The 950,048-nt window shown below is 43.8% G+C and overlaps 5 protein-coding genes across 17 annotated transcripts; 3 read left to right on the top strand and 2 right to left on the bottom strand.

Moving 5' to 3' along the window:
- Window positions 1-231,595: 231,595 nt before the first annotated feature.
- On the bottom strand, window positions 231,596-802,248 carry ARHGAP6 (Rho GTPase activating protein 6). Of its 5 annotated transcripts, XM_090063808.1 has the most exons (14): window positions 802,171-802,248; window positions 801,451-801,922; window positions 350,139-350,298; window positions 297,187-297,258; window positions 282,809-283,065; window positions 276,793-276,988; window positions 269,452-269,507; window positions 265,375-265,525; window positions 263,670-263,818; window positions 258,950-259,129; window positions 245,190-245,287; window positions 237,781-238,043; window positions 237,191-237,271; window positions 231,596-233,662 (listed from the first exon to the last, which is right to left on the bottom strand). In XM_090063808.1, exons 2-14 carry the CDS (start codon window positions 801,883-801,885, stop codon window positions 232,938-232,940), a joined length of 2,823 nt encoding a protein of 940 aa, XP_089919934.1. In that variant the 5' UTR covers window positions 801,886-801,922; window positions 802,171-802,248; the 3' UTR covers window positions 231,596-232,937. The 5 variants fall into 5 exon arrangements, with proteins under 5 accessions (XP_089919934.1, XP_089919944.1, XP_089919963.1 ...); XM_090063818.1 differs by lacking the exons at window positions 801,451-801,922; window positions 802,171-802,248 and adding an exon at window positions 528,059-528,257; XM_090063837.1 differs by lacking the exons at window positions 801,451-801,922; window positions 802,171-802,248 and adding an exon at window positions 397,848-397,902.
- AMELX (amelogenin X-linked) lies at window positions 388,088-398,166 on the top strand. Of its 3 annotated transcripts, XM_090063863.1 has the most exons (7): window positions 391,117-391,150; window positions 392,325-392,358; window positions 392,716-392,788; window positions 393,461-393,508; window positions 395,021-395,065; window positions 395,719-396,165; window positions 397,995-398,166. In XM_090063863.1, exons 3-7 carry the CDS (start codon window positions 392,735-392,737, stop codon window positions 397,998-398,000), a joined length of 600 nt encoding a protein of 199 aa, XP_089919989.1. In that variant the 5' UTR covers window positions 391,117-391,150; window positions 392,325-392,358; window positions 392,716-392,734; the 3' UTR covers window positions 398,001-398,166. The 3 variants fall into 3 exon arrangements, with proteins under 3 accessions (XP_089919998.1, XP_089919982.1, XP_089919989.1); XM_090063872.1 differs by lacking the exons at window positions 391,117-391,150; window positions 392,325-392,358 and adding an exon at window positions 388,088-388,188; XM_090063856.1 differs by lacking the exon at window positions 392,325-392,358 and having other exon boundaries at window positions 391,081-391,150.
- A 16,239-nt stretch (window positions 802,249-818,487) lies between the features above and the next one.
- LOC149874552 (uncharacterized) lies at window positions 818,488-824,381 on the top strand. Of its 3 annotated transcripts, XR_016444326.1 has the most exons (3): window positions 818,488-819,679; window positions 820,301-820,343; window positions 823,300-824,377. XR_016444326.1 is itself a non-coding variant. In XM_090063780.1 (2 exons), exon 1 carries the CDS (start codon window positions 818,529-818,531, stop codon window positions 819,645-819,647), a length of 1,119 nt encoding a protein of 372 aa, XP_089919906.1. In that variant the 5' UTR covers window positions 818,488-818,528; the 3' UTR covers window positions 819,648-819,679; window positions 820,301-824,381. The 3 variants fall into 3 exon arrangements, 2 of the variants coding, with proteins under 2 accessions (XP_089919906.1, XP_089919921.1); XM_090063780.1 differs by having other exon boundaries at window positions 820,301-824,381; XM_090063795.1 differs by lacking the exon at window positions 820,301-820,343.
- A 64,290-nt stretch (window positions 824,382-888,671) lies between these two features.
- MSL3 (MSL complex subunit 3) lies at window positions 888,672-931,442 on the top strand. 2 transcript variants are annotated; one of them, XM_090063732.1, is made up of 14 exons: window positions 888,672-888,826; window positions 891,135-891,217; window positions 892,647-892,742; window positions 893,148-893,248; window positions 896,138-896,229; window positions 897,256-897,378; window positions 897,839-897,999; window positions 900,589-900,747; window positions 901,592-901,854; window positions 903,496-903,605; window positions 908,807-908,906; window positions 909,982-910,066; window positions 922,885-929,196; window positions 929,718-931,442. In XM_090063732.1, exons 1-13 carry the CDS (start codon window positions 888,728-888,730, stop codon window positions 922,982-922,984), a joined length of 1,572 nt encoding a protein of 523 aa, XP_089919858.1. In that variant the 5' UTR covers window positions 888,672-888,727; the 3' UTR covers window positions 922,985-929,196; window positions 929,718-931,442. The 2 variants fall into 2 exon arrangements, with proteins under 2 accessions (XP_089919858.1, XP_089919867.1); XM_090063741.1 differs by lacking the exon at window positions 892,647-892,742.
- LOC149874550 (uncharacterized) lies at window positions 923,587-945,055 on the bottom strand. 4 transcript variants are annotated; one of them, XM_090063755.1, is made up of 5 exons: window positions 944,641-945,053; window positions 938,709-942,130; window positions 937,220-937,497; window positions 936,803-936,961; window positions 923,587-923,719 (listed from the first exon to the last, which is right to left on the bottom strand). In XM_090063755.1, the coding sequence occupies exons 2-4, from the start codon at window positions 938,712-938,714 to the stop codon at window positions 936,868-936,870; spliced, it is 378 nt and encodes a 125-aa protein (XP_089919881.1). In that variant the 5' UTR covers window positions 938,715-942,130; window positions 944,641-945,053; the 3' UTR covers window positions 923,587-923,719; window positions 936,803-936,867. The 4 variants fall into 4 exon arrangements, 1 of the variants encoding a protein (XP_089919881.1); XR_016444323.1 differs by having other exon boundaries at window positions 937,080-942,130; window positions 944,641-945,055; XR_016444320.1 differs by having other exon boundaries at window positions 936,803-937,497; window positions 938,411-942,130; window positions 944,641-945,051.
- Window positions 945,056-950,048: the final 4,993 nt, after the last annotated feature.

Below are 950,048 nucleotides of genomic sequence, written 5' to 3'. Positions count from 1 at the left end.
AGTCAGCCTCCGGAGTGTGATCCAGAGCCACAGCCAGCATCCCTGTGCTTCAAAATAGTGGAAGAGGCACTTTATCTAAAGCTCATTTGACAAGCTTTAGATAAAGTGCCCCTGCTGCCATTTTGAAGCATGGGGATGCCGATATGTGAGACGCTCCAGGCACTTTAATTAGAGCAGCTCTTGTAGCAACTGTCATTAAAGCAGCACCTGCCTCACACACACATCCCTGGAGCACATGTAAAAACAACTTATATGTGGGAGTATTGTCCTTAAGAGCAGAAAAGTGGTAATTCATGTATTTTTGTCACTGGTGATGCCTTATGCAAAAATACTTCACACAGCTTTGGGCACCTCATTATAAAAGTAGAGAGAAAAGAGAAAGGAAAGAAAAGCAACCACAGTGAGAAAGATGAAAGACATGAAACATGAGAAACAAGGTGAAAAGGAGACAAACAAGATAGGATATATAAATGCTCTATATACATACTGTTTGAAAGGAAACAAGATGGAAGAGGAGGAAGACTTGTACAAGGCTGCCAAAGGACACAGTAAAAGAACTGATGGCCTTCACCTAAAATGGAGCGAGTTTAGATTAGATGCCAGGAAAAGCCTCCTAATGAGAGCTCTTAGTCAATGGAAGCACCTGCCAAGTGAAGCCACAGAGACATCATCAGAGGAAATGCTTAAAGAAAGATTAGATAATATACTCAGAACACCGTAGCAGACAAACGCTTAATACATACAGAGGGTGCTGAAGTTGATAACTTCTTCTAGCCCTAACTGCTGAGTCTTTACTTTGGTCTTATCTAATATTTAAAAAAACCTTTTGTGAAAAAAACAGAGAGAAATCCATCATATGTCACAAAAATTCTAAAATATGAGTTCTTCTGGAATAGAAGCCAATGGTGAAAACTTACTCATTTGGGGACTCTTTAGTTGCGCAAATAGTTTCATTGAAATCAATTTATTCTAACCTGTTTCCATAAAAAGCTCTCAGAATAATCCAGAAAATTCTTTCCAAAAACTGTCAGTCAGAAAATTCTTATGGTATTTGCTAGATCCTGGCTTGAGTTGTACAAGTAGGACATTAAAGCTTTTAGGCTAAGTACAGATAGTCAAAAATCCCAAAGCTGCATCAATTCAATCTTTGCAGATTAGTCTAAATTGTGTAGATTGAACTGATAAGCAAGTGAACAGACATTCACTGTTGAGTCCAGAAATGCAGCCACATGCCTGCAGTGGCTTAGGCCAGAAGTTGGGGGGCACCAAAGCACTCCTTCCTACTCAGCTGGAGCAGACAGCTTGGACCAAGGCTAGCCCAGCCACACTTCAAGGCAGGATTTGCAGGGCAGTGCAAAGCATTGTGGGATGCTGGAGGGCTATGAGTTAACTTGAATCTGAAGGAGATCTGAGACAGAAGTTCAATGAACCAGTTTAACCTAAATCAGTTAAATCTGATACTACATCCATCCAGGTTTATCTTAAACCTGTTTTAGCTGTTTTGAAAGCAGTTTATGTGCATTGATCTTGTGTTCTGTTGCAGATTTGAATCAGTTTCTGATCACTTATGCCAATGTATGTGTGTTTTCTGTCCCTAGCCTTAGAGATATCTCAAAGGGAAAACTGACTCCCCAGCTCTCCCTCTGTCCACACAAAGATCCATGTTTCCCTAAGTTTTTTCATGATTGAGAATTGTGGTAGGAGGATGAAGGACCCTTGTAAGATTCTTATGGCTTGGGAGTAGAGGTTCCACTTGTGGCCTTTGTGGAGAAGGTCTTCCAGTAAACCCCCTTGGGCTCAATAAAGATGTAGCATCCTATTTTTGTCCATTTGTCTTCTGCAGGGCTAGGGACAGAAATTACACATAAACTGGTTTAAGTAATAAGAAACTGGTTTAAACATGTAACAGAACAGAAGTTCCGTGCACATAAACTAGTTTCAAAATTACCAAAATTGGTTTAAGATAAACCTGCTTGGATGTAGTATCAGGCTTAACTGGGCTGGGGAGCCTCCTGGGGGGCGGGGGGAGGCTCCCCTAAGGTTGACCAGTATCAGGATGGGGCTTCTGAACCCCCTGTGGTGGGACAGCAGGGTTTGGGGACATTTGGCTGGGCTAGCAATGGCCAGCAGGCCTGGGAGATGTGTTGTCTGCCTACTGACCTGGGTCAGTGCAGACCTTACCCCCCACCCCCCACTTTTCTCAACTGAAAACTAAATGTCAGTTCAGTTGGTTATCAGTTCAACCTACACAGCTTAGAGGAAGCTGCCTAGTTTCAACTGATTCAGCCTCAGGCTTTTTGACTGTCTGAGAAGCGTGCCACTAGAGAACGAAGAGGACTGACTTCTGGACTAAGTACACTTTCCTTGAGGGTCTGAGAAGATCTACTGGAAGGAAACTTAACTGTCCCATTATGTGCTTCTCCCTCCCTACAATGAATGACTTTGCTCTCCTTATCACCCACCTTTCACATCTTCATTCATTCCTCCAGCAAAGGCTCTGTGCATCATAGCAGAAGCACAAAAATAGGAATCCTCGTAGGAAGGGAGACAAACTTCCTATGTCTTATTAATGTCTACTAAGTATTTAGCAAATACAAACATCATCTTGTTGAAGGTAAGCTGAAGGTCACGTATTAATTGAACACTCAAATATTTGTGTTTTCAGTTTGAAGTGCGTAGTTACACTATTCAACCTAGCTTAGCTCTACCCTCATGGGAGTGACCTGGGATAATGGCACCCAGAGCATATGTATAGAATCAAAGCACCATACTGACAGTGCAGTAGTACAACAAGATGGTCACCTTGCAGGTGCTATGCTCTGAGATGAATGTAACATTGGCGTCTTACTTCAGTGCTGGGTACAAAACAATTTGCTTGCCTGCTTGAGAGTCTTTATTGGTGTCACACTAAGACAGCTACTTTTAATTTCTTCTGGGCTAGATCATTCTGTTTTAGGATTATTGCTAGGGGGTATAATTTGTTTCACTTTTTAAAAAAATCTAATGACTGTCTAATGCAAAATATCAGAAGGCGTGACCAAAATCTAGGATTTCCTTCTCCCACCAGAGTGTCCTAGCTGTGGCTACACAATTAGGCCCCCTTCTTGCTTCATTTCTTTCTGGCATTATGGGTCTTGCAGTCCAGGTTTCACCATAGCCAAGCTTCAACAAGAGGAGTGGAAGGTGCTTCTCCAACTGTAAGTTAGTGGTTAGGGAACTCACCTGGGAAGTAGGAGACAAATTGAGAACCACTCAGTCTGGAGGTTTCCCACCTCTTTGGTAAGTGCTTCAACCACTAAGCTAGGAGATGGGCATCAATTCTTCCTCTGCCAGCTCTGTTTCTGAGTGAAAGTGACTGTGAATGCTGCTTTTTATACCGAACTCAGTCCTCTGAATGTTGATTATGTGTGGTCTGAGCATTTCTAATAAAGCAGCCTGCTCCAAGAACCTAGGCAAGTTTATACACCCCTCCACTTTGTAACTAAATCACAATACAGCTGAGGCAGGAGTTAAGTATCTACCTGCTCAGAATGAGATATTACTGCACATGTGTAGAAGCTTAAGTTTAGGTACCAAAACAAAGGTACCAAAGAAGGTACCAAGGATGGGATGTTAGTGAACTTAGGCACATAAATATAATTCTATTGCACCCTGTTCAAGTCTCTGAAATTTCATTAATGAATTTACTTCTGCACTATGCTTTCATCTGATCCTTAAGTCTGGGTCACAAAATGTAGTGAGCAGGAGGAGGAGCAGGACAACTCACCCACCCTTTGTATTAATTTTTTTTCAGTGCAGTACGTCTCAAATTAATTTAAAGTACTAAATGGTTTGGTGGGTGTTAGAGTAGGGACATTACAGTTTATAGATTTATCTCAGGAGAAAAACTGATTTCCCAGCTCTCCTTTTCCCTGCACACAAGGCCTCTGCTTCCTAAGGCTTCCCAAGGCTGCAGTAGGGGTATTCCATGTCACTTTTCGCAACTTAGTTGCCTAAATTCCATTAATTGGATACTTAGATTAACAATCTAGATTTTATCTAAATCAAATTATTTGAAAGACTCTTGTACTTGTAATCTCAGGTCAAGGTACCTCCAAACTTCCTGCTGTCTTCTTCAATACTACTTAATATTAACTAATATTGATCTTTGGGAAGCATTATTCAAGCAGCGACATTTGCTCAATTCTCATGTTCCACCTCCTCCCCATTGCTTAAACTCCTCTCATCACTATCTTTTCCAATGAAATTAAGAGCTTAATTGAAGGGGAAATGTGGACAGAATTGCTCAGCCTCTTACAGAAATTGCTGCAACACTTACTTTTATAAATGTGGATGTACTACCAACTGCCTTTGAGACTAGAAGGTGGTTGTAGTTTCTTCTGAAGCAGGAGTGTTTAGTTTTAAAACAGTCTTAAAATTACACAGTGTGCAGAAGAAAAAAAAACAGTTTTGTTAGTTTTAGGGCTTTTTTTTAGGGGACACTTAAAGGCGAGGCTGTTTTTTATTGCCTGTAAAGCACCAGGGTAGTTTAAAATTATTAGAAGCCTATGTGAGAGGGTCCAGGATGTAAAAGAGGCTTTTATTTCCTCAGAAACAGCCCTATTCCTCTTACCTTCTTATAGTAGCATATAAGCTATCTGTGTGCTTTGGCACCAAATAAACATTTTTTTTCATTGCAAAGAGCAGAAAAGTTTCTGTTCTGGAATATATACTGCAAAAAAAAGCATGAACGTTGACTTACCACTTTTAAACAGTTAATTTTAGTTTGCATAAAACAATTACTCTGACCGTCAGCAGAAGCTAAATATATTGTGGGCAGCAGACCAAAAAATGAAAAGGAGCCGGATGTGCCCTTGCTAAATGCAAAGTGAAATGCATGTAAATGAGGCCATCTCTGTTAAAGGCCTGTCTCCTCCCATTTAGAAGGTAGGTGCTTGAAGGTGACTTTTTTTTAATTAGATAGAGTTGAAGTTAAGTGCTCAATACCTAAGAGTGCAAGGGCAGAATGCTGTGACCTCGTCAACTGTCACAAGCTAAGGAGGAGAAAGATTTCGATTTCCAGAGGTCAGAAAATACTTATGAAAGATGCAGTTCTGCTAGTTGAGTAGCTACCACTCATCTCTCCAAGGGCACGGTGATCCCATGCTCCAAAATAATATTTCAGGGCACTAGGATACTGGAAAGCATGGGCAGATCCAGTGGGGAAGCACTGATGCACTTGCACCTTCTTTTGATTCCTGCTCTACCTAACATTTAAAACCAACTGCCTGGCAGTGGCAGCAGCATTTCTAGCCAGGCAGTACTAAGTTCAAGTAAGTTCATGGCTACCTGATAATCTATCTAAGTTCTTCATCCTTACCTGTTAATGACACTCTCTCCTTTTTAATGGTCCTAATTAAAAAAAATCTAGATCTGCCCATGCTAGAGAGGGCATTGTTTTGGAGAATACATGAAACCAAGAGCTTAAACAATTGTGATTATTAATTATTTCATGAAGGTAAGAGTACTGTCCTTGTTCCCTAACTAAATTCCAGTTCAGATCATTACATTCTCTGTACCTCCATTACTTTTACAGTTTCAGCTGTACATACTATTAGTTACTTCTTTATCTGGACTTTCTGAGCTGCTGTACAGTATTAAACATGTGTTATATTGATCTTAAGACACAGAGAGGTTTTTGCTCAGAAGAAATAAGTCAGTGGTACTTAAGATTCCTCAGTTACATGGCACAGTTGCAAAATGTATCCTACATCACAGTAATACAACAAACCAGACACTCCAGCTCACCTTCTGGAGGTCCTCTTTCATAGTGAAGGGTGAACTTGGACTCTGAAGCAGTATCTCATTTTGAACCCATATACTTTTAACTGACTGGCTTTCTTCTATATGTACTGGCCTCTGGTGGCTTTACTACTCCATACAGGAACAGCACAGACCATCTGCAGATGCTTCCTCAGCCTGACGAAGGGTATTTGTACCCAAAAGCTTGCAAAGAAGGATTGTTCTAACCACTGAAGTTGGTCTAATAAAAAGGTATTGGATTTACCCAAAGATCCACATCTGCCTAGTTCTTACTGCGCATTTGATTTAAGGTCAAAGAATGGGATAAAAGCAGTCAAGAGGAGATACAGATTTTGTCCAAATTATTTGACTCTATAAAAATGGAGAGGGCGGGAGTGGCAATACAAGTAGAAGACCCCAGAAACCTCTGAAAACATGCTGTGGCAATTACTGTATCTGATTAACAGATGTTTCCAAAGCTGGAGAGGAATATTTCATGATGAGCAAAGCACTTGGTAAGTTACAGCCAGTCAAAGTTTAAGCTATTTACAGCAGTAGAGTGATAATGGGGTGTTGAGCAGAGCACCAGCTCAGCATGCTGATTTAGAGGGAGTGCCAAAACTGAGTGACCCTGGTAGGTTGCACATCAGTGGCAATGGCAGTAGAAAGTGCACAGTCTCATCCCACCTCCTGACCAGGGCACCAAGAATATTAGTTATACCTATGTGTTGGACTGCTTTCTTTTTTTTTGTTGTGGAGTGGAGGAGGAAAAGAGGAGGAGGGGAAAAAGGTTATAAATAACAGAAGTTAAAGCTGTCATTCTTCTCAAGCTTTTCAGAGTCCAAGTCACACACACACATCCCATAGCATAGTCTGATAATTGACTGAATTAAAAGAAGGAAGGGACTGTGTTTTATGTATGTGTTAAAGCACAAGGAAAGAAAAATTGTTGGAGGAACTGAAGTAGACTATTTAATAGATTTTTGTCTGAAAGATATTCAGCATATTTCAGATACATTTTTAAATACTTTATAATATCTACAATGTTCTAAGTAAAAACAAAAATATTTGTTTTATTAAAAAATAACATCTCTCTCTCTCTCTCTCTCTGAAAGTTCACTGGGAACTTTTAATACCAATTTATCAGGGTTGTAGATACACTAATCCTGAGGTTTAACTTCATATAATGCCTTCTGGAAGGTCCTAGGAAGGAAGAATACTTGACTAGTAGTTCAAGAAGAAGTAAGCTGAAGTAAAGCATAATAGCTACATATAATACTGCCTCTTTCCCTACACCCAATTCCGTTATAGCTATTCAGACACACCTATCATGCTTTACCTCAGAGGTCACTGTCTTCAACTGATGTTTGGAGCAAACCCTATACAAATGTACAATTTAAAATTCTATAAAGTGCTTTAATTCTTTTAAAAAGCCACACTTTTAAGTCACCCTGCCCCCCCCCCCCACTTTTTGTCCCTCTAAAGTCATGGCTACCCAGCTTACATTATATATAATACCCCAGTATATACCACATTGGGGCATCATTATCACTAAGGAAGCCTACAAGATAATGTAGGTGCTGATGTTCTATTTTCTGGTTTGGCCACTAAGGACACTGGAGGAATTTGGGGGTTTGTTTTTTTATTGGTTTGTGGTATTGACTATGTAACCCTAGGCATCCTTCTTGAGGCACATGTCAACTTGAGGTTTCTTATTATTTCCAGCAAATGAGAAGATAATTGAAACCCTTTCTGTAATACAACTACATTTTCTGTCACAAGGAGAGATTGACAGATCTAGTAACAAAAAGGAATTTAACAATGAGAAAGAATGTGTTACTGAGTTTGCCATATTATTCCCTTGACATTTTAAACAAGTATGATGCTTCTAGATAGACCTCAATATGAAGTCTAAATGCTAAGGGTGGATACAGACATTCAGAGAGGTTAGATCATGTTAAAAATGGCCACCCAAACTAATTTAGTATGCCCCAGTGTGGACCTTACACTGAGATCCATAGTTAGGTCCATCGGGGTGGGCAAAATATGGCCCACCAGCCCACCAAGCACTTTCATCTGGCTCACGGGGCCCCTAACAAATTGTGCCCCACCCAGTCCTTCCACCTACGAAGGTGGGAGTGAGTCACCAACACGTACGCCCTCCCACAACATATCCTATTGCCTCACTCCCATCCTCATGGGCTGAAGGGCCCCACCTGGCCAATGTGCAGCTTCTGGGTGGGGCTGCTGCTCCCGCTGCTGCAGCAGCACCCAGGGACTCACTCTACTTCCCTTGTCTCCTGCTGGCTCCAGACAGTGGGTAGGAAAGCAGCAGGGTGGGGCTGCAGCTAGGAGGGAGCCCAAAGCATGGGGCTGGGAGCAGTGCGGAACCCATGGGGTGGCAACATGGAGCTGAAGTGGGCAGCATGTGGGTGTGAGTGAGCTTGGGGGATGTGGAAACCCCCCCATACTCCCCCTATGGTGCAGCAGCAGGCAAGGCACTCAGGGTGCAAGTGCCCAGTGGGGCATGGCTCTGGCCAGCACTGCACATTGGGACAAGGGGTGCAGCCTACCCTGGGCTGTTTCTATTTCCAGTGCTTCCTGCTACTCACGTGCAGCCCCTGCACTCACTGGACACAGGGAGGGAAGCCCCACATGCTGGAGACAGGTGCCTTCCCTGCCGGAGCTGTGCAGAAATGGAGAAAAGCCCCACAGGCTAGAGATGCCTGCCTTCCCCACCCCACAGGGCAAGGCACCTAGGGCTTCCCTCCCCTGCAGTGTAGCCCCAGCAGGGAAGGCACCTGGCTCCAGCACATGGGGCTTCCCTCCCTGCTGTGCGGCACTGGCCGGAGCCACAACCCACCAGGCACCTGCACACTGAGTGCCCTGCCTGCTGCTGTGCCACCCTCCCTTATACCCACCGCCAGCCCCCACAATCCCCCATATATACACAACCCACCCCCATATACACACACTGCCCATACACTCCCCCAGATATACACACATACCACACAATACATAAAACTAAGAATTTATTTTTGAGTTAGTATGCAATTACCTGCAAACCTACACCTACACCTGCAATGCACTACACAAACACAAATCATAACAAAGATATTTTGTAATAAAAATTAAAATATGTTGTAGTATTTACTACCCAGTATTGGCTACCCAGCTTACATTATATACAATACCCCAGTATATACCACACTGGTACATAATTATCACTAAGGAAGCCTGCAAGATAATGTAGGCACTGATGTTCTATTTTCTGGTTTAGGTGTTTGACTTTTAGTGCATGATTTAGTTTTTTTCTGGTTCTAATATGGCACCCCCCCACAAAAGTGTATTGGGGGGGGTGCGGATGTCAGGGGTTATGGGTGGGACTTCCAGTGCCAACATGGTGGCAAGGGGGTGGAGCAAACGTCAAGGGACAGGGCTACCAATGCGGTTCTCGATAGCTCATCAAAGTGGACCTCCAATGAAAATAATTGTCCACCCTTGATCTAAGTGTACATTGTACAAAAATTCTAAAAAGGATAGGTTGATCTAAAAATGGCCGACCAAATCTAAGATAACCCTACCTCCATAATGGTCTAACTTAGATTGAGTTGGCCATTTTTAGACCAATCTAACTTTCCCAAACTATTGTACAGTTTCCAGCACAGCCCCATGGCTGGGGAAGCCCAGTTGCTGGTCCTAGCCCAAAGGCTGGGCTTTTCTTACCTGCCCCCCTGGCACTGGGCTATTTTTAGCTCCCTGGACCTTCATCCCAGTCCCAAGCAGACAACCCCTGCCCATAGACCAGCCAGTCTCCCCAGCCCACAAAACCATCTATCCCACAACCTGCTCCCAATGCCAGTTTTATCAGTGTTTGCTGATGCTGGGAGCCAAGGAGACAAGTCCTGGTGGGGAGAAGGGAGGGAAGGATGGGAGGGTGGGTTCTTAGGGAGGCTAAAAATAGCCCCAGGTCCTGTGGGGATGTGCTTAGTGGTAATGAGCTGTAACATTTAGACAATTGGCTTATTCCAAGAGGTAGCAACATTTTTATACAGCACTATAGGAGAACCACAGTCTCCTGTCAGTACAGCCATTGCATGCTGTATAATTTGTTCTTCACATGGAAGACTCCATAAAATTTAAAGTGCACTATCCATATCTCTATGATGCAGCTGAATTTTATGGCAAGTATTACCCAAAACACATGACTAAATGATCATTTAATGCAGTTCTTGAGTTATTACAATGATCTAAAGGTTTGAAAAATGTCTTTACATAAACAAAACCAGCAATGAATTCTATATAATGACATGATTGTAGGCGTCAGACAAGGAACAACAAAAAGTATTTAATCATAAACATGGCCTGCCAGCACTATAACATTCACCTACAAAATGTTATGCATTTTTTGCTAAATATTGGATTATAAACCCTTCTCTATGCTGCAGATTAAAAGACCACAATAAGAATGTTCATAATGAACAGGCCACCTGAAAATGTTTTCACAAACATGATACTTTAAGGGGGGGTTTTCTGTTCACTTTCACTTTCAGCTCCTTACCAATGTTTTGTATGACTTACATGAATCACAACAGAATGTGCTCAATATGCAGGAGCAAGTAGAAAAGCATATAACATTTCATACTTTTATAAATCTAACCTCTGCTGATATCAACTGGAGTTTCATTTATAAAATATTCTATAATGTGTCTATTCCAAAATAAACGGCTATCACCCCTACAACTTAATTAGCCAAAAACACTGAGGTACTGAACATATGGCTAACTTACTCCTTTCTTTAGCTAACAAAAGTTAGTCAGTTCTAGATAATTAGTTTCAATCTCTGGGGAACAGATAGCTCCTATAGTTCAAGTCTATGCATGCTCTTTAGTTCATTAAGTATAGAAAAAAAACAACATTTGCAGCCAGTTCAGGCACAAAATTGCAGTTTGCTACCTGTTGCCCATAGTGAGTGTCACTTAGAGGTCTTTAAAATTGTTAGTGAGATTGCTTCTTAACAACCCAACAGCAAAAGGCAAAAAAAAAAAAAATTACTTTGCAGGTTGCACATCCGCTATTGTAATTTGCACCTCAGTGAAAAAGGGTCTCTGGGGAGGTAATGAGAAAGGTTAGTGAACCAATGTATTACACTCGTTTTTCCCACTTTAATCAACCCACTTTCTTCATTAATTCTCTCAAAGTCCTTCTCCTCTCTTATACTCCTTATTCCACACAGCTCAACCATTTGCACCACAGAGGCTGGATGTAACTGCTCGCCAGTTCATTCCACCAGTTCAAAGCTGCAAGCAGCAAAAGAAAAAGATCTTTCTCTACTGCTCAGCTGTGTTTACTTTTTACTGCCTGAAGCACCACTAATGTCCTTCAGATCTGTTTATTTTCCATCCGCTGTCTGCCCAGCAGCACTAATGCAGTCTAGAAAGCTTTGCTCCTGCCAGTCACAGCTGGAGCCATGCTCAGCGTCTACTGGAATATGTCAACACCGTTGCAGGTGGGCAGGCAGCAGAAAATAAACAAGCATGAAAACCTAGGGTTAGAACACAGGTAGAAGTGGCACTGAGAGACCTAGGAAGAGAAGTCAGTCTCATAGGCTAGGGACAGAAATTACACATAAACCAGTTTAAGTGACTGGAAACTGGTTTCAATCAGAAGACGACAGAGGTTCAGTGCACATAAAATGCTTTCAAAATGGTAAAACCCAGTTTTTGGATGCAACTGATTTAGGTTAAACCAGTCTGTCAGACTTTGGACCCAGATCTCCTCCCATCTCAAGTTACCTCGCAGTCCCCCAGCATCCCAGAATGCTTTGCAGCCCCCAGGAACATAGCTCTTACTTTTCTGCTCCAGCCCTGTGCCTATATGGCACCATCCCAGTGCTGTCGCTGCTCCCCAGCCTGCATCCTGCCTGCACCTGTCCACCCTGGTTTACCCTACTGCAGGGAGCGAACAGAAACCTTCCCCTCCTCCTCTCACTCATCTTCCTCCTGCCCTGTGCAGATGGGCAGCTTGGCTCTGTTGCCACCACAGGTGGGAAGAGAGGAGGTTTCCCCAGGCCAGATATCTTCTTAAAAAGCCAGGCATCAAGGAAAGGGAGAGCCCCACACCACAGGGGACTTCTTCCAGCCCAGCCAGGGGTCCCTCAGCCTGGAGCTGCCTCACCCTGAAGCCCCACGCTGAAGTGGGGAGGCATTCAGCCTCCCTGTGGCAACAGCTGAACCAAGCCACCCAGAGGAGGGGGAGGGGAGCTATTCCCCTCAGCTCCTCAGGTCAGGGCATCCCTGGGCTGGGGGACCCCAAGCCAGGGAAAGCCCCAAGGCATGGGGCTCCTCCCGCCCACCCTGGATAGGAAGATGCCTGATTCAGGAGCCAGCACTAGGATGAGGTATCCTTCTCCCATCTCCTACTCAAAGGGATAGCAGGGGGTTGGGGGAGGTTTCCCCAGGCCAGATACCTTCTTAAAAAGCCAGGCATCAAGGAAGGGGAGAGCCCCATGGGATAGCAGGGGGTTGGGGGCATATGCTGGACAACCAATCAGGGATGTCCCCACGTGGTTGGGGTAGGCTCAGCAATGGCCAGCAGGCAAGGTAGCATGCTCAGGCACCCTCTGTCTTCTGGTCTAGACCAGTGCAGGTCTTTGCCTGCCTTTTCCAAGTGAAAACTGAACATGAGTTTAACAGGCAGACTAGTTCCAACCCTGCTACGAAGGTACTTTCAGCACTTACTCTCCAGGAGTCTGGGGGATGAAGTGCAGGGTGATGATGTCATCAGGCTGCATTGCTCAATTTGAAAACTCCCACACCTGGAGGAAAAAAATGAGAACCAGAAATGAATGAAGGGAGGAAACAGCTAAAAAATCTGCCAGCAACAAAGTTAGTTTCCCAGAAGGGGCCATAGAACAAAAAAGTGGCCAAACATGGTTACTAAAATCTGCACAGAGGCACAGAACATTACTAAAATATAGAGAGAGTGAGACGCCGCACAGATATGAGTAGAGAAGACTTACTGATGAGAACTGGGTGAGTTCTCTTCTTAAAGCAAAAGGTAGTGATTGATTTGAATATAAAAATGCTAGAAGCTGTGAAAAATCTATAGAAAATTTGACTTTAGAGGGACTATGTCATAGCCAGAATACTTATCAAAGTCACTTTAAATACAATCTACTTTGGTTCTAAGTGAGCCTTTTTTTGTAGTGGGAGTACTGCTGTAATAATCCCAGAGGTAAGTCACTGACCTCAGTTTATATGCTAGTAAGCTTTCTTTTGTTTAAAATTGTCTATATTCTCCCATCAAGGCGTGGCAAAACCAAAAGCAGGGCCAACTACATATTTTCCAGGCAAGCCAAAAAGGTTTGCGAAGCTCCCAAAATACTTGTCACAAAGAGATGCTTTGGCTGGGAACCTGACAGTGGACCCAAGTTAAGAACATCTGACGGTGTAAAAATCATGGATCAGATCTAAGAGTGTTAGGCTTCCTACGATGATGACTGAAGGCATTTGAAAGAACAGCTATAACAGCTGGATGGGACCCATTTGGGTGGGCTAGTCAGCTAGGTCCTTTATTTATAGGGCCAACACAAGCAGCCTATAGGGCATTATCTAGAGGAGAAGCAAGAGACTATGAAAAAGTAAAGAATGCAATATTATATCAGTTAGAAGTATCACCAGAATGTTATAGACAGTGCTTTTGGCCAAAGAACAAAACAGAAGACTTTAGATCACAGCTGTGAGTCCAAATGTTAAAAGATCTACTTTAAAGGTGGATTCAACTGGAGGATAAGTCAGTGACTAAAGTTCTTGATATATTTGCATTAGAACAGTTTTTTTACAGACTTAAGTGGAGATACCCAGAGATGTGTTAGAAAGCATGAGCCAAAATCCGTGGAAGAAGACCCACTTTTAGCAGAGGCATTATGGCAGCAGAACAAGAAACAGAGCTCAACAAGGTGAGAAAAGGGGGAAGTTCTACTTCAGCTGGTCAGAGTGATTTCAGGAATTGGAGGCAAAAAGTAGAAATGGCTAAGATGCCAAGCCGAGAGAGTAAGAATCGAGAACCAAGAGAAATAATCTGCTATAGATATGGAAGTTGTGGCCCTATTGCAAGATTTTGTCCTGCAAAGGTAATGGGGGATCAGGCAGGGGATATCCCTCATGAAGAAAAAATGGATTGTGGTTTTGGCAGACATAAAGAACCATGGAAAAGTACAAAACCTATAGTAGATGTTAAAATTGGGGGTCTCATAATGGGGGATTATACTGATTGCACACAAACAACAGAAAAAGCACATTTGATTGCTCCCCAGGAGGGGGGAATGGAAACACCAGTGAGTATAGTTTGCATATATGGGGCTTCATATACCTATGAAAGATGCCAGTGAAGATGGACAGTCATGGGTTGTACTGATGACCTTGCAGTCGACCTGGCAGAGAGTTTACCATGCCTGATGCTGCTATGAGTCTGTTGGCCTTACCTCCAAGGGGTGGTGGATCCTTCTGATTCTCAGAAAATTAACAGTATGCTAGGGCATGGCTAAAGATGCGTTAGATCAGTGGTTCTCAATCTGTGGTACATGTACCACCAATAGTACACATACAACCTGTCAGTGGTATGCGTTAACAGATTTATTATAATTACTTTATATGACAGAACTTTGCTGGTGGTACTTAAGGTTGAACTGAAAAATTTGCTGGTGGTACTTAAGGTTGTATCATTTTAAATTGGTGGTGCACAGTCTGTGAGAACTTGAAAACTGCTGCTTTAGATCTCTGCAGGATGGATTTACTGCCAGGTTTCTGCCTTCCTGATGTTCCTCGTAGAGCAGTTGATACTTTCCCATAAAGGAAAAGTGAACATGGAGCACAAGAATTTAGATAGCAGAATAACTAAATTTCTACTATATTGTTCTATATAATTCTGTTCCCTCTGTACCTTTTTTCATATCTCAAACTTTTAGACTTGCACTGAGTCTAAAGAATCCCTGTTCTCATGAAGAAGGTCCATCTTTTGGTTCACTGAGATCTTCTCCCATTCAGAGACCGCAGGATGTAGTGCTGTAGTCTTCTTCTGGACATGTGGTTCCCATTGACCTCAACAGAAGCTGCATTCATCCTTCCAGAAGCAGAATTAAGCCTTTAAGATATAACAATGAATCTGTTTTCAAACCACTCAAACCACCAGCATAAGAAACAACTGTATAGATCACTGTTCCTATCCTATCAACTTCCTTGATATTCATCACTAGAAACTGGTAGTGGTGATGCAGAACTAATCCTTTAATTCACATGAATCCCAGATCTTTCTATATGCACAATATAAATAACTTATGGCTAACCATGTTCTCACCTTGAACTATTTTTAAATGTACATTTTAATTAGGTTGGTGTTTTCACTTCGAATAAGTTGGTCTTTTCACTTTACAAATATCTGGAAATATCTGACACTTTCATATTGTGTGCTACACAGGATTGCACTTGGACTGCATTGCCTTGAGGAATCAAGCCATCAGTTTTCTATTTTCAGTCTTTATGACTAGGAATTTGCCAGATGTGACAAGGGGCACCAAAAGTATAGAATTAGCTTAAAAGAAAAACAGATGATGTACTTCTTTATTCTGCTCAATTTACTAACACCTTATTCTGGAACATTTCTTTTGCAGCAGATGACAAATGACGAGACCAGTGGATGATGAGATGCAAAGTTTTATACTCTCACCTGTAATGTTCTGTTGGAAGAAAGTATTAGAAGCACAGTCTATGCTTTAGGAATTGTTCCTGAAACGTCTAAAGGAACATTATGAGATCATTAAGTTCCCCTGGTTACCTTCCGCACTAAAAATTACATATTGCTCTAGTCTCAGTACATTTCCCTGGGAAGACTAGGGAAAATTCAAGGTTTTGATTCTTATCTTTGAAGCCTTCTGTTGGATTGGTCTAATTTACCTAAGGGACCATCTCAGCCTTCATGATCTTGCCAGATGCATTCCACTGAAACAATGGATATGTCAACTCCATGAATAGAAGTTGTGCATACTGAAAACAGAACAATTGTTGTGAGTGTTCATAAATCTGGAACTCCTTCCCAGAGTTTATCAGAATGAATATAGATCCCAGTAACTTCAAAGCACAACACATTTCCATCCTGTGATATCATTAAATCTTATTCTGTAAGATCTTTTAGATTTTTTCTGCTCTTTGTAAATTTGATTTTGGTCATTTTAAAGTGGGACTATAAAGGAGGACAACCACTTCTATGCAAACAACATTAAGGCCAGGTACAGACATTATAAATTTTAGCCTATGAAGAGAAATTACACATAAACTGTTATAAGTGATCAGAAACTGGTTAAAATCTGTAACAACAGAAGTTTAGTGTATGTACACCACTTTCAAAATACCCAAAACTGGTTTAAGATAAACCTGGATGGATGTAGTATCAGACTTAACTGATTTAGGTTAAATTGGTTTATTGAAATTCTGTTGTCCCAAATCCCCTCCAGATTCAAATTAATTCACAGTCCCCCAGCATCCCATGATGCTTTGCACCAGCTCTGCAAACCACTCCCCCTCTCCCCCTCACAGGGTGGATCAGATAGCTGTGGCCCAAGCTATCTGTTCTGGCCACACAGGGAGGTATGCTCTTGTACCCCCCCGGATTCTGCCCTGGGCCACTGCAAGCAGGTTGGCTGCATTTTTGGAATCAAAAGTGAATGCCTATAAACTTGTTCAATCCATGTAGGTTTGATCCATGTAGTTAGACTAACTTGTGAAGATTGAATCCATTAAGCAACAGGCTTTCTGACTGTCTGTACTTAGCCTTACTGGCATAAGTGATTGGACACTGGTCTATACCCATAACAGAACAGAATGTTGGCACCCAGACTGGTTTAAAAATGGCAGAACCTGGTCTAAGATTTGCTCCCCACACCAAAGGGTGACTGTGTACTCCATTTGCTACCAATCTAACCTACGCTGCTTACAGAAAACCACACAACAGATCAATTCTGCCTCAGGCTTTTTGAATGTATGTACCTAGCCCAAATGTTGTTACAGTAACTGACAAACCCTAAAGTTTTTAATCTATCCAACACTACCTATGTTGGCTACAAAAGACCAACTCACAGGATCATCATAAACCTGTTTATTAGACAGATGCTGAAGTCAAGTGAAGTCATAAACCTTGGAGCTGATCCCCTCAAGCACACACACACACACAGCAGCTAGCTATGACACTATGCACTGGTGTCAAGATATACCTATCCCCAAGCGCTGGAGTCTGCCATCAATGGCCAGTCGAGGCTTCTTTCAGTGAGATGTTGGCTCCAAAGGGGGGGGGGAGTCGCTGGCTGGTCCCTCTGGCTGGGCAGGCAGAGTGCTGGTCACGTCAAACGGGGCGCCAGTAGGGGTCTTTCTTCACTGCCTTTTGGCCCTCTCTGGCAGACTTTGGTGACTCCCCAGTTTTCTGGCTTACCCAATCTAAGTGTCGTTGACCTCATGGGATGTCCCCCTTGGTGGTTGCTGGATGGCAGCTGTCAGTCCCAGGGGTCACGTCCACAGGTACATGCAGTTTCAGGAGTCCATTGATGAAGTTTGATTAATTCACTGCCATGATAAATAGGGCTCTGGGAGCAGTTGATGGAGGGCGGTATTCAGTCCCAAGAGTCAGTCTTCAGCATTGATTAGTTCAAACCAGGGCTTCTGTACCTTTAACAGTGAAGTTTCAGGGAGTTCCTGGCTCTGTATTGATCCTTTCCTCTCATTAGTCTGTGGTTTTGTAGGTGTTAATTGCCACTCATTAATTTGTTATCCTGGCTAGCTACTGTGTTACACAATCAATTAAGATTCATTCAGGCACCCGCTTAATACAGAGAAGCCAGTTTGATTCCTGCCCTTGCTAACATTGTTACATGGTACAACTTACTTTTAAACTTAAAGAACATTTGTTACAAAGTTAAAAAGCATAGAATATAAAACATAAAAGGGTGAAATGACATGGTACATATAACAAATAGACCAAATACAATGGGGGGCATACTAATGCAGAAAACTATTTTTTACCCATAAAAGCATCTGCAAACTATATTTTTATTACAAGTACACCTTATATAAAAACAATAATAATATAATAAAAGAAGAAAATAGAAGAAGGAAGAAAAGATAGAAAAGAGAAAGCATCCCCCAACGGGGGAAAATACTGCAAAAGGGGCTTTTGCCATATGGAGGGGCTTCCCATTGGAGTGGGGGCAGGCAAAAAAAAGGTTTCTTGTTACATCCATAGCTCACAGTGTTCCTACCAAATAAAGAAATTAAACTGAAACAAAGGAAAGAAAGAAAGGGCCAGAAAAAGAAAAAGGATCTAACAACAATGGAGAATGGAATATTAACATTTAACTTGAAGTTTCTCAGTTTTTCTACCACCTCAGTTTCTGTAGATTTTATTTCATGTACTGAATTTCACATAGCTACATGTATGTTTGGCATTTGAGGTCAACTGATTTAAAGAGAAAGAGGTTGGTAAATACTGCCTAAAGAATGGTCCAGGTTTCTACTATTATTTTCACAATGGGTTTCATACATAAGAAATAAACTAGTTTGCTTTATTTAAAAAAATAGAAACTTGAATACCATCCTGTCATTGGGTTCAGCCAGCTGGATCATGACCAGGGATCCTGGGTTTCTCTGGTGAAAAAAATCCCCAGTTTTCAGATTTAAAAAAGAGTAACCTAAAATCCACATTTTTCCATGATTAAAATGAAGCACCACTATTATATGTGTATATAAGTGTGTGTGTGTGTGTGTGTATTTGCGGAGTTGCATTTTAATCACAGAAAAATGTAGATTACTTTTGTCAAATCTGAAAATTGGGGATTTTTTAATTTAATCAGAGAAAACCAGGAACCTTGATCATGAGCTGGTGCGAGCTAATGCAGTTTCAATGGCTTCAAGGGAACTATGGTGATATACACTAGCTGAAGACCTAATGCTCCCAATGTAAATTTTGATAGTCTTTTGACTTTTAGTTTTTATCAAAGATTTATCAAATGTACAGTTAATCTTCTACAGAGGTGAAGTACCTTTGCATTCATCTGCACAAAACATAGGCCAGACTGCTTAGAGGCACTGCTCTGCTTTCTTACTCAAGAGAGGCTGAATATCTCTATAGTCAAGCTTTTCCTCATTGACGGAACTAGAACTTCTGACAGGACTATCTTGTTTCTCTGCTGTCTCACTGACAATATAATCAAGATCTAACGTAGTCACTTATGTTATTCAGCCCAAAGCTGTGCTTATGACTTACAAGCCAAAATCATTTCTTAATTTACTACAGAGGCTTCTGATGGAATAGAGACAAGCTTGAATGCCATTCTCCTTACTATCTAAATATAAATTAAACTTCTTGCAGTCCATCCACTAACAAAATTGATTTCAACACTACCCATTCTTATACAAGAAACTGGGAAAGACAACAAACTCTTTCATATCCAGCCAGTTTGCCCAGGAAATCTAACCCATTCCCTTATCCAGAACTGCCAGTTAGTAAGACCCTGTGTTGCCTAGTGAAAGCATGCAGGGAATCCAGATCTTACACCTAAATCAGACCCTAGTAACTTTTCCTGAGGGACAAAATTGTTCCCAAAGTGCCCCAAGAGTGAACATGTATGACTGAGGAATCTCAACTGTTCATGAAAATTCAGGAATATTGACAGCTTCCTCAGGTAGCCCATTACATCCATATCCTCAATCTGTAGCCAAGGCAGGAAATAAGCACAAACAATAGTTTTAACTTTCACCTCCCATAGCACAGCTGGTCATCAATGCAGGGGAAGAAGAAAAAGAAAAAGCATAAGAGCTGAAAACATGTTAATCATCAAATCACTGTGGGGATAAAGCCAAAGAAAAAGAGGAGGAGGGTAATGTCAGACATTGTACTTGGGAACCATCATTTTAACATTTTTCATATTTTAGAAAACATGAGAAGCTTTAGAGTGATTCGAAAGAATTTGCACTCTGCTGTAGGAAGTGGTATCTTAAAATTTCATCTCATCCCTGGAAGACTAATTGTCCATATCTGTATTAAAAGATCACAGGTACCACCAATCAAGATCTGGGTGCCACTGCACTAATCACTGTGAAAATACATAACAACTGCATGCATTTCAAGGTGGGTATGGCACCCATGAACAGAGCAGATCTAAAATGTATAGATCTAAATTACCATGCCAATAATTTAGGCATTTGCCTCCACAGACAGAATCCAAACAGAAAAGGGATATACGACAGCTCTCAATGGCTTGGAGACAGCAAACCAGGATTCACAGTAGTCAGAGATCCATGCAGGGTTGTACAAGTCAGTCAGTAGGAAATGTAGAAGAGATGGGGTTCCTTGGGATCCTGCCCATTTCTCTGATTTGAGCAGCACTTAGGCAGTTTCCTGAAACCCCAAATTAGGTGTTTCTGTTAGTTTGGGATTCACAAACATAATGGGTTTAGATATTTATGTAACCCTTCTGGCAATACATAGGTGGGGTTTAAGTCAGGGGGAGGGGGGGAGGGAAGGATCATGAGCCCCACCCAGATACCTTGGGAAAATAAACTTTACTGTAAATACTGAGTGACCCTTGCAAAGCCAGCAGACCAAGGCACTTAAGGGAGCCCACCCCTGCCCCAGCCCTGGCACAATCTGTGGGCAAGGCAAAGAGCCCCTAAGGGCACACTTGCCTGTCTGTACACTAATGCCAGGAGCCTGGGTAACAGGCAGGAGGAGCTTGTCCTCCTGCTCAGTGCAAAGAATTATGACGTCATTGGGATAGCGGAGACCTGGTAGGACTCCACCCATGACTGGACCACGGGTATAGAGGGCTATACCCTGTACAGGAGGTATCGTGTAGACAAAAGGGGCGGGGGTGTAGCTCTCTATGTGAAGGAAAGCTACATGTCCCTGCAAGCTGATGTTGGCGACTGGCATGGACAGCTAGAGACCCCCTGGGTAAAAATTTGTGGGAAAAATGGCACAGGGGACACAACGGTGGGAGTCTACTACAGACCTCCCACTCAAAGTCCTGAGCTTGACCAGAAGTTCGCCCGGGAACTGACTGAGGCCGCTTACTCCAGGACCTTGGTTGTCATGGGTGATTTCAATTACCCGGACATCTCGTGGGAAGATCACTCAGCAAAATCCGAGCGGTCGCAAAGCTTTCTCTCGTGCATGGATGACCTCTACCTGACTCAAGAAGTCTATGGGCCAATGAGGCAAAGCGCTGCCCGACCTGGCACTGGCTACGGGGGACGACCTAAATCGGTGACCTAGTGATTGATGGGAAGCTGGGTGACAGCGACCACAAGCTGATCACCTTCACCATCTGCCGTAAAGCTGGCAAGTCAGTCAGCAACACAGAAGTCCTTGACTTCAGAAAAGCCGACTTTGACAAGCTCAAGAGGCTTGTTGGTCAGGCCCTCAGGGACCATGACCCCAGGGAGATGGGAGTTCAAGAAGAGTGGTTGCTTCTCAAGGAAGCGATCCTCAGTGCACAAGCTAAATCTGTTCCAACACGGAGGAAAGGCAGCAAGAAGGCACAGCAGCCCTCCTGGCTCTCCAGGGACCTAGCGGACCTCCTGCGGCTAAAGAGGAAAGCCTACAAAGGATGGAGGATGGGATTCACCTCCAAGGAGAATTATTCTGCACTGGTCCGGTCCTGCAGGGAGCAAACCAGGAAAGCCAAGGCTGCAACTGAACTCCAACTAGCTTCAAGCATCAAGGACAACACAAAGTCCTTTTTCAGGTATGTGGGGAGCCAGAGGAAAAGCAAAGGCAATGTTGGACCCCTGCTAAACCAGATGGGGCAACTGACAACTGATGCCCAGGAAAAAGCCAACCTATTAAATAGGTACTTTGCGTCAGTCTTTCATCAGTCACACGGGATGCCCATGCCTGCTATGGGACAGGGAGATCCGGGTGCTGGGGATCCCCTCCCCTCCATAAATGCTGACCTCGTGAAGGAACACCTTGAGAAGCTGGATACCTTCAAGTCAGCCGGCCCTGACAATCTGCACCCCAGGGTACTCAAGGACCTGGCGAGCATCATAGCCCAGCCCCTGGCATGGATCTTTGAAAACTCCTGGCGCTCTGGTGTAGTGCCCGAAGACTGGAAGAAGGCCAATGTGGTGCCGATCTTCAAGAAAGGGAGGAGAGTGGATCCGGCTAACTACAGGCCCATTAGCCTGACTTCTATCCTGGGGAAGATCTTAGAAAAGTTTATTAAGGAGGCCATCCTTGTTGCACTGGCCCAGGCTAACATTCTAAGGGATAGCCAGCAGGGGTTTGTTGCGGGTAGGTCTTGTTTGACCAATCTCATTTCCTTCTATGACCAGGTGACCTATCACCTGGACAAGGGAGAAGAGATTGATGTCATATATCTTGACTTCAAAAAAGCCTTTGATCTGGTATCCCATAATCACCTCATGGCCAAACTGGCCAGTTGTGGCCTTGGCTCCACTATGATCCACTGGCTGGGAAACTGGCTCCGTGGTCAGACCCAGAGGGTTGTAATCGATGGCAGTCACTCATCGTGGTGCCCTGTGACCAGTGGGGTCCCTCAAGGCTCTGTCCTTGGACCCATCCTGTTCAACATCTTCATTAATGATGTGGACACTGGAGTCAGGAGTGGACTGGCCAAGTTCGCTGATGACACCAAACTTTGGGGCAAAGCATCCACGCCAGAAGATAGGCGGGTGATCCAGGCTGACCTGGACAAGCTCAGCAAATGGGTAGATGAGAACCTGATGGTGTTTAACACCGAAAAATGCAAGGTTCTCCACCTTGGGAGGAAAAACCTGCAGCTTCCTTATAGGCTCGGCAGTGCTATGTTGGTTAGCACTACAGAAGAAAGAGACTTGGGGGTCATCATTGACCACAAGATGAACATGAGCCTGCAATGTGATGCTGCGGCTAGTAAAGCGACCAAAACGCTGCCTTGCATCCATAGATGCTTCTTGAGCAAATCCCGGGACATCATTCTCCCCTTGTACTCGGCCTTGGTGAGGCCACAGCTGGAGTACTGCGTCCAGTTTTGGGCTCCACAATTCAAAAAGGATGTGGAGAAGCTTGAGAGAGTCCAGAGGAGAGCCACGCGCATAATCAGAGGTCAGGAAAACAGATCTTACGATGACAGGCTGAGAGCCATGGGACTCTTTAGCCTGGAAAAGCGTAGGCTCAGGGGTGATCTGATGGCCACCTATAAGTTTTTCAAGAGTGACCACCAGGATCTGGGGGAACGTTTGTTCACCAGAGCACCCCAAGGGATGACGAGGTCGAACGGTCACAAACTCCTGCAAGACCGTTTCAGGCTGGACATAAGGAAGAATTTCTTTACTGTCCGAGCCCCTAAGGTCTGGAACAGTCTGCCAGCAGAGGTGGTTCAAGCACCTACATTGAACATCTTCAAGAGTAAATTGGATGCTTATCTTGCTGGGATCCTATGACCCCAGCTGACTTCCTGCCCTTTGGGCAGGGGGCTGGACTCGATGATCTCCCGAGGTCCCTTCCAGCCCCAATGTCTATGAAATTTATGAAATCTATGAAATCTAAAAGAACAACAACTTCTCCACTTCCGTAAGTAATTAATTCTAAACAGAAAATAAATGTTTATTAAAGGGAAACAAGAACAACAAAACCTTATCAAACAATACAACTGTCAAGCACCCCAACTAATAAGCACTTCAAATAACAAACACCCTATACTATTAAATACCCCAACAATTAAAATACCCTTGTTCTCTCAATTTCAGACTCTATCTGAAGCACCTCTTCCCCAAGGAGCTGCTACCTTGCCCAGTCCAGGAGGGAGTGGGTCTCCCTCAGGATTGCTGGTGGAGATTGAATCACTCGCTAGTGTACCTGGGACACCATTGCTTCACTACCAAAGGTTGGCGCAGATATGTGCCGCCTGCTACCACTCCTTTAAGGGTCATGCTACCTGCCATCACTCAGAGTCTCCATTGCTGCTTGGGGAGTGCAGCTTAACGGTCTCACTGCCTGCAATGCATGAAATTTTGCCACCACTAGTAGAATAACCTTAACTCTTCAGGTGCTGAAGTAGCTTAGGTAGCTCTACGCTTTTAGATGCTGAACAACTTGCTAGCTGCTCAGGGATCTCAGCTCTTGATCTTGCTAGTAGGACAGCTTCAGAGGTATTTTACTAGATACAGTTTTAAAAGTCTTAGCAAGAATGCCTTCAGAGGATGGCTCTGGCCTGGAGTCTCCCTTGGCTCTCCAGGTTTTCTCTCAACATAAAAAAACATGCAGGCCACCCCACTGCAAGCATCACCCCAGGTCACAGCAAGCATCAACTTCCCTGTGACGTCCAGACAACTGCATCCCTCAGCCTGTGTGCTGTAACAAGGTCCCACACCAGGGGTGGCCATGATGCCCCTGGAGCCCCCTTAGCTCTTATCAATTTTGCTTTCTTTTGGGTAATTTCCTCTTCCACTTTTCTGCCATACTTTGATGTGATTTTGTCTTTAGAAAAGGGAGGCTGCCCCTGGGCTTCCCAAGCCTCATCTCGTACTCCTGAATGCAGGTACCTCCACTCTCTGCATTAAGGGCTTACTACATGGGAACCATCCTCCCCACTACTTACGCCCAGGTCTCACAGATACCACACATATTAATCAAATCATAACTGCCTCTATGGGCTACAGGCTATGGGCTCTTGGCTCTGTTTGTCCTTACACCAGCCCCTCTCTGGGTTATAGGTATTCTGGACCCCAGCCATGGCCTTCCTGGCCTTCTCCTTAGATCCTGGCCCTGTTCCTAGGCCAGTTTCATGGTTTAAATAGTAGGTAGGGTCAGAAGGGACCTGAGCAGATCATCAAGTCCGACCCCCTGCCATGGGCATGAAACAATGCTGGGGTCAAACGACTCTGGCTAGGTGATTATCTAGCCTCCTTCTGAAGACCCCCAGGGTAGGAGTGAGCACCACTTCCCTTGGAAGTTGGTTCTAGATCCTAGCCACTGTGAAGTAGTGCCTTCTAATGTCTAGTCTAAGCCTACACTTGGTCAATTTATAGCCGTTATTTCTTGTTACTCCTGGTAGTGCTCGGGTGAACAGGGACTCTCCCATAGCCTGCTGGTCCCCCTTGGCCAGCTTGTAGACAGCCACCAGATCCCCTCTCAGCCTTCTCTTGTGCAGGCTGAAGAGCTTCAGCTCCCATAGCCTCTGCTCATAGGGCCTGACTTGCTGCCACCTGATCATTTCATAGATTTCATAGACATTAGGACTGGAAGGGACCTTGGAAGATCATTGAGTCCAGCTCCCCCACCGAAAGAATGGGAAGTCAGCTGGGATCATAGGATCACAGCAAGATAAGCATCCTACAATTTACTCTTGAAGGTGTTCAATGTAGGTGCTTGAACCACCTCCGATGACAGGCTGTTCCAGAGCTGGGGGCTTGGACAGTCAAGAAATTCTTCCTTATGTCCAGCCTGAAATGGTCTTGCAGTAGTTTAGAACTGTTTGATCTCATCATCCCTTGGGGCGCTCTAGTGAACAAACATTCCCCCAGCTACTGGTGGTCACCCCTGAACCCCATGGCTCTCAGCCTGTCATCGTAAAGTCTGTTTTCCTGACCTCTGATCATGCGCATGGCTCTTCTCTGGATGCTCTCAAGCTTCTCCACATCCTTTTTGAATTGTGGAGCCCAAAACTGGACGCAGTACTCCAGCTGTGACCTCACCAAGGCCAAGTACAAGGGGAGAATGATGTCACGGGATTTGCTTGAGAAGCATCTGTGGATGCAAGCCAGCGTTTTGCTCACTTTACTAGCCGCAGCATCGCATTGCAGGCTCATGTTCATCTTGTGGTCAATGATGACCCCCAAGTCTCTTTTTTCCGTAGTGCTAGCCAGCGTAGCACTGCTAAGCCTATAAGGATGCTACAGGTTTTCCCTCCCAAGGTGGAGAACCTTGCATTTTTCAGCATTAAATGCAATCAGGTTCTTGTCCGCCCATTTGCTGAGCCTGTCCAGGTCAGCCTGGATCACCCTCCTGTCTTCTGGTGTGGATGCTTTGCCCCAAAGTTTGGTGTCATCAGTGAACTAGGCCAGTCCGCTTCTGACTCCAATGTCCACATCATTAATGAAGATGTTGAACAATACGGGTCCAAGAACAGAGCCCTGGGGGACGCCACTAGTCACAGGGCACCATGATGATTGACTTCCATCAATTACAACCCTCTGGGTCTGACCACGGAGCCAATTTCCCAGCCAGCAGATCGTGGTGGACCCAAAACCACAATTGACCAGTTTTGCAAGAGGTAAATCATGGGATACGAGATCGAAGGCTTTTTTGAAGTCAAGATATATGACATCAATCTCTTCTCCCTTGTCCAGGTGATAGGTCATCTGGTCATAAAAGGAAATGAGATTGGTCAAGCAAGACCTACCCACAACAAACCCATGCTGGCTATCCCTCAGGATGTTGGTGTCAGCCAGTCCATTAAGAATGGCCACTTTAATAAACTTTTCTAACACCTTCCCCCAGGATAGAAGTCAGGCTGATGGGCCAGATCCACTATCCTCCCTTTCTTGAAGATCAGCATCACATTCGCCTTCTTCCAGTCTTCGGGCACTACACCAGAGTGCCAGGAGTTCTCAAAGATCCGTGCCAGAGGCTGGGCTATGATGATACCCCAGCTCCTTGAGTACCCTGGGGTAGATTGTCAGGGCCAGCTGACTTGAAGGTATCCAGCCTCTCAAGGTGTTCTTTCATGAGGTCAGCATTGATGGAGGGCAGGGGATCTCCCTCACCTGGACCTCCCTGTCCCGTGGTGGGCATGGGACTGATGAAAGACCGATGCAAAGTACCCATTTAATAGATTGGCTTTTCCCTGGGTGTCAGTTGTCAGTTGTCCCATCTGGTTCAGCAGGGGTCCAATGTTGCCCTTGCTTTTTCTCTGGCTCCCCACATATCTAAAAAAGGACTTTTTATTGTCCTTGATAATTGAAGCTAGTTAGAGTTCAGTGGCAGCCTTCGCTTTTCTCCTTTGCTCCCTGCAGGACCAGACCAGTGCAGAATATTCCTCCTTGGAGGTGAATCCCATCCTCCATCTTTTGTAGGCCTTTATTTTTAGCCTCAGGAGGTCTGCTAGATCCCTGGAGAACTGGGGGGCTGCTCTGCCCTCTTGTTGCCTTTCCTTTGAGATGGATTAGAATTAGCTTCTGCATTGAGGATTGCTCCCCTGAGGAGCAATCACTCTTCCTGGACTCCCCTCCCCCTGGGGTTGTGGTCCCTTAGGGCCTCACTGACAAGCCTCCTAAGCTTGTCAAAGTTGGCTTTCCTGAAGTCAAGGACTTCCATGTTGCTGACTGACTTGCCAGCTTTATGGCGGATGTGAAAGTGATCAGCTCATGGTTGCTGTCACCCAGCTTCCCATCAATCACTAGGTCACCAGTAACAGTAACAGGTCAAGCAGCACCAGTATTGCCAGTAGCCAGTAACAGGTCAAGCAGCGCTTTACCTCTCGTTGGCCCATAGACTTCGAGTCAGGTAGAGGTCATCCACGCACGAGAGAAAGCTTTGCGACCACTCGAATTTTGCTGAGTGATCCTCCTATGAGATGTCCATGTAATTGAAGTCACCCATGACAACGATGATCCTGGAGCATGTGGCCTCAGCCAGTTCCCAGGTGAACTCCTGGTCAAGCTGTTGACTTTGGGTGGGATGTCTGTAGTAGAGTCCCACCATTGTATCCCCTGTGCCGTGTTCCCCACGGATTTTAACCCAGAGGGTGTCCAGTCATCCACCCTGGTCACCAACATCAGCTTGCAGGGACGCATAACTTTCCTTAACATAGAGAGCTACACCCCCACCCCTTTTATCTACACAATCCCTCCTGTACAGGGTATAGCCATTTATACCCATGATCCAGTCATGGGTGGAGTCCCACCAGGTCTTCACTATCCCTATGACATCATAATTATTTGCATTAAGCAGGAGGACGAGCATTCCCTTGGGGGCTCTTGCCTTGCCCACAGATTTTACCTGGGCTGGGGCAGGGGTGGGCTCCCTTAAGTGTCTTGGCCTGCTGGCTTTTCAATGATTGCTCAGTGGGCCAGTAGTGGTGGTAGTCCCCCCATCCCGCAGTGGCCTTAGTTTAAAGCCCAGTGGAACAGGTCAGCCAGTCTGGCTGAGAAGAGCCTCCTCCCCAGGGGAGAGAGGTGGAGGCCATCTCTTCCCAGCAGCTCACTGCCTCTCTCACCAAAGAGCGGGCTGTGGTCATGAAAGCCACAGCCTTCCCAATGACACCAGTGCCACAGTCTTTGTTCACTACCTCCTCAGCCCATACCCCAAGACTGGGAGGATTGAAGAGAACACCACCTGTGCCCCAGACCCTTTAGCCCTGCTCCCAAATCCCTGTAGTGCCTCATGACACAGCTAGGAGCACTCCAAGACATGTCATTGGTGCCCACATGAATAAGGAGCATGGGATGGTGGTCTGTGGGCTGAAGGAGCTTAGGGATCCTTTCCACAATGTCTCAGATGCGGGGCCCCAGGAAGCAAGAGACTTCCTGGGCTAAGGGGTCGGGGCAGCAGATTACCCCCTCAGTCCCCCTCAGGATAGAGTCTCCCACAACAAAAACTTTATGTTTTGCCTTGAGGAGAGTGGGGGCGGTAGCTGCAGTTGACCCTGTGTTGCCTGCAGGAGCTGGCAACTCAGCAGGCTCTGCTGGAGCAGCAAGATGTGCGTACCTGTTGCTAAGCTCCGTCGGGGCAGGGGCCTTGGTGCAGCAGGCCTTAGGGCCTTTGACCACCTTGGTCCATGCCTCTGACTGGGCAGAGCGGGGGTCCCAGAGTCCTCCCTTGTCCTGGAGAGAGACCATGGTCTACCCTCCGGGTCCCGGGGGAGAAGGCCCTGGCAATAGGAGTCTAATTCCTGCTCACAGTCCCTGATAGCACGCAGTCTTTGGACTGTGACCTGGAGCTCCTCCAGCTGGTGCGCCAGAGACCCCAGTAGGGAGCAGACCCCACAAGAGGAGATGGCCATGCTCCCGGAACCCATGCGAGTGGCCCTCCTCTGGACCCTCTCAATGCTGTCCACATCCCTCCTGAACTGTGGCACCCAGAACTGGATGCAGTACTCCAACTGTGGCCTGACCAGTGTCGCATAGATAGGAAGGATCACAAAAAACTTGGATGCAGGTGTCGTGGTGACCTTGTCATAGAAGGCCACCAGGTTGGTCTGACAGGACCTGCCTCGAATGAACCCATGTTGGTTGCTCCTAAGCATGATCTCCTCTGCTGGTCCCTCACAGATGTGCTTCTGGACAATTTTCTCAAAGAGCTTCCTGAGGACCGAGGTGAGACTGATGGGCCTGTAGTTTCCTGGGTCCTCCTTCCTCCATGGCTCCTAACTGCCCCCTGTAATACCTTCAGGCTGCTTCTTAGGTAGCCTGCCTTTTATTAAAGTAGCAGAAGCACCAATCTTTCTGCTATGGTGTCTTCCAACTGCAAAAATATAAGAGGGAGGCCTAGTGACACGATCTGGCCACTGACAAAGATTTCCACCCATCCCAGCTCCTTACATTTAGGATACAAATGAAAAAATAGATACAAAACAGGCCTTTTGAACCATTCACAAGAAGCTGTTCTCCAGGTAACCTGAAGAAGAATGAATGGCATTGGATAGTGTGTCCAAGTCTATTCCAGCCATGCCATTGGTGTAATAAAAGATATAGCCTGTAAAAGTCCTGGTCTTTCACATATTTCTTCAAACTATCATGGCTGCTACATCATCACTTTACCTCTACTAGTCAGTGATTTTGTGCATCCAGATCATTGGTAAGTACATTGAACTTCACTAAGCCCAAAAATGATCCTTCAAAATTTCTTATTCCTTGCTAATTCTTCATTTGGTGATAATTCCTCCAATTACAACTTTTTGAGGTCTGTTAGTGACCTTTCAGCACTGTAGTACTTGTTTGATTTAACAGATGGTTTATTACCATTGCATAGTGCTACTTTTCCTGTCTCAGAATGTTATGCAGTACTGAATGAAATACCTTATGGAAGACAAAGGATATTTTGTCTACACAGTTAGCTTTATCAGTGAATCTTGCTACAAATACAATAAAATCAAGTTTGTTTGACAAAAACTATTTTCCATAAAACCATGTTGAGTGGCACTGTTTTTTTTCCATCTTTTAATTCCCTATTCATTGATCACCATATCAAGCTTTTCCATTATTTTTCTCTGCAATTTATGGCAATATATGTAACCTACATTCTTCCTAGTAATCCCACCTGCCATTTTTGGATGTGGCATGACACTAGCAGTCTTCCAATCTTCTGGAATTTCTTGCTGTTGGGCCCAAGATGACATCTTTAGTTTCATCCAGTTTCATGCAGTTTGGCTTTTATGAATTCTTCAAGACAGCTGTTCCTAAACATCTGCAGTCATATCATGGATTCATCAGTCAACTATATCATTCAAAAAGGAAACTGTTCTGACTTGATTAACATCAGCAGATTCCAATATAATGTGAATGACATTCAAAACTCAAGGCACAGAAAATGCTTCCTCACTTATAATGAGATTTGACAACTTTCACTATTCACCATTTCATGAAGTACGATGCTCAGAGGTTTCTCCTTTTTACAGGATTACTGTTAATAAAGCAGCCCCGCAATTTTGTAACTCAATACTTTTTTGCTCTAAAAATTTTAATAGATTTATTTTGTAGGAATGGATAGTTGATCTCCAGATGGTTCATTGCTCCTTTTTATCACCTATTCCATGGTCGAGCATCCTTAGTTACTTTCTGAAATATCATGGGACAAGAAAAGAATTCTGGACCAGAAAGAAAAGTGTTTAGGACAACCTTTCTGCCTGGTCCCTTGGAAAAGAGCATGCAGTGGAATCCAATTAACTCCCCCTTGAAGCAGCTACCAACAGGTCCCAAAAGGGCAGGGAGACAGAATAAAAAAAAACAGAACCAAAAACACTCAGTGCCCGATTACAGAAAAATGGCAACATCTGGAACCAAAATGCTCCATTTCTTTGTATCATGAAAAATGCCCAATCCCACAACGGGGACATTTTGAAGTCCCCACGTTGTAATGAGGACAAGATGGAGCACTACTGTCCCTGTTTCTTACTCCTTACCTGAAGTCTTAGTCCTATTCAAACTTTTGTCATTTGGACAACTAACTGTGTTTGTCAGCCAGAGAATAAGATGCCAGTTAGAATATATGGGGAGAACTAACTGACCTTTCAGTCAATTTACATAACTAATAAAATACTGCTGGAAAAGATACATGAACAAGTGCAATTATTCTACATATTTTTAAGAGTATAACAGGGTCCTTCACAGGGGTGGCCAGGGTCCATGGTCCATTTTTACTACCTAGCTTCAAAGTCTATCAGATGTATTTAGGCTGCCTCAGAAAGACAAATTTAAAAAAAAAAAATATATTGGAAGGTATTGTAAACCTAGAAAAGAAGTTTGACATTTAAGAAAGTTTCACTAACGATTTTTCACGAAGTTGAAATTTTAGCAACAGGCACACATACAAATCTGATCATAGCTTTTTGAATTAACTGTAACCTATTCAGTGTCTGGTATTTTCAATTAACTGAAGCTTATTCACATCTGGCAAGCTAGCAAACAGAGAGCGAAACAGACAGAAAGTTACAACAGGTTAGCAGAAGCCTGCAATGAATACCCATTTGGACAGTCTGGGAGAGCATCAGTGTCACTCTGGGAATGTTCCTGGCATAGTAAAAGAAAAAAACATCAAAGACATTACAGATTTAAACCAGCTCCAAGAGTGCAATCTGTAGTGACAGAAAATGGAAAAAAAAATATCCTCCAAGGGATGTGAAGGATGAGGCTATTCCAAGATGATACCAGATTCTGCCTACAAAGCTTGCATCTTGTCAAAATTCCATTTAAATCAAATATTGTATAATTTTGGCTCAAGTGCAGAAGCAAGTCATCAGCCCAGCCCAGAAACTGCAGGAACCAAATCAACTTTGGAAGGAACAGTTTAGTTAGGGCATCTTGTCATTTACATGGCACATCTTATATTTTAAAAGAATACTTTAACCTAGATACCAGCATTTAAAAATAACAAAAGCTACTCAGGGTCTGAAAATAGAACCCTGCAGAGCTGGAAGACAAAAATACCCTAGAATAACCATCACTGTGCTTGTTTGAGACTGTTCTAAACATGCCAAAATACTACTGTTGTCAAGTCAGTAGTCTGCCTTCAAAGCTGACATTGCCTCAGCATGATTGATGGAGTCAGAAGCTGCCAGTAAACACAAGGAATAGCACTTTGATCCCATTGGCGATAGAAAAGTATTGTAGCCCAAGAAGTTACTCTGTGTGTAACTTGTATAAAGCACAACTGAAATTTTGCAAAAGTCTATGTCGCTGAGGCTTGACTGGGGAAGTAACTGAGATTTTGAAATAAATTCCATGTCGAGGATGGGTTATTCTAAACTAGGTAAAAAGCTTTTTAACCAGCTACAGATTTCAGAGTTAAACAGCCTGCCCTATGAGCAAATGCAAAAATCTTATGTTAAAACATTTAAAATTGAAGGCTCAGAAAATACCCATATGACAACATTCCTGAAAATTCTTGTGATAGCAGCTGTCTCACAAGTCTCATCTATAGGTTTCCATACGTTTTAGCAGTATTTTCTACCTGGGAGAAATTTTACAATCTTTGAATTCGCCTTCGCTGGGCAAAGTGTCAAGCCAATGTGGGGTCAGTGTGGGGTCAGTGAAGGATTGATTCAGTCCCCTGAAGCAGATTATGGACTACTCTAATTTACCGCTAAAACCTGGGAAGTTTTGTCTTTTGTTGGGGGGAGAGCGGTATTTTGTGTTAGTGTACCCTGTCTCCGAAAGGTCACTGCAAAGGACTGAGAGATTAGTGTGCCTTTCTGGGCCATTTTGAGGATTCCAGGTCCAGAGTACAGGAGAAGGGAATGCGATACTTCTGTAGGAAGTAGACTGTAGGAAGATGGTGATAGATGAGCAAACATTCGGTTATTAGCAGCCTACAGATTGCAATGACAGTTGCTTCACTTCCTGCGCTTATGCAGAACTGTCCAGTGGCAGCAATTTTTACTTGCATTCTAAAGAAGGAATTTGACATCTATTTGGCATGTCCACATGTGCATTTACAGCACTGGAATAAACACCATTTGAATGTACAACCAGGAGCAATTAACTCCAGAGCAATAAGTTCTGCAGTTTATTCAAGCGCAGCATGTGGAGCCTGGGGCAGAGCAGCCCCTGCTGGCAGGGAGCCTTGGGGGTCTACCTGGCTTAGTGTTCCGTAAAGGGGTTGGCTGGGGCATGAGGGTGCTTCAGTACAGGGCTAGCCAGCAGACAGTCCCCACGCTGAAGCACCCTCATGCCTCAGCCAGCTGGGCAGCATCTACACATGTGCTGCTGTGGTGTTTTTCACTCCATAGTAGGATAGTACCTGTATTTACAAGTACTGTCCTGCTTACTCCAAAATACCTTACGCCAGCCTTATAGGGGTCCACATGTAGAGGCCAAGATGTTTACTGTGAAGCTAATTAGCCTGCTACACAGTAAACAGCTTGTGTAGATGCACCTGCTGAATACAAATTGTTCACAAAATACTTATTTGTAGGCTCACTGTGATGGATCTCTAAGGGGTTATGCCATGCAATATACTGGAAAAATCTTCCTCCATCTAGTAGTGCAACTTGGATTGCTTTGATCTTGTCTTGAAATTTTAACATGCTCTTGCACTGACTTGCAATGAAACAGTTACTCTTAATGCCTGATTTGATGCCATACCATAGCAATTCAGGGCAGTGTTTAATAAAGGACTTAGCATCTATGATTAGGCAGTTCAGCAGTTTATTGTGGGTGTCTTACTCTTGGAGTAGAATCTAAAATCCAGAGTTATGTGCCTGAACTCACTAAATAATGCATGGGAGAGTTAGGTAATTCAGAAGGGTGAACCAAAAATATTCACAGGCTGAACAGGGTAGCCATTTAGAACTCCCACTCTTTCTCCAAAGCTTAGGAGCCTGACTCAGGACTGCAGGAAGAGGCACCACATCTTCCAGAGCAAATACCTAGAACTGTTCTTTCAGACAGCAGGACTCAGTCCTTTTCAAAATACAGCTTCTGGAAGAAGTGGTAGAGACAACTATGTTTTAGAAATAGCCTAGAGTTTTGGACAATAGCCCAATAAGTGGAACACAATGGGCACCTATACATGTGCGTTGAGGTTGCTCTGACACTCTGTAATTACAGCACATCGGAGCAGACTTGATTAATTGGGTCTGCTGGAGCATGGTAATTACTGTGCTCCAGCAGACGCCAGTGTCATGTGCATCAGTGTCCCTGTGCTGAAAAATAGCAGTGATGGTACTTTAACTAAAGCTCATTCAACAAGCTTTAGTTAAAGCGTCCCTGCTACTATTCTTCAATGCAGGGATGCTGACACACATGACGCTCCAGGCATTTTAATTACATCTCCCACAAAGAAGTGCTCTAGCCACTAAACTATTTTTTGTGTCATGTTCACCCATTTTAAATTAGACAGGCCATGATTAAAAAACCAGCAATAGAATTGGCAAGAGGGACCAGAACCCAGGGCTTTCCATTCTAGGAGAGTGTTCCAACTACTAAGCTACAGATACAGGCTCCCTTCTGTTTGTTCTCCTTCTAGCATGAGGACTATTCTCTTCTTGGATGCACCATGATCCAGGCTAAAACAAAAGGGGTTGATAGAACAAAGTCTATCTACAGATTGGGGGTTGGGATGTGGAAGATGTGGATTTCAATCCCCCTAAGCTAAGGAGGCCCTAGAACCTAGGTGTCTCTCCTCCTGGGTATGTGCTCAAACTACTGGGTGACTAAGAAAAATGGTACATATTGCCACCACAACTACACAGTATCCTCAGTACTTGAACTACTCATTATGACTTGCTAGGGAACAAAGCAGCCTAATGAACAATGTGTATCAGTTGCCTAAGCTCCTCAAGTGTGGGAGTGCAGCCCTGTGCTTAGTATTCCTATTAGCTATCTCTAAGTATACTGAAACATCCTTTGGAAGCTTTTATAGCTCTGTATAGAGCACCTAAGTATGTCCCAAGTCTCTCAGGGATCAAGGAATCTAATCTGGTCAAATTGGTAAGCATCTAACTCAGAACGTTTGTTCACCAGAGCGCCCCAAGGGATGACAAGGTCTAACAGTCAAACTCCTCCAAGACCGTTTCAGGCTGGACATAAGGAAAAACTTCTTTACTGTCTGAGCCCCCAAGGTTTGTAATAGACTGCCGCCGGAGGTGGTTCAAGCATCTACTTTGAACTCCTTCAAGAGAAACCTGGATGTTTTTCTTGTTGGGATCCTATGACACCAGCTGACTTCCTGCCCTTGGGGCAAGGGGCTGAACTCGATGATTTTCTATGAAACATATTTAATATATGAGAAAATTTGAATCAGCAACAAACTGCTGCTGAAAGCCCTCTTTTCATTTCCAACACAGAAATTTTTTGGGCTGTGCTATTGTAGTATGCAATCTTTTATAAAATATTCTGCATAGACTCAAAATTGCAATTTATCATTACCTTTTATCATCTGTGTTATCATCAGAACCATAATTACATTAATGAAAACTTCATACTTCTTATTAAAATTATATCATTAAGGAGTTGAGCGTTATTATAATAAATGTTTTTCATTTGCCTACAGCATGCTGTGAAGATACAAAATATTTTATTATAAATATAATTTTTTTTTTAGGTAGATGAAGAAAATAAACTACAGACCATTACACAGCTAGGGGGATGCTGACACAATGAATTGCAAGTGACCTTACAATATCATTGATATAAAATTGTGATCTACATTTCTTCCTACTGCCAGAGAATTTAAAAGAAATCAAGGAGGGAGGGGCATTCAAATGTAATCCATAAACCAATGAGTCATTACACTTTTCCCAGTATTATCAGTCTATACCTGTCATAGAACAGATGTCTGGTGCATGCAGGCTGGTTTAAAAATGGTAGAATCCAATCTAAGATGTGCTCCTCTCCCTCTCCAGGCAACATACCTAAGGGTGAATGTGTGTTCTGTTTGAAACTGTTTTAAACTATGCCACTTACAGCAAAACACATAACTTAGATCAATTCTGCTTCAAGCTTTTTGAATGTCTACATCTAACGCAAATTAGAAAGAAAATCTGAGGTCATAAAGGAACAAACTCAGAAGTGATATGTAAAATGGTGTAAATAAAAACTTACATTCTTTTACATTTGGCAATGGTTTTCAACCTTTTTTCTTTTGTGGAGTCCTTAAAAAAATTTGAAAGGAGGTGTGGATCCCTTTGGAAATTTTGAATTACTTTTGGACCCCTTTGAATTGTAGGTATGTGTAGGTATTCACGTATATTTGAATGATGAGTCATCTTTCTCAGGCCCCTTAGACATTGTCTGCAGACCCCTGGGGGTCCGCGAACCACTGGTTGAAAACCACTGATCTAAGGAAATCTCAGTTGGCAGAACTTAAGTGCAGAACTGTAACAATGTGTAAGCAGATACATGTTGAAGCAGCACCCATGCTATTTTAACATTCTTATTCTGTCTTCACCTGCTTAGATTCCTACATGCATCAGCAGAGTTGGTGTAATTAAATGTAAAGCTATGACACTGAGTGCAGTCTAGTTTAGTGATACCCTAGCTAGCTTTAAACTACCTATGTAAGGTAACTACACCAGTCTGACTATAGAAGCACAGAGCTCACCTTGGGCTAATTTACCTTGTCTAGGACTAGAACATCCTTATACACTGAAAAAATCTGCACCAAAACCCTTGTTTACATAAGCAGGCTTGAGAAAAATTAGTTTAACCTGAATTGATATAATTTACACACTGAGGGACAGGAAAAAAGCATATCTTATACCAGTTTAGATTGTTTCTAGAGTTAGTCCCTTCTGCACAAGCAATAGGGGAAAAATCTTTCACAAAGTAAAGGGACTGGGGTATAACAACACATCATCTCATGTGTACACTTAGGCCTCTTCTACATGTTACATGTATTATGCAATTACCCGGTTAATTGTGCAATTAATTTAGACCAGCTGCACATGCAAATTAACTATCATACCTTAAAAGGTCCAACCAGCTATAAAGTTGTAGCTCGAAAATGTGTAATAATGTTATAGCTGTTTTCTATCCAGATTTAATGTGCACATGTAGCTTATTCCCCAGCAGCCTGAAGCCCCAGCAGCTGATCAGGCTCCCAGTTGCAGGAATACACTATGCTCTGTCATAGCTGGGAGTCTTGCAGCTGATAAGACTCCCCGCTATGGCATAGCCCCACGGGCTTCTGTGTCTGGGAGCCCCATCAGCTGATTGGAGCTCCAAGCTGGGTCGGGGGTGCACCCCCAAGCCTGAGAGCTTTCAGCTAATGCTGGCTTCCAGTTTCAGGGGCACCATGCACCCCCATGGCTGAGACACTGCAACTAATGCAGACTCCCAGCCATGGAGGTTCTCCATGCATAGTGTGCCTCTGCCACTGGGAGCTGTCAGCTGAGGGACCTCACAGCCACAGGAGTTTTCTTCTTCTCAGTGCAGGGGGAGCAATAAGGCATGATGGGATCTGATTCACAGTACCACAGTCATGCCTCCTGCCATGCACGCATGTTATGGCAGGAGGTGCGACTATGTGGATTGAGCATCAGATACCATTGTGCCTTTACCTTCATGTGCAGAAGGGTCCCTAGTGGTTGATGAAAACCAGCCCATTATTAGATGAAAAGTAATACTTCTCTTTCACCAGACTACTGTGGGTTGGTTTTAATTTACCACAGGCTAAGTCTGTGTGTATGGACACTTATCACAGAGCAATTGATGCACTATAAAATACAGTACCAATTTACCTCACGGTAACTGTCTCATTTACATGGTAACTGTATTGTGTTCACAGCCCCCGAATTTTGCTCCATAATAAGCACACTGCCAGCTCCCTCAAGATGGCAATCTAAACTAGGTGTTATTACAATTCTAGGCCATTAGGTGATGGCAGAGCTGGTTAGAACTGAGAAAACGACTACCTTGTTTTGCAACTGGCTAGGGGAGGAGGCATTAGACTACCAGTGCATCTTATACCGATGCATAGTTACTCCTCACTGATTGAGGTATAACTTGGAGTGAAAAAAACTTGATGTAAAGCTGTGTACCACTTATTTAATCCACTTTTACTACAAGTCAGTTCACTGTGTAGTGTGTTCATACCTATGGACTCCATTGGATTCATAAGACCAAACTTAGAGTTCACATGATAACTACATCCATTTATGCTAACCTAGATTCTAGGGGTGCACCCAAAAAGATTCTTGTGCCCGATAAAAACGGCCAATTATTAAACAGCCATTTTGGCTATCGGATTTGTATCAGCTGATATGCAGCTCGACAGCGTGGACAGTAGCATCCGGTCAGTAAGTCTGTGGGGAGGAAGGGGCATGGTGGGGTCAGATCAAACCCCCCATAGTGAGGGACAGAATGAGGATGGGGCAGGGGCAGGTGCTCTTCCCAAAAGAGGGGGATGGGCCAGGGCTGTGCTCAGGGTGGGTGACAGCAGCACTGGGGAAGGGCTACAGCAAATTTTGGGGTGGTCATAGCCCACCCTGTAGCCCCCACTCTCAGGGCCACTGTCATCCTTACCACCTCTGCCCACCCCAAGCTTAGTCCTGGCCCAGCCTCCCCACTGGGAAGAGGCCAGCACAGCCCCTGGCTCTGAACCCACAGCAGGCAGCCCACCCTTACCCCAAGCTGAAATCTGGAGGGCACATGCCCCCATGCCTCCCCCAGGGGTACACACAGCAGTTGAGAGCCTCCCCCCTCTTCACCCTGCCATGCCCCCAGACAAATGACCCACAGTTCTGTCCTCTACCCCGACTCACCCCAGCTAGGCTGTGCCTGCCCCAGCCCTATTCGCCCTCTCACTGTCGTGGCCTCAATCTGCCCCCCGCCAAGCCCCTTTCCCCCCATGCCCCTTCCCCCCCCACAAACTTAATGGCCAGACACTGGTCTCCACACTTCTGGACTGCATTCTTGGCTGCATGCATGCTGTGACTGCATGTATGCACATGGCATTTACTGGTGACATTATCAGCTACACTGGCCAAAAAAAGCTGATTGCCGATAATGTCAATTTTCCTTTTATCGGTACTGATCCAATATGGATTGATATATCAGTGCACCTCTACTAGATTCTTCTAGTGCTATTTCTGCCACATTACTAACTTGCTCCTCCTCCTGGCTTTATCATGGATGAGCTATCCTAGTAGGGAGAATGGAAATAGGTCAAAGGGTGTTCAAATGAAATGGAACCCAAGTTACTGTAAAAAGACCTCACTTGCACAGCCTTTCTGACTTTATTTTATTGATTCCAGAGTCAGCATTTTGGTGATCCTGCCTTCTGACATTTACACATAATATTTTGAATGATGGCAACAGCTGGTCCACTTCTAAAACACTGCCCTTTATTTACTGAGGAATTTGGATTTCTGGTAATTGCAGTTCTCAGTGATTTCAACTGTATGTAAGAAAAGGCATATTATTTGAAGTTTCAAATAAAAGCCACTATGTCCTAAGGAAGACTCAAAATAGTGTATTCTTATCTTTATAGTCCTCTTTACAAATTTATCAGTAGTTTGTCTTTTTGTTAAAATGGAATGTGTTTCAGTTTTGACAGAAACACTGTATTGTATAGGTTTGTTTGGGCCAACATACACAAATTATACATAAGCCACTGCTGTGTTTTTCCTCAAAAAAAGAAAACAAACTTTAAAATCTTTTGTTAACTGGATAAATTGCGAATGTCTGTAATGTGAGCCAGCAGTGCTAACAGTGAATTATTCTGGCAAAGAAGTAAGGCAAATACTCACTGAACAAATAGTGGTCTCATAAAAATGACTTCACTCACTCAAAGTAACCACCTCACTTATATTTTAATATTGCCCATCACATCACACACATTAGAGGAAACAATACAAAACCAATATAGAAATTGTTCAAGGCATTTAAAATAGGATACAGCTCCTCAGAAACTAACCTAGAGCAGACTTCAGGGAGATACAAAGTTGCTAGTGACACCTGACAGAACTGAAATTACTAGCATCCCTCCAATTTCTGCTGGTTCTCCATTCACATCACAAAACTCAGCAAAATAACAAAGAACCTGTGCAACCTCCAAGCAAAAACAAGCTAAGCACTGAAAAATTACAGAGACTAAAATATTGGTACATATGGCAAATACACATAAAACTGTAACTTAGAAGGGGATTTAAGGACAGATTTACTTAGAACTTTGAAAATGAACTGAAATGGTAACTCTTTTTGTTCATAAACTTATAATGGAAACCACTGTGGCAAGGACGGCCCCTAGGGGTGCCGTGACCTCCCCTAGTGCCCTTGCCTACCATGCCAAGTCTGGGTCTTTAACACATCCTCCATCTCGCCTGCCACGTCTTTGATCTTATTAGTTCAGTTAAGGAGGCTACCTTCCTGCCCTTCTTGGCATGGGGCCGGTCTTACTGTACTGGGACTTTGGTTCTAGTCCCTTTGCTGGTCCTCTCCCGGGGCCTACTCAATACACGCGCCCCCCTCCTGGGGCGGCTCTCTCACTGTGCCCCTTCTCGCCCAGCCTGGACTTCCCAACGGACTTATTCCCCCCTCGGGGCTTCGTCTCTCACCGGCAGTGCCCCACTTGAGCCTACCTTCCTTATGTTCTGCGCCCACTCATGTGCTGGCCTGCGCCCCGTGCTCCCCGCAGTCTCTATGCCTGCACTCAAGCCTGTGGTCGCCTCTCAAGCTCCGCTGCCCGCACTCGGGCCTTCTATGCCCCCACTGGGCCCTTGGTTGCGCCTCTTGCACTCCCCACCCGCACTCGGGCCTTCTATGCCCCCACTGGGGCCCTTGGCCGCGCCTCTTGCACTCCCCGCCCACACTCGGGCCTTCTATGCCCAACTCAGGCCTACACCCCAATGGGGCTCTTCCCAATTGGGGCTTCCAATTGGGGCCTGTCCCGGTAATGCCCACGCTGGGCTGGGGGCGGGATTCCCCCACTGCTTAGACCCACCTTCCTGGGCCCATGCCCTACTGGGCTTCCGCCTCTACTCGACTCTTCCCGAAGTCGCCCCAATGGGCTGGCGTCGGGACAACCCCACAACGCGGCACCCTCTGTGGTGCCAGAAACTCCCCCACCTTACTGGGGAGCTCCTGCTGAGGCCTCCTCCACCCCTACAGCCTTGCCTGGTCCTCCGGTCTAATAATCACAACTCTGCAAAACTATGCTGGCTCTCTCACCTACCTCTGTCAGGGTTCTCTCCACCCCTGCATCATTGCAGCCAGTCAGAGTGGTCAGGCTGCAACCACTGACTCGGGCTGCTCAGCTCGCCCACAGAGCTCCTCCTCCTCCGCCTCCTCCTCCTCCTCCTCCTCCTCCTGCTGCTGCTGCTGCTGCTGCTGCCAGAGGGGAACTGTGTCTGGCCTCAGCCTTCCCTGCTTATGAAGGCCAAGCCTCGCCCCCTGGCGGTCAGCTGATCTAATCAGCTCCCAACTAGCACCTGCTGCCTTAATAACTGGCAGCTAAGCCATTCCCTATCTTCAGTAGCAGGCAACTCAATAGCCCTGCTACACCACCAACCTCACTTATAATGCCTAACCACCAACCTCACCAAACTTTCTCTGCTCCCATCCCTCCTGTACCTGCAGTAACTACTTTAATTTGGTTTCTCTGTCTCTGCAGAATCTGTCAGGAGTGGGCAAAATATGACCCATGGGCCATATCTGGCCAACCAATTGATCCTATCTGACCGGCCAGCCACCACTGGGAGCCTGAGGAGGAAGGGCAGCACTCTACATCACTCCACTGTGCTGCTGCCGGACCTGGGCCAGGTGGCACAACTCAACTCCACCATGTCTATCTCCCCCTGCTCAGCTTCCTGTTGGCATGGGCTACGCAGTCCTAGGACCACGGCCATGGGCCATGCAGGATGGGGCATGGTGCAGCACACTCAGTAGCTGTCCCACCCACCCACCTGCAGCACAGCAGCGCAGGGAGCAGCCCTCTCTCCTCAGGCTCTCCGTAAGATAAGCAAGGTGAAGTAGATAAGTAGCTGAAGCAGGTAGTTTCAGATTTATACCCCACCACCTCCCTGCCAACTACCACACAAGGAGGAGGACAAAAACAAATGGTTTTGACTTTGCCATTTAGGAGTTCCATGATTTGTCTTTTCAGAAAGTCTGTCAGTTGAATAGACCACTGCCAAAAAAAGGGCACCTGCACCTCCCGCTGCCCCAGAGCTACTTCTATGGAAGGATAACTGTGAATACAGAACAGACCTCACTTACAAATGTCCACCGAAGGGATCATATAAGCCAAACATTGCAGCTGTGTTTTAAAATAAGGCTTCTTAAGCTCTGATCTATGAATAAGGTGTTTTTATAATGTGCTGCAAACTGAGGCATCATATACAAAGTCACATCTGAAGAACCCTCCCTAAAAATGCCTTTTCTTCCTCTCCATGAACAAAGTCCTCTGCTAGAAAACTGGGGGAAATTTGCCAGTACTGGGCAAGCACTTTGTCAAGTTCAACACAGCAGGGACACAAAGCTGGAACATTATCACCAGGGATCCTGGTTTTCTCTGATTTAAAAAAATCCCCAATTTTCCAGTTTAAAAAGTAACCCAAAATTTACATTTTACTGTGATCAAAATGAATGCCATTATATATATACATCTATGTATTAGAGGTGTTTCATTTTAATCACAGAAAGATGTGGATTTTGGGGGGGGGGTTTTAACCTGAAAATTGGGGATTTTTTTTAACACAGAAAATCTGGATCCCTGATCATCACCTCTCTCATTTGCATCCCTTACCTTTGGAAACAGCTGCATGAAGCACTCTCAGGATTGTGATTAAGCCCTGGAAATGCCCAACTGAGAAAGCTTACTTGACATTTCATAGGGTGAATATTCCTGCTACTGCAAATGAAACCAGATATTCACCAAGATGCTGATATGCTCCTCTGGCCAGCTGGACATGGTATAGAAGAGCAGTAGAAGTGATTTAGCAGACAAGGGCAGTCTGAAGCCAGTAGGACCTGCACTGGCAGTCTGAAGTAGACTGCAAGGAAAACACAGAGGCAGACACCAAAACCCACTAGTTTCTAAGGAGTGAAAGGAAAGAAGTAGAGGTATGCAGAAGGGCTAAGATAGGCAGGATCAGGGAATTGTGGGATTGACAAAGGAGGACTGTAACTCTCAGTGGTAGCAGAACCACACAATGCAGTGGCTGAGGTGGATATATACCAGGAAGCAGACCAGAATCTGAAGGCTATGGGATGTAGCTAACCTGGGAAATGAGTATGAATCTTATCACTTTGTGGATGACAGGATGATACACAAGACCTAACATGCAGATAACTGCATACCCCCAAAATTACTACAGATATGACTTGAACTGTAATAAAAAAGACAGAGGACTGAACATGGATTCAAGAGGCTTGTTTTCAGTGCCTGACTCTGCCACAAAGTTTCTTGGTGACTTAGGAGGTGACCAGAGTAAAATTTGACTCAATTTAAGCCAATGGTAAATTTCTCAAGTGGCTTCCAGGGTGCCGGGATTTTATACTTGTCTCTTTGAAAAATCAGTCCCTCAGGACACTAGATTTTCAAAAGTACCGGATTCAAAAATGTTTTGGTGCCTGACTTAGGCACCGAATTTCAATGGTAATTTACCTACCAGCTACCTTTCTGAATCTGGGAGTGAGTCTGAGATTCCCAAGTTACCTACCACGTTTGACCTTACTTTCTCTGTGCTTCAGGTTACCACATTTAAAAGTGAGATAATAATTATGTTTTATCTATTTGCCTGGAACAGGAACTGCAGCTTATTATGTGTCTGTACAGTGCCTTAAACAATGGGATCCAGATTTCTGTAAGAATTTTAGGCAGTACTGTAACACTTAACATTGCCATAGTCAATTATATGGGAAAAGCACCAGACTGTTCATAGACAGCATGATGTAGATGCAAAACAGTAGATCTCCACAAGTCAGTATTTCACTCCTTTGTTGTGAATGACTATAGGCTTTCAAGTTACACAAGCATCCCATTTTGTCTTGTGACATCATATTAGGTCCAGTTAAATGCTGAAAGTGTCTATAGATCTATGGCATGGAAATTTAGACTATGGTAAATATTTCTTTGATATAGTAAAGCAATCAGAAAAAAAGAAAGAGGGAAAAGTAATAATTTACTGATGTAAGAGCAAGTGCTAAAATGTAAGTTATCAGTAACTTTTTATAAAGCTGGTATCTAATGTATCTCTGTTTGCAATATCAAGGTATATTTGTTGGACTGACTTTCTGAAATTTTTTTCCTTGAAATATCAAGAGCACGCTATTGCAGAAGTGACAGTTGTAACTGAAAAATGCACATTAGAGGCTTAATTTCAGTTAATATCATGACCAAAAAAAATGCCAGCTCTTTGAAATTCAGTAAAACTGAAGTGTCTCCTCTAATACAAGACCAAATAATTGTGTGCACAACTTACCTATTCATTGTTGTTTGATCTAAAACAGTATACCTTTTGCCTTTCTCTTTTCTACTTGCTTCTTTTACTTTTGGAATATACCAGTCTACAAATACACTTATTAGCTGGAAGAAGGTGCTTGAAAGTAGAGTATTAGTATTTGAATGCAAATTATATTGCATTTCTATTATACTACTCCTAATATTTAATAATTGTAGCTCTTCTATAAATTAAAAAAAATTATAATTTTCATAGAACATCTTGAACTTGCTGGTGGCCTTAAGGTGACTAATATGCCACAAATACTTAACTCAAAATGACTGAGTATTCAAATACCGCAACCACTCACAATCAACACATGGTGTAATCTGAGTATCCAAAATGTTATTCTTATGACTTGCTTACCCATACAAAGGTAAGGTAAGACAACCGACAAAGTTAGCAACGGAAAAAAAAGTTATTCATATTCTGTGTGGGCCCCAACAAATCACTTCCAATTCAGGATTATCATGTTCAGAGATCAGTACGCCTAGGAAAGCATCATTGTACCACTGTAGTTTTGAGAGTAGTACATTATAGTTCAGAATTATGTAAGAGAATACTGGCATGGGATGGATTCGGAAGTTTTCCAAGAATAAAATAAAGTGATCAAGTCGTTAGAACTGAAGTTTCATTATATCCATTACCCTTCATGAATACACTTGTTCAGAAGTTATTCAATCTATTTTTAGCCTCGACCTTTGAAGAGGCATCAATGAACTGGGCCTTGACTATATTACAGGTTACCTTTTTTTTCCATATTCCATCTGTGATCAGAGGAAACCTTCCAAAATGACCATGAAAGATCAAAGCATCCCATCTAAAACTTCTATTCAGTCATCTTTTCTGTGGTAATTATAATTATACAAAAATGTATGCATTACTGATTTGTAAGGGAAAAGAAACCTGTAAGCGGACAGATTTTCACAAGCCACGTCCGTGTCTTTATCCATGTCCTTTGATCCCCTAGAAACTGAGGTTTCTAGGAGATCAAAGGTAATGGATAAGCAGCTTTGTTAGATGTTGTTGGCTATGGAGCTCTCTACAATCAATTAATAAGGGTCTGATCCATATTGAAAAGCCTGCGAAGCAAGGGAAAGACTCCCGCTTTCTTAACTGGTCTTAGAATCAGGCCATGGGAAAAGCTCGTGTCACCTTCTAGACTACGACACAAGGGAACCTCAAAATAAAAAAAAAAACTGGAAAGTAGATAGAGAGACTGTTTTGGAATTGACTTTTTTTTATATGATACATAGTTAAAATCGTAGGCTCCTATATAAAACTACTTTGTGGAGACTGAGTTACACTACTTTGTCATCAATTAGAATACTAAAGTGCCTACCAGTATCACCTCTAGGGAGATTGCACAGTAAAATGGCAACAATGCAAATGTTTTTAAAAGCTTATTATAAATGTCTTATTTAGAATTGGGGAAGTAAAATATGTCTTTAAGCATGTCACCAGTAAGTAGTTTATCAAAAATGTGTTGTTTACCAGTTTAGGCAAACATTGGCCAGGGTGGCGGGTGGTGAATGCTAGTTCATCTGACTGTAGGAGAGCACTTTCCTCTGATGCTGCATAAATATAAGCAGAACTTCTCAGTCAGTAATATTCTTTTTTTAAAAGAACCATGTGCACTTTTCTTTGCTGGTGTAATTTGGTGAAGATCTGTTGAAGCCAATGAAATCATGTGAATTTTGGCCCAAAGAACTTTAGTCCTTTATGCCTTATGATAAGCAGGGATCCTGGTTTTCTCTGATAAAAAGCGCCTATTTTTAGATTTAAAAAGTATCCCAAATCCACATTTTTCCATGATCAAAATGAAATGCTACTATGATAACATTATAGATATAGATATAGATATATAATGTTGCCTGTCTACAACATTTACAGTTGCATTACCAAAAATACATCACTTAATTATGTCACTGTAAAACAATTCAAAATTATCGGAGGGCTGAAAGCATCCTCAGAAAACAGATTGCCATTAGAGTATACTAATTCAGAAAAATTAGAACACTATTTATTTTGGAGGGGGACAGATTTACTCTTCCACATTAGAATTCCATTTACTGTGTGCAATACATTCTGATAGCTACAACTAATTAGCAGTTTGAGGTAAACAGAGAAAGAGAAGCATAAAAGGAGCATTAATTAACTTTAGTTGCATGACTGGGGGAGGAAAGGCTTACCTAATTTAATGCTTCATTCATATTTTCCATCAAGCTCTGCCTTAAGAGACTGATTTATAAATGCATTTTAAAATAACAACTTACAAATAGAATTCTTCCAGTTGATTTTAAAATATCAATTCAGATACCAGACCAAGTTCTTAGAGCTGCTTACCCCAGGTATCTATAATTTCTCATATTTTTTCCATCGCTTTTCTCACTTCATAAACATAAATAAAGGCTGCATACAAACAGATGGAGAAATTAGGGGAGATCAAGTGAAAAACAGCCAACCAATCCAAGGTATGCTGGGATGGAAGGGGCTGGGGGGGTTGTTGGGAGGAGATTGGGGGGGCAAGCAGGCTCTGGGGGGACCTGAAGGTCTTCAGGGGGTCAATTGGGGAGGTAGGGTTGTGGGGGGGCAGGTAGAGTCTGTGGGAGGGATTGAGAAATTGGGGGTACAGGTAATATCCACAAGGGGTGGAGCTGCTGGTATCTGGGAAAGTTTGGCAGGATCAGGGGGCTCATGGGGTCCATTGGGGTGCTTGGGAGAACAGAGGTAATATTTTTAGCCTCCAAACCCCAACAAACAACTCCCACCAGCACACCTAGGCTCTCATCACTCCTGCCCCTCCCCCCTCCGACTTGCTTCCTTGGCTCCTGGCATCAGTGACTGCTGATAAAACTGGCACCAGTAGCAGCTTGCGGGATGAGGGGTTTGGCAGACTGGGGGTGATGATGGTTGGTCCATGGGGAAGTGTCTATCTGGGGGTGGAGAAAGAGAGGGCTAAAAATAACCCAGTTCCAGGAAAGGGGTAGAAAAGTATGCTGGGAAGTATACAGAAGTTTGGTTAGATTGGTCTTGCTAGACCCAAGCTAAATTAGACTACCTAGGAGGTAGGCTTAACTTAGATTGGGTCGGGCATTTTTAGACTAATCTAACTGTCCTAAACGTCTGTGCATTTTTGCACTCTGATCCACCTAATGTGAGGTCCATACCTGGGTGAAATAAGTTAGATCAGGCAGCCATTTTTAACATGATCTAACCTCCCGCTAACCTCCCAGAATGTCTGTAGAGCCTAAGAGATGGACCCAAACAGCAACCAAAGGGCAGAAGTACATGTCCCGGGACACAAAGATACTTACCGGCAACTACTGAGCCAGAGAATGAAGGACGGCAGGTGAAACCCACGCGGCTTGTCAGCCGCTTGTTTATTCAGCTGCGGCCAGCTGGTGACGCAAGCATGGAGTGCCGGCTGGCACAAATAAAAATGGCGGCACACGCTGCGGGAGGAGGGGAAAAGGAGGAGACGCTGCTCCCAACGTCCTCGCCCCTCGGACAGGCAGGAGCAACTGGGCACGAGGGAAGAAACACCCCGGAAGGGGGTGAGAAGAGACAGGAATGCTGCTGAAGCAACATTGCTGGCGCAACTGGTAGGAAGACCCGGGATCACCCCTGTGTTACCACAGAGGATATCCCAGACGAAGGCAGCCAATGGAGGAGAGACTACGGGGAAGCCCAGAGAGAGGTGCCTCCGGAGGATACACCGCCGCTGGACTGTGAGGTGCCGGGGAATGGGCAAAGATTGAATGCCTATGCACGAAACAGACAGGGCTACAGTATGGTGTGTGTGGGGGGGCAACTAAAGGGGCAGTACACCCAGTTTGTGTTGTGCCTTTTTTTGTGTGTTTCGTGTTAAGTTTGTCTTTCCCCCGAGTTCTAGGGGAGACCAGAGGGCATTAGACCTGTAGTAGGCATAGTCTCGGTTACAAGGAGGGAAGCTGGCACTCCAGTTGAGTAATAATTCAAGGGCAAGACAACTGACAGCTTGGCAATACCGTAAGGAGGCATGAGGCCAGGGGGTAGGGGTGGCGGAGCCCCGAGAGTGATCGCTGGGGGAACCCTGGGCCATGGGCATGCACGACAACCAACCCCAAACACTGGTAACATCAAGTCGTGGCAGGTGGGAACGGGGTCAAGGAGTCGGGCAGAGAACATCCGCTCGGTCGAAGGCGGGAACTTCAGCAAGGTACAACACCAATCACCCAGGGAAGAGCGGCCCGAAAACAGCTAGTCGCATCCCAACAGTGACACTAGAAAAGGACTCAGATGACAAAAATGGGTCTGAGGTAAAATTTAGACACTCAAATTTGAGCATGCAATCCTGAAAACCTTCACTTAATTTCATACGTGACTATGTTTTCACAAGAAAGCATGAATGAATGGTGCCTCCCAAGATGGGGGGTACCATGGCAGCATGAAGCAACCACTGCAACCACTGGCGCTGGTGTTGGTGGCAGCAAGCAGTGAGCAGTGACCACCCACAGCCACCACCAGTGGTGTCAGTTGTGGGGGTGGTGAGCAGGGACTGGCGACCAGCAAGTGAGGACCACCTGCAGACACCACCAGCTGCATTAGTGGCAAGGGCAGGGGGAGCAGGTGCCCACAGAAGCCAGTGGCGGCTTTGGCAACAGCTAATCTCAGTGGGGGCACATGCCCGCCTGTATCCCCCCTACGCATTGCCTATGCAAGCAAGGATCTCTAGATGCCTAAAATTTTCCTTTTGGACCTGCCTAGAAGTGCTTCCAACCTGAATTCCTTAGCATGGATTCCTTCAACAAATATTTAATTTTACTAACAAAAACAATGAAAAGAAAGATTAGGGCTAAATTCTGCACTCAAACCATTGTAATAAATTTCTAGATTATTGCTTAAACTCTTTTTACAGTCTGCCAGATTACAGGAATGCTAGCTAACTAAAAGTAAACTGCCTTTGCTACTGATTGATCTCTGGCCTGTCTACCCAGTAGGAACTTAACAGGCATTTGTGCACATATTCTGAGAGAAATTACCTATTCCCTTTCTGGACTGGGACTAAGTGTTAACCAAGAATATATGACATGCATCAAGAGGCGAGCAACATTTGATTAGTACTTTATTTAGAGAAATCAGGATCTTTAGACTGACTTGTCTCTGTGTCTATGTCTGTGGTTGTAATGCCCCATGGGAGAGGAATTACAAAATGGTATCTCTCAAATTAGATGGCATGATGTTACTCTCTGAATGGATGATATAATATGATGTGTCATTTTCGAAACATGGCTTAGCTCCTTGGGAGAATTTTTATTTTCTTTTCAAGAACTAAAAGGAAAAATATAAACTTCCCCTACACTAACATTGAATACTTCAAAAACTTTAATTGGGTACCTGTAATTGTTTTTTGGATAGAAGAGAATGCAGCAAGCTGCTCTTATACATTGCTGCTTCATTGGTTTAATTGAAGTAAACTCCACTTAGTACATTTTAATTCAAAATCTAACCCTCTCAAAATATCTGAATGTACTAGAGCCAAATGGAAAACTAACCTGATGTTATTCTGGGAAAAAGGAATGTTTTATGTTATAAAATGGTTTTTAAATACTTCAATTTAAAACCTTAGACACCTGCAAAGATGGAAAAGCACAAATGCTTTCTACATGAGTAGCAGGGAAAAAAATGATGTCAATACTCTTACATTAATATAGCACCTTTTTTGTTGGATGTCTTCCATCATGCTTTATTAAATATAGTGTAATACATCTCAAGTGATGCTATAGGGCTTAGAGAAGCTGGTTACTTAATGGAGGTAGAGGAAGAGTAGACCTGAACTCCTCCATTTACTTGAAGATACATTAGAGCAGAGGTGTCAAACATATACCCTGCAGGCTGGATTCAGCCCCACAGTGCCCCATTTTCAGGCCCCCAATACTGCCTCTAGCTCTGAGCAGACCCACATGGAGCACAGCTCATGCCAGACCAGCCCCATGGGCAGGGCATAGGATGCATGCCACGTACAGTGCAGTCCAGCAAGGTATTCCATGTTACACAGTGTTTGTACAGTCCAGCAAACCAGGTGCCATGCTACACAGTGCTCACCCCAGTAGGACTTTACCACATAGGCCCTGGACTGAAGCACAGGTCCCCAACTGGCTGGAGCAGGAGCCGTGTGTAATGCAGTTCTCAGAGCAAGTGGGATCTTGGGAGCCATTAATTAAAATGGCCGCAGTGTCTCGTGTAGTCAGTGGTCCACATTTCAAAATGGTGGTGGGGTGCTTTAACTAAAACTCATTCTACAAACTTTAAAGTGCCCCCGCCACCATTTTGAAATATGGGGACACTGAATACAAAAGATTTTGCACCACGCTGAAGTGTTCTAATCAGAAAGCTCCAGCAGCTTCAATTAAGTGAGTCTCATTGATCAATGAAATCTTCTCTAATGTGTTCTGATCAGAACACATTGCAGCATGTGTAAAAAAGTGCCCACTGTAGCTGATCTGGGATCCCCACTACATGCCTCCAGCCAGACTGCACCATACACAGTGCCTGTTCCAGTCACTCCAGGATTTGCTCTGCATGCAGTGCAGGTCCTAGACAGGCTAAAGCAACTGCTGGATCCAGGGGCATTTGTACATGACACAGGGGTTTAATTCTCCCTAAACTGAAGTGGTGTTTTTTTAAAAACACCACTTCAATTTAATGCAAAGTAAACCCCCATGTCATGTATACCCTTATCAGAGCCTGATCTTTATCTGCCTCTCCAGCAGCGGGGAGGGGAGAGCAAGCTGCTGGTGGGCAGAATGGTCCCTGAGCTGCAGGGTGGGTGGCTGATGCTTCCCTCTACAGTAGCAGTGCCCCCCTCGCCAGGCGGTACCCACCCACAGGCACCCAGCTCAGGCAGTCCTGGGGCACTTCAGATATGGAGGGAAGCACCAGGCCCCCACACAGCTCAGGCAACCAGGCAAGCTCTGGGTGGGGAGGGAAGAACAGGTTCACCGCTTTTTTTTTTCCTTCAGTGGAACCTGCCTTCCCGGGCTACTGCTGAGCCACCTGCACAATCTGCCTGTACAGCCCCTGAGCAGCACAGAGCCCAGTGCTTCCCTCCATGGCTGTAGGGTAGGAAACTAAGTCAGAGGTGTTTTATAGGGCTGTGCAAGGCTTCAGACTGTGCTTCAAATCCAGAGAAGCTCTGGATGCTTTGGTGTCCAAAGCAGCATGTCCAAATTGAAGTGCTGGCTTCATTAGGCTTTCCAAAGTGGTTCAGAGCTTCCAAAGCTTTGGAGCTGCTTCAGAGATCCAGCCATAGGGTATAATGGGAAAAAATGAAATATCTATAACTTGGTTTTTTTTGTCTGATTTGGATGAAAATTGCAGAGGTGGTAGCTGCTATGGAGAGCATGAAGCCTGCTAAGTTTCAAGAAAATCAGTGCAAGGGTGCAGGGAGAACTGCATCGCAAATTCTTGAAAGCAAAACTCATGTCATGTCTACATGTTACAACACAGGGGAATGAAAACTGTAGGGATGGTAGCCCCAGGTTAGGCCATAAAGCCTGCCAAGTTTCAAGAAGATCAGTGCAGCAGTTTGGGGGGAACTGCACCTCAAGCTGCTGACAGGCAAAACTCGTGACTTGAGTGACAGCGTGTGCTTTAAGGTGCAGCAGGGTGAAAGCTGCAAGGTTGGTAGCTCCTGCTGAGGCCATGAAGCCTGCCAGCTGTCAAGGAGATAGGTGCAGGGGGGTTCTGGGGCCCTGCACCTCGGGCTGCTGACAGGCAAAACTTGTGACATGGGTGCTTGTGCAACTGACTGTGTCTGTCTTGGGGGTGGGGAGAAAGGAGAAGTTGTACAGGTCTGGCTGCTGAGCTACTGTGTTACCAGTTACCAATCAATTATGATTCACTCGGGGACCAGTGCAATGCACAGTTGCTAGCTGATGTAACCAGTTAATTAGCAACAATTAACAAACTATAGACAGCCTAAGGAGAGGAAATAATCAATACAGACAATCAACTGCCCCAAAACAGGCAGTCAGTTGCACAAGCACCCATGTCACGAGTTTTGCCTGTCAGCAGCTAGAGGTGCAGGGCCCCAAAACCCAGAACCCCTGCACCTATCTCCTTGACTGCTGGCAGGCTTCATGGCCACAGCAGGGGCTACCATCCCTGCAGCTTTCACCCTGTTGTGCTTCAACACACAGTGTCACCCATGTCACGAGTTTTGCTTATCCACAGTTTGAGGTGCAGTTTCCCCCAAATCCCTGAATCTATCTTCTTGAAACTTGTCACACTTTGTGGCCTCATCAGAGGCAACTACCCTTGCAGTTTTCACCCCACTGTGCTGTAACACATAGACGTGACATGAGTTTTGCTTTCAAGAATTTGGGGTACAGTTTCCCCCAAACTCCTGCACCAATCTTCTTGAAACTTGGCAGGCTTCATGCTCTCAGCAGAGGCTTCCAATCCTGCAATTTTCATCCAAATCAGACAAAAAACAACACTGATTACCCATTATACCCTATGGCCAAATTTCCAAGGCTGCTCCGAAGCTTCAAAGCTGCTTTGGCTGGATCAAAGCAGCAACCCAGTCCGGAGCTCCAGATCAGATCCCTGGCATCTGAAGCAGCTGGATCTGAAGCTGGATCAAATAGCTGCCTACTCACACAGGCCTAGCGTTTTACTTTGCAGAGCTCCAAAGCCATTTGCTGCATCCCAAAGTCATTTAAGGTACATTACACCACCAAATGTGCAACAGCAGCTGGAATTAATGCACAATACGCCAACAAATGTGCAAACAGCAATGCCATTAAAGTGGTGCAAAAGGCATTCAATCCACTTAAACCCACTAAAAAGCGTTATCTACAAATAGTCCAGGATGCGGGGGGGCCACAGAGCTGGCTGAGTTTGATACCCCTGCAGTAGAGTGATCTTTTTAAAGATATCCCCACAAGGTTGTATAAGTTTCAATACATATTATTATATTTGCCAGTAATCTCATTGTCAAAACTTCTTACTTCTAGGAGCATATGAGTCAGTCCCTACCCCAGCCCTTCAAATGGTTCTAGGAACATGTCTAGAGACATTGTCATTATGATAATGCTCATCTTTCTTTTTGATGCAATTTTTTTTCCTCAAAAGGTAAATAATGCCTAAAATTTCTTGAATTGCCCCCAATTTTTGTTGAGATTACCTAAAGTACCTCTCTTCTTCCCATTTGCCTTCAGACCCAACTGTGCATCCTGGTGCAAGACACCTTCACCTAGTTATGCTATAATCACTTCGTCCCCAGCAAGACCCTTTGTCTCTCCTTCCAAGATCTCCCTCATTCTTTTAGACAATCCTGACAGCTATTACTCCTGCCAGCTCTTTGTATTTCTTCTATCTCTCTTCTTAGTTCCAAATCTGTAGTAAGATCTATTTTTGCCCCAGGCCTGCTGCTTATGATCCAGTGTTCCTCCCATTGTTCTCCATACTAGTTATTTATCTTCTGCCCTTTCATCTTACAGTTAGCTCCTTCTGTCAACAGACAGATTTGTCTGCACCTTTTCTTCCACATCATTGGGATGTTTATACAATGTATGGGGAGACTGAGATGTTCAGAAAGGGATTAACAGTCAGTAAACCCTATAGTCCTATATTTAGTAGGGTTAGGAAACACTAAAGATAAGGGTGCATCTCCAGCCCCAGCTTTTTCGAGGGTTTAAGTGCCTATTACTTACACATAGACTCCATGTCTGCCCTGTCCTCACATGCTTTAGCTATATTTCATACCACACTTGCTTACACTGCCCAAAAACAGCCCTCCAAAACAAAGGATTTTTTTTTTCTTTTCTGGAATAGTAGGATGCAGGAAGAAGCAAGCAGACATTGTGCCAAAAGGCTGACAAGATGGCTGCCATTCCTCTCTGGTGCAGCAAGCAGCAAGGACACAGTCCAGTATTAATCCTTGTCCAGCCACTGAAGAGCCAGAGCTGTCTGAGGGTGAGTAAGCTGTTGCATGCAGTCTGTAGTATCTTGATGAGGCTTTATGATTTGCAGGAACATACATAAAGAACTATTTACAGTAAATAAATATGTCTTACAAATAGCAGCCCTTACAAAGTAGAGGAAAAGGATTTCACACAGACTGTCTCCTGGGATGCCACATTTCCTGGCTGCTTTTTAATTTACTCTATGTCACACAGACGTAGAGGTATGCGAGGAAATATGGTATTTCTAGTGAGCTCCTCCACAACTGTTAATATGTATGGAAGATATATCTTCAGGTACCACAACTATATGAATCAGAGGGACAGAAAACCTCCAATATAAAGGTGTAAAAGGGAGCACTTCTACTCGCTCTCCACATATACCATCTGGACAATTGCAAGCAGGTTCTTTTTGAAGCATATACAGAAATCCAACAACTAGTCTCCTCTAGGGCTTTATTAGGTCTGTGAAGATGGTAATGAGAGCAGTAGGATGTACCAAGAAGTTCTGACAAATGCATCCATATCTCCCATGATACTAATACATAATCGTGTCCAATTGGCAGAACACACAGGGCCAACATTGGTGCAACACTATTGGATGCTGTTGTCTTTGATTTAGTATTTTACACCAGGGATTATTTGGCACACTATAATAAATACCAATCTGTGCCATGATATCCCTAATCTCTGTTAACAGATGTCTGCCTTTGGACCATATGCTAGGTATAATCACTTTTCAGTCGCTGTTTCAACTACATGGTGAGTAACTTGGCAACTATTTCCACTTCTTTGAAGAGCATCTGGCACAGGCAAAATAAGGTACACTGATCTTTTATAACAAAGTATGTTTTTAAATAAATTATGGATATCAAAAGTCTCTGCATTTAGAACATACTGACTCTACTTTTAAAAGTATTTGCATATTTATTTAGCTACCCTCATCTATTTTATAAGAATTTCATAACACATAGAAAGGTGTGATTTAGCTTATCTCTACAATAGACAAAAGAGCTTTTTTATATAATGTCAAGGTTTTTCTCAAAAGACCTGCATTTAGTTTCCAGAAATGCAAGTCTACCCCATCTCCAGCCAGATACATCAGGCTGAAGGTCATATCCTACAGCAGAATATTCTGCATTCACAAATTTAAGTCTCCATGTCATCACGAGTTGTTAAGAGTAATGCATAAGATTTACTTGTCTCAGACTAAGGTTGCAATTATGTTCCAGTCTCACAACCATTTGAAGGGGAAAGCAGTACAAGGTCATTGGGTGAAAATTTAAAAATGAGAATGGATGAAGTACAAAGTCAATGCCATTAAACTTGCTACACACAATGAACTTTTATCTTAGGATATTTTGCTATTTTAAGTTAAAGCAATTATAATTAGTCTCTGGAGCCTTTTTCCCATTGTTCAAATACATTTTCCTCAGAATGTAGAACTGAATTTCCTTCAAATTTCCAGGAAGGTACTCAGGGAGGGGTGAAAGTAAACTGAATTCAATTTTACTTGTGTTACACTTTTTTGTTTTCCCACTATTAGATATTATTGCATTGTACCTTTCATAGTACAAGGTCTGATCCTATACCCATTTCAATAAATGACAAAAATAATGATATTCATTTTAAAACCCCAGTAAAGTCTCCCTTCAAAGTGTTTTCCTCACTTGAGAATATCAGCATACTACACTAGCAGAGTATTCTTAACATACACTCAGCTAAACTAGCAGAACTGTGCTTTATATAAATAAAGCACTCTACCCCAAGAGCAAACGTATGTACACACTATATAGTTAAGGCTCCTTTTGCAGCGATGCCTTGGCCAGAGGCTGTTACTCTTACCAACAATATTTTCATGACACATTGAGTTGAGTCCCTAATACCAGCCGCATTCAGTTAGGAATAACATACCACCAATGCCCTGAAATGTTGCTTCTTGCAGACATAACTGCACTGTAAAAACAGTTTTGCAACATAACAGTGTCTACACATAGTTGCTAGCACAGCTATGTCAGGTAGGGGTCACATCTCTTCACAGTCCTGTCTTGCATAGTTATATCACCATAACTTAGGGTGATCATCCATCCCTGCTTGGGCCGGACAGTCCCAGAATGGGAACATCAAGCCCTGGTCCTGGGCTGCATGAATCTGGGACAGCATTTGTCCCAGACTCACTGTATAATGCAGGGATCCAGGTTTGGAAAGTGGCAGGTTTCCCCTTTCAGGATGCTTAGGACTGCCAGGAACAGGACACAGGGGCAGGCAGGGGGCACACAGCAGGTGCTGGGCTCCCAGGCAAAAGGTAGCAGCCAGGATGGGGAGTCCCAAGCCTGCAGTGGCAAGCCTGCATCCATCCGCCATTATGCTCAGCTCTGCTCCAGCCCTGCCCCTAGTGGAAGTGTGGGAGAGTGGAGATGTGGACGCATGTTATGCCTACTGAGACATTCAGAATGGGATTAACAACAGTCAGGATGACCCTACAGTCCTGTGCTTAATAGGGTTAGGAAATACTTCCTTTCCATTTTGAAAAGGTGGTCACCCTACCATAACTCTGTAGTTTAGACCTTGTCTATGATTAAGAATTGAATTTACCCATCTGGGTCACATACAGATGATATACATCCAGAGTAATTTCAGACTCTAGTAGTGTAAGCTAAATACACTCGAAATTCTACAGACTTCAGTGCAACATACGCTGAAATAAGAACAGAATCTGAACTATGCTTTAGATTTCTGAAACTATTTATATTTGAGAAATTTACAAGCTCTGGTCCTGTCTACTCAGCATGAGTAAAAGTGGCAGACCATGGCCTAAATTGCTTAACAAAGTACAGTTACCCAGGTTTTAATCAACTGGTAGTCTCAATATAATTGAAATAAAATGAAGATTTCTGAAATGCCCCATTACTGTGTTAGATTCTAATGAGTGTGGCAGAGTGGAGGAGGAGCAGAATCTAATGGTGGAGAGTGTAGTTGAGAAAGTGTCCCATGACTTTGTTTCCTCAGCAATTTACAAAGCAAATGAAAGTAATCTGAACCTTCAAACTTCACAATATCGACTTTATTAGACTTTAGTTTCTTGTTACTCTTTTCTCATTAGGAAGCTCTTTTAAACACTAAAGCCTCTATAGCTCCTTCACTACCCTGAAATCCCTCTCTCTACACTCTTAGGTATATATTAGATTTTAAGCTTGCTACATGAATTAGTTCCTTGTGATACTATCCCGCAGCGGGTATTTTACCGATCTAATAAAACCACAATGAAATTACTGTATACAACTTAATATTGAAGCCCAATTATTGATTTTTAGGGCTTCATTTCCAACCAAGAAGTGGCAATGTGTTTGAAATCCCTGCAACCAGATCTCTCTCTGGCAGAGAACCAGCCAGTCATAGGGATATACCATACTGTTAAAACATCACATTTTCCTTCACTGCTAACAGAGCCAGGAAATGATGTGTATATAGTGGTACATATAATATAGATGTCACTCAATCAGCCTCCACCTCTCTAATTATTTTTATTGAACTATTGCTTTTCAAACACAGAGATGCCAGGGTTGAAAGCAGGATAATGGCATCACAATGTTGATATCTATGTTGCTTTCTACCATGACCAAAAGGCTATTTAACATTCTGGTTTCATGCTGGAGCCATAGTGACATTTCTCTGGATTGCAAAAAATCATTTGATTTTAGTTGTCAGATGTAACTGATATCACAATCTGGCCGGGCCTGTCTGTGCTCTTATATTAATTCCTGCAAAAATCTTGGAAGGTTTGATGGTTATCCTTGTAGTTTGGGTTCTTTGCTCATCAGGGAGTTCTTGTAATTTCAGTGTACCTAAATAAATATGTAAGGGGTGAAGCATGCCTTTCCAGTAACTTCTATAAATTTGGACCAATTTCAGAAAGTAGTACAGTCAAATATTTGATTTATGGGATTATTTTGTCATATATTAGTCAATGAATTTTTTATAAACATATACAGTATAAACCATACAGATAGAAAAAAATAGAAAAAATAGCAAAGAAAAAAATCAATATGTAATCCTAAGAACTTGTTGGCTTCCACCATTTTCAAATGGAAAGTGAAAGGCCTGAGGAAGGGTACTCTAATACCCAAAAGTTTGCCTTTGTCTACACCAGTTATTCTCAATCAGGGTGCTGCAGCACCCTGGGGTGCCTTGAAATCCTTTTAAGGATGCTGTGGGGTGCCATGAAATACTAGGTGTGAAAACTGATTTCTAATTCACAAAATAAATCCAGAGATTTCGAGTAGCAATCCATGGTGTCAAAAAAATTTTGAATTCTTTGCAACAAAAGACTTGCTCTTTTATTTTGCGTAGTCAAGATATAAGTGAAAGGTAAAAGCTGGGCTTTTTCAAGGGGTGCCTTGAGTCTAACAAGCTTGAGAACCACTGCTGTATACCAACCATATGGCGGTCCAATAAAAAAATATAACCCACAAAGAATTTGTGCCTCTCTTGGACCATCATGGTGACAGCATCACCTCAACAATATTATTTTCAAATGGCATTTCAGGAATAGCTTATGCACCATAAGAAATTGAACAGTTGCTTTCCCTTTTCCTTCAACCTTATGAAAACAACCTGGATACAAAAAGAAATGATGCAGGAGAGCAGTAGTAGGAAATTAAATAGAAAGAATAAAGTAAAGGTAAGAAAACAATGGATGAGTGTAGAACCCTTTCTTGGGGAACTAAGGGCCCTAACTTAATTTTCTTAACTTAGTTTTCTCCTTCACTTGAGCTATCTTATTTCCAAGAAATCTTCCCATATGACTTGACACTCTTCCAAATTCTTTTTCAATTATTATAAATTATTAATGCTTCTAAAAAGGCTACTTCATTCCTATGGGAAAAATGTTTTTACTGGTCCTCTATGCAGAGGACTTTTCCATGTATATAGCAGAAATGTCTTTTTATCATCTTTTTGTATAATACAACCATAATCCTAGATCAGCATACAACAATACAGAACTATGGAAATAAAATACACCGGGGAGGAACCTTGTTCCAATAGCTGAGATATTCAAAAGTAAATTCTAGTTTTTAAAAAATCACCACTATATGAAGAACTCTCTCATGCTAAAGAAAGAAGATAAAGCAGATATAACATATTATGTATCTAAGCCTTAAGAAACCATTGTTAAAGACTCACCTGGTAAATAAAGTTAGACTAAACTACCACTATTCTTGTGTTTGCATGTCACTACACTGGAGTTTCAATCTACATCAATGTTTTTGTCTAATCACTTCATAGGAGGACGTGCCATAATGAAGTTCCAAGAATATTTCCTGGAATAAGGATGGCAACTAAAGGACATTTAAGTGGGAAAAAATGGGTTAATTATTATCTATCAACATATACAACTTGCCATATACTAAAACATTCCATTTTAAATTCAGATACTCTATTTACACATTATGGATGCAAGAGCAGCTAAAATTTAATACAAGAATAATCCTGCAAAACTTTGGAAGAGAACTCCTGTGCAGGACCGGTCATGAGTGATCTTAAAAGCTTTCTTTTTCATGATTTCTGAAGATAGTTTTACAAATTATTTAATCTCCATCATTCTAAAAAAGAGAGGAAAGATAAAAAAAAAAAGACTTTATCCCAATCATGATACAAACTGTAAATTATTCTGAGACTGAAAAACAGACATGTTTTACTAGGATTAAGATTAATAAATCTTTTACAACATAAGGCTCTATTTATTGTTTAGGGTTTCAGCATTATTTATAAGGATTTATTGTGAACCTAAGAAGAACAGCCCCATTACAATGATACCTACAGTGTGCTTACGATAGAAAAAGACAGACCACCCGCCTTTCTTTAATAGTAAATCTAACCCCTGCATTTTTAAATATCCAAACAGCCAGAGTGAATTAACAGTATTCTGACTACAAATTGCCTCTCAAAATTAGGCTAAATAGACCCTGAATGCAATATGTAGTTCCAAGTTGAGCCAGCAAGTATGTGACCTGTCAGTTCTGATGAACCTAGACTGCAGAAAGATGACAGCATATAGTCTCTCATATAACTAAGAAAATTACAGATTCTAGCATGAAAGATTACACATTGTTAAGTGGTGTCAACTCACATTGGCAGTCTTCACCTGTCAGATATGTAATTACACAAGGATTATTGCTACAAAAGCACAAGATCTGAATGATGTGATCTTACTGCCAACTCAGCCAGCCATTCATCTGAAAACATTTAGCATAAATGTGTGGGTTGGATTAAAAATAAATTATATTTTAGCTCATTTTACTTTCCATTTTACTCTCTGTCAGAGCAGTACCACTGTCATTCTTATATACAGAGCACTGGTGATACACTTGAGCTAAAAACATCATCAGGTGAATGGTATGGATGGGAGAACAGACTAAGTGGCTCTGCTGCACTGTACCTAAACCTGTGCTATTGCAAGAAGTGAGACAGTTCCCACTTCACATTTCCTTGGTTTTCTCAGTGTAAATCAGAATTTTAATGCTATTTTTAAATGTGCTGTTTACATTCATTAATATGACTACCTTACCCTAGAAGATGGAATAAATTATCTCATCAGCACTCAGTAACACTACCATGGGATGAAAAGGAAAAAAAAAATACTGGAAGAATTGGAGATGAGGGAACTGAACACATTACCCATAAGGCAGTGATTCAAATCTGGTCAAGACCACTAAATCATGGGAAAAAATTGCTGTCTATAAAGCAACAAGCCTATTTATTGTTCTATATAATAAGAGACCTATGGAGGAGATAGCAGCTGACCATTAGAAAAGTGATTGAGACTATATCCAGTTGCTCTTTATTTCTCTGTAAAACTAAAAGAATATTGTGATACATTCAAATAATTTGTAATAAGTGACTTATATTATGGACAGTATTTTTTAGGTGACCAATAAGGTTATTTTTAGACAGGGAAAAAAGAAAAATATTTAAAGTAAAAAGCCACTTCCCCTATCTTTCCTGGCATTCTCAAAAGAGAGGAAAAAAAGGAGAGTAGATCAAGAAGTTTCAGTGTTTCAGATTGACAGTATACATTTTATCAAAAGTTTTAAATAAAATAGATTGACCTTTTGGTGAAAACTTTCCATTTATTTTTCTACTTGTAGTCCTAACCTTTGTTAATCCTGACTCAGATCGGATGAGTGAAAATAGAAAGTAAAAATGTGTTCTGTGTCCAGCCATACAGGTCTACTAAATCAACATAAGTCTTAACATGTAAGACCAATGGGAAGATGAAAATGTTAAATACTAATGCAACGCATTTCACTTTCTCTTTCATGAACACAATCCTCTTTATGTTAAAGAATGTCCACATAGTATATTCCCCTGTTCATTCAGTAGCTAGTGTGCTTTATGGTGTATGCACTAGGGCTGTGCAAAATTTTGGCAGGAGTTTCATTTTGGAGGTGTTTTGGGCCATTTCAGTGCATTTAGCAAAATTTTGGAGTTTCGGAGCTGGACTTGCAAGGAAACGACTGTACACTGCTGCCCTGCCACGCGACTCAACTCTGTAGAGAGCAGGAATCCACACCAGGGGTCTCCTCACCGCTGCTGCCTGCCCCCCGCTGCCCTGGCAATGCAGCGCTGCATGGGGCGGGCACCAGTGGCTGGTCCCTGCCACATGACCTGGCTCCACATGGAGCAGAGATCTGGGGCAGTACAGGGTGGGCAGCAGTGGTGAGGAGATCCCCAGCATGGATCTCTGCTCCCTGCAGAGCCAGGTCATGCAGCAGGGCAGTACTGGCCCCTCCCATGACCTGGCTCTACAGGAAACAGAGATCTAGGGCAGCACAGAGTGAACAGTAGCAGCGAGGAGACCTCTGGTGCAGATCTCATGGCAGGGACCAGAAGTCTTGATCACCACTCTGCGCTGCTTCCCTGCACCGCAACCCAACGTGACAGGGCCAGAGATCTGCCCGGGGTCTCCTTACCTGCACGGAGGTCAGATGCCCTCTCCCTCCTCCAGAGAAGCCACCCATGGCCCCGTCCTACTCCCTGCTGGGGCCCCAAGCTCCAGCCAGCTGGGCAGTAGGGTTGTGCAAACCTTGCAGCCCATTCAAAATAGATTTGGAGGAGATTCAGCAGAGCAAAATCTCCAAAATAGGTTCAGCCAAAACAAAACAGGACAGTGATCTGAAACATCAATACGAATCACTATCCTTTGAAATGGCCAAATCCAAAACCAAATCGAAACAACCTTTTCGCACAGCCCTAGTACGCACCATAAAGATACGTTAGGATCCAGCAACCTATAGGCCCATCAGCCTGACCTCCATCCTGGGGAAGGTCTTAGAAAAGTTTATTAAAAGGCCATCCTTAATGGACTGGACAACGCCAACATCATGAGGGATAGCCAGCATTGGTTTGTTGCGAGTAGGCCTTGCTTGACCAATCTCATTTCCTTTTATGACTTATCACCTGGACAACGGAGAAGAGATTGATGTCATATATCTTGATTTCAAAAAAGCCTTCGATCAGGTATCCCATGATCACCTCATGATCACTTGGTGAAAGTGGCTGGGAAATTGGCTCAGTGGTCAGACCCAGAGGGTAATAATTGACAAAAGTCAATCGTCATGGTGCCCTGTGACTAGTGGTGTCCCCCAAGGCTCTGTCCTTGGACCCATATTGTTCAACATCTTCATTAATGATGTGGACATTGAAGTCAGAAGCGGACTGGCCAAGTTCACCGATAACATCAAACTATGGGGCAAAGCATCCACCCTGAAGACAGGAGGGCAATCCAGGCTGACCTGGACAGGTTCAGCAAATGGGCAGATGAGAACCTGGTGGTGTTTAACACCCAAAAAATGCAAGGTTCTCCACCTTGGGAGGAAAAACCTGCAGCATCCTTATAGGCTTAGCAGTGGTACGCTGGCTAGCACTACGGAAGAAAGAGACTTGGGAGTAATAATTGACCACAAGATGAACTTGAGCCTTTAATGCAATGCTGCGGCTAGTAAAGTGACCAAGACATTGGCTTGCATCCATAGATGCTTCTCAAGCAAATCCTGGGGCACATTGCTCTCCCCTTGTACTCGGCCCTGGTGAGGCCGCAGCTGGAGTCCAGTTTTGGGCCCCACAATTCAAAAAGGATGTGGAGAAGCTTGAGGGAGTCCAGAGAAGAGCCACGTGCATGACCAGAGGTCAGGAAAAGAGACCTTATGACGACAGGCTGAGACCTATGGGGCTCTTTAGCCTGGAAAAGGGCAGGCTCAGGGGTGACCTGATGGCCACTTATAAGTTTATCAGGAGTGATCGCCAGTGTCTGGGGGAATGTTTTTTCACCAGAGCGCACCTTCAAGAGAAAATTGGATGCTTATCTTGCTGGGATCCTATGACCCCAGATGACTTCCTGCCCTTCTGGCGGGGGGCTGGACTTGATGATCTTCCGAGATCCCTTCCAACCCTAATGTCTATGAAATCCATGAAATCTAGGAACACTGGGATATTTCATGTGGCATTTGCTAGCCACTTGAAAGTAAGAACGGAAAGAGAAGTAACCCATTTCCCCCCTGTTGTTTTAGGCTTTTTCCAATACGTTAAATGTAATTCTAATGTGTTTCATTTAACATCAGTGACACCATCTGAAACAAAGTCTTTTACATTCTTCTGACTAGAAATCAGCTATTTGCTTTGGTTTTTCTAAGTGTAAAAACAGTCAGAAAAGTTATCGTCGACATATTGCTGGTCCTGTGTCTCTTAGCCTTTGCTGTTTACACCACTGGCAAAACAATTGAAATTAGTTGATATTGCACAAAAGCATACTAAAGCCAAGAACTAAATTAGGTACCAGGGTCATTGGGCTAGGAGCAGAACAAGCAAAGGAGAGCTTTACTCTGTACACCAATGGCTACAGAACACACCTGAGAAAAGCACCCCAAAAGGCCCATACCCAGCTGTCCCACATCCAGGGTGTTTGCACTAAGCACTGGGCAAAACAGGGGCACCACAACTGCCAGGCATTCATCTACAGAAGCAGAACCAGATATTTTTGATGTCAAGTAAAAAAAGCACCTCATGTGCAGCCTAAGTCTTATTCCTCTGAGCATGAGGGGATGGGAATGCAGATAGGCACCTTTACTTAAGCATTTCCTCTTAGCTATTTCTAAGTTTTCTGAGTTGACCTTTGGAGAAATCTACCTCTATGGCCAGCCCCGAGTGCCAAACTCTTTAGAGACATGAAAGACTTTGATTGTACAGAGATCCTACACCTAATAAAGCGAATCACCCTTTTGGAGAAGGACACTGTGGTGAAGTCTGAGGCTCTGGTGGGGCTATCCAGGAGCACCCAGGGGGGAGGATGGAGTAGAGCTCCAACTAATTTCCCACATCTTTGGTGTTTTAAGAAGAAATAAGAGGGTTTGGTGTTGTTATTATGGGTTTCTATCCCCTCCCATGTTGGGAATTATTCACAGGGTGATGTATCGATGGCTTGGGGCTCCACCTCCTCAACACCCTGTTCACACACCATCCATGATGTCACCAGAAAGCCATTTGTCACCCAGTCAAAGCCACTGGGTTCCCTCAAAAGTGTTCGTGCCAGAACTGCACAGATAATCTCCTTCCATATCTCCCATGAAGTGACAATAGCTTGTACTCCTAGACTCCCAAGCTCCAAGAACCAGAGTGGATTCATTGGGACAGAAAAAATGACAAAAATAATAATACACTCTGAGGTAGAAGCATGTGATCCCTAGCCTCTTGGACCCTTCTCCATATAAGTCTCTTTAAGGGTCCAAAAATACCCCAGTCCCCAGATCCTGCTCTGGGTCTAGATGCTCCAATTTTCCTGGTCTTCTGGTGAGCTTCAATCAATATCCAAAAGTAAATAAACAAAAGAAAAAAGAGAATGAGCCTTAAAGCCCAAAGTTGAGACTCTCCTGAAATGCTCCCCAATAAAGGGAAAGTGAAGGTGAAACTGCACTTGCCGCCATTTCAGCTAGACTGAATTCTCCAGGCACCTGCTCCCAACGAGCGAAGTGAATAAACAGGTAAGAGATAGGGGCCAGGGTAACGCTGGGACTAGGGGGTCAGTACACACATCCACAGGAGGCCTCAAATGCCTCTACACAAACACTTGTAGTATGGGTAACAAGCAGGAGGAACTCACCCTCCTGCTGGCTGACACCAGCCCGGACATAGCGGGGATTACGGAAACATGGTGGGATGCAACGCATGATTGGGCAGTGAATGTCAAGGGCTATAGGCTGTACAGGAGGGACAGGATAGGAAAGAGAGGTGGGGGCGTGGCACTCTATATTAAGGAGGAATACACATCCTCGTCAATTAGCAAGGAGTCAGGGGAGGGGCACTCTGAAGTGCTTTCGGTTAGAGTACAAGGCAGTCGAAGGGAAAGAGACTTAATGGTGGGAGTCTACTACAGACCTCCCAACCAGGGAGAAGAGCTTGACCAGGAATTCTTGGGTCAGCTCACAGAGGTAGTGAAGGCTAAGGATGTGGTAGTCATGGGGGACCTGAATTTCCCGGACATCTGATAGGAAGAACAGTCAGCCAGGTCTGAACGCTCACGTAGGTTCCTAGCCAGAGTGCAGGACCTCCATCTAACCCAGGAGGTGCACAGCCCCACCAGGGCAGACGCCTTGTTGGACCTAGTGCTGGCCACAGGTGATGACCTGGTGAGGGAGCTGCAGGTGCTCGACCACCTGGGCGACAGCGATCATCGCCTGCTGGAATTCACCATCCAGCGCAAGGTGGCAAAGGCATGCAGTAAGGTAGCGGCCCTAGATTTTAGGAGGGCAGACTTCAACAAGCTAAGGAGGATAGTTGTAGAAGTGCTGAGGTCCCAGAGGGGAGGCAAGTGTCCAAGGAGAGTGGTTGCTCCTTAAGGAGACGATCCTCCAAGCCCAAAGGAAGGTAATTCCAACAAGGATCAAAGGGAGCAGGAGAGCACACAAGCCTCCGTGGCTCACCAAAAGCATCCGGGAATGTCTCCTTGCTAAAAAGGAGGCTTACAGCCAATGGAAAGAAGGGGTCATCACCAGGGAGGACTATTCTGTAGTTACTCGGGGATGTAGGGGAGTAGTTAGGAAGGCCAAAGCAGAGATGGAACTGGGACTAGCTTCCCAGATTAAGGACAATAAGAAGTGTTTTTTTAAATACATAGGGGATAAAAAGAAGGTCCTGGGTAATGTGGGGCCCTTGCAGGATGCGTTGGGAAACTCGGTCGTCACACCAGATGGCAAAGCTAACAAGTTTAACGATTTCTTTGCCTCCGTCTTCCTAAGTAGGGACCAGAACAGCCACCTCCCTGCTGGGCCCCCCTTGGGCCCCGGGGAAGGCACACCTGGGCCACGGGTTAGCGAGGATTTAGTTAGGGAGCTTCTGGAGGGGTTGGACGTATTCAAGTCAGCCGGTCCGGATGATCTTCACCCTAGAGTTCTAAAGGAACTGGCCGAGGTCATTGCAAGTCCCCTGGCACGGCTTTACGAGCACTCGTGGTGCTCTGGTGAGGTACCGGAGGACTGGAAGAGGGCCAATGTGGTTCCCATATTCAAAAAAGGGAGGGAGGAGGACCCGGGAAACTATAGGCTGGTTAGTCTTACCTCGATCCTAGGCAAGCTGTTCGAGAAAATTATGCTGGCACACATCCATGAGGGGCCAGCAGGGGACTGCATGCTTAGGGGCAACCAACATGGGTTCATCAGTGGCAGGTCCTGTCAGACCAACCTGGTGGCCTTTTACGATCAGATCACCAAATCATTAGATGCAGGGGTAGCAGTGGATATAATCTTCCTGGACTTCCGGAAGGCTTTCGACACTGTCTCTCACCCCGTTCTCATTAAGAAACTGCGGGGGCTGTGGTGTAGACACCCACACAGTCAAATGGGTCGCTAACTGGCTGGTGGGCTGCACCCAGAGGGTGGTAGTGGATGGGTCCTTCTCAACCTGGAAGGACGTGGGCAGTGGGGTTCCGCAGGGCTCGGTCCTCGGGCCCGCACTGTTCAACATCTTCATCAGTGATCTGGATGAGGGGGTAAAAAGCACCCTGTTCAACTTTGCTGATGACACTAAGATGTGGGGGGACGTGGGCACGCTGGAAGGATGCAACAGGCTACAATCAGACCTAGACAGGTTACAGGGGTGGTCGGATGAGAACAGGATGGGTTTCAACACAGACAAGTGCAAGGTGATGCACCTCGGGAGGAACAACCGGCACCATACCTACAGGTTGGGGAACTCCCCTCTTGTCAGCACGGAGGTGGAAAGGGATCTGGGGGTCATCATTGACTCCAAGATGAACATGGGCTGGCAGTGTGGGGAGGCAGTTAGGAAGGTCAACTGCACCTTGTCATGCATCCACAGATGCATCTCAAGCTGGTCCAAAGAGGTGATCCTCCCCCTCTATGCGGCACTGGTCAGGCCACAGCTGGAGTATTGCGTCCAGTTCTGGGCGCCGCACTTCAAGAGGGCGACAGCATGGAGAGGGTCCAGAGGAGGGCCACTCGTATGATCAGGGGACAACAGGGCAGGCCCTATGAGGAGAGGCTACAGGACCTGAACCTGTTCAGCCTCCACAAGAGAAGGCTGAGGGGGGATCTTGTGGCCTGTTATAAACCAGTCAGGGGGGATCAGCAGGCACTGGGGAGTCACTGTTCCCCCGAGCACCGCCAGGAGTGACCAGGAATAACGGTCACAAGCTGGCTGAGGGTAGGTTTAGGTTAGATATCAGGAGGCGCTACTTCACGGTCAGGGCGGCTAGGGTCTCGAACCAGCTTCCAAGAGAAGTGGTGCAGACTCCTACCCTGGGGGTGTTTAAGAGGAGGTTAGATGCACATCTTGCTGGGGTCGTTTGACCCCAGTACTCTTTCCTGCCATGGCAGGGGGTCGGACTAGATGATCTGCTCAGGTCCCTTCCTACCCTAGAAACTATGAAACTATGAAACTGTCCCTGGGATCCTTCTACCCAGGGTGAAAGCCCTTACCCAGGTCTGTCAACTTCCTGGGCCCAGAGGGGCTAATCACCCTTAGTACCTCTATGTTTCCCTCCTTGGGGCTCCTCGAGAGACTGCCTGAGTTCTGAGCTTTGTCTCCTGGCTCTCTCTCTTCCCCTCCAAGCAGAGCCACAGTGCCTTTTATGCTCCCAGCTCATCGTGGCTCCCCAACATCACCTAACATGTGTCCCCAGAGCTGGAAGGAGCAGGAACTTATAAATTGGTGTGGTGGCACTGTACACCGCTCCTCCATCTGCCACAGCACTCCTGCAGGTGAGTTTATTAGAAAACTGACCCCAGGCAGTCTCCACTCAGGTGGTCTACAGCTGCCAGTCATGGCCTTAATGAGGTGCTCCGGTGACTTGTGCCCAACTGCCCAGGACTCGCCATCACAGCCACCTAAGTTTTAAGCATTCTGTTGCTAAATGTAAGCACCTATGGAATGAATTTGAATCAAGTCTTGCCATCCTTATAAGTGTATCCTTATAAGCGTAGCTCAGTAAAAATCGACTTATAGAACTGTATATACATTTCTGAAACAGCTGGATTCAGAAATCCTACATGACATTCATAGAACAGAGCTGAGAAAAAAAATCTCCTTTGGTCTCTGTAATCTGAGAACATTACATATAGAATCACAGGAAATAAAAACTGAAATTGGGGGATTAATTTTTAACAACACATAATTTTTGTTTTCTGCTTGTTCAGGCAGAGGATCTGATCTCTGTAGGTGAAGGCCAACAGATAACATGTGGATATATTATCCAAACATCATCCCTGCCTGATGGCAGATGATAATGTTAATTTTTAAAGAAAGTCAGAGCATTAAACTGGTTTCTTTTAGCCCTGATCCAAAGCCCACTAAAAACAATGGGTGTCTTTTCATTCACTTCAGTGAGCCATGGGCCAGGACTCTATCTCACTTTTTAGTGCAGAGAGTTAGAAATACTCAAGCTGCTGTATCCTAAGCATATGGTACTTAGGACTGAAACAAACTTTGAAGCCTGTGCTGGATTACAATATCTTTGTTCATCCATCATTTTGTGCAGGTAGGTAATTTGAGTTTTTACTGTGTGAACACTGAATATTAGAGGAACCTATTTTGAAATAGTTTGATTTTTTTACCAAATTTACATTACATAGGACTTATATATTGAAGTCCCTATTTCAGTTCCCAAGGTTTTGAAAATTTACAAAAAAAAGTTAAAAACAAACCTACAAGATATGAGAACAGTTTGGGTTGGTTTGTTCCAGAATATTTAGCATTTGTCCTCCAGTTATAGCAATCCCAATGCCATTTGATTGCTTTAATTATCCTGACTCTCATGGATAATACCCAAAACCAGCTAGTACGTTTAGGTTAAAGTTACGTCTTACATTTAGACCATGCTAAATCTGTGGAATATTAAGTGGTATTAAAGTTAGAACATGCTGTAAGCAGTCACATGTTAAGGGTTAATACCATTTCTTACCTGCACAACTCTAATTTCCCACTACAGCAGGGATGTGGCTAGCAGCCTGGATTTGTGGACTGTATTCTTGCTCTGGGTGAAGTGGGGAGGGAAGGAAAGAAACAGAGAAAAGTGCATTGTGGGATGCTGGAGGACTGAAAATTGCTTGTTTTCTCTGTGGAGCAGACAAAAGTTGCCCTAACAAAAGGTAGGTAGCATGGCCCAGAGTTAACTCTCTTCTGAAGTAGCATAATTTTGAGACATTCAGAGGGCACATAGCACAAGTTAGTGGGCTTTAATGATGCTTACATTTTAAAGACACTTCTGTTTTAAGTTCCTGTAGTATTAAGTCAGTGGTTTTCAACCTTTCAGATGCTAGGCACCCTCTTTTAACTTAAGGCACCCTTCCATAGGTTTTGTGAATTCAGCCTCACGCCATTTCAGAAGCAATTTTATTATATTGCTTACCTCCTTGCAGGGGTCTAGGCTAGGGAACGGAGGTAGGGCAGTGGCCAAGCAGAGAAGAGCACTCTTCACACCTGCTTATCTTCTGACATACCACAGCACCCTTCAAAAGATCTCACACAGCTCCCCGGGGTGCTCCAAACCCCAGCTAATAATCACTGGTCCAAGTGTAATGTGCAACTTCACCCTTAGTTTGATTTTTAAAAGACCATGTGTTGCATGTGCCCACGCTCATGCTCTCCCTCAGGCTGCATTAAAAAGAATAATTAAGGGAACCATCCACAAAGGCTGGAATACAAGGGATTGCTCAACTGCTGTGCTTTGATTCAGCAACAGAATTCTTTCCTTAAAAAAAAATCCTTCTGGCAGTTACAAATAATTGACAGTAATTAAATGCTAGTGCTTTGGCAAATAACCTGTTAGGGCCTGACAGCAGCTTCTATTAAGAAAGAATAAAACATTCTGATGGAGAGAAGGAAGAATAGACAAAGAAGACCACGTTAAATATTTACTGCTTGCCTATATACCAGAAAAAGAGATGGCAGGGGCTTTGCAGATGGGCTGGCTCTCTAAAATGATTTGCTGAGCTTTCATAAAGCCTCTGTCTGCAGGCTTCAACGGTTTTCTTTATGGAAGCTGTTGAGGGGGAGGGGGAACTACTTGAGTTATTCTATCCTGGCTTGTGTAAACAACATGTTTAAAAAAATGACTATGATTACAAGTCATCATTTAGGCAGCACTGCAAGTCTGCACACCACTTTCAAAGTAAGAGGCTCCCCCTGCACCAGAGAGCTTACCACAAAAGCCAGAAAAATAGCCCAGATCAAAGCCAGATCTAACTATCTCCAAAAGATATAAAGCAGTAACAAATGATCCTGAACCATGGTTGCACTAAGCCTATGGTCCAGTCAGTGAATTCACATAGTCCAGTTCTTCTAAACTCTTTAAACAATGGCCTGAGAACCCTTTTATTCTTACTTTATTTCAGTCTAGATTCAGTTTTCCTACAGGATTCCAGGTTCCATGTCATCCTCAAGATTCTTTCTTCTGCAACCTTAGCTTCTGTTTTGTATATTTTTATGCTAAAGAAAGGTGCTTGCTTAGAGCAGGGGCACTAACACAAATACTCCTTATTTTCAAATGCATGTTATTATACTATAACCAAAAATAACCCCTAAAAACAAATCAACACCCTTCAAACACCAAGCTGCTTCTGGAATTACATGTCCTGTAACATCTATACTGGGGTATAAGTTAATGAAAGCTTGTCTTATCCAAAAGAAACTCCAGTTGCTGACAAGGATTGGTTTCTATTTCCTCCTCAGAGGGGTCAACTGACAGACAAGAAACTAGATCCATTTACTGGAACCTGGGAGCCTAAGTCAGGTCTAACTGTTTTGATATTTGAAGAAAGAACGTACGTCAGTAAAACAAGAATAAAACACTAGAGGCAATTTAGGACACTGATTTTCTGAAAGAGTTAAGCAATTTGTTACACATCTCTCAGACAGGAAATTTAAGTCTCTCTTTTAGAGTTAAATTACAGCAAACTAATTTATGTGAAAGAAAAAGTAGAGTAAACAACATAGTCAAAAGAACTGGGGGAAAGACTATGAATTCTGGATTAAAACTAACTTCAGCTTGCCCAGGGAAAGAGGTGGCCAAAATGCAGCTTCTTGTTTTCAGGTTTTTTTTAATTTGATTTTGGTTTCAATGTATTTGAAAAAAAAAAAGTCAAAATGTACTGAAAATCAGAAATTCTAATCAAATTGCTTTAGTAGTGAAATACAGTGAAATACAGTTTCAAATCAAATCTGTTTCTCAAAGCTGCAACATTCTTGGCAGTGGTGATGCATAGGGGATGCACAGGAGTGCATGTGCACCCCCTGAGAGTGATTGTGCACCCCCTGACTGGCCGCTTGCCACTTAGCTGATGGGCAGGGGGGGCAGGCGAGAGTGCTGGTGCTCCCCTGCAAGCGCCAGCCAATCGCTGCAGCCATTCATGAAAGCAGCTACAGCAATCAGCGGGACTGGTCAAAGGGGGGCATGAGCCCCCCCTGACTAAGGCAACACCAGCTGCCCATGATTGTTGGAAGGTGCTTAAAAGTTTCATGGAGTACCTGTGGGATTTCCCTTGTCTCTGATCTTGACCGTTCTACTGCTCCTCTGTGAAATTCACAAGCATCCACCATGTAGATAGGGTTGTTGGTTGTAGCTGTGTTGGTCTAAGGACATAGGCAGACAAGGTTCTTTCTGTAGATGTGATATCTTTTATTAGGCCAACTAAATAGTTGGAAAAAATGCTTCAATAATTTTCCCAACTACTTAATTGGTCTAATAAAAGATATCACAACTACCCAAAGAACCTTGTCTACCACGTAGATAGACTTTGAGTGTCAATCCCAGGATGTCCATGTTCTAAGTCCCATCTACATAGTAGGGGCCCTGGAAGTTCTGAGGGCCCTAACTCCAGCCAGCATTCTAATGGCTTTCAGTGTCCAAGGCAGAGATCCCAGAACCTCTGCAATGGCTATCTGCCATGAATTAAGAATCCTATCAGGTCAGCATCAACACCCCTCAGACCTACAGACCCTGTATTCCCACCAGGCAAACTGCCTCATGGACCCTGTAACAGACTCTGTAGTTCCCACTGCTCCATAACGCAGACCTGGAGCTTTCAGGGTCTGCAGCTCCAGGACAAAGACAGAGAAAGGGACAAAGGGCTTTTAGAATCAGTTCACTGGCAGACCTGGCAACTGGTTTTCAGATCAGCTAGATTTCCTTTGCCATTTTGTAAAGATAGAAAGATAAAAACAAACAAACAAAGCACCCAGACAGATCACTCCCATTATTATAAAAAGCCTTGTTTTCACAGGGAATGGGATATCTCCTGTAGCTACTGCTGCACTTTTACTAATTGATAGTAAATGATGCTAAACTTGGCTGTTACTTGTCTAGCCTTACCAGAGAGTCCTGAGCAGTATTCTGTTAGCTATCCCCTCTCCTAAAAATTGTACTTACGTAAAATAATGTTTCATAGCAAAGATAAGCTGGGTAGCTGTTTGTGGCCCCATAAGTTAAGACTGTTCTTGTGCTCATCTGATTATTTCACTGTTTTCTCCTTGCTGCACTTCGGCTACCAACATACATTGCACATAAACAGGTTTAAGTGATCAGAAACTGGTTTAAACCAGTAACAGAACAGACATTCAGTGCACATAAAGCAGTTTCAAAATGGCTGAAACCAGTTTGAGATGAACCTGGTTGAATGTAGTAGCAGACGTAACTGATTTCAGTCAAGCCAGTTTATGCAATGCCTATTGGTGGCAGAACACCTCCTTTGGTGCCTGCCACTTTAAGGGCTGAGAGCCGGCAGCCAGCAGGTGCTTGATGAGGGAGATGATTTTAGGGCCCAGTTCTGAGGGCTGGGGCAGCAGTTTGTTGTCAGCTGCCGAGAGAGTAATGTCATTGGCTGAGCTACTGCTCCTGAAACATCTCGAAGGTAAGGGAATGAGCTATAGAGATGGCAGGGGGCTCATGGTCCTGGGCATAACCTGAAATTGCACCCTGCCAGGTAAAGAGGGTCTGGCAGGACTGTCTGTGACAGGATAGCCCCCAAGAAATACCAGATGAGTTATAGACCCCTGGTGAAAGGTGGGTAGGGGTGCCTTAAGTCTGGCCCCCACCATCTGGTGGGTGATTGTGAAAGCAGTGGGCCAGGCACGCTAACAAAGAGGCACCTGAGACCAGCAGCGGTATAAGACCCCTGGGCCCCAGGGGGTAGTACTGGTGTGGAAGCCCACACAGAGTAGAGTGCAAAGAGGCACTCAAAGGACTGTGTGTGTGTAGGGTACAGAGTAAGCTTGCTAATGGCAGCTTGAAGGGCCGCACTGGAGGTGTACTGAGTAGGGCTGCAAAAGCAGCTTGAAGGGAAGTACATGAACCAGCCCCATGAGTGAGATGAGGATCAAGATGCCATCAAGGTGAGGAGCTAGGGGCAGAGTCAACCTAATGTTTGGCACAAGGCCATGTAGAGTAGGGGAGCTTGAGCAAACCAAACATGCTGCATATGCCATGCCAGAGTGATAGTAATGAAACCTGATGGCCAAGAGAGGTCACTTAAGGGAGCAGGGCAGTAGAGTGTCCCAGTGATGGGTGGAGTGCAAGAGGTCCTAGATCCCTTCCTGGATTAACTTAAACCTTAATACTCTAGCATCCCAGATGCTTTGCAGGTCTGGGCAGGGCTCTCTGCTCCACAGCAAGGGTGGCCCTGCCCCTCTGCTTCCTAGCTGGGGCTCTGGCAGAGACTGCAGGTATGGTGGCATCTGTCTGGCTTCCTCCTACCCCCTTCCCCCCACTCCCTGCTCAAGCAAGGATTCCTCCCCCTCCCCCTCCCCCTCCACCTCCCCCCACCCCCGACAAAGCACAGACTGTAACCAGCATGTGGTATGCTAGCTAATGCTGAGAGGTGTCTATGTAAGGCAAATAGGACAGCGTCCACTTAGGGCTTTTTTGGAGCTAATCAATAGGTAGCTGGTAATGTCCTTCCATTCCTTCCTTGGAAAAAGTTGTTTAAAAAGAGCTTGAACTAATGAGGAGGCTGATAAATTCCCTATTATCAGCTGTCTCTATAACTCCCTGCTGTGTAACTAAATGCTGTGTAACTCCCTGCTAGATGCCTTGCTGATCAGAAGCAATGAAGGGAGGTGGGGGGAACACTCCTCCCTAATCAGTGTCCTGCTGGGGCCTGGCCACACCCCCCACCTCAGCTCAGCCTTGTACAAGGGAAGGGAGGGTTGCTCCAGTGTTCCCCCCACCCACCCCGGCTTCTAGCCTGCACCAATTCAGGCAATTACCTGCATTTCTTCAGTCCAAAGGGGGTTGTCTGTAAGGTTACAAACTGGTTCAACCTCAGCAGGAAGCTTAACCTGCAAAGATTGAATAAATTCAGGCTCGGACTTTTTGAATGTCTGTCCCTAGCCTTCATAACATATTAAAACAATCAAATACAGCTTTTCTCTAGAACAGGGGCTCCTAATTCTCCTGATTGAAGCCACTGGCAAAATTCCTGTTAACATAACTAGTAGCAAATTTTGGTCCACAACTTTTATTTTTAAGTAAGCAATCATCTTCATTTAAGAAAGTTTTCAAACGATTTATGAAAGATGTAAACTGTCATTAAGTTTATATTTTTCCATAACCTCTGCAAGAATCCTACTTTCAGTGATAGGCATTTCATATCAGTTATAGCCATCAATTTAACTGAAAAGGAGTGTCCTAGAAGTGGTTGGACACTTAGATGTAAGATTCTGTTATGAATTTATTTAAAATCATTGTGAAAATGTGACTAAATTACAGAAAGTATTTTGTGGAAGATTTTTTGTTGTTGTTGCTCATTTTTTACCCCAATATTCATGCAAGGTTTGTTAGCATCACTTTACTGAAAAATAGTATCCTTTTTAGAGAGAAAATTTAGCTGCATATAAATGACAATATAAATCATTTTTATAGAAAATCTGACACTGAATTCCATTTTAGGGAATATTATTTGCTTTACCTCCTACTGAATACAGACATGGCAATAAGTTTTACCATAAGAACTTAGTCTTTTACTCTGGATTTCAACACTTTATTGGCTAAGCCTGGTACAACCAGAATAACGTGTGTAAGAAACTGTTCCTATTTCAAAATTCCTGCATTTATGTACAACAGCTTATTTAAACATTTCTTTGGTCTGCTACCATAAGTGTTCTTCTTAATTAATTAGTTAGCTAAGGGGGGGGAGCTGTAGCATGTCAGTGCTGGCTATATGTAATTAACATGCCAATTAACACAGCACTTCTAATTTCATATCTATTATCACTTTTAGGTGTTAATTACCGTTTGGCTCATTTCAGTTTCAGTAGTCATGTTCAGCTTCAAGTAGAAAAGTCACTGTTTGATAACATTCCTGACAACACAGAAAACAATTACTAAGCTGTACACTTTCAACCAATTACACCATTAATTGAGGTAATGATTTCTCAAAATAACTCCTGGGGTTTTTTGTTTTTGTTTCTTTTAAACCAAGTAATGTGTAATAAACACTCACACTGAGGACTGTGACCAACGCTGATACATAAACCATCACCATCTTAACTGAACACTTTAAACACACAGTATAAGTAACATATTCTTCCCCTCCACCCACCCCCTGAATTGATTAGCTCCAGCCCTCCCTACTCCTCATCAATTCTCCCTTTCTTTTCCTTCTGGCTAGTCAGTCCTCTTGCATTACCCTGCTGAAAGGATTTAACCATCAGAACAAATAACACTGAGGAGAAGCTGACATGATGATTGCTAATCATCACTCAATTCAGTCTGTGTCTGCTTATATTTTATATCCTTTTCCCCAGTTTGCCTGGTTAGATTTCAAGCTCCTCAGGGTTATTTTGTATCTGTATAGTGCCCAACATTGTGGGGCTATCTTCCCAGTTGTACTTTCATTGTAAATCTGTTAAGTATTTTAATGCAAAAAGCAAAAGTTAGCAAATATGTCTATTCACAGCAACTGTAGAAAACATATATTTTAAAGAGTAGAGTATGTGCATACTTACTAGCCATACTGTTTTGATAGAGAAAATAATTGCACCCTATTTCTAGCACATATTTACCCTGTTTCAACAAAAGTGACATTAGTTTATGAAACTTGAAGTACAGAAACCCAGGGTGAAAGATTATAGAAAAGACTGTCCTACTTTAATAGTCATTTTAACTTTGTAATTAACTTCTTATTGAAAGAAGTCAGGAAATGAACATCATAAATATAACAAATGTCAGCCACAGGCTATAATCAAGAGTTACGGAATCATAGCAAGCACAGACATACATAAGATTATTTTAAACCTATATATGTATTCTTGACAGGATTGTTGTTATTGGCTTTGTTGTCATCACTGTTATATTGTTTATTTGAAGAGGGAACTGGGGGTTGGTTGCTGTTATAAATGCACAGAACCAACTTCTCTATCCAGCTTTGTTCTTCAACTATTCTCTTCAGTGTGTCATTCTGCCAGCAAGCTGTTTAAACAATTAATAAAAGTAACTCAACCATTTAGCAATTAATTAAAGTGTTTAACCTGCATACAGGACCTCCACCTAACCAGGAGGTACATAATCCCACCAAAGGAAATGCCTTGCTGGACTTGGTCCCTACTACAGGCAATGATCTGGTGAGGGATCTGTGGGTGCTCAACTACCTAGGCGTCAGTGACCATCATCTGCTGGAATTTACTATCCAGCACAGGGTGGTAAAAGCAAGCAGTAAGGCAAAAGTCCTTGACTTCAGGAGGGCCGACTTCAATGAGCAAAGAAGATTAGTAAGAGAGACACTGGGGACTCAGAGCTTCAATGAGTTGGGAGTCCAGGACAGGTGGTTGTTCCTTAAGAAGACAATCCTCCAAACTCAGAGGGAGTCAGCCCCAATGCAAACCAAATGGGACAAGAGTGCTAAAAAGCCCCCTTGGCTCAGTAAAGGCATTCAGGAGGGCCTGAGGGCAAAAAAGGTGTCATACACTCAGTGGAAGCAAGGGGCAATCACACCTCCATTGCTCGTGATTGCAGGGAGGCAGTTAGGAAGGCCAAAGCAGAGATGGAACTAGGGCTGGTGACTAGAATTAAGGATCACAAAAAGTCCTTTTTCAAATACATAGGGAGTAAGAAGAAGGCACCAGGTAATGTGGGGCCCCTGCAGGACAGGCTTGGCAATCTGGTGATTACGGCAAAGGAAAAAGCCGATCTCTTCAACAAGTTCTTTGCCTCCATATTTCTGAGCAGAGACTGGGACTACTCCCTGCCTAGGGTCAGGGATGATCTAGTTAGGGAACTCTTGGAGGGGCTGGACGTGTACACATCAGCAGGTCCGGATGCTTTTCATCCGAGGGTACTGAGGGAATTGGCGGAGGTCATAGCAGGGCCCCTGGCACGGCTGTACGAGCACTCATGGTGCTCTGCCCAGGTCCCAGAGAACTGCAAAAGGGCCAATGTGGTCCCCATTTACAAGACGGGGAGAAAGGAGGACCCGGGTAACTATAGGCCAGTTAGTCTCACCTCGGTCCTTGGGAAGACCTTTGAGAAAATTATTAAGGAACATATCTGCTGGGGCCCAGCATGGGAGGTAATGCTCAGGGCAACCAACATGGGCTCACTGTGGGCAGATCCTGCCTGACTAACCTTGTTTCCTTTTATGACAAGGTCACAGAGTCCTTGAATATGGGTGTTGGGGTGGATATCATCCACCTGGACTTCAAGAAGGCCTTTGACACTGTTTCTCACCCCATTCTCATAAAACAAGCTAGACAACTGCAGCATTGATGCCTACACAGTCAGATAGGTGGTAAATTGGCTCAATGGGCACACCCAGAGAATGGTGGTGGACGAGTTGTTTTCGACCTGGAGGGATGTGGGCAGTGGAGTTCTCCAGGGCTCAGTCCTCAGGCCTGTGCTATTCAACATCGTTATCAGTGACTTGGAGGTGGGCATGGAAAGCTTGCTTTACAAATTCCCTGATGACACAAAGATATGGGGAGAAGTGGGCACACTGGAGTGGAGGGACAGAATCCAACTAGATCTAGACAGGTTACAGAGGTGGGCAGATGAGAATAGGATGGAATTCAACACAGACAAGTGCAAGGTGCTGCATCTAGGGAGAAGGAACCTGCAACATACCTATAGGCTGGGGAACACCCTTCTCAACAACACAATGACTGAAAGGGATCTTGGAATCATTGTTGACTCCAGGACGGACATGAGCCACCAATGTGACGAAGCAGTCAGTAAGGCTAACTGCACCTTGTCATACATCTACAGATGAACCACAAGCAGCTCCAAGCGGGTGATCCTTCCCCTCTATGCAGCACTGGTCAGGCTGCAGTTGGAATACTGCCTTCAGTTCTGGGCACCGCACTTCAAGAGGGATGTGGCTAACCTTGAGAGGGTCTAGAGGAGAGGCACTCACATGGTCAGGGGCACCAGGCCAGGCCATAAGACGATAGACTAAAGGGCCTGAATCTATTCAGCCTCCACAAGAGAAGACTGAGAGGGAATCTGGTGGCCATCTATAAACTCACCAGGAGGGACCAGTGGAAAATAAGAAAGACTCTGTTCCCCTGGGCACCACCTGGGATAACAAGGAATAATGGCCACAAATTGATTGAGAGCAGGTTCAGGCTTGATATCAGGAGGCATTACTTTATGGAGAGGGCTGCCAGGCTCTGGAATGGACTCCCAAGGGAGGTGGTGCTCTCCCCTACCTTAGGATCTTCAAGAGGAGGTTGGATAGATATCTGTCTGGGATATTATGATCCCAGCACTCATTCCTGCCCAGAGCAGGGGGTCAGACTTGATGAACTGTTTAGGTCCCTTCTGACCCTAGAAACTATGGAACTATAATCCTTTTTTATGTACGCATTTATTTTTCATTTACTATTTTATCCAGCTGAGAAAAGGAGTTTCCCCATCAGATAAGCTCACAACTAGATTTGTCAAGACAGTAAGAGGGACCAAACGTGATAAACTTTAAAAGGGACCTGATATTTAAATGGCAGGCAATCTGCTCTTTGTAAAAATCTGTTACCTGTAAAGCTGTGTCATATGGGCACTCATTTTGTGGCAACTCAAATCTTATCCCTCATTTGAGAACTCAGACTAAATAAAAGTCAACATTTCCAAACATACCAATACACTTATGTTTTTCCTGCCTTTTTCATTTTCACCTGAATAAGTTTGTCCCAGTGGCGATGCATAGCAGGTGTACGTGCACCCCCTGAGAGCACTGGTGCACCCCCTCACGGACAGCGCTCCCCACTTAGTCAATGGCAGGGAGGCAGGCAGGAGCACTGGTGCCCGCCCTGTGTTCACCAGCCAGGGAGTGGGGCCGCAAGGAGAAGCTCCACTGGTACTTCCAGGAGCACTGCTGGTACTTCTTGGTGACCCACTCACACTTCCCAGTCAGCGTGATCGGCCATGGGGGAACCCCCCGGTTGCCGAATGGCCATATGCCCCCCCCCCAACTCAGGAGGCACCAGTCAATTGCCCGTGGTCTGTCCAGTAGCAAAACTTGCAAATGACAGCTACCTTGTTTTATACATGAGTGGAGGAAAAAACATCTTTTAATACTGCTTCAGAGACTGATAACTTCATCAGTCACTAGAGGTCAAATTCACCTAGTAGACAACCAAAGTGCAGCTTATGACAAACTGAGTTACCTGACTAAGCATGTGAGGCTTTCTGGTCACATGGGTGCAAAGGAAAATTATAGGTAGAGGGAGACACACTCCTAGGGCAGAAACCACCTGGTAGACAAATAGGAACACCCTCTGGAGGCATATCACAAGGAAAATATAAACAGTTTTGCTTCTGTGAAGAAAAAAGTATTGATTTCCCAAGACTAGTGTCCTTGACTATTGTCATTGTCTGGGTGAAACATCCTATCAGTGCTTCTTTTACTCTCTTGAAGCCTAGCAGATATACTCCTCCCCCTTCTTCCACCCACCCTATATTGGCTATGTTTATTCTAATGACCATTTTATAAATATCTTTACCAAACAGGTGATTTCAATCTACAGAATATTTATTACCTAAATAGAAAACATTGTCATTTTAGAATAATATCAAAACATCTATTTTTCCACCACTTCTTATTCCAATTACAGTACAAGAGATACAAATGTAGCTAAAATTATACCTATAAGAAACCACCATTTCTTTGACAAGTGGTCTATTTCTTCATTTAAAAAGTACTCATGTTGACATCTCTAACAGAGTCAGCAGTTGTTAATTAATGGCCATCTGCTTATTGTTATGATGTTTATGCTTAAAAGTGACAGCTTCTGTATTAATAATTTCTTTATTCTCTCCTTCTTTTATTTCATCTAGATTTGCAGAAATCATGGTCCTGCATTCCTTATAATGTATAATGTATAATGATATACATCATTATAAAATTGAGAATAATTCCTCTATTATAGCCTATTCAGGTACATCAGTGTAAGACTGACATAAAAAATGGTTAATCAAGACTTAAGTTTTTTTTACCCTTTCTGCTTACAGTGCATTATGGATCCTTAAAACATTTTACTCATTTTGAAATACATTTTACTCATTTTGAAGTACAAAATGATGCAAATGAATAATTCAACAAATCTTCTGTGATATCTGAAAACTGAAAGAAGTCATCAGAAGCATAACTAAAACAAACATGTTCTTATGACTTCTAAGATTATATTACTGACATAAAAAGATCTAAAATTCTTCCACAAAGTCCCACATAAATATCAGCAGAGCAAGAGGTTACACATTTTCTTATAAGGGTCATAAGAAAGAACAGAGTTTTTCAGCTAAGGTCATGGCTCATTTTCTTTCCCAAGGATGAGAAAAAAACAAATTTGAAAATTAACTATATTAAAATATTCCATCTATTTAATTGCTTACACTGAAATTTTGGCATCAACTGATATTTCCAGGTATAGCTAAAAGTTTTGCATGAAGTGAGCAAGAAAAGCAGCAGTTTACTAAGGTTCACTCAATGTCTATTCCCAGTGCAACATACAAAAATTATATTTTTATATAACTATACCTAGATGGCTTTTACTTGCCCCATGAGGAATGAGTTACCAAGTAGAGCATCTAGTCATCCCACGAGTACTATAACCAGGGACACACAGTTCAGTCTTAGTTCTATGCTCCATAATTAAGCAACCGTGATGAACATGCACACACAAGACTGAAACACAGAATCCCTTTATGCTTTCACATATTTGCAAACATTAAATGTTTATTTTTAAGCTCACTGTTGTATAGAGGGCCCTTTCTTTCCCTTCTATCACATGAAATAGCAAAGAGATATGGTCACTTTAGAATGCAGCAAGCTTTAAGATATGTATAGCATGGAAAATAAGTTATATGCCAAGCTTTGAGTTTGCCGTAGGAAGTGTTACGGGAGGCGAGGGAAGGAAGCAGGAGGCAGAGAGAGGGAAGGGAAGGAGAGGGAACAGGCCAAAACTATTGTCTTTTTCACCGGTGTGATACTGAGGCAAATCTATTGCCATTTGTGGAATATCTCTAGACTTCTAATGTAAATGAAAGTAGGACTTGGCCCTCTGTGGCTTTGAGATTTTCATTTGCATTGCATTTTTAGGGCATTTTCCTATTTCCGGAAAATTTTGTTCTTTGTTCCAATTGCATCATACCTAGCTCAATCCCATATTTTGATCTAGAGCTGTGTTTCCAGTCCTACACAGATGGGGGATTTTGAGCCAGGGTCTGAGCAAGAAAGAACAAAGTGAAAAAGACAGAACAGCCAACAACAACTTGGATCTACATTAAAGTTCACATTCTGTAATCATTCAAATCTGAGAGTTCAATTCATATCTATCTTTAGCTTTAAGATAGTTGTTTTATTTTTTTTAGTCTTTCGTCCTTTCTTTTTCCTTATCATTGGATTTTGTTATCATGTTAGTTACAAAAAAGAATGTCAAACTTACAATAGATGGAAAGATTGCATGCATCAAGAATGTATAACCATCTGTTGCCTAGTGACAACATTAACGAACACATCAACTGAAACAGAACATCGGTTTACTTCTCATGTAAGAATTAAAAGTGGAGTAGGAATGTTAACAAAAACAGTACACATTTAAGCCTTCCATTTCCCAAGAGAGATCTTACTTTTCAAAGGTTTCAGAATTAAAAGTAGAGAGGTAAGGTTATTCATTTCAAACGTACATTGTGCACCTCAAAGTCAGATTCCAGTCTCAGTTGTAGAGCCAGTGCAAAAAAAAAACAAAACTTATTTTCCTGAAAAATGTTGATGATGTAAAATTGTTTCCTTTTTCAGAACATTAAAAACAAACAGTCTCCCATTTCCTAATTTATTAAAAGTTTTGGGGGTTTTTTGTTCTTTTGCAGTTACCTAAAACTATAATGAAGTCTTCTGTTCTCCAGACTAAAGAACTCTAGCTCTTTCAGCCTGTCCTCAGAAGTCATGCTTCCCAGACACTTAATGATTTTGGTCACTCTCTGCTGAACTCTTTCCAATCTGTCCATATTCTTCATGAAGTGTAGGCCCACTCCGGATGAGGCTTTAACAATACCGAATCAAGTAGGAAAATTACTTGCCTTGATTTGCAATAACACTCCTGTTAATACAGCTCAGCATGGATAGATGTAGAATTTTGAGAAGGGTGCAGATTGAGGAGGTGCATTATCACATACAAAACAACACATTTTTTCTGAAGCTAAAAATAAACTAGAGGTTTTACTAATATGCTAGGAGCCTAGGGCTGTATTATTCAGTTTAAGTTTGAAGCAAAAAAACCCAACTTCTTCATTAGAATAAGTTCAAAACAATCTGCAGGACTGCTTCCTTACCAGGAGCAGCTAACAGGCAGAATTGCAGAATAAACAAATAGCTTGATAGGTGGAGCTTCAAGACTATTCACAAGAAGAGAGGGTCACTAACAGCTATTGAATGAAGAGTTTAGAAAAGATCAGGTAGATTATAATTAGGGCCTGTTTTAAATTGCTTATTTGTATCGTGGCATAACTGCAGCGGGGCCTGCCATTTTCAGATCTAGATCATGGTGCCCGCCCTCCCTGCAACCAGGCCATGATACTAGCAATTGGAGATGGGAGGAAAAGGTCAGACTCAGCTAGCAGTGCACCCAGTTCCTAGCAGATCCCAGCCCAGCTGAACTCACTCAGTAGTGCAGCAGCAGCTTAGCAGCACCCACAGCCAAAAAAGGGTTGCAAGATGGGGTGGGGTGGGGGGTGTGGAACACAGCCCCAACCCATCCAAATTCACCTGGCATTACAGCCGCAGCAGTGGCTCAGCAGCACTGCAGCCCACAGTCAAATTCATAATGTTGGGCAAGTTCAGCCATACTGGTACCCACTGCATACAAGCAGTGCTACCTATGCTTCAGCCCCTGCTACCCACCTCATAACCCTTTGTTATCTGCATGCTGCAGGTGCTGCTGAGCTGTTGCAATGCTGGGAGAGTTTGGCCAACCTGGGGCCACCCACTGGCAACCAATGTGGTGAGGACAGGTTGGAGGGCAGGTAGTATCACCCACACCCGGGTGGACCCAGCCTGGCCAAACGCACCTGGCACAGCACAGGAGTGCCCACAGTTTGCAGCCAGTAAAGGGTTGTGAGGCAGAAATGGGGGCTGAAGCATGGGCAGCATCGCTTGCATGTGGGAGGCCGCTGCCCCTCAGCCTCACCTGCCACTACCCCGACCCCTGTCCCCAACCCCACTCCACATGCAAGAGCCTCTGGGCCAGTGCAGAGTACTTCTCTCCCTCTGCCTGCCTGGCCTTGTCCAGCAATGCATCACTACTGCTGCTGCGGGCTGGGGCAGACACGGGTGGGGACTGGGCACTGCACACTGGTGCAGGCACCCACACAGCTCCACCTTTTTACAAGGAAATGCCGCATGGGTATGGCCACTTGCTGAGGACTCCCGGAAATTTCCAGGGCTAGAAGTGAATGCCTGTTCACACTTTTAGGTATTCCTTTAGATTTGTACATATTAGTAGCCCCACAGTGTTCATGTAAAGAATCTGTGCAGGATCAAGGCCTAAGTCCTTCCTAGGGTTTTCCCATTTAGATGCTCTTCTTGGATCACAAACTATGAACAGATATGGTGTTTGTTCTGGGATAAACTATTTTATCCTGAAACAAAATGCAATCCTTCAAACATCCATGTCAGTTGTCTCAGGATAAATCCCCCAAAAGTTAATAGGATAAGAAATACTAGCAGTTTTTCCTGGGATGTTGCAAAGTGTACCTGAACAATTAACCCAAGACTGCATCATTGAATCAATGGCAGTAAAGCAGCGGTGCATTAGGTGCTTGCCAAACCCTTAATTACAAGGGTGATTTGTATATTCTCTAATCCTAGGGTATTTTAGTTCTGGGACAAACACAAGCACAACTTGTCCAGGGGCAGGTGCAACATCTGTTCATAGCCATACAGCTATTTAAAGAGATATACAAAAATGTTGGTTTTCCAGTTTCTTTCTAAAACAAAACCTATTAATGAGGGTTAGCTATCAGTTGTCTTCAAATAATATAATCGCATGATAAATTATATTCACACTGAGAGACTTATAAAAAGATAAACTAAAATTAGCAACATCTGAACAAAAATTAACCTGGGCAGAAGAGGAATATTTGCCTTACCTAACTACACATTTCTGAAGACTAACAATTTGCCTTCGCTTTAACCACGCTATTCTTAACATTTGTGTTTGGGCATAATTCAGAGCATTGCTAAAGGAGTTTAATTTTTTTTACAATACTAGAACAATAAAATTAAAAGGAAGATTTAAGGTGGGATGTCTATGAACAACTGATCATTTCACTGCCTGGCAACAAAGGGTCAATCTTTGGGCATAGATTATGGCACAAAATCCTCTAATCTGGAGAGAGTCTATGTACTGTGAGTAAATGATCTGTTCATCATGTTGCGGTGATGTTGATCTTGATCTGTAAATAGTTACTTTTACATTTTCAGGGAGTATTCCATGTCAACTTCTAACTCAAATAACTTATATTTTTGGTTTTAAATAAAATACCAGATATTGCTTCAACCAATTTATTTCTAAACTAAAAGCAACAATGGCATTTGGGTTAGAAGAATCAGCTCAGTGGCATCCAATTCCTAATGCCATTATATTGATAAATACTATCATCTAGGTTATTCATAGTTTAGTAGATGTAAGTTGTACTGAAAACCTTGCAAGAGCTTTTATTTTATAACCCTGAATAATAATTTGCAGAATATTCTATGAAATTGAAGCTGTCAAGTGGTATGCCATGGATTTTGAAATTACCTGAGGTGAAATATTCTTGTTTATCTATACATACTATTCAAGAAGAATTCACATAAGCTTTCAGTGGAAATATTATTATTTAAAGGAAACGTGAACTTCAGTGTTGATTGTAACTAAAATGAGTTTGGAATTTAAAAGGTAGTCATGAAACATCATTTATATCAGGACTCACCATCATGGTAAAACAGGCAAAAGTGAAACTCAAGAGTATCAATAGCACCTCTAATTTTTAACACACTCATTTACTGTGTTTGAGTTTGAAAGTAGAATTTGCTTTTTATGCATTTTGTTCCTTTTTCATTTTTGTTTATTATAACATTTGGTGGCATAGGATTTTGATTTAAACATTTTTCTGAGAGGATTTTTTTAATGTGTCATACAAAACATTAAAAGATGAACCTTCCTTGGCATAAAATCATACCCCTTAAAGCTTCAGTTCATACAGTTGGAACTATAACGGTAACAGTATTTAGTAATGGAGCTAGATGTATTTACCTACATATTACAGTTTCTGAAGCATGACTATCTTACTCAACTTGTGTCAATTGCAAGGACTTTAATAAAGAACAAGAGAGACTTACTGTTAACTCATTTTAATCTAAGGCATTTCTAATTTTGAAAAGGGACTTTTCTTGCATTCTTTAGCTGGGATTTGTGAAAGCAAACATGAATAACATCAGACCACAATTACTGCAGGTTGGGAACAGAGCTGAAAGAAGCCAAAAGCAATAAAAGAGGAAGCACTACAGATCAAATTTCTGAAAAGAATGATTTTTCTAACCACAGAAAACTAACATTAAAAACAATTGTTCCAAGCTTTTAACATTCCTATGTTTTTACCTGGAGCAGAGTTTAACAGTAACAGAATAATTAGTCAGACAAATTACTCGCATCTACCTAATTAGTATTATTCTAAAATGACAACTGACAGCAAGATGCATTTTTCATTAAAATATTTACTATTAAGTGTGGTCTGTTTGATTCAGTAAACTGTTTTGAATGGGACAGTGCTAAAACTGTTTTAAATCTGAAAAATAAGTTCTACCGTCCCTGACCCAGCCATGAAGAAATAAAAAGCCAACATGGTCTTTGCTCTACTTCACTTGAGCTGTCTATTAGATCTGGGAACTAGATTAATAAAGAAGAGAAGTCTCACTGGTAAAGGTTAGAAAGCAGATAAGTTTATACCACTGCTGTCTGTCTGAACCCATTGGTAAGAGGGAGTGAGCCAGCCCTGAACATCTGGTTTGGCTGAAGCCCAAGAACCTGTAGTTAAGTTCTTGGACAACCTTCTGTAGCAAGGGACTGGCCAGTAGAGCTGTGCTAAGCTTTGGTCCCCGATTTGATTCGGAAGAGATTCGGCCCGATTCGGTGGCCGAATCTCCAAATCCGAATTGAATCAGAGGACCCTTTAATCTCTCTAAATCAAATCAGAACCCTCCAAATCAATTTGGAGATTTGGATATAGAGACAGCTTTAGATCTTTTTTCTACATACCTCTGGGTAGCAGGGTCTCATGAATGCTGCGATGCTGGGGTACCTGGAGTGGTCCACAGAAGCATGGGGGGCTCCCCAGTGCAATCAGCAGCAGACGTGGAAGTGGACCAGAACCACTTCCAGTCCACTTTTGGGTCCAACAAGGAGCACACTAGGGGGGCACTCGTGCCTTCCTGGCTCAGTGACTGGTGCCTCCTGGGTCTGGGGGGGACACCCAGGGTCCCCCTGTGGCTGATCGCCAGAAGTACTTCCAGGCCATTTCCAGGTTCATCACCAATCACGTGAAGGGCCCCCCCTCACACTCCTGTGGGATGTTCCATTCACCCCAGCATCACAGCAATCATGAGCCGTACTTGCTATCTCAAGGTACGTACAAAAAAATTTAAATCTGTGTCTATGTCTGAATCAGCATCGGATCTTCAGATCTGGATTTGGCTGAATTGAATTAGGGACAGTGATCCAAATTAATGAATCAAATTACTGTCTCTGATTCAGGCCAAATCCAAATCAAATACAGCCTGCTACATACACCCCTACTGGCCAGTGAGGAACATCTGTTCTTTTGGGTCTGCTGAATTTGGGGTTCTGCAGCACCCTGAACTGCTGCAAGATCCTGTTAAGCATCATGCCATCTGGCCCCTGTGAGGAGGTAAGAGCTCTCCTTCTTTGTCTAGCAATCTCCACCTGCCCCAGCTACCCCAGTGGCACCTGTAGCTGTTTCTCTAAGGTCTGCCACTACTGCTATCCTCTGTCCCCAACATCTCTGTGCCAGTTGCTTCCACATTCCCAGCAGCATACTGTGTTGTGGTTGGGTGGACATAGGGCTAGAGCTGCACTTTGAAGGCTAGCTTCCCAGGGCCAATGAAAAGAGCCACAGGGGTAAGACCCTGCAGGAGCAGCCTCAGCCTCCCTTACCCTTTCAGATGCCAACAAGTGAGGGCCAGGAAGGGACAAACACTGGAGAGACCAGGTCATGGCAGGTTTAGGTCCCTCCTCCACTGCCCTTACCTTGTCCCAACTAAGTCAGCGGTTCTCAGCCTTTCTGACCTGAAGGCACCCCTCCACATTCGTTCTGAATTTAGACTCTAGCTCAGTGATTCTGAAAAATTCAGAAAATTCTTATAAACCCAAGAGAATCCCCCAGTCTGGGTCCTGTGACTGCAAAGCTAGCACTGGGAAATAAGCATCTCCCAGCCTGGGACCTGTGACTGTAGGACCGAAGCTGGGAGATAAGAATCTACCAATCCCCACTCCCCGATTGTAATCACAAACCCCAGTCTGGGTGTTCCCTGCTGCTGGGGCAGCGGGACATTGGCAGAGCCTGCCCCAGCAGCATGCAGCTCCTGGGGGCAGGGAGCCATCTCCCACCCCTGCCGCCCAGCTGACTGGGAGCATATTTGCTCCCAGTCAGCTGTCTACATGTACAGTAAGTAACAGGGAGTAAATCTGCTACTTTTATCTACAGGTAGCAAATTTACTCACAATTTGAGCAAATTACTGTGCAGTAAGCATCTGCATGTGTAGATGGTGATGCCACCATGCAGTAATTTGTTCTAATATTGAGTAAAGCATCTTGTGTAGATGCTCCCTCTGTGTAGGAACTACCAACCTAGGTCCTAATTTCCTCACAAATTAGGATGCAACACAGGCTGCTCCTCCAGAGACAGTTGCCCTCACCAAACATGTCCAAGCACTTGGTATTAGGGCACGATGGTAGATTATGTGGCACACAAGCATGTAAAGTTGGAGCAATCAGTTGTGATGAAGTGGACCGCCCATGAGATACAGGATACTGGACTAGATGGACCTGTGGTTTGACTGTTTGACTCAGTATGGCACCACTTATGTTCTTACTTTTTGCCCTCCCATGTATGATATTACAGGGGTTAAATTTATGCCTACTATAAAACTTCCCCCAGCCTCTTCCCAGGCATGAATATGACAAAACATGTTCATTTAGGTCCTGATTCTGACTCCACTGAGGTTGCATGCAAAAGGTCCCACTGATCTTAAATGATTTCACCTTGTAGTATATTAATCCATCTGCAATAAAGATTGGCACAACCTGTCTTAAATTATATCTGTATAATCCCACTATTGGCATCCAACACTATTTCACAAAAAGAAGCAAGACTGCTGGTTTCAAAATCTAGTTCAAACACCTATGCCAATCCTTCATTTAGTAATTCTTGGAAAGAAATGATACCTCCTCATTATCAAAATGGAAGGTTAGTGCTTTTTGTCTGCCCATCCTAGAGAGGCATAAACATGGTGGAAATTCTTTGTATGAGAGAGTATCAGTTCTTCAGAGCTTGAAGGCTAGCAGGCAGCAAAGCTGTTAATCCAATATCAAAAATATCATAGCCTTAGTTTAAGACCTTCAGAGAATATAGCACTACATGAATGCAGAGTTCCACCTTCAGGAAGGAGTTTGCAAGATTAAAGTTATACAGGTAGCTTTTAAAAGCTTTAAATAGAGAAAGTTCAGAAATTAATTGATAACTATATGTGATATAATATATTAATAAGCAATGAGAAACATTTTGAGACAGGAATGCCAGAGTTAGGCACACTTGGTAATGAAACCAAGTAAGCGTCCTAGATTTCATTTAGAGCTGTCAGTGGCTCTGAATATCTGAAGTTTTAGTCATCATCTACCAGCATTAACTTATAAATTGACTTGAATGCCTGAATTTGGGTACCTACTTTTGAAACTGTTTACAAATATGTAAGGGACCAGTACCTGAAGACTTCTGAATAATACAAAAACAAATGTATCGTATAATCAATATAGCAATCAGTGCTCTGTGTCGCAGTAGCAGACTTAAAGTAAGTACTGATGCAATATAAGTAAGAGACTGGTCTCCTTAAATGACTACTGGGAGACTAATAGTAGAGAGCATTATTTCTCCTAAAATTCCTGACAAAATTGAATCACTGTACTATTGGCTTTTTATCATGAGAGTCAACTTCTTGGAGAATTAAGAGCTCCATACATAAAAGAAAACACATTCTTTTCAAACAATTCACTAGTGTATGAGGTCAGCATCATTCCAAGTGCTCTACTTTATTAACTTTTTATTCACATGATGGCAAGTACATCTCCAAATGCAACTTGAGTTGCACTGACTTAATTTTGCCCCCTTGCTAATGTATCAAGTGGAGGAACCTCTTAATCAGTGAAATGTAATATTAAAGAAAAATAGAACTTCTCATAACAACCATAGTCATACAAGACAACTTTACAAGGCACAATTTTGAATCCCCAGGATTTCCGGATTCAAAACCACAGTAGTTTCTTATTTCAGATCATAATACTGTTTCATTATGTTGGAATATTTAGCATGTTGTTGCACTTCACTGTCTCAGAGTTATAGCAAGAACAGACTTATTGCAATTAATGAAAGGGAAGAACCATAGTTCTTAGAAGGTAAACAGTGATATCCCTATTTAAAATAAGGTGTTTAGTATACATGTTAAATGCTCAAATGGAAGTGGCAAGCCTGAAAATGTATCATTATTTCATTTCGTTTTTAATCTGCCTTTAATCATACCACTTCTCACTGCAATCCTATTAATTCTGAAGTTACAGGGAGATCATCAACTTGGAAACCACACGTCCATCTGAAACTTTGCTCTAATTAGAGTTTTAACAAGAGACTTCTTAAAAAATTTGAGGGGGGTGTTTCCCCCCCTCACAGTTTCTTTGCTTGTCACTTTTGATAGTACCCTGGGTCTAATCTATTTCACTCCTCATCCATACACCATAACTGAAGTCAGCCAAAGCACAGGGTTTCTGATTCACAAGATTTTTTTTATTTGGTTTTGGCCTGATTCAGACCATAACCAAATTTTTTGAAATTTCAAGTGAAGTGAAGACTCCCCAGGCACTGCAGCTGCTCCATGCAACTGATGTGCTTGACATTTCCACTGCTAATATCAGCAGCAAAGAAGTATGTTGGTTTCACCGAACAGCTGCAGGGGACTTCCAGAGTCCCCAGACTTGCCAGGCATGTCTGGCCAGAGGCCAGGGACCCCACAGCTTCCTGCATTCCCAGTCCTGGAAAAGATCCAAAAGGAACTGAGGAATCCTTTGGAACCCAGCCTTAGATTTGGCAAAAGTTCATTAAATCTAAGGTATCTGGGATAAAATTTTTCAGACTCAATAAAATCAACACTTTAATTAAATAAAAGGTTATGTTGGAAAATTTGTTGTCCTCATGCTAGGATTCACTCATGACTAGTAAGTCCTAGTCAATTTTCCTGGCCAAAGAAAAATTAAGACTGAAAGAGGAAAGCATAAAAACCTCAATCTACCCTGCAAATGGTCATCTGTCCCCTCTTCCACCCTACTCCAGGCTAGGAATAGAAGTTACACATCAACCAGTTTAAGTGATCAGAAACTGGTTTAAATCTGTAGCAGAACATAAGAACAGAACCTCACCAGTGGCTGGGGTTGCAGGGCTGAGCCGAGCCAGCTGAGGGTAGAGGCAGAGGGGCCAGCTTGGGGCCAGGGCCAGGCCCTTCCCAGAGAGCTGCAGCTCAGGCTGGGGCCACAGGAGCTGCACAGCTCCTTGCACCCAAGCCTAGCAGGGCTGTCGTGCCCTTCCCAACGTGGCTGCATGACACCCTGCTCCGGCAGCAGCACAGGAAGGGGCTGGTTGGGAAGTGGGCTTCCTGGGCCAGCTCGAAGGCACTGGCAGGCCTCAAGCCCACCAGCTGCTGCAATGCCCCCTGTCCTGTGCAGCACTCGGGGCTGCAGATGCACAACCAGCTGTGAGCTGGCCAGGGCCAGAGGGGCTGTTCTGCCCACTTGCCTCCAGCTGCCACTGCCATGGCTGTGCCACACCGCTCTGGGTGCTGGGGGCAGGAAGCTTCAGCCCCCTGGCTTCTGGGCAGTGCATAGAGCTCCAGCTCCTGGAAGCCTTGGAAGGCAGAAGGCGTCCAGGGACTACAGCCAGAGCTCCACATGCTGGGCAGAAGCCACCAGACGCAGTAGGGCTGTTTTACTCTCCTCAACTCCAGCTGTGGCTCCTGCTCCTGTCACACAGCACAGCACTGCTTGAGGCAGGGTGGGCTTTCTTCATCCTGGCCATTTAAGCCCAGCTCAGTTTGAAGCGGCCAGGCTGGTGGAAGTTCCCTCCACCCCAAGCAGTGCTGCACGGTGCGACAGAAACAGAAACTGCAGCTGGAGGTGAAGGCCTGGCAGCTTCAGCCCAGGGCATGGAGCCCTGGCTGCAGCGCCCAGATGCCTTCCACCCAGATACCTTCTGCTGTCCAAAGCTTCCAGATGCTGGAACAGATGCTTGATGTGCTTGGCAGAAGCTGCAGGGCTACAGCTTCCCTCCCTGCTCCCCGCCCCACCCCACCCCCACCCTGGACCAACACAGCAGGGTCAAGACAGTGGCAGCTGGAGGCAAAGAGGGGCAGAATAGCCCTCCCAGCTCTGGACAGCCCACAGCTGGTTGTGCACCTGCAGCCCCAAGTACTGCACAGGACAGAGGGCACAGTGGTGGCTGCTGGGCTTGGGACCCACCAGCACTTCCAAGCTGGCCTGGGACACCTGCTCCCCAGGCAACTCCACCCATGCTGCTGGGCTGGGCTGGGCTGGGAAAGGCCACAGCAGGCTGGGAAGGGCTCTTCGCCCACAGACTGGTGCCATGGGCTGGCCCCCTGGGGTCCTTCCCAGCTGGCTGGGGCTGCACAACAGCCCTGCCTGGCTTGGACAGGGGGACCCAGGAGCAATCTAGTTGCATAGCCCCATGGCCCCAGCTCAGGTTGCCCCTCTGCCTCCACCCTCAGGAGCTCCCACAGGCTCAGCCCGACAGACCTCACTGCAACTGCAGCCCCAGGCCTAGGTGGATGCGGGCTGGCTCTGGCCAGGCCCCCTGCCACCTGAGCAAGACCAGGAAAGAAAGCTAGACAGACCCCAACTGGGGTCCTGTGTGCACCTGGAGACAGGGGAACTTAATCCCTACCCCTTGCCTCACTTTGCCTGAGGCACTCCGCAGCTGGTATCTGGCCTCAGGGACAAGCCTGGCAAGAGCTGCTTTTCCCCTACCTCTCCAGGCACAGCCTGGCTGGAGTCCCTACAGGCCACGGTGGAAGTCTGAACCCCTCCACACTCATACTTAGCCCCTGCAGGGTGGCCTGGCTATGCCCCCAGGTCAGCTTCCCTCCAGCCTTGCAGTTTCTGCAAAGGGAAGGAAGGGCTGCTCTAGGGCCCCCCAGCTTCTAGCATGAGCGATTGCAGGCATTAAATGTGAATGTCTGTGTACTTGCAAATCATTTCAATCTTTGCAGGTTAAACTAATCTGAAAAGATTGAATCAATTCACGCTCCCAGACACCTTTATTGAAAGAGGACTCTGTCTTTCACTTGATTTTACTTTTAAGTTAGTCACATTGACGTAAACAAGATCAAACCAATTTAGTGTCTGAACTGAGGTCTAGGAAACCCTCTCAGGCTGAAGGATATTATTCTTTCGATTTGGTTGGTAGCAGATTGTTGCAACCTGAATCAGCACTAAATACTGTTTGATCTATGCTTCCTCAGAGGAGATGCAGTTTCAAATACTTCTGATTATCTTCACTACCTGCCCAGCATTGCATTTTCTATGCATTCAAACACTTGCTTCTATCACCCTACAACTAGTCCTCTTTAGCACTGGAAAGAGGAATACATACCTTATTTATATATACACAAACTTGCCAAATATATATTTAAGTCAAGTTTTTGAGATGACATAATACTTTTTGATCAAGCATATACATGTAAGAACATTTGTAACAGGTTCTAAGAAGCTTGACTATATCATTTCCTTACTCTTATTTTTATTAAACACATTTCCTGTAATCCAGTCATAGAACCCACTGAAAGCGTTTATTTCTGAACTGGGAGCTTCAGTAATCTCATCATAATGTGCACAGCTCTGACTTGAATATTTGTAGTGGTTACTCCACTTTCCCTTCAATAGAGGAATGGAACATATTGTTTTAGCAGGCCTCACAAAAATAGTTGATGGTTAAAAACACAGCAATACAGCAATGGGTATTTTATCGTTTTAATAACAGTTATTAAAAATAACAGTGAAATGATTTTTTCCACCAAATTATTGCTGTTTTTTTGGTGTAACTGTTTTTAAAATTCCTTCATTATTCTAAAATTTAAATTTCTCAGTTCTTTAACTTCTATAAGTCCATATTTTATCTAACTTTGGAAACCTCAATAAATTACCTGTCAAAGATTTGTCTAGCAAAGGGTTAGATGGAAAGAGATAATGGTGAACATGCTTTGTGTTAAGAAATACATTGCCTGGACAGGGCCCTCCAAAATTGTCAGTTTCAAAGTTTCAGAAATTTACCACATTAGTAAAACATTTTGAAAAGTGCTAATGATCTGTTTTTGTGTCTCCCTGTGGATTTTGTTAGTTAAGATGTTTTCCAAATCTAATTAGCAATTTATAGTCTGATGCTTCATGAATTTTAAACCAGAAACTGTTTACAAAATCCCAGCTGTTATAGTTTAGCACTGCAGGCCAAGGCAACAATAATTTTCAGTTATCATCTTGTTTGGTAATCTTTGGTCTCATCTACATGAGACACTGACTGCACAGTTGTTACTGCGCAATTATTTAGTACTTGCATACCCACGCACTAAATGACTCCGCAGTAACTGGCATTACTATGCAGTAGCATCTTTGCATGGCGCATGGTGACATGGACAGCTTGGTAGCTCATTACTATTGTGCAGTAGCGTTGCATCATGGTTCATGCCCCATTACTACTTATTACTACTGTGCAGTAAGTGCCTTGTGTAGACGCAGCCAGTCCAAACTAAAACTGAAAGGTCTGCTTACCTCAGCTATGTAGGTCTGCTGGGTAGAAGCTGTAGAATCTCCATCCCTGGAGATTTTCAGAAGCAGGTTGGAAAGAGTGATCCTGTCTTGAGCAGGGAGCTGGCCTCTGACCTTGTGAGGCCCCTTCTAGCCCTTGTGTCCTATGATCCTACTTCAGTGTCTCCATTCTGAATGTTCACCAATGCATACCATGAGCCAATGAACAAACAAAACATTTCCCAAAGGCTCTTGCCAGAGCCTCTTAAAAGCCCATCACAACTATTAACAATCAACATCAACACAGTACAGTATTCTGAGTACATATTGATACTTCACTAAGTTATTTGTGATTTTGTATAGCTCTGTAGGTTTCCCCTTGGACATCAGCACTACCAACAGATGATATTAAATGCATTTGCTTTCATTCTGGGTCTTAGCCACATTGAGACCTTCTGGGATGAAATGGCTGATTTGATGTCCCTAGGTTCCAGAAGGGAAGAAAATATAACAGATCTATTAAGGTGGCAGCCACATACAACTGACTGCAGACCAACCCCTTGTGACACTGTTGTAGCTGTTGTTACCGAGCAGACATAAGCACAGCATTTTCCCCAAATGGTAGCAGCTCTCAAGACCCCAAACAATATCAATTTTTTGTTTTGCCTTATATACCAGCAAATGCCCAGTGACTGCATTCTTGTTTTCAGTTGAATATAATGTTATTCAATGACATCCCCTGCTTCAGAGATACTCCTCTGTAATTCTAAGTGCTATATCTGGAACAGTCTGACTCCACAACTCTTTTTAGTGGGCACTTTATTATTCTGACACTGTTTTCTACCCCCTTATTCTACTAGGTGTAGCAGTAAGTGGTGGCTACAAGTCACTGCAAAGTGCTTAATCTCATACCCAGTACCCACTCTGTCAGACATTTCTATGCCAACTAGACCACATATGGCAAAATAAATCTGATACATGTTAGCACCTGTTTAAAGTCTGTTATTCCAATCTATGTAATATTAAACCTTGTGTTTGCCAGGCCTCTTTTTGGCAACAGTAGTAAGCAGTTTTATAGTCAGTTTCAGTGAACAAAGGCCTACCATAAAAAAAACAACATGAACTTTTAACACCCAGAGACTAAGATCAGAAGCATCTCCTCTATTTGGTTTCTCCCAAGCATGTTTCTTCTGTTACAAGGAATTTACATTTTTGTTTGTCTAGTTATAGCCCAGCAGCTCTGGCTCTTTCCAAAGCTGTTCAAAGCCTCTGGTCATGCTTCTCCACTGTGTTAGTCTAGATCAGAATGTCTCATATGTAGATGTTAGTATCCCTGATACCAGCAAAAAATGTATTTTCCTGTTAAACTGTTTCAAGCCAAACACTTCCCAGAGGGCACTCAAAGGAAGCAGTGTTGCCCGAAGGGGGTATTGAATGTGCAAATGTGTTCTTTGTTTTTTAAGGACTCCTGCCAGAACCCTGCTGATGCATCAAGCATAGGAAAATATTTGCCCTGAGCCATCCCTCCAAAAATTCCTCCTCTTTTAGATAGTGAAAAGTATTTGCTTTCACATTTAATTCAGTTTTGCCTATATGTATGAAAAGGATCCCTCTCTTTTTTTTGTATAACTACCCCCTAATACACCCACTTTGTTGGCATGTGTGGTCAACTGCACCCTTTGTCTTTGCTCTAAGACATAAAGAACTTTCCTAGGAGCAGGAATTATGCATCAGTTAACATTTCCCAAGTCTATTCAGTAACAAGAGCTTCCCTATCATCTGGAAAAGGCATCTTAAAATGCTTTCTTGGTTGCTTAGGTTCTTGTTCTTCCAAAGAGTGCACCCCATCTTGATGCGAGTAATGGCTTAACAAGATTTTAATACCAAATGCAGGTGGTTAAACTTTCTTCCATAACTATTACAGATTGTATCTTCTCCAGTGTATTAGTTATTGACCTAGGATATAACCTTAATAGCAGCCTTCAACTACCAGAATGGTGGCTTCAAAAAGGATGGAGCTAGACTGTTCTTAGTAGTGGCAGAACAAGGAACATAGGTCTCAAGATGCAGCAAGGGAAGTTTAGGTTAAATAGGCGATAAAAACTTTCTTACTAGGGGGGTACTAAAGCACTGGAATAAATTACACAGAGAGGTTGTGAAATCTCCATCCTAGGAGGTTTTTAAGTCCAGCCAGACAAATCTTTGCCTGGGATGATGTAGTTGGGATGGTCCTGCCTTGGCAGGGAGTTGAATGGGATGGCCTTCTGAGGTCCTTTCCAACCATAATTTTCTATGGCTTAATGACTCTATGATATTTAGTCTATATACTGCTTCCAGAGATGATACTTTCTCTGTCAAGGCCTTGAGTTTCCCCTTCACCTATTTACTTTCTATTGCTCATACCTTTTCTGTCCCTGCTAATATTACTATCTCTGGCGCCACATGGGTAAGCAAGCTAAATTTAAAAAGCATAAATGTTCCATTTCCAATAAATCTCTCCAGGCTCAGAAGAATTTCATGAGAGAAAATGGTGCATTGTCACCCTTTTTGTCTGAGCTGTTCAAACTTTTCTTCTTACTGCATGTATTTCCAAATGCAAGGAATCTTGCAATCTTGTCTTTTCTTTGCTACTTCATGCACAGCCTCACCTGGTATTATTTGTAAACTCTAATATCAAACTCTACATGTCTTTCCTCCCTCGGTTCCCTAACAGTATGTGGGATTCTCTAATATTCAGTGTCAGAGCACCTCCTACCTTTCTTATGATTTAATCTGTATGGGGAGACTTTGCTTGATAGATTCTAATGGCTTCGTCAAAGATTAACTTCCTGGTCTTCTAGTCTTCCAGTAACTCTGAGTGTTTTGATTGCATAGATTTCATAGATTTCATAGGCATTTGGGCTGGAAGGGGCCTTGGAAGATCACCAAGTCCAACCCCCAACCCGAAGGGCAGGCAGTCAGCTGGGGTCATAGGATCCCAGCAAGATAAGCATTCAATTTGCTCTTGAAGGTGTTCAATGTAGCTGCTTGAACCACCTCTGATGGCAGGCTGTTTCAGACCTTGGGGGCTCAGACAGTAAAGAAATTCTTCCTTATGTCCAGCCTGAAATGGTCTTACAGTAATTTATAACCATTTGACCTCCTCATCCCCTGGGGCGCTCTGGTGAACAAATGTTCCCCAAGATATTGGTGGTCACCCCTGATAAACTTATAGGTGGCCATCAGATCACCCCTGAGCCTGTGCTTTTCCAGGCTAAAGAGCCCCATGGTTTTCATAGTAAGGCCTGTTTTCCTGACCTCTGATCATGCGCGTGGCTCTTCTCTGGACTCCCTCAAGCTTCTCCACATCCTTTTTGAATAGTGGAGCCCAAAACTGGACGCAGTACTCCAGCTGCAGCCTCACCAAGGCCGAGTACAAGGGGAGAATGACATCCCAGGATTTACCTGAGAAGCATCTATGGATGCAAACCAGTGTTTTGCTCACTTTACTAGTCACAGCATCACAATACAGGCTCATATTCATCTTGTGGTCAATGATGACCCCCAAGTCTCTTTCTTCCGTAGTGCTAGCCAGCGTACCACTGCTAAGCCTATAAGGATGCTGCAGGTTTTTCCTCCCAAGGTGGAGAACCTTGCATTTTTCAGTGTTAAACACCATCAGTTTTTCATCCGCCCATTTGCTGAGCCTGTCCAGGTCAGCCTGGCTCGCCCGCCTGTCTTCGGGTGCGGTTGCTTTGCACCAAAGTTTGGTGTCATCAGTGAACTTGGCCAGTCTGCTTCTGACTCCAATGTCCACATCATTAATGAAGATGTTGAACAATATGGGTCCAAAGACAGAGCCTTGGGGGACCCCACTAGTCACAGGGCACCATGACAATTGACTTCCATCAATTACTACCCTCTGGGTCCAACCCTGGAGCCAGTTTCCCAGCCAGCAGATCGCGGTGGACCCAAGGCCTCAATTGGACAGTTTTGCCAAGAGGTGATCATGGGATACCAGATCAAAGGCTTTTTTGAAGTCAAGATATATGACATCAATCTCTTCTCCCTTATTCAGGTGATAGGTCACCTGGTCATAAAAGGAAATGAGATTGGTCAAGCAGACCTACCCACAACAAACCTATGCTGGTTATCCCTCAGGATGTTGGCATCTGCCAGTTCATTAAGGATGGCCTCTTTAGTAAACTTTTCTAAGATATTCCCCAGGATAGAAGTCAGGCTGATGATGCTCACCAGTTCCATGAGTACCCTGGGGTGCAGATTGTCAGGGCAGCTGACTTGAAGGTATATAGCCTCTCAAGGTGTTCCTTTATGAAGTCAGCATTGATGGAGGGCAGAGGATCTCCCTCACCATGACCTGCCTGTCCTGTAGCGGGCATGGGCATCCCATGGGACCGATGAAAGACTGACGCAAAGTACCCATTTAATAGGTAGGCTTTTTCCTGCGTGTCGGTTGTCAGTTGTCCCATCTGGTTCAACAGGGGTCCAATGCTGAGGTCTGCTAGATCCCTGGAGAGCCAGGGGGGCTGCTCTGCCCTCTTGCTGCCTTTCCTCCAAGATGGAATAGACTTAGTCTGTGCATTGAGGATCACTCCCCTGAGGAGCAACTGCTCTTCCTGGACTCCCCTCCCCCTGGGGTCGTGGTCCTTTAGGGCCTCACTGACAAGCCTCCTGAGCTTGTCAAAGTCAGCTTTTCTGAAGTCAAAGACTTCATTGATGCTGACTGACTTGCCAGCTTTATGGAGGATGGTGAAGGTGATCAACTCATGGTCGGTGTCACCCAGCTTCCCATCAATAGCTAGGTCGCCAATTAGGTCATCCCCAGTAGCCAGTATCAGGTTGAGCAGCTCTCATTGGCCTATAGACTTCTTGAGTCAGGTAGAGGTCATTCATGCACAATAGGAAGCTTTGCGACTGCTCAGATTTTGCTGAGTGATCCTCCCATGAAATGTCTGGGTAATTGAAGACATTTGGTAATGACAACCATGGTCCTGGAGCATGCGGCCTCAGCCAGTTCCTGGGCAAACTCCTGGTCAAGATCTTGACTTTGGGTGGGAGGTCTGTAGTAGACTCCCACCATTGTGTCCCCTGTGCCATGTTCCCCATGGATTTTAATCCAGAGGGTCTCCAGTCCTCCACCATGGTCACCAACATCAGCTTGCAGGGACATGTAGCTTTCCTTAACATAGAGAGCTACACTCCCACCCCTTTTATCTACTCAATCCCTCCTGTACAGGGTATAGCCATCTATACCCATGGTCCAGTCATGGGTGGAGTCCCACCAGGTCTCTGCTATCCCTATGACATCATAATTATTTGCATTAAGCAGGAGGATGAGTTCCTCCTCCTTATTCCCCAAGCTCCTGGCATTTGTATACAGGCAGGCAAGTGTGCCCTTGGGGGCTCTTGCCTTGCCCACAGATTTTACCTGAGCTGGGGCAGGGGTGGGTTCCCTTAAGTGCCTTGGCCTGCTGGCTTTGCAATGGTTGCTCCCCCCCGTTCTCTGGCAGGCTTAATTTAAAGCCCGGTGGAACAGGTCAGCCAGTTTGGCTGAGAAGAGCCTCCTCCCCAAGGGAGAGAGGTGGAGGCCATCTCTTCCCAGCAGCTCACTGTCTCATTTGAATCATGGAAAAATATGGATGTTGGGTTACTTTTTTAACCGAAAAATTTGGGGGGGAAGGAGTTATTGTTGTTCCTGGGGGGAAGGGGAGGTTAATCAGAGAAAAACAGGATCCCTGGTAATCTAAGACTGAAGACTCAAACTCATTAGTTGTACCTTTTTTGTATTTCATCCATTGTTTTCAAGCTGTATATGGAGTGCTGCTCTATTCAGATGGCAGTAACACAATTTCATAGTTAGCTTGTGCCTAAGTCAACTGAAAACTGTTAGATATCAAATGCTTAGCTGCAGTACCAGTTACTGTCAGAAATGGCACTCATGCCACTTTTCTGCTGCCACCCATCACTTGAATACAGTAGGAAAGGCTTTTTGAAACCTACTTGAAGATACAGAGGGCATGTGTACACGTGCGCATTTACCATTCAGTAGCCAAAATTACTGTGCAGTACAGGCATGAGTCTACACGTGCACCCATACTGTGCAGTAAATGTGGTGACTTATGCTGACTTGAGCATAAATGTTATACCTGCATCATGTAGGTATTAAATTTACACCCAATTAGTTACTGCATAGTAATGCACATGTCTTCCAGTACTCTGAGTGCCTTACTGCACAATAACACTGTGTGTGTGGACTGTTTTGGGATTAAATTCAATCCCAGGTCAGCCCACACACAGCATTAATGTGCTTTAATGCCTTCATGTGTAAACACCGGCCTATTCCCGGTTACTGCACAGTAACTTACTGCTCAGTAAATTTAAACTGACATGAATGCACATACAGACATGCCCAGAGTAAAGTGCTGTTCTGCAGGTCCAGACAGTTTCAGTTTAAGTGAGCTTTTAACCACTCCATTCTTCCATTTGTCATACTTTCGTAGTCCATTTTACGCTGGGTACTCTCTGTAGTGCAGAAATCGCTCAGGTACAAGGAGTCCACAAGGATTCAGTTCCATTCAGCATTTAATTGATTTGCATGACAATCAATCCAAGTGATTCATTTCAGAACCACTGAAAGGTATACTTCCCACTGCTACTATGAAGATATCAATCAGCAGCTATACACTTAAGGGAATGATAAAAGGTAAAAGAAATTCAAACCTGTCTTTCAGATTAGGAGCTCACCTATTAGTACTAGGATTACCAAAACCTTGCATGATATTTTACAAAAAAACCCCCCAAAAAACCTGCAAATATCTTTCTGGTTTTAAATCCACTATTCAGTAAGTATATGAACTATTATTTTTTACCCTAGCTAAAACCCTGGGACAGTTTGTGCTAAATCCTATTGCATCTTTATGTACTTGGTTTCCTCCTCCTGGCCCTATATATCTCTCTTTTGTGTTAGGACTGTGTTATATCTTACACTATAATCCACACAAATATTGATTGCTGTTAGTGCTAGTTTGAGTTTGAAGCTGTCATGCTTCAGTCCAACAGGGTGTCTGAAAGGTAAGAAACCTCCCCGCTCTCTCATTCCAGACTTCCCTCCTACCCCAGCAGGGCTTCCCCCTGCCCCTCTATTCCCCGCTTGCCTCCTTCCTTCTCCCACCCCCAGAGCATTACTTACTTGCAGCTGCCACCACTGTCTGTACCAGGGCAGCAGACAAGGAACGGTTAACCTGCCTGCTTGGCTGCTGCTCATCTGGTATGAAAAGGCAGAAACATGAAGACAAAAGAATACCACAAACATGACAATCAAAGGAGAAGCTGGAAGCCAGTGTAATGCCATCATTTTCAGACAAGCTAAAGATGTAAGAATTAAAGGGAATTAGCAAGCAGATAACTCTAATCAGCATTCCTGTAACAGCAACCCAGTAAGAACTGTTTTTCTTTGGTTCCTCCAAGATCGGAAATTAAGACATCACATAAAAACCTACTCATTATAGTAGTTTGAGAAAAGACTTTAAATGATCTTCACTGTCATTTTATGCCTTGCCAAGAATAAGATCAAAAGGAAAATGAATTATGTGGCTGTGTGACAACAAGAATTGACTATGTCCCTCACCCCAGTAAGAGAGAAAAATATTTTTGTCAGGAATATAAAGCTTCTATATCCTTAATTTTAGTGACACTGTTTACAGTATCAAAGTGAAAAGTAACTTCCTTGACTCTGGAAGTACAGAAAGAAAAAAACCCATGAATGTATCAAATATTCTATGACAAAACATAACATCAAGGACTCTGGCACTCTGGTATACTAGGTTAATGTGCCTCTCACCAGTTTGCCATCAGTCATCAGTTTTAAATGAAAACTACTTGTTTATTTTTATCAGATTTTATCAGGCTATCCAAAATAAACTGTAAATTACTAATAGCTCCTCAACGGTTTTTCATTATGTTCTTCCAAAATCCCCATCATCTTCCTTTCCTTTTTTTTTTTTTATCAATCTTAGGTAAAATATAGAGTTACTCTAATTCATGAAATAGTGTGTTTCTTTTACCCAGGACCACTCTGACAACTCATCACAGCATTCTATATACTAGGTCTTTTTTCTCCTCCAGTCCTCTTATTCACACTTGCCTGCTCTTATTCACCATTCGTCCTCTATTTTAAACAAAAAGGAACAAAATCCTGACTTCCATCCCCAGCATGAGCATCACCATGAGGACATTAATAACAAGGAGACACTAAACACAACCAAACTGTCAATCTATGTCTTTTAAGAGTGCTTCTGCATATTACCTTTATTAATTTTACGTGCAGTAGATATCATTGCTGTAGAGTACCTTAATGAGCTACAACTGTTTTCATTCCATTTATTTTTCTCAATACTATTGATGACTGGGCAGTGAATCTGTCAAAAATAAGAGAGAAACTGGTGGAATTCCCAAACACTACAAATTATTTCCTCTTATTTAAATGTGGATTTATGCAAAGGAATCCACCAAAAATGGTGTGTCACTTACATTTCAAAGGATCATGGCTAGAAGAGTTAGGAGTCTATCTGATGTAACTCAACAGTTATTCATTTTTTGTAAGACCATATGAATTTATGAACTCATTCCCCACGCCATTTCATGCCATTTATCCTTCCCTCCAAAGTAGTTTTCCAGCCAAGGAGAAGCCTGTGCTATCTACTGCAGTTAGAATGCCAAGGTAGCACATGCCTGATGCATACTCAGTAGATAAGAAACGAACAAATTTTCTCTTTACATTAAGATAAAGAGCACGAGAGCCCTAGTTTCCAGCTACTAGCACACTTTGAGATCCACAATGTAGACTATGTTTTTTTCAAATCAAATGTGACTCATACTACACTTAATTTGGTTATTTTCCCCTTTTGTTCTCCATTTTTATGCTATTTTTCATTATATCTGTTTCTCTTCTAACTCTTCACTCCTAAATTTATGGAAATGCTGATATTTTGTCTACAGTTCAAAATATTTATTTTCATGTTTGTAGAAGGGCACCAAGATGTGCCTGCTACTTCAAAGGCTAGAAGCAGCTTGGCCTGGCCGCTCAGAAGCCTAGGCAGAACTCCATAGCTGCGAGTTCTCTAAGCAATAGCCTAATAGGGTAATTGGCCTACACCTGCAGGCAGTCAGTTGACCAGGAGGAGGCATGGCACTGGGGGACCTATAATCCGAGAGCTAACAGGAACTCTCTCTCTAGCAACTGCCAAGGAAAGGATCCTCTGCCCAACTGAGCTGCCTGAAATTAGGTGCTGCCTATTTTGCTGCCTACAAGAACAGTAAGGGTCCAGGGGCCTAAGGTACCCAGGGCTAAGAGATGCATTGTCCTAATGGTGGAAGAGACAGAACACAGTCTCCATTAGTGTTGTTAGGTTGTAGCCCAGGGGCTTGTATTTGTGTTATTGTTTAATCCAGGGGACTGGGCTGAAGCTATAAGGGGAGGCTTGGAGGCTTCATTAGTGCTCAGAGAAAGGGCACAGGAACTGGGCAGAGCCCAGTGACAGGCACAGAGCCATGCATCAGGGAGAGATGCCAGAGACGGAGGTGCAGAATCAGGGAGGAAGGCGCAGAGCCAGGCACCAGAGAAAGGTGCAGAGTCAAGTGTCAGGGGACTATTTGATGCCCTCAAGTTTCGCGGTGATGACCGCCAGTCACTGTGGGCCGCCTGCGGATGGCGGCCAGCGGTGGACGTGGACCCCGCACCCCCAATGGGGTGTGGGGATGGCTCCGATGTTAAAAACTCCCAGTGGGGTGGGTCCCACTGGGAAGAGGCACAAAAAGTCAGGCACCAGAGAACTTGGTGCCAGAAAGGTGTGAGACACAGGAGCCAGAGGGCTCTGTGCCAAGAGGGTGCATAGATTTGATAACAACAGTGTGATATCTGCAAGGCATAGGATGCAATAAGGGAAGGTCGGAGTTGTGTGTAAGCCCCTAGACAATGGGGCGTTAAATGCACAGTTTCCTGCATTATTATAACTAGTATCTTACCAGCAAGCCATGGCAGGTGAGACTGGGCAAACTGCTCTAGACAGGTGGGCAGGCCAGTACCTGTCACAGTGTTCATAAAAATGAATTTTCCCATATCAAAAACTATCCCAATCCTTACTGATTATAACCTAATAAACACTTCAGCAGGGCCGAACTCAATGTCAAAGAGTATTACAAACAATAATTAATCCCAACAAAAACTAGTATTATCCTTATTTTAAAACTAGGAAAACTCTGGAGGTGAAGGAGGGGTGGGAGAAAACCCCCAAACCCAAAAAACAAAAAAAAAATTGTTCAGGGTCTTAGAATCATTAGTAGATCTAATAAGAGGGTTCCTGAGCTTCAATTCCCAGTTCATACAACAGGCAAACCCTCCAGGCAAGTTAATGTTTTTCTGCTATTTAAAAAATAGACGCTGCCACTTAATAGAATCCCACTTAACAAAATCAACTGCTTAGCATCAAAAATCTGCAATTGCAGTCTGTGTATGAGCTTTTTCCTTCCAGATACTCAAATCAAGCCCACACACATGCATGTTTGCTGCACAGCGTGGTTCCTATGCAACAGCTGGCAAGTACTGAGCATACATCATCGTGACACTGCATTAAGTTTTTACTTTGCTTTCTTTATTTGCTGCTGCTTGTTTGAATCACCATTTACTAGAATTAAGAGTCTTTTGCCCAATCTGATTCTAATAACCATCCGAGACTACACAGATACTAATGTGATGTAATGTATGCAAATATAGATCAATTTTTCAGAGCTTGTGTCATTAGGGCCGTGCCTGTCCACTCTTCTTTTAATCTAAGACAGTTTTACTCAACCAAGAAGTCATCCTCCCACATTACTCGGCCTTGGTGAGGCCACAGCTGGAGTACTGCATCCAATTTTGGACTCCACACTTCAGACAGGATGTCAAGAAGCTTGGGAGAGTCCAGGCGAGAGCCACATGCATGACTAAAGGTCAAGAGAACACGCCTTATGAAGAAAGTCTGAGAGGCATGGGGCTCTTCAGCCTGGAGAAGCAAGAGCTCAGGAGTGACTTGGTAGCAGCCTGTAAGTATATAAGGGATGTGCATCCGAAATTGGGAGAACGTCTGTTCACCAGGGCACCCCGAGGGAAGACAAGGTCTAACAGTCACAAACTGCCGGAAGACTGTTTTAGACTGGACATAAGGAAAAACTTCTTTACCATCCAAGTCTCCAGAGTCTGGAATAGACTCCCCACAAGAAGTAGTGCAAGCACCTACCTTTAAGAAATGCTTGGATGCCTGTCTTGCTGAGGTGATCTGACCCCAGCTGACTTCCTGCTCCTTGAGCAGGGGGCTGGACCCAATGATCTCACAAGGACCCTTCCAGCCCTGATGTCTATGAAATCTATGAACCTATGAGCCACAGGCAATATCCTGGCCTGCACAGCCATGTCATCTGGCCCATGAAACCCCAAATGGGTCCAGAAATTTGGCAGTATTGTAGTGGCAGCATTAATTTCCCCCAGAGCTGCAACAATTAACACTGTCATTGCTCCCCCACCACCTGTTTTCAGACCCATGGGAAACCCTGCAGTCTGGATGAGATGACCCACATACTGGATCATATTGGCAACTGGGATCAGGCCTGCATACAGGGTTGTGCCACAGCCCAACCTAGCATGTAGGGTCAAGCTGTCATATTGGATCACACCCATGAACCAACACTGTGCTGGATCACATCCACAGACCAGCCCTGTGACACTCACCCAGCCCACAGAGCAAGACAGGTTGAGCACCACTGATCTAAGATATCAACCAGCAGTGTGCTCTAGTTGCCAGGGCATTAAATGGGGTTTTTGAAGTTGCATATTCAACCACTCTCCTGTTAAGTGACTTCAGGATTCAGTCACTTATTTTGTGCTGTGTTTCTTTCCTCTCCCTTGTACTCCTTGACAGATGAAGACTGGAAACCAAACAAAATAATTCATTGAAAAGGAAAAAATGAATAATTTTATAAAGTTACCACTCCTCCCAAGCATTATCACTTCACTTCCAATATGATGAGTCTGGTCCGTATAATAGCTGAATTTTACTTCCAAGCTGACAAGGCCCCTCTGGCTACTGCTTTCAAGATGGGCAAGGGTTACATGCACCTATTTTTCGCTGCCCAAATTTTCTTTCCTTTGACTTCATCGTGCCTGAGGCTGAAAATACATACTTCAGTAAGAGCTTGCTTTCCGGGTGTTTTCTCCCAGCTCTGTTAATTAACTGAATACTCTCTTTGAAGCACAAACCATCAGACAAATAAAATGAAAACACTGGGCTAAATAGTTGCAGTTTTGTAACACTGCTTATTACTTTCTGCATGATCTCATTTAGTGGCAAGGATTACTATGTACTTAAAGGTAATCTGTTTAGACACTTGTTCTACCAGATCAGGGTACATCAAGGTTGTACCAACATAACTATTTTGATTCCAACGTTCAAGACCGTATGGTTCTCTTTGCCTGTAGTCAACAAGTTTACTTGCAATAGTATTATTTGCACAACATACAGATACTAATTGGCCATGTCTACATGTGTGTTTTCCTGTGGAGTAGACTAATTGGCTGTGAAGTAAAGTGTCACTGTCTACACGTGCTACACTATTGGGCAGCCGTCAGCTAATTAACACTGCTGGAGTGTTATAACTGTGATTAAATGCATGTGTAGATGCTGACTTCAGGCATAAATTTCACCCAGTCAGCCCAGCCAGCATGGGCCCATACTCCTACCTTTCGTCTAGCCACACAGCTCCATACTTTCAGCACCTTTGTGCCCCAGCCAGGCCCTCTCTACCACCTGGAGCCCAGGGCAGAGCACACCAGGAGCAGCCCTGGCATAAACTATTCCACCCCAGTTCAAATTGGTGCTGTCCCAGGCGCAATACACTGTGCCCAGGAGTAGTTGCTCCAGCTCAGACTGCTCTGGAGTTTACTGCTTTGAATTAATTCCATGTGTAGATATGCCCACAGAAAGGAAAAGACAACATCTAGTCCTTTAAAGCACTCCGGGCCTCAAGAGACATTAAGAACTTTGCAGAATAATTACCAAACTTTGTGTCTTCTGTAGACAATTCAGTTCAATGTAATAAACACTCTATCCTGAGGAAAATTCAGGAATTTGACAGAGGAAACTGTCCGACTGCCTTTTATTTTGATGGCAGTTTTCTAACATCTCACATAAGGAAGAGATCTAAAAGTATCCCTAACAACTATCTGCCCCTCCTGCACCTTCCCCAGTAGTGTAATCTCACACATCAGGGTTCAAAAATAATATAGAAGAAATATTGTCCTATACATGTTTGACACACAATGCTTCCTGATTTCAAGGTGCATTTTATCCACACAGATTATGCACGGCCTCCCATGTTGCTCACTAGACAGTGTCTCTGCTTCATGAAATCATGGAACACATGTATCAGGCACAAGATGCCTCGGCTTAGCCTATGCCCTTGATCAAAGGAGAAAGCTGGAAGCAGAGAAAGTTTGCCTTACTGCTACTCTTATGAGAGGAGTCACTTCCACACAAGTCCCAAGACCTTAGAGTTTAATTTTGAGTGGGAAAGAGACAAGAATATAGCATACACAGAGCATAATATTCTGAAAGATAATGAGCAACCTCAAAAGAGAGACATCATACTCTGATCAGAAAACTTCCTCTCTCCTACCATGGAAGAAATACTGCTGAAACTTCCTTAGCCTGACAAAGGATTTTTGAACCCGAAAGCTTGCTTAAAAATTGTTCTCCAACTATTTTAGTTGGTCTGATAAAAGATTTCAGTTTCACCCAAAGAACCTTGTCTGCCTATGGAAGGAATACAATACCCACTGTGTTATTTCCTATCTAAATTTTTTTCCAGAAAAAGATAGCTTTTCTTTGTTTTCTAGGATGGCTAAATTATCCATTGTACGACTTTTCCAAAGCTAGTTCAGCTGTGCAATAAAACATGTTCCACTGAATCTTTTTACTGGGGGGTAAAAAACAAACCAGAAACCGTCAAACAACCTCCTTCAATCATCTCATAAAACAGGGTCGAAGAGCAACAGCCTTAAAAAATCCAACCCAAGTCTAGCAAACATTCTTCACATTTGCAGAATTCCAGACACAATTAGAAGACCAGTAATGACAGAGTAAAAAACTGGCCATGTGCAGCATAAATAGCAATTACCAAAACCATTGCCAAGTGTAAAGCCCACAAATACACCATTTCCTTAAGTGACACAGTAATGATAAGTGAAGCTATGCCAGCTAAAGAAAGCAATGGGAGGCAAACAAGTTCTTTCATGAACTGTGTTATCTCCATTAGAATGTTAAGAGGCAGGAGAGATTCCACAAGCTTGAAGTCATCTGCAAGCAAGGGGGAAGCTAGTCATCATTGGGAATGACACCTTCATTATCATCAATTTGCCACTGAAGTTTGCAGTTGGAACAACCATGCCACTTTAAAAAGCAAAATAAAATCTACCTAATGGAGGAATGGAAAAACAGACTCAGAGAGTGTAAAGATCAATAGTACTTTCTATCTGAAAACACTTTGCGTGGGCACATACATAATATTCAGTGAGATAAGCTAAGTACTGAATTTAAAGTGCATCAGTCTCCCACAACCAGCCTAGTGCACACACATTTATGGCACACACAGATTGAGAATAAACATTTTAAAATTCTGATTTTGGGAGATCTTATAAATGTAAAGAGGATTCATGTTGAGGGAAGAATTGCTACTTAAATTTTCATCATTTAAAAATATCAATTTTATGTAAAATCCCTTCTGCAATGGATTACAACTGTTGTATGTGTACTGTAAAAATGGGGCCAGCTATATAATAACAAGTTTCTTCCTTTCACATTGAGTCCTGAAAGCTCCATTTGAATCCTGTTGGCTTTACTCTACCATTGCATTCAGAGTTAATAATTTTGGCAACAAATTAAGTCTTTATATGTTACATCCAGATTTGCCTATGATTTCTCTAATTTACTCATCAAAATATTTTAGGGGGGTTTTTGTCTGGTAGATTATTAATCATAACCTATTTGCTACAAGGACTCAGGGCATGGACACATAGCATGTTTAAACCAGTTGCAAAGGGTGGCTATAACAGTGTAATCAAGAAGGGGACAAATTAAGTGAATCCCGTTACCAGTGTATGATGTGAATCCCTATACTCAAATCCATACAGGGGAAAGACAGAGATAAACCTACACCGGTATAAGTTACACTGGTGCAGATATCAACTGATTCTATTTCGGGGTAGCCCCTTTACTCAATGCAAACAGTTATTACCTGCTCCTCTGACATCTAGTGGTGAAGCATGGTAATAGTCTGTAGGATGATGAGCTATTCTTGAACAAGCTGCATGTCTGTTCAGTCTCAATCCGAGTATAAAATTACATGTGTGTATAAAACTGCTGTAAATCATACCATAGTAAATGTGTCATCTGTTCAGGTCCTTAGTGGGCAAAATTTTAGCCCTGCCTAGATTACTTGGTAAACTGGAACTATTCAAATATATTTTAAAACAGCCAAAAGCAAAGGTATTTAGAAATAAGGAATACAAGTTATCTTGAAATCAATGACCCTGTAAGGAAGCCAAGGGTTCTGGTAACTATAATCCTTCACTATATGACATGATAAATATTAGAATACAGCATGCAGTTCTGACCTTATCATCTCATAAAGGTAACTGAAAAATTGGAGGGGGTATGAAAAATAGCCATAAATGTTATTTGATGAGTAAACAAAATGTATTTTAGTGACAGACTCAAACATTTTCAAAAACACAGCTAAGAGGCATTTTCTATACTTTATGCTAAACAAATAGCCAGGTACTAATGAGAAGTTTAATGTAGTGGAGAAAGTCACACTGGTTGGAAGATGAAGTCAGTTTAAATCAAATTAGAAGTTATTAGCAAGTTTTTAACTGGATGTTGATTAAATACTTGGAAGAAACTGCTAAAGTATTGAGGAACTTACTGATCTTTAATTGAGATTGAAAGATCTGCTTTCACTAAACAAAATGTATTGAGCTCAATACAGGGTAAGTAGGTGAAATGTAATGAACTATTATATACAGAAGGACAGATTGATCCGTGTCCCTTCTCACTTTAAACTCTGTGAATTTAAGGCATTTTGACTGGGCACCTAGGTCATAGGTTATCAGTAGTATTTCCAGATTGGAAAGGTAAAGACTCCCTGGTTACTTCCCACCCACAGTTTTTCAAGGTTGTTTGAATTTTAACTCATACATCAAGATGTACCACACAACATCTTCAAAAACACTTTTTTTAGTCCAGGCCAAAGGTAACTTGCTAGTTCACTGCAAATCTAATTTAACAAGCTTAACAAAAAGTAAAGACATAAATAAATCAAGTATGAACCCTGTGACTCAGTATCTAATTTTCAAAACATACGTAAGTTGGTGACATGAAAATCAATTTCCTCTGGAATGTATTTCTTCTCAGTGAGGGCTCTTTCAATGCCAATTTTCAACTTTCCAACTTCTTTGGTTTTGGCTGTGGTGCTATTTAAAAAAAGGTGCAAGAATGTCTTTAGAAAGGATGGAAAGCATTCCTTCATGAATTCTCTGAAGTTACTAAATCATTTTTTTACAACATTTAAAAAATATATAAAATATTGGAGAAGATGTAAATCCTAAAAGTCTTAGTCTAAAAAGTGATTGTTTCAAAAAGATTTTAGTGACACAAGGAAGTCTTTATAAGAGAAATTTACAATACAAGTCTCAAACTGTTCAAAATAAAGCATTCAATATATGACAATTATGTTTTTAAGCACATTTCTGAAAAAGACCTGTCCCAGATATAGTACATAGGGTGAACGTTTCAATCCCAATCCAACCCCTTTTTTTCTAAGTCAATAGACCAAAGTAATGTAAAAATCCCTGAACTGGCAAAGAAATGATTCCTCCTTCCAGCCCCCACAACACAGAGGAGGCAGTTGGAAGCTGCCTTCTGAGGATCCCAACCTTGGGAGAATATTAGGGAATATTAGGCCTGGGGACTAACACACAGCACTGTGGAGATTTGTAGTGTAGTATAACAGCCCATAAACCAGACAAGCTAACTTGTTCCAAAGGCAATCTATGGCACGTTCAGATGGGAAAGGTAAATAGTGATTAACATGTACTAACATGGTGACTAACATATACATGGTGATTTACATGATGACCTTCACGTGCCTATACACATGCTCCAACACATTCTAATTAGAACACATTGGAACAGACTGGATTCATCTCATTAGAATGCTCCAGTGTGCCTCACCATCACGTGTATTGTGTCCCACATTTCAAAATAGCCATGGGGTGCTTTAACTAAAACTCATCACATGAGCTTTAAAGTACCCCGTGGCCATTTTGAAATGCAGGATGTTTAATACATGTGACACTGTGGTATTTTAATCAGAGTAGCTGTCTGGGAGCACATGTATAGAAAGAGACTATCACTGGCTGGAAGTTCTTTTCTATGCCTTAATAGAGGTACAACACAGGATTTCATCCAGCATGTAAAAGGGTACGATTGATTTGCTTTTAGTAAAAGGCAAAAATTGAATGAGAGTGTAGCAGGACACTAGGATGCCTGCTACTAGCATCAGGAATAAGGGCTGATGAAGCTCCCTGAGAGCACAGGTGTTGGTTGCCAGAGCAACTGGGCTGGTCATATGACCAGAAAGGGGCAGGGCTAGGCCTTTATAAACAGCCCAGGCCAGAGTCTAGAGACAGTCCCCTTCTGGCAGCTGCAGGAGCAGGAGCTCTGTGGGAGAGCTGAGCAGGCTGAGTGGATGGTTGCTGCCTGACTGACCACGCTGACCAGCTGCAATGATGCAGGGGTAGAGAGAACCCTAAGAGGAACATGGTGAAGAGCCTAGCGAGTGCAAGCTTTGTGTTATAAGCTGGTAGGCTTCTGGTTTGTCTTGCAGCCGCTTGGCTCATCGTTTTGTTACTGTTTAATACCGGAGGACTGGGTGAGGCTGTAGGGGTGTGAGGAGGCCTCACGGGGCCTCCCCAGTAGCTTGGGGGTTCCCAGTGCCCAGCAGCGCAGTGAAAAGTGCCACAGTGGGCACAGCATTTTAGAGTGCCGGAGAGGTGTCTGGTGAGTGTGGGGTTGGGACCCCAGCCTGTGAGGGCGGTTGCCCGGTAGGGCGTATGACCTGGAGGTAGGGTCAGAGGGCCAGGCACAGCTACGAGCCACCTGAGCCCCAGGTGCAAGAAGCGTGAGCAGCGCGAGAGGCACGGCACGAGCGTGAGGGGGCGCGATATAGGCCCAGAGGGGCGAGGGGGCGCGATATAGGCCCGTGAGGATGATATTTTGTCCAGTGTGGGCAAACGACCCAGGGGTCAAGGGGCCAGGCATGGCTGCGGGCCACCTGAGCCCCAAGCGCAAGAGGCACGGCAGAGGTCCCAGAGGGCGCAGTGAGCGCGAGAGGTGTGGCAGAGGCCCCAGAGAGGGTGAGAAGCACAGGCAGTGCGGTATAGGCCCCAGAGAGGGTGGGAAGCGCCAGAGAGTGGGCGCCAGGGTGTGACAAGCCCAGGGGTGCCAGGTGGGTGACAGGCCCAGGGGTTCCAGAGAGGGGTGATGAAGGGCAGGACTTAATAACATCTGGGAACAGCTGCGAGGCTTGGGGCATGCTAAAGGGGAGGTTTGGAGGCACGCATAGCCCTTAAGGCTGGGGTGCACAGAGTCACCCCATAAGGGATGGGGAATAGTGCCAGCATATTACTGTGGACAAGGGAATCGTAGGCAGCCTCCCTTACAGAACCATAACAGCAAAGACGTGGCGGGCGCGACAAGAGGGTGCTAGGTCGCCCATGTGACACAGTAAGGGGCACAAGGGGGATCACGGCTGCCCCTAGGCCCCGCCCCATGACGGTGCATTGGCTGGGAAACTGGCCGTGCGCAGGTTAGGAACCCATGTTTCCCAGGGGAGAAAAGATCAAACCCAGAGTTGGGCTGAGACCGGGACATGGCAGTAAAGGGGGTTTACCACAGACCCCGAGGCAGAACCAGGTATGGATGCCTATTACGTGGATTGCCGGGATAAGACTGAGGCCATGAGTCAAAGTATTGAAGTGGGTATAGACAGAGACCAGGAAGAGCCCCTAGAAGGACAGGGGCCAGAAAGTCTTGCATGGAGACTAAGAATGAGCAAACTGGAAGAGACAGTAGCTCGCCTTGAACAGGAGTCGGGATTGATTTAAGGCCCTGAAGGAAAGAGCCGAGATGAGAGCTGCTACCCTCGAATGACAGGTAGTGTCAGGGAAAAAGGATGGGGCGGTGAAGGAAATAAGACGCCTCCTTGCTGCTGAGGCAGAGAAAACGAGAGAGTTAGAACGAGCGATGGCTCTTGAAGTAAAAAGTAGCCAATGTAGGGAGGACAGGCTGTGCCACATGCAGGCGGAGTTGCAGAATTGGAGGGATCAAGCTCTTGAGGCCGGCAGAACCCCGACAGGAGAACAGCTACAGGCACAACAGAAATTGGAGGTAGCAAAAAGTGTAATAGAGGCCCTCCAGAAGGAAACCTGCAGCCAGGTAAACAAACTAGAGGAGCTACGGGTGGACAGAGAGAAGTGGCAGGAGGCCGAGCAAGAGGTCAGACAGCTTTGGGAAGAGTGGAACCAAACCCGGGCTCAAATAGAGAGAGAAAATAAGATAGCAGTGGAGGAAATGGAGAAGGTGAAGGCTTTCATGAGTGCTCACGAGGCGCTGCGTGAGTGGCATCAGGACTTGGAGGCAGAAAAAGAGCAACTCAGGAAGCAAGTTCAGTCACTGGAGACTCTCCTGAAGGATGGCCAGGACAGAGAGGCAGCCTTAGCCGCAGAGAAAGAACAGATACAGATTGAACCGTGGATCTTGGAGGAAAAGATAACGGGACTACAGGAGGAATTAGAGAGGTGGCAACTGAGAGGTAGTCAGGCAGACAACTTAGCACAAGAGTTGCGGGATAAGCTGCGGGAAAGCGAGGCACAAGTCACAGAGATGGACAAGCTGATTTTACAAAAGGTGAAACAGGTTGAGAGCTTCCAAGTGAACTGTGAACTATTAGAAAACCAACGGTTGGCCTTAGAGGGAGATTTAAAAGTCACAGAAGCACAAAAGATAGAGATAGATGCCCGGCTACAGAAAGCGGAGGCAGACTGAGAGAAGCTGGTGCATCAAGTGCAATTACTTGAGACCCTCTTAGCTGATAACCGAGCTAAGGGAACAGAGACTAGGGCTGAGAATAAGCAATTACGCCTTGAAGTGCAAGACAGACAGAGAGAGGTCCAGGGGTTGATGGTGGAAATGGGCACGCTGCGAGAAGTACATGGCCAGGTGGTTGCAAAGATCCGAGACCTGGAGAGGTTCAAAGGGCCAGGAGATGAGGTGACAAAGTGGGTAGAAATAAGGCGGGCACCTCAAGCCATAGCCACCGCAGATATGATGCGGGGAAGTTTGGAAGAACTGGGAGATCTACCAGTGGAGTATGTGGAGGCTGCCCAGGTAGCACACCGAGGGCAGTACCAGGAATTAGAGGTATTGGAAGAAGCTCTGATGGGAGTAGAGAGTCTCCTAGAACTGACCCGAACCAGGATGCTGCCTCCGTCAGAGCCAGCAAAGTTCCCCGGAGATCAGAGTTCAGAAGACCCGCAAGAAACCCATGGGTTACATGACCAGTGGCAGAGGATAAAGGAAAGAGCAGAACAGCTGATGGGACAAGTCCCACCCATTGAGACCCACCAGGAAGACGGATGGACTGCAAAAATAGCTCTAAGAGCGGCCAAGGAGCAGCCAGAGGAGTTTCCCAAGGCCAAGGGTCCAGAAAGTCCTAAAGAGGAAGCTGGGCCAGGGCAATCAGGGAAAAGCACCAGGGAGGGGAGTGCCCCAGGGGAGAAGCTGGGGTTATTACAGGCAGAGACCCTGTTAGATCTCCTGCAACAGTGGAACCAAGAATGGAACCAGTGGCGGGAGAGCCACATGAATGAGATGAGCCAGCTATGGCAACAACTAAAGGAATGGGCTAGCGTACAGGTGAAGAGACAAAGCATAGGGCTCACCCAGGGACCACAAAAGGAAGTAGGCTTGGGAGAGGACAAGGTGACGAAACAGGAGGAACCAGTTCCCCTGGAAAGTAAAGCCTGCGATGAGATTAGCCTGAAGGGGTGCGAGCGGCCCTATGCCGAGAGTACTCGGAGCCCAAGGCAGAACAGACAGACGGGAAGTCAGTTGAGCCCAGCAAATTAGCTGGTACCCAGAGACAAGAGATAAGAAGAAAGATACGACCAACTGGAAGGGGATCCCGGCCGGAGAAAAGATCTGGGGTCTACGTAAACAACATCCCTAGACAGGTCACCTGGTGGATGCTGAAAAGTATCGTTCAGGAGAAAGTTGGGGGAGTAGCTTATGTTAAGATCTTCAAAGGGTCGGTAGGAAGAACCACGGTCCAAGGGAGAATTGAGTTTTGGAGGGAGGAATATGCCCAGAAAGCGTTGAGAAGGCAATGGGAGATATGGGGAAGGCTCCAAGTTCTCCAAGGAGCGAGAGAGAAACAAGGGAGCATGCAGTTTGCCCAGAGAAAAGAATCCAAAGGCGTGTGAGAAGAAAGTGGATGGCCCTGAGGAAGGAGAGAGAGAGAGAAGACCTCCCCAAGGGGTAGGCCGGGTCTCAACCAGCCAGGAAGATAATGTACCAAGGTCAGCTAGTGTGGGGGGACTGCCGGGCCAAATCCCGGAAAATCCCACATGGTGCGCCTTGGGTAAAAGCCGGGCAGGAGGCGCCTTAAAACCTCCACCACCATAGGTTGAGACGATCGGAGGACGAGAACCCCGGCCTGAGAAAGCTGTGACAGAAGACATCACGAGCCTGAATGGAGACTCGGCTCGGTGAGTAACAAACTTAAGGTGGGGGGGGAATGTGTCGCAGGGCACTCCCGCGCCCCACTCCTAGGGAGGCTCAACCCCGGGAGGGGGAGAGGTGTAACAGGACACTAGGGTGCCTGCTACTGGCATCAGGAATAAGAGCTGATGAAGCTCCCTGAGAGCACAGGTGTTGGTTGCCAGAGCAACCAGTGAGTCATATGACCAGAAAGGGGCAGGGCTAGGCCTTTATAAACAGCCCAGGCCAGAGCCTAGAGACAGTCCCCTTCTGGCAGCTGCAGGAGCAGGAGCTCTGTGGGAGAGCTGAGCAGGCCGAGTGGATGGTTGCTGCCTGACCATGCTGACCGGCTGCAATGATGCAGGGGTAGAGAGAACCCTAAGAGGAACATGGTGAAGAGCCTAGCGAGTGCAAGCTTTGTGTTATAAGCTGGTAGACTTCTGGCTTGTCTTGCAGCCGCTTGGCTCATCGTTTTGTTACTGTTTAATACCGGAGGACCGGGTGAGGCTGTAGGGGCGTGAGGAGGCCTCACGGGGCCTCCCCAGTAGCTTGGGGGTTCCCGGTGCCCAGTGGCACAGTGAGAAGTGCCACAGTGGGCACAGCATTTTAGAGTGCCGGAGAGGCGTCCGGTGAGTGTGGGATTGGGACCCCAGCCCACGAGGGCAGTTGCCTGGTAGGGCGTACGACCCGGAGGTAGGGTCAGGGGGCCAGGCACAGCTACGAGCCACCTGAGCCCTGGGCGCGAGAAGCGCGAGAGGCGTGATATAGGCCCAGAGGGGCGAGGAAGCGCGAGAGGCGCGATATAGGCCCGTGAGGGCGATATTTTGTCCAGTGTGGGCGAACAACCCAGGAAAGGGGCTAAGGGGCCAGACACAGCTGCGGACCACCTGAGCCCCAAGCGCGAGAGGCGCGGCAGAGGGCGCAGCGAGCGCGAGAGGCCCCAGAGAGGGTGGGAAGCGCCAGAGAGTGGGCGCCAGGGTGTGATGCGCCCAGGGGTGCCAGGTGGGTGACAGGCCCAGGGGTGCCAGAGAGGGGCACCAGGGCGTGGTGAGCCCAGGGGCGCCAGAGAGGGGCGATGAAGGGTGAAGATTTAATAACATCCGGGAACAGCTGCGAGGCTTGGGGCGTGCTAAAGGGGAGGTTTGGAGGCACGCATAGCCCTTAAGGTTAGGGTGACTCTGTGCACCCCAGAAGGGACAGGGAATAGTGCCAGCATATTACTGTGGACAAGGGAATCGTAGGCAGCCTCCCTTACAGAACCATAACAGCAAAGACGTGGCGGGCGAGACGAGAGGGTGCTAGGTTGCCCATGTGACACAGTAAGGGGGATCATGGCCGCCCCTGCGCCCAGCCCCGTGACAGAGAAAAAGAAGAAGGAAGAAAAGAAACACAGGAGGAAGGCAAATAAGAGGGAAAACAAAGGATGGGTAGATTTCACAAGGAACTTGGTATTTTTCACTGTCCTTTACTGACCTACAAATTCTTGGTCCTGGATGTACATGAAAACATATAGCAATATTAAAAGACTTCAGATAGAAGAACTGCAATGGTCTTTTCAGATTTGGAAATGTCAGGCTTCTGTTTCTAGAACTGACCTGAAAACATGGCTCCCAGTTTCCCATTGTAGCCTCTGTTAGTTACAAATCACATTTTATTAGCAATCCATTTTTTTTAAAAGGTAACAGAAGAAGCCAGCTCTGAGAGGCCTGCATCAACCATGTTCATTGCCTGGGGTAAACTTGGTTCATCCAATTATAAGTTCTGTTTAGTAAACAAATCAATAAATCCATTTTGACAATGTCATTCAGCTAAAGTAGAGGCCACAGATATTTCTCTCTGATTAAGAGTCAGCCTTAGAGGAGCTATAGAAATTTTATACAGTCTTGTGAAGAGAGGGAGAGAGAGATTGAAATGGTTAAGAAGGTCATTGAGAAGGTCATTCCATACAAACAGCAGAGTTTGATTAGGGATGATTACAACTTCTTCCTTGTTCCAGATGAGAATATAAACCGCTTCCCAGCTGTGCTGTGTTCATGGATTTGTTTGTGCCTGCCTCCTTACAAAATGGCTGTTAGATTCTCAGTCTCATGTGTGTCACAAGGAAAAATTCTATCTATTGCAGGTTCATCCCTGTGACAAAGTAAGAAGGGAAATCTGGCCCTTGTCTAAAGGCCTTCAGTACAGATAGCTGCAATTCACAATGTACAGAGATGGCAGTCATGAAGCTATATTAAATATACATGTTAATATTATATGGGTTACAAAAACTGCGAATGTTTTATTAATCTAGAAAGAACTCCCAAATATTTCTATTCCAAGAGATTCAGGTAACATTTGCTTGTGAAGTTCCTCTTTTTACAGCATGGAAAAGTTTTATTGAGCTATGGAAGTGCCTGTTCTTTGTCCCATGACCTTATGTTCAGGTATCTATAATATATAAACATTTAAAGATGAGTATTATCTTGTTCTCAGAGCAATATGAGACCAAAAATAACAGGAATATTCTAGCCCTCCAGGCCCATACCTCTCTTGGAGCAGAACAGTACTCCCTGTATTGGGAGCCCCTGTAAGTTACTAGAACAGTTGTAGTGAGGGGTTAAGGTGGATCCAGAGAGGTTGTGGTGATGTGTTCATATCCTCCTTTGGCTGTGAAGCAGGTGAGTTGTCAACACAGAGTCTGGCCAGAGCTCCTGCTTTCACATAGCTCCAGAGCCAAGGTTGAGAGCTCTGCCACTTCCACTTGTCCCCTCCTGAATTCAGCGAGGAGGAAGAAGGATGGGAATGGAGAACAGCAACATTCACCTGAAAGCAGGTGCTCTAGTTAGACCCACCTGGTCAGCTGGTGAGCTCAGAGCCCACTGCTCACATGGTGCTGTGGCAGGAGCCCATGCTGCCTAAGCAGCAGGCTCAGAGATCACTGCACATGCACAACATGGCCAAAGTGAAGGGTGCGCATGCAGAACTGTTCTAGACTCACCACCACCACAGCCAGATCAGTACATAGTTCCAGGACCTCTTCCATCTTCTGGAAGAGTTGTGTGGGAGAAGATAGGATTAACATCGCTGCACCACGCCCCACTGACCCAACGTGAATCTCAACCAGCGTATTCAACCCAGGCAAAATAGCTTTCTCCATCTGTTGCTAATGAAGTTCCTGTTATTCCAGTAGTAGAAACATGACATTGCAATGAAAGTTTAGGAGCCAAATGTTGTGTTAAATTGCTACATGATTTTTCATACACATTTATGATAAATATTGTGCATGATAATACTGTGATAATACATGTATTATATACATAATATCATATAATATTATTGGGTAATATGTAATTGTGTATGATAAATATGGTGCTAAACTGCTATTGGTGTATGATAGATTCTGGAATGCACAGTTTTTAAATTCCTTTGTTTTTATCTTCTTATTTCATTTTTTAAATTTTTTTTTTTTATTTTTTTGTAATTTGGAATGTCCTATGATTTAAAAAAAAGTTATTTAGGTTGCAAAGTGAAAAGCTTGAGAGTTATGAAATGCCACAGTCAAGATTGCCTGATCATGTAATTGTTCAAATTCCATCAAATGTGGATCCTAACACTTCCATTTCTCTTTCCCTCTATTTTTAGCACCATAAAAATGTACCTCCAGCTGCATTGGTGAGAAGCAAATGGTGTCAAGCAGGGGCTACCTAGGAAAGATGCACCCGTCATAATTGGAAGCATCTCAGGAGGTGCACTGTGTTCCATTTCCAATCTACCATGAAAAAAACACTATGGAAAATGAATTGGTGTCAATTTACCAGGTGTTTTCAAGCAATTCTAATCAGGCAAAGAAATTAAACTGCTACATTTAATATTATGGATATTTTGTAGATGTGTAACTCACCTAAACATATAGGCTAGGGACAGAAATTACACATAAACCGGTATAAGTGATTGGAAACTAATCTAAACCTGTAACAGAATAGAAGTTCAGTGCACATAGACCAGTTTCAAAATGGTGGAATCCAGTTTAAGACAGACCTGGATGGATGTAATATCAGATCAAATAGCCCCATCCCTGGACTGTCACAGACCTGAGGCAGCAAAGCTGCTGCTCTCCAACCAGGCCACCAGTGGCGTGGGGGGTGGGCGAGGGAGAGAACAGACCCCTGCTGTAGCCCCAACCCCAGAACTGAGGTCTGTATTGCAGGTAGGGAAGCCCCTGAGGAGGGGTCCCCGCGACAGCCCAACTCTGCCAGACAGCAAACGCCCCACCCCTGCTTCCTCTTCAGACCTCCACCATCTGCTGAGAGGTGGGGGCCTGGCTAGGGTCAGGGCTGGGGCTGAGCTGTTCACTGCCCAGCAGAACTGGGTTTCAGGGGGGAAACCCCCACCCACTGTGAAGACCCAAGCTGAGGCAAACCAGGGCAGGGGGGTCTATTTCCTGCGCTCCCTGTACATGTCCCCAAGTGACTGGGAGACAGGGGCCTGGTGAAGGTGCAGCACTGGGGTATTCACTGTGCAGTGGAGCTTGGAGACATGCAGGACAACCCCCTGCCTTCTGGCCTTGGCTAGTGCAGGCATCTGCTTGCCTTGGCCAACAGAAGAATGAATGTGAGCTCTGTTCATTCATAGTTCAATCTACACAGCCTTAGAGATCAATTTTAATGCACTGATTGGATCGATTCTGCCTCAGACTTTTTGACTATCTGTACTTAGCCATACAGTCTGATTTTCATTTATACTGAAACCACTTTACATTATTTTGGAAGCAAAAAAGAGCCCTACATTCATCATAAATTATGTTTACATTCATTTTACAGTCCTTTTACTTTGCCAGAGTAGCATAAATCTGTGTAAATATAAGACAGTGAGAATCTGGTCAACAGTTTTTTGGGGGAACACTCCTTTAAGGCATCTCAAGAACAGTTTACTTTTGCCAATAAAAGGAAAGGAAAAAATTTTTAGTCTCCTTAAAGCAATATTTACATTCTGTGTAGAGTAAGTCTGTAGAGAATGGATTAGGTGCAATTCATTAAAAATGTCAGTGCATATTTAATTGTGATTGTGATTAATCAGCTTGTGATGAATACAAAGTATTCAGTTTTCTGTTCCTGATCCAACCTCTAGGCTTCCAATGCATGTTCATGCCAAATCCTAACTAAGGAGATTTTAGACAAAATAGAGCAAATGCTCTCTAGGCCCAGCACCGCTGCAATTTTTGTCCACTATTAACCAAAGAAATACAAGGACAATTAGTATTCAACAAGCAAGAAGGTGAGTCCAGTGAAAATAAATTAAATTCTTGGTCCTGCTTCCACTTCAGTCAAAACCAAAACTGTCAGGGCTTCATTTTCTGGCTCTTCTGTAAAAGTAAAGAGTTGGGAACTAGTTTAGCTGATTTTCTGAGGATTCCACATACATATGGGTAATCTCTTGGTGGTACAGAGATAAAACTTCCACCCTTCACATCTGGTAAAGGGAATGTTCAAGAAAATGGGTATTTTTTCTGAGTGAACATAAAATGGAAGCATACTTTGTATACATCCCACCCAAACAAAATACAAAATACATCTTACCATAGGTCTATACTCAGTCAGTATCAACTGTTATGCATTAATTCAAATAAAGGAAAAAGAAAACTATGCATTGCACCAAATAAATGTCATGACCCAATTTGGAAATCTTCACAGGAGGAAAGGTGATATTCACATGACAAATGACTCTTCGAGTTATGCAGCTTTTCACAGAATTTTTTTTTTTTGCTACATGCATTAGGTACGTCTTTCCCACTATTATAAATAATTCAACATATGAGCTACCCATACTGATTAGGAAATTGTAAGCACATTTTTTTCCCTTTCCTTTTGAACTGGAGTATCTTTGTCATAATTAGCTTAGTATTGGATATAAAGTTGCAGCTCTTTGGTAAACTAAAACTGCTCCTGCAGCCCTCCTTGTATAAACAAGTACTAAATGACTGTACAGTAATCAGAGTTACTGCACAGAACTGTCACTGAATGGCTTTTTCATGATGCTGACTGCATAGCAACCCAAGACTACTGTCTAGTGGGATCACGTCATGCTTTCTGCCACATGACGTTACTGTGCAGAAGTCAGGAGCTACTGGACAGTCAGAATCCTGTGTAGATGCAGCCTCTAACTAATGAATTAGCACCTCTGAACTAGTAAATTAGATCCCAATTGGCAAACATTTCAGATGCTCCTTCTGCACACTTTTTATGGCCAGGACCTTTTCTTGACCATGTATTTGTACAGTACCCAGTACAATGCAGGCCTATCCTGACCTATAATCTCCCAGTATTGGTAGAAAACAAATTTATATGCATTACATGTTTAAAAGAAAAGTACTTGGACAGAAAATGACTATGTAGGCTAGGAATTCAATATAAGCCCACAAATTTATCATTTTCTTTTCTAAGAAACACAAACCCACTTAAATTACTAACCACTATTCTCTTTTCCCCAAAAGAGTTTCAAACTTGAGCATCTGGACTAATTTCAAACCCTTCCCGGAGATGAGCAAGCATAGTCTGTACTAACTATAACCATTAATTTTAGTAAAGAGTGTTTATTACCATAAATTGTTTAAATGTTACTGCCCTAGCTGGCAGTGTGAGGTTGAAAACCTTAAAAGTAAGTCAGAATCCTTCTGGAAAACATTAAAGTTTTTTCCTTGCTGTATTGCAAGTGATACATTACATCACCCAGGGTAAATCTACATGAAAAATTAAGGTGAAGCAATAAACTCTGGGGCTGTTTAAGCCAGAGTAAACTGCTCCTGGGCACAGTATCTACATGTGCACCTAGAACAGCAGCAAATTGAACCAAAGAGAAATAGGCCCAGGCTGGCAGGAGGTATGGTGGGGGGGTCAGCTTTGGGGTCCAGGTGGCAGCATCAGGCAATGCAGGGGCTGGCTGGGGCAAAAGGTACAAAACCTGCAGAGCTGTGTGACTAGGCAGCAGCCAGGAGTCTGGCCCCTGCCCAGTCACCATCTACACGTGTGTTTCAAAGCAGTCAATTAGCAGTTACTGTCTCTGACAGTATTATCTTACAATGGAATTAATTAGTTTACTGCACCTTAAACTGTTGGTGTAGATGGTGACACTTTATTGACCACTTCTACATGAGACATTGAATGAATAGTTGTTACTATGCAGTCATTTAGTGACTGAACGGTGATTGAACAGCTTTTTCATGACACTGACTGCGCAGTAGCCCAAGACTACTGCACAGTAGTGTTGTATCATGCTTTCTGCCATGCAACACTACTGCATACTAGTCACGTGCTACTGTGCAGTCACTGTCTCGTGGACACAAGGCCACTGAGGAGCTAATTAGTCAATTCCGCAGTAAAGCACATGTAGATGCATCCCCAGATAGAAAGAACAGAAGGACAGTGAATGATGTTCTAAAGCAGTGGTTTTCAACCTTTTCCATTTGCAGACCCCTAACAACCTTCAAATGGAGGTGTAGACCCCTTTGCAAATTTTGAATGGGGGTTTGGACCCCTTTGAATTGTAAGTATGGGTATTCACATACTTTTGATGATCATAGTCATCTTTCAGACCCCTTAGACATAGTCTGAGGACCCCCAGGAGTCCACAGACCATAGGTTGAAAACCACTCCTCTAAAGCATAGGCTGAGGAATCTTTCAAAGATAAATATTGTGAACATCAATTTAAGAAGTTTAGTCTTAATTTCTTATTTCATTGTGAGTTTCTCTTTGGAACCAAATTCCAAGTAGAGAATAAATTTTATTCAGTTTGCACTTCAGTTTGTGGGAACCAGCAAGGTGAGGGAAACCACTTGTCCACAGAAAGCCAGTGCAAAACTAATGGTAAATATTCACTTAAAATCTAACAGAACCCAGGAGACTCCAAGACCTTGGCTACAATCTCTAGGTGAGGACAGAGTTCAGTATATACTTCAAACATTACCCCATGAATCAATGTGCATGTTTCATGCCTCTCTAAATGACTCACATTTCAAGCCTGCTCACTGAGTTTATATGGATTTTTGTTCTTATCTTTCTTAACTATCCCTTTTCCTTTTTCCCAATCAAGCTCTCTGCTCTGCCATTCATAACAACCATTCCTTATCCTTTTTCATTCTAATCTTTAAAGCCTGTATGCATGCTCAAAGATGGGGGAGGGCATTTTAATTAGAATGGTTCCCAGGCAGCTGCTCTAATTAAAATGCCTCATTTGATGAGGTTTAGATAAAACACACTGCAGCCATTTAAAAATGCATGGGGGCTTAATACATGGGATGCTGCAGCATTTTAATTAGAATGCAGAGCAGACTCAATTGATCTAATTAGGTTCTACATTTTAAATAGAACCTGAAGAAGTGCAAATATAGGTAGGACCTGGTTTAAATCATGATTTCACATTTTTCATGAAAATCACAGAATTAAGTGATTTTCACCAAAAAAATGTGATTTGCAATGCAATGCCATGATAAGGCCACTTGCTGGGGAACTGGCATTTCATTGCAACAAGATGGCTGCTGCAGGCAGGAAAGCATTACCCAGCCAGCAGCAAAAGCCTAGCAGCCCAGGGAAATGGGGAAGGAGTTGCAAAATGGACAGGGGGAGGAGAGAGCTTGGAGATGAGTAGGAGAGGGGATGTTTGCCCCTCCAGGCAGGAAAACTGGGGCATAGGGGGTTGGGGGCACCTGGGAGCTGCCTTGGCAGATGACCCCGGCACTGGGAAGGGGAGGGTCTGTTTGCTCCTTCAGGAGGCAAAACTGGGGCAGCAGGGGTTGGGGCGGGAGGAGAGAACACATGTGCAGAAGAGTGAACAGCCCCTCCCCTCCCCAGCCCCAGGGTGAGTGAGGGGGTGGGCAGAAGCTTTTCAGCAGCAATCATAGGCTTTGGGAGCAGGGCCTCTGCTGGTGCAATTAAACTTAGCCCTAAGCCTGCCCCAGCAGCCAATCAGGGGACATGGGGGGAGGGGAGGGTGCCAAAATCTAGTCACGAAAATGACAGCCCCCGCCATGATCAGGCCATGATATTAGTGATCTGGGCCCACGATTTAAACCTACCTTATATATAGGCACCCCAACTCTTTTCTTTATCACTTTTCCATTTCTCTGCCATATTCTAAGGGTCCCTGATAGACTCCCTTCTACTATCTTTTGGTCCTCTTCTTTTCTCCAAATGCCCCTTTCCCCTGCCTCTAAATGCTCAGCTCAGTAGCAACTCCTGAATCTTTCCTAAGCTGTAAATCCTTCAAAGAGCCAAAAATCTACAAAATCTACAAAACAATAGAAAAGAATAACAATATAACAAAATAAAGGATAAGAAACACACACACAAGAAAATTCCAATTAACTACTTCCATCACTCCTCAATGTATACTCTATATTGCAACACAAAATTATTCATTCTTAAGAATCTCATAACATTAGTATAGTGTACCATCCTAGGAATTTTTTTTCCAACTAAACACATTCTCTAATCTAGTGGAAAAGCATCAGAGGGACAACTATTCACATGGTTTGATTTACTAAGCAGTTCGCCATGGTCTGTTGATTAAGAGACGTAGTGGGGTCAATGGGTTTTGTAGTACTGGATCAAGCCATCTTTTTAGGCTGTTCATAGAGTTAGTGAAAGACAAACATTCCTGTTCCTTCTGAAGCAATCCAAAAGGAAGCCTCTCACACAGTCTATACAGCTTTCAAACCCTGAGGTAAGATTGTGAGATGTCACTTCATTCTCAAACTGACCATTCCTCCTCAGCAGACAGACAACACCATCACCTCGCTTTTCCCACACTCAAACAAGTTGCACACTTGCATTAAGTAAAGTTGGCTGTAAAAATCAAAATGAATATAAGAGAGAACAGATTCTCATGAGAAAAACTGTATACACAAATCCATAATATCATCTGCCCTTCTACTGTCTACATGTTAGATTCATAGATTCATAGATGCTAGGATCAGAAGGGACCTCAAAGGATCATTGAGTCCGACCCCCTGCCAGTGACAGGAAAAAGTGCTGGGATCATGTGACCCCAGACAGGTGCTTGTCCATTCTCCTCTTGAAGACCCCCAAGGTAGGGAATAGCACCACCTCCCTTGGAAGCCTGTTCCAGATTCTGGCAACCCTAACCTTGCAGAAGTTATTTCTGATATCCAACCCAAATCTACTGTCCACCAGCTTGTGGCTGTTGTTTCTGGTTATTCCAAGGGGTGCTCTGGTAAACGGAGCATCTCCTATTCCCTGCTGGCCCTCCCTCCCCCCCGCCATGAATTTATATACTGCCACAAGATCCTCCCTCAGCCTCCTCTTATAGAGGCAGAAAAGGTCCAGGTCCCTCAGCCTTTCCTCATAATGTCTTCCCTGCAAGCATACAAGTGGCCCTCCTCTGGACCCGCTCAAGGATGTCCACATCCTTTTTGAATTGTGGTGCCCAGAATTGGATGCAGTACTCTAGCTGTGGCCTGACCAGTGCCGCATAGAGGGGAAGCATCACCTCCGTGGACCTGTTCATGATAGCACCTCCTAATTCATGACAAAGTGTGGTTAGCTCTGGTGGCCTTCTATGATCAGGTCACCAAATCATTAGATGCAGGGACAGCAGTGGACATAGTCTTCCTGGACTTTCAGAAGGCCTTCAACACTATCTCTCACCCTGTTCTCATTAAGAAACTGGGGGACTGTGGTGTCAACACCTACACAGTCAATTGGGTTGCCCACTGGCTGGAGGGCCGCACCCAGAGAGTGGTGGTAGATGGGTCATTTTCAACCTGGAAGGAAGTGGGCAGTGGGGTCCCCCAGGGCTCGGTCCTTGGGCCCGCACTGTTCAACATCTTCATCAGTGACTCGGACGAGGGGGTAAAAAGCACCTTGTTTAGATTTGCTGATGACACTAAGAGGTGGGGCGACGTGGGCACACTAGAAGGGAGAAATAGGCTATAATCAGACCTACACAGCTTACAAGGGTGGGCTGATGAGAAGAGGATAGGATTCAACACCGACAAGTGCAAAGTGATGCACCTGGGGAGGAACAACTGGCACCATACCTACAGGCTGGGGAACTCCCTTCTTGTCAGTACAGAGGCAGAAAAGGATCTTGGAGTCATAGTTTCATAGTTTCTAGAGACGGAAACGACCTGAGTAGATCATCTAGTCTGACCCCCTGCCATGGCAGGAAAGAGTACTGGGGTCAAACGACCCCAGCAAGGTGTTCATCTAACCTCCTCTTAAAAACACCCAGGGTAGGAGCCAGCACTTCTCTTGGAAGTTGGTTCCAGATCCTAGCCGCCCTGACCGTGAAGTAGCGCCTTCTGATATCTAGCCATTATTCCTGGTCACTCCTGGCAGTACTTGGGGGAACAGGGACTCCCCCAATGCCTGCTGATCCCCCCTAACTAGTTTATAACAGGCCATTAGATCCCCCCTCAGCCTTCTCTTTTGGAGGCTGAACAGGTTCCGGTCCCATAGCCTCTCCTCATAGGGCCTGCCCTGCTGCCCCCTGATCATGTGAGTGGCCCTCCTTTGGACCCTCTCCATGCTGTCCACATCCCTCTTGAAGTGTGGTGCCCAGAACTGGACGCAGTACTCCAACTGCAGCCTGACCAGTGCCGCATAGAGGGGGAGGATCACCTCTTTGGACCTGCTCGAGATGCATCTGTGGATGCATAACAAGGTACTGTTGGCCTTCCTGACTGCCTTCCCTCACTGCCGGCCCATGTTCATCTTGGAGTCAGTGATAACTCCAAGATCCTTTTCCGCCTCTGTGCTGACAAGAGGGGAGTTCCCTAACCTGTAGGTATGGTGCCGGTTGTTTCTGCCCAGGTGTATCACCTTGCACTTGTCTGTGTTGAATCCCATCCTATTCTCATCCACCCACCCTTGTAACCTGTCTAACTTGTAGCCTGTTGCTTCCTTCTAGTGTGCCCACATCCCCCCACATCTTAGTGTCATCAGCAAAGCTGAACAGGGTGCTTTTTAAACCCTCGTCCAAGTCACTGATGAAGATGTTGAACAGTGCGGGCCCGAAGACCGAGCCCTGAGGAACCCACGTCCTTCCAGGTCGAGAAGGACCCATCCACTACCACCCTCTGGGTGCGGCCCTCCAGCCAGTTGGCGACCCATTTGACTGTGTGGGTGTCGACACCACAGTCCCCCAGTTTCTTAATGAGAACGGGGTGAGAGACAGTGTCAAAAGCCTTCCAAAAGTCCAGGAAGACTATGTCCACTGCCACCCCCGCATCTAATGTTCTGGTGATCTGATCGTAAAAGGCCACCAGGTTGGTCTGACAGGACCTGCCACTGAGGAACCCGTGTTGGTTGCCCCTAAGCATGCAGTCCCCTGCTGGACCCTCATGGATGTGTGCCAGAATAATTTTCTCAAACAGCTTGCCTAGGATCGAGGTAAGACTAACTGTCCTATAGTTTCCCAGGTCCTCCTTCTTCCCTTTTTTGAAGATTGGAACCACATTGGCCCTCTTCCAGTCCTCCGTCACCACACCAGAGCACCACGAGTGCTCGTAAAGCCATGCCAGGTGTCCTGCAATGACCTCGGCCAATTCCTTTAGAACTCTAGGGTGGAGATCATCTGGGCCGGCTGACTTGAATACGTTCAGTCCCTCCAAAAGCTCCCTAACTAGTTCTTCACTAACCCTTGGCCCAGGTGTGCCTCCCCTGGGGTCCGAGGGGGACCCAGCAAGGAGGTGGCTGTTCTGGTCCCTACTTAGGAAGACGGAGGCAAAGAAATCATTAAACATGTTAGCTTTGTCATCTGGTGTGACAACCAAATTTCCCAACGCATCCTGCAGGGGCCCCACATTACCTGGGACCTTCTTTTTACCCCCTATGTATTTAAAGAAGGACTTCTTATTGTCCTTAATCTGGGAAGCTAGTCCTAATTCCATCTCTGCCTTGGCCTTCCTGACTGTGCCCCTACATCCCCGAGCAACTGCAGTATAGTCATCTCTGGTGATGACCCCTTCTTTCCATTGGGTGTGCGCCTCCCTTTTAGCAAGGAGACATTCCCGGATACTTTTGGTGAGCCATGGAGGCTTGTGTGCCCTCCTGCTCCCTTTGCTCCTCATTGGGATTACCTTCCTTTGGGCTTGGAGCATCATCTCCTTAAGGAGCGACCACTCTCCTTGGACACCTGGCTCCCCTCCCCTCTGGGACCTCAGCACTTCCCCAACTAGCTCGTTGAAGTTTGCCCTCCTGAAATCTAGGGCTGCTGCCTTACTGCAGGCCTTTGCCACCTTGTGCTGGATAATGAATTCCAGCAGGCAATGATCACTGTCACCCAGGTGGTTGAGCACCCGCAGCCCCCTCACCAGGTCATCACCCGTGGCCAGCACTAGGTCCAACAAGGCGTTTCCCCTGGTGGGGCTGTGCATCTCCTGGGTTAGATGGAGGTCCTGCACTCTGTCTAAGAACTTACGTGAGCAGTCAGACCTGGCTGACTGCTCTTCCCAGCAGATGTCCGGGAAGTTCAGGTCCCCCAAGACTACCACATCCTTAGACTTCACTACCTCTGTGAGCTCCTCTCCCTGGTTGGGAGGTCTGTGGTAGACCCCCACCATTAAGTCTCTTTCCCCTTGACTGCCTTGTACTCTAACCCAAAGCACTTCAGAGTGCCCCTCCTCTGACTCCTTGCTAATTGACGAGGATGTGTATTCCTCCTTAATATAGAGTGCCACGCCCCCACCTCTCTTTCCTATCCTGTCCCTCCTGTACAGCCTATAGCCCTTGACATTCACCGCCCAATCATGCGTTGAGTCCCACCACTTTTCAGTGATCCCCACTATGTCTGGGCTCATGTCACTAGCAGGAGGGTGACTTCCTCCTGCTTGTTTCCCATACTACGAGCATTTGTGTAGAGGCAGTTGAGGCCTCCTGTGGATGTGTGTACTGACCCCCCCTAGTCCCAGCATTGCCCTGGCCCCTATCGCTTATCTGTTTATTCGTTTTGCTCATTGGGCTGGGCTGGGCTGGGCTGTAGTTGTGGGTGTTGTTTGGTCTGGCAGTCTGATGTTCCCTCCGCCTTCATCTTCCCCTTCCCCTGACAAACCTAGTTTAAAGCCCGCCGGAGGAGGTCCGCCAACCTAGAAGAGAACACACGCTTACCTTTAGGGGAAAGGTGGAGCCCATCCCATCCAAGCATGTCTCTTGTTGTGATGTGCCCATCATGGCTGAGGAAGCCAAAGCCCGCCTCGTAGCACCATTCCTGTAGCCGCCAGTTGGTCTCCGCGATGCACATTTCATGCCGTCTGCCACGTCCACTCACTGGCAGGATAGAAGAGAAAACCACCTGTGCGCCCATCTCCTTCAGCACGCACCCCAGAGCGTGGTAGTCCTCCATCAGGTGATCAGGGCTTCTCCTGGCCGCATCATTAGTGCCCACATGGACTAAGACAATGGGGTAATAATCGGTGGGCTGGATTATGGTTTGGAGCATCCCTTTCACGTCCTGAATCCCCGCTCCACGTAGGCAGTAGACTTTGCATGCTGAGGGGTCCTGGTGACAGATGGGGCCCTCCATACCTCTCAAGATAGCGTCACCAGTGACGATCACATGACACTTTCTCCTCCTGGCCTGCTTGTCTCCTTCAGCCTTCACGGGACGTGGTGAAAGTGGAGTTGCCTCCTCCCCAGTTTCGTCCTCTCCTTCCTCCTCCTGGAGGGCTGCCAGGGCCTCAAACCTGTTCTCCAGCTGGACTGGAGGAACTGGTGCTGCCATATTACAAGCAGCCCTGGCATAGGCGGTGACAGTCTGCCACTTAGCAGTGGAGGGCTCTTCTTGAGGTGCATCCTCCGTGGTCGTACAACCCTGCAGGGAAAGAAAATATCTGTCAATTTTTTCCTTTGCCTCTTGGATTCCCCTCAGCCTGCTAACCTCCTCCTGGAGCTCCCTCACCTGCACCTCCAGGGGCCTAAGGTGGGTGCCTGTAGGACAAATGTGGGGGTCCCCAGTCTCTGCTCCCCCCAGGCCTTGCTCGGCAGCTCCTGCAGGCCAGGGGGTTGGGGGACGCCAGCCCACCTGTGGGCTCCGTCTGAGTGGAGGCCTCAGACAAGCTCTGGGAAGGCTGCGCCCCCCGGGCAGGGGCCTTGGCAGCACTCCGTGTCGACACCATCGTAGGAGTTGCTGCCTGTTTCTAGCTGAGTGTGGTGCCTCTGCCCTGCGGTAGCAGGAGTCTGCCTCTGGGTCCTTCCTGCTCGCCCGCCAGCGTGAACACCAATGCAAATGCCAGCGCGCTCTGTTCGTGCGGCTCGGGAGCGTGGCTCCCTACCGGCTCAGCTAAGAGGGATCCGAGGGGCTTCCCCTCTGGATCTGGCTCAGCTGTGTCGGTCCCTCTGCCCCACTTACCTTAGGGGAATCAGCTGCTGCTGCCCCCGCTGCTGCTATGTTCGCCTCTGCTGCTCTCGCCTCCGCTCCGGGTCCAGTAAGGGGGTAAACCTGTGTGTAAAGACACACATGTGCCTGTGTCCCTCCTCTCCGCACTGCTCCTGGCTCCTGAGTGCCGGGGAGCTATGTCAAACCGCGGCTTTTAAAGCCTGCGGTTTGAATTTCCCGCCACTGCTTTATCCACCAATCAGGCACCCCAATCTCACCGGAAGTGCCTGCCGGCGATCCCACCCCCTGCACTCCCCCGCTGGGGGGATCCGGCGCCTCAGGAGCCCACTCCCCGAGGGTTAACCCTGGGGTTGCTCCCTGACTTGGGGGGACAGTCCCCCCTAGCCCTAGCCTGTTTGCATGCTCTGTTCGCGTGGCTCGGGAGCACGGCTCCCTACTGGCTCAGCTAAGAGGGATCCGGGGAGCTTCCCCTCCGGATCCAGCTCAGCTGCGTCATCTCTCTGCCCCACTTACCTTAGGGGGATCAGCTGCTGCTGCCCCCACTGCTGCTACGTTCCCCTCTGCTGCCGCTGCTGCTCTCGCCTCTGCTCCGGGTCCAGTAAGGGGTCACATGTGTGTGTAAGACACACATGTGCCTGTGTCCCTCCTCTCCCCACTGCTCCTGGCTCCCGAGTCATCACTGACTCCAAGATGAACATGGGCCGGCAGTGTGGGGAGGCAGTCAGGAAGGCCAACCGTACCTTGTCATGCATCCACAGATGCATCTCAAGCAGGTCCAAAGAGGTGATCCTCCGCCTCTATGTGGCACTGGTCAGGCCGCAGTTGGAGTACTGCGTCCAGTTCTGGACACTGCACTTCAAGAGGGATGTGGACAACATGGAGAGGGTCCAGAGGAGGGCCACTCGCATGATCGGGGGCAGGAGAGCAGGTCCTACGAGGAGAGGCTACAGGACCTGAACCTGTTCAGCCTCCACAAAAGAAGGCTAAAGTGGGATCTAGTGGCCTGTAACAGACTAGTTAGGGGCGATCAGCAGGCACTGGGGAAGTCCCTGTTTCCCTGAGCACTGCCAGGAGTGACCAGGCATAACGGTCACAAGCTGGCAGAGGCTAGGTTTAGGCTAGTTATCAGGAGGCGCTACTTCACGGTCAGGGCAGCTAGGATCTGGAACCAACTTCCAAGAGAAGTAGTGCAGGCTCCTACCCTGGGTGTTTTTAAGAGGAGGTTAGATGAATACCTTGCTGGGGTCTTTTGACCCCAGTATTCTTTCCTGCCATGGCAGGGGGTTGGACTAGATGATCTGCTCAGGTCCCTTCCGACCCTAGAACTATGAAACTATGAATTACATTGTCACATTGATGACTCATGTTCATCTTGGAGCTGACAATGACTCTGAGATCTCTTTCCACTGCTGTGTTGCTGAGAAGGTCATCCCCCAGCCTATAGGTTTGCTGGTGATAACCTCTCCCTAGGTGCAGCACCTTGCACTTGTCCTTGTTGAACTGTATCCTATTTTTCTCTGCCCACTTCTCTAACCTGTCCAGGTCTGTCTGGATTTGGTTTCTTCCCATCAGTGTGTTTGCTTTGCTCCATAGTTTGGTGTCATCTGTGAATTTGGACAGAGTGCTTTTCACACCCTCACCCAGGTCGCTGATGAAGATGTTGAACAGCACTGGCCAAAGGACTGAACCTTGGGGGAACCCCACTGCCCACATCTTTTGAGGTTGATACTGACCCATCCATCACCACTCTCTGGGTACAACCCTTAGGCCAATTTGCCACCCACATGACTATGTAGTCATCTGTGGCACAGCTGTTCAATTTGTTTATAAGAATCAGATGGGATACTGTGTTGAAGGCCTTCTTAAAGTCCAAGTACATGACATCTACCTTGACTCCTGCATCTAAGCTCTTAGTGACCTGGACATAGAAAGAAACAAGGTTAGTCAGGCAAGATCAACCCACTATGAACCCATGCCGGTTGCCCTTCAGCATAATGTTACCCACTCAACTCCTACAAACATGATCCTTGATAATTTTTTCAAGAATTTTCATAGATTTCATAGACATTAGGGCTGGAAGGGACCTCGGAAGATCATCAAGTCCAGCCCCCTGCCCCAGGGGCAGGAAGTCAGCTGGGGTCAAAGGATCCCAGCAAGATAAAAATCAAATATCTCTTAAAGGAGTCCAGAGTAGGTGCTTGCACAACCTCTGGTGGCAGTCTGTTCCAGGCCTTGGGGGCTCAGACAGTAAAGAAGTACTTCCTTATATCCAGCCTGAAATGGTCTTGGAGGGGTTTGTGACCATTTGACCTTGTTATCCCTTGGGATGCTCTTGTGAACAGGCATTCCCCCAGATCCTAAAGTACACCCCTTATATACTTATATGCAGCCACCAAGTCCCCCCTGAGCCTCCGCTTTTCCAGGCTCAAGAATCCCATAGCTCTCAGCCTCTCTTCATAAGGCCTGCTTTCCTGCCCTCTGATCGTGTGCATGGCTCTTCTCTGGACTCTCTCAAGCTTTTCCACCTCCTTTTTAAATTGTGGAGCCCAGAACTGGATGTAGTACTCCAGCTGCAGCCTCACCAAGGCTGAGTACAATGGGAGAATGACATCCTGGGATTTGCTTGAGAAGCATCTATGGAAGCAAGCCAGAGTTTTGCTCACTTTACCAGCTGCAATATCACATTGGTGGCTCATATTCATCTTGCGGTCAATCATGACCCCCCAAGTCCCTTTTGGCTGTGGTGCTAGCAAGCTTAGCACTGCTGAGCCTATAAGCAAGCTGCATATTTTTTTTCCTAAGGTGGAGTACCTTGCATTTTTTGATGTTGAACACCATCATGTTTTCATCCACCCATTTTATCAGCCTGTCAATGTCAGCCTGGATCACCATCTTCTCCCCGGGTGTGGATGCTTTACCCCAAAGTTTGGTGTCATTGGTGATCTTGGCCAGTCCACTTCTGATACCAATGTCTACATCATTAATGAAGATGTTAAAGAGTATAGGCCCAAGGACAGAACCTTGGGGGACCCCACTGGTCACAGTGCACCACAATGATTGACTTCCGTCAACTACCACTCTCTGGGTCTGACCTCAGAGCCAATTTCACAGCCATTGGACATGCGGCGAAATGCCAGGCTAGTGGCTCCGGCACCGCTTAGGGGAGCTGCAGGCTTTGCGGAGTTGTGCGAGCGCGCGGCTTGTGGGGCGGAATTGAGGTAGCTTTTAGCTGCCCTCGAGGTTCGCCGAGTTGGCACAAGTAGACGACTTAGAGTAAGTAGTTAGTGTCTCTTAATCTATAGGGTGTCCGTTGGTTCACGAGGTTCCAGAGCCAGCCCTTGCGTTCCAACAGTGAAGCTAGTCCAAAGCTAGGTGCGGCTGCCGACTCCTTAAGTCCCAGAACTGGTCAATGGCTCATTGAGATGGAATGTTAGTAATAAAAGTTATTACAGAGTAGATATAGAGTAAAATAAAAAGATTGATTCACTCACCTGGCCTCACCCTCTAACAAATAAGAGGGGAGGCCGGTTGGAACGAAGTTGCAGTAAATACAAGTATAGCGAGCGTAGGTATGCTGTCTAAGCTATGATGAGAGGCAGTCGAGAAGTGGAGTCTCCGATGTTTCTTCAGTTACAGTATGCTGGATACTAAAGGGCTCTGTTGGTTCACAGGGTTCCAGAGCCAGCAGCTGCCGACTCCGTAGTCCCAGAACTGGTCAACAGCTCATGAATGGGATATTCTATAGGGTGTCCGTTGGTTCACGAGGTTCCAGAGCCAGCCCTTGCGTTCCAACAGTGGAGCTAGTCCAAAGCTAGGTGTGGCTGCCGGCTCCTTAAGTCCCAGAACTAGTCAACGGCTCATGAATGGGAAATACAAAGCAATACTGTAACACGGTGAATCGTTGTCAGTTGTCGGATTTCTGAGACCTTTGTTTTCGCTGGGATACACCCAGGCGGGGAGGCTGAGAACCGGTCCGCAGGGTAATCAGGCCCACAGAGTTTTCCAGTTGTCGTCTCTGCTGCTTCTTGCTTTTTTGCCTCTTTTATAGATGTTTGTTGGACTGCCTCTATGACACTAACTATCATATATAGAGATAGGATAATTTTCTTTTACATAATTATTGCTAGACAGACTTTCTACATAAGTTTCATTTTTGCAGAAATGACACTTCTAGATAAGAAATGAAATTTACAGAATGCACATGTGTAGCTTAATGCCAGTGGAGAAAAGTACAAAGCGTTCACTTTGATTAACAGTCGACTTCAAGGTTACATAAATGTGAGAGTGCCGCGCGGCAGTTATACAGAAAAGGAAAAATAATATAAAGTCTTTGCTAAAAACTATAAGATAGTTACAGGACAGAGGGCAGAGGTGAGACTAACTGGCCTATAGTTACCCAGATCCTCCTTCCTCCTCTTCTTGAAAATAGGGACATTGGCCCTTTTCCAGTCCTCTGGGACTTCACCTGAGCACCATGAGTGCTCAAACAGACATTCCAGTGGCTCTGCTATGACACTGGCTAATTCTTTCAGTACCCTTGGATGGAGCTCATCCAGTCCCACTGATCTAAACACATCCAGTCCTTCCAAGGGTCTCTTAACTAGGTTAGCGCTAACAGATGGTCAGCTGGTGTTTGTCAAGATCAGAGTTCAGGAATATGGAGGTAAAGAACTAATTGAAGAGTTCTGCTATGTCCCTCCTATCTGTCACCTACTCCCTTTGTCCATCCTGTAGGGGTCCTATGCTGCCCTGCACCTTCTTTTTGTCCCCTATATACCTGAACAAGGACTTTTTGTTGCCTTAATTTTTGTTGCTAGCCCAAGTTATAATGCTGCTTTGGACTTCCTAACTGATTTCCTGCAAGTGTGAGCAAAGGAGGTATATTCCCCCTTGGTAGCTATCCCCTGCTTCCACAGCCTGTATGTCCCTTGTTTTGCCCTTAGGCTTTCCTGAATTTTCCTGTTTAGCCAGGAGGGTTTCTTGCCCCTTGGCCCCCTTTTCTATGTAATGGCCTCCTTCTGTGCCCAAAGGATCGCTTCCTTGAGGAATGACCACTCTTCCTGGATCCCCATTTTATCAATGCCCTTGAGCTTTAATACCCCACTAACTAATTTCCTAAACACACTGAAGTCAGCCTTTCTGAAGTCTAACACTTCAGCCCTACTGGTTATTTTTCCCACCCTTCGCTGGATAGTGAATTCAATCAATTGGTGGTCACTATCCCCTAGGTTGCCTTGTACCTGTAGATCCCCTGCCAGGTCATCCCCGATAGCCAGTACCAAGTCCAGCAAGGCATTTCCTCTAGTGAGACAGTATACCTCCTGCATCAGGTGGAGGTCTTCTATATGGGTTAAGAACTTACATAAGTGATTACTTCTAGCTGAGTGATCCTCCCAGCAGATGTCAGGGTAGGTTAGGTCACCCATGAAAAACCATATCTCTTGACCATATGGCCTCTGAGAGTTGCCCAGAGAATTCCAGGTCAAGCTCATCCTCCTGTTGTGCTAGTCTATAGTAGACCCCCACTACCAAGTCCCTTTCCCCTCTTGTATCCTAACCCACAGTACCTCAGTTTGGTCCTCCTTTGATCCCATCTTGATTATAGAAGATATATATTGCTCCTTAACATAGAGAGCAACACCCCCCTACACACACCTTTTTACCCCACTCTATCCCACCTGTGCAACCTATAACCTTCAATGCCTACCACCCAGTCATGAGTAGGGTCCCACCAGGTTTCAGTTAGTCCAACCAAGTTGAAGTTTTTGCCTGCAAGCAGGAGTGCAAGTTCCTCCTGCTTGTTCCCCATGCTCCAAGCATTACGGTAGAAACATTTAAGCCCCACAGTGGGAGCCCTTGGTAACCCCCTGTCCTGATGTCTATCAGGCCCCTTAGTGTCTACCTGGGCTGATCCATCGAGTGGCTCATGGTTCTCTGAACCTAAATTCTCATTTTCCACTGCATCCTCATCCCTTGAAGAACCTAGTTTAAATCACTTTGGAGGAGATCAGCCAACCTGTAAGAACTCTTACCTTTAGAAGAAAGATGAAGACCATCTCATCCCAGGATGCCTCTCTCATGGAAGTGCAGATCGTGGTTGTAGAAGCTAATGGCACCAACTCTGGAGCTGCAGGTTGACTTCTCTAATGCAGGTGTCTTGGTGTTGATGGTGACCGCTGACTGTTAGGATCAATGAGAAGACCACCTGTGCCTGCAACTTCCTAAGCCCGGCCTTCAGAGCCTTATAGTCACTCATGATGTAGTCCAGACTACTCCTGGCTGCATCATTTGTGCCCACAAGGATGAGGACCATGGGATAGTAATCAGAGGACCAGATGAGGTCAGAAATCCTCACAGTGATGTCTCGGATCCTGGCACCGGGCAGGCAGCAAACCTCCTGCGCTGTGGGATCCAGTTGACAGATAGGCCCCTTCATGCATCTCAGGAGGAAGTTGCCCACCATGATGACCCAGCATCTCCTCTTCTGGCTGCCCGGTTGTTACTCAGCCTGCATGGTTGTTGGGGATGTCTTCCCCTGCGACTTCCTCTGCTGTATCATTCTTTAGTGCTGCCAGGGTTTGTATCTGTTCCCTAGTTGTGTTGGGGAAGCAGTCACAGCCACCCACTGTCTGGCTCTGGACATGACCATCTTCCATTCAGCTGCCTTGGGACCTTCTCGTGGTGTCTCTGTACTAGGTGTTTGGTCCTGGAAAGAATGAAAGTGCCCGTCAATTTCATCCTCTATAGCCTCTACAGTCTTGATTACTTCTGAATACTTTATGGACAGTATCACTCACTCAATCCACTTCAAAATATAAAGGCTCTTTGCTATCTGTGTTCATAGGCAGCACATGGGGGAGCACAGGGGTGCACTTGCTGCCCCCCCAAGAACACTGGTGCCCCCCCGACAGCACCAGCTGGTAGGGGGGAACAGAGAACGTCAGTGCCCCCCTGAAATGGGCTCTGCCAGCAGGATATCAGTGCCAGCTGTGGAAGTCCTGGCACTTCTGCAGCCGCCATGCAGCTGGCATGCCAGCTGGCCACTGGGGGGACTCCTCCCCTGGTCACCGGCTGGCCACTGAGGGACTACCGCCTCCCCCACAGACATCTGTGTTTATGCAAAGTATAGCAATCTGTCTGTACTTTTTATTGATTCTACTTGATAATATTAGGAAATTGTCCCTCTGAAAATCTCTGATTAACTGAATGCCTCAATCTGTGGTTTGGCCAGATTGGGTCACATCCCTGCAAGGCAAGGGATAATGGTCAATCATTCCTTTTCCTGGGAAGCAACGGAGGTAGCAGCAGCATTGGACCATGGCAAGACAAAACCTTTCAGAGTCTGTTTAGCCATGTTTGTCTGCAGATGGCAGATTCTTGAGGGAGGGGAAACTACCAATAATACAGGTAATCAAGTATGGTTCAAAAAAGGTCTCAGAGAGAGGTCAGTAAAGAAAACACATATGGACATTTGGGTGATCCAAAAGAAAAGTGAGATAGATTGGTAACTCATTAGCAGTTGGTTGAGAACTCAGAGGCCTGGACTCAAAGGCAAAGGAGACTCCTTCCAATTCTATGATCCTAGAATCAAGGAGCATAGCAATTAGGAGACTTGCTGTTGCTTGTAAATTTCTTGTGCTTTAACCTTTAAAAATGTAAAGATTATCTGGGCAATGCCTATCCTAATGTGTCTTACTTATTTATACCTGCCAGAAGCTTCTTGAAAAGTTAAACTATAAACAGGAAGGCTCAGACCTTTCCTAGATTTTGTTTTATATATCTGAAAGAGATGTACATTTAATTCTAATGACAAGAGGACTGAAGAAAAAATATGTTTGGATTAATTTTTGCCTAATTTGTTGCATTGTTATACATTCTGTATGATATAACAAATTAATGTACATTCCAATAAAGTTGTATTTGTTTTACTTCTATCACCATCATCATAATTGGCAACCATCAGTCTCAGGAGACTATGGATTTTGCACCTGTGATAAGTAACTGGGTACCATCACAGCTTCTTGAGTGGCTAAGGAGTCTGATGTGCAACAGGCAGACCCTCCAGCAAATTGCACATACAAACTCAGTTGAGCTTGCACTGGCATGCTGAGTACCATTTTTTCTTGCCTGCCTCTGATGCCTCTTCTCCAGCTCATCATTAATTCTCTCCATCTTAAATCAACATCGGCCCTGTTTCACAGCAGCTTTCCACTCACAGTGGTCCAAAACAATTGACTCCCAGCATTGGCCATCAGTGTGTAGCTCATGAAGTTTTTTCTTGAAGACATCAACAAAATGGAGTTTGGGCTATCCAAGTTGACATTTGCCAGTGGCCAGCTCACCATAGAGTATGTCCTTGGGGATTCAGCCATCATTCATACGGTTCACATGTCCTAACCAATGGAGGTGTCTCTGTCTCAGGAGCATGAACATACTAAGCATCATGGGCCACTCCAGAACAGCGAAGTTGGAGATTTTGTCACGCCATGTTATGCCCAGGATATGACAGACACCAAAGATGGAAACTGTTCAGTTTTCTTTCTTTCTTGGCATAAGAAGTCCATGTTTTGCTGCCAAACAAGAGCAATAAGTACACAAGTGCTGTAGATGGACATCTTGTCAACAGAGCGAGTGCTCTGTTTTTCCAAACTCTTTTTACTTCCTTGTTAAACTGAATAATATAGCCCTCAGTCACCAGCATATTAGTAAAGCTTCTAGTTTCTTTTTACCTAGAGAAAAAATGTGTGTTGTTTTTGGGGTGAGGAGGGGTTATGATGATGCACCACTCCACCTGTACCCCCCCTTTTCAAAATCCTAGATCTGCCCATGCACTACTGCAATGTGATAGTCTGTTTTTTTACAAAAGAAAACCCAGAGGGCACTGTTTACCACAAGGTGTTTAGAATACATCAGCCTAGTGCTTTATTCATGGCACTTCTCTTCTGTTGAAAACTTGAGCTAATATTACAACTTCAAAATCATTAATGAGTTGGGTCCTGCCTCTTTCAGGAATGATCATTCCCTTCATAAAGATGATCTTCCATAGTAGCTGTAATCATATGAGATGCTATTGCTTAAGAAGCATAACATGTAGCTTTCAAATGCAAAGGACTGAGCTACCTTGCCTGTGTTTACAGACATCTTTTCATTGGCCTGCTAGTTATCCTATATTAAGGAAGAACCAGCACCATACCTACAGACTGGGGAACTCCCTTCTCATCAGTGCAGAGGCAGAAAAGGATCTTGGAGTCATCATTGATGCCAAATGAACATGGGCCAGCAGTGTGGGGAGGCAGTCAGGAAGGCCAACCACACCTTGTCATGCATCCACAGATGCATCTCCAGCAGGCCCAAGGAGGTGATCCTCCCCCTCTATGTGGCACTGGTCAGGCTGCAGCTGGAGTACTGCATCCAGTTCTGGGCGCCACACTTCAAGAGGGATGTGGACATGGAGAGGGTCCAGAGGAGGGCCACTCACATGATCAGGGGGCAGCAGAGCAGGCCCTATGAGGAGAGGCTACAGGACCTGAACCTGTTCAGCCTCCAAAAGGGAAGGCTGAGGGGGGATCTAGTGGACTGTTACAAACTAGTCAGGGGGACCAGCAGGCATTGGGGGAGTCCCTGTTTCCCCGAGCACTGCCAGGAGTGACTAGAAATAACGGTCACAGGCTGGCAGAGGGTAAATTCAGACTAGGCGCTACGTCACGGTCAGGGCGGCTAGGATCTGGAACCGACTTCCAAGAGAAGTGGTGCTGGCTCCTACCCTGGGGGTCTTTAAGACAAGGTTAGACAATCACCTTGCTGGGGTCATCTGACCCCAGTACTCTTTCCTGCCATGGCAGGGGATCAGACTTGATAATCTGCTCAGGTCCCTGCCGACCCTACTAACTATGAAACTATGAAACTTCCACATGAATTGAAGAACCAGTCTCTGTACAATAACTTCTCCAATGTCAACTCTGAAGATAATAGAGGAATTCATTACATGGAGGAAGAAAAAAAAAATCAACCACCAGACTGTTAACTGAACAACTTCAAACTGATAGAAATAAGATAGGTTAGAACTATAGCTTAATGTAAGTGAAGCACAAAGTATTTACTCTCCTTCCTCAGGTTTGTTCAGCATGCATCGTTGTACAACATTAGACCAATAGGAGTAGTGGTCCAAAGCATACCCATGGTCCAAATATTTAACAGTTAATACTTATAGCTTATACAGTATTTTATTTCTTTAAAAAATGTGATGTTCTTAGGTGCAAAATAGATGAAGAAGCAACCTAACTACAGCCTTCAGAAAATCAATGGCAGAGTCAATGTTAGGATTCAGGAGTTCCAACTCCTAATTTTGTATTCATTAGTCCAATGTAATATTTCATCATTACAAAGTTAAGCTAATTAGGGAAGGTTATAGCAACATTAACTGAGAATTTCCTTGCTATGGTTAGTTGGTCTCAGACACAATATCATTTATAGTATAGTTTGTTTTGCTTACAGCAACTCAACTTACATAGACATTTGTTTTGCCATCATCTTGCATCATAAAAGAATTCTCAAAAGACTTCCATTGACAGCTTTATGATGATGTTACATGTCCCAAGCAAGGAAAACAGGGAATTCAAATTTTACAAGAAAGCTTATGGGGAAAAATCTCTTCTAATGACTTCTGCAACTTAAATATCTCAACTTTTTTTCCCCTTCAGATTACCAAAACCAACAATTTAACATAAAGTCATTATGCTAGAGGCTTAGCTATTTTAACTGTTTGGTCTTTTTCCCCTAGTCCCAACTTTTCTTAATTGTGAGAATTTTTTTAATAGTGCATAAGTAATGTGGAACACTGTAAAACAGGTTCTCAACCTTTTTAGACTCAGGGCACCACTCCTTAGACTCAAGGATGCCTCAGAAAATGCTACCTCTTAGCTTTCACTTGTTTTATTGAGTATAGAAACATAATACAGCAATTCACCTGTTTCAGAGAACTCAGAAAGACCACAGCAGTTGAGAATGTTTTTTACACTATGAAATCCTAATTGAAATCTCTGGGTTTATCTTCTGAATCATGTGCAGGTGTTTGCACATTTAATAGTTCTGTGTGGTGCCCCACAGTGCCCTTAAAAAGAAAGCACCTTGGTTGAGAATCACTGTTGTAGAAGATTATTAAAGGTTTCCCATTTTTATGCATGTTGAAATTTAGTTTCAAGTATTTTCAGTCAGAAATTAAAAGAGTAAATACTACAAAAGAGCCCCACTTTTAGTGTACCATACTCTTGTAAGGCAATGGCTTAAGCTAGTTAATTCACAGGAAATAAAAAAGCCTATCTAAACTGGGATTCAAATTAAAAGAAAGCTGTAGTTCACACACACACTCTGCTAAAAACTCCGAGGTAAAATTGAACATTTGAAAGTACAGAAGGGCACAATTCAGACATTCAAACACCTTAACTCTGCCCTCATAACCATGTTAGCTTATAGTTCTTCTTTGTCCCATTATTACCAAAGGTCCCACTATGGATATCAGTTTGCAGGATAAGGAACATTGTTGGATGTATTATTTGTGGCTCTAGGACTTTTTCCTAGATTTCTTGAACTTCTTAGACATATGACTGTAGACATATTTGCCAAAAAAGAGTAAGGCTCTAGGCAAGCATTTGAAAAGTAAGTAATATTTAAGAAGGAAAATAAACATCCTTGTGTGCTTCATTTCCCAAATTCTCATGAAAAAGAAATTGTTATATACCTTTTCAAGCCTTCTCAATGTATAATTTAGTTACCCCCAGAAAAGGTTCAAGTGTGAAATAAGACTAAGAATCTAAATATATATTCAGTGTGAATGATTGGATTACATCTGACATTTTTATGGAAGATTTTTTCCTGGAGGCTCCATTTATTTATATCTTGTACAGTTTCTAGGCCCTGTACATTACTATTAAACTCACAATTTTGAAACAGATTAACTTTGTTCCATAGTATAAGAATATCCATGTACAGATTTGCACCACAATATATAAAAATGTGAATTAATTCAACTTAGTTGTTTCTTTGCAGGCTAGCTCTTATCATAGACAGCTGAGGTAACCAGATGGCGATTTGGAAAATATAGAAGTTTGGGGTATTCTGACACTTATAAAAGAGCATAGCACTCTTTTCCTATAATAGTAACTATGGAACTATCTCATCCATTAGTGCACATTAGTACAAATAGCATGTGGCAAGAGTTATTGCATACATTAAACAGTAAATGGATAAATAACAGAAACAATCCTAAGAGCAGGGAGACTGAAACTCAGGAGACTCCCTGCCAGCTGAGTGCCCTAGACACAAGATTATAATCAGGCTGTCTCTTGCTTCCTCACGCTCAAGCTTCATGAATCTTGGCATTGTCTGCTGTGGGGTGACCCAGCTCCAAGAGGAACAATAGTGGGTCTCCTCACTATTCTGTATCCTGGTGGTTAGGGAACCCTCTTTTAAGGTGAGAGCAGTGGGTTGAGTCTGCTAAGGGTGAAGGAAACCAGGTGTCCCACTTTCTTCATGGTAAGGTACTATGCGAGGTAGGCACCACTCTGCCATGAAGTCCTGCTCAAGCAGTTGCACTTTAAAACGAATAAACCTTTCTCAGCTCTTTAAAGGTGCAGATAGGTGTGACAATTTTCACCTGATCTAGCCCCTGAAGGTGGTCTACAGCCATGACCAAACAGAAATGCATGGCTGCAGTGCTTTAAAAGGTCCCAATCCCACAAAAATCTGCTTCAGTCCTCCCAGCCTTGGCAGTGTTTTCAGAATGGGAGTGGGAAAGGAAGTGAAGGGAGTTTGGTCTTGGGGGGTTTCAGTCAGCACTAGAAGGCAGGGTGGATGGATTGGAAACCCCCACGTTGGGTGGGGGAATCCAATCCACCCACCCCACCCTCCAGTGCTAGCTGGGGACCCCCCAGAATGATCTCCCTGTGCTCCCTTTATCTCCTCCCATTCTGAATACAGCACTGGGGCTGGGGAGGAGGGATATTGCTAAGGGAGACCAGCTGCAGGCTCACAGCCAGCAATTGGATTCTCCAAGCTCCAGGATCCAACCCTAAAAAGTGCCATGAGTTACAATTGTGAGCTGCTCTTCTGTCTGCACCATTACAGAGGCAGCTGTCCCCAGGGCTGGGCTTCCAAATCCCTAGTGAAGGAAGTGCCTCCCCTTTATCCCTTATTCAGATAACAGAGCTCTAAGGGAGCAGGAGTGATAGAAAAATAGGACTGAAAGAGGTCTTAAGAAAACTTATTGTCCACATAAGGCAGAATAATCCCCTTTAAATAGGGCTCAAAGCCCAGGCAGACCCTGTTGCTTAGTGTTTCCTCTTGGCTACCCGTAGGCAGCTTCTCACTCAACTTCTTTACAACATCCTTCCAAAGTTCCTAACCCTCCCAAGAGCAGCCACATGGGGGGTCTAGGTACCCTACTTTGGTTTTGGACTCCACCCTTGTGCCAGGTACCTGAATATAGGTTTTGCAGTGTCTAATTTGCAGGCACTTAAGTCCTTAGTGGACTCTGATCCTAAAAGCATTTGGAATGTAATAAAGGAAATTAAGCAAAGAACACTGGAGCCAGCTGATTACTGTAACCTTTGACTAGTTTTTATAACAGCTTGTTCTGGAGTATTCTCAAGCATAAACTGATATATAATGATTGTGACCGCCAGGCTTCGAATAACCGCTCTCAGGCGGCCTTTGTTCTACTGGTGGATGTCAAGCACCTCCCGGGTCCGTGTCATGGCCAAAGTAGTTCTCTCCTTCCCGTGTCACCAACCCTGTTCTCATCTGCCACGACTTGGTGTTCCTCAGTAGGTGGGGTTGGTTGACGAAATACTCGGTGGCCCGGGGTTTGCCCAGCGGTCGCTCATGGGGCTCCGCCACCCCTACACCCCAGCCTCATGCCTCCTTCAGTGTGCCATCCAGCCGATATCCACAGCCTCTACTCATGGGGTCACCCTCTCTGCTGTTGCATCTTGAAGCCAGCAACTTAAGGCCCCGCTTGCCCGTGTGGGCCTACCACATAACCCTTCACACCTCTGTCCCTTCCTTCAAGGGTGCATACAACCATGAGGAGGGGAGCCCTGTCGAGGTAGTTTTAGCACAGACCTAACCCAGATGAAATCCTGCTTCTCAGCAGAGCTAATTAGTCTAGACAAAGCACTGTGCTAATAGCATGATACCACTGCCCAAACCTGAGATAACCTGAACTGAGGTAGCTCAGTACACAGGAGCGCATTATGCAGGGGAGATGTGCCTTCAATAAGCACGACTAATATAAATAAGTCTTTTCAGAAATGATCGAGTTCAATATAGTAAATACTTCAAAGGACCATGAATGAACCAGAAGAAAAAAACAAAACAAAACACACAACCCCACAAAAAAAAGATCTAAAAAGGAAAAACATCCATTCATATAGTTAAACAAAAGGATATAATTTTCATGCTTTCTTTAAATGCTACCACCAAAATATTAGGATGTAAAAGTATTTCTGTTATTAAAAATTCCTGGCAGAATTTTTTTAATGATTAGGCATTTTAATAATAATCAAGCCATTCAATTCATAGCATCATGGGAAGATAGATAATTTTTATTTAAAAATACATCTCAGGCTGTTCTTAACAAAAAGGTACTGTTTACACATAAGGTTACAAGCATTAGGGATAGATGGAGAGTTGAAAACAGACCGAGTGGTTGGTTTCTCCAGAAAAGACACAGAGAGGAAAACATACAACGATGTATTCATCTTAATCTCCATTTAAAAAGATAACCACAGTATTTAGCATGAGTAGGTCTACAAAAACAATAAAAGGAATAGTTTTCAAGAATCAACTTCTATCTTGCTTTGTCTCAGGTAGGTAGCAACAATGGAACTTATTCCTCTAGCCCAACCACAGTTAGCTGCTCAACTCACTGAACAAAAAATTCAAATTTACAGTCTAAGTGAGTAAAAAGAAAATATTTTTTTTTATTTGGATTTGAAAGCAGAGAAGTTGAAATGATTTTAAAAAGCAGGAGATCAGCTTGAAGTGACAGAACAGCAGGAAAGACAGGAGAAGGTGGTTTTGAAACCATTTAAAATAAAAATAAGCAAGTATGTAATTCAAGAAGAAAGTATTTTAATAACATGTTTTGTTGGGATAACTGTATAGTTGGGAGAGATGTTAAACAAACTTGCAGGCACAAAGTGCTCTTCTTAAGGTCACCAGAAGAAGAGTGTTTCATGCCCCAAAAGCCTGCCTAGTATCTCTCCCAACTATACAGTAAGAAGAGAATCACATCAGAAGTCCTTGCCTCTTGCATATTTTCTTGACTGTTGTAGCTATAGCAATAACCTACTAGGCAATCCAAAGCATTTCCTTCAGTTCTGATGGGGGCAAAGACCATTCGGACATACACAATTAATTTGTCATCAGAACCCCTCAAGTAGATTTCTGATGTTATTATCAGGGATCCTGGTTTTCTCCGATAGAAAGATACCCAATTTGGGGGTTAAAATAAGTAACCCAAAAGCTACATTTTTCCATGATCATAATGAAGCATCACTATACACACACACACACACACGCACACACGTGTCCTGGCATGAACCTGATCTATACATATAAAATTATTTTTCACATTATCACCTAAAAGAAAATCAAACACAATAGTTTTTTAATATTAATAAAAAAATTAAATTCAAAGCAAAACAAGGTCATCCTGTTTTTAATCTAATGGCATCTGGAAGTGAAGGAGTTATAACATAACAGACGGAAGGTTTCCCTGAACTAAAATATATCACCATTTCTCAAGCTAGTGAGAATTTCAGAATAAGGTCCATCTAGAAAAGGTATCTTTTAATGTGTCAACCCACTAAAACAAGGCCTAATCAAATGCTTACTGAAGACAGTGGGTTTCTACAGCACGAATGGAGCACTGTGCTTTGACACAGGCAACTAGAGCTCTGTTCCCAACGCTGCCACTGGCCTGCTGGGTGACCTTATTTCCTCTCTCTGTTCCTCAGGTTCCCCACCAGTATAATGAAGATAAGCATACCAACTTGCATTGTAAAACACTTTAAAAACTAATGTTGAAAGTTCTACATAAAACTTAGAAGCAAGAAGTAAACCAAGCCAATAGTAATTTAATGTCATTTACCATACCTCTCAGACACTCCCAACTCTCTGTTATAGAGAGAAGACAAAATCAGAGTTTGAGTTTTCTTGGGAGGGAAAGTATGTTGCATAAGTACTTCCTTAGACCCAACTACTGTTTCCTGAGAGAGGAAACACCATTCATCAACTCTGAAATAAACTGACATCTCGTCAGCAGGGGAGGCAAGAGGAAGGCACATACTAAGGCAGAAAGTGGCCCCTGTACATATATGAACTGTTTTCTTTTGCATGCCTAATCTGTGAGGTGACTAAAGGTTTGGCCACTAATGTTGTAATATGCACATGGGACACATTAACCTAAATATTACAAAATTAAAATGTAAGAGTTATTGGAAACCAGAGCTGAGCAAAAAATCAGAATTTCCATCTCCTGGGAAATTCTGATTATTTCAACATTTGTTTTCATCCCTGTATCAAGATGAAAAGCTGAAATATCAAAATTTTTCCTTGAATGAAAAGTTTCTGAGACATTTTAACATTAAATGGCATCTGTATGAGATGCTACAAGGCACCATGGGAGTTGTTGTGATACCTGGCACCTAGAATTGTGTGAACAGGATATTTTATTGTGGTGATGGAATCAAAAAACAAAAACAAATTGATTTAGGTCCATTGAAATGTTTATATGACGCAAAGCAAAACATTGATTTTGGGGAGAGATTGCTTAACTCTCTTTTTACTCCCCTCCTGGGCTGGGGGGATGTTTGTTTCAGTCAGAATGATTCCTTGGCTCAGTTACTACTCACATGAAGTTGCTACAATCTAGAAAGGATGGGAATCCCAATATTCTCACAAGTGAAGTCTTCAGAAGTCTTCAGCTGCCAGGCTCCGGAATGGGCTCCCAGGTGAGGTGGTACTCTCTCCTACCTTGGGGATCTTCAAGAGGAGATTGGACAGATATTTGGCTGGGGTGACATGATCCCAGCACCGAATCCTGCCTGGGGCAGGGGGTCAGACCTGATGACCTGTTTCAGTCCCTTCCAACCCTAAGTACTATGGTACCATGAAATTTTTTTTTCCAGATACCTTAATTTAACCCTGCATGGATGAAAAAATACCCTTTTTTATCTCTTATTGTAGCTATGAACATCATCCTACAGTATTAGGACTGCAAAGAAATTGAATAGATGACTCACAAGAAGTTTGTGTATTATAGTGTTGATCAGGTGAAGAGTTGACATTCTGCAGATAAAAGGTAATGCAACTGCAAGCTACCACTATTACCATTAAGCAGCTGCATCAAACCCAGCAGCCTACTATTATATGCATTGATGCAGATGAATGCTCTACATCTCAGGCAAGTGGTCTGGCATCTCTTTGCAGATAACCTGGTAAGAACAGAGAGGAGAAAAAATCCTTCCAGTTCATTGTTGCATAGGCATCCAGAAATAGCCCCAGGAAATCATAGATCTACTCCTTGTTGTGAGGGCGCGGCGGCTAGGGGCGGCCGTGAGCTCCCTAGCGCCGCCTACCGTCACGTTAGGGTGACGTAGCACCCTCAGAATCTCGCCCGCCACAACTTTGATGGTTAAATATATAATGTGGAGGCTGCCAGTTTCCCTAATGGACGGTCTTGTTGTTCGTCCCTATCCCCGACTGGGGATTCGACATGCGTCCTGCCTTAAGGGCAATGAGTGCCTCCAAGCCTCCCCCTCAGCACGCCCCAAGCCTCGCAGCTGTTCTGGGGGACGCTTGTATGGTCCCTCGCCCCTCGGGTGCCCTTGTTCTCACTCTCGGGCACCGGGGCTCTTCGCCCACCTGGCGCCTCCTTGGGTCGGGCCCCAATCCCTAGCCCGTTCCCCGCGTCCTGGGCCTGTCACACTGGCGCCCAGCTACTTGCTGGCGCCTCCTGGGTCGGCTCGCCAGCGCCGCTCACTACCGGCGCCCCCTGGGCCGGGTTCTAGCCGGCGCCTGGCTAATCGCCGGCTCTGCCTTAAGTCTGGAGCGCTCCCGCCGCCCTAACCTCGGCGCCCTTGGGCCAGCACGCTCCCGCCGCCCTAGCCTCGGCGCCCTCGGGCCGGGTTCTAGCCTGAGCTCTATCGCCGCCCTAGTCTCGGCGCCCTCGGGCCGGCTCACTCTCGCCGCCCTAGTCTCGGCGCCCTCGGGCCAGGTTCTAGCCTGAGCTCTATCACCATCTTAGTCTCGGCGCCCTCGGGCCGGCTCTATCACCGTCCTAGTCTCGGCGCCCTCGGGCCGGCTCTATCACCGTCCTAGTCTCGGCGCCCTTGGGTGGCTAGCTCGGCTGCTCTCACCGCCCTAGCCTTAGCTCTATCGCCGCCCTAGTCTCGGCGCCCTTGGGCCGGCGCTATCGCCGCCCTAGTCTCGGCGCCCTTGGGCCGGCGCTATCGCCGCCCTAGTCTCGGCGCCCTTGGGCCGGCGCTATCGCCGCCCTAGTCTCGGCGCCCTTGGGCCGGCGCTATCGCCGCCCTAGTCTCGGCGCCCTTGGGCCGGCGCTATCGCCGCCCTAGTCTCGGCGCCCTTGGGCCGGCGCTATCGCCGCCCTAGTCTCGGCGCCCTTGGGCCGGCGCTATCGCCGCCCTAGTCTCGGCGCCCTTGGGCCGGCGCTATCGCCGCCCTAGTCTCGGCGCCCTTGGGCCGGCGCTATCGCCGCCCTAGTCTCGGCGCCCTTGGGTGGCTAGCTAGGCCTGGCTATTCGGCCCCTCTCTGGGGCCTCGCCCCTCTGGGGCCCAATACCGCGCACCTTGCGCCTCGCCCCCTCTGGGGCCTCGCCCCCTCTGGGGCCCAATACCGCGCTCATGGGCTGGGGCCTGCACCCCGCACACTGCGCCACCCTGGCGCAATATGATGCCCAGCAGCACCGACACTAGTGCTCCTGGCTCTATGCCCCAACTGGGCACTGGGAACCCCCAAGCTGTTGGGGAGTTGCCCTGAGGCCTCCTTGCTCCCCTACAGCCTCACCCGGTCCTCCGGTGTAAACTGTAACTCAAACTCCAGCCCTCTGGCTACAACATAAATACAGAGGCTCCACACGCCTAACAATAACTCCAAGCCCTGCCAGGGCTCTCAGTCCTACCTGCAGTCAGGGTGATCTTGTTCCCTGCATCATCGCAGCCTGTTAGTGGGGTAAGGCTGCAACCCCCAACTCAGACCACTCAGCTCGAGCCGCAGAGCTCCTGCTCCTGCGGCAACCAGAAGGGAACTGTGTCTCAGGCTCTGGCCTAAGCTGGTTATAAAGGCCTGGCCCTGCCCCCTTCCTGCCATGTGACCACCTGGTTGCCCCTGGCAACCAGGCACCTGGGCTGCCTGGGTGATTGGCAGCTCTGCCAATCACCCTCTCAATCACGGAGCACCTCTGTGACTCCGTGACACTTGTCAATGGGGTGTCACCAGAATTGATAATATGGGCTTTATGGATTAAAGAAAGTAAATATGCAAACACAAAGCAGGGTAGAAAATCCTTGAAAAGTTACTGGAAAACAAATCCAATGTGCAATGGAGGAGAAGTGTGATTACAACTGTAGTGGTTCTCTGCAACGCAGTTGAAATCCAACAAGAGGATAACCCAAAATTCTTTTTTAAGACTGTATCAAACTAGAAGTTTGTCAGGTAGTCAAAAATTATTCACTGAACTTTTGGTGCTAGTTTAATACTGGGGTCAGCAACTTAACATCTGCCATTTGATATGGCCCAAGGACATGAGGCATTGGCAGTATTCAGCAGTGGTGGGCATTGGCTGTGAGCACTCTCCCTGTGCTGACATGGAGAAAAGCAGCAGTGGGGGCTGGGTTCCAGCACCTGCTACCTACCTGCCTCCAACCCCAGCTGGGTCACTCTGGAACTTTGTGATTTCTTTGCTAGGAAATAATTGCTCTATTATTTTTTCTGCAGTCAAAAATGTCTGAAAGCTAAGAACTGGCATTTTCTGTGGGGTGCCTTAAGCCTAACAAGGCATGCCTTGAGTTTAAAAAGGGGTGCCTCAAGTCTAAAAATGTTAAGAATCACTATAGAGCATGATATACAAATGGTAGATGGAAAGACAACTGCCTATTCTTAAAATACCAACATTTTTTATCTTGCACATAAACAAGACATAACCTTTTATAGTCTTAACTGAAAGTATCGTTAAACTGGAAGAAATTATTTATTACTTATCTGTCTCAGAAGGGATGAGCTGACAGGCTAGGATTTCACATGTAAATCTGGATTTTTCAACATTTTAGGCTTATGTTATTTCGTCAGATCCTAGAGCAGCTTTGAGGAGGTCAGGCGGTTTCTTCATTTCATATTTAAAATACAAAGCCTAAATTCTATGGTCCTTGGCTGAAAAATATTCTTGGTGTCTCCACAGATGTTTTAATCAATTAAAAACCATAGGATTTGGGTCAAAGAAACATTTAATACTTGTTCTAACAGTGTAGTTATAGGATTAATCTATTTGATGCCTGAACCTCTTCTGCTTCAGCACTTACTTTTAAAACAGGAACTTTTCCTGCTAACTTACAACTCAATGAACATTATTAAAGAGATGCTGTCAGGTTAATGTTTATATTATTATATTAAGATTAATTTCCTTGATTATTTTATGAATAAAACCTTAATTAATTCAATCTCAACTATATTAATAATTTAATTTTACCTTTTTGTGTATATTTGACTCACTTTTGAAAATGAAAAGCTTATCCTGTTTCAGAATCCTGTTCTCAGATGCTAACTAGTGAACTATATATAATACATATGATAACTTCAAATTAGAGTCTCTTTTTCCTACACTTAATCTGTTGACTACTTTTTTTCTTGAATTTTAAAGTTTTTTGCTGTGAGTTGAGTGAGCACCATTTTACTAATCAGATTGAAATGACAAAAATCCTGACCAATCTGATGAATGAGTATTTCTCCATTTCCAGACAAACTTTGAGTGGACCCTTATCCACCTGAAATTCTACCAAGCCAGCAGGACTCCACCCATACTATTCTGCAAGATATGGGGGTCTAATTGTGCGCATAGTGGTGCATCTACACATTCATTAATGCACTGTAATTACAGTGCATTAAACACAGTACCTTTAATGACAGGTACTAAATGCACCATAATTGGTGTTATTGCACATTAGCACAAATGAACAGTCTTTTGTGGTGTTGATGCACAGTAGACTAAATCTACCTTTTGCCTAATGTGCAGGTTTTGCCTGCTACACTAATGTGCAGTAGAATTAGTCTACTGCGCTCAAAGCATCTCATATATACACGCCTTGTATATGTCCATCCTCATACAAGCAGAATAACTTTGCCTGGTAAACACCGAGTGCTGATGAGAAAAAGAAAGTCAGGCATTTAGCACTTGAAGAGCCACTTTTTTTAGGTAGGGCTCACCTCAACTGCAATTTTTACCAGAATAAAAAAACACATCTGAAATGTATCACTAGGTCAAATACATTGGCTATCCCTCAATATGAGAATGATGTCTGCCTGGGGCATTGAGGGATTACTAGTGACTTTTAAGGTGACTGAGGAAGAGAAGTCTAAAATTACCTCATTTACAGAAAAAAAAATTGGTATTTAAAATTTTTCACTCCTACCATTTAGTCTGCTGTTCATTGTTCACGTGGAAAAAAAAAAGAACCAAGGAAAAAAGAATAACCACAAACAAGGGTAACTGTTGAATGTTTGGGCTTTGAGTCTTAGAGCAAGGAAATGTGTTTAGGTTTTAACTCCTAATAAGCCTAGGTATATTTGGGTCATTTTGGTTAGCACAGACAAGAGCAGTAGATGCAAGAGATTTATCCCATAGATTGCAACATTCCTAACATTAAGTGGTCTACTTTTAACTTCTCTCATAACATTACAACTATTGGGTTAATTCAGTTTAGGTGACAAAATATATACCAAAAAGAGACTGAGAGTACTGTACTAGATGATGGGACATAGCATAGCAGTGCTTATGATGCTATAGCAAGTAGAGAGAGCCTGCAATTACATATGCAGCTCAGAAACTCAAAATCCATTTAACATGTACCTAAATGGCACATTTTGATTAGGAAGAATATCAAATAAACGGAGAAGAAATTAAGATCCATGCTAGAATAGGATTAGCCATATATAGCCAAGTTAAACAAGTCAGCCTGCTTTCACCTAAAGTTCTGAGTTTCAGCCCCCCAGGGCCCAAATGAGGAAGAAGGCAGCTGAGACTTGGTCTTGTTTGTGTTGGCGATTTAAAATGACTATCACTTTTCAGATTTTTATATTAGTATAGCATTCACATCTTCACATAGCTAATCTTATTTCTTCTTTGACATTTTCGCACATATTTAAAATATTTTTTGATCAGATCTCTCCCATTTCCCTCCTCCTTCAGTGTCCACCTATATCACGCTGAGAGAACATTTTATTCATCACCATATCTTGATGGGAAAAACAAGCATATATAGCTTATCTGTAAAGAGGTCAGATCAGAGGTCTAGGCCCAGTCAGTCACAAGTAGGGAATCAGGGCAGTTCATGCCCTGATACTGCAGGAGAACAGGCACTACCTGCAGTGAGTCTGGATCTGGGCCCTAGGCCCAGCTGGTCCTAATAGGGCAGAGCAGGAAAAGTCCAGCCCATGAGCCAGATCAGGTCCGCAGTGGACTCCATTTCCTAGAAGCCCCTGGCTGCATTGCTGTGGCCGGTTTCCATGGACACCCCAGCAGTGACAGCACTGTGACAACATGGGCACACGGTTTCCATGGAGACTGTCCCCAGCAGTGCTGTCAGGGTGCATGGCTGGGTAGGGAGCTGCTCTGGGGCTGGGATCTCGTGGTGGTGACAGTGTGGTCCAGAACAGGGGCAGAGCCACGATCTACTGCCCACACACCCCTGCCCGGGGCTTGCAGGCAACAGAACGCAGTTCTGTTCCAGCTCCAGACCACGCTGTCATCACCTCGAGGTCTCAGCCCCAGCCCTGGAGCAGCTCCCCACCCAGCTGTGTGCTCTGCCAGCACTGCTGGGGTCGGTCTCCCTGGGGGCTGGACAATGGAAGGGGTGGTGTGGATGCGGGCAGGAGTCTTACCTTCCACAACGACTCAAAGTCCCTGGCTCATGTTGCTGTGATACATGTCTATGAAATCTATCTGCCTGCCATGGCTGTTGTTGCTACAGCAGCTGCTCACTTTCCCCTAACCTGGCTGCTGCTGCAGCAGGGTAGGATCACTGTTCTTGCTGTCCTTCTGGTGTCTTCTCTAAGTCCGCACTCAAGTTTGGTGCGCTGCTCTCTAACTCCTTGCTACTCAGCTGCCCCATTGTTCAAAGTCAATCTTGTTGGATAGTAGCAATGCATCCCACTTTCATTAAGGGGATTTTTTTTTGCCATTGGACTTGACAGGAGCCAGACCAGACTCTATTTAATAAAAAGAATCCATACATGACAGTTTCTCTGATCAGAAAAAAAGCTAAGATAAATCTTATGGTTATGTTGATGGTTTCTGCATCCATGTCCACATCCCAGATTCTTGTCTGATAGGTAAAACATTTTTTTCTTTTCTCTAACATCTCTCATTCTTTCTTTTGTAACCGGCTTGTCGAGACATGTTGAACAAGTTATGCTTATCTACTGACTTAACTATTATCCAGTCTATTAGGCAAATTCTGAACATGCCAAAAATTCAAACAAATTTAGATATTGCTCCTTCTTTAACATTTCTCAGAAGACTTAAATTACACTTATAATCACTCACATACCATGGTTTGATTTTTGAATACTTTTCCTTTTAGTGTACAGTCCAAAGTTTATTTCTTCCTTTAAGAAAATTTAATCTAATCTATCATTTTTATGTGAAGTGGCTTGGAGTACGAATTAAGCATTGCACATATTTTATATCATCCTGGAAATAACCAGTTGGGGAAATGTCTTTAGAGAGAAAAAAAGAGGAAAAAAACCCTGAAGACAATCATTTCAAAAACCTTGTATGTTACATTCATAATGGTTGGCATAATCTAGGTCACTAGTAAAATATTTAAGTCTGTTCAGTTAGCTTGTAATATAGGAAAAACGTAGAAGTCCCATTAATCAGATAATCTGGTAACTTGCATTGCATGTGTGGCTCTTGCATCAAACTGCCTGGAGTGATTTTTAGGTTTAAGATTTAATGTCATGCTTTGTTTTGTCTTCCAGAATTTAGAATAGGTCCTTGTCTGTACTTACCCCACCTCCTCACAAAACCTTCTGGTGACAGACAACAGCCATCACTGGCCAACCACTAGAGTACATGTATAACCAGGTGCTTCTGGAAGCTCCATTCATGCTAGCATAGCATGAAGTGCACCCTGGCATGTCACAAGTTTCTGAAATAACCACAAGCTGCTAAGGGTCTTCCTGCAGCTGGTAGAAGTCACCATATTGTCTGCACCAGTCCTCTGCAGTCTGCTGGGTAGCAAAGGAAGTTTTACTGCATGCAACAGAGGTGGGGTAACCCTGCCCACAGCAAGTTCTGCAGAGGAACCTTGAAGTGTACTTCAGGCCTGAGAGAACATTTGGTTTTACACAGTGATTCATATATTTATCTCAAAGCTCTTGTAAAAATGAGTTTAATACTTCCAAGACAGTAATTCTGTAAGGGAAACAAGCAAAGAATTATTACAGAGTACTTAATGGATAGCCTTGGATATTGAATGATCTTGCAGGCAAAATGTTGACTAACCCTAGTCTTCTTTAAAGACATGGAAATTCCACTTAGAAAACCTGGGACAACCACTGTTTTATTTATTTTTTTCTGTCCATATTTTTAAATATCCACTCTCTTTATATTATGACCATTGTCAAGCTTGAATGAGAGTACTGACATTGGCATTCATCCATTTCAGACTTCCCCCTGCGGTGCTTAGCATTGCCCTGCTCTATGTAATTGTCCCACTGAAAGTGAAGTAAACACTTTTGGTAGAAACTGTAGCTTCTACCTGCATGCAAGTTTAAAGTAGCCACACACAAGAAAGTGAGTTTAGCTTTATAAGCACAAATTTTCCCTGGAAATGGTAACATAGGGCATGTGTAGACAAAACAGGGGCCCTAACTTGAAGCAGTGGGTTTGTTAAAACACTGCTTCAATTTAAGGTGAAGTAAACCTCCATGTCATGCACACACCCATACACTTACCTGCCTCTGGTGGCGGGCAGGAGAGGGTGAGCTGCCAGCGGGCAGAGTGGTCCTTGGGCTGCAGGGGGGAATGGTGCTTCTCTATGGCTGTGGTGCCCCCTCCTCCCCCCAGGCAGCACCTACCCACAGGCACCCAGCTTGGGTGGTCCTGAGGAGCACCTCAACTGCAGAGGGAAGCACCAGGCCCCTGCGCAGCTCAGGCAGGCTCCAGGGAAAAGAAAAGAAAAGATTGACACTTTTTTTTTTCTTGGGCAGAGCCTGCCTTCCCAGGCTGCTGCCAGGATGCCTGCATGGACTTCCTGCAGAGCCTTTGAGCTGCACAGAGCCTGGTGCTTCACTCTGTGGCTGTAGGGCCACGAAGTGTCATTTAAGTTGCACTACACCGACAAATTTGCTACAGTGGCTGGAATTACTGATCAATATGCCACTGATGCATGCAAACACCAACACCATTTAAAGCGGTGCAAAAGCATTTAACCTGCTTTAAAGTGTCATACACACATGCCCCTCGTTTCGTCTACACACAGCCACAGGGTAGCCACGAAGTGAAGAGAAACTACTTGTTTCCAACTTTCCCTGTGTAGTTAATTGGCACCCCATTTATCTTGTGAGAAAAGCTCCATTCTGATAGCTTCGCAAAGCTACTAATTCTTCCTTTCCTCCTAAATATCTCAGTCTCTCCAGAAAGCCAATTCCTCCTAACGCTCTCTGCTGAAAAGACATAGGTGAGAATTCTATTTCACTTCGGGGATTATCGAAGTGCAGCTTGTGCTCAACCCTTGACTTAACCGTCCGTAGATTAGGAGTGATTCTATGATGTCTTCTAGGTGTGTAAGTGCCCCCAGAGATACACAGATGTCTCTTAGTTTCTATAATGCAGGCACTTACTCACCCAGAAGGGATAATAGAGTTACTTCTACAGTACAGTCCGGAAACCCAAGGGGTGGTTGCAAACTGCACTCTGGTCTTCTACTAAATAAAGTAGAAATCTGCCTCCAGGGTGAACCTTGCATCTGAAAAGTCTTCCTTCTCTCTCCAGTGTGTATGCTCATTACTCAGCTATCATGTGGGGTTGGTTTATTCTTTTAACCTATCTCTCTATTTTTTTCCTCACCTCTGTAAGGAGAGATTGCAAGAGATAATGGTTTAGTGAAAACTTTATTATTGAAACCCTGAGTTCTGGAAAAGGAATCAAAACTCATGGAAGAGGTGATATCTTTTATTAAACCAGCTAGATATTTGCAAACAAATGACTGTATTTATCTGCAAGCTTTTGGGCATGTTCACCCTTCATCTGGAAATTTGTTCTGGAAATACATCCATCCATAAGATTTCAGTCTCTTGCAATATTGTTCCAGCTACTGAGCAGCAACTTAATACAGTGTCCCTAACAATAAGAGTTGCTGTGAGGTATAGGGCAAGAGCTTATTTTCAGCTAACAGACCATCCCAAACTCTTGTAAAACTGTTAAGTTGTAAATCATTTTATTACATGCTGTTATAAAAAGTGGCAATATACAATTAGCAATACAATTATAGAATTATTGTGCTCCATAAATTATAGAGCCTGCCCTCCAACATACATAGCTGCAGGGCTCCAACACAGCCAGGAGTTTCTCACTTATAAAGGAACAGATGTCTCAGGAGAGATTAGAAAGTGTTTTTTTTTCCAGACACAAGGCCTTGGGGCTTTTCTGTTTCAGCCAAACCTGTTTTATCTTTAAAGACATCCTCTTCTTCAGAATGTACAAGTAGAGATATGCTTGAGAGATGGGTAAATACAGTGAAATTCAGGTTATAGCTGCAAAGTTCAGTGAGTCTGAACTTGGCTTGCAGTCTGGCTGGAGAATGCTTGTGCTGACATAAGACCAGAGGAGCCTGAGCACTGGCAAGAGCCAATAATATATAATGTGATTGGCTGTATGCATTACGTGCATTTGTTTTCATCATGACCCACGACCAGAACCCCCAGAATGCATTCTTCTTGCTCATCCACCACTACTTGCTCAGTACTCTGACGGACACCGAAACAAAGTAATTTGCCCAGCCTCAGTCACAGCTGAAAACAAAGTCCCATTTACAGATGTGGTTGTCCCATTAGATCACACCTACTCCTGTAAAGGTGAACAATTAACCAGTTTATGCAAAAGGACTTTGTGTCAAAGTCAGGACAAGAGTCTGTTTTGTATTTACAGGACTTCTCCTAGTAAAATGTACATATGCCTCATTCATGGAATGAGATTCTGATTTTAGATAAATAAACACAGCATTGGACCAGTTGAGATGTACTCTGTCAAAAAGAACAGCCACTTCTGAACTTCTGACAGGCACTTACTCACAAAGACAGATACTTTTAGAAAGTATTCACACAACCAGCCTACAGATTTCCAGAGAAGGCAAATGTGGGGGGAGATATACATGTCACCAAGGCAATTCTCACTCTTATTCTTATTCTTCTATAGAAATCTGTTTTCTAAGAAAGGTATAGGGTTTGTCTAAGTTAATTCACAAGTAATCTGACATTCAGCTCCAGTCCTTCCCGTGACTGTAACAGCACAGCAAAATATTTAACAAACAGGATCCTGTCTTCCTCCTTTCATAAGGGGACATAAGGGAAAAAATAGAAATCCTTTCTTTTTTCTTGTACACAGTTAGGCAGCTGCTGATATTCGTTCTTTAGTAATGAAAGACTGGGAGTCACTGAGTTTGTTTTGCATTCTCCGACAGCAGTAACACAAAGGCAGGCAACAGCTGCTACATCCCTAGCAAATGCAAATGGTCTCTTTTTCTGCCTCCACTTTTCAAACAAAGGTTGATGAAAATACCAAAAACAGGGAGCTAAAGAAAATAAGTAATATAACAATAATTTTTCACTGGATTTTAGGAGGAAACAGAAAGACCTTCCATGCCGTTATGGGCTAGGGATTTGCCTCTATCAGAAGGTTTCTCTGTCTCACAGTCTGGGTTCAGTTTACCAGACTGTGAGATAACTTTATACTATAATTAGTTTGATAGCTATGCAGTTATTTTAATGAGTAAAAAAGCAACTGTTGCTTAAGCAAAGTTGCTTAGAGCTTGACTAGCATGTCAGCCCATAAATAAGAGTTCTATTGCATTGACTCAATAACTACAGGTCTGTACAACGTGCTGATTATCATAATTATTTCAATAATTGTACATTAACCCTTTTTGAAACTAGTAAAATGATTTTTAATTAGAGAGTTAACTAGAGTTTAGATTTTCACAGTAGATTTAAAAAATCTGCACTTGTACTGTAGCTACCAGGTAGTGTTACTATTAAAGACAGTGCTCTATTGTTCATTTGCTTGACTACTCAGGTGAAAATTGCAGCCTTGCAGAAATGTGCATAGCCTTTCATAAAAAAATAAATGAAGAGTAGATCTGGGGATAAGGAAAGTAATAGAACTTCTCACATCCCCTTTTTCCAGTGCAATGATTTTTTTTTTCCTTTGGAAATCCACTAAGGAAGAAGACTTGTTTAAATCAAATTTCTTAGTCTTTTTATTTTCTTGACATGTTAGTCAAGAAAATAAAATTCTGTATTCCCCTTGCCCTGACAAGGATCCTTGATATGGGCTTGACCCTTCCACATGAACATTTGAATCTGACCATTATACACCCTAGCCCTGTGCAGTTCATGGTCTTTGCTATTCCCCACCATGCAAATCTGTATGTGGCATCTCAGCTAGGAAGGGAAATAAATCTTAGATTTCTGATTACACTCAGAATGACAGATCTGACACATTCAGCACTACTTCTCTTCTAAGCACATTCATTTAAAGAAGAAAAAACTTCACAGAACCTAACAGCATACTCCAAACACTTGTACAGAGACTTTCTATTCAGACCTTATCAATATTGCCAGCATTGAAAATAGAAGACAGAAAGTGTTACTAGCACTCTAGCACTTTGTGGTGTTGAGTTGTTATTTCCATTAGTAGCAACTGATCAAAGCACCAACCAAAGTTTCCCAATGAGCAAATCTAGATGCATAGCACAATTATCAGTGATCCATTAAAACAGATTTCAGTCTCCACCATATAGGCTTTTACAAATCTGCCAAATTTAAGATCAGTCAGACCTTAGTGTAAGGGTCTTGTTACACATTAAGCCTCTGCCAGCTCCAGGCTGAGTGGGGAAGTGTCCCCATGAAGCCATGCTGCCAGCCTGTTCCCAGCCCCAGCTCCATGATTGCAGAGTGGGGACTGGAAACAAGCTCCCAGGCCCTGCTCCGCAATCGTGATTGGGGAGTGTGGGGGCTGGAAGCCCTCTGCTGCCAGAGCAGGGGCACATTGTCCACACCCTGGCACACAGGGTGGGGTCTAGGGAGCTTGTTCCCTGCTCAGCTCATTGAGCATGGAGCTGGTGGGGGGGAACAAGTTCCCCATCATGTTCCCCTGGCCCTGTTCATGCTCATGGAGCTGGGCAGGGAAGGACTCAGGCTTAGAGAGAAGGATCTCCCAGCCCCCACTCCCCAATCATGATCTGGGAACAGGATACTTGGAGCTCCCTGCTGCCAAGGCAGGGGGACATTGTCCCTGCCTGGGGTCCTGTGGCAGAGCCCACCCCAGCAGCAGGCAACTCCCAGGGGAAGGGAGCTAGCTCCTGCGCCTTGGTGGACAGCTGACTGGGAACAGATTTTCCTCCCAGTCAGGCGTCTACATAAGCACTGTGTTACCATTACTAATCCCGAGGAAATTTACTATTTGCATTTGCAGGTTTACTTGGGATTAGGGAGGTCTACTGAAAAGTAACCATATGCCTGTGTAGATGCACCTGCTTACTTTGCAGTAAACTGCTAATCCAAATTTAACTGGCTCATGTAGATGCTCCCATTAATACCAGAAACTATTTTTAAGTCCACTTTAGGCAGCTTAGCTTACATCACTCCAGTGCAAGTTTATCCCTGATCAGTGTTACCCAGCTTGAATTCCACTAATGTATGTCCATTCCTCACAGATGAGCCAGCCAAGTTGCAGTCCTCCAGCATCCTGTTCTGTGTGGGCATACTTTCTACTCCCTGAACTCTACTGCCCAGTGGGAAGGTCTGGCACCAAACCAACTCCCCCTCCTGCCCCTGGGGGTGTGACCTTCCAACCCCCAAGGTTGCAGCTCTGTGCAAACAACCTGCCGAGCATATGCCAGCTAGCTAGGTCACAAGGCAGGGACAGGCCAGGAGTGGGGTCTAGCATGGATGGAGGGGGAACAAGGGAGAGGGTACTGGATCCTCATAAACTGGGGCTTCCTTCCCAGAGCAGTGGCAATAGCTCCCCCACAAAAGCACACTGCTTCCAGTTCCCAGCCACCCTGGGAAGCATGACCATCACCCACCACATCTCAGTCCCAAACACATTTTGTTAAAACATAAGGCCTTCTTTAATTTGCTTCCTTTTAATTTCTTTTTAATTTTTGTTTACTACTTTTTATTTTATCATTCAGTGGCTGACTTTCAGCACCCTTCCCCCACCTCCTTTCCTTTCCCTCTCCCATTGCATTACCCAAGCTCATTCCATTAACTCTCCACCTCCCAGCTTCAAATTCCCACCACCCGCAGCCCACTTTTCAGGGATTGAAGCCTGTCCTGGCTCACCAGCCCTGTAGCTGCAACTCGCAGCTGTAGCTCCTAGTCAGCCCCCCTGTTTGCCATCCCTCTAGGGGAAGTCAAAGCTGTGCAGGTAGGGGAGTGTCAGAGAAGGTTTTTAGCTTTCAGGTGTAACTGTTTTAAACTCTAGCTAGCATTAATGCTGATCAATATTTAAGCAGCTCAAAGCAATATGTGGAACAAGGCCCTTATACAGCTTCTAAAATAAAACAGTATGTGTATATAGGGCAAACCTACTGTAAAAAACAAAAGAAAACAGGGAACTATATGAAGTTGTTGTCATTCTGTACCACTTGCACCCACATTATGCCAGAATTTTGAAAGCAAGCTGTTTGCCACTGTGTGCATTGTCTTCCAAGAGCATGGCCTGCAGCATCAGAGCTAACAATGTAACAGTGCAGTCTTCTTTGATATTTATTAATGCCAGATATAAACAAAAAAACAGAATACTCTTGTTTTAACACTTTGTCAAGTTGATTTTGGAGTTAAACCTGATTCAAAGTGCTGAGAACAGGATGCTTTGTACAAGCTACTGGATGCAGAATCCCTTATATCAAGAATACGCAAACTTTTCTGGTTACAGGCTGGAATGACCTACCTCTGATCAGAGGCACATGAGCAGCAACACAGGAAGAGTGCCTGATGCTGTTGCTGCCAGCACTTTTCCCCACTGCAGCCTGTGGAGGGCTTCCCAACCACCCAACACCACTGAAGCCCCATGTCTGCAGGCCAGATCCAAAGGCTTCACAGGTTGGATCCAGCCTGTGATCCACAGGATGACTTACGCAATTTTTAGGACAAGTCAATTTTCCAGTTCAAATTTACCGGGGAACAGGAAACTGAAAGCTAGTCATCAACAAATTTAAGTAATTATGGAGAGAGGCCATGAAGAAGAATGATGAAAGTCCATTTCTCAGCATGGCAAAATGTTAAAACACTGGCATTCCTAATATTTCTTAGAGCTGGTGTCAAATAAAGGATGTTTAAATCATTTGGCCTTATACAGTCAGTGCAGTTATATATAATAAAGAGTTCTATATAATAAAGTGCAGAGCAAATATATAATAAAGCACTTATCACTAGGGATCCTAGAAATCCATTTGCCACAGAAAAACGCAGAATTTGTGTTATTGCAGAGAATCTTTATAATTGCGAGAAAAATAAACTAAAAACTTATTGGAAATAAAAGACTGGCTCTCCAGTGGGAGCCAGCAATTCTCACGGTCACTGTGACAGCCTCCTGGATGGGGGCGGGGGGCAGGAGGTGCAGGGAGATAGTGGCTGGGAAGAAGACCCTGGAACACATGGAAGCAGCCAAGATGATGACCACCCCATCCTCCCTCTGCCACTAATTGGCTGAGAGGGCTGCCCCTCTCCACCAATCAGCAGCAAGGGGCAGGGCAACCCTCTCAGCCAATCAGTGGGGTAATCAGTATGGGGGGGGGCTCACCACAGAAAAATGCAGATTTTTATGGGTTTTTATTGGAAAATGTCGGGGGAGTACCATGAAAAACTAGGACCTCTGCTTATCAAGCATTTATCATGGAAGCCTCATGTTTTGCTGTGAAAATAAGCCTGTAATGCAGGAAAATATGGTAAGTATGTGGTTGTTTGTTCTAAGCTAACCCTTCTGTCTCTCTCAAGGCTAATATTTAAAAGCAATTAGGACACACACAAAATAAATTAAATCAATTCTGTGAAAAACCACATGTGCAACTCTGCTTGAGTTTCTCCAGTGCAATGAAGTCACCAAACTAAAAATTTCAACTATTTTCTTTAAGAGTGGCTGGAGTGTAGATTCACATTTACAGCACTGTTTAGTAAATGAATTCCAGTGGGAAAATAAACTAAAGCTTCCCGTTCTGAAGATAAAATAAATCAGTCAAATTTGCTTTGATGTTGGTGGGAAATTATTGTCCTCTTTGAAAAATGGAGACGTAATAGACTGTAATACATTTGGAATTCTTATAATGGTCTGAACGCAAAGGGAGAATTTTACATGATAAAAAGGTACAAAGGGAAAAGTAGCATGCATGTGAACATGCAGAAAGGGGAACACGTTAGAATGTAAAACGGAAACAGTTAATGTTAAAACTAACTACCAGCTGGATTTCATGGACAGTATGTAAAAGCACACTGGAAAGACTATGTGTTTGATGTTAATTAAAAAATTCAGCTCTTCAATAGAAACACAGATCAAAAATTAATGTTTTGGTTGAGGCTGAAGTAGCATATTAAGAACATCAAAGACAGGAAGTTCATGAAAAATGTTGCATAGTAAAGTTGTCAAATATTCTCTAATATCAAACAGTTGAGGATAATGCCCAAGCATAACAGGGCCAGAGTCTGACACTGTGTGTTGCACACATTGCTAAACTTACTCCACAAGGGAACACTTGTGGTGCTATAATTAAAAACTGACTCTTTATTACTGAAGCTACTTGTAAGCATGGACATCTTTGGTTGACCTCAGTCCTATAGTAAATCAGAAGCTAAACATCAAACAGTTTACAGTGAATGAATCATCATAATGCAATATGGTTATATTGTTCATAAAATACTGAAAGTTATATAAGGTTAACAGATTCAGTCAACACAGTCAACCAAGAAGGCTGATCAATGAGACCCACCAGATGAAAATGTGTTGCAGCAAGACCACAGTATCTATTGATGACAACACAGTAACTCATATGATTAAGACTGAGCACATGCCTAAGTGCTTTCCTGAGTCATGGCCAAGTGCTCAGCGCCTGTTAAAACAGAACCCTGAATTAGTTTTACTCAGTTTTCTTTATCTATAGCCATTTCTGCAGTCCTCAGATAGTTGATGTATCCAAACATCTTACTTCTAATGTATTTATTATGACATTCATCTTTCCTTTCCTGTTGGAGGGGGATGGAGGAAAGTGCCCTTTTAAGAAACAGACCCACAAAGACATAAAGTGACTTGCTTAGTATCACACAATACAGAGAGCTGTACACAGATCTCTCAAGCCCCAGCTTAGCACTGGACTCTCCTGCCTTTACTTAATGGATCCCAAAAAACAGCTGCTTCTTTACCCCACTAAACCCTCTTAATTATGGTGCTCATTCCTTTTCAGTGCACATGAGAAAACAGAGGAACTCTCTCCCCCAGTCCACTTCAGACACACACATATAAAAGGGGGATGCCGCATGTTAACTATACCTTGTTCTCTTTCGTTATAGGCAATGGCATCCATCAGATGTCTCAGCACTTGAGAAAGATAGGTTCCTGGAAGAAAGTCAACTGGCTTAAATTCAGTCTGGATAAGAATGAAGTGATGCTGATGTAAGGAATGAAGCATTTCAAGAGTTTGGCACCAGTTTGGAATTAGTCATCTGATGTCTTTAAAACAAAGTACATTTTAGTGGTCTTTATGGATGGCTAGATTTTTTCCCTAAACATCCAAGCGTGTTCAAAAGGGCCTTGCCACCTCTATTAAGAAATAATATAGGTGCAGGCTTTTATCATTTCTGAGCTAGTCTACGTGAGGTACTCTAGTTAACGAATTATTCTGAAGTCTACTCAAAAGCTAATCCAACATGTAAGACATGATTAGCAAATTACGTAGATGAGTGGTGCTCAACCTTTTTCCCCACCAAGTCAGATGGATGGTACCTGATCCATCCACACACTGGATCCAACTAGTGGTCCCTATCTGGAACCTAGGCACTGTATGCACCAGCTGGCCTCATGGAGGAGGGTGGGAGCATGGGGCGGGTAATCCCCAATGTGGCCCTGCAGGGGAAAAAAGCTTGACCCAGTCCTATGGGGGAAGGGGATGAAGCACAGCCCCAACCTGAGGAGGAAGGAGATGTGGTCTGGCTCTGATCCAGAAGTGTGGGAGGTGGTGTGGCCTGGCCCTATGGGAGAATGGGGTGTGGCTAAGGTCTGACCAGCCATGTAGAGCTTGGGATTACAGAATTTGGCAGGTGGGGAGAGTGACTGTGTCACAGTGTGGGTGGTCCCAGGGACTGGAGATCCCATGGGAAGGGTCTGGGTGGTATCAGAGGGACTCAAAACATTGAAATAAATACCTGGTAAGGGCTGGAATTGAAAAATACTTACTTGATGCAGGTGCAAGAATGACAGTTGTAGAGCAGCAAGCAGTGCCACCATGTGGTTTTTAAATACTTGCTCACTGAAGCTGGGGAGGTGTGGAGGCATGACATGAACTGGCTACAAGAGTCCACACAGAGCAGCACGGCAAGAGAGCACAGAGCAACACTCCTGCTGCAAACTCCAATTTGGCACAACCAGCAAAGCACCAGGCCAGTTTCACAGTAGGGATAAACAAGGGGAGAGGGGGATGGTATCTCAACCTTCCCAGTGCCAGGGCCACCTGGAAAAAGAAGGCTCTGGGACTCAGCACATGGACATAAACAGAAGGATACATGAGTGAAGCAGAAGCATTGCCACCTCTCTTTTCTTGGTTTTTTTTGGCCTTTATTTCTGCTCCACTATCACATTTATTTTTCCTTTGATTGAGCTGGCCAGGAAAGGCCTGGGACTGGACCAACACCTAGGGGCAGGAGAGCCACTCCCCTGAATTGGGATGAACTAGTGAAAAACATTTTCATTCGTACTATCTCTGGGACAATCCAATTAATTATATATGTTATGTAACTGGACTACCTCAAAGGTATGAGGAATCTTTGTTGAAAGGTGAGTGTAGTCCTTGATTCAGATTAATCTGGTCACAAAGCCCACAAAGGGATGTCCCTTTGTATCAAGACACCTGTTAAAGGGGGGAAAAACATCTAACCTGGCTAATTATGGATAACTCAAAACATCAAGAACCATTCAGCTGGCAAGCCATGGTTGGTGTATGGATAGGGTGTGGGGAAAGAGGAGCCCCAAGAAGCACCTATGCTGAGCATGCCCTAGGGTGGTCCATAACATATGAGGAACCTCCAAAATATTCCCTTAAAATAAAGACATGGCAGGTGAGTGAAACAAGACCTCCCAAGGGAAAAATGCTCACTGTACCAGCATGTCAGCACAAGCAGGGATCAAACCTGCTTAGCATGGTCTCAAGCTACACAGTACTTACTGGTCTGGCACAGACAGGTACAGACTGTATTAATGGCCACTGCTCCCCGGCCACCAAATTTCTGGACCCATGGGGAGCCCCATGGGCCAGTTAAAAAGGCTCTGTATGCTATGTTTGGCCCACAGGCCAGAGATTGACCACCCTTGATATAGATTGATGACATTATCAATCATGAGGTGATACAATCTGCATGATTTTCTAGCCAGTTACAGTACTGCTTCATGGCCCTAGCGTTAATCTTTGAAACCCAATCAGTGCAGGCATTGCAAGTGACTGGGAACCAGAGGCAAAGTATGCTTGGTTGTTTGCTTGAAGCTGCATGATATCAAACATAAGGATAAGACTGCCTTCTGCTGACTTCAGATTAACACAGCTAACTGTGTGGGGAGTGAGGGAAGCGTGTGTGTGTGTGTGTGTGTGTGTGTGTGTGTGTGTACACGCACTTCACAAAAAAAGGAATTTATGTGGGACCCAGTCCTATGAGGAACCTTCCATCTTTCACTTTCCATGCCTTCAATAACATTTGTGAGAACACAGCACTTCCACAGTGTCTAGCTGTTCCTTGTGACAAATGCATTAAGAATGCAGACATATTTCAGCTCTGACCTTTTTCATCATTTAGCTGCATATTACAACATTCAAATAATATAGTTGTTTGTCCCGTTTTTAGGATGTATTTGTGAATATATGTAGCTATTTTGTTATAGGTCCTGATGCTAGTTCAAAGTTTGAATTTCACTACTCACTTACATTGTTCTTTTAGGCTAAGTATAGACAGTCAAAAAGCCCAGGGCTGAATTGATTCTATCATTGCAGGTTAGTCTCAGCTGCATAGATTGAACTGATAAGGAAATGAACAGACATTCACTTTTGATTCCGGAAATGCAACCACGTGCCTGCAGTAACCCAGGCCAGAAGCCGGGGGACACTAGAGCTGGAACAGACAGCTTGGGCCAAGGCTAGCCCAACCACCCTGACAGGGGCATTTGCAGGGGAGGTGCAAAGCAGCATAGGGTGCTGAAAGACTGTGAGTTAACTTGAATCTGGAGGGGATGTGGGACAGAAGTTCTAATTTAACCTAAATCAGTTAAGTCTGATATTACATCCATCCAGGTTTATCTTAAACCAGTTTTGGCCATTTTGAAAGTAGTTTATGTCCACTGAACTTCTGTTGTGTTACAGACTTGAACCGGTTTCTGATCAGCAGGGATCCTGGTTTTCTCTGATAAAAAATTTTAAAATCCCCAATTTTCAGATGTAAAAAATTAACCCCAAATCCACATATTTCCATGATTAAAATGAAATACCCCATATATAGATCACTCACTGTCATCCCAGTAGCAGTGTAGTGTTACAATTCTTGAGCCACCCTGTATATATTCCATTTTTTCATGGAAAAATGTGGATTCAGAGATAATTTTTTTAATCTGAAAATTGGGAATTTTTTTTTTCAATCAGAGAAAACCAGGATCCCTGATGATCACATATAATTTCTATTCCTATCCATCTAGAGGCTTAACCCCAAACAAATTTTGTACAATTTTTGTTTTACAACAGTAAAGCAACTTGAAAATGTATTTTTAGTTTTGTAAAACTAAAGATTTTACTTTAACAGTCATTTCAAGTTACTAATATTATGAAGTTATAATATTAATTGATATTAATATAATTGATATTAATATCAATATGGCTTGATCAATTTTTTTAAAATTTAAAAACAGTGAATGTTGCTTCAAAAAGTGTTTCGAAACAAGCAACAATAACAACAAATACCTAAACGTTTCATTCTGACTCTCAAAACAAAATTTACAAAAAAAAAATTCTAGGTGTCATTTTCAACAAAATTGAGAACTGAAATAAATGTATAAATGCTTTGAGTTAAAAAAAAAATTCTGACCATCTGAGCTACAGAGCAGCTTCAGGACAGGGAGGTCTAAAAAACTAACTATTCCTGGGCTGTGGAACAGCCGGTGAAATCTCCACAGCCTTAGTATTGCCACATTCATCTCAATACATTCATTTAATGCAAGGTGAGAACCTCATAGTAAGTATAGGATATCTCACACTCATCTCACACAAGTATAAATTGTATACACACTCGTTGTCAGAAATAGAGACATATAGAAAGAGCTGTGATCAGCTGCGTCCTGTCATTCAGTTCAGTTATCAACATGTGGGAAGTGAGTGTTATTTGTTGATGGAAAGAAAGTGTTGAAATGGTAAAGAATCATCACTGTTGAGCAAAATGGCCCTGGACATTCTTGCTATATCTGGATGAAGTGTGCATATTTTCTTTCTTTTTTTTCTTTTTTCTTTTTTTGTTGAGACACCCTGTATTAGTTCCCTATCTCATCTACCCTCTTCCCTGCAGAACTGCTGAAAGTATTTCTGCCAAGGCACTCTATAGAGAATATGGATTTGTTCTGCATTAAATATTCAATAACACCATGAATCATAAGAGTAACTTGGCCCTTTGTATAAGCAGGGTGAAGAAAGACACATTACAAGTTTGGGCCCAATCTTTTAGTCATCAGTGAAATAGAATTGCCACTGAAATATAAGTGTATATGAATTCCAGGTATGCTATTAGTAGCATAACTGTGGTGGGGAGATGGGTAGTAGCCCCAGGCAGCAGCTCTGCAGTGAAGTGGAAGCAGGCATCAGAGAAACAGCAGCTGCCATTGCAACCGTACTCCCGCTCCAGCAGGACAGTGGTGGTCAGAATTCACCACTCCCTCCATGTGTCACAGCTGCCTCAAGTGCCCAGCTGCTCTGTTCCACCTCTGCGCAATATATTGGGTTTCAAAAATAGTACATCAGATCAGATCAAGGGAGATATGGTGCATTCCATTTTGGTAAGTAGCAAGATATATCATATCCAGTCATACAAAATCGCTTTGGATCAGGTGAACATGACTTGATTCAGTTTAAATTAAAAATTGAAAAAAAAAAAATCAAAGGTAAGTTTATGTATGTTCTTGATTTTGACGAATGTAAATTTCAGAGAAATGAATGGAGTCCCTTACTGGGCTGAAGAGGAGGACAAAAATATGGAGGAGACAAGGGATTTCTTGTTACAATTGCAAAAAAGACCATCTGGGACTTGAAGCCTATGCCAGTGCTTCCCAAGCTTTTCCTTATGACCCCATTTCCTCAGAATGGCCCCTCACTCCTAACCTCTAGCCCCTCACCCCACCAGGTGTCCTTCACTCCCAACCCACAGCCCCCTGGCCCTGCCAGTGCCTCTCCCTCCCAACCTGCAGCCCCCCACTCCCTCCAGGTGCCCCAGAGCCAGGGCCCACAGCCCCCTGCCCCGCAGCAGCACCCACACCCTGGTTGCCACCTGCAGGAGATGGGAACTGCTGCAGTCAGAGTGGAGTGTGGAGCCCAGATCCTGTCCCCAGCCTCCATCTGTCCCTTCCCCTGTGGGCAGCATGACCGGAGCAGAGCCTATGGGTGGGCAGGATGCAGGCCGCCTGCTGCAGACTTGGGGCTCCCTGCCCTGCTGCCCCTCCCCCCCCCGGGGCTTCACAGCTCAACTGGCAGGACGTGGTGTGGAAGGGAGTGTCACGCACAGGGGAGGGGACAGAGGCTGAGAAGGTGGCTCCTGCCTGGAGCTGGTCCAGCCCTGTTGCAGCCCTGCATTGTGGATGAAGAAATCACACAACCTCAACCACGGATGTTGTGACCCCATTTTGGGTTGTGACCCACTGTTTGGGAACCACTGGGCTATGCTCAGGTGAAAAACTGAGAGGGAAAGGATCCAGACTTGAGTGGATGAATAACTAATTCAAAAGGAGATGTGGCATAAAGGGAAAGACTGCAAAGAATTAAAACAGCTCAGCAAAGAAAACTGCCTTAGAGGTGAAAAAGCGTAGGGACAAAGCAAGGTTTGCCAAAAGTCAAGTTATGAGTTAGACCTTGCAAAGGAGATGTAGACAAATAGCAAAAGGTTGAACAGCCATAGAGATATAAAGAGAACAAGAAAAGAGTAGTTGAGCAATGTTGATAGGGCTGAGATTACTCATAATCTAGATAGGGCCAAAAACTAAAAGAGAATACTCTACCTCAATTTTCAAAATGGATGATGATGTTTAACACAGGGACAAAGACAGGATGCCAAGTGGGAATGAATGGATGGAAATGGAAATATCGATATTCAAGATTAAATTAAAAAAATGGCTGGAAAGGTCTAGTGAGGGGTGATTTTGCCACAACCAGCAGATTGGATTAGGACAAAGTGGGAAAGAAGCAATCAAGGCAGCTACAGGTCCGTTAATCTGACCTTAATAGCATGCACAACTCTGAGAAAATGTTAAAGGAAAGAACTAATGAGAGAGGGAGGTGAGTAGAAAATGGGATAACATGTAATGGATTTAACAAAGATACAGTTAGAATGACTTTTCTCTGATAAAATAAATAATTTTCTAGACAGAAGAAACCCAGTCAATCCAATCTATCTGGTTTTCAGTAAAGCATTTGATACACCTGTACTTGATACATTATACTAGAAAAAATGGGAATATATTAATTGTAATGTGGAACTGGCTAAAGTGGAGACAGTTGGTTGTGGTGAACGTATTGAGCTGAGATAATGTTAATAGCAGAGGCTTTTTGAGAACAGTGTCGGAACAATCTTAATTCTTTTGTTAATGTCCATGACACTAGTGGTGGGAATATATTAATGAAATTTGCTGGTGATCTTCAGAAATAAGGAGGGTCAGAATAGCAAAAAGGAAGAACTGGAGGATGCTGGGGAAACAAGTAATAGAAATGGGTTGAACTTCAATAGTATGAAGTGCAAAAAGAAACTCATCAGTTAAAAATAACTGGAGAGGACAAAAATTTGGGTTTATTGGTTGAACATAGGATGACCAAAAGCCTTCAATCTGATATGGTCACTAGGGCCGCATCCAGATGAGCAGGGGTGTGTGTTTACAGCTGCACAGATAGTAGAACCACAAATTTGTGCCGCTACTTTGTGCCTCAGTGCACGCCACTGCATGTGCACTTTGTTGAGGGACAATTGTCCCTTTTTGGTCAAACAGCCTGTGCCCAGCTCCTCCCAGCTCCTAGCTGGACTCCATGGGATGTAGAGAGGACTGGCAGGGAACAAGGTGCCTCAGTGTGGGAGTAGCTGGAATCCAGCCCCTGTGCTGAGGCACTCTGCACCCCAGCCATCTGAGGACCAGCACATAGAGATGAGGGAGCAGCTAGCCCAGGTCTGCCTGCTCCCCGTCTCAAGGCACACTACAAAACAGATAGCCATAAAGCTGCTGACTGGGATGCAGTGTGCCTCAGTGCGGGCTCCACATCGCACGTGGGCTCCAGAACTCTACGTGTGTCTGGGTGCCTGCTACTTTTGTGTGCTTTGCCATTTTTTTTAATTGGGGCTTTTTGTTGCTCCCAGGAAATGTGGGTGGCAAATTCCGCCACCATGCTTCAAATTAGCAGTGCAATGCACAGTTTAACATGCAAGGCATGCGATTTGTGGTGCCACAAACTACACGTGTGGACGCAGCCTAGAACAGCAAATAAGTTTCTAAGATATACTGGGAGAAACCTTTCCAGTGCATCGAATTAAGAGGTATAACTAGACCATAAAACGCACTAGCGAAACCTCTGGAAACCTGTCTGATTTGGAATTCTGATACATGAGTGGGGGTTAGGGCCAGGATCACAGGGTGGTGAGAGCACAGGGCCAGTGCCAGGGCCTGGGACAGAGTCATGATACATTCCCCACATCCCCTGCCCGTGGAACCAGTGCCCATTGCTGGGATAAACAGGTGCAGGGGCAGATGGCCAGGGCTGGATAAGATCAATAGCACCCCTCCATCCGCCTCACCAAGACAGGTCAGCACCACCCCCACCCCCACCCATAACAGCTCACCAAAACATCTTAAGTGGCCCTCTAGCCCAAATAATTGCCCATTCCTGGGCTACTAGGATGTTCAGAAAAATGGAAGTGGGGGTGGGCAAAAGTTAAACTTGGCCTATTTAACCTAGTAAAACAAAAGCTGAACAAAGATGCAATTGCTCTCTAATTACATCAGGAGTAGAGACAGGTAGTTTTTTAGCCTTGCTATTCTGAAGTCAGGCAGAAGGTTGCACCAGTGTTGCACCTTGCAGCATTTTTACACTTTCAAGCATCACAGCCCAAGCACCCGGCACTGCGACTCTTGCAGTTGTATAAGCAGTGAAATGCACATCAGCGCTGAGAAAATTATGGCGGTGCACTTTTGAACTAAAACAAATCAGGGATGCTTTAGCTCAAAAGTGCACCACCACCATTTTCTGCATGCTGACACACATTTCACCACTTATAGAATTGTATGTTAAACAGTGCAGTTCGCCTCAGCTCACATGCAGAGCAGACTCAATTCATAGTTTCAGTTTCATAGCAGGTAGCGTCAGAAGGAACCTGAGCAGATCATCAAGTCCGACCCCCTGCCATGGGCAGGAAAGGATGCTGGGGTCAACTGACCCTGGCAGGGTGATTTTCTAGCTTTCTTTTGAAGACCCCCACGGTAGGAGCCAGCACCACTTCTCTTGGAAGTTGGTTCCAGACCCTAGCCACCCTGACAGTGAAGTAGCGCCTCCTGATGTCTAGCCTAAATCTACCCTCTGCCAGCTTGTGACTGTTATTTCTAGTCACTCCTGGTAGCACTCGGGGGAACGGGGACTCTCCCAATGCCTGCTGGTCCCCTCTGACTAGTTTATAACAGGCCACTAGATCCCCCCTCAGCCTTCTCTTGTGGAGGCTGAACAGGTTCAGGTCCCGTAGCCTCTCTTCGTAGGGCCTGCCCGGCTGCCTCCTGATCATGCGAGTGGCCCTCCTCTGGACCCTCTCCATGTTGTCCACATCCCTCCTGAAGTGCTGCGCCCAGAACTGGAGGCAGTACTCCAGCTGTGGCCTGACCAGTGCTGCATAGAGGGGAGGATCACCTCCTTGGACCTGCTCATGATGCATGGCACGTGGTTAGCCTGTCCTGACTGCGTCCCCTCATTAGCAACCCATGTTTATCTTGGAGTCAATAGTGACACCAAGATCCTTTTCTGCCTCTGCACTGACAAGAAGGGAATTCCCCAGCCTGTAGGTATGCTGCTGGTTCTTCCTCAGATTAATTGAGTCTGCTCTGAAGTGGCAGATCTCCAGGACATCACAGGACAAAAAAGTATGTGTATAAATGCCCCAAGGCTTACTCGTTCAAAATTTCCTAGTTTTAAAACTGAGTTTATGAAAGGGATAAGCCTGCCCCCTAGTAGCAAGTGACTGGGCCGCTGACCCAGGAATCCCTACATCTGATTTTAACAAATAATAACACTAAAGTTTACTTTTAAGCCATTTTATTTGCCTTTCCAAAATATTATTAGTAATGAACAGCACAGTTGCATAACAGCATTAAGACTGTGGAGGAGAGCTCAGAGGAAGTCTTTGGTTTGGGTAAAGTTGTATGGCATTTTTAACCTCTCTAAATTCAAACTGAAAGAAGGATAAGAGAGACCAATTAAGAATGGGTTATTTTAATTTTTCTTTGGCACAGGATGAAGTCTTTGTATATATACTCCAAGGATTACATATATAGTTTGTTTTCTTTCAGCTATATTTTATGATGTGAAGGCAAATTTAAGCAGGCATTTGCGAGTATAGCAGCTCTGGGTTAATATAAGCAAAGCACGTTTGGGAAGGTGACAATTTGAGAATGTAAAATAAAATCCACAAGTCCATCTAATATATTGAGTACCTTCTGGGCCTAACCCTGAAAGGATATGTATTCTTATGACACCCAGCGCTCTTTCCTGCCTAGGGAGGGGGTCGGACTCGGTGATCTGTTGAGGTCCCTTCCGAGCCTAGTATCTATGAACCTATGAACCTTGTAGAAAGTCTGCAGGAAGGTTTCTCAGGATCAGGCTGAGATGATTACATTTCTTGGGCTCTGACAACTTGTGTGTGGTTGTCTCCTCAGGGCAGTGTGCTTTGAGTTATTCCTTACATTCTGTTTGCTTAGCAAGAAATTCCAATTGACTTAATTCTTTAAAAGAAGAAAAAAACACAAAAAACCCACAAGGAGATTTTTCTCAGTTCCTTATAAAACCTGACCTGAGACTTCTTTTGCTAAATTAATAAATAAATAAATATGAACTGTCTTGGATTATAGTTTCTTTTATTAGAGTGTAAGCAATTTGAAAAGTGTCTTTGAACAGAACTGCAAGAAACTGTTTTTGCCAAGATTCATTAACTAGCACCTTCGTTAGCAGTCTCAGCACTGGGGGACTGGGACTCAAATAAGAGTCCTGCTATAACACTGAAGGTGTGTTTATTTCCTTCAGGCTCAAGAATTGTAACAGTGCACTGCTGCTGGGATTTCATAGATTTCATAGACATTAGATGACAGTGAACAATCTACACTGAATATTCCTCATAGTTTAACATGCAGGTGCACATCTCTGAAGCACAAGTCAATGGGAACATATTACCCCAGTGCTCTCCTTCCTTTACCTAGCAAAGAGTAAGTCCCAGTCAGAGTCCCTGATTATAATTTTTCAGGTCCTTGATGGAGTGAGCTCTGTCCATCTCAGTAGCTTATCTCGCCAAGATCATGCACTGTCAAGATAGCCACCTACTCCAATGGATAAAGTTAAAAACATCAAGAATGTGGCTTCTAGATGCAGATGACTCAGCTTTGTTATCAGCTTCTACCAAGGATCAAATAAAACATTTTGACTCATCATGCTCAAAGCAATGCACCAAACTCACCTTAGCAGCTGCCTTTTCTCAACAGCAAATTGGGCTTGTGGGGGCAGGGAGAGGGTGAGAAAAAAAAGTTATAACTCAATGATATTTACAAGGAGAAGTTATTGTGCTCACCTTCTTGGAGTTTAATTAGCATCTAGATACCATGGTGCTATGTGTACATTACAAATACCTTTGTAACACAGAATTAAACTTAATGAGTAAAGAGTAGATGGGACTGCTGTTGCTGTTCTGCATTCTACAAGCATTCAGTTAACTTCTTGAAAAGTCTAAGTAAATCTATCTATCTATCTATATATATCTATATCTATATATATATCTATATAGATATGTAATTATATATATCTCCACAGCTTATTAGATATTATCAATCGACAGAGATACCTGTCTCAAAGCAGGTTTACAAGTACAAAGACAATACAGGTTCTGATCCAAAAATACACATATGTACTTTATTAAATTCAATGAGATTACTCTCATGCTTTGTTGGATTGGATACTTCATGGTTCTGCTCATTGCACAACAGAACTGAGAGAAGTTACTGGAAATTTCTTTCAGGGGGGACTCCAATATTTCATTATTACTTTTCATTACAAAATGGGGATTGCAGGTGGGGGCGGAGAGAAATATCATCATATCCAAATTGTTTATGGAACAAAGGAGTTCCAAAATGCTGGCATTTATAATCAGAAGTGAAACATTTTGATGTTCCTTTAAATTGAAATATCTATTTTGGCTTGTAAAACTGGCCAGAAATAATGTTTTAAGTCAGTGCAACATTAAAACTGTACTTTCCTCTGCTGGCACATTGCTATCTAGGAGTTGTAGTGTAGATGCTGTACGTTACATTACATCATTCTGCAACTAGATGCTTCCCATCAGGCACCTCACTGCTTGATCAGAGGGGAGTCTGTTACAGGAGAGATGTACCAGTTATTGCTGTGTACTCGCACCATGCTTACAACATATTTCTAATCCATCGTGGAACTATTGGGCCAGATTTATCTTTGGTGTGACTACATAGAAACCCAGAAAGAGGCATTTCTCATTGGATGCCTCTAAGCCATAAAATGGATCACACTACCAAAATTCGAACATCCTTCACTGAGAATTTGGGATAAAAAAGAAACACAGGCTTGGATTAGGAAAACAGATAGGCAGCACTGCAAGGAGGAGCAGTCAGCCAGGTCTGACCACTCACTTAGGTTCCTAGCCAGAATGCAGGACCTCCATCTAACCCAGGAGGTGCACAGCCCCACTGACGCCTTGTTGGACCTGGTGCTGGCCACGGGTGATGACCTGGTGAGGGGGCTGCGGGTGCTCGACCACCTGGATGACAGCAATCATCGCCTGCTGGAATTCACCATCCAGCGCAAGGCAGCAAAGGCCTGCAGCAAGGCAGCAGCCCTAGATTTCAGGAGGGCGGACTTCAATCAGCTAAGGTGAATAGTTGGGGAAGCACTGAGGTCCCGGGGGGGGGAGCCAGGTGTCCAAGAAGAGTAGTCACTCCTTAAGGAGACGATCCTCCAAGCCCAAAGGGAAGTAATCCCAACATGGATTAAAGGGGGCAAGAGGGCGCAAAAGCCCCATGGCTCATCAAAAGCATCTGGGAATGTCTCCTAGCTAAAAGGGAGGCGCACACCCAATGGAAGGGAGGGGCCATCACCAGGGAGGACTATACTGCGGTTGCTCGGGGATGCAGGGGGGCAGTCAGGAAGGCCAAGGCGGAGACGGAACTGGGACTAGCTTTCCTGATCAAGGACAACAAGACGTCCTTTTTTAAATACATAGGGGGCAAAAAGAAGGTTCCGGGTAACAAGAGGCCCCTGCAAGACACACTAGGAAATTTGGTCATCACACCAGATGACAAAGCTAGCCTATTTAACGACTTCTTTGCCTCCATTTTCCTAAGCAGGGACCGGAACAGCCCCCCCACTGGGCACCCTCAGGCCCCGGGGAAGCACACTTAGGCCAAGGGTTAGTGAGGAACTAGTTAGGGAACTTCTGGAGGGACTGTGTCATTGGGCGGGGCCGAGAAGCGGCCGTGATCTCTCCCGGCACCCCTACAGTGCCAAGTCAGGTCTCAAACGCACTCTCTTTCTCGCCCACCACGACTTGTTGAAAAATACAAAAGGGAGGCTGCCTTCACTGGACCCCTTGACCCTGGGGTCCTTGCCCCTCTGGTTCTTCCCCCTTCACCTGGACACTGGTGCCCTCAGCCCTATGGGCATCGCGTGGCTCCTTCTACCCCAATACCACGCCCCAAGCCTTGCAGGTGTTCTGGACGTTCTCTTGTCTACACTCTCTACTTGGTGGTCCCTTCTGGTGTTTCGCTCATGTGCTTGCCCCACCCCGGGTGTCCAGCCATGTACACACCCTCTCTGAGACCCTCACCAGGCTCGCCCCTTTCGGGCCTCCTCCCTAGGCTCGCCCCTCCCAGGCTACCAGTCGCGCGCCCGCCCTTCTCCAGGGCCTTCTCTCTGTACGCGCCCTTCTCCGGGGCCTTCTCTCTGTACGCGCCCTTCTCCGGGGCCTTCTCTCTGTATACATAATGCACATGCCCTCTCCCGGGGCCTCTCCGTGTATCTGTCAATGCACACTCCCTCTCCGGGGTGTCCCACTTGTATACGCGCCTTCTCCGGGCTCCTAATCGCGCGCCCGCCCTTCTCCGGGCTCCTAATCGCGCGCCCGCCCTTCTCCGGGCTCCTAATCGAACGCCCGCCCTTCTTCGGGGGCTTCTTGATAGGCCCACCCCTTCCTTCTGGCGTTTGCCCAATATGCTCGCCCGCACTGGGGCCTATGCTTCGCACTTCCCGCGCTCCCCTGCCCTCTCTGGGGCCTATGCCTCGCGCTTCTCACGCTCGCCCTCCCTGGGACCTATGTTCGTGCTTCTCGCGCTCACTGTGCCTTTCGCGCTCTCACCCCTATTGGGGCCTATGCCTCGCGCTCCCCATGCCTTTTCACACTCTCGCCCTCACTGGGGCCTATGCCTCGCGCTCCCCATGCCTTTTCGCACTCTTGCCCTCACTGGGGCCTCACTTGTGTCTTTCGTGCTCTAGCCCTCTCTGGGGCCTACGCCTCGCGCTTCTCGCACTCCCTGCGCCTTTTCATGCTCTCGCCCCCACTGGGGCCTATGCCTCGCGCTTGGGGCTCAGGTGGCTTCTGGCCATGCCTGGCCCCCTGACCCTTCTTCTGGGTCTTTCGCCCCACTGGGCTTTACCAAATACCGCCCTCACAGGGCTGGGGTCACAACACCCCAAACGCAGCACCACTCCAGCACAAAACTGCCACGCCTTGCCTCTGGCACCTGAATGCGGTGCCCTCTCAGGGCAACTGGGAAACCCCCACACTATTGGGGATCTCCCCTGAGGCCTCCTCCAACCCCTACAGCCTCACCCAGTCCTCCGGTGTAACATCATACCCAAAACAGAAAACTCAAAGCCAGGCCAACTGGCCATAACCCAAAATCAGCCTACCGGCTATAACATTCCATGCCACCCTGGCTCTCCTTTGAGCCTCCTTGTCAGAGGCCTTTCCATCCCATATGTCAAGCAGACGCTCAAGCACTCAGGCAGCCCTCCCTTGCTCTGTTCTGCAGCAGAGCTCCTGCTTCTCAGCCTGTCAGAAGGGAACTGCCTCCTGGCCTCAGCCTGACTGCTTATAAAGACCAGGCCCTGCCCCCTTTCAGTCAGCTGACCCAATCCGTTGCCTCAGCAACCCCCAGCTGTGCTGCCCTGTTGTCTGGCAGCTAAGCCTGAATCTCTAATGCCAGTAACAGGCACCCTAGTGCCCTGCTACAGACTGGATGTATTCAAATCAGCTGGTCCAGACAATCTCCACCCCAGAGTACTGAGGGAATTAGCTGAGGTCATTGCGGGACCCCTGACATGGCTTTACGAGCACTTGTGGTGCTCTGGTGTGGTGCCAGATGACTGGAAGGGGGCCAATGTGATTCCTATCTTCAAAAAGGGGAGGAAGGAGGACCCGGGAAACTATAGGCTTACCTCAATCCTGGATAAGCTTTTTGAGAGAATTATTCTGGCACATGTCCATGAGGGGCCAGCAGGTGAGATTATGCTTAGGGGCAACCAACACAGGTTCATTAGAGGCAGGTCCTGTCAGACCAACCTGGTGGCCTTCTAGGACCAGGTCACCAAATCCTTAGATCAGGGGTAGCATTGGACATAGTCTTTCTGGACTTTCAGAAGGCCTTCAACACTGTCTCTCACCCCATTCTCATTAAAAAGCTGGGGGACTGTGGTTTTGACACCCACGCAGTCAAATGGGTCGCCAACTGACTGGAGGGCCGCACACCGAGAGTGGTGGTGGATGGGTCATTTTTGACTTGGAGGGATGTGGGCAGTGGGGTCCCCCAGGGCTCAGTCCTTGGGTCCGCACTGTTCAACATCTTAATCAATGACTTGGATGAGGGGGTAAAAAGCACCCTGTTCAAATTTGCTGATGACACTAAGATGTCAGGGGAAGTGGGCACGCTAGAAGGAAGGAATAGGCTACAATCAGACCTAGACAGGTTACAGGGTGGGCGGATGAGAATAGGATGGGATTCAACACTGACAAGTGCAAGGTGATGCACCTGGGGAGGAAGAACCAGCACCATACCTACAGGCTGGGGAACTCCCTTCTCGTCAGTACAGAGGCGGAAAAGGATCTTGGAGTCGTCATTAATGCGAAGATGAACATGGGTGGCAGTATGGGGATGCAGTCAGGAAGGCCAACCACACCTTGTCATGCATCTACAGATGCATCTCAAGCAGATCCAAGGAGGTGATCCTCCCCCTCTATGGTCAGGCCACAACTGGAGTACTGTGTCCAGTTCTGGGCACCATACTTCAGGACGGATTTGGACAGCATGGAGAGGGTCCAGAGGAGGGCCACTCACATGATCAGGGAGCAGCAGGGCAGGCCCTATGAAGAGAGGCTATGGGACCTGAACCTATTCAGCCTCCACAAGAGAAGGCTGAGGGGGGATCTAGTGGCTGTTTACAAACTAGTCAGGGGGGACCAGCAGGCACTGGGGGAGTCCCTGTTCCCCCAAGAACTACCATGAGTGACTAGGAATAATGGTCACAAGCTGGCAGAGGGTAGATTTAGGCTAGATATCAGGAGGCGCTACTTCACGGTCAGGGCGGCTAGGATCTGGAACCAACTTCCAAGAGAAGTGGTGCTTGCTCCTACCCTGGGGATCTTTAAGAGGAGGCTAGATGAACACCCAGCTGGGGTCATTTGACCCCAGTACTCTTTCCTGCCATGGCAAGGGGTCAGACTTGATAATCTGCTCAGATCCCTTCCAACCCTACTAACTATGAAACTATGAAATATTCTTCAGTCATTTATGGTTTCATATTCATCAGATACAAACACATAGTAGAAGGAGACAGTCCTATACTCTTTGTTTGACAAGTCAACCAATGACAGAGGAATCAGGGGTACAAAGAAGAACTTGACCAAAGAAATAATGAGCTAAAAGAGTACTTGGGTCTTCACAATCTCAGTCTGCTACCTTATGCAATGGGTCTGGACAGCTGTCCTGCATTCATCTTGTAATATAACCTGTGTGGAAGACAGTGGAGTGAGTAAAATTTAAAACCAGAAATAGTGAGGTACAAGCAATAATGAAAATGGAGATAAACAAATATATTATCTACACTATAGACTGAAGTTCTGCAAGCAGATAGCAGCTGTGCTATCTGCTTTGGGAAAACTGGTAGCACCCTGGCAAGACACAGCTGATGAAGGGACCACAACAGCTGCAGCAGGCATGAGCTTTTTTACACAGACCTTCTTTCAACTGCAAGATAACAACAGTTGAAGAGATAGTGATATCAGGTGGGCAGAAAGGTGTCCTGCTACTGTCATGCATAAAGTAATTGCTTACGCATAGGCCATAATGAAAACAGAATGCAAATGTAAGTTAATTGCCAAGTAAAAGCCATGATGCTCATATGAAATTTTAAGAAGTGTAGAGGGATATTGACTGACTCTGAAGTCAGTCTATTACAACTTGAGGTTATCTTACTAGTTTAGGTTTCTTTACTTGAAGTTATCTTACCAGTATAAGTTTCTTTACACTGAAAACACCTTAGTAATTAATTTGGGAAGAAAAAAAGCTATGTTGTGAAAAACAAACACAGATTTGACAGAGGCTAGTCACAAATATTCAGTTTATCTTGGAAGAGTTGCTGCTGTGCCATGACAAATCACAAGACTATAAATAGGGACTACCAAATTCAAGGCAGCTCCCCACTGATTTAGCAGGCAGAATGCAGGGTCTGACACCATTTCTGCAAGCTGAGCAAAGCACTACCCCCTCCCTGCCCACATACCTCTGATTGGCCAAGGGGCCCCAAAAGTCCCGCCCCTCCCTGCAGCTTGCCACATAGCCGGAAACCACATCTTAATTACACAGATTAAGCCAGGGAAGCCATTCATCCTTGTGTTATTAAGCATGGATTAATGGCTTCTCCGGGTGTAATCAGGGTAATTAAGATGCCATTTCAGGGCATCCTCAAGCATCACAGTGCAAAAAATATATATATAAATAAACTTGCCAGAAAGCAGACAAAAGACCTGCCCTGCAGTCTTACAGCACATGGGGGGGAGACAGAAAGGGGAGGGGGCAGGGAGAAGGGATGTGGGGGGCAAGGCTATTTCTACAGGGGGACAGGGTTATGCAAAAAATGGAATGAGGAGGGAAGGAGGCTGAGTGACTCCCAAAAAGAGACCAGGGGGGCAGGGGGCAGAGATGGGACATGGGCAGGGTTTTGCAAACGGTGGAATGAGAGGCAGGGAAAGGAGTGGGAGGGTGGGATTGGAGGTGGGGTTATGCAAAATGACAGGGAATGGAATGGAGGCAGGGAGGCGGGGGGGCTGTCTTCACCCCTTCCCTCTGCCCAGACTCCTCCCACCTCCATTCCAGAAATGAGCCTAGCTCAGGGTCTGAGCCTCCAAATTGCTCCCTCTCCTCACCCCTCCTTCCCTCTCCCTGCCTCTCCCTCCCACCATGCTTCAGGACACAGGGGCTTCCCATTTCCTGCTTGCAGCTTTACTTTTTGGTTTTTTCCACCTGCTCTGTGATTTTGTGCTTTTTTTTTTTTGCAGGGCCCACACTTTTTCAGAGACCACGAGAAGCACAAAATCATGAATTTGGTAGGTCTATCTCTATAGATACTGATGAATTTTCCCCCAGATCAAAAGTGGCTGCTCAATGAGAAAAATAACTTGGGAACAACACAAGTGAAATGGCTCTGGGAGAATATCTGTCAGGAGAGCAAATGTCTATACAGGTATCCATCAAAGAAGCCAAAACGCAGTCCTCTGAAATTCCAGCAAGCTTTGCTCCCTGCTCCACCATCCTCCCCAGGTCCAGGGAGACACTGTCAGTCTCAGCCAAGCAGGGAACAGAACATTCCTCCCAAGTGCTTTGGGATGGAAAAGCCCAGCACCAAAAGCCCCAGCTTTTTCAGCCACAGCCAACCACACCTTGCTATCATCCAGAGTGGAACTGGCTGACCCATCTCCCCACACCTGGACTTCAGCCTGCCCTACCCAGACTGCAACACTTGGTGCTGAGATGCACAGCTCCCTGCCCATCCACAGCTGAACTAGAATGTGGCATGGAGAATTTAGGGTTGGAGGACCTTGGGCATGGGGCAGGCACAGACCCTGCTACGTTAGGTCTTCAAAGAGAATCTGGAGTGAGGAGAAACTTATGGCCCAGCTCTAAATGGGTTAAGACGTGCGCGTCATAGGCTGACACAGCTGGAGCCAGGTCCCAAAGGACCTAGGGAGTTCTGGTCTTCTTGAAAAGGGAAGCAGCCTGATTTACAAGTCCTCTGGAAGGGGGAAAGCAAGAGGGAACAGGTACCTCATGTTTTGTGTGGAAGCGCGAACAAGAAATGAAGGACAGAGAAGGAAGACTCCAGTTACAGAGATGAAGGTGAGAAGCTGACTACAAGACTGCTGTCCTGTGGACTTGTCCCAGCCTTATGGAGAAGAAATCTCACCTGAGACAGACTGAGGGCAATCCCAGCTCACCCTGAATGGGTGCCAGACCTCAAACTGATTTACAGAGACAGGATGAGGGAGATGAAAAACTGATATGAATTAATGACAAGCATGGACTGTATTATGCAACTTTTTGGAATTAATTAGAGGCTGATTGGGGAAGACAATGGTTTAATTATAAAGATCTCTAAAATTATGAAGAACCCGAACTGGCCCAGAGTTGTATTTTATGAGTTAGTGATTGTGACAGGGGGCCATCCTGGGCCCAGTCACAGTACCAGCCCACCCACCTGTCTAAGGCAGTCCACCCTGATTTGCCCACCATGCTTTGATATACTAATACCTGATATAAAATACAGGAGGCTGCCCATTTAATGCCATTATGCCTAGGGTATTATACACGGCTCCAACCTTCTTTTTACCATGTCGCATGCCTCACAGATAGCATCCAAAGATCACTTCCACTATTACTCCCTTGGCTCCATTGCTGGACTGCACTCAGCCTCTGGCCTAAACTTGGCCTCAGGCGTCTGAAGACTTACCTCGGCCAGATGCCCTCTCACTGGGGTCTCTACTCATACATGCACTCTAGGCTTCCTGTCTTTCATTTGGCTCCTAGCCCTACCCCTCTCTGGGGCCACTACTTTGTCCCCACATTGGGGTTGCAGGGCCTTACACCCCTTAGGCCTCAGGCATCTGTCAGAAAACCTGGACCTCACTCAGGCCTCCCACTAGGCCTCACTTTCTTTTAGGCCTTGGGTCTCAGGCCCTCTTAGTGCCTGCATTGTCACCCAAGCCTTACTCTCAGGCTTTGGGCCTCATCCTCTCCTGGCTTCTATGTTATTCACAAAGTCTGCTACTTTTCTGTCAGGGTGTGCTCTGTTAGCCTTTCCCCTCCACAGGTCACCCACAAGGCAGCAGGGCTGAGGCTTTCCAGGGCCCCATACTCAAAATTCACTAGGAAGGCACTGGCATGGCATTACCTGAGGACTTCCGTGTGACCTGCAGCCCCACCACACCATCCTCCCCAGTGGGATGTAGTTTTAGGTCATTCCCCAGGACTAGTGCAGTCCTACCTGCCTTGGTCTTTCTTCACTCCTATGGGCTCCTGGGTGTTATCTCTGGGCTTCCCACTCGGCATTCTACTGCAGCCTCCATTTCCTAAACTCTACTCCTCCTCTGGGCCATCTTTCTCTGACTCCTTTTCAAATGCCTCCCATCCAGAGGCTGTATTTCAGCCTGCTTTATAACAGCCTGCATGCTGATTAAACTCCCATCCTCTTTTACCGGTGATGTCCTCCCCATCAAAGGGACCATCAGCCTCTCTTAGGCTTTGGCCCCACCTCCAGGCCAGTCAAGGTGCCAGATAACTTTCCACAGCCCTGGTCTGCCCCTCACTGTGGGCATGCTTGCCCTTCAGCCACTCAGGCCCTGGTCCCAACCTGGACCAGTCAAGAACCCTGAGTTAATCAACAGCAGTTTACCTTCCTACTCAGATGGGATCCCTGCTGAGCCCTACCATAAACAGTCATCTCTTACTGGGCTTGCTTAGAGCCCCAGAAATCTTATATGAGGAGCCCCTGGCCTTACCCCTGCCAGTTGTAATCAGGGGCTTGCCTAGCCCCTGCATAGGCCCACAACTCTAGCCCTCTAAGCCCCTTCCTCAGGCTGGCCTGGCTCTCCTTAGGCCCAGCCATATCCTTAGGGCTTGAGACACCACTGGGCCCCTAGGAAAGTCCTCCTTCTCCATGGTTCCTACCCTGAACCTCCAGAGTGATCATGGGAGCAGAGGAGCTCTGGCTGAGTAATGTTACTTGGCAGCATCCCTGCAGCAGCTGCCCACTCTACTGCTCAGGGCCTGCTCTTATGCTGAGGCTCTGCAACCCAGCTCCAATCAGGCAGCAAGCTGGCTGTCATGTGACCACCTCATTGGCTCTGCAGCCACCTGCAGGATGCCTCACAGTCTTCCCTTAAAGTGGCAAGCACCCACAGGTGCACTGTCACATTGATCCTAGGAAGGACTCAAGTGGGACAACCAGATCAGGTGATAATTTATTGAAGTTAATTTAATCCAGAGTCTAACTGATTTAGGTCTAACTGTTTGCCTGTCTAAGGTAAGGATCTGAAAGGACAAACAAAGAAGGCAACCCGGGCAAAACCTCTGAGTTAAAGCCTATTATCTAAATAAATAAAAGTGAATCAATTGGGTGAGTGATGGAACAGGGTATAGGGAAGGAGAAGCCCTGTAAATATACTTTAAGGATTTCCATTGTTCCAACCCACTGACAAGATATCTGCCTCCCCCTGTTTCTTTCAATGACATCTCAGTGTGGCAGGTGAAATAAAATAGTGGAGAGATGACAAAAAGGGCAACCAACAGTTAAGCAGGTGGCCACTATTACAAGTACCTACACATATCTGAGCTTAAATTTCAAATACTTGCAGAAAGAACCACTTGTTTACATATATATACATAAATACGGAAACCAAAAATCCTAACATATGGTAGCAGACTGTACAATACATTCACCAGCAGATCAGCTGTCTGTATAGATTGCCTCCTAGACTGACACAGAAGCTGACTAGTTTTACAATTTTACTGCTGGTGAGCAGCTATAGCCTGTGTAGGCTGCTATTTTCATTTCTAATCACTGAAAAGCAATTTTGTCTGCAATCTTTGCTATTGATACTACTGTACATTCTCAAAGAGGAAGTCAAGAGGAAGAAGGAGAACCAGTTGCTCCATTCACAGGCAAATTTCCAGACTTCAAAGAGCTTCAAGAGCTTCTCCAGTATGCCTCACAGTGAGCCAATGGTGAATCACACCCTAAGATTAAACCTTCACAGGAGTAAACTGCATCAGCCAACTATCCTTCCAGAAGAACAAAATTAGTGGTGGAGCTAATTACAAAGGGCTTGATCCTGCATTCCTTGCACACACAACATTTCTGTCTGATATCATAGGGATTTTAAGATGGGGGTGCAAAGAATGCAAAAATGGCTCTCAAATGTAACCGATTACTTTCCAATAATGAAATCTTGAAGTAAAATCCAAAACAAGCACCGAAAGCCAGACACTGGTTTGGCATAAATTCCTGTCCTGCAGCACTTCCCTACATAGAAATTATTGTATTATCCTCAAAGATTTGTTTTTAATTCTCCATAATATAGCTGTGTATATTCAAGAAAACAGGATAAATAGGACATGCTACTTCCCAATATTTTGGAAACACTGATCAAGATTAATGCACCTTAACTAAGAGTGCAAGCCCTGGCTAGTTACAATGCAATGGTTCAATATGAAGTAAATATGAAATATTTCTGGGACAACTCAATGCCAGCTGTTGAAAAGGGGGTGTTCACTGTAGGTTATATATATTTATAATGCATTGCACAGAAAATTGGTTTTGGCCATGGCAAGCTCTTCACAAGTATGGTTCATTAACGGCACAGTCGACATACATTTTGGGAAAGTGACAAAGCCCGTCTTAGGAAAATGTCTTTGGCAAACAATATGTATGAATGAGATAAGATAAGGAACTTAGTTATGGATATGGGAATGATTTACAGTTCATTAACAACACAATCTGATCTGAAAACACCTGTTTTCTGTCTCTTCTAGGAATCATTTAAATTACAGCTTGCAATGCAAAATGAGAAGTAGCACAATGATTAATCTTTGAGTTATGGAATAGCTACTATACATATAACAGATGTGTGGTGTGACAAGGGCCACATTAGTTCTATGTTTATGTTAAGAAAGAGGAGGGGTTCAACTTTTTATATTGGGGAGTTGTGGGAAAGATCTCAAAAAACCTACAAGAAGGTGGGGAATTATAAAGATTTGTAAGTGTTATAAATATTTGTAAGTGCCAAGTAAAGTATACTGGTGAAGTATAGTATGAATGAAAAGGAAAGGGAGGAGGGCAGCATCTTATGTAAAGGTTACTGGATTCATTTAACTGGTATGGCTATTGATACAAACATCTCCCTTAGCCAACCCCAGCAGTGAGCCCAAAATTGCAAATTCATTAGCTGTAGAGATGACAAGATTTCAATACAGAAACCATGAGGGAAATTAAATTGGTGATTCTATTCATATAATTAAAAACAAATGGGGGAGAGAGTCAATGTACTGCTATATAATATATAAACTACATTTTAGATTAAAATCTTCAGACCTTGGTGGTACAAAAGCAAGCTGTTTATGATCTCCTATGACTCCAAGTGTTCAGGTTCAAAAGAGGACTTTGGCAAAAGTTCTGCCCTGGTTCTGCCCTGGACATCTCAGGAGGCCAAGAGAAGGGTCAACAGTGCGGCAATCAGTGTTGCATGAGTGAACTTCTGCAAGGAGTTTATGGAAGTTCCCTTGCTGCAGGTCCTGCTGAAACGAGTCTCTGCTCTTCAGCTAGGAATTCTTGGCTAGGAAGACAAGGGGTGCAAATTACAGCATCTTGGTTCTAATGAGTGTCTATACCAAACAAAGGATCCAGTGTTGCCATCTGATAGGAAAATCATATCTAAATGTAGGTAACCTAATTTCCTGAAAGACTGAAGTTCTTGCCTTCCAATCAAATTCATTTTTCAGTGGTTTCACACTAAAGCAGTGGTGTCTTTTTCCTCCCTGTACAGACTGAAGGTTTACTATATTTTAAAATAATTCAAAACCAGTACCAAAGCGTGGTTTCTCAGCCCTGGTCTGCTTCCTTTGATCTATTCAGGTAATACAAAAATGACTGGAAATCACTAAGTGTTCATTAATAGGAATTTTCATGTGCTTGGGGAGTAATCAGCAACTGTGCTGCCAAAATAACAAGATCCAATTTCCCCCCAACACAATCAGGGTTACAGGGGATTTCTTAAAAAGTAAGGAAGTAGACGTAGTAAATGGACACTGCACCCAACTGCTCCCAGATGGGGTACCATTTAGCAAGAATCCTAGTTAATCCCGCTCTGGGGTTTGTGTAGTCTGCCACAGCATGAAAAAAACAAAACAAGGAGGCATAACTGGTTGCCATTTCTTAGCTTTTCCTTCTTTTCTCCAACTGATAGGTTGCCCCAGTGAATTTCTTTGCTAGATTCTTCCCTTCTGCTCAGGCAAATATCAATAAAGCTCCATTCCTTCACTCCAAAACCTGACAATAAAGCCGGCAAGGAGTAGTTCTCCCATTTTGTCACACGCATGCAGTGGAAGGGGGAATCAAGGGAAAGAGCAGTCTACAATTAAACCCACATATGGAGTCTACACATGTGGAGCTATTAGGCCAGAGTAAAATAACGAACTCTGCCATAGGTTAGTACTGCCAGATACAGGTACTATCCTACCGTGGCATTATTTACAACACTGCAGCGCACATGTAGATGCTGACTGGGGCTGGCTGGCGCGTGAGGGTGGGGCTGCCTTCTGGCTGACCCGCTTTGCCCCCCTGCCAGCTGTGCTGCCAAAGCTCAGTGTGCTGTGGCCCCAGGATTAGCATGGGAGCAATATGCTCCAGCACGAACTGTGCTGGAATTTATTGTATTGCATTAATATTCACATATAGATGAAGCCAAGTAGTAGTAGGCTAGAAGCCCACTGGCACACACATACTCCTACACTGCTGGCCATCCTATGTGTTCCTTACAGGGTATGGAAATTGTTAATTAACACTGACCTTTTTTTTTTTTTTTTTAACTGTTGATGGTGTCTGGTATTGGGTGACAGAAGAACTCACTAAGAAAAATCCATGAATGTTTTTCAGTGTCATTCATCACTGGGACAGCTGCAACTTTGGAGGGCTTTCTGCTCAGAACCCTTAGAACAAGGGTAGGCAAAATGCAGCCCACATGCCGGATGCAGCCCACCAGGCCATCCTATCTGGCCTGTGGGGTCCCTAAAAATTTAGAAAATTAATATTTATCTTCCCCTGGCTGCCTGTCATGCAGCCCTTGATGGCTTGCCAAAACTCAGTAAGTGTCCCTCCACCCAAATAATTGCCTGTCCCTGCCCTAGAACAGCTGAAAGAACCTTATTGGCTTAGTGGCTCCAAATATTAGTAAGGCTGCCTATAGATCATCCCAATTTGAGACTGTAATATTCACTGACTTAAAATTAACAGGATCAGGTCCTTCTTATTTGATGGGCTGGCTTCTAATCTCACACCCCTGTCAATTAAGAAAAATGGCATTCATTTTAGGGGAGTTTGTTGTGTAAATCTCCCAAGTATCTCAATACTGAGCAGTACTTGGCACATCCAGTGTTAATGAAAAACTGAGAGGCATTGTTCATGTAGGATTTCCAGTAGTCCCTGTCTGCCAGATCTCTCCACCCCTCTAAAATATCAATTTCAACCAGAATCTGGAAGCCTTGTGTATATGTAAACAACCACAAGTTGTATGCAGTGGTGAGCTGTTTCAGAATCAGAACAGAAAGTATTATCCAGTTTCTCCTACCCTGCCCCTTTAAAACAAGATTTTCACTGGAAAAGTCTGCATAGCTAACTTTCACATAGGAAGCAAATCCTACCTTCCTTTTCCAAAGTTAAAATAAATAGCAAAACCTGGTAAAGAATTCCAACCAAGGAGGCAGGGGGAGAGACATGTTGTAGTAATAGTAATCTTGCTTGATCATTTTAGTAAAAGCAATCAACCTTATCATAGACAGCATAACAAGGGGTGAGAGAAGGGAGCATCAGACTGAGGCATCCACTCAGTGGCAGCTCCCTGGGGAGTCGGTGGTGCTACAGCACCAGCAACCAGGGTGGGTCAGACTGCTCCATGCCAGTAGCAGCGAAGGACTTAGAGTAAAACTGGGGCAAGTAAAACTAACTCCCTTCTCTCTCCCCACCACCTCTCCCAGCCACCAGTATTAGGCATCTCTCCACCTCCAGCAGAGTTTGGCTTAGGACACAAGACTTGATAGTTACACTTCTGCTTATCATTGACCCTTTCACCTGAGGTTTACAATAGGTGACCAAAGTAAAATCCATTAGAAACGACAACAAGCTAAAGATGGAATCCTGTGGGTAATTATTGGAAAAAGAAGCCCAAGCCAGCTTATTTGTATAAGCCACAGAAATCTGAATCAGCTGTGCTTCTGCTGTACACATAGGGACACTGAGAGAACACCCAAGCAAGAGGAACAATAGATATAAGTTCAGGATCTACCACCAGCCTTGTCTACACTTGCCTAGTATATTCATTTCAGGACCAATTAATAAAAAGAATTACAATAAAATGACAGTATATTGTCAAAGGGCAACAAAAAGTCTTCACAGAACTGAAGGCTGGGAACTTTCTGCTCAATTCCAATGCTTCAGAGAAGTCTGCAGCAGTTAGAGAACCTCCTCTCACTAAACAGTAAGAAAGGGAAGGATGAAGTACGGCTCTAACCCAAAATATTCTGGGTCAACCAGTAAATCATCTTCTGACCACTTTACCACATAGGGAACTGGATTCTAGTGATGCAGAAGGTCCCTTCCAGTCCTACTTCTGTATGTTCCTCTGTAATGATAGTATAACAAATAGTGCCATCAAAGAAATGTATGGTTTCTTACCCCTTCTGAACTGATCCCAAACGAATAATGAAGGGAGGGAAGGGGGTTAAAAGAAGCAAAATAAAGGATATTTAAATGAAGTTCAAAATAAAATGTTAATGCAAATACATAGCTATCACTGCTATGGACCTGCCAGCTTCTGCAAGACACAATCAGAAGCCTGCAGACATTTGAAACCTCAATATCCCAGTGGACCAAAAAATAGCATGTTTGTAGTCAAGTTGAGCATTGTGGGTGAAAATTCAATTTCTAGAATGCCAGTGTTCACGTTAAAGCCAAAGGCCAAGATTTAAAAAATAAATAGTCTTAAACTTAGCTTCCAAAACCTCTGTGTAACTGCTTGATGAATACACATCAGGACATTCTCACTTCACTGAGAACTGCTTGGCTCCTCAGTAGTCTAGCAGAGGCGTAAATACATGCATTTCAGTGCCCAGCTTTAAGGTTTTACAAATCATGATCTGAGTTCACCAGAGAGGCACAATCAAATAGACTTTCATAAGAATAAAACTCAATGGTCACACACACACAATCTTTTATCCAAAAAAAAAATTTTAACAGATACAGTCTGCTCCATCTGGAAAAGCTCCACTTCAGGCCACTGTTAATGAAAAAAAAGTCACTTTTTCATCTCTTTAAAAAAGTAAATCTTGGTCAGTCAGTTGACCACCATTAATAAATGGTGGTTATGTAACTATTATGTTTTATGTAGCTCTTCATAGATTTATTCAAAGATGGAAAAACCAAATGTCTTCTAGTATATTAAAAAGCCAATTTTAATTCTGATCATTACATTAAAAAAATACGACCGCTACACTTACAGAAAACACTAACACCACCGTTTACTCAATTTTGTTCAGAAAATAAGAGTAGATTTTTATTAAAAGTGAATTCAAAGGACTAATGTTTGCAGACCATGTAATATGCTGAGCCCATTTTTCTTTATCGTTCAGGACTTGGACTTCCCCATGCTTCAAGGTATGTTTTCAAATTAATCTTTTGGGATTAATTGTATTATTAATATAAACGTGAGTTAAAGCATTGAATATACTAATTGCAAAACACAATACAGAGCAATAATGCCTAAGTATATATAAAAAAAGAAGCATTACAAAATATATTTCAAAAAAAGGTACTGTGTAGCCAAATTTAAAATAAATTTAAGTAATTTTGGCATTGGCTAAGACTCAGAAGCAAGCAATGATTTTTCCACAAGTGTGGTTTAATGAAAATAGTGAGGAATACAATATATTGACAAGCTCACTAGCAGTTATCTGACAGCAGCAGCTGCAGTCAAAGTATTTCCCCAAATTTTACTCCTAAGAGAATGCTACTATACACATTTAATAAAAATAAATAAATAAATAAATAAATCCCCCGGGCTTAAATTCTGCAATATTTATTTTGCCAAATCCACTTTAACACTACAGAAAACCCTTTCCAAGCAAGCCTATATTTCTCAATAGCATTGTTGGCAGGAGCATTGTCCTGACTGAGCACTGTTTTCGCCTTGAGATGATTTATACAATGCAGGAAAGTGACTATAAGAACAGCCCTCCCTTAGCTGACAATGTCTCTATACTAATTATGTGGTTACTTTTATCAGCACGTTTCATCACTTAGCTGAAAACAAAAGACCTCAAGCTTATTGCACAGGAACAACATTCACATGTGCTGTGCATTAAAATAGCAACCACTTTTTGCTTGGGATAAAAGACTTTGCACTTCAATGTTTTTTATGCTAAAACTTAGAGGCATTTTCTATCCTTAACCAACTGCCTGTACTAGCTAAGTAAAGCCCTCTGATTTTCATGCTGTCCTGATAAGCAGAATTCAGAATTAAAAAATTAAGGTTTTTTGCTGCAGCTGGAGAGCAGCAATTTCTGGTTGTTTCTTGGACTGACAGGAATGAAGAACACCAATTAAATCTAAACCACCTACAGGCACAATTCTCTAGAGACACTGAGGGCTTTATTCTGTCTTTTGCAGTTTATATGCAGGTGTGTCATCCTTTTCCTCAAGGACTTTTCTATACTGTAACATGACTAATCAAGTATCTATTTTCTCCTTGGCATTCTTCCCAGTTACAATTCGAAAGGAGAGGATATGCTCATGAGAAGACGTCAAAAGGTTCAGAGGAACTTTTGGTTTAGATCTCTGAGAAGTTGGAATGATATACTAAATCTGTATCCATATCTAGGATAAAGCCAGTCTGCTTACATGGACTGAAATTTGTCCAGAAATAGACACTCACTAGAGGTTGCCAGCACTTTTAATTTCAGAGGCTCATGATAGTGAAAATGGGGAAAAGGAATTTTTTCCTTCCCAACTCATAAGTTTCAGTTTTGATGAATGAATCAGACTGTGTTTACTTTAATTGAATCCCCTTCTCATGCACCTACCACAGAGACTCAGGTATTGCAAAACATTTTTTTACCATTCATAGGCAGCATAAATTTTCACCCCCATGTGCAACATCAGAGTCTATGTTCTCCAGGACGACATGACCTGTGTTTTAAAGGGTTAACATAATACTGACTGCCCTTCCAAGTTTAAAAAGTTGTAAATGGATAGGATTTAAAATATGAAACATGCGGTGTGGCAGCTAAAAGCAGATAGCCCAAACATACAGTTGTATGCTCACAGCAAGGGGAAACCCAATGTATCTTACTCTAAACAAGATAATTCTGCAGTGAAACTCTTTTGTGATAAGCCAGATTACCTTTAGAGCTGTGTAAATAGCTTTGATTCATGGGCAACTCAAAAAAAAATGTTTGGAGTCAAATTAGGTATTTCAGTTCTCTTGGAGCTTTCTTATTTTTTTAAAGCATAAAATCAAGGATTTGACTTTTACACCCAAAATCAAGAAAAGTTTGAAGACATCTGTGGCACTGTTTTCTGAGGTGCTCTAGATGCACTGTCCCCATTATTTCTATAAGCATGGGAACTCAGGGCCTTGTTACATGTGATTGGGTTATGTGGGGTGTTGGTCATGCTTCTTGGGGCAGCTGGGAGGTGAGAGTGGTGAGGGAAGGTTCTTTTGGGGAAGCTACTGCCCTGCCCTGGGAAGGAAGCCCCCGCTCATTGGGACCCAATCCAGCCCCCTATATTGTTCTCCCTTGCTTCCTGGCCCCCATACCCTGTGACCTAGCTAGCTGGCATGTGCTCTGCAAGCTGTTTGCATGGGGCTACACACATGGGGATGGGTATGTCACACCCCAGAGGAAAGAGTTGGGAGTTAGTTTCATGCTAGAACTGCCCACTGGGCAGTAGAGTTCAGGGGGTGGAAAATTTGTCAGCACAGAACAAGAGGGAAGGGGAGGGGCAGGGACACTGCAATCTAGGAGGCTGGAGGACTGCAACTTGGGCAGCTCATCTCTAAAGAATGACTACACATGGAACACGAGCTGGGTAATGTGGCTCAGAGGTAAATTTGTCCTGGAGAGGCATAACTTTAAGTAACCTAAAGTGTGGTTAAAACTAGCTTCAGGTGTTAATGTGTGGACAATTCAGAGGTTAAGAGCTCCAGGAGACACCCAAAATTAATGTGCAGCAAGGCCCTCAGTTACACATAGCCTCTGTGGAGCATGGACCATCTTTTCTTATGTGTTTCTAAGATGCAGATAAGGGCCTTGCTATGACCTAAGCACTATGGTCAAATAATCAATAGCTATCACAAAGAGCACAGAAAGGGAAATAGTTGATGTGTGGCTTGTGTTGCACCATTCTAGTTAATTTTATAATGCAGAAACTGAAGGGGTTATAAGAGAACTGACTCTTCCTCAACAGCCTGAGAGAATAATGCTTTGCAGAATTTTGTTCAGGTGCAGGTTGCAGGCTGGCAATGCTACTGTCATCAATTTTAACTTAAGTCCTGCTTCTGCCCACGTTGCAGGAAAGAGGATTGTGCATAAGTGAGGGGTGTTGGATTAGTGCATGGCGCTTGTGTAATGAGGGAAACATACAGAATAGAGGAACTTGTCAGCCAAAGACCAGGGACTGTATTCCCTACATATCCCTGCCTCTTCCACAAGTCTGCTAACACCTCCAGAAGAAAACTGAAATTCTTTAAAATGAAAAGGACACTTCCCTGAAGAGCTATACTTCTTCTAATCTTGTGGTTTTTACGTTTAGCTTTTACTGCATGATATCACTTTCATCATAGGAACAACAAGGCATGAAGTTCAAGTCCATTTCTGCAGTTTAGTGAGGATAGAGGGGAATATTATGAAAGACAAAATGCAGAGGATAATTAATATTCTAATGATATATGAGTATTAAAGGAAGTGACTTGCTTAATAACTTTTATTACAATTTTTAGATTGCCAAGTTATATCCTCAGTTATACAAAGTACAACTGTATTCATATCCCATCTGTAAAGAAGGGCAAATTTTGTCTCATTGTAAGGATGTATACAAATGGATTCTATTACATGAAGAAGTCTTCCTTCCCTCTCTCTTCTCTCCCCACCAACAAAAAAAACCCCAAAGCAAAAACAAAACTTCACTGAGGTCCAGAAATGCTTGGCTAAATCTGGCAGTTTAGGATTCTGACACTTCAGGTTTCTAACCAGGCCCAGCCCATTTACCCTCTGAGTAAGTATACACAACTGTAACATTTCAATTTGATTCAAAGAATGAGAAAGCTCTAACTCTTGTCCTTTATATGACATGAGGAAAGATTGGGAATTTTAAAAGGCCATCAGGCCATCAGGACATGTAGTAAAATGGCAGTACAAATATCGTTTCCACACACCGTAGGGAAAAAATAGAAGTTATTTAATTAAGCGTTTTATGGCCTCCTCTTGGGTTGCTTTTTCCCCATCAACTCTATTCTGTCAGAACAAAAGTTACTGTCTCAGACTACTTTTACCTCATGATTTCACCAGTTGTGCTTCTTTGCTTTCTTTGGTGTTAAAGTTTCATGCAAGAATACTTTCTGGGAGGAAAAGAAGATTTGGCAGAGGTAGGTAAAATGATCTAGAAAGAGAAATAAAATCACTATCAAATTCAAATTTGAGGAACATCCAAGTATCGAGTCTATCACAGAAGAAAGCCAAGTAACTTTGGCTTTCTTGGTCCCCAAGTGTGTATATAGAAATACAAAACCATGCAGGGTCACAAAGCAGAAGCCATAGTATGTTTGCTTAATAAATGAAATATAGATACTATATGAAAATTAAATAGTCAGCTCTGTTATTACAGTAGATCCAACGCAATGTAAAATCCATAGAATAAATAATCTATGTAATCCTCTGGATAAAGTAATTCAGCAGAATAACTTGTATCTGCTCCAAGAATGTGCCTATGCCTCTAGGCATTACTAGGCCCTCATCTTTAATTTGAATGACAAACAGGACCTATGGCCTATAGCCTCCTTTTATAAGTTTATGCACTTGCTTTCCTCAGTTCTTTGAGTACCTGAATCCTCAAGACTGTCTTCTAAAGACAAAGTCATGTATGCATTCACCACTCCTATTTCTCATGAACAATTTTCCTGCAGGAATATATTCAGAATTCTCTCAATTATCTTTGTTCGGAGCATTAAGTTGTCCTTGTTACTGCAGACACAATAGGAGTCATAGGCTCGCCGGGTGATTTTGTAGTACTATTTGCTCCCTATAGATTCATAGATGCTAGGGTCGGAAGGGACCTCAATAGATCATCGAGTCCGACCCCCTGCATAAGCAGGAAAGAGTGCTGGGCCTACATTACCCCAGCTAGACACACATCCAACCTTCTCTTGAATACCCCCAGGGTAGGGGAGAGCACCACCTCCCTTGGGAGCCTGTTCCAGACCTTGGCCACTCGAACTGTGAAGAAGTTCCTCCTAATATCCAATCTAAATCTGCTCTCCTCTAGCTTGTGGCCATTATTTCTTGTAACCCCCGGGGGCGCCTTGGTGAATAAATACTCACCAATTCCCTTCTGTGCCCCCCTGACGAACTTATAGGCAGCCACCAGGTCGCCTCTCAACCTTCTCTTGCGGAGGCTGAAAAGGTCCAGTTTCTCTAATCTCTCCTCGTAGGGCTTGGCCTGCAGGCCCTTAACCATACGAGTGGCCCTTCTCTGGACCCTCTCCAGGTTATCCGCATCCTTCTTGAAGTGCGGCGCCCAGAATTGCACGCAGTACTCCAGCTGCGGTCTGACCAGCGCCCGATAGAGGGGAAGTATCACCTCCTTGGACCTATTTGTCATGCATCTGCTGATGCACGATAAAGTGCCATTGGCTTTTCTGATGGTTTCGTCACACTGCCGACTCATGTTCATCTTGGAGTCCACTAGGACTCCAAGATCCCTTTCCACTTCCGTGCCACCCAGCAGGTCATTTCCTAGGCTGTAGGTGTGCTGGACATTTTTCCTCCCTAGATGCAGCACTTTGCATTTCTCCTTGTTGAACTGCATTCTGTTGTTTTCTGCCCACTTGTCTAACCTGTCCAGGTCTGCTTGCAGCTGTTCCCTGCCCTCCGGCGTGTCCACTTCGCCCCATAGCTTAGTGTCATCTGCAAACTTGGACAGAGTACATTTCACCCCCTCGTCCAAGTCGCTGATGAAGACATTAAAGAGTATCGGACCAAGCACCGAGCCCTGCGGGACCCCACTGCCCACACTCTTCCAGGTTGAAACCGACCCATCCACCACAACTCTCTGGGTTCGACCCTCCAGCCAATTCTCCACCCACCGGACTGTGCAGTAATCCAAGTCACAGCCCCTTAACTTGTTCACCAGTATGGGGTGGGATACCGTATCAAAGGCCTTCCTGAAGTCCAAGTATACGACATCCACCCCTCCTCCTGCGTCGAGGCGTTTTGTGACCTGGTCATAAAAAGAGACTAGATTGGTCAGGCACGATCTACCTGCCACGAACCCGTGCTGGTTTCCCCTCAGCATAATTTGTCCTGCCGGGCTCTCACAAATGTGAGCCTTGATGATTTTCTCAAAGATTTTGCCAAGGATGGAGGTGAGACTGACTGGCCTATAGTTACCCGGGTCCTCCTTCCTCCCCTTCTTGAAAATGGGAACCACATTGGCCCTTTTCCAGTCCTCCGGGACTTGACCCGTGCGCCACGAGCATTCAAATATTCCCGCCAGTGGCTCTGCAATGATGTCGGCCAGTGCCTTCAGTACCCTCGGATGGAGCTCATCCGGGCCTGCCGACTTAAAGGCATCCAGTTCCTCCAAGTGACCCTGCACCACCTCAGGGTCCACGCATGGAAGTCTGGTGCCTTGCTGCTGCCTCCCTACACTCCCAGTGAGAGACTTGTCATGCCTCTCACTTAGGAACACTGAGGCGAAGAACTCGTTGAGGAGTTCAGCCTTGTCCCCTCTGTCCGTCACCAATTGTTTCTGCCCATTTAGCAGGGGTCCTATTCCTCCCTGTGCCTTCCTTTTACTCCCTATATATCTAAAAAACAATTTCTTATTGTCTTTTACTTGGGTTGCCATCCTCAGCTCCATGGTAGCTTTGGCCTGTCTAACTGCCTCCCTACAAGCACGAGCAGAAGAGGTATATTCCTCTTTGGTGATCTCTCCCTGTTTCCACTTTTTATGTGCTCCCCTTTTGGCCCTTAGTCTGCCCTGGATTTCTCTGGTCAGCCAGGGAAGCCTCCTGGCCCCTTTCCCTCTTTTACCTCGCACGGGGATCGTCTCGCTTTGTGCGAGAAGGATAGCTTCCTTAAGGCACAGCCACCCTTCTTGGGCTCCCATCATTTCAAAACTACTACTCTGCAGTGCATCCTTCACTAATCGCCTGAGTTCGCTGAAATCAGCTTTCCTAAAGTCCAGCACGTTCACCCTACTGGTTACCTTACCCACTCGACGCCTTATGTTGAATTGTACTTTTAGGTGATCACTGTCCCCCAGATGGCTACCGATCTGTAGGTCCCCTACTATGTCATCCCCCGTTGCCAATACCAGATCCAGTAAGGCATTCCCCCTAGTGGGACCATGTACCTCCTGCGTCAGGTGGAGGTCCTGTACACAGGTTAGAAACCTGCGTGAGCGGTGGGACTTTGCTGTCTGTGTCTCCCAGCAGATGTCCGGGTAGTTTAGGTCCCCCATGTATCCATTGGTAATACAATTGAGCCTGTCTAATAGAAGCCTGAAAGGTTCTATATAAAATAAATATGTAACACGCACTCCCAACTCAGTCGTATTGTTTGAATTACATATTTTCAAATTACTTGAAAAATGCCTTCTAATTGTACAATCCTGAGAAGTGCCAGCACTACCAGCTCCCAGTAACATCAGAGGAAGGTGTTCAGTTGGATCATATTCCTAGCAAAATCAGTGGAAGTTTTACAACTGGTTTCAATGAGAACAGGAGCTGGTTCATAGGAAGTTCAGGGGGAAAAAAATGATTTGGTCTTATCTTTGATTGTAAGCAGCACTTCTGTATGTAACCAGTTCACTCTTCAGCAAGCATCTGAGCAGCTCATATGGAAAGATACCAAAAACATGCCAACCTATGGGCTAGCCATCAGCCCAGTCCTAGTGAAAAACAACAAACCTCACCAAAAAAATCCCATGGGTTCAATTCTTTCCTGGATAGACCAGCTGCAAGTATATAGACTTCAGTGGCTGCGTCTACACGAGATGCTGACTGCACAGTAGCCCACGACTACTGCACAGTAGAGTCACGTGGCAGGAAGTGTGATGTGACACTATTGCACACCAGTCACAAGCTACTGAGCAGTCAGCATCATGAAACAGCCATTCCTTGGCATGACTGCATAGTAACAATGGAGCAGTTAGCATCCCGTATAGACAGAGCCAGTAAGTATGCACCAAATGTACCCCAGTGCAGAAATTAGCCTCAAACACACATTTGATAGAGACCTATCAATCATTTTCATTCAAATTTATGGAGTAGTAGTAGTGGTGGTGGTGGTGGTGGTGGTGGTGCATGTGTATAACAAGAAAAGCGTCAGCACTTCAAGAAAAGTAGGACTGTCCTCTTTTTGAAGAGATGGCTCAAAGTGTTAATTTCATTTTCTCATAGTATGCCTTCATTGCCACTGAAAGTGTGACTGCACAGATACCCAAGCAAGACTAAGACTACCTAGCTTGAGTGCTGATAACCGCATCAACACAGAGCTCTGTTTAGACTGCAGAATTGTTCTCAGAATTGAAGTAAACTCTCGGGCAACTCATTTGTGTTGAGCTCCACAGCTGCAGCTATATTGTTAGGACTATACCAGCTAGCTAGTTTAAAGCTTGGTAAAGCGTGTCAGTCAAAGGTGCCACTGCAGCTTGTGTAGATGAGCTGGGAGCTGTTTTACCTTGTTATTGCTCTGGGCTGCTTTGTATTTCTCCCCAGCTCTTTGCTTCCAGAGCGAGGGCTGGCCTTGAATCCGTTAAGAAAAATGTACTCTTAAAGTAGCACTGATTTAGTCGGTGAGCTTTGAGAGCCTCCTGGTGGCCATATGGGGACATTGACAATTTAGTACCTCCACTGCACTGCTTATAGGTGTAGGATGCTCTTAGGTGGGAGTTCCTGTAGAGTTTTCTCTCTCATCTTTGCACCCTCTCTCAATCATTTCATTTGTACCCTTGCCCAGAGGCCAGCCACAAACTTGCTCCCCGGGAAACTGAGTTTGCAGAGCCATTTAGGAGGGCGTGGGAATCCTCAGGTCTCCAGTGAACTGGACTTCAGGGTGCTGAACACACTGGAATATGAGGCCACTTGAACAAAAGGGCTTAGTATCTCTATCAATACTAGAAACTGCAAGATGTGTGGAGTGATGCAAAAGGATGGGATCATGACATGATGACGGCAGCAAATCCAGAGTATGCAGAGCACACACAACACTCTCAGAAAGTGGTTGTAGGGGTAGTACTGTCCTGCACTTCCATGGATAATAAATCTCTCTTTCTTTTCCCCTCTCCCCACTTCCAGGAGTTTGTTTTAAAACCAAAATGTAGCTATACATAGACTAAGGAGGATACAGAAACCATCCCTTCTAAGAAATTTCTTGCTTCTTGATTTTAAGCAATTTCTATATCGTGGACTCCAAACCCAAAATCTTGACTGCAGTGAGCAATGAAGAAGTCTTAACATTTGTAAGTCTATAAAAATATTTATAAATTAAAAATGCTTTTCGAGTTTGCTGAATAAATGTGGAGTCACTAGAGCTTTTCCAATATTTTAATAGAAGAAAACCTGGCAATCTTCCAATGAGCGGGAAGGTTGTATTATTTCTGTATTTAACTTTTTGCAAAACAAACATGCAAAATATGTTCATCCTCCCCCCCCCCCACTTTTTTTTTTTTAACAATTCAGCCTTCACTTCAGGAGAATTTTAAATCTAAACAACACTAAGGAAAATAACTAAGGATGCAAAAAGCCAGACAGAACAAAATGCTTTCTCTAATGGTCTAAGACTAAAAACTGCACTTCCTTTCTTTCCACTTGTTCTATCAATTATGTATTAGACTTATTTATTCAGAGTGTGTAAGTGAACTGTAAGACAAGAGAAATGCTGTCTAGAGTATACATAATCAATTGGTTATGGTTCAAGTGCTTTATAGGTCAGATCCAGAACTGGGATCAGTCTCACTAGGCAAACCAAATAAATGTGTTGAGGGGGAAAAGTCCTTCCCAGGGCCAACAGCTGCTGAGGAAGCTGTTCTGAAAAGGGTGATTCAGCTCCATAATTATGTACATCAGACTCTGCCTTGAGTGGAGAACTCTACCTGTGCAAAGGGGTACCTTTGCTTTAGTAGCATTCTCCACCCTTTTTCATTAGTGCCAGAGCTTTGCAATCAATTGACAGAGGCATAAAACAACGAAGAATGATGCTATGTGCATACCTCCCTCTCACACTAACACACACACACACACACACACACACACACACACACACACACTCTTGGGGTATACACATACTTAACAGTTGAACCATTCCAAAATGTCACTGATTGGGAACCAGTTCACAACGATGTGCAGTGCTGTGGCTCTGACACCAGGGAATAGGAGTGAACACTCATCCCAGCATGCCTCACAGAGGACGGGTTGAGGGGTTGTGTTGCACCCACACTTTGGGAGTTGGAGGGGGACTGTAGCTAGGGGTGTTTTTACTTGTCAGCCTTCCTTCTCTCCTAAACATGAGTTCAATAACGTTCATTAATTTCCAAGTGACTGAACGGGGTATGCTTGCCTAACATGGGGGTGGGGGGGTGATGGTTCCCAGGGGCTGGGGCACAATGAGGGGCTGGAGTCAAGTATATGTCCATAGCTGGTTGTCAGATAGCTTTTCCTGGGCAAGCAGTGCATTGACAACAAGTGACAAACAAAAAGGTAAAAAGGGCAGCAGTAGACTTTGGGCTGCATATCAATATGGGGAGGAGTGAAGGGAATGAGGAACGAAAATACCAGAAGATGTTTTAGCATCCTCCTTGTTTAGATTTAGTCTGCACAGGCATCTATATGCCTCTCAAATTCTTGCTTAATGATGTTAACAGGTGCTTCTAAGTGCTTAAGTGCCTTTTAATGTCCCTATTCTTGGGGTTGTCTGAAAGCACTACAAAGTAAAACATGCCTTTCTTGGGTGAACTTTCACTCTGGGGTGAATCCCACTAAGTCCATTCCAATGTTTAAATACTCCCTCATATATACTCCAAGCTGTATCATATTTGGGAGCTCTTCCCTGGAAATAATAGCACTACTTTCACAATATATAACAAAATAGGAATCAAAAATACTTAATTGTATTGTGAGCTCCTGAGGGAAAAAAAATCCTGTTCCTTTCAAGGCAGAGATTTGCTTTGAAGTAGCTGAAATGCATTCATTGGCATCCATGCATTTTCAAGTATAGCTAAGAGTCTTTTAATAAAACCTCCCCCACCTATACAATGATTCCCAAACCCTCAAGATCCTAGGTTCTAGTTTTCAAACAGCAGCATATCTTTGAAGACAGACTTGTTCAGTAAAAGGACCGAACACACGTAAACATTGTATTGTGTACCTTCAGTAGGTCTCATGGTGAACCTTGCCATGCAACTCTACTAGCAAATGGTAAAAGGAATACATTTTTAAGTGTTACTAATATATAGGGATAGGTTATAGAAACACTCTGAGGGAAGGCTCAATATTTTTGAAAATGCATCTTTGAAAATAAAGTCTTTATTGTGTCTCAAGTGGCCTTAGTTCATCAGACCAGAGGGAGTTCATGAAGCATTTACATTTGTCTTTTGAGAACTAACTTTTATAAATAAATTTGGCCAAACTTGAGATAATAAAACAAGTGCTATGACCCATGAAACCCATGAATGTACACCAAATGACTCATTTATGTAGTGTGTTGGTTGGCATATGCAATGCTATCCAATGAACTAAAAGAAACTTGTGTTCCTTTAGCAAGCAGTCATAACTCCCTGCATTCTTGACTTCTAACAAGTGATGCAAAAACAAAAGAATCCAAAGCCAGAATATTCAACCCTCATTAGAGCAATCTAACTTCTCTTTCCTGAGGAGACCTAGGCAATATTATCAGGGTATATTGAAAGAAACTTGCCTTGCCATTGCTTATGCTACAGGCTAATTGCATCTGACAATGGATTTCACTATTCAGTAACACTGGAAATGATTGATTTTTCAGTTCAGTAGTCAAACCATATAAATCGATCAGATCAATCAAAATGGAAATGAAGATATCAGTTTCTTCTCTCAATCTCTTCTGCTGACACTTGAACTTTGAATAAAATATCTGAATGTCCACCAGAAAGATAGGAACCTGGTGTCCTACCTCCTAAAGCATGAGCCCTTGCCACCAAACAGTGGAATCTTTCTCCTTCACTTAGTGGGCAAATAGTGAATATTTCTGAATATTTAGTGAAAATAGTGAAGTATTTTATATAAGGTGGAAGAGCATCAGAAAGAGAAACTGAAATATTCTCCTGAATACACATTATTTTCCTGGTGGTTATTGTACTTTTGGAAGAGGTAGGATGATCTAAGTTAAAACCCTACCTTGAGTCAGGCATAGAACAGTTTTGAACCTGAGTCTTGTATATCTTGGTTCAGTACCCTGGCTACAGGGTAAAGGGTACACCTTTCTACTCTGAAAAATACCAGTTTAGATCAATGTATTGAGTGAATTCTGATAAACAGTTTTGAGAGGGCCAAAGTTGCATTTTTTGGTCAGTAATAGTAAAAAAGGAAAAAAAAAAGAGTCCTCCTTGTACAGTTGACAATACCTGCCTTTTGGTACCTTAGAGCATAGCTTTAAAATCACATTCACTTCCTGAGTTAGCTGAGCTTTCAGACAAATAAATAAAAGATGCTTCATTCCAAATAAAGAATAAAAACTCATAGTTAATACCTTTAACAAGTACTTTTGGTACATTTCCAGAAACATACCTGCAGCTGTTGTCATAGGTCTAGCACTGTTATATAACTTTGCCGGTACAGCTAGCACACAGCTTTTGAGAGCAAACGAGGTGACACAGACTAATGCTCTGTGCTGTGCAGTGTTTCTCAATATAGGGTCTTGCGGAAACAGATGGATGAGGGCATGGTGAGGCAAAAGAGAGAAATTAGTGTGGGAAAGACAACATTGTAGAGGTAGTTAAGTTATGGAACAACATACCTAGAGAGGTAGGTATGGTGCTGGTTCTTCCTCCCCAGGTGCATCACCTTGCACTTGTCAGTGTTGAAACCCATCCTGTTCTCATCCGCCCACCCCTGTAACCTGTCTAGGTCTGATTGCAGCCTATTCCTCCCTTCCAGTGTGCCCACTTCTCCCCACATCTTAGTGTCGTCTGTGAATTTGAACAGGGTGCTTTTTACCCCCTCATCCAAGTCGCTGATGAAGATGTTGAACAGTGCGAGCCCAAAGACCGAGCCCTGCAGGACCCCACTGCCCACATCCCTCCAGGTCAAAAATGACCCATCCACCACCACACTCTGGGTGCGGCCCTCCAGCCAGTTAGTGACCCATTTGACTGTGTAGGTGTCAATGCCATGGTCCCCTAGTTTTTTAATGAGAATGGGGTGAGAGACAATGTTGAAGGCCTTCCGAAAGTCCAGAAATATTATGTCCACTGCTACCCCTGCATCTAAGGATTTTGTGATGTGGTCATAGAAGCCCACTAGGTTGATCGGACAGGACCTGCCTCAAATGAACCCATGTTGGTTGCCCCTAAGCGTAATCTCTCCTGCTGGGCCCTCGTGGACATGCACCAGGATAATTCTCTCAAAAAGTTTACCCAGGATTGAGGTAAGACTAACTGGCCTATAGTTTCCTGGGTCCTTCTTCCTCCCTTTTTTTAAAATGGGAACCACATTGGCCCTTTTCTAGTCGTCTGGCACCACACCAGAGCACCACGAGTTCTCGTAAAGCCATACCAGGGGTCCCACAATGACCTCTGCTAATTCCCTCAGCACTCTGGGGTGGAGATCGTCCAAACCAGCTGATTTGAATACATCCAGTCCCTCCAGAAGTTCCCTGACTAGGTCTTCACTGACCCTAGGTCTAGATGCACCTCCCTTGGTGCCTACGGGGGTCCCATGGGGGGCGGTGAACCGGCCCCTGCTCAGAAAAATGGAGGCAAAGAAATTGTTAAATAAGTTAGCTTTGTCATCTGGTGCGACAACCAGATTTCCTAGCGTGCCTTGCAGAGGCCCCACATTACCTGGTACCTTCTTTTTACCCCCTATGTATTTAAAAACGGACTTCTTGTTGTCCTTGATCTGGGTAGCTAGTCCCAGTTCCATCTCTACCTTGGCCTTCCTGACCACCCCCCTACAGCCATGAGCAACCAAGGTATAGTCCTCCCTGGTAATGGCCTTGAACTAGATGGCCTCCTGAATCCCTTCCAGCCTTATTTTTCCAGGAGTGATTGATTTCTCCTGTCACATATACTACATCCATGTTACCATGGCCACTCCCAAAGCAGAAAGAAGGCCACTCACCTTCCAGTTCTGTTACTTCGTGGAAGAAAAATATATACCCTGTAGCTGAAGCCTCAAGTGAAAGCCTTACAGTCCAAGTGTCTTGTCCCTTCTTATTACACTCTTCTGTGCAGTGACTGGAGACCTTGACTCAGAGGCAAGAATAGGCATGAAAGACTGGAGGAAAAAAATACAGCAGAAGGGAGCAATATCTATAGATCTATAGATAGATATAGATCTATAGACATAGATGGATATAGATATAGATATATAGATATAGAAGAGGGAAAACAAGCACAGGTTCAGAAGCAGAGTGGGAAGACAGAAGGAAAATGGACCAGATGATAAGATACAGCACAGGTGGGGGTTGATCTGCCAGTCTATTCCAAGAAGGAATTATTCAAAACAAAAAATGGTTGGAAACCATTCCTCTAGTTTTCTAAAAGAGCTAGTTTTAATACTCAATAGTGTGTGCAAGTATAGGTGTGAGAAAACCCCTCTCAACTTCTTGTGGAGCTTTTCCATTGCTGTGAATTTATGGGCCTTCTAAATGTCTATCTCAGTAATGGCACTTTAGTAATGTTGTACCCTGTATATAGAGCAGTAGATCTGAGGCTGCTCAAGAACCAGAAGGGCCCATGTCAGAATGATAAATTCTGTATTTAGCCAGAACCACAAGAGATTAATGGTTTAGCTTGAACATATGGAGCAAACTGAAAACAGAGTATACAATATAAGCAGCTTTGAATTGCCAGTGATGATAAACATAAGAAATATGGCTGTTGTCTCTGCTGCAGGATCAGCTGGAGGCTTGATGCAGAGATGCATCAGACCATGATAATGCAAACAAGAGGAAGGGACAAGTCGGCAGTCTCTTAGACAAAGGGACAAGCCTGGGGAGGGAAAAAAAAAGCAACCTTTGCTTAAGGATAGGGATAACTAAATCTGTATCTAGGAGGGGTCACCTCCTAGGTCTGACCTCTTTTGTGGTGGAAAAAACCTCAAAAAAACACCACTGAAAAGCTAGCTTCAGAGAGGTACCTACTCATGAAAGATACTGTTGGACTAGATAGCTAGGATAAGAAGGGTCTGAAGGAGAGGAGGAGGAATCTGGAATCAAAATGCTTGGGGAGTGACAAAATGATTCAGTTTAGGATTCAGGAATATACTCCTTAGATTTTAGGAGTTCAATTAGGTTCTGTTGCAGGGCTTTGGGAAGTACCAGAGACAAAGAGATTCTGCTACTTGCATCTGAATGTAGATAATGGGAATCCTCTGAGAAAGAGGATGTCATGAGGATTCTCCAGATCATTTGGACCTGCATTTGGACCTGCCCAATAAACCTCTACTCCTAATAATCAATCATGTAAAATGTTTGAAGAGATGGGCGGATACACAAAACTTCCCATAGTCTGACAGATGAGCCACAAGGGAAAACGTAGACTCTTCTGTGGATAAATCCCTCACCTGGGTCAAAACAAACATCCTGCAATTTGGGAGTGGCATACTTCTATTAGGGCTGCATAAAGCTTCAGTCGCTGATTCGATTTGGCGGTAATTCGGCCTAATTCGGCAGCTGAATCTCCAAATCCAAACCGAATCAGGAGACCCTTTAATCTCTCTGAATCAAATTGGAACCCTCTGAATTGATTCAGAGAGATTTGGAGAGATTCAACAATTCAGACATAGGCACCGTTTTATATGTTTTTTCTACATACCTCAAGGTACCAGGCGGCTTATGAATGCTGAGATGCTGGGGTGGATGGTGCATCCCATGGGAGCCCAGGGGGGTCCCCAGTGCACTCGGCAGCAGACCCAGAAGTGGACCAGAAGCACTTCCAGTCCACTTCTGGGTCCACCGTGGAGCGCACAAGGACTCCCCCCACCATGCTTCTGTGGGACCCCCCTGCACTCCTGTGGGACACGCTATCTGCCCCACCTTCTCAGTGTTCACAAACCATCCTTGGTACTTCGAGGTATGTAGAAAAAACATTTAAAGCTGTGTCTAGGGACAATCACTGATTCTCCAAATCAGCATTGAATCTGCAGATTTGGATTCGGCCAAATCAAATCAGGACAGTGATCCGAATTAACGAATTAAATCACTGTCCCCCAGTTCAGGCTGAATCCAAATCGAATATGGCCTGCTTTGCATACCCCTAATTTCTACCTCCAATAGAAAACAAGGTATGTTAGATAGTTGCATACCTTCACAGAAGAAGAGGCCTTCACAGCAGGGATTAATTAAAGGGGCAAGACAATCACCTGCCCACATTTGCATGTTTTCTGTAACCTGGATAGCAGCCATAAACTCTTCAACAACCATAAATCCAACCGGGTAGAAGATGCTGCCTTGGATTGGATGGCAAATCTTCCATTCAAGTTCTATCCCCCAATTCTGTATACCTACTATGGTTATTCTTTCACTAGTACTTTTAAAAAAGAAATAACCAATGTTAGAAGTGGCATATTCAGAGATCCTGTCTTGGACAGAGGCATAAATCTGGCTCTGTTTGGGAAAAAGGAGTTATCCAGGGATCCTGCTGTATCCGCCACAGATGCCAATATTGTATAGACTATTTTTCTCCCTGGAATGAAGAGATCGTTCTGCACTTTTACCAATGGAAAAAAAAATCAGGTTTCAGGGGCAGGTAACTGGGAGGTCCCCTGATCATCCTTTAAAAGGACACCATCTACATCCCACTTTTCTTTCAACCCCAGAAGTAATAACTAAGTCTGACTGTGTGCATGTTGGTCTTCCTCTTATGCATATCAACTATATCTGAGCAGTTTATATTCACAGTGAATTGAGGCTTCCATATATGCACAATCTCACTAAAACAGCAACCTGCAGGTAGGTAGAAATATCTTTTAATCTGTGCCTGCCAAGATAGTTAACTTCACAGTATGACTGAAGCAGCATGCTCCAGTTAACTGCTTGGCAAGGCTTCACGTGTCTCTGGAGATTCATGTGGATCTGTTTAGCCCTCAGCTTTCTCATGGGATTTGCATTTGACTAATCATCCTTTCTTAAAAGTGCTTGGATTTGCAGTGCTCAACAGCAATCTCTTTTCCTTCCTTTATTCCTGCTGAAATCTACCTGTGATTAATATTAACATGTCCTGCTAGATTCTCTTTAAGTGGTATCATCAAACAGTGCTTGAAATCCTTTATAATCTTCCCTACTTTTGATGTGGTTTTTCTGGCTGATATAAAAACTGTGTTGAATTACTGGGTGATTGAAAGCTATGGCGTATCGTCCTCTTTAAAAATCATACAGCCCCTTGACAGGATAATGGGCTGTTTTAGAATATTCATCTTAATATGTTCGACAATATGAAACAGACACTTTGAAATATCATCCTTGTGTGAGACAGAATGCTATGGGATCATTCCTGAGAGGAAGCAACTGAAGTGTTCTGTGGTACTGTGCTTTCTCATTAAAGGCACAGATAGCCACATCCCACTGTAATTTACACTGGTTTTGGATGCCAGCTACACTGGGATCAGGAATGGACAGGCAGATGGCTAGCTTAGGTGCTGGCATTCACTAAGACAGAGGCAGCAACCATCTTCAAGTTGCGAGCCAGAACAACCTGACCCAAATCCAGCCTGGGTCGGGTAGCTCTGGTGGTGTGTCAGTGGCAGGGCAGGAAAGGGGGGCTTTCCCTGCCCCTGCTGAAGCTGGGAGCTGTGCTCATGCCATAGCTACTTTTCCCAGCCCACCTACTCCCCAGCTGTGGTGCACGTGCAAAGTCCAACCAGAGGGGAACTGCACTGGGGAGCTGAAAGCTGTGCCCATGCCACTGCTGCTGCTACTTCTCTCTGCCCCTTCTCCCCCACAGCTAGGGACAGCCATTACACATAACCAGTTTAAGTGATCAGAAACTGGTTTAAACCTGTAACAGAACAGATGTGCACAGTGCACATAAACCAGTTTGAAAATGACTGAAACCTGTTTGAGATAAATTTGGTTGAGTGTAGTATCAGACTTAACTGATTTGGGTCAAACCAATTTATGCAATGTCTGTCCCAGACCCCTTCCTGGTTTAAGTTAAACCAGAGTCCCGCAGCATCCTAGCATGCACTCTGGGCTGGGCTGGGCTCTCTGCTCCACAGCAGAGCTGGCCCCTCCTCTCTGTTCTCTGGCTGCAGCTCTGACAAAAAACGCAGGTACAGCAGGGTCTTCCTGGTTTCCTCCTGCTCCCGCACCTCCACCTCCCCCTCACCACTCCCTGCTCAGGCAGGGATTCCCCACTCCCTTCTGTCTTACATAGACACTTTTCAGCATTAGCTTGCATACCACATGCTGGCTACATCTGGGCTGTGGGAGACAGGACAAAGGCAGACAGGATAATGTCAGCTTAGGGCTTTTTGGAGCTAATCAACAATGTAGCTGGTAATGTCCCTCCATTCCTTCCTTGGAAGAGGTTGTTTAAGAACTTGAACTAATGAGACAACCTTTTGTTTTCTTAATAGGCTGATAAACACTGCATTATCAACTCCCTACTGGGCTGGGGGGACCCCTCCCTAATCAGTGTCCTGCCCCTCCTCAGCTCAGCACTATGGAAGAGGAGGGAGGGCAGCTTCTAGCCTAAGCCACTGCAGGCATGTGCATTTCTTCAGTGTACAGGGGATGTCTGTGTGATTACAAACCAGTTTAGCCTAGCCAGGTTAAACTAACCTGCAAAGATTGAATCAATTCAGGCTCAAGATTTTTGAATATCTGTCCCTAGCCGTTCAGTGCAAGTGTAGAGCTGCAAGTGTAGAGCTGCACGAGGGTCGGGGAGCTGGAACCTGATTACACACTGCTGCTGCTTTTCTCTGCTCCTCCTTTGCAGCCCAGCCCCTGCTGCCTGAAATTGCACCTGGGGTGCAGGGGAGGAGGGGCCCAGTGCTGGTGGGGGAGGCTGGGTGGACCCTGCCAGGCTGGGGGTAGGGGGGCACATGCCTGCCTCTTATCCCTGCTCCCCAACCCCCTCCCCCACTATGGCCAAACACAGACACACATAGGTGCACACATACAAGCATGCACGCACAGATGGATGCCCACTTTACTCACTCTCTGCACTTGGACACACAGACACAAACACACTCTCCCTGCCATGAACACAGACATACACACGTGCACATGCATGCATGCACACACACGCATGCACACAGATGCACAAACACATGCAGATGCATACAGATATGCACACACAGAAACAAACGCATACAGATGCACAGACATGCACACAGACATGGACTCAGATGCACACAGATGCACAGATGTGTGCACACAAACACAGATGCACACACAGACGTGCACACACATTGACATGCTCAGACACACAGATGCACATGCAGTCATGCACACACACAGAAGCATGCATGCAGAGACATGAACATGCACACAGAGATGCATGCATAGATGTGCACACACAGAGATGCATGCACATAGATGCACACACACACACAGGTATGCACACACACACACACACAGGTGTGCACAGAGATGCACAAACAGACACATAGATACATGCACACACACAGATACATGCATACACATACACATGCACGCACACACACACACACATACACACACACACACACACACACAGCTACACTTTCCCCTTACAAGACTCCCCCCCACACTCTTGATCACTCTGAGGTAGCCCCCACCCCACCCCCATGAGCCATCTCTGGCTCCGTTTTGCTTCCTCCCAGCCCCTGTTACACTGACCAGCAGGCGCAGCTGACTGCCTGTGTCCAAGCGGCTGTGCACTTGCACCGGGCCAGGCTCAGTCAGGCTGGGAGAGCCTCACCGCACCTCTGTGGGTGGGTGGCGGTGCTAGGAGGGGTGGTTATGAAAGGCTAAGGTGAATTTGGGGTGGGCTACAGCCCCCTCAAGGCACCATCGCCCACCTGGAGAGGCACAGTGCGGTGCTCCCAGCCCATTTCCCATCCCCCAGGTGTGGCGTTGTGCAGCACTCTCAAGTAGCCCAGTCCCAGCCTGCCTCCCCAGCCCCACTGGGGGAGAGGCCATGCTCCCAGATGCAGGGAAGCAAATGCAAAAGCCACAGTTTTAAACTTGGAGCCATTTTTGTCTTCCTGCTGGGAGATAAAAATGCATCAAGTTTAAAACCACGGCTTTTGCTTTCTCGTCTATTAATCCGCCTATGCACATGGTGTTCCACGGCTGCCAGGGCACCAGCACCAGCAGTGAGGTGCAGAGGCCCAGCCCACAGTAGCATCCTGCCTCTGTGACATCCCACACAGAGATCCAGGAGGTATGTGTCCCCCATGCCTGCCCTGGGGATGCACACAGCAGCAGGAACCTTCCACTACCCCTGGACAAGTTGCCTGGGCTCCAACCCTCCCACAACTGGCCCCAGGGCCCCATTCCCCCAGGCCTCTGCCCCCGCCCCACTCCCTCCTCCCTCACCGTGGGGGCCTTTATCTGCACCCACATGCCCCTTTCCTACCCCGTGCCCCTTCCCCCTACGCACTTACCTGCTGGGCAGTGTGTGTGTGTGTGTGTGTGTGTGCACACACGCGCATGCCTGTGTCTCTGTGTGCGTGTCTGTCTGTCTCTGCATTTCTTCATATGTGTCTATGTGTGTATAAGTATCTTTTAAGTTTAAGTTTTACTCAGCCCCCCAAATAATTTCTCCCTCTGCCTATGAGTAAACATCTGTTGTAGACACACCCCTCATGTAGCAGTTAGAATAAATTCTTCTCTTTTGAAACCTCCCCCAAATGGTTTCAAATATACATGTGTCTGTACCCATAATTATGCCAAACTGCAGTCAGCCTAACACAATAGAGAAGATATCTCACAACAGAGATTCATGGGGTAGCTAACTACAAGCTTGATTGTTAAATGAGCTTATGCCATTGTACCAGGCTACACCACAGGACTCTGATTTGCTAGGACATAAAAGAGCAAATCTCATTTATCAAAGTAAAATACAGCAGGAATTCTTGGGCAAGTGCTAAAAGGGTCTCTTGTTGCCATTTCTGCAAGGAAGAAGTAAGGAGGGACTCCTGCAGTTCCCTGATGGCAGTGGTTCTCAACGTCATTAGATTCAAGACACCCCTCATTAGACTCAAAACATCAGCTCTTAGTTTTCACTTGTTTTTTGAGTACAGAAAAATAATAAAGCATTTTTTCCTTTGAAAAGAACTCAGAAAGACCACAGCAGGTTATAATGTTTTTAACATTATGAAAAGGGAAGAGCATCTTCACAGATAGGCTTGCTAACCTGGTGAGGAGGGCTTTAAATTAGGTCTGCCAGGAGATGGAGAGAAAAGCCTTGAGGTAAGTGGGAAAGTGTATGAGCTTAAGGAAGCATTAGCAGGAGGGGACAACAAGGGAGGCCTCCTCACTCTTCCTGAGAAAATAGACCAATCAGATAGTTACTTTAAGCATCTGTACAAGAATGCACAGAGCCTGGGGAACAAGCAGGAAGAATTGAAAGTCCTCGCAGAGTCACAGAGCTATGACTTGACTGGAATAACAGAGATTTGGTGGGATAGCTCACATGATTGGAGCACTGTCATGAATGGGTACAAACTGTTCAGGAAGGACAGGCAGGGGAGAAGAGGAGCAGGAGTCACACTTTACATAAAAGAGCTCAGAGCTCCAGTATGAACCTGGAGATAGGCCTGTTGAAAGCCTCTGGGTTAGGGTCAGAGAGGACAGCATCAAGGGTGAAGCTTTCTTCAAACAGCTAGCAGAAGTTTCCTGATCATAGGCCCTGGTTCTCATGGGGGACTTCAATCACCCTGACATCTACCAGGAGGGAAATATAGTAGTGTACAGGGATTCCCGAAAGAGTGCTGGGGACAACTTTCTGGTGCTCGTGTTGGAGAGGCCAACTCAGAGGCAGGGTCTTCTTGACCACCTGCTCACAAATAAGGAAGAACTGGTGGGGAATGGAGTACTGGATGGCAATTTGGGGAGCAGCAACCATGAGATGATTGTGTTCAGAATCCTGAGGAAAGGAAGGATGGAGAGCAGAAGAGTAAGGACCGTGGACTTCAGAAAAGCAGACTTTGATTCACTCAGGGAACTGGTGGGCAGGATCCCCCGGGAGGCCAGCCTGAGAGGGGAAGGATTCCAGGAGAGCTAAGAAACTCTAAAGGCTTTAAACCTTCTTTAAAGGTACTTTAAAGAAACCTTACTGAGAGCACAGGAACAAACCTGTTCACACTGTTCAGGAAGACATTATGGCAGAAGACCAGCTTGGCTTAGCAGAGAACTCTTCATTGAGCTAAAACACAAGAAGGAAGCTTACAGGAAGTGGAAACTTGGACTAACCACTATGGTGAAGTGCTATATATCATGGTAGATCACATTTACTGCTCTTATTGTTCATGTATGCAGGGATGAAATCAGGAGGATTAAAGTGCAACTGCAGTGAACAAGAGACATGAAGGGTAACAAGGGTTTCTACAAGTATGTCAGCAACAAGAGGAAGATCAGGGAAAGTGTGGGTCCCTTATGGAATGTGGGGGGCAACCTAGTGACAGGTGATGTGGAAAAGGCTGAAGTACTAAATGCCTTTTTCACCTCAGACTTCACAGGCACGGTCAGGTCCCAGACTACTACACCAGGCAGCACAGTTTGGGGAGGAGGTGAGCAGCCAACAGTGGTGAAAAAACAGGTTGGAGACTATTTAGAAAAACTGGATGTGTACAAGTCTATGGGGCCTGATGCGATGCACCCAAGGGCACTGAAGGAGTTGGTTGATGTGATTGCAGAGCCACTGACCATTATCTTTGAAAAATTGTGATGATTTTTCTACAGGAGAGGTCCTGGATGATTGGAAAAGGGCATATATAGTGGCCTATCTTTAAGAAAGAAAAGAGGGAGAATCCAGAGAACTACAGACTGGTCAGCCTCACCTCAGTCCCTGGAAAAACTGTGGAGCAGATCCTCAAGGAATCTATTTCTAAGCACTTGGAGGAGAAAAAAAAGGTGATTAAGTATAGCCAGCATGGATTCACCAAGGCCAAGTCATGCCTGACCAACCTGATTGCCTTTTATGATGGGATGACTGGCTCTGTAGTTGTGGAAAGAGCAGTCAACCTGATATACCTTGACTTTAGCAAGGCTTTTGAAAAGAGACTCCCACAACCTGGTTTTGCTCAATATCTTTATCAATGACCTGGAAGATGGGATGGAGTACATCCTAAGAAAGTCTGCAGATGACACCAAACTGGGGGGAATTGTAGATATGATGGAGGGTAGGGCTAAGATTCAGAGAGACCTAGATAAATTAAAGATTGGACCAAAAGAAATCTCATGAAGTTCAATAAGGATAAGTGCACTTAGGATAGAACAATCCTATGCACCAAGACAGGTTGAGGACTGATTGGCTAAGCAAAAGGACATGGGAGTTACAGTGGACAACAAGCTAAATATGAGCCAACAGTGGACATTTATACACGTGCTCTGGGGTGGGGAGGTGCTTTAGAGGCACTAATGAAAGCACCCAGAGCTTCACATGTATCAGTGTCCCCATGTTGAAAAATGGCAGTGGGGGTGCTTTAACTAACAATCATTGATTAGTTAAAGCACCCCTACCACCATTTTTCAGTGCAGGGATGCTGATATACGTGACACTGTAGTGTACTGGAGTGCAAGTAATTACCATGCTCCAGCAGACTCAGTTAATTGAGTCTGCTCCAACACATTGTAATTACAGTGCATCAGAGCAGCTTCAATGCACATGTATAGGCGCCCAGTGTAACCTTGTTGACAAGAAGACTGATGGCATACTGGGCTGTATTATTAGGAGCATTGCCAGCAGATTGAGGGAAGTGATTCTTCCCCTCCATTTGGCACTGGTGATGCCGCATTTGGAGTACTGTAATGGAGCATCCAGTTTTGGTGAACAGAGTTTAAAGAAGAGAAGACTGAGGAGGGTTTTAATAGCAGCCTTCAACTACCTGAAGGGTGATTCCAAAGACGATGGAGTTAGACTGTTCTCAGTGGTGGGAGATGATAGAAAAAGGAGCAATGGTCTCAAGTTGCAGCAAGGGAAGTTTAGGTTAGATATTAAGATAAACTTTTTCGCTAGGAGGGTGATGAAGCACTGGAACAGGTTATCCAGAGAGGTTGTGGAATCTCCATCCTTGGAGGTTTTTAAGGCCATGCTAGAAAAAGCTTTGGCTGGGACGATCTAGTTGGGGATGGTCCTGCTTTGAGCAGGGGGTTGGATTAGATGACCTCCTGAAGTCCCTTCTAATCCTAGTTTCCTATGATTCTATTATTCCTATTTGACATCTCTGGGTTTACCCTGTAAATCATGTTTGCACACCTAACCATGCTAACATTACATGGCATCCTGCAGCACCCCTGAAAGGATGTCAAGGCAGCTCAGGTTGCCATTGCACCCTGGTTGAGAGTCATAGCCATAAGGAAAAAGGAATCTTCAGCTGACCTTTTGAATGGGGGAAAAAGAAAACCTGTGTTATTTCCCTGCCTCCCTGGGAAGGGAATGATACCTTTTGCTATCACCACTCCAACCCAGGGGAAAGACCATGGTGTGGGGACAGGTCCACAGGAGCTCCCATTTCATGGATGACATAGAGGTTTTTTTTCTTGTCTCAAGCTGCTCTAGAGTGCTACATAAAGAGTGAAGCCTATGAGTGCAGTACATATATTGCCCAAGCACAGTCACAGTTTCCTTCAACAATAAAAAGTACTCATTGAAGTCCAGCCAAGGGAAGGAAGGGAACTAGGCTGAGGTGGCAGTTGTCTTTCCTCCCACACAAAGATTCCTCAAATAGTTTTTTGAAATAGGATATTTGGTATCTGATTGGTGCTGGGAACCCATTAAAGTCTTAGAAACAACATCCAAAACCCAGCAAAATAGACAAATTGTCTTTGCTAACTTTTTCTCGTGACTATTTATAAGTTTATCCTGTTGGTAAATCACATCTGGATCCTATCTCAGCAAACAAAGCTATGAATGGCCACTTGGTAGAGCTGTAGGTCTCAACCTTTTGGGATTTGAGAGACACTTCCATAACTTTTGTGAAGTAGCATGGGAGTTGAAAAAAACCTAATTTATGTATTACAGTGCTTACATCCTTGCTGAGGATCCAGGCAGTGGAGATCATCTAGTCCGACCCCCTGCCATGGCAGGAAAGAGTACTGGGGTCAAACGACCCCAGCAAGGCGTTACGTTTGTCCCAGGGCCCTCATAAATAAATGACTCCAACCAGAAGTGTAGGAAGAAGTGCTGCCACACAGCAGGCTCACAGTATATCATAAACACAAAGTAAAACTTCACATGCATCGGCTTCAGCAGATTCATCAAAAAAATAACATTCACACATGCAGACTCAGCACTTTCATGTCTATCACAGTTATGTACCATTGGTCAAAGCCCATAAACTTGGATTAGCTATTCCTTTGTAATAACTGGAATCCCTTTTCTGCAATCAGATAAGTTAATGCTTATGAATATTCAGGTTCTGCTGAAAGAACACTTTCTCCACCTCTGGTAAAATAAAATGAAGGAGTCAGTTTTATATGGGCCTGACCTGCCTAACAGTGGTTTTAAGTGGTGCTGTTATGTTGTTAGTATAAACTTCTGAAAAGACATGAATGATGGTCAAATGATGATTTGGTATGCCACATGCTTTAAAAATGTAACTGTCATGGCAACAGGCAGGACAATACTTTTAAAGAACTGTGTCACAGCTGGTTACCCCCTGCCCCTCAAAATCAAATCTAGTTTCACCCTTGCACTTCTGCCTCCATGAGGCCATTATGTTCAGTGGACAAGAAGGAATGCTAAGCAACTAGATACCTAGGAACAGCTTCATCGAGGGACTTTTCATCTGGTAATCTCTTTGTGAGAGAGTGTCCTGGAGTGCTCATATTTTAAATAGAGCTCACAAGCTCTGGCATGCTACAAATATTTGCCTTTTAGCTTGTGACCTGTGTCCCAGTTTGCCAAATGCAAGGATATGATCCTAATTTGAAAGTTGACATTCTTTTTAAAAAAAGTTCATATGGATATATTTAAGCAAGCCACATAAAGTAGATTGGGGAGGGAGGGCAGACTTGGCAGTATCTTGGTTTTAGCCAGAAAGGACTAGCCACAGCATTTTTTGTTTGTTCAGGGTAAGAACCCAGGCTTTCAGCACAGTTCTTGTTGAGCCAATTAGGATGTATTCACATTAACTTAATTGTGCCATGAGCAGAAACTAAGATTTGCTTCAGTTGACATGATCATGCTTTTTTATTCAACTGCCAGATGAACAATACCTCATGCTGGATGACTGGAAACAAGAGTAAGAAGTTCCAGATATATCCTGTTAAGATATGGCCACAATTGGCAATTTTACAGTATAATCTCATTTCTGCTCCAAATTTATTTTTCCCTATGCCTCTGTTTTGGAGTAAGATCATATGTCCAGGGCTTAAACCTCTTGTGTAGAAGCAGTAAACTACCTTCTTTGTTTCCCAGGACACTGAATGGGGTTGGGATCCATGCAGAGGAGTGGGAAACTCTCAGGGCTAAACTCATCTAGAGGCTCTACACAGAAGAGACTCTCTCCATTCGAGAAGGGTGTGGGGGGTGATGGCTTGAAAATAGGAGGAGAAACTATGGCGTTCTGGCTCTAGCACAGCCAGGATATCAGGGGAGGAAGGAAGCATGGGGAAGACACATCCTGGGGGAATGTAGCCCCTGCATGGAAGATCTTCGACGCCTTTTGAGCCCTGGGTCTGTAGCCCTGGGTTTGTAGTCAAATAAAGCAACAGCTATTAAATCAACTCTTCAGGACACACCTACCTCTTGTACATGGATGACTCCCATTGTATCTGAAAATCTCAGTTTCTCAATATTCTTATCCTCACAAGATCCCACAGGGTAGTGAAGTACTATTGTCCCCGTGACATGCAAGGGGAGCTGAGACGAAGTAACTAGCCCAGCCTGAAAGTCTCTGGTACAACAGGAACTTTAAAGTCTGTTGCGGGAGAACTAGTCTAGTATCATAGTCACAGAACCATCCAGAAACTCCTTTCATAAAGTGTGGGTGGGTTTTAGGGGGGGGTTTGGTAAATACCCATTTCAGCCATCTGACCTTTCCCACTTCATCAGGTGGTAACTGGCTTTGGTCACTGTGCCATTCTTGTAGTGGATAAAGATGGGCTTTTGGTTTCCATCTCTTAAGTAAATGTGGGGAAATAATTCAACTTGTCTCTTCCCAGCCTTATTTTCCTTGAGTAAAAAGAGGTAGTTAGCAATGTTAGTATGAAGTCAGGCAGAAGGCAGCTGATGAAGTAGGCTGCCACCTATGAAAAATTGTCTGTGAACCAGTTAGTCTCTGAGATCTTCTTTTTGCATTACTTTTCCTTATTCTTGTTCTTCCTCTGCCACCTGTGTCCCGCAACTTGCTCCACCCCATCTCACTGTTGAAGAGGTGTGACACTTGCATCATATACTTGCCTTAGCCGACTGCATAAAATAAGAGGCAAAAAACTACACCAAGCTATTAGGAACACTGCATGAGAGAACTGCCAGGCTTGGAAGTATATTTGGAGTTGACTATAACTGTGTAAGGTGAGGAACAGAAGAAAAAACCTTTAGTTAAAAATAATATGGCTGGCAACTCTTAGGTGCCACTGAGCCAGATTTTGTGCTCACACAGGTGAGACTCTACAGCAGTGATTTTCAACCAGGGTGCCCGGGCACACTGAGGCACTGCCAGGTCCTTTGAGATGCCCTGATAAGGAGATAAGTTAGGCAGATAAATGCAGGATTTGTCTTGCCCTTGCCTAAACTATCCCCAAGCCTTACTGCCCATCCCTTCTGCAAGGAAGTAAGCACTTTATATATAAATTGGTTCTTGAAACTGGGTGCTATTCAATACACACAAGTTATAGAGGAGTGTCTCAAGTCCAGAACAGTTGAAAACCAATAATTTACAGCAACTGTTCATATCAGAGAAGCATCAGTGGAGTTACCTGGATTTATAACGGTATAGACTTTTGGCTAAAATTTTAAAACAAAAGGGTCCACAGAAACTGATTAATGTTGTATTTTAATGTTGCTTTTTCCTTTTAAAATACAGACTGTGACTAATCTCTTCATTAACCCTTTTTCTAGAAACTCCTTCTATAGCTAAACACAGAATTTGCTTCAGTGCATGGTTTTTTTATACCCCCATCCCAACACTTTCACTTTAATGCACTGTATTTAAAATGAAACTGTTATTCACTTATTAGTATGTACGCAGAAGCTTCTACTAACACATACAAAGGCCTCAAGTTCCAGCAGCCATGCCACTACCATCTTCAGAAGAATAGGTTGATGCATTTAGCTGAGTAACTGTTTGAGCCGCCCTGTTCTCTCAGTCTCACACATACAAGAATTCCCTGCTGATTTTCAGTACTTGTCTGTCTTTAGCTGTCAGTTATTTATAAAGTAATAGGCCAGGTTTGAACTTAGCTGCCCATTTAGTTATGACCTGTCAACTGAAGAGAGAAGCAAAAAGTTTACTTTATTTAAACAAGACTTGTCTTGAGGTAATGGGTCTGCTTTGACTTTTTCATTTAAGTTGTCAAATCAGTATAATGCTCTTGACTTCTTAGTGCTCCGGGCCCTCTGGGGAAGCTTTCTTGTTTTGCTTTTGACAGTGTATTTAGTGGTCATGGAAGGATCCAGATAGATGGTCTAAGTGCCTAACGCCTCCTGTTCTCCCTGCTAAGAATATACACAGAACAGATGGCAACATTGCAAGCGTTCTTATGCTGCCCCATGCACCAAGGTAATGTGTTCAAATGACATGATGACATAGGCCCACATAAACACCCAGATGGACCCTGGCTCGGAGGTTTGTAAGTAACGTTTAGTAGTACGATCTACAATGCTCTAATTATTTATCTCAAAGTTTTGGAAACCTGTCATTAATCGAGCAAAAACCATAAATTGCCAGTTGTAATATCAAACGTTTGGGCAGGCCATCTATTACTTGCACTGATTTCAAATTCAATTCAAGCCAAGTAGCAATCATACCATATTTTTTTCTAAAGGACTATATTAAAGACAACATGAATACCATCTTTTTAACATTGTCCCTAATCCAGGGGTTGTGAACTGGGGGTATGTGTACCCAGAGGGGTACTTGGGAATGCTTTAGGGGGTACATGCAGGTGGGGACAGAGTGCTGCTACCCTCCACCCTGTGCCGCTGCCACCTCCCAGGAGCAAGGCCAGAGGGTTAAGGGGTGAGGGCAGCGGTGCCTCACTGTGGGCTGCACAGGCACTACCTGGCTGGCCAGATGCAGAGGGAGGGAGGAAGCTTGGACCCCTCACCACCGCCATCCACCACCCTGCGCTGCCACCGCACATCTGGCCATGTGCCACCCCCTTCTCTCTGCTGTGCTCCACATCTGGCCGCATGGCATCCTCCACCCCCTCTCTGTGTCCTGCCACTGGAGGTACATGTATTAAAAAAGGTTGAAAACCCCTGCCTTAATTAGAACGAGGACAATAACTATTTTGATGTCCTTACTGTTAACTTGTCAGTAATAGGAGAGAATGGGTATTACCATACTTCAGACACTTTCCTCCAACTCCCTTTTAAAATCTGTCCTTCTGTCTCAGAATGAGTGCTTCAAAGTGTAAGCACCCCCTGCTTCTGAATGCTTTTTGAAAAGGCTTTAACTTCCTTTGCATCTCAATTTTAGCCATTGCTAACATGGGAGTACCATTTTCCTATCTTACAAGGATGCTTTGAGGTTGACTCAATATTTGCAAAGCTGTTTGGATGAAGTGTTTTAAATGGGAATGATCTTGCTGTCCTGACATAGCTTCAATCTAGCTTTAAAACTCTACATTTGCCTTTAAGTTCACGTTCATAGTTGATCAAAACAAGAATGTTCCAGCTTCACAGATAAATTGAATGAGACTCTCAATCCAACATGGTCAGATCCAATTTAATCACTTGAATTCATTAAATACCATTACTTTTTCAAATGAGGTTTTCCCTAACATCATGATGGATACAGCCAAAGACTTTTTAGCCATTGGTTTTTTGTTGTCCTAGTTCTTGAGAAAAGTTTCAGAGCAAACTATTTTGTTAAATACATTGAAGTAAACTTGGTTGCTTTTGCACACGAACCTGCATAATGTTAATTTACCATGAACTACTCACAGGAGTAACGACAGGCACTTACAAAAGTATTTTTCATCCACAGAAAGCCCTAGTGGGATTAGACAGTTATTTCATCTCTCTCTGCTGGTTTTCACCTTTCTGCTCTGGCCATATCCTGTTAAACAGCAGATAACATTGGAGCCAAGTTCCTTTTCATCTCTTTGGAAAGACTGCAAAAAAAAGCCTCCTTACAACCTTAGTTTGAGCTTTTACATAGGGCCAATTTTATTGGTCTCAGGAAAGTGGGCCAACAGCTACATTATGCAGATAGGACTTCTGGCAAAAGTGTATCTGGCTGCCTAAATGGTGCTTTGACTGGCTATTGCTACAAAAATAGCCCCCGGGTGTAAGGCAGACTTGACTCATCCTCTCACCCTTTCAGATGGTCAGGGAGAGATTAGGAGAAAAGCCAAATGACTCTTCCACATTCAGTACCCAATTTCCCCAAAGAGATCATATGATTTGGTCTTCAAGTGAGCAGAATGTTTTTGCTTCAGTAACCCCACTTGGCAGATCATAACATACATTTATTAGTTTCTGCATGAGAAATTGCTTTCCAGTCCTTCAGTCCAAATCTTTTCTTTTTTTTTTTTAATATTTTGATGAAACCTTGATGGTTCAGCTCTGCTAGTCTGAAAATACTAACTTGAGCTGATCCTTTTGATGAACTAAGAGCTTTTTCAGTTAAAATTAGAACTTCATGTTAGTATCTTTATTATTTTTGGAAAAAGAAAGAATTAGAATGTATAAGCAAACACTTCTTGGGCATTGTTTTTAATAAATGACCTTCCTGCTCTTCAGTTTTGAAGCCTAGTGCCTAAACAGCTCTATAATAAATATCCTTTAGATAACAAGTCATTTCTGTTTGGTAGGGAATGGGATGGATTCGGTTTCCAGGTCTATTACTAACTCATTGTGTAAACTTTTACTGAATTGAACTTAAGTGGTCAGTAAGTTCAGTTGATTGTGAGTCAGTTTACCCTTCTGTAAAATGAGCTTATAGCTTCCCTCAATGAAATTGTTTTGATGGCTATTTAGTTTGTTTGTAACTTTGGTTGCAATGTTTGAATACAATATTTTGGATACAACGTTTTATGGAAGAATAGATAACTTCCCAGTACAAATTAGGAAAATCAGGAGGTACTTTGTTGCTTGCTAAAACAATACATTTTCCATTCTTTTGGATTAACAACCAATATGCTAGACCACATTCCAGGAAACGAGGTCACCAGAGAGTTCCTTTAGCTGAACAGCATGGAGGTCCTCCCGGCAGTTTCACAATTTCATTTCTACAAAACAGTGCTCATATAGGCCTGGCTCACAAATACAATATTTTTAGCCATTTTACATAATTAAAAAATAAGAAACATGGCATCATGAGACACAGAAGTAGTCATGCCAAATATTTATGTCAGAATTGAGGTTTGATGACAAAACTCTGGGGAACTGTGAATCCGGTTTATCTTTTTGCTTAGCATATTTGGTTCTGTCTAGGGATATAAAAGATAACTGATTTGCGGAGTACTGACCAAGTCAAAGGGAAAAAAAAGGTCTATTTGGAGATGACTGGAAAAGGACATTTTCCAGGAATTTTAGCAAATAAACTTTTGTTTTCTCTCCTCATGTATTTTAATAAAAACCAAAACCTACATTCATGGGGGAAATATGTACCTTTTATAAACTAGAGGAGGAGGATTAAGAAGTAGTAATAGTGATGGTGGTACTGTATCCTCCCTGTGCCTACAGCCAAATGATTAGGGCACTCACTCCTGTGTTACTTTGGGTAAACTATGTGAAGAGTCATTGGAAAAGGGGCTAGAATTGGTGGGCCATCTTGCAAGAGAGTACCCTAACTACTAAGCTATTTAAGCCCTTTGGTTACATCTACCCAATGGAAGGCCTATGCCATGCAGAGATGCTCCAGGCTAGCTCTGGAACTGGAAGCAGCATAATTGAGTTAGCTGTTAAGCCAGAAGAAGGCCAGTATTAATACATCTGTATAGCTTTGCAACTAGGTCAGGGAATTTCTTCACAGTACTCTCTTGTGCTATAGAGATATAAATATTTACCGTGTGAGAGAGGTTAGATATTTTACAGAAAGTTGAACAGCTTTCACAAGCGAGTTTGAGGACCTCCCTCTCTCAGAATAGCTTTGAAGTCCAATGGTTAGGGCACTTGTGGTCTGAAGCAAAGGAAGAATATCAACACTTCCACATCTACTTGTTCCCAAAGGGAATAGTTTACTCACTGGGCAAAAGGGGATACCCATCACTGCTACTTCCTCTTCCATTTTGTAAGTGGCAGGTAAATCCCACCTCCATCCCCAAGTACACACACATTTCATTTTTTAATGTAGCCATTCTGTTTGCCTTATTCTATTTGTGAAGAAGTAAGAGGTACAGACCAAAGATCACACTTTTTATAGAGGATCCCTTTCTTTCTGGTATCACTTCAGATTAGATGACCTCTCATTCATTGTACCATTGTCTGAGCAATAAAACATTTTCCTTCCAAGAAAGTTTTGCACTCCAAGAGTTTTGTATTTCTCCCTGGTGCTAGCAAGAGGCTCATGGGTATGATATTTAATGTGATCAGAAATTGTTTAAAGTTATTCTTTAGTTCAGAAAAGAACACAAGGAAGAACAACTAGACTTACACATACCAGTACATTTTGTGGGGGGACAAAAAACATCAAACTTCAAACCCCCATGATATATAGAATCGTGATCTATAGAATTATGGAATAAGATGATTTGGAAAGAAAGAAATAGAAAATTTCTGCCTCAGTCTCTGCAAACTCAAGACCCTGAAACTACATAGTTTGACAGTGCCTAGGGTACCTAGTGACATAATTTTCAGGCTTCCTCAGCAGCTATGCCTTCTACTAATTTGCATGAAAGTTACATGCCTAATTCTGATCTTTCAGGTTGAGGAATATGCTTTCCCCCCACCAGTGTCAAAAGTAAGGAGAAATGTCTCCATGAGACACTCCTGTTCAGTTCACAGAACTTTCAATTAAAAAGTACATAGGGTTGGAGATCTAGAGACTGGACAGGGCAAGACTCCATCCAAAGTTATAAGTTACCTGTGCTCCCCTCCAGAACCAGCAGATACGGATCTATGGAAATCCGCAAAGGAACTGGTGTGTCTCCAGGCAACATTAGCACATGCAAGAAAGAAACCATTAACAAAATCTTAAATGAATTAACAAAAATAGGTGCCAGATAGGGATGCTTTAATTTAATGAAAGAAACTAAGGAAGGGTCTGCACAGTACACTGGGTACCTGTCTGACTGTCTATCAAGACAGATTAAAGACATAAAGCAGATGCTGCTTCCTACTTCACTTATTTCAGGCTGAAATAACAGGAACATATTTGCTTCATCACTAAATCTTGGTGACAAACCCAAGAAACTCCCATCCCCTAGAGTTGTCTATCACTTTCTGTCACATAAAACACTTATGTTCTAAGACTATTGAGGTAAGTTTGTGGTATCATCTTATCTTTCCATCATTTGAAGGGACTCATGCTTCAGTTTTCCTTTAGGTCAGGTAGATTAATTTCACAGCTGAACTGAAAATATCCAAACTTTTCAGGTTTAATACAAGTCCACAATCTTCACCCAGACTCTTTCTTTGGGTTTGGCCCTTCCTGAGGGTCTGACAATCTTCTCTTTCCAAAGTCGCAACCCCCACTTCTAACTGCTAGTCCCTTCAAAGAAAAAGGCACTTTCCATCTTCTCTCCTCTACAAGTTGCAACACTGAACTGAAACAATGAAACTGCCTGAGGACCTCCATACAGTTTGGCTAAAGAGACTCTTTGGTGACTGCTTAGTGGAATTTGATTTAGCATTTTGGTTGTTAATCCAAAAGAATGGAAAATGTATTCTTTTAACAAGAAATGATACATCTCCTGACTTCCAATTACAAAGCAGGTAAAATGCCTGACTGCTACCTCCCACTGATAGTGTCCTCTACTACCCCGGCAGATAATTCCCATCACAAACATTGCCTTTTCAGAGCACCTTAGTTTATTCTAAGCTTTTAGTTTCTTTTGAGCCCTTCAGCTGATACATTTTAAAAAACCCCCAAGAGTTCATTTGCTAGCCCTTTCTACAAAAATCTTCCCCTTAAGCTACTGAAAACAACTGAGATTATTTTATATCCCTGCACATTTCCCAAAATGCATTTCTGCACTGCCTACATTTTCAAAGCGTCCCTGAGAACTAAAAAAATGAAAGGACCTAGCTATGGCTGCACCTACACATGCAATTAATGTGATGTGAGCTACAGAGCGCTTTGAGCTGGAGTACGCTGCTCCCAGGGGCAGCATCTACATGTGTGCCTGGGACAGCAGCATTTTTAGCTGGGTGGAGCAGGCCTGGGCTGGCAGCAGGCTCAGGGGGTCAGCCCCAGGCTCTGGGTGGTGGTGTGGGAGTTGGCTGGGGCACAAGAGAATGTGCTGAGTTGTGTGGCTAGGCAGCAGACAGGGGTCTGGCCCCTGCTGCCTGGACACAATTTATGCCTGCGGTCAGCATTTACACATGCATTTCAGTGCACTAAATGAGCCTCCTGTAAAATACCATCTGATGGCACCAATAGAACCATCTCCAACAGTACTATTTTATGGTGGGGTTAATTAGCATATGGCACCCTAAAATCAGTACGTATGTAGACTGTGATGCTTTACTGCGGAGCTAATTAGTCAACTCTGCAGTAAAGTGCAAGTATAGATGCACCCTGTGCTATTTAAGATCAGTTGTAGTGGCTGTGGGAGCAGGATAGCACTGGATCCTAGGTTTGCCTTTAAGGAGCCTGAATTACCTCTTATGGCTCTTAACCAGCCTCTAATTTCACTCTGTCCTACCTAGCTATGGTTAATTTACAAAAAAATGTAATCTCGGCAAAAGTAAAATTTTAAGTCATCGACATTTATTCAACATCTATTTTCTGCTATACAATTTTCTATTGAAATGCATGAATCCAAGGATATAATCCAGATCTGGTTTTTGTTGCTCTCAATTTGCACTGATTCCATATTTATAGAATATATGTGTATATACACACAAACACGCATTTGGAAAATATATTTCATGTGCTTGAGTAACTGCTAAACATCTTTCACTGGAAAAATGTTTAAATATACTCATTTCTGGCTCATTCTGTATTCAGAAACAGATTCAAACTGAATATGTAAAAGACAAACACCTTCCACATGGGACTCTATACTATTATTGGGCCTGGGCTAAGAACTTATATATTGCTGACATCAGTTAGACCAGTTTAACTTTGGGGTGGCCTTGAATTTTTGTTTTTGCTGCTTGAAGCCATTTCTCTACTGGGGTCATGTTCCCATGTTTCATATTATTTTTATATTTCATTTACTTTGCTAATATTTTTAATAATAAGACCATGAGTACTCTACCCCAGCCACCTTTAGTTAGTGCAGGACTCTACTTATAACATCACCCTTCCTGCAACTGTAATGCAGTATGACAGACCATGACTTATTTTTGAAGACCTAGCTACCAGGGGCATTTATACACATACCTTTTGTCCTGCAACATGCTGGAGATCTTCCACATATGAGCTGATGTGAAATGCACTGCACTGTGTGCAGTTGTATAAGTGATGAAACGCACGTCAGTGAGTGAAAAATGGTGGCGGTGCGCTTTTGAACTAAAACACCTTCTATGTGTTATACTACATGTGAGGCACTGACATATGTAAAAATGTCCCAGAAGATCAACATATATGTATATGGTTGGGTATAAATATGTAGCATTCATTGAAAGAGCTAGATAGTTTGGGAGCACTGTAAACTGAAATACTTTAAGCATGATCACTGGACAAATCTATGGACACCCTCAGGTACTATGCACTCCTTTTAAGGTTGCTGTGGGGTGCTGCACATTGCTAACACTGGTAGTTATGCAAATACCTTCAACTTGATTCATAAACCCAGATGGTGCATCCTCATGAGCAAAAATGTGTGTTCCCCGGGAACAACTACCAGTGGCACAAATATGTGCTGCTGCTAGTTGCCCCTGCATGCACGCTTTAGCACATGGCAAATTACCCTGGGTTGGGCAGGGGAGGCTGCGGCCGGCACCTGGGCTGGTCCCAGCAGCCTTACCTCGTGTCCTGGGGCCTTCTGGAGCTCCAGCGGTGGAAATCCAGGTGCGTGGAGCCTGGCCGGCAGCCAGAGTGTGGTTCTGGCTAGCCACACTTTGGTTCTGGGAGACGTGTGTTATCGCCATGTATGTTGCCCTTTTTTCTGGTGTGGGTTTTTGTGATACTGGGGTGTTCTGGTGTAAAAAAATTTAGTGCTGCAAATTAGCAGTGTGGCCAACGCCTGCACATGTGGTGCATGTGATTTGCTGCACCGCAAACTGCACACATGCACTCATGGGGACACCCCCAGAGATTTCAAACGAATTTGTAGGGTCAAAAACACCTTGCCCTGTTATGGTTTTTCTGAGTTCTTTGCAACAAAAGAATTGCTCTATCATTTTTCTGCAGTCAAAAAACGAATGAAAGCTAAGAGCTGGCATAGTCTCAGGGACACTTTGACTCTAACAAGGGATCTAAAAAAGTCAAGAACCACTGTTCCAGTGGGAATTCCCAGTAACTTTATAGGGAATATATCCCTGAATAAATGTGAATGTGATTTGGACTAACACTGCAGCAAATGCTCTAAGCTAATTGTTTGTCCCATTCCTGACCAGAAGGGATAACTCTCATGAGTGAGTTCATGGCTAAACTTCAGGGGGGCTTATCTGGATGTTATTCCAGACTATCAAACCATTTCAAAAGAGCACCAAAACATCTATTGCTAATGACCAGGGCTGGTTTTAAACTACTAACTCAAAAAGTAATATTACATACATGCTGTGTGCTTAACCTTCTGTCTCATTCCAGTTCTGTGTCAAACAAATACTCAGTGCCTGCTGTAACTTAATAATGTAGACCTTAACAGAAGCAAGAAATATGGTTAATTATTGCACTTTCAACAGCAAAGACCTGGCTTTGACTTGCCCCTTAGTTTGATAGATAGGAAAAGACCTCTTCTTTTCCTTGACTGGGAACGTTTCACCGCTGATGTGGAGGCCAAGATTTATTAATCTCTACTTTGAAATAATAGACCATCATTGTCAAACTCGGATGTCTGAAATTGGTAACTTAAAACCATATTAAGATCTGATCAACATTACAGAAGTTACATTGATTTCACAACTAACAAGTTATAACAAGGTCACTTTCGAACAGGTCAGCCTCTAGTATACATGCCTTTGAACTGTATTCAACTTTGCATAAATTTGTTGAGTTAAGCAGGAGTGGAGTCTGATTTAGTAGCCTAAGTCTCACTAAATTTCCATGAGACTTTGGTATAAACAACTAAAACACTTTTGGAAGTGTGAGCTGGATTTCTGAGTCTTTTGGGCACTTTTGAAAGTTTTACCCCCTGAAAATAATAAATCATTTGAGTTGACACGTCATTTGTTATAACCTTGTGACAAAAGAGGAAGACATATCCCCATGCTTTTTCTTAGCTTTTTATTCCATCATTATGGCACAAGATAGAATTTAAAGACAACACCACTGAATAAGTCTTTAACTTCATTAAAATTAAGCCTAGCATGTTTTATAAAAATCTTTGTATATGAAACACTTTCCCTTATCAAGTGAAACAAAACTCTTAAAATACTGAGTACATTGCCACCTGCTGGTCATAAACATTTTTGCAGTTTAAAAAACCAGAACTTGCGTAACATGAACATTTAACAATGTAATGTAAAGTTACTGAAGAAATAGTTCCCCAAATTTTGGCGAAATATTTATACAAATAGCTGTGAACTTCTCCAAATGTCATACTCAATTCTAGAATACTGCACGTTACTCTCCTTTTTAATGTGTGTGTAAATACTTGCATGTTCAATTTCTTTATTTTTAATACTGAAAACTTGTTATTTAATAGGAAAAGCCATATTCTTTCTGAGTTTTTACATGCTTTTTTTATTTGGATTTCCAGTTTATTGTTTTAAAACAATACATAACATCATACATTTATAAATATATATATTATATGCTGTATATATAAAATCATAGTTATTCTAGAATGGGATGGCAGAGCTCTGCACTAAGACTTTTCATTTGGTTTAGGCACGGCCTTTCTCTTGGCTGATTAACTGAATTGTTTTCAAACAGAGTCTAAAAAAATATTATGTTATAATACTGTATCAAATTTTAATTTTGTTTGCAAAATTATATTTATAAGAAAAATATCTGGTTACTATTTTCCCCTTATCTCACTACTACCCTTATAAAATATATGGCTTTTCATATGTTTCATTCTATTTTAGTGTTTTTCACAGGCAGTGAAAAGAAGGACATTTTACCCCCATTAACATGTTTATAAGCACAGAAACCAGCTTGTGCACTTTTTATAGAATTCCAATGCGTAACTTAAGTGCAGTGATTAAAAAAAAGCAGTCACGATCTGATTGTCATCTGTATATGAACATATACCATATGATTATCATACATAACCTATTACAGAATATACAATCATCGAAACTGCAGATATATAAATATGTTTTAGCAACACCAAAGCAATAGTTTTATCTTACACACAGCTTATGCATACAGAGATATTAGACTAAAATTTTCATCTTCTTCTTCTCTTTTAAAGCTTGCTACAAAACTGAAACATATTGCATTTGTAAATATACTCCTTGACAGTGCTATTAAAGAATTAAAGTGAACAAAGTTAAAAAATAATGAAATGTACTTAGTATAACACCCTCAGGTCTTCCAATGTCACTGTTCTTTTCCTATTTTAGAGAGGTTTATTCATCGTTGGCAGTTCTGTATATGAGTCTGATCATACAAGAGTTTCAGGGAGGGCATCTGGATTATCAGCTGATAAAAGCTCCCAAATTTGCCATCGCTCTCTTTGCCAATCATTCCACTCTGGCTCGGGCACATTTTTACTTTTCTGATTATTGGCTGTAGTGGAAAAGATGTTACCTATTTTGTTTTGTGTGGTCTGTCTCCCCTGACTGGATGTGGACTGGTCCACTGATTTGGCTGTTGGTCCTCCTGCTGCAGTGGTTTCTGAACATTTCTCTTTCTGAAGGCTCCACAAGGAGTGTGGTACTGATGAGCCAGTTGGTTGCTGAAACAATGCAGAACTTGTTTTTGCAGGACCAGGATAAGGAGGTGGTGGCCTGTCTTTTCTACTTATATTGCTGTGCCTCAGGTATGCAGGTTTAGTTACACTTTGCAAACAACCCAGATTTGAGTCACGCTCTGGACAGTCCACTGTGTTCCTTAAAGTCAGAGGCCGCTCACACCTTGAATTAGACTCATCTGAACTCCTCCTACTGCCTTCAATTTGTGAAGTACTGCAAACACGAGACACGGGAGGATGAAACTTACATTCAGGGATGGCAGCAGTAGTCTGACTCCTTCGTATTATTTGCTTTCCATTGTCCAATTCAGTGGAGTTACTTTGCCACTGAGGATAATTTGCTGATAGGTTCCCTTGAGAAAGAGAGCACTGTCCTGGCCGTAATGAGCTGCTTTCATAAATGTTTCCATATGAACCTGAGGACCAGAGTAAGAGAGGAAATATCAGCATGCCACGCAATTTGCATGACATATTATAGGTTATCTCTAACCTAATTCATCATAGTGGAGAAGACAGTGTTGGATTTGTATTGTTTGAACTTCACACTCTACGTACACTTGTGCTTTTAGTACTCAGAACTTACATATTGTCTTCAAGAATTAACTATCCTTTACAGCTATCTTTACGAAATTCCTATGAAATAGGTGCAGATGAGAAAAAGAGTCTGAGACAGAGTAGTTAAATGTTTACCAAAATTACACGAAGTATCAGTTGTGGAACTAGGATTCAAATTCAGGACTCCCAGCCCTCTGAGGGCTGGACTTAAGCAACAAGCACTGCATATGTTCCTCACTAGAGAATATTTTTTATTATGTTACTCTGCACCATATTTTTAAATGCTGTCATATGTCTATAATTGTTGTGTCTGTTTGCATCTAATATTTAGTAAAAGCAGTACCGTTAAAAATGGGAAGCAGATTAAATGCTTAGAAATGTAAAAGGCAAGAGTTTTTGTGGGTGATATCCTTTATTGGACCAACTCCATGGTTGGAATGGATTTAGACAAGCTTTTGGATATCATAGTACCCTTCCACAGGTCCCTGGCACAGCATAGCTAAATAGCAGGTCGAACAAAGACTTGTGTAAAACTCCATATTTAACAAAAACAAGATGAAAGAGAAATTATCAGGTAGCCGACAAACAAGAGAGATGCAGTAAAAACCTGATAAGCAGGGTGCAGGATCATTCAGGAGGGCCTATGTAAAATGTTGAGATTAGTGAGTATTGGGTAGATGATAATGGACCACAAATTCAGTCTCTATGTTAAGCCCCCAGTTCTTAAGTGTTCAGTAAGCTAATTAATTTTGTTCCCAGTTTCCCCTTTTGAAGAAGTTTTGTAAATTTCCCTTGAGCACAAGAACTGTCAGACAGGAAGTGATTGTTCTATGAAAAATGTTCTTTTACCTGCTGTCCTTTATCTTTTTTTAGTGATCACTCATTCTGGTGCATAATTGTTGTCTGGTTTCATCTACAGAGGCTGTTTATAGACATTACATTTTTTCTGGGTTTAATCTGGACTACAGCTGTCACTATATACATGTGGACGTTTGTAGTCTGAATTAAAATTGGCTCCAGTATAAACAAATCCTCACTGAATAAGGATTAACGTTAACACAGACTAGAGCAGTCCAAATTAGGCAATGTATACTGTATTAATTAATATGTATATGCGGCACTGCTTTTAGGAAAAATAGTCCTTAGGAACTTGGCAGATAAGCATTGCAAATATCAGTCCCCACAAGGAAAACTCAGTTGGGTTTCTGCAACACAACAGGGGTTATCAGGCACAAAGTTACATCTTTACAAAGTCAACTGCGCCAACCACACCTCACTGAGCATGAAGCAATTAATACACAGTAACCTAGTAACATTACACAGTAGCATGCCAGCCAAAAACTGTGCTAATTTGCAACTGTGCAGTTACTGCACATTTAGTTAGTACTTCATTATAGAAGTACTAAACTAAAAGAGCAGTAACTACTGCACATTAATTAATGTGTAGATGCAGCCACTGTGACAAAGTATCTGGACTATGCCCCCAGCACCAAGCAGCTCTGCCCCCCTCGCATGGGCTATTGGTCTGTGAAGAAAGGGGCAAACCCCCTTGGTCTCCCTCCCCCCCAAAATGCTGTTGGCTGAGATGGTCATCAACACTCAGGTCAATTGCACCCATTACTGCTTCTAGAACATCACTTTAGATAGCTGTCAGTAGGTTGGCAACAATGTAGCAGTGCTAAAAAAGCCTTATTATCACCTCCTAATTTCTTCCAACCTCAAGTACTAAGTGCATAAGCCCACACACAGGCACTGTAAATTGGTCTCTTAAGGTGCTGTCAAGTGTATATGAGCGTCTATTAATTTGAACTGAAATTTGATTTGAACTGTGTGATGCAAATTAGTTAACACAGTTTAGAAAATGGTGAGCACTACAAATGGCCAGAGGATAAGGACATTTTGAGTCTACAAATGCTCAAAACATCAGAGGATTTGTAGACTCAGATGATGAGTCTACGGATGGCCAGAGGATGAGGACAGTTGGTGCACTGGATGAGGCAAACTACATTCTGGGATAGGTGTGTATGATTAGGGACCTACCTAAATCAGGGTGAGAAGAAAGGTTTTTTACAGCCCACTCACAGCATGCAGAGCCACTTTCACAGGCATTTTGTGGCATTTCTACTGATTGGTCAAGAGGCCCCAGAGGCCCCCTTACCGTGGATTGGCAGATAGCGGTACCCTTCATGTGGCCCTACCCCATACCAATGACTAGCAGAGAGGCTCTGGCAGGAAAGGGGGGATGAGGCGGTGGCTGGGATCAGGGCTGTTCCCCATCATGCTGCTCTGCTAGCCAGTGCCTCCCCCACTCCTGCCCCAGCAGGCTGCAAGGCTGGCAGCAGTGGCCATGGGGACCACTGACTCCCAGCATTTCATTTTCAATAGATTTTTATTTTTCAGTAGATTTCCGTGAAAATTGTGAGAGCATGATTTAAGTAGGTTCCTAGATTCTAATGACAATATTGTGGGGAGTCTTGATTGTTGTGACTGCAGAGTTGAGTTGACAGGTTTTGCATTTATTGCTGAGGCAAGCCTGGGTCCCCTTATGTTCCTGTTGATCAGCAGGGAGTTTTCTTCTAATGATGAGTTGGGCAAGGTTGGGGGGCTGTCTGAAGGCCGGAGGTTGGGAATATTTCTCCCAAGATCTGATTCTATTTGAGTACTGGCTGTAATTCTTTGATAATCCATTCTGAGTGTGGGATGATAGGTGGCAACCAAGGGTGTGCAGTCAGTGGGTGTTTTCTCTTGTATTATAGTAGGTTGCTGCAGGGTATTTAGGTAGCTCTTTCAAGGATACAGATTATTTCTCTGCTGGACTGTCCTTTTTGGGTAAAGGCAGTTTTCAGTTTGCTGGGATGGGTATCATGAATATTTTCCTCAGAGCACTTACAAACTGAGCTTTTTACTGCATCTCTCTAGACTGTTGTCTACCTGGTAATTTCTCTTCTGTCCTGTTTTTATTTACATACAGAGTTTTACACAAGCCTTTGTTCCATCTATTTAGCTCTGCTGTATCTGCTTCTCTCCAGAGATCTGTTAAAGGGTGCTATGATACCCAAAAACTCATCTAAACTCATCCCAATCATGAAGTAGGTCCAATAAAGGATATCCCCCGCAACAATTCTTGCTTCTCACATATTTCCTGGAGCATCATGACTACATCATCATTTCAACACTACCAAAATATGTAAAGTACTTCTAGAACGAAGAGTCCCCATTTTAAATTTAATAAATGAAGGCACTTAATCTTATAAACATTTACACATGTTTAACTTTATACAACATGAGTATCCCTCCCATCTTCAAAGGAGTGGTTCACAGTGCATAAAAATAAAATTAGTAAGCAGTTGCCAAATCAGGGCCTAAAAACTCTTGAAGAAACATCAAACCTGTCATTCCTGGATCTTTGGGACTGCTTTTCAGTGTCGAATGCCAGGTGCCCCAGATATTAAAATGATCCTCTGGAAGATCTACAGGAGGAAGACATGAAATGATCTTTTGAAAAGATGAATTGGAAAAAAATCAGTAAAAATATTCTCTATAAACAGAAGGAAAAAAGGCTTGGCATATAAATATCAGTGGATTTTCCCTGCACAAGACATAGAGCTATATCCTGTTCTTAAAGACTTACAGGCTCAAATTCTGTAGTGAATGCCATAGGGATTAGATCCCCAGAATCCACTGTAGGTAGCGCCTTCCTTAAGTATATTGTCCCATTGCGCTCAACAGGAAAACAATATGCATGAGTGAAAATAAGCTTTGGTCACAAAGCCTAGGGAGTCTTCTTGCCTTCAGAATAATACATACATTTTTGTATCCATATCTAATAATGGTTCCAAACCACTGGTAACAAACAGGGAAGCATACAGTAGAGAGATTTATTGGATGCATAGATTTGAAAAAGGAAATGGTTTTGCTGCAGAACACAAATTCGTATTGCATATTAAAAAAAGATGAACACGTGCAAGTCTTACTTTACCTTTTCCAGCTTGTGATCCTGAAGAATTCTCTCTCAATTTAGACTGCAAATGACCAACCAATGTGTACTGTTCAGGTACCTTATGGAGCTTATCTGAACTGAGGGTAATGTCTTCTTGCATTGCCAACAAAGACCGTTCAGATAGTACCGGTGAGTTGTTGTCATATGGAGAAACATCTCCGCTTGAGGCTTTGTTAGAGTCTGTGGAAGAATGCCTCCCTCCTATGGAGAATGGACCTTCTGATGGCAGCATTTCCGGGCTTCTGATAGAATTTGATAAACAAACATTTGTTAATGAACAATGTTCAGAGTCCATAGGTAAAGCTGCACTTTGACAACACAAAAATGTATGATCATAGCTGCTAAAATGGAAACATTTTGCAAGCAATAGAGAGGATACTTCTACTAAAGTATGGAACTAAAACCTTTGCCACAAAATGGCCACAAGAGGTCATCAAAAATCAATGAATGTTGCAATAAAAAAATTATGCACGTGTACACACAACTACATAGCTCACCAGAGGAAAAGAATCATAGTGAATTGATTCCTTATGTTACCTTGACCATTGTGCTAGAAGTGAAATTAAGGGTGAATTTGAGAGTAGGGTAGGGTACATCCCATAGTACTGAACTTGAGGGTGGGACCAAGTACACTTGTTTGATATGGTTGTTGTATTAACAGGAGTATCACTTGCAAATCAAAGAAGGTGATTTTTCCACTCTATTCAGCAATGGCGAGGCCTCACCTCTCCAATTTACGCCCCATAATTCAAAAAGGATATGACAGTTTAGAAAGATTCCAGTGAGAGCAACATAAATTATTAGGGTCCTGGAAGGTATGATTTATAAGGAAGGGCTGAATGAACTAGAGTTATTTAGCCTGGAGAGAGGAGACTGAGGAGCGATTTGGAATCAGTCTTCAAGTACCTGAAGAATAATTAGAGAGGATGGAGATGTGTAGTCTGACTTTGTAGTCAGAGGAGACAGGACTAGGTGCAATGGTCTCAAACTGTATTAGAATAAATTTAGGCTAAACTTTAGGAAGAACTTTCTGACTATGAGGGTAGTCAAGCAGTGAAACAGACTAACTAGAGAAATTGTGGAATCTCCATCCTTGGAAGTTTTCCAGAGCAGGTTAGACAGACACTTGTCTGGGGTGGGTCAGTCAGGGATACTCCTGCCCTGAGCAGGGGGCTGGATCAGATGACCGTGTGAGGTCCCTTCCAGCCCTACTTTCCTATAATCTTATGATACTGAGATAATGTAAGAGTTATGTTGCAACCATGATGGTCCACAAATTATGTGAGAGGCAAGGATTTCTTAGGGTGATTTTTCAGTCCAGTAAAAAAATGTCACCCTAAGAAATCCCTGCCACTCCTATGATATTAAGCAATATGTAAGTAGTTCACTCTTACACTCTAAAGTAACACGTAATTAGAGAAACAAAGAATTATATCAAGTTTATCTCACACCATTCTGTTCTGAAGAAATTCAAAGAAAAATATCCTACACAGGACAACTGGCTTTACATATAGGACAACTTCAGTTAACTCTTCTGATAGCATACAGAAGCTGTAAGAGTCTTCAAATTAAAATGCCGGATTTTCATTTAATTTTAGAAAATAGTGAAAAGCAAAGCACAGACTCAGGCAGACAGTCACCAAAAATCATATGCCAGTGGCACCCCAATGTTTTGAAGGTTTTCAATGTTATGGTTTAAATTTTCCTTGTAGTAGCACCTGTGAGCCCTGGTCAGTACACAACACCCCCTGATCTAGGTGCTGTGCAAATGAAAATCCTTACCTCAACGTGAATTTTGAAAGTAAGAGATTTTGAATATGATTAAGAAAATCTGGGTTTGCATCGACAGAGTGGAGACCAACTTATGCCTCACAGAAAGCTGAGACATCCTGTGAACATTCTTTCCTACATCTGCATTTTTTATTTTTCTTCTCTTATTTTTATGATCAGCTATATACCTCTTTGCCTGTACATTGTTGCTTCTTGTTCCTCACCCAAAATCAACATTTTTTTTTTTGCTCTGATGCACCATATTTACCTCCATTATAATTAAGTGGCACAAAGCTTAATCCTGGGAAGTACTGAGGGAGCTGAAAATGGTCAACATCCAGAATCAAATCCAAAGACAGCATTATGGCTTCAACTGAATGTTGGTAGTACCGAGTACATTATTTACTATCAAACAAGAATTCTCTCTCCAAACTCATGACAAACAACTGAAAAAAGAAACTAAAGAATATATATTGCATGTTTTTGGAGTGACAAGACAGACACAGCACTCAAGTTTCCACATTAACACCAAAATAAGTCTTTTCCAGATTTGGGGTTTCTCTCAGAATAAACCCACAAAAATGTGGTCTGCAAAAGTTTAGCAACACTTTCAGGCTGGTTTCTTTCCACATAGCTTTACAAGTTCTGACCTCCAAAACAGAGAATATACATACTAAGAAGGCATTTTCCTTCATGTTCCCTGCCTCTCTTTATAAAAGCATTTATAGTGTTTGGAACCGAAGTACATTTACCTATACCAAATTAGCTCCCGGCTATAAGTGCCTCCTTATCCTGCAAGTTGATTATGAACCACAATTGGGAATTAACTGATAAAACCTGAGGTCTGCTTTTTGGCTAGGCAGAATTATCCTTGATCAGGGATGGCCAACCTGAGGCATGGACAGCCTTGGTGTATGGCACATCAGGGAGGGAAAAGGCAGCAAAACAGCAGACAAAGCAGGAAGCAGAAAGCAAAGCAGCAAATTGAGTCAGTACCACAGGAAAGGAAGCAGAAAGCAGAACAGCTGGTAAGGCAGAGAACACATGGCTAGGAACAGAAAGCAGGGAACAGATCAGGCAGGGATGGGGATCATGGTGGCACTTGGGGAGGATGTGGGAATAATTCGCGGCTTGCCTGCCATAAAGTTTGCCCCACACTGTTCTAGGTCATCCATTCAGGTAGCAGGGTCATGGAATCACCAAAAGACCTACAAAACCAGCCACAACATTGTAACTTAGATAGTTTTCAGTGTGTAAATAAAGATAAAGATTCCAGGTGTTTTCCCTTTTCTTTCTTGTAAGTGAATTAAGAAGAGAAATAACTGAGTTCAGAACAATGTTTGAAAAGTGCAGGAGAGTGTTTTATGTAAATAGATGACCAGAGGCTCAGGGCCTCCAAACAAATCTGCCCGTGGCATTAAACATATAAGGAGTCCCATTAAAGACAACAGGAAGACTGGCATGTCTATGTGTCTGAAAGATCAGGGCCCAGTTTTTTTGCGATGGGAGAAACAGGAAGTTATAGAACCAGTTAGCTATGGCAAGGTAACACAAAGAACGGGGAGAGAGGGTGGTGAGAGCAAATGAAGAAATGTAGGAACATAACTTGTTGTATACAACATTCATGTTATGTCTTACCTTAAATGATCTTTGTTATAGTCTATCTCGTCTCAATACTGAGTCCCTGATAAAGGCTCACTTAAATGGAAATTATCAAGTTTGGAAAGGTCCAAATTTTCACTTTTAAAAATCCCCTTTAAGGTTATCCATTAGCAATCCCATGCAATTCATTACATGTGATATTATTTTCAAAACTACTACTTAAAGGTGTTTTTTTCAAAATAAATTACAATAATTCCAGCCTAATGTATATATACAGAGGAACATGACAGAATAGCTTTGGAATAGAAACTATTTTCAGCTTCCAGTAGTTTATTAAAAACAGTGTAAAATATGATTTATAAAATGCCTTGTCCTATATACATTTAATTGTTATAAACAAAAACTGAACTGCTGCATATTGTTAAAAAATGCACTTCTGATTATAGTTTGTTTTGAATGTGGTTTCATTAATAAATGGATATTTACTACAATTGAATATATACCTTTATCCTGGTAGTTATGGCAATTCCAGGTCTAGAATAGGAAGTACCATCAAATTGTGTTGAATTTAATTACCGCCTGTGGTTAAGTAGCAATTTTTTAATGGTACTCGTATTAATTTCTATCCAACATGGCAATCCCTTACACTTTATAATGCCTAAAATTACACTAACGAGAAAACCACGTGGTCCTGTAGCACAAGTAATTAAAAGATGACATGCTTTTACAGCTGACTTTTCCAACAGATTTTTTCTTGTATACTTTTTTCAGTTTTGTAAATAAAACATGGAAAACATCTGCCCTTCTTTGAAATAGTCAGCTTATTAAGACAACTACAGATTATTAAACAGTGGGTGGGGCATTGAGGAAAGCCTGTAAAAATAGTCTGTAGAGGCTATTAATTATGCTAAGAAAAGGGTCCAAAAATGAACTGTAACTAACTAACAATGAAATAAAACACAAAGTAGTAGCTCTGCTTAGGAATGTTAAATTATAAACATCAGCTCTAGAAACTATTACAAAGCTCAAAGGAGTTTCTCTCCCTCTATCAGAATCTTAAGGCTTATGATATTATTATCTCCAATAAGAGGCAGCTTATAAAGAGTGCAGTGATACTGCAGCATGGAGTAATAACTTCCAAATACATCAGGTCAATACATGTTTTGTCACTGTTCAAACTGCAAGGACATGGTTGCTTGTAACAGCAAAGGGTGAGGTCTTGATGGTTCTAAAGGCTCCTTTCAGCCTTATATCTCTAAAACTGGTGATTTGAAAGCTTCCTGTTGGTTAGGAATTGTATGGCTTAATATGGAGTCTTGCACATCTGTATCACAGATAAATGTTGACTAAAAACATTCATCACTTTAAGAATATTTCAAAAACCTTAACTCTAACAAGATTACTTAAACATGGTAAACAGCAAATGGTTTTTTAATGAGCAGTTTTTATTTGGTGGCAATTCAGAGTTGGTTCACTTTACACTGGAGAACCTATTCATTCCAACACCATCAACCAGAGTCCAGAAATATTGAGAAAGTTATCTAGGAAGCAGATCTGGTAATCAGTGAAGTCTTAAAGGTAAGAAGTGATTCATAATACCCTGCCCCAAAATCCTTCCCCCACTGATCATCCAAGATTCTCAACTCTTAAGACAGAGAAGGAGGCACTCTGTTTTGTCTTCCTTTGAAGAAGAAAAGAAAAAAAACTGTTATGTCATTGACTGAAATAGAAGCCAAGAGAGCATCTGCAGTGGCATCAAAACCATAGATAGGAAGGCAAATGCATTGCCTGCATCAGCTGTAGTAGCCTCAGAACAGTTAGCAAGAGAATAAAGTATTGAAGTTGTTCTCATACATTAATATCAAACCAAGTAGTTGCTTTGCTGATTAAGCTTATCTTTCATTACTGAAGAATATGTCAAGTATTCCATCTCCTGCGTCCAAATTTGAAATCCATGATAAAATATCTGATCAGCAAAGTCCCCTTGGGAATAGAGATATATTTTGGAGGCTCATTTTGATGAAACTGATGTAAATATTTCTTTTCTTCACTGCTGCCTTCCACTCTTCTCAGGAAAAATAACCAAGATATACATAGCCAAAAATGACCTAAAGGCTATGAATTGAGATTATGCGTTGAACGGACCCATCTCTTAAGAGCATCACAACCTTGACACTTAACAATATTCTTTCTAATCTTCTAACCAATTCCTCACATTGAGTTTCCATACAATGCTTGCAGCAACATTAAGAACAAATAAAATCAACTGGTAGCAGAGCAGAAGAAAATGATAGATAGTAAGTTTTTCTTTTTTAGTAAAATTTCAATTTACCATTATCAGAACAAATAGGTACTTGGGTAACTGTGGGATCCTAGTGCCACTAGAAACCTTTTCCTGCAAAAAAACCCTCTTGTTACTTGCATCCAGCTTTGCAAAAAAAATTCCACTTTCTCCTGTAGGCGTGCATGTTAGCTGTAAGGTAAGGAAGCTCAAGGGAAGATAAACATTAAACTTGGAGTGTATTCTAAGCAAGTTTTATGAATAAACAACCTTGACATGCACAACATTCTCTGACATAAGTCTATGATAAACCAGTACAAGTATCTACATGTGAGACACAATAATACATCTCTATACAACATAGATGGTAATGTTTACCCTAAAGCCTTTCATTAACCTGAGCTTGAAATTAAATGTGATCATTCCAAACTCAGGCCAATAAAAACCTTCATAAGCACATTGTATCATCACACAGTCTGTTTATGTCCTACTTCTTTACAATTTTGGAAATTATTTTAGAGAAAGGGTTTTAAAAAAATATTAATGATACTACTTCCTGGCATGGCTCTGACTGTGAAGCCATGTACACTTATTATCTAAAGCAGTGGTCTCCAACTTTTTTGATCACACACCCCTATCAGTAAAAAATTTTTCAGCATGCACCTCCAATATAAATATAAATATAGATATAAGTTCTAATATTTTCTTCCTGCGCCCCAATGGATTGTCTTGCATACCCCCTGGGGTGCGCGCACCCCACTTTGGAGACCACTGATCTAAATTGCAATTGTACTGGTCTGGGAGGGAAAGAATAGTCATAGCTAATGCATTTTTTGAAATTTATTATTAGTTATGTTCTGGAAGCAACCACAATTAGAAGCTAAGCACTTTCCTCACATGGACAGATACAAATCCAGCCTGTCTGAAAGACCTAGAAACTGTAAACATAATGTAGAATAGCTTTACTACATGTACCAGTGACGTGATTTTAATGTCTGATACCCTGGGGCCTACTTGGACGCAAGGGAAGTACTATGTGTCCTGTGAGAAAGTTGGCAATCTCACTATTTCAGATAAATAAAGTTATAACATTAAGGCACATGGGTGTAGGCATACACCATGTATAGTGTTTGAGTAATTTGTTAACAACATTTGCTGTGGTGACTGGTGGGGTTTATTTTTTCACTTCATCTCTCTTTTTTAGCACATGGCTAGATTATGTCCAGCTACTTACAATACACCCACTGTTATGATTAAATTGTTTACAATGTCATGCCTCCTTTGAAAGCCTATGGGTATACACTATGGGAAAGGGACAACAGAGTGGCCAGACTACTAGCCATAATTCTATTAAGGCACTCCAGGCTATGTTTCAAAGATATTCAAATATATATATGCGCTTTGTGCTCCTGAAGGCACAAGACCACAACAAAGGCAAAACATGGACCAGTGGTTCACTAGAATACATCCTGCTAAGTTATAGTGCATTGAATATAGTTATATACATGTTCTCTGAAGCAGCCCACAATCCTTTCCTAGAAACAGTAAACAAGATTTGTCTTTAGAAAATTATGTAGAAGAGACATAATTTCTTTGGCAGAGTCAGTGTAACAGGGAGCACTGTTTACTCCTTGAAAGAAAACACCTAAGGATTTGTGGAAAACTAGAACCTTTTGAACACCTCCAAAAGAAATTCTCAGGAGAAACAGAGATGTTGAAAAAAGGGATTACTCACGATGACTGGGAAGCTTTCCTTCTTAACAAATAGTCCACAACATCTGGGTCAGTCTCTAACAGACTAATTAGCACTTCATTCTGAAGGTCAGGAGGAACCTGCAATGAAAACAGTACTGAAGAAGTTAATCACAGAATTTATCTTCATATTAATTTTACTATTATGCTTATTCCAGAAGACTAGACTTATGCACATAAATTGAAATATATGTATAATTATATAGGCCATGTACATTTATTATAATATAGTATATTATAACATGATATAGTAAAAAACACTTAAACTGAAGTAAAAAAATGTGTACACAACAATATACAAAGGAGTATATACTCTGTGTGGCAATGCTGTGAAAACTATTAAGTGTTAAGTATCCCCTCGGTGTCTAATAGGGCTGTGCAAAATTTCGATAGAGGTTTCCTTTTGAAGTTGTTTCAACACATTTCGAGCTCGAAACAGAGAAATTGAAATGAAATGAAAAGCTTTGAAATGGCTTCAAAACTAAATGAGGGCATTCAAAATGTTTCAAAAGTTTCTAAATATTTTGAGATTTGAAGCCGAGCTTGCTCGCAGCTAAACAGAAACTAGGGAGAAGGAGGGGGAAGATGGGAGAAGGACTGCTCTGATATTGACATCTGTAGCTGGTCAGTGACTATGATCCTTCCCTGAGGTCCCTTTCAATCCCAGTGCTCTGGGGGAGGGATGGAAAAACAACATAAAAAGCATTGTACGAACTGGGCTTTTTCTGTGCCTTGGGGTCAGATTACTGAGCTGTGTTTCTGTCCACCAGCTCAGCAGCATCAGAAAGGCTATCACTTCCTAGTTGCTAGTCTGTTCCTAGTAAGCGGGATCCAAAACCTTTTCTTTTCCTAATACCCTTCATTATTATAATACCCTTCATTATAATAATTCCTTTCCATTTATTCATCCCCCAAAATCCTCATTTTGTTGTTTTTGTTAGTCTATTTTGATTCTTTTCCCCCAGGAAAGAAATCTGTGCTTTCTCTCACAGGGGTTCAATAACCTACAGGGTTTGGTGGGGTCCATTATGCTACCATGCCTACTGTTTTCTAGGGCTGTGCAAAGCTTTGGTAGCCAATTCAATTCAGAGGAAATTCAGCCTGATTCAGCAGCCAAATCTCTGAATCCAAATCAAATCGGGAGACCTATTAAAAGGTCTGATTAGAACCTGAAGCCTCCAAATTGATTCGGAAAAGCTTTGGAGAGATTTGGATCAACCGGGGAAAGGTGACTGCTCCAGGTGGGAGGAACCACAAGAAAAGCCCCCAGGGCTGCTCTGGCTGGCCCTATCCCACCCCTGGTCCCAGATTAGTCCTGGCATTTTAAAAAAAAAAAATCTCTGCACTCACCAGCTGCAGCAGTGGCTGGCAGAGCCCCCCCTGCACAGACCCCACGCCTCGATGGCCCCCCTACCTGGCCCCTACCGCTGGTGACCCCCCCAGCTGGTCCCAGGAGTCCAGGATTGCCTCTCCCCCTGACCTACCTGGCACCTGCACGGCAGCTTCCCCACAATGCAGGTGCAGTGCAGTTTGGCAGGGCACTGTGTGCTGTCTGGGACCTGAAGTGGCTCCACCTGTCAGCCAGAGCCCAGCATCACTCAGGCCCAGCCGCCACAGCTCCCAGGCAGTGTGCAGCACCCTGCTGAGCTGTGTTGCATCCATGCAATGTGACAGCTGCCGCGCAGGTACCAAGTGGGGGTGGGAGGCAATCCCCACTGCCTCCCATTGCCCTGAGCAGTGCAAGGGCCTCTGCCATGAGCGCCCAGATCACTGCTGCCAGCACCAGTAAGTGTGGAGCTTTTTTAAAATTATTTTTTATTCCTGGACTGCTGGGTCATCAGGAGCTGGGCTGGGGGGTGGAAATCAGGGCATAGGATCTGCATGGGGGCTCTGCCAGCCCCCATGGCCCCTGCTACAACCGGTGAATGTGGGGTTTTTTTTTATTTATTTATTTTTAAGTGTCAGGACTAGGCTGGGGCTGGTGTCAGGCCAGGCAGCCATAGGGGCTTCTTCTGCAGCTGCCTTCATCTGGGGTGAGGTAGGCACAGCCAGAGGAGTCACAAAAGAACTTGCAGCCACCCAACCATGCCTGCCTCTCCCCGCCTGATCTGAATCTCCGAATCAGCGCTAAATCTCTGATTCTGATTTGGCCGAATTGAATGGGGACAGGGATTCGAATCACTGAATCGAATCACTGTCCTCTGAATTGGCCAAATCCAAATATGAAACAAATACTTCCCTATTCGCACAGACCTACTGTTTTCACCCCCCCAACCTGTGCCTTCACACTTACAACTGACACCAGTTTTGCTCTGAACAGTTTCCCATAAAATGTGCACCTATCTCCTTGAAACTTTACAAACTCTGTGGCCTCAGCAGGGGCTACCATCCCTGCTGTTTTCATTCGAATCAGGAAAGAAATGACAAAGTTATCGGCATTTTTGTGATTCCACATTATAGCCTATGGGCAAAATGATGAAACAGCGAAACAGTTTCAACAAAATGAAATGGAACAGTGCTTTGAAACAGCTAAATGAAACACTGTCCCTTCAAAATGGCAAAATAGAAGTCGAAACAAAATGGTGCTGTTTCACACAGCCCTGGTATCTAATATATAGCTTTCTACAACACTTGAGAAGTCCTAATGAAATCCTCAAAACAGAAAAACTAGTGGAGCTTATGAAATCCCCATCTGGATTTCTGGTTTTAAAGAACCAGAAAAACTAAATGTAAAATACCCCACAGATGGGACATTTTTCCTATTTATTTCCCAATCTCTCTCATACAAAATCACAAGGTGTTTGTCATACTTCCAAACCTATCCACATATTTCATATCCAGGGGAGCTGTTGAGTACTCAGTACTTGAAAATTAATCTATTTCTTGGAGCCGAAATAAGGATTTGATGCTAACATTATCCAAGGGCTTAAGGGCGAGTTAGATGGCCTATACCAAGAGTGAGTTAAGCTGCCAGTACCTCAGGCCTAAGCACCACTGGAAGTCCTTATGACTCTGGGGCAAGCAGGATGTCAGTCGTGACTAAGCCTTGAGAATTGGCTGCCAAATTCTTTTTTTCCTCCCTTGACTATCCCAGCTTATAAACTTAATTTTAAGAATCCATATTCTTTTGTTAAAAAGAAACTTTCAGATGGTATCTTGGCTCTGCAATTAGAAGAAGCAATTGCAGCATATGTAAGCATTTTGGAGCTGGTTTTAACAAACAGCAATGAAGATAAGGCAGGATGGACTCTATCCCCTGAGCATGCTCAAAAGGGCTGTACTGCAACAAGCCAGCAGCACAACTGCCCAGGTATGTGTAGGATTGGGTAAGTCTCAAAATAAAGTTGCAGAAGAATGAGGAGGAGCAGGATCTTTTCCCACCTTTCAGCCTAATGGTCTACTGGCCCAGGGCCTTTGCCCAGGCAATGGGAGCACCAGATTCTAGGCACCATGCACCCAGATGGGACTTGAATCCATGTCTCCTGCATCCTACCAAAGTGCTCTAACCACCAGGCCATATATCAGGCATCAGACCTTTCCTCATCCTTCCTCCTGAAACTGGTTCACAGGACACGCAAGAGAGGGAGATACATGGGATCTGGAAAAGGAGAAGCCAGAGGGCATGTGGATCAGTGAAACGGATGCTTATTCGGGTGGGAGGTGATCCTGGGCTGCAGCTCTGCTTTCTGCTCCCAAAGGGGATAATGTTTCCCAGAGCATTTTGTCCAATAGATCATAAATTCAAGGTATGGTGGATCAGCATTAAGAGGAGGGCTGGAAAATGCTTTGGGCAATGACAAAGCCTTTACTACACGATTCATAAACAGCAGCAGGTTTGGGCATTTACATCTACTTTTAGGATTCTGTTACCCTGTGTGGCCCAGTGTGTTGTACTTGCCACAGAGGAGAAAAGAAACCTGATCTGTATGTAAGTGCCAAAAACTGCAATTATCCAACTGTGTGCCTATTACTTAGGTGCACCGAGTCTTTGGCAAAGCCCATGCCAAAGTGACTTAACTGCTTGTGTTACCTGTGCAAGTTTAATTAAAGTTGGTTTGGGTAAACTGGCACATGCTGCAACCGCTTCCCACCTACTAGTACAGCACAGACATATCCTTTGTTATATCATTACGTGGTTCTGCTCAAGCAGGCACCATTATTAGAAGAAAGGGCTTGTTTTGGAAGGGCTTGTTTCTTCTCGATACAATACATGGGGCAACAACATATGATTGTTTACAACGGGATTCTAGTCTCTCTTTTCTCTTTTTCAACTTTGTCAGGGCTGCTAAGACAGACAGGGACAGAATGGGAGTTGTACTGTCTCCAGTGTATGGATGACACCATTTTATCAGACCTAGACAGCACAAGAGTAGTGCCTGGTGTGCAGCCAAAACAGACCATGGAACATATAATGATGGATCCACAAATGTGAAGGAGGTATTAGTGATATACTCTGTTGCTCCTGATGCAATTATCTACATCAGCCACATGAAAAAAGAAGTATGCAGCTAAAATTGGGGCTTGAATGAGGGGTAGCTGGTTAAAAACCTATCTGAAGGACACTAGTTGTTCAGGTGTGATGAGACTCCAATGCTAAAAACTGGAACAGCAATTTTGAATTATCTTTATTGATTAAATTTCCATTCCAGTTGTAACTCTGATTTACAAATTGCTGATCATGTTGGACATTCAGTTAGCAGCAACATATTGCTTTTTTTACCTCTTAAGGCTCTAGAAGAAATTGTGCCATCTTTTGAATTTAGATCTCTCCACCTTACTTTAATGCACTCCATAAGGTACTAAACTTTAACTTCGCTTGTGTGAGGGAGTGGGGCCTAGGAGCGGCCGTGAACTGCCTAGCGCCCCCCTACCGTCACTTCAGGTGGACTCAGCACCCTCGGTTTCTCACCCGCCACGTCTTTGATGGTAATAAGTTTATATGGGAGGCTGCCTTTATCCCCTGGTGAACGGTACGTGTGTTCCTACCCCTGCTCCACATGGGGTGCCTCTGTGCACCCCTGCCTTAAGGGCTATGCATGCCTCCTACCTCCCCTTAAGCACGTCCCAAGCCTCGCAGCTGTTCTCTGGACATTGTTTGGTCCCTTGCACTCTGGTGCCCTCTCTGGTGCCCCTGGGCCTATCACGCCCTGGTGCCCCTCTCTGGCACCCCTGGGCTTACCACACACTTGGCGCCCCGAGGCTGTCCTGCCCCGGTGCCCCTCTCTAGAACTTCTGTCGTTACCAGCGCCCCTGAGCCTGGCACATAGCCACCGCCCTGTTACCGGCGCCCCTGGGCCTGTTGCTACCACTCAGCCCGCTGCCCCGCTCTGGGGCCTATGCTGTGCTTTTTGCGGCCACTGCCCCCTTCTGGGCCTATGCCGCACTCTTCGCACCCGCTGCCCGCTTCCGGGGCCTAAGCGCGCCTCACGCGCCCTGCTGCCCGTCTCTGGGGCCTATGCCACGCTCCGCGCACCTGTTGCCCTCTCTAGGGCCTGTGCCGCGCCTCTCGCGCCTGCTGCCCCCTTCCGGGGCCTAAGCCGCACCTCACGCGCCCTGCTGCCCCTCTCTGGGGCCTATACCGCAGTCCACGCACCTGTTGCCCTCCCTAGGGCCTGTGACGCGCCTCTCGCGCCCGCTGCTCCCTTCCGGGCCTTTGCCGCGCTTCCCGTGCTGGGGCTACAACCCCCACTCGCCGAGCGCCTCTCCAACACTCGTCTGCTGTGCTGACTGCGTCACACAGTCCGTGCCCCACTTCTGGGCACCAGGAACCCCCAAGCCACTGGGGCGCTCCTGTGAGGCCTCCTCACGCCCCTACAGCTTCACCCGGTCCTTCGGTATAACCATAAATAAACCATACAGTCAGCCAGCCGGCTACAACATAACAAAGGCCTACTGGCTTATAATCCAAGCTCCCCACAGTGCTGACTCTCAGTCATACCGCTGTCTGGACTCTCTCTCTCCCTCCCCTCGCATCATTGCAGCCAGCCAAACTACCATCATTGACCCTGCTGCTCAGCTCTCCCACAGAGCTGCAGCTCCTGCGGCTGCCAAAGGGGAACTGTTGCTAGGCCCCGGCCTGAGCTGTTTTAAAGGGCCCGGCCCTGCCCCCTTCCGGTCACCTGACCGGCTGGTTGCCATAGCAACCCGCAGCTGCACTGCCCTGCTGATTGCCATCTCTCCTTCCACTTAGCTAAGGCACAGGACACCTCAGTGCTCCTGTGACACCTTGGTAACTTCAGCTGGTACAGTATGGCAGTTTGTCTGTGGCAGGGGTAAGATCAGCCCTCACATTACATAAGACTGTATACAAATAACTAGTGTATTTTCAGGTACATTTTACATGTTGCACTGCAAAATTCCTCTCTCTCCATGCAACAATACCATAGATGAAAATATCTGAGGAACTTGAACTATAGCCCCAGGTTTATTTATGATGAATGGAGCTGGAAGTAGGACAATCTTGAGTCATCAAGTGGGCAATCTGCTTCTGTTCTCAATTTGTCAGAGTCTAAATCTACTGACCTTCAGGTCATATTGCATGCTCCGTTTGTTCTCCTTAGCATTTAATGGGAAATAGGAATAGGATTACTAATAGATTGCTCAAGGTGATGGGTTAGGTATGGCAGCTTTTTGGAGATCCAGGTTAAAGAATGGGCACATTTATTTAAAATAAATAAATAAATAGAAAATAAATAAAGGTATGCATCAATTAATTGATTCAAATAGATCCAAATTCTCTGTGAAAAATGTGCGTGTTCACCCACAATTTCCTCTGTTGCCTGCATTTTTAGATTTCATATTTTGGCTTCTAATCTGGAAAAGGCTTTTTACTGTTAGGCAATTTTTATATGGATCCTTAAATAATCAAATCTTCTTTCTACAGAATATTCTTGCATAATCATAGCACTATAAACCTGCTTTTGTGACTTCTCCATTTACATGGTTTTTCTATAAAGTAGAAATAGCTCCAAACAAAAATCTGAGGGTAAAGCAGATCTTGCTTCTTTCTGTATGGACTCAGTTTACTATCAGGCTGCTAAACAGAGATATAACCAGTGAAGACAGCTTCAGCAAAAATAAGCTACTAATGAAAATATAAAGCAACCACACAAATCTTTCAGCAGACTTAGAAAAATTTACACATGAAAGTTTTGATTTACAAATATATTGTAGAATATGGAACTAGATGAATGGCTTTGATTTTGAGGATTTGAGTTGATAAACTTATAACTCTCAAGACTGGATCTTCTCCATGTGCAATACTGAGATCCAGATTTAATTAACCGTCTTGCATGCCTGTGGATGATTTGCACACATTACATACATATATAAGCATACACATAATCTTGTTAAACACCCAGATACTGCAGTTAGACACAAGCAGTATCAAAAGGTAGGTCACAGAGTTGCATCAGACTTGGCAGCCCTGATTGGGTAGGCAGGTGGCAGTTTGAGGATATTGGGGAGAAGGATAAGGACAGATGGGAAGCTTTGTTGTTGAGACTGTTTGGAACATTGGAGACTGCCTAGGGACAGGAAACTGAACTAGAGGTTCCCCAAGTGTCTGGTGGTGGTGTGGCAGGGAAATTATGAATGAGTATGGCTAGGGACAGACATTACACATAAACCAGTTTAAGTGATCAGAAAGTGGTTTAAACCTGTAACAGATCAGAAGTTCAATGCACATAAATCAGTTTCAAAATGGGTGAAATCGGTTTGAGGTAAACCTGGTTGAATGTAGTATCAGACTGAACTGATTTGGGTCAAACTGGTTTATGCAGTTTCTGTTCCAGACCCCTTATTGCTTTAAGATAACCCAGACTCCCCCAGCATCCTGGGATGCTCTCTGGCTGGGTGGGGCTCTCTGCTACACAGCAGAGCTGGCCCCTCCCCTCTGCTCTCTGGCTAGAGCTCCAGCAGAGACTGCAGACATCTTCCTGGCTTCCCCCTTCTCCCTCCCTCCCCTCACCACTCCCTGCTCAAGCAGGGATTCCCCGCTCCCCTCTGCCTTACACAGACACCTCTCATCATTAGTTAGCATACCACGTGCTGGCTACAGTTCGTTCTGTGGGAGACGGGACAAAGGCAGACAGGACAGTGTTCACTTAGGGCTTTTTGGAGCTAATCAACAGGTAGCTGGTAATGTCCCTCCATTCCTGCCTTGGAAAATGTTGTTTAAGAGCTTGAACTAATGAGAGATGCTGTTGTTTTGTTTGATGAGCTGATAAATGATAATATCTCCCTGTGTAACTCCCTACTGTTTAAGTCAATGCTCTCCTATCCCTCCCTAATCAAAGCCTCCTAACTGCAGGGCTCAGCCATGCCCCCCCCCAGCACTATGGAAGGGAAGGGAGGGCTGCTTTAATGCCCCCCAACTTCTAGCCTGAGCCACTGCAGGCATGTGCTGGCATTTCTTCAGTCCAAAGGGGGTGTCTGTGAGATTACAAACTGGTTTAGCCTAGCCAGGTTAAACTAACCTACAAAGATTTAATCAATTCAGGCTCAGGCTTTTTGAATGTCTGTCCCTAGCCTATGAGTGCTCTCATCTTTTGCTGCCTTTTAGCTGCTTGTTCCTGACTAATATCAAAGTAGGAGGGAGACTGTGCCTGGATGTTTGTACAGTGAGGCACAGCACTCCCTAACAGTGAAAATTGGGAAGTTAGAAGCAAATGCCTAGTCTTTCTCTGCAGCTGAGATAGATGTGAAAATTCAGCTATGATGTAGGAATGCATGACTGAGTCACCAAATACATATCACTTGGCAACCCTAACTCCTGCACCCACACAGAGCTCCAATAAAATCAGTAGAGCAACATGTGGATGTACGTCCATCTCCATGGATCCAGTTGCAGGAATAGTGCCTTAGTTGAGAGCCAGGCAAACAATACTCTTTTATGAGTCCCTAGACTATATTTTTGTGCATCTGCAAGGAAGTGAGAGGAGTTTGAAGACCAAAATAAATTAACAATTCGAGTCTGACAGGTCAGTAGAATAAAATAAGAATGCATTTACTGCATCACAGTAAATCTGCAGGCCTGCAGACTGCTGGAGTTCATCTTAAATGCTGGAACCCATTTTAGAAATCCAAACAGTCCATAGTAATCTGGGTTCTTTCTAATACAACCTTTGTGACCTACTAGTAACTCAAAACTTTTCTGAAGTTTGTGGTCTGGGCCAAGTATCACATTCTGTTCTACTAGTTTTTAGTTCACAAATCTTGATCCAGTTTCAATGCTGAAGCCAGTCACAGCTTCAGAAAAATGCAGTTCATTACTGCCAGGGTGTAGGTTATATGCTGTGACTGTATGCTCCAGTCCAGATGTTTCTCTGCTTGAAAGTAGTACAAATGTCAAACAATAAGTATAAACAGCAGTCCTGGCTTCCCCTCTCCTTTGGGTTTGGAAAACAATTTACTGCTGCCTGATCGTGAATCATCAGAGCTTCATTACAAATACATTGGCAGGTTTTTTTCCACCATTCTACCAGCTAACAAAGGATGCAGAGTGATAATTACCCAGAGAGTAAAAAAGCATTCCATTGCTTCCAAACAAGATAACAACAAATTGAAAATAGATCATTGTGGAGGTTTTATAAAACAATACTTATAAGCAGGTTGATAAAGATATACATAAAAACAAGTATGGACATTAGACAAAACTTGATGGTGGAAAAGAGGCAGAAGAAAACACACCTGTGTGTTGAACCTTGCACTAACTAGTATGTGCTGTACATTTCTAAAAGTTAAAAAAAATAAATGCAGAAAAGGATCATAGGAAAATGGGGCTAGAAGGGACCTCACAAGGTCTCATCTAGTCCAACCCCCTGCTCAAGGCAGGAGCATCCCTGATTTAAGCCATCCAATGCAGGTGTCTGCCCAACCTTCTCTTGAAAACTTCCAAGGATGGAGATCCTACCTGTTCTCTAGGTTACCTGTTCTAATGCTTGTCCATCTTCACAGTCAGAAAATGTCTCCTAATCTCCAGCCTAAATTTTCCCTGCTGCAGTTTGAGGCCATTACTTCTTATCCTGCCCCTTTCAGGCATGGAGAAAAGCTCATCTCCATCCTCTGTATAATCACCTTTCAGGTATTTTAAGACTGTCATCAAATCCCCTCTGTGTTTTCTCTTCTCCAGACCAAAACATATTTCTTTTAGTCTTTCCTCATAATATGCCTCGCAGATCTCAAATAATTTCTGTTGCTCTGCACTAGACCCTTCCCAAACTGTCCATATCCTTCTTGGGAATGTGGGACCCAAAACTGGTCACAGTACTCCAGGTGAGCCCTTACCAGTCCTCAATAGAGTAGAAGAATCACTTCCTTTGATTTGCAAATGACACTTCTCTTAATACAGCCTACTATACTACTGGCTAATTTTGCAACAAGAACACATTGTTGGCTTATATGTACCTTTTGGTTTACTGTAACACCCAAGTCCTTCTCTGAAGTACTGCAGCCTAACCAGCCATTCCCCTCTTTGGTCGTAAGAAGACTATTTGAGTCAGTTTAACCTTTCTTTGCACACAGCTAGCCATTTATTCTCAATTTTGGGTCCACAGATTTTAATAAGACTCCAAAACCAAAAAGCCATACAAAAAACAAAAAACAAAAGAAAACTATTTCTAATTTTTCCAGCACCAAGTATAACCTTTGGAAAATAATGGAAGCCCTGAAGAGATAAAAGAATAAAACTGTCACAATTAAAAGACTCTATATGCAGGCTAATCAATCCTGAAACCCCACCCTTTCCACACCTAAAATTCTGAATGTGTGTAATGTGCTGAAATGTGGTTGTTCTATAAAATGTTTTTACAGAGAAATAAAAATAATAATAATATGTCAACATTTGTTTTAATTTAAACTTGCTGTAACAAATTCATTGTTGCCAGCCTTGCTACAGCATGGAGAGATCTTAGACGACTTCTATTCTGTCAGATTTTTTTTTCCTGTAGAAGGAAAAATAGCTGAGAAATTTTCCCAAACTGTAAAAAACAAATTGCTGAATGCTTTACTGAAATGAAAAGAAAAAAATATGCAAAGGATGTAATGAAAGCAAATACCATGTGAAATAAAGGACACAAAAACCACAGAACAGCTCATCTTGTGGTTGGACCCACAATCAGAGTTTATTGTCACTTTCACATGCTCTTCTCTGTAGCTCAGTCCTTCACTGTAATATCATGGGAGCTTCCCACCTTTTTCTTGGGCTACAATACTTAGCTCAAACCTATGTTACATTACAGGACTATGTCTTGGGACACTATATTATAGACTCTGCTACTGTAGCTGTGCTGCCATAGATATGTTAACAGAGTCCCAAGTAAAGATGCAGTGTACAGCAGCAGCCCGTTTTCCTGCCAAACTTAGCTATACCTCCCTCAACATCACAAGCTAAGCCAGAAAAAGCTATCTTCTGCCAACACTGCTTTCTCTTCACCAGGGTTTTTCTCTCATAGCTACACCAGCTAGTGGGTGTGATCTTTTCACCCCTTCTGGCCAACATACTTATTTATGCCAGCCGGGCTTGTACCATATGCAGGCAGTCCTCGACTTACAACGCTTCCAGTTACAACATTTCACACTTGCAATGTTTATAAATTGACACCCTGTTTCAACTTTATGACGTCAGTTTCGACTTTACAATGCTTGATCCAATGAGATGCCATGCCAGCAAACAAGTTCGCTGCGTTGCCCATCTCCCTGGAGAACATCTGTCCAAACTTCCTTGGACACTTTCTTTAAGAAAGCAGACATGACTCCAGAAAAACCTGCAGCCAAGACTCCCGAGAAGACTCCAGCCAAGAGCCTTTCAAAAAGTCCTGCAAAGTCACCTCAAAGAAGTCCTTCCAAATCAATATGATTGCTATTTACAATAAAAGTACATTAATATAGCTATATTACTCATCTATAATTGTCCGGATACAAAATTCTGGGGTATTGTTGGTGAAAACAAGGTATCAGGCCTTTGTTTAGGAACAAATCCCCCATTTATAACGTTGTTTCTTATAAGAAAACGGATTCTGAGTTACAACATTTTGACTTAAGATGCGGTTTTCAGAAATCAGTTGTGTCGTAAGTCCAAGGACTGCCTGCACCACACAACAGACTCTTTTGCCAGGTGACCTTTTACACTGCAGCACTGAAGGAGTTTTCCAGAGCTTGTATCTTCTGCTTTGGGAACTAACTGCCTCTAGTACAGCATACTGTGGTCCTTGGTTGCTCATGGTGTTTTCTGTTACACACACACACACACACACACACAATTTTTACCTTTCTAAGACAAAGTTTTCTTCAAAACATTTTTTTGTGAATCTGGTTACCTTAAGATAGTGGAATGACTGTTCAGACCAACACTATCCTCTGCTAGTCCAGAACACAGGCTCCTTTCAGCCAAGATCACAAATCAAGTAAACACACTGACACTTTTGTAGACAACTGAAGACAAGGATGAGACCACACAATTCATTGTCCCAGACACCACAGGAAGACTAGACACCAAGAATGTGGTTTATCTAGGGCACAACTGTATTAAGTAACACTTCTGGGAACTATTTGTCAATAACTTGTTTAGCACAAGTCAACCTTCCTTTGGAAGGGGAAAGGTAGTTGGGATCCAGTAAGCTTATGCTGCATCCCTTTTAGCCAATTAACAAGGCACAAAACCCCTTCCTTCTGTCGTTTCCACAAGCCCACAAGGAAGTGGGATGTAGGGAAATCTTTGAAGGGACTAAAAGTTTCTCCTTCCTTTCTTGCCCTAAATCCTAACCTTGTCTCTTCCTGATCCCCTGGCCACTTCTACACAAGACGCTGACTGTGCAGTTGTTACTGCGAAGTCATTTAGAGTTACTGTGAAGTAGCGTCACCGAACAGCTTTTAGGTGATGCTGAATGCACAGTAGTTCATTACTACTGTGCAGTAAGCTTTGTGCCACATGATGCTACTGTGCTGTAGCAATGAGCTACTGCACAGTCAATGTCTCATGTAGACAACCCCTGCCAACTCGGAGACAGCAAGCCTTTGTACTACTTTGGTGTTTTTTTAAAATCATAATTATGCAGTGTTTGCATTTGGGATTAATAAAAGGTTTTCTACAAATAAGTGTTTCTTACTGTCTCTCTCTCATATGCATATGCACACACATAGATGGAGGGAGAAAATATTATGTGGAGGAGGGGCAAGTGCATGTACCAGCATGATAACTACAACTCCCATCATGCTCTACATCGTGCAAGGCATGCGCAGTTAGCCTCTTCCTTTTCAGTCAGGTGGAGGTGAGGTGTGTGGGGCACTGGCCTGGCTGCACCATGACAGCAGTGCCATGGTGCTTCTGCTGTTGCTGGCTGCCACAAAATTAGTTTGTGAGTGGCTAAGCCCCTCCATGCCCCAGCTTTCTGCTGCCTATGTGCTCACGCATGCACGCACACGTGTACACACACAGCAACAGAGTAAACATTTCAGAGAACCAGTTCAGCTTCTCAGGACTTATGTGTCTTTACATGCAAGAAATGTTTATGTACTGGTTGTTAATATTTAACCCTCATACAAAGCATTTCCCTTCATGCAAAAATGTGTCCTGTTTACCAAATGTAGTAAGCCAATCCTAATAATCTCTTCACATAACAATGTTCACATAATTTATTTAAACGTAGCTCAACGCAGCTCCCTGAGAGCACCAACTAGGAGTTCTGGACATAAAAGTGTTAAAGCTAAAATGGGTTAGGACAACATGAAGAAACTTTCACCTACCATGAAGAGAGTCTCATAATTTTCAATCATTTTTTGTACTACAGCTATGATGGCAGTACTCTCTTCAGCTCGAGCTGAACTCTGAACTGAGAATTCTTTGTCTGTAGACTTCTGTTTGTGTAACAGGTTGGGTCCAAATATGGTGGCTAGGTTAAGTGATGTCATTTTATTCCCAGTAACCTAGAAGAAACAGAGCACAAATCAGGAGCACCAAAGGCTGGGTACACAAGGAGACTTGGGAACGAAGTGGTGTCAGGGAATATCCTCATCCCTTCAGAGCCCAGTAATTAGATCACTGCTGGGTTGTAGGAAACCCAAATTCCCTCTCTAAGCAAGTCACAGCATCAGCAAAAGATAAAACCAATGTACCATTTTCAATAAGTATGTATGTTTTCTGGTGGACAGAGTAAATAAAAACCCAAATATCCCTCTATATACAAGACGCCTGAACCAAGCTGTGAGTGGTTTTTACTAATCATCTTCCTTTTGCTTTTTTGAACTGGGCCAATTATTCTACCTCTACAGCTCTGTGCTCACAGAAGCAACAATAATCTTATTCTTGATAATCTATTAGCTTTGAAATAGGAAGGTTGATAGAAATGTCTCTATTAAATGGGGCTTACAGATTTTCCAGCAAATATTATTCTTTCTTTTAGAGATGCACCAATATATCAGTCCCATATTGGATCAGCACCAATATAAGGAAAATTGACAGTATTGACAATCCGCTTTTTTTGCTTGATATGGCCTATAATGTTACTGATAAATGTCCCGTGCATGCGCACAGCTGGAGCATAGCACATAGGAGTCCAGGAACACAGCCTGACAGCGTGCAGAACAGCCTGGTCTGGCTGATAAGTCTGTTGTGGAGGAAGAGACATGTGGGGGACAGATTGAAGCCCACACTGGTGAGGGAGGGAGTGGGGCGGGGGCAGGTGCTGCACAGCTGGGGTGGGGCATGGGACAGAGCCACAAGTGGCTTATCTGGAGGGGGATGGGGGACAGCTCCCGCTGCTGTACTTACCCTGGGAGGGCATGGGGAGGATGTGGCCCCAGATCGGTACTTGGGGTGAGGGTGGGATGTTGCTGCAGGCTGAGGCTGGTGCTGGGCTCTTCCAGGGCAAGAAGGAGTTGAACTGGGTTGCACTCACTGCAAGCAGTGCCAGCTCTGAGAGGGGCTGCAGCCACCACCCTGTAGCCCCCTTCCTAGTACTGCCCAGCCCAGGCCCCCTGCCAGGAAGAGCTCAGTGCTGCCCATAGCCTCAGACCACAGCAGCAGCCCACCCTCGCGTCATGCACAGATCCAGGGGCACATGCCCCCCATGCTTACCCAGGGTGCGTGTAGTGGTGAGAGCTGCCCCACTTCCCCGTGCCCCACAGATAAGCTGCTTGCAGCTCCATCCTGTGCTCTGCCCCAGCCCCAGCCCCACTCCCTCCCTCACCACAAAGGCCCCGATCTGCTCCCCCAATACCCCTTTCCTCCCCCCCCTTACCCCATCCCCCACAACAGACTTACCAGCTGGATGCTGCTCTCCAAGCTGCCAAGATGCATATCAGCAATTGGATCAATATCAGACGATATGACTCGTTAAAAATCAGTCATTGATATTGGCCAAAAAAAATCTCAGTCTTTACTTTTTTAATATTTAAGGAAATAAGGTTGCATTCAATTGTCCTTCCTTCACATGCTTCCATTTGGCTGCTATTCTAAGGATGCAACAAAAGCTGCTAGCATTTTTAACTAAACAAGGCTGCAGAAGAATTACAGCTGTTGACCAAGTGTCTTTTTTGAGGTAAAAAAGGAATGACAAGTACACACATTTTTAGGTTTTTTAAACTGCATGCAAAAAATTCATTAAAACAAAGAGATGATGATGACATTGGCTTTCCAGGAGGCTTTTGGTATTCATTCACACTGTATTTGGGGATTGTACGATAGAACATTTATTTTATTTACTATTCATAGCAGGCTAATTCATAAAAATCTCATTAAAGCAAGCATTGTTATAAGGTCTTGTACGGTTCAGGCTTACACAAAAATAAGCAGTCTGTATGTGAATAGCTTTACTAAACTTAACAGAATGAGTCACTTGTATCTGTGTACCTTTCTGCAGGATTAGGATGAATAATTAAGTGAATATGAGCATAATTATGTATCATCCATAAGAGAAATCCCATTTTATTCCTGATGATTACAATGCTGCTTATATAAATTTTCCTTTCTATCATACCTACAGCTGAGCTGATGTACTGGTAAGAAGCACTTAGCTGTCTTTAATACAGTTGCCACACCAGAGCAATTCATAAGCAGTCTCAGACTCTGACCCTGAGTAACAGAGAACCTATGAGTTCTCTGTTACCTTGGGAAGAAAAATAGTGGCAAATGGAGCCCAGATGGAGAGAAAGAGGTGGCTATCTGTAAACAGAGAGAGGAAGCCAGAGCCCAGGAAGGGAAAAATGCCTATTTCTGTGCTAATACAATAGGAGAGGAACTTAGGGAACCAGCAAGAAATCTAGGTCCATACTAGCTCTGCTGCTATAAGCCATCCTTGAGGCCAGTAAGCCAAGCCCATTAGGAAACACCAGCAGACTGCCTGGAGGGGGCCACCTGACTGGAAGGGGGCAGGGCTCTGCTGGCATATAAGACAGGGCTAGAGCCAGAGTGGCCAACTGGTCCCCGAAGACTGGAGAGGAAGGAGCTCTGCAATAAGGTATGTGTTGAAGTCTGCTGGATAGAGAACCTACTATACCTGAGATATGCCAGTAAGAAGCTGACTGCTGGCAGGAGGATGAGACCTTGTAAGGAGAGGGGCTGCAGATAACCAGTGGTCTTAGAGGATTAAGTTACAGTCAGAAAGCTGATGTGTTGGTTTGGATTTTACAGGAGGTTCACAGATAGAACTGTGAGGGGTGGTTTTTCAGGTACCAACAAGCCCAGGAATAGGGCTGAGGCCTGGGAGTACAGAAGACAGGCCTGGAACAAAGCCAGAGCCTGGGGAAATCTCATTAAAGCAACCATTTGCTCTAACGGAAAGGGTGGAGACCAGGCCAAGGAGCCCAAAGGCTGGCTAGGCTTGGGAGCAAGGCTGGAGCTTGAGCAAGGGCAGAATTTTCGGCCAGAAGCCAGGCCCAACACAGTGGGCCTGGAATAAAAGGCCCTGTAAGAGTAAAAGGGAGGAGGCCAATAAAGCCAAGACCCCTACAAGGGAGACTGATGATTCAGTGACATCTGCAAGGCATAGGCATGGTGTAAGGGGAGGTTAAAGCAGGGGTGGGCAATTATTTTGGACAGAGGGCCACTTACTGAGTTTTGGCAAGCTATCAAGGGCCACATGACAGGAAGCACAGGGCAGATAAATATTAATGTTCTAAATTTTTTTAGGGGCCCTGAGGGCCGGATAGAATGGCTTGGTGGACCGCATCCGGCCTGTGGGCCACATTTTGCCCACCCTGGGTTAGAGTCATATAATTAGCCCTTAAGGCTACCGGTACCCTAGGGGCACAGACAAGCCAAGAAGGTTTACTTAGCTTAAGGGCAGGACTGAGACCAGGGAAGGACCTGCTGCAGCTGGAATTGACTAGAGCTCACTTTAAAATCCACAGGCAACCTCCTTTCCTTAATATCTTAATAAGAATAAGGTGTGGCAGGTGAAGAATCAAGGGAGGATATCTTAGAGATTGAGGCAGGCAAGAGACATACAACCAACAGGGCCTTGGGGGCCTGCTTCTGTTACACCCTGCAATGAAACCCACATGAGCAGACTCCTGAACCAACAGAGATCTCTCTGCAGCATCAAGATTTTAGTGGCATAGCTATACAATATTCATGGCACAATAAAAATGAATACAAGGCAACTCTTATAATGCCTTTCATAACTGTATGTATATTTTCCTAATAGCTGGTAAATGAAGGTGTATATAGCAGCACTTAGGTCAGGTTTGTAAAATTCCTTAAGTGACTAAGGTGCACAAGGCCCACTGTCTCAATAAGGTTTGTGCTGCTAAACCAGATGTGCTTCAGAAAATTCCATCCTTGGACAGAACATCCAAACAGCTGATTGCATCAAGAACTATTTTGGTTTCTCAGACTGGCTATCACTAGAAATAATGATAACTGGACTTTTCACCCCATTACCTCAAAGAGCTTTACTAATGTAAGTGTGATTATCCATAATACAGGAAAGCAGAGGCAAAGACAGGTCAATGACTTGGGCAAGGTCAAACAGCAGGGCAGTGATGGAGATGGGTTCCTTAATTCCCTGCCTTTTTCTACTCACAACACTTCTTCCATCTAAAATAAGTGGATGAAACTAAGGGTAAAATTAGGCTGGATAGCATTCTATATTTTTTAACAATAAAGCCTATTAGACTGTGGCTCCCCCAGAGGAAGTGGTGGCTGCCTTGCTGACTGAGTCATGTAAAATCTCAAATGCTTTTGGGAGTATACTGTAGTAAACAACTGGATAGCAAGAGAGTGGGTAATGCTGTCTTTCCCATCTGTATTGTCTACAATACTACGGTCTCTGTTTCTCTTTTCATTAAGAGAAGAGCATCTTTGCAAGAAGAGTTTACTTTGATGAAGTAAGCTCTTGCTCATAAAAGTGTATGCATCTCTGATTCAGTTAGTCTTTAAGGTGAATCGCTAACCTGCCTTCTTTAAAGATGTTTCCATAGATCAGAGAATAAATGGATTCAAAGAAAGTGAATGATCTTAACTTACCTCCTGGCCATCTTTGTCTGTGCTGTCATCTGCATGGCTAGCCACAGTAGAGAGGAACTGTAGGAGTCTGTGTAGGGTGTCGCAGTTACAGGGAGGTAGAAGATAAATGAGAAGCTGTAAGGTGCTCAGTTGTTCATCTGGCTCTAATACTAAGACAAGAAAAAATAAAGTTGTAAGGAAATAATTCAAACTAATATAATAAATGCAGAAAAAACACACTGCTCCTGCTGAAAATAATACAAACACAGAATTGTTTGAAGGAGCTAAATGACCATTTTCATCATAACATTTTCAATGCAGGCACAGAAAACTTTAAGTGCATAACAACAGGTGCATAAGATATGTTTCTGGCATTCTGCTCATAGGATTTGATGATTCTGTCCTACCTGACAACAGAACAACATCAGATTCACACACTGCCAAAATAATTTGAAACAAAGGTAAGACTCAGCCTTTCATTCCTTATATATTTGTTAATATATATTTCTATTTATATATTTGTTGATATATTTGTGCATCTGTTGTTTCAAAGTATTCAATTCAGATTTATGTTTTAATCATGAAATTCCTCCTTTTTCTATTTTATTTCTTATGGAAACTGCAAAGCAGCAATGAATAGTGCACAGATTCTGTAGTGTCCATACTCATTTCAAACACCTTCAATAAAATGTTAGTCAAAAGCAGGAAGATGCACTCAAGCGAGGACACAGACACTGAAATCTGGACAGAGTTCAAACCCAGTTCTCTGCTTAAAGGACGCAAATTTAAATGTTTCCAAATCAATGAGATGCATATAGTTTATCCTGATACTTACACAATAGATTGTTGCAAAAAACAGCAATAAAGGGTGTCCTGCATGACTGTGGTACAGGTACATTTGAGTCATGTAAAAACTCAAATGCACAACACTTTTGGGAATATACTATAGTAAACAAGTGGACAGGTACACTGCTATTAGTGGCAAACCTACGTATCAGGCAGGCCACCCTAAACAAGAGCTCAGAACACCTTCATACCATGGCCAGAAATGAATTACTGCCCTTGTGAGATTCAGGATGTTATAATATTACTGTGTAGCAAAAATGTTTTATTTTTATGGAATACAAAGAAACATTTTCTTGATAGGATTTTTCCCCCTCAGAGGCTGGGCAAGGCTATGAAGAGGCTTGGAATGATAGAGAAAGAACAGGATAGGACAGAACAGACAGGATTAGTGGGCAAAGTACAGTTAAGATAGTAACAACTCTGAAAAATGTGCCCTTATAATATGGCTCTGTTATTTACATAATAGTTCTATAAGCCCTGAGTAGCAGATCTACTGTGCTGGACTCTTTCACTTATGCATATCCCTTTCAAAATGAATGGTTTCACATGAGCAGAGAGAATCCAGTTATAGAACTGGTGCTTACTATATCCCATGGATACCACCCCATAAATATGATGTGTAAGTGCACATATATAGAAAGAAAGTGGGGATTTCTGCATTCACTGGATAACCTGTACATTGCTCAGAGTCTCTCTTGTTTTTTGCGGTGTGCCTATCCAGTACCCAAACCAAAAAACAAGTGATAAAATACAGAAATATTTGAAATGAACTGAGGAAACATGATTTATGACTCAGAAAATGAAATACCATTAGTGGCCTTCTAGAATGCTGAGCTTTTGAAAAGCAGAAAAAGGAAGAAAAAGATGTTGTAAAGCTCACAAAGAGTGTTGATGAAAGGTGTGTAGAGTTCTCTGGTGAGAAGTGGATCTGGCATGTCTCGTAGAAATTCCTTTAACAAAGCAGCAACATCATGGATGCTGTGCTCTTCATCAAGTACAACATCTATGCCACGGTCAAATTCCTCACGTAACTGGAAAAGATCAAGAGAAAAAGGAACAGGTTTTTAGACATGGATTTTAGATGTGTCAAATGTCAGATTCTCAGCAGACTAGTTGCTGGGAAAGCCAAAGGAAAAATGTACATCTAACTGCTGCTCATTAGCAAGTCTCAGATATATTACTTTGAATCCCAGTGAACATGCCAAGTGTTTGGGAAACATACCTGTAAGCTACAGTGGCTTCCAGCAGGGGTTTAAGAGAAAACAGGGTGGTTTGTTTGTATGTTTGCACCTGCTCTAGAGCTTGCTCCCCTGCTCAGCAATCATAAAACAAAACAAAACAATACAAACATTAAAAACAAAACAAAAACACCCCCCCCACATTGCCACTGGGATAACCATTTTTTATTTGTAATGAAATACATCTGACATAGAGAAACAGATAGCTCAATAACTGCAGATAATCCATTTCCCATACCAAAAAGGCTTGTGAACAGTTTTCAAGCATGACAAAAACTGAATTTCAGGTTCTTACAAGTCATGGTACAGAAAATTTTTTAATTGAATATAGATTTTTCCTCCTAGTGGGTTCATGATGAAAGCATTTATTATGTAACACAAAGAGACCAAGGCTAACAGTTCTACGTTGCTTAATAAAATAAAACAAGTAATTTAATTCAATAAATATTACAAATAAAATACAAAATGAATACAAGATTCTAATATAATAAAGGGCTTAGTTTGTTGGTCTGTAATGCTTTTGATCAACTGCCTGTGCCGCCAAAAGGAAGGGTGGCAATTGACTGCATACACCCAAGTTTAAGCCGCTGCCTGGGAAGCTTGTGGTGGTGGCAAACACGCCCTGGCTACCCAAGCAGCAGGGCTTCCCTACTGTGCCTGAGGATGAAGTGGGGTGGGGTTACTGTGGTGGTGCCCTCCACTGCCCATCCCCGCAGCCCCACAGAAGAGCCAGCAGGGAGGGGAAGGTGGTGGGCAGGGAGGTAGGTAGAAGAGTGGGGTGGGGGGAGGTGAAGGCGGGGGTCACAGTGGCGGCTGTTGTCAGGGTGGGACGGCGGGGAGGAGAGAGGGAGGGAGGGGGGGAGCAAGAAGGGGGCCCTCAAAAACAGCCAGTATGGAGAGGGAGGCAGCAGGGAGGCAGGGAGGCTGTGTGGGCCCAGGCAGCTGTGGGGTGGGGGGAGGCAAAGGGGGGCATGGTGGTGGCTGTTGTCGGGGCCAAGTTTCAGGGACGGAGGGAAGCAGGGAGGGGAAGGGAGGTGGCGGCGGAGGCAGGTGAGGGGAGGGAACCCCCGCACCACAGGCTGGAGAAGTAGGCAGCAGTGGCAGAGGGAGTCTTTACATGGTCAGCCCTGAAAGGTGAGCAGGGGGCATGTAAACACCTCCTGAAATTGATCATTCTTGATGAGCAATGAGCTAGCACAAACACCAAACTGCTTTGTGTTGCTAAGTTTGTTGAAAAATTAGGAAAGGAAACACTAGTGCATGTAAATAACATTCAAATTGGGAATCAGCTTCTTGGCTAGGCAATGGCAGTGCAACCTCTGCCTCATGTCAGAGAAATTACGTTATTGTACGTTTGCAGTTGCTTTTGTTTAAATGGTGTTTTGGAGTTGAAACCCTATAAAGTTAACACATTTTTATACTTTTTTCTTAGTTGAAATTTCCAACTCAGAGGAATATTGAATTACTCCTGCCTGAATACAAATAGGAGAGTCATATTACCCATTGAAAGTCATTTCATGACCTTGTGTTGTGTAGGAATACTATTCCACTCCTTCATTATTTCTTTTCTGTCTCATCATTCTCACTGCATTCTCTACCATGGTACCTTCCTGTTAACTGTACTTTCCTACCTCCAAACTACTGAGGTTATAAAATTATTTTTTGTCATGAATCTGGCACAATGTGTATGTGAGTCTGCTGGAAGGGAGGCTGAGATTTTTTAAGCTGTGGCAGCTCCCACTTCTATTTCACTAACTGAATCTCCACAGTGCAGTATCTTGCTTCTCAGGCTAGGGACAGAAATTACCCATAAAGCGGTCTAAGTTATCAGATACTGGTTTAAACCTGTAACAGAACATAAGTTCAATGCAGATAAACCAGTTCAAAATGGGCAAAACTGGTTTAAGATAAACCTGGTTGAATGTAGCATTAGACTTAATTGATCTGAGTCAAACCAGTTTATGGAACTTCTGCCCCAGACCCCTCCCTGGTTCAAGTTAAACCAGAGTCTCCCAACATCCCAGCATACTTTTCAGCCCTGGGTTGGGCTGTCCTGTCTGCTCCAGGCAGAAGGGCTGGCCCTGTCCCTCTGTTCTCTAGCTGGAGCAGGACCAGGGGCATGGCTAGACACTGGCCTGACATGCCCCCTAAGGCTAAAAGGGCAGGGAAGGGGTTTATTCCCCCCTCCTTCCCTCTTCCCCCAGGGACTGTAACCAGGGTCTGCTTGGCCAGGCAGAGCAACTCCTTCCTGAGTAACCCCTTGCTTGCCACTACACTGGCAGCTCATACCACTGGGCCACAGAGCTGCACTGGCTGGGAAGGGCCCTGCCCCTGAGGCCCAGCCTGGGCTGGCCCCTTACCAGCTGGATGTGGCTCCATGATAACTCTGCCTGGCCTCGGTGCAGAAAGCTGGGAGTAATCCTGCTACACAGCTCCTGAAGCCCCAGCCTGAGCTGCACCCCCTGGTGGAAAGGACCCAGCTCCTATGGCCCGGCCTGGGCCAGCCCCTTTGCATTTGGCCTCAGCAGTGCCCATGGGCTGGTTCAGCACAGCCCCAACCCTGCAGCCCCAGCTTCAGTCCCAGGTGGATGGTGGGGCCATGCTAGCTGGCTCTGGCCAGACTCTCCACTGCATGAGCAGGGGGAAAAGCCAGGCAGACCACAGCTGAGATCCCTGTGTCCGAGAAGGGAGAAAGGGACATTTTAATCCCCTCTGACTGAAGCATTGCCCAAGCCGATGTTTGGCCACCACTCCCCTCCCTTGCTTGGGGACTAGCCAGACAAGGGCTGCTTCCCCCTATTCCCCCCCCTGCCTTCAGGCACAGGGGTCCCTGCAGGCCAGGGTATGGGTTTAAACCCCTCTCCAATTATCCTTAGCAGCCTGCTGGGGGGACTGGCCATGTCTCCCAGATCAGCTTCCCTCCAGCTTTGTTGCTGCTGTGGAAGGTAAAGGGAGGGCTCGCTCTAGCACCTCCTGGCTTTTAGCCTAAGCCACTACAAGCACTTGCTTGCATTTCTGGTATCAAAAGTGAATGTCTATTCACTTGCAAATTGGTTCAATCTGCATAGGTTAGACTAACCTGCAAAGATTGAATCAATTTAAGCTTGGGCTTTTTGAATGTCTGTCCCTATGTTTGGATGAGACTAGAGACTTGGATGAGAGTGAACCAACAGAAGTTATATAGGGGTAACAGAGAGGTGATGCAGGCAGTCTAAAATTTCGAGTTACATTGAGATCTTCAACTCCTTCTGGAATCTTAAATGAGTTGGCAGGATAAAACACTACTCCATTCCTGATATGTGTTTTAGCTAACTTTTATTTTAATTCTAGAACTTGTCTTTGTACCTCAAACTCTGAGATTTTTCCACAAGTCAAAAATGACTCAGTTACTGAGTGGAAGCCAAGATACAGATTTTATCAAAGTATGAGACCAGAATAAGCTGGCAAGGTTGGGCAGAGTGAGGAAGTAATATTTTTTGCCCATTATTTAATTTGGAAAAAATCAGTTTCAGTTCAAGATTTAGGTTAAGTTCTTGCAATCTCCAAGCTCTTTTGTACTTTCTTAAGTAGAAGGAGGACTGTAAACAGCCTACCAAGAGCCACCGGTACATAATGTCCAAAAAGACCTACTTTTTATGTGGGAAAAAATCATGTCACTAAAAGTTCTTAGGCATGATTATACTGTAAGCCAGAAAGGTAATAATCAAATGTTTACTCACCTGTCTTACTCTCTTTTTTGAACTTCCCACTCTGAATATTCCCACTGTCTGGAGACCTGCAAACAAGAGCACATCAGAAGACTGTTTCATTGTTTAATACGCTGCTAAAAATTGCATTGAAACAAAGGAACCTGGGCGTTGTGTATACCTACAGCTACAGAGAATAAAAGTAGTTGTCTCCCTAACCATGTATTTACCAAGCACAGAAAATCTAATACTTTGGAGCACAAAATCACCCAAACTAGTTTTCTAGCAAAATGACTTGATCTACAGTCACTGGCATTTCTTGTAACATCCTTCCCCCTGATGTTACTGCTTCACCATCAGGGAAGCAGGATTGTACTTTGAGGAGTACATAAATAAAAGCACAAAATCAGGGGACCTCTCTGAGAGCCAGGACTGCCATAATGCAGACACCTGGGCTAAGGACAGAAGTTACACACAAACCGGTTTAAGTGATCAGAAAATGGTTTAAACATGTAAGAGATGAGAAGTTCAGAGCACATAAACCATTTTCAAAATTGCTGCAACTGGTTTAAAATAAACCTGGTTGAATGTAGTATCTGACTTAACTGATTTGGGTCAAACTCGTTTACAAAATTTTTGTACCAGACCCCTTCCTGCTTCAAATTAAATCACCATCCCCCAGCATCCCAGCATTTTGCAGTCCTGGGCTGGGCTGGCTGCTCCAAAGAGCAGGGCTGGCCTCACCCCTTTTCTCCCTAGCTGGAGCAGTGAGGGTTGGCTCATTGGCTGGCTCTCTGCTAGTAAATGCTGACTACAGCAAACATGTCTTTCAAATTCAGCAGGTGGAAAATCATCTGAACATAACTATCTTACAAAAATGCAACATACAACTATTTTTATTTTAAAGGATTTCTATAATAGATACAAACCAAACTGTTTGTTGAAGGTTGCTTCTAAAAAGATTGTATTACTGCCTTATAAAGGAATAAATATGCTCAGGATGACTTAAAACATGTTTCACGACATTACGAAGAGGCATGTGAAGATGTTAGAGTAATTAGAGAGCCCTGGTTCTCCAGACCTACTTGAGCCAATTAGAGGCCTATATGAGGGGGAGAATAAAGAGTAAACAGCGCTGGAGGAGAGGCAGATTACAACATGTACGAAAGCTGCATGTGTGTGTTTCACTCACACCATATTATGTTAAAATTAGGCCTGTGGAAGAAAAGAGAAAGAGGAGCCCCTAAACTGCCAAAGCACAGACAGGTTCAGGGGCTAGGGACCGACATTATACATAAACCAGTTTAAGAGATCAGAAACTGGTTTAAACCTGTAACAGAACAGATGTTCAGTGCACATAAACCAGTTTGAAAATGGCTGTAACTAGTTTAAGATAAACCTGGCTGAATGTAAGACTTAACTGATTTGGGTCAAAACAGTTGATGCAATGTCTGTCCCAGACCCTTCCTGGTTTAAGTTAAATCAGAGTCCCCCAGCATCCTGGCATGCTTTCTGGGCTGGGTGGGGCTCTCTGCTCCAGAGAGCTGGGCTGGCCTCTCCCCTTTGCTCCCTAGCTGCAGCTCTGGCAGAGACTGCATGTACAAGTGGGGTCTGCCTGGCTTCCTTCTGCTCCCCCTAGCCCCTCACCACTCCCTGCTCAAGCAGGGATTTCCCCCTCCCCTCTGCCTTACATAGACACCTCTCAGCATTAGCTCACATACCACATGCTGGCTATGGTCAGTGCTGTGGGAGATGGGACAAAGGCAGACAGGACTGTGTCAGCTTAGTGATTTTTGGAGCAAATCAACAGATAGCTAGTAATGTCCCTTCATTCCTTCTTTGGAAACAGTTACTTAAAGAAGAACTTGAACTAATGAGAGATCCTTTTGTTTTGCTGATGGCATGATAAATGCTCCCTGTGTAACTCCCTGTTGCGTAACTCAATGCTGTGTAAATCCCCGCTGATTCCCTTACTGACCAGCGAGTAGGGGAACCCCTTCCTAACCAAAGCATCTGGGGCCTGGCTATACCCCACATCAGCTCAGCACTATGGAAGGGAAGGGAGGGCTGCTCTAGCACCCCCCCACCCCCCGGCTTCTAGCCTGAGCCACTACAGGCATGTACCTGCATTTCTGGAATAAAAAGGGAATGTCTAGCTACCTCCAAAGCTGTTCAAGCTTTGCAGGTTAGACTAACCTGAAAAGACTGAATCAATTCAGGCTCAGGCTTTTTGAATGTCTCTCCCTAGGGAGAGATTATCGGTACTGCAGCAGGGAGGAAACAGGCTGCTTGGGAGCTTGGGCAGCTATGGAGGACATAACACAGATAGCGGTCTTAGAGAAATCTGACTCTGAGAATGCAGTCAGCTGACCTTGATGCATCAGAAGGCCTGAGCACTTCCCGATAGTTTCAGGCTTATTAGAAAAAAAACGCAGGAATACCAGATAAAATGTCCCAGAGCAGTGGCTGCACATGGAGCAGCGATGTGGGGTGGTGAATAGCAATGGCAGCCGCTGCATGCAAGCTTCCTCCTCCACATCCAGGAGGCAGCAGCAGTTGGTCCCAGAGTGGCGGGGGCAAGTGCTAGATTTTTGATATCCAGATTTGTGAGGTTATACTGTACAGAATGTAGGAAATGCCACAAGAAATGACATTTTGTAAGAGAGTGAAGATCATCCAAGCTACTGGAAATAATTCAGGGGGTGAGGAAAGGGAGAGTGGTATCATATGACAATGAGTCTATGCTACTAGGAAATACCAATAAAAGAATCAACAGTTTGGTACAGTAATATAGATCTCTATGGTCAAATCATTACATTTAAAATGGACACCAGAGCTGCAGTTACTGCCATCCCTTCAAAAGATTAAGATCAGTCCTGAGATGGATATCTGCAAAGGTCAGATAAAATTCTCAGAAGGGTAAGTAATGCTTCATTAGAAGTGTGTGGTCAGTTCAAGGGGCAAGTGGAAAAAAAGAGGAAAAAATGTCACAACCTCTTTATATGATACAAGTATTAACAATTTCCTTATTGGTACTGACAGCAATGAAAAGGACTGGACTCAGTTGATAGCAAAACACAAACCATACAAAAGATGTATTCCTCACAAGAGATACATTCTTCACAAGGTTGGGAAAGCTGTCAAGGGAATATAAGATTAAATTGGTGCCATTGCCAACTCCATTTGTTCTAACAGCTCCTCAGTGCATCCACATTCCTTTGCAACAGAAAGTCAAGGAAGAAGGAAAGAGGATGGAAGCAATGGGGGTTATTTCCCAAATAGATGAATCCACAGACTGGTTTGCAAGAACAGCTGCAGTACAGAAACCCAATGGAAAAATTCTAACTTGTATGGTCTTTACTCAACAAAAATGTATGCAGAAAAAGACACAAGCTTTCCGCAGTAGAACAGATACTGGCTCAGTTGTCAGAGGCTAAAATATTTTTAAAATTAGATGCTACATTTGGGTTTTGGTAGATCCCCCTTGGTAAAGAATCAAGCCTATTAATTACATTCATTTACCCACTTGGGAGATATTGTTTCAAGTGGCTTCCTTATGGCATATTGTCAGCACAAGAGCATTTCCAAAAATGAAAGTCTCAGATTGTGACTGGGCTTCTTGGCATCCTTTGCCATGCAGATATGTTGGTAGATGGTGAAAATAAACAGGAACATGATGAAGATCTGCATGCAGTTTTGGAACATTTTTAATAATCTGGCCTCACTTTAAATGAAAAAATGTGAATTTGGGAAGAAATAAATTATTTTGGACATATCATTAGCAAAATTGGAATTCAACCAGCCCCAGACAAAATAGTAAATTAGTTTATGGTGGTTACAGCAGATGCATCTGCAAAAGATTTCTTGAGCAGTACTCCTTCAAACACAGCCAGTAGGATACCAGAGTTCCTATTTATACCAAGACACCAAGCAACACTATACTATGCTCAAGTGGAAAAAGAAGCTTTGGCAGTCACTTGGGTCTGTGAATGTCTCTGCTCTTACTTTCTTGGCCTGAATTTTAAAATAGAAACAGATCACAAACCCATAGTATTATTACTGGGATCCAAAACCTTGGATGACCTTCCACTCAGACTTAAAAGATTTCAGCTATGACTAATGCGATTTTCTCTCACTATTGAACATACATCAGGGAAACTGCTCATAGCAGCAGACACTCTGTTTAGAGGACCAGTTAGGCAGCCACCAGCAGCAGAAGAAATAACTTTGTGAAAAGAGTATATATATATATATATATATATATATACACACACACACACACACACACACACACACACACACACACAGATTATATAATATAGTTCTGACACCATTGCCAGCATTTCCTATTAGACTTGAGCAAATAAGAAGCAAGCAACAAGAGGATGATGCCTGCCAGAAACTAGTTCATTTCTGTCAAAATGGATGAGGCCACAGGATGCGACTTCCAAAAGACCTACAACCATACAGGCAGGACAAAAATGACCTCCTCATATTGATGATCTGCTCCTTAAAGGAAGACACATTGTGATCCCTCTGATATTCAGGAATAAATACTTTGGAAGATCCATAAAGAATAAAGGGTAAAAACAAATGCCTGGTAAGAGCACAACAATCTAGAACAGGGCAGGCAATTATTTTGGGCGGAGAGCTGCTTATCCAGTTTTGGCAAGCTGTTGAGGGTTGCATGGGTAGCCCTGCCCCGTGAACAGGTGCTCTACCCCCAGTCACCATGTTGGGACCAATGTTCTAATGTCTTGGGACCAATGTCGCAGGGCCAGCACTGGTGGGGACCAGAGCAGGGTGCAGGCTGGCAGGGGTCTCTGAAGCTGGGCTGGGCTGCACCAGCAGGGAGAGGGGGGAGCTGGTCTGGCTCCATAGAGCCCTGCTGGCCGGGACCCTGTATTCCTGTTGCCCTGCTGGTGCTAGCCCTGAGACACTGGTTTGGGCCCTGTGCTCAGGTGCCCACTCAATCCCAGTGCCCCCCAGCCCTGCAGTACAGGCGGGGGGCAGCACACAGCCCCGATCTGCTGCTCACCAACAGGAAAGGAGCTGGTGTGGAGCGCGGGGAAAAGCGGCCCCTCCCCCGTCCTGTGGCTGGCACTCCCTGCTGCAGTCATTCGCAACCTGCACGGGGTTCCCGTGAGCAGGCACAGGCAGCCCCATGCAGGCTGAGAGTGGCTGCAGCACGAGGCGCTGGCCACAGGGTGGGCGAGGGGCTGCTTCCCCCCGCCCCCGTCATTCAACACCAGCTTTTAACCCACAACCGCTGCCAGCCTTGGCCCCATGCTGGCTCTGGGCTCATCCGTCAGGGCAGCGCCATGACAGCAGCAGCTGCGGCCCCCCTGCTTGCCACGCTGGCCAGCATTTGCTGCTGCTGCCCACCCGAAGCTCCCATGGTGGCAGCCTCACTGCCGCGTACTGCAGCATGAGCTCTGGGCAAGCAGCAGCAAACGCTGCCCAATGCAGCAAGCAGGAGGGCCACAACTGCTGCCATGGCAGTGCAGCCCCAACGGGCAAGTCCAGAGCTGGCACAGGCCTCAGGCTGGCAGCAGCTGTGGGTTACAAGCTGGTGCTCTGAGTGCAAGGGAAAAGCGGCTCCTCCCCTGCCCTGTGGCCGGCACCCCATGCTGCAGCTGCTCACAGCCTACATGGGGCTGCCTGTGCCTGCTCAGGACAATCCCATGCAGGCCGCGAGTTGCTGCAGCAGGAAGCATGGGTCATGGGGTGAGGGAGGGGCTGCTTTTCCCTGCGCTCCACTCCAGTTCATTCTCTGCCCTCCCCACCTTATCTTAGCTTCCAGCACGGGGCAGCCACATGGTCCCAGGCTGTGGGGCTTTGTGGCTGGGAGGGCAGGGCCAGGTTGGCCCTGTTGTTGCAGGAGCCCGCCAACAATTCCCCTGGCTCCTGTCATTTTTGACAGGAACCAAGGACAGATAAATTTTAATTTTCAAATTTTTTTTAGGGGCCCCATGAGCCAGATAGAATGGCCTCACAGGCCAGATAAGGCCCACAGGCCGTATTTTGGCCACCCCGATCTAGAAGGTAGCCTGAGCTGAGTAAGCAAATTCAGATTTTAGTAAAAGGTTGTGAAACATGCAACAATGACAAAAAAACCTGTCTCTGGATCCATGACTTTCTACAAATATACCAGACAGACTTTGGCAGCAGTTAGCAATGGATTTATTTTTCTGGAAAGGGGATACATACGTTATTGTAGTTGATTATTTTTTCCAGGCACACTGACTTGGCTTTACTTCCACAGACTGAATCGGGAAAGGTCATCCAAAATCTGAAATGTATATCTGCAAGGCAGTGTTCCTGATGTCCTAATATTGGACAGTGGACCTCAGTTTACCTCTGAGTTACTCCTACAGTTTGCAGGGAACTCTGATTTCAGCATTGCACTAGCAGTTCTCACTAGTCTCAGAGCAACAGAGAACAGAAGAGTACAGATTCTGAAACAGCTTCTACATAAATCCAGAGATCCATAACTTTTATTCCTGACAAACTGATCTATACCGATGGCATCAGGACTCTCCAAATGAACTGCTTATAGGACAACAACTTAGGATGCTATTTTCTATGGCACCAATACAACTTAACCTTAGATGGGCCAACCTACAGGAATTTAGGAAATGAGATACCGAACTAAAATTTCAACCAAAAACCTTCAATATTAGGAATAGAGTAAAACTACTACCAGAGCTGCTACTAGGGAATGAAAGTTTTTGGCTCAAAAGATCCCAGGTGTTTCGAAAAGTCCAAAATATGCCAAACACTCCTAGATTTTACCTACTGGAGACTAAAGAAGGCCTTCTCTGGAGGAGAATATATTTTACCTTAACATAAAGAGGATCAATCATTGAAAGGGACAGAGTCAGAGCATGAAAATGAACCTCTTCAAGGAAGTCTACAGGATAGCTCAGTTAGAGATGGGAGCTTTAAAGGTTTGGAAGACTGAGCAGACCTCCGCAGAGAACTGACCTTTAAATATCCATTTATGGTTTTAGGCGTATATGTTAGTTTGTTCGTATAGCAGTGTAAAATAGTTTTAAGTGTTAGTTTGTTGCTAACCTTTATATTGGGTTGTAACCTTATCTTGCTTCTTATAAAGAAAGAGAGATGGGAATGAATCACAGCCCTGCTCTTTGATATCTATTAGACAGGACTAGAGAGGGCTGTATGAAGGGGGCAGAATAAAGAATGGACAGTCCTTAAGAGGAGGATTATTACAATGCACACAGGACATTTGCCTACATCTCTGATTCACATCACAAAGATATATATGTTCCTGTATGGGCACTATTTGTTTATATACATGCATGCTAACCCAAAAATACCCACTAAAAAAAATAAAAGATATAAACTCACCATTTTTTTCCAAATGCTGGCAACAGCTGTCGACAAGGCGAGGAACCTGTCTGTAAATGGGATTTAGACTTAGTTTCTTATCGCGGGCCTTTTCTTTCTTGCTCTGAGCCTCCGCTGGTAAAGAAAGCTGTAGAGCTTCTAGCAGTCTGGATTGATTGTCATCAAGATCTGTAATAGAGTCCACAGACATTGCGCCCTGTAAAGTACACACACACACACACACACACATACACACACACACACACACGTACAATCAGTATGGATGGAAAAAACTAAGTAGCTCCCTCCCAAGAGACCATATCTAATGAAGTCCTTTGACCACTGAAAACTACATATGAAATAATAAAATCTATACAAAGTGCACCTGATCATCCACATTATTTTTTTTCAATGAAGTCACTCTATAAGGCTAAGTACAGACAGTCAAAAAGCCGAAAGCTGAATCGATTTAATCTTTGCAGGTTAGTCTAAGCCAGGGGTTTTCAACCTTTTTTGGTCAGTGTACCCCTGGCAGCCAATTAAGAAGCAAGGAGTTCCCCCAGTGGCCAGTCAACATGTAGGGAGGAGGGGGTAGCAGGGTTCCCTGGCGGCCAATCAACAATGATGGGGGAGGGGGCGGAGTTCCCCCACACTCGTGTGGAGGCAAAGCCAGAAGTGCCAGCAGCACATGCCGGCGAAAGCATGTGGCACTGGTGAAAACAAAAGTGCCGGTGGTGCATGACACGCAGTGGCACAAGTGGCATAAAGTACTGGTGGACCCGCCTTCTGCTTCTCCATGCCGCTCCTGTGTACCCACTGGGCCCTTCCCAAATACCTCCGGTTGACAACCCCTGGTCTAAGTTGTGTAGACTGAATGGATAAGAAAGCAAGTATACATTCACTTTGGATTGCATAAATACAGCCACATGCCTGAGTAGCCCAGACCAGAAGCAGGTGGCGCTACAGCACACCTCCCTGCTTAGCTGGAGCAGACAGCTTGAGCTAAAGCTAGCCTGCCCACCCTGGAAGGGTGGGTTTGCAAGGGAGGTGGGAGGGAAGCATCCTGTAAGTTAAACTTGAATCTAGAGGAGCTCTTGGACAGAAGTTGAATAAACTGATTTAATTTAAATCAGTTAAGTCTGATACAGCATCCATCCAAGTTTATCTTATACCAGTTTTGGCCATTTTGAAAGTGGTCTATGTACTCTGAACTTCTGTTGTGTTATGGATTTCTGATCACCAGGGATCCTGGTTTTCCCTAAAACCTGCAAATTCTCTGATTAAAACTCAAAAATCTGCAATTAAAATGAAAGGCCACTACATATAGAGGCATCAGTTGAACATAATGTTTTATTGATATAGTTACAGTTTTAAAGCAATTTGGAAGCCTACCAGTGCCTCAATAACTAAGATAAAATAAATTCTAAATACCTATATATTTTGGCATTTGATTTTGGGTTTTTCATTATGTAAAGTCAGACTTCATGCTGATACCACTCTGTATACCTCAGAGAATTATGTGCAGAAAAATTCAAAATTATGCTAAATAATTTTTTTTAACAAGTTAAACTAAATATAATAGTATTTGAACATTCTTTAGAAATATATGCAGGTACTTTGTGCCTAGGGACAGACATTACACCTAAACCTGTTTAAATGATCAGAAACCATCATAACACTTTAACAGAACAGCATAATGGATGCCATTGTTTAATCAGCAAAGTGCAAGAAGGTAATTCGGATCACTGCTGCTTTGCTTAGAATTGGTCTGCAATTTTTCAATTAAACTGTTTTTGTTGGAAAATCATGACGTGTCAAAATTGAAACTTCCTGCAGGAAATTATCATTTTGAATGAAAATGTTGAGAGAGTTTTCTCATTTCCAAGATGGAATTTATTATCCACATGACAGAGAGGCAGACTGACTGATGTGGAATTACCATAGAATTGCGAGTAACCTGATCTAGTAGGTGGGAGACACAAATTGATTTTGGCAAGGGACAGACATTACACACAAACTGGTTTAAGTGATCAGAAACTGGTTTAAACCCGTAACAGAACAGATGTTCAGTGCACATAAACCAGTTTCAAAATGGCTGAAACCGGTTTGAGATAAACCTGGTTGTAGTATCAGACTTAACTGATTTTGGTCAAACCAGTTTATGCAATGTCTGTCCCAGACCTCTCCCTGGATTAAAATAAATCAGACACTCCGAGCATCCCGACATACTCTATGGGCTGGGTGGGGCTCTCTGTTCCACTGCAGGGCTGCCCTCCCCCCTCTGCTCCCTGGCTGGAGCTTCAGCAGAGACTGCAGGCATCTATTTGGCTTCTCCCTGCTAAGCAAGAATTATTTCCCCCTCCCTTCTGCCTTACATCTCTCAGCATTAGCTAGCAGGCCACATGCTGCCTACAGGCAATGCTGTGGGAGACAACAAAGGCGGACAGGCTCTTTTGAGCTAATCAATGCTTTTGAGCTTAATGTCCTTCCTTGGAAAAGCTGTTTAAGAAGAGGTTGAATTAATGGAGAGAGGCTTTGTTTTCTTAATGGGTTGATACACACTGAGTTAGCCATAGTAAACATTCCCTGCTGGGCTGCTCGGGGGGGGGGGGCGGGGACGGACATCAGAGCATCCTGCTGGGCCAGCCATGCCCCCCTCAGCTCAGCCCTGTGGAAGGGAGAGAGGGCTGCTTTAGAATCCCTTAGCTTCCAGCCTGAGCCACTTCAGGCATTTGACTGATTTTTTTTCAGTCTAGAGGGGATGTTTGTGCAGTTACAAACCAGTTAAACCTAGCCAGGTTAGACTAACCTGCACAGATTGAATCAATTCACACTCAGGTTCTTTAAATGTCTGTCCCTAGCTGGTTGAGGATGGGTGTGAGGTATATATATGTGGGGCGGGATTTGTAAGGGGGGGTGAGGGATTTATGGGGGTTGTGAAATGGTGTGAGGTTTGTGAGTGGGTGTCGGGGTGTGGGTATGGGAGTATGTGGGGTTTGTGAGAGGGTGTGGGGTGTGTGGTGCACAGCCCCCGCTGCCAGCAGCAGCAGACAGTGGGCCATTACCTCAATGGAGGAAAGGTGAGCCTGAACCAAGCCCTGGCTGACTGAGACTCTCAAGCCCTATCCCTTCCCCCTCTCCCTCCCACTTGGGATAGGGCTTAGGGTTTGCTGCCCTTTTTGCAATAAGCTGTTGCAGGATGGAACTCTGCCAGCCTGCAGAGAACTTTTTACAAAAGTGATAAATCTACATGTTTCTTTGCTAAAATGAAAAATCCACTTGTTTCTCTGTTCAAAGGGAAATCTGCGTTTTTTCCTGTTTTTCCATGGGAAACAGAAAACCCAGATTCCTGCTGATAACTTATATCAGTTTATGTGTTATTTCTGTCCCTGGTTCAGGTCTACTAATAGATGCAACAGTGTAATGGAGTGGACAGTCACGTCTGGCTTGCAGTTACCCTGTATTTTGTGTAATTGTTTTTAGCACAGCAAAATGGAGACAGATCACTACTTTATGTTTTACAACCAACTAGCAAGCTTTTTGGGTAGTATAGACCAATAATATATTTTCTAGATATAACATACATATTCAATGTGAGCCCAATTCATTATTTCTTTTGCACCTTGTACAATTACACTAGAGAACATGATTATACAGTTCACACCAATGATTCTCAACCACGATCCCATGGCACTCTGGGGTGCCTTGGAATCCTTTTAAGGGTGTTGTTGTGTGCCACACAATCTTATAAAAATGCCATTCAGATTTGGCATACCAGGTACAAGTGGTCTGATGACAAAGCAGTTAACATATCCTCTGGTAGACCCAGAGATGTGAATAACAGCACTCTTAGGTCTGTAAACATAATTCACAAAATAAGCCCAGAGATTTGAAGCAGGAATCCAGAGTGTTAAAACATTCTGACCTGTTGTGACCTTTTTGAGGTTTTTGCAGAAACAGAATTATTCTATTTTTTTTTTACAACAAAAAGTAAGTGAAATCAAAGAGCAGGCACTTTTCAAGGGCACTTTTCAAGGGGTGCCTTGAGTCTACTGAGGAGTGCTTTTGAAATTTATTATGGGTTGCCTTGAGTCTAGAAAGGCTGAGAACTACTACTCTATGTACACACATATAACTGCATAATTTAGGGGTTTTGAGTAAAGGAAAACAGATCCTTTGATTCATGGATCACTTTGTATTGACAAATATTTAGGATAGAGGTGCCCTAAAACACTGAAAATGTTAACAGATTATTTGAAATACACATCTTGGGGCTTGAGAAGATCACAAACTTCTATGCAAATGAAAACAAAATAGCCAATCTGTAAATGAAATATATGAGTAATATATTTTCTAAAAATTTATACCCAAGAAATGAAAACTAACAATTAAAAAAAATAGCAAATATCTTTTTAAACCTATTACATGCCAAATATACAGTCCATTTTAATTTTCATTACGGGTGCACCAATAGAGATTTTGGGGGCCGATACCAATAGCCTATTTTTAAGGAGGAACATCAGACGATACCAATCTGAGTTCCAATACAGCTGCATGCAGCTGGTAAGTCTTTTGTGGTGGATGGGGAGTGGGGAGGTAAGGGGCATGGGGGGGCAAATCAAGGCCCCTGTGGTGAGGGAGGGAGTGGGGCTGGGGTAGATCCTGCCAGCTGGGATGGGGTGGGGTGGGGCAGGGGATGGAGCTCCAGCTTGCCTGGGGGATGCAGGGCAGAGGACGTAGCTCCCGACACTGTACGCACCCTGGGAGGGAATGGGGGAGGGGTGTGCCCCCAGATCTGTGCAAGGGGAGGCTGCAGCTGGGACCGGAACTGCTCCAGGCTCTTCCTGGTGCATGGGAACTGTGCTCTTGGCTGCAGGGCCACACTTGGGACTGCACTCCCGACGCACGGGGCAATGCTCAGCGCAGTGATGGCATTGGAAGGCTGGCTACAATACTATCCTGTTGTGGAGTAAATTAGTTTACTCCAACCTAACAGGGGCACAAATATAGAGGATGAGACATTTACTTTGCAGCTAATTTGTCAACTGTGCAGTAAACATCTTATGCAGGTGTGCCCACTCCTATAGATTTAAAATGAAAAAAAGAGAAAAAAAAGATTCCTAATATTTATATTTTCCACTGTATTGCAAAGCTGAATCAGTTCAGATCATGGCATAAAAATACAAAGTACAAGAAACACAACTTAGCAAATAGCAGGTGTATCATTTATCTGTGTTTTATATGCAGTAGCACTATTGTACTCCAGCTTAAGTACAAAGGACTAGATCAATGGAGACTGGTTTACGTCCTAAAGCCCACATTATCTGTTACCATGTGGTTTGGGGAGATATGAGCAATGAGGGTATACAACCAAACCTGTGGGGGTAGGCCCTTCCTCCTCCCGATTCCCCACTCCATTACATGGATGATGTCCTCATATCTCATTCATAAAGCTGCACACATTCTGTTGCCAAAGTAGCCTTTACACATTAAGGGGTAGTCATAGTTTACCACAGGTTTTGCTTTCATTATTCCTGATATTCTGGATTCCCTCTCATTAATGCAAGGATTTATTTCAGGGGTGGGGTAAGAATAATGCTATAAAGATTTTTATCAATACTTAGCAGGTAGGCTAATAATCAGCCTCATTCCCATTCTTTTATTAAAATCAATATATGAAGAATTTCTGAATGTCAGTCAATATTTTTCCTTAATAGAAAGAAATACATGAGGACTGAATCTGAGGAACTTAATAGATCAGCCAAGATTAAGCAGGGATTGATTGGGGTGTGGGAGAGGGTGAAGGCTTCTACAGATTGTCTGCATTCTTTTGGGACTTGTAACAAACTTGCAGTGTCTATCATGTTTTATCCCATCAGGAACTGGGAAAAAAGTAACTGTAACAATTATAGCTTCCAGTACAAACCAGGGATGACTTCATCTTAATATGATTGAAAAAGTGCTATTATTCATCAAATTAATTATTTTGTGCTGAGTAAGCTGCCAGCATACATTAAACTGTCATGAATAAATTTACCCTCCTCCTTGCACGTGGTGCTGGCTCTGGAGTGTTAGGGGATGTAGATTCATTTGGTGTTTCTGAGGTCGAGCTAAGAGATGAGTTACTGCTTGAAAGTTCTTTGTTCTGCCGTTTAGTTCCAAATGGTAAAAGAGAGGCCACAAAATCTGACACATCCTTTTGCTCTTCTCTCTGAGAATCCTGCTTCAGTTTATAGGCCCGGTCATTAGCAATCACCTGGGACAACGGCATTCCAAAAGCCTGAGGAACAAATTCTGCAACAAGAAAAAGAGTATTTACTGTTAATTTCTTTGCAACGATCTAATAAAAATATCATCAGCCTCCTAATTCTTTAAATATATAATATAGTCTAAAATGTATATAGCAGGTTTACTTGGCAATCAGAAAGTGGGATAGGCAGTTAATCCTTCTGCTCCATCTCACCTGTTGGCAGTGGTGTATTATGAGCAACATTGCAAATGATGAGGTCCTAATGTGTTCAAGGCTATTATTAGTGACCAAGTGCTCTGAGTAGCAGGTGCGATCAGCTAAGCTGAGGATGAACAAGTACTGAGTAATAAGGTAACAATCTTTAATGAGGTGCAAACAGCTGAAAACAGGCTCCTTCTGCATGAACTGGCAAGTTTACTTAAAATCAACATAAACAGCTTTTAGTATTGAAATCAATAGGATTTTGCAAATGTTTAGCATTGTTTTCATTACAAATCTCTGCCACCTTACCCACAGGCATACCAAGAGGGTACCAGAATTTCACAATACTAACTCTCTAGCCTAGATAATAATATACTGACCAGAAAGTGCAGGATGACTGAACAGGGCAGGCATTGTACTAGGAGTCATGGTACTTGGGTTCAAATACCAGCTGTACTCTGTACTTAACTTTGGGAAAGTCATTTAAGCTCAAATCAAAGATATCTGGGTGCCTAATTTCCATTGTAATGACATGGTTGTTAACTATCCATGCATAGCTTTGCATGAATATCTGAGCCCTTGTCTGCATCTAAAAAAATGCTTCAACTATACCAGTAGAAGTAAAAAATAGTAAGTGGGTGTAGTTATAATTGTATGAAGGTTGTTCTTGTCATTAACTTAGCCAGGCTAGAGGCAGACATTCAAAAATCCTGAGCCTGAATTGATTCAATCTTTGCAGGTTAGTCTAACCTTGCTAGGATGAACAGGTTTGTAACCCTACAGATATCCCCCCTGGACTGAAAAAATGCAGGCACATTCCTGCAGTGGCTCTGGCTAGAAGCCAGGGGGCACTACAGCAGCCCTCCTTTCCCTTCCACAATAATGAACTGAGTAGGAGGGGTGTGGCCAGGCTCTGGCAGGATGCTCTGATTAAGGAGGAGTTCCCCCCTTGCTGCTCCTGACAGACAACCAGGGAGTTACACAGCATTTACTTACACAGCAGGGAGTTAGTGTTTATCAGCCCATCAAGAAAACAAAAGCCACTCTCATTACTTCTTTTAGCTCCAAAGAGCCCTAAGCAGATGCTGTCCTGCCTGCCTTACACAGACACCTCTCAACATTAGCTAGCATACCATCTGCTGGAACAGACATTGCATAAACCGGTTTCACCCAAGTCACTTAAGTCTCACACTACATTCAACCAGGTTTATCTTAAACCAGTGGCTCAGCCAGTGGCTCAGCAGTGGCTCAGCCATTTTCAAACTGGTTTATCTTCACTGAACATCTGTTCTGTTACAGGTTTAAACCAGCTTCTGATTACTTAAACCAGTTTATGTTTGTCCCTAGCCTAAGGTTACTTTTACACATGAAAGAGAATAAACTATACTAATGTCAGGCATATTTATAACATACAGACATAATAGATGTTTATTAGGGAAACCACACCAATCTAATTTTATCCAATCTAGTTACACTAGTAAAAAAACTCCATGTCTACTAGGTCTTAGGTTCATTTGCAAGTATTATACCTTAAGACATTTTTCCTACAGTGATCAGCACAGAAATTGGTGCCATTTAACATTTCATTTAAATTTAAGTAATCCACATTTTCAGCACAAACCTGCAGTTAAGGCTAAGTGAAGACATTCATGGAGGTTAGAGGGATGTCAAACCATGTTCAAAATGGCCACCCAATCTAAGGTATGTTGGGATTCGGGGTGGAGGCCAGAGGAGAGTGGTTGGGGAAACAGGAGGGGCCAAACAGGCTTGAGGGGGGTTCAGAGGTCTGTGTGGGCAATGGGGGAGCAAGCAGGATCTGCAGAAGCAATTGGGAAGATGGGGTAGCAGGGTCTGCAGAAGGTTGCTGGGGTCTGGGAGGGTCTGGCAGGATCAGGAAAATGTGTGGGGTCCACAGGGGGTTGGGGGGGACGGACCAGGAACTATTTTTGCCCCTCAGCAGCACCCCAGGCCATCTTACACAGACATCCCTCCTACCCCACTCCCACTGACACTTACTTTCTTGGCTCCAGTCACAGCAAACATTGATAAATCTGACAGCACCTGGAGCAGCTTGTGAGATGGGGGTTGGGAGGGAGGGGAGTTAGCTGGTCTGTAGGGGTGGGGTGGGGTTAGAGACAGAGAGGCTAAAAATAGCCCAGTGCCAGGGAAACTGGTAGGGAAAGCAAACACTGATAAATCTGGTGGCACATGAAGGAACTTGTAGAATGAGTGCTTGTAGGGAAAGTGCAGCCCTGAGTCTGGAGCAAATGGCTGAGCTTTCCTAGCCCAGGGGCTGCACAGGTAACTGTATGGAAGTTTCATGCACTGATCCAACCTAGATCGAGTAAGTCTGATACTATATTGTTCTTAGTCTATGTTAAACTGGGTTCTGCCATTTTAGATTGGTCTGTGTGCACATATCTTCAATACAATTAGGGGTTTAGATTTATTTTTGAACAGGGAAACTGGGTCTGTAAACGTAAGGGCCACAGCTGGGCTAACTAAGTTAAATCAGGAACCCCCTTAACATCCCCAAATACCTGCACTTAGCCAAAAGGCCCATTAGAAGTACTGAATCAGGGTTCCTGCCCAAATTCCATAACATAGCATTGTTTTGTTAAAACAGCATGATGTGTATTAAGTCACCAAGAGCATTATCGCAGTGGAATAGAATGGCACTCCAAAAATTCACTGAATTTGTAACTGCTTCTATCAGGCATAAGACATGTATCTCCCTAGATGTCCCTCCTTGTGATGGGAGACTTCCTTTTATACTCTTTATCCAGAGTATAAAGCTGATTTCCAGACAAAGCATCCTTGCAGACCCATTCCAAGTTCCTAACCTAGGACAGTCACTGATTTCCATCTGTGCCAACAAGGCTAGGGACAAACATTCAAAAAGCCTGAGCCTGAATTGATTCAATCTTTGCAGGTTAGTCTAACTTGGCTAGGCTAAATCAGTTTGTAACCCAGACAGACATCCCAGAAATGCAGGAACATTATGCAGTGGCCCAGGCTAGAAGCGGGGGGGCAATCCTCCCTTTGCTTCCATAGAGCAGAACTGAGGGGGGCATGGTCAGGCCCTGGCAGGATGCTCTGATTATCCAGGGCTGCCTGGCAGAGAACGTTTATCACCCCTAACTCAGTGTTTATCAACTCATTAAGAAAACAAAGTCTCTCTCCATTAACTAATGGAGCTCTTCTTAAACAGCTCTTCCAAGGAAGGACATTAAGCTACCTGTTGATTAGCTCCAAAAAGCCCCTCTGTCCTCTCCCACAGAACAGAGCATAGCCAGTATGTGATCTGCTAGCTAATGGTGAAGTGTCTGTGTAAGGCAGAGGGGAGGGGAGAATAATCCCTGCTTAGCAGGGAGAAGCCAGGCAGACACTCTGTGCCTGCAAGTCTGTGCAAAGCTCCAGCCAGGAAGCAGAGGGGATAGGCCAGCCCTGCTGTGGAGCAGAGAGCCCCACCCAGCCCAGAAAGCCGGGATGCTGGGGGTGTCTGGTTTATCTTAAGTCACCAAGAGCTCTGGGACAGACACTGCATAAACCAGTTTGACCAAAATCAGTTAAGTCTGATACTACATTCAACCAGGTTTATCTTAAACCGGTTTCAGCCATTTTGAAACTGCTTTATATGCACTGAACATCTGTTCTGTTACGGGTTTAAACCAGTTTCTGATCACTTAAACCGGTTTATGTGTAATGTCTGTCCCTTGCCAAAATCAATTTGTGTCTCCCACCTGCTAGATATATGCATTTATCACCAGGTTACTCACAATTCTATGGTAATTCTACATCATTCAGTCTGCCTCTCTCTGTCATGTGGATAATAAATTCCATCTTGGAAATGAGAAAACTCTTTCAACAATATTTTCATTCAAATTGATAATTTCCTGCAGGAAGTTTCAATTTTGACACGTCATGATTTTCCAACAAAAACAGTTTTATTGAAAAATTGCAGACCAATTCTAAGCAAAGCAACAGTGATCCGAATTACCTTCGTGCACTTTGCTGATTAAACAATAGCATCCATTATGCTGAAATGCAGACTAGGACAGTCATCCACTCCTATACTGTTCCACACTAGAGAAGTACAACATGATCTATCACAATGACTAGCTTTGATGTCTTGTTGGAAGCTCTGGATGTAATATGTGGGTGCCATCCTAGGGTACAGCAAACTAAATGGGAGCTAGATACTAAAGTAGCTGCCAATTCCACTATGTGAAATACAGCACAATCTATAAACTCTCCATTACATGTGTTTCCCAGAGTCCCCAGCATATGTTTTCACATGCAAATCAACTTGTTGATTCTGACCTATGAAGTTCTGTGGTTAAAACTGCTGAAACACTTGCACTAATCAGATTAAAATGTCAAGAATTAGGTGGAGAAAGCTGGTAACAGAATGCACTGAAAGAGGGGTCTTCAATTTAGGAATGCCCCTTCCTAGCTGATTAGCAATTTAGAAAAAATAGAGTTAGTTACTCTAACTAAATTTGAGTGTCCCAAGGCTGAACAGCAGGGTGCAGGAAGAATCTCTGGCTCCACTGAAGTAAATGGCAAAATTCCAACCAGCTTTAATAGTGTGAAGATTTCACCTATACTGTTCTCAGTGAGAAAACTGCAACTAGAACTCACTTCCCCAGCTACTTTTAGTTCATTGACCTTCACTGCATGAAGTAAGGCTTTTCTATTTAGTCAGAATTTTTCTGTGGGAAGGGTTTTGAATGAGGGTTTTTGTTTCCTTTAAATTAGGAGTTGCTTAAGTTCTCTAGTTGATGTTAGTACAAAACACAACACAATGTGATTTCTTAAAATATTTAATATGCCCAGAGAGCAGAATGGACATATTTTATAAATTAAACAAAATGAAGCACAATGTGGTGCTGAAAAGGCTTTGGAAAAATAGAATTCTGAGAAATTGCAATGAAAATAAAAAACTTATTAAAAATTAAGGTCTCAGTCCTTGGACCCGTGCTGTTCAATGTCTTCATCAGTGACTTGGATGAGAGTATGGAAAGCACTCTGTCCAAATTTGCAGATGATACCAAATTATGGGGTAAAGTTAATACACTAAAGGGTAGGGAATGAATTCAGGTGGATCTGGACAGGTTGGAAAAGTGGGCGGAACAGAATAGAATGCAATTCAACAAGGACATGTACAAGATGTTGCACCTCAGGGGAAGGAATCATCAGTATGCTTACAAGCTGGGGAAGGATCTTCTCAGCAGCACAGCAGTGGAAAGGGATCTCAGAGTCGCTGCTGACACCAAGATGAACATGTGTCGTCAGTGTGACGAAGCGATCAGTAAAGCCAACCACGCTTTATTATGCATTAGCAAGTGCACGACAAACAGGTCCAGGGAGGTGATACTTCCCCTCTATACCGCATTGTTCAGACTGCAGTTGGAGTACTGTGTCCAGTTTTGGGCACCGCACTTCAAGAGGGATGTCGACAACCTTGAGAAGGTTCAGAGGAGGGCCACTCGTATGGTTAGGGGCCTGCAGGCAAAGCCATATGAGGAGAGATTGAGGACCCTGGATCTCTTCCGCCTCCGCAAGAGAAGGCTGAGAGGTGATCTTCTGGGCGCCTACAAATTCATTGGAGGAGGGGCAGGGGCAGCAAGGAATAGGAGGTATTCTGTTTACCAAGTCACCCCTTGGAGTAACTAGGAACAATGACCACAAGCTGATGGAGAGCAGATTTAGGTTGGACATCAGGAAAAACATCTTTATAATAAGGGTTGGCATACTGCCAACATTACAGTGAACTACTGAAGAACTATAAGTAAAAGCAGTAAGAAATACTTCTAAATTTACAGAGAATGGGTGGAAAGTAAATATAGGAGGAGAAGAAAAAAAATGTTTCTAGAATTACTGGCAGCAATCAAAGAAAAACCAAATATTTATTCAGACAGGTGTGTTTTCTCTAAAAATAACCAAGTGTCCTTAGTGAAGAACTCTATCAACTGCAGTAAAACTGCAGCTTAATAGGCCTCACAAACCTGAATTTAATTCACAGAAACTCAGCAAAATGCATGCTGAAGAAATCAACTTTTAAAAGTTTTATGGTGCACCTCTAGTGTTTTTGGAAGCAATGAAGCATTAAAATAAAACAAAAAGATCATAGCACATTCCACTGACTTAACCTATTATTCTCCAATATATCAGCCCTCACGTTTCTTCTGAATTTTATTATCTGGTTGTAGTTAGTGTTAAAGGAAAATATCTCACTACATTTTTTTAAGAGCAGGCTGTAGGAGAGGGAGTAAGGAATCAGCTTTGAGATCAAAAATTCCAGGAGAAATCCAATCCAGGAGTCATTGCTCCCTGGAATGTCAGGGTGCCTAATCAAAAAAAGGACACTTAAATTAGCATTCATACTGCTGTCAGGAGACAGATGAAAGGTAAAGGCTTTGCTTCTACTAACATTAAAATCAGCAGTGATTATATTAAGGGTGAGCAAAATACACCCCGCGGGCTGCATCCAACCCACAAAGGCTACGGACAGAAATTATACATAAACCAGTATATGTGATCAGAAACTGGTTCGAATCTGTTAACACAACACAAGTTCAGTGCAGATAAATTGCTTTCAAAATGGCCAAAACTTAAGATATATATGGATGGATGTAGTATCAAACTTAACTGATTTAGTTTAAATCTGTTTATTGAACTTCTGTCCCAAATTCCCTCCAGACCGAAGTTAGTTCACAGTCTCCCAGCATCCCATGATGCTTTGCCCCTCCCCTGCAAACACTCCCCACACATAAGGTGAGTGGACTAGCTTTGGCCCAAGCTCTAGCACCTCCCTGGCTTCTGGCCTGGGCCACTGCAAGCATGTGTCTGCATTTACATAATCAAAAGTGAATACCTGTTCACTTGCTTATCAGTTCAATCTACACAGCTTAGACAAACCTGTGAAGACTGAACTGATTCAGCCTTAGGCTTTTTGACTGTTTGTACCTAGCCCAATTGATTGTTATCTGGCCTGCAAGTGGCAGGCCCTGGGCAAGCTCCGCTCAAACTCCTGCCCCTGCTGGTGAGCAGTGCAGGTGGCAGCTCTGGCCTCCGCTGGCACTATGGGAGATACTGGGCAGAAGCAGCCCTCTTGCCTGCCTGGTACCATGCAGTGGCCTAGGAGATGAAGTCCAGCCTACCAAGGCCCTGCAGTGCTGGTCTCCATTTCTCAGCTACCTTGGGGATACTGGGCAGAAGCAGCCCCACTCAACCAGCACTGTGCTGCGCTGCAATCCATGCTCAGTTACCGGCTTCTGTTGGTGGGCAGCACCCAGGGCTTGCTGGGTTGGATTACATGGCCCAGGCACCATTGGAAACACTGGACAGAAGCAGCCTTGCCCACCTGGCATTGCATGGCAGGGCCTTGGTAGGCCATGGGCGGGCCCTGGCAGCTCTGGCTCCAGCTACCACAGTGCTGGCTGGGTAAGCAAAGCTGCTGGGACATACTGAGAATCTCTTCTTCAAACCAATGGTGAAATGTTGTTGTTTCCCCCAAATAAGGCACTATCCTTGTCCCCTTGTTTAGAAAAAGCTTAGAGACATGCAGACGATAAAATGGACAGCTTAAGTGGCCATAAATAAGAAAGGGGTAGGAAGGAGAAGGACAATGATAACAGTAATAGCTGAAAATACTGACTGCAATATTTGGGTTGGGTGCTGCTCTCATGTTTAGTATTTTTACATCCAGCAAGATTTGTTGCATCCTGCTGTGATGAGTCACTCAAAGCAGGGAAAACAACTGAAAAAGGTACTTAAACCTTTTTCCCCCCCTTTTAATTAAATGCTGACAAATAGAGCTGTCAAAATGGCAAAACAAAGATGTTGACCTAATTAAAGAGCATTTAATTTAATTGTATTGTCTGTGATGACCTTAGATAATTAAGGGAATTATGCAGCTACTGAAACATTCACTTAGCCCTCAGTAATAAAATTATATAAACATCAGCTGTTAGGATGGTAGAAAGACCACAGAACTGGAGTTAGTCCTGAAATGCATGTGATTAAATTTCTTTCATAAAAAATGGATTACTGTACCCCTCAAAGGCACAGCATTTGTTGGGTATGAAGTAGGGGGCATCATATTAAGCAGGGATCAGAGAAACGGATACATTATTTCTCACCCCCAGTCTGTTCCTGGTAGTGTGACTCACCTGCTCCAAGGCCAGTACAGAGGGAGAATTGGGAGGTGAGGCCAAGACTCCATGCCCTTTGTGCTCCTTTTCAGGCACTGGGTCCATCCCAAGTGTTGTTCTTGGGCGCCCTAAACTGCAGTCTGCAGTTACAGAGCTTAAGACCAAGGAATGCTCATTGCACCCCTACACCAGACAGCCACAGTCTGGCCCACAAAAGCTACACACCCTGCTCTACCTACCTGTGTTATTTTCATTTCTCTATCTGCTGTCTCCTTCCCAGCCCCAAAACTAGTACAATTAGAGCCAGCCAGTTGCAGTCACTACTTGCAGGCAGAAAAACTGGGAAACAGTAATCATGAATAAGAGAGTGCTCAAGGCCTGTTTGTGTGAATATACCTATGCCTACAGTGCCAAGTATTTGTTTTGAACTGGTTGCCCAGTAATGGAAGACATTTTCATTATAAAATAAACAGTAGACATGCTTGCTAAGAAAACATCATGCAAGTGATCAGGGCAACACTTAGCTGACTATGAAGCATAAAAGAAAGGAGCTTTGCCTTGCACTTACACAACACATAAATCATTGTTTGGTGCTGTAGGTGTGGCTGAGCCCTGAATTAAGAGTCACATGCTGCAATCACAGAAAGAGAGAACAATACTGAAAGGGTCCCTGTGGCCAATATGCTCCCTATGCAGTGGAAGGGAAAGCAAATCTGCAAACACAGCTATGATGCTGAACCTGTTGAGAAGGAACCTGGTTAAGCAGGATGCTGTCCTCATTGCCCTGAGAATCCACTTTACCTATTAGGCTAAATATTTACATAGCTGAGTGACCAAACAGAAAACACAGGCTGTATATTCACCCCCAAGAACTGTACCTTGTGCCCCAAGAGAGCAGTCCAGGCAGAGTAAATAGCAGTATAGCTACCATCCTTGTCCTGCTGAAAAGGCTGGGAGGGTGCTATAGAATGGTACAGAGGTAGAATTCCATACTACTGCAGCCGCGGACCTAGATTTCATTGGTTTATGGCCATTTCTCCATTTTATGGACCATGTCCCTAACTTAGGTGATACCTCCATCAACCTAGCAGACTTCAAGGAAAAAGAGAAAATAAGGACTATGGCTCACTGGCCTTGTAGAATTTTGCCCACAGGTTTATGCCACTGTACAATATTTTGTACGGGGCTAGGGACAGATATTACACATAAACTGGTTTAAGTGATCAGAAACTGGTTTGAACCTGTAACAGAATGTAAGTTCAGTACACATAAACCAGTTTCAAAATGGCTGAAACCAGGTAGAAATAAACCTAGTTTAATGCTGTATCAGACTTAACTGATTTAGCTAAACCTGGTTTATGCAATGTCTGTCCCAGACCCCTTCCTGGTTCAAGTTTAACCAGAGTCCCCCAGCATGCTCTCTGGGCTGGGCTCTCTGCTCCAGTGGCCTGAGCAGGGTCAGAGACATGGCAAGACACCAGCTGGCATGGCCCGGTTAAGGCAAAGTGGGCAGAGAGGGGGTTAATTCTTCCCTCCTTCCCCTCCCCGCCACTACATCCAGGGTCTGCAAGTCTGCTGGGAAGCAGTGGAGGTGGAGGTGGTGGCCAGGGCTGGCAAAACCAGTCCCTGGGGGCAGAAGGGACAGAGGGAAGAATTAACACCTGCCCCCTTCACCTTAATGGGGCCCTGTCAGGACAGTGTCTGGCCACATCCTGCCACTGGAGCAGCACGAGTATTGGGAACGGCAGGGTTAAACTAACATGGAAGGATTGACTCAGTTCAGGCTTAGGCTTTTTTAATATCTGTCCCTAGCCCAAGAGGGAAGGGTACAGGCTACTTCCATTATACTTACAGACAGCAAATTTAAAAAGGAGGAAAAAAGAAAAAGAAAGAGAGACAAGTTTGGAATAATCTGAAGGGAAAAAATATAGACTGAAAGTCCATGGAATCAGCTGGGTGACTATTAAAACAATACAAAAGAAAACAAAAAAATGTGGTTAAGATATGCATATCATAAAAAAGAAAAAGAAAATTAGGAAGCAGATAAAATACACAAGAATGAATAAGCACAATAACTTCTTGTAGCAACAGTTCAACACTACATAGCAAGATGCATTAGAAAGATATAATTAAAAATTATAAACTATATATTAATTAATTAAATATATAATTAAAAATCTAAGAAACACTAACAGAAATGACTATGAAGGCAACCAGATAATAGCCAAGTAATATGGTATGTACATTTATAAGGCATTTTACCCAAGAAGAAGAGGCATTAGAACACTCCTGAAAGTAAAACTGTAAGGAGTCACATTTTTTGGATAGTGAAAGAGACTCAGGTATTTATAATATTATCAAAATACGTAATTTATTTTTATATCTGGTACTATATTGAAAAATTAGTCATTAGCAGTTATAAGAAGTACATGATATTTGTTTAGAGTCTCAAAAAACACCAACTTTAAATAAATGCTTTTATAAGACAATATCAAAGTGGTACTAGCCACATGAGGTTAAAGACACCTATCATTTAAAAACTAGTTATAAATCTGAAGACAGATAAGTGGACAGCAGTTCCTTGCGTAAGGAACTGTTTTGTTACTATCTGGGAAATAGGATGGAAAGCAAAAAGGATTTCTCACAAAACTTCATTACTTTATTTGCTCAAGAATACAGAAGGTAGTGAGGAAAAACCCTACAATACTGTGCAGTGTAATGGGTGATTCAGTTCAGCAGATACACTCTTATTTACACTGACATAAACATCATAAAGTGTGCTTTGTCTTCTTGAAAACATAACTATATTAAACAAACACCTTAGTGATCAGATAACGTATTGTGTGGATCTGGTCAGTATTACATTAACATGTTTTTACTGACAAACACAAGCTTTTATTGATTTTTTCCATTTCTGTCATAGCAAAGATATACTGCGACTTGAGAGTGACCTGCAGTCTGTTCCTGCATATGAATCAGCAAAACTGTTTGATCAATTTCCAATTGCAGATAGTTTGCTCAAAGAGACAAGGGTGCTTGCTTAGTCCAATGTGATGGTTAATAAAGTGCCAAACTGTCTGTGTTTTCACACAGTCTAAGACTTCTGGTTTGCCATTTATTCCCTAGCCTTAGTGTGGTGACAATGTATGACCAATTTTGATGCAGCTGCCTGCATGTGGCTACTGCATTTCGTACATATGCAGGTTCCTTCTAAATAGTGCTGAACAGTTCAATAAATAAAAGAGATACAAGTCTATGGAAAATTTATAAGACAAATTAAACTAAAATGTGTTAATAAATACTAAAATGCAGAGTGAATAAGTAACCAACTGCATCACACTACAACCCAGTCACTTTTATTTTAAAGCTGATACTTGATTTTAAGAAATATCTGGCAATCAAAAATATAGGTAAAGCAATAAGACCCAAGGGATGAACATTTGATGCAAAGTGTATTTAGTAGGTAGTATGTATAATATAATTATGCTATTGAATAACCTTAATCAATGGGGAAAACAACAAATAAATCTAAAAAGTCAACATGCCAAGAGTCAAATTATTTTTCCTGAAAGTTATCAACAATCTTAATATAAGAAAGCTTTATTAAATGTTTTTTACATTTATTTTTCAAGCCAAGAACATAATATTCAGTTAATAAGACAAAAATATTATAATGAACAGGTATTTTTTCTAGAAATCTTCAAACAGGAATAGAAGTACAAAATACAATTTGGCCATATTTATATATCAAGTGATTTAGGAATCTAGGTACTGTTCTGGTTGATCCTTTACATATTAGCTTAAAAGTTGCTGTATCATGAATGTTTTTAGTCAATGGGTATTACCTTCACTGACAAGACTTTTGTAACATTCTGCTTAGACCAGGGGACAAGTGTCATGCATTCAATTTGAATTTGAATGTTTTGAGATGGAAACAACTTGGGAGACTGTGTAGGCAGAATCAGTTTTACCTTACAGCCGCATCCACATAAGCATGAATGTTTGGTTCCCTGGGGACAATTAGCAGCACCACACCTTGCCACCAAATGCCCCCAGGGAACACCTGTACCACACACCCTGGGGTGCAGGCAGGTTACTCCGCGTGGGCTAGGGGAGGCTGGGATCATCACTGGACTGGCCCCAACAGCTTTACCTGAGGTCCTAGGGGCCTCCTGAGGCTGCAGTAGCAGCGATCCTGCCGCTCAGTGTGGCTCTGGCCAGCCAAGCTCTGATTCTGAGTGGCACATACTGCCCCTGTATGCACTACTCTGGTTTTTTTTTGCATGGGGTTTTTTGATTCCTGGATATCCAGGGGTCAAACCACTCCCCCCCTGCACTGCTCCCTTCCGGTGCAGAGAATACCTAAATGTGCGGCACCACATACCACACAGCCTTGCTCATCTGGATGCATGGGCAACTGGTGCCTCGAGACAGTGACAATGCGGGGGGGTGAGGGGCGGTCCTCTGCTCCAGCGGTCCTGCTTCCTGGCCCGCGCTCACAGTGGGGGCATTGGTGCTCCTGCCTGCCCCCCTGCCTGTTGCCTGAACAGGGAACACAGCCTGACAGGGAGTGCACCAGTGCATCCCTGTGCACTACCTACACATCGCTGCTGTCTGGACACAGCCTACCTGTCTGTTGGGAGAGGGTTTGGAGGCAAATGTAGAACAAAAGGACAGAAGCAATGAAGCTCATGAGACAAACTAAGCGGGGAGCTCCAGACACACAGAGGAAGAGCCAGGCAGAAGAACAGAAAAGACAAGCAGTATGCTTTGGCATGATATGGATATGGGAGCAACCATGGCTGAAATGGCAAATTGGGTAGAAAAACTCCATGGTTCAGAAGTAAACCATAAGCTGCACAGGAGGATTCTGGACCACCCCAGAGAACCTCAACTCAGACCAAAGAATACTCCAGAATTATGAGAAAACAGGGGCATAGAAATGAATACAGTGTTCATTATTTTTGTCCATATCTACCTATTCTTTGTGTTGCTAATAAAAACCAATAATATTAGAATCTTGATCCACATTCATTTGTGTCCAAATGCTTGTATACACTTGTATGCTGTATACTTTCACTATTGTGTGCAGATTACCTCTAGATTAAATTATACCAGAAAATCCACTTACCTGAAATTCTGAGGATGGGAGGGGAGAATTTAAACCATGAGGAAACCAGAGGGATTAGCAGAGTCTAGTGGTTCTCAACCTTGTTTGTCCCAGGCAACCTCTCTTTAGACTCAAGCCCCATCCCCTGGAAAATGTCAGAACTTTGTTTTCACTCATTTTTGACTCCAGAAAAACAGAATAATTCTTCTGTTCCAAAGAGTTTTGGATTTATCTTATAAATCAAGGTTGTGTGCCTAAGTGGCAACCTTGATTTCAAGGCATCCCAGGGTTAAGAATCACTGGTCTAGGGAGACTGAACATGTATTCAAAAAGTATGTCTAGAAACCTCAAGCTGAGGGCGGTGCCTGGAATTAATCAAGAGTCTGTCCAAGCAGGGAGTTCACTTGAATCTATTTGAAACTGAATGTTCAGTAGTAGTGTTATTTTGACACATATTAAACAATTATTTCTGATTTTTTTTTAATGCTTACTTGGGTAACAAGAGTTGATGTTACAAATCATGGCAGCAATGAAAAGCTACTTTATAAAATATATTTTTTTTCCCTTGAGGAACAAATATCTGGATAATATACACTTAGGTAACACAGTCCAACCATTGAAGATATACATAGCAATTTCCTAAACAAAATATACAGCTTTTAGGTAAAGATATACTGATTTTATTGTTGTTGTACCTCTGTCTCTGATTCTGTCCTTCCCTAATGAGTCCAGTTTCTTTCTTAATGATTTCTTCCTCTTTTGTCCATCTGTAGGAGAAAGGATAAGAAATACATAAGAAGGAAGAATAAAGAAGTGTTGCATATGCACATACAGAGGCTCAGATTGTCTATGTTACCTGAGTGAGCACATAGAGAAAGGGAAACGTACAGGTTTTTTTTTCCTTTCGTGTGTCTCGTAAGTGCCAGAGGCAGTCACAGGGAAGCACAGAGATTGTTTCTTTTGTGTGCCACAAACATGGAAAGGTGCAAAAAAGGGGGCAATAGTATGCATACCCACACACGCCAGATTGCATATAGTGGAAGCTGATGAATTTATGCATCAGTACTAGATTCTGCTGGAAGAATGGTAGGAAGCAGGTTCTCCAATTCTAAACAGTACTTATGCCTCATCATCATCAGCCATATTACAGTTACACTGACACAGAGTTGCTATCTTGTGGGATGAGTCAACAAATCCCAAGTATGAATTCTCCAGAGCAGTAGGTTCACTTGGTTGGCAAATGACCCAGCTTCAAAACCTGATTCCTCAGATAATAAGCTTGCAATCTGAGCATGGCATGTCCTGATTAGTCAGACAGAGAAGAATTTTAGAACAATTGTTTCAATATAGCATATTTTCCCAAGGGTTTTTAACATGTTAGGCACTGAAGATTTTGTGCAAGGTAGGCAGGTTTATTCTTGAAACAACTATGTCAAAAGGTTGGCTACCACTATTTCCTGCAGCATCATTTTTTATAATGAAAAGTCAAAGAAAATGACATTTTTATTAGGTGTAAACACAATACTGAAGGTTATGTACCTGCTTTAACATGTCATCTTAAACATCCTAATCCCAGAGAAATATAATAGACCTACACTGAATGTATGCACTACCTGAACTAGTGATTAATGGCTGTTTACTCTGACCTTGCTCTGTTTGTAATACTATTATATACTGCAAAAGGAAACTTTGAATACCTCCAATTAATCTGTATGGTGGGAAAGACAACAAGTAATTTGCCTCAACATGTTTTCTTACATCAAGTCAAAGGCACAAACAATGTTTTATGCTTAGGAGCTTATTATATGGGATTCAAAGGGACCTTCTTGGTCCTTGACATCAGTTCCCAAAGACATCTTTTTCCCCATTCAAACATTTACCAAGCTTTATCTTGAAACTGGTTAGTGGTTTTGCCCTCTCTGTACCTATTGGAAGACAGTTTCAGAATGTTGTAACTCTGACTGTTAGAAACTTTTCAATTTCCGGCCTAAATATGTCTACAGCCACTTTATACAGATGTGCGCTTGTGCCAACATTGTCTTTTACCTCAAATAACTTGTTTTCCTTCCCTGATATATTTTTATACTGAAGTCATATCCCCTCTCTCAATCCTTACTTTGCCAGCATGAACTAGTCAAATGCTTCAGCTCTCCTTTCATTGTATGGGCCCTCATTTGCCCCGATCCTAACAGCCCTTTTCTCAACCTGTTCCAGTTTGAGGTTATTTTTCTTGACCAAACACCAACTGTACACAGCATTACAGACATTGTCCTACAACAGCTTTGTACTTGCTCCTTTGCCTGTTTCACAGATGCATCAGAGTCGTCCTGTGATTAATATACCCAGGTCTTTCTCCTTCTCTGTCACTTCAAATACGTGGGCTGCAAGCTTACAGATGAAATTCTTCTTTGTCTAACAGCATGCTTTGCACTCTATACTTACAGGCAAGGGACAGACATTACACATAAACCGGTTTAAGTGATCAGAAACTGGTTTAAACCTGTAACAAAACAGATGTTCAGTGCATATAAACCAGTTTGAAAATGGCTAAAACCAGTTTGAGATAAACCTGGTTGAATGTAGACTTAACTGATTTGGGTCAAACTGGTTTATGCAATGGTTAAGTTAAACCAGACTCCCCCAGCATCCTCTCTGGGCTGAGCTCTGTGATCCACAGCAGAGCTGGCCCCTCCCCTCTACTCCCTGGCTGCAGCTCCCACAGGTGTTTGCTTGGCTTCCCCCTGTTACCCCATCCCCTCTGCCTTACACAGGCACCTCTCAGCATTAGCTAGCATACCACATGCTGGCTATGGTCCCTGCTGTGGAAGACTGGTTCCTTCCTTGGAAAAGCTGTTTAAGAAGAGCTTGAACTAATGGAGAAAGGCTATGTTTTCTGATGGGTGATAAACACTGAATTAGAGGATAAACACTGTGTTATCAACTCAGTAGACTGTACAGGAGGAGGTGGGGGGAACCCCTCCCTAATCAGAGCATCCTGCCAAGGCCTGGCGACACACCCCTCAGCTCAGCATCAGAAGGGAAGGGAGGACTGCTCTAGTGCCTCCCCCCCGCTTCTAACCTGAGCCACTGCAGGCATGTGGCTGCATTTCTGGGATGTCTATGCAGTTACAAACCAGTTTAGCCTAGCTAAATTAGACTAATTTGGAAAGACTGAATCAATTCAGGCTCAGGTTTTTTGAATGTCTGTCCCTAGCCACAAAGTTTTTCAGCAGGTGCATTACAGTCTAATTAACAGTATTACTCATTCTTCAAAGCAGTGGTTCTTAAACTTTTTTGTACCAGGACCCATTTGTAAACATCAATGGCCGGTCTTGACCCAGTGCCCCTCACTCTCCACCTGCTGCCTCCACCCCCACCTCCAGACCCCATCTCCCCAGTATGTGGGGCATAGAGTGGGTGTTTGGGGTGGGGAAGTGTATGTGGGGTGCGGGGGGGGGGAACCCAGGCAGCCTCTTGCAGGTTGGAACTCTGACAGCCTGCAAAGGGGAAAGCCATGGTTTCCCATGTTTTTTACCTTTAAGGGAGAATCCATTTTTAAACTTTGATCCATTTTTAAAGTTTGTTCATAACCCTTTCATAATATTCTTGTGACCAGCTTTTGGGTCACAACCTAAAAACAGGTTGAAACGCTGCTTTAAAGGGTACCCACAATACCACTGGCTAGATAAAGCTGTTTCTGTACACTTTTTGATATAAAATGGTAATACTGTCTCTGTATATGTTATGTTACAGAACATACATCTTCAAATTCAGCTGTTAAATGCACTACCGGAAATCCATTTATAATTAAAAAGGCCTGCACCTGCATTTCTCTCTTCTTTTTGAAAAGATGAGATTTGTCTTTCAATCAGGGCATTTTAATGATTTGAATTCCAGTTCTACAGTAGACTTTTGATAAATGACTAATCCATCTTGGCTGCTTACAGACATGAAAAGAAACCTCAGTGCTTTACTTTCAGCTCAGTACTGCTCAGACCAGCTGGGCTGCCTCCCACCCCCGGCGCGATGTAACGTGGGGTCTCGGGAAGCAGCCCAGCTCGGCCGTCTTCCGCTCCCAGTGTGATGTAGCAGGGGGCATTGGGAAGCAGTCCAAATGGGCTGCCTCCCATCCCCTGCCAGATCTTGCACTGAGGTTGGGAAGTTAACCCAGCTGGACTAACTTCTCATCCCCAGCCTATGGTCAAAACATTTCAACTTTTTAAACGTTTCGACCAACCTCAGTTTTTTTTGAGGCTATTAAGACGGCCTTTGTTTTGTTCCAATTTTACTGTTTCAACCTCAAAATTGGTTGAAACAGTGTCAGAATGAAACAGTTGGTGAAATTTTGCACAGCCCTACTAAATACAAGGAGAATGGATCCAACCACAAATTAAGACAATTTGTCTAGAACAAGTGAATAAATATAGATATAGCCCTTTGATTTTGATACAAAGAATAGGCTGATTACCCTTAGTTGCAAATTTTAAACTCAGGAAACCTTTTCTCAGAAAATTACTTGCATGAATAGACCCTTTGATTTCAGTTTTAGAATAACTAATCAGTAAGGGCACCTATACATGTGCATCAAGGCTGCTCCAGTGCGCTGTAATTACACTTGATTAACTGAGTCTTCTGGAGCATGGTAATTACTGCATCACATGCATCTGTGTCCCTGCACTGAAAAATGGCGGCAGGAGCACTTTAACTAAAGGTCGTTCAACAAGCTTTAGTTAAAGAGCCCCCACCGCCATTTTTCAGTGTGGGGTGCTCTGGACACTTTAATTAAAGCAGCTTTCAGAGCCCCCCTAACTGAAATGCTCCCCCCCCCGACACACACACACTCCTGGAGCACATGTGTGAATGGCTTATAGGATGGGATGAACATGAATGTTTTCTATATTGACAACCAGGTGATGAAGAGCAGCACTCTGGAAATGGGTATTATAACTTGAATTAGAAATTGAACCATCATCCCTTGAATCAAATGATTACCTGCAATACAGAGGGTTTGACACAGTGTCCTAGGAAGTCCTTTATGTCTGGAGATCCTGCTTGCTAACTATGTGTGTATATCCAGTTGATTCTCCCTCCCCTTCCACATAATTCTTGTGGATTGGAACATCTGTCTTATTGCTCACACTCAGAAGCCAGGAGTTAGCTCCAGGGAGAGACTATGTAGATTGGGAATGTTACACACTTTGATTTTTTATCTTACCAGGTTTCTGTCAGCAGAGAACTGGGGTACGTAAAACTCCACTTTCCTTCTCCCTGCTCTCTGGTAGTCAGCATAATCCCCCCGCTCCCTCTGCCCAATGATCTAAAGAAGCTCATTATGCCTCTGTCTTCTCCAAACTTATCTATTTAAGCTCACTATTCCTCTATCTTCTCTAAACTGAGCTACTTAAAAGCAAATTGCTCATTGAGAATGATAGGGAGACAGGTAGGAACAGAGCGCTGCAACCTGCCACCCTGAGCCACTGCCACTTGCCAAGAGTGGGGGAGGTGAAAAGCTTGCCCTGCTATCAGCACCCCCCACTGCTGCCACATCCAAGGGGTGGCCTGCCCCCCCCGGCCCTGCTCCTTGGAAGTGGTGGTGGCGCGGGGTGCTGGCAGTGCATTGCTGGCTTCGCCTCCTTGCTCCATCCCCACCATCATGGCAGCGCTTCGCTGTGCCAGTCCATCCCCACTATACCCCTCTGCCAGGGACAGAGCACCACTGTGACAGCAGAGACAAAGCTAGCCACTGCCTCTAAGGAGCAGGGCTGGGGGGTCGAGGCCAGAGCAGGGGGGCTGAGGTCAGCACTGTGCTGCCAGCACCTTGCACCACCACTGCCTCCAAGGAGCAGGGCCGGGGGGGGGAGGGTGCCAACACCACTGGCCTCGCTCCCTCCCTACTTCATCCTCTCCATCATGGTTGTGCTCCGCCATTCCAGTCTGTCCCTCCTGTACCCCTCTGCCTCCAAGGAGCATGGCGGGGGGGGGGGCCGAGGCCAGCTCCACTGGCCTTGCCCCCCCACTCTGGCCCTTCAGTCCCAGCTGTCATGGTCATGTCTGTCTGTCTGTGCAGAGCACTCTAATTGGTTGTTTCAGTAAGCATTATGATTGGCTGCCGAGACAACCAATCAGAGTGCTCATAAAGCATTATGGACAGACAGACAAACTAAGGCTTTTATTCTATTAGAATAGGTTGCTTTTTTTGGTTTTACTCTAGTTCAGAGTAAAAGCTTTTCAGAATAAGGATTCTCTTTGCATTACGTGTGTATATCCAGGCTGCCTGAAGGGAGCGCATTCGGATACAATACAGATCAGAGAAACTTGAACAATCACATATTCAAGCTCGTTAACTAGTGCTAAATGCCCTCTAGGCATCTTAAAGTTATGTCACTTGAGGTGAGGATTATTTTTGACCTGTGCCAGGCAGCTTGATTCAGCATAACTTCTAAATGTTCCAAGGAGATAAAACCACTAATATGTGGTCCTCCAGGATCCCAGGAGGCACCACCCCCGGTTGATTAGCTGTCTTCCTGGAGTCTGATACCCCTGCAATGACAGGCTGGACAGAAAAGCAGTGACTACTGAGTGAAGGGAGGAAGCAGGGTGGAGAGCTGTCAGGCTGCAGGGAGGCCCACTAGGGGCACATAGGCAAAGCAGAGGAAAGTAAAGGGGATGAGAAGGAGGGAAGCTGCTGAGGTGCAGGAAGGTCCAGCAAGACACACACCCACACAGCCCCAGCACACACACATACACACACACGCTCCATCCCCAGACTTGCTTTTGACTCCTGTTGCAGCTGAGCAGCACAGATAGGGTATGGAGATGGCTGTGACAGAGGGTGGTGGGGAGAGAGGGGCATATCTGACTGCTTGGGTCTGCACAGAGGTAGGTGCACATGAGGGACAGGGTGGGGTGGGGAGAGGGAGGGAGTATATTTATGCATGCACCCTCTGCTTGAATAATTCTAACCAGGAAAAGCATGGAGTACAGATGCCTCCTCAGCCTGATGAAGGGTACTTGTACCCAAAAGCTTGCAAAGAAGAATTTTCCCACTATTTGAGTTGTTCTAATAAAATATATCAGATTTATACAAAGAACCTTGTCAGGCTAACTTGTGGTGTGCCTGCCAACAAGGCTGCCCCCAACTGTTTTAAAATACTGAGAAATAACCATATTCAGTTAAATAGATTTTTGGCTCTTTTGAGAGTCAGGTACCTGAATACACTGATATCTAGGAGTTCTCAAAGTAACCATCAAATAGTCCTACCCACATGAACCTCCCTTCCCTGTGTATCTGAGGCAAAGGCCATTGCAATCAATAGGGGCCTTTCCACTGAATTCATTAACACAGGTTATGCCTCGAGGAGTCTAACAAAGGGTGCCTGGAGTCTGATAAGGTTAAGTACAGCTCAGCTAGAATTTAAGTTGTCATTGACCTGGTCCTGAACCTTGCAAAGTGTGAATTTCAGTCTAAGTTAGGGAGAGGTCATGCAAAGTAAATAGTATATGATTATGTTATTCCATATGTAATTATGATTATGTAATGCACTTAAACGACAGTGTAAAGTTCAGTGTTGCACTCAGTGCCCATTGAGTTTGGCAAGCTCTCTTCTGGAGTGCTGTCTCATTCCATGCTGGGTATTCACAGGTCATTATTTCATGCAAATCTACAGTGTACAAGAAAACTCCACACCCCATGCATTTATGTAGTACAGAGAAACCAGAGACTGGACATCTCATCCCTGGGCTATTTGCTCTCCACTTTCTGTGCCTCCTCTGTACCCACATGAAACCTGTATTCTTTGTTACTTTTTTAAAAGCATGGATGGAAATGGCTCCTGAGCCACCCTTATCTTAAGCCTGGTGCTTAGAACACTCTTTTGGAAGGAAGAAGATGTGGGTTTGAAACCTTTCTTCAGGCTGATTCATGCTTAAAATTCAGGTCTCTCAGAGATCTAAGCTGAGCCCAGAAGGGGAATTCAGCCTGTGAATCCTATTCTTATAGAGGAGAGCCTATGTCTGGGAAAGAAGAAGAATTTCAGAAATCCCCTTTCCCCCTCTCCAAATGAATCCTATTAGCTGGAGTGCAGGCTGTTGTGAATCACATTCCGAAGCACCTAACTCTCCCCATGCACTATGTAAGGGATATATATTATAGGAAAGCAGGGCTGGAAGGGACTTCACAAAGTTGCCCAGTCCAGTCTCCTGCTCAAAGTTGGATCATCCCTGACTATTCCATCTCAATGAAGTGTCTGTCTAACCCAGTGGTTATAAACCTTTTTGGATGGTGGGCCACATGGGCAGTCCCTGTGAGGGCAGGATCCAGCTGGTGGACCCAATCCAGTACCCACAGGGGGGTTGGGGGCCACCCAACCCTGATTCAGCTCAATGGGGGAAAGGGGCTTGGACTGGCCGGGGGGGGCGGGGGGAGGGGAGTCCCACCCATCCCAGAAAGCATGCGGGGATGTCTGGTTTATCTTAAACCAGCAAGGGGTCTGGGACAGACATTGCATAAATTGGTTTGAGCCAAATCAGTTAAATCTGACACTACATTCAACCAGGTTTATCTCAAACTAGTTTCAGCCATTTTCAAACTGGTTTATGTGCATTGAACATCTGTCCTGTTACAGTTTCTGATCACTTAAACAGGTTTATGTATAATGTCTGTCCCTAGCCTGAGAGGGTTACTGAGTAAAGAAATAAACTCATTTATTTGGCATGCTCCTTTATCTACAAATTGTGTTTCTTATCCATTTAGGGAAGAAAATTTTGGCCAGTTATACAATTGAAAGTTATTTTCACAAGGCCTAAAGGGGTTATCTGGAAGGTAAATACTATCCTGCAGCTCATCTATCAAACAAGAATGAGATGATAATTTTGATAATGAGTGGAGTGTGATGTTATATTTCTCTAATGTAGCTTTATGGATTGTAATTTTCATTTACTGAAATATTACTAAACAAGTAAAATCATGTGTAAAGAATTTGAGTATGTTTACTTAAAATTTGTGTCTGAAAAATAATTACAAATGACAAGTTTCTTGTCTCCCATGAATTTTCATGAGATTTTCTCATTACAAACTTTTGTACTAGCCTTAACTCCTCAACCAGGGATTCAAAAGTCAAGCTGCATTCTTTCTGGTTTGTAGATCATCACCAGTAATAAGGACTCTGCAATCAGAAAGGAGTTACCAATTCTATTGACAATGCATGGTGGTATAAATTCTTCCTCATTCTTTTAAAGCTGTCCTTTTTAGTCATAACCCCTTCTTCTGGTCACAAAATAAAGCAGATTTTGCTTCTCAATACACATATGGATCAGATCCATTAAGAAAGATGCTGTTGTTTTAACTTAGTCATTTTTCTGACCATAACTACACTTTTAATAAAACTTGCATGATATTTTTTTTTAGATTAACGTGCTGTTGAAATGTATTGTCTCCATATAGTAACTTTTAAAACTCTGCCAGCTGCAACACAGAAGGAAGGTAAACATTTTTTTTCCTTAGTGGGACACAGGCCAAAAACTTTTTGCCCCACAGGACATAAAATCATCGTAAATATTGAAGCACTTTGCCACAGTTGTCTCTCTTCTCTCTCTGTCATTCAACCCCAATTTTCTCTCTCTGCCATTCAACCCCTACACCATGGTTTATTACAGACTCAGACCCCTCAAAACTACTGAAATTTGCATTTTGCATACTCTTTTGGCTGAAGGTCTGTTATTTTTACTTTATTCTAAGTATTATTTTTTATTTTATGCCCCATACCTCTCTGCCTACTAGCCTATGGTTTAACAAGCAAACAGAATATGGTAATAACACCCCAGACTGTTACATGATAAAACACCTGTTAAATAGATACCAAAAGGCACTAAATACACATGCTTTTTTTTTTTTTTTAACATGTTCTTTTGGTATTTTTAAAAGTCATGAAAAGTATTTCAAGTGCAATGCTGACCATTACTGAAAGCCTGCTTTAGGATTATAAGAGATTCACCCTTGGACTTTTAGGCGAGAGACAGAAGTTGCATATAAACTGGTTTAAGAGATCAGAACCTGAGTTAAACCTGTAACAGAACATAAATGCAGTGCACATAAACCAGTTATAAAATGGCTGAAACTGGTTTAAGATAAACCTAGTTTAATGTAAGCTTAACTGATTTGGGTCAAACTGATTTATGAAACTTCTGTCCCAGACCCCTTCCTAGTTCAAGTTAAACCACAGGTCCCCAGCATCCCAGTATCTTTTGCAGCCCTGGACTTGGCTATGTTGTCTGTTCCAGCAGAGATGGGTTGTGGGAGAGGCAAGGACTGTCCCTGCCCCAGGCAAACCCTGGCTGGGGTCTGGGGCCAGGGAAGAGGGTTAAACCCCCCTTCCCACAGTTAAACCCTGCTTCCCCCAAATACACTTACTGAAAGTTAATCCAGAGGCACCTGGAAGCAGGAAGAGGAAGTGAACACAGCCCATGCTGGCTACCTGCCAGAGAGCCCTACTTTAGCACCCCCTACCTTCTGTCCTGAGCCACTGTAGGCATGTGACTGCACCAGCATCAAAAGTACATGTGTGCCCAGCTGTTTCTCAATTTAATCTCTGAAGCTTAGACTAACCTGCAAAGACTGAATCGATTCAGCCTCAGGCTTTTTGACCATTTTTACTTAGTCCTGATGCTTTTCATCAATTACTAAGAACCAAATGTAATAAAAGATTTAATACAGGTGTTGCAGCACCGATTCCTTTGGCCTCTGGTCCCTGTAATGGAACAGCAAATTTAGAATTAGGTGCCTAAATTCCTTATGTGGTGCATGGAGAAAATTAGGTGCTTCAAAAGGGTGATCAAAAAGCATCCTACTGGATGGAGAACTGCCTAGAGCTACCCAATAAGAAGCATTTAGTATAGGGCTATAGCATAATAGGAAAATAGGGCAAGAGGAGATCTCACAAAATCATTTAATACAGCCTCTATCTGAAATTCCACTTGGAGCTTTAGCACCTGAGTCAAACTAAATTTGAGGCACTTCCATTCCTTGGAGCCTTGAGTTGTTTTCTGAGGGTACCAGCTTTCTCTCAAAAAATTAGAAGAGTGCATGCTATGGTGGTGATAGTGTCCACCTTTAACATAGTAGCCAAAGGGATGCAACATTCACCCAGGAAGTGAAAGAACCACGTTTAAAAGCCTCTTCAGTCTGAGGGAATTCAAATGGGGGTGATATCCTGCCCCTCCTAGGACAGTGTTCTAAAAACTGTGCCATAGAGTACTGTGGGGTGGCGGACCCCCCCACCTCTCCAGATGAAGCTTGGCCAGTGGGCAGCAATGAATACAAGATGCATGGAAACAGAAGGAGAGGGGGCAAGATGCACATGACAGGGCTCATCTACATGAGACATTTACTGTGGAGTAGATAATATAGCTCCACGGTAAATGTCTTGCATCTACACGTGTGGCCCTATTATGCTGCAGAAACTAATTAACTCTGCAGCAAGGTAGTAACAAGTATTTGTAAAACTTGTAAATACAAGTACCCTGCTGTAGTGGCTAACCCACCCACCCTGTGAGGCAGTGGTTTGTAGGGGAGGTGTAAGCATCGTAGGATGCGGGGGGACTGTGAGTTAACTTGAATTTGGAGGGGATCTGAGACAGAAGTTCAATAAACCAATTTAACCTAAATCAGTTAAGTCTGATACTACATCTATCCAGGTTTATTTAAAGTGGTGTTGGCCATTTTAAAAGCAGTTTATGTGTACTGAATTTCTGTTGTGTTACAGATCTGAACCAGTTTCCAATCACTTATACTGGTTCATGTGTAATTTTGGTCCCTAGCCTCTGCTCCTTTCAGATTCAACACTTACTGTTTAGTTCATTACAAAAACACATAGCCTGTATAATGTGGCCTATGTAATGATGTTATCACAACTTTAACTCCTTCATACCTCAAAGGTTTTTGGTTGTTGCTTTTGGTTTTTTGTATTTTAATTGTTCATCCTGTATATGAATGCAGTTATTTGAACAAAGTTTCTGAATCCCCTTGGAAGCACAGGGCTGACAAGTAGTTAATCACTGTTGCAATCTTCACCTACAGCTGGTCACTCATTTTAAAGTAAAAAAGTCACCTTTTAGACTACTATTAATCAAATCAAAGAATGAAATCTGTAATGTCAAGCTACATTAGAACCTATCTGATTAGGTTAAAATAAAGGTCGCCCACACCTACAGTCCCCCCCCCAGCAATCGCCCCACACCTACCCACACACCAACCCACATCCCTCCAAACACACCCATCCACCTTCCCCCACATCCTTTCCCACTCCCTTCCTGCAAACACCACATCCCCCTGTCACACACCCATCATGTGCGAATGTGCGAAGAAAATCAAAAGTACACATCAACACAAATAGATAGCTAGAATTTACTTTATCATGATGAGAGAGACACTGGTAGGCTTCCACATTGCTTTAACATTGTATATATAAATATAAATAAATCATTGCCCAGCTGAGTGCTGTCTCTCTCTCTCTGGGGGGTGTGTGTGTGTGTGTGTGTGTGGTCTTCTGTTTTAATTGTGGAAAAGCATGGATTTGGGGGTATTTTAAAAAATGGATTTGGGATACTGCTGCAGCAGTCCAGCTAGCACAAGGGGCATTGTCCCCAGGTCCCAAATGGATACAGTGTCCCCAGCTCCCAATTGGAAGCTCCTGAGAGCGAGCAGCCCTGAGCTGCTTGTAGGGCAGCTTTTTGTACGGATGGGGCCAGGACAGAGCAGCTCTTTATACTGCTGGGGACACCACAGGTGCTGGCCCTGGGCTCTAGTTTCCCCTGACCACAGATTCGGGAGGAGCCAGGCATGGTTATTTTGCCCCAAGGGGCACAAGTTGCTCCACAACAAAGTGCATGTCCAAGCACGTGCGCTGAGGCAAAAAGCCCCGGCTCAAATTTGCACTGCTTCTATTTGAGATGCTGCAAGTGCACGTGTTTGCATGTTTGGACACACCCAAGATGCGCAGACAGAAGTACAGCTCCCTGCTGCAACAGAGAACAATTTGCAGGAAGTGTTTTGAGTTATAACAAGCCCTCAGACCAAACAGAAGTTCACTATTGGTTCCAGGGGGTAGGGAAGTCTAGCTGTTGGCTGGGAGACTACAGCTGGTTTCCCCTAGCAACAGCCCCTCCTCTGGGGGGGGGGGTGGAGATTTTTTCAATGTTTTCAGAATGGGAGTGGGGAAAGGGAGCAGAGGGAGCTCATTCTAGGAGTTTCCCAGTTGGCGTTGGATGGTGGAGTGGGTGAACTGGAGTCCACACCACCCTCCAGCAGAGGCTGAAAACCCCCAAGACCAAACTCCCTCTGCCCCCTTTCCCCACTCCCATTGTGAAAACAGCGACAGGCAACGCAGACAGAAGTTACAGAAGATGCTTTGTTTTGAAACATCTTCATCTGACTCCGCATGAAATGAGGGTTCAAATTTTCACCCAACCAGCCCTGTTTGAAGCAGGGGCGTGGCTTGTGTTTGGTCATGGCTTTCTGTGGCCAGATTGGGCAAAAATTGTCACTTCTCTCTGTGCCCAAGAAGGTGTGATTTGCAGATTCACTCCAGGCTCATGTTGGAGGTTGTTCCTGGTTGATATAGTTAAAAAGGCTGGACATTGGCTGCAGAGTCAGAAAGTCAGATGTGATATTAGTCACAGTTTCTTTGCAGTGCTGCTACTTCAATATACTCTGCCCTTAGACTCCACTAACTTGATGGGATATCCAGGCTCATGGAAGCCTTTGACATGATCGCAGAGACCACCAGGCTACTCACAATCTCCTCCCCCCATAATTCCGCTATATCGAAGAGGGAAAATTAAGACAAAAAACACTTCTCACTGCTACCTCAGTGCACTGTTCCCCAGTTGTCTACGAAAATACAATCAGCAATTGTAACGCATGAGCTTGAGACAAATTTCTAATGAGGATATACAGTGTGCCCAGCTGATCTTTGTTAATGCTGCTACTTCCCAAAGCAATGGAGCTACTAGCAAATTCTAAGTATCTAACTCTTTTTTTCCCCACCTCCCCAGCTTTTTCTTTAGTGTTGATACATTACATAAAATGTTGAGAGGAAAGCCAAACATCTCCAGATTTTAGGCCCACTTCCAGACAGAGCCCAAAACAAGGTTAGAATATCCGTGTCAGGTAATTTCATCCAGTGGTTAGCTGATATGATCTAGTACAGTAGCTCCAGAACAGTGGCTAACAAGGTGTTTTTGATGGTTCAAAAGCAAACTGGTCACATGGTATTGTGGTACATGGTACACTGTATTTACAGATAAAAAACCCAGGCTGATATAAAACATGTTAAATACTTTCCCTCTACTTCAGTGGTTCTCAAATGTTTTTAGACTCAAGGGCAGCCCTCATTAGACTTCAAGCACCTCTTATTAGGCTGCAAGATACTCCTTAGAAAATGCCAGCTCCTAGCTTTCACTCTTGTCTTGCCTACTAATAGAGCAATTTGTCTGTTCCAAAAAACTTAGGAAGACTGCAAGAGGGCAGAATATTTTTTACATTACTAATTCCTACTTGAAATCTCTGGGCACATCCACATTTGCAGGCACGTACGCTTGCAGCAGCTCAAGTAGCAGTGGCACAAATTTGTGCCAGAGATTTGTACCTCGCACATGTGCCTGAACATGCCCATTGGTGTGGGGCAAATTGTGCACTTGGCAAACTGACCCTGGAGAGCTTCTCCCAGAACTTTAGCCAAGATCCTGGACTTCAACCCGGACCTTCAGCACCTATGCTGGCCCCAGCAGTATAAAAAGCTGTCCTGGAGAGTAGCTACTTGCCTTCAGAAGCTTCTGAGGCCTAGCCAGTTGGTATCTGGGGACACTAGTCCCTTATGCCAGTTAGACTGTTGCATCAGCCCTAAACTAGAGTGGCCCCTGAACCCTCTACCCACTGCAGCAGTTTGGCAGTGGGGGCTGCTGCATGGCTGTGACCTGCTGCCACCTGTGATACCATCCACCCATGTGTCCTCATGGCTGCATGTCAGCCAGACCCAGATGGGGACTACATGGCTACCTGAGCTAGGATATGAGCACTGCAACAAAGTAGACTGCACCTTTGGGCCAGCTGCCAGTGGACTGTGGCTGCACAGTTGACCTTTTTGCGGCACTGTCTTCCAGTGCCCCCGCTCGGCCATCTGGGCAGCTATTGCCTGGATGTGCTCATTGTGGCGGCCTGCTTTGAATTGTCAAAGCATTTCCTCCTGGCCAGGAGCTCAGCCACCTTGTCTACCCTCCAGCTGGGACCCTGGTACTGGCCCTGGGCAGGCTGCTCTGAGTCCCACCACTGACCTTACCAGCAGGGTGTTCTCTGTTTAAAAACTGAAAATTCCCTGACAAAAAAATGCTCAAATCCTCTCATTAAAATACCCCAAACGTATGTTCCTCCATGATTACAATGAAATACCACTATAGAGAGAGAGAGATCAGTTGGGCAATGTTTTAATGATATATTTATAATTTCAAAGCAATTTGGATGTCTACCAGTATCTCTATTAGCATAATAAAATGAATTCTAAATATCTATACACTTTGGCATTTGCTTTTTGTTTTTTCTATCATGGAAAAATCAAGAGCTTCTCCTCCCCCATTCACTCACTAGGACATTGAGACAGCTGCAGCTGGACCTGCAGCTGCTTTGTAGCGGTAAGCAGCACTGATATGGTGGTGCTCTGCCCCTGCCCCTCACTCCCAACCCACAGCCCCACCAATGCCTCTCACTTCTGACCTGCAGCCCCTGCCTGCCCCCCATTCACTCCCTTCCAGTAGCAGCTTCCTCCTCGCGCCAGCTACAGCTGTCCCAACCACTGCTTTGCGACTCTAAGCAGTGCCAGCCTTTGCTGTTCTGCTCCCTGCGCCTGTACCCAGGCCCCAGCTATCCCCATGCTGTTCCTGGGAAGCCCTTGACTGGGGCTCAGGTACTAGGCTGGGCAAGACCCTTCTCTTTCAGGTCAGCCTTCCCCTGCACAGGCTGCTCTGGGGTCAGAAGAGTTCCAAGCCTGGCTCTGGCAGCCATTCCTATCCAGAGCACTCCCAACCCCTACCCCACCCGGCTACATCTCTCTCTCACATCCCTGCTGCCACCCCTGGCCCATCACATACAGCCACAGACCCCACTTCCACCTTAAGCTCCCCCCCACCTATCACCCACCCCTGCTGCCACCTCCACCCCAACCTGCCAAGTGGTCATCACTCCCCCCAAGTGGTTCCCAGTGCCAGGAACTCCCCCAGGTCAGGGCCACATGTCCCAGCACTGACGTGGGCATGGGGCAGGTCTGTAAAATGCAGCAGCTGCCCCTGCAACCGCAGCTGCAGCCAGCAAGTCCTGTCCTGTCTAGTATCTGGGCATGCAGGCTGTGAGATCTGTGGGGTTTGTGAGGAGCGTGTGAGGTTTGTAGGTGGTGGGTGGTAGGTGAGTAGGTGTGGGTGGATTCTGGGTGGGGGTTCACAAGGGGGTTGTGGGTGGATATCTGGCATTTGTGGGAGAGTGTGGGTATGGGGTTTGTGGGGAGGGGGGCCCTGCCATATTCCTGGCACTCGCCATGGCACACAGCCCCTGCCACCAGTGGCAGCAGCCAACAGCAGGCCCTCAGAGCACTCATGGCCCACTGAAAGCAGAGTCCCCCAGCAGCACATGGCACTGCCTGAGCCCCAGTGGCTACACATGGTGCACAGACCCAGCTTCGTTCACTGGCATGCACCTTTGGGCAGGACCATGCTGACTCCTACTTCCACATGGAGCTCCTGGCACTGCATATGAAAGCTATGCACCATCAGGTCAGGCCGGCTCCTGTTTTCATGTGGTGGGGGACCCCCAGGTACAGGCAGGAGCTGGCTCAGCCCAATGTGGCACAGCTCCTGAGTGCAGTACTGGGAGCCCCAAATGGAGGCAGGAGCCAGCCTGGTCCTCTTTGAAGGCACACGCCAGCAGGCCAGACTGGTGCCGTGTGCCATATATAACCCCTGGGACTTAGGCAGTGCTATGCGCTGCTAGGGGCCTCTCCCTGCAGTGGACCATGAGCGCCCTAAGGACCTGCTTTTGGCTGCCACCACCAGTGGCAGAAATTGTGCGCCATGGGAGCTCACCCCTCCCACATATTCCCCTCCCCCCACACAGTCCCCATACCTGCCCACACACACCTGCTGCACACATCACTGGGCCCTGACTTACTTTCCCACCCTGTAGCCGCCCTGACTTACTTTTCCACCCATCTCAAAGGCTGGAACTCTGCAAATGGGGAAACCCATGGTTTCCCCTTGAAAAGGGAAAATTCATGTTTTTCCACAGGAAAACCCACATCCCTGATAACCGGGATTGCCTGTGGTCCCTGCCACAGCCTGTAGGTCTCCTGACTCTGCTGCTGGGCTGGAGCTGAGAACCAGGTGCCTCCACCTTTGGAACATGGGCACAGCTGGCCCTTGTGCACGGCTACAAGGCAGCCTGCCTGTTCCTGCTGCTGTGCCTGGGCCCAGGGCAGACCCTGGGTGCCAGGCAGACTCTGAAGCAACTCAGAACAGACTCTGCATCCCAGCCAGCTCTGAGCCATGGTTGCCAGCCATGCCCCACTTCTATTTCCTCCTGGAGCAGCAGAGGCACGTGGCAGGCATACAGACCGTCTGGCCAGGAGCTAGAGCATTTCATTGGAGGACCCATCAACCAGTTGCTTCTGGGCATGCTCCAGGAGTGCGCCCCTTGCTGCTTTTTTCCAGTGTGTTTTCTTTTGATACCGGGATTCCCCAGTATCTAACATAGAATCTGTGCTGGAACATTTTTTAGTTTCTAATGTGCCTTCTGTGATGCCTGAAACTGCTTTAAGACCCTGCAAAAGGCACGTGCTAGCTTGTGTGAATGTGGCCTCTAGGTTTATCTTGTGAATCATGTCTAGATGTTTGTATACCTAACAGTGTTAATACTGCACAACAGAACCATGGTGGGCAGCACCCTGCAACACCCTGGTTGAAAAGCACTACTGTACTGTATACCTACTTGGAAAGTGTAGTTGCTACAGGGATGTTACACCATTATGAGCTGGGGATAGAGGCTCACGAGATCATGAATCGGTGGACAGTTGGCCCATGAGACAATCTTTCTATTAAAATAAAACCTATGTTATTTATAATATTGAGACACTGTAAAAATACTTAGAAATGACCTTCTTCTCTTATAGCCCTGTGAAGTCACTGTAGATTTGATAACCTAATTTCCTCCAAGTGAGAATATTATAATCAATGATCAAGGTTTACTCATGTTTTTTGATAAATACATCATTGATTTGCTTATTTTAACTTGTTTGTGATTTTAGGCTTTTATATTGCAACATACCTAACATTGTAATGTCAGAGTCTACAATGACATGTTACAGAAATAGATTCAAGAGTTCTGTGTTCTCAGAAATCTTCAGATATCACTAAAGATTTCACCAAAGCAGAAGCTATGATTAAAAGCTATATCAAACTTTTAATTATTATACCCTGCTTTCACATAATAACATTTTAAAAAATATTCCTTATGCCTTTAACATCTTGTCCCTGCCTAGAATGATTTTGTCTAGATTAAAAGGAAACATTTCAGCAATTTTGAGTTATTACTATGGAAGATATATCACTTCAGAATGTATATTTTATTTATGTTTACCAATTAATATAAAACAGCTGCAAGTATCATACAGGCACTGAGGAATAAGAATTTTACTAAGTTTATAGCAGAAATGAAATTCAAAACACAAAAATTGTTATTTAAAAAAGAACAAAATGCAAAAACAAAAATCTTTTCCAAACAAACTTAGAAGGGATCCAGGGTGACTGTCAACTCCACTTTCACTCTTTTCCAATCTTACTGCTTCTGGGAGGACACACAAATTCAGCCGAAGTGGGAAAATTAGTCAACAGTAGCAATGAGGCCTAGCTTTTGCCCAACAGTACATTTATTTGGGAACACTTATTTGCTGTAATTTCAATATCCTGACTTTCTAAGTCTGGGCTTCCCAGTCACCTGACTTTGAAGGAAGGGGTGAAATTTACCCTCAACTCTACAAAGTGCTTGGCCAGGTGGCTATCATCTGTCCCCTGGGACAGATGATAGAGCATCTCAAAGTTCCTCAGTATGAGAGGAACCTAGGATCTGGGTCTTCTGCTTCTTGGACGCTTGCCTTAGACTTGCTAAAGCCAGGTAAAGCCTCCTCCTCCATTAGGTGCCCTGGTGCAGGGTTCCCAAATGAGTAACTACTCACTTAGTGAGTTTGAGCAGTCTGAATGAAAGCATGCTACCCAGGTCAGAAGTGTTCCTACCGATGTATTGCGAGAATGCTCTATGTAGAAAGGTGTTAACTGTCCCTAGATGGAACAGAATTGGCATACAGAGTAGGATGGCTCTTGGGAGTGCTCAGGCTGTCTCCTTCCCATTCCTAAAATTGAAATCTTAGGTACTTTGGTGCAACAGTATTGGACACAATTGGGTTCTGTGGGCTCAATATAGGTGTCTAATTTTTTCCCCCAAGCATCCACACCGTTGATTACATCTGTTGAGATGGGCAGGCCAAGTCACCAGGATGTCAGATGAGCAACTGCCAAAGAAAACCTACAGGGATCTAAAGGAGGAAAGCACCCTCAGGGAGGACAAAAGAAGTCATCCTTGAAATGTTTCAACATTGACCCAAAGTCTTGGGCAGATCTCATTGGGCTTATAATCTCTTGGGCTTATAATCATTCCACCTGTTGAAGCCTCATCCATACTGGAGCTACAGTCCACAAGCAGAGGATAACTGCTAACACAGAGCAAAAGTATAGAGCAAATCTCACAACAGCAGCATGTCCACTGTTGATCAAGCAATCCTAAGTGGCATCGCTTGCTCAGTGGGCCACAGAGAGTTCAAAGCACAAATTGGCCTGATCACCCACTCGCATGCTCACAGAAACCAAACCAACCAGTAATGTCATAATTATCTTCATATTCAAAGGATGAACAACAACAACAACAACAACAACAACAACAGATGTCCAACTGTGCAATGGGAAACACAGGTCCTTTGGAAGTACAAAAAGGATTAGGCTTTTTGAGGGATGCAGCTGTACTCGAGGTAAGCAGCAGGCTAAGTTGGGGTGTTTTAGTCTCAGAAAGATTTTGGTATACAAAGCACATTGACTACTGACTCACTGCACAATGTTTGGACCCTTCCTAGTTGGTCCAGTGCTGCTGGTACAGCAGTATATAAAGAGAATAATATAAATATCTCATTGAAACCGCCCCACACACTTATTCCGCAACTGCTAGAGAAACTGCAAATTAAGGGTTAAATGTGCCTCCCTACTTTTGTGAATTTACAACAGCAAAAAGGAGCTAAACCCATTGTAGGGGAAAAAAATAAAGAACCAGAACATTGGTTCCAATATACCAAACAATCTCTACACAGACACAGGGACAGATTCTCCAGGGAGGTCAACTGATAAAGTGAAAAACTTTCAGGAAGCATAAGCCAGAACATGATCTACAGATGTGAAACTATGTAATGTCTGGTTCCAGTTAGTATACTGGTCTTAGTGTGATGTTGTAGGTATGCTAATTACCTCAGCTGCACAAAAAAGGTACCCAAGTCAGAAACTTGCAATCAATTTTTCAAATTTGTGACACAAGTCCCATGTTGAAAGATTAGGAGATACAGGAACAGATCTTAGAAATTTGGGACTGTCCAGAAAGTTTGGGACAGCAAACCACTTGGGCTAGATACAGACATTACACATAAACCTGTATAAGTCATCAGAAACCACCCTAAATCTATAACAGAACAGAAGTTCAATACACATAGCCTGGTTTAAAAATGGTGGAACACAGTCTAAGATAGACCTGGATGGATGCAGAATCAGATTTAACCATTTTAAGTTAGTCCATTGAAGTCTATCGAACTTCTGCATGAGAACCCCTCCCAACACAAGTCAGATTGGAGTCCCCTGGCATCCCAGGTGCCTTTGCAGCTCCCCTTCTAACCCCGCCTCACAGGGCAGGTGGGCTAGCCTTGGCCAGCACTTGTCTGCTCCGGTCAAGCTGTAACAGAGCTGAGGCAGCAAAGCCCCTACTCCCTAACCCTGCATCCTGCCTGCACCTGTCAGTTGGGCTGTGTGACGGTTGGGCAGGGGGGAGTGGAGGCCCCTACTCCCACCCCATCCCCCAGCCAGCACAGCTGGGGTGTGGGCTGTGTAGTGGGGCTTATCCCCTTCCTCAGTGCCTGGCCCACCTGGCCAGTGTGGTTTCTCTTCTTGGTCCTAATCCCTTCCAGCTATCAGTAGCGGTTGGATAAAAAGGGGGAAAGTAGAGGCTCCCCGCCATGTAGACCTGCCCTGGCTCCAACCCAGCTAGAACAGCTGTGGAAGGTGCACAGTGGGGGCCTCCACTCCCTGCCCCACCACCACTGACAACCAGTTGCTGGCAGGGAGGGTGGAGCTGGGAAGAGATACTGTGCTGGCTCCTCCCCTCCCTGTACCCAGCAGCGGTATAAATTACAGGCCTCAGCCAGCGAAGGCATCTCTGTGCCCTTGCACAAAGGGTGAATGTGTATTCTGTTCAATCCTGATCCAATCTACGCAGCTCAGAAAAACCTGAAAAGACTGAACTGATTCTGTCTCAGGCTCTTTGAATGTCTGTACCTAGCTTTTATCAACAGTTCTAGGCCAGTTTACAGCAGATGAGACTTTAGCACCTGATGTTTAAGGTGGATTTTGTATTACTGTTGGAAAAACTGACTACTGTTGGAAGAACAACAGTCAAGAAATGCGTAGGCTCAGAGGGGACTTGGTGGCAGCCTATAAGTACATCAGGGGTATGCATCAGGACCTGGGAAAACCTCTGTTCATCAGGGCTCCCCTAGGGAAGACCAGGTCCAACAGTCACAAATTACTGGAAGACCATTTTAGACTTGATATAAGGAAAAACTTCTTTACTGTCCAAGTCTCCAGAGTCTACTCTAAGCACCTACTCTGGACACATTCAAGTTGTTTTTGGATGCTTGTCCTGCTGGAGTCATCTGACCCCAGCTGACTTCCTGCCCCTTGGGCAGGGGGCTGGACTTGATGATCTTGCGAGGTCCTTTCTAGCCGTAATGTTTATGAAATCTATTAAATAACTTCCATATGCATTTTTCTTCTTCTAACTGTTCATGGAATGCATTTTCCTCAAATTATTTTTATAGATAAAAACTAAGGTGTCTTAGATATAGTTTAAATCAAGGAAAACTATCTTTTTGGATCTGGAAGCAATACTGAAACCAGTGGGAGTAACGGTATGAACATACAATGTAAATGTAAAATAGTTACAATGTAAATTTGTTACAATATAATGTAAAATAGTTGATGAAACTAGAATATGATCCTATTCGGAGACTATGCATTGCATCAGTGACTTACGTGTATTAGGAATTTTCAGAAACTCAATTCTTGTCTCAAAGAGCACACAACACATTAGGAGCTACGCTATTACCACTGATTTTATTTGGAAGGCATTCAAGACACCATGGTGATGGTCAACAGTTATCAACAAAATCTCTGAGATGTGTAGAACCCCAGCCCAGACTTTCAGTGCTCTGATAATCAGTATGAAGAAAGGTCCGAGCTGCATTTAGTCCTATGTCAGGAAAGATTACAGTAAAAGAAAATTTCTCATAACCAGAAACTGGAGTGCTGCAGGTTGATTTAAAAGAAATAAAAATTACAGCTCTTAAAATGCCTTCAGTCAGTTCTAAACAAACATTTGTAACTGTCTGCTGACATAGATTACTGGGAAAAAAAAATTTCTCCAAATCCTGACTTGACTAGAAACTACATTTTTTTTATACAAAATGAATGACAACAATCTTTAAAGTGAATCATGACTTTATCAGAAGAAGAGAATCAAGCATTCAGATCAGTTCAGGAAATCTGATCGTTCTCTCCATGTTTTTCCAGGTTTGTGTTTTTCAGTCTGAGGATGATGTATAAAGTTCACCTGCTCCTTTGACAGTCCCACAGCAGAGGGCAGCTGGAGAGTGGAAACACCACTAACTTCCTAGCACATGCATAGTCTGGTGCTCTACAAATGAACAGGACAGCCTCAAAATTCTAGGTTTAGGGTACAGTCTGGGCCATCTCTACAGAATTCCTCTAACCCTAAAATGGCTCCATGACTCCCCTGTCCCTTGGTACCAGGAGGAGAACTCTGTTATTAAGGATAGCAAAAACATCTATTATTGTTCTTGGAAGCACTTTAAATAGGGAGGTCTATAAAATACGTGTATTAACATACCTACCTGTTCCCTATCTTACCAAATGTATCCCGCTTCTACCAAAAATACAAATTCTTTCAGAACAGAAGTAGAATTGGAATCCCAAAAAATTCATGAGGGCAAAAAGCTGTAGTTACATGTCACTGGGTGTACTATTAAGACAGGTAAAGGGAAACAGGATTTAGCTCCTAGTGGTTCTTTGTAGTTGACAACATTCACAGAGTTCCTTGAAAAACACAACTGGTGTGTGTGTTGGAGGGATGCGTTTTTTCAATAAATGGCTGTCTAATGTAAAATGTGTAACAGTCCAGGGAGTGAAACCTTGGTTTTGGTCCTCCCAAGGGAGGGCCCTCCTCACTCTGCTCCCTCTTGCTTGCTTTCCTTCAGGGCCCATGAATCTTGTCCTCTTGACCACACAATATCCCTCTTCCAAAAAAGAGGTAAAAAGAACTCCCCAACCAGACTAGCCTGCAGTCACGTGGTTAGGCCATTTCCCTGGGAAGTGGTTTTGGGGCCCGGCTGGCATAGAAGAGTCTCCCTAAGTGAGCACTCTCACCTCTAGGCTGCTATGCGGTAGATACCACCAGGTTTGTCCAAAAATGAAATTGGAGTTCTTCACTTTACACAAAAATCAATGCTCCTTCAGTGTGAGATAGGCAACCTGGTTCAAGGAGGTGCCTAAAACAAAAAAGGCACTATTCCTTGGAGGGGTGGGAGTTTAGACATATCCCAGGGCTTAGTATTTCCTACTGGCTAATTGTAGGCACATCTCTGCTTAACACTTAGAGACTATAAATCACCCTTGGGAGGTACTTAGACATCCTCATTCACCAGAAAGGGATCCTATGTGCCTATCCCCATCAGCCTGGATTATACTACTGAGGCAAAGCATCAGGTGTTACAAGCCCTAAATGAAAGTTCCTACAAGAATCAGTTTAGATCTAGCCCACTATTGTTGACTGCCTAAATCCCAAAAGGCAGGGAATGAGATATCATGGCTATCTCCATTCCCACAAAAGCATACTTGCTTGCTTGCTTTTTCCAAACAACATATTTGGAGTCTTTTAATATGTTTTTTCTGAACCTCTAGGATTAATTCAAGGCTTGCATTGAACCCTGCTTTACTCTGCAATCATGAAGACTAGAAATATTTTTTTAAATGAAAGTTGAGATTTTAAAGTAGAACTCACATTTAAATAGAATACTAAATACATTTCTATGTTATATCTATTTTAAATATCATATTTATTCATATATAAGATGATTCCGGATATAAGACGCCAATTATTAGGTTCTGGAAACTGTCCATATGGAACATTTATAATTTTGTTATAATTTTCCAGGTGTAGAATCTAATTATTGGAGTGCTGTCTTAAATTCTTTCCTCTTTCTCTCCTACAGCAAGGAATATAATAGCTGTGCGGATCAGATAGCCCTCTTGCCCACTACCCTCTGCACCCTTCCACCCCTGCCCCTTACTGACAGATGCTGCTCCCTGTCAGACACTGTCCTCTCCTTTAGCACAATGTGGAAGTAAGCTGCATGTGACAGTAAGGGAAGAGAAAGGAACAGAGGTGAACAGATTGAATTTTACTAGTAGATATTAAGAATCATGAATCAAAAAGACAACAAAAACTACACAAGGGAACAGGATATTGCTGCATATGACTCAGGCCCCAACCCTGACTGCTGCAAATTTCAGCATAGGTACGCCATAAACACACTTTTGAGCACCATTTTATATATGTATACACACACACACATACCTAAATATATATGCATAATACATATATACACACACACACAAACTGTGCATGATATTAGTACAGAGCCAAAAGGTTTATGACTTATCATACAGTTCATTGGGCTGGGATCAGCAGTCAACAGCATTTTAACCCAAGGTGACCCCACAGCCAAGCACTGCTCAGTATGTGCATGTACTCCAGGTACTGCCCACAAAGGATCCATGAGCCTCCCCCCACCGCTCCCCTCCTTGCAACAATGTATATGCCAATAAGGTCAAGTGTTGACTTGTCTGTCTCCACCCCACAGGGAAAGGGGCCACACTAATCCCTTGCAACAGGCTGAGAGAGGGGGTGACAGAGCCTCTGAGTTACACACAATTTTGGTGATTCTTGCTAGACTTTTAAGGGTTGAGAAGAAACAGGAACCATTGGAAATGAGAAAGACAAGCACTACTCAGCTGTGGGAGTGAAGAGGAGGTCAAATGTATTTGATGTAGTGGTTCAGCGTGACTTAAAAAGAGTTGATGCTGAGGGGGACTGAGCACAATGGGCACTAGATGTTAGGTAGATGTGCTGTGCTAGTATATTCTTGTGCTAGATTATAATCAGCAACTTGGCCTTTTGATTAAGATCAAGCACTTTTGGCACTAAGGGGAGGGTGTCAGGGCTGGCTCCGGTCCTCTTGGTGCTGGTCTGGTATTATAGTATTTCCAAGCCGTGTGCCAGTTTTGTGTGGAGGGAACACCCACCCATTTCTTTTCAAGTTCCAAAAATAAATAAATAAATAAATAAAAGGGGTACCATCATCATTTCTGGCACCAAGGGAGGGTGATGAGAGTTTGCTTTGGCCTCTCCTAGTGCTTGTCTGGTATTGTAGTAGCTCCAGGCTCGGTGCTCGTTCTCTCCTGAGTGGAAACTGTCCATTTTTTTAAGGGTCAGTCAAAAAAGAAACCCAACGTTCCCATAATGGTATTTTCCCAATATGGGCCATGTGTTTTATTGGCTTGCTCAGCATGGGCTGCATTCAATTATTTTCAAAATTGGTTTCCATGACTAAACACATGGTACTTTTAGGAGCAATTTAATGATAGCCAATGCATTTAATAGAGGGATGAGGTTACCAATATGCAAATATAAGACAAGAGGCTTATTTTCCCATGCTGACTGGGGAAAGAAGCCTTGTCTTCCAGTTGAGTAAATGCAGTACAACTTTAAGTAAAATCATACTGGATAGGATTTCTCTTGTATCTTATTTATGAAATAATTTGAGGGCAGTGGGATTCCCTGAAGTTATTAAAGCACACAAGGGATCAGGGATCCAAACCTGCATAACCACTAGCCTACTCTATAAAATCCAACATCTCAATTACCCCTGCCTCAGAAGAGAGGTTCCTAATACAATTACAAGCACTTGGGTTTTATGGAATAATCAATACAACCCTTGTATGGAAACCTGCATCATCATCTTTCCACATCTTTATTTGGAATTGCAGCATTATTACACCTACTAAAAGGTAGAAACATATCTGCTTAATGAGCTGTTCAAAAGCAAAGTATTCTCCCTCTCTCTCACCATGACAGGAAAATTACCAGCCTGAGAAAAGCCATTCTTTGAAAGCTTGCAGTCCCACTCACAGAACATATTCTGTGTACCATCATCCACATGAATGTTGCCATGAACCTGTCAAAAAGGCCTCTCTACCCATTTTGTGTTTGTACAGTGTTGGGTCTTAGGAGGGCTTGGTCTAAGGCTGAAACTCAGAGGTGTTTACAAAAATATAAATAAAAAAGACAAATGCTGCTTTCTTGGCAATATATCTGGAGACCTTGCTGTTAAAAATGGAATGAAAAAAAAAAGAAATGGAAAGAAAGATCTTTCATGTTAAAGTTTTAAGTCTCTTTCTAATCTCTGACGACATGAACTTTACAATGCTAAAAAATATGTGCACAAAGTTCAAAAGTGCTAAGTGGGACAGGGAGACCTGGGAAGTATATCCAATAAACTTAGAATCATAGAAACATTTAGTTCAACAGCCTGCTCAAAGCAGGACCATCCCTAACTAGATGATTCCAGCCAGGGCTTTGTCAAGCTGGGCCTTAAAAACCTCCAAGGCTGGAGATTCCATCACTTCTCTAAGTAACCTGTTCCAATGCTTTATCACCTTTTTAGTGAGAAAGTTTTTCCTAATATCCACCTTACACCACCTTTGCTGCAACTTGAGACTATTGTCCTTGTTCTGTTATCTGTCACCACCGAGAACAGTATAGCTCTATCCTCTTTGGAACCACCCTTGAGGTAGTTAGAGGCTGCATCAAATCCCCCAGTTTTCTCTTCTCCAAACTAAATAAATCCAGTTTCCTCAGCCTCTCCTCAGAAGTTGTGCACCCAGCCCCCTCACTATTTTCTTTGCCCTCTGCTGGACTCTCTCTAACTTGTCCACACGCTTTCTGTAGTGGGGGGCCCAAAATGGACACACTACTCCAGATGCGGCCTTACCAGTGCTGCATAGAAGGGAATAATCACTTGCCCTATTTGCTGGCAATGGTCCTGCTAATGCAACCCAGTATGCTGTTAGGCTTCTTAGAAGCTGTTAGGCTTCTTAGCAACAGGGACATACCACTGACTCTCACGGGCCCCGAGAGAGACACGCCTGGGCCAAGGGTTAGCGAGGAGTTAGTTAGGGTACTTCTGGAGAAGCTGGACGTGTTCAAGTCCGCTGGTCCGGACGATCTTCACCCTAGGGTTCTACAGGAACTGGCTGAGGTCATTGCGGGACCCCTGGCACGGCTCTATGAGCACTCGTGGTGCTCTGGCGAGGTGCCGGAGGACTGGAAGAGGGCCAATGTGGTCCCTATCTTCAAAAAGGGAAAAAAAGAGGACCCGGGAAATTACAGGCCAGTTAGTCTGACCTCAATCCCGGGTAAGCTCTTTGAAAAAATTATCCTGGCACACATCCAGGAGGGCCTTGCGGGGGAATGCATGCTCAGGGGCAACCAACATGGGTTTATCAGTGGCAGGTCTTGTCAGACCAACCTGGTGGCCTTTTACGATCAGGTCACCAAATCATTAGACGCAGGGGTTGCTGTGGATGTAGTCTTTTTGGACTTCCGGAAGGCTTTCGACACTGTCTCTCACCCTGTCCTCATCAAAAAGCTGAGAGACTGTGGTGTCGATGCCCACACGGTCAAATGGGTCGCCAACTGGTTGGAGGGCCGCACCCAGAGGGTGGTAGTGGATGGGTTCTTCTCGACCTGGAAGGATGTGGGCAGTGGGGTTCCGCAGGGCTCGGTCCTCGGGCCTGCACTGTTCAACATCTTCATCAGTGACTTGGATGAGGGGGTAGAAAGCACCCTGTTCAAGTTTGCTGATGACACTAAGATGTGGGGGGATGTGGGTGCACTAGAAGGGTGCAATAGGCTACAAGCTGACCTTGACAGGTTGCAACGGTGGGCGGATGAGAATAGGATGGGGTTTAACACTGATAAGTGCAAGGTGTTGCACATGGGGAGGAAGAACCGGCACCACACTTACAGGTTGGGGAACTCTCCTCTTGCCAGCACGGAGACGGAAAAGGATCTTGGAGTCGTCATTGACTCCACGATGAACATGGGCCGGCAGTGTGGGGAGGCAGTCAAGAAGGCCAATCGTACCCTATCATGCATCCACAGATGCATCTCGAGCAGGTCCAGGGAGGTGATCCTCCCCCTCTATGCGGCACTGGTCAGGCCGCAGCTGGAGTACTGCGTCCAGTTCTGGGCGCCACACTTCAAGAGGGACGTGGACAATATGGAAAGAGTTCAGAGGAGGGCCACTCGTATGATCAGGGGTCAGCAGGGCAGGCCTTATGAGGAGAGGCTACGGGACCTGAACCTGTTTAGCCTCCACAAGAGAAGGCTAAGGGGGGACCTTGTGGCCTGCTACAAACTGGTCAGGGGGGATCAGCAGGTATTGGGGGAGTCCCTGTTCCCCCGTGCGCTGCCAGGAGTGACCAGGAATAACGGTCACAAACTGGCGGAGGGTAAGTTTAGATTAGATATTAGGAGGCGCTACTTCACAGTCAGGGTGGCTAGGGCCTGGAACCAGCTTCCAGGGGAAGTGGTGCAGGCTCCTAGCCTGGGGATTTTTAAAAGGAAGTTAGATGAGCACCTTGCCGGGGTCATCTGACCCCGGTGCTCTTTCCTGCTAAGGCAGGGGGTCGGACTAGATGATCTACCTAGGTCCCTTCCGACTCTAGCTACTATGAAACTATGAAACTATATTCAGCTTATTGTCCATGGTGACCCCCAGGTTACATTGCTTGCTTTGGTAGATGGTACTGCTCCCCAGCTTTCAATTAGAACTGCCTAATGATATGGGTCAGGCTTAGAATGCTAGCCTGATGAAGATAAATCCGGTTTCTTCCCTACTTTTGGCCAGAAAATGGAACTTTCTTCTTAAGGAAAATTTTGCATTTTTTTTATTTTTTACTCTTAAATTAAGACAAAAAGTAAAAAATATTTAAAAAGAAATCATGACAATGATTTCCCTAAAATGATTTGTCTTTTTGAGAGAAATCCAAATGGAATTTTTGGGCATATTTGCCCAGCAGGCTCTTGTCAACTTCATACTAACAACAGTCTGTAAGGTAGAGAACGCAGGAGCCAAACATTTTGCCTCTCTCCCTGCCCAGGAGCCTGAGCAGCAGTCTCCACTGCCTCTAAGTCTGAACACAGCACCCTGACTGTCTAACTCTCTGCCTTATTTTCTCCCTGCAGGCAGATATTAATCAGAGCCTGCAAGAAAGGCTCCTCTGGAATGCTTTCCAGGGCCATCATTTTTATTGTTGCAATACAAAAAAAATGTTCTTTGAGAAACACTTTTTTTTTTCCTATAGGACACATCAGAATAGATTGGAGGTGCTCAATCCCCAGCCTGTGGGCCAGATCTGACCCACAGAGCTATATCATCTGGCCCACAGAGCTGTCCAAGGGTCTGGAAATTTGGTGGCAGGGGAGCAGTGACAGAGGGTCGATCTGACACACGGCCAGATCCCGGCATGCAGCATTGCACCCATGGACAAATTCTGTGCCAACTGTGCACTATTCATCCAGTCCACAGAGCTAGAAAGTTGGAAACCACTAGAATAGTTCATTTTCCACCTGAAAATCATTGGGACAGAACTTGCAAGTCTGACAGCTAGTCAGGTAGATCTGGGACTTATAATTAAACAAATAAATAAAGACTACATGGAGAATCAGACTTGGCTTTGCTTGTCTCAATGGGCGCATCTACACATGATGATTTAAGGCACATTAGCCATTTTTAAGGCACATCAAGGACACGGGTCTTCATGTGTGCACCCTTAATGTGCCTTAAAAATGGCAATTTTAGGCTATTCACACCTTGATTTGATAGCTGCAAAAGCATATATCAAATTTAGGCATGAAGAGCTAAAACGCCTTAACATATGTGTAGACACACTAAGGCACATTAACGCTGTATATGTCAACTGACTTGGGACTAACTTTAGTTCCAAATCGGTCCACATACCACGTTAACATGCCTTCGTGCATGCACATGTAGATGCGTGCCTAAATTGCCTTAATGCACATTAGCCAAATGTGCGTTAAGTTTAGGCACGTGTAAAAGTACATGTAGATACATCCTATGTGTAGCTTCTATGTCTACCTGTGCTGGAATAAAACCTTACACACCAGACAAGGGCCTACAGAATCACAGCACAGCTGACTGGATACAAGACAAACAGGGCAGACTAGCATTGCAGAAAAGGTGGTTACAGGCTTCAGTGATTACAATGCATGGGACATGCTAGTACAAATGCTGTTAACTTCTTTTACTCAACAAATACCTAAGTACAGTTTACTTAGATGCTTTCCATTTTTATAATATTCTAAAAAAAAATAACACAGTGAATGATTAAATACAATAACCAACTTGGAGCATGTGCAAAAATGCAAACACAGATAAGAATCATAGTAACTCTCCGTGTTTGGGAAAATAGGTAATGAAATACAATGCAGAGTAATGTAAACAAAAAACAGATCCAAAAATCCACTCCCTGCCAAAACAAAGAAGAAGCAGAGAACATATAATTCTGGATTCCCATTTTTATTCAGAGCTTAACAGAAATATGCAGGACAAAAAATGGAGCAAATCACGATAAACCTCTGGAAACTAAACTACCTTTTGGTCCATTTTATGCTTCAATCTCCAAATATTACATTTTATACTTACACAGTAGCTTTGATCAAAAAAACCCTAACCTACTCAAGAGTCCAATCAAGTAGGAGTACTTTCAGGCAGCAGTGAGGGGCCAGGGGACTGCTACCTGTAGTCACACCCATGTCCTTCTTCACCAATTGTCATGTCCGTGTCCACACTGCAGCACACCCCAAGATCCAGCTCTGTCTCACTGCCAGCCATGTTAAGTACAGACAGTTAAAAAGCTGGAAGCTGAATCAATTCAGTCTTCACATGTTAGTCTAAGCTGCATATATTGAACTGACAAGTAAGTGAACAGATATTCACTTTTGATTCCAGAAATTCAGCCACATGCCTGCAGTGGCCCAGGTGTTAGAGCATACCTCCCTGCTCAACTAAAGCAGACAGCTTGGGTCAAGGCTAGCCCACCCACTATTTGGAGTGACGAGAGGTGGCAGGGAGGATGGCTGCGCATGGGAGGTTTTGCAGGTGAGGTGAAAAGCATCCTGGTACATTGGAGGAACTGAATTAACTTGAATCTGGAAGGGACAGAAGTTCAATAAATGGATTTAACCTAAATCAGTTAATTTTGATACTACATCCATCCAGATTGATCTTAAACCAGTTTCAAAGCAGTTTATGTGCATTGAACTTCTGTTGGGTTACAGATTTGAATCAGTTTCCAATCACTTATACTGGTTTATGTGTAACTTCTGTCCCTCACCCCTGAGTTCTATGCTGCTGTACACCCCTAGCTCCAAGCTGCCCAAATGTGGCTCCATGAAACCACTAGCTCCAGATCTGCACTGCTTTCCAAACACTGCCCCACAGATCCAGCCTGAGAGGAGCCCATGCAAACCAGATCTAGCCCAGAGTACAGGGTGAATTTGACACTCCTACCCTATAGGATTCTATAGCCCTTATTTCCTGTAAGCAGATGTCAAACATCACACAGCTTGTAAAATTAGTTACCAAACATCTGCAATTTCAGGTTTTTTAATTTACGTGTTACTTGGACAGGTGCAGCTGCATGTAAAAGCAAGATATGTCATACCCTTCTTTCCAAAAATTCTGGTGCATTTACTTAGGTAATGCCAGCTTTTGATATTTATACTAGCCATGGTTATTTTTCACAATGATTGAACAGATGACTAAAGTTTGGTCAACACTACTTATTCAAAATTAAAGATACCATCATACCCACATATAGTGTGAAGAGAAATTTGCTCTAACGCTTGAAGCTATTATAGAGGACACTGATTACTGCTAAAATAAACACTTATATTGATATACGTGCTGGTCATATACCAGGTCGATACTGCAAGTCACAATAAGAGAAACAGTGTTTCCTTTTTAAGTCATGCATTTTCAGCTTGCCGAGACTGACAGATAAAAGTTTACTGTCGGTTTTCAAAACTTAAGAAAAATCTGTATGCCACCTTTCTCATATTAGTCTGTTATCTTCCCCACACATACTTAAGGCAGGCTAAAAGGAACCCTAAAATTAATTCTAATGGAATTAATTAGAATTAGTAGTACTACTAATTAGAATTAAGTACTACTACTAATTCTAATGGAAATAGATCTGATTAAAGAAAGGTACACAGTTGCAGTCAAAAACCATTTTCAAGAACTTGAAGATGAAGGAAATATGTCAAACTGGGAAATATTCAAAGAAGCACTAGTTGAAACAGCCAAGAATGTTATTCCATTAGAAAGAAGGCAAAAGAAACAGAAATGGATGGCTGAAGAAATCCTTGAACTTATGGAAGAAAGATGAAAACCTAAAGTATAGAAGAGTATAAGAAACTGGACAAAGAATTTGATCAATGTGAAATGAAGAAAGGGAAAAATGGCTTAATGAAAAATGTACAGAGATAGAAAAACAAAAGAACAAAGGTGTTACACTGATGTATAGGAATATCAAAGATATCACAGGCAAAGAAGGATGTACTGCTAGGGAATGTATAAAAGCCAAGAATGGTGATGTAATTATGGAACAAGAACAAGTATTGAAAAAATGGACAGAATATACTGAAGAGTTATCCCATGGCAGTTGAGAAGAAAAGGCATCTTATTGAGAAGAAAATGGACGGTTTGAAAATTCTTAAGTCAGAGGTATAAGCAGTTATCAACCAAATGAAAACCAAAAAAGCTATAGGACCAGATGAGATTGCAGCAGAACAAATAACATGTTTGGAAGAGTTTGGTATAGAAAAGTTAACAACCATTATTAATGAGATTTGTGAAAGTGGAGAAATACCTGAGGACCTCAATAAATTGATCTTTACTGAACTCCACAAAAGACCTAGAGCCATTTAATAAGAACTCCTTTGGGCCATCAGTTTAATGAGCCATGCAACAAAGATCCTATTAAAGGTGCTGATGATGAGAGCTAGAAGTTGAATAAGACTCAAGATTCCAAAAGTTCAATGTGGTTTTGTTGAAGATTGAGGTATAAGACATGCTATCTTCATGGTACAAAATGCTTTTGGAAAGGGCCATAGAAATGAGAAAAGAGCTTTTTTGCATTTTATTGATTATACCAAAGCTTTTGATAGAGTCAAGCATGAGGAGTTAATGAAAATGCTGGAAGAACTGGATATTGGTAAAGTCTTGATAATTTTAACAAACCTCTATTGGGACCAAACTGCAGCAGTGAATATAGAAAATGAACTATGTGATTTTATCCGAATTAAGAGAGGTGTGAGGCAAGGCTGTGTTTTTTTCACTTGATTTGTTCAACTTGTACAGTGAGAAAATACTCAGGGACGTTGAGGATTTACCAGGGCTGATCACTGGTGGACATGTTATACTAATGATACAATCTTAATAGCTGAATCAGAAAAGAAGCTGCAAGGAATTTTAGATAAAAGTGTTAGTGAAAGTGAGAAGAAGGGTCTATGTATCAACTTCAGAAAAACAGAATGCATGGTAATTACAAAGAAGATCATTCCTGTATGTGGCATCGAAGTGGAAAAGGAACAGATAAGGCAGGTCAGTAAATAACTACTTGAGATGTTGGTTAACATCAGATTGTAAATGTGATCAAGAAATAAAAGGAGAAAAGGGATGGCAAAAGACACATTCTAAAAATGAAAAAGATATTACAAAAGATATAACAAATAGTAGCATTTCTATGGGGACGAAGTTAAGAGCTTTGGATTGCTATGTTATATCAGTCCTCATGTATGCCTCAGAATGCTGGACAATACTGCCAAGTATAGGAAAGAGAATTGAAGCAACTGAGATGTGGTTCTTAAGGTGCATCTTGAAGGTATGTTGGATAAGGCACACTTCAAATAAAGATACTTTGTTAAGAGAAGGCTGCAGGAGGAAGCTGTTGATTAACATAAAAAAGATGTTGGAGTTGGAGTTTCTTGTACACATTATGAGGAAAGAGAAAATTGAAAGAATGGTTATAACTGGAAAGACTGAAGGAAGGAGATATCATGGAAGACAGAGGATGACTTATGTCAAGAGTCTATCTAAATGGATGTATGTATCAACACTGAAAATTCTGTATGCCTGAAACAGAAGAGATCTGAGGAAGACCATGGTCACCAACATCCTGTTTGGATATGGTATCTAAGAGACAAAAAGAGAGTATGGTACTACCACTGTAACATAAATGTCCTTTGGAATGCAATGCATGTTGAAACACAAACACTACACAGATAAAACATTAAAGTTGTGGCACATGCCACAAAAAGCAAGAAAATTCATTGCTGAGGCTGACAATCTGGACTTAACCTAACCTGTTGTATTTGCTGACCTGACACAATCCAAATACTAAGCAACCTATACGACTTATCTTTAAATGGGAATGTATCAATCTAATATTTAAGAGAAAGGACTATAACTTTAATATCTCATTCTGAAACCCAAAAGCGTGAGGACGCTCTAATCCAAAATACTTGCTGTTATTGTATTTCCCCTGTATAACAAAACAACACAAAACAAAACAAAAAACTTCACAGCATTACACAATATTGCACCAACGGCATAGATGAAAATGGGTTTAATTAGTAATAATGCACTTCTGAAAGTTTTTTCCTACTATTATAGCCTCCGCTTGGGTTAATCAAGTATTTTGACATTTTAGAAAGTGCACAAAAATGTTCTTAGGTGGCTATCCTGTGTCCCAAAGTTTTTTGGCAAGAACAAATTTTAGAAACTTGTTTCTAAAATGTATATAAAAACATATATGGAAAATATTCACAAGACTCTATGAACATATGCAGGCAATGTAATACATTGTTAGCTGATCAAAATCTTGTTCTGTTCAAGATCAATAAACATTTCCAAGTTTTGACCAGAAAAATGTCAGGTCTCGGTGGCTGATGGGTTTATTCCAGGGGTAGGAAACACGCAGTACAGGAGCCAGAGCATGAATGCAAAGGCATTTTGCTTGGCATGTGCACCTCAGAGGGTGGTGCTGGACGGGTCATATTCAACCTGGGGGGAAGTGGCAGTGGAGTCCCCCAGGACTTGGTCCTTGGGCCCGCGCTGTTCAATTTCTTTATCAGCGATTTGGACGATGGGGTGAAAAGCAACCTGTTTAAATTCGTTGATGATACCAAAATTTGGGGTAAGGTAAGCACGCTAGTAGGGAGCGAAAGACTACAGCAAGACCTGGATAGGTTACAGGGGTGGGCTAGCAAAAACAAGATGTGTTTCAATACTGACAAGTGCAGGGTGCTGCACTTGGGCAGTAGTAACCAGCAACACACTTACTTATAAGATGGGAAACTCCCTTCTTGAGAGCACAGAGGCAGAAAGGGATCTTGGAGTCATTACTGACTCCAAGATGAACATGGGCCGACAATGCGAGGTCGCGGTCGGCAGGGCTAACTGCATCTTGTCGTACATCCACAGGTACGTCTCAAGTAGGGCCAAGGAGGTGATCCTCCCCCTCTGTGCGACACAGGTCAGGCCACAGCTGGAATACTGTTTCCAGTTCTGTGCACCCCACTTCAGGAGGGATGTGGACAACATTGAGAGGGTCCAGAGGAGGGCCACCCACATGATCCGGAGACAACAGGGCAGACCCTACAATGAGAGACTGCGGGACCTGAACCTGTTCAGCCTTCACAAGAGAAGGCTGAGGGGGAACCTGGTGACCATCTATAAACTCACTAGGGGGGACCAGAAGGGTTTGGGAGAGACCTTGTTTCTCCTAGCGCCCCCTGGCATAACAAGGAATAACGGCCATAAGTTGTTGGAGAGTAGGTTTAGATTAGACATCCATAAGAACTACTTCACAGTCAGGACGGCTAGGATCTGGAACCAACTTCCACAGGAAGTGGTGCTGGCTCCTACCCTGGGGATCTTTAAGAAGAGGCTTGATGCCTACCTGGCTGGAGTCATCTGAGCCCAGTTTTTCTCTTGCTCAGGCGGGGGGTTGGACTTGAAGATCTACAAGGTCCCTTCCGACCCTACTTCTATGATTCTTGGGTTGGATGGCAGGGCAGGGGCAGGGGCTGGGGCTGCACTGCCACAACAAAGATTGGGCTCCTCACAGCTCCCCTGCCATCTTCCCCTGGCACACCAACATCTTACAAATTGATACTGAAGGTGTTTTTGACACTTTGCCTACAAATGTTGCTGACCCCTGATCTATTCAGTTCCCTCAGGCTCCTTTCTAGAACTGCTTTTTCCAACTTGAACTCAGGATCCCTAATCATTTTCTAGTTGGTTATGTTCAGAGGCCTTTAAATTGGTTCCATTTATTCTCTGACCTGTGAGAGTTATGAGATTTGTGTTATATTTCTAAAGAGGGAAGCTTTGGGATGTCAGGAAGCCCAAGTTTCCTGCTCTGCTACAGGGTGTTGCTCTGTTAATCATGCTAGAATTGAAAGGGTCATAAGCCCCGGTACTTAGCTGCTATGGGAACAGGGAGGTTCAGGTTAGGGCACATTTTAGTTCTAGGATCAATAAGGCACTTTTAGCTGCAGAAGCATTTCTTGGATTGCAGGATCTTCAGTCCTCTACCAATAGAGATACAGACACTTCAGTAGCGGAAGTCCTGGATGATCAGATACTGAGGCTTACCTTAACCGCCCAGGGACAAAAGTTTCTTATATAAAATGTACATGTTGAACAAGATGTTACTAAACTATGCTTACTTGGTGTTCACAAACTATATCTAAGGAGCTGTATTCCTGAACTGCATAGCACTCCCATGACCAGCCACCAAACTGACTCCTTGGCTAAGTGCAGACATTCAGAGAGGCTAGGGAGAGGTTAGACAGGGCTAAAATTGCCCCCCAGTCTAAGGTATGTGAGATGGGTGGGATTGCAGGGAATGGAGGGGCAAGCAGGATCCACAGGAATGATCCGGGGGATGGGAGTGCAGGCGGAGTCTGCAGGGGAATGGGGGGGGGGGGCCGCGGGAGGTGGGGCAGGGGACAGGCAAGATCCATGGGAGGGGTGGAGAGGGAATGCAGGATCTGTGAGAGTGGTCAGTGAAGCTGGCAGGGTCCGCATGAGGTTGGTGAGGTCTGGGAGGTTTTGGTGGGATGGAGCGGATTGGTGGAGTCTGCAGAGGGGGAGGACCAAGGGATGTTTTTAGCCTCCCAATGTACCCCAGTGAACCTACCTCCCATCCCTCCCACCCATTTCCTCAGCTCCTCACAGGAGCAAATGCTAATAAAACCAGTGGCACTGAGAGCAGCCTGCAGGATGGGGGATTTGGGGTTGGCTGATCCATGGCGGGGTAAGGGCAAGGGGCCAGTGGGCTAAAAATAGCTTGGTGCCAGGGGGACAGGTAGGAAAAGTGTGGCCCCAGGGCTGGGGCAAGCTTCTGGGCTTTAGAAATATAACCCTCTTTAGAAATATAACCCAGGTAACTCTACCAAAGTACCATTAGAGGTCTAACCTAGATCAATTAAGTTTTAGAGTACATCGATCCAGGTCTTTCTTAGACCAGGTTCAGCCATTTTTAGACAAATCTATGTGCAGGAACTTCTGTACTGTTATGGTTTTATACTCATTTCTGATCACTGAGACTGAGTCTACTCTTAAGGTCTGCACCTGTGTGAACTATGTTAGATTGAATAGCCATTTTTAAGTCTATCTAACCTTCCCCTAACCTCCCCAAATGTCTTCACTTAGCCATTGTCTTTCCTAAAACTCTGTTTTGCAGTGATAAAGACACTTAGGAAAATTAGTCCATTGTTATATTCAAACCACTGCCTCTCACACTGATTAGTGCTGTTTCATTGTATCTCTGTCCTCCTACAGCCAGTTAGAAGGCAGGGTAGATATGCACCTTTATAGACCAGCTAAATAAGATACATGAGAGAGAAAAATCTCATTGAGAGAGAGCAATCTCTTGACCAAACTCATTTCCTTTTATGACCAGGTGACTTATCACCTGGACAAGAGGCAAGAGATTGACGTTGTATATCTTGACTTCAAAAAAGCCTTTGATCTGGTATCCCACGATCACTTGATCACCTCTTGGCTAAACTGGCTAACTGCAGCTTCAGCCTCACCACGATCCGCTGGCTGGGGAATTGGCTCTGTGGTCAGACCCAGAGGGTGTTGGTTGACGGGAGCCAATCATCTCGGTGCGCTGTGACCAGTGGGGTCCCACAAGACTCTGTTCTAGGGCCTATACTATTTAACATCTTCAGCAATGATGTGGACATTGGTGTTAGAAGCGGACTGGCCAAGTTTGCCGATGACACCTGGGGTAAAGCATCCACACCTGAGGACAGGAGGGTGATCCAGGCAGATCTTGACAGGCTCATGATATGGGCAAACGAGAACCTGATGGTGTTCAACACCAAAAAATATAAGGTTCTCCACCATGGGTGGAAAAACCTGCACTATGCTTATAGGCTTGGGAGTGCTACGCTGGTTAGCACTAGAGATGAAAGGGACTTGGGGGTCATGGTTGACCACAAGATGGACGCGAGCCTTCAGTGTGATGTTGCGGCTAGTAAAGCGAGCAAAACGCTGGCTTGCATCCATAGATGCTTCTCAAGCAGATCCCGGGACGTCGTTCTCCCACTGTACTCGGCCTTGGTGAGGCTGCAGCTGGAGTACTGCATCCAGTTTTGGGCTCCACAATTCAAAAAAGATGTGAAGAAGCTTGAGAGGGTGCAGAGGAGAGCCACACGCATGATCAGAGGCCAGGAACACAGACCTTATGATGAGAAGCTGAGAGCTATGGGGCTCTTCAGCCTGGAAAAGTGCAGGCTCGGGGGTGATCTGGTGGCCAGCTATAAGTTTATCAGGGGTGCTCATCAGGATCTGGGGGAACATCTGTTCACCTGAGCACCCCAAGGGTTGACAAGACTGAACAGCCACAAAGTCCGCCGCAACTAGTTCAGGCTGGACATAAGAAAGAACTTCTTCACTGTCCGAGTCCCCAAGGTTTGGAATAGACTGCCTCTGGAGGCGGTTCAAGCACCCACACTGAACGCCTTCAAGACACATTTGGATGCTTATCTTGCTGGGATCTTATGATCCCTGCTGACTCCCTGCCCCTGAGGCAGGGGACTGGACTCGATGATCCTCCGGGGTCCCTTCCAGCCCAAATGTCTATGAAATCTATGTAAGAGAGAGAGAGACAGACGGATTACATGCTTTCCTGAACCCAAGTTCACTTCAATTGTCAATGTTTTGGGACAGGAATCGTATCTTGGCAATTTGTTCATATTGCACATAATACAATGGGATCTTGAACCACGACTGTGTCTCTGACATACTACTGCAATTCACAGAATAGTTAATCATCAGATCAAAATCATTGGCCTTAGACCCAGATAACTGTCTTTAAACTCACTTTCAGTGCATAAGAATAAATAAGCTAACTGATTTATATGTTAATATAAACCCTCAGTTTTCCAGGACATTCAGCTATGTAACTATGAAAGTATAGTGTTACTTCATGTTCACCTGCAGATTTAAAACAACATCTAGCCTCTAAACATATATAAAAGAATGAACCTCATCTTTCATTTGAAGCCCTAATGTAATAATCATAGGCTGCCTCCATTTGTCAAAACAGATCATACATACACCCAATAGTAGCTACTCCTCACTTAATGTTGTACTTACAGTTCTTGAAAAATGCGACTTTAAGCGAAATGATGTCAAGTAAATCCAATTACACCACAATAGTTACCTAATAGCAGGGCACGGCCAAACAATGTTATAACCAAACATTGTGTGACTTTAAACAAGTATGTTCTCTAATAGATAAGTGACGTAATAACAAAATAACATTAACCGGGACGAAGTTAAGTGAGGAATAGTTGTACAAAGAGGCATGAGTTTCTGTGTACCTTGTATACCTAGTGCCTAGTGTAGGTTTTTATTTCTCCTCTTAGTACCAAAACTGAGTTCTAAGCTTGTTAAACATGCCAAGAACAAGCATGGGCGACAACAGTGCTAGTGCCTCTACACTTCCTTACTAACAGTTCAGCCTTTTCAAGAAAGCACCTTCTTTAACCAGTAAAAGTTTGTTTTGCATGTCCACATTTTGGGTGGCCTTTCTGCTATCAATGTTGCATAATCAACAATTAATAACTCCAACTCACATTGTGATTATTATTGTAATACATCCCCTCTCCACCATCTTAATATCATTGCCATTAAACATTTATAGACCACTCCTGCTTTCAGACAGCTAACAATATGAAAGTTTATGAAGTCCTAAACTTTTAAATTAAAAGAAACAAAATATATTAACTTCGACATAAAACGTTTTAACAAATATAAATTAACGTGCCATCACTCTGCACATGCACATGTTCCCTGCGCTGCTACCTTACAGCATGGAGCAGGGAGAGAAGGGTTGACCCCAGGAGATCCTAGGGTCCAATAAAGCCCATGCCAAAAAGTAAGTGGGGTGGCACATGTGGCAGCAGCACCTGCCCAAAACTGGAACCTGCCTGGCTGGAGTGTAGCTCCAGCTGCCAACCAGGATCTCAGCTGTAGGAGTGCCACCGCTGTAGTTCCCAGAGGACCCCAGGTAAGGCTGCTGGGGTCAGCACAGTTGCTGGCCCCAGCCTCCCCAGCCCCACCCAGGGTAACCTGCCATGCACCAGAGCATACACACCACAAGCATTCCTCAGGAACAAGCAGTGTGCTGCTGTTACTTGTCCCCAGGGAAACAAATATCCACGCTCATTTGCATGCGGCCAATGGATCCCACCAGTTCTGAATGTGATCTTAACTGGTCCTTACACACATTTCTCCATCTTGTCAGGGAGGGCAGAGTATCCTTCCTCAGATTTTTTTCTGCCAATTTACTCTACAGATCTCATCTCCCTGGCACAATAGAAATTGTGCAATACGTATTTGGGCAACCAAGAAAGGGGCATGGCCAGGTGATCAGCCCAGCTCCTGACTTCCAGATCAAGTTGGGGGAGTAAAGCCCCCACTACGGGCTTCCCCCCACCACCTGGCTCTGCACCTGGGCTGTGACTGGTGCAGAGTGGGGAAGCCTACAATGGGGCTTTACTCCCTCCACCCAACTGGAAGCCAGGTACCCAGCTATGATTCTTCCTCAGCTGCAGGCCCACTAAGAAAGGAGCAAGGAGGGGGGAAAACACACTCCCCTGCACCAAGCTCTGGACCCCCAGCTGAGCTGTGCCCGGTGCAGGTGGGAGGGGAGGATTTTACCCCTCTCTCACTCCCTCCTCAGAAGGCCTGCTGTCTCAGAAAGGGACATGGACAGGCTCCTGGCTTCCAGCTTGGGGGTGAGGGTGTAAACCTCCCCCCCACTGTGGGTCCAGTGGGGGTTAGAGGGGGTGTTTTTCACCCCCATTGCCTCCTCTTCCAGTCCACTGGCCAAGAAGGGGATGTGGCTAGGAGATTTACCTGGCTGCTGGCAGGGTGGGAGTTGGGGGGTGGGGAGGGAGAAATGTCCCGCTGGGGGCTTCCTCCTTCCCCCTTCTCCATGCACCAGGGAGACCTCAGCTGGTGGATCAATGTTGGGGTTTCCAGTATGTGGCTAGGGAACTTGCCCAACTCCCTGCTCTGGGTACAGGGGAGAGAGGGAGAAATGTTCTGCTGGGGACTTCCCCCCCTCCCCTCCCCTATGCTAGGGAGACTCCAGCTGGGCGTCAGGTGCCAGTGGCGGGTTCCCCCCAGTGCCCACTCCTCAGCCAGCTGTAGGCTAAGGAGAGAAAGTGGCTGGGGGAACTGCTGGGCTCTGGCCTCTCTGCAGTGATTGGCAGGTTGGGAGGCCTGATCTAGTGGCCCCCTGCTACTGGTATCAGCCACTGCAGGGGTCTGGCTGCCTTTCTGGTTTGAAATGTGAACATCAGACTTGCTTATCAGTTCAATCAAGTTAGTTTAGAGAAACCTGTTATCAGCCTTGGGTTTTCTGACTGTCAGTACCAAGCCACTGTGTTTACCAAGCAGCTCCTACTTTTGCAGTCTGTTGGGGAAGTGGGAGACAGATTTCCTAGAGATGGAATCAAAGAATTAAAGAGTCCTATAAGTTCATAACTTCTTAAATAAAAAAAATCTAAGAGTCAACAACTTTCCTGTATTTATAAAACCTTCCTCTTTACAATGTTGGAAGGAACACAGTAGGTGATCATGGAAAGTACTCTGTGCATTTTATTTTGTTGCAAATACAGAGTTTCTTTTGCATCCCAAGATGCCTATTTCATTTTGAAGGAAGGAATTTTGAAACTAACTGCAGTCAGCTGGATTGTTATCACAGTAATAACACAAAGTGTTTACTTCACTACTAGGTTTGCCTGTGTGATTATGGCATGTGGCACAATACCAGTGAGAAATATAACTGACAAAATTTTGGGCAGCCAAGAGATGTATTCATACATTCTGTTCACACAATTCTGTGAAAACATCAACTACTTTTTATATCACAACATTGTTTGTAGACTATATACTGAACAGTGCTCATCTATGATGTCAGATGTTTAGGGAAGAAAAAAATGGTACACAGGAGAGTGTATGAGCATAAAATATTTTTGATAGAGGGTGATTTGAGTATGGCCATTTTTTCACAAAGTGCCTGGTCCAGTGTCGCTGAAGTTATGGACCCCCAGTGACTGCATCGGCACTGGATCAGGCCCAGAGCTCCCATTTTACTCTTTCTCATTGAGGCAGATTTGTGCTCATCTCTAATGGTTATACAAATACATGGGGAGAGGGTACAAGGAGTCTTTCCTGATTGGAAGAAGGATCAAACTGTACTTGCTCTTGGGTTTCCCTGAGCTCAAAGGTGATGCAAGGACAACAACGGTAGGCAGAACCAGTTTTGCAAAGGGGGAAACTCATGATCCTCAATAATAGGAAAGTGCAAAAGACAGGGCAAGGTGGTACCTTATAGCCTGCCTAATTCAGAGAGGCATAAGCTTTGGTAAGCAAGACCTTGAATGGATCTGCAGGGAGCAGGGCTTTTAAAAAGAAACCAGTAATTTAATTACTGTACAAAGGATAGGGAAGGAGGGAGGAAAGGAAAGTTCTGCAGGTCCACCTGTAGCATCTGACAGTGTTGTTGCTTACAAATGTTTATGCCTCTCTAAATGAGTTAGTCCTTTCCTCCCCCCTTCCCTATCCTTTTCATTTAAATTATTCTTTTTATTTAGAACCCCTGCTCCCTACAGGTCTATTCATAGCATGTGATGCAGTAAGCTGTTGTTTATAAAAGTTGATCCCTCTGAATTAGACGGTCTATAAGGTAATACCCTGCCCTGCCTTCTGCCTGACTTCAAGCTAACACAGCTAACCACACTTCTCTGCTAAAGGAAAGAGCAAAGTTGGGATAAAGAGCCACAGCTTTATCTTAGTAAGCGACGGTATCAGAGCTGGTTGGGCCCAGAGGCCAGCTGGCATTACACCATCTTAACGGTGGCATGGTAACTGTTCTTTCTGGTTAGGTGCACGTGTTCCAAAAGCCTGAGGTGGAATTGAGCTAACCTATGTGGTTTTCTGTAAGCAGCGTAGGATAGATTGGAAGGGAACAGAACAGACCTTCAACGGTTGGTGGGGATGGTTTGCAGGTTACCTGCACTGGCCGAGACCAGCAGGTTGGGGATGCTCCCGTACACCTCCCACTGTGCCCCATGGGCTCCTCGGCTGCTGGAGAATGCTGAGGGGAGCCGGGTGGCTGGGCCATGCCTGACTGGCTCCTGGGTAGGAGCAAGCCCTTCCCCAACCCCTGTTACAGTGGACCGTCTCCCATGCCTGGCCCTAGGCTTCCAGGAGAGCTGCAGAGTGGGTCACCCAGGCATGCCAACAGCCTGGCCAACACTTGGCACAAGTAAGGATCAGGCCCCTCAGAGCTCCGATGAACAGCAGGTGGCAGCAGCAGGTGCCCAGTACGATTGTAGGAATTGCAATTGCAGGAATCCCCTGCTATTCTCCAGGGCTCTGAGGGGCCCGATCCTTTCTTCTGTGGAGTGTCCTCCTGCCCTCCCCCCACTTAGGGACATTGTATAAAAACAGAAAAATACTGAGCTACAGATGCTCCCTTCCCTGCCCCAAGCTTGTGGTTGACAGTTGGCAGCAGGCAGGGGGTGGGGCTGGGAATAGAAGTCTTGCTGACTCAGCTTGGTGAGAGCTCAGGGGTGGCGCAGCTGAGCATAGCTAAGTTATAGCACATCTCCCTGCAAAGAGGGATTGGGGGGACCTGCAAAGGAGCCTGGGATGCTGGCAGACAGCAACCTAACGTGATTCGACAGGGGATCTGGTACAGGAGTTCAATGCACCAGACTAACTTAATTCATGTAAGTCTGAGTGCACATTGATCCAGGACTACTGGTTCCACCATGTCTAGTCCAGTTTGTGCCCCAAACTTCTGTACAGTTACAGGTTTGGTTCAATTTCCAATCACTTAATCCAGATTATGTGTAATGTCTGTACCTAGCCACAGAGTTCAAGCAGCAGCTGCATTTGCTTCAGGTGCAGTGCAACCAGGAGTTAGTTCTCAGTAGGACTTTCTCGAACAGACCTTAAAGGCACAATGGAGCCCCCTCAGTCTCACAGAATGTAAATACGGGCATTGTTCCTTCCCTTAAAAACTGTGTGTTTTAAAGCAGAGCCAGGAGATAATTAAATAGAAATTCCAGGCCAGTTCATTTGATCAAACAGATTTAAACCCAGTTACAATCCAACTTGGTCCTTATCCTAGAAAAAGAGACATTTACTATTAGCTTTTGTTTACAGGCCTTGGGCCAGGTTGCAATTCACATTCCAATGCTCACGAGCCAAATCTGAATGAATTCTTTTTGTGATTTTCATGTTTCAGTAAAGTTCAGATCTATCACATTCTCATTTTTTAATACTGGGACTACATACAGTTCCCTCCCCCACCCATTTCTTTTGGAAGCACCTCCTTAATTCTCCAGGACTTTTCATAAAATGTTTCAGGACATTAATTAAATTATTCCCCAAATGCCTAAGATTGCCTACCATATGCTATTTGTACATATTATTCAGTTTTTCCAGTGATCCTCTTAGCTGGGCTTATTTTTTCAGCAGCTGTATTTATACAGCTTCATTACTTCCTAATTATCCATACATTTTTCCTTTATTTATCTTTTTGAAGACCAATTACAAAAATAATTCAAAGCTCAGCCATCTGTGCTCACACATCACATTGTACGAAACTAGGTTTTTTTGCTTTTTTTTTTTTTAGAATTAGTACTCTTTCCTTTCTTTTCTAATTTTTAAATTAACAGAAAGAAAGAAAGTCTATTATCATCATGTGCTATTTCTAATGCTCTACAGAGGGAGCTCTATTGTGCCAAAAGCTGTACCAGGCACATAAGCTGCCATAGTATTTGCTCCTAACATAGCATACTCCTGTATGTTGACTGCCTTGATATATGTTTAAAAAATGATTTTTATATTTTCCTTATATCATCTGAGTATTAATTCATTAGCTCACTCTCTTAATGGCTTGATGCTCTCTTCTCTCTTTTCTCCAAGCTTTAATCATCTCCGTGTGTTCTTTTTAATTTCCATGAGAACGATTTTGTTCTTTTTTTGTTAAAAAAAAAAAAATAAAAGCTTCCCATCTTTGACCAAAGGTTTGCTGGCTGCTTCTTGGTTTGTGTATTTTCCTTTGCAATGGATTGTAGATTGTTATACACAAATGAAGGTGACTAATAGGCTGCTCAAGATTTCTTTCACATTCATGCACTCTAAAATGTTGGGATGGGGGGAGAGTTTGGATATTTTGGGGGTTCGTTTTTTTTTAAAGCTTATCTCCCCCTTCCTCATTGTTTTCTTACTTCCTCGTCCTATAAAGTCTCCTCAACTATAATCAGGCCAAAAGCGTCCTCCATTCTTCTCACCCAAAGGTGGATCCATGAAGCACCAACTCAGGGTAAACACATGAGCATATGTTTAAAATGCAGTTCTCTTTATCCAAGCAGTGATGCGCACACTTAATTTTTGGTAGATGCTTAGGTATGTTGCTGAACAAGCTAATGCAGCTTTTGCCTGGTGGGCACAACAGGCATCATTTGGCCATGGGAAAGGGGACAGGGGGCAGGCTGGTCCCAGTGCAGCCCCAGAGAATAAAGAAGTTTGACCTGGCCCCATTGAGAGGGAAGGAGTGTGGGCCCAGCCCTGTGGGGGAGGCAGATGAGGCATGGTCAGGTCCCAAATCAACGCTTCAGGGAGGGAAGGGGGTGGGGAGGAAGGGGACATGCCCAGATCCCAACCCAGCTCCGCAGGGAAGGAATTGAGTGTGGCCTGGCCCAGAAGCAAAAGGGGCTGGTGAAAGGGTGGCAGCCCATCCTGACCTCGCCTTAACAGGGTGTGTGAGGCTTGGGATTTGGCAGGGGGGAGTGTGTGGTTGTATTAATAGCCTTCGCTTCCCGCTGCTGCCAAACTTCCTAACCCATGGGAAGCTCCATGGGTTAGATGCAATGACTCTGCAGGCTGTATTTGCTTCACAGGCCAGAGGTTGAGCATCCCTGATTCATAGTCAAGGGAGGACCAAGGTGAACCCTGTCCTTTCCTGAAACAGGCATCATCCAAGCATAATCTATAAGCAGACAGGGAAGGTCAGGAAAGGCAAACCTGGACTTGAACAACATTTTATATATTCTTTCTTTTGAAATATTATGCTAAAGGGAAAGAGGTAGACACTATTAATACACTTCACCCTCAGGCTCTCTCATCACTGCACAAATCTCTCTCATCACTGCACTGCACAAATAGGTATAAAGTTTTTATACAGAGGTAGCACATTTGAGATGGATATCATGATGTAAATGCCTAGTGGAGATAAAGTAGACTAAGTTTTCCTCAACTACACTGAGGTAAAAATGACCAATCCTTGTCTTAACTGTGATTTTACAACAACACAGGTCCTTTCAGTTAACTACCGTAATGCAAAAGCACACCTATTTCTGCAAGGAAGACACAGCCTATTTTCTCAACAGTTACCTTTTGGCAGTTACCAAGCTGTTAAGCATATCTCAGATTTCTTATTGTATGTTCTCCCACAATTAAGGAAGAATCATGAAATGTAGGGCTAGAAGAGATCTGAAGAAGTTACCTAATCCAACCCTGCCCTTTGATAACCTTTTGTAATGAATCAAGACTATTTGAGATTGTACAAGAGTGACAGAGCAGGGCTGTGTCCCTCCCTCAGCCCTGACTGTGCTCCATGGCACAGCAGGGAACTCAGAAACTGCTGGTTGCTGGGTTAGGAAGAAAACCTGGCTCAGAGAAGACTCCATGTAAATGAACCCCCTGAGTGTGTGACAAGGCAACAGTGGGCAGAGAGGCCAGCAGATTGGACACCCAGTGTCCAGAAGGAGAATTAAAGGCAGCTGTCACTGACCAGAAGTAGGGAAGTGAGAGGGAACAGAGGCTCCCAACTGCAATGCTCTTGGACATGGTGAGAGGGGTGAATGGCCCCAACATTTTCTGTTATTGCATATTTCTTTTAAACTGGTGGATGTGGAGGGAGCATAGCTGTGGTGGACCTCCAATCCAGAAGTGCTCTGTTTAAACATACAGGGCAACCAAACTGGTAAGTCTGGCCAGCCCTTAAAGGGACAGGATTTGGACTGTGACTACTGAAAGTGATAAATCCTACCTTTATGAGGATTGTGTCCTAACAATGAACTGCCTCCTGTTATGTGAATTAAACTTGCAACAAGACGTGGCAGGAAAGAAGGACAAGAGGCGGTGGCATCTCTAGGACAATCCAGGTCACGTTATCACCCAGGCCTGGGCACCTACCCCTGACATGTCCACAGAGATTTAAAAAAATCTTTGATTCTAAAAAAATGATCTTTGATTTTCCCAATATATCCAGGTAGACTTGAAAAAGAATTAAACTAAAACTATTTTGAATCATTCAGAATATCAAAAGCTTAATTAATAAACTGCGCAAAGAGTAAATCCATCAGAAGTAGATAAATTACACAATCATCTCATTTTTAATGATAGGATCTCACCTGAATACCCTGTCCTAGGGGGAATATACATTTCTACATTTAAATCTGGCAGATGGGAAATATGAGGTAAAAGACATGGTGACTGCAGACAGAAAGAAAAAGAACCCAGTATGAATCAAAATTATAGTAGAGACACATATCCTTATGCCATAGTTTAATCTTTAACCAAGATCCCTGGCCAAGTCTTAGCATGTTTTATAATTACATATGGATTCATTTGCATTTTGTCTGTTTTCTTCTTTGTTTCCTATGCCAAATAAATCTTACTATATTTAAGGTAACAAGAGCTGACTTCTTTCATTGGGAGATATTTATTGCAGTCATACTGCACTGGATTGCATTATCACATTGATATACTCAAATCAAGGTGACAAAAAGAATTAGCTATGCTTTTGAAGTGCTTACTTCACTTGAGGGGGCCTAAAGTTTATGAAGTATGTTATTGGTGATCAAGTGTTAATACTGTTGTAACTGGTCATAAAAGTCATGTGGCACTAAGCTGGGAACCTCTTGTGAGCACTGCAAGGCTTCTGATACCAAGGACAGTCCAGAACCCCTCCTCCCATGAGCAACAGGCCTGACTTTCATACCCTGTCTACAACACATATTTGTGTTTTTCCAGACTCCAAAAGATCTGTCCAGGTCTCTAGTCTTTTCACAGGGCTGTTTCTTCTTGAAACACTTCAAAACCAAATTCAATTTTTAATTATAAACATATAGCATCCTTCAATATAATTTCAAGTTGAGGAGCAACATGTTTTGATACAATATAACTCTGTGTGTGTGTAAGACAGAGAGAATATATATATATGTGTGTGTGAATATATATATCCATACACACACATGCACACACACAAACACACACTCACTGATTGCTATGCAGACCTGACAAGAATTGCATTATATTAATATTTTGTTCAGTTTGATCTGATTTTATTTGTTTTATACAGGTTTCCCTTCACTTTATGTGAGTTCTGTATGTGTGAACTGACTCTTATGTGATGACCCTTTTTATATCAAAAATTCATTATATACAAGGTAAATTCACTTTTATGCGGTCAGTGTTGTGGAAGCCCACAGATAGCTGTTTTGTGCGGTGCATTGTGGGGAGTGACGCGCACCAAAATATAGTCTCCTGTGTGGATCTGTGCTCCTCGCTCATTGTCTGTGACACGTATTTCTGTAGTTGCCATCCCCATTATGATTTCTAAGAGTTCCGCTACCTTATCTCCTACCCCTTTCTCTGGTCCATCAATGAATCCTTCACCAGTCTCTCTTCACACCAACTAAACATTCACCACCACCCTGTGCTTGTGTGTACCATCTGCTGTTGGCAAATACCAAAATTGTCTCTTAAAAGTGGTAGAAATGGGTGTGGGGGGTCAGTACAGTCGACGTCTTCGAATGTATCCTTACTTGTAACATTGTAAAGTGGGTTCCCTTGGCATGAATTCAAGTTATGCGCCATTTTCCAGGAACGCATGTACAGGATAAAGCGAGGGAAAACTGTATCTCACTCTCTCCAAAAGTCTCAGAGTGGCTTACAATAAACAAACAAACCACAATCTAGAGGATTCCCCATACAATACAACATTGCAAAACCCAAGAACTCCAATTTCCCCAACCACCGCCCCCTGCTCAAACCACGAAGCAAGCTTTCCTGCCAATCCCAACCACAATTACAAACATTGAGAAGTCTAATATGACAAAACTGAAGAATGTTTTGTGATATGAGAATAATTTGTTTTTTATCTAAATCATAACACAGATGTACAAATGAAAAGTACATGAAATAGCCAAGAATTGGGAAACTGGTGAGTAGTGCATGAAGTGATGCAGCAGTCCTGGACTTTGTTACTGAAAAGTAAATTTTATGTTATGATGCTTACCTATGGTTGATGTTATTTTTACATACAATTTTGTATGTTTAGAATCATCCTATTCAATCCATAAAGGCATTACTTAAACTCTGTTTCACCTATACACACATAAGTTAAAAGTTGTTCCCATGTGGATTTATTTATTTATTGATGTGATTTATGTGTCACCATCTAAACAATGGTTCAGGGCAGCTCACAGTAAGAGAAATAGAACAACTTAAAAGGGCAATTAAAATAAATGAAATAAAGCAGAGAGCCATTGAACAACACCTTGGTCTGGCTTTGGTTATTAAATGCTTGCCCAAATAGAAAGGTGGTGAGGTGTAAGGTTCACGTTCTCCTGTGCCTGGCATTAATAAACTGGCAGGGTATACTTCTGACCAGTAAATCTTACACAGGCAGGAATTAAGTTTGTAGTGGTTGAAGTGCAGAAGCACTGGCTGCTCCAGCTGGTAGCACTCCAGTTCCTCTTGTAAGATGTCTATACTTTCACAGCTCACCTTGCTAGTAATAACAAACATTACACAGGACTGCCGTGAAAAAATGAAATTTGCAAAGCTGAAAAATCTCAAAATATCTGAATATTAATATGTACACCAAAGGCTTGGGTGAGATTTCCTTTTATAATCTGTATTGATCTACTTGTGCAGGGATGGCCAACCAGCAGCATGGGAATACCACAACTGGCACTGGCAGCTTCTGCATAGGGTACATAGCACATCAGGGAGGGAGCAGAGTGACAGATATGGCAGAAAGCAAATTAGCAGACTGGGCATGGAGCATAGGGAAGGAAATAGAAAGCAGAGCTGTTGATCAGTCAGGAAAGAGGGCTGGGAGCAGAAAGCAGAGCAGCAGATTGGGCATGGGAAGGGGGCAGACAGGAGTGGCACTTGGGAAGGGTGCAGGGCTACATTGTGGCATGCTTGCACAAAAGATTGGCCCTCAGTATACAAGTAGCATTTCAAACAATCAAAACATATTACAGAGGTGCTGTTGACAGTATTTCTGGCTTAACATTATTTTCATATCTCCTGCATGTATTTCTGAGGGGATAGTGGACCTGTGCTGGTGATTAATGAAGCCTATAGTAGGTGGAAAACTTACTCTGCCGTTGCTGGTATTTCTGGCATTATCAACTTTGGCAGGGATTTCAGGCACATTCAAGAAGATTTAAGAATACTGTATGCAAGAAGGTGCCTCACACTTTTTGTTCTCTTATAGTTTCAGTATTGTTATCCATTGCAGATATTCTGAACTTCAAAAGCTATGAGCCATTCAAAATCTAGCCCTGTGGCATCTCTAGCTAGGTCATGCTGCCGTAAAATCTAGACCACTGGAGACCAACTTCTTTGGCAAGCATGCCATACATCAGCCCTGCATTCTCCGCAAGATCCAGGCCAATCCCCTTCCCTGACATATCTGCTGCTCTGCTTTCTGCTGTCAGCCTTGTGCTCCCTGCTGATCTACTGCTCTGCATTCTGCTTCCTGCCCTATCAGCAGCTGTGCTGTCTCCTCCCCAATATTTCATGTGCCACACACAGACACCTCCCATGCCACATGTGGCACGCATGCTGCAGGTTGACCACCCCGAACTACACAATATCCTGACCTGAAATAATGCTAGAGTTGTGAATTTCTTTTACTTCCTAAATAAGTGCACAGTAGTGTGGAGAGAAAACAGAAAAAATGGATTTGAAGATCACCAAAGTATAGGTCATTATTTATCTTAAATGGAGCAATCCAAACTCACCAAAAGCAGTAGAGCTCTGTCCATTGTCTTCATTATGGTTTGGATCAGAGGTGAGCAAAATACAGCCTGTGGGCCAGACCCAGCCAGCCAGCCAAGGGATTCTATCCGTCCTGTGGTAGGTCCCTTGGCCCCACCTAGCCTGGGCACAGCGCAGACCATGGTGTGTGTGGCCACTACCCCCATCCTTGGGGCACGCTGCAGGGCAGGGGTGGCATGGTGACCAAATTCTGTTTCCTGACAGCCCCCACAGTGGCAGCTCCTCTTGGCTACTGCCATTAGCATCTCCAATGCTGCTGACCCAGCCCTGCTGACCAGTTTGCTCTGCATCCACTCCATCTATCACAGGCCCTGGATGGAGCAAGCGGAGGCCAAGGTTGGGATTGTGGGGTGGTGACAGCATGGAGCCAGGGCCCAGGGCAGAGTTGTGGTCTGTTCCCTGCACATCCCTACTGTGCAGACAGCAGATCATGGCTCTGTTCTAGGCCCTGCACCACACTGTGATCCTGGACCTGACCCCTGCCCAAGTGTCCTGCTCTTGGATGCCACTCCCCACAGTCCCATCACATCCAACCCACTGAGCACGCTCTGCCCAATCCGGTCTCCATGGAGAACCCGCCTGCCCACTCCATACGGTGCCCCCATTGGTGGGTGCAGGGCAGATGGACCTGGGTACTGAGTCAGCACTACCCACCCCACCTCTGGCCTGCAACAGCTCAACACAATTCCTAAAATGGCCCTCCAGCCAAAATAAGTGCCCACCCCTGGTACGGGTCTTGTCCATAGTGACCAAGATAATTTTTAACAGTATTATATTGCATCCAAATTCTGAGAGCTAATCTTTTACTTTGGGAGAAAAACCCTAGGATAAGTCTACACAGGACAAAATAGCACCCTGCAGAGATTCCTCGAGCTAACTTGAGTATCCTCATGCCAACATACACAGCTGGCATAAGCTGTCTCTGCAGGGTGCTGCCTTGCACTAGAAAGACATATTGTAATTGGCCAAGATTTTCAAAAAGATTTCAGTGTTTCAAGTTCCTCTTTTTTTAAGGGTTCAAATTTAGAGGACTTTTAAGGTCTTGTTTTTTAAACAGTACTTAATATTCACTGCCTGCAAAGGAGTCTTAAAGGTACCTCACATTGGATATACTTACAAACAGAAGCACCTAAAAACCACAATTCACTTTTGAAATTCTTCATAGTTTACGACAATGCTATTATTGAATAGAAGCATAATACACAATTCATGCTGAGCAGTGACCAACTCACTATCTTCTACGTGCACTACCAAGTTATGCTGTTTGTGGTTTACCAAGCAGAGTTTTAACTTGCAAAGTTCTAAACAGAAATAGTTGATAGAGCCCTTACCTTTGGGAATAGTAATCTGACAACCTAGGTCACAGTCCTGCTGCAACTGATAAAAAGCCACTTCCTGTAGTCGAGCCCGCTCCAGCTCTGAAAGGCTTTGAACGGGAACTGACTTCAGCCGAACACTGCGCCCTGACATGCTTTTCCAAGTGAAGTCACCCTGCAGGAAATCAAGTGGAAAAATATGAAGCATCATATGGTTTGCACAGTTTAATAAACACACCCGTCTCTTTTATCAGCAAGAAAAACATCATGGGGCCTTTTAAAAAAAAAAGTGTTCTTGGACAGCTCTGACCTTTCAAATATCTTTGTTTTCATAAAATCAATATTCCTTAGAGAAGCCCAGACATGCAAAAATATCACTTCCATCTGCACATATTTAACCTACTATTGTTGCAACAATGTTGGGACTTCAAGCAAGCAAAGGAAGAAATAAAACAGCACTCAGTTTTTCCTGGTCTGGTGATTTGACAGCACCTTTATGTATTGTTAATTAAATGTACTGCAAATTTACCGGTCTTCTGTATAGTGTGAAGTATATTTTCCACGGTGTGCCAAACCTATTCCATTGGTCCATGCACAGAGCACACCACCATAGCACCACATCTTCCTACAAATACCCCCCTTTCTTCATGGATGCATCACACTTTGATTCATGCTGACTGAATGACGAATTACTACACATGCTCCAAACAGTCCTGATCAGCTGTGTGTTAAGATAAATATAACCATACAGCATGAAAAAACACATAATCTATAAATACCAAATGAGTCCACGGGTCAAAACCAAAAGCTCTAGCTGTGTGTCTCCCACATGTGATAACATATTTAAAATATTATTCCCTTGGCAAATATTTCATTAAGATGAGGTACATATATTTAAAGTAATCAGTAATTGTGACATACATATCTGCTAGGTTAACCATCAACTTTAAACTAAAAATTCAGCAAATGAAATACACAGACAAAGCAACTCATACTCCAGCACAACATGCTGAGGAATAGTTTTGACATTATTAAGGTTCAGTCACGTTACAAGAGTAATTCTTGTATTTGTGTTAAAACCCATTTGAACACAAATATAAGAACTCCCATCCCATATGTGTGTCTATCTGATAGATATACTGTACATATATTTTTGAGTGTAATGGAGGCCCTAACCCATTACTGACAGGGGAAGGAAAACCAGGGCCTGATGGCCACCTCAGCCCCTTGAACAGACTTAATGGCAAAAAGGGACCTTAAATAAGATGGCTACCTGCTCCAGGTAGTGACTGGCAGGCCTGGGGGGGGGGGGGAGGGGGGGAATAGATGGTCAGATGACCCAGGGAGAGGCTCAAAACCCCAGGGCCTGGCCCAGAAAGGGCAGTCTGGCCTTATGAGCCACAGGAGGCAGAGCACCAGGGAGAAGCCAGTCCAGACTGTGGCAGAAAAGACTTTCTACCACAGAAGGGCAGAACAGACACTGTGAGCAACACAAGAAGAGGGCCTTGAACCTTTTCCATTGGTTCTATTGCCAGGTAAAATTAACCCCGACAGGGGAACTTGTGTTTTGTGAGCGTTATGCTTTGGAAGCAGATGCTCATGCTTTTGATTTACATTTGGATTGGAGGACTGGGGTGGCTGTAAGGGTCACATTGGAGGCCACTAAGTTGCATCAGGGGCACCCAGCTCAGCACACTCTGGGGGCCTGGAACCCTGGAGTGCTGAGTACAGACAGGTGTCCAAATACATTTAGAGGGAAGACTGTGGCATGTCAAAAGACTGGATATTTTACAGTAAAAACTGGGGAGTGTAATTCCTGCATCCACAAGGGGTGTGCTTAGGTGCCAAATGACCCAGAGCCCACAAAGGGCCAGAGCTGGAGCTCAAGAACCTAGGATCCTGGTGCAGTGAACCCCAGGCAGTGGGAACCAGCTAGATTAAAAGTGAGCTAAGGCCAGGAAGGGCCCAGGTTCAGACAAAGACGAACCCCAAAACCTGCATCCACTTCCTGGGGCAGACTCCTTATGAAACTAGAACATCAAGTTGTGACAGGTGAGATAACCATAAAGGGGCAGGACCCTGAGAGTCTCAAACTAAGGCTGAGGAGTTTGGAGCCGAGTGGCGAGCCACGCCAGGAACTTTGTTGCACCAGCACTGAATATTCAAGCTACAGTGAGACAATGATATATGCAAAGTATTATATAAACATATAATACTTTGCATATATCATTGTCTCACTGTAGCTTGAATATTCAGTGCTGGTTTTTACTTTGTGTTATAGGTATATTGACTGTGCATAAAGTATGGTTATCAAAAGGTACTTCTTCACAACAATCTTTTAAAATGAAAACGATTATGAAACCAGGATAAAGGGTTATCTATCAGCTCCTTATACAAAATATACAAGCATATCTAGTACAAAAATAAATTACACTGCACATATTTAATATATTCCACACATACACAACAAGATTTGCAGCCTATTTCTTTCCCTTCCCCCTTCTCCTCTCTTCTCCCTCTGTTGATACTTTATGAACAGTTTATTGTCACATAGCTGGGTTGTGCAATTTCAAACTGAAGGTTTGCTATGCCACACAAGCCAAACCCATTGAACTTAAACTCAGGCTAACCAAACGAGGTAGGTGCTGCAGAGCCCACAGTCACAACACCAGCAGAAGAATGTTTACATTTTTAAAGAGCTGTTATCATTTACAGTCAAAAATGATCAAGAGCAGACAACAAATAAGAAAACAAGTAATGTCTATCTAACCTTTTTCCCCAAAAGAAAAAACATTTGAAATAAAGATGTATGCAACCAAATCCTTATAGGCATATCATGTCCATATGTTCCACACTTACAATTATGTAGTTATAGAAATAAAAATGCCCTCAAACACTACAATAGGTACCTTGACATGTACCATTCTATTTATTTTTATATCTTTGTCTCTTGTAAGAGTAATACTACTAAACACCATAATACCTAAACCAGAGGTTCTCAAAATTTTTAAGGTCAAGACATCTCTCCTTAGACTCAAGGCACCACTTGGAACATACCAGCTTCCAGCATTCGCTAGTTTTTTTTCTACAGAAATATAATACAGGAATTTGCAACCAACTCAGAAAGGCTCCAGGAGATCAGAGCGTTTTAACACTGGGTTTATTTTGGGGATTATGTCTGCACAACTAACAGTGTAAACATTGCAATGGTACCGTATGGTATCCTTGAAAGATTCTCAAAGCACTTCAGGCAACTGTGGTGTCCTTGTTGAGAATCACTCATCTAAATTTTTATGAATACTTTTTTGAATATAGCATTACTATCTCTGTATGATATTTATACACTACTTATAACTTTGGTGTCTAATTTTAAAGCAGGAACTGAAGAAAGTATGATAATTTAGACACTTAGGCTAGAGACAGACATTTAAAAAGCCCAAGGTTGGAATCGATTTAAGTTACATGGTCTTCTGTAAGCAGAGTAGTTTAGATCATTTTTAAGTCTAGATCACTGTTTTTAAGAGTCTGTGTGCACCAAACTTCTGTTCTGTTATGGGTATAGACTGGTTTTGTGTGCTGAACTTTTGTTCTCTTATGGGTATAGACCAGTTTCCAATCACTTATGTGGGTAAAAGTGTAATGTCTGTACCTGGCCTTAGATTATGCTCTTAAGGACAGTCTTTTTTCTGTTTCAGTATATCACTTAGCAGACACATGATTCTTATTCCTTATTCTGTGAAGAGTGCTGCATTCATCTTTAATGGACAGCAATGGACAAGGCTCATTTTGGCATGCGCAATGGCAACTCGATACAACACACTGTCCCCAGTTTTTCTGTTAGGACACGGATTTAGAACAGACTTACATAAGAGATTTCTCAGAACTTCAGTGCTGCTTATTGCTGTAGGAGAATTTTATCAAAAGTCTGCATGCTTTCAAACTACAGGTCTAATAATGCTTTGTCAGCAAAACAAGAGCTAACATTGGTAAGGATGAATGCAATGTGTCTGGAAAAGCTACTCTCAGGGAGATAAAATAACACAAGATAATAAAAATTTGGAATCATCCAATCTATTTTCGGCTCATCAAAGAAAACGTTAATCTTTCACACATTGTAGTTGATACATTCTCTTCTATGTCAATTTAACATGGATTTTATGAGGTTAACAGAACACATGACTGTAGTTAACTAAAGTATTTTGGAATATGCTTTGTTAGGCCCCATGGAATCTCCTAATCTACTATAAAAGAGAGATCCAAGAAATATTTGCTTGAAACTGTCTGTTTTATTTGGCAAATAGCTATCAAAATATTTTCTACAGGCCAAACCAACATATACACTTTACACAATTCCTAAGCACAATTCCTTTTGCATAATGAAAAGTAAGTTAGAGGTCTCAAACTTCTACTATAATATATGCTGTAAATTTCTATTTCATTTATATCTATTATTTGTTCCAAGACTTCAATATTTATCTAATAGGTTTCGCATAATCAGCCAAAGGAGACATAACAGCTTCATCTCTCTGGGACCCTTCTTTGGCTTACTGTGTATTGTATACCTTAGTGCTTATGAAAGTCTAAATTTATAAGGTCTTCAGAATGAGGCCAAAATTTAATCATGAGATAAAAGCAATTATTGTGAATGTTCCCTAAAGGTCAGTATTTTTTGCAATCAATACCTACCATAAGACATTATTACATTTTGGACTTCTGTGTCAGTATTGATTTATCTTACTTTCTCAGTATGAGTAAAGATTTCACTAAAACACTGTATATAAAGAATGAATAATAACCGTGTTGTGACTTGCTGGCAGCTGGCACAGTGGAGTCCTAGTCAATGACCTAAGGCCCTAATCCAGTGGTTCTCAATCTTTTTAGATTCAAGGCACCCCTTAGAAATGTCTGCTCTTAGTTTCCACTTATTTTTTAACTACAGGAAAACAGAATAATTCTTCTGTTGCAAAGAACTCAGAAATGCTACATGTCAGAAGGGTTTTAATGCTATGGATTCCTATTTGAAATCACCGAGTTTATCTCATGAATTGTATACAGGTGTTTGCATACCTAACCATGCTAATCTCATGTGGCATCCCATAGCATGCTTAAAAAGATTTCACGGCCCTCTCGTCAAAAATAATTTCCCTAGGCACCTATGGTTGTGGGAGCACTGGAGACAGAACAGGTAGAAGTCAGAACCTAGAAAATGTAATTGTTCACACAGAACTGAAGGGAAGGGAGGTTTTATGGTTAAGGCATATCATGGGGTTCATGATTTGGATTCAGCTGCTGTCTTAGCCACAGAGTTCCTCGTGGACTTTGTGGAAGTTACTTAATCAAGCCATGTCTCTATTCCCCAGTTGTATAATGGGATAATAATATTTCCTTTACCCCAGCCTTTGTCTGTCTGGACTACATAAACTTCAAATTCTGCAGGCTAAGGGCTCTAACAATGTACATGCATAGTGTATCTTATCTAAGACCTATGCTAGTATAACACATAACATATTCTACTGTAACACAAAAACATAAAGTACAGACCTGTACTGGAATCATAATACAAATGAATGAATAGTAATAAGAAGTATAGACCATGTTCTTCTCACACTGCCCATGAGAAACATCACATTTAACCCTCTACTAATTCTTCTATGAAGGAGAAAACTCTACCTTGGTGGTCATACAAGGGCAAGTCTGCTGTGCAAGGAGGGAACTAGATTCTGGGCATTGAGGGACAGCACACCGTACTTGGCACAGCTTTGGGAGAAGACTCTCCTGTGTCACAGAGCACTGGGTATAGGCTGGCCAGAATAATTTGCTCTTCTCAGTTCAAAATTTATGCAAGGTCACCGATTGGAAATGTAACCTAGGTGAAGATCAAGGGTAGACTGACTGTATGTCCCACTTTAGCCAGGACACTCCAGGATTCCATAACTTGGTCCCAGCTGGTTGGTCAAAAGTCCTGAGCAGGAGTCTGGCAGGGAGGCAGAGCAGCATGGCATGCCAGTCAGGTGGCTGGGCAGGCACCACTGCTCTTGTGCAGGAGCAAGGACATGCCACATACAGGTGGGGTGGCACCTGCTCCAGTCCACCTGCCTTGCTCCTACACAGGAGCAGCGGTACTTGCTCAGCCACCTGCTCATGCTACTCTGCCTCCCCACTGGATTAGCCCACACTTTTGACCAACAGCCAGGACTGGCCTACAGAATCCTAGAGCGTCCTGGCCAAACTGGGATGAATAGTCAACCTACTCCAGGGAGGACTCCTGAAGAGTATTTTTCTGAGTATCTAAACTACTCACTTTTGAAAATGTATTCATGCACATGTACTGCCACACACATACATCACTGCTTCACTCGTTAGATTGCAGCATTGCATGAAGTGAACTCAGAACTTACCAAATTCCAAGAAAGCTATAGTCTTTCTCCCTACAAAGTATTCCACCCAAAAAAGGTGAAGTGGTGGAAAAAACAAGTACAACACAGAACACATCTTGTTAATTAAATTGTATAATTTAAAAATTAAGGAAAAACCATACTAAAACCTTGTCCTCGTAATTCCTGTCAATTAATCACCTCTCTCACTCAGGAGTCCTCTCAGCTTCTATTATATTTTTCTCATTGCTCTCCTGCTAACGTCCTTTTTCCTCCACAAAAATGAGCAGTTTACTTATCACATAAATAACTGAAATACCAGAGCAGATGACTTAGTCATTAAGGGGAAGATTTGTGCCTTTGAAAATCTTCCCACCCTTTCCAAGCTCCTTGTAAATATCATTCAAATTCTGAGCATAATCTCACAGTAAGAAAACCATTGCTGGTTTTTTAAAAATATGTTTTTGGCTAATTTCTATTATGGCCTATGTTTCCAAAAGAATGCAAGTGAAAATAAGTTGGATTTAGGAAATAAAGTTACTGTAAAAAATTTCCCCCTGAATTTTTAAACCTAAACAAAATCAGTATAGACAATCAAACAGCCCACATTCTCACTGTTAAATTCTTCGAAAAATCCAGAATTAGGACTAAAATTTAGTGATGTGCTATGCTACAATGACAAACTGTGCTTTTTACCAAAGATGGTGGTGGTTGGAGACTCCCTTCTGCAGGGGATGGAGGCATCCATCTGCTAGCCTGACCTGTTGTCCCAGGAAATCTCCTGCTTGCTTGGAGCTGAGATGTCATGGAGGGATTACCAAGACTCATCCGGCCCCCTGGTAGATGACTACCTCACAGGCAAGTCTACTTGCTGCCCTATGGCAACGTAGCAGTGCGCTAGGCCACTGCAGGGCATGCTACAATGACGTAGCAATCACATGGGTTTATATTTCCAAAAGGAAGTACTAAAGCATGGCACTGTAGCATCGTTGTCATACGGCAGCATGTAGACATGTCCCATGCTTCTCAGCCATGTGGACACCAATGATGCTGTCAAGGATGACCCTGAGCAGATCAAAAGTTACTACAGAGCTCTGGGTGCAATGGTGAAGGGAAGAGAGGCTCAGGTGGTGTTCTCGATCTTTCTGGTCAAGGGGAAGGGCCTGGGCAAGAGCAGACACATCCTACAGATCAATGCATGGCTGTGCAGGTTGTGCTGCCAGCAGGGCTTTGGCTTCTTTGCCTACAGGAAGTTTTTTCCAAGAAAAATGATTGCTGGGGAGGCATGCGATCCATCTGACAAAGAGAGGGAAGAGCATCTTCACAGACAGACTTGCTAACCTAGTGAGAGGGCTTTAAGCTTGGTTCGCCAGGATATGAAGACAAAAGCCCTAAGGTAAGTGGGGAAGCAGGTGACCTGGAGGAAGCACAAGCAGGAGTGGACAACAGGGGAGACCTTCTCATTCCTCCTGAAAAAGTAAAGCAATTGGCTAGTTACTTCAGGTATCTGTACACGAATGCACGGAGCCTAGGAAACAAGCAGGAGGATCTGGAAGTCCTCAAACAGTTCTAGAACTATGTTATGATTAGAATAACAGACTTGGTGGGACAGCTTGCATGACTGGAGCACTGTCATGGATGAGTAAAAATTGTTCAGGAAGGACAGGCAGGGGAGAAGAGGAGGAGGAATTCCATTTCAGGTAAAAGAACTGTATGATTGTTCAGCTCTAGTATGAAACTGGAGTCTCTGGGTCAGGGTCACAGGAGAGAGCAACAAGGGTGGTAATGTGGTGGGTGTGTGCTGTAGTAGACCACCAGGAGGATGAGGTGGTTGAGGCTTTCTTCAAACAGCTACCAGAAGTTTCCTGATCACAGGCCCTGGATCTCATGGGGGACGTCAATCAGCCCTGTCATCTGCTGGGAGGGCAATACAGCAGTGCACAAGCAATCCAGGAAGTTTTGAAGAGTGCTGGGGACAACTTCCAGGTACCAGTGTTGGAAAGGCCATGACTAAGTCTTGACTTGCTTCTCACAAATAGGGAAGAATTGCTGGGGAATGTAATAATGGATGGCAGCTTGGGCAGCAGTGACCACAAGGTGATTGAGTTCAGGATCCTGATGAAAGGAAAGAAGGAGAGCAGCAGAATAAGGACCCTGGACTTCAGAAAAGCAGAATCAGGGAACTGGTAGGAAGATGGGGCTAGACTGTTCTAGTTTCTCAGTGGTGGTGGATAACAGAACAAGGACCAATCAAAACAAGTTGCAGCAAGGGAAGTTTGGGTCAGATATGAGGAAAAACCCTGTCTCAAGGAAGGTAGTAAAGCACTAGTGAAATCTCCATCCTTGCAGATTTTTAAGATTCAGCTAGACAAAGCCTTAGGATAACCCTATACTTGGGAATGGTCCTGTTTTAGCAGAGGGTGGAACTAGGTGACGTCCTAAGGTGCTTTCCAACCTTAGTAGTCTATTACTTACAATGCAATATTACTATTACACTTTTACACATGCTCCATATGTTCTGATTGGAATGTGTCAGAGCAGATTCAATTCACCTTGATTCAGAACACTCCAGCACAATGCAGCATCTCATGCACTCAGCATTCCTGCATTTCAAAATGGTGGCAGGGGCACTTTAACGAAAGCTTATCACACGAGCTTTCGTTAAAGTGCCCCCACCACCACTTTGAAATACAGGATGCTGAATCCATGAGATGCTGCCTGTGCTTTGATCAGAGCAGCTCCTATGGAAAACATGACACATAACAGATATAGTATTACATAGTTTTAACTTTCTTTGCTTAATTTCTTCTGTAAGTTTCAGGAAACTAAGTATACAATTGCCACTTTGTAAAACTTTCATTTACATTGGTAATTTATTTCAACTTTAAAATTATTTCCAGACTTCTTAACCATAGGCACTTTAGATTCTGTCAGTTCATATTCCCATAACACACTTTTCCTGTCTGTACCTCTAATCTCTCCCTTCCTTGCTTTCCAGTTGTTGCAATTTGTATTCAGCAATAAAACGACCTAAAGGAAAGCCACTAGTTCCTGTAAAGATTTAGTCCTACAGGACAAAAAGAATTAACAGAATGATAAGCATAATAAAAGAGGGGAATTAAGAAAAAAACTGAAAAATAAATAGCACTAAATGACCATTATGGTTGTAAATGACTAAGGGGAAAAACCCTTTGTTCCACTGAGTACCTAAAACTGTCCTAGATGATTTTGGGGGGATTTGTAACTACCCAATATGAGGTAGTTACTTGCAGGTAATAATGTAGAGCAGCTTGTTTATGGCCCCTGGCACACATCACATTTAAGTCATGATAAACCAGTCAGAGGTTATACATTTAAGTCATGATAAATCACATCTTAAATTGTTAATTGTTATACATTGTTTAAATATGTAATAACTTTGTGGCTGGTTCCTTTCATGCCATTAACAGAATGTGTGGCCAGGCTAGGACTCCCCGGTACATTCCCCGATATGGGGTGGAAGCCCCATTAGCTGATGCAATTCTCAGTCACAGGAACTTGCTACTTGCTGGTGCAGGGGGAGTCATAAACTCACCCTGCACCAATAATAAGGTGTGATTGGATCTGATGCTGGATGCCACAATCACACGTCCTGCCACAAAAGTGTGGAATGGCAGGAAACGTGTTTGTTGGGATTCCACATCAGGAGCCATCACTCCTTCATCTACGTGTCTGCCAGGGGCCTAGGTCACACTCTTCTAGCTCCCCCTACAAAACAGTGTCAAACATCAAATGTTCCCTGCCAACAGGGTATCCTCTAGGTATACTTATAAATTGATGCAACCTATTGAGGGTATGAACAAACATATATCTGATGCCATTTCAAAAGGCTAGCTGCTGATTGGGAGCAGGCAACAATTGTTAAATTCTAACAGTCATGTGTACATAAGCCAGGATATAAACGTAGCATGACTACTCCAGTTTAACCCTGAATAAAGCAGCATTGCAGTGTTAAAGGTGGAGCTCTTTTGCTACATTGGTGTTGTTCCCGGCTTTGACACATGTAACTGTTAGAACATAACAGCTGCTCTTCGCTCCCACTTCCCCTTTTGAAATAGCTCCAAATGTATGTTTGTTCAAACTCTTGGGAGTACTGAAGACATTCTGGCTTTTGCTGGGAGCCCCACTGATGTCTGACAGCACGGGGGATTAAGGAATGATAGCAAGTAAAAGATAAAAAATCAGAAATGAATACTCAGAATAAACTTTAATAACAAGATATATATATAGGAGCACTTGGCTGTATATGTCTCAGAAACATCCATAATAAAGTCTGAACACCAAGCCAATTACACAACAGGAAATGCTGATTTTACTAATCATTTCAACCCACTGAGCAAAATCCTGGCCCCAATGCCATGAATGCCAAAATTCACAGGGTGTTCTCAATGTGGCCATCATTCCATTGACAACATATAATATAATGACAAAAATGTCCATGCAATGCATGTTCCCTAAAAGTCAGGATCTTTGCAAACAATACCTATTGTATGATTTTAATACATTTTGGACCTCTGTGCCAAAACTGATTATTATCACCCTCTGAATATGAAGAAATATTTTACTAAAGTACTGTATTTATACAGTGAATAATAAACTATGCATTAAATCAAGGAAATCTGTTAGTATTGGCAAGAGACTGGACTGTATAAAGAATTCTCTTAGTTGTTAGTTGTGTTTAAATAGTAATTAACTTTTAAGTGGCAATTCTTAGGCAGACATATACTCATTTACTCTCAGCTATCTGTCTTTCTTGCAAACAACCCTGTGATTGCCAAGTGGAATTGGATGAATACAGGATACACGTTGCTAAGTTCTGTATAACAAGGCAAGACAAGTAGGATACTGGAATGCTGACAAGATCCACAAGGGAGACTGAATTCACACCCACACCAGAGAAATATCACTTAGGAAAATTACATGAATTAGCCCCTAACAAATAATAATAACAAAAAAAAATGGTTAGTGACTACCAGTTATCAGGGGAAAAAAAGCTCTACTAACATTACTATGAAATAAAGAGTGGCTATGGGATGGAGAATGTTCTTATAGGGCACTATTAGTAGAGTAGAGAAAGGGAGGGGGAAAAGATCTTACAGTGTTCCTATCTTACTTCTTCACATGATTTCAAGATTAAAACATTTTCAACACAAGGGCAATTATGGGTTGAATCCCTCATGGAGAAGTCTTTTTAACAAGCCTTTGGATTTCCAAACAGAAGTGGTTGTTTGTGTAAAATAAGCACAATATGAATAATTTAGATCAAGGGTGGCCACCCTGAAGCAAGCATGTCACAAGTGGATTGGGTAACCTCTGTATGTACCACATAGTAGATCAAGAAGGTGGCAAGCAGTACAGTGGCAGATAGGGCAAGAAGCTTAAAGCAGGGCAGCAGATTGGGATGGGAAAGGGGATCATACTACTCAGGGAGGGCACAGTGCTTAATTTGTGGCACTCCTGCCAAAAAAGGTTAGCCCATGCTAATTTAAATCATTAAGACCTCTCAAGACTCCCTTGGAGCGTCCAAATATTTGTGTTCACAGAATCCAATATTTGTGACATGTAATATTGATTTATAATGAAACATCAAGATACCAAACTAAATTCACCAACACCAACTCAGCCAGTTAAATCCATTAACACAGAAGGGAGAATTCATGCCCCTGGAGGGCCTTGCCCTGCTAATCCTTATTCTCTGAGCCTCTCTCAGAATGATGTCATTAATGCTTTCAGGTATGTCCAAGCACATACATAATCTGAGGACAATTCTGGTAGGCCTGAAATGGAAATTAATTAAAACTGAAAACTGCAAGAGAAAATAAATCCAATGAAAAAAGTTAGTAGGAGAATGTATTAGTTTTCTCATTTTAAGAGTGGCTGTTAGGAATGGAAATGCTGTACCATCCATTAGGTTCACATCTACTGTCTGATGCAGGGCCAGGGTAGGGCAAGAACAGGGCCACACAGATGCCATACTGCCGCTGCTTGCCACCTGCCTGCTCCACATCTGGCTGCTTGTCATTCCCCGCCAGCTCCACAGTGTCCAGCTGCTTGCCACCCCCTCCCGCCCCCATCCTTGGCATCCGGCTGCTCACCACCCACTCCCTGCCCCGCTCGGCATCCGGCTGCTCACTAACCCTCCTCCCCACACTCGGCATCCAGCCGCTCACCACTCCACCTCACCCAGGGGTATACTTATTAAAAGGGGGCCGCTGGGAGTACACTTATTAAAATAGGTTGAAAACCCCTGCCCTAACCATTAATCAGAACCAGTCTCCTTCTTGTTTGTTTTCTTCCTGGCTTCCTGATTCTTGCACTCTTGGCTTCCAGCAGAGGATCCAGTGAGGGTGCACTGTTGTGCTTGCACCCTCCTTTGATTTCTGCTCCACCCAATTTTGACATAAATGTTTTGTTGAAAATATTTGAGCACCTTTATAATCAGGGATCCTGTTTCCCAATTTTCAGGTTAAAAAAGTAACCCCAAATCCACATTATTTCTGTGATTAAAATTCAGTGCCACTAATACATATCTATATATACAGTATTGTTTCACTTTGATCATGGAAAAATGTGGATTTGGGATTACTTTTTTTAACCCAAAAATTGGGGGGGGGAGAGGGGAGGGGAGTTGTCAAAAAAAAAACCAGGATCCCTGTTTATAATATCCCATTATTATGGGATATCTATTCCTTCCAGACTGGATTTTCAGAACATACAATGAATGTGACTAACCTCACAGACAATTTAGAAACTTCTGCTTGAACACTGCTAGCAGAAGTTGGTCTGTACTGCTTCTTGTAGAATGAATATTGTATCAATGTACTCGACAGGCTACACTAGATTTGAGCTGGTTTCTAAGCGCCGCGGAATACCTTCAACTCTGCAAAGCTCTTATATTTTGCTTTCCTTGCTGCAAGGTCTGTCTATTGTGTCAGGTTTCATCTGTGCTGAGAGAAGGATGGGTTTTGCATGTGACCTTTTAAAAAAACAATAAGGAAAGTTTTCTTTTGATTCCATTAGATTCTGCTTTCTGAGTCACTTGCATTCCAACTGTTTCAGTACCGATGAACAGTACACCTAGAGGTGGTGATAGGGACATTTCATGCATTTGAAAAATAAATACTTAACTCTAGCTGATTATGAATTTTGAGGTCACTTACTGCATAACTGCTCCTCCCATTCATCTTCATTTCACAGTTCTAGCACCCATTCTAAGTTTACAGTCTCGCACATTACACATACATACCCTTATACCTCACGTGTTGATTTAAAATGTCCAGGACCCTTGGATAACTCAAAACTATGACACTGAGCCAGCTGCAGCCTTTTGGCAATGACCCAGTATTTCCCATATGTTCTACTTAGCATATTCCAGTTCCCACCCACCATAGCACCTTTCTTGATGACTAGGTTGTCCTGCAGAGAGCAATCTTGCAGGGAAGCTAAACTGGAAAAGCATAATAGCGGGCACATCTACATGTGTATTAACGTGCCATAATTATGTTATATTATTACAGGTACTAAACTTAATGTGTGGTAATTGGCACTACTGTGCACTAGCGCCGGCACATATCTTTTAAGTGGCACTATTGTGCAGTAAACTAATTCTCCTGTACATTAGCACAGCTTTCACCATGACACATAATGCACAGTAGAATTAATCTACTGCACTTTTAGCATCTCATGTAGACGCGCCCAGTGATCCTTAGTGCAACTTTACTGAATAGAGAATAAAAAGTGATGTGCCCTACTTCTGGCTTGTCAGTTTATTTACGTACTAAATCACCACTGTTTCCTTTTGGGAAATTTTCTTTTGAGTTGATTTAGCCTGTGCTTTTGGACCATGCAACTCTTAAAAAAGGCTACCAGTTAGGTAGAACATACATCTCAGTTTGGCCGGGACAGTCCTAGATTTGGAGGCCAATTCTGGCCATGCAAGTGAAAATTAAAATGAACATCTGGGGTGTGGGGTGGGTAGGCATGTGCTGTGAAACAGGAAGCCCTAGCAGACAGCAAAACTGCCCTAAGATCATTTAGCTTGATTAGTGGAATGACAATTAAAAAAAGAAGATGATTGTTGCCACAGGCTATAATTAAGAGTTATAGAATCATAAAAAGTACAGACATATATAAGATTATTTTAAATCTATGGTGCAGTGCAGTACAGAACAAGGGGTCATTAACTGGCCCCGTAGCTGCCCAAATAGTAATTACCATAGCTGCACTGGGCCACCCTGTCCCCGCCTCTGCCTGTAGCAGCATCACTGACTAAAATATTGTATTCAAACAATTCTACATCCTTATGCAACGGTGTCCAATGTCAGAACAGGGCTTCCTAGATCTGTTTCTTTGCCCTGGAAGCATCAGCACAAGATGGTGCCTAACTCTTCTGAAAAAAGACATGATACCAGATAAATGAGTCGGTATATGAAAAACTGCTCTGACACTAAATCAACACAGTGCTACTGGATGCTGTCTCCGTTCTCTATTAAGTAAGAAGGCCTGTTAAAAACGCTTGTTAAACAGCACAATTAAAATGTGAAGATCAAAATTGGTCATTAAAATAAAAAATAACATATCAGCATGAAATAAATGAGAGGGACCTTCTGTAAGCTACCTCCCTAGAATTAAATACCCCAAGTCCAATTTGCACACCTGCCAGCTGATCTGCAATTTCATTCTTTGTTTTAAACAGTACATTTATTTTGGACAGGAAGAGGGAAAAATAGCCCATAAAGTTCCCACTGTTATGAAAAACAGAAACAATTGCTAGAGTTACAAGCTCCTCATGGACTAAGCCAGCACATGAACAGTTCTTACTCTGTGCTACAGCTCAATGCAGCTAACTGGAACATAGAGGCATTTTAGGTAGATCTATAAAACACAACTCTTACAGAAAGTTTGCTTTTTTAGTTTTTGGGGTTTTTTTTCCCAAAACTGAATGTCTGCAGTTATACATGTCATACAATCTGTTTTCAAGCAGACTTATCAATGGCATGCTTTGGCTCACAGCTACTGAAGACTGGGGCCACAGACCTTTCACACACTTAAAGAAAATGATAAACATATCACAGACTTCAAAGCAACCTACCATCTAATTAAGTTGATTTTTTAAATGTCTTAATTGTGCAGTTTAGTTTAATTATGTAATACCACTGCTCATTACATAGGTTTTGCTCAGCTCCATCTAGTTAAGCAAACATGCAAGATCATGAAACCAGTCTCAAAATAAAGAGTCTTTGAGAGCTTTCAATTTGTTGAATTCAGAGCCTGCTAAGTGGCAGTTACGGACTAAAGGCCAATTTTTTTCTTACTGAGCAAAAAGTATTTTGTTTTTCTGAAATTCAGCTAAAACAAGTACAAATTAAAACACAGTAAATTATCAGATTCAGCTCAAACACTCCATTACTGGTATCTCTCCCACACAATGTATACACATATTTGGTTTGCTTACCCATTAACTAAATTCTGTTGCGTCTCCAGTGTCCCTTGTATTTTGATCAAAACAGACTTGGAATAAGAACATAAAGTCCAACTTAGAATGTTTATAAAAATTTAAAAAAAGAAGCGCTAAAGTCATAATAATGTAATTTTCCTGAAATTATATATCAAAGGTCTGAGAAATAGATCAGCTGGAACAGATATATCTCCCACGATACCTTTTTTTTGCCAGAGACTTCTACTGTCATGAATCTAGAGGAAAAAAAAAAGATCTTTTCATTTCATTGCTTCGAAGTGAGCTCAGAGAGTTCAGTATTGCTGAAAGCTTTGTAATAAAGTGAGTGTACGGGTATGTGTGGGGGGGGCGGGAGAACGGAGGAGGGAGTGAGAATGAGGGAGAGATGCAAACAAACTGTAACTGGATTCCTTGCTTTTTATTTCAATGGGACTGTTTTGAAGAAACACAAGGATTGGTTAAAAAGGGGCATGTCTCCAGAAAAAAAATCCATCTTCTATATGGCTGTACAAACTCATAGCTGGACAGTAACTGTGTAAACTTTCCTTATTAGGAATAGCCAAAGGAATGTTGAAAGCATCTGGTAATATCCCTTAGAGCATGGTAAGACACTGTTGACGTTCTTCCTGACCTTCCATGTCGTTAGCTTTTTTTAAAATTATTTTTAAGCTTCCCTGCAAAACCTAAATATTTAATACTTTTTGCAAAAAAAAAAAAAAAAAAAAGGCTGATAAAGCCTCCATTACTCACAATCTATGAGTGCAATGCTGTCACCTACAACACGGGAGTGGGAAGATTAATATGTCTTATTAAAAACAAACTCTGAGTCACAAATTACATTGATCGTGGTTCTATTCCACATGGGAACTTAACATATCACCACTCTAAATGGCATCCTTGTTTCTCAACTGATACAATGTTGTACTTCATCAGATTGCTCCCACAACACACAGAAAGGGAAGATTCCAGTTCACAAGGGAAGGAGGAGACTATGGACTATGTAATAACATGCCCCTTTGGTTTGGCATTGTGTGCACTTCTACCCATGGCTAGGCCAAATAGTGGTTGATGAGTCTGATATAGCCTTTGCTGACAAAGCTAGTAAAGGCTTTATGGATAAGTTTCAGAGGTTCCACGTGTGATCCCTCCTGCTAACACCCAGTTCATTAGTACTGCTTGTTGGTATATATATGTATCTACTGTTCATTGGTATTGAAATAAAGGTTGTTCCTATGCTTCCTAATCAAGTTCAGTACCCCACTCAAACAAAGTGTGTGTGCTACCTGACCCTGCTCTAATCTGCCACACAAAGAAGGTGCCTATGCCTCGTGGCATGTTTGCCAAAAGTTGGCCACCTCTGTGCTAGAGGATGCACCACAGTTACTAAAGCAATAGAGAACATGCACATATGTGAATACCTAGATTTGCCTTCTGTAGGGAAAGTCTAGCACACAACATTATAGATTCAAAACACATTATTATTATTATTACTATTATTATTATTAATAAACAAACTAGTGCTGGCCATATCTTCTTTTTTAAGTTTGTTGGAAAATAATACTGGATGGTCACTACACACATCCTGAGTCTTGACAGAAGAGTAGTTTCAGCTTTTTACTATGCCTTCTGAAGCATGAATTCCAGTTCTGCTTGGACATGTACCAAAGGCTGCCCCAAGACAACCCAGATGTCAACAGGTACCTGATCATTTGGCTGTGGTGTCAAGGGTGCCCAAACTGTGCTGACTACTTCACGCTCTCCTATGCTGTTGGCCACAGAAACTACACTAGCCCTATGGGTTGTTAGCTCAGAAGGACCCCTGAATGTTGATTCTGCTAGGAGAGAGAGAAAAATGAGCACAGAGAACCCTCATGGAAAACTTCTGAAGTGGTTCACTGGTACAAAAACACATGAGCACTTTTGCATGCACATTTCCAAACTGAGCCTTTTAAGTCAACCCTGCTGAAGGAAAGGGCAAGGGGTTAGGCTAGTCCTTTCCACAAAGTGCTGAAAAAAGGAGAATCTTAGTCTTGATGCCTAAACCCAAGACACAAACATAAACAATCTTAATGGCAGACTGAAAACCTATTTTTATATAAAACAAGCTTTCTGATTTTTTCCTCTGGTTCCCCCTTCTACAATTTGGTTCTGTTGTTATGCCTGCCAAGTGCTTTCTGATCTTTTTTAACATTTCTATTAGCAAAGTAACTCTACTTCATATTTTTCATACTCTTCATATTCTAATTAAAATACATGTTCATCAGCAGAAAGACCTACATGAACCTCTTCAAGTTTTTCTTTTCATTCTGGATTTAGTACACAAAAAAGATTAGTAAAAAGAAGAAATCATCAGCATGGCTTTTAATAGATTGTGTGAGTCTCTTGCTAAAAATAGGCATATATAGGGAACTGACAAGCTTTTGTTACAATGGCCTTGTAAAATCAACAGTGATTTGGAATAAGAATAAGTCTGTCTGTGTCCTGCAGTACACACAATACAATGCCACAACAAGGTTTCAAAACTTTTGTCCATGCCTAATTACATCAGGAGCTTATAATAATTCAGAACAACTCAAAATTGCTATTAATAAATAGACTAAAATCTAATGGTTTTGGAGAGTATTAAGTACATATTTCTTATCAGAATCATAACCTTTATTAGTCTAGAGGACATTAACTTACAGCATACCACTGAGATGTATAAGTGAATGTCTTATAATGGTATAAAATATTTTATGTACAGTAAACCCAGTAATAAAGTCTGCATTTTAAAGTATGTTATTTGTAGTATATACTACAAATTATAAAGTATAAACTACTACCACTTTAGTTACACCATGTCTTTAGTGAGCTGTGAATACACTGACTTAGCCCCTTTTATGGAAGTTGCAGGCACACGATTCCATGCATATGGCTTGCATTCCGTGGTCGTTTGCCCAAGTAATTTATAACATGCCTAAGTGTAATTAATATTATAACATACATAGCCATTTTGGTTTATAAATGTAGTTTCTGCAAAAACAAAATATCTGGCTGAATTTTCTGCCAGTGTATATTGGCATACCCTTATTAACTTCAGTTGGTCTATAACACTTCATCCTAGCTAATGACCTGACCATTTTTTCCAGAACCAGAGAATCACAAGATTGAAATTAATATAAAATAAAGCTCCAAAAGCCTTTACTGAAATTCAGCAACAGCATCCCATTCTACAAAAACAACAGAACAATAAACCTCAGATACCAGAACTGATTTCTAAGTCTAGGGACAGAAGTTGCACATAAATCGGTTTAAGTGATTAGAAGCTGGTTTAAACCTGTAACAGAACAGGTTAAATCAGAGTCCCCCACAATATCAGCATGCTTTCCAGCCCTGGACTGGGCAGTACTGTCTGCTCCAGAGAGCAGGGCTGGCCCCACCCCTCTGCTCTCTAGCTGGAGCACTGAGGGCTGACTGACAAGATAGTGGGGAGGACAAGCCCACCTGGAGATGCAGCCCAATCTACAGGAGTGCAGTAGCTACTCTCCCCCCTTCCCCTGGCAAACCACGGCTGGGGTCTGGAGCCTGGGAGGGGCGTTAAACACCCACTTAAACTTAACAGCTGGCTGTGACTGTGAACTACAAATCCCAGGGGCACATGGAAGCAGGAAGAAGAAGTGATAAGCAACCCTGCAGAGTCCTACTGCTGTGGCTCTGGACTGCAAATTCCAGAAACCTTGGAAAGCAGCAGGAAAAGGAAGTGAACACATAACCAGAGAGGCATGCTCTAGCACCCCCAGCTTCTACCCTGAGTCACTTCAGGCTTGTGGCGGCATTTCCTGAATCAGAGGTCTGTTCACTTCTGTTTCAATTTAATCTGTGCAGCTTAGACTAACCTGCAAAAACTGCATCAATTCAGCCTTAGGCTTTTTGACTGTCTGTATCTAGCCTAAAGGTTAAAGCCCAGCTGTATCAGCTTATGTGGTAGTTTGATGGCCCTATAACCAGAGAACTCTGAAAATTCTGGTTTGTGGAGGTACAAGCATTTCTCAAAGGCAATTACAATCTTGTCAGTTCTCACAATATTACACAATTGTGTTCTCACAGCTTTCATAAAAATGAGAACTGAACATACACAAATGGGTCAGAAGCCAGAAAGCACATCTCGATCTTCTGGCCTGCTGGTACTTAGCTATTTCCCTTGCTGGAGGGTCTTGCTTTTCTGGTCAGGGTCAAATTGACTATCTAATTTGGTATCAAGCAGGAAATTTTCTCCCAGGTCAGACACAGGAGGACTGGGAAGTAACAGAGGTAAGGGGTTGCTTTGTTCTACAGTGGTGGGCATTGTCTTAGTCCTATTATTGTTTCAACAAATTAACCAATAACTTATCTGACAGTGGGAGGGGAATTGGCAGCATTCTTATTGCCCCTGCTTGTTATTTGTGGTACTTTACTAAGTGTTCTGAATTTTGTTTTCATAAAGTAATTTGTGGCTGTAGTGTGTGTGTGATAGGCTGGAGATGCTAGATTATAGGAATCTGTATAACTGATTGCCTTTGAATGGATGGCACTGGATTTGATGATCTAGGAGATCCCTTCCAGTCCTATGTTCCTAAAACACCTTAATATATATATATATTTTTTAAAAAATTAGCAAATTTTGATTTTTGAAGTCTGAAGAAATACTATAGCTGTGGACTGTTTACTCAACTGTCCAAACAGGCCTCTTCCCAGCAATTAGAGGGTGTGATTCCCAGTAAAGGAGAGAAATACTCACTTGGGAGATTGATTCACAAGCATATAATTGAGAAATAAGAGGCTGGAAAAATAAGGGATTTTCCCAGAGACATGAATCCATGAGCAGGATCCCATCTGAGCCAACAAAACTTCCCCTACATTGACTGACAAGGAGGTAGTTGTAGAGTCCTTCAGCTGTTCTCACTTTTGAATCTTTAATAATTTCAATATATACACAAGACAGTTTAACAAGAAGAAATCTATCCCAACAAATTAAAAAGAATTCAGGGTTGTCCGCTTATAGATAAACTGACACGCTAACTATTCAGACCGCTCATATAACAGTTATTAACTGATTATGGATATTCAGAGACAAGTGCTAAACAACAGTTATGGACAGAAACTGAGGAAAGAATAGAGAATGAGGCAGATATTGAATGCTTCCTTTTATCCTTATCTTTCAGTATGTGATCCCAAACTTTAGTTACTTTAGACCATTCAAGTTCTGCATATTTAAAAAAAATATAGGTGTGCTTGAGAAAGTAATGTCAATTTTGAAATAAACCATTTTGTATGCAATGTTTATTTACTGGACTACATCATTTATTTACATAGCTGTAAACAATGGGTGGTTTGACCATGACCTGTGTTCCCCACTGTTGTGTAGTTTCCCATTCAATGCACACAATGCCTAGTTGAGTAAATGGCTTTATTTTGAAATTGCTATTACTTTCCGAAATACCTTGGAAATAATGGCTCTCATTCCCATAATACAAGAGTGCTTCAATACTAAATAAGAAAGATACTTAGATCTTATACATGATAAAGTTATTGAGTTTAACTTTGTAAAGTTCTGCTGAGGAAGTTTTATTCTTTCCAATTTCCAGATGATGATTTGAAGCAGAGAGTGTTTAGTAGCAATATTTACAAAAGCATCTGCTAAGTCTGAGTTCCTTGATATCTGGTTGATCTATTTGAGATGCCCAGAGCCTGCTTTTTTCACAGCTCCTGAGCACCTGCTGTTTCTGTAGAAGCTCTGAATTTTTCATTGTGAACAATAAAAACATGAAGAACATATGAACAGTGGCCATCTCCAAAAATTTTAGTTTAACTAAAATTGCTCAACTTCTCTGAGCAACTTGGTAGGAAAAACAGAGACAAACCCACTTCTCCAGAGTTCCAGTCCAGTCCTTTCACTACAATACAGTCCTTTCTAATTTCTCCCTCTAAAGCAAATGATGCAGGGATCCTACTGGAATCTAGACAGGGTGGATTATACCTTAATCATATTCACAACATAAACCTGTCTTGTTCAGAGTCCATTCTCCATACTACATGAGGAAGAGTCTCTTCTAATATTCAGAAGACAAGGGAACTGTTATTTTTCCATAAGCATTTGATTTGTTTTCAGTACTGAAAATGTCAACTGCAAATGAACCCACCCTTGCTTAGCAAAGTGCTTGCTGTAATTCCCTTAAGTCCAATTGCCATTTATAGCAGTTGGACTGGGTGGAGTCATGGACTCTGTCCCTGGGAAGAATTAGATAGCACACTGCAGTCTTCAGCTAATGCAGATTACTTTCCCCTAGGAACTGGATACACACTTTGATATTATGAAATACATGAGCCACCATTTGATGATCTCCACACTTACAATGATTTTAGTACTTTTTCTCAAGCCTGTTGCTAGTTTGGTGCTAACCTCTGTGACAAGCGTGTGCTACACCATTGGAATGCAGCCTTAAAACTGCTTCCTGAGGATCTCCACTACAAGAAAGAATAGGCTTACTCCCATTGAAGCGACCAACAATCTTGCCATTTACTTTAATTAGAGTTGGTTCAGGTTCTTAATCAGCAACAGCATCTTATGAAGTGTTAGATATAGCAACAAAAAATACTCATGAATATTCAGCTTTTGTTTACTATATAGACAATTACTATCATCTGTCAAATCCTTTTCTGTCTTTCATTATCCTCCCCCACAAAACTGTTCTTGAAGCAGAGCTTCTATAACTCAAAAGAGGAAAAGAACAAGAGGCACCCTGCAATTCACTCAAGACTACGCTACTGCCAAACTATTTTCTTTGGGAGGACCTCAGATACTAGGAAGAAGGTCGGCACTAACAACACCTAGTGAGATAACCTTCCTAGCTTGCAGCAAATATGATCAAGATTGTCCCACCACCAAACATTCCACAAATTAATATAACTATTTCCAGTATGAAGATAATAGCTAAGAATAACCTCCACATTGTATACACCCAAGAGCAAAAGCAACATTTTAAAAGAAATTATGTTCTTGAAGTCTTATTTACAAAAATAAGTTCTGTTTTTCCTACTAAAGAATACATTTTGTAGAATTTTATCATTTTTTGTTTGAGAGCAAGAGGAAGAATTATAATATTATTTTCTTTTAAAGGACTAAAATAACACTATTTCCAGATTTCCACAGATGTTTAGTGGAAAACTGCCAAGAATCCTGAAGCACTTTCTTTTTGGAAATTCATTTTACTCTTTCCTTCCCAAATAGGGTCTTTTGAAAATGTGCAGAAAGGAAGAATTTGCTTTTGAGAGTAATGCAACTTCTTCCAAACCACTAATTAAAACATTTATTTTCCAAGTGGACGAAGTGTACAAGTGAATCTATAATAAGATATTTCAAGCTAGTAAAAAGTTTTAATCAAGTAAGGAACTGTTAGGTTTTTTATTTTATTTTCCACTGGGATCAGAATCCAGTAGGTTCAGGTTATTCAGTAACAGATTGGAAAAATCCAGTCTTATATTACACAAATTGATTCTAAGAAGCAGAAAAGAAAACCCTTCTCCATAGCTATGAAAGAGATGAGACAAAGGGTACATCACCTGGTTTAGGTACCTTGCTTTAAACTGCCTAAACCTAACCTAGGAGCAACCCCTGCAGGCATGTGCTGCTGCTGGGAGCAGCATGGGTAGCCCAAGGTAAATCATTTGGGATTTGGTGGGGGATAGAGAAGGGAGCTGACAGATCTACAGGTACTGAGGCAGAGAGGAAGTTTGGTGGGGTCAAGAGAAGGTCAGAAGGAACAGTGCAAGGTGCACAGTCAGGGGAGACAGTTAGGGGGCTAAAGATAACCCAGTCCAGGTAGGTCAGGGGCAGGCAGTTATTTCAGGTGGAGGCCCACTTACCCAGTTTTGGCAGGCTGTCAAGGGCCGCATGGGTAGCCCCACCCCCTTGAGAGGTGCCCCACCCCCTGACAGGTGCCCTGCCCCCTGGTCACTATCTTGGGACCAATGTTTTGGGACTAGTGTCCCAGGGCCACCACTGGTGGGGCCCAAAGCAGGGCGCAGGCTGGCAGGGGTCCGTGAAGCTGGGCTGGGCTGCGCCAGCAGGGAGATGGGGGAGCTGACCTGGCTCCACAGAGCCCCTGCTGGCTGGGACCATGCACTCCTGCCACCCTCCTCTGGGCCCCGCTGGCACTGACCCCAGGGCACTGGTGCGTGCCCCGTGCTCCCACTGGCTCCCTACCCACTAACACCCAGTGTCCTCCAGACCCATGGTACAGGCGGGGGGGCAGCTCACAGCCCCAAGCCCCTGCTTGCTGGCAGGGAAAAAGCTGGTGCTGAGTGCAGGGAAAAGCGGCTCCTCACCCACCCCATGGCCGGCGCTCCCTGCTGCAGGTGCTTGCAGCCCACGTGGGGCTGTCTGAGGCAGACACATGCAGTCCCAGGCAGGCTGCAAGCATGGGGCAACAGCCATAGGGTGGGGAAGGGGCTGCTTCCCCCCCCGCCCTGCACCTGCAGTTCCAGCATGGGGCAGCCACATGCTCCAAGGCTAGAAGCCCCAGCAGGGACTTCCAGCTGGGGGGGGAGCTGCTGTTGTGGGAGCCCACCGGGCTTCCCCTGGGTCCTACTGCCTTTGGTTCCTGTCATTTTTTACAGGAACCAAGGGCAGAGAAATATTAATGTTCTAAATTTTTTAGGGGCCCCGTGGGCTGGATAGAATGGCCTCACAGGCCAGATCTGGCCTACAGTCTGTATTTTGCCCACCCCTGAGGTAGGTGGATTAAAATAGCAAAGCCCAAGGGCTGGGGTGAGTGGATGGGCTCTCCCAGCCCCAAAGCTGTGTTGTGAACATGTATAGACATTCACAAGGTCCCGTTAATTCTTAGTATATTGGGTTAACCTTTTCTTAGCTTAAGCTGGTTCACTTCCTGAGTGAAGTGGGCAATTTTGGGGTGATTTAAGCCCTGTGTTTTAAGCCTTGGTTAGGTCAATATAAACGTAATGTTTTCAAGCACTCAAAGATGCCATCTACCTACAAACATGCATATCCAAGTGTGAATAACTGCAGATGCACAACATCTAATTTACACGAGAGTTTTTTGCTGCTTTTTCTCCCCTCCAGAGCTAAGTCTAGTCATTAAGGCTAAGTACACAGTCAAAAAGCCTGAAGCTGAATTGATTCAGTCTTTGCAGGTTACTTTAAGTTGTAAAGATTGAACCAATAACCAAATAAACAGATATTCATTTTGGTTCAGGAATCGCAGACACATGCCATCAGTGGCTCAAGAAAGAAGCTGGAGGGGGAGGGCGGTGCTAGAGCAGAGCTCTATGGCACTTAGCCAGCATGGGCTGTGTATTCACTTCTTCCTGCTGCCCCTGAGGTCTCTGGGATTTGCAGTCCAGAATCACAACAGCAGGACTCTACGGGGTGCTCCTCTTCCTGCTTCCAGGTGCCTCTGGGATTTGTAGTCCACAGTTGCAGCCAGCACTATGTAAGCAAGGAAGAGCAAGGGAAGTTTAACCCCCCTCCCTTGCCCCAGCCCCCAACAGGGGTTTGCCTGTGGGGAGGGGGACACCGATTCGGCCAGAGAACCAGCCCTCACTGCTTCAGCTAGGGAGTTTAGGGGTGGGGCTAGCCCTGCTCTCTGGGGCAGACAGCACAGCCTAGCCCAGGGCTGCAAAATGCTGGCATGCTGGGGGACTCTGATTTAATTTGAACCAGGAAGGGGTCTGGGACAGAAGTTTGATAAACTGGTTTAACCTAAAAACCTTCTTCCAGGATCTCTGAAAATAAGCACAATTATTTGTCCAGGTAGTATGGGTGACTGGCAAAGAAGCAATTCAGTCTCTGCAAAATAAATACTTGGAAAAAACTTGAAATTTCTCAGGCAAAAAAAAAAAATCCTTTTCCTAAGAAAGGGAAAGGGAGAAAGAAACTGACCTAGTAAATTTTTCTGAGAAAGAAAAAAGAAAATGGGTAGGCACCATATTGACAGGATGTAATACAGCTTGAAACCCATATTACAATATTATACCCAGTAAGCTTGAAGCGCCCTGAATTAATTTAAGAAAAAAAGAATTTAATTTATCAGGAATTAGCTATCTTGAACAATAAATTTCTACTACACTGTCGCTGCCCCTTTAAGAAAGCAGCATTCCAAGCAAACAAACAGCTGGCTGAAGTGGAAAAGGCTGTATTTCAGGCCAGAACTTTTAGCTCAGGGGAATGTCTTTTTCTTAAAGGAACAAGATCAAGCAAAACGGGGGGCATCTGAATCCCAAGGCTTCTGGGCATGGGGCTTGCACACAGGATACCTGCCGGGATTTGGGGAGTATCCAAAGCCCTAGACCAATGGATCTTGGAGGGAGGATACCTGCCCGGTAGTAGAGATGTGCAGATTTTACAACTGAGTTCTGCTCAGTCAAATTTTAGAGCTTGACTACTGGGCTTTGCCCAGTTGAATTTGGAACTGATTTGGCCTTGAGAAAGATAGAAACAAACAAACAAAAAAACAGTTTCCCATGGACATCGTCTTACTTCAAGAAATTATCAGCCAAACTACTTCTGTAACCCACGCACGTTTATAGCTATATATACTCTTTACTTACAAAAATGTTGTGAGAGACAAGTTGTAAAACACTGCTTCGTGCATACCCTGAATTGATTACCTCATCTGCACTTGCTTGAGTTAGTTAAACTATACTCCAAGTTCAGATAATTTCCTCCTCTTTTTATGATGAGTGTGGGAGAGCCACAGGGGACCAAGAAAAGATTCCAGGAATGGCCGCGCAGCAAACCCCCATTCACCCGATCCTGGACCTAGCATGTTGCACTGTGCCCAAGGTGTGGTGTTTTAAAAGCAGCCTCTCCCTCTGGATTGGAGGAGATTAAACTGAGAAACAACTGGACAGACATTTACTTTTGATTCAGGCAATTCAGCCACATGCCTGCAGTGGCTCAGGCCAGAAGCCAGTGGATGCTAGAGCACAGCTCTCTGGCATGTAGCCAGCATGGGCTGTGTGTTTGCTTCCTCTTCCTGCTGCTCCTGAGATCTCTGGGATTTCTCATCCACAATCACAGCAGCAGAATTCTGCAGGGTTGCTCATCACTTCCTCTTCCTGCTTCCAGGTGCCTCTGGGATTTGTAGTCCACAGTTGCAGCCAGGAGTACATTTCAGTAAGTTTAGCAGGGCAGGGCAGCTCTGTACTCATGGGAAGGGGGGCGTTAACTGGGGGAAATGGAGTTTAAGCCCCATCCCTGGCCCCAGATGCCAGCCGGGGTTTGCCTAGGGGTGAGCAGTCCCTGCCTCCACGCACACCCCCAACCCTTTGCTGCTGAATTAAACAGCACAGCACAACCGGAGGCTGCAAAGCATGCTGGGATGCCCGGTATTCTGATTTAACTTGAACCAGGAAAGGGTCTGGGACAGAAGTTTCATAAACCAGTTCAACCCAAATCAGTTTATCTTAAACCACTTTCAGCCACTTTGAAACTCGTTTATGTGCACTGTACTTCTGTTCTGTTACAGGTTTAAATCAGTTTCTAATCACTTAAACCCAGGGGTTGTCAACTGGGGGTATGTGTACCCCCAGGGGTACTTGAGAAGGGGCTAGGGGGTACACATGGGTGGGCGGGGATGGAACACCACCATGCACCATCCTGCGCTACCATGCAGGCACCACCCACCCAGCTGGCTGCAGGGGAAGCTTGCACGTGACAGCTGCCATTGCTCCTCATTCAACCATGCGCCACCCTACCCACCCCATGTCCAACTATGCACCTCTCCACCCCCCACCCTCCCCATGTCTGGCCGCCAGGGGTACACTGATTCAAAAAGGTTGAAACCCCTGACTTAAACTGGTTTATGTCTAACTTCTGTCGCTAGCCAAAGTGGCATAGTTTAGATTGGTAGAAAACAAAATAATCATTTATTCTTTGGTGGGTGGGGGAAGAGGAGGGGGCAAATTTTAGACAGGGGGGGGGGGGTTCAGCCGTTTTTAACCAATATGTGTGTACAAAATTCTGTTCTGTTACAGGTATAGACTGGTTTTGTGTGACAAACATTCGTTTGGTTTCAGGTATAGACCAGATTCCAATTACTTATACAGGCAAATATGTAATGTCTGTACCTGGCCTTAGCCTTGTCATATTTGCAGTTGCAGTTTATACTCACTAGTGGTCTACAATAATTCTGCTGAAAGAACCACATTTCATAGATTTCATAGACATTAGGGCTGGAAGGGACCTCGGGAGATCATTGAGTCCAGCCCCCTGCCCAAAGGGCAGGAAGTCAGCTGGGGTCATAGGATCCCAGCAACATAAGCATCCAATTTACTCTTGAAGGTGTTCAATGTAGGTGCTTGAACCACCTCCGCTGGCAGACTGTTCCAGACCTTGGGGGCTCGGACAGTAAAGAAATTCTTCCTTATGTCCAGCCTGAAACGGTCTTGCAGGAGTTTGTGACCGTTCGACCTCGTCATCCCTTGGGGCACTCTGGTGAACAGACGTTCCCCCAGATCCTGGTGGTCACCCCTGATAAACTTGTAGGTGGCCATCAGATCACCCCTGAGCCTGCGCTTTTCCAGGCTAAAGAGTCCCATGGCTCTCAGCCTGTCATCGTAAGATCTGTTTTCCTGACCTCTGATCATGCGCGTGGCTCTTCTCTGGACTCTCTCAAGCTTCTCCACATCCTTTTTGAATTGTGGAGCCCAAAACTGGATGCAGTACTCCAGCTGCGGCCTTACCAAGGCCGAGTACAAGGGGAGAATGATGTCCCGGGATTTGCTCGAGAAGCATCTATGGATGCACGCCAGCATTTTGGTCGCTTTACTAGCCACAGCATCGCATTGCAGGCTCATGTTCATCTTGTGGTCAATGATGACCCCCAAGTCTTTTTCTTCTGTAGTGCTAACCAACGTAGCATTGCCGAGCCTATATGGGTGCTGCAGGTTTTTCCTCCCAAAGTGGAGAACCTTGCATTTTTCGGTGTTAAACACCATGAGGTTCTTGTCTGCCCATTTGCTGAGCTTGTCCAGGTCAGCCTGGATCACCCGCCTATCTTCTGGCGTGGATGCTTTGCCCCAAAGTTTGGTGTCATCGGCGAACTTGGCCAGTCCACTCCTGACTCCAATGTCCACATCGTTAATGAAGATGTTGAACAGTATGGGTCCCAGGACAGAGCCTTGAGGGACCCCACTGGTCACAGGGCACCATGATGAGTGACTGCCATCAATCACAACCCTCTGGGTCCGACCACGAAGCCAATTTCCCAGCCAGCGGATCGTGGTGGAGCCAAGGCCACAACTGGGCAGTTTGGCCAAGAGGTGATCATGGGATACCAGATCAAAAGCTTTTTTGAAGTCAAGATATATGACGTCAATCTCTTCTCCCTTGTCCAGGTGATAGGTCACCTGGTCATAGAAGGAAATAAGATTGGTCAAACAAGACCTACCCGCAACAAACCCATGCTGGCTGTCCCTTAGAATGTTAGCCTGGGCCAGTCCCTCAAGGATGGCCTCCTTAATAAACTTTTCTAAGATCTTCCCCAGGATAGAAGTCAGGCTAATGGGCCTGTAGTTAGCCGGATCCACTCTCCTCCCTTTCTTGAAGATCGGCACCACATTGGCCTTCTTCCAGTCTTCGGGCACTACACCAGAGCGCCAGGAGTTTTCAAAGATCCATGCCAGGGGCTGGGCTATGACGCTCGCCAGCTCCTTGAGTATCCTGGGGTGCAGGTTGTCAGGGCCAGCTGACTTGAAGGTATCCAGCTTCTCAAGGTGTTCCTTCACGAGGTCAGCATTTATGGAGGGGAGGGGATTCCCCTCACCCAGATTTCCCTGTCCCATAGCAGGCATGGGCATCCCGTGTGACTGATGAAAGACTGACACAAAGTACCTATTTAATAGGTTGGCTTTTTCCTGGGCGTCAGTTGCCCCATCTGGTTTAGCAGGGGTCCAACATTGCCCTTGCTTTTCCTCCGGCTCCCCACATATCTGAAAAAGGACTTTTTGTTGTCCTTGATGCCTGAAGCTAGTTGGAGTTCAGTTGCAGCCTTGGCTTTCCTGGTTTGCTCCCTGCAGGACCGGATCAGTGCGGAGTAATCCTCCTTGGAGGTGAATCCCGTCCTCCATCCTTTGTAGGCTTTCCTTTTTAGCCACAGGAGGTCCGCTAGGTTTCTGGAGAGCCAGGGGGGCTGCTGTGCCTTCTTGTTGCCTTTCCTCCGTGTTGGAATAGATTTAGCTTGTGCACTGAGGATCGCTTCCTTGAGAAGCAACCACTCTTCTTGAACTCCCATCTCCCTGGGGTCACGGTCCCTGAGGGCCTGACCGACTAGCCTCTTGAGCTTGTCAAAGTCGGCTTTTCTGAAGTCAAGGACTTCTGTGTTGCTGACTGACTTGCCAGCTTTACGGCGGATGGTGAAGGTGATCAGCTCGTGGTTGCTGTCACCCAACTTCCCATCAATCACTGGGTCGCCGATTAGGTCGTCCCCCATAGCCAGTACCAGGTCGAGCAGCGCTTTGCCTCTCGTTGGCCCATAGACTTCTTGAGTCAGGTAGAGGTCATCCACGCATGAGAGAAAGCTTTGCGCCCGCTCAGATTTAGCTGAGTGATCTTCCCACGAGATGTCCGGGTAATTGAAGTCACCCATGACAACCAACGTCCTGGAGCAAGCGGCCTCAGTCAGTTCCCGGGCAAACTCCTGGTCAAGCTCGGGACTTTGAGTGGGAGATCTGTAGTAGACTCCCACCGTTGTGTTCCCTGTGCCAAATTCCCCACAAATTTTTACCCAGAGGGTCTCTAGCTGTCCATGCCGGTCGCCAACATCAGCTTGCAGGGACATGTAGCTTTCCTCCACATAGAGAGCTACACCCCCGCCCCTTTTGTCAACATGATCCTTTCTGTATAGGGTATAGCCCTCTATACCCGTGGTCCAGTCATGGGTGGAGTCCCACCAGGTCTCCGTTATCCCAATGACATCATATTTCTTTGCACTGAGCAGGAGGACGAGCTCGTCCTGCTTGTTGCCCAGGCTCCTGGCATTAGTGTACAGGCAGGCAAGTGTGCCCTTGGGGGCTCTTGCCTTGCCCACAGATTGTGCCAGGGCTGGGGCAGGGGTGGGCTCCCTTAAGTGCCCCCTTAAGTGCCTTGGTCCGCTGGCTTTGCAAGGGCCATTCAGCAGGCCAGCAGGGGCAGTAGTCCCCCCATCCCCCAGCGGGCTTAGTTTAAAGCCCAGTGGAGCAGGTCAGCCAGCCTGGCTGAGAAGAGCCTCCTCCCCAGGGGAGAGAGGTGGAGGCCATCTCTTCCCAGCAGCTTGCTGCCTCTCTCTCCAAAGAGCGGGCTGTGGTCATGGAAGCCAAAGCCTTCCCGATAACACCAGCGTCGCAGTCTTTGGTTCACCGCATGGATCCTCCTCTCCCTCCTCAGCCCATAGCCCGAGACTGGGAGGATCGACGAAAACACCACCTGAGCTCCCAGACCCCTAAGCCCCGCTCCCAACTCCCTGTAGCGCCTCATGACCTGGCTGGGGGTGCTCCGAGCCGTGTCATTGGTGCCCACATGAATCAGGAGCATGGGGTAGTGGTCTGTGGGCCGGAGGAGCTGCGGGATCCTCTCCGCAATGTCTTGGATGCGGGCCCCCGGGAAGCAGCAGACTTCCCAGGCTCAGGGGTCGGGGCGGCAGATTGCCCCCTCAGTGCCCCGCAGGATGGAGTCTCCCACAACAAACACCTTACGCTTTGTCTTGGGGAGAGCGGGGCCAGTAGCTGCGGTCGAGCCTGGGTTGCCTGTGGGAGCTGGCAACTGCGTGGGCTCTGCTGGGGCTGCAAGAGGTGCGAGCCTGTTGCTAAGCTCCGGCGGGGCAGGGGCCTTGGTGCAGCAGGCCTTGGGGCCCTTGACCACCTTGGTCCATGCCCCTGACTGGGCAGAGCTGGAGGTCCCAGAGTCCTCCTTAGTCACGGAGGGAGACGGAGCTCTCCCCTCCAGCTCCCGGGGGAGAAGGGCCTGGCAGTAGGAGTCTATCTCCTGCTCACAGTCCCTGATGGCACGCAGTCTCTGGACTGTGGCCTGGAGCTCCTCCAGCTGGCGCGCCAGAGACCCCAATAGAGAGCAGACCCCGCAAGGGGAGGTGGCCATGCTCCGAGGCCCCAGAGCCTGAAAAAGGGACAGGCAGCCCCCACAACCAAGAGCAAGAGGCTCCGTCTGCGTGGAGCCCGGAACCATGGGCTCCGGCTGGGTGGCCGTCTCTGAGGTGCCCAGTGGAGGGGCTGCAGAGCCCAAGGGGACCCTCGGGGTGCGGCGCGTGCCCATCCGTGTCATGCCTCTGGTAGGCTGGCTATGGCTGGGGCTGGCTAAGGCTGGGGGGGGTCGCAGGCAGGGTCTCGTGCCCTCCTGCGCCCTCCCCTGCGCGAACTCTGTGCTAACTCGGGCGCCTGTTTACGCAGCCTGTTCGCGGGGCTCCCTGGGGGGCTGGGCCAAGTAGGGGCCTGGGCGGGGGCTTGACCCGGCCCGGCATCAGGCAGCAGCCTCCTCCCAGCAAGCGAGGAGTTAACCCCTTTCCACCACGAGCCCGCTTACTTCTGGCTGTGCTGGGGGTCAGCAGGGGGCTCTGCGGCTGCTGAGGGGGTGTCTGGGGGGCTTCAGGGGAGTGGGGGCGCAGCGGGCTTCACCCGGGCATCTCTCACCACTCCAGAGGGTGGGTATACATAACTTCTAGGAGGAAAGGCTTATTTTCTGTTCGCTTTTGAACATGCTCCATGTGTTCTCCATTTTCCCCTCAGTCCCTTATTCAAGAAACTCAGAAATCAAACAAGAGACAATTATTAAATGAACACTGTCAGCCTGAAATTTCATTACCCTTTTTGGTACTTACCAGCCTTCAGTCCTCTACCAATTTTTGAGGCTCTACTACATTTTCCTATGGCTTAAATTATTGTTCTTATCTCTGCTGCTGAATATAAACTTCACGCAAAGCAAAATCGAAAATGACTGACAATTCCAAGAAAGTAGTAAAACAGCCTATTTCCAAAAACCTACCATAAATATACAACCACCCACTAGGAAAAATAGATTAAAAAACCCTTCAACTCCCCCTCCCCAACAGTACTGTTTGATTTAGGACTTTTTTGCATCTAAAGTAGACACAGGATTTCAGAGTGCTATGATTTGTACAACAGTATCCCTACCCTGTAAGTGTTGTACGTTTATTAGTGACCCTTGAACCCTAACATGACAGTCTGTTCTTTCTAAGCTCTTCAAGGAAATTCTACAGGATAGCATAGAAGTATTGCCTCTCCATACCCCAAGCTAGTAATAACTGACTTTTCTGCATTCCAAACACAAAATGTGCAGAAAATCAGGGCAGCATGCTGATCAGCATACCTACCACTGCTTAATTTTACATCACTTTAGTATAGAAAGAATTCAGTTAGGCTTAAAGTAAATATTGACTGAATAACAAAATGTTTTAAAAAGAAATAATTTGGAAGATCAGATAACAGTCCATGAGAGCACATGAATCATGAGGATGTTACTGAGTTTCAATTTGAGCATTTTTTCCATATTTAGATCTATGCTTGAATTTACATCAAAACAATATACAGTTTTGTTTTGTAATTCTTATCCCATTTGATATTACCTACACTTGTCTGAATTCAACTAAGTTCTGTTAAAGAAATAAAGCTATTCTGGATTTGTACCTGCATAACTGAAGTCAGAATTTGTTTCTTCCAGTTGGTTTTGTGGAAAAATCTGTCAGAGTTGGGCTCCCTGGGTAGGACCCAGTATAGATGATGAACTCCATAACGTAGGTACCAACCAAGTGTACAGTATTTGTCTTAAATCTCTGGACAAGGATTAAAAAAGCTGCAGTGCTAACAAACACTACAGATTTTTAAACTGCAGAAGACAAGCACTACTTGTTGACTATATCGTTCTTGGTTTTTATATCACGTTTAATCAGCACCATGCCTGAACTTTGGATTTCTATTTTCCAATTACTAAGCTTTGTTTTCCTACTAAAATGCTACCTAACTCTAGTGTTAACACTACTGCCAACATTAAGCATTTATAAATCATGAGATTGGATTAAAAAGATGAAATATTTAGAAATAAGAATAAAACATGGGTTCTCCTCATTTGCCTTTTGGTTTCTCAGGCTTTTGTGACTGCTCAGTGCATGTTTTCAAGCTTTTCTCCACAACCATGAGACCTACATTTTGCCCCTTCCTCCCCTTTTTTAAAGTGAAAGTTGATATTTTCATTTAATCACCTGTCTCCAGGTACCAGCACCTTTAGAGAAAACCCCTTTTCTAAAATCATAAGATTCAGAATAAAGTCACAAGACCTTGCAAGCCTATGTTAACATAAACACTGACATATCCAGCACTCCAAATATTGCTTGTTTGCTACCTTAAAGATTTCTGTCATTCTCTGTTCTTGTATCCCTTCTAAATACAAACCTTTCATATATTATGGCATATATTATTAATGTGTAACACAGAAATAAAGTCACTGTGTAATAGTTCATGCAAACAGCATATTTGCCTAATTACAGGAACATTCACTGTATGGGTTTGGTTTAGTTTAACAGAGAGCTGTTAGGAAAATTATGAAGTCAAGGATAGCAGCTCAAAATAAGTCCAACCATCAGTAAGTATTTAATAGTTTTTCTAGAATAACAGCAAAGGTACTGCCTCAAGGAAGGCTGAGACTACCAAAACTGTTCTGGCAAACAGGCTCAGAGTTCAAACACTGACAAGGAACTCTTCCTGGAATAAACGACAGAATAGAGTTATATTTTATAGACAAAAGAAGTAGTAATAAGTTATTTCTAATAAATAATTAGTAATAAAATACAGCTCTGCCCTGCCTTCTGCCTGACTACAGACTAACATAACTAAATTCTCTCTGCTCATGGAATAAAGAGGATACATACTCTCTCCCAAAAAAAGACATAGTCACTAGAAAAACAGACTGACACACACACCTATGACAGATGATACACAACTCTAGAAAGCATCTGAGAAATTTATGCCTACCTATATCACTATCAAAGGATGGTATGGCATGGTTAGGGAGACATAAGTGTAGACTGTTGTTGTTTTAATATAATTTTTAATGTAAATGCTTTGTTTTCAGGTTAAAATAACCATGGTGTTAGTTTTAAAAAGGTTGTGTAGTCACTACATTCATTACTGGTCACAGACTCCCAAAGGGAAAAACTACAGATCTCTCAACTGAATCTGACCACCAAGGGAACTATGATCCAGGGCCTGGTCCAGGACTTGAGAACTGTATGATTCAACCTAGGGAAATGTAAAGATACAAGGCCTGAGATCACCCAGAGGTCAGAGGAGGAAAGAAAGGTGCAGACAGCCCTGCCACCATGACAGCATGTATCATAATATGGGTATGTATATTCACAAAGGTTAGCATTGAGTTAAAAATAGCTAATCTAAGGTAAATCAGGATGAAGGGGGGTATTGTGGGGGGGAGTTGAGGAGATCGGGGGCAAGCAGTGTCTGCAGGGGGGATCAGGGGATTGGTGACACAGGCATGGTCTATGACAGGGACTGGGGGTAGGCGAGGTCTGTGAGGGGTATTGGGGAGACTGGAGGAGGTAGGCAGAATCTGCATGGAGGTTGCTGGGGTCCAAGAGGTTTGGAGGGATCAGGGGGTCTCATGGGTTCTGTGGAGAAGCTTGGAGGCCTCTTCCCCAGCTCCTGAGACCAGGAGCTATTTTTAGCCCCATTACCCCACCAACCCTCAGACAAACAATACCCCCCCCCGCCACCCCCAAAAACAACCTCCCACCCTGACTTACTTCCCCAGCTCCTGGCACTGGTGAACTCCAATAAAAATGGCATTGGTTGCAGTTTGCAGAATGGGCAGTTTGGCGGGCTTGGGTGGAGAGGAGCTGGCTAGTTTGTGGGGTGGGAGGAGGGAGGTTGTCCATCTGGGGATAGGGAGAGGGGCCGGCGGGGCAGGGTGTTAAAAATAGCCTGGTACCAGGAGGGTCAGTAGGAAATGCACAGTCCCAGGACTGTGCCAGCAACTGGGCTTTCCCAGCCCTGGGGCTGCATGAGGAACTATACAGAAGTTCAGGACAGTTAGCTTTATCTAAAAATGACTGATCCAATCTAAGTTAACCCTACCTCTGCGGTAGTTTAAATAAGATCAGGTTGGCCATATTTAGACTGATCGAACTGTCCTGAACTCCTCTACAGGTTGCACTTAGATAGAGCTAACTAGGAATCTCAGTGTAAGGTCTGCACCTGAGTGAACTAAGTTGGATCTGGTGGCCATTGTTAACACAATTTAACTTCCCCCTAATGTCCCGAATGACTGCACACTAAAAGTGACAGGCAGTTCACAATCTGTACAAATAACGGCTAGCCTGAAGCAGAGCTACTTCACAGAGCAAAAAGGAGTTACAATGATCTCCTTGGTTTTCCCTCTGTCCCCTAGGTAGGTGGAGAAAAAAGTAATCTGCAACCAATCCATGCCAGCTGCAAACTGTTTCTTTTTCTGAATCACCCTTTCCACCCATCATAATGTATAAAACAGAAATCCTCTAAAGAATGCTTCCCTCAAAAGAATAAAAGGGGGAGGGGGGAAAGGCTTGCCCAACATATTTAAATCAGAGCTACATGAAAGGACAATTATCTAATTGTTACATAAACTACAGAACCAACTTATTTGCTTTAACAAATGACACAACACTGCATAAGATTTACACTGTATCCACTGCACAGCAAGAAGGAATTAGCCAGTATCAGTAACTAGCTCCTGTTCATTGTCAGAATGCATTTGTCAATATGGTTTGTAACTTACACATCTAAATTGTACAACTAGGGGCATCCCTAGATACGCTTAGGTTAAGCTTCCCCACACTGGCTCTAGTGGCCCTTAAAACCAACAATTACATTTCTGTTTTTAGTCCCCTTTAGTTGGTCGAACTGACAGCAAGTCCTATCAATATCTGTGAACCTTTGTATAAAGACTCAATTACACTTTGTATCATCTAGACATATTAGCACAACTACCTATCTAGCACCATCCGAGGAAGGGATCTCCTGATACTACTACAGGCTATCTTTGTTAAGAAAAGAAGATCTATTTAATAGAATTATTGAGCTTTATATAAATGTGTCTGGGTACATCTCCCTCTCCTACTTATTAATCCCCACTTAGGTCAATGTGCATACAGTTAGGTATGGGCTTCTATGTTTTACTTGATAAAAGCCAGAATCTCTGAAACTCTCTCAGAACAAACCTTTTAGTATAACCATCCTATTTATGATGAAATCTACCTCTCCTAGAGAAGACCAGCACTTTTTTTCTTGTTGAAAATGTTTTCAACCCTTTAATTATGCAGTTTAATCTTGGTTCACACTAACCTGACAACCAGTTTCCCAATCTCCTTCCCCACATGCTTCTTTCCTGTGAAAATCTCGACACATTCATCCATATGCAGTTGATGGTATTCCAACTGACTACTGCCTCCCAGTTTCAAAGAGGAGATTCTGTTACTTCCAAAACCCTCTTTGCACTACAGTGGAACAACAGATTAGGTTCAAGAAAGAACAGGAATCAGTTCTGACAATTCATTGGTTTGTCATAATACTTTCAAGAGATTTGGAAAAAAAGGAACAGAGTATAGGCAGGCCAATGCAACCCTTCACTTCTCCCATTTATAACATTTTTTGCTTGGGAGAGTGAAAAAAATGTTTTTCCTTGTATTCCAGATGCTTTCCCTACTCCCAGAGGAACAGATCCTGCTGGGAAAAAAAGACACTAACGTTTCCTCCTACCACTTACTGAGTCAGAAGTGGAGCTAATCTGAATATCCCATGGGGAGCAGCTGCTACTGCTGGATACCCTCATATCCCCTCACATAAGGAGCAAATGGGGATCAGCTTCTCTCCAGATAAAACAAACACTGACTGTCTCTCGGGACAAAGCCTTTTTTTTATCCTGAGATTCTACAGATGTCTAACTTGAAGTATCTGTGCAGTATACAAAATAACACTTTTTCCTGGGACAATCACAGCTAATTCAAGTTAACTGCCATTCACTCCAGGGACAAGCTATCTGTGTGAAGGGCTATGCCATTTCTGGGTTTTGACTTGGATAAATCAGAACTGACTCTAGTGCAACGTTTTGCTTTTACCCTTAACATCTGAAGTCTCAGAAATGAAAGAGAATAAGCAGCTTGTGGTATGTAAGGATTTTCTTTTAAGTTTAGGAATGTTGGCAGTTTCTTCTTGTTGCTGATTTTGTCGTCAACTAATGCAGATGAGCATTTTTCGCTCCATGTTTTTACCACAGCTAATTACCATCTAACCAAACTACCATCCATCTGCATCTTGTCTCACTTGTATATTGGAGAAAATTGCCTTCAACATCTAATTATGGAATACTTGCAAAACGTTGAAATTACAAGCTACATAAAACCACTAGGTTGGTTTACATTGCTATTGCATTTTCCACTAGTAATGTTAAAAACTATCCGTCACTACAATCCTCTACTCCCACCCCTTCTAGCATGAACTGCTAGATTTCAAGAATCTCTATATGGTCTGTGTGAATAAAAACGTTCATATTGCACTTCCATATGGTGAAAACTACTACAGTATATCAGACAGATGCATTTTTCTTTTGGCTTCCACATTTTTTTCCTTCAGCAAAATTTGGCTTTGGTCAAGTAGTTGGGTGTCTTAATAGTTCAGCCAAGTATCTCCAGCATGCTGCAACTGTAGAGATTACTTGATTCAAATGAGAGAAAATGAAAATCATTTTGGCTATGGAATACTGCAGTGGGTCTTTGGCTGTGGTCCTGCTCCTGAACATGTCCTTCAGGGGAATCTATAATAGTGCAATATATATAATATATGCTTAGCAAAACTTCTTATGACTTTTAGAAACAGAGTGCCTAGACAGGTGGCTAGGCACTCTGGTGTTATTTTTTTGGATTATAAAAATTTTTTTAAATGATACGTTTTAATCAACATACTTGTTATACATGCTTCTAATCCTACTAACATAGAAGTTTGTAGCTAAAACTCTGCCAATTTCATTTAGGGTAAGAAAATAATCTAATCAAATAATCCATTGTGTCAGCTACATTACATTATCCCTTATGAATATTATTCCCATGGAGTTAACAGGGCTATGGGAGAAAAAGCTGGATGCTGTTCTTCCAAATATGACAGAAAACCATCAGCTAAATTCTAATTACCAGGAGGTCCTGGTTTCCCCTGAGAAAAAATTGCAAATTCTCTGACAAAAAATTGAGACTTCTCTGATAAAATACCCTAAATCCATGATTAAAATGAAAGCCCTCCCAACCCCTGCTCGTGCCCCTTACTCCCCACCCCCCCAGCTATGCTCATGCCCTTACCCCCACCCACAGCTCCTGCTGCCCCGAGCCCTACTGGAGGGGGCCCCCAACTGCCAAGGGATCCCTGCATGGCCCTGCTCTGCCCTGCAGCACTGTCTTGCACCCACCTAGCTGCGGAGGCCCTGGTGGAGGGTAGGAGCCTGTGCCCGCAGCAGGCAGCCTGCTCCACCTCCACCCCATACACAGATCTGGGGGGGCATAGGTCCCCCCTGCCCCCTGGGAGTGCACATAGTGGCAGGGAGCTGGCCCCACCCTCCCATCCCTGCAGTCCCATCCTGCTCCCCACTGGGGCCCTGCGGCCGCACACTACAGCTCTGGGCCCCAAGTCAGTCCCAGCCCTGCCCAGCTCCCTCCCAACGTCACTATGGGGGCCTCAATCCTCTCCCCCACCCCCCACACCCACCACTTAACTGTGGGAGCTGCTTTCCAGGCTGCCTGGCAGCCATGCATATGCATATGCCTGACTGCCCTCCTCCTGCTCCCTCCCAGCCCCTTGCACGCTGGGACTCTGCCAGCCTCCAGGGGGCTCATTGCAATACTGCAAAATCCATGAGTTTCTCTGCTAAAATAAGAACTCTGTGATTTCCTCAGGTAAAGGGGAAAATCCACATTTTACTTTGCTTTTTCCATGGGAAACGGAAAACCCAGATCCCTGCTAACTAGAGAGTATTTCTGGTGAAAGAAAACAAGCTGCTTTTTTAAAGAAAATTACCTTTTAAAAAGTGAATGAAAAAGACGCATTAAGAAGGTTTATGTGTTAGCTTGATTTTGACAGCATTTTCTATAAACACTAATATATTTTCATAGCTCTCAACAACAGAAAAAAAAATCCAAGAGCCAAGGAAATGGGAAAAAATTAGTAATAGTATTAAATCTATAACAAAGGGTTAAAATGATCTAGCAGCAATATAACAACTTACCTGAGGACACTTAGCTAAACTAGAAATAAAGCTAGAATTAGAGAATTATACCAACACATTACAGAGATGTGGTCCATGCAGCCCCAAAATGTAGCAAGCCTGTGCCTTTCAGTGATGTTCATCCAGTTTCCTATCTAACAAGAGGAAAGTGGACAAAAATGCTGACACAGTAGACATTAATTTGAACTATACTGATTTTCCACAGGGTCCGATGATGAGGGCCAGTAGTCATACCTCACATTCTGAATGAGCTGTGTCTGCCAGACCTCTGGGTCCACATTTTGTCACTTGAATTATATAATCCCCACTGAAGTGTCATGGAGAAACTTATGCAAAGACCAGAGACAAGAAGTAGATGTGGTGGACTACTCTGTCCAAGTGCAATTTCACCCTAAATTAGGAAAATATAATGTTTACTTCTGCTCTCAACTACCTCCTACTAGAGTTCCTGGCATGGCAAAATTTGGCTCAATATCTTCTAATTTAATAAGAAAATTAGAAACAGTTACTGATTACTCCAGCAGAACACAACACTGCTCTTTTTCAAAGGTATTCCAGACCAACCAGTACATACATGCTGTTAATTTGCTTAAACAGCACGCATCACGCATATTCATGTTTTGCTGGAAAGCATATTATTTTGCAAAATGAAAGACTGAATGTCCTAATCACAATATTTGGTTCAACAATGTATTCTGATGGCTGAAACTTCATGACTAGAGAGATTTTTCTTCTGAGTGCTGATTGGCTGTTGAAGATAGGAGAATAGTTTAAATAGTGCAGAGTATGAGGCATTCAAAGGTATCAAGACTAACAGACCTTGCACCCTACAGAGAATTTATCTGGAGTACTTCTACAGGTAAACCTGTTTTATTTACAGAATATTATTCTATAGTATATTTAAAACTGAATTGTGCTTCTAGACCAGTTCAAATATGTTATTCCTTACCTCATATTTCTTCTGCAATCATACTGTTAACATGTAGCCAAAGATATTAATGAAAACATCTCTATATATTCCCCCATGTTTCTTCTATGATTACTGTTAAAAATTGGTCAAAGAAATGTTTCTTAAAGTATCAGTGTAATAGCTTTGTAACATTCCTGGCATCATGCCACTGTATGTTTCTTGTGACTTGAGAATTCACTTTTAAGAAAGAAAAAATATTAGAAAGGTTTAAGGTAAGTACTTTAGAACTGAAGTACTTAAGAATTGAATATTCTTTTACTACTGTTTCAAAACAAAATTTGAACCTTAGTTTGTACAGTTTAAGTTAGTACAAGTAAATATTGGTTTTCCAAGTCTAAGCTTTATAATTCTTCCATCACTGTGGGATGGACATTTAGCATGGCATTTTGCACAAGAACAAAAGGCCAGATTTTTAAAGGTACTGTAATCAGTGATCGGTATGTGCCTAAACATTTTTAAAAGCTGACCCAAAGAAGCCACAGTCAGCAGAAAACTTGGGTAAGTAGAAGGATCTTGCTATCCTTTATTGATATGGCCAAATTCAGCCTTCAGTGTATGTCCTTTACAACTGCATTTCAGACTTGTTAAACCCCTAAACTGGAATAGAAACATTTTTAGTGAAAACCCATTTCTTCACTCAAATACAACATGTTCTTACTTTGAAAACCTTAATATTGCCTGTTGAGGGAAATACACTGAACATGTGGTACTGTATTCTGAAGCCAGATGTGTGCTTTGTGCTTCACCTGGTGCAACATGTAACACTCATAATAGAAAAAAGGCTTTAAGATAAATACACAGTGACAGTAGCACATTAAAAATAATTTGGCCAAAAATAAAAACATAAAAATGCAATCAAGTACATGCTAAAGATGAGGTATTCTAGTGAGGAAATGGATATATAGACAGCTCTTCAAGAAAGTATTTACACTGTTTTCTTCTCAACAACTTAGCCTCACAAGAAGAAGAGATCCTGCATAGATTTCAAATATGTTTCAGATCTTTCCAGTTGCTGAATTCTGTTACTTTTTTTTCTAAAACAAATAAATAAAACTGACCGTAGCCACATTCTTTGAGACTCTACTAAATCTTCTTTGGTAAGTCCATCTATGTTATTTTAAATGACATAACTATAGTTGCTGTGCTTTTAAGCAGCATGAACAAGGATTCAAAGTTACAAAGAACTCCCTTCAAAGATTAGGGAAGTATTGAAGGAGACAGGCAAAGTTTGAAGAACTGTGTTCAATCTCAAAATTAATTCCAGAATCCAAAGGCCTTTTATCACTGATATGTTCTTTCCATCCCATACTGAAAAATGAATGAGTTAACTTTCTTAATAGACTTGTCCTTGACATCTAAAGATAGTTTATTATAAAGCAGATCCAGATGCTGTCATATTAACAACGTTCTCTTCTAGTATTAACCAAGACAATATTTTTTCCCTTTTTTTTCAGGTACCATATCTCAAGAAAGATGGAGGGCTGGATGCTGATCACTTGCCTACTAGGTGCAACATTTGCTATACCAGTGAGTATATATAATAGTTATATTGTAATTCAGTGAGCTATTCCATTAGCTTTGACAATAAATACTCTCTTGAATTTGCATGCGAGTGCAAGATTAACGCAACTGTAATAACATATGTACAGGACTTATACAAATATAATTATAAACTTCCCAAAACAAATGATTATTTACTGAAACTTAGTTAAACACTTTGATAAGTATTAATGCTATTAATATGATTTTCAAAATGAAAAGCCACTAGGAGATATATATATATATATATATATATATAAAAATTACCAGTTTACCAGGGCTCTCAGCCCAAGGATATGGATTTCTTCCCCAACCTCTCAAAACCCTAAACCCTAAAAGTTTGGAAGCTTGATGTAAAAATAAGCCATTTGAGCTTGATTTTAGATAGAAGGCAACTTCAGAAAAGTACAAAATTAGGCACATGCTTAAGTAGTTTAATTGATTTCCATAGGTCTATTTATGTGCCTGAGGGCTTTGTTGAACTGTAGACATAATGATTTGGCACTAGCTCTGAAGCAAATCTATCACTGGCCATAGGCATTTAATAATTTCAAGGATTTGGTTTCTAGGTTGTTACTAATATAAATTAGATCACAAGAATGTATTAATAAATTACATAAAGTAAATCAAACACACATACTGCAATTTTGTTTTTAACAGCTGCCTCCCCATCCACATCATCCTGGTTATGTCAACTTCAGTTATGAGGTAAAACATTTTTACCTTTCCCATTGTATGCATTCACCTTCCAAAACATAGGGTGAGGACTGATACAATACTACAGTTATACTGGCATAAAACTACAGTAATGCAATGTTGCATATAGCCCACTAGGTCTCTAGACTGGATTTGCTACAAAATGTGCTTTTCATTAACTGAACTAAATTAAATCTAAGCAAGTATACAAATACTAGTAGTAATGTCACCCAGGAAGGACATCCAAAGAACAAAAGTTCATGTAGTAGTGATATTTCTTGTTTTGCTATCTATATTCAATAAAAACATGTTTTCCTAATAGTAATTGACACTCATGCATTGTATTCAGGGAGTTCAACACTCTTTAAACAGTTAGTATTCTTTATATAAAGGAAGAAAAAGAAAACTAAATTACTCTCTTAGCAGTACAGAGTATTATTTTGTTCTCGTGTGTACAGCAGCATCAACACTTTTGAAAAGGGGTATCTTATTCAAGAGAGAATTAGAGAAAATGTAGTAGGAAAAAGAAAATCACTATTATTGGAAACTGTGATCTCCGGGTTTTTCTTTTTCTTAAAAGCATAAAAATATTTGCAATTCCTTTGAGAGCAGCTGGCTTTAGGTTTCAACTTTGCAGGTTGCAGCACAAAAATAGGCTGTGGATGCAGACTCAAAAATAGAGTTGGCTAAAATGCAGGATTTCCAGCTTGAGAAATTTCTGGGGGGGTTTTGTTGTTGTTTGGCTTATGACTGAATCAAACCCAAGTGCTGTGGCAACCCTGCCTTTGATCCACTAAAAATTGTTAAACTTGTTGTGCTTGGTTGAAACATTTCACATTAGACAAACCAGCATATTTGATGAAACTCTGCTTAACCCAAACATTTCTAACTGTCAGTATTTATAAGTAGTGTTTGGAATACATAGGGGTGGGTGCATCTACATGAGATGTTTACTGTGGAGCTGATTAATTAGGTCCACAGTAAACATCTGTGCATCTACATGTACAGGGATATTAAGCTGGAGTAAACTAATAAACTCCAGAGCAGTACACATGTAGACCGTGACATGGCTGTCAGGGGCATGAGGGTGTTTCAGCATTGGGGCTGCCTGCCCCCTAGCCCCACACTGGAGCACCCTCATGCCCCAGTCATCCCCTCCACTGCACATTGAGCTGGATCAGAGCAGCCCCAAGCTGGCAGGTTGACCCCCTGGACTTCCTGCCAGCAAGGGCTGCTCCAACCCAATTCAACATGCTGTGGTCTTGGGCACATGTTCAAATGGCACACCAAAGAGCAATAAACTCTGGCACTTACTGAGCTCGAGTTTATTGCTCTGTATTAATTGCACATGTAGATTTGCCCATAGTGTATTTAAATCTGTATCTACAAAATGACTTCATCCTTAGTAATGGGACAAATGACAACACTACACTTATTAGACAACTTAATTTTACTCTCTCTGGCTAGAAGAGGGGTTTATATCACCTAAAATACTGATGTATTGTTCTTTTTTTTCCCCTTAAGGTGTTAACACCTTTGAAATGGTACCAGAGCCTGATGAGACAACCGGTAAACATATCTTAACTATAATTTATTTTTTCTACAATTTACCAGCTGCAAAAACCCTATCACTGACAGATTTTGACAAACATAGTAGCTACCTATACATACTTATATATATGCACATTACTAATAGAGTCAGCCAAAATTTAGAGAGCTTGCAAATGAAACACACTGGAACTAGTTGTGCCCTGTACCTTTGTGGGTATCAAAGTCAGAAGGAAGCTAAGCATATGGAAGTTTCTGTGCATGTGGAATAGAAAACTTTACATAGTTAGCACTGCTTCAGGCTCTGGGCACGATGTGGCTATGAAGCAGAAGTAAGCCACTACCTTTGCATTAGTTAGCACAGATCACAGGAGGCAGACAGCAGCAGATGGCAAACTCGCTCCTCTTAACACACCCAAAAGGAAGGAATATAAGCTTTTAGTTTGAATGTTTTAAGTGTGTCATTCTTTTCTGCAAAGGCTGGAGAGATGTAGATGATGCATTAGCAAAAATACATTCTTTGCTACAGAGACTTTAATTTATGCATGGACAGAGCCTTGCACAATGGCTTCTGCACCCAACTGGTCTCCTGGTGCCACAACATGTAAATATTAGATAATAACTGAGAATGCTGAGAATGTCATAGAACTGACTAACTGTTTTTCTCTCTGTAGTATTCATCCTATGGGTATGAACCAATGGGAGGATGGCTACACCAGCCAATGTTACCAATAGCCCAACAGCATCCACCCATCCAGACTCTCACACCTCACCACCAGATCCCCTTCCTGTCACCCCAGCACCCACTGATGCAAATGCCAGGTCCACAACAAATGATGCCTATACCACAGCAACAACCAAGCCTGCAAATGCCAGTCCAAGAACCAGTCCAACCACAGCCAGGTGAACATCCAAGCCCACCAGTGCAGCCCCAACAACCTGGGCATCCAAATCCACCGATGCAGCCTCAGCTACCTGGGAGTCCACACCCACCAATGCAGCCCCAGCAACCTGGGATTCCAAACCCACCAATGTACCCAATGCAGCCATTGCCACCACTGCTGCCGGACATGCCACTAGAACCATGGCGGCCAATGGACAAGACCAAGCAAGAGGAAATAGTAAGAAGGCATATTTTAAACCATTAAAATCAGAATGAGTGTGTGTGCGTCTGTCTGCGTAGGCATACATGCACAAGTAAGTCTTTATGTGTATGTAGAACTAGCTATGCAACGCATACACAAAAGCATGCTAATGTGATATTTCAAAAACTGACAAAGGTGAACATCTGAATATTACAGAAAATAAAAGACTGTTTGGAAGGGAGTGGGAAGTAGAGAGAGAGAGAGAGAGGGAAATACTTGTTGCTGTGCACATCCCTACAGTCACATCATATTTTGGTACCATATAGGAGGAGGTGACCTCTGTGATAAACAGGGTAAGGTAAGAAGTAGGTTTGCCTGGTGATGTAGTGTCTATTGGCATTGATTTAGATCGAGGTGGGGAGGGTTCTAACGAAGACAAAAGTGAATGATGCAGATATCTCAAATAAAAGCTGACAATGCCTTTCTGCAAAATAGATGATGGGGGGGGTTAGCTGTCATTTGTTACAGATAATGTAGCTTAGGAATGTTTCACACAAATTTAATTGGTTTTGAGTGACATTTGTTGTATTCTCCCACTACAGGTACTGAGTTGCTGAGACAGGTCCCTAAGTTGCTTTAAGTATAAATATGTACAGCTCAGAAAGAGAGAGAAATAATTAAAACTATAATAGGTCTTTATCTATAAAAAATGGCCTAAAATAACATTTCTAGATATAAAAATTATCATGGCATTCAAGTCTGTTTCAATTTGAAAAGAAAGCAGCAAGGACAAAAAAAAAATTCCTAGTAGCTGTCCAGTAAGTTTGTCAGAATGAGAACTCAGGACAGGAATGGAAATAGTAATGTAAACTTAAACTATAGCTGCCATTGCTAACTAAAAGTATAATATTAATCTAAAAAGAGTCAGTCATGACATGACGATTGATGCTGTGATGCTATTTAGCATTCTCTTCTCCCCTTGTTGCCTGTGAAAATTTTACATCCGTAGCTTCTGTTAAAAGAATTGTAAGAAGAAACCATCTAGCAATGGACATAAGACTTGACTCCTAAAAATTCAAACCCTGGCTAAACAAAATGTTGGTAAAATCTGCACTGATTTGTAAGCAACTCAAATGTGAGACAAAGGCCTCACGTATTCACAGTTGTACCTGTTAATGAAAATTGTTTTTAAAAAGGTTATCAAGTTAGACCAATACAAATCATGTGTGTTCACAAGATGGTTTGTACTGGTTTACCATGTTTCCAGTGTTTAAAGAAATTCTAAACTAAACTAGGGTAGCTTCTGTGCATAAGGATAGATTATATCCATAGAGCCATAAAATATGCCAAACCAGATACAGTCTATCCTGCCAATGTCTGGGGACGTTAAATGGTGTTTCAGGGGGAACACAGTGTTTCAGGGAAAGACAAAGAAATCCCATAGTATAGCTAACAAATTGTGCAATGCTATACAAGGGTAAGGATATAATCTCCAAGACCTTGTATCATGCATGAAAATGTAAACAAAATGACAGCATAGCCTTTGTTACAGATATAGTTCATAACATTATCTTAGCATATTTTAAAAAATCATTCAATACAGTGAAGTTTCCTTACTACTTCAGAAGCACAACTGAAAGACAGCACAGTCACACAAGTTTAGTTCACATATTTAGGTGATTAACAAATTTGCAAGCTTTTGCTATTTTTATACATACCATTTATTCTTTTATACCAAGAAATAAAAGGAGTTCAAAGTCATATCTTATCACTGGTTTAACAGGCGAAGTACAAAGTCTACCACCATGGTTTGAGAGTTCTGTATGAGGCTGGTTTTAATTTAGTTCTTTTCCCTTTTCTTTCAGGATTAAAGAAACCAGGAAATCAGAAAAAAGCGAAAGTATTCTAGGCATTCTCACTTTCTTTCAAGAATCCATCATTCCACTGGAGTCAGTGGTATATCCTTCCATTAACTCTTCTTATTAGTGAACGCTATAGCTAAAGAAAAACAAAAACAACCAGCAAATAAAAATGTTTTAAAAAAATTAAACCTTATTATGTCTCTTTGTGTTGAAGCTAGACCATAAGAGTCGTGGCTCATAAGATACACTTTTATGTTAATGGTAATATAAATATCAGGTATGTCTCTTGGTCCCTTACTTATAAAAAATGGAGTGCAGACTAGAACCCCATACAGGACTGTGTCTCTAATCCTGCCCCTCACAGAAACCCTTCCCACTCCTGCCTACCCCTAAAAAATGTTCTTTTATTTTTTCCTGTTCTTGCCCACAACATCTTAAATCCAAGTACCTCCCACACAGGGACAAGACTTTTGGAATAAGCAAACAATGTTTCTTCCCACAAGCTATTTTTTCTCACCCAATCCCGCCTGCAACACCATGTCCTAGCACTGTCAGTGGGTCATGGCAGCAACCCACTCTTACTGCAAGGCTCTTGTGCAGTCTAAACAACACCTAGAAAAATTATGTTTCTAATTTGAAAAGAAGGTGCAGCCCTTCAGCTTACATAAAATGACCCTGGAACTTACATTCCTAAATAAGCAGGGATGCATATCATAGACACTGTGAACAGCCTTCGGAGGAATTTGAACTATACTGAGTAACTTTATCCAGAGAGAGATTGACTCACATTGCTAGAAGATAAACTGAACTTCTGTTTTTTAAAAAAAGACAGCATGAAGGCTGAAACTAGAAACCAAATCTTTGGGAACTGCTTTATAGTTCTGTTTTTGCAAATGATCTGAACACTGAAAGCCAGATCACAGTCAAGAATAAAATGCATTTCTGAATGGGTTTTTTTCCTGGTATAATCAAACTGTAAGGAAGAAAATGATTTGCTTAAAAATACTGGTTTCACTCACTTTTCTGTTAAGTATTAAAGTATGATGTACTCCATGATTTTTGAGAAATCAATTTATCTTTACATATCTTTTGATAACTTTACACATCTTTACATATCTTTTGATGATTTTAGCAAAGTCTTTTAGCATTTGATTCATTTCTTGAAGGTCCAACCCTTGGAGGCTTGCAATTTAAGCAAACATCTTAGTTTTTATTAAAAAATAAAGGGGCTTTAGTCTTAAAGGTTGTGGACAGAAGATCAAAAATCCCACTGAACTCTTAACAGCAGGAGTTACAAATAAACCAGTTTCAAAATGGCTGAAACTGATTTAACATAGACCTGGCTGAATGTCGTATCAGACTTGACTAATTTAGGTAAACTGGTTTATGAAACTTCTGTCCCAGACTCCTTCCTAGTTCAGGTTAAATCACAGTCCCCCAGCATCCTTTCCACCCACGGACTGGGTTGTGCTGTCTGCTCCAGAAAGCAGGGGTGCCCCACCCCTCTGCTCCCTAGCTGGAGCAATGAGGGTTCACTCACCGGCCTCACTGGCTGAATCAATGGCCGCCTCCACCAGGCAAACCTCTGCTGGGTTCTGGGGTTAGCGAGGGGAATTAAATTTCCCTTCCCCTGAGTATGGAGCTGCCTTGCCCTGTTTACCTAGTGCTGGCTGTGACTGTGGACTATGAATCCCAGAGGCACCTAGAAGCAGGAAGAAGAAATGGTAAGTGACCCTGCAGAGTCCTGCTGCTGTGATTCTGGACTGCAAATCCCAGAGACCTCAGGGGCAGCAGGAAGAGGAAGCAAACATACAGCCCAGGCTGCCTCTGTGCCAGAGAGCCTAGCACTCCCCGTCCCCGGCTTCTGACTTGAGCAACTGCAGGCATGTGGCTGCATTTCCTGAATCAAAAGTGAATGTCTGTTCGTTTGCTTATTGGTTCAATCTTTGCTGCTTAAACTAACCTGCAAAGACTGAATCAATGCAGCCTCAGGCTTTCTGACTTTCTGACTGTGTGTACTTAGCCTTAAGGCTTAGAAAACAGAAGATAAATAAGATCATCAAATTATCATATTCATCCTCATTATTTTGGGATCCAACTTGTGATTTTCAAATGTTTCTTGTCTGCAGTAATATATTATGACCCTTTAAATATAAGCCACAGGGAACATTCTGTATAGGGGATTCTAAGTTCTCTGCTAGTCAACACAAGAATGGACACCCATCTTTCTTACTTCTTTTCTCTAAACATGGATAGGAGGTGACAGGGAGAGAGTTTTCACTTTGCTATTAACTTCTTAGCAGTGTCACATTTGTATGCATTGCATGATACATTTTACAGATGTGTTAGCCTCTGTTAGACCCTTCCCCTAAAAGCAGGAAATAAAATGAAAGTATAACTCCAACATTTAAAGCCCATACAGGCTACTTTCAAACCAGCTTACCCTCTATCTATGGGAAAACAGCTTTCTCTCTATCTGTGGTAAAAATATATCTGAGATCTAGCAATAAGAGGCAGTGCAGCTAGCAAAGAAAGTATGTTCTCTGTCTAAAACTATTACACTTTAGTTCTAGCCCCAGCTCTGTCACCAATTTCCTTCCAGTTTAAGGAAATTCTTTTAACCTCTCTATGCCTTAGTTTCTTTCTTTGTTAAATGGGAATAATACCATTTGCCTACATGAGGTTTATTGAAAATTAATAGATTAAAATAACTAAATCTTGCACAAGTCTTATGTAATGTTACAAAGGGTTATGTTGAATTTAGTTAGGGTCCAGCCAATAAAAACTGACATCAACAGAAAGGCTCCAATGGGAACAAAATCACTATGGGAGCCCACTCAGCCAAAGCAGATGAGCACCACCCTGAGCAGATAAGCATCACCCCGAGAGGGAGGGTTAGTGGGGTTCTGCAAAGCAGCCTGGGATGCCAAGGGACTGCAACCTAACTCAAGTCACAAGAAGACTTTGTACAGAAGTTCTGTACAGCTTCTGTATGACAGAACTTCTTTATGCCCTAAACTGCTTAAGTGTGATACTACATCCATCAAGGTCTTAGATCAGGTTCCACAATTTTTAAAGTGGTCTATTTGGGCTGAACTTCTGTTTGGTTATGGGTGTAGACTGATTTCTGCTCACTTACACTGATTTGTGTGTAATGTCTGTACCTAGCAAAGGTGAACATTTTCAAAGGCATATAGAGTTGTTAAATGCCTAACTCCCACCAATTTACATAGCATCTGATTACCATTTATGCCTTTGAAAATCTCTCCTCATACACACTTCAATAGTGACAGAAAGGAGAACAATGAGATTGCCTCCAACTCTGTTTATGATGATATTCACCTCCATAAAAATTACATCATGTAAAGTTCGTACTGTTGTTTTAATTGACTGCTTCTGGAATCTGCAGTCATGCACTCATTAACTTCTTCCTCCTCCTTCCCATCACTCTAGATTCCCAAATCCCAACAGGCACAAAATTATGTTTCTAGCTCTTTCACACATACCAAAAAAACGCCAACCCAATCTATGCTTAAACAATTACATGAGCTTCACATTTATTTCAGACTAGAACTCACACCTCAATTTTAAACTCCTACATGAATTTGCTGGACACCTTAGCCTACAAAATGTTCATGGATACGTGTATCCTACATGCAGACCACATATTGGCATGTCATGGCCCAGCTGAGGAGGCAGCAGCTAATACACTTTTTCAGCAGCTAGGCAGACCAGCTGCATTCTGCTTCACTCCTTCCTCCTGACAAAGAAAGCCACTGCTGACTAGTACAGAAAAGAGTTAGGCTATAAATACACTGCCCTTTGGGAGAGGGAGACTTCCTGAAACCAAAAGCAAGATGAGCAGTGTCCAAGAGGAGCCTATTTCCTGTTGCTACAGAAGATGACTAAAGAGATAGAGACCATGAAAAAGAGGAGATAAAAAGATCTGGGATGAGAAGCAATGACAGTAGGACTGAGGAAGAAGACAAAAATGGGATCTGGGGGAGGCCCTATTGGATTGCAGAGGGGTTCAATACTAAAACTTTGGGACCTGAGAGTAACAGAAGTGGGCGCGGGGGCGCGGTTGAACGGGGTCATAGAAGAACGGCACATCTGATTTTGAAGGTAGAGAGAAACTCTCTGAAGGAGGGAAAGAAAGAAAGCATGAAATGCTGGGTGAAAATATGGGGAAGTGAAGAGAATGTAGCAGTGCAATTAAAAAAAGGGAAGGAAAGATCGTAAAAGGGAGAATTCAAACAAATGCAGGTGAGACATACTGAAATTAATTTTGGGCAGCAAAGCACTGAGGGGTTCCCCTGAGAACACTGTCTTCCTTCCTGCTCCTTTAGTTCACCTGGAATCACCCTTCATCTCACAATGCCAGCTGGAACTCAAGAGCATAAAGGCCTGCACTAATAAATGAGGAATGGGATGGAAGCGTGCCCTCCTGCTCGCCCAATACCAGTGACTACCAGTCTAGTCTTGTAGATTCCTTGACTTTCTGAGCCTACTGAATCCTTTGTGTCACAAGAGAAGCAAAGCTGCTTGCAGACAGAACAAACCAATTGTTTCCTTTTACTCACAGCAAAATTTTAATGCTCCACATGCCAAAACACTCAAACCAAAACTTTACTTTGGAAGCAAAACTACTCCACCTAACATGCTAATGCAAGTGCCAAATGCAGTTAATTTATACAGTTATATTTGTTGTCAGCAAATCATATACAGGGGTGGGCAAAATACAGGCAAGATCCAGCCCATGCCGGACTCCATTTCCTGGCAACCCCGGTGGTAACAGCTCCTTCTGGCTGCTGCTGCCTAACCCAGCCCTGCTGTCCAGGCACCCCAGCCCATTCATCCCACAAGCAACACCGGGGCAGGACCTGCACAAACAGGGTGCACGTTTGGGCAGCTGGGATGGGGCCGTGGGCAGCAGTGTCTGGGAGCAAGACAGACAGGTGGGATCAGGGAGACCCTGGGATCTTGGGGCAATGATAGGGAGAGGCCAGGCAGAGCCACGACTCACTGCCCACATGCCTGTGACGGGAGCAAGTTCTGCAGACAGGGCATGCAGGGAGCAGATCACAGCTCTACCCCAACCCTAGCCCTGGCCCTGGATGCAGCTCCTTGCACAGCTCCCAGCTCCATGGAGACCCCAGGATCACAGGGCTGTGACAACATAAAGCCAGGACCAGGGCAGAGCCCCAGTTCTGTGGGCAGAGGCATGTGGGGAGTGCATTACAGGTCTGCCCCAGCCCCTCCCTGTCACTGGAGTCTCCACGGAGACCGGCCAGGAGCCATGCAGGGACCTGCATCCAGGCCCAGGGCTGGAGTCAGGGCAGAGCCACAATCCACTCCCCACATGCCCCTGCCTGTGGAACCCATGCCCATGCGGATCACAGCTCTGCCCCAGGCCCTGGACCCAGACTGCCACCACCCCAAGATCCTGGGGTCTCCTTGACCCCACCCATCCCACTCCTGGATGCCACTCCTCGCCAGGCCATGGCCCCGTCCGAGCTAGGCAGCCACACACTCTGTCTGCGTGGGTCCTGCCCCCAGCAGTGGGAGCAGCACAGCAAGGCCAGGGTGCAAGGGCAGTGGGGCTGGGTCCAGCAGTGGCAGCCAGGAGCCACCGCCGCCAGAGATGCCAGGAAGTGGAGTCTGGTCACGGGCCAGATCCAGCATTTTGCCGACCCCTGTCATTACACAATACAAATACTCTCAGATCTGAAGTATTAATAAGAATTGTAGCTTACTTCTAGTCAAAATTATGCAGATCAATGAAATTTCCAATAAATTAAGTTCTCCAACCCCCCTTCAGAGGGGGGTTACTGATAGCCCTATTTCATAGAGAGGGAAACCCACACAGAGGCCAAGTTCCTTACTTTAGGGCACTGGGAAATCACAGCACAATAAGGAACAGAATCCAAGCTTCTCAACTCTCTCCTACTCAAACAGCCACAACTCTCCACTGTCACAAAATTACAGTTCTACCCTTATTACCATGATTTCTTTATATGGCATTTATGACAATGGTGACCAAAACTGGAGGCAAAATTTTAGGGAGCAGAGCTGTTAAAAAGGAAGACTTCTGTCATTAAAATTTGCCAACAAAGGGAACAAAATAAGTCCTGATTCTTCCAGTATACATCAGAAAACTAGTTGGTTGTATCTACAACTATTTACCAAATGTGCCCTCTTCAAAGATGCACTTTACATAGCCAATATCTCACAGTCCTTATGATGCATACACTCATTCTGTATAGACATACCATAAAGATGTACAGATTTTCACCAAACAAAGTTTTCAGGAAGCTGTATACTACCAATCAGCAATAAGAAGACTTGAAAACAGCAGCCTAAAAGAAAAAACAGCTCAAATATTGGTTAAGCGATGAAAATACATCAAAGGAATGCTGATATAGCACTACTGTTTTCATAATTTAAAAGGCATTATTTTTACCATTCAAGAATGCCTGGTCCCTAAGTCATGTCATCTGTTTGGTTGAGGGGAGGGGAGTAACAGTTGAATCAAAGTGAAACACAGCCTGTCAGTGGAACACACCGCTTCAAAAGAACTTAGGGAACTGTTTTGAGATATGCATCAAATTATAAACCCAGTCAACAGGAAGATACTTCTCTTGGAAACATTCTGGGTAAAGAACAAACAACTGCATTTCAAAGAAACTCAGGGAACAAGCACAAGTTAGAAATGAGTGACCTCTGTGCACAACTGAATTATTTTACAACAGTTCTAAACTACAGTCTGCTGCAACTATCCCGGAAGTTCAGTCAAGAGTAATAGGAGTGCATTTCCCTCTCAAATGTGCCCACTGTTTTGAGACCTGTGAGCAATAGATCTTTCCTTCAGAGGCCAAGTTCCTTCAATTACAAACTTTATGCAACCAGTGTGGTTTAAATAAGCTGTAATAGACTTGTGAATCACTCTCACAGGTTCCTGGGGATTAAAATTGATCCAACTATTTCAGCGCTGTCTGTCTTTGATACATATTCATAGAATCATAGAAAGTTAGGTTTGGAAGGGATCTCAGGAGGTCATCTAGTCCAACCTCCTGCTCAAAGTAGGACCATCCCCAATTAGATCATCCCAATCAAAGCTTCCTCTAGCCAGGTTTTGAAAACCTCCAAGGATGAAGCTTCCACCACCTCCCTGGGTAACCTGTTCCAGTGTTTTACTACCCTCTTAGTGAGAAAATTCTTCCTAATAGCTAATCTAAACTTCCCTTGCTGCAACTTGAGTCCATTGTTCCTTGTTTATTCAGTTCTTATAATATATTAAATTACCATAATATTCAGTTACTATAATATCTGAAAGCCTTCACAACATCCCTGCAAGCCAGGTGATACTGCCAGACAAAGGCCCAGATCTACAAACTGAGTTAGGCTTGGTGACATTGAGTACGTTACACCTATTTTTCACATGCACAGCTCCAAGCATGGAATTCATAAGCCTAAATCAGTCACCATAACAGCCTGCACTGAAGGAGCCTGCATTACCCCCCCAATGTGAAAGGTCACAAAACAAGGAGCTTTCTAAAATCCCATTTCTTGCCCAGGCCTACAGTCTTAAGTAAAGCTGTGATGTGAAACTGGAATTCACAGCCCCAAACCCTTCCTGGACTTCAGTGCTTAAGTCATCCCTTAAGATACAGACATCCAACTTGTATTTTCTTTTTAAAGCAGCTGTATATTGAAGAGACTATGGTGCCTGCCTTTGATGTAATAATATAATGGTTAGAACACTGCCTCAGGAAGTAGAAAAACTATTCTATGCCCTCTTTTTGCCATTTCCCAAAGAGAGAGCAGTGATCACAAAGTTATATAGGCTAGGCTGAGGTAGGGGCATTCTCCAGCCCTCCTCCTGAAGTTGTTTCACTGTGCAGCAAGGAAGCAAAATGGCCAGGAAGACAACAAACTCAGTAGCCAGTAATAAGAAGACTCCCCTTGGGAAGGTTTCTGCGTTCTGGACTCATTTTAGCTTCATATGCTAAACTGCACATATTCAGGCTAGGGACAGAAGTTACACATAAACTGATTTAAGTAATCAGAAACTGATTTGAACCTGTAACAGAACAGAAGTTCAATGCACATCAAGTAGTTTCAAAATGGCTAAAGCTAGTTTAAGGTAAACTTGGTTGAATGTAGTATCAGACGTAACTGATTTGGGTCAAACCGGTTTATAAAACTTCTGTCCCAGACGCATTCCTAATTCAAGATAATCAGAGTCCCCCAGCCATCATAGAGGACAGTCCAGTTGTCCTCTGTCATCTATTGATATGAAACCGGACGCCTTTTCTGTTGAAGAGAAAAATAGAGGACATAAAGGTGTCAGGTTTCGTATCAATAGAGGACAGAGTAGCAGAAAAACGGAACATCCTCTATGATGGCCATGCTGCCAGCATCCCATCCCATCCCAGCTGTGCTGTCTGCTCCAGCAGAGAAGAGTTGGGGGAGCAGGATGCGAGTGGGGGAAGGAGGGCAGGATAGAGAGGCAGGGACTGCCTCCCGCCCCCAGGCAAACTCTGGCTGGGGTCTGGGTCCAGAGAAAGGGATTGGTGAGATCGGCCAAAGGGGATCCCCCCACGCACCCCGGTTGCTAACTGCCTGCTGGACACACCCAGGAGGCACCAGCTGCCCATGAACTGAATCGATTCAGCCTCAGGCTTTTTGACTGTCTGTACTTAGCCACGGAGTGATAGGAAGCCATCACAGATCAGTGCACTACTATAACATGTAATTAACACAACAATCTCAATAACAGGGCAGCTGTATTTGGCCTCTCTGCTTCTGCTGTGTTTTCACTTCTGCTTTTCAATGGCTTTTTATAGTATCCCTATGCAGAACAGTGAGCAGTGGACTTATCTCCAGGTGACAAGAAAAAAAAACTTCAGTGAGATATGTAAGAGGAAGAAAGTGACAGTCTTCTTCCTCTTACATGGGAAAAAAGTGCATTCATCATTTACTTGCTTGTCCATAAGTCTTGTGCATATAAGACAGCCCTTCCCTCCCATTCCCAGTCTGCCAATGCGCATAGCAAGCAAGAAATGTATTTCATCCAAGTTGTCAGAATAAACACTACCCATTTTTTCAGGTGCTTTCCAGAACAGACAGATAATATTGACTATTGTATTATCTGTATTATCTGACACAGCTACAATCCATTCACCACCTCTCTTGTTCTATCTCAGCCCAGACTATAATAAATGTTTTTAATAATAAATTAAAGAAGTGGCACAATAAATAAGTGCCAAAGAAGTGTTTTTTTACATGACAGCAGTGATCTCACTGTCAGATCTTAGTGAAGATAAAAAGCACCTGCCATTTTTCATAGAAACACAGAGAAGTAGGGCTTGAAGGGACTTCCACTGGTCATCTAGTCCAACCCCCTCAAGGAAACACTGGGTGCATCTACACTTGCTCTTTACTATGGAGTGAACGAATTAGCTCCATATTAAAGCGTCACCATCTACATGTATGCCAGTATTAGGACGCAGTAAATTAACTAATTCCGCCATAAGACAGTACTGTCAAGGACAGCATTATCTCACAGCAGAGTACTTAACTTCGCCAAAATGCACATATAGACTGATCACAGGGGCTGCCTGGGGCATCAAGATGCTTTAGCTGCCTGCTGCCCAGTACCACAGTTTAGCACCCTTGTGCCCCTGCCAGCCCCTTCGCCACCTGAACCCCCAGGCTCCCAGCCAGCCCAGGGCTGCTCTGCTCTGGCTTAAAGTGCCGTACTCCCAGGCATACATGTAGATGCTGTGCCCAGCAGCAACTGTCTTCAGTGCAAATTGCGCTGGAGTTTATTTCATTGCCTTAACAGAACAAATAGATGCACTCACTATTTCCCAGAAATATTATCTTTCCCGACATAGCCCAAAGTTGTTCATATTTTATTCATGGATAACAAAAAAATAAGCAGCCCCCCACCCCGGCGCAAAATTAAAGCTGTATAAATGATTTTCTGTTATATTTCAATATGATAAATAATGCTATCCACATTGTTCCTCCATTGGTATGTGAGTAGAAAATAATCTGAAAAATCTCTAACAGGAACAAATAAGGGACTGGGATGAGATGGTACAAGAAAATGCTACTATCTGTGACACTGAAATTCAGAAGAGGAAGCATCACTTAAATTACCATTATTCATATTTTTGCGCTTACATCAGTGCATAATCAATGCTCTGCCATGCAAAAAATTTAAGTATCTGAGACAGACCACATTAAAAGCACACATCACACTCTTTGTGGGCCTTTTCTTCAATTCCATAAACCAGGGGTTTTCAGCTGGGGGTACACATACCTTGGGGGTACTTTGGAAGGCCCCACGGGGTACATGGCAATGGCACAGAGAAGCCAGTGGCACTTCCAAGTTTGCTGCTGTTGATTCTGCAATTAACCAGCTAATTGCACAATACATGTAACTCAAGATACTTAAAGCAGGGTCAGCAGCTTCCTCCCACAAGCCACTTTGTCCCACAGTGTCATTTGAAGAAAAAAACTTGGAACAACCTAGTTAACTTAATTCACTTAATTTCCCTCACAAGGTATAAAGAAGGGCTATAAACTAGTTTTCACCTTAAACACCTTGCAAGCTACCTCAGACTCTGAGGTGATACTGGACGTTAAATTAGCAATCAATGGATTTGAAAAGCTCTGCCAGAAATTAATAGTTTTAAGAAGTTTCTTTGAATATGGCTGTATTAACACAGAAAGAGACAGTAAGGGCAGGCTCCACATATAGGAACAAATTATGGCCATGTGATGCTTTTCCGTTGATAACTCATAACAGAAAATCTGCATTTTTCCACATTGATAGCCATACTAGTTAGACTTCTTTATTAATACATTTTGAAAGTGTAATGATTAATCTCTATTCTTTTCATGGTTTGTTTTCATTGTAAATAGACTATTCAGTCAAGAGGGTATAAATATAGATCCTCCAAAGCAAAACTCCTTTTTAAAAAATAGGCACTGTGTTTTTAGATAATGAGAACGAAGGAAATTCCTTCACCCTGACTTTATGTGTATTTAATCTAGAGAACTGTCATGCTCTCCATTTGCTCCCATGAGAGAAAGCCAGCTGCCTAGTTTATTACTACACAGGGAAAAGAAAAAAAGGCAAGGAAGGACTGAAAGGATTCTCAGATCAATAAATGTCAACTAGCACTGCACTATAAGGCAGTAACAATAATAATTAAATCCACAACTAAAAAGGCATGCTATCTACAGCTGTGCATGTAATTCTCAGTATTTCTACCAGTCTAAGGGGGCAAACTGACCACTATTTTTTAATATTGCAAATACACATAGATTTAATTTTTCACAGTCTTATAAATTACATGATTAGATCTGTATGCCTTCCAGCTACATATATACTCACAGTATATGCCATTCCTACACTGCATCCCCTTGTTGGGATACCAATAAAAGCACAGACCTCAGGTGTTTATCTCTAAGGGTGCACCAACGAAGATTTTTAGGGCTGATATCAATGGTCATATTAACAAGGCATATTGGCTGATACCAACCCAATTACTGATATGCAGACTGATATGGAGAGCAGCATCCACTTGGTAAGTCTGTTGGGGGAAAGGGGCAGGGGGAGGGAAGAGGCATGGTGGGGGCAGATCGAGGCCCCACGATGAGGGAGGAGGGGGACTGCAGCAGGCGGGGTGCAGGATGCAGGACGGAGCCGCAAGTGGCTCATTTGGGGGCATGGAGGAGGGAGCAGCTCCTGCCGCTGCATGCACCACCAGGGAAGGCATGGAGAGGTATGTACTCCCCAGATCTGTGCATGGGGCAGGCTGCAGAGCAAGGCTGGAGTCAGAACCAGGAGCAAGGCTGGAGTACCTGCTATGTCCCCTTCTCAGCCTCTGAACCAGCTGAGGGCAGGGCAGGGGCAGAAGCCTAGAGCAGGGCTTGGCGCCCCAGAACTGGAAGCCTCACCCCCCTCTCAGCTGGCCCAGGGTCTGAGAAGGGGATGTAGCAGGGGGCTCTAGTGCTGCTCCCAGCTCTAGGGGGCAAAGCCAAACCCCAGTGCAGGCTTCTCCTCTCCCTACTTCCCACCTTCCCCACCTCCCCTCAGCCAGCCCTGAGGCTGAGAAAGGGGTGTGACTCCCAGCTCTAAGCACGGAGCCAAGCCCTGGTGCAGGGCTCTCCCCAACTCCCAGACAGCCTGGAATCTCAGGGGGGCTGTCAGCTCTGTGGGCAGAGGCTCCCAGCTATGAGGGGGGGTGGAAGGAGTGTTGGTCCACCCTCTCCCTTCAGCACGTCTAGAGGTCAAGAATGGGGCATGACTAGGGGACTCCAGCCCTGCTCCCAGCTCTGGAAGGGGATGAAGCCAAGCCCTGCTGTGGGCCTTCCCTCTGTCCAGCCTAGAGGCTGAGGAGTGGGAGTGACTCCTGGCTTCCAACTCTAGAGGCAGAGCCAGACCCTGCTGAGGTCTTCCCTTCCCCTGCTGTAGTCAACCAGCCCCAGGTTGAGGAGTAGCTTCCTGCTCTGGGGGCAGAGCCAAGCCCAAGTGCAGACTTCCCTCCACTACTGTCTAGGAGATTCCAGCCCTCGCTCCCAGCCTGGCAGGGGGAGGCGGGCAGAGTAAAGCCTGCAGTTTCAGCTTCCCCTCCCCCCATCCCAGACAGTTCCCAGCTGGGAATCTGGTGCCAGGCAGGATGGGTGGGTTCCCCCCTCCTAACCCTTTGCTGAGCCAGCAGGGAGGCTGAGGAGATGGTGTGTCTTAGGGAATCAGCAGGCCCTGGCTCCCTGCAGTAGCCAGCAGGCTGGGAGGCGTGCTCTAGTGCCTCCCCCCACCAGCTATTAGTATTGGCCACTACAAGGTCTAGCTGCCTTTCCTGCCTGAAAAGTGAATATTAGTTCACTTGCTTATTGGTTCCATCTATGCAGTTTAACAAAACCTGCAAAGACTGAATTGATTCAACCTTGGGCTTTTTGACTGTCTGTACTTAGGCCTAGGGCTCAAAGAGTAAAACATCCTATTCTGGCCACAGTTAACTACTCCCCTCAGCTGATGACCCAGACATTTTTGTGTTAACTCCTGTATACTGGGGTCTTCTTAAACTGTGCAAATGTTTAATCTTTCTTGCTTGGCCCTTTAACAACCCTTTTACAGACTCTTTTGATTGTAATCCTCTGTGCTGAGACAGGCAGCAACAGGAAACTGAACCAGGAAAACTCAGTCACACACATAAAGGATAACATAAATATTTTCCCAGTTCAGCACACTGACCATGTTAACTTTGATTAAAACCAATGGGATTTCATTTCAGTAACAACTCAGCACTCTGCAGGATCTAGCTCGAGAAACCTGGTTCCCAACTGCTTTATATCATGTAGAAAATAGATATAAAATGCCATCATTCATGAAATTTGCACATAGGTAAAAGACTATATATATGCCAGACACTGAAAAAAGGCCTATTTTATCACAATTAGCAAGCTAGGCCTCAGTACGTTTTAATGACTACTAAAAATTGCTTATGAAAAAAATGTTCTTTCAAAATGTTCCCTTCCAAATACTTATGCACCTGGTCATATACATAAATCAAGTACTAACCATAAAAACAGTGGGATTTTTACTGCAAAATACAGAGACAGGAAAGTATAAGCCATCACCAACTGTCATGAAGGACATTTTACTCTGCTGTAGCAATGTCAAAAATAGAAGGCTGCTTAATTGTAATCAAATATTAGCATAATTTAGATAACTAGGGACTGAATTACATTTTATAAAATCTGTAATTCCATCTGTATTAAAATTGTAGAACCCGTATTTACTACAACTTTGAACATAGTTTCCAAAAACAATATTTAACGATTCAACCTCAATTATTACCAATGTCAGTGTTTCCATCTGATGTGTATGATGATGAGCTACAAGTTAACTTCCCTTTATTTTCAAACTGTAGCAAGACTTCTTGACATGACCTTCAAGTCAGAAACCTCAGTGCTTCCTGGAAGCAAAGCAAACCAGATATGGGTGAGGGAACAGGACACTATACTGAGAGTAAAAAACATTCAACTCTTTTTGCTAACCTCAATTGTTTGACTATCCAGACCTATTATAAATGTATAGTTTTATTCCTATAACTTCCTTAACTGTTGCTGCCCTTAAATACTCATTTGGATCTTTATATGCTTGATTTTAACAAATGTTGAGTAATCTCTCATGATTCTATAGTGCATGGATTCAATGACATTTTATTACAAGTGCTGTGCAGTAAAGCACAGGTGGTTATCTGAAGACCACCCTATCTCTTTGAAAAGGATGAAAACAATCACAATCACTAAGTTATCTTTTTCATAATAGGGCTCCTGGATGCACTAACAGTATTACAGAAGTAGAGGCGTCCCTTGACACAAGAATCCAGAGATGAATAAAGTGTTTGGCAGAAAATATCAACAGCATATATCAGAGGTTGCCAACTTTTTTGGGCAGAGTGCCATAAACACCCGCAACCTTGACTTGTACGATGTTAGCATGCCAGGGGCAAATGGTGGGGAAGCCGCAAGGGACCCAATACTTGTGGCAGCACAACCCTGGGCCCCGGCCCTCAGGTACAAGTGCCAAGCAAAATGCCTTCTCCTGCCACACACTGACACACTGGCATGCATGCTGGGGGTTGTCTCCCCCTAGTCTATATTCAGCTATTACCTGGGCATCGCATCCATTCAACAAATATTAGCGTAGTTCAAACAGCCTATGTAAGTCAGCCCTTAACTATGTTAGAAAGAGGTTCAATTTCCTAATATTTTCATAGTCTAGATATTTTAAATTACTTTCCAAGAAACTAAGTTATTTATCTTTCACCTATAAATCCACCTACCAAATCAGTCTATCAGGGCAAAACAAAATCTTATTTAGCATGATTTACTAATACAGCAGACTGTACAGCAGAAAAAACTATTAATTGAGTATATTCAGCAAATACATTTGCAGATAGTATTTAGTAGTAGTAGTAGTAAAATATTGCAAGATAATATTGGTTTTTTTGAATACTACCTGTAAAATTAATCAGATGCTATATTCAAGGCTATTTGAACAGCTCTAGTTCTGCCCCTCTGGGTTTTATTATCTGCTTTTCCCATTCTCGTTTGACTCCAATTTTCCTTTCTCTCTCTCCTGTGTACCAGTTTCAGAACTGTATTAATTCCTGGGTTTTTCTTTCTTTTCACTCTCACTCCCCACCCCTCCCCCAACTCATCCTTTCCTTTCTATTTTCCCCATACTGGATTCCCCACATTTTTTTCTTTCCTTTTTTTCTCCCACTCTCACAAAATGCTTCTATGCTGTACTTTCCTTTTCTTCACATCATAATCTTTCCCTCTCCTTCTTATCTAAAAACCTATATCCTTCTACACAGACACCCAGGCATGTGTGTGCACGCGCTTAGACACACAAAATGCTAAGACATATTAACAAACAAATAAGGGCCACATGGATAAAACATACTAGTCAAAGACAGATATTTTAGATTAAGCACCACTTGCTCTTAGGGGAACAAGAAAGGGGCAAACTCTGCCCCTTCCCAAGCAAATTGAAAAGAGAAAGGTAGTGACATTCTTAGCAGGATACAACTGTGGGTTAGCCTTTAGCTAACAAGTACCTAAAAATTCTTCAGTGCCTCCCAACTCTTCTGGCTAATGAAGCCTCTTTCTCTCAAGTTCTACTACACCTCTCTTAGACTCCCACCGCTTTCCCTTATTATGCATTATAATCCTGTTCCCACTTAAATTAGTGGTTGCTGTGACTGACTTAAATGGAAGCAAGATGGGCAACATCATAAATCAAAACTAAGATGTGTACAATCATTAGCAAAAGGGAATTTCATACTTTTCTCTTGATACTTAAGGTCTAGAACCTAATCTCCATTATATCAATCTAAATGTAGATTAATGAGTTATTTCAGAATATACCAATGTATATAACTTAGTCATTTATAGCTTTTATATTTATTACTTCATTTTTAATCACTCCGTATTTCCTTTAATTTTCTTCTACTGATACAGTTACCATTACAAGGACTATTTTTCATTGAGCTGTATCCACACGCAAAGTGTTACAGCATTTCAGCTGTCCATTAGGTGCTCAGAAGCGTAAGCCCCACTGAAATTAGAGGGGTAAAAAATTGTAAATTCATTCCCCCCATTAGAAAAATCTATAACAAATACATGTTCCTTAAATTCTACATAAAAGTTACCGTTTAGCAACAGTTACAATTAAGGAAGTAGAGACCAGTGTTTTGGGATAAGAAAATTAGGAGTTGTGATTAGTCATACTGAAATTGAGATGAAGGCTAGATGTTCAAAACAAGATCTCAGTGAAGAATGCTGAAATTTAAAGTTGGACAAAACTTCTGAAGAAAATAACCACTTATCTAGGGCAAATATAAAGTACTATGTGTTGTCAGCATGAACAAGATACTTAAGTTTGTTTTTGTAGATGATGAAAGAACCAATAAGAGAACAAAGGACAAAGACATGCCAAAAAAAAGTTGGAGGAGGGATGAAGAGTGTACAAAGAAGAGAAAGGGAGTCACAGAAGCCAAGGAAGAACAAGGTATCAAGAAGCTGAACCTAGTCAATTTTGCTGAATGCAGCTGACCTGTTGATGGGTTAAGATGAGGATGAGTTATTGCTTCTGTGGTCATCAGATTTTGGTGAGAGTCGTTACAATGCAGTGCACGAGACAAAAGCCAGATTGGAACAGGTCTAAACTGGACTGGAGGAGAGAGATTAAATGGAGAAGGGACATGGGGGCAGTACTTGAAGTCAGAAATTCAGACAAAGATTCTTTTGTTTTCTAAAATGAGAAAAGCTAAAACATGTTTGTGTTGTCAAGAGAAAGCACTAGAAGGGAATGAGTTATGGGCAAGAGTAAGAGTGGAAAGAGAGGGCACGAGAGATGCTGAGTAGGATAGGGTGACTGGTGCAAATGGAAAACTCACAGAAAGAGAACAAATGAGAAATTCCTGTAACTGAAAAAGGGATGAACAAGGAGAGAGCTGGAAAAGGATATTAGGAAAGATCATAATGCACACTGTCATTTTGTATTTTGGAATAAGAAACTGTAGTTATTAACACAGGAATATCTAAAATAGAGAATGAGTATTCAGTGATAAAGGAGTTTTTATTTACTAATGTAGTTTTAGTTGTCTCTCTTCATCTGATAGTTGAGAAAGGTTTTCATTATATCCATGAAAATTATACAGGTTTCCCTCGCTTTATGCGGGTTCTGTATGTGCAAATTCACTCTTACGCCATGACCCATTTTATACCAAAAGTCCATTATATGTGAAGTAAATTCACTCTTATGGGTTCCGTGTGGTGGAAGCTCACAGTCAGCTGCTTTGTGCAGTGCCTTGTGGGAGTGACACGCACCAAAATATAGTCTCTTGTATGGATGCATGCTCCTTGCTCGTTATATGTGACACGTGTTTCTGTAGTTGCCATCCCCATTATGCTAGTGCCCTGTGCTTGTGTGTACTGTCTGGTGTTGGTGAGTACCAAAATTGTCTTGTAAAAGTGGTAGAAATGGGCCTGAGGGTCAGTACAGTTGAGGTCTTGGAATGTATCCCTATTTGTTGCACTGTAAAGTTACACTGAATTTATGCAAATTTGAGTTATGTGTCTTTTTCCAAGAATGCATGTACAATATAAAGTGAGGGAGACCAGTATTAAACTAACAAAATTACTTCTCCTTACTGAACATCAATGAAATGGGACCTAGTGATCTACAGGGTTTAAAAATGCATAAAATCAATAAGAAATGTTCCTTACTTTCTCATCCATGCAAAAAATGTGTATGCTTCATGCACTGTTTCTCAGAAATGCAGGTTGGTAGAGTTATTCTGGTCACATACCAACATCCCTTACTTGGAAAGTTGGATCAGATTTCAGTAACAATTTTTAGCAAGTGCATAATGAAAAACCATCCAGCATAATATGGATAATAATAATGTCAAAGTAACTTTTTAAAAATGAAAATAAGACATGTCTCAAACCTACGTAACTGGGAACTGTGTCTTTGAAATGTTAGAAATAATAGCAAGATTTCTGTGACTTTAATTTCATTTCTGGAAGGCAAAATTTGGTATTGTTTGTATGATAAAAATATATATCAATATGAATTACAAAAATATTTACATGACATGAGATTAAGATTTTCAAATTCTTAATGTTTATATTCTGCTTTAAAGGGTCACTTTAATTATTAATATTTTCTTTTTGCTATTTTTGTTAATACTGCTTTTATATTTAGCAACCTTGTGGTATAAAAAGTGTTTTGTTTGGGAATTTTTACATATTATTCCATATATAGATTAGCCCCTGCTTTTGAAGGCTTAAGAGTGGGATTGTTGAAATTACTCTTTATTGGCATAATTCTAATCCCACTGAACTCAACTGTTAAAAAGCCATTGATTTCAACGGGAGTGGAGATAGCTTCGAAGTATAGAAATTTCACCTTCAACTTTAAATAGGTAATTATATGAGGGAGATAAGAACCATTTATTTATCTATGTACTTGCACTTAAAATGAATAGCTTGTAAATGAACAGGATCTGAATCTTTAGTACCAGGGCTTGTCTTTGAACCATTATGGCAGTTTTTACTGAACAGCATTAGATGCTGTTTACATGTGTATTAATGCACTGTGGCGCATTAAGTTTAGTACCTGTAATAACACTGGTGCATGTCTTTTATGTGATGCCAATGTGCAGTAGACTAATTCTACAGTACATTAGCATGGCTTTCACCGTGATGTGCTAATGCGCAGTAGAATTAGTCTACTGTGCTTTTAGTAGCTCATGTAGATGCACCCACTCACCCAAAGTCCAAGCCTTTAAGAATTTCTGGGTCTGCCCTGCCAGGCAATCTGGTTCTGACACAAAATAAAGGTGTGCTTGGAATGGCATACACAGCTCTAATCTCACCTCAAGCCCTTGCAAGCAATTATTCCTGATTTTGCCATATAATTTACTATAAATTAGATGTGAAAAATAGCTCTCAAAACATGCATGTAACAATCACAACATGAACAGGCAGAAGGGCAGAAAAATAGAATTCTTAGATAAAACTAAAAAAGTTTAACCTAGTGTCGTACAAATCTAATGAAATCTACTCAGGCAGAAAGTGGAATACATTTCTTCCTTGTAAAGAATGCTTTTAAGAGATGCTTGAATCCTTGATTTCCAGAATGTAAATAGTTTTTTCTTTGCTATATCCATAAAAATCATACACCCTCACAAAAGTGGCTGAGTTGGACAAAAAAAAATCCATTTCTAAGTCAAGATCATAAATCATATATTGTACTAAGAAATACTGGAAAATTGGCTAACAGGAAAGGTACGTAGGTTACACATGCTTCATACAATTATTTATCCTAGCATTCCATAAAAAATGAGTTGTCTTAGCAACTGTCACATATTCTATGTTGCCTGTCTCAAAGATACAGAACTTTCTCTAAAAAGGCACATAAAACTCAACAGTTGAATCATGTTAACTTCGGTGCTTTTACAATGTTTAAAATAAAAGTTGTGTTATAAATGGCAAATCCTTCTCAGAGCTATAACTTCAGAAATATACATGTATATGGAGAGAAATGATTATCTGAAATCCTAGCAACAAGCTAGGTCATAATTACAGTTCCTGGAAATCTGCACATACCTGTATTTTTATTAGCCTAACTAAAATTATATTTCCTGACAATTCTGAATAACAACTATTAATTTCTTCTTGTTCTCCCTTTTAATGACCTTTTTTTTCTGTTATTTTAACGGTATTATATCGCATGCATTCTATTATATTCAGGTTCTTATATCATGCTTATCACTGTAGCATGAGTGCCTTCCAGTAGCCCATTAAGCACTGTGACTATGCATTAGTTACATGTGGTTTATTCTCCCATCTTTTCCCCAGGGAGAGACATGAGCAATGAACCACAATTTGTTAATGTACTATGTCTATACCCATGTTGCTATACATTTGTATTAAGCAAAGCAAGGTCAAAGAAATGTGCATGTATTTATTTAGTTCCTGTAGGAACTTATTACACAGGCTTGAACCAGCCATCGAGAATACTCTGTCAAAAATACAGAACACAACATGCTCTGTTTGAGCACATACTCACAGATCCTCATATCAGAATTAAAACATCCTCCTTACTAAGTGGCCCTCCAATGTCACAGAAAGCCTGAGATTTTTGGGGAACGTCTTGCATATATCAAGCATCCTCAAGGGCAGGAAAATCCATGTTCAAAAACTGGTTATACCCTGACTTCCTCTCTTTAGTCTCTTCCTAAAAGCACAGTTCCATCTCTAATGTCTGTACGATCCCAAATATTTTAGCAACTAGTGCAGGGATAGGCAACGTTTTTTGGCTGGAGTGCCGAGAAACACCGTAATGGCTACCTCAGAAGGTGCTGGAGTGCCGGCATGGCAGAAAAACAAAATAAGGGCAAGGGGTACATGGCAGGATGCCCTGCTTGTGCTCCTTGGCCCCCACCCAAAGGCCCTGGCCGCCAACCTTGCTGTCTCTTGCCCCCCACTGAAAGCCTCTGCCCCCCAGCCCTACTGCCCCTTGCCCCCACCCAAAGCCCCTGCCCACCAGCCCAGGCTCTGTGGCTGCCAGCAGCTACTCCGGCTCCGGGTAGCTGCTGGAGCCTGAGCTGCTCTGAGCAGGGCTTGCAACATCCCAGCTGCCTGCTGGGAGCACCCCCGGGATCCCAGCTGGCAGCAGCTCTCCAGAGCCAGGGTGGCTGCAGCTGGGAGCCTCCAAACAGCTGTGTCTGGCTCCAGCATCAGCTCCACACCAGCACGTGCACCTGTGCATTGGAGCGTGAGGTGAGGGAGGAACCCGAGGCTCATCACTTCCATGCCATGAGCTGGGGAGAGACTAGGGCTGCACTGTCTCAGGCCCCATCCCCCCACTGCCTGCTCTGATGTGTGCCTGCTCATGCCCGTGCAGAGCTGGTGCTGGAGCCCGGCGCATCTGTTTGGAGCCTCCCAGCTGCAGCCGCCCTGGCTCTAGGGAGCTGCTGCCAGCCGGGATCCCAGGCTGTTCCCAGCAGGCAGCTGGGACGCTGCAAGCCCTTCCGGGAGCAGCCCGGGCTCTGTCGCTGACAGCAGCTACCCAGAGCCGGGCTGGCCACCGCATGCCAAGCAAAATGGCCTTGCGTGCTACACTTGGCATGCACACCAGGGGTTACTGACCCCTGAACTACTAGTTTGTAAAAAACAAAACTGTCCTCTTCTTAGGCCAGAAGGGTATATTATCTTGTTCATATACTGCCTAGAACAGAAAAAGGCAAAAGCAAAATAATATTGCTTGGATCACTTTTTAAAATCTGCCCAATTATAGGGCTTGGGAACTGACTAAGACCTCCACAGTATCTATATTTTTAAAACAATATAGAAAGATTGAACAACGTTAGTAACCCTATAAAATGTGTTCAATCGTTTGAGATGAAAAGTGTTCTATAAATGTAATGTCCTTATTATTCTTTGGATTTTCTTGACATTTCCAAAGTAGCAGATCAATAAGTCCAAATGAATCCCGCATTGGGTACAACGTTGACAGAGAAGTGTGTCATCTGAACAGACTGAGATCTGGATACTGACACTTCAAAATAACACTTCACAAGATGAACATCTTGGACAGCCCCTGTGTGAATGCAGTGTCTAACAAACAGCACAGTACTTAATCAAGAGCTGCAATCTTTACAAATGCCCAAACCAGGCAGACAGAATCTGTGTACTGAGATTATAGATTAGGAAGTTGAGATCTGATGCCATAAGAAAAAAAGAAAGATCAGTGAGAAACACCTTTTCTTTCTACTTTGCAATTTAATTCCAATAGTACTTAAATCCTTGCAATGCATTGCCTTGTCTCTCTGCTACAGCAAAATGAACACAGGAAATATTTGTACAAAATCATCAAGATGTATTTTCTTTGGCTGCTCTTGCCCACAAATGTTCAGGCAATCAGGTTTTGTTGGCTTGAATGATTGTGGAAAATAAATTTCAAAATCATATCCACAAGTATTTGCTGGAACTAAATTTTAAATCTGCATATATTTATACTAGAAACACTTATACCTGAGTCCAACAGCATAACAGAAACAGTATAGTTATACTTTGTACTTAACCAGTCACATTTAACCATCAAAATTCAAGCAATGAGCATTAGGAGCTCACTAAGAAATGCCCACAAAATGAAATCATTTGGCAAATACATTTAAAGGAATCTAGCTCTGCCCATGAATATTTCACAAGCCTAAATATGGTCTGTATTGTACATTTGTGACTTATTTGCTTAGCCCTAGGTAGTAGAGTGTCAATCCTTTGCTATGATTCCCTGACCAGGCTGTTTGCCCCCAACAAGCCCTAAGACAGGGGTTAGCAACCCCTGGCATGTGTGCCGAGTGTGGCACATGAGGTCATTTTGCACGCCGCAGCCAGCCCTGGCTCCAGGAAGCTGCTCCCAGCGACGGAGCCCGGGCTCCTCCCAGCAGGTCTTGCAGCATCCCAGCTGCCTGCTGGGAGCAGCCTGGGATCCCAGCTAGCAGCAGCTACCCAGAGCTAGGGTGGCTGCAGCCAGGAGGCTTCAAACAGCTGTGCCAAGCTCCAGCACCAGCTCTGCATGGGTGCGAGCAGGCACACCTTGGAGAATCGCAGCCCCGATTTCTCCCCCACTCCCAGCATGGAGGTGATGAGGCCAGCACAGCTGTTTGGAGCCTCCCAGCTGCAGCCACCTCGGCTCTGGGGAGCAGCTAGGATCCCGGGCTGCTCCCAGCAGGCAGCTGCAAGCCCTGCTCGGAGCAGCTCGGGCTCCAGCAGCTACCCAGAGTTGGGGTAGCTGCTGGCAGCCACAGAGCCCAGGATGTGGGGCAGGGGCTTTGGGTGGGGGGCAAGGGGCAGCAGGGCTGGGGGCCAGGGGCTTTGGGTGGGGGGCAAGGGGCAGCAGGTCTGGGGGGCAGAGGCTTTGGGTGGGGGGCAAGGGGCAGTAGGGCTGGGGGCGAAGGGCTTTGGGTGGGGGGCAAGGGGCACAAGCAGGGCATCCTGCCATGTACCATTTGCCTTCATTTTGTTTTTCTGCCATGCCTGCACTCCAGCACCTTCTGAGGTAGGCATTATGGTGTTCTTTGGCACTCCAGTCAAAAGGTGTTGCCTACCTCGCCTTAAGACTATACTTTTTTTACACTTTAATGGTGAATCTAATAAGGGTGCACTGATAAAAATTTTTGGCCAATACCAATGGCCAATTATTAACCAGCCATATCGGCTGATATCGATCCAATAGCTGATATTCAGCCCGTAAGTCTAGCCAATAAGTCTGTAGTGGGGAAGGGGCGTGCTGAGGGCAGATCAAGGCCCCCATAGTGAGGGAGGAAGTGGGGCTGGGACAAGGGCAAGGGCAGGCACTATGATGGAGCAAGGTGGGGTGCAGGACAGAGCTAAGGGTGGCTTGTCTGGGAGGTACAAGGAGGAAGGGAGCGGAGCAGCTCCCTGCCACTGCATGCACTCCTGAGTATGGGGGGCATGTGCCCCCAAGACTTATGTGTGGGGTGATGGCAGGCTTGGGGCCAGGGGCTGCACTGGCCTCTTCCTGGTGGGGCTGCTGGGCCAGGGCAGGTGGCGACAAGGCAGGTGGCAGTGGTGCTGGGAGGAGGGGCTATGGCAAATTTTGGGGTGGCTGTAGCCCACCACATAGCGCACCTTCTCAGTGCCTCCACAGCCGGCCCACTGCCACCCACCCCACCACTGCCCACCCCGAGTGCAGCACAAGCCTAGCCCCCACTGGGAAGAAGCCAGTGCAGCCCCTGGCCCTGAGACCGCAATGGGCAGCCTGCCCTCACCCCGTACACAAATCTAGGGGGCACATACCCCCCCATGGAGGTGCATGCAGCACCAGAGAGCCGCTCTCCTCCGCAACCTCCAAATGAGCCACCCATGGCTCTGTCCCACCCCTCGCCTTGCCTCAGGTGGGCAGTACCTTCATTATCAAAGAAGTTCTGGAATCTCCATCCTTGGACGTTGTCAGGAGCAGGTTAGACATGTGGTTCTCAACCTTTTGGACTCAAGGCACTCCTCCATAACTTCTATGAACTGAGTGGCACCCAGTTTAAAAAACTGATATATTATGGTGTTTATAACTCTTTGCAGAGGGGCTGGGCAGTGGTGGTGGCGGATCGTGGTGCCCCAGCACCCTCGTTGAAAATCACTGGGTTAAGCAGACACTTGGCTGAGCTGTTTTAGTCAGGGATGCTCCTGCCTCTTGCAGAGCCCTGCATTAGATAACCTTATGAGACTTCCAGTGCTATTTTCCTATGATCCTTCCCCTTCCACCCTCTATTCGTCTGATCTTTTGGCAAGCGTTTCAGGGGGCTGTGACTCCACCTGCAACAATATGCTAGTCCTTAAATACATGCACTCACATACGAGGTTCAGTCCTTTAATTTTGGCCTTTCAGTTCAGGAAGTATGTAGGTGGAGTCATTTGGCAATAATCTGCCTGTGCCTGCTACAGATAAACCCTTTACCTTTAAACCTAAGATTAGGGAAGGCTGTGTTTCCAAGAGCTGTGGAAAGAGAAAGAGCTCTATGTTCCCGAGTGCTTAGTATAATTTTGAGACATTTGTATGTTTGTTCATTAAGCCCTTGTAAGACATTAAGGGGTGGAATCTGAGTATGCTGGATGAGGAAAATATTTGGCCCAATCTCATATATGAACCTCTTTAATAGCTTACATTCCTTCTGTGTTTGAAAAGTGTTAGGTGTATCTGGGACATTACTATATTCTAAACAATAATGCTTTTGCAGGTATTTTGAGCCATTTTCAGACATTTTTAGATTTGCTATACCTACACTATCTTCGGTTGTTGGAGACCCTATAAAGTCACAACATGAAGTGCAACCTTTTAAGTATTATTCATAACATAGAATCACAGCAATAAACAGCAGTATTAAAAACCTAAAAAGGGTGCAGACAAGAAGAAAAAGTTTGAGGGTCACCATGCTAAAGAATTTTTGATGTCGTTGTAGCATTTGAGCTTTTAACGTTATCTGATTATAAAAAGGGCTGCTGGTAAATCAGGGACGTTCTGTTATTCATAACTTGAAGATCGAAATGACAGAATGTACAACCATTCCTTCTATAAACAGAGCAGTAGCTTTTAAAAGAGTATTTAAGTACAGCTATCAAGAGAAAGTAAGATCAGAGACAGCCACTAGGACCAATCACTGATCAAGTGATTCTGAAGATTCTAATGAAATATCCCTTGCTGGTTGATGGTTCATGAATCATGAAGCATCACCCAGCAAAACGTAAGGGATATTTCATTAGAATCTACAAAAATGAATCACGATACAGAGTGAGTTGTATTACAGCATTATTTTTCAAACCAGGGCACCCACATTCTTGGATATATGATGAACTTCTTGAGGTACATCAGAGAAAAGAATATAAAAACAGAGAGAAAAAGAAAATATGAAGGAAGGGGGAGGAAAAAGAAAAAAATGGAAGCTATACCTACACTATCTTTGGTTGTTGGAGACCCTATAAAGTCACAACATGAAGTGCAACCTTTTAAGTATTATTCATAACATAGAATCACAGCAATAAACAGCAGTATTAAAAACCTAAAAAGGGTGCAGACAAGAAGAAAAAGTTTGAGGATCACCATGCTAAAGAATTTTTGATGTCGTTGTAGCATTTGAGCTTTTAACCTTATCTGATTATAAAAAGGGCTGCTGGTAAATCAGGGATGTTCTGTTATTCATAACTTGAAGATCGAAATGACAGAATGTACAACCATGTGATTAATTTTTAAATATCACACAATAAGTAGTATCCTGACATTAAAGACTCCAATTTATCACATCTGATGTCATTGCCTAAACCTAGAGAAAAATAAAGAAATACAGTGGAAGTTTTATTCACATACATATGTGATTACATTTTAAAGGCAGAAATAATAAGGAAAGGGCTAATCTGGTTTTGGGCATAAGTTTAAAAAACTGCTTCTTATGATAGTTTTTTGAAACACAGGAAAAACAAAATATTTCTATTTATGTAAAGGTGTATTGCTGTAGTTTCCATGCTACAGTCTGCAGGGCATTTTCCTTTAGTGTGCCTCCATAAAATTAGGATGTCATATTGTAAGTCAATCTGTTTCTTATAAAACAACAACAACCCAGAATATTAAAAGATGTTTTGAATTCTGTTTTAATTACAAAACTATGGCATGAAAAGTGTCTAAGGAAAGAAGCAGTTAAAAAGCATCCTCTTACCCGTTCCCAAGCAAGCTAGAGTTGATCAGTAGCAATCCAGAAGAGAAAAGGAGGGGTGGAGTTAGGGAGAAGAGAGAAAGAGAAGTTGATACCCGTTTCCTTAGACAGGAAGCATGAGACCATTTGGCCTGACACAAAGAGAAAATGTTCAACTGTCTGAGCCTGAAAGATGGGCTATTTCTGGTTAGATATCAGGGCCTAGCAAGTTCCTGCTCAGAAAGATTAAAAAAAGCATTATGAGTCATATGTTGTAGCACAAGCCTGCAGGTTATTCTCTCTGGATAGTCTTTTAAAATTGTTCCTGCAATAATTATATTACAGTACTAAAGAAGTGATAAAGGTAAGGTATGGAGCAAGGAAATGTAAGAAAGGCCAACTATGATAGGTCCCTTTCTATGACCATCTGCACTTCCATTTAAAAAGCAATAAAACATACTGCTTTTTTTCTGCTACATGTGTCAGGTGTAGATGTTTTTTTAAGCCTTCCTCAGAGGCACAGTACATTGGCTGCAGCTAAGGCTGCAGCTAACGCTGATTATGACTGGGTTTTGCCAATGTTCCTGCTGGGACTTAAAACTAGAGGTTCATGGATAGAGGGTCTTGCCCCTCCACTCAGAGTCAGACCAACTGCTATATTTGAGGTCAGGAAGGAATTTTACCCCCTGATCAGACTGGTACAGACTGTGGGAATTTTTTCCTTCCACTGTAGCAGGGGGCCTGGCACTCTACCTGGCATTTCTACCTGGGATTAACAACCATTTACAGAAGCAGGATGCAGGCTACTGTGGTCCCCCTGCTTTACTTGAGCCAGGTTAGGACACTATTTTGTGTTGCGTTAGGGTTAATGTTAGTTTTACTAAGAAGTTAGAACCACGTCATCTAGTTTAACACCCTGCCTGAGGTAGGATCATCCCTATCCAAACTGTCCTATACAAAGTTAGAAGCAAATTTCTGCTGCAGTATCTGGTATGAAGGCATTGCAGCACTAAGAATGCAAAACTGAAATTAACTTCACAAAAAAAGTGACTTAGAGTTTTAGACAGTGATGTTTTATGGCAGAGCTAATTAATCAACTCCACAATGACACTTTACTTCAGATTCATGCAAATTACTGTGAAGCAAGCACCACTGTCTACACATGCAGATGCTTACTCTAATTATGAGTAAATCTGCTACCTGTAAATACAAGTAGCAAATTTACTCTTGATTACATACTGTGCAGTAGTGCACGTGTAGACCCTGACCAGGAGCAAATGTGTTCCGGATCAGCTAAGCTGCTCCTTGCCCCCAGGAGCTGCCTGCTGCTGGGGCAAGCTTCACCACTGCAGCCCGAGCAAGGACCATGTCCTCCTGCCCCCGCAGTAGGGAACTTCCAGCCCCCACTCAGTGATTACATGGCCAGGGCTAGGAGATCCTTATCTCCCAACCCAACCTCCGCAGTCACAGGGCCCAGACGGGGAGTCCTTATTTCTCAGCCCCAGGATCAGAGCTCAGGCTGGGAGATAAGACTCTCCCAATGACTGCAACCACAAAGCGGGGACTGGGAACTCTCTGCTGCCCATAGAGACATTCTCCCCGCCCAGGCTCTGGTGGCAGAGCCTGTCCCAGCAGCAGGCAACTCCCCGGGCAGGGAACAATACCCCAGCCCCTGCTGGGAGACAGCTGTCTCTTGGCCCCGTGCTCCCTGCCACCACATGGGCTAGCACTCAGGGAGAGCCTAGAGCTCCCCTTGGCTGCTGCACGGGGCCAGTGAAGGGCCAGTGGGGGTGAGAGTAGATTGCCACATATAGACACCTGCCCGGAAGTATTTGCATGTGTAGACATGCCCAGTAAAGTGCATGTGTAGATGCACCCACAAAGAACAGGCACAGTGAAGTCCTTCAAAGTTAAGCATGTGCATGAGTCTGTTCAGGACTGTAACCTATGTCTGCATAGTGCCAGGCTTTTATCTGGTTACTCCCTAGATATTACTGCAATAAAATGAATATGTAATATAATATATGAAATCTAAAATGAATTTACACCAGTTTATCTGAGAATAGGATTCGGCCTACACATTAATTACTGTTGAGGCAGCACAAGAAATGTTGCCCTTTACATATGAAGGAAGAAAATAAGAGGGAAAAAGGTACCACAGCTGTGCTCTCATCTATTCAATATCAAGTTGTGACGTTGCTATGGAATCTCACTTATGAATACATAGCAGCATAACACATTCTGTGATCTGCCTTGATAAGATTTGTTTCACAGTTCAGAGAGGAAATGACCACTGTATGCCTTTCCCAAACGCTAATCTAATGGCTATAATTGCTTTGTTAAACAGTATGCGACAGACTTAAAAACTTACAACTTACAAAGTTTCTTGTAATTAAAAAAATAATATTACATTTTGATAGGGAATGTAATGCAAATTAAGTTCAAAGAAAACCTCCAAATATTATACAAGATGTATTTATGTTGTGGTAACATCAATACACAAGTGCATGTACTGTGGAGGCTAGTAGCACGCTCCAAAGCAATGAATGCTTGTGAGAAACAAGATCTCTGACTAACCTAGGGGAGCAGGCTCCAGTCTCACCGGATCCCCACAGTGGGGGTGCACAGGGGGCGGGATCATCGACAGGCACTTCCGGTGACACCGGAGTGCCTGATTGGTGGGTAAAGCAGCGGCGGGTAATTCAAACCGCCTCCTTTATAAACGGCGGTTTGACGTAGCTTCCGGCACTTGGAGGCCAGGAGCAGTGGGGAGAGGAGGGACACAGGCGCACGTGTGCCCTTCCCACACGTGTGCCTCCTTTCTGGACCCGGAGCGGAGGAGAGCGGAGGAGAGTGCAGCAGCAGCAGCGGCGAGCGGAGCAGCTGAGGGGGCAGCAGCAGCTGATCCCCCTAAGGTAAGTGGGGCTGAGGGACTGAGGGGCCGGCGCAGCTAAGCCGAATCCGGAGGGGAAGCCCCCCGGGTCCCTCTTAGCCGAGCTGGTAGGGAGCCGCGCTCCCGAGCCGCGCGAACAGAGCGCGCAAACAGGCGCGGTCTGTAAGATCGCACCGGCGTTTGCAGCGGCGTTCGCGCCGGCGGGTGAGCAGGCGGGGCCCAGAGGCTGACCCCTGCTCTGCTAGTAAGGGCAGTAACTCCTGCGATGGTGTCAACACGGAGTTCTGCCAGGGCCCCTGCCCGGGGGGCGCAGCCTTCCCGGGGCTTGTCCGAGGCCTCCACCCAGATGGAGCCCTCGGGGGGGCTGCCGTCCTCCAACCCCCTGGCCTGCGGGAACTGCCCGGCAAGGTCTGGGGGGGCAGGGACTGGGGACTCCTGCACCTGTCCTGTAGGTATCCGCCTTAGGACCCTGGAGGAACGGCTGCGGGGCTCCTGGAGGAGGTTAGCAGGCTGAGGGGAATCCGTGAGGCAGAGGAGGAAATTGATAGGTATTTTCTTTCTCTGCAGGGTGGTACGACCGAGGAGAGGGCAGCCCGGGATGAGCCCTCCACTGCTGAGTGGCAGACGGTCTCCCGTGCCAGGGCTATTAACCATGTTGCGGCACCAGTTCCTCCTGTCCATCTAGAGAACAGGTACGAGGCCCTGGCAGCCCTGGAGGAGGAGGGAGCAGTGGAAGATACCAGGGAGGAGACTCTGCGCACACAATGTCCTGTGCGGGCGGCGGGAGTCAAGAGGCCTAAGAGGAGGAAGCGTCGCGTCATCGTGATTGGTGACTCCATCCTGAGAGGTATGGAGGGCCCCATCTGTCGCCAGGATCCCTCAGCACGTGAGGTCTACTGCCTGCCCGGAGCGAAGATTCAGGATGTGAAGGGGATGCTCCAGTCCATCATCCAGCCCACCGATTATTACCCCATGGTCCTTGTCCATGTGGGTACTAACGATGCGGCCAGGAGAGCCCCTGATCGCCTGATGGAGGACTACCATGCTCTGGGAGGCGTGCTGAGGGAGATGGGTGCACAGGCGGTCTTCTCTTCCATCCTGCCAGTGAGCGGTCGAGGCAGACGCCACGAGATGTGCATAGCGGAGACCAACTGGAGGCTACAGGAATGGTGCTTCGAGGCGGGCTTTGGCTTCCTCAGCCATGACCGGCACATCGTGATGAGAGACATGCTGGGATGGGATGGGCTCCACCTTTCCCCTAAAGGTAAGCGTGTGTTCTCTTCCAGGTTGGTGAACCTCCTTCGGCGGGCTTTAAACTAGGCTCGTCGGGGGAGGGGGAAGATGAGGGCGGAGGAGACGATGAACTACCAGGCCCAGCAACAGCCAGCGAGCCCAGACCAATGGTCAAAAGGGAGAAACAGGTAAGTGATGGGGGACGGGGCATTGCTGAGACTAGGGGGTCAGTGGGCACAACCGTTGGAGGCCTCAAATGCCTCTACATGAATGCTCGAAGTATGGGGAAGAAGCAGGAGGAACTCGCCCTCCTCCTAGCTGTCACCAGCCCTGACATAGTGGGGATCACAGAAACGTGGTGGGACTCATCGCATGACTGGGCGGTGAGTGTCAAGGGCTATAGGCTATACAGGAGGGACAGGATAGGAAGGAAAGGTGGAGGAGTAGCACTCTACATCAAGGAGGAATATACTTCCTCGTCAATTAGCAAGGGGGTAGAGGGGGGGCACTCTGAGGTGCTCTGGGTTAGAGTAAAAGGCAGTCCAGGGGAGAGAGACTTAACGGTGGGAGTCTACTATAGACCTCCCAACCAGGGAGAAGAGCTCGACCAGGAATTCTTAGGTCAGCTCACAGAGGCAGTGAGGGCTAAGGATGTGGTCATCATGGGGGACCTGAACTTCCCAGACATCTGCTGGGAAGAGCAGTCAGCCAAGTCTGATCGCTCACGTCGGTTCTTAGCCAGAGTGCAGGACCTCCATCTAACCCAGGAGGTGCACAGCCCCACCAGGGGAGACGCCTTGTTGGACCTGGTGCTGGCCACGGGTGACGACCTGGTGAGGGGGCTGCGGGTGATGGGCCACCTGGGAGACAGTGATCATCGCTTGCTGGAATTCACCATCCAGCGTAAGGTGGCAAAGGGCTGCAGCAAGGCAACAGCCCTAGACTTTAGGAGGGCTGACTTCAACAAGCTAAGGAGGATCGTTGGGGAAGCGCTGAGGACCCAGAGGGGAAGGGAGCCAGATGTCCAAGGTGAGTGGTTGCTCCTTAAGGAGACGATCCTCCATGCCCAAAGGGAGGTAATCCCAACAAGGGTCAAAGGGAGCAGGAGGGCACATAAACCCCCATGGCTCACTAGGAGCATCCGGGAATGTCTCCTTGCTAAAAGGGAGGCATACACCCAATGGAGGGATGGGGTCATCACCAAGAAGGACTATGTTACAGTCGCCCGAGGATGTAGGGGGGCAGTCAGGAAGGCCAAGGCAGAGATGGAGATAGGACTAGCTTCCCGGATTAAGGACAATAAGAAGTCCTTCTTCAAATACATAGGGGGTAAAAAGAGGGTCCCGGGTAATGTGGGGCCCCTGCAGGACACGATGGGCAACTTAGTCGTCATGCCAGATGACAAAGCTAACATATTTAACGATTTCTTTGCCTCTGTCTTCCTAAGTAGGGACCAGTTCAGCCACCTCCCTGCTGGGCCCCCCTCGGGCCCCGGGAGAGACATGCCTGGGCCAGGGGTTAGCGAGGAGTTAGTTAGGGTACTTCTGGAGAGGCTGGACGTGTTCAAGTCCGCTGGTCCGGACGATCTTCACCCTAGGGTTCTACAGGAACTGGCCGAGGTCATTGCGGGACCCCTGGCGCGGCTCTATGAGCACTCGTGGTGCTCTGGTGAGGTGCCGGAGGACTGGAAGAGGGCCAGTGTGGTCCCTATCTTCAAAAAGGGAAAAAAAGAGGATCCGGGAAATTACAGGCCAGTTAGTCTTACCTCAATCCCGGGTAAGCTCTTTGAAAAAATTATCCTGGCACACATCCAGGAGGGCCTTGCGGGGGAATGCATGCTCAGGGGCAACCAACATGGGTTCATCAGTGGCAGGTCTTGTCAGACCAACCTGGTGGCCTTTTACGATCAGGTCACCAAATCATTAGATGCAGGGGTTGCTGTGGATGTAGTCTTTCTGGACTTCCGGAAGGCTTTCGACACTGTCTCTCACCCTGTCCTCATCAAAAAGCTGGGAGACTGTGGTGTCGATGCCCACACGGTCAAATGGGTCGCTAACTGGTTGGAGGGCCGCACCCAGAGGGTGGTAGTGGATGGGTTCTTCTCGACCTGGAAGGACATGGGCAGTGGGGTTCCGCAGGGCTCGGTCCTCGGGCCCGCACTGTTCAACATCTTCATCAGTGACTTGGATGAGGGGGTAGAAAGCACCCTGTTCAAGTTTGCTGATGACACTAAGATGTGGGGGGATGTGGGTGCACTAGAAGGGTGCAATAGGCTACAAGCTGACCTTGACAGGTTGCAACGGTGGGCGGATGAGAATAGGATGGGGTTTAACACTGATAAGTGCAAGGTGTTGCACATGGGGAGGAAGAACCGGCACCACACTTACAGGTTGGGGAACTCCCCTCTTGCCAGCACGGAGACGGAAAAGGATCTTGGAGTCGTCATTGACTCCACGATGAACATGGGCCGGCAGTGTGGGGAGGCAGTCAAGAAGGCCAACCGTACCCTGTCATGCATCCACAGATGCATCTCGAGCAGGTCCAGGGAGGTGATCCTCCCCCTCTATGCGGCACTGGTCAGGCCGCAGCTGGAGTACTGCGTCCAGTTCTGGGCGCCACACTTCAAGAGGGACGTGGACGATATGGAAAGAGTCCAGAGGAGGGCCACTCGTATGATCAGGGGTCAGCAGGGCAGGCCTTATGAGGAGAGGCTACGGGACCTGAACCTGTTTAGCCTCCACAAGAGAAGGTTAAGGGGGGACCTTGTGGCCTGCTACAAACTGGTCAGGGGGGATCAGCAGGTATTGGGGGAGTCCCTGTTCCCCCGTGTGCTGCCAGGAGTGACCAGGAATAACGGTCACAAGCTGGCGGAGGGTAGGTTTAGATTAGATATTAGGAGGCGCTACTTCACAGTCAGGGCGGCTAGGGCCTGGAACCGGCTTGCAGGGGAAGTGGTGCAGGCTCCTAGCCTGGGGATTTTTAAAAGGAAGTTAGATGAGCACCTTGCCGGGGTCATCTGACCCCGGTGCTCTTTCCTGCCAAGACAGGGGGTCGGACTAGATGATCTACCTAGGTCCCTTCCGACTCTAGCTACTATGAAACTATGAAACTATATAACTTAAAAACTGTATGAAAAATTACATTTTAATAGATTTCCTGGAAGTTCTGTTATTACACAGGTGTAGCTCACAACTGAACATGCCCCCTTAAAAAAAAGTGCCTTTGTAAATAGTTGTTTGACAGACACAGCATTTACATAAAAAATAAGTGTGACTGCTTAAGTATTAATGGCCTTCAGCTTTTGTTCCCTGCTCTTTTCTGCCATCTCAGTCACTTCTAGTATTGCTGCTCTTACATTAATCATGGCTGTTAATTATTTGTATTATTTTCATGGACTAGGTCACCATTAAGCCAAGTACAGAATCAACAAAAAAAAAATAAAGCATGGCACCTTCTATTCCACCCAGGAGAGCGCACAAACACCAGCAGACTTTCCAGATGCCTGAAGAAGGGTGTTTGTGCCCAAAAGCATGCAAAGAACAATTTTTCCAACTATTTAGTTGGTTGAATAAAAGATATCACATTTACCCAAAGAATCTTGACTGCCTGTCCCGAAAAGCATACAAGTAAAAAAAAAAGGAGAAGAGAAAAAAGAAGAGAAAAGAAAGACATGGATACAAATATACATAGGAGGCAAGAGAAGGAAACAATAATACTGTTCACCAGATGGATGGCGGCATTTTTTTAAGAACAAATATGTTTGACTGTTCACAGGCTAATTTATCCCCTTCTTCCCCTGCTTTGACCACCTGAGTTCCATACTTACAGCACTTCTGTTTTGGTTAGGCAACAAACTCATTTCAAAGAGGCTACTGAATAGCCAGAGGACAGCAGCTTTAGTCACTACCATCCCACATCAAGTTGAATTGATGGCCCATTAAAAGGCTCCCAAGACTGTCATTGTAAATCTGTCCCAATGCTTATTGTTAGAGAATTTTTCCTAACAGCCACCTAAATCTTTCCTTACTTCAATTTAAATCCATTACTTGTTGTCCTATGTCTGGCAAACACAGAGAATATTCTATCTCCTTCTTTAAAACCATTCTTCAAATATTTAAAAACAGTAATCTAATCTCTGCTCTGTCTTCTTTTCTCCAGAGTAAGTAATCCTAGTTCTTCCAACAATTTCTCATAAACCACATTTCCTATACTGTTAAACATTTCTGCTGCTCATCTTTCTGCAAGAGCAGTACCCAAAACTTGTCACAACACTTGAGGTACAGCCTCACCAGGGCTGAAGGCTAAATACGTCTTTAATATTTCGCAGGAGTGGAAAGAGGGAGCAGCAACAACAGTAGTTCAATGCAAAGTATGTGAGGAGAAAGCTGAAGATTGTATTATAGGCAGTGAGAGGCAGACAGTGTCAAGTAAAATTGGGAACTAAACCCAATTTTATCAAAACACAAGCCAGATGATGGTAGGTGCACTGTAGCTGCTGCAGAGATCCAGCCAGAAAGACAGGACCAAGAGGGACAACTTTCCACCTCCAGCTCCCTCTGTGCAAAAATAAAGTTTATTTACTACCTATGGGGTATGGGGGTGTTCTACCATCTGTACTTTTCCCAGAGCCTGACGGAGGGCCTTTGAGCATGAAAGCTGGCAGAAAAGGATTTTTTATTTGTGATTTCTTAGTTGGTCTAATAAAAGGTATCATTTTAATCTAATCAAAAGGTATCTAGAACCAAGAGTTCTAGAATGTTGTATAGCCAGAAAGACATGCACTCTACACCTTTTGATCTATCAAGCAGCTCTCAAAGCTATCACTGATGTGGAGAGTCTTGCCTTAAAGGTCTGTAAAACAACAGAGCAAACAAGCTAAAACATATTAAATTAGAGCTTATCATCTTTATTAGCAAATTAAAACTTTAAAGGGCTGAGGTATACCTTTCACTTTTTTATGACCACGTTTTATAAACTTGTTTAAACATTCAATTTTGAGGAAAAATAGACTTGACTTAATAAAAAATGCCATATGAAGAACAATTTCTTGATTGGGCCTTCAAGTATTAATTATGCCAAATTCCATTCAGTTTAAAAAATGTTAGCTATTCAATTATAAAGCAGACATTGATAAATATGGACAGATGCATAAATGAATTCAGTTACACTTTATGCACTGGGACCACTGATTAGAACAAAAAATAGAGAAGAGATACTTTTAGGAAGATTGTCTAGACAGCCCAAAAATAGCCTGAGCAAGTAACAGGTGCAGGGAAAGTGGCAGAAGTGGGAACAATGGTATGCAGGGGGATCAGACTATTGTTTTGATTATATTTCTCCCCTACCCTCACTCTACTGGACTTCACCCTACAGACTCATTTAGACAGTCCTCATGAAATCACAGCTCACCCCAGCCTCTAGGTCCCCAACTGGATTTAAATACATTGAACTTCCATGACTAGGTTTCAACCAATTTGAAATCCTGGAAATAAGGAACACGTGCAATAAAATGTGGAGAAACATATTAGAGCTAAGACGGCATCATCAGGACTTAAACTCATCTTTCCCTGAAGTTCACCTATGTCTACATTTATGGAGGGAAAAAACCTCCAGAAAAAAAACCTAAGTTAATTTCTATGGTCAGTATTTGAGCAAACAAAAACACAACCTAGAGCTCTGTATCATGGAAAAGGGAATTAAAGAATTTGTACTCCATTCTCCCCGTGCTTAAAAATGGCAGCAGGGGAACTTTAACTAAAGCTTGTTGAATGTGCTTTAGTTAAAGCACCCCCACCACCATTTAGTTAAAGCACCCCCACCACCATTTTTACAGTGTGGTAATTCCCACACTATAACAGACTCAATTCATCGAGTCTGCTCCGATGTGCTGTAATTACATTGCAGCAGATCAGCCTCATTGCTCACGTATAGGAGCCCAAGGACATTCAGACAGACATGGTTTGACAACCATCATTTGTGTTTACATAATCTTAAAATAGATGGACTAAGAAAAATGCACAGTGCTGTTCTAAAGGTGCTGGATAGTGCTTTTCTATGGTATCTTTTGGTAGATATGGGTTTTATGGCATTGTTTGTTTTTGTGTTTATTGTCACTGTTCTCAGCGAGGGACATACTAATTCATATTTCAGTGGTTGTTCTTTTCCACAGCCAAATGTATAGATTCATGCAGATGCTATTCTCCTACTCAGAAAGGGTCACCTTCCTTTTAGAATGGAAGACCAGTTAGAGCCCCAGAAGCTGTGATGACTGACTATATGGAAGGTTTCTATAGTTTCCATTCTGCTAATGGGCCTGCAGAACCTGCACAGTGGGTAAAACCAGACAGGGTGAAGGCAAGGCCAGTCTAGCCATAGACACCATCATCATAGCTCTTATTAAAGCTCAGGAACTGGATAAGTAAGATCCTTTTTAAAATAAAGAACTTTAACTCTGCAGTTTTCAAAACAAAATACATTTTTCTGCTCTTTCCACTCCTTCAATCTAATCTTCCTTTTTTCCCCACAGGGGGAAAAAAAGAGGAAGAGAAACTAAATAAACATGCAAAAAACAAAAACAAAAAAGTCAAGTTTCATTTAGAAAAACAATTATTTAAATTAAAACGTTTAATGAAAATACTAGGGGTGTGCGAAGCGGGCAGCATTTGATTCAGTTTCGATTTGCTGATTCGGATCATTGTCCCAATTTGATTCTGCCAAATCTGAATCTGAAGATTCAATTCTGATTTGGAGAATCATCGATTCAGCCACAGACACAGCTTTATATGTTTTTTCTACAAACCCCAAGGTACCAGGAACAGCTCATGACCACTGAGATGGTGAGGCGGATGGAGCGTTCCATGAGAGTGTTGTGGGGGGGAGAGGGGAGGGAAGGGGCCAGTACTTCTGGTCCACTTCCAGCTCTGCCGCTGAGCATGCAGGGGACCCTCCCACATTCCCATGGGACACTCCATCCACCCTACTATCTCAGTCATGCCTGTTACCTCACAAGCCATGCCTGGTACCTGGAGGTATGTAGAAAAAACATATAAAGCTGTCGAATCTCTCCGAATCTCCTGATTCAATTCGGATTTGTGGATTTGGCCATCGAACTGGGCCAAATGTCCTCCAAATCTAATCAGCAATCAAATCTTCTCACACCCCTAGAAAATATCAATTTTCCAAGGAAACAAACCACCAAAGACCATAAGCAAACGTTGTATTTCAATTACCATATTTACTTGTATCCCACATGTACCTTTTCTCCCTCCATATCAAAATCGGAGTGTGTTAAACAAAGCCCTGAATTTTCTTTGTTGAAACAGAAGCAAGGTGGACTAGAGCAAACAGATGCAGTGTCTCATAGCTGCCAAGACGGGTGCCATTTGTCCCTGAGGCTGAAAACAGTGGAGGCAGAGTCCAATGTTAACCCTCTTACAGTTGCTGGCAAGGCAGCAACTTTTAGCTGAACACCCACTGAGGGTGAGTGAGCTGATGCAGGCAGTTTGTAGTATCTGAAGTATGGAAACAATATTTTATTATTTACAGAGACTTATGTAAAAAACTATTTACAGTAAAGAAATAACAGTCTTGCAACTCCCCTTGCAAAGGTCTCCGGCCTAGCCTTGTTGCTGTTCTGCCACACTAGGAAGTTTCTACTCCCTCATGCAGACTGTCCCTAGGATACCAGACTTTCTAGACAGCCTATGAGGACTTATTCTTTGCTACACAGTAGGCATGACTCTGGAAAAATCTTTTCCTCTCTAGTCTGCCCTTCCTCTATTCTATACTCTGCCTTATCAAGGAGCATTTGGTATGCAACAAAATATGGTATTAATCTTAAAGCTCTCTCTTCTAATTCAGCCCAATGTCAATAAGCAGGCTATTGGAAAATTAAGACTATGTACTCTCAGTAGGTGAACCACCACTTATTTTTATAACAATGTACTGAGTTCAGGTACTAAAGATGGACACACAAAAGCATGTATTTATCAAGAGTTCTTTACAGTTCATAAACTGGTTAAGACTGATCCCTCTTAACCTTAACCTACTTCAGCCATTCACAGAGCCTTGTCAACGGTTGCCTCCTTTCCCACTTCACCTTTCATTCCATTTCCCACCCCCCAAATTCATTCTCAAGTGTCTTGTGCATTTGGCAAATAGTATATGGAGAACAAAAACAAAAAGGCACAATACAGAAGAGTAAAAGAACTCTTGTTTGGCAGCAGTTCTTTAACTGATCCAAGCTCTGGTTCTTTCTAGAGCAGCACCCATCTCCTTAAGCCTCCTCCTCTTGGCCCCACATCTTTTTCTCTCTCTTTCTCTTGCTCATTCTCTCTCTTGCGTGTTCTCTGTCCTGGAGAAATCATGAGCTTTGCACATGGCAAGCCCTTTCTCATAGCTGCTTGCTAGACAGACCCCTGCCTCCACTGCTGCCTTTGTCTCCAGCTTTGGAGAAACAGGTGATGAGAGTGGCAGGCCTATTACCCTGCTATCTCTCCTTCTGTCCAACAAGAACAGTGGTGCGATCTGCTTCAGGATCCTGCCTGGGAAGACACTGTACACATGGACGGTCAAAGTATGTCATGCCTGTGTCTTTGCTGCCTGACCTGGAGGTCGCAACTAGTGGCAGAAACACCAGAGTGATCTCGCTCTTCCTGGTACACCCTGGACAAGAGAAATGGCAACCTCCAGTGGTGGCCACTGCATGGGTTCCTGGCCACAAGCACCTTTTCTACCACATGACAGTATATGCAGCCAGCTCCTTCTACGAGAAGGTAAGAGACAATCTTCTTCACCTTCCTTGGCTGCCCAAAGCACCATCTTTGGTTCACAAGACTCAGACTTCTGCAACCCTGTGGACATGTCCACACATGCTTTTACATGTGTCTAAACTTAATGGGCATTTGCCTAATGCACATTACGGTGATTTACGTGCGCATCTACATGGGCTCACATTAAAGCATATTAACACTGTGTGCAAACCAACTTGGAACTAAAGTTAGTCCCAAGTCAGTCAGCACACAGCTTTAATACATCTTAGCATATCTCCATGTGCGTTAAGGGGCTTTAGGAGTGAATAGCCTAAAATTGCCATTTTTAAGGTTCATTAAGAGTGTGCATGTGTACACCCATGCCCTTAAAGTGCCTTAAAAATGGCTAATGCACCTTAAATCAGCACATGTAGATGCACTCAATGTATATTTTTTCTGTCCCATACCAAGTGGCTGAGCGAGTGATATGTTTGGCTAGTTTCCTGCTAAGTCAGGCCAAGATGGCAACCCTCAAAAGCAGGGGCTAGTTCCAATGATCCCCTCCAATTCTTCAGCTTCCTGGTCGCAAAGCGCATCACATTTATGTTTGGACACTTCACCTTACAACAAAACGTAGACCAGTTTGTGTTACACTAAGCCATCAAGGTGGAAGATAAGAAAGCTAGTTCTAAATGCACCACCCCAGGAAGGGCTTTGTGTAGGAGAAGTTTCAATCTTTGATAATGAGAGTTTTTGTTTTGACAGGAGTTTCATGCTCAGCCCCTAGAAGGACCATGAATCTTTTCAATTTCTCTTTTTGTTTGTAATCTTTTTGTGAGCAGGTGAATGTTCCTAACTGGGTCTTCCTCTGGACTCTCCTGCCACAACTTAGGTGGGAAGAAAAGAAGACGGTATCAGTGATCTTACTGGGTCAGGAAACACTCTTGCCACTCAGATGTTAACTTTCAACAGGGTGGTTTTATTTCTCAGCTAATAAATAATTACTTTATTAGCGGTGAGAATCCAAGTTACTGATAAGGTAACTCAATGCCCAAATCTTTACAAATACATTATAGCAATTGTCACCTTTATGGCTAATTGCCTTGTTAACCAGATGCATTCTATGAGTTGGTTTCTTTAACAGAGGTATCAGTGGCTCTGCCACCTCTCTTGTTGCCTCTTTTAGTGCTGTAGCTGGTCTAAAGGGATTGTGGGCTTATGGAATATCCTCCAGCCCACACAACTTCTAAGAGGGACCCTCCTGACCCAGGACTCTGTTGCCGAGTTGTACCACAAAGCCCCGGTTTTTCCCGCACTCACTGGAGACGCTGCAATTCATCAATATGTAGCTTGCTTCAATTTGAACAGTCACGTCGCTCTGAACACCAAGGCCTCAGTGTCCCCCTAGCTCAGAGGCAGTCTTCCCATCTTCCTTGTCTTCTGAGACAGTCTTCCCCTTGTATCTCTTCTTGTGCTCAAAGGCAAACTGTGTATCTCCTGTTGCCACTTTTATGTTGATCATGGCGCGCTAATCACCCTGTTGCCCCCAGCGTGTGATTCCCTTCGCCTGGCGGGGTACATGGTCAGGTCACTCTCACCTGAAACTGCCTTAGTAACAAGGCTCCTGCCTGAGCCCCTGTTACACTTTTTACAATAAAATTTTTAAAAGTCAAAAACTCTCTCTCTCTTGCTCGTGTCTGCACAAGAAAGCAGTTTCAAAAGAAGGGTTAAGATGTAACGAATACTGCTTAGCCTGTGGTGGTTACAGCACTGCACTGGAAGCCAAAGAGATACAGGTTATGGGTTTTTGTGGCTTAGACACACCCATCAGGCATATATAGCCAATGCATAGCCTAATGAACATTTTTAATGTAGCTTAATGTCCACGCTGCACCCAAATAGTGTGTAAGAACTGTAAATGTCCTTTACACCACTGGTAACCTACCATCTAGGCATGAAAAGGATAACAGAATTTGTGCCCCGTTTCTCTGCTAATTCCTATATTCTGCTGCTAAAATTGACAAAAGTTGGTAATAACTGTCCAAGAGAGAAGGTAAAAAAATCAATCCATCTTCCTCTTTTTATTATACCTCTTAGAGGAAGGAAAAAATAAAGCACTATCACTATAAATATGCTTGTTTTATAGATGGAAATCAGTATTTTATTCCTTGTTGTTAAATTCAAATAAAGAAACAAAAAGAAGTAATGGAAAATTATTTTAGTAGGAAAAGTGCTCTGGAATAATAAACTAAGATCTTTTTAAAATTACAAATGAACCTTTATGAAGTAAAGCCCAAGTTTTGATCTAATTCATGTAATAGTCCCTCTTAATGCAAGATTTGCATTGGCAAAAAGAAAGTATCATAATGGGCTTTCAGGTTCAAGTTGGCTTAATATCATATCCATCTGGTTGGCTAGGAAGTAGAAATAAATAACTTGCCAATTATTCTTCCAAGTTGGCAACAAGCTACACTCTGAACTTTAGTTTTCAATTACAAATCATTTGAATTTTAAATACAAACCTAGTCTTGCTATAAAATGTTAAATCAGGGAAATAATTTACACCTGTTGAGCACATAAAACAAATCCTCAACATTTCCACAAACAGGTTTACAGAACTTTAAAATAATAAATTATTTCCATAACTAAAACAAGGTAATAAAATAGTTCAACATTGCAGGGACTTCAACCTTCTAATCTAAAGAAAACCTTTTCAAATCAATACAGTAGACTATCAAGCTATTCTACAAGCTTTATATTTTCTTGAAAGGCTGACGTAGCCACATAGGCCACAGAGAAACACAACTATACTTCTTAAATATTCTGGTACCATTTTATAAAACAAAATATTTTTATGTTTATGGGAGGAGAGATTTTTTTTACTTGATTTTCCTTATGATCCAATTTAATCGTTAATTTTGCCAGGTTTGTAATATAAGGACTTGAATTACAACTACTGTTTCCACTGTTAATTACTGGAAAGGTTGGTTTTGGCATTTGTATACACTTGACCACAACTGATATTCCTTTTTGCTTCATAGAATCAAAATGACACTATTTGGTCTCTGCTTAAAAACAAGAGGATAAACTGCCATCATAAATTAAATCATTTTATTCTCAAATGTTCTACTATTAATATACCACCAGTGACATAAAGGCTGATCCTACAGCCTTACGCAAGTAGTCCCATTAACTTCAACAAAGGCCATTAATGCATGATCAGAATTTATGGCCATACATGCCAGAATTTATGACAGGGCTGTAAAATTATTTAAAGAGAATCTAGCAAGTAGATAAATATTTCTTCAGCATCACACACAAAATCAGTAGCCTGGCAATTCAAACAGTTAACCCCTAAGACCAGATAGTGGAATCCAAGTCCCCCCATTCCCAGAAGAATATACTAAACACTAGGGCTAAGGACAGAAATTACACATAAACCAGTATAAGTAACTGGAAACCAGTTCAAATCTGTAATACAATAGAAGTTCAGTACACATAAACTACCTTCAAAATGACTGGAACCAGTTTAAGATAAACCTGGATGGAAGTAGTATCAAACTTAACTGACTTAAGTTAAATCAGTTTATTGAACTTCTTTCCCAGATCCCCTCCAAATTCAAGTTAATTCACAGTCCCCCAACATCCCAGAATGCTTTACACCTCCCCCACAACCCAGCCCCCCAAGGTGGACAAGCTAGCATTGGCCCAAGCTGTCTTCTTCAGCTGAGCAAGGAGGCATGCTCTAGCACCTCCCAGCTTCTGGCCTGGGCTACTGGAGGCATGTGGTTGCATTTCTGGAATCAAAAGCGAATGTCTGTTCACTTGCTTATCAGTTCAACCTATGCAGCTTAGCCTAACCTGCAAAGATTGAATCAATTCAGCCTAGGGCTTTTTGACTGTTTGTACCTAGTCTAGGTGACAGAGGCTGACCTCGCTCTTGCTTATGCTCCTACCAACACCATGATTCTCACACTTCTGGTTTCTCACTGGGCTACCTTCAGCAGGAAGAGTGGAAGGTGCCCTCCACACAGCATAATACATAAACTATGGGTCAGGGCAGTCTCATAGGAAATGGGACACAAAGATTTGAATTCAGTCAAGCCAAGAAGGGCTTATGACCCAGGTCTCCCACTTCCTGGGCTCATACTACTAGGCTGATCAAGAAAAGGACAGCTGTTGTAGCAGCAGCTGCTGTTAAAACAACTTCCCTCAGAAGTGGAACTAGATGTTGTGAGCAGAGGCACCTGACATGTAGGCCGCCTCAGTGTCAGAACCTGGTCTGCTTGCTGCCAGAAAAGACTCAGTTGACCCATATAGTCTGGATGGCTGCCTGAGTGCCCTCAGCTGGCTCCAGTAGGGTGTTATGCTTGGTTGCTGCTTATAAGCATTAGCTCTTGCAGTGCTCTGTGGTTTTGCATTAATACATGTATGGTCCCCAATATCTTCAGAACAGGCAAGAAATTGGGAGTGGACAGAGTATTGACTCATCCCTCATATTCTATGTGTTTATGCATTAAGGCATAACTGAAGTGCCAGGTTTATGGTCAACAGAGGTATATATCCATATATCTGGGGGCACTGAGGAATTCCACATATAGAGAAAAGAATTTTAAAGAAAGTGAAAGAGACAAGGTATGTCAGGAGATCAGAAAAATATAAAAATACTTAAGACAAAGACTATGTTATGTGAATCTTGAACCATCTTGCTTTAAAAAAAATAATTGGAAAGTATCTTCTCCCTTAGGAGTCCTCTAACTATAGAAACCACTAGTTCAGTGTTTCCCAGCTGTTTCCACCCCAATGCATGCATACATTAATAAAATTTTTCTACAACACACCTGTTAAGGCATTCCCCATCCTCATACCTATTGTAGCTCATTGGCACAGCAAAATTCCATGGCACACCCATTCATATCTGACAGCACACTTTTGTGCCGCATCGCACTAGTTGGAAAACACTGCACTTGTTTGCGGTGTGCTTCCAAGCACTGGAGGCAGAAATGACTGGAGATGAAAAGCAACTGTTGTTATGAGATCTGAATGTTGCAGTTCTAATGTCTTGTCTGCCAGCTGGAATTATGTTAAAGAATCAAAAGAACCCTGGGTTGAGTAGGGTTTTTACTCTGTTTTTTTGTTGGGGGGCAGTTCCGTTGAATATAAATGTATATATATGGTATTGCAATGATGTTACTTGAACATCTGTGTCTTGAAAAGTGAGCAATACCTTTTAGGATTTATTTACTCCATAGGCAATATCTACCATGTATCCTCCTCACTTCTTACACTGATAAAACCCTCAATTCAGAGACCAAGGAAGTCGATGAATACTTCTAGTAAAATGTATGGCGTTCAGGAATTCTCTAAAGTGAGGTATATGCACAAGTTTCTGCTGTATTTTTACCTACAGCTTTCATTACTGATTGTAGATTATTTTATTAGAGGCATAAATGCAAATTGTAAAAACACTTTTCAACACATTAGAGAGAGACAAAATGCAATAAAGGACAAAGACAGAGTGCTTAAAAGTTTTAAAGCATCTTCACTTCCACACCAGGTTTACCTCTTACACTTTCTACTTGTTATTAATAGCAGGAAACTAGGGTCGGTACAGAGTGTTTCCCTATTTCCTTCAGTGGTATTCAAGAATTCGACTTTGAGTTACAGTTATGTATGGTTGTATTTGAGGAAAACTCTCTAACCCTTGAGGGCAAAAAGAGAACCTCATGATATATGATAAAACTGAGGCTAAGTCTGTAAAATAGCAAGTGGGAAACTTGTTCTCAGGATACTTGGGGTTTCTTACTCCTCCGGCCTTTGCACACTTTCTCCTCAGATACTTTGCTAAAGTATTCATTCCATTAGAAAAAATGTTCCTTGTAGATTTTCAAATCATCATGTCCACCACCAAACTGTATAGCAGAAATGAATAGATATGGCATATGGTAGGATTCATGAAATGAGTTCAAATACAAGCTCTACTCAGACAAATTTTATTCGGCTGTATTTTAATATCACTCATCTTTTTGCTGTGAGTTTCCAACTTGTTTGTCTTATAGGACTTTAAGGAATGGTGAAAAGCTGATATTCAAGTGAACCAAGTTTCATTCCTTCTTCTCTCACAGACCCTCAGTATCACTCTGGAAAACTCTCTCGGGCTAGGAACAGATGTTGCATTTGTTCTGAGACAAATTGTGCCTGTGTTTGTCCCGGAACAGAAAAGTCCTGGGTTGGCGGGTACACATATCACCCTTCCAATCTGGGTTTAGTAAACAGCTGAATTCACTGCTGCTCTTCTGGCATTGACTCAATAATTAAATTCTGGGACAGATAGTTAGACACAGTTAGCAATGTCCCAGGATAAACTGTCAGTCTTATCCCATGAACCTCTTCAGGGTTTGCCCCAGGAAAACAAATATGAGCATCTGAATGATTGCACTTTGTCCTAGGATAAAATAGGTTCTCCCATGACAAATATGATGTCTGTTTCTATCCTTATTCACTCTGCCTTTCAGTCTACCAATCAGTAGAACAGTGATAATAATGTTGAATTAACCCACAATGGTTTGAAAGGACAATAAACAAAGATTTAAGATGAACGTATTCTATCTATCTTAAATAAAACTCTACTCTAAGGCCTCAAAAATCTGCATACTACTATTATTTAATAAAGCATTTAGTATATTTTGAGGGCCATGTTGCATGTAACACGATGTGAACGTTCAAGCAGTAAAATGTGTTAAGTGTGCTTGTAACACAGCAAAGTTACACATTTCTGCAAGGTATCTGCAGGTCATATTAAGTAATGTGTGTTCAACCATCATGAGACTGCTCCACTGATATTATATGAACAATTTGTGGTTCTCCAGCATCCCAGGATCTCAGGCTGCTCCCAGGCACCCACTTCGCCCCCCACCCCTCCACCTCGCCACTCCCACTCCACGGCATGGTTTACCCACCTGCCAGAACTCTACTGCCCAAGGGGTTGATGCTAGTTGTCATAGGGTTTTGGAGGACCACTTTCCTCCAATCCATCAAAATCTGTTACTACTATTTGAATTCTGTGAAATTGCCAGTTGAATTCAGTTCCCAAATATGTGGGCATTGTGTGCTAAGCCCAGGAAAAAACCTGATGTTAGTGAAGCATCCCTGGTGGTCCACAAGTACCTGGAGTATAGCTGAAAAGAACCCCTTACAGTTTATGTAATTTGAGGCTGGGTGAGGGGGCACACAATGGGTTGATGAGTCCCACTGATGATCCCCACACTGATTGGGAAGCCTGTGTGTTCAAATCTGGTGCTGATCTTCTGCAGATTTCTGAGAATGAACCAAAGCCTAAGCTGCTCGAGTATGCTGTTACATACCTCACGCATAGCCACTGTCATTGCCCCACACCACACTGGTTGGCGATGGAACAGAGGCTGTTGGTGTGCACTAACTTCCACATCAGTATGCCCACACATGTCTCAATGGTCCGAGCTTGCTGGTAGTGCCCAGTAGTGGCAAAGTTGGGCACAATACCAGAGCTACAGTGCCCTGGTTTGCATGGCATTATGTTGTGCCTCCTGCAAGTGGGCTAGTATGATGCTCATCACAGCATCATAGCCCTCAGAGTAGTGTCTCACTCACGCTGCTAAAGCATGGATCGCCTATGGATTATAGTAGCCAGGGAAAGGACTGACTTGGTTCCATCACTTACCATCTCCAGAAAGCTGCAGAAGATCTGATCCCAGCTAGGAGAGTTGCTCATGGAGGGACTGGAGATCCCATGCCTGGTCAAGGAAGAATTAGAATTTGCATCCCCAGCAAGATGGTGACCCAATCACCACTTTTCTATGCACTCAGCTGTTTTCAGAACTATGTGAAAGGGTGCCCCAGCAAAGAATGCTGGGATGTCTGCTCACCGGCTGTTAGTGGTGAAGTACAAGCTGTGAATGTTAGAGACTGTAGTGAATACTACCACGTGACTGCTTGGACTGTTTTAACTTTAATACCTCATAATGTTCCATAGATTTAATATGTACTAAATGTCCTGTGCATCAAGGCCCTCAATAAAACAAGACTGTATTTACTGAGTGTGACATATGCAGGGATTCTGGTTTTCTCAGATAAAAAAAATAATCCCCAATTTTCAGATTAAGAAAAAGTAACCCCAAATCCACATTTTTTCATGATGAAGCACCACTAATATATATAGTATATCTATTACTATATATATATTAGTGTGTGTGTATATCTACAGATAGATATATATAGTAAATAGTATATATAGTGTGTGTGTGTGTGTGTGTGTGTGTGTAAATATATATGTAAATAGTGTCACTCCTTTCCCAGCTCAAAACCCCCTGAATTATAACTTCAGAGGACATAGGCAGGAATTACACCAGTGTTGAAATTAGCTCACCACAGTCTACAGAGGAATGCTTTTTAATCAGAATCAGAATTTGCTGATTCTGTACTGCTCCAAAAATCTGTGGCACACCACAGATACACACACACACACACACACACAGTTCCGTGTGTGTGTGTGTGTGTACATATACATACACATGCACATATATCCACGGCTTTATATATTATATAAAATACACAAACAGAATCTCCCTTTCTGCCTTTTTTCACATCATTATGTTTATATAGATGATATGAAAACATAGTGTTTTAACATCATATATATATATATATATATATATAAAAATATATATAAACAAAATATATAAATATAGTAATGTGAAAAACACAGAAAGGGAGATTCCCTCTGCATATTTAAAGCTTTGAAAAGTTATCCATAGAAACAAAGGAATCCCTACACAAGTTCAAGCTATTTTAAAACAAACGGGGATTTAAGCTCTTTTTATGACTACTTTGTTTCTAGTGTACCTATCACTGGTTTCTGGGTGTTGCATTTATATAAATTAAATATAATGAGATTTTTCTAATTTCTGTTAGAATTTATACAAAATTAAACAGTAAACAAGCAAACAGTGTGGTAGGTAATTTAGGATTGCTTTTTCAATGCTCTTTGGGAATCTAGGGTTTTTTTGGAAGAGTTCTGAGATAATAGCCTTGCTGATGTTGATTTGTAAGATGTCATTCTGAATATTTGGTCACTCTCTCTGTCACTGGTGATCCTTGCTCATCAGGAGAAGCTGAAATATTACTGAAGGCTTTTGAAAGTCTGTATGCTCCATGCTAGCAACTTGTCCACCTTTCTTTCCTGACTCTGTATCATTGAACTCATGAGCAATCTCTGCTTTTTAGCCACTGATCCTGCCAACAGTAGACTCTTACACCTTTATAAACTCCCACTGAAATTAAGAGGATAAATAAGGATGTGCACTGGCACATCTGCTTGCAGAAGAGGCAACTTAATGGCTAGGGACAGAAGTTATACATAAACCAGTTTAAGTGATTAGAACTGGTTTAAATCTGTAACAGAACATAAATTCAGTGCACATAAACCAGTTTGAAAATGGCTGAAATTAGTTTAAGATAAACCTGGTTTAATGTAGATTTCATAGACATAGACATTTGAGCTAGAAGGGACCCCGGAGGGTCATCAAGTCTAGCCCACTGCCCCAGGGGCAGGAAGTCAGCAGTGATCATAGGATCCCAGCAAGGTAAGCATCCAAATGTGTTTTGAAGGCGTTCACAGTGGGTGCACCGCCTCGGGTGGCAGTCTATTCCAAATCTTGGGGGCTCGGACAGTGAAGAAGCTCTGTCTTACGTCCAGCCTGAACCGGTCACAGTGGAGTTTGTGACCTTTCGATTTGTCATCCCTTGGGGGGCTCTGGTGAACAGTCGTTCCTGGTGAACAGTCGTTCCCCCAGATCCTGATGAGCACCCTGATAAGCTTATGGGTGGCCACCAGATCTCCCCTGAGCCTGCGCTTTTCTAGGCTGAAGATCCCCATTGCTCTCAGCCTGTCATCATAAAGTCTGTTTTCCTGACCTCTGATCATGCGCGTGGCTCTCCTCTGCACCCTCTCAAGCTTCTCCACATCCTTTTTGAATTGCAGAGCCCAAAACTGGATGCAGTACTCCAGCTGCAGCCTCACCAAGGCCGAGTACAGTGGGAGAATGACGTCCTGGGATCTGCTTGAGAAGCATCTATGGATGCAAGCCAATGTTTTCCTTGCTTTACTAGCCGCAGCATCACACTGAAAGCTCATGTTTATCTTGTGGTCAACCATGACCCCCAAGTCCCTTTCATCCATAGTGCTAACCAGTGTAGCACTACCAAGCCTATAGGCACAGTGCAGGTTTTTCCTCCCAAGGTGGAGAACCTGTAGTATCAGACTTAACTGATTTAGGTCAAACCATTTTATAAAACTTCTGTCCCAGGCCCCTTCCTGGTTCAAGTTAACTTACAGTTCCCCAGCATCCCAGCATGCTTTCCAACCCTGGGCTGGGCTGTGCTGTCTGCTCCAGAGAGCAGAGCTGGTCCTGCCCCTCTACTCTTTAGCCAAAGCAGTAAGGGCTGGCTGACAAGAGGGTAAGGATGGGGGTGGGGGTGGGAACCCTAGCTAGGGACACAGCCAAAGCTGCCTCTACCAGACTTTTCCCTGATGGAGTGGAGGAGGTGGGGACATGGGACAACAGGGTCAGGCAGGGGTGAAGGAGGAAGATTAAAACCCCTGCAACCCCTCTCCCACTGGAACAGGACCCCAGCTGAGGTCTGCTGTCTTTTCCCCACTGCTGGCTGCTTGTGCAGTGGGGAGGCATGGCCAGCCAACAGCCTGGGCAGCACCTCAGATGTTGGGAGCAGGGAAGAGAAGAGGATTAAACCTCCTTGCCTCTCCTCTCTCACTGGCACAGGACCCCAGCCAGAGTCTGCTGGCTTTTCCCCCACTTATAAGCAATATTATTACCTAGGGCTTTAATCCGCCTGCCTCCCCTCCACCTGAGCCTGAGGCACTGCCCCCAGCCACTTGAGCAGCCAGCAGGGAAAAAAAGCCAGCAGAGCCTGGCTGGGGACCCGTGCTGGTGAGAGAGGGAAGACAGGGGGCTTTAATCCCCCTCCCTCCCCTCCGCCTGAGCCTGGGCTGCTAGCTGGCCATGGCTTCTGCCACTCAGGGACAAACCTGGCAAGGGCTGCTTCCCCCTTCCCTCCTCCCCCTCCAGGCACACCCCAACTGGGGTCCCTGCAGGCCAGGGTGGGGGTTTAAACCCCTCCCCGATCATACTTAGCGCCCTGCTGTGGTTTGGCCATGCCCTCCCCAGCTCAGTTTCCCTCCAGCCTTGCGGCTGCTGTGGAAGGGAAGGGAGGGCTTGTTCTAGCACCCCCTGGCTTATAGCCTGAGCTACTGCAAGCATGTGGCTGCATTTTCAGAATCAAAAGTGAATGTCTATTCAATTGCAAATCAGTTCAATCCACACAAGTTACACTAACCTGCAAAGATTTAATCAGTTCAGGCTTGGGCTTTTTAAATGTCTGTACTTAGCCAATAAGTTATCTGTTGAGCTAAAATTTATGTTCAATTAATCTCTGCTGTACAGACTTCTAATTTGTCTTCTTTGAAATGTGTCTTCCAGAGGTGTAATTGCTTATTTCAGCCAGATGAACTCTTCGGGTTTTGCTTGCTTCCTAGAATGAACAGAGGCTGACAAATCTTCCCTAGGGAATTCCTGAATGTTTCCCATAACGTGGCACAATATAATTTCTCTTTGATACTCTGATACCATCCATATGTACACAAGTAGAGGCATTTGTGACTTAGTTTGTATTTAATGACAGCTGTGCAATTTGACTTGCATGTCTTCTGTCCATGATATGTGGATTCTTATAAAAAAACCAAATTAATAAAACCAAAAAAGTACTTTATGCACAAGCTATAGATTTCTGCAGTTGTGAAAAGGACTAAAAAGCATAAAAAACAAATACTTGGATTAAGGAAAAAGTTACATTTTCTGACAAAAATAGTTCTCCAGTTCTCCTAGTATACAAATCGCTACATTAGCAGGAAGCTTATTAGAAAAACATTCACCTTTTATCTACTCCGGGCTTCAGAGGAAATTTGCTTTTTCAGCCACTCCGAGAGAATACAGTTGTGTGTCTGAGAGGGAAAGTGGAAAGTCTGAAAAGGAGGAGTACTAAGCCTCTGGCATGTTTTATAGCCGTATATAGACCCATCTTAAATTACAGAACCACCTTCAAATCTTATTTTTGTGTATGTCATCCAGAACAGGATATCAGCATTTTGTATTTCTGAGGTGACTATTTTTTTTATTGAAATCACACTTCATTTCAGGATTTTCCCCCCCAAATTCCATCCCATTCCCTCCTCCAAGCATGGCTGAACACAAATTGAGTTCCCTCTTAAGGAGTGATACTACCAACTGCCTCACATTACTCTATCCAAAACTGGAAGAACAACTTCTAAAGCAAAAGACAGTTACGTATCCATGCCAATTCAATTCACGAATTTCTGGGCCAATTTTGATCACAGAATCAGAAAAAGTATGGTTAAAAGGGTACTTAAGAAGTCATATAGTCCAATCTCCTGCTCAAGCAAGGATGAAACCGATGCCATGAAAGTCTCTGGCTAACCCAGGGGGCTGCAACATACAGCGTACCTAGAGCCACAGGCTCTGGTCCCTGGAGCAGGAAAGCATTGCCTCTGTCTGCACCTAGGCAGCGAGAAGCTGCAGTGGGAAGAAGCAGTTTGAAGCTATGTCTGCATTTTTGTGGCTTCTTCCTGAGCCCTACTCCCCAGGTGCAGTGAGGGGGCAGCTTGAGGCTGGTAGGAAACTGAGCCAGGGCTTGGCATCTTCTAGCTGTACCTGTGAAGCAGGGTGGGGGGAGGGATGGAGGAGGGAGAAGTGCCTTCAAGCTGCCTGGCCCTCGTGCAGTTCCCCACTGGCTGGAAGTGCACCCACTCTACAGCCAGGGATCAGGAGGCCGATGAGAAGCAGTGGCAGTAGCATGGGTGCTCTGCCCAGCTCCAGCATAGCTCCCCTACAGCTAGAAACTGCAGTCATGTTCCAGCCAGGAAGTGGGAAGCTGGGTGAAGTGGCAAGAGTGCTGGTGCAGTTTCCAGCTGCCTGGCCCTGGCATAGGCAAAGACCCTCACTGCTGCCACACCACCAATGCCACCTGCCTCATGCCAGATTGGAACAGGGTTGTTGGCCAGTCCCTGGTCTAACCTATTCCTAAAACTATGTGAACAAGCCTTTTGGATATGGCAGAATATAAACCTACTTAAACAAACGAGGCATATTGTTTGTTGTGTCCTTCTTTCCTTGTGTCCTCTGCCTTTGCTCCTGATGTAAACAGTGTTTAACCTTGTCAGAAAACAACATGCAAACTACAAGGCATTTTGCACAACAAAGCAAGAAAGTCCAACATTAGAACAGGTAAAGCAGGGAAACAAGGGTCAGTGCTGCACAGGTTGTTAAAATATGCTTGATAGATCAAAGGAAGAGGATCACATCTGTCTCTTCCAAACAAGGCAAAAACCCCACAGTCCATGCTAATCTGACCATAAGGTTAAATTCCTTCCTGATCCCAAATGTGGTAATTGGTCTGACCGCAAGTGGAGAGACAGGACCTTCTAACCAGAGATCTCTGAGTTTTAGTCCCAATAGGAGCATTAGCACAACCTAGCAAAAATACCTAGCCTTGGCTACAGCCTATACACAGTACTTCTGAGGAAAGCGAGACCAAAAACAAACTCTGACACCTGTATTAATAGTTAAGGGAAAAAATCCTTCCTGGACCAAGCAGCGACCAGCAAAATCAGGGAAAAAAATCATTCTCCACTCTTCTCTGCAATGTGAGGTCAGCAAGCATGACTCCACACAACACACCTCCTAACTGGACAGCCAACATTCCTCTTTTTGAAAGTCTATCCCTGACATAAACAAATCACAGTGCCTCTATTCTTCTTTTGTAATGAAGCTGGTTATGGAGCTCTGCTTCATTCTCCTAATGCTGAGCACAGTCCTCTCCAATATTCATCTGCTTTGGGCTACAGAGGTCTTCTGATCTCCAAGTGATCTGGGTAGATTTCTTACTGTTGCTCTTTACAGGACCCTCCACACATAGCTACTTCTAGATCACCCCTGACTAATGATTATACCAACTTCTTTTTGAAAACCTTCTTGATGTAGCTCTTGGTCCAAAGGGCACTGGACAAAGAGACAATCTATTAATTTTTCATATCGCCAAATAGACATCAGAGCCAGATACAGAAATTATGCTTTTATCAGTGTAAGTGATCAGAAACCAATCTATACCTGTAACAGAAATTTGGCACACAAATCCAGTCTATATCCATAACAGAACAAAAGTTTGGCACTCACAGACTAGTTTTAAAATGGTGGAACCTGGTCTAAGATTTACCCCTCCTTACCTGCCCTGCCCCCAAAGGGTGAATGTGCATTCTTTTTGCTACTAATCTAAATTATATCACTTACAGAAAACTGTGACACTTAGACTGGTTCCACCTTGGGCTTTGTGAATGTCTGTAGCTAGCACAGAGTTTACCTACGCTGGCTATCCCTGCAGTCATGAAAAGGATTATGCAATGTTTATTATATGGTAGTCTACGATAGAAGGGGATGAACTCGGTGACACAGGGAATCCCATCCACTCCTATGTTTCTAAAACAGCTCCAGTCAAACTAGAAAAATGGTATAGGGGGTGACTACATGGTGCATTTCAGCATAAGGCACAAAAGTCCTTCAGGCCCTAAAAGTCTGCATCACTTAGTAAGAGAACTCAAGTTTCTACATTACTTGGGTACTTTTGTAAATTTTGCACAGAAGCTATAGGATCCATGCTGGGCCTGTAATAAGTGATTATCAAAGCTACCCATTATGGCCACTATGCACAAAGACATATAAAAAACAAGAGCTTGTGTATATACAAAAAAAAAAAAAAAAAAAAGACTCGAGAGGGCCACTTAGGTAACCAAGTCTTGTTCCTGCAGTTTCAGGTACCACATAATAAATGTTAAATCTAGAAGGGCCCAAAAATCTCAAAAAGTACAAAGGGCAACAAGAAAAGAGCAGGAGACACTAAAAGGGCCAGAAATTATTTGGGTTAATTGGTCCAGGCCAGACGTCTAATCCTGCAAAGAACTGAACACTAAAGTATAATAGTGACCATTGAGAATGGTCAGTTTCCATCAGGACTGGGAACCAAGAACGTACTGAAGTTGAAAAAAACGTTCGTTTTCTCTCTCTCAATCTTAGCTCTCCAGACTGCCTGACTGGGCAGATTCTGCAAGAGCTTCAGAGACCCCTGCATGTGTCACTGGTATTGGGGAAGAAGCAGAACACCTCAGTGTATTACTCAAGTAGAATACCTCAGTGTATTAAATTCCTAATAATGTTCACAACAGATACACCAAACATATAGGGGCTGAGAAACTGGGTTCCAGCCCAATTCCAGTTAAGCTAACTAGAAGTAAAAAGATGGTCAGCACAGCCACATGCATCATTATAATGACAAGACGTGCTACTATGCGCAATGGAACTCTTAAATGTAAGCTTCCCATTTCGAGGACTGAACTTTTCTGGAGAAGTGAGTCAGAACTGTTGGTAAGAACAAACAACTGAAACAACTGTTTAAATGCAGGCTGTCTTATTCTACACCCTCACAAATGTCACCTTACACATTTTTGTATTTAGAATGCACTACTATGCCCACAACCGGCCTTGTGCGTGAGATAAATTAATAAATATTCTTGTTCCTTTTCCAAACAGATGTCAATCACATTTCTTAGTAAACAATTTACATTGTTATTTACAATAGATGGAGTAACCAAGCATTTGCTTTTTACCACAGATGATGATGCATACACTCTACTTTCTACTAAAGGGTACAAGCTCCAAGTATCAAAACGTGAAGAAAACTGTTTATACTAGAATTGGAAGCTTTATATCTAAATGTCATCGTCTTAATGACAGCATGGGAATTACAAGATTTTTCTTTTTGAAAGCTAAAGTCAGGTGACAGTTCAACAACTCATGTTTGACACAACAAAACCCAACGCATCCTGTTTTTCTAAAGGAGATTTTTCTTATCCAATCTACGTATTCTATACTTTTCAATATTCTTCATTTAAGTGCACATAAAACTTTCTAATTCTGAAATCTGTCTGATTACATTCTTAAGCTTATTTGACATTAACTATCCAGCTCTCACCAGGATACAATACACAAATGTAATAAATGGGAAGCAATTCTCTATTAGTAGTAAAATTACTTTAAAATTGTAAGCAGTAACCTTGGTGTCTTTGAGATGATTCTTATGTCCTAAATCAGACTACAAATATACAACATCTCTGGAAATTCTGATTAAAGCCAAGGGTGTGACTCTAGATTTAGACAGGCACAACAAAAATCAGAATCTGGGCCCAAAGCAGAATGAACTAGTTTTGGGCACATACAGGTTTCTGGGGCATTCACTTATGCCAATCATTTTTGGTAAAACGAGTTGGGATACTTTCAGTCAGAAACACATTATATAATATACAATTCCATTTAAATTACCTTTTGTAAAGAGATGCTCAGCCTTCAGGGGCTGAAACCCAGGTGCAAGGAATCAGTAGACAATAATCTGCCTGGCTGGGAGCCAGCTGAAGCTGAAGACTAGTAAACAAGGATGGAGCCACAGAGAGAAACAGACTGAGAGGTGGCTATGGTGCTGAAGAAGCACAGAGTTTGTGCTGCTTCTCAAGATCCAAAGAATGTCAGCATGTTTTGGTTTTGTTTGCTGTGGGGACAAAGTTGTCCCATGCAAAATAAACTATCTGGAGACTGTAGACAGAGCTGACTGGCCTTGATAAGAAAGCTGGGTAACCAACAGAAAGTCTTTGGAGATTATTATAATTGACAAGGAAGCTTTTGTCTTAGGCGTTTATCTGAGCTTGTCATTTACTATCAGAAAATACCCAAACTAACACTATTGTTGCAATAAACCATGAAAATATAAGAAGCAAGCCCCTTTTTGATTTGTTGTTAAATTAAATGTGAAATATCCAACCACATTTTAGGTAGATATTTAAATACCAAAATTAGGGACAGTAGATGTTGACATTAGTTGTGCTTTTTCTATTCTTCCCTTGAGAGTGAACATGTTAATATAACCCCAAACTTCAGTCTGAAAAGAGAAACTAAAACAAATAACAAAAGGGCATGCAGCCCTTGTAAGGTCTTATGTGTTGTAGCTGTTGCATTTCCATTAAAAACTTAATGACAAACTGCAGTGATTAGAAAAGTGATTAAAATGGTGCTCTATCACTGCTTGGACTAGCACATAATTTCTGTAAACATAGCTTTTCTTTGTATAAATAATATTCTATTTATAGAATTCATTTAGAACTACTTGCAAGTTGCAGCTCATCCTCAATAAGTTATAAGCTGTTGACTATCCACTGTCTGGGAGGGGGGAAGGAAGCGAAAGAAGAAAAGCCCTGTTCAACAATAGAAACTAGAAGTGCCCCAAGCTGGCTAGCCTCCTGGAGCCCTTACGCTACCCAACCCATTGGGTCTAGGTCTTTCCTTCATTCTCTCCTTGTTGTATGTAAGGACAATCTTGCCCTAAGGGTACGTGATATAGGCCACCTTTGCTTTAGGAAGGATAGAGTGGGTCTCCATCTCTGAGTAGGCTATAATTTGGTGGCTTGGGCAGTACCCTAACACGTAAGATACAGGAGGAAACTGAATCTTACCTCTCAAGTGAGGGTAATCGCATGCTGGGTGTTACCTGCACTGCTGCATCATTGCTTAAGAGGAGTGATAGCACCAACATCACTAGCACCTGCTTGTTGAAAGAAACAAGTAACTTCTGCTCTCTCCTGAAAGAAAAGGCACAATGCCTAACTTCAGAGGTCACAAGAGAAGCAGCCTCAGAACTCTAAATCTCAAACAGAGGTGCCTTTCCATAGCCCGGAATTCAGCGCCTAGGCTCCAGAGAAGAGCAGGATTTAAGATCACTCTTGTCACCCATATTTCTCAATGGTTAACTTACAGTCTCTCTCCAGCTGATAGGCTAGCTTCTATGAAATCCATTCTGAGGTATCTAACTGGTACTAACATCTAACTGTGATGTTCTGCATAAAATCTTTTGTAAATCTAGCCTCAACGGATTAATTTAGCACCATAAAGACATCAGTATCAGAGCCAAGGAGATGTCATTAGCTTGCAGCTACCAGTGCTTTCCTCAGAATACACTGTTTCTACTTCTCTCTACTCCTGTATAATTTCTTTCTACTTCTCTCTGTTCCTGCATAGTTGTGAGGGTGAGGATATCTATATAACACTTTGACCATTTCACATGGTGTTTAAGCTGCAAGTGATCAGACATACCATCCAATTTAAAACAGTTTAAACCTTCTGAAATACTGTTTGAAAAGCATACACAAATAATCACGTATCATTTTGAACTGGTTCAGCGTTGAGTGGACAGCAAGCTTTCCAAAAGTAGTGTCTGGTTTGTCCTCCAGCAATCCTACACTGCACACTTTTCAATTCTCTTCCAACCTCCACACCTGGCTGCTCTGATACCACTCACTTTCAAGTGGGTGGGGAGGGTGCTTTTGCTTCTGCTGCAAGGAACAATTAACAATTAATGGGCCAATTTACATTGACAGCATAGAACTGACCACCAGACTTGAGTCCAGCATTGGTTCAGTTTTCCCTCATCTAGGAACTGATGGATGTTTAGCATTAAAGCTGCACCCTCCCACCATTCTCACAGTGCATGTGGAGCATGTGAATTCAGAAAAATTAAGTGGCCTTCTGCCTTTTCAAAGGTGCAGCTTGAGACTCGGACCTTGGGCAGCCACAGGAACTCCCAGACCCTTGGAAATGAAGAAGTAGGGATCCAGGTAGCCCCCCCTTCTGCCTTTGTCTAGCCAATCAAGGTGTTCCTCCTCAACTGGGGAAATCCTGGAGAATCTCTGAAATACAAAACTCTAGAACTCTTGGTTCACAGATGATACTTTTTATTAGCCCAACTAAGAAACTGCAAAAAAAGGTTATCTTTTTCTGCAAGCTTTCAAGCACACACACACGTCAGGGGAAATTAAATATTGTAAAAAGTCCCCACAGGTAGAAAATAAACTGTAGCCGATTTTTAGATTTAAACTTCATTCCTGAACAACCAAATTTCTATACCTCCCTGCCTGTCTGCCATCGAACACCACCAGGAAAGGAATCCTGTCTTAATTTGCACATCAAAGAGCAACTCACAAAGACATTCTCATGGACCCAGATGAAGAGATTTCCACCTCCAGCTTCCTCTGTGCAAAAATGAAGTTTATTTTCTACCTATGGGAACTTCTTACCATTTTTAAATTTTCCCTGCACCTGAGGAAGGGTGTGTACACCCAAAAAAAAGATAGCTTTTCTGCAATTTCTTAATTGGGCTAATAAAAGGTATCATCTCTGAACCAAGAGTTCTAGAATTTTGCATTTATTTTTGTCTCAGACTAACACAGCTACCAAATACATCCCTGGACAAAGTCTGGGCACTCACTACTGCAAGGCATAAGGGGTTGAGTATTCTCCCACCCCTGGTGGTGTATTAGGCATTGCAGTGCCTAAAAGGTGATAGTTGCATTTCAGGGGTGCTCTACCTTTTGGAGTGGCAGGCCAGATGAGTGGTGCAGGGCCTTTCTGCAGGCTGGCTGAGACTCCATGTGCCAGAATCAGGCCCCACGCTGACTTTGCTCAGTCTGCTACCTTCCTGGAGCTCTGTCCTGCCTGCTCCACCTCAGCTGCTTCCTTTGTTCCCTGCGTTGCAGAATTCGGCCCCACGCTGCATCAAGCCAGCCTGTGCGTGCCCAGACTGAGTCCTAGGCCACACCCGTGTGCTGATGTAGCGTGTTGTGTGGTCCATGGGGCTCTCCGCAGGTTTGGAAATTTGGTGGCAGGGGTCCAGCAATTACTGCCACAGCTCCCCCATTGCCAGTTTTTTCAGACCCATGGGAACCCCTGAGAGCCAGATGGCATGACTCCGATGACTGGATCCAGCCTGTAGGCCAGGGTTGGAGCACCCCTGGTTGTATCTGGAACCCTTGGGAGTGTACCTACAGACACTTATGAACTGCAACCACTTTGAACCAAGTCCCAAGCAGGGAAGTTCTTGGAATGCTCCAACTGTCCACACCCTGAATGTCTTTTTCAAGGTTCAAGATACCAATCCTATTTTGTTCAGAATGCTACAACAATTTTTAAGATTTGGAAGAGGGGAAAAAATATAAGGCTTTGTTCAGATTTTTCAAGCCAATTTTGAATGTAGACGTATGTTTGTGTCTACATCAGTGATGGGCAAAATGGCAGATCCATTCCGGCCGGTGGCCAGATTCCACTTCCCAGCAGCCCCTGCCCACATTGCTGCAGCCAGTTTCCATGGAGACCCCAGCAGTGGCAGGGTCATGACAGTGTGGGACCAGGGTTTCCATGGAGACCAACCCATGCAGTCCTGGCAGGGAGCACAGCTGGGCAGGGAGCTGCTCTGGGGCTGGGGCCTTACAGTGATAACAGCATGGTCCAGAGTGAGGTCTGCAATTTCCTTGGGTGTTTCTAAATAATTTCTAACTGTGTGGGGGGCTGGAAGAGGGCAGTGCCAGTTCTGTGTGGACCAAATCCAGTGGAAGGGGGTGGCTGCTGAGCCTAATCCCAGCAGTTGAAAAAGGGAGGGGGTCACATCAAGGTCTAATCCCAATGCACGGGGATAGAAGGGGGTGGCACCAGTGCTCTGGGACACAATCCCAGCAGGTAGGTCAGAGAGGGGGCAGTGCCCACCGCAGAGCCTGATGCTGGTGCATGGGGCTTCATCCAGCCTGAGAGGCCAAAAGGTTAAGCATCACTAGCCTAGAGTATGCATTTACAAGGCCACATACCTACCCAGCCAGAGTGCAACCCATTGCACACGGAATAGGATTGCACACTGTATAAGTACCAAAAATGGCAATTCAACAACTGGATAACTGACATTTGGATATGTAAAATGAAACACGAATCTGGCCTTAGTCTCCATTGTGTCTTAGCATCATCGGGACACTTAATTGAACTCCTATTCTCATTGCACAGTAAATAGCAAAACTCCTACAACATTCACGACAAATATGCCTCCCCGTGGGTGACAATACTATTGTGGAAATGAACTCTATTCATTCTAATGCATTGCTAATTTTTGTGATTGCAGGTAATTGCACTTTGAGCAGTAAATGTTATCAGTGAAAATACAGTCAATAGGCATGCACTGATTACCCAGACATGGTACTGTACATGCAGTACTATTACACTTGATACTTCACAGATGTATCTGCACACACTCTTATCCAAAATATTATTCCTTTTGGTATATATTTTCTTCTCCCTTCTAGGAGTCTCGAATTAATTCCTATTATCCACTGAAGAAACAATTAGAGATTCCCCGGTTGGCATAAGGCCACCATATTCAGCTATATGCTACTTTCCATAGAAGTGCACCCATACATTGGTCCAATACCGGATCAGTACCGATATGAAGAAAATTATCTATACTGGATATCGGCCCTATGGGGCCAATAATTTGGCCAATAAATACCCTTACTGTGCGCAGCTGCAGTGCAGCAAGAAGCAGAGTCAGCAGCATGGAGAGCTGCCTCCAGCTTGTGAGTTGGAAAGCAGGGGAGGCAAGGGGCCTGGGGGCAAGATCAAGGCCCCAGGCAGTGAGGGAGGGGGCAGGGGCAGGGGCAGGCACTGCCCAGCCAGGGTCAGGATGGGGGGATTCGGGAGGGAGCCATGGCTGGTGGAGTGGGGGCAGCTCCCACTGCTACTTGCACCCCAGGAGGATGAGGGGGGAAGGAGGGTGTGCCCCTGGATCTGCGTGGCGCAGCACGGGTTGCAGCTGCGGGGTGGAGCTGGCACTGTGCAGGTCTTTTCTTGCCAGGGACTGGGCTCAGAGCTGGCTCCAGAGGCGCTGGAAGAAGGCTGCAACCACACCAAATTTCACGATAGCTCCACTCCCTGCCCCACTCTGCCACCCGGCAGCCCCTGCTCCCACTCCCTCCACCTCACAGCTGCATCCTGTACTGTGTTGCGCAGATCCAGGACCACACACCTGCCCCCTTCCCCCCGACCCTCTCAGGGTGCAAGCAGCAGCAGAAGCTGCCCCCACACCATGAGCTGCACCTCCATTCCACACCATGCCACCACCCCCACCCCGGCCTGCAGTGCCTGCCTCTGCCCTGTCCCTCACTGCAGGGGCACCGATCTGCCCCCCCACCACGCCCTTCCCTTCCACCACACTGGACTTACCATCTGATGGCAGCTGTATCAGATATCGGATTGGTATCAGTCAATATACCTCCTTAAATATTGGCTATCAGTATCGGCCCCCAAAATATCTATCAGTTCACACCTAATCTTCCATATTCCCTCTCTCCTGGAGGCATGCCTTGGATGTATTAATTGCAGGAGAAAAGCTAGCATGTACTAGTTGGTGGAGATTTAGAGCAGCCCTGAAGCTGTTGTACCTTTCACTAACCCCTCTGTGAGTTTGGGCCGGAGAACTATAAGAAGTTTTTTGATTTTTGCTGCCATTTTGAGTCCTGTGCAAACATAGTTTGACTAGTATCGCTAAGCTACAGAGAAGAAAACTGCTCCAGATTGTTTGCTTTGACCCCCATGTTCATAGTATGGGGAACAAGCAGGAGGAACTTGCCCTCCTGCTAGCTAACACAAACCCAGACATAGTGGGACTCACTGAAACTTGGTGGGATCCAGTGCATGACTGGGTGGTAAACGGCAAGGGCTATAGGCTGTACAGGAGGGATAGAACAGGGAGGAAAGGTGGGGGTGTGGTGCTCTACATCAAAGAGCAATACACATCCTCAGCAAACAGCACTGGGTCTGAGGTAGACCAGACTGAGGTGATCTGGGTCAGAATACAAGGGGGTCGGGGGGAAAGGGACCTAATGATGGGGGTCTACTCCAGGCCAACTAACCAGGGAGAAGAGCTGGACCAGGAATTCTCAGGTCAGCTCGCAGAGGCAGTTAAGTCAAGGGACGTGGTCATCATGGGTGACCTAAACTACCCGGACATCTGCTGGGAAGAGCAGTCAGCCAGGTCTGACCATTCACATTCCTAGCCGAGTTACAGGACCTCCACCTAACCAGGAGGTGCACAGTCCCACAAGCGGAAATGCTTTGTTGGACCTGATCCTGGTCACAGGCAACGACCTGTGGGACTGCAGATACTCAACCACCTGGGAGACAGCGACCATCACCTACTGGAATTTACCATCCAGCACAGGTTGTCAAAGGCCTGCAGCAAGGCAGCACTCCTGAACTTCAGGAGGGCATTTCAATGAGGTAAGAAGACTAGTCAGGAAGGCACTGAGGTCCTGGAGGGGAGGGGAATTGGGATTCCAAGAGTGGTCATTCCTTAAGGAGACAATCCTCCAAGCCCAAAGGGTGACAATCCCCACGCGGACCAAAGGGGCGGGAGTGCTCAGAAGTCCCCATGGCTCACCAAAAGCATCCACAAATGCCTTAAAGTCAAAAGGGAGGTGTATGCCCAATGGAAGGGAGGGGCCATCACCAAGGAGGAATATACCACCTTGGCTCGAGATTGTAGCGGGGCTATTAGGAGGCAGGTGTGGAACTAGGACGAGTGACCCAGATCAAAGATAACAAAGATAACAAGTCCTTTTTTAAATACACAGGGGGTAAAAAGAAGGTACCAAGTAATGTGGGGCCTCTGCAGGACATGCTTAGTAATCTGGTGGCAGCACCAGACGACAAAGCTAATCTTTTTAACAGATTCTTTGCATCCATTTTTCTGAGCAGGGACAGAGACATCCCCCCCCGCTGGGATTCCAGACGGACCCAAGGGAGGTGCAGCCAGGCCCAGGGTCAGTGAGAACCTAGTGAGGGAACTTCTGGAGGGACGAGATGTGTTCAAATCAGCAGGTCCTGACAATCTGCACCCCAGAGTGCTTAGGAAATTGGCAGAGGTCATTGCAGGACCCCTCTATGTGACATTGGCCAGGCCACAGTTGGAGTACTGTGTCCAGTTCTGGGTGCCGCACTTCAGGAGGGATGTGGATAGCATCAAGAGGGTCCAGAGGAGGGCCACTCGCATGATCAGGGGGCAGCAGGGCAGGACCTATGAGGAGAGGCTATGGGACCTGAACCTGTTCAGCATTCACAAGAGACGGCTGAGAGGGGACCTGGTGGCCACCTACAAACTGGCCAAAGGGGACCAGCAGGCAATGGGCGGGTCCCTGTTCCCCCGAGCACTACCAGGGGTAACAAGGAACAACAGCCATAAGTTGACTGAGAGTAGGTTCAGCCTAGATAACAGGAGGCACTTCTTCACTGTCAGAGTGGCTAGGGGCTGGAACCAACTTCCAAGAGAAGTGGTGGTCATCCATACCTTGGGGGTCTTCAAATGGAGGCTAGACAGCCACCTAGCTGGGGTTATTTGACCCCAGCATCTTTTCCTGCCCATGGCAGGGGGTTGGACAAAATGATCTACTTAGATTCATAGATTCATAGATGCTAGGGTCGGAAGGGACCTCAATAGATCATCGAGTCCGACCCCCTGCATAAGCAGGAAAGAGTGCTGGGCCTACATTACCCCAGCTAGATACACATCCAACCTTCTCTTGAATACCCCCAGGGTAGGGGAGAGCACCACCTCCCTTGGGAGCCCGTTCCAGACCTTGGCCACTCGAACTGTGAAGAAGTTCCTCCTAATATCTAATCTAAATCTGCTCTCCTCCAGCTTGTGGCCATTATTTCTTGTAACCCCCGGGGGCGCCTTGGTGAATAAATACTCACCAATTCCCTTCTGTGCCCCCCTGACGAACTTATAGGCAGCCACCAGGTCGCCTCTCAACCTTCTCTTGCGGAGGCTGAAAAGGTCCAGTTTCTCTAATCTCTCCTCATAGGGCTTGGCCTGCAGGCCCTTAACCATATGAGTGGCCCTTCTCTGGACCCTCTCCAGGTTATCCGCATCTTTCTTGAAGTGCGGCGCCCAGAATTGCATGCAGTACTCCAGCTGCGGTCTGACCAGCGCCCGATAGAGGGGAAGTATCACCTCCTTGGACTTATTTGTCATGCATCTGCTGATGCACGATAAAGTGCCATTGGCTTTTCTGATGGTTTCATCACACTGCCGACTCATGTTCATCTTGGAGTCTACTAGGACTCCAAGATCCCTTTCCACTTCCGTGCCACCCAGCAGGTCATTTCCTAGGCTGTAGGTGTGCTGGACATTTTTCCTCCCTAGATGCAGCACTTTGCATTTCTCCTTGTTGAAGTGCATTCTGTTGTTTTCTGCCCACTTGTCTAACCTGTCCAGGTCTGCTTGCAGCTGTTCCCTGCCCTCCGGCGTGTCCACTTCGCCCCATAGCTTAGTGTCATCTGCAAACTTGGACAGAGTACATTTCACCCCCTCGTCCAAGTCGCTGATGAAGACATTAAAGAGTATCGGTCCAAGCACCGAGCCCTGCGGGACCCCACTGCCCACACTCTTCCAGGTCGAAACCGACCCATCCACCACAACTCTCTGGGTGCGACCCTCCAGCCAATTCTCCACCCACCGGACTGTGCAGTCATCCAAGTCACAGCCCCTTAACTTGTTCACCAGTATGGGGTGGGATACCGTGTCAAAGGCCTTCCTGAAGTCCAAGTATACGACATCCACCCCTCCTCCTGCGTCGAGGCGTTTTGTGACCTGGTCATAAAAAGAGACTAGATTGGTCAGGCACGATCTACCTGCCACGAACCCGTGCTGGTTTCCCCTCAGCATAATTTCTCCTGCCAGGCTCTCACAAATGTGAGCCTTGATGATTTTCTCAAAGATTTTGCCAAGGATGGAGGTGAGACTGACTGGCCTATAGTTACCCGGGTCCTCCTTCCTCCCCTTCTTGAAAATGGGAACCACATTGGCCCTTTTCCAGTCCTCCGGGACTTGACCCGTGCGCCACGAGCGTTCAAATATTCCCGCCAGTGGCTCTGCAATGATGTCGGCCAGTGCCTTCAGTACCCTCGGATGGAGCTCATCCGGGCCTGCCGACTTAAAGGCATCCAGTTCCTCCAAGTGACCCTGCACCACCTCAGGGTCCACGCATGGAAGTCTGGTGCCTTGCTGCTGCCTCCCTACACTCCCAGTGAGAGACTTGTCATGCCTCTCGCTTAGGAACACTGAGGCGAAGAACTCGTTGAGGAGTTCAGCCTTGTCCCCTCTGTCCGTCACCAATTGTTTCTGCCCATTTAGCAGGGGTCCTATTCCTCCCTGGGCCTTCCTTTCACTCCCTATATATCTAAAAAACAATTTCTTATTGTCTTTTACTTGGGTTGCCATCCTCAGCTCCATGGTAGCTTTGGCCTGTCTAACTGCCTCCCTACAAGCACGAGCAGAAGAGGTATATTCCCTTCTGACCTGACCAACTATGAAATTATGAAACTATGAACTATATACTGTAGGTTAAATCTTAAGGAATCATAAAGAAAGTTGCTTCTACCTACAACTTTTATTTGTTACTCACATTTGACCAGATTCCAAAACTCTTACATTCAAATGCAGTGAGGTATTTCTTGAATAGAGTACTCCATGTGATAAATGGTATCAGAATCTGTCCCACTGAGAATTCAAGAAAGATACAGTTTAGAAATTCCTATACAGTAACTTGTGGGGGGTGGGGGCACCTTTCTTTTCCCCTTTCTGTCTGTCTCCAATTCTGGCAGGTACAAGCAAATTCTCAATGGCTCTTTTGAATGGTTTGAATGCTTTATTAGAAAGAGATGCCAGTTTATCTTTTTTAATGAGTTAATCCATCACTAAAACTAAAAATTATTTTAGTACTGATATTACACAGTAAGGATAATTGACACTATCTTGAACTATAACTGTGAACTTAGTGTATGGTTCTTTATATTGCAGTAGTGCCCAAAATATACTTACACAGCAAACAACAAGCATAATAAAAGCCCATCCTTCCTGTTTTCCTACCTCCAAAAAGATCTAACAGATGGACAGAGATATGAATATCAATGCAAGTGAATATGTGAGTGCCACAACACACACACGCGCGTGCGTGCACACACACACACTAACCTAGTTCTGACCTTTAGTAAGAGACACTGAAGAGAAATTTCACACAATAAAATCAGAACTTGCATTTACACTTAAAGTAATTAAGTAACTGATGTTTTATTTGAAATTAGAGGAAAGTTCAAAGGCAAACCAATTTCCATTTTTGTAGAAGAAAAGAACAAGGTGACAGATTTTATCTCGTCTATTAATCTTAACATTCCTTATGAGTGACTCAGAACTACAGGAGGAAAAAAAAAACATTCCCAGTATCTGATCAGAGAGACATCTTATTTCCTACACAGAATGTCTGAGAACAGCACAAGCTTCTCAGTTTTACTATTCTCACTCCTGCTGAATACATCTCTAGACCTCCCGCTGTTAAGAGTTTCAAACAGCTATGAAAAAAACAGGTTTTCACTTTGCCAGGAAAATTAAGCTAACCCTCACACAATTTATGTAAGAAAAAGAATACATAGGTAATTGCTTAATGACTCATAGTTTATCATGAGAATTCTGAGAAAAAAGCCTTCCAGAGAGCAGAAAAGTAACAGAGAAACTAGTATTTATATATCAATACGTATACAGGCACTAAAAATGCAGAAATATTTCACTTGAGGACAGGACTTGAAGAAAATCCATTCAACCACACAAAATAAGCAATATTTTTATGACTAGAGAAACAGAAAATGTCAGAGACCTCCCTGTAGCAATTAAGCATTTATACCAAAAATTGTGAATATGAAGTATTTCAAAAAATGAATCTTGCAGGGTGTCGTGTGTGTGTATATATATATATATGTATGTATGTATGTATATATGTATATGTGTGTGTGTGTGTGTGTGTGTGTGTGTGTATATATATATATATGGTTTGGTTTTTTTTTTAATAAATACCACAATCTAAAGAGGTAGGTTGGCAATACCCTTTCCCCCCCGAATAGTTCAATGGTCAGGGCACTTCTCCAGGATGTAGGAGACTCCTGCATAATAGGATATTTATTCCCACAACACATCTCTCCTAGAAGAGTGGCCTAATCATCTAGCTATAGGCTAAACTGGAATAGAGGCTAAGCTGGAACAGACTATCAATCTGAAGTTGATCTAAAGTGACTATGGCACTCGATTAAGAGACAAAAGAGCTGAGTTTGGCTTTTTGGACCCAGGGCAGTTTTTGTATTTATTCAATGACCTTTTTAATATAAAAGTTATAAGCAGTCCAGGAATTAAGGATCAAAGCTCAGCTCTCTCACTGACTACTAGACTACAGAATTATGCTCCTTCTGGCTCACACTCTGTAGCCAAAGGATTCTTGACTTTTAGTTTGCACAGAAGCACAGCCTTAACAGTAAGGGAAGGGGAATGTCTTCACCCAGAAAAGCCTAGCACCAGATGGTCATACACATAGGTTTTCAACTCCCTGAGCTGAGGTAAACATTAAACTCAAGTTTCCCACAACTTGGGCAAGTGGTGTAACCACTGATCTGTTATTAGATATAGGGTGAAAGGACATTTATAGATGTGCTCCGGGAGGCAGGAGGGGAGGAGTGCTTTAATTAGCACAGCTCCGAGAGCTGAACTAATTAAAAGCACGTGGAACTTCATGTGTATCAGTGACCACATCCTGAAAAATGGTGGTGGGGAGCTTCGAACTAAAGCTCATCAAACGAGCTTTAGTTTAAAGCACATCTCTGCCATGTTTCAGCGCAGGGACACTGATACATGTGATGCTGCAGTCTGCTGGAGCACAGTAATTACCGTGCTCCATCAGACTTTATTAATCAAGTCTGCTCTGACACACTGTAATTACAGTGTCAGAGCAGCCTCCCTGTATGTGTATAGAAGCCACATCGTTTTAAATAAAAGTGGATGTAACTGCTGTATTCTAAATGGAGCTCAACCCTATAGATGTATATTAGGTGTGATCAGAATGGATCTTATGGGATCAGCTCCTCAGGAGACTCGGGCAGAAAATTCCTACTTTGAGGTTCATAACTGACCTCAACTGCAAGACAGGCAATGAACTGCTCAGTTTTACCAAGACTGAGTCAGTTCTGGGCATACATAGAAGAACTTCATTGTTAAATACTTGGATGTCAACAGACTTAGGTCCCTAAGGGACTGGGTGAGGATTTGTGAATCACACAATAAACTAAGGCACCTAAATTCTAACTCGGTCCTTTTGTGAATTTTGACTTTAGCCCCTTTGGGCGTGTCCACACATGCAAGCATGTGCATTTGCAGCACCTCAAATAGAAGCAGTGTAAATCTGAGCAGGGGATTTTTGCTTCAGTGCACATACCCGGACATGCACTTTGGTGTGGGCCAAATTGTGCCACTTGGGGCAAAATACCCCTGCCTGGATCCTTCTGGTTATGCAGCCAGGGGGAGCTAGAGCCTAGAGCCAGCACCTGTGCTGGCCCCATCAGTACAAAAAGCTGCCCTGGCAAGTAGCTCAGGGCTACTTGCTCTCAGAAGCTTTTGGGGCCCATCCAATTGGTACTGGAGATACCACCCTTTGTGCCAGCTGGACTGCTGAACCATCCTGAGAGTTCCCGGCACACTTTACCCACTGCAGCAGTCTGGCAGTGGGGGCTGCTGCCTGGCTGTGACCTGCTGCACACCTGCCAGACCCAGATGGGGACTGCACAGCCAGTAGAGGCATCTGCCCCTCTGGGCCAGCTGCCAGTGGGCTGCGGCTGCAGAGTTGGCCTTTGTGTGGCAATACTGCCATGTGTGTCCCCTGCCCAACCATCAATGCAAATATAACCAGAAGATGATCCCAGTGTGCTGGCCTGCTTTGAACTGTCAAAGCATGTGTCCTCCTGGCCCCACCTGGCCAAGAAGTTAGCCAAATCCAGCTGGCTCCAAGGTGCCAGCTCTGAGCAGGCTTCTCTGCCTAGGTCCCGCCACTTGCCCCCCAGCAGGGATTCTGGTGTTCCCCATTAGAAAACTGAAAAATCCATGATAAAAAAAATCCCAAAGTCACTCTGTAAAATACCCCAAAACCTATGTTCCCCCACAATTAAAACAGAAGATCACCACAGAGAGAGAGAGAAAAAGAGACAGTGATTAGCTGGGCAATATTTTATTGATATATCTACAGTGTTAAATCAATTTGGAAGCCTACCAATGTCTCTATCGTCATAATAAAATGACTTGCTTTGAGGAAAGAGCCATTTACAAGCACTCGCAGTGCTCTGGTGCGGTGCCAGAGGACTGGAAGAGGGCCAATGTGGTTCCCATCTTCAAAAAGGGAGGAAGCAGGACACAGGAAACTAAAGGCCAGTTAGTCTTACCTCGATCCTGGGTAAGTTTTCTGAGAGAATTATTCTGGCACATGTCCACGAGGGACCAGCAGGGAAGATTATGCTTAGGGGCAACCAACACAGGTTCATTAGAGGCAGGTCCTGTCAAACCAACTTGGTCGCCTTCTACGACCAGGTCACCAAACCCTTAGATGCAGGGATGGCAGTGGGCATAGCCTTTCTGGACTTTCGGAAGGCCTTCGACACTGTCTCTCACCCCATTCGCATTAAAAAACTGGGGGACTGTGGTGTCGACACCCACACAGTCAAATAAGTCACCAGCTGGCTTGAGGGCCGCACCCCGAGAGTGGTGGTGGATGAGTCATTTTCAACCTGGAGGGACGTGGGCAGTGGGGTCCCCCAGGGCTCAGTCCTCGGCTCCACACTGTTCAACATCTTCATCAGTGACTTGGACAAGGGGGTAAAAAGCACGCTGTTCAAATTTGCTGATGACACTAAGATCTGGGGGGATGTGGGCACACTAGAAGGAAGGAATAGGCTACAATCAGACCTGGACAGGTTACAGGGGTGGGCAGATGAGAATAGAATGGGATTCAACACTGACAAGTGCATGGTAAATGCACCTGGGGATGAAGAACCAGCAGCATACCTACAGGCTGGGGAACTCCCTTCTCGTCAGTGCAGAGGCAGAAAAGGATCTTGGAGTCATCATTGATGCCAAGATGAACATGGGCTGGCAGTGTGGGGATGTAGTCAGAAAGGCCAACCGCACCTTGTCATGCAACCACAGATGCATCTCCAGCAGGTCCAAGGAGGTGATACTCCCCTCTATGCAGCACTGGTCAGGCCGCAGCTAGAGTACCGGGCCCAGTTCTGGGAGCCGCACTTCAAGAAGGATGTGGACAACATGGAGAGGGTGCAGAGGAGGGCCACTCACATGATCATGGGGCAGCAGGGCAGGCCCTATGAGGAGAGGCTCTGGGACCTGAACCTGTTCAGCCTCCACAAGAGAAGGCTGAGGGGGATCTAGTGGCCTGTTACAAACTAGTCATAGGGGACCAACAGGCACTGAGGGAGTCCCTGTTCTCCCGAGCACTACCAGGAGTGACTAGAAATAATCGTCACAAGCTGGCAGACAGTAAATTCAGGTTAGACATCAGAGGTGCTACTTCACGGTCAGGACGGCTAGGATCTGGGACCAACTTCCAAGCAAAGTGGTGCTGGCTCCTACCCTTGTCTTTAAGACAAGGTTAGGCAATCACCTTGCTGGGGTCATCTGACCCCCGTACTCTTTCCTGCCATGGCAGGGGGTCGGACTTGATGATCTTCTCAGGTCCCTTCCAACCCTACTAACTATGAAACTATTTCCCCACTTCTCCTGGCTCCTGGTATACTGGAGGAGCTGGAGGACAATTAGAGGAGCGAATACTCTGGCTGGCAGCCAGAGCGTCTCCCCTGTGGAGGACCTACCTAGCCTCTGTATCAGCTGACGCATGCTCTCAGAGCACGCACCGTGCTACTTTTTTTTGCAGCAGTTTTTTTCACACTGGGATCTCCAGTATCAAATCTGCCGCACAGCAAGTGGTTGAATGTGCACTACATGCAGTTTGCAATGCCTCAGGCAGCTTTGAGGAACTGCAAACCACACGTGAGCTCATCTGGATATACCCTAAAAGTTCAACTAATGCAATACTGGTCTTCCTGCAGTTAATTGCCCTGGTAGTATTAAAAATAAACTGAAAACTGAGGGTCTTCAGACCTCTGTGGGTAGCTGGAAAATGACACACACACAGAAAAAAAAATCACATGTATTTCATTCTGCTTCTTACATAAGTTTTGAGCAGCAGTAGTGTAGGAAATGAAACTATGCAATACAGTTATGTGCTCTGTCCTAAGAGGCTGGATCAGAGTTGAGATGAAAGAGAACCTTCCCCATATCATTGCAGCTAACTGTCAAGGAGACTGCAGAGTTAAAAACAGGATAGACTCTGTGCCTAAATACAGAACAAGTTCCCAGTCTTGACTCTGTTACTGACTTCCTGTATGATCTTTGGACAGGTCATTAAATCTGTATATACCCTTATTACTGTCTTACAAATTGAGAATTGCATTTCCCTTTTGTTCCTAGTAGAAGTATAAATTCACAAATATTTGTGGTACAGTTGGGTATTATAATGATGGAAAATCAACTAAGCAAATATGAAGGGAACAGCCTGTTTACACAGCATGCTTCCTTTAGAAAACACCCAAAAACTGGACAAGAATGGCATGATATGTGTCCCTCCCAACAGCAGTGATGAGAATAAACCACTCTGTGGTGACTGAGCGAGGCTCCCTGGGTGTACAGATGGGGAACACAGAACCAATATTTGGACTAAGTTCCATAAGGTCTCCATTACTACATTTGTTTTTGCCATATAAAGAATATTGTTAAGTACTAAAATGAACTGATTTCTTACAGTAGGTCTACATGAAAACCAGACATCCCAGGAGCCCCATTTTGCTAGGCACTTCAAAACCTAAGAGAGGAAAACTGGGCCCCTTTAAAGTCAATGACAAAACCTGCCTCGACTCAGCAGAGCCAGTGTTTCAGCCACAGTTTTTTAGACTGTCTGTCCAAGAGTATACAATCTAGCTAAAGGCAGGATAGAATGGGCAAGAGCAGCACACAATGGAAATCTTACTGGGGAAGAGGAAAAAGGGCAATAAACATACATTGCTACATAAACTTTACATAAAATTTGTAGGTATGTATTTAAGTCAATGAGAGAATGGTTGTTATTAATCGCTTTACTTTTTAATGTGGGTTTTCATAAGTGACTTGTGAAATTTAATGTAGTTTTGAAAGGAAATGTGGAAGAACAGCATTGAAAAATAATTTGGGGATTACATCCCATACAAAAAAGCAGCCTAATAGATGGCCAACAGACAGTCACAGAAGCAAAGAAATAGTGATCACACTGTTGAAGAAGCAGAGGGAAAAGTTCAAAGAGGGAAAACATAGGTAGAGAAGGGTTAAATAATGCATAGCACTCAAGGTAAAAGCATTCTTGTAATCTTCAAAAGACTGCAATTTGATCCATCTTAAATTCCTCTACAATACAGTTAATAAGGTAATTTGTTCCATTTTATTTCTTATTCATCTGAAATGAAGGTCTGCAATTCAGAACGATTTCCTCTATCTGTATACAGATGGTAGACATTTACAATTCAGATCTGAATTTCCCTGAAGTGTTTTTGCACCTCATTGCACTCTGTGCTTGAACAAAATTTGCCTGTTTGATCTTAAGATTTGTCTATAATCGGTTTTTTCAATCATGCAATGGCATTCACACCACTCACCATGCTGAAATTACTAGAGAAGGCTGAACATTATCAACTTATAATTCATCTCATTTGCCACTAAAAGTATTAAGATCAAAACATTTTAAGGTTCAGAGACCTGGTTCCTTCTAGCATCGTAATTATTTTTTTATTTTCTGCCTATGTCTAAACACTGTGATACTTCAGATTGCAACAAAATAGAAATGTTGTGCTGGGATACAATCTTATTTTTATTATTTTTTATTTTTATTGTTTTTCCTTATGTCTTTGCTCAGCAGATCATGCTAATAGCTGTGCTTCTCAGTTCTGTTAAAAATTTACTGTAAAAGTAGAGGCTCAACAAATTGCAGACACCACAAAATATAAGGTATTTTGCTAGTCCAAAAAAGGGGAGAGGAGAATGCATAGCTCTTCTATGTCTGTTTCTCACACTACAGCTAATGACCTAAGACAAAAGGATGACATTTGAGTTACTATGTTTTTAATTTATCATCAATCTGTCACTCTGGTACACCAAGCCTTTCATCTTATGCTGTTGTTGTGGAGTTTGGCACAGGAAAAAGATGAAGTATGCCTGAGCTGAGGCCTACAAAAAGATTTCAAAGAAAACAAGAAAGCTGCCTTAAAAACAAATTGTGTCTCTGAAGTGTATAGACATTTAAATGAAAAAAATGCAGGTTACCAGCTGGGTGTTCATATTAATAATAGGCCTTTCAACAGGTTAAAAAGAAGGGAGAGGAGAAACAAAAACATGAGAAAGCACACGCAAGCTGATAAGCATTACATTACAATATGTGTGAGCTAATTAAGTTACATATTTTTCAAGGCAATTATCAGAAAGACTAAGAATGCCGGTTACACGTACATACTGTACATGTATTGACTGAGTATGCATTTGTAAAAGAATGCAATAGAAAAGTTACTCTCTGGCAGTATGGAACAAACAAACTTTTGCCTTGTGTTCTTCTAAAACAGCTATGAGACAGTAGGACAGAACCCTCAAGGCTTCACTCGCTCACTTCCTCTCAGTAATTCCAGAGGAAGGGAGAAGGTACCCCCACTCATTTTATGGTTAGTTCCATGTCCACAACCAAGCAAAAGCACTTGCTACTGGAATAACATAAGCCATTACATAAAAAGGAAAAGGTTCCAAATTTCACCCCAAGGGAAATTTTGACTTTTACCTCTTATACATTTAATGGAGAAACAGTTATTATTAAGATATTTATCCAAGATGTGTAAACTCTCATTATTTTGTCCTTGTCCCAGGGGTACAACCACAGGGCTAGAGACCCCTCCACCCCACAGGGGACTCTGAGATGTGGGGTACACAACCCAGAACCCCCGAAAACAAAAGCCTCTTACCTTCTGCAGGAAGCTAGATGCAGGATGATCAAAGAGTGAAACCTGCACAGTTTGTTAGCCATGCTTATATACAGTTGGTGACAGCAGGTGATGTCAGGGGCGATCACCAGCCAGCGAAGATAAAAGGAATGCTGGGAGAGAAATGGGGAGAGCAGGAAAGGCAGCGCACGCTGCAGAGATCCCCCCCCGCATCGATGGCAGGCTGCCACAGCGCGAGGGGGTGGATTCTGCTTAGGGAAAGGCATCCCAAGTGGCAGCAATTAAAATTCAACTCCACGCCGATCACGAGCAACACCGGCATCTAGGGAAAGATATCACTCCTGAAGGAGCTACAGGAGTCCCGGAGACAACAGAGACTCCCTACTCTGAGTCCCCACAGGTACAAAGCCAAGGAGAAAGGCTAACCCAGGGAAGAACAGAAGACCCCCACAGCGAGGGAAGAGAGAGAGAGGAGCAACGCTGGGGGACACCACCTGGCTCAGGTTATAGGGCTGAGAGAAGAAAAGGGAGGCTCAGCCTGATCTATCCTTCTCTTTTAGCCCTCCTTTTTCTTTAAGTCTTTTTTTTCTCTTTAGTTTTCACTCATCAATATATATAGCCTCTTGGGTTGCTCTTTATGGCTTGTCTTCTTTGTTGGTTATTCAGCGGTTAGATCCATCTCAAGGGGATCTGACTGACACCCCAACACTGGGGTGCTCACAAGGCTCAGCAAGTAGCCGGTAAAAACAGGACAGATGGACAAGAGAGGCGAATCCAGCAGGCTTATAGCCTGCCATCAGGAACGAAGGTAACAACCAGTCCTGGAGAAGGCGTGAAGACTGAAGATCATCTGAGTCAGAGGGACAGCCGTAATAAGATCAAGTGGCCCCCCAAAGGTTGGCATAACAAAGGGGTGTAGGGGAGGTGGAGACCCATGAATACCCACTGGGAGGTGTGACTGACCCTGAGGGACCTTCAACAGAAGACCCCTCCACTGAAGATACATTCAAAGTCATGGCAGGTGAGGGTGATTGAGGTCCTTCTCCCTGGTCACACAAACCCTCAGTGCACCCACCACCAGGCACTTGCGCTAAGGCAGTTCATGACCAGGTATTCGAAGCAAGGCAGTCACAGTCCTTTTCACTGTCAAACTCAGGGGTGCTCATCTCCTGGCCTGTAAGCCACATCCAACCCACACATCAGGAAGTTTGGCAGCAGAGGAGTGATGGCAATTAATGCCACTATCAAATCACCAAGGCTACATGGCTGGCTACATGATCTGGGCCACTGTGGGATCAGGCACCTGTTGCTCCCATCCCCATTCACCAGACTGGGCACACACTCTGGATCCAGCCCACAAATGGACCTGGCCCTGCCAATCTGGCCCACGGGTTGAAAAGATTGTGCCACTGGTGATCGGCTCATGCACTGGCACTTAATCCATCCTACTGTACCTGGGTGTACATGGATTTGTACTCCCCTCTACAATTGAGGGAATCATTGGCAGGGCAGTCTGCTGTAGAGGAGCCTAGTGGCCGCCTCTATCCCCTATAGAGTTAGGCCCAGTCAATCAATTACTTAACTATATTCAAATTTATTATTACAACAAAGCTATTAAAGGGTAAGGACACAGATTTTATATATATACCCGGACACACACACACACACACACACACACATATGTACAAATTTACAAAAAAATAAACCCTATACCATATCTATCTATCTATACACACACACACATGCACACACACACACAATTATTATTAAAAATACAAATGAACAATAGAATAACCCACAACAAAGGATATCGATTGGGCAACCTTATAGCTATTAATATACAAACTATTACTTCAACTTATTCACATAAACTATACGGCACAGTCTACAAATATAACAAGCAATCCTTAGACTACTTGGGTGCCCTCCAGGGCAGGGCCCCCACTCCCAAGGTATCACCACAAGAAAGGAAGTAGGGGAAAGAAAAGGAGAGGGAGACCCCAAAGACTCCTAAGCCCCACCTATCACCCAAGAGCAGCCCACGTGGTGCTCCTCCACAATCCTGGGGGTCCCTCCCCTGTGGGGACCCTCTTGCTAGGGTTACTTACTACTCCGTAGTCCCGGAGGGTTGCCTCCTGTTCTCCCGGTCAAGCTCTGTTCCCCACCAGGTTTTCCTGCCACCTGACTCTGCTGCTGCCAGCCCGGCTTAGGGACACATGCACCACTGTGTGTAGTGGACGCTTCGCCTTGTGCTACAGGTTGGAGGCCCAGGCAGCCTTGTGCAGCACTGGGGCTCGGTCTGCTCCTGGACCCTTTGTACAGCGGCGTCTGCGCTGAGCTGCTGCTCCATGCTAGCAGCTGTAGACCCGAGCCACCTCAAGCAGCTCCCAGGGTCTCTCACCCTCACTGCACAGAGCTTCCGGCCTTGTGTGGAGGTTGAGGACCTGAGCTACCCAAGTGGCTCCAAAGATCTGGCTCCGTGCACCAGTCTGCACACCGTGTTTCTGGCCACACACCAAAGGTTGCACACCTGAGCCACCTCATGCAGCTCCTAGGGTCTGGATGCTGTGCAGCACACTGAGAGCCTAACCGCTGGAGCAAACCACAGCTCTCCACCAATCAAAGCCTTCAGGGGCTCTTCTGGGCTACTGCTTCACCCTGCTGAGCAACTCTCCTTAGCCCTCCTAAGCCCGACTCTTCTCTCTTCTCTGTCCCCGATGCATCTCCCTCATGCTGGGCACACAGCTCCTTTTATATGCTCCACGGCTCCGCCCCTGAAGTCTTCTGGATCTGAGAGTGTTGCAGTCTACAAACAGATCTAGGGGAGCTCTTCTCCTCCCCTGAGGAAAAGGGCATGATTTCATTTCTCTTGCTGCCTCCTGATTGGTGGATGGGCTCCACCAATCAAAACAGCAGACTCTCAAGCCTGGGATTCAACCCAAGCTCTGAAAGATAAGCCTGCTACACTACCAAGGGCTTAAGATGTTTCCAAACCTCTGAGCAACTTTCATACATGCTACAAAGATATGCACGCAGAAAGAGAATCTACCTCAAAAACATTTACTTCTGTTCCATTACTCACAAATGACACTATACACACTGGAGAGCTTACAGTTTTGCAAGTCAGACTGTCCATAAACCCTAGGCCATTAACAATGAACTATGCATTATCATTATAAAGTTTGGAGTCCCTGATTTTCTGACAGTCTGTAAAAACTACACCAGTGATTTTGACAATTTTAGACTGAAAGCACCTCGTGGAAAACATCAGACCTTTATTTTCACTCATTTTTTTACTACAAAATTAAGCAATTTTTCTGTTGCGAAGAACTCACAAAGATTACAACAGGTCTGGATTTGTTTTAACACCATGCATTCCTATTTGAAATCTCTGAATTTATCTTGTGAATCACATTTGCGCACCTAACAGTGCTAACATTGCATTGCATCCTGCATCACCCTTCCAAGGATCTTGCGAAACCTTGGTTGAGAATCACTGATAACACTTTTGGCTTTGGGAAAGCTACTTGAACTTAAAGTTTCCCTAATGTGTTATACAGAAAGGCTGTTAAAAATAAATCATGGAAGTTTTAAACACTGATTATAGTATTTCCTGACAGCTTAAATCATTTTCATGGTAAAATAAAAGCAACTTAGGTTTATTGGCACTGAAAATGAAAGCGATGTATCCACAAAAAGTCTGAGTGGGCAAGAAAGGAAACTTCAGTCTCCTTACATGTTGTCTTGAGTTTACCACAGCACATTATGCTTTGATCTGAAACAGTCAAACTTTTTTATAAATTGTTTTATTTCACTTGAATTTAAGTTAACAGCTGTCATAATGCTGTTACTTTTGTTAATTCAAAAACAGATTTTCTAACTTGTTTTGAGTGAATTGTAGCATTGAGAACAGAGTAGAGATATACTTAATGGAGTAGAGTTATAGACACTTTGGGAGGATAGGATTCAGAATGACCTTGATAAACTGGAGAACTGGTGCAAAAAAAAAAAAAAAAAAAAAAATCAATCAAACGAAATTCAATAAGAACAAATGTAAAGTCCTGTACTGGGGACTGAACAATTGCATATGCAGATACAGACTGGGGGTGGTGGAAGGTGATTGGCCAGGCTTCAGTACTACAGAAAAAGACCTGCGGATTACAGTGGATCACACACACCGAATGTGAGTGAAAAGTGTGCTCTTCTTGCAGAAAAGCCAACAGCATACTGGGTTGATCAAGACAGATGTCACCTTCAAGTCATGGAAAGTGATTCATCTTCTCTACTCAGCACTGATGAGGCCTTATCTGGATTTTTATGTCCAGGTTAGAAGATGGACAAATTGGAAAAGTCCAGTGGAGAGCCCATGATTAAATATGATTTGCACAGAATGGTTGGAAGAGCTGGGATTATTTAATTTGGAGAAGAGAAAACTGAGGGGAGATTTGATAACAGAACAGTTTTCAAATACTGGAGGAAGGGTGATTATAAGGAGGATAGAAATAAGACTCTTCTCTGTGAACAAGGGAAATTGAGGTGGGGACTTTATCATTACAAAGGTGGCTAACTATGGGAGCAGATTATCTAGAGAAGTTGTGGAATCTTTATCCTTGGAATTATTTAAGAGCAGGTTAGGTAAGAATGCTAAGGTTTTGGCAGGGAAGATCCACGTCCTGGAATGGTTTTGGCAGGGACGATCCAACCTTGAGCAGGTGAGTCTAGATGATCTCTTGAGGGGCCTTCTAGCCCTTGACTTTTTCCTTAATCCCAGGTACTTACCCAAGTGACTCCTGCATGCCTTTTGCCCCACACCTTTTCCCCTACAATTCCTTTCAGACTTTAACTTTTACCTTCTGTAGATTTTTGGATGCTTCAAGGGTCTAATACTTCAAGGATGTTTACAAACTGTAGCCTCTGTATATATAAATTAAAAATTGTTGGTCTTTAAGATACATGCATTAACCTCTCAACTGAATGCATTGTCACTTTACCCACATCCTTCTGAGAACTATTCACACTAAAGATTTGTGGCCTCCACTGTAATTTACACTACGAACACTAAATAAAGTAGACACAAGTGGTCCTTACTAGGGCTGTGCGAAGCTTCAGGTGCTGATTTGATTCAGAGGAGACTTGGTCCGATTTGGCGGCCAAATCTCCAAATCTAGATTGAATGAGGAGACCAATAAAAAGGTCCAAATCAATTTGAAGCTCTCCAAATCAATTTGGAAAAGATTTGGAGACCTTTGGTGATTCAGGCAGTCCCTGCTCACCACCACAGGGAGCTGGATCTGGACTCCGGGTTGGTAAGTAGGGGGCAGGGGGCTGGAGGAGCAGAAAGGGGACCATGGGGGGACACCCACCAGGCCCCACCCCCTGCCTGCTCCCCTAGCCCCCCCGAGTGCCCCTGACCCCCACCCACTCACCAGCCCCATCAATGGCTGCCTTGCCTGGCCCCAGCTCTTTGTAGCCAAACTGAGAAACAATTGCAGCAAAAATGCATGCCTGCTTGCATTATACTCTTAAATGGGGTACTGCTAAAATCTGAAAAGTTTTGGAGAGGTATCTTGAGCCTAAAAAGGTTGAAAACAACTGCTGTCTATCTCTCTCACAAACTGAGCAATTTACTGTAAGGCTGCTTTGCACTGCCAGTAAACCTCCTCCCTTAGCATAACATGAAAACCTTGGGATTTTTTTTGGCTCATCTTACAGAACCTTTCTTTACCTCTGTATTATTATTGCTTTGTATGAAAAAGGCTACATAATAGCCTTGACTCGAAATAAATGTAGCAGCATTAAAAACTGACCCACCTAAAGGAAAAGGAAGGGCTGCCCTGCAGAAGGACAGAGTGCAAAGAGACAGAGTTTGTCCCAGTAGGGACACGGTTTGCCCTGAGGGCAAGTGAAGCTATTTTGGAGGCAGCCCTCTTGAAAGTGGGAGGGGTGATGTAACCCCAGCAGGGTTTGAATGAGGGATGTTAGCAAAAGCCTGGGATGTTAGCAAAAGTCCTGGCCTGGGACTGGCTGAGAGGCTTGGTTAAAAGAGGGGAGCAGTTTTCCCTGGGAGAACAAAGGAAAGGGAATGGGAGACAGGCTGGAGACCAGGAAAGGGATCTCCCCACGACTGTCCCCCCGAGAGCCCCTGGCAGAGCCCTGCAGAAGTAGCAGCAGAGGTGTTCTAAAGTGTGTCTGTTCTCCCTCCTTTCTCCTGGGAGCCCTGCCAGGGCAGGACAAGAGAGGAGCTGCCTCTGAGGAGACTCCAATCCTGGGAAGACCCTCCTGCAAGCCCCTGTGTGGCTGGGTGAGCACAGGAGGGGAGGGAGATGCAGGGCCAATGGGAAACTGCTGGAGACTGCCCTGGTTTTTCCCCTGTAAATAAGAAGGCCCCAGGGAGGGGCAGGCTCAGGTGCGGGAGCCCTGCGCTAGAGGGGGACTGCTCCAGCCACCAGGAGAGGAGCCACCACCTGCTGCACAGAAACCCCTGGAGCTCATGCGAGGGACGACAGCACCAGCCACCACCCACGGATCTTGTGCAGGGGCACAGACAGTCCTCCTCTCTGAGACGCCCAGCCAGGAGCAGTGCACACAGGGTGCTCAGTACACACTGTATGAGTTATAGGCTGTGTAAATAAATTCTTGATGGTTTATTAGTTGGAATATCAATGTATTTATGTATTGGTTCCTTATTTATCTTGGGTAATTTGTATACCTTCCCCTAGTGTAATGTGTATCCAAGAAGCATTAACCCGTAAACCACCATCACTAGGACATGTGGTGTAACATGTAACCAATGCAATAGAACAAATGTTACCTTGTAAATAATTAAATCCTATAAATAGTTTTATAATGGTGTGCAAAGTTGTTTGATTGTAAGGGAAGAGCCTCTGCTTGGGGACCCTGCAGCAGCTACCCAGGGAGCAGGGCGTGGCCACTGGCTATCAGGTACCCCAGGATCCTACTATTCAGGTGAAGGTGGGGGTAGTGTCACACCCAGGGTTACATAAATAATACAATAACAAAATGTATGTGTACTTTTTAGGAACTAAAAGTCATAACAACTTCTCCTCTTCTAAGGTATTCCTTTAAATTGCTGTCTACTTTTTGAAAACATATTTCAGGTGGAACAATACATTACTTCAAAAGCTCTAAACACCTGAACAAGGGAGCTGAATGGCCCTAAAAGAACATTTAACAGCAAAAGGTTATTTATTATACAGCAGACCTTTCAATAGCCTCTGTCTGCCTCTATGCAGGAGATAATTACCTCTTTTGCAACTAGATGTGAACAGTGCAAGAGAGGTTACCAAAGGAACAAATGTTCAATTCTGCAAGGGTACTGAGCAGCTAAAAACTCCAAGTACCCTGATTGCTTAACATCCAGCATGATCTCTAAAAGCCTTTTTCTTTTTTACTTCAGTACCAATATTTTTAATGTAATACTGTCTATTTGCTTATGTAATTTCTCAGAAGTGAGAACAAGGTTTGGCCTTTGAATGCAACTTTTACCTTTCCAGTCCTCATAAATTTCAAAAGATCTTTTTGACCACATGCTTAGAGCTTGATTTACAGGAACCAGTGGGACTGTACACTAAGTATCAGAAATAGTTGACAAGAGTTAAATGACGTCTTTGTACAGCAAAGCTCAAAATTATATGGAGCAACTACACTATTACTCCACCTAAAAGCAAGACTGCACCATCCTGAAACCAGAGCCCACCACAACTGGTAATCCCTTTTATTTTAAAAGATAAATGAGAAGATTCCAAGGTAGTGGCTCATGTAAATATTTTGAATTTCACGTTTAACGGGAATGTAACTAGGTGGCTGAGTGTATTATCATTGTATAAAAGTTCTCTGAAAACACGTAAGATTTAACAACAGACACTTTCTGTTTCCTTGCCCATGATGGCTCCACTGCCAGGGAGCCAAGTTTCTGTAAGAGTTCATTTATTCTAAAGTTAATCAGAGTTACAAGTACATAGCGCTCCTTAAAATCAGGCAGCCTACTTGGCTTTTACAATTCATTAACACTTCTGAAAATGTTGGTCAACCTGAAGTTGGAGACTGATCTCATCTTTTCTCAGCCAACAGTATCAAAGGTGTGTATGCTTCTTTTAAGCACAAATAACATATTTTTACAAACCTCTCTTTCCCGTCTCTGTCCTCAGCTCATACTTCCTATTTGCCTTCACTTTCCATAATCTCTCATTTTCTTGGATAATGAACTCCCCTTTTTCTCTTGCACTCCATATGTCCAGAAATGCTTCTGTATCCACCATGCCAGGGGTGAATACAGGATTTGGCAAAGGTGGGTTTGACAATCCACACTACACAGGTTGCTGCACTCCCAACTCCCAGCCTCTTCCTCTCCTCCACCCACTGGTGGAGCCTATGGGAACTTCTTGAAGTCTCCAAAGTAGGTCCCCAAAGACACTCCCCAATTCCTCCTCTGGATGCTGACAGAAGTAACTGTTTTGTCATGTAACTGGCCCCCTGAAAGCACCATACAGCTATGTCCTGACAGAAGTGCCTGATCACATGACAAATTAACCTTCATATAATGAGGGTTCATATGAAAGCGCTCCAAAGTGGAGTACCTTGCCTTCATTAACTTCTGTCAATCCCTGTGCATGTGCAGGTACCCAGTGCTGTCTGCAGGATGGGATGGCGAGGGAGCTGCAGACTGGGGTTTGCCCAGACTGTGCTAGAGGGGGAGCAGGTGGATTGGAGGCCCCCCTCCCCTTCCTCCAACCCCCAGGCACTTTCTGTGAAGCACTATGAGTTACAACAGGAAGCTGTACATCTCTCAGCACCCTCTGTATCAGGTTGGACAAAATATGGCCCGTGGGCCGAATGCGGCCTGCCACGCTATTCCGTCCAGCCTGCAGGGCCCCTAAAAAATTTAGAAAATTAATATTTATCTGCCCCTGGCTGCGGCCCTCGATGGCTTGCCAAAACTCAGGAAGTGGCCCTCCGCTTGAAATAATTGCCCACTCCTGCTCTGTATTCAGAAGCACATCCCCTCCCCTTCCCTTCCCTGCTCTCATCTGCTGCTGATAATGCTACGCTTTCCTCACTATCCCAGGTAGAGAAGTTTCAGAGTCACCCTTGCCTGCTTTAGCCAGGCTGCCCAAGGGTTGGACTCAGTTGGAATAACAATGCCAGTGGTGATGGGCAGGGGTGGGATCTCCCACCCTTCCCAATCCCCCAGCAGGTGTGTTGGGAGGGGCAACCCCCACCTGTAGCTGCAGTCGTTGTCCCAGCTTAAGATAGCCTCTGTGCACCCTGGCTAGACAAGCAGAAGTGGCTCTGAAGTTTCCCCGGCCTCCATGACAGTGGGAAAGCAGTACCAGCAGGGGGAGGGAGGTAAGGGGCTTCTGAGCAAAGACAAGAAGTGAGGGGGTGAATTCTCACCTGCTTTGGGGACTTGTCCCCAGAGATTCCCGTGGGGTGGTCCAGTCTGAAAGAAGATGCAGTGACATCACTGCACCCCCTCTGGATCCTCCCATTCTTCTACCGATGCTAAAATCTTCATTCAAGTATCATCTCATTCCTCCTTGATTAATGCAACAGCCTCCACAAGTCCGAACTTTCCAGATTGCAGCACAAACAGCGTTCTATGAAAAACTCATTTACAGGACGGGAAGAGATCAAGGGCTTACAGGACATGTATCATCAGGACATGTTTGTAAGAGAAGATTATGCAACAGGATTTTCAATTTGCTGGGAAAGAAGCATATCTTGTCTGCGCACATCTCTATCAAGCCCAGGCCAGATAACAAACCAGCCTGTGGGACAGAGCTTCTATTGGTTTGGAAGGTTGTCAGAAAGATGTAAATGTTACAGTCAGAACTAACTCTGTCAACACGGACCGGGGGGATGAAAGAATATGACCTCTGAATCTGAGTGTTGGGATTAGCTGAGCTTCTTAACATTTTGTACAAATTAATTGTTTTGATTGTGATTCACTGTAGTGCTGACCTTTAATAAAATTTCATTTTTTGCCTATAAACTCATTGTATCATTATTTCAGTGTCTCTTTGGGATGTGCATGCACTTCCTGTTTGAGCTTATGCGCCACTGTAGCATGTAGCTATGAAGCACACTCTTAATGAGAGATCTGAAAGTAGAAAACAGTGACATCCTCCAGCTAGAAGATTTCTGAGGATTAATCAAAACATCCTTCCTTTTGTTTTAATAATCATAATGAAGTGGATTTGTTAAATTAAAGGTGCACCCACTTCCAAACCACTTTACATTTCAAGGCCATTATGAAATGGCCTTCATGCCAATAACAATAACAAACAATAACAATCAGCTCCCAATGTTAGAAAGAACAGAAACTTCTAAAAAGAGAAAGAAATGGGGTTGGTAGGTTAGATGTTTACACTAGTGTAACTATACTATTGAAGATGTTCTTTCTCAGACTGTAGAATATGGCCACTTATCCTGGGGAACAGCATGGTGAAGATCTTGAAATCTATGAAGTATTTATTTATTAATTTATTTGCCACCCTCCTCCAAAAGTGGCTTGTAATGGTTTACAATACAAATCAGATAAATTATCAAGACAGATAAACAATAAAATGAACTCCCTAGACAACATCCCAAAACTTAGCAGCACATGCTGAATAACTGCTAGAATAAAAAGTTCTTACAATTTTTTTGGAAGATGTCCAGGTTCCAGATCTGACGGAGCACAAGGAGGACAGAGTTCTAAAGCTGAGGATGATCCCCACCCCCCCCTGCCAAATTTGCTTGGCACAAAGATGGTAGTTGCAGAAGTTTGCTCCTTGCTGACCTTAGGGATCATAACAGAACATGAGGGAGAGGGCAGTGCCTGAGGTATGTAGGACCCAGAACATTTATAGCCTATTAATTCCAAGTAAGTACTTTGCATTGTCCCCAAAAAGCTATTGGGAGTACTTTGAAATATTGGAGAGTAGTGTGCCCCTGGCAACCCACGCTGGTCACAAAGCATGAGATCACATTCTGTAAAAGCTGTATGTAAAGAACATGGTAACAGTTTAGCATTGAGGTTATGAAAGAGGGGATAGCGGTGGCTAGATCCAAATCTGAAAAAAGGATCACAGCCTTCCCACCAGATGGAGTTGGTAAAAGGCATTCTTAGCCACTGTCACAATCTGAAAATACAGGTGCAGCTAAGAATCCTGAAGCACCAAATGCAGCAAACCTGAGTGACAAGGGGAGGACAAACCCCATCACTGAAAGGTACATCTTTCCTTGCCAAACCCACAAGGTCTGCCAGTCACCATCACCTCTGTCTTGTCTGGATTCATCTTCAAATTGGTTCACCTCATCCATTTCTCAGCTGTAGTCAGAAACAGGGTAAGGACCAAGACTGCAAGGCCTTGGTCAGATGAAAAGAGAGGTAGAACCTATCAGCATACCAATGACATTGATGATGACAATGCAACATAAATCCCCAGATATACATAGGGAGATCCCCAGCTTTATGTATGGAGAGCAACTGGGTGAAGCTTTTTGTCCTTATGCACATATCAGGACCTCCTGAATGATTAATTAGATGGGTGACATTCATGCTGGGGAAAGGGTATATATTGGGCTGTAGAAATGAGCTCACTGCAAACTCAACCCTCATGCCTTCTTGAGTCCTGTGATGCTTAGAGGGAAATACTATTTTTATATTTATTTAATAGATTTACAACCTGCCTTATCTAAAAGGACTGGCACAAGGAAGAGCCGTACAGCTAGGAAGGTTGTAGTGAGGCCCCAATGTAGCCTGTGTATCAGGAACACAGGGAGAAAAAAGATAAAAAACAGATGTCAATAGGCCTATGCACTCATGGTTCTCTGGGTGCCAGCAGCCTATGCCACAGAAGCAATCCTGACTTATGTGGTGAGACAAAAAGGAGATCATTTCTGAGATGAGACCCTTAAACAGATTTCCTCCACCAAAATCTCCTCCCTTCATTCATTCTACAGGGGAGGATCATCCAGCCATATGTGTAACTGCTGACTCTTGCACACAGTCAGAGAGGAATGCTGGCGAGTGCCAGAAACTTAGGTCAGCAACTGTGAGGAATATCTTTAAGTTACCCAACCTAAAGGGACATAACCCAACTTAGAATGTTAAAGTCCTCTCAATCATTAATTATCCACACATAGCTTAAATAACCCTGACAAATTCCCTACACTTGTGTATCATCCAAGCTTATAACCACTCAATCAGTCTAAAACTAGATGACAGAGCAATTCAATACAAACAGGCCGCAGCTTCCAGCTCCTAACAGATGTTTACAAGCAGGTAAAAGAAAATACTCTCTTCTCTTTCTATTGAGGAAGGTGGCCTTCCATTTATTCTTTTTTCTTTCAAAATGTGCATAGTTGGTCCAGTTGATATAATGATAAAATTTGGACGGGTTCATTCTCACTTAACAAATACTCTGCAATTCCTTTATCTGAATAGCTAGACATGATCAACAGCAATATAAACTTGTGCCCAGAAATGCCTTGTGTTTAAAGGAACTTCTCTATAACACTGCCATGTTCATGTTTTTGAAACAGCTCTGTTTCTCAAGGAGAGTTTGTTGCTTTTTAATGGGTGTGTCTACACGCTGCCCTATGGTGACGTAGCAACACACTACATCATCTACAGTACGCTATAGTGACATAACGAGCACGCAGGTCTACACATGTTCGCCAACTACATCGCCGTAGCAGCGCACGCCCCAGTTAAAGTGCACCGTTACAGTGACGTAGCAGCAAAATTTGAGTGCCACACTCACAGAATAGTAACTGCTTGTACTGTGCCGCGCTTCCAAAAGGAAATACTAAAGCATGGCGCTGTAGCAACAGCGCCATATGGTGATATGGAGATACACCCAATTAATAGTAACATATTAATGGGAGTTTATCTTGTCTATTCTTCATCTAATCAATGCTACTCAGAAGTCATATCTCTATCAGTTGATATAGCATTACAATACTGGCAAGATCTTATTCTTACATAATTATCCTGAATTTTCACTAGTGAAGTTTGGCCAAATATACTCCTATACAGCATTTTTTAGTGCTGCATCACCACCCTGAGCCTAAAATTGGTTAATTTTTTTAATGCTTCACTTCCTAATAAGACAAAAATACTAGTTGTCATCAAATAATATATCACTATTGTATACAAGAATCCTTTAATTGCTTTGACTTCCAACACTATGGTGATATTAACTATTTTCACTACTGTCACAAGGGATTTTTTGGTGTAAACAGAAAGAAAAATTTTCTAGACTTTAAAATTGGTCTCTTGACATCATCTGTCACTTCAAACAGGTTAACAGTTTTAGATTTAAAATATATTTTCATATTATGGTCTATAACAAAGAATTACAATAAATACAATAAAACAAGATTTTTTGTCTCTGAAAGGACTAAAAATTTTTTTTTTAAAAGTTAGGATAAGATTTCACTGTATCTTCCATCTTAGGAAGGCAGAATCATCATTTGACAGAAACAGAATATGCAACATTCTGCCTTTCTAAAAGCATTTGGCTATAAGGCTTCAAAGAAAATGTCAGTGAGAAACACTAATTTGTTTGCTTTTCTTAGGGACATCACTCCATTTTGATAAAGATTTCATAAGCTTTTGTCTTTTTAATATGTCCGCATGTGATTTGTTATCCCTAAAACATGCTCATGAGTTTTTATGATTTTATCAATTTATAAACATTAAGATTCTTAAAGGAAGCGTTTTACAAAAACTTTGGTACCCCAATTATAGTATTTTGTCATAAGATTTAACAGTACAGCATCACACTGAAGTTTAGCCCACTTCAAACAACTAGTTAGCAGTACTGCTATTCAAATAACTAGTTACCTACTATTGAATATCCTTAGTTTTATTATTACAATCAAACTTTTCTGTTTTAATTTTTTTTTTCTCCTGTGATTGTGATTAAGAAACCACATAAATAAGAAAGGAAACTCACCATCTATAAAGGATTGTAGTGAAACTGACTGTAGTCAAGGGGCTGTCAAAAATCCAAGGACCTTGCTACCCAGTGTACTTTTGAGCCACACAAGTGCTAGCCTGGAGTTTGGAAGAGTCAAACCTTACTCTAGAGGTTCCCTTCTCTGACTTTCCTCTACCTGCACAGCTGTGACTTTCCACTAGAGGCCTAGTGAGCAGGGAGGTCCAGACCTACTTCTCTATGATTCTTGATGCTTCTAAGTCTGCAGCACACTTCTTACAGCTCCTGCTAGCCAATGAGCTCCAGCCCCACGGTGCCAGCAGCACCCTGCTCCATGCAGGGGCATGGGGGGGGGGGGGCTGCTGCCTGGAAAGCTGCTGCTCCAGGGTGGGACAACTGTGGGTGAATCTGGGCTGCCTTCACAGGGCAGGACTAAGTAGGTGGAAAGTTTCAAGACTGTCTTGCTTCCAGCAGCTAGCATGAATATGAACCCCCTTCTCCCTCCCTTTCTCTCTCTCCCCCAAACATACAAAACACATATACTACATCTCTAGGGACGAAAAAAGAAAGGGCAAGGGGGCTTTTCCTCTCCTTACCAACTCACAGTTTGGGGAATACACAGAGCTTTCCTGAGCCAGGTTCACAACATAATTAATCCACAGTCCTGCCTGCTTTGGCCAGACACCTCAGCCTCCCGGCCGGGCTGCACATTCTTTGTGTTTACTGAGAGAAGGGAAACTTGAGCAAAAATACCCCACTGCTCTGTCCCTGATCAGAACAGGTAGCACTCGGTAGAATGAGGCAGGGCTCAAAAATGGTTGGGAGAGGGCAGATCAGCAGTCTTGGGGTGAGTGTACGTGTGGCCTGGATGAGCTCTCATTAAAACCTCTGGGCTGCCTGGCTCAGACTCTGGCTAAAAGAATGCTGGGTTAGCACTGAGGGAAGGGAGGGAGGAAAGAAGGGCTGTGGAGTACACTGGGTAGATAGGAACTTTTATGGGAGCCAGGGATGACGGCAGCCATGGGAAGTCTGGTCGGCAAAATGCAAGGTGCTGCAGCCACCTTTCAGCTGGGGCTGAGAGCAATCTGCAGGGATGAAGACGGAGGTTGGAGAACAAAGAGGGAGACAGAAGGATCAGCTCTGCCATACAGTGCCTGTGTGGCAGCAGGCTGATCCAGGGGGAGAAGGTGCAGGGAATGGTGTCCATACAAAATGCAAGAGCCACTGGATCCTGGGATACTGGAGGACTTCATGTTGGACAGCACATCTGTGGGCAGTGGCTACCCATTAATGGAACAGGAGGAGCTGGGTTGAATGAATCAGAGATAATCCTACTCTGGAGTGGTTTTAATTTTGAGCTGCATAACAAGTGTTTTAAGCCACTTAAAGGTGTTAATGTGTAGATAATCTAGGGGTTAAGGCTCCAAAAGCCATGTACAAGTAACGTTTAACAAGACCCAAAGAAAACAAATTGTAAAGCTCAAGAAGAAAATACCCCCTAGTGTCTTTCACTTATACATCTTCTTAAACACCATCTGGAAGATAAGTACGGAAACATTTTCATACTGAGGTGTGGTTTTTAAAATGAGACAGTACCCCAGTTGAGAATGTGACCACAGCTTAATGGAAGATAGTAAAGGAAAAAAAAAACCTCATTTGACATCCTTCACCCCACAATCAGGCAAAAAAGAAGCTATCATTTAGTAATATACTAATATACCATTAGCAACACTTCCTTCTAAAAACACATCAGTTCTTTAAGCTATTTTCTCAACTATATACTGGCTGCTAGAGCTTTAAAAGGGGACCAAGGGTTTTAAAAGTAAATGGTACACATTAGTCTCTTTGTGATAAATACACAAGAAATGTTAAGAAAACAATTTTTGTAACAGGTCAAAATGACAGCTCACTTTTTCATTACGTGCCTTTAAAACACATGTGCACACATGCGCTAATAAAATAAATATGTTGATCATATTTAACTAACATATCTCATCTGAATGGGGATCATAAAAAAAGGACTACCAAAGTAAAAACTCTCCTTCAAAGGACAAGAAAAAAAAATGGAAAAGAAAAAAGAGAACCTAACAACGTTTGTCTCAAAACTATTACCCAATGCTTTCTTAATAGAGTTTAATGCATTAAATAAATCTAACAGTTTTAAGCCACTCGTATGATCAGGGGTCAGCAGGGCAAGCCTTATGAGGAGAGGCTACGGGACCTGAACCTGTTTAGCCTCCACAAGAGAAGGTTAAGGGGGGACCTTGTGGCCTGCTACAAACTGGTCAGGGGGGATCAGCAGGTATTGGGGGAGTCCCTGTTCCCCCATGCGCTGCCAGGAGTGACCAGGAATAACGGTCACAAGCTGGCGGAGGGTAGGTTTAGATTAGATATTAGGAGGCGCTACTTCACAGTCAGGGCGGCTAGGGCCTGGAACCGGCTTCCAGGGGAAGTGGTGCAGGCTCCTAGCCTGGGGATTTTTAAAAGGAAGTTAGATGAGCACCTTGCCGGGGTCATCTGACCCCGGTGCTCTTTCCTGCCAAGGCAGGGGGTCGGACTAGATGATCTTCCTAGGTCCCTTCCGACTCTAGCTACTATGAAACTATGAAAGGAGCTGCTCCACCATGTCAAGAGTATTTTATTCTAAAAATTAGTCTGACTCAGAAAATTTGGACTGAGCTTTGAATCTGAAGCACCCTAACATTTATGGATATAAGGGGATCCAATGACTGGTTCAGACATGTTATGCTAAACCAGGTTTGGAAATAATGAAAACCCTGCAGTCATGAAGTTATAAAATTAAGCAAGATCATATGGTTACACAGCTCATGGACCTGGGGACTCCAGGAATTTGGACTTGTAATGCTTCCCTGAAAGTCTTCCAAAAGGAAGTGGGATTTTCCTTCTAGTTTCTCCATATAACTAGTATATGGTTTCATCACCAAATCCACTCACCTTGGGAATCTATTCAGATGCGGGCCATCTGTCTGTCTAACAATGTCCCAATCAAGTTTCTCTTGACTTCTTATCAGTACAAGCTCTGCTACTAGTGGTTTCCCACAGACTCATGTCTCCAAACTATTTTTCCCCTAAATAGGAATTCCAAACAGGAAGGAAAGTGGCTAAGGATGACCCAAACATAGGGAAGATACCCAGATTTAAAGTACAGTAGCAGACTATACCACGTCTACAAAGAGGACCTTCTGAAAGAAAGAAGGAAAGAAATGAACAGTCCCATGCAAGTCTTCCCTCCTTCACCCTTCCAGGGCAGGATGCACTGAATCTTAATTTCTACCTACAGATGGGAAGAGGAGAATATTGCCTTTTCAAGTCTGGCTAACATTTTGCTGGGACTAGATTCGGACTGCGATGTGGCATGTTTGTACTTGCCAGTAACAAAACAAAAGTGTGGCATTCTGTAAAACACATAAAACTTATTCTGCCCTTCAACACTTCTGAACAACTACAGATGAAGTCAGGGCCTTGTTACATCATGAGCAGTAAGCTGCACAAATGCTGATTGGCTTAGTGCTAGCTTGAAGTCTGAAGCAGTCACACCTTAAGGCTAAAAACCTTCTCTGAATGTCTCCCGCCTGCATACATCCCACTTGTGTAGCTCTGACTTGCCACTAGAGGCCTGGTGAGTCAGGACAGGCTCCAACTCTGTTCTAGGGGTAGGGGTATGAGAGATGTGTTAGGGAGGGGGCCAGAAGGGAGGCAGAAGCATATAACTGTCAATGTCACCTGCCTCCACTGAAGCCCAGCACAGGCGTGGGCAGCACGCTGGTGGCTTGCCGCAATGAGCCAGCACCTTCCACCTCTCCTCCTTCCACCCCTGTCCCCGCCCTGCCACTGACACCAAGGCTCCTAAATGCTCCCACCAGCCATGGCATGATGTTGTGAGAGGAAACCAGTGGGGTGCAGTGTAACGCTCCTGGGCCAGGCAGAGATGGAGCTGTCAGCACTTTGCAAGGTCAGGCAGCAGAGCCAGCACCAGAGTCCTTCCACTCCTCCATGCAGCACCCTCCACATCGTCAGCATTGCCTCACGAGGTCTCCCTTTTTCTCTTGTGCTGAGCCACACTCTGTCTGCTCTGCAGTAGCATCTTGGCACACTGACTCTAGATTTCCATGCCTCAGCCCCTGCCCCCCATCCCATGGGCCCCAACCTGCCTCAAGCTGTTGCCTCAAGCTGTCACCATCTTCAGATGCACATAGAAACACCACATGGGGAAGGGGCCACTGCATCCTGGGATACTGACAGATTTCTATTTGAGAAGATAACATAGCGCATAAGAGAGCAAAAGCCAAAGTTCTTGAATGTATACAAAAGCTAAGATGATTTCATTGCTATGAAATAGCTCTGACTACAGGTGCATTCTGAGAAATGACTGGCACTATACAATACTACACTTCTCAGTTCTCCATTATCATATGGTATAAGCTGCAATCCAAATAGCCTTAATCATTACATTCAAGCAATACAAGGAAGCCATTTCCTGACTGTTTGTACCACAATCTTTTAGATCTTTCTTTAAGGGATTATGTCTTTTGTAATGGAAATATGCAATATATACTCCTCGGCTACTAAAACCCATTATAAGGCAAAGAAGCTTAGAAAAAAAATCGCTTCAGTCTTTTTGTATGCTTTTCATAGTGTTTTGACTTTCTTCTCTCCTTTTGAGTCTCTTTGCTATTCTGGTCCCCCCCTGCATTATTTCATTTATTTGTTTACTTAATCATTTATAAAGTACATAAAGCCTCATCAATTAGCTGATTGCTTATATATCCTTAAAAGTGTTGTATACCTTTTTGTGTCTCTGAGGATTATGTCAAAGTTGCAAGAAGCCAACAATCCTTCCTCACCTGATATTTTTAAATAAAAATTATAAAATGTTCCGCTTGCTATTCCTCATGAAATTCAGATTTTATGATATTGCCCAATTCTTATTAAGGCACTTCGAACTATTCTGTAATTTTTACTTGAAAGAAGCAAAAGTAAGGAGAACTTGCTGGCTCTTTACAAGCTTGACATATTCAGTGTGCGCGCACACGCGCACACGCACACACACACACACAAATTTAAACAAGTCCTTTTAAGGCTGCATAGCTTCTATCTTAAAAAAAAATCCTCACATACTTGCTGAACTGGGCTGCTAGTATTTTCCAATGCTCCTCTCCATCCTTCCATAAGAAGCAGGCTGTGCCTAGCACCCCTCCCCATCACCCCACAAGAACAGAAATGCACATGTCATTCCTGAATCAGAGTGGAAGGAACGGTTCTCTGGTTGAGTGACATTTCTTCCACTCAATAAAAACCCTCTGAGGAAAAAAGAAACCAGAAAAAGAAAAAGAAAGCTTTAAAACAAGGAGGGGAAAAAAATAGAGGAGATAGAACACTGATTAACTCCAACATTAAACATCAGCTGTTTTCAGCCCATTTTCCTTTTTTGTACCACTGAACCATAACGTAAAGTTGTTAGCGACCAAATAAATTTTGGCTAGGGACAGAAGTTACACATAACCAGTTTAAGTGATCAGAAACTGGTTTAAACCTGTAACAGAACAGAAGTTCCATGCACATAAGCAGCTTTCAAAATGGCCAAAACTGTTTTAAGATAAACCTGGTTGAATATAGTATAAGACTTAACTGATTTAGGTCAAACTAAGTAGAACTTCTGTCCCAGACTCCTACCTGGTTTAAGATGAATCACAGTCCCCCAGCATCCCAGCATGCTTTGCAGCCCTGGGCTTGGCTGGGCTGTCTGCTCCAGAGGAGCAGGGCTGGCCCCACCCATCTGTTCCCTAGCTAGAGCACTATCACTGCTCTGGCTGACTGAGAAGGGGGAGGAGGTGAGAAATCCTGCTCCAGAGTACCCCCCTCGCTGCACTTGTGGCAGGAGTGAGGGGCGTGGGTAGACACTGGCAGCCTGAGGGGAAGGGGGAAGATTTAATCCCCCTTCCGTCCTGAACCCCAGCCAGGGTCTGCCTGGCTTTTCCTACTACTTGCCACTTGAGCAGTGAGAGTGGGGGCATGGCTAGACCCAAACTCTGGGCCTGAGGCAAAATGGGGCAGGGAAGGGGAATCACAGAGAAGTGAGGCTGGCAGGGACCTCCAGAGGTCCTCTAGCTAGTGTCTAGTACAGCCCCTGCCTGAGCTCTGGCCAGACCTAAGGTTTGCTTGCAGTGCCCACAAACAAGAACACTTGCAAGGGGGAGGGTCTGTACAGCCAGGGGAGAAAAAAAGCCACCAAGGACTTTCTCCAGCCGGTTTTCCTCCCCTGCCCCACAGCGGGGCCTAGCACTGTGCCTCTCCAGCCCTGAAACATCACCAAGGAAACCAGAGATGAGGGAGAGCCCTGACCACCACAGCAGCCCTGTGACTGCCCAGCTTGGCCCCAGTACAGGGAGCAAACCAGGCACACAGTTCCTGTGGCCCCAGTCCAAGCTGCAGCTGGCTGGGAAGGGCTCTGTGCCCCCATGGCCCAAGCTACTTGGGCCCCTCCACACCCACCCTCAACAGTGCCCACAGGCTGGCCCGGATCAGCCCCGCAGCCCCAGCCCTGGCCTTCGGTGAGGCAGATGGATGGCAGAGCTGGGTTGGGCCGGGCCAGGCCTCAGGAGTAGGGGTCTTCCCAACAGGCTGCGGCTCAGGGTAGGGCCACAGGAGCTGTGCGCCCTGTCTTTTCCTAGCTCCCCATGCGCAGGCTGGACCCAGCTGGGAAGGGCTCCCCTGCAGCCCAGCCTGCCCAGCCCCACCATCCACCTGCCTCACTGAGGGCCAGGGCTGGGGCTGCAGGGCCGAGCTGGGCTGGCCTGTGGGTGCTACTGAAAGTGGGCACAGAAGGGCTGGGCTGGGCTGGGCCGCAGGGGCAAGGCCCTTCTCAGCTGTCTGTGGCTTGAGCTGGAACCAGGGGAGCTGTGTGCCTGGTTTGCTCCCAGCTCCCTGTGCCCAGGCCAGGCTGTCATGGAACCACTGTGGCAGGCAGCTACTCACCCCTTCCTCCCCCGCCACAGTGTGGTGGTGGGGGGATTTGTGCAGCGCTGTCTGAGGGCTCAGGGTTTGAGGGGCACAGTGCTGCACCCCGCTGTAGGGTGGGGCAGGACCGGGTGCAGGAAGCCCTTGGTGGCTTTTTTCCCAGCAGTAGAGGCCCCCTTCACCCTTGGCAGGTGGTGTTGGTTGTGGGCGCTGTGAGCAAACTTTGTACAGGAGGGTCTGGCCAGGGTACTCAGGCAGGGACTAGACTAGACACTAGAGGACATCTGGATGTCCCTACCAGCCCGACCTCTTTGTGATTCCCCCTTTCTCCCTCACTTTGCTTCAGGCCCAGGGCTCTAGCCATGCTTCTGCTCTCATTGCTTGACCCTTCAATGCTGTCTGGTCACACTCCCTCCTCCCTCCCCCACCACCAGGAAAAGCCTGGCAAGGGCTGCTTCCCCCCTCCCCCTTCCAGGCACACCACAGCTGTGATCCCTGCAGGCCAGGGTGGGGTTTACAGGTTTAAACCAGTTTCTGATCACTTAAACTGGTTTATATGCAACTCCTCAGTCATATTCAGGCCTGCCCTGACCTGGCTACAGCACCCCATTCCCTCCCTCAGCTCAGCTTCCCTCCAGCCTTCCCGCCACTGAGGAAAAGGAAGGACTCATTCTAGCACCCCCTGGCTTCTAGCCTTGGGCACTGCAGTTATGTGGCTGCATTTCTGGAATCAAAAGTGAGTATCTATTCACTTGCAAATTGGTTGAATCTACTCGGGTTAGACTAACCTGCAAAGACTGAATCCATTCAGGCCTTTTGAATGCCTGTACTTACCCACAGGGCACATCTACACAAGACACAGACTTCACAGTAGCCAAATAATACTGTGCAGTAGCATGTCATAGCACCCACAGTGCTAATACACTACTGGCCTGTATTATCAGGCTACTAAGCAGCAGCGTCATTTAAAAGACGTTTGCAAATGCTACTGCACAGTGGTTACTGCACATTTATTCAGTATTTGCTTATACATGTACTAAATAAACCCACAGTAACCACTGTGCAGTAGTGTCTCATGTAGATGCACCCACAGATAATCAAAGTTCTATATTGCCACAACATGTACTCTAGTGTCGCACAAGTGTACTCTAAAGCCTAGGACCCGGAGTGTCATAACATGATTCTGTTTTGTGAAGCTTGATCTGTCCTTAGTGTTACCACACAGAAGCAGAAATGGATATAGAGGTGATATACTTTATGAATTATCCCCATTTTCCCTAACTACAGCACATTTTTGTTTGCACACACACGCATATATATGCATATGTGCATTTGTGCACAGCTCTATTTTTACAGGAGTTTTATAAATTCAGAGGGTACAGTGCTAAGGAGCTTTACATAAAGACATAGTCAGGATACTTTTGATTCAACAGAAAATAACAACTTGCAAAGAGCAAAGCTTCTTAAAGGGGACAAGCCACTTTGAAGACAAGTTTCTCAGGTCCAAAATGAAATTCCTGATCAAAATCAGTTCAAGAGAAACTGGCCAACATAGAAATAAAGGTAAGGAGGGTCCTCATCTAAGGGATGTGAGAAACAGGTTCAAGTTCCTGATGTGCCGAATTCAAAACAGGAATTTGAACGTGTGTCACACACAAGTACACTGATCACCAGACTACTGGATATCCTGGAATGGGTCATTCTGTTAGAGCATCCCAACTTCGTATGGCACTGGGACTTGACTGTGGGACAAGTATTATTTTACTTTTGTGTGCTTCAAGTGGCATTTAAGTAGCTTCATAACTGCAATTTTTGGCACTTACACACACACTGCAATTCCATGTGCAGATTCCTGCTAGAAGTAAAATGACAAAGGAGGATAAGGAGAGGCTCTCCCATCTTTCAGTCCAATAGCCTTGTGGTTAGGATATTTGCCTAGAGAATGGGAGACCTCCCACCCACTTATCAAAAATGCTCAAACTACCAGGCAGTGGGCTAAACATTGCCCAGAACACTTTCCATCTCTCCTTTGGAAACTAAAACCTTCGTTTTAATATTCATGGAATAAAATCAATGAACAGTATCAGGAATGTTACTGTCTCACTGGAGCTAGAACTGGGGCCAGAACCCAGGGCCCACTCCCTTTCAGGGCATCTCATGGAGCTCCATCCCTCCACCTTGTTCTTCTTCTTCTGACTTTATAGTTCTTCCCCACTCACCTGCTCAGTGGGCCAAACTCAAGGGAAAGGCTCTGTGTACTGTGAGGCTCCTGGCCTGGTGGTTAGAGCACTTTGCTGAGATGGAGATTTGAAACTCCTCTGGATGAGTACACAATTCTTCAGCTCCTTAAGCAAATGCCATAGTCATCAGGCTATTGGACTGAAAGGCAGGAGCATGAATGATGTGTACTGGCAGCGGCAGGAACACGATGGCGGTAAGCAGGAAGCTCCTGCCGGCAGCAGGGGTGGTGAGCACCGACCGGGTCTGGCAGTGTAGGTGGCGGGCGCCTTTTTGTAGGGGGTGCATCACTACGTTCAGGGGGTACACGTACACCCACTATGTGTTGCCAATGGGCAGGAAGGCACTTCTTAGACTAAAGTTTTAGCATGAACTTGGCACTACATGCATGCATGTGTGATTTTATTCCATCTGGATGCTTATACAGTCATTGTATAACCTACTGAGCACGCATAGAAGGGAAGCAGAGTATGAGTGTAGGTATGTGGAATCTAAGCCACGAATAAGTCCACAAATGCTCTTACACAGTACATAAAATTCCACTAAAACAAGTAAAAGTGAACTAGCTCTGATTCTTCATCATCCGAGGTGACTATTATTCCCATTTTAAAGAATGGGAAACTGAATGGATATATGGAATTTTTTTATATATATATTGTTGCTTTTGGATGCCTCCAGCTCTGTTGTCTAACTTTCGGTACTTTGGGCCCAATGTGTTTAGCACTCACAGTTAAGGAGAAATTCAGGTGTTCTGTACCATTACATATACCATAGGTAATTTTGCACACAAAAATTCAAAATTATGCACTGAATCCTGGGAGCTGGACATGGAGCCTTTGAACAAGACCAAGCTGGCTCTGTGCCAGCATGTCAGGCTTGTAGCACTGCAGGTGGGTGCTGTGCACCATTGGGCGCAGCATCGGGACAGCTCCATGCCTCCATGCGGGGCTTCCAGCACTCCAGTGGGAAGCCACATGTGGAGGTATGGAGCCCATCCGGCCCAATGGCACACAGGCCAAGAGCCATAGGAGCTACACACCACCAGGGGGCTCTGCCTGCCATAGCCATGAGCACCCCAAAGGCCTGCCACCTGCTGCCACCAGAGGGCTGTGCACCACGAGGGGGACATGTGGCAGGGGGTCCAACACCCACCCACAAACCCAACACCCACCCACACACACCCCCAAGTCTACCCACAAACCCCATACCTACTACCCCCTCCTACAGGCAGGAGCTCCCCTCCCCATTCACCAGCTGTACAGTCAAGCACCACTGCACTTGATGCCTCCACATGTGGCTTGCAGCTGGAGTGATGGGAGCCCCCCCCGGAGGCCACCCACGTTAAATTATGCAAAATTATGCAACTCTGCATGATTATACCTATTATGTGCATAATTGTGTAATTCCCTAGGTGTAACTAAAATTCATAATGTAACTAGGGGGCAAAGGGAGCTTCTGGGTAACAAAATCCAATCCTCTGGTATCACAGACAACCAGCTCATACAATTTCTTTCATAAACTGATTTGGCCCAATTTAAAAACCAGTTGGAAGTATGCATAAGCGTGTGTGCATGTGTACGCATGTGTGTGTGTCCCATCCTTCCACCCCTTCCGCCTCATTCCTAGTTTTCTGGCTGGAAGGAGGTTCCAGAACTTCACTGTTGTGATGCATAGAAATCTTCTTCCAAATGTATTCATGGGCAGTTAATAATCATTTGTTCCTGTTCCAACACTGTTCTTTAGCTTAAACAGCTCTTCTCCCTCCCCAAGATATTTATAGGCAGCACTCATATCCCCTTCTCAGCATTTGCTATACTAAACAAGCAAGCTCTTTTAGTCTCCTCTCATGCAACAGATTTGCCAGCCTCTTGACCCTATTTCTCTATAAAAGAATTCCTCCTGCTTCAATGGGATGACCATAACCATATGCAGAGCACACGTGACCTCATCTTGAATCTTACACAATAGCATAAATACCTGCCTATTTCTACTGGAAATACTGACTGTTATATTCTAGGATCTTGTGCGTCTCTTGCACAGCCATAGCACATAGGTAGCTCACAGTTATCTTGGAATTAACTCATGTACTAAAATTCTTTCTCTTGTTCAGAGTGCTGATAAACTCATGGTTCATAGCAGAAATCCTTATCTCAAATTGCATAATCTGGAATAAAAAGTGTCAGATGAAATTCAAAAGTACAAAGTCATCCAAATCTTCCCATGGGATATTTTGATTCTCTTCTGCATTGACAATGTCCTCTCAAATTTTGTGCTGCCTGCATGCAGATTGGCACTAAATGTAGGAGTACAGAACTGAGGTCATAAAGGAAAATATTAAAAAGAAAAAAAATCCCTAAAGAACTCCACCAGTAACCATCCTCCAGCTCAAGATTTCCCTTTTTCAGCATAGTCTACTGTATCCTTACCCTTCATCCAGTTTCTTAGCCAGCTTACAGTTCTCCTACTAATCTCTTCTTAACTAATAGTTTCCATGTGGGAATTTTCTCATTGCTTAACTAAATGCTTAACCAAAAATTTCCCATATACAAACACATTTTCCTTGTCTAGAAAATTAAAGTTACCCCCGTGTATATGGATTTCCTAGCCTACTGGCTTTGGCAAACAGCTGTGCTCCCTTATGAGCACTTCAGCCTGTCTTCGTAAGCAGCATAGTCTTTGATTTGTTTGTTATATAAAGACTAAGCCAACAAAACCAAAACCCTTCTACCCTATCCCAAGCACCTGAAGACAGGCCCTCCGGCTGTCTGCCAACACAGCAGCCTGTCCTCCTCCTGTAACAGGCAACTGCAGTCACTGCTTTCTTCCTCCTCTCAAACAATCCCTCCACAATTTTTTCTCTCAGCCTGCTCCTTTGTGGTTTTAAATTCCCAGTGGGACACTCCTCATTACCAGAAGGTCCAAAGCTGAATGCCCTAACAGGGCTGGTTGCCCCTTCTTAAGGGGACAGACCATCCTATCAAAAAAGAGATGACATTAATGTCACAGACAGTATGTTTGGTAAACCCATGTTGCATTTTGTTTAATTTTCCATTTACCTCTCCATTTCTAATTACTTTCTTCAAAAACTGTTTTAAAAATTTGCATATTATTGAGGACATAATTGTAGGCCTGCAGTTTCTTGGCTTATGCTTTTTTCCTGTTTCTTAGGTATAGATCCTACACTTGCTATACTCCCGTTATACCACCCTGAACTGATAGATTAATTAAAAACTCTTGCTGTTAAACCTGTCATTTTATGGGACAGTTCCTTTGTTACTCTAAACTGGAAATTATTCTGTAGCCCCATTTAAGTTCATTAAGCTCTTTGAGTCATGTTCCCAGAGCAGTAGTGGTAATTTCCATATACTCATTCTCATTAGCTGTCTTGTCTTGGCTCCTATGGTCAAATCATCAACGTGACCCCCCTCCTTACAGGAAACTTAAGTATTCATTTAGGGTTTTTTATGTACTTGGATTATCATTAATCTTTACCCCTTTTGAACACAACATTAATTGCGGAGTTGCCAAATTAGTTCTGCAGTAAAGTCTGTGTCTACATGTGCCCTATTAGGCTGCAGTAAACTAATAAATGCCACTGCAGGTTAGTACTTGTAAAAACAAGACTATCCTGTGGTAATGTTTAGTATACCACAGTACATGTATAGACACTGTTGGGGCTAGCCAGGGCATGAAGGTACTTCAGTGTGGGGGCTTCCTGCCAGCTAGCTCCATGCTCTAACACCCTTGTGCCCCAGCCAGCCTCTCCACAGCACACTGACCCAAGTCAGACAGCCCCAGGCTTAACATGCTGCAGTCCCGGGCACACGTGCAGATGCATCACCCAGGAGCAATAAACTCCAGCATGAACTGCACCAGAGTTTACTGCTGCATATTAACAGCACATATAGATGTGGCCAGTATACAGTGGTACTGCTGTTTTGTTTTTAACCATGGTTGAAGTATCTTTTGTTATTTGTTTTAAATTGCCTCTATAATACCTAACTTACTTTGATTTTTGGCATTTCCCACTTTCCCCTACACTTCCTGACCTCTTAAGTCCAGCTTTTCTTTCCTAATCAATCCCTTTTTTCCGTTATTGACAGGTTCTCCACTTATTCCTAATACTCTATATTTACCCTTTTGATTTTAAATTATTGACTCTTTTTATTTTATCTTTCCATTTTAAATTAAACTGAATCTATTCATGATTAAGGTTATTTTCAACAACCAGCTCTCCTATAGAGTCTTCTCTACTTACCAGAAGTAAGTATAAAAAGGCATCACCTGTTCTTTGTTCAGAAGCTATTCCATAAATAAATATGCTGCCTGTCTGTTGAATACTGAATAGCAATTTCACTGGATACTTAGTCTCCCATAACCACACAATTTCTTGAAGTATTTCTTCAGTGATGTCCAGTCCGGTGGGTTTACAGCAGTCCCCTAGCACTTTCCTAATAGAAATGTGGCATCTCAGCTGGGGAACTTAACACAGAACCATGCAAACCTGCCTAAAAAATATTTGTTTTAAGTTGCACAGTCAGACAGGAAAAGTACGGTAACTTAAGAAACAGTATTCAAGTCTTGGCTCCCAGTGCTATACCTTAAATTAAAATGCCTTCCTCCTACCATTTATATTCTTGAAGAATTACCTATACATCAAAAATATGTTAATGCCTGGCAAAAAAATTCCACAACAGCGAGCAATTTATAACATATCTTATATAGCAGCAAGTAATAATCTTACAGGAAACGTTAAATTCAAACATCACAATCTTTATTACGTTTGTGGAGACTACTTTTGTACAATATGTCTGCTTTTGTAGCCATGTGAATGTCACAAGAAAATGAACTAATGATCAGTTAATATAATTTAACAGAAGGTGATTAGATATCTTAATGAGATATTTACAAATAGACAATTTGTTTGGAGACTTTTATCTTTCTGTGAACAAAACCAGCATTTAAGAAGCTTGCTTTATTTTTGTAGTCTAACAAAATTAGCTTCAAGAAATTTTTGTAGTCAAATATATTAACACTATGCAGTGAGTCACTATTTCAAAGTAGTTCATGCTGCACGCATAATACTGCATCCAGAAATCATATTGGCACTGATTTCCATTGCAGATTGCTAAGTGGTACTAAAGCTTTAAACCCCAGGGGATGAGGGGGTTGGAGGGAGTTAGAACACTTAGACTCTAAGCAATGAGACATACATTGGTCTATTCCTTTTTCCTGATTTAGATTCATGAAATGCATAAAACTGTTTTTCATGAAGTGTCACACTTGACATTTTATATGCATGTTAGGCTTCCCACAGCAACTGTAGCATATCCTTTTTGCATAAACACAGCACTATTTAATTAGTGTACAGTATTAATACCAGATCTATATGTTAGAGAGCCACTGACAATTTGTATTCTAAAATCATGTTTCTACATTAATCCAGTTTCTCACAGAACTCTCTTCAAATATCATATAGTGACTTATTTTTAAATCCTTTTTTAAATAAATAGTTTTTTCTGCTCTGCTGTTTAGAAAGCTCAATAGAAGAAAGACTCAAAGCAAACAAATGGAAAAGATAGAGCTTGGCTCATTTCTTTCAACTGTAGTTAATACTTTTAATTATTGTTGGCATAAAAGGTTCAAAAAGAAGCGTGACTTGCCTGTTGACAGAGTTCTCTGAAGGCTTGCTGGGGAATTCTGAAAGGTTTGACTTTGCTGGGAAAATCTGAATTTGACATTATTTAGACATATACATGGATACTTTATTTCATTTGTGGCATTATGGTGGTTTTGGAAAGGTGGCCTAGACAATCTTGTCCTCATGGGCACAAGATTCCAAAGACTTTGTGGACTGTTGGTTTAATTTATTATCATTGTTTAATATTTTTATTACAATATTCCCCAGTAACCCCTTCCAGAATTACTGTACTATATACAAGGGTTATAACAAATGTATGCAGATTAGGGTGAATCTTTGGAAGCAGTGGTATATTTAGGAAGGGGCATCAAGGTGGCGGCGGGCAAATGAACCAACAGCTTCTGTTATAGCTATATGATTATGATTGCAGTGGAAGTGGCAACTGGAAGTCAACAATGGCCCTGTGTGCAGCTGCCCAGCAGCATTTTTACACTGCTCTCTGGAAGCTGTGGCATTTGTCAACGGGGGAATAATTTTAACCTCTCTCTACCAGGAAAGGCTGACAGACTCTTGAATATTCACTCATTTGTTTGTTTCCACTGCCAGCCCAACTGTATACTGCACTTGGAAAAACTGGGCCTCCCCACTTAAACCCTTCTCTCTCACATACTTTGTCTTCCTACTCTCCCTTCCATGTTGCTCATATATCCTCCTAACCCTTTCCCCTGAAGGCCCGTCTTCATTTTCCATAATGGTCTCATACCCCTTTCTGAGATAGGGACCTGTGCTGTTTAGCCTATGCATCACTGAGCCATCTCTCTGGGTTTCCTCCAGAATATTTTATCATGGATTCATTTTTTGTGCATTTTGTTTATATATAAAGAACAACAGCATGTGAAGCTCCACCCTGACACACTTCTAGCATTGTAACCAGAACACCATCACATTTCAAAGTGAAATTCTTGACATGGGCAAAAAGTTGCCTGATTAAAGGCCATCCTGATTCCAATTCCCAAGCATGCACTGGCAAAGATGCATAAAGGACTATACTCCAGAAAGTCCCAAGTTCTTAAAGCTAGTTATTTACACACCAGGAAAGCAAAGGGATTATTTTATTTCCATCTCCACCCTTCAAAATCTCAAATATCAAAAGCATTATTCAGTAAGAAAAAAAATCTTTCAAGGTGTTTTCAGCCAAGATGGGCAAATATTCTACAAAGCTTATTAAGATAATTATGGTTACCTGCATTGAAGAAAGATGAAGTCAAATTCAAACAAGTGCAGAGAAGGGCTACTAGGATGAACAGGAACAAAGAACCTATCACATAGGACAAGACTAAAAGAGCATGGCTTGTTTAGCCTAGGAAAGCCTAAGGATAAAAGGGGACATCATTTTGTTCTACAAATATAATGGGGTGGGAGGGATTGGGGGGTCAGAGATAAATACTAGGGAGAGAAGGCAACGATCTAAGTTAAAAGGATAATGCTAGCACAAAAACAACATTCTTATAAACCAGCCATGAATGATAATGTGCAGCCTAATTTAAACTGTATCTGTGTATCAGAACACTGAGGTTTTGAAACGTTCTTCCCAAAAAGGAACTGGAGAGAACTGCCACTTAACTGGTTTTCAGCTGGACTTAGATCACTTTATGAAAGGGACTGCAGCTGCTTGTAATAGGGTGGATTGGAGTAGATAGTTTCTGTATGAGTTTGAGTGTATTAAGAGTCTAAAGTTATTTATTAAATCATACAAAGTAATCAAAAATAAAAGACAGAAAAGTTATCTCAGTGTATTACATTTTATAGGAATTTACTTTAAAGGCATGCAAATATCATGAAATGAATTCAGACCTCATTTATAACCTTTAATTTATTAGGGTTGCCCTTGGCCCAATAATGGTAAAGAACTCAAGTACAGGTGTGTGCAACAGAAGTGACGATTGACTATGTGACGAAAATACTTCAAAATAATAAAATTGATAATTCTACTGTTGACACAAATCAAGCATCATTAATAGTCTTACTATAAATGAAGAGTTGCTTTATTCCTTTCAGTACATCTTAGCATAAATATTTTCTCGGAAGTGATAAAATTGTCAATTCTCAGCAGCTTAACTATTGTGGCTGTTATCATGACTACCCATTTCAGATGACCTGTCTGCAGTTAGATACACTAAGGAATGAGATAGTTTTAAAGACAGAAGGATTTCAGGGGGTGAAAGGGAGAAATTGCAAAAAGTAGAGCTGAGTTACAAATACCGAGTCTCACTTAGAAAGTATTACACTTAGAAATCATGGCTGAGCATTGTATTGACAAATCTATTTTTAAGGACCTGAAAAACTTCTTATATTGTATCAAAAGAAAATAAAATTAATTGAAAATAAATAATAGGGTATTTTTTCTTCTCACTCTCCACAGTTCTTTAGAAGTAGAATGTAGAAGCAAACTGGATTATACAGTTTGGTCTCAGCAAGACAACTTAAATACTTCTAGAGAAAGAGCTTTCTGTTACATTCTCAAGAGACCAGTCAGCAGGATCTCTCTTTCAGATGTGGTGCTGTGCAATTGCCATTGCTTAAAGACCAACCATAATGTGGTGGTTGGGTAATCTTGTGGATAACCTCAGGAGAAATACTTCCAAGAAACTAGAAATAAAGTAGTAGTGCACATAAACACAGAATCAACTTATACACAAATATGTAATCTAGAACAGACTAATATGCATGCACATACAAAAACATGCATGATTGCAAACTTTCTCTTCCCTGAATGAACTATTCTTCTTGGCATGACTCCTCACTTGCAAGAAAGGAAAGCTACTCAGCATACTGGAATGATATCCATTCAGTTAATTATCATTTCTGTGAGGGCTTTCCATTATTCAATGTAAGCCAATTAAAAAATAAATCAGGCCCAATATGGTTTTAAGAAGCACGGAGTATACTCAACCCCAAATGAACCACTGTTCATGGTACTCATGAACATCAAATGTACAGTGTACAGTAAATGAATATCAGTTGCTCAGAGCTACTGACTAATATTCAAAAGATCCAAAAGAGAATGGTCAGATTTTCAGTGCTCATTTTATTATATCACTTTTGCATTCATTCAAGGAACCATTCTAAAATATGATCATCTACTCTCCCATCTAAAATATCTGACAGCAGAAAAACTGTTGTTAATTAATGCTGACTGCCAACTGGGGATGGAAGCTAAGGAAGCCCTATCTACAATGGTAGTAAAACTATGTATGTGCAACTCATCTAAATATTCTGTGCCATCTACCTTCATTTAAAACCCAAGAAAGCACTACGGAAGACAGTCATTACAAGTCATGTTAATATGGCAGTAATAACTCCAGTGTCCAATCTTTCTATTATTATTTATATGTAAATATGGCAATGCCTAGGTGCTCCAGTTATTTGCCAGCTCCCTATTGCACAAACAAAGAACAAAGCCGGTGTCTTCCCCAAAGACTTTATAATCCAAGTACATGTGGATATAAACAGGTAACGGAGTATGAGGAGACACCACTGTTCCTGTTCCTTTCTTTTTCCAAATAATGGTATTGCACAGAAAACAGTGCAAGAGTGTAGTTCTTAAGGAAGCAGAGTGTAAACAGAATGAGTTTGTCTGACCAATGTGGCATCACAAAACTGTTTTAAACACTTGTATCTTTAAAATGAGTCAAAGAAGCAGTTATACATATGCTTTAAGTTAAACATGTACACACTTGCCAATCTGAATATGGATGCCTTCTTGAATAAAGAAGTTAAAATAGTTATTAATGGAATGTTCTGATCAGTCCATTTCAGCTGTTTTAACAAGATCCAGTTTTACTGGTGTTTTAAAAAGGGATCCACTAATACCATTTTGAGTGGGAAGCAGGGAGAAGGGGGAGGGGGAGGAGCAAGGAACACAGACCTTAGGACACACTGGGCGTACTCCACCTGCAACGAATGCAAAGCAATTAACTCCAGTGCTTATTGCACTAGAGTTCATTGCTCCCAGGGGACACCATTCAAATAGTGCACCCAAGAGCACAGCACGTTGAGCTGGGCTGGAGCAGCCCCTGCTGGCAAAGGGCTCCTGGGGGTCAGCCTGCCAGCCCAGGGCTGCTCAGACTCAGCTCAGCATGCTGCAGAGCAGCTAGCTGGGGCATGAGGTGCTTTAGCATAGAGCTAGCCAGCAGGCAGCCCTTGCACTGAAGCACACTCACACCCCAGCCAGCTGAGTCAGTAACTACACATGCAGTGCTGCATAGTTAAAAACTAGTACACCCTGCTGCAGAGTAATTAGTTTCCTGCCACCTAATAGGGGCACATGAGCATGTTAGAAATATTATTAAAAATGTATAATGAATAGAGTGTTGTTAGAACTGCACAGTTTGTATCTCGTACCTGATAAGCAGAAACACCACCAAGGACATCTCGCTAATTTACTATCTTTTTCCTATAATAAATCACACATACCTTCAAACTCCCTCTTCTTTCTCATGTAGATTACAGAGACTGTTATTTAATTGGCTGTGTCCTTGAGAAGTGAGAGGGGTTTGAACTTTTGGTAACCTGGAGAGCTTTCTAAGCATGCGTAATTAGCTAATGCATATATGCCTATCCGCCCCGCATACTTAAGTAGTTAATTATAATGCACATGTGACGGATGACGTGATGTCATTTCATGTATGTTTGTATGAACCGGAAATGAGTTGTAAGAGTTCCTGCTTCTGCACACGTGCCCAGGAGGGAAGGGATAAAAGCCAGCTAAGAGTTTTCCTTGGGGGCAGAGTGGTCTTTTGTCTTCACTCTGACCCTATTTGCAAATATATCCTTTGTGTTGCTAACAATGTGTGCCTGAGGAATTATTATTCGTGAGCCTCCAAAGAGACGAACTGCGATTTTCATATCAAGCAGATGCTCATACATCTACTGTAGAGCTAATTAGGCAGCTCCCCAGTAAACTTCTCATGTAGATGCACCCAATGATTCCTATCATTAACTCTATTTAAAGTTCAGTGGGTTTATCACAGGTTTAATAGGACCTCTACTTTTTTAACTCTTGCTATTTCATGATTAATGACCTGGGTACAAATTTTATCACCATGTTAGCAGAAATCAGAACAATATTATTGATAGCTGACAAGATGTTTCATTCTAGAGAACAGCAAGGTTAATGACTACTGAAACTGCAAAACTGATTATGCGTATAATGGAAATATTCATGTAACTTATTTTAAAAATTCTCACTTGCATTTTGTTAAAATATTCCAAAGTGTGCCACACTCTTTACAGAACAAGATACAACTCCTGTCCCTAATAGCTTACCTTTCAGATTTAAGAACAATGGATATAATATGCACCATGAAGTGGAGAGGTTACACACAAAACTGTATTAATTAAAACCCATGGCTGTCCATTAACACATACCAACAGTGGGCTTTTTGGTTTTATTTAATTTCAAAATTGCTCAAGACTGCAAGATCTGTTTTAGAACAAACAAGTTGCTGGTCTTAAGTTTTCTATCACAATCATGGGTAAATTATTAGGAGAGGAAAGAAATAATTTTTAAAGTACAATTTTCAAAAAGCATAATGTAACATATTTCAAGTTACTGTTCACATACAGACTTGCTATAGCTCAAGCACAGAAAGACACTACTCTGCTCTAAATGCTCTCATTGATTTTAATTAGTTTCCAAGATAAACTGTTCACTTGAGACCCATGTCTAGAATAAAGATTCAAGCTCCTTTTAATAGCAATAAACACTCACTGTATTTTTAGGTGTCAAAATGTCAAAAGTAATGGCTAAACTGTGTTTGACAAATTCTAAATTGATCCTTCAATTGCAATATCAGTGTTTATTATCCTATAGAACACGGTACACTATGGGGAAAAATAAAATAGTAAAAAAAAAAATTCTAGTTTCAGTCTTCATTTTCAGAAACGAGGAGCAAATATCACATTCTGAGGATCTACCTCAGCCTTTCCCAAAGTGTGTATTGGAATGCAGGAGAGAATGTACACAGGTTAATCTGTCTTAATTTAGCCCTGGAGAGGATGTTTGCTGCTTTAATTTTTAGGAAGTAGAATTCATTACATCTTCATTAATGATGTGGACATTGGAGTCCGAAGCGGACTGGCCAAGTTTGCCGATGACACCAAGCTTTGGGGCAAACCATCCACACCAAAAGACAGGCAGGCGAGCCAGGCTGACCTGGACAGGCTCAGCAAATGGGCGGACAAGAACCTGATGGTGTTTAACATTGAAAAATGCAAGGTTCTCCACCTTGGAAGGCAAAATCTGCAGCACTCTTATAGTCTCAGCAGTATTATGCTGGCTAGCACTACGGAAGAAAGAGACTTGGGGGTCATCATTGACCACAAGATGAACATGAGCCTGCAATGCCATGCTGCAGCTAGTAAAGCGACCAAAACGCTGGCTTGCATCCATAGATGCTTCTCAAGCTAATCCCAGGATGTCATTCTCCCGTTGTACTCGACCTTGGTGAGGCCGCAGCTGGAGTACTGCGTCCAGTTTTGGGCTCCACAATTCAAAAAGGATGTGGAGAAGCTTGAGAGAGTCCAGAGAAGAGCCACACGCATGATCAGAGGTCAGGAAAACAGATCTTACGACAACAGGCTGGGAGCCATGAGGCTCTTTAGCCTGGAAAAGCACCGGCTCAGGGGTGATCCAATGGCCACCTATAAGTTTCTCAGGGGTGACCACCAGGATCTGGGGGAACGTCAGTTCACCAGAGCGCCCCAAGGGATGACGAGGTCGAACAGTTATAAACTACTGCAAGACCGTTTCAGGCTGGACATAAGGAAGAATTTCTTTACTGTCCAGGCCCCCAAGGTCTACCAGCCTGCCATCGGAGGTGGTTCAAGCACCTACATTGAACACCTTCAAGAGAAAACTGGATGCTTATCTTGCTGGGATCCTATGACCCCAACTGACTTCCTGCCCTTTGGGCGGGGGGCCTGGACTCGATGATCTTCTGAGGTCCCTTCCAGCCCTGATGTCTATGAAATCTATGAAATTCAGTTTTAAGAGCTTAAGAAACAAGAAAATCACCAAATATATAAAAGAAAGAAAGGAGGGGAAAAAACATATACAATGCACACTTTGGAATTTGCCTATATAGTAAGGCCACTATCACTGAAGTCAATGCAAGTTTTAAAAACATACCAACATAAGAAGTGTCATACTGGGTCAGGCCAATCATCCATCTAGTCCAATATCTTGTCTCCAAGAGCAGAGTGCAGGGACAGTATTGAACTGGATAAGTATAGTGATTTATCCCATATTTGATATCCTTCCTGGTATCCACCATTATTAGTTCAGAGATGTCAAAAGAAATATCTACATTTCATTCAATAACCATTAGTAGAGGGGCAGGCATAATATGGCCCATAAGCTGGATCTGGTCCGCCAGGCCATTCTATCCAGCCTGCAAGGCCACTAAAAAGTTTAGAAAATTAATTGTTATCTTCCCATAACTGCTTATCAAAGATGACAAGGCGCCAGTGGCAGCAGGACCCAAGAGGAGCCAGTGGCAGGAGCCAGCCAGGCCCAGACCTGCCTCATCCCTAACCCCCAACCAAAAGCTTTTGCTTAGAGGCTTTTGGCCTGGTGACCATGGAGCTACTCCCCTGCCCTCCCCTCATCCGAGAGGGAAACTCAGATAAGAACAGGCAGAGGGAGAGTGAGAGGCAGGCTCGCCAAAGCAGCAGGAGTCAGCTGAGCCCAGCAGTCCCCTCCAGTTCCCAGTTGGTTCCTGCTGTGCTGTATGATCCTGTTCAAACAGTCAGGAACTACAGGGGCCTAACTGGGCCAGACTGGCTCCTGTGGCCCCAGCCATGCAGCCAGGAACCTCATGACATGCTGTGGAGCAGTGGTTGGGCTGGGGGGAGCAGTGGTGGCAGGCAGGGAAGGAAGGGAAGTATCAAGGGAAGGGCAGTGGCAGCAGGTGCAGGAGAAAGTGGCAGTGAGCAGGCAGGTGAGAGTGCAGGGACCCAGGGCCAGGGCTGGCAGCAGCAGAAGCCAACTGAGAACTGCAGGGGGCTGGAGGTGGTCCTGGTCAAGCAGCTGGGAACTGTGTACTGCCAAGAAGTGCACAACCAAGCCGTCTGGCTCATTGCCACACCATGCAGTGCAACAAGGAACAGCCCCGGCCTGGCACAGCAGTGTGTAGTTCCTAGCTGTAGCATCTGGATCCTCACAGTGTGGAACAGAACTAGGTCCTTGAGTTCCTGCGCCATAACACTGGCATGGGATGGGCCAGGCTGGTTCTGTATGGGTCTTGACGTTGCAGCCAGAACCCGCACAGTGCAGCACAGAGCCGGCCAGCACCTCCCAACACCACATGGTTCCTGGCGGTGGCACAGAGCTGATCCAGCCCAGCCCGGCCCCTCCAGGCACCACGCAGTTCCTAGCTGCAATGCCAGGACCCGTGTGGTGTGCCATGGAGCCAACAGGCCTGCCCTGTGGCATATAGTTTCCAGCTGTCCCATGTGGTGTGCCATAGAGCCAACAGGCCAGCCCTGTGGCATGCAGTTTCCAGCTGTAACACTGGGACCTACACAGAGCCAGCCTGGTCTGATAATGCACTAGTGGGGAGTCCCATGCCGTCAGGCTGCACCAGCTCCATGCCAGGTTCCTGGCACTCTAGCTGGGAGCCCCACATGGAAGCACATAGCCAAAGTCCTGTGAACTCCATGTTGCAGATGGGAAACACGTAGTGCCTTCCCCCATGCCCCACAGACACACACACACCCCCACACCCACCCACAAACCCCATACCCACCCACACATATACACCCACAGCAACCCAAAAGAAACACATATCCACTTACCCATACTCCCCCTACACTCTTCCACATGCCCCCACACCCAACAATGTACAAGAGTAAGACTTCATTTTGAGCAATCACCTCTATATATACACAATAAAACATACAACATTTGACATACAAATCAGGTCAAACATATGACATACAAGTCAGGTCAAAATATTTTTTGAAATAAAATTAAAACAGGTTATTGTAGATGTGAGATTTTTAGTATACAATTTATTTTTTCTGGTTCCAAGATGGTAACCCCTCCATCTCAAAAGAAGTACTTCCGGGGCAATGGGAGGGACTTCCGGTGGCAAAGGTCAAGGCTTAAGAGAGGGACTTCCAGTCCCAAGATGGCAACCAGGGGCCAGGGCACCTTTTGAGGGGCAAGGCCACCCTTGCAGGCCTCAACAGCTCACCAAAACTTGTTAAGCAGCCCTCTGGCTGAAATAATTACCCGCCCCTGCAGTAGTAGACCTATCAACTGTGAATGTATCTAGTCCCTTTCCAAACCTGGTTATGCTACCTGCCTCTATCACCTCCTGCAGAAATTAACTCCACAAGTTAAATTATATGTTGCATAAAACCTATTTTCTTTTGTTAGTTTTAAACTTGTCACCTACTGATTTCAGTAGGTATTCCCTAGTTCTAGTTTTCTGGGACTTTGCAAACATGTTTCCCATTCAACTTATACGTCCATACATTTCATAATGGAGGTCTATCATATCCTGCTTCAGCCTTCTCCTTTCCAGAATGAAAAGTCCTACCCTTTTTAATCTCTCCGGGTATGGCGTTTAATCTCTCCGGGTATGGCGTTGTTCTTCTCTGTACTTTTTCTAATTCTACTACATCCTTTTCGAGATGTGGGGACCAGAACTGCACACAGTATTCAAGAGGGTGGTGCACCACGGATTTGCACAACATGTTCTCTGTTTTGTTTTCATTTCCCTTTTTTAATGATATTATTAGCTTTTTTGGTCACTGCTACACACTGAACTTTTCATTTTTAGAGATGTACAGTGACTCCAAGGTCTCTTTCTTGAGTCACAATGACTAGTTTTTCCTCCATGTGCATTACCTTGCACTTATCAACATTCAAGTTCATATGTCATTTTTTCCCACTCATTTAGCTTGGTGAGATCTTTCTTCTTTCCTCCCCAGCAGCTTGCTATTTCACTGCCCAGAATAATTCAGTGTCATTATTAGTATTCAGCTTACCAGTTTGTTCTAAAACTTCCTCTTTCACTGTGGTCCAACTATTCAAACCCATCTAATAGAAAGGATTTATCTGGCAAGGGAATTTCCCCAGTGTCATATGCAGTAAACACGGATGAAAGAAATTCCTTTAGCTTCTCTGCTATGGCCTTATCATCCCTGAGTACACCTTCTACACCTTGGTTATCTAATGAAGCCACCAATTCTCTAGCTGGCTATTATAATGTTTTTATTATTAAATTTAGCTTCTTCTGATATGTGCTCCTCAAATTCTTTTTTGGCCTGCTTTATTTCACTTTTACATGCAACTGGCCAGTTTGTGGGCGTTCCTGTTTTGCTCATTTGGACATGCCTTCCATTTTTTGAAGGATACCTTTTTGCCTTAAGTGCCTAAACTTTGCTATAAAACCATGCATGGTGTTTTATTCATCAACTTGGCACCCTTTTTGATTTGTAGTATACATTTTTCCTGAGCTTCTAGTATGGTATTTTTAGACAGCTTCTGAGCTGCCTGCAGGTTTCTTATGGTTTTTGACTGCTCCTTTAAATTTCTCATGTTAACTTCCTCATTTTTATGTAATTTCCCATCCTTAAGCTGTATGTTAGCATGATGGATGTTTTTAGTTTACTCCCTCCCATTCAAACGTTGAATGTCATTATGCTATGGTCACAATTAGAGTGGCTTACCACTAGATACCTCTTACAACATGTCTTGTGTGCTATCCAGGATTAGGTCTAGAATTGCTTCTCCTCTTGTGCATTCCAGGAGTTGTTTTAAAAAGCCAAATGATCACATCCAGAAATTTTATTTCCACATCCTGGCCTGAATAGGACTGCGTCCACATTGTATATTTCCCCAGGGACAAGAAGTAGTGGCACATCTTGCACCACTACTACTTGTTCCTGGGGAATGCCTGTGCCATGCGCCCTCTGGCACATGACAGGTTACCCTGGGCGGGGTAGGGGAAGCTGGGACTGTGCCAGTGGTGGCCCAGGAGCCTTACCTGGGGTCCTGGGGCCTCCCGGTGCTGCAGCAGTGGTAATCCTGATGCTCAGAGCCTGGCCAGCAGCCAGAACATGGCTCCAGCAAGCCAAGCTCGGGTTTGGGGCAGCACGTGCTATCCATACTTGCACCACCCCACCTGGTTTGTTTTGCACATGTTTTTTTGACCCCGGGTTCTCCAAGGGTCCCCATCCCCCCCTCGCTACCTTGCAGTGTGGAAAACACCCAAATGTGTGTGCTATGTAGCACTGCAGACATATCTGCAGTGCCACATACCACACGGCTGAGCTGGTCTGGGTGCAGCCAAGGTGTTTACCCAGTCTAAGTGAAGATAGGTATAGTCTCTCATTATTATTGCTTGCCCTGTTTCAGCACCTCCCCTAACCTCCCTAAGCAAATGCTAAAGAAGCATAATCATCTTCACCTTCCTGATCATGTGGTCAGTAGAAAAGTTCTAATACTATATGCTTTTTATTCAAGTACAGACTTTCTGCCCACAGAGATTCTATGTTAGTTTTCCTTTCACGTAAGATTTTACGCTGTTACCACTTATACTATCTTTAACATATAGTCACACTTCTCCATCTGCACTCTTCCATTGCCTTTAGTATTAGCCAAGGTACATCAAGAGTGAACACTTCTAAAAAGCTTGTGAATATTACCTGTAATGTTCTACTCCAAAAACACAACATTAATCACTATGAAATAAAAGCTCTATATGGGACTGGTCTAATGTTGGACAGAGAAGAACAGTGTCATTCAACAAATCTACTTTAGAGACTCAAACACACAAAGCCAAGTGCTGAAAGTAATCTGTAGATACCTCACCATCTCCCTGGCAAGAAGGAAGCACTCCATCATTCTATTCTTTAGGTGAAAGGCAAAAAATGTCATTAATATTATTTCTAAAGCTTTATCCAACACTGTGATTACTACTGGGCGCATCTACACAAGACATTTACTGCAGAGTAGACCAATTAACACTACAATTTCACATCTACATGTGTGGCCCTATTAGGCCACAGTAAACTAATAAATTCTGCAGCAGGGTAGTATTTGTAAATAAAAGTACTATTCTGCTACAGAATTTTACTCCACAGCAGCACACGTGTAGACACTGATGCAGCTGGCTAGGGCATGAGGGTGCTTCAGTGTGAGTGACACCTGCCAGCTATCCCCGCACTGGAACACCTTCATACTCCAGCCAGCCCCTCTGCAGCATGCTGAGCTGGATCAATGTGCTGCACTCCGGGCGCATGTTCATGTTTTCCCCAGACCAAATAAGTCAACTCCAACCATTTAAAAATCAGTCTCAAGAGAGTTTCTCCTAAGGGAATGAAAGCTTGTACACTTCCCTATGGATGAACTCCACCTGGAACCAAGAGTGGAGCCATGGGAAAAACTCCTGTGCATTACGGAGACTGGTATCACCCATCTGGAGAAGGCATGGGAGGCACCTGCTTCCACCCCTCACATAGACTGGGAAGTGGGGAGAGGTAGCCACCTGCTGCTCCTTGCCATTCCTCACACACCAGGGTCCCCAGCGTGAGAAGCAGGCAGAAGGCTTGCAGTGCTGTTTAGTTCACTTAGCTCCTGGGGGCTCTGCTGCATGGTTCCCTTGCCTTCCCAGACTGGTCCGGGACATGAGGGAAGCAACAGATATTTCTCCATGCCTCTTCCCAAAACCAAGCAGTCACCAATTTGGGAAAGAAGCAGGAGAGCTTTGCTGGCTTCTTTTGGCTTCCCCTTCACACTCCATTTGTCACCCTCTAGCTGGGCTGTGGCAGTGTGATTTCAAAGCCCAAGAACCTGGAATCTGGTTTGGAAAGGTTGTCCCAGAGCTCAGTTCCCCGCCCCTGTGCCTTGAATACTATCTCTGCTGCACAGCTCGGTGGCAGAGGCAGGGACTGTGAAGCCCTGGAGGCCAGGAACTAGGGCCAAGAACACTCTTCCTGCCCCAATCCCAGACCTACAGGCTTTACACAGCATTCTCCCTACTCACCTAATTAGCACAAGGACAATATCAAAACTGGGAAACAGAGCCAGCAAAGCTCTTCCAGCCCTGGTTCACAACCATTAGGGCTTTAAATGCCACATGTGATGCCCAGCATGGCAAAACATAGCAATTTAACAGCCAGGAAACAGGACCTGGGTTCAGAAAGGCTGTGCCCAGCCCCACTTTCCATACTTCTGGCTTTTAATCACTAAAAGTCACCAGACAATTTAAAACCCAGAGGGGCTGCCTATTGACAGCCTGCCCCCTTTCTAGGCAGAGGAGAGGACCAGATGTCATGTAATGCACTCCTTGAAGGGAGGGGATGACCCACGGAACAGCCCTCTCATACTCTCTGGATGGAGAGCTCATCTGTATAGCTCTCCAGCCAACAGGCTGAAACACATGTATGCTCCAGCTTCCAAGCTAGTTTTCTACCAGTAAGAATCTGGGAGAAAAACAGCGCAAAATACTGGTAGAATCCCAGACTGTGTCAAAATCCACAGTTACATGGCTGTGTGTGCGCCATTTAGGCAAATAAAGCAAAATAGGATTTAGCCTGTAGTATCTCTACCACAGGCAGTTTTTCTTCACAACCATGTACCAAACTGCTAGGTGGCATGACAGCATTTGACAAAATAATATAGCCTTAGGGAAAAGTGCTGCACTGTTCTTTCTTTCTCTTACCTCTTTACTTCTCCTCCATCTGTGCTGATAACAAATTCTGCTCTATTGCAGCACTTCCTATGACCACTGATGCAAATGTGTGTGTCACTTGGCATTACTTCATATATACTGTGTAATAAGCCCTTATCAAACATATACACAGACTGAAGCTAGGCTAAGAGTGGAAAATAAAGTTCAATTTTGTCAGAATTGACACTTTTGCATTTAATGAAAAGCAGCTTCCCTGCTGTCACAGTCTCATGATTTATGTCAATTCAATATATTTCAGGGGGAGAGAAAAGGAAATTACAAAAATATTTATTTATGAATTTATGCTGGTACCTCAACAGTTGTGAAGCCATAAAGTCAGTCACTAAAAAAGACAAGCTAAGCCTTTTAACCTAAAATTTTGGATCTGCCAACCACCTGAAAGAAATATTAGCTACTATTCAACTGTATATTAGACCAAAGTGTGCCAAAAAGATAATTTTGATGTGTGACACTCACACAAGTTCTTTTATGTGATTTGTCTTTAAGGAGCAGGATGGAGACTGCCTATGGGAAGTGACATAACATAAGCCTCAGAGGTTTTCATCTTATACATGGACACGCACACCCCAATTACCATTACAGTATATGGACAGAGGACTCAAGGATAGTGGGTTCCAAACTAGGTAGAGCTTTGTACATCCCATTCAGCTTCCTAAATTCAAAATGAAATCACAAGTAACCTTTGCAAAGCACAAGTGTTAAATGCCACTAGCACAGGGGTTTTCAACCTTTTAAAATAACTGTACCCCAGTGAATGGACATGGAATGGGGCAGGGAGATGGCGCATGGCCAGACGTGGAGCAGCGGCAGCACAGGGTGGTGGTGGCAGCCACTGCATGTGAGCTTCCCCCCTACTCCTGCCTCCCCACCCCACTGCATCTGGCCAGCCAGGCAGCGCTTATGCGACCTGCAAAGGGGTGCCACTGCCCTCACCTCCCCCCCGCCCCCCCCCCAGTCCTGCTCCTGGGAAGTGGTGGTACAGAGTGGTAAATGATGGCACTCCATCCCCACCCGCCCACATGTACCCCCTAGGGCCTTCCCAAGTACCCCCGGGGGTACACATACCCCCGGCTGACAACCCCTGCACTAGTAGAAACTTCCAAACGTTTTTCATATGGGTATCCCCGGTTGCCTGGCAGATGTTACACTTAAGATGTGATTAACTAGTTAATCATCACTCCAGTAGTAATACATCTATATGTTCAAACATTTAGAGCCATGATATAAGAGGGAATAAGCCACAAAATTGTTATACATATTTTGTGTAACTTTGTGGCTAGTTCCCATCACACCTTAAACTGACCATGCAGCCACTCCCAGCCTCAGAACTGCACCAGAGCCTTTCAAGACAATTATCAGTGGTCAACTGATAGCTGGTCAGTTGATTGGTGCACCCAGCCTCAAGAGGACACAAAAGCTTTGAAAGGCTCCAGTTTACCAGTCACAGGGCAGCAGGGAGCTGAGGAGGGGAAGCAGGGAGAAGTCATGGAGCATCACTCAGCAGCATGGAGCAAATGCTCATGCAATGCAGTACAGTGGCAGTGAGGTGGATGGATGCCCAGGTGGCATCATGCAGTGTGGACCCAGGGCCCACAGCCTGCATGGTAGACCCTGCCTGCTTAGAAGTGACTATTTAATTAGGTTATTTTAAACTTCATTTTAGCAGGAAAGTTTCTAAAGCTCAACATATATAACCTATAAAAGCATCCACCAAATGGGTATTTAATTTTGGAAGGGAAATATTAATAGCAGCATGAAATCATGTGGGACAGAAGCATTTTTACCACCAAGAAAACAAAGAAACATGTAAGGTCCCCAATATAGATTTAAGACAAATTTCACCCAAAGGGTCACTGGAATGTGAGACATTTTGCCAAGGGAAACAGAGGGAGCTGTGAACATAGCAGAATATTCATTTGAAAACCTACAACTTAATAGGTGAGGAATGGACTACGCAGACCTGTAGTTTTCTCCCCGCATAACTCTCATGTTTCTCGGTAATTAGGAATATGCACACGTAGGCTATTTTGGGATCCAGTTCAATCTATTTCCCTGACATATAAGCATATCTCCAAACTCTTAATCAAGTTTAATATCCATGTATCAAGTTTTCATTTTCATTTTCATTTAACCTGTGTTTGATTTATTTAGCCAGCATTTGAATAACAAACTGCTATGCATAAATTTAAGAACAGTAATGGACTGAAAGAAAAAAAAATAGAAGAGCGGTCTGTCCAGGTAAAATAGATGATTTCAGTCTCCACTCAATATATACAATAATACATACCAGAACGAACTTGAGTGCTCTTCAAGACACCTGCAAGTTTCAGCAGAAGTTAAAAAAGGGAGAAAAATTAAGCCAAAATTACAATAGTTGTGTGCCAGCATTTCAGTACCTAAATCCATAGTTAGATATTTACTCAGGTTTCTTGAAGTGACAAACAACGACACCAACAATAACTGAAATCAATAATGAAAACTATCTGTATTAGTAGAAGTAGATCAATTTAAACAAGCCTGACAAATACCATAATCTTCCTTAATTATAAGTAAGGCATTTATTTAGGTATAAGACTCTGAAAAAGGTCAAAATTTAGACACTTAAAAGCTCGTTGCCAGAATTCATATTTAGGTACCAACCTAAGCAGTTTGCTTTTTCAATGCTGAAGTAAAAAGAGAGAATTATGTTTTCCTTGAGTATCAGACCTACAACCTATAAAGTTAATATATTTTAAAACAATAACACAACATATAAAGGAATTTAACAATAAACACTCCATCTTGGTGATGAAATATCAGACAGCATGAATTCCTGGTATCGCTTCGAAGACAAGAATCACACAACTGTTGCAGAAAAGCTTGGAAGCACCATTCTATTCCACCAAGCTTAGTTACCATGGGCAGTGCTGAAGGCACTGAAAATAGAAGTAACACACACACATATACATATACCTGCACACACACACACTTTTGAGCGAGTTTGAGTCAGGATAAGGCCCAAACTTCAAGGGAGTTTTAAGAGTTGACACACCCTTAATACTGGTGAACACAAACCACATGGATGTGTCAGCCAGGGGTTTGCTATGTAAAGGTTTTTAGATTTCCTTTGTAAGGAATACAATACAAACACACCTTCTATATTCCTTAGACAAATGAAGTACTTTCATTTCCATTCTTGTGTCCTTAAATAGCATTAGTAAACCATGAAGAACATGAAATCTGAACTCCAAATGTACTTTGTCCAAGCCACTGAAAGTTCAGCTGTACTACTGCTACAGAAACAAGTTTCATAGATTTCATAGATTTTATAGACATTAGGGCTGGAAGGGACCTCGGGAGATCATCGAGTCCAGCCCCCTGCCCAAAGGGCAGGAAGTCAGCTGGGGTCATAGGATCCCAGCAAGATAAGCATCCAATTTACTCCTGAAGGTGTTCAATGTAGGTGCTTGAACCACCTCCGCTGGCAGACTGTTCCAGACCTTGGGGGCTCGGACAGTAAAGAAATTCTTCCTTATGTCCAGCCTGAAACGGTCTTGCAGGAGTTTGTGACCATTCGACCTCGTCATCCCTTGAGGCGCTCTGGTGAACAGACGTTCCCCCAGATCCTGGTGGTCACCCCTGATAAACTTATAGGTGGCCATCAGATCACCCCTGAGCCTACGCTTTTCCAGGCTAAAGAGTCCCATGGCTCTCAGCCTGTCATCGTAAGATCTGTTTTCCTGACCTCTGATCATGCACGTGGCTCTCCTCTGGACTTTCTCAAGCTTCTCCACATCCTTTTTGAATTGTGGAGCCCAAAACTGGATGCAGTACTCCAGCTGCGGCCTCACCAAGGCCGAGTACAAGGGGAGAATGACGTCCTGGGATTTGCTCGAGAATTCCATTAGAACAGTTATGCAGGAGAAGAGATTTTTATTTCCATGGACTATACTAACCAATAAATAATAGTCCAATATACTTTTAGAAAAGCTGAAAAATAAAAAACAAAGGCACGCAAACAGTGAAGTTTAAGTGTTCAAGAGACAGCTATGCATTTCATACAAAATGGACTTGTTCCTCAAGGGGATTCCAGCAGACCTATTTTGGTTTAGATTTTATATAAATACGTTTTTTCAAGCACTGTGACCAGCAGAAATACATTGTTATGTTTTAAAACATTCCAGTAGGAGCAGCTTTTATAAGCAAATATTCTCCTGCAGCATCTGTGTCCCTGGTCATCATCTGAAAGTACAGTTCCATTTACCCAGCTGCAAAAACTGCAAAAATAAACAGCTATAACTTGAGCATGGCATCTGCAACCATCACAAATTACTGCAACTTTCAGAGCAGGGCGGAAACACAGAAACTTCTGGAATCTGTAGCTAGGATTACTAGGCACAGGCCCTGTTGAGCCATAAGCAGACCGACAGCACTGTCTTGATGTCCAGAGAAAGAAACTGAAAGGCAGAGCACCAGACTCATCAACTCAGCAAGGCTGGCATGTAACTATTATTTTTAGACATAGCTGTATTATATCATCTTAGTACAGGGGTGTCAAACTCATCCCCGGCCTAGGGTCAAATGTAGACTGCAGGGGCTCCTCCAACGCTGGATCCATGAGGCTACCAGAAGCTGCAGGGGCCATATTCAGGCAGCAGTGCAGGTGGCAGCACAGACCTCTAGCTTAGTGGCAGCACTAACTCAGGGCTGTATTGCAGCATGAAACCAGATTTAGATGGAGAAGCAGGCCTTGGAGCACACAGCTGTGCAGAGGAAAGGGGCAGCTGCTGATGAACATATCCACTAGGGACCAGGAACCCCAAATTCTGCAGCAGGCTATGCCCCCCCAGCTTCCAGTAGCCTGCCAGACTACCAGCGGACCACAGGGAATAGTTCTGCACGCTGTACGTTTCATGCCTGTGCCCTGGTATATGGACCTCTCCCAAGCATTAATAAATGAATCTGTACAACTACTGAGGCACAGAAAGGTGAAGCATTACACTCAAAGGGGAATACATAGCACAGTCTTGAACAGAAGCCAGACATCCCAGTTCCCAGTCCTAGGCTTTATCTACCAAAAGGCCAACCTTCCTCCAATAGCTGTGCAAGCTATTAACTGTGCAAGACCTGCAGGTTGCACACACATTACAGACATTCAAAAAATCCAAGGCAGAATCGATCTAAGTTATGTTGCTTTCTGTAAGCAGCATAGTTTAGATTGGTAGCAAACAGAACAAGCATTCACCCTTGTGGTGGGAGGAAGGAATCTTAGACCAAGTTCTGCCATTTTAAAACTAATCTACGTGTACTGAACGTCTGTTCTGTTATGGGCATAGACCAGTTTCCAATCACTAATACAAGTAAAAGAGTAATGTCTGTACCTTGCCTTGTACAGCTGTGTGCTGCAAAGCTCGTTCATATAGCAACTATAAGAGGTACTAAAGTGAGCTGGTTAAATCTCTTATTATTGTAGTGTAATGACCAGAGACTTGTATAGTAACATCAAAGTTAAATGTGCCTATGCCTATTTCATTTGTATATCCTCAAGATTAGGTATAAGAAGTTTTATTAAGCAGCACTTCTTAATAAAGTAGTTTACACTACTCCTTGATAGCAAGAATTATAAATCCTACCTCAGCAATTAATTATCCAATATATTCACAGGAGAAAGAAACCAAAGATTTAAAACACGCTAATACGCATTAAAGCGCACATGTACAGTAGATGCTCCTGTAGGTTGACCTTATTAAAACTGTCAAAAATGTCACAGGACAAATACGAAGAATTACACAGAAGTAAACTGACACAGGATCTGTAACATGTATATTCCCAGACCCATGAAAAGCCCTAGGCCCTGTATGATACATCAGATGCCTGATCCCAGCAGGCATGGCAAAAGTGGTATGGGAGTGCTTGGGAGGTAGGAGTGGGCAATGCCAGATGCCCAAGACCCAATCTGGCCCACAGACCAGCTCTGTGCCATTCATCTAGCATGCATGGTCAACAGGCCAAGCACCACAGCTATACACGATTACTGAGAAATACAGCATCCATATACTTGTGCATATGAAGTACCATACTGAACTGCACTTTCATTATCAAAAACTGTCTAAAAGAGATTTCAACACAAACATTTTCATTTCCTTTCAGTAACAGAAAAGATTCCACCTCCTTTCCCTCTGGTTCCTCAGTCATTACAACTTTCTATGTTTGATGAAAGCAGTTAAGACTCTTCAAGAATCCATCCCACTCTTAGTTGGCCCTAGTGTTCACTGCTGAGTGACATAGAGGGCTAATTTCCTCAACGTGTGCGTGTTCTTTAAAGCTTAACAATAAAACAATATAACTACTTCCCAAATGCTTACAATTTGGTAATATGAATCACTGCTGTCATTAGAAATTTTGTTCAAGTGAAGAATGAAGGACAAGGCTTAATAATTACATTTCATAATTTATTCATTTTTTGAGAAGAAATACCACCACTAAAAACCACACACTTGAAGTTGCTGAAGCCCACTGAATAAAGTATAAAACAGTCAGGCCTGGAAAAGTAGATATTATTAACCACTTCACTACTGCTGTTGTGCCAGTTAATTTGCTTGTCCACTGGAGCTGGAAATATTTCTCATGCGCCTTTCGTCAAGTTGTTGTGAATGTGAAAAACAGCTGGTTTTTTTGTGGGGGTTTTTTACTTTCAAACAATTAAAAAGGAAAAAAAACCCAAATCTTTCTAAAAAAAGTGGAAAGAAAAGTTCAAAATGATCATTCTATTAAGATAAATTGATCTTTGGACTTATGATAATTATTGAAATGATAGTCTTACAGGTTACCGATGTCTCCCAGTTATTGCAATCTGCAAGTGGCTGCAGCCTCAAAGATGTCAGATACTGCACTTCCAAACCAGAGGGACAAGTATCACTTTTTCAAAGTCAGTTTAAGGGCCTTGTCATACCTTACACTGTAAGCCAAACAAATGTTAATCGTCTTATTGTTGTTTGGTTTAGTGGAGCAGTCTCATGTGAGACTTAAAAAACCTTCTGCTTCTCCCTGACCTGCTGCACAGCTGTGACTTGCCACTAGACACTTTGTGAGCAGGGGCAGAACTAGAAGCTAGAGAAGACACAAGCTGACTGTTTCTGTGGGAAGCCAAGTTGGGAAGCTTTCGGGACTGGCGGCTTGTCTATATTAGAAGCGCACTACTGAAAGCAGTTCTGCTAGCAGAGACCCACAGAGCACATCCCCTAGCAGTATGACTTCTGGCAGCTCCACTACAGCACTTGTGCAGGCAAAGTGCACAGTGCACCCTGAGAGACTGTGGCAGAAAGTGTTGGCACATCTATATGGTCTTTCTGGTGGCTTCCTTGTGGCAGCATGGCAGTCACCTTGCTCCTTGAGGGAGTAGAGTGAGCTTGTGAAAGGGGTGGCTGGGAGGAGCAGAGCCAGTCTGAGTGGCAGCAGGAGGCCACTCAGCTTGGAGGACTTCCGCTTGGGTGGAAAAGCTGTGGAGAGTGGCCACAAGGTAATCAAACAGAAGAAAAATTAGGTGAGTTAGAGATTAATCCTACCCTGGAGTGGCATAATGTTAAGCCAAATAACAAGTGCTTTAAACCAATTAAAAGGTTAACATGCAGCCATTCCAGGGAGTAAGAGCTCCAGAAGCCACCTAAAGTTACCATGTAGCAAGACCCTAAGAATTAAATTCACAAAAAGAATTTAAGTGCTTGGTTTCCCTAACCCACAGGTATCTGCTATCATAGTATGAATTAGCTTCCTTTTATTTCTAATCTCATAGTTAATTGTTACTTGAAAAAATAACAGACTAAAAAACTATCTTCTAGGATGCATTTTCTCTGTGTTTTGGAAAGTACTGTCACTTTCAGTTTCCTCCATATACTACTTCCTCAGTTTCCCTGGATCCTTCCATACAGTGATGAGACAAAAAAATTAAACCAATAAATAAACAAATAAATAACAGAAAGACTGTAAGTTTCACATCAGCAAGGAACCACAGATTGGCCCCCCAAAAAAGGTCAATGTCTCTGACCACTGTTAAAAGGAAAAACTCTTTTCTCAAAAATTAAGTGAAGTCATATTGCCTGAATTAGGGTTGATGCAAAGTAAATATCAGGGATGGTAGGTGGAACAGATCTATATCCAGGCTAGAGACGCGAAAGGTTAAACAGTAAGTATATTTATACCATTAATGCATTACAGTTAATGTTTAGTACCAGACAGTCATGTGGGGAAGAGAAGTGCCACGTGCCCCAGGAAGGTTAGTCATAACGTGCATCTCTGCCTCTCTGTTCCTGCAGTGCACCGCTGACTTGGGAGGGAGGAAGGCAGTAAGGAGGAGGGGAGTGGGGACTAGTTGTAGCATGGGGCTCTGCCTCCACCTCCCTCTCCCTGCAGCACACGGATGACTTAGGGGCGAGGACACAGCAGACCTTCCCACATGCACACAGGACAGTTTGGAGAGCACACATGCACACACACATGTAAGTGCTAGGTATGTGTCATCGGTTAACCACTGAACAGATATCATTAGTGAAGTTTAAACATGTAATTATTTAAATGATACTTACATCCCTGATCCAGGCCTTCTTTCCTCCCCCCTTCTCCCCCCCCCAGGAAAACCAGAATGGCCTCTCTCGCTCAGTAAATGGCCAGAGACCATAAGCGAGCCAAGAAGCTCCTTGTTTCTGTGGCTTCTGTGGTTCACACACCTTTGAACCTCAAATCTGCAGGGACATGTATGCTTTGTTGCTTAACACAGCTACCATGAAGGCTTGCCATTTTTTGTTTTATCCTCTTTTCCCTTTTGGTTGTTAAAGAAGAGGAATTTTCTGGTGAAGTCAGCTCCTCTCTCCACATTCTACACTTCTGGCAGATGTTTCAGGTCAAGGCTGACTTCAAAACCTCTCTCTCAGCCAATTAACCACTTCCTGCCCTGGCAAACTAAAAAGTACAGCTATGACACCATACCACAGACTTAAAAAAAGCAAAGAAAAAGGGGAGGGAAAGGGAAGGTGTGCCTAACACTATTTTTATATTGTTTCTTAACTGATTAGATTGCAAGTTGATAATGGCCCTTTCAAAATACAAAGGTAAAATGTTATAAAACTACTAATGAGCATTTAAATTAAAAAATATGAAGTTGTGGAATTTGTAAAAAGATACCATCAAGACTTAAAAAGTACACATAAATTCAGGAATGAAGAAGCTCTCTCATATCACAGACCCAAAAAGTGATCATCCCTCTTTCTTTTGACATAGTAAAACTGCCCTCAGACACCACAATACAAGAAAGATGCTAATGAATTAGAAGGAATTCAGCACATCAAGGGACATTTAATAGGGTACAGAGACTGGTTTAGGCAGAAAGGAATTATAGTGTACTGCTTGGCTAGGTGACAGGTTGTTGGGATGATACATGATAATGGTGTACAAGTATTCACATTATTACAAAGACACTACAAAGGGAAAGAGGTTATTTGGGATTGTTCAAATGACAAAACTAGGGGGAATACCAAGAAAAACTTAAAAAAGAAGAGTTGGACAGAGTGTCAGAAGAAAACTCCATCCTGATAAGAAATTTTCAATATTTTTAATTAGCTATGTTTAGAATCAGTTTCAAAATCAAAAGACATTCCAACTGGCTGAAAAGAATAAACTGTTAGCTTCTTGACATGATTTTAGTGACTCTATCACTTAATTCAAAGTGGGGCTGTGAAATGAAACATTTGGCAGTCCCACTTTCATTGAAGTCAATGGCAAAATGCACACTGACTTCGATGGGTGCGACTGATGGCCCAGTCATCTCAGAAGGTAGTCCAACTTGTCTTCCAAAGTTAGTTTCAGGTAAAAAGTCACTAAACCTCACTCTTTATGGATACTAGCAATGCTATGTTTCAAAATTTGCCATAAACACTTAAAAAAAAGTAATATTCTATATGTTAGTTCATTCCTTCCCCACACCCCTGCCCCAAAGGATCAGTTAATTCACCAGCCCTAATCAAAACCCCAAATAACATTGTTTACTTACTGTAATAATCTATTACTTGTGGTTAAAAACTGTAACAACATTTTTGTTACATAGACATCACAATCATCAAAAAAACTTATTTTAATTAAAGCCACATAATTATTGAAAACTATAAATATTAATAAATAAATTGCTTTCAAGTAATAAGTCACATTCAAGGCTTAGGCTCCAATCCAACAAAATATATGCTTTAACTTAAGCACGCACTTGAACTTTAAGCCAGCGAGTAGACTATTTCAAAGGAAATGATCACAGACTCAGAGTGACACGGACACACTTTTTTGCCTCAGGACCTAAATCTTGCATTAACTAGTATTTATCTATATTTTTATATTGATAATGCAGTTCAATTACATTTTAGGATTTTAAACAAGAAGCATTGCAAAGGTTTTGTTAACGCTCATCTAATATGCAAAGAAGCAAGTTTCAAGATCAGCAACAACTGCAGAACTGAACTTCGTACTAAGAGAGAATTAGCTTGAATTTGATATATTATCTGTTGCTGGCTGTCCACACAAAGGTGAATGGGTAGTCAGATAAGAGAAAAAATAATGTGGTTGAAGCTGGTAGTTTGATGGTAGACTAAATGTACATCATAAATAAATCATAAATCACAGGAAGTGATAAAAGTTTACAGAGCAAGTGTGACAACTTTTATGAGTCTATCATATGCCCAAATTCCAGTGGAGCAATTGCCCTACTAAAAGAACAGCCTCCTATTCATTCACTCACAGTTGCAAACAATGCAGTGAATTTATTAGCACTAGGCACATATACTATAAAGGGCTGGCTGCTTCTACATGCATATTTTAGATAATCAATACCAGCCTTTTAAGTCTTCTTTATTACAGTAGCCCAGTGTACTAACATCTGTGGTTGAGTGGGTATGAAAAGATCTTCAACACCTCAACCAGAGTATAAAGGTATGAAACAGCAAAAAGTTGCAAATACTCAAGATTTTAAAATGTGATGTTTCCAGGAAGTACAGCAAAGAAATAATAGTATGACAAGTGCTGAAATAAAGTGGAGGAAGAACACTGACACTTCAAGGTAGTGCCACAATGCACCTTATGACCAAACACCAGATTGAAAGATAAAAATAAACATCCTTTGTAGTCCTTGCAATTGAATTCCAGCACTGATATATGCTGTAGGTTTAATTCTGATCCACCACAACCATGCAATTTTATTAGTTTCAGTGGAACTTTTCCTGATTTAACATCAGCATACATGAGACACATCAAGCCTACTGGGTTTTTAATCATTCTAACATCATACGACTTTGGGAGTGGAGAGGGTTACTTTTTCTTTTGCCCAAGACAGACAAAATGCTCCTAATAAGGCTAGTAAAAAGAAAGTGGTTTCTCAGCAGCTGAGTTCTTGTGATCTAAATAATACAATGTGGTTTTATCACATAAAGTGCCTGAGAAGCTGCAAAGAAATCAGTTATTGAAAATATCTCCGGCACTGGTGATTCTGCTTGTTGTCCATTCAACCTGTTGAGAAATCTGTCTCTCTTCAATTTATTGGGGAATCTCCCTCTCTCTCATCCTCATCCCCATCCCTTTTTTAATGTATTTTTATGCAAGGACATCCGTGTTATAGGGATTGCCTTACAAAAAGAAGTTAACCTGTTAAAGTTTGTGCACCCTGTAATACACCTCAGTTTATGCCACAGAAAGCAGTCAGCTTTCTTAAGCTAAAATTTAATATTCAAATCTTTAATCTTTAAATTCCCTTTTATTCATATCAGGAATCGTCCCATACCACTCCTTCCCCCAAGGAAAAAATGTGTTGTCCATCATGCAGCCTACTGCCCAAAGAAAATATTTTCAGCACTCTAGTCTAGGCAGGTGCTTATTTGGCACCTCGCATCATGGTTCCTAGTAAGGTGCAGTTCTCAGAACCAAATCCCAAGGTGATGTTTTCTGCTGGTTTCATTTCTAGAACCAAGGATCTCTTGGTTGGTCTGCTAAAAAGAGATGCCCCATGTAGCTGGGATACAGTTAGACGAGCTTCCAAAGCAAGACATTCTTCCTCAGGTCTCAGTCAAAAAGATCCCCTTGAGAAATCCTTCCTTCATGGATCATTTATGGACCCTCCTGGCTACATCACTCTCATGCTGCCTTGCTAGAGGTGACATTATTTTTTTTTGAAGGAAAATATTGTGTGCCTTGTTCAAATTAGCCAGATCAGTTCCGAATCCTCTGAATTATTTAAAAACCTTAAGTGGCCCTACTACCGGCAAGGATCCTCCACCCCACGCTTTTTAGTCTGGGGCTTCAGATACTTCCAAATCCTTTGGCAGGTGTCCTACGTGCATGCCCAAGCCTGGAGACTTGGGGTTTGGATGCCCCCAAGTTTTGCTTGAGGTAACGTTGGCAACAGCTCTAAGCTCTGCCTTTCCCTGTGCTTTATTCTTGGCAGGAAATACAAGTGCTGACAAACTCCAGTCCTATCATATATAGGCCTGGTTGGGGGATGGGGAATGGGGGTGGGACTAGACAGAGATGAAGCCTGGGGGGATACCAGGAGATCCTGGCCCCAGACTGCTACCAAATGGACCTTTTTCTTTTGCAGCCCATTCCCCTGACAAGGGATTGAAGCCTTCCCAGCCTCCCAGGCAAGTGACCTTCATTCTTCCCCCCTCCCCCCCCCCCAGTGGTTCCTGGACCCTAAGCCTCTTTCTGGGCTTCCAGCCTGCTGGGCCAAGGGGTCAGAGTGGGATGAAGGCAGAAGAGGGGCTGCAGGCTGGCTTGCTGGGATGGTTCAGGCATTGCCCTGCTGCTTGCCTCCCCATCCCAACCTACTGGTGAACCCGGCCCCTGCACTGCCCTACCTGGGGGGGCATCCTGCCTGCAGACACAGACGCACAAATGCACAAGGACCCAGTGACACACACAGACAGGGACAGACACACACACACAAACCCACAAGGACATAGTGGCACACACACAGGGGCACACACCCATACACAAACACACAGGGACACAGGGACACGCACAAATATACAGGGACACACGCATACACAAACACACAGTGACATACACGCACAAATATACAGGCGCACAGTGACACATACACAAACACACAGGGACACAGCAACACACACCCACACACGCAGGGAGACACACACACAGGGACACACAGATGCAGAGGCACGCACAGAGAGGGGTACACACACGCACAGAGGCACAGATACACAAGCACACAGAGGCAGACGCGCGCACACCCTCAGAGGGGCACACACAGGCGCGCAGACCCCGCGGGGCAGCGCCCCCCCCCCCGCCCGCGCACTCACCGCGTAGCCCAGCGCCGGCTTGTGGCGCAGCCCCGGGTCGCCCATGGTCGGGCCACGCCGCGCGCCCCTCACGGCTGCAGCGGGGCCGCCGGCCGCACCATCCCCGCCCGCGGCTTTGCAGCGCCTCGGCCCCGCAGCGGGACGTCCCCGGGGCAGGGCAGGGCAGGGCAGTGCTGCGCCGCCACCCCGAGGCAGCGGAGCGGGGCGGGGCGGGGCGGGGCGGGGCCGAGGGGTGGGAGCGCCGCCCGCCTGGCCCCGGCACTGCCCCGCGCACCCTGCGCTGCCCGGGGGGGTTGCCCCTCGGGCCCCTCCACCGCCGCCTGCTTCCCGGAGGAGGCGATCCCAGGGAGATACACACACACCCCTCTTCCCAGAGGAAAAGATCCCAGGGGGAGACACGCACACACCGTTGCCGCAATTTCAGTACACGTAAGCACACACATGTGAAGCTACACCTACATAAGGAGATGTGTACGCACACACGCGCGCGCGCGCGCACACACACACACACACACACACACACACACACACACACACACACTTCCCAAAGGAAGACATGGTCTTCCCCTTCCCAGATGAAGAGATAGATCCTAAGAAGACACACACCTCTTCCCAAAGGAAGAGATCGTAGGGACATGATGACACACACACACACACACACACACACACACACACCCTTCCCAGAGGAAGAGATCCCAGGGAAAGCGACACACACACACTGCTCCACATTCTGTACATATGTGCATACACATGTGAAGCTACACCTACATAAGGAGGTGCATACACATACACACACGCACACACACACTTCCCAGACAAAGGAATTCCAAGGAGAGACAATCACACACTCCTTGCCCCACTTTCATTACACACACACGCATATACACACAGACGACAAACACGCACCCTCTCCTTGCCCTGCTTTCAATGCATGTGGAGCAACCACCCAGTTCGCCCCCAGGACATTCAAGTCTTATTGCAAAGTTGAAAGAAAGTACAGCAGACTGTAACAGGGCCACAAGTGCTGAAGTAAAGTGAAGCCCCCTCATTGCCATTCCCCTGGGGTATGTAAATGACAGGCCCGCATTTGATGCCAGTCACAACCTGAGACAGTCAGCCCTAGATTAAACCAGGCCTCTTGTTTTTCAGCCAGAGAGACTGAACTGCTTTAGGGAGGCGTGAGCTCTCTACTCCAGATAGTCTCTACAGCACCGGTTCTCTGTGTTTTTCACACTGGAGGCACCCCTGCAGAGACTGGAGGCAGCCCTCAGAAAAATGCCAGCTCTTCCTTTTAGCACTTAAGAGTTGGGGGAGAGAGGGAGGGCATGATGAGGGTGTACAAAATACTAAATGGCAAAGAGAAAGTCAGTCGGGGTTTATTACTTACTGTCTTTCACAAGACATCAAATGAAACTAGTAGGTAGTAAATTTAAAACTAACACAAGGAAGTTCCTTTTCACACAGCGTGTAATTAAAGTGTAGAACTCATAGCCTCAAGATGTTGTGGAAACTAGGCATGTCTACATGTACGCTTTAATGAGCATTAGCCTATTTTAATGTGCATTAAAGTGTTGCAAAAAAGCCCACTCTTGCTAACATGTGTTAAAATAGGCTAATGCGCCTTTTTCTAGTACCTCACCATCCATGAAGGTAGTAAATTTAATGCGCATTAGGAAAAGAGCATGAATGAACATGTAGATGGGCCCACTGAAAATTTAATCTGATTTAAAACAGGACTGGACATATTGTTGGAAGAAAGGGGCATGAGTAACTATTGAGCATGGGAGTTAGGGATACAGCCTCTGAATTAGAACTTATTTCCCAGACTTTAAATGCTAGAGGTTGCAAGTGAGGGAGGACCTGTGGAAAAAGACCCTGGTCAGACCCTGTTCACTGTCCCTTTCAGCATCCCCCCTCTGCCACTGTGACACAGTATAGTGGGAAAGATGGAGCTCCAGTCTGACCCAGGAAATAGCAATTCTTATGTTCTTATGCTGCAGCCATGATGGTCCAGAAATGATGAAAGATTTCTTAGGGTGATCTCTTTCACAGACTTCAGCTGAAAGAATACTTCCACAACCACGACACCATCTCCTCTAACAACCCCTCCTGCCACAACTGAACGCCCCCCCCCAACAACAATAAAACATGGAACCGGATACTTCCCAGTGAACGTTACCAGACACTGGACTATTACATTCACTGTTTCAGGAGGAAAGTCAACAGTGAAATTCTCAACAAAATCCAGGACCACAATCACATCTTTCCCTCAGAGAGAAAAGCCATACAATGAAATAATAAGTTGGTGCAATGAACATCTGAGCCCCACAATGAAGTAGTAATTCAGTCCAATGCAAAATACCCTACGAAACCCCTGCCTCTCGCAGCTGTTAGTTATCACTCTTTCACTCTTTTTTTACTATAAAAAATAATAGGGTAGTTTTTTTCCGCCTGCTGTAGAAAGACCACAGCTAGGCATTATTATTTGAAAATTGGGTTTATCTGATGAATCATGTTTTGCAAACCTAACAGTGTTAAAGCTATATGTCACTCCACTGCAGCCTTGAAAGGATCTCAAGGCACCCTAGGGTGTGGTGGCACCCTGCTTGAGAATCCCTGCTCTAAGGCTAAATACAGACAGCTGGCTAGATTGGATTTGAGCATTTTATCTAGCAGAATCATACTGTACAGAGGGATAGGTTGATTGTCCCACATTAAGTACCTGTGAATTATCCAAAGTAACACTTTGCCTCCAAACAATGGTGGGTAGTTCCAGTTGTTATTTAATCCCCCTGTACAAATAACTGTACCCTCTGTGTTTTGATACAAGTCATCTCCTAGAGCAAACAGCATTACATTAAACTGCTCCTCTGCTTTTGGCGTAAAGTGCCACCCCCTGCCCTACTTTCAGCTTCTCATTCTGCATGCGGCTGTCCACACAAGTGTTTTAATTTAGTTCAATTTACCTGGTCCAGTTTTAATTCAGACCATTGGTTAATGAAGAGTAACCACACAAAAAATCGCCACATAAGAAAAAATCACCACATACCTGCCTAGAAGAACATTCTGTCATTTACTGTTCTGTGAAATATGAAACATAACCAGAAGGAAATACGACTACATCCTGCTTGCCACCAAATAACTTTGAGGTAAAACTGACTATTCCAACTTTTCTCTGAGCCTAACCTACATAAAATGAACTGTTCCAAGCAGGCGATTGTACCACACCTTTAACTTTCCTATGAAACATGAACTTCCATTTCTACCTAGGAGAACTTTTACAATCTTTTCTCCTGTACATGAAGAAGGGTGCTTGTGCCCGAAAGCTTGCAATTAAAAACATTTTTTTGCAAAAATCTACTTGGTCTAATAACAGATATCACCCCTACCACAAGTTCTGCATCCTAAGTTTCCCAAGTATCTCCTTGCAGACAGCCATATAGGACTTTAGAGGATGGTGATAAAGAGTTAATAATCACAGTTATTTTTTTCCTCTCGTAATCATGAAATGGAAAATGACTAATCAAATACTCAGTGTTGCCAATTCTCATGTTTTGTATAAGTCTTGCAATATTTAGTGTTTTACATAAATCTCTGTACTCTAAAATTAAGTGGCTTGGGAATATCTCAGCTCTCCTTAAAAAAAAAAAGTTTCTAATTATCATGGTGTCTGAGAACAAGCCAAAATGAGACCAAAGTGCATCCTAAATGCTCAAAACAATCTCTTCTTAAATCTGTTTTTTTTTTTTAAATCTCATGATTATGGGGTCTGACTCAGAGTTTGCAACCCAGGATACTCATTCTTTCACTCTGTATTCACAGTTCTTTCAGATTTATAACATGTATTGGGTGAACAGTCTGTACATTCACCCAATGTGAAAGAAATTGTGAAGGTATCTATTTAATTAATGACTTCTGATTTATCGTGTCATTTGACCTCTGATATCATTAGCAGCGGTCTTACGACATGAAAGTGGATGAGGCATTGGATTTGAAGTGACAGGTATGACACTGAAAAGGCACAGGAATTTTTTACCCAAATATTTCTGTTCAGTTTTGATAGCATGCTAGACGTTTACAAACAGGAAGAGAAAGCAGGATCCTTTCAGAGAGAATTTATTTTTCCTCTTCGTTTCTCTGTGAATATTGATGTTTTATTTGTGCCTGAAAAAAAAGGACAGCAAGCTAAGGCCGGAAAGACAACTCTCCCACAGTGGTATCTGTGACATAACATGCCATTTTGCCATGGGATTATGTGGAATAAATGGAATTGACAGTAAATCAGGGCAGATTATTACAGCACTCTACTATGCATAAACCTGACAGAACTTGTGAATGGAATAATCTTGTAAAGTATGATTTTTTTTAATAGAAAGTCATTTTGTAAAATAACTCAAAATAGGGCTACAAAAACTAAGTCTATTCTGTTAGTGCTTTTTCTGTGCTCTAGAGCAGTGGTCTCCAAACCTTTTTGATCACACACCCCTATCAGTAAAAAATTTTTGAGACGCACCCCCAATATATGTATATTTATAGAAATAGAAATAGAAGTTCTAATATTTTCTTCCCACACCCCAATGGATCGTCTTGCGCACCCCACTTTGGAGACCACTGCTTTAGAGGTTATGTTCAATATTCATTTTAGATCATTCCCCTTAAAAATTATCATATTTAAAATGACCTTAAGGAAAGGCTACATGCTGTGATTATGAAGATGGTTATCAACACCTTTTTTGACAGACAGTAACACTTCCATATTTGCCCAAAAAGGAACTGTTCACTCTTTGCTTAAATGATATTCATTGCCCTTTTGGGGAAGTGAGGTATATATAGGGGATATCTGGATGAGACTGAGAGCAGTTAAAGGGAGGGGGAAATGTCTCTCAACATTTCTAATCACCAGGACCTCCAGTCAGTCTGAAAAAACAGTTGAGTAGGGTGGTTCTTCTAAAAAATATTTCCTTCTCAGAAAAGATGAAGGAAATACTTCTGAAGTTCTGTTACTTAGTTGTTCATTTGTTTATTATAAACAACTGATTTCCTCTGGGGACAAACCACATAATGGCATTGTCCCTGACCTTCAGTTGGTTCCCCTTTTATTTTACTGGCAGAAAATAAAATATTTTGCAGCCAGAAGCCAGTAAAAATCAGAATATCAGAACTTGGAGAGCCTTCTAACATGGCTGTCCTCAGACATTACAAGTAAAAATGGGAGCATGAGGTAGTAACTTATTACACTGGTCAGATGAAAAAGGAAATGAGATACCTTATAAGTAAGAGTAAGCAAACTGAGGATGACGGTTTCAGGAGTCCTTCCAAAACAAAAAGAGTCAAAAAGCTAGAAGCTGTACAAGAGAACAAGACTAATGAAGGGAAATGAAGGACCCTGGACAAAGGAAGCCTGGAGAAGAGTAAGGAAACAGGACAGGAGTGAGGGTATATAGAAGAGGGAGAAAGAGAGGTGTCCCACTAAAGGTAATAGAGGCACTTATGAAAGAGTAGTGCCTTGAAGGAAAAAAAAACAGCAGGCTCTTAACATATAAGTCTGAAGGGGAAACAGATATGAGTTTGCTAGCATATCTTTCTTCTCTCTCATTTTTAAGTCCCCATGATGCAAAAGAAATAGTATATTTCATAAAAAAAAGCACTTGGAGTATGTTTAAAGGGGTTTTGTAAGAAAAATAAAAATCTTTTGTTACAATTCAGAAGTTTGGAGAACTAAAATTATCAGAAATTCTCAGTTCTTGAGGTCCTTGTGTAACTAATATTTTTTTAAAAGATAGTTTCATAGTTAGTAGGGTCGGAAGGGACCTGAGCAGATCATCAAGTCCAACGCCCTGCCAGGGGCAGGAAAGAGTACTGGGGTCAAATGACACCAGCAAGATGATTGTCTAGCCTTGTCTTAAAGACCCCCAAGGTAGGAGCCAGCACCACTTCCCTTGGAAGTTGGTTCCAGATCCTAGCTGCCCTGACAGTGAAGTAGTGTCTTCTAATGTCTAATCTGAATTTACCCTCTTCCAGCTTGTGACCGTTATTTCTAGTCACAAATAGTGCTTGGGGGAACAGGGACTTCCCTGGTGCCTGCTGGTCCCCTCTGACTAGTTTGTAACAGGCCACTGGATCCCCCCTCAGCCTTCTCTTGTGGAGGCTGAGCAGGTTCAGGTCCCTTAACCTCTCCTCGTAGGGCCTGCCTTGCTGCTCCTTTATCATGCAAGGGGGCAGCAGAGCCAGAAAGTGGCTCTCCTGTAGACCTCTCCATGTTTTCCACATCCCTCCTGAAGTGCGGTGCCCAGAACTGGACACAGTACTCCAGCTGCAGCCTGACCAGTGCTGCGTAGAGGGGGGGGATCACCTCCTTGGACCTGCTCGAGATGCATCTGTGGATACATGATATGGTACGGTTGGCCTTCCTGACTGCCTCCCCACACTGCTGGCCCATGTTCATCTTGGCATCAATGATGACTCCAAGACCCTTTTCTGCCTCTGTACTGACGAGAAGGGAGTTCCCCAGCCTGTAGGTATGGTTCTGGTTCTTCCTCCCCAGGTGCATCATCTTGCACTTGTCAGTGTTGAATCCCATCCTATTCTTGTCCACCCCTCCTCCCCCCGTAACCTGTCTAGGTCCGATTGTAGCCTATTCCTTCCTTCTAGTGTGCCCACTTCCCCCAACATCTTAGTGTCATCAGCAAATTTGAACAGGGTGCTTTTTACCCCCTTGTTCAAGTCACTGATGAAGATGTTGAACAGTGCAGAGCCAAGGACTGAGCCCTGTGGGACCCCACTGCCCACGTCCCTCCAGGTCGAAAATGACCCATCCACCACCACTCTCAGGGTGCGGCCCTCCAGCCAGTTGGCGACTCATCTGACTGTGTAGGTGTCAACACTACAGTCCCCCAGTTTTTTAATGAGAACGGGGTAAGAGACGGTGCCAAAGGCCTTCCTAAAGTCCAGAAAGACTATGTCCACTGCTACCCCTACATCTAAGGATTTGGTGACCTGGTCGTAGAAGGCCACTAGGTTGGTCTGACACGACCTGCCTCTAATGAACCCATGTTGGTTGCCCCTAAGCATAATCTCCCCTGCTGGCCCCTCAAGGGCATGCGCCAGGATAATTCTCTTAAAAAAGCTTACCCAGGATCGAGGTAAGAGTAACTAGACTATAGTTTCCTGGGTCCTCCTTCCTCCCTTTTTTTGAAGATGGGAACCACATTGGCCCTCTTCCAGTCCTCCAGCACCACATGAGAGCACCATGAGTGCTTGTAAAACCATGCCAGGGGTCCCGCAATGACCTCAGCACTCTAGGGTGGAGATCATCCGGACCAGCTGATTTGAATACATCCAGTCCCTCCAGAAGTTCCCTGACTAGATCCTCACTGACCCTTGGCCTAGGTGTGCCTCCCCTGGGGCCTGAGGGGGGCCCAGAAGGGGGGTGGCTGATCCGGTCCCTGCTCAAGAAAATGGAGGCAAAGAAGTCATTAAATAGGTTAGCTGTGTCGTCTAGTGCGACGACCACATTTCCTAATGTGTCTTTCAGGGGCCCCACATTACCCAGTACCTTCTTTTTACTCCCTATGTATTTAAAAAAGGACTTCTTGTTGTCCTTGATCTTGGTAGCTAGTCCCAGTTCCACCTCCACCTTGGCCTTCCTGACCGCCCCTTACAACCATAAGCAACTGCTGTATAGCCCTCCCTGGTGATGGCCCCTCCCTTCAATTGGGTGTGCACCTCCCTTTTAGCTAGAAGACATTCTCAGATGCTTTTGGTGAGCCATGGGGCTTTTGCGTCCTCCTGCTCCCTTTGATCCGTGTTGGGATTACCTCCCTTTGGGCTTGGAGGATCGTCTCCTTAAGGAACGACCACTCTTCTTGGACACCTGGCTCCCCTCCCCTCCGGGACCTCAGTGCCTCCCCGACTATTCTCCATAGCTCATTGAAGTCTGCCCTTCTGAAATCTAGGGCCGCTGCCTTGCTGCAGGCCTTTGCCACCTTGCGCTGGATGGTGAATTTCAGCAGACAATGATCGCTGTCGCCCAGGTGGTCGAGCACCCACAGCCCCCTCACCAGATACATGTTTCATGACTACTGCTGCTTACATCAGAAAGTTTTACATCACAGGCCATGGCTTAATCCAATTTTCTGGCAGCAAAATCATTTTTGTGGTTGGCAAAATCCATTTACCTGCTAAGAAGGAATGATAAAAGTTTTGTAGCAGCAGCAGTTGGATTTTTGCTGGTCTTTCCCTTCCTGTTTGTACAGTTCTTCTTTTCTGATTCTTCACTGTTTCTTCCAGGTCTCCTTTTACACTTACTTACTATCTTACATAGGATATTCACTGGCAGCCTGCAGCCTTGTTAGCTGATGTGGCAAATTCTCCTTATGACTTCATATGGAGAAGGAATGGTAGAGTCTTACAGATGCACTTCAAAATAGCCCAATAAACAAGAAAAAACGTAGAACTAAACTCATTGTAACTGGAAAATGTGAAATAATTATTTTTAAATCATTTCCATGGTATGTGACATTCTGTGTCTTTATATCTGTTCATACTTCCTTGATTCCATTACAGTTGTTTCCCTGGGTCAATCTGCAGCATACACTTTATAACCATAAAATATATGAGCACATCATTACAACCTTCACTTCTTTCTACCCTTCACTGTAGTTGACTCTAGTGTTGACAACAGCAGTGAAGACTGAACAAGAGTTGTGTGATTGCGGCTTGGGAAATCAGTGAGTAATTCAAGTAACTAATTGAGTTTTGAGTGCTGATAATTAGCAATACAAGATTTTTTTTTTACTGTTTCTCTGTGTTGTCCCAGTACTAACGCACTTAACCAGAAGCTTACCAATCAGACATTTGCAGCCAGCAAGCAGTTGTGAAATTGTGGAGACGTGACTGAACACTTCTGAGATAATCAAGCTCACCTTCCTCCATTGCCCCACTGTGTAAGGTACATGACTACTCCAGGTCATGACTCAGGCGGTATTATTGTACCACAGCAAACAGTGTAATTTTAAACATGTCTTTTCTTTCTAATGCAGGACGGATTAAGGTTTAATATTTAGTGAACTAATTGAGAGTCAGGAGACCTGGGTTCCACCGCTAGATCTCACTGAAATGGATGACTAACCTCAATATCTTCATTCTCTTTCTATATAAGAGACAAGCTCACCTATAAAAAGCCCTTTGCTGTCCTCCAGTGACAGACACAGGGCAAGTTTAAATGTTAGAAGTCATTTTTACTCTGTATGATCCTTTCACTCTAATACTTGTGGCTTCAAAGAACTCCATCTGGGAAGGTGGGAAGGAGCACTTTCTGAAGCTCCTGGATAGTGCCCAAGAGCAATACTGGCAGCACATTTCCTCCTCGGGAAACTGCCATGTTTTCATTCTAGCCAGTCATTCATACAGTCAGTTACAATACATATTTATTCCCCAAAAGAGAGAGAGAGAAAAACCACAATGGCCATGCAACTCAGAAATAAAGCTGCAAAGATACAAGTTAGTTAACTAACTTCAGAGATCAATGTTTATGAGTAACATACTGCAGAAAAACAATCTCTTTCAACATGCTGTTAATACCTATATCTCTTAATACCAGGGCTCTCCAACTGCTAAGTAGCCAGTGGCCACACTTAGGGCTAGGAACAGAAATTACACATAAACTAGTATAAGTTATAGAAAACAGGTTCAAATCTGTAACATAAAAGAAGTTCAGTCCACATAAACTGCTTTCAAATGGCCAAAACTGGTTTCAAATAAACCTGGATGGATGTAGTATCAGACTTAACTGATTCAGGTTAAATTGGTTTATTGAACTTCTGTTCCAGATCCCATCCAGATTCAAGTTAAATCCAAAGTTCACTTGCTTATCGGTTCAATCTATGCAGCTTAGACGAACCTGCGAAGATTTAATCAGTTCAGCCTTGGGCTTTCTGGCTGTCTCTACATAGCTGAGTAGGGACTGCACACCTTACTGGCTTCACCGACTCTGTCCATGCATCCCCCCACCACTGCTGCACTCTGCTACATGAGTGTCCCTTTCCCACCACTACATCGTGCTGTATGGGCGTATCCCCTGCCTCCACTGCACTGTGTCCTGGCCCATACTCACAGCACCCAGCTGTGGACTCCACCAGCACTGTGTACTGTTCTGCCCTGTCCCACGCTGCCCCCCACAGTGAGAGCAAGAAATAGAAGGAGTGGAATCCCAGAGACCTCTGCTACTGCTGCAGTCAGAGCAAGGAGGCAGTGGTGGCTAGGTGGGAGCCCAGTGGTCACATTAACCCCTCAGGGGATGCAATCAGACAGCAGTCTACCAGCACAATGATCCTATTTTATGTAATCACATCCTATGGAAATGCATTGGTGGGTCCTTCTAGTTCTCAGGAGACATGTACTATATTAACCAGCACTAAGAACAATTAGAATATGTAATGCAGGGTTATCTTATCCCTGGAGGTGCTTGAAGTAACTCATCTCATCCCTGGAGACCAAACTAGAGGTATATTTAATTAATAAAATACAAATTAAAGATTTGATCACAATACTTTTCCAAGAGAAGTATAAAGCTGCTTGTAATTTGATGTGGTGGACACATCTCCAGAGGCACAACCTATTTCAGCACTGCACAGGTTCTGCTGTCCAGTACAAGGAACAGACAGGACTGTCCTCTCCAGGCAAATAAAAAGGAAGAAATCTCCAATGCTTCCTCAAGCTTGAGTCTGTTACCATGCTGGGCGTGGAGCACCTGGTAATTTTTGCACGTCTACATGAGGGCCAAATACAGATAGACTAGGAAGATAATAAACTGCCTGTAAGAACACAGAGAACAGCCAGCATATAAAGATGCAAGAGGTGAATTCCTGGCCTACTGAACTTAAAGGGACCATAGGCATCAATATTTGATGCAAAAATATAGGGTGAAATAACTATCTCCCCATATTTTCCATACAATAGGACTGTTACCCACTGCCATGCAAATGTATCTTCCATGTGATGATAAAAATTGCCATTGGCAGGTTGACAAAAGAAATGTCATTTGACAGACTCATATTTCAATAAAAAGTTAAGTTACCCCACGTTGCCAGCTGTTTGTAAAATGTTCCCTGCCCCAGAATTGGTGGGATGTCACTATGAAATCTTTAAATTAAAACTGCTGAATCAGGGCTGTCCAACTGCTAAGCAGTTGAGAGCCACATCACCCACAAGCAGCATTCCCTCTAAGCTGGATGCATGCATGGCCACACACAATAAAAAATCATGCCATGCAATAACTTTTTAATGCCACGCGCACACATTGGCATACCAACAGGGGGCAGGACAGTAGGGGGGAATGGCCCCCAGACACCTGCAGGGAATGCCCAGTGCCATAGCAAGAGGGCATTGGTGCTCCCACCGCTGCCGGCTTTGCGTTCAGCCACTCACCACCCGCCTCAAACCAGCCTGTTGCAGGAGGGTCATTCACACTGCAATACCCACGCACTCCCAGCCAGGTTTGCTCATGGATTACTAAATCTTAGAGGGAACATTGTCTGCAGGCTGCACCAAGGAGAACCCACCAGGCTGCACACCCCACAGATACCACCCCACACCACCACCGCTGAACTGCATGTCTGTGACCCTTCCCCGCTACACTGCACACCTGCAACTTCCCCTCTACCACTGCACTATGTGCCTGAGACTCTCCCCACATCTCGCTGCACCCCTACCCCCAGCTCCCTGAACTGGTATGCTGTCCTGCCCCCTGGAGCAGGGGCAGGAAGAGGGAGCTTGAAAAGGAACGGGGAGCCTGGAGACTCTGGTTGCTGTTGCAGCAGAAGCAGTGGATGAGCAGTAGCCCAGATAAGCAATTTAATCCCTCATGGGCCATTAGTGGCCCATGGGCAGCCAGTTGGGCAGTCCTGTGCTAAAACTACCTCCCAAGGCAATGAAGCATAAGCATGTAGTCTCTACTTTAAATTCTCACCATAACTTAGATTGTATCCTATATGCCGTTACCATTCATTCAATTATTAAGAACCAAAAAGAAACGCTAAAAGTAAGCAAGGATGATGAGCATGCATTGTGTATTTGGTTCTTTTGTTTCTGGAATATTTAAGGAAATGATTTTCAGAAATATAATGGCCTTTAGCAGTAGTATAGTCCATTCACAAAATCTCAAGTTCATGTTTTAATTCTAAGTCAATCAATATCTTTTCAGTGAAGATTTGTAAAATACTTCCTTTTCTCTTAAACAGCTGATAAAATTTGACAGTAAAAATTTGCATATGCACGCAGACACAATCTACATTGTCAACTGGACTCATAACTCATGAATAGGCCCCAATGCAAATATTGCACCCAAATTTGTTATCTTTGTACAGTATGCAAAAATCTAATTGAAGTGAATGGGACTTCCCATGGAGTTAAGTACTGTACAGGAGGAATAAGGCTGGCAGATTCACATCTCTCCTCATTTTCTTTTTGGATTTTTCTCCTATGCTTCCCTCAACTTAGTTGTTCCTAAAAATTCAGCATTTGAGTGAGCTGGAAAAATAAGCAAACAAAAAAACAGAATAAAACTGCACACTGTATATGTCAGCAAAATGGTTGCTGATGCTAAGTGGTAATATTTAGGGGGTTTTTTAAAACAGCCTATGGGATTTGGAAACACAATCCACTATTTTCAGCAATATTTCATTTGTAGAAATGAGACTCCTCTGTTAACGAGTTAATTCTTTCCTCTAGATCCGCGGTCAGCGACTGTTGCCAGGACAGGTTGCCTGTTGCACCCAGTCCCAGGTGCAGGCCACATAGCTCTTCTCTCTGGAGGAGTAGTCAAGTCCCTCTGCTTACCCTCTCCACTGGTCAGCAAACTCTTTCCAGCAAGGGTAAGTGCAGACCTGGCAGAGCAGCAGGTTCGGGGGGGTTAAGAGAGGATGAGTAATACAGTACAACTCTGTGCCACCAATCCCCTATGCTAGATGGGACCTTTGTGAGCTGGACTTGACCTCTTTTACAGGCCATATTCAACCCATGGAATTTAGATTGTCAACCACTGCTATAGGCCCCTAGAAAACAACAGCTTCACTGTATATTTATATCCCTGATTGCCTCCTCTCACCTTTAGCTTAGTCTAATGAAGTATAGATGTGGATACAGGCCTTCATTCTGATAAACATATTACCTACATTTTTTTTTTTGGAGAACTGAGAAGGGAAGCATGATTTTCTGATTGTTCAAGACATTGCAAATAGATAACAAAAAATAATAAAATAAAAACTTCAGCTTGCTAGAAATGTATGACCCTCTCTGAACATGTGGAATGACTATCTGATTAATAATATCTTGGGACACTGAAAGTACTGATATTTAGGGAAGCAGCTAGACTCATGTGGAGACTTGTATAGTACTTGGTTTTTTTTAGTCTTTTTATTTAGTATGTTTATTCAAGATTAATTATAAATATAATACCATCCACAAAATAAAAGCAGTACTTGCCTGTAGAAAGTTCTATACAAAAATAATTGTTGACATAGTCTTGCAATTCATAAAATATTTTATAAAGTAATAATAAGTGCTTCAAGTAATAAACAAAAGAATGCCTCTTGTGACCAACAATAATCTTATTCCTTTTGCAAACTACCCACTAAAATGATGTTATTGTTTAATAAGTTATATGCTGCATGTGCAATGGCTGTAAATATCACATTACTGAGATGGTGAGAAAGTTTGGAATCATGTAAAACAACTGAAATGTACTCCTCATAGTCTAGAAATTAACTGCAAATTAGATTCAGAATATCACTCCTGGTGTTAAACAGAACCAACTGAAAATCAGGCTTGCCAGTCCACCGGATATTTTATTATTTTCAAAATTTGGTTTTGCTCTGAATGAGACCTAAACCAATTTTTTGGCAGAATCTCCTGTGAACTCAAAATTAGTTTTGAATCTTTAAAATTTCTTTTTAGAAACAAGACATGTCTTTTTTCTGACAATGACAAGAAGTCTCCCAGGATATATGGCTCCCAGTCAACCTTGCCATACAGACCACCCCAGAGCCAAGCATTCTGTGTACTCACCTCAACACTTTCAGGCTCCGTGTCCTGGCTTTGGCGATATGGAAGCCCCGAGGGCCTGGCCAAAACTGCAGGTCCTAAATTCCCATCAGGCAGACCACTCCGCTCCATGACCACAGAACATGGAAGTTGTGGGTCTCTGACTCCAGCCAGACCCACTGAGTAGATTGCTCCAGAGCTGAGGACTCAGAGCTTCCAGGGTTTCTGACCCCTGGACACTCCTACTGGGGAACTTCCCTAGAACTGCAATCACAGCTTCTAGAATCCCCAAAGGGGGAGCAGTCCACCAGGAAGGCAAGTCTGTTTTGGCTTTCGTAAACATTCACTGAACTCAAAAAGATTCCGAACAAAACATTTTGGTTCAGAAAATTGGTATTTTCAAGTGAACACATCCTACCAGGAGTATTATTAATGACTTCTAAAAATTCCATTCTTCCTTTAGTTGCAAAGATTTAACCATACATTGTGTGGGTCCAGTTACTGAGCATTTGGTTGTTTTATTTCCTTGTAGCATTACTTCTTTTTCTGCGATGACAAAACATCATGGCATCCTCAGACCACACAACTCCCGTTGCTCTCAGTTTGACTTCCTCTGAAGATCTACGTTCAGTTTCTGAAGTCCATTATATACTGAGAACTCTTTGTGCATGCCTCTCAGACTGGAACTCTTGCTTAATGTGAAGCTTATTTGCCTTTTCTCCTGTATTATACTATGCCCGTATAGTAAACTAACACACACAGGAGGCTTCAGGATAAATTCTTGCGCATGGTACAAGGCTAATAAAGAAGGATCATTACTTTAGTGATTCCCCAAGTAAAAGAAACTCCAGATAAAAGGAACCTGCTAGCTCAAATGCTGAAATTTAGGAACAACTAAATGGAGGGGAGAATAGAAGAACCCAGAATTTGGCTAATAATGAAAGGTCCTTACTTCAGTGATTCTCCAGGTAAAAAGAACAGCCATAGACACAGGGATCGAACAAGTTGCCCAGGTCAGACAAGTTCGTCAAGTCTGAAATAAACAAAGGATCACCTACTGTGTAGTTTGATGGGGGGAGGTCACCTGACAAAAGGGACTGGAAAGCAGAAGGCCAGCGAATGGTGGGGTCGGAAGAGAAAAGGCTTCATGGATAAGTGCAAAGATATTCTGAGATAGCCGTGAGCAAAACCTGAGCTCGCTCAGCACATGCTAACTATGGAATGGAAAGCAAGCACAGAGCTGTGCCCAAGCTAATGAGCCCACCACAGAGATAATTAGCCTGTGCTTTGTGCTGTGCTAATAAAGCTATGCTGCTTTTGGTCCTGCCTTATGCCGCCTTCCCTTCACTGCCATATGTGGAAAGGAGGGAACATGGACATGATAGAAGTTAAGATAAAAGGTACAGTGCTATACCACTGTTTTAGTTATATATATTTCATTTGCTACCTAAAGCAAAGAATGATTGTGTTACAAATCTTTGCAAAGTCTGTGCATTGTAATTTCAATAACCCCATTTCCCTAGAGACGAAAACTGTACTTAGAGTGCCTGCAAGGAAAGTGCACTTGGGAAAAGTGTGTGTTTAAGCAACCGTGACATCAGAAGAAACAACAGAGTTCCTGAGGACCACACAGGCCATGAAAGGGTAAAAGACAGAAACCCTGTGCCTAGAAAAAGTGCCAAACAAGGACGTAAACAGAGTAACCTGGCTCCAGTTCCCCCACACATTGCACAGCTCGGATTCACCCTGAGCGCTCCACACTATGCCATGCTGGCCTGGCCCCTGGGGCAAGGGCAGGAAACAGCAGCTGCAGTAGGTAGTGGGAGCCCCATGAATCCAGCTGTCATTGCAATGATCATGGAACAACAGCTGGGCAGGGGCCCAGGGGCTGCAACGTAACCTCTCAGGCCATGTCCACATGTGCAGGCACATGCACCTGCAGCAGCTCAAATAGAAGCAGTGCAAATTTGAGCCAGGACTTTTTGCCTCAGCATATGTGCTCAGACTTGGACTTTGTCGTGGAGCAAATTATGCCACTTGGGGCAAAATAACCCTGCCTGGCACCTCCCAGATCTGCAGCCAGGGGGAGCTAGAGCCCGGGGCCAGCACCTGTGCTGTTTCCAGCAGTATAAAAAGCTGCCCTGTCCTGGCCCCATCCATACAAAAAGCTGCCCTGGCAAGCAGCTCAGGGCTACTAGCTCTAAGGAGCTTCTGAGGTCCAGCCAATTTGGTACCTGGGGACACTACCCCTTGTCCCATCTGGACTGCTGCAGCAGCATCATAAATCCATTTTTAAAAGTACCCCAAAATCCATGTTTTTCCACAATCCCCTGGAGGGCCATAGCCCCTATCCCCCACAGGGCCACAGGCAACCTGGAAGGCCCCAGCCCCACCCCACCCAAGGCCTATAAGTTACCTTTAGAAGCAGCAGTGGGAATGGGGCGCTCTGAGCCATGGCAGCAGGACCTGGCACAGCAGGTCTTGCTGGCCCTGGGGCCTCTGCCGCCCAGCCAGGCCGAATCATGGTGGCAGGACCCAGCACGGCACATGGGAACCACATGCCAGGCTCAGCTGGGTCCTGGGGCCTGTCTGCTGCCTGGCTGGGCTGGGCCCCTAGCAGCAGGACCCAGCACAGCATGTGGGGACCTTGTGCCAGGCCCAGCCAAGTCCTGCCACCCTCGAGTCCCCTCTGCCACCCAGCCAGGTAGGTGTGAGCTAATTGCTGGGGGGACTGTGGGTGTGGAGGACCTTGTGGGGGGGCTACTCAAAAGGGGTGGGTCCCCTGGCCCCCTGTGGGATATCCAGGGATCTAATTTTCTCGTTGTGCTGCAAACTTACAGTGCAGGGAACGTTTTTTCATTCCCGCGCGTGCCTCTTGCCCTGCCTCAAAGGGATTTGAGGTGGGCAAGAGGCACGTGCGCAGTCGTCTGGACGCACCCTCACAGGCCACATGCAGCCCACGGACCACCAGCAAAACAGCCTTGATCCATGTTATTGAACTATTCGGCCCAACTTATTTCAGTAGCCCCCCCCCCCCCCCCCCCCCGAATTTTGTGAGATGATACTCATGAGGGAGAACTATTTACACAAGGTAGGGTTGGAGAACTAACTCCCATATTGTTAATAAATAATCACAGGCTCAAATTTCCCCACATTGCTATCAACATCAATGGAACTGCCTTATGTGTAAGTGATGGCAGACAGTGTTGTTGACATGACTGTTTCAATGTTATATAGTTTAGGTTACTAACAATAACTGTTTCTGTTTCTAAATGTCATGTCATGCTTGTCAAGCAGGAAAGCATGATATCAAGGAAGTGGGTCACATATGGAAAGAAATCTATTGTTTTAACCTCTGGGGCCTCTGTAAGACCACAGTAGTCAGGAGGGTGTTGGGTTTGGGTCAAGACATACTAACGCATGAAAGGATTTCACAGTAGATGAGTTACGGCATAAAATGATATTCATATTCAATTATAGAAATGTTCCTATTTGTAACCTTCAAGAACATGTGCAAATCCAATCTAAAATGCCATGAACTTCTAAACATTTTCATTTGTCACAACTGCATTATGTTTCCCTACGTATTTCAACAGCAAAAACTAAAAAATTGCCTAACTTACTTGTCCAGCTACTACAACGAAATACAGTATTCCAGAAATCTTATTTAATAAACTAATACTATTTTATTAAAAACATTCAGTGTACACACACACATATCACTTATATTTGTAGCCCTTTCACTGTCCTCTACAGCAGTGCTTCTCAAACTATCTGATGTGTTCCAGTGGGCCAGGGACCGGTGCCCAGTTCAGCCAGTGGCAGCAACTGCGTGTAACAGCACTACACAAATGTGCAACTGGCTGCTGCTTTCTCTTTCCTCACCTCGCACGATGTGACGTCTCCTGGAGTGTTGGAACGTACGAATTGTGGCGCTATAACATATCAATGTTATGCTTCTGAAAATATATTTCTTTCTTGGCAACTCACCGCGGACCAGTGACTGGTGGCCGGTTTGTGGACCACCACTTTGAGAAGCGCTGCTCTACAACAGTCACTATGCCAATGCATGAAAGCTGCATCACACCTGACCAATGTTCCAGGAAGATGGCCACTTTACGCCCACAGATTTCACCCAGATCCAGAGAAGATGTGTTCAGCTGAGATATTATTTTATGTGAGTGCTAAGCACTGCTTTCCACTCCATTGCAGTGAAAGGATATATCATCAAGTGTTTAGGATTCTAGTTCTCACCGCTACCTGGAAACTAGAGCCTTGAGTGGAAGCATTGTTGAAAAGGTGATTAAAAAAGGAATGCAAATGTGAAATTATGATTCATTTGAGAAGGCTTGGTTTTTTTGTTAACAGTATAACTATGTTGGTTGAAGGCCTAGGAGTCTTGTGAGGGGGGAAGAGAGAGGGAAGAGGTTTCCCTTGTGTTAGGACTTGTTTACACTTGGAAAATATTTTTATATTAAGGTAGAATATAAATTTAAAGTTCAACAACTATTCCTAAATAATTCCACTGTATTCTGGGATGAGTGCCTGCCTCTTATTTGCCTTAAACTCCTTCCAAGTAGCTGAAGCAAAGGTGTAATGCTTTAACCATATTGGTATAATTAAAGCAATAACTTTTGTGATTAGATTGGACCTAAGAAATCAAAGATTCACCCAGAGTTACCCCAGTTTAACAATGATTTTATTCCACTGATTTGTGCAAAGATTCACAGGCATAAAGCTGAAGTACTGCATTAGTGAAATAAAACCATGCAGTCTTTTTTTCTTTTTCTTCCTTCTCCTTTGATTGAAAAGTTCAAGGGGAAAGTCTTGGAAATGGTCCTGTATATAATTTGTGTTCATAAGCAATGCCAGAATACAGAGAACATATTGCCAAGTTGACTCTCGAGAGCTGTGCTGTTTATATTGAAGCTTATATTCTCTAGCTGTAGCATTTCAAGACAGCTGCTTCATGCAACAGCTGTAAGTTTTAAGGCACTTGCAAACTATCCACCCATTCACCTTCATTTAGACCAAGAAGCCACAAATGCAGAGAACATCACAAAGTGTTAAGAAAAAGTAGTTATTTCATCTCAATACAAAGAATTTAAGCTGTTTACACTTTTGTGGTCTCAGATGTTTAGCGTCCCTGTCTAGAAGGTCTGCCTCCATCCTTGGTATCTTTTGTGGTGACAGAGTTAATGAAAATCCAAGAGCATTCCAAGGATAGCAATACAGAATGAGAGTAACCTCTACATTATTTTTTTAAGATCTCAAATTGCCAATAAGGCAAAATAAAGTAATGTACTCTTGTCGACATGCAGCATGGTCTATAACAGGTTCATCTGTCCATCTGTTAGTAAAACATACAGAAAGCAGATATTTGATCAACATTAAACAAAATACAGCTCCGGACCAATTGTCGTGAATGTTTTCTTTTTATTTATGTCAATCAAGAAACTATTTTGAGACCACAGATGAAAAACTTAAGTAAAAGGAATACAGTATATCTAAAATAAAATATCCAGAACTAGAATTTTCACAGCACTCACTCTTATGTGATTGGTCTTCAAATAGCATTTCACTACTGGTAGAATTAAACAAACAGCATGTTAAAACGCTAAATGCTGAAAAAATACCAGTATTCTCCATCTCCTGCTTATTGTATTTGTTCATAATATTATCTGTTCCTTTTACAGGCAAAGATGGCAAGATTACCAAACCTGATACAGATTAGACAGTTTGTTACATATTTTCAGACAGCTTTCAAATTGAATGCTGAAGATCCAGACTGCTCAGTTGGAGTTTATGGAACCAGACTTGTCATGTGAGCTATTTCTATAAGCCTGAGGTAAATAGTCAGAGGATTCATTTAGTTTGAGAAAGTTTTTTTTTTTGTTTTCTAAAAAAATATTAATCATAAGCACAAAAAAAAGCCATTTAGCACATTTCATATTTATTAGTTTTCATCTATTTAGGGAAGCATTTCCTTTTAACTGGTCTGCACTACCCCTATTCCCAACTCCATTTAACTCTCTCCCTTTTGAATCTCTCCTTAAAACCTACCACCACTTCAGACATATCCTCCTCTCTTCTTCCTGTCATCTACATTCCTCAAATGGACCATCTCCTGTACTGCTGTCTTATATTTGGTCTTGTGAATGTTGGCATGGAATACCTGTCACAAAATAAAGGAGGGAGGGGCTTCACAATATGTCAACTGCACCACATTAACTCCCTTTGTGTATGCTCTTACGCCAATGTAACTAAAAACTAACACATAGTAGTTAACTCTCCAAGAAATTTAATAAAAGCTAATTAGTTTTTATTTAACCCCAGGCAAGATTGTGCACACAGGACCATGCTACTCTTCTTTATATCATGGTAATGTCTTCATGTGGGCCAAGCCACTAAGCCTCATACGCGCTGAATACTCATACTGCTATAACAGTATTGGTTAGGACACTGGTATATTTAACTAGAATACTTCTGCCTGTGGAAACACAAGTGTGGTCGCAGTTATTTGCTGGAAAGGTGATATATCTGTAAAGAGAAATACATCATACTTGCTCGAACAGTTACAGCAGTCTGAAGTGTCTTTATACTCATATAACCATATCCAGAGTTGCACTACTTTCTCATATAGATAATCCTTTAAAGTTCCTTGGGACAAAGAACCTCTCTTATCTAAAGCCTCAATATCCCATGAATCCTTTAGCAGGACTTCACAGAAAGATCAACCCAGAAAAAGCAGATTGCAACATTGGAACCTATGTTTAAAAACCACCACAACAAATCTCTAGTAAATCACAGCAAATATATATTTACATGTAAATATGTATTATTAATAGCACCATATATTACTATAACAGCTTTGGTTTGCATAGCACCTTTCATACCAATAGTGCCAAAAAACCCTTTGGGCACATCCAGATGAGCGTGCACTCACGCCTGCCCCGCCTCAAACTCGTTTGAGGCAAGGCAAGAGGCACATGAGGGAATGAAAAAATGTTCCCTGTGCTGCAAGTTTGCAGTGCGGGGAGAAAATTAGACCCCTGGATAGCCAAGAGTCTAAAAAAAACGCTCCACAGAAAAGCAAAGCAAGTCATGGTCCCAGACCGCACCAGGAAGTCAGTCCTCCAAAAGAGACGCTCTGGTATCAGCCAGAGAGTCTCTTTCATTCTTCTGCTGCCTCTAGCACCTGGCACTGTCCCAGGTAAGTGGGAGAAGGAGGTTCACAGGTGTGGGTGGGTGAGTGGTGGCAGGGGGATGAGGGGGAGGGGGGCTGGGGAGTGTCAGGGAAGATATCCCTGGGGCTGCAGGTGGTATGTACCCAGCTCAGCCTCATGCAGCTCGCTAGTTCGGCTTTGCACCAGAGCAGGTCGCAGGGCTACGGGAGGCATGCACAGGACCTGTGCCTCCCAGAGCCGTGTGACCCGCTCCGGTGCAAAGCCAGACTAGCAAGCCACATGGGGCTGGCCCAGGTCCCGCCACACATCACCCCCCCACAGGCACAGCAGGGCAGAGGCAGGACCTGGCGCAGTGTATAGGGACTGCACACCACGCCCAGCCAGGTTCTGCAGGCCCTGGGGCCCCTCTGCCGCCTGGCTGGGCTGGGCCCTTGGTGGCAGCACCCTGCATGGCACGTGGGGACCGCATTTCGGGCCCAGGTCCTGCCACCCTTGGGAACCCCTGCTGCCTGGCCAGGCCATTCCAATGGCAGCAGGACTCAGCACAGTGTGGAGGGACCACACACTGCAGGTCCTGCCAGCCCTGGGGCTGCTCCAGTCGGGAGGCAGAGAGGCCCCAGGACCCGGCTGGGCCTGGCACACGGTCCCCGCATTCTGCTCTGGGTCCTGTCACCATGGCCCGGCCCTGCCAGGTGGCAGAGAGGCGCCAGGGCCAGCAGGACCCGGCTGGGCCAAGTGCACAGTCCCGCATGCCACTCTGGGTCTTGCTGCCATGGCTCAGAGCACCCCACTCCCACTGCTGCTGCTAAACCTAAGTTATGGGTCCTGAGCGGGGAGCTGGGACCCTGGTTGGGGGGGCTGTGGCCCTTCAGGGTGCCTGGGACCCTGGGTGGGGAGACTGGTGTCCTCTGGGGGACACGGGCTGCGGCCCTCCGGTGGGGGGGAGCTGGGACCCTGTGTGGGGGGGCATTCCATGTGCTGTGTGGGGGGCAAGGGACGTGCCCCTCCCAGCCTCCCCACACCTTCCCACAAGGTCCCCCACACTCACAGTCCCTGTAGCAATCGTCCCACACCTACCCACACACCAACCCATATCACTTTACACACACCCACCCGTCTTCCCCCACACCCCTTCCAGCAAACGTCACATCCCCCCATCACAGACCCATCATGTGTGAAGAAAACCAAAAGTACACATCAACACATATAGATTTAGAATGTATTTTATCATGATGAGAGAGACACTGGTAGGCTTCCACATTGCTTTAACATTGTAAATATACCAATAAATCATTGCCCAACTGATCTATGTCTCTCTCTAGATGTGTGTGTGTGTATGCATGTGTGTGTAAAGTGGTCTTTTGTTTTAATTGTGGAAAAACATGGATTTGGGGGTATTTTTAAAAATGGATTTGAGATGCTGCTGCAGCAGTTCAGCTGGCACAAGGGGTAGTGTCCCCAGGTACTACGTGGCTGGGCCCCAGAAGCTCCTGAGAGCAAGTGGCCCTGAGCTGCTTGCCAGGGCAGCTTTTTGTATGGATGGGGCCAGGACAGGGCAGCTTTTTATACTGCTGGGGACAGCACAGGTGCTGGCCCCGGGCTCTAGCTCCCCCTGGCTGCAGATCCGGGAGGTGCCAGGCAGGGTTATTTTGCCCCAAGTGGCACAATCTGCTCCACAACAAAGTGTATGTCCAAGCATGTGCACCAAGGCAAAAAGCCCTGGCTCAAATTTGCACCGCTTCTATTTGAGGTGCTGCAAACGCACATGCTTGTATGTGTGGATGCACGCTTTGGAGTATGACATGATAATGAAATCAAAACAGCATAAGTTAAACACAAATAGGAGAAAGAAAACTATATGGTGGAGAGATGCAGATGAGCTGATACATATGGCAGAAGAAATGGGTAAGAAAACATCTTATGCCAATGACATCCAGAATATGGAAAAAATCTGTGGAAGGGGAGAAAAAAGCAAACAAGCCAAGAGAAGAGAAGCAATTGCAACAGTATAAGATCTATGAGACTGGCTGTTAACAATCTCATAGAAGTTTCTGAATAAATTAAAGAATTTTGAATTATATCCTGAACTGAAGATGGACCTGGAGTAGCATTTAGAAAGCGAGTTCATCAGGCTGTTGCTCTTACCAGTGAGAGAAGACCAACAAAATCATTTTGCTCATTTTTGCTCTCTGGTGTCTGAAAGACAGGATATAACAACACTATAGAGAAAGCAGTTTCAGGTATAGAAAGGGTGAAGGCACATTTGAGAAATATCTGTTTAGCCTGCAGAGTCCACAGGTGCCAGTTTGTAATACTCCTTTTTTCTTCAAATTAAGAGTATTGTCTGTTAGATGTATAATCAAAACCCACACCTCTGTATTAAATTAAAACATATTAGGTATGCCCTTCAATCAGTCTCTGCAACAGACCTCTGTTAGATAAAGTTGCATAACCCAAATTTAAAAGCAGGGTCAAACTCTGTATCTACCAATTGTCATGTACTATCAAAACGTTTCTTTACCCAATGTCAGATCAAACACATTCTTTCTTTTTCTGTCCTTTACCTGTAAGTTAGGGATAGACAAAATAATTAAATAAGAGACTTGGGTTCAAGTTGTCAAACTCTTGGATATGCAATTCAAGTTCATTAGTCTGGTTTGTCCACAGAATTGTATCAGTATAAGGTGTGAATTTATACACCTTGGACACATGCATATGCATTTACTCTGGCCTAGATTTACTGTGTAATAAAATACTTCACAGTAAGTGTTTTTGGGTAGGTGTCTACACATGCAGAGATTAGGGACAAGATCTGCTCCTAGCTCCCTGCAGCCCTGCAATGTGCCCCTGCCACCACCTGCAGGCTTCCTCTGGGTGCTAGCCCAGGAGCTGGTACAGAGCACCAGGCCAGAAGACAGTAGGCCTGTGCGAAGTGGCTAGTATTCACTTTGGATTTGGATTCAGGCAATTTGGTGGAAAGTGATTTGATTCGGTGATTCAAATCACTGTCCCGAATCAATTCAGCCAAATCCGATTCAGCCAAATTGATTTAGCCAAATTAGGCAGGCCCATCCCCTGCCCCCTTTCCCAGCCCAGCAATGGCTGCCCTGCCCGCCACAGCTCACGGCACTTGGGGAAAAAAAGGTCCAGCAGTACCTCCGGGTACTGTCAGGTAGGGGGTGATCCTTGCTGCCCCCACTGCCCCACACTGTGTGGGGAGCTCTGCACCTCATTTTCTAGTCAACTTCCCAACAAACATAACTTTTCTGTTTCATTCTGTACCTTTGAGTTACCTAGTTACATGATTTTTAAATATTATTTTTTAATTTCATATGCAATTTTCTCATGAGAAGAGGGAGAAAGAACTATGCATAACATACACAGACATTAGTCCTATTGCTTAATACAGTACTGAGAGGCACTTGTATACTAAGGTGACTGAATTTGGTAGAAGTATCTAAACAAAGCAGAAATTGAAAAGCCATGTATGTTGATTGCACTCTATTAACTAATTAATATTTTACAAAGTGTCTTAGGAATAGTACTTAGGCACTCTCTTTGATTATTAAACATAACATACTGTACACAAAGGCAATAGTTAACCACCTTAATCCTGGTTTAATCAAAAGATGTTGTTGGAGAAGTCCTGTAAGTACACACAAAAACAGTACTAGCCCCAGGATCCTTGACACACACAGTGCACATATGTAAGTGCCTTTCAGAGTATAAGCCTAAGTCTGTATTATTAGAATTTCTTCTACTCCGGTCCTCTGTGGGATATTTGGCCAAAATGACAAATCTTACACTGGGACCCAAACTTGAGATATTTGGACTTCTCCTATGGAAAAATGTTCCCAACCCTGGGGCTAAGGACCAACACCACTGGCTGCCTCAAAGCAGTATCTGAACTCTTTGAAATGTGGCATGCTGGGAGATTAGGTATGGTAGTAGGTCCTGAAAGAAAATGCAATCTCTGATATTTCAAAGCATATGCCATTCCTTTCTTTCTACTGTAAATCAGTACCAGATCCTTAAATAAGAAAAAATTCAATCTGTATTAGCAGGTGCATCCACATGTGCATTTAAATGCACAGCCGACTAATTTGCTGCAGTCTAAAGCAGGGGCAGGCAATTATTTTGGGCAGAGGACTGCTTACCCAGTTTTGGCAGGCTGTCGAGGGCCGCATGGGTAGCCCCGCCCCTTGACAGGTACCCCGCCCCCTGGTCACCATCTTGGAATCAATGTCCCAATGTCTTTGGTCCCAAGACATTGGGACACTGGTCTCATGTCCCAGGGCCAGCACCGGTGGGGCCCAAAGCAGATCACAGGCTGGCAGGGGCTCTATGGAGCCGGGCCAGCTTCCCCCTCTCCCTGCTGGTGAAGTCCAGCCTGGCTCCATAGACCCTTGCCAGCTGGGACCCCACACTCCTGCCACTCTGCTCTGGGCCCAGCTGGCACTGGCCCTGGGACAATGGTGCGGGTCCTGTGCTCCCGCTGACTCCCCACCCACTCATTCCCAGTGCCCCCCAGCCCCGCGGTACAGGTGTGGGGACAGTGCACAGCCCCAACTCCCTGCTCGCCGGCAGGGGAGAAGCTGATGCTGAGTGCAGGGAAAAGCGGGCCCTCGCATGCCCCATGGCCAGCGCTCCCTGCTGCAGTTGCCCGTGTGGGGTTTCCTGAACAGGCACAGGCAGCCCCACATGGGCTGCAAGCGACTACAACATGGGACGCCGTCCACTGGGTGAATGAGGGGCCGCTTTTCCCCATCCTCAGCACCAGCTTGTAACCTGCCCCTGCTGCCAGCTTGGGCCCCGCGCCGGCTCGGGGCTTACCCATTGAGGCTGAGTGTGGCAGCAGCAGCTGCAGTCCCCTCCCCGCTTGCCAAGCTGGGCAGTGTTTGCTGCTGCTGCTTGCCCAGAGCTTGCGCACTGGGCAGCCCACAGACAGCGGTGGCAAACAATGCCTGGCACGGCAAGCGGGGGGGCTGCTGCTGCTGTCACCACGTGCAGCCCCAATGAGCAAGCCCAGAGCTGCACAGGGCCCAGGCTGGCAGGAAGGGCAGGTGACAGAGCGCAGGGGGGTGGGGGGAAAGCAGCCCCTCCCCATCCCATGCCCAGCACCCTGTGCTGCAGCTGCTTGCAGCCTGCCTGGGGCTGCCTGTGCCTGCTCAGGACAACCCTGCTTGGGCTGCGAGTGGCTGCAACACAGGGCACCGGGCATGGGGTGGGAAGGGCCACTTTCCTCCACACTGGGAAGGAGCCCAGGGAAAAGCTGAGTGTGGGGGTGGGGGGAGCGGCCCCTCCCCTGCCCCAGGTGCAGGCTCCCTGCTGCAGCTGCTCACAGCCTGTGTGGGGCTGTCCGTAGCAGGAACAGGCAGCCCCATGCAGGCTACAAGCGGCTCCAGCACAGGGTGCCAGGCACGGGGCAGGGGAGGGGCCGCTTACCCCCCGCCCCGCGCTCAGCTTTTGCCCCTGCCACTTTTCCCCGGGCTCCTTCCCTACCCAGGGTCCTCCTCCCCGCTTCCCCCTTACCTGAGGTTCCATCATTGGGCAGCCATGTGGTCCCAGGTCAGAAGCCCCAGCAGGCAGGCCCTGCTGTTGTGGGTCCTACTGCCCTTGGTTCCCGTCATTTTTGACAGAAACCAAGGGCAGAGAAATATTAATTTTCTAAATTTTTTAGGGGCCCCACAGGCCGGATAGAATGGCCTCATGGGCCTAATTCGGCCTGTGGGCCATATTTTGCCCACCCCTGGTTTAAAGCATCATAGTCTACCTGTGCAACACTATTAGACTGCAGCAAGCTAATTTTTGCTTCTGTAAGATAGTACTGTCCCCTTACAGTGACAAAAATAATTGTGCCTGAACAGACATATAAACACACAGCGTGCCCGGTCAGTCCAGAGAGCAGGTTTCCTCATGCTGGAGTACTTTTGTACCCAAGCCAGCTCCTCCACTGCCCTCTGCCGCCACCCAGAACCAGGGGCTGACCCTGCTAGCCCAGGGCTGCTCCACCCTGGCTCAAATTGCTGTGGTCCTGGGCACAGCATTTGCACGTATGCCTTGGACTGCAGCAGTTTGAGCATCTACACATGCCACTAAGGTGCCATTATAAATTCTGGCAGAAACTCCACATGAGTTTATCACATCCCCTTAATGACACATGTAGATGCACCCAAAGAGATCTTTAATGTCTCTTCATTTACTTGGGTTCAAAGCCTAATATTTCAGTGCTGACATAACATCCCAGGACAAAGGACTCAAGAGCTGCAAAATGACACTACAGTTGTACAGTATCAGATACTATAGCAAGTGCCAACAACAATGTGAAATGAGATGAGCACATAATATAATTTCACAGGAACTTAGCAGTGGTACTCCTTGAGGGCTGTAGCAGCACACAGTCCTATGCTCCTCTGCATTTAAGAGGACCCTAACTAAAACAAATACAGGCAGGAATCTATAGGTCAGGATCTCTGTGAACCACACAAACAAACAACTGGAGACAATGATGATGTTGTCTCACTGCTTAGATTACAACTGGACCATAACACTGAAGTGGAAGTATTACTCAGCCTACTTTCTGGTTTTTTGTTTGTTTACTTTTTTTAACAAAGGTTTGAAGAGTTTTAAAGAGCTTTTATAATTTTCTGGAAGGGAATGGGGGGCAGGAACACTGTTTCAGTGACTAATCTTTCCAAGTTTAAAATGTTGGACCACAATTTTGTAACAAGAAAAAGGTGGGGGAGGGGTGCAATCCTCTATTTGGAATTTGATAGTTTTGTTATGCCCCAAGTTGTTGTTATTTAAATAGTTTTCTTTAACCTGTCAGCTCTTTTAATAGTTTCATAGTATCTAGGGTCGGAAGGAACCTGAGCACATAATCTAGTCCAACCCCCTGCCATGGCAGGAAAGAATACTGGGGTCAAACAACCCCAGCAAGATGTTCATCTAACCTCCTCTTAAACACCCCGCAGGGTAGGAGCCTGCACCACTTCTCTTGGAAGTTGGTTCCAGACCCTAGCCGCCCTGACCATGAAGTAGCGCCTCCTCATATCTAACCTAAACCTACCCTCTGCCAGCTTGTGACCGTTATTTCTGGTCACTCCTGGTGGTGCTTGGAGGAACAGTGACTCCCCCAATGCCTGCTGATCCCCCCTGACTAGTTTATAACAGGCCACAAGATCCCCACTCAGCCTTCTCTTCTGAACAGGTTCAGGTCCCGTAGCCTCCCCTCATAGGGCCTCCCCTGCTGTCCCCTGATCATATGAGTGGCCCTCCTCTGGACCCTCTCCATGCTGTCCACATCCCTCTTGAAGTATGGCACCCAGAACTGGACGCAATACTTCAGCTGCGGCCTGACCAGTGCCGCATAGAGGGGGAGAATCACCTCCTTGGACCTGCTCGAGATGCATCTGTGGATGCATGCCAAGGTGCAGTTGGCCTTCCTAACTGCCTCTCCACACTGCCGGCCCATGTTCATCTTGGAGTCAGCGATGACCCCCAGATCCTTTTCTGCCTCCGTGCTGGCAAGAGGGGAGTTCCCTAACCTGTAGGTATGGTGCCGGTTGTTCCTCCCGAGGTGCATCACCTTGCACTTGTCTGTGTTGAAACCCATCCTATTCTTGTCCACCCACCCTTGTAACCTGTCTAGGTCTGATTGTAGCCTGTTGCATCCTTCCAGCGTGCCCACGTCCCCCCACATCTTAGTGTCATCAGCAAATTTGAACAGGGTGCTTTTTATGCCCTCATCCAAATCGCTGATGAAGATGTTGAACAGTGTGGGCCCGAGGACCGAGCCCTGCGGAACCCCACTGCCTACATCCTTCCAGGTTGAGAAGGACTCATCCGCTACCACCCTCTGGGTGCGGCCCTCCAGCCAGTTGGCAACCCATTTAACTGTGTGGGTGTCTACACCACAGCCCCCCAGTTTCTTAATGAGAACGGGGTGAGAGACAGTGTCAAAAGCCTTCCGGAAGTCCAGGAAGACTATATCCACTGCTACCCCTGCATCTAATGATCTGGTGATCTGATCGTAAAAGGCCACCAGGTTGGTCTGACAGGACCTGCCCCTGATGAACCCATGTTGGTTGCCCCTAAGCATGCAGTCCCCTGCTGGCCCCTCCTGGATGTGTGCCAGCATAATTTTCTCAAACAGCTTGCCTAGGATCGAGGTAAGACTAACTGGCCTATAGTTTCTCGGGTCCTCCTTCCTGCCTTTTTTGAAGATGGGGACCACGTTGGCCCTCTTCCAGTCCTCCGGTACCTCACCAGAGCACCACGAGTGCTCATAAAGTTGTGCCAGGGGACTTGCAATGACCTCGGCCAATTCCTTTAGAACTCTAGGGTGGAGATCATCCCGACCGGCTGACTTGAATATGTCCAACCCCTCCAGAAGCTCCCTAACTAAATCCTCGCTAACCCGTGGCCCAGGTGTGCCTCCCTCGGGGCCCGAGGGGGGCCCAGCAGGGAGGTGGCTGTTCTGGTCCCCACTTAGGAAGACGGAGGCAAAGAAATCATTAAACATGTTAGCTTTGCCGTCTGGTGTGACAACCAAGTTTCCCATCCCGTCCTGCAAGGGCCCCACATTACCCGGGACCTTCTTTTTACCCCCTACATATTTAAAAAAGGACTTCTTATTGTCCTTAATCTGGGAAGCTAGTCCCAGTTCCATCTCTGCCTTGGCCTTCGTAACTACCCCCCTACATCCCCGAGCAACTGCAGAATAGTCCTCCCTGGTGATGACCCCTTCTTTCCATTGGGTGTAAGCCTCCTTTTTAGCAAGGAGACATTCCCGGATGCTTTTGGTGAGCCACGGAGGCTTGTGTGCTCTCCTGCTCCCTTTGATCCTTGTTGGGATTGCCTTCCTTTGGGCTTGGATGATCGTCTCCTTAAGGAGCGACCACCCTCCTTGGACACCTGGCTCCCCTCCCCTCCGAGACCTCAGTGCTTCTGCAACTATCCTCCTTAGCTCTTTTAATCTGTTAGGAATTGCTTTTCAGTTAAATATTATCAAATGTACATGATACTACTAATAATGTAAAAAAAGGGAGCAAATATTCTAAAGTATCTGGTATTTTGCTTTACGGTCCAAGGTTTTTCCTGTTTCTGGAATCAAGTATTACCTCAGCTGAGAGTAAAATCTTTTTGAGTTTTTCACTACTGAAACATAAAAACAATGACAATGCTATGCAATAAGTGCTATTTGCTATACAAACCAGGTCCCTTTCTTAGTACTGTAATGGAAAAATTAGATGAAGGAGGTGAAGAGAGAACCAGTAAAGGGAGGGAAGGGAAGTGCAGATACCAGTTGACTTTTTTTCTTCTTAACTGAGGTTAGGATAGTCATTGAACAAACAGCTGTCTATACAGGGAATGCATTCTACCCAGTGCAGGATATAGGTACCCATAACACCGTTGTTAATAAACTAAGCATCATGAGCGGTGTACCCAACCAATTGTCAATAAACCTCTCTCTCTCTTGCTGAAAAGTTCTTGAAAAAAAAATCAGCATTTGTTTCTGACAGTATCCGTCACTATTCTTCTGCTCAGCGGATAAATAGCAAGCACTTCTGCCACTGCTTCCTCATGAGGTCCTTAGAAAGTCTCATGTTAGTGTGTCTCAGTATGTTTACACTAGGTGCATATATATGTTCATTAATGCGCAGTAGTTACCGCACATTTAATTTAGTACTTGCTTAATGAAATACTAACTAAATGCACAGTAACTTGCACTACGCGCGCAGTAACCCATGCATGGTTTTTTTCTGATGCTTACCGCTCAGTAGCCTAACAACATTGTGCAGTAACATATTAGCACAGTTTGACCAGCATGCTACTATGCAATGTTATTAGGCTACTGTGCAGTAAGCATCTCGTGTAGATGCGCCCACTGTGTCCCAGCACTGCCAGGGAAGTACTGCAGGCTATACGCACCAATCCTGGAAAAACAGCAGTGAAAACATCCAGCAGTTCTCTTCACAACTGCTTTTGAGTTCTGTTTCTAGTCTCTGTAAAATGGGTTAAATGACTTGTAAGTCTTAATTACAGCCAAGTTTTCCCTTAGACACAACTGATATCACACTTAGGAGAGTTCAGGAAACAGCCCACCTCCTGAGCTGTCCTTGTAGCCCATCTGTGACACTTCTGAAGTCCAACAGTGGGCTGCCATTTGTCAGTTGAGAACAGGGGCGATGTGTAGGGGTTGCACATAGGTATACATACACCCCGAGCATGGTGGTGCACCCCCTGCAAAAAATGCATTGCTGACACTGTCGCGGTGGTGTCTGAGCGTGGTCCATGATTGCTGTTGGGTGCCGCCAACACCTGTCAGTGGTTGCTGACCCCTGGTTGGCGCTCACCACACCTACCTACGGTGCCAGCGGCATTTGCAGGAACTCCCAGCTTACTGCCGTCACGTTCCTGCCGCCACCAGCGCAGCTGTGCCCCCCCCCACCAGCTGCCAGGGGCACGTGCCATTCATGGTTGAGAACATGTACCAAGGAGCCTCTGAAAAATGCTCTGCTGAATTTCTCTTTAATGCCTCCATCCAAGGTGGTTATCATTAGACACTTTTTCTGTCAGGCTAAGTACAGACAGTCAAAAAGTCCGAGGCAGAATTAATCCAATCTACGCAGGTTTGTCTAAGCTGAATAGACCGGATCACAAGTGAATGGAATTCATGTTCACCCTTCAGTGTGGCGGAGGCAGGCAGGTGCCTGCACTGGCCAAGGCCAGAAGGCTAGGGATGCTCCCACATGCCTCCCAGCCTGTTGGGCATTGCTGAGGGCAGCTGACTGCAGCCGAGCAGGGGTCATCTCTCACTGGCTGTCAGGCACATGCCCCCCCCGCCCCTCCCTTCCCGCCCCGTCCACTGCCCTGTCATCTGTCAGGCAGCCAGTGGAGGGAGGCAGGCTCACCCCTGCTCAGCACCATGGGGTCCCTGGGCTTTGTCTCAGGTGAAGGGCATGCAGAACAGACATGGGGGGAACAATGGGGCTCACAAGGTGCTTGGGGAAGGCAGTGCCAGCTGGATCAGCAAGGCACAGAGTACCCTTCCCTATCCCAAGCCCCAGGACCATGCACTGGAACACCAGGTGGGGGGTCGATTCCAGTTCAGGTACACGGGTCTCACACAGGCAGCACTGACTCCTATCAGATGGGCTGGGTCAGCTTAGGCGGATCTGTTTTGCAGGGATGGGGGGGTGGGTGGCTGCCAGTTCAGCCTGGCACAGGGAATTGCTCCATCCCTGCCCCCCAGTTTGGCTGCCAGCTCAGCCTGGCACAGAGAACTGCTTCCCTCCACAATTTTGGCACTAGAATCACCCCCTCCACAATTTTGGCACTAGAATCACCCCCAACCAGGGCACTGCATTGAAGGAAACAGCTTCAGATGGGAACTCAGCGCTAGCTCAGGGAGAGAGGAAATACTTCAAGTCCTTTCTGGGGTTTGGGCCAGGGGTGGGACACTTTGCGCACCACTGACCCAGCTGGGAATGTGGGGTATGCTACTGGCACCACCTCCCTCAGCAGCTCGCAAGACCTGTTGTCCCACTTCCCCCAACCTGCTTGTGACTGACAGACAGAAAGCTCAGTGGCAGGCTGGCTAGGCACTCGGTTAGAGCAGCCAAGCTACAGCTCCTGCAAGGGGGACAGGTTAGGGGGCCCTGCAAAGTCCCCTAGGATACCAACAGACAACAACCTACTTTGGTTCAGGAGCAGACCTGGCACAGATGTTCAATACACCAGTGTAACCTAGATTTAGTGTGTCCGATACTACATTGATCCAGCTCTATCTTAGACCTCCATCGCTCAGGTCTGTAGGGGAGCTGTTAGGAAAGCTAAGGCAGATACAGAACTAGGCCTGGCATCAAGAATAAAAAAAGTCCTTTTTTAAATACACAGGGAGTATGAAGAAGGCACCGGGTAACATGGGCCCCTGCATGATACGCCTGGCAATCTGGTGGTTGCACCAGAAGAAAAGGCAGACCTTTTTAACAATTTCTTTGCCTCCATTTTTTTGTGCAGGGACCAGGACTCCCCCATCGAGATTCAGGATGGACTCAAGAGAGAATCTGTCAGGCCTAGGGTCACAGAGAACTGAATTAGGGAACTTCTGGAGGGGCTGGACGTGTTCAAATCAGCAGGTCCAAATGCTCTCCATCCCCTGGGTGCTGAGGGAATTGGCAGGGGTTATCGAGGGGCCCCTGGCATGGCTTTATGAGAGGTTGTGGTGCTCTTGCCAGGTGCCAGATGACTGGAAGAAGGCCAATGTGGTCCCCATTTTCAAAAAACGTAGGAGGGAGGACCCGGGCAACTATAGGCCCATTAGTCTTACTTTGGTCCTGGGGAATCTCTTTGAGAAAATTATGCAAGAGCACATCTGTGAAGGACCAGCGGGAGGATGATGCTCAGGGGCAACCAGCATGTGTTTATTAGGGGCAGGTCCTGTCAGACTAACCTAACTGCCTTCTACGATCAGGTCACAAAATCATTGGACACAGGTGTTGCGGTAGATGTAGTCTTTCTGGACTTCACGAAGGCCTTTGACATTGTCTCCCACCCCATTCTCATTGGAAAGCCAGACGACTGTGGCATTGATGCCTACAGTCAGATGGATTGCAAATTGGCTGAGGGGCTGCACCCAGAGAGTGTGGTGGATGGGTCATATTCGACCTGGAGGGATGTGGGCAGTGGAGTCCCCCAGGACTCGGTCCTTGGCTCGCACTGTTCAATTTCTTTATCAGCGACTTGCAGGAGGGGGTGAAAAGCACCTTGTTCAAATTCATTGACAACACCAAGATTTGGGGCAAGGTGGGCATGCTAGAAGGGAGGGACAGGATACAGCTGGACCTGGACAGGTTACAGGGGTTGGCGAATGAGAATAGGATGGGATTCAATACTGACAAGTGCAGGGTACTACACTTGGGCAGTAAGAAGTAGCAGCATACCTACAGGCTGGGGAACTCCCTTCTCAAAAGAGGCAGAAAGAGATCTTGGAGTCATTATCAATTCTAAAATGAACGTGGGCTGCCAATGTGAGGATGTGGTCAGTAAGACTAACCGCACCTTGTGATGCAACCACAGATGCATCACAAGCAGGGCCAAGGAAGTAATACCAAGGAGGACCTCTATGCGACACTGGTCAGGCCACAGTTGGAGTACTGCATCCAGTTCTGGGTGCCACACTTTAGGAGGGATGTTGCCAGCATCGAGAGGGTCCAGAGGAGGGCCACTCGCATGATCCGGGGACAGCAGGGCAGACCCTACGAGGAGAGGCTATGGGACCTGAACCTGTTCAGCCTTCACAAGAGAAGGCTGAGAGAGGACCTGGTGGCCATCTATAAACTCACGAGGGGGGACCAGCAGGGAATGGGAGAGACCCTGTTCCCCAACCACCTCCCAGAGTAACAAGAAATAATGGCCATAAGTTGTTTGAGAGTAGGTTCAGACTAGACATCAGGAGGCGCTACTTCACAGTCAGGGCAGCTAGGATCTGGAACCAACTTCCAAGGGAAGTGGTGCTGGCTCCTACCTTGGGGCTCTTTAAGAGGAGGCTAAATAATTACCTAGATGGGGTCATAAAAGCCCAGTATTCTCTCCTGCCCAGGGCAGGGGGTTGGACTTGAAGATCTACTTAGGTTCCTCCCGACCCTACATTTATGAATCTAGACCACAATCTGCCATTTTTAAAGCAGTCTGTGCACCCTGAATGTCTGTTCTGTTATGGATACAGACCAGTTTCTGACCATCTAAAATGGAAAAAGAGTCATATCTGTACCTGGCCTTTCTCTCCCTGAAAAAATAAAAATCAACAGATCCAGGTAGGTCTCAGTACTGCTTCTCTCTGGCTCCATTCAGAGGAAATGGCACCATTGAAATGACAGTGTCCCCACCTATGCAGGTAGATGAGGAACTATAAACAAAATGATCTTCCACATGACCCTTGGAGAACACTTCAGGCCACAGATTTTTAGAACTTGAACAGAACAGAATCTCCAGGAAAACATGTAATTTTAGGATATAAACCTAACAATATACTCCAGGATCAAAGCTTATGACCTGCCAGACTCCAAATGTGAACCCAGGACACAAGGTAAAGTGCATACAGTTTAAAATAACAACATGTGATTGCATTTACACTCACTATTTATAACTGCAGCTTCCTGGTTCTGCACGCCTAATGTCAGTATGTGAGAAGTAAGATTAGGTCACTGAGAGGCAAAATGTAGGAACTTAGGAATGGGCTTCATGGCCATCGAATCCAGTTCCTTGAGTTTGCAGGCAATAATTAGACCAAAAAACCCTCCTCCGCGCCGCAAATCAGCACTTCAAACTCTTCTCACAACTACAAGGTATAACACCCGAAACACCAGGGGCACCTTATAATATGTCATAGATGAAAGAAGGGGAGATGAGGGCACTTCCATTCCACCACCACTGCCCCATGGGGAAGTGAATAATATATCCTTAGAAGTTCCTAGGGAAAAGGGCCATGCCCCAAGCTACAGAGGAAATTAAAAGCCCCCACAGCCCATGCCAATCTGACTTAAGGACAAATTCCTTCCTGTTCCTAAATCTGGTGATCAATATGAACCTGAGGGGAAGGGCAAGACCCTCTAAGCCTTTGGGTTTTCTAAGTAGCAGTAAGAGCGTCAGCACAAAGTAATCCTGGATTCTTCACACTGAACCCTGAGCAGAACAGCAACTGTTTTGTGCAAATGCAACATACTGTTGCATTACTGTTACTAATACATTATCTATTAATGCCCAGGTCCCACTCCCCACTGTTACTACTCAACCGTTTTTTCTGGGTTTTGACAGATAGGAGCTTGGCTTGGGATATGTTTTCCTCTCAGTTTTATTACCTGATGCTTAATGACATTGAATTTCCTGTTGGAAGTTACATTTTACACAAACTTTCCCTCTCCTTTGGCAGTCACTTTGTACCATAATTCAGCATGATCATCCAGAAACTTGCATAAGTGTCTCTTGAGACCTCAATTCAATTTGATCTTGATGGGATCTGCTTTGAATTTCCATCTATTCCCTGTTTTTATAAACTGTATAACTGTTTCAATTGAAAATTTTGTCTGGCTTGATTTGTTTTTTAACAAATCGTGTTCCCCACAGCACAATGTGTTATCTACTGAATGTTTACAGAACTATTTATTTTATTTGTGATTGGATTTTACTAGATATGGAAGTAAGGCAAACTGGTCAGCAGCTACTCAAGTTATTTGTTTTACTAGTTATAAACAACGAGATGCTATATGCTCTTCTCCTTGTTAGAAATATTATTAAAAATGCATTATCAATAGCAGATTTAGAAAAAAAAACACAGCTGCTACCCCTCCTTGTCTCCTTAATGGGAGAGGGAAGGGGGGGGTTGGAAATTGAAGGGAAAAACCACCAAAGGCCCTTTGTACTAAGGTATCACTCCCTCTCTGTCCTGCAAATTTACTGTCTCTTTGTTACACTAAATCACACTTTCTTTCATGACCCTCACATTCCTAGGCTAAGATAAGAGCAAATGCCATTTTTGCCTTCAGGTTGAACCTTGAGTAACCTTGGGTCCCATCTACGCACGCGTGATAACCTAATGCATATTAAGCCTACCCGCCCCGCATACTTAAGTAGTTAATTATAATGCACATGGGACGTATGAAGCGACATGTTTACATATATGTTTGTATGAACCAGAAATGAGTTGTAAAAATTCCTCCTTCTGCACACGTGGTCAGGAGAGAGGGGATAAAAGCCTGCTAATGATTGTGCCCGGGGGCAGAGTGATTGATCTTTTGTCTCTCTCTCTGACCCTATTTGCAAATATATACCTTTTGTGTTGCTAATAAAGTGTGTCTGTAGCTGTAGCCCCAACATGGGGCTTCTCGAGGACTACCCCGGAAATCAGTGACGGAGCACCTCCGGTACCAGGGATTTGTGCACACCGAGCCGACTTTGGACTCACCCTGGTATTTGAGGTTTAAGTCCAAATATCCGGGAAGTTAAAGGAAGTATCCTATGTAAATTCTGAGTTTCTGGAGAGGCAGACACACTTTGGAATTTGGATTGAGATCTCTGGGGTATCTGAGTGAGTATATGAATTCCCTTTGCCCAATCTGGTGTACGGATCTAAAACAAAGGATGTGTAAGTTTGCTGAGAAATTCTAGGCTTAGCTCTCATTGTAAATCATCTGTTGTTGAGATCTTTTTGGTATTTGGTGTGCATTGGGCTCATTTTTGTGGGCAAATGGGTACGAATAGCTCTCGTGTAGAAAACAATATTGATACCCCTCTAAAAGTCTTATTACGTCATTTTAATAAATTTGCAAGGCCGGCCGATTATGGAATAAAAATGAAAAAAGGTGATTTAACTAAGTTTTGTCAACTCGAGTGGCCAACATTTGGGGTCCACTGGACCCTGAAAGGATCCTTTGTGCTAAAAGAAGTGATAGCTATCCATGAAATTGTTATGCAAAATGGGTATTGGAATCAGTTTCCTTATATTGATTGTTGGTTGTGGGTGGTTCAAAATCAGCCACCTTGGATTAAGAATTACTTAGCAAAGTCTCATGTGATGCTTGTTAAGAAAAAGGCTCGGGGGGGGCCGCCTGTACTTCCTGAGTCTAATGAGGGGGGGGATTCTGAATTGGCTAAGTACCGGACCCGTGCTCCGGTTGCCCTGTCGGGTAGCGAAGATGAGTCAGACGCCTCCTCGGCATCCAGTCCTTCTGCACCACCGCCCCCTCCCTTAGAGAGACCACCACCGACGTACCAATGCATACCTAATGAGTTAGAGCGTGAGCCTCAGCCAAGTGCCTCATCTGAATCAGGAAATAAGGGTTATTATTTGCGCAAGCCTGTAGAGTCACAGCCGGTGTTGAACTGTCCGATGCGAGAGGTTATTGGGGAAGGAGGCACTGCAACTTTTGTCTACACCCCATTTAGCACTTCAGATTTATTTAACTGGAAAAATCAGAGCCCCTCTTTTCGTGAAGACCCTGAAAAGATGAGGGATTTGTTTCGATCTATTGGGCAGACTCATCGACCCACTTGGGCTGATGTCCAGATGATGCTCCAGACCCTCCTAACCCCGGAGGAGAGGAGATTAGTGTTAGGTACAGCAGAGCGTATTGCGGCAGCCAGAGTTGAGTCAGAGGGTGCTGCTGGTCGTACTCTGCGTGATACCTTCCCTGTAGAAGAGCCGAGATGGGACAATCATACTGCAGAGGGCAGAGAGCTGAGTGCACGGTATTTGGGAATTATAGTGGAAGCAATGGGAAAGGCAGTGCCTCGGATTACCAATCTGTCTAAATTGTATGAGGTGAGACAGGGAAGAGAGGAGGATCCCTCAGCTTTCCTTGGGAGGCTGTATGAGGCGTTTCGCAGGTTTTCGGATCTGGATCCAGAAGCCCCAGATAACCAGCGCATGGTAAATCTTATGTTTATTGGTCAATCTGCTGCTGATATCCGTAAGAAGTTACAGAAAACTGAGGGAGGTGCTGGGAAACCGATTTCAGAGCTGGTGGAAATTGCATATAAGGTGTATGGGAATCGTGAGCAAGTGCAGGAGCGCAAGGAGGATAAAAAGGCTCAGCGACAGATGGCAGCACTAGCAGCTGCTATAACTGGAGGGAACCCTGGAAAGGCTGGGATACAGAAGAGGAAGGGAGAAAGAGTGGGAGCAGATGTTTGTGCTTATTGCAAGGAGAAAGGACACTGGAAGAGGGAATGCCCGAAGTTGAAGGAGAAGAGAGAGGGGGAACCGAGAGATCACCTCATGCGGGCAGAAGACAAGGGTGAGGATTCAGAATGAAGGGGACAGGGATCTAAGACCACTACCCTTCGGGTTGGAGCCCGAGAAGATCCCATGGTAACCATTAGGGTTGGTGGCAAAAACTTTGAAGCCTTGGTGGATACTGGGGCTACATTTTCAATGATTCCAGAAAAACCCCCCTGTGCAGGAACTAGTGAACAGCATGTACTTGTAGAAGGGATTGAGGGAATGCAAACTCGACTCCCTGTTTGTAAACCACTCCTCACCAAGGTGGGAGACCATTTGCTCGAGCACTCCTTTGTGTATTCTCCAAGTTGCCCGGTTGCACTCCTTGGGCGGGACTTACTCACAAAATTGCAAGCTGAGATCTTTTTCAGAGACGATCAGATGGTGGTCCAGCTACCTGTCAAGCAGAGCTCGAACTATCAGATGGCTCTCCTGGAGGACCGACGCCCTGCAGTAAGTCCAGAAGATCACATGACTGGAGTAGACCCCTCAGTATGGGCTGATGGAACCCCTGCGCGAGCTAAGTTCGTCTCCCCGGTAAGGATCGTACTCAAGGATGGGGAGGGGCCCGTTCGGGTAAAGCAGTACCCACTCAGCCGAGCGGCCAGAGCTGGACTCAAGCCGTTAATAGAGAAATACAAGAGGTACGGATGGCTAGTGGAAGGGTCTTCACCCTATAACACCCCCATTCTTGGAGTGCCAAAGGCAGATGGGGTCTCATACAGACTGGTCCAAGACTTACGGGCAGTAAATAAGAAGGTCCTTTCAGACCATCCTGTAGTCCCGAACCCTCACACGATTTTGACACAAGTACCGGGGGAAGCTGAAATATTTTCAGTGCTAGATTTGAAAGATGCTTTCTTCTCTATTCCTCTTCACCGAGAGAGTCAAAAATTGTTTGCTTTTGAATGGGAGGATCCAGATACTTTCCATAAAGCCCAACTCATGTGGACAGTTCTTCCACAAGGATTTATAGCAGCCCCCCATATTTTCGGACTTGCCCTTCAGAAGGACTTGGGGGAATGGAAGGGATCACACCCCGCAGTGACTCTCCTCCAGTATGTGGATGACCTGCTAGTTGCAAGCCCAAACTTGCAGCTCTGCGAGGAAGCCACCAGGTCACTCCTAAACACTCTGGGAAAAAAAGGATATAAAGTCTCTAGAGAAAAAGCCCAAATATGTCAGCCTGAAGTCACATTTTTGGGATATAAGCTCTCAAAAGGAGCCAGAGCCCTGAGTGCAGATCGCATACAGGCGATTCAAGGTCTAACCCCACCTAAGTCACCCAAGGAGCTGCGAGCATTCCTAGGGCTAACTGGGTTCTGTCGACTATGGATACCAGATTACGGTGGGAAGGCTAGACCACTGTATGAATCCCTGACTAAGAAGAGTCTCACTAAATGGAAATGGAATAAAGAAATGCAGCATGCTTTTGATCTGCTGAAGGCAGCATTAACCCAGCCCCCAGCCTTAGCCATCCCAAACAGTAAAAAGCCATATCGACTGTATGTTCATGAGAATCGAGGGGTTGCATCAGGGGTGCTGACACAGCCATCGGGCCCGACCTGGAGACCCGTGGGATATTATTCAAAGGTTCTAGATCCAGTGGCACTCGGGTGGCCAGCCTGTCTTCGGGCTGTGGCAGCCACAGCAGTGGTTGTTGAAGAAGCCCAGAAGATAGTCATGGGTGCGGATATGGAAATACTCACTCCTCATGGAGTTCCCCAGATCCTAGGGACTGAGGGAGGGAAATTTCTTAACCCCTCCAGACAATCACGGTATGAGATATTTTTGCTCTCTAATCCAGGACTTACTTTCAAACATACTACAGCCTTAAACCCTGCAACCTTGCTGCCAGAGCCAGGGCAACCGACGCATGACTGCCTTGAGGTCCTGAATCAGACCATGCAGGTGCGACCTGATCTTGCTGAGGACCCAATTGAAGACCCAGATGTTGAATACTTTGTGGATGGCTCCAGCTCTGTCATCGATGGAAAAAGACGAACAGGATGTGCAGTGGTAACCTTGGATAAGGTAGTATGGAGGGAGTCATTGCCGAGCTCATGGTCGGCACAGGCCGCAGAACTCACTGCGCTCACCCGAGCATTACAGCTGGGGACAGACCAGCGAGTTAATATATACACTGACTCTCGCTATGCTTTTTCTACAGTCCATGCGCACGGACTATTGTGGAAAGAAAGGGGTTTCATTACTGCCTCTGGGAATAAGATTGCTAATGGCCCCCAGATTATCAAACTACTAGAGGCACTCCACCAGCCTAAAGAGGTAGCAGTCATTCATGTGCGGGCCCATGGGAAGGCTGCTGAGAAAAAGCATAAGCTTGGAAATGCAAAGGCTGATGCAGCAGCAAAGGAAGCTGCATTTATTGGGGGAGAAGCGGAAGAGGTATCCAAGCAGGCTATGTTCCATGCCATATGGCCATACGTTCAGGATTTAGTCCCACAGTATTCCCCTGAAGAAGATAAATTTGCACAGAAAGCTTGTGCAGAAAAGAACTCCCAGGGGTGGTGGATAGTACCAGGAGGGAAAGTCATGATACCCAGGCCATTGCTTCGGGAGGTGCTGCAACAGCTCCATGCAAGAACCCATATGGGAGGTTTGGCCATGGGTGATCTAATGATCCGCCAAGCAGTAGCCCCAAGGCTATATGTAGAAGCTCAGCGCATTGCTACCAAGTGCATTACATGCCAGAAAGTAAACCCTCGAAGGAAACCCCCTGTGCCAATGGGAGGTAGACCCTGGGCAGCGTACCCTGGACAGGCATGGCAGATTGATTTTGCCGAGCTCCCACGATCCGGACATCACGGGTTTTTACTTGTCATGGTAGACCAGCTCTCTGGTTGGGTCGAGGCTTGGCCCACCAGGACTGCCACTGCAGCTGCAGTAGTGAAGTATTTGTTACAGGAGATCATTCCCCGGTATTCCCTGCCTGAGTCCATCGAGTCGGATCAAGGACAACACTTTGTGGGAAGAGTGGTTCAAGAAGTCGCACAAGCTCTCAAGGTTACTTGGAAACTACACACACCATGGAGACCACAGAGTTCAGGACAAGTGGAACGCATGAATAGAACTGTAAAGACTTTGCTTACCAAAATCTGTATTGAAACACGCCTTAAGTGGCCTCAAGCATTGCCACTAGCTCTTACTTGCATTCGAAACACTCCCCGACGGGGCCTCAAATTGACCCCATATGAAATTATGTTTGGCAAGCCGCCTCGAGTCTTACCTCCTGGGATGCGAGAGAATGTAACTTTTGAATTAGGTAATAGTGAACTTCATACATATGTTATTGCCTTGCAGTCTGTCTTGTTTTCTCTTCACAGGTATGCAGCCTCCTTTCAGCGTCTGCCTTTAGATGTACCGGTACATGACTTCTCCCCGGGAGACTGGGTCTTGGTGCAGCGGTGGAAGAAGGAGCCTTTGACTGAGAGGTGGAGTGGGCCTTTCCAGGTACTTCTAACAACCCACACCGCTGTAAAGATTACTGGCCATGATCGTTGGATACACCATACCCGTGTGAAACGACATCCACAAGCGTCAGAGGACAACATCTCCCAAGACGAACTCACTCCGGAAGCTGAGTCGTCTTCGGAACAAGAAGCCAGCAAGTGGAGCTGTGAACCTACTGGTGATCTCCAAGTGCGCCTGAGACGGCTTAATCAAAGCTCAGAAAATTAGACAAGAAAGTAAAAGGGAAAATATGGTGGGAATCTTAATGTGCCTTGTTGTTATCTGCATAATGAAAGAAGCAGAATTGAGCAGCCTTAACCGCTGGCTCACACCCTCGCTTTCCCAAATTGCTCCCCCAGGGACAAATTTGTATGTTGATATGATGGAAAGAATTGCAGGTACTTTTAATCTTACCAACTGCTGGGCCTGTGGGGGGCTTCGGGAGGCCAGAGGCCAGAGGCCAGTGGCCTTGGAGGGCTTTTCCTTTGGCCCCGAAATGGCTAGTAAGTAGTAAGGCAGATGTTAAAAGTACTAGTCAAAAATGGGATGAGAACCACAGTTGGGAACTTTCCCAAGTGGCGTTAGGAGAGTATTGCATCAGTAATAATGGTACAGGAAAAAGGTTGGGACACAGCCGTTGCATATGGACTTTAAAAGTAAGGTGGATGAACCTTACAAGATTAGAACGGCTTTATTATCCTAATAGCCCAGGGTATAATCGGCTAGTGTGGCAGCATCCCAATGGAACAATTGTGTGGTTTAATAAGTATTGGAGTGCCACAAATCAAAGTGATGATCGGACAGATTGTACAGACAAGAACCAGGATGGGCTATGGGAATGTTCCATGAAAGGAGGCCACGCAGTTGCTGGTCCTTTGGGTCCAGAAGGAGGCTTGGGGTTTCCCGAGATGCCCTATGGTTGGGCCCCTCCAAATGCCACCAATAGAGAAAATAGGGCCTTAAGAGGATACTATTGGATTTGCGGACGACGGGCCTATACAATACTACCACAGGGGTGGACAGGAACTTGCTATATGGGAGTAATTGTACCAGCTTTCTTTTTGTTACCGTCTGAGGTTGGAAATAAGCTAGGAGTCTCTTTGTATGATGATTGGAAAAGGGCCAAGAGAAGTATTGATGTAAGTTTGACACAGGGTAGCTCCCAAAAGTGGAAGAAGGATGAGTGGCCTCCTCAGAGGATTATTGAGTATTATGGACCAGCTACATGGGCTAATGATGGGAGTTGGGGATACCGGACACCAATATATATGCTGAATAGAATCATCCGGTTGCAGGCAGTCTTGGAAGTAATTACTAACCAGACCGCCACTGCTCTCGAGTTATTGGCCCGACAAAGTTCTCAGATGAGAGCAGCCATATACCAAAATCGGATGGCCTTAGACTATTTACTTGCAGAGGAAGGCGGAGTCTGCGGAAAGGTCAACCTTTCTAATTGTTGCCTCCAAATAGATGACAACGGGAAAGCAGTCTTAGAGATTGCCAAAGAGATAAGAAAAATAGCCCATGTACCAATACAAACGTGGGAAACCACATGGAATAAGGACTGGTGGTTTCAATTATTTGGAGGACCCTGGTGGAAAAAGGTAGGGTTTGTGCTTTTGTGTGCTCTAACTGGTTTGATTTTTATCCCTTGCCTTATTCCTTGTCTCACTAGATTGATAACCACCACAGTAGAAGGAATGCAGGTCGCAGCAGTCCCTCTAAAAGCACAGACTGCTGCAAAGGTCATGGTCCTCAGAAAAATTCCCCGTAATTATCTTGATATGCCCGAATGAAGTAAAGATCAGAAAGCATCTCGAGGGGGGATATTGTTAGAAATATTATTAAAAATGCATTATCAATAGCAGATTTAGAAAAAAAAACACAGCTGCTACCCCTCCTTGTCTCCTTAATGGGAGAGGGAAGGGGGGGGTTGGAAATTGAAGGGAAAAACCACCAAAGGCCCTTTGTACTAAGGTATCACTCCCTCTCTGTCCTGCAAATTTACTGTCTCTTTGTTACACTAAATCACACTTTCTTTCATGACCCTCACATTCCTAGGCTAAGATAAGAGCAAATGCCATTTTTGCCTTCAGGTTGAACCTTGAGTAACCTTGGGTCCCATCTACGCACGCGTGATAACCTAATGCATATTAAGCCTACCCGCCCCGCATACTTAAGTAGTTAATTATAATGCACATGGGACGTATGAAGCGACATGTTTACATATATGTTTGTATGAACCAGAAATGAGTTGTAAAAATTCCTCCTTCTGCACACGTGGTCAGGAGAGAGGGGATAAAAGCCTGCTAATGATTGTGCCCGGGGGCAGAGTGATTGATCTTTTGTCTCTCTCTCTGACCCTATTTGCAAATATATACCTTTTGTGTTGCTAATAAAGTGTGTCTGTAGCTGAAAGTTTTTTCCACCTCCCGAGAAACGAACCACGATTTTGATTCTACATCCTGTCCACTGGAATGTATTTATTATTGCAATTTAAGGGGCCCTGTTGTTTTTTTCAGACCCATGAAGTCCAATCTTTAGGTCTAGTTCATGTAAATGCATTTTATTTACACAAACATTCTGTCACTTGATTCTTAATAAAAAATAATGAATACATAATCTATACAGTTGTCCCTCAAAGTACTGTAGGAAAATTAACTTAAATTTTGGGGGTGGAAGCAGAAAATGTTTCCAGCTGGATGCATTTCAGCTCTGAAATTAACTTCCTTATTGTCTAAGCAAAATCCAAGTCTACCGAATTGAAAGATCACTGCAACAACCCTCTATCTATAATGTCAGTTCTTGAGTAAGTGTATAAGGGAAAAAGGCTTTTTTTAGTGTACCCAAAATGTATGGGGTATGTTTTACAAAATGACGCTTCTTAAAAGCTAAATGATCAGCTATTCCACATTGCTACTCTAAGGCAGGGATGGACAGTTATTTCGGCTGGAGGGACACTTAACGTGTTCTAGTAAACTGTTGAGGGCTGGGGATGGGTGGGGAGGCACCAAGAAATTGCCGACTGATCCTATCCAGCACGCTGGCTGCCGCCCAGAGGGTGAGGAAGGAGGCCCTCCCACCCCAAGCTGCTCTGCTCTACCACAGCTGGGGCTGAGATGTATAGTGGGCAGACTCCTCTGCCTTCCTACATCCATCCCCTGCACCACCCAGCTTACAATGGGTGCTGCACAGTCCTAGCACTATACCTGCCACCAGTCGGGCCTCCACAGGATGAGGAGTGATGCAGCACATTAAGCTGCCATCCTGCCTGTCCAACTGCCTACTGCAACGAGCTGTTGCCAGTGCACTGCACCAGGAAAATTGGTGGTAGCCGCCTTGGGCTGAGCCCCCCCTGCAGCCAGCATGGACTCACCTTCTAGTGGTACCACGGTGGCAGTGGCTCATTGCGGCAGGCATGCAGTGCTCCACAGCCTTGCCTGGCCCTGGCTACAGCAGAGCAGAGTGGTGTGGGGTGCAGCTCTCCGTTTTTAGGCCCAGCAGGAGCTGGCAGACCAGACAGGATCAACTGGCAGCCCAGATCTGACCCGCAGGCTGTATTTTGCCCACCCCTGTTCTAAGGGAAAAGAAATGCTTAACAGAGGAGATCTTCCAGTAAAGTTTTCTTACTGAAGTTTTAGTCAATATGCTCTGACGGGTTAGCCTCCAGGCAGTTAAAAATATCACCACACTCAGAATAAAGGGTTTTTGCAAATGGGACGCAAGTTAGTTGTACCAGAGTTAGCTCAAATTAGCTGTCATCAAAACAAGCCCACAGAATTGCGATTATAATCAGTAGCTTCCAATTCTCTGTTCCAACTGTTATATTTGTAGGTCAAAAATGTAGTTTGGTTTGGAGTGTTAGCAGAATTCACAGGCATTACCTGACAGGGGTCACAATTTGAATGCTTCTGCTATGGCCCCGTGCTATGACAGGACAGCCCAATACACTGGCTTTGACCACGTAAAAAAGTCCCTAAGTGAGCCAGTAATTGGCCCAACTTCATACTATATCAAAAACCAGCTATGTACCAACGCAGAGAAAACAAAGTATGTGCCTTCCATGTGAAAAACCATGAGACCAACCACCAGCTCAACATTACATTGTCTGGGACCCTCCCTATGCCACTGTCCAAACCCAGTTTTCTAAGTCACCCTTGATGAAACCTCTCATACAAAGAACACGTCATGAAGACAAAAGCAAAGCTGAGCACTCAGAACAACATTCTGCATAAGTTCACCAGCCTGAAATGGGGAGCTAGCCCCTCAACCATCTGAACCAGTGCTCTGTCTCTCAGCGTCTCCTCCACCAAGTATTCATGCCCCATATGAGAGACATCTGTACGTGATAAGCACGTTGACCCCATTCTGAACGACAACTGCCAACACATCACAGGATGCCTAAAGCCTACCAGCCTAAACAGTGTGTGCTTGCTTGCTGGCATCACTCTTCTCTGACATCAGAAGAGCAGCAGCCAGCAGGATAGAATGATTGAGACAAACTGAAGACGTGAGACACCCACTGTATAACCATCCCACAGAACACACATGTATGAAGTCACGCAGGAGCTTCCTCACCAGCACCCAACCTTTTGATGCCACACCCAAAGAGACACAACTACAGATGTGGAATGACAGAGTGAAGAAAATACCTGACAGCAAAAAAATGTACATTGTAGAAGCTGAGTCCTTACCACCAGGGACCAATGAACCATAGCAAAGATGGCAGCGTCTCAACTGCCCAGGTACCGGAGTCAGACGTTCCAAGGAATAAATGAAGAAGTGATTCAACCACCTGTGACTGCAGCACTGAACCTCACACTATGCAACACCAGCTGCAATACCCACACGTACATGCAGAATGAAAGATCTTGCAAGGTACAATAAATGAGCACAAGCATGTGTAACAAAAGGGTCAAATCCGGTAAAGACATGAGAAGATGACCATTATATTTCTTAAAAGGCTCTAACTAACTCTGATGTAGTCTGACTTGGCATTCATGCTTGCTTCTGGCCTGCAAAATATTTTCACCTTCTCCTTTACCCTTAAATAAGTTTCATTTTGCATATTTGTCCTTTTTTAACTTAAATTTCTTCTACAGGTTTTGACAATGAACATAATCTGGTTTGATCATTTCTCCGTACTTTGTTTCCAGACCTTTTGCTGTTCAGAGAGACACCTGGTGAGCTCCCCAAATCTGGAGCTAAGACTGGTTTTAACACAGGATTCCAACCTTCATCACAAAGGGAAAGCCTTTGATATGGATGCCGATCTTTTGTTACGCAAGCCAATCAAAACTAGATGCATCTACATATGCAATTAACGTGCACAAATAAACTGCAAAGCAATTTGCTATGGTGTTTTTTGTTCCCAGACACACTGTTTGAACATGCACCTGGAAGAAAAAACACCAGAGCAAATTCCTCCACAGTTTATTTATGCACATTTTTATGCACACCACATGGAGCCTGGTTGGAGCAGTCCAGGCTGGCAGAGGATCCAGGATGTTAGCCTGTAAGCCCAGGGCTGTTCTGACTGGGCCCCATATACTATGCAGGGGCTGGCAGGGGCACATGATGCCTCAATGTGGGGCGAGCTAGTAGACAGTCCCTATGCTGAGGCACCCTGAGCCCCAGCCAGCCAGGGAGCAGCATGTAGAGACAGTGGAGCATAGGCAGAGGGAGACAAAATTATTTGGGGACACCCAGCATGGGGAGGGGGTGGTGGCTCCTGCTGCTGCACACAACCCAGGAAAGCATGTGAGGCATGTGCCCCCGAATCTGCACAGGGGGAGGTGGGCTGCCTCTGTGAGCTGGGGCCAGGGGTGCACCAGGCTCTTCCTGATGGCCCCCATGCCATCCTGGGGTGTGCATAGGAAGAGGAGTTGTGCCCCCCAGAAAAGCCGCTTGTGGCTCCATCCTGCACCCTGTCCTGACCCATTCTGTCTATATAACACAGGCTGTCCTGTCCCAGCCCCAGCCCTGCTGCAGGTGCTGGAAGCCCGCAGCTGGGCTGCCTTGAAGCCCTACTGCTGCCCCACGTTTGGGGGGACTAAGCCCCATTAGCCTCCCCCCCCATGCAGGGGAGCAGTCAGCCCAGGGTGTAAGGATGCCTCAGTGTGGGTTAGCCACTGGGGCAAGTACTATCCTGCTGCAGAGTTTGATAGTTTCATGTGCCCTAATAGGGCACACATGCAGACGCCAAGAAGTTTCCTGCAAAGTTAATTGGTCAACTCCACAGTAAATGTCTCATGTAGACACACCCAATACTAGCATTCCCAGCCCTACACCTTGTGTAAAATGCCAAAGGGCAGAGGTAAAGCAACCAGTGTTTATGAAGGTAAAATACTGATTGCACAACTTCTACCACATCCTGAAAGCTGATTCCAAAGACCAATATTGCTTTTGGCTCCATGGAGAGTAGCTTACACCTCCCTTCATGAGAGGAACATGGAGCCAGGAGAAAGAAAAGCAAAGGGGATTTCTTTAATATGATTTACAATGAAACAAAGAGTGGAGTTAAAAAAATATCCAAAAATATGTCAACACCATTCACTGCTTTCTGCTTTTCATCGTGTTCCTTTGTTCAAAGGGCCATGTCTGAAAGATCTGTTTTACAGTAAATCTACATTAAACTGGGGTCAGTACACCTGTCTTTCCCCTTAAGTGGCTATCAGGAAAGGAGAGGTGAGTGGCAAAGCACTAGCATAAACTACTGAAATTTCAAAAACAACTAAAAGCTTAGAAATAAATAGCTGAAACAGAGTTCTAAAACTGTTCCCTTGGCACTGGTTCCTGTTACCTTTAAACTGAGGCAGTATATAACAGCATTCAGCAGTTCGTCTTCCTAATTTTTTATCATCTTGGGTTCTAAGATATCCCCAAATGCCCACAGCTTCAATCCAGTTCTTAAAAACTCTCAGGAGATTCAATTGTTAACATACCAGAAGTCAGATGCAGACACCTGGGATCAGGTTAACACATGAGTGGTCCCCATCACAAAGCAGATAATTTCAATATAGACACAATAAAGGAACAAAGACAACAATTATGATGCAAATTTTCCCTCTAATTTGGAAGTTAATTTTGCCTATTGTCAAAAGATAAAGGGGTGACTGCATTTAGAAAAGTCACTCTGGGTTCTTTAGAACAGAATACAATAAAAGGGAGTTTCTCTTAACACCTTTCATTATTCAAGCTTTGCCAAAGCAATTTACAAAGCAGCAGGCTAGATACAGTTTGGACAATGACAGTGTAACTGAAATGGAGCAGTCATTATGCACTAAGCCCATCCTTGTGCATGGCCCTGGAAATTATTTTTCCAAGAGGGAATTATTTTACAAAAAAGAACTTCAGTCAGGCCCACTGAACAGCTCTGGGGACTGTAGGTAGGGTAGGGCATTCTCCATTAGAGACTGGCACCTTTGCAAGTCATTTTACCTCAAGGTTTCAAAAACTCCTGTTTCTTAATGTTCAGGGTGCCTTTTCTCAGGAGATGACTGAGAGCAGGTAAGAGCAATTGGGTTTAAATATACACAGTCTAATTCATCTCCTTATGGTATGCTTCACACATTATTTAAGGAGTTATTCAGGCTGTCCAACTCTAAATGGCTGGGGGCCAAAGGCTGCATCAGCTGGGGTTCACACCCCAGAGGCAGCACTAATGAATGCCATGGGCCCCAGGGCTACCTTCTGCCCCCAGTGCAACAAGTGTATGGGCAGCCTCCTTCACGTACATACACCACTGCACCAAGCACATGGGTGACACCCCCCCCCCCAGCCACTGCATTGCATGAAGAGGGCAGCTATTACACAATGCAGGCAGGAAGCACCGCCCCCACCCCGTGTACGAGCAGACTCCATCTCAGCACCCTGTCCACACTGGGCTACAGGCTCCCCTAGCACTGAGTGCTGCCCTGTCTTGCCTCACTCTCCTTGAGGTGGGAGCAGGAAACAAAAACTGAGGACATGGGAAGACCCTAGAGACCCTAGTTGCAGCAGCAGCTGGAGTGATAGGGGGAGTGTCGGCCAGGTAGAAGCCTGAATGCTGCACATCAACCTCTTGTGGGCTGCAAGCAACAGGCAGGCCAACAGTTGGACAGCCTTGAGTTAATGTATTTATGACTAATTTGCCTATGACTATAAGCTTTGGCTAAAAAAATATTCTGTGGATTTAGTGATGACAAAAAGGTAGCCATGGAGAATTAAGTCTTCCGTTTATATTGGCAGGTCAAATTAACTGAATGCATTTCCCTACCAGAGTGACTTAGATCCAGGTGATGGGAAAACAGGAGAATAACAGGACTTTCAGTGTTCATTGGCTGGGTGTGAGCTTGTAATGTAGGACATCGTGGACGTATCTACACATGCAATTAGTGTGCCTGAATAAACTCTGGCACACTTCACACTGGAATTTATTTAGGTGTAGTGTTTGCATTGAGCTGGGGAAGAGCAGCCCCAACTGAAGGGGGTCCCAGGGCTCAGCCTGCCAGCCTGGGGCTGCTGCAACCTGGCTCAATGTGCTGTGGAGGGGCTGGTCGAGGTACAGGGTGCTTCAGTACAGGGCTAGCTGACACGCAGCCCCCACACTGAAGCACTTCCGTGCCCCAGGCAACCCTGTCAGCATCTACACATGCATTGCAGCCAAGTAAAGAACTCCACCGTAGGATTGTACTTGTGTCTGCCAGTACTATCCTGTGGCAGAATTAATTAATATACTCTGTCCTAATAGCACCATACATGTAGATGGTGACGTTTTACTGAGGAGCTAATTGGGCAACTATGTAGTAAGCGTCTCATGTAGACATGCCTAGTGTAAACAACAGGAGATTCTTTCACAGAAACACTTGCCCCAAAAATATGTATTAGTGTATCAGGAATGCATGACAGACTTACAAAATGGTTACACTTCAATTTCTGGTGCTATTCAATTAGTATGACTTGTAGCAGCATTGCCATAGTATCCATGGAACAAGAGTCCATTGTGCTAGGGGCTATACAAACAGAAAGTAATTGGCAGAGCTGGTTTATTAGAGGTGAATTTGGAATCAGAGACTGGATTCCAGCCAGACTTAAGATGTTTTAGTAAAATATAATGATTTTTTAAAAAATCATTCATTTTAAACAGTGGCCAGTTTGTATGAAATTTCAAGTCATGTTTTGTGCTATTTCAGTGTTTTTAGGCCTTGCTTGACCCCTTGGTGTTCTAGGCGTCAAGGCTTTTGGGTTACTAAAAAACAAAATATAGCCCAGCTTCTCTCCTCCACCTGAAGAGGAATTGTGATTGGATCCTCTGATTTGTTGCATGACCTTTCAGAAGCAACATCTACAGAGGCCATTAAATGTACAGATATTTAGTTTCTACTGGTAGAGTTGCTTGCTCTCCCAGTAGAAATGACGAATACACAAGCATTCATGGTTTTTCTCCTAGAGAAAAATAGCTGCTCCAGGTGAAAAATAACCTGGGAACAACCAGGGCTGAATGGCTTTCAGAAGAGTTTCTCTAGGGAGAGTTAATTTTTGTATACATACCTTCTAAGAGAAGCTGCAGCACAGCCCTCCAGCATACCAGCATGCTTTGCTCCTAGCCCCGCCATGTAGCCACAGAGACTTTGGCACTTGAGCTGGACTCCACTGCTCCAGGCAAGCAGGGAGCCCCTTCACAATCTCCACATTGTGCTTCAGGGAGACACAGACTGTGAGGCATTCTGGGTCAAACACTCAGGGTTGCCCTATGCACTGCTGCCACCTGTCACCAAGCGGAATGGGATGCTGCAAAGCAGGCTGAGATGTGGGCACAGAGGCTGCATGGCTGTGCAGCAGCTTGGCATACAAATGTCTGTTCAGGGGTCTCCAAGTAAGTTTTCCTACCAGGAAATCAAAACTGGAACAAGTCTCCCATATCCTTTGATAATATACAAAGTTAGCCCCTAGGATATATGATACTGTAATCATTTAATCTTTACAAGATGCAGTAAGACACTCAGGCATTTAGATCCATAACTTAGGCTGCATACAGATATTCATCTCTACAGACTGGACTATACAGACATTCCTCCAACCACGTGACTTAAGAGCTTCAGAGGCAAGCTCTTCAGACAAGGCCCACTAGAGTAGAGGGCCATCTCCACCCCTATGGCAGCCTGGAAAGGGGCAGGCTGTCAAGTGAAAAGCAGTAGCTGCTACAGACAGGCTTGGGAGCCTGGGGAAGGGGGGCAATTTCAGTCCTAGGTATGCCCCCCTCATCCCACCAATCAGCTGATTGGCAGGAGAACTTTCTTCTGTGGTGGGAACCCTCCCAGTTCTCCCCTGCCAGAAGACAGTCCCACTCCTTGTACTCGTGTACTCCTATGGGCTAACCCAGAGCAGTGCAAGGAGATGGGGGTGGAGAGGAGAATGGGGGAAGCACTCCGACACTGCAGCCAGTCTCTGGGAGCCCTGTGGCAGGGGCACAGCAGCCTGCCTTGCCCCACGCTGCTCTAGAATGACCCACAGCACTGTAGGGCAAGGAAGGGGCATTTTGCCACAGTGCCAAACCTTGCTGCTACAGCACAGGAGCTCCCCTTGCCTTGCTCTGCTCTGGGTCACCTGGTGGCAAGGGGAAGAGAAGGGGAAGTCAACAGGGCTGGGAGCTAGATATGTTAAGGCTTTCCCCAAGCCAGACTCCTGCCCCCTCTGACTTTTAAATCACCAGCTCACTGCCCAGCTGAGTGGCAGGTGGAAGCAAGGGAAAGCTGGCATTGAGAGCCAGGCTTAGAAGCCCAGCTCCTGGGCACCTCAGGTTTTCTATTACCAACCCTGCCATTCAGTAGAGCAGTGGGGGTGCAATTGGAAGCAAGCAGAGAGCAGCAGTCCCTGCACTCAGCTCCCAGTGCCCCAGCTGAGCAGAAAGGGCAGAAATTGCAAAAGTTAGCATGCCTGGGAGCCGGGCTCAGAAACCCATCTCTCAGCTTCACTGGTTTCCCCTCCCACCAGCACTACACAGCTGACCTGGCACTCTGCAAAGTGAGGCAGGCTGCTCTGCTGCAGTCTTTGGTTTGCCCTCATAGTAAAATGCCCCTATTTTACCCCACATTAGAACTCCAGAGTGAGAAAAGCAAATCAGGAGAAGCTAGTAGTTGCTCCTCCCCTCCCCTTTAATGGGATGGGGGGAGGAAACAGTTGCCTCCCACACCTTTGCCAGACCAATGACTCTAATCTCTGGAAGGCATGGGAGTCTTTTTCCCAGCTCCACTTCTCTTGGTCCCTAGGAGGAGTTAACCCAGGTGAAAGTCTTCTGGGAGAACCTCTTCCACAAGTAATTTAACCCTTGTTGTACCTGAGTTATTTCTAACCCAGAGTGGCCATTCTTGGTCTGGGAGAAAAGGTTTCAGTGTTCATATACTTTGGGTTTCTACAGGGAGAATGGTGACTCTCCCAGTAGAAAATGAATTTGTGCACATGGCTTAAATTACACAGATGTTTTCAAGATGTGTTGCTTCAGAAGATAAATTTTGCTCAGACCCCCAACAAAGCAAGAAACACAAGAAACTGCTCTTTTTACATAAGCTACTTTTAAGATGAGCAGAGAAATGCTGAATAACTGTTTTTAAAAACTGAGCAAAGTATAGCTAAAAATAGAGAAAAATTAGGGTATGAAGGGATCAAAGAAGCAACTGGTATTGTTCAAATTAGTACCAGAGAAATCAACATATTCAGTCAAGTTCATTTTCTGAGCATTTTTTATATGGGCACCATATAACACCTGGCACAATTCTGCCTTTCTTTTATCATTTCTGAGCATAACAGGCTCACAAAGTGCACTTCCAGACATGCCAATGTTACTCTAAAAGCACTGACTATATCAGAGGTGGGCAATTATTTAGGCTGGAGGGCCACTTAGGGAGATTTGGTGAGCTGCTGTGGGCCAAGTCAGCACCTACCCTGCCCCAGTGTGTAACAGCTCACCAAAACTCCTTAAGTGGCTCTCTTCTGAGCCCCAACCTCGTGCTGTCGCTGCTCAACAATCCCAGCCCTGGCCCTAAAGTCTCCATGGAGATTGGCCAGGACCCCTGTGGGCAGGGTGCATTTGCTAGAATGGACGGGGTGGGGCCACAGGCAGGCGGGCGGCTGGGGAGCGGTATCTGGGAGCAGGATGGCTTGGCAAGGCTGGGACCAGGAATATGGGATAGTGACAGTGTGGGGCCAGAGCCTGGAGCAGAGCCACAATCCGCTCCTGGCATGCCCTTGCCCGTGGAACCGATGCCTGTCACAGGGACGTGGGCAGCAGGTCATGGATTTGCCCTGGCCCCTGGCCCCACCCTGTAACCATCCCACGATCCCAGCCCTACCCGCCTGTCCCAGCCCTAGATGCTGCTTCCCTCAGCCCCATCTGCCTGGCCAAGCACACCTTGCCCATGCAGGTCCTGGGCCAGTCAATGGAGACCCCACCCACCTACTCCTTCAGACACCCCTGGTGGTGGACGCAGGGTGGATGGGTCAGGGCTATGGTGTACATGGCTGGTATCATAATTTGCATTTTTCCTGTTGCCAAAAATGACAAAATCAGAAAAAGTGATTTTCTTCTGAAAAAAAATGCAACTAAAATGTCACACAATGTTAACTTAGGAAGCAGGTCACACCATCATGCAATTGCCTACAGCTTCTCCTTGCACTAAGTGGTTGGGTCAGTTCCAAACTGCCTCATGCTGTAACAGTTATACACACAGTAAATCATCCCCTCAAGCTGCACTTATCTATAGACTGCAACAAATTGCATATGCAAAGAATCAGTAAGTGGAAAAGCATGCCTTTTTTCTTATAAGGTAAATATTTGATGCCAAAAATGTAGCATTAATATGTATGTTTAAGCATTAAAATGTGTGTTTAATAGAGACTGCTTTCCTAAATCAACTACCCTTTGGTCTTCAAGTATGCATGTTTGTTCTGTACAGAAGGATTTGCTAACGTAAGCACGTCTGTTCTAGGTGTAATTTTTTACTAGACATACAACATGGTACAATACTATCAATGAAAAATATTAGCTAGACATGGCACATTCTGTTTCAAATACCCCCAAAGGCTTAGCACTGAACTCTGGAGTTTAGCATGATGGTTCCCATCTGGTACATGAACCGATGGAGGTACTAATAGGAACAAAGTACGTAAATGATGCATTTCAAAATCTTGTTGAAATATCTGCCTCCCTTCTAGGGGTATAACTTGGCATCTGTTATCATGAATTAGAGCCATTAAGGTGCACAGACACGCAGTGTACCGAAATGTCACCCAGTTGTTGGCAGGTACTTAAAAGGAGATTGCGATGAGTCCCATTAGCAGTCAGGCCATGTTTAAATTAAAATATCAGATACGGCAAACTTAATTCTTGCTATTGCTGTGTGCATTCACTCTAGTTCAGGAGTGGGGAATTATTTGGGCTGGAGGACCATAAGAAGTTTTGGTGAGCTACTGTGGGTGGGAAGGTGGGCGGGGTGCTGACCCAACCTGATGGGGGCAGGTAATCAAGTCTATGCAGCCTTAGGCTCATCCACTCCACACCCACCACTGGGGGTGGCAGACGCAATGGGCAGGGTCTCCATGGAGGCCAGCCTGGCACCCTTGCAGGCAGGGCATACTCAGCTGAGCAGATGGGATGGGGCCACAGATGGGCAGGGAGCAAGGTCTGGGAGTGGGATGGGTGGGTGGGGTCAGGATCACCAGGCAGTGACAGCGTGGGGCTGTGGCTCCAGGTAGAGCTGTGATCTGCTCCCCACATATCCCTCCAATGGGCACCAGTTCTGCAGGCAGGGATGTGCAGGGAGCAGATCATGGCTTTGCCCTGGGCCCCAACTCCACACTGTCACCATCCCATGATCCCGGCCCCACCCACCCATCCTGCTCCCAGATGCCACTCCCCACCCGCCTACTGCCCCATCCCATCTGCCCAGCTCAGTGTGCCCTGCCTGTGGGAGGTGCTGGGCCAGTCTCCATGGAGATCCCCCCACCAACCCAACCACCCCATATAATGCCCCTGAAGATGAGTGTTGTGCAGATGGACCAGGGTGCCAAGGCAGTGGGGCTGGGTCCAGCAGTGGCATTGGAGACACTGGCAGCTGTAGCCAGCAGAGTATGTCACTGCTGTGGGGGGCTGCTTGAAAGCTGAATCCAGCTGCCAAACTGCCCCTGACACTCTGTACCCTAGGGGCAGCAGGACTGGCTGTATGTGCCATGGCCCAGGCTGCCACCATACCTAGGCTGGGCAGAGCCAAGGGATGCTCTGTGGGCTGAATAAAATCCCTTGATGGGCTGTATCCAGCCCATGGGCTGTATTTTGCCCACTCTTGTTCTAGTTTATGTATCTGTGTACCAAAAGACAGCAAGAATATGACTAATCTTCAGCATTAACTGCATATTTCATGTTTTGCAGTCTGTGAGAACCAATTAATGTCATTACTCAACATAGGAAAAAAAGTTCCTCATCTTAGATTTGACTACAAGCAGGGGCGGGGGAAGGGACTCAGGAGGGTGACAGCAGCAGGAGTAGCGGCAACTTAGAGCCTGGGGTTGGAGTTAGAGTCAGAGCCATAGCTGCTGTCTTCCCACAATTTGTTCCCTGAAGGCTCTGCTCCCTTCTGCCACCACTTACCTTCTGGTCACAGCTCTAGCTGAAACCCCTGCTCCAGGCCAGCCAGAGAGCATGAAGCACATACTCGCTCTGGTCCCAGCCTGGTCATGCGGCAGTGGCAGTGGTGGCAGCAGCTCGGCTCTGGCCTGGAGCTGCCACCACTGTAGTAGTTGCTGCATGAGGCAGGCATGGGGCAGGAAGGCACTGAGGGGAGGCAGGCAGCCGGGGAGATGTGTGGCAGGGGATACAGGCACTTGGCAGAGGCAGGCATCCACAGGGGCATGTGGTAGGACAGGACAGGCGCCAAGGGACAATGGTCAAGCCACTTGACTACCCTGCCACCTGCCTCTTTCTGCTGCTTGCCCTATTGTTGCAGTTGGGAGGAAAATTTAAGATGACTTTCCAATAAGCAGATTCTAGACATGGACAATTTATACATGTTTTGTAATTTTTCATATCTGGAATCTAATTATTGGAGGGGAGAGGCTGTCTTAAATTCAAAGTCATCTTGCATTCAGATAATATTTGGATAATATTTTTAGCCTCCTTTTCTGCAACACTGGTATTAGCATGAGAGGTAAGGCTGGGGGAATAAGGCTCTGCAGTGCTGTCCCAGTTTTAAGTCATTTTAAAGTACCTAAAGTTGTTGGATCTCTAGAGCAAATAGAAGTGTCCTCTGTGGAGGTTTTTACCAGAAAATTAAGTCTAAAGCCTGGTCATGCGGCAGTGGCACTGGCAGTGGCAGTGGCAGTAGCAGCTCGGCCCTGGCCTGGACCAGGCTAAAGAATACAATGTTCTGAGCAGTCATGTTCTGATGTCTGTCCTCATTTTGTTCACTCACAGAGCATAAGAAGAATTAAATAAAGTACATAAGGTGTGAAGGTATTTCCAGTGTACTAGCTAGGTCATAAATCAACATAGAAGGTTTGATAGTTCAAGGGTAGCAAACTCACCCCATGCCCTGGGCCAGATCTGGACCATAGGGCTTCTTATAAGCTGGATCAGCCGCTCAAGCAGTGGGCTCTGGCAGGGGCAAACTCAACAGTGGTGGTGATGGTGGTGGGGAAAGCAGCCACAGACCAAGCAGCCACAGGGTGAGTATGGCTGTGTATCTCACTTGCCCATCTACTGCTGACAGCCATGTCCAATGGGGCCCTGAGACCCAGATTCTGCAGTCTGCCCCACTTCCACTAGCTCTACCTCCAAATTCCCCAGCCAGCCGATAGCCTAGCTGCGAAAGATCTGGCAGGCCAGACAGAGTGGTTCCGTGGGCCAGATCAGCCTCTGGGGCATTTGTTTGATATCCCTGCTATATTTAAATAGCCTCCATCATTATAATCTCTGGATATCTCTCAATAAATTACTGTACTCCCTGAATATTTATCATATTTATATAGTAAATAGCATTATTCCTATTTGAAAGATTAGCAGCTGATGTTCTGTAGTTTAATGAAAACTATGAGCTTATTGAGAAGTTTACTGGGTGAAGTTTAATTTTGGAATGGTTTTCCTTACAGTAGAAAAATAGAAACTGATTTAAGCTGAATTTAGCTGGGGAGACCAGACTGATACAAAAGCAACTGCTGAGCTGCTTAACTACTTCAAACCTGCCTAAGCCGCCACCCCAGCGGACAGGTTATTAGGTAACAGATATATGCAGAGTGCTTTAAAATACTTATTCCCCTAAATGCTTTGTTTCTACTCTTAAAATAAACAAAGCATTGCTTTTAAGATAGCTTTCGGTCTCTAAATACTAGTCTCTTCCAGCCCTAAACTTTTGTGAATCTGTAAGGCAGCAGAAAGAGTGACTTACCCAGTGTCACCAAGAAAGCCTGTGACACATCTTTAAGTTTTAGACAAGTGTCTTAATCACCAGATCTTACTCAAATATGGAACAAACAAAAGCTAAAAAAAAGGAACAAAAATAATACAGAAATTTTCCAAGCTGTTTCCTCCTATTTTGGAAGCTATATATGAAACTGCCAGTCAAATGAAAATAAATCAATAGAAATCTTATCCCTAAATATATTATTTAAATAGATCCCTACATGATATATATAAGCAAGTTTTGCTGTAATACTGAGAAAAATGGCTACCTAAGCAGACTCCATTTCAAATTTTGTGACTCATGACAGCATATAATGTGTGCAAGAAGAAAGGTCTCACAGCTAATGCTATTGTTCAAAGGAAAGAAAATTGTAACCCTCTTTGTTAAAAATTAGAACATACCTCACTATTGATTTTTCACAAGTCAGATTTGTTGAATCTTATGCTGTAATTATGCTGAATTATATAAAATATAATTCCCACTAAATCAATTCTAAAATGTTTCATAAAATAAATTGTGTTCATTTCTTGAAGTGATGTGAAAGATTCCCAGAGACGCTGTCAGTCTTTGTGGCAAGAAACTTTCCCTTATTTGTATCTTACAGTCATAAAATTTGGTTGAATAGAGAAAAAGTAGGAGATAGCAAATGTATTATTTAGTAGGGCAAGACCATGCTCCATACAATGACAAAGCTGTGTTTCAAGATGTGGGAGTAATAAGAAGGGTAGCACTTGGTAAAATTAAAGTCAGTGGTTCAGACATACTCCCCCTTTAATTTTCCTGTCAAAGTTACTCAGTTCACTGGTCGATATTCAATTATTGCAGCACTGTAGCTTTCACTGAGTTTCTAAAATAATCAGTTTTATCTGCCTTACCAAGTATGTCATTCCTAACAATAGCCTCCCACCAAAATTTTAATTTAGACTCCTGAGTAATTATCCAATTTTATGCACTAATTATTAATGAAGCTTTTGTTTTTATTTCAGCAGAACACTAAAAGAGAAAAAAAAAGTTAGGTTGCACGCATACATACAATCACATAGGCCTGTAAAGTGCCATGTACACATCGTGCTCTACAAATAATAATTCCAAGAGCATTATCATTAAATGTAATATGTTCATTAAAAAAAGGAAAGACGCACACTCAAGGCACTCACACTGACATATATAATACTTCTCTGCTGCGCTAACAACCAGCCTGCAATTTTCCAAATTCTGTCACACAGCATGGAGGACCCACTATTCAGCATATGATCATGACATTAATATAAAAAGGATGATGCACATGAATTCTGAGTAGCGTAGGTGGATGAAATCAAGACTGGAACTATGCTGTTCTAAGTTCTTAAAGGACACGTACCAAGAAGACGTCCTTGCACTAAAGAGCTTGGAAACCAAAAGTAAAATAAAACATAACTTATGGGGCTGACTGGGCAGCAGTAATAAGAATGTGTGATTATACAGGCAAGCATCCTTCGTAGTTTAATTGGTTGGAGACCATATACACAGGCACATAAGAAAAGGTGCCAAAACAGAGCATTATTAAGGACCAGGTGAAACAGTGGAGGTGACAGAATTAGGAAGTATAGTATGTGGAGTTGGGAAGCTTATTAAAGGCTAAGTGATTTGGGGGACGGGACCATGTTTTGCTATGCATTAGTATAGCAACTGGCACACAGCAACTGAAATTCTGACTGAAGTCTTGGTGAGGCAGCTTCACAAAGGGCCTGGCACATATTAAATTTAAGGCATAATTAAGTTATTCATCCTGCCATAAATAGTCACCTGGCCACATGTTAAAAGCCAATTAACAGTGTGCTAATATAGCAAATGAGCCACAAATATATTCCACCTATACTGCATTATCTTTGTGGCTCGTTTGTATCATGCCCTAAATTGAACGTGTGGCATATTGGGGCTGAGACATGACTGAGCCCAATGCTCAGCTGAGTGTAGGGATTTGACATGGGGCAACTTCAGGGTCCAGAACACAGTAGCCCCCCACCTGATCACTGGGATGGACATGAGGGCAGCCCCTGCCCAATCCCCAGAGGCAAATAAATGGGCAGGGGTCATGAGCCCAACATCAGAGGGCATCATGGGAGCTCCAGCTGCATACCTGCTTTTTTTTAAGTTGGGGGGAAGCAGGATGCTAGCTGTGAAAGAAGTAGTTGGGGAGCTGAGGGCTCCCTGTTCCATAGCTGCAGGCACAACTTCATGGTGTGGGGCTTGGGGAGCCAAAGAGCCATAAACCCCAAGAGCCAGCTACCTGTTCCCCTCACCATGGGTCCCACCCAGTAAACCCTTGGGGTAGCTTCCCTGTTGGGTACTTTTAAGTCCTGTACCTGGCATCTCTGGCCAGGCAGCCTGGTGCAGGGGATCAGAGGCTTCCTGTAGTGGTTCAAGTCTCAGGACAGGGGGTGGGGGAGAGGAGACTGTAGGTGAACCCTCTGGCTCCCCCACTGCTGGGAGCTTCCGGTTCTGTGCACCCAGAAGCCTGGCCATAGCTGCTGGGCACAGGTGATAATCAGCTGACTGTCAGACCAGCAGGGACAGACCTAGTCTCACACTGGACCCACAGCTGTCCCAGCCAAGGCCAACAACAAGCTGATTGTTAGGTTCAGTCTCTGAACTGCACTGGGAACTTGAACTGGCCTCAGTGCCATCCAGGGCTGTGGTTGACAACTGGCAGATTGTCATCTCCAGCTCCAGCAATGAGCTGGTTGCTGGCTGAGTCCCAGATTGCTTTGGTTCAAGTCCCCAGTAGGGTCTGGGGGCCAGCTGACAATCAGCTGACTGTTGGACCTGTGGGCAATCCTCTTTCAGCTTTCTAGTACAGGGGGAGCCTGGGAGCATGACTAGCATGCATAAATGGCAGGATTGGGATCTGATCTCTGATTCCATAGTCATGCCTCCTGCCATGCATATGTGGCAGCCAGGCAGCAGACAGGATTGTTGGGATTGGGGCTCAAATCCCAGTGTGCCATTAAATAAACATGTGCCAGGGGCCTAACTCACTATAATACCCATAACAGATTTTTTCAGAAAAAAGGTCAGGCATTTGACATGCAGGTTCACTCTCCCCAAAACAGAAAAATGTAAGCAGGAAAGTGAACTTCTCTATCCCAGCTTGATTTAATGGCTTCATTATTATTTATTATTATGTGCACACGTGGAATAATCCTGCAATTCAGTATACGTCAGTATTTCCAGGTAGGGTAGAAACAAAGTATATTTTTCAACACTAAAACACTAAGGAATATCTGAATGGTTGTGTAGGCTTCAAAGTTGAGATGTATGGAAGATTTCTGAAGTTCTCTCTTGCTGCTGTTCTTTCAGCCTCAATCTTTGGATGTAACAAAACAGTGGTGCATGCAACCTACATTGCAAATAGCATTTTATACTAAAAATTATAGACTATTTTTCAGGCACTAGAGTTGGGTTGAAGTGCTTCCAACATCACTTCATTTCACCATTGTACCTGCAGATCTTGGTACTTTTTCAAGTTAATAGCTCCACATTCCAAGCTGATATGCTAGGATACAGCATCCTGCAGTTCAGCTCTCTGCTTGGCAGTTTTTCCCAAAGTGTACTCTGGGAGATGCCCTCAAAAGTTATGGCGGTTCTTTGATTGGGGTCAAATTAATAAACTCCCATGACTCTCCTCAGGGACCAGGGTGCAGCAAATAAGGCAATATTCCCAGGTATGCCACGTATGAGGCCACAGATCAGAAAAAGCCCAATATTTCATTTCTAAACTATGAGGTAGAATCACATCCAGATTTTCACCTGACCTTTCTGTTCATGAAAGCTTTGTCCTGGTGGAAAGAGAAAATTATAGGCACGTGTCCCATCAGTATCTTTTCTGCAGTTTCAGAATTCAATTTGTGCAAAGTCATCAATAGCCTCATATATTCTACCAGCATCATGACGCTATGCTCCTCAGAGTATTGCAAATCTCCGTGACAACAGCCCCAGCAGCTGATCTATTAACACCAAAAAATTAGTAGTCAAGGACTGGTGAACCTCTACGTAGGGATAGCTCCAGTTCAGGGAAAACTTACTTTCTTGCTTTATGCCACTGCAACTATGAAGTGAGCTCTGCAAAGACCTGTCATCCTGCAGTTCTACTATCCCTTCTGGTAGCAGCAGTTTTGAATCACTACACAATTTTGCTGGTCACGTGTGGCTAGTTAAAAGAAGGTTCAACCACATAAAGGGTCTCTAGATACTATTTACTCTTAGAAGTAACTGTTTGATAGCATCCCCCAATGATGTAATCACCATCCATAGGCAAAGAAGAATGAGTAGTCTTTCAGAAGATATCAGAACAAAGATTCTGTGGATTTTCTGTTACCACTGGCTGTTGCAATGACTAAGTTATGGCATTATTGAGAAAGTAGTAAAATCACATATTCACACTGTAGACTGAGCAATCAATTTGATATCAGTAGGGTTATACTGTTATGGCCAAAATATTTCAAGAATGATGTAGTTAAACTAGTGCAAACCCATCTGGATGATCTGAGGAGCAGATCATCCCACATCAACCTGCCACCTCTCCTTTGACATGTTTTTCAATTTCTTTTGAAGCACCTGATTCTGTCCTGTTAGAGACAGCACAAAATGGACTACTTATCAAATCTAGTGTCCCTATTGTTGGCGAACTTCAGGGCTAAGTACAGACACTCAAAAAGCCTGAGGCTGAACCAATTCAATCTTTGCAGGTTAGTTTAAGTTGTAAAGATTGAGCCGATAAGCAAGTGAACAAACATTCACTTTTGATTCCAGAAATGCAGCCACATGCCTGGAGTGGCGTAGGCCAAAAGCCAGGGGCAATAGAGCACACCTTCCTGTTCAGCTGGAGCTGACAGATTGAGCCAAGGCTAGCCTGCTCACCCTACAAGGGGAGGTTTGTGGGGGAGGTGCAAAGCATCCTGGGATGCTGGGGGACTGTGAGTTAACTTGAATCTGGAGGGGATCTAGCACAGACGTTCAATCAACAGAATTAACCTAAATCAGTTAAGTCTGATACCACATCCATCCAGGTTCATCTTAAACCAGTTTTAGCTATTTTGAAAGCAGTTTATGTGCACTGAACTTCTGTTGTGTTACAGGTTTGAATTGGTTTCCTATCACTTATATCAGTTTGTGTGTATTTTTTCTCCCTAGTCAAGATGTTAACTTACTAATCTAAACCAACTTAAGTTAAAAAAAAAACAAAAAAAAACCCAGACCAAGTTCTAGAGGTTTGCACTGGTTTAACTAGAACCGTATTTAGATAAACTGGTAAAACTCTTCGAATAAATGCAAACCTTGGGAGTTATATAGAAATAACTATTTGGATAGGGAAGGGTGTGAATTTACTGTGGGGTAAGAGTACTATGGGTACAAATGTGCACTTGTGCAATTATCATGGAGCAGCTAACATTAATTCAAATTCTGCTCTTCTGGCCTAAACCTTTTATACAGATCACAACTTGGAATAAGAGTGTCCACATGTGGACTTACTCAGGAACAACTATTTTCTGTAAATATCTACCCTACCTTCATCAGAATTAACTGTCAAGTATAGACAAGCCCAGATACACTTCTTTTTCCTTTATTCTTTCTTTTTTTCTGGGGGTGCGGGGAACTTAGGCTTTATCACTACTGCTAAACAACAAGAAGAAGAAAAGTATATTTTTATCAAGGGATAGGTAATGCACACTAGCTCTCCCATGGTGAAATCCTAGTGGATACAAGGTACTATAATTTTACTGTGAGATAAATAAGGCAAGGCCAATTTGGGCACATAATGTAGAGCTTGTCTATCAATTTCCTAGTAAAAACTATAGCTGCCCTGTCTCCCTTAAGATTTTATAGTAGGAGAGCTAATGTGCATTAAAAGAATGGGAAGTCAAGACAGCACCACAAACAGCATCTTTAGCCAGGTCAACACAAGCGTGCTTTTCTGTACTAACATATTCTACAACAGTGATGCCTAAGCCTTTGCCCCGCAGGCTGAATAGGTACTGCCAACCAGTGTGCCAAAAGCAGCATATGGGACAGGCTGGGCCTGGCCTCAGTCCAGCTATACAATCTGAGCCCTGATTCAGCCATGCAGCAAGGGCCAAGCCTAGCACAGCCTGGATCCAGCTGCATGGGGGCTGGCCTGTCCACAATCCAGTCATTTGGCAATGGCCCAGGCTAGGACCAATCCAGACACATAGGGTGAGGTAATTTGGCAGCATGGGAGGGATGACAGTATTAATTGCCACCACTCTCCCACTGCAAAATTTTACAACTAGGATTAGGGTGGATACCATGATTCTGTGGGCCCAATTTGGTCCATTGGCTGGGAAGTTGAACATTTCTGCTCTATAAGTAAAGAGCTACTATACTTCTGTTGGCATAATTTTCTTCGTATTTTCCTTCCCTTCCCCCAGCCCTACTGGCCATGCAAAATAAACTATACCAGTAGTTCAGTTTTGCTATAGTAAAGCGGTGTCTTAATTCAGTGCTTTTCACTATACTGCTTGTCAATCACATTTCACAACCCCAGCAGTTGACAAAAATGAGCTAGCCCATGTTTACAACCTAGATGCTAGACCTATCCTGTCCTATCATTTACTCCTTCATTTTATGCCTTAAATTTCAAATCTTCTACACCCTATTGATGAGATCAGTTCCAGCAATCTCAGTGTGTCCTCCAGGGAATCCCTTTAGCTTGCTTTCTTCTTTGTCCTGGCTGCCCAGTGGACCAACTTTAAGAAAGGAGATAGAAGATGTTGTGGGTAATACTTCACCAATGGCCTTATGATTAGAGCACTTTGCAGGGAAGTCAGAGAAATGCAACTTCAGACTCTTCCTGGGTGATAGAGGGATGGTACTAGAACCTAGGTTTCCTGCTCCCTGGAAAAGTGCCCTAAGCTATTGGACCTAAAAAGTACAGGGACCCTCTTCTGCCTCTTCTCCATCCTCTCTTCCTCCCTGGCAGGTAGTAACGGGACACTTAGACCAAGTTAATCTGAATTGGTTTCCAACAGTTCAGCAAATATAGTTCCTGATCACTATGGAGGGAGCCAAAAGGATGTTTTACAATTTTTCCATCGTATGTTCTATCATCTGCTTTCTAAGGTACCTTCTGTCCATCTGTTGGGCATATTTCTACTCTTTCCAGCTGACGCTAATTGGTCACTTTATTTCCCAAGGAACCAGGAAGTAGACATCTGACCAAACATTTCTTCTAGATGTTTGACCTCTCTATCCCATTTGCACAAAGGATTCTATTATCAAATACAGGCTTGGAGAAATGCATTAAATCTAGATGGGAAAAGAAAGTACAGAAGTTTTTGTTTTGCTTTGTTTTGTTGCTGTAGCTTATTACAGTATATTAATATACATATTCAATTAAGAGAGTCTATCTTGGTAAAATAATTGGAGACATGATTTATTTTTCTTTGCTGCTGTATTCAAGCTGATAAAAGCTGAAAAGAATTTCGTTCACGTAAGTTATAATGCATATAACAAGAATTACAAAAATTCACAAAATAAAGAAGGTGCATTGTTAAGAACAAGAGGAAACATTTGTAAGATTGGATGAACATGGAGTGTAAATCATTAACAATCCTCCTCCCACCAATACTATATTAAGGATGAAGAATTATACTAAGGCTCTTTTGTTTGTTTAACTTAAGCCATGCTTAAAGGTTTAGCATTGTAGAGACATCTCTGTCTTAGGTAATAAAAAAAAAAAATCAATTAGTATCTTTGGAACCTGGAATAAAACCAAGATTTCTGTAAGGCCTTAATGTATCCAGTTTGCTATTTTCACCAAACTACTTCCAACAGCATACCAAAAATATCTGATGTCTTCTGTCCTTGTCTGCAGTAAAACAACAAGATGCTCTCTCTGACAGAGAACAGGACTTCTCTTCCATGCTGCCAACAGATTAATAGTTCTGTAGAAAAGATCTTCCTTTGGAATGAGCTCATTGCTATGAAATGCTGTTAACATCTTTGCCACTCAGGTATTATTAAATGACAGCAGTTGAGCAATATACAAATCTGGTTGACAACTGCAAATTTATTCAAAACACAAGTACCACTAGGTTCTATTATACAGAAAGCCTATGAATTACAGCCTTCCCAAAGGGCTGCTACCAGCTCCCTGGTGTAGGGTGATTCATGCTGAGCGAAACAGGGAAGGCAGTAGGCAATCCAGAAGATACAAAAGGGGGAAAGGGAGGGGGGCCAGATTCCATGACAAAAACTTGAAGTATAGTTTTTATTACTACTATGGTCTGGTTTTTATGTAATGAAAGGGAATAATCCAAAAGTCTGTGACTACATCAGGGAGGGTTGAATTTCCAGAACTGCCTCTATATATTTCCTGTACAGAGCAAACATGAAGGTCAACTGAATTAACCTTTAGATTCAGATACAAAACACACTGAAAGGGAAGTAACACTGAAAGGGAAGAACAGGCAAAGAAAGTCACTGAAGTATGGCAATTCCAAACAACCCCAAATTTTCTTTAGTAACAATATATCACTTAAAACCTGTGGAGCTTTCCATTTTCATTATACTAACAAGAGCTGTATGGTCGTAAGGCAACACAATTTTAAAGAGTCTTCAGTTCATTGTTTCTCTCATATATCCTATACATAGCTCATACGGCCCAACCATAGCAGTATATGAGCACCTCCCAAAGCATTCAAAGATAGAAATAACAACACTCCTCCGCACGTTTGAAAAGGAATGAGGTAGGAAAAATAAATAGCTTAATTAGATCCTAAGGACTTTTTTTCTGGATGTGTAGTTAGTTTGCTGGCTTTTTTTGTTATAGTTGGCATGTGAAAGAAGACACACATCAGCACACAGATATTGGAGGGTGTGCTAAATGAAATAAGGGTTGCTGGTTGTAGCCATGTTGGTCTAAGGACATAGGCAGGCAAGGTTCTTTGGGTAGATGTGATATCTTCTATTAGATCAACTAAATAGTGGGAAAAAAGTTATCTGCAAGCTTTTGGGCACAAACTCCCTTTCTCAGGCATTGGGAGACTCTGCTGGTGTTATGTGTTCTCCAAGGTAGAAAGGAACCTAACGTACATCATGGAGGTCTGTGAAAATGCAAATGAATAGAAGTTTGGAAGACAATGGGTAGAGATAGGAGGGGAAGGGAGGGAAATGTGCACAGGAATACAAATGGTCAGCTGGAGGCAGGTTACCTGGGGTATCAGATGTCAGGAAGGTTGTAATGTGTCATAAATCCAAAGTCTATATTAAGTCCATGATTTTTTGTATCCAGTAGATTTATGAAGTGAAGTTTGTAGGCTCATCTATGAAAGGTGTTCTGTAAATTCCCTTTGAGGATTAGAACTGAGTGATCAGAGAGGGAGTGATTGTCTTGTGAGAAGTGGGCACCCACAGGTAATTAGGTATTTTTGCCTTTAATGGATTTTCAGTGTGTATTCATTCTGGTACGTAGTTGTTTGGTTTCTTCTACATATTTTCCATCAGGGCATTTGATGCACTGGATTATATATTTTACATTTCTGGAGCTGCAGATGTAAGACCTAGGAATGGTGATGGTTCTGCTGTGGGATGTAGTTATTGTGGGACTGGCGGAGATGCATTGGCAGATTTTACATTTTGTGTCCTGGCATGGTCTGGATCCATTTGGTGTGGCTTAAGTCATACGAAGTTTGCTTCTGGTGATCAAGTTACTGAGGTTTCGTGCTTCTTTAAAGACTAGGATGGGTGGTTCTGGGAAGATCTCTTTAAGAAATGGGTCTTCTTCTAGTATGGTTTGCAATGGTTTGAGGATTTTCCATACAGGTTCCAGGGAAGGATGGTATGTCATAACTAATGGTGTGCAACTCATGCAGATTTCCTTTTTGCACTGAAGCAATTCTTCGCATGGTGTCTGGGGGGGCTCTTTCAAAAGTGAGATCCATCTCTCTGGAGGAATGTCCTTGTTGGGTCAAAGCCCTTTTGAAATTTGTGAAGTGACCGTCGCAGGTATTCTCCTCAATGCAAATTTGGTGGTATCAGAGAGCTTGGCTGTAAATTACAGTTTTTGGGTTGTGTTTAGGGTGACTGCTGAGCAGGGCAGGGCGGGGCGGGCCTGCCACACCCCGCATAGATCCAGGACCACCCCTGCCCATGCTCTCCTGGATCAGCCATGCGTAGTGGTGGGAGCCGCCTCCTTCCCCTCCCCAGGCTCCCTGGATGACCCATGGCTCTGTCCCATGCCTGCCCCACCGCAGCTGGGCAGCACCTGCCCCAGTCCCTGCCCCAGCCCCTCCTCCCTCACCACAGGGGCCTTGATCTGCATCCTCTATTCCCCTTCCTTCCCTCCCCCCCTTACCAGCTGTATGCAGCTTTCCGAGCTGCCAAGCTGGTATCAGAAATTGGATCAGTATTGGCTGATATGCCTCCTGAAAAAATCAGCTATCTGTACTAACCCCAAAAATCTCTATTGGTGCACCCCTAGTAAAAACTATACTGGTGGTCTCAAATTATAAAGAAGACTCCTAAAAAAACCAAAAAAACCTATGTTTACGGAGCTACATGTATTAACTAAAACTATCATATTTATTCAATGAAAAGGCAAGACTTTTTCCCTATTTAACATGGAGGGGGAAGCCTCTCATCTTACAACTGACTATGAGATTGCAGGGACAGGCAATTGCTGGAGTTCCAGCTCCAGCCCCAACCCTGGGATCAGCACTGGGGCTACAGCTGCTGCCTGCCCCTCCACTGCCTCTGCACCCCCTACTGCTCCCCCACCCCACCCCCATTTTCCCAACTTGTCACTTCTCCCCTCTCTTCCCCCCAACTGCACCTCCCTCTACCCGACTTTTGCTCTGGTCCTGGAAGCCTCCACCCTCCTTAAGCATGGAGCTCCGAGCACAGCTGCAGCCTGGTTTTGTAGCAGCAGCACCAGCTGGGCTTGAGCCATGCTTAGTGCCCTAGGCTGCAATGGGGACTATGTCTACTGGAACTGGAGTAAAGGTAATGAAGAGAGGGAGAGAAAGGGGGGTGAGGACACAAGGCTGCAGTGTACAAAACTTGTGTGGAGTGGGGAAGAGAGGAGGACAGGGGGAGGGGGAAGAAGCCTGAGGCTTCAGGAAGACAAACAGTGGGGGGGGCCAGTGAGGGAGGCAGTAAGGGAGCAGGCAGCAGAGGGCAAGCTGCATGCTTCCCCCATCAACTACCCCTTACTGCCCCCCCCACAGTCTGCCCTACTGTGTACCCCTCTACTGCCCCCCACTGTCTATCTCCTCATCACCTTCTCCATTATTGCCCCCCTCATTGCCTGGCCCACCTCCATCACTGCCTGCAGTGGTGGGAGAGACAAATTTAAGATGATTCTCCAATAATTAGATTGTATACATGGAAAATTATCAAAAATGTATAAATGTTCCATAAACAGAATCTAATTTTAGTGGGTTCATCTTAAATTGGAGTTGTTTTATATTTGAGAAACTACAGTACATTCAATTGTCTGGGAAACTATACTGGTTCCCTCTCCCCCCCTCCCCCAGAGGTACAGAGGAGAGATGATCCCAAAATTCTACAACAAGCATGATTCCTGCAGGACTTACTGGGGGGTGGGGGGGTGCAGGTATGCAAAAGAAAAGACATGTTGGAGTTTTCACATATTAGTTTTTTCCCCAGCTTGTCATTATGTTTCATTATCACATCAGTACACTTCCAAGGAATTCAACCGCTTTTGAAGACAATGGGGAGAATGAAATGATTACTCGCAAAATAATATTTGGCAAAGCCACAGGGCTTTGTTTTAGCAGTCCTGACATGTCCTGAAGCCTAAATGTTCAGTGTAAAAGTCAATGCATGGCAAATAAGGAAAAAGTATGCTGTAGACAGAGCCAATGGTTGTCATTTAAGTTTGGGTTTCCCTGATAGTAATGAAGCTTCAAAGCTATGAGCCTTTGCAAAAAAAAGAAGCAAAAGAGCCTCAGCAACTAGCCAGCAAGCAAAAACCCATAAATTTCCAACCCTGGTAACTGACAGGAAAAATGAAGAAGTCTGGAGGAGTAGACAAGAGGGCCCTTGGAATAACATACAGAAGGACAAATCTTTTCTTTTATCCAGTTCTCAATTTTTGTTGAATCAATTACAGAGAAAGCTTCTCTAGGATTTTCATTCAGGATATTAAGATATCCCATACTGAAGAGCTTCTTCCTCTGATTTTTGACCACAAATGTTATGTATAGAACCACAATCAATAAACAGATATTTGCAATGTTTAAAAATTAAAGAAAATGGGATTTCATTTTTTTTTTTAATTCAGACTTCAGCTGTGACCTCTAAGTTGTACCAGTTTAACTAGAGGTAGGTTTTTTAATAGATTCAGCTAAACCAGTGCAACTAGCTCTGCAAAAGCTCTTAAACTGATTTAGAACCAATTCTTTGCCCCCTTGAACTAAAATGATATAAACCAGGTTAATTGATCTGAGTAGCCACAACAGGTCCTGCATTAGTTTAACTAATTAAATCAGTGCCACATCTGAAACAGTGTTTACCATTTCTTCTGTAAAGCTGTCTGTCAAACATAGATTTCTAGCTTGCAGTCAGGTTGCTTCACATCATTCCTAACACTTATCTCTGTGTTGCTAATACACTACAGGCTTAAAAGTACAGGTCTGAGAAGGGGCTCGAATAAAAATGAAATCTTGTGGTCCCACCTGTATCGTTTATCAGAGATGAACATATCTCATGCTTAATTTACAAAGTTAAAAGGTGATTTTACTAACTGCCAGCTCCCAACTTCAACTGAATAAGTCTCAAACTTGATTTTACTGACAAACTTTTTTTTTAGTGATGTGTATCTTTCCTGATACACACTTTACATGATGTAAATGTAATCTGTCTACCAGACCCTGAACAAGGGCTGGGTTCAAATTTAGGGGTTTAACACCAAAATAGTAAAAATATATGTGGTTTTAGTAAAAAGTGTGCAGAACTAGCAATGGTTTAACACCATGCTTCCTTACCCTCCAGGACTCCCCTACTCAACCCCAGGCCCCTCAACTGAACCCCACGCCATGCTGCCCTGCCAGACCACTCCAAGCCTTACCCCTACCAGCCCCACTCCCCACATCCTGGCACAGATCCCCAGTAAAGGACCACTATCTACCTGTGAGAGGAGCTGTGTTATAGGCAAAGGAGACACAGCACCAACAGCAACAGCACATAGTTTCAGAGGTGGGCAGGGAACAACCTGGGCTCCATGGGCAACAAAGCACAGAAAAGAGCTCCCTTCATGTTGCTGCACTAACACCAGGTGGTGCTGCTATGCCCCATCTGTCATACAACAGTGCCAGCTTCTTCTCAACCATGGAGCTTAATTGAAGCTCTTGTGGTTTCACATTTTTTTGACAGCACAGTTTTCTTATGAACTTTACAGATAGGAGTTTTTTGGGCTTGACTTTTCTGGAGCGTTCATAAATTTACAGGTAGTTGGCTAACATTGTGTCACCTAAATGTGCTGAGTCAGCAGGGCCAAGAGAAGTACAACCTGGTTATTTTAATCCTAAAACTGTTAGTAAAACAAAATGAAAACAAACCAAAAAAACCAATACCAAGCCCTAAAAAATGAAGTTCTGAATTTACAGTCCCGTTTTTCAGAGAAGTGGTTTAAGATGCTACAGAAACATAAAACTTCTATATTCTTAGCACAATGGATCACTATAGTATTTTGTTTTCTATTTCTCCAACTCTCCTACAGTTGCTTCTGAATATTTCAACACTGTTTGAACAGAAATATAATTGATATATTTCAGGGATGTACATGATAGAGCAGGGCGGCCAATTATTTCATTGGAGGGTTGCTTAAGTGTTTTGGTGAGCTGTCAAGAGCCACATGGGTAGTCCCGCCCCTTGACAGTTGCCCCAACCCCTGGCCATCATCGTGGGACCAAAGGTCCCACTCCTAAGCCCTGACTTTTGCCACCGTTAGTCCCTCCCCTTGCCATCTCAGAACCAGAAAAAGAACTAAACCATACACTAAACATCAAACACCTACTATAATATATTTTAACTGTATTAAAAATATATTTTTGTCATGATTTGTGTTTGTGTAGTGTATATGGAGGTGAAAGCAGAATAACTAAAAATAAGTTCTTAGACTTGTATATTTTGGGGGTTGTATGGTGGGGTGTGGGCACGTGTGGAGGTGTGTGGGTATATGGTGGGGGGGGTGTGTGTGTGTGTGTGTATGGTGGGGTGTTGGGAGTGTGGGTGTGTGTGTGGTGGGGTTTGTGAGGGGGTGTGACTGTGTCTGTAGGGGGGCAGAGGGTATGTTGGTGGGGTTGTGCATATGTGGGAGGTTATGGGGGCAGGGTGTGGGTGTGTGTGGTTTGTGGAGTGTGAGGGAGTGGGCCCGCCCCGCACTCCTTCCATGGTAGGAGCAGCAGGCAGGGGTGCTCATGCCTAGCGCATGTACTGGTTCCTGGCAGGACGTAGTTTATTGCCAGCACTCCCCGCTCTCACCAGACGTGGTAGGGAAGCCCCAGATGCTGGAGCCAGCTGCCTTCCCCACCCCCCAGAGGAAGGAGCCTCGGGCTTCTCTCCCATGTCTTAGGAGTGCAGGGGCTGCACACATGTGGCGGGGAGCACTGGTAATACAAATGGCTCAGCAGAGGCTGTGCCCCTCACTGTGATGTGCAGTGTTGGACAGAGCCATGCCTTGTTGGGCACCAGTGCCCGAAGCACCCTTGCTGCTCCTGCTGCTGCCACTTCCACTGCCTGCTGGGGCTGCACGCCATGTGGGGGGAATGTGGAGAAAGGGTCCCCACGCCCCCCAATCCTCCCTCACACCTTCACTCTGTCCACCCAAGCTCCATGCTGCTGCCGCCCACTTGAGCACAGGCTCCACACTAATGCCAGCTACAGCCCCCACCCAGCTGCATCCCTGCCCTTGCCTGCTTCCCTACCTGCTGCCCAGAATGACATAAAGGCAGGAGAAGCCAAGCAGGTCCCTGTTGGCTACAGCAGTGGCAGCAGCTCCACCCAGAAACTGTGTGCTAGTTGGCCAGGCCCTTCAGCCCATAACGGTGGGAGCAAGGCACAACAGTGTATGTTGGGAGGGGGTGAATACATATGGGCAGCTCACTCCCACCTTTGTGGGTGGAATGGCTGGGTGAGCACAATTTGCTGGTGGGTACCACAGGCCACATGAAAGTGCTTGACAGGCCAGATGTGGCCCATGGGCCATATTTTGCCCACTCCTGTGATAGAGACAAGACAGGATTAATACCAGGGCACAATATCTGGACATTGCTGAAACATTGTGTCATTCACTACATTTCAAAATCCAGTAATTCTATATCCAATAAAACTGGTTCTGAGCAAGGGATTGGTGCTAGCCCACCACATCTCGTAAGTGTATATGTGTGCGCATGCATGTGACAGGGGTACACGTGTGTGTACATACGTGTATGTATGTGCAGGAAGAAGGCTGCTCTACATGGGAAGTTAATGCTAATGAACTGCTACTGTGAATTTTGGGTGCATTGGTAAAAGCACACAAAACCCCTGTATGGAGGCTCCAACTCAGAAGTAAAGTGGCCTTCAATTCAACTCACCGGGGTAGCCATGATTTTATATCTAATTTTTACATCTACTGATTTTATATATAATTAGTCAATGACAGGAGTGAAAAATAATGGTCTGAGTTCTTACAAGTGCCCTTTCTATTGAATACAGCTCTCTCCTGACAGATCCTGAACTCCAGTACTGATTGCAGATACCGCAGGGCTTGGAGTCAGGGAAAACTTAATTGCACTGAAATCCTCAACATTCCTACACAAAGGGGAATGACCTGTAAAAGGATGTGAGGTCTGCCTTAATCCAGAGTTTGGGATATTATAATACAAAATATATCAAGTAAATTTAAAGTTAACCTTTATTCTATTTGTGTATTATTACTTATTTTTAAAAAGCTTGTAATGATAAATTCGTTTAAGGCAAAAGGCAAATCCAGGAGCCTTCTCTCACATGTGGAGTCCAGATTAAGGTCTTGATGCCCCTTTCCTGAGTTGGTAATAGTTAAGATTGTAATCAAGAATGTCAGCCTTTAAGGGTACAGGAAGCACCTATGAGCATTTCCCTCGAGTTGGACTATGAAGCTGCATGTAAGGATCTAAGACCTTTCTCACCAGAGAAGGGTAATTCCAGTAGGAGTGTTTGGAAGAAGTGGGGAAGGGGGCGGAGAGTGTCAAAAACAGCTGCACAAACAGGCCTTAGATAAAACATATCATTTCACTCATCCTATTAACTTGTCTACTTTTCCCACATGCTATCATTTTGAACTTAAGATGTAAAAAAATACATTCAGGAGAAGCGACTCTCCCACCTTTTGGTGTTAATAGTTTTCCAAGGACAGCAGTCTTTCCTGCCCAAGTGCTGGACCTGATGATCTGTAAGCTCCCTACCAACCCCTAACAACTATGAAACTACGACTCAAGAAAAGCAGAATGGGATCAGTCCCTATACGGTCATGTAATTATTAACAATATCTGTGTAATGCACACACAGATAAAGGTTCCACATTATAACTGCAGAGACACCTTCTTAGGGCGGGTCTACACCGTTCTCGTAGCAGCTAATGGAAATAAATCATACGGATACAAACCTGTTACTACTGCATCCCTACTAGAAATGGCATCAATTTAACTATGTTTCTAAACCAGACCACCACCAACATGACAAACTGCTGTCGGTGCAGTTATATCAGCCTGAGTGTGAAAAGATGCCCAAGCAATACCAGCCCTGTGAGTGCAGCTCTGACAGCCGACAGTGTCTTTCAGGAGAGTCAGTGACATGTCGGCAATAAAAACCTCCACCCAACAGACCTGTGCCCATATCATACAGATCTAGCTGTCTTGCCAATACTGCTATAGTTAAAACAGCAGCAGCCCCTGGTAACAAAGGCATAGCCTGATATACTTAGGCATAGAAGTGATATAGGAAAGCCCTAACTTTTGAGTGCCTGATAGTGCAACCATAACATTATTTTAGCATAGTGGGGGAGGGTTTTTTGTGTAATTTCACTGTACTTACCAAGAAAATTTCTTATCACAAATGGAATAAACCATCCAGCCAAAAGCAAAGAAACAAGCATGATGGGGTAGGAAAGGGGGAAGCATAAGAGTTACAAAGGTGCCTTTAAGCATCCTTTTGTTTCCCAGTTTCTCGGTGGCTCTTGGGCTGCTCCAACTTACAGAATCTTTTTCACAGATAACAGACATTACAGCCCTCTGGCCAGTCTCATTCCCGTCCCTAACACACACTCCAAACTTCAGGGGCTGCATGAGCTGTGAAAACAACTTTTACATGTCTCCTGCCCCTATTCTAAGGGGAATGCTCTGTGCCCTCTTACCCCAAGACAGCATGAAGGAGCTTTAGTGGATACCAGAATGCTATTTGTCGTGTTATAAAGTGCTATTTATCCTGTTATAAAATGGCTGGACAGAGAGTTTGACATCAGAATTAGGTCAGCCTGCTTCTGCCTACACAATAACAGCCTCTCCACTAGAATAAACAGAGAGACTAGAGAGATTTTTTAAATACATTCAGAGCAGATTTTTGTTTACAATGTCATGAAGGAATCCAAAATGTGTATATAAAAAGCTGTAAGAACTAACTGAAAAATGGAAAAGGGTGCTACACACACATTGGCTTCCTCAGAGGATTCAGAGAGAGTAGTGAAGCACCCACATCTGAGATTACCTAGCTGCTGTGGAGCCCAGACATAGTAACATTCAGAGTACTTCCTCCACTATTATTACATATTGTATAGGATCACCCCATAAGGGTGTCAGGAGAAGAACAACTCTGTATTAAGTTTTAGAATTTCCCCTATCCTTCCTATCCTTTCCTCTGAACAAAATATAAGCCTCCACTACTAACAGTACTGCAATTACAATTTTGCAATGAACTATCAATGATCAGAAAACATTAAAGAAAAGCAATAGTGATTGTCAACAGGCCTGTCTGCACTGGAAGCTATGCACCATTTTAGCTCTGGTGATATAACTGCTGTGGATTGAACCCTGTAGCATTGACAGGCTGCACTGATGTGAACAACGGCTTACACATTGGTGAAGCTTCTCTACCTACTTTCAAATAGCAATTACACAATTACAACAGGTATACCTTAGTAACACCCGTGTTAAAAACCTCAATGTAGACAAATGCCCTAAGAAAAACATAGCAGGTGGGGGATGCAGGTGCTTTGAGGTGCATAAGGTACTATGTATAACCCCACGGTCTGTGTATCATTAGACCGATAATAACTATGTCAGCTTTTCCTGTCATTTGTTTTTTCCTTGCTGAGCTGGAATGGGTTACATACAGAACTAAACAGACCAGTGGATTCCAGAAGACTTAGACTCTAAAAAGAAATATTTTTTTCCATGTCGCATGTAATTAGACTTTGGAAACCACAGTCACCGGCAACTGTGTAAACTAAGAAATTAAGAAACTTCCAAAAGGGACTGCTTGCTCACATTAAGTGTAAACATAATTCATTGTAAAAATATTAGGATATTATCTTATGTTTAAATCTCATGCTATTTGTAACCAGACAAGACTTTATATGGGAGGGACAAGTGATTGCCCATATCTGCCTCTTAAAGATTTTTACACCTAGCTCAGAAATGTGGTCTGTGCTGAGGACAAGATGGCAGACCACGGATCTGATCCCGTGTTCCTCTTCACAGTCCATCAGTTCTGGGGCCCAAAAAAACTTTGACTCCTGTCTCTTTCCAATGTTTTAACAGAAAGGTTATGTTTAACTTGGATCTACAGCAGCTAAAACGGGAATTAAAGCCACAGCTGTGATGGCAACTCAGAATGCCATTACCGTGTAGAAAAAAACTTCACTATCTTTATATTGCCTCAAAAAATAAATGTGTTGCTACACATAGTTTTACTATCTCTGTCCCTCCCACATCAAACAAAGAGACCATATATTTATTTGGCACACGTAAACCCACTTCTGTCTTCTGGGAAGAATGTCAAACTGTTGCTTATTTGAAGAATTTAAAAGCTGCAGGAAAACCAAAGCATTTTTTAACAAACTTATAAACTGCATAGCAATCATGAAAGGTACACAAGGATAGCTTAAACTGCCCTGGACACATCATTTCTTCCCTTAAGATGCTGTGCTTGTATTTATGCTTAAGGGAGGTCACTTCCTTTGAACAAAGTGCTTCTTTTTTGAGAGGCAACTGATAACTAGCAATCTTAAAACACATGCACACACATGCAGAAGAATGACAGTTATAGACTGAAGAACCTGTGCTATCCTGGAGATACAGCCTAAAAGATGGCCATTATATCCAGCCTGTTTGATTTATTTAGTATATACTGGAGCAGTGGAGAGAGAACGTAATAGCCCAGAGGAACAGGTAAAAATAAATCTGGCCTAGTAGCTGAGAAAGGGGTTTTCTGCACTAACAGACCAGATGCAACATTTGGCTTTACCTGTATAGTGCAGACAGTTTCAGTCAGGTATTCTCATATGGTGAGGTCTTCCAAGAAACATTACAATTTCTAGGAACTTCCCATTACTGACAAGGTTCTCCTGGTTCCCCCCACTAATTTTTAGTTTACTTGGAAAACAGACCTGCTAATCCCAATGGGACAATTGTAGACTGCTTAGCCTAAGTGAGAGTACCTTTTTCACAAGAAATCTTGTCAGATGTTGACTTCAGTGAAGAGACTAGAACATTTTTAAGGAACATCACAGACCTCGTTTTCTGATGATTTCCATTTCCTGTATCCAGAAGGGGTCATGAATGTATTAGGAGGTCTGCAAAGCAGACATGTGGCTGATTACTAAAGTACAGCAGACCCTGGAAAGCCAAAAGGCTGGGCTGATCATATTGCTATATTGCCCAAACTAAGTCAAGTAAGTCATGTAACATTATCAGGGATCCTGGTTTTCTCTGATAAAAAAAAACCAAACCCAGTTTTTGGATTTAAAAAAGTAACCCAAGATCCACATTTTTCAGTGATTAAAATAATGTTGTTTAAATGGTGTTTCATTTATATATATATATGAAACAGCATTTAAACAACATTATTTATATATATATAAATATAAATAGTTATATATATATATATATATATATATATAGTGGTGTTTCATTTTAATCACAGAGAAATATGGATTACTTTTTTAAATCCGATAATTGGAGGTTTTCTTTTTTTTAAATTGGGGGTTTACAAAAGTAACCCCAAATCCAGGTTTTTCCATGATTAACATGAAAGACTACTCTCTGTGTGTGTGTGTGTGTGTGTGTGTGTGTGTGTGTGTGTCTCATGGGAAAATGTGGATTTGGGGTTACTTTTTTAAATTGGGGATTTTTATCAGAGAAAACCATGATCCCTGAACATTATGTACCCACACTGAGACATAACACTATCACATTCTTTCTATAACTGCAGTGACTTGATCCTGTTTCAGACCACCATTTTTTCCTTCCTAGCTTTCTTTTTCTTGCAAATGCAGTAGGTTGGCTATGATTCATTTGTGTTCATAGGCTGGCATTTACTTTATAAAGTGGGGGGTTTATAAAATGTTTAGGACCAGATTCTGCCTTTGAGTAATTTATGTAAAATCAGCGGGATCCATCATGCAGCAAGGTACTTCTAATCCACGCATGTAGATTGGCAGAATCCATCCCTGACTGAGCTAGGCTCTTTGTAAGCCATTGTGCACAAAGGTAAGCAGGATATCAGCATGGGAAGCTGTGACTGTTCTGGTCAGCACTGTTGGAAGCCACTCAGAACAAACATGCTGTTTGTCTGATCTTCAGCAAGACTACGTGACCTAATCCAAATGTTATTTTTCCTCTGGCTGTTCTCCTATTTCATTACAACTTATAGTAATCAGGTCCAAGATTGTTCAGACTGAATCTCTCAGGTCTCTAAGACTCCACATTATGACTATTTCAGATGGAGTCTTGTCAATTCTGATATAGTGGACATGTGCATTTTTACATGTGCTCCCGGTAGTGGCGACATATAAGAGGTGCACAGGAGTGCACGTGCACTCCCTGAGAGCGCTGGTGCACCCTCTGACTGGCCACGCTCCCCGCTTAGGTGAAGTACAAGGGGGGTCAGTGGGAGCGCCAGTGCCCCCTCTCCCCCCGTGAGCACCAGCCAGGGAGTGGGAGCACCACGACCATTTCCGGAAGCTGGTGAGCGAGATCGGCCATGGGGAACTGTCCCCTCCCCCCCCCCGCCGTCGGCAAGATCAGCCATGGGGGGATACCTCCCCTGGTTGCTGACTTGTTGCCCGGAGGGGAGGGAGGGGCACATGCCCCCCGCTAAGTAAGGTGGCACTAGTTGCCCATGGTTCCCAGTGCGGTGCCAGAAACTTTAATTAGTGAGCCGTGCTAATTAAAAGTGTCCACGCATATCAGTTTCACTGCACATCCCCATGCTGAAAAAATGGCGGCAGGGCACTATGAACTAAAGCTCATCGAATGTGTTTTATTTCAAAGTGTACCACCGCCATTTTGTCAGTGTGGAAATGAGCAGTGACACTGATACATGTCACGCGGAAGGCTGCCAGAGCGTGTAAATTTCCGTGCTCCCGCAGACTCCATTAATCCAGTCTACTATGACACACTGGATTTCCAGCACACTGAAGCAGGCTCCCTGCATGTGTGTAGGAGCCCATAGGATCAAACTAGGCCAGTTTTCGTTAGTTCAGCCACCTGGTATTTTCTTTTTGAGTTCAAGGATATCAGGTTAAAGACAAGATTGGTTAGCAGATTTAGGAGGTTTTTATTTGTAAGCAAGTCTCCAACAAAGAAAACCTTAACAAATGTTAGTAATTCATTATTAAGTGTCTGACTGGTTTTGTAGACAACTTGAAATGGTTGCTCAGAGGGGTGTAGCTTTTCTCAGTTCTTAATGGATTGTTAACTGTGAAATTATTTCACAGATGGAAGGAACTGCAAAAAGGACAGGAATAATCATTTTATAAAGTAGAATCTCACTTGGGAAAATTGATTGGCTGAAGTATAACCTGTTTAAAAAACTAGAGAATACTTTTTTATCCAATTACAACCCTAGCTAAACAAGGTTGGACCTAGTCTTTTCACATAGGAAAAGACTAAAACAGAACTGAAAAGGATTTCCTGTGTCATCAAATCCTGTCTCCAGCTATCACAGGTAATCACACCACACCATCTAAATTATTTTATGCATCAAGCACCATCAAAACTAGCTGGCTTTTTCATCCCTACTATTCCTACGGGAAGGCTCACTGCTCTGATGGTTAATGTTCTATTTTCCACTTATCCAGGGCTAGTTTTTCTCCTGTTATCATGGTCTTTCACTTTAAATAACACTCTGTGCTGTTTATCTCCCTTCCTCTGATACATTTTCAGACAGCAGTCAAATCCTCTCCAGTCTTCATTTCCCTATGCTGAACAAACCAAACACTCTTCCCATCTGATCGGCTCTCCATTTTCTTTGACCATGGAATACTTCATATCACCTTCTTCAACATAGGTATTACATTTGCTACTCTCCACTCACACGTTACCTTCATTCGTACAACCAGAGGTTTCACATGCCACTTCTTTCAAGATGTGGGTGAAAGGCACATTAAGTTCTTTCAGTCTGGTTTTCAACTCAGCTATGATAATATCCATTTCATGAGCACCTGTGCCAGTAAGCTGTGTTACACTGCCTACCTGAAACGTAGATTTTAAAACACCAGTAGGTATATAAACTTTGATACCGCCAGGGTATTTGGATCAATAAAGAGCTTCTCATTTCTACAACATTCCACAATTTTTGTATTAAAAAAAATACAAATCATGACAATACCAGAAAATATGTTAGTGGTTAAACTGTGGTCTGGTCTGCATGATACAGATCCACTGATTTAAGCTGCAGTTTTAAGGTATGATTTTACACTGGTTTAGTGAAACTAGGCAAAAATCTGTATCCTGAGTCTTATTGTGATTTAAAGCCATCTAAGTTCAATTTAGTTTAAATCTATTAGGAATCTGTTTGACTTTAATGTATATAAGACTGTCCAAAGGTTGTGGAGAGGGTTACACTGCCTTCACAAAATTTGTTTAAAAGCCAGTGTAAATTAAACAGGTTTACCTTTGATATATAAACAAGATAAAACTTAGGTTTTGAGTGAAGTTGTTAGGGATCCCACAGGAATGATGAGAAAGTGGCAAAAAAGTCCTGGTTACATTTGAACTACAAGTCCCTCTATCTAGTGCACCCACTTCTGAAAGAAGCACTTATTTCTTTTCTTTTCACAAAAAAATACCATAAGGCATAAATCTAATATACTAAAGTAGGCAAAGCTTACAAGTTAATGGAGAGGTCAGGTTCAAATAAATATCCCAAGACTTGGGTATTTCTCTGTACTCCATAAAACTCTGCTGGAATTCTTGGAAGAATAAGCTTTCTCTCAATATAAAAATACTTTCTCCTGTTTGAGACCAATATGTCTTCAAGAAAAGTATTTTTTAGTTTAGTTCAGTTCAGCCAGGCTCACAAAACAGAAAAGTTTTAGCTTTAACTACTGATCAAGTGTTACTGAACACTCTTCCCCTACCCCCATACTCAAAATTTGAACATACAGTTAATTTCATCTTGATTCTTACTGAATCTGAATGATCTCACACAGCTATGCTAATCTGTGTCCTGAACACTTCAAAGTACTGTTTGTCAGCAATTTATTACTTAGGATCAAGATCCTCAAGTACAGAGTGACACAAACCTTTTGCTCCATGTAATTTTATATTACTTCTCTAAGGCCAGATACAGACATTACACATAAACAAACCAGTATAAGTGATCAGAAACCGGTCTACATCCATAAACAAACAGAAGTTCAGTGCACACAGACTAGTTTAAAAAGGGAACCCGGTCTAACATAGACCTGGATCAATGTAATCTCAAATTTAATCGATTTAGGTTGGTATATCAAACTTCTGTACCAGATCCCCTAGGCTAGGGTCAGACATTACACATAAACTGGATTAAGTGATCAGAAACTGGTTTAAGCCTGTAACAGAACAGATGTTCAGTGCACATAAACCAGTTTGAAAATGACTGAAACCAGTTTGAGATAAACCTGGTTGAATGTAGTATCAGACTGATTTGGTTCAAACCGGTTTATGCAATGTCTGTCCCAGACCCCTCTGGTTTAAAATAAACCAGACATTCCCAGCATCCCAGCATCCTCTCTGGGCTGGGTGGGGCTGTCTACTCAACAGCAGGGCTGGCCCCTTCCCTCTGCTCCCTGGCCAGAGGTCTGGCAATATTGTGGGCTGCCAGAGCTCCCCTCCCCCTCACCACTCCCTGTTAATCAGAAATTCCCCCCTTCCCTCTGCCTTCCTGAGGAGGTGTCTGTTTATTAGCTAGCAGACCACATGCTGGCTTTGGTCTGTGCTGAATCAACAGGCAGAATCAACAGGCAGAATCAACAACTAGCTAGCCCTGTCCCTCTGTTGTTTTCTTAATTGGGCAATAAACACTGAGTTAGGAGTGATAAACATTCCCTGCTGGGCTGTTCAGAAGTGCCCTAATCACAGTGCCCTGCTGGGGCCTGGCCATGTCCCCCCTTAGCCCAGCTCTGTGGAAGGAAAACATGGCTGCTCTAGCCCCCGCCCCCCCCCCCAGCTTGTAGCCTGAGCCACTGCAGGCATGTGCCTCCATTTCGGAGATGTCTTTCTGGTTACAAAATTGATTTAGCCTATCCAGGTTAGACTAACCTGGAAAGACTGAAACAATTCAGGCTTTTCGAATGTCTGTCCCTAGCCCTACTAACTCAAGTTACATCACTTTCTGCTGGCATCCCTGGCTGCTTTGCAGCTCCCCGCTAATCCCCCCTTGCAGAGAGGTGCACTAGCAGGTAGTCTACACTTGACTGCTCCAGCCAAGGCCTAGCCGGCTTTGCCCCTGCAAAGGTGAGTCAGTACAGCCTTTCTGCCTGGCCCTGCCTCCTGCCTGCAGCCAGCTGTCAGCTATAGGCAGAGGGAGAGAGGGAAGAGGGCATTCTCTAGCTCAGTATTTTTCTATCTTTATTCAATGTCCTTAGGTGAAGAGGGCACTCCACAAAAGGAAGGATCAGGCCCCTCAGAGCTCTGGCGAACAGCAAGCAGCAGTAGCAGCTTCCTGACACAATTCCTGCAATCCTGATTCCTGCAATTATTCTGGGTGCCTGCTGCCACCATCTGCCATTGGCCAGAGCTCCAACAGACCCAATCTTTCTGGAAAGCACCCTTTTCCCAAAAAAATGCGGGGCTGCCAGGTACCTGCTGTCACCACCTGCCATTCAGCAGAACTCTGAGGGGCCTGATCCTTCCTCTGCAGAGCACACCCCACCTCCCATGCCTCCCCTCCCCGCCACAATCGCCAGGCTGCTGGGTGTGCTATGGTGATCTGGTTTAGGGCTCTCCTGGAAGCCTTAGGGTTAGCATGGGGGAGGGTCTGTGGTGACAGGGGTGGGGGTGTGCTTTTCTGTGCCTAGCAACCAATAAGAGGTGGCCCAGCCCCCTGGATCTGCTTGGCATTCACTGGCAGCACAAGGAGCCCACAGGGCATGATGGGAGGTGTGCAGGAGTGCCCCCAACCTGATGGCCTCAGCCAGTGCAGGCAGCCTGTATGTCCCCTCCCTCCCCACCCACCAAAGGTTGGATGCATGTTCTGTTCCCTCCCAATCTAACCTACACCGCTTATAAAAACTTGTGTAGGTTTGATCAAATCCACATTGGGCTTTTTGAATGTCTATATACAGCCTAAGAGATGTGCTCCAAAGGAATCAAAATGATCCTAAACATTTCTTCAAGACTGAAACCTTTGAACTCTCAAGATGAAAAAATTCTAAATTAGGAATCAAAACATTTTCTGTTTCCTAGCAGAACTTTAAAAGCATACAAACACTCCAGGCAGTTAGCAAGCTAACTGAAAAAAGGATTTTATCTTCCAGCATGTCATAAAATACCATTCTCAGTGAAATACGTTAACTTCTTTAATTAATTCAGCTTTGTCCTAAAGTATTTTTTAAAGAGCTAACTGTGAACACTGTTACCAACATTAGGCTGACCTGAAGTCTGCCTCCTGGGAGATTTGTATACATCTTTGGGTAAGTCATTTTAGCCATCCAAGTAGTACAATAATTGTCCAGCATGCATTGTTAAAAGCACTTCACTGGTCTTATGGAACACCAGCAATGTAAAAGAAGGATGAGGAATAGGAAGGTCAGGTCTATACATTTAGCAGGTATTTTTGACACCATTATGACATAATAGCAGTTGGGAAGTTCCACTTAAACCATCCACAGTGATTTCCAAATAAAATTTGATTCAGTGAATCCTGACAAATTGTTATCCTTCTCATGTCCTGAAAAGAACCGTTCTCCTATGAGGTATAAAAAGGACTCACCACAACTATCCTGCTCATAAGCTGCAAAATAATGCAATAGTGAATTCCAATGGCAACTGTATATAAGAAAAGAACACTAGGAACTCTTAATCTGATAAAAGCCACAGTTTTAACATTGGCTTTTGAAGCCAACTTCCATACTTAGTACACCTCTAGTGCATTAAAAGGTCAGAGGCTCTTGATACTACTGCTTCTAATAAGAAACATTATATATACATATATATTCCCAACATTCAGCTTGCAAGTCCATGAAATGGGTTCCACACTGGGTCTGTTTATGTTTTTTGGCTTTCAAAGCAAACAGAAATTTAGAGGAGGAAATTTTGGTGACTGTAATAAGATGTATGTCATGGGCCTTGAGTTTATACATCCAGCAGGGTACTCAGCACTCAGCAGGGCTCCCAACATGGGAAGTCAGTGTACTAAATGCTCTGAATATTTCTTTTCCTTTAGCCAGCATTATTGGTAAAGAAATGCTGAACAGACAGAATTTGTGAAGAGCTCCAGAATAAAAATAGAAAAGTGGGGACAAAAATACAGAAGTGAAAAAGAGCAGCAGGGCCACAGCACTAGCCTACCACAAATGGTAAGATACAGAATTGATCTTTGCACAGGTAATATGTTAGATTTGTGATGACCCTTAACTAAGGATTTCTCTCCTCAGGGAGAGTTTATTATGGCAGAAAATATATTACTCAATACATTTTAACCAACTGGACTTAGCACCAAACTTATACAGAAATAAGTAATATTTAAACACTAGTTATGATGATCCATGGGCTAACATGCTCCAGTTCTAAATCATGTTTAACTGTATCTCTCTCAAGAAACTAGCCAGCCATTAAACTAAACAAGAATAACATAGGAAAAGGTTAAAGCAAATTAAAGTGAAGACCAGGTTTCTTTGGAAACTGTGAAAGAGGGTATATTTTTTCCATTGTATGTTTTGGTTCCCCAAAATTTGAACTGGAGAACTATGGCATCATTGCATAAAGTCCCTGAAGTTCCTTGTAAATGTTACAGGTGAAATTAAATTATTTTACCATTAAATTAATTCTCAGTGTCCCTGAGACCTGCCACTCCCGTGCTTTCTCTGAGATCAAACTAATTCAAGTCACGTCCCTACCAGAGTCTGGATTTGGGCATTTGAAATTTGGACACTCATAAGTCCATTATTTTCCTTTTGCCACTTTTCCTTCCCTTTTGCATTCATGTGCAACCATAATATCAGAGGATGAAAGTTATAGAAGTTGCAAGGCCCTGTTCAGAAGGTAGAGAAAATTCTCAAGTGAGAGTGTAAATGTAATTCTCATGATTGCATTACATACATAAATACCATATATAAAATTGGAGGCCGCATTCTCTACTTGAATAGGGCACATGACGGATTCAAAGGACCTGGGTTCAACTGAGACAAACCTAGTGTGCACTGGCAAAGGTTTTCCAAATGACCTACCTAGCATAGACACAGAAACAGAATACTCTTGCTGGTAGAGCTACCAAAAAGGACCTTTATGCTGGCATCACTGTGTTCATACTAGGGCTATCCCTGACATAGAAACTGTGTTAAAAACAAATTCTCCCCTCCAACTGATATTTTCTACTGTAGGTCCAGCTTCATAGAAACATAAGAGAAGTAGGTCTAGAAGGGTCCTCCAGAGATCATCCAGTTGCCTGAGGCAGGACTTATCCAAACCATCCTATATATCCATAATCTGAAATCTACATAAAACTACCCTCAATCCTGACACAACACAGATCTAACACCTTAACCTGCCGCATTCATTGTATGGCTTTCTTTGGTCTCTTCCTATGGTCTCTTCAGCCCATATTATTAGAAGTGTCCACCAATACATTTATTTGCTGCCCAATTATAGACACTGAGAGGACGGACTTAAGTCATCACTAAATGATCATCATTTAATCTTAAAAATAAGAATAAAACCTAAGTATACCAGACCTTCCTATCTCCTTTTTACCAGAAGGTTAAGACTAAATTATTCCAGTCCCTTCAGAGTCTCTGCCAGTCTATTGCCCATGAACATCTTCCTGACACCTGCTGCAACTCTCCAGAATATATTTCCAACTAATTATAAATTTGTTTGATGTGTTGGCTCCTAGCACTGGCAGCAGAAGTCTTATCATTTTGACTGCAGCCTAGAAACAGTATCTTCTCGGTCAATATCTTTGTCATTATTGCTTAAAGCTCCCGATGAGTTTATTGGTGAGTTGCTTATTTGGAGCCACCATGTTGCCTTCAAGCTTGTTTCCCCAATTACCCTGCTATTAAATTGAACCAACATATGTATATAGTAAACATTCCAATAGCTCAGTGTAGTAAATATTCCCAGTTACAGAAAACATTACAGATGAACCCATATCATTTACCACCAACTCCAAAGGAAATGGATGAATGCTTCAGCTGTTAAAAACGTAGTCAATTAAGTCAATAAATGTCTCATATTCAGCACCTAAGCTATGGAATTCTACAATAAAAGTCTACAATAAATATCCTAGGAGCTGAATTCATCCATCCATGTACAGAAGTCTCTCATAATCGCTTTCAGAAACTCATAAATCTGAGAAATACCATCCTATTTTACTTTCCAGTAATTCTATCCTAGAAGGCAAAGCCAAAAATATTGTCTTTTTTTATGACTAAGATACTAAACTCCTATATCATAATCTGTCAGATTCATCATCATTTTTATAACGTATGTTCTCTCCTCATTTGTTCTTACTGTTAAATTTTCCTATTTGCTAGTTAATTTTTCCTGTTAAAATCAGCACTAAACAGCAGAGAAGGTATCAAGTACTTATTAATGATACACATTATAAAGTATCATTATAAATAAGGTCACACAGATCTCAAACAAGCTGCTCACATTATTGCTAGAAACACATTCAGAAAGGAGAGATGTATAAAAATCAGACTATGCTTGTACAACATGCTGCCTTTTATGTTCTGAACAATCTAGTTTAGCCAAAAATGATTTCAGATGGAAAAAATCTTGGTAAGGAGACTTACTCTTAGCATTTGACATCCTAAGGCATGAATTACAATCTCCCAGATTTCATTATCATAAAACAGTATGGGGGGAAAGGGGAATTCATGTCAACTGTAAAACAAACAAGCTGAAATATATCAGAATATTTTACTACAGTGATACCAAACTCAAGAGCAGCAACAGACAAAATGGTGAAGCTGAAATAAAAAGAAATTGTCTAAAATTTATGTAGAACTTGAACATAAAAGTCAAACTAACATTGATGAGAAATCAAGTAATTAACTTCAGTTGTGTGTTCCCCTTTTTCCTGGTTTTCAAACTTATATGCACAGTGGTTTAGTCAAAATACTACAAGAAATAACTATTATGGCAACTGATCCAGAACAGGCAGCATGAAATCATATACAAGAGCCAATAACAATGACATTTCTAGTGTTGTTTCTAGATCTTAAAAGTTCAGATTATTATTCAGACTTCTGAATGATTGTATGACCTGGGTGTTCAAACCTCCTCAGGTTCCCCTATATCTGGCTTAAATGTTCACCCCTGTCTGCTTCCACACTTTCCCACATCCCTTTTTGCTGGAGCCAGCTATTTCATAAGGCTTTTATCTTTTGCTTTTATCTTTCAATTAAGTCCAGAATTATTTTTGCACCATGTATCTGAAAACAACACTCCACAAAAACCTGTAAAGACACAGCATTATTCTTTACAATGCTGCTTAAAACCCATTTTGGTTGCAATACCTACAAAACACTGATGAGTCAATGAGACTGATGCTTATTACTTTCATCTTAATCATCTCACCACTGTTGCTTTTTGTGTTTTTCTCTCTTGTTCCTTGCTTTGTTTACAAGTTCCTTAGACCAGGGATTTCTAGTGATGGATGCATGTAATCCAGTTTGTTATGTTTGCCATTATGCCCAGTCCAGAGAACTACAACTCCCAAACTGGTCCCCACTTCATTCCAGAACATGTCAGTCAAAATATCATCTATTGAACAGTCACTGTCTACTATCACTGAAATGGTATCCCTCCACATCCCTTCACTGCTACAAGAATTTAACTGAGAAGATGTCAAAGTTAAAAGGACCAAGTTGTATAGTTTGAGGCTGTAAAAGACTCCTGTTACCTGTTGATCAGCTAGAGGCACAGAGGGGGCTGGATAATACACATTGGGTGCATGTACACAAGATGCTAACTGCGCAGTAGCCTAATACTACTGCACAGTAGCATGTCACAGCAAAAACCATGCTAATACACTACTGCACAGTACCATTAGGCTACTGCACAGTTAGCATCACTAAATAACCATGTCAGTGCTACTGCACAGTAGCACCAGTTACAGTATACTGATTTAGTACTTGGTTATACAAGTACTAAACTTAACGCGCAGTAACTACAGTGCATTAATGAATGTGTAGCTGTCACTAAAGATAGATTACATTGCATTACATTACATTACGGTGCCTAGTATTATGGAAAATAGGTCCTTCATTTCTGAGTAGTATCACAGTACACATAAATAAAGGGGCTGTTGCTATTGTTGAGACAAATGTACATGGGAATATCATACATTTCAAATAATATCCCTTCTGAGTATTTTTTTAGATTATTACAATCCCAGCCCATTTCTATTGGTCTTCCTAGTATACTAATTTTGAGCATACTGTATGGAACAAACCATGAAATCAGTTTTATATTTGAAAAGAACAAAGACAGGTGGCAAGATTTCCAGCTACAGTCATTTTCTATTTAAAACTATTCAATACATTTCTATTTCTATTTAAACGAACAGCAACAGGTCCTTAATCTCTTACAGAAAACACACCTATTGTTCTAACAAATTAGTGCTGTCAATGGCATTTGGTTAGTAATCTATAATAAAGTCAGTTATGAGTAGCAATTAAAGACTGAAAAAAAATCTCTACATAAGGTGCTTTGGGTTAGAGTACAAGGCAGTCGAGGGGTGAGAGATTTAACAGTGGGGGTCTACTACAGACCTCCCAACCAGGGAGAAGAGCTTGACCAGGAATTCTTAGGTCAGCTCACAGAGGTGGTGAAGGCTAAAGATGTGGTAGTCATGGGGGACCTGAACTTCCTGGACATCTGCTGGGAGGAGCAGTCAGCCAGGTCTGACCGCTCACGTAGGTTCTTAGGCAGAGTGCAGGACCTCCATCTAACCCAGGAGGTGCACAGCCTCACCAGGTGGGACGCCTTGTTGGACCTAGTGCTGGCCACAGGTGATGACCTGGTGAGGGGCTGCGGGTGCTTGACCACCTGGGCAACAGCGATCATCGCCTGCTGGAATTTACCATCCAGCGCAAGGTGGCAAGGGCATGCAGTAAGGCAGCAGCACTAGACTTTAGAAGCGCAAACTCCTCCAAGCACAAAGCAAGGTAATCCCAATGAGAATCAAAGGGAGCAGGAGAGCACACAAGCCTCCATGGCTCACCAAAAGCATCCGAGAATGTCTCCTTGCTAAAAAGGAGGCATATACCCAATGGAAGGAAGGGGTCATCACTAGGGAGGACTATTCTGCAGTCGCTCGGGGTTGTAGGGGGGCAGTTAGGAAGGCCAAGGCAAAAATGGAATTAGGACAAGCTTCTCAGATTAAGGACAATAAGAAGTCCTTTTTTAAATACATAGGGGGCAAAAAGAAGGTCCCGGGTAATGTGGGGCCCTTGCAGGACATGTTGGGGAATTTGGTCGTCACACCAGACGACAAAGACAACATGTTTAATGATTTCTTTGCCTCTGTCTTCCTAAGTAGGGACCAGAACAGCCACCTCCCTGCTGGGCCCCCCTCAGGCCCCAGGGGAGGCACACCTGGGCCAAATTAGCGTGGAACTAGTTAGGGGGCTTCTAGAGGGGCTGGACATGTCTAAGTCAGCCGGCCTGGACGATCTCCACCCTAGAGTCCTTAAGGAATTGGCCGAGGTCATTGTAGAACCCCTGGCACGGCTCTATGAGCACTCGTGGTGCTCTGGTGTGGTCCCAGAGGACTGGAAGAGGGCCAACATGGTTCCAATCTTCAAAAAGGGGAGGAAGGAGGACCCAGAAAACTATAGGCAGTCAGTCTTACCTTGATCCTGGGCAAGCTGTTTGAGAAAATTAAGCTGGCACACATCCAGGAGGGGCCAGCTGGGGACTGCATGCTTAGGGGCAACCAACACGGGTTCATCAGTGGCAGGTCCTGTCAGACCAAGCTGGTGGCCTTCTATGATCAGGTTACCAGATCATTAGATGCAGGGGTAGCAGTGGACGTAGTTTTCCTGGACTTCCGGAAGGCTTTTGAAACTGTCTCTCAGCCCGTTCTCATTAAGAAACTGGGGGACTGTGGTGTCAATGCCCACACAGTCAACTGGGTCACCAGCTGGCTGGAGGGCCGCACCCAGAGGGTGGTAGTGGATGGGTCCTTCTCAACCTGGAAGGACGTGGGCAGTGGGGTTCCGCAGGGCTCGGTCCTTGGGCCCGCACTGTTCAACATCTTCATCAGCGATTTGGACGAGGGGGTAAAAAGCACCCTGTTCAAATTTGCTGATGACACTAAGATGTGGGGGGATGTGGGCATACTGGAAGGATGCAACAGGCTACAATCAGACCTAGACAGGCTACAAGGGTGGGCAGATGTGAATAGGATGGGATTCAACATAGACAAGTGCAAGGTGATGTACCTGGGGAGGAACAACTGGCACCACACCTACAGGTTGGGGAACTCCCCTCTTGTCAGCACAGGGGTGGAAAAGGATCTTGGAGTCATCATTGCCTCCAAGATGAACATGGGCCAGCAGTGTGGGGAGGCAGTCAGGAAGGCCGACCGTACCTTGTCATGCATCCACAGATGCATCTCAAGCAGGTCCGAAGAGGTGATCCTTCCCCTGTATGCGGCACTGGTCAGGCCGCAACTGGAGTACTGCGTCCAGTTCTGGGCGTCACACTTCAAGAGGGATGTCGACAGCATCGAGAGGGTCCAGAGGAGGGCCACTCGCATGATCAGGGGACAGCAGGGTAGGCCCTATGAGGAGAGGCTATGGGACCTGAACCTGTTCAGCCTCCAAAAGAGAAGGCTGAGGGGGGATCTAGTGGCCTGTTATAAACTAATCAGGGGGCATCAGCAGGTATTGGGGGAGTCACTGTTCCCCTGAGCACCGCCAGGAGTGACCAGGAATAACGGTCACAAGCTGGCAGAGGGTAGGTTTAGGCTAGATATAAGGAAGCGCTACTTCACAGTCAGGGCAGCTAGGATCTGGAACCAACTTCCAAGAGAGGTGGTCCTGGCTCCTACCCTGGGGGGTTTTAAGAGGAGGTTAGATGAACATCTTGCTGGGGTTGTTTGACCCCAGTATTGTTTCCTGCCATGGCGGGGGGTCAGACTAGATGATCTACTCAGGTCCCTTCCAACCCTAGAAACTATGAAACTATGGGATGAATGCTATGAACTATCGGCTGAGACTTGCTTACACAGTCTTAAATTTGCTCATCATTCTGTCTAATGGTATATGACCGCTCAAAGGAGTATGTAACTAATCAAATTAATGCAGTTACAGTTGGCCCTACAGTGAAGGGAAGCAGGGACATTCCAGGACAGGAACCTGTTAACCCATCCAAATTGTTTCTCTCTTGCTGAGCATAGGATATTATGGTTACTTCAACCTAGAGCTGCACTGACTCTTAATAAGCTTCTGAATCAGAAAACAAGATCATCTCCATCATATACAGCATCCCTTCTATGTTTGCTAAAACATAGAAGAAAACATGTGTGAAAGGGAGGAGAGTGAAGGAAATGTTTAAATATGCTGTCTATCCCTTCCCCTTTCACTAGTAATCAACACCGATTATCACAGAGTACATCATCTCAGTGGATCCTGTCTTTCGCCAGTTGACAATTACAGAATAAGCAAATTCCATCTTCCCCACAGCTCCTTTCAAGGATCTCTCTGTGCAGACACACAGAACACTTGAAATGTTACAAGACTTTCACTGGTTGGAAATAGGTTCACGGTTATCCCAGTTTAGAAGTGTCTGCATATGCACTGCCAAGCAGAAGTTACCTTTTAGGCATTGCAATGTGTCAAGCTGCCACCAGGGGAGAGAAGTGAATACCCAGCCCAGCATGCCTTCCAATGACAAATGCTTCAGTTTCCCCAGGATTCCTAGAGTTGGGAAGGAAGATCCTGATTGACTGGATGCCAAGGAAGAGGAAGAAAAACAAGAAGATGTCAGCTGCTTGCAACTGCAATGCTCTCACCAGCACTGAACACAATAAAGACCATTCCTGCACCTTACCAAAATCTGCATGGGGGTACCCATGGGTGTGTGTCTGTGTGCCTAGATTCTTGCTTCTGGGTTCCTGGGAGCTGGGTGCTCTGGAGGACAGCCCAAAGTCTTTGACACAGGTGACTGTCTTAAGAATAAGACTTTCCCTAAGGAGTGGCCAGGTGGGGGGACATGCCTGTTCCCTTGCTTCTCAGTTCCCAAGGTGCTGGGTGCTCTGGGGGATGGAAAGGGAGGGGCTACCCAATATCTTCATACTTTTAAACAGCACTTTCTCCCAAGCTGCTTGTCAGTTTAATTCCATTGGTGGCAATGGTCTAAGCTTCAGCACATCTCAGGCTGATTGGCTGGGGGGGTTAGGTAGAAGGGATACCACTACTTTTGCATCCCTGGGGGGAGGCTACCCAAGGTCTCCACAGCTTTTATACCATAGTTTTCACCAAGCCACTGGTCAATTTCATTCCATTCTTGGCAACTGACATGGAGACTGTAGGCACCCTAGGAACCCAAAAACAGGAGCTCCCCCTCTACCTACCTGGATACCCCTCTCCTCACCCCATAAATAGCCTGGGATGCCCTAAAGCCTGGTTGTTTGCTACAAATGGAAATAAACTAAACAACTTGGAGAAAAATGTTGTTTAAAAGTGACAGAGAGCAGCTCCTCCATGGGTACCCAACTAACTATGTCCCCAGCTCAGATCAACCTGGAACAGTATGGACTGGGTCAAGTGCAGGCAATATAGTTGGGGCAGTAGAATATTGGCTGTAGCCAGCTGCCTTATAGGGGTTAGGGCAAGGTGTGATGCCTGAAGCACTGACCAGACAATAGTCATGGTAAGCTTGGTGTATGCACATCACATTAAACAGGTTCAAGGAGGACCAGTTCAAAATAATACCCAATTATCCAGGTATGCTTTTTAAATGTTCCAGGAAGTTTAAATTGTTCTAAATTGGTTCCTATGTCATACCGCTTGCAGTTTAAACATTTAAAATGGTTTAAGTGTTATGTCTGTCTACACCCTGTCATTCAATGACACTATGTTAAGAGGAAGGTGTCAGTCACACAGCCAGATTTACCACTCCAATATACCAATTTCTGCACCAGTAAAATTCTTGATTACACCATATTTACAGCAACCTAAAATAGAGTAATATGTTCTAATTCTAGGAATAAAATGATCTTTGTAGATACTGAACAGTTGCCCTACAGGGATATTTTCCTTCAATACAGAAGTAGGACTCCGCCCCTGAGACTGCAATAGGCTAGGTAGCTCATATCAGGTTAATTTAATGGAAAAAGTTACGGTCAAGACTGGCCATAGCTAGGGAAGAAGTGAGGCTTTAACCTCCATAACAATTATTCTCATATGTAACTATATCCTGTATGAAAGGGCTAGTGTGCATCTCAAACCTTGGGATTACAAAAATGAATCTAGCATCTACTAAAGCTTTAAAAACAGGACTTTATTTAAAATAGGATGGCAGAGAGTAAGAGAGTTTAGGAGAAAACAGGGCTTATCTACATTATTCTTACTATTAAACTTGTGTGCATCATGGTGAATTAATATGATGTACACAAAAAAAAAACACAACAAAAACCAAGTTCCAAAAAAACCAAAACCAAAAAAAAACTGCTCCAAAGTCATTAACACAGGAAATGTCTAGACACAAGACACAAAACAGTATTGGAGGAGATAATCACTCAAAAAGAGAAGATATAGGGAATTCTTTTAACAAAGTGAGTTTTAAGAAGTAATCTGAAAGAAGGGAAAGAACATGTTTGGATTACGAGAACGAGAAAACTTTGTTAAGCAGGTTATAATTGCTGCCTTTCATCTAGGATAAATGCAAAAGGAGCCAGGTAACTGAAACAATTGCAACATCACCCAAAGCAGCAAGCTAAACTGTGTGATACAAGGGGTTTCCTTGGGGAATGATACAGCAAACAGAAACACTAGTGAACTGACTAGTGACACTTTTATCTGGGTGTCTGTAGCAAAGAAAACAAAAAAACAGAAAAATCAAGGAAGGTGAATGGTACAGAAACAGAGACAGCACGAGCACGAACCTGGCATGCTGAGAAAGTGTATTCCTTGGGCCAGTGATGGCTGAAAGAAGTTTAGGGTAGTGTCTCCTGCTCTCTGGATGCCTATACATGTGCACTGAGGCTGCTCTGACACTCTGTAATAACAGTGTGTGAGAGCACACTCAGTTAATTGAGTCTGCTGGAGTGCAATAATTACCACACACCAGCAGACTGCAGTGTCTTGTGTATTAGGGCATTTAGACACGTGCTCTGGGAGTGGGGGGGGGCGCTCCAAGAGCTGCTCTAATTAAAGTGCCCTCCCCTGCCCTGCCCTACTCCTAGAGTACATGTATAAACACCCTTTGGTTCCTGTTGTGTTTAAGGAAATGGGCCTTTTGTACATTTGCAAGATTGCACCAAAGAGAACTGACCATCATCAATTCCCCCTCCCAAAGGAAACCAACTGCAGCGCCCTGAACGCTGGCTAACCACTTGAGTCTAAGCGGATAAACATGCAAGCAAGATAAAAGGAAAAGATAAATAATAGTAATGATAGTAGTAGTAAAAGAGATATAGAATAAAAGTAAAATGAGGAACTTATGAAACAAGATATGGAGAAGAGGGAACTGAAGGAGGAGACATAGGTGAGACAAAGGTATGTAGAGGGAGGGTGAACAACATGACCTGTTAAGAGGCAGGAATAACATGGAGAGGTTACAAAGGATAAAATGACATTGTGAGCAGGAAGTGAGGAAAATAACTTCTACTGTGATAAACTGGACATATCTGAAGGATGCCAGACTCATTAAGATTACAGCCAAATCACAGTATTAAGATTACCAGGATTTGTATACATTGATTACCAAATTACCATGTTGATGGTTTATATATACTCAGATAGTATAGTAAGGGGGATTGCACAAACAGATTATTAAATCCAATACATTTGGGAGATAGTAAGTAGCACTGGTTGAGCTGTACACTGGTTGAGTATACAAATTGGTTGAGCTGTACACTGTTATGAAGAACGTGGGAGCCACAGCCACAGCTTAAGGTCATACATAGGTGCTCTAACAATGTCTGTCATCCTGTATTTTCTAACTTCTTCTCCAACTTCTTCTCCCTGAAGAATGACAGTAAACTATGGCAGCTGCTTGCAAGTGCCTCATTCAAAACAAAAATTAAAATGCACAGTTGGCTTGGGTGCCTTACCCTGCAGTGAAAAATTAGGCACTTGCTTTTGTGACTTTCAATTTAGATGCATCTACAATATAGGATTTTTCTAAAAGCAATTAGAACAAAAGCATTTACTGTTATATTCTTACTGATAAAGAACACAGTCCAGGAATTATTACTGCAACCTGAAGAATAACTATATTAGGATACTTGATAAATACTTCTAGATGAACTGAATTTTGGGGTGAGATGAAATTACTTTAATAGATACGTGACAAAATTAATATCAGCCAGGAACTGAAATTCTTAAAGCCCCTATGAAACCTACATTATGCTGTGTTCCAAAACCTATTAAAATAAACTGACAATTTGTTTTCATTGTGTTCAATAGGTTTTAATGCACTTCACTGGTTAGCACTGGCATGTATGGGGAGGCAGATTAGCAAAGGGTGAGGTATTACCACCTCTCCAGTAGCAGAGGCTTAGGCAAAAGGTGTTAATATGAATTTTGGGCCTATTACTGCAATTTACTCTGACATACATAATTATTTGGTTCATTTTGTGCTGTCATTAAAGCTCTGGATTTTTTACGTAGTAGTGGTGTTAGGGAGTAGGTCAAAGGGAAGAGGACAGAACATGCCAATAAACGGCTTTTCCCTTCAGCTCCTTACAAAGCAAAAATTATACACTAAGTGGGGCACTCCAGTAACTCTTTGAATAAGTGAGTTCCTGATTCAAAGGGTGTAGGAATGTAGCCGTGTTGGTCTAAGGACATAGGCAGACAAGGTTCTTTGGGTGAAACTGATATCTTTTATTGGACCAACTTAACTAGTTGGAAAACAATTTTTAAGCAAGCTTTAGGGTTCCAAAAACCCTTCGTCAGGCTAAGGAAGTTTCAGCAGTTGGTGTGTGCTATATTAAATATTAAATATAGACATTGCACCTGCCTGACATCTGACTCCCCAGATACTTCTCCACTATTCATCCCTCTTCTCTCCCCCACACCCAGCCTGTCTCTCACCCATTGACTCCTCAGTCTACATTTTCACTGACTACCTGTCTTGTATGCAAACCAGCCCAGCCTCTGGCTTCTTTACTTCTCATTCCATCCAGGAAGAGCACACACCAACTGCTGAAACTTCCTAAGCCTGACAAAGGATTTTTGAACCTGAAAGCCTGCTTAAAAATTGTTTTCCAACTAGTTAAGTTGGTCTAATAAAAGATATCAGATTCACCCAAAGAACCTTGTCTTCCTGATTTAAATGCTTCTGGCGTTCTTTAGTAAGATCACTGAATGGAAATTATACATTAGGAATTTTTTTGCTAGAACAGCAGTCATCAGATCCATATCACTGAGCGATCCATATCGCTGATATCACTGCTCTTTTTTCCAGTCTCCAACACCCCTGAATTGCATATTGGAGGTAGTAATCTTCAAGTACCTTCCCTTCTAGATTAATATGAGTTAAGCCCCCAAAACCTAATTGCAAACAATACTTCACAATAGCTACCTTATGCAGCCAGGTTTGCTTGTTATCAGAAAGAATGTACTAATAACAAATAGCCCTATCCACAGGTCAGCACATCTCTCATTGAAACTCAGGCCTCAACCACACTACAATTACAACTAAAACAGCATACTGGGTTACCACAGCACACACTTACCATTTGATATACTTGTGACATTGTTTAAAGTTTAAATCATAAACAGGTTTTCACACCTGAGTTTAAAGCTCAGACAGTCTGAGCCTTTAGTCTTTTTATGGGAGGGAGGGGGCAAGAGTAGTGGGGAAGGGGAGGTAGCATTGGTACACTACAGTTTTCAATTATATGATGAATGGGACACAAAGTCCCCTCACTGTCATAAGCAGAGTCTTCTGTCTGCTTTTAGAATGAAACCAATGCCGTCTGTTATGTTGACAATGGGCATGTCAACACGTACGCTTTACTACACATTAAACTAATCCACAGTAAAGCATCACTGTCTATACATGTGTAGCAATTACGGCACAGCAGATTAATTGAAAGCGCCATTTGTTAATACCAACAGACACACATATATACACCATTAACCTAAGTAAGTACCTAACACTTAACAGTTAGACTAGTACATAAGCCCCTTATTAAACTAGAGTCCAGAGCAAGGGGGAGCTTGCTAGGAAGTCTGCCCGGAAACTTTCTCTCACTTTCCTTCACTATAAGCTTAGTGAGAGAAAGATGGTTAGCAGGGAAAAGGGAACCTTTTGGGATCAAGGAGCAGCAAACTAGGTTCACCAGGAGATCGAGACTAAAGCCCTGAGGTAAGAGGGGAGGCAGATGACCTGGAGGAAGCAAAAGCAGGAGGGGGCAACAGAGGAGGTCTTCTCATTCTTCTTGAGAAAGCGGGGCAATCAGCTAGTTACCGCAGATGTCTGTACACGTATGTAAGGAGGCTGGGAAATGAGCAGGAAGAACTGGAAGTCCTCATACAGCCACAGAAATATGATGTGATTGCAATACCAGAGACTTGGTGGGATAGCTCTTATAACTGAAATACTGTCATGGATGGATATAAACCTTTTGGGAAGCACAGGCAGGGAGAAAAGAAGGAGGAATGCTGCTTTACATAAAAGGGCTGTATGGTTACTCGGAGATCCAGTCTGAAACTGGAGATAGGCCCATTGAAAGACTCTGGGTGAGGGTCACAAAAGACAGAAAAATGGGTGATGTTATAGTGGGTGTGTGCATGCTACAGTCCACCAGACCAGGAGGAAGTGGTGAATGAGACTTTCTTCAAACAGCTAGTGGAAGTTTCCCGATCACAGACATCTCCCATTCTCATGAGAGATTTCAATCACCCAGACATCTGCTGGGAGAGCAATACATCAGTAAACAGCCAATTTAGGAAGTATTTGGAAAGTGTTATGGATAACTTCCTGGTGCAAGAGTTACAGGGCCCAACTAGGGGTTGTGCTCTTCTTGACCTGCTGCTCACAAACAGGGAAGAATTGGTGGGGAATATAGTAGTGGATGGCAGCTTGGGCAGCAGTGACCACGAGATGATTGAGTTCAGGATCCTGTGGAAAGAAAGGAAGGAGAGCAGCAGGATCCTAGACTTCAGAAAAACAGACTTTGGCTCACTCAGAAATGAGCAGGATCCCCAGGGAGGCCAGGCTGAGGGGGAAAGGAATCCAGGAGAAACCTTACTGCAGGTGCAGAAACAAACTGTCCCAGTACACAGGAAGACAAGCAAGTATGGCAGAAGACCAGCTTGGTGAGCTAAAACATGAAAAGGAAGCTTACAAGTGGTAACTTGGACAAGCTACTAGGGAGGAGTACAGGAATATTGCTCAGGTATGCAGGGAAGAAATCAGGAACGCCAAAGCGCAATTGGAGTTGCAGCTAGCAAGGAACATGAAAGGTAACAAGAATGGTTCCTACAAGTATGTCAGCAAGAAGAGGAATGCCAGGGAAAGTGTAGGTCCTTTACTGAATGGGGGAGGCAACCTAGTGGCAGATGAGGCAAAAAAGGCTGAAGTACTCAATGCCTTTTTTACCTCAGTCTTTACAGGAAAGGGCAGCACAGTTTGGGGAGCAGGTGAACATCCAACAGTAATGCAAGAGCAGGTTAGGGACAATTTAGAAAAGCTAGACATGTACAAGACCATGGGACCAGATAAGATGCACCTGAGGGTACTGAGGGAGTTGGCAGATGTAATGGCAAAGCTACTGACTACAATCTTTGAAAACTTACAGCTATCAGGAGAGGTACCAGACAATTGGGAAAGGACAAATATGGTGCCTATCTTTAAGAAAGGAAGAAGGAGGATCTGGGAAACTACAGACCACTCAGTCCCACCTCAGTCCCTTGAAAAATCATGGAGCAGATCCTCAAAGAATCCATTTCTAAGCATTTGGAGAAGAAGAAGGTGATTAGGAACAGTCAGCATGGATTCATCAAGGCCAAGCCATGCCTGACCAACCTGATTGCCTTCTATGATAAGGCGTCTGGCTCTGTGGAGTTGAGAAGAACAGTGGATGTGATATACCTCCACTTCAGTAAGGTTTTTGATATGGGTCTCCCACAACGTTCTTGCAAGCAAGGTAAGGAAGTACAGGTTGGATGAATGGACCATAAAGTGACTAGAAAACTGGTTGGATTACTGGGCTGAAAGGGTAGTTAATCAATTATTTGATTTTTAGTTGGTAGCCAGTATCAAGTGGATTGCCCCAGGAATCAGTCGTTCCGCCAGTTTTGTTCAATATCTTCATCCAATAATCTGGAGGATGGGATGGAGGTCACCCTCAGCAAGTCTGCAGATGACACTAAGCTGGGGGGACTTGTAGACAGACAGGAGGTAAGGCTAGGATTCAGAGAGACTTAAGACAAATTGGAGGACTAGGCCAAAAGAAATCTCATGAAGTTCAGTAGGGACAAGTGCAAAGATCTGCACATCGGATGGAACAATCCCAGGCACTAGTCTAGGCAGAGTTGTGGGTTTTCTGGAAATATTTTAATTGGAAAATTTTCTGGAAATTTTCCCAATGCCCTAAATAGAGCATGATCTGATTTAGCATGTTTATTTGACTTATTTAGTAAACAATGAAAAAAGTACCCCCATATTAATTTTAAGTCCCAATAGCCACAAGTATTTAAGATGAAATATTTTCTTAGGAAAAAATTTAAATACTGCACACTTAATGTGGTTTAAATGTTATATTAAAAACAAAATAAAGCTTTATGTGGGAAGAAATTATTTTTATTGGAGTACTTGTAAAAATGTAAAGACAATACACAATAGCATGCATTTCCTTACATTGTTTTTTTTAATTTAAGAAAAAAGAACAAAGGCACTGAAAACTGTTCACACACTAATTTTAGCACACCCAAAGATATGCCATGCCTTGGTTTTGATTTCACACACTTCCTAGGGATACTCACCGGAAAAAAAGTCATTACAACTTTGAAACTGCCAAGCTTACCTAATATTGTATTGGCATCCATTCATTGTAACTAATAAATTTTATGAAACAATGACTTTTTAGAAATGGAAAATTTTGCGTGGAAAAATCAAGTGCTGGAAAATTTTCCAGAAACTTTCTGCCCCACATCTCTGAGTATAGGCTAGGGACTGACTGACTAAACAGCAGCTCTGCAGAAAATGACCTAGGGGTTACAGTGGACAATAAGCTGAGTATGTGCTCTTGTTGCCAAGAAAGCTTATGGTATAATGGACTGCATTAGTAGGAGTGTTGCCAGTAGATCAAGGCAACTGATTCTTCCCCTCTATTCTGCACTGGGGAAGCCACATCTGGAGTATTGTGTCCAGTGTTCGGCCCCCCCACAACAGAAAGGACATGGAAAAATTGGAGAGAATCCAGTGAAAGGCAATGAAAATGCTTAGGAGGCTGGGGCACATGATTTATGAGGAGAGGCTGAGGAAACTGGGCTTATTTAGCCTAAAGAAGAGAAGACTGAGGGGGGATTTGATAGCAGCCTTCATAGAATCATAGAAGTAGGGTCGGAAGGGACCTTGTAGATCTTCAAGTCTGACCCCCTGCCTAGGCAGGAGAAAAACTGGGCTCAGATGACTCCAGCCAGGTAGGCATCAAGCCTCTTCTTAAAGACCCCCAGGGTAGGAGCCAGCACCACTTCCTTTGGAAGTTGGTTCCAGATCCTAGCCGTCCTGACTGTGAAGTAGTTCTTATGGATGTCTAATCTAAACCTACTCTCCAACAACTTATGGCCGTTATTCCTTGTTATGCCAGGGGGCGCTAGGGGAAACAAGGTCTCTCCCAAACCCTTCTGGTCCCCCCTAGTGAGTTTATAGATGGTCACCAGGTTTCCCCTCGGCCTTCTCTTGTGAAGGCTGAACAGGTTCAGGTCCCGCAGTCTCTCATTGTAGGGTCTGCCCTGTTATCTCCGGATCATGCGGGTGGCCCTCCTCTGGACCCTCTCAATGTTGTCCACATCCCTTCTGAAGTGGGGTACACAGAACTGGATGCAGTACTCCAGCTGTGGCCTGACCTGTGTCGCACAGAGGGGGAGGATCACCTCCTTGGCCCTACTTGAGATGCACTTGTGGATGGACGACAAGGTCCAGTTAGCCCTGCCGACTGTGACCTCGCATTGTTGGCCCATGTCCACCTTGGAGTCAATAATGACTCAAAGAGTTTCCTTAGGATTGAGGTAAGACTGATGGGCCTATAGTTGCCTGGGCCCTCCCTCCTCCCTTTTTTAAAGATGGGGACCACGTTGGCTATCTTGCAATCATCTGGCACCTGGCCCAAGCACCACGAGCGCCTTCAACTATCTGAAGGGTGGTTCCAGAGAGGATGTAGCTAGACTGACCTTTAGTGGTGGCAGATGACAGAACAAGGAGCAATGGTCTCAAGTTATAGCAAGGAAAGTCTAGTTTACTTGTAAGTAAAAACTCTCTTACTACCAGGGTACTAAAGCACTGGAACAGGCTACCCAGAGAGGCTGCAGGATCTCCATCCTTGGAGGTTTTTAAGACCCAGCCAGACAAAGCCTTGGCTAGAATGATATAGTTGAGGATGGTCTTGCTTTGAGCAGGGAACTGATAATGAGTCCATCAAAAACTGCTGGAAGGAGCACTACCCCAAAGGTCATGAACCAAGAATTGGCAGTGACTGATGGAACAGCAAATCCATCCCACAGTATCCAATAAGATAAGCACTTGCTGGTCCACCAATCTCTTAAGAAGTCTACCAGGTAATAAAACAGATGAAAAACAACAAAGCATTTGATGTTCATGTCTAGCTGATGGCATACCGGCTGAAGTCTTCAAAGTAGGTGGGGAAACTATGACAAACAAGCTCCACACACTGTTTCTCAAAATCTGGAACAGAGGAAGTTCCCACTGACCTAAGGAGTGCCAATATTGCCACCATTTTAAAAAATGGAGATAAGTCTGGCTGTGGAAAGTATGAAAGTATTGCCCTCCTCTCCATCTCTGGGAAGATCCTCTCTCTGCTGAACTGCTCCTTGTTACCAAGGAAATCCTTCCCAAGTCTCCATGCAGCTTCAGACCATAGAGAGGCACCATGAACATGATTTTTGTAGCCCAGCACATCCAGAAAAAATGCCAAGAACAACAATACCAGGAACTGTATATGGCCTTTATTTATTTGACTAAAGCTGCCTACTCTGTTAATTGTGAGGCTCTATGGAAGATCTTATCAAAGTTTGGCTGCCCAGGGAAATTTATCACCATCCTAAGACTCCTTCATGACCAGATGACTGAATCCATCCTTTGCAGTGGCTCCGCTACGGTGACTTTTGCCATTCAAAACAGTGTCAAGCAGTGATAGCACCATTTTTGTTTTCCATCTTTCTTGCAGTTATCCATGACTGTGTACCACATGTCATCAGCATCAAGTACAGGACGGATGGGAACGTTTTCAATCTCTATGCTAAAACCAAAAAGTTACTTTAGCCTCAGTTGTGGAACTTCAGTATGCTGATGATTGTACTTTCACTGCACATACGAAGGAGGACGACCTACAAATGGCCCTTAACTGCTTCTCTCAAGCTTACCAGTGCCTGGGACTCCCTTAACATCCAAAAAAACAAAAGGTGCTTCACCAGCCTTCTATGGGCCAATCAACTCCCCTGACAAAGATCCTCATTGATGGACAGGAGATGGAAAATGTTGAACACTTTGAATACCTCTGCAGCCATCTGTCCAAAAAGACCAACATCAACAAGTAGATCCAATCTAGGATCTGATGTACCAGCTTTGCCTTTGGAAGACTGTATCATCAGGTGTTCAACGATCATTACATAAGGACTTGAATAAAGCTCCTACTATATATGGCTGTGGTAATCCCAACTCTTCTCCATGGCCATGCAGCTTGGGTGACCTAGAGGAACCACCTGAAAAGTCCAGAATGCCATCAGCAGTGCTACCTCCCAAAGATCAGTAGCAAAAAGCAGGAGGATACTTGCACAAATGCCAGTGTTCTCACTGATGCTAACACTGTACTCACTGACGCTAACACCACATGTATGGAAGCATTGATTATTCAACATCAGTTGTGGTGGACAGGGCATTGTATGCACATGTCTGATGTACATTTACCAAAGCAACTGCTATACTCCCAACCCAGCCAAGGACAAAGGACACCTGGGAGCCAGAGAAAATGCTTCAAGGACACCCTTGAGATGACCATTAAGTGTAGCATTGACACTACAGATTGAGAAAAACTAACCTAGGTCAGAGCTACATGGCAATGCCTTGTGAGAGGAAAAACCCTCCTTTTAACCACCACCTGTGGCATTTGCCAGTGAGACTGTAACTCAAGGATCAGCCTTCTTAGCCATCAACAGACTCATCTACAAATCTTTACTTGACCTGTGGGAGTGATCATCCTTGACCGTGAGGAATTGCTGATGACAACAAAGAACTAGATCAACTTGTGCTCCACAGACCCCTCGGGGTCCGCAGACTATGTCTAAGGGTCTGCAAAAGATAATTATTTTGAATCAAAAGTATGTGAATACTCAAACTTACAATTCAAAGGGCTCCACATCTCCATTAGAAATTTCCAAAGGGGTCCGCACCTCCATTCCAAATTTTTTTAGGGGCCCGCAAATAAAAAAAGGTTGAAAACCACTGGACTAGATGATCTCCTGAGGTCCCTTCCAACCCTAATTTCAATGATTCTATGTTTAGGTTACTGGGATACCTTGGGATAAATGCTAGTCTTTGGGACTAGAGGCAGATGAGTTGTAACCCTGTTTATAATGGAGAACAGATAGCACCTAACAGTAGAAAATGTACCCAATAATTGAAAGGAGGAAAGAGTGCTGCATCCCCTTGAGCTCCAAAATTTAGAAAGCAGAGGTACACTGAATTGGGATATAACTGCACCCTAACGCTAGGAACAGGTGTTGAACTTGTCCCTGGACAAGTTGTACTTGTGTTGGTCTCAGCAGGAAAACATCCTGGGATGGGCATGTACACACATCACTGTTTTAACCAGGGTTTAGTGAGCAATTGAATGCTGTGCCACTTTTCTGCCATTCATTCAAGGATATAATCCCAGAATAACCATTCAGATGCACTTGCAGATGTCTCTGGTTAAATTCTTAGTACTTCTTATCCCATGAACCTTTTTAGCATTTATCTCAGGACAATGGATATGAATATCTAAACAACTGCATTTTGCCCCAGGATAAAATGGTTTATCCTGGCTGCACCAGCTCTGTGAAGCTGTACGCACTGCATAACTCTAATTGTAGGACCAATTAAATTACTGAAAGAGATTCATTTTGTGTGTTCTTTTAAGACTATTTTAGACTAATACATTCTTTTGTCCACGCCTTCTGTTTTTCCCTTCTATTGCTCATAGCTTTTAAGTCTGGAAGGGACCCTTTTATGATCAGCTAGTCAAATTTCCTGAGCATCTTTTCTGCATAATCATTCCTGCACTTGATCCAATTATCTGTAGCTGAATTAGAACATTTCTCTGCATCCTACTATAATTTTTTGCTCCTTTTTATCTTTATCTCAAGGCAGGTGCTTTATCTTACACTGTTTCAGTGTTACAGTCTAATGAAAACACATGGATTAAAAAAAAGAAAAAGTAAATTTGGACAAAAACTGTATCCTTGTTTGCCACAAGATAAAAATACAAATGACTTAGGAGTTCCATTCAGAAACGATCAATGTAGCTTTGTGCTGTCCCAATGGGTTAGGCTTGATAAGTAAAGGTTTTCTCTAAATGAAATTGATCAGTAATTTCTATGCAAGTGTTACATATTGATGGGCAGAAACCCTTCCTAACCTGACCACTTCTCTGTGACAGAGGATGTTTCTTGTCAGCAGTTTACACTTTGGCTCAGAAGTCTTGTTTCTAACTATGGTTTCAATTTGCATATAACACCAAACTCAGGCATTCAGAAGTTGCAGAATACAACTGAAGTATCCATGGTATAATCATACCTATTTCTATATTTCAATGTTTAAAAGGCAATTTGGCATGAAAGTTGGCTGACAGTGGGTTTATGGGGTGCAAAAGTATCTTGTTGGCTTCCAAATGAAATCTATTTTCCCCCTCCTTAAGTGCCATCCCTCCAAGCACCACTTTAGGATATGAAATATGATTCTCACCCCAGCCCCACTTGTAAATTAGCAACCGCAAGTTGTCTGCATGAGGAATTATTCCCGAGTAGCTCACTGAAAGGATCCATAGAAAACTAATAAAAAATAGCTCTCTCTTCAAATCCATACCCTTCTTTCACCTGAATTAAATTTCCCTGTCTAAACAAGTTCTAAGATTTAGAAGTCCTGTGAGCAGCCAAGATTTGCTTCAATTGACATATTTGTGCAATCCCACACAGAAAATGCATTTTCATGTTTTAAAGCACTACTTTTCCTGAGTTTCAAATTATTCATTACACACCTTATTAAAAAACAGTTCTAGCTTGGTATAAGAGCAAATACATTTCTGCCAGACTTTGAGAAGAAGTAGTGATAACACTACTTTTCCCCATATAATCTTTATATCTGGCAGGATGCTAGAATAAAACTGCTTACGGGCAACCTTCAGGCAAAAGATAAAAATAAAGCCTAATATGTACAAAGCAAAGAACTCAATGCCATTTCTATAGTGACGTGTATTGAGCTTTTGTCAAGTCCCTGTTTCTCAGCAACAAGTGAGAGAAAAGATTATCAGAGAATCACGAACTCTATTATGGGTTTTCTACATGATCTTTGTTGCCTTCTATTTTTTTTAAATGAATGTCAAGCTATCACTTACATTGTCAGGTAGAGATGTTAGCTAGCATTACATTTTAAGAACCAAATCTTATATCTGCATGCCTACTTGCCTTTACATACCTGTAATGCTGTCGATGTATCTATTTGATCTAAATAGGAATGTTCTTGTACTTTACCCATTATAGGGCAAAGGCATAAACTGGTAAATTAAAGACTCCTGAAAAATATGTTGGACTGTAATCAGAAAGATTATCACTCGGAAACAAAAAGGGGGGTTAAAGAGTTTAATTTGTTCTCAACTACTTATTTCAAAAACAAACCTTTAGGGGGAAAGAACACCAAAAGCTGAAAAGCTGTGTTAAACAATCTTTGGCTAGTGACGTGTGTTCAGTTTAAAACAAGAAGCATCATTAATTTTACAGGCCTCCTTTCCAGTAATACACACACTCATCTTCCTTGAGTACTTGGCAGAAGTAAGTCTAGTGTATCTCTTGTGTCAAAGAGGACCTTGCAGTTCTAAACAGAGTGTCATTCACAGACAACTACTGAACTAGTTTCCTTCTAAAGCATCAAATCAGTGCCAACATTTTCAGTACCATGTTTTGTTTTGTTTCATTTCTTGAACATCTATTAGGAATTTTACACAGTTTCACACAAAATAGAGAACATCCAGTGCTAGAGTAGTACAAGATATCAACATCTGGCTGGCCTGGGGCCTATTCTTTGCCATCACAATGGGAAACCTACATTAGATTTTAAGGCCCAACTCCAGCATTAGGCTGGCAAGGATTAAGGGTGTAATCCTATCTAAGAAGTAGCCCTTATGAATTTCAGAACAGTCCTCCTTAGCAAATAAAATTTTATGTAAAACATGGGATTATGAGAACAGAAGGTGTAAAACAAAAGGCAAGAGTTTTTTGATGGTTCTAAAAGGAACATGGAAGCTTTCCAGATATACCAAAATTAAATTGACACTTGCTTCTGTAAGTGCGCAAGGCACAGAGGACTGGGTTGAGGATAGTACCTGGGGAGCAGACTAGGAAAAAATGTTCAAATGTATTGTTAGGTCTGTGTTTTGAAATGCTTGCACACACAAAGGAGTGAGTTTTCCTCCAAGTGTTCAAACATCATAAGGAGAGAAAAGAGGTGCAATTTTAAAATCTTGTTTTTAAGGTAATCTCATGCTTATTCTTTGTTTTCTCCTGGGCCTTTAAATTTGTAGGGTTTACAGTACCTGAAACATTTATTTCATTAAATGATAAATTAATGGTATTGACTGGACCTGCTTTCTGCATCACTTGCGTAACAGCACAGTGTATGGCCATTATTCCCTGTTTTGAAGATTGGTTTCCTAGAACCTTTGTTTTAAATTCTGTTTCTATTTCATCCCCATTTACATGGCAAAAGCATTTCAAATATTGCTCCCCAAACATTACATCTAACAAGCTTTAAATAGTAATTCAACAAGAAACTGGTGTCTAGATCGTATTCAAGCCAATTCTGTTTCAGATGCTGTACCAAAAAAATGAAAGTCTTACACATAACATGGTTCTAGAGTTCCCTTGCTCCAAAGAGCAGACAAGGTTCTTTGGGTAAATGTGACATCTTTTATTAGATCAACTAAATAGTTGGGAAAATTGCCTCCAAACCACACTTTTACTATATTTTGGTCGGAGACTGAAAAAACACGGAGTAACCACATCCAACGCAGACATGGTTTAACACTATAAAAAGTTAATGTTTGCTTCCTCAGTTACAGCATATAACTGTATATTCTAGACTGTATATCCAGGGTCAGGCCAGCCAGCTTTAAGACTGTTTTAATACCTTCCATCCATATATACCTGACCTAAATTGTACCAACATTTTATGGGTGTCTACACGTGCTCTGGGGTGGAGGGTGCTTTAATCAGACAGGCTCTGAAAGCTGCTCTAATTAAACTGCCCACAGCATCGTATGTATTCAGCGTCCTGTGCTTCAAAATGGTGGTGGGGGTGCTTGAACTAAAGCTTGTTCAACAAGCTTTAGTTCAAGTGCCCCTGCCACCATTTTGAAATGCAAGGACGCTGAATAGATGTGACGTAGAGCCTGTTGGAGTGCATTAATCAGCACACTCAAACAGACTTAATTAATCGAGTCTACTCCAACGTGTGCTAATTAGCACATGCATAGGTGCCTGAAGTACCTAACTCGAGATATCTTAATTGGACCCTTAATTGGCTTATCTTCTAGAAACTACCAAAGTCTTTGAAATTCTAGCCCCTTCAAAGTACTCAAAAAAATCACTTAGTTTTTCAGAGTCATTTAGGCAATTGTAAATTGACAATCCATCTATATTGGGACGAAAGCATCTGAAAGATGAAGGCATTACAAATATGCCTCAATCTCAGTACACTCTTAAAGTTTTCCCTAGATCATAACAATCTTAGAAGCTCTTCTGTAGGTAAAGTGATAAAGCTACCAGCATATTAACTGCTGTATAACCTAGCTTAGCTCCAGGAAGGAACTAGTTAGGAACTAAACTAACCAGTTAAAAGGTCAGAGGTTGATTGACTCCAGCACTCAATGCCATTGCTAGCAGCAGTGCATTTATACCCAAACTAGAAACAGTGGGAAATTGTAATGAATGGAAAGACTAGCATAAACACACAGGAAACATGGCACCTTGAATTAGGGCTCTCAAGCTGCATCTGTACTAGGATCACTAATGGGTATAGGATTTGAACACTATACTGACAAACCTTTCCTTTTTTAGCAACAGATATGCTGCCAAAGCTATGTTTCATACTAATGAGTATAAGAAGTCGAACAAACTACCAGTAAAAGTTCAGTTATGACAACATAACAACATTAACTAGGTTTCTGAGAGTACATCTACATCAGTTAGGGATCACACATCTTTATACCAATAGCTATTCTGACAGTGCCATCCCTTCTATCCAGAAGATATTTTGTTGATTCAGATTACAGTACTGAATTCTTGTTGAGACATGTCTGGTGCATCTGAATTATCCCCATCCTTTCATCCATTAAGAAAATTAAAGATATTAGACTTCTTAAAATTAAAAAGGCCTGCTTACCAAATTAAGTCCTTGCCAAACTTCTACTGAAATGTGGGGCAAAGCTGTTTGTGCTGTTCGTATCAATGTGATGAGCATTATTCTTTTCATTTTTATACCTAGTAATGTTTCTTTTCTTGTTTTGTACCTGAACTGGTAGCTTCCCACCTTTGGATTTCCATCTCAAACAACAAAACAAAGTTTTAGGACTTCAAGGGATAATATGCCTCTGGTCACCCATTTGTGGTTTAAGGTATTTTCCTATCCCTGAACCCACATTGGCAGAGTTAACTAGTTTACTGCAGCCTAATAGGGCCGCATGTATAGACACAGAGACTTTACTGCGGCGCTAATTAGGTAGGTCCACAGTAAACAGCTTGTGTTGATGTGCCCAGTCTTTATTTAATCGACTAGATGGTGTTTCCTTTCTTTGTCCTACTGCTGTGGTTGGTATGGTGTGTACATCATGTGTATGGGGAACAGGGGGGAAGAGAAACTTAATCTGTGGCTGTAGAACACACTACATGCATTTCACTTATTTTTCAGAAACATCTCTCCCAGCTGAATCAAATTCAAAGTACAGTTGCCGCAGGTCCTAGATTCCAAAGAATCATCCTAACACTCCAGCCCTTCAGCTCACTTTTGAGAACTGTGAATCATTCTCCTATAGTGTTCCCAAAGATGCTGCCGCACTATAACCTCAGCTCAATGTTCCAATGGATGCTTGTGCCCCCGCGAAAGCAGAGGTGGTTTAATGCAGGGTCCCTACCAATGAGGGCTTCCTGGGAAAAATCTTTTTTAACACTACTGATGTGAGGGGTCCCAATCCAGGTGGGGGTGTCCCAATCCAAGGACACCTGGCTTGGAGTTGAGGAGCACAAGGTGCAGCCAGTGCACTCTAAGGCATAGCTCAGCTTGGCTGCAGGGCAGACAAAAGGGCAGGGCAGCTCAGCTGTGCTGAACCCAGCCCAGTCCACGGCTGTTACCTTTCAGCTCTGTGATCTTAGGGAACCCTGGCACAGTACGCAGCCTGCCTGACTCACAAACCACCTCTGCCTGATTAAAGGAAGGACTTACAAAAGACAATGAAGATGTAGTGGGAGATGCATCTAAAGCCCTCCAGACAAGAGGGAAGCAACTCCCGTGGTCTCATTTATATGGGAGCTGGGACAGGAAAGCATCTTCATTAGCATTCAGGATGGAAAATAGAGATTCCAAGGCAAGGATCACACTGAATTCTGGGACCAGAGAAGCAGGGGAGCACTACATGATAAGGGAGCCCTGCTCCAAATGCTAATCAGCCCCGGTCTACACACACCCAGCTCAGCATTTATGAGACCAATTCTAGTAATGACTCCTTTATCGGTACCCAAAACACTGAAGCTGCCTGTCTGTATTGTGAGCTCCCTCAAAGTAATGCCACCCATAGCCAGGAGTGATCAGTTCCTATTATCCACCATATGAGCTATTGTTTACCCATAAACAAACCTAGTGTTCTCCCTTGAGCCATTGTTAGTTCTCAGCAAAAACCCCTGCCCAAGCTCAAGTTTCTGTCCTGGTGCTTGGATCCAAAAGCTGTACCAGTTCCACTCCTTTTCTGCCTGGAATCCCTCCACTAAACTTCACTTACTCTTCCTTCCCTTGACCTCCCCATTTGCTCTGCAGCAACACTTCTTTTACCTAAGCCAAAGATCCCTGTAATGCCCAAAACTACAGTGGGGTCTGCTCATCAATGGTTACTACTAGGACCATTGTGACAAGAGATTGGGACGTGCTGAGTTTTAAGACACATGAGGGTATCAGCTGAAAGTGCTGATTGGACCCAGCCTACTCAGAAGTACTCTGTTAGCGTGTGTGTCTAACTGCATTTATTATTGTCCTGTTGAAATAAGGGATGAACTGAGTTCAAGGCACACGAAGGTGTCAGCCTATCAATGCTGAATAACCCGGCCTGACTCAGATGTGCTCTGTTAACCCATGTGCTTGTGTCTGACTGCATTTTATTGTTGCCCTTATGAATCAAGTTCAAGGCATATGAGGGCGTTAGCCTATCAATGCTGAATAACCCAGCCTGGCTCAGGCGTGTCCTGTTAATCGCTGTGTGTATGTGCGTATATGAAACTGAGTTCCGCAAGATAGCTCCACTGGGGGTAAGGACTTGCAGAAGAGAGATACAACTCCATATAGAAACATAAGTGACACAAGAGGAACATTGACAGAATTACAGAGACCCCAGAAACATACCCCTAATAAATGAGTGCACCCCAAAGTAACAGGCAAATCTGGTAACACGGCCTCCATTTGTGCTGCCACCATTGTCAACCCAGATCTAATCCCAGCCCAGATCCCCACACCCAGCACATCAAACAGCCTCTGCAGGCTGTCTCTGTTGCCAGTTGAGTCAGGAGTGTGAGGCCTCCAATGGGGTGTGGGGAGCCTCCAATTTTTGTTTGCCCAGGGCCCCAATAAATTTTAATCCCCCAATTTGAAAGCAAAAACAAGTGTGGATGTAACAGGGAGCTGTAAGGAGAAAGTGCAGCAGGCCAACTTCGCTGTGTAGGCAGGCAGCTGAGCAGAAGCTAGCTGTACTTTATGGTTTGGAGCAGATTCCCAAACAACTTGAGAGAAAAGAGTGCAAGCAGCAGTGTGGGTCAAGCTGCAGCAGGGAGGAGCGGGCTGACCATTTCTTGAAAGTCACTGGTCTCTAAGCTGCTGGGCTGCATTCCTGGCCGTGTTCATGCTGCAGCTGTGTGCATGCACTCGGCATTCATTGGTGACATTCTCAGCTGCACCAGACAAAAAAAGCTGGTCGCCAATAATGTCAATTTTCCTTTTATCAGTGCCAATTTGATATGGACTGATATATCAGTGCACCTCTAGTATTATTAGTTTCATCAAGGTGCAGCAGGTGAGAGAAAATGCAGGGGTATCTCAACAAGCTGGAGTGGGGCAGGACACACTTGGCCAGATTCATGCAATGGGGCTGTGGGTAGGCAAAGAGTAGCATCTAGGAGCAAGATGGGCAGGCAGGGCCTAGGTTGGGATCATGGGTCAGTGACAGTATGAGGCTGGGGTGCAGGGCATAGCCACAACTCCCCACACAGCTCCACGGTGTCACTGCCCTGAGATCCTGGCTCAGCCCAGCCCCAGCCCTGCCTCCCGGCCCACTGCCAGACACCACTTCCCACCCACTTGTGACCCCATCCCACCTGCCTGGCTCCAGCCAGTCTCCATGAAGACCCTGCCCATCCACTCCATCTGGCATCCCCATTTCACTTAGGGTGTTTTGGTGAGCTGTTGTGGAGGAGAGCCGGCGGGTGAGGCAACAGCTCACCAAACCTCCCTAAGTGGCCCTCTAGCACAAATAATTGCCCACCTCTGAGTTAGATGCACAAATTAGGTGCAAATCCTTTTAGGGTAACATCCAGGGGGTGATGAGGGGGAAAGGGTGCTGAGCAACCCCTGCTTCATGCTGCAGGTAGGCTGCCTGCATGAGATGTATAGCTGCGATGGGAGTGGGGGTACTGTGAATGCAGTGAGGGGAGCCAGGATGTATATGTGGCACATGTGGCTGGGGGAGGAGAGGAAGGGGGAGCTGGGCTGAGTGCCTAGCAGGAGGGGCTTAGTGGTGGGGGCAGCTGCCACAGCTTGTGGTCCACACTGTGTGGGGCCATTGGCTGCCAAGAATTTATACAGCTTTGAGCTACCTCACTGCACACTACTGGGTGCGTCTACATGAGATGCTACTGCACTGTAGCTCATTGCTACGATGCCGTAGCCTCGCCAGGTACGAACTGTGATGGCAATACTACTGCTCACTAGTAAACAGGTACTGCGCAGTAGCATCTAAAAATAACCATGCAGCAATGGAACTATTTAGCAGAATAGTTACTTGGTTAAGCAAGTACTAAATGACTGTGCAGTAACAACTGTGCAGTCAGCCACTCATGTAGATTTGCCCACTGTGGACAAAGCTCTGAGTCCTGAAGGTTGTACCATTCCAGGTAAGGAGTGGAGAAAACAGAGAGCTTGTTCACCATAAATGAACACTATAATAATAAACTACACACTGTATTTGCTGAAAGGGTTGTAGTTCTAGAGAGGTAATTTTCACATGGCCAAGAGACAGAGCTGATGAACAGAAAAGCTTTTAGCTTAAAGTTAAAAATTAAAAGGTAGATGCTCTCTGCTAGCAAAGCTGCTGCTTGTAGGCAGCTACAAAGAACAAGGCTCCCTCATGTGGTCCTTAAGATACTGCTCTCCCATTATGAATAGCCAGACAAGGATTCTTATCACTAAAACATCTTGGGCAAGAAAAAAATCCAGTTTTACTCAGACTAACAAATAAAGGACGTGGGAACTATGAACAATGTTTGTGTGGAAGATTTGCACTCAAACACCTTTACACTTCTGTGGCCAACATCATGGCAATCTGGATAGTTTTTCTATATAAAAGCAATGGGCAGAAAATGAGCTACAATAGAATTCCAGCATTTCTCTGTTGTACAGAACCTTAAGCTTTCATTAACAACGACTGAGATTTTCATTTGCTGTGGTTGCAAATATTTCCATAAGTCTCTATATATCTTTAGTGAGGTGTAATGAGGTCCTAGATAATATCTAAATTCAAATTATGATTGTTGTTAGTAACATAATAAGATATTGCATTACTAAAAACATCAGAGTCACCTGGTTTATTTCCTGTGGACATCCAATGATGACAAAAGTAAAAACATCCGGACTATCCCTAATAATTCAAGCGTCTTCCCCTAAGCAAGCTCTGATATTTCAGGTTTAATTTTCTCAAGTAATAAGATTCCACTGTTTCACAGTCAAATGCTTTTCACTGTCAGGAATTTCTTCCTGATTGTCAGTTTCTATATGCCTTTTCATAACAAAAATAAAGCTCCTAAATCACCATGTAGACTTTTAATTAAGCACCGCAGTTTTTATGATATTTTCAAGACTATTATTTGTCCACAAGAGCAATCGAGACTGAAATTACAGTAGATTTGGAGCACAGCAAAGTTTTGTATAATTTATTCATATAAAAATTTCTCCTAGAGACAGAACATAAAGTATATTTCTATTAAATGACAGTCATACCACAATACTAAAGATTTGATTATTACTTACAATTGCCTAAGAAAAGTGCTCCACGCAGATTAAGGAGAAAAGAAAAAAAGGAAGAATGGAGAAACACACAGTGACTCGTGCTCTAACATTCTGAACTGAAACATAGGATAGAAGTTGCCTCACAGGTGTCCTGCATAGCAGGCAGGAAAATGACACTACATTTAATCTGCTGTATGAAAACAAATTGGAATGATGTCTCCTTTTATTTGATGTGACTGGATAAACACATTCCTCTGATGGGTGCCTTGCAAGACTAGCCTGCATTCCCCTTGGTATCAGAAAATGTCAAGCTCAGTGCAGACATTTAAAAATCAATATGCAATATTTAGCAGCTAGCACATGCTTAAATGCAGGGGTGTCAAAGATAAGGCCCCTGGGCCAGATCCAACCAGCAGAGCCCTATCATCCAGCCTGCAGTGCCGCTTGTAGTTCTTCAACCAGCCCATGCGACACATACAGCATGTGCTGACCCCAACACCGGACACTGCATATAATGCAATACATGGAGCCACTCTGGCATGGACTGCAAAGAGCACAGGGGCTGATGTGCATGCTACATGCAGCAGATGGGGCAGTCTGGTGCATGTATTGCATATGGCATCTGCACCAGACTGATACTGCAAGCTGGATCTGGGGCCAATCCAGATCATGCCTACAGACCAGTTGTGCACACTGGATCCAGCATTCACAGCCAGTCTGGTGTGAACACCACCATGCAACATCCACTCTGGACTGACCCCATGCAGCATGTTCTAGACAGGGCTCGGGCATGCTGCATGTGGCATGCAGGGCTGCAGCCTGTACACATGCTGCAATGTGGGCTGGTCCAGGGCATAATGCTGCATGCACTGCCTCCACCAGACTGGCCCTATGCACTGGATCTGGCATAAGAGGTTGGTCAACAAGTCCTTGAAGGCTGATGTCTCCACCTAGTCAAGACACAATGTTTTTCTATTTAAGGCAGCATGTCAATCTTGGAAAAAATAGCATTTATATAAATCTAAGCAAAGCATTTTAATAATAATACGACATTCATAATTTTTATTTCAAAACAAATCTTCACTGCAATTTCTTATTTTATATATTAAAAAGTACAAATATGAAAGGATAACATGAAATGCTATGATTTTTCACAATAGGATATTTTTTTCACAGTGAAAAACTATGGGGAATTTTAAAAAATGCATCTTGTTCCGATTCAAAATACACATATAGTTTGAATGTACAGAATTTACCATGAACAAGAAATTCTGACTCCTGTGTAGGTCTATTGATGGGTTACTACCAAAAATAGCCTATATTTAATTTAAAAAAAACATAAAATTGAGCAATGAAAACAAAGTAAATAGAAGAGCCACATGCAGATACTCTTCCTGATAATGCAAATAAGAGTGAGGAAAAATCCTTGTTTCCTTAAAAATACTGAACTAAGTTTCACAAGACACTATGTTCTACTTTTTTGAAGTGCAATCTGAAGTTTTACCATACTCCTATTCTCCACTTGGTGGCACTTGAGAGCTGCTGACTATATAACTGCAGAAGATGGTGTGAAATAATGCAATACAATTGTCACTCCTTATGTTATTTTTAAACTATATCAAATCAAATTTCCTGAAAGACTTATCCATACTGCATAAGTTTTATTCTGGCTGCAGTCATGAATCAATTCTGTTATGTAGATCACTTGGTTAAGAATGAGAGGGAGGGATGTAACTTGAGTGACAGTGACCATAAAAAGATAAGAGTTTAAGACCCTAAGGAAAAGATGGAGAGTGGCAGAATAAACATGCTGGACTTCAGAAAAGTGGACTTTAGGAAGGTCAGGGCATGAAGTGAGATACAGAAAACAGGAACAAAAAGAAAGGCAATGACTGGCTCCACGGGCCGTGACGTCACACGCGCCAACGGGCGCTGGAACGCGGCCCCCAACTGCCGCGCGGGGTGGAGGTGGCTGCGGCCCGGCCATGCCGGATTCAGGGACCAAGGAGGGCAGCTCCAGGCTGTTGGCCTTCCTGACCAGCTCCGTGGAGTCCATGCAGCGCTGGGCCAGGCTGTGCAGCAAAGAACAGGCATGGTCCATGCTGAAGGGGTGGGGAAGTGCTGGGCAGCAGATGAAGCGGGGAGCAAGGAGTGGTGGGGAGCAGCAGGGAAGGCCGCAGGGCCTTTAGGTCTCCCTTGCCACAGTAACGCAAGTCACTGGTGAGTCCTGCAAGGAAGTTAGACCGGCTGCAACGTGCAAAGTAATTGCCACGCTGTGCAAAGGTCCACACTTTACAGCTTTTTTACTTCAGTCTTCATGAATGTTGTCAGCTCTCAACAAATGAGCACAGCTGGCAGCAATGATGGGGAAGAAGATGAGCAACCTAAAGTAGGGAAAGAACAGGCTTACAGATTACTTAGAGATGCTAAATCATCTTCAAGTCAGCAGGGCCGGACAGAATCATCCTAAAATACTCAAGGGACAAACAGACATCAGCTTTTACCCTTGAGAAAGCATGGAGGTCAGCTGAGATCCTGGATGACCGGAAAAAGGTAAATGTAACATCCATCTTTTAAAAAGGAAATATTGAGAGTGAATTACAGACCACTTTAATCTCTATACCCAGAAAGATAATGGAGTTGTCATCTGGCACATCTCCAGGGGCAATTTCTAAGATATTAGAGTATAACACAGTGATTAGGAACATTCAACATGGATGTCTCAGCCGGGAAGGGTTGTTAAAACCAGCATGAAGAAGTGACTAGGTGGACTACTGAAGCAATGGCTAAAACGTCCGCCCACCGTGGCTATGCGGTGCTTTCCACAGCAAGAGCGCGCACGGGGTGCAGCAGGGAGCTATGTCTGGGCCCTGCACCCTGCTACGATAGCCTCTGCTGTTAAGCACTAACTTTGTGGCTGGTTGGGTAGCAAGGTGGACCTTTGCACGGCATGGCAATTACTTTGCATGTTGCAGCCAGTCTAACTTCCTTGCAGGACTCACCAGTGACTTGCGTTACTGTGGCAGGGGAGACCTAAAGGCCCGCGGCCTTCTCTGACAACATTCATGAAGACTGAGGCAAAAAAGCTGTAAAGTGAGCTCAAACTCACAAAAGCTTATGCTATGCACCTCTGATTTAATTAGTTTATAAGATGCAAAACTACCTTGCTTTCTGTCTCATTAAATACCACAGCTTTCTCCACATCATCCGCTATTTGATTGCTCTCCCCATTCCATAGTGGATGATGGGCTTTGTGGATTCAGGGAAGAGCAGGGGGTGTGGTATAACTTGACTATAGCAAGGCTTCCACCTTTGTCTCTCATGAGCAGGGATCCTGGTTTTCTCTGATTCAAAAAAAATCCCCAATTTTCAGATTAAAAGAAGTATGTATCTATATATTGTGGCGTTTCATTTTGATCATGGAAAAATGTGGATTTGTAGTTATTTTTTTCATTTGAAAATTGGGGATTTTTTTTGAATCAGAGAAAACCAGGATCTCTGCTCATGGCTTCCTTATTAGCAAACTAAGGAATTACAGTCTGGATGAAAGCCCTGTAAAGTGAAAATATAATCGACTGGATCATCATGCTCTGTCAGTGGCTCATGTCTACCTGGGAAGAGTTATCAAGTGGGGTTTCCAAGAAGTCTGTCCTGGGTCTGGTACTGTTAAATAGCTTCATTAATGACTTGGAAAATAGAACACAATTAGCACATTTGCAAATAAAATCAAGCTTGGAAGATTTGTAGACACAATAAAGGATTTAGGATTCAGAATGACCTTGAAAAACTGGAAGAATGGTCTGAAAATAATTTAATCAGATAAAATTCAATAAAGGATAGCGCAAAGTCCTGCACTTAGGATAGAACATTTGCCTGCACAACTACAAACTGGGGAGCAACTGGCTGCTAAAGTGGGAGTTAAAGTGGACTTTAAGATATCTATAAGCCAATAGTGTGATCTTTTTTGGTGGGCGGTGGAGAGACAAAGCCAACAGTACATTGGGTTGTGTGAACTGGAGTGTCACCTGCAAGTGAAAGGAAATATTTCTCCCACTTTATTCAGCACTGGGAAGGCCTCAATGGAGTACTAGTTTTCAAGAAAGAAGTTGATAGATTAGAAAGACTCCAGCAGGCAGAATAAAAATGATGATTAGAAGTCTAGGAAACTTAATTTACAAAAAAATGTTGGAACAACTGGAATTATTTAATCAGGAGAAAAGAGGTGTGGTGCTTCTTTTCTGTCCTTCTGTCCTGGTCCCTTTGTCAGGAAATGTTTTTTATTTGTTTGGTGGTGCCTAACACATTCAGAGCATTGATCCTTGGATTCCTTAAAGCCAGTTTTAATACAGTGAACAACCAGAGTCATTTAATTCAATAGTTTTGTTCTCTTCCATTCTTCTCATCTATTGTATGTTATTCTCATTTATCTGAAACTTATTTGGAAAATTTTTCCAGAGCTAACTCTTATACATGAGTACAGTAATTAGGGCCCTAATCAGGGCCTTTCAAATGCACTTCATATTCCCAAGAAACATCAAATCAGAAGCGGTGTCATTGTAGAGTGCCAAGCACAGTCTCAATTCTCAAATAATAACTATGACAATGATGCTGTAATGCCAATCTTTCCTAAGCTACATCTGCTGATATAAGGAAACTATGTTTTATTTTTACTTTGGCTTTTGTTTCTACCACATCAGTTTGAATAGTTTATTATACAAGTAATTTGAAGAAACAGGCCCATATGTTAAAGCCTCCCAACTTGAATATGCAAAATGCCTAGTGTGTGTTGGAGCTCTGCACACATTCCCACACTCTGAACCCTGATTGGTGAGGTTCAGGGCTACACATGATACAACTCTGCATGCATTATTGAAAGTTTAGGTCACATTGTTCAGTGGTTTTCTACATTTCTAAACTATGTAAACATTTATAAAGAGCAAATCCTCTCTCCAAAGATAGTCAGCAACTCTAACCCTCTCTCTTCCCACTACTGAGTTTGCTCTTGCATTTTCTGCAATAGCATGTTCTTCTCCAGCAAGAGCTTTACTGAAGAACCTGGTATGTCTCACTTGAATGACTTGCTTAAAACCACAGACACTAATACGAATAGAATAATTTGCTTACTTTCATTATTATTTAACTGTTATATTTAATTGAAACAGATCACTTTTGTCATTTATATATAGACAGAATTCTCCAGTCTTCACCTGTGAGCTAAGTTTTGTGTGCAGAGGAACTATGGTATATCAACAAATACTGCCCATTTTGATGTCAGCAAGCAACAAATTGTTGATGTCATAAAGTGAAAGTCCTTGCCTCTTGCGCGATGTAGCCAACTGGTTTTAGAGTTAGGGGCCAGTAACCTACTAGAGGCCTGATCCAAGGCCCATTTAAGTTACTTCAATAGGCTTCCATTCAGCCTCCAAGGCATTGAATTGTACATAACATGATTAAACTTGCAGATGAAAACAGTCCTTTTGAACTTCACTAGGATATTCATCTAAGTTTGGTTAATTATGTCATTCAGTGTTTGCAGCAATAGGATGTAGAACAAAATAATTCTCAGGTTTCAGACTTCCTATCTGGTTATTTAACAGGACAACAAGGGCTACTACCAGGTAAACATGGCTTCTCAACTCTTGAAGATCTTGGCTACAGTCCTACAGTAGACACAAGCATACTTTTTTCTCCTAGCCCCATACCCTAACCAGTGTAGGTTAAAGAGCTTTCAGAGGGCTTAACCTAGCCTTTCAGGCAAATCTTTCCTGAACCTAAAAGGACAATGGACTCTGAAAATATTTAAGTCATCAAAAACATTTTTTTTCTGTTCATGTTAACAGTAAGAGTCTCCCTCCATGCCTGTTAAGAGGTTATTCATCATTTTAATGAGAAAGCAATTTTCAACTGCATATCCCATAGTATGGATAAATTAGCAAAACCAACCAAAAGCACACCTGTAGTACAACAGCTACATTTATCTTTTTTCAGTTATGTCCATGCTACAGCTCCATGCTTTCCTTCAGATTGTACTAGTTACACATTTTCTTTTTTCCCCCCTCACATAAGGAACCTGTAAATAACCACAGAGATCCTCCCAAAATTTCTCAGGATCCACAAACTGTAATGGAATTTACCTACAAACCTGAAGGATGTTCTGATGTAAACTAGTTTTGCAATGGCAAAGTGCGCACAGCAGTCTTTTTTATACCTCTCTATCTTATCAGATTATGAAAAAAATTCAGACAGATATTTTTGTTTGGTCCTTAATGCAAAAAAACTCCCCCACGATAGTTCACAGGGGTTGGGCTAGAAAATCTCTTGAGTTCCCTTCCATCCCTACTTCTCTATTAAAGGAGTCAACAGTCAATAAACAACCCCTAGAATTGGCTAGCAGTGTGCTAGTATGCTTGTTCTTTCCCTCTGGAACTTCTAGAATAGTTGAACACTTGCTGAGTAAGGAGGATGTATAGTCACTGAGCAGTAAGCCCAGGCTGTTATCAGGAGTTCCCAAAAACGTTGGTCTGTGCATTCCCCCCAGCTCCCAGGTACCTTAAGTCAGGCAAGGACAGACCACTGAATGTTACTAAGTCAGGCTTGGGAAAGAATGGAAAGCAACATGTTTCCTACCCCAGCCACATGTTTCCTACCCCTTACAATTGCCAAAACATGGGTGGAAACATTCCTCCTCACCACACTTACCCACTGCAAGGCAAGGTGAGCTGAGCGTTCACTCCTACCTCTGGTGTCACAGCCACAACACTTCAACACCTAAAAGGTGACTTTTTATCTGAAATGCTATGTGTGTGGTTTCCTCTGCTCTTCCACAACAATGAACCAGCCAGGTTGCACATGGAGTTAGAGAGAGAAGGGGAAGTAGGTGGGTTTTTCCTTCCCCCGCTCCTGCTCCTAGGCCAGCAGGGAACACTTGCTGGGACTGGGCAGGAAGGAGAGACCCAACTGCTCCTACCACTGTCCCATGCACAGCCTAGCTGGAGAGTGCAGAAGCACTTCTGGATCTTCCCCTGCCCCTTCTCCTGGGGCAGTTGGAGACAGCAGCAGCAGTGGAAGAGAGGTGGTGGAAAGAAGGAGAGAAGAAGGGAGGGGACGTGCAGCTGAGCAGGGAGGGGGTAAGGAGCGGGGATTCTTACTTGCTTCAGGGGACTTAAAAAAATGTCCCTGGCTGCTGCTCCTACCACATTGTCAAGTGAAAAGGGAGGTGCATCTGTGCCACTGCACCTTATCCCTGGATCCTCTCCTGCATGTGTCCAGGCCCTAAACCAACTAAGCTTTGTAGTGCATCCAACCCAAACTAGCTAGTGAAGTCCTACTTTCTTTTAAGCTGGAAAGGCACTTTTGCACAGAAGATGCAAGCTATATTACCTGAGTGCCCCAAGTCCTCCAATGCCTTTCAACAATTCCTTCCCAGATACCAAGAACTACAGACAAGTTTTTAGCTTTTCCCCAACAAATGAATAATTCTTTCTTTGGGCCTGCTACTGCACCCAGTCTCTGGGGGAAAGTCGCTCTGCTTACCTGCCACTTTTGTAGTGCTTTCATCATTTTTTGTAGCACTATAGGCAGTAAGCCTGTTGGTATGCTGAATTTTTGTGGCACTAAAAGGGCATACATAATCCTATACGTGTAACATCTGAGCACAGCCTTAAGTACAAGAATAGAAAAAAATAATTTGCATGGTGCGCATTGCATTCTCCCATCAGTGGCTAGGTCCCAAGGATATTAGCACTCCAACTCACACTCAGCTCAGGCAATGTGTCACCAACTGAGAGAAATGGCAGCAAAGTCAAGTCAATGGAAGCAAAAGACTTGGATTCTGTTCCAGCTCAGCCACGGAGCTGTTACCTGACCTTGGCCAAGTCAGTTCAACACACCATACTAATTAAATGATAGGTAGGTATTGCCTGCCAGTTTTTATGTACAGTGTTCATAAACATGGGACCCTAATTCTTCACTGAAGGCTCAAGGAACTAATGAATTATAAATAATAAATGCCCCGAGCTATACTTCCAAAGACACACCAAGAATACAAGCTACATGAGGCCATGAGGCCCTGAGGCCCTTCACATCTAAAATCCAGTTTTCACTATTTGGGAAACAGCACAAACTAAATTTTAGACACACTGGCAGAAAAGTTATGCTCCCCCACTCCATCCCCTCATCCCCCCAAGAGTCCTTCTTTCTGGGGAAGTGGAGTGGGGAGAGGAGGATGGATGAGAAGCAAACCTATCAGAGGTCTGTCCAGACACCATGCAAAGTTGCCTATCTCTGTGAAGCTGGGAAGGAAGGAAAAAAGCATGACGTAGAAGCAATTCTCATCCTTCCTTCCTCATTGGCAGGAACTTCTATTAACAAAGTTATTTACTACTTAGAAGTTAAGTGTCAACATTTCTCTAATATTTAGACTTGGATACATTAGGAGTGGTTTTATAGCTGATTTAAGAGTTTGCCCTTTCCTCCTCAGGCTCCTCAGCTTTTTTTTTCCCTGAAGTTCATAGAAACTATGGAGTTTGCAATTCTATTTTTGGAAGTTACCCACATGGGATCATTTTCAAGATGTAAAGGAATCTACTGTATACCAAGTCTTGCCCTTCACGCAACCTTCTCATTCTTTAAAAGCCCTTTTGGCAAAGTAGATAACAAAACATCACAAAGAATTCCCCCAAGAGTATTCCAGATTCTTCAGTAAGAAATGCCTCTTTGTGAGACTGTTCCACTGCAAAAATTTCTCTTGCAAGGAAATGTGTATTTTCTTCCAAAAGACTGGTTCTTTTGTTTTATTGTTTGACTTTCTGGCATTCTGGGAGTGAGAATTGCCTCCTTCCCATTGTTATAAATTAAGCTGAAACAGTGATGTATATATACCAAGATGCTGGAAGGCAAATTCCATGCTTCTGTCCAATTACTCAAATCATTAAGTGTTCCTCCTGCCCCCAAGAAGTCTAATATTGTGGTATCTAATGTTTCTGTACAACAAATATAGCAGCACATAGATTTTTCTATATGACAACAACCACGTAGTGCAATTCCACTTCAATTTTGTTATTTTCTTATTACTTTCCTTCTCTACAAGCTCCTCACCATGTTCTGGGTCTTGAGACTATTCCCTTATTAGGATGAAGGCCTTTTAGTACAAAATTCTTTGGCATTTCAATGTCTGTGGCGAGACTCTGACTAAACTTCTTCAGGTTTACCTCTTCTATAGCTTGGATCCGTCACACCACAGTCTTATTCTTTGCCAGTCCAATTGAAATAACATTATGGAAACTTTCATATATCGTGTCCTAGTTTGTGAAAGACAAGACTTCAAAGGTGATCATAGAATCATAGAAGTAGGGTCAGAAGGAACCTTATGGATCTTCAACTCTGACCCCCCCGCCTGGGCGGGAGAAAAACTGGACTCAAACGAGTCCAGCCAGGTAGGCATCAAGCCTCTTCTTAAAGACCCCCAGGGTAGGAGCCAGCACCACTTCCCTTGGAAGTTGGTTCCAGCTCCTAGCCGCCCTGACTGTGAAGTAGTTTTTGCAGATGTCTAATCTAAGCCTACTCTCCAATAATTTGTTTCCATTATTCCTTGTTATGCCAGGGGGCGCTAGGGGAAACAGTGTCTCCCCCAAACCCTTCTGGTCCCCCCTAGTGAGTTTATAGACAGTCACCAGGTCCCCCTTCAGCCTTCTCTTGTGAAGGCTGAACAGGTTTAGGTCCCGCGGTTTTTCATTGTAGGGTCGGCCCTGTTGTCCCTGGATCATGTGGGTGGCCCTCCTCTGGACCCTCTCAATGTTGTCCACATCCTTGCTGAAGTGGGGCACACAGAACTGGACGCAGTACTCCAGCTGTGGCCTGACCAGCATCGCATAGAGGGGGAGGATCACCTCCTTGGCTCTACTTGTGATAAATCTGATGATCAAAAATCAGATGTCCTCCATCACGGCTGGCCTTGTCTTCCAAGTTGTAAGAATACAACTCATATTAAAAATGAAAATTATATTGTTCTATCCAGAAAACTTAAGAAAATCTGTTGTCAGAGTTTGATATAAGGGACACTGCCTTATAAGACTTTATAGTCTTAATGTTGTTTAGATTAACTATCAAGGCACCTGGCAATATGCAACAATGGTGACCTTGTAGCTATTGAAGACAGCAGACAAAATTACAAGAAGCCCTATTCACCTCCAAAAAGGGGTCATGCACCAATGCAAGGACTGAGAACAAGCAGCAATCAGTGGACCTGTTCCCACTTAAGCTGGCACATTGCAGAGCAGAGTCCTGAATGCTACCTCTGTACCAACCCCTCAAAGGCACACTCCAGTCCTGCACAGGTAAAACATCTGGGCACGCACATGAGGGTGAAAGGGTATTAACAACAAACTGAAGGTGTTCTTCTACATCTGCTATTCAAATGTGATATACAAGGGCCATACACTTTTAGGCAATCCATCTTTTGATACCTGGCTGTCATATTCCCAGGAGAATCATGCATACTATGAAAACTATAATAGCTAATCTGCTGAAAAAAAGTTCATCTGCTTCTTACAGTTTCTAGCAGAAACCTTGCTCACAGTTAAACATATGGGTCTTTCTAGACTGGGCTCTTATTGTAGATAAATCTACTCCCAAATGACCTAAGAGGATTTTTAACTTTCCATGGATAAACCACTATTTACTTTAACTTTCCCTTCCCACTTTCTCATGTTAACGTGATTCTAAAAGGCAAAACCATAACAGTGTGAATACCTGTTAAAGTACAATATTTAAATATAGTTGTCTAAAGGGTCACAACCATCAGTGTGCCAATTCACCAGAAAACATTGGAGTAAATTTAAGTTCTGTTACCCAGATACATGGGATCCCAATCTTCACTGAGGCCTGAATAATTCTGGTACTTGTTTCAGGTTGTTTTAGGTTTTGGTGTTGTTGTTTGGTTTGGTTTTTGTTGTTTGTTTTTTTTGGGGGGGGGGTGAGGGGGACATTGATCTCAAGGTAGCATGCCTCATGCTAACCTCGCTTTTAAGCAGTTACCTGAGAAGGAGCAAGTTGACTTCTGTCATCTGAATTCTGAGTCAGATGCATGTCAGATTTTCTCCATCTTTTTCAAACACTTATTGCAATTGGTAGCGCAAAATGGTGCTATCAAGAAGTCTTGAAATGCTATTTATTGGAAGATAAACTCACTCTCTCAATACTTATAATACAACTCTCCATTCAAAGAAAGGGACACAGCTAAAACTGGAAATTATCCAAATGGGAACATTTTTTATCTTTTCCATGTTCTTCTTTTTACAAACAAAAAAATGATCTATTTCCAAGGTAATAAATTAAAGTAGTGAATCAAGGAGATTTAATCACATTTGGCACGTACATTTCATACGTGGTAGTGTTTTCAGTTGGCATCCTGCCACCATTAACATTAGCATCTGTTTAATGACATACATGCGCTTCTGGTAAATGACTAAATTTATAAAAGCACAGAAGCTGCTCTTAAACTTTCAATGATTTTACATCCTAAAAATCTACTGACTTCGTCAAGCTGCTTGTCTTTTAAAAGAACTGGGCTTCCTATTGCTTCTTGGTTCCCACTATGATGACTAGGAGAGAAAAGAATACCCACTGAACTGAGAATAAAAGAATCAGGCAGTTTTAAATGTGAGTTTTACTAGTCAACTCAGTGGTGTAGTGAGTTAATAAAAAGAAAAAAAGAAAATGTCATCTAAGTTACAAAGTCAAAGAATCCAAATGTAGTTTTAGATTGCCCTCATTCTTTTATTTTGTTTTTTCAAAAACTTTCATCTTGAATATGAATTATAAGTCATTAACTTTAAAATTTTCAAAGAGCAGGAAAAAAAATCAACTAGAGCCACTTGGCTTTAACAACTAAAAGACAAGTAAGGAGATTCAGGAAAAGATCTAAAAGGACAAGCAACAAAATAGACACTTCTGAGTCCATGCACAATAACACCATATGAATATGAAGGTTTCTATGGGCAAAAATCAAATAAACTGTGCTGAGAAAATGCTTTTCTTTGACCAATGAAGTATAGATAACCACCGAACAGGTGGAATTTACACAAGATCAAGGGATTTACATGGCTTTGTTTTGCATTTTTGCTGTAGAAGGAAATTCATGCATCAGAACTGAATTTCTCAACCTCAAGGTCCTTATAAGACCAACATGCAATCTCCTCAGACCCAAAAAATATTAAAACCATTTGTAAAGGTATTACAGAGAGAAAAAGCTCTAAGTTTTCAAAACACCTTTAACTGGTGCTATCTTAACAATCCCATCTTCCAGCAGGCACTATTTCATCCATTTCCCCCCTTACTGAAGGCCTCAAAGCCTTGACCAAGGTTTTTTAATCTATTCCCTGTTGACCCAAATTAAGCAGTAGTTCTCCAGATCTTTTGAAGTTATACTGTACTCACTGCCCTCTCTTCCTAAGTTACTTGAACACTACATGCACTTCCCTTAGAGTTGCCAACTCTCTGTGGTTGCCCTGGAGTCTCTAGGAATTAGATACAAATCTCCAGGAGACTACTGAGAGTCACCCAGGAGATAAATGATAGGGCATTCATTAAAATAAATATTAAATGATGAATCCAATGTATACAGTAGCCTAATGGGTTTTTAAAATGTAATGCATATTTGCCTTCCTAATGTAAAGTCTATGCATCGTAATCAGTAACTGATATACGCAAGCATGCAGGCATGTTCATGTTGTATGTTGCAGGAACATTGGCATTCTGAAAACCTGCCAGAATAGATTCAAACTGAGTTGGCAATCCTAACCCCCATCGATAGAACCAGCATTGGCTATATAGCTAGTGTTACAAGGAAGCCTTACGGTTCTTCAGGGAAAGGAAAAAAAGACTTGCTGTGCTCCAGGCAGATTTCCTGAGCTAAGAAGCCAAGACAAGCAGCTCTCAGACTGGAGCTTTTTAGAGAGTAAGGCGGCAGGAAAGGATGGCCTTAAGACAACTGTCTTCTGGTGAAAGACAAGAATCTTTCTTTAGTGACCTAGAGAAGACTTTGTGTCAGACCTAAATCCAAGGGTCAGAACACAACCTGAACCCTGCCAGAGGTAAATTGGTTTATTATTATTATTTTTAGTCCTAGCCATACTGGGGACCAACTTTGTTGATCTTTTCCTGGAGAAAAGAGAGTACTCTGTATATATTCTGAAAGCAAGGAACAAGCTTTATTTATTTTTGCCACTCTACAGGAAGAGTTTGTTTTATTATCCCAAAGCTAGGAGATCAGTTTAAGGTTACTAATCCAGAGACAAGGATAAAGGTTTGTGCATCACTGAAGACCGAGAAAACACTCTGCCAATATATTAACCTCTTTTTAAAGCCAGGTGTCCTCAGTTGTTTCTTGGGACATGACCCCAGCCTAAACCAGATGGTACCTGGTAATACAACCATATCTTATTTCTTTTCATAATAATCAACTATGTAAAAGCCTTTTAGATCAAGCAATTCATTCTGGATTATAAATCAAAACCTAAACCTTATAATCATTTAAATTCCAAATGTTTGATATAATCAGTGAAAACAGAAAACAGGTGCATCTCTCATAGCTCATTTTTTACTTCGGGAGTTTTTTCTGGCCATATCCAGCAATTACTCCTAAACAGGACATCTATCTCAACAGGTCATGAATTCCATCTAGTTATACAGAAAAAAAGAGGATTTGTGAATTAGCCCCAGTCGCACATGTATAAACTCTACCTCCCTTTAGGTACTGGTAGGTGGTAACTAATACACTGCCTAGTAACATCTAATTCATTATTTCTTTCTTTTAACTTTGGATAAATTCAGGAGAAAAAGGAGAGAGAGATCATGTGTGCCTGAAAAACATGATAGAAGATGGATGGAACTTTACTGAGATCATAGAAACATGCCATTTTGGAAAGAATGTAGTTTAACTTTTGCTTCCAAATTATAGGATTGTAAAAAGTTAGTGTAAATACTAGGCTCCTGATTAAAAAAAACTTTAGTTTTTTGAATATTGGTAATGTTTACTTTAAGCTAGATCAATATGAAGACCCTGCTACCTTCACTCAAAATCCGCAGTTGTGATCCTTCTTAGATTCAAACACCCCTCAACAGACTCAAAGCACCCCTCAGAAATGCTGCTAGGTGTGCTAACACACTGCCCTGGTACCCAGGTTGAGAATCACTGGTCTAAATACTCCACTACCTCCATGACATTTGAATCTGGCTGGCTCTTTATGGCATTACAAAGACAAGCCAGAGACTGGTACAATATACCCAACAGGAGGAGGAGAATTAAAGATAGAAAAGAATGAAAAACCCAGTGCGTGCATGCACACATGAACATGTGCACACAACAAGTCTTTTTCTAGTTTCCTTGATAGCACTTTTCTCCCTACAATCCAGGGATTCTCCACGTTATGGATACCTTCTGGAAAGGGCTGAAAACGCTCTCCTTTCTATAGAGCAATATCAGTTTATTTCAGTCCTCAAGACATGCTGTTGAAGACAAGAACAGGTCACAGATAAACACTCACTTGGAACAGGCAAGTAGGAACTGCTTCTCAGGAGCACGCAACAGCTATTACACTCTGACTGCTATGTGTGCAAGAGCCTGTAGAGATACAAGCAAGCTAAACCATAAACAAAGCTGGGTTGAAGTTGGAGTAAAAGTTATGCGTCAGCTACTGCATGATCCCCAACAGCAGCCCCCCATCCCTTTTGAAATCACTGCAAGTGCCATTTCCTATAGCAGCTGTTGCCCTTTCTAAGGACAAAGCAAGGCCCATAATTAGATTTTAAGCTAAGGTAGTTGTGAATCTAAGAGGGATCTTTCAGGCCTTGATTATACATACTAAGCTACAGGATATTATGTTGAGCATATTAGGAACCACACTGGGAGCATCTACACGTGTATTAATGTGCCTTTGCTACTATGCATTACATTTAGTACAGTATAACATCATAAATCCAGATATCAAAAATCTGGAATTTCAAAAATCTAGGACTTTTTAAAACTACACTCCATTAGGGAGTACCGGGGGCCGGTCCCAGAGCAGCGGAGGGGGAAGCTTGCACTCAGTGGCTGCTGCCGCCATCCACCACCCCACACCCCTGCTCCGCACGTGACCGCTGCTCCTGGACCAGCTGCTGCTACACCTCCCCTCCCTGCCCCGCCCCCCGCCACCCCCCACTGCTCCATGACCAGCTGCCACTCCGGTTTCAAAAATCCAGAATTTTCACATTTCCAGCAGGTGCTCGGTCCCAAGCATCCCGGATTCAAGAGGTTATACTGTACCTCTAATATGAGGTACTACATACATGACCAGCAGGCAAAGGCGCATGGTCTTTTTGTGATGCTTAACATGCAGTAGACTAATTCTACTGCTCATTAGCATGTCACAACAAAAGTCATGCTAATGCACAGTAGCATTAGTCTACTGAGCATTAAGCATCTCCTAGCAGTGGGAGCATTAAGATATGATAGTCAGGAGTCAGTCAAAGATCTCTGGATGTAAAATGATCACTTCCATCCCTAATCCTTAAATTCATGGTTGGACAGCTTTATCCTTTCCAGTCTAAAAGGCTCTGAAACAGATCCCTATGAATAACACCACAGTCTCAAACCAAATTCCAGCTCAGACACTTACATAGAAGCTTGCTCCTGCTGCAAATGACAGAGGAAGTGGAGGCTTCCAGAAAAGCTCTGAGTTGCATTTCCACCAGGGGACATATCAACTCTGGTTTGGAGACAACAGCATATCACTAACAGTTGTCAAATGCAATACTTTTTTGCATAAGAAGTATAACTGGACCATGCCTGTACATGAAAATATTACTTTACATGAAAACAGGTTTACTGACAACAGCTAGTGCAAAAGGGACATACTGGTCTGAAATAAAAACAAGTTTAGAGGCACACAGGAAAAATGTAGCAGTTGAGACGAACTACTTACAGACAGGGAGACAGAGACCTATGCAATTATTCCTTAGATGAGACCACTAAAGTGTGATATGACCATCAGTGTAGGGATGTGGCTAGGTGCCTGAGGCACTTTCAGAAGAACTTGTAGTTGCTGCCATGATCATGAACACAAATGCTTTTCTTTACCCCTCCTGCCCAAAGTCAGTACCCAGGGCAATTGTCACTAGTACCTTCCCCCCTCCCCCTCCAGCTACTACTGGATATGACCAATGTAACAAAAAGCCACATAGCATTTTTCGATGTACCCAATGAGAAAGCAAAAGTAACAGTTTGACTTGACAACCCTAAAATTAGCATTTACTCATAACAAAAGCATCAATACTGCCTGTTCCAAAGCAACAGAACACTTCTCACTCTCTCTCTTCTATGGAAACAAAGATTTTATTCCCAAGAACTGCTGACCCTCTCAATGGGATGCTCAAGATGGTCTGTCTACTGTGTTGTCTTAAAGAGATAGATCTTCATTTGGCGGGGCGGGGGGAGGATCTTATTCCACCAAAAGCTTTGATTTTAATGGAGTAGAAAAAAAGGGAGGAATCAAACTCTTAATTTTTTAAAAACATTTCCCACCTCCAGTTGTCTTTCCTCTCCTCAGATTAAGGCCTGGATTCAAGGAAGCAGATATTTTTACAGGCACTTAATCATAATGAAAAGTAAACAAGAACTTGGCCACGGTACAAGTTCTGCCTTCTGACTTCTCAGTTACCCTACAACTCATTACTAATCTGTTCAGCTCGTTTGTGAAGATGCCAGCTTCTATTATCCTACAACCCAGAAAACCAAGTTATTCCTAGATGATTGTATAGAAATGACAAATCAAAGTCAAATGACAAATCAATTAAAAAATAATAATAAAAGCAAAGTATCTAGAATGTTTTTGAAGCTCTTGCACCAACTTACATTAATGACTAATTTTAATTCTGTACTCTTTTTAACGGTAATATAAAAGGGCTCCGGTGAAAGAAGAAAATGTTTTATTTTATGAAGCAAAGTTCGATCAGCTTTGGTTCACCTGAGTCAACCTCTTTGGATTGCTGGTTTACAAGCATGTCTCTGAAGGCAGACACTGTGCCAAGCTGAAGACAAGCCTCATTCATCATTAGGAAAGTCAAGTCACATGAGAAGTAGTGGCAAATCATCATCACCATTGCAGATTCAAAATTTCTAAGTCTGAGGGACCCGTAGACAATGTTATTGCCAATCTCCAATCTCAATCTGCAGATTTTATAGAATAATTGACAAACATAACACCATCTAGCTTTAACCCTAAATGAGCCATTCAGGTTAGCCAAAATAAGATATTGCTTACCTGAATATTGCCATTAACCATGACTTTTCTCACCTTAACATAGAAAAATCTAACTAAATAATTACAACAAAATCACAACATACAACAAGATAACAACAGATAGCACCTAATTCATTTCTGACATTATCTAGAGCTCCTAGTGCAGCTTTAAATTTACTTCAGGTTTTCAAAATGAGTAGATAGCAGTGAGGGGATAATATAAAAAATGACAGCCTATAAAATAAAAACAAAAGGATCTACATGAAACAGCATTATACCCCATAATAAGAGATGCAAAAGACAGAATAAGTACTGTATCCCATTTGCTTAATGTATAAGATTACACAAAGAGGTATAAAAAGGAGAAGAAGAAATTCCATCAGAGATAAGGCCACATCCTAATTGATTAATCTAAAAGAAATATTACTTTTTCTTTGCAACACATAAAGTGAAGTCAAAGATCTAAGAACAAATTCAGAGGTGAAGCAATTGCTGGGGCAAATCACCCATTGATAATCTTAATGAAGTGTTGTCTATTCTTCCACTGACACTGGGCAGTGAAAAATGCCAATTTGGGTGTCAGTGAGAAGTACTGTGCCCCAGTGGGGAGTCCTACTCAGCAACGCAAAATCTGCCTGCATGTCTGTCCTCCTTCAACAGCTTTGCTTGGGCAGGCTACTTCAAGATCAAGCTCAATACAAGTTCTGCCAGTGACTGCCCACTGGCAGACAAGGCTGACAAAACATAGACTGAATCACCATCACCCTGACCAGTGCCACACATGGTAAGGGCTGCTTTGGCTGGAGCACGAATGAAGAACAACCTGCAGGCATGTGCTCTACAGCACCTTCCAAGCAAGCTTCTCAATTGCCAGGTACCTTCTGCCCTTCATTGTATAACTAGAGGCAGGTAGCAATTAAAGCTGAATTAAGCCTACTGGTACTGATTATCAACATGTTACTGACACCAACACCTCAATTTGACGTCCTATGTCCATTTGATGCTGAACGGGTTTTGTAAATCAGGCCATAAAATTAAGTTGTTTTGTAATGTAACTTTCAAAATCTTATATAAGGTTAGGTATCATTGTAGGGTTATATGTGGTTCTCAACCTTTTATGCCTCAATAGACTCAAGGCACCTTGTGAAAAATGCCATCTCTTAGTTTTCCCCCTGTTTTTGACTACAGAAAAATAGACCAATTCTTCTATTGCAAACAACTCAGAAAGACCACAACAGGCCAGACTGGATTCCTATTTGAAATCTCTGGATTTATCTGGTGAAACATGGTAGCACATGTGATAACACTGCTTGGTAGCTTGGGACACCCTTGGAAGGATCTCACGGCACCCTAGCTAAGAATCACTACTCTAAATATTCAGTTGCTTCCATGATATTTAATGTCTCTTCACCATTTAGTGTGGCTCATTAAAGAGGACTTGTGCATAAGTCCCAGTCACACACATATAAAACTTTACCTCTCATTAGGTGGTAGGTGGTACCTAAAGCATTGCCTACTATGATTTCTTTCTTTCTTCCTTTCTACTTTGGACCATTTAAGAGAAAAAAGAGAGATCTCAGTAGATCTCATATGAACCTAAAAAACATTAATGTTGATGATGATGAATGAAACTTTACTGAGACCATAAAAGCATGCCATTTTGGAAAAATGTTAGGTTAACTTTTGCTTACAAATTATAAAATCATAATAATTGGTGTAAATACTAAGCACCTGTTCAAAAGACTCTAGGCTTTTTCACTACTGGCAACGTATTTACTATAAATTACAGCAATATGAAGATCTTGCTGCCTTTGCTCAGAATCAGTGGTTCTCAGCTTTAGACTCAAAGCACCTTTCGTTAAACTCAAGGCTCCCCTTTGAAAATGCCAGCTATTAATTTTCACTTGACAGACGGGATGGAACAGGTCAGGATATTTTTAATATTGTGAATTCCTCTTTGAAATCCCTGGGTGTATCTCCTGAATCATGTTTGCATACTTACCAGAGTTAATATTGCGTGGCACCCTTGAATGGATCTCAAGACATCCCAGGATGCCTTAGTACTCTGGTTGAGAGTCACTGAATGGGACTGATCTGGAAGTTTGCACCCACTGATAGATAGCAAATTCCGTAACCACTAGGCCAGAAGGCTAATCTTGTAATGTCTCTCGCTGGCATAGTGTTCCTGTTTCCTGCAAACTCAGCATTGGCATTGTTCAAGTATGAAGAAAGCTACTAAGTCTAATGCGGCCTGTTGGGTACATTTCCAGGGCTCAGAAGGATTAGTTTTATTTAACATTGTCGTATTTAGATACTACTGTGTGGTGCTAAAATCATAAATATTATAGTTAATAAGACAGATACTGACAGCGTACTAAAACACCTTGGCTGCTAAGAGGTCTCCAAGCCTGTATGCCACTGTTCCATTCCTCGTGACGCCAGACAGTCTCACACGAGCCTATAGCCCATTTTTCGGCAATACTGAGTACTCCAAAGAGAAGCACTAAGATATGCAGGTTCTCCACAACCTGGCAGTGTCAGGCTGCCACTGTTCATGAAGCAGCACCTGCTTTCTGTTATACATGTATCAAACAATGCCTTGCTTTCCACAACTGATTTAATATATGGCCACCATAAGACGTAGCTTGGGGGTTTTCCAAACTTTACAAGAAACAGTCCAGCACTGTTAAATCTCAAATGTATTAAAATGTACAATTTCACAGCTTGACATCAATTTCAGCTTATTTCCAGCAAGATTAACATCTATTCTTCCACACTTAGCAAAACATCTACTTGCAAGAGATGAATCTGAAGAGAGACATCCTGTTAAACTGTCTGAGCCTGAAACACTCACCTTGACAGCTCTCCCCAGGTAATGGCACTCATTACTCAAGAAATCAAAAACTTTAGTTGTCATGAGTAGAGATTTCAAGAAAGCACTAGTTTGCTAATTTGTTAATCTATGGGGGGAAAAAGTTAATGGGTTTGATTTTTCTCTTAAAATTAAAAAGTACTTCAGACTTAGGCCCTGATCTTCCATAACAAGGGCTTAACTTTACTCAAGGGAGTTAGCATGCTGACTTCAATTGGGGGGTGGGGGGAAGTCTACACATATCACTAATACGCAGCAATAAATTTGGCAGCTTATTATTCCCGGGAAGCTCCTAAGTGTTTGATTTACACATATGCCACATTGAGCTGGGTTGCAGCAGCCCAATGACCGGCACATCGTGATGACAGACATGCTGGGATGGGATGGGCTCCACCTTTCCCCTAAAGGTAAGCGTGTGTTCTCTTCCAGGTTGGTGAACCTCCTTCGGCGGGCTTTAAACTAGGCTCGTCGGGGGAGGGGGAAGATGAGGGCGGAGGAGACAATGAACTACCAGGCCCAGCAACAGCCAGCGAGCCCAGACCAATGGTCAAAAGGGAGAAACAGGTAAGTGATGGGGGACGGGGCATTGCTGAGACTAGGGGGTCAGTGGGCACAACCGTTGGAGGCCTCAAATGCCTCTACACAAATGCTCGAAGTATGGGGAAGAAGCAGGAGGAACTTGCCCTCCTCCTAGCTGTCACCAGCCCTGACATAGTAGGGATCACAGAAACGTGGTGGGACTCATCGCATGACTGGGCGGTGAGTGTCAAGGGCTATAGGCTATACAGGAGGGACAGGATAGGAAGGAAAGGTGGAGGAGTAGCACTCTACATCAAGGAGGAATATACTTCCTCGTTAATCAGCAAGGGGGTAGAGGGGGGGCACTCTGAGGTGCTCTGGGTTAGAGTAAAAGGCAGTCCAGGGGAGAGAGACTTAACGGTGGGAGTCTACTATAGACCTCCCAACCAGGGAGAAGAGCTCGACCAGGAATTCTTAGGTCAGCTCACAGAGGCAGTGAGGGCTAAGGATGTGGTCATCATGGGGGACCTGAACTTCCCAGACATCTGCTGGGAGGAGCAGTCAGCCAAGTCTGATCGCTCACGTCGGTTCTTAGCCAGAGTGCAGGACCTCCATCTAGCCCAGGAGGTGCACAGTCCCACCAGGGGAGACGCCTTGTTGGACCTGGTGCTGGCCACGGGTGATGACCTGGTGAGGGGGCTGCGGGTGATGGGCCACCTGGGAGACAGTGATCATCGCTTGCTGGAATTCACCATCCAGCGTAAGGTGGCAAAGGGCTGCAGCAAGGCAACAGCCCTAGACTTTAGGAGGGCTGACTTCAACAAGCTAAGGAGGATCGTTGGGGAAGCGCTGAGGACCCAGAGAGGAAGGGAATCAGATGTCGAAGGGGAGTGGTTGCTCCTTAAGGAGACGATCCTCCATGCCCAAAGGGAGGTAATCCCAACAAGGGTCAAAGGGAGCAGGAGGGCACATAAACCCCCATGGCTCACTAAGAGCATCCGGGAATGTCTCCTTGCTAAAAGGGAGGCATACACCCAATGGAGAGATGGGGTCATCACCAAGAAGGACTATGTTACAGTCGCCCGAGGATGTAGGGGGGCAGTCAGGAGGGCCAAGGCAGAGATGGAGATAGGACTAGCTTCCTGGATTGGGGACAATAAGAAGTCCTTCTTCAAATACATAGGGGGTAAAAAGAGGGTCCCGGGTAATGTGGGGCCCCTGCAGGACACGATGGGCAACTTAGTCATCACGCCAAATGACAAAGCTAACATATTTAACGATTTCTTTGCCTCTGTCTTCCTAAGTAGGGACCAGTTCAGCCACCTCCCTGCTGGGCCCCCCTCGGGCCCCGGGAGAGACACGCCTGGGCCAGGGGTTAGCGAGGAGTTAGTTAGGGTACTTCTGGAGAGGCTGGACGTGTTCAAGTCCGCTGGTCTGGACGATCTTCACCCTAGGGTTCTACAGGAACTGGCCGAGGTCATTGCAGGACCCCTGGCACGGCTCTATGAGCACTTGTGGTGCTCTGGTGAGGTGCCGGAGGACTGGAAGAGGGCCAATGTGGTCCCTATCTTCAAAAAGGGAAAAAAAGAGGACCCGGGAAATTACAGGCCAGTTAGTCTTACCTCAATCCCGGGTAAGCTCTTTGAAAAAATTATCCTGGCACACATCCAGGAGGGCCTTGCGGGGGAATGCATGCTCAGGGGCAACCAACATGGGTTCATCAGTGGCAGGTCTTGTCAGACCAACCTGGTGGCCTTTTACGATCAGGTCACCAAATCATTAGACGCAGGGGTTGCTGTGGATGTAGTCTTTCTGGACTTCCGGAAGGCTTTCGACACTGTCTCTCACCCTGTCCTCATCAAAAAGCTGGGAGACTGTGCTGTCGATGCCCACACGGTCAAATGGGTCGCCAACTGGTTAGAGGGCCGCACCCAGAGGGTGGTAGTGGATGGGTTCTTCTCGACCTGGAAGGACATGGGCAGTGGGGTTCCGCAGGGCTCGGTCCTCGGGCCCGCACTGTTCAACATCTTCATCAGTGACTTGGATGAGGGGGTAGAAAGCACCCTGTTCAAGTTTGCTGATGACACTAAGATGTGGGGGGATGTGGGTGCACTAGAAGGGTGCAATAGGCTACAAGCTGACCTTGACAGGTTGCAACGGTGGGCGGATGAGAATAGGATGGGGTTTAACACTGATAAGTGCAAGGTGTTGCACATGGGGAGGAAGAACCGGCACCACACTTACAGGTTGGGGAACTCCCCTCTTGCCAGCACGGAGATGGAAAAGGATCTTGGAGTCGTCATTGACTCCACGATGAACATGGGCCGGCAGTGTGGGGAGGCAGTCAAGAAGGCCAACCGTACCCTGTCATGCATCCACAGATGCATCTCGAGCAGGTCCAGGGAGGTGATCCTCCCCCTCTATGCGGCACTGGTCAGGCCGCAGCTGGAGTACTGCGTCCAGTTCTGGGTGCCACACTTCAAGAGGGACGTGGACGATATGGAAAGAGTCCAGAGGAGGGCCACTCGTATGATCAGGGGTCAGCGGGGCAGGCCTTATGAGGAGAGGCTACGGGACCTGAACCTGTTTAGCCTCCACAAGAGAAGGTTAAGGGGGGACCTTGTGGCCTGCTACAAACTGGTCAGGGGGGATCAGCGGGTATTGGGGGAGTCCCTGTTCCCCCGTGCGCTGCCAGGAGTGACCAGGAATAACGGTCACAAGCTGGCGGAGGGTAAGTTTAGATTAGATATTAGGAGGCGCTACTTCACAGTCAGGGCGGCTAGGGCCTGGAACCGGCTTCCAGGGGAAGTGGTGCAGGCTCCTAGCCTGGGGATTTTTAAAAGGAAGTTAGATAAGCACCTTGCCAGGGTCATCTGACCCCGGTGCTCTTTCCTGCCAAGGCAGGGGGTCGGACTAGATGGTCTACCTAGGTCCCTTCCGACTCTAGCTACTATGATACTAATCTGCAGGGAGTGTGGTGGGGTCAGCCTGCCAGTCCGGGGCTGCTTTGACTGGGCATGGGGGGGGGGGGGGGGGGGGGCGCGGGGCTGGCTGGGGCATGAGGGTGCTTCCGTGTGGGGCAAGTTAGCAGGCAGCCCCCGCACTGAAGTACCCTCATGCCCCAGCCCTGCCGGCTCAGCATAGTTTATTAGTTTAATGCACCTTAATAGAGGCACACATGTAGACGTTGAAACATTTACTGCACAGTTAATTAGTGACCTGTGCAGTAAACATCTCATGTAGACGTGCCCTGGAAATATTCACGAGCCAAATTAGCAAATGTCTGTTCATTGGCAGGTATAGGACCTTGCAACATATCCCAGGATTGCGAAAAGAGAGCTCTAGCAAATCAAAATTTGAACTAATTGGCAGAGCTGCAGTTTAGAAATTACCTGTATATTATAAACTTGCACCCTGCCTACTCAAGATAATTCTATTTAGCACCTTATCTACATGAGCACCAAGGCATACAATAAAATGAAGCAGTAAAAAGGCATGTATGCCAAATAATGGGATTGATTAAGGCAGGGGCAGCCTCTTGACATTAGTTAGTAGGTAGGGAAGAAGGTACTTAGCTACCAGAACTTTTTGTTGAGTAAAAGCATAGCAGTGATGGAAGTATTCTTTTCCATTGCTTTGGAGATGCTCTCATTAACCAACCAGGGACTTTAATGGTCAGGACTGAGCTCCAATTGACAGGGACTCTTGAAATCTCTGCAAAATATACACAGTTACCTCAATGCCATGCGGGTCAATACAGGTCTCAAAGCTGGCACAACAGCACAGGCTGCCAGGGTGTCTATGAGGGAGCAATCAAGGAATTCCTTAACTGAAGTGAAAATCAAGGGCTTCCCAGGGGGGAGGGGGGTCTTCTGTCAAGTCTCTCATCTTAATACCATTTTTTCAAAAGAGGGACATAGCTGATAGGGCATGACTTAACAACAGAATATTGGATGTGCAGGAGCAAAGGAACCTGTTATTATGGCTGGCCAGCCAGCCAATAATTCACCTCTGTCCAACCAACACCTCAAGAGAATACCAGCTAAGTCTTAATCACCTTAAGGGAGCAATACTTCTCTGCATCAACGTGTGAAACTAATTAAACTTGTCTTATTGTGGCCACATGCATGTGAAACACATTATGTACCTGCACCAACAAACAGCATGTCAAAGTTTAGAGCTTTGTATAATCCTCTGGTGCACACATAGACGAGTGGCTATGAACTTTAGAGGAGACAACTTTTGCCAAGAGGAAGCTTTCATATAGCTGCCAAGGAGAGGGAATAGAGGTAGTTAGCTGTGTAAGTCTGAAGTCAGTAAAAAGGCAGAGTAGATATGCACCTTTACAGACTAACTAAATACAATTAATAAGGACCTGTGGCCACCCGTTTGTGAAGAGCAATAAGTAGTTTTGCCCAAATACTGCAAAAGAAAACTGGACATAGCTGCTGTGGGAAGCTATGTTGGAGTGACTCAAAACCATATGTATGTTTCTGAGGAAAGTAAATCAATGTGAATTATGATAGCCCTCCTGACCATACAAAGTGGGCTTATGCATGTAGATTTTGGACAGTCACAACCAACCTGAAAGAGAGAAAAAGAGAAATTCCCAAACTTGCATTAATAATTTTGTTCCTAGATGAAAAGTAATGCCATGCAAAAACTACACCATGATCTTCAGTAAAATTGCTTCCATTCTGCAAACACGGTGAAAGAAAGAGAAACAGGCTATATCCAACAAAGGCATTAACCATTATAAGTAATTTGCTCTGCTCCATTCTATACTGTCATAAGCAGAAATAATTCTCTCTTATATATTTATTATTAAGATACTGGGATGCAGGTAGAGGTAAAAAAAATAGGGGGAAGAAGTCACAACAAATAGTTGATACTTAGTTACCTGGAAAAAAAATTTCCCCTAAGAGGCTATCATAACCCATGGCAAGTAACTCAAGAAAAATTCATTTTGGAAGCTTCTCCCCCTCCCCCCCCCCCCCAAAAAAAAAAGCGCATGTGGCTGGGAAAGCAAGAAAGAGAGGGAACGTCTTTGTTATTCTGGAGTTTTTCTCCTGGTATTTATTTTTACTGTTTTAACTATTCAGCAAAATCATTTAATTGATACCAGTCCTGGCCTTGCAGACAGTCACCTCCCAAGAAGGAAAGTCAAGGCGGATAGTGCTGCTCTGCTCTAGTGGAATTTAGGTTCAAAGGATTAACTCAGACTAAACCAGAGATTCTCAAATTGAACTGACCTTACCCACCACTCATCGCTGTCAACATTAAGAGCTGTGTCAACATCTGGAACAGAAGCAGCAGCATCTTCGGGATGAAAATTCTCACTTGCTTTCAGATCTAAGTTCTACATTCACCATGCTGAGATTTATTTCTCAGCTGGTATCATTTCCAGCTGAAGCATTCTTGAGTAGAGGGCAAGAGGACAGCTTACAACTGCTGTGACTTCTGTAAAATGTTTAGTCCATAGTTTTTCAGAAATTATTTTATACAGGGAGATATTGCTGTTATTGCTAACTTTTTGGTCTCTCCCTTCAAAAAAATATTTCAAAAAAAGGTTTCCACAGAAGTAGAAACTGGCCTTAAAATGCATTAAATTAGCCTGGCTATAAGCGTTCAAAGTAGAGTGTACAAGTCAGAAAAAGAAAAGATGCAATTCTTGGTTTAAGCCAGGACAATCCAATGTTGTGAGTGGCTGAGGCATAACCTTCAGCCACACACCAGGTGAACATGATGTGCAGGCCACATACTGTGTTGTGTGAACCCTCCTCTGCCCCAGTGCACAACATGAGCCCCCGGCACACTACATGAGTATCCCCTGCTGCACCACACAGACATCCGCTGAGGGACCTTGCCATGACACAGAGGCATCCTGCCTGTGTGGATGCACCACACTGCACTGCACAGCCCTACCCCACCATGACCACACTTTCCTTCTCCTGAACAGAGAACAACTCCTGCTGTATTGCCCCAGCAGGAATGCTGCTCAAGGCTCCCAAATCTCCTGAGCCTTGCAGCTATGGACTCCTGCAGCCCCAGAGGCTGCACTACTCCACCATTCTCCTAATTAAAAAAGGGCAGTGGAAGATGAGGGAAGGAGGGGAAGCCTGGGGACTCCAGAGGGGAAGTGAAAGGGAGAGTGGTGCCCAGACTAACAGCCCAGAGGCTGCAGTTTAACCCCTTGGGACCATATGTCAGTTGGACAGCCCTGGTTTAAGGCTTGGAAATCAGGACAAAAAGGACTTTCCACAAACAACAAATTAAACACAAATTCACCTGAACAATCTCTTCAGGTAAAAACTGAGAGAATAACGGGGCCCTGCATTTTATCCTAAGAATCAATCAATCATTCCTTAAGCTCTGCATAGAAAGCAGATCAAGTCTACTATCGTCATGAATATAAGAAAATACCACAGTGTCCCAATTAAATTGGCCCACATGTGACATGCCCAACTTAGCAGGGTTTTTGGTTGCAGTTCTGTCATTCCTTGGAGGTCTCAGAGCAGCAGAGACTTCCTATGCCTGGAGAAGGGTGCTTGTGCGCAAAAGCTTGCAAAGAATGTTTTTCCAACTACTCAGTTGGTCTAATAAAAGATATCACATCTACCTGAAGAACCTTACCTGCCTATGCCCAACTTAGGGCAATTAAAACATGAGTGTCCACATGTTAAAGCTCCTTAACACGTCCTGAGTGTCATCTGAAGTGTCTTAAGGTCATGTTACTTCAGGCAAGGGTCATCTTTGAACCCTGTGCCCTAACTTGAGTTACTTAGCTTCTGACTGCTGCACTGAGATATAATTTGCAGTTCTCCAGCATCCCAGGAAGCACCACTCCCAGCACGGACTAACTATTACCCAGAACTCTACAGCCCTGAGCTGACAATTGGGAACAACCAGGCAGCAGGTGAGTGAAGATGGGGCGAGTTGGCAGTGGGGGGAAAAGGGATGAAGGGAGGCAAGGGGAAGCAGGGGCAGGAGTTGAGAGGGCCAGGGGAAGAGAGAACATGGGGAATGGGGTAGGGCATATGGAAGGGGGACAGGAGTGGAGGGGGAAGGGGAGAGCGGGTGGACAGGGAGATGCTGGACAGCTGCAGGAGGCGGGGAAGATAGACCTGGCATCTCATCACAAATCCAGGTCGAACCCGCGCTGTTCTTGCTAGCCCCCTCAGCTGCCTGGCAGCTGCCTGTGGGGAAGGGAGGGGGCAGAGGTTAGTGGGTAGCTGCCAGGTATCTGTATGCAAGTCCAGCAGCTCCCCTGCACACCCAGATCAGGCTTGTGCCACCCCTGCTGGGCCCTGCAGCTGCTCCTCACCCACCCACCCCCACCCCCCTTACTCTGTAGGGAGATGCCAAACATCCATGGGGCCCACTGGGGATGACATGGGCCTGATCTGGGCTGGAGGGGGCCAGGGGTCCTGATCCTAGAGCCTATTCAGCCTCTAAACAGCCTTCAAGCCGAGCAGCCATGAAACAGACTTGACAGCTCCTAGCCACATTCCCACCCACCAGCCCTCTAGTAGCTGGTCTAAGCTGTGCATGTTAGAGAGCATATTAATCCTTAACATTCAACTGCTCACAGCACATGCTAACTTTAGCAACACCTAACGTTCCTTAGAGGTAAAATGTGCTATTTGTAATGTGTAACTACACCCTGTTAATAACACAAAACAACAAGATGAAAAGCTTAAGTAGTCAGTCTCTTTCTACTCCTCAAGCAAGAGAGATCCAGAACAATCACTGCATACCAGAGACAATGCACCACAAACTTAACTTGTACACAGATGTAAAGATCATGGGCTATAAAATGGAGGAATTGGAACTCCTGATGTGTGACACAAAGCCAGATATTAGAGGAAAAGCAGAGACATGGTGGGATAGTAGCCATGACAGGGATGCAGATCATCAAAAGTATAAGCTGTTAGGAAGGCAGAAATAAAATAATGGTAATGGGGTAGCACTGTACATTAATGAAGTGACAGATTGCAGGGAAATATGATATAATAGCATAGAAAAAACAATCTGGGGAAAAAATCAGATTAGGAAGGAATAATAGGAAGGATCTTAATGAGAACATGTTGGAGCTTTGTTAGAAACACCTACATTCAGATTTGGAAATGGATAGGAATCTCTAGAAGGTAGTGAAAGATAGCACTACTAGTGGAATTTGTGTAATTATGGAAGGCTTCAATTTCTCCTCATACAAATTTGGAAATGAAGAGAACACATAATAGTAGGGTATATATTTCTGAATGTACTAGTTCACAGTTCAGCAAACTATGGCTTACAAGAGATTTTATCCAACCTGCCAAGCACAGCTTGTTTATGAAAGAATGCTTTTTATGAGAGACTGTGTCATCCAGTGCAGCATTTCTCAGCCTTTTCCATTGCACAGCACATATACACAGCCTTTTCCATCCCATGGCACACCAGATTGAATGCAGAGTGTGTGTGTGTTGGGGAGGGGATATCAATGTGGGGCCAGCTGGGGTGCAGGGCAGTGGTGGCAGCACTGGCTGTAGCCATGTGTGTTCCCTCCCCTCCCCCCCAAAGATTCCATGGCACTCCTGGACATGCCCGACAGCACACCAGTGTGCCACAGGATACTGGTTGGGAAACGCTGATCTACTGGCTACCTTCATCCTCCCTCCATTCTGGTTAGGACCAAGCTGTGTTAAAATTTGATTTAAGCAATAGGAACTAGAAAGAAGCTGGTAGGAAGAGCTACAAACTTGAATGGATGAACAAATGGCTCAAATGGACCATTAAGAACAAGAAGGAGACCCACAAGCTATGGAAAAGGGAACTTAACATTAAGAAGGAATATCTTTCCGTGATCAGGATGCAGGGATAATGTAAGAAAAGTCAAAGTCTTAGCTGAGATTGACCTTGCAAAGAATTTTAAAACAAATAGCAAAGGTTTCCTGGGTATATAAAAAGAATCCAGAAGGAAGACATGAGACTATGTACTGATTAGATGGTGGAAATTAAAGACAGCCTAAACATGGATCAAGAATAGAACAAATACTTAATCCTTACTGGAGACCAAGGCAAAGATGTCACGGAGGGCACATGGCAATGAGGACATAAATATAGAAATTACCACATCTGAGCTGTAAGCCAAATTTAGACCATGTGCTATGAAAAATTGGGGGTTCACATAATCTCATTCCAAAATACCAAAGAAACTAGCAAGTGAGATAGCAACTCCTTAACTTTGTTCATGGTTGAATCTGTCAACTCAGGGATAATCTCCTATGACTATAAAAGAGCATAGTATTCCTGCTATTTTCAAAAAGGAGAGAAAGAGTGACCAGGAAACTGCAGGCCTGTCAGCTTGACTTCAGAAGTAGTTCTGGTTTTGGAATAGCTACAGAAATAAAAAAAGAGTCAAGGATGTGAAGAAACTTAAAAATGGGACAAAACAACACAATGGCCTGTATGTTAGATTGATTTAATATCCTTCTGACAAGATAGCATACTTTTGAATAAAACTAATATATTAGACTTAACTTGTTTAGAAATAAGAAAAGTTTTTGATACTAGATTCCTCATGGAAAATTATTGGCTGAAACAGATGGTGGAAATTAGTGACACAAACATGAAGTGGATAAGGAGTTAGCTCAGAGGGAAAACACAGCAGGTTCTGTTGAAAAGTCAGTTATCTGACTAGAAATGTCTTTGGTGTTCCTTACAGAATGATTTTAGAGCTAAAAATGTTAAACATGTTTTTCAGTAATCTTGGTATGGTAACTGTGTTTTTATGATTTCATTAGTGGCTGCAGATACCACTAAAGTGGGGAAATTACCACTATGGAAGAAGGCAAGATTATTATACAGAAATATTTAAATACTCTTGCTGAATAGACTATTAGAAACTGAATGAACTTTAAATAGTGAAAAAGTACAAAATCATGACTTTAAGGACCAATTACAAGGGCTTCAGCTAAAAGAGGAGGCCACAAAGGCTGAAGATCACTGAAGAGAAGATGGACCTGAGCATATAGGTCAGCCGTAGCAATCAGCTGTGAAAAAGGCTATTACAGTCTTAGGGTGTATTAGCTGGGATATATGCAGTAGACACAAGGAGATACTAATACTATAATACAAGGCTTTGGTAAGACCCCACTGAATACTCTGTGGAGTTCTAGTCATCAACGACCATATAAAGATTAAATTTAAGTGAAATATATACCTAGGGGTAGGGGGAGAAGAGGTCAGGAAGGAATTTCATCCCCCACTTCATGAATGCTACTACTTTCTAAGCTTCCCCCATCCCCACTCCCCTTTCTCTGAAGCACTGGGACACTGGCCACAGCTAAGGTCATGCTTTTTGACTGGGTCCCTTAGAAAACCAAGCAGCTAAAGGATCTTGCCCTTCCACTTAAGGTCATTCCAAATGCTAAACTGGGGCCAGAAAAGAATTTTCTCCTAGGTTGAGGTGATGGGTTACTTCCTCTGTAGAGGAAGCACAGTCCTTTTGGTATCCTCTGAACATATATTAAATCAACTACTTTCTTCTTGTTGCAGTGACAAGGTATTAGAAGTACCCTCATCTCCCTTACTTTTACTTAGTTATAGAGTGTCTATACAGTCAGCTATATAGCGACAGCCACCAGCTGGTCACACTTCACATTTCTTCACCATCAGAGGACCATATTGGGTAGCACTGCAACAAAGCATGACATCCCTTATATATGTACACTATCCCCCAAATGAGGCATGGTATAGCTGTCCTTCACACAGGCCCATAAGCTATCGTTAAAGGCATGATTATGGATACACACATCCCTGAAGCCACATTAAGGCAATATATCACACCATTTTTAAGAGTTATTGCACATGCAGTAGGCATGGCAAGCTCCACTTCAGGATTTCCCTTTGAAAGTCTATACAAGTCCCTTTAGTCCAGCCCTTCTGGAATTTCAGGATCACTGAACTCCCAAAAGACGCAAGCAATAGCCCTAAACATTGCTGGTCCAGCTTACTAGCATTTTCCCTACCTCATCAGCTTCCTCTGTTCTTGAGATTCAGGAGGTCTAGAACTACTTCATGAGCTTCCTCAGAAAGCATGAAAACTGCAGATACACACCATTCAACTAAGGCTTCTAGCAGACATAAAAATAATCGCATGATGGGATCTGATCCCTGATGCCAACTATCATGTACCCTGCCATTCCACATGAATGGCAGGACCCGTGATTAAGGGGATATGGGGCAGATGCTTAGCTGGGAAGGAGATGCAATAGTCCTTCAGGGGTGGAGCTGAGAGGCTCCCCTACTGAGTGCTTAAATCCTCACTCTCAGCCTTGATCCCACCCCCTGACCCCGGCAAGGTTGTCAGTTATGGGAACTTAAAATCCCCAATACAGGGAGCTCATCAGCTCCACCTGCTCTGAACCAGGGCAGCCCTGGACCATTTGGAGACCTAGGGCTGCCTTAGCCCCTTTCAATGTTTGCTCTGGTGTGGTTGGAGACCTAGGTCCAGCAGGGGCATATTCCAACAAAATCTACTGAATGTTGGCATCTGGCTCCAAGCAGCTCCCATGTGTGGACATCCCACATGTTTAATTTAAGATGCCATACAAAGCAGTCACAAAGATGTTCTTCTACATTATATGTGGTATATCTTTGTAGCTAGTTTGCCATTTTATGCCTTAAATTAGGTGAATGTGTGGCACTTTATGGCAACATTAATGCCTTAGTGTGGAAAAAAAAGTCTTAATTTCACCATAAAAATAATGTGTGCTGGAAGCCTAAAACATCCTCTGTCCACTTAGCTTTAGAATTGCTAGATCCTCCTGGACATACCTCCAGATTCATTGTTGTTACAGTACAGAGACCTACAGGGCTACCTTCCTAGTTTTCAATCAAGCTTTTCTCAGGAGCCACATTTACAGCCAACTCTCCTCTTCACATCTGCACTTCATCCTCACTAAATGCTTTCCTCTGATATGAGTTTTTCCAGATACCTTTTAAAGGAAACCTAAGTTCTCTACAGTTCTGCCTGGTGACTCAACTAGTACTTTCAGGTGCAGTCACAAAAGTTAAATGAGCTTTTCTAGCACCCATTAACCTCTTCTCTGCAAGCATGAGGTTTAAATATTTCATCACAATGAAATACGATGAAACAATATAAAACACCTTAGTGTTTATCTCCATCCAGAAGAAAAATGTTGCCTACACTGTCTTTTCTCATAAGGAATAAAATTTTACAAGTATTTAAGTATGTGCTTAATTTTAAAGACAAAGTTAAATTCCATATGTATAAAAGAGTTCTGTTGAACTTTCTCATCTTTCTGTGGCTGATAAGAAGCCAGTATGAAATAGAAAGCATAATATGCTGTGAGTTTCCTACTGATTTCAGTGGGAAGTTCTGTTTCTCAAAGTAAATACATCAATATTTTGTAGCACGCAATGGCTCAGAATCTCTAAATACATAAAGCATTCAAAATGCAATTATATCCTCTCAGCCTGCTTTATGTTTATTGGGCATAAGGATAAAATATACACTCTATAAATTCATGTCACTGTTTGTACATACTTCACTACTGTTCTCATGATCTTTTACGGTACAATGTTATCCCTGGATTAAATACCATTAAGAGGGAACCTGTTGTTCTCTTCCTAGAACGTCACACATTCTTACAACTATTCAAAGAGTAAACCATGAAAAATATCCAGTCCTTCTCCTCCCTTAAAACTTGGTTCCCTGAAAGAAAAGTAATTGAGAAATTTCTGAATAAGCACTTCCTACTTGTAGATTGCAAAGCAAATGAGACCATCATGTTCACCTAGCTTGACCTCCCGCCCAAACATATGCCACAGAGCCAAAAATTTTTCAACAGATATTTCCACTGGAAAATGCTGCTTCAGATTGGGCCCTAATGACATGGATCCAGATCAAAGGCTTCTCAAAAGCAAGAAAAGCCATCTCTGGCAACACAGAGGCAGGGGGCATTTATACACATGCTCTATGACTGGGTGTAGTGCTTTAATTAAGAGCAGCTCTAAGAGCCACTCGAATTAAAGCACCCAAAGCATCACATATATCAGTGTCCCTGCACTGAAAAATGGTGGCTGGGGCACTTTCACTAAAGCTCATCGAACAAGCTTTAGTTAAAACACCCTTGCCACCATTTTTCAGTGCAGGGATGTGACACTGGGTTCTGCTGGAGCACGGTAATTACCACACTCCAGCAGACTCAATTAATTGATTAATCAGGTCTGCTCTGATGTGCTGTAATTACAGTGCTTCTGAGGAGGCTTGCTGCACATGTATAGGCATCCTGTGAGCCTGCAGAGGAAGCAAGTTAGATTCCTCAGGCACTTTTGATTTTGGCTTCTGTTTTTATGTGGAGCCCACCACCAATGGTGCAGTGAACCCTGTGTGGGACATTCTTCTGAACCAGGACTGGGGCTTGCATTTTCAAGGCTTTGTTCTCACAGTGCCTGTGGGGGGACGCACAGAGGGGTGGTCTCATGGAGACCATAAGGGACAAGTTCCATTAATGCCTGAGAGGCATGGACTGAAGGCCAGTGGGCCCACAGCCAGAGAAGGACCAGACTTGGACTTTGGGGCCAGAGGGCCCAGCGCCCAGAGTAGGGCAGACATAGGGCCAGGGGCCCAGACACTGACAGAGCCCAGGAAGGCTCAGCAGCCTAAGAGGGGACAGAGATAAAGCCCTTTAAAGGCCAGACCAGAAGCTGGGAACCCTGAAGCTCAGTTTGGTCAGTGGACCGGAGCTAGAGAGTCCAGCAAAAGCACAAAGGGCCAGGAAGGCTGAGGTCCAACACCTGAACAACAGCAGGCTTGTCTAAGACCCTCAGGCAGCCTCCCTCCTTTCAGAATAATAACAACAAAGGCATGGCAGATGAGTAAAGGAGATGAAGGTCCCCTACAGTTGGAACCAGGACATGGATTGTGTGGGCAGCAGGGGGCATCATAGCTGCCGTGGAGCACAGCCTTGTCACATACACATAATACTGATCAGCGCACTTAATTTTAATTTCAACCTACATTTTTTACTATTGAAGAGTTTTTTAAGTTGGTAGCAAATATAATTGTATATTTACCAAGGACATTTTCAGTGTTGGCAAGATATCTATTAGTAAGGAAATCTTATTTTGAAGAGATGTTAAACATATGCCAACCCTGCAATGGCATGAAAGTCATGGATTTTAGGGTAACATGATTTACATTCTATTTTGAGGGAGTGCATTTTTCTTATAAAATAGTTACCACAATTTTAGTCTCATGAATGCCTTAGTGTGGCAAAAAGCTTAAGAGAGCTTTTAATTTGCTTCTCAGCATATAATGATATAGGAAGTGATGAGAGGCAAAGAGGAAAGGAAACATTTAAATTATTAAAGCAAGACTGTTATAGGTAATTGCCAAAAGTACAAACAGTATACTTGAAAAGCTAGTTTTAGATGTACATTCTCTACAATCTACCCCATTAAGAAATTATGTATTTTAGAGATAAAAAATATCTGTAAGAGCTGTTTTGTACAGGTTTCTCTTGCTTTATCCTGTACGTGTGTTCCTGGAAAACAGTGCATAACTCGAATTTGCATAAAGGAAACACTCTCTTGAGCATATATTGACAACATTTCATAGAAGAAGGAAATTGGCTGCCATAGTTCCCCTGCTTTAAATTTGGCAAGTTACGGTGCTAGGTTGTGTCAGGGTTGACAAAGTCTTATGTAGAGTTTAGATTATGGATTTGTCTAGGATAGTTTGGTTAGGGATACAAGTTTCCTTGATTTATGTGGGTTCAATTTATGCGAATTCGCGCTTATCCGATGACCCTTTTGTACCCAAAATTTATTATATGCGGGGTAAGTTTGCATATATGTGATCAGCATAAGCCTGAAGAAGGCTGCATAAATTGAACTGGCATAAATCAAAACAACTTTATAATGTAAGAAACCTGCTGGGGCTCTGCCTGTCCCCACTCACCCCACCTCCTGTTGCAGCTGTCCTGGGAGCAGCTGATGCCAGCTCCCTGTAGCCACTGTGCCCTGGTGGAGGCAGCTAGTGCTGGCAGCTCCTGCTGGCAGCTCCTGGGGCCACGGTAGCCAGGGTTGGGATGGAGATAGGCAGAGAGCTGGGAAGAGCCTGGAGCCGCCACCAGCACGAGCCTGCACTGGCCGCTGGCCCCAACCTACTCTTGTCTGGCTGCAGGTGGCTGCCCGCCCCTGCTGCAGCCATGGAAGCAGTGGACACCACCTGCGTGCAGCTGCTGGACTCTGCTGTGCCAGGGGGTTTGGAGCACAGTGACCCAGGGGAAATGGCACCCCAGAGAGTTGGCGGCATGGCGCAGCACAGCAGCTGCAAGCAGGCGGTGTCCACCACTCCCAGGGCTGCAGCAAGGGTGGGCAGCTGCCTGCAGCCAGACGAGAGCAGGCTGGGGCTGGCGGCTGGGGCTGGCGGCTGCTGCAGGCTTAGGCTGGCAGTGGCTCCAGGCTCTTCCTGATGCTCTGCCAATCTCCACCCCAGCCCTAGCCCTAGCCCTAGCTACAGCGGCTCTGGGATCTGCCAGTGTCAGTTGCTTGCACCAGGCCATAGTGCAGCCCAGAGGCTACAGGGACCTGGCATCAGCCACTCCCGGAACAGCTGCTGCAGGATCTGGGGTGAACGGGGACAGGAAGAGCCCCTGGGGGGCTGCAGGCAGCTGGTGCCGGCAGCTCCCAGGGCCACTGCAACGGGGGCTGGGGTGAGTGCCACACCTCACACCACCCGGGGCTCCGCTTGTCTCCACTCACCCTAGCCCATGTTGGAGCGGCCCCAGGAGCAGCCAACAGGGGAACCTATCCCTATTTCTTACATTATAAGTAGGTTCATTTTATGTAAATTCGATTTATGTGGCATTATCCAGGAACGCATGTACGCATAAATCACGGGAAACCTGTAATCCCACCTCATGCAGGGGTTGGACTAGATGACTTCTGGAGATCCCTTCCAGCCCTATTTTCCTATGATTCTATGAATCAACATTAAAACAGCTGACTAGAAAGTGGAGAAGTCTCTGTTGCTTGATTTGTCTCAAACAAGGCTGGACAAAGTACATGTGGCATCTACTTGAAAACTTGTACATCCATGAATACTTAGACAAAAACTGCACTGCTTTTGCCCAATTCTAATGGTTTCTTCAGAGTAATAATCATGTGAAAGACAAAACAAGGCAGGACACTGCAGACTTTCTGTTTCTCATTTATACATTATTTCACAGAATTTCTACCAGTAAAAGATGTGCAGTGCAGGAATATTCACAAGAAATTTCGCTACAAAAGAAACTGTTGACAACACTCACATTTTAATCACAAGTCTTACAGTATTTGGTGGGGAGGGGGCAGGTTGTTGTTGCTTTTTAAGGCTTTCTAGTTTTTATTATTGTAGAGAGGCAAGAAAAGCTTGCAAACTAGATCACAAAGGGAGAGAGAAGGCAGGAGTCTAGGTAGAAGTGATAGCTACGCAGAACTAATTTACAAAAGCTAGGACTAGGCAAGTGAGTAAAAGGAGACAAAAATGGGGAAGAAACCACAGTATGAGAAATGGTGGGTTCAGAGCTAGGGCTGCGAGCAAGGTGAAGGTATGAGGCAAAATGGTCTATAGCAGGGGTCGACAATCTGCAGCCCAAAAGCCAATCCAGCCCCCAAAGCTATGTGATCTGACTCACAGGGGAGGTAATGCTCAGGGGCAACAAACATCGGTTCATTGAGGGCAGGTCCTGCCTGACTAACCTGGTTTCTTTTTATGACCAGGTCACAAAGTCCCTGAACAAGGGTGTCGGGGTGGATGTCATCTTCCTGGACTTTAAGAAGGCCTGTGACATGGTTTCCCACCATATTATCTTAAAAAAACTTGGTGACTGCAGCACTGATGCCTACACAGTCAGATGGGGGGCAAATTGGCTAGATGGTCATGGTGATGGATGGGTCTTTTTCAACCTGAAGGGGTGCAGGCAGTGGAGTCCCCCAGGGCTCGGTCCTGGGGCGTGTACTGTTCAACATCTTTATCAGTGATCTGGATGTGGGGGTGGAAAGCGCACTGTCCAAATTCGCTGACAACACCAACTTGTGGGGTGAGGTGGGCATGCTGGAGAGGAGGGACAGAATCCAGCTAGATCTAGACAAATTACAGAGGTGGGCGGAAGGGAATTGGATGGAATTCAATGCAGACAAGGGCAAGGTGCTGCATCTCGGGAGAAGGAACCAGCAACACACCTATAGGCTGGGGAACACCCTTCTTGTCAACACAGAGGCAGAAAGGGATCTTGGAGTTGCTGTTGACTCCAGGATGAACATGAGCCACCATTGCAAGGAAGTGGTGAGTAAGGCTAGCCACCCCTTGTTGTGCATCTACAGATGCATCACAAGCAGGTCCAGGGAGGTGATCCTTTCCCTCTATGTGGCGTTGGTCAGGCCGCAGTTGGAGTACTGTGTCCAGTTATGGGTGGTGCACTTCAGGAGGGATGTGGCTAGCATTGAGAGGGTCCAGAGGAAGGCCACTCACATGGTCAAGGGGCAGCAGGGCAGGCCCTACGAAGAGAGGCTAAAGGGCCTGAACCTATTTAGCCTCCACCAAAGAAGGCTGAGAGAGGATCTGGTGGCCATTTACAAACTCACCAGGGGGGACCAGCAAGAATTGGAGGAGGCTCTGTTCCCCCCTGCACCACCTGGGGTTACCAGGAATAATGGCCACAAATTGTTAAAAAGAAGGTTCAGGCTGGATATCAGGAGACATTACTTTACAGTTAGGGCTGTCAGGCTCTGGAATGGGCTCCCAAGTGAGGTGATACTCTCTCCTACCTTCAAGAGGAGGCTGAACTGATATTTGGCTGGGGTGTTATGACCGCAGCACCCGTTCCTGCCTCGGGTCTGATCTGTTTAGGTCCCTTCTAACCCTGAGCACTATGATAGTATGAGAGGTGCAGTTTTGGTGGCATTCGGTGGCAGAGGACTTTGGCAGCAGTTGCTCTCTCCATGCTGCCATGGGGAAAAGTAGGGGCAGTGGGCACTTTCCTCATGCCACTGCAGACAATAATGGGGGCAAGAGCTTTTCTCTGCTGAGTCCTGGAACACACTGACGCACCTGATTCAAACTGGGTCACTCTAGCCCACAGCTTGAAAAAGCTGCCAAACACTGATCTATAAGCATCAGACCAGAACCCTCTCCAAAAATCCAGAAGCTGTGAATCTCATCTTTCTTCTACTGTAAGAAAATGTTTGCATAATCCACTAGCAAGGTGCATCTCATCCTCTTCCGGAGGGGTTGCCACTTAGAAGACAACAGCCTACTACTGTTACCAGCTGCTCTACTAGTTCAAGAACTCTGTCTGTTCTAAAGATCCAAACCCTTCTAATGATTCCAAATGGAAGTCAAGCTGATGGCATGAGATGGATTTGTTTTTATTATTTAATTCTATATTAAGGCAACACCAGAAAAGAATATTAAAATTACAAATTCAGACCCTCAATATTAGGATCTCAAATTAGAATCAAGACCATCTAAGTTGCCTATTCAACTTCAATTGGCCTGCTTGTGCATATGCTAAACTGGAGAACTTGATTTTGTGCTTGGCTTCTCAAAGAGTTTCTATTTGATGCTAGGCAAATCACTTCAAGTAAGCTTTTCATAAAGGATTACTAATTTTGTATTTGTCATGTCTTGGATGGTCTCTATGAGGACCATATTTATGGAAGTACTGAATGTTGGAAATGGAAATGATGTCATTAGGTGATTATTCTAAGCATAATGAAAAAAATATAAAATGATAAACGCTTGTCAAATCTAAGCCTAGATGTCTGAAATAGTACACAAAAAATACATTTGACAGTTGGGGCTGTTCTTTTTGTCCCTGAGTTCTTCAGATGTACAATGGAGATGATAATGTCACCTAAAACAACAGCATAAATTTAAAGATAAATTCACTAATGTTTGTGAAGCAGTTGTATTTAATAACAACACCACAGAATTTCCCATGGGAGAGTTCCGTATTCCAAGAAGTGTTTGCATGATGTTTGCATAATTAGGCTTTGCATTAAATGAGGAGGGGAAAAATGTTAAATAACTACTCATTCATGGAATGAGGCAGAATTCATCCTGTAATTAAAACACTGCTGCATCATAATGTCCTGCAGAAGAGAGGCAAATCAAGGTTGAAAATACAGACTTGAGGCTAACTTTTGAGTGTTTGCATTATAACATTTTTAGCGTGTTCTTTTCAAATTATAATTATCGGAATTATATCTAAGTGACACCAGGAATATTCACCAAAAACCAAACAAAGAAAGGGGAAAAGAATGATTGGAATGGCTATTCTTTTACCTAGAAATCCAACCTAGACAATTTTGTCAGACAGCTTGCTATGTACCACTGTCTAATTTATCTTCATTACCTGGATAGAGGACAAAAAAACCCCAACAACAAACTATGCAAACCTTATCTATATACGGTCAGATGCTGCAATCCTGATTCACAGAGGTAGACTTTACTGAAGTGGGAGTTATACATGAGAGTCAAGTTGACAGAATTCCTACTTCCCTTCTAATTCTGTTTCTTCCACACAAGCACAAGTATAGATTTCCTCCAGTCTCCTGCCTAAACATGCTGCAAACCTGTTATTTTTACTTGTTATACTGTTTCTTACTACCTTGTCAGTGAAACATCTCTATTACACAAGAAGTCCCCTTGAGAGTCTGCTTATGACTGAAGGAAGCCACTCAGCAGGAGGTGCATAGGGCAACAAATGTTGAAGTTGAAGATATATTAAGGCTCTGTAATTGCTAAATATAAGAGATTACTTCACTGAGTCTATAAAATATATATCTATAAAATATAGATAAGATTTAAAAACTCACTTCTAGATTGTGCAATATTTTTTATCATTTTGTGCTATGGAAAAAAAATCTCTTTACAGTAACCCAAAAATGCCCTTGATTCTAATAATAGAAGATAAAAGTCCAGCTGGAAAACTTAGAGACAATTAATCCAGTGTGTTACAGAACTCCAAATCACTGCCAAAATAAATACTCAGATAAAGAGCTTGCACTTCCTGCTTATTAATTGTGGTTTTGTGTGGCTATTATAAATAATTCTTTAAAATAAGACTATTAAAAAAATCTACAAGCATTTTTGGTTTTGATTTCCAGTTGTCAACCATTATTTCTGAGGTAGCTACCAATTGCCAAAGTAAAGGAAGGATGATGACATTATTTGCAGAAGGAAGGAAGGAAAGCCATTATATAGACAGGTTATGTGAGGACAAGCGGTAAACTCCTGAGTGTATAGGGCTCCACTGTGTAGGCAGAGTAGATGTGTAGTGTTTTTCATCCAGTGTTAGTAGTATCCTTTTATTTCCTTTGATTAGAAATGCACCAAATACTACACAAAAACAGTCTTTTGTGGCTACAAGATAAACTGCCTTTCTACATTTAAGGCCATGTAATGGTGTTACATTTCTACTGGGAGAATCAATTGCTCTCCAGAAACTAGGAGCATACAGGTGTTCATTCAATTTCTTCATGTTCTAGAGGAAATATTGGTCTGGAGGATACCTGGGTGCACTACCCTACAGGTCCTTCCCCTCCCATAGACTGGGAAGGCAGCAAAGGTGGGAAGCAGCTGCCTGTTACTCTCTACCCCTTCCCCAAACTGGGCTGTCCCTGGTCTCAGGGCAGAGGGCACTGCCCCACCTCTCCCTCTCTTCCTCCTGGTGCAGGAATGCAGAAAGCATCAGGGTAATGCTCCCTGCTATTCCCCAGACTGGGATGATCTCAGTTTGGGAAGGCACAGGGAATTTTTCCCTGCCTTCTTCCTCGGGAACAGGATGTGAAACAGCCACCTCTCTCCATATCTTCCCCAGAAGATATCAGAAATTTCCACTGTTAGAACACATATGCCTGTTCGTACCCTAAGTCACATCAAGCCATATTAGAGTCTGGCCTTGCACAGATGTCCAAGCAATATGAAAAGGAAAGAGACATAAACAGCCCTTTCCACTGAAGGGCAAAGAAGTTGAGCATCATGCTTACATAACGCCCATGGCAATAGTAGCTTTCTAGAGAGTAGCTGAAGAGGCCACATCCACACTCACACCCGTTGCATTATTCACCAACATTAGTGTACATTACTACATCTCCTCCAAAGAGTTAGTACAGCAGGTATACTCCCAAGAGCACTAGTAGGCATTGAACTGTTGTTCATCCAGCACTGGTTTATCCACCATTTATATTCCCACTATTGTCTCCCACAGGATTTGTAGCTATTGTACACCATTATTCTTGAGAGGTCAGAGGTCATTCACATAATACCATGTCGTCTCAGCCCCTCCCTTAATATCTTCATAAAGACATTCATGAAGATTTTTTTTTTAATTCTTGTTTGACTTGCACCTTGAGTGCCATATGACCAAACACAATTATTGCATATTCTGCAAGTTATTTACTGGCCTTTCCCTGTTACTTACATTAACTGGTTAAACTGTATCCTGCATACATTTCAACAATATGAATTATTTCATGGTATAGTTTTATAGTAAAATAAATAACCATGTACAAAATTAAGGAATAAAATGTAATTTATTTCATGAATCATTTACAAAAAATAAATAAATAAAACAGATAGGGAGAACTTTACAAGAAATATTATCTGATTCTGTGATTTCCAAAACTAATATGAAGGCACATGGGTGAGTTGGAATCTTAAGCCAGCGGGAAACAGAAGTAGCAAATCGCTCATAAAATTAAGTTTTATTTACTCAGGACTGGCTTGCTTCAAATTATTATTTTTAAATAAAGATCAAAATGACCTTTTCCAGATAATTAAGAGAGCAAGGGAAGCATTAGAAAAAACAGGAACAAATCAAATAAGCAAAGTAAACAAATGTGTGTGAAACTGAATTGTTCTTCTACATCAACATTTTAGAATGTTACAGAAAATATCATTTAATTATTGGCTTCATGTTCTTGTGTCTTCCTGAGGAGAGACCGTACAGTGCCTCTAGGGAGAAGGGGAAAATTCCTTTCCAGAGAGACGAAAAAAGCACTTTATTTCAATTTCTAGGCTATTTCCCACTATTTCCATCATATTCATTTAGATCTAAATATAAAAATGGTTTAAGCATCTCCCCTTTATGTAGCGGATTTAGCCTTTGCTGAAGCTAAGCTAAATGATTCTCCCTTTGCAGCACAAATAGCCACATGTGAACAACGCCTTCCAAAACGATGCCTTGTCCTGTTCTCAAAAGGAAGGAAGGAAGTTATCAGAGATATTATTCTGGTTCCTGCAGACATACTGCCACTTGTAAAGGCTCTTTAATACGTGGTTTAAATCCATATGTGCAAGTTACTACCTTTAAATAAGAGGTTAAAAGTAGCTTTTTGAGCAGCCGTAAGACATTGAAGTCCAGTTCTGGGTGTGTGCATGTGTTAGAAATATTATTAAAAATGCATTATCAATAGCTGTTAGCTCCCATCAATAGTGTTGTCCTTTGAATAAGCACGGCTGCCAGCCCTCCTTGTCTCCTTAATGAGAGAGGGAAGGGGGGGGTTGGAAACTGAAGGAAAAACTCCAAGAGCTCTCTTTGTTCTGCAAATTTACTATCTCTTTGTTACACTAAATCACACTTTCTTTCATGGCTCCTACCGTTCTTAGGCTAAGATAAGAGTAATTGCCATTTTAGCCTTCAGGTTGAACCTTGAGTAACCTTGAGTCCCTTTTGAGCACGCGTAATAACCTAATACATATTAAGCCTATCCGCCCCGCATACTTAAGTAGTTAATTATAATACACATGGGATGCATGATCTGACGTATTCTCATGCATGTTTGTATGAACCGGAAATGAGTTGTAAGAGTTCCTGTTTCTGTACACGTGCCAGAAGAGAGGGGATAAAAGCCTGCTAATGATTGTGCTCGGGGGCAGAGGGTTTTGATCTTTTGTCTTCTCCCTCTGACCCTATTTGCAAATATATACCTTTTGTATCACCAACGTGTGCCTAAGGATTTGTTATTCAATGAGCCTCCAAAGAAAACGAACCGAGAGAGAGTTTTTTTTACCTCAATCTGGCGCCCAACGTGGGGCTTTCTTTGGATGACTCCGGAGTTCGTCGGCACATCGTCTCTGCCCCCCTGGGGGGTTTGCGCGCCGAGCCTTTCTTTTTGGCTCGCCCTGAGGGGGGGCTTGAGGTGTGAGCCGGAACATCCGGAACACTAAGGGCTCCTATGCAAATTTTGGTTTTTTTTGGAGTCTCCAGGTACACATTTTTGGCTTTGGATCGAGATCTCTGGGGTATCTGAGTGAGTATACGAATTCCCTTTGCCCAATTTGGTTCTGGGTCCGGAGCAGGAGGTGTGCATGTTCTCATGGTAAATCATCTGCTGTAAGGGACTTTTTGGTATTTGGTGTGCCTTGGGTGCACTTTTGTGGGCAAAATGGGTACGGTTAGCTCCCGTGTAGAAAACACGGATACCCCTCTAAGGTACTTATTACGTCATTTTAATAAATTTGCAAGGCCGGCCGATTACGGAATAAAAATGAAAAAAGGTGATTTAACTAAGTTTTGTCAACTCGAGTGGCCAACATTTGGGGTCCACTGGACCCCGAGAGGATCCTTTGTGCTAAAAGAAGTGATAGCTATCCATGAAATTGTTATGCAAAATGGGTATTGGAATCAGTTTCCTTATATTGATTGTTGGTTGTGGGTGGTTCAAAATCAGCCACCTTGGATTAAGAATTACTTAGTAAAGTCTCATGTGATGCTTGTTAAGAAAAAGACTCGGGGGGGGGGCGCCTGTACTTCCTGAGTCTAATGAGGGGGGGGATTCTGAATTGGCTGAGTACCGGACCCGTGCTCCGGTTGCCCTGTCGGGTAGCGAAGATGAGTCAGACGCCTCCTCGGCATCCAGTCCTTCTGTACCACCGCCCCCTCCCTTAGAGAGACCACCACCGACGTACCAAGGCATACCTAATGAGTTAGAGCGTGAGCCTCAGCCAAGTGTCTCATCTGAATCAGGAAATAAGGGTTATTATTTGCGCAAGCCTGTAGAGTCACAGCCGGTGCTGAACTGTCCGATGCGAGAGGTTATTGGGGAAGGAGGCACTGCAACTTTTGTCTACACCCCATTTAGCACTTCAGATTTATTTAACTGGAAGAATCAGAGCCCCTCTTTTCGTGAAGACCCTGAAAAGATGAGGGATTTGTTTCGATCTATTGGGCAGACTCATCGACCCACTTGGGCTGATGTCCAGGTGATGCTCCAGACCCTCCTAACCCCGGAGGAAAGGAGATTAGTGTTAGGTACAGCAGAGCGTATTGCGGCAGCCAGAGTTGAGTCAGAGGGTGCTGCTGGTCGTACTCTGCGTGATACCTTCCCTGTAGAAGAGCCGAGATGGGATAATCACACTGCCGAAGGCAGAGAGCTGAGTGCACGGTATCTGGGAATTATAGTGGAAGCAATGGGAAAGGCAGTGCCTCGGGTTACCAATCTGTCTAAGTTGTATGAAGTGAGACAGGGAAAAGAGGAGGATCCCTCAGCTTTCCTTGGGAAGCTGTATGAGGCGTTTCGCAGGTTTTCGGATCTGGATCCAGAAGCCCCAGATAACCAGCGCATGGTAAATCTTATGTTTATTGGTCAATCTGCTGCTGATATCCGTAAGAAGTTACAGAAAACTGAGGGAGGTGCTGGGAAACCGATTTCAGAGCTGGTGGAAATTGCATATAAGGTGTATGGGAATCGTGAGCAAGTGCAGGAGCGCAAGGAGGATAAAAAGGCTCAGCGACAGATGGCAGCACTAGCAGCTGCTATAACTGGAGGGAACTCTGAAAAGGCTGGGATGCAGAAGGGGAAAGGAGAAAGAGTGGGAGCAGACGTTTGTGCTTATTGCAAAGAGAAAGGACACTGGAAAAGGGAATGCCCGAAGTTGAAGGAGAAGAGAGAGAGGGAACCGAGAGGTCACCTCATGCGGGCAGAAGACAAGGGTGAGGATTCAGAATGAAGGGGACAGGGATCTAAGACCACTACCCTTCGGGTTGGAGCCCGAGAAGATCCCATGGTAACCATTAGGGTTGGTGGCAAAAACTTTGAAGCCTTGGTGGATACTGGGGCTACATTTTCAATGATTCCAGAAAAACCCCCCTGTGCAGGAACTAGTGAACAGCATGTACTTGTGGAAGGGATTGAGGGAATGCAAACCCGACTCCCTGTTTGTAAACCACTCCTCACCAAAGTGGGAGATCATTTGCTTGAGCACTCCTTTGTGTATTCTCCAAGTTGCCCGGTTGCACTCCTTGGGCGGGACTTACTCACAAAATTGCAAGCTGAGATCTTTTTCAGAGACGATCAGATGGTGGTCCAGCTACCTGTCAAGCAGAGCTCGAACTATCAGATGGCTCTCCTGGAGGACCGACGCCCTGCAGTAAGTCCAGAAGATCACATGACTGGAGTAGACCCCTCGGTATGGGCTGATGGAACCCCTGCGCGAGCTAAGTTCATCTCCCCGGTAAGGATCGTACTCAAGGATGGGGAGGGGCCCGTTCGGGTAAAGCAGTACCCACTCAGCCGAGCGGCCAGAGCTGGACTCAAGCCGTTAATAGAGAAATACAAGAGGTACGGATGGCTAGTGGAAGGGACTTCACCCTATAACACCCCCATCCTTGGAGTGCCAAAGGCAGATGGGGTCTCATACAGACTGGTCCAAGACTTACGGGCAGTAAATAAGAAGGTCCTTTCAGACCATCCTGTAGTCCCGAACCCTCACACGATTTTGACACAAGTACCGGGGGAAGCTGAAATATTTTCAGTGCTAGATTTGAAAGATGCTTTCTTCTCTATTCCCCTTCACCGAGACAGTCAAAAATTGTTTGCTTTTGAATGGGAGGATCCAGACACCTTCCATAAAGCCCAACTCATGTGGACAGTTCTCCCACAAGGATTCGTAGCAGCCCCTCATATTTTCGGACTTGCCCTTCAGAAGGACTTGGAGGAGTGGAAGGGATCACACCCCGCAGTGACTCTCCTCCAGTATGTGGATGACCTGCTAGTTGCAAGCCCAAACTTGCAGCTCTGTGAGGAAGCCACCAGGTCACTCCTAAACACTCTGGGGGAAAAAGGATATAAAGTTTCTAGAGAGAAAGCCCAGATATGTCAGCCTGAAGTCACATTTTTGGGATATAAGCTCTCAAAAGGAGTCAGAGCCCTAAGTGCAGATCGCATACAGGCAATCCAAGGTCTAACCCCACCTAAGTCACCCAAGGAGCTACGAGCATTCCTAGGGCTAACTGGGTTCTGTCGACTATGGATACCAGATCATGGTGGGAAGTCTAGACCACTATATGACTCACTGACTAAGGAGAGTCTCACTAAATGGAAATGGAATAAAGAAATGCAGCATGCCTTTGATCTGCTTAAAGCAGCATTAACCCAGCCCCCTGCCCTGGCCATCCCAAACAGTAAAAAGCCATATCGACTGTATGTTCATGAGAATCGAGGGGTCGCATCAGGGGTGCTGACACAGCCATCGGGCCCGACCTGGAGACCCGTGGGATATTATTCAAAGGTTCTAGATCCAGTGGCACTCGGGTGGCCAGCCTGTCTTCGGGCTGTGGCAGCCACAGCAGTGGTTGTTGAAGAAGCCCAGAAGATAGTCATGGGTGCGGATATGGAAATACTCACTCCTCATGGAGTTCCCCAGATCCTAGGGACTGAGGGAGGGAAATTTCTTAACCCCTCCAGACAATCACGGTATGAGATATTTTTGCTCTCTAATCCAGGACTTACTTTCAAACATACTACAGCCTTAAACCCTGCAACCTTGCTGCCGGAGCCAGGGAAACCGATGCATGACTGCCTTGAGGTCCTAAATCAAACCACACAGGTGCGACCTGATCTTGCTGAGGACCCAATTGAGGACCCAGATGTTGAATACTTCATAGACGGCTCCAGCTCTGTCATCGATGGAAAAAGACGAACAGGATGTGCAGTGGTAACCTTGGATAAGGTAGTATGGAGGGAGTCATTGCCGAGCTCATGGTCGGCACAGGCCGCAGAACTCACTGCGCTCACCCGAGCATTACAGCTGGGGACAGACCAGCGGGTTAATATATACACTGACTCTCGCTATGCTTTTTCTACAGTCCATGCACACGGACTATTGTGGAAAGAAAGGGGTTTTATTACGGCCTCTGGGAATAAAATTGCTAATGGCCCCCAGATTATCAAGCTACTAGAGGCACTCCACCAGCCTAAAGAGGTAGCAGTCATTCATGTGCGGGCCCATGGGAAGGCTGCTGAGGAAAAGCATAAGCTTGGAAATGCAAAGGCTGATTCAGCAGCAAAGGAAGCTGCATTTATTGGGGGAGAAGCGGAGGAGGTATCCAAGCAGGCCATGTCCCATGCCATATGGCCAGACATCCAAGATTTAGTCCCACAGTATTCCCCTGAAGAAGATAAATTTGCACAAAGAGCTTGTGCAGAAAAGAACTCCCAGGGGTGGTGGATAGTACCAGGAGGGAAAGTCATGATACCCAGGCCATTGCTTCGGGAGGTGCTGCAACAGCTCCATGCAAGAACCCATATGGGAGGCTTGGCCATGGGTGATCTAGTGATTCGCCAAGCAGTAGCTCCAGGGCTATATGTAGAAGCTCAGCGCATTGCTACCAAGTGCATCACATGCCAGAAAGTAAACCCCCGAAGGAAACCCCCTGTGCCAGTGGGAGGTAGACCCTGGGCAGCGTACCCTGGACAGGCATGGCAGATTGATTTTGCCGAGCTCCCACGGTCCGGACATCACGGGTTTTTACTTGTCATGGTAGACCAGCTCTCTGGTTGGGTCGAGGCCTGGCCCACCAGGACTGCCACTGCGGCTACAGTAGTGAAGTATTTGTTGCAGGAGATCATTCCACGGTATTCCCTGCCTGAGTCCATTGAGTCGGATCAGGGACAACACTTCGTGGGAAAAGTGGTTCAAGGAGTCGCGCAAACTCTCAAGGTTACTTGGAAATTACACACACCATGGAGACCACAGAGTTCAGGACAAGTGGAACGTATGAATAGGACTTTAAAGACTTTGCTCACCAAAATCTGTATTGAAACACGCCTTAAGTGGCCTCAAGCATTGCCGCTCGCCCTTACTTGCATTCGAAACACTCCCCGACGGGGCCTTAAATTGACCCCATATGAAATTATGTTTGGCAAGCCGCCTCGAGTCTTACCTCCTGGGATGCGAGAGAATGTAACTTTTGAATTAGGTAATAGTGAGCTTCATATGTACGTTATTGCTTTGCAGTCTGTCTTGTTTTCTCTTCACAGGTATGCAGCCTCCTTTCAGCGCCTGCCTTTAGACGTACCGGTACATGACTTCTCCCCGGGAGACTGGGTCTTGGTGCAGCGGTGGAAAAAGGAACCTCTGACTGAGAGGTGGAGTGGCCCTTTCCAGGTACTTCTAACAACCCACACCGCTGTAAAGATCACTGGCCATGACCGTTGGATACACCATACCCGTGTGAAACGACATCCACAAGCGTCAGAGGACAACAACTCCCAAGACGAACTCACTCCGGAAGCTGAGTCGTCTTCGGAACAAGAAGCCAGCAAGTGGAGCTGTGAACCTACTGGTGATCTCCAAGTGCGCCTGAGACGGCTTAATCAAAGTTCAGAAAATTAGTCCAGAAAGTAAAAGGGAAAATATGGTGGGAATTATAATGTGCCTTGTTGTTATCTGCATAATGAAAGAAGCAGGATTGCATAGCCTTAGCCACTGGCCTATGCCCCCGCTTTCCCAAATTACTCCCCCAGGGACAAATTTGTATGTTGATATGATGGAGAGGATTGCAAGTACTTTTAATCTTACCAACTGCTGGGCCTGTGGGGGGCTCTGAGAGGCCGGAGAACAGTGGCCTTGGAGGGCTTTTCCTTTGGCCCCAAAATGGTTAGTCAGTGACAAAGCAGATGTTAAAAGTACTGGTCAAGAATGGGATGAAAACCACAGCTGGGATCTTTCCCAAGTGGCATTGGGAGAGTACTGTATTAGCAGTAATGGTACAGGAAGGAGGTTAGGACATAGTCAGTGTACATGGACATTAAAATGAGCCCGAGTATGCAGCAGGTATGCTGATCAATGGAATTCTGCTGCCGTTAGGCTCCCAATCTCCACACAGATGCAAAATCTCAAAAGGACAAGAATATTACCTTTCGATCCTGACCCTACCAGATGTCAGGCATATGAAAAGACCTGAGGCGAACGATTTACCTACATTTATAAGTGGCAATGGGCACACCTGAATGGCACAGTGGCAAGGTTTAATGCATATTAGAGTGCCTTGAATGACACAAATGAAATAACCAAGTGCGAGTATAGGGATAAAGATGGCGTATGGAAATGTCAGTTTAAACTGAGTAACTATCACACTGGCCCTTTAGGGCATAAGGGCACCAAATACTATCCCCTTCTTTTCCACAGCCGTGACCCCCTAGCCTTGGGAGGGGAACACAGGGCCCTAAAAGGACATTATTGGATTTGTGGAAAGCGTGCCTATACGGTCCTACCACGAGGGTGGACAGGAACCTGCTATATTGGAGTAATTGTACCATCTTTCTTTTTGTTACCATCTGAGGTTGGAAATAAGCTGGGAGTCTCTTTGTATGATGATTGGAACAGGGCCAAGAGAAGTATTGATGTAAGTTTGACACAGGGTGGCTTCCAAAAGTGGAAGGAGGATGAGTGGCCTCCTCAGAGGATTATTGAGTATTATGGACCAGCTACATGGGCTAATGATGGGAGTTGGGGCTACCGGACACCAATATATATGCTGAATAGAATCATCCGGTTGCAGGCAGTCTTGGAAGTAATTACTAACCAGACCGCCACTGCTCTCGAGTTGCTGGCTCGACAAAGTTCTCAGATGAGGGAAGCCATATACCAAAATCGAATGGCTTTAGACTATTTACTCGCAGAGGATGGCGGAGTCTGTGGAAAGTTCAACCTTTCTAATTGTTGCCTCCAAATAGATGATAACGGGAAGGTGGTCTTAGAGATTGCCAAAGAGATTAGGAAAATAGCCCATGTACCAATACAAACGTGGGAAACTACATGGAATAAGGACTGGTGGTTTCAATTATTTGGAGGACCCTGGTGGAAAAAAGTAGGGTTTGTGCTTTTGTGTGCTCTAACTGGTTTGATTTTTATCCCTTGTCTCATTCCTTGTCTTACTAGATTGATAACCACCACAGTAGAAGGAATGCAGGTTGCAGCAGTCCCTCTAAAAGCACAGACTGTAGCAAAAGTCATGGTCCTCAGAAAAATTCCTCGTAATTATCTTGATATGCCCAAATGAAGTAAAGATCAGAAAGCATCTTGAGGGGGGAATATTGTTAGAAATATTATTAAAAATGCATTATCAATAGCTGTTAGCTCCCATCAATAGTGTTGTCCTTTGAATAAGCACGGCTGCCAGCCCTCCTTGTCTCCTTAATGAGAGAGGGAAGGGGGGGGTTGGAAACTGAAGGAAAAACTCCAAGAGCTCTCTTTGTTCTGCAAATTTACTATCTCTTTGTTACACTAAATCACACTTTCTTTCATGGCTCCTACCGTTCTTAGGCTAAGATAAGAGTAATTGCCATTTTAGCCTTCAGGTTGAACCTTGAGTAACCTTGAGTCCCTTTTGAGCACGCGTAATAACCTAATACATATTAAGCCTATCCGCCCCGCATACTTAAGTAGTTAATTATAATACACATGGGATGCATGATCTGACGTATTCTCATGCATGTTTGTATGAACCGGAAATGAGTTGTAAGAGTTCCTGTTTCTGTACACGTGCCAGAAGAGAGGGGATAAAAGCCTGCTAATGATTGTGCTCGGGGGCAGAGGGTTTTGATCTTTTGTCTTCTCCCTCTGACCCTATTTGCAAATATATACCTTTTGTCTCACCAACAATGTGTGCCTAAGGATTTGTTATTCAATGAGCCTCCAAAGAAAACGAACCGAGAGAGAGTTTTTTTTACCTCACATGGAAAGTATGTCTTCAGAACAGAACTGCCATTTGAACAGCTGATTCTTCATAGCCATCATTTCAATGCTGGTACTAAAGGTAATGGATCACAGTTATCTGTGAAACTAAAAAGTATTAAGAATACTAATAAAGTAAGCTCCAGAATGGGTGGAGGAGAGGGGAGGAGAAGTTACATGACTACCTAAATGCCAGTTTTGGTGGTACAATACTGTACCTTCTCTTGTGACTGACAGCCTGCCTTAAATGCTTAGCTTTAGTCCTAAGTTTGGGGTGCCACAAGATCTTTTGAAAGGCACTGCAACACTGGTGTCAGAACTGCCCCACTGTACTCCATTTTCACAAGGCACAGGCTGAGCCAGGCTGGAAAGCCTGTCTGGCAGAAGGGAGTGCTCCTAGCCCAGTCACTTCCCAGTTCAGCTCTGCACATGCCTCCTGGAAACAGAAATGTGTGGGCCAGTTCCACCTGGCAGTGGATGTGGTACAGCAGCCTGGAGATAACCTATAAGCTGCTATTGCTGTGGCCTCAGTGGTGCTGGTTAGACAGGCCAAAGCAGCATATCAAAATGGGGATACCTTTCTGCAGTGTGTCCGAGAGCAGAAGATGAGGGCACAGAATTCCATGGACAACAAAGAGCTACCCCACTGGCAATGCAGGCAATAAGTTGCCAGGGCTGGGTTGGTTTAAGCTGCCGCCCTCCTTCCCACTCCACTGCAACAGCCTCAGAGACTACACCTGGCAGGTCAATACAGCAGCCTCAAAGGGATCTCCAGGAAGCTGCTGCCAACAATGCAGCCAATTAAGGCTCAACTGGAAGGGGAGGTGCCAATGGGGGCTCTGATTGAAGAACACAGACTGTTTTTTTGCTCTGCTTGGGCAAGGGAAGGGAGCCCTGTGTGTACGTGTGTGGAGGAGCAGGTCTCTGTGGTACCCATGCTGTAAAAAAAGGGCTCTGCACATGTTGTGTGTACATGCAAGGGAAAGGAAATAAATGCGTCTCTGTAGGGGCACTATTATAAATAAGTTTTGGAAATGGGGTGCCACTAAATTCTGAAAAGTAACCGAGGTATTTCATGTCTAAAATAACTCAGAAACCACTGCTTTAGAGATTGTTCAAGGCAGCAGCTGGTCTTTGAGAAGGTTACACCCCTTTGCCTCGATGTTCATGCTCTTGCTTTGTTTCAACATTGGCTTGAGTATTTTTTGAGACTGTATTTACAATTTAATCTCTCTCCTCTCACTATCCAGTTTGACAACAACTTAGCGATGATACACAGGCCAGAACAAAACAGATGCAGCTGCAGCACCCACCCATGACAAACTCCTAGCCACCAAAACCCAGAAATGTTACAAAAATAAAAATTCTCTGTGCTCTGACAGGAGAGTGTATGGCTCATTGCAATATCTACAGCACAATTTCAAGGGATAAGCAGCAACAGCTGCACACAGGCTTCCACCCTGTTACAGAGCAAAAATGCATGTCACAATTACCCCAGGCAGGTCCTAGAAAGAGTGTGCATTTGCATGCATATGCACGTGTGCACCTTTCTGTAACATATAGTACCACCAACTCCAGGCATTCAAAAGAAATAAGCAAACAAAGTCATAACATAGGTTTCTCCCCTCCCACACTCCCAAAATCACAAGACTAAAAATAGAGACATCCAGTGTTATTTATCCCTCTCCCTTTTAGTTTCTAAGCTTTTCCATGACTATGAGAAAAAAAATCTTCATTTGTAAATGAGAGCTGCAATTCTCATGTTCATACACGACTCTAAGAGCTGAGACTTTAGGCTAGGGACGTAAATTACATATAAACTAGTATGAGTGATCAGAAACCAGTTCAAGTCTGTTACACAACAGAAGTTCAGTCTGCATAAACCATTTTCAAAATGGCTGAACCCAATTTAATATAAACCTGGATGGATGTAGCATCAGACTCAACTGATATATGTTAAATCTGTTTACTGAGCTTCTGTTCTGGATCCCCTCCAAATTCAAGTTAACTCACTGTCCCCCAGAATCCCGGGATGCTTTGCACTTCCCCCACAAACACCCCCTCCCCCACAGGGTGGGCTGGCTAGCCTTAGCCCAAGTTGTCTGCTCCAGCCTTTTGCTCTAGCACTCCTGGTTTGCAAGCACATGGCTGCATTTCCAGAATCAAAGTGAACATCTGCTCATTTGCTTATCAGTTCAATCTATGCAGCTAAGACGAACCTGTGAAGGTTGAATTGATGCAGCATCCTGCTTTTTGACTGTCTGTACTTAGCTGGGATGTTTTAGTGTAACTGTATAAGTTCAAGTGCAGGCTGCATGTCTATATGCATACACACTTATTGCTATTGTAATATAAAAGCACTGTAACAGAACAAGCATTATAAAAGATTGTCAGATTGACCTCTTTTATCCCCCATTCCAGTCAAACAAAACAAATGGTCCTCCATTGTGTCAAGCAGCAGATATGTGAGTGGGAAGTTTCTTCATAGCCGAAACCCTCCCACAACTCAACAGTCCAACAAGAACACAAGGCTGGCTCAAGGCTGAGATTGCCAGCTAAAGTGACACTGGTATTACACAGCACTGGTTTTGCATGCTCAGGAATGGACAAAGGTATGCAAACCATTCAGAATAAAACACACAGAAGAAAACCTAAATATATTTTCAAATAAGTATCAGCCCAAAGCAGACAAATATTTTGAAAGGGGTTATGAGAAAATACCTCTAGGCAAGAGAAAAACAAGACTGCATTATTTTGTGACATTGAACTCGATGAACTATGAATTATCACAAATCATCCAATTTAGTGGATTTGCAGTTGGAGCCAAATCCTCCTCACTTACACCAGGGAAAAATCAGAAGTAATACTACTAAAGCCAATAAAATTATAGTATCTTTGGAAGAATCTGTTTCACAGCCCATGATAGAGAAGTCTAGGCCAAAATATTGTGATTGTTTATCTATGCTCACAAATGATTTGTTTCTTCAGAAGGCCAGACAGCGGTCAATCTCAATACAAGTTCTTTCAACAAAATCAGTTTTACATACAGATCCAAGGAATCAGATGATTTTTAGGTTGTGTTCTCTCCTGCAAAAAAGTTATAAAATAGTCCTTTGAGACTATATCATGTATTACAAATGTTTCACAGAACTATATACATATAACTGGGTATGCATATATCCTACTGTGCACGTTAAAAATGCAGCATTTAGGATAACAGACTGCTTTGTTTTCAAATAAGAAAATCTTAAGTGATGAACATAAAACATGTTACTTAGAGTCATAACCAAAGTTTTGTACCATCTCTAACACCTAAAATAAGTGAAGTTTAAATCTCTTACAAAGACTATGCTACAAGCTGAAAAATAAATTGGCACTTTACTCAGCAAATTTGGTATGCTACTTGAGAATTTGAGGATGATGTTCTATGAAGGCACAGAAGCTTCTCCATCACATGTAATCCTAATACCTGTTTGATTAAACCAACTTTTTTTTTCCAAATTGCTTCTGTATTTTTGACTAATATCATATGAATATATATAGCCTTGGTATCATTGGGGATAATTTGAAAAAAAAATATATAAAATACTAACACACATGCTACCCTTCAAATTATCCCCAGTGATACCAAGGCTAATAAAAGTCTGTATTTGTATTTGTCCATACATGAAGACGTCAGAATATCCTCTCCTTTAAGATCGCTCACAAATGAGCTACACTCATTCTGGAGCAAAATGTTTCATCAAAGGCATTTTACGATGTAAAACAAACAGAATTAATGAACAAAGAGGGCAAAGATATTTGGAATGTTTATGAATAAATTAAACTGTTAAAGTCACAGGGAGATATGGAGAGCGTTCCCATCCACTATGCCAAGGTACGTGGAAGAACTGATTTTATCCGAATTGTACAAGAGCAAACTGTATTTAGTGAAATAAAACAACCCCAAAATAGGTATTTTAAAATAACGACACTACTATACAGCAATGATTGTCAACCAGGGTGCTGGGGCACCATAAGGTGCCACAAAATCCTTCTTGAGAGTACCTCAGGAAGTATGGAGAGATAAGCAAGGTGTGAGGAGCTAAGCAGATAATAGCAGGCTCCAGCTGTCCTTGCCTAGTTGTTCCCTTACCCTGCTACCTGCCCCCTCTGCAAGCAGATAATCCCTGTAATAAATAAAACAGGTTTTGAAATGGGGTGCAGCTCAATTCATAAAACTTGTGAAGGGGTGCCTCAAGTTTGATAAGGGGCCCCTTGCATCTAAAAAGTTTGAGAACCACTGCTACACCGCTCATATGCAACAGGCTAGTGTGACAGAGCAATTCATTCATGTAACTTATTGAAACACCAAATATCTGTCAAACACACTGGACCATAATTGTGGGGGACTGGTGGGTAGTGAGTAATTTTCTTGTGTTTACTGTCAGTCCAAGTGGATTATTTTGAAAGTAAAAGCAAATAAATCATATTTTTGAGTGACACAAATGTGAAAAATAACTGCTTTATTCAGTTGTGTTTATGTGCTTAGACCACTGGCAAACTTGCTGTGTTTTAACTTGAAATCTATTATGGGCAGTAGTAAAGAAGGAAGTTTGTGCTCTGAGAAACAGAGATTCGGAAGTTAAATTAAATTTTGGAAGCTTGAAAATACCTGGCTGAATCTAGACACTATTTTGCAATAACAGAAAGACTAACATTTGCATGCGTGGCTTATTCAAATAATTTGAGTTTGCCTGTGTGGATCATTCAAATTCAGAAAAGCAGAAGCAGTGAATAATGAGACACTAAAGTATTTGGCAAGTAAATCTGTATAACTTTTACTGAATTTGGAGCTTCTGCTCAGTAGCATTTTCCTATTGTAACCCCTAGCTACATTTTTCCCTACTTATTTCCTGCAGTGCTTTAAAACTTCAAAGCTAATCTGAAGTAAAACTTGGATAGTGAAAAAAGCAACCGAATAAATGTACCATTAAATAAATCACACATTATAAAAAATGGCAGCTGCAGAAGGTGTGAAATTCAGATAACCTTTCGTATATAAATATGCTTAATTAGGTTATCCTACTATTACGCTAGGATCCTACCTAGACTACAAAGTCTAGGAGCCAGGTTCTCAAAAGCCATTTTGCACATAGCACAAGTATAATTGCAAACTAGTCTTAGCTATTTTACTATGTTAACAGAGAAAGGATGGTAGCCTAGAACTACTATAGCTGTATTTCACGCCCTACAGACACCTCTGAGGAGGAGAATATAAGGGAAAATAATACAATTAAGATCACCCAGGGATCATCAAACGTAGAGTGAGAGCTCCCCTCAGTCTGTTCTTATGAAGGATAGAGGGAGCAGAAGTGCACAACAGTAGCTGTAGTATCAAAGCAGTGTAAAGTAGACTTTAACCACCTTTGAATGAACAATGAACAAGTGCATATGTGCATACACATACGTGCACACACACACAAGCACACGTGCCTCTAAGCCCTACACAAACAGGCAAAACCCAAGAATCTGGACCTATTCATAAAAATACAACCATGAGAGCACACGTTACAACAGAAGTGGTCGACTGTTTTCAGGCAGAATATTTTACCATGGGAAAACAGTAATTTGACGGAAACTAAATGTTACAGGGAAACAAGTTTATTTCATTTAGTCTTCCAGCAGAAATCAATCTAATTTCCTAAGGAGTGTTTCTTGCCAGCTTGCTCATAGGTGCTGCAGAACCTGAAACCTGCCAAGGGTTTCCAGGACTTCCATTGGTATGACAAGGGGCTTGGAAGCAGAGCTACTCAATCCCCAGGCAGCTCCAGAGGTTACATCAACACTTAATTCTCTTTTTCAAAACAAAACTTCAGAATCTCTTTTGTGGGAATTTCAAAAATTCCAAAATTTGCTGTGGAACAGGAATTCTTGGTTCCAACTAGCCCTAATATTAAAGTAATATCATTAAAACAGTTACATCCATAAATTGGCTTCCATAATTCAAAACCAATTAACTTTTTTAGGAGCCTAACACCTATCCCCACTGAAGAGGCTATAGAATTTTTCATTACACCAGGTTCAGAAGTCCTAGCCAAGGAACATATATCATTATCTGGGCAAAAAGGCATTGTATCATTCTGAGAGCATTTCAAATGGACCTGTTGACACAAATGGAACCACAAGGTGAGGCCAGTGAGCCAACCTACAGGATAAGGTCAACGCTATCTCATACCCACAAAACCCAAGTGTGTTGTGCAAATATAAAAGGAATCTGAACTCGTAATAGAAGTAATAACTTTTATTAGATCAAGCACCCACAAGCACCGTTCTTTAGGCATAGGAGAAACGACTGTAAAGGTTCTCCTAGGTAGAAATGAAAGATCATATTTCATAGGAAATTTAAAGGTGTGGTAAAATCTCCTGTTTGGAACAGTTCATTTTATGCAGGTTAGGTTCAGAGAAAAGTTGGAATAGTCAGTTCACCTTGAAGTTGTTTGGTGGCAAGTAGGACATAGAGTCATATTTCCTTCTGGTTATAGTGCTTCATATTTCACAGATGAGAAAAAGATGGAATACTCTTTTGGAGAGGAATTTCTTATGTGGTGAGTTATCTCTGGGCTCTGTGACAATGCAAACTACTCAAAGGCAGGAGCAGGGTTTCAGGTTTCAGGTGGTAAAACTTGCTTCCTCCTCGTAAAATTATAAAGATTTCATTTTTAAAAACTAGCTAAAATTCAATACTTTCCATGTGTCAATAGTTCCATGTGGCAAACATGCTCCAAACAGGAGATTGTACCACACCTTCAAGTCTTCTATGAAATATAAACTTTCATTTCTACCTAGGAGAACTTTCACAATCTTTTTTCCTACGACTGAGGAAGCAGGGTTGTGCCCAAAAGCTTGCAAATGATTTTTTTTGGGAAAAATCTAGTTGGTCTAATAAAAGATATCACCTCTACCATGAGTTCTGATGCCTTTTGCCTCTAGACCAATACAGCTACAACATAGATACCTTGTACACATAAGCCTCATTGCCAAGGGCAGATTCAGAGGGAGTACAGCGAGGCGTTAATGCCTCTCCTCTTAGACCTCACTGCAGAAGCAGCAAGTAGGAGCTTTTTAAAGTAAGGTTACCATAAGTCCAGGTTTTTTGGACATGTCCTCTTTTTGAGCCTTCCGATCTCCATCTGGGCAGGTTTTTTAAATATGATCAGATGTCCGGGATCTTGCTTTACTCTGCTGTGGGAGCAGGGGGTGGGTGATCGGAGGCAGCAGGGAGCACAGATGTACCTGCCTGCAGCCTTGGAGGCGCACACAGACCCATGTGGTGCTCCCTGCCGCCTCTGAACATCCTCCCCCTGCTCCCACCCCCAGAGCAAAGCAAAATCCTGAACATTTGGGCAGGGCAGGAGGAGCAGGGACTGGGGCTGCAAAGGGTGGGGGGAGACTGCCTGCCCTTCCAGCAAGGGAAAGAGGCAAGGGGGCCCTCTGAGGGTAGCAAGGAACTCTGTGGCTGGGCCAGTCGCACAGGGCCCAGTACCTGCGCTTGCAGGGGTCAAGCGGCCAGGAGACGCTGCCAGGGGAGAAGCGGGGGTGTTTGCTGATCCACCAGCAATCAGTAAGGAGACCAATAACCAAAGGACTTATTATAAAAACAGAACAAGACTAAGAAAAATCAGTCACCATATCTTGATATGGAGTATAGGATATAGGAGTAAACAAAATAAAATACAAGAACATTGACCTGTTGTTACCCTGCCCTTAAATCTAAGATTTGGACCTTAGCCAGCTTCACAGGTGTCAATGCAGATCCTGCCCCTACCCATCAGGTCATCCTGCATGTCTTCCTAACAGCTTACTTTTCCCAGCCTTCTTCACTGGAGGACTTGGCTCCTTCCTTGCACCTTGGAAGACTGCAGACAAAACCATGTTTTTGAGGAAGGCTTCAGGTCCCTTTGCCATCCTGACAATTAGTATATGCCACCCTTCATTTCTACGGGGGCTTACATTATGCCAGTAACTTCCTGACCTCTGAAGGTACATATTTACTAGACTGCAAACTTGTATCCTTTCTAGACATATATATTTGCTCCTCCCCACCCCTGTGATAGCCAGGTGTCATTCTTTCAGCCCTTCTTTTAAAATTCAAATGTATCACCGTGTGGTCAGATCCTGGCTTCCCCAGAGCTTGTCTGCACGGGGAGCCAGTAAACAAAGTCAAATGCTAGTTCTCAGCCACTCTCTCTCAAGTGTGAACTACTGGGGGTTGGCTCAAGTCAATACCCAAGCCTTACTGACATAACCGTGGCTGGACTATAAAGATCAAAATTACATTTATAAAAAGTGCCATAACACATATGGTTATGAGAGCGATAAAACTGAACACTGCTTTGCACTAACTACCATTAGAAACTAAAAACTAGAGGGGCACCAATATATCAGTCACATATCAGATTGGCACCAATAATAGGAAAAATAACATTATCAGCCATCAGCTTTTTTTTGGCCAATAATATCACCAATAAATGTCATGTGCATGTGCACAGTCACAGCATGCACACAGCCAGGAATGCAGCCCAGCAGTATCCAGCTGGTAAGTCTGTGGGGGGGAGGAAGGGGTGTGGGAGAGAGAAGAGGTGTGAGGAGGCAGATTGAGGCCCTCATGGTGAGGAAGGAAGTGCAGCATGGGCAGGTGCTGTCCAGCTAGGGCAGTGAATGAGATGCCAGGAGCAGAGCCCACAGGCGCTGCTGTGTGCACCCCCATGGCAGGCATGGGAGGCATGTGCCCTCCATATTTGTGTGCAGGGCAGAGGTGGGCTGCCCACTGAGGGCTTGGAGCCAGAGACTGAGCTGGCCTCTTCCTGGCAGGGGGGCTGGGCCAGGGCTTCACTTGGAGGGGGGTGGGCAGGAGGCGGCAGCACTGGGAGGGGGGGCTATGGGGAATTTTGGGGTGGTTACAGCCTACCCCAGAGCCCCTGGCCCCAAGCCCATAGGGGGAAGCCCACCTCCACCCCATGCACAAATCTGGGGGGGCATATCCCCCCCCCGTGCCTTCCTCTAGAGGTATGTGCAGCAGCGCAAAGCCGCTCTCCCTCCCCACCTCCTTGCGCACCCTGGAACCTTGCCTACAGGTCTGTCCCATTCCCAGGCTCATGCCCTGGCTAGGCAGCATCTGCCCTGCCCCTCTCCCTCCCTCACCATGGGGGCTGTGATCTTCCCCTGCTCACCCCTTCTTCCCCCACAAACTTAGCAGTTGGACAATGCTCTCTAAGCTGTCGGGTTGAATTCCTGTAAATCAGCTATCGGATTGGTATCGGTCAATATGGCTGGTTAATAATCAGCCATCAGTATTGACCAAGAAAATCTTTATCAGTGCATCCCTACTAAAAACCACACAAGTAAATGGATTTTAAAGGAACATCCATGCATGGCCTTTGGGAAACCCCAAAGGGTAACTTGGCTTTGGGATGAATCCATAGCAGCTGTCTGTGGTGAAGCCCAGAACCCCTTGCTGTCACTTGGAGAATGCCCAGCTGGAGCGAGGCAGGAGCAGTTTCTGAGACTCTTCCCAGGTCAGCTGGGGACAGCAGTGGTGGACAGATCCCCTCCCTCCCTGAATCCAAATGCAAACCCAGTTGGAGAAAGGGAGCAGGGCTAGAAGTGGAGGTGTCTGTGCTTGGGAGGAGGCAGAAGAGTAGATGTCTTACCCACTTCAGGGATTCAAAAAGATTCCCAGCAGCTGCTGCCATGGAACAGTCTAGGTATGGAGGGGAGGGGTGGTCTGCAACTACCTGTGTGGCACTGGTTGCATCTCCTATATCCTGCTTTTTGAATTCCCAGATCTGCCCAAGCACATTGCTAGCCCACATATCTTCTAGCAAAAACCCAGAGATAATGGAATCTCTCATTCAACATACCAAATTTGACTTTACTTTGCACAGTCAACATTTGATAAAGTCACATGCAAATAGGAGCAGTAGCAGTCTAAGCTGTGCTCTCTACATAAAAATCACACTATTTTGTTTGAGGAAAGGCAAAAAAATCTTCTCACAGAATTGTTGTTTATAAGTCTTACGGCTCAAAAGACCATTCTAATTGTAAGGAAACAATCTATACTTTAAGTGAAGGATAACTTTGTGACTTTAAATATTTCATTGTAAAGGGTGCTAGAGTCAGCGTGTTTCCAATATTTTCCTCTAAACTAGGTCATGATGAACAAAATGTTGCACTGGAAGCAGAAATCTTTGGCAATTCCAAATGACCTCGTGCTAGCCATATATTTGAAGCCCAGAAGGAGATATGCCTCAGGTTATGTTTTATATTCTAATGTGGAGCCAGCTATGTTCAATAACACCTGCAAGTGCCTGTACCCATACATTAAGCTGTTGTTAGAACTTGTTAGAATTCATAAACATCCACTTATCAGAAAAAGCCAATTTGTCAAGAAAGGTAAACTGAATGTCAGAGAAGCTACAGAGGTGGAACGACTCATTTCTGGTAGAACAGTAACTATTATACAAGGCAAAAATTCTTCTGTAAAGCTGTTCTGCCATATGTTTTCTTCGTCCCTTTCTAAACCTGGCCCTAAAAGCAATGATAAAAAGTACTTTGTATCCATTTCTGTATCCACCTTACTTCTTTCCATTGGACCTGCTGAAACTCATATTTTAAAAACACAAGGCTGCTGATGGTAGAAACTAACAAGACAATAGGAACTACTTTTTGTTATAAGGAGAGAAGTTGCCCTATTTACTATGCAAATACCAGCATGATATTAACTGCGAGAAGCAGAAAATACTGTAATCTTCAAGAAATACCTAATTTACAGTAAATGGTTCTAGATTTAAAAGACCCTCAACCCTTCACAGTTTTTCAACCATGTCTCCTAAACTGCATGCCCAAGTAAGACATTTCCTGTTAACTCAGTTAAAGGAAACTCCTTTTAAAAATGTTGATTCAAATGGCCAGATTTTTCATGAAACATGCTTTGGTATTAGAAACTAAATAAAAAATAAAGGTGTAGAAGTTCTAATTCTTTTATTTTTCCTTTTACTTAAAAAAAGAAAAGCATTTATTTTCAGACTGAGAAGTAGGATATGGAAGCAAACTATGAATCTTTTCCAGAAGCTTTCTAGGAACTAAACTCCTAAAAAGAAACACAAGTGGAACATCTATTTCTTAAGTACCATCTTTTCTCCATAAAAGTGGCAGCAGCAAGGAAAGTTGGAAGAATCTAAGTGTTCTATTTTTAGTTTCTGACACCCAAAAGTGACAGTGTCAAGCATCTTGTAAATACAGACTAATATTAATTTCACAGTCATGATTTAAAATCATAAAAGGCAGTTAACTCAGCAATTAAAATAAAACACTAACCAGTCTCTGAGGCAGGTTCCTGTACTGTTATGTTCCTTTACTAGGAATGTGACTGGACTTTACATAAATATTGCTAAAGGAAGGTTTAGAGTCCTGTTCCACCAAGGTAGATGACCCTGCTATAGCAGCCAGGATTGCCAAAGGGGGAAAAAAAACCACCAGAAGTTTGGATTGCTTGCAGTGTAGCAGTCAGCATAACTGAAGGGCAACAGTCCCATTAGGAGAATGCTAATGAGCATCATTGGCACATACACCTGTTCTTACAGAAATGTAAACTAAAAGAGAAGAAGCAGGAATAAACACTCACCTTTGAATTTAAATATATTTGGACAGGAAACTGAAACATAGAAGCTGCTATTCATACTGCATAACCAGTATTCAGAGGGTTCACTTTAAGAAATCTCTGAGCTCTTATCTGGTTCACAGGCTATATACAGGCATTACATTTAGATCGACCTACCCAGGGTGAGGTCAATCTAATGCTCAATCATGCAGGCATTCAGAAGGCTTTAATTGCCCTAAAAATGGCGTACCTTATCTAGCTTGGTGGGAACTTTCCCACCAACTTAGACTGGGAAAGAATTACCCCAATCTGCGAAAAGGTTAATCCAATCTCTTGCATACCTGTACACATTTGTTGCACAGACTTAGGACTGGGAAAGCCCAGCCACCCACCTTAGCCCCAGGGCTGTACTATTCCCTTCTATGGCCCCAATCAAGACTGAGCTATTTTTAGCCCTTGATCCCCCTCCCCCTGACCAGGCAACTCCCCTGCAGTCCCTCCAAAACCTCCCAAAGACCCACTAGTCCCCACCCAAACCCACCTGCCCCTCCCCCAAATTACTAACCTCAGATTCCCCGTGCAGCTCCTAGCAACAACAAACATCTCTGGTGTTGTTCCTGGTCTATGCTTAGGTGGCTTAAAATAAACAGACCAGGTATGGCAAACAGCTGTACACATCAATGGAGACACTAACCAAAATTCAATGCAGCCTGCACAGGACAAATGCCTGTCAATATATAAGCTTCAAGATCCTAGTTGCACTCAAGCTCTCCAGAATGAAACCAACTACAAAACTCCCAAATAAATTATGCTAAACCTTGAGAAGCAAAAGCCAAGCTCAGCTTTCTTGGAACAATCAGCTCAGATAGGAAGAATGGTTATTCTGAAGATACAGCTTAGTTCCCAGCTCTGACAAACTCAGAGCCAGATTTAGATATTTAAAGATGGAGATCTGAGCCTAACAAATTTTGTGAAAGCGCATAAATACATAGCCATCCAAAATCATAGATATTTCTTTTGATTGCCTTGCCTATTTGAATTATAAGATTCCTTACAGCAAATGCTCTCTTTTGTTACATGTTTCTACCATGTTACTTACTATATGACAGTAGATTCTATAGAACCCATACTGTCCTCCCAAGTAACAGAGATCATGTCAGTATGCTGGTATCTCAATATGTATACATCAGGATGTTTTTGCATTGTAGTGAAGACATACTAAGTCAGTCATCAGTGATGTTTTCTGCAAAAAAAAAAATTCTATGTGAAAACACCACTATACTTATGTTCGTATAGGTACTCTGTATGGCAGTCTTCTTACAAAACTGTAACTATGTTACTATTTTATTATTTCTGCTAAAATGTAGCATGTTAGGGTTTGTGTTTGTGTTTTTTTAAATGTTTAAAGGGCTTATTTAATCTGTCTCTTTTGAGGTCACCCATGTCTGAGAAGCAACTGATTGAAAAAAAACTATTTATGAACAAAACAATTTTTGCCCCCATTTGTTTGAAAAGCTCTAAAATATAGTGGGGGGAAAGGATTATGATAAAATCTAGCAACAAAAGAGCTCACAAATTATGCAAAAGCCTTTTCATTTTTTTTACTTAAATTTAAATTTAGTGTACAATTTTTTTTATATATATATAAAACAGAGCTCTTTAGCCTGTGGAACATTCACCACTTTTAGGTGACAGTGACTGAAGGTGCTATACTTTCAATAATACACAGCTAAATGTGTACAGGTATGCAAGAGATTGGATTAACCCTATATATACACACACACACCCCAATCTCTTGCATACCTGTACACATTTAACTGTGTATTATTGAAAGTATAGCACCTTCAGTCACTTTCACCTAAAAGTGGTGAATGTTCCACAGGCTAAAGGACTCTTTCTACGTGCCTACACTGAAATTCAAACTTTAAAAGACTCTAAGGGCCCTGGGAGAGGAAGGAGAAAGGATGCAGAGGTGTTTCTGCAGAAGAAAGCCCTGAGGAGTAAAAGTTAGATCCTTGAACCACATTTTTCTTTTAGAACTGCTGGAATATTTTCCTAACTCCCTGCTGCTTGGCAATGCAGACTTTGAGAGCCAAAAGGTAGTCAAGGGTGAAGTCATTAAACACAGAGAAGTAGGGTTGGAAAGGACCACCAGAGGTCATTTAATCCAACACCCTGCTGGAGGCAGGATCATCCCTATCCAAACCATCCCACACAAATCCATAATCTAAACTCTTTGTAAAACTACTTTCAACAGACACAACGCAAGACATAACTCAAACCTGCCACAGGTAATGCAGGGGAACCAGAGTAGCCAATGTCCTGTTTCTAAAAAGGTTGTCAATATACACTAAAGAGTTGTCCAGTAGACAGCTATGCCTTCATCGCTACAAAAGAAAGCAACAAAAACCCATATTCTGAACCAAATCTGACCATGGAGTAAAATTCCTTCCTGACCCCAAATAAGATGACTGATCTGGACCTGAGCAGCAGGGCAAGACCCTCTAGCCAGGAATCTCTGGCTTTAGTCCTAACAGGAGCATGGGCATACAACCCTGTCAAAATCCCCAACCTTGACTGCAGCCAACATCCATGCTTCTAAGGATGGCTTAAAAAGTACCTGACATGTAGCAGAAAGGGGGTGGGGAGAGAGAGGAGCAGCCAACAAAAGACCAGAGGTATGGGAAATACCCACAGTGCAAAATAAGCATAGCTATGCCTATATCATCCCTGGCCAATGGCTGTCCAAGCTCTTCTTGAATACCTGCAGTGATGGAGCATCCATAACTTCCCTAGGTACAATAAAAGCTCTGTTATCTGGCATCCCCTGGGAATGGGGGACACCAAATAACAAAATATACCAGTTAATTGAGCAGCCCCAGCTGCCACTTCTCCTGCCACATCTGAAGTGTCCCTATGTCCCTCCCATGGCATCGCTGCCCCTCCTGTAGCATTGCCGCCCCTCTCGTGGGCCCTGCAGGCCCCGTGGGACAGGGAGGCAGACCCAGCACAGCCCCATGCAGCCTATGGCCCTGGGCCATGGGGGCTCAGAGAAACCAAAGTGCCACGGTGGGCACTTCCAGTTTCACTTTTCCTTACAAGCTGGCTGGGTTGTAACAGAGCATGCTGGGTTGTAAGGTGCCAGTTACCAGAGAGTTTACTGTAGTTTGTTGCACTGCCATGCTGTTCTAACCATGAAAACAGATTGGATTTTAACTGGATATTTAAATCCTGAACATCCAATCTAAACTTACTTTGCTGCAACTTCAAGACATTGTTGCAGTTTCAAGCCATGCGGTTGAGGTTCTGAACTGCCAGAAAGTTGCAGCTAGAAAGCCTAACATGGAGGCATCCAAAAGCCAGGTACCCTGGAATCTAAGGAGGCTGGAAGCTCAAAGAGCTGAGTGGTATGACAACTCGGAAAGTTGACTGTCTTGTAAGGCAGGTAGCAGCCCAGGGAACCATCCACCTCAAGAAGTCTGGGAGCTCCAGGGCATCAACAGGAGAGTTGGCAAGCCATTGAAACCAGCCAACTCACAAATTGACCAGCTGGAGACCTGGCCAGCCAGGGAGTCAGACACATACAGAAGCCAAAGAAGTATGGCCCTGGGAAATTATCCAGTTGGAAAATTGGGCCAGCCAGCCAGCCAGCCTTGGATCCTGTCAGATGGGCTGCTCAGGGAACTTTGGGAGTTACGTAGCTGACCGAGTGTGTAGCCCAGGGAGTCAGGCAGCCTGACAAGTCACTCAGTGAGAAATTTAGGCAGTCTAGCAGCCTACCTGATAGGAAACCAAAGGACTGGCAAGCCCAGGAAGAAAACTAGCTGGGAAGCCACACTGTATAGCAGGTGGAGAGCTAGGTGGCCAAAACATTTAGGAAACCAGCCAATTTGGCCAGCTGGGAAACTAGGCATTCCTAAACCCTAGCCATTCAGGGAGATGGCCAACATATGTGTGCTACTCCCTATGTCCTTAATTAATACACACACACACACCCACACAGTGAGGGCAGAGAGGGAAAGGAAAAGATGAGAGGGAAAAAGTGAATGTAAGATGCTTCAGAAGAGTTCAGACAGAGAGGACAAGTGGACCCCAGATTGAATCATTTGGCATTTTGTAGTATGCAATGATTTACCTAGGAAGTAAGAATCGTAGAGAATATTGAGTAATATGGCAAGATAATGCTGTTGTACATATGAAGCTTCAGGAAGTAAAACCTGTGGCTTGGACATGAAACAATGTTTTAACATCTGAATAGTATTAGGGCTGTTTGGCTGTTAAAAACCACACAGGAACACTGGTTCAAATGGCTGCAACTGCATGAGGACAAAAAGAAGAAAGTAGAGGCTTTCTGGAAACAGGTCGGGGTTTTGGGGAGCTTGTTGCTAGCATCAGAAAGGACTCTCAAGGCAGCACCTCATTTCAGGCATCCAAGCTACCAAGAAGGTGTTAATGATAAAGTACAAAGGATAAAGGACCCCAGCAGCTTCTGCAAGGAAAGCCAGAATTAGGATCTACAATAAAACCTCCTTGTGCCTGAAGATGTAAAGAAGGCATCACTGTATGAACAGCAAATAAAATCTTTCAATGGGTTGTTAATTGTAAGTAAATGCTCATTGATCAGATATTGGACCACTGCTAAACCAAGCAGGACAACTGATAACAGACTCCCAGGAAAAGGCCAATCTGCTTAATGGGTACTTCACATTGGTCTTTCATCAGGCCACAGGGACCACCCTGCCTAGCATGACACGGGACGGCCAGGGTGAGGGCTTATTTATACCCAGCATTGGTGTTGATCTATAAAGGATCACCTTGAGAGGCTGGACACCTTCAAGTCAGCTGGTCCTGACAGATTACACCCTAGAGTACTCAAGGAGCTAGCAGGTGTCATAGCCCAACCATTGGCAAAAATATTTAAAAACTCATGGCGCCCAGGTGAAGTACCTGAAGACTGGAAGAAGGCCAATGGAGTACCCATCTTCAAGAAAGGGCAGAAAGTAGATCCCAGGAATTACAGGCCAATCAGCCTAACCACAATCCCTGGTAAGATTCTGGAGGAAATTATCAAAGAGACCCTTCTTGATAAGCTGGCTGAGGGCAACATCCTGAGGAACAGCCAGCACAGTTTTGCTGCAGGTAGGTCTTGCCTGACCAATCTCATCTCCATCTATGACCAGGTGACATATCATCTGGACAAGAGAGAAGAGACTGACATCATATATCTAGACCAGGGGTGGGCAAAATGCAACCCGGGGGCCAGATGCAGCCCCATGGGGCCCCTAAAAAATTTAGAAAATGAATATTAATCTACCCCGGGCTGCCTGTCATGTGGCCCTCGATGGCTTGCCGAAACTCAGTAAGCTGCCTTCTGCCCCAAATAATTGCCCGCCCCTTATCTAGACTTTTCAAAAACTTTTGATCTGGTGTCCCACAACCTCCTCACTGAAAAATTGGCCAACTGTGGCCTCGGCTACACCAGTCTGATGGCTGGGAAATTGGCTCCGAGGTCGAACGCAAGGAGTAGTGGTCAATGGTTGCGAATCATTATGGCGCTCTTTGACCAGTGGTATCTCCCAAGGCTCTGTCCTTTGACTGGTTCCCTTTAACATCTTTTTCAGTAATGTGGACGTTGGTGTCAGAAGCACACTGGCTAAGTTTGCCAATGACACTAAACTTTGGAGCACAGAGTCCACACCTGAGGACAAGCTAGTGATCCAGGCTGACTTGGGTAAACTTTATAAATGGGCGGATACAAACCTGATGACATTCAATACCAATAAATGTAAGGTACTCCACCTCAGGGGAAAAAAACCCCGCAGCATACTTATAGTCTCGGCAGTGTTACGCTTGCTAGCACCACTGCTGAAAGAGACTTAGGGGTCATGATTGACCACAAGATGAACATGAGCCACCAATGCGATGCTGCAGCTGGTAAAGCAAACAAAACTCTGGCATGCATCCAGAGATGCTTCTCAAGTAAACCTCAGGATGTCATCCTCCTGCTGTACTCAGCCTTGGTGAGGCAGCTGGAGTACTGCATCCAATTTTGGGCTCCACAATTCAAAAAGAATGTGGAGAAGCTTGAGAGAGTGCAAAGGAGAGCCCCGCACATGATCAAAAGTCAGGAAAACAGACCTTATGATGAGACACTGAGAGCCATGGGACTCTTCAGCCTGGAAAAGTGCAGGCTCAGGGGTGATCTGGTGGCCACCAATAAGTTTATCAGGAGTGCTCACCAGGATCTGGAAGAACATCTGGAGGCTCTGCAAGTCAAGAAGGGTGTCAAGAAGCTTGAGAGAGTCCAGAAGAGAGCCACAAGCATGATCAGAGGCCAAGAGAATATGCCTTATGAAGAGAGGCTGAGAGCCGTGGGACTCTTCAGCATGCAAAAGTACAGGCTCTGGGGGGACCTGGTGGCTGCTTATAAGTCCATAAAGGGTGTACATCAGGATCTGGGATAACGTCTGTTCACCAGAGTGCCCCAAGGAAAAACAAGGACCAACGATCATAAACTCCTACAAGACCATTATAGGCTGGATAGAAGAAAAAAATTCTTTACAGTCCAAGCCCCTAAGACCTGGAATAGACTCCTTCCAGGAGTGGTGCAAGCACCTACTCTCGACTTCTTCAAGAAACATTTGGATATTTATCTTGCTGGGATCCTTTGACTTCCTGCCCCTGGGGCAGGGGGCTGGACTTGATGATCTTCGAGGTCCCTTCCAGCCCTAACATCTATGAGCGCAGGCTCAGGGGTGATCTGATGGCCACCTATAAGTTTATCAGGGGTGACCTGGGGGAACGTTTGTTCACCAGAGCGCCCCAAGGGATGACTAGGTCGAACGGTCACAAACTCATGCAAGACCGCTTCAGGCTGGACATAAGGAAGAATTTCTTTACTGTCCGAGCCCCCAAGGTCTGGAACAGTCTGCCAGCGGAGGTGGTTCAAGCACCTACATTGAACACCTTCAAGAGTAAATTGGATGCTTATCTTGCTGGGATCCTATGACCCCAGCTGACTTCCTGCCCTTTGGGCAGGGAGCTGGACTCAATGATCTCTCGAGGTCCCTTCCAGCCCTGATGTCTATGAAATCTATGAAATCTATGAAAGTAGAGCTCAGGTGAATGGGTATCCCAATCTGCTGCAACCTTGAAAGAGCACTGGCCTTCAATGAGTCCCTAAGAGATGACTCACCCTACTCCTACAGACAAGGCCATCCCGGTGGGGGGGCAAATCAGGACAACTGTCTTGCACTTTGGGGTGCGCCACACAGCTGGGCCAGCTTTGTGTCCAGCCACTCACCATGCCACCCTCCCCTCCACTTACTGACCCTGGACCCTGCACAGGCTGATTTGCCCTGGGCCCCACACCCTGCTACAGTCATAGCTTCATAGTTTCTAGGGTCGGAAGGGACCTGAGCAGATCATCTAATCTGACCCCCTGCCATGGCAGGAAAGAATACTGGGGTCAAATAACCCCAGCAAGATGTTCATCTAACCTCCTCTTAAACACCCCCAGGGTAGGAGCCTGCACCACTTCTCTTGGAAGCTGATTCCAGACCCTCGCCGCCCTGACTGTGAAGTAGCGCCTCCTGATATCTAACCTAAACCTACCCTCTGCCAGCTTGTGACCGTTATTCCTGGTCACTCCTGGCGGTGCTTGGGGGAACAGTGACTCCCCCAATGCCTGCTGATCCCCCCTGACTAGTTTATAACAGGCCACAAGATCCCCACTCAGCCTTCTCTTGTGGAGGCTGAACAGGTTCAGGTCCCATAGCCTCTCCTCATAGGGCCTGCCCTGTTGTCCCCTGATCATGCGAGTGGCCCTCCTCTGGACCCTCTCCATGCTGTCCACATCCCTCTTGAAGTGTGGCGCCCAGAACTGGACACAATAGTCCAGTTGCGGCTTGGACAGTGGGGGAGGATCACCTCTTTGGACCTGCTCGAGTTGCATCTGCGGATTCATGACAAGGTGCGGTTGGCCTTCCTTACTGCCTCTCCACACTGCCGGCCCATGTTCATTTTGGAGGCAATGATGACCCCCAGATCCTTTTCCGCCTCCGTGCTGACAAGAGGGGAGTTCCCTAACCTGTAGGTATGGTGCCGGTTGTTCCTCCCGAGGTGCATCACCTTGCACTTGTCTGTGTTGAAACCCATCCTATTCTCGTCCGCCCACCCTTGTAACCTGTCTAGGTCTGATTGTAGCCTGTTGCATCCTTCCAGTGTGCCCACATCCCCACACATCTTAGTGTCATCAGCAAATTTGAACAGGGTGCTTTTTACCCCCTCATCCAAATCACTAATGAAGATGTTGAACAGTGCGGGCCCGAGGACCGAGCCCTGCGGAACCCCTCTGCCCACGTCCTTCCAGGTTGAGAAGGACCCATCCACTACCACCCTCTGGGTGCGGCCCACCAGCCAGTTGGCAACCCATTTGATTGTGTGGGTGTCTACACCACAGCCCCCCAGTTTCTTAATGAGAATGGGCTGAGAGACAGTGTCAAATGCCTTCCGGAAGTCCAGGAAGACTATGTCCACTGCTACCCCTGCATCTAATGATCTGGTGATCTGATCATAAAAGGCCACCAGATTGGTCTAACAGGACCTGCCACTGATGAACCCATGTTGGTTGCCTCTAAGCAGTCATCTCTACCTACAGACAAATCCTTGGAATAAAGAGAGAAGGGTTAGAAAGAACCAGAGATTTAAAAAAGAAGTGTATTTTAATAGCTAAGGTAACTCTGAAATTTTACGGTTGCAAAATAAAACACTCAAAAGTTTGGAAATGGCATAAGTGAGGTTGCTTATAAATATTTTAATTAGCCCTTCTTTCCTACATGCATAGGTAGTCAGTGTGGTTCAGTGTAAACACGTACTGTTTTTCAAATAATACATCTCAGAATAACACCATTTTAATCATGCTGATGAACTGCTACATTCACTTCAATAACATTTCTTATATTTGGTTTTGACTCTTTCAAAATTCCACCTCTCCCTCATTTTGTGGAAATGAATTTTGTCCCATAAACATAGTTCCAATCAACTGAACCCTGCATTTTTCATTAAGTAAACAGCTTGTAAGGTAAAGTGAAACTGGAAGTGCCCCCATGGCCCTGGGCAAAGCAGCCTGTACTGCCTGTGGTGATGCCGCAGGAGGGGCGGGAAAAGCAGCAGCCCAAACAGGCAAGGACACCTGTTCAGGCCGCTCAATTAACCAGCATATTTTGTTATCAGGCATCCCCCATTCCCGGCATCCATAGATGCTTCTCAAGCAAATCCCAGGACATCATTCTCCCATTGTACTTGGCCTTGGTGAGGCCGCAACTGGAGTACTGCATCCAGTTTTGGGCTCCACAATTCAAAAAGAATGTGGAGAAGCTTGATAGAGTCCAGAGAAGAGCCACGCGCATGATCAGAGGTCAGGAGAACAGACCTTATGACGACAGGCTGAGAGCCATGGGGCTCTTTAGCCTGGAAAAGTGCAGGCTCAGGGTGACCTGATGACCACCTATAAGTTTATTGGGGTGACCACCAGGATCTGGGGGAATGTTTGTTCACCAGAGCGTACCAAGGAATGACGAGGTCGAACAGTTATAAACTACTGCAAGACCATTTCAGGCTGGACATAAGGAAGAATTTCTTTAGTGTCCAAGCCCCCAAAGTCTGGAACAGCCTGCCATCGGAGGTGTTTCAAGAACCTACATTGAACACCTTCAAGAGAAGACTGGATGCTTATCTTGCTGGAGTCCTATGACCCCAGCTGACTTCCTGCCCTTTGGGCAGGGGGCTGGACTCGATCTCCTGAGGTCCCTTCCAGCCCTAATATCTATGAAATCTATGAAAGATGGCATAACTAATATTGCACAAGAATAGCTTTGTCATTGCCAAACTGTTGCCTGTTTCACTTTGCAACCCTAGTTTTTGTATAATAATTAAAAAAATGCATAATTCAACTAATAGGAAGTATGGAATGATACCCAGATGGACTGGCATCAACTTCACCAACTTAAGGGTAGAGAAAACAGGAAAAGAAAACAACGATTCAGTTACAAAATAATAACATAGTATGTCAGATACAAAAAATACACTAAAATGAACTAGAGATTGCCAAGATATAGAAGCAGTCAGGTGAAGCTCAACTTGAATTATATCTGCCACACAAACTATTCCATGCATGGCAAGGATTTCCTGTGACTAGATGGTGTACTAACCTTTCAGAGCCTCTAATGAAAGGCCAAATTTGCCTAGTTAGTAGATTTTTTCAGTGAAACTAACACTGTTCAGAGGAAAAAAAGTTACTCCTATCCAGGGGGGAAAAAAGGGCTCTATACCAAAGAATAAGGTCCAGTTTGTTGTGCCAAATACAATCATACTTATCATACCAATCTATTTAGAAAATATAATACTGCTAAACTAGTTGTTATGGCTTATTAATCCAAGACCTTGTTAGAAACAGATGGCATATTCCAAGAAGAGCCAAACACATTCTGGGATATCTGAAGATAAATTATATTTTCTTAGTCTTTTATTTACTCAGAACAATAGCAGCGGGACAGAAAAATAACTAAAAAAAAAATCAGCAAAACTAGATGGGAGGTCAAGACTAATTCAGTACATATAAAGTATTTTTATAGGCTTTGAATAAACCCGAGATTAAGAGAATCCTGGCTTTTAAACTGAAAACAATAAATTGTGAAAAAATAACTAATAAGTGAATATTCAAAAGTATGTATTTTCTTGAATTTCTGTGGTTCCCTTCATTCATTATAGTGGGCCACAGCCTATTTCTAAATTGCTGAGGTGATTAATTTGGCTTGGTAAATACTTTCATTCTCTTCTTTTCGGTATCAATTAACTGGAAGCTTTATGAGTGTTCCACTAATGTCAGTCTTAAAGTATAATAGAATTTAGTCATTAAGTGTAAAGGAACATTGCCACACACAAAAGACAACACATCAGACAGCCGGCTCTTAGTGCCTGCCTTCAAAAAAAAAAACGAAGAGCTATTCAATTGCAAAATAAGTTGAATGCCAAAATACATTTTAAAAGCGTAGTCACACATACAACATCTCATGTGAAAATAATTCTGGGGTAAATATGTTGACCAGATGTAACTGGTACCTAAATCACTGAACAGCTGTGAAGAGAACATGCAGAGGTAGAGCTAAACAGGGATCATGTGTAAATAACTTTAACATAACAATTTAGTTGGAGATAAAATACACTCTGTGTCGCACATCCTTCCTGCTCTGTGCCTCCTCCATCTGCTGCCTGAAGTTTACATGCTATGTGTTTCTGACAGCTAGATACATCCATAAGCTCCAACCCCACCAAAAAAGTGCAGCATAAAATATATGACACCAAAATGACATTATTAGTGGGATGGAATCTTTAAGGACCAGCCATTCCTGCTCTTTGCTTCACTTTAGAGCTTCTAACCCCGGTGTGGTATGACATAAAAACATAAGATTAGATTAAGTGATGCAATAATGCACCTTGATTATCCACTTTGTTACCAGAGTTTTACACCTGTGCAAATCCACTACTATTAAATAGATGTAATTAAACATAACACTGAATTATCATTCAACCTGTAGGACTGTGTTGGTTGTACACCATGACCAACAAGAAATTAATTTTTTGATCAGAAAACTATTTAATTTGGAAATATGTGATGGTCAGAAATTTAACACTAATCTTACATGTGCTAACTTCCTGCCTCCGCGCACAGGGCTGGACTCGATGATCCTCCGGGGTCCCTTCCAGCCCGAATGTCTATGAACTGCAGAAAGCTGGCCTATCTATTCCTTAATGTATCTTCAGCTAATGAAGAGTAGATGATATAGCAATTGATAGAGGTTTTGCTGCCACAGTAGCCAGTGTTTCCAGTCAACTTTTAGCAATCATGAAGATACATTCACCAATACTGGTATCTTTGTGCAACTGTTAATTAAGAACTTGGCTACAGTATTTCAATGATGAGTACTTCAGATGAGACCAAATTTAAGGTGATTTTATTTGGTATTGTCCTGACTATCTCAATGTTGTGTCAATGCATTTAGCAGCACTCCAATACCTTCCTCTAAATGAGTACCATTCTCACCACCTATTCCCAACCAGGAATCAACTTGGGCACCAAGAATTGCTAAATTATATCCCAATTTAAAAGAAAATAATGATCATTCCAGTTTAAGATTGAAATGGCCATACAAAACTTGTTTTGTACCTACTGTACAGTGATATTAGGAAGGCTTTTTATTAGAACTCAAATGAAATAACTAGTCAAGTTGTTTGGGAAATCCAGCATCCCTATTTTCTTAAGATATTCATTCATATATCCCGTTGACATTACGGGCAAAAATGTCACAAGTAGGAAAAACAGTGGCTCAAGCTGATTCATCTTTGATATCACGCGCAAGGCTACAGCCTTAACGTTCTTCACCTCTCAACACTTTTACACAGAGAGAGTTAAGTCTTTCAGCTTGTTTTCAGTATGTTTTGTAAATATATTGCAGCTAGGTATTTATTACATTTCTATACAACATGAATATTAAAAATTCAACTCTGCAGGCTTACTGACCTTTTATACATGACAAGCTTCTTTTGTCTCCACTCTCCTTTTGCATTTGTTCTCTTCATTCGATCAATTTTTCCCAAAAGATTAAGAGGAAGAGGCATCACAAGTGAATTTCTTTCCTTTTAAAAATTAAGAACATAAATACCTATCTCTAGTCTTAAACTGTATGTTCCCAGTTATTTCCTGCATTAAAGAAGTATTAAATATTGCACCCATTATGTACCTTTTAATCCTGAGACCTTATAACACTTAACTCTATATTCCATAGTAAATGCAATTATAACAGGGATTAGGGCAATTGGGAATTACAGTATCCTTCCAAACAAAAAATAAACAACCCATTATGACAGACTTAAAGCTCCTTTAGGACTCTTAATGCTAAAGAATATCAAATTGGACACTCACCATTCCAGCATCTTTCCCTTCCATCAATTTTGTAAATTGTGCAAGGACATCTTCAGACCTAAGAAGTTACCAGACCATCCCCTATTGTCCCCATCTCCTGAGTGTCTTGTGGAGTATTGTTTCAAATTTGTGGTATTTCCTGGAATTCTTGAAGTATAGGAAGACACTTTTGCCTGGGCTGAAGGAAAGTAGTTTTTAGTCTGACTTGAGTCCCAGAACACGAACTGAATAAAAAGGGTCACCTGCCTTTGGACAGAGAATTGGATAGATAAACCAGCCTCTACAGACTTTTCCTGACTAGAAGTCTAGACAGGAAGTGAGTGAGAGAAGAGATTGTTTATATATTTGTTTTGCTTTTGAGTTTAAAAAGCTGTTAAACCATATGATAGGAAATAGAGCCATATCTCAGGGCCACTGTTATTTCTAACCCCGAGCACCTTTTCTAGGTCATTAATAATACACGCTTCTAGATTTGGAACTCTTAACAGCTCTGAACTGCCATTGAAATATATTGCAGAATTTCCATATAAGCACTGTGTTAAACTTGAGTAAGGACTAAGTAGTTGTAGTAGTTTATTTACAGGTTTTGCTAAAGCAGTACAATGAAACTGACAATTAAATTATATAACATATAATTGTTAGAAATATTGTTAGAACTGCACAGTTTGCATCTCGTACCTGATAAGAAGAAACACTGCCAAGGACATTTCTCCCCACTTTGGCCAATTTGCTAGCTTTTCTAATGCTAAATTACTCTCTACCCCCACACTCCCCCTGACTTTCACATGCAGATTACAGAAGCTGGAATTCAACTGACTGTGTCCTTGAAAGGGGGGGATTTCAACTCTTGGTGACTTAGAGAGCTTTCTGAGCATGCGTAATTAGCTGATGCATATATGCCTATCCGCCCCGCATACTTAAGTAGTTAATTATAATATACATGCGACGGATGAAGTGACGTAGTCACATATATGTTTGTATGAACCGGAAATGAGCTGTAAGAGTTCCTGTTTCTGCACACGTGCCCAGGAGGAAGAGCATATAGTACCTGCTGCAGATTTCCTCAGGGGGCGGAGCAATTTGAGATTTTCTGTCTCTGCTCTGACCCTATTTGCAAATACACCTATTGTGCTGCTAATAGTGTGTGCCTGAGAATTATTATTTGCGAGCCTCCAAAAGAAACGAACCGCAATATTTTGCATCATAATAATAATAATCATACATAATTTATGGTTATTAGTAAAAGCGTGCATTGAGATTACATCAGACCAGTTTAAACAAAATTATATGAAACAAAAAATGGATTAAAAGAAGCACTACACAACAGTAGAGTAACAACAAACAAATAAACAAATGACAAGGAAAGTCTATTTGATTTTGGCCTTTATTCTTTGTGCAAGAGACAAAAATATACCCGGGGAGTATAGGACCAGCTGTAAATTGTTAGAGAGATGCCAAATTGCTTTTTTTCCTTCATTCGCCCAATATTTTAAAATGTTTCACTAATGGAGAGATACCTTTTTCTCTTATTTATTCAAAGAATGAGCAAGATCATCAATTGTAATTTAAATCATCTCATTCCTCCCGCAAAATCATATCCTGTCTGTATATAGGGTCTGACACCACCAGCCCACAATGCCTGCAGACCTCATTAGAGTGAATCAGTCTGGTAAGGGCCTCGTTGTTTGTAGTATTGTACTTCAGATACAAGCAATAGGTTTCTAGGCCAGAAGAGAGCTTTATTAATCTCAAAAAAGGGGAAGTTCACAGCCTCCCTCCCCACATAGCTTGGTAGAGATAAATTCTGCCTTAAAAAGTAATTAGAATGTTCTTCTATTTTTGAATGAGCTGCTGCCTGCCCTGCACGAGGAGTGAGGAGCTTACCTTCGGTAAGTGTCCCACGCTGGCCCCAGCGCCTCTCTTTCAGTTCTACTGATTAACTGTCTGGCCCATGGCTGCTCTACAGCACTCTACTGCACTGCTCTGGGCAGCAGTTAGCATGGAGAAGGGTGGTGGCTGAACCCTGCCTGCTCCCACCTGGACAATTACTTTGGGACACTGACTGGCAGACCACACCTTGCTGAAAGGGGGAGGCAGGACCAAAGTAGCGCGCTCACAGACCGCTACTCCTTAGAGGGAACACTGCCTGGCAGTGAGCACCCCTTATCTCTGTTCCATATAGGAAAATGGGATCTACCTTTGACAGGGTTTTGACCTTTGTTATATCAATAACATAAGAATAGAAATATTGTAATTATGCCAAAACACAAAAATTGCAAGACAGAACATTCAGATTTAACATTACATTTAAAACAATATATTAGATTATGGAAATGTATGATGGAGGGCACCCAAACTTTATCTATCTGTGATACCGTGTCATAACCATACACGCAGGGCTAAAGCCTAAGAGCATCTATAGTCCCAGATTGCACTGTAACTTTTTTTAAACTTCATGACACCTATTGCAACAAATAAAAAGCATTTTTTTTCAATCTCACAAGCTCAATGATGTTAGTTTAATGCTATTAAAAAGCCCTGTTAATATCAGGGTAACATGTTTGCAGCTGTGTTAATTGATAACACTGAAAGCTAAAAACCATAGACTATGCTACAGATAAATAGTACTACTTCGGCCTGTATCTTAGGGGAACATGCCTATGTCAACACAGGGTAAAAAGTGTCTTTAGGAGTCTTCAGGATCAGCCCCTAAGAAGAAAATCAGCATTGTCCCCAATCCTTCAAGCAAGAGCTGTTGTCTCATGAGACTTTCCCTCTATACCTTCATAGTAGGTATTTGCTTCAGTTTTTTTCATATGGCTGGAAATTATTTAGATCTCTGCTAAACTGCGAAAGTGATAGACCCCAAAAAGATAATAATAACAGAGAAAAGGGGGGATTCAACATGTGCAAACCACAAGATGATATTAATCAGGTCAAAGTGTACTTTCTGTTTTAAGTCCAGTATAAAAATCGTTCAAAAAAATAAAGAGAAAATTTTGGTTACAAAATTTGGAGGTGAAATCTTTGACAGCAAAGATCTTTTCCACTAACACAAAGGTTAAAAGCAACATTTAAAAAGTTCATAAAACTTTTTTTGCTACATCATAGTGGCACAAAATTAAAATTAAGTTTATCTCAATTCACCTCCTGTAATTAAGTAGCAATCTACAAAAGTATTTCTCAACTTTAGTCAAGCCATTAGCTCACAAATGGCACATATCTGATTAGAAGCTATATTTGTGTTTAGCATTTCTCAGCAAGTCACTGGACAGTTAACCAATTTAGTAGCAGAGGAAGTACTTAGTTTTGCAGGTAGTTGCTTTATTAGAATTAAGTTGCTTTACTATTGTACTAGTACTTTGCAATGCAATACCAAAAGCACATATTTTTATTTTAAACCACTTTAAAATCACTTACTGTAGTTTTACTCTGGCATTATTTAATATACAAGCAGCAAAACTCTTCTATTGCATCAGATGTCATTTACAAGGGAAGCATCCTTATTTGATTTCAGTAAAATTGGAGCTATAATAAATCTATTTTCATATCTGAAAAGGCAATAAACATATCTTTTGTTATGCATTACTAATAAGAAGACAAGATTAACAATGGAGTAACCTGCCAATGGGATCTGTGGGATAACCAGACCAAGAGATCACTATTTACAATTAGAAATGCTTTAAGCTACAAATATTGCCCTCACTGACCACAACATATACTTTTGGCCCTAATGTCTATGAATAGAGCTCTCAAGTATCTGTTTTCAACTGTGTTATTTTTAGACAAGAGAAATGCTAATAAACATTTACTACAGTGATTTTTTTTCATAATAAACTGTGTTTCCATTGAACATTTTCCTTACATACTAGTCATTCTCTAGGCCTTCTAATAAGTATAGATCATTAGTCTAAATATGGTATGACTTGAACAGCAACAAGTTTTATGAAATCCAGCAGAACACTCCTACTTAAAAAGTCTCCTGTTGGGAGACAAATTACAGGTGATTCGTGTGAAGTATTGTTTGCAATTACGTTTTGGGGGCTGAACTCATGTTAATTTAGAAGGGAAGGCACTTGAAGATTACTACCTCCAATACGCAATTCAGGGGTGTTGGAGGCTGGAAAAAAGAGCAGTGATATCAGTGATATGGATCGCTCAGTGATATGGATCTGATAACTGTAGTCAGAGCCCCCAAGGTCTGGAATAGACTGCCTCTGGAAGTAATTCAAGGACCTACTTTGAACACCTTCAAGAGAAATTTGGATGTTTATTTTGCTGGGATCCTATGACCCCTGCTGACTTCCTGCCCTTGGGGCAGGGGGCTGGACTCGATGATCTTCCAAGGTCCCTTCTAGATGTCTATGAAATCTATGAAATATTCTTATGCATTGGCAAATGTTACTGCACTTTAATAGCAAAATCAAAAATACTACAGCATACTTGGTGTGAAAGGGTTATGCTCTCCATTGTCTTCAAAAGAGGAGGGATGAGGAATTCATAGCATTATGATAACATTAGATTTTCACCGGAGCCTCATGGTATGTGTAGCCTACTTCCAAAAAAACAGGATAACTTTTCAAATGAATCTACCTCAAGTTTGAGGATGAGAATCAGGCCACAAGATATAATCTCTTCTTTAACATTTTAAAAGGCAGAATACACCATGAAGTGTGCAGTGGGGAGCATCAATTAACACAAAATCTGTGTTTGCACCTAATCCCACCCTGCAACTCTGCTCATACCAAGTGCCCCATTCATGTCAATGGGACTATGAATCAGAATAAGTTAAGCACACATATAAATGATTGCAAGACAAAAATAGGGTAAATAGCCTGACTGCAAAAAAATCTGCAGGCATAAGGATTTCTTGCAGAATAGGAATATGAGCTTCTCTAACATTAACATACCAACAAGGTAGGCACAACAATATTGTAGGTGTTAGGACCTTGGAATGGAACCCAAAATCCACCTCAGCCCTTATAAAAGCATTTGTAGGGGGTTGTTCTCCCATAGCCCAGGTCTGGAGCCAGCCTTCCCCCCTTTCCTACCTCAAATTAAACAGAATAACAAAATATCAACAAAATCCCTCCCTGCCTCTTCTATCAAGTGCAAGAGCTTCACTGTAGTGCTTCACTGTTGCCTTTCTTGTTTTCCTCTCCTCAGTGTCATCTCTCTGGGAGCTTTTAAGTTCCTCCAGGGCCAACTAATCATCCCCATAAGCTGGCCCAGTGCTCCTAGGCAGGCAATTGATAAAAGATGTCACCCTAAGAAATCCTTGTCTCTTGCATAATTCCTAGATCATTTCAGCTACATCATTCTTAACACTACCATGTATTTTCTTATGTTGTCTTTTCTTACTTCAGAAAGAATTCTGAAGTTTAGAGAACAATTATAGAGCATTATACTTTTCCCTACAAATATGTTCCAGTTTCACAACAAAATGTAGACCTCCTGAGATATTCTAGGAACCAAGAAAGGCTCAAGGAGCAAGCCCCAGCAAAATTACTCACAAGCGTAAATGCAAATAAGATAAAAAGAGATAAGTGAATGGGGAGGAAGAATAGCTGCTTCATTTCTTTGAATCTGTGAGCCTATTTATATCCAACTACAGACCCTCAACATTCCCAAAAAACATAAAAACAGAGGACAAATAATCAGCAATATGTCTTTTGAAGCTCTTCCAATGATGACCTGATCATAATGAAGCATGAGGGCTTACTTAAAACAAAATTAAAACAGAAACAATAAAGCTTTATAAAATGGGACAATTAGTAGTTAATCAGCTTTTTAAGCACAATAAAGGAAGACAAAATTGATATTACTAACTTTTCCATTTGATGTTCTGCCCTGAAAATGAACCCAATTTTAGAAAATCATCATCCACTTTCATTCACTGAACCAACAGATGCATCCAAGTATAATAAATATTCTATTTCTGTTGCCTTCCTCACATTAACCCTCTGTGATGAGATTCTGAATTTTTAAAAATATACATTGTAATAAGGAAGTTAAACTACTTGCTGTTTTTCTAATGGCCATACCATTAGCAGTTAATGTCATTGGCTAAAGGTTATTTTGTTAAAGATTTTGCTTCACTTGCTATACAATGACACAGTAAGAAGCTAGATACTTGAAACTAGAAAACATACTAACTAAGCCTTTTAAAAGAACTCATATATTCCAATCCCTTTCTGCTTTCAGGCTTTTGAAAGATAAATACTCTGGCATGACATTTTAAAAACAAGTTAATTTAGGTGCTTGTCTTTGTTCCTTTTGTTGATATATAGTTTTGTGTGCATTTAAATTGGTTTGCTATTACATAGTGTCCTTTTGCCAGGCTAGGAAGACTTTTTTGCTCATGTGACTAAGTCTAGGTAACTGACTGTAGTAGAGCTACATCAGTTTGGGGGTGTGATGAACCATCATGGGTTCTAGCCAAGAAAGCAAAGTAGATAAACTTAGTGTTAGATCAAACATAATTCTATTTCTTTTTAGTACAACTCTATGAAAAGGGGATGAAAATTAGCAAAGCAGAAAATACAACTTCTGTCACTGATACTTGCCATTTTATTATTGGGGGATGAGCTCCTGAACCATTCAAACTTTGACTCCACTTGGTGAGGTCAGGTTTTCACCTTGGAAGTCCAAAGACATGGCACACAATCACACTAATAATTGTAAGGTCCCCTGTTTCACCCTGCTGGCAGTCACTTGGGAACTGTTTTTGTTTGCCAAGCTGCTGAGACAGGACAAATCCAGGTTTGCAGCATTTGCTGAGGATAAGCCAGACTTTCAACAGAAGGCAGAGCAACAAGATCAAAGATGAGAAAACTCATACACTGGGGAAACAGGATAAGCAGGGAGAGGGAAGAATAATATAACAAAATCATAACAAGATACCAATCTGGGAGCTGATCACAGACATGAAGAAGGAGGGGCTATCTGCCTTCCTTCCCTTAATTGGTCTGGTCAAAATGTCTTCCAGACATATAAAAAAAAGTCTGATTAGGTAATAGTAAATCCCTGGATCTCAGCCTGTGGGATTGGTTCCCATGCCAGCAATATTAATCATTACTGTGAAAATAATGCAGTCCAGGCTCCCTGCTAGTGTTGGTAATTGTTTAAAATTTTGATACTCCTTGTCCCATCAAAACAAGTTTCCAACTATTTGTAGAGACCTCTTCTCTTCTTCAGAAGTATCAGGTAGGCTGCTGCAATAATTTAACACTGGCAAAAGTTTCAAAAATCCTGTGTCACATTTCCTACATGTATTTGACTTCCTTCCTTTGTCCTTCCAAAAACCTTATGTAAGACAGCTAATACTTGAAATGATCTTCCTAAGATCCTTCACCCACTTTAGACAATTCAAGTGTTCAGCCAAAGGAAGAGGGATTAACATCCCTGTTTTATACCAATCAGTTTGAAAAAAATGCCGACAAAGTGGGACAGCCTTTCTAAGATATGTGGACTGATTTACCAAAAGCTGATATATTATACTCTTAAATATAAGCAATGATATAAATAAAAATACAAAACTTTGCATTAAAAGTTGTTCAGTTGTACTTTAGTTTGGACAAAAGTGATCAAGCCAATAAAACAGTTGCTGTTTTTATTTAAAATCACAGTGGATATTCAAATAGTAACCCAGAAGCATGGACTGGAAGTATTAATGAATTAATATCAAGAAACAGTACTAGATCACAAACTTTTTTTTAAAAATCCATAAAGAGATACAATACTCTAAAATTAATGGTGTATATTCATTTTTGACATGTACACACATTATATTTAGACGTCTAAATGAATGTAGATCTTTCTAAACAAGTAACCATACAGAAGTTCAGAGCATACAGACCAGTCTAAAAATGGCAAAAGTGCCTTAAGATAGATCTACCTAGTCTGAGGTACACTCAACTGAGATCAATTTACATTAGACCAATGCATCCAACTTGTGTACTCTTCTGCTATCAATTCAAGTTAGATTGCTGTCCTCTGGCACCCCAGGCTTGCTTTGCAGCCTCCCATGCCCTTCCTTTGCCGGCAGGTGCATTAGTGCTTGGCCCATGCTCATTTGCTCCACCAAAGTACCCAGCAAGCTCCACCCTTGGGCTGTCACAACACCAAGCAAACACAGTATCTCTCCCCAACCCCGCCTCCAGCCATCTGTTAGCCAAAGGCAATCAGATGAGAGAAGAGAGGCATCTGTGCCCCCTGCAAGAGCCCCAGGACCTGGGCACCTGAGTTTCCAGGCCATACCCCCACCCTCCCAACACCCCATCATAAAGCACCCTACAATGTACACAAAGACCCAAACACTGAGGCCAGGAGAACCTCCATGGGCACAGTCCCTCAGACCCCAACCCTGGCACCCACACACCCACACAGCCTGGTCCCAAGCCCACAAAACACACACCACATCTCAGAAGCCAGAGCCAGGCACCCTGCAACCCAGACACCAGAACACACATGCCTCACCTCCTGAGCAGGAGCCAGTGCAGGCAGCTCACTTCTGGTGGGTCAGGGTGGTGGAGGACAGAGCACTGGGGCTAGTCCTGCATGGAGGTGATTCTGTGACATCTGTTACTCAGCCACTATGAGCAGGTATCTGGGCCACCTGCATGCAGGGTGCTGTAAACATTTTTTGGCCCACAGCTACAGGGTCCTGGAGTACTAGGGCTGGGGGGAGGGGAGCCATTGAGAATTCAAGCCACAGAAAGCAGGAGGACCCCCCTGGAAACTTCAGGAGGAGGTGCCGTGTGGCCAGCTGCCTCGCCTCAGGTAGAGGTCAACAGTGTTGCAGGTAGAGATCAACAGAAATTCCCAGCCCAGGGTGTGCAGCTCTGTAAGTATCACAGGGGTGTCTGCTGGAAGCCCAAGGAAAATTCAAGGTCATGGGGGTGGCCTGGCCAGTGGAACCCTGGTCACTCTGGAGCAAGGGTCATGCCCAGGTAGAATGAAAGGGAGAGCCATGTGCCCGACCTGCACCTACATGCACCCACCGCTCCTTCCATCCATCCACCCACCTCCTCACAGCCAGACCTTCACCAACCTGTGGACACCGAGACCCCATGGGCACTGGCAAAGAACATGGAAAACCACATCCTGTCCTCCAGTACCCAACTCCAATCACATAACTGAGGAAATAAGGAATCCCATCATTGTCTGGGGTAAGGAGGAAATCCAGAACCAAAGGGCACCACAATAGGGACAAGTTCAACTGTATTGCCCATCAGATGCAAGTGCAGGGGTACAACAGGGACTGGGTGCAGGACCGGGCCAAGGTGAAATGGATGAAGATCCAGGACAAGTACATGCATAATGCCAATAAAATGCCCAAGGCCAAGAGGCACAGCATGCCCTTCTATAAGGAGCTGTCCCATCTCCTCATTGTGGACTGGGCCATCACCACCCTGTACATATATGGCACAACTGGGGGGCAGGAAGAGTCACCACTGCAGGAGCAAGGGTGACCCAACCACAGGAGGAAGTACAGGAAGACCCCAGGATGATAGGACAACCAGGTGCCCAGGAGTACATCCCAGGGGGCCATCTAGCACAAGGTCTGTTGCTGACAGCAGTCCCCAAGGACTCTAGACCAGTGGCGCTGGTCCCTGGAAGATAACAGGATCTAGGAGGGGAGATGCAGCTGCAGCTGGACCTGAGCTCCCTTAACATCTTCTTGGGAATGGTTGTGCACACAAACCATGATGGTCAGGACCAGGGGTAAAGTTCTGATGGCTCAGCTGTCACAGCCCAGAACCTAGACCCCAATGCTGTCTCCTCCAACTCTCAGGAGTGCCTCCTGCCCACTGGTCCTAGACATCATGGATCGTGACTGAACATGCAGCCTGCTGGGACACCATTTTTGACACTGCTGCCACTGGTGTTCCTCCTCTCCCACTCCTCTGACATCTCCTCACTGCCCACCTTCCAGGTGCACAAAGCACAGCTCCCCTTCCCCCCCTGCCTCTGTCCTCTGACTTCCAATGCAGTGGCTGCTGCTGCAGCACCACAGGCAGAACCCATGGCCAGCCCTCCCCTCAGTTCTGATGAAGACTGTGGCACTGATCACCCTGCTGCCTGGGATTGTATGGCTTGACCCCACCCCACGTGGCTGTCACAGGGACCCAGGCACCAGGGAAAGTGCAAAGCTCCCAGAGGAAGTGAAGGGAGTGGGGGGAGAGGAGCAGGAAGGTCATGCCCATAGCCAGTGTGGTGGGGAGGTACTGGCATGATGATGCCTTGCCAACACAAAGCCCTCTATGCAAACCTGTCTCCAGAAGGCAATCACCAGACCCAACGCACTCACCTTTCTCCTTGCCTCCCCACCAGCCCCTGAGGGACCAGTGGCTGTTACAGGCCATCTCCACATTCACAGCCCTTTTCCAAGCCATTGAGGATGAGAAACAGAGAAGGCGGGGGGAGGGGGCAGTGCATGAATGGAGGGATGTGGTGGCCTAGTGAATTGCCCCACCCTGACTGTTCAAATAGTGGGGCCCCAGGCCACAAATTGCTCAAGAGGTTTCTGTCTTTCAGGACTGGGCAGACCAATCACGCCCTTCTATCACCTCTATAGAGTGCTGCTGAGGCACCATGCTCCACCCACCAGCCTTGGATGTTTAGCACCTCATCTCCCATTCTGTGGGAACATAAATCTGCCTCGGCAACGCGTAGGGGGTGCTTGTGCACACTCTGAGCTTGGCAGTGCACCCCCTGCAGAAAGCACACTGTCAGCAGCACCTGTGGGTGGTCACCACTCGCCAATCCCACCCCCCACCACCACTGACACCACTGGTGACGTCTGTGGGTGTTCCCTAATCAAAGTTGGCCACCACCAATGTCGGTGGGTGGTCACCAACCACTGATTACCACCCCACTGCTGACACCGCTGCAGCTGCCTGCAGGAGATTCCCACTCATCACCACCACACCACCAACACCACCACCTGTGGGTGGTGTCCATGTCCACCCCCCTCCCAGCCTCTGGGGGCATGCGTCATTCATGATCTGCCTCATTCACACCTCCATGTCCTCTTTACCTCTCAGGAGCATGCTCAGCTACTGGGAGAAGCTGATCCTCCTCCCAGCTGCCCAGAGTATTGGCACTGAAATAGCCACCTCCTCCCCCTTGCACCCATAGAAAGGCACTAAAAGAGCCACTGCTCCAGGCACCCACGTGCTTTGTTATGCTTCTGTAAGCAATACTTACTTACTTAAAAGCAGAGAAAAGCCATTAACTGGAAAGCAATCTTGCCTAAAAAAACTAATAATGAGTTTGACAGAATTTCTAGTCAGTTTTTGCATTTTTTGTAACTATGCAAAACTGTACTTGACGAACGCTTCACGAGATTAGAGCTATTTAGTTAGCAAATTTATCTAGCAAATACATAGTAATTTTTATTGCAAACTATCTCAGAAATATGGAGCAGTGACTTAGTGAAATTTGGAGAAGCTTGTTTCATGCTTGCCCTCAATCCTGAGAGAAACAAAACAATCATGTTCATTGAGAAAGAGATGGTATGTTCTTGTCATAAAATAAAATGAGGAATTGAGGTTTTTCAACAAGAATCCAAGTAAAGAAAAGAATCCTCAAAAACAGATCTTCTAACATGTCACTAGATTCCCAAAAAGCAAGTTCATAAAGACATTTTGGACAGTAATAATAATTTATTATAGGCAAGCTCAGAGAATCAGACTATTGTTAGCAACCAATAAATGAACCTGTCCTACATACTGCATATCTTCTGGAAGAGCTAAAAAAATAATGTCACAACTAGGAATGAAGATATTCTCAAATGTAATCAGTTAATTTTTGGTGTTATTTCACATCACTGATGTACCTTCATTCAAGGAATTTATCAGTTATGTGCAAAACAAAGTCCATACACATAACAATAAACCTTCCTTATAGTCTTACTTTCTCCACAAAGAGTGAAAAAATGATCAGATAAAATTTTGTTCCTCTCCATGTCTACATGTCTACTGTATTAAATTCCACACCATAAACTCCCTTTCCTAACCAAATATATATTATCTTAGGATGCAACTGGAATTAAAACCAGGCTTAGTGTTTCTGAATATCCCACCTATAAATTTCAAGTAATGAATAATAAGCTAGAGACCTATCAAGGTTTCTTCCCTACAGTTCTCATAGTGATATGATTTTTTGCCCCAATGAAACAAATGCAAATTACAAATCACCAAATTCTTTGATAAGTATACCAACTTTGTCATAACTTGATTGGGGCATTTAAACATTATTTCTCAAGAGAGGCGAAAACATTTACTTGTTTAGAAAAAAAAATTAAAACAATGGCCTGTGGTTCCTGCCTGTGTCCTACTTGAAAAAAAACAGTAGTGGATTAAAAACAAGCAAACAGTTTTGTTAGATTAAATTATCACAAAACTGAATAAACTAGCGTGCCTATGGGCAGAAACGTATGCATCTGTGTATGACTAAGCACATTACTGGAAGAATACTATACACCTCCCTTTGTTCACTCTTCTTTATCTTTAGGGACAGGACCAAGATGAAGGCAGCAAAAACTGAGCCCTTAAGAGTAGAAGCAAAAAGAAAGAGGTCATAAGCAAACACATACAATGAAGTAAAAACAAAAACCAGCTGAAAAGAGAAGAGGAATGGGAGGAAATGAAACATGGCAGATAGATAGCAGAAGGATGAAGGAATTCCTTCGCAGCACCACCAATTCCTGCCTGTAGGCACACTGCCTCAGTCTACCCATTTATAAAAGGAAGATAATACTTAAATAGTCCATTAATAGGTCATATCACCTTAACATAAAAGGATAAAGTAAGTGGCACATTTAATATTATTAAATACAGAAAGAGTATCTGAAATGCAGTCAGCTGGAGCTTCTTGCTCTCTAGATAGAAGGGATTTAGTTTATTAGGAATGGTGGCCAGCTGTCATAAGTTAGAGAAACTTTCAAGTTATTCTAGCCTATGTTAGGGACGAGAATCAGGGAGACATAACTAATTGCTTAGTTGTAGCTCCTCCTTTATCCTCACCAGTGTGGGGAAGGGAAAGCCATCTTTTTCTATGGATTCTGCTAAGTAAAGACTGAGCCAGCTGAATTCCTGTTGTGCTGTCCCCAGCACCCCATGGTTGAGCAAGGGATGTAATCCATGGAGCAACCAAGTTATTCTCTCTCCCCAACCTTGCAATGCAGCCAGGAAGCAGCTGAGCAAGGACAGTAGCTGGCTTGAGGACTCCTAGGTCACCCTAGACAGCTGCTGTTGGTGCTGCACAGTGAGAGACCTGAGGCAGCACCAACAGAGCTGATTCAAACTCTTCAGACACAGTTGCTGGGTGTAGTTTGGGGAACAAATTTCATAGCAATAAAATACATTTTTTGTCCTTATCCCATTCACAAGGGCTAAAAGTGGCCAAGAGGCTGCAAACTGGTTGCCACTGACTGCAGTTATACCAAGGAAATGAGCTATACCAAGGAAATGAGCAAAGTGTCCTCTATATTTCTGTGTTATTTTTTTTTTTGGTCTATCTAGAAACCAAGTCTCCTAATTACTCATTGCATGTGTGTTTGTTTGAAATCAACAAAATGCTGACGTGCAAGGAGATGTGTCAGAAAACAGCATAGTCATCATCTGGATATCTCTAAGACAACATAACCTGCCTCTCAGATGTCTCACATCTGTGCACAGTAAAAGAAGAATATATAAGAAGAAAGAGTCAAAGCAGTCAGGCAAGTTGGAAGACAATATCTTTTCACAAAGACCACCTGAGGTTTTGAAATTATTTTTTGTTCTGCAGAGAAATAAAACCTAGACCTTCGACTGCGGGAGAAAGAAGGAAGAACAGGATGTTGGTTAGGATTCATTCCAAAATAACTTGTTTCCATAAGGTGGGAGGATCAAGTTCAAGTCTTTAATTCTCTCATCCCAGGTATATGCCTTAATCATACGGGGGTGAAGTTAGTTTCTCCCCCTCTCCCTAGACCAATGAATAGTTATTTATGTAAGATGAAACCGCTCCTAAGATGAGACTAAGGTACCCTGACTCTATATCAAGAGGATTAGGCACTGTCAGGGGTCCCAAGGGCATCATACCTAGTAGTTACAGCTGGAAGTGAGAACCAGCAGGACTGCAAAATGAACTATAGGTTGGGCAACTCAAATTTCAACAAGGGACAAGGGCTGAAGCCCAGAACCCAAAATTAAACCAGAGGACTAACCAAGGATCAAAGGCCAAGAACAAGCGAAGGTCAAACTGAAGTCCAGGCATCAGAGAAGTTATCAGAAGAACAGGAGCTGTAGAAAGACTGTAACTAGTAAGCAATACAGTGGGGCTTGGGTGCCAGAGGAGTTACTTAAAAGCAATTCCAGAACCAATCGGAGGGAAGGGGCTGGGGCTCAGCTGGCCCTGCTTACTGGGTTAAGTGCAGAAGCAAAGCAGGAGCCTTACAGGTATCACATTAAGTACAGCATACAGCTGGACCCAAGTTTTCCATATTACATGAGAATATTATGACTGCTGGGCTACTTGTCTACACCAGGGGTTGTCAACCGGGTGTATGTATATACCCGGAGGTACTTGAGAAGGCCCCAGGGCAGGGGTGGGGAATTACTTCAGGTGGAGGGCTGCTTACTGAGGTTTGACAAGTAATTGAGAGCTGCATGACAGGCAGCCAGGGGCAGATAAATATTAATTTTCTACACTTTTTAGGTGCCCTGCAGACCAAATAGAATGGCTTGGCAGGCCGCATCTGGCCCATGGGCCGCATTTTGCTGACCCCTGCTCTAGGGGGTATGTGTGGGCAGGTAGGGAAAAAGTACTGCCACAGACCATCCCGCACTTGCACGCAGGTGCCACCTGCCTGGCCAGACACAGGGGAAGCTCACAAGTGGCAGCTGCCACCACTCCATGTCCAGCCATGTGCCACCCGCTGCCCCCCACTCTGCTTTGCATCCATCCATGGGAAGTACACTGACCCAAAAAGGTTGAAAACCCCTAGTCTAGACTTGCTCACTTTTTCTCTCTCTGCCCCCTTGGGCACATCCATGGGTTTTTTTCTCAAGGGTTTTTTTTTCCAATACCTGGATTTCCAGGTATCAAATTTAGAGCCCATGCTGCAAATATGCAGTGCAGGGAACATTTTTCCATTCCCAGCATGCCTCCTGCCACATCCCAAACTGCTTTGAGGCACCACAACAGGCATGTGCACGCTTTTCTGGATGTGCCCCTTGTGCTTAATGAGTTCAATGGTGGTAGCTGCCTTGGTATCCTGTCTGGCAAGGCACTGTAAACATGGATAGTCAAAATGTGTCATGCCTGTGTCCTTGCTGCCTTCCCTGACATGACTTGGAGGTGGATCCTAGAGGCAGCAACACCAGAGCAAGCCTACCTGACCTGGCATACCTCATAGAAACTATCCATTGGCAAGAGAACTGGCGACTTCCAGTGGCAGCTGCTGCAAGACTACAGTCCTTGTGTCTGCCACTTAGAACCAGTGGTGTTGACAGCCTTCCCCTTCTACAAGGATGAGCTGAAGAAGACTTTCTTCCACAACTTGCTGGACTGCCCCTGGCTGCACCCACTCTGCTGCCCTCAGCACCTTCTCTGGCATGCTGGACTTCAACTTTTCTGAGATTGCATACATTTTCTCTACTCCATACTGAGCAACTAAGGGGAGCATGTTCTACTCAACTACTTTCCTGCTGGGTCAGGCCGAGATGACAACTCTGAAAAGCTGCAGAAATCGGCTCAATGGGGCAAGCTCTGATGACACGCTCTAACTCTTCTGCTGCTTAGTCTGAGAGCATGTCACATTTGAATTTGCACACTTCACTTCACAAAAAAATGTGGACCAGTTTGGCACTTTGCAGAGTGGAAGATGGACAGTTGGTCCTACATGTGTAACTCCAGGAGGAACACAGGGAAGGAGTTTCAGTCTCTGGTGACATCGTGATTTTCTTGCTGACAAGTGTTTCATGCTCAACCCCTGGAAGGCCCACATACTTTCTATTTGCACAATTTGTTTTTAAATTTGTATTATAATGTTTTAAATAGTCTCTCTCACTCCACTCCATAAATTCCATCTCAAATCTGAGAAAGCATCCCTACTGCAGTAGTCTAAATAATTTTAAAGAGGGGTTTTTTTGCATAAATTTTCTGATGGAAAAAATATTTTGGGGGAAAAATATCTCATCAGTGTTGTAAGTACTGGTCATGTTGGATTAATTGTCACTAATGTAGAATAAGTAAATGCAGATGACAGGATACGGGTTAGCTTCCAAACATGACACAGATTCCACAGAGAACATAGATAAAAGGCAAGAAGGAGATTCTATTTTACCTGTGAAGATCCTGTACAAAGATATTGAGAAATAGCTAAAGAGAATTATATTCCCCATGAGATTAGAAGTATAGAAATTGCAAAAAATCCAAGGTGATCTTAATAAAAATGTCACCCAAAGGTAAGATAAGATATAGCTGTAGACTGATCACATGAGGAATCCAGAATGGCTCCAACCTGCTCCCAAAACTGGTCCAGTGAATGTGCCAAGCTTCCAGATGCTGCTCCTGGCACGGTAAAATTGTCTTTTGCAGTCAGATAGCATCTGGGTCCCAGGGCAGATGTCCAGGAGGTTGAGTGTAAAGAGATAAGTGGCACCTCATCACTCACTCTGTATCCTTTCATATAAATATATTTTTAGAAGTGATTTTAAAAAAGAATTAAGTTCTTCTGGGAAATGTTTAGTTTATATTAAAATTTTACAAAAAAGTTACATTACACTGTAAAGGATTCAGATATCTGAAAAAAATAAGGCCAAGCCTGAAAAACCTCAGTCGTGCAAGAAGACCTGCTGAAATCTAGTTGGTGAGACTATTTGGATAAGGGCGTGAGGAGTGTAGAATCAGGCCACAGAGCTGATCCTTCTTTTTAAAATGTCTTCATGTTGCTGGGATCAATCCACTGCCCTCTCTAACTGATCGAGCCTTCAAGAGAGATAAGAACTCTGCACCCACCCCTTCATTCTGTAAACCTCACCTCTACTGTAGTCTGTTACCAATAACCTCTGTTCTTCACTCTAGAAACGCCACAGTAGGTCACACACCAGAAAGAGCTAATGCTCTTGTTCTGTAGTAAGCTACTGTCTGTTAATAGGTTGCGCACAACTCATAATGCAACTATTTTAATAACTGTCTGCAGAGGTTACTTGGCATTTTACATTTATATTTACAGTCAAAAAAGCCTTCATCCCAAAGAGCTCACAAACCAAACAAGAGTCATATTTTACTTGTTTTTACAAGGACATGGTACCACTCAGAGTGTGCGTCTACATGAGACATTAACTGCACAGCTGACTAACTCTGCAGTAAGCATCTCAGCATCTACACATGCATCCCTATTAGGGCACATGAAACTAAAAAGCTCCACAGCAAAGAAATACAAAAAACAATACTACCCTGCCTCAGAGTATTTTTGTGCACAGCAGTGCATATGTAGACACTGACTGGGGCATGAGGGTGCATCAGTGCAGGGGCTGCCTGCCCCCTAACCCCACACTGAAGCACCCTCATATCCCAGCCAGCCCCTCTGCAGCACAATGAACCCAGTCAGAGCAGCCCTGGGCTGGCAGACTGACCCCCAGGCCTCCTGCCAGCCGGGGATGCTTCAAACCAGCAAAATGTGCAGCATTCCAGGTGCACATATAAACTGCATGCCTGGGAGCTTCCCAAGCTGACTGCTCTGGAGCTGATTGCTGTGCATTAATGGCACATGTAGATATGCCCAGAGGCATTCTATTATGAAGTGTAGTGAAATTACTACCAAGTTATATGAGCTGACAGTTTCAAATATTATATGGTTATAATCAATATATATTACATACAATCAAATGGAGTTGGAGTATCATCCAGAGCGAAGAACAAAGGTCTGAGACCAATAGGTATTGGAGGGAATGTTCCAGGAATAACCACGATAGGAGAGAAAGCTTAAACTTCATTTTCACTTTTCTTATTTGAGCTATACTACCAATAAAGCCACTTCTGAGGCAGCAAGTGAGCTTTGGACTCTTGTATTTTTAATTTTATTTATCGTGTCTATTTCTAAATATACACACAATATACTTATTTATATTAAAAGTATTTTGTATACAGAGTCCTCAACTTACAATGTTTCCAGTTACAACATTTCACACTTACAACATTTATAAATTGACACCCTGTTTCAACCTTATAACACCAGTTTCGACTTTACAATGCTTGATTTGATGCAATGCCACACCAGCAAACAAGTTCGCTGCATTGTTCATCTCCCTGGAGAACATTTGTCCAAACTTCCTTGGCCATTTTCTTTAAGAAAACAGACAAGACTCCAGAAAAACCTGCAGCTGAGATTCCTGAGAAGACTCCAGGCAAGAGCCCTTCAAACAGTCCAACCAAGAGTCTTTCAAAAAGTCCAGCAAAGTCAACTCAAATAAGTCCTTCCAAATCAATATGATTGATATTTACAACATAAATACATTAATGTAACTATATTACTCATCTATGATTGATCCAATACAAAATTCTGGGGTATTTTTGCTGAAAATAGGGTATCAGGCCTTGGTTCAGGAACCAATCCCCCATTTATTACATGGTTTCTTATGAGAAAATGGGTTCTGAGTTACGATGTTTCAACTTAAGATGCAGTTTTCAGGAACCAATTATGTCATAAGTCTGAAGACTGCCTGTATACAATATCCAAACATACACAAGGGACACATTATTGGGAGCAGAGTGACTGCTCATCTTGCTTACAATACCCAAAGGGATTACAAAGAACATATTTTTCCTCTGGGCAGTTCTTACCAATATGCCATTTAGAAAATATCAATGCATTGTTTCTTCCTAAAAACACACTGCCCTTGCACCCCCTCATATAATTTCCTGTCTATAATTAAAATGACTCTGGCTAGTCTCATGTCATTTTTAGGTTATGATCAAACTTATCCTCTCCAAAATTATACCTCTATCTCATCTGCCCCCTAATCCCACACCAAGTTTTACTCCAACATTCCAGGTATCAAAGCAGCCTCAAAAACTAATTTTTAGCTCATCCTATCAGAGAAGCCTCCTATTCCCTTCCACAAAAGAAATATCTGAAGACCTAGGACAAAACAGATTCAGCCCTAACAGCTTCTCTGTAATAAATATTTCATAAAATTATAATCTGACATCTGGCAGCTCTAACGGCCTAAGGGGAAAAACAATAAAAGAGCTTTGTCCCATAGGCATAAGAGATTTCCTGTCTTCAACACAGAGATGAACAGCTTAGTCCTGAAAAGACTGTGAAGAGAATGGATCTCCACAAAAATGCCAATAAGTTAGACCTTCTCACAGTTATCGATAAGCCCAACACAGTCAGACCCAATCAGCCCAATCCAACAGACTGATTGCAAAAAAGCTACCTGGGTGTTCCAAGTGGAAGAGTATGAACAACGCTCCAATCAGATCTAGCTAAGCAGCAACAGTTCATGGACATTTTTTATTTTTTATCTGTCTTTCTCTCTCCCTTCTCCCTCCCTTCCCCCTGCACCCTCACTCCAGCCCCATTCTTGTGATTTCTGTCCAAATTGGAATGAAACAAAGAGAACACACATGCACGCACATACAGTTTGTTGTCAGGGGGAAAAAAAAACAAGACCAAGCTATAGTGTTTCTGGGGGAAAAAATAGGCTCCCTGGATCCTTCATGTATTGAATGAAAGACATTCTAGCCAGTTTCACTGTGCTGCCCTACAAATATTTGGTATATACATATATATCAGTTTCACTGAACAGACTTCCAGGGCTACATATCTGGGGCTTCCAGGCTCCTCAGCTCTGAGGCAGAGCACTGGGTGGACTGCCTCAGATCTAGGATCTGTCCCAGGGCTGTGGTTCCTATGACTGCCAGACCCCCAGCACTGGGACAGTGCATCTGATATGTTTGCTCTAGAGGAGGGGTGTCAAAGATATGGTCCCACAAGCTGAATCCAGCACATGGAGCCCCCTATCCATCCCCTGGTGCTGACCCTGGGTCTTATAGTTGACCCATGCAGTGCACAGAGGGCCCAGGTCACAAGCCACAACGTGCACATTCTGGCTGGTCTGAGACCCACGCTATATACTGGTCCGGGACCCATACTGCATATGGCGCCCTGGTAGGCAACACACATGGCACATGTCCCAGAGTGGCCAAAATGGGCCGAAACGCAACACAGTACTGGACCAGTAGGGTCAGGTGCCACATACAACACATGTCCTAGACTGACTGCAGTGGGCACCAGATCTGGCATGGTGGAAGGACCTATGGACCTGTGGGCCTGATCCAGCCAATGAACCAACCTCCTTCACTCATCCAGCCTGCAGGGCCAAATAGTTTGACACCGCTACTCTAGAATCACAAGCCTTGACAGTAGCAGGTTCCCAGGACTGGGGCAGTCTATCAGGCTCCTAGGCATGATTTCCTCAGAACTGTGGTTCAGATTTAGTGGAATTCAAACCCCAAATGTTTTTAACAGAATTTTTTATGCTTAAACAGAAAAAAAAAATCAGCATTTTTGTCTCAGGATTTTTGGCAGCTTAGCTCTCAGCAAGAGTTTAAAAATCCTCTAAAATAATCATAGAATAGTTTGTATTATTTATGTGGTGCATACATAATACAGAAGTGTTTTATAATGCTTCTCCCTGTTATTTACAGTGTCTTGAATAACTTATTCATGGTTTTCATCCTTAAGTAATACAGCTCTCTCAAGTTCACACTGATAAGAGTCTTTTACTATATTGTCCTGTATTTCATTCTCTATTTTATATTACAAGACTCAGGAAAGAAACACAGAAAAATACATTAAAATAAGATAAATTAAGGACCCAGGAGGAAACAGGATAGAAGCTTTCTGCAACTTTTGATAATGGAAACGAATGTGATAACATCTAAGTAATGTCCAGAGCAAAAAGAGCTTCATGAAATGAAACAAAAAAAGGCAACAACAACAAAAATGTAAATTCAGTTGCATGTAAAAAGGTTCAAATTCCATCCAAGTATCAGATAGAAGCAAAATACAGGGCAGAGTCCATCAAACTACTATGGCTTACTGAGGTGGAAAGGCTGTGTTCAATACAGTATCCCAAAAGGAAGGTCAGTCATGGCAGTAACAGTAAAAGAGATGACCTATTATTTGAAATTATTTGTGACAGCTTCAATTATTCAAAAATATATTTATTTGATTGGAATCTGGATGTTTATACATGATATTAAGGTAATTCCCATGAGCACATGAATGTCATATTTTAAGCACTTTGTAAACAAGAGCTTAACATGTTATACTTATTTCCCTTTCATTTGTATGTAATATTTATAGAAAAAGTGAATCACACAGAAACACACAGCTATGCTAAGCCTCCTCCAGTAAATGAGCAGTCCACTATTTATGTTAGCAGGTTTTTGTTGTACCTTAAAAAAAATTAAAATGTCATCCTATATTTTGCTTTATGTCACACTATTTGCTGTATGTTAACTAACAAATATCACATCATCCAAGATGTTATATAGGTAAATTCATTTCACATGGGGAGACATCTGCTTTCAATTCACAGGCTGAAAGACCAGCCTGACATTTCCAGCAGACAGCAGTGGAACTGATCCCAGAACAAGCAGGTGATTTCTCTCAGTCCACAGCATTTCACAGTGGCAACCTTCCCTATCCACATTTCTTTGCCAAATACAGGCAATACCATTCAAGTCTGAACAAAAGAAATCAGAACAAAGATATTACCTGATGCTAGTTATTTTTAAAAATAGATCAGTACTTTATTTAATTTCAAGTCTAAAGTGGACTTAAGCAAATAGCCCTGGCCACTATATACAGGTTTATTAATCAGTCTATCATTTATTCTGGCCAAAAAGACACCAGAGTTATATGGGATATGTTCTCAGCACTTATTCTGTTTGTATGCTCCTTGCTCTGCTTTTTCTCTCATCTTCTTCAGTGCTTTGTTGGTAATTTCTGCTATCAACCTACCACTCAGTCTCCCATGCTTATATTTGTTAGCCGGACAACAGAAGCCACTTGATTCAGCTTTCTATTTCAGCGATAAAGGTAATTTGGTGTGGATAGACACTCCTATTATTTCAGCTTCCTGGTTGTGTGACATAGCTTAGATTGCTTCTGATATTTATCCAGGATAAGAGGTAGCTAGTACACCATCAATTTCAGCAAGGTTTAACCTATCCATAGCATATTAGGGTATAACATAGGAGCCTCTAAAATTTAAAGATTCCCAACTAAGCTATGAGCACCTGTTCTCATGCATTTAACAGGAAGGTGGTGTATAACTACATTTACTCTTAGTGTATCTTATTTTGCATTAAAAAAAAAGTTTTCTGTAGTTTACCCTGTAAGTTCAGCATGTTAAAACTGTAGTTGGCAAAACTGTGCCTGCATTATGCAACATAACAGACAGGCTGAGAGAGACTTATAGCAAGCTGAAACACACATCAGGCTGTAACATCCTACAAGCTGCAGGCAGCCAGAAGTGATTATAGGTCGCCAAGGAGAAATGGGCCAGCTGATACAAATAACTGGCTGGTCAAAGCAAGCTAAAGGCTCCAAGGGAAGGGAGTTAGGGGACAGATAGAAAGTGAGAAAGAAACAGCTAAAGAGTGCTAGGAAAAGAGAGGGAAGACTGTGGTAAGAGACTACAGGATAGAGCTGAAATAGCTTTCTTTGGGTCTGAGGAAAGACTATAGGGTGGGAGGGGAAGCTATGTGGCTAGAAGCAGGAATGGACCAGGCAGCCCTCTTATGTGGTTTGGGAGACTGGGGTACAAGGCTGGAAAGATCTGTACCATGACAAGACCAGTCAGAGCTAGACTGAGAAGGAAGACTGCAGTGTGGAGAGAACAGCAGTGAGCTGGAGGTACCTTCTCAGGGCTGAAGACTCAGGACTGTGAGTGCATTCTGTATGGACTATATTAAGTTTGAGTTCTTGAGGACTGATGTACATAGGTGAGGTCCTGTGAGGCAAGTGACTTCCCAACCCACTACATACAGACTGGATGATGTTACCTTACTTATTTTGGAATTGAATCTAAGTGAACCAGAGCGCACACCCTCCATGCTGCATCTATTATTAAAAAAATATGTTCCCTTCCAAAGATGGTTCCCAACAGGGGTCAGTATTGGCATATAGCTCTTAATTTGTAAGCCAATTTATTTAGTGTTTAAAGGCCTAATGTTTCACCCATGACTTTCATATGTTTATACTGACATGCATTATTGTCCCTCTGTAAAATTGGCTTTATTTTGTTCCACTACATATTCTTCATATGAACAACACCAAGTTACAAACGATGACTCAGCTGGACTTCCTGATATCCTTACTCCAAGGTTAAATAGACAAAAGCATGTGAAAAAATCACAAGACTTGACCACCCCCCAACCTATCTTTGATAATGTTCAGGCCAGGGTCTGAGCCAGAGCAGGTACTGCATGCTGCCAGGCGAGGAGCTCCCCAGGGAAGCTGGCTACAGGAAACAGGTCCACAGAAACCCAAGCTACCCTCAAGAGTGAGACCAAGGCAGCTAAGGGGAAAGAATATCTTGTGGTGCAGTACTTACTGACCCAGAGTGGGGAAGAAAGTTAGAAGCATTTTGCTTATTTTCCTGTTAGGCTTAGGTTTAATATGGGAAGATGGATTGTGGCTCAGGGATGGCTTGGAGACTGCAGGGTAACTGAGACGCACCCAGTAGAGCGTTCCCTAGCAAGGGTCAGGGAAAGGGGTCAGGGCCCAGAAGCTGAGGTCCAGGCCTTGGGTTAGGTGGCCCAGCTAGAGGAAAGGGGCTGAAGGCAGAAGCCCCAACAAAGGTTTGAGGCTGAAGGGGTTGACTGCAGTCAGGGCCCTGCTCTCTAAACACTGACTGACATCTATGAGGCATGGGTGTGACTAGGGGGATGGCTGGAGATGATAATTATTGACCCTAAAACTCAACTGGGGTCCTCTTAAATGGGAAACCCACCCTGTAGAGTTTGGGGACAAAGAAGCCCCAAAAGCTGTACACTGAGAAGAGGCTACCCAACCTCCTGAGACACCCTCCCCAGTTAAAAGACCCTAAGATCAAGTGATGGCATGTGAGAGAGAAGTTAAAAGGGAAGCCAGGGAGCATGGACAAGCAGGTCTGACCACTAGGAGCATCAGATGCCAGGCAGATCACCTGAGACTGTCACAAGCCAACACAGTGTTCCTCTTTTATTGCAAAAAGGAGGATATAGGGACTTGAAAAGGAAACACAGATTGCAATCAGCCAGCATGGATTTGCCAAGAACAAATCATGCTAAAAAATACATCATAAAATATTAGGGTTGGAAGGGACTTCAGGAGGCCATCTAGTCCAACCCCCAGCTCAAAGCAGGACCACCCCCAACTAGATCATCCCAGCCAAAGCTTTATCTAGCTGGGTCTTAAAAACCTCCAAGGATGGAGAGTTCACATACTCTTTGGGTAACCAGTTTCAGTGTTTTACTACCCTCCTAGTGAGAGATTTTTTTTTCTAATTATCTAACCTAAACTTCCCTTGCTGCAACTTGAGACCATCGCTCCTTTTCTGTCATCTGCCACCACTGAGAACAGTTTAGCTCCATCCTCTTAGGAACCACCCTTTGTGAAGGTCAAGCCTGCTATTAAATCCCACCTGTATTCACTTCTGCAGACTAAATAAGCCCAGTTTCCTCAGCCTCTCATAAGTCATGTGCCCCAGCCCCTAACCATTGTCCTGAGCTCCTCCAAAGACTTCCCAACAGGGTTTTTCAAAATCTTCCTCACTAAGTTCAGTGTAAACTCTTGTTTGAATAATTCTTTTACCTGTTGCTGTTTCACAGGCCAACAGCAAACAGTTTCTCAGGGCAGAATTAGCCCTCAATCAAGCAGAGACCCTCAGCTTGCTTTCCACAGATTTCCCACTTGCTCCTGTGCTATACACGCATACAAGACTTCAAGACACAACCAGCTTTCAAAAAATTGCTTGAATTATCTTCTAGCCTGTTGCTTTTCCACAGGCTTACCAGCAATCTCTCAGGGCAAAACCAGCCTTTACTAACTAAAATCCCTTCTCTTGTCCCTGCTAGATCTTGCACAAATAAAAATCTCCTAAGCAGATTCTCAGCTGCTTTTGGCATGGATCCTTTTTACCTGGATCTGCTCCCTTCTGTTTCTTTCTAGCCTGTCCCTATCTCTGGAATAAAAATGGCAGGAGGTGTGCGAGGGAGAAAGAAGCCTGTCTTCAAAGTACAGTCACACTCTTATATCAGGAAAAAAAAAAAAGTAATTCAGACAAATGACAACCACAGAGTCTGCTGACAGTGCCACTGTGACAAACCCCTAGGGAGCTGGAGTGTTCCCAAAGATGTACCTTGGGCTTGTATAAGCCTATTGGTCCCCCACTCTGCAGAATGGGCAGGCCCAGGTTATCAATTTGCCCCAAAATCATGATTTATCATGGGCAGTGCAGTAACATAACAGAGAGTAAAAGGAAAAAGAATGGTGTGAAAAAGTGATTACCTGCTTTGACAACAAAGTATGGTAAAACAAAACTAACAAAAATCTTTACCTTACATTCAGACTACCACCCAACCCTTTTTACCTAAGAACAGGTTAAAAAAAAGCACCTTTTCCCATCGCTGCAGAGAGCAAGACACTGACCAATGGCTTGATCAAGATCCCCCATGGTCAGGGAGGGTGTGGGGCAGGGTCAGGTGCTGCCCAGCCAGAGTGGGGCACAGGACAGACCCTTGGGTGGCTTGTCCGGAGAGGGGGTAGGGAGCACTTCCCAGCTGCTGTGCACACCTCTACCCTGGGGGAGGCATGTGGGGCACATACCCCCTGGATTTGTGTGCAGGTGAGGGTGGGCTGGCTGCTGTGGGCTCGGGGCTGAGAGCTGCATCAGCCTCTTCCCAGTGTGGGAACCAAGCTAAGGCTGTGCTTGGGGTAGGGAGGGGGTGAGATGGGCAGTGGTGGTGCTATAAGGTGGGCTATGGCCACCCCAAAATTTACCATAACCCCCTGTAGTCCTCCCTCCCAGTGCCACTGCTGCCCAGCCCACCCCCACTTGTCCCAAGCACAGCCCCAGCCCAGGCCCCTGCCCCAGGAAGAGGCCAGCACAGCCCCTGGCCTGAAGCCTGCAGCACACAGCCTACCCTTGCACTGCACACAAATCCAAGGGGCACGTTCCCCCCATGCCTCCCCTGAGAGCATGTGCAGTGGCTGGGAGTTGCCCCCCCCCCAGAACAAGTCACCCACAGGTCCGCTCCATGGACAGCTTCCTCATCAGGACCCAGCTGCCATCCCAGCTGGGCAGTGCCTGCCCAAGCCCCAAGCCCTCTCTCCCTCTGTAGGGCCTCAATTGTTCCCCCCCACAACTCCTTTGCCCCCTCAGACTTACCAGCTGGACACTGGTCTCCATGCTGCTGGGCTGCAGATGGCAATTGGATCAGTATCGACTGATACAGTTGATTAATAATCAGCTATTGGTATTGGCCAAAAAAATCTTTTATTAGTGCACTCCTATCTATCATCTTATCATAGAATGCAATTGAGTCAGTCAGATGTGACTTGCTTTTGGTGAATCCCTTATGGCTTTTCCCAATCACCATGTTGTCCCTTAAGTGTTTCACAGTAAATTCCTTGAGGACCTGCTCCATGTTTTTTCCAGGTATTGAGGTCAGGCCAACTGTTCTTTAATTTCCCAGATCCTCCCCCTTGCCTTACTTAAAGATGGGCATTATAAATGCCCTTTTTCTAATCATTCAGGACCTCAACCAACCTCCACAAGCTCTCAAAGAGGATACCTAATGGCTCTAAAATTATTTCCATCTAATCCTTCAGTACCCTAGGGCACATTCCATCCAGTCCTGCTAGCTTCAATGCATCTAGCTTCTCTAAGTTACCCCCAACTTATTATCCTACTACTTTAGACTGTTTGTCTCCTTCCCTATCTTTGCTGTCAACTGCACTCATCTGGTAGCTGTCCCTATTTGTGAAGACAATAATAAAAATGGCATTAAATATTTCAGCCTTCTCTCCGTCATCCAGAACTAGATGATGCATGTCCATAAGAGGTCTTATATTCTTCTCTAGTACTATGACCAAGTTTCTACTTTTTAATAGGATTATTTTTGAGCTTCAGCTCACTGAAGAGATTTTTGATCTCCTGTTGCACTCCTGTTACATTCTTCCATTGTAATGGCATAATTCCTATACCCTTAAAAAAGTCTCCTTAAAGTACAGCCAGCTCTCCTGAACTCCTTTTCCCCCTCAGACTTGGCTCCCAGGGGATCATGCCCATCAATTCCCTAAATTTTGTTAAAGTCTGCTTTTCTGAAGTCCTGCAACCTTATTTTGTTGCTCTCATTCCTTCCTTCCTCCCCATAGGACAGTAAACACTATATAATTTCATGGTCACTATAACCCAAGTTACCTTCCACCTTCACATGCTCAGTCCATTCCTCCCTGTTTGTGAGCAGCATGTAGAGAAAAGCTTCCCCCTGGGCTGGCCTATCTACCACTTATATCAAAAAGTTATCCCCAACACACTCCAAGAATCTGCTGGACTGCATATGCATTAATGTTTCCCTCCTAGCAGATATGCCAATAATTATACCTCATGCGAAGCAGTCCTGTGATCTGGATGGTTAGGTAAGTGTAATTTTGGTGTCTTTAGTTAATGTGTCTTGTAGTTGTACAACAAGGTTAATATTGTAGTTTTAATAATAGATAAGACTAGGACTTCCAGGGGATGCTTTGGATAAGGATGAACCTGCCTTGAGTAGGGAGTTGTATTAGATGGCCATTGGATGTCCTTTCCAGCTCTACTTCTCTAGGATTTTATTATTCTACTTTTGAATACTTTTCTAGTTGACTTGTCTGCATTACAAGGCTATCAGAATCAGGGCTATAGAGAAAAACTAACCTATAGCTTTACCTGACAGATTCTGCATTAGTTTAACAGGTTTCTAGTAACAGGAATGTTACACAGTAAGAAAACTTTGTTGTGGATCAGATACCTACTGTGTTAAACATTATATTAGCATACAGCAAAGAGATGGTGCTTGAAACAGCACTTCTTGAAACAGTCGCATTAAAAAAAACCCCTTTTTTCATTAAATTGTATTGACTAGTGGTCATATCCTAGAGCCCTTTGCTGTATTAAAAATATCCTGGCCTGCCAAGGGCCAAGATCCAGGATATCACGACAAGGATTCCTGACCTGATCCGGCCCTCGGAATACTACCCCATGGTCCTCATCCATGTGGGAATCAATGACACGGCCAGGAGTAGTCCTGACCATGTCATGGGTGACTACAGGGCTCTGGGGGCCAGGCTCAGGGAGACGGAGACATAGATGGTCTTCTCGTCCACCCTCCCGGTCAGAGGCCGCAGTAGGCATCGCAGCGCCTGCATCACAGAGATCAACCTGCAGCTCAGGACTTGGTGCCATACTGCAGGATTTGGCTTCCTGGACCACGACCCACACTTCCTGGCAAAGGACTTCCTGGGGCACGATGGACTTCACCTCTCAGCAAAAGGTAAAAGTCTTTTCTCAAACAAGTTGGCTGATCTCCTACATCGGGCTTTAAACTAGCTCAGACAGGGGACAGGGAGGCAGAAAAAGGAGATCATCAGGAACCTGCATTCCAGGGGACATCCAGCAGTACAGCACAGGTAAGCAGTAAGGGGCCCATAGGGCATCAGAGCTGGGGGGCGACAAAGGCACCAGTAACAGGGCTCAAGTGCCTATACACTAATGCTAGGAGCATGGGGGGCAAGCAGGATGAACTAGCACTCCTGCTTGCAGAGAACACTTATGACTTAGTGGGGTTAACAGAAACCTGGTGGGACTCTACCCATGACTAAGCAGTACACACTGAGGGCTATAAGCTATACAGAAAGGATAGACCAGGGAAGAGAGAGGGAGGAGTTGTCAAGGAACTTTATACATTGACCCTTAACAGAATGGAATCAGAGGAGTGTTGCAGGGCACTGAAGTGCCTGCTCCTATAGAAGGACAGGTGTTGGTTGCCGGGGCAACCACAAGAGTCAGCTTACCAGGAGGGGGCAGGGCCTGGCATATATAAACCAGCCAGGCTGAGACCAGAGTCAGTTCCCCTCTGGCAGCCGAGGAAGAGGGAGCTCTGCTGGGAGTAGGCAAAGCAGAGAAGCCTGATGGCCTGAGCAGCATCTGCATGAAGATACTGGGTGAAGGAAACCCTAGCAGGGATATGAAGGAAGGTTAGCCAGTTTGGCTTGGAAATTATGTTGAAACACAGGATTGTGAGTTTTCTGTTTCGTTGTGGTATTATACCAGAGGACTGGGTGAGGCTGTAGGGGTTGGAGGAGGCCCCATGGGAGCTCCGCAATAGCGTGGGGGGTTCCTGGTGCCAGAAAGGGCACAGCAGTCTGGTGCCAGAGAGGGCACAGTAGTTAGGGAGTGCACTGACCCCTAACCCTGAGAAGGGGGTGCAGTGGATTGAGGAACAGGTAAGCCTGAGGCCACCTGAGCCCGATTGTGGTAGGACCCGAAAAGGGGGTCTGGAGGCCAGGCACGGCTACGGCCACCTGAGCCTTAATTGCAGGAGCCACAAGGCAAGGCCCCAGGGTGGGCGACGTGATCGCGGAGACAGGCCCCAGTGCAGGTGTGAGCGTGAGCAAGGCCCAGTGGGGCAGTGTTGTGCGGGAAAAGCCCCAGGGAGGGCGATCGTACACCGACCGTGGGGAAAAGGCCCAGGGCAGGCAGCAGCAGCGGGAGAAGCTAGGAAGTGCCCGTGAGGGTGCATAGGTGAATAGCCCAAGGGGCGCACAAGAAGAGAAGCCCCGGAGAGGGCGCAAGCTCAGAGAGAAGCCCCGGAGAGGGCGCAAGCTCAGAGAGAAGCCCCGGAGAGGGTGCAAGCTCAGAGAGAAGCCCCGGAGGACGTCCACAAGGGCGTGGGCTCTAGAAACTGACTCAGCAAAGTCCGGTACATCTGAGAGGTTTGGGGCGTGGTATAAGGGGTGGTAGGAGCCACACATAGCCCATAAGGCTGGGTGCAACAAAGATCAAGCTATACAGAGCAGGGGCCAGGATAAATAAGAACACCGTGTCAAAGGGGAGAAAAAGGCAGCCTCCCTTATAATACTTTTGATCAACAAAGATGTGGCAGGTGAAAATGAGGGTGCTTGATCACCAACTTGGCACGGTAGGGGGCGCCAGGAGAGATCACAGCTGCTCCTAGGACCCCACGCCGTGACAAGGAGAAAGTAGAAGGATTATGGGTTAGGATACATGGAGGTCAAGGAGAAAAGGATTTGGTTGTAGGGTCTGCTACAGACCCCCACACCAAGGGGAAGAACTAGATTTGGAACTCCTGAGGCACCTCTCGCAAACCATAAAGACTACGGAGGCAGTAGTCATGGGGGACCTAAACTACCCTGACATCTGCTGGGAGACTCAGACAGCAAATTCCCACCGTTCACACAGGTTCCTATCCTGTGTACAGGACCTCCACCTGACACAGGAGGTACATGGTCCCACTAGGGAGAATGCCTTACTGCACCTGGTATTGGCAACAGGGGATGACATGATAGGGGACCTACAGATCAGTGGGCGCCTGGGGGACAGTGACCACCAAATAATAGAATTCATCATAAGGCATGGAGTGGGTAAGGTAAGTAGTAGGGTGGAAGTGCTAGACTTCAGGAAGGCCGACTTCAGCAATCTCAGGTGTTTAGTCAACGATGCACTGCAAAGTAGGAGATTTGGCGAGATGGGAGCCCAGGAGGGTGGCTGTGCCCTTCGGGCTCAGAGGGAAACAATTCCGATAAGGGGGAAAGGGGCCAAGCGGCTTCCTTGGCTGACCAGAGAAATCCAGAGCAGCCTAAGGGCAAAAAGGGGGGCATATAAGCAGTGGAAACAGGGAGAGATTACTGAAGAGGAGTATACCTCCTCAGGTCGCAGTTGTAGGGAAGCAGTTAGAAAGGCCAAAGCTACCATGGAGCTGAGGATGGCATCCCAAGTTAAGGATAACAAAAAATTATTTTTCAGATATATAGGGAGTAAAAGGAAGGCCCAGGGTGGAATAGGACCACTACTGAATGGGCAAAAGCAATTGGTGACAGACAGGGAGGACAAGGCTGAACTCCTCAGTGAGTTCTTTGCCTCAGTCTTCCTAAATGAGGGGCAAGACAAGTCTCGCATGGTAGAGTGACACTAAGATGTGGGGGGATGTGGGCACACTAGAAGGGAGGAATAGGCTGCAATCGGACCTAGACAGGTTACAAGGGTGGGCGGATGAGAATAGGATGGGATTCAACACTGACAAGTACAAAGTGATGCACCTGGGGAGGAACAACCGGCACCATACCAACAGGCTGGGGAGCTCCATTCTTGTCAGTACAGTGGCGGAAAAGGATCTTGGAGTCATCATCAACTCCAAGATGAACATGGGCCGGCAGTGTGGGGATGCAGTCAGGAAGGCCAACCGTACCTTGTCATGCATCCACAGATGCATCTTGAGCAGGTCCAAGGAAGTGATCCTCCCCCTCTATGCGGCACTGGTCAGGCTGCAGCTGGAGTACTGCATCCAGTTCTGGGCACCACACTTCAAGAGGGATGTGGACAACATGGAGTGGGTCCAGAGGAGGGCCACTCGCATGATCAGGGGGCAGCAGGGCAGGCCTTATGAGGAGAGGCTAAGGGACCTGAACCTGTTCAGCCTCCACAAGAGAAGGCTGAGGGGGGGATCTAGTGGCCTGTTACAAACTAGTGAGGGGGGATCAGCAGGCACTGGGGAAGTCTCTGTTCCACCGACCACTACCAGGAGTGACTAGGAATAACGGTCACAAGCTGGCAGAGGGTACACTTAGGCTAGATATCAGGAGGCGCTACTTCACTGTCAGGGCGGCTAGGATCTGGAACCAACTTCCAAGAGAAGTGGTGCTGGCTCTTAGCCTGGGGTTCTTTAAGAGGAGGCTGGATGTACACTTTGCTGGGGTCATTTGACCCCAGTACTCTTTCCTGCCATGGCAGGGGGTCAGACTAGATGATCTACTCAGGTCCCTTCCAACCCTAGAAACTATGACAGGCAACAGCTGGGCGCCAGACTACCAAGCGTTGACCCTGAGATGTTGCAGAGTCACTTGGAAGGACCGGATGTGTTTAAGTTGGCAGGCCCGGATGAGCTCCATCTGAGGGTACTGAAGGCACTGGCCAATATCATTGCACAGCCACTGGCAAGAATATTTGAGCACTCGTGGTGCACAGGACAGGTCCCAGAGGACTGAAAAAGGGCCAATGTGGTCCCTATTTTCAAGAAGGGGAGGAAGGAGGATCCAGACAACTATAGGCCAGTCAGTCTCACCTCCATCCTTGGCAAAGTCTTGGAAAAGATTATTAAGGCTCATACATGTGAGAGCCCAGCAGGAAAAATTATGCTGAAGGGAAACCAGCACGGGTTCGTAGCGGGTAGATCATGCCTAACTAATCTAGTCTCTTTTGATGACTAGGTTACAAAACACCTCGACACAGGAGTAGGGGTTGATATCATTTACTTAGACTTCAGGAAGGCCTTCGATACGGTATCCCACGCCATACTGGTGAACAAGTTAAGAGGCTGTGACTTGGATGATTACACAGTCCGGTGGGTGGTAAATTGGCTAGAGGGTTGTACATAGATAGTGGTAGTGGATGGGTCGGTACTGACCTGGAAGGGAGTGGGTTAGGGGGTCCTGCAGGGCTCAGTCCTTGGACCGATACTCTTCAATGTCTTCATCAGTGACTTGGACGAGGGAGTGAAGTGTACTCTACCCAAGTCTGCAGATGATACAAAACTGTGGGGAGAAGTGGACACACCGGAGGGCAGAGAACAACTACAGGCAGACCTGGACAGGTTGGACAAATGGGCAGAAAACAATAAATGCAATTTAACAAGGAGAAATGCAAAGTGCTGCACCTAGGGAGGAAAAATGTCCAGCACACCTACTGCCTAGGAAATGACCTACTCAGTAGCACAGAAGTGGAAAGGGATCTTGGAGTCCTAGTGAACTCCCAGATGAACATGAGTTGTCAGTGTGACAAAGTCATCAGAAAAGCTAACTGCACTTTATCATGCATCAGCAGATGCATGACAAACAGAACCAAGGAGGTGATACTTCCCCTCTATCGAGCGCTGGTCAGACTGCAGGTTTGGGCACCACACTTCAAGAGGGATGTGGATAACCTGGAGAGGGTCCAGGGAAGGGCTACTCATATGGTTAAGGGCTTGCAGGCCAAGCCCTATGAGGACAGACTAAGGCACCTGGACCCCTTCAGCCTGCAAGGGAAGGTTGAGAGGCGACCTTGTAGCTGCCTATAAATTCATCATGGGGGCACAGAAGGAAATCGATGAGGCTCTACTCACCAAGGCGCCCCTGGGGGGTCACAAGAAATAATGGCCATAAGCTAGCAGAGAGCAGATTTAGACTGGATGTTAGGAGGAACTTCTTCACAGTTAGAGTGGCCAAGGTCTGGAATGGGCTCCCAAGGGAGGTGGTGCTCTCCCTTACCCTGGGGGTCTTCAAGAGGAGGTTGGATGGGTATCTGGCTGGAGTCATCTGAACCCAGCACTCTTTCCTGTCTATGCGGGGGGTCGGACTTGATGATCTATTGAGGTCCCTTCCAACCCTAACGTCTATGAATCTTGAAATAGATTCCTTTCCACTTTGCGGAAAATTATGTAGGAGGTAAGAGGTATTTACAGGAAGGTTTTGATTATCTTTCTAAATAGTGAAATTTAGGACCCTGCTCTTCCATGTTTTTGGAAACAAAAATTATCTTAACTATTTAAAGTGAGTGTGTGTGTACATAAATATATAATTTCTTCCTAATTATCATCAAAAGCAAGACTAATAAATGAAATATCAGAGGTCTGGAAGCTGCCTCTATGGTTCCTCTAGTGGCCAGTTGCTACTGCAGCAATGGAATTAAATACTATATAGAGTCATAGTAGTTCAACCCTTTTAGGCTCAAGGCACCCTTTGGAAAACGCCAGCTCTTAGTTTTCACTTGTTTTTTGACTATAGAAAAAATCAGAACAGTTCTGTTGCAATAAACCCAAAAAGACCACAACTGTTCATAATCGTTTTGATTCTTTGGATTTCAATCATGCATAGGTGTTTGCACATCTAGGATTGTGTGGTTCCCTGGTTGAAGATCAGCACTGTAGAGTCATTAAAAAGAAATGACAGGTCACAGCTGTCTAACATAGGCAGACCAGTTTGTATTTCATTTAATACTCAGAAAATGGACCAGTAGATAAAATAATTAGTTTAAAGGAAGGCCAAATATCAGTGAACTATATGGCAACGTTCCATAATTTGGTCAGTTTAGGATATAATGTTCCTTTATTTCCTTTTGGCCTATTTAAATTGTAAGCTCTTTTGGATAGGGGCTGCTGTATGCTGAAGTTATCTAATCTGTGAGGCTATCAAGGTACCATTAAAAGCTGAGGTAGGAGCGCCTCTTATACAGTATAGCTCTTCTGCGACAGGATCTTATTGGCTAATGTACGGTATCACCAGCAATAAACTTTTAAGATGACGTAAAATGTTTACATTATGCTTCTTATTGTTAACTTCCTTTGATGAAATTATATATTTTATTTAAAAGCCAATAACATTTACCAAAAACTACTGCTTTGTTTTGAAAGCAGTCTTTAAAACACCATAATGTTAAGGTACAATTATAGAAAGAACATTTGTCACTTCTTTTACTGTTTGGCTTTTAAAAAATCCTTTCTGAAGAAAAAAGTCTTTAGAGTAACACTTAGGGTCCTCTTTTAAAATTGTTTATTTCTAAGAGACATCTGTGTACATGAAGTCATTATATTTGTTAGCTCTCTTGGAGTTAATTTGCTTTGATCCCATTCCTCCCAAAATTACAAGAAGTGTACTATCCATCCTAGCCACTATGAGTTTCACTGAAAGACAGAATGAGCTGTAGCTTGCTGCTAGGTTCTGTGGAACTACACCAGAATTTGACTTTAAATTTAACTGTATTAAAATTAGATAACATGTACAGGGTTAACCGCAAATCCTCTGCAGAGCCATTATTTTCAACCATGTGACAAAAATAGCATAAAATTAAAATGAAAGAGTCAGATGATGTCAGGACTACTTTCCAAGACAAAGGGCGTGTCTACATGAGAAACTACAGCACAGTAGCAATCAGCTAAGATGCTGTAGTGTCACCAAGCATAAACCATAATGGCAATGCTACTGCACAGTAGCATCTAACACTAATCATGCAGCAATGGAACTGCACAGTAACACTGGTTACTGCGCAGTCATTTAGTACTTGATTAAGCAACTACTAAATGACTGTGCAGTAACAACTGTGCTGCTGGCCGCTCATGTAGACATGGCCAAGATGAATATAACAGGCAGTTCCAAAGATAACAATTTAGTGAAGATTAATCTAATTGCCTCCATTTGTGGAATATTTATAAAACAGTAAGAATTAAAAAGAAAAATCTTTTGTAAAGGAAATAATATTTCCTGCATTAGGGTAGAGGCAAAAATTCTATCTTTTATTGAACCAACTGGGATAGACTTAGATAAGTTTTCAGGTACCACAGGAATTGAGGTAAAGTACTATAATACCCAAAAGCTTGCCTACCTCTGTCTCAACCATGCAGTTGAGCCAATAAAAGACACTGCCCACAAGAATTCTTGCCTTTTGCATATATATCCTGGACCATCACAGCAACATTACTTCAACACAACCCCCACCCCCTCCCCCCAGTAAAATTGCCTATTCCAAGGTTTTTTGAAACTGTCTGTCTTTTTTACTGTTCCTCTACTGACCACTGTCAGAAACTACATATTGAACTACATAGACCAGTGCATCATTATTTTCTGTTCTTAAGTCAATATTTGTTGCAGAAACTAATAACTTCAAGCTGTATTTGTAAAGAAATATAAGGATATTCTTTGTAATTAAGACTATGAAACTATAACATTTGAATTGCTAGAGGGAATAATAGGATACATAGTAAATGATTTTAAGACTAAAAGCTAAGTAATGTAATTAGCAGTACACACAAAGTCTGGTATAAAGGCTTAAACTTAATGAATCCAAGGTAACTCTTAATCGTAAGTAGGAAAACCACAAATGAATTAAGCAGTTCATAGTAGACAGGGGTCAAACACTTTCCATAAAAGTGCATCATAAGTATTAGAGGTGCACGAATATATCAGTTGCATATTGGATCAGCACTGATGAAAGGAAAATTAACATTAACAGCTATCTGCTATTGGCTGTTTTTGGCTAGTGTAGCCCCCCCAAGTTCCCCACTAGTGCCGCCGCTGCTCAGGGCACTCCACTGTGCTGCCTTTCCCTCAGGAGCCCTGAGCTGGCTGCATGCCCCCTGCCCACCCTTCATCAGTGGGCTTCCAAGGGAGAGGCAGCACAATAGAGTGGGGGGACTTGGAGGGCTACGGCCACCCCAAAATTTGCCTTAACCCCCCCTGTAGCCACCCTTCCCAGCACTGCCAACACTGCCACCCTCCCCGTACAGCTGAGCCCACCCTGCTCCTGCCCACTCTGAGCCCAACCCCAGCCCAACCCCCTCCATGCCCCACCAGAAAGAGGCTGGAACAGCACCTGCCCCAGAGCCCACAGCAGGCAGCCTGCCTCTGCCTCATGCACAAATCTGGGGGGCACATGCTCCCCCATGCTTCCTTCAGGGGTGTCCACAGTGGTGGGAGCCTCCCACCCCCATACTATCTGGACAAACCACTTGTGGCTTCATCCTGCTCCCCAAGGTCCCATTCACTGTCCTGGTTGGGCTGGGCTGGGCAGCCCCTGCCCCACTCCCTCCCTCACCATGGGGGCCTCGATCTGACCCCCCCATGCCTCTTCCCTTCCACAAACTTACTTGCAGAATGGTGATCTCCAAGCTGCCTGGCTGCATTCCTGTACATCAGTATCAGCCAATATGGCTGGCTAATAATCGGCTCTTGGTATCAGCCAAGAAAATCCATATCAGTACACCCCAATAAGTATTCTTTGCAAGTCATAATATTTCATAAGTTGTTGGGAGAGGTTTGCATCTATTATTTGGACTGTGTTTTTCTATCCTTCTTTCTGTAAAGTTGTTTTTCTTGGTTATCATGAATTCAATTGTACAAGTATTTAAAAAAAAGTTACAAGAAAAAATGTAGTAACCTCATTAAACAATTAAGATGTGTTTGCCATACATAGTAATATCAGACCTTCAAGGTCTTATTTTAGACTCTAAAATTCAGAGTTCATCGGGGTTACAAAGAAGTGTTATATCCCACAGGAAATCTGGAAATGTAGGTCTCCAGTGTTATAATGATAATTTTAATGAACCTATTAATACATAGTGCCTCAACCTGGCATTTTTCCAGGTCTTCATATTACCAATCCTGCATCTAAAGACAACATCCTTTTTTCAGTGTTGTACCTTTGTGTAATTCCACATTTAGCCAAGGGGATGGGAGGAGACCTGAAACATTTCTCTATATAATACATAAGAAGGATTTTTCCAGTAAGTACATATTTTTAAAATATGTTTCATTCTTTACATAAGAAAGATATATTGAGTACTTCATCACATTTGCAGTAAACACATATGCATTCCTGGCTGCAAAACATATCCCACTTTCACTGAGGAACTAGCTACCTCACATAGACAGTTATTATGGAGTAGCTAAATTGTATGTAAATTTGTACCCTAAGTTTACTATGCAGTAACTTATTTGTGTAGTTATATACTTGGGAAGGAGAAGAAAAGTAATTGTAGAAATTATTTAGCGCATATTGTGAATCTTTGAATTTCATGAATGTCTGAATTTTGAAAAGAGCAATATATTATGAATTAAGACTAGGATGATTTTTATAATGTACCTTTTTCTTTTATTTGCTGACTTTGTTTATGTTTAACAGACGGGCAAAAGAAAGGCACTCAAATAGATATAATATCCAAAGTGAAATCTCCTATGTTTTCAGCAAGATCCACACTATATCCAAGTCAATCCTGTGGAAAACTTCAAATAACTGAACAGTGACTCACTAAAGAATCAACTTCTTGCTCAGTCATAACAAACTTTACTTAATGTGGCCATTTCAAAATTCAGCAACTCATGTTGCCTCTTTGTTCATGTTAGAGCACAGCCAAGAGTCAAGAACAGCTTAGAAAACAATAATTAAACATACAAAGAAGCTAGAAAAACTCTTGGAAAAACAACGCCAGTGTTTCTTCTACATCTCTACAGGTCAACACATATGCTCTTGTTGTGAAATTATACTTCTTTAAATCCTTTTGTAATCCTGAAGAATCATCATCTTCCACAGCAGCACTGGTAAAAAACAAAAAACAATGCCAAACAAATCCATAGAGGGCAAGTTCTCCAGTTCAGTGCTCCACTATGCCCAGTTCTCCATTGCTGAAAGGTCTCTACACCATGACCTAAAGCTGCTTCCTGCAGCTTGAATTTATACACCAATATGCAAAGAATCAGGGAGACATAATCGACTCCCTACTGTAGGGCCTCCAACCCCCACTCTCATCACAGACCTAGTGGTAAATTAAGCCCTCAGATTGTGTAACTTCAGGACCTATTCATCTGTATGCAAGGGGCTGGCAGCTCCACAGAGCAGAGACTGAAGGGACCGAGTTGAGATAGAACAGATCTGAGCTTTTGAGTATAGAGTTTTCCTATAGTACCATGCCAAATATGACATAATGTTTGAACTACAAACAAAAGCTAATAATAGTTTCTGGTCTTAATTTACAAAACAGAATCTTTAAACCTTTTTGGAACTGTACCACATTCAAAAGATTCAGCTATGGAATCTAGTCACTCAATAGAATTCTACTTGTTATCTTGCATATTCTTCTAATTCCACTAAAATGATTTAACAAGTACTGCCCACAGAAAAAGTTAAATTGCCCCGCAGCACTGTAAAGAGTTCCAGCAATGTTCATAAGGTCCTAACTATTATCAACTGCTAAAAGACCTATATCTCACTTTATTTTCTGTGTTAAAAAAACCAACAACTTTATTTTTGCAAGTTAAGCATGTATACACATACAATATTTTATGACTAGGATTTTAGAAAGTATGTTCAGCACTTAGATTTTAGAAAGTGGTGATCAGAAGAACTTAATAGTCTCTTTGACTTAACAGGAACAATTAATATTTATGAAAATCTCAACCTTCTGGTTCAGATGCTTTTGTTTGTGACTTTATTCAGTGTTACTTCCAGTTTACACTAAAAAATCAGAATCCAACCCCCTTTATTTTCAAAGTCTTCTAAATTCATATCGTAAAACAAATTTAGCAACAACCTAAGGCAGTGACTGGACAAATATACAAGCACAGTGCCACTGTTAGGTTAATTCACCTTAAAATTAAACAAAGTTTCAGCATGTCATCCTGACAGATCAACCAGATAGAACCAAAGGAGTGTTCTTCAAATATACTGAAATTGATATTTTGAAGGACCAGATCTGAGGGCTAAATGTATACATTTCTCTTCCCCTTTAAATAAGTAACAATCAATGACTTTGAGTTCTGGGTTTTTTTCCAGAGATAAAAGCATATTAATGATAGATTAAAAAAATAATTTCAGCATCAGTGGACGTCTAGAGATTCATACACCAGTTTTGCAGCTCCCAGTACACAACAGTTTTACTGCTTAAAGTTACTTCGGAAGTGAAATCAGAGAAAAAAAGAGAATCTCTATGCGTCTAAAAGTTTGATCCATATATGTCACTTGCTAAATTCAACACTTTATTATACAGCTGCTCTAGAGCTTCTGGCTCACTAGGACTATCACACACCAAACCATCACACACCAAAGACATTTTGGCCCCCACTAGACCAATAGGGGCCAACCTTTTTGGCAGCTTGCCACAAATTAGCCCCACACCTTTCCTGATTTCCACTTAGATCCCTTTCCCTTATCTGACCTGCTGCTCAGCTTTCTGATCCGCATCTCATGCTTCATAACCAACCTGCTGCTCTGCTCTCTGATTCCTGCCCTCTTCTGCTTGACTGATCTAATGCTCTGTTTTCTTGTCCTAAATGCCACTCTGCGGCCTGCCACCTCCCTGATCTGCTGTATGCCACACACAGGCTACCCATGTCATTTGTGGCACCCACACCTTTGGTTGACCACCCCTGAACTCAACTTCACTAAACTTCAAGATCTTGTTTTCCATAAGGCTTGTGCTCAAATTATTTTTTAGGCCAGTTCTATCTTCATCCTTTTCTTCGGTGAAAGGTATATAAGGAGTTTATTAGCTTGTGCTTTAAAATCAACTCAAGTGTTAATATTTCCTTCAGTCTCTAAACACAGATCCTATTCTCAAAGTTTCATATAGAAATGTTACTTTCCCTTAAGATTTCTTTTTTCTCCCTAAACATTTTCGTTTGACAAAATGGACCACTTAAAGTGATATGAGATACAATTTAACACAAATCTTCCCTTCATGGGAGGCAAAGCAAATATTAAGTGAACTTTAATTACATTCTTCTAACCACTACTATATTACATACCAAAATAAGTATTGTTTTCATATCTTTACTTCTATTTTATACAAGTGAACTTATGATCTTGTTCTGTATGTCAGAAGGAGATGCTATGTATATGAAACCCATAAACATCTGATGATTTGCAACACATGCTGAGTACCAAATTCCTTTTCTGGAAGACTTGAAGTATTACCTGAAAAAACCACTGGACAGTGTTTTGAAACCCAAGTGTTAAACAACAACAACAGAATTATTATTTAGAACCCCCCCCCAAACCCAAAAAATTGTTAAGAAAACCTTAACAATGATGGTTAAGCATTTGGTTCATAAAGTAGCCATGGCTGGTATGTCTTAACTGCCATGGAAGTGGCTGGGGTGTCTCTAATGAACAAATTGTTGACCCAAGAACTCAACAGGTTTACTGCAAAATGTAAGCTTCATAGTCTCCTCTTTCAGAGACATACACAAAATTAACAAAGCATTAAACTGTTTTCAAATTTTTCTTCTATGTCAATAAAATGTTACCACTCAGATCACTTCCAAGCTATGCTACCATCTACTGAGTTGTTTAGAGGCATTTGCAGAATGACAGAGTAAAGAACTGGACCAATTTTAGTGAACAACATTACTATGTTTAGGAAAGGTTAAGGAGTCATTTATAAAAAAGAAACTGCAAATATATGTTTAAGAGATGCTGCTTCCTTCAGTGAATTAGCAAATATTTCATCTAGCAGATTAAGAAAAAGCCATATTGTGAGTCCCATACAACCATACTGTGGATGATAAAATGGACAGTCCTCTGGCTCAAGGCATTTAGGGAACAGCAAGGACCTGGAAAAGCAAATTAGGCAACCAGTCACCTGCTCATAGATCTTTGAAGGAAGATGGCTGTCTCCAGAAACCTGGAAGTCTAGTACATATGTGGCCACTATCTCTGCAGTATTTGAATGCCTCAGAATAGACAAACGACAACTCCCCACCAAATGCCTACATGCTAAGCTTGCAAGAGTGCAGATTGATTTGTACAGTGGTATTTCTGCATTTTGTATTTACATAGTCATTGGATGAAACAGACATCCAATAGCATACTATGGACCAGAACTCAGTGTCTCCTCCTAGGGCGATGCATATGTCACTGACCATATTCTTTCTGGTTCTGTCTCTTTCTAGACCGTATATCTTCCCCTCTTGCCTCCGTAATACCTTCCTGTCTAAGGATGGAATTGAATTTGAGCTTTAGTTCTGAATGTTGAGAAGCTAAACCATGCCATATTTCTTGTGGGAATGAGTTCCCAAGAAAGGGACCAATCCAAAATCCCCACTATAAGGGCTCCTATTCACTGTGGTAGTCTTTGAATCTGGTTCAGAGTTCTGTCTTCCACACAGAATAGCCTTCCCCTCTTGGATAGCAGCTCTGTAGTTTCATGGGAATATGGCTGTTGACAGAAGTCAAGAGGGAGAAGTGACCTTGCAAGTGGTCAAGTTGTTTGAAAGGCTTTGAATATTAAAATTAAGATCTTGAGCTAGACAGCCTTTAACAGGAGACAACACAAAGAACAGGTCATGAGGATGATGTGTTTATGGAGACTCATGTTGCTAAACAGAAAGTTCCTGCATATTGTACCGGCTGGAGATTTTTGAAATGTATGATTTCATTCCCAGCTCAGGTCTGCAAGATGACCCTGGATGTTTTGTATTCCTTGATTGCATCAAAAAGCAGTCTAGCCACAGTGGTTTTCTGTAAATGGAAGTGGATTTTTTTTCACACTTGCAGATATGCCAAATTCAACAAATATGTCACTCTGTGTCATGGCAGCAAGTCTGAGGCCACTCGGGGATCAAGGTGCCAAACAGGATCAGAAGGACCAAAAAGAATCCAGGAACAAGCCAGGTCAGGGAGCCAAGAGGACAGTTGGAGAGCAGGATTTAAGAACAAGCTGAGTCAAGAAGCTGGGAAATCAGGCACAGAGAGGAGTCAGAGATCAGGCCAAGTCAAGAAGCCAGGGGATCAAGCAGAGAACTAAGTCAAAGAGCAAGCTGGACCAAGAAGCAGAGGATGGCAGCCGTCCAGACCCCTGCTTCAATCTTAGGGCAGGCAACCATCCCAGGTTTCCAGCAGAATTGCTAGCAGCAACTAAAATCAAGCTTCCCAAACTTTTCACCAGACCATAGAGTTGTGGCACGGGAACCCCAGAACCAAGGAGTAATGGAGGCCACAGACTGCCCCAAAATATAGCATCTCGCTTTTCTCATGGATGTTTATCTCCAGACTGGTGTCCCACTCCACGGGGCCAGACACAAGGGGGGAGCCATCTATAGTCTTGATGGTCTCTGGCATGGACTGCTGCTGTAACAGGATTCGTAGGGCCTATGCCATGGTGTCATCAATGAAATAGCCCTGCCCCAGAGTCCAATAAGGTGGTTAAGACTGGAAGCCCGGGATCTGGAGGTGGACAAGTAGCTGTAACAGAGTTTCGAGAGTCAGGTTTGCTGCAGGTTTCTGCTATTGATGAAATGAAGGAAGTCTGTGGTATGACCCTAATCCAGCTTCCACAGGGCCTGGGGGTGGCTCATTCCCTTTGTCACCTATCTTGGGGCAGTGGGTGAGTGTGTGTCCTGGGGCCCCACGATACAGACAAGTGGCTGGGTCACTCCTGCCCATCTAGGATAAAATGACCACAACCTACATGAACCTGGATAGGTTTAGGAGTGACCACTGCTACCTGAGAACCCACAGTAGATTGGGGGTGGGGGTTTTTTCCCCCTTCACTCTACTCTTGAAGATAGCAGTCAATTTGGATTTTCAGGTCCACCAGGCATTGAACCCTGAGGGTGGCTCCACTTGTGCCAGTTCATCTTTTACTTCTTTCTGAAGAGCCCACAGGACTTGGCAAAGTTGAGCCACTTTATTCCAATAGGCATCTGCTGTGTAGCAGCAGAAAATGGATGTATAGGCAGTGGTAGTATCTGGCCCTTGGAAAAGGTTTTTCAGTGTGGCTTCTGCCATCCGAACCCAGTGAGCGTCATCAAACACAGTGGAGAATTCCTGAAGTAAGGCTTCCCAGTTCTGGATAATGGTGCTGTCATGCTTCACAAGCATGGAGGTCCAACTCAGGATACACCCTGTCAGGAGACTTGTGATGAAGCTCACTTTCACCTGATCCCTGGAGTAGGTTTCAGGTTGGACTAGGAACAAAAGGTGGCACTGGATAAGAAACTTCCTAAAGCACCACTTGTCTCCATCATTCCTTTCAGGCAGCAGGAGATGGGTTTAGGACTCTGCAGGATGGGCTTGGAGCACAGCAATCTCCTCCCATAACCATCATACCTCTTCTCCAGTGCTGGTTCTTCTCCTGGTGGTATGCCACTTGAGACTAAAGGAAGTGGTTCTCAGTCAGCAGCTGCTGCCTTTTGGAATTTGATTGGCAGAGGCAAGCTGCTTCAGCCAGTCCCTCCTGATCTGTAGGTCTCTCCAATTTGTGGCATCCAAAGTGGGCAAGTCCAAGGGCACCAGCAGGGAACTGAGCTCCATGCTGGTGTAACAGAAGGCCAATAAACTAAGCAAGGGCCAAGAGACCTGTGGACTGAGCACAGCAGGGAGGGAACCCAAGGCTACATTCCAGTTCTCCAGAACTACCCCCCCAGTGTTCACAATGACAACAAAGCTGACGCAGGCAAGGTGGTACCCAGAAAGAGACCCAAGTAGAATAAACATGGTAAGTATGGCCACCAGGGCCACTACAGACGTTCTCTGAGGCAGGTCCAGTTACAGCTGGATCCTCTTCACCAAATGAGTGGTCTGGGCAAACTATCACACAGAGGCATGGTTTGCCTGGTCTGGGGCCACTCAGAGATCAAGGTGCTTACTTGAGTCAGGAAAAACAAGTAGAATCCAGGGACAAGTGGGGTCAGGGAGCCAGGAAGTCAGTCCAAGAGCAGGGTCTAGGAACAAGCCAAGTCAGGAAGACAGGAGATCAGGCTGAAAAAGCAGAGTCAGAGAGCAACCTAAATCAAGAAGCTGAAGGATCAAGCAGAGAGCAAAGTTGGGGCACAAGCGAGAGGGAACAACAAAGCTGTCTGGGATCCGGTTAAGCCCCATTGACAAGACACTTCCTGTTCCTGTACAGACACATATATGGGGGAAATGGAGAGTCAGGTAACCCCAGCCACCCACTTGGTGATAGAGAATGGAAGGAGGGTTAGGCCTGGCTGGAGGCTTCAGGCCATCCTGTGCAACCAATCATATGGTGGCAGACTGTGATAAGCAACTGTGTTGACCAAGAGGAAGCCCCCATTCAAGGCTGTGGTCTGGATGGAACAGTGCAATTTGAGTCACAAATTGTCCAAATATTTCATATTCTTTCTTAAAAGAAAGAATATGAAATATTTCAACTCCTTGGAGTTAAGATATTTACTTGTTACTTGCCCTTCCAACTTGTTTCCAAACAGAATGGCTCTGGCAATAAGAGGTCCTCCTGTTCCCCAAGCTGTGTTGCAAGACAAAGCAAATTTCTTTTCCAGAAGCAGACTTTCTCTAAACATATCCAGGCCTTTGTCACTTCAAGTGTAGTCTGAAGTGCTACATTACATTATGGTAGGCAAACCTAGATCATTTTCATACTTTAGGTAAAAAGATTATTATCCCACCTGCCTAACATTACACCAACACTGCCCAACTTTCTTCTCTTCAAGGGTGTATTGAAAGCAGTATTTATTCTCCTACATATTCAGAAAAAGAAAATTTTATATCCTCCTTACCTTACATTCAGATTGTGTAATTTGTTATTTCTAATTAGGGGGGTGGTTGCAAAAAGGTTTGTTCTATTTTTGATTCTATCTATTTTAATTATAAAGATGTTCAATTTCCAGATTAATCCAATGGCTTAATAAAAAAAAATCGCCAACACCTTAACTTGTATTAGGAAACAGCTTTAAGGAGTAATGATGTTTTAACTATTAATTCCTCTGCCATAAGGAAAAAACCCAGCAACTTCATTCTGCACTGAAAGTAGTTTATAAATGTACATCAAGGGTAGTCCCAAGAAAAGCAATTTGCAGTGGTTTAGTTTTGTTGATTAAAAACCAAAAGTTAGCTCTTCACCATTTATGGTGTGTTTACACCGTACTCTGCTTTTACAGAAATTAGTCCAGTCAATTTCAAAATTTTATTCTTGAGCACAAGCAGAACCAAAACTAAAATAAGTCTAGTATCCAAAATAAAAGCTTTTAAACTGAAATTAGGGAGAGGGAGAGGGGGAAATCTGTTCCAAAAGCAAAAATAACTATTCAGTCAATTAAAGACTTAAATAAAAAAACTAAGCTACTTGTGAATCTAAGCTTCAGACTTTTCTTCAAGAATTTTTATTTTGTTATATGCAATAGCGCATATAAATGTTAAAAATAGATTTTTGTGTATTATTTGCTATGCTTAACTCGAAAAATGCAGTGTTACGCTGCTTGATGACAAACTCAAAATGACTGACTTTTGAAAACACTACGTATTTTTGTAGTCCTTGCTAGTGTACTTTAAATCCCAAACTTCAAAAACACTTCTGTTCAGTACACCTGAAAGCTAAAATTCATTTTTAAAGCTGTTCTTTACCCATTAGAGTGTATTATCACCTTTACAATTGAGAAAAGGTATCAGACTTCCAGAAAAGTCAGTATTAAATGATGCTTTGTTGGGCAGAACAGTAAATTCCACAATCTCTCTCTGAACAAAGAAGGAACTATATTTCCTCATAAGGCACGAAATATAGTTAAATACAAATGCACGTCAGTACTTTGGAAGACTGGATCCAACACGTTTCAGGTCATGGCTCAGGCATCTCCCATCTTAATGCTAAACTCATTTACATAGGACAAGCTACAGCCATAGTTTCAAACCACAGCTAATCTTTTCCAAATGTTTATGCAATTTTTTTTTTTGAGTAAATAACTTGAAAGAAAAATTGAGCCAAAGCGTAATGAGTGTTTCTCAAGAATATGTCATAGCTTGCAGAGCATCTTAAACTGTGGCTGTATCATTTGTACTGTATATTTAAGCTGACAAGCTATGCCCTGTAAGGCCACATACAGCATTTCCTGGGACAACATATTTCATAAGCCAAATTGGTCCCTCTGAAGTTACCATGTCAGTAACAATTCCTTCTATAGTCATATTTACACACAACACACACGCACACACACTTCACCAGTGAATAGCATTGTTCACATTCTGCATAAGGTTTGCAGCTTCCTCTACAGCAGACGTTGGCAACCTTTAAAAACACAATGAGATGCTGCTTGTGATGCAGTTGCCGCTTTGAGCTATTAGTCCCCTCCACAGCACCCCAGCCCTCCCTGTTCTATGCCATGGGCTGCTCCTGTACCTGCCACTACTGCAGCCTCCACTTACCCTCACTATGGAGTGCTGGAGATTTCCATTGCAGAAGGCTAGAGAGCAGAAAATTTAGTGGTGAAAGTAAGCACAGCCTGCAGTAGTGAGGCAAGAGAACAGCCCTTGATGTAAAACAGAGCAAGTGCTCCTGCTACCATGGACCTGATCTAATCTCTTTACGGGCTAAATCCAGTCCATGGGCCATAGGTGGCTTTACACTCTACCTACTCTACAGTACTTTGATCATAGGCAATGGTGGAACAAGTTCATATATTCTCAAGAGGAATAAAGTTGAAAGAGACATTATTTTCAACATTTTCATTAATTTGTGGAGTTGTAAAGAGCAGCAGAAAACTGACCACAATCAGTCATCTGCACCCTGACAAAGTTATAATTGTTGAAAGCCAACTGATATGTCTGAATGCAGAAGCAGGAAGGTGGTAGTGCCTCCATTCTCACTGGAAAGAATTTATCCTAGTCATCAAAATTTAAAAGATCTGGTGGTACTGACAAGTACACAATACAGTGGGTTTTGCTGTTATTTTCAAACAATGGAGCAAAGTTTTTCCAAATAATACATAATGGAAATTAATCAGAATAACTGAAACTATATGACAAGAAGAAATTGTCCCATTTCACTCAGCAGCAATGAAGATAACCAGATATAATGGAAGGATTTTTGAATGTAAGGACTCATAAACATGTGTATCATTAAAACCTATTTAAAATATAGTCTGGGTTAAATAAACAATGACAGATCATGACTAAGCTGTAGTGAGCGGCTTGCGTTCAGTTCGGCATGTTTCACAGGTCTTGTTGGATGAATATTCAAACAATGCACTCAGCCCAACAACCTTGGACTCTGCTAAAGAAAATTCTATGAGACCTCAGAAGTCTGATATTCTATGACCACTCTGGGAAGGAAAGTTTGAGACTCATGACCCGAAAGAATAATGTAATGTGAACAGATATATTCAAAACCACTAAGTTGTATTTTAAAAGAGAGAGAGGGCACACTGAAATTCTAGTCCATCAATAGAAGAGAGTGAGGGGAGGGGAAACTGCAGAATAAAAATAATTATAGGAGTCTTGGGAAAGCTGTGTTAAACTTGAATGTAAAATACTATGTACTTACTGTTAAAATGGTACTACAGGAATCCAAATAAGGCAAAATATATTACAAAATGTACACACCAATATTTAGGATATATACCACATCAGGTGGTTTGGGACATACCAAATATTTTTACATCAGTTCTAATTAAAAATAATACGTGTTATGGAAATTAAAGATAGGAATAAGCATGCTTTCCTTTCATATCCTAACAGTTCAAATAGTGTTAATGCCTAGGTTAAAAAAACAACAAAAGTATATGTTGTTAGGTACACTAAAATGCTTAAATTGGATTCTACAGAGAGAAACATTAGCAAGCAAGAAATCTCCCTAACATCCCAAGTACTTTTGCTTATAACTATGAATCCAATTGTTGGGAAAAAATGCGTAGCTGTGAATGTGGTAACCACAAGAAAGTAGAGTTTGCTGACTAAGTTCTTAATGGAGAAATATGTACCGTTACTTTAAAAAGAGAGGGAGAGCTGCCACTTGAGAGTTTACATCAACTGTTAACTACAACTTTTACATCTGCAAGCTTCTGTAAAAACACAAGATCTTGTAAAAAGTAAGCTAAATAGCTGTAACTTTAATCCTGAAGGAAACGATTAAAATTTGCAATGGTTTTGCTATATTTGTATCACTAAAGAAATATGCATATGTAAGAGTTAATCATAATGGTTTATATCATATCGGTATCATTTTATAGATATAATTATTACATCTGGTTATGTATTCTGAACCAGGGTGAGGTCCCTCTCTATTGGATTTCAAAGTCTTCCCCTCTTCTCTTTTCTTCTCTGGTCACAGAACGCTCTATGTGGTGTTATTATATTATAAAGGCTCTATCTGCTGCTGTGTGTATTTTCTGACAAGTGCTTGGGGAGTAGTTTGGTTATTTTGGTTTCTCACCTTTACTGGACATATTTCTCAGAGCTTACAGTTCCCAACAAACACTTAAGCTGAAGGTTAACCCACATTGCTCTGGGAGCTCATTCCATGATCATATGGAACTCTATTTCCAGCTCAGCACAAGTCGCTTTTACCCCTCTTTTGGTCACCCACACCATGGGAGCAGCAGCACAGGTTGCTGATCCCTTTCTGAAATCCTGAATCAACTCATATATATACACACAGTAGATACAGCATATACAAACAACCACAATTCAAGCTACACTTCACCTACCCTAATAGACAAATCTGGCTTCAACAGAATTCTGTCAGGTCACATTCCTAGCCTAAATATTTGTTCAGAAGCCAACAACAGAACCAAAATGTGATCATTAGGACAAACAGAAGAAGGTAGTAGAGAAGTAAAAGGGAATTCAGTTTAAACTAATAGCTTGCTAAGAACCTCCCATTTAGCCCAGCTGATGGAGACATTTATAACACGTACTACTAAAGCAGATGGAATTTTAAATTATTTCAATTGTAAATCATCATCAACAAAACCAAACAAAAAACAGCAGCATTGCAAAACACAGCACATGCATTTTCAATTATCTATTTTACACATATTTCTTATAAATATAACAAAGAAATACAATTGGTTCATATCCAGCCATATTCAAGAGAACAGTCACACACCACATAAACTGCCCAAGCAGGAAAAAGGAAGTCTGTGTTTTGAACTGTAATTCCAAATGACATGCTACTTTACACAAGTCAGGGAATGATGAGCTGTATAACAACCTTAACTCTGATCCTATTATGGAGTTAGTTTTGAACTACAGTCACTCAAATATTGTAAAATATAATGCGTGACACCTTTTCTTTCTACAAGTCTAATTCATAAGGGTAGCATCTTGTAATACTAGAGCATTATGCAGACAACTACAATCCAGGGAAATCATCTGTGGAAACTACAGAGTCAAGCCAGTTGCTTCACATTTCTTACACAATGATGTGTCTGTAATAAAGACCTACTGAAAGACATCTGTGCACATATCTCTATAACTTAGCTTCATAGAGAATGGCCTAATTTATACCTAAGCAAGCCTAAACTGTGACAAAGGAGGATTTTTTAATTAATTCTATGTTATAGTATCATTGAATCAGAGGATCTGAAGCTAATTGAAGACTTGGAATAAAAACTTGCTACGCTCTTGAGTTTCCTCAGACGTGCAGTCAACGGTTCCCATTTTTGTACATCTTTCATTCAGTTAGCCAAAGTCCAAATGCGGGACACAATCAATATATTATCATAATTCTGTCATCCATGATTTGCACAATACTGTACTAGTCTTAGTGTAATTTTTTCAAAATAGAAAGTATAAGGCAATAGAGAATAGAAACTGTTTTTATCTTGCTGTATTTTCTCACATACAACACACCAGGAAATAACATACTTACCATTTTTATGAAGGGAAGAATGAAGAAAATTATTTTTACTTGAAAATGCTGGTAAGTAACATCTACATGTTCTATAAATGTGCCTGAATAAACTCTGGCACAGTTTGCACCAGAGGTTATTGCTTCCAGATGCAGCATCTTCACATGTGCCCAGGACTGCAGCATGTTGAGCCAGGGAGCTGCAGCCCCAAAACAGTATTTGTGCTGGGCAGTACTATCTGTAGCAGGGCACTGCTGAGAGGCTGCTTGCAGGTGGCAGAGGGGAGCTAATGAGAGACTCACCTGACCAGAAGAGGGCTCAGGCTGGAGCTACGTAAGTAGCCCAAAGTCTACATGGATCAGGCAGTCTCTCCCCAGCAACCATGAAGTTAGGAGCTCTGGGCTAAGCAACTCTGCAGAACCGGAACAAAAGCAAGTTCCCTGGGCTGAGAGAGACTGGGTTTACAAACAAGTGGCCTTTGTTTTATGTTAAACCCCTAGAGGGTTTGAGGTATCAGTCAGAGGGCTGTGATGCTTATTTAAGTTACACAGGTAATTTAGCCTTGAGCCCTGCAGTGGCAGGCTATTCCTATTTATGGAACCGGTGACCCAGGAGCTCTCAGACTGAGGCTGGGGCTCAGTAAGGGGTCCAAGAGCCTAATAAAAGGCTGAGACCTAGACCAGAGGGTCCACGTGCCCAGAGAAGGGCTGAGCTGGCCCAAGAGGTGCATGAGCCCAGAGCAGGCTAAGCCAGACTAGAGGGTCCAAGAGGCTGGAGGAAGCGCAGCATGCAGGACCAGGGTACCAAGAGTTCAAAGGGAGACTGTAAGGGACCAGCGGGTCCCAGGGCCCAAGGAGACTAAGTGTATACATAGTTAACATCTGTGAGGCTTGGGGTGTGATGTAGGGGTGGAAAAGGAGCCATGCAATTTGCCCTTAAGGCTACAGGTGCCCTACAGGAGCCTAGTCAGGCCAAGAGGGACCTATCAGGCTTGTGGGCTAGACTGAGGATAATAGGGGCTAGTAAGAGACCCAGTGGGAACTTTTTAGAATTGGGGTTTACTCTAAGGCCTGTTGGCAGTCTCTCTTAATCAACTTTTAATATTAAGAACAAGGCATGATGGGCGAGCAACCTAGGGAGAGCGACATTAGAGTCCGAGCTGGGCAGGAGCTGCAACGCTGCCCATCACGGCCACCTCTATGGCTACAAGCCTGGCACACTAGCCTACGGCAGAGTTAATTAGCTGAATCCAACCTAATAGCACCACTTGTGTAGACAGTGACACTTTACTGCAAAGCTAATTAGGCAACTGCAATAAGTGTCTCATGTAGATGCACCCAGTAAGTAAAGAAGTAGTAGCTTCTGCCTGGGGGGCAAAAAGAAAGTGACTACAGATAGCATCTGTGAAGCTGTCTCCGCCCCTACCCTCCCCGGTTATCCTCTGCCCATTCATGGGCTGGCCCCTATGCAGCACCTGCACAGGTATTTTCACTTCCCCAACACAGAGGAAAAAACTACTGTTACCATATTTCCTCACTTGTAATGGTAACCCCAATTTCTAGCCATTGAACTCTGAGGGAAAGGTGTATGTTGTATGTGATGAAATAAATCATAGGCACATGCACAAAATCATTTTTATATCTCATAGCATGCAATCCCTAAATGAAAGGCAGATCACTCAGCAGCCTCTATAAGAAGAAGAGATGCTACACTACCTGCCCCTTCCAAGGCAAAATAATACAGTACATATTAGTCAAGTGTATGTGCAGCTACATATATATAGTAACTGAATGCTTGCTAGTAGCATATAAAGATGGTGTGAAGACCATATACAGTATACATACTGAATATCTTGATCATTCAGCGTGCTGAATTAAGCCAGGGAAATGCCACACCTTCCAGTGAGCGCAGTTTATTCTTTATAAAATGCCAAAAGGTTTCTATGCATGTCTGTCCACTAAATATGGGCCTAAATCATAGACTATGGGAGATAAAGGAACACTTAGGAAGCCTGTTGACTGTTCAGGTAGAATATGGTGTATAGTATTAACATCCAAAGATGAGCTAGAACAGTAATTCTCAACCAGGGTGACACTTCTTTCACCCTTTCAAGGGAGACATGTTTGTACTGTTAGGCCATGCAAACATGATTCACAAGATACATGTAGAGATTTCAAATAGGAATCCATAGCGTTAGAACCATATTTAGCTGTTGTGGTCTCTCTGAGTTCCTTGCAAAGTAAAAATCACTCTATTATTTTTCTGAAGTCAAAAATGCATGAAAATTAGAGTTGGCATTTTTCAAGGGGTGCCTCAATTCTGAGTAATACCTCAAGTCTAAGAAGGGGTGCCTCAAATCTAGAAAGGCTGAGAACCTCTAAGCTAAAGAGCCATGTAAAGATATGCTCTTAAAACCAGACATTAATTTGTGGAAGTGGAAAGTTACAGTGATTGACTGTGATATCATAATTAAGGCTGAATAACATTTTTCAAAAAACTTTTTATATCAATTGACAAGGTTTGTTTAATTAGCATAAATATCAATAGGGCTCTTATTTCTTGCAATGAGTGACTTCGTTTTAGTACTTCCCAGGAGGATCTTCTATGAGATCACCCAGGGTAAGAACCAAAAACAGCAGTCCCACCAATCACATAAAAAAAATGATGTAAATGAGAAAAACATGATTGTCATTCCTATTAATGCTACTACAGTGACTGGTCATAGAATAGGACTCTACTATACTAAGCACTATACAAAACAGGTAACAGGTCCTTGGTTCAAAGATCTTGAAGTCTTGCTTTATCACCCCTAAAAGGGTTTCTGGTTTATGGAACTTAATGTTTCCTATCAGTATATTTAGTCTAAGAACACATTCCTGAAAATATTTCAGTGCATGACTAACTATAGCCATGGGGGAAACATTACGGACATGTTTAAGAGTTTGCAAGATGAGATCTAAATGAAGATATGCCATAAACAGATAGAACAAAAATAAAAATATAAGTAAGGAGGACAAGGATTATAAGATTTTGTAGCTCCTTAGAGAACAATGTACCCATCGTAATATGCCTGTAAAGTGTGATTTTTGCCAAGGGATTGGGCTTTATAAGTTTGTTATAGATAAGGTTTTATTAATGCATAAAAAGAGAAGAAGGGTAGCTAGCGGTGTTAGTCTAAAATCAGGCAAAAGGCAGGGCAGGGAGGCACCTTAAAGACTAACTCATTCAGAGAGGCATAAACTTCCATAAGTGACAGCCTACTGGCAAGTCCATTTATAGCATCTGACAAAGTAAGTCATCACCTACAAAAACTTATGCCTCTCTAAACAGTAAGTCTTTAAGGTGCTACCCTGCTCTGCCTTCTACATAAAAACCCAAGTGTAGGGGACTGCCAAGGCCATGGCACATGCAGCCAGTCCTGCTGTACCTGGGCACACAGTGGGGCTGGGCTGTTGCAGCAGTCAGACTCCTCTCTCGGCAGCAGCAACTCCTTCCAGCTGCCCTGCCAGTGTCATTGCTGCTCCTGAACCCAACCCCATTGCCCAGGCACCCCAGCCTGGTCACCCTGCACCCATCACCAGGGGATGCACTGGATGGAGCAGGTGGACGGGGTCTCCAAGGAAACTGGCCTGAGAGACCTGCAGACAGGACATGCTCAGCTGACAGGATGGGGCCACAGGCCACTGGAGAATGGTGTCCAGGAGTGGGATGGGCAGACAGGGCTGGGGCTGAGATCATGGTGTGGTAACAGCATAGGTCCAGGGCACAGAGCAGAGCCATTATCTGCTCCCCGCATAGTAGCTCAGCACAGGGCCAGGGCCCGGTGATAGGATGGGCCAGGGGCCAGATAAGATCAGTTCCTCCCTGCACTCTGGCCTGCAACAGCTCATCAAAACTCTATAAGTAGCCCTCCATCCCAAATAATTATCTATCCCTGGGCTAAAATGTTCTCAATTGTTGGAAATATAGCAATGCCTGGGGGCCTGATCTTGGCTGGACTACTGAAGGGTAAGAAAAAAATGGACAAATCAAGGAGCAGGTCCAAGGACACACAGATGTCTGGCACAGCAGAGTGATGAATCCAGAACTCATGATTTCCAGCCTAACACTTTTACCGCAAGACTGCATAGCAAAGTGAAACTCTCCCTAGCACTAAAAGTAGGAAGCATTCATGCTAATTAAAGCATGAGCAAGTTACATGTTTTGACTAGGCAACCTCTTGTATTTCACTAGATGTGAATTTTATATTGTGCACGTTAAAGATTTCTGCTAAGAGTAATGTGGCACCTAAGAAATACAGAACAGCCTCAAAAGGTAGGTATGCTGATTATAAAAAAACATGTTCCACTTTGATGAAAGAGCATTTTTGTTTCAAAGATTTGGTCATAATGCTTTCTTAGGCTTTAATCAATATAGACTCCAACTCCACTGTATGGCTTTATATAGCTCCTGGCTTTAGCATCCATGACAAGCACATTGACTGCTTACAGCCATTAAAAAACAAAACAAAAATGGCACTTTAAACTAGGTGCACTCCCACACCAAGCCCAGCACATGCCCAAAAGAGGCATTGCGTTAACTGGACCCACCTCTACCAACATCTATATAGATTCGGCACTTTAGTAGGGCTTTTTTGGCTCTGTTATCTAATAGCTGATTCAATCAGCTGTTAGATAAAAGCACCAAAAAGCCCTGCTGAAGCACCTAATCTATATGATGCTTCAGAGCTGGGTCAAACTAATGTACTGCTTCTTCCAGTAAAACGCTTCTTCCAGGTTTGGGATTTTTTTAACATTTGTAAACTGCCATTATGTGCTCATTTTGAAGTTTCCAGTTGCATGTAACCTTACTTGGTTACTTCGACCCTCCATCTCCGCAAAATAGAAACCAAAAAAGTACAGACTTTCATTTGAGTCTGAAATGCTAGAGAAATGTTCCCCCTAATCCCAGGCAGTACGTGACAAACCTCCATTTTAACATTAGTTCAAACATCATGCCACTGACAAAAAAACCCTCATCTACTGTATTTTTCTCTATTTAATTGATTCCACAAGCTGTTAAGAGACATTCAAATAAACACTGCTATTAAACAAAAAAATGCAAATTAACATCAGGCTCACAACTCAAAGAACAAATGCAGTTCTTGACAAATTCCATGTTCAAGTCATCATCCCCAGGTCTGCTATTATGAACTCAATATATTTTGCTGCAGATATTTTTATTCATTTATTCAGATAAAATGTTTCCTACAGATGATAAGCACCAGTGGAGGGGGTGGGGGGTCATAATCAAAGTCTTGTACAATGAACTACAGTGCAGGAAGCACAGATCCCACTAACCTTTCTCTCCCCCTTGTAGCTTTCCCCATGAGCAAACATGAAGTAACTACTCTAACACCAACACATTCTTTTTGTTTTATACTTTATTTCAATATTCTACCTTCTTTTATAAGTTACTGAGTCTCTTATTGTAAGCCACTATGAATCTCTATTAGGAAGCATGGTATGAAAATAAAATAAATAAATAATGGAAGTTGTTCAGTTCTACTTGTGGGATTTGTGCCAGGCAGGCAAAGAATGGAAAAAAAACCTGTCAATTCCATACTCGGAGTTAAAGGCAAAAACTCCTGCAACCTTCCTTGGCTGTAACCAAACTCCAACTGTTAGATTTCCTACAAGTGTGTATATGTGCCTCATAATTCTGCTGCTGCTCTTCTCCTAGGCATCCCAGAGAGGTTGTAGGCATATCCACTATCATTTGAACTGTATGTATTAGGATTGCAGAAGTGATGGTGTGCAACAGTGCAGTTAACTTGTGATTCACATTTTTTAATACAAAGTTATGTTGCTTTGCAACATTAAGGACCAAAAATATCTCAAAGGACCCTGATCTTTATTTGGGGCCCATTCAATTATGCATGAATTTTCTTTTGATGGACACTTCTGATATTTTAGAGCACACCTCTCATTTAATTTGAGAATAACAAGGAGAGAATCAGAGGCAGGCAGCATCAGGCCTAAAATATTGCTATAACACAAAGGTTACTAAAAAAAAGTTCACGCTACATTTTTCCTGGGCCTGGTACATGGAAATTTGATATAAATAGCATGCAACTTTTTAATAACTTGGATTTCAGCCTTATTTAGATTGGTTACTCAATGTTTAAATCTGATGTTTTCTAACTAGGAAATGCTTCAAGGAAGAGAAAAGCCCCAGAACTTACTCTGTTAGATTTTTCAAGCAATAAGTTAGTTGTCCAACACTGGTTTACATTCACCTTTAAACTATTCTCATTCATTTGTTAGAGAAAGAAAGGATTTTTTGGAGCCTATAGGCAAAAGATTTTGTCAGCACAAAATAACTAATTTTATTACAGTTTATAACAGGTGGACCTCCTGAGGTACTCCATCTAAGATTTTCCTACCACGCTTCATAAATCCCACTTCTCTGTCCAAAGCACCTCTTTGCAGCAGGTGTAATACTAGTATTACAGAGTTTTTCTCCATAACTTTTCCTCAAGGATTTCACCATAGGCTGTTAGGCTCATTTCACCCCTCATGTGACTGGTTTAGTATCACATACAATATGGTAATCTTTAAAATCCCAACCCATGATTCATTTATTCCAGGGTACAGATTTTCTTGGAATTCTAAACCAAAGTATATCAACGTGCCTCCTGCTTCCCTCAGGGGTCTCTTTCAACCCCCTCTGTCAAACATCCATTTCACCTCTCCCCGTTGATGTCTCCCCCGCTGGTCTTCGCAGAACAATTTTTCAGTATCTTTATTTGGGAATTTCTTCACCAGAGAAGAACTCTCCCCATACTGTTTTATTTCTTGCCCTGGATAATTTAACAGATAACCACCCCCTGCTGCCTCTCTGGCCCTTAGCCACTCATCTTAGAAAAGCCAGCAGATAAACTTCTTCAGTACTTCCTGGGTCTCTGGGTCTCTCTGGACCTCCAGCCCCAGTTCAAGGGAAATAAAGAGACAAATGTTTATACTGCTCCCCTACCTTCAGCATTCTTCATCCTCTCTGCCAAATCTAAACCTCCTGCAGCTCTCCCTACAGCAGATCCCAAATACTACTACTACTCCTGTCCAGCTTCCTCTCTCTCCATTCCTTAGCCTCAGATGCCACCCCCTGCCCTCCTAATTAGGTCCAGCTGAAAAGTACCTGCTCTCTTGCTATGGCTCTGGACTGACTTTATGTACAGAGGCCAACTATAAAGTTCATGTGCCTACACCTGAATCAAAGAAGAATACTTCATAATCCTGGAAAGAAGACAAAAACAAATACACCTGCAATAGTCCCACTGTAGATCAGGGCTATCCAACTGGCAGGCTGTGGGTTGAATGTAGCCTGAGGGGGTTAAATGTGAGACCAGGCTCTGACAAGCTGACACTTCCCATATAATTCCAGCTGTTGTTGCAGCTAGAGTCTCGAGGCTCTCCCTCCATATCTCAGCTTTCACTTCCTGCTTCTGCCAAAAGAGGTGGGGTAATTCGGCTCACAGACCAGAAAAGCCACAGTATGACGCAGTGAGATAGCTGAAATGGGGGTCGTCCACCCATGCAGCGCAATGGCCATCCATGTGTTGAGGTGTGGGGAAAGGGGAATACCACCCATTTTTGCAATCCAGCAGTTTGGGGGAGGAGGGCTGCCACCAGTGCAGCAGGGGTTGGGCAGCCCAAGGTCTCATGGTTTGCATTAGTGCGGCCTCTGGGGTGTATGACCCCACTGGTGCAACCCCAACATTTAATGTCTATCCAGACTGGACACTTTATTGGAGCTTTTTTGGTGCTTTTATCTGGACACCCTTGCTCTAGTAGGACTGGTTCCCACTCCATGTGTGAATTCCAAGCACTGGACTTGGTACAAAAGGTTGTGCAAAAGATGAAAGCATGGGGGAAACACATCCTACTTCTTTAGGTCATGGGGGGGTAGCATACACACTGCAACTACTATTATGTGCACAGGGATGAAGTAGTCCCATGTGTGTTTGTTTCCAGTTCTCACAGAGTACAGAAGTGGCTGCATACATGTAGCAGTGAATCTACCATCTGCTCCTCTGACCAGTCGTTCCCAAAAAAATCTGTTGTTCAGGTAGCAATGTGGTAGCTGGACTCTGCAGCAGGCAAGAAGTACAGATCCTTCTAGATGAACTCCCTCAGAACCAGAGCTTTGCTCATTGGTTCTGCTGTGCCTGAAGTCATCTGCAGGTGCAAAGGGGCAGACTAGATCTCCCCTGTAGAAGAAAGAGAATATCCTTGCTGGAAAGAAGTTTTCATTCTGAAGTTTTCATTCTGAATTATATGAGACAGATTCCCATATGACCCTCTCTTCCTACCCAACATCCTAATCCCACAGTGTTTTGGTTTCATATTTATTCAATAGGCTACTGGAAATAGCTCTGCAAAACACAAATTGAAAGATACAGAAGTGCAAAATAATACATCACTGTAACATCACACTCAGGTACCACATAAGAGAATGAGGTTTTCAAAGAATAAATCAACTTAAGTTGATAATTCCTTCTAAAAAGAAATAAATAAACCAAATCTTGCACTCTTTACTCAGCCAAAATTCTCATTTCCCATCAAACACACTACTTGGCACTTAGCAGGTGAAAGTAATACAGTTGGTTATGTTTGGATGTCAGTCATGCATTGATATGATCTAAGATAAATATTTCTTTAAAAATAGTTTGTACCTGGCTTGGAGAGACTAAGAGCATGTGCAGGCAGCCTGTCAGGGAGGTGCTGTAACTCATGGCACTTTACACAATGCACCATGACTTAGAGCACCACTGAACCCAACAGCCATTCACCTGTTGAGTCCCCACCTGATGGGTTGCACTAGCCCAAGCCAGAAGGCAGGAGCAGTCTAGCAGTGTCCCAGGAGGCTGCTAGACCTCCACTGTCCCCAGCCCCACCACCAGTGGCCGAGCGAAGAGGAGGGAGGGACAGACACCCCCATGCCATGTGCCCCCCTCATCTACCCCTTCTGGTGTCTTAGGGGAGCTGGGCCAGGCCTGCAAAATGGGAGGGAGGGGAGGGGGGCTATTCCCCCACACCCCAGCTCGTCTCTGCTGCTGTAAAGACACTCATGAGAAAAGGGGAAGGGGAGCCCCCATGCCTCACAAGCTTGGCACAACACCTCCCAAGAACCCAGCAGAGATAGCTGGTGCGGTACGCATGACAGAGGGTGCTCCCTTCCCTCCTCTCCCCGCACACAGGGAGGAGGCAGAGGTTTTCTGGCCTCCTCTCTGTGAAAGGCCTGGGGGCAGGGCTGGGCTGGTGCTTGCCTGTACCAACACCAGACCAGCCAGCAAAGCTTCATATGATGTGGACAAACTTGCCTGAAATTGACCCTCACAGGGAACCTATACACAAGTTTCCTAAGGCAAACCACCCCATACTTCATTGGACAAGGATTAAATTTTTGTGCTATCAGTCATTTTAAAAGTACTCTGCAGCCATCAGCATTTGTTATATTATGGCTGTAGGGCACTTTTGGGGAGCCTTATCATGTAAAAATATAACTTCTGTAAATGCCCTAAAAATCAGAAGTACTCACATAACAAAAGTGACAAAATACCTACTGCACTGATGCATGAGTAACTGTTAGATCCAGTCCTACAGCATATAGCATCCCAGAGCCATTGTCAGCTGGGCAGCACTATGAATAGGAAGAAAATGCAGAACTTCCAGAGCCCCTATGCAAGACTGTGAAGCACTGTGAACACAGAGCCTCCAGGGCTGCTCTGGTTCTCCTTGTTGCCCAGCAGTTCCCATGGAAATTCCATCCACATGGAATTGTCTCCCCCTAGAGTTCAAGTACCCCTTCTTCCCCTCTGATACCCCGACTCCCCCAGAAACTATAGCCAGTCCCAGGAGATCTCCCACAGATCCTCCACACCTCTGGAACCACCCTCTACCCATTCCTTGTAAGCCCATGTACCATTCTTCCTCCAAAAAATCCACTACATCAGCCCCTCTGGGGTCCCCGGTCAACATACCCTGCTCTCTATTTCTCTGCTGTTGGCTGATCACGATTTTGGACCCTGAATCCAAGTGATGATCAGAGGCTGGCAGTTCAGGCTTGAATAAGCCCGTCCCAGTCAGCGGGGGAGAGGTCTTGTGCTCTCTCACACTCATCCATGCATGCTCTCCCTCCCTCCTCCTTCGTCTCTTGTTTCTACTTTGTTCAAACTCTTTCCACTGACTGTGAGCTGAGACAGAAAATATTTTCTCTAAGGAGCAGATGGTAGATCAACGCCACAATCAATTATACACTCCAGCCCAAGTGAGTATAGGACTGAACTGTGTTAATCTGGCCCACTGTTAATGGAAGGTTGCTGATCCTTGACTTAGACTATCATCTGCAATTCAATATGGCATCAGGAAAAGTCCTATGGTATATCAGGCAGCACACACAAAAGTATCACGTGCTAAAGAGAAGAATTAACTGGCCTTATTTTTACAGCTATTGTGTGACTGCAGGTGGAATACTTTATTCAGTCATAGGCATCACAGTCCTAAAGATATTTACAAACTGAATGGTATTCAGAGAAAAGGTTTTGTAAATATTACTAAGGCTGGAGATTTTAAGAAGGAAAGATTATGCAGTTGGAGTGAAGGTGGAGCTTGTAAAGTTGATTAATACTGGACAGAAGGCATCATTCTATCAGTATTCAAAGAGGTTAGCACCAAAAGGTAACATGGTATAATTAGAGTGATAGTACATCCTGGTTTGGCCAGGACAGTCCTAGATTTTGGAGGCCAGTCCTGGCCAGCCAGGGAAAAGTAAAACCAACATCCCAGGCAGGGGGTGGGTAGGTGGAGTGACATGAGCTGTGAAATATCTCCCTAGCAGACAGCAAAATTAGGTTAGCTTGATTAGTGGAAAGACCATTAAAAAGGGAACATGATCGTTAACACCTGTGAAATGACAATGGGTCATTAAATGACCACTGACTCCCTTAGCTGCCTGAATACTAATACCAGAGCTGTATAGTGCCACCCCACCCCTGCCTCTGCCTGCTGAAGCACCTGCTGGCTTAAGAGGCAGAGTGGGGAGCAGTGTCCCAAATTTCACATTGTCCTATATGGTAATCCCTAGATTTAATAGCCAAGAAATAAAATTGGAAAAGGAAAAAAAACGTGTGAAATAGCCAGGAAAACCACCATACACAAAAGTACTTAGAACAGCATTTCAGAAAGTGGTGGAAATCTCATCACCTGAGACAGCTGGAATCAGACACACACAAAAAAAAAAATAGAAATTTAATCTTAAGAAGAAACCTGCATTGGGAGGGGAAAGGGAGGGAGAGAGGAGTGTGGATGACTTGATAAGTCTTTTCCATCTTTTCACTGTCCAACAAATAGGCATTAAAGCAAACAGAAAGCCACAGAAGTATGTAGACTACGACTATAGCAAAGACTAAAGAAAATAAGGAACAGGGAAAACAAAAACAAAACAGGCAATAAGCAGATAAAGCTAAGAAGTAAGAAAGTCTAAAAAAATGTTTCTCAACCTTTTTAAATTTAAGGCACCCCTCAGAAAATATCAGCTCTTAGTTTCACTTGTTTTTTGACTACAGAAAAAAAATAGAATAATTCTTCTGTTGCAAAAACTCAGAAAGACCACAACAGGTCTGAATGTTTTTAATATTACAAATTCCAGTCTGAAATCTATGGGTTTATCTTTTAAATTATGTTTGCACACCTAAGACTGCTAATAGTGTGCAGTACCCCACAGCATAGTTTCTCAACCTGTGGTACACGTACCCCTGGGGGTATGCAAGACATAGGCACGGGGTACGCAGGTACCCCAACACTCTCTCTCACCCTCTTTTCCTCTCAAAATTATGGCAAAATATTTGGTGCACTGCAAATTAAAATTCCCCCGTAATAATTTGGTGTGCCTGGGTTCAGCCCTCCTAGCTTTGGGCAACATTACTTCTAGCCCAGGTACATACTTGAGTTGTGCACTCCTGGTGTAAAAGGTGGCAACCCTATCCACACCAAATCAGACAGCTGTTATATCATGGCCTTATATACACAGCCCTTCTTCCAACATATAACACACATTAGTCTGTAAATATAAAATCCCCTGGAAAATTGTGTTGGGGTACTTATTAAAATTTTCAGATGTTAGGGGGTACTTGCTACTTAAAAGGTTGAGAACCACCCCACAGCACCATGAAAGGATCTCAAGGTAGTCAAATTGCCATGGCACCCTGATAGAGAATCACTGGTCAGATGATTCCAAGTAATTAAGGTTTCATTTTAATTCAGGCATGATCTTTTTGTCAGATGTTGTGTCAGAAGCCATATTTAACCTGTTTTACGTGACTTTTACCAGTAGTAAAAAGCAATGGCAAACCCCACTGTCAATTAAACATGTTCTGGAAGTTCAAAATAGAAACAGTACAAATATGAACATTAAATCATGAATGGTGCTACCTTTAAATAGCAAGAAAGAAAGGACAAGGTGGTGGTTTTAACTCTCTCTGAATCCTTGATTTGCCTATTTTTGCTCAGTTTATCTTTAAAGGTTTCCAATTACATGACTATCCTCTTAGCTTGTAAATTGCAAAATCAGTCTGAGTGTAAACTATTGCTATAATAAACAAAACCATGCACAGTCATATTGCCATACTTCTATTTCTGTACATCTGCTGAAATTCCCAATTCACATCTCAACTGAAGGCATATTTTCTTTGCTGTATATACTTTCTGCTTTCCCCCATTCCCCTCAGATTTCTCCAATTTCATTTTTAATTGCTGAAAACCATTCTTGGAGATGGTTGATGGAAGTCATACAAAATTAAATTGCCATTATACTCCCAGACTATATTTTTACTAACTGTGGTCAACAGCACAGTCTCCAAAGAATACTTCTTGAAGAAAAAAGTGTTTTTGGTCATGTCCAGCACACCTACCCTGAACTTGGTGAGCTGGGCAGCAGAAGGTAATTCTGTTTTGCTGAGGATTTCAAAACCCAGAATGAAAATAGACCATTTAAAATTTTTCCACAAAAGGAAATGGGGCCCCAATGTCAGGGTGGCCCAGCTGGTAGGCTGTCCCAAAACTGCAAATGCTGGAAGCCCTAAAATCCCCTATGCTGAGGCAATCTGGCTGTTGAGATGCCAGATGAAACTAGTGGCGGGCAAGTTTTGAAACACAGGACTCTGCACAGGGACTCTGAAAGTTTCAACAGCTTCTTCCTGTTCACTATGCTGCCCAACCCACAATGGTTCTGGGAGGCTGTATGCTGTAACAATAGCATAACCTCTGCCTGTGTTCTGTTAGAGCTTCATCAAAAAAATCAAACCTTTTCCACAAAACATTTCAAATCGCAACTAAAGAAGTCTTCATCAAGAGGACAGCTGTGGAACAATGGTAGGACACAATCCAAAAATGCTAGTGCAGAAATAGCCTCAGGGAATGAGGCAGTGAGAGAGACCTCTTTCAACTTAGGTCTTCCTCAGATAATGAAAATAATAAGCATTGTCCCTCCCGCAATGTGATCACTGAGGCTTGTGCAGCATATGCTTCTCCTAAAATGATGGAAAAGAAAAGATTTTTTATTCCATTTTAACAAGAATTTTATCCCTTATTACCTTTTATTGAAGTTACACTATATATGCTGTTACATCCAGCTGCCAAATTCATGGGGCTAGATTTTCTCTTGGCTTGTGCCAGCTAAAGTTATTTACATGAGGGCAGAGCAGCAAAAACACAAGCATGAACTATTACCATATCACAACTGTATATGTATTATTCACCTATTTACATAAATTATAATCACAGAGTCAAAGCTAGAAGCAGGACCAAAAGTTCAGAAAATCCTACATTTTGTATAGAACCCCAGATATTCTTTGCTGAGAGGAACAAAAAATTCATTACCATCAGTACAATACACATCTTAGCAATTATTTTATCTAACTTTTTGTAAGAGTATACTTGCTATATTGGCTGACATACTCATAGAATCAAAGAAAAGTAGGGCTGGAAGGGACCTCAGAAGGTCATCTAGTCCAGAAATGTCAAATTCATTCAGCTCCATAGGCCAAATGAGCATCCCTGGGCTGCAGGTCAGACTAGCCAGACTGACCTCCTTTGCAGTACCCACAGCACTGGGTCCAGCCTGTGCACACACAGCATACAGTGGCTCCCAGGGCTGGCATAGGGTGCACGCTGTTCCACAGCATATGGGCAGGCAGCACAGGGCCAATCTGGGGTGCCACATGCAGCTGTGTCCTGGACCTGCTGTGTCACATGCAGCATTGGGTCCAGCCTGCGCACCATGGACAGCTCATGCCCCATGCCAGCCCATGCACGCACAGCAAGCCCCAGTGCCAGAACATGCTGCACATGGAGCTGGACCCAGTGCTGCACATAACACAGAGGGTCCAAGGTGCAGGTTACATGTGTCATCCTGGACTGACCCCATGCTGTCTGCAGCCCAGAATCCAACCCATGCAGTGCCGCAGTGCCACACCCATGCTGTCCTCCTGAGTCCAGCCTCGTGTACTGTAGGCAGCGTGCACCATTCTGGGGCTCACTGTGCATGCAGCCCCCAGGGCTGGCATGGGGTGCACACTGCCCACAGCACACGGGCTGTATCCAGTGCTGCATGTGGCACATAGTCTAGGACGCACATGGTCCTGCGGCCCCCTGGGCTGTGTGCAGCATGCGTGGCGCCAGGTCCAACCCACACACAGCATGTAGCATGCAAGGTGGAGGCCAACGCATGGGGTCAGTCCAGACACCCATAGGTCAGATCATATGGTAAAATGTGCTAGATCTAGCCGGTGGGCCATATGTTTAACACCTGTGATCTAGTCCAACACTATGCTCAAGGCAGGATCATCCATGAGTAAACTATTTCAAGCTAAGTGTTATCTAACCTGCTCTTAGAAACTTCTAAGGAAGGAGTTTCCACAACTTGCTGGGTTTGAATGTTTAACCAAGTTCATAGCAAGAAAGCTCTGCTCTTCCTAATTTACAACCTAAATTTCTCAGGCTGCACTTCAAAAACATTGTTCTTTGTTCTGTCTTCTACAGACACAGAACAGTCTGTCTCTATCCTTTTTTTTAATTGCCCTTCAGGTATTTTAAGACTTATCAAGCCCCTCTCAGTCTTTTCTTTTCCAGACTAAATAACCTTAGCTCTTTCAGCCTTCCCTTGTAAGTCCTGTGCTTCCCAGGCCTATGGTCATTTTTGTCACTCTATATTGGACTTTCTAATTTGTCTACATTTTTCTTGAAACATGGAGCCCAAAACTGGACACAATACTTTTAGTGAGACTCACTAGTGCCGAACAGATCGGCACTAATGCAAGGATCATCTTCCTTGATTTGCAAGTGACATATCTATTAATACAGTTGAGTATGCTATTAGCTTTTTTTGTAACAAGACCTTCAAGATGACATAGTGACTAGAGAAGGAACAGGGAAGGGCAACAAAGATGATCGGGTGTATGAAAATGGTCTTCCGTACAATGAGAGACTGAATGCCAAAGATGATCAGGTGTATGCAGTGTCTTCCATACAACGAAAGACAGAATAGACTAGGACTTTTCTTCTTGGAAAACAGATGCCTAAGAGGCGATGTGAAAGAGCTTGAAAAAGTGACTAGGGTAACTTCTCTGGGAACCCATCAGTCAGCCTCAAGATCTCCTATCAGGTAGATTGTTTCTTGTTTACTGGCCAGCTGAGCAGTAAAGGAAAGGGCAAAAAAATTGATTTATTATAGTTCAGTCTTGTTGTATGGCCAAGATAGACCTGGTCAAATGTTACTGTTCCTCTACCAGTTTTTACATAGTGCATCAGAGGCTTTATAAAGCAAATGACTATAGGCTTAATGACACAGATAAAGCTTATGAATTTTGATGTATGTTATGAATTATAGGGACAGATTTCCCAAATTGCTTCCAAGGGGTATTTTCTGATGTTATCTTGAGTCATGAGGATTTGACGTACAACTCGTGCAGGAGTTGTATGTCAGGAGTTGAGAATAAACCCAGCAAATATGCAAATAACTTTATAGGTGGGGGGGTTAAATTTTACTCAGATCATAGAAGCCCTTTTTACACTAAGGTAAGTTCATTTACCTCCAAAGAATTAATTTGTTGACTCTGGTCCATTGTGATGATACAATTACTTAACCCTGTAAACCTTGCTTTTAAAGAGAAGGCTTTAATGTTTTAAGCTGCCATTTCCCTTCCTGTTTTCAGTTTCTGTTTAGTTTTTATTTATTGCTTTGTATTTTGCTACTATTGCATTAAACAATAAGATGGTTAGTAGCTTCCCTTTTCTCACTGGAAGATAATTTCAATTTAGTTGCACCCTGCTGAGAGTAATTTGGTGAGAAACTAGTTGGCAGTGTGTTCTCAGTTTTCATTTGCCTCTCTCTTTTTCTCTCTCTCTCTCTGAAAGATCTAAAAATATTCCTCTTACAGGAAATGTTTTTCATTCTGTTATGTCTTTTGCTTCCCATAGGAGGTATTACTTTTAATTTACTGAATAAACTTTTTGAAATATGTTTCAAGAGTGCTTAGGCACAATAGGATCCTAGGGTAAGCTATCCAAAAGATCTCACCTTCTCCTATTTTAAGAACAGATATAATCTTTTTATATTGACTTTAATCACTGGGAATGGGTAATGCTTATATCAGATATGAAAGTTTAAAGATCAAGAACCAAATCTACTTGCCTATGGTTTGCCTTAAGATTAATGCATGTGCACTTCTTAAATTTCATGCTTTTGTCTGATGTTACATTTTTGTTCTTTCCTAAATTATGAAGAAAGCTTTTTTTCCCCCTCTTCCTTAAAAAGAATCATGGCCAAACATTTAACCACAATTGCATTAGCGTAATTTCTTTTGTGGGGTGTGTGTGTATACATAGAATGGCTTAACTCTCCTAACATCCTGCTTGGAAGTCAAGTGTATTTGGTTGTTAATTTAATATAGATGATATGGAGTATTGTGCATATTTGGGAGTGACATTCTTATAAACCAAAAGACCCTATCTGCTCTACATTACAGTAAACTGAATTGTTAGGATATTCTGTGACCAGTTAATAACACTGTTTTCTGACAAAGTACATGGTTTGACTTGCCTGCTACAACTTTACTGTACTGTCTGTAGCTGAGCCACATTTGTCTGCTTTGAATGAGCTGCTTAACCAGGGATGTTATAAGAATATGCAACCATTTACTTTATAGCTTTGCAGAGTGAAGAAGTTGCCAAACTGATTACACATGCACAGATGGACAGATCTAGCTGCAATTCACAAATTTAGTACAAAAAGAAAAAATTGTAAACCTGTTTCACACAAGCAACCAAATGCTAGTACAGGTCAAAGCACTGCTAACTGCCATAATTATGGTGGTTTTTGCCCTTTGACGCAAGCCCTGTTGTGTTACGTAGGACTGGAAGGGATCTCCTGCTCCATCAGGTCCAGTCTCCTGCATTCATAAGCTATTAACTCACTCACTCACAGCTACAAATAATAATATCTGGAATAACAAAACACCCCTGGGACATGCCAGTGTATAAAATCTATGGAGATGAGTGCACTGCCAGTGCCTTGTCACTGCTACAGCAGATAAATAGTTAACATATGCTCAGACTATCCTAGGAAAATGACCATGCTTGTGCTACAGAGGAAGGCAAAAACTCCCACAGTCCATCCCAATCTGACTCTACCTGCTAATTTTAAATAGAAAAAAAAATGAATTACATGAGTCAGGTATTTCTTTAGTCCTGTCTTGTTCATTTACAAGGAGTGTATACAATTCCCTGAACGCAGTAGGAACAAACAGAATTTCTGATTTTTACGTTCAGAAATCTGAACCTGCTTTCCAGCCAGAAGAATGCTCAGCCTTTCAGATATCTTCTGGTTTCACTCTGCCTCTTTAGAATTCCCATTGGTAACTGAACTAAATACAGTACCGATGAAACTACTGTAAATTGGATATATAACTGGTTGGTCCTCATGCTCAAAAAGTAGTCATCAATGGCTTGATGCATAGTTGGAAGTAGGTATTGAGTGGGTTTCCCCAGGAGTCTGTCGTTTGTTTGATATTGTTTAGTATCTTCATTAATGATTTGGAAAATGGGATTGAGTGCACATTTAGCAAATATGCAGATGATTCCAAATGGGGTGGAGTTGCAGACACTCTTGAGGGTAGGATTAGGATTTAGAACAACCCTGTAAACTGGAGAAATTGTCCAAAATCAATCAAATGAAATTCAGTAAGGACAAGTGCAAAGTCCTCTCCTTAGAATGAAACGGTCATAGGCACAAATATAGACTGTGGAATGACTGGCTAGGCTGCAGTACTTCAAGAAAAGACATGAGGGGTTTTGAGAACCATAAGATGAATATGAGTCAACAGTATGGTCTAGTGCCTGTACTGTTCAACATCTTCATCAGCGACTTGGATGAGGGGGTGAAAAGCACCTTGTTCAAATTCATGGATGACACTAAGATGTGGGGAGAAGTGGGCACACTAGAAGGGAGGGACAGGCTGCACTCTATGTCATCTTGAAGGTCATTGATGAGGACATTGAACAAAAATGGCCCCAGGACCGGTGCCTAAGGCACTCCACTTAATACTGGCTATCAACTAGGTGCTCCAGCCAGTTTTCTATCCACACTACAGTCCATTCATCCAGCCCATACTTCCTTAGCTTGCCTGGGAAAATGTTGTGGGAGACTGTATCAAAAGCCTTGCTAAAATCAAGGTGCACCACATCCACTGGTCTCCCTGCACCCACAGAGCCAGTCTTCTCATAGAAGGCAATCAGCTGGTCAGGTATGACTTGCCCCTGGTGAATCGATGCTGACTGTTCCTAATCACTTTCTCCTCCAAGTGCTTAGGAATGGATTCATTGAGAATCTGCTCCTTGATTTTTACAGGGACTGAGATGAGGCTGACTGGTCTGTAGTTCCCTGGATCCTCCTTTTTCCCTTTCTTATATATAGGCACTATATGTGCCCTTTTCCAATCACCGAGGACCTCTTCTGATTACCATGAGTTTTCAAAGATGATGGTCAATGGCTCTGCAATCACATCAGCCAACACCTTCAGCACCCTTGGGGGCACCCCATCCAGCCCCATGGACGTGTATACATCCAGCTTTTCTAAGTAGTTCCTAACCTGTTTTTTTACCACTGTTGGCTGCTCACCTCCTTCCCAAACTATGCTGTCAGGTACAGTAGTCTGGGAGCTGCCATTTCCTGTGAAGACTGAGGCAAAAAAAGGCATTGAGCACTTCAGCCTTTTCTGCATACTTGTAGAAATCCTTTTTGTTACCCATCACATCCCTTGCTAGCTGCAACTCCCATTGCATTTTGGCCTTCCTGCCTTCATCCCTGCATGTCCTAGCAATGCTCTTATATTCTTCCCTAGTTATTTGTCCAAGTTTCCACTTCTTATAAGCTTCCTTTTTGTGACTTAGTTTACTGAAGAGTTCCCTGCTAAACCAAGCTGGTCTTCTGCCATACTTGCTAGTTTTCCTGCACATCAGGATGGTTTGTTCCTGTACTCTCAGTAAGGCTTCCCTAAAGTACAGCCAGCTCTCATGGACTCCTCTCCCCTCAGTCTGGCTTCCCAGGAGATTCTGCCCATGAGTTCCCTTAGTGAGTTGAAGTCTGCTTTTCTGAAGTCCAGGGCCCTTACTCTGCTGCTCTCCATCCTTCCTTTAATTTACTGTGCCTTAATACCAGTGTACATGTAGTCTGTCACACTTTACTGCAAGGTAATTAGTCAACTCCACAGTAACGTGCATGCATAGATGCACCTAACTTGAGCTAATTGCTGAAGGAGCTAGCATTCGTTTCAAGACAGAGTTAATTGACCTACCAGATGAACGAAGCCCAGAGGGGTACCAGACATCAGGTTGCAATACCACACCATGCAACCAATACAATACTCAGGTGAGTGCTAAGCAGTAAGAGCTCATTTGTTCCATAAAAAACACCACTATCTAAACAATTGTTTAATAACAGCCCCTTGTTTTCAACAACAGTAGAACAGTTACATACCTTACAGTAAATATTCTTCCAGGAAAGTTACAATCAAATGAAAAAAATAGGTCATGTATTTGTATAATCCTGAATCATCCTTATGGTAAAGAAAGATACAAAAATAGAAATGGCTTTGAAGGAACACAAAATATGCATACAATAGTGAATAGAAAAGGTTCAGCAATAAATGTAACAAGTAATAGCTACAATGACTAGTACCAAAAGAGATTTAGGGTGCCTATACACATGCTCCAACACATTCTAATTAAAAGCATCAGAGGAGACTTGATTAATTGAGTCAGCTGGAGCATTCTAATTAGAATGCTCCACCATGCTTAAGCATTACATGTATTTAGCATTCACATTTCAAAAAGGCAATGAGGAAGGCTTTAACTAAAGCTCATCAAATGAGCTTTAAAGCACCCCCACCGCCATTTTGAAATGTGGGATATTGAATACACTTGATGCTAGAGTGTTTTAATTAGAGTGGCTGTGTGGGAGTTACTCTAATTAACCCTCCCTCCACCTCAGATCATGTGTACAAACACCCTTAAGGTCCATGTTTCCTTCCACACCTTAAGTTTCCATGCATCAGGTTTATTCTAGTCACCACACATCTTTTATGTTCTGGGATTTAACAGTACACATTTACCCAAAAAAACAAATATGGGCAATATTAAATGTGTGCAATTATGCTAAACTAATGTTGGTATTGTAATCTTAACTTTGGCATCTTCTAACATTACAGTTTTAACTCTGCAGCTATGATAGTAATAGTTCCCGATAAAAAACAAGACTGAGGCTCTCATCATAGCTTCAGATAGTTCCTTGTTGGTTTGCATTATGATTGTATACATTCACAACAAAAAACAACACACACACTTACCTCTAGATAAACAGAATTAGCATCATGATATCACAAAATACAAAAAAAAGCAAGCTTCTAAAATAACTGTAGAGACTCTTTGCATTTGGGATATCCTACTCTTTTAGAAAGATTTGCTGTATTTCTTTGAGGAGACGGTTGAAATTTTCATCGTGAAAATTGCCCCACTTGTTGTTTCAGTCATAAAGATTACCCAGGAGACCAGGTATTTGGGCAAAGAAAATATGATGATATTACCAGGAAAGCAAAGCTTCAATGTAGTTGCTAAAGTATTTCAGTGGCTCAGAATTTATTTTATTTTAATTATTCCCCTATTCCTCTATCAAGATTTCAGGACTGATCCGTCTACCGTACACAAAGAAAAGTGCTATGACCTGGACCAGAAGGTGTTTTGGTCCTGACTAGTTTACCCAGTTCAGATACAAGTTAAAATTCAGCCTTTGGTTTAACTTGTGTTGGTGCTCTGCATCCACTGTGCAATGAGGATTCATGCCAAAATATAAAGGAAAAAGATCACTTACATGTGGATAATCATCAAAAGCCCTTCCTGCACTTCCTTATGGGAACAGATAAATTCTCCTGCAGCTAATGGGGAAAAAACCTTAGCACATCTCAAGGGGGGAAAAGGGACATATACCTCAACATATGAATGAGCATTGTAGGAACAGTGAAGAGATAAATCACTCGGATCAATTACGTAGTAATGAATCCGCTATAAGACTAGCCGGCACAGCATGTATGATTAGGAATCTAACTAAATTATAGCGAGGCAAAAGAAAATTTACAGGCTGCTCGTGGTGCCTGGCATCATTTTTATGGTCTTTTTGCAGCAGCCTCCCCCACTGCTAATTGACCCAAGAGACCCCACTCCTCGCAGCTGATTGGCCAGAAGGCCTGCCCATTGTGCAGCACCATCCCTTGCTCCTGATTGGCCAAGAGGGGCATGGCTGCACAAGGGCAACCCTCTCAGCCAATTAGCACAGAGGGATGGGGGGCAAGTGGCAAATATCTTTGCTGCTCCTCTATAATTCTCATTCATATGTTGGGGTATATCTCCCTTTTTTACAAAAAATAAGGAGAAAGAATGCCTTAGCTACAGCTTCATTGCCTCACCCAGGATCTTTCAAAAATAAAACAGCACATATGCATCCGACAAGAATTCTTTATATAATGTAAAAGAGTATAGGAAAACAACTCTCCATCCGTCCAAATTTTTTCTGTGGAGTAACCTGTAAGGAAGATTTTTATTTATATATCATATACAGAGGTTGAATGAAGGAAGATAAATTATAAAATGACTCTCCTGATCTAAAACAATACTTTTGAGTGAACAGTACATGAAATGCAGGTCGATCAAGTTCAAAATCAAGTGTAAATTACTAATGCTTAAAGTTTTAATCCTGTAACTACATGGATGTGACTTCTACTTTCTCATATTATTATGCATTATCAAGTTACTTCTCCATCCAATTATCAATGGTACCAGGGTCTAGAAAGCTCTATGGTTTGAGTATCTCTTTTTCTATCTAGATATTTCTAACTATTCATTATCACTTTAGTTTTATAACTTCTGAGCAAGGGACTTAAAAAATCCAATTGCAAATACATCAAAACAGAACAAGAAACTCTGGCAAGCAAGGTGATAGGCATAGGTGACCCAAACCATTGATTTAGCTTTTATTGTTACAATATTAAGCGACTGACTCCTAAGGGTGGTGAGCTCCCCCCAGCTTCCAATAACTGAACCTGGACTTTGAATGTTCAAAACTTCTGTAAATCATGCCTTAAATTTTCACCCCTTCTGGCTGTAAAGATGAGTTGTGAATCAATTAAACTAAAGCCATGTTGTTCTGCAGACTGTCCCTGCATTTATTTATAGTTTTGCCAATAAGCAGTTGAGAGTGACAACAGCAAAACTAGTTTATTGGTCTGCCTCTTTTCAAAACCCAAAGGACAGCAGGCAAACTGACAAGAAAAAACTCAGTTTTCACTCTTGTTATCCGAAGAAGTTCTAAAAAGTGACAAAGTCAAGCAGTAATCCTGTTCATGAAAGAAAAATACCTAAATCAATCAACTGATTGATAGAGTGCTAGAGAGACAGACTCATCCAATACATGGGAGCAGACAAAAGAAAAAACTGGGTAAACTAACCTAATTTCTCAGTTATCCAAAACCTTTGGTAAAGAAGTGGGAGAAGAAATCTCCTTTTCCCTCCCAAGAGCTAGAAGGGCAAACAGAAAGGCTTCAGATCCAAGCAATATGAAGTTATTTATATAGCTTAATGAAATATCGTCCCTAGCTCTTTAACTTAGGTTTCTGTGGTGTCATAATGGTGTTGCCATTATTTTAACAACAGGTCTCACAAAAGGGCAAGGGCTACAGAGGGTTGTGCTTTGTTCATAAATAATACACAGAGTACTTTAAGGGAGCAACAAGACTATAATTTGAAGTATGTAGGGGAATCCTGGATTATGCTTTCCTCATCTACATCATAATAGACAGACTACCCAGAAGATACAAAAACGGAAGTTTCTCCCCACCACATCGCAAACTACCTATCTTTTGTGGTTTTGCGGGGAAGATATTACGTACAGTAAAAATGTTAAGTATAGAAAAATAAGCAGTGGACTTTAAAGTATTTGTATTATCTTTTTATGTTGTTTAATTACTGCTAGACTTTTCACATTGTAAATGAATTTTAGGCATTAAGATTATATAGCTTAATAAGCTGTGATCTTGCAAATGCTTCCATGCATCTTTCATTTCCATAAAACCATTCACACATTTAACCTGAAGTACACATATCAACATTTAAAGGTTTAGCTTTAAGTAATCATCAAGCATTTTTACCCATTTTTTCACAGGTATTCAGTTTACCTACAAAGCCATTTAGTCATATATGAAATATTTAATTAAATAAAAAGTCATCATAATTAAAAATCAGAATTTAAAAAAAATCCATGGGACGTCTGCAACTGATTTAGAACCAGGATGTATTTACTAAGTAGAGCGTATATGACCATGAAACAGAAATGTGAAACTGTCGTGATACCCCTCTGCAATAACAAACCTACTAAAAATACTCCCTGCTAGTTATGAAGCATTATTATAAATCTGAATATCAAACACAGTTGGAAAGCAAAAGTTGAAAAATAAAATGATGAAACCACCACAAAGTTATAGGGGTCTTTTTATGCAACTCTTTCAAGCCAGCTGAGATACTGGATCAAAAACTAGCAACCTTAAAAATCAAATGCCTGTATATGAAAATTTGGCTAGTGTAGCTTACTACTGAAGTCTAAGTCACCATATACTTTTGATATTTTATTAAAGATATTTGTGAATGTAAATTTCTTCAAGAACAAGTATCAACATTCAGAAATTATTAGTGCTATAAAAAGAGTCTGTATAAAATTCCAAGGCCAAACAGTTAAAACAAAAAGATAAAGTTAACATTCTTCCCTTAGCTTGGCTTCACATAAAGAATTATTATAGAAATCTATGACCAGTGGGCAATTCCACTCACAGTATGTTCTGTACAGTGTAAAAAGACTTGAGCAGGTTGCTGCTAACTCTGAATAACCACCTGCTAAAGAGACAAGATTTGGGGATCCTACCTGCAGGCATGCCAGTGCACTACACACAATGCAACTCTACAAGGGCTCTTGACATGCTAGAACATAGCGTGATTTCAGACAGACTAGGACAACGGGGGTGGGCAACCTTCTCGGCAACAAATCAGCACCTTACTGTTTCCAAGTGCCACTTCAATCTCTTTCACTTACCTCCTCTGTTGCTCAGCTTTCTGTTCCCCGTCTTGTGCTCCCATCCCAAGCTGCCACTCAACTTTCTACTTTCTGCCTGTGATGCCTGCCTGATTTGATGCTCTGCTTTCTGTTCCCTGCCCCTAACACCAGGACAGTGTTGCCTGTCCCGTCCCCAGTCTGCTGCATGCTACACACAAAGGCTACCTGAGCCAGCTGTGGCACCCATGCCACAGGCTGACCACCCCTAGACTAGATATCCTTTTCCAACATTTGCTCTAATATCTACTATTCGATTTGAAGATAAGTCCATTGATCATCCATCACCTTCCCTTTCTCATTAAGCAGCTCAGTTACAGCTTCAAAGCTACTGCTAGGAGGACAACATTTCTTCCCATCGTACATGTAGGGAAACTCCCACTTTGCAATGTATACCTAGAGAAATTCTTGCCAAAATGTGTAATTATATTTAAGATGTCATAGCAAAGCTAATGCAAAAACAGTATTTGCAACAGTAAAATCATTTTTCTTTTTTTTTCATGGTCAGTTTCGGCCTACAACAGATTTTTACAGCTGAGTAAACTCTTTCCCACTCTGAACATCATTGTTCAATCTGACAAAGTCTCAACTATTGATGTGCTACCAAGACTACAATAATTTAAGTAATGATGCCTCTAAAAGTTACAATATTAGAAATAATTACCTCATATTCACCCATTCAGAACATTCCCTAATAACACTCCATATGCGAGTCCGAGCATGTTTATTTTACCGTAGATCTGTTCGTGTATTGTAAAAGCAGAATTCTCTATTACCCAAGTCCTTTATTATTAAAGAACAGCTATAAAAGAATTCAACATGTTCTTTTCTAAAAAACAAAAAAACAAAACCTATTTTCTGACAAGCCTAAATTGAATTCTGCTTACAAAAGATTAATTAAGTGAATGTCAATGAATAGGAGTTTTAACAGGCTCTGGGAATATAATTTAGACTACTTATACACATTGTTACAGAAATGTACGTTTTTATTGTTGAAGATGATATGGTGACACATATGTGTGTGTTCCTCTAAAACTCTGTCCTCACCAAAATAAAGATTTCTCCAAAGTATAAATGATTCTTTTTCATTAACATAAACAACAGAGTATTTTAAAATACTTAACAGTATTCAAATTTCATAGAATCAAATAAAAACCTGGAAAAAACAGCATGATAACAAACGAGATCATAGGATCGCAGGAGGGTAGGCTGGAAGGGAGCTTACAAGACCATGCAGCCCAGTGTACTGCTCAAGCCAGGATTATTCTGACTAAACCATCCCAGCCAAGTGTCTGTCTAACCTGTTCTTGAGAATTTCCAGAGATGGAGATTCCACAACTTCCCTGGCTAGTCTTTTCCAACGCCTGACAACCCTTGTAGTCAGAAAGTCCCAACCTAAATTCCCTCTGCTGTAGCTGGAGGCCATTACTCTTAGGCCTGTCCTCTATAGCCACAAAGAAGAGTCCTGTATTCATCCTCTCTATAACTAACCTTCAGATAATTTGAAGACTGCTATTAAATCCCCTTTCAGTCTTCTCTTCTCCAGACTAAATAAATCTATCTGTTTCAGCCTTTCCGCATAAGGCATGCTTCTCAGGCCTCTAATAATTTTTGTTGATCCCTGCTGGACTCTTTACAATCTGTCTACATTTTTCTTGAAGTATGAGGCCCAAAACTAGAGACTCCAGGTAAGGGCTCACCACTGCTGAATAGAGTCAAAGAATCACTTCCCATGATTTGCAAGTGACACTCCTGCTAATACAACCCAATAAACTGTTGGCCTTTTTCGCAACAAGGGAACACTATTGGCTCATATTCAGATTCTGGTCACTGTGACTCCCAACCCCTCTGTAGTACTACAGCCTAGCCAGTCATTCCCCAGTAATTTTCCATGAAATTATTTTGTCCCAAGTGCTGGACTTTGCACTTGTCCTCACTGAATCTCACCTTATTGATTATGGACCATTTTTCTAGCTGATCCAGGACATTCCGGATCCCAACCCTACCCTCCAGTGTCTGAAATTCTACCTAACTTGGTGGAGCTTAGCAAATTTGCTAAATGTGTGCTCAATCCCATCATCCAAATCATTAATGAAGGTATTAAACACTGAGCCCATGAGGAATCCCACTTGATACCTCCTGCCAACTATATATTGAGCCACTGCTGACTACTTCTTGAGCACAATGATCTAGACAGTTATGTATCCATTTTACAACACCTTTTTCTAGCCTGTATTTCCTTAGCTTAATGAGAATATCATGGGAGACAATGTCAAAAGCCTTGCTAAAGTCAATGTAAGTCACATCTACTACACTCTCTCCATCCAAAGAGCCTGTCACCTTATCATACAAAGAAATCAGTAGGCCAGGCATGACTTGCTCCTGGTGAATCAATGCTGGCTGTCTCTGATCACCGGAAGGTGCTTCACAATAGATTCCTTGAGCACTTGCTCCATGATCTTTCCAGGTGCTGAGGTCAGGCTGACTGGTCTGTAATTCTCCAGATCATCCTTCTCCCCATTCTTAAAGATAGGCACTATATTTTCCCTTTTCCAATCATCCAGGATATCACCTGACCTCCATGAGTTCTCAAAGATAGCTAATGGCTCTGAAATTACCACAGTCAATTCTCCTTATCCTCTAGGATGCATCCCATCCACCACTGCCAACTTGGAAGTGTCTAGGTTCTCTAAGCAATTCCTGACCTAGTAATAATAGCTCATTTACTCCTTCCACTAAAACAATATAACAACATGAAGAATAAAAATTAGAATCCTTAACTTGTTCTCCATTTCTCATGGGATAGAGTCCTAAGATCAATAATGAATGAAAACAAGATTCTTTAAGAGTACTGGAAATACACTGAATGATATTTTAAGCCTCTCTACTCTTTCACTTGCGGACAGCTGCACAGCCTCAAACCTGCAAAACACACCAGGTAGGCTGATCCTTCTCTCACACAATGTCCCAATTTGTTTCATGGGATTCTGTGAAGATGCAGGGATCTGCCTCTGAAGAGATCTTTGAAGAATCAGGGATCACAGTATGTCTAAATCCTTGGACCAGTTTAAACAGTCATGGGGGAAGTAGGAGCGGGGTAGAAGGGGACCTATAAAAACCTTAACTGACTTAGAAAGTTACACTTATGAAATCAGAACTCATCATATCAGGACACAGGGCCTTCCTACCCTTAGAGCACATTGTAACATTTAAAGATGAGATTCCTTTGTCTACTGTCTTGTGCACATTCTTGCTACTTACACTTACTCCCATACTTTATTTTGTGAATCTGCTTAATAAAATGTCTCAATTACTTGAAGTGTAAACATCTTCATTAAATAAATCAAAACATATTTAGCAAATGCAGAATAACTTCTGATCCAAACAATCACTGTTGCTGCTTTCCAAAGCCAAAATGATAAAGTGACTCGCATGCTGGAATGTTCAGCTATACTCCTGTCATCTCCAAGTGAGCAGCTCTGAAGTTGTTTGTATACAGCACTAAGAGCTTTTAGTGTTGAGAGCTTTTAAGTTTACTCGGGTTTTTTCACTTCTTACACTTATCTTTTACCTTCTTCTACCATGAAGGCTGAGAGGGGACCTGGGAGCAGCTTACCGCTATATTAGGGGAGTACATCAAGGAACTGGTGAACAACAGTTAATCAGGACAAAGCTGGTCCCAGCCCAGGACAAAGCTGCTCCCTTGGGTAAAACTAGGAGTAATGGCCACAAACTCCTGAAAGACCATTTCAGGCTCAATATTAGGAAAAACTTCTTCACAGCTAGGGTGTCCAGGCTATGGAATAAGCTCCCTCCAAAGGTGGTGCAATCTTCAAGAGGAGACTGGACAGTCACCTTGCTGGGGTCACCTGACCCCAGCTGTCTTTCCTGCTTGGTGCAGAGGGCTGGATCTTCTGAGATCCCTTCCAGCCTTACAATCTATGAAAGTTTTCAGCTTAGTTTTGAAATAGGTCATACTTGCATGAAACATTTTACTTACGGAGTCTACATCAGTATTTAAGATGTCACTAGTTGCTCTAGAAGCAGTTATTTATAAAGACAGAAACCTCACTCTACCTTATGATCTTAATTAAAATGTCTTCCTTCTAACTGCATTTCACATGCATCAAACACTATTGCAAGTGAACAGTTAACAAAGCAAAACCTACGCATCAAAAAAGAGAGCAGAGAGATATCCAATCATACAAGCTTTACAAGTAGAAGAAATAGTAAATCAATTTCCATAGCAATTACCATAAACTAAAAATGCCGTGTTCTTTCAATAAGTTTGTCCACCAGCTGTAACTGCAGTATACCTATGCAAGACATCCAAACAAAGTAAATAAACATTTGCATCGCTGAGCTGGATTCCTCTTCCTGTCTGGTCACTCCTCCTGGGATTTCAGCCTATCTGTGCTGTCAAATCAATCTGACATCCCTGGGCAGGAACACTGAAAATACATGTGCCTATTTTGTAAGGAAACCACTGTATGCTGAAGTTTATGAGGTGTTAAACTGGGAGGAAGAGTTTGACATGCCCAGTCCAACTATGTATGGTATCAACCTAAGAAATACCAAAGGCGTATGTTTTCCCCTGCTAACAAACACATCAACAGCTTTAACTTCATAGCTCTCGCATGTTGTTTGCAAAAGGATCCATGAAGCAGTGTATTTCTTTCAAGAACCCAGGACAGTGAGTGATTATAATTAGGAATGAAGGGCCTTGTGACACCTTTCGGTGCAAGCCGCACAAATGTTGATCAGTGTTAGTACTAGCTTAGAGTTCGGAGCAGCCACACTTTCAACTTGGGCACACATCTGTGAGGAGCGGCCACACCTTAACAGGAACTGGGTGCTGCGGATCGAAAGCTAATCCTGCCCTGGAATGGTGTAACTTTGAGCCGCTAGATAGCTTTAAGCCACTTCAAGGTGTTAATGTGTGGACAATCCAGGGGTTAAGCACTCCAGGAGCTGCCCAAAATTACTGTGACAATGCCCTACCATGGTTAATTCCCTCTGAGCAGGCATGCTTGCCTCTTCCTGAATGCAACGAGAGACAGAGAAAAACACCAGCAAGGGGCTTCATCTGGATGTGCCCAGCCACCTAGCTCAGTTCTGACAGAACACAGCAAAGACTTTCTCCCCCCATGGCACTTTCCATAGCTTATCCCAGGAGAGAAACACAAAGCTCCCTCAGCTCCCTCCAGGTGTGCTCTGCCAGACAGCTGTACCCACTCCCCCATCCTCTCTGGCAGGCCAAGAAGAGCACACACCCCAGCCCCTGGGCCTTCTGGCTAAGATCAAGTGAGACCAGGGGGAGGCATCTGAACCTCAAAGTCTCCTGGACTTCAACAAAGAGTGCCTGCCTGGATTTGGCAAGTATCCAGAGCCCCACACCTGTGGGCCTGGGAGTGAGGAGATGTTGGGGAGTAGACTTGTCCTGGGGCCATCTGCTGCCAAGAGGCCACATGGGCAGCCCCACTCCTGCTCCCACTCTCGGCCATCTGCAGGCAGCCACTGTCACAAATGCTACTAGGACAGGACGGGACAGGACACCCCACAGCAGAGAGGCAAGTGAGTGGCCAGAAGCCCATGCCCCCTGCAGGCACTGGGAGACCAGCTTCACAACACCAGCTAGGCTAAGGGGCCAGGTCAGGCCAGGGCCAGGACTGCCTTCACCTCAGCGGCATGCACACCCCCAGATGCGCCAGGGAGGCTGGGGGCAGCTTTCGAATTACCTTCCAACTCTTAGGGGAGCCTGTAGCCGTGGCAGGCAGAAAGAGTCACCACCACCTGAGTTGCAGGGCAGACTGGGGGGGCTCTCGTCTCTGACGGGGCAGCTTGGCCCCCCCATATATTTCAAACTGGGCCAGCCACAGCCCCCTGGCGGGCACAGAGGGAGCTCCCCCTTGCCTGTCCGGCACCTTCCTAGGGTGGCCATCATAGAGGATGGTTCGGTTGCCCTCTACTGATACGAAACCGGACGCCTTCACCTCTCTTGAAGAGAAAAACAGAGGCCGTCAAGGTGCCGGGCTTCCTATCACAGGAGGCCAGCGTAGCAGAAAACCGGACTGGCCCCTGTGGCGGCCACCCCACTGCCCTTCCACTCTCCCGTCTGCCCCATACATCTCAACCCCGCTACCCCGCTTCCCGGGCTTAAGGCTTAGGCTGGGGGGTCAGCCCTACCTCGGCTTTCCATACCACGCAGGCGGCGACGGGGGCGCCGGGCGGCGGCTGCCCCTTCCTCTGCTGCAGCCACCTCCGGGGCGAGAAAAGGCTGTTGGCGGGGCCGGGCGGGTCCCAGGCCGGGCTCCTCTTGCCGTAGTCGAAGTGGCAGGCGTCGTCGGGCGGCAGCGGGGTGCTGGGCGTGGAGAGCGAGGCGCCGCCGCCCCGCAGCAGCAGCAGAAGCGAGCGGGACGAGGCGGCGGCCAGGCAGTCCGCCCTGCCGCGGGGCAGGCGCCCGCCGCCCTCCGCCTCCTCGCGGCCCGCGCTGCCCACCAGCGCCGGGTCCAGGCTGCGGGTCTGGCGGAGCCGGCGCTTGCAGGGGCCCGGGGCGGCGGCCGCGGCCGGGGCCGGGGCCGAGCAGGAGAAGACGCTGTTGAGCAGGCTGTGCGCGGACATCGCGGCGCCGGGCGCTCAGGGCGGGCGGCGCATGGCGCTGCGGGGGGAGCGGACAAAGTGACATGCGAGCAGGGAGGGAGCCCGGAGCTGCCGTCCGTCCCCCACCCAGCTCCACTAGTGCAACATCCCCTCAGGCAGCCGAGCCCTGGATCCCGCCACAAGGAGCCAGCATTCAGCCCCCTCCCTCGGGAGCGGGGGTTCAAGCCCTCCCGCCCCCAGTGCGAGACTGCCCCCCGCGCAGAGCCAGGCGGGGTTTCGTGCCCGCCCCGCCCCGAGGGTACTTACGAGCCCCGGGCAGGAGCGAGGCGGCTCGGCTGTCTGCCGCGGCGTGCGGCGCTCAGGGCGGGCGATGCTGCGACCGGCTCCGCGCTGCCCCTCGCAGGCAGCATCCCGCAGGGCAGCGCGGCGGGGCCGGGAGGTGTCTGCCTGCCCCTGCGCACCCGGAGCCTGCGAGCGGCGACCGCCCCTGCCCCGGGCCGGCGGCTCTCTACCGTTTTGGGGACCAGGACCCATTTGGAAACACCGATGGCCAGTCCCCACTCAGTGCCCCTCGCTCCTGCCCCCAGGCCCCAGTGTGTGGGGGCAGCCCCTGGCAGGCTGGAGCTCTGCCAGCCTGCAAGGGAAAAGCCACTGTTCCCCACCTTTTTCTCGTTTAAACATCCATTTTTAAAGTTTGCCTGTAACCCTTTCATGTATTCTTGCCCCCCACAGGCGACATGGATGCGTGCACGAGCACCCCCTGAGAGTGCTGGTGCCCCACCTGAGAGCGAGCGCTCTCGGCTTAGGCAACGGGCAGAGGGGGCAGGTGAAGCGATGGTGCCCCCCCCCCAAGTGCTGCTGGAAATTCTGGGCTCAACGTCCAGCCATGGGGGCACCCCCCCCATCAATCGGGAGCAGAAATAAGCCCCCCACCGCCAACGGCCCCAGGCCACCTGCAGACAGTCCCCACTCAGCCAGCCTGCATCACCACCTGTGGGCAGTTGCTGTGTCCCCCCAACCTCAGGAGGCACACCCATTTTTGGGTTGCAACCCACAGGTTGAGAAACACTGCTCTGGGGCATTAGACCAAGTGAGGTGGGAAGACAGGCCCTAACATCCTTACTGGCAAGAGAGGCAGGAGGTGAGGGAAATCACCTGCTCCATCAACTGTTAACTGAACACCGGATAGATGGAGGCTTGAGAGGCTTGAAAGGCATAAAGGGTGTGTCCACATGAGCTAGCACTTTGCAGCATCTCAAAAGTTTTTGAGGTGCCACAAAACACCCCCCTGCACAGGTGCTTTGGTTCTTCCCACTGCATATTTTCATCATGGAGCCAAATTAAGATACTGGGAAATCCTAGCATCAAAAAAAAGTATGCCAAAAGTGGAGTGGTGCATATGGCAGCCACATGCACCACCTGAAACCAGAGCTTGGCCAGCCAGGTTCCACACACCTGGACTGCTGCCACTACAGCCCCCAAAGACCCCCAGATGAGGCTGCTGGGGCCAGCCCAGAGCATGTATGCAAGGGCATTTCCTTAGGACAAATAGCAGCAGCACAAATATGTCCCGCTGCTAGTTGTCTTCAGGCAAACGCATATTCCTGCTCGTGGGGACATGCCCAAGCTATACGCAAAGCCCACAAGCTCCTGGAAAAGATTGGGGATGCTGAACCAAACCTAGGGCAGCAACTGAGTGGGCTAACTGCTGGGAAAGATCAGACTTAGTCCTACAGCATTTTAAACCAACACCAAATGAGCCCTCCATTGGGCACAACCTTAACAGAGAAGTGTGGGTCAAGCTTGACAGAGAAGCATGGGTCAAGCTGAACAGACTGAGCTGTGGCTATGGATGCTTCAAAACAACACTGTGCAAGATGAACATCTTGGACAGGCCCCTGTGTGAATGCAGTGTCCAACAAAGAGTGCAGCACTTCATTAAAAGCTGCAGTCTTTACAAATGCCCAGATGGGGCAGATAGAGTCTTCACAGTGAACCATAATACCAGACAGTGGCTTATAGATTTGGAAGCTGATATCTGATGCCATACAAAAGAGAGAATACCATTGGAGATGTGCAAGCAAGGGGTATAAGCTGTCATGAAGAATGGGGACAGCAATGGAAGGACAGCTTATCCTGCCAGGGGACTGAAGGGTTCAATATTCCCAAGTTTCCTCTCAGAATAGCTCCCTTCACACTAGCTTGCACCCTGTAGCAGAAACCTAGGGATATTCAATGCCTCTGGAAGTGCCCTTCACAAATTTTCCACACTCACAGGCACTCGAGGATAGTGAAAGTCTTTCCTAGGAGGATAAAAGAACAGTTGAACTCAGGAAAAAGAGAACATGTATCAATATACATACATACACATGTAAGTATGTTCGGCTCAGACATCAGGCACAAGAAAGGTAATAGTCCATCTGCTTTCAAATGAAGCATTCCCTCCCCACTCTCTCTCTCTCTCCCTGTGCTATTTCACAATTTTTGAGAATTTTGCCCAGTGTCCTCCTTTTCTACTCTCAGGAAGCTTCCCCCGCTTCCCTTAAGGGACTGTTCCCTTGCCTTATTCAAGAGCTGTACTAATTACTTCTCACTTAAGGTTGCAGGTATTTCTGGTCAAAGCCTCATTTAGAGTCCTCATTACTGTAATGCCCTTGGTAATGTTTCATGGTTATAAAAAGACCCAAAAAGGCCAGATCCTATTCTAGCTAGGAGGATCAAAGTGGCATTTGACTGTCTAAATGGGTTTTTATTCTACTTTGTTCAAGTTTCTGAAATACGTACTTTTGCAAAGAGGACTCATAATAGAGATGATATCTTTTATTAGACCAACAAGATTTTTGCCAAAAAAAAACTTTAATTGCAAGCTTTCAGGCACAAACACCTGTTTGTGGCAATGCACGTTCAAAGCAGGAAGGGAAAGGACCCACCCACCTTTTCCATTAACAGGTTTCCAGGGATTCAAGCAGTGGATCACATCGTACTTAGATGCCCAATACCTGAAATAGTATCCAGCCCATAATTCTTATTTGACTTGTGGGGGGGGTTTTGCAGCTGCATGAGAAGGCCATCCATCCAATGATGGCTTACATAGGGCACAGACTTCTTTGCCAAGCTGTTAGCTGTATATCTGACAGAATAGCTGGTATCAGCTCTCTACTTATCAAAGAATATCTTTGTGAATAGAAAGAGTGTGAGGGGGCGATGTGGGAGGAAAGTTACTGGGAACTGAAGATGCATGAAGAACAGAGTGAAGTCATGGCGATCTCAGATAATATCCTCTTCCCTCACACACTCAGCCAGGGAATCCAGCTGTGAAGTGCACACCAAACCTCTGCTTATCCCCTCTCTGATTCTCTTTAATTGAGGGAAGGGCCCACCCTGTTGTTGCTCATCCTTTCTCCTTACACTCATTCACAAAATGAGACAAATGGGATCCCAGGATTCCACTTGCTTCTTTCTGGGGCTGCCCTGTTTTCTATTTCCATCTAACCATCTTTAGGTCACCAGTCACAAGTTTCAGTTTGGCAGCCCACGGATATCATATCTACAGTTGCAACCAGCAGTGAAATACCTAGTTCAGTGACTAAGATTTAATCACAGCTATTATGATGGTAACATGATACATCATGTACAGCATTTTGTCAGCACAGTTATTCTATAGCATAATAACAATTTTGTAGAGTTAGTTTTGTTGCAGCCTGAAACTTTAACTGCCTTCTATGCATTTCCAGAGCAGAATACAAATTGTATCATAAGTTGTGGGTGTATATATAGGTGGAGTAACTGTAATTAGAATTTAGTTTGATATTGGTCCGTACCCTGTGCATGTGTGCCACTGTCATATGGTTAGCCCTTTCATGGAGCTGCAAAAACCAAGTCATCTAGTCTGGGTCAGATACTCTTTCAGTGCACTTCGAGTCCACCCTGCTTGAATCCCTGAAAACTTGTTATACTTTGTTTAATAATATCTTAAACTAGGTGTGGCCAAACTGCAACACGTGTACCACAAGGGACATGAGCAGATCAGGGAGATGGCAGGGGCTATACCAGCAAATAGGGTAGGGAGCACACAGATTCATAGAAATGTAGGGCTGCAAGAGACCTCATGAGATCATCGGGCAGAATAAGAGCAGCCAATCAAGCAGGGAGCAGTGCAGAAACCAAAACAGCTGACTGGGCCGGGAGCAGACAGCAGATCAGACAGAGGAAGGGGACTCAAGTGGCACTCAGGGAGGGTGTGAGGCTTAATATGTGGCAAACCTGCCAAAAAGGTTGGCCCCCACTGGCTTAAACAATAGAAGCAACTGCCCAAACAATAGATCCACATCAACCGTAAGCAAAAGCTAGGGCAGACAGAGTAATATATGTCTCTGTGTTTGAGAAAATCAGGAAAAAACACTAGCAAGCAGAAACAGGAAAGACAAAGACAAAATCAAAACAAGCCCTAGAAACAGCGCTGGGAGCAAATTTTCAAGGTAAGTGCTAACCGGAAATAATGGCTTGGAACTATGAACAGTCTTTTGCTGTTTGACACTTTTAGTAAAAGAACTTGTACAGCTTTATGGATATATAAGACTGCATCAAAGAAACACCTAACTTCATTCCCTGTTTCTCCTGTTAGAAACAATCCACAACACCTGAAGTTTGGCTAAGTGCTTGAGTTCGGAAGGTTTTATAGTTCCTTCATTAAGCCTTTTAAATAATGATTTTTGCTTCCTACTTTAGCATATCTCTTCACTCATTACGGCTTGCTAGTTTAAAGACACACTGTCACTTCCAGAACTTCTCTTTGTGTTGAATCTTTTGCACTGCAAAGCTAAAATTTTGAATATGCTCTATTTAATTCTTCCCTCAGCTGGTGGGTTCTTGAGTTTGTCACTTAACACCTAATTTCCATTCAGCTCAAAATCCATTATTGAAGAACCTGAAAAAATTGCAAGATACTGGCTAGTTAAAAAGCTATTTTTCAGGGGCCAACACAAAAATTATTGGGGAAAGGGAGTGCCATCTGCAATCTGCTGAGTTGGTGAGAAGCCCAGCAGGGAAAAGCACTGAGATTCCGGCCAGTTTGCTTTTCCTGGCCAAGGCTCATTTGCATGATGATCATGTCAGTCAACATGTGGTGAATCTGAAGACCATTTCCCTTCTGCCTCCTTGTAGTAAGGAAGAAGTCAGGGCACCTAAAAAATCGTGCCACCCCATGGGCAACAGGTGCCACTTTAGTCAGTGGGGACACGTGCCCATGCTGTGACCAGTCCCGCCAACTGGGGGGATGGGGTGCCTTGCGGCCAATCTCGCTGCCCAGGGGGACCCCCTCAGCCAGTTGCTGTGGCCAACCGCTTCTGGGAGCGGCTACAGCGATCGGCCAGTGCTTGCAAGGCGGGCACCGGCGCTCCTGCCTGCCCCCCTGCCTCCCCCCCACCCATTGCCTACGCGGCAAGCATGACGGGTCAGGCAGTGCACCAGCGCTCTCAGGTGCACCCCCTATGCGTCGCCACTGTGCCACCCTACACCCTGGTTCTGTCTGACTTCTGCCAGCACTACTAACTACTTCTCCCTACTTGTAGCATGAGTTTTCATTTACTTCATATCTTACCACACCTGGTAATTCAATGTTGTTACTTCTTCAGTCCCCTCCTCAAGCAACCTGCAGTAGAGTATAGTTTCTCTGATACTCCCTCTAGTTAATTTCTACTTCACCAGGAGTCCTATTATTGACTATCTATGCTGCAGTAGCAGAATGAGCCCTATAGTTAGGGCCCCACTGCGTGAGACACATGCACACAAAGGTGGACTACGCAGGTTCCTATCCTGTGTACAGGACCTCCACCTGACACAGGAGGTACATGGTCCCACTAGGGAGAATGCCTTACTGCACCTGGTATTGGCAACAGGGGATGACATGATAGGGGACCTACAGATCAGTGGGCGCCTGGGGGACAGTGACCACCAAATAATAGAATTCATCATAAGGCATGGAGTGGGTAAGGTAACTAGTAGGGTGGAAGTGCTAGACTTCAGGAAGGCCGACTTCAGCAATCTCAGGTGTTTAGTCAACGATGCACTGCAAAGTAGGAGATTTGGCGAGATGGGAGCCCAGGAGGGTGGCTGTGCCTTAAGGAAACGATCCTTCGGGCTCAGAGGGAAACAATTCCGATAAGGGGGAAAGGGGCCAAGAGGCTTCCTTGGCTGACCAGAGAAATCCAGAGCAGCCTAAGGGCAAAAAGGGGGGCATATAAGCAGTGGAAACAGGGAGAGATTACTGAAGAGGAGTATACCTCCTCAGCTCGCAGTTGTAGGGAAGCAGTTAGAAAGGCCAAAGCTACCATGGAGCTGAGGATGGCATCCCAAGTTAAGGATAACAAAAAATTATTTTTCAGATATATAGGGAGTAAAAGGAAGGCCCAGGGTGGAATAGGACCACTACTGAATGGGCAAAAGCAATTGGTGACAGACAGGGAGGACAAGGCTGAACTCCTCAGTGAGTTCTTTGCCTCAGTCTTCCTAAATGAGGGGCAAGACAAGTCTCGCATGGTAGAGTGACACTAAGATGTGGGGGGATGTGGGCACACTAGAAGGGAGGAATAGGCTGCAATCGGACCTAGACAGGTTACAAGGGTGGGCGGATGAGAATAGGATGGGATTCAACACTGACAAGTGCAAAGTGATGCACCTGGGGAGGAACAACCGGCACCATACCTACAGGTTGGGGAGCTCCATTCTTGTCAGTACAGTGGCGGAAAAGGATCTTGGAGTCATCATCAACTCCAAGATGAACATGGGCCGGCAGTGTGGGGATGCAGTCAGGAAGGCCAACCGTACCTTGTCATGCATCCACAGATGCATCTTGAGCAGGTCCAAGGAAGTGATCCTCCCCCTCTATACGGCACTGGTCAGGCTGCAGCTGGAGTACTGGATCCAGTTCTGGGTGCCACACTTCAAGAGGGATGTGAACAACATGGAGAGGGTCCAGAGGAGGGCCACTTGCATGATCAGGGGGCAGCAGGGTAGGCCTTATGAGGAGAGGCTAAGGGACCTGTTCAGCCTCCACAAGAGAAGGCTGAGGGGGGATCTAGTGGCCTGTTATAAACTAGTCAGGGGGGATCAGCAGGCATTGTGGGAATCACTATTCCCCCAAGCACTGCCAGGAGTGACCAGGAATAACGGTCACAAGCTGGCAGAGGGCAGGTTTAGGCTAGATATCAAGAAGCACTACTTCACAGTCAGGGCGGCTAGGATCTGGAACCAACTTCCAAGAGAAGTGGTGCTGGCTCCTACCCTGGGGTTTTTAAGAGGCGGTTGGATGAACATCTTGCTGTGGTCGTTTGACCCCAGTGTTATTTCCTGCCATGGCAGGGGGTCGGACTAGATGATCTACTCAGGTCCCTTCCGACCCTAGAAACTATGAAACTATGGGGTCTGTCCTTTTGAAGTGGGCTCCCCTGGGCAACCAAGAGAGGGAGATTTCTGGGACCAGGAAGAATTCAAAACAGGGCTTTGTATGGCTCAATGAAATACATGTTCCTCTGGAAGGGAAGGGACACTGTGTTCTATCCTTGCTCCCAGTGGGGCAGAAACTTCCCTTTCATCCTTGTACTAGTGCAGTGGTTCTCAACCTTCTTATACTCCAGGCACCCATCCAAAACTGCTAGCTTTTAGTTTTCAACTTGTTTTTTGACTGAAAAATAATACAGCAATTCTTCTGTTGCACAGAACTCAGGAAGCCCACAATAGGCGAGAATGATTTTAATGCTATTGTTGCCTATTTGAAATCTCTGGGTTTAGTTTGTGAATCATCACTAACATTGTAATCTCAAGGCACTCCAAGGTGGCACTGGTTGAAAATCACTGGACTAATGACTGCAGGGGGCAGTGGCTCAATTTCCAAATCAGTGCCAGAGAAGAGTTTACTTAATGGCCAGCCTGTGATGTGCTGGTATGAGCATTTTGCCAGGATTTTGGAGAGGTTAGGTTCAAATCTCCTCTGGATGAGAGTGCTGTGGAACCTGAGTTTCCTTCTTTCTTGGTGGGTGCCATTACTCAGCTCTTCTATCATCTACCTGCTAGGCACAGGTTTTAATTTAGTCTGATTACAATTTTGTGATCTACCTACATATCCTGGGTGTGTATGGAGCCACGTACATGGCTGGCCAGTGCATAGCCATGGTGTCTGTACAGTATACACTTATACACTCATCTGTACTGCATGGGTAATAGAATTGCATAGACATAGACAGGGACATAGACACTGGGGCTGGAAGGGACCTCAGAAGATCATCGAGTCCAGCCCCCTGCCCCAGAGGCAGGAAGTCAGCAGGGATCATAGGATCCCAGCAAGATAAACATCCAAATGTCTCTTGAAGGAGTTCAAAGTAGGTGCTTGAACCACCTCCAGCGGCAGTCTATTACAAACCTTGGGGGCTCGGACAGTAAAGAAGTTCTTCCTTATGTCTAGCCTGAAATGGTCATGGAGGAGTTTGTGACCGTTCGACTTTGTCATCCCTTGGGGCACTCTGGTGGACAGACGTCCCCCCACATCCTGGTCAGCACCCCTGAAAAACTTATAGCTGGCCACCAGATCACCCCTGAGCCTGAACTTTTCCAGGCTAAAGAGTCCCATAGCTCTCAGCCTTTCATCATAAGGTCTGTTTTCCTGACCTCTGGTCATGCATGTGGCTCTCCTCTGCACTCGCTCAAGCTTCTCCACATCTTTTTTTAATTGTGGAGCACAAAACTGGACACAGTACTCCAGCTGTGGCCTCACCAAGGCCAAGTACAACGAGAGAATGACATCCTGGGATTTGCTTGAGAAGCATCTATGGATGCAAGCCATCATTTTGCTTGCTTTACTAGCTGCAGCATCACATTGAAGGCTCATGTTAGTCTTGTGGTCAATCATGACCGACATGTCCCTTTCGTCCATACTGCTAGCCAGTGTAGCACTGCCGAGCCTATAAGGATGCTGCAGGTTTTTCCTCCCAAGGTGGAGAACCTTGCATTTTTTGGTATTAAACACCATCAGGTTCTCGCCTACCCATTCCCTGAGCCTGCAAACTGGATATGTGTCAAAAAGACCATTTATGTGGCTGGAAAACTTGCATTTATGTGCCCAAAGGCTAAAAGAATTCCATTCACAGTGTCTGTCTGTCTGTCTCTCACTCTCTTTCCCATTGTCTTACAGCTTTCTGAAGCTGCAGCAAGACAAAACTAACATTATTATTACTACTATTATTACTGCCTGGAATCTCTTATGACTCTTCACATGTAGCATCCAAGTAGTTCCACTAAGAGGTTGCCTACACCTTTTAAGATGTGTAGAACAGAGCTAGCAATGTTCAGATGCAGGTTGGAGTAAATGCTACTTAAGTACAGACTTGCAATTCCCCTGGGCAGTTGTTAGGGTTTATCAGAATTTCATGTCTCTAGCACTGGGAAGACAAGCACCAGAACGGTCACCAGGTCAGCTCAAGAACAGATGGAAGAATGTTTCCAAGCTGATTGCTGGCACTCAGCTGCTTGGTTGAGACACAGAGTGTTCTTTGGTGAATCAGAGGGTTTTGTCCGCACCATCCAGGACCAAATATACTGCATACTGCAGCCAAATATGCTAATAATTTTATCTTGAAATGTTACCCAATATATGCAGATTTCAGGGGCTCATCAGTTAAATGATCCAGCACATTATAGATCCCAACCTGATTAATCAAGTCTGCTCTGATGCATTCTAATCAGAACACGTTGAAGCACATATAAAAGTGCCTGTAGAGCCTACAGGCCTACCAATAGGTCAGGACTCCACAGTACTACGCACTGTACATGCACAGAACAAAAGGACAACTTCTATCCCCAAAGTAAACAATCTAAAAATTAGGCAACAGGTAGATACAGGGAGACAGGAAGTATAAAGAAATAATGAAACTATGTTGTTCAGACTGACAGGCAAAAGACTCAGCACAACAACAATCTAATCATTATCAAGTGTGTTTCTGGGCATCAGACAACAAATTGTTTAAAGGAAGGTTTTGCCAATTATACTGCTGCCTACAGGGTTTTCCGTGGCAACAGAGAAACTTTCTAGACTTCAGAATATTATAAACAGCAGCACAGCCCCGGCAGCTGTCTGCCTACATGAGTCAGGAAGACATCATTTCACCCTTGGAAGATTATCTTAATATTTTTTTCAAATGAAAGCTCCATTTTTTCAGATCCCCTGCACCACAAAAAATGTTTACTGTTTATTATATCTTAGTGTCTGAACTCATCTGGTTGCTTCTTCATTCAATAGTGGGTTGATTTCTTGGAGCTTGAAAGACCTACCATCTACCTTTAAAATGTGTATTTTAAAAAAAAATTAGTAGTGATATTAACATGGATTGTTGATGAAGTGGGAATGTGGTGGGGACAAAAATGAGGGATGAATGGACTTGGTTGTTATGACTTCTTTCTTTTCCTCTCATCAGTTTAATTTTGAATCAGCTTCAGTCCCTACAAACACAGTATCGACCTGGACCAAGCTGAGGACAAACCTAAAAAGCCTCCAGGTCCCTTCTTAAATAAAGCTACCTTTTCTCATAGGCTCTTTAGTTACCATAATTTCAGCCTACATGTGCCACTGGGTCACAGAACTTGCCAACTGCTATTTTTTTTAAATCAAAGACATATTTGAGTTCTAACAACACAAAAAGGTATCTTAAACCAGTAAATTACTTTTTTTTTTTTAAACTCATGTAACCTAGAACCAGCCAAACCTAACATATAATGCATTACTTTAAAAATGTATTACATAAAATTCTTGGAGCTAAAAAAGCTTCAGTGTTTATTGGCACATGAATGACACTTTCAAAAGGCCTTAACCAAAAATGAATGAGAAAAGATCTGGATTAAAGCCAAGAAACTCTCAATCTTCAGAAACTTTTTGGAGAGTCTGTATAGACACTGTATAGATCCTACAAAACTACATCGCAAAAATTAATGCTGTACAAACCTTCTAACAAATTCTGGCTATACCAATGCCCTCATTCAGTTAAACTTGACTTAGCACGAGATTATTTTATTTTAGTTATTGAACAGGAATTCAAAAGCAAAACATTGAAAAAACTCATTAATATAGTTGTGCCCATTTATACCAACCATAATTTTTGCTCAGTCACTAGACAGTGCAAATTTGAATGTATTCAGTTTTGGAAATAAATAAAAAATTATGTTGCACTGTGACTCCCTGCCAAGCAATGTTGTTGAAGTTCAAGATGAATTGGTAAGGAAGAACATGTGACCCCTCTATCACTTCTTCATAAGGATATCCAGATATCAAGTTACTTCTGGCAAGTTTTCTTGTTTCGTACATGAGAAATTCAAAGTTCTGAATTTCTTGAGTTTTGGCTGAGGATTCACTGGAGCAGGGCTATCAAAGATACAGCCTGCAGATCCCTATAATCTGGCCCATGATGCCGCCTGTAGCTTTTGGATTAAACTGTGCAGTGTGCACCCTGAACTAGCCCTTATGCTGCATGCACTGTGCACTGGACCTGGCCCCGCCCTGTATAATGCACATAGTGCATGGCGTTGGTCTGGCACACACTATACATGGCATGTGGAGCTGCAGCCAGTGTGCATGCTGCATGAGGTACTGGGCCAGTCTGGGACACGGGTTGCATGTGGTGCCTGCACCAACCCAGCTTCGTGTGCCGGATCCAGCCTGTGGACTGGACTTGCACCACTCATCTGGGCCATGAAGCCAAGTTACTTTTATAATCACGAACTGAAGGACTTAAATACAGTAATATCGTAACATCTGATATCTAAGTTTTAGCTCCCTTAGTTCTAAATGGAAAAAAGAAGGGTTGTAATATCTTTAATAAAAGTCTTGTCTGCATCATCCTGTATAACTAATGTAAGCCATAGCTATTTTTACCCTAACATTACCTAACGTTACCAATGAAGGGAAGGCATTACAACAGTGAGTTTGTAGAATGTTATGCCAGTAGGTGAGTGAGAGGCAAGTAGTATGTCCATGCAAGGGCCCACTGGCCTTCAAGCAGTTCTTACTCCAGTGGTGTCTGAGCTTTCTTGGCATTGAGACAGCGATCAAGTGTCTCAAGGCCTGATCCTGCCTCTATTAAAGTCAGTGTAAGCTTCTTAAATACTTCTATTGAAGTAAAACAGAGCCATTTTGACACTTCTGGTGCAAAAGGCAATGATGCATCTGGAACGAAAGCTGCTTGCAGAACTGTCCTGCAGAACTCACGTGGCTCAGAAATCTGCAGACTGGTTGCTGTGGCATGCCTGAAGAGTGTCAGTACACGCTCACTCAGATCAGCAGCTCTTCCCTTAGTCGTTGCAGCCTGATCCATGTGGCCATTGTATTTTAAATAAACAAACACTCTAAACAGAGGTACAAAATTATATTTTAACAAGTTAGTATAGAGTTGCAATTCTTCTCAGCTCCCCAGCAGCCTTTGCTTATAGTGAAATAGCCACAACCAACTGGGTGAATACGATTATATAGATGTTATTTGGTCAAAACCCAGTGTTTAGATATCAAGGAAATATGGGCACTTCAGAAATCCCTGGGACTGACAAAATCTATCTCTTTCTTTCTCATCACTTCTAAGGGTAACTCATAGCAGGCCTTTCTACTCGATATGAATGAAAAGTTAATATTTTGATATATTGGTCCCATTTCTTTCCTTCTGAATCCAATATTTTTTTTAATTATGGATTAGGTATAGCCTTTCAGTAATCTGCTTTACACTCCAAATCAAATACTCTTAGAATATTATATTATTCAGCCAAGGGATTCAGATGATCAGAAAACACCAACAGGAAATGAAATTTTACTAACCAAGGAAAAGGCCTAAATGAAACTGAAAATAAAACCTCCATTTAGAGCAAGTTATGTCTTGTAAATCACTAGGGAATCATTAGCTGGCTATCATTAGGGAATCATTATACATACCTTTGTGTATCTCTCTCTTACTTGCTCTCTTTCCCTGTGTTTCTCTCACACACACACATACACACAAACACATGGATTTATGCATCGTGGGTCTATGCCACCATAGGATGGGATGAATGGTCTCTAAATCATTACACAAATTTTTATGTATCTCTCTCTCTTGCTCGCTCACTCTCTCTGTCTCCGGCACACACACAGGGATTTATGCCACCATAGGGTGGGATGAATGGTCTCAGTACAGGACCTATGAGCACATACAGCCAGCTGCCCCTTTTAACTGCCATCAGAGCTCCAGTTTTTAACCTAGGTGGAGTTTCAATTAAATAGGGCACGCAGCTGTGTTCAGCAATTGTACTTGGTTATCAAAAACACAAATAAAAAAAATATGGAGAGTGTGGAAGGAGCCAAGGTATGTTACTAGCAGGCTTGAAAAAAAAAGCTGCTTAGGAGGGCCAACTTGCAGCACACGGGCCATAAATGGCACATGCAGCTTCCACGGGTACATGGCAGATTGGGAAAGGGGCAGGGAGCAGAAAGCAGAGTAGCCATTAGGCAGGGAGCACAAGACAGGGAGCAGAAAGCCAGAGCAGCCAATTGGGCAGGGGACTAGAGTGGCACTCAGGGAGGGCATACAGGGCAAGCAGCAGGAAGCAAAACAGCCAAGCAAGCAGGGAGCATGGGGCAGGGAGCAGAAAGCAGAGCAGCCAGTTGGGCAGAGAATAAGAGCAGCACTCATGGAAGAAGCATGGGGCAGAAAGCAGATCAGCCAATGGAGCAGGGGACTGGAGTGGCATCTAGGCAGGGAGAATGGGGCAAGGAGCAGAAAGCAGAGCAGCTGATTAGGCAGGGGATTAGCACAGCACTCAGAGAGCAGAAAGCAGAGCAAGGAGCATGAGGCAGAAAGCAGATCAGCCAATAGGGCAGGGGAGTGGTACTCGGGGAGGGAGCATGGGGCAGAAAGCAAAGCAACTAACTGGGCAATGAATTGGAGTGGCATTCGGGCAGGGGGCAGAAAGCAGAGCAAGCAGGGATTGGAATGGCACTCAAGGAGGGAGCATGGGATGTGCTCAACTGGGGTGTGCCCATTCTCTTGCTGGAACCAAAGCTGGAGGTCCCTGGCTAGAGGATCTGTTCAGAGTCAGATCAATCACCATACTTGGGGGCAGGAAGGAATGTTACCCTATGGTCAGATTAGTACCAACTGGGGGGGGTGAGGGGAGGGTTGCCTTCCTCTGTAGCTGGGGAGGATGGCCCTGTACCTGGGACCTCTTGGAGCCTTAATTGACTTTCACAGAAGCAGCACACTGCCCGCTGCAGTTCCCCAGTTTTATGTGTGGCAGGTGAGGGTGTTTGGAGTGTGCTGTGTGCTAGGGTTGCCAACTCTGTTTGAATCTATTCCAGGAGGTTTCATCACACAACCTAATGAGATTAACAAGTCTGTACATCCGGAAGGCAAATGCACATGACTATTACATTTTAAAACCCCACTGGACTATTGTATAAATTGGATTCAACATGGAATATTGATTTTTAACAAATGCCCTTACATTTCTCTCCCAGGGTGACTCTCAGCAGCTTCCTGGAAATGTAGATCTAATTCCTGGAGATTCCTGGAGGTTTGGCCACCCTGGCCTCTACTGGGGACCTTTCACAAAAGCAGGATGTGGCCTGTGGCAGGCAAGGGTGTCTGGTCTGTGCTATGTCTGGCAGTGCTTCCTGTCAGCAGCACTGCCAGATCTTAGATATGAAATTATCATACTGGAATCTCAAAATTATCATGATTGCTGAAAAACTATCGTACCCTGAAAAAATATGCAAATAAATCTTCTTCTTATTTACTTTATATTGCTCACTGTAATCTTTAGTGAGTGAGTGAGAACTGGGTCATCAAAGTTGAAGCACTTCTTTCTTTCGAGGCAAGCAGTCATAAGAAAATGATGACAGCAAACCCCAAAGTTGATTAAGACATCCTGAGATTGACTTGGGTTTTGCATCAATTAGCTACCTCCGAAATTATAGTACATTTTGAACGCTTTTACTATTATTGTTTGTACCTCTTACAAGGATTCAAATGATTGTACAAACACGATAATTATCGTATGCCTGACAACACTGTTAAGACTCCCTGAGCATGACTTGGATTTTGTATATACTGCATCAATTAGCTCTACCTCCAAAATTATTGTACATCTTGAATGCTTTTACTATTATTGATTATACATCATACAGGGGTTAAAATGACTGTACAAATAACATAATTATCCTTCACCTACCAGCACTCCTGTCAGAGAGTCACAAGAAGGGACTTCCCAAGGGCATGTAGTCTAACACAAGTGTTGAAATGACTGTACAAACACCATAATTATCATACACTTGGCAACACTGCTAAGACTCCCTGAATGTGACTTGAGTTTTGCATCAATTAGCTACCTCCAAAATTATTGTATAATCTGAATGCTTTTACTAATGATCATACATTGTACAAGGGTTGAAATGATTGTACAAATACCATCATTATCCTACATCTGGCAACTGTTAAGACTTCCTCAGTGTGACTTGGGTTTTGCATATACTGCATTAATCAGCTACCTCCAAAATTAGCATACATTTTTTTGAACACTTTTACTAATATCAGTCATACATTGATTGAAATGATTGTACAAATACAATAATTATTCAACACCTGACAACACTGTTAAGACTTCCTGGAAGTGACTTGGGTCTTGCATTGATTAGCTACCTCCAAAATTATGGTACATTTTGAATGGTTTTACTATTATTGATCATACCTCATACAAGGGTTGAAATGATTTTATACATACCATAATCATCCTACACCTGGCAACAATGTTAAGACTCGCTGAGCTTGACTTAGGTTTTGAATATACAGGTTTCCCTCGCTTTATGCAGGTTCTGTATGTGTGAATTCACTCTCATGTGATGACCCTTTTCATACCAAAAATTCGTTGTATGCAAGGTAAAATCACTCTTATGCAATTGGTGTGGTGGAAGCCCACAGTTAGTTGCTCTGTGCAGTGCATTGTGGGCACTGCATTAAAATACATTAATGTGCATTAAAATACAGTCTCCAGTGTGAATCTGTGATCCAGAGTGGTGGTGACTGCATAGTTGGTGTGAAGAGAGTGGTGAAGGCTTCACTGATGGACCAGGGAGAGGGGTAGGAGATAAGCTAGTGGGCTGCTTAGAAGCAATATTTATGCCCCTGATCAATGGCGATGTGTAGGGGGTCCACGTGCCCCCCTGGCCCGCTGATATATCGGTAAATCCCGCCCAAGTCCCCCCTCAGCCTTCTCGTTTTCAGGCTGAAGAGTCCCAGGTCCCCCAGACTTTCCCCGTATGGCTTGTCCTGCAAGCCTCTGATCACAGGGGTGGCTTGTCCAGTCCGGTTCCTTGAGCGAAGCCGACAGCGTTTTTCCGACCAGCTGCACTAGCTGAGCCGGTCTGATAAGCGACAACCAACATTGTCCTTGGCCACCGTGTGCCAACCGCCCGGACCAGGCTGAGGCAGAGCGAAGCAGGCCCGGACGCGTTGCAACACCCGTGGGGCGGGCGCATGAGTCCCCAAGGCGGTGCAACGGGCGCGAGGACACGCCCCTCCCCCCCTCCACGTGGAGCGGGGCCGGGCCCCTTGCGCCCGCCCCTTCCGCGCACAAGGCGCCGCCCCGCAGCCGGGCCTGCAGCGCCCATGCCGCGGGCCAAGCGCAGGAGCCGGCGGCGCCGCCGCCCCGGGGCCGTCCCGCCGCTGGCGCTGGCGTTGCTGGGCGGGCGCGAGCCCTGCAGCCCCCGGGCGCGAGCGGCGGCGCTGGCCGCCGAGTGCCGCTGGGTGCCCGGCGGGGCGCTGGTGACGGGCGGCCGGCGCGGCCTGGAGGAGCTGGCGGCACCCCGGGGCGCCTCCCCGCCCTGGGCCGCCGCCGCCCCGGCCCCGCCGCCGGCCCCCGCGCCGCCCCCGGCCCCCGCGCCGCCGGAGCCCGAGGCGGCGCCGCGGCTGCGCACCGTGTACGTGAACCCGCGCTGGCTGCAGCGCCAGGCGGCGGCGGCCGCGGCCTTGGCAGGCCTGGCGGGCCCGGCCGCGGGGCAGGGGGAGGCCGAGGTGGCGGGCGCCACGGCCACGGCGAGCCCTTACGTGGGGCTGCGGCGGCCCCTGGGTCACCAGCTGGGCCCCGCCACCAAGGAGCGCATCTGGCGGGGGGAGTTCATCGACCTGTTCTCGCTGCTGCACACCGAGCTGGCCCCCGAGCGGGGCCGGGGCCAGGGCCAGGGGCGGGGGGACACGCTGGACCAGTGGGTGTCGGCCTTCCTGGTGTACGCCAGTGTGCTGTGCGAGCGCCACCCCCACAAGTGCGGGGCCATGTTCAAGTACCTGGACATGATCCGTAAGTTCCACGCCACCTACGGCGGCACCTCCTGGCTGCGCTACGATGAGGACTTCCGGCGCCGGGCTGCCCAGGACCCCGGTCTGGCCTGGGGCGACGTGGACCTGCAGCTCTGGATGAAGTGGATGTCCCCGCTGAAGCCACCCAGAAGTCGGCAGCCGCCCACTGAGGGCGATGAGCAGGTGCCGCCCCCATCGCCGCCACTGCCGCCACCACCGCTGCCGGTGCCGCCCCCCAGGCCAGATGAGAAGAGTCAGGTGTGCGGCGGGGCTTTGACCGGGAGCACGGGCTCCCACGCCACCTGCGGCTCCGAGCAGGAGGGCACGAAGTGCCAGGGGTGTACCAGCGCGCTCGGAGAGGACAGGGAAGGGCTCGGCGACAGGACACGGGAAGGAGGCGAGCAGCGGGGCTCGGAGAGCCACTCGAGTTGAGACAGGGCCTCACTTAGAGTAGAGGCGTGGAGGTAGGCGCAGAGTGTCTGGCTCCGGGGGTTGAAACGTGTGAGGTGGCATCTGTCGGCCAAGCCCTGTTGCCCAGCTGTCGCCACGCGAGCTGGCAACAGGCGACTGCTGGTGGCTGCACCATGGTGTGGGAGGTGACCGCGCGTTCAGGGTGGTAGAATAGATTGTTATTGCAGAATTGGTTGCCTTACCCGTCTTATTTCACCAATATGTAACTGCTCCTAGAAATGGGCTATCGATACTGCAGTCGTGTTAAAGGCCCAAGGAGCTCTGTGTTTCGAAAGAACTGGTTGCTGCCCGAAGGTTTGGGAATGGGGAGGGGGGAAGGATTTTTGTGGGGGCAGGGGGCGAGAAGGCTTGCAGAGAAATCTCGTTTCCTCATTGGGTTAAAGGAAGGAAAATCTTCCCAACTATAGAGCTGCCTATGTGCAAAACCAACCGGCGGAGATTCCTGTGGTTTTTGCAAGAGTCTATGGCAGCGTGGGGGGAAAAGGAAGATGAGAGGCAAAGACTTAACATTTCTAGGCCCACTAGGGAGGAACTTCAGATTCTAGTTCAACTCAGGAAGTGACGTCCATGTGACAAAAGAACGTGTTTTCATGGAGGATTTGCCTTTCTTGCAGCCATCACCAATAGCTGAACTGGTGCAACCGTGAACACGCACAGGTATAGTGACTCACTCCGTTGGTGGGGCTTACCCTATTGCAAACAGCAGTGAGCTCCACCGTGCAACAGCTGACTTTCCTGTATATGGCTGGGGATGCGCCAGTCCAGTTACGCAGATAGCAGTGATGGGGCATATCCCCAGTGCAGACAAGGCCGAAAGCTGAATGGCTTATTTTTCTTGTCAGATGTATGATGCTGGGAAAATCTTTATTACTGTGCTGAATATATCTTTTTTTGTTTTTGTTTTGTTTTAATTACTTTTGAACCCAAAGGGAGGTATCTTTGATGCATCCTTCTTCAATTTGTTTATTTTGGTGGGGTTTTTTTGCTTTTCTGTTCCTGTATGTATTGTATTTCATAGTGACTGTTGGTCCAGAAGTGTGGTAAATATGTTGGATGGTACTAGCCTAATCTGGAAGCAGATAATTTTTCAAGGGGATTTGCAAACATGTAATTAGTCACACTTAGTCTCAAATTTTGCCTCGTATCAAAACTGGCTTGTCTTAGCCAACTTTCAAAACAGTGGAAATGCCACCATAAAATAATACTGTAATAGCTCCCACTACAGCTATTGTGGCATTAGTACACTTTAATATGGTATCCTGTTCTTATGCAATTTGTTCTGACAGCTCTGTTTAGACTTCTCCATTTTGAACTGCAGCAGATCAGTTTTTACTTCATTGGAGGTCTTAACCACGTGAGCGCTCTAAGTATAATATGTCAGATACATACATATATATATATATATATTTTTTTTTTTTTAATTTATCAGAGGTTTGAATTCCAGCTTGTATCCGAATCAAGAGTCTGGTTACAGTTACAAGTTATTCTATCTGTTAGTACTTTATGCTGGACAGATTTCCTATTAAGAATTTTGTTCCTGTTGACATTGGTGGTAAAAATTCCTGTTGTGTTTTTTTGGGGGTGGGGAGGAAAGGAGGGGGAGTTTTTTGTAGGCATAGGACTTGGCTCAGATTTGCAAAGTTTTTCCCCAGACCTGAAAAATGCGATAAGAACTTACCACTTTTTTTTTTTTTTTTTTAGGCAAGTGTTAAATGTATTCTAGTCTTTAAATAGGTTTATCTATGTAGGTGGGTTTTTTGGTATTGTAGATTTAGGGCCCCACCTAAATATAAAAGTTGTACTAGCAGTACCACTTTAACTAATCTGTAAAGTGGTATAGCTGCCCCTTACATGGATGCAGTTGCATCCATATAAAAATGCTTATGTTGTCATACCAGTACAAGCACTTACAGGAATAAACTATTAACTATTTCAGTTGAATAAAATTATGCCCCTAATTGAAATAATCATACCAGTATCGTTTCTAAGCATAGGCTGCATCATTTAAGATGAAGTGTGGGACTTTCCTGACAGGGCATCAGTGGAGGTCCAAACGTACAATGGAGTTGCTGTCCTTAGAATGAGAAAAGGAAATAGGTTTTTTTCCCCCCTACCCTCTTTTAATTTGCTATTTGTGGTTTTGCTATGACATGTTAAGACAGAGTCAAAGAAATAAAAATTGTGCCTGTTTTGGTGAGAGACTAGAGAACTACAGTGGCCTAACCCTGAATCTATACATTTCCCACTCGAATGAGTGACAAAAGTGGGATTGCTGTCTTTCACAAAGATTTTTCCCAGGTTGCTTGTTGAATCAAATGTGTGCTTTTTTTTCATTTTGTTTAATATATTTTTACAAAATCAAAGAACACTTTCATGCAGCCCAATGCAACAATGGACAGGTGAACAGTTAAGGAAGTTTTAAAATTCTTGTGCTTTACAGCTATTGCACTGTAACATATGTCTGTCCACTTTTAAATGGAAGCTGAACCGTTCATAACAATCCCTATTTTATTTGGCCATAATGTTGATGTGGTCTGATTCCACTATACTTGTGAAAGAGTGGACAGATAAAACAGTTTCAGAAATTCGACTGATGCAAGCTCTCAAGCAGTGAGTTCCTCTCCTTTCTTAAACCAGTTGAATGTTATAGCTGTTCAAAACTTAAACCAGTGGTTCTTAACTGGAGTACCATGAGAACTGCCCCCCCCCGCCTCCCCCCTCCAGGGTGCTGCAGCATTAGTGGCTGGGTAAAACTGCCCCACATGCTCCTGCATTAGGGCTCTCTGATAAACCTGAAGCAAGTAGGATTGCTGCCTTGGGCTGCAGTTGTTCCAGTCTAGCCCCTTTTCCCCCCGCACACTTTCTGGAAATAGTTTCACCTATCTTGCATGCCTCTTTAGGAGATGTTATGCCAAGTTGGATTAGGAAGGATTGAGCATGAGCCAGCTTTCCTCCCCACTTTAGGCTGATCAGAGAACTCTAATGCAGGAGTAGTGTATGCACGTGCCACAGCCCTTTCCAGCTTGGCTGTGCAGTAGGCACATGTGGAAGTTTTATCTGAAGGCAACAGTACACAGTTGAGAAACGCTGAGATAAGCTGAGCATAGTGGTTCTTAGCTGGGGGTACTGCCACATTCAAAAAAGTTGTGCAGGGGTACTGTGACTCTGAAAAGGTTGAGAACAGTTCGCCTAAATGTTCCTTCCTCTCTCAGTTGAAGGCTTTGAAGACTGATTAGATTAGATTCCAATGCCTTGTAAAATCTGTAGTTCTGCAAGCCTACAGAGAATCACCGGTATTAACGAAATGAAAACTTGGTATTTCTAATGCAAGAGTAAGCATAAATATAAACAAACAAAACCCTGAAGTTTTCTTTACTTCATAAATTAGTAATATGGAAATATTTTTATTTTTTAAGAGACGAGACAGAGCGCCTAAGTTAGTAGGCTTGAGGGCAGCCAACTGAGATAAATTATAGCAAACTGAAGTCTGGGTTAATATTAGCCAAAAAAAGTCAGACCCATGCAATCAGAAAACTGGTTGGAAGGGCAGTTAGATTAAGTGTATGAGTTAATATATTATAACTGACTAACTTTGGATTTTAAATATTTGCAGATTTGTTAAAAACAGAATTTCTTATTGGTGCCAACAGCCTGACTCCATTGGTGTTTAAGAGGAGCTCTGGTATTCTAGTGCATTCTTTTACCTCTGCTTCTGTTGCATTGCAAGCTGTGCTAGAGAAGACATAGGAAATTCGTTTTACCCAATCAGCAATTTAACAATGGACTACAAACCTACAGAGCAAGCCAGTTTGTTGGAAAACAGGAGTTCCTGCAGCGCAGCACTTGACACAGACTATCCAGAGGGCAGAGATTCAAGAGGGTGAATAAATCTGAAACAGTCTCCAGAAGGGGAATCCTAACCTAAAATTCTAATTCGAAAATATTAGCCAATTTAAAAAGCAGATTGCCCTTTCTCATTTGAGCAGTGTATCACAACTGGACACTTCAAAACGTGTGTACTGTACTACTAAAAAATCTAATACTTGTCTTTGTTAAGAGTTGTTAATTTTTACCATTTCTGAAAAATCTGCAGCAAATGTGTATGAACTTGAAATTATCTTACATTCAGTATATCTCAGGTGGTTGAAATAATTGCTTTATAAGGCTCACCTAATACTGCCTCTTTTTTTTTCTCTGAACTTCCCTCCCCATCTTTAATTTACACTGGCACCATTGAAAACAGGCATAACAGTCATACGTATCTAGGTCCTTACCCATACTAAGAGTTGTTCTAAATTATTCTTCCACTTACATCCCAGTAGCATACTAGCATCCAGTACACACATCTGAGTGGTGTATCTAGCATCTTAAGTCTCAGGTATGATTGTTTATAGTCTGGTGCCAATGAGAATCAGATTAGATGGTCTATGGTGTAACGATACTCCATTTTCTTCAGTGGCTTATTTTCCATTTCTCTCCCCACGCATCCTAGAGAGTATGATTGAAGTAATACTATGCTACAATAACGCACTATGGTAAGGTCATTGTATCAGGAAAATCTGCCGCTATTTGTTCTATTTTCCCCCTTCTTAATAGTCTCAGTTACATGAATTAACATGAAACGTTTGTAAATTCATGTTAAAGTGTTTGAGATCTCATCTAAATAAATTTTTTATATATAAAAATTGTTCTAATTTATTGACTCCTTTCGCTTGTCCTTGCTGATTTGGAATGTCGCTTTCCCTGATGGATCATTGTGCCTGTTGACTTTTTAAAAATTGTACAGCTTTGGAAGAATCATGTTAAGCATGGAAGGGCTGCAGCAAAAAACTCTGCTGAAACACTCTCCAGAAAACGCAGATGTTTGTTACTTTGAAATTTGGCTTTGTGTGTTTTGTATAAGGGCTTGCCAAGTGCAGTTACTGTTCTGGGAGCAGGTTCTCTGCTTGTGTAAATTGTGATAGCTTCCCTGATCTCTGCCATCTTGCTGTCCCAGAATGTGGTAGGTGGCAATCCATACATGGTGGGTTACAGAGCTGCTTCGGTAAATCATGCCAGACTTGAGACGGACGCTTTAAAGGCCTTAAACTGAGACTCTGGAAGTACTTCATAATTCATTGGACTACTAATACTGTAGCATGTAATGAATAAGTTAACTTCTGGGCAGAGCTATCTAGGCAAGCAGAATGGAGATACTGAAGAAGCACTTTAATCTGAAAGCAGATACTGAGGTGACAATTTCATTCGTGCTGAGTGAGCATACTTTACGTTCTAGGTGAGTTTCAGCTTGGAAACCAAACTGATTGTCTAGTGTAGCAGTTACAGCTAGGGGTATAGAGGAAATATTCTATTTATTTATTTTGAATTCTGAATGTTCCTTCAAACTCCAGCACTTGTTTTGATTTAAAAAAACATCCCTTTATTATCTCCTTTAGGTGCAATTTCACACACTCAAGAGTATAATAAAGTTCACTACGTTGGGTATGTTCACTTCATTTTTCCTTTACAGTGTTTTCTGTGAAATCTGAATGAATTTCCAACTGGGAATACTTTAAACAAATTTTGGACATGAGTTTAAATTGGCATGATCCAACATACTTGGGAAATTTGGCATGTTCTGGAGTGATAGGACTGCAAAGCAGTCAAGCAGGCTAAATGGCTGTGTGTTTCTTGGGACAATTCCAGGTAGGTCTCTGAAAGATAGGAACTTTGTTTTTACAGATCTGCTTTTCAGATATCCTTTACATCTGTTGCTGCAAAGGGCAAAATAAAATAACTGAAAATGGTAAAATTGCCAGATGCATAGCAACTCTGAGAGCTAAACTAAAAGTAAAGTTTCATCAAAGACATATTGAAGTTAGGATTTTTTTGGTTCTACTTGGTGGCAAACAGGACTAGCAATTTCCACTCAAATAGTTTGAAACAATCTTAACTTTAAACATTTGGAAACTGAATGTTTATATTCTCTAGACCTTGCTAATAGGATGGCTTGTCTTCTCTGTTATCCAAGCACAGGACTCCAGGAAAATGATAATCTTTGAGCTCTTGTGTCAAGGGTGGATGGGAGTCTACTTGATTGGGACATGACTTGCAGTGCTTTATTTCTTTTTTGGTTGTCTTTTTTTCTTCCCCACTCTATTTTAGTCTATTGTGGTTTGGGGGGTCTTTTTTGTTGTTTTCTCCCCTCTTTTCCCCCTTTACCCTAACCATCACTTCATGAATCTGATGAGCATGGCAGTTGGATCAATGTGGCTTCTTTTCCTGGGATTCTAGACGTTTAAGTGCATTTATCTAAGCTTTGCTATTCCTGCAACTGGTATGAAAACTTGTATGTGACTGATACTGGTATCTTTGCTCTTCATTCTTATAAAAGGAGACCTTGTACAATCTTGTGGGATGCATTTTCATTTGCTATTTGTTTAGCAAATTAAAATTACTTTGTCAACAAACAAAATAGCATCTTGCATTCGGGTATAGTTTGTAGTTGTGTTAGTCTAAGGACATAGGGTTCTTTGGGTAAATCTGATATCTTTTATTAGACCAAATTTTTTTCTCTTAGCAAGCATTCAGGCACGGACACCCTTCATCAGGCTGAGGAAGTGTCTAGAGATGGTCTGTGCTCTTGCATGAAGTGGTAAAGCAGCCAGAGGCCAGTAAGTATGCAAGAAAGCCAGTCAGTTAAAATGTAAATTGGGGTGGTTAGTAGGTGAGTGACAGGTGGGGAAGAGGGCATGAATGTAGCTGTAGTCAAAGTATCATATACAAAAAATCCATAGACTAATTATAGATACTGGGTTTATGATGCATTATAACCTGCCTTGACATCTGACTCCCCAGGTAAAGCCTGTACATTTTACCATTTAGTCCCTTTCCCTTACCGTCCATGCACATTCCCCCCCCCCACATCTCTCCCCTACTGACCACCTCAATTTACATTATAACTGCCTGGCTTTCTTGCACACTTGGCTGCTTTATCACTGCTTTAATGGTTTGTGTGTGTGTATTTCTAATGTCAAGCTTAATTGTGGATATCTCATTTGATTAAATACTGTTGTAATAACTTGTAAGAATGCAGCAAGTGGAGACTTGCTTTTAGGGTGAAACAGGTAAAAAAGCAGTCGGCAAGAAGGAGGAAAATAGCAAAGACATTAAGTGAAGGATGTGTAAAGGGGATAGTTCAAGATGCTAGTAGCTTGATTTGTATGGTATGTAATGTTACTATGAGATTTGGACCAAATTAATGCTGTGATAATTATCCTGAGGGTTTTTTGCATAAATAAATGTTGTACAAACAGTTGAATTTGCATTAGGAAAGGGCAAAGGACAAAAATGGTGAGTAAGCTATTTCCTTTGATGACAGACAAATTAATCATAGAATATACTAGGTCACTGTTCTACTTTACATCCTGGAAGTCCTGCTATGAATGCCCATTTTTAAAAAAACTGACAAACACTGATCTTCTTCAGATGAACTGAGAGGGGGAAAGTGTTTACCAAAGCTTTTTTCAAAGTCAAGTAAATGTCCCTGAAAGGATTGTTGAAAGATTGTCTCAAGACAACAGATGTTTGAAGGTGACTGTTCTAAATGTTTCATGTTTTTGGAAGATCCTTCAAAATGGTCAGGGTGGGGAGTTTGGAATTTGTCTCTTGTCTCTCTAAACAAAGTCTGCTACATAGTTAGCCATATTTATCTAAAGTCAAGTAGAAGCCAGGGTAGACTTGCCCTCTATAGAGTAACCGAAGTCCGCATCAGCATCAATACCTGTATCTATATCTAGCCCAAGCTTTTGAGAGCTGTGAGCTTACAAAATCAAAAACCAACAGTCTACTTCAGTTACTTTAAGGTGCAAATGTATCCTGCCTTGAGTTTTAGAATAGGATCAGCAAATCTGCAGCACATGCTGGCCCAGGGATCCTCTGTGTGGCTGGCTGGGAGCAGACTGGGAAGGGAACAAGCAGCACATCAGCAGATAGGGGAGGGAGCAGAAAGCAGAGTAGCCAATTGAGAAGTGGATTGAAAGAGCACTAGGAGAGTAGGGCTAATTTGTGGCATGCCTGTCAAAAAGGGTTGGCCTCCACATGTCATTATAAACTTTAAAATGGTGACTCAGGCTAGAAACTAGAAATACCTGATGTCTTTGGACAGAGCGTGTTCACTTTTGTTAGCAAGTTCACATATGACAAATGCATGGGAATGAAGTCTGGAAGTGCTGTCTCTGGGACTGGTACACCACATTTGCCTAAGCTGGTGATATCGTATCAGAAAACTTTGTACAAGTAAATGTTAATGAAATTCTTTTTGTAATAAAATGGGACTTGACTGCCTGACTAATCAACATGATATGGCTTCTTCAATGCCTTCAGGTACTAGGGGAAAAGCCTGTAATACTGTCTTGATAAGTTAAAGGTGGAAAAGCTGTTTTGCAGCTCTTCATTTTAATGCCAGCCACCTTTTGAGGAGTGTGGAATATTTTAAAGAAGAGTAGGAGCAAAGCTGTAGTTCATTAATTAAGTATGTGAATCAGATTTGATGAAGGATGTGGTCTCACAAGAGCCATCAAAATATACACAGCTATTTCAGCACAGAAGCATTTGGTCCAAAAATAATGTCAGCTCTTACTGTTTATGAAGAAACAAATCAGAGCACATAAAAGGACAAATGATTTTTCTAGTTGTGAAAGCTGGATGGACTTGTACAGTTGAACAGCTGAACATGTTTTAGCCACAAAACACTTGCTGAAAGCTGTAGGAAAATCAAAACGTACATGCATAGAGCTGCTTACTTCTGGGATAACCTGCCACCCCTTTTTCAGCATGTGCTAAGTGTTTCCCAGTCAACCAAACTTCTTGCCTTGTATCAATACATATTTTGGATGCTATCCTTATGTTTGAAGACAATTCAGTAGTAAAAGTCAAATTAAGTGGCTTCATTGTGCAACTTCCAATATCAAGTGCTTACATATTGCCAAAATTTTATGGTGACTTGAAACCAGTTTTTGAAAGCATTTTTTTACTGCTTTAGGCAGCCTATTAGTGTCTTGGTATTGCAGATGTGTTAATATTTTATAAAGATGTCTTGTGAGTTAACAGACACGGAATCAAGGACAACCATGTCGATGTACAACATGTTTGAAAACCAAGGAAAGTTAATTGCAAGTATAAATCCCTGCTTTTTTTATTTAACAGCTAAACCTTTCGGTAGCTAAACAGTTTAATTGTACACGTATAGCACTGATTGTGTTAACAGCTTTATTACTTAAAAGCTCCTTCATACGTTGAAATGTAATGAAAATTTGGCTGTGCCTTCCCCCATCCTCTCCCAGGTACTAAAACCTACAGAGCCAAAACTACATCTTTCTTTATAGCTGCCTCGAACTAATAGGGAGAAGGGAATGGAGTATCACAGATAATACAACCCAAGACTCTGCTGCTCTTGGCTAATCTTGGACCAGAGGAGCAACAGTGCTACTCCTCTCCAGCTTCACTTGGCATCCTATTTTACAACCTGTTGTCTGCTTCTCTAGCGGAGTTGTATAGGTTATAACCTGTAACCCTGGCCTGCTACTGTAGAATCAGAGTAAGAATAGAGAAATAGGGACTGTGTCTTTAAGGTGAGATGCAAAGAGGCCAGGAGGGACTGGCCTTGGGGATATAAACCCATCACCAAAGCCAGAGAGGATCAGCCTGACCCTGACGGATCTGGAAGCAGGAGCTCTGTGCTGGGTACTGATGGAAGCAATACTGGGAACTGAAGACTAAATGGGCCCAGAAGGGCTGTGGCAGTGTGGTTGAAGTCAAAGAGAAACCAGGGAAAAGTCACTTTGGCTAGTTGAGTGCAGGGTGGTTGGAGTGATAGGTGGCAGGAATGTTGAAGAGTAGGTGAGAAAGAGATAATGTCAAAACCAGGCTGAGGACTGATCCCAGCTTGACCCAAGCTGTGTTGTTCTGGCCTACTCAAGGAACCAGCTGGGGAGAATTAACTCCACTGGACTGCTGAGTGGGGCCAGAGAGCCTGTAGGACCATAGGGGACAGTCAAAGCAACCCAGAGCTGTGCAGAGAGAGAGGCCTTTAAGGCTTCTCCACAACAGGACTGAGGGCCTATTCTCTATTTCCAGTATAATCAAGTCCTAGCAGGTGAGAGGGGTAGGCACATGAGAATGAGGGGAGGGCCAACAAGAGATATGTATATGACTGGGACCCTCCACATGCACATCTAGGCACTGCTGTTAAATATTGGGACATATAGTAACTGGCAATCAAATGGCAATATAACTATTGTATAGCTCTTATCTTCCATTCCTGTACTTCTGGTCATAGGCACAGTTAAATTTATTCTTTATCATAGAATGAATGTCACAAACCATATTGGGTGTTCAGGACAGAGCAGTTAACATTGCTTCTGGGCTTGTGCATTTTCTGACCTTGTGCAATGTTTTAAAAACTATACAACCATAATATTCTGCTAGTTTATTTTCATTTAAAATATACACATTTTCTTTGTAGCATCATTTTAAAGTACCTTTTCATGGTACCCAAATTGATGCTACAAAGGATCAAGGTAGCTGTGCCTAGCAGACTACCTGGGGAGGCCTGCCATTCAGGCCTTATTCTTAAGACTTTTTAATTTTCTGAAGCGATCTTCTGCTGAAAAAGTATTAAAACATGTCTCATTGCTGCTGTTCCTCCAAAAGAGCAAAGCTTTTATGCATGGCTTTACAGAAGTGTGATATTTCACCCACACCAATAAATAGTATCATAACGGGCATCACCTGTCCTTCCTGATTGTTTTGCTAAGAACATTTTTAAAAGCAGTTGATGGAGGCATTCACATGTTTTAGAGTTAAAAATAGGGTTGTTAGGCAGTAAGAGATCCACTTCTGGTGATTAAAATATGTAAACGGTTGGATGATGGGACTGTGTTGTACCTATCTTCCTGACCCTGACTGGGCTATTTTTAGTCCCCTTACTACCCCAGCCCTCTGGACAGGGCACCCCTAACTACAGATCCACTAACTCCCAGCCCTGCACTCCCTTCCTCACCCCCCCGCATCCCTTTGTGCCACTGTCAATTCTGTCACTTAAATCAGCTAACACTGCTCTGTTAGCTTCATCAAAGTGCATGCACACCTTGCTGATTATTTCAGTGTTGTGTATGCTCATGGCTTGCAGTTAATGCAGTACACAGTGGGTACATCTACTTATGCAATTAATTTGAAGCAATAAACTCTCGAGCATTTTGAGCCAGAGTAAGCTACTCCTGGGTGCAGCATCTACACATGTACCCGGTCAGCAATAATTTGAGTACAAGGGTGCTGAAAGTGTGCAGAGCCTTGGGGCTAGGTGGCAGGTAGGAGTCAGGCCCTGCTGGCTGGGCAAAATGTACACGGTCAGCATCTACACCAGGGGTGTCCAACCTTTTTGAATGTGGGGCCGGATCATGAACTTTTTTTCACACAGTGGACCGGTGAGCCATATTCAAAGACCTCACAGGAAGCAGTATCATGTCAGGAAGTGATGTCATGTGACCTTTGACACTAATGAAGTTGCAGGCAGTGACAATGAAATGGGTCCGGAAGTGTGTTTTAAAATCCAAAATAAAAATATAAAAGCAACAATGAAATAATACAAAACACTTGACTAAAATAAACACTTTTGTTTCTACTCACTTCTCAATGAATGAAAGAGCATAATGCAAGTCAGCAGATCAAATGTGGAAAAGATATCAGCCAGAGTGGAAACTAATCAAAGCAACAAACTATGGGCATTTTTGAGAAAAATCTTCAAGAAGATTTACTTTTATTGAATTAATAACTTGTTAGTAATACATCTGTAGCAAGTAGTAACAAGTTGAACCCCCAATTGCACAAAGAGAAACGGAAGCAAACACAATCCACATGCTGGACAGTATTTTTACAAAGATTTGTACCTGCTCCAAATTTACATTGGAGCCCCGATCATTTATGCTCTATTCTTGAGCATATGTTCAGTCTTAAGTATACAGCACAGCTGCAGGGGGCTCAGCCACAGCTTTCCCCACCCTGGTGCAGCCTGGCCAGCCCATCCCATCCCCTATCAAGTGATGGCTTCCCCACGTGCTGCTGCACTTTCCCCCTACCTGTGCCAGCTGGTCCCAAAAGGCAGGAGGCTCCAATGCTGCTTCTGCTGACCAGTGCTGACCCAGCCAGGCATCCCCAGCAGCACATGGGAAGCCAGCTTCAGCTACATGGTGCCTGGGGTGGGATGGGCCCAGCCGGGTTGGCACCAGCCAGGAAAAGCAGCATGTAGCTGAAGCTGGCTTTCCACGTGCTGCTGGGGACTGGAGGAGGCTGGCCAGGTTGGCACCGGGCAGCAGAAGCGGCAGTGGAGCCATGTGCCGCTCAGGACTGACCGGTGCAGGCAGGGGGAAAATGCAGCTGAGCCCCTGCCACTCTGGCTGGGCTGCTCCTGTCCACAGCAGCACGTGGGAAGCCAGCTTCAGCTGCATGCTGCTCTAGATGGGATAGACCCACCCAGGTTGGCACCAGCCAGCAGAGGCAGCGGCGGAGCCGTGTGCTGCTCGGGACTGACCGGCGCAGGTAGGGGGAAAGTGCAGCTGAGCCCCTGCTGCTCCAGCTGGGCTCATCCTGTCCTGAGAGGCACATGGCTACTCCTCTTCCCACACACACCAATGTCAACCTGACGCGGTGTGTGTGGGAACCTTGTCCCTTCCCCAGCCCTTCAGCAGCCATTAGGAAGCTGCTGGGGGCTAGGGGAAGGACAAGGGGTAGGGTGGGAACGAAAGTAAACAGGGTTTACTTGAGTTTCCCGTTGCAGGACCACAGGCCTCAAAAAATGCCTTGGCGGGCCGCATGGCGGACAAGCCTGGTCTACACATTCATTTAATTGCAGTTAGTTACCTCGGCACCAGATAGTACTATCAGGGACCATACCATCTTACAATGGAGTTAATTAATTTACTGTGGCTTAATAGCATCACACGTGTAGGTGGTGATGCTTTACTCTGCGGCTAATTAGTCCAGTCTGGAGTTAAGTGCATATAGAAGCAGCCAGTGACATATTTTTGCAGTATGGGTTGCTGTTGTAAGAAATAATGAATACTTCAGGGTCAATGTCCCACAGTTCCCTTTTTCTTCCTTCTCTAGTGTTTGTTTGGGTTTGTTTGTTTTTTTCATCCTATAACTTTTTTGTGGTGTTAATCACTGATTTATTTTTAATTCCATAATTTCTTACAATTTTGGATCCTGAATAGATCATCAAAGAGCCAGTGCTAATGTTCCAATTAGGACAGGCAGTTCATTTGTATTTGTAGACTTTAAATGAAGATGTTTGTAAAAGTCACAATCTGTGGCCGCAATCAATAGCCAGCTGCACTGTAGGAAAGTGTAGGCATGGCCCCCCAAAGGAGTGAGTGGTGAGAGAGATCTGCCTTGAGATGCTGGAATGATCAGCTAGCTACATCTATGAAATTTTCTAATGAGGAAGGCCACCTTTCTAGAGTTGTGCTAAGTTCTCCTCTGTGTCAGTGCAGAGATGCCAGAAAGAGAACTTCTGTGACAGTGGAAAAGCAGGTGGCAATTTCATTCTCACTTTGCAACCCTGAGTAGCTCTTGGTAGCTGGACAATCTATTGAAGGTTGGAAAAGCTATAGTAGAGGCAATGTAGGTGTGAAGACATCCTACTTTGCAGGACTGTCAACATTTCAAGGTTTTAAAGCAACTCAAAAACTTCTTAAACTGCAGTAGGACAATATATGGGATGCCTCTGAGTATATACACAGGAAAGAGGTATACTTTACCATTGTTAAATGTAGCCCAGTGGGTCACTAGAGTCACTTCATACTAATATTAATATTGGCTCAGTGAGAAAAGTGCATGATACTCAAATCTACAGGAACATGGGACCTTTCCAAAAGATATAAGCCAGAGCCTTTTTTCCCTACTTTTCACATTCACACAGGTGCTGTTGAAATGCCAATAATGATTCTGGTGGGCCCAACTTGATTTTTATTTCCCGAGCTCCTGAAGCCATAAGCTAGCCACCTACGGGGAAAACCCCCCCAAAATGCACAACCTTTAAACAAGTATGCAATGATGGAAAAACAATCTTCTAGTTGATCAGTCAATTGAAAGATTGCTGACAATGCTTTTTGGTGAAGCTAGATTATCAGAAAGATGAGTAAACCTATAATTGCAATCTATGTATTGAAACAGGAGAAGGGGAAATTTCTCCTGAAGTTTGCTGGTTTTGAATAGCCAAATGTGGGGGCAGATCTGGGAAGGAGGGGTGCCCTGGTCCAGTTGTATCCTCCTTTGACTGTAGCACACACTTGAATGTGCCCTTGGCACCAGTAAGCTCTCTACTCCACCCCCCCCTTTTTTTTCTAAACTCTGCGCAGACAAGTGCAATTACTGGACACCATTGCTGACCTATCTAGATGAGGGAGTCCTTAAAACACTGTCTTTAAATGTACTGCTTTATTTAAAAAGAAAAGAAAAAGTATTGTCTGAGTTTATCGAATGCTGAACTGTAATGACACACAGGCTGCTGTTACAAATTCTTTGTGGGGGGAGAGTGGGTGGTGGTTTGGTATGTACCATTTCACAGTACATGCATTTTGTATATTAAGAATTTTTTTTGCATATAGATGAAAAGGCAAATAAAATTGAACCATTCAGTGCAAACAAGGTAAAGAGCAATATGCTTTTCTAGTGTGCTGAAACATTAGAAGTTATTGAAAACCTGTTAGAGTACTAAAAAAGATTGTTAAAAACACTTGAAAACATGTTATCTGTGCTGAAAACAATACTTGTTGTGGCATTAAAAAAACATTGTGTATTTCAAGTGTTTTGAAAACATTCCCGCACCATTAAACCATGTACTGCTTGCACAGCCTGTAATACTCAAATCTTATGTATATACATATAGTCATTGTTTTTCACTAATAGGGTTGTAGCGAGTTATAGCACTAGCCATGCCTTGTGCCTTGCATAAGGAAGAGTGTAAGTTCTGCACATGTGGAAGCTGCCAAAGAGGCCTTTGAGCATTTTGAGTAGTCTTCAACAACTGTGTTTACTGCCTAAAATTCTGCATAATGTTTTGGTGCTCTTCTGCCTGAGCTATCTCTATCAGGCAGTCCCCTCCAAGCCCCGCTCTCCTAGGGTGTGGGCAGACATAATACTTAGGATGTTCTAAATATACTTGAAAGTAAACCTCTAGATCAGTAATTCTCAATCAGGGTAACCTGAAATCTTTTTTGAGGGTGCTGCAGGGTCCCACACAATGTTATCATAGTTAGGTGTGCAAACATGATTTTTAGGATGAATCCAGAAATTTCAAATGGGAATCCATGGTGTTAACAACATTCTGATCCATTGTGTTCTTTCTGAATTCTTTGCAGCAGATGAATCGCTCTGCTTTCTTTAGTCAAAAAATGAGTGAATCCTGAAGGCTGACATTTTGTGAGGTGTGCCTCAAGTCTAAAAAAGTTGAGAACCACTGGTCTAGATGTATAGGCCACTTAAAACCAGTTTAATCTTCCAAAACATTTCAAAAGCACACCAGGAAAATCAAGTGCTAGTTTGAGCAAGTTCTCCATGAACTGGCTGGTACATGGGGACACAAAACTTTCGATGCCTAGTTTCTGGCCAGTCCTCCTGATATCCCACGCCGCAATAGTTATCTCCAGCCCCACCCAGAACACATGCAGGGCAAGAAGGGGCTCTGGAATGCAGCCAGGACTCTACAATCCAACCATGGGGTTCCTGTAGGCTTGCAGTCATAAAGGGAAGGGAGTTGGTAAAAGGAGTCCTAGCCTATGAGTACAGAAACTGTGCAGTAAATGTTGATAAATTTTTGATAGATAATAATGGTAGATAGCAACTATGTTACTCTTGACAGTGACAAAATGCCAGAAAAAGGCAGGTGCTGCTGGCAGATCAGAGTCATAATGGACCGCCTGCTGCATGCCTATTTGTGTTTGGTCCATGGAATGATTTTTTTAATGTAACTGAGGAGTTCTTGGCCTCTGCCCACTTTGTTCTACCACTATGGGCTCAGCCTTGACTGAAAAACTGAGAAAAAAGTGTTGAAGTATACAGTTGGTGCAAATGTTAAACTTGACTGGTTCAACTTAGACATTATTTGCGAGGATGGTGCATTCAACTTGACCAGCAAAAAGATCGGTTCCATTACTTTGTTAGAGTTTTTGGATTGAAAGTTACCTAAGCACCATTTGATGCTTCTCACTGAAGGACGAAGGGTGAGTAAGGCAAGACTTAACCCTTGGTATCCCAGAGTTTAGGTACTGTCCTGACACCTATCAAAACAAGATCAATACTTTGTTGCTTCAGAGAGGGTTATATTTTTCTTTCTACAAGGCAAAATGCAGTCTCTTGAAACAGTTCTTCCCCATGTTACAAGACACCAAGGTTAGCCACATGCCTCCAAGATCCATTATGCCAGACAAGTTTTTTTTAAACTTTATTTGTATTTAAAGTAAAGCTCTACTCTGAAGTGACTATGTAAAAATAGCACACCAATGTTTTCTCAACAAAGTGGTCCCTGATGCTCGTTATCATATCTTCTTATGTTCCTTTTTAAAACATCTCATTATCTATGTTTAATACTGAAGATTTTTTAAGTCATATCTGAAAATGTGTATGTTGCTTTGCAAAAACTAGAAGGGAATGAATTAATACAGGAATTGTCTGCAAAAATTTAAAAAGTAATATTTTGCATATGTTACAATTAACAGGAAAATTCGTAAGTGTTGGTTTCTAAAAGCCATGAAAATACTTTTTCCATTAATGAGGTGCAAATAATTTGTGTGAAAGTAAGAAGCTGGAAAAGAAATAAAACTCTTGGCTTTTAGATTAACTAAGCTGCCCAAGAATGCATCCTCTTTTTCTTCTGTTACTGGATAACCACAACAATATAAACCAATTTAATGAACTACATTAGCATTATATTTAGTTTCTATTTTGGTGGTCCTGCTTGGAGCCAGACCTCTCATGTTAACCCAAAACATTTTGGCCCAGTTCAAAATGGCTTTGTTAATTATGCCTCACAATTTGCAAGATTTCCTCTGGGAACAGAGTTGCATAAACTAACCAATGCTTGAATAATCATTTCCTGGATCTGACAAACTATGGCTTATAGCAGCAAATTATTATAAATGTTGAGTTTTGCCTTTAAATATGCATTTCATCAGTCTCTAAGATCGAGAAACTCTCTTTCCACGAGAGCCATTTAGAGCCAGTTCTCCAGTTTCTATGTACCACGATCTCACACTGCTGTCAAAAGCAACTTTGGGTATCCATGGATTATAGTACTACTATAGGACTATAGGAGTTAGTACTTTAGTACTTAGCACTCAGGATTTAGTAATTAAGGTCTGGGTCTTCCACGTGATTGCTTACATGCTGAAGTTCAAGCATCTCTGTCATATGTTTTCAAGTGTGTTAGGCCTGCTTTTTTCCCACCCTTCTGATTCTCTGGTTTTCTACAGCTCTCTAATCCCCAGAGGCCTTCTAGTGCCTCCTTCTACATCATGAACACGTAAGCCCTAGTGATGAGGAGCTCCTCTAATCAAGCCATGGTTATGTCACAGAAGTACAAATGCAGAAAACTGAGCAGCATGCCAAACCAACAAAATTGTATGTGACAGTGAGCTGTAGTAAATTCCATCTTTGGACCATTGAGGAAAAAACTGGTAATCCCTAACACCACCACAGAGCAATTCCTACAAGGACTCAGTTCTATATGAAATTAGTTGGGATAGGACCCAGAGTTCCTAGGATTGCAAATGATTTCCAAGAATCGAAATGTGGATGCAACTAAGCATGTGTTACCAAGAACCACACCCCACTGCAGATTGGGGCATGGTGGCTCACATAACTCACGCTGTTAAACCAAGTCACAAAACATAAGAAGCATAGGCACCATCCTCTTAAACATCCTCCCAAACAAGACAAGGTGTGAAATTTGACTCCACTGAAGTAAATGGGAGTTCTCTTCAGTAAGATAAGGATTTTTGCTATCCTATGAGTAAATTTAGGATATCCCATGTCCCTGAGAGAGATATCTGAGTCACAATTCTTCTCATGTTTCCTCTTTGCTCTTTGGGCAAGAATGTAAAGTTGTTGCTGGTCTATGCCAACAATAAACTTCTACTCTTTTTCTTCATCCTTACTTCTAAGTCAGGTTAGTACAGCAAGTTTCCACCCACTCCTTACCTCTCTCTCTCTTTCTCTCTCTCAATCCCTCCCTCAATTCTTTTTAAAAGAAGTCCCACTTCCCTGAAATTTGCAGAAATTAACTTTGCCACGCACAGAAGAAATACCACACTCATGCACAGCCCTGTTATGATTTATGGGTGCAGCAGAACACGTGTCCATGTCAAAGGGCAAGAGAGGGCCTCATTGTCTGAAATCCAGGAAGCTGTCTGTGTATGAAGGAAACTAGAGAACTAAGTATTTATCCTAGAGGACTAGGATGAAGCTAACACATCTTGGTCCTAACTGCAAGGACTCACTGATGAGTAGGAGTATGTATGATTGAACAATGAGGATTCATAGACATTAGGGCTGGAAAGGACCGCAGAAGATCATCGAGTCCAGTTGTTAGAGTGCTGAGTTGCATGTTAGTGTATTCATTTTCCTTCCACGAATGTAGAGGAATAAAGTTTCATTTAATTATTACACATGAAAAATTCCTGAATACCTTTTAATATCCAAGCACTGTTTTTTATGTGTATGTATCATATTTACCCAAATCTAAGACAACCCTGAATATAAGATGACCTCCGATTATTGGATTCTATATGTGAAAAATTATAAATTTATCATTTTCCATGTATAGAATCTAATTATTGGAGAGTCGTCTTAAATTCATTCCTCCAACTTCTGTGGTAGGGAACACAGTGGAGTGGGGGGACAGCAAGGGGACAGGTTTTGAGGGGGCAAGCATTGGTGAGAGCAATGGGGGAGCAGTGGGGATGTGGTGGGGGCGGGAAGTCAAGCAACTTGACCTCTGCCCCTTGATGCCTCATATCTTGCTCCCCTGCTGCCTGCCTCCCCCATGCCTTCACCCCCTGGCAATTGTCTCCTCTGGTGCCTGCCTCCTCCCTGGTCCTCCCTGCTGCCTCTACCCACCCCACCTTCCACTACCTCTGCCCCACCCCTGCCTACCATTACTCTGGCTCCAGCAGACACCAGCCCTGGGGCACCTTGCACATATTTGCTCTGGACCCAACCTGGCAACGCTAGACCACACTCTGGGGCCTGGGCAGAGCTGCTGCTTTTGCATCAGCCATTACCAGCTCAGGCTGGAGCTGGAGCAAATGTGCTTCATGCCCCATGCTGAAGCAGGGATGGAGCCCAAAGCTGGTGCAAGGGTAAGCAGCAAGAAGAGGGGGAAGAGGTAGGCAGACTCAGGGGGAGAGGTGGCAGAGCTCCTGGCCTCTTGCCGCCATTCCTGCCCCCACCACACACACAACCTGCAGCCTCTCAGAGGCTGCGAAAGGATGGCCAGAGGGCAGGAAGGGGAGCAGGTGTGTGTGTGTGGGGCAGGGGGAATGGGATGAGACAGGCAGCTGCTGCGGCTCTGACCCTGATTCTAGCTTGGGCCAGAGCTGGAACCACAGCAGCCGCAGCCACCTACCTTCTCACCACCATGTAGTTGAATGCAAGACAACGGGCTTTTATCCCTGATGTTAACTGGTGGGGGGATTCATCTTGGATTTGAGTAAATACAATCATACATAAATATCTCAATGGAGTTTTATCATACTTTTCTCTTGCATACTCTCTGAGCTAAAGGAAGCTTCTGCCTGATGTTAGATTCTTAGTAGATATAGGATGTGCTGTGTCTGCTTCTTGCATTTTTGGCCCAGCTCCTTGCAGTCTTAAATTTAATTTGGGGTAAGGGCCAATTGAACAGATATTATGCATCATAAATTTATGCTCACTACTTTAGATATTTGCTATATATCACATAAGCTTTTCAGGTCTGTTGTGATCATTCCAATCCAGGCACTGGAATGATTATGGAAAAACAGATCATGCCAGTAATTATGGATTGGAGTATTTTGATTGATGCCTGGCTGCACATCATCCACACACACACACACACACACACAAAATCCTACTCTGAAAATTTCATACGGTATTTTAAAACAGGATACATCTTCCTAAATGCATATACTCAGGATTGGTGTCAATTATTTTTCTTTCTGTATAGTATATTTACACTTCTCTCATCTCAGCAACAAAAGTGGTCATATCCTGTTAAAGCAATAATGTAGCTTCATGTGGCTTGCTGTTAAAATCTACTGTAGCAAAATCTGTACTGTGCTGAAAAAATTCTGTTATGAGAACATATCATTAGATAGATTGTCATTATAGCCAACAAAAAAAATCCCACAGTTTTGAAGTAGGAAATTCATTCTGGGAATAATCAGCTCTCTTGGGAAAAAGACAGGAAGGGATAAATAAAAGAACTGGAATGGAAATGACAAGTTATCAGCAACCCAAAGTGGAATGGGACTGTTTATCTTTGTATGCATGCGCAGAGTAGTTAAGCTTCTCAAATCTAGGGAGAACACATACACACAGGGTCTGCCCATTCTTTCCATCTAATGTTTCTTTGCCACAACCCAATTAAACAATTCATATTTGCATTTTCAGACAACATAAACAATAATACCATGACAGGATATTATATTGTTTGTACTGTGCAACTAACTGAAGATAAAGAGTAGGGATATGTTTTCAGAAGTTAAATATGATGGAGTACTTATCTTGATCCTTTTTCCACTTAACCATAGAGTCTGTGTTGAGAGTTTATTTTACCATCTAGCTGAAAATATACAACAGTGTTGCTGTTTGAGTTAAGCTGCAAATTTGTAAACACCATCTTATACATTTGACAGTAAATGATTAGCTTCTAATATTGCAAAAAATAGCCTTAGATGAACAAGTGCTAGACATTTAGAGTTAAAATGAAAGGAACAGATCCTGTTTTGTAAGAAATCATCTTTGTATTGTTCTGAATTCAGATGAGTATTCCCTCAGTGAGGGAAATTTAATTTAAATCTGCCACTTCCTACATTTAAAAATCCCTTCCTTGATATAAGGTGTATTCAGTTCCACTTGAGGATTAACCAGTTTTGCGATATTTTGCTAGAGAAAATAAAAGTTAAACAAATACTTTTAAAACTACTTAGATTACCTTATCTATTACATAATAGATTTAATCTACAGATGATTTTTTTAAAATGCAAAATGAGCCAGATCCCTAGCTCAGGCCTAGCCAAAGCTCACTGAAGTCATGGAAAACTGCGCTTTTGATGCGATTGGGTTTTGGATGAGGATAGCTCCATTGGCTAAAGTGTTATCTGGTATTCTTCCTACAGTTACAAACAGTGAGCCCATTAGAAGTGTTTATACTTAGGACCTTAACCTAGTTTTATGCATTACAGCATGTAAATACTTCTGAGGATCTGGACCTTACTTTCCTGATGCACAGACTTCGTACTGTGCTTTAGCTCAGCTAACTTTCTTGCTGGCTTTTAAGAGAACTAGCTGATGTTCAACTATCATTTGATTCCTACCTTCAGATGATGGTGGAAGAGGGGGTAGGCACCAGGCTCGTCTCTCCCTGCAGGGCCATCCTCTCTGTGACTTCATGCTGCAAGACTGTATTGGTAGTGCTTGTCCTGTACCCTGGTACAGCTGGTGGTGGTAATGGTGGAGGAAGAAAAAGAGGTGACTGCTCTCTTAAGAGTTTATAGGCTGGGAATGGCAGCTGGTTTATAGAGTCTGATTAGTACAGTTTCTGCCATACTTCTGCTCTGGTTTCTTAGCCCATAGGGCATATAGGTCTTCCTAGGGGTCACAGGAAACAGCATTTTTGGAAAGGAATTGAGAACTGGGGTTACAGTCTCTGAAATGGTTGGGGACAACGTTCCTAAAGGTTCTTATCCTTTGAAAGAAAAAGAGTGTACTGCAGAAGGAGGAACAAAGCTCTCTCCATATCACATGCCTACCAATAATAGGACAGTGGATGTGGGGTGTCTTGCAGAATTCGACATGGTTCTGATATCCCTTCCTTCCTTTAGAGCCTCTGATGCTTATTATTCTTCTCCCTCCAGTCTAACTTTGAGTAACAAGTTTTCTATGCTAACTTGACTGGAAGAAATGAGAGGCCAGAGGGTGGCTATATGTACTAACACTGCAAAGACTGATGCTGCACTAAGTGAGTAGTTTGAATTGAGGGTTCATGGGCATAGGAGTGGGTGATGAAACAAGGTAGAGATAACAAGATGAGTCAGGTTTGGGCATAGTCTTGCTGTAGCTGAAGGTCAGCATGGTTTCCCTATCCCTTCCAGGCCTATGCTTTTGCAGAAGATAAGGCAGAGGCATCAGCCCACTCAACCACAATAGTGTCTTTTTGGGAGGATTTGTTGCTTTCTCCCATATTTAAAATCACTGCCCACTCTCCTGTGGCAGATGGGAAGAACTTTGGGTACAATGGTGAGGCTGCGATGATGTAAAGAGCGAAGAAAGTACTCAGTGCATGAGGGTGGGAGAGGGGATAGGCAGCAGGCTCATTTCTCCCTGCAGGGCCTTCCACTGTGTGACTTCATGCTGCAAGAGTGTATTAGTAGTGGTTGTCCTGTATTCCGGGAGTGGCAGAAGGTACTTTAATTAGCTCCAAGAGCTGCTCTAATTAAAGTGCCCAGAGCCTCTCATGTATCAGCATCTCCATGCTGAAAAATGGCAGTGGGGGTGTTTTAACTAATACTCATCGCACAAGCTTTAGTTAATGCGCCCCTGCCACCATTTTTCAGTGCAGAGATGCTGATCCCCAAGATGCTGGAGTCTGCTGGAGCGTGGTAATTACCAGAGTCCAGAAGACTCGATTAATCAAGTCAGCTGTAATGAGCAGTAATTACAGTGCATTGGAGCAACCTTGCTGCTCATGTATAGGGGCCCATAGAGTCAAGCCAGTTTCACCTGGGTTAGTTGCTTGCTGGGGGTTTTTTTTGTGATTAGGACAGAGGTGCACGTTACATTAAGGCACATATTACTCCACTGATGGAATCATAATATGCCTGTCATAACTATTACTGTATATTTTTGCATTTAAGAAATTTGATGTTTATTTAATTTTGTGTATTCCCATATTAACTAGATAAGCCTGTGGTCTGGTTTGGCTCTTCTTGCATATTGCCCATAAGCCTAGTGAGCCAAAATCCTGGAAGAGTTCTAATAAAGAAAATGTAGCATCTGTTAGGAGACAGCTAGTTGGTCACAGATAGGACTAGGCTCAACTCCTTCAAAATACCAGTAGTTCTCGGTCAGTAACAGTAGAACTGAGAGTCCTTTCCTACAGAAGTAAAAACTTTGGTACTTTTACAGGGTGTAAAAGGTCAGAAGTCATCAATCTTGCATGAAATAGGAATGTGTTATCCTCCCAGCAGAGGGACAGGCCTAGATCACACCACTTAACTCTTTTTTTTTATCTTATCTTTGCTAGCTTGATTGGCTCTGACCAAAAAGGTTAGAGAACTTCGGTGCAGACTACTTCCCAATAATTATGGTCTCAGTCCTGCAAGCAGCTAAGTGCTTAACTGTAAGCTTTTGAGTAGTTAATGGAACTACGTGTGTGTGCCTGAAGTGCCCGTACAATAGGGGTGTAGTTAATCCAACCATAATAGAATGCTACCCATAATATAATCATGAAAATGAGGGGTGCTAAGCTATGAAGTGATTTTAGAAGTCTTATATGCAAGCAAAGACCTTACACTTTTGGCTAGTCATGAAAATGATTGAAATGAATGAAGTTCTGAGCTTCCTTTATAATCTAGGACTCAGACACTCAGCAGGTGTGTCTACATGAAACACTTACTGAGGTGCTGATTAAATTAGCTCGGCAGTAAAAGTCTCAGCCTCTACATATACGGTCCTATTATGCCTCAGTAAACTAATCAACTCCACTGTAAGTTAGTATTTGTAAATACAAGTACTATCCTATGGTGGTGTAATTTAATGCACCGCAAGGTGCATACTAAGACACCCTTGTGCCCCAGCCAGCTCCTCTGCAACACATTGAACCAAGTCAGAGCAGCCCTGGGCAGGGAGGATGGACTCCCCCCCCTCCCCCCCCTCCCCCCCCCCCCAGTCCCCTGCCAGCCACGGCTGCTCTGACCCAGCTTAAAATTACTGTGGTCCCAGGTGCACATGTAAACACAGTACCCCAGTCTGATATGTGCTGGAGTGTACTGCTTCACATTAGTTACATGTGTAGATGTGCCCAGTGCTATGAGAAAATTTCCCCAATGGGTACTGCTTCCAGAAAGGCTACAGCAACTCGTAAAATACACCTCTGGTGCTACTATGTAAAAATATTCAGAGGCCTCTGCATAGAAGAGCTTTCTTTGTTAAAACAAGAACGGTTGGTAACTTCCCTGCTTAGCTCTTTTAATATAAGGAGCCAGATGTCAAAGAATGTTGGCATATGCCTCCACAGAAATCAAAGCCTCTAAGCAAATTATTCTCACAATAAATCATCTGCTGGAAGAAAAAAAAATCTCAGTGACAGTAAACTAGTCATAAAGAGGCTGTCCCCATTTCTGGGAAGTTTATTACATGGTTAAATAACACCTGGTGTGACACAGAAGAATGAAGGGGTGATGAATACACATGCTAGCAAATGAATGTTTTGGCAGACAGTGCATTCATCCTTCCAATTAAAAGGCTAATCAGGAAGTTTAATTATCTTGCTCTGCTCATTTGATATACCTACAAAATAAACATATGGCAGTGAATTAGCCACAACAAATTACTGCAAATTAGAGCACTTAAACTTGAGAAAGAGAAGCTGCCCTATAAAAGAGGTAGTAACTCATTTCCTTGAAAGTGGAAGAATGCAAAACTGTCAGACTCTGGAGAGGTTTTGAAACAGTTAACCATATGGAAAAAAAACATTTTGCGATCAACTTAGCCATAGGAAGTCAGACAAGGTAATCTGCTCTGTGCTGCACATCCTATCTGCTGCTCTCTGTGCATTTAAGAAGGAAGGAAAGTGTGTCACATCATGTCATCTAACATGTGGAAAGTAACACAATGTAAAATCCTGATGAAGACAAACGGCAGATAAATGCACACGTTAGTAAGTTGAGGCAAACTGGGAATAAGCTTTCTGGGAGGACCAGAAAATACAGAGGTTTCCCTTTAAAAAACAAACCCATGAGCAACTTCATTCACAGATCTCAGTTTCCTAGCTACTTGGTCAGTATGCTTAACTGGAAAATAAATAAATAATTGATTGTGCTACTGCTGAATGAATTAAGTAATCAGGCCATCTTGTGGGCAACTGAGACAATAGCAGCCTCTGCTGAAAAACGTGATGACACCAGGTCTTTGTGACAGGAAAGTCGAACGTAGAATATGTTGGTATTCTGTTGTTCTGCAGGTTGAAATTTAACTAAATTAAGTTTAACTAACAGATTAAACTTAATTCAGCATACATTTTATTTTAGAAGAGAATGTCAGCACGTAGGAGCGTTTTACAAAACATAACAATCAATTCAAGGGGTATTTCCAGTTGATACCATTTATTTTGAATATTTCTGGACAGGACCCACATCTTCTATTCTGTTATAAATCAGAACACTTGGAAGCCTTAATTTTGAAGTAAGGAATGTGGTCATATAGGGACAAACCTGTGATATGCTCCAGTGGTAGTTTGGTAGTTACAATTATAGGGAGGTTAACTGAAGAAACCTTGCTGCATCTTGTCCATCTGTAGATAAGCAAGCTTCAGTTTCTACATTTCTGAAAACCAAACCTTCAGGAAAAAAAAAAAAGAGGCAGGGGAGTAAAAACAAAACAGACAAACCAGTGAATTCACTTGCTAGTTGCAATTTAACAAATTTTAATATTAAAGTCTTAATGAATCATGCTCATCAGATTTATGAGGCAAAAATAAATAATAACCAGAGCAAGTGTTTTCCTAGCCTAAGACCATTTAAAGTTTTTGAAATAACAGTTTGTTTACTCCTCTGAGGTATTTAGTTAGTTTGGTAATTCATTGATATGTGTTCCTAGATTGCTGGTATCTATTTTTTTTTTTAAATTCCAACTTTTAAGTCTCTGCATCTTTTTCCACCATCCCATTTCCCTAGAATTTAACTAACAGAATGCACTTCAGTCTTTGTTTTAAGACTTTCTGCTGCACTAGTGAGCTGAGGAAGAGCTCTTTATGCCCATAGGTTTGTCTAGTATCTATCCCAACTATACAGTTGGTCCAATTAAAGAGATCACCCAAAAAACCCTCCTTGGTTCCTGTATATTTCCCAGACTTTCCCAGCTACAATGATGCAGGACTACTATTAATGCAAGACTGATTTTGCTTACCTTCTTCGTAATAGTAGCCTGTTCAAGAACTTCAGGTTCTTGCAAGATCTTGATGCAAGTGAGGAAGCTTCACGACTGATCAGATTTGGCTGAATGCTCTTCCCATGAGGTATCAGGGTGGTTGAAATTGCCCATGATGACCATGCCCTGAGAGAGTGTGCAGCCTCTGCCAGTTCCCTAGCGAATTGGTGGTCAAGCTCTTCCTCCGGTTAGGAGGTCTGTAATAGACTCCTACAGTTATATCCCCTTCACCACATGCTAAACCAGAGGCTTGCAAGTCACCCTCCTTGGGTGCCAATCTCTGCTTGTAGGAATGTGTACATAGAAAGCTACACCCCTGCCCTTCCTTGCAACAAGATGTGTCCTGTACAGGGTATAGCTATCAATACCTGTGGTCCAGTCATAGGTGGAGTCCCACCAGGTCTCCATGATCCCTATGAGATTGTATTTAATTTTTGTTTAGCAGAAAGGCCAGTTCCTTCTGTTTTTTCCCCCATGCTCCTGGCATTTGGAAAGCCTGCCATTGGAAGCCCTGAGCTTCCTTGCCTGTTAGAAGAGTCCTGTCTTTGGTCTGGGGCAGGAATGAGTTTGCTTGCATTACCTGACCTGCTGATTCTGTGGTTGTCACTTCCAGGGCTTGTACTAGTGATTGTCTACCTGTCTCCCAGAAATCTTAGTTTAAAGCTCTGTCAAGCAGGTCAGCCCTTCTGGCCAAGAAGAGCTTCTCTTTCTCATTGGAGTGAGATGGAGTCTGTCCCTTCCCAACAAACCACCATCTCTCTCTCAGAAGCGCGCACTGTGATCAGAGAAGCTGAAGCCTTTCTTGATGGCACCAATGCCTCAGTCTTTTGTTGACTTCTTCGATGCATCTATCCCTTCTGTGTCCATGACCTGTAACCAGAAGAATCAAGGACAAAATGACCTGTGCTCCTAACCCTCTGAGCCCAGCCCCCAGAACCCTGTAGTCACTCATGGCCTGGCCAGGACTGCTCAGAGCTGTGTCATTTGTACCCACGTGGATGAGAAGCATGGAGTAGTGGTTGGAGGGAGGATAAGTTTAGAAATCCTCTCTGCCACATCCTGGATATGGGTCCCTGGGAGGCAGGAGACCTCACGGGCCAGGGCATCAGGGTGGCAGATCACTCCCTCTGTCCTTCTCAGGAGGGAGTTGCACGTCATGACCACCCTGCATCTTTTCTTATGGGTGGCAGCCAGCTGCCTCCTCTCATCCAGAGCCAGTGCTTCTGCTGATGTCTGGTCTGGTGGTGCGAGGGGTGTGTACCTGTTGCACAGTTCCAAAGGAGGAGTGACCCTGGTACTGTGTGTCCTGGGACATGAGATGACCATCTTCCAAGCATCACTCGGGTGCAGCTCTTGGTTGATCTTCCTGTTGTCCATCTTCACGTAGTCAGGCATCTGTGCTCTTCTCTCTTTGTTTTTCAGGAGAAGAGCCTGTAGTAGTCGTCAGCCTCCTGCTCGTGGGCCCTGATGGCATGGAGTCTGTCTACCTGGGCCTGGAGCTCAGTCACCTCCAGGGTCTCCAGGGACCTTACTAAGGAGCATACACCACAGGTGGGGTGACCTTGCTCCCATTCCCAGTTGCTGGTAGCCATCCCAGGCAGCCCCTGGGGCCTGGGGCCAGGGGCTCCATTTGGGTGGAGGCCAGAACCATGGATTCCATCTGGGTGGGAGGCCTCAGTAGTGCAAGGGAGCACCAGCTGGGGCTGAGCTGGGAGCCACGGGGCATAATGTGTCTGCACCATTGTATGAGATAATCTTCATCAACATAAGTTAAACTAACCAAGTTACCATAAGGAAAAGAACCCCTGTAACAATAGGATTCCCTCTTGGCTGTCATAATGTTCTTCTCATCTGGAGGGTACAGCCTTAACTTCCTACAAAAATATTCTTCTTGTTGTTCTTCTTCCAAGCAGTCCCTCTCACAACTTTCCCCCAAAGCAAGTGGAGGAGAAAGTGAAGGTGCAATTAACTCTTGAGGACTAGATCTGGGCTAGAACTACACATATCTTATCATCATCCAGTATCCCTCAAACATGCATATATATATATATATATATATATATACACACACACATATATATATATACATACACACACATTTGTAGGTAAATTAGACAAGGGCATTGCCTCTCTCTCAGTGACAAAAACAATCCATTCCATGGCTACATCTACATTAGATACACTGGCTGATGGGATCACACCAGTACAAAAACCCACAGAGCTTTGTGTCCTCACTAGACCTATGGTTTCAAGTTCACTTCTGTCCCATGTCTGCACTATATTATGAAAAGCATCATTTGTTTGGTGAAATCTTTGACTGGATCAACTATATAGGTGGAAGATACGCAAGATAAACCTTTCTCCCTCTCATGTACTCTAAACCATCACAGCTATAACAACAATACAACAGCACTATTTCATTGCTATTGCACCATTCTTTGAGTTCTTATCCAACACTTTCTCCCTCATGGGAGATTTGAAAGTGTCTGGAACACAGAATTGATTCAGGAGAAGAGATCAAAAGCTTACAGCTCCCTGGAGAAGTTTCACATCTCCAGAAAATGGACAATTTCCAAATCCTTTTCTCAAGATGGAAACCATGATGAAAGCCTCAGCTTTTGTTCTTTTTTCAGCAAAAAAAGTTTCTGCTGGAGTTTTTCAAAACTAGTCACAAGGTTCCTTGGCACTTCCAAACATGTTGTGAGGTTTTCATAGTACCTCGAAAAAAAGATAGAGACCCAGGAGCCACAAGAACTTATTGCTACAGCAGTTGTGCAATATCCAATCCCTGAAATAACCAGATCCATGCAATTCTTATGGCTGATACTGACCCTATGAAATATTCCTTTTGAGGTAGTCATGACCACAAAATTTGCTGGGCCAAATTCCTTGAGATCTGGGATAAGCATCAAAGCTACAGAGTTTATTAATGAGGGAAGAGATGTCATTGTATATTTGCACTGACCTAGCCCAGATATTACACTGGCAAACCATAAAAGATGAGAACACTTCTATCTCATCAGTTCTTGGAACTTACTCTCCTCAATAGTTACCATCCAGTAAGACACCAGTTTGGAGCTGGGGAGCCCAAATATTTATGCAGAAAGTAAAAGCATGATCACTGCATGAAAGCTGGCAAAAAGTGAATTGTCAGCCATTATTGTGAACTTTGAGTACATCTTGAGTGCTGCTGCTTGCATAGATATGATGCTGTTGCAGGTTTTTTTCCTGAAGTGAATGAATCTGAGAAAAAAAAATTCTCTCATGGTATGGATTTTCCTTTCTACTATACACTCACAAGATAAGAATGAGCAGGACAATATACAGGACAACAAACAGAATTTAATAACTGCTCCTGTGCGCACACAAAATCTGAGCACTAGCTAGTATGCATCATGCAGTAGGCAGGGTATAGGTGCACTTTATAGACTAAGTCAGTGGTTCTCAATATTTTTAGATTTGAGGCACCCCTTGATAGACTCAAGGCATCCCTCATAGACCTGAGGCTCCCATTCATAACTTTGATGAACTGGGTGGCACCCTATTTAACAAAAACAAAAATAATAATAACCCCCCCCCAACCAAATAACTTGTTTATTACAGTTCTTATCTCCCTGAAGAGGGGCCAGGCAGTGGGGGCAGGACAGTGACTAGGCTGGGAAGAGCCTGAGCATGCACTTACCTGCTTATTCTCTCACAACTTGGGGCACCCTCAAAGGCTCTTGTGGCACCTCTGTGTGCCCCAGCACACAGCACCCCAGTTGAGAATCTAATTAAATCAGAGATGCATCAGATTTCATGAATCTGAGCCCACCTCATCTCATGCTGTGAAAGGACATGCACAGAGCAGTCTATCAAATAATCAGAATCAACCATCTTTGTGCTGGATATACACAGATAGGTTTGTGCAGCTGGTAAGCCATCAGGGCTAGGGACAAATGTTACCCATAAACTGGTATAAGTGATTGGAAACCAGTTCAAATCTGTAACACAACAGAAGTTCAGTGCACATAAGCTGCTTTCAAGATGGCCAAAACCATTTTAAGGTAAACCTGGATGGACGTAGTATCAGACTTAACTGATTTAGGTTAAATAAGTTTATTGAACTTCTGTCTGAGATCCCCTCCAACTCAAGTTAACTCAGTCTTCCTGCATCTCTGGATGTTTTGCACCTCCCCCACAAGCCCCCCCCTGCAGGGCAGATGGGCTAGTCTTGGCTCAAGTTGTCTGCTCCAGCTGAACAGTGAGGCATGCTCTAGCGCCTCCCAGCTTCTGACACAGGCCACTGCAAGCATGTGGCTGCATTTCCAGAATCAAAACGTGAATGTCTGCTTATTGGTTCAATATGCAGTTTAGGCCAACCTGCAAAGGTTGAATTGATTCAGCCTTGGGCTTTTTGATTCTCTGTACTTAGCCCTTCAGAACATACTACAAGCTAGTTGCTTGAATTGGGTCAAATAAATAGAATGGGTTCCTCAGAGAGAGTGGGAAGAGAGGAAGTTTACAGCATAGTTAAGAAGCCTTTGTTCTCCACGCTCTTATCTTTTGACTTCTCATGTTTCTGCGTTTTTCCCAGATATAATATGATGGTTGTGCCAAGTGGTAATGAGAACGCTTGGTATAATCCCAGACAGTCATTTGTTCCAGATATTTTAATTTTGGTTCAACACATTGTATTTTACTTCTATCATTTGATTATGATGGCATATTCTGATGGAGCAGGTTTTTAAATAACAGTACAATTTTAGATGCACATATAGAAAAACATGATTTAAAGTGCAGAATTGTTTCAGCTTCATGGGCCAAAACTAATGACAATTTAAGCTACTCCAGTGACTTGAGTGGGATTGAAGGGGCCTAGAAATCACTTCAAGTGTAATGGCTATAGTGCACCCTTTTCTCTCAAGTTCATAGTAATTAAAATAACAAAAGTAAAGTTACAGGTAAAAGTACTGTGTTCCACAGAGACACTCTTCAATGCATCTCTCTCCTCTTTGTTCTGCAAAACTCCATTTCATCTCTATTTTCTATGTTTTGTTCTGTAGCCAAGTTTTTTATTCTTTCCCATGGTCCGAGCAGGACCCCTGCTGTCTTTAGTTTAACCAGTCCACGAAATGGTACTGCATCAAAGCCTTCTTGAAAATCTAGATTTACCAGGGTGTATGTATTTCCTGTTATCTGATCTATCTGTGAATTCCTACAAAATATACATATCCGTATAAAGCCAAGAAAGTTAGCGAGATAGGGTTTTCTTTTTAAAACATTCATTCACCTACCCTTAAAGAATTAGGCCTGCCACTTTTGGGCTCTGTATGCTGCCTCCATGTCTCCCTGTCTCACCTGCTCGCTGGAGCAGGATGCCTGGATATGATATGTAGTTGGCACCACGCAGGTATGTGAAGAAACTGGTTTCACTGACTGAAGGCTCAGAGGGGACTTTGGCACCAGAGATCCAGAACAGGGACAGGAGGGACCATGAAGCCCAGGCAATGTGAGTGAAGTCCAGCAGAAGCAAAGCCTGTGAGCTGCTCCTCTCCATAACCATCATGCTGGACCTGCAAGCAGAGGGAGCTACATGCAAGTCTCACCATGTAAGTGACCTGTGTTACCTCTCAGCTCTGTGTTCTTGGGGGACCCCTGGCACAGGACGGGGCCTGTCTGACTCTTCATAGACATTAGGGCTGGAAGGGACCTCGAAAGATCATCAAGTCCAGCCCCTCACCCAAAAGACAGGAAGTCAGCTGGAGTCATAGGATCCCACCAAGATAAGCATTCAGTTTGCTTTTGAAGGTGTTCCATGTAGATGCTTGAACCGCCTCCGATGGCAGGGGGCTCGGAGAGTAAAGAAATTCTTCCTTATGTCCAGCCTGAAATGATCTTGCAGTAGTTTGACCATTTGACCTTGTCATCCCTTGGGGTGCTCTGGTGAACAAATGTTCCCCCAGATCCTGGTGGTCACCCCTGATAAACTTATAGGTGGCCATCAGATCACCCCTGAGCCTGCGCTTTTCCAGGCTAAAGAGCCCCATGGCTCTCAGCCTGTTGTCGTAAGGTCTGTTTTCCTGACATCTGATCATGCACATGGCCCTTCTCTGCACTCTTTCAGGCTTCTCCACATCCTTTCTGAATTGTGGAGCCCAAAACTGGACGCAGTACTCCAGCTGTGGCCTCACCAAGGCTGAGTATAAGGGGAGAATGACGTCCCGGGATTTGCTTGAGAAGCAAATATGGATGCAAACCAGCGTTTTGGTTGCTTTAGTAGCCGCAGCATCAGATTGCAGGCTTATGTTCATCTTGTGGTCAACAATGACACCCAAGTCTCTTTCTTCCATAGTGCTAGCCAGTGTAGCACTGCTGAGCCTATAAGGATGCTGCAGGTTTTTCTTCCCAAGGTGGAGAACCTTGCATTTTTCGGTGTTAAACACCATCAGGTTCTCATCCGCCCAGTTGCTGAGCCTGTCCAGGTCAGCCTGGATCATCCACCTGTCTTCTGGTGTGGATGCTTTTCCCCAAAGTTTGGTGTCATCAGTGAACTTGGCCAGTCCGCTTTGGACTCCAATGTCCACATCATTAATGAAGATGTTAAACAATATGGGTCCAAGGACAGAGCCTTGGGGGACCCCACTGGTCACAGGACACCATGATGAGTGACTGCCATCAATTACTACCCTCTGGATCCAACCATGGAGCCAATTTCCTAGCCAGCGGATCGTGGTGGACCCAAAGCCACAATTGGCCAGTTTTGCCAAGAGGTGATCATGGGATACCAGATTGAAGGCTTTTTTGAAGACAAGATATATGACATCAATCTCTTCTCCCTTGTCCAGGTGATAGGTCACCTGGTTGTAGAAGGAAATGAGATTGGTCAAGCAAGACCTACCCGCAACAAACCTGTGCTGACTATCCCTTAGGATGTTGGCATTGGCCAGTCCATTAAGGATGACCTCTTTAATAAACTTTTCTAAGATCTTCCCCAGCAAAGAAGTCAGGCTGATTTTCATAGATTTCATAGATTTCATAGACATTAGGGCTGGAAGGGACCTCGGGAGATCATCGAGTCCAGCCCCCTGCCCAAAGGGCAGGAAGTCAGCTGGGGTCATAGGATCCCAGCAAGATAAGTATCCAATTTACTCTTGAAGGTGTTCAATGTAGATGCTTGAACCACCTCCGCTGGCAGACTGTTCCAGACCTTGGGGGCTCGGACAGTAAAGAAATTCTTCCTTATGTCCAGCCTGAAACGGTCTTGCAGGAGTTTGTGACCGTTCGACCTCGTCATCCCTTGGGGCGCTCTGGTGAACAGACGTTCCCCCAGATCCTGGTGTTCACCCCTGATAAACTTATAGGTGGCCATCAGATCACCCCTGAGCCTGCGCTTTTCCAGGCTAAAGAGTTCCGTGGCTCTCAGCCTGTCATTGTAAGATCTGTTTTCCTGACCTCTAATCATGCGCGTGGCTCTCCTCTGGACTCCCTCAAGCTTCTCCACATCCTTTTTGAATTGTGGAGCCCAAAACTGGACGCAGTACTCCAGCTGCGGCCTCACCAAGGCCGAGTACAAGGGGAGAATGACATCCCGGGATTTGCTCGAGAAGCATCTATGGATGCACACCAGCATTTTGGTCGCTTTACTAGCCGCAGCATCGCATTGCAGGCTCATGTTCATTTTGTGGTCAACAATGACCCCCAAGTCTCTTTCTTCTGTAGTGCTAACCAATGTAGCACTGCCGAGCCTATAAGGGTGCTGCAGGTTTTTCCTCCCAAGGTGGAGAACCTTGCATTTAATTGGTGTTAAACACCATGAGGTTCTCGTCTGCCCATTTGCTGAGCTTGTCCAGGTCAGCCTGGATCACCTGCCTATCTTCTGACGTGGATGCTTTGCCCCAAAGTTTGGTGTCATCGGCGAACTTGGCCAGTCCACTCCTGACTCCAATGTCCACATCGTTAATGAAGATGTTGAACAGTATGGGTCCCAGGACAGAGCCTTGAGGGACCCCACTGGTCACAGGGCACCATGATGAGTGACTGCCATCAATCACAACCCTCTGGGTCCGACCACAAAGCCAATTTCCCAACCAGCGGATCGTGGTGGAGCCAAGGCCACAACTGGTCAGTTTGGCCAAGAGGTGATCATGGGATACCAGATCAAAAGCTTTTTTGAAGTTAAGCTATATGACATCAATCTTTTCTCCCTTGTCCAGGTGATAGGTCACCTGGTCATAGAAGGAAATGAGATTGGTCAAACAAGACCTACCCGCAACAAACCCATGCTGGCTGTCCCTTAGAATGTTAGCCTGGGCCAGTCCCTCAAGGATGGCCTCCTTAATAAACTTTTCTAAGATCTTCCCCAGGATAGAAGTCAGGCTAATGGGCCTGTAGTTAGCCAGATCCACTCTCCTCCCTTTCTTGAAGATCGGCACCACATTGGTCTTCTTCCAGTCTTCGGGCACTACACCAGAGCACCAGGAGTTTTCAAAGATCCGTGCCAGGGGCTGGGCTATGACGCTCGCCAGCTCCTTGAGTACCCTGGGATGCAGATTGTCAGGGCCAGCTGACTTGAAGGTATCCAGCTTCTCAAGGTGTTCCTTCACGAGGTCAGCATTTATGGAGGGTAGGGGATCCCCCTCACCCAGATTTCCCTGTCCCATAGCAGGCATGGGCATCCCGTGTGACTGATGAAAGACTGATGCAAAGTACCTATTTAATAGGTTGGCTTTTTCCTGGGCGTCAGTTGTCAGTTGCCCCATCTGGTTTAGCAGGGGTCCAACATTGCCCTTGCTTTTCCTCTGGCTCCCCACATATCTGAAAAAGGACTTTTTGTTGTCCTTGATGCCTGAAGCTAGCTGGAGTTCAGTTGCAGCCTTGGCTTTCCTGGTTTGCTCCCTGCAGGAACGGACCAGCGCGGAGTAATCCTCCTTGGAGGTGAATCCCATCCTCCATCCTTTGTAGGCTTTCCTTTTTAGCCACAGTAGGTCCGCTAGGTCTCTGGAGAGCCAGGGGGGCTGCTGTGCCTTCTTGCTGCCTTTCCTCCGTGTTGGAATAGATTTAGCTTGTGCACTGAGGATCGCTTCCTTGAGAAGCAACCACTCTTCTTGAACTCCCATCTCCCTGGGGTCACGGTCCCTGAGGGCCTGACCGACTAGCCTCTTGAGCTTGTCAAAGTCGGCTTTTCTGAAGTCAAGGACTTCTGTGTTGCTGACTGACTTGCCAGCTTTATGGCGGATGGTGAAGGTAATCAGCTCGTGGTCGCTGTCACCCAACTTCCCATCAATCACTAGGTCGCCGATTAGGTCGTCCCCCGTAGCCAGTACCAGGTCAAGCAGCGCTTTGCCTCTCATTGGCCCATAGACTTCTTGAGTCAGGTAGAGGTCATCCACGCACGAGAGAAAGCTTTGCGCCTGCTCAGATTTAGCTGAGTGATCTTCCCATGAGATGTCCGGGTAATTGAAGTCACCCATGACAACCAAGGTCCTGGAGCAAGCGGCCTCAGTCAGTTACCGGGCGAACTCCTGGTCAAGCTCGGGACTTTGAGTGGGAGGTCTGTAGTAGACTCCCACCGTTGTGTCCCCTGTGCCAAATTGCCCATGAATTTTTACCCAGAGGGTCTCTAGCTGTCCATGCCGGTCGCCAACATCAGCTTGCAGGGACATGTAGCTTTCCTTCACATAGAGAGCTACACACCCGCCCCTTTTGCCAACACGATCCCTCCTGTATAGGGTATAGCCCTCTATACCCGTGGTCCAGTCATGGGTGGAGTCCCACCAGGTCTCCATTATCCCAATGACATCATATTTCTTTGCACTGAGCAGGAGGACGAGCTCGTCCTGCTTGTTGCCCAGGCTCCTGGCATTAGTGTACAGTCAGGCAAGTGTGCCCTTGGGGGCTCTTGCCTTGCCCACAGATTGTGCCAGGGCTGGGGCAGGGGTGGGCTCCCTTAAGTGCCCCCTTAAGTGCCTTGGTCCGCTGGCTTTGCAAGGGCCGTTCAGCGAGCCAGCAGGGTCAGTAGTCCCCCCATCCCCCAGCAGGCTTAGTTTAAAGCCCGGTGGAGCAGGTCAGCCAGCCTGGCTGAGAAGAGCCTCCTCCCCAGGGGAGAGAGGTGGAGGCCATCTCTTCCCAGCAGCTCGCTGCCTCTCTCTCCAAAGAGCGGGCTGTGGTCATGGAAGCCAAAGCCTTCCCGATAACACCAGCGCCGCAGTCTTTGGTTCACCTCGTGGATCCGCCCTGATGGGCCTATAGTTACCCGGATCCGCTTTCCTCCCTTTCTTGAAGATCGGCACCACATTGGCCCTCTTCCAGTCTTCGGGCACTACACCAGAGCACCAGCTGTTTTCAAAGTTCCATGCCAGGGGCTGGGCTATGATGCTCGCCAGCTCTTCGAGTACCCTGGGGTGTAAATTGTCAGGGCTGGCTGACTTGAAGGTATCCAGCTTCTCAAGATGTTCCTTCACGAGGTCAGCATTTATGGAGGGCAGGGGATCTCTCTCACTTGGACCTCCTTGTCCCCTAACGGGCATGGGCATCCCATGGGACTGATGAAAGACAGATGCAAAGTACCCATTTAATAGGTTGGCTTTTTCCTGGGCGTCAGTTGTCAGTTGCCCCATCTGGTTCAGAAGGGGTCCAATGTTGCCCTTGCTTTTTCTCCGGCTCCCCACATATCTGAAAAAGGACTTTTTATTGTCCTTGTTGCTCAAAGCTCGTTGGAGTTCAGTTACAGCCTTGGCTTTCCTGGTTTGCTCCCTGCAGGACTGGACCAGTGCAGAATAATCCTCCTTGGAGGTGAATCCTGTCCTCCATCCTTTGTAGGCTTTTCTTTTTAGCCTTAGGAGGGCTGCTAGATCCCTGGAGAGCTAGGGGGGCTGCTGTGCCCTCTTGCTGCCTTTCCTCTGAGATAGAATAGACTTAGCTTGTGCATTGAGGATCGCTCCCTTGAGGAGCAACCACTCTGCTTGACCTCCCCTCTCCCTGGGGTCACGGTCCCTTAGGGCATCACTGACAAGCATCCTGAGCTTGTCAAAGTGAACTTTTCTGAAGTCAAGGACTTTCGTGTTGCTGACTGACTTGCCAGCTTTACGGTGGATGGTGAAGGTGATCAGCTCGTGGTCACTGTCCCCCAACTTCCCATCGATTACTAGGTCACCAATTAAGTCATCCCCTGTAGCCAGTACCAGGTTGAGCAGTGCTTTGCCTCTCGTTGGCCCATAGACTTCTTGAGTGAGGTAGAGGTCATCCACGCATGAGAGGAAGCTTTGCAACCGCTCGGATTTTGCTGAGTGATCCTCTCATGAGATGTCTGGGTAATTGAAGTCACCCATGCCAACCACGGTCCTGGAGCATGTGGGCTCAGCCAGTTTCCAGGTGAACTCCTGGTCAAGCTCAGGACTTTGGGTGGGAGGTCTGTAGTAGACTCCCACCGTTGTGTCCCCTGTGCCGTGTTCCCCACAGATTTTAACCCAGAGGGTCTCCAGTCATCCACCCTGGTCGCCTATATCAGCTTGCAGGGACATGTAGCTTTCCTTAACGTAGAGAGCTACACCCCCGCCCCTTTTATCTACACAATCCCTCCTGTACAGGGTATAAGCATCTATACCCGAGGTCCAGTCATGGGTGGAGTCCCACCAGGTCTCCGTTATCCCTGTGACATCATAATTATTTGCACTGAGCAGGAGGATGAGCTCCTCCTGCTTATTCCCCAAGTTCCTGGCATTTGTATACAGGCAGGCAAGTGTCCCCTTGGGGGCTCTTGCCTCGCCCACAGATTGTACCAGGGCTGGGGCAAGGGTGGGCTTCCTTAAGTGCCTTGGCCTGCTGGCTTTGCAAGGGTTCCTCAGTGGGCCAGGGGTTGCGGTAGTCCCCCTGTTCCCCAGCGAGCTTAGTTTAAAGCCCGGTGGAGCAGGTCAGCCAGTCTGGCTGAAAAGAGCCTCCTCCCCAGGGGAGAGAGGTGGAGGCCATCTCTTCCCAGCAGCTCGCTGCCTCTCTTGCCAAACAGCGGGCTATGGTCATGGAAGCCAAAGCCTTCCTGATGACACCAGCACCGCAGTCTTTGGTTGACTACGTGGATCCTCCTCTCCCTCCTCAGCCCATAGGCCGAGACTGGGAGGATTAAAGAAAACACCACCTGTGCCTCCAGACCCTTTAGCCGTGCTCCCAAATCCCTGTAGCACCTCATGACCCGGCTGGGAGCGGTCCAAGCTATGTCTTTGGTGCCCGCATGAATAAGGAGCATAAGATAGTGGTCTGTGGGCTGAAGGAGCTTTGGGATTTTCTCCTCAATGTCCCCGATGCGGGTCCCCAGGAAGCAGCAGACTTCCCGGACTAAGGGGTCGGGGTGGCAGATTGCCCCCTCAGTCCCCCTCAGGATAGATTCTCCCACAACAAACACCTTACTTTTTGTCTTGGGGAGTGCAGGGACAGTAGCTGCAATTGAGCTTGTGTTGCCTGTGGGAGCTGGCAACTCAGCAGGCTCTGCTGGAGCAGCAAGAGGTGTGTACCTGTTGCAAACTCACAAAGAACTCTCCCCTTTCTCACTTCTGCCTGAACAAGAACTGATTTCATTTTCATCAACTTTGTCTGGAGGGGTTTAGGTGCAACTCCCCTGGTCTCATTTGCATCAGACATGGAACTAGATGACAACTCATTTAAATGGGAAATGGGACAGGCATGAACCTTCATTAGCATTCAGGATGGAGAACAAAGATTCCAAGGCAAGGACTGCACTGAATTCTGGGATTAGAAAAGCAGGGGAGCATTGGATGATGGGGAATCCTTGCTCCATATGCTAATCAACCTACATCTCCACACACCCAGCTCAGCATTTATCAGATCAATTCTAGTAGCAACTCCTTTATTGGTATCCGAAACACTGAATCTGCCTGCCTGTATTGTGAGCTTGTGACAGGTGTGCCTCTTCGGGGTCCGTCCACTAGTGACCCTGCAACACCAATTATGGGCCTACCTTCTTGTCTGCCACGCCTTGTTGTTACTTGCCTAATTAGAGGATATTAATCAAGTGGGAGGCTGCCCATTTTCTGTCTCGATGCCTGGGGCACTATCTGTGGCTCCTTTCCTCCCCTTACACCGCAGCCCAAGCCTCGCAGATGTACCTGATGTTGTTTGGATCTGTTCCACTCTTTCAACCTGCACCCCACCGATGCTCGACTTGCCTCACAGCCTGTGCCTCTCCGGTGCTGTGGCTCATCTCCTCTAACCTGTGCCACACAGGTGCTCTGGCTTATCTCTCACAACTGTGCCCCTCTGGCACTCAATCACTGCCCCCTTGCCTTGGGGCTCCCCACACTGCCCCCTCTCTGGGGCTCAGGTGGCCGTAGCTGTACCAGGCCCCAAATCTCCTCCCCGGGGGTCTTGAACCCCCTTCTATAATCAGATGGCCTCAGCCTTACCTGGCCTCCGATTCTTTGCTCCCCTTTTCAGGACTGGGGTCAGTGTACCCCCAAATGCTGTGCCCTCTCTGGCGCTGGGGTCCCCACACTACCATGTAGCCCCTATGAGGCCTCCCTCAACCCCTAATAGCCTCACCCGGTGCTCTGGTTGAAACAATAAACACAAAAACACAAAGCCCCTGGGCTGTAACGTAAAAAGCTAACCTGTCTGGCCAAACAACCTTCAATCCCTATTGGGAAATACTCCAACCCCAGCAGCGCCCAGGGGATGCTCACACAGTCAGAGTTGTCCCCTCTGTCTGCACTGGCCGGGTTCTTCCTTCCTTGGTCGTCAGAGGGGAATTGCCCTCCTGGCCTCCTGCCTGGGCTTATATGGGCCAGGCCCTGCCCCTTCCTGTCAGTTGGCTCCCCAGGCAACTGTTACTCTGGCTGTCCAGGCAACTGGCAGCTGAGCCTTCCCCACCTTGCCACTAGGGGTCTCTCCCGAGCTGTTTTCTGCTCTCAGGCACAGGGCACCTGAGTGCTCTACGACAGAGCTCCCTCTGGCTAATGCCACCCATCGCCAGGCGTGATCAGTTCCTATTATCCACCATATGAGCCATTGTTTACCCATAAACAAACCTAGCGTTCTCCCTTGAGCCACTGTTAGTTCTCTACAAAACCCCTACCGAAGCTCAAGTTCCTGTTCTGGTGCTTGGATCCAAAAAGCTGCACCAGTTCCACTCCTTTTCTGCCTGGAATCCCTCCATGGGTCATGCTCAGAACTCTGCCTGTCTGCAAGCTCCAACCAGCACCTGGGAACCTCGACTGGTTCAAGCTTCACTGAGCGGTGAGATCCCAACTGTCTCTGTCTCTCTCTCCCTCTGACTCCAGGAACCTGACTTTTGCTTTCTCACTCCAGGAACAGCTTTCTAAACCTGACTTTTGCTAATCAAACTTGAGCTAGACTTCCCCCAAAACCTAATTAAAACTATGTAATATTGTAACTGTTTATTTGTCTCTCTTATATGGCTATTACTGGCATCATCATAAGTTCATATACCTGGCAATAAATAACTTGTATGGTCAAGCTGGTTGCTATACTCTCTCTCTGAACCTCACTTACTCTTTCTTCCCCTTGACCTCCCCATTTGCTCTGCAGCAATGCTTCTTTTACCTAAGCCAAAGATGCCTGTGATGCCCAATACTACAGTGGGGTCTGCTCGTCAAGGGGGGCTTACTACTAGGACCATTGTGACAAGAGATTGTGACGTGCTGAGTTTTCAGGTGTATGAGGGTATCAGCTGAAAGTGCTGATTGGACCCAGCCTGCTCAGACATACTCTGTTAGCGCACGCGCGCGCGCGTGTGTGTGTGTGTGTGTGTGTGTGTGTGTGTGTGTGTGTGTGTAACTGCATTTATTACTGTCCAGCTGAAATAAGGGATGAACTGAGTTCAAGGCACATGAGGGTGTCAGCCTGTCAATGCTGAATAGTCTGGCCTGACTCAGATGCGCTCTGTTAACCTGTGTGCTTGTGTTTGACTGCATTTTACTGTTGCCCTGATGAACTGAGTTCAAGGCATATGAGGGTGTTAGCCAGTCAATGCTAAATAACCTGGCCTGGCTCAGCCATGTCCTGTTAATCTGTGTGTGTGTGTATGTGCATACGTGTGTTTGACTGATTTGGTGGTTGGAGGAATCCAGCCCCATTGAACCGGAGTCGTGCAAGATAGCTCCACTGGGGGTGAGGACTTGCAGAAGGGAGAGATACAACACTGTATAGAAACACAAGTAACACAAGCAGCACATTGATAGAATTATAGAGACCCCCAAAACGTACCCCTAATAAATGAGCACACCTCGAAGTGACAGGCAAATCTGGTAACACCTGAAGGCATTCAGGTACTCAGAACCAGCCCTTTGAATTGTTTATGAATTGATTTGAAATTGTATTGACTTTTTAGTTGAAGAAAGAATTGACTTAAGTCCTCCCTTTGGTGGGAGGACTTAATGAATTTCAGACAGGCATGTTTGGGCTACTTAATTTGTTTAGAAATTGATTTGGAACCACTTGGACTACTTATTAAATTTATTCACCAGCAGGAAGACTTAATGAATTGTTGCTGGCTTTGATTGTATTGATTATTTTTTGTAGAAGTTAATTTGAGATTATAGGAGCTATCCATCCTTTGGAAGAACTAATTTGCCCATTAATGGAGGATTCAATGAATTGGACTAATTAATTTGTCTGCTGACTGACATACCTGCCTGGTACACCTTATCCTAGGAGTTGCAGGATGGACCCCAGGTTGAAATCCAGTTGGTGTGTGGAAGGGGTGAAAGGGGAGGTACAGCCCAAAACATCATTTGTGTGTATAGCTCATGTGGGCTTTCATGTATGACCAAGAAACCTCTGTGACAGGGGTCCAACTCAGGGTTGGGTCACAGTATTGGCCTGCCCACCTATCTGTGAGCTAACTGCCCACCTACTTCACCCAGTACACCTTGGATGATGCAATACAATGATGTTAACAAGGTAGGAGGATGCCCATTTACTTTTCCTAGTGATAAGTGCTGATACACATGACTCCAACCTTCTCTTATTGTGTCCCATACCTCGCATATGACAACATAAGTTCATGATAGCTCTGACCCATGGCTGGGCCAAATTCTACCCCTTGTAGGGCCTCTAACATAAACACTCTGCCCTTCTCCAGGCCTCTTTCGCACCACCCTCTCTCACTTGGCTTCTTGTACTCTGCCCACTCTCACTAAGCCTCTCATTTACTGCCCCCTCCTGGGCCACTCTCAACCTGCCTTACTCCACACAGCACTTTGGGTCTCCCTTGGGCCTTACTCTATGCAGCACTTCAGGCTTGCCTACTCACTCGCCAGCTGGGGTACACGGAGCACTTCAGGCTGGCCTCTCCCAGACCCTATTGTACATGATCCACAGCCTTATTCCTTACTCCAGGCTGAACTCAGCTGCTGGCCCATCTCATGCACAGCACTTTGGGCTGCCAGCACACACCCTACTCTATGTTGGCCTCCACGTACTTCTGCCCCCTCACTGGGGATGCTCTCTCCCTGCCGCCTCCCTGGGGCCACCAGTGTTTTTCACCCAGTGGGGCTCAGGTGCCTCTCCTAAGTGTGCCTAGCTCCCATAACACTGGGGTTTTTCACCCTGTGGGCTCAGGTGCCTCTCACTAGGCATGCCTGGCCCTCTGTCATTAGGGTCTTTCACCGAATGGGCTCAGGTGCCTCTCTCTAATTGTGCCTGGCCCAATGCCTGGCCCTAGCTTTGGGTAACCCACCAGGCTGTGGGGGCTGGGATTTTAAGGCTCCCCTACCTGCCATTCACTGGTGAGGCAACTGGCCTGGAATTTCTGGGGAACTTCCTTACCACAGAGAGTCTCACCAGGCCATCCTTCCTCAGCAGGGTGCAGTTTTCTGTCATACCCAGGACTAGGAGTCTCTTACCATTCCCATAGCTCCTGCCTCTACCTCCAAGTTGGTCTGAGCAGCAGGTCAGCTGGGTTTTGCTCTTTCAGCTGACAGTAGCACACTGCTGCCCCAGCTCTAAGGACATGGGTTAAAATGGAAGCTGCTCCTCCCCCTCCTCCAATCCCAGGGTCCCCCTGGGGTCATGTGAACACCTAATAAAGGCTAGCCCACACCTGCAGGCTGCCCTGATGCCTGCTTTCAAACCTTAAAGTGGTAGGCACCAAAGATACTCTGCCACACCCTCCCTCTAACTTCCAAGATCAAGACGTAGCAGGTAAGATGAGGGACAAGTCCTGTGAGCACATTAAGAGTCAAACTGTCCAGCCCTAAGAGCTGGCACCCCAGGGGTAGGAGTGCATGTGCCTTACAGCACAGCATATACTGACACCACTACCCCCACTACCTTGTGGGTCTTTAAGACAAGGCTGGATAGGCATCTGACTGGAGTCATCTGACCCCAGCACTCTTTTCTACCTGGGCAGGGGGTCGGACTCAATGATATGTTGAGGTCCCTTCCAACCGTAGCATCTATGAATCTATGAGTAGGAACATGCTTAAGCACATTCTTAACCTTGGTAGAGCTCATTTTAAAAACAAGGAGCTTGAGTATTTTAAGTACTTTCTCTGGGTCTTATTGTCCTCAAACAAAGCAACTTACAGGAAGTTTTACTGCTTATTGTTATTAGGGTGTTACCTGCATTTTAAAATGGTAAAATAATGCTTTGCATGGTGCACCATATAAGCAAATCAATCTTTTGAGGGCAGGCTGGTTGGTCAGGAGCAGAAACCAGGAACAAGAGGAAAGGTAAAAAGAGGGAATAAGTAAGGTCCCATATGACATAAAATAAAGATTAGGTTAAGTAATGATTTTAACTTAAGAACTTATTTAATTGCTTATACACCAGTGCTGGCAGCCTGGATAATAGACCAATTGGACTGCTCATTTACGAAGGTAAGTACAGCCGAGTTGGTATTACTCAAACCTGACAGGAAGACTGACACAGTTAAAATGTTAATATCAACCCTTAAAATTACAACTGTGTGATTTTTTTTTTTTTTTTTTTTAGTGAATGTTAAACATAGTCTTTCTGGACTTTAGGAAGGCTGTTAACACTGTCTTTCACCCCATTCTCATTAAAAAATTAGATTAGGATCACCAATTGGCTGGAGGGCCACACCCAGAGAGTGGTGGTGGATGGGTCATTTTCAACCTGGAGGGATGTGGGCAGTGGGGTCCCCCAGGGCTTCGTCCTTGGGCCCACACTGTTCAACATCTTCAGCAGCGACTTGGATGAGGGGGTAAAAAGCACCCTGTTCAAATTCACAGATGATACTAAGATGTGGGGAAAAGTCGGCATGCTAGAAGGGAGGGACAGGCTGCAATTGGATCTGGACAGGTTACAGGGGTGGGCGTATGAGAACAAGATGGGATTCAGTACTGACAAGTGCAAGGGACTCCACCTGGGGAGAAAAAAAACAGCAGCATACCTACAGGCGGGGGAACTCCCTTCTCATCAGCACAGAGGCAGAAAAGGATCTTGGAGTCATTATAGACACCAAGATGAACATGGGCCAACAATGTGGGGATGCAGTCAGGAAGGTTAACCGCACCTTGTCATTCATTCACAGATGCATCACGAGCAGGTCCAAGGAGGTGATCCTTCCCCTCTATATGACATTGGTCAGGCCACAGTTGGAGTACTGCATCCAGTTCTGGGCGCTGCACTTCAGGAAGGATGTGGACAACATGGAGAGGGTCCAGAGGAGGGCCACTCACATGATCAGGGGGCAGAAAGGCAGGCCCTACAAGGAGAGGCTATGGGACCTGAACCTGTTTAGCCTCCACAAGAGAAGGCTGAGAGGGGATCTGGTGGCTGTCTGTAAACTGGCTAAGGCAGACCAGCAGGCAATGGGAGAGTCCCTGTTCCCCCTAGCACTACTGGGAATAACAAGGAATAATGGCCATAAGTTGACAGAGTAGATTCAGGCTAGATATTAGGGTGCACTACTTCACAGTCAGGGAGGATAGGATCTGGAACCAACTTCCAAGGGAAGTGGTGCTTGCTCTTACCCTGGGGGTCTTTAAAAGGAGGCTAGATAACCCTTATCAGGGTTATTTGACCCCAGTACTCTTTCCTACCATGGCAGGGGGGCAGACTTGATGATCTGCTCAGGTCCCTTCCAACCCTACCAACTATGAAACTATGACTAAAGCAAAACAAATACATTAAAAAAAACCCTCTTACATGATTTGCATTGTTCTGAGACTATTTGAGAATTCAGGTTGAATTTACTGAGTAGTTTTGTCTGAAACCCTATATTTTTTTTGAGGGGGTTGGGAGGAAGTGGGGAGATGGAGGGTGCTGGGGAAAATAGATTTTTATAGAACTACCAGAGGAGGAATCCATTGTTATGCAATACCCATAGTTGGGGCACTCACTCAGATATGGTAGAAGAAAAATCGGTTCTTTCTCTGCTGGGAGGGATTTGAATTTAGAACTCCCACCCACGACTCAAAAATTGCCCTAGCCAGAGCTACACACTAGTATGGGTGTGGGGTGAACTCTATCTTTCTTGTTGACAGCATTCCACTTTTTATAGTGAATTAAGTATTTACTGAAGCAACTAGAATAGAGGTGTCCCATGTCATGGCTAAATACTGGAACCACCAAAGTTTCAAGCTGTATTTCTGGTTGGAGCTGGTAAGGTTTCTTAAGCTATAGAGCACATTCTGCTCTATAGCTCTACGGGTTTATTTTGGGTGATCGTAAGGCTCTCCCAGCTGGATGACCCAAAGAGCGTAGAAGTTATTAGTGAAAATGACTCAAACATCTGGAAGTAGTAAAGAACAATGGAACTTTTTTATGGTAGCTAAGCCTTTTCAATTTTTATTATTGTTTCAGTATTTTGTTTTATTCATTATCAGTCACTCATAAAATCTTTTTGCCTGTAAGCCAGTACCTCTTGTCCCTTCTGTTTCTCTTCCTTCTCCATCTTCTTTTCTCTCCCAAGTCTCCTCTGTTCTTTCCTGTTTCTCTTTTTTGCTACAATTCCTAATTCCCATTTCCTGAAGGCCTTCTTTTTTCTATTTCATGTGCTAAAATGATCTACAACTTAATATTTGATATTAGTACTGAAGTGTAACAATTTGGCATTAAAAGTTGACACTGCAGTGAAATCTACCAGGAACTATGGAACTGACATCTCTAAATCATTGTTTCAGGATGCTTGTAGCCTGTAGATGCTTGTAGAGAAAAATGATGGCATCGGCCTCCACTTTTTTTGAGGAATAACATTTTTGAAATGTTATTTCTTAAACCACGGTGGCCTGAAACTTTTTACCCCCTCCTAAACTGCCAAGTTCTGCCACTTTCTGAATATACTTGTGGATCCACAGTTAGGTCGCTATGATGGAATCACACTAAAGTATTAACTGTTAATGCACAGCTCTGACTTCATCAGTGAAAAAGCCTATGCTTATTATCTAATAATAAGCATCTAAGCTTAGATAATAAGCATAAATGAACTAAGAGATACAATTAGGATAAAAGGTAGGGGTAAAGTAGCAGTTTGAAGTGGTCCCTGTCATCTACCAAATGCCTATTTTGGCTTTCAGCAAGAGGACTGCAAACATTTTATATTTTGTAACCCATCTGGGATTTACAATAATTCTGATCCTTTTTTCTTTTTGCAATTACAATTGCAACTTTTATGAAATTGAAGACCTGAGCTTCTCAGTTCCTTTCCAATTCCCTATCAGAAGGACTGTAGGATATGGGGTTCTACTTTTCAGACTTATAACATGTCTACATCCTGTTAACCTACTAGGGATTGCTTTGGTACAACCATGACTATGAAAACACTTGCTGCATGCTAAAATGTCCTGTAGCTGCTGCTAGAGCAGTGCTGGAAATGCCTACTACCATCCTCAGAAAGCCTGTAAGTAGTTCTGGTTGCACCCTAGATGAGCACTAGAAAAGCAGCTACTGGACATTTTCTGGCATGCAGAATTCAAAGTGTGCATGACTAGGTGAGGTGTACTCTCTAGACATATCTACAGAGTCCACTGGGATCTAGGCAATTCACACTACACTTCACAAAGAGGTCTGCTGCTTATCACACCAATTTCTTGTTTCCCCTAGATATTGTAGCTCCTGCAAGAAACATACATACTGGGGCCATCTCAGAGCCATGTCTGCAAACAAATCTCCTTTGCATTGTAGAGTTGTAGGATGCCTATAGATGTGCTCATTCACGTTCTAGTTAGAACATGTCGGAAAAGGCTAATTAATCGAGTCTGCTCTGCATTCTAATTAGAATGCTCCAATGTTGCCACTCCATCACGTGTATTAAGTCTCCCTGCATATTTCAAAATGGTTATGAGGCTACTTTATATAAAACTTGTTGAATAAGTTTTGAATGAGATTTAGATAAAGCATCCCATAGCCATTTTGAAATGTGCAGGGGCTTAACATATGTGACTGTGAACCATTTTAATTAAAGTGGCTTTCTGGGAACCGCTTTAATTAAAATGCGCCACACCACCTCCAAGCATGTGTATAGGCAGCCATAATGTGTACTGAATCCTCTCTGCAGTAATGTGCCTCACCTTTCCCTGCAAATTTAATCAGTGCCCATTACTTCACCTCATCTTTCCCCATCCCCCTGAAAACTATGAACCCTGGATACCATGAAGCACTAGTCTAGTTAGGGAAAGAAGGATATTTGCAATGGAAAAGGCATTTGTACCAAATGACTGTTCTCTGCAAGCTTCTTTTCAGTGTTTAGATAACTCAGAGGAGGTCTAACAGATTTTTGTGAAACTTAAAAAAAAACCCCACGTGAATGTGTATGTGCTAAATAAACTATGAAAAGGTCAGTGTGTGGGATAAAATTATTTGCAACTGAGAATAGGGATTCAGAACCTTAACTTTAACCTTAAGTGTAATTGTAACAGGGAGTCAGAGATTCCTATTAACTAGGAATTGGGAAAACACAGCTGGGTAGGCTGCCGTGGGAATAGATAAGCAGCCAGGATAAGGGCATCGGCCAGCAGACTTTAGCCACTGCAGGAACAACCATGCAGCCCATTGTCCCTAAAGGCAAACACCTGTGTGGGTTAATGACTCATCTGGCTTGGATAAGGTGCCACCCTGGGGGTAGATAAACAGAACACCTTGGAGCAGGGCACAGCTAGCAGGGAGATGGACCTTCTAGAGGGAGAGCGGTTCCGAGAAAGGTCCTTTTGCAGATGCCAGAGCACTTCAAGGATAAAGCGATGAGAACCCAGGGGATGAGGGGTACTGCAATGCATAGTAACCCAGAGCAGAGAGATTTTAGTTAAAGCGATAACTTACCTTTATTTTGTTTGTTTACCCAGAGAGGGGAAGTTCTGTTAAAGCAACAGCTTGCCTTTATGTTTTGGTTTAGACCAGAAGTGGCTTCAAGGGGTGAAGCACAGTGACGGAGCTACCTATGAGGCACACTGCTGAGTCCTTTCAGGAGCAGGGACGCAAGCCACAGGAGTGCCAGACGGGCATGGGAGGGTTTGAGCCCTGCCAGGGTTGGGAACAAGGCAGGCAGAAGACAATAGGACTAAAGCCTGAGTCAGGCAGAACAGTATAGAAGTGGCATGAGGCCAGGAGGGCAAGCCCAGAACTTGAGAAAGGTGAAGGCAGGAGTCCAAAGCCTGAGAAGGGTATGAGAGAGGCAGGAGTCCAAAAAGGGTGAGAGCCAGAGACAGGAGCCTGAGAAAGCCAGGACATGAGATGAGGGCCAGGGACCCAGAACAGGAGTCCAGGGCTGCGGCCTAGAAGCTGAGGTCCAGGACAGTGGATCTTGGGTTAGGGGTTCCCAGTTAAAGAAAAGGAGCTAAGGCTAGGAAGGTTGAAGCTGCAACAAAGGCCCTGAGGCTTGAGGGGGCAAACACTGTGTTGGGGACAAGCTGACCCAGTGAGATGATAACTGGTAACATCTGTGAACCATGGTCATGGCTATAGAGGTAACCGGAGGCCATAATCACAATCCTGAAGGCACCTGGTATCTAAAGACACCAATTGGGTCAAAAGAAGGCTACAGCAGATTGTTTAGAGTGTGGTTTGGCAGTGGACCAGACTCCCTATGGGCCTTGGGCAGCCTCTCAACTCTTTTTTCAAACATCATATAAGTGTGTCAGGCTAGTAGGAGAGAAGGGCCCAAGGGGAGGGGAAGGGCCTGGAGGAGGCAGGAGTCGTGTCATCACATGAGGCACTACAACTCCACTCAATACCAGCCCTGCCCAGTAACATTTCTCTAATGCAGTAATAAAAACAGATTAACATAAAAAAAATCTTCTCAAACTGCCTTTTTGCCCAGTCAATTTGTTTAGAAGGGATATTCACATCCTGAGAGATGAAAGACCACTGTGTTTTGCATGGAAATGCATTTTCATTATAGAAGGCATTATACTTAATTTCTTGTTAAGCTTAAAGTGACCAAGTATTCTGGATTTTTCTGGTCTGTCCTGAATTTCACAATTGTACCCTGGTGTCCCTGAAGATCCCCTGAAATAGGACTTATGTTTCAAGCTTGAAAATTTAGCCTTGAATCAATGCCAGAAATCATCCTACTCCATCTGCTGAAAGGACTCTGAAAGATACTGCCTGGTGATATGGGAATGCAGCTATGTTGCGTCCAGGTCAGCATTAGACTAATTAGCCTGTTAGCAGTGTTGTATTATGGTGGCAGAAATAACTGAAGCTGGGAGTGGTGTAAATCAATTCTGGGTCTATGAGTCAGGAGTGTCCAGGACTACATCCCAGAGTTTGCATTTTTAAAGTTGTTTTCTTTTTTTTTTTCAGCTTTGGCAGCTTTGTTACACAGACCTCTTTTTGCTTTAGTTATATTTCTGCAGGTTGGCCTACGCCCCTTCAAAATAGCCAAGGCATGACCTGGCCTTCTCAGTTCCTTGACTGAAACACCTCTGCCTGCCTCCACCTATTCTTCCCTAGACTTTCTGCCTAACCAACTCTAGTTTCTTCTCCACTCTAAACTTCCAATAACTTTTGTATTTCCAGCAGTGCAATTTTCTCCTTTTCCGCCATGTGGAGGGTCTTGGATTTTGAAAAGGGAGGTGCAGGTGGCATGGTGCGTCATCACATATGACACAACACACATTTTTTCTCAGTTAAAAAGAAACTAGAAGATTTACTAATAAGCTGGGTGGAGGGGGCTTATTTGGTTTAAGATTGAAGCAAGAACAAATATAACTTTAGTGGAATGTGCATTCATTTGCTATATCATTAGAATCATAGAACCATAGAACTGGAAGGGACTAGTAAGATCATCAAGTCTGGTCACTTGCCAATGGGCAGGAAGTTATTGGGCTCAGATGAGCTCGACAAGGTGCCTGTCCAGTCTCATCTTGAACACCTCCAAGGAGGGTGACTGCACCACCTCTGCTGGGAGGGTGTTCCAGATTCTGGTGATGCTTACAGAGAAAGTTTTTTTTCTTACATCTAGCCTGAATTTACCCTCTATTAGTTTATGCCCATTGGTCCTCATCCTCCCTTGAGGTGCCTTCCTGAAGAGTTGCTCTTGATGCTCATCCCTGATATACTTGTAGGCAACTATGAAGTCACCTCTCAACCGTCTCATACATGTTATGTATAACAGCACAACAAACTAACCAAAAAGTAATGAAATGCTGTTTCATTGTTTTGTAATCATTAGAATTAAATGTACATTTTTTTAGATTCATAAAACAAAATCTAAACTTCTTTAGCATTTTGACAATGTATCAAATGCTTCACTGAAAGTTATTTGCACGCCTGAGTTAATATTCTCCTGAGCTGATGTTTCCACACCTGAGTTAATGTTTTTAGCTAGAGTTAAAAACAGTCTGCAGGCCTGTGAAACAGGAGCTATGTTATCAGAAGCAGCTGCACTATCACAGAAGAAAGGATACCTTGTTTAGTGGAACATCAACATCATTAAAAAGAGAGATGGTCATTAACACCTAGAGAATGAAGATTTAGAAGGAATCTGGTAGATTATAATGAGCCACAAAGTCAATTGGCTCCCTAACTGCTGCCACTGCTAGGCAGTTGGTTTTACTCTTTGGGGCTAGGGACAGAAGTTATATATAAACTGGATGAAGTGGTCAGGACCTCGTTTAAACCTGTAACAGAACATAAGTTCAGTGCACATAAACCAGTTTCAAAATGGCCAGAACTGGTTTAAGATAAACATAGTTGAATGTAGTATCAGACTTAACTGATTTGGTACAAACCAGTTTATGCAACTTCTGTCCCAGACCCCTTCCTGGTTTAAGTTAGATCAGAGGCCACCAGCATCCCAGCATGCTTTTCAACTCTGGGCTGTGCTCTTTGCTTCAATGGAGTAGGGCTGGCTCCACCTTCAGCTGCTAGCAGGGATTTTTCCATCCCCAGCAGCCAGGAACTTCACCCCTCCTCTTCTGGGGAATTGACCTAGCTCCCAGCTGGGGCAGAACAGTAAAGTTTCCACTGCCAGCATCCACCTTCCATCAGGCACAGGATAGGCATTTTCCCCTCCTCAGCTGCCCCACAGGACCTGCTGGGCTGTGGGCCGCACTCACTAGGGAGCCCCATGCTGCAGCACAGTCTGGGGCAGGGGAGTTGCAGCCCAGGATGCAAGGCCCCTCCCTCCTCCAGTGTCAGCCACATTGCAGTCCTGCCACAGTCTGGCGGAGCAGGCCAGGAGCTGCAGAGGCTGTGCTAAGCAGGGCAGTGAAGGCTGGCTCCAGTTATGCAGGCAGGGGTGACACCCGCAGGAAGCTTGGGGCAGGCCTGGCTCCCCAGTAGAGGCAGGGATAAAGCGCCAGGCTGCAGCTCTGCCCAGGAGGTGCTGGACAGCTCTGATGCTCTGACCCCTGCCCCTGCCCCCCACCCCCCCGTGGGCTGGCTCCAGTGAAGCGACGGGGCTTTGCTCACTCTGCTACTCCTGGGATGCAGGAGGGGTGTGCAAAAGGGGTGGGAGAAGGCTGCCTTTCTTCCTCCTTACTCTTTTCTCAGCTGGCTTGCCAGCCAGGAAGAAAATATCATCGGGTGATCAGTCTGACTCCCAGCTGCTGGGAAGCTCACAGTCCCCACTTGAGCCAGGAGCTGGTAGCCAGGGTCATTACTCAGCCATGCCCCCTGCTTGGTTGGCAGCCGGCTGAGGAGTGAGTTGGGGCGGAAATGGCCCCCACTGTGGACTTCCCACCCTCAAAGCCAGGAGCTGGGCAGAGGTCATGCACCATCACCCGCTGCCTGCTCATGGCTGTGCCGGGTGCTTGAAGCAGCAGTGGCAGGAGGAAGCAATGGACTGCCACAGCCCAGTCCAGCCTGGCCCTGTGGCTCAGGGGTATAGGCAGCAACTGGCCCACAGCAGCCCACCCTGAGTGCTTAGTGCCACTGTGAGCAGGCAGCAGATGACAGATGTCTCACCTCTGCCCGCCACAACAATTCACTCCACCACTGACACAGGGAGAGGTACGGGGCAGGGAGCCATGCTCCAGTCCACCTGAAAATTGTGGTGCACATGGTTGGAGGTGGCAGGCACTGACTCCCACCCCCTAGGACCACCCCAGCCTGGGCTGTACTACTGCAGCAGGCAGCCATGGTGAGTCGGGCTCTCCCACTCCTCACAGCCAAGTCACATTCCCCCTCACTGTGGCCAGCTGCTCCTCAGAGGGGCTTGGCCCAGGGTGCATGTTGGTGTTCCCACCATTGCTGGCTGCAATGTGGGGATTAAAACACTCTCTTCCCTTCAGGCTACTGGTGTCTGGCTCTCACGGCCCTGGATGCATGAGTGGAGCCTGTCAGTGCCTGTGCCCCCCCGACCCCACAATCAGCTACCAGGTTCTGGTCCTGCCCCTGCTCCTGCCACTAGCTGGTGAGTGAGTGAGGGTGGCAGGGCTGAGGACCCCTGACAGGGACTGCTTCCCCCCTCCCCCTCCAGGCACACCCAGGCCTTGCAGCCAGGGTGGGGTTTAAATCCTCCCCCAATCATACTCAGGCCTGCCTGGGGCTGACCATGTCCCTTCCCTCAGCTTAGTTTCTCTCCAGCCATGGGTTCATTCTATCACCCTCCAGCTTCTGGCCTGAGCCAGTATATGCCTGCATTTCTGGAGTCAAAAGTGGATGTCTGTCTACTTGCAAATCAGTTCAATCTATGCAGGTTAGAGTAACCTACAAAGATTGAATCAATTCAGGCACGGGCTTTTTGAATGTCTGTCCCTAGCCTGGCTGGACCAGGAATCAAAGGTTGCATGCAACTGCACCAGTGCTTCTCCCCTAGAATTTCCAAAGGACTCTGTACTGATTATATGCAAACTGGGTTTTTCAGAGTATTTTATTGCTTGGTCAAATTTGGGCAGACTTTCACAAGGATGGCAAAAAATTCTTCATTAATACAAAAGCCATCCCCTGCCCAGTTTCAAGTTGCAAAAAAGAATGATTACACAAGAGGCTTTCAAGAAAATGGCCACTGGAATTTTTTAACGTGACCAAAACAACCAATTTTGTCTTAACGTTGTTCTTAGAAATGGCTGCATTTTTTCAGCTAGAAAACAATTGTCTGAGATAGACATCAGGCATGTAAAGTTTAAGCCCTGATGTTTAAGCAGATGCTCCCTCTGCCTGAAGAAGTGTGTTTGTACCTGAAAGCTTACAAAGACAATTGTTTCCAAATATTGTAGTTCATCAAATAAAAGATATCAGAATTACCCAAAGATCCTTGTCTGCCTAAGTCCTTAGACAAACATGGCTACAACGAACACCCCTGAAACTCTAATGGTTAACATTTGGCAAAGCTATCAGTAACTGAAAACAGGATTTTATTAGGGGTAATTTTGCCACATATAAATTAAGTATCCTTTTCAGATTACTTAATTACATACCAGTAAATCTGTCCACTTTATGTTCAGTTCTATAAATGTGTATACTGAAAAGAATCATAGTTCACTTTCTCAGCTAAAAGGTGATGGTTAAAATGAGTATAATTACCAGGGTAAAATCTAAATATTTGAAAGAGGTATAGTTCCCTATAATAAAATTAAGTAATTCATTTTTATGTACTCTGGAGAACTCCCCTTATTAAATGTTTGCCACCTGAGCTTTGCTAATGATCATCTTCAAGAATCTAGGACTTGATTCTCCTACTGTTCATGTCAATGGCAAAGTTGTTATATATCTCTGTGGGAACAATATTAGGCCATTACTTTAGCAGGTATAGAAATAATATATTACCTTTTAAAATATCACAAAGCAGAAAGCTTTTTGCATGGCAGTATTCATACAATATTCTTGACAATTTTTACAATAGATTATTGTGAAAATTTATGATGAACTGTGCTTTGATCCTAGCTATCAAACTTCTGCTCCAACAGCTTGAGTCCCTTCTCCAACAGCCTCACAGAAATGGCAGAAATATTGCAATAGTTGCAATACTGGTGGGAAGATTTTCATGATTATAGTATGTAAATCACTAGTTATGATTACTTATGAAGGATCAAGTGGGCTGAAAGAAAGGCAGGATAAATCTGTCATAAAAGGCTTTTTTTTGGTACCTTGATAACTCAGAAGCAAATGATTTTTGAAAGCTCATGGATCAGTTTGCTAACAGATAAAGCAATGAAACAATATTGAACAATGTGCTGGAGATCTCATGTTTCCAATTAAATGTTCTTGGAATTCTTTTAAGTTTTCACCCACAACTTCCTAACTCTAAAAGCATCTCACTCCACACAGGAATCCTGTTTGACATCTTCTTGATGGATAAAGAATTGATCTCAATTCAAGGGTTGTTTATGATTGATGTTAAGCATACTTTGATCATAGCAGCTGATTAAGTGAGTTCTTGCTCACAAAAGCTGATGCATCTCTGATTCAGTTAGTCTACAACTGGGGGTGGCAACTTATGGCCTGAGGGCCAGTTCCAGCCTATGGAACTGGAAAATGTTGCCTGTGTCTGCCTGTGCTAGGGCTGAGCATCAAGGGGGTAGGGCTGCCACCACTTTTCCCTGCCTCAGCCCCCCCTCACTACCCACCTGCAGCATGGGAGCACCTGGCCCCAGTGCTACTCCCCACAAGCTGAAACCTGCCTCCACTATACAGCCTTGGGGAATGGGGCTGGAGGGGATGGGGTGAAGTGGAAGTGGCACGTGTGCAGTTCCAGCTGATGGGGAGCTGTGCTGGGGCCAGATAGCTTCTAGTTGTGCCCACACCTCAGGTGGGTAGCAGGGGTGGGGGGCAGGGGGAAGCAGCAGCAGTGTGGATGTAGCTCCCTTCTGCCTAGCCTGGTACAGTTCCTTTCTGGCTTAAAGCTGACCTCATGCCCCAGCCAGGAAATAGGAGGGAGGGTGGGGGAGAAGGACTGGGAAAAGCAGCAGTGGTGTAAATGCATCACCTAGCTGCCTGGCCCTGGTACAGATGCAGGGAAATCCTCCCACTGCTGATGTGCTGCTGAAGCCACCTGTCCCAGGTCAGACTGGAGCTGGGTTGTTCTGGCCTGTGGCTTGAGACCATTGCTGGCCTTTCATCTATAAGGTACATCTCAACCCTACCTTGTGCCTGATTTCAGATGAATGCAGATAACTATGGTTCTTTGATCATTATTATATTTGTTTTGATCATTATTATATTTGTTTTGTGAAAACAATGATGAGGTAAATAAATTGCAAGAAAATGTTTTAAGCAGAAAAAATTAATATAATATGGACCTGTCTAAGAACATTTTCTTAGATGCTCTAACCCCCATAATTAAGGAATTAAGACTGCGCTGGGTTACTGGCTATTGAAACTAGATAGGTCTGGAGAATATGCATTCAAGTATTTAAGAGAGCTCAGCAAAACCCCTTAATATTGATCATTGCAAACTCTTGTAACTGGTAAGCTCCCAGGGGATAGGAAGAAATTTTATTGCCAACTTTAAAAGTAGTAAACCAGGTGACCCAGGTAACTGTACACCTGTTACATTGTTACATTGGTCCAGGGCAAAATAATAGAACATCTGATTCAGGACTAAAAAACGAAGAAAAGTGATATAATAACAACCAGTATAGATTTTTTTCAAATTGGATATCTTTCTATAGGATTGCAAGTTTGGTTGTTAAAGATAATAACATCTATGTAAGAATCCATTCTACCGTTTGACTTAGTACTGGTGCATGCCACCATTAAGAATAGGTTAGAACGCTATGGAATTGACATGGAACACATTAAATAGATTAAATGCTACTTAATAGAGAGATTTCATGATGTAACTGCAATTAGGAATGTTTCTAGTGGGGTTCTTCAGGGAACATTTTTTGGCCACATGCTATTTAACATGTTTATCAATAAACTGAAAAGGAACACAATGAACTTTGAAGAGATAACACAGAATGGGGGAAAGATTCATAAGGAAGACAGTAGTTGCTAATTTAGACTGATCTGGAGCACTTGGTAAACTGGATATAATTAATGATGTGCATGCTTGGACTTGAGAGCATGAAGATGTGCCTGATCCTGTCACATCCCAACTTTGCTACAGCACAAAATTCCACAAATGTGGAAAGACCTGTTAGAAACCAGTTAAAATGTGAACAAAGAGAGAAATTACACAATGGAACAACTTACCTAGGATTATGTATACTTCTGGCAATTTTTATAACAAGATTGGACATTTCTCTAAAAAATTATGCCCTCATCCAATTACAGCTATTGAACTTGAAGCAGGAATTACTTCAAGAAAGTCCTATGGCTTATTTTTTACTAGCTGTGCTATGGTTCGTTTACCATAATATAAGAATATTTAGAAGTACAGTTGTAGTATATTTAGATACAGACTTCTGTTTACCACTCCAAAATAAATGCACCCCAGAGAGGAATGTTCACTTCTGTAGTCACACATTTTTTGTAAAACTGTAACTTTACCATATCTTATCTCTTTATGCGAATGAGATGCAGCGATACCAAGGATTTACAGGAAAACCTAGCTGATTTCTGACCAAATGCCCATGGACATCCTACTTATGGGTATCCTTGCTACATAATTTCTTCCCAAAACTTTTGTTGTTTCTCTTCCCAATATTGGCTTTATTTTTTCTCTCATTCCTACTATTATGCCTAAATGGACCCAGAGGTCCATTATAAAACTTTAGTTATCTAAATAACAGTATCAGAAATTCTGAAGCTTGAACTGAAGAATTATTCAATGGACTGAAGACAGGACAGGAGATGGAGGAGACAGGACACTATTGTTCAATGTCTTCATCAACGATCAGGAAGACGGCATAGAGTGCACCCTTTGCCAGTTTGCAGATGACACCAAACTGGGAGGAGTGGTAGATATGCTGAAGGGTAGGGCTAGGATTCACAGTGACCTAGACAAATTGGAGGATTGGGCCAAAATGAATCTCATGAGGTTCAACAAGGACAAGTGCAAAGTCCTGCACTTAGGACAGAAGAATCGCATGCATCAGTACAGTCTGGGGGGATGACTGGCTCTGCAGCAGCTCTGCAGAAAAGGACAGGGGGTACAGTGGACAATAAGCTGAGGGTGAGCCAGCAGTGTGCCCTTATTGCAAAGAAGGCTAATGTCATGCTGCGCTTCATTGGTAGGTGTGTTGCCAGCAGGTAAAGGGAAGTGATTATTCCCCTCTCTTCAGCACTGGTGAGGCCACATCTGGAGTACTGTGTTCAGTTTTGGACTCCCCATTACAGAAAGGATGTAGACCAATTGGAGAGAGTCCGGTGGAGGGCAACAAAACTGGTGAGGGGGCTGGGGGGCATGACTTATGAGGAAAGACTGAGGGAACTGGGCTTATTTATTCTAGAGAAGAGGAGACTGAAAGGAGTGTTAATAGCAGCCTTCAAGTACCTGAAGGTAGGTTTGAAAGAGGATGTAGCTAGACTATTCTCAGAGGTTACAGATGACAGAACAAGGAGCAACAGTCTCAAGTTGCAGCGAGGGAAGTTTAGGTTTGATATTAGGAAGAATTTTCTCACTATGAGGGTAGTAAAACACTGGAACAGGTTACCCAGAGAGGTGGTGAAAGCTCCATCCTTAGTGGTTTTCAAAACCTGACTAGACAAAGCTTTGCCAGGGATGATCTAGCTGGGAATGGTCCTGCTTTGAGCAGGGGGTTGGACTAGATGACTTGCTGAGGTCCCTTCCAGCCCTAACTTTCTATGATTCTATGACTCTATTTCTGTTGAGAGCTGTTGTGATTGTCATAAGGATAATTAAAGTTGCATTGCATTTGTAAAACATGAGGAATTTGAAATACTGACTATACAAGGAGGGAGAGATTTACAAAAATGACTTCAAATCATATATTTAGAAGAGATTTAAATGCAATATAAACCTGGTTGATGAGAAACTTAGCTACATCAGTGACATCCTTGCCCTACTGTGGTCACTGAGGCTAGGATTTTATCCCACATTTCTAAATTAAGTTAATTTATAAACATGTTCCATAAATCAGTTTACCTCCCACATTTTCCCACACTTCGTGGGATATTTTTAGTGTAATACTGTATCTAGAAAGACAAACATTCGTCTTAGATTTGTGTAGACTGAAATGGGAGACTTCTAGTGAGAGGAACTGTTTTGCCAATATTGCCCTATATTATTCTTGCCAGGTTCATGGCAAGAACACGATATTGCTGTCCTGGTAATTTACATCTGCACATAAATTTATTCCTCTTTTCTGTCATGGAGGTCAGATGACTTTTACCTCTAACTGTGGGGATAATAATAGCAGGAAAATATTGATTTCAAGTGATTAAGACAAAACCTGAGTCTCTGGCTAGAATACACAGAGGTCAGGAAAGAAGTAATTTTCCACAATGATGAACAATGTGCAATGTTTTCATGTAACATGCAACAAAATGCACATTACATGAAACATTGCTTCCTAGTCAGGGTGAGCAACCTGTACACTTGAGGATTTGTGATGAATTGATTCATACATCACAATCTATCACAAGCAGATCATTTAAGACTGAAAGGTATGATGAAACAGTTTCCAGAGTCCTGCTGGGCACTTGCCATTGCCAAGAATCCCTTGTGCAGGCTTCAGGGTAGTTTCCTGCAAGGTAATTAGAACATGTCATAAAATGTGAAGGGTTCTAATAATATGATTTTAGGTACATTTCACTTATAATCTTAACGTATTGTTCATTTGTTGAATATTAGGTTAAATGTGCTGTACCTTTTTGAGCAGAGTGGTTACTTCTGTGAAACTAAAAACCTGTAAAGTAATCAAAGCTATGTGTAGCCACAGCAAACAGCTGCATGGAACCGTGGCTGTGTTCCAGCTGATGGGAGAAGCAGAATCCTCTGAAGTAAACATTGCAGCAAACATCTATGCAGCTCACTCTTAATTTGGCAACTCACTGAACAAAGCAGTTTGTGAACCAGTTCAAAAATCCAGGTTCTACTATAGCCAGAAAATAACTAGCAAAACTCTCTGACCATATGTCCCCTTGTTTTTAGATATGACATGGGCTGTCATATTCCCCGTCCGGGGAACTGGCTCCATGGTCAGCCCTCAAGATAGTCGATGGTACTGAATCAACATGGTGTATGGTGACCAGTGGCATTCCCCAGGGCTCTGTTCTTGGACCTGTATTCTTTAATGTATTTATTAATAATCTGGATTCTGGTGTCAGAAGCAGACTGGCTAAGTTCACTGACAACACCAAACTATGGGTAAGTATGGTCACACTAGAGGACAGGCTGGCGGTACAGGCCAACCTTGACAGGCTTGCAAGGTGGGCAGATCAAAACCTGATGGCATTCAACACAGAGAAATGCAAAGTGCTCCACCTCGAGTATAAACCCTCCCATCACACTTATAGGCTCAGCAGTGCTACACTTGCTAGCACCACAACTGAAAGAGACTTGGGGGTCATTATTGACCACAAGATGAACATGAGCCACCAATGCAACGCTGTAGCTGGCAAAGCAAACAAAACTCTGACTTGCATCTACTGATGGATCTCAAGCAAAACCCAAGAACTTATTCTCCCACTTTACTCAGCCTCGGTGAGGCTGCAGCTGGAATACTGTATCCAATTCTGGGCTCCACACTTTAGAAAGGATGTGGGGAAGTTTGAAGAAGTCCAGAGGAGAGTCACATGCATGATTAGAGAACAAGAGAGCAGGTCTTATGAGGAGAGGCTGAGAGACTTGGAACTCTTCAGCCTGGAGAAGAGAAGGCTCAGGGGGGACTTGGTGGCAGCCTGTAAGTACTAAGAGGTGTGCATCAGGAACTGGGAGAACATCTGTTCACCAGAGTGGCCCAAGGAAAACCAAGGTCCAATGGTAACAAACTCCTGAAAGACTGTTTTAGGCTGGACGTAAGGAAAAACTTCTTCACTGTCCAAGTCCCTAGGACCTGGAATAGACTCCCCTCAGAGATGGTGCAAACACCTACTCTGAACACTTTCAAAAACTTGGATGCCTGTCTGGCTGGGATCATTTGACCCCAGCTGACTGCCTGCCCCTTGGGCAGGGGGCTGGATCCAATGGTCTAGTGTGGTCCTTTCCAGCCCTAATGTCTATGAAATCTATGACACATGCTTCAGTCTGAAGGATGGACAGCTACTGTTGCAGCCAAAGGACATGAGCTATACTCCTCAGATTCTGGAAGCCTAAGTATAAATGTGCCAAAAGAGCACCAGCCCTGGAAGCAGACTGAGAGGTGACACTAGTATGGCAGCCCACTGGGAAGCCTCTACCACTCCCACCTTTTCCTGGGAGCTGGGGCCATGGCAGCAGGAACCTACAGCAGCCCATGTGCGAGGGAGTAAGCACAGGTACCTTCCTCCCCTTTCCCCTCCCCTGCCTGGACCCTGGTGTTCAGCAACCCAGTCTCCCGCCACATAGGGAGTCAAAATTCCTTGTTATGCCTCTGTTAGTTTCAATGAGAGTGGACCTGTGCTTCTAATATTACTTTAGGGGATTTACTTGTTTATTCAAATGTGTAATTTTAAGATTATGTAAATGTAAGTCTTCTTTGAAATATAGTATAGTGAATATGAACCCCTTAGGGGGAAAGAAACAATTTTCCAAAGAGAACTTGAATAAATTTAACAAGGCTGTTTTAATTTTTTAGTGTTATGGAGCCCACTGTCTACATGATCTTCACACTGCCAATGTAATCTATATAATTAAATAGTGTTAGAAACCAGATGCTGACAATTGTTTTTTGCAGGTGCAGAAAACAATAAGTAATTGCCTAATGAGAGCAGACATAATGGATACAATTAGGGTTATGTAAGTGTTTTAGTGATAACTACATTGTGCATTAAGTATATGATCATTAGTACAGATTAAAATTAATGCTGCAATCATACAAAAGTTCTTCATTCACACTGGATCAGATTCAAATTGGTTCCACAGAGTGATTCAAAGAGCAATTGAAACTGGCCCTGATCCAGAAGCCACAAAACATATCTGATAACTAAAATCATAAGGTACCTCCATTTTGTGCATTACACACAGAAGTAATCCAGTAGGATCAGCTAGACACCTAATTGCCACCAAAGCTCCATTACAATTCATATTGGTGCTGGGAGGCCTCTAAAATCTGCATTAGGCCCCTGGAGAAGCATCATCCACTATACATATCTAAAGCACTATTAATTTGCATTGACTTAAGCTCCAAAACAGTAGCAGTGTTATTCTGGGAGTGTCATGACCATTAGGCTATAGAGGCATATTCTCTCTACCTTGTTCTTTTCTTGTCCAAAAACAATAAGCTCTTGAGAAATGAGAGTTCAGACACACCTCTATATTTTAGTGTGTTCTATTGACTAACATTAGGCTCAACAGTGTGTTCTATTGACTAACAATAGTCTTTCTGCACTATTCATTTCAGGTGTGAAAGTTTCCCAGTGAATTGCTTAGAGTCCTCACTGATTAAACAAATGGAATCTTGCATTTGGGGTAATCATGTAAGTGTTAGGCATTCTGACACCTAGGCTTAGCATCTAGACACAGTTTGAATCTACCCTATTAGTATGTGCATAATGTAAAAAGTATACTAGACTACAAAATGAGCAAGAGTAAGGTATGCATTGATCATGATGTTTTCTCAAATAACTATGAACATTGCATAACTTTCTCTTGTACTTGCGTCTGATTTCACCCTCTCAAAATGGGTTACTTTAATAAACTGTTTTCATAGTTTCATAGTTGGTAGGGTCAGAAGGGACCTGAGCAGATCATCAAGTCCGACCCCCTGCCATGGCAGGAAAAAGTACTGGGGTCAAATGACCCCGGCAAGGTATTCATCTAGCCTCCTCTTAAAGACCCCCAGGGTAAGAGCAAGCACCACTTCTCTTGGAAGTTGGTTCCAGATCCTAGCCGCCCTGACAGTGAAGTAGCGCCTCCTGATATCTACTCTAAATCTACCCTCTGCCAGCTTGTGACCGTTATTTCTAGTCACTCCTAGTAGTGCTCAGGGGAACAGAGACTCCCCCAGTGCCTGCTGGTCCCCTCTGACTAGTTTGTAAAAGACCACTAGATCCCTTGTGGAGGCTGAACAGGTTCAGGTCTCTTAGCCTCTCCTCATAGGGCCTGCCCTGCTGCCCCCTGATCATGCGAGTGGCCCTCCTCTGGACCCTCTTGATGTTGCCCACATCCCTCTTGAAGTGCGGCACCCAGAACTGGACGCAGTACTCCAGCTATGGTCTGACCAGTGCTGCATAGAGGGGGGAGGATCACCTCCTTGGACCTGCTTGAGATGCATCTGTGGATGCATGACAAGGTGCGGTTGGCCTTCCAGACTGCACCCCCACACTGTCGGCCCATATTCATCTTGGTGTCTATAATGACTCCAAGATCCTTTTCTGCCTCTGCACTGATGAGAAGGGAGTTCCCCAGCCTGTAGGTATGCTGCTGGTTCTTCCTCACCGGGTGCATCACCTTGCACTTGTCAGTGTTGAAACTCATCCTGTTCTCATCCGCCCACCCCTGTAACCTGTCTAGGTCTAATTGCAGCCTATTCCTCCCTTCTAGTGTGCCCACGTCACCCCACATCTTAGTGTTGTCAGCAAATTTGAACAGGGTGCTTTTTACCCCCTCATCCAAGTCACTGATGAAGATGTTAAACAGTGGTGGCCCAAGGACTGAGCCCTGGGGGACCCCACTGCCCACATCCCTCCAGGCTGAAAATGACCCATCCACCACCATTCTCTGGGTGCAGCCCTGCACCCAATTAGCAACCCATTTGACTGTGTAGGAGCTGACGCCACAGTCCCCTAGTTTTTTAATGAGAATGGGGTGAGAGACAGTGTTGAAGGCCTTCCTAAAGTCCAGAAAGACCACATCCACTGCTACCCCTGCATCTAAGGATTTGGTGACCTGGTTGTAGAAGGCCACCAGGTTGGTCTGACTAGACCTGCCTCTAATGAACCCGTGTTGGTTGCCCCCAAGCACAACCTCCCCCGCTGGCCCCTCGTGGACATGTGCCAGGATAATTCTCTCAAAAAGCTTCCCCAGGATCGAGGTAAGACTAACTGGGCTATAGTTTCCTGGGTCCTTCTTCCTCCCTTTATTGAAAATGGGAACCACATTGGTCCTCTTCCAGTCCTGGCACCACACCAGAGCACCGCGAGTGCTCGTAAAGCCATTTTAAAGGTATCTTCATTTATTTCACTTTCTATAGGTGTTACAGTTAATCAAATTTTAGTCCACACCCGTTGTGCTTTCCAGAATTCATACCATGGTTCACCTGAGCAGGGCTTTTTCCCTTTGCTCCTTTGGAATGAACGTAGCCTTTCCCTGAAGGCTCTTTAATTTCAAACTGTGCAAAATTTAGGATTTCCCCCCCTGGGTTGAATGATACGGTGCCAGAAGATCTAGCCCACAGACATGGGGTTAAAACCCTGGTACAGAAGAACATTTCCCACCATCATGACTGACAAGGAAAACAGGAAATGACTGTAGTTTTCATTGCAAGAAAAGATTAAAGTTATGGAAAAAGGGAGATGTGGCAGAAGATTTACACATTACTCCCTCAGTGTTATCACAGATTTGAAGGTCCTTGCTAACATTTAATGAGAAAGGGAATCATGAGACTCTGTGTTCAAAATGAAAGAGAACGCATGGTGTGTTCTATTATGATGTTGACAATGTTGTACAGTATTTGCTTGATTTCTGGAAATATGGTGCAATGAATATTCCCATAAATGGGAATGTTCTTCAGCCAAAAGCATTGACCTTTCAGCCTTTTTTGGACCTGGTGAATTTCAAACAAGTTTTGACTGGCTTGAATTCCATAACAGACTGCATCACAGCATTGTATCAAAAGAAATCTTCAGAGAAGAAGATGATGTTTCAGTAGATAAGGATAAGAAATGAAACACAGGAAAAATTATTAACTACTACAGGCCAGATGACATTTTTAACTTTGATGAAACAGGTATGTTTTATCACCTGCTACCACATGTTATACCTGTGGCAAAAGGGGCATGAAATCCAAGCAATATTTAACTGAACTCTTCAGTTGAAATGCATTGGGCACTGAGAAGCTAAGGCTGCAGGTTTTTGGCAAATAAGCTAACTTCAAGAAGGTGCATTCATTCTCATACAGTTACTCTCCAAGCAGATGTGTGTGTGGATGACACAAGTCTACTTAAGCATATGTTTGGTAAAGGCTGATACAAACATAAAACTGGGAGACAGCAAGATGGTAATGCTGAAATCTGCTCTGCACATTAACAGGCTCCAGTATCTAGAGTAAGTTCAGACTGAATTTTGACTGTTCAACTGTCCTGCCATTTTGCAGCACCTGGATCAAAGTATAATTTGCTCTTTAAATACTCAATACAGAAGCTGATTCCTAATGCAATTTCTTTCCATCGCTACAATCAAGAGTAAGAAAAGACTGACCTCATGGAAGCCGCTTACATGATTGCTGCAGCTGGGTAGTTTGTTAAACAGTCTAGAGTGGTGAAATACTAGTAAAAGCCAGTCATAATTTCTGATGCTAACATAAAGAAAATCAATAAACTTGATGTCTGCATTCCACAGTTTATTGCTACATGACTGACAGATGTTCCAGATAAGGCAGGTTTTGAAGACTTAAAGGCTGCAAAATGTATCCATTGCTTGGAACTAAGAATGTTTGGAAGTTTACTGAGTAGAGCAAAGCCTAAAGAAGCTGACACTGAAAGTGATGAAGATGAGTTCAGTAAAGTAGCAGAGCAGCCAGTCAAAACCATATCAGAAGCCACAGCATTTCTAGAAAAACTATAGCAGTTCTTTCCTATTTGTATGTCAGTTCCTGATGCAGTCTTTGCATAACTAAATGGTCCAGAAGAATTTTTAACAAGTGCAACTCCATCTTGTACAATGCAAAATTACAGACTTTGCCCAAAATACAAGGCTTCTGCTTATGTGGTACAAAGGCCTAACTTATTTTAAATAATATAGGTATCTTTACAGTTTTTGGTATAAAAAAAATTAGTATAAAGATCTAAACTCAGTCCTCACTTGAAGTTCATTGTTGTAAGAATTCTATCTGTACCCTGATTTCCTTCTTCCCAGTCTTCTGGAGTAAAGCTTGAGTTGCTGTGGAGGAACAGACAGTGGAGCTGGACAGTCCTGGTACAGTGAAATGAAGACCCAAAGAGATAAGCAAGTATTTCTCCTGCTAGAAACTTCTCAACCCTTCTACATGGCTCTCTGCTTCAAGGGAAGGAGATTCCTTAAGACTCAGTTCTATTTCTCAGAAAACTTTAATGTTCATCTGCAGAGGCATAAGGATACAGCCAGGTGCCCAGGGCAGTTGTCCCACAGCTGCCTCCCCAAGTCAGCACCCAGTGCAACTGCCTGGATCACCCCACCCTGGTTATGTCACTCTTCATTAGACTACAGTTCTCCACCTTTTATAAGAAGTATGATTTCCATCACAATCTTTGCCTAGTGAGGGGAATACTGGGCAGGAGCAGGCATCCTCAAGTTTGTCTCTCCCTAGCAATGACAAAGAAGCAAATCTGTCTGTTTTGCTTCTCAAGCCCTGAAAAGAGGCACTCACTCTGCCATGACTTCCTTTCCCTACTGACCATCACCCTATAGCACAGCATTTCCACAGTTGGGTGGGGGGAGGTTATACCCCACTGCAGCAAAGTTGGCCATGCTGTGTCTAGCTTCTTGTGGTCAGACCTGAGAAAGAAAGTCTTGCATTAGAAAGCTTGTCTGACTCCATCCCAACTACACAGTTGGTCCAGTAGGAGAGCTCACTCCAAAGCATCCTTGTCTCTCCCTAATTTTGCTCCAAAACTTTTGCCCAGGCGCAACATTTATGGGATTCCCATGTGGATGAACCTAAGAACTGCCATTTACTGGGTCAGACAATAGGTCCTCATACAAATAGAAAAGCCCAAGTCCTCTTGCCCAGTATCCTGTCACATGCACAGTAGCAGAGATTGGATGCTGAAAGGGAGAGTGGACTGGGTCTGACCAGGGCTTTTTCCACTGTTCCTCTCTCACGTGTAGCCTTCAGCATTTATGGTCTAGGAAGGTTGAATTCAGAGGCAGTGCCCCTAACTCCCATGCTCAATATCTCCTAGTTCTCCTTTCCTCCAAGAACTTGTCCAACCCTTTTTTGCAGCTGGCTGTCCTGGCAGCTTCCACCACCTCCAGTGGCAAGGAGTGCCACAAGTCCAAGGCACCCTGGGAGAAAAAAGAATGTTCTTTGGTTAGTTTTTAACATGCTGCCCACTTGTTTCATTTTGTGATCCCTCCAATTCTTGTCTTGTGAGAGGGAGGAAATAAGAAATCCCCGTGGACTTTCTGCATTTAGTGGTGTGTACACCCTTTTTAATCAACCCTAACATGTCATTGGCCTTTTTTGATGGATGTGTTTTTAGTGAACTGATCGTCCTGCCTCCCACATCGACCCCGATGCCATTCTTGCCCACAGTCATGTCCCCTCAGGACCTTTCCTGCCTTTTTGCCCACCCCTAGCACAGGGACATGTCTCTCCTGCCATCTGGGTGGCACTGTAGTGTCCCCGGGCTCCAAGAAGCATGCTCCATGTGCACTGTCACACAAGGGACAGGCCACAGGCTCCTTAGTGCACACCTGAAGCCAAAGGGCAGGGAGCAGCAGCTGAGCCCCTGGGGCTGGAGCCCACTGCACACAGCATTACCAGGTCTCAAATAGAAAATTATCATATTGGAAGGTCAGAATGATCGGATTTGCTGAAAAATGACCATACACTGTAAAATATGCAAATAAGTATGCAAAGAAGTCTTCTTCTTTACTTCATATTGTTTCCTATATTGCCAGTGAATGAGGACTGGGTCATCAAAGTTGAACGATTTCCTTTTGTGGGTAAAGGTATGTGGTAAAAAATTACTAGGTGTATATATATATATATTTCCATATATGTGTATTGGCAGGGGAAATACCATGACCACCAACCTGGTTTTCCTAGTTGTAAGGGAAAACCATGAACTGGCAGGGGGCAGTACCCTGACCCAGGTAATGCATAGTTAGCCTCCCACTTTCATTTCCAGTGGGAAGATCTTGGCTATACACCAACTTTATGGAAACGGGAGACTTCTTCCTAACTTGCTCCTGTGGCCATATGGCTGAGAGCAAGCGAAACTCGGGGGCATCAAACCCCAAGCCTCCGGCCTTGAGTCTGCATGTAGGATGCCTGCCAAATGATTTGGAAGCATCTGAAGCCCCAGGCTGGGGTGGAGGATGTTTGCCGGTAGCTGGGCCACATATGGTTCTTGAATGACTCTTGAATATGGTTCTTGATTTGGCTGATTTGGCTTGGGACAGGGAACATTTTCCTTAAAAAACAAACAAAAATAAAAAAGACAGCTAATGTTATTTGTGAAGACAGAAGTTAAAGGATGTAAATAAGGAGATTTGATGTTAGTTTAAAGAAGCGTTATGTAAAGTGATGTAAACTGTTTTCTTTTTAACGTGTGTGGTGGGAAAGATTTAAATTTTAATTAAAAAAAAAAACAGCCCCCCTGCACTCGTCACTTATGACTGCCTGTGAGTGACTTGGGTTTTGCATAGACTGCGTCAATTTGTTGCCTCAAAAATTATTGTGTTTTGAACGCTTTTCGTTCTACATGCAAAAAAGCAAGAACTTTTTGTTCCAAAATGATACTTTTTATTAGACCGACTGAGAAACTGTAAAAAAAAAAAAAAAAAAAAAAAAAATCTTTTTCTGCAAACTTCGGGGCTTTTCTCTGTTGCTGTTTCTCAGCGGATATAACACAAGGAGTCAATTTTGAAAGCAGGAGTTCTAGATTTCTGCATTTCTTTTGGTGTTAGACCAACACAGCTACCACATACTTTCCTTGTACGTTGCGCGTGCCTCCTACAACGGCCGAAACGCTTGTAACCACACACAATCACCCCACGCTGGGCAACACCGGCCGCGCCAGCCGGGGGCGCACTTTTACCCGCCCCATGAGGGGCGGGGGCAGCGAGGGACGCGCGCGCAGCTCACGTGGCGCGTTTCATTTCCATAACCGCTGGAGCCAGCTGGCTGAAGGGCCTACACACAGCTGGGGCAGGAGGAGGTGGAGGGCAGAGCGTGACGTGCCCTCCCTGCTCCCATCCCCGGCCAATCCCAAGAGGGGGGGCGGGGCCAGGAGGGAGCGGGGGCCTCCACAACTTCCGCCCCGGCGCAGGCTCCGCCCTCGCGGCCGGGAGGGGCGGGGCTCCTCGCCGCTCCGCCATGACGAGCAAATGACCTCGCGGGGCATGAAATGGAAGTTCCACCGGGGGGAGCGCGTTCTCTGCTTCGAGCCCGACCCCACCAAGGCCAAAGTGCTCTACGATGCCAAGGTGCCCGCGCCCCCGCCCCTGCCCCTCCCCCCGCGCCGGCGCGCTACGGGGGGCGGTGCTGTTGTGGCCGTTAGCGCACGCGCCTGGTCCGGGCCGGCCGCTTCCGGGGGGGCGGGGCTGGGCCCGCGCCCTCTCCCGCCCCGGGGCGGCCGGCTCCTGCCCTGAGGGTGCCGTCGACTCTGAAAAGCATGAAAATGAGCATGCAAAATAAGCATGCGAATAAGGCTGCTGTTGCTTCGCTTTCTGTGGCTCCCTGTAAAGCACCAGCAAGCGAATCCTGCCCCCCCCCCCCACGCCATGAGGAGCTAGCCCTAGCCACAGGGATTGTTATGACACCTGTAGAGCTTCTCTGGAGGTTTCCCCCCAGGAGGTTTGAAGCTGCCAGACTGGGAGGGGGCTGCTGGCAGGTGGGGCTGCTGGAGAACTGCCTCCCCCACTGTCCAAATGCAAGTCGGAGTTGGGGGCCATGCTGCAGTTGCCCGTGAAAGCTGGGGGGAACCGGATCTAGAGTTGCTGTGCCTTTGCAAGCACTGGCTTTGTAGCCGGCAGGCTCCTTTTGGGGCTCTTTTTACCCCGGGATAATTACTTTGCAGGTGTGGCCACTCTACATTTATTGTGCGATTGACCGGTTTGTTATGTGATGATTGCACTGCCCAGGTGGTGGGTCTAAATTTACAGTGCAACTTGCCAGCTGTGATAATTACGTTGCATGTACGGCCAGTCTTGCATTGCACACGTGGCTGGTCTAAATGTACAGTTCAGTTGACCAGTTAATTGCATAATATACATATATATAACATCTGACAGGGGCCTAGGAGCTGGCATTTTCCGAGGGATGCCAATGGTCCAAAGAGGTTGAGAACTGCTAATCTAGATCTATCGTTCACCCTATCCAGAAAAACTCAGAATAGCTTATAATAAATCATAGAAAATAAGGGCTGGAACGATCTCTGGAGGTCATCTAGTCTAAGCCCCTGCTTAAAGCAGGACTGTCCCCATCAAGGCTTTGTTGAGTTGGGCTTTAAAAACCTGCGAAGGTGGAGATAGACAAAAATGACAAGCAACAAAAGCATGGTCAGTTCTGTTCCCTTTATTTTCTGCGGATAATCACTGTACAAGCTCCTTAAACTTTTTTTTGTTTTTGTTCTTTGCATTTGTACTATATTAATTTAGCACTTCTAAAAAATGTTCTAAGAATTTCATAAAAAGATGGGAAGACAATCCTTGCCAAACCAGTTTGCCATAGGAATTTTAAAAATATGATGCAAAAGAAGGTGATCAATAGGGTAGGGATTAGGTTGCAGCAGAACAGGATTTACAGCTGTAGGATTATGTGGCTGCGTGCTGTAGGCATGTGCATGTTTTTACTGTTGTGAAAACACAAGTATATGTATATGGTGTGTTTAAAAAGAAATAAGTAAATTAGACCTGATCAAAACTTCTATTTTGCGGGGGGAGAAAATCCTTCTGTGTGAAATCTCTTTTTTTTCCCCCTATAATGAAAAGTTCCAAAATATTTTTCCCTAAATATCAAGACGTTTTAACACTCCTCAGTTAAAGCCACTTATTTTGGTTTGCAGTGAAGCTAGTTTGTGTCTTTGAGCAGCTACAAAGCCTCATGTCCCCCTCTTTCTCTACATTCGGTAGCCAGCCTGCCATTATGATTCCTACTAAGTAGTTCCTAGCTGGACAATCAAGTGAAGACTCCAAGAAGGAGAGATTACTTGTCAAATAGTGGTATTTCTGTAAATCCACTACCTATTTCACATTGTTCTGCATGGTTTGACAACAGCGAGAAATGGGAATGGGGTAGCACCAGTTAATTGTCACTTGTTTTTGAATATGTCAGTTGTGGTTCAGTACCCAAACTTTGTCTAGAACCTCTGTTAGTAGTGCAGTGGCTTGTAGGGTGGTGTATCCTGTACTGTAATGTTCAGAGATAGTGGGTACATTTACACGTGTCCCTATGGCGTCTTTGTTACTGCACTGTGCATTTAGTACTTTCTTTTGGTTATTCTAGCTGCTATGTTGCCATAGTAATGCATTATAACATGGGAGCATGTTGCTACAGCGACTAACTGTGATGTCAGTGTTCTTGCCTGTGGATGCTAAGTTGCCATAGCACATTGCTGCATCACTGTAGCATCACGTGTAGACATGCCCAGTATGTATATTAGGAGGATTCTGTTTGCTCATAAATAACCATTTCTTTCTTGCGCTCACACAAGTAAATTCTCTAAAAACTCACAAGTGCACTATATATATAGAATGTTTTGTATTATTCTTGATTTATTGCTTTCTGTTTCAGATTGTTGATGTTGTTGTTGGAAAAGATGAGAAAGGTAGAAAAATTCCAGAATATCTGATCCATTTTAATGGTTGGAACAGAAGGTAAGAACATACCTTGTGCTGTTATTGCTTCCATTTTTTTTGACCCATACTCTTACAAAGATGTCCAGTCAAAGAAAGGACACTTCAGTGCTCTTTGTTCTGTGATTTTAAATTTTTTTTTACTGCATGTATAAACTTTTGTTTATATTGTTTTTGTGGGATCTGAGATTGATTCAGGTGGCTTTAAACTTCTCTGACATACTTTTTTTCTTTTTTGATGGTAAAGTTAAGTAATAGATTTTAATGTTGACATGCCAATATCCCTTAACACTACCCTGTAAAACTAAGCCTAAATCATGTGGGTTTTTTTTTTTAATCAAAAAGCTGAGGAATGATGAAAAGGTAACAAGATTTCATTAGAGTACAATTTTGTTTTGAATTTTACTTTTGAAAGTAATAATCCAGAAGTAATCATAAGGTTTCAATAAAATACTGTAGGAGTCAAATTATTAGTATTCAGATAATTCACAACTTGCTTAGCTCATGATGATGGTGGATTGCCACTCTAGGGCATTTGTAGACGTGCTCTGGGAGACTGGGGTGGGGGGCTTTAAATAGGGCAGCTCTGAGAGCCGCACTATTAAAGCATCTGGAGTGTCATGTGTATTGGCGTCCCTGCACTGAAAAATGGAGGGCAGGGTGCTTTGAACTAAAGCTCATCAAATCAGCTTTAGTTTAAAGTGCCCTGCTGCCATTTTTCAGTATGGGGATGCTGATACATATGACACTAGGAGTCTGCTGGACAGCAATAATTGCCACACTCTAACAGACTTGATTTAATCACGTCTTTCAGCGCGCTGTAATTACAGCATGTAGGAGCAGCCTCCCTGCACGTGTATAGGAGCTCTTAGTAGTTTGCTGCATCTTTTAGAGAAGCAGCTCTGCCCTTCTCAAATCAGCTGGTACTCATCAGCAATCTCATGCATGTTATCAGTGAAATACAGGCTGCAGCAAAATAGCTGGAGCATCTCAGTGATCCCATACAGATGTTTGGTGCAGTTGTATATACTTTGGATGCTTTACAAACCCTTATCTCTGCAGATTTTTTAGGAACCTAACCCTGCAAAGTATCATGGTTTTTACTCTATTACCTAGTACAGTGGCTTCAAACTGTGTTGCATGGACCTATGGGGTTCTGTGATAGGTTGTCAGGAGTTCCAAAAAGTTTGGGAGTAATGATGGAGCAGACCAGAAGGTAGTGTGCCAGCAGTCCTGGGCCAGTTCACTTGGCTTTGTGTCAGTCTTTAGGGTAGGGGTAGATGTTCTGTGGCAGAAGTGGTGATATGAAAGCGTTCCATGACTTCAGGACGTTTGAAAATCAGTGACCTAGTAGATGGTTGTGAACGCTACCTTTGTCATTCGGTACTTGCTTATGAAGTCTATCTTTCTGTTAACTTTTTTTTTTTTTTTTTTGCCCATCTTTATTTAGCTGGGATAGATGGGCAGCTGAAGATCATGTTCTTCGTGATACAGACGAAAACCGCAGATTACAGCGTAAATTGGCAAGGAAAGCTGTGGCTCGCATGTAAGGAATATGTTTATCTCTTGGCATATTAAGTATATATCTCTTCTTAAACAAACAACAAAAATGTCATACAATTCCTATGTACTGGATCCACATCTTTCCAAAGAAACTTAATTGAAAAGTGACAGAGAGAGACTTGCAACAGGGCCACCAAAATAAGTATCTCTGAACCTCAGTAGCTTCCTATTCTTGTAAAGAGCAGGGAACCTCAATATTATTGTGACATGCAAAGCACCAAATAAGCGTCCCTCAGGTCAGTTAATTCTGAAGTGGTAATTACCATAAAAACATTTTCCCTGGGACTCTCCTGTTCCATGTAGTATTATATCCTATTCTTTGATGAATTCAGTAAACAAATAGAATTTGTTTAGACTACATAGTTCACTCAAATTTAATCCTCTTTAGGAGAAGAAAGGGAAGGAAGAAGAGACGTTGCAGGTTGCCTGGTGTTGACTCTGTATTAAAAAGCCTTCCTGCTGAGGAAAATGATGAGAGTAGTGAAAACTGTGAGTTGGCTTTTGTTTGATGGTGGGATTTCTTATGCTGTTCACGTAACTTTACTTTTATTAAACTAGTGGCATAAATTAACTTGCTATGGGGTATGGTTTATGGCAGGGGTGTCCAAACTTCTTGAATGTTGGGCTGGATCATGAACTTTTTATCGCCCTGTGGGCTGGCGAGCCCTATTCACAGACCTCACAGGAAGCGGTATCACATCAGGAAGTGATGTCACGTGACCTTTGACACCAGTGAAGTTCCAGGAAGTGCCAATGAAATGGGTCTAAGCAGTTCAAAACTTGCCCTCTATAGCATCCACCTCTGCCACTGTTCAGGGCAGGATACTGAGCTAGATGGACCATTGGGCTGACCAAGCATGGGGACTTTTTTATGCTCTTATGTTCTTTGGCTGAGCTTCCAAACTATGGCTGAGATTTGCAAAAAGGGGTAGATAGGCATGTTACAAAGTTGTCATAAAAGATTTGGAGTCCTCTAAATCCCATTCATTCTAATGGAAGTTGGCCTTTTGACTCAGCTTTGAAAATCTCAGCCCAAGGTGCCAACCAAATGAGTCAAAATATATTTTGCATTTCTATGTGAGGCTCTCCAAGCATTTTACAGACATTAAATGAAACTCAGGATATCCCTGCTTTTCAGAAGAAATGTGGTGGTTAGGATATTCTGGGAACATCTCTCATTCTCTGTGTGATTTGCTTCTACTGTCCTTGGACCACCCTAGAAGGGCCCTCACTGCCTCATTTGCAGTTCAGAGCAGGTAAAGTGTAAGTGGGTAGGAAGGATTTATTTTTTGGCAGCAGCTGTGAGTGGCTTGAAGCTAGTGAAGATGTACCCACAATTAGTCACAGATCAGAGTGGGAACACAGTTGTCCTCACTTATTAACGTGGCTCCAAGGCCCTGCCCTGTCTCTGCCTACATGTTGCTCTCATGTTCTCTTGCTTTCTTAAGTCTCGAGAGTAGAGGATTCCCATCATGCCTACTGGACTGCCATCACTGGGTAGCTGCCCTGGTTCTAAGGTTGTGCTTCTGACTCTTTCATGGCCTCTTTTAGGGTGCACGCTTAGAACTCTGGCTTTTCCTTCCCGCCCATTTTGCTGAATTGTGATTATTCCCATGGGGCATGAATGTAGTTCAGTGGCTATGACTCTGCTTTCTCATACAGAGGCAATGACTCTCACAAAGTATGGCATATTTTAGTAGGATAAAAACATTTTGAAGGCCACACAGCAAGCAATAAGCTGTGTGCTGCTTGGGATGGGACAAGCCTGGCTGGAGTGGCAGGGGCTGAGCTGCATTTTCCCCTTACCTGTGCCAGTCAGTACCAAGCGGCACACAGTTCCACCGCCACTTCTGTTGGCTGGTGCAGACCTGGCCGGGCTCCTTCCATCCCCAGCAGCATGTGGGAATCCGGCTTCAGCTACATCGTGCTCCAGATGGGACAGATCTGCCCAGGTCAGCACCAGCCAGCACAAGCGGCGGCAGAGCTGTGTGCCACTCGGGACTGACCGGCGCTGGTAAGGGGAAAGCGCAGCTGAGCCCCTGCTGCTCTGGCTGAGCTCATCTTGTCCCAAGCGGCACACGGCTACGCCTCTTCCCACACGCACTGCGTCGGCAATGTGAAGGTGATGCAGTGCATGTGGGAACCTTGTCCCTTCCCCAGCCCTTCAGCTGCCATTAGGAATCTGCTGAGGGGCTGGAGGACAGGGTGTGGGAACAAAAGTGAACAGTGTTTACTTTCATTTCCCATTGCAGCACCTTGGGCCAGAAAACTGCTTGGTGGGCCACATGGCGGCTCGCAGGCCGTATGTTGGACAAGCTTGGTTTATGGGATCACAGTAGCATTGGTTGGACTATTTTAATACAGCCGTTTGGAGAATATTGCTCAACTCTCTTTCCAAGCTAAGAAAATATTACATCAAGGGCAGACTACATGAGACGCTACTGCTCTCTAAGTGTCGCTAAAAACTTGTGTGCTGGTGCTATTGTGCAGTAGCACAAGTTATTGCACATTGATTTAGTACTTGGCTATCCAGGTACTAGATGTGCGGTAACTATGGCGCATTAAAGAATAGGCAGCTGCACTCTGAGAGATCCTCCTCCTTTCCCTTTGAGGCCACCAGAACTGCCTTTTGTGTTTGAAGTCACCTCTTTTAGTCACTGTATTCCTTGGACAGCAGCTTTATGTTGTGCTCATGTTATTGATCCAGCCTCCAACCTAACAGGTTGACATTGTATCCTGGTGAAAAACAGAATACCTGCTCAGGCAGTATTATTATGTGACCTGGTCTTTTGTGTAATGGGGTTTCTTTTCCAAGCTGCAGGGTGGGAAAATCAGGCTTTTGCCAGCTGAATATTGATTGTTACTCCTTAGCATCTTTCCTTTCTTATCTATTTTGTCCCGTATCACTTTCTCTAGTAGCTGTAAATACTGTTTACAGCTTTCTGGACAGTCAGAACTTCACTAGTCTTCTGAGCATTTGCCATTTTGCTTGCTTAGATGTTTTGATACCGTTCTCTTCAACAGTAGAAAATTAATTTTAGCACGTGGTCTAACTTGCTCAGTCTTTGTATTTGAACATATTAAATGATAATGGTGCATTGAAAAGAGCTTGCCCTTATAAGCTGCATATGTTATAGACCCCCTCCCCCACCCCAAAACCAGAAGGAACTAATGATACTTTATGAATTTATGTGTTACCAAATATCTTTCAATTAGAGAGTATGCAGAAATATTTCATTTGAGTTTCCTTGCCCTGGCCTTTTAAAATGCTTAAAATTAGAAACCTTGAATTTAATGTAACAGAGTAAAAATTGTTGGGTATAAAATGTGAAATATACATGTGAAATACTTGGAGTAACTCATTTCTCTCTTAAACAGCTTTAAGTAGTTCTTCTTCTGATGACAGTGATGAAGGAACAGATGAAGAAATAAAAAGTGAAGAAAGTGACATTGAAGAGAGGACAGAAATGGTATATTTATATGAGCTACATTAATTTAATAATATTTAGTATGTTGCGTTTGAAGCGCTTGGAAAAATGGAGACAGCTGAAGAAAATTGCTAAAGGCCATACAGGAAGTAGTTAGGGCAAGTATTAAAATCACTGTCTGATTTAAAAGAGTACTTATTTCGACTGGGACATTCAAAAACCATAGCAGACATCTTACTCCTCTAGCTGACTTTGATTTCAGTTCAAAATTTATAAATTTGTCTCACTATTTTACTTTTTTGAGGTCTGTCAAATTTATAGATACGGTTAAATTTTACTACTGTTTTCAGTTAAGATAGCTTCTTATTGCCAGCAGGATTTTAATGACTGTTGTAACCAGTTTATTTTAAAGGAGCGTTAACTCAAAGTTGACTTAAAATTTTGCCAGAATTGAAGATTAGAAGAAATAGTCCCAGTTAGAAAGAAAAGTGTTTGCTCTGAACATGGAATTGAAATATTACAATACAGATAACTTAAATGTGAAGTAGTCTGTGAACTAACTGATGAGACAGTTGGAACAAATGAAAGAACAAAAAGCAAGCAGTAAGAATAAATAAATTTAAAAAAATTAAAATAATGTACAGGTATATATTTAGTTTATCAGAAACGGTATGAGATTTGCTCATTAAATTCACAAAATATATTGTGCTAGTTATATCGTTCCATGCAAGGCATTGAGGGCATGTCTACATATGTGTTTTAAGGAATGTTAGCCTGTTTTAATGTGCATTCAATTGTCACTAAAAAAAGTGCTATTTAGTTAATGCGCATTAAGCATCACTTAAACAGTGCTCTTTAGTTAATATGCATTAAGACAGGCTAGTGCACATTTTCCTAGTACCTCAGAATAGAGGTACATCTGAATGAGTGGAATGGCAAATGCTGGGAAGATTTAATACGTATAACTAAAGGATGTTAATGCACATATAGATTCACTCTGGATTTTTTACTCGGTTTCTTCCTTAATGGCTTCTAAATTATAACACTAATTGGTCTGTGCTGTCTTAGAAAGAAGACCAAGACACTCACACCAAGAGAGACATGGAAGAAAGAGCAATAAGCATAGAAATTCCTGAAGTCCTGAAAAAGAAGCTTGAAGAAGATTGTTACTACATTAACAGAAGAAAACGGGTATGAGTTTTAAGGCATGTGAAAATACGCCTGAAGGCATTCGAAAGTAGCTCTCCTGCGTAGTGGCTTAGTTTTTAAGCTGACTTGTATTTATAGTAGAGAGACCTAATCCAATGCGTTTCATTTAGACTTCCACTCCCCCTTCTTAATGACTAGAATAGTGAATTATTAATGTATTGACCCATAATATGGGGGGTTTCATCATAATAGATTTTGTTTTTAAGGATGACTTATCTTGGAAATCAGGTTTATCACCTTCTGCTATTGGATTTGCATTTCTCCAGGGTCAAAAGTTATAGGATTGAGCAGACGTGGGTTTGAGGAACAAATTTGAAATGTCTGAAATAATTTTTCTGAATAGATTTGTTACCGGTTGTAGGCAGTGAATCACATGAGTTCTTATTGTTCTTGAGTTGCCACATGCCATTGCTGATTTACGCAAATTGTCTCTCTTCTTCAGCTAGTGAAATTGCCTTGTCAGACGAATATAATAACCATCTTGGAGTCGTATGTGAAACATTTTGCAATCAATGCAGCTTTTTCAGCGAATGAAAGATCTCGGCACCATCAAATGACTTCGCATGCCAATATGAATCTTCACTATGTCCCACCCGAAAAGAAGTAAGTCATTTTGGCCATTTTTTTTTGTGTGGAGGAAGAATGGGTTTGATTTCAGGTCCAGGTTTTCAGTGCTTTGCGGTTCAGTAGACTTGCACCTCTGTGTACCCACAAAAATGGAGACTACACATTATTTGACCTGGAAGACAATTCTTTGCTCAGAGATGAGAGCATTGCTTTTTTACCTTATCTTAATGTAGCATTAAGATAAGGTATCACTTCCCTTTTCTCTACTGAATAGGAATCTGAGACCATTTTGTACTTAAAAGGTATTTTTCATGTTTGTGTGACAGGAACTTGAGTTGAGGTTTTAAGTAGTACCTGCTTCACACTGCAGGAAAGATGCATCTTGCTGAAATAAGTCACATGGTCCCAGGCCATAAGCCCCTGCTGGGGCTTCCGGCGGGCGGGGGGGGCCCTGCTCTTGCAGGAGCTCTCCAGGGCTTCCCTTGGGTCCTACTGCCCTTGGTTCCTGTCATCTTTGATAGGAACTAAGGACAGATAAATTTTAATTTTCTAAATTATTTTTAGGGCTGGATAGAATGGCCTTGTGGGCCAGATCTGGCCTGTGGGCCGTATTTTGCCCACCCTTGTATTAGTGTCATTACCCATGGATAGTGTTAAGGCTTTGGAACTATACAGGTTGAACACTGGCATTGTAGACTGCTTGTAACCTGTAACTCAGTAGGTGTAGATGTGCTGATAAATCCATTGGACACAGTGGCTGTTCTGTGATTACCTGGAAAGGAAGGAAAGTTGTGGGAACTTTATGTACAAAATAAAATTTGAAAGAATAATGTGTGTTTTAATTATGTTCATAAATAAAAGTGAGTTTAAAGGGAAAATACCAGAAAGATTTCTTTAAAGAAATATTTTTTTATTCATGTTTATGTCCATTAATACAGTAATTATATAAAATATTTGTATAACAAATACATATCGTATATACATCATTATAGAAATAAAAACATAATGTGACTAAGTCATTTTGGTTTTACATGTCTAAATAGTACTTAGCCATATAAGTGCAATTTTTTGGCACTTAGGTTTTACAGCTGTGGTAGGTTAGGATCACCCACATGCATGTACCTGTTGGGAGTAAACTGAAGAAGAATAATGGTCTTCCCACCTTTTAGTCTGGTACCGTAGTGGTTATTGCACTTGTCTTGGGGAGTAGAAGGTTCTTCCCCCCATCCTGTTATGCAGAGCGCATCTGAGCCTGCAGTTCCCATTTCCCCCAGTGCCCTAACAATCTGGTCATGGATTAGGTGGTGCCCAGAGTACCTTCTTAAAACTGACTCCTTGCGTGGCCTGGAGGAGGAGAGTAAGTCTGTAGGAGAGTGGTAAAAAACCAGATTAATATGTTTTGTAAGTTGCACCTGAGCTGCTTTGAAGTAAAAATTGTCTGAGTGCCTTTTGGGCAAAGACTCAGCTTGATAACAATCAAGCCATCTTTGCTTTGGCATTCTAACAATTTTTTTTGTGTGGTTAAGCCAGATTTAAAAACAAAAGTGGTCCTGAAAAATATGACTGTTTCCAGAAAGATATTGCTGATTAGAATAAGCAGCAAGTCAAAGGAACTATCTCAGAATATTGTCACTTACAAGTAAAGCTCTTGAGGTTATCTATTTTGAAGGAAAACAGCTGCTTTCTTATCACTAACCAGCCAACTAAATAAATAATATGTTTTTCTGTCTTTGAAAAAATAATGCTCTGCATAAAGCTGTGTTATTTTGTCCCTTTTCCCACACCTTCCTATGGTGTGTTTGAACTTCATAAAGACTTTTTAGGATAGTTTTGTCATGCGAGTATCTAAGCTTTTCACAAGCATTAACATAGACAGGAAAAAAATATACAGAGGTAAAGACTCTTGTTCACAGTGGCATAGCTGTACCAGCAAAGATGAAAGCAGAATGCTGATTTCTGATTCAGGATCATCTGTTCTCCAAAATTAGTCCCCAGTGATTGGGCTACTCACAGTAGGTTAAGTTAACCCTGTGCATAAATCTTTTTAGGCTTGGGAAGTTAATTTACAGTCTCACTTGGGCATTTGCATTGTCTTTATGCATGTCTGTACTGTGCCATGTAAGTTTTATGATTGTGTTTAAATGCAAAAAATAGATTCCTTTTTTCAGTTAGCTATTGTTTCTCGGAAAAAAGAACAATCATTTACTGACATTAAAATAAGTTATTTTTTGCCCCTGTCACTAGTTCACGTGACCACAAACTTCTCTAACTTCAGCAGCTGAATATTTTTACCTGATTATAAAGGACTTTTTTAGGCAACAGTGTACAACTGTGCCTTATTGTGGATTTAGCCTGTAGTAGAATTGGTGATATTGTGTGCTTTTATATAACCTATGATGATAATTTTTACTATATTTTAGGAATTTCTAGTTAAGTTCTCTTTCTGTTAGTCATATGTAATCCTTTTTCTGCTCTTCATGGAGTTTCTGGTTTATTACTTTACTTGGATTTTTGGAGTTGTCTTGTCATGGTTTCTTTAAAGGAAATTTTCCAGTGACTACATAAAAACTTGCAACTAGGCTTTTTAATACAAAAAATGAATCTCATCCCCCATGTCTTTTCTAGTGTTGAATTATGTAAAGAAATGGTGGATGGATTGAGGATAACCTTTGACTTCACTCTTCCATTGATTTTGCTCTATCCCTATGAGCAAGCTCAGTTTAAGAAGATAACTTCATCCAAATTCTTTCTTCCCATCAAAGAAAACTCAACAAATGCTAATAGGTAAGTTGGACAATTTGATTTGTATATCCTATAATTAGCCTCCAAAAACATTTTGTGGAATACAGAAATATATTTGAAATGCAGGAGGTAAGTACTCATTACATGTAAAAACAAGTCTGAAGTCAAAACAAAGTCTCAAACTCTTTGCTTATGAATTCAACATTTTTTGTTGAAACTGGAGAGTTAACTTAATCTGAGAATTAAGGTGGAATCAACCTAACACTGATTAAAATCACATGAAAAGGATTAAAACGTAAATGTCTGGTTGTTTGGCCCTTGCCATATGTTATTTAACTGCATCTTTTGAGTTGTAACCTGGCCACACTTTAAAGCAGTTAATGGCATTGTAAAACAAGGAATAAGCTACAAAGTTATGTCACAAAACGTGTGCGATAATTTTGTGACTGGTTCGTATGATACCATTTATTGATCACGTAGCCAGGTATGTCCCTCAGGCTGGGAGCCCTGTCAGCTGATGGGTTTCCTAGCCAGCACGAGCAGTCCTGGGCTCCCTCTGTACTAGCAATAAGGTGTAATGGGAGCTGATGCTTGATCCCACAATCTTGCCTCCTGTCATATGTGTGGCATGGCAGGAAGTGTGATTGGATGGATTACATATCAGATCCCATTGTGCCTTTTACCTGCACATATGGCTTGGGTCTTAGCTTTAACCACTCAAAGGAAATACTTATATTTGGCAAACAATAATTTTATGCCACATGATCCTCCAATTTTTGAAGGAGGCTAAGTTTTAGTTTGAACAAATATCTGTATCTGTGGAAACTGGCACTTGTTTTAAAACAACTAACAAAATACAAGATTTTACCCATATTTTTTTTAATAGAAATCAGGAGGAACTGTCTCCAAGTCCACCTCTGTTGAATCCACCAACTCCTCAATCCACAGACAGTCAGCCTACAACTGGAGAGCCAGCAACACCCAAACGACGAAAAGCTGAACCTGAAATATTGCAATCGCTGAGGCGTTCTACCCGTCATACATCTAACTGTGACAGGTTGTCAGAAAGCAGTGCTTCTCCACAACCTAAACGGCGGCATCTTGAAACACCTGCTTCAATGCCAAAGCTGTTTTTGCATCTAGAAAAAAGTAGGTTAAATTACTAAAGGTATCATTGTGAGTTACAACACTAAAAAATCTTTTTATGTTGCAAAACAAAGCTGACTGCATTAACAAATTATTTATTTGGTCATTAATCTGTTAGCTTGGAATTATTTTATACGTAAGGGAGAGATGTGAGCAGTGGGGCTTGGTCCTCAGGCCTGCACTGTTTAACATCTTCATCAGTGACTTGGATGAGGGGGTGGAAAGCATGCTGTCCAAGTTTGCTGATGACACTAAGATGTGGGGTGAGGTGGACACACTTGAAGGGAGAGAGAGGCTGCAACTAGATTTAGGCAGACTACAAAAGTGGGCAGATGAGAATAGAATGGGGTTTAGCATAGACTAATGCAGGGTGCTGCAGCTTGGGAGGAGAAATCCACAGCATACATACAGGCTGGGGAGTTCCCTTCTTGAAAAAAGAGGTGGAAAGGGATCTTGGAGTCATTATTGACTTCAAGATGAACATGAGCCACCAAAGCCAGACCGCAGCCAGCAAGGCCAGCCATACCTTGTCATGCATCCAAAGGTGCATCTCAAGCCGGTCCAGAGAGGTGATACTCCCCCCTCTATGCGACCTTGGTCAGGCTGCAGTTGGAGTACTGTGTCTAGTACTGGGCGCTGCACTTCAAAAGGGGTGTGGCCAGCCTGGAGAGGGTTCAGAGGAGGGCCACCGGCTTGGTGAGAGGGCAGCAGGACAAGGAGAGACTGAGGGACCTGAACCTGCTTAGCCTCAGCAAGCAGAGGCTGAGGGGGGACCTGGTGGCTGCCTACAAACTCATCAGGGGAGATCAACAGCTAATAGGTAGAGCCCTTTTCTCCCCAGCACTACCAGGGGTGACAAGGATCAATGGTGATAAGCTGATGGAGAATAGGTTTAGGTTAGAGATCAGAAGGCAATGTTTTACAGTTAGGGTGGCCAAAATCTGGAACCAACTTCACAGGGAAGTGGTCCTCGCCCCTACCTTGGGCAAATTCAAGAGGAGGTTGGATGATCACCTGTCTGGGGTCTTGTGAACCCAGCATTCACTCCTGCCTGTGGGAGGGGGTCAGGCTAGATGATCTGTTCAGGTCCCTCCTGACCCTAGCTACTATGAAAACTACTAAGGGGGAAACTGCAGCAATTTATTAACAGCAGTTTTTAGACACCAGTCAGGACTGAAGGGGCAGTTTTTCTTGGGGGTGACTATAAACTTGTAACAGTTACTTTAAATAGCATTAATTTGGTTCTGTGTCAAAGGTTTTAGACATATTAGTAAGAGGTTTTGTTTCAGTCGGTGGCCTAAAACCATTAAGATACTGGATTTGGCTCGTGGTGGCTGGGATGAGCAGTGGCAGGGGCAGTGCCTTTTTCACTTTGCACCGTGCATTCTTCTGCTTGTTGCTGATCCCATCTGCAGTGACTGGTGTCCCTGCTGTGTGCTGAGGGGTCCTCTCTTGTCCTGCTGCCACCCCATGATGCCAAATTTGTGGCTTCCCATTAGTGACAGTCAGTGGCAATGGTAAGCAGAGCACAGAGGGTGTTGGGTCACAAGAGGTAGCCTGTTCTTAAAGTTTGCTAACCCTTGTCTAAAACAGATTTCTTGACTGCATGAATTTAATCATTTTACTCTCTTTTTGCTTTTGAAGAAACCCCTGTCCATAGTGGTTCATCTTCACCTATCACTTTGACTCCTAGCAAAGAGGGGAGTGCAGTTTTTGCTGGCTTTGAAGGTAGAAGAAACAATGAACTTAATGAGGTAACAATAAGATCAATCTGTACAATTCATCACGTCCGTGCAACACTGGATTTAGGTGCGAGAATCAGTTTAGGATTCCATATAATATAACAGTTCTTAACAGGGCATCTGTTTCCGTGTTTTCATTACATACTGATTTACCTGCTAGGAAATTAAATTAGCATTCATACCTCTCATACGTGACGTAGGCATTTAAATACTGCCTCAGTCCAAGTAAGTGATCCACAAAACCTCTCCTAACTAATTAGGCATCTGCGGGGCATTGATACCCGTGTTTTGGCTAATACAGTTACTGAATTTGGCTGCTGTGTAGGCCCAGAGTTGCTGCCATATAGTGAAAGCTGAGCATCTCTCACATAATGCTGATTTGAGATTTAAAAACTGTATATTCCTGTACCAGAGTATTCTGAGGGCCCTGATCTCAGATCATGCCTAATGCTGACAGTGTGGAGTTCAGCACAAAGGGCTGCAGCTACAGCCAGTTTCAATAAGAAATAGTAACAGAAAAAGGAGAAGGAGTTGGTGTCTACCTCTTTATCTAGAAGTCAGTGTTTAGAACACTTGCCCAGGAAGTGCAGTACCTGAGGCCAAGAGCATCCTTAACCTTCAGAAGCTAAAGCTCACATATACCACCTGGGAAAATACAATAATCAGTAGGTGATAGCCAGGGATCATGGCTTTCTCAGTTTAAAAGTCACAAATTCTCTGATAAAAATTGCAGATTTTCTAATTAAAACCCCAGAATCCATGTTTTTCCATGAAGTAAAATGAAACATCACTATATATAGGTTACAGTTGAGCATTATGTTTTATTGATATATTTACAATTTTAAAGCAGTTTGGAAGCCCACCAGTACTTCAATCACTCTTATAAAATACATTTTAAATACCTATAAACTTTGGCATTTGATTTTGGGTTTCTTATTGTGAAAAATCAGAGTTCCCCCTGCCTCCTTTGCTCACAACGCAGGTCCAGCTGTATCTGTCTACTCCCCATCCCCTAGCCACTGCTTTTTTTGGCACTGGACAGCCCTGATATGTCAGTGACCTGCCTGTTCCATTGCCCCTTGCTCCCAAGCCATAGCCCCCAACCATGCTGGTTCCTCTCATTCCTGACCCACAGGCCCCTTGCCCTGCCAGTGTCCCTCACTCAGGACCTGCAGCCCCCCGGACCTACTGGTACCCCTCCCTGTCCATCCTTCCCCCCACTGGCCCCCCCCCAGCCCTGATGGAGGGAGCTCCCAGCTGCCAGGGCTACGGGGTCAGGGACCCAGGTCTGCAGCCCTCTCCCCTTCCCCCCACCTGCCCATCACCACCCAAGACCCAGCTGCTGTGGCTGGAGTGGAGTGCAGTCTGGGTCCCCCTCCCCTGTGGGTGGCACGGCTGGAATGGAGCTGTGGGAGGGATGGATACAAGCTGGCCACTGTAGGCTTGGGGCTTCTCATCCTGTTGTTCTTCCCCTGGGGCAGGGCCTGGCAGAGCAGGGTGGGTGCCACTGCCGGGAGCCCCGCACTACCATGGCAAGGTGCCCCCTGCCTGCCTGGCAGCAGTGGTGTGGTGGCTTGGAGTTATGCCCCTTGCTTCTGCTGGGTGGGCAGGGGGTATCTTGTTATGGTGGTGTGGGGCTCCCTGCCCCTCTCTGCCCTACCAGGCCAGGTCTCACTTGCTGGGTCATGGAGGCCTTGGAGGAATGACAGCAGGGCGGCAGGTCCTGAGCCCACAGCAGGCAGCCTGCATCCGCCTCTGCCCCTGCACTGGGACAGATGTGGAGGACACATGTCCCCTATACACCCCTAGGTGTGCGCACATTGGTGAGGAGCCAGCCCCCCTGCCATTCCCTAGACAAGTTGCCCATGGCTCTGTCCCAGTCCACCTGGGCCCCGCGGCCACTCATTTCTACCCCAGGCCCCAAACCACAGGCCCCACGTGCTGCCCTGGCTGGGCAGCAGCCCCAGCCCTACCCAACTTCTTCCCTCTCACCCTCACTATGGTGGCCTCAATCCCTCCTTCCCTCCCCCTAGAACAGGGGTGGGCAATTATTTTGGGTGGAGGGCCGCGTACCCAGTTTTGGCAGGTTGTTGAGGGCTGCATGGGTAGCCCCACCCCTTGACAGGTGCCTCGCCCCTGGTCACCGTCTTGGGACCAATGTCACAGGGCCAGCACTGGTGGGGCCCAGAGCGGGGCACAGGCTGGCAGGGGTCTGTGGAGCCAGGCTGGGCTGCATCAGCAGGGAGTGGGGAGCTGGCACAGCTCCATAGAGCCCCTGACAGCTGGGACCCCATTCTCCTGCCACCCTGCTCTGGGCTCCACCGGCACTGGCCCCGGAACACCGGTGCAGGCCCTGTGCTCCCACTGGCTCCCTGCCCGCTCACACCCAGTGTCCCCCAGCCCCGCAGTACAGGAGGGGGCAGTGCACAGCCCCAGCCCCCTGCTTGCCAGCAGGGAAGGAGCTGGTGCTGAGTGTGGAGAAAAGGCCCCTCACCCGCCCCACGGCCAGTGCTCCCTGCTGCAGGCGCTTGCAGCTTGTGTGGGGCTGTCTGGAGCAGGCACAGGCAGCCTTATGTGGGCTGCAGGTGGCCGCAGCGTGGGGCGCTGGCCATGGGGTGGGCGAGGGGCCACTTTTCCCCGCGCTCAGCACCAGCTTGTAACCCACCCCACTGCTAGCCTGTCAACAGGACAGGTTACAAGGTGGTGCTGAGAGCAGTGGGGAGGGAGTAAGCAGTCCCTCGCCCACCCCATGCCTGGCACCCTGCACTGCAGCCACTCACAGCTGGCCTGGGGCTCCCTGTGCCTGCTCCAGACAGCCATGCACAGGCTGCGAGTGCCTGCAGCAGGGAGCACTGGCCATGGGGTGGGCGGGCAAGGGGCCACTTTTCTCTGCACAGGGAAGGAGCCCAGGACAAAGCTGAGCGTGGGGGGGAAAGTGGTCCCTCCCCCACCCCACACCTGGTGCCCCATGCTGCAGACACTTGCAGCCTGCATGGGGCTGTCCGGAGCAGGTACAGGCAGCTCCACACAGGCTGCAAGCAGCTGCAGCGTGAGGCACTAGGCATGGGTGAGGAGGGGCCGCTTCCCTGCCTCGTGCTCCTTCTTTGCCCAGGGTCCCCCCGCTTCCCCCTCACCTGAGCTTCCTGATCCAGAGCAGCCACATGCTCCCAGCCCAGAAACCCTGGCTGGGGCTTCTGGCTGGGTGGCGGGGCTGGGTAGGCCCTGCTGTTGTCGAAGCCCATCAGGCTTCCTCTGGGTCCTACTGCCCTTGGTTCCTGTCATTTTTGACAGGAACTAAGGGCAGAGAAATATTAATTTTCTTCATTTTTTTTAAGGATTCCGCGGGCTGGATAGAATGGCTTTGTGGGCTGCATTTGGCCTGCGGGCTGTGTTTTGCCCACCCCTGCCCTAGACTTAACTGCAGGTTACTGTGGGAGCTGCTCTCCACGCTGCCTGGTTGCCATGTGCATGTGGTACTCCCTTCCTGATCGCCCTCCTCCCACTCCCCCGAGCCCCTTGCAGGTTGGAACTCTGCCAGCCTGCAAGGGGAAACCTGCAGTTTTCCACTCTTTTCTCCTTTAAAGGAAAAAAAAATCCACATTTTACCGTGTTTTTCCGTGGTGAATAGAAAACCCAGATCCCTGGTTATAATACTATTAATCACTTCTGGTTGAAGTGGGGCGATTGTATAGGAAGGAATTTAAAGTTCATGGGGCAGAGAGGGAAGAAAGTACTCTAACTTAGTGACAGCTGCATTTTCCAGATGAAGGAATTCAGATCCCTGTTTCCCCACACTCTATGTATTTTATCCAATGACTCTTCAGTGCAAAATAAGTAAGCAGTTCTCATCCCAATCTAGGATATATATTAATGGTTAGGGTACTATCTTGTGAGGTGAGGGTGTGTTTGAATTCTCTCAGGTTCAAGAGATGCTCTTCCTGGTTCTTCCTGGTATGCTGACTATCTTAATCTTATTCATAATTGCCTAGTGCTGCTTGTTTACTTCATGGGGAACCTGGGTGTTCAAATTAAAATGGTGAATTTCGCTCCTGGAGTCAGGCACATAAAAGACATTGTGATGCTCAGAGCTGCTAACTAAATTTCAAGTGTCTTGACATTTGGCTTCCAATCCCAGCCACTGTTAATGACGTTTTTTCCCATTCTGTTTCCAGGATGTGCAAAGCTCTAACTTTGTTTAACACACTATATTTTTCTCACATACATACACCCTGAGTAAGATGCACATCTTGTTTTTGAAAGGCAAAATTTAAGAAAAAAGAACTTTCCTTATAGTAAAAAACTGAGTAGCAGCACCTAGGGAGTTAAGCCTGCAAATTATTCTGCTTCCTGTGGAACTGTGGTGGAGTTACTTTTGGTTTTGTCTAGCATTAGTTGTTGTTATCATATTTTCTCAATTAATTTCCTCTCCTCAATTTCCAGTTGTTTTTGGGAAATGGTACATGCTCTGTGCGAAAAAATACAGTGCTTTGTTTTCAAAATGAGGTCACCTTGAAATAGCAATGCATATCTTTGAATGAAATGTGTTTTTATTAATAATCTTTAGGTGTACATTTATGTATAACCTTATTAATTAATATTATTTGTTTTTTGTAGTAAAATAAGAACAAATACTACTCTGTAAGAAATGGAGTGTGCCTGAGAAGGGGTTTTTTTTTTCCCCTGGATCCAGCACTTTGTTCTTTATCAACTATAACACTAATGCTGAAAGTTTTGCTTTCTGCAGTTGGAGAGGGTAGGTCACAAGTCAGGAGTCTGCAGGTGGTGAATGGAGGGCATGGACCATGTATATGGCATTGTTAATATTATGGTGCGTCTTGTGAAACTTACAGCAAATAAATAAATAGACTTTTAAAGCTGTCTGTCAAATAGGAAAACATTTTACCAAAGTACACGTTTTGCTAGAGAATCAAGCGTTAAAATTTCTGATAGGGTTGGAGCATTGTTGTACCTGTGATGGTCCAGGAAATGTTAAGAGACAAGATTTCTTTTGATTTTGAACCATTTTAAGAGCTGTTGGACATGTTTTCAGGAATCAAGTGCCCTCCCCCAGTTCTAGAAGGGCACTTGACATTTCTGGGAATAAATGAAGAAACTATTAGTTGTCTATTTTAGAACTCTGAGCTAGTTAGACCATAGTCTATGCCAGTCTTGATCATACCTCAATATGTATTTTTTTGAAATTTTATATTTAGGTATTGTCCTGGAAACTGATGCCAGAGAACTATCCGCCAAGTGATCAGCTGCCTCCCCCCTCATACATCTACGGCTCTCAGCATTTGCTGCGGATGTTTGGTAAAATATGAACTGTAGAGTAAAAGACAATCTGTATCTTAAGTTGGTGGTTTTCCATTAACGTTTGATTTTTTTTTTGCACCACCTCTGCTCCTCGGCAGCTTCAAGGTTCCTGTTGTCAAATACAGGACACTCTTGCTATTCGCAGAGAATCCGTTCCAGAGATCCCCTGTGAATGGTGAAATCCGTGAATATGTCAGGAGCCCGGCAGCGGGAACCTGGTGGCAGCAAGTGCAGAGCTCCCACAGACGCTGCCGGTGCTGTTGGCAGCAGGGGAGGGAAGAGTGAAGAGGAGCGGGCTGGATGGATCCGCTGAAGCCTAATCAAGAGAGAAGTTTCCCTGGGAACAGGGTGGCAGATCAATTGATCTGCGAGCTTGGAGAAACTCATGATCCACAATGAGCATTAATTGCTGTCACGCTTCCTCAATTACCGCAGCAGCAAATCAGTTAATTAATGAAAGCTATAAGGAGAGTGCACGAGAGCCGAGGAGAGAGCATGGGTTTGAATATTGACACTCGCGAATGGCAAGTCTGCAAATGGCAAGGGTTTCCTGCACTTTCAACTGTTGTGTGACTTAAATAGGAACTAACAGTTCAAAATGACATTTATTTAACAGTCCTGCTAGGAAATTGTATAAAAGCAAATTGTTGGTATGTGTGCCTCCTTCACAAGGGTGGCACAACACTGCTAAATGGAACCTTTTGTATATTTGGCATGTTGCACTTGAAAGATATGTGCATCAGCCTTTTTAAAATCCATTTTAAATATGAATTTAAAACCATTGTAAATGTATAGTGTTTTGAGTCTGTGTTGGATCTACAACCATTCATTAAAAAAAGCAAAAATGCTTCTAGTGCATTGTTAAACTTCAGTAAACAGGATAATACTGACTTTTTAGGCATATTTGTTATGAAAATGATGAGTTTTGTGGTGCGAAGTATTTGCCAAAGGGAGGCAGAAGCTGCTGTGCAAAGCAGTTTTATCTTCCTTTTTTGTGAGTAATAAATCTATATAAGGATAACAACTAAATTACTCAAATAGGCTAAGTATTTTTCATTTTTCTTATTTACAGTAAAGCTTCCAGAGATACTGGGGAAGATGTGCTTTCCTGACAAAAACCTAAAAGCTTTGGTAAAACACTTTGAGATGTTTCTGAGGTAAGTTGACATCACCTGTTTGTAACAACTACAAGCTTATAATGATCTAAACTTTTAGGAGAAACTAGTGATTTTTTTGCAGGGGGTGCTTCAATGTTTGGCACATGTTGTAAGAAAGGAAATGACCTCTAAGTTACCAGTTTGGGAACCTAAATGGACACAGAAGTAATGAGTCATATTTTAAATTACAAGAGTGAACCTTTAAATGTGGAAACATTAAAAGAACTTCAGAAGTTCAGCTTTAAGGGGAGAAAGCAGAATGTCTACCCATGGTATGTAGACATGAACGTAGTAATGCAGAATTGTAGCATAAAATGTTGGCTAGTACCCATAGAAAACTGCATCTGACTTGTCCTGAAAATATGTTTTTATAAGGGAATATACGCTCTGCATACAGCTGTTACTGAGGGTAGAATCTGAAGCACTGAGGTTACAAAGATATAACTGAAGTAAGAATTCAGTCTCTAGAACCTTATCTTTTTGGTGGTGAGTTTTTAAAGAAAAAAATCCCAGTTTGTGAAGACTTGTAGCTCTAAAAGTGATACTGTAAACTGAATGACATTTTTGTCTGGAAGGTAGAACTTCTTAATGCAAGTATCCAGCTTTGTGTTGTAATATTTTTTCGTGGACCTACTTCAGTACTTGGGGAAGTTGTTACGTAAGCTTTTGGGGATAAAATATCCTTCCTCAGGCTGTATCTACTTCTCTCCTAGATGTAAATTAAACTTCATTACTTTTGTTTAACTTCATTATGTAAATGAAAGTGACCAGTGAACAAGAAAAGTTATCAGGAAACCTGTGAAACAAAAGTTATCAGAAGTAGTTAGAGAATAATTTTAAGAATAGTTCAAATAGATAAACCAAAATTATACATGAGTGTTTTTATATGCTGAGCCAAGATTAGAAGAGGGAGCAAATTAGTTATTACAAGTCATAAAATCCTTGTCTTTTGTAAGTCCATGGTTTTTGTGTCCAGTGAAATTACGAATTGTTACCAGGTCTGTTTTCTGATGGTATTATGTAGCCTTTGAGAACAAGAACTGTAAGGTCAGAGATGGAACTGTAGTTCTGTGACGCATTCTCCCACTAATGGTTGGGCATATATCCTTTTATTATTTTTCTGAGAAAATTCAGTCTGGAGCACACTGTTTCAGTCGGGAGCACATTCAGCCACAAAGTTCCCATGAGGACATTTGGTGCAGTGGTTGGGAGTCATATATTGTGGTAGCTGTGTGTAGGATCCATGGATTCTGATTAGTTTTATTGTGGGGTGCCTTGATCATAGTGAAGGTGAGGATTTTGACAGGCTTTAGATTTGTTGTTAGGCAGGGTTTTGTTCCATTTGGAGTGTGTTGATTAGTGGAGAATGCTTCTCATGAATTTGGCAGGGCTGAGGGGTTATTTGAAAGTCTTTAGACTTAAGAATAGAAATAACTGGCCCTGATCCTATGCCCTGACCTGAGGCATGTGGATACTGTGGAGACACAGATTTTTATTCATGTTTTGGAATGGAAGCTTTTTTTCCTACCATCCATGAAAAATTGCTAGCCCAAAACCTTCGCTTAATAAACTTGGCATTACCAATATGTTTGTTGTTTAAAAAAAAAACAACAAAACTCTTTCTAGACCTGCCTGCTACTTTTTTGTATTTGCAGCTATGTCCAAATGTGCATAAAGAAAATGCACTAATTTTTATAGCTCTAATGTATTAGCTGTAATACCTGATTCCTGCTATTAGTTTTATTACTTCTCAGTACAGTTAAATTTTAATATCAGTTTCTGTTGCATAGATATTAAGGAACTAAATTGTGATGACTGTAAATCTGGTTGAACTTTATAACAGTGTGTGTTAGGCTGAGTTTAGGCAGTTGACACTTAGTTGTGACTGGCTTAGGAGCCAAAGGAATAGTCAGCATTAACCGAAAAGTGACAATAACATATATGCCTTTCAGTATATTGTGGCAAATATGTTTCAGTTTAAAAAGAATATAAATGTGAGAGGTATAATGAATTGCCAATAGAGTGTTACTGATATGGCCCTATGGACTCTTTAACTGTATTCCTTGCAGTATGAATAACTTTTTTCTGAGGGGCTGCCTATGAAAAGTTAGTGATTTTGTAGTCTGAACATCATTGTGCTAGAGCAATTGATTTGCATCTCATCTTGGGGAAAATGGTTCCTTGATTATTAAACTTTATTCTTCTTAGAGTAGTTAATTGTCTGGGTGGTACACTTTTAAACAGAAGTGTTTAGAAGGTTATAGATTTGATTGAAGTGTTTCCTGCATTGTTGCAGTGTTCACTGTGCTAATGCTTATTTAGATAAAACAATCTTTTTATCTTGAAATCAGAATTTCCATACATTGTAGAGAACTTGGAGAACTTGCTGTTATAATGCTCCCTGAAGGAAAGTCTCCAAGTATTGCTTTACAAAAGCTTTGTGCCTTTGCATGCATTTGTGAGTTACTGTAAACCAGTTGTCTTGGCTTTTGTTGCAGTTGTCCTACTCAGTCTTTGAACGCTAGTCTCAAACATGCTCTTCTTGGTAACTCTAGTAATGTCTATTCAAGTGGAGTACTTAAAACCGAAGTACTGTAACAGCATCTTGACTGGAATGGGAGACTTTTTGGTAGCTTTTTTTTATATTTTGGTTTTATCTGTGACAGAGAAGGAAGGCAGAAAAGAACGTAATTTACCAAATACTTAAAAAATCAGCTAAACCTTTATTTTGAAGACAGTTTTTTATCACTATTATTTATAAGCAGAGGAGAAATTTCTTGTTGGAGGAAGCTTGTCTGTTTTCTTTTCAAATTATATCTGGTGTCCAGTTCCATTTCTGGGAAGGAAGATGATTAGGAAATGTTAAGTAAGAATATCTTCTCTTTCCAGTTCTACTGAAATTGTCACCTATATGAAACAGCAACTGTTTTGTATTTATGTTAAGAGACAAGAATCTGCTCACTTGATAAGAGTATAATCATCTGTGGAAACAGGGAGTTTTGTGCAGCAGGCTGAGGTTTCTTCCTTTTCTTTTAAATCCAATTAATGGACCAAAAGGGATTTATGTATTTGCTAGATGTACTGTATTTATCCAAATCCAAGTTGACTTTGAATTTAAAGCCCCTGGCAGATGTGCAAATAAAGGTGCCATGGGATCTGATGCATGAGCCCCACAGTTGTTCTTGCCATTCCACAAGTTCATGGCAGAAGGCATGATTGTGAGATTGAGCTTCACAACCCATAATGCCTTATTGATCATGTAAGGAGAGTCTGGACTCCATGATTCTGGCCTCCCTCTGCACTGGCAAGTAGAAAGCTCTTGTGGCTAGGAGCTGTCAGCTTATTTGGGCTCCCAGCTATGGGGACACACCCTGCTGTATGTTCCTGCACCCTCCTCTCAGGGTGGCTTAGAATTACAGATATAAAAAGTGATAGGAAGGGAATAAAGTATTAAAATACAAAATGAACCTATGTCCCCACTCTGTTTCTCCCCCCCACACGCATGCACTCAAAAGCAGTCCACTCTCCTGTCTGCTTTCTTGCCTCTAAGGAAAACCCATAGGCTTTTTGGCACCAGCCAGTGTAGATGAGGTATTATTTGATTGGTATTAAACCACTTATTATCAACCATGTTTAAAATTTTATTTAACAATAGAATCAGTTAAGCTAACACTAATTTATTCCTAGTGCAGGTGGGGATTTCAGCTCTGAACTTTAGAGAGAGAAATTCACTTTTTCAATTTATAGTTTCATTCAGTCTTTGGGCTGTTGCAGTCTCTTGGATTGAGAAACATACTCTCATAGTCTTAATATACTACTTTTGTCTGGAAGCTCATTTTACAGTATGCTTACTCATGGCCTGATGGATGCTCTAAATTGATATTGAGACCCTGTTCTTCAGTACTTTTCAATCACACTTGAGTTTGCTTTTGGACATAGTCTGGAAAATTGAGATCAAACAGCTATTGTAAGAGAAGAGCATCTACTGTCAGATTCCTTACTAAATGAAAGCTGAATCTATTGTACTTGGCCCATCTACCTATAAATCCTGTATAGTGTGAATTTCCTTCACGGACAAAACTTGCAAAGTAATTTTTCTTTGAGTATAGAACTTCTTGAAATTAAAACGGGTTTGTGAAACAAATGACACTATCCAGTTATGAAACAATTGAAAACGTTGTGTAGTGAGGCAAAATTGTGGTAGCAGTTGAGCAAGGGAACTGACAGGTATGCTGTTACTTTGTGATAACAGTCAGTCAGGTTCATTGAGGTACATGTGTAACTTGGAGTTTGTCTTAAGGTTGGGAAAAGCATATAAAGAGGACGAGGAAAGGTCAAAAAGGTTGCTTGAGAGAAGAGCTTGTGAATGGGTAAGATTGTTTAGCATAAGGTTTTTCCATAAGTATCTAAAGGACAGTGAAAGATACGGCTTTCACTGTGGTGTACTAGCAAGCCTTTGTCAAGTGTAGACGTAATGAGGGGGGAAAAAATGTCTCTAACGGTTCCTTGAGTCCAAGAATTCTTACTCTTAGATTTGATGTTTCTAGAATAGGTCTGGATACATCTGTGGCACAAAGCTATTTTCTTTTTCTGAGTCAAAGGCAATGGAAAGTAGCACAAGAACTGTTCTGTCAGAATCTAGTGATTAGTTGCTCTGCTCACCAGCTGCAACTAACTTAAATCTTCCTGCTATACATTTTTTGTGTTGGGTACAATCTAAAAATTTCCTTTGCACAAGTATGTGCTTTTGGTACAAATTTAATAAAATATATTATTGGATTGATCCTTCTTTTAAAGAATCTGCAGGCTTGTCTCCAAAATGCTGTTTAAATAATGAGTAATTGGAGTTTACAATGCTAGTGACTGGGATAATCTCCCCTTCATAAATGGTTACTATTCTGTATTAGAGGAGCCATTTGAAGAAGAGAGAAATAAATTTAGATCCTTTCCTTCTACATGCTTTGTGTCTCGGGTAACAGTTGTGATTTGGTGATGTTGCTCCCTCTGTACTAGAAATGTCCTTTCAGTCAAATGGATTTACTTTTTACAGCCCCTCCAGAAAGTGACAACTAATCATCATTTTCCCCATTCACTACTTCTGTTGTACTTGGAGTAGTGAGAAGTGTTAGTTTCTAAGATGATGCTTCTGAAATTAGAAATGCATTTATCTTTGTGAAACCACCTTGGCTTTTCAGATTCTGGGAGGTAGTTCTGTAACTAAAAGTTGATAGTATTTTCATTAGAAGCTATTAATATTAGTAGAACTCATTTCATCCCTCAAACCATTAATTCTTAATGTTTTAAGGCAGCTTGCCTTGTATATTGCTAATCTTGCCTCTGCGTCATAAAGGAAGAAAAATATATATAATACTATTAGAGGTGCACTGATATATCAGTCACGTATTGGATTGGCACTGATGCAAAGAAAATTAGCGTTGTCGGCAGTTGGCTTTTTTGGTTGATAATGCCAGCGATAAATGCCACTTGCATATGCATAGCTGCAGCATGCATGCAGCCAGGAATGCAGCTCGGCAGCTTGGAGAGCAGCATCCTGCTGGTAAATCTGTGGGGCAGGGAAGGGGCATAAGCTGCCTGCGGCTGTGCCCTGCCCTGGCATCATATTCACCACCCTGGCTGGGCAGCACCTACCCCAGTCTCTGCCCCACTCCCCCCTCCTCACTGTGGGTGGAGATCGAGGGGAGGGGAGGGACTGGAGCAGGTGCTGCCCAGCCAGGGTGGTGAATATGATGCCAGGGTGGAGCATGGCACAAAACTGCAGGCAGCTTATCCAGGGTGCGTGGGAGGAGGGACGGGGGTTAGCTTCCTGCCAGTGCATGCACCCCTGGGGGAGACATAAGGGGCATGTACCCCCCTTGGATCTGTGCGCAGGGTAAGGGAGGGCTGCCCACTTAGGGCCAGGGGCAGGCCCAGCCTCTTCCCAGAAGGGGGCTGGGCCAGGGGTGGGCTTGGGGACAGCAGGGCAGGCTCAGCTGTGTGGGTCAGGTAGTGGCGCTGGGAGGGGTAGCTACAGGGAAGCTATGGGGAATTTTGTGGTGGCTATAGCTTTCCCTAGCACCACCTCTGCTTGGGGACTGCAGTCTGCTGCCTTTCCCTCAGGAGCTCTGGTGCTATAGCCACTCCAAAACTCGTAGCCAGCACTACTGCTGCCATTGCTTGCTTGTGTAGCTGAGCCTGCCCCGCTCCCACCTGTTCTAGGCGCAGCGTCTGGTCCTGAGCCTGCAGCGGGCAGCCCACTCTTGCCCCACATACAAATTTGGGGGGTGGGGCACATGCCCCCCATATCTCCCCCAGGGGTATGCACAGCAGTGGGGAGCCGCCTCCCTTCCCTACCTCCGCTGTGTCCCCCGGGTTAGCTGCCTGTGGCTCTTTCGCTTCTGGCCCCAGGGTCGCATTCACCACCTTGGCTAGGTAGCGTCTGCCCCTGCCCCACCACTCCCTTCCTCTCCCTCTGTGGGGGCCTCTTTTCGTCCCCATTACTTAATGATTACCTCGTAAGCCCCTTCCTGCCCACAGACTTACTGGCAGGGTGATGCTCTCCAAGCTGCCCAGCTGCATTCCTGTAAATTGACAATTGGATTGGTATCAGCTGATATGGCCAGTTAATAATTGGTTATCGGTATTGGCCAAGAAATTCTTTAGCAGTGCACCCCTAAATACTACTGATACACTGAGAGAGATACAAACAGAGATTTAGTTTAATATTTGACTAGAATAAGAGAATCCTGCCACCATTTTGGCTCTGGGCCACTCTCACCCCACCCCACCATGTTGGGCTGGCTCTTCCCTCTGCTATCACATCAGCCCTGCAGGCAGCAACAGTGCAGGGGGGTGTCCCCACCTCCCCGGTGGTATCCTGACCTTGCTGCCCCCCGACGGTGCTGCCACCACCTCCAAGGAGCAAGGGGTGGGGAATGAGGCCAGCTCCGATGACCTCACCTCCCCCGCTCTGTTTCTTTAGGGAGCAGGGTGGGGGGGCAAGGCCAATGCTGCTGGCCTTGCGCCCCCTGTTTCATCTGCTGTGTTGCTGCTGCCTCCAGGAAGCAGGGTGGGGGATGGTGGGCGAGGCCAGCTGCACCTCGCCATCATGGTGGCCCTCTACTGCGGTGCCACCTCCTGTCCCAACGCTGTATTCACACTCTGATTGGTTGTTTCAGTCATGCAGACTAAGGCTTTTATAATATTAGAATATTTTTTGATTTTGGTTGCTGAATGTAAGATATAAGTTGTCAGCAGCATTTTCTGTAAGCAGTAATTCCTTCTATGTTACTGAAACTCATGGTAATTTAACTAATTGTTTAGTGTCTTCCTATCCAGAAAAAAAATGAATATGTTTTTGTAAAACAGAAGATGCCTTTAAGCTTTTTAACTTGGTGGTCATGTTTAATAAATAATATAATCCAAGGTTTTTGAAGTAATTTAAAACTAAAAACACTTTCAAAATACTGTGCTTTTTTTTTTTTTCTTTTTAAATGAAGAAGTGCAGCTCTAAATCTTGGCTTGTGGATTACATTGGCAATTGCCAATGTATAGTCATGCTACTTCCACTAGAAGTGAAGCATCGAGGTTCATTCCAAGGTTCAGACTATAAATCCCCTAATGTTACTCCATGCCAGCTACCTGCATTATAGTAGCAGGCCAAGATGAAGAACGGCTTTTGGCAGGGCTGCAACTCTCCTTCTTTGCACTTAGATGGAGATGGGTGTTGATAAACAGATGCAAGGCTTGCACTACACTTTTGCTCCATTTTTCTACCACAACACTAGCCAGTGAATAATCAGAATAGTAATTTGTACCAGGTGTAGGGTTGAGGCACGTTTCTTCCCACTCCCTCTGAGCAGCAGGGAAGTGAGAAGCAAATTCAACTGAATAACGTTCTGCCGGACTTGTTCATTTGGAAGTATATATTGTTTTGTACTATGCTTATATTGAAGCCAAAGGTTGTTTCTTAAATAATTCTTAAGGTAAAAATTCTGTCCCATCCAAATATCACTTTGATTAACTTCTGCATTGAGTTCTTAATGATTCTTAGGTATTTGAAGAGGAAAAAGAGCCTTTACCAAGAGTCTGATTTTAACCTCTTGGAAACATTACCCAAGCTCTGTCTGTTGCAGGCTCTACCATTTTATTAACATGGCAGTTCCTAGAGTGAGATAGTTTTAAAACTATGTGGTACTGAGTTTAGAAAGTTGCTTTGATGAGAAATTCCCACCCTTTTAATTTACTGTGAGCTTAGTCGGTGTCTTCTAAATTCAGAATCAAAATCCATGAAGGACTCTTAGCTCAGTTCTTTGCAAGTGGCTCATTTTAACTCTTTTTGTTTCCCTCAGCATCTCATGATTCAAGACCTTTTTTATGTGACTTCAGGAATACATCATTTAGTAGAATTTTCATGCTATGGTAACTTAAAAAGGTGTTATTTTCATTGTCTGTGAATAAAATAGACGTATAATATTTATGGTAGACACTTCTGAGGGCAGGGAAAGTTTTGGCTTTATTATCTCTCTGAATTCTTTTTTATAAGGAGTATGTTTATTTCATGTATTAAATACTGTATTATGTATTTTGGCAAAACTAGCAAAGTGGCATTTAATTGGCAGGTGACCAGCAGAAGTCATATGGTACTGATAAGTATTGCTTCACTCTTGATTTTTCTAATACAGTTGTTCTCAACGTTTTTAGATTCCAGGCACCCCTGCTATAACTTTTGTGAACCCCATTTCAAAAGCCAATTAATTTATTATAGTGCTTACCTCCTTGCATAGGGGCTGGGTGGCAGTGGCGGTGCTGGGGGAGAAAATAGAAGTGGTCCAACAAGGGTGAGCAAGTGGTGGGCTTGCCTCTTCTCATGGGGGCCGGGCAGCGGGAAAGAGGTGAGAGGAGAGGCTGAGCCAGTTGAGAATTGTTGTTGTAACAGCTCTTGTGGTTCTATATTGTTTTTTTATTCAAGGATAAAGACTTAGGACACGTCTATTAGTCTTGGCAACTGCTAAAATATGGAGCTTTTAAAACTAGTTCAGATTCACTGTAAAGTAGCTTCAGTTTCATTGATTTTTGAAGAACAACCTTTTCATTCCTTTAGGACAAAAGATGTAGGGCACCATTGTACTGGAAAACTAGTATACTAGAAACTCTTAAATGGTTCATCATACTTACAATTTTTTAAACTTAGAATAATTTTTATACATTTACTTTCAATACTATCTTATCCTCATATATGCCTTTTTTTCTTTGTACTGCCTTGTCACGTACTGAGCCTAATTACCTGACAGCTTTTATAGGAACCACTAAGAAGGCAGTTGGGTGTGCATATTTACATACAGAAAGCTGTTAGAGATGCAGTGTAGAATACTTAATTAGGCAATACCAGAAAAAGATCATGCGTGAGATCAGGGGTAGGCAACGTTTTTTGGCCTGAGTGCCAAAAAACCCCACAATGCCTACCTTGGAAGGCACCGGAGTGCTGACATGCCAGAAAAACAAAACGAGGGCAGGGGGTACATGACAGGATGCTCTGTTTGTGCCTCTGCCCCCAGCCCAGGCTTCGTGGCTATCAGCAGCTACCCAGAACCTGGGCCGGCTGTAGCCAGGAAGCTATTGCTTCCTCACCCCGGCCCTGGCCCTAGCTGCCTCCCAGCCCCAGACCTGACCCCGGGCTCCAGGGCAGCAGCAGATATTGGCAGTGCTCCCTGCTGTGCTGTCCTTGTTGCTGCTTCTGCAGAGCAGCGTGTGGAACCGGGCGCAACAGGGCACAGCAGGCGGTGCAGAAAGCTGCCTGCTGCTCTAAGCTCCTCGCTGCCCTGGCCATACTTCCCCAGCAGGCGGGGGCAGCAGCGAGGGACACAACCCTGCATGCTGTCCACGCTGCTCCCGTACACACAGGGGAAGTGTGACCTGGCAGCACAGAGCTTGCAGCAGCAGGCAGCTTCCCTGTGTGACCCCTCTGTGAAGTGGTGCTCTGGGTTGCATGTGCTGTGCTGCTGGCCCTGCTGCCGTCCTGTGGGCCCTCTGGAGCACAGTGTGTGTGAGCCAGAGTGGCAGCGCACAGAGGGGCCACACAGGGAAGCTGCCTGCTGCCTGCTGTTTGTGGCAGAGCCACTTGGACCCATGCCTTAAACCAGTTTTGCCAAAGCTTTTCCAGCCCAAAGCACAGTTACGTTAATAAAACTTTTCCTCAGCACGCCTGTTAAGTCATTCCTATCCTCGTACCTATGGTAGCTCATTGCCAGGACAAAATTCTGCGGCACACCTGTTCATTTCTGGTGGCACACTTTTGTGCCACGGCATGCTGGTTGGGAAACACTGCCTTAAACACAAAAGCATCCTTTTTCTCTCTAGCCCTCTACCTCAGTTGACTGTATTACTTCTGGTATTATTTAACTCAACAACTCTGGGGTTCTTCTAATGTGATTTCCTGTAATTTGTTACTTGTGTCTTGAAAACTTGTAACAGCACATTGTGTGAGGGCAAGGTGGTAGAAGTTGCCCGGCAGGGCTTTAAACCCATGTCTCCTTCAGCTTAAGATCTGCTATATGGTACTGGGTAAGAGAGAAATTCACTTAAATTAAAATTTTCTCCACCCATTTAGTTTTCTGTGAACTTTTCTAAACTCATAATTGGAATTAATGAGACTCTTAGCTCAGTTTTCTGCAAGTGGCTCACTTTAACATTTTTCCCCTCAGCTTTAACATCTCAGGGTTCAAGATTTTTTTTTTTTTAATGTGACTCCAGTAATATTTCTCGCTGAAGGATTTTCCTACTGTAGTAACCTAGAAAGGCGTTGTTATGTTTTCATTGCCTAGGATAGCAAGAGAACAGGCTCGATTCCCCCTTTTTATTTTATTTTATTTTTTTATATGAAATAGAGGGACAGACCTCTACCACTCTACACAGTTTCTTGCAGTATTAACTTCTGTGAAATGAACAAATTAAGAGGAAAATGACGAGGTCAGATAGTGACACGTCAAAGAGCTGATCACTGTGTAAAATGCTTGTATTTTATATTGCTCTTGTTATTTTTCCAAGAATTGGGAACTTATTTGATGTCCAGGTAAGAATAACATGTCTAAGTAAATGCACAGGTTGTAGGAAATGCCTTTTCTCATATTTTTGTCTCTTCTTCCTACAACGAATTTGGTTTTTAAATAAGAACTTCTGAGTGTTCAACAATTAATGTATTCCTTTTTAAATTTGCTATATATGTACACAGAGTATTCCTCATCAGGATCCTTTGATCTTAAGAAATGCAGAGCATCAAAAGGAATAGTTACGGCACCATAGTTAAGAATTAGGTTGGAGAGACTGTATGCAGTGTAGGTACAGATAAACTTTTAAATGAATATTTATAAAGACCAGTGGGGGGCCAGCCTTTTTGGTAAATGTGCCACAAATTAAGTCCTGCATCTGCCCGGAGTGCCACTTCCATTCTCTTTCTCTGCTTTCTGCTGCCTGTCCTCTCCCTGATCTGCTGCATGAAACACAGAGGCTGCCTATGATGCTTGTTGGCACATGTGCTACAAGTTGGCTGCCAAAGGTATAGACATAAGTATCTTATACTAATTGACTGAAGTTTTGGCTTCTAAAGGATAAAGTGTACTAGCAGTCCAGACATGTACAGTGAGACCTGAATAATGCACCTATGTTAGCTCTGTTATCCTTTAGTTCCATTGTTTTCCTCACTCATGTGTACAAATGAGCAAATTGGTAAATGTAGGTATGTTAAACTTGTCAGGCCCTGTGGGCCAGATGAATGATGAATGGTATGCAGCTGGTACGCAGACTGGACAAAGGGCACAGGATCAGTCCATGAGTCCCACATGCTGGATAGTGGGGCACTGTGGGGTGGATCTTCAACATCTTTGGGTTTAAAATGTCACCAGAGCTTAGATGTCTTGTCTTTTCTACAATGATTGATGACACATTTGACATAGTTGGCATGTACCATAGTCTGGCCCTGTGCCTCTGTGCTGTCATGAATCATAAAGTGTGACCTTTCTCTAGGGACTCCCTTGCCCCCTTTCCTCGGCCCCCCCCCCCTAAAAAAAGGAGGGGGTTGGACATCAAGAAAAGGGGAGCTTATACTTGGCTGTAGAAACTAATTCTTCCACGTTCTAGCAGCTACATCATTGTTTAGGGAATTCCACTCTCTGCTTATATGGGAGAAAGGCACATGCTAGCCAGATAAAGTGTGGCTGTGATGGAAGGTTTTTCTTCTTTTGCCTTATTTCGAGAAAATGCCAAGTTATACAGCTGTAGAACTGCAGCGACTCAAGGATTTGTACAGCAGTGTCTTGGGAACAGGGAATCCATGAAGGATGGAAGGGACAGATTACTTACAGGCATACACAAGGACTAATGAGGTTGTATTTATTTTTAAGGATACAGATAGTTCATATAGAAATCCAAGAGACAGTATATATATCTGATGCAGAGATAATTACATTCCTTTTTTTAATACTGATGAAAGGTACAGAGTAGGCATAGGGAGTAGGTGCAACAGATGGAGTTGCAAAAAACTTTGTCATCTCTTGCTTTTAGGTGCTTATTCTCAGAAACTATTTCACAGTGAATTTTTCACATGTAGTTTAACTGGGGATTTTGTGTGTAGCACAATCAAAATTCTTGCTATTTGAGGATGAGGCAGTTTTTCTTATGGCTGAGAGCCTTTTACACTTTGAAATTTGGTATGTGTAGTCTTCCATGTGCAGTATATGCTTCTGAGAATTGCTCATCTCACAGTACCTCCTCTTTTTAAACAAAGTCTTTATGGTCTGTTTCTGTGTGTGTTCCCTCCCCGTCAGGTTTTTAGCAGAATACCATGATGATTTCTTCCCAGAATCTGCTTATGTAGCTGCATGTGAGGCCTACTATAGCACCAAAAATCCTCGGGCAATCTACTGAAGCTTTTAACGAACAATTGAATCCTGTGTACGCTGCCCATGATATTGCTGCTTTGCCACGTGGCTGCAAGAAGAAGATGAGAAGAACTTTGAATGTCTTTCACTTGGGCAAGAGAGAATATCTTCTGTGATGCCTGGATTACTTAACAGAGATGGACCGCTTCTTTAAGAGCTGTGCAAAGACAGCATTTTGAATTGCTCAGTGGGTTCAGTATACACTCCAGTTTTAGATGTATGAAGAAAGCCCTGCACTGATTTCTAATGCATAGGACTGCATATAATTAAAACAAAGGGGGAAAGCAGATGCATTAGCAATTGGACATTTTCATGAAAACAAATGCTTCTTCCTGTGTTTCTTTTTAATGTGAACTCCTCAGCCTAAAAAAATAAGACTGACTTCACAGTTACATAAAAAGAATGCTTAATTGGCATCCTACGGATATATTTTCATGCATGGAACTTGGTTTTGGGTTTTGGGTTTTTTTTCTTTTTTGTAAAACTGTCATGGTAGAAAAGATTGTTTTGATGTAAAGGAAAATTTATATAGCTGTCCTGTTTGCATGATCTCTGCCTCAGGAAAATGGTTTTCTGTGGCTTCAGTGAAAGATTTGTTGCTTGCTTTAGCTTTTTAAAAAGGTATCTGTCTCATCCCATGGCAGGGGTGTCAAAGTTCCAAGGAATTCAGACCTCACCAGTGATTGATCTCACATGTGGCTGCAATTGATTCCCAGCATCACTGCAGAAAAACAGAATATTTTACTAGGTCTCCTAGGAGTAGGATCAGATAATAAAGTAAAAGCAGTTATTTTGGCAAGCATTTTTTTTTTTAATAAAGTGCACATTGGCTCTCTAATTGAGAGTGTGATACTGGCTGTCTAATCTTAAATATGTCTTTGTTTGGCTTTGCTTAGTACTCTTGTTCACTAAATATTGCAAAGTATATGGAGAATGAGGAGGCAGTAGCAGTCCAATGTAAAAATGGTGTCTTCTTCCTGTAGTGTTCTTTCTTTCCATAAATCAGAAGTACATCTCTTTAGATTTATGATGGCACTTATTTATTTATTTTTTTTACACTCTATAGCACTGCAAAACTCATACAGCTGCATGGGATTAAGCTGGGTTCTATTATCCCTCTGACAATACATAATCAGCAGAGATGAACTAAAAAAATCTATTTGAGATTTTGTAGCATCTGAGGCCCTTGGCAGACATTAAAATAAGGGTGAGAGTGGAATCCGAGGAATGTTTTTCCCAAGCTCAAAAACTGTGTATCCTGCTGTGCCATATGTGTATGGCAGGATGCACAATGTTTGGATGAACTGTAATATTCCTCAGATCCAATCTCGCTAATACTGGGGGCTACCCACAGGACCTGTTACCCATGTACTGGGGAGTAGATGGCTGTATCCTGGACCCCGGGGCTGCCATGTGTCCAGTCCAGTTCTCGGTTGACTTTACAATATGGGACTGGGCACAGGGTAGCCCTCAGTCTAAAAACTACATGTGGAAACTGGATTGTGTTTAAGTACAGCTTAAGCAGAGGCTTTGGATTCTTATCTCATTATTTGAACTAACTTTTTATAACCTCTGTGTCCCTATGAATGCACTTTGTTTAACTCCTTTTGCGTCTCTCAGCAGTGTCCCCTCTTTTTCCTCCCCGTTGCATCTCTTTTTTTTATTTAAACTACTGCTTTCTATTTAAAACCCTCGCTCTCTACAGATCCACTCATAGAATATGACAAATTCAAAGAATCTGTTGCTTACAAAAGCTTATGCCTCTGAATTAGCCTATACGATGCCACTCTGCCTTGCCTTCTGTACAAATTTTAGGTTAGTGATCTTATTAGAGAATCATTCTTTTTGATTTGGAAATATTGAATTAGAATGTGCATCTGTGATACTGCAACTAAAAAGAACCAGCAATTTGGGGAGTTAGGAAGAACCAGCTTCCGAATGTAAATAACACATTTAATCTGTAAACCTGAAATCCAATCTTACCACTCGGTTACTTTTCAGAGTGTAATGGCACTCTAAATCCTTTGAACTGAAAAAGTAAAGAGATTCTTGGTTTCAGTATTTTAGGCTTGCAGAAAGGTTTCTCTATTTAAACTTAATGGTTCTTGCACTAATCTCAGTTTGACATGGATTCAAAAGATTTGTGGATCTTTATTTCTGAAGGGTCATTCTTTTACTCTTCTAGGCTTCATTCATTCATTCATTCTGAATTTTCAGTATGGTCTGAATATTCAAAATCCTCTGTATGATGGGAGCATGTCTAAAGTTAACCTTCATATACTAGGGAAAAAAAAATTCATTAATGAATGTCTAACAAGCCATTCAGCTTGAAATATCGCTAAAACTATCCTTGGTCCTTTTCATTGTTGCAGATCCCTGCAACAATGGTATGTCAAATCTTTTGTTCCACCCTATCAATACTTAGGAATAAAAAGGCAAGTTCAGAGCTGAGTTGAAACCTTATAAAATAGCTGTGTGTAACTGCAAAAAATGGCATTTTGTCTGTGTAATTTATAATGTTTTATATATTCAACTCATTGAGTTAACACAATAATTCTATAACACCACTTCAAAATGGAATTAGAAAATCCAAGTATTTACAGCTTGGATTGTGATCATAAAAAAACTTCCTTTTGTGACTCGAAATTTTGCAAGTGGGGGATATAGCAAAGCCCATAGTGGTAGAACTCAGCGTGTCACTTATTTCGAAGTAAATGTATCCACAGAGGTTTTATTACCTGTATAACTGTAGTAATTATGTTTGTGAATTTCCCTGTGCCAGCAAGCAAGCTCCTTGCAAGGACAAAGGCAAAGCTAAAATGTGCCTAAACTAGGTCTGTGCAGCATTTCAAATAAGGCTGGCTAGCTTGACTTGGAAGTGGGAAAGTTTATAGTAAGTGTAAGTTTATAGAGAAAACAGAGTCTATATGGCATAATGTTGGCTTGGGTACTGGAAGCAGCATATAAGTGCTTCTTAATAGGCTAATTAGTCCTAGCACAAATGAGCGTTAATGGAGCTGTGCTGCTGTTGCCATTGCTGCTACTATTCAGAGTGAACTTCAGTATGTACACATCATTGAATTATACCGTGTGGGCATAACATGAATTGGGTATGTGTAAGATTTGCTTTCTGGTTCCAAACCAGTCAATTAAATAACTTGAATCCTTCCGTTTCATTAGTAGGTTCTACTTCTAGTTTTAATAGGTTTCTTTAAGTTGTGTGTGGGGGGGGAGGCAAGGGTAACATCCAAAAAAACATTTTCAACTAACTATCTTTGGTTATTCATTTTGGTGCTGCACTGTTTCTTAGTAGGGAGGGAGACTCTGCTGAAATAACTGTTAAACTTGAGTTCTTGGTATATTGTTCATGGTGGGAATGTCACAGACCAGGGCTCCATTGTTTTAGGGGCTGTGCAAGTAAAATGAAACAGTCTTTTCCCAAAAGAGCTTCAAGCATTTGTGATCTTATTCTCAGTACTGGGACACTAACATCACCTTTTGACTCTCAATTTAAGACTAGCTAAATGTGAAACTTTTGGCTTGATAATGATATTGATGTTTTTTGTGCTTTTTATTTTTAAAGGAGGCCTGGAAAAAGTTTGTTCAAACTATAATGTATCACTGGTGTTAAATCCATCTAATCCAGTTCTTTAATGAACTAGTTTTCCATTTTCATGAACCTAGGTGAATATTTGGCAAGTGACCTACGTGTGGGTCTGGTGGCTATTTAGCTAAATAAAAATTGCCAGGCATGATAGGACAAGAGGGCACTTGCCTAGGATAAATGTGAATGGTTATTTTGCTGGTGGAGCAGCAGAAGGGGTAAGTTACTCATTTTCATAACTGATGATCTGTCTCCTTCCTTCCCTTTCTCTTCATTTGCTAATTAAGATGCATGCTGCATTTCCACTTAGTATTTTCTGTGGTGAATTTTATGTGCTGCCAGCACAACAGCATATAAGTACTGGAAGCGTGTGAATGTATGTATACATGCTTTGGTGTGTTGGTAGCAGCTGCTTTCTACTGGCAGAACCAGATAAGTGTTCTGTAAAACCACAAATATTGGGTGTTACAAATCTGTCATATGCATGAATCTGGTTGAAACTGCCTTTATTGTTACTCTATAAACAAGTGAACAATTATAATTTCATAGTTTCATAGTGCTTAGGTTTGGAAGGGACCTAAACAGATTGTCAGGTCCGACCCCCTGCCCTGGGCAGGAACAGGTGCAGGGTCATAACACCCCAGCCAAATATCTGTCTAGCCTCCTCTTGAAGACTGCCAAGGTAGGAGAGAGTACCACCTCACTTGGGAGCCCATTACAGAGCCTGGCAGCCGTAACTGTAAAATAATGTCTCGTCCAGCCTGAACTTTATCTCTAACAATTTATGGCCCTTATTCCTAGTAACCCCGGGTGGTGCCGGGAGAACAGAGCCTCCTCCAAGTCTTGCTGGTCCACCCTGGTGAATTTGTAAACAGCCACCAGATCCCCTTTCAGCCTTCTCTTGTGGAGGCTGAATAGGTTCAGACCCTTTAGCCTCTTGTAGGGCTTGACCCGCTGCCCCTTGATCATGCGAGTGGCCCTCCTCTGGACCCTTTCAAGGTTAGCCACATCCCTTTTGAAGTGTGGCGCCCAGAACTGGACGCAGTACTCCCCTGACCAACGCTGCATAGAGGAGAAGGATCACCTCCCTGGAGCTGCTTGTGATGCATCTGTAGATGCATGACAAGGTGCGGTTGGCCTTACTGACCGCTTCCTCGCATTGGCAGCCCATGTTCATCCTGGAGTCATCAGTGACTCCAAGATCCCTTTCTGGCACTGTAGACAAGAAGAGTGTTCCCCAGCCTATAGATGTGTTGCTGGTTCCCTCTCACCTTGCCCTTGTCTGCGTTGAATTCCATCCTGTTCTCATTTGTCTATCTCTGTCACCTGTCTAGATCTAGCTGGATTCTGTCCCTCCTCTCCACCGTGCCCACCTCGCCCCACATCTTGGTGTTGTCAGCGAATTTGGACAATATGCTTTCCACACCCACATCCAGATTGCTGATCAAACAAGCTGCAGTTCTTTTTTGCAAATTTTTTTTAATTTCAGGATTGTATCCCAAGCATTCCCAGCTGGCGGGTTCTAAGGGAGATTTAGCCTGCCATCAAAAATTCTTCCTATGGAACAAAAGCTTTGCCTGCTACCTTATATATAACTATAATTCAATTGTAATAGTACTCAAAATCCTGCTGCGGTTGTGGATTAATGAGTTTGTAATATTGCATTAGATATTTATGTAGGTTGCTTGTGTGTGTCATTTAAGCCCTCCCCAGTGAAACACTTTGTTTAGATTTCACGTATGGCTGAGTAGGTGGTCGATTTTACTCATTGTTTATAATGTTGGATTAATATGGACTTTATTTTCTTTTAACTGTGATTAACTAGTGAAGATATATAATTACTTTGGCATTAAATACCTTAGCTGTTTTTAATAAAATAGAAGATTATTTTAATGTGCACAATTGGTATAAGCAGCAACTAATTGACATTCCATAAGGATTTTACCCACTGACAGATGGATGGTATGACAAATGTAATATATATCTGTAATAGTGCCAATCCCAAGCATTCGAAATCATGAGTCAGTACCCCAAAGTCATGGAACTGGTTTAAAAAATCTGAAATTTTAGTCTCTAGGGTAACAGGAATTGAGTTTTTTCTTTGCATCCAAGAAGGATAGAAATGTCTAATGAGACCTGATCTCAGAGACCTTGAAGAGTGTGGAACTTAGGAAAATGCTAAGTACTGTAACATTGGCAATAAAATTGTGTTTAGCTATGCTGCATTATAGTAGGCTGCTACTAATCTGAAAATAATGGGCGAGTTAGTATTTGAAGAGATGTGTGAATATAGATTCAGAGGTGGATTTCCTGGTTAAGAAGTTGCTGCCTAAGTGAAATTTCTCTATACAGAGTGATCTCACTATGTCAAAGGGACAAATGTATAGTTTAAGTAATATGTTTTTAATTTATTTTTAGTGGCTTGTAATGAGTTTTCTAATCTAGATGGAAGCATACAGTCAGTGTAAACAAAGTATTATGAAAGCACAAAGGAGGAGGAAGAAAGACATTTACTGGGCGCCATGGGTGACCAGTGCCTCCCGAGTCTGGGGGGGCACCTACAGAAGCTGGCATCAGCAGCAGGGACAGGGCTGGTGAGCACCTGGAGAAGGCGGGGGGGAGGAGGGGGGGGCTGGGGCTGGTAAGCACCTACAGAAGCCAGCATTGGCAATGGGGATGGGGCTGGTGAGTACCTGCAGAAGCCACCAGCACTGGGGACAGCCCTGTCAGGGGGGCACATGCCCCCTCTACCAGTTGCCTATTCTGGGTGCATCTACATGTGCCCCCGTGGCATTGTTGTTACTGCACTGTCATTTAATATTTCCTTTTGAAAGTACTAAATGATGGCACAGTAACAGCCTGTATGTATTGTGCCATGCTGGCGGTGCATGGTTATTTTTAGCTGCTATATTGTCAAAGCAATGTGCTATACTGAGGGAATGCATTGCTACGGCGACATAGTGGCAGCATTATGGTTTTTGCCTGCGGATGCTATGTCACCGTAGTGCGTTGCTGTGGTGATGTAGTGTCACATAGATGTGCCCACTTGTACATATATGGTGTAGTAATTTTTGTCTAATATTGTTTCTGACCACTTATTTTCTCTCCTTATTAGCAGGTCATGGTGCTGTGCTGGGAGTCCTGCCTGTTGGTCCATATTCATTTCCATGCTTTATTCCGTTGATTTCCAGGAGCTGCTGAACATTGGCTGTAGTACCCTTTCTTGTGTTTGGGGAACACAAGCAGCCACCCAGCAAGAGAACATTTGCGAATCTGTAAAAACTCTATGGCAATACCAGAGCAGCCATACTTTTAGCCCAAAGGCTAAGGACAAGCCAACAGATTGCAGTGAATTAAATGCCAGGACTGTGCCCCACCCATTGCAAGGTTGGCAGTGCAGCCCAGCATCGAGGAACCTGTTTCCCTAATGCCGGGCTTTCACCAGTTTCAGAGCCAAATCATGCGACTGAGGAATTTTATGCCTGATACCAAAATTTATGCATTCTGCCATACACATCTAGTATTACAAGGATGAACAATTTTTGGGATCTGGCATAAAATTCCACGTCCTAATTACACAATCACATGTCTGTCAGGGGCCTTGGAGAAAATATGAAAACAACCACTACTGCCATTGTCAGCTCAACCATTGCAGCTGGCCTGACCACTGCTGCTGCCTAAGGTGAGGAGCCTGGTTGTTAAGCCTCTGTTTTAATGACTTTTAGAAGAGCAAATGTCCTTCTGGCCAATTAGAAGTCTAATAAGGGGGAAAGTATGATCTGTTACATCTGGGTAGCGTGAAGGCATGCATGTTGAAATAAATAGGACAACAGCATTCCAATAACGTGTCTGAATTTTTTGTCTAGTTTTAATTTTGAGTAAATGATACGAAAATGCTTTTACTGTGAATCTGTTTTTAAAATTTAGGCAGCCATTGCATTTAAACTCAAGCTTAATCACAGTAACTTCAAACTGCCCTGGAGTGAACTTTATGTTCCTCATACTTATTCCCCACAAACAGACTTTCAAGAAGTAATCAGTGCCAGCAAAAATCAAAACCCCGATGTTGCTTTCTTATGGATCAGTCTCATCCAAGGTTTATGTAACAGTGGGAGAAGATGAGAGGAAGTGATAATAAGAAACTTGGGCCTCTTGAGGAAAGTTTTATAAAATGACTACAACCAATAACAGTAAACCTAACAAATGAGTGCCACGAAGTGTAAATTATATTATGTTATGAGTAGAGTGTGTTTTGGGGGGAAACAAAAGGTAAAAGAAGACTGCTAATTGTGCATGTACAATGCTGAGGAATTGGCCTCAGCTCTTCAGAAATGCAATGAGCATGTGGAGTTTGCAGATATATGGAATGTGATTTCTGGGCAGAAATGTTTTAGAACTCTCTTCTGCTAGTGACAAAATTAAGAATAATCCATAAGGACAAGAAGTTCATTTTCTGGGACAGTAAAGCTGCAATTTAGACTAACTAAAAATTCAGAGACTTAGTATAGCTCCACCTGGGAATTAGACTGAACGAGAGGATTAAAACTGAGCACCATATGGTGTTCAATCTTTGTGCAATTTGTTGCTTGTGTAAATAATTTGAGTGCTTCCGGTTTGGTAATCAGTTTGGGGCTCACAGTAGGAGTGTCAACCAAAGGTCCTCCTCAAATGTGTGTGCTTTTTTTTAATGAAAAGATTTAGATTAAAGATTCAAATGTTAAATGAATTGTGAATGTTTCTAATGTGCTCTCCAACTGCTGAAAAGAGAAAAGTTACCCTTATTTAAAAGTTGTTTAATATCTGTAAATTTTAAATAAATACATTTCTCAAATCATTTAAATTCTTTTGGATACCTTGTTTTAAAGCAAAACAGCTTGGGAACCAAGAGCTGTACTATTTTCTGGAGGGTGGAAAACATGAGGAAGGTGGGAAATAAGTAAGAAATGTCTTTTAAAAACAATTTTCCATTCACAAGTCTGAAAAACATTTTTTTTCTTTCCTTCAGTCGGGTTATAACATGGAGATTTGTTTTTTTTTTAGTTTTGCTTTTTGTCGAGCTTGAAAATTGTAAATGTAGGAGCTATTTGGAGCATGGGATTGTAGTAGCCACTGAAAATAGAAAATTTTGCATAATATGCAATGCCAAGCACTCCAGCTAGTAGCGATTTAACATCTAGTTAGCAGGGGTGGGCAATTATATCAGGTGGAGGACGGCTGACTGAGTTTTGGCAAGCCTTCGAGGGCCACATGACAGGTAGCCAGAAGCAGGTATATATTAATTTTCTAAATGTTTTAGGTGCCCTGTGGGCTGGATAGAATGGCCTGGCAGGCTACGTGCAGCCTGTGGGCCGCATTTTGCCCACTGCTGAGTTAGAGTATGGCATTGTTACATAACTGTATAGTAACTAAAAATAGCTGCATGATAATGCAACCAAAATGCTGAAAAAAGTCTTATATGGAATGCAAGAAACGGCCTCTACTTAAATATTAGTAGCTATATGGCATCCTTGTTTGCAGCTGGAGATAATTTCCTTTTAGTAAAACAATATTCCAAAGGACATATGTGTGTCTGATCAGCCTGTGACTTGGATTTTGGATCTGTTTATGCTGTGATTAGTTGCAAATGCTAGAATGCTTTTTGGTGGTGTTTGACTGAAAATTAGTGTTTGCCTAGAAATTTGAATTAAGTGATAGTATTTATAAATGATCTTACAGCTATTGAAGTACTTTTCCTTCCAACCTAACTTGGAACCAGACAAGATAAGAAATCAAGAGCTTAAGATTTCTCACTACTCTTAGTAGAAAACAATATGTATGTAGACATGCAAACAACACACATAGTTATCACGATAGTGAATCAATTAAAAGGTGAGGGTGCACATGAGTCGTAGGGGTCTTTACTTTCATGCTATTAAAATATGCTGTTTTAAAAAAACTAATTTGGGAGTAAAGAGTATTTTCAACCATCTAGTCTAAGTTCTCATTACAATGTGAAACAAATGCTAGGAACCTCCTGAAATGGTCCGTCCTGGCTGACTGTTTCTCCCAGCAGATGTCCGGGTAATTAAAATCACCCATGACAACTACATCCCTTGCCTTAAATGCCTCTGCAAGTTGGCCCAAAAATTCCCGGTCCAGCTCCTCCCCTTGGTTGTGGGGTCTGTAGTAGACCCCCACCGTCAAATCGCTCTCCCCACGGTCCCCTTGAATCTTAACCAAGAGCGCTTCACAAGATAAGGCTGAGGGGGGACCTGGTGACTGTCTATAAACTCACTAGGGGGGACCAGAAGGGTTTAGGGGAGACACTGTTTCCCCTAGCCCCCCTGGCATGACCAGGAACAATGGACACAAGTTATTAGAGATTAGATTTAGATTAGACATCCGCAAGAACTGCTTCACAGTTAGGGTGGCTAGGAGCTGGAACCAGCTTCCTAGGGAAGTGGTGCTGGCTCCTACCCTGGGGATGTTTAAGAAGAGGCTTGATGCCTACCTGGCTGGACTCATTTGAGTCCAGTCTTTTCTCCCGCCCAGGTGGGAGGTCGGGCTTGAAGATCTACAAGGTCCCTTCCGACCCTACTTCTATGATTCTATGAAATGGATAATAAAATAATCATTATATATGCAGGTGGGACAATGTACCTTGCTTCACCATAGACAGCATGGCTTGATAAGCAGCAGTTGTCAAACAAACTTGATTGCTTGCCTTGATTCAATTACAGTTTTAGTAGATAATGGACATGACAGCTAGATTTCTGTAAAGATTTGAAAGGTACTCACATGGGAATCTAACTCATACAACGTCAGTTTAACTTAATAAGCGTAAAAATAATTGTGGTTGTAATACAGAATTGGCTGAACAAACATAAATGGAGCAATTATGAATGGTAAAATAGCAAAGTGGGGCTCAGCAGGGATTAATACTGGGACTTCGTACTGCTTAATGTATCCATAAATGGTCTGGAATAACAACAAAAGCAAACTGTATGTTAATCAAATTCACAGATGGCACCAAATAATTGTGATTGCAAACAAAGCAGAGGCTACAGACAAACTGCAGATTGTGCTAGACAATTTAAAGAAATGAGGAAAATCTGAGTGTGCCAGGTGTATGTGTTATATGGCCTCAGACCCCTGCCAAGAGACCATTGTCATAGTTTCGTAGTTTGTAGGGTTGGAAGGGACCTGAGCAGATCACCAAGTCCGACCCCCTGCCATGGCAGGAAAGAGTACTGGGGTCAAATGACTCCAGCAAGGTGTACATCTAGCCTCCTTTTAAAGACCCCCAGGGTAGAAGCCAGCACCACTTCTCTTGGAAATTGGTTCCAGCTCCTAGCCACCCTGACAGTGAAGTAGCTTCTCCTGATATCTAGCTTAAATCTACCCTCTGCCAGCTTGTGACCGTTATTCCTAGTCACTCCTGGTAGTGCTTGGGGGAACAGGGACTCCCCCAATGCCTGCTGGTCCCCTCTGACTAGTTTGTAACAGGCCACTAGATCCCCTCTCAGCCTTCTCTTGTGGAGGCTGAACAGGTTCAGGTCCTGTAGCCTCTCCTCATAGGGCCTGCCCTGTTGTCCCCTGATCATGTGAGTGGCCCTCCTCTGGACCCTCTCCATGTTGTCCACATCCCTCTTGAAGTGCTGCGCCCAGAACTGGACACAGTATTCCAGCTGTGGCCTGACCAGTGCCACACAGAGGGGGAGGATCACCTCATTGGCCCTGCTTGAGATGCATCTGTGGCTGCATGACAAGGTGCAGTTGGCCTTCCTGACTGCATCCCCACACTGCCGGCCCATGTTCATCTTGGCATCAATGATGACTCCAAGATCCATTTCTGCCTCTGCACTGACAAGAAGGGAATTCCCCAGCCTCTAGGTATGGTGCTGGTTCTTCCTCCCCAGGTGCATCACGTTGCACTTGTCGGTGTTGAATCCCATCCTGTTCTCATCCGCCCACCCCTGTAACCTGTCTAGGTCTGATTGCAACCTATTCCTCACTTCTAGCGTGCCCACATCTCCCCCCATCTTAGTGTCTCCCTACATCTTAGTGTCATCAGCAAATTTGAGCAGGGTGCTTTTTACCCCCTCATCCAAGTCACTGATGAAGATGTTGAACAGTGCGGGCCCAAGGACCGAGCCCTGCGGAACCCCACTGCCCACGTCCTTCCAGGTTGAGAAGGACCCATTCACTACCACCCTCTGGGTCCGGCCCTCCAGCCAGTTGGCGACCCATTTGACTGTGTAGGTGTCAACACCACAGCCCCCCAGTTTCTTAATGAGAACGGGGTGAGAAACAGTGTCAAAGGCCTTCCTAAAGTCCAGAAAGACTACGTCCACTGCTACCCCTGCATCTAAGGATTTGGTGACCTGGTCGTAGAAGGCCACCAGGTTGGTCTGACAGGACCTGCCTCTAATGAACCCATGTTGTTTGTCCCTAAGCATAATCTCCCCTGCTGGCCCCTTGTGGACATGTGCCAGAATAATTATCTCAAAAAGCTTGCCCCAGATTGAGGTAAGACTACCTGGCCTATAGTTTCCCGGGTCCTCCTTCCTCCCCTTTTTGAAGATGGGGAACCACATCGGCCCTCTTCCAGTCCTCTGGTACCACACCAGTAAAGCTGTGCCAGGTGTACCGCAATGACTGCAGCTAATTCCCTCAGTACTCTGGGGTGGAGATCGTCCGGACCAGCTGATTTGAATACATCCAGTCCCTCCAGAAGTTCCCTAACTAGTTCCTCACTAACCCTTGGCCTAGGTGCGCCTCCCCTGGGGTCTAAGGGGGGCCCAAAGGGGGGTGGCTGTTCCAGTCCCTGCTCAGGATAATGGAGGCAAAGAAATCGTTAAATATGTTAGCTTTGTTGTCTAGTGTGATGACCAAATTTCCTAGCATGTCCTGCAGGGGCCCCATGATACCCGGAACCTTTTTGCCCCCTATGTATTTAAAAAAGGACGTCTTGTTGTCCTTGATCTGGGAAGCTAGTCCAAGTTCTATCTCTGCCTTGGCCTTCCTGACTGCACACCTGCATCCCCAAGCAACCGCAGTATAGTCCTCCCTGGTGATGGCCCCTCCCTTCCATTGGGTGTACGCCTCCCTTTTAGCTAGGAGATATTCCCGGATGCTTTTGGTGAGCCATGGGGGCTTTTGTGCCCTCCTGCTCCCTTTGATCTGTGTTGGGATTACCTCCCTTTGGGCTTGGAGGTTCATCTTCTTAAGGAGCAACCACTTTTCTTGGACACCTGGCTCCCCTCCCCTCTGGGACCTCAGTGCTTCCCCGACTATTCTCCTTATCTCATGAAGTCAGCCCTCCTGAAATCTAGGGCTGCTGCCTTGCTGTAGGCCTTTGCCACCCTGCACTGGATGGTGAATTCCAGCAGGCGATGATTACTGTTGCCCAGGTGGTCTAGCACCTGCAGCCCCCTCACCAGGTTTTTGCCGGTGGCCAGCACCAGGTTCACCAAGGCATCTCCCCTTGTTAGATGGAGGCCCTGCATTCTGGCTAGGAACCTATGTGAGCGGTCAGACCTGGCTGACTGCTCTTCCCAGCAGATGTCTGGAAGGTTCAGGTCACCTACGATGACCACGTCCTTTGACCCAAGTACCTCCGTGAGCTGACTTAAGAATTCCTGGTCGAGCTCTTCCCCTTGGTCTGTAGTAGACCCCCACTGTTAAATCTCTTTCCCCTCAACTGCCTTGTATTCTAACCCAGAGCACTTCAGAGTGCCCCTCCTCTGATTCTTTGCTAATTGACGAGGATGTGTATTCCTCTTTAATGTAGAGTGCCACGCCCCCACCTTTCCTCCCTGTCCTATCCCTCCTGTACAGCCTATAGCCCTTGATATTCACTGCCCAGTCATGTGTTGGGTCCCACCATGTTTCAGTGAGCCCCACTATGTCTGGGTTGGTGTCAGCTAGCAGGAGGGTAAGTTCCTCTTGTTTGTTTTCCATACTACGAGCGTTTGTGTAGAGGCATTTGAGGCCTCCTGAGATTAGGGGGCCAGTGCACACATCCTCAGCATAACCATGGCTCCTGTTGCTTACCTGTGTATATGTTCCGCTCGTTGGTCTAGGCTGGGCTGTATTTGTGGGTGTTGCTTGGTTGGCAGTCCAAGGCTTCCTCCGCCCTCGTCTTCCCCTTCCTCCAAGGAGCCTATTTTAAAGCCCGCCGGAGGAGACCTGCCAACTTAGAAGAAAACACATGCTTACCTTTAGGGGAAATGTGGAGTCCATCCCATCCGAGCATGTCTGTTGTCATGATGTGCGGGTCGTTGTCAAGGAAGCCAAAGCCCGCGTCGAGACAACATTCCTGAAACTGCCAGTTGGTCTCTGTGATGCACGTCACATGCCGTCTTCCACGTCCACTCACTGGTAGGACAGAAGAGAAAATGACCTGTGTGCCTATCTCCTTCAGCACACCCCCCAGAGCATGGTAGTCCACCATCAGGTGATCAGGGCATCTCCTCGTCGCATCATTAGTACCCACATGGATTAAGACCATGGGGTAGTAATCAGTGGGCTGGATCACAGCCTGGATCGTCCCCTTCTCAGCCTGAATCTTTGCTCCAGGTAGGCAGTAGACCTCGTGTGTCGAGGGGTCCTGGTTACAGATGGGGCCCTCTGTACCTCTCAGGAAGAACGACAATCACTCGATGCTTTTTCCTCCAGAACTGCTTGGCTCCTTCAGCCTGCTCGGATCGTGGAGAGTGTGGAGTTGCCTCCTCTCCGGTTGCCTCCTCTCCTTCCTTCTCCTCCAGAGTTGCCAGGGCCTCGTACCTGTTCTCCAGCTGGACTGGAGGAACTAGTACTGCTGTGTTACGAGCAGCCCTGGTTCTGGAGGTGACAGTCTGCCCCTCTGCAGTGGAGATCACCTCCCAAGGTGCTTCTTCCTTGGGTGTGTGGCCCTGCAGGGAAAGGAAATAGCCGTCAGTTTCATCCTCTGCCTCCCTGATTCCCCTCAGCCTGCTAACCTCCTCCTGGAGCTCCCTCACCTGCACCTCCAGGGCCCTAAGGTGGGCACCTGCAGGACAGGTGTGGGGGTCCCCAATCCCTGCCCCCCTGTGCCCTGCTGGGCAACTCCTGCAGGCCAGGGGGTAGGGGATGCCAACCCCCCCATGGGCTCTGTCTGGGTGGAGGCCTCAGACAAGACCCAAGTAGGCTGCACCCCCCGAGCAGGGGCCCTGGCAGCACTCCGTGTTGACATCTACAGGTGGTGGCAGGGTAGACCCTAGGGTAAGATTGCCCAGTCTGCCTAGAGGGTGATCTTTTTCCTTTCCCCTGCCACGACTTGATGTAATAGCTTCTTGGGAGGTAGTTCCCCATAGGTAATCTTCCTGGTCCCAATCCCTGTCCTTTTTGTTGGGCTTCAAACCTCCCCTTTACCCCACTCCAGTCCACCCCAACCATTCCAGTCTTTGATGGAGTTGAATTCGGTCAAGGCCTGATCATTAGTGCCTCAGATTTCTAAGATTATAATTTTGTTGATGATTGGCACCCTATAACCAGGCTGACTGTACCTCTGGCTCTACTTGTGTCTATATAGTCCAGTGGTCACCAACCAGTCAATCTCGATAGACTGGTCTATCATGGAGCCTCTGACAGTCTCTGTAGATCCTCAGTCTGTCAGAGGATCTACAATCGGAAGTGGCAGGACACATGTGGCTGGGCTGAGCTATGCCCCCTGCCATCCAGGCTGGGCTGAGTGAGTGGGGGTCAGAGCCAAGGTGGCTTGTCCAGGAAGTAGGGGTGGGGCGGGGCTGGGGGCCGGGGCTGAGGGGTGGGCGCAGTAGAACCTGGGGTGCTAAAAAGTGATCTTACCGTAAAAAAGTTGGAGACCACTGATATAGTCAATAGTCTTTAACTGACCTACTGACAATATAAATGATGGAGAATTCTGCAGTCTTTTAACCTTCATATTCAAGGCTTGGCTGGTCAGCCAAACTCCTCACAGTGCCCTGTTCCCTTTTTAGGATACTGCTTCAAATCTGTTAATCTATCTGCCCTGCTACTTTCCCACCCTGGGAGCAGAGCATGCCACTGAGTTGGGGTAGCAGTCCTATTGCCCAGGCCGGATCACTCACTGCCCAGGTTCCCCCTGACCTTATAGATGAATTACCGCCATCCGCCCTGCCACAGTCCACGATGGCTGTATCTCTGAATAGGCACTCCTCCGAGCATCCTGGTTTTCTGGTTGCCTCAACAGTGTTGCAGACAATGGCAGCTGCTCCCAGAGTGGAAACAGCTCGGCTGCTCATCCATGCTGCCTGCTATTGGCCTTTTTTGCCCCTCTCTGGGGCCAGAAACACTTCCAACTCCGCCAATCTGAAGCATCAGGCTGCTCCGGAAGTGCTGTGGTGTCTGCCGCATGCTGCCCCCGGGAGCTGCTTGCATACAGGTAAGTTGAGCACTCTGCGTGTTCCCTTCATTTTCCCTCCCCTCTTCACACTGAGGATTAAATGTAACTTTACATTAAATGCTATTCCTGCCTGAGGAAGGGTACTTGATACCCAAAAGCTTGTTCAACAGCTCTCCCAACTATACAGTCAGTCCAATAGAAGATACCCCAAAATCCTTGCCTCATACACTTCATAGATAATAATACTTTTTATAAATTCAAGGTTATTTTGTTGATTAGGAGATCCCTAACTATGTTAATGTAACTGCTGGATTTAGTGCATTCTGACTTTACTGGGTGGCAGGAACCTAGCTATATCACCTTGCCTCATATTATATAGCTAGTTTTGGACAGTTAAGGTCCAAACAGACATTTTAGGAGTCTCATCCACTTTTCTCAGAAGGATTGCCACTCCAGAGCCATCCACTTAATAACAGCTGGAGATATTGAAATTGGAACGAAAACATTTCATTTTTGCAGAATTGTCGGTCTCATTTTGAATTTGTTTTTAAAAGTTCAGGTGTTTTGTTTGGATCTTTTTCTGATAGTTCCTGGATGGTTTACCCTAGACCTTAGAAGCATTCCAGTTGGAAATTTCTTCAAAATCATTGTGGGTCCATGAAAAACTTTGGTAAAATAGTGATGTCATAGTATCTTTGTATTGCCATAGTGCAGTGGTAGTAGAAGTCTATATGTATGCAATGTTGATCTGTAAATTCCATTTGATTTGTAAAGGTCACTTATGGCATAAAACTCTTCCATGCCTTTATTTTGGCTTCATAGCTCCTGTAGTGAGGTAGAACACATAGGATATTCCAGAAGAAATTCTTGTACTTTGTAGGGTGCTAACACCAATGGTCATTTGAATGACTTTTCCTTCAAATGGAAGCACTCTTAGACAGAGATCTGTGACCCCTGTTCAAGTTATCCAGTGGTGGTTTGAATCACTGGAATAATTAAAGGGCAGAGTCTTCTCTGACTTGGTTTCCTTCCTCAATCAGATTATACAGGCAATATGAGCAGGAGTGAAATAAAGAAAAAGGATGGCAGAATCCTGGACATTGTCTACCACATTTTCTTACATACAGTGAACCCCAGAATATCATGCATACCTCCATTTTTTGAAAAGCAGAATGAAGGAAAAAATATTCTTCCAGAGTTGTGGCTGTGTAGTAGATGGACTGAGCCTAATCTTCAGGTGACTTACCTTCTCTTTCCTGCCTGACTGAAGCTGAAACTTTAGCTGCTACTGAAGACCAGTTTGATTTTAAAAACAGCACAGCAGTCTCCACAGCTGTGAAATAGGAGGAGAGAAATCAGGAGCAGATAAAAGGCAACAAAATTGCCCCAAGAAAGGTTAGCTTGATGAGTGGAACATCAAGACCATTATCAAGGAGAAATGAATATTAATATCTGTGGAATGAAGCATAAAGAGCCATTAAGTCAACTGATTCCCTTAGCTGCTTGAACAGTAATGCACAACTGTTGCATGGTGGAACAGGAATTAAACCAGATTCTTCTATCTCAAGCAGAAAATCAGCTTCCCACCTTAATTACATGCATCCCAATTTTGGGTGTCTTATTTTTTGGAGAAAAAGTGTTTTGCACGTGAAAAAATATGATCTTTCCTAAAGACCACATTAAAGTAAGACCTCATGAGAAAATTGAGGCAGGCATTTGTGTGCCAGTTTTATTGTTTTTCCTTGGATCTCTTGCGTTACTTGAATGAAGTTGTTCTTAGTTTAGAAATCATTTTACAAAGTCTGTGTTCTTGTTTTACTGTTATGTATCCCTCAAGAATTAATCTAGAAACCACCATGTGCACATGCTGTGGGTGTCACTCATCTGGCTCTGCACCTCATGGGCTAGATTGGCCATAAAGAACAATGCCGCTGCTCTCCCCCTGCTTGCTGGATCCCGGGGAATAGTACATAGGGCTGATCTGGCATGTGTTGTGCAGTTTGTGGGTCTACTCTGAGATATTGGCAGCACCAGGGCCTGGATGACAGGGCTCCATGGGCTTTATCCATTTTGCAGACCGTACCTTTGACATCCCTGCCTTACAGGGTGCCAGGGTATGGCCTTGAACCTGGAGAGTAGTATATATACTACTTAACATCGTAGTTATGTTCTTGTAAAATACGACTTAAAGTAAAGCGATGTTAAGTGAATCCAATTATGTCACAGTAGTTACCTACTAGCAGGTGGCACCCAAACAACGTTATACCCGAACATCACACAACTTTAAACAAGTATGTTCTCTAACAGATCAGCGACATAATAATGAAACAACGTTAATCATGATGACATAAGTGAGGCATGCCTGTATGCTGGACTGGCCTGAGCTCGCTAGGACTCGAAAGGTCAAAAGCATGCTGGATCCATTGTTTGGATCTGGGCATGGAGGCCCAGAATGGAGCCTTTGGGATGCACAAAACATTCCAGTGGGAGGACAAGAAAAAATTGCAAACCAAAGCCTTCCAAAGTTTTTGTGTTTTGTAATTTGGTAAGGACAGGTATACTTTCCCCTGCAAAAACAAACAACATCCCAACCCCCCGCTCTTCCCGCAACCCCAAAAAACAAAAAACCAAACACCCCCCACCCTCCCCCTGCAGCTGACAAGACACTATTGACAGTTATTAAGGCTGTCACATGATTTTGAACAGTTAACAGATGGATGGATTATTTGTGGCACAACTGACAAATGGGTCAAAGCAAGGTTAGTGCAAGAAATGAGTGTGACTTTGTGAAGAATTCCAGCCCACAGCTTTTTTTGAGTGGAAAGAAGATGTAGTGGCTAAGCTAGGGCGTTAGTCTGGACAGACTGGTGTTCAGTTCCATGCTCCAGCACAGACTGATGACTTTGGGTGAGGTGCTTCTGCCCAGATCCAGAAGAGAGTTTGGGTACCAAAACTGGAGCACAAGTAGAATTTAGGTTTCTTAATCCAAAAGTGCAGCTCTTCTAATGCCTTGGGTATCTAAGTTTTCATCACTAAAGTTCATTGGTGCCTTGCGTTCTGCTTCTCTGCATTCCCAGAGCTGTTCTTTAGAGTACTTAGAATAGTGATCAGAACAAAGGTGAGTGGCACAATCACTGGGCTCTTCAGTCTTTCCCACTGGCTATGGAATCTTGAGTTCTTCCCTGAAGCATAACAAATTAGTGCATGAGATATGCAAATTTCTGTACCCGGGTAGAAGAACTTAGAAACATAGAAGCATAGAAAAGCAAGCCTGGAAGGGACCTCTCCAGGTCATCTAATAAAAACCCCATCTCACGGGAAGATCTCCATCATAGACAAGTGTTTGTATGACCTGCTTTTAAAAACTTCTGAAGATGTACATTCCTGAATATCTTTAGGTAATGTGTTCCAATGCTTAACCACCCTCAGATACAGATGTCTTTCTAATATCCAACTTAAATTTCCCTTGTTCCATTGCTCCTTGTTCTGTCCACAGTGACCACAGTGAACAGACTTTCATCATCCTTTGTATAACTATGCTTCATGTATTTGAGGATTGCTATCAATTTCTCCCTCATTCTTCTCTTCCCCAGACTAAATAATTCTAGACTTTCAACTGTTCCTTTTAAATCATGTTTCCTAGCCCTCCAGTAGTTTTAGGTCCCCACTCAGTTCTTTCTAATTTATTTCTGCCTGTTTTGAGATTCTGTGTCCAAAACTAGAGACCGTACTCCTGATGAGTCTCACTAGTGCTGAATAGAATAGAAATATGCCTTTCCTTGACTTCCGAGCAACATTTTTATCAAGACAGCCCAGTATGGTATTGGCTTTTTCTGAAACAAGAGCACACTAGTGGCTCATATTTAGCTTACAGGTCCACTATAACCCCAGATCCTTTTCTAACTAGTCTGTTTTGTACATGCAATTTTTCTGTCTCAAATACAGGACTTTGCACTTGTCCTTATGAAATGTCTAATTTGATTAATTTTGGACTTTATTGTTTTTCTCAGCTGTGATCAAGGAGCCACAGGTTGCAGATCATCATTTAAAAGAAGTATGACCAGCATTGGCTGTCAAGTGATATACCACTGGCTACATCTCTTGTCCAAATAGCATTTTATGAAAAAAGAAAGAGTTTCCCAGTGGCTGAAAAAATTAAAAGTCCATGCCTAATATTATACACTTAACCTTTCAGGAGAAAACATTTTAAGAGTTACAAGTAACCAAAATATTTTTGGACATATACAAAAATATACTTTAATTATACAGAGGGTACAAAATATTTAATTTTAGTAGGTGCAATAAGACGGTGTATCTTGTTTCCATAAACTGTTCATGAAACAAAGATGACTATTATTTGTAATACTTAAGTTTCACTGTAATGTATTTAAGACCATGAATTCCATGAGCCCCCAGATGCTGGGGGGGCATGGTGAGCTCCCGCAGGCGGCGGTAGCACTGTTGGCGGTGGGAGAATGGCAGGAGCAAGCAGTGAGGTCCTGCAAGGCAGCTGCAGTGCTGTTGGCAGCGAGAGAGGGGGGTGGTGAGCACTGACCAGGGGTGGCAACCACCCACAGACGCCACCGGCAGTGAGGTGGTGAGCTGCGACTGCCTGCAGGTGCCGCTGGCAGTGTCAGCAGCGCCTTTTCACAGGGGGTGCACCACCACACTCGGGGGGGTGCATGTGCACCCCCTCTGTGTCACCAATGCTTAAGACAGCTTGCTAATAAGTTATAGACAGATTTGGTCACTGGTTAACTGTAGGCAATAAGATTCTTTTAATATACTTGCTAGAGTCTTGCTTGAATTGTAGTTTCACTTCTAGTTAAAAGAACCATTGCTGGGTCTGTCATTTTGAGTAATTTCACATGCTTTTTGAGCCTAGAGCTAATGGACTTTAAGATCAACAGTTTGATGCATAATTGACCTTTTAGCCATTTTTATTGCAGCTTTGTTTTTTATATTTTGCTTTTCTGTAGTGATTATATCAAACCTTGGTTAGCTTTAAATTTAATTAAGTGTCTTGACTTTGGCACAGCAACATGGTTTCATAACATCTGGAAATCTTACCATACAAAGAGCTTAATTCATATACTTGCTGTAAAAAAAAAAAAAATCAGATTTCTTTAAACTGAAATAATAGGTTTCTCATGTGCTTAAGGCAAGTTTTAAATGGCTGACAGAACTTAACCGTATTGTGGGATTAAGAAAACTTTAAGTGTCCATTTCCTCTGTTAGGTCTGTGAAGCGTATCTTACACTTGCTCTGTAAAACCTTTTTCCAATGTGTATTGGGTTTTTTCTGAAATCAGCAGTTCAGAAGGGATAGTAGCAGATGAATCTTGAATATATTTTATTTAACATAATCTGTATTCTTCAAAGACCTATTTCATTTTTAATGTGATAAATTATAAACCCAGTCCAAGAAATTCTGTTTTGCCATAACCCTTGCACTATACAGGATTCCCTCGATTTATGCGGGTTCTTTATATGTGAATTTGCTCTTCTGTGATGAGCATAGTTCGACCCATAATTTGTTATATGTGAGGTAAATTTGTTTTTATGCCAATCAGCATAGACACCCTCCCTCCCCTTCCCTGCCCAAGCAAGTAAGTCTGTGGGGGAAGGGAAAGGGCCATGGCCCCACTCAGCCCAGCCCTGCTCCTCCTGTCCCCCTGCTTGTCTGCACTCACCTCTGCTCCTGGGCTGTGCTGTGTGTTGGTGCAGGCAGCTGGTGCTGGCCACTCCCAGGGCTGCTGCAGCTGGAGCTGGGATGAGTGCCGCTCTGTTCCCTCTGCTTTGCTGCCTTGTCCAGCCCTGGGAGAAGCACCCTTCTCCCTGCCCCTTCCCTAGTCCCAGCCTCACTCCCCCTCTCCCTCTCTTACTGCCATGGGAACCTATCCCTATTTGTTACATTATAAAGCGAACCCACTTTACGAGAATTCAATTTATACGCTGTTCTCCAGGAATGCCTGTACAGCATAAATCAAGGGAAACCTGTCTTGTGAAAACAGATTCTTCCATTTTTCATGCAGAAAACATGGGAGTTTTAAATTCTATCTATATAGCTACATTTATTCACTTCAAATCTAAAAATTCTCCCTGAGTTACAATTGTAAGTTCCCCCAAGTATGAACACTTTGTTATTTTCATTTCAGAAAAACATCTTTCACTTTTTAATCATCTCATTAAAGCTCCTTGCAATAATGCAGTTATCAGCAGGGATCCTAGTTTTCTTTCATTAAAAAAAATCCCAAATTTTTGGTTTTAAAAAAATAACCCCAAATCTACATTTTTCCGTGATTAAAATGAAATGCCACTAATATATAGATTTATATTGAGATATAGATATAGATATTAGTGGTGTTTCATTTTAATCATGGATAAGTGTGGATTTGGGGTTATTTTTTTAAAACTGAAAATTTGGGATTTTTTTAAATCAGAGAAAACTAGGATCCCTGGTTATCAGAAATAAAGTACCTACAGTTTGCATACAAATTATAAAGGAAAAAGGTCTATTTTACTTCATTTTCATAGCCACAGCTGAACAAAAGTTTTCTAGCTAATAGCTTCCTTTTCGGGAAGTAAGTAAAGCTCCTGGTCTTCTCTTCACTCTGATAATAAATTCTGAGCAGTCTAGTAATCATCACTGTCTTCTGTTTCATAGTTTATTGGTCTTTCATTTTCCTTGTTGTTTTGATATCATAGCTACTCTTCATCTCCTGTGAAGTCAATATGATGCCATTTATTTATTTATTTGCCTTTCCTTGAGAAAACTAATGTATGAGTATGTGTCATTGCAAAGTTAAGCTTTTCTCAAGAGTAGAGTGGCTTTCCTATAGAGTGGCTCTTCTTGAGTTAGTTTGCTGTTTGAGAGAGTAACCACTCTGTAAAACAGCAGCTGGTAGTGCTAAGATCTCTGAGGTACATCATTGTTAGTGTTGGAGTACGCTGCTCCCACATCCATATTTACGTAGTTGCCTGTTTCCAACTGCAAAGAGGTACGGCTGCAGGTAGTCAGTGGTTAAGAGCCTGGCTGGCTGGAAAACTGGCAGCAGCTCAAACTGCTGTGAGTTAGGGGGAGCCATGAAGGCTGTATCCACATGAATGGGAATGCATGGTTTGGGGTACCTCAAAGCTTTTTGAGGTGTTGCAATATGCATATGGCACCTGTGGGTATGTAGATCTGTTCATCGTACTGCACATTTGCAGCACAGTAGCAAAATTAGATACTGGGAAATCCTGGTATTTATATAAAAAAAAAAAAAAACAGTGCGGGGGAAAAAAAGTGGTGTGGCACATGTAGTTGCAGCATGTGCTGCCAGAAACTAGAACCTGGCTGTCCAGAGCCATGCTTCAGCTGTTGGCCAGACTCCACATGCCTGGATCATTCCCACTGCAGCCTCAGGAGGCCCCCAGGACCCCAGGTAAGGCTGCTGGGGCCAGCCCAGGTGCTGGCCCCAGCCTCCCCTACCCTACTTGGGGCAATTGGCCATGTGTCAGAGTGTGCATGCAGGGCATGCCCGGGGACATGTCCTCCAGGAAACGTATAGTCCTGCTTGTGGGGATGTGCCCAAAGAGGCTTAAAGGCTCCAGGTGCAGGTTGCAAGGGGGCAGTGTTGCACTTAAAAAATGGGTTTTTAAAGCTAGTGCTTTAAGAATTGACACAACACTCTGTTGATTAATAGGCGAAAGGCTTGCTTTAATAATTACTATCAATCTATAAAACTAAATGACAAAAAAAGATTCTTTTCCAATATAAAATGAGCTATTACAAAAGTCCTAGTACATATTTAGCTGCAGCAGTGTTTTCTTACCAATGCAGGCAGGGAAGTTGGTCCAGTCTTGCAGCCTTCACTGAGCATGATCCTATGATGGTTAAGCTGGGTACAGTATGGCTTCTTGATCTTTCCTGGACTGCACACTTTGCTGGCAGTTCTGGTTTGATTTATATTGTTTAACTGTATAGCTTCATGGCATTTTTCCTTGGTGGTTGGCCAATTAAAGTCTGAACATAACAGGGAGGAAAAGGGTGACCTTTGTATTACAATTGTTAAATTGCCTGGCTCCTGTTTTTTGGTTTTGTCTAGGTGTGAAGACATGTGTTTCTTGTAGCTTTAGACTAGGTCAGCAATTAAATGTGATGGCCATGGAGTGGTCAAACAGGATACCTAGAGGCATTGGTTATCAGACCTGTCTTTGGGTATTTGTTTATCAATAGGGCAAATTTGCAATAGCTTGTACTGGTGATGGTCTGTTTACAAAACTCCAGACATACATTGAATGATTGAGACATTTGTAACACCTTAGACATTGGATGCCTGTTTTGAGAGATGTGAGACTGTCACGTACAGGACATCTTTCCTGTGTCTTTTACAGGTTTTGTTTGAAATGTATTTTTATTCTTTTGTCTTCCTTAGTTACTAGTTCAATTGAAAGGTGTATGTAGTTTCCTTGACCTCTTTAGTTAAACTGGCTTAGCCTTTTTCTCTGGCTTTCTTAGCTTGGAGATATACACATGATGAGTGTATCAGGTCTCTGTCAACAATTTTAACTATCGCTTTTATTATTTTATGGTATGGGTCTGGTATTGAGTACCACAAGCCTAATGGGTTGCCTTGTATGCCTAATGGGTTGCAAACCATTAGTGGGGGTTTGGTATTTTTGTGGCAGGCTTGTTATCACAACCCAGTCTTGCCCCAGCCACAGTCTTGCATTTTTGTGCAAGAGACACTGTCCACGCTTTCATAGTCAGCAAGAGAGGGAAGGCTATGGTGTTACAGGTGAAGCACAGAGCCAGGATTACCCCCTTAGGGCCTGAGAAAAGGTTGCATGTTTTGGTTTACCTGCCTGTTTGTTCATTCATTTTATTGTTTCTATGGGGCTTAGAATCCAGAACACAGAGCTGACTGGTCTTGAGAGAGAAGCTTGGTGAATGATATGTTTAAACCAATTGAAAAACAGCTGATTATTCATCATCTCTGGAAATGGCACACCTCCAGTTCTGCTGCCCATGTTCTGTGTGTTAGCACCCAAAACTTCAGGTGCTTATCCACATGCATGTCTGTGTTTTAGAATTTTTATAAAGTCACTTTTTCCCCAAATACTTTTGTTCTGTTTTGACTGGGAATTCTGTGCATTTTGGGAATTTGAAATGTTTAGCTACTTGCATTCCTTTACGGTTTAGAAATGGGTTGTACAGAAGAGATGGATGAGTGCTTTGGGGGAACTTCTACTTTAAAAGTAAAACAATGATGGTTTTGATGAGTTGAATCCATTTTATATTGGCTGTGTATGGGCCATTTAGGCATACAGAGTGGAATAGGAGTTAGCTCCCAGTGTCTGTGTTAATTTTTAAAGAGAGCAGAGTCAGCACTAATTAATGTTACTCCAGTTTAAGTCTATGTAGTTGATTACTAATATCAAGATCATTATATCTACGTAAGGACAATAGCCTTTGTGGATACCACACTTTTAGTTTAAATACAGACATTCTCATTCATGTACAGATTTATCTAGAAGTTTTAATTCTACTGAGACATGGAAAAAGGAAAATCAACATTCCTAGCCCTAAGTTTTTCAGTTGTGGAAGCCACCAGAAAACACTGAGACTATGCAACAAGATGCTGTATTATAATAAGAGTTAAAAAGCTGACCAGAAGAAATCACAGAGGGTTGGCATAACTTGCCGGGCCAAACAATAGCTTTCCATTAAAATATTAATGGGAATTGAAATTGAGTGCAACAGGTACCACTGGTGCACAACCAACAACTTTTCAACAGCTTTTTGTAGTCGATGGTACTTCAAGGAACATTTTCTTTAGGATCAAATCATAATTGTAGAGTTTCACTTTCCAGTAACTATGAGTGCAGAACAAAGATAATCTCAAACAACGCAGCACAAAGGTGCTGCTATATTTAAATCCATAAAGATTCTTTTATGAGCACAAAGTACTTTAGACAGGAAGACATTGATTTGAAAAATGGGAATTGACTGAAATATTCAGCAAAAGTCTAATAACGAATAAGAACTATGACCCAAAACAGGGAGAGAGCAAATATTTAATAACCACTTTACCTCTTACTCTTTAAGTCCTGTAGGCAGTGGTTTTGTTATGTACTTCCTTGCAATAATAAAATGTTCAATACTGTATGTTAAGAGCTTTTCAAGGTGCTTCAATGCATCCTAAAATGTGAAAAGAAATTATGTTGCTCTGAGATCGCTTGGCATGTGTCCTTGCATACCTGAAACATCATTTTGGTGCATATATGATTTTGAGAAAAGGAAATCACATGGAGGGCAAATATTTCAGTTTAACAATAAGGGAGAAGTCCTGTATTTGTGAGTTAATACACAAATCTTGACAGCTTTAAGGCAAGTGAAAACCTTCATTTTAGATGCATATTTACATAACTTTTTATGCTTTTTCTAGCCTGTTGTCATTCCACTTATTTATGTATTCTCTGCACCTCAGAAAATGCCATCTTGTGAAATACAAGGCAGAAAAAAATCGCAGTATTATCTCAAGATTTGTTCTCTGACCTTTCTAGTCTGTGCCCTCTGCTTGATTGTTCTTTGCACATAGGATGAAGTTCTATAGTTAAATCTGTGACAAGGTAAGAGCATTTTATACATAACATTTTGTTTTGTGTATGACCTACATGGGTATTTTGGATTTTCTGCCTGCCTCATTCTAGAAAAAGCAGGGTAAAATAATTCATCACTTTTCCTTCAAACTTTGATGCTAAGAGATGGCGTATGTCTATAATGGCCATTTTCTGCAGCGTCCTTTCTCTGCAGCTTCCCTTCTATCATTAGTATTGGGAGAGGAAGTGTAGACAAGGCACAGGCATTCTTACCATTCAATCATTTATAACAGGTGCAGGCAATTATTTTGGGCAGAGGGCCGCTTACTGAGTTTTGGCAAGCCATCGAGGGCTGCATGATGGGCAACCAGGGGCAGATAAAAATTAATTTTCTAAACTTTTTAGGGGCCCCACAAGCTGGATAGAATGGCCTGGCAGGCCGCATCTGGCCCCTGAGCCGCATTTTGCCCACCCCGATCTATATTGACTGAGATTAGGGTTAGATGTGAGTAGT

The sequence above is a fragment of the Crocodylus siamensis genome, chromosome 1 (assembly GCF_052110815.1).
Source record: "Crocodylus siamensis isolate JL-2025a chromosome 1, ASM5211081v1, whole genome shotgun sequence".
NCBI classification, from domain to species: Eukaryota; Metazoa; Chordata; order Crocodylia; family Crocodylidae; genus Crocodylus; species Crocodylus siamensis.
This window is presented reverse-complemented; position numbering and strand designations above follow the sequence as displayed.

Coding starts and splice junctions, on each gene's coding strand:
- LOC149874552 (XM_090063780.1), top strand. CDS start 818,529: ATGCCGCGGGCCAAGCGCAGGAGCCGGCGGCGCCGCCGCCCCGGGGCC.
- ARHGAP6 (XM_090063808.1), bottom strand. CDS start 801,885: ATGTCCGCGCACAGCCTGCTCAACAGCGTCTTCTCCTGCTCGGCCCCG. Junction 283,066..297,186: donor GGACAGAATCAGAGACAGAG/GTACAACAACAA, acceptor TTCTTGTTGCAG/AATTTGTTCCTCAGGCTTTT. Junction 237,272..237,780: donor AGGATCACAAGCTGGAAAAG/GTAAAGTAAGAC, acceptor TTCCTCCTGTAG/ATCTTCCAGAGGATCATTTT.
- AMELX (XM_090063872.1), top strand. CDS start 392,735: ATGGAGGGCTGGATGCTGATCACTTGCCTACTAGGTGCAACATTTGCT. Junction 393,509..395,020: donor ATGTCAACTTCAGTTATGAG/GTAAAACATTTT, acceptor TTTCCCCTTAAG/GTGTTAACACCTTTGAAATG. Junction 395,066..395,718: donor AGAGCCTGATGAGACAACCG/GTAAACATATCT, acceptor TTCTCTCTGTAG/TATTCATCCTATGGGTATGA.
- MSL3 (XM_090063732.1), top strand. CDS start 888,728: ATGACCTCGCGGGGCATGAAATGGAAGTTCCACCGGGGGGAGCGCGTT. Junction 888,827..891,134: donor AAGTGCTCTACGATGCCAAG/GTGCCCGCGCCC, acceptor TTTCTGTTTCAG/ATTGTTGATGTTGTTGTTGG. Junction 901,855..903,495: donor GTTTTTGCATCTAGAAAAAA/GTAGGTTAAATT, acceptor TTGCTTTTGAAG/AAACCCCTGTCCATAGTGGT.
- LOC149874550 (XM_090063755.1), bottom strand. Junction 936,962..937,219: donor ATTGTCGTTCTTCCTGAGAG/GTACAGAGGGCC, acceptor CTGTCCTACCAG/TGAGTGGACGTGGAAGACGG.